This window comes from Callospermophilus lateralis, chromosome 12, assembly GCF_048772815.1.
Source record: "Callospermophilus lateralis isolate mCalLat2 chromosome 12, mCalLat2.hap1, whole genome shotgun sequence".
NCBI lineage: Eukaryota > Metazoa > Chordata > Mammalia > Rodentia > Sciuridae > Callospermophilus > Callospermophilus lateralis.
The window spans coordinates 30,214,492-31,367,924 of record NC_135316.1 but is presented as its reverse complement, the minus strand read 5'-3'; the positions used below and the strand labels follow the sequence as shown (position 1 = coordinate 31,367,924).

The following is a 1,153,433-nucleotide window of genomic DNA, read 5'->3' as shown; positions in this document are numbered from 1 at the left end:
TATTTTTAGAACCCCACACGCCAAACAAAACAGCTCCTCAGGAAAAGCCCTCAGAGCCCAAATGCCACCACCGGCTTCCCACAAGCCTCTCCCCCACAAGCCTCTTTTAGCTGCTTCACTATTTTGAAATTTAAAGCATGGTGTTTAGTGTTATGTATTTTCATTGTAGAGGTCTTTCACCTCTGTTCTTCTCTATACCCCCTTTGTTGTGAATTAGCATCTGCATATCAGAGAGAACATTTGGCCTTTGGTTCTTTGGGACTGGCTTATTTTGCTTAGTGTGATATTCTCCAGCTCCATAATTTACCATAATTTTATTTTTCTTTAAGGTTGAGTAATATTCCATTGTGCATATATACCTCATTTTATTTATCCATTCATCCTCTGAAGGGCACCTAGGTTGGTTCCATAGTTTATCTATTGTGAATTGAACTGCTATACATATTGATGGGTCTGCATCACTATAGTATGCTGATTTTAAGTCCTTTGGGTATAGATCAAGGATTGAGATAACTGGGTCAAATGATAGTTCCATTCCAGGTTTTCTGAGGAATCTCCATACTGCTTCCCAGAGTAGTTGCACCAATTTACAGTCCCACCAGAAATATATGAGTGTACATTTTCCCCCACATCCTCACCAACATTTATTACTTGTATTTTGATAATTGCCAGTCTAACTGGAGTGAGATGATATCTCAGTGTAGTTTTAGTTTGCATTTCTCTAATTGCTAGAGATGTTGAACATTTTTCATATATTTGTTGATTGATTGTATTTCTTCTGTGTAGTGTCTGTTCAATTCCTTGGTGCATTTATTGATTAGGTTATTTGTTTTTTCTGGTGTTAAGTTTTTTCAGTTCTGTAATATCCTGAAGATTAATCCTGTATCTGAGGTGCAGGTGATAATGATTTTCTTCCATTCTGTCAGCTCTCTCTTCATGTTCTTGATTGTTTCCTTTGCTGTTAAGAAGCTTTTTAGTTTAATTCCATCCCATTTATTCCTTTGTAATTGCTAATATTTGCCCTGTGACATAATATATGGTCTATTTTTGAGAAGGATCCATGTGCTGCTGAGAAGAAAGTGTATCCGCTTGATGTTGGGTGGTATATTCTGTATATATCAATTAAGTCTAAATTATTAATTGTATTATTGAGCTCTATGGTTTCTTTATTCAACTTTTGTTTGGAAGATCTGTCCAGTGGTGAGAGAGGTGTGTTAAAATCTCCCATGATTATTGTGTTGTGGTCTATTTGACTCTTGAACTTGAGAAGAGTTTGTTTGATGAATGTAGCTGCACCATTGTTTGGGGCATATATATTAATGATCGTCAAGTCTTGTTGGTGTATGGTTCCCTTGAGCAGTATGTAGTGTCCTTGTTTATCCCTTTTGATTAACTTTGGCTTGAAGTCTATTTTATTTGATACAAGTATGGACACCCCCTGCTTGCTTCCGGGGTCCTTATGAGTGATATGATTTTTCCCAACCTTTCACCTTCAGTCTGTGTATGTCTTTTCCTATCAGATGAGTCTCCTGTAGACAGCATATTGTTGGATCTTTTTTTTAAATCCATTCTACTAGCCTATGTCTTTTGATTGGTGCATTTAAGCCATTAACATTTAGGGTTACTATTGAGATATGGTTTGTATTTCCAGCCATATTTGATTATGTATGTTACTTAACATGATTTATTTTTCCTCTATGATTAGTTTTTCCTTTACTGTACTACCTCCCACTGTTGGTTTTCATTGTTATTTTTCATTTCCTCTTCCTATAATTTTTTGCCGAGGATGTTTTGAAGAGCTGGTTTTCTAGCTGCAAATTCTTTTAACTTTTGTTTATCATGGAAGATTTTTATTTCATCTTCAATCCTGAAGCTTAATTTTGCTGGATACATGATTCTTGGTTGGAACCCTTTTTCTTTCAACATTTGAAATATGTTGTTCCAGGATCTTCTAGCTTTCAGAGTCTGTGTTGAAAGATCAGCAGTTATCCTGATTGGTTTACCCCTAAATGTAATCTGCTTCCTCTCTCTTGTGGCTTTTAAGATTCCCTCCTTATTCTGTATGTTGGGCATCTTCATTATTATGTGTCTTGGTGTGGATCTCTTATGATTTTGTACATTCGGTGTCCTGTAGGCTTCTAGTATTTGGATTTCTTTTTCATTATTTAAGTCTGGGAAGTTTTCTAGTATTATTTAATTGAATAGATTGTTCATTCCCTTGGTTTGGACCTCTATACCCTCTTGTATCCCAATAACTCTTAGGTTTTGTTTCTTTATGTTATCCCATAATTCTTGGATGTTCTGCTCATGATTTCTTAACATTCTCACTGAGCTGTCTATGTTCTTTTCAAGTTGAAAAACTTTGTCTTCGTTGTCTGAGGTTCTATCTTCTAAGTGTTCTACTCTGCTGGTAAGACTCTCATTTGAGTTTTTAATTTGGTTTATTGTTTCCTGCATTTCCAGGATTTCTCTTTGTTTGTTTTTATATCCTCTATCTCCCTATAGAGTTGATCTTTTGCTTCTTGGATTTGTTTATGTAATTCATTGTCAAAGTGATCTTTCTTTGTCTGAATTTGCTGTATAATGTCTTCCTTGAGACTCCAGATCATCTGAAGCATGTATATCCTGAACTCTTTGTCTGACATTCCATCAGCTACAGATATTACCTCATCTAATGTTGAATTGACCTGTATTGTTTGTGGTCCTTTCTTTCCTTGTCTTTTCATACTGCTCATGATTCTTTCTAGTTTTGTGAAACTGTTGTGTTAATGTTTTTACCCTTATATATTTGTATTGTTCTTGTATAGCTCCAAAATCCCTCTTTTGTGGAGAAAGACAATGTTAACAGTTCCCAATATCAACAGTACATTATCTAAGCACAAGTTTTCATTATTAATACATTTATAGTTAGATTCTAAGTCTATAGATATCAGTTTTAATTATTACTTAAGAATATATTCATTAGTTTCATAAAAGGCATACCATATCTGGTGGCATATAGAAAACTTAATTTCAGACAAAGGTTGTTATACTTAGAGGGAAAGGAGTGAGGGTATAAGGTTAAACTAACTTAGCATCTTTGGAGAACTCTAACTGATAGACTGGTAATTTATGGAAGAATGTATAGACTCAACCTCCTATCTGTATTTAGATAGTTACCCTATATGTAGATAGCAAAAGTTAGGAGATTGAAAGTGGGATAGAGAGAATACAAATGAAAAAAAAAGAAAAAAAACAAGGAAGAAAAGAGAAATAAGAGAGAAGGAAAAGGAAAGTAAGATAGAAATAAAGAAAAAAATGGGGGAAAGTGGGGTATATGCAATTCCTCTATATTATATTACTTTGGTAATTCAGTTGTTCATGTACAGTTCTTGGTTTCACATATGTTGAATTTGTGGAAGAGAGAGAAGAAAAGAGAGAAAGAAAGAGGAAAAAAAGTCTCTCAGAACACTGTTTTCCTTGCTTCTAGTAGGTGGCGTTGTCTATTCCTAGCTTGAGCCTCTGTATTCAGGGTGGTGGGTATAGCCAGTGTGAAAGGAAATAAGCTTCCACCTGTATCTTCCCTACTCTAGTCTCTGAGGTAGAAACCAGGTCCCTGTACAGTTGTTGTTTTGCGTTGATAGCTACAACCCCCAAAAGCTTGTGGGAAATATTTTGATTTATTGCAGCTAAGGGTGGGGGAGTTGGAAACCGGGTACCTGGCTCAGCCGCAGAACCGTGCTGTTAGCCACACCCCCTTTGATGGGTTTTAAGGGTTGATGGGCTTCCTCCGGACTAGCACACAGGGCGGGGCCGGGCTTCCTCCTCCCGTCTGGCTTGGCACAGGGTTTCCTCCTCCGGTCTGGCTTGGCGCTGGGCGGCTTCCTCCTCCGGTCTGGCTTGGTGCCAGGCGGCTTCCTCCTTCGGTGTGGCTTGGCTGGCGCCGGGCTGCTTCTTCCTCCGGTCTGGATATCAGGCTTTCAAGATGAACAACTCCTCAAAAGGAGTTGATTAAACCTGTGTGCCTATGTGGCACTGGGTGGAATTCCTCAGGCCTGCAGCAGTCGGCTGTGGGCTTGGGGGGACCGTGGCCGAATACCCGCGAAATCTCAGGCCTAACTTGGCAGCTCTCCATCCCATTTATTGATTCTTGGTTTTGCTTTTTGCACTTTAAGAGTCTTGTTAAGGAAGTCAGTTTCTAAGACAACATGGTGGAGATTTGGGCCTATTCTATTAGGTGCAGTGTCTCTGTTCTAGTGCCTAAGTCCTTGATACACTTTGAGTTTTGTGCAGAGTGTGAGATAGGGGTTTAATTTCATGTTGCCACTGATAGATTCCCAGGTTTCCCAGCACCATTTTTTGAAGAGGCTATCTTTTCTCCAATATGTTTTTGGAACTTTATCTAGTATGTGATAACTGTATTTATTTGAGTTTGTCTCTGTATCTTTTATTCTGAACCATTGTGTCTGTTTTGGTTCCAATACCATGATGTTTTAGTTACTATAACTCTATAGTATAATTTAAGGTCTGGTATTCTGATGGTCTGCTTCTCTCTTCTTGCTAAGGATTGTTTTAGCTATTTGGGATCTCTGATTTTTCCAAATGAATTTCATGATTGCTCTTCTATTTCTATGAAGATTGTCATTGGGATATTAGTAGGAATTGCATTAAATCTGTATAATGCTTTTAGTAGTAAGACCATTTTGACAATGTTAATTCTGCTTATCCAAGAGCATGATCTTTTCATATTCTAACACAAAGTGGATCAAGGACCTAGGAATTAAACCAGAGACCTTTAGGAAGAAAAAGTAGGCCCAAATCTCCATCGTATGGGATTAAGCTCCAACTTCCTTAATAAGATTCCTGTAGCATAAGAATTAAAACCAAGAATCAATAAATGGGATGGATTCAAACTAAAAAGCTTCTTTGCAGCAAAATAAACAATCAGTGAGGTAAATAGAGAGTCTACAGAAATGGAGCGAATCTTTACCTAATTTCTCTTTCAGTGTATACAGCAATGATGTATAGGAACACATTTGATTTATGGGTGTTAATTTTATATCCTGAGATTTGTAGGATTTTGTAGACTCTTTGAAAACTATTAGAGGATCAAGATGGGGATGTGGCCAGGTATGCATCTGACAATACAGAGTGCCAATTATGTTATGTATAAGGAACAGGGATACAATAATCAAGGCAGACCCAGTCTGTACTGTCTTAGATTTGGTCCAGAGAAAATACTACTGTGATCATTATTACACTCCGACAACCAAGGATGCCCTGGGATCCTCCAGGCTCTCCAAAGAAAGGGAAATAAGGTAATATCCAAGGATGTGGAGTGTCCCTAGGCAATGTAAGTGAATGTGTTTGTGTTCCAGGAAGAAGGAACAACATCTGCAAAGGTCTCCCAAAAGGAGAGAGCATGAGAGGAGTGAATTATACAGATTATGGGGTCTGAGTCCAGGTGAGTGGGAGGTAAGGGAAGAAGTGGTTGACAGGACCAGGGGCCCACCATTGTAGATCTTGAAAGTGAGATGAAAGAATCTGGACTTTACTCACAAATGAATTTCTTGGTTTGTATTTTACTGACATCTGGAACTGGATATTTCTCTGTCATGGAGCAGGGTAGGAATCTGTCCTCAACAGTGTAGGATATTCGGCAGCATCCCAGGCTTATGCCCACAATATACTAGTAGTACCTTTCAATCTTGGAAATCATAAATGTTTCCAGATATTGCCAAATATCTTCTGTGGGATGAAATCATCCCCTATAAAGAGCCATTGTTCCGAGAGCAATAGGAAGTCATTGAAGAGTTTTGAGCAGTACCAGGGTTCTGGTTGCAGAAAAATCTGCAGTCTGAATTTCTGCAACCATTTTCTGTGCCACCACTCTCTGTGATTTTTTCCTTAAATATTTATTTTTTTTAGTTTTATGTGAACACAATATCTTTATTTTATTTTTATGTGGTGCTGAGGATCAAGCCCAGTGCCTCACACATGCTAAGCGAACACTCTACCTCTTGAGCCACAACCCCAGCCCTACTCTCTTTCTTCCCTGTTTGGACTAAGCTTCTTGCAAGCCATCAAAAGCTGTTTCAGAAGTTGGGCACAGTAAGCCTGTAATTTCATCTACTTGGAAGGCTGAGGTAGAAGGATATCAAGTTCCAATCCAGCCTGGGCAAGTTGATGAGACTCTGTCTGAAAATGGGATGTGGAGAATAGTGACTTGAACCATGGTTTCTGATTCCCTCATGATTGTCTGTTTGCACTGGGAACCTCCTGTGCAAAGGTGCAGTTCAAAATGGCCCAGTTGCTATGGTGATGCCCAGCCAGAGGAGGCTGCATGCAAAGGTGTGTAGCTATATCAGTTGGAAACTTGAACTCGGGTACCAATTCTCCTAGATAGAGAATTCTGAACATAACAAGATAATCCTCATGTCTTGCCAGTCCTTCATCCTTCAGATTATCTGCTTTGCTGAAACTTTCTCACAAATAACATTTTGATGACAAAAACTACATAATAAAAGTGCTGAGCTAGCTCTGGGTCAGTCAAACTTTGAGTTTGACTGCCCACCTGGCCCCAGCTTTTTTTTTTCCTCCTGTGTGTCTGTTTGTCTTTTGTTCATCCCCCATTGCCCCTCAATTTTACTAAATTGACAGCTATGGCTGAGAGTAAAGATGAGGCCACTGGGATATAGCTTTGTGGTAGAGCCACTTGTCTAGAAAAGCCATAGGAAAAGAAGAACTTGATGTGTCTTCCCTCTATGGGTATCTTTTTAGAAATTGGATCTGGAAAAAATGTTGTTAGTACACTCATTTTTATAATGCAAAGAGCTCTATCAAGTTTTCCTCTTTGCCTTGGTGGCCAGAAAACTCAAAGTTAATATTTCTATTCAGTCGCATTGTTCTCTGTTGGTTGGTTTGAATCAGGGTTTTCTATTGGGGCCATACAGTTGATCTGTCAAGTGGAAGGACTGAACCAAGGTGTCCTGCACAACTCTGTCTCCCCTTCAGGGGGCAGCAGCTCCTCACTCCAGCTGTGGGGCCATCGTCATAGCATCTTTGAATTATTCAAGAAAAATAGGAAATTCAGATTTCTAAGTAAAGTCTCCCAATGTTTAGATATGGCAATAAATTAAAATGTGTGTAAGGCATATAACACACTAAATCTTATGGTCTTGGGGGCTAGTTTGTGATTCCTTAATAGTGTTTTGTTTAGATTTTTTTGTTGTTTAAAAAATAGATTACTTCATTTCATTACTCAGATTTTTTTTTCTTTTTGACTTTATTTCTTTTAATGTCATTTTCTTTTGGGAGGTAATGTGCAAAGTGTTCTCTTCATCCTACAAAGGTCAATCTTCAGTCTTCCTCTCCCTTGCTCTGTGTCCTGGAAGCTGTATCAAGCTCTCTTTTTCTGTTACTTGCACTGGGAAGCCCTGACATCATTCAAGGTGGCAAGGAGGTGAGACTAGAAAACATATACTCACAGATCCATTTCCTGCTGCTCCTGGTCAGATCAGGAAGCCTTACCTAGAGTCACTATACCCAAGTCCTGAAATCTGTCCCCTGTTCTTGTTCTGGGGCATGGAGTGACAGAGTCTTGGCATCTTCACAATAACCTGGTTGGTCTCACTTAACACTCCCTGTATCTTTAGGAAGAGTCCCTTCATGAAACTTTCTCAATTATCTAATGAGAGTTCAGTTTACTTCTTGCCAGGGCCCATGACTGATAAAATAATTCAAAATAGAACATAGAAAGATTGTAGGACTGTTTATGTGAACAGAATATTAAATGCTATTTTGGTCTCAGAGGATGAGTATTGGTAATGTGAATGGGAAACAATCAGGACAACATTAACAGGGCTCATTCGTCAAATCAAATCCACTTCATATGACATAATTTTTGAATCCTTCATTTACAGCAGCTTGTGGCACTTCCACAAAGAACCTGGATTTATCTCATAGAAATAGCATGGGGAGCTGCCTTAGAGGTGAACTGAGTGAGAGTTCGATAGAAGCCTTATATGCCTATTGTGCCCACTATTGCTTATTTTCTGTTGCTGGATTGACTTCTCCTTGGCCTTTTACTCATTGAAACACTTTCTGGAAATTACTAGGAAGGATAGAGTGGTGGTTAAAAGCAACTGCTTTTAAATTAGACACACTCATGTTGTCATTTTGCCTGTGTAGCAATGGACAAGTGATTCATCCCTTTGAGGTTTAGTGGTCTTCCTCATAGTACAAAGCTCACTGGGAGGCAGAAAGGATTAAAGAGGCAAATATCAGGAAAGCATGGATGGCTCCTGGCTCAGGGGTTCCCAGTAAATGGAAGCAATTACTAACATCTCAAGCCCTGTGGTCCAGGAAGCTGGTAAATGTTAAGAGTTACCTGTGCTAATGGGAATACCCACCCATTTTCCCTGAAGGGATGCACAATTCTGAATCACTCTCCAGATCATCACAGAAAGATTGAGTTATGTTCAGTCTAGTGTTCAATATATTCTTATTGTTTCCACATTTGGAAAATTCCTACATTATCTATCACCAGTCCTTTAGCATCCTTCCCATTTTGCCTTTCTTGAAGACTGCAGATAGAGGATCTGAAATGACATCTGCAAATCCCACTTCCTATCTGTGATTATAGTCCCCTGACATCTACAGACAAAATTCACTGAAAGCAGTGTGTTGCTTCCTTTTCTCTTCATGGAATTGGGGCTGCAATTGCCTTTTTATGTGCCAGTGCCTATGAGAAGTTCATTCTCCCAATGTACTCATAAGTTGCCAGGATGACAAATTTCACCTTAAAATCAGTATGTCACTGGGATCAGAATGCCAAACATGCTGACTGGAAAGGGAGGAAAGACTTAATAAAACCAGCACAGAGTGAAGGGAAAGAATATTAATCCCTCTCTGGAAAGCCATTGCTGACTTTGTATTCATTGTGAGACTTGATTCTGACTTATAAACTGCATTGCATAACCTCCCTCCAAATAAATGTCCTGTAGCCTCTAATTCAGGGGTACTTGGTACAAATAGTCACAAACCAGGATTACAGGCAGTGTCTCTCCTGTGATGTTGCTCTTAGTTCTTTATCTGTCACTAATAAAATTATCAATATATATGCTGGCATTTGTTGAATACACTTGTCCCTTGATATCTGCCCAGGGATCAATGCCAGATCTCCTATCAAACCAAAATCCAAAGATGTCCAAATCCCCTAAATAAGATAGTGTAACTTTGCATAGAACCAATACACATAACTAATACAAAGTAAGTGATATGTAAATAGTTGTTAGAGAACACCGACAAGAAAAAAGTGTATATACTCAATAGAGATACACTTTTTTTTCCCTATGTAGTTTTGGTGGGAAGTTGGTTGAATCTGAAGATGAGGAACCCATGGATAGGGAGGGCTGACTGGATTTACTATGAGCCAGCACTTTCTCCCCCGCTCCAGTATACTTTATTTTGTATCACTAAACAATACAGCCAGAATTTTGCTTCCTATCCCTTTCAGTGCTTCAGAATCTTTTACCTTTTATATTATAGCTCTTGGATACATTCTCAGTTTAGTTTTTTAATTTGTTCTAATTAGTTATACATGACAGCAGAATGCATTTAAATTCATTATACACAAATGGAGCACAACTTTTCATTTCTCTGGTTGTACCCGATAAAGAGTCATACCATATGTGCAGTCATACATGTACCTAGGGTAATGATGTCCATCTCATTCCACCATCTTTCCTGCACCCATTCTACCCATCCCCACCCTCCCCTTTGCCCAATCACACTTCCTCCATTCTTCCCACGCACCCCCACCCCATTACGGATCAGCATCCACTAATCAAAGAGAACATTTAGCCTTTGGTTTTTAGGGATTGGCTTACTTCACCTAGCATAATATTATCCAACTCCATCCATTTACCTGCAAATGCCATGATTTTATTCTCTTTTAATGCTGAGTAATATTCCATTGTGTATATATGTCACATTTTTTTTATCCATTCATCTAATGAAGGGCATCTAGGTTAGTTTCACAATTTAGCTGCTGTGAATTGTGCTGCTATAAATATTGATGTGACTGTGTTTACTGTAGTATGTATGCTGTTTTTAACTTCTTTGAGTATAAACCAAGAAGTGGGATGCTGGGTCAAAAGGTGGTTCTATTCCAAGTTTTCCAAGAAATCTCCATACTGCTTTCCAGATTAGTTGCACCAATTTACAGTCTCATCAGCAATGAATGAGTGTGCCTTTTCTCCCACATCTTCGCCAACACTTATTGTTGCTTATATTCTTGATAATTGCCATTCTGACTGGCGTGAGATGAAATCTTAGAGTAGTTTTGATTTGCATTTCTCTAATTGCTAGAGGTGTTGAACATTTTTTCATATATTTGTTTATCAATTGTATTTCTTCTTCTGTGAAGTGTCTGTTCAGTTCCTTAATCCATTTATTGATTGGGTTATTTATTTTTTGACTGTTAATTTTTTTTAGTTCTTCATATATTCTGGAGATTAGTGCTGTATCTGATGTGTGTGTGGTAAAGATGTTCTCTCACTCTGTGGTGAGCCAGCACTTTCTGAAGACTATTACTTAATCCTTAAGTACAAACCTATTTTTACCATTGCTACTTTTCTGATGAGATTCTGAGACTGGGAGAATTTGAGTGAAGATTGGAGCCCCTCCACTGAGTAGCGTGTAGTGGCAGAATATTTTGAGTAAGACCATCTCCCTGCACACTCCTTAGAGAACAGGCCCCAGGAGGTCTCATATCACCTAATCAGTACCTAGTGTGCAAAGAGGTGATGTTTTGTCCCAAGGGAGGTAGTTCTTGATGGAAGGGCAGAACGGGTGCTGTAGGATAAACTTGGCAAGATGCCTGAGCACCAGGGAAAAAGGGAACCCCCCGGTAAGTGGGCCACATGTGCAAAGGCTCTGAGGCAGGAATGAGCTCAACATTTCTCAGAAACTGAAAGAAGGCCAGTTTGGCTGCAGCTGAGTGAGTGAGGCCAGGAGATCACAGAAATTGGCAAGGGCTGGTCTTTGTATATTGTGGGCCTCAGTGAAGATTTCTGATTTTATTTTAAATGTAACAGCAAGCCAACATAGTTTGGAGATGGAGAGTTAAATGGTAAGGTTTGAATTTTAAAAGGTGATCCTAACTACTGTGGAGACTTGCTGCAGATGGGTGGAAGGGGAAACAGGAAGCTGATTTGAACACCATCACTGACAGAAAAGAGATGTGGAGGAGGTAGGCTTGGACCAGCTGGTTGTTGTCAGAGTCATGATCTGACTTAACAGTGGACCTGACAGAATTTGCTGATATGGGAGATGGGGGAAGGAAGTTGTTGGGAATGATTCCCAGGGTTGGGACTGAGCAACTGGTGAATGAGGCTTGTGATAGTTTTGATGTTTTGTCCTCCAAAGTTTCATGTGCTGGAAGCTTGGTTCCCAGTGTAGCACTGTAAGGTGATAGGACCTTGAAAAGTTGGAGCCCAATGGAGGGTAGTTAGGCCACTGGGGCATCACTCTCAGAGGGATTAATATAGTTATTGTGGGACTTCAGTTCCTGCAGGAGCAAGTAGTCATCAAAAAGCAAGTGGCCTCTGAATCTCTCTGGTTTCTTGTCTCATCATGTAATTGTTCTGCAGATATTTCACCATTATTATGGCATGGCCATCAGACTCTCACCAGAGCCTGGACTGATGGGGCTGCCTGATCTTTCTGTCTGCAAAACTGAGCTAAATAAACCTCTTTTCTTTATAAAGAACCCAGCTTCAGGAATTTTGTTTTAACAACAAAAAGCAAACTTATAGAGGAAGACTAAAAATCAAGCAACAGGGATGGGCACAGTGGCACATGACTATAATCCCAGCAGCTCAGGAGGCTGAATGTCACAAGCCATCCATGGGATGCATGTGGGTCACCACACATGGAAGCCTCATGGAAAGAGACATCTGGTGTCTGGGAATGGCCAATGGACATTTCCTCTGGTTAACTGCCTAGGGACAATGTGATTCTCTTTCCCTCTCTGCCATGGCCCACACTGAGATGGGTGTGACCTGCCAACATGTCCATCAACCTGCTGACTGCAAGACACCAAGAAGCAAGATTCCACCTTTGAAACCTTATCCCTGCCTTTGATGTCCCCAATATAAATAAAGCAAGCACAGGCTCCATTTTTCCAGAGTATAGAAGCTCCATGAGCTAGCGGGTTCTGCCCCTGCTTCTGAAACTACAATCTGTGTCCTATGGTTTTCCCGTAGTTTTCTTTTTCCTAGCTTTTATTTCTCAGCCAGCCCAATCCACCAAGGGGAACCCTATTTCCATCACCTGTGCGGGATGTGGGCAAGAACTGAGGCAGGAGGATTGTAAATTCAAAACCAGTCTCAGCAATGGCAAGGTTCTAAGCAACTCAGTGAGATCCTGTCTCTAAATAAAATAAAAAATAGGGCTGGGGATGTGGCTCAGTGGTTGAGTACACCTGAGTTCAATCCCTATTCCCCCCCTCAAAAAAAAAAAAAGATCAAGCAGCAGATCTGGGAATAAGAACAAGGGAGTTCTGTGGGACAACATGAATTTTACAATGGCCGCTGTATTATGACAGTTAATTTTATGTGTCAACATGGCTGGGCCATGGGACCCAGATATTTGGTCAAATACCAGTGTGTATATTGCTGAAAAGGCATTTTAAGGTTGAAATTAACATTTAAATCAGTAGATATTGAGTAAAGCTTATTATCCTCTGTTATGTGGGTGGGCCTCACCTAATGAGTAGAAAGCATTAAGAGAAGATAGACTGAGGTCCTCCAGGAAGCAGGACTTTTACTATAAATCTGTCTTCAGAGTTGAGCTCTTTCCTAGGCCTCCAGTCTCTCTACTTGCCCTGCAATTTCAGACTTGTTAGCTCTTCTCATCATGTGAGCCAATTCTTTAAAATAAATCTCTGACCTTACATATATGTACACATAGTAATGATCTATTTCTCTAGTAACCCCCAGTTAACACACCATTCTGCAACTCATAAAAGACTAGAGAGAAAACCCAGGAGTCATCAACATATAAGCTGAAGCTAGCCACATAAGCCACATAGATTTAAATATATTCCAGTTGTTACATTAAAAAGAAAAATATGATGTTAATTTTAACATATTCTGCTTATTCCAATGGATCCAAAATTTTATCATTTCAACATGTGATCGACACAAAAATATTAATATTTTACATTTTCCTCACACTAAGACTTTAAAATCCAACATACATTTATACTGATAGTACATCTCAGCCACATTTCAAGTGCTCAGTAGCCACATGAGGCTGGTGGCTACCATATTGGATAGTTCAGGGCTGGATTGTATTGAACTCTGTGGGGTGGAGCGGGATCACTTAAAGTGCACATGCAGATAGAGAAGAGGAGGAAACAGAGCCAAGACTGAGCCCAGGGCTCTCCAATATAAGAAGAGGGGGAGAATTCAGCTGAGAGCCTGAGATCAGGCATCCAATGAGGCACAGGAGAAATGAAAGAGTGAAACCTGGAATCCAAGAGAAAAAACATACTGCCCAATGGTCAACAAGATGCAGTGAGCAACCAGGTGAAATGGTTTACAATTCTGGACAAGCATTAGAATTTCCTGGGAATCTTTTATAACACACCAAAGGCTGGGCCCTGCCAGAGACCACTTGAATTGAAATCTCTTGAGTTAAGTCAGAGTAAACAGTAATTTTTTTTGGAGGGGGGGGGTACCAGGAATAGAACCAAGGGGAACTTTACCACTGAGACACATCTGTAGAATTGGCCATACAGAGGTCATGGTGACCTTGGCCATTCAATGAAATACTGAGATGAGAAGTTGATAAGCAGAAGGTAAGTGAAGAAGTGGAGACCAAGAGCACAGATGACCCTTTAGAGGAGAGGAGACCAGCACAGTGGTAATGCCTGGAGAGGATTGTTTCTTTCTTTAAGAAAGAAACCTATCATAGTATTTGAATTCCCATGAGAGAGATTTGGCACAGAAAGAAATGAATGATGCATCCAGTGAGAGGGAACGAGTGTGGGAGTGGAGCCCTCCAACTTCACAGGAACAGGGTGGGATGCAGCACTGTCAACAGAAGCCAGGACACAACAGGTGGGTGCAAGTGATGGTGTGACATTGGGCTTTATCCCCAAAGCTCTGTCTTCCTAAACTTGTGCAGGAGGTCATGCTTTCTTGGTGGGCGAGCATTTGGAAGAGGAAGCGGGGGTGGGGGGCAGAGAAGGGATACAGCTATGGTTTAAATGTGTCCCCAAAGTCCATGTATTGAAATGTCATCTCTAATGCAATAGTGTTGGGAGGTGGGCCTGATAAGAGCCTTCATGAAGGATTAATGTCAATAGTAATCATGAGCATGGGTTGTTAGAGAAGCAAGTTTGACCTCTTATCATGCTCTCTCAGTCTCTCTTGCCCTTCTGCCTTCTCCATGGGCTGGGTGATGAGGAAGCTGGATAGAAGCCAGCTCCATGCTCTTGGAACCCCCAGCCTCCAAAACTATGAGCCAAAATAAACTTCTATTATTTATAAACTACCAGTCTGTGGTATTCTATTATAGTAGCACAAAACAGAATAAGATAAAATATTCCATAGAGTAGCAGAGTGAGCAACAAGGTGAAATGGCCTATAACCCTGGACAAGCGTTTGTACTTCCCAGGGAGCTTTTATAATATACCCAAGGCTGGGCCCTGCTACAGACCACTTGAATTGAAATCTCTTGGGTTAAGACACAGTAACCAGTTTTTGTTGTTGTTTAGGTTTTGTAGTTGTTTTTGTTTTTGTTGTTGTTATTTTTTGTGGTAGCAGAGATTAATCACAGGGGCACTTTACCACTAGACACATCTCCAGCCCTTTTTATTTCTTATTTTGAGACAGGGTTTCACTAAGTTGCTTTGGGCCTCACTGAATTGCTGAGGCTGGCCTCGAAATTGTGATCCTCCTGCCTTAGCCTCCCAAGCCACTGGGATTGCAGGCATGTGCCACCATGCCCAGTGAAACAAGTATTTTTAAATGTCTCCCTTTGGTTTTCTATTGGCATCCAAGTAGGAAACAGTGCACTAGAGGAACGTGATACAATGCTGGATCAGCATCCAAACATTCATACTGATGTTGACAAAGTGGTTTCTGCTAAAGTAACATAACAAGTTTGGAAAGATAGGACTTTGGGAATAATGCCCTCCAGTCCAAATCAACTGGGGCGAGCCCAAGTGGGCCTGCCATGATCTCAGCCTTCAGATCTATGGAGGTAGCTCTCTTCATTATAGGATATGTAGAAGAGAAGTAAACATTATCTTGGATTGTAGCTATCCAAGAGTTACCATTAACCCTGCTGGGAGGAATCCAAATCGGGAAAGAAAGGAACAGATTCAAATGTAAAAGTTCACATACTGTACTTAAGAAATTCAGCTAAAGACAGTTTCCAGGGTGGTGGGGAGTAGGGGCCTGAGAATGGAAGGGAAGGAGCTTTAGGAGAAATGACCTGGTAGCCTACAAGGAATGAGGATTTGCTCATCTCAACATTCAGCACACATTTACTGATCACTTACCATATGCCAAGCTGTAGTTCTCACAAAAGATAAGCGTTTACCAGATAGTAGATTCCCTGCAGGTGTCAGTTCTTCAGGTTTTACCAAAAGAAGAAAACTGTCAGACCCTCCAAAAGAAATATTAGAAGACACAGTGACCAAAAAGAGCACAGATGGCAGCTGCGTCACTCTCACCCAGATCTGAAGTATGATCAAATCATCCTGGATTTGAAATAAAATCAAATCATGCCCAGAGACCTCCACCTGCTTATGCTTTGGGAAATGAGCAAGGCCCTTCGGGAGCCCATCCTCAGCTAACCTCTGGCCTCTTCATTCAATGGTGGCACCCAGTCTGGTGTGCCAGGCTTGTGCTGAGAATAGCAGCTTAGTAGGAAGAGAGCCACAGAGTGTAATGACGTCTTAGAATGGTTACATTCTTAAGTCAACACTAAAGAGAAAATCAAATGTAACCAAAACCATCCTTGTGGGGTTGGGGAAATCCCTCAGGGATGTGGGAAGCTGGCAAAAACCGTTTCTCAATAAACAGCACAGCCAGTTTTCCTGCAGTACTGGACCAGATGGTTGTCTCTGTGGCTGAGCACCAGAGGAAACACTCGGCTTGGCTTGCATTTTGAGGTCATGTTGTACAAAAAAAGATGTACTGCAGCTTTAAACACTGGTGTGCAAGATGCTCCCGATTTAGAGAGGCTCAGAACTGGATGCAAATATTGGCAGATTCACCCTCACGGGCATATGTTTATTGTGGAGTGGCTGGCAGAATCACACACTTTGTTTACATTGTTTTTTATCTCAAGTTGTCTTTGAGCACCTACAGTTGAATTCACTTAAGCTAAATGTACATATGATGGGACCTAACAAAAACAATTAAATGTGCCCTTAGAGAAGAGGCAACACTTATCAATGGAGATGCAATGGGACCCTTTCTTACAAGGCTTACAAAGGGCTCTAGAGGAGCTTCCCCCTGTCAGTTTCATCCTGGGCCATGGAAAGGATTGGTGTAGGTCACTGAGGAGCCCTCATCAAAGTGTCCATTGGAACATTCCAACCCCTGCCCTGTAGATCTGCTTCCCCTCCCCCGGATGCTCTCTGACAATCCCCTCCATCCCCAACCCTGTCAACACCCCTGGAGTCCAATGGGTGTTTGCCTGCAGGCTCCAGGTATTACCAGACGGGGGCAGGAGACAAGCTACTTTTCAGGCCAACTTCAACAGACACTACCAGACTGGCCAGCCTTGGCTGACGTTTTTGTCAGAGAAGGGATAATGCAAGATTCCAGAGACCAGCCCGCTCTGGGCTGTGGTAGCCCTGATGACTTTGATTTCATCTCCATTAGTTCACCTACTAGGGTGCTCAGATAGCCCCTGACCAAGCATTTGAAAGTGAACTTCTGGTACCCTGCCCAGCTAAGGTGGCTTCTGGTACCATCTCCCTTTCCTTGCCAGATAAGCTGTCTGTGGCCTTCAGGAGGAGATGATAGAATGATCAAGGATGCTCACCATTCAGGAGTTTACTGAATAGACACTTCTGTAGCTTTCTTCTCTACCTGGCCTCCATATAGTATCTTTCTTGAAAGTAAGAAGGTTTTCTTCATCATTGCTGTTCTCAATGCTATGTGTGTTTATATCACCTCCCCCCACCAAGTGCTTTGCCTGCACTTGGCCCCATAAAAGGAGAGGGTAGAAATGGCCATCCCCTGCTCTGGAAACAGGCCATCTATACTACTTGCCTAAGGTCTACTCATTACAATGGCAAAGACCATTCCTTCTGCCTGTTTGTATGTGACTTACATTTTTTAATACCTAATAAGGGAAAGTTGTTAGTATATAGATGGTACATTAATGCCATTCTGACAATTCTTTCTAAATGGAATTTTCCAACAATTTTTCTTTCCAGAAGTCCCATGTATCCAAAAGAAACACACAGCAAAGAACAAAGGGGTATAAGTAGTGATGAGAATTAATACAAGGACAGAATTCAGAGTTCCTTGAAAAGTCCTTGAGCCTCCTGCCTCAAATCTTCCCAGGTACCCTGTCCCCAGACACAACCATTTGAGCAGAAGAGACTCAAGTGTTTAGAAAGAAAAAAGTAATCAGAAGCCTGCCACCTTCTTGCTAAGTTCCTAACTTCCTGCTCCCCACTTTATTCAGCCTATGCCCTTAGGTTTTGTCCAATTTCCTTGGTGGTTTCTATGGCCACCAGAAGCTTGTTTTTTGTCTGTTTATCACCAGAATATGCTAGAGGAGGCAGGCACCATGACCCCATCCATAGCAGATGACTCTGGAGGCAGGTGGTACTGGAGAGATATTTGCTAAATTGATGAATTCAAATGTGCTATCTGTCACAGTAGATCATCCCTGACACGTTTCTACAATTTGGATCTTGAATGTCCTCCAAAGGCCCATGTGTTAAAGGCTTGGTCCCCAGTGAGGTGCTATTAGGAGGAGGTAGAACTTGAAGAGATGGGGCCTAGTGGGAAGTGTTTAGGTCATTGGGTTATAGACCTCAGCCCCTTCCTCTTCCTCTCTTTTTTCTTCATGATCATGAGGTGGAGAATTTTCTCTATCACATATTCTCACCATTATTTTTTATCGCCTAACTACCAGCCCCAAAGCAACTGGGCCAATCAATCATGGACTGAAATCTCCAATCATGGTGAGTCTAAATGAGTCTGTCCACTTTACAAGTTGATTATCTCAATGATTTATTCCAGTAATGGAAGGTAGACTAACATATCTGGGAAGGAACACCAGCTTGGGTGCTGCTAGATGAGACAGGTGAAGATTATGGCCAAGCTAACACTGAAGGGATTAGACCCTGTTCTAAAAGGGGCCATGGTGGCAGAGAGACACAGTTAGAGATGATGTCTACCCAGGCATTTCACTTCTGGCCTGCAGCCCCTTCCCAGCTTTCTGACCAGAGGCACACATATCATGCCTATCACTTAGAAACCAGAGTTTAAAAATAAATCCAGATATGTCCCCAAACTAAGAAGTTAAAAGGAACAACAGCAACAAAAGAGATTAAGGAGTATAAAATGTACAAAGGAAGTTTGATAAGATAATTTGTTTGCAAGAAAAAAATACTAAGATAGCGGAAAATTAAAATGTAGATAACAAGAGGGTGCTAGCTTCAAGAAATCAGAATGATTTATAAGTCACACTAAAAGGAATAAAAAATTAAGGATAAAAGTTAGGACAAAAATAGAATAAAAAGAAAAATTCTTAACAGAAGTAGGAAGGAAATTAAGGCAGTTAAAAATTAATGTACTCATGAAACAACAAGCAAAAACTTCGAAGAATTAAGAAAATAAGTAAAATAAGCATTAGCTTATATGTAAACTGATAAAATATTTTCATATAGTCTCAAAATACAAGGCTTATAAGGCTAAGGTAATAGTAATGGAACATAAGGGAAGAGGTGTGCAGCTGGCATCTACTGGGTGGAGAAAAGGGAGGCCTTCTGATAACCTGCAGTGCACAAAGCAGCCACCACAACAAAGAATCTTTTGGTCTCAGTGTCGACTGTGCTGAGGTTAGGAACCTGAGTTAGGCGAAGAACATGACTTAGCTGGTGAACAAATTGATGGGTGGGTTTTCCTGGATTCAAGACATGCAAATCCAGTTTTGAAAAAACTATTAGTTTCAGATCCTGAACTTTCAAAGAGAAGAATGACCTGTTCAGACTTGAACTAATAATTAGTGATGTTAATAAACAGCATAAGTATTATCTATTTCTAGCTTTTTGTTTTGTTTTGTTTTTAGAAGAGAAATTATTTAGTTTCTAAAGGATTAAAAATCAGGACTAACAAAAACAGTCCCCAGGACATAAGGATTTTAAATAAGCACTTTAGAAGTTTCCCCCTGGTGGAGAAAGAGGGAAATGCATGCGATGTCAGAAAACCTAGATGGTACAAGCCAGCGTTTCTGCTTCCATGCATGTCAAAGTTCTTTCTTCACTCAGAAAGCAGGAAGACCACTGTTATGGGCTGAATTGTGTCCCCATAAAGGGCCTGTGTTGAAACTCTAACCTTCAGTTTAAAAATTTGACTGTATTTCAAGGTAGGGTCTTTAAGAGGTATTTATGGTAAAAGGAAGTTGCTCCAGTGGAGGGGCCCTAATTCAATCTGCCTGGTGTCCCAATAAAAAAAGAAATTAGGACACATGGAAAGGAAAGATCAGGTGAAGAAACAGTAAGAAGGTGGAATCTGCACATGTCAAGGAGAGAGAGAGAGAGACCTCAGAAGAAACCAAACCTGCTTACACCTTATCTAATACTGCAAGCCTCCAGAACTGATCTTATACTGATCTTATACTGCCAGCCTCTAGAACTGAGAAAATATTATCTGTTGTGAAAGCCATCCCAGTGTGTGTTTTTTACTAGTCTAGCAGACTAATAAGGCCATTGTTTAGAAATAGGTTTCTCCAACAATGAGGAAGTTAAACCTGCAATCTGTCCTTGAGCACCTATTCTTTAAACTTGAGTCTTCTCTATGAAGGACACTTTTTGTAACTCATTGCAATATAATTTGGCTAAGACCCAATGATATATCTATGTGAAAAGATCGGGGTCTCATCACAGAGTTTATTTGTGATTAGATCTCATTTAAGCCACATATTGATGATACTTCCTGGAAATTTACATGCTTATCTGCTCCATTTGAGGATCCTAGTAGGACTCTGTCTCTATTCATTGAAAATTCCAATTAAAAAATAAAATAAAATCATCATTTATTTCTTATTGAAAAACTTATACATGGGTATTGTAGAAAACACACAAGCAAAAATAAGAAAATAAAATCTAACCATAATTTCTTTGTAATCAGAGCACATCATGTTTACATTTTTTTCCTTTGATGAATATAGATGTTTAGTTTTGGTTCATTCATAAAAAATTGAATCATGCTATATATGTTGCTTTTAATATTTTCTTATCAACAAAATATCATAAATAACTTTCCCATAATCGAGTATTATTACATATCATTATTTGTATTACTTTTAATACCCTGTTGTAAGAATATAATTTAATGAATCTTCTATAAATCATATATTTCTAATTTTTCTATTCTATTCAATATTGTAATGAATAACCTACTAATCTTTATGGATCTCTATGATCATTTTCTTGAAGTGCTAAATTTTGGTTTTTAAAATCTAACTTTAATCTCCACTCATAAATGTGGGGGGAAATTTCAAGCAATAATGATCTAAACCAGACAGCAAAAGCAAGTGATTGCTTAACAATGATAGCAATTCATGGAGGACTGCTGGGAAATTAACCAGGGGTGAGGAGTGACAAAGAAAGAAGTAAACATCCACACCTCTTCACAACTGGATTGAAAATGAAATGCCAGAAAACAAGGAAGGAAATGCAAAGGGAGTTAAGGTATTTTAGTCAGCTTTGCATTGCTAACCAAAATACCTGACAAGAATAATTCTGAGGTGGCAAAGTTTATTTTGGCTCAAAGTTCCAGAGTTTTGGTCTATGGTTGGCTGAGTCCACTGCTATGGGCCTAAGGTGAGGTGGAGCATCATGGCCCAAGGTTACCATGGAGGAAAACTGCTCAGCTCATGGTGGGGATCATAAAGCAGAGTGAGTGGAAAAGGCTGCACGGAAGATGCACCCTTCCAGGGCATACTCCGTGATCTACTCCCTCCAGCCATGTCCCACCTGCCTACAGTTACCACCCAGTCAGTCCATTCAAACTAGGATGGACTGATCATGTTATAGTTCTCGTAATCTAATCGTATCACCTCTGAATGTCTTGGGGAACAACTCGTGTCCAAACCACAACTTAAGACATGAAGAAAATAGTTTTTGAAAGGAGTGGAGAAAGAAGACTGCAGGTGTGACTCACTGCGACAGATGTACACATGCTTACCTCCCGGGTAGGCTAGCTGGCATATCTGTTACTTACCAAGTGCTGCTGGGTGACTTGAAATATTTAGCTGGTTTCCTTGCCACGGCCTAGGGCCCCTGCCACCAATGTGCACTCAGAAAAACAAAGAGGTGTAACATTAGACTTGGAAAAGCATGAAAAAGAAGCAGATCTGTTGAGGGAGAAGAAGTCATCTAACACTATGAAATAAAACTTCAAGGAATTTGATTATTCCGTTTCACACCTCTGGTTGCTCCACGAATGTGGAAAATCTACTATTGTCTATAATGGAACATATATCCAAGGAGTCCAGTTTAGGCCATTACTTTGACAATAAGTGATATATGTGTGCACGTTTTAATTAATTCTATTAGCCCTTACCAGAGTGATTCTTATTGTGTCAGAACTGGGCCAAAACCACTGTGGGTGAGAACCACACAGTTTGATAATAAAAAGTGATCTAGGTACACAGAGAACATTCTAGAAAAATGTTTCAAGTCACACATACCAGTAGCTGACTTTCTGCTTCCTTGATCCAGTTCCTTTCTATTATTTGCCTCCACTACAGGTTGAGTATCCCTGATCCAAAAATCCCAAATTCAAAATTCTCCAAACTTCAAAACTTTTTGAGCACTGAAATGAGACCACAGGTGGAAAATTCCATACCATCAAACTTGGTTCTACACAAAATTCTTAGAAATATTGTATAAAGTTATCTTCAGGTTATGATAAGGTATATATGAAACACAAATTCTATGTTTAGACTCAGTTTGTTAATCAAAAATATGAAAAAAAAATTAAAATCAGAAACACCTCTGATCTCCAGTGTTTTGGATAAGCGATGCTCAACCTGTACTTACTGCTAACCTCAGTGTTTGTTGTGAGCTCTAGTTAGCCACTTATCATGCACTTTTGGCCACTGATACCTCAGTCTACCCTCTAAATACAAAAAGGTTAAATCTACTTGCTCTTGGGAACTGCATGAATCCTTTTCATCCTTGGGGTCCTGGTCTGCCCAGGATCCATGCTGCCCTGTCAGGGTAAAGTGGGAAGGCAGGTTTATGATTGAAGTGGATGAGAATCTAACTTTAAGAGATGCAGATCTTTCTAAAATCCAATCCTGATATTTGTAATTTCAAACATCCAGATGAAGAGAGTAAAAAAAAAAAAAAACAAAAAAAAAGGTCACTGGTGGTTGGTAGACACAGACATGTTACCTTGAAAAGAAGGATTCTTCTTTCTTGAGAAGAAGAAAACCTCTGTGGCTGTGTCTGACCAAGTCCCATCCCAGTCTGGGGTGGGAGATGGATCCAATGAGCTTTGTGGCACAGGTCACCTCTGTTGTGACATAGGGGACATTCATGGCATGAAGTCAAAGCTCGCCAGGGCCTCATTATGAGATCTGGAGACCCTCGAGGAGAGAAGTTGCCTGTCAGAGAGGGTGTGTTGTTGCAAGAGCTCTGTGAGGCCCTGTGAAAGAACCTGTAGTGAAATTATTCAAACTAGCCAATCATAAGCCTGCTCAACCTCTCACCCTACCTGATCTGTTCCTTCCCACAGAAACCACAATAAAAACCTTTTGTCCATGTTACATCCTCATTGCTTCTGCCTCCTGATCCACCCTGGTCCTTCCCTGAATTGCCCCAGAGACATGGTATACTCCCTTCTCTTGGGAACTGTGAGGATAACCTGCTATCTTCTCAATAGCAGTCGTCCCCTGATTGGTTTGCCTTGCCATACCTGAGTAATAACATACACCTCAGGGGTAGATTTTTCTTAAAATTTTTCATAGTCCAGACTCTGATGTCCACTATGATAGCCACTAGTCATATGTAGCTAGTGAGCACTTGAAAATTATCTAGCCAAAATCAAGGTATGCTACAAGTATAGGAATACATACAGTATTAAAGACTTAATAATGAACACAGGGTCAAAGACTTAATAATGAATAAAAAAGAAAGTAAAATATCAACTGATATTTATATTGACCACACTGAAATAACATTCTAGACATATTGGGTTAAATAAGATACATTAAAATTAATTTCCAGGAGGTCAGGGCAGGAGGATCTCAGGTTCAAAGCCAGTCTCAGCAATTTATCGAGTCCCTAAGCAACATAGCAAGACCCTGTCTCTAAATAAAATTATTTTTAAAAAGGGATGGAGATGTGGCTCAGTGGTTAAGCAGCCCTGGATTCAATCCCTGGTACCAAAATAATAATAATAATTATTATTATTATTATTAATGTAATGATAATTATTATTGTAATAATAATTATTAATGTTATTATTATTATTCTACCTGTTTATTTTTTAGTGCACCAACCAGAACATTTAAAATTACACTGTGACTCGCATTGTGCTTCTATTAGACATAGCTGGTCTATAGGGCCATAGCTGGTCTATTTCTGCTACTTTTCTGGATTCAGCTTCCCTTTTCAGCCTCAGTCCTCCTCATGCTGGCCTCCCAGGTGTCCCTGAATGCACCAGGAAAGCTGCTTCCCCAGGACCTTTGCATTTGCCAGTCTCTTTAGCTGGAAGAGCCTCCCATACCTGCATGACTGGTCGCAGACTTCCCTCATGTCTCTACCCACTGTCACCTGCCCTAGATTTCCTTCCTAAAATGTCAACATTGCTCCAATTCCTCTCTCTCTTTCCTGTTTTATTTTTCATGCTTAATATGTATCTCTAGCTAATATTTGCCTCTTTATCTTATTTCTGATCTATGTCCCCACCAGCATGAAAGCAATGGCAGGCAGGGATTTTTGCCTCTTTTGTTCTCTGCTATATGCCCCACACCTGGAAAAAAAGGGCTTCAGATATAGCCCTGCTTGAAAAATATTTGTTGAAGGAAAGAATACAGAATACAAGCTTTTAGCCTCGGGATCCTCATTTCAAATGAAAGAAGTCAAATATATGTAACAGATAACAACAGTGCCAGGGATGGTGCTGAAGCAGGTGAACAAACTAGAGAGTTAGGAAGGGAGCCAAAAGGGGCCGGCCATAGCTGAGGGGACCTCAGACCCATTTGGACCTGCTAAGTCTAACAGTAGAGGTGGGAAGAGGATGGAATAGACTGGAAAGAGAGAACAGAGAATTTGCATTTTTAAGAGAACATCTCCTAAGATTAATGGTACTCACTCAATAAAATCAAATCTTGGTGTCATGGCTTATTTTTTGGAGTGGGATTTGATCCAGGGGCTTCCTGTAGTTTCCCAGGCTCTACCCCAGAACTATTAATTAAAATCTGCATTTTAACCCAATCCCAGTGAATCCTATGTGCATTGCTGCTCAAACTGTAGTGTGCTCCATCAACAGATGAATAGAAAGACATACATCATATAATGGGATATTATTCAGTCTTAAAGATGAAGGATATTCTGATACATGCTACAACATGGATGAATCCCAGGTGAAAAAGGACAACTTTTGTACAATATTTCCACTTACATGTTATCTGAATAGGCAGATTGCATAGAGACAGAAGGTAGAATGATAGTTGCTGTGGCTGAGGGGAAAATGGGTTGTTGCTTAATAGGTACAGAGTTTCAGTTTGGGTTGATAAAAAAATGTTTTCTGGATGGATGGATGGATGGTGGTGGTTGCATAGCAATGTGAATGTGCTTAATAACACTGAACCCAGTGTTAAGTAGGGTCAAGATGGTAAATTTTACATTTTCTATATATACATTAAAAAAAGTGTAGCTTGCTTATAAGTCTCTGGTTTGGGTCTGAGAATCTGCATGGCTAAAGTGTTTTTTGAGTGATGCTGATGCTGCTGGCTCCAGAATTACCGTGTAGTAGACAAGTTAGTCTAGCATGATGACCTCCCCACCTCACAGCATCTGGATCCAGTGTTGGGCAAAGGGTAAGCATCATGGCTGCTGTCCCCCAGGTTCAACCCTTTTGGTTAGTTTTAGTTTGGATAATAAACATGAGGAGCCCTTGCAAAAACCACCCTAATTCTGGGCTTTACTTCTTTAAAAGTCCTCTCAAGCCAAGAGCAGTGGTGCATGCTTGTTATCCTGGTAACTCGGGAAGCTGAGGCAGAAGGATTGCAAGTCTGAGGCCAGTCTGGGTAACTCAGCAAGTTCCTGTATCAAAATTTAAAATAATAATAACAAAATAAATAGATAAGAAGAGCTGATGACATAGCTTGGTGGTAGAAAGCCCCCGGGTTCAATCCCTAACACAGAGTGTTTGCTCATCCACTGGAGTGTTTGCTCAACTATTCATCACATGCACCAAGGGGAATATTCCCTGGTGGAGGTTTGTGTAAGAGCATATTATATATAGAAACCTCATACAAATCACCAAAGAATGAGAAACACCCTAATGGGAAAATGATTCTGTGTAATAATTTTTTAAAAATGTAATAAAATAAAAAATACAGATGCCCAATATTGTCAAAAATGATAAATCTCATTAGTAATAAAATTTGCAAAAACACATAAGAGGAATGCATTTTTTCACAGATTGGGTTTGAAAACCAAATTAAAAAAATATAGGTGTGAAGAAAACAATTTGGCAATATGTATCAAAATCCTTAAAAAGTGCTCTTTTTATTATTCCACTTTCAGAAGGTACTTCTTAGGAAGCAAGTTAATATCTAAACAAAGATAGATGCACAAGATTACTTGCTGCAATGCTATTTATATAAAATAATCCAAGCTTCCTAAATAATTGACAAAACACATTGTAGCTATATAAAAGAATGCTATGGAGCCACTGTATTTTGATTCATTTTTTTTTCTTGTTTGTTGTTTGAAACACTGCTCTTTATAATGCCCAAGCTGGTCTTGAATTTATGAGCTCAGGCAATCCTCCTGCCTCAGCCTCCTGAGTAGTTAGAACTACAAGCATGCACCACTGCCCCTGGCTTATAGAGCAGCTTCAAATGGTCTGTGGATTATAGTTCTATCTTATTTGGCTAGATGTTTAGCATATATGAATTGAAAAAAATAATTTAAAATGTCAGGTATATAATATAAACCAAAATTGTTTTAAAAGGGCATATATAAGCCGGGTGTGGTGACACACACCTGTATTCCAAAGGCAGGAGGCTGAGACAGGAGCATCCGAAGTTCAAAGCCAGCCACACCAATGGTGAGGCACTTAGCAATTCAATGACAACCTGTCTCTAAATAAAATACAAAACAGGGCTGGGGACGTGGCTCAGTGGTTGAGTACCCCTGAGTTCAATCCCTGGTACCAAAACAAAACAAAACAAAAAAGGACATATATGCATTTGTATTTATAAGGTATATATATAATATATACACACACACCTTTATATACATACACATACACATATATTTACAAGAGGAAAATTCTGCAATCAGTATTGTAGTGACTGTCTCTGGGTAAGAAGATTTGGAGTTATTTCAACTTGTTGCTTGTCTGTATTATCTAATTTTTTTCTACAATGGTTGTGTATTGTCAGACTCTTTTTTTAAAACTTCCCATGTTGGCACATGAAAAGTACACAAAAGAAACCATAGTGACAAAGATTAAAGGTGTTTACCAGGCTGAGCTCTTGTGTAATGTGGGATCACTGCAGGTAAATTGAAAAGGCAGTAATTAGACTGAATGTCAAAGGAAAAGCCATTCCAGAAGCAGCAATCCCTTGGGAAGAAGCAGTCTTTGTGTTTACCAAGCTTCCAGTTACCAAACCAGCACAATCAGGAAGTGAATTCACAAATGGCATAACACTATAGGTAGAAACAGAATTTTCCATTGGTAGCTCTCTGTCTACCAATGAACAGTCATCTTGTGACAGGTGCTGGGCCCAGCATTGGATTGTATCTTCTCATTTGACCCCAGTAATAGCTTGGTGAGATGGGGATGGTACCTGTGTAACAGGAGGACAGTCAGTGGATGCAGGAGTCCAGACGTCTTGTATTTTTTTTTCATTTCTTTTTATAGTTGACAAATAAAAATGTGTGTATATTTATCATGTACAATGTTGTTTTGAAATATGAATATTTTTTGAAAAAAATATACATTGTGAATGGCTAAATCAAGCTAAATCAAGCTAATTATACTTTACCTCAAATACATTCCATTTATGAAAAACATTTTTTTGGTTGTAGTTGGACACAATTTTATAAAAAATATATTTATTTATTTATTTTTATTTTTTATTTTTATGTAGTGCTGAGGGTTGAACGTAGCTCCTCTCACATGCTAAGCGAGCACTCTATCATTGAGCCACAACCCAGCCTTACATATCATTTTTTTATGGTGAGAACACTTAAAATCTTCTATTAGCAATATTCAAGAATATAATATATTGTAACTAATTACATTCATCAGGTTGTGCACTAGATTTCTTGAAACTGTTTCTCATTAACTGAAAATTCACATCCTTTACACACATCTTCAGCATTGCTCCCTCTTTCAGCCTCTGATAACCACCATTCTGCTCTTTACCTGTGAGTTTTAACTTTTTTAGCTTCTAGATATAAATGAGAGTATTTGTCTTCTAGACATGGTTTATTTCACTTAATGTCTTCTTGGTTCTTTCATATTTTATCAAATGACAGATTTCCTTCCTTTAAAGACTGCATAGTATGCCACTGTATTTATGTACCACATTTTCTTCATTCATTCATCTGCTGATGGACACTTAGGGTGATTTCATATTTTGGCTATCGCCAATAATGCACAATGAACATAGGAGTGGAGATAGCTCTTGGACATATTGATTTCGTTTCCTTTGGATACATTCCCGAAGTGGGATTGCTGGATAAGGAACCCAGATTTGAATATGGTCTTCCTAACTCCAAAAATCCTCCTCTTCCCGTGACCCTTCACTCTTCCTAGCTCCCTGAGTGAGCAGAGCCTCCTTGAGTGAGGGAGGAGCCTTTCTCCTGGCAACACACAGCTGGACACCATTCCTTCTGGATCCCTTTGCCCCTTAGCTGCTATGAGAGCTATAGAAGCAGGAACTTGTCCCTTTTTATTTTTGCAGCAGTCCTAGGGGTCTCATTTTGACAGTAAAGCCTAGACATGTTCCCACAGCAACCTGGATATGTCCCAGCAATGTTGCAAAAGAGCCACTATCCAGCTAGGGGCAAGGTCATGGTCACCCAGAGAATAACTGGTGGGCAGGAGGCCTAGCAGGCACAGACCCCCTGTGGGGCACTTGGGAACTGTGTAATCCATGTTAGGTACTGCAGAACAGTAAGGCTGGCAGGGGCTGTGCCCAGAAGCCCCCTCCCAGCCTGCCTGCCAGCAGCACCTCCCTTCAGCCAGAAACAACATTCCTGCCAGGAACTGACTGAAGAGGATTTTGGCGTGTATTTCTTTAGTGGCAAGTTCAGAACATCCTGGGCCTTTGTGCAGGGCTGAGCAGGCAATACTATCCCCAGAACTCCTGGGGAGCCACTTGCATAGACTATGACGTGAATGTCGCTTCTGCAGTCTGCATTACCATGGCCCCAACTCCCCCCAATCCCTACCACAGGAAACTAGGACAATCTATCTGGGATCCAAAGAACAGCTCACTACTAACAGTGTCAGTAACCTCAACAGCATAGAATACAACCAAGAACTAGATGGTAAGCAGAAAACAGATGTCTAAAGGCAGGATTTAAAAATCCCTCACTGGCATCTCAACACATACACATGTATACAAGTAACTGTGGGGCTGTGAGATGATGGATGTGTTAGTTAATGTGATTGTGACAATCATCCCACGATGTATATGTACATCAAATTATTGTATACCTTAAATATATAGTTTTTATTAGTCAATTATATTTTGATAAAGCTGAAAAAAATAACAAAAATAAAATAAAATTTAAAAATTTAAAATTTTTTAAAAATCACTTATAAGCAAGGGAATCAGGCCCTTATTGAGAGTAATGTACTCTTGTACAGCACATCCCCCAAATTGACTGATGATCTGGTGTGAGAGTGAATTGTATTTGTCAATTGCAATTGACATAGGTGGCATATCTCATTTCTGGGTGTACCTTTGTGGGAGGCATTTCTGGATAGAACTGGCATTTGACTTAGTAGACATATTGCCTCTCCAGTGTGGCTGAGCCTCATCTAGTCCACTGGGAGAATGAGTAAAAAAATGGTGGAGGAAGGAGCATGTCTGCCTCACTGCTTGAGCATTTCATCTTTCTGTCCTCTAGGGCTGGGATTTACACTATTGATAACCCTGTTTCTTGAACTTTTCTGAATCTCCAGCTTGCAGACAGCAGAATGTGGGAGTTCTCAGCATGGGCCAATTCCTCGTATCTCTACCCCACCCCAATGTGAGTGTGTGTGTGTGTGTGTACATATTACATACAAACATATAAATAATATATATACACACATATATATAATGTCTATGTATCATAATATATATTATTATACATATTATACATATCATATTTATTGTATATTGTTCTGCTTCTCTGGAGAATGCTCACTAATATGTCTCGTTTCCCAGATAATGGAGATGAGGAGAGCTTGTGAGAAGAGTGGATGCCTCTGCAGGCCCCTTCTACTGGGCCTGCTCACCTGTCTACCTGTCTCCCTGTCCTCTAGCACCTGGGAATATTGGGCTACCAGCATACCCCATTTCTAACTCCAGGGCCGCCCACAGCTACTTACTGACAGGGTTACAGAATTTGGGTGCTTTGCCTCAAAATAGAGCTAACTTTGGGTGCAAGTCACAGCCTGGGCTCTGGTGCCATTATCCTCCTGCTAATAACCACACCTTGCAGAGTTAGTCTCCTGACTGATCATTCTTTGAGAGCATGATCTCAAAAAATTGCACATGTCTCAGGCTCTGCTTCAAGAAAAGGTGAGTTGGAATTGAGGGCTTGGAAGAGCATAGACATGCTGTGCTATTCACAGATGATACTACCCCTGAAATCCTCACCATTCCCACCTCCCTGCTATCTTCCCCCTATTACTTCCAACAACCCTGCATCCCTCCCTCCCTGGACATCTGGAACCATTCTGAGAACATCTTGAGTTTGTGCCCTGGGTGTGCTCTGCCTCATTGCCCACCAAGCTCCTTCATCATTCTTCAAGAGATGTTTTGGATATCATTTCCCCCAAAGGCTCCCTGGATCTTGCTGGGTGCTCATTAGATCTAATGTCCTCTCTCCAAACAATTGCTTCTGTTCTTGGCATCCCCGGGCTCATGAGGTCAGGAGTGAGAGAATGCTTTATTCATGGCTATAAATGTATACTCTGTAATTATGTGTGTAATCCATGAATAAATGACAGCCGATGGCCTGCTATCAAAGACTTGGAATGCATAACTATCTGGGGTCCTCTAGTGTGAGACTAAGAGCCCTGGCCACTTACTTACATGGCTTCTAACAGCATTCCTGCATCATATCCCACAATAGTCTATCCTGACTCAGAGAAACACTAACAGGTACCCATACAGATTTAATAAGGCGTGTTCCAATTCTCTGTTCTGGTTTTTCTGGCCCCCTTATCAAGGAGGTAGGTTGCACCTCAGGTCAGTGAGTCCCTCTGTCTGGATCACTCCTCCCCAGGCAATAACATGGCTTGTCCTCTGATCTCATTTGCCTTCAAGGTGACTCCAGTGCCTCTCATGAGGCCTACCAGACCACTGTTTAGAATCTCAATCCCCTTTCCCTCACTCCTGCACCTAATTCCCTTCTCTGCTCTGCTGTCCTCCACAGCATTACCACCCTCCAACAGTTTAATTATGCTGCTTTTTCCTTGTTTATTGTCTGTTTTCTGGTAGAATATAAGCTCTTAGAGAGCAGGGTTTTCTCTTTCTGTTTTGTTCAGTGCTTATCCCTAGCTAGCCCAGTGTCTTGCATATGACAGGTGCTCAATATTTCTTTGTCTAATGAATGTAAATGATGAAAACATATATATATATATATATATATATATATATATATATATATATATATATATAATCTCCACAACAGGGCAATGTAAATATTTGCACTAGACTCAGGAATTATAAAGCCTGGAAGCTTTGAAGCTGTGCTTGGCAGGTGGCCTCATTGTAAAAGAGAGCTTGGTGCAAACAAAACTCTCGATCCTAGTGTGGTCCCTTAATCTTCTCTATCAATGAAAATGACCTTAAAACCAGAAGGGATACAAGACTGGAGAAAAGGTATGATCTGGCTCTGAGATGCTCTTGAGAAAAAAACAAGGTACATTCTTTGAATCTCACAGTCATATCAATCCTCCTCCCACTGCTTCTTCCAGGATTATCTAGAAATCCAATTTCCATGGTTTTGTGGAGACTTCTTCCTTGCAGGGTCATTCAAGAGTTCTTGGAGGGTAGGGCCTAAAAGTGCCCTTCAATTCTCCTTTCCCCGACCCCAGCCAGTCAGCAGAGTGTGTGGAGCTCTCCAGGCAACATACTTACCTGCTTCCAGGCCTGGCCACAGAGGCCCATCTTTAACCTGGATGACAGGAAACTGTAGCCCGTGAAGAGAAGAAACAGAGCTGGAACCTCTTGGAAGAGAATCACTAGAGTTATAGAGACTACATCAGGAATCTTTGAGAATTCATAGGTAATAGTTAGGGGCAAAAATATTATGGATGTTCTAAGGAACAGGGAGCAGAGAAGAAGGTAGATTCCAAAACTACAGACCAATGAATTTGACCTGAAGTACTGCTATGGTTTGATGTGGGGATTTAAAGAGGCGGGGCCTACCAGGATGCAGTTTGGTTATTGGGGGCTCTGCCCTTGGAAGAAATTAACGTAATTCTCATGAGACCCTGGTTAACTATTGTGAGAGTAAGCTGTTAGAAAAACGTGAACAGAGTCCCTAAACCTCTTTGGCTTCCTGCCTCACTGTGTATCTTTTCTGCACACACTTCCTCCATTGTGATACCATTACCAAGAGGCCCTTTCCAGAAATCAAATTAGGAGGCCATACAATCTTACACTTGCCACCACCAAAACTGTATGTGGAATTAATTTCTTTTGTTTTTGATATACCCAGTCAGGTCCCAGACTCTACTCTGAATCTCAGGCATTTTGACTTAGCAATGGAAACTGGATTAATACAAATACTAATAAAAGTCTGGGTTAGAGCTAGGGTTATGGCTCAGCGGTAGAGCATTTGCCTAGTATGTGTGAGGCCCTGGGTTTGATCCTCAGCACCAGTAAAAATAAGTAAACTAAAAATATTGTGTCCAACTACAACTAAAAAATAAATATTAAAAAAATAAAATATGGGGCTAGGGATGTGGCTCAAGCGGTAGCACGCTCGCCTGGAATGCGTGAGGCCCAGGTTCCATCCTCAGCACCACATACAAACAAAGATGTTGTGTCCGCCAAAAATTAAAAAAATAAATATTAAAAAAATTTCTCTCTCTCTCTCTAAACAAAATAAAAATAAAATAAAATAAAAGTCTGGGTTAGATTAACAAGAAAATGGCATATTATTAAACTGATATTTTTTACAGGTTTACAGGAATAACAAAATGAATAAAATATGGCCCTCTCCTTAGAGAAACTCAGACTGGTGAGACAGTTTTGTTTTGGTACTGGGAATTGAACCCAGGGGTATTTTGCCACTAAACTACATCCGCAGCCCTTTTTATGTTTTTACTTTGAGACAGCGTCTTACTCAGTTACTTAGGATTTGCCTAAATTGCTGAGGCTGGCCTTGAACTTGTTATCCTCCTGCCTCAGCCTCCTGAGTTGCTTGGATTATAGGTGTGGGCCACCTATAATCATGAGACAGCTTTTTAATGAAGTAACTATGATACACTTTGGTAAATGTTTTAATTGAGCCATTTAGAAAGTGCAACATGTGACAGTATAACTAGGTAATTTTGTAGCTGGTTGAACGGGGGAGGAGGACCTTGACTGCTGTACCACAAAGATTTATATCACTCTATGTTGTGCAAACTCTTTTTTACTTAGAGAAAGACATCACAGTCATGTTGATCAAATTTGCTAATGTCATCCACTTGTAGGGGAGAGCTGATACATTGGCCTTGGATCAGGACTCAGAAAAACCTCCAAAACCTGGAAAAGCCATGTGAAAACTAAGAGATAAAAATTCGATGGGGAAAAGTGTAAAGTCACCACATAGAAATTCTGAGAAAGGATTCTAGTGAGTTTCGATGTCTATAAATTCAACATAAGTCATTGGATTAAAGCACTGTGAAAAGTCCAATGAGCCATTTTGGGCACACTATAATAGTATAACATCCAGAACAAAGAAGGCATTAGTTCTGCTCTATGTCATAGAGTCCAGACAGCTCCTGGAATCTTATACTTTATTAACTGTAGGTGCTTAGCCAGGGCAATGAAGAGTCCAGAGACAAGGAAAACTGATAAGATATTGAAGGGGATCTTCTCCATCCCAGCAGCCCAGTAGAAGAGTCAATGAGACACATTCCTTTGTCAGTTCTTTCCCCTTCTCAGAACTGATAGAACCATGCTAATGAAAGTCCCATGAACCAGTAGGATTAAAAATAGCTTTTTAAAAAAATCTCTAGGTTAAGGGTCCCACATTCTATGCTGAGTCTCAAGCTAGCAACTCTGTTCTCCCCCCACAGGAAAGAATGGCTGGCTTCCTTTCATTGTTCTCCTGAGGTTAACTGATGCTGATGCTGGTGTCTTGCCCCTCCTCTCCAGTTCCCCGCTTACAATGGTCAGGCTCTAGTCTCCTTCACCAGTCACAACACTCTTAGACAAGGTGGTCCTGTACGGACATCACTGTCTCTTGCACAAATGTCTCTTCCCTCCTATGCCAATCTCCTACCCTTGGTTCTTGATGGCTACTGGATTTGATGTGCCATGCCCGCAATGGATCTCTAATTGTTAGCTTCCCTTCTCTTTCCCAGTCCAACCAGTGCTATTAGCACAGGCACATACATGCATGGATTTTGCACACACTGATTTCCCAGCCCTGAGCTGTTCTGCTAACACTTCAAAACCAGATGGTTTTGATCTATGGGCCTAAGGGTAAACCAGGGCTGGCAGACAAATATTACTGTGTGGCAGTTTTCAGCTCAGTAAGAGAAATGACTGTTAAGACTCTTTGGCTCAGGAATATTGCAGAAAGGATTTCTACACTCACGAGAAGTTAGACTAGGCCAATGTTCCCAAGTCTGGCTGTACATCAGTTTGTTTCCATGCAGATCCTAAAGACCATAAAAGATCTGCTATGTGAGATTTCAGAGTGGAGGACAGGAATCTGTATTCTCAGCAAGTTGAGTAAGTTATTTGGTGCAGTTGATTATTTGACCTCTAAAGGGAAAATCACATATATGCTTTTCATAATGATGATTCTGAGAGGTCCAGATACTGTTCAAAATGTTACAGAGATTAAAATGGCAAATTTCAGCTTCTCATTCCTCAATCCAAAGTCAGGATCATGCTGTTGCTTGGATTCAAGAATGCTTTTGCTACTGAGGATTACTTCTTGCTTGTGTGGCAGACAGAAGGTCAAGTGCACCAAGCAGGCTTTTCCAAAGGCTGCATCACTGGAGTGTTTCAGGGTGAATTCCTGGGGCACTAGCATGGCCGAGCCTTGTAAGCACACTCTTAGTCTGGCTTGCCTCTGCAGAGGGCCAGGGAACAGCTGTGAACATCTGCTTTCTTTTGTGACCTGGAGAGACCTGAGGTGGTTCTATGATGTCAGGCCAGAAGCCAGTTTATGACTAAAGGCCTGTTGTGTCTGTGCAGGAGACCAGACCTTTCCTCCTTTGGGAGGTCAGTCTGCTTTCTTCTGTATTAGTAAAGGCCCTCGGTTTCCTTTTCTTTAAAGAAAAAGTTTGAATTTTCATCAATGAATACTTGAGATGAGCATCTTTCTGTATTTATTCATATAATGCATAAATACGTCACATATATGAAATTAAATATAAGTATATATAATATGTTTGATTGTCTTCCATTTTTTCAATGTCTATTTTTGTATATATATCTACCTGTCTATCTGTGCACAATGCCTGACTTTTATCTGTATTCCTAACTTTTCTATCAGGGTCATGCACCCTCTTTTTAAATATAGTACCTTTACATTTTAAAAGAGGCCAATAATGATCAACATATCTAAAATTGCTCACAGTAGAGCAATTTTACTTACTAGTGTTAACTTCATCTCATGATCCACTGATAAGATACAAATAAATATATGCAGATAAACTAGAACACATCTCATTAATGCTGGATTAAAAGAGACAACCTTTTACTGAATGAGCCCAGATCAGTTGCTGCAATAGCTGGGTTAACCTACATGTTGGAACAGGAACAAGACAGGCAGAGGAAGCATCCAAGAGCTTAGATGTCCCCAAAGCACTTCATGGGAGTGAATGTACATTCAGAACTCAAAAATCCCACAACAGCTGCTCAGAACCATCCATGACCATGAAATCTACACTCCAGTAATCCAGGGCTTTGGTGGGATTTTTGTATTAATTTGGAGGTAAAATAAGGATTTTCTAATATCAAAGCAGTACATCAAGGGAATTAGACAGTCTCTGGTACTTTTGAAAGAACAAAAGCACGTGCAGGGGCTGCTGGTATTCTGTCTGCAGTATAGCAACAATGTGTTTCTCTCCCCCACACATATATCAAAGGGTTCTTCTGGTACCTCTGAGTCCTCATTGAGAGCAGACAGTACTGTATTCTCTCCCCTCCAGGTTTCCACAAAGGTATAGCAGTGTCATAGGGACAAGGCAGTCTGACATTGTCAAAGGCATCACTGATAGACAAGGAGTCAGAATAGTAGAAACCCTTTTCCAGCTGTCTTTGAGGCTCCTTTGTCAGCTTTGGCAAACCACTCCTTTATCCCAGGGGAATGCCCAGCCCCCAAGGGACACATCACCCCACTCTTCAGGGAAATCATGTTTGTACTTTTCACTAGTTTCATCAGCCCTTCCTGTGAGTCATATTGCATGGTGGTTAACAGGATCTGCACCAAGAGCCTGGCACTTCTGACTGCCAACAAGTGGAGAGCACTGGGGTGTATGTGTGCAGATGGGGTCAGTATACAGGCCACTGGCTTGGGCCACCTTCTCTTTAAATCTTTCATGATAGGGTGCCTGAGTTCTCACCATTATTATTTCTTTTTTTTTCAATTAAATTACTTCATAAAGCTTCTGTTCAACTGGAAGGAGTAAAGAATGAGCACAGTTAATCCATGAACAGTTGTTCAGTCGCAGTTAGTTTATCAGATTAAGTGGATCCAGCAGAGACTAAGGATAGGAAAGCTTTGTTAGGAGGGGCTCAGGACCATGCATGGCTCTCAGGGAAGCCCCATGCTTGTTGAAGAACAAAGGCACAAGACAACTAGCTGTGGGAGGGCTGGAGGGAGCAGAATCAACTGACGTATGCAGTCTTCAGAAGGAACTATTTTCATAACATGATGTTACAGTGGACCCTACATGCAGTTTTCAGCTATTAAAATGAGGTGGAGGAAGTATAAGAATTGGCTTAGCCGCAGCACCAAATCACCCTGGAAAACAACTTGTTTTCATCACCAGAAATCATGTGTTGATTGTTAGGCCCAGTATCTGAACAAAAGAGTATGACAGATTCAGTCTCTGCCTCCCCCAAAGTTTGCCAGTCTAAGAGAGAGAGACACAGAAGTATGACACAAAGAGCAGGAAAAAAAACACAAGGAAATGTGAATGGATGTGAGATATTTATAGCATGTGTAACTCTGAAATGCACAGCTGCCATCCTGGGCACAGCTGGGAAACAACAATGGGCACACCCGTCCATCAATCCATCGTTCATGCAGTCCTCAGCACTGAGTGCCAGTTGTGTGCCAAAGCCTGCAGTAGGAGTTTTGAGGCATACTGAGATGTAAAACGGTTCCTTACTCCCAACGAGGTTACCATCTGAGGGGACTTAATGCAAGGTAAGAGGTCAGCAGGCCAACATTAGAATTCAATTTCACAGTGCCACTCTGAGCCACTATTTCCTCTTCTGTAACAAGGATTACAATCATTGACCATTCAGAGTTATATATACACTGAAGAAGCTAATGAAATGTTCTAATACAATGAAGGACTCCATAAATGTTCATTTCCCTCTTTTTTTTCCATGGATTACTATGACACAAGGCAGAAAGTGGTATGTTACAAAGTATTCTGAGTTCAGAGATGCAGTTATTTATAGCTCAGAAAAGAGTTCATGGGAGATGTGGCATTTGAACTTAACCTTGCAGAAGAACAGATTTGGATATGTAAAAACTGGAGATGATGTGTCTCTGAGGAAACTACATGGGCCAAAGTGCCAGGGGCAGGTTACTGCTGGCATTGATAAGAAATACCAGAAGATAATAAGGGATCAGGTCACTAAGAGCTTTGCCTGCTAGGCTAAGGGTGAACTTCAGGTTTCTGAGCAGGAAGGTGCAACTGGTAATCTTCCATTGGAGATGGATTCTGAGCAATTGTAGAAGTTTGAGTATGACAATAGCTAATGATGTTCTAAATTGTAGGGGTGAAAAGGCTGTGGTGAGGGAAGAAGCAGAATGTATGTGTGAAGAGCACAGAGGAACCCACATCCATGACACTATTGGCTATTGGCCTCCCTTACTGGAAGGATGGCAGCCCTTCCAGCAGACACAGGAAAAACACAGATGATGCCAGAGAAGATAAAGGTGAAGTTGCTGGAGTATACTTGGAACTGTTTTAGTCTTGGTGTGCTGCTATGCATTCACATCTGAGACTGGCTAATTTATAATGAATAGAAATTTATTTGGCTCATGGTTTTGGAAGCTAGGAAATCCAAGATGGAGGGACTGCCTCTGGTGAGGGCCTTCTTGCTGAATCCTAATATTGTGGAAGTTATCACAGGATCAAGAGAGAGAAAGGCTAAACATTCTTTCATCAGGAACCCACCACCATCTCTCAGTACTGGTGCATTGAGGACCAAGTTTCCAACGCAATCATTTTGGGAAATAAATATAAATCACAGCATGAACTATTCATACTGCTGGGAAGAAAGGACCTGAAAACAACTAAGAAATTAACTGGAGCTCAGAGGATAGCGCTCATGTAGAAAGTTTTGTAACTGACCAACATCAAGGTCTATGGAAAAGAGGAAAGACAAAAAAAGGAGTCTGAAGACAGAGCTCTTGGGACATTGTGAGAATGGAGGAGGAAGAAATGGGAGAGGAGGGGATGAGGGAGAAAAGTGTGATCAAAGAGAGAGGAGGACAGGAGAGTGCAACATTGTGGAAGCCAAAGAAGGGGGAGCTCCAGGCAAAAGGGGGAGATGACTAGTGACCAACAATGCAGAAAGGTTACAGAAAAGGAGGAACGGAATATAGTTTTGCCATTCAAAGCTCATCAATGATATCTCTCTTACATGCTTGTTCACTTTCATCCATGGAAGTTTTCACTTTTAGATTTTACATGGATTCTTTTTGTAACAGCAACAACAATAATAAAGTAACTAGTGATTTTAAAGAGGTAAGAATAAGATTGTACATGGCTAAGTTGTGCAATCTTATTAGAAGGTTAGAAAATATAAGCAATGGTTATAAATGGCTCTTGAAGATATTTTACAAAAGAAGAGGAGAGAGAGTTCAAGTAAAGGCAGAAGCGAGGAAGGTTTTAGTCAGCCATGTGCTGCTGGAAATGAAATTCTGTGAATGACTCAGAAATTGGCAAATGCTAACCATCAGCCACCTCCCCTCACACCCTGCCAGTTGCTATGCTCTTGAGCACACCACTGCTTCCAGGCTAGTCAGAGGAATGCAGTGGAGAGGGAGAGACTGAAAGCAGTTAAAGTAGAGGGACCTACGAATGGGAGAGGGGAAGGGAAGCTCTTCTAGGTTCGGGAAGTCTAAGTGTCACTGTGCCATATGGGGATACCGAGTTGTTAGAGAATGAGGGATCATGAGGACAGGATGTTGGGAGAATCATTACATGGACTCAAATGAAAGAGTTAATAACTCAGTTGGATATCACTTCCTACCTCAGCTACAGAAAGAAATTTGGTCAAAACTAAAGAAATTATGTTTGGGAATAAATACATTTTAACCTTTATTGAGGTATAACTGACATGTATGATAAAAAGCTAAGATATTTACTATGTACAGTTTAATATGTTTGGTGATAAGTATCCATGAAACCATCAAGCCATTACCACAGTCAATGACATAGACTTATTCATCACCTCCAGAGGTTTCCTCCTCCCCTCCTTTTTTATCCACTGTGATAAGAGTACTTAATACAAGATCTACTCTTTAAGCAAATTTTTAAATATGCAATCCAGAATTGCTAATTGTAGGCCATATCCTCTTTAATAACTCTCTAGATCTTATTTATTTTGAATAACTAAAACTCTGTACCCTTGAATAAACACCTCCTCCCCATTTCTCCCTCTCCCCAGCCCCTGGAAACCAATTTGCTATCCACTTCTTCTATGTGTTTGACTATTTTAAATTCTTCACATAAGTGAGAATATGCAGTATTTATTTTTTTTGTGCTTAACTTATTTCACTTAGCATAATTTCCTGAAAGACCATCCATGATATCTCAAAAGGCAGGATTTCCTTCTTTTTCAAGGTTGAGTTATATTCCATAGTGTGTATATATACTACATTTTCTTAATCATCAGTCAATGGACACTTGGGCTGACTGCACATCCTGGCTATTGTGAACAGTGCTGCAATAAATACAGAAATGCAGATGTCTCTTTCACATACTGATTTCATTTTCTCTGGATATATACCCAGAAATAGGATTGCTAAACCAAATGGTAGTTCTTTTTTTTTTTTTGAGGAAAATTCATGTTGATTCATGCATAAATTGGCTGCACCAATTTATATTCCCACCAACAGTATTCAAATGTTCCTTTTTTTAACATCCTCATGAACACTTGTCATTTAAAAAAACTGATTAATAGCCATCCTAATATACTCAAGGTGATATCTCACTGTGGTTTTGTTTTGCATTTCCCTGATTATCAGTAGGATAGAGCACCTTTCCATTTACCTGCCAAATATTAATGTTTTTTCAGGAGAAATGTCTATTCAGGCAGGTCCTTTGCCTAAATTAGATTGTTTTGCCATTGAATTATAGAAGTTACTTACATAATTGTGGATAACTTTTTTTTCAGATATATCATCAAGAAATATCTTCTCTCATTCCACAGATTGCTTTTTAATTTTGCTAAAGATTTCTTTTGCTATGCAGAAACTTTTAAGCTTGATGTAATCCCACTTGTCTATTTTTGCTTCTGTTTGTTACCTGTACTTTTGATGTTATTCAGTCTAAGGTCTAGAAGCCTTTCCCCTATGTTTTCTTCTAAGAGGAGGGAAAAATAGTTTCAAATGTAGCTAAACAGTCTAACCTTCATTATGGTATGGTATTTCTTTGAGTTATACTTAATGCCTTAGAAGTTTCTTCACTGTCAATAAAGCTTATAGTAGAAATCCAAGAGTTGTAAAACAGCCAAATCCTATTAATAAAGAATATATTTTAGTCATCCACAATACTATAGTATAGATTTGGAGTGCCCCCCAACCAAGGCCTATGTGTTAAAAGCTTCATCTCCAATTTGGTTTTATTGGCAGGTGGTAGAACCTGTAAGAGGTGATAACAGAAGGTTTTAGGTCACTGTGGGTATGTCCTTGAAGGGAACAGTAGGACTTTGGCCCCTTCCTCTCTCTTTTTGCTTCCCAGATGCCACAAGGTGAGCAGCTTGCTCTGCAACTACATGCTTGCAATTATAATGCTGTGTATCACAGGCCCAAAACAACAGGACCAACTGTCTCAAAACTGTGAGACAATACAACCTTTACTCTTTTTCATTTGATTATCTCAGGTATTTTGTTACAGTAACAGAAAGCTGACTACCACAAATAATAAGAAGAACTGGACAAGAGGGCACATTGAGTTTGAACAAATATGATACTCAAATGTTACACACTGTGTATTTTCTTACATAGAATAAAGTGAACAACCTAAAGAAACATAATCATAATCTTCAGAATAAGAGGCTAAGATATGAAGTTTTGTTTGAGAGAGGCTACAAACCTAAAATCATATTTGAAGTTTCTTTTCTAAAATAACATGTTTGAGATTTGCTCTTTCTTGATATTACTATGATACACTTCTTGCCTTTCAGGATTTTAATTTAATCTTAAAAGCAGTTACAACAAATATCCAGTTTTCCCCAAAGGTATTTAAACTTCATTATCAGTTTTAGAGTCTTCTATGTAAATTAAAAAATATGCACACAAAAAGAAAATATAAGGAAGGCTGAGAAAGAAGGGCAAAAACAAATATGTTTGGCCAATTCTGGGGCCTGAAATGAGTTTGATTTAAGAGTGTTCTGTAATTACCCACTCATATCTCTGAGGTCCCCTTCATAGGCTCCTGGAAACAAAGGAATTTCACAGCATTTCAGGAATGACTGTAGGAGAGAGCTACCAGCTGGTCCTACATTTAAGGCAGAAGTCCCGCAGGCTCCTTTTACAAATGTCAGGAATGTAAGACCTACTCCCAGATGAATATCTCAGGAAGGATAATCTAAGGGCAGCTGAGGACACTTGGTTCCATTCCCTTTGCATCAATAGCATCTCTAATTAATGCACTTGGCCTTCTGTTACTGAGTTTTCTAGCAGGGAATTCTTTGCAACTCTATGATACATCATCTGATTCTCAAATAAAAACTTATTTTTCTTTCCTTTGAGGACAAATACTGTCATCCATGGACAGAAAGAGAGATTAGAGTTCCCAAAGTAATTCAGTGTCCAGAATCTCGGACTCAAAGGTCAGAGAAGAGTTAATCTTTTTTTATTGAAATTTTAAATTAAGGAGCCATTCGCCGCCATAGCTCAATGTAAAGTAACTTGGAAATGTGACATACTGTGAAAAGAAGGTAAAATGACATTGAAAAAAAAAAGGAATAATACCCATATCAGAATATATTTTTTAAAATGTGGGGTGGATCATAAGAATTTCTGTTAATCCCTGTCCCTATCCACAGGGAGGAGAAAGGAAGAATAACATGGTATCTGGCCTGATTGGCAGCCTTATTTTTTTAATATTTATTTTTTAGTTGTAAAAACACATTATGTTTATTTTATTTACATGTGGTGCTGAGGATCAACCCAGGGCCTCACACGTGCCAGGTGAGTGCTCTACCACTGAGCCACAACCCCCACCCATTGGCAACCTTATTGTAGACTAATAATTTATTTGTAGACTAATAATTTGGTATTCAGTTCCCATGATTTGAATATATTGAGAATTTAGGAGAATTTCTAAATTTATATATATATATAAAAAATAGCAATAAAAGTCATGGCTAAGGGGCTGGGGATGTGGCTCAAGCGGTAGCGCGCTCACCTGGCATGCGTGCGGCCCAGGTTGGATCCTCAGCACCACATACAAACAAAGATGCTGTGTCCTCTGAAAACTAAAAAATAAATATTAAAATATTCTCTCTCTCTCTCTCTCTCTCAAAAAAAAAAAAAAAAAAAAAAAAAAGTCATGGCTAAGATATGCTGAGATGGCCAGGCAGGGGGCACATGCCTGGGATCCCAGCAGCTCGGGAGGCTGAGACAGGAGGGTTGTGAGTTCAAAGCCAGCCTCAGCAAAGGCAAGGTGCTAAACAACTCAGTGAGACTCTGTCTCTAAATAAAATACAAAAAAGGGCTGGGGATATGGCTTAGTGATCAAGCACCCCTGAGTTCAATTCCTGTTAACCCCCCCAAAAAAGATATGATAATATGTTACAATGTGCCAGGCACTGTGCAAAGAACTCTCTATATATGATCTTATCATTTATAGAACCACACAATTATTTACACCATTACCATCACTGATCCAATATTTTAGATATTGAACTTGATAAAGAAGTTTTTTATCAAGTTCAATATCAAGTTTTTCTTTTTAAAGAAGTTCAGAACTTTCTAAGGACAGTGGCTATTAAGTGGCAGAACTGGATTTTCAGCCTAGGGTTTATCTGGCTGCAAATCCTACTCATTTGATCACTGACTGAGACAATGAAAATGACTTAGACCCTGAGATTTAAAAAAAAAAAAAAGATGAATCTAGAGACACATGACAAAAGAGAGATCTTTTTTAAAAAAAAATTGTAGTTGTAGATAGACAGCATACCTTTATTTTATTTGTTTATTTTTATGTGGTGCTAAGGATCAAACCCAGTGCCTCAAATGTGCTAGGCAAGAGCTCTTCCACTGAGCTACATCCCCAGCCCACAAAAAGAGAACTTTACAATCAAGCTTTCAAAGCCCCATTCCATAAAGGAGTTCTGTATAACCCTGGACAAGCACTTCTTTCTCTCTGAGCCTTGATTTCCTTGTTTGTGTGTGAGGAAGGGTAACTAATAGTACTCACCCCCAAAGTTGTTATGAGGATTAAGCCAAGCAGCAAATGTAGTCCTCTGTTCCCATGATTATGTGTCGAGAAAGCTCCTTGGGTCCTCACAGCAGCCCTGAGGTAAATGGAGGCACTATTGCAAATGCCTTGGAGAAATCCAGGTGAAAGAGGATCTCTTCCAAAACCTCTTTAAAGGAGTCCAAAATCAACCCACAATTTTTAATTTAATCAATAAATACAGATACAACAATTGTTTTAGTTTCCTCAGCTTCTGGAGCAAAGCACTTGGTGACTTTAACCAACACAGATCTTTTTTTCTGAGGATTCTGCAGGCCAGAAGTGTGAAAATCAGTTTTTCTGGCCTGAAATCAAGAAGCTGGCAGGGCTGAGTTCTCTCTGAGGCTCCAACTAAGAATCATGTGTTAGGTGGAATGCAGCTGGCATGCCTTGGCTTGTGGCTCCATCCCTCCAGCCTCTGCCTCTGTGGTCCTATGGTCTTCTCCTCTTTGTGTTAAATCTCCCTCTCTCTCCTATGAGGATGCATGTAATGGCATTTGGGGCTCATACAATCCAGGCTAGTCTCTCCAACTCAAGAGCCTCAACTTTATCATATCTACAAGGATCCTTTTTTTTTTTTTTACCTATGGTAACATTTATATGGTAACATTATAGGGTTAAGGCCTGGTATCTTTGGGGGCCATGGTCAGTCTTTAAACTAGTAAGATATACATATAGTCTCTCCTGGAATAAAGTCCAGCAGTACCCAGGTGTTTGGGGAATCACACCTCAGAGTCAGGCTATTTATTCCTGGTACTGCAGGAGCTTCAAGCTGAACTGAAGAAATAAAATAGTTCTGGAAAAATGCTGTGGAAAGCTATAATGAAGTGCTAGAAATTAAGTCCAAACTGTATTCAAAAGTATAGAGAGGAAGCAAAGAGGAAAAATATCATGACAGACAGGGGGAACAGTCAAAGGTTGAATGGGGAGGAATAGTCTCAAGCTAAACTTAGAAGAGTCAGATGTCAACTGCTCAAGAGGAATGGAAAAAATATTCTAATTAGGAGGATTAGCAAGGACAGAAGTCAGACAGGAAATAGAACAATCCAGCAAAAGACAGTGAGCAGTGAGGGAAGACTCAGTAGCTAATGGGAAACTCATTGATAGAAAGCCTTGAACACAGAGATAAATTGTTTAGATTTGAAGCAAAAGGTACTAGGGATCCATGGCAAGTTCTTGAGGAGAGGAAGGCTGTCATTATGCGATGTAGTGTAGCTGGAGACATGAGTCTGGAAAGCCAACTGGAAAATTTTGACACAATTCAAATTCAAATTTGAGTAGTAGAGATGGAAATAATGGGAAGGTTAGAATCTGAGAGACCATTCACAGAATGTGTCAGAATAAAAGTTTAACAGAGGTGGAGGAACACTAGGGCATCCAGGGAAGGAAGGTGAGAAATGAGCCCATTATGTCAAGGAAGAGCCTGCAATTTCTCCTTCTAGTTACTCTCCCCCCATCACCAGACTCTGGGGATCATAGAAGTAACATGATGGATACTATGTATCCTGCCAATTATAGCCAGCTTATTAACATTTTAAAAGTTATGGTGTTTTTGCAGGTAATGACTTGAAAATTTCCACTAACTCATAAAACACTACATCGTATAATAAAAATGAGTCCCAGGCTGTTTGAGTTCAAAGTGTCTCTCCACTACTCATTCTCTTATTTGCTCATTCATTCATTCAACTAGTAGTTGTTCCCACTACTGTTCTAGGAGCTACCTATATAATGTGAAAAGTCCTGGTCCTGCCCTTAACTTCAAAGTGTTTGTAGTCCAGTGAAGAGAAAGGTAGGCAATTCTACTATGGTAAGATCATTACTTTAAGGAAAGTACGAGAGAACATAGGAATGTAGCAGAAGGGTCCCCTCAGTATACCCAGGAGAGCCAGAAAGAGCTTAACAAGGAGATAAGTTTGGCTATGCCTGAGACTTGAAAAATAAGTAGGAGTTATCCAGACAGCAGTGGGGATGATTCCTTCCAAGAAGAGATGAACACATGTGCAGGGAGGAATGGAAGAGCCAGACAAGACTGGGGAAGTACAATAGACAGGGATTGTTGAAGGCCACCTGCCCTGACCCCAGGGCAGTGAGCTGGGGCTGGAGAATGGAGATCACAAAACTGCATGCAAGTAGTGGCCCCCTACACCATAGCTCCCTCCTGCTCTGAAGTTCTGTTATCCATGTAACAAATGTGCTCAATTCTATTAACAAATACCTATCAAGAAAGCTTTGGGCACAATCTTTGACCTTTGAAGAAAGTCTGAAAATAAAATCTTTCTCCTTCAAGTAACCATCAGCCACTGCTAATTCTATCAGGTGGTAAACGTCCTAGGAAATGACTCTGAAACCTCCTGGACAGGAATCTTTTCCAGGCTCTGTCCCTGAATAGTCTCCTGTTTTTCCTTCTCCAAGGTATTAGCAAAACTTCTCACCAAGATTCATGTGGATCTAAGATCCCCCACACTTAATTATGCAGAAACAATGAGCACCCCACTTCCTTAGGGTTCTGTGATACCCTTCCAAATATCACAGAACCCTCAGCTGCCAGCAGCATCCTCTCTCCTTGCTGCTCCTTTCAGCCCGTTACTCTTCTCCTGTTATGTACAAACTTCTTTGAAGTCCAGGCCATGCTCACCATACATACCATATGGGTGACATCTGTCTTTCTTATCCACCATTTCTCTTCCCCATTCCCTGAAGATTTGCTTACTACCCACATCATCCTGGGGGCTTTAACACTCATGAAAAGATGCAAGTAACATTTTGGTATAGGCACCTTGACCTTCCCTCCTCTTCATTTAGGTCTCCCATTCACATCACCAGAGTTGGATCTTGGTGTCACCCAGATCTGTCTTCCTTATCAAGTCCTATCATCCTTGAGTACCCTACTCTTGACCATAACCTTCTATCATCCTGCTATTCAATGAATTTGCTCATCAAACTCATGGAGGGGCCCCCTCAACCTCTGAGCTCTGTTTTTCTCCCATTAATCCTACCACCTTGGTTCTGTTTTTTTTCAATCTAGCTTGTGCTTGTGGTTCCTTACTTTCTCTGATCTGTTAATAAATTTGAAAGGATCCTCACCAACTTGCATTTCTACCACATTCTCCTATTACATCCAAATCTCAGATGAATCCAGTGACCTGTTTCTCCTGGCTGCCATACTTAGGCAACTCAATCCTAATGCAGAGAAATCACACATGCATTCTAGACAGATGACACTGCAAATATGTGAAGTCCAACCCTCAATACCTTTGTCAATCACAGATTAATTAGCTCCCTTTCCAATACCTTACAGTGGCTCTTCCTACTCTCCCTCCTTTTCTCAAACCCATTAATACATTTAGTCTTCAGTCATGAACTCTCTCAGTTTTCTGTTCTCATATCTTCAGAATTACCTGGATCTGTACTTTCCCCTATTTCCTTCCTCCATTCCCAAAGGAAAAAGCATCCTCTTCTTATTTCTACCTTTTCTATCATCTCCATGACTAGTGCTTTTATACATTGGGCCACTTGTGTACAGTTTCAACAATTTTTATTTTATTGGCTTTTCTCAATAGCCTATAAAATATGTAGTCTCATCAGTTTTCAAAAACAAATACTTTGATTTTATATTCTTCCTCCCTATTCACTACCTCTCTTTCTCTGCCACTTTACTGCCAAACTACCTGCCCACTTTCTCCATTTCCCTCCATCTCACTCATTCCTTGGCCCTCTGTAATCAAACTCTGCTACCATAGCAACTACTTTGGCACATAACAACAGTCATCTCACATTTTGCAATTTCAGTGGATTCTTTCTTATTTCATCATGCTTTACTTTGATGTGGCATTTGACAGTGTTGTTTATATCTTTCTCTAAAATCTTTCTTGTTCCTTGTCTTCTCTGATACTACACTACACTACACTCTCCTGCTTCAATTCCACATTGTTGAACAACTTTTCTCAGCTTCTTTCAAGACCTCGTACTGCTGCCCATCCCTTTCATAAATATGTGCTTTCCCTGCCACCTTGTGTGAATGCCCTGGGAAATCTCATTCATCACTTGGCTTTGATGCTATCAGGAAGTGGATTACTGTGAACCATACATCTACTCTCTTCTGAATCTTACTGGTGGGTATTCAATTTCCTTTAAACATTTTACTAGAATATTCCATCACATAAAACTCAACATTTCTCTGACTGAATCTATCATTCTCTCCCAAACTCATTCTTCCTTTGCATTCCCAAGCTTGATTAAGAAGACCACCAAGGCTGGGATTGTGGCTCAGCAATAGAGCACTCACCTAGCACGGGCGGGACCCGGGTTCGATCCTCAGCACCACATAAAAATAAAGGCATTGTGTTGTGTCCATCTACACCTAAAAAATAAGCATTAAAAAGAATATTAACATTAACAACACTATTATAATTAATTCTTTAAAAAAAAAAAGACCACCAGCCATCTAGTCACCCAAACCAGAATCCATGCAGTCATCTTTGACTCTTCTTCATTCTCCCTTGCAGCATCTTCAAGGATGCTGCCCAGTTCTGCTACCTTAATAGCTCTCATAAACCTCCCCTCTACATCCTTCTACATCCCTTTACTCAAGAACAAAATCATGGCTTACCTGAATGAGTGCAGTCTTCTTTTAGTTGGGCTCTTGGCTTTCAAACTAGCTGCCACCACCCTCCAATCTGTCTTTCTCTCTGCTTTCAGAGTAATATGTACAAGGCACAAAGCTGGGTATATTTGTTATAGCTTAAAACTATTCAGTAGATTTTCTTTGTGGGATAAATTGTGAGCACCTGTGTGGGAGGCCACCAAGTCATGTGACCAGTGTTTTCCTCTCCTGATGGGTTTGAGGCACTATCAGTCATCCCTAATGATGTGGCTACTTTTAAGTGGCTGTAGATGGTAGCCCCCATCTTGAGAGTAGTAAAAATGCAGCCAAATGTGTCTTCATGCATGGGTGTGCCTTCCTACATTCCCAGGGATCGAGTTATTACCTTACCTGTCCTTGTAACCCTGCCCCTCTTGACCTTTTTTGGATGGAAATTTCTAAGAACCAGAGTCCCCACAATAAAAGGCCACTCCAAAACAACCTAGCGCTCTCCGGCCAGCCTCTGTAATGTTCCCTGCTCTCCCATTTGAGGAGCTTGAGGCCGAGGGCAGAGGAGCCGTCCCAGGGCTTGAATTTAAAGGTAAATTGTGTGTCTGTGTTTTATTTGATACCTTAGGAAATTCACTCAAGCGACCTCTAGTTTAGCTGCCTGCACTGGCTGCGGGCTATACACCTGGGTATGCATTTTGCAACCCTCCACAACACAAGTGCCTACGTGTACCACCATGCACACTTTATCTTCAGATATATTCTTCCAGGTATACTGGGTTTCAACCTGCCACTTGTGTTTCCTGGAATCTAATGGATTATTTCCAGCATGGAAGGTTTTCTTTTGTTGCCTAGAATTGCTTCTCTCATCTTAATTACCTGGCAAATCTATCTTTCAAGATTTGGCTCAAGGACCATCTACTTGGCTCTCCCACCACTGGTTAGAATTAACCTCTCTATCCTGAGCCCAGAGCTCTATTGTAGCACTTTCAATGCTTGATTGCCATTGTTTTGGTATGTTTCTATTGTGATCACTGTGGGCAGAAGCCAGGACTGATTTCTCTTGCTACTCCCATCACAGTGTCTTGCAGGCAGAAATTGTCAATATCTTCTGTCAGCTGTTTTGAAATAATGTCATAAAATAAAACTCATCATGTTTGATTAAATAAAACTCAGTTTTGACAAGTATATATAACTGTATACCATCACCATAATTATGATATAGAATATTTCCATCATCAAAAAAAGTTCCCTGGGCTGGGGATGTGACTCAAGCGGTAGCACGCTCACCTAGCATGCGTGCGACCCAGGTTTGATCCTCAGCACCACACACAAACAAAGATGTTGTGTCCGCCGAAAACGAAAAAAAAAAATATTAAAAATTCTCTCTCTCTCTCTCTCTCTCTCTCTCTCTCTCTCTCTTTAAAAAAAAAAAAAAAGTTCCTTAGGACTCTCTGCATTTAATTCCCTCTTCCTATCCTGCCTCCTAACCCTTTGTAACTTCTGATTTACTTTCTATCAGTGCAATTTGTCTTTTGTGGAATTTCATATACATGAAATCAAATAGTAGAGAGCCTTGGTGTCTGGCTTTTCACTATATTAGTATAACAATTTGGCAATTCATTCATGCTGAAGCATAAACCTCTAGTTCATTCCTTTTTCTAAATCATACTCCATTATTTATCTTTTCACTACTTGATTAGAATTTGTGTCTAGTTTGGGGCTGTTATGAACAGAACTAAGAAAGTTTGCAAGTAAATCATTATGGACATGTGGTAGAAGTGAAATTCTTGGGGCATATGGGAAGTGCCCATTGAATTTTCTAAGAAATGAGTCCAACTTTTTCCAGTTGACCATAGCATTTTTCATTCTGACCATCAATGCACAGGAAATTCAGATTCCATATATTTGTCAGTCACTTTAATCTTAGCTATTCCAGTAGATGTGCAATGGTATGTGACTAAGGATGGTGAACATATTTTCACGTATTCATTTGCTGTACATATTTCTTTGTTGGTAAAGTATATTTTTAGTCTTTTGCTCATTTTTTAAAAGTTGAGTTTTTATATTGAATTGTAAGCATTCATTATATAATACAAATAAAATTCCTTTGTCAGATATGTGTTTTATAAATACTTTCTCACAGTCCATGGCTTACATTTTGATATTTTAGCACTATTTGGGAAGAACAGAAGTTTTTAATTTTGGTAAAATCTAATTTATTAATAGACTTCACTTAGGTCAACTAGTAAGCATATGGTGGTGCCACTTGGCTTGGCTTTTCCTTTCACTTCAGTAATTTTGATGCTTGGTCCTGTAAAAAAAATGATCTGATGTATCTAAACCGTTGGCAGTAGGCTACAGCAAAAAAGACCTGCGAATGCAGAAAACTCAATCTTTCAGACTTGCTGCCTTTACTTGGGTGAAGAGGATCCTGGAAACCCAGCTCTGAGATTTCCCTGCTCAGTAGCTCCAAGTTTCTTGTGCCAACCACCATTCCCTGCCCTAATCCCAGCTCTCTGGGAGGCTGAGGCAGGCAGATCACAAGTACAAGACTAGCCTGGGCAACTTAGCCAGTTCCTGTCTAGAGTCAAACAAATAACTAACTAACTAACAATAATCCACAGATGCCTAAGCCTCCTCCCCCAACAAGAATTTGATTCAATTGTTTGGGGCACCAGGATGTTATAAAAGTTTCCCAAGTGACCCTAATACCCTGCCAGGTTTGAAACCTATGATTCCAGGTTTCCAGGGACAGTCAGTAAGAACAGTCAGAGGAGAGATTTCTGAGAGCTGAGCAAATCTCTGCCTCTGGGTCAGAGATCCCTTGAATAGCAGAGGGGAAGAAAGATGAGAGAACTAGATGAAAGGTCTTGTCAAATTCATGAAATCAGGAGGAGATGCTAAAAACATCACAACTCTTTTCTCTGGGGACTGATCCAAGCCCTTTCACTGAAGAATAAAAAATTCAAGTCTCACAGAATCAGATAAATTCATAATAGGAAACAATAAGAGATTAGGTTGTTCAATTTTCTTATGTCAGAGATAAGAAAACTGAGGTCATAGGAATTAATGACTGGTTAACACTGTGCAGTGAGGGTATGAAACTCAGGGCTGCTGGGTCCTTGGAAGGGTTCTTTCCACCTTTCTGTGGGCCTAACCATCTGCTTACTTTATTCTTTAAAGTAAAGCCACCTGGGATACAGGAGCCAATTTTCCAGTTTATGGGTCATTCAGGCCACAGCCTCCCAAGTCTTGCTGCAGCAGAATCATCCCCCAAAATTAAAAAGACAGATCCTGGGCTCACCTGAAAACCTAAATCATTGGGGTGGAGACTAGGAATGATTCCTCCAGTTCACTTTGCTTTCCTCTTTTACTCTGCTACTTGATCTCTGGCCTGTTTTGTTTTATTAAGTGTTTGGGACCTGCAGGGTCTGGAAAGGGCTAATACTGGAATCCATGGCAATTCCTAACTGGGTGAACATCTGTGACTTTTGTTTGTGGAAAATCTGTGCCTACCTGCAGAATTAGCAGGAAACAATACTAGATCTCCAGCCGTATGAAACCAAGGATTTTTCTTACTTCCAAAAAATATGATGAAAATTTAAAATAGCAACTGAAAAAAAAAAAGCCACGAAAAAACAGATACTAGACCCGAGCTTTGCAAAATGACCAGAAAAACAGAATTGATCCCAGCTTGGGTGAATCTGCAAAATGCTGAGGGTGGTCAGATACCACATAGAGGACTGGCATCAGGACTGGGCTGGATCCCCGCGCGCCTTATGCCTCAATCCCTGCAGAGCCCCGCCTTAGTCTCCCACCCCAGAAGCCTGCAGGCCTTTTTCTGTTCGGAGCACCCACTCCGAGGCAGGTTGTGGAGGGCTGGAGCAGCACCAGGACTGTGACCTCAGCTTCTGCAGTTTACTGGGTATCCTAGGCGCTGTGCGGGGTTTCCAGACCACGCTCAGGGATCCTGTCTTCAAAAGCAATCGCTTTAGATGATTCAGCGGGGTGGCACCAGTGCTGCATCCAGGAGCGCCCAGTACAGAGCACATGTTCGGGACATATTGGTCACTATTACTGTGTATGGGGAGTAAGGACAAGGGTCAGAGCTCTGGCCTTTCTTAGCCCCAAACCAGCCCTCCCATGTGGAGCCATGGGCTCTCTGCTTCCAGACCCCTGAGCTCCTCTGTACTCTACCCACCCACCCCCACCTACCCCCACCTACCCCCATGTGGGGGCCTCACCAAACGTTTGGCCTTCCTTCTTTCATTAGTGGCCCTCAGCCCTTCTTTACATTGAATAATCTGGCTTGGTGTTTAAACCCACCAATGCCGGGGCCAACCACCTTGCTTCCTGAACTTTCTAAGAGGCATCTGGGTTAAACCTACAATTTCTGGTAATTATGGGGAGGGCAGGGAGATGATGTGCCCTCAGCCTCTGGCCTCTGGGTTCTTGGATCCATGCAGAGAAATGAAACTTCTCCCATATTCTCATTCATATTCATATTCTTTCTCTTTCTCGCACCCCCCCCCAACCTCACACAAACACACATACACACACCCCACATCTGGGTCCTTAGGAACCTTAGGAAGAAATTTGATTCCCTCAATGCAACTAGAAACTTGAGTATTGTAGCTCTTCTCTGGTTTTTGCCTCTCCCCCGATCAGGGTCACTTCCCTGGCCCATTGCTCAGCCACTTACTGGCTTACTGGCACTTGTATTCGGTTCAGTTCCTCCCAACCATTTCTGAAGTCAAATAAGATTCTTGCTCAGCCATGAGAGGAGCACTAGAGCCAGCTTCTAAGGTAAACATTCACCTGGGTTCTCTTCTGGGGATTTTTAGGAGGCGTTTCCTGGGTCTCTCCCATGCTGGGTTCCCTGTTGGACTCTGGCAGCAGCTAAGAGAAGCCTACTCTAACTAATTTGTGTTGCTACCAAGTAATGCAGCAGCTAAGTTACTGGGCACCCAGCTCCAAGGAGCCCCTTTGCCCCTGGTAGTACCAGGTCTGCTGAGCTGAGCCGTGAGATGGGCCAGTCCTAGCTCTTGGCCATCATCATGATGTCTTTGGAGCTTGCCCTTGGAAATGACTGGCTAAGAGCCTCAGGGTTTGAATGTCATAGAAGAAAGAAATGATATCCTCTGAACACTGGGTTTGCACCTTCTACAGCATCCTTGTATGCTTTTGTCCCTCCATCTCAGGAAAAAGCAGCCTTGACTACTGCAACAGACTCAGTCTGTAAGGGAGATAGGCAAGCATATAAACAATGTCAATCCAGCATGTTGGTCCTGTAGCTAATGGGCTGCTGTCCTTCAAGGTGTGGTGGGGCAGAATGATTGGTGTCAAAGAAGTGGAGTAGCTTAAAGCTTATTTTAAGACAAAAAATGGATAGAGGGTATGGTACACAGTCTTCATGCCTTGATATGTGTCAACAGTTCACCCTCCTCAGTTTGTTAGCTTTCCATCACTATAACAAAACACCTGAGATAATTGCCATATAAAGAAGAAAGATTTTTGGGTTGGAATAAAAAAAAAAAAAAAGAAAAAAGAAAAAAAAAAGAAGAAAGATTGATTTTGGCTCACAGTTTTATAGGTTCTAGTCCATAAGTAGTGCTTTATTTTGGGCTGATGGTAAGGCAGCCCACCATAGTGGGAGCATAACTACTTACATCACAAGCCAAGGGGCAAAGAAAAAGAGAAAGAGACTGGGCTCCCACAATCCCCTTTGAGGCACACCTCAGACCTAAGGGTCTCCCACTAGACCCCACCACCTAAAGCTTCCACCATTCTGCAATAGTGCTACTCTAGAGACCAAACCTTTAACACATGTGCTTTTAAGGGGCATTCAAGTTCTAAACTGTAGCACTCAGGCCCTCACTGTCCAGCCCATGTGTTACTTCCATGGGCCTGTGCAAGCTGGCTTCCACGTCTTGTGCCATGTGGCAAAGGGCCCATTAGTGCATATGGAACAAGGCACCACCCAACCACACCAGCTTGATACATTCTCTCCCAGCATGGAAGAATGTACCTCCTTGAAGTTACTCATACCTGACTGCTCTGGGCCATGGCTTCTGCGGCCCCTCATTGATTTCCCCAGAACAGTGTGGCTCTTCCATCACTTTGGCCCCAGATCATTTGTCATTTTCCTGAACATGTGCTGTGATATTTTCTTAAAATGCTGAGAGATCACTCTCTAGAACCTCTAGCTGAGGCTCTGCCTTTGAAAGAGGGTATGAAAGTTTATGAATGTACTAACAGTGTGAATGGTGCCTGTTCCTGAGCCTTACCTCTACTTCTGATCCGCCCCTCTGATTTAATGTCCGTAATGCTTTTTTTGTTGTTATTATTATGGTTGTATATGCACATGAAACCTACAATTGTAGGCATTTTAAGTGTATTGTTCAGGGGCATCAAGTATATTCACATTACTTTATGATCCTCAACACCACTATCTAGAACCTTTCAACGCCCCACAGACTTTTCCATTAAACCATAACTGTTATAGCAACTACCATTCTACTTACTGTCTCTAAAAATTTCACTTAGAAAACACATTTTCATAATTAAAAATATGCTAGTCATAAATTAGTACAATTGGTGTGGAGAACTGAAGATTGAACCTAGGGGCACTCTACCAGTGAGTTATATCCCCAGACCTTTTAAAAATTAGTTTTCTATTTTGAGAGACAAGGTCTTGCTGTTTCCATGGCTAATCTTGAACTTGCCTGCTTCAGTCTCCTCAATAGCTGGGATTACAGGTGGATGCCTCTGTACATGGCTCCTAATTTCTTTTTTGCAGAGTTCATTCATAGAAATGCTACTGATTTTTGCAAGTTGATTTTGTGTCCTCCAACTTAATTCATTTACTAATTCAAACAGTTGTTTTTTTTGTTTTGTTTTGTTTTGCTTTTATGGAGTCTTCAGTAATTTCTAAATATAAGATCAGAGATAATTCAGCTTCATTTTAAATTTAGATATCTTTAATTTTTTTCTCTTGCCTAATTTGTCAGGCTAGGATTCCCAGTGCTATGGTGAAAAGAAGTGGTGAGACCGGACATCCTTGTCATGTCCCTGATCTTAGAGGGAAAACATTCAAATTTTCACAGTTGAATATGATCTTAGCTCTGGGCTTGTCATATATGGCCTTTATGGGTTGAGCTACATTTCCTTTATATCTAAATTGTTGAGAGTTTTTCTTTTTAATCATAAGACATGGAATTTTGTTGAATATCTTTTCATCATCTGTTGACATAATCAGATAGTTTTTGACTTTCATTCTCTTACTGTGGTGTATCACATATATTGATTTGCATATGTTAAACCATACTTGCATGCCAATGATAAATTCCACCTAATCATGGTAAATGAACTTTTTAATAGGCTGTTGAATTTGGTTTGCCAGTATTTCATTGAGGATTGTTGCAACTATGTGAATCAGGGATATCAGCCTGCAATTTCCTTTTCTTTTGGTATCCTTGTCTGGTTTGCTTTACAAAATGATTTTTGTCATTTTCCCCTTTATTTGACTTCTTTGGAAAAGTTTGAGAAGGATTGGTTTTTTTCTCTTAAGTATCTATTAGAATTCAGCAATGAAGTCATCAGGCCCTGGGTTTTTCTTTGATGGGTGACTTTTTTTATTACTATTTCAATCTGCATGCTCATTATTGGTCTGTTCAGATTTTCTATTTCTTCATTATTTTGTCTTGGCAGGTTGTATCTAGGAATTTCTCTCTTCTAGTTTATCCAATTTGTTAGTGTATAAATCATAGTAGTCTCTTAGGACTTTTTTGTATTCATGTGGTATTGATTGTAAAGTATCTTTTTTTACTTTTTATTTTGAGTCTTCTCTTTCTTCTTAGTGTAGCTAAAGATGTGTTGATTTTGTTTATCTTTCCAAAAAACCTACTCTTGTTTCCACTGATCTTTTCTATTGTTTTTCTGGACTATATTTCATATATTTCTGCTCTCATCTTTATTATTTTCTTTCTTCTACCTACTTTAGGCTTTTTTGCTCTTATTTTTCTAGTTCTTTAAGGTGTGATACTAGGTTATTTAGAATCTTTTTTTAATGTAGGCACTTATTGCTATAAATTTTCCTCTTAAAATTGCTTTTCCTGTGTCCCATAAGTTTTGATATGTTGTGTTTCCATTTTTTATTTGTGTTGAAATACTTTTAATTTCCCTTTAATTTCTTCTTTGAAGAAATGCTTGTGAGCATGTTGTTTAATTTCCACATATTTGTGAATTTTCCAAAATTATTGTTATACTATTGTGGCTTGAAAAGATACTTGATATGATTTAATCTTCTTGAGTTGGTTAAGACTTATTTGTGGCCTAACATATGAACTATTCGAGAGAATGTGTACTTTACACTGTTGCTATTATTGGATGGATTCTGGATTTATTTGTAAGGTCCATTTTGTCCAAAAGGCAGTTCATGTCTAAAGCTTCTTATTGATTTTTTTTGTCTTGATGAACTGTTTACTGTTGAAAGTGGGTCAATAAAGTTCTCTAATTTTTTTTTTTTTTTTAATGAACCCAGGGCCTCACACAAGCTAGGTAAGCTGTCTACCACTGAGCTACATCTGAAATCTGAAATCTCCTTATTTTACAGTATTTCTGTCCCTTATCTTGTTAAATCTTGGGGAGTTCATCAGTGGGTATAGCAAATGCCTCTAGTATCAGGGTGGGGGTCTAGCTCCTTATGGCAGCTGAGCTAGAGCCTGTAGCATGATAATGCATAGTGAAAGCTTTCTCCAGGCCCAAGGTGTAAACCACCTTCCTATATGATGACTTCTGTGTCCAAACTGTGAGCAGACCCAGTGTAGCCATAAAGCCCCAGTCTGGGTGCAGGCATTTGTGGGTTGGACACACTTCCAGGTTGGAAATTGTGAGGAGTGATTCCTTCCCCAAAGCAGTTCAACAATGACCATTTCTTGGGAAGAGAAAGGCTGTGGAGCTACATTTCCTTTTTTGAATAGTATGGTGATCTCAGGGGCAAGAGATGTGAGTGTACTCCACAAAAGAGGCTACTGAAAGCCACAGTGGTTCTTACCATGTGGCTGATACCAATAGCCTCCACCATTATTTTTTCCTAGCTGTCTCCTGGTGTCTCTGCTAATTTAATTAGTAACCCTTTTATATGGCTATTCTCCATTTTGTGTTCCATTGTATTACTGCAGATTCTTTAATGGGCCCCTAAAACCTCTCTGGATTATTTTGGCTGATAGAAGAATGAAGGTTGACTTCTCTTACTGTGCCATTTTGGATTTATACACCCAGAAGCTCTGAGTACAATTTTTTTTTTTTTTTTGTGGTGCTGGGGTTCAAACCCAGGGCTTTGTGCATGCAAGGCAAGCACTCTACCAACTGAGCTATATCCCCAGCCCACTAAGTACAATTTTTTAATTCAGTATATTTCTTTTTGTGCAGGGAGAATACCATTATGATTAATTGGGGTTCAAATTTCATGTTCTCTATAAAAAATGATTGCAAAAATTCATATATCAAATCTGAAGAGCTATAAAAAATAAGCAGTGGATTGGGTTTGGTCCTCAGGTATAGTTTGCCAGACCTTATACCAGGTGCTCAATAACAAACTGGTGAATGAATGGAATCAATTCTAGTCTCACCTACTCCTTGGTGACAATTTCAGTATAGAAATAGGCTTGGATTGAAAACAAACTTCTCTCATGGAAATGGCCCATCAGTTTTACAGCAGCTTCTCCCATATCTGCCTCTTTTTACTTCAAGGACATACTCAGTGAGTGAAGCTTGGGTGGCCTTCAAGTGGAGTTACGGAATCCTAGAGCATGATTCTGCATGATTTATTCTTCAGGGAGTCTTTGTGTACTGCTTAGAATTCTCACTCTTTACTTCCAAACACAGCAAAAACAAACAAAGCAAACACAGCACTTAAGTACAACTGTGTTAAAGATGGTGCCAAACAGGGTCAAATAGAGACAGAGAATAGGATGCAGTTATTAGGCCTAACTAACAGCTGGCTTATCTCTTCCTTATATTCTTGACAATGATACATCTCAAACTCTCAAGGTGCTTAGAAATTGCTAGAGGCTCTTGTTAAATTCAGAGTCAGATTCTGAGGTGGGATGGAGATTCTGCATTTTGTTGACCTTCAGGTGGTAGGAATGCACTGGCCTGGGCAGTATGTTTTGAGAAGTATGCCCCTCCTCTACCTGGAGGCCCAGACAGTCAGGCCAGGTAGGCACTCTCTGAGGTGAAAAAATGTGATGGCTGTAATTCTTTTTCTTTAATTATCCAATGTATTAAAAAATATAGGAATGCCAAAAAGCAGTTACAAAAATATTGACATATTTTGAATGTTCACAGTTTAACAAATTGACTTATCTATCATGCCTGCACAGATATGATGTAATATAATTGTGCCTGTCACAGAATAATTATGACATTTATAAAAGTATATTAATTCCTAAAGCACTGTGGGTGTGTGATGTGGGAGTGGGACACAACTTTAAGTTTAAGCAATGGACATCTTTCCCTCTTGTTAATTTTTTCTGGGATTAAATGTATGATATTATTTTAAAATAATGTTGAAAAGTCTGAAATGGAAGTTCTTCATGCATGGGGTAGCCACTCTACCCCTGGCTCTAGTGCACTTGCTTTAAGGAGTAGACCTCAGAGAGCAGGATCCCAGCCTAACATGCAGTGTCTGCTGTCCATCTTTGCTTGGGACTGCCTTTTTCCAGATCATTGTCACAAGGAATTTCTAATTCCCCCAGGAACCCTACTCTGTTTCATCTACAGAGGCTAAGGTGACCCTGTGGTCTCAACTAGACATTACATAAAAGGTAGATTAAAGTGGAGCAAATTGGGAAGTGAAGCTGGAGCTGAGGGAGCTGCAGGTATTTCCAGCTGGCCGGGCACTCTTCAGGGGATGGGGTTGGCCCTGACCTTGTGTAGAACTCTTTCAAGGAATCTCAGAAGCTGAATCCAGTTACTCTGAGCCTGGGCATGTTTCTTGAATTGCTACTATTTACTTTGATGTATTATAGAAAGGGCTATCTTTGAATTATAAAAATTTTCATTTTAGGGGAGAAATTACAACAGCATGTCTTACAATAAGAAGTGAATTTAGCATTGGCTATAGTTTAGATGGGGGTCCCCCAAATGTTCATGTGCTGGAAGCATGGTCCCCAGTGTGGTAGTGTGAGGTGGGACCTTTAAGAGGTTAATGGGAGGTTATTAGGTCATTTGACTCCACCCTCACAAATGGATTAATGCTGTCTCATAAGAGTGAGTCAGGTTAGGTAGAAATGGATTAGTTCCCGTGAGAACAGGTTTTTATGAAAAGAGTGAGCCTGCCCCTCCCTGGTCTCTTGCTCCCTTGCTCATACATATGCCCTTCTACAAGTGACTGTTTGCCTTTTCTGCCACGTTGTAATATAGCCAAGTGACCCTCACCAGGACATTGGCACCATTCTCTTAGACCTCCAGAACTGTGAACCCAATAAACCTCCTTTCTTTTTAAGCACCCAGCCACAGGTATTTTTAATGGCAACAAAACACAGACAAAGACAGAATACTTCATTATTATTAGACTTGCAACACAGCCTGTCCCCCTACATACCCAATAAATGTGCATGCTTATTCTCACTGCATCCCAGGAACCTGACACCCTGTTTGGTGCACAGTAGGTCTCAGTGAATGAAGGAAGTTTTAAGAGCAGTCCTTTAGACTCTTATTTCACAGCTGTGCCTGGAATTGCCTTTTGAGATCCTCAACTCAGGGATTGTGTCCCTTATTCCACTCAGCTTCACATCCTTGCTGGCAGGGGAGGAAACTCAGAACCCAGAATGCCAAGATCAACTCTTCTAGTGGTAACTTAACCTAGACATCTGTCTTCCTTCAAACACCTGGTACTGTTACCCCATTTACTGTCTATACTTGTTCCTTATGCAGATAGGAACAAATATAGAGAGTAAATGGGGTAACCAATCCTAAGTGGATGCCAAAGCCCCAGGCTCTACAACCCCGAGAGCCAGGGCTATGAACACTCACACTCTCCTAGGTCTCTCTTTTCCAGGTCACTACAGGCATTGTTCCTGGTGACATCTTCTGTGGCCAGGATGATGACAGCTGCCTCAGGTGTTCCCCTTTGGAAGTGTTCTGAGTCCTTTCTTTCCTGTCTATCCAATTTCCAGGGCAGGCTGAGCAAGTTCCTTAGAGAATAGGTTGGCATCACACCAAACCCTTTCAGCATTTAAAACCATTTTCTCCCAGGCTACAGCTCAATGGAGGCTCACCTGGCTGTGTGATTACCCTTTAGCCTCTGCTTCCTCCTGTTCCTGGGGCTGGAGAATAAATCAAGAGCTTCCTGGGGAACTGAGAAAGTGTGTTCTGTTTAAGGATAAGAGCATCATTTAGACATAATGAAAGATGCAGAAGAGACATTTGGCTTGGACTAAGACAAACCATTTCTAAACCAGTCATTGCTGTCTGAATGTGGTAGAATCTCTTTCCACCACAGGGACAAAGCTGGGATTGTGCAGCTCTTAAATAAATAAATGAGCTCAGAAATGAGTGTAAGAGGGCTTTCGAATAGCGAGTATGCTTGGAATGTACCACCAAGAAATAAATGTTACCTCTGTTTCCATGTAGAGTGGGAGACTTCCATAAACTCTCAGGAGCCTGAAATAAACACAGAATTTAAAATAAGAAATAAAAATCACAAAAACAAAGGCATGTGAGCACATTTCTAATTGTCTAAAAGTCAATCTATTGATGTAATTTAATTTCCAACTGGTATATGATACATATCAATTAAGATTTCATTAAAAAATATTATCCCAGCGAAAAGAAACACAGCTGCAAATAATTAGTAAGCAGAGGAGGAAGTGATGGGTGAAGGATCCCAAGCCCAGCTTGCCCAGTGCTTTCTGTTGCAAATAACCAAAAGTCAATCAAAATGGCTCAAAGTATAAGGACTTTTACTTGCTTGTATAGCTTGAAAATCCAGAAGTGGGACAGGCTTCTAGAGTGTGGATCCATGCCAAAGCCCCTTCTAGAGTGTGGTCTCTCTGCACCTCCACCCTCAAAATCAGTTTTATCCCAAAACTGCCACTCTCAGTTCCTCCTCCCTCATTCCTTTATTGACTTGATGGAAAACACAATTTTGCTAATTTGCCTGTGGATGTGAAGGTGAACTCTCCGAGGCAGGTGGGCCTAATCTGAATCTTGGCTCTGCCTGAGAGCTGTGCATCTTTGTCATCATGTGAAACTCTTAAGCACCAGGTTCCTCATCTGGAAAATGAAAATAATTGTAATAGCCTGAATCCTAGGATTGTTGTCAGTGTTAAATGAGAGTGTGAGATGATGGCTGGCATACAGTAGTCACTTGATAAATGCAAGGGTTCATTCTTGGTCTTCATGTAACTTACAGAAATGTGCACAGTGTTAGACACCATGCTAGGTGAAGGAGATGAGAGTTATTGGGAATACAGATAAGGAACTAGGCTGTTAAGACACCTTGTAGTAGTATCCCACCCTTCATATCCTGTAAGACTAGACATGGGATTGGCATCTGGTAGACAACAGAGATAAGCAGGAGAAATGGGGAGGAAGGCAACACTGGCCTCCAGCATCACTTGGGGGTCTTAGACTCCTTTATTCAAAGCACAGATTTGGTCTGATGTTTAATTTCAATTAAAATACCCTAAGTATCTTAGTATAATGGGAAAAAAAGTGGTCAACTTCTTTGAGAACCTGTGTGGTGTACAGCTGAATAAGAAGACAGGTGTGGGGGAAGTTATTTTCCTTGTTATTTAATTCTGGATGAAGTAAGGGTAAATATTTCACTGTGCTTAGAAATTTTCAATGCTTTGAGTAGATGTCAAAAATTGAAATGGCTAAGGAATGTCCTCTGGGAAGAGAAAAAGCAATGGAAATCTATTTTTAAAAATCACAAAGTTAAGATAGTCCTTTCCTTATTGCCTGTCATTCTTCCTTTTATGTTCTGCTCACTTTGGGGGGGGGGCAGCCAATGAGAATCCGTAGCTTTAAGCATCATCTTTCTAAATCAATCCATTTAACAAATTTGATTTTACCATTTTCTGCCAGCCACTGTACCTGGTGCCATTGGGGCATATATAAGGTAAGAAGGTCACAGAGTAGTGAGTAGATAACAGCAGGAGAAACGGGGAATTGTGGATCCCACCGAGACCCTTTAAAAGGCTCAACTAACCCACAAAGATAGATATTGGAACTCTGTAAAGACACCTGTTTTAGCTACAGATTTTACCTCGCAGACCCCTATTTGTATCAGAACCTCCCACCCTTCCTGCCTCAGAAGGGAAAATCTGAGACACCAACAGAAGAGAACTGATTTGCCCCAACTGTGCCCCAAGAGACCAACTCAGGTCAGAACACAGTTCTAGGATCCCTCCTCAAAACATTTCTCTCCTGTCGGGGGCTAACAGCCCATTTCCATCTGAATAAATCATCATTTAGTATAAAATACCATGAAAGAAATCAAGTTACAAAGGAAAAACTGTCAGGCATTTTTTCAAGTTGGTTTGGCAGTTACTGGTTAAAAAAGACTGTTATAAACATGGTGGCTCTAGATATACTTGCCCTTAAAAATAGGAAAAGAAAACAAACAAACAAACCCCGAGGAAATACAATCTGTTAAATTCATCTTTTAAAAGTTTTCTTTAAAGGTCTTCTGCTTAGCGCACAGGACATTTTCTTGCCTAGAAAAATGAATATCTAATGTGGGGGAGGAACTGAGTAGCAGGGACAATGAAGCTCTGATTAATGTCAATGCTGGGCCACCAGCCCTGGCAGGGACTTTCTGGCTCATAGAGAAAGGACTGCCTTGGAAAGGAAAGCAGGGATGTTCTTTAGGGATAGGAATGTGTTGGGAGAAATTCCTTTTAAGCCAGGGTATGAAGAAGTTACTGGACCTCCCCATTGCAGCAGTTTCAAAGGCAGTGAGCTCCAATTTCCCTCAGAACCAGTGGTGTCATTTGCCAACAAGAGCAGCTGTTTTGCTGTCAAAAAAGAAAAGAAGAGGAAAAAAACCACTGACTTAAAGAAGGCAGTGGATATTTTTATTATGCAAAGGATAATTTCAACACATCTGGGCAAGATCTTAAACTTACCAACTGCATAATCTAAGACTTTCATGCTTCCTAGGGATGTTTTATTGAATTGCTTCCAAGTTTTATCACTTTATTTCCAATTTGTAGCCCTGGGGACAGAACAAAAATGATTTTGTGAATCATGGGAAATGATTCAAGCTGGGTACAATTTGATATTAACTGAAGGTACTCAGGAGCCACAAAGGAACTGAGCACTTTTTCTTAGATTCTGAAATGGGATCTGAAGTGGCAAACGGTTATTTTTTCCTCTTAATTTAATAAAATGACAGAACAAGTTAAGTTATTAAAGATCTGACACCCCACTAGGATTCTGAACTACTGGGTAAATTGAATTACTTTTTCCAAATAATACAGAAGGGGAAAATGAAAGCATGCAAGTTATGGTGCCTAAGAATAAATGAAGAAAACATGTTTAGTTTTATGAAGAAATCAAATCTGTGAGACCTTTTTTTTTTTTAAAGAATGAATTAGGATTAAAGAGAAAAAGAACATTTCTTTATAATTTGCCTTGTAAATGGCCTTCCTGGTATGCGTGGCTTAGGAAATACCTGCAATCTGTGTGGTCACATCATTATGAAAAGAATGACACTGCCTTTGAAAAATGCATGAATGCCACATGTGAACACATGAAAAAAAATGAGCATTCTCATTTAGCCCAAACCTGTGTTAATGAATAGCACAATGTTTTAATGTATAATGTGTGTTCTTGTGGCATATTCTTAGAATTGTTGGCCTGGTTTTATACAGTTGCTCCGAAGTGTGAGGGCAGGGGTACTGGTTTCAGCACCTACTCACCATACCAAAATCTGCAAATGCTCCAGTCCCTTATATAAAAATGGCATAGTATTTTCATAGAACATACATACATCCTTCTATAAACTGTCATCTCTAGGTGACTTATAATAATGTAATGCTATGTAAATAGTTGATATACTATATTGTTTAGGGAATAATGATGAGCAGAATTGTCTGTACATGCTCAGCACAGAAGCAACTTAAAAAAACAAATTAAGTGGATTGAATCTGTGGCTATGAAACCCACAGATAGGGAGGGCTGATTGTATTTTGTTCTGAATTAATTTCTACCTCCCACCAGGGAAAAATACTTGGAAATACATTCAAGTGTGCATATGGCATTACATGCTTAAGAAGAAAATGATGGTGGAAGTTACTGCTTCAATATAAAGTTTAAGTTTTTCTCTAAATATTGTCACTCAAAATGTTGTTCATAAGCAACATTTTATATAGTTTAGTTGAGGAAGACACAATGGTCTAAATGGGATTATCAGATTAAACCAAAAATAAAAATGTCCACTTAATTTTAAATTTCAAATAAATAACATTTTTTATGAATAGATATGTTCCATGCAACATTTGGAACATTATTATACTAAAAATAATTTTGTCATTTATTGAAAATTTAACTGAACAACTTGTATTTTATCCTATAATCCTAGTCTAAAATGACCTTGAAATACTAGTTTTGGATGCTTACAGAGGTCACCTGATGGAATGGGTATTTTAAAAAAGACAAAGAAATTGAACAAGTTTATTAGATAGTAATTATTTGGGGGGTTTGATGCACCCAATTATAGTTGTTGGATATATCGTAAATAAACCTTATAAAAAATCACTTAAAAAGCATACAATAAGTGTTTTCCATATGGTGATTGCCAGATGGAAAACAAAAGAAATGACAACTGTTTTCTACAATGTGAATAAATACTTAAACCCTGGGTAAAATTTCCAGTGATGCAACATACATACAAAGTCAAATACCATATATCAAATACCTTTGATGGCACAAAAATGATTATTTTAGACAATTAAAAAGAAAGTAAAATCACAAAATCACTCATGTCAAAGATGTTTGTAAGAATTTAAATAGAGGCCTGCACCGCTACTGCCATTGCTGCTGCCTCTGATTCTGAGATTGCCTGGAGGTCTTCTTTCTGAGTGCTGCTGCCACGGAAGAAACCGCTGCCCCGAATGCAAATGAAACCGACACTGCTGCTAACCCCTGAAGATCACCTGCTGCCCCCACAGCTGCAGTTGCAGCTGCCATTGTAGCCACCGCTACTGCCAACCCGCTGCCTGCTGCCAACAACCACCGCCACTACTACTGCGACCTTGGGGAGACTCCAGGTTTGGTTGTACATAGTTACACCCATTTTGGGATACCAGCCAGGGCCTGGGGCCTGGGGCCTGGGTGCCAGCAGGTTTGCCACCACAAGCGCCTCTGTCTGGGGACTCCAGCTGGGACTTGCAGGTCCAGTGTGGGGGTGCCTGTGGGTTTGGAGGAGCCTAGGGTCTTCTTGCTGAGGATGCTGGTGGCCTTTGTCTTGCTGCTATATCTCGGAGATGCTCCTTTGCATGAGAGTATCCCTAGTGCTCTCTCTGCAAGTAGGAGCAGCATTGAGATCTTGGAACTGCAGCAGGGCTGAGACTGAGGTATCTGAAGCCCAGATCAGTGGGATTAGAGACTGGGTTTACAAGGGCTGATGTGAGTTTAGTGACCCCAAGAGATGTCAGAGATAGGGCTGAGAAACACTGACAGAGATAGTTCTACTTTCCAGCAAGATTTATTTTATTTTTTGATTCACCAATATCTCTACCATATTTGGAACAGGATGTTTTTTATGCATTAGTGTGTGGAGGACAATGATATATGAATGGTATTTTGCATTTTTGTTGTATTCTTATGTCTTTAATTTTTTCTCTTTGTCCGTATTCTTCCTCTTTCTTGTCTATTTTCTCGGATTTTCTTTCCAAAGTTTCTCCAACCAACAGCCAATCTCTATCGGCTCCTCTTCCACTCTTCCTATGAATTTTTACTTCTAGCTTCTCTCTTCCTCCCTCCTGAATGTTGCATACTATACTACCTCTCTTCTCTCATCCACCATTTGAAATTGTAAATCATTTTAACAATTATTCTGTTTGTACTATAGATAGTTATTGAACTCATCATTTTGGTTTAATGCAAGAAAGCAGTAGATGCCTAGGTGGGAGCTATTAGGTTTAAAACTATATATTCTGTACATTGGGTGCTGTTGATATTGATCTCACCAGTACAGGGGAAGTACTATAAATCTTCAGGGACACTATAGGTCTACAGGGTAGAATTTATCCTATTGTAGGTCCATACTTTTACATGGGAAAACACAATACCAACATGAAAAAACAAGGGAATAGAGCACCCCAAATAAACCAAGATGTTCCAACAACAGAAGCCACTGAAAACAGTCAAACAAATGTCCAAGGAGGAGTTCAGATTGTATACAGTTAAATTGGTATGTGAAGTAAAGGATAGTGTAAGGAGTGAAATCAAAGAAAAAATACAGGAAGTGAAAGACCACTTCAATAAAGAGGTAGAGATTGTGAACAAATAAAAAGCAGAAATCCTCAAAATGAAGAAATCAATAAACAAAATTATAAATTCAAAAGAAAGCATCACCAACAAACTAGACCACTTGGAAGAAAGAACCTCAGACAATGAAGACAAAATATATAATCTTGAAAATAGAATTGAACATGCAGAGAATATGGTAGGAAATAATCCAAGAATTATGGGATAACATGAAAAGACCAAATTTAAGAGTTATCAGAAGAGATGAAGGAGCAGAGATACAAATCAAAGGAAGGCACAATCTTTTCAATGATATAATGGTAGAAAAATTTTCCAAACCTAAAGAATGGAATGGAAAATCAAATACAAGAGGCTTACAGGACCCCAAATGTACAAAATTATAGAAGACCCACACCAAGACACATTATGAGAATGACTAACACAGAAAATAAAGATAAAATCTTAAAGGCTGTGAAAGAAAAAAATAAAATTTAAAAAGAGTTTAAATAGAATCATTTCATATAGGTGAGAGTGGGCAAAGTGATATTTTAAAATAATCTGTTTATTTGATGTTATTGTATATATTTATAACTTAATGGGAAGTTATAAGCAGATATTTTAGTATTTCATCTCTACTCCTTAAAATATGAGTGTATGTGTGTGTGTGTTTCTTTTTTGAATCTTATCTTGAATTTCACTGGGAAAACAGAATCATATTATATAGTCGGATTGCCTTGTGTTTGAACATATGTCCAAAATATGTGTGTATGAAAAAAATATTTTAACAATTATGAACGTAGTGTCCATAAATTTCAGAAAACTGAATTCTCATACTGTCTTATGAGGATCAAACTCTGATATAACTCAATGATAATAAATCTTGTAAGATGTGTAAGACACCATAAGGTTTCACCCGTCTAACAAATTATTATAAGTACAACTACCACTTCCAGTTAAGAGAGAATAATGGCACCAACTTTTCCTTTTGCCATAAACAATTAGAAACTTGGACAAAATATATATTAAAAACTGCTTTTCAGACATTAGACCAAAAGCATCATGGTATTGTGGACCCTAAAAACAAATAAGGTGAGTTTTACTTCTGCATGAGTTTACTGCTTGAAAGCAGTTTGTTGGCTGCAGTGTAAGAAGGATACCAAAATAAAGACCAGTGGTCTTGGTGTGCTGAGCATATAAAAAAGATCAGGTGGCTAGAATTTAAGGACCAGTATGGGGGATGAATAAGTTAGGGAGAGAGAGGAGAGAGGGAAAGGGGGGGGCGAGCAACACACTCTGGATACTTATAAGTTCCCCTCAAGTCTTTGAATATGAGTACTGATCTATGCATGAGAGAAAGCCTCTTGGAATTTGATGACATAATAATAAAGATATCCAAAGTAAAATATGAAGAAAATAAATATTTAAAATAAAGAAACAGAATACAAATGAGTTGTAAGACAATATAAAAGTGTGTAACACACATAACTAGAGTCCTACAAGGGGGAAGGGACAGAAAAATATTTGGTAAAGTAATGTCCAAAGTTTTTCTAAATATGGTTAAAAGGTTAAGCCAACAGGTCCAGAAAATCCCCCAAAGGTCAAAAGGTATAAATTTATTGAAAAAAAAAATAAGACTACAGGGGCTGGGGTTGTAGTTCAGTGGCAGAGTACTTGCCTAACATGTATGAGCCACTGGTTCCATCCTCAGCACCACATAATAAATAAATAAATAAATAAAATAAAGGTATTGTATCCATTTACAAAAAAAAAAAAAAACTATAATCACTGAAAAACAGTGAGAATCAGGAAATCTTGAAAGCATCCAAAAAAATAAAAATAAAAATTTACACTAGGCACAGAAGGAATATAAGAACAACTTTTCAATGAAATTATGCAAGCAGAGATAATGAAAGATATCTTTAAAGTAGAACCACTGACCCATGGTAATACCTTTTAAAATTGAAGACAAAACTGAGAATTTTTCAAATAAAAGCTGAGATAATTCAATGTTTACAAATTTATACTATAAGAAAAATTAAAGGAAGTTCTTTGAACAAAAGAAAAATAGATATTAATTCTTTATAAGATATATAATTTTCAAAAATTTTATCCCCCTTTACGGTTGTCAATTTGCTTTATTGGTATTCTTTGATACAAAAAAGTTCTTAATTTTGATAAAATCTAATTTATCTAATTTCTTTTTGTTGCCTGTGCTTTGGTGTCATATCCATGAAATTACTGTCAAATCTAATGGCATAAAATTTTTATTTAATGTTAAATTTAATGTTTAGTTAATGTTTTCTTCAAAGAGTTTTGTAATTTTAGCTCCAAAGTTCAGGTATTTGTATATGTTGTAAGTTAAAAGTCCAATTTCATTATTTTGCCTAGAGACAGCCAGTTTGCCCAGTAACATTTATCAAAAACTGTCCTTGTTCCACTGAATAGTCTTGACTCACTTCTTAAAAATCAGTGGCTGTATTTGTGAGGGTTCATTTCTGGACATTGTATTCTGTTTCACTGAGTTTATGTGTCCGTATGTCAGCACCACTCTACTTCAGTTGCTGTAGCTCTATAGGAAGTTTCAGAGCCAGGGAGTGTAGTCTGACAACTTTATTCTTCCTTTTGGGGGATATTTTTCTTTTGCTATTCAGGGCCCCTTGTAATTCTATATGAATTTTTAGACCCACTTTTCCAACTCTGCAAAAAGGCTGTTGGAATTTTGGTAGGGACTGCATTGAATCTGTAGGTTGCTTTGGACAGTACTGACATCTTAGCAATGTTGTCTTCTATTCATGAACCTGGGATTTCTTTCCATTTTTCTTAAATTTCTTTCAGCATTGTGCTACAATTTTCTGTGTACAAGTCTCATCTTCTTGGTTAGATTTATTCCTAAGTATTTAATTCTTTTAGGTGCTACTGTAACTGCAATTGTTTCCCTAATTTCCTTTTTTATGGTTTACTGCGGGTGAAAGGAAACACAACGGATTGTTGCATATTTATTTTGTATCCTGCAACTTTTGTTTATTACCTCTGAGAGATTTTTTTTGTAGATTTTTTGAGATTTTCTACAAATAGCATCATGACATTAGCAATTATAAATGGTTTGCTTCTTCCTTTCCAATTTAGACATCTTTTATTTCTTTTTCTTAATAACTCTGACTAGAATTTCTGGTATAATGTTGAAGAGGAGTGGTAAAAGCAGGCATCCTTGTATTGTTCCTGATCACAAAGAGAAAGCTTTTAGTTTTTCACCTTTGAGTATGAAGTTAGGGGTGGTTTTGCATAAATACCTTTTATCATGTTGAGGAATTTTCTCATTATTCCTCGAATGAGAGTATTGTTTTAATCATGAAAGGGTGTTTCAAATTCCTTTTCTGCATTCATTGAGATGATCATGTTAATTTCCCCTTGATTCAATTAATCTGATGTATTACACTGACTGGTGTTCTTATGTTGAACTACCCTTTAAGGGGAGGAAAGATTGAGTAGGAAAACAGAGGATATTTTGAGGTTATTATTTGATATATAAATGTTTATAATTGTTAAATCTTCTTTCTGTATTGAGTGTTTTATTAATATACAATGTACTATTCTTTTGTAATGTTTTGGATTTAAAGACTATTTTGTCTGATACTTTCTAGGACATCACTGCAGATATCAAAATCCAAGCTCAAATTCTCTTCATTTGTTGGTTGGTTCTTAGCATCAAACTCAGGTCTTTGCACATACTAGGCAAGTATTCTACTACAGAACTTTACCCCCAGCCTCTCAAGTGCCTTATATGAAATAGCATGACATCTACACATAACCTATCCACATTCTCCCATGTACTTTAAATATACTCAAGGAGAATTATAATACCTTATAATATAAAGATTATATAAATAGTTGTTATACTATATAGCCTAGGGAATGACAAGAAAAATAGAGTATACATATTCCATAGAGACACAATCATTGTAGGCCTAACTACATAGTACATAAATCCACACTTGATTGAATTAGTGAATGCAGAACCCACAAATATGGAGGGCTGACTATATTGCTACCCCAACTCTCTTCTGATTACTCATTTCTGGTTTAATGTGTTTAATGGTAACAGGGACTGACTTGTGACAGTTTACTATTAGTTTTCTATAAGCCTGACAATTTTTAGGGCCCTTATTTTCTGCATTACTGCCTTCTTTTGTGTTTAGCTAATTTTATGTAGTAAAGTGTTCTGACTCCCTCATTTCCTTTTCTGTACTTTCAATAGATATTTTCCTTGTAGTTATCATATGGATCACATTTAACAACCTAAAGTTAATACAACCTAATTAAATTTATACCAAGACAACTTTGGTAATATAAAAAAAAATGCTCTTACTGAACCACTGCCCTTCTCATTTAGTGATATTATACATTATATCTTTATTTTGTGCTCGATAATATGGGTTTATCAATTTTATAAGAGTAAAAAGTAGAGTTACAGATCAAACTTAAAATAATATTGGCTTTTATATTTACCCATGAATTTTTCTTTCAGAGATCTATATATGGTTCTGAGTTACTGTTGACCATTATTGTATGTTCTAACTGAAAGACTCCCTTTAGCATTTATTATAGGATAGGTCTAGTGGTAATAAACTCTCCCAGTTCTGAGGATGTCTTAACTTTTCCCTCATTTTTGGATGAAAGTTTTGCCAGATACAGAATTCTTGTTTGATAATTGTTTATTTGTTTTCTTTCAGCACTTTATTTAAATCCACTATCTCTGGCCTCTAAAGTTTCCCAGGAGAAAACAGCATATAGTCTTATTGAGGAGCCTTTGTATGGGTCAAGTCACTTCTCTCTTTCTGCTTTCAAGATTCTTTTGTCTTTCAACAGTTTGATACTACTTATCTTTGCACAGGTATCTCTACTTAGAGTTCATCCAATCAGGTGGATGATTCTTGGATTTTTATATTCAAATCTTTCATCCAATTTGTCAAGTTTTAACCTTTATTTCTTCAAATAATCTCTACTCCCTTTTCATTCTCTTTTCTCATTCTGGAATTCCCATAATGCATATGTCCATCCACATTTCACAGGTCTTAGTCACTTCTCTTCATTCTTTAAAAATAATAATAATAATAATAATAATAATAATAATAATAATAATAATTTCTGTTTCTCACACTTAAAATTTTCAATGATCCTATCTTCAGGTTCACTGATTCTTTTGCATGCTCATATCTACTTTTGAACCTTTCAATTTTTTAAACTTTTGTATTTCTTGTTATTTTCTTGTTTTAAACTGGACATTTGAATCTCATAATATGGAAGCTCTGGAAAATATATTCTACTGTGTTAGTCAGCTTTGTCACTGAACCAAAATACTTTATAAGAATATCCTAAAGGAGGGAAAATTTATTTTGGTTCATAGATTCAGAGGTTCAGTCCTTGGTGGCACAAATCCACTTCTTTGGGCCCAAGGTGAGGCAAAATATCATGGCAAAAAGGCATGGCAGAGAGCTCTGCTCTGTTCATGACAGCAAGGAAGCAGAGAAAGAAAGGAGAAGGGGAAGATGAACCTTCCAGGGCACACCCTCAGTGACTCACCCACCTCCAGCCATACCACATCTGCCTGTAGTTACTACCCAATGAATGCATTTGAACTAGGATAGACTGATTAGGTTATGGTCTTCATAATCTAACAATTCAACCTCTGGATATTCCTGCATTAACACAGGAGCTTTTATGGGACATTTCATACCTAACTCATAATACCTCATTACCCAGGGTTTACTTTTTTGTTTTGTTTTTACTGCATGGTGTTTCTGTGCCAGGAAATCACCTGGAGGTAAAAATTTACTGTCTTAGGTTGTTTCTGAGCTTGTGTCTTTCCCCGGGAATGTGTGATGGCTTTCTAGATTCCCCCATATTTATGCTTAGTTTTGAATGCCATCCTCTACCAAAAAAAACTGATTCAGATAGTGGGCACTGATACAACGGCATCCAAACTCCTTGTCCACTGTTCAGTGATCCAACTTAACCATCAATAGTCAGAACACAGAAATCTCAATAGTTGAAGGACAAGGTCATTACTGCCCATCATGAGTCCAGCAAGTTGTGCCAAAAATGATAGCTGCCAATCCCCAGATGCCTGACACCTCATTGAAAGCTGAAATCAACTACAATTTACCAGATAAGCTGTTTTCTTGAGGTTGCAAGTGTTCAAAAAACAAAAATAAAACAAACACACAAATAAAACCCCAATACTCCAGAATTCCAAAATAGTTACTTCAAGCTGTTTCTGCCAGTATGATTGTTGTCGAGGGGGAGAGATGGATTTCTGAAAGTTCCTTCTGCCATCTTCCCTGACATCACTCCATTGTAAGAGTATATCGTAACAAAGAGCAGAAGAACTAATATAGTCTTGGGTAATAGAAGCTCTACCATTGTTTTCCCTAAATAAACATTACATATTTTTAAGCTTCATGACTGATGGGATTGAGAATTATGTGTTTGGCGCAACAAAAGCCACATAGAAAGTATTAGAGCCTATGTGATGTTTTTAGTAAAGATAACACATCTGGCACAACAGCTGCAATTGGGGCTATTCATTTTACATGAAGTATCAATCTACCAACCATTTTGATGCTCTTTCACATCATACTTCGGATTGATAATTGGCTGACCAGTGCTCATTACCTTATTTTTTTCAAGACTTCTAAAGCAAGTTAATGAAAGCCAGTCAATTCTATAATTTTTGAAATGTCATTTTTCTGTACTGTTCAAGTGCTCCAGAAATGCTGGGTAATGCAGCAATTCACCTTCTACCTCTATCTCATCCCAAACTAACATGGGGAAAATCCCAGTAACTATGACCCCATTTCCCTATGATCAATGAGTTCTTTATTGCCAACTAATTTCAAGTACCCACTTAAATAACAACTCTTTTAGACTAGATTTACACTTCCTTAAAGCAGAAACTGAGACAAAGAATTGTGTGCAGGTGATTTGCTTGTGAGTGTGATTTCATAGATCAGTGATGTGAGATAAGGAAGAAATTGAAAAGGGAAACAAAACCAATGGATTGAGGCATTATTTAATTAGCTAGATCTATGGGCAGAGGAACTCTGTTCACCAGGACTTTCTGAATTATGAAACACATCTTGAATGGGGAACAAAGGAAAAAGCATCTACCCATATATTCCTTTAATTCCTTGGTAAAGGTATTAGCTCCCCAGCATGCCCAACATGTCTGGATTGTGCCTATCATGAGTCCAGCAAGTTGTGTTCAGAATGGATTCCTACAAACATTCCATACTGAAACAGAGTTTCATGGCAGAAAGGGACATAGATTTACATGGACCAATGCAAAGCCCTTGCCTCAGCCCAAAGTCTAAGTAGAACTAGTTACCACAGCAGTGGTTAGAAGAAGGGGCCAAGTGGATTTGGAGGGGTGAACAAGAGGAGCTCAGTATAACTCAGCATAGTTCTGTGGTCTGGATATATTTCCTAAAACCTATGTGTTGAAGACCGGTCCCCGACATAAAAAGTTTGAGAAGTGGTGGACCATTAAGTGGTAATTAGGTCACAGAGGCTCCTCCCTCATGAAGAGATTGGTGTACTTCCCATGAGAGTCAGTCAGTTATTATAAGAGCAGGTTGTTATAAAGCAAGTCTGGTTCCCCTCACTCCCCTGCACATCTGCTCCCGTTGTATGCACCCTCTTGTCCTGCTTTTTACCATAAGTTGAAGCTGTACTAGTCCATCAACAGAAGTTGAGTAGAAACAGCCACACAATCTTGATTTCCCAGCCTCCAGAACTGTCAGCCAAAATAAGCCTGTTTTCTTTATAAATTCTCCAATCACAGGTATTCTCTTATAGTAACAGAAAAATGAAGTAAGACAAATAATGAAAACCTATGATTAACCCAAACTAGGGAAAATTGCTAGTTGTCTATTTTAGCATATTTTCTACCAATGAAGAAACTTGACTGATTCAGTTACTGCATATTACTCAATCTGACTTTAGGACCTATTAAACTAGTATCTGTTTTCAAATCCATTAAAACCATTCAATGTGCTTCTAACAGATATTAATAGTAACTAGTAAAATATAAATTCATATTGTTCTTTACAACATAAATGGGAAAACACACAAACTACTTTATTTGAAAATAAGATAGCCCTCACTGGTCCTCAAGCTCACCAACTTGATCTCTGGCTATTGCTGCCCAGTATATGTTTTATGCTCTAGGCAAAATGTCCACTTTCACAGCTATGATCAAAAAGCTTTGATCAAAAAGCTTTCTTTGGGCCTGGAAGCTAAAGACCTGGGTTCAAATATGAGGTAACATGTTGTTAATTAAGCAGGGCATGACCTCTCTGAACATCAATTTCTTCATATATAAAATGAGAAAAATAATACTTAACTCAGTTTTTAAAATTTATTTATTCTAATTTGTTATAACTGAGAACAGAATGCATTTCAATTCATAATACACATATAGAACATAATTTTTCATTTCTTTGGTTGTACACAAAGTAGAATCACGCCACTCCTGTCTTCATACATGTACTTAGGGTAATGATGGCCATTTCATTCCACCATCTTTCCTATCCCCATGCCCCCTCCCTTCCTCTACAACCCTTTTGCCCTATCCAAAGTTACTCTATTCCTCCCATGCTCTACCTGCCTCCCGTTATGGATCAGCATCAACATATTAGAGAAAACATTCAGCCTTTAGTTTTTTGGGATTGGCTTACTTCACTTAGCATGATATTCTCCAACACCATCCATTTACCTGCAAATGCCATGATTTTATTCTCTTTTAATGCTGAATAATATTCCATTGTGTATATGTACCACAGTTTCTTTATCTATTCATCTATGGAAGGGCATTCTAGGTTGGTTCCACAATTTAGCTATTGTGACTTGTGCTGTTATAAACATTGATGTGGCTGCATCTCTGTAGTATGCTGTTTTTAAGTCCTTTGGGTATAAACCGAGGAGTGGGATAGCTGGGTCAAATGGTGGTTCCATTAATTTAAGTTTTCCAAGGAATCTCCATACTGCTTTCCAGATTGGTTGCACCAATTTGCAGTCCCACCAGCAATGTATGGGTGTACCTTTTCCACCATGTCCTCCCCAACACTTACTGTTGTTTGTACTTAATAGCTGCCATTCTGATTGGTGTGAGATGAAATCTTGAGAGTAGTTTTGATTTGTAAGAAATGCTAGAGATGTTGAACGTTTTTTCATAAATTTGTTGATTGATTGTGTATCATCTTGTGGGAAGTGTCTGTTTAGTTCCTTAGCCCATTTATTGATTAGGTTATTTGGTTTTTGGTGTTAAGTTTTTTGAGTTCTTTACATATCATAGAGATTAGTGTTCTATCTGATGTGCGTGTGGTAAAAATTTGTTCCCAAATTATAGGCTCTCTCTTCACTTCACTGATTGCTTCTTTTGCTAATAAGCTTTTCAGTTTGAATCCATCCCATTTATTGATTCTTGATTTTATTTCTTATGCTATAAGAATCTTGTTAAAGGCAGCTGGAGCCTAATCAAACATGATGAATATGTGGGCCTAGTTTTTCTTCTATTAGGCGTAGAGTCTCTAGTCTAATTCCTAGGTCCTGGATCCACTTTGAGTTGAGTTTTTGTGCATGGAGAGAGACAGGGACTTAATTTCATTTTGCTGCCTATGGATTTCCAGTTTTCCCTATACCATTTGTTGAAAAGGCTATCTTATCTACAGTTTATGTTTTTGGCGTCTTTGACTGGTATGATATAATTGTATTAATGTGGGTTTGTCTTTGTGTCTTCTATTCTGTACCATTGGTCTACAAGTCTGTTTTGGTGCCAATACCATGCCGTTTTGTTATTATGGCTCTGTAGTATAGTTTAAGGTCTGGTATAGAGATGCCATCTGCTTCATTTTTATTGCTAAGAGTTGCTTTAGCTATTCTGGGTCTCTTATTTTTCCAGATGAATTTCATGATTGCTTTTTCTATTTTTATGAGGAATGTCTTTGGGATTTTGATTGGAATTGCATTAAATCTGTATAGTCCTTTTGATAATTTTGCCTATCCAAGAACAAGGGAGATCTTTCCATTGTAGAGACCTTTCACTTCTTCCAAAGGGTTTTTTTTTTGTTTGTTTGTTTGTTTGTTTGTTTGTTTGAGGCTATTGTAAATGGGGTAGTTTTTAGACTCAGTTTTTGTGAGAAATAATATTATGAGTACAACAGTTAGCACAGTGCTGGTCACATAGTTACTTTAAGGTGTTGCATAATCATGAAATTGTGAATTGTGATTAGATAGTGCCTTGTAGCATTTCTGTGACTCAGTGAAAGTATTATAGTTATTAGGATTCTTAGAATTTACAGGTGTTTGAAAAAGTTGCAAGATTATATTCTGTAACTGGCAGGGCCAAGCCCTAGGACTGCTGACACTAAACCTTATGTTCTTTCAGATTCTTTACATCAATCTTCAGCTCCCTAAGAAACCTTTTCAACATGCTGATTTCTCTTTATCAAGAGAAAGTATGCTTCTTAACCTTCCTTGTAGTGTTTGGTCCACAATGGATTCTGTTGTTGTTACCTATGTGCATATCCTGACCCCTCAACTTTTAACTTCCTTGAGTGTTTGAGGATAGTGATTGTGGTGGGTTTCAGTTGTTTGGCCATAAGTCCTAACAGACTATAAAACAAATACAAATGCTCATTAAGTAACTAGGTAATGAATTTAATTCGATTGATTCCTCAAAATGCATTTCAGGTTATGAGAAAATTCATAGCTGCCCCTAGGTGAGATGAATATTGTGTAGAGTATTAATTATTCAGTAACATTTTGTGAAACAGGCACCCTGAATCTTTGTAGAATTTAAAAAGAAAGGTAAGTGAAGACTATTGTGTTCAGAAGTTGCTTTAAATATTTTAGCCCTGAGATTATCATGGCTCCCACATTCTACTTGTGCTCATGTAAATGTACCAAGTTTACTCATAAGAAACTAGGAAACATTTGGTCATAAAATGATCCAGAAAGTTTAACTTACCTGCTAGAGGAATTAGGTCATATTATAATTCTTAAGGAAAAAAAATGAACGTTATACACACAAACACAGAGTATAGACTGCCTAATAATGGCTAACATCTAATGAATGTCTATATGCTAGTTCTGAGATAAGTGCTTTACACATAAATTTAAGCAAATGAACTTGGAAGTATACTTTACATACAATGCAAATTACCAATTTAAAATATACAAGTTTTGAATTTTGAAAAATGAATACATGTAACCACCACATGTATTCATTTTTCAAAATGAATGTTCTTACTGAACATGCATTTTTTCCTAGTAATGTATTTCAGTACTATGAGTGGCACAGTGTCAGGAAAGGAAAATAGAGAGCAAGCTAACAAACTGGGCTATTTTAGACAGTATTAAGAAATTCTTACAAGTCAATGTGTGACAAAAGGCCACTGAAGGATTAAGAGCACTTGTGACCATTCTTATTTTTCTTTTTGGTGCTGAGGATTGAACCCAGGGGTGCTTTACCACTGAGCTACACCGATGATCCTTTTGTAATTTTTGAATTTTGAGACAGGGTCTTGCTAAACTGCCCAGACTAACCTCAAATTTGCAATCCTGTTTCAGTCTCTTGAGTAGCTGGGATTATAGGCATGTACCACCATGTACTGCCTCATTATTCTTAAAAAAAGAAATCACTAGCTCTTGTGTGGCAGAGACTATAGCATGGTGGGAATACAAAGAAACTGAAACCAGAGGGATCTAGATGGTGTTGAGAGATGATAGGAGCCAGGGAGGGGATATTAAAATTTCTTTAGCTTGGAGGACTGGGGTAAGTTGGTGACATGGTTTCATGGCTGATAAGGATGTACAGGTTCTGGCCATCTGCACTCAGTGAATTCATATGTTCTGTGTCAGTGATGTGTGGTCACCTTCCTATCTGCTGACACTGCTCTTAACTATGCCTTTTACTTGAGGGGCCCAGGTTATTCACAAGGGAATGTTTACTTCTCTAACTTCTCTGTCCTCCTATTCTGGCACAATAGACTCCATTCATTTCTGCCAATGTGCCAAGCCCATTTCCGCAATAGACTCCATTCATTTCTGCCAATGTGCCAAGCCCATTTCCGCAACAGGATCTTCACACTGGCGATCCTCCTGTATGCAAAGCTCTTCTGCTCACATTTCACAGGTTTCAAGTATTTTTGCATTCTCAAGTCTCAAATCAAATATCACTTTTTTACAATCTTCTGATGATCGACCTTAAAACTGGTCCTCAAAAACATTCTTCTTTACTTCATTTTGTTCATAGATTTTTATAATGTGATACTGTTATTTGTAACCTATATAACTTAACTGTTGATCCATCAGATACAATGTACAGGAGGTTTTGTGCAGTTACAATGCACAAAGCACTGCTTAGCATATTGCTGGCACGCAACAGAAGGAATGAAACAAAGAATGAATGAAAAACTTAAATCCTAAGAAGAGGAAACTTCCTAAAACCTCCTACATCTATCATAGTGTTTGCTCTCTGACACCTCAACTTTTGATAAAAGTTGTCTCACCTTTATTTGATTTCTAGGTACCATTTGAATTCTTGTGGCAAGACTACTACCATTAGGTTGACCGTTTTTGTACTGACGATGGCCTAAATTAATTCATATATATGATTCTTAAAGTAATTCAGGATGAGCATACCAAATCTTTTGGAAATCATACTAGTCAGCTTTTCCTTGCTGTGACCAAAACACCTAACAAGAACAACTTAGAGGAGGGAGTTTATTTTGGCTCGCACATTGCTCTGGGCCCAAGGTGAGGCAGAACATCCTGGCAAAAGGATATGATAGAAGAGCACTTCTCTGCTCATAGTGACCAGGCAATAAATGGAGAAAGAAAGGGGAAGTGGCTGCAGGGAAGATGAACCCTTCTAGGATGTGCCTCCAGTGACCCCCTCTCCTCCAGTCATGCCCCATCTGCCTACAGTCATATTACAACCTCCTAATTCCATCATTTCACCTCTGAATATTCCTGAATTAACATAGGAGCTTTGAGGGGACACCTAGTATCCAAACTATAACAGAACTCATGCCATGAGGGATGAAGTGGTTCTTATTGTGTTCAGCCTTAGATTTTTATTACTGAAATCTTTTTTCTACTAGAGGTTATGAGGCCGACCTTAGCAGTGTTCACCTATCTTTTTATATTGCCAGGGTATTATCATGCCTTGTGTTTTAACTGTCCCAGATTTTACAACAGCTTTTTTTTTTTTTGGGGGGGGGGTGCAATGCTAACTGTAATTGTTTTATGTTTTCCCTCTCCCTCTCCACCCAGTACATATTCATTATGTTGCAGGGCTTTTTCTTTTCAACAAGTTGAAAAAAAGAGGGCTGTAATTTTTAAGAAGCAGAATCTAGGTCTGGTAAACAAAGTAGACTTCAGCTATCTCATTTTTCTGTTGCAAAGGCCAAATAATATTTAATGTTCATTACTTAAGTTACTAAACGAAGAAGAACTTTTGTGTTTCCAAGACTAATGAGAATCAGGAATTTGCGGGGTGGGGGTCGTGGGGCTGTGGGGGGGGTGGTCAAGGTACCAGGGATTGATTTCAGAGGCACTTGACCACTGAGCTACACATCCCCAGTCCTATTTTATATTTTATTTACAGACAGGTTCTTATTGAGTTACAGGTTCTTACTGAGCACTTCTCTTTTGCTGAGGCAGGCTTTGAAATCAAGATTCTTCTGCCTCAGCCTCCTGAGCCGCTAGGACTACAGGCATGCCATCAACGCGCCCTGCAGGAATTTGTTTTTTAAGCAATAAAACTGGCTTAAGGGGAGGAAGAGGGAAGGTGCTGAGGAATGATATTGAATTATGTTATGTGTATGTATGAATATGGCATAATGAATCCCACTATAGTGTATAATTACCAATAAAAACTTTGATGGTGACAATAAAAAAATGGATTATGGCTAGCATCACAATTTTCAAGAGTTATTTTTTTTTCATTTTAAGGATGAACAAAATACGGATTCTATGATTGAGGGTTTTTAAAGGTGAAAGGCAAAAAAAAGGAAGTATGAAATATGTAGATAGAAAAACAAATTGTAGCACTGATAAATGTGAATGAAGTCAGGATAAGGCAGGGGCTTTTTACTAGATTTCAAGTATTTTGGAAAATGTGCATATAACTATTTTCCATCTTTTCAAAAATATTCTATAATCAAGTGTCCTTGTTTTGTGAGTACCTAGATGTGAAATAAAATAAAACATTTTCCAGGAGAAATAAAGTTCTTGTTTGGATATATTCAGTGTGAGATATTATCTGATATCCAAAAAGTCCATTCATTCATTCGCTCACTATGTATACTTCTGTTAAGGCCCTCTTCTAGTTGCCAGGACTGTTGTAGTAAATAAATATGCCTCTCTTTTCTGGTGGGGGAGGAAAGATGGCCAATAGATATTCTTGTTATTGATGCTAATGCTGCCTGGGAAAGCAATGCAGGCAAAGGGAAGAAAGAGTGCTGGTGTGTGGAGGCAGGCATAGGCAGTCATTTGATATGAAGTGGAAAAGGAGTCTCTGAGAAGGTAAGATTTGAGCAGAACAGAGAGAAGTGAGAGAAAGCCAAGAACCTTGCTGAGGAGAACATTTGAGGAAGCCACGGAGGGAACAGTAGGTGTAAAAGCCTGAGACAAGACGTGTTTGGCAGGCCTAAGTAACAGCAAGGATTGGGGAACTGAAGTATAGCAGATGGAGAAGAGAGTAATAAAGGATGGTAAACATACAAAGAGTGGGGGCCAATGTGCAGGGACTCAATGGGCACAGTAAAGACCTGGCTTTTAGTGAGACAGATGCATTAAAGGGATGAGAGTGGAGGAGTGACATGATTTCAGTGTTAAAAAGCCCATGCAGGCTGCAGTTCTGAGAAGACTAGGGATTGGGTAAGGGTGGAAATAGGCGGGAGGTTATAGGAGAGGCTCAGCTTCATGATCACAAGAGGAAACTATGATTATTCTTCAGTGTGCAAGGCTGCTAAGCTAGTATGTTCAGTAGATTAGGTGGATTCAAAGCATTTTTCATTTAGGACATTTTCAATTTATGATGGGTTTATCAGGATGTAATCCCTTATATGTTGAGAAGCATCTGTATCCCACATCAATCTTTCTTTACCACCACACCATCCTGCCCCAAGCCATTGTGAGCTCTTTTCTAGACTATTCCTGCTGTGTTGCCCACTGTTTCCAGAGAGGACAATACTGTGTATCACAAGCCCACGAAAAGATCCAAATTTGAAATTCCAAAGTACAGTCTCCACTGAATGCTATGGCTTTCATGCCACTGTAAATCCAAACCATCCCAAAAGAGGCCATCTCAGACCTGCCAGCATTTTCTGTCCCATTCCCCAGATTTTTCTTTTTTGTGGCACTGGAGACTGAACCCAGGGTCTTGTGCACTGGGCAAGTGCTCGCCACAACTCCACCACTACACTACATCCCCACCCAGACTTTGTATTTTAAAAGGAAAGCCGGCAAGATTTGTACCTGGAATGGATACAGGATGTGTGAAAGAGGATGACACCATGGCTACTGCCTGGCCTAAACTGCTAGAAGGGTAGGCATCCAGTCATACACATGATTAAGTCTGGAGGAGTAGGGGGCTAAAGGCTGGAGTCTGCAGTTGCCAAATCTGGGTAAAAATACAATCAGTCTACATAACGAGAAGTATTAAGTCAGACACAACAGGCGAGTCTGGCCAGTTTGTCAAAGTTACAAGCCTGGATGACATCACCTACAAAACAAATATGGGTATAGAAGCAAGATCTGAGATGGAACAGAACTCTGCTCCCAGGGAGCTTCCTTTCTCTGAGAAGAAACAAAATTAGCAAAAAATGTCACTAGTCATGTGATAAAACTGTGGAGTGGGATAGAGAATGCTGGCAGATGTGTTCAAGTGGATGTCACTGACATAGATGCAATTAAATATAGAAACCTGGAGCTCAGGGAGAAAGCAGGCTGGATGTGTGAATTTAGTGGTCGCAATCCTGTTTATTGCCACAAGACTAGATAGGATCAATCAGGGAGTGAACGTGGATAAAGGAAGCAAAGACACCAGAAACCTCAGTCCTTAGGCACTCTTAATATTTGGAGTGAAATTTGTTATATAGTTTTGCTTTTAGAAATTCAAGTAGGAAGAGGAGATGGGCTGCTAAGAGAGCAGCCCTCTCTCCAAGCCTCTTAAATGCTACTGTTTGGCTCAATCTTTTGACCAGTTTGGAGGTGAGTGGCTTTAGAGCTATTTATTTGCTTACAACCCTTAGGAGCTCCCTGTGACTACAAAATTAAGAGCTATTTAGAGGCTGGCCTAAAACCTGTAATCTTATTGTCTCAGCCTCCCAGGTCACTGGGATTATAGGCATGAGCCACCACACCACATTTCTCAGACTGCTACATAGAATCAACTAGGGAAGCTTTTCAAGAATGAGGAATCCATGTTTCCACCTAACCCTACTGAAGCAACCTATGAGACTAGAACCTAGGAGTGACACAGATAATTCTCAAATCCATTGAGCATAAAAACCATTGCAATTGGGCAGGAAGGAACATCAGAAAACAATTAAGAGTGAAAGGGACATAAGAACGCATGGTAATGGGTAAGACTGACAGCCAAACTGTGGAGGGCTTTGACTTAATTTTGTAGTCATAGGGAGCTTCTGATGGTTCTAAGCAGGCAAACTTCACAATCAGATTTATGCAGTGTCTACGTAAATTGGGGCAGAAAGACATCAAATTGAAACAAGAATTCAGCTCCCCCAAATTACCATGGGACTGGGGGTGTAGCTCAGTGGTACAGCATTTGCCTAATGTGTGCAAGGTCCTGCTTTCAATTCTCAGTACTGAAACAACAAAACAAAAAATGTTACTATTATGGTAGAGTCTATCAGTACTATGATTCTTTAGTTCTTAAATGTTTTAGAATGTTTTTATATGAATGAGTTTAAATTTTGAGTTAAAAACCATTTTAACAATTATTATTTTTAATCTTCTATATTTTGTCTTCAAGGAGGGGAAAAAGAATTATTTGGGATTAACAGTCAAGTCCTTCACAACATAACACAGAATGATTTAGGTATTACTCCAAAGATACCTTCCAATTAGGGAGGTGTCTGTATTTAACATCTTACATTCAAATACTAAGCGTAACAGAAGAATCCATATCTAAGACTTAAGACATTAGTTTATTATGGAGGCAGAACATATAGATATCAATCAAAAACAACTTAAAGATTTATTCAGAGGCCATTGGTTAAGGCACATTTTAAAATTAAAACAACAAAAAAAAGCCCTTTGTGTGTATAAAAAAGTACAGGTCACTCCATATTTTGATTTATGAAAAATAAATTTATTACATAACACCTTGTTTTTAACAATGTTCAATTTTTTTTATTCAGAATACTTGTGTCATTCATGTAAAATAGTTTGATACAGTACATTGTATGTTATAGGTTTTTTTTTCCCTCAAAAATTCTAAGGCTCTCCTACTCCTTCTCCTTTGCTGAAGTAAGGGCACCCTAAACAACGTGCGAACAAGTTAAAAAAGAAAAATTAACTGAACAAAAATTTTTTAATAGCACTACACCAACCAGCTTTAAAATCAGGACAAAATATCTGAATTGGATGCCGCACCTTTTTAAGGAAGTTATCATTCATGCTTTTTTCATCTTAAAGCATGCTCACAAATCAGCAACACCAACAGGAAAAATAAAACACTGTCTATGACAATCATTTTAGTTTGTTTGCTGAACCAAACAGGTTTATATCAATGACAACATATTTAATTACTATCAAATAGCAGCTTTAATACCAGTCAAGTCATAGATTGAAAATAAAAACAAACTTAGAAGTTGGAAATTAATCTTTGGGAGTTTTGTAACCTTTCTGGAAAAACTATGTGGCTTTTTGTACTTTCAAAAAAACCCAAGCAATGTTCTTGGTCAAAAAACACTGATTAATGTAGAAAACCAATCAACCCATTGATAAGACACTAAAAAGAAAGGTGTACCAAAATAATCTCATTTTGAGTCTTGGTTATTTTGTTGAGTTAACATACTGTATGTTTCAAGTACCAGTTAAAACTTTGTGTCTGTGTGTACTATTGGTCAGATAATGTTGTTACACTGAAATAAGTCACCACATACAACAACAAATGCTTGCCCCTAGCACATTTCACAGCTTCAACTGCTACAGACTGTCACTGAAAAAAATGCATTGGTCAGTCTGAACCATGTCAAGTAAACTATGGAAGTAGCAAATCCACAACACAAACTGTGCTAGCACTTTCTTTTCAAGTCTAACTCCAAAATAGGTACAACTTGGAAGCCACTACCCCAATCTGTGAAAAGTGGTGGAACTTGGCTACTGGACATTTTGAAGATGTGGTTGTACAGTACATTCTCATGGCCCATACCAGGTTCCCGCGGAGAGCTGCACAGTCAGTCCTGCAGCATTAGCAACAGTGCATTGACAAGATTCCAACGCAGCTCAGTACCGATGTGTCTGATGTGAGTACTGTGGAGGCTGCTGGGAGGTAGCTGAGTATCCCATGCTGCTCTGGGGCTGTGATGTGCTTGGTCCAGGGTTGGGATAGGCAGCATGTGGATTGGAACGCTGGAAAGGAGATGAGGGAGGAATGTGACTCAGGTGCTTAGGAGTAGCTAAGGTCCCAAGCCAACAAGGCTGGGGTGTGCCTGAAGTGTCATTATGTTTCAGGAAGTAAGGATGTAAAAGTTTTGTGCTAGGTAGTAACTTTAGAATTAAAATGACAAAAAACCCAAATTGTTCTAACATCAGGTCAGAAATATTGCATAGGTAATAATAAGCTGAAACTTATTACTATGCTGTGCAAATGTTTTTCTACAGTAGTAATTCCTTTTAATATGCTTAGTGTCTACCTGATAAACAATAACTAATTTGCTTGAGATGTTTCCACATGAGTTTAATGATGTATACATTAAGAAATTCACAGTTGCCAGGCTTAGTAGCACACCCCTGTAATTCCAGCTGAGGCAGGAAGATTCCAAGTTCAAGGTCAGTCTGGGAAACCTGGCCTGAATGAAGTTAAGAAAGAAAGATAGAAATAGGGCTGGGCATGTGCCTCAGTGGCACAGCACTTGCCTAGCTAGCATGCACATGGCCGAGGGTTCAATCTTTAGCACCACCAAAAACAAACAAACAAAAATACAAAAACAAAAAAGAAAAGCTATGCTCATTTCTTCAACAGAAATCATTCCCAACACCCCCATATATAACTAAAGAATAAAAATGATTATGACAAGAAAAGGTACCAAAGAATCAATTTCTATGGCACTGAAATATTTTTAATGCTGTTTAAATTATTCAGTCTTATTTTTCTGCTATAGGTTTATATAGACAAGTACAAATATAATCATTGAAATATAAGAAGAGTGATATTCTCAATTCCTAAAATGGCATAAAGGGAAAGAATAGTGATATGGAGTGTTCAATTTTTGATCTGGTATATTACTATTTTCATTCCTGTACCTCTCATACTATTAACTTCTAAGACAAACACTATAACAAATTAGCTATATTGTATTATTTCTCTCTTTCAAAGCAAATTCAGTAAGTCATTTAATTCTAAATCCTGCTAACTTAGCAAAAAAAAAAAAACAATTTTAAAAGAGTAGACCAGGAAACTATAGTTAGAAATACTATTTTTGAAATCACCCACAAAACCACCACCAATAAAGAAGCATAACATCATTTTCTGAGTTTCAGAAGCAAAGGGCCTCAAGCCAAGAGAGGTGCAATCTTCCTTTCCAGATGGGGAGCAAAAAGATAATGGAATACCAACATCCACAGATGCCTTGTTGTGTCCCTTACTGGGAGAGAGTCACAACTCAGGCAAAGATTTGTGGTGTGACAGGTGGGACCTCTCCTAAACTAAAGCAAAGAGCTAAATACCTAATCCTAGAAGTACAGTAATGTTTAGTACTGAACTTTAAACCAGTTTCATTAGATCTCTGTAATCTTTTTGTAGGTAAATAACTAACTGGTTATGTTTTCAGTATACTTCTTATTTCCAGTTTAGCTGGCAAATGATGAGAATAAACTGAGGAGAAAGGAAGGTGGTTATGATTTTGAAAACAAGTTTTTCCACAAAGAAAGTGACAGGATGGACCCACAAGTAGGCAACCAATCTGAATCCTGGTTCTACCATTGGCTTACTGGCTGACCCTGTGAAAGCTATTTACAGAAGCAAGCCTTAAGTCTCCTGAAATGGCAATAATAAAACATTACCTCCTAGAGTATAATGACTTAAGGATAAAGCTGGCACTTAGTAAAATACTAAGAATTTTAATGGCGATAATAATAAAAATGATTAAAAAACTATTTGGTATCCTCTATTTAGCACTTATGTCAGGATAGCCACTGTGCCTGAGCCATGCATATTCCAATTTAATCTTCACTACAACCTCAATTTACCATTATCCATATTCTACAAATAAGGACACTAAGAACACTTGAATCATTTACTCAAGGTTTCCCAGAAATGACTAGACTGGGATGTAATACATTGTTCCTAATCTGACAACTCCAAGTTAGGTTTTATTAGGCCCCTTGTGTAGAGGAAAGAACTAAAGCTAGGAGGTACTCTATTACTTACATAATATCACACAATTAAATAATGGCTTAAGATGTAGTTATCATTCCAAGATGCCTGTTTTAAAAGTCTACCCTTTCCTATGATAGCACTGACAGTATTTTTCCATAATAGTGTACTTTCTCATGTACACAGAAGTCAATGTTTCTCAATTACAACTCATTTTCCAAATGTCACAAGTTCCCTATGCAAACACTGACATAGCAGGTCAATACAAAACAAATTTTAAATACCTGATAGTCTGAGGTCATGATTAGTCCACCTGAGGTAGTGGTAGGAGGAACAACTCTCACTTTTTTCAACGGGGGTCCCTGTGTGTGACTGCTGTCTTGGTTCCCTGGGTGGCCAGTTCCATTAGTGTGGTTATTGCCCTGCTGCTGCTGCTGGTTCTTCTCAATTGGTTAAACAGAAAAACAAAGTTCAACTCAGAAGGAGAACAAAATACAGCCACATCAGAAATGTCATGAAGGCAGTCAAGAATGCAACACTACCAACTTGTACTTTAATACTTACTTTGTCTCCTTTGTCATCAGGTTCTTCTTCTGTTAAAAATTCTCGTTTTGGGTAAGGGATTTGACAACCGGCAAAAACACTGATTACAAGAAAAAAAAAAATTTGTATGCTATTTGGCATCTCAAATGCTTCACTTATTAGGTAGTTTTTATTTTAATCTGAGATGAACTCTGTTTCCACATTTGCAAATATAAGTATCTTTCATGCAACTATGACAGAATGAATTTTTCTTTCAATCGGTGACATTATAGCAGGCCATATAATGGTCTTTTTTGTATAAAAATTATCAACAATCATCCAATATGACTCAACTTTCTTCTTTTACCCAAAACTTACTCTGCTATTACTACAACAAAAATACAGATTCCAGCTGAAATTTGTCACTGTTTAAAGACAAATTTTTTAATACTACCTTCTACATTTAAAACAAAAGATAGTATAGGGGAACACAAATTTATTTGGGAACAGTATTTGTGATTTTGGAACACAAAACTATAATTGCAGGCAATAAGCCATCTCAGTGAGTCTAAAGGAGTTACAGCATGCATAATCAACCCTGTCACTGAATAACTGTATTACTGCTGAAACGAACATGATCTACCTTTCATAAAGCAAGAGAACAGGAAGTCCTCTTAATCACAAAGCTCCTAAGTGACACTTCAATCAGCAGAGCTCAATTTCTGCTTGTCATAAGGATTTCCTTGCGTCTCCATCAAAGAGAAGGGGCAACTTAGGGTTGACAACTAAAAGAAAAAAATGCTTCAAAAAATGCCATTATAATGTTAAATTCATAAATCTATCACTTACTCTGATGTAGGAAGTGGGTCTTCTAAGAAATAGGGATCCTGCATAGCCTGTTCTGAGGTAATTCGCTTTATTGGGTCCATGGTAAGCAACTTCTGAAGCTGAAACCATAAATCATAACAACATTACTTATTAGTTCTTATAGCTACCTGTTAACACATATGGGAAAGAATATTGTTTGAGGAATGATACCACAAAGTAGACGATATTTATTCCTGCTGAATTAACAATGAGAAAATCCTAATTATTAAGTTTAATGCAGCAATTCAAATTATAGTAATTCTAATATTATTTCATTTGATTTTCATCCAAAGAATAACTACATTTATGCCTTGTCTAACTAAACCAATGATCTTTTCTCCTTCCTTCTCTAAACTGCTTTACCCAATTTAGAATAAGACTAAAAAAGGAAAAATTGTTCTAACACAAATGATACACTAGCCATATGTAACAATGTAGATTTAGATCCAATTTAAGTAAAATGGAATTAAATTTTTAAAAATCAGTTACACAGTCAGAATTTCAAATGCCAAATGTAGCTAGTTACTACCCTACCTGGGCAGTGCAGATAATTGTAAAATGTTCTACTGAATAGTGTCAGACTAGTCTAGATAAATATGGTAACACACAACTTGTAGAGACTGTGGAAATAAATTGCCTGGTTCAAATCCTGACAAAATATTAGTGGAGTGACATTGGGCAAGTTACTTCAACTCTTTGTAATCTATCTGTCAAATGGAAATTAAAAATGGTACCTACTTTCACAGGTTTATTTTCAAGATTAAATGAATAAATAGAAAGCAATTATAATGGTGTCTGTCATAAAGAAAGCACTATAAATATAAATGCTATTATAATTCTTATTGTTACATAAAGAAATGCCACACAAATATGAAGATTCAATCTTCTATTTTAGTTAAAACATAGTTAATTGAAGGCTCCAAGAACTAGAATATTTGAGTCTAGTATTCGATGTAAGTGACTGTAAACTGTGTGGTCTCACAATTTATACTCTTTGATCTAGTATAGTTTTTTCAGATTTAGCATGTAATAGAATCACCCAGAAGACTTCTGTAAACAGATTGCTGGACCCTGCTTCCAGAATTTTTGATTAGCAGATCTGGGCAGAAGCCCAAGAACCTGCATTTTCAATAGGTTCCTTAGGTAATGTGTGAGCTGCTGGACTGAAATCACATTTTGAAAGACACATTGAGATTTAATGTGAAATAACACAGTTTAGAGGTTAAAAGGACAAATTATTTAAAAACAGACAAAACATTGGGATGGTGAGATTCAAATTTTATTTTAATGATCTGATATTCCAATGGAAGCCCAATTTTACTCTTAGAGTTGAAAGGGAAAACTTGGGATTTGCTATTTGCAATTTCCAGCAGTTTAATGGGAGTATAATGGAGTTTTCAGATGGGCCCACTCAAGATTTAAAGACAGGTCACCCCAATAAAAATGACAAATTATCAGGAAGGTGTATCTCTCTCAAGAGATTCAGGGGTGGGAATTTGCGAGATGGCGGCGAAGGGAATGCAGCACCCCCGTGTACCGCGTCACTGAGCAGGAAAATGACAAGGTAGAATGGCTAAAAGCTAGCTTGTTAGGAATTTCCAGCAGAATTGGGGTGCTCCGAAACCTAGAGGAAGGATTTCCATCGCATAAGGACCAGCTACTGGGGCTCAAATGCGAGAGATTTGTCCGCACAGAGGGTCACGCTGCTTATTCAGCAAAGCGCCCCACAGCCAGAGTCCCCGGCGCTCGCTGGGAAACGACGACGAGATAACAACGCAAAGAAACAACTCTACGGATTCTGCAGGCTCCTGCCAGCTGTGCAAATACTGTACGCAGAGCTGAATTCTGGGCTTGAGACGGGGAAGGAAGCCATCCAATTCGGTTCTCCACATCGGTCAGACCAAAGAGGAAGCCAGCGGCCACCATCTTGGAGAGCTGACGTCATTATCTCTGTTTTAGACTGATCACAGCTCTTTCAGCTATAGAACAGCAGGGAAAACTTAAGGGCCCCTCCCAGCAATCCTGTGAGCGAGATAGCCAGACCAAGGGAATCAGGAGTGGCGCGGGAGTCGCGGCAGTTGCGGCGGCACGGGACTCCCAGCTACCGCTCCCACCAGTGCTGACAACTGAGGTCTCTTGCACCAGATACCGGGGGCGTGGCTACCAGAAGGTAAGCAAATTCGCTGGGGGTTCTCAGCCCCAAGCTCCACAAACTTAGGGTCTGAGGGAGGCAAAAACGGAGAGTGTGCCCAGGCGCTAATGAAAAGAGGGCTCCCAGGAGCAGCAGACCTGGCGTGTAGCCAGCATTGTGGTGAGCGTCACAGGTGAGCAGGGCCTGGCTCGAGGAAACACAAGAGAAGGCCCTAGACACTCAGGATTGGAGACCCGCCCAGTCTGGGAGGAAGAGCTACTGCACAGTGACTGGTTCCCACCTATTGAGAGGAGAAGCTTGACCCAGTGGGCACAGCTCCACCTACTGGAAGAGAAGTAAATCGAACTCTATGACTGCATTTATTATTACTAGTATTATTATTATTGTTGTTATTTTTTTTTAATTTGGGTTTTTTTTTCTCTTTTCTTTCATTTTCATTTTCTTTTTTGTGGTTGCTGTTCTTTAATTTTTTTATGTTTTTAATTTTTTTTAACCTTTTTAAATTTTTATTGTTATTATTTTTTTAAAAATTTTAACTTTCATTTTTTTATTTTCATTATTTTCTTTTAAAAAAATTTCTTTTTTCCCCTATTTTCTATTTTTTTTTGTCTTTTCATCTCTTTAGAATTTTCTTATTCCCCCTTTCTTGAGTTCTACTTGCCTACCCTCATTCTCTTTAGTGACTTCTTCCCTTCCCTTCTAATATCTTTCCTCCCAAGCATCAAATAAATTTATAAGAGTCAACAGTAACTCAGCAATCAAACAGAACAAGAAGTAATATGAGCAGCATAAAAAAGCAAGGAAGAAAGGGAGTACAAACAATGAAGGACAGCCTAAATATTCAGGAGGACCTAGAGTCACCAGAAAAATGGTCATATAAAGAACTCAAGGAACACCTTAGACAGATGGAATGGAATCTTAAAGAGGATACGAGACAGCAAATTCAAACAGTGAAAGAACACATTGAAAAAGAATTACATAAACAGATAAAAGAAGAAGTAAAGCATCTTTATCAGGAGATGGAGATTATTAAAAAAAATCAAACAATAATTCTAGAAATGAAGGAAACGATAAATCAAATTAGAAACTCAATTGAAAGTATTACTAACAGAGTGGAGCAAGTAGAAGCCAGAACGTCAGATAATGAAGACAAAATATATCATCTTGAAAAGAGTCTAGCCAACTCAGAAAGGCTGGTAGAAAATCACGAGAAAAACATCCAAGAGATGTGGGATAACATTAAAAAACCAAACATACGAGTCATCGGGATAGAGGAAGGTACAGAGAATCGAACCAAGGGAATGAATAACCTTCTGAATGAAATAATAACAGAAAACTTTCCAGAAATAAAAAAAGGAAACGGATATACAAATTGTAGATGCATACAGAACACCAAGCACACAAAATCACAGTAGACCAACGCCAAGACACATTGTTATGAAGATAGCCAATATACAGAACAAAGAGAAAATATTAAAAGCTACAAGAGAAAGGAGGCAGATTACATTCAGGGGTAAACCAATAAGGTTAACAACGGATTTTTCATCACAGACGCTAAAAGCGAGAAGATCCTGGAATAACATATTTCATACACTGAAAGACAATGGATGCCAGCCAAGAATTCTGTATCCAGCAAAATTAAGCTTCAGGTACGATAACGAAATAAAAATCTTTCATGATAAACAAAAGCTAAAAGAATTTGCAGCCAGAAAACCAGGATTGCAAAGTGTCTTGAGCAAAACACTACACGAGGAAGAAATGAAAAACAACAACCAAAACCATCAGTGGGAAGAGCCTCAGTAACGACAGAGGACAGCGGGGAAAGCTAATCATGGAGAAACAAACTAAATTAAAAAAAAAAAAAAGATAAATAATTAAACATGGCTGGCAGTACAAACCATATATCAATAGTAACTCTAAACGTTAATGGCTTAAACTCACCAATAAAGCGACATAGGCTGGTAACATGGATTAAAAAAACAAATCCAACAATATGTTGCCTCCAGGAGACACATTTGATTGGAAAAGACATACACAGGCTGAAGGTGAAAGGTTGGAAAAAAATATACCACGCACACGGTCCTCGGAAGCAAGCAGGGGTGGCCATCCTCATATCAAATAAAATCAACTTCAAGACTAAGTTAATCAAAAGGGATAAGGAAGGACATTATATACTGTTAAAAGGAACCATTCACCAACAAGACATAAGAATTATCAATATTTATGCACCAAATAATGGTGCTGCAATGTTCATAAAACAAATTCTCCTCAAGTTCAAGAATCAAATAGACCACAACACAATAATTATGGGTGACTTGAACACACCTCTCTCACCATTGGACAAATCCTCCAAACAAAAGTTGAATAAAGAGACTATAGAGCTCAATATCACAATCAATGACCTAGACTTAACTGACATATATAGAATATATCAACCATCATCAAGTGGATATACTTTTTTCTCAGCAGCACATGGATCCTTCTCAAAAATAGACCATATATTATGCCATAGGGCAACACTCAGTAAATATAAAGAGGTGGAGATAATACCATGTATTTTATGTGATCATAATGGAATGAAACTGGAAATCAATGATAAAAGAAGGAAAGAAAAATCCTACATCACATGGAAAATGAACAATATGTTACTGAATGATTAATGGGTTACAGAAGACATAAAGGAGGAAATAAAAAAATTCTTAGAGATAAATGAAAATACAGATACAACATATAGGAATCTATGGAACACAATGAAAGCAGTTTTAAGAGGGAAATTCATCACCTGGAGGTCATTCCTCAAAAAAAGGAAAAACCAACAAATAAATGAGCTCACACTTCATCTCAAAGCCCTAGAAAAGGAAGAGCAAAACAACAGCAAATGTAGCAGAAGGCAAGAAATAATTAAAATCAGAGCGGAAATCAACGAAATTGAAACAAAAGAAACTATTGAAAAAATTGACCAAACTAAAAGTTGGTTCTTTGAAAAAATAAATAAGATCGACAGACCCTTAGCCATGCTAACGAAGAGAAGAAGAGAGAGAACTCAAATTACTAACATATGGGATGAAAAAGGCAAGATCACAACAGATGCTACAGAAATACAGAAGACAATTAGAAATTATTTTGAAAACCTATATTCCAATAAAATAGAAGAGAGTGAAGACATCGATAAATTTCTTAAATCCTATGATTTGCCGAGACTGAGTCAGGAGGATACACACAATTTGAACAGACCAATATCAATGGATGAGATTGAAGAAGCAATCAAAAGACTACCAACCAAGAAAAGCCCAGGACCAGATGGGTATACAGCGAAGTTTTACAAAACCTTTAAAGAAGAAATAATACCAATACTTTTCAAGTTATTTCAGGAAATAGAAAAAGAGGGAGCTTTGCCAAATTCATTCTATGAGGCCAATATCACCCTGATTCCGAAACCAGACAAAGACATCTCAAATAAAGAAAACTACAGACCAATATCTCTGATGAACCTAGATGCAAAAAATCCTCAATAAAATTCTGGCGAATCGGATACAAAGGTACATCAAAAAAATTGTGCACCATGATCAAGTAGGATTCATCCCTGGGATGCAAGGATGGTTCAATATACGGAAATCAATAAATGTTATTCACCACATAAATAGACTTAAAGATAAGAACCGTATGATCATCTCGATAGACGCAGAAAAAGCATTCGACAAAGTACAGCATCCTTTTATGTTCAAAACATTAGAAAAACTAGGGATAACAGGAACTTTCCTCGACATTGTAAAAGCTATCTATGCTAAGCCTCAGGCTAGCATCATTCTGAATGGAGAAAAATTGAAGGCATTCCCTCTAAAATCAGGAACAAGACAGGGTTGCCCTCTATCACCACTTCTATTCAATATAGTTCTCGAAACACTGGCCAGAGCAATTAGACAGACGAAAGAAATTAAAGGCATAAAAATAGGAAAAGAAGAACTTAAATTATCACTGTTTGCGGATGACATGATTCTATACCTAGAAGACCCAAAAGGGTCTACAAAAAAACTACTAGAAGTAATAAATGAATTCAGCAAAGTGGCAGGATATAAAATCAACACGCATAAATCAAAGGCATTCCTGTATATCAGCGACAAAACTTCTGAATCAGAAATGAGGAAAAACACTCCATTCACAATATCCTCAAAAAAAAAATAAAATACTTGGGAATCAACCTAACAAAAGAGGTGAAAGACTTATACAATGAAAACTACAGAACCCTAAAGAGAGAAATAGAAGAAGATCTTAGAAGATGGAAAAATATACCCTGTTCATGGATAGGCAGAACTAACATCATCAAAATGGCGATATTACCAAAAGTTCTCTATAGATTTAATGCAATGCCAATCAAAATCCCAACGGCATTTCTTGTAGAAATAGATAAAGCAATCATGAAATTCATATGGAAAAATAAAAGACCCAGAATAGCAAAAGCAATTCTAAGCAGGAAGTGTGAATCAGGCGATATAGTGATACCAGACTTCAAACTATATTACAGAGCAATAGTAACAAAAACAGCATGGTACTGGTACCAAAACAGGCGGGTGGACCAATGGTACAGAATAGAGGACACAGAGACTAATCCACAAAGCTACAACTATCTTATATTTGATAAAGGAGCTAAAAGCATGCAATGGAGGAAGGATAGCATCTTCAACAAATAGTGTTGGGAAAACTGGAAATCCATATGCAACAAAATGAAACTGAATCCCCTCCTCTCGCCATGCACAAAAGTTAACTCAAAGTGGATCAAGGAATTAGATATCAAATCAGAGACTCTGCGTCTGATAGAAGAAAAAGTTGGCTCTGATCTACATATTGTGGGGTTGGGCTCCAAATTCCTTAATAGGACACCCATAGCACAAGAGTTAATAACAAGAATCAACAAATGGGACTTACTTAAACTGAAAAGTTTTTTCTCAGCAAGAGAAACAATAAGAGAGGTAAATAGGGAGCCTTCATCATGGGAAAAAATTTTTACTCCTCACACTTCAGATAGAGCTCTAATATCCAGAGTATACAAAGAACTCAAAAAATTAGACAATAGTATAACAAATAACCCAATCAACAAATGGGCCAAGGACCTGAACAGACACTTCTCAGAGGAGGACATACAATCAATCAACAAGTACATGAAAAAATGCTCACCATCTCTAGCAGTCAGAGAAATGCAAATCAAAACCACCGTAAGATACCATCTCACTCCAATAAGATTGGCAGCCATTAGGAAGTCAAACAACAACAAGTGCTGGCGAGGATGTGGGGAAAAGGGTACTCTGGTACATTGCTGGTGGGACTGCAAACTGGTGCTGCCAATTTGGAAAGCAGTATGGAGATTCCTGGGAAAGCTGGGAATGGAACCACCATTTGACCCAGCCATTGCCCTTCTCGGTCTATTCCCTGAAGACCTTAAAAGAGCATACTACAGAGATACTGCCACATCGATGTTCATAGCAGCACAATTCACAATTGCTAGACTGTGGAACCAACCCAGATGCCCTTCAATAGATGAATGGATAAAAAAAATGTGGCATTTATACACCATGGAGTATTACGCAGCACTAAAAAATGACAAAATCATGGAATTTGCAGGGAAATGGATGGCATTAGAGCAGATTATGATTAGTGAAGCTAGCCAATCCCTAAAAAACAAATACCAAATGTCTTCTTTGATATAATGAGAGCAACTAAGAACAGAGCAGGGAGGAAGAGCAGGAAGAAAAGATTAACATTAATCAGAGACATGAGGTGGGAGGGAAAGGGAGAGAAAAGGGAAATTGCATGGAAATGGAGGGAGACCCTCAATGGTATACAAAAGTACATATAAGAAGTTGTGAGGGGAAGGGGAAAATAAACAAGGAGGGAAATGAATTACAGTAGATGGGGTAGAGAGAGAAGATGGGAGGGGAGGGGAGGGGAGGGAGGATAGCAGAGAATAGGAAAGGTAGCAGAATACAACAGTTACTAATAGGGCATTATGTAAAAATATGGATGTGTAACCGATGTGATTCTGCAATCTGTATTTGGGGTAAAAATGGTAGTTCATAATCCACTTGAATCTAATATATGTAATATGAGATGTCAAGAGCTTTGTAACATTTTGAACAACCAATAAAAAAAATAAATAGGAAAAAAAAAAGAGTTTCAGGGGTGATAGTAGTGACAGTCACCTCAGACTACAATGAGTGGCAAGGACTAGGGATGAATAAAAGTAATTCCTCCAAATCATGACTTTCAGTCTAGCATCACTGTCATCATTTTGCCACAATAAGTCAGTAAATAATTTTGAAGAATCTAACTTTAACTTGCTAATTTGGGTATGGTTGTAAGTACATTAGAATATACACCATTATTTGAAAAAATATACTGGTAACATGACAGGTTAAGCAGTGATTTTTAAATGGTTGAAAAAATATGAAATATATAAAATACAACTTGTTATAATAGCAAGTAGAAGATATAGAAAGCAAAGGCAGAAGAAGAAAAAGCAGAAATAAAAGAAATGTTTGCCATTGAAACTGGTTGCTATAAAGCCATGTTCAAACCTTTTAAGGTTAAAGAACGCACATAAGGGGCAGTTGTGGCTCAGTGGTAGGCTGCTTGCCTGGCATGTGTGAGGCACAGGGTTTGATCCTCAACATGACATATAAATAAATAAAATAAAGGTATTCTGCCCATCTACAATTAAAAAAAAAAAAAAAAAACACCCAAAAAACTCAACCACCACCACCACAACAAAAACAACCCATTTAAAAATACTTGGGAATAAGGAATGAAGAATTTTAGAATTAAAATTACAATCTGCTTCTCCAAATACCTTTTGTATATGTTATAAACCTGTTATACACCCTTTTTTGAAAACATCAAACTGAAAACCATTATCAATTATTACAGTGTAGCAATGGAAATTTCATTGTGAATATATTTAGGTTAAATATAATCTTGTCATAAATTACCTTGCTAGTAAGATTCATTTAGATTCTAGACAATTCTTCATTGCACACTGATAAAATATGCCACCTCTCACATTCTTTCAGAAAAAGCAAATAATGAATAACAGCACTGAACTTCTAATACTTAAGTTTATCAGAGATATCTTAGGACTTAAAAATTTTATAATCAATCTTTCAAGAGATTAAATGCAAAATAACCTATAGAAGTTATTGCTGAATAGAGGGAGTGTTTGATACTTTTATGAGATTTTAAAATACTGATAGAAAATAATAAGAATTTAAAAAATGTTCTTGACAGACTTGTTATAATCATTACCTTTATAAAAATCTAATGGGATTAAACATTAGTTTGTCAAGCCAGATATGAGTTTGGAAAAGTGAGTGTTTTGATGCTTTTATTGGTATGCACAAACAACACCCATGTATCATTAAAGAACTCTTAACAGCTAAGTAACCTATATGGTTATTTTATATAATTTATATAATGGATCAAACAAAGCCTTAGTTTGTGCTACTAGATAAACATGGGAAATGCATTTCATTAGTACTGTTATCTAAAGCTTACCAAGTGGAATGCTTTACTATCTGGTTTTACTTTGTGTTTTTCCATATACTTGATAAGACTGCAGTTGGTGTACCTGAAAGAGAAATACTATGAAATATTTACATTAGATTTGAGGTTAATTTTACATTGCCTAAGGTCCTTCCAAACAGAATTTCTTTGATCAAAACTGATATATAATATTAAAAAAGTAGCATTACATCAATTTTGTACTTCATTCAGTATCCACACTGGTCACTTCTGAATGAATACCAATGATTAAATGCAAGACAATTTCATGAGTAACATACTGAACAATATTTTTTCACATAAATTATATTTTAACAATTATTTTAAATAACACGGTCAAAAAGTTTAACTTAACCTTACCAGTAAGTTCAAAATATACTTTTTATGAACTGGACTTTCCCAATTGTTGGACTCACATTGTAAATAAATGAAATATTGAAATATTCATTCTTCTCTTAGTAAAACTTGATTAAAATTACTACACAACCTACATGGATAGGCTAGTGGCTCTTAGCAACATTGTTTAATCTCACTTCTTTAGCTTGACATTTCCTACTAATGTTGAGTTTCCAGAAAGTCGTAATGAATTGATTCTTTTTCTCATATGCAAATCAGCCAATAATTTTAGTCACAAAAGTATCACTTAAATATCTTAAGAAATGAAGACTAACATCATGAAAAATATGTATTTGACTAAGTACAGTTACTTATTAGAGTAATTTTATGTTGAGTAATCTATTACGTTGAATATTCAATTTTATATTGAGTATTCCAGAAAAAAATCAACAAAGTGACCATTTTCTTTGCAACTTACGTATTTCTTCTGAAATCTTTCATTAATGTTGAATGTTCGGGCATCTTTTTTATATCTTCCCAATCTTTATCTGTGAAATACATTGATATATTTTTTATGTTACCTAAATTCCTACTGTTAAGAATTTTAACAAAGGTTACATTTCATTACATTTCCTTACTTTAAAACCTTTTTGAAAGCCCAGACTTCAAATAAATGCTCAGAAACAGCAAACATCTTGAATAGTAAATATACATTGTGATTCCTTTATGGCTTAAGATATCTCTACTTACAATTTAAATTTTAAACTGTCTACTTTCTGTATATTTTACTATAATCTGCCTCTTATCACTCAGAAGGAATGTTATAAATCTAAGATCTTTCACCTCTGTGGCTTTAAAATACACCCCTCATTAATAATATAGCCCTCCTTTCACCTTATTAAACACATTGCTTTCCATTAGCAATCAAGGTAAGCACTAATTGTTTGCAAAACAGAGTGGGATACAACTATTATATAATCCCATTTTTGTTCCATCATCCCAGAAGTGGAACGTATATAAAAACTAATACATAACATATAAGTACATAACATATACTTATGATAATATATTACAGTAATATTAATATAATATAAGCTCTAGATTTGATTTCCAACCTACTTTAATGCATGTGTCAATTTTACTGCAATATATACAGAATTGAAACTTGGGGGACTTAATGGATTAACAAGTCAGCTGGCACCTTGGGTGGTTCAATATTATCACTCAACACAACCTGAGATATGAAATATGTTTTGGTTAATTTTATTGGTATTGGAGTTGCTCCAACATGCTAGATAACTTGTCTTCTCCCTTACCGTCAGTGGGATGTTACTGAGAGCCCACTAGGTGCACAGCACTGTACCAGACAGCTAACAGAACCTTAATTTATTTATTTTTTGGTGGGCAGAGGGGTGTGGGGGTCTTTTTTTGGCAGGCTGGGAATCAAACCCAGGGCCTCATACATGCTAGGCAAGTGCTCTACCACTGAGCTATAGCCCCAGCACTACCTTTAGCTTTCAAATGGCCTTTAGATGTTTGTTTTTGAATTTAGGGTTTTTGCTACTTAGAAATCATCACATAAAAATGTAAACTAAAAATTTGCTTGAATTCCTGAATGGAATTTTCTCCTTAACTTTATTTCTTGCTACAATTTCTTTATTTGCCTACTTTTCAAGCAAGAAATATTTACATAATCTTCTAGTTTTCCCTCAATTACATACCTCCTATAAAAATGATATATCTGTCATGTAGGCACCTTCCTTATCACTTTCTGGCTATGGGACTGCTATAACAAGCAGGTGGTTTCCTGACCTCAGTTACTTCTCTTCATTTAATTTTTACATTCCACTGCCATACTATTCTTTCTAGAACAGAACATAAGTCATGTCTCTGATAATCAAGAATTTACTAAGGGGGCTGGGGATGTGGCTCAAGCGGTAGTGCGCTCGCCTGGCATGCGTGCGGCCCAGGTTCGATCCTCAGCACCACATACAAAAAAAAACAAAGATGTTGTGTCTGCCGATAACTAAAAAATAAATATTAAAATTCTTTCTCTCTCTCTCTCCCTCTTTCACTCTCTCTTTAAAAAAAAAAAAAAAAAAGAATTTACTAAGGATTCTCACTCATCTGTTCATCAGATCTAAACTCGGCTCCTTGCCTTTCAAGGCCTCCTAGAAACTGATCCCACCTTAATTGACTGTTGAACCTGCATTAAAAAGCATCTCTGATAGAGACCTTCAGCACCCTCAAGCCCCTCACCACTTTCCTTTCCCTGTAGGCCTCAGAAATCTGAATAGACAAATTTACAAGCAGCAAGAAAAGGCTATTCCTCTCTATCTACTCAAACCAAAACTATTTTTAAAGCATTCTACTTAATAGCAATAGAATAAAAACTCCAATCACATCTGCTATATCAATATCAGTGTTTTCTACTCAAGATAGTGTCTGACGCAAGGTAGGTTCTCAGTAAATAATTAGTGAATAAGTAAAATTCCTATCATAAAAAGTGGTCTTCTGAAACTGTTGAACAGTTTTAAAAAATGGCAATATCTAAATAGTTACTCTTCATTTATTGATAACCGATACCTTTATTAAGAAGAAATATGGAATAAAACTTCCAGACACTTCTATATTAGTCTTGAGTTTTAGTGACCTGAGGAATATCCCTAATAATATATAATTCTATTCAGTATTTGACTAGCCAAAATTATTTTGGTGTTTTAAACAAATTTGCATTATTCTGGCCCTGTGAGCAGTATTCAGTGACTGATGAACTACCATTCTTGGATATAACCAGGGTATGGATATAGTTGGAAAGATGTAATGATGAGAATGGGACATCTATAAATTTTCTCCCTGCTACAAAAAAAGAGTAGGCTAATTTGTCATGTAGTAATATGACTTATACCCATATTCTGACTGTTCTAACAGATTACTTTAAAGAATATTTTTATTGACAAAGGTTAGAGAGCAAATATACTATTACTTGATATAATGTGATTGTGCTAGTGCTCTACACAGAAATAATTGTCAAGATTTATATTCAAATGCCAAGTAGTAGCAGCATTAAATATGCTGCCAGGAAAAAAATTCTATCATTAATTTTGGAGTTTCTGCTGGTAAGAATAAAATGCAATTTTTTAATATGGATACTGCAAATATTTTATCATTTAAAATATCAGACAACAGAACAAAAAAGTAAAACAAAAGAAATCAAAAACACTCCTCAAATTCAGGAAAATAAATTCATGTTAATATGTGAATTCTACAAATTTTGTTATTTCTACAAATCTTTGATAAATGCAGTCATAAAAACTAAGACTGGAGTAAGAGTAGCTTTCATCAGCCAAAAATATACACCTTTCCAATGAAGATATCTAAGATCAAATAACAGTGATTTAAAAACAAAAACAAAAACATATTGTGTACCTGCAGGAAATCCCATTACATTGAATATTCTGTCCAGCTGGTCATGGTGATAAGGATTACTAGTTTTGATGTCCTCTTGCCGACAGTGAAATATTGGTTCTGACGTTAGTAGTTCTGCAAATATACACCCTATAGCCCAAATATCTTTAAAATAAAAAGAAAAAAAAAAAAAAAAGGAAAAAAGGGGGGAGGAGAGGAAAAAAGAAAAAGTAGGAAAATAAAGTGGTTCTTTCCAAAAGAAAATGCATTTTTATTTGGTGGGGAGTTGTTTTTTCCTTTTTTCTTCCCTAATAAGTCATATTAATTCCTAAGCAACTGTAATTACTAAATATCATGGAACATTGTTTGTAAATGCATATTCCCATACCACCCACCCAAATTTTTCATTTCCTACTATACTGCAATCCTACCTAGGGACTTTATTCTAAGCCAAATAAAATTTATTAGCTGGATTTCTGGCGAGTTTTAAATGCCCCAAACATTGCCTTATATATGAAACGCATACAAAACTCCATATGGGACATGGGAACCATAAACAAATAAAGCTAAACAAAAACTAAACAAAAACCCAAATGACCTTCCAAATTGGGCACCTGCTAAAAACAACAGGCACAAATTTTTTATGATAAACTGATTTTTTCTTTATCTTCTTTACTTGTTAATTTACAAGGCCTTAGCAAGGTACTATGCCAAGAAGAAAAAGACAATGTCTAACCTCCAATATTCTAATGGAACAGTATTTCTATTTAAACAGTTTTTCTTTCAAAGTATTTATTTATGCTGTAGCAATGTCTGCTTCTATAGTGTCCTCATTTGCAAATTTAAGTATTTAGTAAGTAGGACCAAAAATTTGGAATAAAAGACTATCTTTGAAATGGGTACAAAGGCTATAAATTAAAAAGAATTATTTACAACAGCCAGGCAAATGTATTTCTCTATATAACTAATTAAGTTCCCTTCATTCAAAAGATACAAGCCTTACTTTCTCTCATGTAAGTACTAAAAAGAACTATTAATAAAGGCAAGATCCATATGCCAATTTAGAATTTAAAGCTGAAAAATCGGTTAAGAAGTCTTAACAAATCTCTAAGTTGTCAAAGTTATTTTCCCTAAAGTAAGTACAATGTTGTGTGCACAGCAGATACTCAATTAAGTTTCTGAGTGATCCAAATAAACAGTGATAAATATAAATAATCATAGAGACAAATTTTTAAAACTAACTAATTTATTGAAGTTTATTGTTAATAACTACTACTTAAGTAGGAAATGAGAAAAATGTGATTTATAAATGAGAATCTCTAAACTTCAAAACTAGAAAACATTTAATTTAATGTAAATTATATTTACATTTTAAAGTTATAAATTAATCATTTATTTACATAAAGATTTACACTTTGACTAAAAGAAAATGGTTTTTAAAAAATTTTTTTCTCATCAGAGAACCACACTAGCCAATAATGTCATGTGGAAAAATCTTATAAAGAAATTCAGGCCAAGTTATTTGGTTTGTAGAATCAGAGAGTAAATATGAAAACTAGTTATTTTGTGATTATTCTTTTTACATGGCTGCCCCATATAAATCTGACCTCTAAGAATCTTTTTTTTTTTTTTTGGTGTGTGTGTGTGTGTGTGTGTGTGTGTGTGTGTATGTGTGTGTATGAACCTAGGAGGTCTACCACTGAACCACATCCCCAGCCGTTTTTATATTTTGAGACAGGGGCTCACTAAATTGCTTAGGGCCTCACACTCACAATCCTCCTTTCTCATCCTCCCAAGCTGCTGGGATTACAGGCATGTGCAACAGCACCAGCACCTCTTGAGAATCTAATCAATGGCCAAATAGGCCAGCTAAGTAGGATTACAAAAAGGGATGATGGGTTATTTTTCATGTTTAAAACTCGACTCACAGTATACCAATATACACTAACAATTTGTCTGGTTAGCTACTAAAAATCCCAAAGAAAACATAAAATGTAAAGGAAGATGAAAGAGTAGTTATCTTTAAAGCTATACTGCTTTTAAAATAAAAAAGTAAGAAAAAAAAGCGGTTATCTGAACCTTGTTTAGCCCTACCTCAATAATTTTTCTATACATTTTCTCTCAATTTCAGCACCCTTCTCTTCTTTGAAATCCTGATCAAGACAAGAATCATGAACTTAGAATCAGCAGATTAGTCTATTATTTTAGACGGATGTCTAGTTTTTGCAAGTTGATATCCCCTTCTTTGCTTGCCTATATTTTTCAGATTGTGTCAAATTCATGAAAAAATCTTTTTCTTGCTCATTGTAGCTGCCTAACTCCTTCCAAAAAGTCTTTCCAAATTAGAAACAAATAAAGCCTATCCACTTCACAAACCGTATGATGTTCCTATATACTTATTGGGCTCACCAGACAAAATAGATAGTAACTGTCATCTTCTACATACCCAAATTGGGGTGTGTGTAATATTTTAATCAATAGGTATGTTAATAGCAAGCTTTAATCTTGACAAAAGGGAATAAATTTTCATTTCCCCTATTTCGTATATTTCTCACTTAGCAGAAAGTAACACAGTTGTGAGCATTTAGCTCTCTAAGGACAGACATCAGAGCTTAAAATTCCACATCTTTTTAACTTTTAAGGTTGCTTTAGTGACAATCAGACAATCATTGTAACCCTCTTACATGAGAACTCTGAAGTCAAGCAAACATAAAAATAAAAACCAAAACATTCAAAACTGAATTAAAATTTGTTCTCAGGATTATAATGTTTACAGACTTATTACTTCCTCTTTTAATAGTTTAGCTCGTAACCCTATACATGAATGAATGACCAAAGCACTAAAATATGTTTAGAGTAGAGGGTAGGAACACATTAGTTTTATGTGTCCAGACCATATCTGTTCCCTATGCTTTTGTTCCTTCTTAGCAGTCTTCAGTTTAACATAATCCACCAAACTCCAGAAGAAATTTAATGCTTCCTAATGATGCTGTATGTATGTGCAAATTATATGCATGTTCACTAGGGTTCTTCTATTAGCTGCTCATACTTATCACACGGGGAAGCCAAAATGCTAGTGAAGTTCTTGGTAGAAAGTGTTAAAACTGGTGTGGGTAATTTGTTGGGTACTTTACTGAATGAACCTTTACTGAATGAATGTAGATAATAGAAATGGAACTATATGGTAGAAACTGGAACCAAGGAAGAAATTTCTTTTTTTTTTTACTTTTAAAAACCCCTATTAAATGGCACATATATGATTTCTCTCAAACAGCAATTAAAAAGCCTAACATTAGTAAGATACCTACATATAATTTTTTAGTCAATGTTTTGATAGAAGGAAAGTGTTCTGCAAGATTGATCTTGTTAGTGTATTATTCGATCTCTTTGGTTTAATGACTTAGCTTACAGTTCAGGTTTAAGGGACAAGAGGTGGGGACCACCCCGCTGAAGAAATTGCATTGACTTTGGTTTCAATCATTTGCAGCGAAGTGGGTTCCCTCTGCAACTACCCTACCATAGAAGGCAGTGTTTAGCTACAGAACTTTCAGAGCTGAAGGAGACCAATGAGTTGATTGAAGCTAAATTCCTCTGTTTGGAAAGTGAGACTAAATGATTAAATAAATGTCTTACCTAAACACACTCCCCAGAGTAAAACTGTTAAGACTATAACTCAGACTGGTGGTCTTTGTTACTACCACTGTTCAAAGATGACATTGTTTTATGCATATATTTACACAATCTTCTCAACTAGATTGTAAACCTCTTAAAGATAAAGCCTATAACTTGCATTCTTACTGTCTTTTCCTATGTTAAGTTTAAATAGTAGTTACCCAAATTTTAACACTGACAACAAGGAGGAAGAGGGAGAAAAACAAGAAGATAGGCCTTCCCTCTCCCAAATTATGCAGCTATTGGAACAAGACAGTCTATCTTTTTTTTTAATGGTTCTTTTTAGTTATATATATATAAAACATTAGGATTCATTTTGACATAATTATAAAAGCATGGGATATAATTTGTTCTAATTAAGTCCCCAGTACTTTCTAACAGCTGGTATTTTAACTTTCTGGCACACACCTTGTGTTAAAACTGCTGGATTATAGGACATGCTGGTGAACAAGAGGTTATCTGATTTTTCTTGATGTTCCCCATAAAATATAAATTTCTTAGAAAAAAACAAGAAAATAATTAAATAATGAGCCAGAGTCCAAAGCTTTTGAGATAGTATATTTGCTACTCGGTTTAAATCAATTCAAAGTCTCAGGTGTTCAGTCAATTGGAGTTAAAATTACACCATCAGTTCTTTATTTGTATAGTCTACTAATTTATCTTAACAAAAGTAATAATGCTTTGAAATACTCATCCTAGGTGAAAAACTAGCTTTGTATCACGTTACTTCACATATGCAATTTAAATGCATTTGGAAGACACTTGCAACAAAGATATCCAAATGGGTTTATATAGTAACATGTTTTGAAAAAAGAGAACTAGCTTAAATAATTCTTAATTTTCCTTATAAATGATTTAAACAAATATCATTATGGAATAATTTTAGATTTATAGAAAAACTATAAAGATAGTACAGAGAATTTCCATATCTATCTACCTTACCTTTGTATTTATTTTTCTATAAAATAAAATGTGATCAAGCAGATATACAGATTAGTGAACATGTTGGATTCAAGATTAATTGGGACAATGATCACAATCACTTCTCCTTTTCCTTTCTAGAGGCTATATTAAAATGATAGCAAAATCATAACAGTTTAAGTCCATAGTAACAAAAAGGACAAGAGGACTATCAGGGACAAGATTCATTCACCTAACAAAGAAAACTAAGTTCTTTAAAAAAAAAAAAAAAAAGTTTGTGCTGCATACCAGACAGACACTGGCTTCTGGTGTGATCAGGTAGGTGAGGTCTATGTGTTTGGTGGACTCTAGATACCATTCAGAGTAACAAAGCTACTAAGGTAGAAGTATAATGGGGGAGGATGGGACTACTTCACACTGTGTGATCAAGGAAGTTCTCATGAAAAGGCAGTATTTTGACTAAGGTCTGAATGAAAAAAAGAAATGCAGAAACCCATTTTAGGCAGATACATATAAAAATGTTTCTGGGCCAGGAGTGGTGGTGTATGCCTGTAATCCCAGTGGTTCGGGAGGCAGAGGTAGGAGGATTCCAAGTTCAAAGCCAGTCTCAGCAAAAGCAAGGAGCTAAGCAACTCAGTGAGACCCTGTCTCTAAATAAAATACGAAATAGGGCTGTGGCTGTGGCTCAGTGGTTGAGTGCCCCTGAGTTCAATCCCTAGTACCACCCCCAACCACAAACACACAAAAAAAAAAGTTTCCAGGAGACGGAAGGCAGAAGAAATAGTTCAATGAAGGTCTCAGTCTACTGAACTGTTGTTAAGTAGGAAGAACATTTGTCCTACACAACACTGGGAAGATTTTATACTTGAAAATACCAGCTACAAGGCCTCTCTTTTGAACAATTGGTTCCCTCCTCCCCACCCCACCCCCGCCCACCCTCCACTATTACACTGGACTGCCAGGTGTATACAGCTTGATCCAAAAGTTGGGGGGATCTGAATGGTCTTTTAATGGTCTCAGAGCAAAGACCTGGACATTCCAGCATTTAGGGTTTCTCTGGGTAATGGGAACTAATTAACCCCACTGGATAAGCCTGAAGTACGATCACCAATAGAGGAGCCCCATGATATAAGTACAGAAAGTTATCAAGTGGCTTTTAGTAACCTGATTCTTAAATACAAAGAAACAAATTGAAGGTCACCAAACAGTTAAAGCTTGTCACATGGAAGGAAGAGATCAAAGTATCAAGGTATATAGTGATGAAAGAGCCTATAAAGAAAACACGGATTATTATTACTCTGATTATACTATAAATTACAACCAACAAATGTATACAGATATTCTTTCCATAAAACAAAACAAGATACCACGAAATAATCAGAGAATAAAGAGTTCCTAGAAAAAAGAAAACAGAAAAACATGAGAAGAGTAGTATAAAAGATTAATCCAAGAAGTTCAACACATGAAAATATTGAGTTTAGGTGGAGAAAAGAAGAGAACGTTGAGGAAGAAATTAAAGTACTACACGAGAGAATTTTCTAAAAGCACAGATTATGAACTTCAGATTATGTGCCCACAAAGTGGATAGCAAACCTATAAAATGTAATGATGAAAAGTCCTCGTTGGTTTCAGAAAGAAAAACTCCCTCAGGTGACCCACAAGTGATTGAGAATAAGAGTGGCATTCAATTTCATTAGTTACATTCATACCAGAAGTCAAAGGAGAAGTACCAAAGTTCTGAGGGAACATTATTTTGTGTCTATAGTTTATAAGCCTCCCTAAATACTAAACATAATAAAGGAATTTTTAAGAAAAATAAGAATTAGAAAATTTACCTGTAAGATATCAACACAGGTTACAGGAGAATACAGTACAGAAAAAAAGGTATGGAATCATGGGATCCAGTACAAGAGATCCAACACAGAGGGAAAAAAATGGAAAAGCCTGGATGTCTTGGAGAACAGCCAACTGGACTGCCAAGAGAGGACTCCAGGATAGAGTTAGCTAATAAAAGAAAAATGGTTTTCGTTCCATCCTAGAGAATACAGAGTACGTTGAAGAGGCCACAAACATGCACAATAAGGGTTGGGGGGTAGACAAAGACCACAAGAAAAAAATTCAACCAAATAAAAATGTCAGTAATGAAAAAGTAGTAGTAAAGGTGGTAAATGAGTATTATATTCATAATATTATATAACTTAAACATAAACTACTGGGAATTATGTTAATAAACAAAGAAAAAAATGTATACACTGATAAAGTGATGATGATGACGATGACTACTATGATGACAACAACCATGATAGTACTAAGATTAGGCAAGAAGTGTAAGAGCACTAACTTTCCACTTCATCATATGTAAATAATCAATACCATCAGATAAAGAGAAATGGATTATGATGTCCTAATTTCTACTTTCTTTCCAAAATTGTTATGGTGTGGATATGAGGTGTCCCCCTAAAATCCCTGTGCTAATGTAGGTATATTCAGAGGGAAAATGATTAGATTATGAGATCTATAAGCTAATCGGTATATCCTCATTTCATGTGGTTAACTACAGGCAAGTGAAGCAAGGATGGAGAAGGCATGTCCCTGGGGTCATTCCCTGGAAGGGCTCATCTTCCCTGCAGACCCTTCCCCCTTGGCTCCTCTCTCTCTGTTTCCTGGCTGCCATAAATGAAGCAGCACTCCTCCACCATGCCCTTCCACCATGATGTTCTGCCTAACCTTGGGCCCAGAATAATGGAATCTAGCTGACCACAGACTAAACTTCTGGAACTATAAGCCGAAATAAACTTTGCATTCTCTTAAGTTGTTCTTGTTTAGTATTTTGGCCACAGTGATGAAGAGTTGACTAACACAATAATCTTTTCCTTAAATTTTTGGGGAATCTTTTAGAACTAATATTTTGTTTAGTAAAAGAAACATTTGTCTGAAGTTCAAGGATTTCAAAATTGTACTGTTTTCTCTTTTCAAGTAAAATGAAACATAAAATGTTTACTTAAAACAGAATGCATAATATGACCCTATTTATTTTTAAAAATTTTGAATATCTATTTTTCTATACAAAGAGAGATGTGAAATAATATACTCCTAATGCTAATGACAGTATTTCTCAGAGTGGAATTTTGGGTTAGTCTTTACTCTTACAAAAGACATGGAATTTTAATTAGTTGTACTCACCAATAGCTTTGGTATAATGTCTTGCTCCAAGAAGTAGTTCTGGGGCTCGGTACCAGAATGTTACAACCACTGGATCCAAATCTGCTAAAGGCTTCAGAGGTGAATTAAATAATCGGGCAAAGCCCATATCAGCTGTAAAAAAGAAAACAAACAAACAAAAAGTTAAATAAATCGATTTTTACAAGTCTGATTAGTTTAATTTGCCACCATTATTTAGTAAGATACGGAAAATTTGTTAAAATCTAGTAGGGAGGGTGACCATAAAACATCTTACTCTTTTTAGAAGTTTAAATATAACACAAGTTTGAGATATTCTTTCTTTTCAAACTACTGTCACCCAGCTTTTCAATTGGGATAAAGACAAGCTCTGGTGCCAGAGGTCAAGAGAGACTCTATTTCTCTGGGCAACTTTTCATCTACCACGTCACCACTAGGGTCAGGATTGCTGAGATGCATTTCCATTCTTTGTAATGGTCTCATGCATTGTTAGAGTAAGGCTTTCCATTAACAAGCCTGTTCACTGGTGTAGTTAATTAGAAGTTGACTATGAAGTTCTTTTAACACCACTACACTCCTCCCATTTTATTCAGGTTAAATTTCATTAACTTAATTTTAGAGATCAAAGAATTTTTTCAAGCTGAAAGACCTTTAAAATGTCATTTTATTTCATCATCTCCTTTTTCAATGAGGAAACTGAGGTTCAAGAAATCATAAACTCAAACCTCAGACTGGTACTGACCTTAGATATAGTTCTTGGCACTTAACAATTTAACATATAGCATAGCTGTTCAGGCATGGCTGTTTGTCCCGCTAAACTATAATCTTCTTTAAGGCAAAAACTGTGTCTTTTTCATTTCTTTATTCCTAATAGTGTCACATACAGTGTCAATTCACGTAGCTTTTGCCTAACACAATCTTAATGACTACTATTCACACCTCCTATTCAAAAATTTTAAGATTCATCCACTAGTGGATAATTTTACTTCTATTCTCCTAATAAAGATTTTTAATGAAGTAGGCACTCCTTTAATTAACTTAATTATGGAGGGGGAAATAATTTAAAAATTTGGCAAAGAAGTAAAACCATGAGTCATATTACTAAATCCTGGTTTATAAAAGAATTAACAGCTCCTAAATGTGAATGCATTAGGATGTAGTGTCACCTGAACTTGCCAAAATCTTATGCATTACATAGAATATAATTCCATACTAGATTATTTTATGGTATTATATAATGTTTTCCCAAATCATACAGTAAATAACACATTTGTAACCACTCTTTGGCTGGGTCTTCTCTATTTTGCTTGCTTACTTTAACTTGCATTTGAATTTGATGCCACCAAATTGAATTGGACAGATTCCTTTAAAAGCACATTTGATGACTTGAGCATTTGATAGCACAGGATGAATAATACTGACAGAGCCTAATTCTCAAATTCCAATGGTGTGGAGTACACTGAAGAGCACTAAATATTCTCACAACTAACAATTTGCAAAGTTTACTTTATAAAAGAGTATTTCAAGTGTCTAATTAAAAATGGAAAGTGAGATTTTATGGGGATTTATAAGGGAGGATAGGGAAGAATGGTTACGAACACCCAAGTTCTTCTATGTTGTTAAAGTGGTGCAAATCAAGTTATAAACTCTAATTTATATTAAATGTTGCTGCAAGAACTATTAACTTTATTATATGCTCTCACAATCCTACAGCCTTTAAATTAATTAAAGTAATTGAATTACTTTCTTCTACCCACACACAAAACAAACTAAATGTAAATAATAAACACAACTTAGAAATGACAATAAAAAATAACCAGTTAAGATAAAGAAAACCGAGCTATAAAAAAACATGTTAAGATCAAAACACCTATTAATTTTTTCCCATCAGGTAAAGGACTACCAGACAGTCTTGTTAGAACATAAGGTTCTGTACCTATTGGGCCTCATGGTTTTCCCTAAAGTTTGTAACTCCTAACCTAGATGAGGTCAACAGAGGCATATGTTCTCATCTAATTTGGCTCAGGTAAATACGACGAATGGTAGAATTAACATTCTGTACGCCCTTGTGGTTCAAGGTGAGGGTGGCCTCTAACAGGGATAGAAGCCACTCACCTCCATAGGCTATGTTTAATGAAGGCAAAGGTTTCTAGGAAACTTGCACAGCTTGTTTTATAATTAGAACATTCCAGTCTCAAAAGATTGTCTCACACCTTTCAAGAGTGAGAAACATTTTTCACTTTTATGTATACTCTTTAGAAATGGTTTGGATCATATGGAACTACATGAATATATGCATATTATTACAGCAAAAAAAATTAGAAGTGATATGCTGCCTGCAAAAGTTTTAAAAGAGTGCTACACTGTGACTTATCAAAGATATAACATACCAATTTTTACTCTTCCTCGCTCAGGACCTTCACCCATAACTAAAATATTAGCAGGTTTCTGTGGAAACAAAATAGTGTTTTTTTTCAGTAGACAGTAGTGTTTTTTTTTTTTTTAAATAGACAATATGCCCATCAATATAACATAAATCCACCTTTCAAAAAAAACCTCATTTACTCCAAAATTAAAACCAAATATAGGAAGTCACCAAAGAAACTATACATGTATAAATGCAAAATAGTATGCAGGATTTCACGAAGGCCCAAATGTAGTGGTGCTTTTCTCCTTGGAGAACTAAGTCTTTTCGTGGTTCCCTTACTAGCCTAAGCTTTTTCACTACTGTGGAGAAACTTACAACGCTGATGTTCCTTCTTACTCTATTATATAAAATGTTGTGTGGCTTTAAGGAGAAAAGAATCTGCAAAGATCATTTAGTACAAAGTTGCAAATTAATTACAGGCAGTGAGTCACCTGATATCCTTTTATGGAAAAAGCAAGACATGCATCTATGTTTAAATAAATACAGAGAAATTTAGTATGTAAAGGCTACCCCCTCTTCCAGGAGGAAGAGCAGGAGACAGAAGAATGAAGGATGAGGGAGAAAGGGAAAAGGCATTTGAATTTCCTCCCCCAAAATTCACCCCACTAACTATTTGATCTGACTTTAATTCTAGTATTGTGCTAAATACAAATAAAACTAGATTAGAATGCCTCTTCACATAATTAAGAATTTTAATGAAAACTGTTCAGAGTAGTAACCATTTCACAGGCTTCCCCAACATTATTTAGCAATAACCCCTATGCTATTACTTGTAATCTATATATACTTTTTTACCAACTACTAAAGATCTAATTTACTTTTATAACTAGAAGAGATAATGCTGAAATGGCAGAGTACAGATTTTTCTTTAACTGTTAAAACTTTTATTTAATGATATTTGGAAAATTTTTGCAAGATTAAGAAAAACAGAAAATTATATACAGACAAAATATAGAACTAAGTTTAAAAAGTTCCTAAAAATAAAAATTAGAACAAAAGCTATCAAAGTGACAGAGGCATGGATGAACTGTTTGAAAATTTTCTTTGAATATTTTCATTATGTTTATTTTTATTTTTATTAATTAAAATATTATTTTAATTCTAATTGGTCCCTCTCCACCTCTGAATAAGATTTATACCTTGCAATGGGATTCAAGGCAATTGCAAACAAGTTCTCAGTAACTCCAGCCCTATACCTTTCACAAATGTCATTTTTATACCATGACCCAAAGGACCTTTTCTTTGTTCTACTTAAAATTTGGTGCACCCCCTTAATGACAGAACAAATAAAAATATTTTTAATATAAACTGTTCAACTATAAAGTCACATATAGTTTTATAAAATGTTGAAGTATCTTTTAATATATCTCTCTTTTGTCCTATCCCAAATTACACATCTGTCATAAAGTACAAGTTAATTAACTGGTGATTAATTTTTCTAGCACTGCTATGATCAAATTTTTTAAGCATTTCAGTGTTTGATCCTGAAAGATTATCTCCATATATGACAAACACACACATACACGACATATCTCTAATCCTATTTTAGATAAAGTAGGGGGGAAAAATCTCACTTTCTCTCTCTCTTTTTTTTTTTTCCAAAACTCATCTTATTTATTCAGCAGCAGAGCCTAGATATGAGAAGCCCTTGGATGGCTCGTATTGGTCAGGTTAGCACTAGAAAAAGGGGAAGAATCCTCTGACTTTTCACTTCAGATTCCTTTCACTCTAAATTTACTGGACTGAATAAGTTCTAAACCTGGGTTTGAGCACTGTTAAAGAATCAACAGATTCTTTGTCAAGGTCCAGATTAGTATTGGGCTTTAGGGACAAAGCTCTAGTTAATAAATTAAAAATTTATTTGCTAAGCAACTCACAGCATAAGCTAAGGCAGGTCTCAAGGCAAAAAGCCACCTAACCAGCATTTCAGATTTCTCCCAATCCTACCTCTGCTTTTAAGTGAGCTCTGATTCAGTTTGAACACGCTATAGGCATAAATGAAGGAGAATAGTCTTCTCAAGCTTTGTTTTAATAATACTATAAACAATGGGTCCCTCCTCATGTTATTTCCCATGACCAAGCCATGAGAGTCTGATTTAATAGAGAAATCTAAGCATAATTTTCTCTTTTATCAAAGTAACACATTGGAAATATCCAGAGAAAAATGCAGGAAAAGCCCAAATGATCATGACTACTCTGGTCAGTGTTTCTGTGTTATTGATTAGTCAATATTGAGCAAGGCTTCAAAAGATTTGATACTGTTTCAGCACTAATACACTGAAGCAATATTTTCCAAGAAAACTAATTTCTTGATATAAATTTCTTTCCTTTTCTCTCCTTATGTACCAGCAGCAGAATTTGGTAGCAGTTTTAAGATCTAGAACCAAAACTTCCAAGTGCAATGAAGCAATTAGTCATAACCATTATTATTATTTACTTTTGGTAAATAATCTCTGATCTTCTACATGCTATCAAACATAACCACCTTGAGAGACCCTACACAACTTTGCTGGTAACATTCTGATGAAGAATATACTTCATTAAATTATATTTATTACCACAGAGATCAGAAGTCCAATATGACTTAAAAGTATTATAACATCATGGCAACATCTTCAAGTATAGCTATGCTATGTACAGAAATGATTACAGAACATGTGTTACTGTCTGCTGAACAATGATATAAATTAATGATACACTATTGTCTGAAGCGATGGTGTCTTATTTCTCCCAGGAAGAAAACCAACTCTGTTTATAATGAAAAGAATATGGCCTTATTTTATAGTCTGATAGCTTTTCTTCTTCTATTTGTTGGTGTACTCCCCACAAATCATTGATATTTCCTAAAACAGATGTTTGTATTGCAGAAACAACATTCCTATATAGGCATTCTGTGTGCTCCAAATTTTATTTTGCTGAGGGAAAGTGCACTGATGATTTTGGCAAATTGGATTCATTTTAGAGGTCAATCCTGACAGTAAAGAGTTCATCTGCAAAAAGACAAGGATTGGGCTGATTTATCACAGCTATATGATAATGGCACAGAGATAGAGAACAGTGTCAAGTTAACTGGAAGAACTTTATTCTAGGAATAAAATAGGATCTTCATAAGTTTATTAATGGGGCAGAGTAGACTACCAGTTAACAGGAAAAGTTGATTCTTCCTGGATCTGACTGTGAATAAAGGATATTGATTCATGAAAAAAAAATCACTATATTAGTGCTCTCTGAGGTTTGTTCATAATCAAATCTTCACAAATATTATCCACAACACAATTACATGGCAATCTTTCTAGATACTCCATGATGAGATGAGTTTCAGTTTGGGCTGTGAACCATTTTTGTATAGGCTAAGTTGAGTGTATCCTTTCTGAACTGCTTACAACCAGATGTGTTTCAGATTTTGGATTTCTTGTGAATTTTGAAATATATGCATAGGATGCATGTACCTTAGTGATTGGCCTAAAAGTTATGATGCAAGATTTTCTTATGTTTTATATATACATGATTTTATACAATTTTTAAAGTATTTTATGCATGAAATAAAGTTTTTTGTTATGGAAATTCCCATGCGTAATATCATGCTGGCAATCAAAAAGCTCTTTATTTTGAAGCATTTCAGATTTTAAGATATTCAGTTTAAGGATGCTCAACCTGAATTACAATATATATGAAAAGAATCAACTAACTCTGATACATATATATATAGGAAGTCCCCTGCGAGATTCAAAAGCAGGCAGCAAAGTCTCAAATGGACACATACTTGGTAATTAAAAAATTATTTTAATGAAATTTTTAAAGAATTAAGTTACAGGGGCTGGGGTTGTGGCTCGGAGTTAGAGCGCTCGCCTAGCATGCGCGAGGCACTGGGTTCAATCCTCAGCACCACATAAATATAAAATAAAGACATTGTGTCAAAAAAAAAAAAGAATTAAGTAACAGATAGAAATCTAGAAATCCAGTGAATGTGGTCTCTTAAGTTTATAAATTTTTATAATAAAGATTTTAACCTTTTCTTTAAGATTGTGATTTTTTTTTTTTTTACTTATAATACTAAACTTTAGTAGTATTGCTGACAACCTTTAAGCTAAAGGAGAAATTATCACCTTCCAGGAAAGTTATTTCTTTTCTGCCTTTCACTTAAATTTGAAAGGGAATATAGAATTAAAAACCATTTGTATCTGCTTTGCGATAAGACAGCATGAATGTTACTGATAACAGCCAACTTCATCATCTATGGTATGAAGAGTACTACACAATCATTCATATTTTTACAGAATTAAGAGGAACTGTGGAATTAGAGATAAACAGGCACACAGACACTTCCTGCCTGAAAGACATCACAATCTAGACTAAGTGGGTGGAGTAAATTCAGGCTAGGAAGAACCTCAGATCTTACTGAATGGAAAGTAAAGGACAAGGCAGGGTGCCCCAAGGACTCATGAGAGCCCTGCATGCAATGTAGGCAACAGCCACAGAGCTGGAGCTGTATCCTCCACAAGAGCACAAAGAGAGTATTTAGAGTGTACCACACACTGACACTACTCAAAAACCACAGGGATGCTGACTAGTTTTGACTTATCTAAGAAGTCCTCTTCCAGGGACAATAAGAATGAGGTTCTTTGTCATCTTCAAAGCAAATCAAGTTCATGAGCATAATACTGCTAATAAAAGATGACATTTTCTTTTAATAACTTCCACATATTTTCACTGTATCCAGGCTATTTTTGTTTTCATCTACTTATTATTAAACATTGTGAAAATGGCCTTTCAGCAAAATATTTTTCACTAGAAATATTTAAATTAACATGATTCAGACTATTAAGTTTAAAAATCCATGGGTTCAGAGTTTTTCAATGTAAAAATTCTTAAACTGTCCTTTTTTGGCAACTGAGGCACAGCAAACTAATTAAAGTGCTAAGAGATCAAGATGAAAATATAACCTATTTTCACTAATGCAAAAATCATTTACTAAGTGTTGCAGCCTAGCACAGGCAATATTTGCTTATTAACAAGGGAACAAAAGTGTATAGAACAGACACCACATGGTAATTAAATACACTTTTAAATTTCCAGGCACAGATATAATGTATTTGTTCCTAATAAAGAATATGCTTGAGTGCATATACTAATATGTGCATATACATATATATGTATAAATACATGTTCAAATATATATTTTCTAAAAAACAAAACTACATTTGCTCAAGTCTGATTCACTTATTGAATTTTTGTAAAACTGTGAAGTTCTATAATACAGTTTAAACAATCTCTAATAAAAAGTTAAATAAAAACAAAGGGATACACCTTTATACCACAATTTATCATATCTCTGAATTAAGAATTGTAATGCAAAAAAAAATAAGAGAGCTCATGTATAAGGGCATAATTTGGCATGAACATACTTTATATACAGAGTTAAGAAAAATTGTGCTGTGAATGGATAATTATGAATGTAATTCATTCCACTATTGTCATGTATGTAAGAAAAAAAGAGTATTACAGTTATAAACGAACAAAAAACCAAAGGGATAACTGTTATTTGAAGACTAGAAAACTGAACAATATTAAGGAGACCAAATAATTCATCTTTTTTCTTTTTTGGTACTGAGGACTGAACGCAGAGGCACTTTTCCACTGAACCATACCCCCAGCCCTGTTTTGTATTTTTATTTAGAGATAGGGTCTCACTGAGTTGCTTAGTATCATCTGGCCATTGCTGAGGCTGTCTGTGAACTAGCAATCATCTTGCCTTAGCCTCTGGAACCCTTGGGATTACAGGCATGTGCCATCTTGCCCAGCAGACCAAACATATCTTAAAGGAGAAGTATTAAGGAGCAGAGACAGAATATCAAAAACCTTTTTGCTTTCAAAATAGGTTGTTTTCTTTCACTATTATAGAGCATGAAAAAAAAAATGAACAGTTTGTATTCAAATGTGAAAATCACTGTAATATATAAACAGTATTGTTAACAATTTTAATTTAATATTTGGTAGTTATAACATTAAATAGTGAAAACAGTAATACCGTTTTGGGTTGTGTCTCCCCAAGTATTTCTTTCTTGAAAAATCAAATTTTGTGTATAAATTTTACTAACTATATTATATTCCTCTATCAATAGACAGATGGTTATACCACCCTATCCCCCACTTTACATTAATCTTAATGATGCTCCCATTCATATTCTTTGTTAAACTCTACCCCTCCCATCCCCTAAGCCCCTGATACATACTCCAGGTAATTTCCTTTGGATTAAACTCTCCAAAGTAGAATTACCAAGTCAAATTAATACTGATTACTGATATAAAACTAGACTGAGTTTTAGTTTCTAAGTTTCAAAAGTAATATATGCTCAAACAACAAAAACATGTGAAATTAAAAAAAAAGCACAATGAAAACAAATCCTCTTTAAGCTAACAGATGATCACTAAAAACATTTTGGAATCCATCTTTTTTCTCTCTGTATAAAATTAACATTACTGTTTTCAGCCTTTTTCCCTCACTTAGTATTATATTGTGAATATTTTTTTAATCTGAAAATTATTCTTCTGTTAGGTTCTATATGAAATCATTCTTCAGATACTGATTCACCATAATTTCAGAACTTGTCTCCTACTAAATAATTTAGGATGTTCCTAGATCCTTAATAAAAGTATAATGCTATGGCAGGCACAGTGGCACATGCCTGTAATCCCAGCAGCTCCAGAGGGTGAGGCAGGAGGATTGTGAGTTCAAAGCCATGCCTCAGTAACTTAACAAGGCCCCACAGCAGTTTAGTTAGACTGTCTCTAAAATATAAAAAGGGCTGAAGATGTGGCTCAGTGGTTAAGCACTCCTGGGTTCAATCCCTGGTTAAAAAAAACAAAACAAAACATAATGCTGGGCTGGGGATGTGGCTCAAGCGGTAGTGCGATCGCCTGGCATGCGCCCAGCGCTGGGTTCAATCCTCAGCACCACATACAAATAAAGATGTTGTGTCCGCCAAAAACTAAAAAAAAAAATAAATATTAAAAAATTCTCTCTCTCTCTAAAAAAAAAAAAAAAAACAAAAACAACACATAATGCCATCTCATTTTCCCCCTTATGGTTATAATTAACCCCCTAAGAAGTCAAATTGCTGAGTAAAGATTATGAACATTTTTAAAGTTTTTATGACACAAATTAACAGATCTTGTCCTTGAAAGTTTAAAGTTATCAGTTTGGTAAATTCAACATCTTTTATAAACACAATACCATGAAATGTCCTAAAACCAATCTGCAAAACTAAAAGCTACATGCATACCTGCATCTTATATCAGCATCATAAGACTGCATAATTTTACACGCTTAATTGACATTTAGTAGTAACAAATATTATAACTTGCAATACTTCTTTTTTTTTGAAACAAGAGATTGAACTCAGGGGAAACTCGACCACTGAGCCACATCCCTGGCCCCATTTTGTATTGTATTTAGAGACAGGGTCTCACTGAGTGCTTAGTGCCTCAATTTTGCTGAGGCTGGCTTTGAACTTGCGATCCTCCTGCCTCCGCCTCCCGAGCTGCTGAGATTATAGGCATGCACTACTGTGCCTGGCACTTGCATACTAATAAGTTATAATTTACTCACTCTAGTTTTTTTTTCTTTTTTTAAAGACTTTGGTTATCAAGCTTGAAACAAGTCTATTCTAAATAGTAAATTACTTTTAACCATCTTTCTAACATTTAATTTGTTCTCACTACTAACTTTATATTTCATATTCTAGATAATTGTTTTTATTAGTGTTTTTATATTCAGTCTATCATATCTTTAGTTATAGCTGTCAATTCTTAAGAGTTAGAAATTTACTTCTAGCTTTAGTTGTACTAAATATACTATTTTTTCACACACACTTTCTATCACATGATTCACACAGTATATAGTTTAATATGTAAGTAATAGTTAAAATTTTACTATAGATATGAAAATTCTTCTCCTTACTGACAAAAAGAATGATGATCTACTATAGTGATAAAGCCATAATGTTTATAGCAGTGCAATTCACAATAGCCAAGTTATGGAACCAGCCCAGATGTCTGTCCATCAGCAGAAGGTAAGTAGATCAAGAAAACAAGTAATATGTATACAATGGACTTCCATTCAGCCATAAAGAAGAATGAAATTATGGCATCTGTTTGCAATGGATGGAACTGAAGAACGTCCCCTAAATGAAATAAGCCAGCATCACTCAAATGTCAAATGTTTTCTCTCATATGCAGAAGCTAGAGCAGATGGTGGTGTTGGGGAGATTTCATGAAAATAGAAGGGAAATCAGTGGAGTAGAGGAAGAGGATTAGAGGGGAGGGTGGAGCAACAGGAAAAGGGAGGAATCACTAAATTAGACTATGTAGACTTATAAATATACCACAGTAAATTTCACTATTTATAAAACACCAATTAAAAAAAAAGACAACAAATAGAAGGAACACCAGTAGAGGAGAAAAAGGGGAAAAGAGGAGGGGAAGGAAAGAAGAATTTCTGGGAACTACAATGGAGCAAATTACATTCCATGTATGCATGATTATGTCAAAATTAAGCCTACTATTATGTATAACTACAATGCACCAATAAAAGCATTAAATAAAAAAGAATTTCATCTACAACTACAAAAAAATTTTTTAAAAAAGAATGATTTTCTTCATTGTGAAATAACTTCTGGTTAATCATATAACAAGTTCTTATAATTTTGAGTCTCTTCACACAAAATATTTAATATTTCCAGCACTTTTTAAAAAAACACATATATAATACATGCTGTCATAGGAAAGTTGATTTTTTCCTATATAATTTTCCTATATATAATATTAATATAACTAGCTATTCAGACTTAAGTACCTTTTTTGGTATATTTTCTTTCACTGATACATATTTTATTTCTATTATTTTATGTTTCACATTTTTTTACTTAACATTATAACAACATTTAAATGTGCCATAAAAATAATTCTAAATGACTACACAATAGTTCATCTTTTCTATGCATCAGACCTTGTTTAACTATTCTCTAGTTGCTAGATTTTCAGTGTGTCTTACCATTATTCTGTGATGGCCTTTTCTTCACTTTCTATAGTATGCTTAGGAGAGTTTACTAAAAGCAATATTGTAAGATCAAAACGCATCTTTCAGAGTTCTTGATAATTCTTAACTCTCTCTAGAAAGGCTATCATTTTTGTCATAATAATTAGGGTTTAGCCTGAAAATAAAGTTAAGGATGCCATCAGCTGTCAGTTGTGTCACCTTACCCTCCATTTCTTCATCTATAAAATACAGATAAAAATAACCTAATATTGCACAAATTAAATATGACTACTACATATGGTAATTATCATGGCACCTGATATATAAAAAGCTCTAAGTATATTATAATCATAATTAAAATGGCCACAAACACTATAATTTTGTTTAACAATGATTCACTATGCAGGGATTCTTAAATAAAAACGTCTAGGGTCAAGGTGGATAGAGGACCCAAGCATGATTAAATACTGCTTCCAGGATAATTTTCTACCCAGCTATAAGATGCCCCTAATAGTTTTTGTTTCCCATCTAGCTTTTAGTCTATGTCTTTTACAGATCAAAACCTTTATTATTTTTTAAAATATATATATATTTTTTTAGTTATACTTGGACACAATACCTTTATTTTATTTATTTTTATGTGGTGCTGAGGATCAAATTCAGAGCCCAGCATGTGCTAGGTGTGGGCTGAGCCTCAACCCCAGCCCCCAAAACCTTTATCATTAACAACAGCTTTAAAAAGATTAAATAAATAACAATATAATTTTTAAAATGAAATTTACCTATAATAATCACATTAGAGTTAAATCATTATAAACACTTTGTTGAACAGTTAAGTTTCTCTAAATCTATTACTTACATTTATTATGTAATAGATTTAGAGAAACTTAACTCTTTTTGATTATTTAACAATTAAAATACATATACACACACTCACACACACACATATACTATCCAACAAATAAATGAATAGTATAATTGCTTTCTCCCATTTTATTAACCTACCCCCTACCTTGACTATTTATTTCCAAACTAGAACTATTCCAGACTATTGTTAAATAATAGTGGTAACAGAAGGTTAGAATGATAATTGTTGCTGAATTGGAATATGGATGGGACACATGATATATACTTTTCATACAAGGAACTTTCCTTCCTTCTTATTTTATTAAATATTGTAATCAGAAATGATTACTGAATTTTGTCAAAAACTAATTTTGTAAAAACGTTATGTTACAATTATAACTACTAAGATAACCAAAGTGTTATTCTCTCAGCACTATTAATAAGGAGAGTTTTGTTAACAGGTTTCCAAACATAGAATTAGTCACACATTCTTAAAATATATTTAACTTACTTAGAGCATTGTATTCTTTTAAATCTTTCTGGATCTTATTTATTAATATTTCATTTATGGTAGATGTATAAATATTTATATGTTATGAGTCTAGGACTGTATACATTATCCTTATCAGGTTTTGTATCAGATTTATGCTCTCTTTATAACAAAGTTATTAAGAAAACTTTTTTTGCACAAGTATAAAAGGGCTCTTATAATGTAGGATATTGAGGGTTGAAAGCTAACAGTGAAAACATTGACATTTGTTACATTTTTTAGAGAATGCCTTGTGACAAATGACTTTTATCTCTTCCATAGTTACCAAACTGTTTGATTTCCTAGATCTTCTAGGGTCAGTTATGATAGTTTCCTCTTTGGCCTATGACAACAGACAACCTAACATTCTCTATATCTCCCTATCCTATGCTATCCATTCTTAATTTTTCTCCTTTTCTTATTTTGTATTTCTCTCTACTTTTCACCTACTTTTCTTATTTTTAGATTTCCCTCTCTCCTCTTCAGTAAATGGCCAAGCCAACATTTGACTTTACCAGCTAGTGTTAATCAATTAATCAGAACATAAGAGAGATCATCAAAAAGCAGGCCCAAAGGATGAGTGTTAATAAATTATAAAATTTTTGACTCTACCTTCTAAAGATGTTAGCTGAATAACAATAAGTCTACCCTCATAAGACAGAAAATTAGTCACAATGGAAATGTTTAAGGAGACAGGATGATTTTCTGTGCAGATTTTAACAAACATTATCAATTAGGTAACAGACTTAGAATGGCCATTTCTAAGATGTTCTCCAACTTTAAACTCTATTAATTTATAAAAAAAGGAAAAAAGAAAAATGGTCTTTACTTCAAATGACATAAGGTGTTGATATAAACAAATTTTTAGGATGAATTTTTTAAAATTAAGTTTATTTCCTCCTTTATTTTTGTTAAGTGGCATTATAAACATACTAAACTGAATTAGAAGCCTGTGCCTAGAAATTCAAAACTGAAAGTAATCTTAGAAATTCAGATATCCATTTTAGGAAAACAGAGTTAGGAATCCTCAAATTACATACTGACTTAAATCTGGAAGCAATTACAAACAAATAAAAAACACACAGGTCATTTTAACAAAGTTATCATTATATAAAGGAAAAATTAAAATCCAGGTGGATGGGGTGTGGGGGTGTAAGAAAATTTAATAAACAACATTTTCTCTACAGTTCATCAAATAACTGTTGCTGGTTCAATATCTTTTTAAATTTTGTTTTAGAAGAACTAATACCAATACTCTTCAATTTATTTCAGGAAATAGAAAAAGAGGCAATAATTCCAAACTCATTCTATGAGGCCAATATCACCCTGATCCCAAAACCAGGCAAAGACACATGCTGGTTCTATATCTAATTATACCTGAGGAAACTTTTACTAAATCTAAAAGAAATTCCTATGTGTTGATTTGAATATTTACAAAAATTCACACAAAATCTTAAATATTTGAGAGTTGAAATTATTTTGCAATACGGCTATCTGCTTGTGTTTGTTTCTGTTGTAAGACTTACTTTTGCCCTCTATTTAACAGTTTCTCATTTGCTTGTATCCACTAAAGAGATAAGATTTTCAAGCTGAAAAAGACTTAATGAAATATTTATGTTGCTATGGGCGCCAATGACTTAAAATAGAATTAGGTAACAATTTAACCTAAATTAAGAGAAAATCTCAGTATTCCATCTATGAAGATTAAATTACTTTTGCAAATCTTCAAAATCTGGACAATAATATAGCATTCTCAGGCCTGATTCTCTTATTAGAAAGTCAGATGTGAATACTAATTTTTATATGCTTTTTCCAAGTATAATTCAGAGAATTTTATAACTCTCCTTGTATTCTGACTACAGTGTATTTCCCTTTTGCTAAAAAGACAAAAGAAAGAAATTTCTTTGTTTTTTTTTGGTAACACTGCTGTGTATGATAATAAACTTTGTTATAAAAATGGGTGCAGTTGTATAAATTATATAAGATCACATAAATTATATTAAAAATGAAGAAGAATATGTCTGACTTATAACTCAGGTAAACCTCTGTCAATTACCAGGATCATTCAAAAACATCATCTTAAAGAAACACTATGTTTTTTTAAAAACTCTTTTTAATATTATTCAAGAAAACCAGGCATAGCTGGTGAGAAGTTTGACTAAAAAGATTCTAGCACTGGGATGATTGTTTCAAAAGACTTACTCAGAATCTTAAGAAAAGTAGACTATAAGTAATATGCAAACCACATAATATATTTTACTATTAATTTGTAATTTTCTCATGTATGACATTTGGTAAGATAACCTGGGCCACTTTTTGTTATTTACAAATAGAATACAATCCACTGTGTATTCAAATACATAAAAAGCATTTATTACAAAATCAACAGTATTCTTTGTAATCAATCGTGTTTACAGAAAGAAAACCACCTAATTGGTCATTTAAATAAATATACTTTAGAAATAAGCACAATAAAGTTAACTAAACTTAATGCAAACCTAAACTTGATGGCATCACCTTGTACTGCTAACCTAAGCTTTTCCCTCTCATTTTAATATATTACATTTTATTCCTTTTTTTAAAAGTGAAAATTTGAATCTGAAAATTAGATTAACCATAAGTTTAAGAATTTTTTAAACAAAATTAATACAACCATTCATCAGTTATTACTATATCTATATTTTATCCTGAAGCTCAAAATTTATGAACGTCTTATGTTTTATTTACTAGCTAATTAAACAACCAAAAAATTTACAATTAATGTAAATCCATGGACTTCTCAAATAAATAATGAAGCAAATATCAAGTAATAAGCAATGATTAAACATGAAAGAAGAAAGCATCTTTCTTCCCAAAAAGATCTGTTTAAGGAAACATGCTTACTAAATTTTTAACAATCATTTCAAGGAAACTACAGCACAGAGAAGGGATACGAGGCAAGAGGTGTAGAATACAACCTCGTTTCTTACTGTTCCATTTCTTTGATGCTTTGCCTTTTTTGGCAGAAGAATAATCTTTCTGCTTAGTTTTTCCTTTCTGAAGAATTTCTGGAGATAAAAAGTGTATATATTTTTTCTTAAATGAGTTGATACCAACATAAAAGATGTTAAATCACACAGAACAATATGCATGAACTTTAATAACAGACTACATAAAAATTTCCCTCCACTTTCTGGTCCAGATGAAATACCTATTTTCCTTGACTATAACAATAATGTATGTTAACTACAAACTATTCAGACAATTTGGAAAAGTTTTTAAAGGAAGAAAGTGAAACTTTCCTGAAATTTACTGCCCATACTATTCCCGAAAGAGCTACTACTACTCAAAAATAATTTAAAGTTTCATAAAATATTAACATATTTTATAATATATCATATTATATAATATATCATATTCTGTAATTTTATAAAGACTTGGTGAGTTTTTCCTTGATTTTTTTTCCCTAACCATATCAAATGTTTTCTGGGAGACATTAATCTAGTGTAGTGGTCTTTAAATCTACCACGCGGCCAGCGCAATGGTTTCATTAATGAGGTTCTTGGCATAAAAGTTAGCTAGTGAGATCGAAATAAACACACAGACTCAGTTACCTTTTTCTATGACCAGGTCCGAGACGGCTCCCCTCTCTGGTTCCCTCCTCTAACCGCCCGGCAGGGCAGCAAGGATTACTCAGGGCTAGCAGGAGAGAGAGGAGCGAGCACGCCAGGGAGTAGCCTTTTATTGGGGAGCAAGAAATTCAGGGGAGAATTCCATCCAATGAAGGTTGAAGGGGGGCCCGCACTCCAAGGTCAGGGTCAGTGATTGGGTCTCCGGGGTCAGTGGTCAGTTACACCCCCACACGGACAGGTTCTCTCAACAGGAGAGGGCCGGGAAAGCTCCGACACAGCCAGAGCGCCTCAGACCCTAACCGGGAGTCACCCAGTCACGTGTGAGAATGGCTTCCGACATTTAAATCTTTCTGAAAATCTTTTAGTGGATACAAATCATTTAATATTACATGACAATAGTCATATGTAAATATGTACAGCTGAAACAAATGTTTCATCACGAAATAACTGCCTTTAACACAAGATAAACTCTCAGATTATCTCTAGTTCATTAACAAAAATCAAAATCTAATTGTGTTGTTAGGTGACTTCCTAACTTGCCAAGGCCTAACAAATTGCAATTTAAAAATTACTGACCTAGAGGGAATCACTGACCTAGAGGGGAAACTCTAAATTCAACAGTCCATCTTTGATACAGCTTTCTCAGTAATCAGACGCAAATCATTTAACTTCTTTTGCTTAGTTTTTCCACTCACTAATCGTAGAGTTGAACAGAAAATAAAAAAATGTCCCTCAAACAAAAACATAGAATCCTTTATAACCAACCATAAGCAAACATTAGTAACAGTAAGCAAAACTAATAGACAGCAATTTTTCAGTTTGCCAAACACTGAGATCCAAAATGGGATAAGTCCTTATGCGACCATCCACACATAATAAATGTCTCAATAAAGCGGGCCCTATGAAACTGAATTTGAGTCAATGGCTTACTCCAGGATCTATATTTTACTTAAAGTTTTCTAGAAAATTAACACATTCTTCACCAAGGATAGCTAAAGCCCCATCAAATGATTCCAGGTTACCCTGTATAATTTAATTAAAACTGCAGGGAGATAGCACTGTAAGGTATTTTTGTTTTGTAGATTTTTTTTCCAGTAAGTTAGATTATATTCTCAAATAGGTCTAGTGAGCACCTTTTTAGGTATGCCTACATAGTGGGCTTCTATTCAAGATAATAATGTCCCCACTGGGACATTCTCAAAGGAAATCTCTGTACAGAGATTTATTTTCTATCAATTCTTACTCTTATGGTTTAGGTATCAAAAGTCCCCCAAAAGCTCATATCTGAGATGATACAAGGTTTAGAAGAGAAATGATTGGATTATGGGACCCTTAACCCAATCGGTAAATTAGTCCCCTGATGGGATCAGTTAATCTGAATGCAGGTAGGATGTGGCTGGAGGAATAGGGTCATTGGGGGTATGCCTTTGGGGTATATATTTTATATCTAGCCAGTGAAGTTTTTCTCTGCTTTCCGATTATCATGTGAACTGCCTCCCTCCACCACACTCCTCTGGCACGATGCTCAACCTCACCTCAAGCCCCAAGAAATAGCGGCCTATGGACTGAGACCTCTGAAATCATAAGCTTCCAAATAAACTTTTCCTCCTCTACAGGTGTTCTGATTGGATCTTTTAGTACCAGCAGAGAGAAAAAAAAAAGGGGGGGGGGGACTGACAAAAACACTTAATATGGCATAAAGAAACTCAATCTTGAGTAGATTTAGGGCAGGAGTGACTATAACTGCAACAGTTATGGTACTCTAAAACTCTCCAAATTTAATATACAATTTAATTCAACTTGAAGAAACAAAACTATGATGTAATTTTATAGTGTATCTCATTGCTATACTCCATTTAGTAAACAGGACTACAATATAACCCTATGTGTCTGCTAGTTCTGGGTTATCCACCTCTATGAGTTACCATAGGTAATCAGCAGAATAAAATTTGGGGTATCAGCTATTTTAAAAATTGGAACACATCAATGACTAATATGAGAACTTGATATATACTGTAATGGTTAATTTTAGGTTTTCAACTTGAATGGATTAAGGAACAGCCAGACAATGGTAAGGCACTATTTCTGGGTACACCTATTGAGGGTGTTCTCAGAGAAATCCACCCTTATTTTACATAGGTGGGTTATCACCCAAATAGCTGAGGACCAAAATGGAACAAAAAGGTGGGTCACCCTTTCTGTCCTTAGATATCAAAAACTCCAGGTTCTCTAGCATTTGCAGGCTCCTTCCCTCCCACTACCTGACTGCCAGGCTCTCAGGCTCTATGGATTTGAATTAAGAGCCACACCATTGGTCACCCTTCCTCAGGCCGTTCATAAGGAATTGAATACCTGCCCCCCCACCAGCTTTCCAGGTCCTTCTGCTTTCAGGTGACATATTATGGGACTTAACCTCCATAACTGTGTGAGCCAGTTACTCTAACAAATCCCCAAACATCCAACTTATTGGTTCTCTCTCACTGGAAAACTCTAATTTAAAAATTAATGGCTAATAGGCCAATCATAAAAATACAATGTTACTTTTAATTTTGTAGAAAATATGTCAAAAGTCCAAGTCTTTAACACTAAGTGTGAACTATTTTTAAGACCTAATGTAAGTGCATGAATATCAAACTACAGCAATGAAAGCATTATAAAATTACAAAACAAAAGCATCCTGAAAAACAAACTCTAAGCTAGAAATTAAAAGACTCATATTATGAAGAGTAATGAACTGATTGCTTAAATGTACTATAAAAGTTAAATATGAGAATTGCAAGTTCAGAAGAGCTGGTATGTTTAGAAGATATACAATGCCACCTTATCTGCAATTAAAAAGCAATTTACAAAGAACCTTAAGATGTTTTTGGATAAAACAAGGGATGTATGGGAACTATGACAGCAATGTTCCAATGATTTTTTAATTGACTTGTAAGAACTGAGTTATTTTAGATAGTACAAGGAAGGAAGCTGGAGGATTTAAAATGTAGTATGAGTGGAAAAAGAAAAGGTTCTGTGCACCATTTTACTTCAATAAATCAGAGCAGAGATAAAAGGTAGTAAAAAGAAGAAATGGAACAGAGTTTGTATATGTCTGCAGATATGAAAAAACACCAGGTAATATCAGAAACAACATTCAGAAAATAACCAGGGGAAGGTGACCAAGGGAAGGGAGGAGAGGGAGGAAAGGAAGAAAAGGAGAGGTACAGGGAAATGAAACAAACCAAATTATACTGTTATGTTACATATGTATACCAATATGTAACAATGAATCCCACTATTATATAATTAAAATCCTCCTATTAAAAAGGAAGAAAAATTTAAATTGACTTTAGACTGGAAGCTCCAAAACTATGAGTCAAAACAAACCCTTTCTCCTTTATAAGTTAATTATCTCAGGTATTTCATTATAGTAACATGATGTTCATTAATATACCTGTTTAATGTGAGTAGGCCTTGTCCAATTAATTAGGCTCTTAACAACAAATACTGACCATCCACAAACAAGAAGGAATTCTACCAGCAATATTTGGACTTGAATTGCAAATCTTTCCTGGGTCTTCATGATGCAGCCTACCCTGCAGATTTTGGATTCACCAAGCCTCTATAATGACATAAGCCAATTCCTTAAAATCTCTCTCAACCTCTTGTCTTTCTCCATACACACATCCATACCTCCTATTGGTTGTTTTCTGGAGAACCCTAATACAGATGGTAATGACAGAATTAACTGTTAGCCAAACTATTTTCAATACTCCAAGAGAAGAGAGTAAAAGGAAAAAAGGGAGACTACTCAAGAGAAATACTAAACCTAACTTAACAAACACCTTTGTCTTTATTTATCCCTATTTAATAGCAAACAGATTAAATGTCAACAACTTACAGACATACACATATTCTAAAACTAATAAGTTGGTTTGGATCTATAAATTACTTCACAAAAATATAAATACTATCCATGCTTCCTTTTTAGACTCTTGTAAAAAAAAAATCCATATAGAACTAGGGGTTTGGGGGCTGGGATTGTGGCTCAGCAGTAAAGCACTCGCCCAGCACATGCGAGGCCCTGGGTTCAATCCTTAGCACCATATATACATAAATAAAATAAAGGTATTGTGTCCAACTACACTAAAAAATAAATATTAAAAAAAAAAAACTAAGGGTATGTTCAGTGGTAGAGAGCTTGCCTATCATGTACAAGGCGAGTTTAATCCGCAGCACCACAGAAAAAGAAGAAGCACTTACACATATGCCCTCATTAACACCCTCAGCCCAAAAGGATTTCAGAATTAAGAAATCTCTATTTACCACTAAGGATAACAAATTTTAATTATCGATCTGTTACTATGTCATGATTAATAGTGACAAGATAAATCTTTATTTAATAAATAGAACTATTAATTATAAAACTCAACTATACATATCAAAGAATTTCATAACTTTACCATCTCAAAGCAATATTTCCTCTTCATATTAAACCCAATTTTATTAAACAAAAATTTTAGTAGCATTCTAGGATATTATTAAAATGGTGTTTTGTGTGTGTTGGTGTACGCACGCGTGCGCCAATTATCTACCTTAGTATTCTAAGGCATGTCAATACCTCAACTGATTAGTCTAATTTGTACCTTCTGAAATCTACTGAGATTAATTAAAGTCATCATTGCCACAATTTATTCATATCTGACTGAAAATGAGAAGAAAATATAATGAAAGAACTGTTCATTTTATCTGTTCTGATACGGTACATATTTAATATGCAAATAATAACAAATTTGAGAAAGCAAAATTAAAAAAATGTTAAGACTTCTGAAAATGTTCTTAAAAGTAAATATAAAGCCAGGTGTGATGATGCATGCTTATAATTCCACAACTTGGGAGGCTGAGACAGGAGGATTTCAAGTTTGTGGCCAGCCTCAGCAATTTAGCAAGACCCTAAGCAATTGGCAAGACATTGTCTCAAAATAAAAACTAAAAAGGGCTGGGAACTTAACTCAGTGGTAAAGCTCCCCTGGGTTCAAATCCCAGTAGCCCCCATAAAAAAGAGTAAATATGTTATTATCTTAATTAGTATCATAAGTATCTACAACTGAAAAACTATATAACACAAAATTCCAAAGCTCAGTTACACTAAGGGCTCACATTTTTAAAAACAAGTCTTTTCTTGAGAAACTGGATTCAAAAGGTGGTGGGTACTTGAACCTGTCTAGATTAGAGGCAGATAAACGACTCAGTGTTCTCTCTGTGTATGAGACACATAGAACGGTTAGATGCTGAGAGCATTAAGAAGTCATGAACAGAAAATACAGGAAACATCACTTCAAGTACACCAATCAAAGGAATAGATATTACATTACCATTTGCGAAAATAATTTTGGATCAGTAAGACAAATTGCAAAGATAACAGAAGAGTAGGAATGATTGGCCTCATTGAAGAGAAATATTTTGTTACTGATATTATTTTTTTAATATTTATTTTTTAGTTGTAGTTGGACACAATACCTTTATTTTATTTATGTATTTTTATGTGGTGCTGAGAATCGAGCCCAGGGCCTTGCATGTGCTAGGTGAGTGTTCTATTGCTGAGCCAGAACCCCAGCCCATTGTCATTGATACTGTTTAGAGTTGCCAACATCTGGTGACAATAAAAAGCAATAACTTATAATTTACTTTATTATTATTTAAAAATCATTGATAGGTAATCCTTTGTTGCCTATACTTAGAGTGCACTGATCCCCCAGGTCCTTTTCTCTTATTTGTTTTGTAGTACTAGGGATTGATCCCAAAGTCCTATGGAATAGGGAAGTGCTTTACCACTGAGCTACATTCTCAGCTTTTCCTATCTTTTAATATGCCTCTAACAGACTTCTTAAGTGATCTGTTCTGTGCTACCCTTATGTCAAAGAGAATTGGTTTAAGCTACATTAGTATAAAGAGCTATACCAAAAAAGAGATAAAAAGAAATTGAACCTCAAAATTATTTTTACTATTGTTAATTAATATTGCTATAAGTACTTCAAATATATTATACACTATTAACATAAAAATGTAAATACTGGTTTGAAAAAAATCAGTCTGTTTCTCTAAAACATATATATTTTTAAGAGAATAAAATTACAAGAAAAAATTATAGAGTATTATTATAGCATAACTGATTCTATACACAAAAATGCTTTTTAGCTATGGAGTTTACACTTATGAAATGATAAAAATGTCTGGCAGTCCAAAAGCAAAATGTTTTCCTTAATTTGACTCCACCACTAAAGGCTAAATTTTACTTTCAACTTCAAAAAACACAAAATATTAGTCTTCTGTTTTGTAAATCCATTATTGGTGAGCATTCTAATTCTACTAAAAATGACATTTGCGTAAGAAAAATAGTTCATCCAAAGTCCTACTCTACATATATTATGAGTATGAAAACAAAAGATAAAACAATTATTATTAAATGTACTATAAGGCAATTCCTTTAAGGTAGATGAAGGAAATAGAAATAGTGCTACTGTATCAGCTTATCTGAAGGCCAGATGAACTACTGCTACAATAAGTACAGAGCAGATTGAAAAGAACATCATATGCCAGGCCCCCCAAGTCAGTTCTACCTCAAGTCTATGTACAAATATGGTTAAAAACAAAACTGTTGTCACTCCTATCGTTGTGTCTCTAATTGCTAAAATAAAGTGCTATTATAAATCTTGCTAGAGTTACTACCTTTACAAAAACACATGCAATTACACAATAATAAAATTAATCTGAGGTCTAAGTAATTTAAACCTATGAAGATTAAATGAATAATAATATGCTAGATAATAAAAATACGCATAAACTATTTTGTCACATGAAGTAAAAATTAAAAAGCCAATTTGTGAAATTTCTAAATTCTTAGAAGTTGAATGAACCTGAACATGGCAAGGCTTCTAATAATATATTTCAATTATGATTAATAAAGGATTATTGATTCCTTGCACAAAAACGTCTTTTAGCTATGGAGTTTACACTTATGGGGTTATATGGGGACTGCTAATATATGGGGTTAAAAAATAAGCTGATTGAATTAATTTTTCTCTTCTAATATGTAATAGTATGCAATAGATTCCAACAGTTTTACTTTCACATTATTCATAAAACATTAATTTAGAGAGTATCCTTGGAATCTAATAATGGATGCAGAACAAGTCAATGGCTTTATTTATCTACTTAAAAAGAAATAACAGCTTAGAATAACAAATTTGTCTTCTTTCACCTTGCAATAAACACCAGCTAGTGAATGTCAGAGAAGTAGGATACATTACATAAAAAAGCACAAAGGTAGGCCATGTTTTGGGATTGCTGCACTCATTCCCTCAATAATGTTTGTATGCCTTCTTATAACATTGTTATCTACAGACAAAATAGAAATGCATCCAACTAGAATTGCATCTTTCTAGTATGAATACAACATAGATCAACTTACCAAATCCCTGTGCAACACCCAGTTAGCATGCAGGTAGTGAATTCCATCTAGGATCTGATACAATAGTGACTTCACCATTCCCCGAGGTAACTGAACTGGCTTCTTGTTTGCTTTAGAAGCTCTGTGAAACTTGATTATATGCTGAAAGAAAGAAAAAATATCATTTGAAGCTTGGAAAAGAAAAGAGGGCAAGATAATGTGAATATTCTCATAGGAAAAAAAGAAACACTCAGGGATTCTGAAAGATACTGAAAGCATTATTTCACATTCTGCTGAATTAAAAAATAACTATAAAATTCCCTAATTACTGTAGCTAAAAGTCTATTTCCCAAGCATACAATAGTGTCTTGGGAAAAAAAAAAATGTTAAAAACAGAAAAGTAGAAAATAGTGTGCTTTTATTTTTAAAGTATAATTAAAATTTAATTACTTTGAAGAATACTTGACCCGTGTTTATATGGTAGGAATTTTCAAGAACACAATCTTTTTTCATTTTCTAGGGATCAAATGAAAATGAAAAATAACAAAGATACTTCTAGTTAGCTGACATAGCAGCTAACTATAATTCACTAAAGCATAATAATATTCAATAAAATACACAATACAAAATGCCAAAACTACACTATAAATAAATTTATCTGCAAAATTTTTTATTGCTTCATTTTAATTAAAATATTCTTAAATTTCAGGAAAATTTTCAAGCAAGTATGCCTCACACACTATTACAGATATACCTTGTACCATATATTGCAAAAAAGTAGACTCTTGACCAGTATTTAGTGAATATCAAGATGCTCTTCAAATTAATAAACATAATAAGAGTGAGCTTAACATTATATATTAACATTTTCATTTTCTATTTTCTTATGTTATAGAGAATACAGATGGATAAGGAATAAATAATGATTAATGAGTAAGTTTTACTTTATAAGAAAAAAATATACAGCAGAGAATACATGAGTAGAAAGTAAAGTATTATCAGTCAGAATATATATAGTGTGCTTCATCTATAATTTAATAGTAGCATTATACTATTTTAAGTTTATGCTCAGTCTTTTTCTCAAGGTATTTGATAAACAAAATGGAGGCATAGCAACTTAATGATCTAGAACATTTTGTCCCCTATCCTAATGATGTGACAATCAAGTCTGTTTTCCTTAAGAAGACCCATTGGCTCTCCACATTTCATTTAAAAAGGTTAAAATGGAGCATATACAAAAAAAAAAAAAAATTTAAAATCCTGCCAGAATAAGAATGCAAGGAACAAGTATGTAGGTGAGATAAGATCATTAATTTCATATACATTTCTTCAGTACATACTTTCATTAGAGTATTATAAATGACTTTTCTATTTTAATCAACAGTATAAAGCTACAGCAAACTATGGGTGGGAAAATACTTTTTTACTTTCATTTTCTTTAAATTCCAGGGCTCTACAACAAACATGTGATATATAAATTATGAGATCTCACCAATATCTAAGTTACTTTTTTTTTTTTTTTTTGGTAGTTGTAGATGAACAAGTCAGAATGGCTTTCTTTATTTTTATGTGGTGCTAAGGATCAAACCCAGTGCCTCACACATGCTAGGCAAGTGCTCTGCTAATGAGCTACAGCCCCAGCCCTCTAAGTTACTTTTTAAAACAGCCTTTTTATTACAACTGCTTTGCTAACTTCTGTTGCCTTAACCCAGCCTACTCACTTCAACATTTTAATTAAAATTAGAACACAGATAAAGGTATGGGTTTTAGTAAAGTGAATTATCATTAGTTTTTTTATGAAAATGAACATTAAGAATACTTATTTGGCTTTAGCAAGTATTAGTTAGTTGAAAAAATAAAGCTAAACTCTACACATAGCATATATATAATTTATGCTATATAATTCACTGAAGTATAATAATTGTACCTGCATGTAAAATTAAATATTATACACCAGCCAGCTAGAAATCATGCTGAATTCAACATTATCTACTAATATATCCAAATTCTTATGATAGTATACTACAAATTATATCTACAAACCTACCTTAAGAAAATTTGTCTTACGTTTGGATCATAAGATTGGATTTCATGTCGTAGCCACCCTGACTTAACAAATTTTCATTAATAAAATCCCAATTTGACTTGACTGCATTTCTTCTAAAATAAAAAAAGAAGCTATCACCTCAAAAAAGAATAATCACTATGGACAGGTTTCATAAAACATGAAGTTTCATAAAACATGTCTACTTCCTGTTCTCAAACAGTTCTTTCCAGATAACTTCTAAAAAATTTTATATCAAATCAAATTTAATCATGAAAAATGGTAATCCACAAATAGTGAATAACTCTTTGTGTACATTTGAAAGCATATAAAACTCAGATCTAAGTTTCAAGTTTTAAAACTATTAAAGTTAAAATTATATAAGTGAGACAAACTCTTGAAATTAGTAAAACAGTTTGAAACTATTTTACTATTTTGACCCATTTTACTATTTTCAGAGGTAAATCTGCTTTTTAAAATAATTTTACTGATATTTATTCTAGTTTTATTCCAAGATTTCTGTATACATTACAGCTGACTTAAAACAAAAAACAGTTTTTGAAGATCTAGAAAATAAGCCATGATACTATGATCATTTGCACATCACTATATACGTTCTCTCTTATATTTATCTCAATAAAAGCACAGGTATGCTAATTTAGGAAATACAGATTAGTATGCAATCTGATGAAATATTTAAAGACCTTCTTAAATATCAGGAAAAAAATATAGTTCACAAAATGTTACAGTTTGAATCTGGAGTGTTTCCCGAAAAGCTCATGTGTTGGAGAAATAAATTTTACAATTAAATCTTAAGACTTTTTCAAATACCAATTTTAAAAACAATTTGCTTAGTAAACTGCAAAATATTAAAGTAGGTGTTTGTATTCAGCTATTTAGACAAAATACATCCAAATTCTTATATAATTTTTTTCTAATTTAGTATCATTCTTTCATTGTATTAGCTAACCCAATAAACTTGCTTAGTAAACTGCAAAATATTAAAGTAGGTGTTTGTATTCAGCTATTTAAACAAAATATATCCAAATTCTTAAGTGATTTTTTCCAATTTAGTATCATTCTTTCATTGTATTAGCTAACCCAATAAACTACAGTCCCTTGATTTTGAGAAATCTTTAAATATTAAATTGGGTCTGAATATCTAAAAGTTTTACAACTAAAAGCCCCAAGCCATAGTAGAATCTATTTTCATACTGATCTGTCATCTTGTGGTAGAGCTCTCATCTGCAAAGAATTTTTCCTACGCAAGAAGAGACCAATTCAAGTTAAGTACAATATTAAATTACTGCTGATTTAAAAATATATTAGACTATCAAATATCAATAGTGAATGATATCTAATAAATGATTAAGAGTAGTTTTCTACATTTGTATAGTACATTTAGTTCATAAAATCAGACAAACACAGAACCACTCTTCAGAAAAACCCTAACACAAAAGATAATATTATAGACAGGGAAAATGACAGACTTATATTCATGATTTAACACAATCATGACTAACTTCTCATTTTTAAACTCCTTCATACTTCAAAAAACAAGGGAAACATATTGCTTTTAAGTTTATAGCAAAAGCCTTTTTAATAAAAACTACAACAATAAAATAATATTTAATAGCATTTACAGGCTTTAGATTCTATTCTTTTAAAAAAATATGTGATACAAAGGTCAAACTGAGAGGATCAAAAAGTAGTAGTGGTTGAGAATCCCTAAAACAAAAAGTAAAATCCAGAATGTTCCAAATCCAAAACTCTTGTGTCAATAAGATGCCACTAGTAGAAAATTCCACAGCATTAAACTTTTCTCATGCACAAAATTATGACAAATACTGAAAGAATTATCTTCAGGCGCTATATAACGTGAATTTCATATTTAGAATTGGATCCATCCCCAAGATATATCTATATCTAACACACACACGCACACAAATACGTATCTTTTATTTATATATATATATATATATACACATATATGTAGTATAAAGACTAAAAACAATTATATATGTGTGTGTATACACACACACACACACACACACACACATATATATATATACACACTCACACAAACCCCTCTCTCTCTCTATATATATATATGAAAAAAGCTGAAATCTGAAATACTTCCAGTTCCAAGCATTTTAGATAAGGCACACTCAATCTATCAGACAAAGCAAAATACTCTAGTCTTGGTAATATATCAGCCACATTCTATGAGGTAAGTGTTATTTTTAAAAATGTAAAGCTAATAGTGGAATTAGATTAGCTCCTAATTGTTTAAACTCACTCTTAAAATTTCTGACTGAATTCAGTGGCTCATCTCTACCAGCAATTCACCTTACCCAGAGATCATGTTCAGCATAATCAAATAGAAGCCAAACTTTCCGATCAGCATGAGACAGAAACACCTTTTGAAGAGAGATGACATTTGGATGTTTAAGCTCTCGAAGTAACTGCAAAATAAAGGAGATCCATTAAAAACTTTGGCCATAAAAATGTTAAAAAAAAAAAAAAATACCAATATGGGCCTGAGTACGTGCCTGTATCAGGAGGCTGAGGCAGTAGTATGGCAAATTCAAGGCCAGCCTGGGCTACTTAGGCCCTATCTTAAAATAAAAATAAATTTAAAAAGGGCTAAGTAGCTCAGTGATAAGAGTTCTCCTGGATTTAACACACAGTACCAAAAACAGAAAAAACTATCAAGCTGTGTATGATGTTGGGTGTCTGTAATAGCCTCTATTTAGAAGGCTAGAGGTGGAAGGTGTGAAGAATGCCTAAGTCCAAAAGCTGGAGGCCAAACCCCATGCCCCTCCCCCCACAAAAAATTCATACTAGTTATAATAATTAAAAGACAATACAAATTCATTGGTAATCAATCTCAAACAACAAATAAGCACCCACACAACTTTGAGATACCTATACAAGTTCTTCAATAATAAATGAAGGAAAATCTATGGGGAAAAGATACTGAGAAAGAATAACTGAATAAATTGATTTCATTATTATTTGATTGGTTGGTTATTTTAATACGTTTATATATATATCATTAAAATTACCTTTTTAACCATTTGTAAGTGTAAACATTGGTGACACTAAGTATATTTAATGTTGTGTAATCATTTCACTAATCATTTCAGAACTTTTTCATCTCCCAAAGAGAAACTCTGTACCCATTAAACAACCCAATTCCCCTCTTCCCTTAGCCCTTGGTAACCTCTACTACTTTCTGAGAATTTGCCTATTCTAGATCCCTAAAATAAATAAATTCCCATAATACCTGCCCTTTTGTGTCTGGTTTATTTCACTTAGCATAATGTCATCAAGGTTCACCCATGTTATAGAATATAATTGACTTTTAGTCCTTTTTATGGATAAATACATTCTACTGTACATACACTTAGGGTTATGCTTAGGGTTACCTCCCAATGAACTCATCATAAGATGAAAATCCCTAAGTCAAAAATGCATTTAATGAATTCACCTAATCTGTTTAACACTGTAGTTTAGTCACATATACTGTTGGATATGAATTAATTATTCTGGTCTCATGGAGAACTTGGAAGATGAAACTCATTGCCTGCGCTGAACATTATTACGTATCAATTGAGGCAGTGGGAGAGTAAACTTCTAAATGTTTTAAATATGGTTTCTATTCAATGCATGTGGATTTCACACCATTGTAAAAATGAAAAGTCTTAGGTTGAATTGCTGTAAGTCAAGGACTGCCTGTATATTATCATGTATTTTTTTTGATCCATTCATGCATTGATGGACATATAGGTCATTACAACCTTTTTGCTATTATGAATAATGCTACTATGAACATTGGTATACAGGTATCTATCTCTGCCTTCAATTCTTTGGGTATATACCTAGGAATGAAACTGCTAGATTGTTCCATTGTTTCATAAGTGTATGAAAAGATAATAGTATTATCTTTTCATACACTTTCATACACTTATTGGTCATTAGTATATCTTCTTGGAGAGAAATGTTATTTCATCTATTTTCAAATCAAGTTGTTTTGAACTGTAGGAGTTCTTTGTCTAGTCTACATATTAATCTCTTGCCATATATAATTTGTAAATATTTTCTTCCATTGTAAGTTGTCTATGTTTTGAAATTATACAACAGTTAAAACAAATCTGCACCTTGTAATCATTTTTTTAAAAAATTCAAGGCTTAACAAATTGTGATATTAGAAAATACGATATTCGTCAATACCATACAGCAGTTGAGAGTCAAGAGATACAGTACTTAATTTCAGGTATTTAAACTATGTAGTAACACTAATTTAAAATATGTAACCTTTTTCATAAAATAACACTGAATGTTACAAACAGAAGTATTGAAGCAGAGTATATTTCCCTGGGTTTAACCTTTCTAGTCTCCTAAAAGGATGTTCTTTTGTTTAAAATATTTTATATCTCCTTATTTTAGGATAACCAAAGTGGCTCTAATAATACATCTAGTTAAAAAGTTCATGTACCTCCTGCCAAGAAAAAGCAAAAATAGCAACTACAACAAGAAAAGATATAATGCTCTTATCAATTAAAACAGACTTTTACAAGGACTTCCAAATGTGCTCCAAATACAGAGTAGCCATCTAAGAAAGTTAAGGTCTTAGAACTTAAGACTTCAGTATCTTTGATAAGAACACTGCCAACGAAACAAGAAATCACCACAAATGAATTAACTAAACATCAAGTCACATATTAAATATTGTTCTCTGGAGGGAGTAAAATTATTTCATGCAGGAGAAAGACGATATTTCTGCTTTTACAATAAAATTTTTCAACTTATAAGAATTTGGAGGTTAATATACCCATCCTAAAAAACCTAAAGGTCACTACCAAAGGAACCATTTACTAATTAAATGAATATAAACCAGATGAATAACCTGACAGGCCAAGCTAGCTCTTGGGATCACCCAAGATCTTCCAGTTCACTGGAAGAGCTTAAGTTGATGCTAAGGCAGTATTAATTCCAGTTCAATGTTTCTTCTATTACCTCAAAACTGAAACACACTCCTAAACCAAATAGCTAGTTTAAATCCTTTCTGGAAACTGGTAGGATTTATAACTTAAACAAACTCCAAAACTTTGACAAAAGATCTCTCCAATTATTAGAAGCCTACATATAGCTATTTTTATGTCTCTTAATTTCAATTCCCATATGAAATCTCACTCCTGTATTTAAAAAAGAAACCAGTAGAAACTAGTAGCTTTTTCCTAGGTGTTAAGTATGATACTAAACATATAAAATGCATTATCTCAATCATGACCTAAACCCATGAAATATTTATATTACTCCTATTTTTACAAATGAGGACACAGTGGTTTAAGAAGGTTAAATAATTTATTCAAGGTCATATTCATAGGAAGACATAAGGCAGACCTAAAATGTAATTAAAATTAACTTCCAAAATGCAAGCCAGTTCTTGTAACTACCATGGTCTAATACCAATACCTCATAAGAGATATTATCCTGAACAGTTTTCTTTAAAATCCAGAGACCCAGATGTTTTAAGAATACTGGATGGTTAACCCAACAATGTCAGGACTATGTAGTCATTCTCATCACTGCATGGCTAGCTCCTAGCACACTGACTGATACTTGGAGGACTTCATTAATTATTTGGTGAATATATGAATACATACATGAATTAACAAAATGCACAACTAAACTGAAAGATGTTATATAATATACCATTGGGGCTTTTGATCTATGGACTAAAATCAATGCTTTCTTCATAAAAACCAACCTACTTGTTAAAAATACTTTTTTCCCCAAAAAAATTCATCTAATTAGCCAGACCCCCCGCAAAAAAAAACTCAGAAGGCAATCACTAAGTAACTATTATAACAGCAGTAAGAGTATTATAAACTGAATTATGTTCACCCCAAATCATATGCTGAAGCCCTATTCCCCAATATCTTGGAATGTAACTGTATTTAGAGACAGGGCCGTTAAAGATGGTATGAATTTAAAACAAAGCCATTAGAATTTACCTTATTCCTATCTGACCAGTGTTTCCTAAGAAGAAATGAAGACATACAAAGAGAAACCAAGAGTATTTCTGAAATGACCACTGGAAAAACAGTAAGAGAAAGGTCACAGCCAACCCTGTCAGCACCTTGGTCCTAAGACTTGTAGCCCCCATACTAAGAAAATAAATTTCTTTGCTTTCTTTATTACCCAGTCTGTAAGTATTTTACTATGGTAGCCCTAGCAAACTATAATATATAATATAGTAGGTAACTATCACATTTGAGTAAAACATCATCTTAGGATTTGTTTTTTTGTTTTGTTTGTTGTGTTTTGATTTACGGAAGGCATATCAAGAGACAGGTCACTGTGGATTAAAAAAAGAAAGTCCCATACCCAAAAGACCTAAAAAGAGCATACTACAGGGACACAGGCACATCAATGTTTATAGCAACACAATTCACAATAGCTAGAATGTGGAACCAACCTAGATGCCCTTCATAGATGAATGAATTAAAAAAAATGTTGTATTTATACACAATGGAATATTACTCGGCACTAAAAAATAACAAAATCATGGCATTTGCAGGTAAATGGATGGTATTAGAGCAGATTATGCTAAGTGAAGTTAGCCAATCCCTAAAAAACAAATGCCGAATGTCATCTCTGATATAAGGGGGGTGACTCAAAATGGGTTAGGGAGGAAGAGAATGAGAATCAGACTACCACTAAATAGGGAAAAGAGGTGGGAGGGGAAAAAGAGGGAGAAGGGAAGTTGCACGGAAAATGGAAGGAGAAGCTCATTGTTATACAGAATACATATATGATGTTGTGATGAGAAAAAGAAAAAAAAAGTGTGTCACATTAGGTTGGATAGAGAGAAAGGATGGGAGAGGAGGGGAGGGGTAGGGGGGATAGGAAGGGCAGCAGAATAGAATAGACAACATGATTGATGTATGTACATTCCATGTATGTATTATATGTCAAAATACATTCTGCTGTCATGTATGACTGAAAAAAAATAAAAATAAAAAAAAGAAAGTTAAAAAAAAAATAAGAAAGTCCCTATATGGGCAGACAAAAAACAGAGACTGACAAACTGCAAGTGAATCTTTTTATTTGGGGACCCAGAAGTCTAACCTGCATCATATCGGGAATGAATCAGGTGAAATCGGTACACACATTAACCACAAGGTTTGTGTAGACTAGGCATTTATCTTTATCCTTCCTTTTAAAAAATATAAATGCCAGGCATGATGGTACACACCTGTAATCCCAGCAGCTCAGGAAGCTGAGGCAGGAGGATCAAAGTTAAAAAAAAAAAAAAAAAGAAAAGAAAAGAAAAAGAAAGGCCATATGAGATGAGAGGTGGAATCACAGAAGTAAACAATCTCTGAAGAGAATCACCTCTCAGCAGATATTCATACCAAAAACCTTCTAAAAGACCAATATGCTGTGCTATTGCATTTGGCAGAGTTAACATCCACCAAAGCCCTCTATATGCCAGGCTCTGTGGAAGATGTCTTGCTACGTCTTAGGGGTAGCAAACGTTTTAAGAGCTTCTGCTGAAGTTCTCTAGTAGGAGACAAATGCAGGTATGCAGGCAATTCTGGCTGTGGCAGTAGTCAGCACTATGTGACTCCAAGCAGAACACATGGCATACTGATGCCTAGTTCTTAACATTTTATAAGTTATTTTTGCCTTTTCAAATATTTTATGTTAAATCTTTTGAAAATAAAAGGTTTAAATACACTCATACCGTGGTGGTTTCATCATAGGAATCGCTTGTTTTATCAATTCTACTGGGGATTTAAAAAAAAAAACTTACGATTTTCTGAGTATTAAGATTACTGATCTTAATCATTCCTGCTAAACTTTGACTCACTCTAGCTGTCACCTACAACTTCACATTTCAAGTTTTAAATAAATAGAACATAAATTGATATTAAAATTATTTCAAAAAAATTTTAAAGTTGTGGAACCTTTTCTTCAACTAAATTCTTATAAAAACCAAGATGTTTAGGTTAAAGCAGAAGTGAGCCTTAAAAGCGGAGTCTCGATCTCTACCTCTGCTCCCCCATTCCAACTACAAGACAACTACTTGGAATACTAACAGTCTATTAATGCACAATTTAAAGATGACAAAGTTAAGGAGATTCCAGCTCACAGGAAATTTTCGAAATGTATAAGAAAAACCACTTACAATAAAATGAAGATGAAAATATGCAACGCCCTTTGCTTTTGAAGAAATTCTCACTTTCCTTCCTTCCTCCCTTCTACAATTACTCTGAGTAAAGACCATATGACAAAATATATTAGAATACTGGATAGTTAACCTAACAATGGCAGGACCATGTAGTCATTATCATCACTGCAGGGCTAGCTCCTAGCACACTGACTGGTACTTTGGAGGACTTCATTAAGTATTTGGTGAATATACGAATACATATATGAATTAACAAAATGCACAACTAAACTGAAGGATGTTATATAATATACCATTGGGGCTTTTGATCTATGGACTGAATTATGACACACTGATGAAGAAATGTGTTACCATCTAGTAGGGGTAACTGCTTAAAAAAATAAGTAAAATGAAAAAACTCCTTTGAATTACAATTTTTTTTTTCTTATATGGGATGATTGATTCTGACTCCAAGGGGAAAAAGCAGGCCCAGATACCTCCAAATCCACTTTTCTTTTCCTCCAATTCTTATGTGTCCAAAGACAGGGAACCAAACACACATTTGTAGGAGGGTATACAATTAAAATTTATAATAAATGTTATTAAACAAACAAGCTGGGTGTGATCTTGGGAGTAAGAGAAGTAGGTGGTGGGGACACTGAGGGCTTCTCTGAGGAAGATTTATTAAATGGAAGGCAGGAAGACTGATAACATTTGCTAGAAATTATGGGAAATTTTTGGTTTTACAAATTTCAACTGTGTATACAGCCAATTTTATTTTACCTGAATTCATGCCCATTCCTCCCTCATCTTAAATTATTCTGAAAGAGATCACAGATATATCATTTTACCAATAAATATTTTAGTATTTATTTCTAAAAAACTGACTACAATGAAAATAAATGAATAATCAGTAAGTATAACATAGCTAGAAAAATCACATATTTAAAAATTAACAATACATTTCTAAATAATTCATGGTTAAAAGAAAATTTAAAGTAATTTGCACCAAGTGATATTAAAAATACAACATAACAAAATTTGTGGAATGCAGGTAAAACACAATTTAGAAATTTATAGTTTTAAATGCTTCTATTAGAAAAGAATAGCTTTAAAAAAATGGCCTAAAGTTCTACCTTACAAAGATAAATATAAGCCCAAAGTAAATAAAAGAAGTGATAGAGCATAAATTTATGAAAAGAAACACAAAAGTTACCAGAATCTACAACAAAAAAGGAAATCATTATCAAACATAAATATGAAAAGACAGTAAGGGAATATTATGAACAACTTTGTGTCAATAAATTCAACAATTAAAATTAAATGTACAAGATTATATAAAAATTTAACTTATTAAACATAAAATGAAAAATAAAATCTGAAAGGTTTTATATCTCAATAAGGTAAAATATTGGCTGGTGAAGTCTATCAGATATTTAAAGAAGAATAAATACAGATATTACCCAAACTGTCAAAAAAAATAGGATAAAAAAGTAGTTCTTTTGCCAAGTGCGATGGCACATGTCTGTAATCCCAATGGCTCTGAGGCAGGAGGATCACGAGTTCAAAGAGAGCCTAAAGCGAGCCTCAGCAACCTAGAAAGGCCTTAAGCAACTCAGCGAGACCCTACCACTAAATAAAGTACAAAAAAAAAGTGGGGGTTGGGGATGTAGCTCGGTGGTTAAGCACCCCTGAGTTTAATCTGCAGTACCAAAAACAAACAAACAAAACTATCCTTAACCGTGTATAACAAATCAAATCCAACAATATATCAAATATAGATTATCTCAGGAATGCAAAATTTAATAAGTACTACAAAATTAATTGTAATTTATGAATTCAATTATATATTTCAATGTATGTACAAAAATACTATTTATGTAAAAATTCTTAGGAAATTAGGAATAAAAGAGAACTTCCTAAAATCCTTATTGATGGCATCTTTGAAAAACCTATAGTTAACATTATACTAAATGGTGAAACTTCCCCCAAGATAGGGAACAAATCAAAGATGCCTGCTCTTACCATTATTCAAAATTACACAAAACACCCTGCCCAGGGCTAGGTAAGGAAAGAAAAGAAAAACAAAGCATACAGATGGAAAATAGTAAATATATCTTATTCATAGATGCCATAATTATTTATGTAGAAAATCCCAAGGAATCAACAAAAACCTGAATTTAGAAACATCTCAGATATGCAACACACAATTTAAAAAATACAGAGTACAGACAGGAACAATAAACGAAAAGAATTTTTTAAAAACAATTCCATTTAGCATAAAAAATATGAAGTGCTTTATGTTTTAAATTGATTCATGAAGAATCAACTTAACAAAAGGTGTGCACAACCTTTACATTAAAAACTATGAAACACTGTTGAGAAGAATTAAAGAAACCTCGCAAAATGGAAAGTATGTTTTTCCATTGGTTTGAAAGTCCCAATATTATTAATGTTAATTCTCCCTGGGTTCGTAAAAATTATAATGCAGGTACTTTTTACAAGTAGAAACTGACTAGCTGATTCAAAATTTATATGATAATGCAAAGGATCTATAACAGTCAAAATAATCCTGATAAGAAATTAAAGCTGATGGGTCTTACACAACCTGACTGTAAGTCTTGCTATAAAAGTAGAGTAATCTGGTACTGGCATAAGGCTAGACACAGAGTCAATGGAACAGACTAAATAGTCTAGAAACAGCCCATATTTACAAAGTCCTTTAACAAAGACGTCTTCAATCAGATTGAAAAAAAAAAAGGCATAAAAGGAAAACATCTGTAAATTAGATTTCAACAAGATTAAAACTTTATCCTATTTCTTTTTGTGTTTAACTGAATTTAGTAATCCTTATATGTAAAGATAACCAAGTTTGTTCCAGAACTGAATGAAGTTTTGTATTTTAAAAACATTTTGTTAAAAAAGTAATAAATATAAAGAAAAGTATATGAACTATAAGCATATAGCTCAATAAATTTTCACATATTGAACTCTTGGAACCAGACCCAGAACAAGATCAAAATACAGGACATTACTAGCACTAGTTCCCCGTCCCACTTCTTGTCACTGTTTCCTCCAAGGGCAATCACAATCCTGATTTCTAACATCACTGACCATAGTTCAAAGGATGTTAATTCCTTAAAACTGACTTGAATACAGTAAGATACTGAAGAAATGATAGCTAATATATAGATATTTGCCTTAAGATTCAAGAGTATAAAAATTTATCAATTAACTGAAATACATCTTCCAATGTGATATACATACAGTTAAAAATGTCCTCCCTTATGCATCCCTCATAGAAGTAATTCTTACATGTCCTTCAACATCTGGAACCTTACTTGTTTCTCTAATCTCTTCCATTCCCACTTTTCTATGGTGGTGCTTTGCCCACTGTTTGCTTTATGAGATTTATGAGTTTCCTTCCTCAGAATAATATAAATACTTGAGGCTGGGGACCTCAACTTGTTCTGTATTTCTTTACTTTTCCTACTATAATCATTGACCTTGTCAACACAGTACATAATAAAGACTGTTGGATGAAGACATGCTGGCACAGAATCTGTTAAACAAGTATAATAATTTAAATTAATATTTTAGTTCATAAAAGCTTTTATTTATACAGAGAGAAGAGCTGAATATATATGTCCCAGAATATTCTGATTAAAGCAGAAAAAATTAATTTGGTCCCATACTTTTTATAACAGTAAAAACTAAAGTAAAATCTCAAGGAAGTAATGCTGAGTTTAAATGACTATGTAATTATTAAGTAATGTATTAACATGAAGAATATTTCCCTTGGAATCAAAATGAGATTCTAATTACCATATGGAAAGTTATGCTTCCAAAAGGAAAAGGCATACATTTTTACATATTCAGATGAACAGACAGATATAATTCTAATCAAATAATACAATCTCATTTTAATTTGATGTAAGTAATGAAATTAATTTTATCCTATTAAGATAGAAATATTAATTTTATATGGTCTAACCACTTTTACTAACTCAAGTAAAATAACAGAAACTTAACTACTAGTGACATCTACTGAAAAGATATATATTCATATAAATAAGATTACATTTATCTCAAGTAATTGCATTTATATTATATAGAAATATAATGCTACCTTTACTTCTTCTTAAAAAGACACATTTTTATAAATATTTAATATGGAAAATATTCATCAGCTTTCAATAAATGAGGTCAATTCAATACAGAAACCTACACAGTTGAAAAATTAGTTGGTAATAACAATGATAAAAAGAGTTTCACTTACTGCTATTTCTCTACATGCCGACATAGAGATCCCAGTTCCTTCTATTTGTTTTAGAGCATAGTCTTTATCATCCTTCCTATAAAAACAAAGATATTTTAATATATAATCAGATCTACATTTATGTACATTCTAAAGTAAAATGTAAATAAAAATAAATCATTTTAATATGTACCGGATACTTTCATATGTAATCGCATGTTATATAGGAAAAAATTTTCAGATAACCTATTATCTTAAAAGGAATAAAAAGATTTATTCAAGGCTCCACGGTTACTTGTAAAAAATACAGATTCAGAGATAGACCTTCTGGCTCATGGTGATAAATTCTTTCTATTCTAATATTCGAATATATTTTCTCTATATATGCTGAGGTGTTTGTATTTAAACAATATAAACATAAAACAAAACTTGCTTTCAAAAACCAAATCAGATTACCAGTAGATCAAAAAAGTTAAGAAAGCATCACAAAAGCACAAAATGGTTATAATTTTAAAAACCTGTTAATGATCATAATTTGATAATAACATAGTTCATCCCCAAATACCTTCAAGAGATATTCACTCAACATGTATTTACTTATTGAATAATTTCTATGTATACAGAACTGTGGTAAATACTAAAGATATAACAGGAATTCATATCTTATTTTTTGTACCTTTTTGTGTCTATTGCCCTAGTCAGATAAACAGCTAAACTGTAATAATATAATAAGTGCTATAATAAGGCAAGAAAAAAACCACAGAGACATCATCCAAAGGTTCCTTTCATGGAAGACCCAAAGCAAAGACTTCTCAAAGGAAGTCTCAAATGAGGAGGCCTATATGGCTGTTCTCAAAGTTTGGAGATTCCACTCCCATTTTTCCTCTAAGAAATTACTAAGAACCTGAAGAACTTTTTGTTTGTTATATCTATCAGTATCTGCCCTTTGAGAACTTAAGGAAGGCAACGTTTTAAAACACACAAATACAAATGCAAATATCATTCATTAGCCACCAGAGCCTTGGTATCATCATACATTATCTTACCTCTACAAAAGAATCCACTGTACCCTCATAAGAATGGAAAAAGCAATTATCATAGCATAATTATGAAAACAGCATTATCTTGCAGACCCTATGAAAGAAACTCATCAACAGCCAAGGGTTCCTGGATTACACTTTGAGAACTGTTGCCTCTGTATCAGTTAAGAGGTACTCGGTAATGAAAGCATGTGAGGTGAAGAAAATGAAGCATTTTGGAAAGAATGAATACAGTATACAACTGGAGATCAGGGCAGGAATAAAATTAGGACCAGACCATGACAGACTTTTTAACTCAAAGAATAATAATAGAAAGTTGTCTTTAAAAGTTTTCTGTTAAGAGGCAGGAGGGGGCTGGGGATGTGGCTCAAGCGGTAGCACGTTCGCCTGGCATGCGTGCGGCCCAGGTTCGATCCTCAGCACCACATACAGACAAAGATGTTGTGTCTACCAAATACTAAAAAATAAATATTAAAATTCTCTCTCTCTGTCTCCCTCTTTCTCACTCTCTCTCACTCTTAAAAAAAAAAAAAGAGGCAGGAGGATCCTGAGTTCAAAGCCAGTCTTAGCAAAAGGTGAAGCACTAATAACTCACTGAGATCCTTTCTCTAAATAAAATACAAAATGGGCTGGGGATGTGGCTCAGTGGTTGAGTGCCCCTGAGTTCAATCCCTAATTACCCCCCCCAAAAAAAGAGTATCAATTATATTTGATTGGAAAATGTATCTCTGGTTGCCTTGTGAATGCTTAGAGTAAACAAGTGCAGGAGGCAGAATATTTAAAAGCAATTAGTATTAAAATTATTTGGAGAGTAATGATGATGGCTACTGCAGAATGGTGGTTAGTATGAAAACTAGACAGAAGGTGATTAAAGTAGGTTAAGGAAAGAGAAGGAGTCACAGGTAACAAGTGAATTACAACATTATTCACTGAAATAACAAACAACAGAAGGAAAAGGTTTTGGGGGGGAAAAGATGAAAATTCTCCTTTTGTGTAGGTTTTCAGGACGTATGAGACATTTGGGTGGGCATGGCTGAAGCAAGCTGAATAAAATACTTCAAGCTCAAGGGTAAACTAAAAACATCAATTTATCATAATCAACATACACACAGCAACTGAAGAAGCTCTAGCCATGGGAGCAGATGCAATTTAACTAAAGAGAAAAGACTAAAAAAAAAAAAAAAAAAAAAAATTCAAGAAGAGCAGAACAGTAAATAGTATCAAACGCTGCAAAAGTCTGGTAAGGAAAGTCAATTTAGTAATAATGAAGCCTCCTGAGGATAGTCTACTAGACAAAAATAGTTGAAATGAAGTAGTGACAGAGCCTACATTGCAAAAGGCTGAGGAATGAATGGACCATACACTGAGACAATACATGTAGGTAATTCTTTGAGGGGAAGAAAAAAAGGAGGTGGTAGAATAATATATAAGGTTAAAAAATTACGTTTTAAAAAGATGGAAGAGCCAACAGGGAAGAATCCAGAGAAAAGGAGCTGCTGATGGGGAAAGAGCAGGTTAGGAAAGCAAAGACACTGAAATACTAGAGTTAGAAGGGATACACTCCTTTCATAGAGCAAAAAGTGGATACAGATAGAAACAAGTTGGTTTAGAGGCAAAAGGCTGGGGCAGTTCCCATTTTGATGACTCTTATTTTTATGAAATTGGAAATGAGGTCATATAGTAAAAAGGTAGAAGTGACAGGAATAGAAACTTGAGTACAATGAAGGTTTGGCTGAATGAGTTAATATCCTCTTATAAAGTCAGTTAATTTAAAACACTATATTTTTGCTTCTACAATATATTTTATACCAAATCTTAGTGAGGAAAACATAGCCCAATAGTAAATTATTTTCCTGGGAAAAAAATAATTTTCTGATAATCAGTTGTATAAGATACTTTCCAGTAAAGCACTGTGGGTATTCATTATATTAAAAAGACATTAAGAATATCTGTACTTAATGCTCACTAAATATGAATTATTTCTGAAAGGCCTAATGAAGTTAAAGGCAAAAAAATGCAACTGGGATAAGAATATGTCTATTAGACATTTTCATATGCAGGGTATATTTAACCAGATGGCTAACCCAGGAGTTCTACTATGTGAGGTTAGCGTCCTAGACTGATCCCTCCAAGATCGAAGACAGTGAGAATGGAAATAATAAGTTAAACCAAAGATTCACCCATTCACTTCCTTTATTCCTACTACCTTTTCTTACTTAAAAATGGTTAAGTTGATAAATAACAATTTCTCCCCAATGAACTAAAAAATATTCTAACCTTCAATCAGTTCTCTTCCCTATCTCAAGTAATTACATGTTTCTTTATTTATAAATTATTGGGAAAAAATGTGCAATGGGGAGAATTAATGTCAAATAACTGAAAAAAAATGTTTAATTATAAAAAGAAAACCCCTTCTTGAAAACTATCTAATATAAATATCACTATGATACAATGGTACTTTGTGGTTTACAAAGTATGTTTAATTTTTTATGTATCCACACACTTTCCCCCCCAACAAACACATTTTTGTACTGGTGCATTATAGTTGTATATACTTTTTAATGAAAACACTATTGCATAGTTTCACTGATATCTAGTAAAAATACTCAGATTATACAAATGAGTAACTGATGGAAGGGGGAAATACTATGGAGCACTACTGGCCAAAAGTAAAGACAAAAAAGTAAAGACAAAAGATACATTTTACATATTATTATGTGCATGTATGAATATGTAACAATGAATCCTGCCATTATATACAACTACAATGCACTAATAAAAATATGGAAAACATGAAAAATTACTATCTATAGTGTTCTAAGTACATGGATTTGAACTGTGTGGGTCCACTTACATGCAATTTTTTTAAAGACTTATGACAATTTGTAAAAACTTGCAAATTGTATAGCCTAGAAATATTGAAAAAAAATTAAAAGGTATGCCAGAAATGCATAAAATATATTTATGTAATAATCTATTTTAACTTTTACTTCCATAAAATATATAAATCTACTATAAAAATTAAATGCATAAAAACTATACACAAAAATTATACATGAAGTTTCTACAGTTGAAAGAAATGTAAATGAACATAAATATTAAATTATACTCAGATTTTAAGCTGCATAAGGGGATATAGGCATCCCTAATATCTACGTTGCTCAAAGTGCACAATAAAAGGGGAAATCAACTGTATCTTGAAGCAATGCAAAAGAAAGCTCCAAAAGTGAGAAAAATAGAAAATCAGAGGAACAATCCATAAGATCCAAAACAGAAATACTTAGAGGAGTTCCAGAGAGAGAAAAAAGAGGAAGGAAAGTTGTAACTAAAAGAAATGACTTTCAAAATCAGAAAGGTCCACAGAGTTCCCACATAAAAAAATGAAAACAAACCCATAACACAATATCTACACATTTCAGAAAAGTAAAGACAAAAGATACATTTTACAAGTTTCCAGTGGGGGTGGGTAACAAGTTACTCAGAAAGGATTAGGAATCCTGACATCTTTGGTTTTTCTCAAAACAAATTTTAGAAGTACTAAGTTCTAGACTAGCTCCACATTTGCATAAGATCATTAAATACTGACTACTCTGTGAAAAGATGTAGTTTTGGCAGTTGAGTCCTATAAAGGAGTCTGTCTGGAGAATAACACTAGCAGTTGCAGTGGCAGGAGAACATTCTGGAATAGTCAGATCAAGGAGCTCCCGCCAGAAGGCAAGACAATGCACTACTTTCTTCACAAAGTCATGCTTCAGGGAAAACAAACCAAATGAACTAGTCAATATGCTTAGTTATGTAGTAAAAACTGTGAAATACATTGAGACTAATGTGTTAAATTTAAGTGTCTTATTATGTGACCATAAACAACTGTCACTGCATACTGAGTTATGATGGGTTATTAAGGGAAAAGGGTTTTAAGAATGCTGGACAAGGGAATAAAATCTTACTGATTATGCAAGATGACAAATAGTTGAGTCCCAATGCTTTAGGGATGTGGTTTAACTTCTTTGGTGTGCCATCTTTGGTATTTTTAATGACCCTAGTATTTCCAACTAGAGAAAGAATGCAAAGATTCAAAACAAAGATAGACATTAAATACATTTTCTTGGGCCTTAATCATATTTTAGAAGATTTTTTAATGTAAAGGACATATTTGCATGGCTTTCAAAATTAGTATCAAAACAGTATACTTAAATCTAGCCATACAGAGATATAAACCCTTGTTTTTATACCCCAAAGCAGTATATTAAAAATCCAAAAGCAATACCCTTTGCTTATTTCCATTTAAACTACATGTAAACTACCAAAATCACTGTTCATGAGGCTCTCTATCTTATTTGGAAATAACACTGCTAGAATACTTTTGATATATTTATACATGAATTTAAATCTTTTTTCACAGTTGTAATTTTGGTTTTATGTACAAGTATACAGGTACCACTGTATTTCTACCTACCCTATATGGGTAGGAAAAAAGCAACAACAACAAAAATCTGGTTATAAGATATCAATCATTCTCATGATGCCACGTTCAATAATCAACTATACTGTAGCAACTCTAACAATGTAGAACATGTTTTACACATCAAATTCAGGAAATATTTTTACCAACAGCCTGATGACAAATAAATGTGTTGGTATAAAACATTTTCAATAAGAGTTCTTTATTTTAAAAAATCAAAGATCCCATTATTCTTAGTGCTATATTTTTAAATATCCCCAGGAATTTTTCTTACCTTTAGATACCAAGAATTAGGTTTGCAATTATTATATCATTTGAGAGTCTTCTTCATTTTGCCTTTAGTAAATTTAGGTTGCAAATCCAGAATAATTAAATAAGATATAAGATATATTCTACATCTGAAATATTTTTTAATTTCCTGGAATGGCCACCAGGTAACGCAAAAATTTGCTCCTTCACCTTAAAAAGGGCAAGCTAGTAAAAATAATGATTTGATCAACATTCTCCAAATGTTATTTAATTCAAAATTATTGTGAAAACATTTCTAAATTGATTATCTGTCAAATCAAAAGATGTATGGGGGCTGGGCACAATGGTGCACACCTGTAATCCCAGGGGCTTGGGAGGCTGAGGCAGGAGGATTCCAAGTTCAAAATTAGCCTCAGCAACTTAGCGAGCCCCTGATTCAAAAATCTAAAAGGGGGTGGGGTGGGGTGGGGTGGGCGGAGCGCATATGCATGCTAGGGATGTGGCATAGTGGTTAAGTGCCCCTGGGTTCAATCTTCAATATGGAAAAAAAAAAGTAGTGGTAGTATGGGAGCTGTAAATTGGTTATATGCAAATAAAATATATTAATGAATATGTAATTCAATGATTATGTACTTTGAGAAGAGGCAGATTCATGTCCATAATACAAAAGTTGGTATTAATCACAGCACACTTGATAGAAATCAAAAGACTATACACATTTATCAAAGTCCTTGCTATTCATAATACATTCTAACTCCCTGGGCATTAGAAACAGTCACTTTATAAATCAATTATGTACAACAGATGATTCATTCATTTCCATTGTAATAATTCTGATTAACACTAATGTTCCAGGGTTCAATCTTGTCACTGATGGAAACAACTATCCTTACTTGCTAGATACTTAATCAGTTTTACATGTTCTCAGAATAGGTGATTAGCTATTTTGAAGTATCATTAGAAGAAGACTGCACCTGAACACTCCATGGAAATGATTTTGCCACATTATGGCATGAACTAATATAACAGTAAAAATCCTTGGCCCCATAGCTTTTGTGGGACAACACACCTTCAAATAACTTAAAGACTACCCCATTCAGAGATGTCAACGTGAGTATTCTTAAAATTCATATCTTAGAGCAACATACTATTTTTACTCAAGCCTTTGCATTAAAAAGCATCAAAGTCACTCCTTCCATCAAGGACCCATGGAACAAGATTTAAATAGCCAGAACCATGCATGGTTTTTCTATATTCTTCTGGGCCTGTTTAAATTTCCAAATTATTGCCAGGCATGGTAGCACATGCCTGTAATCTCACTGGCTTAGGAGGCTGAGGCAGGAGGATCAAGAGTTCAAAAGCCAGCCTCTGCAGAAGCAAGGTATTAAGCAATTCAATGACACCCTGTCTCTAAATAAAATACAAAACAGATCTGGGGATGTGGCTCAGTGGTCAAGTGTCCTTGAGCTCAATCCCTGGAAGGGCGGGGGGAGAATCTAAATTATTGAGACATTTGTTACCTTTAACAATGATACCCAAAAGACTCCTATTCATAATATTGTTATATGGGTCTCTTACCATTTCCTGTGTGAATCTAATACCTAGATATAATCTCTTTGTGATTTCACTAAAATATGCAATCAAATAAATGGTTGAGACTGTAGCCTCTTTGTTTTGGGTGCAATTCAGTTCACTCTAGGTTCCTGAGTAATTACACTCAACAACTAAGCAACTCTTTAAATAGTGAACTAAAAATAAGCAGGAGAGCAGTCCCCATGATGTCACACCTAGGCAAGATTCCCTTGAAATCAAAACTACACTCAGGGACCTTGGCTCTTGGCTTAGAAGTGGACTACAAACTGTTAAGTAACTTGGCATTTGTCAGTGTTACACTGTTCAAATGTAATCTCCTCAGTCTTAAATGTGTACAGCAATATCTGCTTCAGATGATTCAATTAGTTAACCTTACAAGAGCAACAAAAAGTATATATAAAGAACTATCTTCACCAATGTAGATGAAGCTCTCTGAATAATCTCCTGATCAATGGAATTTTACTAACAGTAAAAATTTGAATTTCACAAAGCAATGATCTGCTAAATGGCTGAATCTGACCAGAAGGAGGAACTCAGTGAAAATATGTTCTACTGATTGATCAAATTGTAACATTCCTAAGAGATCAGTGGCAAGGCCAGTTAATAAGGCAATGGGAAACAAGTTTTGTCCAAGGCTGTACTATACCTGCAAAATGAGTCTCTTGCTCCACCTTCACATCTCTCCTTACTCCTAAATGAACCCAATAATCAAACTGACCTCATTTCATGATAGCATCCGATCCAGAGCTGGTCTTTTCCCTCTAGTCTCTCCTTAGAATCATTCAATCGAATCCTAAACCCTACAAAGCATGTTTTTCTTATTGAGATACCTCACAATTCATCTGGTGGCAGTTCTCCCTTGCTATATACAGCAGGCTAATATTTTGACAACAGGTGCACTGCTGGTGGCCTTTTATCATTTACTGTGTTTAATAATCTTACAGTAGATTACAATGCATTAGAGCAAATTAAAATACTTCCTTACATTTAAATTGGGTAAAATCTGAAAGTACATTATAGCTAGTTATGCTGTCTTTTGCTTAAGGTCCCCTGAAATATTAATATATTGTAGTCTTTTGATGATTCTGACACATGAAATCCACAAGTTAACTTTTGATTAATGGCATTAGTATATTTAAAATACTTATTATTAGAACTACTAATTCTAGATCTGAGAGACTTTCCTAGCAATTTGGGAGTTCCTGTGGTTGGCACCACTACAGACTCCAAGATACAACAGTGAACAAACCCAACAGGAATCACTGTCAAGTCTTCTGGCAGCTTCTGATGCCAAGCCCCAAGAAGTAACAAAGCTTCTTGTAAACCTATTAGTGAATACCTCTCCTCTACATTACCTCATGAAAGTTAAGCCAAGTTTGTTGTCTCTCATACTTCAAACTCATTTTAATCTAGTTTGGAGAAATAACTATGCAGAGCTTTAAAAATATTTGCCTTGGAAGTTTAAAAAAACTCTTGGTCTTTTCCTGTCTTAAAACATTACATCATCATTTAACATAACAAGAATATGGGGATTTTCCTTCAAACTACTTATCCAATAATCTTTCTTTTATCGCTTCTCCAAAGTCTCATTTTTCTTAACAACTCTATTAAGGATAAAACAACATTCACTGTGTCTTCACTTCAAGAACCTTATTTTGAAACTGGTCACTTATAATCATTCTTTTCTTCTTCATATTCGTGCTAGAAGAAATGGGAGACACTAAAAATAGAAAATATTTCTTTATTTTTCTATTTCTATAGAAATATCTCACAGTGGATGGGGGCTGAATAAGAATGAATGCCAGTGAATTCTCATAAGGCAGTTATGCCAGACTGAAGAAGATAAAGTCTTGCAGCAATATTGACTTTTTGAGAATTTCATACCATTCTGTAAAAAATAAAAATTTGCTCCAGTGGACTTGTAAGCCCTGAGTTTTCTTACTTCTTGAACCAAATTCAGTGCCATTTCCCAAAAGTCAGAAATACACCTTTGTCTGCAACTTTCCAGAATACCAAAAAATCCAATTCTCTGTAAGTAAATATTCTTAATGAAACTTCCTGGCAGAACCAGAGATGGAATCCCACAAGATGATAACATTTATCAAGTATTTAGCATATTTTAAGATACTAAGCACTTCAGATACAAGTTAAAGTCCATGAAGCACATGTTTTAAAACTACTTACATAAAACATATATTTTACATGACTGTAGATATATAGAAAATACATACATGCCTTCTCTCTAGGTATATTTATGCACACATAAGTATATAAATATGCACAAACGTATATATAAACATTTATATATCATCATGTAGACAAATATATAGATATTATAAAGATACAAATAAAACAGACATGTAACTATAGAAGAAGAAATAATTTCTTAATATCTTTAGATTACTGACTGCACACAGAACGCCATTAGAACAACTGTAAGGTGTTTTATTATGGGGGAAAAAGTGTCATACTTAGAAAGTTTACGTACTCCATAATACACAATGTCACTTCAATTTTTTTATTGTGGTAAAATATATTAACATAAAATTTACCATTTCAACTATTTTTAAGTGTATAGTTTAGAAATATTAAATGCATTCATAAATATTGTATAACCATCACCACCAACTATCTCCAACTTAAACTATATCCACTAACAACTCTTCATTTACTTGTGCCCCCAAATCCTAGCAACTACCATCCTACTTACTGTCTCTAATTCTGACTATTTAAAATATCTTATATGTCATCATACAAAATCTGTATTTCTGTGACTAGCTTATTTCACTTAAGCAAAAGGTCCCTAAGATGTTGTATCACATCAGAATTTCCTTCATTTTTAAGGCTTAAGAATACTGCAAAAAGAGAGAGAGAGAGAAACAGACATTTTACTTATCCATTCATCCTTTAATAGACACCTGAGTTGCTTCCACATTTTAACTATTATGAATAATGCTGCTATCAACCTGGGTGTACCAAATATTACTTCAAGACTCTGCTTTCAAGTCTTTTGGGTATATTTCCAGATGTGGAACTGCTTATTAATCTGATGAGTGATTCTACTTTTACTTTTTTAAGGTACCACCATACAGTTTTCCACAGCAGCTCTATCATTTAAGATTCCCACTCACAGTGCACAAGGGTTTCAATTTCTCCACATTCTCACCTACACTTGTCATTTTCCATTTTTTTTAATATACTCATCCTAATGCATGTGAGATGATACCTTATTGTAAATTTAATTTGTATTTTCCTGATGATTACTATTACTGAGCACCTTCTTATGATGCTAATACAGTTCCAAATGCAAAAATCATTTACTACATGTGCAAGGGTTTTCTAGGCCTCCATTCTACTCTATCGTCTACATTTCTGTCTTTAAACTAGCACCATACTGTTTAGATTACTGTGATTTTGTAGTCAGTTTGAAATTAGGAAATTAGGAAGGGTGAGTTCTACCTCTCCAAGGTCAGCAGACTTGAATTTTACATGAATTTCAAGATGGGTTTTTCTATTTCTGGGAGTGGGGTGGCAGAGTGGGGGAAGGCACTTGGATTTGGATAGATATTACACTGAATTTATAGAAACTTTGGGTAGTATTAACCTTTTGACAACATTAAATCTCCCAATTCATGACTGTGGGTGTATTTCTATCAATTTATGTCCTCTTCAATCTCTTTCAATAACGTTTTGTTTTCAGTGAACAATCTTTTGCCATCTTGGTTAATTCCTAAGTATTTTATTCTTTATGATGGTATTTTAAATGGAATTGTTTTCTTAATTTGTTTTTTCAGATTGTTGCCTGTTAGTGTATGGGATGCAACTATTTTTTGAAGGTTGAATTTAAATGCTGCTACTTTGGGGCATCTATTGATTAGCTTAAAAAATGTTTTGTGTCTGTGTATAAAATCTAGTTTTCTACAGACAAGATCATATCATTTTTGAGTATAGATAATTCTACTTCATTTCCAGTTAGGTTGCTGTTTTATCTAACCTCAGTATTTACAGTTACAAATTTCTCCTTTCCAACTGCTTTTGTTGCATTGTATAAATTTTGATATATTGTGTTTTAATTTTCATTCATCTCTAAATTTTTCTAATTTTCCTTATGATTTCTTTGCCCTAATGAAGTTTAGAGAATGCACTGTTTATTTTCCAAACAAGATTCCTATTTAAATTGTTCTTCATTTCTAACTTCCTCCCATGGTATTAGGAGAATATAATTTATATGATATCTATCTTTTAACAATCCATTGAAACTTAATTTGTAGACAATTATATAATCTACCCTGGAAAATGTCTCATGTGAACTTAGGGAGAAAAAGTACACTGATATTGCTAGGCATTCCATATGTCTGTTAGACCTAGATTTCTTTTATTAAGTCCTCTATTTCTTTAAATATTATCTTCTTCGTTGTCCTATCTATTACAGAGAGGAAGTTACTGAAGTGACCTACTTTTGTAGAACTATCTACTTTTTCATGTAGCCTTTTTCATTTATATATTTTGATAGTCTATCATGTTTAAATGTTTATAACTATTACACATTCTTGCTGTAGACAGCCTTTTGGTAATATATAATGTCCCTCATCTCTTGTGAACTTTTTAAAGTCTGTTTTATCTCATGTTAGTATAGCCACCCTTATTTGGTTTCATTTTGCATGGAATGCCTTTGGGGTTTTGTTTTGTTTTGGTACTGGTGGTTGAACCCAGGGGTACTTAACCACCAAACCACACCCCCAGCCCTTTCTTATATTTTATTTAGAGACAGGGTCTCACTGAGTTGCTTAAGGCCTCGATAAGTTGTTGAGGCTGGCATTGAACTCAAAATCCTCCTGCCTCAGCCTCCCAAGCCATTGGGATTACAGGCATGCATCACCATACCTGGCTGAAATATCTTTTTCTACCTATTGACTTTCAATCTCTTTGTATCTCTAAAGCTAAAGTGAATCTCTTTATAGACAGAGTATGGTGGGGTTATGTGCTTTTACTTATTTATCTTTGATACACAAATGTTTAGTTTTGTATTTTTTTAATGGTTGGTGTGAATCAATACAAATAAGTTTACACACTGCATTGGACATGTCCTTTTAGTACATGAGAATATTATGAACATACAGTGGGAAACCAAAATTCATACTCAGTTTCTACTATTCTACCTCTCATTAAGCTCATGTGCTTTTATCGATTCTACCAATCTTTTATCATATAGAAGCCAAGAATTATGAAAATATTAGCTTTTATAATTTTTCATACATCTGCGTTTATTGAGATCTTTATTCCTTCATTTGGCTCTGAATTACTATCTTATGGCCCTGCATTAAAACTTACACAACTCCCTTATACATTTTTTGCAGGGCAGACCTAGTGGTAATAAAGTCCTTCAACTTTTGTTGATTTGAAATGCCTTAATTCACCCTCACTTTTGAAATAATTTTGCTGGATACAGAAGTCTTATACAAAGGTTGTTTTTCTTTTAGGATTTCTAACATATTGGTCTTCTGTCCTCCAACAATTTCTGGTGACAAATTTGTCTAAAATTTTATTGGTGGTTCCTTGTTATGTAACTAGTAACTCCCCTCTTGCTGATTTCAAGATTTTCTTCTTTGCCTTTCAAAATTTAAAGTATAATATCTTGGTATAAATCTCTTTCATCTTACTTGGATTTTACTGAACTTTATGTTTATATTCACGTCTTCCATCCAATTTGGGAAAATTTTACCCAATATTTCTTCAAATATTCTCTCCCCATTTCTCACTGTGGAACTCCTACACAGCATGTTTTACCCACATGTCCCTTAGGCTTCAAATCTTTTCATTTCTGTTCCTCAGACTTCATGTTTCCCATTGCTTTATATTCAAATTCATTGATTATTTCTTTTGCCTGCTCATCTCCGTCTTTGAGACTATCTAGTGAATTTTTCATTTCAATTATTATACTTTTCAGCTCCAGACTTGCTTTTTGGTTCCTTTTTGTATTTGCTAACTCTTAAATGATATTTCCCTTTTGTTCACAGACCATTTTCCTGACTTCTCCCCAAATCTTCCTTTATTTCTTTCAGCATGTTTAATATGTTTGTTTAAAGTGTCTGTCTAGTATATTCCTGTATTGATTAGGGACAGAGATATGTTCTGAGAACGTGTCACTAAGAATACATAGTCCTGTCAATGTCATAGTATTTACACAAACCTAGATGGCATAGCTTAATACACACCCAAGCAATATAATATATACATCATCCTATATGCAGTCCATCATAGACCAAAAATGTCATCATAAGCACCAGGACTGTAGCTCTGCCATCAGGTCTTTTTCAGGGACTGTTTTTATAGATTTCTTTTTTTTATCTAAACAGGCCCCACTTTCCTGTTTCTTTACATGCCTGTTTATGTTGTTGTTGTTTGTTTGTTTGCTTGGGGTTTTTGTTTGTTTTGCTTCTGTTGCTGAAAACTGGAAATCTCAGTCTAATAATGTAGTAACTAGAAATTAGATTTTCTCCTTTCCCAGAGATTGCTACTCTTTTGTTATTGTTCTTTGATGGTTATAGACTGTGTCTGCACCAAGAATAAATCTGAGTTGTAACCTCACAATTTTTCCTGTGCCTGCACCTTTCTCCTAGCATAAGAAGTCATTTTCTGGGGCTGGGGCACTTGCCTAGCATGTGTGAGACACTGGGTTCGATCCTCGGCACCACATAAAACTAAATAAATAAAATAAAGGTCCATCTACAACTTGAAAAAAAAAGAAAAAAAAAAGGAACTCACTTTCTTTTTTCCCTGTATATTTAGTTGTCTTTTAATGTCTGCATCATCTTTTTCTCAAAAGGAAAAACAGAAAAAGAAAAATGCAGATGGAAAAAAAAGTGTGCCAGCCCTTTGAATCTCCTGGAAAGTCATTTTAGAAGACTAGGGGCTTGTAACAATGACATGGTGACTGCCCACCTCTTGCACCTCTTGATTAGAAGTAGCAATTAATGATCAGAAATAAAAATAAGCACACAAATCCCCAGTAATGGCAGGACAGGGCCCTTTTTCCCCACCTGGTTCACACAAGCTATGTGCAAGCTGATTCAAGTACATATGCATAGCTGCCTGACACAGTGCTGGGAATGGGAGATGGGCAGCTCCTACTGTGCTAAGAGAAAACTTGACCAACATTAACTGTGATTTACCACTCAAGCCTTTCTCTGGAAATTGCAAGCCTTCAACAGCTTTCAGGGTTCCAAAGTAGATTCAAAGGACAGATTCTGCCAGTGTGATTCTGGTACTGATTCTAGAGACATAGATTCTTAGTGCTTCCTCTTCTGCCATCTTCCCAGAAGTTTCTTACAGTCCTTTGCATGGCAAATATGTTTTAATAATGACTTTATAACAACGTATTATTGTTATATATGAGAGAAAATGAAACTTTAGAGATCCAAAGTAACTTGCTCCATAGAGAATACTCAATCTATTGTGAATTGTGCTGCTACAAACATTGATGTGGCTGTGTCCCTGTAGTATGCTGATTTTAAGTCCTTTGGGAATAGACTGAGGAGAGGGATAGCTGGGTCAATGATGGTTCCAATCCCAGATTACCAATGAATGGATTTTAAAAAATGTGGTATGTATACACAATGGAATATTACTCAGTAATAAAAGAGAATAAAATCATGGCATTTGCAGGTAAATGAATGGAGTTATAGAAGATAATGCTAAGTGAAGTTAGCCAATCCCCCAAAAAAAACAAATGCCAAATGTTTTCTCTGATATAAGGAAGCTAATTCATAGTCGGGTAGGGATGGGAAACATGGGAGAAATAGATGAACTCTAGATAGGGCAGAGGGGTGGGAGGGAAAGGGAGTGGGCAGGGGGTTAGCAAAGATGGTGGAATGTGATAGACATCATTATCAAAAGTACATGTATGAAGACATGAATTGGTGTCAACATACTTTATATACAACCAGAGATAAGAAAGAGTGCGCTGTACATGTGTAATAAGAATTTTAATACAATCTGCTGTCAGTTTTTTCAAAAATCAATAAAAAATAAAAATAAAAAAGTTAAAAAAGAGAGAGAGAGAATACACAATCTCTGCACTGTCAAGAAAATGTGACATCAGCACTTTTACAATTTGCTACCATTTAAAGTAAGTCATAGGCAGCTTTACAATGGGCATAAATGGATCATGTATGGAGGAACATCCCTCCTTTAGCTACATGAGCTATTAGAAAAAAATATTCCCAGGAATGCATAAACTCTACATGGCCCTTGCCTTCAAGATGGTCACCAAACACGGCAGAACAAAATAAAAGTACAAATGAATGTCCCTCAAAAAGTAACCACCAATCTGACCTGAAATTCATGGATGAAAGATGAAAATGGCAAAATAGCCAAGTAAATGGTTCTAAAAGAAAATGAGCTTGAGATGAAAACACATACAGATGTCCAGTGGAAAAGTAAGAGAACTGAAGGCTATAGACTAAGACACAAATTGTAGACACAAGAGTAGTATCTGAAGTTATTAAAAAGGGGGAAGTTTCTAAGAAAATTTTCTAAATGAACAGAGTACTTAAGACCAATAAAGTAATATGCTCACATTCAGGAAAGACAGGAAGAATCAAAACAAGATAAACACAGAAGCACAAGAAACACAAGGAGAAGTAAAGCTTAGAGGAGTGAGTGACAAGTACTAGTTATACCAGGAATTGGCATTACTATAAAGTTGACATTTTTGATCAAATATTACTCCTGACTCTTTCTTTACAGAATGTTGATTTTGTACAGATTTATCCATTTACCTAATTTAACTATGTGCCTCAGAAGAATATGACTTTCCCCAGCCCCACTGTGGGTCAGGATAGTCCAAAGGTGATATTAATTTATTTACCTGTCATTGGTTCAATAGGCTACGAATTCTCATTCCAGCTAAAGAATGACTCATGAGAAATAGACTGCTGGGCGGGTTTCCTGGTAATAAAAGACAACCTCAAGAAGATAAAGACTCCACTCCCTGTGATAATCATTTGGCATTGATGAAGGAACCTGTCTAAGGATGAAGGTGATGCTGATGACAATATGTAAACAGAGGGAAAGAACTTGAACCCTTAATGACTGTTATGGTTTGGATGTGAAGTGTCCCCCAAAAGCTCACGTGTGAGACAATGCAAAAAGGTTTGGAGGAGAAATAATTGGGTTGTAACCTAATCAGTGAATTAATCTCTGATGGGATTAATTAAAGTGGGAGGGTGTGGCTGGGGAAGTGGGAATTGGGGAGTGGCTATGGGGTACATATTTTGTATCTAGCAAGAGAAGAACTCTCTCTCTCCATGTCTCCAGATCCCCACGATGTGAGCTACTTCCCTCTGCCACCCTCTCTCTCCAGCCATGATGTTCAGCCTCACCTTGAGCTCCGAGGAATGAAGCCGGCCTTCTATGGGCTAAAACCTCTGAAACCATGAGACTTCAAATAAACTTTTCCTCCTCTATAGTTTTTCTGGTCAGATCCTTTCGTCAGAGGAGCAAAAAAACTGACTAAAACAATGACATAACGATATACTGTGCCTAGAGTTCTACAAATGAAAGACGCCTGAAGTCATGACTTAAAGGTTTTATGATACTGAAATTTCCTTACAGTTTATATCATTTTTATACAGAGGAAGTTTTTTTATTTCCAGCTAAATGCATTCTAATCAATCAATAAAATGAGAATTTAACAAATTTCCTATTTTATTTATGGAACACAGGAAGGAGTGGTAAGAAAAAGGAATCTTTAAAAAACAACAAAATACATGGCAAGTTCACTTTCATTCATTCAACCATTTTATTGCACTTGTACCATTTTTTCAGTCATGTTACAGACGTTAAAAAGCTATAGTCTATAAGACAACAGGTTTCTTAAGACAAAAAGGAGTTTGGTGCTTGACAGATTCAAAAATCAAACAGAGACATATAAATAAGGAATGGTAAATCTGGGGGTATGTAGGGAGGCAGACAAAGCACAAATCACCCAGTATTATCATGTTAAAGATTTTGACTATTCATGAAGTGCAATATGATGCCAATAAAGAGACTTGATTGAAGTAACATTTTTAGAAGATCAGAGTTAGCAGCTTTTGGGACAAATAATTTTTAAAAAGGGAAGTATAATGTAGGAAACAAGTTTAAAACCTATGGCTCACCAATACTGTATAAATCCACTCATATAAGATGCCCACAGAAGTCAAATTCATCCACTAAAAGCAGATGATGGTGGCTGGAGACTAGAGATAAAGAGTAATGGTGAGATAGTATTTAAGATGTTCATAGTTTCAGTTTTGCAAGATGAAGAAATTCTGAAGATGGATAGTGGTGATGGTTGCACATTACTAATTTACTTATTACCTACAGAACTTAAAAATGTTTAAGATGGTAAATGTTACATTAACTGTATGTTCTTATAATCAAAAGAAAACAAAACTTACAACTGTTTTTTTAGCTAATAGATGGTTAGTGGCTTCGTACAGATTAGTACTAGAGAAGATATCTGTTTAAATAAAGAGATAATTCTTGAATTACATAAAGAGAAGTAGACATACTGAAATTGTATTTTGAACATAAGGGTGATAGGTCTTGCTGAAGGACTAGAGATTAGATATGTGAAGAGAAAGGTATCAGAGATAAATTTCCAAATTAACAATAAAAGCAACTAGGTGAACCTGTTACCACTAACTATAAACAAAAAAAACTAAGAAAAATCAATTCAAATTTCAAAATGTTCAGTTCGAAAAACTTATAAAATACCAAAATGAAAGAGAGCAATTATATAAATGGGTACTAAACTCAGAACATGTGACTGGACTTGCAATGTAAATCTGACAGTCTGCAGCACAGAAATGGTATTTGAAGCCTACAAGTGGGTGATATCAACTTAGGAAAGTATGGATAACACAAAAGAGAATCCAGAATCCAGGTTTTGGAGGATCTGATCTCAGGCTGAGTATGCCTTATCTATAATGCTTAAGACCAGAAGCATTTCAGATTTCCAATTCTTTCAGATTTTGGATTATCTGCATAGATTTTATCAGTGAGCATCAAATTGATACTCGAAAACTTGGATTTTGGAGCATTTCAGATTTTCAGATTAGGGAGGCTCAATATTTATTTAAAAAAAAAAAACTCAAAATTTACATTCAGAGTAGAAGACAAGGAATTCCAATAGAAGAATGAGAAGGAAAAGCCACATGTACAAAACAAAAACTAGAAGTACAGTAATTCAGAAACTACACGGCTTCAGAAATGGAAAAGCCCTGGTAAAATACAAAACAATGAAAATAATATATATTTTCCTAATGACTATAATGTTCCTAGCACAGTTATAAGCACTGACTCATTTGTTTCCTACCACCCTCCAAGAGTTTCTTTCTTTATCCCTAAATAAAATGGTCAAGGGGAAGTTAAGTAACTTGCTCAAAGTCACATAGCTAGCAAGCCAGGAAGATTCCAGAACCTGAATTCTTAACTACTACATAATACTCTGTGTCCACTGTGTTTGGCAATACACAGAATGGTGACATTAGCAAGTACAGCTAAGTGGAATGGTGAAGGCAGAAGTCAGATTAAAGAGGGTTGACAAGCAGATGGGAAGTGAAGAACTAGAGGTAATATGAAAGATAATAGTGGTAACTGGAAGGAGACTGCTCTGTTAAACTTGCTACTAGAAGTAGTAGCAAACTCAAATATCTTCTGGGATCAGACAGGTAATTAATACAGTGATAAAAACTTCAATATATTCACAACATGGTAGGTATTCTTATATATTGCTGGAATCAGCTAATTAGCCATACTTTATGGATAAGAAAACTCATGGACAGAGAGGTCCATTACTTGGCCAAGGTCATGTAGTTAGCTGAGATTCAACTTGAGGGAAAAACTGGCTCCTGAGTATCCTCTACTAGTAGAAGGGTTAACATGTGTATATATGATACAGGGGGTGGGGGTGGGGTGCTTTGGTGAACTGAAAAGCACACATACCTTAAAGAGTATCTATGCCAGCACTGTACCAACAGAACACTAAAAGATGGAAAGGTTCTGTTTACTCTGTCCAAAAAGTAGTTATCAGAGTCACAGAAGTACTAAGCCCTTGGATTAGGCTGACGTGATAAAATTACTGGACTTTACATTTTATTTTTCTTTAAACAGACATATCACTCTGATCTTGCTCCTGCTAATGTATCTCTTTGACTCATTTATCACCTTCTTCAATATTTTAGCACCCTTATGCTTATGTCGAGCCCACCCAGAACATCAAAAGTAAACTTTCTATTGGAAGGTCAGCTGATTAGAAACCTTAGTTGCATCAGCAACTTTAACTCCCCTTTGCCATATTCAAAGATTCCAAGGATCAGTACATAAATATCATTGGGGTGGGGGAGGGGGCATTATTTTTCCCTACCACAGAAAGGTACTCATGCAGCTTTTATTTTTCTAATGCTATATTCCTTAAGTAGAGAATAAGGTTGTTTATTTATTCTCTTTTTATCAACTTTTACTTTTCTATAAAACATTTCATCTGAAAGGGGATGGGTGAGATTATAATTATTTTTCATAAACTAAATATCAGAAGCAAAACTATAATAAAATAAAATTGATTTACATGTTACAAGAAGTAAATAATTAACAAGCTAACTTAGGATTTAATAATAGTCAAGAGATAAGTTTGGTTCTAAGAGGTCTAATGAGTAAAGGGACTACTAAAACTTGGAAGGAAACAGGAAAAGGTCCTAGGGAATAAATGCCCATGCACTTTTGGTTGAAACCATAAAAAAGCAGTGCCCTAAAAATAATATAAACAAGAAGTATATTGACTCTCATAGAGACTACAGCTCACTTTTGAATATCAAAGCCTGAAAACAGATTAATGTAGTACTAGTCTGCTGGCTCAAATGAAATTGCTCATGTTGGGATATACTATCTCCTAGCTATAAAGTTAGAAAAATTTCAAACACAATGCCTAAAACATATACAGTAAAAGGCACATGATATGAGGCAAGACAACCAGAACTGCAGACATTACAGACAGACTCACATGATTCCAGTTGGTCTATGCAAGTTTTTAAACATTCATATAATATTCAAGGTGATAAAAGATAATTCTAACAAAGTTCTCCAAATCAGGGAAATACAAATGTATTTCATAACACAACTGATAAGCTTAAAAGCAGAAGCAGTATAATAGAAAAGTGATTAATGAAGAATAAAAGAATAATCAGAGGAAAACATTCAAAATAAAAGAATGAAATGACAAATGATGAAAACCATAAAACACAGGATATGAGACAACAAACAATATAGATGGGAAGGGCTAACATACACATAACTGAATCCCACAAAAAAAAGAGACAAAAAAGATGGAAGAGGCACAAATGATGCTTAAAGACAATGGCTGGAATTTTCTAAAATTAATGGCATCAAATTACAGATATCAGGGCTGGGGATGTGGCTCAAGCAGTAGCACGCTTGCCTGGCATGCGTGCAGACCGGGTTCGATCCTCAGCACCATATACAAACAAAGACGTTGTGTCCACCAAAAACTAAAAAATAAATATTAAAAAAAATTTCCCTCTCTCTCTCTCTCTCTCTCTCTCTGTCTCTCTAAAAAAAATACAGATATCAGAAGCATTAAGAATCACAAGAGCAAAAGTGAAAAAGAAAAACACAGGGACTTCTTAGAAAAACTGCTTTAAAAAAAAACATTAAAAGCAGCCAAGGAAGGGGAAAAAAAGCAATTAAAACAATTAGACTGACAGTTAGTGATTAAAATACTAGAAATCAGAACAGTAAGAATATCTTTAAAATACTAAAAGCAGTTGTTATGTTTATTATATGATGTGTCCCTCAAAAGCTTCTGTTAATGCATAAGAAATAATTTTCAGAGAAATAATCGACTAATTTGAGCTGTGGCCTAATGGATTAATTCATCTGATGGATTAATAATTTCAAAGGACTACTGTACTCTACTATGCTATAATTATAGGCAGATCGGGTATGGCTGGAGGAAGTGGGTCACTGAGAACATACAATCTTGGGGATTATATCTTCCCCTTCCTCCTCTCTCCTATTCTGATTTTGGGCCACCAGGAACAGAGCAGTTTTCCTCTGTCACACCTTAATACCATGTTGTTCTGCCTCATCTTTGGCACAGAGCAATAGAGCCAGCCAACCATGTTCTGAGCCTTTCTGAGTCTGTGAGCCAAAATAAACTTTTCCTCCTCTAAGTTGTTCTTGCAGGGCATTTTGGTCATAGTGATACAAAGCTAACTCAGAAGTACAAAGGCATTCACAGGAAATATAACACTAGCATTTTGTTTATTTCTAGGATAAGGGGGATCTAGGTCTGATCAAGGAGGGTAAAATCATTTTCTACGTTGCTGTAGGAAATTACCACAAACTTGGCTTAAAACAACACACATTTACTAAAACTGAAAGAAAGAGACTGCTAACCTAGAATTCTTTACCCAGTGAAATATCCTTCAAAATTAAAGGCAAAATAAAGACATTTCCAGATGATCTAAAACAGGCAACTTGTCAATAATTCCACACTAAATGAAATGTTCAGGCAGAAAGAAAATAAGCCTGAAACAAAGCATGAAAATATAGGACAAGTAAGAAATTATAAAGGTGGTGTTCATTCTAAATGTATCTAACAGTGATATCATCTTCTCAGATATAAACACAGAATGAAAACATAATTGCCATATTATGTCAAGGAGGAAGTAGATGGAATTAAAGCAGTCTAATATTTTTGTAGCTTTCTGGGAAAAGGTACATGTACCAATTAATATTAGACACTGGCAAATCAAAATACATATTTTAATCTCTAGAATAATCATTAAAGGAACATTATGAATGTAAAACTTTCAAGTTAATAAAGGAAAGAAAATGAAATTTTAAAAAAATATTTTTAAAAAAACATTAAGCTGGAGAGGTAAACAGGAAGCATGAAAGATTTAAACAAAATATGCCAGTAGGTCATTTAATATGTCATTTAGATGTAAATGAATTATAAGCTTGTTAGATTTAAATTTTAAAAACTTTATAAGAAACACAACTAAAATATGAAGATTCAAAACAAATTAAAGTCAAAGGAGGACAAATGGTAAACCATGGCAAACAATGAACCAAAAGAAATCTTATATAGCTGTATTAATAACAAAGTAATATTTAATTCAAAAGGCATTACTAAATTATTAGTTCATAATGATAAATTGCAACTTAATTTGGCCTAATAGATTCATATAAAAAATATTCAATGACTGCAGATACCTGTGTGTGTGTGTGTGTGTGTGTGAGAGAGAGAGAGAGAGAGAGAGAGAGAGAGAGAGAGAGATTGATTTGTTTTTATTTATTTGGGGGGAACCAGGGATTGAACCCTCAATTCTTAATCCCTGAGCCACATCCGGAGCCCTTTTTTTTTCTGAGACAGTCTTACTAAGTTGCTTAGGGCCTCATTAGTTGTTGAGGCTGGTTTTGAACTTGAAATCTTCAGGCCTTAGCCTCCTGACCTGCTGTAATTACAGGAGTGAGCCACAGCACCCAGTGATACCCATGTTTTTTTTAATACATAAAACATATAAAAATTGACCGTATGCTATATCTTAAAACCTTTAACAAATGTGCAAGAATTGAAATCATAAAGAATATGTTCTCTGACCAAAGAGAAATTAAGGAACACATTTCTAGATAGTCCAAGCATCAGTGAAGATATTGGAATAGAAATTAGAAAAGTACTGTGCAGTACATGATACTGAACAGAGCACTTGCCTAGTATGCACTAAGTTCCATCCTAAACACAGAAAGAAAAGAAATAGATAATAAAATGACTACAAATAATGTGTGGAATGCAACTAAAGCTATAACTAGTAAAGGAGAAAAAAATTAATCTAAAAGAAGATAGAAGAAAGAAGTCTAATAACTACAAGTAAATATACATGCATACAAAGAAGCGCAATATAATACATAAAACAAAATGTAAACCTACAAAACAAACAAAAAAAGATCAACAATGCCAAATATCAACTCATTAAAAACACCAATGAACCCAAAAAATCTCAGGTTGGATCAAGGAATATGCTAAATTTAAAGTACCCATAAAACACTCAATGGAGGCTTAAATTAACAGTTAAGATTAAGGTGTGAATCTCAAAAACTGAAACTTGACCTGGAGATGTTTCTTTGCACTGGCCACTACTCTCCCCAATCAATTTCTCTTTTTTAAATTATAATCATTTATCTTATTTCCTTGTCTTCAGACTTGTCAATCCAGTGTACTCTTCATTCTGAGCTAGGGGGATCCTTCTAAAAGACAAAGACATTATGAAAGACAAAACTGTAAAACTAGCTATAAGAAATGGTTACAAGTGTTACAAAATATCAAAATCAAAATTTTGGTCCTCTGGATCCCAATTTCTTTGTCTGTTCCATGAAAGTGCAGTTTTAGGAACATATAACCCAGATCTAATTCAATTTGTTTACATATAGAAAATTCAAATGCATAAAATTGGTTGAAAAATGAGAAAACTCATGGTTGACCTAATAAACCCTGAATTTTATAGGAAATCAAGGGGATTTAGAAAAGCTACACAGATTTTTGGGTGCAGTTTTCAGGAGGCTAAGCCCCAAGTCTCAGATTAAACTCTAATTTGTTTCTGAGCAAAGAAACAAGCACAAGCTTAATAATATCTTTAGACAGCATTCAGGGGAAAATCCTAAAGCAGATGAGGCCAAGCTCCTTACTTTCTGTAAACTATTTTAAGTCAAAAAGGGGATTTTCAAATGCAAGCAAAAACCAGAGTGGAAGACAATGCTCCAGACAGACCTCCAACTCCTCACTGAACAAAAGCAGAAAAAGACTCAGAATATACCAATGGCCTTACATGTGTTATTGGCTAAATGCCCATACCCAAGTCATGTACCAGAGCACATAGTCTCTTGATAAAGATATTGTAGATACCATAATAATAAAGGACACTGGAAAAACAACAGTTCTTAGCATTAGCTAAGAAAGTGAAGTTGGAAAAGGCTGTAGGTAATGAGGGAAAGTGACATGATGGGGAATGCCCTATTTTATCCTTAAACTCACAAGAAATTTCTCTAAATATTAAAGGGCAATATTGCAAAATTTATCTTGATATGATGTTATAATATAAACTTTAAATCCCATCAGCATTGCCAATACCTCTGCATTGGAGCCAACAAACTATTCAACTGGTGGCACTGCTACTAACCCAGAGATAGTCCTATGTACCACCCTTAATTCTACCCTCAAACTTTTATAACACAAATATTCTATCCTCCTTTGTGATACCACACTAGGTTACTTAATTGGGGAAAAGAAATTACTAGTTATGTCCTTCTAAAGACCCTTTCTTTAAAATCCCCGTAATCTCTCCTATTGAATAACCAGGTCCTAACTCATTTGGACATTGATCACTGGTGTTTCTTTATAAAAATAAAGTCCACACTGGACATCTCTAGAGGTCTTTTTGTAGACCAAAAAGGGGGGAGGGGTTAAGAGACTACTGAGTTATTGGGACTGAATCCATCAAGACTCAGACTGACCCATATCAAAACATGTACCCAATTTGGGACTATATTTTCCGAAAGTCAAAGCTAAAGAAAGGACTAAAACCATTGGATGAAAACCCTAACAGAAAAAACTCATACCTCATACTAATCCCTGAAATACTCTCTTCTCCAATCAAAAACTCACAATGGAAAGGGCATACATTTGTTCAGGATCTCAGAGCCATACAGACTATGCAGCTTCCCAATCCCCACTCTCACCCCCACTATCCTACAGAACTAAATCCAAATATTATTTCATCTTCACCACCTCCTAAAACTACTATTTCACACTTGGAGATGTATGTCTTTCTTTAGTGTCTCGTTAGATCAAAATAATACCTACGTCCCCTGGGAAAATCAACAATTCATCTGGATAGTTATAACCCAGGGGTTTATAAGGAACCCTCCAATTTTTCAACAAGTCTTTAATTAGTACCTCAAGGATCTTAAATTTCCCTTTTCATCATGATGTAACATGCATATGACCTTTTGCCATGTTTAAAAGATGAGATAAGTTAGCTAAGATGGATACATTTTTCTTTAAATGTATTTATTCTAATTTGTTATACATGAAAGCAGAATGCATTTCAATTCATAGTACACATTATAAGGTGCTTGCTTAGCATATGAATGGCCATCTTAAATGACAGCCACCATTTTAAGAAAAAAAGATTCCCTTTCCCACCCAAGGGTCTTTCTGAGAAAGGTTTACCACTCCCGCATACCAACCCAACCCTTAACCACTGGCATTAGGACCCGCCTGGCTCTGATTCCTGAGGCTCCCCCATAAAAGTCCCAGAACTCAAGCCTATTTTGCCTCTCTCTCCTATAGAGAGATGGCCTTTGTTTGTAAGCTCTGACAAATAAACTTCGTGTGTATCTCTGCCTGGTCTCCGTCTTTAATTTCTCGCTTACTCATCTCTCGTTCCTCACTTTCCCTTCACATATAGAGGACAATTTTTCATGTCTCTGGTTATATACAAAGTAGAGCCACATCATTCGTGCCCTCATATATATACTTAGGGTAATGATGGTCATCTCATTCCACCATCTTTTCTACCCCCATATCCCATCCCTTCCCCTCCATCCCCTTTGCCCTAACCAAAATTCCTCCATTCCTCCCAGGTTCACCCCCCAAACCCCATTATGCATCAGTATCCACATATCAAAGAAAACATTCAGCCTTTGGTTTTTGGGGATTGGCTTACTTCACTTAGCATGATATTCTCCAACTCCATTTACCTGCAAATGCCATGATTTTATTCTCTTTTAATGCTGAGGAATATTCCATTGTGTATATATACCACAGTTTCTTTATCCATTCATCTATGGAAGAGCATCTAGGTTGGTTCCACAATTTAGCTATTGTGACTTGTGCTGCTATAAACATTGATGTGGCTGTGTCCTTGTAGTATGCTATTTTTAAGTCCTTTGGGTATAAATCAAGGAGTGGAATAGCTAGGTCAAATGGTGGTTCCATTCCAAGTTTTCCAAGGAATCTCCATACTGCTTCCCAATTTATAGTCCCACCGGCAATATATGATTGTGCCCTTTCTCTTTTAACTAGAAAGTTACAAAGGTATAGTGCCCAGAGCACATAATTTATTCTAAAGAAATAAATCTTTACTCTGAACAGATAAAAACTGTTCAAACCTTTCTGAAGTGTATAAAAAACAGTTATGAAGATTCCTAGATCTGAAAGACTACTACAGGCAGTGAGTTCCCATTTTTCTGTAAAAGATCATAATGATAGGCCTTTAACCAAGTCTTCAATAACCAAACCTCTTCCCTGGAAACCTAAACAGGAAGACTTTTTGTAATTTAAAATGAACACTTCAGCAACTTCCTACTCTGAGCCTTCCTAATTATCATAAATGTTTTTACCTATTTACTTATGAGGGATCTGAACAAGTCCTTCCTACTCTAACTTAACTTACAGGGAATCAGAAATCAAAAGCTTACAACAATTTCTCTTGACAGTGACAAAAGACTTTGTCTTTCAATTCCAAGGTCATTCGTGCTCAGTCTTTCTGCTAACTGGGGGAAAAAAAAAAAAAAACAGAACATGTTCAAGGAAGACGCTTAACTCATATAAAATTCTATTACTTTATCCTTCACACATTTCCATTCATTGTTGTAACACTTCGTGAGCCAGCATACTTTCGGCTCATGGTTTTTTAATTCCGTACTACTTCTTTCTAAAGAGACAGCTACTTCAGAGTTCATAAGAAAGCAAGAGAAACAAACGATCTGATGTGAAAATAAAATGTCTGGGCTAATCATTATGGCAGACAGGATTCCTTTACTATGATCCCAGTCCTCATTGTAACCCAAAGACCAAATCTTTAAAGTAGTCCAAAGAAGATACCGGAGAACGTAAGCATTTAGCACTTTTGCAAAAGGGGCATCGGCAGAAATGCTCTCAGGACAGTTTCTCTGTAGCCTCAGTAGTACTAAAATGGAATCTGAAAAAAAAAAATTTTTGCAGAAAATTATATACTCTGGCAATAACAAATTGATGATTGATGTCTCACTATTTTGAGCACTTTACTAAAATTGCTAAGAGTGGGTAGTCTATGTCTCATCTCTCACACCATAATCCTTGGTTAAGACAGTAAAGGCACACAGAAAAGTCCAAACCTCAAAGTGTCTTTGAACACCACTTAGTAGTTTTCATACAACTATTCTACTGCTGTGAGTTTGGAACATATGCTAGTCAATGTCTGCTTATTCTTCAGTTATACATAAGCCTTACCTTGTTAGAAATCTACAGCTCAAACTGTAGAAAAAAAAAAAAAACTTACTCAATATTGTGTTCCTAATCTGAGGAATTTCAACCTCTGAGAAATACCCATTTGCTAGAGTTGTTATTAGAAGCTTTGCAAAGCCCTTCCACCTACTCAGAAACTCAAGTACATATCACCTCCAGTCCTTAAGAAAGGAAGAAAACCAAACATTTCTGAGGCTACTATTAGCAAAGGTATTAAAATAACATCTTGAATACCTAATAATACTGACACATCAAGTTTTATTACCTGATACCAGATTACTTTAGTAAGTAAATGTCATGTTATAATACTCTTTGACAACCCCAAAGTGGTTATTCTGCCCCAACAGATTATCAAGTAGCTCCAAAAGATTAATATTAAATTTGTGGCATAGAATTGTCAGTTTTTCATCACTATGACAAAAATACATGACAAGAACAACTTTGTGAATAAAATGTTTATTTGGGGCTTAGTTTTCAGAGGTTCAGGCCATCACCAACCACCTCCACCATTTTGGCCCAAGGTCAAGCAGAACTTCATGGCCTAAGGGCATGACAAAGGAAACTTGCTCAGTTCATGGCAGGTAGGAACTAGAGAGCAAGAGAGCATGAGGAGCCAGAGACAAGATTTAATCCCCAAAGGCACACCTTCACTGATTCACTTCCTCCAACTATGCCCCACCTGCCAAAAGTTAACATCCAGTAATCCATTCCAATTATTAATTGATCAAATGAGTTAATCCAAATTAGGTTACAGTTCTCATAATCATTTTTCCTCTGAACATTACTGCATTAATACATGAGACTTCTTTCCCCCCCCCCCTGGGTGGGGGAAAGGGATACCTCATATACAAACCACAACAAAAGTCTGTTGGCTAGTACTTGCAAACTAATCAGGGATTTTCTATTTGAGTTAATTAATAACACCCTCCAGGATAATTCCTAATATCACTCAAAGCCCATTTTGGCCCATCAGTTTCCCTTTTGGAAACAAATTGAGAATCTAATTTTCTAAGCACAAAAAGGAATTCTAAATTGCTTGCTTCTCATATCAAGCTTCCTGATCTCCAGCTTTACAAGCCCAGAAAGTAGAGAGAACTGTGTACACTACAGTTCAGAGAAAAGCATGGGACTAGATAATACCAACAGGAACAAAGAACTTTCCTTCAAGAGGCTTATAAAATCAGACAGGCAGTAGTAGTTCACAAAAAAAGCTACTTTTAGATACAAGGGGGAAAATGTGTTTACAACCTTTCAATCCTCTCTGGTACCTTTACTACTATTAAAAAGATTTCAGAAGCAAGAAAAACAACCATATAATCAGGAAATTTTGCCTGTAACTCTATTTGATTTTGTGGGTTCTTTGTTCATAGTAAAAATCTATTCTCTTGGCTTAATTTTGATACTTTTGACTCCTGACTTAGAAGTAGAATGCAGACTCTAATCAAAATTCTTTTCTTGGTATTCATCTGTGATGCAATGCTCGGTGTGTATTCAGAGTACTGAATGCTGCTACACAGCTGTTGTCCAATAAAAAGGACCAAATAAATAACCACAAAAATAAACTTTGAGACTTACAAAGGTTAGAATGATCATTTCTCTCTTTCCTTTCCCTTGCTTCTTGTTATCTGATCATGAATTTCATACAGTGATAAACAACTGGAGTTATCATTTTTTTCAGATGTTAATGCTTGGAGGAGGAAAAAGAGGAATCTGAGAATCAAAGCCAACTGCAAACACATACTATCTATATGAACATGTCTTCATTATTAACCACAATTCCAGTAATTCTTGCCCAGGAATATGAAGTTCCAAACAACCTTGTTTGATTCAGAAACATCTTCAAAATGTCTAAGTAATAGACTCATCACTCCGTCCAGGCAATAAGTCATTCACTAAGTTACTCTCCTTATTCTCTTAAGACTCAATTTAAAGCCCCTGCCTATTGTAATGATTCTGCCTTATCCCAAGTAGAACTCTACAGTGAAAAGAGATATACTAAACCAAACCCCACAAGCCTCATAAATAAAGTCTCCTTTGCTTTCTACTCTGACACACTACTAAGATTCTGTTGTGATAGAAGAATCTGTCTTACTAAGCTTCTGTGCTTTACAAAGAAGATACTTTGATTATCTTTTTAGGAAGACTAAGTAAAAATAAATACATTTATATAGAAGATCCCCTAAAAGGGAGAGGGCGAGCATTCCCCACCTGAATTTTCTACAAGTAAGGATCCACCACTATAGGCAGATTATTTGGTGTTTTATTTTTAAGTATTAATAAATGTTTTATTTATATTTAAGGAAGCCTATAATGAAAAGAGCCCAAAATAGCTTAGAGGAAAACAGAAACAATGCCAGAGACAATGATCCAATAAGAGAACATTTGAAACAACTATATCACAAGCAAAGGATCTAAACAGACACCTCTCAAAAGAAGACATATGAATAACCAATAGGTAGATGAAAAATGTTCAATATCACTAATTCATCAGGGAAATGCAAATTAAAACAATGAGATATCATCTCACTCTAGTTAGAGTACCCGTTATCAAAAAGAAAAATTAACAAATGCTGATGAGAATACAGAAAGAGGAAACTCCCAGATACTGTTAGTAAGAATCTAAATTAGTACAGCCATAATGGAAAACAGCATTGGAAGTTCCTCAAAAAAATATGAAACAGAACTACCACATACCACAATAATTCCAATAAAAGGTATACATCCAAAGGAAATGAAATTAGCATGTCAAAAAGATAAAATGTACTTCCACATTCACTGAATACAAGGAATCAATGGAAGAATGGATAAAGAAAATATGGTACATACACATAATATTATTAAGCTGTTAAATTAACAATGAACAAACGAAATCCCATCATTTGCAATAACACAGATGAACATGGAAGACATGTAAAATAAGCCAGATGCAGAAAAATAAATGCCACATGATCTCACTCATATAGGGAGTCCAAAAATGTTTTACTCATAGAGAACAGAATGGTTGCTACCAGGGGTTGAGGGGAAGAAGAGATGTTGCAGACAACAGAAATAAGTTCAAGAGATCTACTGTACAACAAAGTGACTCTAACTAATCATGATGTTTGTATACTTGAAAATCAGAGTAAATTTAAATGTTCTCACCACAAAAGTCAGCTAATTAGTTTGACTTAGCCACTCTACATTGCATATATATTTTTAAAATATCATGTTGTACAACATTAATATATATAATTTTTGCTTGTTGTTTAAAAAAAATTTAAATGATCATACACCATTAATATATATAATTTTGCTTGTTGTTTAAAAAAATTTAAATGATCAAACAGATGTCATTATATCCAAAATATGTAAACAAGACTACAAAAAAATTGAGTGGAGCCTGGCACAGTGGTATATCCCTATAATTCCAGCAACTCAGGAGGTTGAGACAAAAGGATCCCAAGTTCAAGGTCAGCATCAGCAATTTATTGAGATCCTCATCAACTTAGCAAGACTCTGTCTCAAAAAATAAAAAGAACTAGGGATATAGTTAGGTGATAAAAGTACTCCTAGTTCTATCCCCAGTAACAGCAACAAAAATACCTAGATGAAAAATAAAGATCAATTAAAACAAATAAAAACCTAAATAAAATGACTGAACCAACTGAAAAAAATCTAGAAAAAGATAACACAGAAAATGCAAAAACAGAAATTATCAAATAATAACTGGGCTTGGAATACAGCTCCATGGTAGAGCACTTATAGCATGCATGAAGCCCTGGATTATCCCTGCAACCTCCTGCTCAAAATCAAATAATAGGAACATTTCTAATTTCTAATTCAAAGTCCCTGTCCTACATCTCAGGATTCAGCATATTAAATGAAAATAGATACACAAATATACTTAATTGTGAAAGTTCAGGAAAAAAAAACTTAAAAAAAATATTTTTATATGCTTTCAGTTATACACAGAGATCAAGAATCTGAATGGTAAGAGTTTTCAATGACACTAAAGTTAGAAGACAAAGTAATATTTCCAAACTCTGGGGTTTTTAAAAGGAATTACAGCCTAAAATTCCATACTCATGGGGCTGGGGTTGTGGCTTAGCGGTAGAGCGCTTGCATAGCTCGTATGAGGCGGCCCTGGGTTCGATCCTCAGAACCACATAAAAAAATTTAAAAAATAAAGGTACAATACCTTTGTGTCCAACTACAACTAAAAATAATTAAAAAATTCCATACTCAGCCAAAGAATCACTGCTAGTTTTCCCCCTAATTACATCTATTCTTTTCCTCTTTCAGTAACAGAGCCCCTCCAAGTAAAGCTAAACACACAACAACCTAACTAAATAAGAGCTGTCCTCAATGTCTATGGAGAATTAGTATGAGAACCCCACAGATACCAAAATCCAAAGATGCTCAAGTTCCTTAAAAAAATTTCCTTGGTATTTCCACAAATCCTATGCACATCCTGCTATCTATCTTAAATCATATAAATACTACCTATATAGTTGTTATATTGTGTTATTTGGGAAAGGACAAGGGGAAAAAAAAGCCTGTACATGTTATATAGACACAATTATTTTCAATCTGTGCATTTGGGTGAATCAACAGATACAGAACTCACTGATATGAAGGGCCAACTGTACTACATCTTCCTGCTTCTCTTGTCACTCTTTATACTATATGACTACTGGACAAACTTTTGGCCAATGAGATATCAGCAAAAATCACATGAGCAGCTTTTAGTTCATGCCTTTAGAACAAATCTACATGCCCTCCAGTTCCACTTTTTCTTTTTCCCTCACTTGAATAAGACATCTTTGAACATATAAACAACCCCAAAGCAGTTTTTTAAATATTTTTTAGTTGTAGTTGACACAATACCTTTATTTTATTTGTTTGTTTGTTTGTTTGTTTATGTGTGGTGCTGAGGATGGAACCCAGGGCCTCACAGATGGAGTGCTCTACTGCTGAGCCACAACCCCACCCCACCCTCCAGCAATTCTTAAGGTAATGTGCACATTACCTTAAGTCTTGTTAAAGTGCAGAATCTGGTTCAATAGATCTGACTGGGACTAAATTCTGCATTTCTAACAAGTTTCCAAGTGATACTGTTTTATGTCTGAGAATCAAACTTTGAATACCAAGGCCCAGGAATAGAGAATGGCACCTGGGTCCCTGATAACTCCAGGAACAAATCCAGTCTAACTACCCTTAATTGCTCATCAGCTTAAGTCATAAAAGAAAGAAATGCCTTCATTGTTTCAGTCACACACATACACAAACACACAACACAGCTTTTAAAACCGATTTTGTAAATCCTTTCATAAAACTTTTCCAAATATCCCCAATTTTCTCTCTTGCTTCTTTTCCCCTTTTTGTCACTGTTGATATAAACCATATGAACATAATGTATGAATCTGTGAATCTAACTAATATAAAGTTGTAAACTAACACAAAGTTAAATAGCAACATTTCCTGGACAGACAATATACCATCCAGTTACTTCCTCTCAGAAATCTACTCAAGAAAGAGCCCTAGAAAAATAAGAGTAAACCCAGGAAAATTATGAGGATCCAGAAATTGAACTCCAACACAGAAAAAAACGTGTGAATACTCAGGATATTATGAAGATCTAAGACAATTCATGAGGATGGGGGAGAGGATGAGGATGCTATGGGGCAAAGTGTACACCAAAACCAAAATCATGAGGATGCTATGGGGCAAAGTGTACACCAAAACCAAATTCTTTATACTCTATTTTTGGAAACCAACAGATGACTCTAAAAGATAAAAACAAAAGAAACAGGAGGAGGGGCTGGGGTTGTGGCTCAGTGGTAGAGCGCTTGCCTAGCACATGAAAGGCACTGGGTTCCATCCTCAGCACCACATAAAAATAAATAAATTAAATAAAGGTATTGTATTCAACTACAACTGAAACAAATATTTTAAAAGAGAGAGAGAAACAGGAGAAATGATATTATGTTATGCTGAAATTGTGAAGAAAAACACATTCAAAACTTGAAAGTTCTTGCCTCTTATTCAAAGATGAAGGCCAAAGGTGCTGTTGTTTTTTTTATTTTAGCGGAGCAATACTGGAGATTGACTCCTCAGGCACTCACAGCCCTTTTTTATTTTTAAGATATGCTCTCACTAAATGCCCAGACTGGTCTCCATCTTGCAATCCTCTTGCCTCAGTCTCCCAAGTAGCTAGGTTTACTTGTGCACCATCACACCCAGCTGTTGTAAACTTTATCATACAATATTACTTTTTAAATTTGAGCATAATTTATTTCTATTTTTAAAAATTTGGGACAGTTTACTTCATTGTTGCTATTCCAATTCACTCATATGGCTCCTAATTTTGGAATTCTATTAAGACACCAGCACAACTACAACCTTTTCTCTATGTGTGTGTGTTACAAAAATGAACAAATTATTTTAATCATCTTTCAGGACTTAGCACTGTAGTTTCAAGATTTCTTTTGTTTTGCCATGCATTGTAAAGAATTTGGATATATAGTAATTATGGTGATGTGTGAAATGGATCTTGACCTCTTAACACAATATGCAAAAATCAATCCTAAATGAGTGCTAATTCTAAATGTGAGAAAACAACTTTGATGTAGACAATAGTTTTTTAAACAGGACACAAAAAAATTGCTGCTTATAGAAAAAATAATAAATTAGACTGTATTAAAACTAAGAACCTCTGATCACCAAGACACTGTTACAAGGGTAAAAATACAACCCACAGAATGATAGAAAATATTTGCAGTACAGAAAAGAGTGTGTATATATTCAACAAAGAACAGGAATTCTTATATATCAATAAGAAAAAAGTAGACAACTTGTAGAAAATTAGGCAAAAGACTTGAACAGGTATTTCACAAAAGATATGGAAATAGTCATTAATTATACAAAGGGGTGTTTGGTATTCATTAGTTATCAGTGAAAGAAAACTTAAACCACATTGAGGTAGTACTCCATACTACCAGAATGATTTAAATTATAGACAGGCGATACCAGAACTCTCCTACAGGTAGTCACTTTTGAACTATTTACTGTTTTGAAACCTGAGACCTGAACCTGTTGCCAGTGCCTCCATCTCATTATTTTCAAACCTTTTATCAAGTCAGGTTTCCAAGAGAAGACTAAGGCTCAGGTTTTAATGAGATTATGACAATCCAAGTAGCAATGGGTCAAATGTCTATAAGATTAAATACAGAGGCACACAAGGCTACTTCTAGTGCTATTTCAGTTATGATATAGGTTTAAAGAATATTTGAGAGCTTATTTAAGGTACTGAGTCACCATTTATAAAACATCTCCTTTAAAATTTTTAATTATTTAATAAACTATCATATACAGCCATGAGATTATAATGTAATGATTAAAAATCACACTTTCAAAAAAATATTCAAAAATGTTTAAATCTAACGAAAAACCGTAGGATGTATAAAGACCTATATACTTTTCACTTTTGCTAAATTAACATTTGACTACATCATTTTATATATACATAAATTTTTTTCAGAAACATTTAAAAGCATCATGCTACTTCAATCCTAATATTTCAGCATACATCAACATTTTCCTACATAAGCAAATATCATTTACATACCCCTCAAAAACAGCATTCTTATAAATTCATTTAATGTGTAACTCAAGCAAAAATCACCCCAAGGGTTCCAGCATGTCTTTTATGTTGGTTTTTGTTAAAGTCAGGACCCATGCACTGAATTTGATTGAATCTCCTTAGCCTTATGCATTTTTTAAAAATTAAACCCATCACTGCCACCACCATAAAGCTTCTCATGATATTTTCTTAAAGAGACTAACCAATTGATCTTACGGAACATAGGCAATCTTGTGGAACAGCACACGTTACTGATTTGTCTCATTATTCCTTCATGGTTAGATTGAGGGTAAACAATTTATCAAGAATACTACACCAGTATAGGGCACAGTGGTACACTACTATAATCCCAGTGACTTTGGAGGCTGAGGCTGGAGGATCTCAGGTTCAAGGCCAGCCTAGGCAGCTTAGTGAGACTCTGTATGAAAATAAAATAAAAGGGGGGTGGAATGTAGTTCAGTGGTAGAGAATCCAGAGTTTAATAGCCAGTACCACTTAAATAAAAATAGCTAAAACTAGTGATTTTATTTTTTCCTACTGAATCACATCAAAAGGCAAAAATGATGGAGTAACCTACTAATTGTGAGCCTGAGATTGGTTACTTTAAGCTGGTGACTGCCATTATCTCTCCAGTATAAAGGTACATTTTCTCCCTTACAATTAGTAAATAATTTATGAGGTAATACTTTTATTTCTCAAACTTTTCACCAGTGGCTTTATTATCTACTGATGATTCTTGTCTGTATCAGTTATTAAACTTGGAATTACAAACTGTTTCTCTGATTCTCATTTCTTCTATATTTATCAACTAACATTCTTCTGTAAAGAATTCCCCCTTGGCCCTTTTACTATTAATATGCATTCATAGACTATTTAAATGACATGATAATACACCCTTTTTTGATACTCAAATTGTCCCAAATATGGCCAATAAAAACCTCTTCAAGTGAAATAACATCTGTGAAGAAGTCACTAGAGTATAAGTAAAATATAAAGCCTAAATAATTCATTGGACATAACAATATAAAACGGTTCAGTAAGACTACCCCACACAGCTTCCTAGTCTTTCAAGTCTTACCCTTTCTCTCAGTTAACGACACTGCCACTGTCCACTCATCCCACCCTAGTCCCTGCCCCAGTACTAGGGATTGACAATAGGGCGCTATACCACTGAGTTACATTTCTAGTCCCTTTTGAGACAGGGCCACTCTCCATTGCTGAGGCAGGCTTCAAATTTGTGATCATCTTGCCTCAACTTCCCCAGGTGCTGGGATTATAGGCAATCACCACAGTACCCATCTTGACTCAGTTATTCAAGACAGAAATTTGGGATTAATTTTTAACACCACCCTAGTCCTCACTACTAGTTGCAGAAAGGTAGAGTCATCAGAGAATAGAGAAACTATTATTTTCTACCTCAAACTCTTGTATTCTGTCTATACATCTTTCATGTACATTAAAACTTTAACATATTGTTTAAAATATATAAAGCAAGCCTGTGGTTCATCAACTTTGAAAGGCAAAACAACTATCTCCATAACTGGCGTAAGTTCTTGTACTCTTTCTAGATTTATAGCCCATTCAAGCCAATGTTCTCTAACAGATAATTGTTCCTTATGTTTTATTATAAAATCTCAGAATGGGTAGGACCATACAAGTCATCTAGTTCCAACATCTATCCAATACTTGAATTTCTTCTATAACAACATAAATTTGTCAATTTAGACATGCCGAAACCATTTGTAGAAAGAGCAAAATCTCTGCTTTCCATTCCATGTTTGGACAACTTTGTTACAAAGTTCCTCCTTACGTTATCCTGCCAAAGTGTGCTCTCTTTTGCTTCCAGTCATTAGTCAGGTCTGTGTCTTGGGTCACAAAACAGTTTTTTCCTCTTCCACTTAATAGCAAATACTTGAAATGGTACCCATATAGAAGGACATGCTTATGTTCCTTGATTTAAACCTCAGAAGACTAAAGATAAAAGCCTTAAAAAGTACTTATTTCCATCTAAAAGTTAATTATGAACATATCTAACTATTCATTTATGGTTATGGTTTGGATCTAGAATGTCCTCTAAAGAGTCATGTCCCTCAAAGATTCAGGTTTGATCCCCAAAGCATCAAATTTCAGAGGTAGGGCTTTTGGAAGTGATTATATCATGAGGACTCTGACCTCAATGATTAATCCAGGGGCTGGGGATGTGGCTCACGCGGTAACGCGCATGCGTGCGGCCGGGTTCGATCCTCAGCACCACATACAAACAAAGATGTTGTGCCCGCCGATAACTAAAAAAAGTAAATATTAAAAAAATTTTTTAAAAAAATGATTAATCCATTGAAACGAAATGAACAACTAGGAGGTGGTGGAAACTACAGGGAGACAAGACAGAGGAAGTAGGTCACTGGGGCATGTCCCTGGAGACTATATCTAGTCCCTAACATCTTCTTGCTCTCCTTCCTGGCTACCCTGAGTTGAGCAGCTTTCCTCCACCATACTCTTCCACTATGATGTTCTGCTTCACATCAGTCCCAGAGCAACGGAGCCACTCAAGCATGGACCTAAACCTCTGAAACTGTGAGCCAAAATAAACTAGACTTTTCTTTCTTTAAGTCATTTATGTCGGGTATTTGGTCCAGTGAAGAAAACCTACCATACTCATGAATACACCTAAATTTTTATGGAATTAAATTTTCAGCTATAAAACAAAATATTGTAGGACTTCTACCATAACATCCTATTTCAAGATAGGGAAAGAAGCAGCACTGGCTCACCAGGATGATTTTTAAAAATAAAAATAATAAAATCACCTATATGAGTACAGTTTTCTATACTTCAAATTCCATTTCATTAATTCCCAAGGTGAAAAGCCCAAACCTTCTTAATTTATATACTATGGTACCTTCCCCTGAATCATTTTGTTTGCCTCTCTCCAAATCTGTTCTAGTTCTTATTTTCATATAATGTAATAATATTTGTCAAAAGTAAAAAAGTACTATGATTTTTGTACGTTTGTAAGGATTCCATTTTCTAAAGTTTCAACCAATATCAAATAAGCAAGTTTACTGACTCAGACTTAAAAACCTCACTAAGCTAGAATAATAATATCAAGTCTCAATATTTGAAATGCACCATCTGGCTATTTGTAATCAGCAAATATTTACAGTACTAACTACTCACCTTGTACTAGCAAATATACGCAAGTCTCCCAAAGCATAAGTTTTTATAACAAATTGTGGATATAACATCACTAACTAATTAGAAAAAAATGAACACATGAAAGCATTAATATTACAATGCTGAATGGAATCAGCATAACTTAAATAGGAAAAATAATAGTTGCATGTAGAAAATAGGCACATGTTGCTGCATTATTTGACTATAAGAGTGTTCTGGAACAGAAATGTTTTGTTTACTCAAGCATTCTTTTATTCTTTTGTTTACTGCTGGCAGTTGTGAATAGTTGTGCAAGCAAAACTTCATGGTCAAGAACAAAAATTCTACAGAGGCTCAGGACCTTTAGAGTGTATGAACAAAAGGGTAAAGACAGAAATATTTTGGTTTGTTTTTGTTAATTTTGGTCAACAGATTAATTATTTTAGATACAGCTATAAAAATACCTATAATATTACAAGTCCTACAAAAAATCTCCTGTCCCTTTTCCTCAACTAAATTGCTGTTTCTGTAAGAGATTTATCATAGTAAATTTTCTGAAAATACACTCATGAAATTATAGCAGAAAAAAAACATAGGCTGTCATTGCAAACAAAAATATTTATGAATGTTTATCACCTGCTAATAAATAAACTGTGCTTGAAAAAATATAAATCAATTGGTACTGAAGAAATAGTTATCACAAATGTCTGAATAAGCAAGATTAATTTAATAAGTCTATGTAACTCACATGGTTTTATGAGAGCTTGAAAACTTGTTTTACATGTATTATCTTGTGATATTAAATCAAAAGAACTATGGTATGATTCATTTTACAGATTAGAAATCTGGTGTTCTCAGATTAAATGAATTGCTCAAACTCATAAAAGATGGAACATCATAAGTGTCAATCCTAAATCTAATAATATTAATTGAGTAAAACTTAATAAGAACCAGATGCAATGGTGCACACCTGTAATCCCAGTGATGGGCTGAGGCAAGAGGATCACAAGTTTTAAGGCTAACCTCAGCAATTTATCGAGGCTCTGAGCAACTCAGAGCCCCTGGGTTCAATCTTAGGTACCAAGAAAAAAAAAAAAAAAGGTTAGTAAGAGCTTTTACCTAACAGAGAAAATTAAAACATTCTCTTTTAAAAATCAAAAGACAAAAATATCTCCAATACTGTCAGTAAAAAATCTAAGTAATTTTTAAAACCATTAAAAAGTTACTGCCAATGAAATAACACTAGCTTTTCTAGAGTTGGAGTACTAGAAGGGAATCAACAATAAAACTATTAATATTGCTGATGATATGTATACCAACCTAGAAAATCCAGGACAGTGAACTTAAAAAATAAAGATTTTAAACTAAGTAGACAGCAGAAAACTTACGAATATTGATTATGGTGAGTTAACAGTATTTATTAAATTATCTCTACTTGTAGGAATATTTTTAAAGTTCCATATAGACAGTTAAATGCAAAAATATATAGTTATCAGATTTAGAAATGAAATATAGGATGCCCAGATAAACCTGTAATTCAGATTAAAACAAAAATTTTTTGTATGTCCCAAATAATGCATGAGACTTACTAAGTGTAAACCTGTGAAAAAACTACTGAAATAAATAAAATATCTTGTAATAAACAACACGCAGGGCCAACATGAAGAACACTACAAGGTCTTTATCAATATTCTGAAAAACCAAAGAAACTGAAAAACAATCACGAGTAGGGAAAGTAATTAGACTTAACATAATTTAATCAAATCTCAAAATATTTTTTATAACTTGAGTTGTTGATTTTAAAGTTTATATGAAATAAGTGGGCAAGAAAACCTATTTAAAAAAAAAAAAAAAGACTAATTTAGAGGAATTGGCCTTACCAGACATTATAAATCTATAAGACTTACAACATGAGAATAACACAAGAACATCAATAGATCAAAGTCCAGAATAAACACCAAGTATATATGAATACTAAGAGTGACTTTAAAAAGTGAAATTTCAAATCAATTGTGAAAGTTATTCAATAACATTTAAATAATTTGAAAAGCTAAAATCAGAACACCACCTAATATATCAAATAAATTTAAGACTAACTAAAAATTAAATTGCAAATATTTGAAACCTATAAAAATGTTAGAAGGAAATGTAAATAAAAGGCATACAATAGGGAAAAGCAAGAAGCAATAAAAGAATGATAGATTTCATTTAAATATACATTTGAATATATAAAAATAGACATACAAAACTAGAAATACAACAATAATGAGTTAATATAACAAACCACTTCACGAAAATTAATTTTTAAGATTATTACAGGGCAAAATGATTAGACAATTCACTAAAGAAATTAAATAACAAAATTATAAATTAAAAAGTAATGAAGGAAATATAAATAAAACCCTAATTGTTATCAAATTTGCAAAGATTAAAGAAAACAATAACAAAAAAAGCTGATCATGGAAGAGGCAAACATTATTCCTGTTCATTACAAATAAATTCAAACTTTCTGGACTTTTGCATTTAAAAACGGATGCCATAAATTCACTTCTAAGAATTTTTCATAGGGCTAAAATAATTATTGCCTACAAAGATATAAAAACAAAAAATAGAACTGTGGCAAATATTAAAAAAAAAATAAAAATTCAAAAGGGCCAAGTGTGGTAGTACAGACCTATAATCCCAGCTACTCAGAAGGCTGAGACAAGGATTCAAGGCCAGTCTAGGCAACACCGGTAACCCTGACTTGAGATAAAACTGATATTTTTAAAAGGGCAGGGATGTAGCTCAGTAATAGAGAACTTGCCTAGCATGCACAAGGCAATGGGTTCAACCTCCAGTGGAGGGGGGGGGTGATCTTAAACACAGTAAATACAAACATTAAAATTTAACAGCAACAGTTTTTCAGGCTAGAACCATGAAACATTCAAAAAAAAGCAGAGCTGAAGATAAAGCATCTGAGAAAGAAGTTTGCCTAAGAGATGCCTGGAAGGCAAGGAGAAAGGTTATCTATGAAAAAAAGCCAGTGCCTCCACAGAGTAATTTTTCCTGTTCAGGATAGGATAAGCCTCCTGAGAAAATAGTCTGAAATAATTAGTGAAGAAATAAAAGACAGTCAAAGAATAGGTTTTAAAAGCAGAGCCCCTGATAGGTCCAGCCCATACAAGTGCGGAAGCTTAACAATTAGAAAATGACTCTGGTGGATTTATTTAAGGAGGTACATCAAAGGCAGGGTAAGGTTTGAGAGATAGAGTCTTGCTTCATGATGTCTTGCAGTCAAAAGGTTGATTTACATCTTGGCAGGATACACCCATCTCTGAGGCTGTGTGGATACAGCAAAAAAGTCACCCAATCTCCAGAGATATGCAGGACCTTTTTGAGCAGAGCTGAGGCAGAGTTCACAGGTAATGGGTGCTCTTAATAGCAGGACTGCCACTACAGTTTCCAAATACCAGATTTACCCCCTCAGTGGATCCAATGCTGAAAAGGTCGTTACGCATAGTCCATGGATGGCTCTCGACAAACGAACCAAACGGAGATTCAAATGTCTATGATGGCAAGAAAAGCTAACAACTTCTATGTACCTGCAGAAGCCAAATGTGCATTTGTCATTAGGATCAGAGGCATCAGTGGTGTGAGCCCAAAGGTTCATAAGGTATTATAACTTCTTCATCTTCACCGGATCGTCAATAGCACCTTCTTAAATTCAACAAGGTTTCAATTAACATGCTGATTATGGAACCATATATTGCATGGGAGTACCCAAACCTGAAGTCAGTGAATGAACTAATGTGCAAGCATGGATATGGCAAAAGCAATAAGAAACTAATTGCCTTGAAAGATAATATTTTGATTACTCAATCTCTTGGCAAATATGGCATCATCTGCATGGAAGATCTGATTCATGAGATCTATACTGTTGGAAAATGCTTCAAAGAAGCAAATAACATCCTGTGGCCCTTCAGATTCTCTAAGAGGTGGAATGAAGAAAAAAAACACCCATTTTGTAAAGGTAGAGATGCTGGCAACAGGGAAGACCAGATCAACAGGCTTATTAGAAGGATGAACTAAGGTATCTATCATGGTATTTTTGTAATCTGGTCAGTTAATCAAACAGTACTTGTTCTTAATGTTAAAAAAAAAAAAACAAGATTAGGAAGATAGTTAATGATGACACGGAATATATACATAATCCATTACTGAAGGAATGAAGCCTGTTTCAAAACAATAAAAAAAAAAAAACTGTGGAAAACAATTCGGTAATTACTCAAAAAACATTAAACACAGAGTTTTCATATTGTTCAGCAATTCCACTCCTAAATATATTGAATAACTAGGAACTATAAGCAGGGACTCAGATCCTTGTATACCAATGTTCACAGCAGCCTCATTCCCAAAAACCAAGAAGTAGAAACAATCCAAATATTCACCAATTAATACTGAATGAATACACAAAACAAAACATGATACATACTGCAACATAAGTGAGCCTTGAAAACACTGTGTCAAGTAAAAGAAGTTAGCCACAAAAGACCACATACTGTTTGATTTACATGAAATGTCTGAAAGAGTAAAATCCAGAAACAGAAAGTAGCTTAGTGGTTGTCTAGGCCTGGGATTGGAGGAAATGGGGAGTGACTGCTAATGCTTTCAAGATTTCTTTTGGAACAAAAATACTATAAAATTAGTCTGTAATAATAAATACAAAACCCTATGAATATACTAAAAGCACTAAATGGTAAACTTTAGGTAAATTATATCACATATGAATTATATCTCAATGAAGTTATAATAGAAACTTTAAGAATTCTAAAATTATAAATTCCTAGGAGATATTATTAACATTTTCTTCATGAAAATGTTGTGATTTAATTTCCCTGCTTTGTATACTGCAACTAAATCAAAACTACTCTTAAACAAGTCATAGTAAATGTTATCTTACATTCCAAAATGTCAAGAATAATTATAGGGCTGCGGATGTGGCTCAAGCGGAAGCACGCTCGCCAGGCATATGTGCGGCCCGGTTCGATCCTCAGCACCACATACAAACAAAGATGTTATGTCCGCCGATAACTAAAAAATAAATATTAAAAAAAAATTCTCTCTCTCTCTCTTTAAAAAAAAAAATTTTAAAAAAAGAACAATTATAGTACAGAATTTCAATACAGAGAAATATAATTGTATTACATTCTAATGTGAAAACCAGCAACATACTTAAATTCAGTGAGTCCTGTTACAGAAATGTAGCAAAGACACTGCATGATCAAAAAATTATTACAGGAGCCAGGTACAGTGGCACACATCTATAACTCTAGTCACTAGGAGGGCTAAGGCAGGAGGATCACAAGTTTCAGGCCTGCCTTAGCAACTCAGTGAATCCCTTTCTTAAAATTTAAAAAAAAAAAAAAATCTGGGGATGTAGCTCAGAGATAAAGTGCCCCTGGGTACAATCACCAGTTTTAAAAAAAAAATACAATTTAAAAAGTGGTACACTCAGTATTTTTGATTACATTAAAAATTTCAAATACTTAAGACCATCAGGCTGAATTGCTTTTTAGAATTGAATGGTCCCAATCAACAAAACAAAACAAAATAAAAAAGCAAAACAACAACAAAAAAGAAAAGAAAAAATTCTGAAGAGAAATAGATGAAATATAAGTGGTATGTGGTGTAAGCTGGGGCTGGGGCAGGGGCTCAGTAGTAAAGTGCTTGCCAAGCACATGTGAGGTGCTGGGTTCAATCCTCAGCACAACATAAAAATAAATAAACAAATTGGGGCTGGGGTTGTGGCTCAGTGCTAAGAGCGCTCGTCTAGCACAGGTGAGGCCCTGGGTTCGATCCTCAGCACCACATAAAAATAAATAAATAAATAAAAGCATTGTGTCCAGTTACAACTAAAAAAAATAAATATTAAAGATAAATAAATAAATAAAGCAAAGGTGTTGTGTCCATCTACAACTAAAAATAAATTTAAAAAATATGTGCTCTTCAACATATTTTCTTGTTTTTCGCTTTCACATTTCTGAGCCCAGCTCATGTAACCAGTTTAAAAGGGATCTGCAGGGGTAAATTAGTCTTGGTTAACACAGGACAACAGTGACTTTCAACTCCAGGATATCTGGTTTAAATTCTCACACTGAGCTGGGCTTATATATTAAAACAGATTTTCAGATAAAATATCTGTATACTTCCTTCAGCTTTCTAACTATAAGGAGGTTGTTTCCAACTTCTGAGCAGGAATTATGTCTATGATGAAAGAATTCTGTTTAGCAGGACTTAACTTTTTTTAAAGTTTCTTTGAAATTAAGAAAATACATCAGAGCTGTCTCACCTGCCTGTACCTCCTGTGAAAGATTACCTCTGCTGAACATGATAAGTCAAGCAATTCCACTAGTAGCAGAAGGCTTTCCTGTTCTACAGAGGCAAGCCCAAAAGTGAGTTCAACTGAGAAGGGAGTCAAGGAACAAAGCCAAAATCAGTATGAAACAGAAAAGACAAGCTAAAATGGGAAAGAAAGGAAAATATCAGGAGTAGGTTAGCACTGGGCAGAAAATGAGAATGACTAAAGTTAAGCACCAAAAATGAAGAGAAAGATGATTTGAGCAAGAAGAAGAGCACTAAGAGTATGCATTAAGGAAAAGTAGATTAAGGCAGAATAACTCAAAGAATATCCAATCATTTATAATTGTAACAATATTAAGTTGGACTAGAGAAATTTGATGAAAAGTAAACCCAAGGTAATAGGTAAAAATACTGAAATGACTTATTTTAAATACCCAAATGACTCTTAAAACTTTTTTTTAATTCCAACTGGTATTCTAAAATACATAAAAATGAACAAAACTGAAAAAATAAATAAATAAATAAAATACACAGAACAACATGGGAAAGAAGGAACACCCAATGCAAAATTTGCAAAAGAATCATCTAAACAATTCTGACTCAAACATGTCCTTTATATATTTATTCCCATTTCTTCTTTCCAGATAAGTTTTGGTTTGGGAGTTTTGATGTATGATTGGTGTAAACTTTTTAGAAGACAAAAAGACGGGACCTCAAAGAACCTGAAGCCCAAGTTTGTAAAGAAGTATTCCTGGGAAAGTTGACCCTCAGTTCACCAGTCTTGCAGTGCAGTGCTAGGGTTATAACAAGTAGCTTGTGCTTGGGCATGTGATCAGTCTCTAGGACTGTTGAGAAAAGCCAACAGGGAGAAAACTCTCTGTGGATATAATCACAGTGGCATCATCCACAGCAAATGTCCATGGGGAACACTGGAGACCTGGAAGTCCCACCTCCACCTCAGAGCATGTTATGTACAAAGACAGATGTAAAGAATATTTATTGTAATACTGTTTTAATACTGTAAGAAAATGAAAACAAACTAAATGTACTTTGATTGGCCCAGTATATTATAATAGATCCATAAAACAGAATAACAAGCTAGCAAAATTAAATTATATGTGGTGATACAGGACTCTAAAGCATATGAACTGAAAATAGTAAGGCACAGAATAATATTCAAATATTTTTCCATATGTGTGCATTATCTGCTCAAAAAGAATAAAGCATTAAATTTTAAAGTCTACCATTGCACATACATTCTTTGATATGCATACACACAAGGAGATGCTGGCAACAGTTAGCCCTAAAGAGCAGAACTAAATCTGAGGTAGAGGGAGACTTCGATCTTCCTGGGTATCCTTATATACTTTTTGAATTTATCATAAAAATACATTAATTATATAATATAATCTAATTTTCTAATTAAAATATAATTGCTTTAAAGTATATAACTTTGACCTTGAAATTCCATTTCAAAGACCTTGCTATAGTAGAGAACTATGTCAGGCATATTTACTGACATACCCTGTTAACTGTAATGGCTAAAATTTGGAGATTTAAATGTCTATCACTAAAGAACTGCTTAACTTAAACAGATATTGTATGCATATCATATGATACTTTATAATAAAAAATGACTTAGAACTATACTTACTATGGAAAATGCATAATAATTTTGATAAAATAATAAGGTCCTAGATTTTTCGATAACCTACACATATTTTCAGAATTATCTGGTGAGACAATAAGGGAAAAATTAATTATCTCCTATCAGAGTTAAGGATTTTCAATTCTATACACATTTCTGGACTGTTTGAATTTTTTATAATGGACATGTATTATTTTTATTATCAGAAAAAATAAGTCTATTTTTGTTTTTTTAATGAGATCTTAAATAACAAGCAATAAAAAATACATAAATAAATGGCATCTACAGGTTTAGTTTTAGCAACACAGCCAACATAGTCAAAGATGAAAGCGAAGGTTTTTATTGTTTGGCTCTGAATTATAAGCCTAACCACGAAAGTACCAAAATATTTTAGATAAAACCTACAAAGCAAGTTATAATTTAAGCTTTGGTGTCCAAATATCTTTAGCTGAATTTTCATCTTTTTAAAAATATTTTAACTAACTCAAACACTTTATTATCTCCCTGAGTGGCACATGGTACTGCCTGTCATTCCTCCTAGAAACACTCTCTCCCTGGCTATTATGATTCTGGGAAAGTATTGGTATTTCTCTAGGCTGCCATGTACAGTCAATAAATTGCACACCATGCAATTCCTGTTACCCAGTGGAGCAACCAGGGGGTTCTTCCTATTTCTCTAGACTTAACTTCTTGGCCTCCTGAGTAGATATTTCTTTCTGTATACTCCATCCTAGGCCCTTGTCTCACTCTACAAACACTCTCTAGGTATTTTCATTACTATTCAAAGCTCCTACACTTCAAACACTGAGGAATTACAAACCTTATCCAGAAAAATTATCCAGACCCCTCTAATATAAGCACTAAATTCATGTGTTTGCCTAATAGGTACCTAAAATGTGATGCCCACCATCACTTACACACACAGGCACACACAATAACAATAACAATAAACTCCATTCATCATCTTCCCCCTCAAACTTATTCCTCTTCCTGTTTTGGATATCCATATAGGCAATATCCAGCTGCCCAAGCCAAACTTAGGCATTATCGTCAATTCTCGCTCCTTCATCTCTTACAACAAATAAAACAACAAGTCCTATCAATTCTTCCTCCTCATTCCCTCCATTTCCCTAATTCAAGCCACCATCATCTTTCACCTGAAGTACTATTATATTCTCCTATGCAGTTCTCTATGGCCATTTTGACTGGGTTGCTGAACAACTTTTTAAATAAGAAATTTGAACTTATTACTACCCGCTTAAAATCCTACAGTCTCCTCTGCCTTCAGAAGAAAAGTACACAGTCCATAACACAATTTTCAAAAACTCACTTCTCTAATTTTTTCTTTTCTTCTTTTTAACCCTTCACCCCACCCTTCACTTCTAAGAGCCAGCACTGGAATTCTCTCAATTTCTTCGCCATACTTTCTTTCATATCTCTGTACATGGTATTCAGAAGTCACTTCAAAGGTAGCTGGAAGAGCTAACCCAAAATTACCTCAAAGAAATAATTTCAGTTACAACTTGCTTACTACACGTTACTCCACCCCTTTTCAAGGAGACTGCAACTCCCACCCATATAAAGAAACTGTGAAGCTTTGGCTGATATCACCTCTGTAGTCTGCACCATTACCACAAGCCCCATTCCCTCTTAGTTATGGCCCATTCACTTGTATAACTTCTAATTATCTTTCAAGTCACAACTAAAATATCATCTTTGAGCCCCCAGAGCAAATCAGGGACCCCCCGAGGCAAACTATAATTTTCTCTATTGCAGCCCTTATTCTACTATATTATAATTGCCTATTTACTTGCTTGTGCCCCCCAAAAGTCTTTAAGTTCCCTAAAGAGTTAGATCATAGGCTGTTCAACACTGAATCTCCTCTATCTGGTATAGAACCTAGATGTAATAGACATTCAGTAAACAGCTATCAAATAAATTAATAGAATACAAATTTATAAAAAGAACTAAAGCTAAAGAGATACTATAGAATTAAATGCCAAATATGTAAATGACATTTTACATTTAAAAGAACCATCAAAGTTAAGTCAGTATCGGAAAACATATTACAAATATCTTGCTTTATGCTTGACATTTTCTTGAAAATTATGCTAAACTTAATTTTTGTAAACTTAGTCACATGATAAAGTACTAGGGGAGCTCACTTACTTATATGGACTTTCTTCATAAACTGGAAAAAAAAAAAAAAAAAAACTCCAAACAGATTTCTCTTTTCTGTATGAGCTTACATTTTCATGTGATTTTCTAGTTTTCTTTAAAACAGAAGCCTTATAATTTTAAAAACAGTATTTCAATACATACTCTACATCTCCTCCAAAATAACTTATTTAATGTAAACCATAACAATAACTGCTTAACAAGTTTTCTTTTTATTAAAATCCTTTAGTTCTCTAGACAACCTATAAATTCAGGTTTATAGAAACACTCAATGTAGGCACTATATTGTGATATAAAGAATTTCTCTCCAAAGAATGATTATTTGTTAGAATTCATGGACTACAATAAAGTTATAAATTTTATAGAGTTTCTCTAGAGAGATGAGTAATCCAGTTATGTTAAGTAGTAGTTAACCTAAACAATTCTTTATTCACATAACAAAAAAACTTAATATGTGAAACAATCATGCTATATAAGCCAAGAAGATCAAACAAAACTAAACGCCATTATAGTTTCCATCATGAGAAATACGGGTTTGATCCCCATTTAAACAGATTCATTTGTGAGGTATGATCCAAAAAACTACTTTATTCTTTCTTGTGGCTCAATTTTTAAATACTTGGACCATCCATTTGGATTCAGCCTACTAACAAAGGTTGCCTTTGCCTTTGTTTTTCCCAGTTCATTCAAACAACCCAAACTTTCTTTCCCTTAGCATTGAATTTCTACTCTCCTACAATATGCTCAAATTCTTAATTTTGGCAAGATTAGAAGAAAAATCTACAAATGTGAATTTCAGGTACATATACACACACACAAAGTATTGAATAGCTGTCATCATTTGGCAATGTGCCAGTAATGGGGAACCCAATCACTGCCCTAGAGGAAATCTATAATCTCTATCCCATCAACATTCACCAGAAAGACCCAAAGGACATATAAACATTAACCACATATACACTGAGGTAGTTACATAATATATCAACAAAGGACAAACTATGTTTTGCAGGGTAATGAGTGAAGAGGGAATATTGGAGTTATATGTTGAGATAAAGTAGTTAGGATTTCTGAGACTAAATGTTAGAACTGGGCTGAGGTAGTGGCAGAGCACTTGCCTAACATGTGTGAGGCACTGGGTTCTATCCTTAGCACCGCAATAAAAACTAAACAAATAAAGGCATGCTGTCCATCTACAACTACTAAAAACAAAACTATTAAAAATATTTAATAAAAATAAATAAATATTAGAAACTATTTCAGTTGAAGGAAAAAATTTTCAGCACCTGACAAAAAGGGCAGAGTAGTCTGATATGACAGAGTTGCAGCTATATAAATTTGTACTTCAAAATCACTGCAACAGGTCATGGTATGAACATTGTCCTAGAATAAGACAAGCTAATAAAGTCATGTGGACAAAGAACAAAAATCTTGATCCTAAACCAGAGTCAATGCAAAGTCATTTAAAACTGGTTCTCAGCTACCTTAAATATGACCCAGAAATTCTACTCCCAAGAGAACTGAAAACATATGTCCAAATAACAATCCAAACATGAATGTTCATAATAACATGATTTCTAACAGCCAAAAAGTAGAAACAACCCAAATGTCCACTGATGACTGGATGAACAAGATATGATATCCTCACAATACAATATATTCAGCCATAAAAAGGTATGGAATACTGGTACATGTACTATAAGTATGACCCTTGAAAACACTGTACTAAGTAAAAGACAACAGACACAAAAGGCCACATATTACAAGATTCCAATAATATGAAATGTCCAGAATAGGCAGATCCACAGTCAGAAAGTAGTAGTTGTCAATGGCTATAAAGAAGGGGAAATATGGAGAATAGGTAACCACTAAGGAGTATAGGTTTTTTTTTTTTTTCTGTGATAATGAAAATATGTGGAACTAGTGTTGATGGCTACACAGTCTTATAAATATACAAAAAACCAACAAATCAAACACTTTAAAAGGGTAAATTTTATAGTGTGTAACTTACATTTCAATTTTATTTATTTATTTTTGGATGCCAGGGATTGAAATCAGGGTTACTCGACCACTGACCCACATCCCCAGTCCTATTCTGTATTTTATTTATAGACAGGATCTGGGGGTTGCTTAGCACTTCATTTTTGCTGAGGCTAGCTTTGAACTTGTGATCCTCCTGCCTCAGCCTCCTGAGCCACTGGGATTACAAGTGTGTGCCACATACTCAGTTTAAATTTTTAAAAGGGAATTTTCAGCATATTTTCTGCTTTGACACATCTGAAGGACATGACAATGTCATTTGTAAAAGCAGCTTACTACAGCAGGGATTATTTGGGGGGCTGTTGATAATAACTGTAGTAAAGAATATTGAGGTTCATTCATAATGCCAGACTCTTCAAGTATTAAGGTCAAAATAACAGGCGAAAGCCACCTTTTAGTGATAAGATAAAGACCTGCCTTAAGGTGACAAAAGGTATGTACAGACAAAAGATATCATAGTAATTTTGAAGTAACAAAGAGATGACCAAGGCCTACCTAAGCTGGTGTGAAGGAAAGGATTTACAAATTGTTCTGAAGGAGCAAAGGACAGTAGGATATTCATTCTCTAGCAGCAGCTAAGAACAGAAAAAAGAGTAAAGCAATAATAAGTACTGAATTCAATAAAGGCACACTACAAGAAAGATGACACAAGCCACAAAGAATAATAGATATTTATCAACATTGATTTGGATATAATGTATCACATTTCAAATGTTTGTAAATCAGAATTCTGAATTAATTTGCCCAGAGAATGTTCCACAAGTTTACAAATGGCCTATAATAATTTGTAATTTGTCATTATTTCTATTTTCTTAAGTGAAATCCAGTATACCAAAAGCTCTGCACCTACCTCCTACCTCTCTGCATAATACAGCTCCAACAAAAGTAATTTAATTAAATTACTTTAATTAAACTCAAACTGGGAAAGAACTTCTTACCCCTTTCAATCTGTTTCCACTACCACTTCAGCAATGTAGAAAATTCCAGCTCCTGACTCTTCCTGGAAATGAGGCCAAAGCAGAATCATTTGCCATCCAGAGCCACAAGCAAAATGAAGTTCTTCCATGGCAGTTTCACACATGAAAGGAATTCTTAACTCAGTCACTTCAGCTTATAGTGTGTGTGGCCAACATTCTTGTGATGGAAAACTGTCACACTCGCACCTACCCACACACACAACTAAGGTGTTCAGTGTATGCTGAAAAGTGTGTCCCTGCTGTTAAAAAACAGACCTCACCATGGTCAGTGAGTGCAAAGGGACATTTGTAGTATATGCAAACAATACTACACACATAAGGGTTCAAAGAATATTGTCAAGGGAAAATAAATGGAGAAGAAAGATGTAAGAAGAAAAAAAAATCAAATCAAATTAATTCACTGAGGTCTGCAGGAAACACAATTTAAAAATCCCTCTTTCTATTCCTCTGGGGATACCCTTTCTGATGAGATCTTCCCCTGCATCTTCTAAGATCTAATCGAATGCTGCCACCTTGGAGAGGCTTTTCCCAACAACCCTAAGCAGTCAGAGGCTTCCTCTGTGTTCCAATAATATCTTGTAATAATTACCATAATATGCATCAAATTGCTATAGTTTTATTTACAAGTTTGTTTCTTCAGTAGAAATTCTTCAAAAAATAATGGAATATTTTTATCTTTGCCTTCCTAAAATTTTGCACAGTGTTTGGCACAGAGAAGGGTCCAACAAATAGTGAATTTATTCCAATGTTGGAAGATTAGTGAATTTATTAGTGAGTGTATTCCAATGTTGGAAGACATAGCAATTAATAAAACTCACATAAACAAATCCCAAATGAATTAATTTGCCAGTCTTACTACTAAAAAAAATGGGACCTAATCATGAGACCCCCAAAATGGCCTAAACAGTAGATCACAAGGCACTGAATATCTAAGAAAGATAAATTCAACTGCAAGTAGGTAAGTACACAGTTAATACTCTGCTTGGCCTTTTCATAGGTGGTTATAATGAGTTCTCCTTATTTGACATATGAATTTTCCAGTGATGAAAAGAAACTCGTTACATACTGTCTTTGGCATTTCTGATACCTAAGAAATATTTAAATAAAAAATGAACTAATAAGATACAGGGTTCAGCAATATTCAGAGGGGAAGGGAAAAGGGTCAAAGAGTAATGACTTGTTTCTATTAGATCCCTTTGGGGACAAAAGACTCTAATCAAGTTCTGGGTGGTTTTGTTTGTTTTATGACAGGGCCTCAACTCATGATCCTTGCTCCTCAGCCTCCCAAGTACCTGGGACTACCAGCATGTAACACTGAGCCAGCTCTGAGTTCTGATTATAGTTAAAAAAATTACAGCCACATCAATGTTTAGAGCAGCACAATTCACAATAGCTAAATTGTGGAACCAACCTAGATGCCCTTCAATAGATGAATGGATAAAAAAAAAAAATGTGGCATACATACACAATGGAATATTACTCAGCAATAAAAGAGAATAAAATCATGGCATTTGCAGGTAAGTGAATGGAGTTAGAGAAGATAATGCTAAGTGAAGTTAGCCAATCCCAAAAAACCAAATGCCGAATGTTTTCTTTGACATAAGGAGGCTGATTCATAGTGGGGTAGGGAGAGGGAGAATGGGAGGAATAGATGAACTCTAGATAGGGCAGAGGAGTTGGAGGGGAATGAAGGGGGCATGGGGTTATTAATGATGGTGGAATGTGGGTATCATTATTATCCAAAGTACAGGTTATGAAGATACAAATTGGTGTGAATATACTTTCTATACAACCAGAGATACGAAAAATTGTGCTCTATATGTGAATAAGAATTGCAATGCATTCTGCTGTCGTATATAAATTTAAAAAAAAAGACTAGATGAGAGATTAATGTGGTTCTCTTGTTTTCTAGGGAAATAAATTTAAAATAAGATCACTTTTACTGGGCTCAGTTAACAGTTTTGATGTTATTTTTCTTGCAAAAAATAAAAACAAGTCTTCTTTAAAAAAAAACAAAAAACAAACTGAATTCAAGCTTTGAGGCCAGCCTCGCAAGTTAGTTAGACCTCCACTCAAAATAAGAAAGAAAAAAGACTGGGATGTAACTCAGTGAGTGATAAAGTGACCCTGGGTTCAATCCTCAATATTAAAAAAAAAAAAAACTTTTAATGAATTAAAGCTCCAATACAGATTTAATCAGAAGAGTCCCTATACTGGCCACCAAAGGAATGGTAAACAGTGGAAGCAAACATTAGCCCAATGTCAAGGTAGCATAAGTCAAGTTTAAAAAAAAAAAAAAAAAAATTGAAGCTCTCTACCTTTACAATTAAAGAAACCAAGGTCTGTAAAGGCAAATGATTTGCCCAAAGTCACACTGTGAGCAAGAAACAGTCTTGACTCATACTCAGGTCTCCAGGATCCCTAATTTAGAGCTCTTTAAACTCTTTAAAGAGCTTTCATATCCTAACACAACTTTCATTAGACTTTGGTATGTGTGTGTACGTGCGCGCGCGCGCACACACACACGTGTGCATACATATTCATGTATATCAATATATAGAGAGAGAGATACACAAGTATGTGTGTATGGATATACATATAGACACAACAATATAGCTACACATACACTTTGGTAGCGCCTGAAAAAACTATATAGAGCTGATTAGAAATGGACCCAAAAAAGTACACCGATTTATTGAAAAAAAAAAAAAAAAAAAAAAAACAGTTCCATGGTAAGGCATTCATGTTTCCTGAATGACCAAGAGAAATCAAACTCCACATCTATGTATGTTTACTTATTAATTATATGAAGTTTAGTGCTTAAGAGTATGGGCTACAGAGTTAAAGATCTATAGGTAATCCCCTAATCCTAGCTGTCAAGTATACAACTGTATACAATTAGCCTTCACTCATGGGGCAAATCTGATTAACTTTCTAAGCCTCATTTCCTCACCTGTAAATTTGAAAAATAAATTTTCTTGTGAGGATTAAATCGATGATAAGCATAAAGTTCTTCACCCAGTTACATATTGTTTAATTACTCAATAATTCAGCTATTATTATCATCACTGCCAACTAATCTCTTGAGTTTTCTAAAAATGCCCCCAAGAAAGTTTTCTGTGTATTTCTCTCTCACACACACATACAGTCCCAATTATATAAATCTGTTCTTCTGAACACAGATTATAACAAATTAAGAATACTTTTGCTTTTCTATTTGGAGATAAAATTCATTCCAAATTTGTTTTTTAAATTCTATTAATGTCTAGTGCATATACTTGAGGGACTAGAACTTAAAAACAAATTTTCTTCTTACACTTTACTGTTCTTTCACATAAAAAAGTTTGGTTGTTTAAATACTACAAAGAGGATACAACTGACTTAAAAAGAAAATGAACACCCTGCTTCCCAGTGAATCCCCTTTCAGTGTTTAGACATAAAGGACATTCTCTCATGTATGGTGATATGAGAACAATTGCTTTCAAAATGTATTGTACACTTATTTCAACTCTTAAAATTGTAAATTAGCACAATTATAAAAGGCCCTTGTTTACTGCATAGAATCCTGCTTCAAATAAAGTATTTCCCCTTCTCTACATTCCTTAAGGTGCTGATTTTATCCTAAGTGTGGTATCCTAGAGAGTAGTATTACCAATTCATTAAATCCAATAAACACCTTTCAAACTATTTTATTTCCTAAAACGTAATAATTTAAGAAGCTAATTCCTCTGGTCTAAATTTTTTTACCAATTAACCATGCTCATTAAACAACTAAAACATATCAAACATTTGCACATATCAATTTAATAGTCAAATATATCAACAAAATTTATTTACAGGATCTCATTTTATTGTAAATCCCACAATTCTCTTTGAAGGTGTTACCGACCAAATTCCTAGAGTACTGTGTAATTTCAGTAGTAGAATATATAATTTAATGTAAAAGTAAGTCAATACTAAAACCATTATTTAATAATCTTATTACAAAAGATTAAACTGCCACAAATTTTATTTTACCAGGACTAAAATGCATTAAATTGCATTTCCCTGACGTAAGATCAAAAGAACCTCATAAATACAATGCAGTATTTTACCACAGTTGAGGTTATAAAAAAGAAGCCAAACCGAAAAATATTCCCTCTGGAAAACAAAAACTGTTTTAAGTAATTTGAAAACTCTCTTGATATTTGATCCATTACCAAAAAAGTTCATCATAAACAGAATAATTAAAGGTTGCCGGAAAACAAATCCAAAGGATTACAAAAATAAGTTCCTTTTATTTTACAAAATGCCATGATACTTTGCAGTCATCACAAAGGACTAAGAAATATATACTATGCCTTCAGCTATTTTTAAATTGTACAATTCTTCTCACATTATTAACAGTCTAAATTAAAATTTGACCATCAAAATATAAGATGTGTTTAAAAGTATCTCCTGCCAATACATAATATAACAGATTTTAAATAAAACATAGAATCAAAGTTAAAACAAATTTGTATATTATTACCTTAAATTGGTAATTTATGAAAACAGGGGTATTAAACTGGCTTCTTTTACAGAGATTAAAAATAATTTAAAGTCACTAAAATTTTATAATAAAAGAGAACAGATTGGTTAATGCACTATAATGTCTAATCTCACAGGACTGGAGATGTTATGAATATGCCCGAAATTACATAATATTGGGGGACAGAGAGATGGTTTAAGTCTTCTGAAACACATTATATAGTTAGTTAAAAAGGATACTTTTAAAATGCATGTCATTATCAAGAAAAACTTCAATGAGAAATCTAATTAGACAACAGATTCAGCAGTATCTCTAGACATTGATATCTCAAATGTCACTAGACTATCCATTCTGCTAAATAGTGCTTTTAAATACATGTGGCACCCAGAGTATCAAGTTTTCAAATCTCTACCTTTTGCCCATATTTGTATCCCTTAACTGTTGCATAAAAGAAATACAGTCCAAATTAATTAGAGCTACCTTCTCTTGGAGTCCATTTTAAATTATTTCAGAAAGGTATTTCAGTATATCTAAGAAAAAATGCTGAATAAAACATACACTTGCCTTTCCAATATCCAGAATACTAAAGTATTTACAAATATGGCCTTTCCCCCTGAGGGAATTTCAGCTTTATGAATGGTTTCATTTTTTTGGTGCTAATGTAGTTCTGAACATACCCTATCTCATTTGTTTAAAAAAAAAATTAAACATCAAATGACAGCTAACCAAATTAATGGTGATGTTCAAGTGAAACTACTTTGTAATAAAATCTAAAGATTATACAATAAGCTTTGACATTTGACATTATCTTTCCACAATTTTCTAGTATAAAAAGCAACAGACACAACATCCATTTTACATGAGGAAAACAAGGAGTTAATAAAATATATTTTCTCCCCAACTAAGAATTGCCTTCTCTTTTGTCAATATTACAATACATTCATCTACTGACAAAGGAAAAATGAACACTTCATTTGCCTGCTAAGAAACTAAATTGGAAGCATTACCAGTGATAGATTTAATTGAGTTATTTCTAGAGAAGAATATTTAAAGAAAAGAGATTAATATTTAAAGTTCATTGCCAGCTGCTAAATTTGGGGCAAACAGCATGAATAAGGTAGCCCCTATTTGTTACTTGCCTTTTTCCCCACCACCCACCCTGCACCAAACCCCCATTGTTCTATGTAAAAACTCACAGCTAATGGTATCTAAATAGCAACTGCTACGTTTATGTTGCAGATGATCACTATGAGGAACTCTCCAGAAACACATTTACTTGCTGTCTTCTTTTCCCCCGATAAAATACAAATTTGATAATAAATTGATCCCAAACTGGTGATTGGGGGGGGGGGGGTGTGGATCACAGCTTCTCTTCCAGGCTGATGGATGTCACTCCAGAGACAGGTGAGGAAATCCCCAAAAGGTTACCATAAAAATTGACCGGGGCAGGGGTTGTATTTAAGTTTGTATTTTAAAATAAATTTAAAAGAAAGAAATTCAGCACTGAAATCCTCGAAAAGTAGAAACCCAGGAGGTGGAGGCTCCTTTTCCCTGTTGCTACCACTGTGGAACACGGACGCAGCATGAACGATTTCTTACGGGTTTGGATCCCTTGGACACCACTTCCTCCCCAAACCTCAAACCTCGCTGGCGGGGACCGAAGAGAGCGTCGAGGAAGTAGGAACCCGGCACCCCGTTGGCCCCTCTCCCTCCGAGTTACCTGCCTCGGCCTGCGGGAGCGCCGCCCAGCGCCGACACCCGCACAGACACAAACACTCACCCATCTTTCCTCTTGGCTTTGTAGACGTGACCATAAGTGCCTCGGCCAACTTTGCAGCCCTCGTATTCAAACAGGTCCTCGACCCGCTCCCGCTCGCTGCTCAGCTTCACTTTAAAGTCATAGTCCATTGTCACAGCCTCAGAGGCCGGGGAGCTGGGTCGGGGGGCCGGGGGGTCGGGGTGGGGACCGGGGAAGCACGGGCAGCCGCAGCCCCCGGGAACCCGCCCGCTCTACACCCGCCGGCCGCAGCACCAGCCCGACTGATGCAGCAAGAGCAGGAGGCCCCGCGAGAGCGCCAGGGACATCCAGGGGAGCAGCGGGGCAGAGGCCGGCCAAGGGAGGACGGAAAGGCTCCCCCTGCGCGAAGGAGAGCCGAGGGACGAGAGCTGGGGGTGGGGAGCGGGTGTCTCTGCCCTTGTCCCCTCGGGCTCTCAGAGCGCCGGCACCCCTGCTCTTTCCGGCCGCGCGTCCTGCTCCCACTGCGGTGGAGCGGCGGAGCGGCCACGGAGGGCTCTCTTCCTCTCACACACGCACTCACTCTTCACCCTCTCACACACACACGCGCGCTCACACTCACTCACTCACTCACTCTCCCATACACTCAAACAGAAAGGCAGCACCGCACAACAGCCGGTACCTCCTCACAGAGGAGGAGGGAGGGCACTCGCGCAACACGGCCGCGGCTGTCGCAAAAACGTCGCGAAGCCTCGGACTGCCTCAGGCCCTCCCTCCAGCGGACTCCCGCGACGGCTGGCAGTCCCAGCTGGCGCCCGCACCCCAAGGGCCGCGCGGAGGGAGCGGGAGAGCCACTGCCCAAGGCTGCCGCCAAACGCACCACGTGGACCCGCCCCATCGGTAGCCGGACCTCTGACTACAATACCCAGAATGCATCGGCTACCGCCGTGGCCTCCCCTACTACGACTCCGCCCCCCACGGTGACAATATGGAGCTTTGCATGATGGGATTGGTAGTCCGAGTTTCGACGAGTTTCAGTCACTTGGGGGAATAATTTTTCCCCCTACCTTCCCACCGAGGTATCTCTAAAGTCTGGTTTGTGCTGTAAACTTGACCAAAAAGAGTCACCTGTGGGGCAGACTAGTTTATATTAGAATCACATTTTGTGCCACTTCCGAACTCCAGATTTTTAAAGGGGGCATTATCATTATCCAAAAAAGCCTAAGTGTTTGTAAACCGCTACAGGGCTCGCGGGCTACAAATTGGACACCCTTGGCGGTCACAATCTGTTAAGGACTGCACGATGATATCAAGATACTGAGGCCAGTTAAAATGAATCCATGACGAATGTCCGGGCTACTCCTAAAGATTATTACCTTAGTGCTTCCCATCCACGTAGAGGGGACATCTGGGGGGGAACGGCGTGCTGCACTTATAACATCATCAATTTCAGTTATGATTACAGTAGTGGATCTATATCCTTGGAAGTTGGTTTGCTAATAATTTTGAGATACCAAAGATGTCTGCTGGAGCCGTTCCAATATCTTGATAATACGCCTTTATTTTGTTTTACTCCTCTCTTTTTCACGCCTATTTTTAATTTTTGGTTTCCACGTGTTAGCATTTCCACTGAAGTCCCTCACGCCCCAAAGAGAACATGATCTTTCTCCCTTTAAAACTCCCTTAATACTTTTCCCCACCACTACCACCTTTCCTGTGGTACTCATGAAATTCTGTTTTGTCTTTTTATTTTCTCTTCCTTGCTAAATTATAAATTCCTATAAGGAGTCATGTTTGCGTCTTCCATAACACCCGATGTAACGCCTACGTTATGGTGCTCAGTATACGTTTATTAAACTAATGCATAAACATTTTATGTCAAAAAATACTTATGAATACGATGGTGATGATAATGGTACTGTTTTGTGAAAAATCTTCAAAAGTACCTTTTCTTATATAAATTTCCTTGGAAAAAATTAGTGACTTAACCACCACTTTAAATAAAGTTGTTTTAGGAACTTGGGATGTGATGTGACTCAAGAGGTAGAGTGCTTGCCTAGCGTGTGCCAAGATATGGGTTCAATTTCCAGCACCACAAAAAAATAAATAAACAAATAAAAATAATATTAAGTTGGTTTTATCTAGTGTGCAAAGTATTATTTAGCGTTAAGTGTACTGATCCTGGGTAGATGGGCCTGGGTTTAAATCCTGCTTTACTATTTATTAGTAGTTTTCCCTTGGAGCCTATTGTTTGTTGTTGTTTGTTTTTTGCTTTTTTGTAAAATGGAAATATGAAAGGCCCTAGTTTAAGTAAGTGCCCAAGAATTGTAAGTTCAAAAAATAAAATATTGTTTGTTTCTATTCAGTGATGTGAATTAGGTGATTCTCTAACAGGACCTCTCCTTTGCATCTTGAAGAATAATGACTTTTTTTTCCTAAATATGGAGTTAAAGTAGACTTCCAAACTTCAGAAAAATATTGTATGTACTTTGAGGGATGTGTCTTTTTTTCCAGGTATTACTCATAAATCTTGAGAACGCCAACCACCATCCTGGAGGAAGAGTTGTGAAAAAGCATGGGGCTCTGCTTGGCCCTGAACTGCTGGGTCCCTTCCCACCTCCTCTCCCACCTACACATAATATTCTGGGACACTGAAAGTCTCAGGCTTTAAAAAATGTATTTTTGACTAGTTTTGTCTTGCTCTACTCTATGGATAAAGGTAAAAATTATCCTTGAAGGAACTGAGTGAACTGATTCCTGGAGCAGGAAAGGAAGCTGACCTTAAACTAGGAGAAAGGCCTGCTTTTCTCTATGAAGCTAGGGTTAGAGTTAGGGGTCTAGACTTCAGGTTGGACCCATATGGTAGTGTGAGGGAAGCTGGCCCTGTGACACAGTATCAGGATGGGGGAGCTCAGGAAGAAATAGACATTATGGAACCTTTAAAATGAGAGGATGAATGGGGAACAGTAACATCTAATATAGTTTTGTGTCTCTTTCTTATAGCAATTCCCTGCTCTGATTGTCAGGCTATTAACTTGGTCTTAGTGGTGGAGCCTATCTATGCTTGGAGGAAATGGGGAAACCAATAGCCAGAGACTCAATGATACAAGATAAGAAGCAGCCCACAGAACCAAAGCAATGAGCTAGGAAGGGCTGTCATAAATACTGTTATTCCAAAATGTTGAACAGTAGAACCTGTGTTTAAGATAAACTTCCTATAGATCCAAGAATGAAGGATGGGACATAATTGTTATTTGAGTGAACTGAACCTATCAGGGACATGGAGTTGTCATTTATGCTTGAATTTCAACCCCAGATCACACTGATGTCTCTTTGCTTCATGATGACTTCTCACCATATTGTAGAGTTTATGACCTTCATTGGTCCATATTCCAAATGATGCCTAAATAATGTTCCTGACTTTTCCGCATAAAATGTTTCATTTGCATTTTAAATTTGACATCTCTAGTGATAACATGCCCCCCATAAAAGAGAATCATATTTTAAATGTCTCCAGTTCTGCCTAAGATAATATTTTGCTGTCATCTCAAACAAAATTTCTGAAACTGAAATGCCATCCTATCCCCTGAATCTCCCAATTTCAATTATTGGTGATGACAGCAAATAGTCATTGAGTTGTTTCTGCCAACCCCTTTCATTGAGGCCTTCCTGCTCCTACCACCTTTGCCTGTCCCTCGTGTGAACTCTGACCTTTGCAGTTCTGCCCATCTCCAAGGTGCAGCTCAAATGCCTAACTCGGTCATGAAGCCTTTCCTGAATTTTTGCAATTAAGTATAAACTTTCTTGACCATCAACTTCCATCCCAGCCTTGGCACCATTTCATTTTATTTGTAACTTGCTTAGAAACCTCACAAACACCTTGTATTTGTAGTCATTTATTATATGCACTTAAAAAACATGTCCTTTAATAAATTCAATAATTGAGTCTCTGACTTAATCATCTCTGCTCCCCTACAGTGCCAAGCACATAGTTTGCATAATTACATTTAATTAGAATGTGTTCCATTGGATTGGTTTCTATTAAGGTTAAATGGACTTTACTAATAATAAAGGTGGGGCTGTCATTTTAAAACACTTTGCATCTTGTCTCTGAACATGTATTTTTTACAGCAGATTTTAATGCTTTATGATATATTAATGGAAAAACCTAGTTGGGTCTTCCTATAGTTGTTCACTTTCAATCTCTGCAATGTTGAATTCTACTTTTCTACTCAGTATCAAATCATGTTTTCAGTGGAAGGCATCTAATCTCCTACTCTGCAGGTGGCACATTCATCATCTTTATCATCAAAAAGCACATATGAAACATCTATATGTGAGCATAGTGTTAGACACAAGAAAGGATAAGTTAGATTAACCAATTCTCTATAGTTTAGTTTAAAACTTTTTAAAGGAAACATGAGTGCAAATTGTTCCCCAGTGTACTATATGAGCATCCAGACTATAACTTAGAACTTGGAAAAGCCAGAACCAACCAACCCACCAACCAACCAAACAAACAAAAAGAGCAAGAACTAACAAAAAAATCACTCTAAAAATCATTTCCTTTTCTCCTAATCATCAAGTAAGCATTGTTGGCTCTTGTGGATTCATTTGTTCCACATTACTAGAAATATGACCACCATCAGTTCCTGAATTTCACATCAGACAATGTCATTAAGAATTGATTCTGTTTCTCAATTTAGTTCTGAAAAATCCCAGGAATGGCTCTTTTCTGTGTTGGAGTATCCTAGGCCAGCCAAATGTGGTGGTGAAATGTAAGAATGTGAGAGTTCCTTTGTCAGGAAGGGTGAAAGAGTAGGGGTAGAGAACTTGCAAGGAAATGGAGAAACTCTAAGTGTTATAAAGAAAATAAAATAGGGCAATGTGATAGAAGATGGGACCAGGAAGGGATTACTTTAAAGTGGCAGATTGTCACAGGCTTTCTGAGGAATGATGCTTAAGCTGAGACCTAAATGTTGTGGGGCAGAACCTGCCAAGATGAGGGAGCAGAGTAGTTGAGATATATCAGACACACAACAAGAACAAAGGCCTTCAGCTAAAATGAAGGGACAAAAAGAAAACTGTGTGATGAAGGTGGTATAAGTAAGGGGTGAAATTATGTGAGGTGAGGACTGAGGCAGAGAGGTTTGAGTCATATAGAACCTTTTAGACCATAGAAAGGGGCTTGGATTATTTTTTTATGGCAATGGGAAGCCACTGCAAGATTGTAAAGAGGAGAGAGACCGACATTATTTATGCATTATAAAGGATATCCTGGATGATGAAAGGAGGTTGCATAATAGATACTAAAATCCAATTAGATAGAAGCAATAAGTTGTAGTGTTCTATACACAATAGTATTATTTTAGTTTACAATAAGTTATTATGCATTTTATAGAACCAGAAGTTCAAGGGTTCCCAACACAATATTTAAGGAGATGTAAATTCTTGTTACCCTAATTTAAACATACATTATATACATGTATCAAATTATTACCCCCAAAATATGTACAATTATTATATGTCAGTCCAAAACTTAAGAAAAAAGAATATCCTGGCTGAAGCATGGATTGTCAGAAGCAAAACTGAAAGATGATAGATAATGGATGGATAACTACATAGATAGATGGGTGTAGAGTAGAAATATTAGGACTTGCTGATTAGCTGGATGGGAAGTAAAGAAAAAGAAAGAATCAAGACAACTTATGTGATGGTTGGTCAGCTTTTCATTGCTTACCTGTGAGACAGGGAAGATTTGGAGAGGAACAAGCTTAGAAGGAAAAAAATGTAATAGTTCCAATTTGAGTTTGTCAGACATGAGATATCTCAGCAATCTAAAAGAATATATTTAGTAGGAGGTAGATATGGGGGTCTGAAGCTCAAAGAAAGATTGGATCTGGAATTAAGAATTTATAAATCTGCAGCCATAAGTGTTGATTAGATCACCCATAAATCATGTTACAGTGAGCAAAGACGTCCCTGAGAATCTCCAACATTCAAGGACTGAGTAAAGGAGAAGCTAGAAGGGAAAACTGAGAAGAGGAGGCCAGAGGGCTAATTGGGAAATCAGGGTTTATGATGTTATGAAACCCAAAGGAAAAACACATTTTGAAAAAGAGGGATGGTCCATAATTTTGAATACTACCAAGAAGTCAAGCAAGATAAAGAGAGTACTGTTAAATTTATCACAGTGTTTCTCAACTTCTTTTGAAATTATTTCCTTATAAGAAGAACTTTCAGACTTTTTTCCCTAATTGTCCATCACCCATGAAATGTTAATACCACAGATACTCTAATGGTCTGTTTATGCACTGTGGCACTTGTAATATCTTAAGATATTGAGATCTTCATATTTAAGATATTACCATTGTGATAGCTTTAATTTTTCAAGAATCAACTTTTGCCCCCTTGTGGAAAATATTGCCCCATTAAGAATGCTTGATTTATCTATATCTATCTATCTATATCTATCTATATATGATTTGTAACACTGACAGGAGTATGATATTGTGATGGTAAAGTGAGGGTTGAAGCCAGTCTGGATTAAGAGTAAATTCAAAGTAAGGAGATGTCGGGGAAGTGGAGAAAAGTAAATAAATTTGTAGCAGATTGGTTAAGAGAGCTGCCTCTTTAACCATACATGTGGCCTCTGCTCTTGAACCTGCCCTTTCCTTAACAGGGCAGACTGCTTTCTGTTCTTTTGTCTCAGTTTTCTTATTTGTAAAAGTGGAATAATGGTGGAAATTACCTCATAAACTCATTATCAAGGTAAAGGGAGTTGATAATATATACAAACTATTTAGAATTGTGCCTAGCATGTGGTAAGTATGGTGAATAGGTTAGCTGTTAATTCTTCTCATTTACAATATTAGCTATGAAGAGCAGATTAAAGATGAGGTCTAAAGCATAGAATTCAATATCAAAGAAAAGTCTATCATTTGAGGTAGCCATGGAATTCAAGGAAACATTAGTCAGGGAAGACTGAAGATATTTCATTGCTGATAGAATGGAACCAGATACAAGGTAAATATTGAGGAAAATAACTTCATATCTCTAAATTAGCAAAAGGGAATGGCCCCAGAACATGATGAAAGGGTTGACATAAACACAGGAGATGGATTCATCTTGTCCATGGCTAATAGGCAGAAGGAGAAAAAGAATAGCAATTGTTTCCTTTCTATTGCTGCCCTACAAACAACTCCAAAATGTTGTAAAACAATAATGATTTGTTATTTCTTATGATTCCATAGATTGGTTGGGCTTGGTCGAGTGGTTCTATGGGTGTCACCTGACATTACTCACACAGATGTAGGCAATTGCTAGTCTGAGGCTGAAGGATCTAAAGTGATCTTATTTGCACATTCCTGGCATTGGTACTAGGTCTTGACTGAGCCTGTGTTAGTCAGTTTTCATTGCTGTGGCCAAAATATCTGACACAAACAACTTGGAGAGGGAGAGGTTTACTGTGGCTCATAATTTCAAAGGTTCCAGTCCATGTTCAGCCAGCTTCATTGTTCTGGGCCCAAGATGAGACAGAACATCATGGTAGAAGGTCATAGTGCAGGAAAGATGCTCAGCTCATGACCAAGAAGCATAGAGTGGCAGAGGGGGACCAGGAACAAGATATAGTCCTCAAGGGTATGCTACCAGTGACCTACTTCCTCCAACATATACCACCTGCCTATAGTTTCCACCACCTCCCAGTAGTTCATTCCATTTTCTGTGGATCAATCCACTGATGAGGTCAGAGCTGTCTTGTAATCACTTTCCAAAAGCCCCACCTCTGAATCTTACTGAACTGGGGACAAAACCTTCCACACATAAGGCTGGGGGGTATTCCAGATTCAAATCATAACATCCTTTCTCAGCACATGGTATTTCCTCATTCAACAATCAAACTCCAATTTCCTTACATCTGTGGGCATACTTTAAAAAGGCAAAGGCAAAAGCAGAAAGGTCCCTTGAGGGACTCTGTGGGACTCACATATCAATTCTATCTAGTTCAAATTCAAAGAATGAAGAAATCAACTTCACTCCTTGATAACAGAAAGTACAAGATATGGCCATGTCTTCAACCTAACCCATGTATGGATACACATAAATCTGTAGCTCTGGTGAAATTTGAAGCAGTCCCCTTTCAGATGGTTTTAGTGATCTCCGTAACATAGAAGAAAAGTTCACCCACTGTGACTAAGAGGAAAGAATGGAAGAGAAAGCAATGTGTTGTGTAAGTGAAACGATTGCAGTTTCAAACAATCCTCTAGCAGAATAGGAGAGACAACTGGAAGGATATCATTACAGGACTTCTAACCAATGTGTAGGGCCCATTTGCAGGTGCAGCCATGCATTTATATCAGTATTCATCTGCCCTGCTGTGTGATTTTCATCACCAACACTCAACAGCCCAGGTGGAGGCTGGGCAAAGACAGATGTTGGATTCATCCAGGGTTGAGGCTTTGCCAGCTGGGTATGATGAAAGAAAAATGGGACAAGGGAGGTTAGAATTATTGGCAGGAGATTAGTAAAAGTGACAGACCATGACATTTAAGCTGAGTAAGGAGTGAAATGAGGACAGGATTTCCCCTTTTACCTTATAACACTGCCTTGACATTTTTTGTAACACAATTTAGAAATAGATATCTATCCTCATTTCTTGTTTCCTTAACATCCACAACAAGGCAATTTCATCAAATACATACCAAATAGGACAACTGAAATAATAATCTAAGTTATGGGTTAAAATGTTTTCTCTTTGCTTTAGCTAAGAGATCCCCATTATGTGTCTGTTAAACTGAAAATCTCTCAGATGTTCATGAATTCTGTTCTCAAGGTCTATAAGTATTAAGGGGAAGTTACCTCTCTAAATTGATATTCACTACTATCATCTTGTCTTTTTTCTTTAGTGGGCACTTTTTAAAAAATAAGCATATTACTTTTTATTTTTCAGTTCAAAATGTATTTTGCTACAAAAAGCATAGTAAGTAAAATGTAGGAACATAGTTTAGTTTCCTGTTCAGTTTTTCAAGGTTTAAAGTATTACTCTGACTTCTCTTTCCAATATTTTTCGTTTCCTTTCTAGCTAGACTGTGTTATTCAGGACTAATCACCAAGAAACTCAAAGTCTTTTCTGGCCAGTTCCAGTACAAAGATGGATTTCATCTGTGAGCCTCAGAGTTCTCTTCCAATTGCACAGAAACATTGTTAGGTCACCTCTACCACCACTGATACTTGATACCCTGGGCTATTTGTTTCCATGCAACCCCATGCCCAGAACCTCTGAAACTCTTTCTTTTAGTTGCCTTCCTCCCTCCCCCACCAGCCAAGGTCAAGTTCCATCAGATATTGCCTTCTTCCTCTGAAACCCTACATCCTGTTTAAATTTTAAAATGTTGTTTTACTTACATCATTCCTCTGTTCAAAACTCTTCAATGACCTCACATGCTCCTCTATTGTCTACAGCAAAAAGTTCAGACTCCTTCATCTAATATTCTAAGTTCTATATTTACTCAAGCCTAATTTATGAGAATACTTTAAGGCATTAGATTAAAATATTAAGTAATTAAAATTTTGATCTAATGTTGAATTAGATTAAATAATTAAATGATGGTTAAAATAATTAGTTCCACATAGCTGTTTTTCACAGTGTGAGTTCTTCCACATATCCAACATAACTTCTAACCAGATTCTCAAATGGTTTTCTAATTTAAAAAAAAAATGGTGGGCTGGGGATGTGGCTCAAGTGGTAATGTGCTTGCCTGGCATGTGCAGGGCACTGGGTTTGATCCTCAGCACCACATAAAAATAAAATAAAGATGTTGTGTCCACCGAAAACTAAAAAAATAAATATTAAAAAAATATTCTCTCTCTCTCTCTCTAAAAAAAAAATGGTTCTCAATCCTGTGTGTCCATTGATATTACCTGAGTAAGTATCCTAGCAATTATTTTTTCCTTATTATTTTTGATTTTTAAATATTTAATTGACAAAAGTTATATATATATATATATATGTATATATATGTATATATATATACACACAAGTTGTGCAGTGATGCTGCGACATACATATATATGCGGTGTAATGATCAGCATAATCAAATCAATTAACACATCCATCACTGCTCCTGCTTACCTTAGGCCTTCAGAATTTATTATTTCATAATTGAAAGTTTGTATACTTTTATTAGTATCTCCATTTTCCCTACCCCGCAACCTCTGGCAACCACCATTATATTCTGTGTTTCTATGTATTGGACTTTTTGGGATTCCACATATAAGAGAGATCAAGCAGTATTTGTACTTCAATGACTGGCTTATTTCACTTAATTTAATATCCACCAGGTTAATCCATGTTGTCATAAATGGAAGGATTTCTTTTGTTTTATGGCTGAATAATATTCCATAAAATACATATATAACACATTTTCTTTATTCATTCATCCATGGATGGACAGACACTTAGGTTATTTCTGTATCTTTGCTACTCATGAATAATGTGCAATGAACATGGAAATGGAGATAGAGATACTACTTCAAGAAATTGGGTTCATTTCCTTTGGATATATACTCAGAAATGGGATTGCTGGATATCAAATAAATATCATTTATTTTTAATTATTCAGGGAACTTCTAAACTGTTTTCCATAATGGCTGTACCAATTTACAGTCCCACCAATGATGCTCAAGTGCTCCTTTTTTTCCACATTCTCATTAATACTTATATTTTTGTCTTTTGATATTAGTCATTCTAATAGGTATGAGATGATATCTCATTGTGGGCTTTTATTATACTTTTTAAAAATATCATTTGTAAGTTTACCTAATTTAATTTTTAATAATGGCTTTGTTTAACAACTGGCTTCTAACAAAAATTCTGAAAAATAAAGTACTCTCTTCAGTGGGGACAAGCCAAATCCAGCACATCACTGCCCCTAAGTCTCTAGGAAACCTCAGGATTGTAGTGTCTGTCTTATTATTTGGTCCAAAGGGAGACAGTCTCAATCTCAAAGGGGCTGCCAACTCTTGACCTTTCTTTGGAATGTTTGGGAAGAATCAGGAAAAGGAATCTTGAAGCTGACTGCCACAGAGGAGCCACTATTCTGTCCACTTCAGGTAAGAACTTGAAATCCTCATTCTTCCTCATCTGCATGCTACAGAGGCAGTGCTGGGGATGATGGTTAGTCAAATTACCAGAAAAGGAAGAGAGAAGAGGGCAAGACACCACTCTCCAAGCAGGAAAAGGCTTCAGCACAAAAGAGCAGGAGCTGAGATAGAGATGGCCACTGCTTCTCTTGTCCTCTCTTCTCATCCCTTGGCTCAAGAAAAAGCAGACTTAGAAGAGTGGACAGAGTGGCATTTTAGTGGTCTGTTCTATATGCTTAGTGGCAGGCTCTGAGTGCATATCTCCCCTGGCCTGCATCTTCCTTCTCTTGGGAGTTCATGGCTTACCCCAGGAATGAGGTATATCCTGGGCAGGGGTGGCAGGCAGAGTCAGAGTAAAATACACAGGGTTAGAACCTGAAAGAAGCTCAGGATGATGTAGAAAATGTGGAGTTGCTAGGCCATTCCAGATAAAACATCCATCAGGCAGAGGGGAGGCTGTTATAATGCACAGACCTCTCTACCCTTGCCAGGATAGGAGACTTTAGTAGGAAGAGCTTCCCCTAGAGGCTCCTTCTGTGCCCTTCCTGCCATCAGCCTCTCCTGGGTGTTGTCCTCAGCTTCCTTAATGCTTGGCTACAGGTAGAATTTTTCTGTTCTACTTCTTAATTTTTTTTCTTCTGCTACTTTCCATTTCCTAACAGCCGATTGTGAATTAACCCCTTGGATTGAAAAAATAAATATTCTTCATACACCTTCATACATGTTAGCCTCACTTATCAAAGTTGCAATCTCGGGCTGGGGATGTGGCTCAAGTGGTAGCGCGCTCGCCTGGCATGCGTGCGGCCCGGGTTCGATTCTCAGCACCACATACAAACAAAGATGTTGTGTCCACCGAGAACTAAAAAGTAAATATTAAAAAATTCTCTCTCTCTCTCCTCTCTCACTCTCTCTTAAAAAAAAAAAAAAAAAAAAGTTGCAATCTCTGTATCAGTAAGATGGGCATGGCTTCTATTCTGTTCGCTGTCCAATCTCTACATCTGTAGGCTTTGTCTTCTTTTGAGGGCCAATAACTTTGGCTTGGAGCTCTGTGAAAGCCATCTCCAAATTTTGGGGGGCTGACATCTTGGTGCCTTGTGGTTTTGATTTGCATTTCCCTGAGGATTAGTGACGTTGGGCACCTTTTCACAAAACTCAGCCATTTGTATGACTTCGTTGGGGAAATGTCATTCAGGTTTTTTATGTTAAGATATTTAGTTTTTTGTTTTTTTTTTTTTGCCTTTGAGTTGTGTAGTTCCTTATATATTTTAGATATTAACCCTTTATGAAACATAAGGTCTATAAATACTTTGTTCCAGTCTGTGGGTTTCCATTCTGTTAATTGCTTCCTGTGTAAATCTTTTGAGGTGGATAAAATTGCAATTATCTGTTTATATTTTTGTTACCTGTACTTGTGGAACATTTCAAACAAATCACTTGTTTGAATAATGTCAAAGTGCTTTTTCCTTATGTTTTCTTCTACTAGTTTTATAGTTTCAGATCTTACAAAATCAACATACAAATCAGTTGTGTTTCTATACATTAACAACAAACTGTCTGAAAAAAGAAATTATGAAAATATTTTTATAGTACCTTCAAAAAACACTTCATAATAAATTTAACTAGTGTTTCACTAGTGTCTTATAGTTTCATAGTGTGGTAAAAATATCTACACACTATTAAACTATAAAACTCTAGTGAAATTTAAGAATTCATAAGTAAATGGAACAATATCCATATTGATGGATTAAAAAGATTGTTAAAATTTCATACTACCCAAAGTGTCTTATTCACTCAATGCAATCCCTATTAAAATTCTAGTGGCATTTTTTCACCAAAATGTTTTTAAAATCTGACAATTTGCATAAAAGTTCAAAAGATCCTGAAAAGCCAAAGCAATCTTAATAAAGAAGAACAAAACTGAAGGCATCATATTCCCTGACTTCAAATTATAATACAAAGCTTTGAAAATCAAAACAGTATGGTAACAACAGACACATAGGCCAGTGGAGCAAAACAGAACTAAAAATAAATTCACACGTATAATCAAGTAATCTTTGACAAGGACACTGAGAATACGCATGGACAAAAGAAAGCCTCTTCAATAAATAGTGCTGGGAAAACAGCATATCCACATGCAAAAGAACGAGATTGAATCCTAATCTTAAAATATATGCAAAAATTAGCTCAAAATGGATTAAGACTTAAATATAAGGTCTCAAACCAGCCATGCTGATGTAATTGACTGGTTCAAGAAGACATTGGGATTTTTAAAGGCTGCTGGTGATTCTAATTACATTCAGAATTGAGAACTTCTATATTAGATCATGTTTATTGATTTTCCCTACAACATTCATCATTCCACTTATTTCTCTCTCTTCTTCTTTACTTTTCAAAATTCTACCTACTATATGAAATCCAACTCAGGTACTGCCAGGATCTTTTGCTACCACCCAAAGCTGATTTACTCTCAAAGCACACAAAAGTATGAACCACTTGTGTATACTTACTTGACACTTAAGATATACTACTTCTTCTACCTTCATATGATTATCCTCTTTAACAGAATCTTAAGTTTTAGAAGGGCATAGATTATATTTTACAGCTCTTTTTTTTTAATCTCCAGAGCCTACATGATATCTTTTACACAATGTGTCAATTGTGTGTTTTAAGGGAGGTGGTAGTGGTGGTAATGAGGATGATGACATAGTAGATGTCATCAGTGCTTTGACCTATCCTATCAGATTAGTTTTATTTCTTTATGGGGCTGCCCTGAAGTTGCTGGAACACCCTTTACTTTTCACATGCAAAGAAATGTCAGGGAACAAAGCCACTCCCATTTTAACTTAATAATCATGTATAGGTTTGGATCTTTAATGTCCCTTGGAAAGCTCATGTTTTGAAAGTATGGGTTTTAGTATAGGAAGAGTCATGAAAAGGGCTTTTAGTCAATGATTAGATTATAAAAGCTGTAACCTCATCCGCAGAGCAATCCTTTTGATGAATTAATAATTTTATTAGACTACTAAGTGGTAACTGTGGCAGGTGGGGCAAGGTTGGAGGAAGTAGGACATTGGAGGCATGCCTTGGGGATTATATCTAGTCCCTGGCACTCTCTTGCTCTCTGCTTCCTGGCTGCCATGAGCTGAGCTGTTTTCCTCGGCCACGCCCTTCTGCCATGATGTTCTGCCTTATCTCAGGCCCAGAGGAATGGAGTTGGACAACAATGGAGTAAACTCTGAAACCATGAGCCCAATATAAACTTTTCCTACTCTAAGTTGTTCCTGTTAGGTATCTTTGTCACCACGATGAAAAGTTGAATAACACACTATGCGTGTAACTATGAATACTCCAGCTCTCATAACCCCTAATTGAAACAACATTGTCTCCTGTGTCCACTCTGAATTTGAGTCCAAATGGAGATTGTACCCTTGCTTAGCCTCCTTTACTTCTCAGTTAAATTCACTCACTCCTTTACTATTATTTTTTTCAGGACATACTTCCTAAATAAATCATTTTTACATGAATCCTTGTATAAGGTTCTGCTTTGGGGGTAGAGGTTGTTAGTCACTGTGGTTTGGATATGGTTTGAGTGTGTCCTTCAAAAATTCATGTGCTAGAAGTTTGCTCAGCAGTGTAGCAGTATTGGGATGGTAGAATCTTTAAGAGGTTGGAAGGCAATTAGGTCATAAGGACACAGCCCACCCTCAAAAGGCATTAATGCTAGTCTAGTAGAATGAGTTGGTTCTCAGGAGAGTAGACTGTTATAAATCAAGACCACTTAACCCACTTCCCTCTTTATACATACCACCTGTTTCCTTCCTATTTCTATAACAAAATACTTGGGCTAATCAACTTATAAAGAAAAAAGGGTTATTTTGGATCACAGTTTTGGAGTTTCTAGTCCATGATTAGTTGATCACATTGTTTTTGACCTGTGGCAAAGCAGCACATCATAGAAGGAGCATGTGGTTGGACTAAACCACTCATCTCATGCCCATGAAACAAAAGAGAAAGAGAAAGGGGCCAGGGTCCCACTATCCCCTTTGAGGGCACATCTCCAGTGACTGAAGGACCTCCCTCAGGGCCCCACCTTTCAAAGGATCCACCGCTACCCAATAGCATTACCCTGGAACCAAACTGTTAACACATAGACCTTTGGGGGACATTCAAGATCCAAACCATAGTATTCCACCACAGTGTAACACAGCCAGGAAGGCCCTTATGAGAAGCTAAATAAATACTGCTGCCCTGCCTTGGACTTTTATGCTTCAAAACTGTGAGCTAAACAAACAACTTTTATTTTAAAATGTCAGGTATTCTGTTATAGCAACACACAATGGATGTACACATCAACCTCAGACAGATGACAATAATATAAGAGTAATAATAACAGCTATTATTTATTGAATATTTTCTATGTGCAAAGCACCCATTCATTTTATCATCAGGATTAAGTAGGAACTATGATTATTATCCTCATCTTATAGATAAAGAAACCAACACATGTTGCAGTTAAATAATTTGCTTGAAGTCACACAAATAACAAAAGAAAAATTGAAAAAAAAAGGAAAAGGAAATAACCTATAGGGCAAAGACAGTAGGGCGTCAAATAAAATAAAAAATAAATGTCAACTATATTATCACTTAAATAAGCTTTGTGGGCTAGCTGAAAACTAAAACACTACATATCCTTTTTTTCCTGACAGAATGTCTTGAATTCCAATAAGCAATTTACAAACTTTGTGAATACAGCCAATTCCTAATTAAGAACTCCATTTCTATTTGACTATCAGGAAATTCACCTCTTCTTCTACTTCCTTCCCTCTACCTCATTACTCCCAGTAACAATACTTTCTTAATGTGCCCTTGATCCCAGAAAGTAAAACACATATTGAGCAATTAACAACTTAGAGACACCACAGATTAAACATGTATATTTGTACTAGTCTGAGAACTGCCATGCAGGCTTTGTCACTAGGTTAGGAATTCTAACTTAACAGAGCTTATATTGGAGAGAGTTTATGAAATGTACTATTTATAAATTAATATCTTGCATAGAACTGTTACTTTAATGAGATTATAAGTTTATACATCTATTAAAATTAATGTTTGAAATTTTCTGATGGTCTGAACTATTAAACAATCTATTTCTGTCTATCTACAGTGAACCACATGAAGAAAATGAAGTAAATCAGAATGTCTTTATTTTTTAAACCATTTAGCCCTGAGAAAAAAATTTAGTAATGCATCAGGCTTTCCATTTATAATTAATGGAATCCTGTGAAAATTATATAATCTTGGTTTTTTTGAATTTTTTCTCTGATTATTGATAGACATTTATTTTACTTATTTATATGCAGTGCTGAGAATCGAACCCAGTGCCACACACATGCCAGGCAAGTGCTCTATCACTGAGCCCTAGCCTTAGCTCCAGCCCCTCTTGCTTTATTTTTGTTTTCATATTTCTTAGATAGGAATTTGCTAAAATTATGGGATTGTTATGAAGGTTAGAAAGACCGCAGTGCAGGGTCTGGCATATAGTATACACTCAGCAAATTGTATCTAATAATAATAATAATACTTCACAGGAAGAGTTTTGACCAGACTGGCCTAGTACGTTTAAAATTTGTGACTTCTCTTGAAATAAGCAATAAACATTCATAAAAAGTAACACAACTGTGGGCTGGGGTTGTGGCTCAGTGGTACAGCACTGAAATATATGGGGCCCTGGGTTCAATTCTCAGCATCACATATAAATAAATAGAACAAAGATCTGTTGACAACTAAAAAATATTTTTTTAAAAAAGGTGATACAACTGAATTTCACTATTCACAGACCTAACATGCTAAACTGTGCAACAGCTTCATGACTTATTCTTGTTCTTTCTCTTGATTGTCCTGGCAGCCAACCCTATACTTATGGCTTTATTTTCTTGTCTCCTATTCTCCCCACTCCCATCCCAATTTCACTCTAGTCTCTTCTAGAAATTGTCTTTCATGTTTAAAAAGAGAACTTCAACAGGCTACACATGGACTACATACATAGGAGTTACTCCCACTCCTAGTTGCCCTCTGCTCCATACCCACTCTGTTAGCCAACAATACTTTCTGAGCTCCTGTGATAAGCTCTTCCCCACTGACTGCTCTGAATTATCTGGCATGGTATCTGTGACATGTTAGGTTCTCATGAATGTCAACTCCCTTTTCTACTGACATTGACCTTCACATGAACTGTCTACCCCTATTCTGATGTTCTTTAATTAAATGGTCATGCTTTAATCTTAAACGCCTTTGCCAGGGTTATCTTTTTAGAAGTCTGAGCACAGCTTGGTAACTTTTGACCTCTATTTAACTTATACAGGGTAGAGATCATTGCCTTTGGAGGCTGAAATCTAGGAAAGGCAAGGAATTCCTAGGATTTTACCTAAAGATATTTGAGATTCTTCTCTGTGGATCATGCTTCCAGGTATAATTGTGGTCATCAAAATGGAAAATTAATTCAGGTCAATTTTTCATAAATGTGATTTAATATTGTTAAATGTCAGCTTATCTCATAAGTACAGAGAAATGGCTCTTATCTCTATACCTTTTCAATCATGTATTATGTATTCAATACATGTGTTTATATATTCAATACTTATTATGAACTAATAAATATCTTTCTAGGGCCTGCAAATAATGATGCAGGCCCTGAAAAGATATCTAGAGGAATAAGACCAGAGGTCTGTCCCATAGACATTAAAGCCCAGTCCAGTGGTTCTTAATCCCAGGTGCACATTAGAATAGTTTGGGAGTTTGAAAAAAAATTATTGATGCCCAGACCCAATCCCCAACCAATTAAATCTGAATTTTTGAGAAATTAGGCTCATGTATTAGTATTTTAATAGCTCCTTAGAGAATTCTAATATGAAGCCATAATTGAGAACCATAGAGCTAGTGGGTATTAAGGTGTTTAGAGTAGGGCTGTGAATATATGATGATCACTTTGGGGAATTAAAAATGTATGTGGTGGTACCCACCTATAATCCCAGCAGCTTGGGAGGCTGAAGCAGGAGGATTACAGGTTAGAAGTCAGCCTCAGCAACTTAGCAAGATTGTAAGCAACCTAGTGAGTCCCTGTCTCAAAAAAAAGAAAAAAGAAAAGAAAGGAAGGAAGGAAGGAAGGAAGGAAGGAAGGAAGGAAGGAAGGAAGGAAGGAAGGAAGGAAAGAAAGAAAAAAGAAAGAAAGAAAGAAAGAAAGAAAGAAAGAAAGAAAGAAAGAAAGAAAGAAAGAAAATGTGGGACCGGGGGTAGCTGGGATGTGGCTCAGTGGTTAAGCACCCCTAGGTTCAATCCCTGATACAAAAAAAAAAAAGTGTGTGTGTGTGTGTGTGTGTGTGTGTGTGTGTGTGTTTGTAATACACTCTCTATGACTCTCTATGTACACCTTTCTTTTCCTACCCCTCTCTCATAATCCTAAGGCACACTTAGAGAGAGGAGTACTATAAGTATTTTGGAAAACTCTTTTCAATTTCTTCTCTTGAAATCAGTAGAAATTCAATTAAAAATCATATGGTGGGCTGGAACTGTAGCTCAGTGGCAGAGCACTTGCCTAATATATGTGAGGCACAGGGCTCAATCCTTAGCACCACATAAAAATAAACAAATGAAATAAAGGCATTCTGTCCATCTACAATACAAAAAAAACTTTTAAAATCATATGGCAAGTTAATGACATAGGTTAATATGAATTTCTGTAAGATGACATAAAAGGAAAAGGTAACCAAGGCAGAGGTCAGTGAATCCTCCTTCTGAAAGAGGAGACTGATGACTCCCAAGAGCTAACAAGACAAAGAGAGATCAGGTAAGTTTTCCCAAATAAAAGGTCCAAGTTCAATCTAGACTTCAGCAAATTCTTGTTCTTTCTTTCCTCTTCCCTGATCTGCTTCCCTTACTATTGAAAGGTTTTTCCTGAAGAGTATGGCAAACAGTGAATCACTGACTCAGGTTCTGTATCTAGGGAGTCTGACCTAAGATAATTGATACCCAGAGGAATTTCAGGAGGCATGATGGACTTATGGAGTTGGACCATCTGCTAGACAGCTGGCCATGAGGACCTCAGTGGAGTACCAACAGTCCCTGGCATATAACTGCAAACTTCCATGCATGGTGAGTTGAAATGTGTTGCAGGTGGAAGGGAATGCAGCTGCTGGTGTAATGCTGCTAGCTTTGGAAGCACAATAGGAAGTATTCATTGAAGTTCTGTGGAATTGAATGGCTGCTGCTGGCCATCATTGATGCACTGAAGAGAGAAAATGACAAGGGAAGGTCAGTTAATCATGAATGAAAGGTGAAGTATGATAGAGGGCTTGCCTGACAGCATCTCAGGAGACTCTCATTACCGGCTGCTGGAGGACCGATGGAACTGAAGAGCAGGCACACATCTGACTTGTACTACCAAAAAGATCTTATAGTCAAGGCAAATCTCTCAGACTAAGGGCAGAGTCCTGCAAGGAAAGAATTGGGATCCTCAGCTATGAAATGAGGATATATCTCATTTCTGGGTAGATGCAGAACCAATTGGCCTGCAGAAATTTCCCTTTCCCCTTGCTAGAAGATGAGACTCTAATGTGGTATGGTTTGTCCCCCAAAGGTTCATGTGTTGGAAACTTGGATTCCAATGTGATTATATGGGAGGTTGAAGGATCTTTAAGAACTGAGGACTAGTAGCAGGTCCTCAGGTTATTTGGGAGTGCTGCCTTCAGAAAAGATTGCTGATCTCTTAGAATGAGTTCTCATGAGAGTGGATTGTTATAAAAGCCAGAGCCTGAGCCCTGAATTTCTCTCTTTTTAGCTTCCTGTTTCATGATGTGATCTCTTTTGCCACTTGTGCCTCTGACACTGTGATACCATTGGCCATTAGGCCCTCACCAGAGGCCAAAAAAATGAGACCATACTCAATCTTGGACTTTGAACTTCCAGAACTGATCTAAATAAACCTCTTTCCTTTAGGAAGATAGCCTGCCTTAGGCATTTTGTTATAGTAACAAAAAATAGGCTAATATACCCTACTGTGTAGATGTCTCAAATGAAGAAGACCTTTATAAGACAATGTTTTCACTCTTCCCACCCCCAAGATTTGGACATCAAATCAAGATTGGAAGTCACTTTTCATCATGGTTCAATTAGGATAATGCTTGCCATATTAAAAATGGAAAGGGACTATAAGCCAAAGCACAATTCAACCTGGATAACTAAACCCGCAAAAACAGAAAGAAGGTAGGAGGGAACCACAAGAATACTAGACCAATGTGGGTAGAACATAAAACTAGGTGAGCACTTGTTAGTATGGGGTCATACTCCCAACATATAGGATTTAATTCCCTGTACAGTGACTCAGGAATGTTTCCGTAATGCTGATGGATGAGTTTGGGGAAAACAATGGGAGTCTTGGGAGTTTGAAGAAAACAATGGCCTACCTTAAATGAGGTAGAGTGGTCAGAATTGCCATGGCAGACTGGGAAGGAAGGGAGCTGTTATGGTTTGAATCTTAAACATCCTCCTAAAAGTTCATGTGTGGAAGGCTTGGTTGCCAATCTGTGGCACTATTGTTAGGGAGGGGGTTGGAATTTTTAGGAAGTGAGACCTAGTTGAGAGAAATTGGATCATTGGGGAGTGCACTTGGAGGGACTCCATTCCTTTCTCTCTCTTCCTGACTTCCTTTGCGGGTTTAAGTTATCCAGGTCAAATTGTGCTTTGGCTTATAGTCCCTTTCCATTTTTAACATGGCAAGCACTATCCTAATTAAACCATGATGAAAAGTGACTTCCAATCTTAATTTGATGTCTAAATCTTGTGGGTGGGAAGAGTGAAAACATTGTCTTATAAAGGTGAGAGGTTTCCTCAGCCACATACTCTCTACCATGATGTGCTACCTTACCATGGGCCCAGAGGCAACGGGGTCAAACAACCATGGACTGAAGCTTCTGAAACCATGAGCCAAAATAAGTCTTTTCTCCTTATAAGCTGGTTTTTCTCATGTATTTTGTCACAGTGACAGAAAGCTGACTAAATACAGGATTAAAGTCTCAGGGAAAAGGGTATGTGAGAATTAATCTACCGCAGAAGGCCAGAAAGTCCACCAGGGATTACTTTCCTCAAGAGATCCTAAATAAGGCAGCAAGAAATTCACAAGTGAAAGGAGTACTCAGCTGTCCTCTTGAGGCTGCAGTCACAGAGATTCAGTCCCAGAGCTAGGCTTCCTGGTAGTAGAGAGGATTAAAGTATTACAGAAAAGCAGAGGCCAGGTGACAGCACTTAATCATTAGAACCACTTAATTACTATAATGTGCAGCCAGATCAGAATGTTGGTTAGGGATAATCAACCTTTGAGGACCCATGAAGAAGACTAATAGGTATTGTGTTTTAGGAACGAGAAAAAATGGGCAGTCAGAAAGAATGGTGCTAAATGTATATAAATAAAAGATAACTCAGGATTAATCATGGGTTAGCAGAAGGCAAGGGCCAGATGGAAAATTATGATCTCTTGTCCAGTTTTCAGATGAGTCATTTCCCAAACTCAGAACCAATTGACTGAAAGAGAAGCTTCCTTATGATGAGAAAGGAGTGAATGAGAGTCAGGCAATAAAAGAGGTCTGTCCCAGGCCATGGGCCCAACCAGTGGTTATTTTCCTGGAGAATGCAAAAACGTAGCAGTTTGGCAGAATATTTACATTGATTCCATGGGCTATGGAGCAATGGCTATTGCAGTAGGAAAATCCAATTCTAAGTGATATTGTCCAAATTATATTGTTATATCGTGTACATGTATGAATATGTAACAAGTCCTACCCTTATGTACAACTATAATGCATCAATAAAAATATAAAAAAAGGAAAGTTAAAATAGAAATCTTAGAATTTGCCCCTCTTTTACCAAGATAGCCAATTTTAAAAAACTAAAACACTATTACAGTCTGGAATAGTGGCAGATCAGCACCATTCTCAAATATTAAAGAATGTTGGTAGGATGTTCTTTATTATAGTTCTGTTTAATTTGCCACTCTGGCCCCTACAAAAACTGGTGGATGATAGTGTATGGCAGTGGACTATTAAATATTGGCCCCATTGCAGCTGCTTTGCTAGATCTGGTATCTCTTTTAGAGCACATTAATACAGACTTGGAACATGTATTACTGATTTACTAATATGTTTTAAATAAGTTTTTCCCCAAATAAAGCATATACCCAGCAATATTTATAGTAGCTTATTAAATATATATTCAAACAGAAGCCAACCTAAATGTTCATCAACAGAATTGGCAAATAATTATGGAAGAGTGGAACATTATACAACAATTAAAATGAACAAAATGCAGACAAATAATTACATTTTTATGAAGTGCAAAAGCAGGCAAAAATAATCTACAGTGATATCTCATAGTGGTAGTTATCACTGGAGAGTATTTACTGGCCTGGAACTTTCTAGAATGCTGAAAATGTTCTGTGTATTGAGGTGGTGGTAGCTTGGGAGTATGTATATGTTTAAATAATTGATAAATGATAAACATTTACTTTTGCATGTAAGTTAGGTATCCATTTAAAAACTTAAAAAGAAAGCGCAAAAATCGCAAATTTCTCAAATGGACAAATTTGTATGAGAGTGAGATTTCAACGTGTTATTTTGCTTAACTATCAGGAATGAGGATCAGAAACAGGTTGCACCCACATGGCATGGATATGGTATACATTTGCCCCAGGGCAATGTTAATTATTCTGCTCTGTCTCGTAATACAGTCCAAAGGGACTTGAAAAACCTGGACATCCAGCAGAACATTACATCGGTCTGCTATATGGATGCCATCATGTTAATTAAAACTTAGGAGCCAAAATTGAAAACTACTTTGTACAACTTAGTAAGATACTCTAGAGAGTGGGACATAAAGTTACCAAGATTCAGGAGGTTGTCAAATCGGTGAAGTTTTTAATGGTCCAATAATCTGGAGCATTTTGGAACATCCCCTCTAAAGTACAAGACAAATTCTTGTACCTTGACTTCCTATCACAAAGGAAAAAAAAGGAGCTTTATGGTAGGCCTCCTTGGTTTTTGAAGATAGCATATTCACACTGCTTGGCAACACATTTATTAGGTGACTTGAAAAAGTTACTAGCTTTTAGTGAATCTCAGGGCAATAAAGGGCTCTGTAGTAGGTATATCCTTTGGTACAAGCAGACCTATCATTTGGACCATAAGAGTCAGCAGATCCCACGGTACTAGAGAAAGATGTCATTGGTACTCCTGGCAAGCCCTAATAGGTGAGTCACTGTATAGACCATAGGGTTCTGAAGCAAGGCCATGCCATCTGTTATACAGAACTATTATTCTTGTCATGATTCTGGGCCCTAGTAAAAACTGAGAATCTAGCCATAGGATATCAAGTAACTATTAGACAGCAAGAAATCACAAATTAGCTACTCTCAGATTTATTCTGTCATAAGGTTAGGCAGTTGCAGTAGCAATCTACTGCAAGGAATCCAATATGTCTGCAATTAGGTTCAAACAGGTTCAGAGAATGCGAGTGAGTAGACACAAACTGGTGGTTGAGGCTCCCAAATCATCTATCACTGTTATGGCAATGCTTCTCTCTGAACTCATAGCTATGGTCTCAGGGGTGGTTCCCTATGACCAGTTGACAAAGAAATTTTTAAAAATCATGCTTTGTTCATGAATGGTTCTGTTTGGAAGAGATGCAAGCTGAAAATATCTGCTGTTACTCTGTTGCTCCACTCAGGGATGTTTTTGAGATTCAGAAGGGAAATCTTTTTAGTTGTCAGAGCTTCAGGCAGTGTACTTAGTCATGGAAGAGCTTCAGGCAGTGTATTTAGGCAGAAGTGGCAAAGGTAAGAACATACTCCTGGACAGTGACAGATGTTTATCTAGCTTATTGTTCAGGAGTCTGGAAGAATAAAGATTGGGAAAGGTGGAGAATACTATGGGAGGGACAGATGAGAATAACTAGGGAGGGGGCACATAGTGTGAGAATATTTTATAGCACATAATGTCCATTAGGTAATTCCTATGCAGAAGGGACATTAACTAATTAAGTAGACAAAATGACTAGACCAGTAGTTGTTAAGCAGCCTGTGTTATTGCTAACTAAGTTCTTGCACATGGACTTATGGCTAGAGTATCCATGGTGGTAAAGATGGAGGCTATGTGTGGGCCCAACAGTTTGGACTCACTCCAAAGCTGATATTCCATATCTAACCTGTCATCAGCAGAGGCCAACACTGGTCTCTCAAAGAGACCAAACAGCTATTGGGTGACATATCAATTACATTGGGCCCCTTCCAAACTGGAAAAGAGTAACATTTCATCATGACTAGGTTTTACATGTGTGGTGTTGCCTTTTCTGCACCACTATCCCAAATGTTTGAAATTCTGACACAGAATTTCACACTAAGGAACTCTCTTTCCAGCAAGAAGGTGTGCTGACAGATACTTGACCATAGGATCTACTGGACATTCTACACCATTTGGAAGCTATCAAACTGACAGACTAAAGAAATGGCCTGTTAAAGGCATAGCTGAGACTCCACCTTGGAAATAGCACTTCATGTTTGAACTCCTTAGGCCAATGGCCATTATACGCTATGTACCTGGTTGGTAGAACAAATGAGCCCTTACAGGGAAAAAAAATAGGAGTGGCTTGCTTACCATCACTCCCAGTGATGCATTTGGATCCTTGTGTTTCCTGCCGGCAACTCTAGGCTTTACTAGCCTAGAGGTCCTGATACTCAGAGGTGGAATGCTTCCATCAGAGGACACAGTGAGCGTCCCATTACACTTAGGGCTATGGTTCCTCCCTGGTGATCGAGGGTTCTTAATGCCAGATGGCCAACAAGAAAATGACCAGAAGGATGTGGAGGCTCTTGCTTCATAATGTGGATAGAGAGGATTATATTGGGTAATTAGAAGAGAACCCCTATATGCATTTCTTGGTATTTCCATGTCCAGTTGTAAATATAAATGGAAAAGTACAGCAACCACAACCTGAAAGCATGATAAACAGGGTCTTATTCTCCTTGAAGGTGAGTGCCTTGTTCAATCTGTCCGTCAAGACACCCATGACAGCAGAAGGGCTAGCTGAGGTGGAAGGGAATCTAGAAAGGGTGGTGGAAGAGGGAAATGATGAGTATCAGTGATGGCCTTGGGACCAATTGCAACAGTGGTGACTTCTGCTCATCTTGTTACTCTACTCTTGTAAAAAGTTTCCTAGACATTGTAACTAATAAGAATTCTGGAAAAATTTCTTGATGGAGTAAATAATGTAAGAAGTGATCTAAGCAATATAGTGAACCAAAGTGAATGTTTTTTTGTATCCTGTCCAAATCTACTTTATACACCTGTGCATCTTTATTCCAGTTGCTGTGAGTGTTAAATAACAGTTTCAGCTGGCTCCTTCCCTAGAGAATTTCCTTTGATTAAAACAGGAGCCACCTCAACCATGAGGCTTTGATGATCTCCTCCTGCTTCTCACCCAGAGACAGACTGGTATGCAGGTACAAAAAGCTGAACTTCATGGGCAACACAAAGTGTTGACTTATGGAGGATAAATGGAGTCTCATTCTTGTATCCCTGTCTTCCTTACCATTCTTGCTCCCTCACTCTCCTTTTCCAGAGAGCCCTCCCTTATTGAAACTTAAACAAGAAACTTAAACTTGGTCCCTGTTTCTAAACAACCTGACCCAAAATAGTCTCTGAACTAAAGAAGACCCTAGTTATCAGGAGTGTCTTTGAGGATGGTTTTATATACTTAAAATGACTATTTAGAAGTTTTCCTTGAGGAACAAAGTACTGAGACATGCTATAATATGACCCTTAAAAACCTTCTACTAAGTAAAAGAAGCCAGACACAAAAGACCACATAGTGCATAATTCTATTTGTTTTAAATGTTCAGAGTAGGAAAAGCCAAAGACTGAAGGTAGATTAGTAATTACCAGGTGCAGGGGTCAGATGAGAGGAGAAGAAATTGGGATAACTGCTAATGAATTAATTAGATATTTGGGTTCCAGATTCAATGCCCTAGTTATATTTTAGCCTTTACACTTATTTTACAGCTCTTATTATTTATATTAACATGTATAATAAACTTTCATAATCATTTGGGATTTGTTTCATTAACTCTCAATTTTATTCACATAATTAACCATCTTCAAAAATTTTACACTGTATTTGTAAATTTAATATTTCATCTTGTCCAAATATTGGTTTAACTCTTTCCTGAATTCCTTAAAAATACTTTCTAAATTAACAATAAAATGTAATAAGAGCCTAGATTTATCTCAGCTTTTCTGATGCCATCCATACACTAAGATTTCAACTTAAACTTAGAAGTCTAAATATTGCATTTTAAGTTTTAATCAAGACTGTTATTCTATGAACTCAAATCTCTTAAGCATCATACATATTATACCAAATATACACAGAATCCTTTAATTTTATGGTTTTATTTCTTTTACATCTCTTTATTTGTAATTATTAAGTTGTGTAATTAGCTGTGTGTAGAGTACACACCTATAATCCCAGCAACTCAGGAGGTTGAGGCAGGAGGACTTCAAGTTTGAGGTTAGCCTCAGAAATTTAGCAGGGCCTTAAGCAACTTAAAGAGACCTTATCTCAAAATAAATAAATGGGTCTGGGAATATAGCTCAGTGGTAAAGCACCCCTGAGTAAAGCACCCCCGAGTTCAATCTCCAGCACTCCTGCCAAAAAGTCCTTGAATTGAGATACATACACACTAAAAAGGCCAGATACCAATCCAATAAACTGAGATTATTTAGATTAGAGGTTTTAGCAGGTTTTGAGACCTGGAAATAGGTATCCAAATGATTCATGTCTCTATGCCAACTTTCCTTCTGGTTCTCTTTAGTAGTCACACTGTTTCAGACTACAAAAATGGAAACAAAGTCTTGAATTCAAATTACTTATTGCCTGACTCTACTCTCCAAAACATGTAGCTTCCTACGTGATAAATCACTTGACCATATTTTTGCACTTTTTGGCTTTTAGGAGAGTCTTTTCCATTTAACATTTTAAAAGTACTTGCACTTGATGAAGTACTGCATGCTCTAAAACTCATATTTAAAATGATTTTTGCCAATTTTGGATATATCACATGGTTCACTCAGAGGATTAACATTCATTAATTCTGTTGTATTTTTCTCTGCTTATCTACCCAGTAGGTGAGGAAAGTATCTGCCAGGTACCATGCTAAGTTTTGGAACTATAAAAATAAGTAAAATAATTTGTTTATCTTTAAGGAGCTTGGGTTCTAGGTGGAAAAGACCTATAAATTAAAAAGAAATCACTCTAAGTACTTGCTCAATGGCTGTCTTTTTCCGTTGAAAAAAGGGGCAAAGACCTTGTTCCAGGAGGATATTTTTGTCTGATTTACTGCTGTTTTCACCAGCATTAGTATATAGTAAGACTCCGTATTTGTTAAATAAATGTCAATGCTTTAAAAAGAGATATTTACAGGGTTGGGGGTGTAGCTCAGTGGCAGAGCTCTTGTCTAGCATGAATGATGGCCTGCGTTTTCTCCTATAGAGAGGGGAAAGAGAGACAGAGATAGTGTGGAGTAGGGAGAGGGAGAGAGGCATGGAGATGGGGTGGGGAGCTCACAAAAGGAACATAAGCTTTTGTGTGGCTATTGCGCTAGAGTGAGGTGAAGGGAACACTTCTGGCATATCAGGAAAATTTCTTTAAAGATGCGGTTTGAGCTGAGTTCTGGGAGATGGAGGAAATTAGTTAGGTAAAAGGTAGGGGGTTGTTCAATAGTTCCTATATCTTATTGAGGAACTTCAAGTAGTTGGGGAGTGCCAAGATATCATTGGTAGGAGTATACAGCAGAGAAATCTTGAAGAGCCTCGTTTTGCTTTACCTATACATTTTTTTTGTTGTTATCTACATCAATATGCTGATTAAAAGAAAAGAAGAAGGGAAAAAAACTTGTCCATTTACCCCTATTACAATGATAGCTCCCTAATGTTAAGAATTGCTTCTTGTTACCCAGGGATCCAGAATAATGATGGGGACATTGTAGTTCCCCAAAAGCTAACGCAATGAAAGAATGAAAGAATGACGAATAACAGCAGTGTGAGCACAGTCAAGTGATTAAGTATTTGGATAGTGGGGGTGTCAGGAATGGGCCCTATACTAGCCTGGGCAGAGACCTAGTCAGGATCTTAACTAATGGTAAATCTGGCAAGTGTCACATCTTGGAGGCGGAGATTGTGGAGACAGAAGAATGTTGGAAGTTTCAAAACAAAGTCCAAATACAAACACTTTAGAATTTATTAGGATTTGTAATTTCCAGGTCCTAGAGAGCAATCAGGGAAAGGTCCAGGATGGTTATAGTACATTCCCCCCGGACAGTAATGAAATAGGAACAGATGGTTGGTTGCAACTTTCTTGCCAGGCTCAGCGGATGAGTGACATCAAAGCCCAAAAGAAGGGCTGTTAATTCCCAAATGTGAAAAGAAGGCTGCGTATTTGCGCTACTGCCGCTGCCAGAAGCGCAGAGCACCCGGGTATTCGGACTCGGAAAGACGTCCCGTGACAACGGCGTTAAGGGCGGAACGCAGTACGTAGGCACGTTGGCTCCCGCCGGACACAGTTTCTAGACGCACCGGCGAGCTGCGTGCGGCCCGGCAGCTGAGCTGCTCCCTTCCGCTGAGTGGGCAGCCTGGAGGTGGGAGATTGTGAGAAGACTTGAAGCCGACCGTTCTTCATATTTTCCCCTTCGGCTGGACGACCCCGAGCTGCGGGACGTACTTCCGGCGTCTCTCAGTGGACGATTAGAGAGCACAGAGGCCACTGGAGGCGCGGCGGCAGTCCCTCCCGCTCCCAGCCACGGCCTCTCACTCTCGAGAAGACAGCCACCCATTGCAAAATTTTCTCTGGGCCGGAGACCGGCCGCCCAGTTCGTAGAAAGGTGGGCTTGGGGGAATACTCTGGATTCCACCACTACTTCCTGGAGACGCCGCGGAAAGCAGGCCATTCTTGGGGCCACCCACCTATTCCCCGATTGGTTAATGGTCTGTCAATGAACTTCTCTAGCTGGTGATTGGTTCAGATGCACCGTATGTCACCTGCTTCCCTGTGGGAATCTAGGTCGCTAAGGGAAGCGTTACTTGAGGCTCGGTTGAGAAGAGGTTGGTTGGGCCCCGGAGCCCAGTTTGTTTATTCTAGTGGAGACGGTCCCCCGGCGCGAGCTTCCATCGCAACCGCCAGGAAAAGAACCAGTAGCGGGACTGAGGGTGGGGGTGGAAAGAAAGTGAAGGTTTAGAAGTAAACTGCAGTCACTTAACCCTGGCTATCTCTGAATGGGAACGTGATAGGAAGGAAGGCCTTTGAGAGAGGAGGAGACTAATCCCAGGAGCAGTGACAGTGTAGGAGTCTAGGCCTAAATTTTGTTGTGGGGCAAAAAGGGCCTTGAGAGAGATTTTTTTTAATGACCTAATTGTATGGGGATCCAATTTTCTAGATGATTGTATAACAAAATCCACTGGAGAATTTGCTTTAGCTTTGCAGCAGAGTTGGGAGATAACTACCAGGTGTTCCTGGCTTTCAGAGGGACAATTTACTGAATAATTCAACTCTCTTTTTATTGCTTCAGATGGGCAGCTCTCAAAAAAGACACAAACAACTGAAGGATGGATACCATTGCATATATTAAAAGCATGTTGAAAGAAAAATAAGGTATTCACTTTAATTGTGGTTAATTGTACCAGAATATTATCTTTGAGAAGAAGCTCTTAGGTTTTGAATAATAATAGTGTGGCTTGATTTTATGTTAGGTTTCAACTTTTTAAATTGCTCATTACAAAATTCATCTTATTGCCATACCTACCATTCTCTCTTTGCTGTTATGATCCTGTTAATTCTGGAATGGAAAATTCTGAGTTTTTAGTGGTTAATTAGCATTTGACTGTATAGTGCTAACGTAGTTTTCATTTAGATGATGATGTAATAACCATTACATCTGTATAAAAAAAAGTCTTGAATTTGTAATTTAACATACAAATATATGTGAAATCAGGTGGTTGTTAACTCTTACAGCAGTTTAGACTTGTAGGCTAACTTAAAGCAACTTGCTTATTAATAAATACCTGCTACATTTTGAGAGGTTGAATTGCAACAGTTGTTTCCCTGGCAGCCTAGCCATTTAAACTTAAGCCTGTATTGGGTCAGGTGCTGCATTACATACTCCTTAGTGACCGAGCAGTAATTGTCAAGGAATAGTTTTTTCATGCACAGAACACTCAGATTGGCTCTTAATGATATACCTAGGCCCTACCTTGGAAAATTCTAACCAAGGGTTGGGGATGAGATCTGGGCATCTGGATTTTAAAAAATTTCTTCAAGTGAGTCTGATAACTTTTATATAACTGATTTACTAAATTGATATACTTAAGAAATCCTAAAATATTTATGAGACAGTTTTTTCCCTTAATTTCCTTATAGTTTAAAAGTAAGCTTCTTAGGAATGACATTAAATGTAATCCAAAAATAGCATTTTTTTTAGGCAAAGCCTGGAAGTTTAATTGGCACTCAAAAATCCCATGGACTAACCATTACAGGCTGAGGGATGAGACTGGATATGGGGAAACAGAGGCTCTGTTGCACTCTTCACAGTCCTCAGAGCTATGCATGGTATATTATTTCCTGTTTGGTTTTTAAATCTTCCTGTTAGTTTTGAAAGGGAGATCAACTTCAAGTCTGTTCAGTAGATACATTAGGCTAAATTATTTTTACCTCAACAAATGTCAGTGACGATGGTGAGAGTAATATTACATTTATGAATCTTACTTTGGAAGGAACACTTTGTTCGAAATAAATGTAAGCTATACCCCTCCCAAATGCCTTTGCTTATTAAGTAAAGAACATGCATAGTTCAAACCTAAAATTTTGCTTATTAAGTAAAGAACATGCATAATTCAAACCTAAAATTTGTGTGTTAACACGAATTTTACTCAGATATTTAGAACATAAATGGGGCTTTTAGACCAACTTTATTAGAAATTAAAAGAGATAAAAAAATTAATCACTTTTGTATTCAGATATGAGAAATGAGAAATATGTGCTGAACTCAAATTCTGTCCGACTAAACAATGGCTTTAGTTTAGTGGTAGGTTCAGTTGTGTATTATCTTATAAAAATTGTTTTTCATTTTTTATATAAGTTCCTTCTGCAAGGTTTGGCAAATGAAGTATTTGAGTAGGGGGTAAAATTTAAAAATAAAAAAAACTATAAGTTTAAAATGCAAGGCTATATGTAGTCTATAACTAACACCTTGAATTTTGTATATATTATTTGAACAGGAAGCCAGGACTCTCAGGATGAATCAGTCTAGATCCAGATCAGGTGATAGTGGTGAAGAAACCTCATCTCAAGACCATAATCATCGTGAAAATGAGAGAAGATGGCAGCAAGAGCGTCTCCATAGAGAAGAAGCCTATTATCAATTTATTAATGAACTCAATGATGAAGATTATCGACTAATGAGAGATCATAATCTTTTAGGCACCCCTGGTAAGGAATGGGTAAAAGAGGAGACACCATTTTCATCATTGGAGAGAGGAATTTCAAACTAAGGAGAGGGTTTTTTTTTCCTTCTCTATACTTTCTTCTCCCAAAACATTGTGTACTGTTTTATTTATTTTTTGTTAGTTTTAAGAACTTTTTAATATAACAAAGTAGAAAATCAGTGGCTTCTGTATTTTTAAGTAGGTGAGATTATTTGATATATTGGACATATTATACAAATGCAAAACTTAAACATATGTAGTCTTATTTATTTTAAGTAATATTTATGCAAGTAAAATATTTAAAATCCAATTTGAACTCATTTGGGGTGTTATAATTTATGTATTCAGCTAGATTGATAACCCTCCAAAAGTCCATACGTTTTTTACAAATGAACTAACTGAAATTTATATATTTATATGTTGTATGTTTATTGTTGATAGCCCATATAATGAATTATTGGGGTAACATTCAAGTAAACAGACTTGAATTTTTTTCTAGAGAACCTCTCCCTTCTTAATTTCTTTTTAACTCTGGAAAAAAAATGTACTTAATTATAGCTTATAGGTTCTTATATATATCAATTGAGTACTAACTATTCAAATTAAATCTTAGTTTAAAAAATTTAATAAAATAGTAATAATTGAGACACAGCCAAATTGGTATATATTTGTGTCAGTTGAAAATTTTAACTGTTTTCAATTTATAGAACATTGTCTTTAGAGGTTGCTAAAAATTGGTCTTAACCTGCATGAGTTTTCATAAAAACTGGTAATTTAAAATTCTTAAAAAGCAATTTTTCATTGTTTCAGGAGAAATAACATCAGAAGAACTACAACAACGGTTAGATGGAGTGAAGGAACAACTAGCATCGCAGCCTGATTTGAGAAATGGGACAAATAACAGAGGTACTGTGGAGTTCTTTCCATAAATAACAGGCTTGATTGGAGTAGCTGCCAAAATGAAAATACTGTATCCTGGATAATATTTATTTTTAATATTTTTCAGTTTTAATGTGATGCTCATTCAGGTAATATTTATGTATTACATGCAGAGAAGTCTGGTTAGGCAGTATGGGACAGAAGATTAATAAAAGATGTTTTACACAGATTGCCTTCAGGCAATTTATATATATGAAATAATATACAATTAATTACCAGCACAGTTCTTTTTAATATTAGAACATACACACTACCTTTTCTATGGTGATGTAACTAAGCTTAGCTTCTAAAAACTAGTGTACAGAATAATACAGAAATTCTGAGAGTTAGGAAACCTTTTTTCATTTTATTTGTTGGTTTGTTTTGTTTTATTGAGTAAATACTAAGCCACAATATAAAAACTTCTTATAAAAAAAAAGTTCTGATAGAAAGAAAAAAAAAACTAATACAAGCATATAGAATTAAAAACACACCCTGATTTCTTACCTCCCTCCCCAGAGGTATTCATTGTTAGTAATTTCACATATGCCAAAATCATTATATTAGTTATAGTTAGTAAAAAAACCCCCACAAATTCAAAAACCTTAAAATGCAATGAATGGCTCAATAGATAGTAGTTTCTTTTTTATGCTAATAGCCCAAGGAATGAAGATAAACTTTGCTCCACAAATCTTCCTGTGCCCCACACAGCTAGCTGAGTTGTTCTATAATTCTGCTATCCAGTAGTAACAACTAGCTACACATGACTATTTAAGTTTAAATTAATTAAAATCAAGTGAAATTTAAAATAAAGTTCCTCAGTTATATTTTTGTACTCTGTAGTCCCATAGAAACCAGCTACTGGTTTCTGTATTGGACAGCAGAAATACAGAATGTTTCCATTATTGCAGAAAGATGTATCCTGCTAATCCAGGATATTATTTGTATGATCATGCTAAGTCACAACCACAGCTAAATTTCTCTGGCACTTAAGTGCCAGACTGTCATATGCCCATTCACAATGTATTTACAATGTAAGAAGAGTAGGATAGAGTTAGTAGGTAATTAGTGACCTCTTCCACACATGTTGTCATTAACACATTCTAGTTAATCAGAGAAGGAGGTAACATTTAGAATGATTAATGTTTGCTTGCCTTTACTTACATCCTTTTCCAGACCAAAATGAAAATTTTATATTAACCCATTTTCTCCTTTGTATTTAATATGTAAATAGTACTACATTGATAGAAATTTTAATATTGGTCTTTTGAATATATTTTATTCAAAACTATACTCATTCAATGTAAAATACTTCATCATCTTTAGAATATGCCCAAGATTGCCACTTATTTTATTGTCACCAACAGTTTATTAATACCTCTAGCTTCAACACTTAAAAAATGTTTATGAAAGAGACTGAAGTAATGAAATAAACCTAAGAAATCTCATTTAATAGCTACTTTTTAGTAGAACAAACTTTAAAGTTGAAATCTGTAAAGGTAATGTATGCCAGAATACTTTTCATTGAGTTTTATGCTTTATATAATTTACTGGTAACAAATGGAAAAGTAAGTGTGGCACAGTGACTATATTATTGTCAAAGAAGCTTATCTGGGACACAGTGATTTCTAAATTGATTTATTCAATAATATTAATTAGGAGTTTGGTACCACATACTATTGTGGAGGCTGAGGATTTAACAGTAACTAAAAAAAGTAAAACTTCGTCTTCATGAAGCTTACTTTCTAAATGAATAGAGAATGCATTTTATTTTATTGTTTTATTTTTTTTATATTTATTTTTTAGTTTTAGGTGGATACAATATCTTTATTTTACATTTATGTGGTGCTGAGGATTAAACCCAGTGCCTCGTGCATGCTAGGCGAGCGCTCTACCACTGAGCCACAACCCCAGCCCGAGAATGCATTTTATTATGTATAACAGCTGACATTTATTGAGTGCTTCTTGTATGCCAGGTATTGTACTAATAATTTTATATACATTGTCTTATTTTATCCTAACGATAACCTCATGAGATTGATACTATTATTAGTTCTAATTTATAGACAAGAATACATCCATAGAGAACTTCAGTAATTTGCTACAGTCTTCCAGTTTCACACAAAGACAACTAATGTGGTTCTAATATTATGTTTGGAAAGCTAGATTTCTTCTTGAATGTATGTTTTTTGGCACTTCCTGAGATATAAAATTCCTAAGGCTACAAAAATACTTAGTTGCAAAAATGTTGATTTAGTTGCAAAAATGTTGATTTAGTTGGCTTTAAAAGAAAGATTTCACAGATAACAGGATGAGTTTTACATAAAGTTTGCCAATGTATTTTATTAATATTAGTACATGAAGTAAAAAAGTTTAAATGTACACTTTTGGTATTGGATATATTTCTCATTTGAATATTTTGCCACAAACAGAAAGCAGGTATGGGAATTTCTCCAACTTTGAATAAATAGTATTTGAAGTTTTGTAATTACATAAATAGTATTACTATTTTTAAAAATATTTTTAGTTGTAGATGTACACAATACCTTTATTTTATTTGTTTTTATGTGGTGCTGAGGATAGAACCCAGTGCCTCACATGTGTGAGGCAAGTGCTCTACCACTGAGCCACAACCCCACCCCTAGTATTACTATTTTTATAATATGCTTATAGTATATACTTTTAGTACAAACTAATTTTCTTGTAAGTTTTTAAAAAAGACCTAAGGACAGATTTTAGGAGTTGGATCTGAAGTTGATTTGATTTGCTTTCCAGACTCAGAAGTCCCTCGAGAAAGTTCAAATGAAGATTCTCTGCTAGAATGGTTGAACACCTTTCGTCGCACAGGAAATGCAACTCGAAGTGGACAAAATGGGAACCAAACTTGGAGAGCTGTGAGTCGAACAAACCCAAACAGTGGAGAGTTTCGGTTTAGTCTGGAAATCCACATAAATCATGAGAATAGAGGATTTGAAATTAATGGAGAAGATTATACAGGCATTCCACTTTCAGATATTAGCAGGGATCGTACTAGCAATAGGCAAGAAAGATCAACTAGTCCTGTGGCTAGGCGAACAAGAAGCCAAACCTCCATGGATTTCAGTGGTAATAGTTCCACCATTACAAGGGCAAGGCTTGGTTCAAGGGGGCAGAATTTAGTTGAAGGATCACTTTCAACACTGGGAAGGTTAAGGAATAGAATTGGGCGGGCAGTTGGCATTCCTAGAACTAGTGCTAATTTTAGTAATCACCCAAACCAATCAGGTGGTAGTGAACTCAGGCAAAGGGAGGGGCAGAGATTTGGAGCAGCACATGTTTGGGAAAATGGAGCTAGAACTAATGTCACAGTGAGAAATACAAACCAAAGATTAGAGCCAATAAGATTACGGTCTGCTTTCAGCAGTCGAAGCCGTTCACCAATTCAGAGACAGAGTGGCACTGCTTATCATAATTCCCAAAGGGAAAGTAGACCTTTGCAGCAAACAATTAGAAGGTCTGTGAGGAGGAGAGGTATAACTCGGGTCTTTGTAGAGCAAGATAGAGAACGCAGAGGTACTGTAAGTGCCCCATTCTCTAATTCAAGACTTGTGTCAAGAATAACAGTAGAAGAAGGAGAAGAATCCAGCAGATCCTCAACTGCTGTACGACGACATCCAACAATCACACTGGATCTTCAAGTGAGGAGAATTCGTCCTGGAGAAAATAGAGATCGGGATAGCATTGCAAATAGAACCCGCTCTAGAGTAGGGCTAGCAGAAAATACAGTCACTGTTGAAAGCAATAGTGGGGGCTTTCGCCGAACTATTTCTCGTTTAGAGCGGTCAGGTATTCGAACCTATGTTAGTACCATAACAGTTCCTCTTCGGAGGATTTCTGAGAATGAGCTTGTTGAGCCATCCTCAGTGGCTCTTCGGTCTATTTTAAGGCAGATCATGACTGGGTTTGGAGAATTGAGTTCTTTAATGGAGGCTGAGTCTGAGTCAGAGATTCAGAGAAATGTTCAGAATTTACCAGAGATGCATTCAGAACTGACTAACTTAGGTACAGTTAATGAAAACAGCCAGCTCAGTGAAGGTTCCTCTCAAGACAGGGAAGCCCAAGAAGACAGCACTGAAATGCAAGCTGAAAATGAGACCACCCAGCCTCAGACTCAAAACAGTGACAGTAGAGGAGGCAGGCAGTTGCGAAATTCAAACAATTTAGTTGAAACTGGAACACTACCTATTCTTCGCCTTGCTCATTTCTTTTTACTAAACGAAGGTGATGATGATGATCGAATACGTGGTTTAACCAAAGAGCAGATAGACAATCTTTCCACCCGGAACTATGAGCATAATGGTATTGATAGTGAACTAGGTAAAATCTGTAGTGTTTGTATCAGTGACTATGTAACTGGAAACAAGCTCAGGCAATTACCTTGCATGCATGAATTTCACATTCATTGTATTGACCGATGGCTCTCAGAGAATTGCACTTGTCCAATCTGTCGGCAGCCTGTTTTAGGATCCGGCATAGCAAATAATGGGTGAAATGATGGGATCTATTCAAATATTGTATTTTAATAGAGATGACTATTGAAGCATTCTTTTGTTGAGTTATTTGTGATGAGCTAACCAGGATGAAAAATAACAGATTATAGTTTGAACTATTTTTTGTGTGCTTTTTTAACTTGTTAAAAAGAGGAAATTTATATGAAATTTAAAATGCAAATGTTAAATTATCCAAAAGTCCAGAATAGTTAATATTGCTAGAACCAAATAACCTTTAAAATGTTTTTATTTTGGTAATTTTGTCATGCTAAGCACTTTTGTATCTGCACAATTCAGTAAGTTGAAAATCAGTCTTATTGTTAATACTATAGCAGACTTTTCTTGGATTTTCAAGTTTCATAGGCTTAGTGCTAAGTCAAGACATTGGTGTCTTAGCCTTTGAAAGAATGTTTGGCTGAATGTTTGCTAAATATAAATATTTAAGTTACTTGAAATGATAATTTAATACACAGTATACCTTGTGTATATATATATACATAGATAGATATATAATTTTAAGATTAAAATGTCCAGTCTAAAAACTACAAGTTTGATTCTTATTTAAGCTTTTGGACTAAAACTACATATGGCACAATGTTTACTATTGACAAGATCATCTCTGAGAAGATTAAGATATAATTCTGAAGTAAAGATAATTTACTGAAGCGTCTCTGACAATCTGACTTACTAGATAGCAAGCAATATGTAATACTGAACAAGTATTTTTTATTCAGGAATGGGACATGGAAAATTTAGGTCATATAGATTATTTAACTTGAGTTCAGCCTTTTTGTGACTTTTTTGGAAGTGCAAATAATTCTTTGGATTAAGTATAAGGTATACAAGATGCATGGTTTTTTCAAATTTAGATTTTAAAAAAGTCTATTATAAAGAATTAAATGCATAGATAAAATGTTAAGTTCACTCGGAGGTCAAAAAACTCCAAAGAAAACAAGAAGAAACCTTAAGAGAATGTAGAATTTCTATAAACACAAAGTATGCATTGAAGATCTATTTCTACCAATAAATATTAAAACAAAGACTGAATGTGAATTATTTTTTCCTATGCTCCACTGTAGCTTATTCACTCTCCAAATATTTATTTCTTACTGGGTGCCAAGCAGGTGTTGTGGATTCTTCAGTTGCTAGATGGACAGAAGTCCCTGTCTTCATGGAAAAGATGTATTTGCTCTTAGAAGTCAAAGATCAATTGATAACATAAATTACTGTTCTTACTTTCATGTTTGCTTATGAACAATGTGTTAGATGGTTATACTTGTCCCTTGATGATTGTAGTGGGAAATGATGAGATCATTTTCATGTTTCAGAAGGAATTGCTCTATTACAGCAAACAGAACACAATGGAATGGAGAGAAATGAGAAACAAAGAAACCAATAAAAGAACTATTGTAATAAGACATCATTATCATTTTTATTACCAGTTATCATCATTATCAGTTACCTAACAGAGTGATGACAGTGGAAACTGGAAGAAAAGAGAAGGGTATGAAAATGTTCTTGGAAAAAGGCATTTGATCCCTACTGTAGTATGAAGAGATAATCATATTCACAGAGGAAGAGAGAACCACCTGAGTGGAGGAGAAGGCAATGATATAAATCAGTTGCAAAGTATGCCAGTTTAAGAGGTGTGGTGGTGCCAGCTACTTGGGAGGTTGACAGGAGTGTGGTTTAAGCATATGAGTTGAAGACCAGCCTGGGCAACATAGTGAGACCCTGTCCCCCCAAAAAACCCTGTCTCATTTTTTTAAAGAAAAATATGTAAATAATTCATACACTCTCACAAATTTCAGTGTACCTAATATGATGGAAGCCTAAATCCAGCATTTATTGTTCTATGGAGTATTCCTTGGGCAATGAAAAAAAGTAGGGATAAAGGAAAAAACTACATTTATTCTTTGTTTGACATAGTCTTTTGCAAGAAATGATAAAGCAGAACGGGGGATGTAGCTCAGTGGTAAAGCATGGGCGAAGTCTTGGTTTTGATCCTTAGCTCTATAAGGATGATTGGGGGGGGCGTCGGAGAGGAAGATATAATAGTGCTGCTAGCATGATAAGATGTCTCAAACAGGCACTTGAAACAACTAGGAAGTGTACTATATGGAAAAATTACCTTAAAATTACCTTAAAGCATCAGTAAATTGGTATTCCAGTTGAGAAAAAGAAGGGTTCTCTTTAATACATTCATTCGTTTCCCAATAAACCAAGGCTGGTAAATACAAAGGCCCATTCATCTATTCATAGCTTCTATTTAGCAATGATTGTATTCTTTGTGGTTCTAATATAGAAGTGAACAAACGGTTTGAAATGCATCATTTGAATATATTATGTTCCATGTCAGGTCCATAGAACTTGTTCTTATAGTGTGTCTGTCTTGCAAACTCCTATTTTGAGATTACCAGCTTCTCAGCTGCTCTCCCAAGGAAGTACATCCTTTTACCGTATTTTCTTGTTTTCCAGATTTTTCTATTTTCAGCTAGCATTATTAGGACCTTTACTTGTTATTTTCCTTCTAACCTCTAGCATGAATTCATAATCTCCCAAGATATCCTTGATGTTATTGCCACTTAGTATAGTAACTAGCAGACTTAAAAAGAAACAGTTACCACACAATCATTACCTGCAAAGCTAGTGCTTTTCCCACTACATGGCATTCTGGAGAAGCAGAAATGCCTCGGGAAATTTTCAGTCTCATTTACTTCTTCCTAAAGATTCTTTTCTAATTTTATAACTTTGTTATATCATATCTCTGTAATTACTCTGATTTCCACAAGCAAATAATCCTGTCTTATTCATAAAAGAAGAGAGAAATATTACTTCTGAAAGGTATAAAACAAAATCTGGATCATAAAGATGTATCCAGAAAGGAGATGGAATGGGGCATGTAAAGATGCTGTGTTAAGGACCAGAGTTAATAAGATGAGTCTGAGACTTTTTTTTAATTCATATTACTCCCGCATAAAACTTTTAATCTAGCGTTTCTCCATTTGAATAATCTCTGGCCAGGGGAGTAGAAAACTGTAGAAACAGCCCTTTGCATGAAGGAGGTAATAGGTATTCCTTTGCAATGGCAGCAGGCTCATTTGAGATCTTTCCCTTATCTTGTATAGCATTGGTGAGCATCTGTTAGAAAATAATTTCCTAGCCGGGTGTGGTGGCACACACCTGTAATCCCAGCATCTGGGAAGGCTGAAGCAGGAGGATTGTAAGTTTGAGATCAGCCTCAGCAATTCAGTGACATCTTGTCTGAAACAAAAAGGCCTGTGGATGTAATTCAGTGGTAGGGCACTCCTTGGATTCAATTCCTGGTGCCAAAAAAAAAAAAAAAAGAAAGAAAAATTATTTCCTAGGAAGCCAGATCATCATTCTGTGTTCCAAAGGACATGGTGAAGAATATCAATGGTGATTTTTCCTCAGTCTCTTGAGACAGATTGTGAGTTGTCAGTATGCATGTTAGTCCCTGAGTATATTTGCTTATGATAATTGTGGATTCATAATTATTTTTAAACAAGTTTTGCTTTGAGTATTAAATATATGAAAATTGAATTGGCCCCAATTTTTTTCTTTTTTTTTGTAGTATTATCCCATTTCCTTTGGAAAATCATTTGAAGATAGAGTAACCTCTTGGCTGCCCGATATGTTATACACTGCTCCTTCTCATACATTTAAATGTAAAATGCTCTGTTTAATTCTAATCCAACTGTCTTTTGTATAATTCAAACATGTTTGCATTTTCCCATCAAGAAACAATGCAAAATCTGTGTTGTGAAGTGGCATGATTTAGCCATTCTTGAGTCCAGATTCTTTGGGTGGCATCCATTCTTCTATTAGCTTGGATTTGGTCAGGTTTAATTATGATTCCTCACTATCCTGCAATTTATGATACAAATAATAAAAAAGTTTCTATCTACCTGAATTAGTGATGTGAAATAAGAATCAGACCAAAAAAAGAGAAAGAAGTGTGATCACTGATTACTGGTATTGAATGAATATCATATGTTGCTGAGCAAGTTTAGCAAGATGAATATTAGAAATAGTGAGTCTCCTAAGCATTCTCTCTTTGACAAACTTATCTGCATATAGAGTAAATTGCTTGGCCAGCCAACCTGTCTGGCTTAGTACCTGAGTTAGAGCTACCTTCAGAAAGACACTAAGGGAAGGTTTCCCTATTGATGCTGGTGGTAGCAACAGTGGGCAGTCCTTCAAGGGGATGCTAGTGAATGATTTCATCTTATAGTGTTGATGTTAGTGCTTGCTGTAGGATCTGCCATACTGTTGAACAATCAATCATAGGCCCTTTGTACAGCATACAATATTAGTTCTCCATAAATTTTATTTGGGTCTTATATCCAACGCCAGAAATTTTGTACTGTTCTTAATTTGGTAAAATAATAGTCATGGCCCTCACAACATCTTTGTTGCAACTGCTGTCGTGTTTTTTTTTTTTTTAAGGGAATATCTTTCTACCATACTAACTTTTAACTAAGTAGAGTTTGCTTCTGTCATAGTTAGGAGCATTTTTTTTTTTTTTTTTTTTTTTTTTTTACTCTTCCCTTGACTGTCACCTTTGTTCTTTGACTGGATTTCAGAACAGTGCACTTTGCAATAGGAATTAGGAATCTTCACTTTTGTCTATAGGCACTTTTGTCTATCTTCACTTCTGTACTCAGGCAAAATGATATTTTTGCTCTTAGCAAATTGGAATCAGGTTATCTGGCCAGCCTACTGCAACCATGCAACTTGGCAAAGGTTCAATTACATTTTTATTCCCAGCACCGAGTTGTAGGTGTTCCTGCTGTTAGTATGATATTGATTAGTCTTTTATGGATTTTATCAAAACTAATTGATTAGAATCAAAATATCCATTTTGTGAGTCTCTAAGTCTACCCCCAGGTTGGATGATTTATTAGAACTCAGGAATCCATGTGTCATTGTACTTACAGCTGGGATTTATTACAGGGAAAGGATATAAGCATAATCAGCAAAGGGAATGGTTCATGAAAATAAGTCTGGAGGAAACCTGGCAAACTTCCTAGAGTCCCGTCCCAACAAAGTCAAGTTTGACATACTTAATTCCTCTAGCACAAATTGTGACAATATAGAAGAAGTGTTCTGAACTAGAAAAGCTCATTGCAGACTTGGTGCCCAAGGCTTTTTATTGGGTGCTAGTCACAAAGGTACCCTCTACTTAGCAAGTACCAAAATTCCAGACTCCCTGAAAGCAGGTGGTCAGCATAAACCATATTGTTTGCACTGTGTAGGTACAGTGGACCTACTTAAAAGTTGGGGAATGGTGGAAACACTCCCCCAAAGTTCCTATGTGCAAGCCAAGGACCAACCTAGCAAGCAGGCCTTTCAAAGCGTAGGGTAAAGCTTGCTATGTAAATTTTTTTCGCTACACATCTCTCTCTTCCTAGCTCAGAGCATTCTCCTAAATTCTAGGACCATATTGTGATTGCTTTGGTTAATGTCTAGGCTATCCCTGTAGAAGCTCGGATTTAATATATGCAGAATTGAAATAACTATCTTTCTCCAAACTGTTTCCCACCTTCTTTTTCGCTCTCAGCCAATACCTTTACTATTCACCAGTTCACAGCAGAAAGGTCTTAACTACACTGCCCCCAACCTATGTGGAGATCAGGTAGGATTGGCTAGGTTCCAGGGGCCAGAATAAGCAACAGGAGTTCTTCATATTCATGACTAAGTGTTAAAGGACACAGGTGATCAATGAGAGATAAGGAGGAAAGAGGCAGAAGTTCTAGTACTTGACTACCCATCCAATATACAACAAATCATCCAACTCAGATATGGGAAGCAGCTACTGTCTGCAATATTTCTCCAGATCAAAGGTCAAATACAAAATTGTGATCAAACACTGATAAGCCTTAAAAGAGGAAAAATGAATTTAAATAGGATATCAGGACAGGAGGAATTAAAGGTGAGATCAAAAGGTCTGGAAGAATTGGTCTAATCAGACAGATTTAGACATGTCACTCCACAGATATCTCTGTCAATTCCTCATTGTTCTTAGAATAGCAGACAAAATTCTTCATATTTTGGCTTCTGCTACCTTTTCCAAATTCATTTTTACCAATTAGGGTCCCTCATGGGACCTCTTACCTTAACATTCATAAGTTTAAGATTTTGTCCATGCCTTCTCTTCCTAAAATGATCTTTCCCCTCTTTTCTGGTAATAATCGTTTTCTCAAGTATCACTTCTGCAAATCCTCATCTCCAGGGTCGACTTATCTATTGGGCATAGTAGGTGCAGTACCCAGAGCCTATAATACATAGAGGGTCCATGAAATGTTTTAATTTCTTTTAAAACTAGTTACATATCTAAAGAGAATATAATACAGCTTGGATTCTATTTATCTGAATATAGGCACAGTTGTAATATATGATTTTTAATATTTTGTAAGGGGAAAAGGACTCAAAAGTATTGAGGGTCATGAAAATCACACTGTGGTCCCCCCCAATGTCCCCATATGAATTTTGTCTTACTTTGTCTTCTACAAGAAACTGTGAATTCTTTGAAGTTATCCTCAGCACAATGCTATATACATTACTAGGTCACAAAATAAACTTTTTTTTAAATTAATTTTTATTTTTGGTTGTTCAAAACATTACATAGTTCTTGATATATCATATTTCACACTTTGATTCAAGTGGGATATGAACTCCCGTTTTTACCCCGTATACAGATTGCAAAATAAACTTTTAATGAGCAAATGCATAGGAGTTTCAGTGTATATGTAGACTCTGCTTACAGCTAGCTTATACATTAGAACTTTGTAAGATTTTTTTTGTAAGAATGTGTTTTTAAGGCCCTTATTACAGTGACTTGAAACACTAAAATAAACTAGGAACATTCAACCTGTTATAATATAAATAATACCATGCCTGTGGTTTGAGGTAATAGAGGAAAATCTCCCAGACCAGCCCACAAAAATTTGTATAACCCACAAGGTTATGTAAACACTATTCAAGTTCAGCAAAAGCAGAAAAATCTAATAGTCCTGCAAATTAACAAATAGAATGATGTGAAATTTAAGAAATACATCTTTTTGTTTTTGTTTTTGTTTTATACTGGGGATTGAACCCAAGGGTGCTTTACAGCTGAGCTACATCCCTAGTCTTTTTTCTGTTTTGAGACAGGGTTTCCATAAGTTACAAGGGCCTTGCTAAGTTGCTGAGGTTGGCCTTGAACTTCTGATCCTCCCATCTCAAGTTTCGTGATTCGCTGGGATTTCAGGCATGTGACAATGCAGCTGGCCTGAAGAAATAATTTTAAGAGTTTATCTTGAATGAGAGTGCTTGAGACTGTGAAGCTTGCCTTTTTCCAATTTCAAATTTGCCTGTCTTTATCCTCCTACTAAACACATTGTGTCTACCTGCCACCATGGGTATACCAAGGTTGAAATCTTTGACTCGGGCCTCTCTGCCTGGCAAAGAGTGGCTTTGGTTGTGTGTGATCTGTCTTGTCTCTCATTGATTACATCTAATCTCTTTGCTAAGTCTCCAGCCAGTGGGGGAGGAACCTTCCCACTCTGTGCTAAAGGACCTACAGCCAGGCTAACCATGTGTGGGGAGAAAGCAAGATTGAGAAAGGGGCCTGGTGACTGCCAGGGCCTTGTTAAGCCATTACAGAATAATAGTGTATGTGTCTCACCATTAACTGTGTTCTGACTTTTGTTTGGCAAAGAAAGAGGATTTAGATTTAATTTTAAAGAGTGTTCATCCTGTGAGTGATAGCAGAGTTGTTTGTGTGCTGGTATTAGCAAACACCTTATTCAACATGACATCACCATGGAGCTCTTTAAATAGTTTGTTCTCTTCACTATCTTGACCAAATGTACTGAGAGGGACAATTACCACAGGCACCTAAGGAAACTGTACCATATCCCTATGGAAAGGTATTTTCTGAACTAGACCAGTCCTCCTGAGAAACAAAGAATAACTTTGACCCCTTAACTGAGGATTACAATTTCAGTGATTGTATAATGTAAAGTCTCAACACCAACAATTCTCAGAATTACGTAGAGAACTTAAATAATTTACCTAAGGTCATAACCTTGCTGTTTAGAAGCAAGGCAAAATAATGTTGTATTTTGTTTTTAATGTCTTTATTATCTACAAAATTTTTTTCAAAATTCTGACTCTGTGTGTTCATTGCCAGAAGATGTATAATTGTTGGTCTTACAAGGCTAATGATTCAAGATCAATATAGCAAAAAACTTCTAATGTATTTAGGACAAATATTATGAGCCATGAGCTATCTGGTTTTTTAGGGCTTTGGAGGAGTTTGAGCTGATTCATCATTGGTCTCTGAGAACACTCCCACAGCTGGCTTGGGAAGTTGCAGGCTCCTGAAGTAATTTTAATTGCCAATGTCATAGCATTGCAGGTTGCAGATCAGAGATGATGGCAGGGGTGGTAAGTATACCATTTCAGGCATTTCTCATTTTCCATCAGATGAATACCTTCAGGCCATATTTCTTAGGCCCTTATTATAGTGACTTAAAACACTAAAATAAACTAGGAACATTTAACCTGTTATATTTAAACACTAAAGTAAACTTGGACTCCTAGACTCAGGTGTAAAAGATGGACTGTGAAAAGCACATCCTCTTAGATTCTCAGGAACCAGCACTTAAAAATTATCATTCAGTTAATTGCTAAGCCTGCTTATGAAGACCAAAACTGTTATTTCCTTTTCATCACACATTCAATATTGTGTCAATTTAGGTCTCTGAGAAGCAGCACCAAGACAAAATTATACATTCAAGAGATAGATTGTGGAAACACAGGGATATTTAAGGATAAATGGGGAGGGAACAGGAGTAGGTAAGGACCTCCAGGTCATTATGTAGATCTGACATGTTTGAGAGAAGAAAGGGAAGGAAGGAGGCTTAGATAGGAAAAGCTTCTGCCTGGAGTGAGTTCTGAGAGTCTCAGGTAGGGAGTCCTTCAGACTGACAAAGGAGTTCTTCTCTGGGCAGAAATGGCCCAGTTCCAGGACTACCTTACATGCTTAGTCCCTGGCTAAGGGGCAGGAAAGTTTGGGTTTGAGTACTGAGGCTGATGCAATAGTGTGGCAACTGAAGTCTACTAGTCCATTATGCTCTTTTAAGTGGTGTGCCTTCATAACTGCCACCCATATTTAGCAGCATGTACTTCTAGAAGAATCTCAATTCAATTTTGGTTTACTCTGAATCCTTTATTCCTTGATCCTAATTGCCATCAGATAAGCTAAGATTGCTGTGATTTGCATCTCAGCTTTTTAGTTTTTGGTACTGGGAATTGAACCCAGGGGTGTTTTACCACTGAGCTACATCTCCAGACCTTTTTATTTTTTTTTTTTATTTTGAGACAGCATCTCAATAAATTGCTGAGGCTATCATTGAACTTGTTATCTACTGCCTCAGCCTCCAAAATCACTGGGATTACAGGTGTATGCCACCATGCCTGGCTTCTTTTTTGTATTTTCAAATCCTAGCAGGAGCTGGGACATAGTGGATATTCTCTAAATATATACTGAATATAAGGGAGGAAAGAACTTTTCAGAGATGTGATTACAGACCTTTGATTTTGAGAAATGCAAGTTCATAGATTGGCCTAAATGAAACAAATTTAGAAACATAGCCTTTAAACTATTTTGATTGCACATTACTTCCAGTAACAAGTTATTTAAAAAAATACTCCAAATATACAGGTGTTTATAGGTAGAGAAGTTATAAATTATGAAATGTAACACATGCACATAGATATATGTGTATTATTACAAAGAACACTTCACCACTGAGCTACATTCCCAGTCCTTTTTATTCATTTATTTATTGTTTTAAATTTGAGACAGGGTCTTGCTAAGTTGTTTAAGGCCTCCCTAAATTGCTGAGGCTGTCTCAATTGTGATCCTCCTGCCTCAGTCTCCTGAGTCTCTGGGAATACAGGCATGCACCACTGCACCTGGCTGCATTTCAGTGTTTTCTTCTTCAGGTTAAATCCTATTTCTTCACTGCTGGCCTTTGAATCCTCTTAAGGTTTGCAAACCCTGTGGCCAAAGCCAGATCTGCAACCAGCACTCCATGTGAGCAGAATGCTCTGAGAGGCAATTATAATGATTAAAAACACAGACTTTGGTGACAGATGTCAGCTCATATTCCAAATTTGCCACATAATGGCTCAGGGGGCCTCATGCAAAAACCTTAATTTTAGCTGGGTGAGGTGGCACATGCCTGTAATCCCAGAAGCTTGGGAGGTTGAGACAGGAGGATCACGAGTTCAAAACCAGCCTTAGCAAAAGCAAGGTGCTAAGCAACTCAGTGAAACCCTGTTTCTAAATAACAATACAAAATAGGGGCTGGGATTGTGGCTCAGTGTTAGAGCGCTTGCCTAGCATGTGTGAGGCACTGGGTTCAATTCTCAGCACCACATATAAATAAATAAAAAATAAAGGTCCATTGACAACTAAAAAATATTTTAAAAAAATACAAAATAGGGCCGAGGATGTGGTTCAGTGGTTGAGTGCCCCTGAGTTCAATCCCCTGGTACCCCTAACAACCAAGAAAAACTTTAATTTTCTGGCCACCAGTCTCATTTGTAAAATATGAACAATAGCACCTACCAAGTAGGTTTAAACGGGAGAGTGCACACATACACTAAGTGTCCCTGGCACATTGTTTTAAGTGCTTCATAAGGGGCTGGGGTTGTGGCTCAGTGGTAGTGCACTCATCTGGCATGTGTGAGGCACTGGGTTCAATCCTCAGCACCACATAAATATAAATTAAAGGTATTGTTTCCATCTACAACTAAAATAGATTTTTTAAAAAAGTGCTTCATAAATATCAACAAAGTATTATAAGCACTTCATCCAGTCAGGAATTTAATTAGTAAAACACTTTTGTTGCTGACTCATGTCCAATTTTGGGATCATTGGCTTTAGCCTTGAGGTAAGGTTTGTTCTTGGTTTGTTCACAGTATCTGCTGGTGTGGTACAGTTTCTATTTTTCCTTCCAAAAACCAAAACCAAAACAGTGGGCCTAATCTAATCACATGTCCTTAAAATCAGTGAACCTTTACTGGTTCAGAGTAAATGGTCAGAGATGCAACACTGCTGGTTTTGAAGATGGAGGTAGGGGGCGATAAACCAAGGAATATGGTCAGCCTCTAAAATAAAAGGTAAGCAAAAGGCCCATCCCCACAGCTTCCAGAAAGGAACACTGCACGGTCAACACCTTAATTTTAGCCCTGTGACTGTTTTGGATTTCTTGTATACAAAACTGTAAGTTAATCTGTTTTAATTCATCAAATTTGTGGAAAACTAATACAGATAGTCTTCAAATTACGATGGATCAACTCACTGTTTTTCAACTTTATAACAGTGGGAAAGCAGTATGCATTCAGTAGAAACCTCTCTCTGAATATTGAATTTGGATCTTTTCCTGGGCTACTGATGTGGCCTGATCCTCTCTGGAGATGCTGGGCAGCTTCAGTGAGCTGCAACTCCCAGTCAGCCCTATGATTACAGGGGAAAACTGATTCTCTACAATGTGCTATGTTGTTGAGCTAGGATGTTCAGTAGGGTAGGTGCATTAAATACATTTTCCACTTAGAATATTTTAAATTTATGGTGGGTTTATTAGAATGTAACTCCATTGTTAGTTGGGAAGCATCTATACATTTACCTTTAGAGTTATTTTCCAGATCTAAGATTATATAATGGAGGAAAGATTAGATTTTGGCCATGAAAACAATTCCAAAGGTAAGGGGTTATTTAATGTGTGGTTTATCCAGTAGATTGTGAAATCCTATCTCCAAGGAGCTTAAAGATGAAAATGAATGAATGTTATTCATCTAGAACTCAGTCTAGAGCTCCATAAGCCAAGCATACTGGCAAGGAGTTAAATTAATTTCTACCTGTCCCCTCCTCTGCTGCATTCTACAAAAGAATATCTGAAGTGAAAACAGGGAGAGTTTCCATAAGATGGGTCAAATTGCCTTAAATAGAAAATCTTTCTCTTCTGAAAGTTTTAGGTGAAGTTGAAATAATTTATAACTTCTATTTTCTATTGACATAACATATAAAATTTCACATGAACATATGAAATGTAAACAAATAACAGCTACTGAAGGTTATTCCAGCACAAACTGAGCTTATGTCCAAACCAAGCCCCACATGTGATTTTGAGTGTTTGAGGCAAAGATGCATACTTTCATCTAAGGGTTTGTCATAATGGGAAGCATTTTTATTATATCTCAAATTGAAGAAAGTCCCATCCTATTTCAGGGGAATGCAGGCCTTTGAGTCTAAAAGCCAATTTACAACAAGAACCCTCTTCAGTAACCTATTCTTATCTGTCTATTGTAAATTTCCAGAGCGGAAAAAAATAGTTGCAGCTTTTGCTTAAAACTCCCCTTGGTCTGCACTTCTGTCATCTGCCTCTGGTTTAAAAGAAGTCAGCAAATGTTCCTTAAGCCGGGGCTGTAATGTCCTCCTTGTTTGGTTACATTTGTTTTGAAAGGTGAAATGTAAATTTCATTGGATTCTTAGTAATTCCAGAAGTAGCTAGTCGGCCAGATGTGTTGTGAGGGCTCTTTACAAAGTGGTCTGTAGCTTTTTGACTACAGATTTACTCCTGTCTCAAGAGTCTGTTTTTCTTCCAATGTGACACAATTAAGTTTTGTCTGGCAGAAGGGGGTTGAGGGGAGAATGAGAAGGGTGATTATTTCACAGTTATCTACCAGGCAACCATCAGCATTTCTCTCTGTCCTTGTGCACCAACCAGTTTAGAACCTAGTTTCAAATCAGCAATGGTGAGGCCAGTTCACCTTGGTGCAGCTTCATCTATGTTTATCAAATCTAAAAGTCTTCATCACCCAGAAGACAATGTTGTGATATTCTAGATGGCAACCAGCAAATTACCAATTATATTCTCTAGAATTCCTAGACTATTAGGGCTGGGAGAGATCTTGGACTTCAGTAGGTCCAATTCTGTTTCATCCAGATAAGGAAACTAAAACCCAGATACCCATGGAGTCTTACTTTAAATAATTTACTGACTTCTGGTTCTATTTTTTGACTCTTAGCATCTGATATGCTTTATTCTTCAGCACTGTGGTCTAAGCTGGCTTCAATTAGGGATGGGACTAAACATTTCTGAGTCCTCTAACATCCTGGTTCATAGCACAGCCCCTGGAGTCCACGAGATCTGAGTTCAGATTCTCACTTTGCCACCTGTTGTCAATGTTACCTTGAATAAGTTACTTAGTCACTAATGTACCCATCAAGTCACTGAATAAACTTCCAGAATTTGGTCTGGTACAATGGGTGGGGATCATTTTATTTTCTTCTTTTTAATCAGTGCATTAATGGGAGCAGGGAAGGGTGGGTTGTATATGACAGCTAGGCGTGAGAAATTAACCTGAAGTCTAGAAAATCGAGACATCATGTTTATGGCACATTAGAGCACTCTTGCAGCGCAGCTACACGGGACACTCCGCAATCCCTAAAGCCATCAGCCTTGTCCAAACACTAAATCTTACCCTCCGTGCCAGTTAATTTTCCAGGCTCCCTTTTCTTGTTCTTTGTCTTCCAACAAAGGTTGGGAGTCCCACTCCTCGCAGCCAGGCCTAGAAGCAACCAAGGAGGATGGCTGCAAGTGGGCTCAGGGACTGCCGCGCCGGAAGATTCATGACGGGCTGGGGCTCTTGCAAAGTGTCTGAGCGAAGGTCGGGGGTCAGTGGGAGAAAGGAGAGCGGGTAGGATCTCTGTTGCTTTCGCGTCCTCCAAATCAGAAATCAACACCTTTAACGTGTTATTCCAGTCTTGCAAGAAAGGCATCTTTATACGCTACCGGTGTGGGGGGGAGGGGGCGCACGGCGGCCCAAGAGGACCAATCTTGAGGCGGGGCCCCTGGTGTCCGACAGCAGTGCGCGTGCGCAAGCGCGAGTATGCGTGTGTGAATAAACCTGTGCTTGGAGGCAAATCTCCCACTGTAGCTCACCGGGCTGGCCCCTGAGCCTGGGGTGCGGCTCTGGGCGCTCAGCCCAGCTGGCTGCTGAGCCACACCTGGCTGATGGACCTGATGCCACGTGGATATTCTCAGCACGTCACGCTCTCCAGTTTTTCTACAAAACCAGCGCTTCGCGATCGCTGCGACCACTTGGCTGACAACCGCGACTGCTTGCTGTGACACCTGGATTTTTAATTGCTCAAAACCACACTCACACACTGGCCTTTCAAACACAATACTCCAGATCTTTCAAGAATCCCAGAAATCCAGAAATGTTGTGATTGCTTACTTTCCTTTTAAAATCTGCTTTTGAAATCTCGCCTCCCCCGCCCCCCATCCTTTTTTAAATTGGAGATTGAACCCACAAGCGCTTCACCACTGAGAAACATCCCCAGATCTTTTCATTTGAGATATGGTCTCTCTAAGTTGCCTAGAGCCACGCTAAGCTGCCAGGCTGGCCTCGAATTTAGGATCCTCCTGCTTCACTGAACCTCCCGAGTCTCGGGGATTACAGGTGGAAACCATCATGCTCCGCTGAAATCTTCCTTTGCAGTGTGTATATCATTAGGATACATTTTTAGGCTATCAAGGCTAATGAAAAATTGAAATGGTAAATGACTTGAGTTCTTACTCCTGATTTAAACCAGTGACTGGCTTTGCTATTACATTTTAGGATAAAATCCAAAATCCTTACCTGTCTTCAGCCTTGTATGTGTCCCCATGGTCTTCTAAGTCCACCCAGCCTTTATCTCTCCCCTAGAAGGCTCCAGTCTTACAGACCTTTTGCATTTCCTCAGGGAAGCAAGCTCTTCCCTGTCTTGGCTCTTGCACGGATTGCATGACTAAAAATTTGCTCCCCTCTGCCAACTCCTTCTTATCCTTTAGATTAAAGCTTAAACGTCCAGAGACTTTCACTTATCTTCCAGAACTTTATTGACCTTGGCACTTTACATGGTCTACCATTTTAAGGCATGTATTTTGTGTTTACTTAATATCTCAGTTTACTAGACAGCAAATTTTTTTTTTAAGAGCAGGGGAGGATAAAACTATTATTTATTTAAAAATAAAACTTTAAAAATATTTTCTTTATGTGCACTTTGGAGCTCACTCCGTGGTTTGGAGGAAGAAGACTGTCCTCTACTGGTAGAGATCTGGTAAGACATTTGCTTTGGATTGCCTGCCTTCTGCAGGATTCCAGCATTTATGGAATTCTATGTTATTTGTGTTCACAGAAATTGTAAGGTGAAGCATTCTTTTAGGCTGGCATATCTTTAAAAATATAGATACTGATCTTTTGCCATCAAAATGAATCAGGAAACATTGAAACATTTGCATCAAAGTGTCTGAAAACTCCCTCATGCAATGGTACTTGCCTGTAATCCCAGCAACTTAGAAAGGCTGAGGCAGGAGGACTGCAAGGTTGGAGACCAGCTTGGGCAACTTAATGAGACCCTGTTTCAAAAATTTAAAAAGGCCTGGGATGTAGCTTAGTGGTAAAGCACCCCTAGATTTAAATCCCAGTACTGAGAAAAAGAAACAAAACACAAAACAACAAATTGACTAAAAACTGAGTGTACATAACTGTCACATCATGATCAATATTTAATGAAGGGAAAATAATTAATCTGATGTGTCAAGGCTTACCTATTTTAATCTTTTGAAGATGATTATATTATTGTAGTTTGGGTAGTGGGATATACTCTGCTGATTTTTAAGCCTTGAAGACTTTAGAGCAAAATTTCTATAAAATAGCATGCATTTTTGACTTGAATAGTTTAGTGTTTGAACAGTTTGAATACATTTTGAAGTGTCTTATGCAGGGGATGAATTGGAGAGACTGATCCTAATATAGTTCCAGGAATATATTATAGATAGATCCATGTGTAAGTTTCCAGCAAACCAGCTACACCTACTGTGAGAAGTAGGAATGAAAAGTGTAGCACAACATATAGTCAACTATGGAATTGTTTAGTAAGCTGCTACTTTTGCAGGTAAAAAAAATCAATAATTGCTATTATTTATTAGTCCAAACATTTCTTACTACATGACCAACTATTTAACTTTAATCTTCTCAGTTCTACTTCTGCAAAACTTAATAGGTTTTAGATTCTAAGTTAGCCTTATCTTCAAGTTGCTCATAGTCTGTTATGGATACAGTCAGGGAGACAAATGATTGTAAGTAAATAAGAGTCTCTATCCTTCATCCTTTCTCATAACATATTCACTAGCAAATATACACAAATACTTCAAAATACCTAGGCAGGGTGGGAAAAGGAAGAAAGACAAAGTAGAATTGCTTTAAATTCTCACATTGAATAAAAATACCTTCACAATTCATTGTATTTCTCTACTTTGGTTGTATAACAAATGTCAGGCAAGAAAATTGTGCCGGCAAGACACAATTCAAAACTCATGGGTACAAAGAGTTGTGTTCCTTTTCCTATTCAAGGTCTTTTTTTTTAGATCTGTTCATGGGTTCTGTGGGATACTAAGTTGTGTGTGATAGTCCAACTTTCCAAAAATAGCAACTTACTTATTAACTACAAATGGAAAAAGGTACCATTACAATGGAGAATTTGGAGGATACTGTTTTAAATAGATGAATGATTTACCATCATCAACAATAGAATGCTCTGATATTTATGCCCCTAATGTGATGCATTGAGGAGAACACAAACTGTTCTATATGGTATTTTGCCAAAAATGTTTAATCTGAATCGAATTTGAGAAAGCAAATTAAACAAACCCAAATTAAAATAAATAAATGCCCAAATTAAAGGGCATTCCTTAAAACAATGTCCAAACTCTTCAAAAATGTCAATGTCCTGAAGATTTTTTTAAAAAAATGGTAAAACTGTGTTTTAGATTAAAGGAGACTTAACTATAGTGTTTGATCTTTGATTAGATATTGGGTCAAGAAACAAAACAGCTCAAAATCTATTACTGAGAATCAAAGAGGAGTGACATCATCAAGATGGCTAAATAGGAGGTACCAGCTCTTTTCCCCACAAAACAATAATTTAACAACTATCCGCAAGTGAAAGTAGCTCTGAGAGTTCCAGAGTATATTTAAGAAGTTGCAGCAACCCAGTGGGGGCACTGTTGTAGTCACTTTTTTTGCTGCTATGATTAAAAGATTGGAGAAATTGATTTGGGAGCTCATGGTTTCAGAGGTCTCAGTCCGTAGATAGCCAGCTCCATTCCTTGGGGCTCAAGGTGGGGCAGAACATCGTGGCAGAAGAGTGTGGCAGAGGGAACAGCTCATACTGAATTGTAAAAGAATCAAAGTAATGCCATTTTATTCTGACCTGACTCCATTTTATGCTTGCTTAAAATCTTTTCTTTTCAGTCTCCTGACACCCGTATCTATGCTGACAGTACAGTAGGACCTTCCTGTGTCCCTGACTATGGCCCTGATGTATAACAAAAATGACTCTGAAATATATAATTAAAACAATTCTCTCATGTAATCAAAATATCTGTCTCAACAAGGTCTTTTATGATCTCCATCCTTGTGGGTTTTGTAGTTTTGGCCTTTCTAACTCTGCACTTCCAAAATTAAGTGCTGGGAGATCTTTGAGGCACTAGCCTGCTCCCAATTGCTTGCCTGGCTTGCTCATTAAAGGACCTTTTTTCCCTTTCAATCTGGCTCAGTTAGTGTGGTGGTCTATAATTCTTGTGCCCTCCATAACAACATGATGATCAGAAAGCAGAGTGAGAGACTCCACTTGCCAGATAGAAAATATATATACCAAAGGCACACCCCCAGGGACCCACTTCCTCTAGCCACACCTTACCATCCTTAAATTACCACTCAGTTAATCCCCATTAGGGGATTAATTTACTGATTAGATTAAGGGTCTCATAACCCAATAAAACATCTAAACCATAACAGGCCCAAAAACTGAAGATGGCCACACAGAAAAGTATAGGAAGCACTTTATCTGCATCACCTAATGAAAGTTGGTACTAAGAGGGGTCCCCTTTGTTCAAGATCTCAACCTATAGGTAAGAGCCCCCAAATTCAAAGAATTGTGGCTATCTGGAACCAAAGATTCAGAATCATGCCTACCATGGCATGGTTTATTGACATCTTTGTCTGTGAAACTAAACACAGATGGGGTCCACTAAGCTGCATATACCATCTGGTCAATGGTTGGCCATGTTTTGACTAAGACTGATCATGGTCATTTGGCCTAATGGACCAAACTATTTACAGTGGCTCCCCCATTTCAATTTCACTGAGTCATGAGTTGTTGACAATAGCATAGCCATCTAGTCAGGAGAATGGCAACTGAAGGATAAATGGAACTGATAAGGCTGTGTCTGTCAAATCCCAAGCTCAGTGATTCCCAACATTTTTTTTTCATTTTTCCCCTTAGAGTGTATGTTTTGGGAGTGGTCCATGGCTCAGACCATTATGATACCCTAAGTAGGGCTCTCTGACTCAAATCTGGAGATGATGCTTCACCAGAATGCTCTCTTCTATGAGATTCCACAGGGGTGAGGGGTGGGAACAAGAAGTATCATAATGCTAGTGTTTCACTAGTGGTGGTAGGGCATCTGATCCTTCCAGTGGGTGAACAATGTTATCACATGTCAAGTTTGTACAGGGCATGACTTATTTTCCTGGACTGGATGACTGAAGCAGAAAGAACAAGGGCAAGATGGGAGAGCTTTAGAACTGGGACATATATCTTGGGTTATAATACCTGGATAGCCAGAAATCCAAGTGATAGAATACTGACCCAAGAAAGTATGGGAAGTGGGTATAGAGTGGGCAAACTAATCTCCCCCTTGTTTCTTCAGAATACCCAGTGGTATGAACCCACTGATGAAGATCAGTACAGCAATAACAGCAGGTAGTGATTTGAAATATTGCTGGATCTGGCATCTGAATATTTGGAGCCCTTACCCACAAATATAAATAGTTCATGTCTGGTCTATCACCAATTCAATGGGGGTGCCAATGATTCTAATCAGTTGGAGACTGATTAGAGACTTTTTATGGGTTACCTAGAACAAAGACAAAATTAGAGACAGACTTTAAATATTTTGATGGTTTCAGATGGTCCATACATCATGAAGCCTTACCCTGCCACCTAACACATGGCTAAACCAGACCCAGGCTTTGTATAATTGGATTAGGTGGTGATGGATCACTGCTCCCTGGCTGGCCTGACATTGCTCCCTAGGTTATATGTTCCTGTGTGGGGCATACTGGGCTATGGAGTGCCTGTCACCTTTAAATGAAGCATGATGTTTGGGAATCTGGGGTTTTCAGGAATTTGTGCAGTGTCATTCCAAACTGGAAGAGTCACATACTTGTGACACATTGCAGAGTTTCCTGAGACACACTGCCAGGAAGACAAAATGACAGCCAATTTCATTCTTCTGCCTGTGTTCTCATATCCAGCATGGGAATACATGACTTGTCACTAACTGGAAGAGCTACCTAACATTGCCACCAGAACTATTTAGGATCCAAGTAGGATCCGCTGAACTCACTAGCCAAGGTGGTGATGGATCACTGAATAGCTCTTGATGATCTACTGGCAGAACAGGGTGGTATTTTGTTATTGCCAATACTTCCTGCCATACTTGGATAAATATCCCAGGTATTGTAGCAACATAAATGGAAGAGATCTGGAAACAGCTCACTGGGTGCAGACAGTGAGGCCATGTGCAGGATCTTTCTTTGGCCTCTTTTGTAACTTCTTACCTGGGTTGATGGATCTTGGGTCAGATCATAGCTTCAGGCAGGCCTGGCTGTCATACTTGTGACAATGGTCCTCCTGAGCCTAGGAAGTGTATTCTGGCTGTGGATCAATAACGCATGGAGATTGTCAATCAAAGGGATGCATCAATCTGAAGAGACAAATTGCCTCCAGATCCAGGGAGATTGGTGGGCATGTGATATGGCTAGCTTTGCCATATCACATGTGTGAGTGTTATGATTTGGATGTGAGGTGTCCTCCAAAAGCTCATGTGTGAGATAATGCAAGAAGGTTCAGAGGAGAAATGATTGGATTGTGAGAGTCTTAACCCAATCAGTGAATTAATTCCCTGATAGGGATTAACTCAGTGGTAAATGAAGTCATAGGGTGTGGCTGGAGGAGGTGGGAATTGGGGGTGTGGCTTTAGGGTATATATTTGTATCTGGCAAATGGAAACCTCTCTTTGCTTTCTGATTATTATGTGAGCTACTTCCCTTTTCCACACTATTCTGCCAGGATGTCCTGTCTCACATATCTCACCTGGAGCCCCAAGGAATGGAGCCTTCTGTCTATGGATTGGGACCTCTGAAACTATGAGCCTCTTAATAAATCTTTTCTCCTCTACAGTTGTCCTGGTTAGGCCTTTCAGTCACAGCAGTGAAAAAGCTGACTAAAACAGGAGGATGGAAAACAAGAAGACTAATCCCTGAAAGGCCTTAACCCACACAGATGTTCCTACTCACTCTTGTAGCTCTCAGGATAACTGTAGAAGGTGCTGAGAATGCAGTGTCTTAAGATAAGGAAGAACTGTCTGGAATAGCCCAGACTTAGTCCTCATCCTTCCTAAACAGGATTTCTTGCAATTCTTGTTCTCAGTGACCCTATGCTCCCCTGGTGTATAAAACTCAGAGCTTAATGTTTTAGGGTACCTCAGCTGTGGCATGAAGTGTCACACACATAGATAAGATTCCACCCATCTATCTCATAAGGCCAGCTCACCATAATCCTTGGCTTCTGTAAGTCTGAGAGTAATAAATTTGCATTTCTTGGCTTTTGCAAATATTCTAGTTTACTGGATTAGACCTAAGAATGTCAGTGGTGAAGGTATGACTATTGCAGCAGCTGGGTCTCCTTTGAGGCTCTTCAGAATTCTGGAAGCTGGGTTTTTGAAAAGTTTCCGGCCAGAGCTGGGAATATGTGCAGAAATTGGTGATATGTTTAGAGATCTTCTCTGGGACAAATAACTGGTGTAATGTTCTCTTCCTGGGGATTAGTACTAGCATGTGCTTTTTCTGCTTAACAACATATACAATGGAATACTGTGGGTATTCTGACAGTGGAAATAGACAGGGAATGTTCCCCTGGTGAGCAAACTCCCAAGGGGTAACTGGCGCCCTGATGCCCATGATTGGAATGCACAGCTATTCCCGGCTGAGGTTATTAAGATAACTATGTGGATATACTGCCTGGTTTACATAGTGACATCCTTTGAAGGAGAGAGGCTCTGTGTTTGCATTAACCTGGACCTTATCTCAGTTAGTATCACTCAGGGTTAAAGAAATACTGGTCAAAGTGTAGTCATTGGTGGTGGGTAATATTTAACTTTTGGGGTTACTAAAGACAACAGTAGAGAGGGGTAGGCATTCCTTTTGCCTGCCATCCTTCTGTCTGTCTTGCACCTGCCCTGTGTGTCTGTGTCTGTTCTTTGTACACCTCCCCCACAATTCTCCCCACACAGGTGTTCCTTTACAGAAAACTAACCAGTATTTTTTTAAAAAGAAATTCTGTCATTTGTGACAATATGGATGAAAGCAGAGGACATTATCCTAAGTGAAATATGCCAGATATAGAAAGACAATACTGTAAGGTCTTGCTTAAATATGAGATCTAAAAATTACTATCTGAGTTATGCTGCCTGGAAAACAGACACTTTATGATAACACTCTCAAGTGTTTTACTGTCTTTATTCTGAACCCGTGAACTGTTTATTATAGAATTTCTGTACGTGGTCCTTGGTTATGAAGTAAAGAATTCTAAACCACCAATGTTGTAATGGTTAAGGAATAATGTCAAATTTTCTATAACCCTCCCCACAACCCAGCTCAGGGCCTAGAACTTCAGAGCACTAGCTCATCTGGGTCCACCAGCGTAAATAAACCTGTGTTCTCCATCCCTCCCAGGGGTGCTTGGTCTCTTGCTGAGCGCGATTTCTATAACATTTCCTTTATAGAAGGCTAGCAATGTATTGTGAAGATGGCTGACTAAAGGGAAATGGCATTTCTTGTGACCCAGGATTCAAACAGTGGGAATACTGCTTCTCTGTGAGGTAGGTTAAAGAGGGATTTTATTACACCTCTATACTGGATAGCCAGATTTAGAGACTTAAAAATGTTGGATACCTTAAACAAGGAAAAGGAACAAAATTAGAGCTAAGCTGCTTGCAGGTAAAGGGGGTATTAGCACACAAGGACAGAAAATGTCCAAAAACACTACAGACAGTCTTAGCATGGAAAATCCTGAGATCAGAGGGCCAGCCTGACCTAGGCTGATCTAGAAGCTGTTTAGCACAATAAGCTGGGGTATGAAAGATGTCCCACATTTACCAATTGTCCATGGAGAGCAGAGGGAGGAGCCATCTTGAGCAGACTGCTGCAGTGGCCAGTGGATACAAGAAACAAGAACTTTGATCTAGGAGTACTGGGTTGGCTCTGATATAGTTCCAGGTAGACACCAACCATGTGACTGACACTATGCCTAACAAAACTGGAGAAAATTAGGTATGGAAGTATTTTGCCTGTGGGAGTACAAGTTGGGGAGGTTGGGGAGGACCTGGGTCCTGTTGGCTATTAGTCCAATAGCTACCAGGACCAGCTGCAGCTGGTAGGAATCTGAATGGGTGGGTGTGTCTGTGCTCAGAGACTAACCTGGGAGGCTGGGAAGGGCGGTATCTGTGAGCAACAGAATCAGCAAAGGACTGGCTTTCCAGTTCCAAAAGTGGAACCCTGGGAGACTCCTGTGGTACAGTCTCTCAGAGTAGATTGGCATCTGACAAGCTCTAAAAGTGCATTGATTTAATATCTTCATATAACTAGCCATACATAAAGTACCTGGGGCCTCACTAGACCTAAGCCCTGTCCTAGATCCACCTACAGGAACGCATCTCACAGAATCCAGGTGTGTGTGTGTGTGTGTGTGTGTGTGTGTGTGTGTAACATGTTTGTCTCTGTTTTCTCATTTATAGCATTTTTTGAAAGTAGTTATTTTCCCTTGCTCTGTCTTTTGAGGCTTAAGGATTTTTATTAGTATATTTTGTTTTGTATTGTTTTCTTCACTATTCTGTTTCCCTTGTTTCTTTTTCTCTTTTCCCTTAGTAACACAAATTCTATTGTTCTATTTTTTTATGCTTCCTTTAATTTTTTACTTCTATTTTTCTCCTCCCCCTATAACTATCACATCCTATGTTGATTTTACATTTCTCACATTCACCTTTTGAAATTGCAAACCCTTTACTACCCACCTGTTTCTTCTTTTTTTCCACTTAATTAACTATATTCTTAACATCTCTTAGCACTAAATAGTTTATATAACACCAGCCCCCACCATTAATGCTGTAGTAATAATCTTATGGAAGACAAAGACAACACCTATAGTTTGATTTTGTGACAGATATAATACATAATTACTATTTTTACCAATGGAAATTGCTGATCCTACCAATTCTGTTTATTGTACAATTAACATTGTAGATGTCATAATAGGAACCAAGTACTTAGTTTATTGCTATATATTGTTTTCAAAGATTGTTGTTATTATTGGGCTCCCCCAAATTAGTGAGGTACTGGAAACTTACAGGGGCACTATAAGTTTGTAGGGTAGAAACTCTGCTGTTTCAGATCCATTTGGATAGAAATTTTTTGAAATTGCAAACCCTTTACTACCCACCTATTTTACTAACCACCATTTGGTTAGACACACAAATAATATGAAAAATTAAGATAACAAACCATCCCAAGTAACCCAGAATGCTTCAACAACAGACTCCCTTGACACCACAGTGGAGGAAATGTCAGAGAAGGAATTTACAAAGTTCATAGTTAAACTGATCTATGATGTATAAGATGATTTGTAAGGAGTGAAATTAGAAAATACAAGAATCGAAAGATTACTTCAATAAGGAGAAAGAGATCCTGAAGAAGAATCAATTGGAAATCCTCAACATGAAGAAATCAATAAATCAAATTAAAAATCCAATAGAAAGCATCATCAATAGACTATACCACTTTGAAATCAGAGATTCAGGCAATGAAGATAAAATATATAATCTTGAAAATAAACTTAATCATGGAGAAAAGATGTTAAGAGACCATGATCAGTATTTTCAAGAAATATGGGGAGAGATCCAAGGTGGTAGAATAGAGGATGTCGCGTTCCTGGCTGCTCTGTGGCATGAAACCAAGAAAGCAGACAGGCAGCTTCTCTGCAAGGTGGGTGAACAAAAAATTTAAAAAGGGAGGGAGGGCTTTGCTGGAATTTAAAACTGGACATTCAAAGCAGACTGTGGACCAGGAGTTTGGATGATAAAATAAGGAAAAAATCCCCAGGGGCACAGCCATTGCCTTGGCTGGGTTGGAAATACCAGCCAGAGCAGTACCTCTGTGAGTATAGTAGAGGGATAAAGGAATAAAGGAGACCCACAGTTTTGGGAGGCCCGAGGTCTGTCTGTGTATGGAGCATTTAGAGACCAAGGATATTGCCCTCCAAACCTGAAAGACATGCTGCACAATATCCATGTGTGGGGAAAGAAGCTGCCATATCTCCAAGTGGCATGCAGAGGACAAAGGAAGGAAACATTTTGCAGCCACAGTGTGGGGGCTGGCAGCTGATTTCTGGCAAACCTGAGTTTGGTCTAAAATACTGGCCCAGTAGACATACACTGTACAACATAGAGTGTGCTTAAGTGATCAGGAGAAAATCAAACATGGAGAGAGGTTTACACAGGGGACAACCAGTGGCAGAAACCCATCTGGCTCTACACTTCCCCCTCCAAACTGACTATTTGCAGGACCTGCTGGGAGAGATGCATCTGACTGGCAACTAGGAAGGGCAGGGGTAGGACAGATTGTTTGGAGACTGAACCCAAGACCAGTAAATGTGGGGTCCATAGGTGATGGAGGGAACTAAGAATTGCGTTCCCCACCACACGAGTGGAACCCAGGGGAGATCCAGTGTGGATCAGCATACTGGGTGCTGGGGGTGCACTGATTTAAAATCTCCAGACCAATTGGCATTCAAAATACAGCCTGAAGCCAACCTAAGCCTAAACTCTGCCTCCAGGATTTCCACCTATGGGATTACCTTTATTACTCCAGCAATCCAGAGGGTGGAGCACCAATGTTCCAACTGCTATGTAGTTGAGAAATGGGGCTGGGGTGGTGACTCAGAGATAGAGTACTTGCCTGGCACGTGTGAGGCCCTGGGTTCAATTCTCAGCACCACATATAAATAAATAAAGGTCCATCAATGACTAAAAACTATTTTTAAAAAAGAAGTTGAGAATACTTTAAACTCCAATGGAAAGAATTCTTTAACTTTACATCAAGATTTTTTTTCCTGTTTTTTTTTTTAACACAGACAATTCTTTTTTTTTAAAAAAAATATGTTTATTTTTATTTATTTATATGTGGTGCTGAGGATTGAACCCAGGGTTGCACATGTGCTAGGTGAGCACTCTACCGCTGAGCCACAACCCCAGCCCCCTGTTCTTTTCTTTTAATTTTTTTTTCTCTGTTTAATTGTTACCCTGATGGTACATGGACATTTAAACATTTTCATGTTTGTTTTTTTTTCCCCCTCATTTCTAGCATTTTGAAGCCAGTTATTTTTCAGGAATTAGTTTTTTGGGATCTTGGATGTTTGATTAGTATATTTTACTTTTGTTTTGTATTCTTTTATTTTTAATTTTTTAAAAAATTTTTACTTTAGATGTATGTATTTTTTCTCCTACCTGTTTTCTTTGATTCTCTCTTTTCTTCCACTAACAGCCAATCTCAATTGTTTTCTCTTTCATTCTTCCTTTAATCTTTTACTTCTGTCTTCTCTCCTCCTCCTTCATAATCATCACATCCTATATCACTTCTGTTCTCTTGCTGTCCAACATTTGAAATTATAATCCCTTTTGCAAACTTTGTTTTTATTATAGGCATAACTGATCATATCATTTCTGTTTATTATGATAATTAAAATCATAGATGTCATAGTAGTAACTATTTGATTTAATACTATATATTGATTGCATTGATTGTTGTACATATTTGTTTCCCCCTCAGATCCATACGGTTAGATGGGTAAGTACACAAACACCATGAAAAATCAAGGGAACAAATCACCCCAAGAAAACCAAGATACTCCAATAATAGAATCCATGGACACCACAGTGGAAGAAATGTCAGAGAAGGATTTTCAAATGAACATAGTTAAACTGATCAGTAAAAGGAAAGTATAAGTAATGAAATCAGAAAGAAAATATAGAAAGTGAAAGATCACTTCAATAAAGAGGCAGTGATTCTGAAAAAAAAAATCAAGCATAAATCCTTGAAATGAAAGAAACAATAAACCAAATTAAAAATTCAATAGAAAACATCACCAAAAGACTGGACCACTTGAAAGACAGAACCTCAGGCAATGAAAACAAAATATATAATCTTAAAAATAGAGTTGACTACAGAGAGAAGATGTTAAGAAACCATGAACAGAACTTCTGGGAATTATGGAATAATGTGAAAAGACCAAATTTAAGATTTATTGGGATAGATGAAGGTGTAGAGATACAAACCAATGGAACACACAATCTTTTCAATGAATTAATATCAGAAAATTTTCCAAAGCTAAAAAAGTGGAAAATCAAATACAAGAGGCTTATAGGACCCTAAATGTTCAAAATTACAATGGACCCATAACAAGTCACATTATAATGAAAATGCCTAGCATACAGGTTAAGGACAAAAATTTAAAGGCTGCCAGAAAAATATATCAGAATACATATAGGGGAAACCAATTAAAATCTCAGCTGATTTTTCAACCCAGACCCTCAAAGCTTGGAGATCCTGGAATAACATATACCAAGCTCTGAAAAAAAAATGGATGTCAACCAAGAATCCTGTATCTAGCGAAATTAAGCTTCAGATTTGAAGAGGAAACAAAACTTTCCATGATAAACAAAAGTTTAAAGAATTTGCAACTAGAAAGCCTACACTACAGAACATTCTCAACAAAACATTCCATGAGGAGTAAATTAAAAACAAAAAAGTTCAGTTCTTCCCCCCCCCTTCCCCTCACAATCTCATATATGTGATTTCGTATAACGATGAGGGTTTCCTTCCGTTTCCATGAGGTAGAGAGGGAAGATGGGAGGAGAGGGGAGGGGGGATAGTAGGGGATAGGAAAGGCAGCAGAATACAACAGACACTAATATGGCATTATGTAAACATTGTGAATGTGTAACTGATGTGATTCTGCAATTTGTATTTGGGGTAAAAATGGAAGTGCATAACTCACTTGAATCAAATGTATGAAAGATGAAAAAAAAAGTGAAAACCAGTGAAGGGAGGAGCTACACTAAAGGAATAGTCAATCAAAGGAGAAAGTAATTCAAATTAAAAGTTAGAAATAAACCATAATGACCAGGAATACAAATCATATCTCAATCATAACCTTGAACATTAATGGCCTAAACTCATCAGTCAAAGGACATAGACTGGCAGATTGGATTAAAAAACAAGACCCAACAAAATGCTGTCTCCAAGAGACTCATCTCATAGGCAAAGACTTCCCAGGCTGAAGATGAAAGAATGGGAAAAAAAAAAAAAAACATCACTCACGTGGATCACATAAACAAGCAGGGGTTTCTATCCTCATATCAGATAAAGTGAATTTCAAGCCAAAGTTAAAAGGGATAAAGAAGTGCATTTTGTACTACTTAAGGGAATCATATATCAATAAGACATAACAATCATAAGTATTTATGCCCCAAACAATGGAGTATCTATGTATATAAAAAAAAAACCCTTCTCAATTTCAAGAATCAAATAGACCACAACACAATAATACTGGGAGACTTTTAACACACCTCTCTCACTACTGCCTAGATTCTCCAAACAAAAATTGAACAAAGAAACTACAGAACTAAATAATACAATCAATAATTTAGACTTGGTGGACATATATAGACTATTTCATCCATCAATGAGACAATTTGCTTTCTTCTCAGCAGCACATGGATCCTTCTCTAAAAGAGACCATATCTTATGTCACAAACCAACTCTTAGCAAAATCAAAAAAATAGATATAATATCCTGCATTTTATCAGATCATAATGGAATGAAATTAGAAATCAATGATAGAATTAAAGGTAGAAGCTACTCTAACACCTGGGGACTAAATAATAGGTTCTTGAATGATGAATGTATAGTAGAAGAAATCAGAGATGAAATAAAAAAAATACTTTGAGGTAAATGAGAATAGTGATACAACATATCAAAATCTCTGGGACACTCTGAAGGCAGTACTAGGAGGAAAATTCATTGCATTGACCTCATTCATTAAAAGAATAGAAAGTCAATGAATAAATGACCTAACGTTACATCTCAAAGCCCTAGAAAAAGAAGACCAGTGCCAAAGCAGTAGAAGACAGGAAATAATTAAAATCAGAGCTAGAATCAATGAAATTAAAACAAAAGAAACAATTCTAAAAAGTGACCCCAAAAGGTACTTTGCAAGAATAGTAAAGCAGGAGGCATCACAATACCAGATCTTAAATTATACTACAGAGCTATAGTAACAAACACATCATGTTACTGGCATCAAAACAGGCAAGGAGACCAATGGAACAGAATAGAAGACACAGAAAAAAACCCACAAAAATATAGTTACCTTATACTAGACAAAGGTGCCAAAAACATACATTGGAGAAAAGATAGCCCCTTCAACAACTGGTTCTGGGAAAACTAGAAATTCATATGTATTAGAATGAAATTTAACCCCTCTCTCTCACCTTGCATGAATATCAACTCAAAGTAGATCAAAGACTTAGATTTAGACCACAAACACTGCACATACTTGAAGAAAATGTTGGCCCAAATCACCATCATTTCAGCTTAGGAACTGACTTTCTTAACAAGACTCCCAAAGCAGAAGGAATAAAATCAATAATTAATAAATGGGATGGCATCAGACTAAAAGGAAAAAAACCGAGAGTATGAAAAGAGAGCCTACAGAGTGGGAGAAAAGCTTCTCCTCCTGCACCTCAGATAGGGTGTTTATTCCCAGGATAGATAAAGAACTCAAAAAACTTAACACCAAAAAAAAAAAAAAAAAAAAAAGAATCAATAAATAGGGCAAAGAAACTGAAAAGACACTTGTCAATACAAGAAATATGAATTGTTGACAAATATATGAAAAAAATGTTCACCATCTCTAGCAATTAGAGAAATGCAAATTAAAACTGAGGGGCTGAGGTTGTGGCTCAGCATTAGAGTGCTCACCTAGCATATGTGAAGGCCTGGGTTCGATACTTAGCACCACATAAAAATGAATAAATAAAATAAAAGTATTGTGTACAACTACAACTAAAAAAAAATAAAAATAAACTACACTGAAATTTCACCCAGTCTAGTCAGAAAGGCAATTATCAAGAATACCAGTAACAATATATGCTGGTGAAGATGTGGGGGAAAAGGTGCACTCATACATTGCTGGTGAGACTGAAAATTGGTACAACCACTCTGAATCGAAGTATGGAGATTTCTCAGAAAACTTGGAATTGAAACACCATTTGACCCAGCTACCTACTTCTTGGCATTTATCCAAAGGATTTAAAATCAGCATAGTACAGTGATGTAGCAATATCAATGTTTATAGCAGCTCAATTCACAATAGCTAAACCATGTAGCCAACCTAGGTGTCCTTCACCAGATGAATGGATAAAGGAAATGTGGTTTATATATATAATGGAGTATTACTCAGCCATTAATAAGAATGAGTTTATAAAATTTGCCAGTAAATGGATGGATCTGGAGACTATCATGGTAAATGAAATAAGTCAGTCCCCCAAAACCAAAGATTGAATTTATTTTTCTGATTTGTGGAAGCTAATCCACAATGGGAGGGGGATAGAAACTCATCAAAGGGGAATGAAGGGAAGAATGGGGGTATAGGAAAGGGAAAATACAGTGGAATAAATCTGACATAATTTTCCTATGTGCATATATGAATACACCACAGTGAATCCCACTATTGTGTACATCCACAGAATGGAATTCTAATTAGATAAGACATATTCCACACTTGTATAATTATACCAAAATGGATTGTAGTATCTCACATAACTAAAAAGAACCAATAAAAAGAAAAAAAAGAGATCTGCAAAACCCCAAAACAACGTCATTTATTCACTTGATTATTTATTTTGGAAAAATACAGCAATTTTTCAAAAAAGCATTTATGTTAACATAATGGCTTTATTATTTAAAAAATAGATTAATAAAAATATTAATTTACCCCCATCAGTTATAATTTCTAACAAGGTAAATATAAATAGATATAGCCCATATAAAACAAAAGCTCTTCAATACTTTTTAAGAGAATGAAAGATTCCTGAGAACATAAAATTTGCAACCAATGACTTAGACAACAATTTGCAATTGCAAAATTGTCAATTAGTAAGTTTACGTTGTTTATGAGGTTGTTTCAAGTGAGGATTTCTCCCCTCCCCCCTTTTTTAACACAAAGCTGATTGTATTTTTTTTCCATCTTTTTAAACTGATAAAAATTTGTCCATATTCATTGTACACAACATGCTATTTTGAAATATGCATATATTGTAGAAAGGCTAAATCAAGCTAATAAACATATGCATATGCTCTTGGGTAAACTACATTGTATACTTTCTTTCCACCACCTGGAAGAAAGATTGGCAGGTCTCTTTTATCCTTCTATGCTGAGTGGAAAGAATAGAGGTACCCCGAGGGCACTGGTAGCACAGCCTGTGAGAGCTTAAGTGTTGGAAGCCTGGTAATTCTGGCTCAGAAGTGCAGGCTGGAGGGGGAGGTGCAGAGCCCCCAACTGCCAGAACTTCCAGAGGCAAGCTGGCAAGGTTTTCTCTCACTCCAGGAGAACACCAGGGGCTACAGTAATCTGCTGTGTGGTAGCATTCAGGATATTCATCCTAAAAGATCACATTTCTAGTCAAAAGTGGTCTGTCCAGACTGAGCCTGGTGAGTAGTTTGTTTAAATTGGCAGCTGCTCTGCAACAGTTACTATAACTGAACTTCTCAACCGACCCAGGCTCACTCCAGCAATCTGACTCCTCTTCTTTCATTCCAGGTTCTTGCCCTCAAAACCCTGTTGAGACAGGCATTCCCAAGGTGTAATCATTGTGCTATATCCTAAATGGCCATAGAAATAACAAATTGAGATTACAAATCATCTTTACCCACTGCTTAAAAACTATTCAAGTAGTCTGAACTGTAACTGGTGGTGGCAATACAATCTATTTGATTGTGTGTGGGTTGGGGGGGGTGGAGTAAGTAAAATTCAACAAACATATTTTTACCATTCAGAGCAAACAATCTTTAATATTTTGCTGTCAGGATTTTCTCTAACCTTTTTTTTTTTCTTTTAAAGAAACAAGTCATAGAAGGAGAGCAAAAAATCACCTTTTAACCATTATCTCCAGGCTCATTCCTCCTGTCCTTGACCCCTGCAACTTCGATTATGAATGTGTTGTGTTTCGTTTTAGATTTAAAACTACATCTATAAATCCACAAATGAGACAAAATACTGTAGACATGCTTTTAAAAGTGACTTAATAGAGGACACATCTTTCACAGCACTTAAGTTTTTGAGATCTATTATCTACATCATTTTCATCATCTATTTATTTATTTATTTTTTAAAGAGAGAGAGACAGAGACAGAGAGACAGAGAGAGACAGAGAGAGAGACAGAGAGAGAGAATTCTTAATATTTATTTTTTAGTTTTTGGCGGACACAACATCCTTGTCTGTATGTGGTGCTGAGGATCGAACCCGGGCCGCACACATGCCAGGCGAGCGCGCCACCGCCCGAGCCACATCCCCAGCCCTATCATCATCTATTTATTGATGATGAGTCACTGTCTCGTATCAGCATATCAGCTTATGAAGAATGTGGGTTTTATTTAACTACTCTTCTGTTGTTGGGTATTTGTAACAACAGCTAAAGTTGTTGCAAAGATGTAAAACATCTTTGTTTATATCTGCTTGAACAGTCTAGGAATTTTTGAAATTTATAACTTCAAGTGGAAGTACTGAATTGTAGGGCATGTGCTATCCAAATTTGCTCTCTCTAAAATGCCTGTCAATTTTTATTCCTGCTTGTACTATGTCTGTTTCTACTTCCCCAAGTCCTTGCCAATCTTTGACTTTGTCATGTTCTTTAATTTTTAGCTTCAGCCTGACTGAATTTGAACATATTTACATATAATTATGAACCACTTCTCTTTTTTCTGTTCTAAATCAATTGCCTATTCATATCTTTTGCTGATGTTTGAATTTTTTTTTTAGTGGATAATCATTGTCAGTATTCTGCACTAAAAATATATTCTAGAAGTACATGACTTGCTTTAAAAATTTATTTTACTATTTTAGTGCATAGAAGTTTCTTCATTTTAATGAAGTCAGATTGATGTTTTATTTTATGGTTTGTAGTTTTTGAACCTTCTTGAAAAAATATTTCCTATATTTTGACATACTGATTTCACTATTTTGTTTTCAATATTTAAGGTTTTGCTTTTTGTTTTCAGAACTTTGACCTATATGGAATGTATTTTTGTGAGTAGTGTTTTCCATATTTTTCCATAGTGCTAACCCATTATTCCAGCATCATTTGCAGAATGACACATTCTTTTCCTATTATTTTGAAATGCCACTCATGGCTTACCTGATCTAGGTATATATATATACTGCATATTTCTTGCTTTCCCTTGGTTTATTTTTCTGTCCCTAAGCACTGTTTAATATCTCATAATATTTTTTATTGTGGTAAAATATAAAAAAATTTCCATTTTACATTTTTAAGTATACAGTTCATTGACATTAAGCCCATTCACTAAGTTCTGTAACTGTCATCACTGTCTACTGCAAGAACTTTTTCATCATCTCAAAACTCTGTGCCCTTGTGGGGAAGAGGGATGCTTGTGGGCCCCCAGCACTCTGAACACCAGAAAAGTGAAAGGGTTATGGAACCACTGAGCTTGGAGGTGCTGCCCGCGGAGTGTGAGTGGTGCGTGAGCCTCCCCAGTGAGATCAAGGCCCTGTGCCAGAACGGATGGGGACCTGACCAAGAGGCATACTGGCCCTGTGGCTTCCAGGTGGTATCGGTGGAGACAGGGCCTGAGTCAGGATCCATAACCATAATAAGATGATAAAAATAACAATAATCCATAATAAGATGAAGCATCTTATTTTATGACTGAAGTTCCAAGTAAATGGCTCAACTCCTCCCTGGCATCCGCTTCATTGTCTCCTCCAGGGATCTGGGCTACAGAATCTTCATTTTCATTTTGACTGTTTTTTCCCCCCAGTGTATGAAAGTTTTCACTTATCTTGAAAGTGAGTCAGCATAGTTAAGGGTGCTTCTAGGGATGAGGCAGATTCAGTGGCCCAACCAAGAGCATCATGCAGTTCCCTTCGCCATGGCTGGCCCCCATTTGAGAAGAACTATCAGCAGTTGCTTGGCGCCTTTGATTAATCCCCCTTGTGTGCTGATGTTGTTGGGATGTACCTGAGCAACATAATAAGGGAACTGCCTGTTGATTAGGTATTATCTGATGTTTGAGATGCTGGCCAGGCCCTTAACCACCCTGTTTGTTTTGGGGTATTTCTACAATATCCATAGTTGTGGATTTTATGTGGTAACTCAGATCATTAATCCACTGGTGCAGACCACCAGACTCCTCACCTGCCTCCGCAGCAGGTCTGGAAAAGGAAGGTGAGCTCAGGGAATGCCCACACCTAGGCGGGCAATATTCTGGACTCCTTGATTGCTGGCTACTGGGTGTTCCTGTGCTGGGACCTGTCTTTCATTGTGCCTGGGGCCATCATGGCAGCTATGGGAATAGTGTGCTTTCTATTTCTCATCCAACATCTGAAAGACATCAGATGCTCCTCCTCCCTGTCCTCACTTTCAAAAGGCTATGAGAATCTAACAAACAGATGTGGACTCTAGAAGCCAACCTTACACAGTGAAAGGAACAGGCTCCTGGACCCAGAGATGCAGTGCTTACTACTGTCCTAGGGGAAGAGTCCCATATGCCCAAGTTATGTGGTTGTTTTCCCTGGTGACAGCAACAACTTCCTGGCCCTCATCAGCTTCATTTGGGCCTTTGAGAATCCCTGGTGTGGGAGTTCTCTCTGTGCTGTTTGCCAAGCAGGTCAGCTTCATTTTCCTCTTTTGGCTTCCATCATACATCACCAGCGTAGATCACCTTAATGTCAAAAAAGCAGGAGAGCTCTCCATTTTGCTCAATGTGGCCAGGATCTCCACTCCATCATCAGCAAGATGGGCCTAGAAGACACTGTAGCCATGCTGGTGTTTAGCAGGGGCCTGGGCAGGGGGCTGAAGGTACTAATCACCACCATCCTCTCTGCCGACCTGGGGACTCATAAGTGTCTGAAAGGGAACTCTCATGCAGTCTCTGGGTCTGTAGGAGCTGCCCAGAGCCCTCTGCTGGTAGGAGTCATCTCTCTCTCTGAGAAGAGCAACCTGTTGTATGTACTGATGTTTGCATATGCCTGTGCCTTGCTGTTCCTGATCTGCTTCATATATAAGAAGCTGAGCTGTCCAGGGCTGGTGGTGGGGGACCAAGCTCTTCTGTTCTGTGGAGGAAGCAGCTGAGCCCATCCTTCACAAACTGTCTATTTAAACAGATATGGAACTCAGGATAGCAGTGGCAGGTCCAGGGAACTGCTGAGTGCCTTAACTGAGCCAATGGACAGATGGTCTAGCCTGTCCAAGCTTGCAGATGTGAGTCCATCCAGGTACTCAAATATGGTATGTGACAGCCACTTAGGATGATCCTGCTTCTCTAGATTTTTGCTTCTGAATAAATCTTGGCTTGATGGTAGATACTATCTTGACTATTCAAGGATTTTAAAGTGTTTAAAACATAGCATTTAAAGTCATTTCAGTAGAAAGATTGGTCCTAATGCTCACTCATGATCTAAAGTTTTGTTTTTGTATTTAAAAAAAAAAATCACAGTTTTCTACCAGACTCGTTTCATTCATCTCTTGGTAAGATATTTGATTTCTTACCTGTAGCTTGAAAGTTTGTGGTACAGCCTCAGTGTGGCTTTTATATTCACTCTCCCTCCAATTTCTGTAAGAACTTCAATGGTTTCCTGATTAATAATTTTTTTCATTATTAAAATTTAATAACTTTACTAAGAAGGGCCTTAGCATTGATTGTTTTGAATCCCATTTTCCTGAGTTACATTGTTCTCATAAAAATGTCTTCCTTTAATGAAAGATTTATTCTACCATGTCTTTGAATTTTTTGTTTATTTCTTCTTCAAGGACAACAAACACGCACCAATTGGATATCCTTTGTCCTACACCTATAATTGTTCTCCAATCTTCTTTGCTCTTTTCATATCATCTTACTTAGTTTTCTATAGTCTATGCAACACATTCCTCTTTTTATCTGTCTACTATTTGAGTTGCATCTTATGTGGTTTTCCTTTTCTTGAAGTATTTGTATTGTTCATTTCTTTTCATAGCTCTTTCAGATCATTTAAAAAGCCTTTCTCCACTTTTATTATCAACTTAAAAAATGAATCTTTCCTGAGCTCTCATTTAATAATGCCAAAAATGCCTATATTTAATTTCTTTTAAAGGAAATGTCTTATTTCCATTTTTTTAGCTGCTTTGTAATTTGTTTTGAAGTGTGAAAGCAATTTCCTTTGTCCTTTGTCTCTCATATTTTGGACAAAGAGCTGTATTATTTTTTCAAAGATCCTGTGCTTAAAGATTACAGAACTGAAGGCATGAGTGTATCTGCCTTGGCATTTCTGCATTATGTCCCTGTTTCTTCTTGCTGCAGGATCTACTCATTTTTCCTTGGGTATTCAGAAGGTGGAGAAAAGGATGGGCTGCCAACAATCTCTGCAAAGCTCAGAAGCGTTAAAAGTCCGCACCATTTACATCAATGACCCCCTTAAGAATACTTTCTGCACAAATAGCATCAGGTGAGAAGAGTCTATGTGCCTTGGAGGGGAGAAGGGTGGAAGAAAATGTGTTTCCTTCCAAAATGCAATACTTTGTATAAATCAAATCATGTGATTCTTTTTATCTGGTTACAGTGTTTTTTTTCCAAACCTTGAAAAAACTAAATTCTCACATTCACTTTGAAACAAGGATTTGCTCTGGGCTCCCCTTATAGGCCCCTCACCTTCCCTGTTCTGAACAGCCTGTGCTAGCACTGGTTCCTGTTCATAGCTCTTACCATGCAGATCACTGCCAGCTGATAGTGCTCTTTAGCAATAGTTTTAAATGTGAGGCAAAGTGCTATCAAAAGAACCCTCCTAGATCTGCTGGACTCCCCACCAATACCTTGTACTTTTAATTGAGAATCACCAGGCCTCTATTTCATGAGGAATTTGTTGAGTTTCATATTTACTTCAGAGGCAGAATTAGATGAAAACTTGAAAGGAAACTACTTTTTTGTTTGTTTCTTTTTAAGGATTGAATCCAGGGCCTCACACATGCTAGGCATATGCTCTATCACTGAGCTCCTTCTTGAGCCAATGGAAACCACTTTTCAAGCGATTTTCCCCTCTCTTTTTTTAACCAGGAACTAAGGTCAGGTGATGGATATACTAACTTAATAATCTTTAAGGTTTTTGGTTATGAACTAATCATATAGCTTAAAAATCTGTCGTTGACATGGCAAGAAAAGGGATATATCCATGGGGGCCCCAAATGAGGGCATATCAGGGATACTAAGAGGTAGGGGACATTGAGGTGCATTTTGCTCAGGGGACTCTACCTAGTTCTATTGACCTGGTGTTTCAGTTGTAACACTCTGTTGTGAAAGAGGAGTGAAGCTGAGTCCATGCATGGTGGACTAAAGAATTAAAGACCCTGTCTTTGTAAAATCAGGACATCAGAGGGCTATTCCCTAAATGAAGAGAGAATAAAAATTAAAATCTGTCTTGCAAAAAGAGACATAGTGAGAAAACACGCTTCTTTAAAATTGGCCCAGTTTAGGAAAAAAAATTCCTTTAAGAATTATTAGCACTCATTGACCACCTTCTCATGGTTTTGATCCCTAAGTTGGTATTTGTGCAATCCAGAAAAACTCTAACTTACAATATATTTTAAAATCGTGTCATGTTGCTAGTATCCCAAGGAATAAGGCAGAAACAAAGATGAACCATATCTGGAGGAATATTCATTGGTATGGGCCTGAAAAATTTCCCAGAGATCAAGTTTGATCAAATATGAGCTAAAAAGCTACCAACGCATGAAAAAGCAAGGTCTCACTAGTGAGAGGAAACATAAAGAATGAAACAAATAAACAAAAACAAGCAGACACTATAAAGACTTCAAGTAGTAGAAGTATCGTGTACAGACTATAAAATTAGAATGTTTTCTACTAAACACAATAGCATAATATGATTAAAGGAATAAAGAGAATATTGAAAGTATAAAGACTACTTTATAAAAGACCTAAGTAGATCTAGAAAAGAAACAAATAGAACCTAGAAATAAAAATATGATAATCTATTTTGAAAAAATCTCAGTGAATGAGGCAAAAAGAGGAAGTGGGGAGATACAACCAAAAGTAGACTTAATATATACTATTAAATATATAGGAGAAAATGCTCCTGATATAGATATGATACTCTTGCAATATAGAAAGATGAAGAATTGGAAAATATTAAGGACTAGTTCAGACACATAAATGGCAGAGTAAGCAGCACTAGTCTGTGTTAGAGTTCCAAAATAGGAGTTTAAGGGAATGATATAGACATTATTTTTCATTATTCAAAGAAATCATGGCCCAAGCTTTCCCAGAACAAATGAGAGATATGAATCCTAAAATTCAGGAACAAAAATCTCAAGATGATAAATGAAAAGAAATTCATTTCTAATTACATGGCATACAGAACATGTGAAGGCTCCAGTGTCAACCTGTGTATAAATGTAAATAAAGCTTAAGTTTCTTCTTTCAGATTAAAATATTCAAATGAAATGTTTAGTATCTTTTTTCCTGTGAATTATTTGCAGCAGCACATTTTTTTTCTGACAACTACTGTAGCTACCTTCATATTATTTTTTCCAGGGGAGATAATCAACCCATTTAATAGTAGATGAAACAAAGCAGGAAAAAAGTATATCATTTGTTTTTGGGCACCTAGCCATTTATTTAGTGGCAAGGTCAGATTAAAATGCAAGAGGGATCTCACATGATTAGAACAGAAGAAACACAAAGAAGTGGATATGGTGAGAGGTGAAGGGATGGATGTGGCCTGGGTATCAAAGATGGTGATGCAAATTCAGACATCTAAATAGTTATTCTTATGACTTACCTTTTGGAAATTTATTTAGGGAATTTGCCAATATGTTCATTTTTAGATATTAAAAACTTCTGGTTACATATATGAAAAAATAGTTTAATAAAAGTTATCCATAAATTTATTCTGAATTTATTTTACAGATGAAATTGCATGATGTATGGGATTTGTTTCAAAGTAATGCAAGGGAGAAGTGAGGAAGTGGGGGCATGAACAGAACAAAATTGGCCACAAGTTGATACTTGCTAAAGCTGGAATATATATATAGGAATTCATTGCCTGGTCTCTCCATCTTTGTTCATATTTGAAAGTCTCCACAATAAAAAGTAATTTAAAAATTAACTGATTGGTAAAGTTTCTTTTTAGCTTAAATCAATGTAATATGGGATGTAAATATTATAATCAGGGATGAAACAAACTTTCATGATTTAAAAAGGTTTTTTTTTTTTTTGGTAGATGGACAGCATGCCTTTATTTTATTTGTTTCATTTTTATGTCGTGCAAAGGATCAAACCCAGTTTCTCACGCATGCTAGGCAAGTGCTCTGCCACTGAGCTACAGCCCCAGCCCTATGATTTTTTAATACCTTTATTTTGTTTATTTATTTTTATGTGGTGCAAATGATCAAACCCAGGGCCTCACACATGCTAGGCAAGCGCTCTATCACTGAGCTACAACCCCAGTCCCTCATGATTTTTTTTTTTTCAAATTAATATTTTTAAAAATTTTAATTTGTTACATATGACAGCAGAATGCATTATAATTCATATTACACATATAGGGCACAATTTTTCATATCTCTGGTTGTACACAAAGTAGAGTCACATGATTCTTGTCTTCATACAATATACTTAGGGTAATGATGTCCATCTCATTTCACTGACTTTCCTGCCCCTTCCCTTCCTCTTCCTCTCCTTTGCCCTATCTAGAGTTCATCTAATCTACCCATGTCCTACCCCCACACCAACCACATTATGAATTAGCATTCTTAAATCAGAGAAAACATTAAGCATTTGTTTTTTGGGGATTGGCTAACTTCACTTAGCATTATCTTCTCCAACTCCATCCATTTACCTGAAAATGCCATGATTTTATTCTTTTTTATTGCTGAATAATATTCCATTGTGAATATATGCCATATTTTTTAATCCATTCATCTACTGAAGGGCATCTAGGTTGGTTCCACAGTTTAGCTATTGTGAATTGTGCTGCTATAAATATTGATGTGGCTGTGTCCCTTTGGTATGCTGTTTTTAAGTCCTTTGTGTATAGACAGAGGATAGGGATAGCTGGGTCAAATGATGGTTCCATTCCCAATTTTCCAAGGAATCTCCATACTGCTTTCCATATTGGCTGCACCAATTTGCAGTCCCACCAGCAATATATGAATGTGCCTTTTTCCCATATCCTCGCCAACACTTATTGTTGTTTGTCTTCATAATAGCTGCTATTCTGACTGTAGTGAGATGATATCTTAGAGTATTTTTGATTTGCATTTCTCTAATTGCTAGAAATGTTGAATATGTATTTTCATGTATTTGTTGATTGATTGTATATCTTCTGAGAAGTGCCTGTTGAGTTCCCTGGCCTATTTATTGACTGGGTTATTTATTTTTTTGGTGTTAAGATTTTTGAGTACTTTATATACCCTAAAGTTTAGTGGTCTGATGTGCATGTGGTAAAAATTTGTTCCCAAATTGGATCTCTCTATTCATCTCACTGATGATGTTTTTTTCTTTTGCTGAGAAGAAGTTTTTTAGTTTAAATCCATCCCATTTATTGATTCTTGATATTAGTTCTTGCGCTATAGGAATCTTATTAAGAAGTTGGGGCCTAATCCGACGTGATGGAGATTTGGGCCTGATTTTTCTTCTAGTAGATGTAGTGTCTGTGGCTTAATTCCTGGGTCCTTGATCCACTTTGAGTTGAGTTTTGGCATGGTGAGAGATAGGGGTTTAATTTCATTTTGTTGCATATGGATTTCCGGTTTTCCGAGCATCATTTGTTGAAGAGGCTATCTTTTCTCCAATGTACATTTTTGGCGCCTTTGTCTAATATAAGATAAATGTAATTTTGTGGGTTAGTCTCTGTGTCCTCTATTCTATACCATTGGTCTATAGATCTATTTTGGTGCCAACATCATGCTGTTTTTGTTACTATTGCTCTGTACTATAGTTTAAGGTCTGGTATAGTGATGCTACCTAATTCACTCTTACTAAGGATTGCTTTGGCTATTCTGAGTCTCTTATTTTTCCAGATGAATTTCATGATTGCTTTTTCTATTTCTATGAGGAATATAATTGGGATTTTCATTGGAATTACATTAAATCTATGTAGATTTTTTGGTACATATGGTCATTTTGACAAAATTGATTCTGCCTATCCAAAAACAAGATAGATCTTTCCATCTTTAAGATCTTCTTTAATTTCTTTCTTTAGGGTTCTGTAGTTTTCATTGTAGAGGTCTTTCACCTCTTTCATTAAGTTGATTCGAAAGTATTTTATTTATTTTTTTGAGGCTATTGTAAATAGCCTTCCTTTTAGAGGGTTTGTCACTTATACACAGAAATGCTTTTGATTTATGGGTGTTGATTTTATATCCTGCTACTTTACTGAATTCATTTACTAGTTCTAGAAGTTTTCTGGTGGAATTTTTTGGGTCTTCAAGGTACAGAATCATATCATCAGCAAATAGTGCCAATTTGAGTTCTTCTTTTCCTATGTGTATCCCTTTAATTTCTTTCATCTGTCTAATTTCTCTGGCCAGTGTTTCAAGAACTGTTAAATAGAAGTGGTGAAAGAGGGCATTCCTGTCTTGTTCTAGTTTTTTTTTTCCTGTCTTCTTTTTATTTTTATTTTATTTTATTTTTTTTATTGTTGGTTGTTCAAAACATTACATAGTTCTTGATATATCATATTTCACACTTTGATTCAAGTGGGTTATGAACTCCCATTCTTACCCCTTATACAGATTGCAGAATCACATCAGTTACACTTCCATTGATTTATATATTGCCATACTAGTGTTTGTTGTATTCTGCTGCCTTTCCTATCCTTTACTATTCCCCCCTCCCCTCTCCTCCCCTCCCCTCTTCTCTCTCTACCCCCTCTGCTGTAATTCATTTCTCCCCCTTGTATTAGTTTTCCCTTTCCCCTCGCTTCCTCTTGTATGTAATTTTGTATACCCCTGAGGGTCTCCTTCCATTTCCATGCAATTTCCCTTCTCTCTCCCTTTCCCTCCCACCTCTCATCCCTGTTTAATGTTAATCTTCTTCTCATGCTCTTCATCCCTACTCTGTTCTTAGTTACTCTCCTTATATCAAAGAAGACATTTGGCATTTGTTTTTTAGGGATTGGCTGGCTTCACTTAGCATAATCTGCTCTAATGCCATCCATTTCCCTCCAAATTCTATGATTTTGTCATTTCTTAATGCAGAGTAATACTCCATTGTGTATAAATGCCACATTTTTTTTTATCCATTCGTCTATTGAAGGGCATCTAGGTTGGTTCCACAGTCTTGCTATTGTGAATTGTGCTGCTATGAACATCGATGTAGCAGTGTCCCTGTAGCATGCTCTTTTTAGGTCTTTAGGGAATAGACCGAGAAGGGGAATAGCTGGGTCAAATGGTGGTTCCATTCCCAGCTTTCCAAGAAATCCCCATACTGCTTTCCAGATTGGCTGCACCAATTTGCAGTCCCACCAACAATGAACAAGTGTACCCTTTTCCCCACATCCTCGCCAGCACTTGTTGTTGTTTGACTTCCTAATGGCTGCCAATCTTACTGGAGTGAGATGGTATCTTAGGGTGGTTTTGATTTGCATTTCTCTGACTGCTAGAGATGGTGAGCATTTTTTCATGTACTTGTTGATTGATTGTATGTCCTCCTCTGAGAAGTGTCTGTTCAGGTCCTTGGCCCATTTGTTGATTGGGTTATTTGTTATCTTATTGTCTAATTTTTTGAGTTCTTTGTATACTCTGGATATTAGGGCTCTATCTGAAGTGTGAGGAGTAAAGATTTGTTCCCAGGATGTAGGCTACCTACTTACCTCTCTTATTGTTTCTTTTGCTGAGAAAAAACTTTTCAGTTTGAGTAAGTCCCATTTGTTGATTCTAGTTATTAACTCTTGTGCTACGGGTGTCCTATTGAGGAATTTGGAGCCCAACCCCACAGTATGTAGATCGTAGCCAACTTTTTCTTCTATCAGACGCCGTGTCTCTGATTTGATATCAAGCTCCTTGATCCATTTTGAGTTAACTTTTGTGCATGGTGAGAGAAAGGGATTCAGTTTCATTTTGTTGCATATGGATTTCCAGTTTTCCCAACACCATTTGTTGAAGATGCTATCCTTCCTCCATTGCGTGCTTTTAGCCCCTTTATCAAATATAAGATAGTTGTAGTTTTGTGGATTGGTTTCTGTGTCCTCTATTCTGTACCATTGGTCCACCCGCCTGTTTTGGTACCAGTACCATGCTGTTTTTGTTACTATTGCTCTGTAGTATAGTTTCAAGTCTGGTATCGCTATACCGCCTGATTCACACTTCCTGCTTAGCATTGTTTTTGCTATTCTGGGTCTTTTATTTTTCCATATGAATTTCATGATTGCTTTCTCTATTTCTACAAGAAATGCCATTGAGATTTTGATTGCCATTGCATTAAACCTATAGAAAACTTTTGGTAATATCGCCATTTTGATGATGTTAGTTCTGCCTATCTATGAATAGGGTATATTTTTCCATCTTCTAAGATCTTCTTCTATTTCTCTCTTTAGGGTTCTGTGGTTTTCATTGTATAAGTCTTTCACCTCTTTTGTTAGGTTGATTCCCAAGTATTTTATTTTTTTTGAGGATATTGTGAATGGAGTGGTTGTCCTCATTTCCATTTCAGAGGATTTGTCGCTGATATACAGGAATGCCTTTGATTTATACGTGTTGATTTTATATCCTGCCACTTTGCTGAATTCATTTATTAGCTCTAATAGTTTCTTTGTAGACCCTTTTGGGTCTGCTAGGTATAGAATTATACGGGATGAAAAAGGCAATATCACAACAGCACTTCAGAAATACAGAAGAGAATCAGAAACTATTTTGAATCCTTATACTCCAATAAAATAGAAGATAGTGAAGGCATCGATAAATTTCTTAAGTCATATGATCTGCCCAGATTGAGTCAGGAGGATATAGACAACCTAAACAGACCAATATCAATTGAGGAAATAGAAGAAACCATCAAAAGACTACCAACTAAGAAAAGCCCAGGACCAGATGGGTATACAGCAGAGTTTTCCAAAACCTTTAAAGAGGAACTAATACCAATACTTTTCAAGCTATTTCAGGAAATAGAAAAAGAGGGAGAACTTCCAAATTCATTCTACGAGGCCAACATCACCCTGATTCCTAAACCAGACAAAGACACTTCAAAGAAAGAAAACTACAGACCAATATCTCTAATGAACCTAGATGCAAAAATCCTCAATAAAATTCTGGCGAATTGGATTCAAAAACGTATCAAAAAATTGTGCACCATGATCAAGTAGGATTCATCCCTGGGATGCAAGGCTGGTTCAATAACGGAAATCAATAAATGTTATTCACCACATCAATAGACTTAAAAATAAGAACCATATGATCATCTCAATAGATGCAGAAAAAGCATTCGACAAAGTACAGCATCCCTTTATGTTCAAAACTCTAGAAAAACTAGGGATAACAGGGACTTACCTCAACATTGTAAAAGCAATCTATGCTAAGCCTCAGGCTAGCATCATTCTGAATGGAGAAAAATTGAAGGCATTCCCTCTAAAATCTGGAACAAGACAGGGATGCCCTCTCTCACCACTTCTGTTCAACATAGTTCTTGAAACACTGGCCAGAGCAATTAGACAGATGAAAGAAATTAAAGGCATAAAAATAGGAAAAGAAGAACTTAAATTATCACTATTTGTTCTAGTTTTTATAGGGAATACTTTCAATTTTTCTCCATTATGAATGATGTTGGCCTGGGGATTAGCATAGATAGTGTTTACAATGTTGAGATATGTACCTGTTATCCCTAGTTTTTCTAGTGTTTTGAACATGAAGGGATACTGTATTTTGTCAAATGCCCTTTCTGCATCTATTGAGATGATTATATGATTCTTATCTTAAGTCTATTGATGTTATTTCTGAACCAACCTTATATCCATGGGATAAACTCCACTTGATTGTGGTGCACTTTTTAATGTGTTTTTGTATGAAACTTGCCAGAAATTTATCGAGAATTTTTACATCTATATTCATTAGAGATATTGGTCTGAAGTTTTCTTTCTTAAATGTGTCTTTGGTTTTGGAATCAGGGTGATATTGGTCTCATAGAATGAGTTTGGAAGTGCTGCCTCCTTTGCTGTTTCCTGAAATAAATTGAAGAGTATTGGTATTAGTTCTTCTTCAAAGGTCTTGTATAACTTGGCTATGTATTCATCCAGCCCTGGGCTTTTCTTAGTTGGTAGACTTCTTATGGCATCTTCTGTTTCATTGCTTGGCATTCATCTGTTTAAATTGTGTTTATCATCCTGTTCAATTTGGGTAAATCATATGACTACAGAAATCTTTTGATGCCTTTGATATTTTCTATTTTATTGTAAAACAAGTTTTCAAAATAATTTCTAATTATCTTCTGTATTTCTGTAGTGTCTGTTGTGATATTTCCTTTTTTATCACACATGTAAGTAGTTTGAGTTTTCCCTCTCCTTTTGTTCATTAGCATGGCTAAGGGTTTGTCAATTTTATTATTTTTTTCAAAGAACCAACTTTTTTTTTGGTCATTTTTTTGGTTTCAATTTCATTGATTTCAGCTCTGATTTTAATTATTTCCTGTCTTCTACTATTTTTTTGTGTGTTGATTTGTTCTTCTTTTTCTAGGGCTTTGAGATGTAATTTTAGGTCATTTGTTTGTTGACTTTTTTCTTCTTTTAAGGAATGAATTCCATGCAATGAACTTTCCTCTTAGAACTGCCTTCATAGTGTCCTAGTGATTTTGATATGTTGTCTCTATGTTCTCATTCTCATTCACCTCTAAGAATTTTTAAATTTCCTCCTTGATGTCTTTTGCAACCCATTGTTTATTCAGTAGCATATTATTTAGTCTCCAGTTGTTGGAGTAGCTTTTATTTCTTATTTTATCATTGATTCCTAATTTCATTCCATTATGATCTGATAGAATGCAGGGTAGTATCTCTACTTTTTTATATTTGCTAAGAGTTGCTTCGTGGCATAATATATGATCTATTTTAGAGAAGGATCCATATGCTGCTGAGAAGAAAGCAAATTCTCTCATTGATGGATGAAATAGTCTATATATGTCAGTTAAGTCTAAGTTATTGATTATATTATTGAGTTCCATAGTTTCTTTGTTCAGCTTTTGTTTGGAAGATCTATCCAGTGGTGAAAGTGTTGTGTTAAAGCCACCCAAAATTATTTGTTGTTGTCTATTTGACTCTTGAACTTGAGAAGAGTTTGTTTGATAAATGTAGATGCTCCATTGTTTGGAGTATATGTATTTATTATTGTTATATCTTGTTGATGAATGGTTCCCTTAAGCAGTGTAAAATATCCTTCTTTATCCCTTTTGATTAACTTTGGCTTGATGTCTACTTTATTTATGAGGATGGACACCCCTGCTTGCTTCTGCAATTGATGTGACTGGTATGATTTTTCCCAACCTTTCACCTTCAGTCTGTGGATGACTTTTCCTACGTGATGAGTCTCTTGGAGGCAGCATATTGTTGGGTCTTTTTTTTTTTTAAAGTCCAATCTTCTAGTCTTTTGATTGGTGAGTTTAGGCCATTAACATTCAGGGTTATTATTGAGACATGATTTATATTTCATGATTTGTTTATTTTTAGTATTCAACTTGACTTGGTTTTCCCTCTGATTAGTTTTCCCTTTAGTGTAATAACCTCTTTGCTGATTTTTATTGTTGTTTTTCAATTCCACTTCATGGAATATTTTGCTGAGGATGTTCTTAGTGCAGGCTTTCTAGTTGGAAATTCTTTTAACTTTTGTTTATTATGGAAGGTTTTTATTTCATCATCAAATCTAGAGCTTCATTTTGCTAGATACAAGATTCTTGGTTGGGATTCATTTTGTTTCACAGCTTGTTATATGTTGTTCCAGGATCTCCTGGCTTTGAGGGTCTGGGTTGAAAAATCTGCTGAGTTACGAACTAGTCTCCCCCTATATGTGATCTGATTCCTCTCTCTTATGGCCTTTAAGATTCTATCCTTATTCTGTATGTTAGACATAATGTACCTTAAAGTAGATCTGTTGTAATTTTGTAAATTTGGTGTCCTGTAAGCCTCTTGTATTTGATTTTCCAATTCATTCTTCATGTTTGGGAAATTTTCTGATATTATCTCAATGAAGAGATTGTGCATTCCTTTGGTTTGAAGCTCTGTGCCTTCCTCTATCCCAATAACTCTTATATTTGGTCTTTCGATGCTATCCCATAATTCTTGGATGTTCTGCTCGTGGTTTCTTACCATCTTTACTGTGTGGTCAACTTTATTTTCCAGATTGTATACTTTGTTTTTATTATCTGATGTTCTGTCTTCCAAGTGATCTAGTCTGTTGGTGAGCATTCTGTTGAGTTTTAAATTTGGTTTATTGTTTCCTTCATTTCAAGGATTTCTGATTTTTTTTAAAGAATCTCTCTTTCTTGAGTAATCTTTTGCTGCCTGTATTTGCTCCTTTAGCTCTTTGTTGGTATGATCAATGGATGCCTGTATTTGCTCCCTAATTTGTTTGTGTCATCAATGGTTGCCTGTATTTGCTCTCTTATCTCTTTGTTGGACTGATCAATTTTTGCCTGTAGTTGCTCATTTAGGCCATTCTTGAATTCACATACATTTTAATTATGAACCTTCTGAACTCCTTCTCTGACATTTCATCAACTTCTCTATCCATGGGTTCTGTTATTGTAGTATACTGGTTTGTATACTATGATATATATATTCCTCCCTTGTTTTATCATGTTGTCTATGTGATTTCCTTTCTTGAAGTGTGGATATGAGGTATTACAGTTTCTACCCTATAATCTTGTAGTATCTGTGCAGATTATCTGTACTTCACCTTGTTGTTCGGCTTCTAGACCCTGCCCATGTCCCAGGAAGGATGTTACTGCAACTATAGGTGGTAGGAGCAATAGCAGGAGGTAACTGGAGGTGGCAGTAGAGGTGCCACTAGATGAATGCAACATCTTTCAGAGATGGAGCTGAAAGGGTGGGTCTTACTGACTTTGGGATGCCTTCTCCAAGATGCAGCTGCTTCTAGGTCCTGTTTTTATCCCAAGGTAGAGGCTACTATGTGGGGAAGACTATGGGGATGGCTGCAGTGTCTCAAGATGAAAGTGGGTTAGACCTGGGCTCCCAGGTGGTGGTGTGTGGAGGGCAGACCCAGGCCTACCCTGGGCCCTGGATTCCTGGCAGGTCAGTGAGGTGGTCCTGGGCCAAGCCTGAGCTCCAGCGGGTGTCTTCCAGTGGTGGGGTGAGCTCAGGCCTACCCTAGGCCCGAGCTCCCATGCAGGTCAGAGAGGAGGGTCTCATAGCTCTTCATTTCCAAAAATGTTTTTGTTGGTTTGTATTACAACTTCTATGGGCTTTAATCTTATTTTGTTTAATTTTGTCTCAAATTAATATTTGGTTTTACCAAAATAGTGGATTTATTTTTTAAGTTAAACATAGTGTGAGCTGTTGGACTTTGGAGAGAAGTAGGATTCTTCCTAGGAAGAGGTATTCTCTTTTCTGAGGAAAAATATGCCTCAATGGATAGGTCTTATTTTGACAGTAGTTCTGTCCTGATGCAATCAATGTTCTGCATTGTTTCATGAGATGATCAATCAAATGCAGCCATAAGAGGAGACATAAAAGAGACTCGGGAAACAGTTTATTGTATGCACATGTCTTAGGAGGTCTCCACATGCCATACAGGATCACAAGAGAAGTAATAGGTTTGGGCCAGGACGCAGAACATAGGCCACTTCCCATTTCCTCAAGTATTCCCCTCCTACTCTCACCAGCCCTAGGTAATTCTTTTTATGTTAGCTTCAAATCTTTAATCTGGATGGACTTTCTTTTGGTGTAAGAAATGAGGTAGAGACCCATCCTAATTTTCCAGTTGGCTGACCAGTCATTTTATCCCCAACTAATTTGTGATGCTTTTCTTTTGTTATACACAATCTTCTCTATGACATCTCCTAGACATTTGGTGCAAATGGATTTAGGTATATTTTAATGATGAAATATTAGAGAAGGAAGGGAGAAAAACTGATGGCTCTCATTACTCCTACAAGATAGAGGTTGATTAGGAGTTTTGTCATAGTGTTATAGGTCATTAGAAAATATAGAGCATCTTCTGCCCAAGACACGTTAAATTGAACTCAGACATACACACACATACACACACATACACACGCATATACACACACATGCACACACATACATACACAATACATGGAGTAAGTTTTGCATATCATTTTAGCATGTATTTATTTCTAACTTATTTAGCATGTTTATTTGTTATTGTTTGTCTTGCTCCATCAGAAGGTAAGCAGGGATATTTATGTTTTTCATGATGTATCTGAAACAGAATAGCATCTGACACACAGTAATTACTCAATAAATATTTTACAGTTAATAAATGAATCATTGATATAAATCAGTGAAATCAACATTGCTGTTCATCTTTTCCTTTTAATGTATTCAGACAGCATGATACTCCCTGGTTTTTGATCCTTGGTTTACCATATTTCTTATATTAATGGCACTTAGTTCCTAAAATGGGGGAAATCATTCTTCCTTTATTTGGAGATTATTTTCAGGTAACCGTGAATACTCTCAAAAAAGGCAAAATAGGGACTGTGGTTACAGCTCAGTGGTAGAGTGCTTGCCTGGTATGTATGTGGCACTCTGTTCAATCCTCTGTTCAATCCATATAAAAATAAATAAATAAATGTATAAAAATTACAATAGCATTAAATGAAAGGCAAAATACCTTTAGAAAAGGCCAGTGTTTTATACACATATTTTGGGTTTAACTACTTTTGATTTATAAGCAATTTTTCAGTTTTCCATTAATGTTTTCAGAGTTTAGAATATCTGCTGATAATGACTTTTTTTTTCTTTTTACCTACAGCACAACTAAGTACAGCAAGTGGTCATTTCTCCCTCGATATTTGTATCTGCAGTTTAGCAAAGCTGCTAATGCATTTTTTTTGTTCATTACCATATTGCAGGTAATATTTTTGTACATGTTATTAAACTAAGTTTCTTAAGACATCTAAGAAAACCCTTGTAAACGCTCATTTAGCTAAAATAAAGGTTTCCATACACAATAAATTGAAATACTGTAAGAAGAGAATCTTACAATGTTTAAGTCATTCAGTGAGACACTGAAACTCAATTTTGGGGCTGAAAAACACATGGATGCAACTTTCGTCATGTATGCCTCCTTTATAATAGAATAATTTTATCATATTTTGAAAGGAACAATTGAAAGGAAACCAAAACAATAATTTTAAACAGCATCTATTCTAAAGAGTTAAATTCAAAGTTTTCCATAATCTGGTTCATTCCTGTTTACTTATGAAGCCCACAATCAAAATAATCTCTTCATAATTTTCTGTTTTTTTTTCTATTTCCAGACTTTGACCCCTAGTGTTAGAGGAGGAGGAATCTGATGTTAAGTCTATAGCCTTTGGGCACAGGACATAGCAAGACACAAAAAACCTGGAAGCATTGGTTGCATTTCAGGAGGAAAATCACTGTATTAGTCAACTTTGCATTACTACAGTGAAGTATCTGAAGCAACTGACTTTAGAAAATAGGCATTATTATTGCTGTGGGTATATACATGACTGCATGACCAATGTAATTCTGCAACCTATACACTCAGAAAAATGAGAAATTATATCCCATCTGATTCAAACGTATGATATGTCAAGATCATTGTACTGTCATGTGTAACTAATAAAAACAAATTTAAAAAAAGGAAGAGAAACTGTTTACTTAGCTCACAGTTTGGAGGTACAAAGTTCAAGGTGAGCCCTGTTGGTTTGGCTTCTGCTGAGGGTAATGGATAGGAATGGAGGGAGTGAACATCAGAGAGAGTGGCAACATATCAAACTGGAGGAGAGAGGGGGGGGGGGGAGGATGAAGGTGGTCCCATAATACCTTTTAAGGCAAGCTTTAATGATTTAAGGACCTCCCACTTGACATCACCTTTTAAAGCATCTCCCAATTCTGCCATTCTGAGGACGAAGTCTTCACATATGAACATTTAGGTGACACACATTCAAACCACAGTGATTAGGAACCAAAGAGACAAGGAGAAGAGTAGAATTTTCACTGTGAAGAATTTTGTTTTGAATTGTAAAACATGTAAATGCATTACCTGTTAAAATTAAATAAAATACAAATTGAAAGTGTTAAATTTTTCCTGAGTGTATAGAATATTCCAGAAAAAATAAAAATTTGATTTTTGGCACATAGGATTGATGAAGTAGAAAAGACTAAAAACATTAGCCAAGGCCAAGTTATCAAAAGGTTAAGGGAACAAGTCTTAGACAAAATGCCCCACTTGGAGCTGAACCTCAGAAGAGGGAGAGATTCGAGAAATATTTCAAAGGCAAAATTAACTCAGACTTCAAGCAATCCAAAATTTCTTTCTTTTCTTCATCTATTGCTCAAACTTTATTAGTCAGCTTTTCATCTCTGTGACCAAATTACCTGACAAGAAAAACTTAGGCGAGGAAAAGTTTATTTTGAGTTCATGGTTTCAGAGGTTTTAGTCCATGGTCAGCTGACTCTCTTGCTCTGGGTCTGAGGTGAGGTGGAAAATCATGGTGCAAAGACATGGCAGAGGAAAGCTGCTCAGCTCATGACAGCCTGGAAGGAAGGAGGGGGAGAGAGAGAGAGAGAAGGAGGGGTGGAGAGAGAAAGAGAGACACATACATGGCAGGAATAGACATAGTCCAAGGCCAAACCCTAAGTGACCTACTTCCTCTAGTTATGTTCTCCCTGTCTATAGTTACCACTCAGTAGTCCACTCAGCTACCACTGGATTAATCCAGAAAGTGGATTAGTGCACTGATAAGATCAGAACCCTAATCATTGCCTAAAATCTTTGCTTCTGAACTTTGCTGTATTGGGGATCATGTTTTTAACACATGCATTTTCTGGGGAGCACCCCAGATCCAAACCAAAACAAATTCCTTTTAAAGTTGTTATAAGAACTTTCAGGAGTTCAAAATAGATTCTGTATTGCTAAATGTCAAATAAATGATAAGCAAGAAAGAAATAATAAGGCATAAGAGGGAGCACACATAGACCCAAGCCTGGACATACAGGCCTAAGAACTTGTCGAAATCTAGAATGCTAAGGGGTTATACCCAGTACTTTACCTGCATCCTTTGGAAAACCACCACACCCTCAGTTTTCACTGCTTTATTTATCATTGTTTAAATAGTGGGGGTAGCCCTGGAGCACAGACAGCAATTGATTTGTATGTAGGTAGCGTCACCCTCCCATGCCTTCAAAATTTTTCTCCTCTGCCTCAGAAATAATGTTCAGTTAAAGTAGCCAAACCATCTGATTCTGTTTTGAAAAATGCTATTTTAAGGTAACATTTAGGTTTTGAATTATTTCTTTGGAAACATAGGATTATCCTATGAAGAAAGTGACATACTGACTGAGATGTTGATCAGTTGCTCTGAAGACTCCATAGGGTAATAGTGTTACACTCAAGGGATGGTTTTGATATGCTACGAATTTTCTTCCTTCCCCTTTTATTTAACATGATGTGTTAGTTTTCTGCCATGGTGACAAAAAATACCTGAGAAAATTAACTTAAAGGAAGAAAGATTTATTTTGTATCATGATTTCAGAGGTTTCAGTATAAGTTTGGCTGGCTCCCTTGCTTTTGACCTGAGATAAAGCAGAACATCATTGTAGTGGGAGCATGTGGTTGAGAAGGCTGGTCACCTTATGGATGCCAAGAAGGAAGGAGGGAGTGAGAGATAGGAGAGAGGAGAGAGGAGAGGAGAGAGGAGAGAGGATGGAGGAGAGAGGAGGAGAGAAAGAAAAGAAAAAAGAAAAGGGGAGAGGAGAAGAGAGGAGGAGGAGGAGGAGGAAGATGAGGAGGAGGAGGAGGAGGGGGAGGGAGGAGGAGAATAAGAAAGGGGAAGGGGAAGAAGGATCCAAACTATAAAATTTGTCTACTGTATTTATGTCCTGGGTCATGTGACTGGTCAAGATATAGAAAGCATTTATCAAATTAATCATGTTATTCTGATTGTTTTGCAGCAAATTCCAGGTGTTTCTCCAATAGGACAATATACAACTCTTTTGCCTTTGCTGGTTATTCTTGCAATTTCAGGCATCAAAGAGGTTGTAGAAGATTATGTAAGTTTTCTGTTAGATAATGAAATGCTCTCAAAACTCTGCCCTGACTCTTAAGGTATTCTTTGCTGCTCCTCTTCTTTTTTTCCTCCTCTTCCTCTTCCCCTCCCACTCCTCTTCTTCCTCCTCTCCTCCTCCCCTCCTTTTCCCCTTTATTTCTTCTTCCTCATCCTCCTTTTCCTTCTTTCTCCTCTTTCTCTTCTTCTTTCCAGACAGTTGGTTGGAACTGGTGTGATTCTTTGAAATCTACAGTTGGTGTGAAGAGTAAACTAAGATTTTGAGGGTTTAAATTTAAGATAATAAACTTTTTGGTTGTGCCTTTGAGGAACTAATAGCACCTAGGAGTTGTCATGAGAAGAATTATGACAGTATCTTTGGAGATATAATCCCATTGAAGGCAAAAGTCTTAAACAGCTAAAAGAGATGTGTGCATGAATTGTGCGGAGTCTTCATTTCTCCTTTAGCTTTGTCACAGTAGATTGTTTAATGTTGTTTTTTCTGCTTGCTTTTTTACTCTGACTGGCCTCCTTCTTTTACTTTTACAATTATAATGCTTGTTTCTCCAAATTACTGGCCATTATTATTCACAGGCCTCTGCCTGATTCCTATCCTCCTATGAAGATATGCCATCAGCAAAAATCTGTCCTTTGGTTCTTTTGCTTGGTGTTCGATATAAAGAATTGTTCATGCTTAATCAGAAGGCCTAGGTTAAGTTGGGTCAAGAGAGAGAGAGAGAGAGAGAGAGAGAGAGGGGGGGGGGGGAACAATCCAGCATTGTAAATTACGATTAACCCAATATAGTCATTATAAGCTATATATTAATGGGCTAGCATTCCTAGCAGTACTTACTTTGTACAAGGTACATGGAGGAGTATGTCTGTGTGTTTGTGTTGTGTGTGTATGTGTGTGTGTGTGGGGGTACTCACTTGAGGCACATACAGGTTCTGCTGCATCAGCGAGAGGCAGATATGGGTTGTCCATATACTTAACCACTTTGATATACTCCCTTCCGTTGGCCACATCACAGCTTAGGGAATCATGAAAGGGCAAAATGAAATTGAAATCAATTACAGCCAAAGAAGATTTTACAATTAGGTTAGCTGCCTTTATTCTTTCTTAAAACTACCATGTCTTCACTATGAGTTGCATTTTTCATTTTGAACTTTACATGTAACAATTTTTTCCCCATAACAGAAACGGTATATGGCAGACAAAGTAGTTAACTCAAAGACCACTTCAGGTAAGTGTGATTGTTACTTTCATGTGTTAACTTGATTGGATTACAGAATGTTAATGAGGTTAATCTTTCATAAGGTAGAATGAATAAAGAATACTGCTCTCCATAATAAGAGTGGGCTGCAGACCTGAATAAAACCAAAAGGTTGACCATCTCTTGAGTAAGAGGGAATTCTTTCTATCTGATTGACTTTAAAACAGAACATCAGCTTTTTCCTGCCTTTACATTGAAACTGAAAGGTTGGTTCTTCCTGGTCTCAAGTCTGCTGGTTTTTAGACTAGAAATACACCAGATATTCTCCTGAATCTCTGGAGACCTTGTTAAGTCACCCTGCTAATCTAGATTCTGTGAATTCTGCTTGTTTCTCTCTCTCTCTCTCTCTCTCTCTCTCTCTCTCTCTCTCTCTCATGTCTTCATACATGTACTTTGGATAATGATGTCCATCACATTCCACCATCATTGCTAAATCCCTGCCCCCTCCTTTTCCCTCTCTCACTTCTGCCCTATCTAGAATTCATCTATTCCTCCCATGGTCCCCCTCCCTACCCCACTATGAGTTAGCCTCCTTATATCAGAGAAAACATTCGCCATTTGTTTTTTGGTTTTTTTTTTTGGGGGGGTGGAATTGGCTAACTTCCCTTAGAATTATCTTCTCCAACTCCATCCATTTACCTGCAAATGCCATGATTTTATTCTCTTTTATTGCTGAGTAATATTCCATTGTGTATATATGCAACATTTTTTAATCCATTCATCTAATTAAGGGTATCTAGGTTGGTTCCACAGTTTAGCTATTGTGAATTGTACTGCTTTAAACATTGATGTGGCTGTGTCCCTGTAGTATGTTGTTTTTAAGTCCTTTGTGTATAGACCAAGGAGAGGGATAGCTGGGTCAAATGATGGTTCCATTCCCAGTTTTCCAAGGAATCTCCATACTGCTTTCCATATTGGCTGCACCAATTTGCAGTCCCACCAGCAATGTATGAGTATGCCTTTTCGTCCACATCCTCGCCAACACTATTGTTGTTTGTTTTCATAATAGCTGCTATTCTGACTGTAATGAGATGATATCTTAGAGTAGTTTTGATTGCAATTCTTTGATTGCTAGAGACGATGAGCATTTTTTCATATATTTGTTGATTGATTGTATATCCTTTTCTGAGAAGTATTTGTTCAGGTCCTTGGCTCAATTATTGATTGGGTTATTGTTTTTTTGATGCTTAGCTTTTTGAGTTCTTTATATACCCTAGAGATTAGTGCTCTATCTGATCTATCTGATGTGTGAGGGGTATAAATTTGCTCCCAGGATGTGGGCTCTCTGTTCACCTCACAGATTGTTTCTTTTGCTGAGAAAAAACTTTTTAGTTTGAGTCCATCCCATTTATTGATTCTTGGTTTTAGTTCTTGTGCTATAGGAGTTTTATTAAGGAAGTTGGGGCCCAAACCCACATGATGAAGATTAGGGCCTACTTTTTCCTCTATTAGAGAGTCTCCGGTTTAATTCCTACATGCTTGATACACTTTGCGTTGAGTTTTGTGCATGGTGATAGATAGGGTTTAATTTCATTTTGTTGCATATGAATTTCCAGTTTTCCCAGCATCATTTATTGAAGAGGCTATCTTTTCTCCAGTGCATGTTTTTGGCACCTTTGTCCAAAATAAGATAATTCTAATTTTGTGGGTTAGTCTCTGTGTCCTCTATTCTGTACCGTTGGTCTACCAGTCTGTTTTGGTGCCAATACAATGCTGTTTTTTGTTACTATTGCTCTGTAGTATACTTTGACGTCTGGTATAGTGATGCCGCCTGTTCACTCTTCCTGCTAAGGATTGCTTTAGCTATTCTGGGTCTTTTATTTTTCCAGATGAATTTCATGACTGCTTTTTTTTATTTATGTGAGGAATGCCATAGGATTTTGATTGAAAATGCATTAAATCTGTACAGTGCTTTTGGTAGTATGGTCATGTTGATAATATTAATTTGTCCTATCCAAGAGCAAGGTAGATCTTTCCATCTTTTAAGGTCTTTTTTTGATTTCTTTTTTTAGGGTTCTGTAGTTTTCATTGTACAGATCTTTCAACTCTTTCATTAAGTTGATTCCAAGTATTTTATTTTATAAGGCTATTGTAAATGGGACAGTTTTCCTCATTTCCCTTTCTGAGGATTTGTCGCTGATACAGAAAAATGCCTTTGACTTATGGTGTTGATTTTATATCCTGCTACTTTGCTGAATTCATTGAGTTCATTTACTAGTTCTAGAAGTTTACTGGTGGAATTTTTGGGGGTCTTCTAGGTATAGAATCATATCATCAGCAAATAGTGCTAATTTCAGTTCTTCTTTTTCTATGTGTATCACTTTAATCTCTTTCATCTGTCTAATTGCTCTGGCCAATGTTTCAAGAACTATGTTAAATAGAAGTGGTGAAAGAGGGAATTCCTGTCTTGTTCTAGTTTTTATAGGGAATGCTTTCAATTTTTCTCCATTTAGAATGATGTTGGCCCGGGGCTTAGCATAGATAATGTTTACAATGTTGAGATATGTTCCTGTTATCCCTAGTTTTTCTAGTGTTTTGAACACTAAGCGGTACCGTATTTTCTCAAATGCTCTTTCTGCATCTATTGGGATGATCATATGATTCTTATCTTTAAGTCTATTGATGTGATGAATTACGTTTATTGATTTCCTTATGTTGAACCAACCTTGCGTCCCTGGGATGAATCTCACTTGATCGTGATGCACTATCTTTTTGATATGTTTTTGTATTTGATTTGCCAGAATTTTATTGAGAATTTTTGCATCTATTCATTAGAGACATTGTTCTAAAGTTTTCTTTCTTTGATGTGTCTGCCTTGTTTGGGAATCATGGTGATATTGGAAGCACTGCCTCTTTTTCTATTTCCTGAAATAAATTGAAGAGTATTGGTATTAGTTTTTCTTTAAAGGTCTTGTAGAACTCTGCTGTGTATCCATCCATTCCTGGGCTTTTCTTTGTTGGTAGGCTTCTGATGGTGTCTTCTATTTCATCACATGATATTTTTCTGTTTAAATTGTGTATATCATCCTAATTCAATCTGGGAAAGTTGCATGACTTAAGAAATTTATCCATGTCTTCAATATCTTCTATTTTATTGGCGCATAAGTTTTCAAAATAATTTTTAATTACCCTCTGTATTTCTGTAGTGTCTGTTATGATATTACCTTTTCATCACATATGCTGATAATTTGAGTTCTCTCTCTCCTTCTCTTTGTTAGCATAGCTCAGGGTCTGTCAATTTTATTTATTTTTTCAAAGAACCAACTTTTTGTTTTGTCAATTTTTTTCAATTGTTTCTTTTGTTTTGATTTCATCTCTAATTTTAATTATTTCTTGCCTTCTACTGCTTTTGCTGCTGATTTGTTCTTCTTTTTCTAGGGCTTTGAGATGTAGTGTGAGGTCATTTATTTGTTGACTTTTTCTTCTTTTAAAGAATAAACTCCATGCAATGAACTTTTCTCTTAGAACTGCTTCCCAGAGATTTTGATATGTGGTGTCTATGTTCTCATTTACCTCTAAGAATTTTTTAATCTCCCCTTTGATGTCTTGTGCAATCCATTTTTCATTCTGTGGCATATTGTTTAGTCTCCAGGTGTTGGAGTAATTTTTATTATTTATTTTGTTGTTAATTTCCAATTTTTTTCCATTATGATCTGATAAAATGCATGCTTGTATCTCTACTTTTTTATATTTGTTAAGAGTTCCTTTGTGGCATAGTATATGGTCTATTTTAGAGAAGGATCCATGTGCTGCTGAGAAGAAATTATATTCATTTGATGCAGATTGAAATATTCTATATATGTCAGTTAAGTCTAAGTTATTGATTGTATTATTGAGTTCTATAGTTTCTTTATTCAACTTTTGTTTGGAAGATCTATCCAGTGGTGACAGAGGTATTTAAAATCACTCAAGATTATTGTGTTGTGATCAATTTGACTCTTGAACTTGAGAAGAATTTATTTGATAAACATAGCTGCACCATTGTTTGGGGCATATGTATTTATGATTGTTATGTCTTGTTGGTGTATGGTTCTCTTGAGCAGTATGTAATTTCTATCTTTATCCCTTTTGATTTAACTTTGGCTTGATGTCTACTTTATTTGATATGAGGATGGAAACCCATGCTTTCTTCCACGATCCATGTGAGTGGTATGGTTTTTCCCAACCTTTCACCTTCAGTCTGTGTATGTCTTTTCCTATCAGATGAGTCTCCTGGAGGCAGCATATTGTTGGATCTTTTTTTTTAATCCAATCTGCTAGCCTATATATTTTGATTGGTGAGTTTAAGCATTAACATTCAGGGTTACTATTGAGACATAGTTTGTATTCCTAGCCATATTTGTTAATTTTTGTTATTTAACTTGACTTGGTTTTCTTCTTTGATTAGTTTTCCTTTAGTGTACTACCTCCTTCGGCTAATTTTCATTGTTGTTTTTTATTTCTTCTTCATGGAATATTTTTCCAAAGATGTTTTGTAGTGTCAGTTTTTTAGCTATAATTTCTTTTAACTTTTGTTTATCATGAAAGGTTTTTATTTCATCTTCAAATCTAAAGCTTAATTTTGCTGGATACAAGATTCTTGGTTGGCACCTATTATCTTTCAGAGTTGATATATGTTGTTCCAGGATCTTCTAACTTTCAGGGTCTGTGTTGAAAAACCTGCTGTTATCCCAATTGGTTTTCCCTTATATGTATACTGATTCCTTTCTCTTGTGGACTTTTAAAATTCTCTCCTTAATCTATATGTTGGGCAATTTCATTATAATGTGTCTTGGTGTGGATCTATTGTGATTTTGTACATTTGTCATCCTGTAGGCTTCTTGAATTTGGATTTCCAATTCATTCTTCATATTTGGAAAGTTTTCTGATATTATTTCATTGAATATGTTGTTCATTCCTTTGGTTTGGACCTCTATGCCTTCCTCTATCCCAATACCTCTTAAATTTGGTCTTTTTATGATATCCCATATTTCTTGAATGTTCTGCTTGTGGTTTCTTACCTTTATCACTGTGTGGTCTATGTTCTTTTCAAGATTATATATTTTGTCTTCATTTTGTGATGTCTTATCTTCCAAGTGGTCTACTCTGTTGGTGATGCTTTCATTTGAGCTTTTAATTTGGTTTATGGTTTCTTTCATTTCAAGGATTTCTGTTTTTTTTTTAAGCACCTCTATCTCCCTGTAGAGGTGATCTTTTTCTTCCTGTATTTGTTTATGTAGCTCCTTGTCAAAGTGATCTTTCACTGCCTGTGTTTGCTCTCTTATATCTTCCTTGAGTTCACAGAAGATTTTAACCATGTACCTCCTAAACTCCTTCTCTGTCATTTCTTCTGCTGTGGCTGCCAATGATTCTAATGATGTGGTGTCTTCATTTGTTTGGGGCACTTTCTTCCCTTGTCTTTTCATGTTGCTCCTGTGTCTTCCTTTCTAGCTCTGTGGGTATAGATTGTTATTATTTTTACCCTATAGGTTTGTAGTGCTCTTGTAGTGTTCCAAGACCTCTCCTTTGTTGTGAAGGACAATGTTAACAGATCCCAATATTAACAATATACCCTCTATGAACAATTTGTTGTTTGCGGTTTACATTTATGTTTATAGTTTAGTCTCAATGTACAGAAATGTTGGATTCAATTATTATCTAAACTATAATCAGTAGTTTTGTAAAAAGGTTTACAGTTTCATTTGGTGGACAATAAACTGAGGGTGGGGTGTAGGATGATGTGCTAAGGAGGTAGGATGTGAAGATATAGAGTTAATATGTCTTTGGAAGTGTGAAGGCGAAATCTAATAAAGAAAGTTAGTAGCAAGAGAATAGACAGGAAGTAATTTAGGGTAGGCAAGTATGTGGAATGACAGTAGAGTACATAAAACAAACACATATAAATATTTAGAAAAATACAGATATTAAAACATTAAAATTTGGAGGGGTAAAGAAAAATGAAAGAAGAAAAAGGAAAAGAAAAAAAAGGGAATATACAACACCTCTATATTATATTATTCAGATGACTCAGTCCTCAAAGTCCTATTTCATGCAAAGTTCTTGGTTTCACATATGTTGGGATGTGAGGGCCTGAGGATAGAGGGGTAGAAGAGAAACAAACAAATAAACAAAAAAGCTCAAAGGAAGAAACCACGGTTGTAGCTAGTTTTAGAGATCTGTATCTTTCCTGCTTTTCTTCTCATCCAATAGGTGGGGTCATCTGTTGTAATCTGGTGTCTCTGCCCTTCAGATGGTGGAAGTAACCAGGGTGGTCCTGGCACAGGCACCTGGATGGGGGGAGTGGAACCCCCGAGTCTCTTCAGGGAGACTGCATCTCACGGGTCTCTTTTTGGAACCACTCGTATGACTTGAGCACCTGGTACTATCTCCCTCTCTTGCCTGGAGATTTCCCAGTTCCTGGTCTCTCTGTTAGGCTCCAAACTTTAGCCCCATCTCCCTCTGTCCTAGAAGTTCCCGGAGGAAACTTTCACCTTGGGGCCCCTGGGGGTGGCTCTCTGGTTGCACTGCACACCTGTGTTGGGTAGCTACTGTGTTGGGTTACTGCGGTTAGGGAGGGGGGATGGTTGGAAACCTGGTACCTGTCCGCTGGAGATCTGATCTGGGAACTTCCCCCACCTAATATGGTGAGAATGTTGAGCCAAGATGGCGGCAGTCTGCTTTCAGAGCTGGGGTGTTTAGTGAGGTGGGGGTAACTGGGCGATGGCGTTGTGCTGAGGGTAGGTAGCAGCTGAGTGACCTGCATGGGAGCTGAGTGAAGTCTTGGCGATCTGCAGCTGTGTTGATAGGTGTTTCTGCTAAGGTGCTCACCGAGCCTTGGGTGGACTAGAACTTCGGGCTTTGGGTCCTGCTTGAACACGGGCATCCTACTCCAACACTGAGGCCCGGAGCTCTGCATGTGGTCACAGTGCTGGTGATTTCTGTGGAGAGCAGCTGTATAGGGGTTCCTCTAACACTCTAAGAGATGCAGTATTCCAACTAGGGGAGAACTGGATCAAAGAGCAACACAGAATGCTTTTTCCCTCTGGCCCGCCATCTTGAGAAATCCCCCATCTTTGCTTCTATCATATCTAGACTGAAGTCACGATAGGCTCCTACAGGTGAAGTACAATGTGTGACTGAAGAGGAAGGTGCTGCACTCCTGAAGGACTACTTAGATTTTCTAACTAGTACTTTCCTATACAGAAATCTGGGGAAAATATATGCAAATGGATATTAAGGGCATGGAATCATCATGGGAGTATATAAAGTTGTATCGGATTGAATTTAGTGGTATGGGTGCAGTAAGCAGAGATTAGCATGTAATGTTGCAGAATCTCAAGGAATTAGAAAGGATTTGGTCTTTGCTCATTGTCTGAAACATGGGCCAAACTGTGATCCAGTGAGTTAGAAATGTCAGAAGTGCCTTGGTTTAATGTAGAATAAGGAATTCAAGGACTTTCAGTGATTGGAATGTTACAATGGATTTGTCATTTAAGACCTACTCACTCACCCTGGGATAGTCCAGAAGACATAACTTTTACCAAAATTATGAGAAAAGTCCTAGCATCTGTGAAGAGCTCTGTTGTCACTCTTCTCTGAAGGCCACACCTTACAGTAGAAACTACAGCCATTAAATTAGGAAACCTAAATTCAATGTGTGCTATTCAGGTTTTTGTCACTGTGACAAACCTGAGGTAAAAAAAAAACTTAAAAGGAGGAAAAATATATTTGGCACATGGTTTTATAAGTTTAAGTCTATGGTCACTTGGCCCCATTATTTTGGACTTGTAGTGAAACTGCACCATAGTCTGGAGACCAACCTTTAGCACATGGGCCTTTGAGGGAACATTTAAGATCCAAGCCATAACACAATGGGAATCACTGGGTTACAGGGTAGCCAGAGTACAGTGGCAGTGATCAGCCACTAAGGCAAGGTAGGTATGGTTATCATAATGGACAGCAGAATCAAAGCGGCAATCAAAATAGATTGACTTACAGAAACTTATGGCATTGGCTTTTGGTGTTCCTAGAAGTGAAAACTAATAGGAGGCCTATTAATTTCTTACTTGATTTGTATAAGCAGAAAGGTTTTAAGCCAAATGAACAAAAGTTTAACGTGAATTATAAGAACAGAGAATCATGGCCCCTCAGTCAATTTCCAGACTTTAGCCAGTTTATATGCCAGAAACACATGAATAGGAGGTTGTATCCCCTCGAGGGTACGCTGCCAAAAATTTATACCACTAATCTTTCCCCAAAGAGACCTATGGTCTTTTCCAGGGAACTGTGCATTGGAGGAAAAGAATAAAAATACCTTTTGGGTATTATTAGACATTTGTTTTGAAGTGACCCTGATTCCAGAAGACCCCAAATGTCACTGCATTCCACCAGTTAGAGCAAGGGATTAATGGAGGTCACTTATCAAAGGAGTTTTTGCTCAGGTCTACCTCATAATTGGCCCAGTGGGTCCCCAACTCACCCTGTGGTTATTTCTCCAGTTCTGAAATGCACATTGGGATGGGTATACTCAAGCAGCTGGTAGAATCCTCAAATTGGTTCCCTGACCTCTAAAGTGAGGCTATTATGATGGGAAAGGCTAAGTGAAGGTCACTAGAATTGTCTCTCTCTAGGAAAATAGTAAACACAGAGCACTACTGTATCCCTAAGGAATTGCAGATATTACTGTAACCATCTAGGATATGAAAGACGCAAGGGTGGTTATTTCTACCATATCCTCATATAACTCTCCGATTTGGTCTGTAAAGAAGACAGATGGATCTTAGGGAATGACATCTTAGGAAAGCTTAATTAGGAGGTGGTTTCCTATTGCATTGGTCTTGCCATGTTCCCTACTATCCTGAAATACAACTAGTTTTATTGAAGTGGTCTTTTGAAAACTCAGTTATAACAACAGTTAGGTGGGAATGCCTTGTGGGATAGGGCAAATTTCTCTAGTATATACTTTGAATCAGTATCCAATATATGGAATCATTTTTTCATAGGCAGGGTTCAAGTGATGAAAATAGTATTGGTACCACTCATTATTAGTAGGGACCTGTCAGAAAAACTTCTGCTTCTTGTTCTTGCAAGCTTATACTCTCTTGACCTAAAGAACATAGTTTTAAAGGGAGGAATGCTTACCATGTTACCAAGCCCCTTATGATCCCATCCTGTTTCATACCATCTGTCTCACCATCTATTTCCCTTTTTTTCCCTCAAGCACCCCTGTGTGATCAGCACATGTTCTGATGCCTGATCTATGTCAGATATGTGAGGTATCTGGATTCTACAGAAAAGCAAGATATAAAACCAAGGGGTCTACAATTATGATGCTGGGCTCAGTAAAACTGAACAGGTGTGAGCTGGTTTGGATGCCATCTTGACCTGTGTTTGCCCTCCAAGCTTCGTTTTAATGCATTTCCATAGTAACTCTCCCACCTGTTAGTGGCATGACTGTTTACTAGTTCAGCAATTCCAAGAACTGGCAAAATGTGGTCAGTTATGTGGAGGAGGGGTGTGGGGAGACAGAGTTCCTGGAGGCAAATGTGGTCTTTCCTGGAAATGATGAATGTTCCCCCATTTATCTGCCCCCTGGTCCCTTCCCACCTTCCAAATTTATATAATTTCATTCTTTTTCTTGCTTGGATTGAGTTGGAAAATTCTGTGGCAGAAAAGACTCCTGTTCCCCCCTTGAATGGCCATTGATCAAAGACTTGCATTCTGTTTAATTGTTCTCCAGTGTCATTACTGGCTCTGCTCTGGGGAAAAAGAACCCAAGAGTTGGAGAAATAATGAGTGACACCCAGAGGCACAAAGATAATTCTATTAAATTGGAAGTTAAGAGAGCCACCTGTCCACTTTGGCTCCTTATGGCCTTGAATCAACAGGCAAAAGAGGAAGTTACTTTGGGGTGACAGATCCTGACAACCAAGGGAGAATTGGACTATTCTTCCTCAATGGAGGGAACTAAGAGTGTCTGGAATAGAGGAGATACCTTAGGACTTCTCCTAATATTCATGTCCTGTGATTAAGGTCAATGGGAAACTACTATAACCTAACTCAGGCAAGACTACTAATGACCCAGATACTTTAGGAATGAATGTTTGAGTCACCCCACCAGAAAATGAGCCACAACTAGCTGAGATATTTCCCAAAGGCAAACAAATACAGAATGTAGTGAACAATGGTAGTTATAAATACCAGTTATGGACACATGGCCAGTAACAGAAATGAGGACTGTAATTGTCCTGAATATTTCCTCCTTACTTTGTTATGACTATGTGGGTGTATGTGTATATAATTTTTGTTTTTTTTCCCCTCTCTTATTTCCTTGTCATGTAGCATAAGCTGTGCTGACTCTATATCAGTATTTAAGTATTGGTAACTTTCCATCAAAGAATTTCAGTTCTAGAGATACATGGAGAAGAGTAAACATTCAAGGAACTGACCTGCTAGAGAAGCGATTAGTGTCCTTTTAGTTGTATGTAAGATATTGTATCATGTAAGGTAGAATTTTGACTTTGTTGTGTTTGGAGTTTCAGTTTGATTTAAGGACATGCATATGAATGCCAGGTTGGCATAGAATGGACTTGTGGTGGCTAATTTTATGGGACAATTTGACTGGACTGTGGGGTTCCCAGGCATCTGATCAAAAATTATTCTGGGTTTTTTTGTGAGAATTTTTTTTTGGGGGGGTACCAGCGATTGAACTCAGGGGCACTCAACCACCAAGCCACATCCTCAGCCCTATTTTGTATTTTATTTAGAGACAGGGTTTCATTAAGTTGCTTAGCACCTTGCTTTTACTGAAACTGGCTTTGAACTCTAGGTCCTCCTGCCTCAGGCTCCCGAGCCACTGGGATTAGAGGTGTGCGACTTGGCACCTGGCATAAGGATTTTTTTTGTATGAGGTTAATATTTGAATCACTAACTGAGCAAGGCTGGTAGCCTTAAATACCTTCAATAAAATTGTCAATCTTCTTCCAACCTGAATGAAGACCCAAATAGAACAAAAAGGCTGATCCTTAAGTAAGGGAGTTCTTCTTTCCAGATAGCCTCTAAATTGGAACATTGGCTTTTATTTTTTTCTGCCTACAAACTGAAACTGAAATATTGTCTCTTTTTGGGTCTCAAATATACAATCTTCAGAGTGGAACTTCCATCATCTGTCCTGTGTCTCCACCTTGCCAACTCACTCTTCCGATCTTGACATGTGCAAATCTATAATCATGTGAGCCAATTTCTTTATGCACATATACTATGGGTTCTGTTCCTCCAGACAACCCTGGGTATGACAGTAAGACACTGAATGAATGGATACTTTACTTGTCCCCCACTATGATGAAAAATACCCAATTTGCCAAGAAGATACCTGCAATACTTTATAATAATCAAGATAAATGTTTTATAAGATATTTAAAGGAAAGAAAAAAAGAACAACAATCAGAAGGAAGTACAATTTCCATATATTAGAATCAATAGTTACATTAATTTATAATAAAATGTAAGAAAAATATGGGACAGATGTCAGGAAATAACGATTTGGCTGTGATATATTCTCTCCTAGTTTCAGTTTTTATATGTGCTGTCTTTATAATGGATTAGAGATATATTATGTTGCTTTTCAGGATATAAACCATATGTTATCATGTAATGACAAACTTTTTTTTCCCCTTTAGGAATGAAAGTGACTTAATATAACCTCTATTTGTCCCTCTATCACTATATCAATATGTAATATATATTACTGCATTTTAGTATTACACATTTCAGTACAACTTACATATTTAACCTTACATGTACTGCAAGAGCAGTACATGTAAGGTTAAATTAACAAAGATAAAACTTTACAGAGAACACTTTTTAGTTTTTGGGAAAAGGCATTTTAAAATAATTTTGGGTGGACTTGCCCTAGTGCAATAATTATAATTAATAAATATCTATTTCCTTTTCAGTGTTCAGACAGAATTCATGGCATGTGATTAAGTGGCATGAGGTAAGAATGTGTTTAACTTTAAACTTAGCAATAAACCACTACCTTGTATTTAAAATTACAAGATCTTGAATTTAAAATTCACAGATCTTTATCTGTGAACCACATCTTCAAGAACCATATTATCCCCACTTTATAGGTGAGAAAATAGATGACCATAGAGAATAAGTATCTTGCTCAGGTCCCACAGCTAATGAGTGGAGAAAACGGGACTTGAACTCAAAAGTCTGTCTGGCTGGAAGTCAACACACGTTCTTATACCTTGGCACTATCTGTGACATTGCCTGGAATATTTAAAGCTAATACTTTAAAACTATTGTGTGTAGGCACAAGTCAGATTTTATATGGTAAGTATCTCAGGGAATGCTATGCTATGAATATTTGTCCTGCCATAAAAAAAATACCTAGATTAGGTGGACTGTAAATAATAAAAAAAAAAATTTCTCACAGTTCCGGAGTCTGGAAGTCTAAGATCAAGGTACTGGCAGTGACTGGTAAGGGCCTGCTTCCCCACATATGTCTAGCCACCTCCTTATATGGTGGAGGTGGCTAGACACCTTGTGGTGCCTCCTTCATAGAGCACTAATCCAATCATGAAGGATTAGCCTTTATGGTATAATCCCCTCCCAAAGGCCCTGCCTTTTAATGCATTCACATTGGGGATTAGAATCTCAGTATAATAAATTATGGCAGACACAAACATTCAAATCATAGCATGATCCAAGTTAAAGGCATACTGACTGTTTTGGATGCCAGATATTGATTTTGTCCTCATTGGTAATTTGTTGATGACCCATGTAAAGTCTTTGGATAGCTAACTTTAAGAACGTTTTAATTTTTAAAGTATCATCAATATTTCTTTCCTTGAGTGAGGTAAAACAGGTAACCCAATAATGACTGAATTTTGTTCCTCTCATTGGGACTCAGAGAAATGAGCCACTGAAAGATCACACTCCATTTCTAGGGACAGTCTTAGTAGAGCTGGATAGTGAATGGCAGTCTGATTCCTGCAAACAGGAAGCTAAGGGAGAGGAACAGAAGTGAGGCTGCAGGGTGGACTTCCTGCTGAGCAAAAGGTGACTTCTATGGTCTGGCTGTGGTTTGTCTCCTAAAGAATCATTTTCTGGAAGCTTGTTTCCTAGAGCACTAGTGTTAAGGAAAAGAGGAGGCTGGGCCTAACAGAAAAGGGTTGGATCATTAGGGACTTGGAAGGGATTAATGTAGTTCTTGTGAGATGCTGGTTATTTCATGTGAGAGTGACTTGTTACAAAAGAGTAAGCCTGGCTCCTCCAGCCCTCTGCCTTACTGCTTAACATGTGATCTCTTCCACATATTCTTGCCATGATGCTATCTTTCGTATTTTGATGTAGCCAGTAGGCCCTCATCAGAACTGAGCAGATACTGGCATCATGCTCTTGAATCTCTCTAGGACTGTGACTAAATAAACCTCTTTTTAATAAAGTATCCAGCCTCAGGTATTTTGTCATAGCAATAGAAAATGGACTAAGACAATGAGGATACAGTTGAGTTCTAATTTATCCCCAATGTCTTGCACTGGCAAGTCAAGTCAAGCAGCCAAAGCCAGGGACTCAGAATTCTTGTTCCTCTGAATACTTTCTATACCATCTGCATGGTGCCATAATCAAGCGAAGCACTTTAAACATGAGGTGTTTAAAAAAGGAAGAGGTAATTAACCTAGTTACTGTGGACAAAGAAGAAAAAAGTTTGTAAGAGTTGTGATGCTAATGACTTTCAACAGGTCTGCTGTCATGTCCTAGGGTACATATTTTTCTACATAGATATTGTTTTTGTGGGAAAATCTAGTTTTAATTGCAACTTGTCTCATTTCAGTATTTTTTAGACCTTGTAAACTGTTTGTTTATGTTATAAATACTATATTATTCACTGCAATGTGAAATTTATATATGATATGGATGTTTTATTGTTTTTTTGATATAAATATATTTTATTTAGAACCCATTTTAAGATCAATAGATGTTTTATTGTTGATCTCTATTTTTCCTCTAAGGTTGAACTTGTCCCCTAAATTTCAAAGACACAATGTAGCTTTTAAGGCTTTTCTCACTTGAACCTCCACATCTGCAGGTTTCACTTCCAAAGATTCAACCGGCCATAGATGGAAAATATTCTAAAAGAAAATTTCATCTATACTGAATATGTATAGATGTTTTCCCTTGTCACTTTCCTAAACAATGTCATGTAACAACTATTCCCATAACATTACATTGTATAAGATATTATAAATCATCTAGTGATGATATAAAGTCTATGAGAGAATGTGCTTAGGTTCTTTGCAAATACCTACAATTTATATAAGGGATTTTCTCTGCTGTCATAGAACGGCTGAGGAAAGCAGGCCATAAACAAGGCATTACAGTGTGATTTGGTATGAATACCACATCATTGTAGAGACAGTATCTCTTTCCTTTTGTATCTCTTTTAACATTTCATTGTAAAGCAAGATTGGTCAACTGCAGCACTACTCACAATTGACACTGGATCATTCTTTGTGGTGGGGCTTCCTGGGCATTGTGGAATGTTTAATAGCATCCCTGACCTCTATTCACTAGATACTAGTAGGCTCATCTCCCTTACTCCCACAGTTGTGACAATAAAAATTGTCTCCAGCCATTGCCAACGGTCTCCAGTTTGACGGGGATGGGGGGGGTGGTAGTGGTGCAGGGGGGCAGACTCACCCTTGGTTAAGAACAACTGTTTTAGATGAATGGATCCATTAGTAAATAAAATTGTTCTAATGTAGCCAAAATGTTATTAGGATGACTAAATGAGTCTTATATTGTACTTTTTCTTGAGGACATTTAACACATTCCAAGTGTGCTTTTAAATTTCACCCTTCCCTCTTCTGTCTCCTGGCTTAAAAAGGTGAATGTGGGTGACATTGTGAAGACTTTGAATGAGGAGTTCCTTCCTGCAGACATGATCCTGATTTCTTCCAGGTTAGTTCTGTTAAAGGCATTTAAGGAACTGTTATTCTGAATTGGAAATTTTAAGAAAACAAGGGCAGAGGTTACTTTCCCCTACTTTATTCTTTTCACCTTATGATAAACCAGTGGAATCAAACTTTTTCTGGAAAGGAACAGATAATAAACATGTTCAGCTTTGTGGGCCACACAGTCTCTTGAATCTCCCTTTGTAATATCAGGCAATGTTGTAACATAGGCGATGTAAACCACCAGGTTTACAATAGAACCTATTTATAAAAATAGGCAGGGGCTACGTGTAGCCTGTGCATCATATTTTGTTAACCCATGATTGATAATTTATTTACTTTTAATTTCCCTGAATATATTTTCTTCTATTCTGCTGCTTAGATTAATTTCATCCCTTCTATAATTTCTATGGACATTTGACTAAACTAAAAAAAAAAGTCATGTTGACTTATTTCAGAATCATGGCAATTGTGAGGTATTCTCTTTTTAAAAGCATGCTGCCTCACATAGAAATTAAGTTATTTACTCAGGATCACTGTGTGGGTTTATGTTAAGCCCAAGTTTTAAAACAGTGTCTACTCCTTTTGCAGAACTATACTGCTTTATTTGGCAGCTATTTGGGAGGAAACTTTAGAAAGACACTCCTTTCCATTAGGTCCTATTTTACTAGCTCCATGTTTTCTCCTGTGGTGGATCCCCTTGGGAATCCAGGTGCCCATCCCTCATGTACATAGTAAGACTATGTGGTGGACTGGGTGACTGTGGGTGAGAGTAACCACAGTAATGAACACGGCCGCATTTAACATGTTTGGCAGGCTGGATCCTCAGAAGAAATCACAATCATCTCAAAGGGATCCAAAAAATGTTTCCAACCTTCTGAATACACATTATCTTGGAGCATGAAATTCTTGAGAAGAGAGATTAATTCTGGATCCATTCTCTAAACTTCTAGAAAACCAGTTAATGCCTACACAAGCTCTTCTTGCTGTCAATTGCACTTTGTTCTTTTGCAAACAATGCATTAACACAGTTGAGAAAGTAATTTAACTGTTACTGATGTCTGTTTCCCACTTGGATTTGTCTCAGAGAATGGGGTTGATCCAGGAGGCCACAAGAGGGTTTGTTTTTATTTCATCTATGTCAGTTTTTTTTTTTTTTTGGTGTGATTTCCTTTGTTTCTTTGCTCTAGATAAAGTACAGATTAATAATGAATCAATCTTTTTTGGGGAGCAGAGAAAGGCAAGACTAAAATCATTACTCCTCAACTTTTTCCTCCCTCCCTGATACTTTTGTATGTCACATTTCCTAAATGATTCTTCTGATCCTATTAAAACAACAAAGACACACAATTGCCTAAATGTTATTTGAGGTGGCAGAAAAGTAAGAAAAACAGAGACCCAGAAAGAACTGAAATACTAAAAACCCTCAAGAGCAATCCTGTGTCAATATAGGCTTTTCCCTTAAGGATTCTGGCAGACCCTGAATACCCTGAACTACAATTTTGTGGAGCCTAGGGAGTAAGAGAGCAAGGAACAGAATGTGGGGACTCTTCCATGAGGAGATTCTGACAGGTGATTCCCTAACTAGGAAGAGGATTTTAACACGGGTGAGCTCTAGTGAGATCAAGTTAACTCAAACCTTTCTGGTGGGTCTTTCAGACAGCCATCAAACCGAACAAATAATGGCTTTTTGGAAATGAGACTCTGAAAGAGCTCCAGTCTGTTTTACTCCCTCAGTACCAGGAATGTGAGTTATTATTCTTCAAGTTACCATTGAGCCAGAAATCAGGTGATAGGACTAGGGCAAGTCAAAACATCACAAAGCTCCTTTTTACTTATTTATTTTTTAGCCAAGATTTAGAAATCTTTCTTGTATAAAATATTTCTGGTTTGCTTTAAGCCTTTGGCTGCTTTTCAGAGTTCTGAAAAGGTTAATTCTGAAAAAATTTTGCCAGTTTTTAAACTGTTTGTGCAGAGGACAGGGACTTTAGAGGTTTTTACTCTGTAATTTCTCTGTCATCCTTAAGGAAGCTACATTTTTTAATGTTAGACTGTATTAGTAATTATTTTGGGGGTCATCAGTCACCCTTATTCATATCCAGAGGTTACATTCCAAGACATGCAATGGATGCCTGAAACTTCAGATAGTACTGAACCCTATTTGTACTGTTATTTTTCTATACATATATACCTAAGGCAAAATTTAATTCTATAAATTAGGCCCAGCAGAAGATTAACAACTATAACTAATAATAAAATAGGGCAATAATAAAAATAAACCATAATAGAAATTATGTGAATGTGGTCTCTCTTCCAAAAGATCTTGTACATCACCTCTCGTGATGATGTGGTAAGATGCAGTGCCTGCATGATGAGATGAAGTTAGGTGAGTGATGTAGGCGTTGTGACATAGCATTAGGTTTTTTAAGGATTACTTGACCACAGACACAGCAATACTGTGACAGTTGATCTAATAAGCCAAATGGCTACTAATGGTTGAGTAGTGTATACAGTGTGGCTTATTCACATCCCACACAAGACTGAGCAGGATGGAGAAGGTGGGGCAGTGGTTTTATCATGCTTCTCAGAACAGTGACAGTTTACTTTTTGAATTGTTTATTTCTGAAATTTTTCATTTAATATCTTGGGATTGCAGGAAACTGAAACCACAGAAAGCAAACCACAGATAAGGGAGAAGCTACTGTAATGGTCTTGGCTAGTTAAATCAGCACAGTTTATTTTAAACCTGATATTTGAATGAGATACAACAAAAGATGATATATTCAGATTCTAAGACATAATATTAACTTATTTTTGTTATTCTTTGTGGCTCTTCCTTTAAAAATTATTAGTTTTCAAAAGTGAGTTGGCATGTGACATGGGATAAAATATGGCAAGGCAAATGTCTGTTAGTTCAATGCCTTGGTCTCCTGGCTGTGGAGGTTAAATAGTAACAAGCCTTAAATGTAATTTTAGTCTCAATACTCCCAAATCTGTACATACTTGTCTGGAAAATGTAACTTCATTCTAAAGGTCATCAAGCTTGAGTCTTTGGGAATTGTGATGGACTCACTTTAGAAAATGATAGAATTTTAGATTTGACCTCAGATATGACTGTTCTGAACTATATAACATTTGTTCATCCTCAGCAATTTCTCTTTTTGAGGTTAAAGAGCAGTCACCCAAGACTGTAAGGATAAGATCTTTTATACTGAGCCATTCTACAAGATGAATTGCAGGCTGGTGGGAGCAATCTGCTAATATTTTCTGGAAATAGCTACTTGTAGTTCTTTCATTGGGTAAAATTTCATAACTTTCAATTACTAGGAAAACAATTTAATGAAGAGACATTAATTCAGTAACATTTGTTTTACTTTTCTTAGTGAACCTCAGTCGATGTGTTATGTTGCAACAGCCAATCTGGATGGAGAAACAAATCTAAAGATACGGCAGGTAAAGACACTTTTTCTTAACTAATTTTATATCTGCACCCACAATGTCAAGTTTTGTCAGTAGATGTTGTCTTTTCCACAAAGAAAACACTCTTACCACTATTTAGTGGATATAATTTATCCACATCAGGTTATTCAAAGGATTTTTAATTATTATTAGCATTATTACTAACTATAGTGTATTAGTATTAGTCATACTATTGTTATCAGGGATTTACATGGATGTGTATTGTTGTTAGGAAAAAAGTAATGTGCTATGAAATTCATGTCACAAAAGATTATATACCTGTATGCATATTGCTTTGAGCTATTTCTATTAGTACTTTGGTGATAAAACTAATGTTGTGGCTAACTATGGTAAATAGATTAAAGTAGGGTTTAAGAGCTGTGTTCTTGCATACCACTCTTTTAAAAAGCATCTTCATAGAAACATGATTATGAATGTAAGGAGATGGTTTTACAATTAATTTGTTAGTCATGGGAAAAGGACATTCAATTCTAAGCCAACTCCTCTGTTCTATTTGTTTAGTAAGGAAGCTGTTGGTCTTACATTTGTCTGTTCACATGTTTGTGTGCTAATTTTTTGGGAAATTTTAATTAAAAATGGGAAAAAATATAAAATAAAGTAACACATCATTTTTGTAAAAATAATAAAAACAATACAGAAATGTATGTAGTCTATTTAACTCTCTTCCCTGTTTAAATTCCACTTTTATTTCCAATGGTAATCATTAATAATAGTTTAGTGGTACTTTCTAGATTTTAAAAAGTTTCAATTATGAGCTTTTGTTTCTGGGAAGGTGGAATAGACATACTTTTCCTGTTAAGTACAAATAATAATATTGGGCTTTATATTGAAAACAAACGTAGGACGACTCTGAAAGGCTGGGGGAAGGTGGCGATAGAGAACAACATGGTGGTGGGGTTCTTGGGTTTTTCTTTTACTTTATATATCTCAGGCTTGTAACTGAAGAAGAACAATGAACACAGACAATAAACAAACAAACAAACAAACAAACAAATCCTTAGCAAAAGCCTGCTATTTCTAGTCAAAAGACCAGGAAAGGGACAGCCTACCAAGATAGAATCTTGATATCTGGACTGTAGTGAAGCAGCCCAGTTCTCCCATGAGAGTGGTGTCCAAGAAGCTAAGTAGGAAGCCATGACTTTCATTCCCCTTGGTGGTAATGAGGGCCTTCCTGATTTTTAGTGGAAGTGGAGCGAGAGACCAAGTGGACAGCAGTACCAAGGCACTCCAACCCCTTCAAGTCAGGGAGGTGAAAGAGAAGGCATGGATGAGCCTTGACTGGCTATGATGGAAAGGCCCCCTTCACCTATCAACAGAGGCCAGTTCTTTCTCTTCCACTTTGCAATATTGAGGTTGTACTTGTTTCATGTGCTGGAGTAGTGTCAGGCAAAGATAACCAAAACAGGTTTAAGTAAGTTCCAGAGTTCCATTATATAATATCCTAAATTTCCAGGTTATTATTTTTAAAAATCACCATTGTACCTCAAACCAGAAAGTTCTGAAACTGAATAGGAAAAAAAGATGCCAACATCAAGACAATGGATGTATTAAAATTATCTGATAGAGGACTGAGGATATGGCTCAAACGGTAGTGCGCTCACCTGGCATGTGTGCAGCCCGGGTTCGATCCTCAGCACCACATACAAAGATGTTGTATCCGCCAAAAACTAAGAAATAAATATTTTAAAAATTTCTCTCTCTCTCTCTCTCTCTCTCTCTCTCTCTCTCTCTCTCCTCTCTCTTTAAAAAAATTATCTGATAGAGAGTTTAAATCATCCATCATAAAAAGTTTTAATGAGTGATTACAAACATGCTTGAAACAAATAAAAACATAAAAACTCTCCAGCTGAGAAACAAATTCTCAGCAAAGAAATAGAAGCTTTAAAGAACCAAGTGGAAATCTTAGAAATTAGAATTACAATAATTAAAATTAAAAACAAACCGTAAGAGATGGGCTTAACAGCAGAATGGAAGGAATAGAAGAAAGAATCAGTAAACTGTAAGATAAAACAATAGAAATTACCCAATTTGAACAGCAGATAAAAAATACACTGCATAAAGTAAGCATGGCTTCAGGGACTTCTGAGAATTTAATTAAACAGCTAACTCTCATGTCACCAGAGCCTTGGAAGGAGGAGGAAAAAAAGAATGGGCAGAAAATTTTGCCCAAAGATACAAACTACAGATTAAAGAAGCTGACTGAACCAAAAAAAGGCCCAAATGAATCTATATCAAAACACATTATAAGAGAGTGGGATGTCTGGCTTCTGATCGGGATCCTTCTTTGCTTCTTTGCGCTAGCCACGAAAGAACGAATTAAAAATGGGTGATGTTGAGAAAGACAAGAAAATTTTTGTTCAGAAGTGTGCCCAATGCCACACGGTGGAAAAGGGAGGCAAGCACAAGACTGGGCCAAATCTCCATGGACTGTTTGGGTGGAAGACAGGTCAGGCTGCTGGATTCTCTTATACAGATGCCAACAAGAAGAAAGGCTCACCTGGGGAGAGGATACACTGATGGAGTATTTGGAGAATCCCAAAAAGTACATCCCTGGAACAAAAATGATCTTCGCTGGCATTAAGAAGGGAGAAAGGGCAGACCTAATAGCTTACCTCAAAAAAGCCACTACTGCCTTATTTATTACCAAACAGAAATGTCTCTTGGCTTTTTTATGTGCACCATAATTTAATTGATGTGATACACCAGAAATCAGATCATGAATGACTGACAAAATTATTTTTGTTGGACAATCCTGATTTAAGTAAAACTTACTTGTAGTTAAATTAATATTTTGGTTATATTCCCATTTCAGTAAATTCTATCACTGTTTCCCCTTTTTAAAGTTGTGGTTGGACTTAATTAGTAATGTTCAGTATTTCACAAAAATGGTGAATGACATCTGAAAACTGGTTTTATATTTAATTTTATAGAACTGAATATGTGAATATGTTTAAAATATGGGGGAAATCCCTTCACTCTCTCAGAACCAAGCATGATTCACATTTGTTTCAATTTGTGCTCATTAGCCTATTAAAGGTTGAAGATAAGGAAAAAAAAAACACATTATAGTCAAACTTCTGAAAACAAAGAAAAATCTTGAAAGTAGTGAGGGAAAAGTGACACTTTACCTCTACAGTTTGATTAACAGCAGGTTTCTCACTAGAAAACCATCAAGACTGGAAGACAGTGGCACACATTTTTCAAGGCTTAAAGAGAAATGTCATCCCAGAATTATAGCCAGCAGAAGTATCTTTAAAGAATGGGGGAGAGACTGGAGGGAAGCTAAAACCTTTTCAAATGAAGAGAAACTAAGATCTCTTTTAAAATAATGGTTAAAGAAAGGTTTCAATTTAAAAACAATTTAAAGTAAGGTAAACAATTTAAAAAGTAACATAAGTATGGAATAAGGAAGAACGAAAATGGCAAGTAAAAATAAGGTTAAATGTAATAGGCTTTATTTTTCTTGACTTTTCTAAATTGTTTGATAAATGAATGAAAAATTATGAAACTGATGTTCTAAATATATTTATGATATGTATCATACTGGAATAAAGTAAAAGGTTGTAAAAGGAAGCAAAACTTCTATGTTTTATTCATACTTGCAAAATTATGATACAAATAGACTTTGAGAAGTTATATGTAAAACTTAAAAAAATCACTAAAAGAGCTATATGAAAAGATACTCTAAAAATGCTATTTAAAAATCAAAATGGAATTCTAAAAACATTCAAGTAACACATAGGAAGTAAAGAAAAACAGAAAAGTAAAAAATGGAGGAAACAAAAAAATCTAAGTATATTAAATGTAAATCATCTAATTAACCAATTAATCAACTAATTAATCTAATTAAAAGACACAGGCTGGCATAGTGGACAATGGTATGTTGTCTATGAGAAATCACTTTAAATATAATGGAATAGGTAGTTTAAGAGCAAAATAATAGAAAAAATATATAAAGCAAAATTTGATAGAAGTCAGGAATGACTATATTCATATCAGATAAGGTAGTTTTTCTGATAAAAGAAAATTACCAGAGAAGCTCATTATATAACGATAAATGGATCACCCCACAAATAATGCATATGATTCTAATTTTTATGCATCAAAAATACATAGTTGTGGGCTGGGGTTGTGGCTCAGCAATAGAGCCCTCGTCTAGCATATATGAAGCACATAATGATAAATAAATAAAATAAATGTTTGTGTCCAATTACAACTAAAAAAACTTTAAAAAATATAAAGTTGCAAAATGTGTGAGGCTAAACATTAATAAAAATTAAGATAATTATATAAGTCCACAATTGTAGATTTCAATAACTCTCTTTCTCATCAACTTACAGAAAAAAAGAGAATCCTTGATTATTATACAAGAACTCAACACCACAAAGTAAAAAGATCTACTGATAATTATGAAACAGTCACTAACAGAGTGTTTTAGAAATATACCCAACAACAGAAGGATATACATTATTTTCAGGTGGCCAAGAAACACCAAAATAGACAATATTTGAGTCATAAATATCATAAGACAAAAATAATTAAAACCACTGAAGAAACTAGGGAGGGAAGGAATGTATCTCAACGTCATAAAGGCTATTGATAGAAGCCAACATCATACTGAAATTATTTCCTTTAAAATTAGGAATAAAAAAAGGATGTCCATTCTCAGTACTTCTGTTCAATGTAGTTCTTGAAATTCCAGCTAGAGAAGAGAAGGAAATTAAAAAGACACAAATAGAAAAGAAGAAGTCAAACTATCTCTTTTTGTTAATGACATGATTCTATAACATAAGGACTCAAAAAAAAAGAAGACTTCAAGATCTGAGAAACAAGTCAACAAAGTAGCACAATACAAGATCAATATACAAATTTTAATAGCTTTCTTCTACTCCAATAATAAATCTTCCAAACTATCTCATTCAAAATAACCTAAAAAAAAAGAAAGAAAAGCAAAAAAGCTTAGGAATAAGTCTAACTGAGGTAAAAGACCTCTACAATGAAAACTATAGAACACTGAAGAAAAATAGATCTTAGAAGATGGAAAGACCTATCGTGTTCACATGTTCATGAATAGGTATTAACAAAAGCAATCTACAGATTTAATGCAATCTCCATCAAAATACCAATGATATTCTTCACAGAACTAGAAAAAAATCTAAAATTTATATGGAAAAATAAAAGACCCAGAATAATCAAAACAATCCTGTGTAACAAAAGTGAGACTGAAGGCATCAGAATACCTGATCTCACATTATACTACAGAGCCATGGTAACCAAAACAGCATGGTATTGGTATCAAAACAGACATGAAGACCAGTGGAATAGAGTAGAAGACACAGAGACAAATCCACTTAGAAACTGTCATCTAATACTTGACAAAGGTGCTGAAAGCATATGTTAGAAAAAAGATAATCTTTTTAAGAAATGGTGCCAGGAAAACTGGATGGATATCCACATGTAGGAGAATGAAACTAGATTCCCACCTCTCACCCTGTTCAAAAATCAATTCAAAGTGGATCCAAGACCTAGGAATTAGGCCAGAAACAGTGAAATTCCTAGAAGAAAACACAGAGTCAACACTCCCCATACTGGCACAGGAACCAACTTCTTGCTTATTTTAGTTTTTATTTGTTCTTTTTAGATATTCATGAGAGTAGAGTGTATTTTGACAAATCATACATATATGGAGTATAACTTCTCATTCTGTGGTTGTAAGGGGCTGACTTCTTTAATAAGATGCCTAAAACTCAAGAAACAAACAAACAAAAATCAATAAGTGGGATGGATTAAGTTAAAAATCTTCTGAACAGTCAAGAAAACAGAAGTGTGAAGAGAGATCCTACAGAATGGGACCAAAATCTTTGCCAGCTACTCCTTTGACAGGGGACTAATAACTGGGATATATGTAGATATAAGTAGATCTATATCTATCTATTTATTTATATCTTGAAGTTGGACATGATGGCACATGCTGTAATCCCAGTGACTCAGGAGACTGAAGCAGGAAAATCACAAGTTCAAGGCCAGCTTCAGTAAATTAGCAAGGCCCTAAGAACTTAGTGAGAACCTATCTCAAAATAACAAAATAAATAGAACTTCAATCCTATGGACTGGGGGTGGGTACTTAAAAAAACTTAGCTCCAAAAAACAAAACAAAACAAAACCCACCACACCACCAATAAATGAGCAAAAAATTTTAAAGAGATATTTCTCAAAAGAAGAAACACAAATGACCAACATTTCCTGCCCACATCCCGCATAGGTGATGGGAATGGAGTTCCTTTTGGTGGAATGGGCTGGCTGCGGAATAAAAGCTAAGAAAGGTAGGGCAGTGAAAAAAACCACAGGACACAGAAAGTAATTTTAAAAGCAGGACAGGCCAGCTGATATCTTACAGATTGCTCTTGCACACTAAAAAGAGCAACATGGAACTTGTGCTTGCTTTATGTATATGGGGGGAACATCAAAGGTTTTCCATGAAATGTTCTTTGCCAAATAAGGTAGGAGGGGGGCTGTGAATATCTACTCTCATGAATATCTAGAAAGAACAAATAAAAACTAAAATAATTAAGAAGTTGGTTCCTGTGCCAGTATGGGGAGTGTTGACTCTGTGTTTTCTTCTAGGAATTTCACTGTTTCTGGCCTAATTCGTAGGTCTTGGATCCACTTTGAATTGATTTTTGAACAGGGTGAGAGGTGGGAATCTAGTTATGCCCAACTCTGGAGCTATGAGATTGGTCTTCCTAGTAGAATGGAGATAGAGGTCATGTGCCTTGGGCACCAATCCATTGCACACGGGTGAGGAGCCCGGATAGTTCCCAAGGAAGAACCCAAATCTCCATGGCTCCATAAGAAGTGAAGACCCTCAAGTAATTCACAGATGCCTTCCTGCAAAAAAAAAAAAAAAAAAAAAAAAAAGTTCAGCTTCCTTAGCAATCAAGGAGATGCAAATCAAAACTATACTAAGATTTCATTTTACCCCAGTTAGAATAGCAATCATCAAAAATATAAATGATGATGATGATAATTGCTGGTGAAATGTGGGGGGAAAATATACTCTTATACATTGTTGGTGGATCTGCAAATTAGTACAACCACTTTGGAAAGCAGATTCCTAAAACAAAACAAAACAAAAAGTCATATAACCTAGCTATCTCACTCTTTAGTATTTATCTGAAAGAATTAAAATCAGCACACTATAGTGATACAATCACTTCTACATTTACGGCAGCACAATCCACAATAATGAAGTTATGAAACCAGCCCAGATGCCCATTGATAGATGAATGGGTAAAGAAAATGTAGTAATATACACAATAGAGTTTTACTCATTTAAAAAGAAAAATGAAATTGTGGCATTTGCTGGTAAATAGATAGAAGTGGAAAATATTATGCTAAGTGTAATGTCAGTCCCAGAAAGTCAAGGGTTGAATGTTTTCTCTTAGATGTGGAAGCTAGAGAGGAAAAAGGAATAAAAGGAGTTTTCATGAAAATAGAAGGAAGATCAGTAGAGTAGGAGTGGAGACCAAGGCAAAGGACAGAAGGGAAGGAAAAAAGGAAGGACCGGGTAATGAAGCTGACCAAATTATCCTATGTGCTTGTATGAATATATCCCAATGCATTCCAATTTTTTATAAAACTATAATGCACCAATTTAAAAAGTAAATAGAAGGAAAACAAAGTAGAAGGAGATCAGGGGAAATGAAGAGGGGGGAGAGAAAGAAGATTTACTGGGGATTGAAAGAGCAAATGATGCCATATGCATTTATAAATATATCAGATATGAACTCTATTGTTTTTTATAACTATAATGCCATAATAAATTTTTAAAAAAATGTTTAAAAATCCAAGCATGTATATTTTTAAAAAATTAAGAGAATGATATGTGTTAAGAGAAATTAAATATATATGTGTTAAGAGATAAGAATCTATGTGTTTGGTGCTGGAAAAACTGGATCTCCATATATATGTATATATGAATGACCTATCAACCTACACAAAAGTCCAATCAAAGTGAATCAAAGACTTAGGAATTAGATAGGAAAGTTTGCAAATGCTGGAAGAAAATATAGGGCCAACACTCCATCATATAGGTGCAGGCACTGACCTAAATTCAAGAAATAAAATCAAGATAGATAAGTGGGATGGCATCAAGTTTAAAAGTTTCTGTGCAGCAAAGGAAAAAGTTAAGAGCATGAAGGGAGAGCCTACAGAATGGAAGAAAATCTCTGCCAGCTTCTCCTCTGACAAGGTATTAATATGCAGACTATATAAATAATTCAAAAAACGTAATACCCCGAAAACAAAACAAACAGTCCAATTAATAAGTAGGCAAAAGAACTAAAATTACATTCCTCAAAAGAAGAAATTCAAATGTCCAACAAATATACAAAAAATTGAACATTTTTAGCGAAGAGAAATGAAAATTAAAACTACACAAAGATTTCATCTCACTTTATTCAGAATGGCAATTATCAAGAATACAAATAAAAGTAAGTACTAGAGAGGATGAGAGAGGAAAGATACACTCTTGGTGAGGCTGCAAATTAGTACAACCACTCTGGAAAGTTGTATGGTGATTCCTTAGAAGACTAAGAATGGAACTATCATATGACCCAGCTATGCCACTCCTTGGCATTTATCCAAAAGAATTGAAATCAGCAGATAGTAGTGACAAGTCACTTCAGTGTTTATAGCAGCACAATCACAACAGCCAAGTTATGAAAACAGCCCAGATGCCTATTAATATATGGATGAATAAAGAAAATAGGTATATATACACAATGAGTTTTACTTCTCCACAAAGAATAATGAAATTGTATCATGCTAAGTGAAATAAGACAGACTCAAAAATTCCATTCTCTCACATGTAAAAGCTAGAGAAAAATAAGAGAAAGAGGGTATCTTTATTAGATACCATAAAGATATAGGGAAGATCAGTGGAGTATAAGAAGGAAATTAAGAGGGAGAGAGGAAGGAAGGGAAAGGGGAGGAAAAGTGAAATGAATTTAACAAAATCACATATGTACATATATAAATATATCACAGGGGAATTTCATTTTTATGTGCATGTAGAAAGCACCAATAATAAATAAATAAATAAATACGTAAAAGGCAGATCCATAGAGTAGAGAGGAAGGAGAATAGGGAAAGGGATGAGGGGAGGAATAGGGGAAGGGATGAGGGGAGGAATAGGGGAAGGGAATCAGTCCTGAAATGGAGTAAATCAAACTCCATGTATATATGATTTTGTCAAAATGAACTCCAATACTATGTGTAACTATAATGCTCTAATAAAAAGACTATATATGTTAAGAGAAATCAAGAGAATACATACATATACATTTTTTCTTTAAAACAAAAACAAGCTACGGACTTGGAAAAAATATTTGCAAACCACATATCTGACAAATTATTGTTATCTATAATATGTAAATAATCTCAAAATTGAACAAAAATCAAAGCATATAGAAACTAGGTGAAAGACATGAGGAGACATTTAACTAAACAGGATATACAAATGGCAAATAAGTCCATGAAAATATTTTCTATAACATTAGCTAGTCTTTAAGAAAATACAATTAAAACAACAGTGAAACAGTGAAATACCCATCAGAACAACCAAAATAAAAAAATAGTTGTGATGTTAAACCCTGGTAGGATGAATAAAACTATACCATTCATTCATTGCTGGTGGGGAATATATAATGGTACAGCTACTTTGGGAAACAATTTCCAAGTTTGATATGGAGTTAGAAATGTACCTAGCATATGACTCAGCAATTGTACTCCTAGGGATTTATCCCAGGGAAATGAAAGCTCACATCCACAAAAAAAGCTATGTACAAATATTTATAGCAGTTTTATCTGCAATAGCTACATGTTCTCTTATATATGAATGGTTAAACTAATTGTGACACATTGATACTTATTTTTGCATATTGATCTTACCATCAACTTATTAAACTCTCATATTTTTATGATCTTAAAATATAATGTGTAGGCTTTTCTAATAGTCAATTATTTTTCTAAAAGTAGGGTGATCATTTTTTTCATCAGTTTTACATATTTACACAGTAGAAAGGAGAGTATTAGAATAGAGTTTGAGGTTTTAATGCTTTCTAGAAATTTAACATAAAATTCTATTACTACTTCCTATTTTTAAAAAATGTGGAGTCATTTTAGACATTTCCTTTCCAATAAAAATTCCTCATCACTTCCCCCCCCCCATTTCATTTCATTGCCTAAAAGTCCAGACAATTAAAAATAAATTTCATGTTAATACTGGTGACTTATTCTTTCTTCTGACTAATGAAATTCTATCATTTCATAGTCATGCATGATAGTTGCTTTCATGCTTTGGTAGATATCCTCTACAATCATGGGGAAGATGCTTTAACTTGAAGTTTACTAAGAAACTTTTTCTACAATCTATGTTAAAGTTTTTACTAATTTTTTAGCATCTATCAATGGGATGATACCCTTTCTTATGTAATTCATTAATTGTATGCTTGAGAATATGTTTTTTTTTTATTGGTTGTTCAAAACCCTACAAAGCTCTTGACATATCATATTTCATACATTAGCATACATTAGCTTCAAGTGAGTTATGAACTCCCTTTTTTACCCCAAGTACAGATTGCAGAATCACATGGGTTACACATCCACATTTTTACATAATACCATAATAGTAACTGTTGTATTCTGCTACCTTTCCTATCCTCTACTATCCCCCCTCCCCTCCCCTCCCATCTTCTCTCTCTACCCCTTCTACTGTAATTCATTTCTCACCTTGTTTATTTTCCCATTCCACTTACAACCTCTTATATGTAATTTAGTATAACAATGAGGGTCTCCCTCCGTTTCCATGCAATTCCCCTTTTCTCTCCCTTTCCCTCCCACCTCATGTCTCTGTTTAATGTTAATCTTTTCTTCCTCCTCTTCCTCCCTGCTTTATTCTTAGTTGCTCTCATTATATCAAAGATGACATTTGGTATTTGTTTTTTAGGGATTGGCTAGCTTCACTAAGCATAATCTGCTCTAGTGCCATCCATTTCCCTGCAAATTCCAAGATTTTGTCATTTTTTAGTGCTGCGTAATACTCCATGGTGTATAGATGCCACATTTTTTTAATCCATTCATCCATTGAAGGGCATCTGGGTTGGTTCCACAATCTAGCTATTGTAAATTGTGCTGCTATGAACATCGATGTGGCAGTATCCCTGTAATACGCTCTTTTAAGGTCTTCAGGGAATAGTCCGAGAAGGGCAATAGCTGGGTCAAATGGTGGTTCCATTCCCAGCTTTCCCAGGAATCTCCATACTGCTTTCCATATTGGCCGCACCAATTTGCAGCCCCACCAGCAATGTACAAGAGAACCCTTTTCCCCACATCCTCGCCAGCACTTGTTGTTGTTTGATTTCATAATGGCTGCCAATCTTACTGGAGTGAGATGGTATCTTAGGGTGGTTTTGATTTGCATTTCTCTGACTGCTAGAGATGAAGAGCATTTTTTCATGTACTTGTTGATTGATTGTATGTCCTCCTCTGAGAAGTTTCTGTTCAGGTCCTTGGCCCATTTGTTGATTGGGTTATTTGTTATCTTATTGTCTAATTTTTTGAGTTCTTTGTATATTCTGGATATTAGGGCTCTATCTGATGTGTGAGGAGTAAATATTTGTTCCCATGATGTAGGCTCCCTATTTACTTCTCTTATTGTTTCTCTTGCTGTGAAAAAACTTTTTAGTTTAAGTAAGTCCCATTTGTTGATTCTTGCTATTAACTCTTGTGCTATGGGTGTCCTATTAAGGAATTTGGAGCCCGACCCCACTATATGTAGATCGTAGCCAACTCTTTCTTCTATCAGACGCAGAGTCTCTGATTTGATATCAAGGTCTTTGATCCATTTTGAGTTAACTTTTGTGCATGGTGAGAGGAGGGGGTTCAGTTTCATTTTGTTGCATATGGATTTCCAGTTTTCCCAACACCATTTGTTGAAGATGCTATCCTTCCTCCATTGCATGTTTTTAGCCCCTTTATCAAATATAAGATAGTTGTAACTTTGTGGATTGGTCTCTGTGTCCTCTATTCTGTACCATTGGTCCACCCGCCTGTTTTGGTACCAGTACCATATGTTTTTGAATTTTCAGGAAATACATGTTTTTCTCTTCTGGGAACTGTTTGTTAATGTTTTTGTTCCTTTTTCTATTGGGATATTTATAGAATTTCTTTATTTTTCTTTGTCAGTTATACATATTACATATGTCTTCTTCTAGTTGTTAACTTGTTCTGAAACATTCTTTAAGGTGTCTCCTGATAAACAAATTCATCCCAAATTATTTCAATGTGGGTTTATATCATGTGTATATGCCTCAAAATATTTGTATTACATTTTACATTTGTTTGACATTTGGAAAATTATAACATTTTAGAATTAAAAGTCTTTCATTTTAAGTAGTTAAATTTATCAGCTGTCTTCTTGTATCTTTCAATTCTGTTGACAAGATGGATGACAGTTTGATTCTATCTCTTGATGTTGATTTTATTATTTTCTCTATGGAAGGCTGAGATCTTTTTGGGATAAAGTTCAATGATTCTCCAAGTCCTAACTTGGGACCAGAAGTATCATCATCCTCTAGGATCTGTTAGAAATCCAAATTGTGCCACTCAACCTTAGACCCACTAAATAAAAATACTCTGGGGATGAATTCAGCAAACTTTATTTTCACCAGACGTCATAGGATGAATCTGATGCATACAAAAGTTTTGAACCCCTGTTCTAGATTCTTGTTACTCAAAATATGATCCATAATTTAGCATTGTTTTAGTTATCTTTTTGTTGATCAAAAGACCTAACAAGAACCATTTAGAAGAGGAATAGTTTATGTTGGCTCAAGGTTTCAAGAGTTTCAATTTATGGTCAACCAACTCCATAGTTCCAGGCCCAAGGTAAGGCAAAACATCATGGGGCAGAGAAAAAACAGCTCAGGACAGGCAAACAGGAAGCACAAAGAAGTCTTCTCACAAAGGACAAAATGTAAACCCCAAGGCACACACTCCCAGTGACCTACTTCCTTAGCCACACCCTACCTATTGTTATTGCCCTGTTAATTAACATCAGTGGATTAATTCACTGATTAGGCTATAATTCTCATAATCTGATCATTTCTCCTCTGAAAATTCTTGTGTTGTTTCACATGTGTGTTTTGGGGAGACAACTCATATATAAACAAGCATCATCAGCTACATATATAAATGTATCAAACATTATATGGTGTTAGATTATGATGGTTGAACTTTAAAAAGTGAAATTTTCAGTAGAGAATAAAATTTGACTTTCCACCTATTTCAATTTAATTAAAATTATTTGTAAAATTTCACTTTGTCAAAGTCTTCTAGAAAAGTCTATATTAAAATTTGGTTGGGTATTTTACATTCTTAGTTGACTTTCATCATCATCTTTTACTAACTATTGGAGACTTGAAGCTTTGCCAGTATATAAAACTTTTATTTTTATTTTTCTCATTCTGTTTTTTAAAAATAGGCATCATTAGAAGTTGCTGGGATGCTAAAGGAAGGACAATTGGTAAACTTAGATGGAAAAATTGAATGTGAAGAACCTGATCGTCAGTTTAATAACTTTGTTGGAACCTTGTATTTAAAGGGTAAAAGGTATCATTTTTCTCTTTTCAAGTATTTTTTCTCCCTCTTCTGGAGCACAGTTTGTTGCAGTTTCTGTTCTGTCCACTAATAACATTTGAAAGCATTATAATTATTTACATTTTCCTTGACTTTGAAATACCCTGAAGCTCCTGTGAAAATATTGAAAATAAGGAAACGATACAGCATTTTCTTAATCAGGATACCTGTGTTAGTCAACTTCATGTCACTGTAATAAAATACCTGAAACAATTAACTTGTAAAAAAGAAAAAGTTTATTATGGCTCATAGTTCTAGCCCAAGATTGGGTAGACTTTTGGTCTCTGGCAAGGGTGACATATCATGGAGGGAGTGAATGGCAGAGAAAATTGCTTATGTCATGAGCCAGGAAACAGAGAACAAAGTTAGGAAGAGTTAAGTTTCCACAATTGCTTCCATAAGCCTCCAGTGACTTAAAGACTTTCCACCAACCCCCACTTTCTATAGGTTCCAACATCTCCCAATAGCACCACCCTGAGGATCAAGGCTTTAACACATGGTCATTTGGGGAATATTATTCATATTTAAACAATAGCAACCAATAAATGCTATGGATAGAGAAATCAACTCCAAGTTACCTTTGACTATAAGCACTGAGCATTATCACATGGAGTAAATCAGTGAGAAGAACACGGTTTTGAAAGTGACCAAGGATAAGCCAAATGGACTTGGTTTGATCATAACGGAGAGGTCTTCTTTACTGTTGCTCCAGTCCTATGCACTTCGTAGACTTTTTAGGAACATATTTTATATGGTGGGTCAATCTAGTGCTGGAGGTAAGGAGGACAAGTAAATATAGCAGGCTGAACCTGTTTTCTGTGCTCTGAATTACCCCACGCAATCCCTTCTATAGGTTACTAAATTGATACACTACACAGGCATTGGTCTACAAAACGTTCTCGGACAATTTTTTTTAAAGCTGTGATTTTTTAAAATTATTTCTTACATGACAATAGTGGAGTACATTACATTCATAATTTTTTTGCATTACAATTCTTAATACACCTTTATACCACAATTTATCAAATCTCTGTTTGTATATATGATATGTTGACATCAAATTCACATCTTCATACATGAATTTTGTGTAATGATGATCGTCTCTTTCCACTATCCCCTTCTCCCTCCCTTTCCTTCCCACCCCTATTCCCTATCTAGAGGTAATTTTCACTCATGCTCTCCCTCCCTACCCCACTTTGAGTCGCCCCGCCCCCTTATATCAGAGAAAACATTCAGCATTTTTTTGGGATTGGCTAACTTCACTTAGCATAATCTTCTCTAATGCCATTCATTTCCCTGCAAATGCCATGATATTATTCATTTTTAGTGCAGAGTAATATTCCATTGTGTATAAATGCCACATTTTTTTTTTATCCATTCATCCACTGAAGGACATCTAGGTTGGCTCCACAGTTTAGCTATTGTGAATTGTGCTGCTATAAACATTGATGTGGCTGTGTCACTGTAGTATGCTGTTTTTAGGTCCCTTGAGTATAGTGCAAGAAGAGGAATAGCTGGGTCAAATGGTGGTTCCATTCCCAGCTGATCAAGGAATCTCCATACTGCTTTCCAAATTGGCTGCACTAATTTGCAGTCCCACCAGCAATGTATGAGTGTGCCTTTTTTCCCCACATCCTTGCCAATACCTGTTGTTGTTTGTCTTCATAATGGCTGCCATTCTTACTTGGGTGAGATGATATATTAGAGTAGTTTTGATTTACATTTCTCTGATTGCTAGAGATGATGAGTATTTTTTCGTGTATTTGTTGATTGATTGTATATCCTCCTCTGAGAAGTGTCTGTTCAGGTCTCAGGCCTATTTATTGATTGGATTATTTGCTTTTTTTGGTGCTTTTCTTGTTGAGCTCTTTATATACCCTAGATATTAGAGCTCTATCTGATGTGTGAGGGGTAAAAATTTGTTCCCAGGATGTGGGCTCTCTGTTCACCTCACAGATTATTTCTTTTGCTGAGAATAAACTTTTTAGTTTGCAGCCATCCCATTAGTTGATGCTTGGTTTTAATTCTTGCGCTATAGGAGTCTTATTAAGGAAGTTGGGGCCTAACCCCACATGATGAAGATTAGGGCCTACTTTTTCTTCTATTAAATGCAGAGTCTCTAGTTTAATTCCTAGGTCCTTGACCCATTTTGAGTTAGTTAACTTTTGTGCATGGTGAGAGATGGGGATTCAGTTTCATTTTGTTGCATATGTATTTCCAGTTTTCCCAGCACCATTTGTTGAAGATGCTATCCTTTCTCCAGTGCATGCTTTCAGCACCTTTGTCTAATATAAGATAGTTGTAATTTTGTGGGTTAGTCTCTGTGTCCTCTATTCTGTACCATTGGTCTACCAACCTGTTTTGGTGCCAGTACCTTGCTGTTTTTGTTACTATTTTTCTGTAGTATAGTTTAAGGTCTAGTATAGTGATACCACCTGTTTCATTCTTCCTGTTTAAAATTGCTTTAACTGTTCTGGGTCTATTATTTTTCCAAATTTTATAAGCACTCTAGGCTTAAGAGATAGTTTCTATCTAAAATTTATAATCATCATGACTTTGGAATGGTGAGCAGTAGACACCAAAGAAAATTTTTTTTCATGCTCTTTTAGAAATAGGTGACTATATAAAGAAACATCTATTTTATTGTCATTTTCTTCCAGAGTTGAAGTTGCCAAAAAGAAATATATGTAAGGTGAAGGCTGGTTTTAAATTCTGAGTCACTGAAGCCAGATATCAGTCAAGAACAATTTAGAGGAAGGAAAGTTTGTTGGGGGTTTATGGTTTTAAAGGCCTCAGTTCTAATATGGCCAACTCCATTGCTTGGGGCCTAAGGTGAAGCTTTGCATCACAGGGTGAGATCCTAGGGCAGGAAAGCATCTCAGTTCATGGCATGGTCAGGAAGGAGAGAGAGAGAGAGAGAGAGAGAGAGAGAGAGAGAGAGAGAGAGAGAGAGAGCCGAGACCACAGGGAAGATGAGCCCTTTGGGGGTACACCTTCAGTGACCCACCTTCTCCAACTGTAAAGGATCACCTGTGGAGAAAACCTATGAAGAGGAGCACAAAAGAACAGACAGACACAGCAGACAGACAGGAGGAGCAGAGAGGAGTGAAGTGGTGAAGAAGAAGTGCAGAAGTGAACTCAAAGAACACATACCTCCTGTTGCCATGACTATATTCTAATTAGTGTTTCTTTAACCCGAGTGCCAGCTGAGATAAGGTCCAGGTTAATACAAACACAGAGCCCCTTCTCTCCAAGGACATGGTTAAGGAAACTAGGTAGTGCCTGCATAATTGTCTTATTACCTCAAAGGGAGGAGGCTGGGCATTCCAATCCTGGGAATCAGGGCTCCAGTTACCCCCTGGGAGTTTGCTCACTGGGGGAATGCTCCCCTGTCTATTTCCATGGTCAGAATACCTACATCCAACCATACCCCACCCAACAACAGTTACTACCCAGTCTATTCAAACTCAGATGGATTAGGCTACAATTCTCACAATCCAATAATTTCACCTCTGAACATTCCTGCATTAACATAGGAGCTTTGGGGGAACTTCCATCTTCTATCCAAACCATAACAAGGCCTATGCTTTTTTATCACACTGTGAGAAAAGGACTTCTTTGGTACTTTATAAATGCTCTTTCTTATTTTTAGTCCTATTTCAGTTGGTCCTGACCAGATGTTGCTGAGAGGTACACAGCTGAAAAATACACAGTGGATCATTGGTATAGTCATTTACACTGGATTTGAAACCAAATTGATGCAGGTAAAATAGTCTGTGATGACAAATTTTCTGATTCTGGATGTTTCCTTCTGATTATATTAAGTGAGGGAGTTTAGTATATGTCTTTTGAATTCAGGAGGCTCATTCCTCTTTATTACTCTGAAATTTAAAGGCAGGTTCATATTATACCTCTCATTTTAGATATTTCTTCAGCTTTTTAAAATTATTTCTTACCAGATATTTATTACCAAATTGCAATTATCTTGTTTTTACAGTACAATTCTGTATGTGTGTGTATGTTTGTGTTTGTGTATGTGTGTGTATTTTGTTCTTTGGATATATGTGCATGTGTGCATGCTGTGTGAACATGAATAAATGTGCTATTGTGCAGAATTCCGTCAAATCACCTCTCAAGAGATCACAGGTTGAGAAAGTAACCAACATGCAAATCCTCATTTTGTTGCTACTACTCTTTGTGATATCTGCAGTGAGCTGTGTGGGAGCCACAATTTGGAACAAAATGTACCTGGAAAACATTTGGTACATGGGAATTAGTGGTAAGTGTTTAAGAGTTCAAGAAGCTGCCACTTTGGGAAGTTATGCTTTTAAGATAGGGACTTTAAAGACTTGTTTCCCTGCTTTTGTTTAAAAGGGAGATACTTATTCTAACAATTTTGGCTGGTGTCATTTTTTTTTTTTGAGAAAGTGATTGTAAATTAGTACTAGAAACAATGTTCCCTTCTTAAAAATTTTAAATCTTTATTTATTTTTTTAAAGCTTTATTTTTAATTGAGAAATAATTGCCTTTATATATGCAGTGCAATATGATTTTTGACATGTATACATTGTAGAATAATGTAATTAAGCTAACTTTTATATCCTTAACCTCACATACTATTTTCTTGTTCTGAAAACATTTAAAAGCTTCTCTTTTGGCAATTTTCAAATACACAGTGCATTAGTATTAATAATGGTCATCACTAATACAATCAATTTCCAGAACTTATTTCTCCTGTTTAACTGAAACTTTATACTCTTTAACACAAACCTCCATTAAGTCCTTCTCCCTATCTCCCAGGCCCTGGAAACCACCATTCTACTCTCTATGTCAATGACTGACATTTTAGATTCTAAACATAAGAGTGCTGCAGCATTTGCCCTTTTGTGATTGACTTATTTCACTTAACACAATAGCCTTCAATTTCATCAATGTTTTTACAAATGACAATATTGCTTTATATTTTAAGGTCAAATAGTATTTCTCCTGTGTGGGTGTGTGTGTGTGTGTGTGTGTGTGTGTGTGTGTGTGTGTGTTTGTGTGTGTCTCATATTTTCTTTATCAATTCTTTGCTTGAAAGACACTTAGGTTGATGCTGTACCCTGGCTTTTGTAACTCTACTGCAAAAAAACGCAAGAGCGCCTTATCTCTTTCACACACTAATTCCTTTCCTTTGAATATATACCCAGTGGAGGAACTGTTTGATCATATGATAGCTCTAGTTTTAATATTTTGAGGAAACACCATAGCATTTTCCAAAATGGTTGTGCTAATTTACATACCCCCTAATGGTGTACAAGGGTTCCCTTTTCTATCATTCCTTGATACTACTTGCTATTCTTTTATAAAAGTCATTCTACCAGATGTAGTATGCAAACTCATTGTGGTTTTAATTTGCATTTTCCTGATCATTAGTGATATTGAGCATTTTTTCACATGCCTATTTGCCATTATATATCTTCATTTGAGAAATGTCTGTTTATGGCCTTTGCCCATTTTTTAATTGGGTTGCTTTCTTGCTGTTGGGTTTTTGAATTCTCTATATATTGTCAATATTAGTCAATTATGAGACATATGGTTTAAGATTGTTTAAAAATTATTAGGACAATTACACATAGTAATGGCATTCCAAAATACAGGAGAGAGATAGGACTCAGGGAAGAAGCACAAGAATGTGAGCCAGACACACAAGGGTCCAAGTCTTAAGCTCTAACACTTAGTGACTATAAAAATTTTGATGAGGCTTTTCCTTCACTAGGCCTTGCTTCCCTCATTTGAAAATGGGAATAATACCTACCTCATCAGGTTTTGTGTGTGATGTACATTGATGAGAAAATGAGGACAGTGGGCATTGAATGGGGGGATTCATTTATTAAATCAATTTGCTGTAAGTAAAGTATTTTTAAAATTTTTAAATTTGTTCTTTTTAGTTATACATGACAGTAGATGTATTTTGACATATCATACATACATGGAGTACTCACTCTTGTGGTTGTACATGATGTGGAGTTACACTGGTCATGTATTCATATATGAACATAGGAAAATCGTGTCTGATTTGTTCTATAGTCTTAAAATGAACTAGTATATGGCATTAAAAGTTCAGCATTTTTTTAAATTAATGTATTTCTATGTTTCAGAGTAAAGCATTATATACTTTCTGGCTTTTATAATCTGTCTTTGAGGATCTTGAACTATTTTAACCTCCCTTATGTAGACCTGTTTGGGAGCATTTTAGGAATAAAGAAACAGTTATAATCTCTGTAGACAGCCTCAAAACCTGAGGCAGGTTTATTCTTATGCTATGGGGATTTCCAGATGTTCCTTGTCCAGTTTTGGTTTTCAATGTTATAGATTTTAGATTACTTTCAAAAGGCAATCTGGATTCAAATTTCCTTCTTCAATTTGCTCTAACACAAGGGTGTTAATATTATCTGTATTAGTCAGTTTTCCATTACTGTAATAAAATTCCCCAAATAATTAACATGTAAAGAGAAAAGGTTTATTTTGCCTCACTGTTTTAGTGGTTCCAGTTGGCTTTGTTGTTTTAAGGTAGCATTTCATGGTAGAGCAAAGCTGCTTACATCTAGAGACAGGGAGCAAAGAGATGATGGAGGGGACTAGGGTTTCACAGTTCCCCTTGGAGGTATGTATCCAATGACCTAAGAACTTCCCATCAGTACCCCCCACCTTTAATGTTTCCATTATTAACCAAAAAGTTCACCCTTGGGCCTTTAACATATGGGCTTTTGATGGACATGCTATATCCAGACTATGACATCATCTTATTTTGGACATAAAAAAATAAATTTATGTTCAAACTGAACAAAAGTTACTGATATTTTGGTTTCTATAAAATTTGTCAAGGTTGGTATGCCACATAAATAACCTCCTCTTCCCTTTTCTGTCAGACTTCTTTTTTTTTTTTTGTTTTCATAATACATTTTTTTTAGTTATAGGTGGACATGATATCTCTATTTATTTTTATGTGGTTCTGAGGATTGAACCTAGTGCCTCATATGTGCAAGGCAGGCACTCTACCACTGAGCTACAGCCCCAGCCCTCTGCAGACTTCTTGAAAGAGGAGATGACTCTTATTGTTTCTATTTCTTAGTCACTATAGTGTCCATATTAAAAGTAGTTATGTACACGTGACACTTACTTCAGTGGCATTCTATTGCCTACACTGGATTGGCATATCACTGCTTAATGGCCCACTGCTTGTACTTGTGAGTGGTTTTATTGACATAGCCATGCCTACTTGTTTTTGTGTTGTTTGAGGCTATTTTAATGTCACAGTGGCAGAGCTGAGTAGTTGCAAAGGAGATCCTCTAGCTGTTACTAAAAATATTTCCTGCTTCCTGCATACAGGGTCAAGTTAAGCCTCCTCCAGTATGCCAATACCAGGACCTTTATTACCTTATCCATTCCTATAGTATGATATACTCCTACTTCCTCCTCAGGACTTAATCTCCATTAACAAAGCACTGCTTGCTTTTTGGTATCTTGCAGGAACCTTACATTAACTGGCTATTGATACCTCCAGGTCTTTTGTCCAATGCTCCTTTGGGCCTCAAATTCACCTCTGGTCCCTTTCACCTGAACACCTAACACTGCTCAATTAGGCCAAGATGAGGCAGTATCTTCTCTTGTGGCATTTCATGACTTACTTCTCCCAGTCTTTTTACTTAGGAGTTCTCTGGGTTCTTTTTTTTTTTTTTTTTTTTATTCAAAACATTACAAAGATTTCAGAATCACATCGGTTACACATCTATTATAATATACATAATAGAATTCATTCCATTTCCATGTTTCATGATTATTGCTTATTTGCCCCCAACCCTAGATTGTGAATTTTTTATGTATGTCTTTTAAAAAATGCTTTTATTAGTACATTATACATAATAGTGAGGTTCATTTTGACATAGCTAAACATGCATGGAATATAATTTGCTTTATTTTAGTCCCTAGTACTTCTTCTTCATTACCCTCTTTACTCTTCCTGTTTCCCTTCCTCTATGCTCCTGATCCTCCTCCTAATTATTTATTTTTTAAATATATTTTTAGTTGTTGATATACCTTTATTTTATGTATTTTTTTATATGTGGTTCTGAGAATTGAACCCAGCGCCTCTCACATGCTAGGCAAGTGCTCCACCACTGAGCACTCTACCACTGAGTGTTCCAGCCCAATTTATTGTTTTTTAATTAATGCTTTATAGATATACACAATGATGAAATTCACTATGTTATATTCAATGTACATAGCATAATTTGGTCAATTTCATCCCACCTTGCCCTCTTTCCCCATTCCTTCTCCCTTCCCCTCAATCTTTTTTTTTTTTACTCCATAGTTTGCTCTTCTTTTTTCATAGAAATCCCCACACTTTTTGTTCCATTTATTTATTTTATTGGTTCTTTTTATTTATACAAGACAGTAGAATACATTTTGACATAATTATATAAGCATAGAATATATCTTGTTCTAATTCAGACCCAAGTGCCTCTCCTGAACAGACACTTCACAGAAGAGGAGATACAAATGGTCAATAAATATATGAAAGAATGTTCAATTTGAAAATGCAAATTAAGTGAGATTCCATCTGAATCCAGTCTGAATGACAATGATCAAGAATACAACAATAAATGTTGATGAGGATGTGGAAAAAAGGGGCACACTCATACATTGCTGGTGGGACTGAAATTGGTGGGACCACTCTGGAAAGCAGTATGGAGATTCCTCAAAAAATTAAATATGAAACCACCATTTGACCCTGGTTATATCATTCCTTGGTGTAAATCTGAAGATATAAATGTATACTACAGTGATGCAGCCACATCAATGTTTATAGCAGCTCAAGTAACAATAGCTAAGCTATGGAACTAAACTAGGTGTCTTTCAACAGATGAGTGGGTAAAGAAAATTGGGTGTATATACTCTAGAGAATATTACTCAGCCATAAAGAAGAATGACTTTATGTCATTTTGCCAGTAAATGGTTGGATCTGGAGCCTATCATGCTAAGTGAAATAAGCCAGTCTCACAAAAATAAAGGTCAAATGTTCTCTCTGATATATGGAAGGTAACACACAACGGGGGTGGGGTTCTGACGACAATTGTAGGGCCTGTGAATGAAGGCTCTCTGTAGGTGTCCTGTGGGATAGAAACCTCCACTTGGATGATGGAGATCACTGGGATACCTTTCCTGTGACTTGGGGAGAGTGACAGTTGACCATCATTTTTCTGAACTCCTACATGGCTGGCAGTTTTGGATTTGCTGAGTGCCCACTCCCCTCTGCTTGGACTTTTTTTGTAGTGGCTATAGCTAAACACTTGGCAGTTATCTGCAATGTGGAGCCTTTGGGTGCGGACTTTCTGTGGACATACTGGCATGGAAGCTTCCACCACGGCTGAGACAGATCACTGGCATTTTACCTATTAGTGTGATGGAGTTAGGGTGTCAGCCCATCTTTGCCTCAACTCCTGTGGAGGCTGTTGGGGAGCACTGGGTTGGGTTTAGCACTCCCTGGGTGTGATTTGTTGTCAGGTCAGCTCCATTCCACTTCCCTGTCCACAGTAAAGGGGAGGGGTTTGGGCAGCATTCAACTAATAAAGATCTCTCTGCACTTCCAGATGGGTTACTCAGACAAGACCATTCAGAAACTTTCCCTGTGGTTTTATTTGTAAGTGAGGAGAAGCTGTATTGGTTTACTTTCTTCTAGGGAGACTGGCTAGCTGTGGACTTTACAGAATGATTGCCCTGCCCCAGCACAGCTTTCAGCTCACACTGTGTGATCCCCTTCACTCTTTGCTGCTTCTGTCCCATTTTGACTTGGTTTCATTTTCTTTCCAACTTTGTTAAGGAAGTAAATTTATGGGTTTTTTCTTTTCTTCTTTGTCTCTTTGTTAACCCTCCCTTCTGAGTTTGGGTCAAGGACTTCTGTCCTTATTTTCTGCTCTGGTAACCAAATTCCAAGTCCCTCCAAATCTCAAGATGTCCAATGTTGAGTTTTAGAGTGTTTACTCTGTTGCTCATCATGCTTATCAGTTGGTCTTTCACTACATGTTTTTCTGGGCTATGGCTGATCAAGAGTTGCTGCCTAGATTTGCTCTGCCATCTTCTCTCTAGATTATGCATTTTTAAAAAATATATATTTTTTTAGTTGTCAATGAACCTTTTTTTTTTTTTTAATTTACTTATATGTAGTGCTCAGGATCGAACCCAGTGCCTCACACATTCCAGGCAAGTGTGCTACCGGTGAGCCACAGCCTCAGCCCTAGATAATGCATTTTTGAGAACAGGAATCATTGTACCCTTAACTTCAAGAACATTTTTTTTATAACAGAAACTCAATAATTAATTGACTAACTATAAGAAATAATTTTTGAGTTGACATAGAACTTTATAATGTTCTAGTCCAATTTCTTGACTTACTGCTGCGAAACTGAGATTCTATATAGCAACCAAAAAGTACAGATGTAGTGAGTGGCATATTTGGAAAAAGAACCTAGAATTGGTTCCAGACTATATCAATATGCCCAGGATACTCTAGTTCAAAAGAAGAGGACACTTGTTGGATTAAAGTTATAACTGCACTTTCAATAATTAATAAACTTGGCAAAACACTGAAAGTTTTGTCTTGGTTTCTCTGTCTATAAAATGGTCATAATAAAATATCTACCTCTAGTTTTCTTAAAAGACTGATTTATAAATATAAGGTAAATATAACAGTATAATCATGGCAAATAAGGAAATGTTAGTAAACTTGAGGTCATAGAGTTTGAAAAGATGTGACTTACTTTGAAGTTGATGTAATTTAGAAATCTAGATTTTGCTCCAATTGTCCGACATTACCAGTATGTTTCTCTAAAAGAAAAAAAAAAAGAATACAAGATTTTTAAATTACAAGTTAAAATAGTTATTTAATTTTAATCAATTATATGAGTTTGTGTTTGGCAAAATGTAACACTTCTACAAAATAATTTGGCTATCTCTTTTTAGTTATACCCCATACCCTATGTAACACAGATATATAAACAAAATATAAGACTGAGATGCAAGTTTTCAGAACAATATATATAATTCAGTGTGTAAATGTCCCCTGAACACCTACTAAATATTTTAAAGTCACTTTCTCTGAAATTAGGTTGAATTTCTTATTGGAAAATTACTGTCTCAAACACACAAATGTCTCTTGAAAATATGAGTATACGTATAGATTTTACAAAGCCTCCCATTTACCTCTTTTTTGGCCTTCACTACTTTTGTTGAATTTTAAAAAGTATAATATAAGTACCTATTTATACGCACATGTTTTAGTTTCCTTAACTAAAGTGAAGTCTGTCTCTGACTTCACACCCACTGTTACTTCCAGCTACAACGTCCTCCTCATTCCCTTCCTCGTATCTCTTGCATTTAGCAAACTTCCTTCTCCTTCAAACTCCGCTCATCTCCTTTTCTGAGATGTTCCTGTCTGAGATGCTGGCCCTTTTCTTTATGTCATTGTCACCATGCTCAATGTTCTGTGCCACCATGGAATTCCTCACAGCATCTTCACTGACCTGGCTTTCTTCCTCAGGCCGCATCCTGAACTCCCTGAGAGCAGGGTGATCTCGAATCTCAGTACTTCCCACACTCCTCATGCATGGCTGCTATTTGATTAATTTTCATAAAAATATTCATTTTGGGGTCAATTTTTAATCATGATTTTCATGGAAAAATTCCACAATTCTAATAAAGTGGTGATTCAAATGAGGATAAATGAAACCATTGTCTGAAGCTGTGACATAGTTCTGCTGATTTTTCTCCACAGGTATCACCCCCCACAACCATGTGTTTGATATACTGGTATTCATTATCTTGTACCATAATCTTGTTCCCATCAGTCTGCTGTTAACTCTGGAAACTGTGAAATTCATTCAGGCCCAGTTTATAAACTGGGTAAGTATTAAAATCAGAAATTTAAACAAAAATTCTCTCTTGAGCCATGGCTTTTATTTGATATCAAAGAACTGATGTCATTAATTGAGTCCTTGTGACAGGGCTAGTGTATAGCCAGTGGGCCAGGGACACTTTCAACAGAAAGACAAGCACTGGTGTCAACCTGGCTCAGTAAAGCTGGGACCTTTGTGTTAATCTTGAGGACATCATTTTTTCATACCTTTTTTTTTCTAACTGTTGAAAAAGGTTTAAGAGATAGTGGCTTGGTAGCAAGTATGGAAAGATAGTTAATCCAATAAAATTAAAAATACTCAACAGTGAAGGAGCCTTACAGATCATGGCAAGAATGATAGATCTTGGCAATCATTCCAGAATCACTTCAAATTAATTAAAAGTTTTTTAGGTTGTCAGTCATGTATTGACATTAATATTTAAAGAATTGGGGACTAAACTAATTTAACAGTTTGAATGGGGGTATAATTTTTAATTATTACCTTTAGGTATTTGTCTTTGAAATAAAATTATTTCTAAATGTTACATAGTAAAAATTTTTCTTACTGTGCCATTGGATGGCAATCATTTGCAGGAGAACATTTTGTTGTTGTTGTTGTTGATGTTATTTTTTGGTGATGCTGGCATCAAACCCAGGATCTCATCATGCTAGGTAAGGGTTCCACCACTGAGCTACACATCCCCAGCCAGAGAGTAATATTTTAACTGCCAAGAAGTGAGACAAAGTGCTTTCAGGTGTATTCTCATTTAATTTTGTAGAGTGCTGTGAGATGAGACACAGACATGCTAACTAACTTACGCAGGTCGGCTGAGGCAGAGCCAAGAATTTGAAAGCCAAGTCTTTTGATTCCTATTCACCAACACAGGTGCCTCTGCTTCTCCTAAATTGATTCTCCTGTTGTATGAGAGAAGATAACCTATTGGGTTAATCTAAGTATTCTACACTGTCCATTATGGGTTATTTTTAAATGTTAGTCACATAGAAATACCAATGTCAGGGTCAGCCTTCTACAAGAGATTTTGAGCCTCATTCTAATTCTGGTTTGAACTGTATTTTTCATTTGTTGCAGGATGAAGATATGCATTATGAACAAAATAATCTTTATGCAATGGCCAGAACATCCAACCTCAATGAAGAGCTTGGGCAGGTGAGAGACTTTTCAGGGAATGAGCAATGTGATAGGAGCTTCATAGAAGACTCTATGGAGAGCTTTTGCAAATCTCAATGCCACAGTGAGAACAGGGTACAGTTCAAATTGACATGTGGAGTTGGGAATATTTTGTTCAAAATATCGATAATTCTGCATCATGTTTAAATATACTGCATCATGTTGAAGGAGAACAAACCCAGTACAGGTTATTATGTGTTTATGAAAGAGTGAAAAGCTAGAAGGGAAGAAAGGGAAGATTGATGTTAGCTCTCAGGTGGGCTAACAGCAGTTAGCTTTCATATCGGGAACATGATGAGGAGAGCTCTCGCCGCCTTCTTCCCCTCCCTTCATGAGGCTGATGACCCACAAAAAGCAGCCAAAAGCTGCTATCAAATTTTAGAGGTTGCTACAAAATTCTACACTTCCACACCCATATATCTGTTTATAGCTTCCTTATCTATCTATCTATCTATCTATATATCTGTAAATTAAAAAATAAGCTCCCATTGTTGTAGCTAAAAGAAATAAGACATATAATTCTGATTTTTCTAAATACCTTTTTTTCTTAATATGTTTTTACTAGATTGAAATTTCCCATATTTCAATTAATTGGAGATGTTAAGCTTCAAGGGTGTGAATTCTGGCTCTACCATCTATCTATCAAATTACCAGCTGAGTAATTTGGGCTTCTTGTGTGACTTTCCTGGTCTTGATTCCTAATATGTAAAATGAGTAATAGGAGTATCTTTGTCATAAGATTGCAATAACTGAATAGGATAATGTGCATATAAGGCACTCAGCATAGTCCCTGTAGTGTGGTAGGAACTTAATTAATGCTAGTCATATTAAACAGTACTTGGTAAATATAATTTTTAATTCATAATCACTTTGTGTGGTATCATTTGAATAATGGGTTGTCAATAAATATTTATTTAAAAAGCATTTTTGCTCTTGGAAATGCCTGTTCAGAGAACTACACCAATATCCTTTTATTTTTTTTTTTACATTGAAGAATTAAAAATGAAGGAGTCTGCAATAATTAACTCCTCTAGCATCTTTTCTCCTCATAAAAATCAGATTATTTATTTTAGAGTGTGTTTTAAATTGGCAGTTGGAAAAGTACCATTTCATCAACCTTGCCTAGTCTTTTAGAGTAATAATTAAATATAACATTAATAAAAATTGATGTCAGTCTTTTAGAGTAATTAAATATAACATTAATAAAAGAAAGCTTTAGGACTCAAACTTTGAAAATAATTATATTGCTTATGTAGGTAAAACATAATCAAAAGAGCAAAAATGATGAAATTGAAAACAGAAGGACAATAGAGAACTTAATATTCAGGATACACAAAAACTTCTACAACTCAACAGTAAAAAGACAAATAAGCTAATTCAAAAAAGCACAAAGGATTTGACTAGATCTTTCTCCAAAGAAGATATATAAATGGCCAATAGACTCTTGAAAAGATGCTCAATATCATTAATCTTTAGGTAAATGCAAATCAAAATCACAATGAGATATTATTTATAAGCATTATTATGGCTATTATTTTATTAAAATGAAAAACAATAAAGAACAGATACTGATGAGGGTATGGAAATTTTGCAAACCTTGTGCCTTGCTGGAAAAACTGTAAAATGGTACAACTGCTAAGATGGAAAACAGTATGATTGATCCTCAAAATACTAAGCATAGAATTATCATGTGATCCAGAAATTCCACTTTTGGGTATGTATACAAAATGTTGGAAGCAGGGGCTTGAAAATATATTGTATAACAATGTTCATAAAATCATTATTTGTAGTAGAAAAAAGGTGAAAACATCAATGGATGAAAGGATAAACAAAGTGGTATACCCATACAATGGGGTATTATTCAGCTCCTGAAAAGAATAAAATGTTGATACAAAACTGATTTTGTGTTTGTGTGTTTGGTGCTAGGGATCGAACCTATGGCTTTGCGCATGCTAGGCAAGTGTTCTACCATTGAAATATGTCGTTAGCCTCTCGTGGATGAATCTTGAGGACGTTTTGCTAAGTAAAATATGCCATAAAAAGGAGATTAAATGATTCTATTTATAAGTCTGAGGTCAAATTCATAGAGACAGACAATTGAATAGTGGTTTCTAGGGACTGGATGGAGTGGAAAATACAGAGTTCGACAGAATTTTCATTTCTTCTTAGAAATGAGCATTGTAGTTGTGACCATAATTAAAATTGCATAGAGTTTGTATTTCATTTTCATCTATTTAATGTTTTCTAGATAACTTTTGATGAGATTTCTGCGGTAAGAAAATGAACTTGGCTTCTGATTTTTTTTTTTTTTGGTTTGATGCTTAAAGTTTGCTTTGCATATAACCACTCAATTTTAAAATTTTAAATTTGAAAGCATAACTTTCAAAATAAGTATAAATATTAAGGTAGAATTCTAATGGACTGCATTTCTTGCTTTCTAAAATATTTACATATTTTAAGTATTTAGAAAGTACTTAATCTTGTTGTCTTTGATATGTAAGTACGTTTTAAACATGTGATTTTTCATGTTCACTTTTTGTTTAGGTAAAATATTTATTTTCTGATAAAACAGGAACCCTCACTTGCAATACAATGGCATTTAAGAAGTGTACCATTGCAGGCATAATTTATGGGTAAGTGTTTTTATTGTCATACTCTGTTGTAAACTGGTGCACTGAAGTTATATATAAAAGCAAAAAATCATTGTGGTATGTTCATACATGCACATGACCTAATTAATGATTAATTTCATTCTGCTGTTCTTCCTATTTCCCATACCTCCCTCTCCTCTTTGTTCCTCTTCCTCTACTCCACCGTTCTCCCTTCTATTTTCACACACACACACATTTAAAAATTTTTATTTCTCTGTAGTTTCCATATATAACAGAAAATATATGACCCTCGACTTTCTGTGTCTGACTTATTTCATTCAGTATGATGTTCTCTAGGTCCATCCTACCAGCAAGTGATATGATTTCATTCTTCTTTATGGATGACTAAAACTCCATTGTGCATATATACATTTTCGTTATCCATTTGTCTATTGATGGGCATCTGGGCTGGTTCCAATAATTTGGCTATTGTGAACTGTGCTACTATAAAATTGGTTGTATATAGGGTACTGATTTTGGTTCTTTTGGATAAATACCAAGGAGTGGGATAGATGAGTCATATGATGGTTCCATTCATAGTTTTTTGAGTAATCTCCATATTGCTTTCCAAAGTGGTTATATAATTTCTGGTTCCACCAAAAATGTATGAGTGTACTTTTCCCCTACATCCTTACTAGCATTTATTATTTATATTTTTGATGACTACTATTTTAACTGGGGTAAAATAAAATCTCAGTGTGGTTTTGATATGGTATTTCCCTGATTGATAGACATGTTCAACATTTTAAAATATATTTGTATATTTATGTTATATATATTACATTGTATATATTATATATTTGTATTTTATAAAATATATTTATTTCTTCTTTGGAGAAATGTCTTTTTAGTTTGCCTATTTTTTGAATGGGTTATTTGGTGCTTTTTTGTGCTTTTTTTGAGTTCTGTATATATTTTATATATATTCTTTATATATTTTATATATATATATTCTGAATATTAATCCTCTGTTAGGGGAGTAGTTGGCAAAATTTGTTCCATTCTGTAGGCTGTTTCTTCACACTCATGTTTCCTTCACTATTCAAAAACTTTTAATTTGAAGCTATTCCATTTGTTGATTCTTGGTTTTATTTCTTGTGCTTTAGGAGTCTTAAGAAAGTTCCTGTATGTGGAGTGCCTACCTTATATTTTCTTCTAGCAGTTTCATTGTTTCTAGTCTAATTGTTAGGTCTTGGATCCTTTTTGAGCTGATTTCTGTGCAAGATAAGAAACAAGAGATCTACAGTTCCATTCTTCTATACATGGATATTCAGTTTTCCTGGCATCATTTGTTTAAAAGGTCATTTTCTTTCCTCCAGCATGTTTTTTTGCACTCTTGTCTTTCCTGTGTCTATGTGGATATGTCTCTATGTCTTCAATTCTATTCCATTGGTCTTCATGCCTGTTTTGATGCCAATACAATGCTATTTTTGTAACCACAGCTCTGGTTACAAAAGAGATCTGGTATTTTGATGTCTTCAGCATTGCTGTTCTTACTCAGTATTGCTTTGCCTAATCTGAGATATATATATATATATATATAAAATTTGTTATTCATCCATATGAATTTTGGGGTTATTTTTTCTGGTTATTTGAAGAATATCATTGGTGTTTTGTTTGTTTGTTTGTTTGGTACCAGGGATTGAACTCAGGAGCACTGAACCACTGAGCCACACCCCCAGCCCTATTTTGTATTTTATTTAGAGATAGGATCTCACTGAGTTGCTTAGTGCCTTGCTTTTGCTGAGGCTAGCTTTGAACTTGTGATCCTCCTGTCTTAGCCCGCCCCCTGCCCCAGCCACTGGGATTACAGGCATGAACCACCTCGTCTCACTTTCACTGATGTTTTGATGGGGATTGCGTTAAATCTGTGTAACATTTTGGAAGTATGATCATTCTGACATTATTAATTCTGAATACCCAAGAATATAGGAGGTATTTCCATCTTCAAAGGTCTTAAACAATTTCTTTCTTTAGTTTTTTTTTTGTAGTTTTCATTGTAGAGGTCTTTCACCTCTTTAGTTAGATTTATTCTCAAGTATTACTTTTTTGAGAATATTGTGAATGCAGAAGTTTTCTTGATTTGTTTCTCAACAGATTCACTGAAGTATAAGAAAGCTATCATTTTTGTATACTGATCTTGTATCCTTCTACTTTGGTGAATTTGTTTATCAGCAACAGAAGTCTTCCGGTGGGTTTTTTTTTGAGGGGGGCGTTCTAGGAATAGGATCATGTCATCAGCAAACTGATAATTTAGCTTCTTCTTTTCATATTTCTATCCCTTTAATTTCCTTTTCTTACCTGATTGCTCTGGCTAGAGTTTTAAAAATATCGAATAGAAGTGGTGAGAATGAACATTCTTGTCTTTTTCTTGAATTTAGAGGAAATATTTTCATTTTTTTCCTCCATTCAGTATGATGTTGGTCTTGGGTTTTTCATATAGCCTTTATAAGATTGAGAAAGTTTCTTCAATCTCTGGTTTCTCCAGCATTTTAAACATAAATGGTGCTGGATTTTTGTCAAAGACTTTTTCTGCATGTATTGAGATGATCTTGTGTTTTTGTTCTTAATTCTGATTATGTGATTAATTACATTTATTTATTTCTGTATATTAAAACAATCTTGCATCCCTGGGATAAAACTCAATTGGCCATGGTGTACTTTCTGCTTAATGTGTTTTTGAATGCAGTTTTTGCCAATATTTTATGAAGGAATTTTGTGTCTATGTTCATCAGAGATGTTCATGTTTAGCTTTCGTATGTGTCTGTCTGGTTTGGGTATCAGGGTGATAACTGGCTTCATAGAATAAATTTGGGAATGTTCCCGCCCTTCCTATTTCATGAAATAATTTGAGGAAGATTGTTGTTAGTTCTTCTTTGAAGGTTTGGTAGAACTCAGTTGAGAATCCATCTGGTCCTGGGCTTTTATTTGTTGCTGTTTTCTATGGTTTAGATATGATGTGTCTCCCCAAAGATCATGTGTAAGATAATGCAAGAAAGCTTAAGAGGTGAGGGCTGGGGTTGTAGCTTAGTGGTAGAGTGCTCACTTTGCATGTGGAAGGTTCTGGTTTGATCCTTAGCACCATATAAAAATAAAACAAAGGTATTGTGTCCATTTATAACTAAAAATACATAAAAATTAAAAAAAAGTTTAGAGGTGAAATGATTGGGTTATGAGAGCTTTAACCTAACCAGTGTATTAATCCATTACTATGGATTAATAGGGCAATAACTAGAGCTTTAACCTAATCAGTGCAGTAATCCATTGCTATGGATTAATAGGGCATGTAGGGTGTGTGGCTGGAAGAGACAAGGTGTGGCTTTGAGGTTTATATTTTGTCCTTAGAGAGCAGAGGTCTTTCTTTGCTTCTGTATTGCCATGTTTTCAGCTGCTTTCCTCTCAAATGTTTTTCTGCATCGAAGTTCTGCCTCACCTTGGAACAAGAACTGAGACCTCTGAAACTGTGAGCCCTAAATAAGCTTTCCTCCTCTATGTTGTTCTTGTCAGGTCTGTTGTTCACAGTGATGAAAATCTGGCTAAAACATTGTTTCAATATCATTGCTTGATATGAGTCTGTTTATGTTTTCTATACTTGCATGTTTTAATGTGGGTCAGTCATATGTTTCTAAACATTTGTCAATATCATATAGATTTTCCAGTTTATTGGAGTATGAATTCTCAAAACAGTTTCTAATAATGCTCTAGATATCAAAAGTGTCAGTAACTTTGATTTGGATCTTCTCTTTCTTTTGGATTTATCAATCTTGCTTTCAAAGAACCAACTCTGTTACATTGTTCCTTTATATTGTTTTTTATTTTCAATTTTATTTATTTCAGCTTTGAGTCTAATTATTTCTTGTTTTCTATTAATAGTTTATTCTTCATTTCCTGGGACTTTGAGGTGTAATGACAAATTATTATTGTAAGATCTTTCTATTTTTTTTTTTTTTTTTTTTAGTGTAGTGATTCAACTTTCCTTTTAGAACTGCCTTCATATTGTCCCAGAGATTTTGGTATGTTGTATATCTGTTCTTGTTTGTTTCCAAGAACTTTGTTTCTGCCCTGATTTTGTTCTCCAATCCATTCCTCATTCAAATGTGTATTACTCAATCTCCATGTGTTAAAATTGTTTCTGTTTTTATCTTGTTATCAATTTCTAATTTAATTCCATTATGATCTGATAAAGTGCAAGAATTATCTCTATTTTTTATATTGCTAAGTGTTGTTTTGTGTCCTAAAACATGGGCCATTTTGATTCGGATTCCATTTGCTGTTGAGATGAAGTGAATTCATTTCAATGAAATATTTTATAGATGTTAAGTCCAGTTGATTGATAGAATTTGTGTGTGTGTGTGTGTGTGTGTGTGTGTGTGTGTATGTAGATGCACCAGCATTTGGGACATGAATATTTACAATCCTTATATCCTTTTGTTGGATGGAATAAACTTCCTTGTCTCTTCTGATAAATTTTAACTTTAAGTCTACTTTGTCAGATATTAGAGTAGCTACTCTCACTTGTTTTTAGTCTCCATTTGCATGGTATATCTTTCTTCAACCTTTCACCTTCATCCTGTGGGTGTCTTTGCCTGGCAGGTGAGTCTCTCAAAATATGGTTTAGTCTTGTTTTTTAATCTCTTCTGTCAAATCTATGTCTTTAATTAAAGACTTGAGGACATTTGCATTCAGTTGTTAAAGTGAGGTGATTATTATCTCTTGTCATCTTTATTTAAATGTTTTATTCAAGCTTCCCTTTACTAAGCTATTCTTCTACTTAGATTCACATATTTGCTTTCTTTGAGTTAGTTTTGCATTTCCTTTGCATGAAATACATATTTTCTGTAAAGTTGATTTAGTACTCATGAATTCTTTTATTTTCTGCTTATCATGAAAGGTCATTATTTCATCAAATCCAAAGGATAGCTTTACTGAATAAAGCAGTCTTGGTTGGCAATCATTATCTTTCAAAACTTGTGATATGTTATTCAAACTCTCCCGGCTTTTAAAATCTGGGCCAAGAGATCAGTGCTAATTCCCATTGTTTTCCTCTAAATGCAACCTACTGTGTTATGGTTTTACAAATGAGGTGTCTCCCCAAAAGTTCATGTATATGACAATGCAAGAATGTTTAGAGGTGAAATGATTGAGTCATGAAAGTTAATCAAATCAGTGAATTAATCCCCTGATAGGGATTAACTGATTAGTAACTGAACACAGGTATGGTGTGAGTGGAGGAGGTAGATCACTAGGGGCATGACATTAATGTACATATCTTGTCCTTGGCAAGTGGAGTCTGAAAGGCCAAGGTTCGTTGTCAGAGATTAAAACGTACACACAGATAGCAGTGACAAAGATAAAGCACCTTATTGCAAGCTGGTGTTAGCTTATATAGAAAGTGAGAGTCAGTTATCTTAAAACAGGAAGCTCCCGGGGCTAATCATAGTAAAGGTCAGGTCATCACCTACGGTGCACGCACGTCCTCCCTGAATAAGATTCATGGGGGGCACGAACTGTCCACGAGTACGGAAGATGGGAGGGCCAATTAGAAGGTTTTCAAAACAACTTGTTATCCGACCACTGGCAACTTGCCCGCCACTATGTTGCATTAGGGGCTCCTTATCTGAAAGGCCCAGGGAGTTCTAGCCACCCACTGGCAATTTGCCCACCATCATATTTGAAAGGCCCCGGGAGTTCTCAGGGAGAATCACAACAGAGTCTTTCTCTTTCCTTCCTGGTGTGATATCCTGAGCCACTTTCCTCTACCACACTCTTCCACCATGATGTTTTGCCTTGCCTTGAGTCCAGAGCAATGGAATTAGTCACCTATGCACCGAGACCTCTGAAACTGTGAGCTCCCAAATAAACTTTTGCTCCTTTGATTGTTCTTGTCAGGCTTTTTGCTTAAAACAGTGAAAAAGCTGACTAAAACATGCAGTTTTCCTTTTGAAGCTTTTAAAATTCTCTTCTTGTTCTTTATATTAGACATTTTAATTATAATGTGTCTTAGGATTATTTTTGATCTAGTCTATTTGGGGTTTCCAAAGCCATGTCATTTCCAAGATTTGGAAGCTTTCCTGAAATTATTTCACCGAAAAGGCTTTGCACACCCTTAGTTGGCTCTCGCTTCCTTCCTCAGTGCTAGTGATTCTCATATTTGATCTGTTCATGCTGTCTAATCCTGAATATTCTCATCATGATCTTTTATCACTTTTATTGCCAAATTTTAAAGATTATATACCTTTTCTTTGAGTCTCGAAAATCTGTCTCCTGTATGATCTGATCTAATTTGATTTATTATTTTATTTTTAGCATACCTATTTGTTTTATTCCAGACTATCTATGTATTTATTGAAATGATTTTCCATATGATAACCTATATTATCTCTTAGTTCATTTCTTGAATCTTCTTTTTCCTTGATCATTTTATTCATCAAAGTTTAAAATTCTTTGGCATTTCATTCATTTCAATGATGATTCAGTTGTTTGGGGGTTAAAGACTTTTGGAGGCATTTTATTTCCTTGCTTTCCCATGTTTTCTGAATTTCTGTGTTGAGATTTGCCACTCTCCTTGAATGGAATATTCTTCAGTAGGCTGCTTTCACTTTACTGTGTGTTCCAAGAATCCAGTCAATATGGGGAGCTTACTATTGCCTGTAATTGCAAATACAAAAGAGCAAATCATCTACTAATAAGTCTTTAAACTTGTTAAAGAGTTTTCTATAACTCCACTACATCTAAAGTGGGAGGATGGGGGATAGTATGCTAATGGGTTGAAAGAATTTTATTAAATAAATGGAATTGTTATTATACTACATAGGGCATGAAAATGAAAGAGAAAAAAAGTGACTGGATAAAAGGAAAAAGAAAGGAGAAACAGAGAAAAATAATAGGAAAGGGGAAGGAAGAAAGGCAGAACATTAAAATGTGAGTAGATGAAGAAAGAGAGGCTGTCAGTGTAGAAAACAGATGTAAAATGTATTATATAAATTTAATTAATACATTACCCAGAAAAAATAACGACAAGCAACCTCCCATTAAAAAGTAAACACCCCAAATCACTGATGTTAACCTAACAAAAAAAAGGAAAACTAGAATATAGAGAACAAAGTAGTGTACAAAATAAGTAAATACAAAAATATAAAGTATAAAAAAACTAAAACAAAACAAAAACAGAAAAACTAAAGAACTAAACCAATAGAAGAAAAACCTGACCCAAAAGCAGAACCCATCCCAACACACCCTCAAAAAATAAAAATAACATATATTCATATACATGAACAAAAAAATACAAAATTTGAAAATAAGTCAGGTATGGAAAGTACAAAGATAGAGGCAAAAAATGGAGAAGCGATAAGAGAGAAAAGAAAGGGTGACAGTATAAGATAAATGTTGAAGTGAGTAAGAAGAGAAACAAAATGAATAGGTCCAATTAGTACAAAATTTTACATAAATTAAAAAAAAAAAGCCATGGGTAAAGACACCCCTCTGGAACCCTAGCTGTCCAGAGGGCCAAGGCAGTTTGATTACAAGGCAAAGGACCATTCCAGCTACCTAGGAAAACTCTCCTTGAATGGAATATTTCTCAACACTAAAAGCAAAGGGATTTGGGGATGCAGCTCAGAGGCCTTGTGCCAAAATTAAGCAAAATACAATCAATTATCATGTAACAATAGCAGAATAAATTAAAAAAAAAGAAGAAGTAGAGAAAGAGGGTAGGCAAGAGAGGTAATAGAAAGGAGAGAAAAAGAAAAAATGAGTAGAGTATAATTAAAAATAAAAAACAACCAGGCACTGTTGCTCACATCTGTAATCCCAGTGACCCCAGAAGCTAAGGCAGGAGGATGGTGAGTTCAATGCCAGCCTCAGCAACTTAGTGAGGCCCTAAGCAACTTAGTAAGATCCTGGCTCAAAAATTAAAAAGGGCTGGGGATGTAGCACAGTGGTTAAGTGTCCCTGGGTTCAAACCCTGGTACAAAAAATAAACAAACCAACAAAAAATCCTGGTAGTATGGATCTGTCCAATTAACACATTATTACATTATCAATAAAAATGCATAAGATTATGGATTAAGTAATACAATTTCCAATAGAGTCAGGGAATCCATTAAATTAATACATAAAATGATACCAGTCTAATAAAGACTAACAGCAAGGAATCAAAATTTATTCCTTGCTGATGTTTCTGAGATAAAGATAGTTCTTAGTGAGACCTCCTGGTTTGGACTGTCTGCTATCGGGAGGTATAGTAGATATAGAAGGTTATAGTGGAACCTCAGAGTGACTCACCTGTATGTTTATTATTAGATCTTAGATTATTAGATCTTTCTACATCAGACTTTTGATTCAAAGGCTTCCCTGCACTCAAGTTCTTGCATTTTTCTATGCTGGTGTCCATTTGTCTGCCTTTGGTATGAGCTCATGTGGTTACAGAGCTTTAATGGGTCATCTAAAAGCCGGTAGGATTGTTGGATGGAAACTTTTGAGTGTCTTCAGCCTTGTGGCCTGCTCTTTCCCAGGCTGGAAGAGCAGTTTGTGTTCTGAGTAAACACCTTGTCCCAGGGACTAGCTGAAAATAACTATTCCTTCTCTTTTTAATGGTAGTGGTTCTGCTGGTCTGAGAGATCCACCTGCCCAGTTTAAATGAGAGCCCCCTGCCATCAACTGGAGAAAAGATGGGACCTTGGGTGACCCAGAGAGTCTGTGAATCCCAGCAGGTGTGCTCACTTGCTGATAAGTCCTTGTTAACCCTATGATAATTTTTCACAATTGGGGCTTGCTTTTCTTTCTTGCTACAGGGCATTAGAATGGGTCTGAGAGTCTCTAAGGGTCAGTCCCAGGAGATTGGCTGCGGTGTATTGCCTGGGCTGGACTATTAGTAGATATCCCAGGTAGGCAGCTCTAAAAATCCCACACTATGAATTGGTTTGCAGGTGCATGCCTGCAGCTCTGCCTTGACAGCAGCTCTTGCTGTCTGCCTGAGAGGCCTGAGTAGCAAATATGGCTCCGATAGATTTCCCTCTCAAAAACTCTGAACCTTCCAAACTGCCAGACTGTGGCTTCTGTTTTTAGGAATTGTCTGGCACTAGGCCACCCAATGATTCAGCCTTTCAGTCAGAACTCCCAATAGGGCTCTTCCACAGACCTGTTCCTGGACTGATTTTTGGGCTGAGAATCTACCTTTGCAGTGAGAAAGAAGAAAAAAGAAAGAAAAAAGATGGAGACTCATGGAGTCTATGTTGGATCTTGTGGATGTTGAAAACAGCGTAGAAAAAGTGTGGTGATCCGCGCTCTTCCGTGCACAAAGTTGCCCTTTTAAGATGGATCCTGGTACCAGCTCTCACTTTCTCCAGCTCTCATTTTTCTCCAGCGGCTCTGATCCTGAGTCACCCCAGTTTGTTGCACTGCATTTAAATCTCCTTTATGTTCAAACAGCATATCTGTATGATGGTGATGTAAAAAATTTTTATGATTTGTATGGTCCCCTCCTTCCCTTTGCCATTTTGCTTTCAGCACTCTGAAAAGGGTTTTCCCCTCCCCCACTAAGCAGCCAGGCATGCCCTGAATTGTTGTAGAATACTCCACTTAAAAAAAAAAAAAAAAAAACTGTAATTTTTTCTAAAACAAACAATAAAACCACAAAAAACCCAAAACAGAAACAAATAACAAAAACAAACAAAAACTCACGATATTCCTCCACTCCTGCTGACCATTTTCTCTTTGTTGGGATCCAATTCATCTTCCAGCAGCTCAACAATTATTTATTTTATTTTTAAATTTATTTGTTCTAATTTGTTATCCATTACAGCAGAATGCATTTGGATTCATAGTATACAAATGAAGCACAATTTTTCATATCTCTGGTTGTACACAAAGTAGAGTCACACCATTCGTGTCTTCATACATGTTACCTAGGGTAATGATGTCCATCTCATTCCACCATCTTTCCTACGCCATACCCACTCCCTTCCCCTCCCTCCCCTTTGCTCTAATCAAAGTTCCTCCTTTCCTCCCATGCTCCCTCCCTACCCCCATTAATGGATCAGCATACACTTATCGGAGAAAACATTTGGCCTTTGATTTTTTGGGATTGGCTTACTTCACTTAGCATGATATTCTCCAGCTCCATCCATTTACCTGCAAATGCCATGATTTTATTCTCTTTTAATGCTGAGTAATATTCCATTGTGTATATCCAAGCAGGGGGCATGAATTATGCAGGAGGCTGTTACCCACCATTTTCTTCTTACCATTTTTTTCTTAAAATCAGTTAGCTTTTATTTATTCTAAGACTTATCTGAATTTCTAATAGTATAGTTGTATCTGAATGATATTGAAATTTAATAGAGCCTGAATGAAAGCTTGTGGTTATTTAAAAATATGGTTTATATTTGCTTTTATACATGGTTGGAATTTTTGAAGAGTTTTATATCGATAGTCTTGTAACATGTGTATTTCCTCCTTCATTTTCTCTTAGAAATCATTCAGACAATACTGATGATGGTAATGAAAATCTCAGGTATGAACATTTTTCTTTCCTACTTTGCCCTTGTTCCTTTTCCCTGAAGTCAACTTTTATGAATACTAGAGTATTGATTTGTATCACCTTCCTCTTGTCCAGACCTCAAATGGCAGCTTCCAGAAAGCTCCCTGGGTAGATTTCTCCCATATCATATTCAAAAAACTTAGAATTTATCCTTTAATTTACTGCTTTTGAAGTTACTTTGTCTCAATTTAATTTGTCTCAAATTATTTTTAACTAACAGATTGAGTATCCCTTTCCTGAAATGCTTGGGACCAGGAGTGTTTGGGATTTTGGATGTTTTTCAATATTTGAGTATATGTAATGAGATATCTATATACAACTTATACACATAGCCTGAAGGTGATTTTATACAGATTTTTAGATTTCAATTGACATATAATAATTATAAATGTTTATGGGTTATAGTGTGATATTTTCATACCTGTGTACAATGTACATTGATCAAATCAAAGTAATTTATATAACCATCATTTCATTTATTTTGTGGGTGTGTGTTGAGAATGTTCAAAATATTCTTTTAGCTATTTTGAAATATACAATAAATGATTGTTAGCTATTGTCACCCTGCTATGAAATAAAACACTAGAAATTAATCCTCTTAACTATATATATTTTTTCCAGTACTGGGGATTTAACCCAGGGGCACTTAAACACTGAGCTACATCACAAGCCATTTTTATTTTTTGAGACAGGTTCTTGCATAATTGCTTCGGGCCTCACTAAATTGTTGAAGCTGGCCTCAAAGTTGCAATCCTTCTGCCTCAGCCACCTAAATTGCTGGCATTACAGGTGTGTGCCACCATGACAGGCTTAATTGTAATTTTTATTCAATATTTTTGAAAATTTTGTTCATGAAGAAAGGTTTCATGGTTTGTAATTTTCCATTTGTTTTATCACATTGATTGTCAAAAAAATTTGGATTTTATAGCATTTCAGATTTTAGATTTTTTTAATTAGGGATGCTCAACTTGCAAACAGTTTTCAGTACAAGTGTAGGTATTTCTAATGCCATTTTACACTTGATGTCTGGGAAGATGTATCATTTAACTGAATTTTAGATATTTACTACAGCTCTATAGACTCTGTGTGGATCCTTCTCCTTTTGAGTATTGGCTGGTGCCATTAGGGACTTCTGGTCAAAACTAATCTTCTGTATTTTTATTCATAGTCGAGCATCTTTCTGTGAATTTAATGACCCTAAATTATTGGAGAACTTTGAGGATGGTCATGTAAGTCTGCTATTTTCCCTTCAAAATGGACATGATAATGCTATATAACTTTAAAACTTACGTATAATTTCCTAAAAGAAATATAATTTTCTGAACCCAGTAGGAGAGAGTCTTGGAAAAAAATGATCTACCAACCAAGAATTTCTTGTGCAAAGGAATTTTTTGCACCAATATAATGAGCTAAACACTGACTTTATTGTGTGTGCATTTAAACATCATACAAGACCTTTTACTATGTAGTTATCTATTTTTCAACTATCTTCATTGTATTGCATGCCATGAATATCTTCATTATTCCAACATACTGATATACTAAATTTGAAATCTTGATCTTCTATAAAAAAAGTGATCTTTTAAAGCATACATCCATACCTGTTTGTTCTTTGCTTAAATACCCTCTGAGTACTGGCACTGCACTAAGGATAAAATCCAAACTCATAACCATGGTCTTCTCTCCAACCTCATTCTTTGGCACCGTCTTTTGCTCAAGGTGCTAAAGGTCACACTTGTCTGGAGGCACCACAATCACACAAAGCTGCTTTCTGCTTCAGGTCCTCTGAACTTGCTGTGTCCTATGTCAGGTACAGGCCACCACAAGTGACAACTATACAAACAGTGAATAAACCTTTTTTGTTTGGATATTAATTTAAATGTCTCCTTAGATTCCCTGGCCACCTGTCTGAAATAGACTCCTCTTTTTATGTCACAGGCCCTGTTTTTCTCCCTCCAGCTTCCAGAAATTCTGTCTCCTCCAGGAGGACAGAAGCTCTAAGAGGGCAGGGCCATTCTGATGTCTCCCTAGCCTCCTCTACTGTCCCTGACTTGGTAGCCACCCACAAACACTTTTTGAATCCATGATAAGTTTCTTGGCTGGGGCCTGGCTTGTGTGTTCCTGAGGTTTAAACCTCAGGCACCATACCTCAGTTGGTACAAAATTGCAGATTCTGTATAATTTCCACATTAATGGCATTTAGGAGATTCATTATCTCTGTATCTTTTTCTAGCCCTCATCAGAATACATTAAGGAATTCCTTACCCTCTTATGTGTGTGCCATACAGTTATTCCTGAGAGGTGTGGAAATGATATACTCTACCAGGCTTCCTCCCCAGGTAGGTGTCATGTTCAAAGAAAGTGTGCACCTCATTGTGCCTAGTGGGTAATGAGGCTTCAGGAGAAGTTGCTGCTGCTGCTGATATCCATTATTCCTACCTCTTTCTTTCCCTGAAATTCTCACTAGTGGGGATACACAGAGCAGAGCAGCTCAGAGCCATTCTACAACCCTGGGGCTCCTTGTCTCTCATTTCAAAGATTGTTGTAAAGAGGCCAAGATGGGCTCTTGGGCCTGGAGAGCTGAGCAGTGTTTTGGTCATAACCAGGAATAAAACAGAGGTGAATTTAAGGCCCTGCAATATTTTATGAGGGTACTTTTAATGTCATTGAGAACAAGCAAAATCATTATGTGTAGTAGTACTGTTAGCTGGGTAAATTCATCTTAGTCCAGAAAAAGGCCCTATTTAACCAGATTTCTTCTTCATGAGCACTAGTACCTAGAAGGACAGATAAATACACTTGGATCAAAAAAGTCAACTTTAAAATATGTCAAAGTATTTTAGTATTGCAGAATGCAAATCTGTATTAAATTAAATTTGGTATGATTATTGCTTGATGCCTATTAATATGGACTATTTATTGACAGATGAAGCTGCTTTAGTGAAAGGAGCAAAAAAACTTGGCTTTGTTTTTACCACAAGAACACCTTATTCTGTCACCATAGAAGTTGTGAGTATGACACTGAATACTTTTGAATGTTTTACAGACTCCTGATTTTCAATAGAAGTACAGGTGTACCATGGTTCAGAGTAGGAACCCTGAAGATTCTGGGATTCCCTCTTTATCTCACCCCTTTCCAAACATTGTCCTCAGGGACCTTCTTTCACTTCTCTAAGTTTGTCTTGTTTTATTATTGTGCATTTACACAGGGTTTGTGAAGATTAGATGAGTTAATACATAGAGAGTGATTGGGATTAGTGTCTGGCACATAGAAAGTACACAATTTAAGTGAGTTATTCCAAAGAGTTAAAATCATCATAACTTTGAGACATGTACTATGATTTTCTATGTGAAATTCACATTGTTTAAATATTTTTGTGAATTCTGTTAGTATATTGATTTTTCATTTTATTGTGTGTGTGTGTGTATATATGTATATCCTTTTTCTGTGATAATTATTCACCAAGAGTCTTTGATATTGTGGGAGAAAATTGAAATAATGCAAACATAGTAGCTGACATGCTGATTTTTCCCCTAGTGATAATGGGATGGTTAGGGGTGTTTGCAACTTTGGTAAAAATTTAATTAATCATTATATCTAGAGTACCTGGCACACGGACAACTCTGAAATTATTTGAAATTCTGCCACACATCACTGCCTTATTGATGATGCTGGGAATTGGTACATTCAAAGATAAATTGATCTTGGCTATTAGAACTCAAGAGACTGTAACTGAAAAACTTAGAAAAGAAAGCGTCATTGCTGTAGACCTTTATATATATCATATCACCTCTTACTGTTGTCCATCTCTTCAAATTAATTAATAATGTTTTCATTTGCTCTTTGCAATTTATTAAAAAGATTTATTTTTCCATTATTGTCTGATGATGGTCTCGTATACTATGTGTGTATGTGTATCCCTGCCCTCTAGAAAGTATTTATAAAATGTTTATACTAGCGCTAATTTTAGATGAAAAGTGAGGTGCTTTTGTCCTAATTTGGTGTCCTTAGAAACATTCATGGTAATACTTCCCATGTTGCAAACAATGCTCTTACCAGAGGAGGACATCGTCATCTCATTAGAATTGCAAGAAAAATTATATTTTGAAAAAGATTTGCATTTGGAGAGTAAAACATTTGTGACTGGGGGTGTGGATTATTTTATAAGATGAATGCATTTTTCCTCTAAGAATTTTTTTTTTTATCTTCCTTTAGATGACAGAAACACACACTTTTGAAATCCTTAACATCCTGGAGTTCTCTAGGTAAGCTCTCTTCTCATACAGTTCATGTATTTTCAAAGGCAGTTTCCACAACTTTTCCAATTGAGATTTGGTAATGTGAATCAAAATTTCAAAACAAAATCATGAAAGTCTTGTTAGCCTCTACGTGGAAATCTTAGCTCAGTTCTTGGTTTTTGCAAAGAACTCGTTAGGCCAAATTCCCCTTAGTAAGTTGTGTACAGAGTCAAATACCTCCCTTTGATAGCACTGCCAAGGTCAGAATTGTGATTTTGGATCTGTTATTATTTTACCATCTCACTGACTAGACAATAGCACCTAAGGGCAATGATCACCTTCTGTAGGGTCTGCTGTCCAGGAAATACTCAGTGAATATTTAATGGAAGGATGGATGTTAGAAATTATTTTCACAAACCCAACATGTTTCTTTAAAAGTAGACAGTAAATTAATTCATTTTTTTTCTTTTTAAAGGTTAGTGATGTGCATTCAAGTTCTTCGTGCTTCTTACACTTCAGTAGTTTGTTGTTCTAGCACCAACAGCTAATTCCCCAGAGTACATTGTGAGGATGGTGATGTTAATACTAATTTTATTGAACTTTTCTCCAAGACCTATGAAATCATATCTCTTGAACTCTTTGAGCATTCTAATGTAGAAACTGAAAATTTAGGAAAGGAAATGATGAAGTTACTCATTAACTCTTCACAAAGTTGGATGATTTTGTTTAAATCATATTTTTAAAGACTTGTTTCCTAATGACATTTTTTAAAAACCAAAAGAAATTTAACAAGTTTTTAAGACTTGGCAAAGTTGTCATCAACTTCCCCTCACACACACCTTGAGAGCTTTTTCCAAAATATTTTTTTATTTTTATTTTGACTTTCCATAACTTTTATTAATTATAGTATATTAACTCCATGGCTTAAAAATTTGTACTTCTTTTAATATTTTTTGAAATGTGAGATTTTTGAAATTTGCTTTATATATCCTTTTTTAAATTAGTATCGGAGCTTTATAGTTATAAATAGTAGTCAGGTTCATTCCAACAAACTCATACATACACGGAAATCAATTTTACTTCATGATCCCCCTCTTTTTCTTTCCCATTTTCCCTCCCCTCTCCCATTCTCTTTTCTCTACTAGACTTCCTTTCATTGATCTATTAATTTATAGTTGGTTATTTATGCTCTCCTATCCTTCTCTCATCCTTTCACTTCTTTTACTCTAGCTTCTGCATATGAGAGAAAATATTTTGAGTTTCTGAGTTTGGCTAATTGCTCCTAGCATGATATTCTCCATTTCCATCCATATACTGGCTGATGGCCATAATTTCATTCTTTTTAATGGTTGAATAGAACTCTATTGTGTATTTATACACAGTTTCTTAATCCATTCATCTGTTAGTGGGCATCCATAATTTAGCCATTATGAATTTTTCTGCTATAAACATTGATGTGGCTGTGTCAGTGTAGTACACTGATTTTAGATGTTTTGAGAAAATACCCAGGAGTGGGGTAGTAGGGTCGTATATTCGATGCATTCCTTTTTTTTTTTTTTTTCGAGGAATCTCCATATTGCTTTCCAGAGTGGTTGGGCTAGTTCACAGTCCCATCAAAAATGTCCGAGTGTTCCTTTCTTCCCACAACCTCACCAGCATTTGTTGTTGTTTGTGTTCTTGATCATTGCCATTCTGACTACTGTTAAGTTTTTTGAATTCTTTATACATTCTAGATATTATTTCTCTGTCAGAAGAGTAGCTAGCAAAGATTTTCTCCCATTTATTGCTAGTTGTTGGTTTCTTTAGGTTTTCTCTTTTTGATTCAGTTTTCATAGATTGAATTTGTCCAGAAATGTATCCGTTTATTCTAGGTTTTCCAGCTTATTGGAGTATAAATTTTCAAAATATTTCCTAATGATCCACTGGATTCTGTAATTGGTAATCCCTCCTTTTTCATCTCTAATTTTATTAACTTGTGTTTTCTCTCTTCTTCTTTTGGTTAGTATGGTTATGGGCTTATCAATCTTGTTTATCTTCTCAAAGAACCAACTCTTGTTTCATTGGTCTTCTGCATTTTTTTTTATTCTCAATCTCTGCTCTGATATTAACTATTTCCTTCTTCCTGCTGGTTTTGGAATTGGTTTATTATCCTTTTTCATGGACTTTGAGAAACATCATTAGGTTGTTCATTTGGGATCTTTCTGATTTTCTTATGTAGGAACATACATATATAAACTGTCCTCTTAGAACTGCCGTTATAGTGTCCCAGAGGTTCTAATATGTTGTATCACTATCATCATTTGAATCTAAGAATTTTTAAATTTCTCCCTTAATTTCTTATATCACCTACCTATTCATCATTCAAAAGTGTATTGTTCAATCTCTACAAATTTACATAGTTTCTGTACAGGTTTGTCATGTTGATTTCTAATTTCAATCCATTATGATCTGATAAGATGCAAAGAATTATATTTTGTATTTACTAAGAGCTGCTTTGTGGCCTATATATGGTTTGTTGTGGAGAAGGTTACATGAGTCACTGAGAAGAGTATATTCATCTGTTGGATGAAATATTCTATAGCTGTCTGCTAAGCGCATTTGATTTATAATATTTTTCAGGTCTAAAGAGTCTTTACTGAATTTATGTCTGTATGATCTATCTAATAGTGATAGAGATGTATTGAAATCATTCAGTATTATTATACTGGGGCATGAGACTTCAATTTGAGTAGTGTCTCTTTTATGTAATTACAACCATATTTGGGGCATAAATATTTACTATTGCTATTTCTTCTTGTATTTTTCTCTTTACCAGTATTTTTCTTTACCAGTATGAAGTGACCTTCTTTGTCTCTTTTGATTAATTTTGGTTTGTAGTCTACTTTGTAAGATAAGAGAGTAGCTACTCCTCCCTATTTTGGGGCTCCATTTGCATGATACATCAATTTCCATCTTTTTACTTTCATCATGTGGCTGTCTTTGCCTATAAAGTGAATTTCTTACAAATAGCATATTGTTGAGGATTGCTTTTTAGACTCATTCTGTTAGCCTATGTCTTTTAGTTGGAGATTTGAGACCATTTACATTCAAAGTTATTACCAGGAGATGTTTATTAATTCCTGAGATGCTTATTAATTCCTGCCATTTTGATTTATTTATAATGTTTAATTTTGTACTGTTTCTCATTTACTTAGCTACTCTTAAAATGAGATTTTTTTCATTTATGAACTCTGAGGGTTTTTTTTTTTTAATTTATTCTGGGTGGAGTATTTCAATAAGTAAGTTCTATAGAGCTGGCTCAGTTGTCATGAATTCTTTTAGTTTGCACTTATCCTGGAAACTGATGAAGGAAGAAGAAACCTGCCCTGGGTGTCATGTATTATTCCATCCTCACAACTCTTTCAAGTAGATCTTCCTGTCCCCATTTTGCTGCCCTACCCTGTCAACTTGTGGTATCCCTGGATACCGACAGGGCCACTCCAAGTTCACAGGGTAGAGACTCTGCTGTTGAACTAAACTCAACCATTAAGGCTAGCCATTTTGTTGTCCAACTCTGAGATTCTCTCATCAAAATGGATTACTTTTAGAGACTTTCAGCTGAACATATATTTGATTTATTTTGTCTTTAATTTCCAAGATTATGTTTGGTTCTTTTTCAATATTTCTATCTTTTTATGTAATTTCTCATTCATATTCTATACTGACTTCCTTAATTCATTCAGTTGTTTTTCTTTGGTCTCTTGGAATCCATTGATTATTTTTATAATGATTCTTTTGAATTCTTCATCTGATATTTAATCCACTTCAATATCTTTGGAGTCAATTGCTGGTGAATTATAAACCAGAGGAGGTGTTGTATTATCTTGAATTTTTCATATTTCTATGTTGAGTCTGGGAGATACTGACTGTGTGGGCCTTTTCTGGACACAGTCTTCACTTGCTAGAGTGATCTAGATTGAGATTCCTTTGTAGGTGTGGTATCGACAGCTTTTATGTTAATTCTCTGTTTTTGCTGTAATAGTAAATGACCACAGGTGGGACCTGGGGGTCCACCTCTATCTGTTTCTACTTGAGGCTTGGTTGTTAGTTTTGGTTTTTGTCTCTTCTATTATTTGTATTAAAGTACAGCTGAAGATTGTTATTGATTTGTGTATAAAGCAAGATGCAGTGTCTTTTGGTTGAGTTTAGTTCAACAGCAGAGTCTCTACCCTGTGAACTTGTAGTGGTCCTGTCAGAACCTAAGGATACCACAAGTTGACAGTGAGGGTAGGGCAGCAAAATGGGGACAGGAAGATCCACCAAAGAGTTGTGAGACTGGAATAATACATGAAGCCCAGGGCAGGTTTGTTCTTCCTTCATCAGTTTATTTTTTTTTTTAATTTTGTATTTGTTCATTTTAGTTATACAAGACAGTAAATGTGTTTTAGTTATACATGACAGTAGAATATCATACATACAGAGAGTATAACTTCCCTTTATTGTGGTTTTACATGATATACAAGTTGTGTATTCATATTTGAACATAGGAATGTCATGTCTGATTCATTTTACTGTTTTTCCCATTTTCATTCTCCCTCCCTTCCTGTTACCCGCCCTGTCCAATTCAGTGAACCTCCATTCCTCCCTTCCCCCACCTATTGTGAGTCAACATCTGCATATCAGGTAGAACATTAGGCCTTTAGTTTGGGGTGTTGGCTTATTTCACTTAGCATGATAAACTCCAGTTACATTTATCAGCAAATGCCATAATTTTATTTCTCTTTCAGGCTGAATAATATTCCATTGTGTGTATGTACCACATTTTCTTTATCCATTCATTCTGTTGAAGGGCATCTAGGTTGGTTCCATAGCTTAGCTTTTGTGAATTGAACTGCTGTAAACATTAATGTGTCTGCATCACTATAATATGTGAACTTTAAGTCTTCTGGGTATATATCGAGGAGTGGGATAACTGGGTCAAATGGTGGTACCATTCCAAGTTTTCTGAAGAATCTCCATACTGCTTTCCATAGTGGTTGAACCAATTTGCAGTCCCATTAGCAGTGTATGAGTGTACCTTTTCCCCACATCCTCATCAACATTTATTATTACTTATATTCTTGATAATTGCCATTCTGACTGGAGTAAGATGAAATTTCAATGTAGTTTTAATTTCCACTCTAATTGCAGAGATGTTGAACTTTTTTATATATACATTTGTTGACCAATTGTATTTCTTCTTCTGTGAAGTGGTCTATTTAGTTCCTTTGCCCATTTTTGATTGGGTTATTTGTTTTTTTGGTGTTAAGTTTTTTGAGTTTTTTAATATATCCTGGAGATTAGTGGTCTGAGATGCAGATGGCAAAGATTTTCTCCCATTCTGTAGGCTCTCTCTTCACGTTCTTGATTATTTCCTTTTCTGCCATCAAAGTTTTTTAATGATTATTTTATTTTATGTACTTATGATAATATAATATTAGAAATTAAAATATAATGTATAGCATGTATATAAAACATAATATAATATAAAATATATTTAAATATATGTACATATTTTGTATCATTAAATAATAAAATTTACATATGTTTAATAACAGTAACTATATTACATTTATTATAATATGTGTAAAATATGTTACATGATAAAGTCTACATTCATTACATATATCATAATCATTTTATATGATATAAATATGTTACACATGTGATATATATTATATATATACTTGTGCTAGTGAATTTCCATGTTAGAAAAGAAGAGTAACTTCTAGAAGGTTGGAGAGATTTACAATTAGGATCCTAGTTTAAAGAACTAGGTAAAGAAAAGGAAATGAGACTGGCAATTGAAGAAACATGTTGATTTTTTCATCAATTGTCAGCTGGGGACTCTATGGAATTCTTTTGATTTTAGTTGTGTTATGTACTAGAGAAAATAATGATAATTTTCATATTGTTTTAGCAATAGAAAAAGGATGTCGATAATTGTACGGACTCCTGCAGGACATCTTAGGCTATACTGCAAAGGGGCGGTAAGTGTTGGGATTCATAATTCACATGAACTTTTTCTCTCCCTGAACCACCAACTTGTAGAAAGTTGTTCACAACTTAACAATATCTTTAAATGGTGTTTTCTTTCTGCTGTTGCTTTTGGTTTTCAACAGCATTATCCAAGACTAAAACTTCATTGCATGGTAGCCAAAGAACTTTCTCACAGCCAGAGTTCTGATGTGAGACGCCATAATGCTTGTTAAACTTAATGTCACTGACATGTTTGCTGTCATTTGGTTGTTTTATTGAGAAAATTGATAAGATTGTTTGTGCCAAGAGTTTGTCATAGGAATTTTGATCCCAGTTTCACTTCAAAGTATTTGGATTTGGTTCATGTCATGAATTTCTTTTAACCTTTGTAAACCTTTTTTAAAAAGTATTTATATGTTTATTTACCACCATATAAGTTTACTGAGGTATGATTAAAGTTTAAAGTTTATTGAAGTAAAATAAACTGTATATTTAAAGTGCACAAATTGTTAAGTTTTGATCCTGATTTGTTTTCTGTCACCATATATTTACATTCACTAAAATATTACATAAATGAAACAAAGGTGTGTGTGTGTGCCTGTTTGTTGGGCTTCTTGCATTCTTAATAATACTGAGATTTGTCCACATTGTAACTCATACCAGTAGTTCACTTCTTTGTGATGCTGAGTGGTATTTTCATTTGATGGCTGTATCATAGTCTGCTTATCCATTCACCTGTTGGTGAATATTTTGTTTGCAGTTTTGACGACTACAAATAATAGTTCTATCAGCATTTGTGTGCAAGTTTCATTGGTTTTATTTTTATTGGATGTATATACCTAGGAGTAAAATGACAGGATCACATGGCAGGTGTATGTTTAACCAAACTGTGGTTACACTCCTACCAGCAATCCTTGTCAATACTTTGTGTTGCTAGTCTTTTTAATTGTAGCCTTTTAATTTTTAATTGTTTATTTCATTGTGGCTTTTATTTACATTTACATACTGTGATGGGATACTGAGCTTCTTTTCTGGGGTTTATTTGTCATCTGTGTTGGGGGTCTCCAAGACCATTCCTATGGAGATTTACTAGCAAGAATCATCAGACTCATCATATAGTTTCCTCATGGCTAAGATTTATAATAGTAGCACAGTAAGAATGCACAGACAGATCTTAAGGGGAAAGACATAGGTGGAGTCTGGAGGAATCAATTTCCATGGAGTTGGAAAAGGGAAAGTTTATTATATCAGTTTAGTGAATTGTGTACCAGCCAAGTTCCTAGATGCCAGCCAAGGGCCAACCTTATAAAAAGGTGTTTCTGAGGATAACAGTCTCTAACCTGATATGTTAACTCTTTCTTGCATACCATCCACTTATTTCTTTGGTGAAAAGTCTTCTTAAATATCTCCCTTGGTTAAAAAAAAACTTAATTTTTTGGAGGTAATATTCCCTTAGCTTATATTCTTTTAAAGTGATCATAAAGAACATAAGTAATTGGTAGAATTTACCAGTAAATTAATTCGTATCTAGTGCTTCTCTTTTGGAAGATTGATTATTGGTTCAATTTCTCTAATATATGTAGGACTATTCAGATTGTCTATTTCTTCATGTGTGAGTTTTGGCAGATTGCATCTTTCAAGAAATTGGTCTATTTTGCTCAGGCATACCTATAAATTTGATATTTTTTATCTTCTCTTTTTTTCCTGATTGGCTAGACAGTTATTAGATATATTGATTTTTCTCAAAGAAACTGATTTTAACCTTATTGATTTTTCTTGAAATCTTTCTTACTTTCTATTTCACTGACTTCTACTCTTTATTTTTTCCATAAATTTGTCTAATTTTTGTTTCATTTTCTCTTCTTTTTTCTATCTTTTCTAAAGTACAACTTGATTTGGGAGTCTTCTTTTCTAATGTAAATGTTTAGTGCTATAAACCTCCTCTCAACTACTGCTTGAGTAGCAGCTCACACATTTTGATATATTACACTTTCATTCAATTCAAAATATTTTAATTTTTCTTTTTGGTTTCTTCTTTGACTCATGAGTTATTTTTAAGTGCTTTTTGTTTTGTTTCTGCTTTTCGTTTTTGTGATACTGAGGTTTAAACCCAGGACCTCACTTATACTATTCAAGTGCTCTACCACTGAGCTATATCCCCATCCCTTTTTATTTTATTTTGAGTCAGGGCTGGCCTCAAAACTTGTGATCCAAGTAGCTGAGGTCATTACTAGAAGAAGTGTTTTATCTTCACATATTTAGGAATTTCCTGGAGATATTTCTTTGATTGACTTATAATTTAATTCCATTGTATTCTTAGAACATTCTTGGTATGACTTGAATCTTTTAAATTTTATTGAGAGTTGTTTTATGGGTCAGATTTTGGTCTGTGTTGTCAAATGTTTGGTGTGCACTTTAAAATAATAGGTATTGTGCTGTTTTGGTATGTGGTGTTTTGTAACTATGGATTTAGATACAGTTGGTTGGCGCGTGCACATACACAAACACACACATACATATACACACACACTCATATACATACATACTACACTTACTGGCTTTAACTACTTTTTCTGTCAACTAATTGAGAGGGGAATATCAAAATTCCAAACTATAATCGTTTTATACTTGTTCTTATTAGGTACATAAACATTTAGGAATGTTATTTCATTTTGATGAATTGATCTCTTTGACATTGTGAAATGATTCTTTATCCTTTTTAATATTTTTTACTCTGAAATCTCTTGTTTGATATTAATATAAAGCCCCACATTTGATTAGTTTTAGTATGGTATATCTTTTTCTTTTCACTTAAATAACTTACATGAGTATGCCTTCAGCGTGTTTCTTTTGGGGAGCAGGTAGTCGGTTCTTGTAGTTTTGAGTCATTCTGGAATTTTCTGCCTTTTAACTGAGGTATATAGATCATCTTTAGACTGTACTTATTGATATGGTTAGGTTTCATGTGGACATTTATTTCCTATCTGTTCCATCTGTTTTCCCCCTTATTCTGATTTTTTTCTGACTTTTTTTGGATTACTTGAATATTTTGTGTTGTAATTTCTCTTCTTTAAAAAAATCATTAGTTTATACTAGGCATATTAAATTCATTATATTTTACCTACAGGCAATATTATATTACTTTAGTTATAAGAACCTTACAATACTATAATTCAGTTTGCTTTCAATCTCTGTGCTATTGTAGTTGACATTTTGATTTTACAAATATTATAAACCTCAACCACATTGTTATTAATTTTGTTTAAAGTTGATTATCTCTTAAATATAGTTAAATAGCTAGAAATATAATCCATTCATATAGAAGTTGATCAGTCCATTGATACCTAATGTTCCTCAGCCTTCCCCCTCTCTTTCCATGAAAGTAATTCTTCCAATCACTTACAGTCTTCCCATTCCAGTAAGTTGATGAATAAAATATTCCATTTTGTTATGTGTTTCTAATGATCTACTTTCTATTTGTTAAGAATTTTCTTTTAATATATAAGTAAACAAAATAGATGTTTTTATTGTTTTTCTCAGTCTTCAAACATTACAGGGAAGATCTCTGAATCACTAAATTCTACCTGAAATAATTATTCTATACTTGGTTTTTAATCACTTGGGGTGTGTGTTGAACAGAGGCCCACTTGGGCTGCTTTTATAGGTTTAGAAAAATAGTTTGTATTCAAATCGTGCAGAGTGTGGCATTTGATTCTTCTCATTATTTCGGGTAGGTGTGCTTTTTTTTAGATTGTTAAAATTTCTTGATAAATTTGAGGATTTGTAAGGCAATGATATTTTTTTTTCATTACTCTCCCTGTTGTCTTCTCCAATGTGTAAGTCAGACTTAGTTTTATCCAAAGTGAAGAGAGATGCTCTTTAAGACTTATTTCTTAACTCATCTGGAATTGTGGCTGCTTAAACTCCTTTACACCTACTAGATTCAGCAATAAAATTATAAGGCACTATTTAAAATGTTGACTTAAAATCTTATATTCGATGTTAATTACAGGGAATCATTTTTTTTGTAGGACACAGTGATTTATGAGAGACTTTCAAAAGATTCCCTATTTGTGGAGGACACATTAAAACATTTGGAAATTTTTGCCACAGAAGGTAAGTGAGGTTGTTTAGAATTCATTTACTTTTGAACTGTTGTTCTTAAAGGTTGAGATTATAACCTGAATTCATGTCACTGATGCTTGTTGGGCACACAGGTGGCATGCAGAGCTCTTTTATGTTTGTGACTTTATAATGCCTTCTGCTTGCTTGAAAGTAAATGGTTTCTCCAAGGAATCCTAAGACACCATTATTATTTCCCCCTTTTTCTCCTTGTAATACTTTTGTGCTTATGAGCAAACATTAAAATGTGCGTTTTTACTATGTATTTCATTATGTTTAGCTCATCTTTATCTATTTCTGCAAGCTGTGTTGCCTTTTAGCTGGTTATATTAGGAACTTGGCCCATAGATGGAGAAAAACACAGGCTTTTCCAATATGTGTTATACATTTTGTAGTTAATTATTTCCACATATAACTCAAAAGCCAACCTCACTGACATTTTTCTGTCATTTTCTCAATGTCTTTCTCATGTTGACTTATCATCTTTTAAGGAAATATAATTCCATGAATGAATTTCAACCAAGGACAACATTCACTTAAAGCTTGGCAAAGGCTTTGAAGAGCAAGATAAAATATCATTTAAGAGTAAAGCTACTAATATCTGGCAAGCTGAGGCTAACTTTGTCCTTTTAGTTTATAAGCTGCTGCTTCATATAGCCAAGCATATGTCCATCCTGAAAGTATGGATGTAGTTTGCAAAGTCGTACATTGGACCTTTTATTGCTATTAAAATATAGAAGTGCTGTAGGCAGACTGTACCACATACAACCATATGGGAGCTCTATTATAATTGAACACAAAACAGAGAAACAACTTCTGTGTTCTGTAGAGTCAGTTTGTAGGGAATCCTAAAGTATATAGATGCCAAGATAGCCTTGGCAAAGTATTATAGTATGGTTTAAAAAAATTTTAAATATCCCCACAAAATGGGATTTAAGTTAATTTTCTGTTGTTTTGGAGATTATTTGACAGTAACTGAAAACTTGAACCTTTGTTCATTCATTCGTTTATTCAGCAGGTAATTAATGAACATCTATTAAGTGTCATATACTCTCCTAAACATCTAGGATAATAGTGGAGCTTAAGCTCTGGAGAAATTTACAAGTGGATAATGTCAGGTGATTCCAAGTTCTACAAAGAAAAAACAGGAAAAGGGAAGCAGGGAAGGATGCAGGGCACTGTTTATCGGGTGATTTAGGCCCAGACTGAAGGAAGGAAGGGAAAATGAAGTGGCTTCCAGAGAAGGTGGAAGACTCTGAAAGTAAAAGCACCAGCAAGGATGTTACTGTGAGTAAGGAGGAGCAGAGGAAAGACAGCAAAGGGGGCCAGGAGCACACTGGGTAGGTCTATGTGAGGCACATCTAAAAGGCTTTTGAATATTATTTCTTAATGCTCCACTTGTGCCTGATGGCTGGTTGCTGATCATGTTCTTGCTTACAGGTCTGAGGACTCTCTGTATTGCCTATACTGATTTAACTGAGACAGAGTACCAAGATTGGTTGCAGGAGTATAAAAAAGCTAGTGCAGTTTCACAAAACAGAATTCAAAGACTGGAGGAATGCTATGAGATTATTGAGAAGGTAATGTAACCCACATGCGCTCTGCATGCCAAGATAAATATTTGATGGAGGGCTGGGGTTGTAGCTCAATGGTAGAGCCCTTGCCTCGCATGTGAGAGGCACTGGGTTCAATCCTCAGCACCACATAAAAATAAATAAATAAAATAAAGATATTGTGTCCACCTACAACTAAAAAAATGTTAATATATATTATAGAAATCCACTTGTCAGTGTTTTCATATCTTGTTGTACTTTTTAAAATGTGTTATACATTTTATAGGTTAATTATTTCACACATAATTATGTATCAGGGTTTTTCTTTAAAAATATAAATGTTCTATGCTGAAATTCATAAAATATGTCTTAAAAATATTTCTGTCTCTTCTGCATCATAGCCTAATCACTTCAATTTTGTAACCCTTTTTATACCTTTTCCTGTTTCAAAAGAAACACATATTCATTATAGAAAAACAAGCAAAAATAATAAATAATCACCTATGTTGGGCTAATAAATAAGCTCTGGTATATAAGCTTCCAGTCTCTTCCTTTTCTTTATATAGCTTTGTATTATATATATTTAACATACACATATACACACACAAGTTTTTCCCATGAATATTAGCAAATCCTGTATGTACTACTTGAGTCATGAATTTTTCACGTAATAAATTGGGAATGTTTTTCCACATCATTCAATATTCTTTTTTTTTTTTTTTTTTTTTGTGGTGCTGGGGATTGAACCCAGGGCCTGTGCATGTAAGACAAACACTCTACCAACTGAGCTCTATCTCCAGCCCTCATTGAATATTCTTGTATGTTCTTTTCTTTGGTTACTCCATGGCATCTAGTTGTATGGATGAATATAGTTTTATTGTGAACTCTACTGTCTGGTGGTTTCTTTTCTTTAGGAAACATCATGTGCCCAGGATTGGAGAGCGTTCATCCAAGGTCATTGTGGATCTGCTTCAGTTAAGGCTTCAGAGATTTCACAGGTCTTGAGCCAAACTTTATTTCAGTTTTTTTGGCTTGGAATTCTTTTGTCCTTTGGCCCTGTGAACTCTGCGTTGCATTTCTGGAGAAGTTTGGCTAGAAGATATTTAGATTAGGTCTAAATATTAGATCTCTCTCTTTTTTAGTTTGTTCTTTTTTAATCTTAATTTGTTACATATGACAACAGGATGCATTACAATTCATGTTACACATATAGAGGACCCTCTGAAAAGGAAACGAGGAACTACCCCATTTATAATAACATAAAAAAATACTTAGGAATCAACGAAAGAGGTGAAAGACCTCTACAATGAAAACTACAGAATGCTAAAGAAAGAAATTAAAGAAGACTTTAGAAGATGGAAAGACCTAAATTTGTTCTTTTTAGTTAGACATATTATATATAAGTCATTTTTCAAAGTCATATATTGAAAGAGTTGCCATCTAATCCAGCTTCACGCCAAGTGTATGGACTCTAAACTATCCCTCCTAAGTAATTAGTCAGCTTCTGCAGACAGATTGTAATGAAGGGGACTAGTGAGTGTGTAATCTATTTCTTCCTTATGGTTCTATTTTGGAGTCTCCCGTGGCTCATTCCCAATTTTTACCACAGGCCATTCATTTCTCCTACATACTGAGAAGAAATCTGGAAAATGATCTTCTGGAACAGAGTACAAGTATTGTGGCAATAATTTTTCAATTAAATGGTTATATTTTAATTTTTATTTAAAATATAGGGCAGGGGATTTATTGGGAAAAGAGTAAAGATGACTAAGAAAGTCATAGGATAAGGAAAATAATAAGTAGGTTTGCTTTTCCTAGCATATGTAATGCTGATGGTAAAACTGGGAAATAGAGTGATTTTGAATGTTAGGGTTTGCCCGTACAGCTTGAGCTCTCACACAATGCCTGGCTGCAGGGAGTGTCCAGGAACGTTAGGTGAATGAATGAATGAATATTGGGGTTGAAAACTGCAAGTTTCTCTGCTATTCAACAAAAAATAGGCATGTATAAGGAAAGGCTTGGTGTTGATTTCCAGGGCACATTCTGTTCCTTAAATAATAAAAAGCAGGCGGCCCATGTCAAGCCAGTTTTCCCCCATCTGGTCTTGTGTGGTTATCTGGCCTGGGTAAAAGTCACATTTTTATATTTCCGACGTACTTGAATACCTGTAGTAACAATGAGTATGATACGATGCTGTTGTTAGGATTAACAAGCCTTTAAAAGGTCAGAGTGGAAATCTAATCAATTTTAGACAGTTTAACAAAGCAAAATCACGCTACTTAATAAAGTTCTATTTCTCAATGACTATATGATTTAAAAAATACAGGGTAGCATCAGTTTTCAAATATTACATTACTATTTAGCCTGTCTGACAAAACACAAGTTATCAGACTCTGTGATGCTAAAATCACATTGATAATCATCAAGTGTATTGACCACTATTTCTTCACTTTCCTGACTTGATATTTTTCATTTCATTCAGAAGTGATGAGTTCCTGAGGGTTGAGTCATGCAAGCTAGACTTCTATGGGGCTGGAAGCTGGATCTTGCTATTCATTACAACTCTGCCATGGGAGGCTTACTCTGAGAACTAGAGGAATTTTTCATTGCCAGGCGCTGTGGCACACGGCTATAATTTCAGTGGCTCAGGAGACTGAGGTAGGAGGATTGTGAGTTCAAAGCTAGCCTCAGCAATGGCAAGGCACTAAGCTGCTCAGTGAGACCCCATCTCTAAATAAAATACAAAATAGGGCTGGGGATGTGGCTTGGTGGTTCAGTGCCCCTGAGTTCAATCCCCTAAATCAAAAAGGAAGAAGAAGAAGAAGGAGGAGGAGGAGGAGGAGGAGGAGGAGGAGGAGGAGGAGGAGGAGGAGGAGGAGGAGGAGGAGGAGGAAGAGGAAGAATTGGTCATTGAAGGGACTTCATAAAATGAACACATACAAGAGACAAAAATAGATGAGAGGGCTGCTTAGTGTACATAGATTTTGCTTGGATGGACCTGGATTTTCATAAGATAACATATCTTTTAAGCTAGCATAGCCTCAAAACAATAACAAAACACAATGGTTCTTGGTGGTGTTGATTTTTCTTTTAATCTATGCTGTCAATTCTAGTTTTCTAGGTCTGGAATACCTTTACCTCATCTAGAATAGCCAAAAGTCTTGTTGTTTTGTTGTCTTTATTTTATATTAGCCAATAGATCCACTTATCACCTTATGACTTGTGCTAATTTCAACAATTGTAGATGATGGTATATTAGTTATATGGCCACTCTCTGCAGACATGATTGTTTGGGTCTGTGAATTGTCTGTTACAGACAATTCCATGCCTATTGTTAGGGTCCTTCTTATTTTCAGATATCAGAGGTATTTTCTGGCCCTCTTTCTAGCTTTTGAGGCCAGCAACCCTTCTTGGCTTCTTAAACATTTTTCCTTTAGGAAATCATAAGATATTTATTTTCTTGTTGGGTAAATAAAATTTCTATATTTGAATCCATAGTCTTTAAATGTACAACTTAGATCATAATGGCTAAAGTAATTAACTATCAACTTGCCAAGATTTTTCTATTGGTTATCAATTGATTGATTGATTAAAAGAGACTTTATTCTGAGACCCTCTGGCTTTATAATTCCTTTGAAATATTCTTTTCAAAAACATAGTAGCTTTATTGGTATATAATTAATATACTATACAAGGCACTCATTTAAAGCATATAATTCTATGGTTTTTAATATATTCACAGAGTTGTATAACTATCAAAAAATGAAAACAGAACATTTCAACCTATTCCCCAAACTCCATCCAATCACTCTGTCCCCAGTTTTCTCCTCCAGATAGAACCACTAATCTTCTTTCTATCTCTATAATTTGCCTCTTCTGGACATTTCATAAAAATGGAATTGTGTGATATGTGGTCTTTAGTGACTTCCCTTCTTTCATTTGGCATAGTGTTTTCATGGTTCATCCACCTCATGGCATGTTTCAGTTCTGAATAATATTCCATTGTATGTGTATACAATTTACTTATCCATTCATCTGTTCATAGACATTTGAGTGGTTTCCACTGGTGAACATTATGAAAAATTCTGCTGAGTGCTCAGCTGCAGTCTTTCACTTGGACACAGATTTCCATTATCTTGGGTAGATACCTAGGAGTAGAATTGCCAGGTCATATGGTAACTCTATTTATAACCATTTCAGGGGCAACCAGACTATTTTTCAAAGTGACTGCACTATTCTGTATTCTCACTCCCAGTTTATGAGTTTTACATTTTTCCCATCTTCATCAATATTTGATATTCTCTATCATTGGTTATAACCATCCCATGGCTATGAAGTGATATCTCATTGTGGTTTTGATTTGCATTTCTTTAAGGATCATCTTTTCATATCTTTATTGATATATCTTCTTTGGAGAAATATCTATTGGGTATATCCGTCTTTTTTTTTTTTTTTTTTTGGTACTGGGGATTGAGCCCAGGGGCACTTAACTACTGAACCACATCCCCAGCCCTTTTAAAAACTTTTAAAAACATTTTATTTAGAGAAAGGTTCTCACTGAGTTGCTTAAAACCTCACTAAGTTGCCGAGGCTGGCTTTTAACTTGTGGTCTTCTTGCCTCAACCTCCCAACCACTGGAATTAAAGCCATGTGCTACCAAGCCTAGCTATTCAAAACTTTTGAACCTTTTTTAATCAACAGATTTATTTTTAGAGCAGTTTTAAGCTTACAGAAAAAATAGAGCAGAATGTAGAGAGTTTACATATGCTCCTTCTCACTTATCAATTTTCCCTATTTATATTGCATTATTGTGGTACATTTTGTTATAACTGATGAATCAATATCAATTGTTACTAAAGTTCATAGTTTATATTGGAGTTCATTCTTTGTGTTCTATGGGTGTTATGGTTTGGATGTGAGGTGTGCCCCAGAAGCTCATGTGTGAGACAATGCAAGAAGATTTGGAGGAGAAATGATTGGGGCATAGCCTTAACCTAATCAGTGAATTAATTCCTGATGGAATTAACTGAATGGTAACTGGAAGCGTGTGGGGTATAGCTAGAGGAAGTGGTACATTGGGGGCATGGCTATGAGGTATATATTTTGTATTTGGAGAGTAGGGTCTCTCTCTCTCTCTCTCTCTCTCTCTCTCTCTCTCTCTCTCTGCTTTCTGATCACCATGTGAGCTGCTTCCCTCTGCCCCACACCCCGCCATGATATTCTACCTCACCTCGAGCCCTGAGAAATGGAGTCGGCCTTCTATGGACTAGGACTCTGAAACCATGAGCACTCAAATAAAGTTTTCCTCCCCTAAAATTGTTCTGGTCAGATCTTTCGATCACAGCAGCAAAAAAGCTGTCTAAAACCATGGCTTTTGACAAATTTGTAATATGTATCCATTTCTCCAATACCTTGCAGAATAGTTTTACTGTCCTACAAACTCTGTGCATCACCTATATTTCTTCCTTCTCCTGAATCCCTGAAGACCTTTAATCTTTTTATGTCTTTAGACTTCTTTCACTTAGTAATATGCTTTTTAAATTTCCCCCATGTCTTTTTATGACAGCACAGCTCATTTCTTTTTAGCACTGAATTATATTCCATCATATGAATATATCACAGTCTATCCATGCATCTACTGAAAGTCATCTTAGTAACTTCTAAGTTTTTTTTTTCCTGCCACTGTGACCAAAAGACCTGATAAGAACAATTTTATTTTATTGTTATTATTTATTTATTCTAATTTTTATACATGATGGAAGAATGCAATTCATTTCATATTATACATACAGAGTACAATTTTGAAGTCACTGGTTGTACACTAAGTATTTTCACACCATTCATGTCTTCATATATGTACTTAGGGTACTGATGTCTAACTCATTCCACCATCATTCTGACCCCCTTGCCCTCTCCTATCCCCTCCCTCCCTTTTGCCCTATCAATGTTCTTCCATTCTTCCCATACTCCCCCTCCATCACCATTGTAAGTCAGCATCCTCATATCAAAGAAAACATTCGGCCTTTGGTTTTTTAGGATTGGCTTACTTTACTTAGCATTATATTCTCCCAACTCCATCCATTTACCTGCAAATGCCATGATTTTATTCTCTTTTAATGCTGAGTAATGTTCCATTGTGTATATATACCAAAGTTTCCCTATTCAGTTATCTACTGAAGGGCATCTGGGTTGGTTCCACAATTTAGCTATCATGAATTGTGCTGCTATAAACATTGATATGGCTGTGTCCCTGTAGTATGCTGTTTTCAAGTCCTTTGGGTATAAACTGAGGAGTGAGATAGCTGGGTCAAATGGTGGTTCTAATACAAGTTTTCCAAGGAATCTCCAAACTGCTTTCCAGATTAGCTGCACCAATTTACAGTCCCACCAGAAAAGAGTGCCTTTTTTCACCACATCCTCGCCAACACCTATTGTTGTTTGTATTCTTGATAGCTGCCATTCTGATAGGAGTGAGATGTAATCTTACAGTAGTTTTGATTTGCATTTCTCTAATTGCTAGAGATGTTGAACATTGTTTGTGATTGATTGTATATCCTCTTCTGAGAAGTATCTGTTCAGTTCCTTGGCCCATTTATTGATTGGGTTATTTGTTTTTTGCTGTTAAGGTTTTTGAGTGCTTTGTATATCCTAAAGATTAGTGTTCTATCTGATGTGCTTGAGGTAAAGATTTGCTTCCATTCTGTAGGCTCTCTATTCACCTCACAAATTGTTTCTTTTGCTGAGAAGAACCTTTTTAGTTTGAATCCATCCCATTTATTGATTCTTGATTTTAATTCTTGCATTATGGGAGTCTTATTAAAAAAGTTGGGGCCTTCATCAAATGATGAAGATTTGGGCCTATTTTTTATTCCATTAGGTGCAAGGTCTCTGGCTTAGCTCCTAGGTCCTTGATCCACTTTGAGTTGAGTTTTGTGCATGGTGAGAGATAAAGGTTTAATTTCATTTTGTTACATGTGTATTTCCAGTTTCCCCAGCACCTTTTGTTGAAGAGGCTATCTTTTCTCCAATGTACATTTTTGTCCAATATAAGATAACTTTAGTTATGTGGGTTAGTCTCTGGGTCCTCTATTCTGTACCATTGGTCTATAGTTCTATTTTGGTGCCAATACCATGCTGTTTTTGTTACTATTGCCCTATAGTATAGTTTAAGGTTTGGTATTGTGATGCCATCTGCTTTACTCTTCTTGCTATATATTGCTTTGGCTATTCTGAGTCTGTTATTTTTCAAGATGCATTTCAAGATTGCTTTTTCTATTCTTTATTTTTTATTTTTATTTATATATGACAGTGGAATGCATTACAATTTTATTCAAGTTTATTCCCAAGTATTCTATTTTATTTTTCTGAGGCTATTGTAAATGGGGTGGTTTTCCTATTTCTCTTTCTGAGGATACAGAAATGCCTTTGATTTATGGGTATTGATTTTATATGAAGCTACTTTGCTATATTCATTTATTAGTTCTAGGAAATTTCTGGTGGAATGTTTTGGGTCTTCTAGATATAGAATCATATCTTCTGCAAATAGTGATAATTTGAGTTCTTCTTTTCCTATCCATATCTCTTTATTTCTTTTGTCTGTCTGATTGCTCTGGCTAGAGTTTCAAGAACTATGTTAAATAGAAGTGGTGACAGAGGGCATCCCTGTCTTGTTCCAGTTTTTAGAGGAAATGCTTTCAATTTTTCTCCATTTAGAATGATGTTGGTCTGGGGTTAGCATAGATAGCCTTTACAATGTTGATGTATGTTCCTGATATCCCTAGTTTTTCTTAGTGTATTGAACATGAAGGGATGCTGTATTTTATCAAATGCTTTCTCAGCATATATTGAGATGATCATATGATTTTTATCTTTGAGTCTATTAATGTGATGAATTACATTTATTGATTTCTGTATGTTGAACCAACTTTGCATCCCTGAAATGAAGCTTACTCGATCATGGTGTACTATCTTTTGGATATGTTTTTGTATTCGATTTTTATTGAAATTTTTTGCATCTATACTCATTAGAGATATTGGTCTGAAGTTTTCTTTCTTTGAGGTGTCTTTGTCTGGTTTTGGAATCAGGGTGATATTGACCTCATAGAAAGTGTTTGGAAGTGTTCCCTCTTTTTCTATTTATGAAATAGATTGAGAAGTATTGGTGTTAGTTCTTCTTTAAAGGTCTTGTAGAACTCAGCTGTGTATCCATCCAGTCCTGGGCTTTTCTTGGTTGGTAGGTTTCTGATGGTGTCCTCTATTTCATTGCTTGAAATTGATCTGTTTAAATTGTGTATATCATCCTGATTTAGTTTGGGCATATCATATGCCTCTAGAAATTTGTCGATGCCTTTGATATTTTCTCTTTTATTGGAGTAAATTTTCAATATAATTTCTAATTATCTTGTGTATTTCTGTAATGTCAGTCATAATATTTCCTTTTTCATACAGATGTTAGTAATTTGAGTTTTCTCTCTCTTTCTCTTCATTAGAATGGCTAAGGGTTTGTCAATTTCATTTATTTTTTTCAAAGAACCAACTTTTTGTTTGTTCAATTTTTCCAATTGTTTCTTTTGTTTCAATTTCATTGATTTCAGCTCTGATTTTAATTATTTCCTCTCTCCTACTGATTTTGGTGTAGATTTGTTCTTCTTTTTTCTAGGTCATTTATTTATTGAAATGTAGTTTTAGGACATTTATTTATTGACTTTTCCTTTTTGAAGGAATGAACTCCATGCAATGAAGTTTCCTCTTAGAACTGCCTTCAGTGTCCCAGAGATTTCAATATATTTTATCGGTGTTCTCATTTACCTCTAAGAATTTTTTAATCTCCGCCTTGATATCTTTTGCAACCCATTGTTCATTCGGTAGTGTATTATTTTGTCTCCAGGTGTTGGAGTATCTTTTATTAGCTTCTAAGTTTTGACAATATGAATAAAACTCTGGAAACATTTGAGTGCAGGTTTTTATAGGGACATATGTTTTCAATTCATTTAAGTGAATACTGAAGTATAGTTTCTAGATTATTTGATGAGAATTTAGCCTTGTAAGAATCCACCACATTGTTTTCTAAAGTGGCTTTACCATTTTGTATTTCATCAGGGATGAATGAAAGTTTCTGTTGCTCCATTGCTTGTCAATATCTGGTATTGTCAGCATTTGAGATTTTAGCCATTTTAATAGTATTTAACAGTGTCTCATTTAAATTTATAACTCCCAAATGGGATATGATATTAAGCATATTTTTATATGCTTATTTAACATCTTATGTGTTCTTTGGAGAGATGCCCACTCAGGTATTTTGCCTATTTTCAAATTGTGTTGTTTTCTTACTACTGTGTCTGAAATGTTCTTTGTATATTTTAGTTACAAATTCTTTATCAGATATGTATTCATTGTTGAGATGCAAGAGTTGTTATGAATGCAAGACCTTTATCAAAATATAATTTTCAAATATTTTGTACAATTGTTTAGGTTTTCACTTTCTTGATGATGTCCTTTGATATGCATAAAGGTATTAAATTTTGTTGAGATTTTTTATTGTGTTGCTTGTGTTATAGTGTCATCTAAGAAGACTCTTTCTAGACGAATATCAAAAAAATTATTTCTATATTTTCTTCTAAGAATTTTATATTTTAAGCTCTTATTTTTAGGTAGTTGGTATATTTTTTAGTTGATTTTTAATATGTGATGTAAGGTAATAGTTGAACTTTATTCTTCTGTTTGTAGATATCCAGTTTCCCAATATTATTTTTTGAGGAAACTATTTGCACGTTGAATTATTTTGATATCCTTATTGAAATCAGTTGTTCATAGTCTCAGAGGTTTATTTTCATACTCTTGCTTTCATTCCATTTAGCTATGTCTGTTTTTTATGCCAGTACCACACTGTTTTGATTACTTCTTCTAAAGGATTCCTCACAGTTTTCTATATAGAGTAAGTCATCTATGAATAGGGATAGTTTTCTTCCTAACTTTTCATTTTGGATACCTTGATTTCTTTTTCTTATCTAATTGCCCTGGCTAGAACTTCTAAGAAGATGTGAATAGGGTTTTTGAGGATAGACATGCAGACATCCTCTTTTTGTTCATGATCTTAAGGGGAAAACATTTAATTCTTCTCCATTAAGTATGATGATAACTGTGGCTATAAGGTTAAGGAAGTTCCATCCTGTTTCTAGTTTGTTAAGTGGTTTTATCAAGAAAAGAGTTCAAGCATTCTTTTAAAATGTATGTTCTATACCTGGAATAATAAATCATTTCTGAAAATATCTCCTGCCAGTTGTTGGACATACATTAAAATTCAAAGTTTTAATATAGAAACATTGTGAAAATATAGTGGCAGAAAGGGCACAAAAATAAAATAATACACATAGATGTCTAGTAGGATTAATTTGATTTGAGTATTTAGCATTTATAAAATTCAACTTGTCAAAAAGACTAAGTTAAATTTTCAATGTATTTTTTATACATGTGAATGTTTCAATTAAATTATTTCAGGTCTGATTATCAGCATAGAATAAGCTTGTCATATATCTTAATTTGACTTAGCTACTGATAGCAACGTTATATACTCTTAAACTCATAGACTGCTCTGGCTTCTGAGAAACATACCTCAGACTATCTTAGGTTATCTGGTCTATTTCCTGTGTTTTGTCTGCCATCAAATCTCTGAGTCTCCCCAGTGATAAGGAAATAATTCAAATAGGAACAAAAATATTAAAAAATCATTAAAATTTAAACTAAACCAAAACATTTAATGAGAAATAACTTATAAAAAATGATAAGTTTTTACTTAAAGACAAAACAAAGCACCAAAATAAAAAGGTAAGTATACATAATATGGAGAAAAACCTAGAATAATACAGGTGAAACTTTGCAATGCAGGAATACATTAAACTCCCAACAGGATTTTCACAGAACTTAACCAGCTTGTCCTAAAATTGATATAAACATCAAAGTAGTCTTAGAATTATCAAGATGATTTTTGGATAATAATAGTATAGAGAAGAAATTTACCTGACTGAACATCAAAATTTATTTTAGCCAGGTGTGGTGGTACACGCCTGTAATTCCAGTGATTCAGGAGGCTGAGGCAGGAGGATCACAAATTCAAAGCCAACCTCAGCAAATCAGCAAGGCCCTAAAGAACTTAGTGAGACCCTGGTTCATAATAAAAAATAAAATGGGTTGGGGATGTGGCTCAGCAGTAAAGGGCCTCTGGGTTCAATCTCTAGTACCAAAGATTTATCTTAAAGCAATAATAATTAAGATAATTGGTATATTTATTATCTGTTTATAAACTACTAAACATTATTTCAATCTTTACAAATGTTAACTCATAAAAATTCCTTGAATAATAGAATTTCCTCCCGTGTTCGCTTCTTATAGATGAGGAAACCGAGTCACAGAAAGTTTAGTGATTTTCTTATGATCATTTACCTAGTAATTTACACAGTTAAGACACAAATCCAAGAGCCTGTGTTCTTAATCATTATGTTGCACTGCCTCATGATGTGCTTAAATAGAACAATGGGAAAAGTAGGCCAAAATGTCTGTGCATATGTGGAACTTGGCATAATTAATAATTGTTAGCCTGCATATATTTTGCCCCAATTTTTTTCCTTTTTCCATCTTAAATTTTTTTTAGATATTTATTTTTTAGTTTTTGGTGGACACAATATCTTTATTTTATTTCTATGTGGTGTTGAGGATCGAACCCAGTACCCCGCGCATGCCAGGCAAGCACACTACCGTTTGAGCCACATCCCCAGCCCTGCATCTTAAAAAATTTAATATTTAATTAGTAATAAAAAAATCTCTTTCAACAAACATTTAGGAATTTCTGCTGCTTGGAGCCACAGCCATAGAAGATCGTCTTCAAGCAAATGTTCCAGAAACTATATCAACTCTACTGAAAGCAAACATAAAAATATGGGTCTTGACAGGAGATAAACAAGAAACTGCAGTTAACATAGGTAACACATGTAAAGAAATTTTTATAAAAACTTTGTGTACATTCTAGGACTATTCATTTTGACATAATTATAAGAGCATGGAATATAATTTGTTCTAATTCAGTCCTCAGTACTTTTTCTTTGCCTCCCCTCCTCCTTCCTCCTTTTCCTTTCTCTCTACTGATAATTTCTGCTATTTTAGTTTTAGTTGTTATTGTTGTTGTTTTTAAATTAGTGTCTTGTAGATGTAAATGCTGGTGATATTCACATAGGAAAGTTAGGTCCGATGATTAATTCCACTGTCTTTCCTTATCTCATTCCTCCTCCTCTTCCTCCTCCTCCTCCTTTCTCCTCCTCCTCCTCCTCCTTTCTCCTCCTCCTCCTCTTCTTCCTCCTCCTCCTCCTCTTCTTCCTCCTCCTCCTCCTCTTCTTTTTTCTTCTCCTCCTCCTCTTCATCCTCCTCCTCCTTCTCCTCTTCTTCTTCTCCTCCTCCTCCTCCTCTTCCCCCTCCTCCTCTTTCTCCTCTTTCTCCTCCCCCTCCCCCTCCTCCTTCTCCCCCTCCTCCTCCCCATCCTCCTCCTCCTCCTTCTTCTTCACCCTGCCAACCATTTTGGATTAGCTTCTGCATATTAGAGAAAACATTTGACCTTTGACTTTTGGGGAATGGCTTTATTTCATTTAGCATGATAGTCTCCAATTCCATCCATTTACTGGCAAATACCACAAACTCATTCTTCTTTATGGCTGAGTAATACTTGAAAAAATATAAATATATATAGCATTTTCTTTATCCATTCATCTGTTGAAGGGCACATAGATTGGCTTCATAGCTTGGCTATTGTGAATTTTGCTGCTATAAACATTGATGTGGCTATGTCACTGTAGTATGTTGATTTTAAATGTTTTGGATACATACCGTGGAGTAAGATAGCTGGGTATGTCATATATATTACTCATAAACATTTAATTATTGGTGACAATATCCAGTTGGTATTTTTCCCCCTCAAGTTTTTTTATGTTACTTCTTCCTCTCTTCAATACCTTTTTTTTTTTTTTTTTTTTAAAGTTTACTGATGTATCTTAGGGCTCATAGAGCATTCTAGGCCAGAGAACAGTGAGCACAAAGCTTATCATATTTGAGGAACCGTAGCTCCTTGTGCCTGAATCATGAGAACAAAACAGAAAAAAGTTCAGCCTCAGGAAGGACCATTTAATGTTAGATCCTCACCAGAGACTGAACCAAACAAGGTTGCCTAAACTTGGACTTTCAGCCTCCAAAACCATGAACTAAATAAACCTGTTTTCAAGACAAACAAAACAAAACAAACAACAACAACAAAACATTATTGGAAGAATTGCATAAGTTTGTTTCTTTTAGCCACACTGAGGCTTTTTAGCTCCAATCTGTTGATAAAATCAGAATAAAATCAGAATTTAATTTCTGCAGACTTGGAATTATAAAGCATGAATCTAAGCTCAGGTCTAGAAAGACAATACTAACTTAAATGACAGAAATTTTTAAATGCAGATTTAGCTATTGGTTGTATTCATCTTCTAAATCATTTCTATGTAAGTTGAATGTTAACACTAAAATGAACCAATATTTTAATTTCCCTTCCCCTCTATAACATCTTGCTTAGTTTTTGTGATAGATTATTAGGCTTTGAAATACTTGTGAAGCAGAGGGAATGATGAAGGAAGAATATAAACGGTTTGTTTTCAATGCTCATTGAAGGCATTGGATCTTCAAATATATCTTTATTCTCTGTTTGTAGCATTTTCCTGCAAACTGATATCAAGTACCACACCTCGTATTTATTTGAATGCAAATTCATTTGAGGTAAGTGATTTTTTAAAATATATATATATGTAATGTGAATGCAACCCATTTGTTACTAGGGGTTTTATCTACCTCCTCCAAATCTACTTGAGATTGCCTTTCATTCCCTTTAACAATAGAGCCAAGAACTCCATTGGAAAGTCCTGGTTTTACCCAAGATTTTTTTCCAAGAATCTACAAATCCTACTGGATTTTTGCTATAGGTCATCTCTGATTCCTGCTTATTCTTCCTTCTGCTAAGTACATATGGCCTACTTTGCTTGAGACTGGTCTTTTATCACCACCCTGAGGCCACAACAAATCCAAGACTCAGATCCTTGATTTTAAAAATAAAAAAAAAATTCATGTATCTAACCATCTTTGTTGGAAGTTGGAGTCAATAGATGACATTTATATTGCAAGAATAAAATAAATTTGGAATGAAATATTAAACATCCTTGCCCTTAAAAGTTAAAATCTCTATAGTCAGATATTTTCTGATAGACATTTTTTTTTGCTATATAATGTGCTTAAATTAACTTTTGAATAATTTTAAGTAGACTTCATTTATTCCTTCTCTAACAGTTTTTAAAACAAATGTAGCTCTGAATTTTCTGACATAATTTTTCTTTTCTGTAGAAAAACTTTTAAAATATTTCTCATATTGCAAATATGCTGGTGATAAATTCCTTCAGTTTTTGTTTGAGAAAATCTTGATTTCTATTTCATTTTTAAGGATAATTTCACTGGACATAGAATTCTAGGTTGGTGATTCTTGTTCATTCAATACTTTAAATGCTTTACTTCACTCTCATCTGATGAGAAGTCTGTTATAATTCTTATGTTTGTTTTTCCTTAGATAAGATTTTTTCCTTCTAATTTCTTTCAAGACTTTCTTTTATCTTTGGTTCTCTGCAGTGTGGATTTGTTACAGAATAGGTGTGGATATTTTGGATATTTATCGGAACTTCTTGGTCTATGGTTTTGTGTCTGCCATTAACTTTGGAAAATTCTTGACTATTACTACTTACACTTTTCTTCTCTTCTGTTTTATGTTCTTTTTTATTTCAATTACCTGTATTACAACTTTGAAAAATTATCTCACAATTCTTGGATACTTATTTGTTTCTTTACCTCTCTTTCCATTTATTTTTCCTCTTTGTATTTCAGTTTTGGGGATTTCCATTGACATATATGCAAACTTAGTCATTCTTTCCTTGCCTGTGTCCTGTTTAATGTTGAGCTGGTTAAAGAAAATCTTTATTTCTGTTACAGTGTCTTTTAATTTCTAGCCTTTCCTTCTTATTCTTTCTTAGAGAAAGAATTCTCTCTGCTTATTTTGCCCATCTGTTATTTTATGTTTTCAACTTTTTTCATTAGTTATTAGCATATTAATTATAGTTGTTTGAAATTCACTGCCTGATATTTTCAGAATCTTCATTAATTTCAGTCTGATTCTTCGGCTTGCTCTGTCTCTCAGAGGGTTTTCTTCCTAGCCTTCTAAAATGCCTTGTTAAAAGCTGAACATGATATATCTGGCAATAGGAACAGAAGCTAAGACCCTTAACTTGAAGTTTTATCTGTCTAGGAATGTTTAATGTTCCATGCCCTCTCCCAGTAGCATCACTCTCTGGGAACTCTCAGATGTCCAACTACCTGAAAGCTCTCTGAAATCAATTTTTTGGAGGTATTTGTGGAAATTTCATCATATAGATGCTTGATTAAATACTGGCCATTGGCCATCAACTTAACCATCAACCTTTCTTCCCTCCCCAGAGGTTGTCAGGACAGTGCTGAGAGTCCCAACCCTCTTGATCATGCCTCGGTCTTTCAGATGATCATCTCCCCTCTAATGCTACCTTCCTGCCTCCTGCCACCAGGTATCTCATTAGTGTACAAAAAGACAGTCTTAGCACTCTGGAGAGTCCAAGGGTTTCAGGAGCTATATGACAGAATACTAGTCTTGCTCTGGTGCATCTTACTTTGGAAAGCACTATTTCACTTAAAGATTGTGTTTCATACAATGACTCTGGTACTTTATCTCTCTAAACTTTTCTTAAGTTTCTATAAACTTTAAACTTTTTTATTTTCAAACCTCATTTCTAAATAATCATTATTTAATGGTGGATACTTTTTTTTAACATAATGGAAGCACACATTTAATTTTCCATAAAATGTGCTACAAGTTACCAAAGCTCTATCACTTTTAACTCATGTCATTGAATTTTGCACAGTTAATGTTAATGTACTCTATTTTTAGAACAGTTTATTTATTTGATTGCTGCATTTAAAAAAATAATACTAATTTAGCAGCTTAAGGCATCTTAAATTTATTATCTTACAGTTTTCATGAGTGAGGAATTTGGCATATTTTATCTAGTTCCACTGCCAAGTGTCTCACAAGGCTTTTATGGTTTAGATATGTGATGTTCCCCAAAAGTTCATGTGCAAGAAAATGCTAGAATTTTTAGAGCTAAAGTGATTAAATCATGAGAGGTATAACCTAATCATGGATTAATCCACTGACATGAATTAATCAGGTAGTGGAGGAAGTAAGTCATTGCAATTGTGCCTTTGAGATTAGTGTCTTATCTTTGGTGAGAGGAGCGCTCTCTCTCTCTCTCTCTCTCCTTTCTAGCTGTCATGTCCTGAGCTTCTTTCTTCCACCATACCCTCTCACCACAATGTTCTGCCTCACCTTAGACCCAGAGTTATGGAGTCAGCCAACCATGGACTGAATTTCTGAAACCATGAGCCAAAATAAACTTTCCATTCTCTAAATTTTCTTGTCAGGTCTTTTGGTCACAGTGATGAAAAGCTTACTAGAATAAGGCTGAAATCAACTGGTCAGGCAGCATACATCTTCATTTGGAGTTTCAAGAAAAGATCTACTTTTAGGCTGTCTCAGTTGGTTGACAGAATTTACTGGTAGCTATGTGACTGAGGTCCCATCCTCTTGCTGCCAGTCAGGGACTGTTGTCAGCAGGTTCACTCTCAAGTCTTTGCACGTGGCCTTCTTCACAGCAAAGCAGTTCCTTTCCTTAAAGGCAAGAAAAGGACATATGCTGTAGCTGCAAATGTCTGACTTCTTGCCTCTTTACTTTTAAACTCTTTTTAAAAGGGCCCACCTGATTAGGTTCGGCCCACTCACACTCAAGGGGAATGCATTATAGTAGTCTCACCTATATCCACAGTTTTTCTTTCCGTGGTTTCAGTTATCCGTAGTAAATTCGGGTTCAAAAACATCAATATTTATTTTTCTGATGAGAGAGAGATAGAGAGAAACAATATTTGCATTTTTTATAGTATATTATTGTAGTTTTTCTATTTTGTTATTAGTTATTTTTTATTAATTTTTACTGTACTTGATTTATAAATTTAATTTTATTATAGATATGTATGTATAAGGTTTTAACCAACTACTGGGGGTCTTGGAAAAGACCAAAAGATCCACTGGGGGTCTTGGAAAATATCCATCAGGGAGAAGGGAGGATTACCATATACCGGACGGGCACATTTGTAGGTGAGAATTTTAGGATCCTGCCTTCCACCAGATGGAATCTTAGGATTCCATCATTGTTTTTCATCTGTTTTTGAGAAATTCAAACATTAAATCTATCATTTTCTTCTAAGTATTGCTTTGTTTGTATTGCACCAATATTGATATGTTGTAATTTCATTACCATCATTTCAAACTATTTCTCAATTTCTATTATTATTTCTTCTTTACTTATGCCTTATTAAAAGTGTGCTAATTAATTTCCACAAAATTGTCATTTTTCCTAGATGTCTTTCTTTTAATTTTATTTCATTTCAGATAAAAGTCAAATACTCTGGTTGCTTTTAGTTCTTTGAAATTCACGGAAATTTGTTTGGTAATCCATTATATTATCTGTCTCAGTGAACATAACATGTACACTTGAATGTAATGTGTATTTTCTAGTCATTGTGTATAGCAAATATCAATCAAGTCAAGGTGGTTGAGAGAACTGTTGTAATTAACTGTGTCCTTACTGCTTGTTTTTCTAGCCATTCTGTCAGTTTTTGAGAAGACCATTTAAATTTCTTTTCGTGATTGTGTGTGTGTGTGTGTGTGTGTGTGTGTGTGTGCATGTAGTGCTGGGGACTAAAATCAGGGCCTTATGCATGCTAAGAAGGTACTCTACCACAGAGTTACATCTCTAAGCTCATCTTTCTGTGATTTTTTAAAAATTTTAGTTGTAGATGGGTACAATATCTTTATTTTATTTATTTATTTATTATGGCACTGAGGATCGAACCCAGTGCCTCATGCAAGCGAGGCAAGCGTTCAACCTTTTACTCTTAAAAAACTTAGCTACACCCCCAGCCCCTCTTTCTGTGATTTTTGAATTTAATATTTCTATTTTAAATTATGCCAGTTATTGCTTTATGCATCTTTAGAATTTCTTGGATTTTGTTTTTATTAGTCACATATATAATAATTGTCAAATCTTCCTTAGAAATTGGCCTTTATTTTTATGATATATCCCTGTTTGTTTTAGGCAATGCTTTTTGTCTATTGTATTTGATATGAATCAACCTACTCAAACTTTACAATGCTTACTGTTTGCACTATTTATATTTTTCTGTATATTTACCTTTACCTTATCTTTTTTGTGTTCTGTTTATGATGTTCCAGCATACCATATATAGGACATCTGTAAAAACTTAAGTTTTGCAGAGCTGGGATTGTGGCTCAGTGGCAGAGTGTTTGCCTTGCATGTATGAGGTACTGGGTTTGATCCTCAGCACCACATAAAAATAAATAAATAAAATAAAAGGTATTGTGTCCATCTATAACTAAAACAAACAAACAAACAAACTTAAGTTTAACAACAAATATACCACCTATGGTAACTTATTGCTCAATTTAAGTTTTTATAAGTGCCCTACATATAGAACACTGGGATATAATGCGTTAAATGTATCTGATTATGGAAACATGAACTTTGATTTTACTTTTTTGATTCAAGTTCTGACAATCACTGCCCTTAACTTATAACAGATAACCTGTTATTAGTGTAACTATTAATTGCATCAGATTTAGTACTAATAAGTTATTGCTTGCTTTCTATTTGTCTTCCCTCTTTCTCTTTCTCTGTTCTTCTCTTCCCGATGTTTTTTGGGAGAAGTGGCAGTTGATTTGAATAGCTTTTAGAATTCTATTTTTACCCATCTATTAACTTTTAGTCAAATGTTTTTCATTATTACTCTTCATGGCTGCTTTAGAGACTGTAACATAGATCCTTACCTTTTCGTGTTATAGTTAAAATTAATATAGTGACACTTCATATAAAAGCAGAAAGCTTATAATCATATAAATTTATTGCACATTGCTAACTGACCTTTTTGTTATTGTTTTATTTATATTTATCTAAATGCCATAATTCCCATAAATCATGAACACAACTTTTGCCTTATGCGGTTATACATGTTTGAAAAAAAATTAGATAAAGTAGTGTATTATACTTGACTTAGAGATTTATGATTCCTGATGCTCTTCATTTATTCCTTAAGATCCAAGCTTCCTAGCATCATGTCCTTTCAGGTGATGAATTATTATTTTTTTAATTGGGGTTTTAACCCAGGAACACTTTACCACTGAGCTATACCTCCAACCCTACCCTACCCCCCTTTTTTTTTGACACAAGTCTCACAAAGTTGCTTAGAGCCTTGCTAAATTGCTGAGGCTGGCTTTGAACTTATGATCCTCCTGCCTCAGCCTCCCCAGCTGCTGGGATTATAGGTGTGCAACAGCATACTTGGCTCAGGTGATGAATTTTATTTAGCATTTTTTGTAGACTGCTGACAGTGTATTTAGTTTTTCTTTATTTGGAAATACCTGCCTTTCCATTCACTCTTGAGAATGTGTTGTTGTTTGTTTGTTTGTCTGTTTGTTTTGCAGTGCTGGGGATTGAACCCAGGGCCTTAGATATAATAGGCAAGCTGTCTACCACTGAGCTACACACTCCAGCCCTTACTTCCCTTTACCCTTAAAAAATAGTTTCACTGGGTATAGAATTCTTGTTTGAATTTTTACTTTATCTCTTTAAATTTATTGTTCAGTTGTCTTCTATGATCTCTGAAGAAAGTCTGCATCATTGTAGTAGTTACTCCCCTTGATGTAATGAGTATTATTCTCTGTTTTCAAATATTTCTCTTTGTCGTTTGGTTTAAGCCAGTTTGAGATATACCCAGGCATTTTTTTCCTAACTATTCTTTTGGACTCCACTAAGCTTATTAAATTTCTAAATTTATGGTTTTCACTAAATTTCTGGAACTAATTTTTCTGGAACTTCCAATTACCTGTAGGTAAGTCATGGGATTTTTTTTCTTCTCATAGATTCCTGTTTCTCTTTCCATCTTTTCCTATCTTTTGTCTTTTCCTATTTGTATTGGACAGTTTTATTTGTCTACCTTAAGTTCACTGGCTCATGTCCTTTCTATTTTGCCAGTAAGCCCATTTGTTGATTATTTTTATCCCAGCTATTTTTTAGTTGTAAAGCTTACATTTTCTATTTCTTTGCTGAGATTTCCAGTTTTTTATTCTCTATGAGCATAATTATGATGGCTTCTTTAAAGTGTCTGGTAACTATGACTTCTGTGTTAATTTTACAGTTAGCATTTGTTTCTTGCCTTTTCCCGTAGTGCAGGATGAGCTTCTCCTGTTTCTTCTTAAGTTGAGTAATTTGAAAGTGAATCATGAACATTGTGAATGCTGTGTTGCAGTGGCTCCAGATGCTGTAATACTGAAGTATAACAATTTTACCAAATTACAAACTACTTCAGTGTCTGTCAATAGGGGACAGATTGGTATAATGGAATACCATAAAGCAATTAAAAAGAACTATTGTTAATATATTATATAGCAGCCCAGATGAATCTGTAAAAGGGTATGTTGAATGAAGAAATCCAAACACAAAAGTACATTCTAATTATTTGATTTACATGTAGATCACAAACAGAGAAGACAAAACAAGAGACTCAGAAATCAGACAGGTGGTCACTTCTAGGTGCAGGTGTTTACATGCAGAACCTTCTAAAGTCCTGTAAATGTTCTATATATTTATCTGGTTGATAATTTGATAGGTGTATATATATTTAAAGAATCATTAATTGTTCTTTTCAATTTGTGTGTTTCACTGCCTATTATATCTCAATATTCAGCATAAACATTTACAAGGAAATATCTCATTATGTTTAAGGGAGTACTTAATTCAAATCTTAACTCTTCACAGTATAGAATAGTGGTGATATCTCTTTTATCATTTTTCTTTATCTTCCAGTTTAGTTTGCATATATTTTGTGTGGAGAATTTATAATATTAGAAAGATCTTAAGAATATAATATGAAATGGAATCTTATATTATTTATAAAGCCCCCTCCATTACTAAATAATAGATAAAGGCTGAATTATAGTTTTTAACTTCTCCAAATTATATACACCAAAGGAAACTAAAACATGTTTAAATCCATGTTTACAAAGTTTGAGAATATTTTGGTTTCCATTGCATAAGTAACAATAATTAGTTAATATGAATTAGAATTTTCTATAATCTAGTCTTGCTCTGGTGCATCTTACTTTGGAAAGCACTATTTCACTTAAAGATTGTGTTTCATACAATGACTCTGGTACTTTATCTCTCTAAATTTTTCTAAGTTTCTATAAACTTTAAACCTTTTTATTTTCAAAACTCATTTCTAAATAATCATTATTTAATAGTGGACAGATTTTTTTTTTACATAATGGAAGCACACATGTAATTTTCCATATAATGTGCTGCAAGTTAGCAAAGCTCTATCACTTTTAAAACATGTCACTAAATTTTGCATATTTAACTTCAGCAAATCACTCAGGTTAGCTACATTCTAGATGAACCGTATTAGAAGAATTGTCTTAACTTTCATTAACATTGTCAGCAGAAGCACTGGTAGGGAGAAACAAGTAGAAAATTTAGGAATGAAAGAAAATTAGTTTAAAGATAATTAGATTAAAGATAATATAATAATTAGAATTGCATCAAGTTTTGAGTTAAGTAATCAAATGAAACATGCCAAGTTATTAAAGTCAAGGAAAACAGTTTTGTCAGATCCTTTTTCAGGGACAGAACATTTGCAGTCTCTTGAAAACAGTGAAGAAATAGTCAGCTGTGTGGAAAAAGTAGAAGTGGAAATGCTTAAAGTAATACATGGATTATATTACACGTAATAGTTCCTACATGGTGCGGAGTAAAATTTTCAAGTGATTGAATTCTATGTTATTAGGCCTTCTTATTTACATAAATGACCTAGTAATTCAACTATTAATAAACCACTCTTTTATTACAAGAAGCACAGTTACTTTATTTGCATGATGAATTAGGAAGACTTTTTGAGAAAAATAGTGATGAGAAAAAAACTGTTACTTCATTACAGTTTTTAGTGCTTGACATCAGTTGGGCTTTTCTCCCATGTGGCATATTGTTAGAATTTCATCTATTCATATGTTTAAGGAAAGCAGAGATCATAGAAAACTGTGTGTCTACTTTCCATAGATCACTAAATATGACTGCAAATTATAATTAAGAGAAATAATTAAATAATGACGTTTTAAATATGGTGCTTTTATGGCATTCACTTTAAATAGTCATAGAAACAAAATGGAGATACAACCCATAAATATTTTTTGTACACTTAACTATTCATTTACCTTTCATGTGTGTGAACACATGTGTGTGCACACGTGTGTGTGTGTGTGTGTGTGTGTGTGTGTGTGTGGTGCTGGTGTTGGAACTCAAGGCCTCACACATTTTGTTGCATATGGATTTCCAGTTTTCCCAGCACCATTTGTTGAAGATGCTATCCTTTGTCCAATGTATGTTTTTGGCACCTTTGTCTAATATAAGATAATTGTAATTTTGTGGGTAGTATCTGTGTCCTCTATTCTTTACCATTGGTCTACTTTGGTGTATTTTGCTGCCAATACCATGCTGTTTTTGTTGCTATTGCTCTGTAGTATAGTTTAAGGTCTGGTATAGTGATGCCACCTGCTTCATTTTTTCTGCTAAGGACTATTAATTATTTTCGATTCTAGCCATGTAAGCAGGTATAAGTGGTACTCCGCTATGCTTTAAATTTGAATTTTCCTAATGGTTAATTATATCAAGCATCTTTTCATGATATTTATTTACTTTTTCATCTCATTTTTTTTTTCTTTTTCGTGTTGGGGATTGAACCTAGAACCTTATACACTCAGAGAAGATGCTCACCAGTAAGCCACATCCCCACCCCATCAGTGAAATTTTTTGAAGCATAGAATAAAGTAAACATGTACCACTGGGGCTGGGGTTGTGGCTCAGTGGTAGAGCACTCGCCTAGCATGTGCGAGGTGCTGAGTTCTATCCTCAGCACCACATAAAAATAAATAAAATGAAGGCTGTGTCCCAACAACAACAACAAATGTACCTCAAACCTCCATCTTGATTCAGATGCCTTTTTGTTTATATGAGAAATACAAAGTTATGTTTTCCTCCTGTTTTAGGCAACACAACAAGCAATTAACCATAACTGTGGAGATCTTGGAAACTTATTAGGTAAAGAGAACGACTTGGCCCTAATTATTGATGGTGAAACATTGAAGTATGCCTTAAGGTTTGAAATTCAGAAGAAGTTCCTAGATTTGGCCCTTTCATGTAGAGCAGTATTATGTTGTAGGTAAGAATATATTCATTCTTCATCTTTTTCTCTGTTGTACTTACTACTGTATTAACAGTACAGTATATGAAGAAAATATAGAACTGAAAATGTAAATTTCTTCAGAGACAACATTTCTTATTGGGAAAATGCATTCTCAAACAGAAATGCAAAAGTCTGTATTGAATTCTAATTGTCAGGATTAAGATTTACAGGAAAGCAGTTAAAATTTTTTCAAATGTAAATTGCTTATTAATGAATGATAAGTTGGAAGAAATCTGCTATAATAACAAAAGTCACAGAATTTCTTTTGCATACTAACAAGATGTCTGGTGGTTGGAAACTCTAGATAGCTTCAGGACAGGAAGAGATCATAAGAAAGACCAAAACAGGATTAAAGATTTGGAACTTTTCAACCCTATCCCTCACCTCTTGGGAGCAAAAGGGGCATAAGTTTAAATTGATCACCAATGGCCAATAATCAATTATGCAACATAATGTAGATTCCTATAGGCATCCAAAGTGCTAGCTTTAGAAAGTTTCCAGATAGCCAAAATGTAGAGGTGCCTGGAGGGTGGGAGAAAGCATGGAAGCTTCATACCCTCTCTTCATGCATCTCTTCATCGGCACCCTTTGCAATAAACAACAACAGCAATAACAAAAAAGTGTTAGTAAAAACTTCCCTGAGTTCTGAAGCCACTCTAGCAAATGAGTCAAACCTGTGGAGGAGGTTGTGGAACATTTGTTAGAAGTAGGGTGAGGGTGGTTTTGGGCACTGAGCCCCTAACCTGTAGCATCTGACACTACATCCAGGATGATAGCTTCAGAATTGAATTGTATTTGATGACACCCTGTTGATGTCCACTGGAGAACTGATTGGTTGCTTGGTATGTGGAGAAATACCCCCAACCACATTTGGTCACTGTATTAGTTAGCCATTTCACTGCTGTGACTAAAAGATCGGACCAGAACAACTGTAGAGGAGGAAAGTTTATTTGGTAATTCACAGTTTTAGAGGTCTCAATCCATAGATAGCAGGCTCCATTCCTTAGAGCTCGAGGTGAGGCAGGACATCATGGTGGAAGAGTGTGGCAGAGGGCAGCAGCTCACATGGTGATCAGAAAGCAAAGAAAGAGAGACTCCACTTGCTAGATACAAAGTATATACCCCAAAGCCAGGCCCCAATTCCTACCTCCTCCAGCCACACCCCTCCTGCCTCCAGTTACCATTTGGTTAATCCCATCAGGGATTAATTCATTGATTAGGCTAAGGCTATGGCCCAATCATTCTCTTCTAAACCTTCTTGCATTATCTCACACATGAGCTTCTGGGGGACACCCCACATCCAAACCAGAAGAGTCACATTTGGTCTGCTCATTAATGCTCAGAAGCATTCAGTGTTGTGTGTTAGTACAGATTAGGAAAAACTGAGATTGTTTTTTCTATGCCCTTACTATCTTGCATAAATTCCCCCCAATCCTTATTTCGGTTTTCCTGAATGGGACCACTATGGGAATTTTATGCTGTTTCAGTCAATAAAATGACAAGACAAACTTTGCCAGATATGAATGCAAAGACCATTTAATGGATGGAATGACATCAATGTTGGTACAACCAACATTGTCTTTCTCTCATGTAGATAGCTAACGTAAATTAATATGCAGGTTAGAGTCACACAAGAGGGAGGGGTGATCTCTCTGCATGTAAACTAGGAAATGATAAGAATTTATTCTGTAATGTTGAAGAAGTTACTATGTTATTTATTTATTTATTTATTGGTGGGAGTGGTGGGAACATTTTTGCATATGAAAAAAGTTTCATTAAAGAATTGGAAAACTTGTGCCTGCACATGGAACATAGCTTTAGGTGGTTTTATTGACTTAAGTTGGGGTTGTGGCTCAGTGGCAGAGCACCTGCCTCACACGTGTGAGGCACTGGGTTCAATCCTCAGCACCATATAAAAATAAATAATAAAGATACTGTGTCCATGTATAACTAAAAAAAATATTTTAAAAAAGAATTGGAAAACTTACTAGTATCTTCCATTTAAATGTAGTTATGTGCTGATTATTGTTGACTTTTTTGTAAAAACTTTTAGAATAGTGTGAAGTAAAATGAACCTAAACACAACTTTTAAAAGTGGTTCTGTCTATCTTCTTTTTCAGGCTATCTCCCCTCCAGAAAGCTGAAATAGTGGACTTGGTTAAGAAGCATGAAGAGGCCATCACTCTTGCTGTTGGGGATGGTGCCAACGATGTGGGGATGATCCGGATGGCCCATGTGGGAGTGGGGATCAGTGGGAATGAGGGCATGCAGGCCACCAACAACTCAGATTACTCCATTGCTCAGGTCAGTGCTGTGGGACACCAGCTGGGCATGGGAGATGTTGATGAGTTTCCATCTGCCCCTGAGGTGTACCTAACCTCTCTAAGCTGCCTCGTAAGAAAAATTACCACACATTTGGAGTTCTTAAAGTTTTTGTCCTTATACACTTTGGAGTTTCATTGATTCAGCTATGCAGATGGGTCAAACTAATGCCACTAAGAATTTATAGTCCTGTTAATATAATCTCTAAATCCTCAGTCTCCTCAAAATGTGTATTTTGCTTTGTGGTATCTTGTGACAAAGAGTTATTAAAGACATACAATCTCTTAATTTCCTTTTTTATTGGCAGTTTTTTTTAAAAAAAAATATTGTTTAAAGCAGCTTTGGATTCACAGAAAAACTGAGAAGGTACAGAGATTTCCCATGCACTGTCAACAACCCCACGCTCAGAGTGGTATAGCTGTTACAACTGTAATCCTACATCCATGTATCTTAATCGCCAAAAGTCCAAAGTTTACATTATGGTTCATTCTTGATGTTGTATGTTCTATGGATTTGAATAAATGTAAAATGATAGGTATTCACCATTATAATATCATACAGAGTAGTTTCCCTAAAAATCCTCTGTGCTTTATCACTTTATTCTTCCACCCATCCAACTCCTGACTACTACTGATCATTTTCTATTACCATAGTTTTCCAGAATGTTATGTATTTGGAATAATGCAGCATAATAGCCTTTTTGACTGACTTCTTATGCTTGATATGCATGTAATTTCCCCCTATGTCTTTTCATTATTAAACAGCTTATTTATTTTTAGCACCAAATAATATTTCATATTCTAGATTGCCAATTTGTTTATCCATTCCCCGACTAAAATTCATCTTGGTTTATTTCAACTTTTGGCCATTGGACTTAAAGTGTCCATAAATATCCATTTGTGAATTTTTGCATGGATGAACACAAGTTTTCAATTCCTTTGAGTATATATCAAGGAGTGGGATTTCTGGATTGTGTTATAAATGTTTTGTTTTGTAAGAAAATGCCAAATTATTTCCAAAAGTAGATATTTAAGAACAGTGTATACTCATGATTTATAACTGCATTTTTTACATAGGGACCAGTTGTAAATAACTCTGTATTTTTTAACATAGGGATCAATAGCTGAATTCCTGGGTGAAGTGGCCATTATTTGGCCAATGACCCTGAAACTGGGAACAAGCAAGTTTGCTCACCAAAACATTGTTATCTTTTATTGATTTATAAAGCAGTATCATCTAAGTGATATTCCAAATTCCCCAGGCAGAATAATCACAATCTTGTTAAAGGAAATTCCCTTTAATGTCTGTATGTGTCAAGTTTTTGCTGCTATAAAAAATTACCTAAGGCAGGCTACTATGAAGAAAAAGGTTTATTTAGCTCTGTTTAGGAAATTCAAGGAAATGGTGCCTACATTGGCTGACTTCTAGTGAGGACCCTCTAGCTGTCTAACATCATGGTGGATGGCAATGGTAGAAGCATATGTGGGAACACTTGATTACATCTTGGTACAAAAAGCCAAAGAAGCCTGGCTGAGGCCAAGCTCAGGCCTTTATAATAAGCCTCTCAAGTGAGCTCCCAAAGGGTCCCATGACAATTGCCTTAATTTCTTCTGAGGGCAAGGGCCCAATCACCTACATACCTCCCCTTAGGCTCCACATCTTGAAGGCCCCACACCAGGTGCCAATATTGCTACCCTGGGGACAAAACTTTCAACACATGGATCCTTGGAGATCAGACAACATCTAAACCATAGCAATAGCCATTTCTTGATTGATGTTTTCATATGGAAGCAGCCAACCTCACGATTATGGAGACTAGAGGCATAGAACCAATTAAAACTATGGGCTAACATTCACCAGAATCATAGAGATAGCACCACACAATATCCTTTACTACTTAACAAAAACATTTTCCTGTTTTTACACTTTAGTATTTTGACTTTTGAAGGATGCAATTTTTATTTAATAATTTAATATTGACTTTTAACGACTATAATATTTTCATCAGATTCGACCAATTAGCAGCAACACTTTTCAGTCTTGCTGAATTCAGAAGCTTCATGTAATCTTTGAAAATCTCCCTAGGAATACCCATAGGACTCTGGGTAGGTTATCCTTATTTGGGGCAGTTGTTCTTATAGCCTCTCTCTGAGAAGCTATATGATTTTTTAATCCACTCACAGGTTAGTAGATACCTGAAGCTAAAATGGTGACATCATACTTTTCTCCTCCTTTTTTTTATGGATTTAATATGGTGCTTGTTATCAAACCCAGGGCCTTGCATAAGTGAAGCATACACTTTACCACCAAGCTATGTCCCCAGCGGTACAGCAAACATTCTTAGAGGTCCATATTTGAATCAGATCAGTTCTAACCTACATATGCATGGATTAAATGTGCTGTTGTATAGAGAGGTAAACTGTGGCTCCTGTGTGTTAGGAGGTCTGAGTTGAGAAGCATGCTATTTGCTTATGATCATAGCATCTGTCTATAGACAGGAAATGGTTGCACCAAACTCCCTCATATCTTTTCCTTAAGCACCAACTACCATTGAGACACATGCTTCTCATAGTCTCAGCAATTATATATGATATAGCCTTGAATTGTTAACAATACTGTCAGGGATCAGCTACCCTGGAGTCTTAAAGGAATAGTTGTTTGCCATTTTCTTATTATGTCTAAGAAAGAGACTACAGCCTTTCCTTTTAAAACCAAAGTCTTAATGGGATTTAAAATTATGAGGTTGTTCTCTTTGGAGTTAAAAAAAAATCCAGAAGGGAGGTAGGATTTTGTGAACTTTTGTTCTAGGAGACCATCATTTGTCCTCACGCAGGGCACTTTACTCTCTCGAGCTCCTGCCATCTGAATCCCCTTTTACCTTTGTTCTGGACTCCCTCATCACAGCTGCATTTGTGGTTAGGCAGACAGTACGACTTTTTAGGCTTTCTTTTCTTCCTTCTGCATACCCCAAAGTTGACACACCAAGCAGTCCCTAATGCAGTGTATTGGTTTGATTCATGCTTTGGCCCCTACTGAAAAGTTATTTCAGATTTATGAAAGCACTTTAAGTCACATAAATTTGCTTTCCCACCTTACTTTAAGCAACAGCATCTTACATTGGAACTAGAAAGAATAGTGCTACCATAATGTGTGATACTACTTTCCCCCAGAATGATGCTTATCCCCAGTATTGTGGTGGAAATTTGTCTATTTCTGCCCTATCTTCATTTTACCCTTATCTGAGTTTCAGTGATAGGTCAACAACCAACCATCATTTTGCCTTATGACCTCTTGGGTACAACTTTCCCCTGCCCAGAGCACATCAGTATAATATTCTGTTTAAAACTCTCTGATGAGAATTCATTATTTGATATTTCCTCCCCAAATGTCTTACTATTTTAAAACTATCCTAATAAATAGAGAACTTTGATTTAGAATTTTTTTTCACCCCTGGAGATAAATCATTGCAAAAACTAAAAACTGATAGGAATAGAAATGTTGTGTATAGTGACTCAAGTTTACTATCTGGTTCTGGGTTTCAAATGTTTTTTTCAAATTTACTTATTTTTGGTATAGTTATGCATCTTATGATCAAATATCTCCCTCCCTATCCTGCCCTTTCATGTTCCACTGTTAATCTTTGTTTTGGTATATGTACCAACTTCTGTCACTTTGAAGTCACTGTTTAAATTAAGGACTTAACTAAATTACCATGAATTGCCTCATTTTGTAGAATAACTCGTGAATATACATTCATTTAAAACATGTTTATTGAGACCCTGCCACATTCTGGGTATGTTTCTAGGTGTGCTGGATTGGTCAATGAACAAAGTAAACGATGAGTCCTGCCCTCCTAAGGTTTAGATATGTTTCCCAAAGGCCCAGGTGTTAAAGGTTTGGTCCCCAGCCTGTGGCACTATTGGGAAGGAGTGAAGCCTCTAGGAAGTGGGGCCTTGTGGGAGAAAGTTAGTTCTTTGGGAACAGGTCCTTGAAGGGAATATTGGGAACCCCATGCCTTCATTTCTTTGTCTTTGCCTTCTGACCACCATGTGGTGAACAATTTCCATCTTCACATACTCTCACCATGATATGCTGCCTCATCACAGGCCCAAATAAAAGGTGCCAACTGACTGTGGTCCAAAACCACTAAAACCATGAGGCAAAACAGATCTTTTCTCTGTACAAGTTGATTGTCTCAGGTATTTGGTCACAGCAATAGAAAGCTAACTCATGTCCGTATGCAGCTTACATTGCAATGAATAGATCCAGTACGTCTTCTACTGGATGAAAAGCAAAAAGAAGTGTTCCAGAGTCCTGCCCTTTTGTCCTTGTTACATTTTTTTGTTTATATTTCTTTTATTTATTATAGGAAACAGGGAACTGATTCCTATAAGACATTATTACTTCAACCTGATCAGACAAAACACTCATTGATTGAATCTGAGTTTCCTGTTTCCAATATGATGTTGTTTTTTTTGATTAAATAATTCTGACTCATTCTTATGATTAAGATCCTAGACGTGTATTTAGTTAAGACCCAGGCACAAAAAACAAATATTATTTTGAAAAAATCCATACCTGTTATGATTAATAACAAAGCACCATTTGCTGGACAAAAAGTGATATTTAATGGTTTATTTTTGTTGTTATTGTTGAAACAAGAGAATTCTTAAAAAGGTCATATAGCCAAGTGCCATGTCAGATTGTTTTAGGACTAATGTTCATTCTCTCCTCTTCTATATTACATTTGCTAAAGGGGGAACTGCTAAATTATGAAATACTGGGAACATAATACTTTGTGGGTTTTCACACTAAATGGTAGTTCCATTTGAACTTTTGTTTTGTTGACTATTGTTTCTTTTCAGTTTAGATACTTGGAGAAGCTTCTGTTGGTTCATGGAACTTGGAACTATTTTCGAGTGACCAAATGCATATTGTATTCTTTCTACAAGAATGTAGTGCTATACATTATTGGGGTAAGAAAGGAGATGCATTTCATTTTCTTTCTTCAAGGAATTAGGTCTTTTCTGTGATTTAGACTTGGTAATTAAAATTTTTTTCATATTAAAATACTATCAAAAGAAAATTCCTTATAACTAAATTTAGTAGTTTACTTGAGCAAATCAAGACAAAAAAAAATGTTTCTTGAATACGTTCTGATTCTTGATTAACCCCCAGAACTAGAGCAAGTTATGAGAATTCTAACCAACAATGTGATGTGATAGCATTGATGAAAAACAGAATTCTGAGACCTAGAAAACAACTTAATTAACAACACCTTGAATAATCAGTGAATGGGTTACAACTTAACTAATTAATTGCTTACAGCTTAATTAGTTAATTGTCTACAATTCCTCCTGCAACCAACCAAAGCTCAGGTATTGTGATTCAACTCTATTCTGGTTTGGACTGCTGGGCCCAGTTCAGGTGCCTGTTCTAAATCCTTGGATCCCTACAGATTTTATTTAACAGTGCTGTTAACAAAATCCTGCTTCAAGTTTTTGCCTATAGAAGTGACTAAGTAAAAAGTGTCAATTAAACATCTTATATAATATCATGATGACAGACACTAGACACCTACTCACCCAAACACAGTTTGGTCTGTTAGCTCTAGATTCTTCCAGTGGTTAAACATACCAGATATCTCTGTGCTTCCTTCCACTAAAGGATAGGAATGAGCCTGGAATTTTCAGTCTTACCACCACAGAGCTTGTGCAGATGTCATCAATTTTAGATGCATTGATATGTGCATGAATATGTGCACTGTGTCCTTGCACTTTTATCCATGTGTAGATTCATGTAACCACCCACTATAGTAATCAAGATATATCAAGATACATAACCTTACATCACCACAGGGGGATCTTCTGCATGCTACCTTTTTACATCCCTACCCATCTCTAACCCCTGGCAATGGCTAATCTATTCTCTAATTTTACAATGTTCTATAAAATTTCAACCAAATAATATGTCATCTTTTCAGATGAGATTTTTTTTTTTACTCAGTATAATTCCCTTCAGATTGATCCAAGTCATTGTGTGCATCAGTAGTTTATTCTTTTTTATTTTTAGTAGTTTGTTGTTTTTTTATTGGTGTATTATACTTACACAATTTATTTACCATGGACATGTGGAAAAACATTTGTTTTTAGTTTGGTGCTAATGAAAATTAAATTTGTGTGAACATTTGTGTTTAGGTTTATGTGAGAAGTGCACAAGTATTGAGTCATATGGTAAGTGCATGCAATTTTGCAAGAAACTTCCAAACTATTTTCCAGAGTAGCTTTACCATCTTAAATTTCTACCAATAATGAAACAATTATCCTGTTTCTCCAGATATTTACCAGTCTAAGATATCATTACTATGTCTTTTTTAACCATTTTGATGTGTAGAAATATCTATTTTAGATTAAAATTAGATTTTCTTACTGGCTATTGATGCTGAATATCTTTTATGTATTTATTTGCCATTTATGTATATATTTTGGAAATGTGTCCCCATATCTTTTGTCCATTTTATAATTATATCATTAGGGTTGTTTTTTTGTTGTTGTTGTTGTTTTACTTTTTTGAAACTTTTTCACATATTCTAATTATTATTTCTTTGCCAGGTATGTAATTTGCAAGTATTTTCTTTCAGTCTGCAACTTGTTACCTCATTGTCTTAACAGGGTCTTTCACAGAACAAACATTTTTAATTTTGATTAGGTCCAGTTTATCCAATTTTTCCTTGTATGCTTGTAGTATCTTGTAGTATCATGTCAAAAAAAAGTTTTTTTCTAGCTTTAGGTTCCAAATGTTTTCCTGTATATATTTTTTAAAAGCTTTGTATGTCATATTTAATTTCATGGTCCATTTGCAGTATAAGATGTGAGGATTTGCTTGTCTTTCTTTTGCCTATGGATGTCCAATTGTTTTAGTGACATTTGATGAAAAGGCTCTCCCTCCTCAATTAAATCACTTTTGCACCTTTGTCAGGGCAAATAATAGAGAAACAGAAAAAATATGAAGAGACTTACAAGTAATAAGGAGAGATTGACTCAATAATTAATGCCCCCCAACAAAGTGCAGCAGTAGATAGCTTCACTAAAAAGTTCTTTCAATCACTCAAAGAGGTAACATCATTTTCTCAGCTTATCTAAAAGTTGAAGAGGACTCATTCTACAAGGTCAGAATTACTCTAAGAGCAAGACAAAACAAACTACAAGAAAACTATAGACCAATGTTCTTGATGAATGTTAATGTAAAAATCATAAACAAAATACTTACAACTCAAATTCAAGAGCATATTAAATTGATCCTATTCTAAAACCAGAGAGATTTTGTTATGCAAGGGCTCAGACCCAGGAAACAGATTTGGAATCCTGGCAGGTGAAAGAAGATGCAAGACATGGTTGAGTCAGCCTTTATTCAGAGGTGGAAACAGCCTCAGCCAGTTTCAGCTTTAGACCCCATCCAGTTCCATTTTGCTCCCATCAGTTCCATTTAGCCCATTTTTGAATACAGTCTAAACAAAGAAGGCACACTGCCAACAGCTTACACCAGTGCGCACATGCTCACAAGCAAATGTTTGTGACCTTGAGTATCCACACTGAATCAGAGTGTTTGTGACCTTAAGTATGCACACTGAATCAGAGTGTTTCTGACCTTGACTACACACTAATTGTGGCCTTGGCTACATGATAAAAACATAACATAAAACATAACATAACCTGCTGGAAGCCTCTTCAAACAAGCCTAACTGGCCTTCCCCAACAGATTTATTTCTGGAATGCAAGAATGTTTCCACATGCAAATAATCAACCTACATTAACATAATTAAGGATGGAAAATCACATGATTATTTCAGTTGATGCTGAAAAAGCATTTCAACACAATCAACACCCTTTATATGACAAAACACTTAACAAATTAGGAAGAGAAAGAAACTACCTCAGAATAATAAAGGCCATATGTAAAAATCCCCCAGCTAACATTGTAGTCAATGGTAAAACACCGAAAACCTTCTAAGATCAGAACCAAGACAAGGATGCCCATGCTAACTGCTTCTATTCAACATAGTATTGGAAGTTCTAACTTGAGCAATTAGGCAAGAAAAGGAAACAAAATGCATTCAAATATTTAAAAAGAAGTAAAATTATCTCTATTAACATATAATATGCTTGTGTATGTAGAAAACCTAAATATTTCACTCAAAATATTAGAACTAATAAATGAATTCAGCAAAGTTGCAAAATACAAAGTCAAAATACAAAAATCAGCTGTGTTTCTATACACTAACATTGAACAATTCAAAAAGGAAATTAAGGTAACAATCCCATCTGGGCCCTCAGAGAGGGTCATTATCCGGCCAGGGAAGGCCAGAATTTATGAGGCGTCACTAAGGTTTAGGAAAGGGTTGTTATATGGTCAGGGAAAACTGGACATGGGTGAGTTCAGGGCACGGGCAGGCATTCCAATCAGCTTTACAACATCAACTAATGGCCAGGCCATACAGACATCCTGATATTTTTACAGAAAACAGAAATGAATCCTTCATAACTTGTGACAAGCTGACTTCTGATCTAATGAGATAACTAGAGTAGGTATATCAAGATGAGCGGGACTCTGTCAGGTCCTCACTGTGATATACTGTGACGCCACAGGTCCAAAGCACAAAGACAAGCTGAAACCTCAGAAACCATGAATGAAATCGATCTTTTTCTCTCCTTTATTTGATTATCACTGGGCACAATGATGCATGCCTATAATTTCAACAGTTCAGGAGACTGAAGCAGGAGGATTGCAAGTTTGAGGCCAACCTTGGCAATTTAGTAAGACCCTGTCAAAACTTAAAAAAATAAGATAAAAAGGATTGGGCATGCAACTCAGGGGTAAAGTGCCCTTTGGTCCAATCCCCAGTAACAAACAAAAAAGAAATCACTTTAACTTGATCATCTAAGGTATTTTTGTCACAGTGACAGAACGCTAACACAAAAATTTGGTACTGAAAAATACGGCCATTGCTGTGACTGCATCTTAGAAAATGTGGAAAAGCCTTTGCAGTTGATTTGCATAAGGAGTTTGGAAGTTTGAGGGGAAAGGTAGAGAAGTCTAGAGTGCTGTAAGGAAAGTTTAATGGACAATTCTGGTAAGGGCTCAAAAGACCAAACTCTTGATAGAAATGCAGACAATAAAGGCCAGGACGAGTAGGTTTCAGATAGGAATGAGGATTGTATTGGGAATTGAATTAGAGGCTGTCCATATTACATGTGGCAAAGAATTTTGATTTTTTTTTTTTTGGTCCATGCCCTGAGACTTTGTAAGAGGACCAATTTAAAGGTGACAGACAAGTTAAGGCAACACAGAGTTCAGGCTACAGGATGGATATTTACAGTGAAAATTAGGGGCAAAAGTCAGAATGGAAAGATTTAAAAAATTCACAGTTTGCAAGAAAAGGAGTGTGTTTAAAGATGCAGCAAAGCAGCATGTAGAGATGAGTGGCATTAAAAAGAAGCCAAGTGCTTGGCACCAGGACAATAGGAAAGATATTTCAACTATATTTCAGGAATCAGGAAACCCCACCCATTGCAGGCTGAAAGGTGCAAAAGTGTGAATTCACTTCAAAGACATTCATTTGAGGAGAGAACCCCAAGGTGCCCTCTTCACAATATTACTACATTAAAAAATAAAAACTTAAAAACTGGCTCAGCATATTTGTGTAGATCTCTTTATGGATTCTCTAATCTGACCTGTTGATGAACATGAATATCTCTGTGCTGATACCCTGTAGTCAGCTTTAACATTGGGTAGAGTGATTTCTCTCACTTTATTTTTGTTTTTTTAAATTGTGTTAGCAAAACTGTGTTTACCTCTTCAATTTTAAAATAAGTATATCTATGTCCACAAAAAAACCTTGGTGGAATTTTGATAGTAATTGGGTTAAACCTATATATCAGTTTGGGGAGCATTCATATCTTTACTCTGTTTAGCTTCAAATCCATGAACAGAGACTGATTCTTCATTTATTTTAGCCTTCTTTTGGTTTCTTTTATCAAAATTTTGTATTTTTCTGTATATAAATCCTATACATGCTTTTTCACATTATACTTAAATACAATTGGTCCTCCCTTGGGGGGGTCCATATCCTTGGGTTCAGCCAACCATAGAGAGACAACTGTATTTCATTTTCTTTGGTGCAATTATTAATGGCTTTGGGTTTCTAATGTCAGTGTCCATGTGTTCATTGCTACTATATATAAATGTGTTTAGATTTTATATTGATCTTGCATCCTGAGATCTTGTAGAATTCACATATTTGTCACAAGTGTATACTTAAATTTTTTCTGTATTCTTTTTAATTTTATCCAGTTAGTCTGTCATCTGTAAAGAGGGACACTGTATTTCTTCCTTTATAATTGTATTCAACTATCTTACATAAGATTAGTGTGAGGGGACATCCTTGCCCTGATCATAAGGAGGACATCTTATTTCTCATTATTTAATATTGTATTAGCTGTATTGTTGTTTTTGTTTGTTTTTTTTTGTAGATATCCTCTATCAAATTGATAAAATCACACTGTTCCTAGATTGCTGAGCATCTTTATAATAAAATTTTGTTGCATTTTGTCAATTTTTTTTCTGTATCAAATAATATGATCTTATTTAAATTGAGCATATGTAGTTATGTGGATTAGTTTTTAAATATCAGACCAGCTTTGAATCCCTGGAGTAAAATCTACTTTGTTATAGTACATAATTCTTTTGATACATTGATAGATTTGACATGATAATATTTCACTGATGATTTTGCTTATACTGTTATTGCATTTTTGGCAATCAAGTGACAAGTACAGTGAATAAGTTTCCCTTTCCAAGAAGAAAAAAAGCACTAGGAACGTTGATCAGTTTTTTTATAAATTATTCTCTGAGGGAATCTGAGGCACTTGGCAAGCCAGCACCACTTGAAAAATTTTCTTCCAATTCATCAAATTTGAGTTACCTCTAGCTAGACTCTGGCTTTCCCAGTTTTACATATATTTAGCTGCATTTTTTCATATACTTTAAAGAATAAAACATAATTGGTATACAGGAACTCAATTAATTTGGGGATGTTAATTTTATATCCTGATACTTTGCTGAATTTGTTTATGAGTTCTAGTTTTCTGGTGGAGTTTTGGGTCTTCTAAATATAGAATCATGTCATCAGCAAATAGGGATATTTTGAGTTCTTCTTTTCCTATTCTTATCCCTAAAATTTCTTTCTTTTGCCTAATTACTCTGGCTAAAGTTTCAAGGAATATTTGGACTAGAAGTGGCGAAAGAGGGCATCCTGAGTTGTTCCTGTTTTAAAGGAATTAGAATTAAATCAATTTAGAATGATGTTGTCCTGGGGTTTGGCATATACAGCTTTTACAATGTTCAGGTATGTTCCTACTCTCACTAGTTTTTCTAGTGTTATGAGTATAAATGGATGCTTAATTTTGTCAAATGATTTTTCTGTATCTGTTGAGATAATCATGTGATTCTTGTCTTTAAGTCTATTGATGTGAATTACATTGATTGATTTCTGCATGTTGAAACAAACTTGCATCCCTGGAATGACCCCCACTTGATTATGGTGCACTATCTCTTTAATATGTTTTTGTGTGTGATTTGCCAGTATTTTATTAATTATTTTTGCATCAGTACTCATTAGGTATATTGGTCTGAAATTTTCTTTCCCTGACATATCTTTGATTGTACCACCAGAGTAATACTGGCTTCATAGAATGGGTTTGGAAAGTTTCCCTATTTTTCTATTTCATGGAATAATTTCAGGAAGATTGGTATCAGATCTTCTTTGAAGGTCCTGGTAAACTCTGCTGAGAATCCATCTTGTCCTGGGCTTTCTTTGTTAGTAGGCTTTTGATGGCATCTTTAATTTCGTAGTTTGAAATTTATGTTTAAATATTCTATGTCATTTTGTTTCAATATGAGTAGGTCATATGTCTCTAGAAATTTGTGTCTTCAAAATTTTCTATTTTATTGGAATATAAATTTCCAAAATGGTTTCTGATTATCATCTATATTTCAGCAGTGTCTATGCTAGTGTTTCCTTTTTCATCATGAATATTAGTAATTATAGTTTTTTCTCTTTCTCTTCATTAGGTTAGCTAAGGATTTATCAATATTGTTAATTTTTTTAAAGAACCAACTTTTTGTTTCATTGATTTTTTTGAATTTTGTTTTGTTTTGTTCCAATTTCATTATTTTGGCTCTGATTTTAAGAATTTCCTGTCTTCTACTGCTTTTTGTGTTGATTTGTTCTTTTGGTTTTTCTCTAGGCTTTGAGATGTAATGTTAGGTCATTTATTGGGTGTCTTTCTATTCTTTTAATGAATGAGCTCAATACAATGAACTTTCCTCATAGCATTGCCTTCATAATGTCTCAGAGATTTTGATATGTTGTGTTGCTAAATATATCTGTTAGATCCAAATTATTAATTGTATTTTTTAGTTTGGTAACTTCTTTATTTAGATTTTGCTTGGAGGATCTATCCAATGATGGAGAGGTGTGTTCAAGTATTATTGTGTTGTGGCCTATTTGATTCTTGAAATTGAGACAGATTTGTTTGATGTACATAGATGCTCCATTGTTTAGGGCATAAATATTTAAAATTGTTACGTCTTGTTGATATAATGATTCCCTTAAGTAGTATGAAATGACCTTCTTTATCTCTTCTGATTAACTTTGGCTTAAACTCCACTTTATCTGATATGAGAATAGAAATCCCTGCTTGTTTATGAGATCCATGTGGATGATACTTTTTCCTCATCCTTTTAACTTCAGTTTGTGGACATCTTTGCCTATGAAGTGAGTCTCTTGGAGATAACATATCGCTGGGTCCTGTTTTTAAATCCAATCTGCCAGTCTTTTGATTGATGAGTTTAGGCCATTTATATTCAATATTATTGTTGAGAAATGATTTTTATTCCCACACAGTGTAATTTATTTCTGGTTTTTAATTTGAATTAGTTTCTCCTTTGATTGACTATTCTTCTAGTGTAGTTCCTCCCTTAGCTGGTTTTCACTGTATTTTTTATTCCTTCTCCATGGAATATTTTATTGAGTATGTTTTATACTGCAGGCTTTCTAGTTGTGAATTCTTGTAGCTTTTTTTTTTTATTATGGAAGGGTTTTATTTCGTTGTCAATTCTGAAGCTTAATTTTGCTGAACATAGTATTCTTGGATGGCATCCATTTTCTTTCAGAGTTTGGTTTATATTGTTTGAATACCTCCTAGCTTTTTGGGTTTGGTTTGAGAAATCTGTTGAGATCTGGATTGGTTTCTGTAAAATGTGATTTGTTGTTTTTCTCTGGCAGCCTTTAAAATTCTATCTTATTCTATAGGGGAGGCATTTTTATAATAATGTGTCTTGGTGTGGGTCTGTTATAGTTTTGTATATTTGGGATCCTGTAAGCCTCCTGTATTTGATTTTTCCATCTCATTCTTTAGATTTGGGAAATTTCCTGATTTTATTTCATTGGAAATATTGTGTATTACTTTGGTTTCTCTCTCCATGCCTTCATCTGTCCTTATATATCTCAAATTTGGTCTTTTTATGTTATCCCATAATTCTTGGAAGTTCTGTTCATGGTTTCTTAACATCATTCTTTATTCAATAGAGTATTATTTAGTCTCCAGGTGTTAGAGTACCTTCTACATTTTATTCTATCATTGATTTCTAATTTCATTCCATTATGATCTGATAGAATGCAGAGTAATATCTCTATATGGGTTTTTTTTTTTTGTATTTGCTAAGAGTTGGTTTGTGGCATAAGATATGATCTATTTTAGAGAAGGATCCATGTGCTGCTGAGAAGAAAGTATATTTGCTCATTGATGGATGAAATATTCTATTTATGTCTGTTAAGTCTAAATTATTGATTGTATGATTTAGTTCTATAGTTTTTTGTTTGTTTATCTGTTTTGAGGATCTATTCAATAGTGAGAGACATGTGTTAACGTCACCCAGTATTGTTGTGTTGTGGCCTGTTTGGTTCTTGAAATTGAGAAGGGCTTGTCTGATGTACATAGATGCTTCACTGTTTGGGGAATAAATATTTATGATTGTTTTGTCTTGTTGATGTATAATTCCCTTAAGCAATACAAAATGGCCTTCTTTGTCCCTTCTGATTAACTTTGGCTTGAAGTCTACTTTATCTGATATGAGGAAGAAATTCCTGCCTGCTTACACAATCCATGTGAGTTATATGTTTTTTCCCATCCTTTCATCTTCTGTCTGTGGATGTCTTTGACTATGAGGTGAATCTCTTTGAGATAGCATAATGTTGGGTCTTTTTTTTAATCCAGTATACCAGTCTGTATCATTTGATTGATGAGTTTAGGCTGTTAACATTCAAGGTAACTATTGAGATACGATTTGTATTCCCATTTTGGTTTATTTCTAATTTTTAATTTGAATTGGTTTCTCCTTTGATTGACTATTCCTTGAGTGCAGTTCCTCCCTTTGCTGGTTTTCACTTTTTTTTTTTAACTTTGTCTTCATGGACTATTTTGTTGAAAATATTCTGTAATGTAGGCTTTCTAGTTGTGAATTCTTTTAACTTTTGTTTATTATGGAAGATTTTTATTTCATCATCAAATCTGAAGCTTAATTTTGCTGGATCTAGGGTTCTGGGTTGGCACCCATTTTCTTTCAGAGATTGGTGTATGTTATTCCAGGACCTCCTAGTTTTGAGGGTCTGGGTTGAAAAATCAACTGAGATCTGAATTGATTTCCCCTTGTAATCTAATACTTTTCTCTCACAGATTTGAAAATTCTTTGTTCTGTATACTAGGCATTTTCATTATAATATGGCTTGATGTAGGTCTGTTGTGATTTTGTACATTGGGTATTGGATTTTCCATTTCATTCTTTAGATTTGGGAAATTTTCTGATATTATTTCATTGAAAAGATTCTGCATTCCTTTGATTTGTATCTCTGAGCCTTCATCTGTCCCAACCAATCCTATATTTGATCTTTTTATATAATCCCACATTGCTTAGAATTTCTACTCATGATCTCCTAACAAATTTTTGCCATGGTCAAGTTCATTTTTTTTTAAATATTTTTTATTATTTTTCAGTTCTTGGCAGACACAACATCTTTGTTTGTATGTGGTGCTGAGGATCGAACCCGGGCCGCACGCATGCCAGGCGAGCGCACTACCGCTTGAGCCACATCCCCAGCCCCAGTCAAGTTCATTTTTAAAATATATATCTTGTCTTTATTGCCTAAAACTTTGTTTTTCAAGTGGTATAGTCTGCTGGTGATGCTTTTCATTGAATTTTTAATTTGGTTTATTGATTCCTTCATTTCCAGGATTTCTGCTTGATTTTATTTTTCAGAATCTCTATGTCTTTATTGAAGTGATTTCTCACTTTGTGTATTTTCTCTCTGATTTCACTCTATATCATCCTTTACCTCACAGATCAATTTAACTCTGAACATTCTAAACTCCTTCTCTGACATTTCTTCCATTGTGGTATCCATGGGTTCTATTATTGAAGTATCTTGGTTTGTTTGGATCGATTTATTCCCTTGCTTTTTCATCTTGTTTGTGTGCCCATCCATCTAACAGTATGGATCTGAGGCAGTAGAGTTTTTACCCTGTGGAATTAAAGTGTCCCTGAAAGTTTCTAAAACCTCACTGTTTAGGGGGAGACAAATATTAACAACAACCAATGCAAACAATACACAGCATTACATCAAATATTTCATGCTGTGACATCTTTAATGCTAATTGTCAAAATAAACAGAAATTATATGATCAGTTATTGCCCACAGTAAAAACAGTAAGTCTGCAAATAGGTTTAGAATTTTGAATGGACAAGGAGAGAACAAAAATGATGTAGGAAGTAATGATTATGAGGGAGGAGGAGAGAGAATAGAAGCAAAAAATTAAAGGAAGAATAAAAGAGAGAACAATAGAGATTGGCTGTTAGCAGAAGAGAAAAATACAATTGAGGGAAAATATAAGTGAGAAAAAAATATGTATAAAGTAAAAATTAAAAAATTAATATAAAAGAATATAAAACAAAACCAAAATAGACTAACCAAATATCCTAGTCCTAAAAATACTGATCCATGAAAAATATCTGGCTTTGAAAATGCTTGAAATGAGGGGAAAAATACAAACACAAAAACATATATATATATATATATATATGTGTGTGTGTGTGTGTGTGTGTGTGTGTGTGTGTGTGTGTGTGTCCCTGAACCATTCAGGTCACAATTAAACAGAAAAAAAGAAGAAATAAATTTTTTTTAAAAACCTCAATGAAAAGTTAAAGAATTGTTTCTACTGGAGTTAAAAAGATTCTCAGCTTCCCTTCTCAATAGAGTTAGGCTAGGTGGGCTGGAGTGTGATGCTTGCTACACCCTCAGGGTGGGGTTGCTAGAGTTTGAGAGGAAATCCCTAGGTGGTGCTCCTAGAGGTAGAGTTTAGACTTAGGTAGGCTCCAGGGTTTTTGTTGAATGGTGATTGGTCTGAAAATTTTAAATCAGCTCACTTCCAGGGCCCAGCATTTGCCAGTCCATCCTGGAAGAGTGCACCCCAGTGATTCCCCTCTGGGTTCTATTCCTGTAGTGGTAGAGGCAATTCTTAGTCTCCTTCATCACCTGCAGGAACCCCTCTCCTTTCCTGGTCTTGAGTTAAGCCTCCAAACTCTTCTGCCCCACCCCCTTTTGAATTCCCAGCCAGACATGTCTCTTCCAACTGGTCCTACAAGTGGCTAGATTGGAGGTGGGGTGGGGATGAGTGGGGTGGGTCGGGGGAACAGGGGGATCTATACAACCTGTATTCCTGTGTAATCCCTGTGTAAACCCCTCTCCACGTTTGATTTTTCTCCTGTCACTTAGGCACACTCCATGTCTTGCAGTGTGAGTTTTCCGGGCCTGTATTTTGGGCCGTACTCATGTTTGCCAGGAATTGGCTCCCCCAGATGCCAGCCCCTGAGCTATGACTGCAAAATAGTTTCTGACGCTGTCCTCTGCAGGCAGCCTAGAGAGGCATGGCTTCTTTCCTGCACAAGAATATTGTGCAGCACATCTTTCAGTTTAGTTGGTTAGTGTCTTTGGTCTCTGATCTCTGTACTTGCACACCCCTCAGCCCTCCTAAAAATGCAGGTTCCTTTAATTCCCTTATCCCTCCACTTTGCTCATGGAGGGACTTCTCTGGCTCATGCCTCCAGCTATAGAAGCAGCTGTGGTGCTGCGGATTTCTTCCTTATTTTATTTTATCCAACCTCCTGAGTCCCTGATCTACTTTGAATATCCAGTATTAAATCCTAGTAAAATCCCCCCACCCCTTTTTTTCATGTCACAAAGAAGCCAAGAAAGTGACCTTCTCTATTCCTCCATCTTGGGGAAAAAAAACTTGTTAATTTTACAATGTATACCTGTATCAGAACATTACATTGTATTCCATAAATATGTACAATTATTTTGTCGGTCAATAATAAAATAAATTCTATGAATGTAAAGACCACCTCTTATCATTGAAAAGAGGGAATTGGCTTTGTTTTTATAATATCAAACAATGAAAAGTGACCAAAGAAGAGTTTTTTCTAATGTATGATGGTAATTATATACTCTTAAGACTCCTGATACATTTTAACAAATCACCCCAATGTTGCTTTTAAGAGAATGAGCATGAGTTATATGGATCTGAGTTTCAATCACATCTTTGCCACTTATTAGCTATGTAACCTGAGTGAACAATTTAATCTCCCTAACCTCACTTTTCAAAATTCTTAAATTGATAATAATAATAATAACTACTACTTTAAAGTATTGCTATGAGGATTAAATATGTCTATGCATTTGAAGTAACATCGCAATGTTTGATTTATTAAAATCCCATGTATTCTTGTTATTACTATTGACATACTAAGATTTACAGAGTATATTTTTTATAACTATTCCCATAGAAGGCATAAAATTTATTACTTGTTACAAAGTAGACTTTGTTACCTGATTTAAGATTTTCTGTAGTAAAAATCTGGACTTTTGCAAGAAGTTTGTATTTTAGTATAAAGATGTATGCCATTAGTTACTAAATACATCAATATTTTTAACATCATTAAGGATTGGTGTTTACAATTCATAGTTTATGAAAGGACATCTGTATGGCCCCCTAAGTGATTGTCCTCTAGCAGCTGTGCCAGAGAAAGGGTCCCTCTTCTGTATCACTTCTTTTCAATATATGGATATATTTAGGTCAACATTGATGAAATGCTTCATTTAGCTTCCCTCTCTTCCAGCTTTGGTTCTCCTTTGTTAATGGATTCTCTGGGCAGATTATATTTGAGCATTGGTGCATCAGCTTGTACAATGTGGTAAGCATCCTCTTCCTCTCTCTGATAGCATGTATAACTTCAAGAATTTCTAAGTTAATCATCTGGGTACTTACCACTCAGGACAAATATATCTTTAGGGCCTTCATTGCCATGACAAATCATACAGAAGTTCAAACTGTTCACATGTGCTTTCAATCACGGCAGATCATTTTAGAGTAAGTATGTGAAATGTGTACCAAATGTGTTATTATTACATAAAATATATGCAACTTTTTTACTGTATACCTAAGCAAAGTTTTCATGCTTTTAAGCCAAGTGAAAATTACTAAATTTTATCTATACTCATTCCATTTAACGCATAAAGTTTAGGTTTACCTACATTTGCATTTATGTGTATGTGTGTGTTTATATTGTAATTCCATGTCCTTTTAAACAAACTGGTTAAAAACTAATGTGAAAAATATATCACATGTTTTTACTAAATAATAAATTTTATCTTGTTTTATAGTATATATTTTTTGTTATAATCAAATTTTCTAAAATTTAAAAAAGAATCCTTTGAGTCACTTAAATCATTTGGAAGTCAAAAGTAGCCACATTACCTTTTCCCTTTTTTCTTTTTGTATTGTTATTTCATTTTAAGACTTTGAGGATTAGAAATTAGGTTTCCAGCAAGTATAACATGATGCCTCTCTTGTACAGAATTATAGGAATCACTGTGTATTATGTGCTATAACTTCTGAAATTCTGTCTTCTAGGAGCTTAAATTCAGAAACAGCACAGGCAGATGTCACTGGACAGAAGACATTGACTGTCCAATAATATAAAAATGTCTAGCTCTGTGAATAATTAATTTGTGTTGATGCCCATAGCTAGATGGATTTGGCAAGAGTACAGCAGCAATGAGGCTACACACAGTTGTCTTTATTAGACTCTTGATTACAGAGGATAATATTAATCAACCTTCTTTAAAGGTTCCATAGTGTGAAGAGAGTGACAGAATCAATCTCTCCTCTCTCCTAGAAAAATCACTATCAATGTACAAGCCTCAGATACTGATCAATGGAACTTATATTTTTATAATAGGAAACATAGATGTAATTTTTGTTTATTAATTTGGTTTTAGCAAGAAGTATGTGGATGAGATGAATATCCTAAGTCTCATCCCATTACACATTCACTGTACAGATAGGATAAAAACAAAGCTCAAGACCACAGTGCCACAGAAAGACTCTGTTTGCTAATTTTATAATTACATCAATTGCCATACTATTTCTAGAGGTCATGTATTACTTCTACCCATGTATGACCAACTATTACAAGAACTATACTATTATCAGAAAAATTAAATCAAACAAAAAATTAGCATATCAGATAAAATGTATAAAACAAAATTTTCAGACTTTGGGCAATAGGCTGACTGATGGTGTCGTCTCTGGGAGAAGTCTGATACTTCCCAGCCACAGTGAAGGAAGACAAACCCAAAGCAAAATGAAAGAAAAGAAAGTCCTGGTGTCCTCCTGATTGAAGACACAAAGGTTGGAGTTCAGCAGGCCAAGGTAGCTAAGATTTGCCTGGCAGAATGACAGAAAAAAGAAAACTTGAGGGGCTGGACTTGTTGCCCAGTGGTAGAGGGCTTGCCTGGCACGTGCAAGACCCTGGGTTCCATCCTCAGCACCACATATAAATGAATAAATAAAAAGATCCATTGACAATTAAAAATTCTTTAAAAAAGAAAAAGAAAACTAGAGAGAGAGAGAGAGAGACAAGAGAGAACGTGTCTGAAGAACCACAGAGGATCCCTTCAGTGTAGGACTGACTGGTTCATACATGCACTGAAAAAAGTCTATGCAAAGTTGGGGAAAGAACTACCAGAAAGGCCAAAATAGTTCTTGGAGCTCATTCAGGGCTGGGAATAATCTGTATTCTTATCAGCCAGAATGGGAAGACCTCCTTTTTTACACAGGATCTTAGGTAAATTCCTCATACAGGCCACTTTGAATCATAAAGGTGAATTCGTCCTATTATAGAAATTATTCTGAACCTACAATTACAAAACTTACATATTTTACAACATATAATCAGTCCCCCATATTTCAGAACACAGGCAAAAGAGCTGGGGGTGGTGACATATAACTATAATCCCAGTGCCTCAGGAGGCTGAGGCTAGAGGATAGCAAGTTTAAGACCAATTTCAGCAATTTAATGAGGCCCTAAGCCATTTAGTGAGACAACGTCTCAAAATAAATATATAATAAAAAAGAGCTGTGGATGATGCTTAGTAGTTAAGCACCTCTGGGTTTAATTCCTGGTTTAAATAACAACCAAACAACAACAACCAGAAGAAAAAGAACACAGACACAGTATTTAGATGACAAAAACCAGCACTTCAGCTCCCAACAACATGTTTGTAATATTCAGCATTCAATAATTAGTAAAAAATACATCAATAAAAACTAATTCAGAAATGGAATTAGTAGGCAGAAACCTTAAAACAATTACTATAAATTTTATAAACATGTTCAAGGATATAAAGGAAAACATGAATATAATGAGAAAGATAAAAGATATAGAAAAGAACCAAATAGAATTTCATGAGATGAAAGATACACTATCTAAAATTAAAAAAAAAATATGGAAAAATTAATATTAGATTACAAACCTCAGAACATGATCAATAAATATGAAGACATGTCAATAGGAAGGACAGAGTAAAAGATATGGAAAAAAATGTGGTCAGAAACATATTGTGCTCAGGAAAAATGTCAGGAACTCTTGACCTTCTTATATTTAGAGCTTCAAAAGAGGGTGCAGAAAAATGTTTCAAGAAATATTGGTTGAACGTCATAATTTTGTGAACATTATAAACACAGAGATGTAAGAATATCAACAAATTTCACAAAGAATAAGCCTAAACAAAAAGCACATGTATGTTCTTCACAATCAAATTGCTGAAAACCAGTGACTGTAAGAATACTATAAAAAGCAGCCAGATAAAAAAACAAACACTACATATAGAGTACAAATGTAAAAATAAAAGCAGGCCTCACATTAGCAACCTCATAGACTATGCATAAAACAATAGAATAACTTTAAAGTTCTGATTAATCTATATTAATCTAGAATTCTATACCCAGCAAAAATGTCTTTAGAAAATTAAGGTGAAATTAAAATCTATACACACTCAGAAAATAGGGAATTCATCACCAGAAGACCCTGTATGCCTTAAATATTAAATTATTTAAACAAGAGGAAAAATATACAAAAATTTGGATTTCTACAAAGAATTGAAGTGCATCAGAAAATATTGATTATGGTGGGAAATGTGGGAAATTTTGGTACTCTCAATCTCTTTAATTGATTAAATGGTTTGTTTAAAACCCAAGTAATAATTTAGAGCTTATCAATTATATAGAGTTAAAATACATGACAAGTATAGCAAAATGAACAAGTGAGGAGTTAAAGTACAATAGTATTTGAATTTTGTGATATATTCCTCATGTATAATGTAAACCTTAATGGATACCTAATAAAAGATATAGATAATAAGACTGTAATGGAGATAAAAATTAAAAATGATTAATGAAAAAGAATTCAGGGAATGAGGTAAAAGAATGAATGCAACAAACACAAAACAAATAGGAAGATTTAAAATCCAACATATTTATAATCACAAGTGGCCTAAACATGCTAATTGAAAAGCAGACTGTCATATTGGATTTAAAATTAATACAAAACTATATTATTTCTACAAGAAACCTTCAAACATAAAGACACAAAAGGGAAAAATTTAAAAAAAAAGATTTACTATGTCAATACTAATAAAAGAAAGCTGGTACATTAGTCGTCCATCTATGACCAAAATACCTGAAATAAACAACTTAAAGGAAGAAAGATTTATATTGGCTCATGGTCGACAGGCTCCAGCACTTTGGACCTGAGATAAAGCAGAATATCATTATAGAAGGACATAGGAAACGAGAGCAGCTGCTCAGCTCATGGCAGCCAGGAAGTAGAGAGTGGTGGGGGAAGAGGCAAGGGTCAGGATGTAGTCCCCAAGGGCATGCCAAGGACCCACTCCCTTCAACCAGGTCCCTTTCCACAATTTCTACTACCTCCTAGGAGTCCATTCAGCTATGAATGGATTAACTACCAATGTGGTCAGAGCACTCATGATCCACTCACTTCCCATTGGAAATCCACTCACTCTTACATTGGAAAACACACGGGTCTCTAGGGGACACTTCAGATCCAAACAATAAATAATAACTAGAGTAGCTGTAGAAATCATAGAATAGCAGACTGTAGAACAAGAAATGGTCTAATGATAAAGATGCACATTTCTTAATGATAAAAGGATTAAAATAATTCTAAATATGTAATCACTATTAAAGTAGCATATTGGCAACTTACTAGAAATTAAGAAACTGATATAATTAAATGGCAAATTAACTAAATTCACACATACAGTTGGAGATTTAAATCTCCTTTTTTAATTGATACGAACTATATATAAAACTTCAGAAAGTGCACAGAGGTTTTGAACAATATTATAACTAACTTGACCAAATTGACATTTATAGAAAACACCCAACCACAATAGCAGAATCTGTATTTTTTTTCCAAGAGGTAATAGCACACACTCTTATTTTGCTTCTGATCTTAAGGGCACACTTTCATTATTATTTTACCATTAAAATATATCAGCTGCAGTCTTTTTGAGGAAGCTCTTTCACATTGTTCACCGAGTGGAATAACTGTGTGCTTCTTTTGAATCTGTTAACATAGTGAATTACTTTGGTGAAAGATTCACCAAATAAATCACATACTGGGCAATAAGAGTTAATATGTTCTTTGACCACAATGGATTTAAAGTAGAAATCAAAAGCAGCAATATATTATAAAATACCCATATATCTAAAAAATTAAAGAACACCCTTCTAAATGCACCATAGATCACAGAAGAAATCACTGGAGAAATTAGAAGATATTTTAACAGAAAAAAAAAAAAAAGAACACACAGATTTTCAATTTGTACAAGATATTGCTAAGGCAATGAATGCATAGAGGAGTATATACATTTTTTAAAGCTTATATTGAAAATAAGGGTCTAAAATCAGTGAACCAAGAATCATCCTAAAGAAACTAGAAAAAGAAGAATAAATGAAGCCCAAAATAAGCACAGCAAAATAAATAACAAAGAAAATGCCTGAGTCAAATAAAAGTAAGGCAGACAAACAAGACAGAAAACCAAACTGACTGCTAGAAAAGGTCATTAGGCTGATAAATCCCTAGACAAACTGACCAAATGAATCAAATAAAAATAAAATAAATAAAAAAAGATACCAATTAACAGTAACACATACGAAAGAAGAGTTTTTACTATAGACTCTACAGATAATAAATACAAAGTAAGCAAATATTTTAACAAATTATTATGACATATTAGGTGAAATTAACACATTTCTTGATTAAATGGATAAACTCCCCGCCCCCTTTATTTTGGTGCTACAGATCAAAGGCAAACACCCTACCAACTGAACTATAGCCCCAGCCCACTGGATAAATTCCTTCAAGGATGCAAACTACTAAATATCACTGAAGAACAAGATGATCCATGCCTATGAAAATTTTTGAAGTTTTAGTTAAAAATCTTCCTATTTAAACAAAAATAATTCCAGAAATATTAACAAATTTAGACAAAAGTTTTCCAGAAAAGAGGAGGAAACAACCCAACTCACTTATGATGTAGCTTTACCTTGCTGCCAAAACCAGAAAGGTATTACAGAAAACAAGAATTTAAAAAACATAGTTCAACTAGGTGCAGAGGCCCTGCCTATAATCCCAGGGACTTCAGGAGGCCAAGGCAGGAAGATTGCAAATTCAAGACCAGCCTCAGCAACTTAGCAAGACCCTATCTCAAAATAAACATAAAAAAGGACTAGGCCTGTCACTCAGTGGTAGAGCACCCCTGGAGTCAATCTCCAGTACCAAAAACAAAAACCAGAGAGTGAATATGGCTTATGTATTTCCATATTTTTATTACATTTTTCTTTCCTTCTCTCATTTTTTGTCCTCTTTACTCCCTTTTCTCTCTCTCCTTCCCCACTTTCCATATAATATAATGCTTTCTATTTAATTTAATATAGTTCCTAGAATAATGGTAAATATTCAAAGATAAAATGAATGGGAAACCTTTTTTCATTTCTGATAACAATCAAGATAAGGAATTCTTGTAAAATTATTTTTTGTTTAGTCCAATCTATTTGCAAAGTCCTGGTAAGTGAATAGCTAGTTCTCATGTAGGAGTTAGATGACATTATTACTAGATTTTTGTAGCCATTATGGCTGTTATTTAAATAGCTAGATACTTGATTCATTCATTTTATTCTCATAAACATGGCAAAATGTGTAAATTTTGTGTGCAAAAAGCACAGTGTGCATAATTATAATGTATTGAATCAAAGCATTGAATCAATCTGAAAAAATTATGTCATAGTTTTTGATAGACCCATTTGAATTTATGTGACTCAATAATAGCTCCTTTGTAAATAACTTCTTTTTATGCAATTTAAGACATATCAAAAGTTGCAACAATAGTTGAAAGTTCTGTGTATCATTCACCCAGCTTCCCCCAAGATGAAATCTTAATAATCATAAAACATATTGTCAAAGCAAAGATGTTGATGTTGATAAACTCACTTATAGACTAAAAGTTATTTTTAACAAATCCTTATTATCTATGTAGATTTTCACTTCATTACCACCTTTAACTCTGGGAATCTTTGAGAAATGTTGCAGTCAAAAGAGCCTCCTGGAGTATCCACAGCTCTACACAGTTTTTCAGACAGGGGAAATGTTCAACACAAAGGTAAAGAAAAATTTATTACAGGTTTTCCATCTCAACCTGACTCCAAACATACCTTCGATCCTCTTCCCTTTCTGATGCTTTAGGGGGAAAATTATTTAAAACCCAAGAATGTTGCATTTGGTGTCATCTTCCTGCTAGTTTAGAGAGCTAACTTTGAAACAATAGAAATAACAGTAAATGAGAAATGGAAAACAGAAACAAAAAAGAAAGTCATGTGAAAAACAAGCAAGGTACCATGTGGGTGGTCTCACAGATTTTGCAGCACTTTCAGGAGGCATGCTGAGTGATGGAAAGGATGAAAGAGGACCTGGTGACTCCAAGAGATCACTTCCTGAGATCATAGAAGTTGAGATTCAGAGTGGGGAGGTGGGAGTGGGAGGGGTGTTAAAGGGATGTTTCTAGGCTGCAAGAGCAATGTCACAGGCTTTTATCAATTTTGAGTAAACATAACTGTACATCTCAATAATTAGTGAAGCTAAAAAAACAAAAATCTAGAACCTAGTATAAGCCTTTAAAAAAAGGAGAGAGTTTGGCTACTTTAAGCCAAAGCATTTAAGACTTGGTTTTGGCTCAAAATAGTCTTATCTTTCATCTTCTCTTAAAAAATGAATTGATGAGGTAAAGTATGTAATGTCATTCAAAACTTTTCTGTCTTTACAGACTTTTCTGTCCAATTGTTCTATTGAGAGGTATTAAAATCTCCAACCATATTGTAGATTTATCTATTTCCCTTTGAGTTTCTAGTAGTTTTATGTATTTTGAAGCTGATGTTAGGCATAATCCTGTTGGAGGTTGTCATATTCTCTTGAAAGACCCCTTTGTCTTTATAAAATGACTTATTATTTCTGATAGTATTCTTTGCCCTAAAATCCATGTTGCTAGTAATATAATTATTTCAACTTCTTTTACTTTTATATACTTGTTTATTTATATTTCAATGTTTATTGAAGAGAGCTTGAAAACTTGCTTCTTTATCCAAACTGATGTATGCCTTTTAACTGGATGTTTAGATCATTTACATCGAATGTACATTTTTATTTGATTAGGTTCAAGCCCACCATCTTGCCATTTTCTATTTTGTCTTATTATAATTTTTTCATTCATCTTTTCCTGTCTTCTTCTGGATTAATTAATTTTCATGAGTCCTATTTTATTTTCTTTGTTCACTTATTTGTTATAAATCTTTGCTTTCTTATTTTAGAAGTTCCATTTGAATGTATAATATTTGTTGTTAGGTTATAATTTACTTTGAAGTGATATACTACTTCACATTTATTATTAAAAAATAGTATATTTTCATTTCTTTCCTCCTAAGTTTTGGAATATTCTTCACATACATGCTAATTTTACTTATTTTATAAGTTCTTTATGATATTATTCATATCTTGCTTAAACAATCATTATTTTAAAAAATTTAAATGGAAAAATCTCTTATCTTACCCAGGCAATTATCATTTTCAGTGATTTTCTATCTTTTGTGTAGAATCATATTATCTGTCATGATTTTCTTTCTGTCTGAAGACTTGCTTTTAACATTTCTTGTAGAGCAAATCTATTGACAATGACTCAGCTTTTTGCTTGTTAGTTATTTTTAGTTGTAGATGGACACAGTACTTTTATTTATTTATTTTCATGTGGTGCTGAGGATCGAACCCAGTGACTCACATATGCTGGGCAAACGCTCTACCACTGAGTGATACCCCCAGTCCCTTAACTCAGCTTTTGTATGTATGAAAAATCCTTCCTTCAATTCATGTTTGAAGTTGTTTTTATTTGGTCTATTAACTTTGTGTTACTATAATAATATAATATAATATAATACCTGAGGAAATTATAAAGATGAAATGTCTATTTAGTTTATGATTCTGAAGGTTCCAGGTCCAAGATTGAGTACACCAAAGCTTTAGGCACTGCTATATGAGCTGGATGACAATGACAGGAAGCACATGTCAGAGCACAGTGCTTACATCTTGAGCCAGGAAGCAGAGAGAAGGAGAGAGAATGGTACAGGGTCCTACAACCACCCCCTTCAAGGGCATGCTCCTTACAATGACCTAAAGATTTCCCACAAAGTCTGCTTCCTAAAAGTCCACAGTACTTCCCAGTAAAGCCACCCCTGAGATCAAGGACCTTTGGGATACACTACCAGTATTCAAACTATGGCACTTGGTTAATGGTTTTATTCCTTTAAACTTTGAGATTAATAGTTTTCTTTCAATATTTTTCACTTTTTTCTTGTTTGCATTGTTTTGATGTGAAATTGCTGTCATCTTCATCCTTATGTAAAATGTGTCTTTCTTCTCTTTTTGATTTTAAAATTTTTTTCTTTTATTATTAGATAAAAGCATTTTATCATATTTCCTCATGTTTCTTGTGCTTCTCGGAATTATGGGAGTTTATTGAGCTTCTTGGATCTGTGTGTTAAGACCGTCACCTATGGGCCAAATCCAGTCCTCTACCTGGTTTTATAAGTTTCATTGGTACATAGCCATGCCTACTCAATTACATATCATGTATGACGGAGGTGACTGAGTAGGTGCACCACAGATGACACAGTTCCAAACCCTAAGATAATCCAATCTCTTCCAGAAAATGTTTTCTGGTTCTTATTTTTAATACTTCCTGGCAAGTATCAAAATAATTGGTATATTTAAAATTGGAAGAACAATATACATTTTTTATCATTTAACTAATGTGTACCCTTGTTTGATGGAACCCAGAGATTCAGTATTATTGAGATTTCCTTTAAGAAACTTGTACATGGTGTGCTAAAAATTATTTAGATGAGGGTCAGAGTATAGGTGTAAAAGATCAGAGCATATCATGTTTAGTTTCAAATTACATTTAAACTCATAACTTTAAAATTGAGCAAAATTTTTTTCCTTTGAAAATTACTTTTGGTTTTGTTTCATTGGGTATAATAAACCTTCATAATTTTTGTGACAAATATATTTTAGTTTTATATATTTTTATCTAATAGATTTAAATAGAATAATGTGTAATATAATAATAATGATATCCTAAATCTTAAATGATTTCAATAATATCCTATAATTTTAATTTATATTATTCTATAATTTTATATAACATATCAGATAATGTTCCTATAATTTTGAAATTATTTCTTTTAAAAATAAATAAATAAATAATACATTTTTTCAATTTACAGAAAAATTTTTCAGCTTTATGACTGTATTATACAGAGCAAATATACTTCACAATGTCATATATTTTTAGATTTAGACCAAACTACCATCTTTTTTTAAAATTAGTTGTTCAAAACATAACATAGCTCTTGACATATCATATTTCATACATTTGATTCAAGTGGATTATGAACTCCCATTTTTCCCCCGTATACAGATTGCAGAATCACATCAGTTACACATCCACGTTTTTACATACTACCATACTAGTGTCTGTTGTATTCTGCTGCCTTTCCTATCCTCTACTATCCCCCCTCTCCTCCCCTCCCCTCCCCTCCCATCTTCTCTCTCTACCCCGTCTACTGTACTTCATTTCTCTCCCTTGTTTTTTTTCCCCCCTTTCCCTTCACCTCTTCTTATATGTAATTTTGTATAACGATGAGGGTTACAATCTTGACTTTCTTGCTTTGTTTTCTTTTAGGTGTTTTGGATTCAGTGTATAAATGCTTTGATCCACTCCTTCATTCTCTTCTGGTTTCCCACAAAAATGCTGGAGCATGGTAATAGCTTCATTATTTCAAATATTCAGCAGAGTCTGTAACTCTTGCTGAAATTAATGTTTTCATGTGATGTGTATATCCATAGAAAGAACTGGAGGACACAAAAATAGAATTCAGCAAAAACAAACAAACAAACAACTCACCTAAATCTAGTATTAGACATTCCTCTGGCTAATAGATTACAGTTTGAACATTTAACAACTGACCTTTAGAACCCATTCTCTTTGTTTTGACATGTATAAATTGAGTTCCAGACCATTTATTGTTAATTTCTAGTAAATATTTGAGTCAGGAAGTCTGATGGAAAACAAGACATTTCTAATGAATCAAAGATGGCTCTTGTAAGTTTGAATTTATGTATATTATCATTCACAATACTTTATGCTTCAACTTACAAGTCTGGTAAGATTGTATTGAAACTTAAACTTATACCTTATTATTTGATCAAGTCTCTTTTTCCTGCCATATGATATTCCAAGTAACTTTATCTGTGAAATTTTTTTCCGAACTTGCTTAGGTCTAAGACATCCCCAAACTAGGAGATATATTTATGAAGTATGTTTTTGGTGTGCAGTGAGATCACATACCTTAAATTAAGGTTTGAAATGTTATTATTTTACATAACCAGACTTACTTTTTATTGGAAATTTCTAGCAACATGTTCTTTGACTTGGATATATTTAAATGTAAAAGCTGTCTGAATCTGCATTATATTGCTCACTGTAAAATTAAGCAAAACCAGGCAATGACAACAATAAAGTCAAAATTTTGTGAAGTTTATCAAGACTCAGTTCCACTGACGTCATCCACAGGATGACGATGTGAAGAGCTCCACAAGCAAAACTGGCTGGGAAGAAGAAAGCCCTACAGATTCTCTGTAAATTGTCCCAAAAACCAATGAAGACATGTCTATTCAAGAAAATTTATTTTAACTTGGTGAGAACAAGAGTTTTATCATTTGAATCATGACCTAGTTCCTCCCCACCTCAGAGCTTAGCTCGATGGAAGCTCCATGTCAAACACATGGTCAAGGATATGGGGTTTTCACCTTGCCTCTCAATCGAGGTTACCATATCTCACCAGGAGAGGCGGACCACCAGAATTTCTTGTCCTCTTCAGCCCTCCTCTCCACAACAAGTGACATTATTTGAAACAGAATATAGAATTTCAAGTACATGTATGGTCTCAAAAATAATAGCTCCTCTTAAGGAACAGCACCAAGATAAATTATAGGCTAGTGAATTTATCAGAGAGAACCAGGGAAGGAGTTCACAAGATCCCTTGTAAGGGGAGAACAAACTCAAAGACTATTTCTTAAAACTCTTCCTGCCTGAATTTAACTGGAGCAGGATACTGAGAAATTTTTGTCTCGGGACATAGTTGAAAATAATAGAGAAAATTTCCAGCAATTTGTGGAGCCAAATACCTGGTTTAGCATCAAATGAGTAAGATACCTTGACAGAGAAGTTATGGGAAAAGACAGCCCATAGTTAAACTCAAGGAAAGCTCAAACTTAAACCACTGCTATCCTAAGTGATGGTGTAATTTTACCCAAGGCTGTGCCTTCTGAGGAGAACACCAAGGTTTTACACTGTGGGGAGAAATAAGCTTCACTAAAGTGGCCTAGCCAAGTCTCGCAAGAAATAAGCATCAACAACAAGCACAAACCTTAAAAAGGAGGGAAGGGCCTGTATTCCTAGCGGCTGACAAGACTGAGGGCAGGAGGATCACAAGTTCAAACCCAGCCTCAGCAACTTAGGCCCTAAGTAACTCAGTGAGACCCTGTCTTAAAATATAAAAAGGGCTGGGGAAGAGGATCAGTGGTCAAGCACCCCTGGGATCAATCCCTTGTCCCACCCCCACTCCCCCCAAAAAAGGAAGGAAGGGAATCAGTAAGTATCCAACTTTGCTATAATATGTTATGTAGAACATCCCACTTCAACAACAGCTTTCAAAGAATGAGGAAAATGTGACTCATATACAGGAAAACAGGTAAGAAAGAGAGGCTACTCTGTGAGAAGACCCAGATGTCAGATTAAATAAAGAGTTCAAAGCAATCATTATAAATATGTTTAAGAAACCATGATGAAAGATATGAAGACAATGGCTCATTAAATAGAGATTATTGGAACGAAAATCAAAATTACAATAAAGAACTAAAGGAAAAGTACAATACCAAAATGGAGCCCCCTCCCTATTTTTTTTTTTTTTTTTTTTTTAGCAGAACTCAATAGTATATTTGAGCTGGAGAAAGAATTAGTGAACTTGAAGTTATATAAATATAGAATATGTACTCTGAAGAACAGAGAAAATATAGAATAAAAAGTTGCACAGAGGCTCAAAGAAATGTGGTAAATCTTTAAAAAAATGTATATAATAGGAGGACCAGAACAAGAGGAGAAAAATAATGGAGCAAAATAAATCTTCAAGAAAATTATAACTGAAAAGTCACCAAATTAATTGAAAACATTAACTAGAAATCAGAAAATCAATGAACTCCAAGTAAATTATATGTAAAAACATTCACATACACACATTGTAGTAAAAATGTTGAGAGCCAAACACAATGATATAATTTTGAAAAAAAAAGATGATGACATGAAAGACCATTTATTGTTAATTTCTAGTAAATATCTGAGTCAGGAAGATTAATAGCAAAGTTCTTACCAGAAAAATGGAAGCCAGAAGGTAGTGAAAAACTAAAGTGCTGAGAAAGAAAACAAAAACTATTAATGAAGGATCTTAAGCCCAGTAAAACAATCTTTCAAAAGTGAAGTTGAAATAAAAAATTCCAAGATTAACAAAACATGATTTTCTTTGTTTCTAAAATGTTTACTTTTCAAGAAATACTAAAGGAATTTTAAACAAGTAAACCCAGGTGAAAATTCAAATCTACACATTCATTTACAAAATTAACTCAAAATGTATCAAACCTTACATATAAGACCCCAAAACTGTGAAACCACTAAAAGAAAACAAGGGAAAATGGAAAAATTTCCTGGCATTCATCTTGGGGGCTGACTTTTTCCTTTTTCTTTCTTTCTTTTTTTTTATGAATCCAAAAGTAGAAGCAGTAAGAGCAAAAAATGGATAAATGGGATTATAACAAACTAAAAAGCTTCTGCACAATTACACATGTAACAAGGGGTTGATATACAAAATATATAAGGAAATTAACTCAATGATAAGAAAATAAATCTGATTAAAGATGGACTTTAGGAACTAACTAGGCATTTCTCAAAAGAAAATGTACAAATGGTCAACTGGTACATGAAAATATTTTCAACAACACTAATTATCAGAGAAATACAAATTAAGCCATGGTGAAATATCATCTCACACAGGGTAGAAGGACTATCAAAAAAGGCCAAAGATAATAAATGTTGGTGAGAATCTGGAAAAAGGGGAAACTTTGTACATTGTTGAATAAATTAATACAGCCATAGTATGAAAAAGAGCATGAATATTCCTAAAAAATAGAGTAATAGTATGTTATGATTTAGAAACAAGATCTCTCCAAAAACCTCATGTATGAGATAAGAATTTTCAGAGATAAAATGAATAGATTATGAGAGGTGTAGCCTAATTAGTAGATTAATCCACTGATATGGCGTAACTGGGTGGTAACTGTAAGCAGGACGTGGTTTATGGAAGTGTGGATCACTTCCACAGTGGACACGCCTTTGAGTTTGCATTTTTGTTTCTGGTGAGAGAAGCTCTGGCTCTTTGCTTCCTGGTTGCCATGTTCTGAGCCACTTTCTTCCACTGTGACCTCCTGCCATGGTGTTTTGCCTCACCTTGGGTCCTGGAGTTGGCCAATCTGGTCTGAACCTCTGAAAACTATGAGTCAAAATAAACATTTCCTCCTCTAAATTATTCTTGTCATGTATTTTGGTCACAGCAAGGAAAAACTAACTAAAACATCATACACCAGTGATCCCTCTACTGGGTATGTAGTCCAAGGAGAAGAAATCAGTATGTGAAAATTGTATGGGCACTTCCTTGTTCACTGTACCACTGTTTACAATAGTCAAGCTATGGAGTCCACCTAGGTGTCTATTAATGGAAGAGTGAATAAAGAAAATGTGGTACATATACACAATGGAATGTTATTCTGTCTGTATAACCAATGCAATCCTGCAATCTGTACATGTGGAAAAATGAGAATTCATACACCATTTGAATCAAATGTATGATATGTCAAGATCATTGTATTGTCTTGAGCAACTAATAAAAAAAAAGAAAGAAAGAAATCCTTTCATTTGTGGCAACATGGATAAACCAGAAGGACAGTCAAGTAAAATAAGCCAGGCACATAAAGATTGGTGGTTATCAGCGTCTGGCAGGAGTGGTTAATAGTGGTAGAGTTAGGGAGAAGTTGTTTGAAGGGTGGAAAATTTTAGGTGTTTTAAGAGGAATAAGTTCAAGAGATCTGCTGCTGTACAACATGGTGACAAAACTTAACAATGTATACTATTCTTGAAAAATGTTGAGAGTAGTTTTTATTAATTTATAAAATGTTCTTAATTATGGGTTTTATGTTTAAAATTTTATCTTTTTAAATTAGAGTTTTATACTTACACATGGTAGTTATACAAACTTATGCTTGCATGGAATTTGATTTTCGTTCATGATTCCCTTTTTACTCTCACCTTTTTTGCTGTAGTCCTCCCTCATGTCTCCCATTCTCCTTCCTGTACTAGAATTCTTTTGCTTGACTATTCATATTTGATTGTTTTTTTTTTACTTATACATAGAGGTGATATCCTTGTATTATATTTATATATGCACATAACATGAATTTTTTAAGAATTATGTTCTCACCATGACAAAAAATACTTGAGGTGATGCATATGTTAATTAGCTCCATTTAGCCACAATGTACATATATTTTAAAACAACATATTCTTAAAATAAATATATGCAATTTTATTAATCAATTAAATAAATCAAGTTAAAAAAAAAGTGAAGGGGGGGGAAGCAGAACTTACATTTAGCAGGCATTTTACCTATGGCCAGAATTTCATAAGCATCACTTCATTCTGCCAGTTCTACAATGTATGTCATCATATCAAGCATCTCTAATTCACAGATGAGGAATTGTTCACAGCTTGACTTAATCATCAGAGTTGTCAGAAGATCACCCTCTTAATTCTTTCTGAGTTCTTAGCCCATGCCCTCTCCTCCACATCACCCACTCTGTCTTTTCCTCCACTGCACTTCCCCACTAGAACTCAGTTGTACCTGTCATATCACAGGGGTCAGGATAAGGAGTTGGGCATTTGCTACCACCACCTGTCAAATTTCTTAACTCCATTCACTTCTCTGAAGTTCTGAGAGGCCATCAATAATTCTTTTTGGTGAATCAGCCTCTTGGTATTCTGTATGGAGGCCAGGGGAATCATATCTAGATATGATGATTTTTGTTTCCTTTTAACCAGTATTTTTTAAAATGTACATAAATGAATATAATTTTAAAATTATATTAAAAATGATTTTTTAAAAAATAAAATATTTTGAGCATAAAAATAGATTATTGAGAAAGTGAAATACAGCTCACAGACTAGAACAAAGCATTTACATATTTATGTAACAAGGGATTTGTATCCAGAACATGCAAAGAACACTTTCAACTCAACACTAAAAAGACTCAAGGGAGTCTTTTTATAAAAATTGGCAAGGGATGGGGTTGGGGTTGTGGCTCAATGGTAGAATACTTGCCTAGTACGTGCAAAGGGTTCAATCCTTAGCACCACATAAAAATAAATAAAATAAAGGCATTGTGTCCATCTACAAATGAAAATTTTAAAAAAAATCAGCAAGGGAAATGAATAGATATTTCTCCAAAGAAGATAAATAAATAGCTAATAAAGACATAAAAAGATGCTCACCATCACTAATTTGAGTAAATAAGTGCAAATTAAAGCCTGAGATACCACCACAGCAAATTAGGAAGGTATAATCAAAATAACAGCAGTAAGTGTTGACAAAGGATGTGGAGAAACTGAAATCCTCATACACTGATGGCAGAAATGTAACTTGCACAGTTATTTTGGCAAAGAGTCTTAATTTTCTTAAACAGTTAAACATAAAATCATATAGTTAAACATAAAATCATATATTCCCCCCTAGGTGTATGGCCAAAAGAAAATAAAGGTATATCCTCACAAAAACTTGTGCACTGATGTTCACGCAGCATTAATTATAACAGCCCAACATGTCTATCAATAAAAAATAGATACAGAAGATGTATTATATTCATACAATAGAATATTATTTGCTAATGAAAAGAAATGAACTAGGTCATGCTGCAATGCAACAGTGATGTGCCCTGCAAACATCATTCCAAGTGAAGAAAAAAGCAGTCATGAATGAACACATGTGATTTTATTTATTATAAATGTCCAGAAGAGTAGAATCAATATCAGCAGAACAGAAATTAGTGGTTGCCTAGGGCTAGGGGAATGCATGGGCTAGGTGGCCCAGAGTTTCTTTTGGGGGTAATGGAAAGTATTCTAAAATTGATAATGGTGATGATTGCACAACTATCATTTTGCTAAAAGCCATTGAATAATACATTTAAATGTACAAATTGTATGGCATGTGAATTATATCTCAATAATGCTGTCTCAGCTTTGTAATATATCTAGAAAAGAAGGTTCAGTATAGTGGTTAAAAACATAGATAGAATCTATTAAAAAATCATAGGTTATCTTCAAATATAAGAAAGAATTGTAGTATAATAATGAACCCAAATCTGGAATTACAAATACCATAATTTTATCAATGTAGTAGTTTACAGAGTTTATGTTGTTAAATGTAATGCATATGATAAACTAATTCTTAGAATACTCATTTTTGGTTTTTCCTCCTAAGATTCACTAATATTTTTAGTCTTCTAACAATTAAAATGTCCCACAACACATATACACACATGGACAACATCCTCAGATTCTCTGTAAGGAATAAATAATTATTATTTGTGCTTAGTCGGTGGTATGTATGAAGTGGGTACCGACTGAAATTAACTGTGTGCAAATTTGCTTTGATATTTATGGGAATGAATTATGTGGCTGCCCAAATTATCTGGTGCAATGTTTTGGTACTGAAAGATTTCATTCATGTTTAGATTTAGTTTAAAGTATTTTGTACATAATGGACAAGCAAACTACATAAGCACAAAATACCACTCATCATTGAAGTGACAACCAAGGTTTCCATGTCCCTACTTTATCAATTTTGCCTGAATGTGTCATACATAATCTCAGGGACCAGGTGTAAATTTATCTATGACAAATTCTTCCCTTTTCATTACATATGCCTTTTGTTGATTTCCCCTTCATTAAGGCACAGGCTGGGGTTTCCAGGACAATGTTAAACAGAAGCAGTAAATTTGGACATATTCACATTCTTCCTAATCTTATGAGGAAAGAATACATCTTTCTACCATTATTTAAGATATTAGCTTTTTTTCATAGATGCCCATTATTACAACAAGAAAGTTCTCTTCAGTTCTAGTTGGCTGAAGATATTTATTTATTTGTTTGTTTATATTTGTAGATGGACACAATATCTTTATTTTATTTTTTATGTGGTGCTGAATATTGAACCCAGTGCCTCACACGTGCCAGGCAAGTGCTTTAATGAGCAGATTTTGGATTTGGTTTATGTTTTTTCTTATCCATCTATTAAGGTGATAACATTTTTCTTTTTTATTTTGCTACTATGATGAATTGGATTCATTGTCTTTAAAATATAATCTAGCATCATATCCCTTAATAATCCCTTGTTTATCCTGTATTATCTTTTTTATATGTTGCTAAATTTGATTTGCTAAGGATTTTTGCCTCTATGTTCATGATATGGGTATTGATTGGTCTTTCTTATAATATTTTTTATCTGTATTTTTGTCTGTTTTTTACATTTTTTAAATTTGTTCTTTTTAGACATACATTACAGTAGAGTGTTTTTTGACATACTGTACATACATGAAATATAACTTATTCTAGTAGGATCCTGTTCTCATCGTTGTACATGATGTGGAGTTACACTGGTCGTGTATTCATATGTGAACATAGGAAAATTATGTCCAGTTCATTCTACTGTCTTTCCTATTCCCATTCCCCTCCCTTCCCTTCATTCCTCTTTGTCTAATCTACAGAACTTCTATTCTCTCCCCACATTATGTATTGGCATCTGCATATCAAAAAGAACATTCAGCTTTTGCTTTTTTGGAATTGGCTCATTTCACTTAGCCTGATAGTCTCAACAAGACTCCTAAAGCACCAGAAGTAAAATCAACAATCAATAAATAGGATGGTATCAAACTAAAAAACATCTTCATAGCAAAGGAAACAATCAAGCAGGTGAAGAGAGATCCTACATAATGGGAGAAAAGCTTTGCCACCAGCACCTCACAAAGAACATTAATCTATGGAATATATAAAGAACTCAAAATTTATCTGGATTTCAAATTAGCATAATACTTGCTTCTTAAGTTGGGAAGTATCTACTTCCTTGCTTCTGAAAATGTTAAAGTTGGAAAATTAAATATTTCATTTTCTAGCTTTCTTCTAGAAAGTTTTAGCACAATAACTTTGCTTTAAAGCAAATTTATTCTTTTGAAATTTAAAACAAATGAATTTTCTCTAAGATTTTATTTATCCAAAAAGTCTCTATTTTATTTTCCTTTTGAAAAAGCAATTTTATGTTGATAGTTCCTTTTCTTCAACTTCTTTAAAGACCATTGACTTCTGGTTTGCATTATTTTGTTGAAAAGCCTATGATAATTCTTCTTTATGTAGTGTGTTGTCTATGTGATCCCAAGACTTCTTTTCTTATCACTGATTCACAGCAATTTGGTTTTGATATGACATGATAAAGCTTAAGTTATGCTCATCTATTTTCCTGTTCAAAGTTTTGGCATCTTTTTGTTTTATAGTGTTCAACAAATTGTAAAAATTTTCCTTACCATTTCTTTTGTCTCCCTCTCTTTCCTCTTCTTCCATGACTCTAACTACACATATGTCAGACCCTTAATGTTTTCCCCATCTTGTGTCCATTTATAATAGTTTTGTTCTCTCTTTGTAGTTCATTTTTAGTTTCTTTTTCTATGCTTTCAAGTGTACTAATATTTTATTTAGTTGTGTGTTACTGATTTATCAGTGTTAACATTTTCATCTCTAGAAATTTTATTTGTTCATGTCTTTAATTTCTTTCCTTATCATGTTCATGTTTTCCTACAAATCCTTGAGCATATTTAAAATATTTATAATAGCTACAGACTTCCCTGCTATTTCCAACATTTCTGTTATTTCTGAATTGTTTCTAGTACCAATTTTCTTCTGGTTATTCATAATTTCCCCCATTTATTCACATCGTAATTTTATAATGGATGTTGAACATTATAAATGTTATGTTGATGAATAGTTCATTTGTATATTTTTAAATACTTGGACTTTGTTTTAGCACAATAACTTAGTTATTGTGATTCAATTTTACTCTTTTGACACTTATTTTCATATTTTTGAAGTTCAGTCTAATAATCCTTTAAAATGAATTTAATTTTTACTAAAGTTATATATTCCCTCTGGGGTCTCTGCTGAATGCTTATCAAAAAAGTTCTTTTCATTTTGGCCTATAGGAATTTGAGCAATTCCTATACTAAATCTGGAGTTTTTTAAACTTGCCCTTATGTAGTAATTTGTTTTTCCATGGAAGTTGTTCTTTACTGCCTTGTGGAATTTCTTGGTTCACATTGCAGGTTAGCATTCAATCAAGGGCTTATGAGGACCCCATATGAATTTCTTAAGATAATTCTTTCCATAATTCCCATGTTCCGTTCTGCAAATTTGAACAACTTCGTCCTCTCTGTGTCTCATTAATTCAGCAAACAGTGTTGAATCTCTTTCCCTGCACAGTAGTTTAGAAACTACCTCGAGGTGTGAGTAGGGACAAGGCTCATCTAATGTTTTACCCTTTCTTCAGGAATCAAAGTTTTCTGTTTGGTCTCTTACCTAATGTCTGAAGGTAGTCATTTTATATTCAATCCAATTTTCTAATAGATTATAGCCAGAAATATTGTTGCCTCTTCATTTATTTGCTGTCACTTTGTCTATTATGAACTGAGAAAGGTGAGTGAAAATCTACTACTATCATCTTTGTTTCCCCCTTTTTCTCTCAATTTATGTTTTAAAATATTATTTGTCATGCTGATAGTCTATTTCATTTTCATTGAAATTTTTATGTTTGGCTTTACAAGGTACCCTTCCTTATCTGTGTAAGTCTTTTTAGTGTCAATTTCTTCTAAGTTACAGTTACTATTATGTCTCATCCTTGATCATCCTTCATTTTTCAGCTATATGAGTTACTTTTTTAAGGTGTGTTTCTTGCAGTATAAAATCTAATTTGAGATTCAATCTGAAATTCATTTTTTAAAAAATATAATTTTTTAAAGATGTTCATATGACTTTGCATTTCCTTCCTAAATTTATTTTTCTAATCTTTAATCATTTCTTTGGGTTTCCTTGCTTATATAGATTTCTGATACTAAGAAAGGTTTGAATTTTTGTTCTTATAGTCAATTTTTTATTATAAGTTTGTATAAGCATCACTCTATTTCTTTAGAGAAATCATTTCCTCATATGAATAATGATAAAATTATTGTATTTTTTCTTCCTTCTCTCTTTCTGTTCCTCCAGCACCCCATTATCTTGCATATGGCATATCTTCATGCTCTTAAGTATGCTTCCAGTTTGAATACTTTCTGTTTGCTTTGAATGTCTTTTGTTGACTTGATGAGACCATCTGCAAACTTGATGTTTTCCATTTATTTCACCAGTACCTTCATGTATTCAGGTATCATTTCCTTATCATATGGGCATGTGATAATTACAGCTAATCATTTTAACACCACATTTGTTTTTGCTTTTATAGTCTTATTTCTTCAACATATTTGACGTATATAAATATATTTTGATATATTAAATCTTTCAAATGCACACAAGTCTTTTTGTTCTGATTAGTCATTAGGTTTTTGGCTGGGTAAACTGGGTCTTATGTAAAAATCCCTAGTGAACATTCTTCATCTGTGATAAATTTTGCTGTCCTTTTCCACTCATTTGATTCAATTCATTTAAAAACATATTTCATAATCAGGGACAAATATATCGAATAATAAAGAATGACCAAAACTCATAAAATAGTCATTTTTATGGGTATTGTGTCTGTTTCTTTTTTTTTTAAATTCTTCATGGGATTAAGGTTTCTGTCCCAGAGAGAAGAAAAGTGTATTTCTGCAGATGGTTTTCAAGATCTGATGCTCTAGGCCAAGTTGGTATTCACATCAGGGAGCTCTTACTACATGTAGCAAGCTCAGCTTCTGTGCTGGCCTCAGTTCCTTGGAAGCCTTTGTTAGTTTTCTGAGTCTATGGGGTTTTTTTGTCTCCTTGTTTCCCTGACATTGACTTTGTGGCAGTTTTCATTATTAATTTTGTGTAATATTCAGAAGGAATATTCTGCTTCACACCAGAATGTTGGGATACTGGAAGTTTTTCTTCCCTCCCAATGTAGCTTCTAATTTCTCTATTCCCTTTATGAGTACATATCTAAACAATATAATCCAATATTATGTTCCTGGGAAGCAGCTATCTTCTCTTTTCTATTCAGTTGTATTGTTCTCATCTATACTATCATCCCACTCCAGCTCACAAAGTGTAGGTCAGTGCACATTCTAGAATCATGGTTGTCATTCTCCTGGTGGTTGTAATTTGGTCCACATACTTATCCACATTTCATCATTTGGATTCCCTAAATGTTTCATTGCCTGTAGTTTTAGGGAAAAGAATAAGCTTTGAAAATTTTAGTGGATTATAACTCAGAAACAAACAAACAAACAAACATAAAACAACAACAATAAATGAGCCTAAGTACATAAGTATACTATCTGAGTTGGTATAAAGGTCAGGAGTTGGCACTTGAAAATTTACATATCAAATGTAATGAACCAAAGACCACCAATATGTATTAGATAATTTTAAAACATGTCAAGAAGATCTGAAGAGAGTATCCTAATCTTGAGATGGTCTGGGGCTTTCATAAAGTTTTATAGCAGATATAGCAATAATTGAAAAGAATTAGGAAATTCTATCATTATTTCAAATTGTCTATTGTTTGTTATTTTAGAAAAGGAAATAGTATTAAAAATATGATTACAAAATTATTACAATTTCTCATAACCTAGCATCATTTATGGGATATTTGTACTTTTAATTTATGGGTTCTTTCAGATGGTTTAATGCAAATAAAGCTAGATTTACAACAACATTCACATACTCCTTATGCTTTGTTTTTTCATCTGTTGCTTGATATATCCTGGGAGAGACTAAAAAGTAAGAAAAAGTCACAATTATCACAGATAATAGATGCAAAATTTTTGTCATTTAAAGCAATTTAGAAATATGACCAATAATCAATGAATATTTTTGGGGGTCCACTATGGGTTTCTTTGGTAAAAATAAATTCAAAATCTATATTACAGGCTCCATAAAGATTAAAACATGATTTTTCCACTTTTCAGATATGATTTTGCGACATGGTTACACCACAGACTATTTATTTCTTGGAAATTTTATTTATACGGTAAGATTACTCTTATGCATTAAATCACTTATTTCTAATTAAAACAAATAAATCACTTTATCAAATGTTATAAGGCAGTATCCTATGAATTTTAAGATTCTCTCACTCTAATGTCTTTTCCAAGAAGAAACTATTATAGCAGTTGCTTACATATATTTCTAGAAATATAAGCTTTATTACAAATGCATGTTACCTCCCTCCCTACTTTTTTTATAAGTAGGAAATGCTTCTCAGTATCTCATTTTTTCCCGCTATATAGCATGCCTTGCTGATTTCAAATCAGCCCATAAATATTTACATCATCCTTTTAGAGTTGCTTGTATGAGTAACTTGCCCTTATTAATTAAGCTAGTCTCCTATTAGTGGACATTACTGTTATTTTTGGTCCTTTGACATTATGAACAATACTGCAAAGACTATTCGTATGTGCCCAGAAGTAAGTATATCTGTAGGATAAATTTCTAGGAGCTTAATTTCTATATCAGATGGTAGCATGAATTTTGAAAGACATTACCAAATATTCCCTCAAAGAGTACACAAATTTAGTAATAAGAACATCAATTTCCCTGAGTCCCATGGGCAGTGATCTTATCACACTTTTTCATCCAAAAATGACAGCCTGTTGCAGTTTTTGCTTTGAGAGCAATCATATTTGTGTGATTATAAATCAATTACTTTTTTTTCTTTCCATGAACTGCTTGTTGTTGTATTTAGTTCTCTTGGGATGTCATTTTTTTTCTTGTTAGTGCGTACATATACGTACATACCATTCATCTATTAAGGGAAACCTAGGTTGGTTCCGTAGCTTAGCTATTGTGATTTGAGCTGCTGTGAACATTGATGTGGCCGCATCACTATAGTATGCTGACTTTAAGTCTTCTGGGTATATATCGAGGAGTGGGAGAGCTGGGTCAAATGGTGGTTCCATTCCAAGTTTTCTGAGGAATCTCCATACTACTTTCCATAGCGGTTGCACCAATTTGCATTCCCATCAGCAATGTATGAGGGTATCTTTTCCCTCACATCCTTGCCAACATTTATTGTTGCCTGTATTCTTGATGATTGCTATTCTGACTGGAATGAGATGAAATCTTAGAGTAGATTTGATGTGTATTTCTCTAATTGCCAGAGATGTTGAACACTTTTTCATATATTTATTGATCAATTGTATTTCTTCTTCTGTGAAGTGTCTGTTCTAACAGACATATATAGAATATTTCACCCATCAGCTATGATTCTATACTTGGAACACCCTAAAAGTTCCATCAGAAAACTCCTAGAACTAGTAAATGAATTCAGCAAAGTATCAGGATATATAAATCAACACCCATAAATCAAAGGCATTTCTGTATACCAGTGACAAATCCTCTGAAAGGGAAATGAGGAAAACTACCCCATTCTCAATAGCCTCAAAAAAATTAAAATACTTGGGAATCAACTTAATGAAAGAGGTGAAAGATCTATATAAAGAAAATTACAGAACCCTAAAAAAATCAAAGAAGACCTTAGAAGATGGAGGGATCTACCTTGCTCTTGTATAGGACAAATTAATATTATCAAAATTACCATACTTCCAAAAGCACTATACAGATTTAATGCAATTCCTATCAAAATCCCAATGGCATTCCTCATATAAATAAAAATAGCAATCATGAAATTCATCTGGAAAAAATAAGAGACTCAGAATAGCTAAAGCAATCCTTAGCAGGAAGAGTGAATCAGGTGGCATCACTATACCAGACCTTAAACTATACTACAGAGCAATAGTAACAAAAACAGCATGGTATTGGCACCAAAACAGACTTGATAAACCAATGGTACATAATAGAGGACACAGAGAATAACCCACAAAAATACAATTATCTTATATTAGACAAAGGGGCCAAGAACATACATTGGAGAAAAGATAGCCTCTTCAACAAAATGGTGCTGGGAAAACTGGAAATCCATATGCAACAAAATGAAATTAAACCCCTATCTCTCACCATGCACAAAACTCAAAATGGATCAAAGATTTAGGAATAAAACCAGAGACCCTGCATCTAATAGAAGAAAAAGTGGGCCCTAATCTCCATCATGTGGGATTAGACCCCAACTTCTTTAATAAGACTCCTGTGTCACAAGAATTAAAATCAAGAATCAATAAATGGGATGGACTCAAACTAAAAAGTTTCTACTCAGCAAAAGAAACAGTCTGTGGGGTAAATAGAGAGCCTACATCTTAGGAGTAAATCTTTACCCCTCACACATCAGATAGAGCACTAATCTCCAGGGTATATAAAGAACTCAAAAAGCTAAGCACCAAAAAACCAAATAACCCAAACAATAAATGGGCCAAGGACCTGAACAGACACTTCTCAGAAGTGCACAATCAATCAACAAATATATGAAAAAATGTTCATCATCACTAGCAATTAGAGAAAGCAAATTAAAATCACTCTAAGATTTCCTCTCACTCCAGTCAGAATGGCAGCTATTATGCATCAAACAACAATAAATGTTGGCGAGGATGTGGGGAAAAGGGTACACTCATACACTGCTGGTGGGACTGCAAATTGATGCAGCCAATATGAAAAACAGTATGGAGATTTCTTGGAAAATTAGGAATGGAACCACCATTTGACCCAGCTGTCCCTCTTCTCGGTCTATACCCAAAGGATTTAAAAACAGCATACTACAGAGACACAGCCACATCAATGTTTATAGCAGCACAATCCACAATAGCTGTGGAACCAACCTAGATGCCCTTCAATAGATGAATGAATTTAAAAAAATGTGGCATATATACATAATGGAATATTACTCAGCAATAAAAGAGAATAAAATCATGGCATTTGCAGGTAAATGGTTGGAGTTAAAGAAGATAATGCTAAGTGAAGTTAGCCAATCCCCAAAAAAAAACAAATGTCTCATGTTTTCTTTGATATAAGAAGGCTGATGCATAGTGGGATAGGGAGCGGGAACATGGGAGGAATAGATGAACTCTAGATAGGGCAGAGGGATTGGAGGGGAAGGCAGGGGGCATGGGGTAATTAATGATGGTGGAATGTGATGATCATTATTATCCAAATTACATATATGAAGACATGAATTGGTGTGAATATGCTATGTATACAACCATAGATATGAAAAATTATGCTCTCTGTATGTAATAAAATTGTAATGCATTTTGCTATTATATATAAATTTTAAAATTTACATAAAAAAGAATATTTTACCCATCAATGAGCAAATATACTTTCTTCTCAGCAGCATATGGCTCCTTCTCTAAAATAGATCATATCTTATGAGACAAAGCAACTCTTAGGTAAATACAAAAATCCACAGAAGATACTCTTTTGATTTATAGTGGTTTCAATTTACCCTGCTCAACTGTATTTTTTTTAATAGCACTCAAATTTCTAGGTAGAATCAAATCTTCCATGGTATTTATAAAAAATAAAAGTAAATATAAGAGCTTATAACATAAGTATTGATTTGAGTCGTATGCCAAAGAGTTCCTAAACACGTGCATGTATTAGAAAATACTACATCCTCCTTAGAACTAAAACCCAGGAGAACATTTATCAACTTAATGACATTACAGTCCACCAGATGTAAGGATGAATGGGGGGGGGGTGTCAGGAAAGGAGTAGGAGACATGAATTCTAATGGAAATTTTTTTTACATTTTTTATTTTATTGTCTTTGCCTTCCCATCTCACCTCTCATAGTATGTAGTTGTTACTGTTTGTCTGAAAGCTGGGCTGGAGACAACATCTTGGAATAGAGTAAGTATACTTCAGGAGTTTTTCTAAATCCTTTGTTGTTGCTATGTGCTGACTTACTTTGAATCTTTAGAAAAATAATAAACTTTTGTTTGTTCTCCATACTCTATTTGATTTTGCATATTCAAATAATGTTTTAAACTGGATGAAAGCATATTATTTATCTAATGTCTTTAGGATATTTGTTTTCCTGTTTTACATTTGAAATAGATTCAATTTAGCATACTATAACTGAGATACTTCATTTACTATTATTATCCAAGTTCAGGATTAAAACAGAAAATTTAGCTAATACAGAAATTTAAATAAATACATATTTTCCATGCCTTTCAATGTGAATGTTATTATTGTCAGTTTGGTTTCTATTCTTTCAGTCTTTGTTCTATGTATGTTAACTTTTTTAAAACCAGAAAAAAATAATAGCTAGGTCAGAGCACATGTATAATCCCAGAGACTCAGGTAGCTGAGGAAGGAGTTTGAGGCCAGCCCAGGCTACTTAGACCCTAGTCAACTTCATAAGACCCTCTCTCAAAATAGAAAAGAAAAAGGACTGGGATGTAGGTTACTGGTAAAGTGACCTGGGTTCAATTCCCAATATCAAAAATTTTTTTAAAAAGATTATAATGTAGCTAATGTTTTGTAATTAACTTTTTTCACTTAATAATAGTTAACATTTTTCCATCTATTTAATCTGCATAACTATGAATGAGTTCTTTTTCAACTAATACTCAAAACATTTACAGAAGGGGCTGGAAGATGTACTCAGTCATAGAACACTTGCGTAGATGCTCATGGCCCTGGGTTTGGTCCCCAGTACTGAAAAAAAAAAAAAAAACATAAACAAACAAAGATTTTTTGAGAGAAAATGAATTTATATTAGCTTGTAACTTTTTTTTTTTTTTGTACCAAGGATTAAACTCAGGGGCAGTCGACCACCAAGCCACATCCCTAGCCCTATTTTGTATTTTTTTTAAATTTAGAGACAGGGTCTCACTGAGTTGCTTAGTGCCTCACCATTGCTAAGGCTGGCTTTGAATCCTCCCATCTCAGTCTCTTGAGTCACTGGAATTGCAGGCATGCGCCTCCATACCCAGCTAGCTTGTCACCTTTTAAGAGCTAAGATGATGTAGTGTATCACATATTCTCTGATGCAATCAATTTGGAGTTCTGACCACAACAGTATTTCCAACTGGACCTTGACACTCGGTTATGAAAAAACATATTACATTAGCTCATAAAACATACAAGTTATAAGCATGATATTATGCCACCTTAACCACTATGTAAATATAGAAACAATTATTTTCTATTTCTCATTCTAATTGTCAAATCCTCTCCAATAAAGAATGTTTTCTAGGTTTAGGATCACTTATGTCTGTACATACTGAATCTCACTTTTTTAATTCATAAACATTTCTTTGTTTACTTATTTATTTAAAGTCCATAGCAAAAGTAGCAAAAAAGGGGGGCCTTTCTTGTCACCTGTGTTGCCCCATGTTCCTGCTCTCTACCTTCCATGGAGGTTAAGGAGTGTGGTAAAGGAAAAGAAGAGAAGGCATTGGTTGCCTACCCTGTGGAGATGATGGAGTAGGTGTTCTGGGGCTTCTTCTTGGGGTAGAGGAGGATACTGGAAGTCACCATTTAGGTGCAAGAACTGAACAGGGCAGAGAAGTAGCAAAATGCCTCTCAAGAGCAGTATGGTGGCTTGCAACCACTCCCGCGTCCCATCAGGAACCCATCTGAAAATACTAAACCATACCGAAATGCCTAGCATTACAGCTAATGCATGTGTCAATTACAAGGGAACCATTATGAAGATGCATTATTGTGTGTATGTATTTATTTATTTTAGTTGTAGATGGATACAATACCTTCATTCTATTTATTTATCTTTATGTGGTGCTCGGGATCAAACCCAGTACCTCACACATACTAGGCAAGCACTCTACCACTGAGCCATAAACCCCAGCCCCTGCATTGCTGTTTTTTAAGTTTCAAAGTTCCCAGTTTTCGCCTGATCCTCTTTTCCACCATCTTTATGTGGAAATCATCTTTAATCATCTTTATGATCACAGGAAGACCCTTTCTGGAGACCAGTTCTGTTTACTTTAACCAGAGAGAGGAATCATTTGACTAATAGGTTACCTTTTAAAATGTGAAAAGTTGATTTTGAAGATAACTTACAAACACCTAGTCTGAGAACTGGCAGACTGGTCTTTTCCATTGTTACATTTGTCGTTTGAACATAATTAAGCAACAAGCACTACCTAACAGGATGAGAGCACTTGAGCCCATTATAGAATTTGGCACAAGTTCCCAGACCCAGACATTGGCAGTGATCTTTCATCCGGTTATCCCTACTAGGCTAATGTGCATCATTCAGTCAATGTCACAATGTCTGTCATTGTCCTAGAGCTACTTGTACAGAACAAGAGTGATTTGGTCATTTTTAAAAGGTCTCTTCCTGATTTCTGTTCAAATACTTTACTTTTACTGAAAAAGCTCTGAATTAAAAATAGACAAAAGCCAATAGCCTCAATAAGTCACCCATCACTGTGTGAACTGAGAGTTGGCCGTTTTCACAGAAGACACAGAGTGTCACTTGGCTTAGGTAAATGAGGTACCATTGTTTAAGATATATTAGCCCTGTTTCTGCAGCAAAATATTCTGAAAAGAATGTGGAAAAGAAACCCTAAATTTTAAGTAATTGAACAATTATTGATATTTTCTCATGAAAACATCTAAGATGAACAAATGTATGTTGTTAGTTGATATAATTACCACCCCCACCCTTTTAAACAGAAAAACTCATGCCTCTGTGGTACTCTTCTTTCTGCAGTTTAGTCATGTGGCAATTTGGGGAAGCATAATAAGCTGGATGCTGTTTTTCTCAGTTTACTCTTTCTTCTGGCCCATCTTCTCTGTTGCTCCTGAAATGACAGGACAGGTTAGTCTAACCAACTGTGAGTGTCTTTATATTCCACATGAAAATTGATCCTCACTAACAATATGAACTGATGCTAACAACTTCCAAAATTATTTAGGAAAAAAAGATAAAAATAAGTGTAATGAGAAGTAGTTACTGATTCAACTAAATTCTGACTTACTTATAGAAAATTATTATATCCAAAATCTCATTATTTTAAACTATCCAAATCAACCACATTTCCCCAAATTTGTATTTTTTTGTGTATATAAGCAATAGTAATGGCTGAATCATCTAAAATAGCTAATATTGTAATTGTATTTCTCATGTAATATGCTATGTGCTCAAATTATTTGTACTTGGTAACACATGCATGGAATTAGGAAATTATTATTATTTAAAATATTTAGAATAGCCATTCTTCAGTTCTCAAAATAGAATACATAGTCTAAACTTCTAAATATTTTAAACCTACATGGAAGCTGTTATTTTATTTATATTAAACTTCAGAGCATATTCTAAAAATGTTATGCTTTTTATATATTTTTTAATTCTACTGTATTTATGCCTCTTGTGGGCATAGGGATTAGACCACATTCTTATAAAGTGAATCACAGAATTCCATGATATGGGAATTATAGGTGAACTTGGTACAAACCCACTCAATTACTAAGTGAAGAAATGCGAGTCCAGATTTCACTAGCTAAATCCCTGTGTTCTTTCCATTAAACAGCCATCCTTTATACCCCTGCCTTTCTCTGGGGATATAGGAGATGATGTCTGTATCCCCCAGGCTTGGGACAGCCCAATGCCAGTACACGAGAATTATAAAGGATCTTCTTGCTTTGGCCCATGACTGAATGGCTAGTATTGAAAGAGACTGAAAAAAGAACTGTAAAAACTGGACAACATATAAGAAAAGAATTGTTGGAAAGCATTAGTAAGTAACAAACAGACATAATACTTAAGGCTCTATGATTCTTGGAAGAAGGGACATTTTTAACATTATACTTATGTGTCTATAGAGAACATTCTCAAATCGGTAGCCTCTGCTTCCACGTTAAGAAACTAGAAAAATAAAATAAAAACCAAACTAAGAAGAAAGGAAATAATAAAGATTGTAAAATACTTGAATAGACACGTTATCAAAGAATAGAACTGAATAGCAAAAAGTAAATGAAAAGATGTTCAACACCATTATTTATTAGGTAAATACAAAATACAAATTAAAACCAAAATGAGACATCAGTATACAACTACTAGGAAAGATAAAATTATAAGAATGATACAAACAATATGTTGGTAAGGATGTGGAAGCAAGAAGAACTCTTATGGACTGCTGGTAGAAATATACATGCAAGTTTCACACACCTTTTGTAAGGTGGGTACCACCTTATACTAAACTCAACTCCTGGGAATTTACTCAAAGTAAATGAAAGTATATAGTAACAAAAAGGCTTGCACGTTAGTTTTCATGTCAACTTTATAGTAATGGCTGAAAACTGGAAACAACCCATACTTCCATAAATGGGTGAATGAATAATCAAATGATGGTATTTCCATACCATAGAATATTATTCAGAGATAAAAAGGAAGAAATTATTGACACATCTAACAACATTGATGAATCTCAAAATAATGATTTAAGAGAAATAAAGTAGCCCAAGAAAAAAAGAAAATGGAAAGGGAAGGAAGAAAGAAGAGAAAGAAGAAAGAAGAAACAAGTTGTATAGGTTTGGCAAGAACTGGCATTTAATCAGCAGCATAGGGAAGTTATGGGAGTGCTAGATATGTTCCTAATTGGGATAATTATTTCAAGGATATTTGCTATAGTTTTTTAAATTCTTCTTTCTGTATAACATATGATACATTTGACATAATCACAAATGCATAGAATATAATTCTCTTTAGTCTGCAGAACTTCCCCCCTTCTTCTCTCTCCCTCCCCCTGTTCCCTTCCCTCTTCTCCACTGATCTTTCTTTAATTTATATAGATTTTTTAAAATTACTGTCTTGAGGACATACTTGATGCACTATTCTATATTCACATATGTACGTATGAAAGTTTGGTCAGATTCATTCCACTGTTCTTCCTTTTCCCCCATTCCTCCTTCCCCTTCCCCCATCCTCTTTGTCTACTCCACTGATCTTTATTTTGATGAAATTCCCTCCATTTTTTTTTATTTCTCGCTTTCTTTCCCCTCCCCCACCCCACCAACCATTTATTTAAGATTAGTTTTCACATATCAGAAAAAACTTTCAGCCTTTGACTTTATGGGACTGGCTCATTTCACTTAGCATGATAGTCTCGAGTTCCATCTATTTAGCAGAAAATGCCATGATTTCATTCTTATTTATGGATGAGCAATATTCCATTGTGTATATATACCATATTTTGTTCATCATTCACCTGTAGAAGGGCTCCTAGACTGGTTCCATAGTTTGGTTACTGTGGATTATGCTGCTATAAAGATTGATGTGGCTGTGTCACAACAGGCTGATTTTAAGTCTTTAGGGTATATACTGAGGAGTGGAACAACTAGGTCCTATAGTGGTTCTATTCCTAAATTTTTGAGGAATATCCTTACTACTTTCCAGAGTATTGCTCTAATTTAAAGTCCTACCAAAAATATATGAGTGTACCTTTCCCCCCACATCCTCACCAACATTCATTATTTGTCTTCTTGATAATTGTCATTCTGTCTGGAGTAATATGAAATTTTAATGTAGTTTTAACTTGCATTTCTCTAATTGCTAGAGATGTTGAACAATTTTTTATATATTTGTCTGCCATTTGTGTTTCTTCTTTTGAGAAGTATTTGTTTAATTTTTTAAGTTTTTTGAGTTCTTTGTATATCTTGGATATTAATACCCTTATCTGAGAAGCAGGTGGCAAAGATCTTCTACCATGTTCTCATGCTCTTGTTTCCTTCACTTGTGTGGAAATTTTTTAATTTGATGCCATCCCACTTATTGCTTTTTTATTTTATTTCTTGCACTTTAGGAGTTGTGTTAAGGAGGTCGGTTCCTGTGCCAACATGTAATTGCAGGGTTTCTGTTCTAATTCCTATATATTTTTTCTTTTTTTTGTACTGAGAATTGAACTCAGGGATACTCAACCACTGAGCCACATCCCCAGCCCTATTTTGTGTTTTATTTAGAGACAGGGTCTCACTGAGTTGCTTAGCACCTTGCTTTTCATAAGGCTGGCTTTGAACTTGCCATCCTCCAGTCTCAGCCTCCTGAGCAGTTGGGATTGCAGGCATGTGCCACCACGCCTGTCTAATTCCTAGATTTCTGATCCACTTTGAGTTGGGTTTTATGCAGAGTGAGAGATAGGGGTCATATTTAATTCTTCTACATATGGATTTCCAGTTTTCCCAAGACCATTTGTTAAAAAGGTAAACAAACATTTCTCTTTGTTTGGTATTAGATAACTGTATTTATGTGAGTTTGTCTCTGGTTCTTCTATTCTATTCCAGTGGTCTTCTTATCTATTTTGGTGCCAGTACCATACTGTTTTAGTTATTATAACTCTTTAGTATATTTTGAGGTTTGGTATGGTGATGCCTCCAGCTTTGCTCTTTTTGCTAATGATTTCTTTGGCTATTCTGGGTCTTTTATTTTTCCCAATGAATTTCAGAACTGCTTTTTCTATTTCTGTGAATAATGTCATTGGAATTTTGATGGGAATTGCATTGAATCTATATAGAACTTGTGGTAGTATGGGCATTTGGACAATGTTAGGTCTGCCTCTCCAAGAACATGGGAGGTTTTTCCATCTTCTAAGGTTTTCTTCAATTTCTTTCTTTAGAGTTCTATCATTTCATTGTAGATATCCTTTACCTCCTTTGTTAGAGTATATTTTTGAGACTATTGTGAATGGGATAGTTTTCCTAATTTCTTTTTTCAGGAGATTCTTTATTGGAGTATAGGAACACAATTGATTTGAGTGCTGATCTTGTACCCTCCTACTTTGGTGAAGAATTTTAGAAGTCTTCTAGTAGAGTTTTTGCATCTTCTAAATATAGAATCCTGCCATTAACAAACAGAGATTATTTGAGCTCTTCTTTTCCTATTTTTATTCCTTTAGTTTCCTTCTCTTACCTAAATATTTTCACCTAAATCATTAAAACTTGGTTTTTGCCTTTATCACTTTTTCTAAAATTGATTTTACAAAAGTTACAATGAATCACTTTCAATCAAATCCAGTGAGAACTGGATCTCTCAGCTTGAATTTCTACTTTCTCACTTCCACACTTTCCTAGCCCTGTTTTCTTAGGATTTTTGGTATTCCTCATGACTCATCCAATCCTCTGACTAGTCCTTATCAGACTCAAAGACAGAGCAGAAACTTGAGGTGACATTGACTGTCCAGGATGTATTAAATACTGATATAAGACTGGGAGACATAGAACACTCTATTTCAACAGTCTCATTGGGATAGGATGTAGTGTTTGGGGGGCCTATCAGGGTTGTAAAAGAGAGACTCTACAGTAATTCAGGAGCCACAAAGTGTTGCCCCTTCTTGAAAGGAGACAAGAAAATTCAAAGACAAAAAAATAATAATATTTGTCATCTGTTTGGTTCCTGGACTCTAAGTCTTTATAAGAAAAAGACACCTTCCTCCCAGCTGAAGAATCCCAAACCAATACAATCACATGAAAATTCATGTGGGTTTTGGGGAAATGTCTTGAATTCCTCCCAAAAAGTAATCATAAAGCCATTCACAATATATTGTACTTTTCCAGGTACAATATACGCCTACAAAAGAAAAATTACCCTACTGTTTAAGGATTCTTTAAAGAGTCAGATTATAGCATAGTATATTAAGAATGAGAAATTAAAATGCCATCTGAAAATGATAATTAATATAATTTAAAAGGAAAATATGCAAATTTTAAGACACTGAAGGAGAAAATACAGATACATTTGACAAAGAACCAAAAAGAAGTTATTTAAGAAAAATAGTAATCAACTGGTATTATCTGGCTGAATCATTTCTAATAGAGAAAATTGTAGTATGAAATGTATATATTAAAAGAAAGCCTGAAAAAAATATCAACCTAAGCTTCCAACTCCAAAAACTAGAAAAAGAATCAAACCTCCAGCCAGGTGTGGTGGCACACACCTATAATCCCAGTGGCTCAGGAGACTAAGGAGGATCGCAAGTTCAAAACCAGCCTCAGCAACAGTGAGGTGCTAAGCGACTCAGTGAGACCCTGTCTCTAATAATATACTAAAAAGGGCTGGGGATGTGGCTCAGTGGTTGAGTGCCCCTGAGCTCAATCCCTGGATCAAAAAAAAAAAAAAAAGAATAAAACCTCATAAAACTAAAAACGGGAAATAAAGACAAGAGATCAATGAAATAGGAAACCAATGCAGAATCAACAAAGACCAGATTTGATGCTTTGAAAAGATTCATAAAATTGATGACCCTCTAAACAAGGCTCTTAGGAAAGAATAAGAGAAAACACCATTACCAATGGTCAGTGTATCAGTGTCAGTATACCTGACTGCTGGCCCTAGCTCCTGTCCCTCTGGAGTCACACCATGTTCATATCAAGGCCGGCATCCCCACAGGATGTTCCTAGGCAATGACTGAGACATGGGGATACTAAGATGGGTCTCCTTGGTGACTCTGTCCCCATCAGGCTAACTAAACATTTCTTGACACTGCTAAAATCCCAGGTTCTCCTTCTCTACCTTCTCCTAGCCTCTCTCCTTCCATAGGTGTCCGTCTGGCAATATGGTCTGAAGGCCTTCTCTGCCAATGAAAATCTTGTTCATGTAAACCTGTCATGGTGTCTTTCTCTTGGTTAAACCAAATTAACACAAATATTGCAAATGTGTTAAGAGGATTTTGTGAGCAACTCTACATAACAATAAATATAAATTGAAAAAAAAATCCACAAGAAATACCAAATACCAAAACTGATAGAACCACAGACCCTGAAGATGTTCTGACAGATGATTGGGAGACCTCAGGCACTCAGCTTCCCCTTCTGTTCATTTGGCAAATTCTGGGACAGTATAAGGTAGGAAACTAACACAGGAGAATAACAGAGTATTGAGAAAAATCAGGAGACAAATATTAGAGACTGAGATTTGTTAGGAGTGTAAAGTTAAAGAACACAGCAGGAACTCAGTTAAAAAAAAAAAAAAACCTTGGCAAGGGTCAAAGGCAAAGGAGGGATAGAGAGAGCCTCACTGAGTCTCAACTCACATAGTCTCTAATTGAACTAACATAATCAGTCAACAACCAATTAATGTGCTAGGCAAAAGGAAGAGTGAATTCTCTCAGGGAGTACAATGGCAAAATTGTTTTACATATAACATAGCAGTTAAAGTTGTATTGTTTAGTAAGATAATACTTGACCCATGCTCACATTCCTGGGATAGAAACCTACTTGGTCAAAATATTTATTTGATTGCTTGATTTTAGGATACATTGAATTAAATTTGTTAATACCATCTTTAGTTTTTACACATCTGTGTTGATTCAGCAGTTCTCAGTTTCATACAACTGCCTCCATATCTTTTCTGGCATTGCCAGTTGTGGTAGAGGGGAGGAAATGGATAGCTGTACAGGCACTCAATGTTGACAAAGGCAAAGATTCTTCTTTAATCATTCTTTATTTCTGTTTCTTTGCAGATCAATATGGTTCTGAGTTGTCCACACTTCTGGATGGGTTTTTTGTTAGTCCCTACTACATGCCTGATTCAAAATTTTTTCTGGAAATTGTAAGTTGAAAAAAGAAGTAGTAGCCAAAAAGTTTATTGGCATGCTCAACTACCCTTTTCCAATTATGTATATATCTTTCAAATCACACTGAGTATCCCTTTATGCATATGAAATGTCACAAGGCTTTTAAGAAAGAAATTGTCTTCTGCTTTCTTGCCACTGGAGATTTACTGGCCATCAATTTAAATGGGAAAAACATGGAATGAAAGTGCACAGGAGGGAATTTGAAATTTGTGGTGATATTACCGCACTCATGATTTTTTTCCAAACACTGACCCATTTCTTTACTCTTTTGAAGTGTGACTTCAATATTATCTAATTTATTGGAGTCAAAACCAAATCAGAGGATCACAGATTAAAAACTAAAAATAATAGTAAGAGGTAAATACTCAATGGAAAAACATTCTTTACTTTGAAAAAAAATGGAGTAAAACCCTCTCAAATATAGTTTCCCCAAAATATTTAAATGTTGGTTTAGAGTTTCTCAATTTATTTCAACAAAGTCCATTAAGGGCTGGGGTGGCAGAGATGGAAGGCACTTTAAACTATATATAATCCCTAATATTAAGGTAAAGGATTCATGGAATTACACAGCTGTAAAACAGAAACAGTTTGTTTCTAATATGAATTATTACACATATTCTGTAACATGAACAACAAAATTCTAAAACAAATTTCAAACTCATTAATGAACAGAGAAAGGCATATGCTGAATGGGATAATATTAATTTTGTTTTTTAACGTTTAATTCTTCCTGAATTTCTCTATGTATCAGGAAATACAGAATTTATTTGTGGAGCCCAAAGTGGAGAACTGAATCTTTCCCAGCATTTCCAGAAAATATATACCATGTTTTCTTCCCTCTCTCCTTCTCCCCCTCCCTTCTACTTGCCTTGTTCTCCTCTCCTTCCCACCCTTCTTCTCTCACTGTGTGTCCATATATGATCTCTTCATTCATTCCACCTTCAAAAAGAATTATCTTGCCTGAGAGTCTAAGAAACCTTTGAAGAACTCCCTTCATATTGGTATTAACCAAAGTTAGCTATGGGAATGGGGCAAAGGTACTGATACATTGGTATTATCCTGAAAGTGGACATGAGGTTTCAGGGACAGCAATGGACACTCATTACTTACCCAAGCAGTAGCCACATTAATTCCCCTGGCCCTGATTTTCACCCTTCTGGGTAATGCAGTGAGGAATGGGTGGAATAGCCTGAAAGTACCAAGTTCATACCATGGAGAGAAAGCCAAAAATAGGAACCTGGGAGTTTGTGTTGGAGAGGGGCATCCATTCTCCAGTCACTCAAGAGAGAGGAGGGAAACTTTGCTCCTTAATGTCAACAAATTTTCCTTGAAAGATGACAGGGAAAGATTGTGGGTCCTAACCCCTTGAATGTAAATACAAGTCTTCAGGGATGAGAACAAAATAAATGTCTGTGGATTTACAGTTCCTGGAATATCTCCATGGCCCAAGTCTCATCCCTTTTTTGAAATATAAACATTTTGATAAACTTTGCCATGTGAAGAGGTAAAGTTTCTAATTTAATGAACACTTATGGACACTTCTTTGTATTAACAGATCTGTGATCTTGTTTATTAAAAATAATCACAAGGTGGCACATGCCTGTAATCCTAATGACTTGAAAGGTTGAGGCAGGAGGATCACAAGTTCCAGGCCAGCCCTCATCAACTTAGACAGGTCCTAAGCAACTTAGCAAGACCCTATCTCAAAATTAAAAGGGCGGGGATATGGTTCAATGGTAAAGTGTCCCTAGGTTCAATCCCCAGTATCAAAATAAATAACACAAACTACCCAGAGCTGGGATAAGCACTTACCTCTCATGCTTCGGCCCTGGGTTTCATCCTCTCACAGGAAAAAAAAAAAATTATTATTCAGACACTTTCAATCTAGGTGCTAAAAATTCATCACCTAAAGGTATAATTCATCAAATTTGGTATTCCAGGAATACCAAAGTGTTCCTGGAAACAGAGCTAGAGTGCTGGAGAGGTAGAGTATATATGAAACTAGAATATGCAGAAGACTCACAAGTTAAAATAAGCATTAGTTAATTATTTAGTCTAAAGTGTCTTCTTTTTCTGGGAAGAGAAAGCTCACTGTTAAGAACTTGACCCAGGGCAATTTTAATGTCCAGCTAAAATTTAACTTTGGAAAACATGCAGTATTTCCTGTCTCCTTACCTGCATACTATCTGAAAACTTTTTAATTTGATTCCCAGAAATAACTGGTGAAGAACAAAGTAAACAAAGTAATTGATTAGGTGCTAGATGCTATCATTAGGTGCTAGATGAATCAAGTATTGATCAACTTCAAATACACATACACATACACATACACAAACACACAGACAAAATAAGCATATCACTGTCAATCTTAAAACATGAGTTTTTGAAACTTAGAACATTTTGAAGCTATGTTTAACTTTTTAGAATCATTAAATTCTACACATTGCAATATTGCCATTATAAATATATCCTTATGAAATATTATTGAGGAGACATTTTCTTAAAGAAACAGAAACAGCAGTGATCTTTATGTTGTTGTTTTCTTATTATTCAAGGCCACAAATGCCTATTTATTTGGTAATATAGATGAAATATCATTTCAGTGGAGAGAAAAAGGAAGCATTACTGTTGAAAATGAGAAGTATTTCAGCAATTAAGAAATGTACAAGTGCTTGAAACACACCTCTCCCCATCTAGAGCCCAGCCCAAGAGGTCACAGAAGGAAGGCTGGTTGCTGAGGAGGTGGTACAATGGGGAGGACTTGAAAAAGCAAGATGCTTGTGCTGAAAGTGAAAGGCTAAAAAATACATAGGTCAGACATTGTTCTTTCTGTTTGAGATGAGATTTCAGACTCTGCCTCTCAGGAACTGCTGAGAGAACTATCGTCCCATTATTCTTTTCCACGGAATAAAGAACCAAATTATAGAGGCCTTATATATATATGCTAGTTATCATTGTGAATAGTCTCCCAACTGCTGTGCAGGGGTGCAGCTTCTTGCAATCTGAAGACAGCGTGGTGGCTGGAGGGATACCTATCATCTGAGAGGTTCTTCCTGTACAGCATATAGAAATTCAGACTTTTTCTCTGAAAGCTGGTAATTTGGCCTACTGAAACAAACTGATAATAGGCAGATTAAGACAAGGTAAGGTACACAAACTTATTAACGTGTGCACATATTCATACGAGCCATACAAAATATGAAGTTCAAAGAAGGGCGGGATGGTTGAAACTTAAAACAATGCCCTTCTTAGGAAAGAGGTCAGTGGGGTGCAGTAGGAAATTTTAGAGGGTCAATAAATTGTTTTTAAGGAAGAAAGCGAGCCTAGAGAATAGATAAAGACCTGGGACAAAGTTCCTTGGACTCTGGGTGTGGTGTTTGATTTTCAGGCTCTTCCTTTGTGCTAAGAGCTTTAATTCTCCTTGGTTAATGACATTTCGGTATGAAGATTTGAAGGCAATTTTGTTTCTTATTGGAAGATCTCATCTTTAGGTGCGGAAGGGAACTTGGGAGAAAGCCCTTCTTGAATTTGCTGCTCAATTTGTCATATAAAATGATATATTTTGGGGTGTTGCTTTCTCAGCCACAATAGCCAATTTTCCGCTATTTATATGATTTACAGTGAGGGGTGGGTGGTTCTGAGTTTGGGAAGTGTCAAATACACATGATAATGGAAACTAATGTGGTTCAATGTCATTTTGGTATCTTTTTCATATAAAATGATACACTTTAAAAATCTGATATTAATGTAGAAATCTACATATTAAATGAAAGCATTTTATCACATAAAACTCTACTCAGATAATATATATAAAGTGTTAAGAAATTACATTCCACATAGTGTTATCTATCTATTTTTCATGCATAAAGCCTATAATTTGGTTCTTTATTCTGTGGAAAAGAATAAATGACATATACCCCATTTGATAGAGTCCATTCCAAGGTATTAGAAGATGTCCATATTTTCCCTCCAAAACCCAAAGTCACTCATTTTAGATACACAGCAAATATATTCTGTGCCTCTACTTTAACTGCCTTACAAAAGCCCTCCTTTGTTGTTATTGTCCTTTCTTCAGGTTGTGATGGCCAAAAATGTCCTTAGATAAACATATAATAAGTAGAGCTCTTTCACAATGAATAACCATGAACTTTAACATGGTCTTACATCTCTTTTCCAAAACCTAAGCCACATTTTATTAAATATTTTTCCTTCCTTGCTTTGCTATTTCCCATAAGTAATTCCCAGGCAAGTCTTAATAATAGATAAGCCCTCGGAGTCAATTGTGAGAGGAACATGGTAGAGTATCTATATGTTTATATTTTATTCATTATTTTACTTTGATCAGAAAGGAATACAAAAGATAAATAAAATGACAGCAGAGTGACATAGGCTTTGGAGTCAGAATATTAGGGAAATTATTGTTTTTGGAGGGAGGGTTGAATGATAGCTTCATTTTCTAAGGAGTGTCTTAGAAAATTCCTTAAATGGAAGCACACCTCTTAGATATACAGCAAACAGCATTTTTCCTCAGGTATACATTAGCATTTAGGTTTGTTAATTTTTTGCATAATGTTATCTTGTTAAGTCTGGTATCACATTTTTTAACTTTTTTTGTACCAAAACTTCACCATTGACCTCTAATTTCTCCGAATCCATCAGTCTTCTTTTTTCTTCCTATCCTTTCCCATGTTGGTCAGACCAAAATTGATAAGCCACCAAGTTTTACTAATATCTTGCACTTTCCCCTGAGATTTGATTGGAGGTAAAGACAACCATGGCTGATATAGGAGCTTGTGACCTATTCCTGATAGATGCCTCTGCTGGGCTTCCTTTCAGGGACAAGGCCAAATCTTTTATTATTATTATTATTATTATTATTATTATTATTATTATTTTAGTTGTAGTTGGACACATTACCTTTATTCCATTCATCTATTTTTATGTGGTGCTGAGAATCGAATCCAGGGCCCTCGTGCATGCTAGGCAAGTGCTCTACTGCTGAGCCCCAATCCCAGCCCACAAGGCCAAATCTTCATCAGGGCCATCGATTGCCTATTTTGTGCCCATGTCTTCCATCTCCTCTAGCTATACTTTGCCACTGCTGGGCTTCCGTGTATGTTCCTTCTATCTGGAATATTCTTCCCCTCTCCTTTAGTTATTGCCTCCATCTCCTCTAGACCCCAGTTCCACTCACTTCCTCAGAGGAACTTTTACTGATATCTTTAACAACCTTCTATCTCAGCCCCCAAAGAGTCACTGCACCAGCTGAGTCCCTTATCTTTTTGAGAAGGCAACCTGTGCAGCCTCTGTGTGCCACCCAGACACTGAGTTTCTAGCAGCTTAGAACCATTATCAGAGGGGTGCAGGGCAGAGCTGGGCAGTGTAAGTCAGCAGCCACCTTCTCTTTATGAGGAGTAGGATGATATCTAATTATAACTCATGAAGTATGTTTAAGAACCCATGAGTGGATAAATGATGAATGCCCAACTATTGACATGCCCCACTGCAAACAAGTTGACAAAGAAAAGAAAAGCATCTCTTTGAGTCACCTGTATATTTGAGATCAAATGTATTGATCTCTGCTACAGTAACTACAGAGACTTCCTCTCTGCCATTATAATTGCTCTAAATGGCACAGCTAGCCCTAGTGTTCTTTGATTTAAGTAAGTACAGAAGACAGGACACAGCTGAATAAGAACCTGAGCATAAAGATTCTCAAGCAGTTTTCACAGCAGAAAAGGGTATAAGTAGTCACATCTCAGTCCTATGAATCTTCAGTGCTCTGTGTGACTAATAGAGGAAAGTTCTACCCTCCATAGTCAGGGTGCTTCTATAGCCTGGACATGCATCCAACAGAGCTGCAGCCTTCATGGAAACTGAGAAGTTTGGGAGCTGCCAGCTGCTAACATACACTACCCTGAGCCCCTCTGGTAATGCTTCTCAGGTGCTAGAAAACAGCCTGGTTGCACATGGAGGCTGCTGGTGTGGTGTCATACCATGTTCCTTCATATCACCAATCATCAGAGGATGCCCAGCCTGCCATCTAAGAGGGCAAGGAAGAGTTGCTCAATCAAGTAAAGCTCAGATGCTATGTTCTTTTTATCTTTCCACATGCTATAGGATTAAAAATACCTACAAAAGAGGGCTTCTAGAAGAAATTCAGGATCTGGAAAGCAGAAAAGATAGAATATTGGAACATAGTGAGATTTTTGAAAAGAGGTGAGTCTGTTCTCTTCATTATGGTTTTTGTTAAGAACACCTTCTCCTTATTCTTTCTCACATCTTTCCTTCCCAGGAATGTTCAGACTCCCCCTTACTCCCCAAGTTCATTAAGTACATGCCAAACAGCATTTTTACCTGCACATGCCCTGCAGCACAGTCCCTGCTTCTCTGCACAGGAGGACACAGGACACAGGAGTATGCACATTTATGTCAATCAGAGCAATGGCTTTCCATTGAGGTTTTGACTGGAAAGTTTCAAGGAGATTTCAGATATAAAGGAAATTTATTTGGAAATTTGGAAAACAGCTATACAGTAAATACCTTTGTCAAAACTCATAATACTGAACTATGAATTTTAACATAGAGGAAATGGACCTTAGTGGGAAAAAATATATATAAACACAGTATAAATGTGCAAAAATAAAGATTTCATAGCAAAGGGTTAATCTCTCAAATGCGAAAAGTGAAAATTTGGGATATTTCCAGAAATCAGAAAAAAACATAAGTTGAAAAAGCCCACCAAGCAATAGAAAAACAGGTAAAATATAATAAACAGTTCATAGAGAAAGAAATATAATGGTCCTCAAACATATGAATGTATCCTCAACTTCATAAGATATTAAAACTGTTCTTCATTTATCAGAATTTCTTACCTTTGGTTGGTGATGATATGGGAAAAGAAAGATTTAGAGCAGTTAATTTGGCAAATTTTATTAGAAATACAAATGCATTTAGCCTGGACTCAGCAATTCCATTTCTGGGAATTTACCCCTCTTCTTTGCCTTAGAAATATCTGCAGATATCTCAAGTACTGGAGTAATATTTGGAATATCAAATATTTCAGATAATAATACCTTGTGATACATCTATATACTGTGATGAAAATGTCCCTGAGATACATTAAAAGGAATAATCAATGCAGAACACTGTGTACAATATGCAAATTCTATGTAAAGGACATAGATAATCAAAATATGTAATCATACTGGGCACCATTGTGCATGCCTGTGATCCCCCTGGCTCAGGAGGCTGAGGCAGGAGGACCACAAGTTCAAAGCCAACTTTAGCAACTTAGAGAGACCCTAAGCAACTTAAGCAAGGCCCTGTCTCAAAATAAAATATAGAAAAGGCTGGGGATATGATTCAGTGGTTAAGTGCCCCTGGGTTCAATCTCTGGTACAAAAAACATAATCACTCTCACTGATAAAGCACCTCTGCAAAATTACCCAAGAAACTAATAATAGGGAAATATCAGGAAGGAATGAAATGATGAACAAGGCAGGGAGCAGGAGAGGGGCCTTTATTTACTTTCTTTTTAGATATTTATAATGATGCACCTATTTCACCATGACAAAGAAGGAAGGAAAAGAGGATATATAAATGGGTAAACATATAACATATAACATCTCTATAGCTTAGAGATGCTGCCTTTTTAAAGAAGTCCTGACAGGGACATTTAACTGCCAGCTTTTACAATGTCCTGTTCCAGACCTCTGGAGCAGCACCTGTAAGTTTCCAGTCATTGCCCTACACCTTCCAGAACAAAGAAACTGGCAGGCAGATCACCCCATGATAAGGCTGCCTCCCCATCAGGAGCAGTCATCTCAGGGTGCCTGAATTACCCACTTCTAGGATCACAGGTCTGAAAAATAAATACCCTGCAAAGCAAATGGGAAGTGTTTTCTCAAGTGATAATAAGGACTTCTCTAGAGTAACCTCACACAGAACCAGAACTGAGATAATGAACAACCAGACCAGTTTGACCAAGGCTGCTCAATTATGCACACCTCTTGCCCCCAGCCCCAATTCTTTCTCTATTTAAATCTAAAGCTCATGTCAATACCCTGAAGACAGGGCTGAGACACTTGATCTCACTTGTTTTTTCAATATGACTATTTTGATTAAAGTTCCTTTCCTGCTTCTCATCATTACTTTTACCATTTGTTTTTTTTTTGGGGGGGGGGGAGGGAGGAAAGTGGACAGAACTGATTTGGTGGGATCCTCAGAGTTGGGTCTCTGGCCTGGGACTGTAGTACAAAGGGATTTCGGAAAGCCCAGAAACAAATGCTTCTGGGTATAGGAGCAAAATCTAGAATCATTATCTGATTGTTTTAATTACTTTGGAACATTTAAACCTCTTTCTTAAGTTTGTCATGGTGAAATAGGTGCATCATTATAAATATCTAAAAAGAAAGTAAATAAAGGCCGCTCTCTTGCTACCTGCCTAGTTCAACCATTCTCTCTCCTCTTTAGACAGTCCCTAGAAACCCTCCTCTGAGCTGGAAGGGCTGATTCCCATCTTGGCAGGAGGCAGGGGTTCCTGATTCTCAGTGGTCAGCCTTAGGAACAGTACTGGAGTCACACCACGTGTAAAGGTGTTGTTGTGGTTGCTGAAAGCCGCTGTAACTTGTTGTACAAACTTAAAACCCCTCAACTGGAGATATCAATGCACACAGTAAATCCAACATAGCAGAAGACTCTTGTGGTTTGTTAATATCCAGTATATAGGAAAACAATGTAGGCTTGACCATATGGGTATTTTAACCCCATCTTTCAACTATAGGAAAAAATTTAAATAAATAAAGCATAAACTACATTAATTATGCTCCTTAGAGGGGGAAAATTCATAAAGTGACCCCACCTTTTGGAACTTAGAAAGTCCTACCCTTGGATTTTTCACTGTTGGTCCCATAACAAGTTTTGGGGGCTAAAGAAGAAGGTCCCCCTCATGTTTATGCCAATGCTTTCTACCACTGCCAAGAGTTTCGAACCAAACTCGTGTATTATTCTTTGCCATGAAGAAAGGAAGTTGAGACAAATGTTGTTAAGGTACACCTCATGTATCTCTAAGGTGCTCTGACAAACCAGAGGAATGCAGAACACTTATGGTTCAATTCAACTATTTGGAAGGGACAGTTAGGAGAGTTTTATCTAAGAAATGCTCTCAGCAGAACACTATTTTAGAAATAGCATCTTCTCGAGTGTGTGTAGATAATACCATTTTATTTTAGATACATAACCAAAATGTGGTGTAGTTTCTTACTTTCACTTACAACTTCATCTTTCCCAGTCAATTCCTTTGAGACCTGTTCTAATGAATTAATGCCAGGCTGTATTTGATTTACTCCCAGGATGACAGCAGCAAGTCTCGCAGTGTCCTTTAGTACACAGCCCTGTGAGATTTTCTTCCGGGATGATTCTGTTGATCTAAGTGCCCCACGTAAGTAACTCACCGTAAAATGGATCATGGTGCTGAAACTGTCTGTCCACGAGACGGGTGAGGAATTAAAAGTCAGGTCATTCTACTTGAGGACATTGTGCTATGTGAAATAAGCATAATATAAAAGGCCAAAATGCTGTATGAATTCCCTTATGAGGCACCTTGAATCACCAAATTCATAGAGACAGAAAGTAGAATGAAGGTTGTCAGGGACTGATGAGCAGGAATGGGGAGTCAGTGCCTACTAGGCACAGAGTTTCAAAGTGAAAATAGTTCTGGGGACAGATGGTGATGATGGCTTACAGCAATGTGAATGTACATAATGCCACAGAATTATGCATTTAGGAACGGTTAAGATGGTAAACTTTATGTTATGTGTATTTATCACAATTATAAGAAATAAATGGAAAGTGCCTGAACTATTATCTTTTTTTTTTCCAAAGATAGTTCTTACAGGAAAAGAGAGCTCAATTGGATTTCAGAAGTTAATGTGTTTAGCCTAAGTCATGAGCAAGTTGAAAAAAAATTATTCCAGATCTCTTGTTCCTAAAACGTAAAATCCTTAAATGTAAATCCTAAAGTTTTCAAGATTCTCCAACAGATTCCCATTATACCATTTTAAAGATAAAACTGACGATAGTACCTAATAACTTTTACCCAAAGAAACTTTACATACCCTTCATTGGTACAAAGTTAGCACAGCTCCATTAGGCATGAAAAAAACTTTTTCACTTCCCCTTCTCTTAATAAGAAATCCATCTAAAATTGCCTGAATGGAAGATTTGGATCCTATGTGACCTTCATTTGGCAATATTAATGCTGAATGCTATATTGGGAACAAAAACAAATCAAACAAAAGGAACAAGGAGGAAACAAGTTGTGGTATTTGTTGGGAATGAGACCCAATTGCCCCTTTTTGGACAAAGGCATTCACTGAAATTTTAAAATTCTAGGTTCTCTTATTGTATTTTTTAAAATTTTCTATTGTTTGCCTCTTGGATGATTCAGGGCACATGCAAGCTCACACATGCTCATACACTACTTCTTCAGCCTATCCCATGCCCACCCCTTTGCTTTCCTGCTTCTCACTAGAGATCTGGGGGGCAGGGGAAAGCTGAGCAATAATGGGACATAGAAATGAACCAGGATAAGAAAACATATACCAGAGTAGACATTTTAAGGACTGGAGTTAATGTCTCTCCCATCTTCATTCCCAACTGAGGACCTTGATTTCTACTGTCCTAAGAACATAGGATGAGAGGTGGCCTTCCCTGGGTTCTCATCAGACCTTACTTGCCAGCTGTATCCATGCGCCTGGTTGGCCGTCCTATCTGTTTCCACAGATTCTCACCAGCACACACAGTAGATTGTCTTACAAAGTAGAACGTTCTCTTGGCCATATGTTAACCATTAGCTTTGGTTTCATTTCATGGCCTTCCACTGCAACAAAAGTTTTTGATAAAAATGATCTGTAGCCATTGCATCAAATTTCTCTTCTCTCTTAACACCCATTCTGCTCAGAATTTCACTCCTGCCACTCAACTGATAGTGCTCTGGTTTAGGCCACCACTGAACCTTTTGTAGTCCATTCTCACTCCTCAAGCTGAAAAGAAGCCAGTGTACCATAAGCTGCTTGGCCCTCCTTGGACTATTTCTTTACATGGTTTCTAGTGTACTATACCCTTTGGGTTTCCTCCTACCTTGTAGGATGCTCCTTGACTGGTTTCTTCCTTTTCCCTCTAGTCTCTAAATATTTGGATGTTCCATGGTTTAATTCTTAAGATTTTCTCTGTCTATATTCACTCAACTGATGATCTAATCTCATCTCAGGATTTAAATGCCATTTATATGTTGATAACTCCCAAATTTATATGTCCAGTACACATCGTTCCCCCAAATCCCAAATTCAAATATCCAACTATCCATTCAACATACCCATTTGGTTATCTAATAGATATTTCAAACTTCACATGTCTAAAGTGAACACCTGGTTTCCTCTTCCACTAAGATTGTTCCATCCAAGATTTGCCCATCTCAGTTGATGGTAACTTCACACTTCCCATTGCTCAGGTCAAAACCCTTGATGCCATTTTTAATTTTTCTTTTTTCTCTCATAGATGGTTGACTCCATTACTCTGGGCCCAAAGTGAGGCAGCACATAGGTGGAAGGGCCCAGTGGAGGAAAGCTGCTCATCTTATGGTGGGGTCAGGAAACAGAGAGAGAAGGGGAAATGGGCCATAGGGAAAGTGAACCCTTTCAGGTCATGTCCTCAGTGACCCCCCCTCCTCCAGCCAAGCCCCCACCTGCCTACAGTTACTACCCAGTCTGTTTAAACTAGGATGGACTGATAATGTTACAGCGCCCACAATCCAATCACTTCACCTCTGAACATTTCTGCTTTAACACAGGAGCTTTTGGGTGACACCTCATCTCCAGACCATAACAAAGTCCAAATCCTTAAAATGATCAACAAAGATTTACTTGATTTGGGCCCTGTTACTTTCCTGGTGTTATCATCACCTTTTCTTTTTCCTCCCTCATTCACTCTGGCCTTTGTATTCTTCTCGTGGCATACCAGGTATACTCCTGCTGGAGAGCCTTGGCACTGGCTATTCCCTGTGCCTCCACTGCTAATCCCTTATATATCTGCACACTCATCCCTTCACTTTCTTCAAGTCTTTGCCTAAATATTACCTTCTCAATGAAGCCTACCCTGACCACTCTATTGCCACCCAACCCGACCATGTTTCCAGTTTATCTTCTGTTTAGTTAATAGCTCTTTATTATCCTTTTAGGTACCATATGATTGACTTTTTATTATGTCCTGGCTTATTATCTGTCTTTATTGACAAAATGTAAGCTTCATAAGAGCAAGAATCTTTGTTTTCTTCACTGGTTTACTCCAAGCAAGTAGAAGGACACCTGGTACGCAGTAGATGCTTAACAAAAGTTTTGTTGAATAAATGAAATAATTTATTAGTTAATAGGTCAAGCTGAATTATACATACTAACAGAAACCCATTCCATCTCTCTTTCTCTCTCTCAATGTAAACTATAAATATGGTAAAATGGAATTAATACTTATTAAGCACTTACTGTGCACTTGGCCTTCTGTTGAACACTTGGCCATTGCATTATATCTTGGGAACCACTATGTGAAGGTGATTGTCAGATACTTGTTGAATGACAAAATAACTGACTGAAACTGCATTTCCAGAGGAGGATATGGTGGCTAAGCAAGGTTAAGTCATTGGCCCTAGATTCTAAAACTAGCAACTGGTAGAATTCAGAGTGGAATATGTTAAATTCTAGAGCTGAGACATGGAAATCATATAGATGTTCTGCCACTCAACTGGCCATGGGATGTTAGGCAAGTTAATTATCATCTCTGAGCTTCCCTGTCTCTGTCCTTTTGGTATTCTATGCTATTAGGATCACTAGAGGTGGCATGGAATGAAAGAGACTGTAGATACCTGGATTCAAATAGACAAATAAATGCTTTATCCAAGAATCGTACAGTCTTAAAACCACTACAAAACTTTTTATAATACCAAGAATGTGAAAGACCTCAAAATATCATTGAATGCATATGTGAAACAGAATATATGTATTCTGTTCCTTTTAAAGAAGCATTCATTATAAAAATAATTTTATGACTCATTTTTTAATATTGAAATAGAAAATACTGTTGGAAGGTTAGACATTTCTTTAAGACTACAAGAGATTCTAAGATGTTTCCTCTACCCACATTGTCACTTACTGCTTGAGGTGAAGTCTTTCAGCCAATTTGTGTTTTTTTAGGTCTTGTATATTTTTCTGCTGAATACCAAAATAATAACTTGAATTGTGCAGTGTTCTCAGCAATTCAAATAAGAAACAGAAGGGGAACTTTCTGTTAATTGTAATATATCAGCTCTTTCTCAAGATAGACAATTCTGACTTTTTTTTTTTTGTACCAGGAATTTGAACCCAGGGATGCTTAATTACTGAGCCACATCCCCAGCCCTATTTTTTAATATTTTATTGAGAGACAGGGTCTCACTGAGTTGCTTAGGGCCTCCCTAAATTGCTGAAGCTGGTTTTGAATTCACGATACTCCTGCCTCAGCCTCCCAAACTGCTGGGATTACATGGTGCCTAGCTCAAATTCTGACCTTTTTTTTTTTAAAAAAAAAAAATTATTAGACTCCCAAATTTATAATAAAGTGAATTAAATGAGACAATTATATCAAAATAATGAAAAATGGCATGGTTAATAATGAAATCTGCTAAATGTTTTACCAGGTTAAAGGAATGAAATCATTTGAAAATTCCCCACCTCTTTCTCTTCTGCCCTTCCTCCTTTTCATTCCTTCCCCAGATTCTGTCAGTGGCTCTTTAGGAAGACAGCCAAGGAAAGTCCAGGGGTTGGGCCTTGCAGTACTTCCTTCAGGTCACCATCTTGACTTCCTGGCAGTCAGGGCTTCCTGAAAGATGAAGGAAAGTGGGGAATGCAAAGAGCTGGGGGCTTCCTCAGAGACCCCCATTTGGATGCAAATGGTGGTTAAATGTTCATCAGGCAGAACCTGGTGAGCAGATCATTCCTCTCTCAGGCTGGGAAGTTGGAGATCAGTTGCCTGGGTTTCTGTTCTTCCATTCTTCAGAGGGAGTGTTGGGAAAAGGGAGACCAGACCAGCTTTCTAAAGGATACACGTGGCCTCTGAATAATGGCTGATCCAGATTTAGTTGGTTTGGGGGTTTGTTTGTTTGTTTTCAGTACTGGGTACTCTATGGCTGAACTACATCCTCAGGCCTTTTTATTTTATTTTGAGATAAGATCTTGCTAAATTGCCAAGTCTGGCCTCGAACTTGCAATTCTCCTACCTCATTCTTCCCAGTCACTAGGATTACACAGTTAGTTGCCACTGTGCCCATCCAGGTCTAGGTTTGGTGAGACCAGAAATTTATATAGTTTGGGGTACCTCTTAGGAAAAATTCAAAAGTTTACTAGTTTTACTAATTTCAAAAGTAAATACTGTATTTATTAGGAATAAGAAAGAAAGCACAATATACCACTAGCATATAAATGCTGACAAATTCCCAAACATCATTCAGAGCCTGCGCCAGGGCTATGTAGCTGAAAAACCTCATCAGTTCCCAGAAAGTACAATGTATGCATACCATTTTTGGGGGGGACCAAGGTGAAACCTTTTCCCTAGGCCAAATCCATCGGGAGTCCTCCAACTCCTTGAAGATCTTAGCTCAATAAATCTGATAGGAAAATTGGCCTTTCAAAAAGAGAGGTTTGGTTTATTCATTTTGAGTGGGGAGACCATTTGAAATGGTCTTCCATTGAGATGGGTATTTTTAAAATCTGTCCATCCATGCATTTATGGTTAGAACATTTAAAAATAAAGAGATGGGGTATTTCCACCTGTGGTTGTTTGCAGGCCTGATTCAGCATGGGGCTTTGATTCAGAGACGGAGGCTGATGAAAGCTTTGGTAACTTTTCTCAGGGTTTTCCTGCCACTTACAGGTACTGTCCTGTCTGCTTTCCAAAAGACATCCACTGATATTTCCTCAGAACCATTCATACCATCCATGGTTATACAGGAAGCACCAGTATGGGTTTTTTTACAACTCCAAATTTCCACCTGAAGATTGTAATTGAATTTTCCTGAAATGGGAAAGGAGAAAGAAAGGAAAGAAGGAAGGAGGGAATCCTCAGGGCTTGGGAAATATTAATACCAATATCCAACCAGAGATGGTGATTACACTGACCTAAAGCAGTAGTTCTCCATGCATAGTCCTATTAAAAGACAAATTGCAACAAATCTTAAATCTTTGCAGAATTTAGTTGTCTCTATTTGAGATTCCAGAATAGCACATCAGTCAGAACCAAAAATGTTCAGAATGCCTCTTTCACCACTTGGGCAGGTTATATTTATAGCCAAAGAAAAGGAAGTGACAAACAGAAAATGGAAGTGAATCAGAGCTGCCCAATTGGTTACAACTCTGTCTTATTTGAACTTGGTTTGAACAGTTGGCTGCTTGAAACTGGCTGAGACTTTGGTACATATTACAAGAATAGGTTATAGTTTATACACATCAAGTTAGGTTGAAGTTTCCTAAGTAAGAGCCTTTCAGGCAAACACAAAATGTATGGAGGCAGCTGTAGGCCAAACTTAATAGTCCTGAAAACAGCAATAGAAGTGTCCCCTGCGAAGTTCTTAGAAATGCCAGTTCCTGGTCCTCACACAGACTCACTAAATCAGACCTCTGGAGATGGAACCAGGCATCACCTGGTAAATTTTGGTATACATACAAGGCAGAGAACCACTGTTCTAATGTTTAGGCAGAATACATGCAGTTTTCTTGGCTCCCTGGGTGATTCTAATATACAGAGAAGGTTGTGAGCCATTTGCCCTTACTTGCACACAGAGACATTTCATTTAAAATCCTGCTGATTAGTAGGTAATGTAAGTTCCATTTATAGTTTATTTTTCTTTCACAGATCATGACTTCTCACTAGTAAATCCATTATCATTAATTAGCAACATGATAAGCATTAGATACATGTGGATAGAAATAGTGATTGCTGGGCTCCATGTCTTTTCATCTGAATGCAGTATTGTGTGACAGATCTACTGTCTACCCTATCAAGGTCAAGAGTTAAAGAAGGACGGTGATACTTGTTAGCTCTCTATATTGAGTGCCAGCTTAACTTTCAGAAATGATTATAAGACTGGTCCTCCAAGGAATATAGTGTTGATAAGTGAATCAATTCTTCTGGGAATTTCTACTAATGACATTATTTATTTAAACTTAATTAAACCACTTTGAAAACTTATTTAAATCAGCCAAATTTTAAGACAGGGATGTGTCCAGCATGATGGATTCTTTACTAGATTTAATATTAACATCATATGTTGTTTTCCAATATGATTTTAGCTTCATCAATTACTTTTCTAGGTTTCAGTTACAAGTGTCCTCCTCAAGATTCAGACATTTGCAGGGCCTCTCCTCTTGAATGCCAATGGAAAAAGGGAATCTGGGACCCGGGAGGCCACTGTTTGAGTTGTTCAGTCTAGTCTCAGCCATGTAAGTGGCAATCACTCCTCAGCAAGTGATATAGATGGTTAAAATGGCAAGAGTGACATAGCCATAGTCAGGTCATTTCCTGTAGAATAGCAGTTGCTATGTAGGACATGATACACATCAGAAACCTTGGGAAATCTTTCAAAAGCCACACTAAGGGGGCTGGAGATGTATCTTACTGGTACAGCACTTGCCTATCATATATGAGGTTCTGGGTTTCATCCTTAGTTAAACACACACACACACACACACACACACACACACACACACACACACATACATCCAGCCCCACTTCCAGATCAACTGTGGACCCAGAAAGGGATATTGCTTCAAGGGCTTCCTAAGTTATTCTAATACAGCTGGGTTTGCAAGCTGCTCTGCCATCAGACCTTCATCCTATGGGTCACCTTTTTCTGTCTAATGTGGAGACTTGCTAGTCCAGTTGGAGTTTCGATGTTTGTCATCAGAATGTTCACCAGCCATTAATGTTCCTAAAGGGTTCTCCTGTCTTTGCCTTCCAGATGGGTATGCATTTTCCCAAACAGAAGGAGCAGTGGTCACTCAAGAAGAACTAGTTCGTGCTTATGACACAGCTAAAATGGAAAACTCAAGAATCTCAAAAAGAAGTTCTGATTTTTCTGAAATTTTCTAAGACCAAGATCATTGTGTTTTGTGTGCTCATAACCTTCCCTGAAGCTGACAGAGTGAATTGGCACTCCTATTCCCAACTAGAGTTTGTTATTTATATTGACTGATTCATGGGAATAAGTAATGGTTGGGGGGGGGGCTTGCTTGCTTTTCTTCATTTTTCTTCAATATTTTACCCAACATGTTTATTATATTCTGTGACTGTGAGATAATTTATCAGTTTAGTTTGAAGTATAAAATTAAACATATTACATTTTAACAAAATTTAAACTTTGTATAAGTTGGGGGTGGGGAGAGTAGAAGATGTCATGTTGCCTAGCAAAGCTATTGTGCCTAATAAATATGGAGCCATGCAGAAAGTTCATATTTTGAAATCACACATTAAAGGCATGGAGCAACGCATAAAATATTTCCTGTCACTTTCATTGCATTTTATTGGTATAAATTTGCCCAACATTTTTTATTTCAATAAATGCACACAAAGCCTCAGGCCTCAAAATCATGTGTATGAGAATCTACTAGATACTCCATTATTTTCTATAAATCACTGGGTTCATATATAATCCTCGTTCTGATTCTCCCATCCAATAGGACTAGTAGGAAATTCAACTTCAATAATTCTTGGAGCTCTGCCTTTGGCTGTACCAGTCATCCAGGGTCTCACGTGGTACCAAGCTTTAGGACACCCTCTGCCTTCTGTCATCAGCTCACATTGGTCATCACATAGATACAAGGTCCCTACGGGCCTGGAAGTTCTGGAAAGCTTCTATGGTAGATTTGAGGAACTGAAACCTTTGAGTAGACTAGAAACCCCCATGCCCGTGGTCTTTCTCACATGCCTGGGAAAGACATTATGCTCCTGGAATGCATCATTTTCCTAGGGCATCTCCAAAGAATGAAGAGATGTCTCACAAATCCCTTTTCTAGTCCAGGGACAGCCCTCTCTACAAGACCCTATTTTGCTTTTTAAAAGTTGTTGCAGGCTACCTCTACTTTTTGTGTTGCCAAAATGACATCTCTAAGGAAATGAACCAAAAAGCCTGATACCTGTTTGAAGGAAAATAAAGTAATAAGGAAAACCTTGGTAGAAAAAAAAATTCAGAAAGGGTTGGGGGTGTGGCTTAGTGGTAGAGTACTTGCCTAGTATGTGCAAGGCTATTGGTTTGTTTTTGTTTATGGAGCTGGGATCTTCCGAGAAACTGAGGCAGCATGAAGACCCCCTCTTCAAACCCTGAGTCTTGCGATCAAGTCAGAAAGAGTTTAGACATGTTGCTCAGAATAACAGGAAAAGTTAATTGAAGGGATAGAAAAAGGGAAAGGGGACACACTCAAGGAAGAGAATGGGTTCTCTCAGAGAGAAGAGGGACAATGTGCCTGTCTTGCACACCAGTTTTATTGGGGATCCCAGAGAAATTTTCAGAGAGTCCTACCCAGGTCCACCTCTTGGCTTTTGACTGACATAAAGGTGACATCTCACTTTCAAGTCCCCACTGTCATAGTAACTGTGAGTCACATTGGCCCATGTTGACTGATTCTAATTCTTATCTCCCAGAGTTTCAGGATCAGGTCACAAAATACACCTGGGTTCCTCCAATTGACGTTATCTTGGGTCTGCATTTCTCCTGCAGTTAATGGGTAGTTTGCTGAGGAATATAACATCCTGTCCACTTAGGCTGGGCAGGGATGCAGATAAATTGCTTCTTGGAAAAGAAAGAATGTGGGGGTCAGCATAGTGAGCCTATTTTGTAGAATTATTCTCTTAACCTCATGTTTTTACCATCTTCATCTGTCTGTTCCCTAACACACCCATAAATACATCAGAGAAGACTGGAATAATATACCTTGAGATGTTGGCAATGATTATATTGGGATGCTGAAAATTTAAGCATTGTTTTTATACTTTCCATATTTCCTACATGTTAAATATGATTTCCAACTTTGGTAAGGTACTTTTGTGGGTATTTCAATAGTAGGTATTTCTTCAGTGTCAGGGATTGAATCCAGGACCTCATACATGCCAGGCAAGCATAATACACCGCCCCACAAATCTTTTTTTTTTTTTTAAGGTCAAGTTGAATCTTTTGCCAGCCCCCAAAAAATCACTGGACTGATGATAGTTACTGATATTGAAATTTATTTTGAGAGGCACAAATGATATACTTCCCTTTATCACTGAAAACTGGCTGGATTTGGACCCTGCTCCAATCCCCTTGCAAATTAGGAAAATATGGGTCCCAGAAGTCTCAACTCCTTTTTAAGTGATAAGGAGGCTTCAGGAAGGAGGCAAAGCCTATAAACTCCTTTCAGACTTTTGTCGTGATGCACCCCTGCCCTGCCCTGTGCAGTGGGACATGTAAATCTGCAGATGTACATGTCCCATTTTTTCTTAATAATCTGCAGCTGCCTCTTCTCCCCTGCCTCCCCTCTTTAAAAGTTCTGCTAATTTTCAGGTATTTCAGAAATGGAACTTTTGAAATAATAAAATTTCTTCTGTCTTCCTTCAAATCTGGCTTTTAACCCCTTCTTCTACCAATTTGAACAGAAAGCCAGAATCAGAGCAGAAAGCCTTATGGCCTAGCCTCTTCCTCCCCTCCCTAGGGAGGAAACTTATGCCACTGTGGTAACAATATTTCCATGTCAGTTGTCACTGATTGATCTGAAGACTTACCCAGGAAGTATAATGTACCCAGATGGGTTGTTTTTCACTGAAAAAAATATGTTTTCAGGAGCGGACTATTTACTCTCCATCTGTCATATTGTCAAGTTACATGCCATTATGTCACATGGCATTTAACTAGTGAGCATTTTTAGAAATGCTAAACTATTTTCTTCTCCTTCCTTCCTTCCTTCCTTCCTACCCATCTTTCTTTCTTTCATTTTTTGGTTTCAGGGTGCTTAACCACTCAGCCATATCCCCAGTGGTTCCCCTTTTGTAAATTTTTTATTTGAAGACAGGGTCACCCTAAGTTGCTTAGGGCCTTGCTAAGTTGCTGAGGCTGACTTTTTTTTTTTTTTTAGTTGTAGATAGACACAACACATTTATTTCATTTGTGTATTATTATGTGGTGCCGGGGATCGAACTCAGTGCTGAGGCTGACTTTGAACTTGTAATCCTCCTGCCTCAGCCTCCTGAGCACTGGGATTACAGATGTGTACCGCTGTGCCATCCTGTTCAACATCTTGATTAGTGTTAGTTTTACATGAATAGTGGCTTTATTTAATAGCCAGTCCTTTTTATATTTTTGCAACTCACTTTTGGAAAATATATTATTTTAGTCAAAATTTACTGAAAAGGGACCAGAATCAAGGAATCCCCAGTTACTAAACATCTTTAACTTTCCCTTTATGGACTACAAAGTTTATTGGATTTCCAAGTTGAAAAATAAGACATTGTAACCCCAACAAATTTATCTCTGAAATAGAATAATAAACCCAGAAAGGATTTTGAAAAGTCAACTCGATAACTATTTTTGTTTGTTTGCTTTTATATGAAACAATACCCAAATCTCTGAGAAAAATGAGTCTTTCCTCCTCATATGTGTCATTTTATATTTAGCAAGTTGTAATCTCCTTTGTAAAGGACAAACAAGTAGAATATATCTACGCCAAGTGAGGAGGGGAAGAAGCACCCAGATGCTGGTTCACCTGCTCCTGCCCTTCTAAATCCATCCTGGGCACCAGCAACAGGACTCAGTAATGCCCAGGCATCTATGTCTCTCAAGAGAGACCCACTCATGTTATCAATCTTTTCTGCTCATTGGAGGTCCACAAGAGTGTATTCTGCCCTTAGACCCTGGAGTGAAGGGTCTGTACTCATTTCTCTGCTCCCTGGTTGTAATTCTGGGTGTTCTTACCTCCTCCAGCTGCACACTCATTTCATCCTCTGATATTTACCTAAAAAGTTGCCAGAATCCACAGAAAATATGGTGGGAAATCCACCAATCCTCCTCCAATTATTGTGAGGAGTCTCAGCTCTTCCATTTCTCATGTTCATCTCAGCTCCAGTTTCCCACCTGACCTAAATCCTTGATCTTTTTCATCTTGTCTCTTACTGCTATTTCCTTTTCTGCATTGTCACTTAACCTCAGCTTGGAGCACAGCTTTTTTCGTTTGATTTCCTTAGACCCCACTAACACAAAACAATTATAGTAGTCAACTTTTTCTGAATATTTGAGAATAGTGGGAGAGTAAGAAGGCAAATTATGTTTGTGCAAATGATAAGAAGACCAGCTGTCCCATTTTGCCTAGAACCAAGGTGTTTTCTGGAACGTGAAACTTTTGTTCCTAAACCCCAAACAAACAAAAACAAACAAACAAAAACCTCTTAGACAACCTGGAATGAGTTGGCCATCTTAAATATAGATAGCACTTAGAGTTCAATTGCTGATGAGGCACAGAACTCAAAATGGCAATGCTTACAAAGTTACAGTTCATTGCTGGAAAAGAACACACTATAGCAACTGCATTAAAGTAAGGGTGTGCATCATTTTCACTTTCAAAGACTGCTTCACACCTGCAGGTCCACAGAGGCCACAGCCCTCTGGAAGGGCTATGTGGGAACACAGGAGTCACCATCTTGAGCATGGAACACCTCAGAACCAGGGAGTCCAAAATGCCCTGCTTGTTCTCGTAGATATACTCTAGTACATAACTAATCCCAATGGCAGAGGGTTCCAGGTTCTGGGGATGTCTCACTCAGACAAGGTTTAAATAGCTGCTCTTACTATTGCCAATAAACATGACTGGCAAGCAGGCACAAACCCACACTTATAAAGAAACACCATTAATCAGTACAATTCAAGCTTTGATCAGGCACTTTTTAAAAACAGATCAATTTAGATCAGCTGAAATCAATCTCATAGTCCATTTTACATCCAGTAAAACCAGAAATTTAAAATGGTTTGTGATTTTATTATTATAAATCCTTTGACTTTTGCTGTTAACATAATCTTTTATTTAGTCACCTAAATAAAGGTACTAAGCTTCCTAACAGTAAATGCAGCTAATTTTATCTTCCCATTTCTTGTCTCTAACTCAGCTTTACTATTTTCCTAGAGCAATTTTCTCTACTTCTCAGGATAAATTCTTCATACTTTATTTTCCAAAACAATTCAATTCTCCAAATTCTTTTTTTTAAGGGGGGGGAGAGAGAGAGAGAGAATTTTTTAATATTTATTTTTCAGTTTTTCACTGGACACACATTTTTATTTTCTTTATGTGGTGCTGAGGATCGAACCCAGCACCCCGCGAATGCCAGGTGAGCACATTACCGATTGAGCCACATCCCCAGCCCCATTCTCTAAATTCTTAAGAACACCTAAATTCTCTCCTAGAGAGAGAATTTTACACCTGCTTCAGTTTTATGGGTTTTTTGTTTGTTTGTTTTTTGTTTTTTGTATTCCAGCTCCCATGCCTCTCTTCTTTAGGGCGGCTAATATGAAATTATCTGTGTTTAAGTGGGAAAACCACACTGTTAATCTGCTCATAATTATGAGGTTTACCCATTACATGCAACTGAGAAATCTCACCAAGTGCTTTCAATCAAAGCCTTTTAAATCCCATCTCTCACCACTCTGAGGTAAGCAGTTTTAGTCCATGAAGACTCTGATTCTTTGGATTCTCTCTTCTCTTTCATTTCTGCTTAACCAAATTAGTCATGTCTCTCTGAGGACTCCTATTTCTTGCAATATTTTGCAAGATATGGCAATGCTACATGTATTAGTTTGCAGTACGATTTGCAGTATTAATTTTGAAACTTATTAGAATTATCTAACTGCTATAACTAAAAGCTTCCTAAAAACAAAACATTCATTACTCTCAGAGTTCAAATACATGATCCTGGGTGGCTTTTCTTAAGTGGCTTCTCAAAGATACAAACCTATTACAAAAATACTAGAGATCATATGTGGGACATTTCTCACAGACTAGAGGCAGAAGTGATATCCATCATTTCTGTTCATATTCTACAGGCTAAAATTAATCACACGATATCACCTAGATATAAGAACGCTAGGAGGTACCATCTTTGTGTGTGCCAAAGAAAAGCAGTGTGGCAAATGCACCAGCTTTGGTTTTGCCACAGAAAGCCAATCCAGATTAAAGCAGAAGGTGTTAATGTCCTGAAAATAATCTCTTAAGGAATTCAGAAGATTTCATATAATAGGTAACACGATCAATAGGAAATACATTAAAGATAGGACAAAGATTTCTTTATTAACATGGGGAAAAGGCAATTAGAATCACAGGAAACCTCAATCCCCACCCGCATTATGATCTTGTAAGAAAACCGACCATAAGAAGGAAATAAAATGTTGTATAATGTTCATGGTACAAAAAGAGAATATATTTGTCTTCAAAGCTTGTCATAGTTTAACTAAGGAAGACACAATTCAATAAAATTAAATACAGAAAATTGTAGAGAAGATAATTTAAGATACTACTTGGCCACGCAGGAAAAATACATAATAAAAAGAATGTAAATATCATTCATTAGTTTTCAGGATAGAGACCTGGTTTATAACAAAGCACAAAAAATCCAGAATAAAAATTTTAACAGCCTTGGAATGTAAAACAATGAGTAACAGAACAGATTAGAGCCAAGTGTGGTGGTAACGTGCCTATAATCCCAGCTACTCAGGAGGCTGAGACAGGAGGATCATGAATTCCAAGGCAGCCTGGGCAACTTAGTGAAACGCTGTGTCAAAATAAAATAAAAAGGGATGGGGATGTAGCTCAATAGTAGGGTGTCCCTTGCTTCAGTCCTCACTAGGGCATTTAAAGAATGAAAGAATAGATCCGAAGGAGGAAAATAGATAAGAATATATATATAGTAAGAGTCAGAGTCTAAAGTTGAAGAAACAGAAACAGAAGTTTAAAATATAATTTAAAGTTATGACAGGGAATGGGAGATATCTTGGTAATACAGTGTTGCCTAGCATGTGCTGGGCCCTGGATTCAATCCCCAGCACAATAAATACATGAATAAATAAAGTAAAATTAAAGGTCTAAAAATAGTTATGGCAGTAACTGAGAATATTAATAACAATAATATATTCATAAAAAATTGAAATGATTGGGTTGGTGTATATGTGTGTGAGCACACCTGTGTTTGTGTGTTCAAAGGAAATGCTCAACTCCAGCAGTCATTAGGCAAGATAAGCCCAAACTGTACTTAGCCTTGAGCAACTGCCTCTGAGCTTCACAAGAAGATGGAGCCCATTCAACCTAGTATATAGCAGAATACATTTCGTAGGCAGCTTCTAAAATGGTGTCCAGTCACTCCTAAATCCAGGTTTCATGCTCATGCCTTTGTATATTCTGTTTGCCCAAATGTAGACTGCATTTGGCAAGTTGATTCTAGTACTTAGAATATGGCCAAAGGATGGGATGTCACTCACAAAATTAAGTTATAAAAAAATATTCAGGATTCCATTTGTGATCTTTCTGGATCTCTCACTTGTTCACTCTGATTAAAGCCAGATGCCATGTAGTAAGCTACTGTATGAGGAAGTTTGGCAAGAAACTAAGAAAGAACTCTAGCTAATCACCAGTAAGGAACTGAGGCCCTCAGCCAACTGGCTTGTGAGGAACTCAGTCTTGATGACAACCACATGACTGAACTGGGAGCTGGCTCTCCTCCACCTGAGCCTTCAGATGGAACTATAACCCTATCCAATTCCCACCTTGATTACAGCCTTGTGAGACACCTTGATTCAGGGGACCCAGCTAGTACATATCTGGATTCCTGCCCCAGAGACTCTGTGAGATAGTAAATGTCTGTTACTCTTAAGTCTCTAATATTTAGAATAAACTGCTACACAGTGATAGATCACTATTAAAAATATCCTTATTATTTGTAGACCTAAATTTTTATTTGCTTTTCTCATCCACATTTGTGACTCATGTCACTCCACAATCTTCCTCACTTCTACGGTGTTGAAAACTCATTTGTCTACCCAACATCCATTCTTCTTGTCTTCCCTGTTAACAGTCTGATTGAATTAGAGAATATGTTATGTTCATTATAGTTTCATAGCTTCCCTTGCAGATAAGATGCCCATATGACACCCTTGATGCTGAATGATATAAGTAGGAGATTCCATCAGGCATCCAGGAAAGACCTTTAAAAAAGAGGATTACACTCAGTTGTTTACATGGTGGGCATTTTAACCTTTCCTATTTTTTTTTTTCTTATTTCCTACAGGATTTTTTGTTTGTTTGTTTGCGTGCTAGGCAAGTTCTCTATTACTAAATTACATTCCTCACCCTCTTTTTACTTACATGGACCTGATACTGGAAGTGAAGCAACCATATTCTGTGAGGCAACAAATATATCCCATACATCAATAAGTAAAAAGATACCAATTCTTGATGATCTTCTGAAATATTTCAGTCTTGGCCTGATTATCATAAAACTATTAATTTGGGTAATCCACTATTTCTCAGATTTGACTTAGTGACAGCAAACTTCATTCTTAACCCATATCTTGGCATGGCTGCATGCTGAGGTAAAAGTATTACAATCTGTACTCACCATTTAAAAGTTTTAATTGAAAAGGGAGGTAGCGGGGAACAAAACCAACCAAATTATATTGTTATATTGTGTTCATGTACAAAAATGAAAAAACACTATTATAACTATAAAGCACCAATTAAAAACAGAATTTTGATAAAAGGTTTCTTTGTGTTTGGACACAACGAAATCTTATCACGTCTAACATTCACATCTACTTCTAATATTTCTCGTATACTTTGAATTTCCCTATGAAAGATATTTTGTATCCCTTTCTGAAAGATAAAGATTTGTTTTACACAAACTGAAGGTGTTAGTTTCAATAAGTTTTCAAAAGTTCTTATTTTAAAATCATAAAAACATCAGATTGGGTGTACTTTTCAGTGGTAGAGTGCTTGCCTAGCACGCATGAGGTTCTGGGTGATCCGATCATCCCCAACATAAATAAATAGACAAATAGATAAATAAATGGTTTTAATGGGGCAGGGAAGCCTCTCAGAGGTTAAAACTATAGCAAAATAAAACCACCTGTTCCTAGCCAATAATTTCATAAAGGATTAAATAATTTAAATTAGTTAAATTATTTCAATACACACATATTATGTCTTAAGGGTAGATATAACATTTGCTCCATTAACTCCACTTTCAATTGTTTATCCTAAGGAAATAATTTGGTTAAGTGGGCACTAGAGCCGCCATTAGGGAACTTTTTAGATAAGCCATGAGAATTCCAAAAGATTAAATTTTTTATCCGATACAGATTAGCCCCGTTCTGCTTAAAAATCTCCATGACTGCATTTAGGATTAAATTCAAATGCCTTCATATAGCTCTTAATGATCTGGCCTTTTCTATCTTTGCAATCACAGGGCGATTTCACCCTTCTTTTCTTCTCCCCAAGAACACGCACCAGGGGTAGGAGAAGGGAAGTAGGAGGTAGGAGGGGTAGGAGAAGGGAAGCTGGATCAAGGAGGAAAGCGGTCCTTCACGTGCTGCTGAGTCGGGGCCATTTCCTGGGTGCCGACGCTTCCTTCAGGATACCCTGATTCCTGCCCTTGAGTTAAACATCCGATGGTCAGAGCTGCCCAACACTGCGCTCAGAGCGCAGGAAACACGTATCTTCAAGCGCCCCCCAATCCAGGCCCGGTTGAGCCCTCTCACACCATTCCCCGCTCCAGTTCCCCCACACCATTCAAGTTCACGGTCCACGTTCCTCATTACTGACTCCTTCCATCCTTCGGGCTCCTAGCAACTTCTGGTTTGCCGGCGGCCACGAGTTGGAACAGAGGCGGGGAGCCACGACCAGAGACGAGCTTGGAGGAGAGAGGCGGGGCGAGGGCGGGGCGTAGCGAGGGGCGGGGCGTAGCGAGGGGCGGGGCGTAGCGAGGGGCGGGGCGTAGCGAGGGGGCGTAGCGAGGGGCGGGGCGTAGAGGGCGGAGGCAGGGCGGGAGGAGGGGAGCTGAGAGGAGTGAGTCGTAGCGAGGGGCGGGGCGTAGAGGGCGGAGGCAGGGCGGGAGGAGGGCAGCTGAGAGGAGTGAGTCGTAGCGAGGGGCGGGGCGCAGAGAGACCCGGCGTTCTCTGGTCCCGCGATCCGCTCAGGGATGGGTCAATTTTGCTCAGAGGTTTCCTGCAGAACTGAAAGGGGTAGGGAGAGAACTGAAAGGGAGATTAAGAGCCGAGGAGAATATTCTTGACACAATGAGCTTTCAGCTTTCTTCCTTCTCACTTTTGAGTCCCTCAAAAGCCCCGTGCCCCGTGGAAGCGCTTCTCTGTGGACTGGACCCATCTACACTATCCGGCAAGTGGTTAAAAAACTACAGAATCAAATCACCCCAGATCCAGAGAATCAGAAACTGGCATAACCCCACCCCATAAGTCTTTTTATTAGCAAGTTCTCCAGGTGATTTGGATGCACACCCGTAGGTCGCACAGGTCTGCCACCGCGCACACCGTCTTTGAGTTTTAATTCGTAAAGCCGAGCGCACACGCAGGGGATTCCAACACAGAGCCACCAACTGGTCTCATCTCCTTGTGTTTCCTAGTTAGGAGTTTCCCAGCTCTTTAGAGGTCAAGAGCTAGCTGCGCTGCATGCCTGGATAGCTATGACGTAGGAACCAGTTTTCCGGACACTTGGCTAATGAAAAACCACAAAAGAGAAGTGTTATATGTTTTGAATTATTTCGTTGTCCAGGGTGGTCCTGAAGTCTATTTGAGGAGTCAGCCCTTGGTTTGGGGAAGTCATGTGGTCGCACTTGGCACACTTAACACTTGTGACCCTGGATTTTTTAGGGCGGAATAAGGCATCTTGGATTTCGTCCAGGTAACTCAATTGCGGTTGGGAATTTAGCTAGTGTGGAGAGTGCTGCCCTCCACCGACGACATAAATGCAATAAATTGTCTCTGCTTTCCAAAACTATATTACTTGGCTCATTTACTGTGTATATTGAAGATTCTTTGACTGGTTCACATTCTTTTAATTCTTGGGAAAGGTAAGGCGTGACTATTATTTTCACCAGCCATATATCAAAAGGGCAGAGGCACTGGTGGTTTGAAAATACTGTGTTCTCTGGGCTGAGAATGTAGCTCAGTGGTAGAGTGCTTGCCTAGCATGCCTGGGGATATCATCCCCAGCACTCCAATGAAAGAAAGAGAGGATGGAGGAAAGGAAAAGAGGGAGGGAGGGAGGGAGGGAAAGGAAAGGAAAGGAAAACACCAAGAAGTAAATTGTGGGCTTAAAACTGCTTCCATTTCCCCCAGTCTTTGGATTCACTTGGCAAATCAGGGGTATGGTCAATAAATAGAAACTGTCTTCTTCCTTTGAGTGCAATTGAATTATCTTGTGCTTTTATTAGTATGCTTTGTTAGCTGTTAAGCATTGGAAAGTTTTTGAGCAGCCACACAAGTTCTTCTCTGAAAAGCAGTGCCTTTGAAACCTTAGTAATAATTCAGTGTAGAAAAAAGTGGACACTGATGTTGAGAATGCCTTTTATTGTGGGGAAGAGACAGTAGGTAAAGATAATAGTTACTCTTGCAGAAATATCATAGAAGGATGGGTAAATATCAGCAAAATAAACTACAGCCAATGAGAAGTTGTCAGCTTCTCAGATATAGCCAATGTGATGTAAATGAGTTGTTGAATATTTAATGATATAATTGAATAATCATTATTTTGTATCTATGACCTGTTTGGCTCCTGTGTCATTTTTGTCTTGGTCACTTCAAATTGTGCAAAAGAAAACATTTACTGGGAACTAGTGCACACCAGGTCCCAGTGCAGTGGTTCTAGCCTCAGTTCTTAAGGAGATGGAAGTTGGACTTTCAAAGAAGCAGGTAAGCAAATAGGTCACTGAAGTGTGTGTTTTATTTCCTCTTCCCACCAAAACCCACAAACATAAAACATGTTATCCCGAAGTGGGTTGTCCAGTTTTTAATTTTGTTCGCGATCTTTTGGGTTAAAAAAATAAAATTTCAATAGCTTCTAATACAACCCGTGAGAGCAAATATATACAAGCCATTTTCTTCATTGGTTGTATCACATTATTTGAAATGGTATTTTTCTTTCATGAATGTTCACAGATATATGTGTTCTATTGTGTGTCTTAGATCTGAACTAGAGTGGGACAATACTCAAAGTCCTCATCCATTCAGGTTTTTCTTCCTATCATGGTCTGCTCTGCATTTGGGCTTCCCACAAAGTTCCCACCTCTGGTTCTTCTCCTGTTTTCAGGATTTTCTTCCTTGGCTGTGGTCTTTTTGCTCAGTGCTTGTCTTTGGTGGTTTCCAAACTCTGCTTTTTTTTTTTTTTTTTTTTTTTTGTAGACACTCAATCCTCATCCCTGTCCCTCTCAATAATTATTTCAGAAGATATCCTCACATATTTATTCACTGATGGCAGCCATCTGGTCATCAAGCTCCTCTAAGCATCTTTAATTAGCCCCCATTTTACAGTTGCAGTCAACTCAGCGACAGAACCAGCAGCAAACACCAGGACTCCTTTTCTTCTATACTTACATATTTGGATTATTATTATTATAACTGATAAAGTCATAAAGTCAAGGATGGGCAGTTGTTCTAGGCTAAGGACAAGTCTTCAGCCATCTTTTCTCTGAAATGATTCAAAATCTTCATAATACTGTAAGTCATGCCAATGGACATCAGGGGGCATAAGAGATACCTCCCCACCAAGGGTCACAAGAGACCCTCTCCCACAAGCTTTTATTTCTTCATGGTGTATATACTTTTCTGTTGTGAATCTTGATCTCTCCTGCCTAGTGTAAACATCTAATTGGCTCTGACTGACTGAAAATAAAACATCTGGGCCAAAAGTGTATAGTATTTGGGTTCTGATCCAAGGAATATGTTTGCTCCCATTGCAGTGACTGAGTGCCTTTCCCTCTTGTGTCAAGAAGCATCCTTCCACTTCAGAACATTAGGAAATGTTCAAAAGGTGCTTTAGATCCTGTGGCATTCAAGACTTTTAACCACATATACCTAATTAAATAATAATTAAAAACATGGTTTCTTTCTTGAGTGATACTGGAAATTAAAAAAAAAAAAAAAAAAAAAAGCTGTTGTTTGTTTGGATGGTTTCATTTCCCAAATAGTCTGTGATCCAGTAACAATGAATTTTTCCTGGTGGGAATTCTGAAGTGTTTGCCTGCTTTGGGTAAGTATCAGCTGTAGTTTGGGCAGAGTTAGGACTTATGCAATTAATAGAAGAGAAATGACAATGTCCCCCATTTGCTTCTCTTGTCTTCACTGCTGGGTCTCCCTGCTCAGACTCCCAATTAGGTTATGTTCCAACTACAACATAACCTTGGCAGATGTACTCAAGAGGGCTTATTTACCACATTATCTGCTTGTAGGACTTGCCCCAGGTTCCTTAGCATGGGCACTAGGTCTTCACAGCAGGGCCCCGACCCCCCTTCCATCTCCACTCTCCAGCACCTCTCCATGCACCACACTCCAGGCACCAGGACTTGTTAGTCTTCTGGGTTTTCAGACTAGTCCCTTTTTTCTGCAGAATCCCTCTTCCTACCTGAAACACTCTTTTCCTCTTCTCATCCCATCCAGGGGAAGTTCTTCATTGGCCCTCTCCTCAGTGCCCTGGTTAACTAGATTCATGGTAGCACTTCTAGAGGTTCAGAGCATGATACTGAGTTTGGTGCTTTGGTGTTCTGAGTGCTTTAAACTAAAGGAGATTGGAAGGCACTTAGAAGCAAAGTCTCTTGGACCTTCTTCTGTCTTCTAGTCTCCTGTACCTCTGTCTCCCTTAAAGCTGTCAGAGAAACAAGAATTCCTCTTCCCCATGGTGGGTCATGGAAGCTAGAATCTCTCCCTCCTCTTTTCCAAAGCAAGCCATAAAATCTAGAAAGATTGCATTCTCCCCCTTTCCTTCACCCTTTTTAAAATACCCTCTGAGGATCTTGTCCATAGCAGGAAGAAGGGATGCTACACAGAAAGACCAAGAAGAATCTGAACATACAGGCCTTGCTGGGTTTCCCTACTCAGTCTATTACTGTTTTCTCAAATACTTTTGTTCAATTACATTCCCACACAGCTGTTCATTCTTTACCTAACCTAAGCATAAAAATGGATAGTTTTCCCTGGATCTGTATGTCTGAAGCTCTTGTGTCATGTAAAACTTTGGTTCAATGTATTTGTTATGTTTCTCTCTTGTTAACCTGTGTTTTGTTATGGGAGTGTTGACCGTGACTCTTAAGATGGGCAGGAAAGGGATCACATCTTTCCACCTCTACATACCTTATTCAAATCTTTGTTTATCTCATTTGTCTACTTCCTGTACACTGTCTTTTTTCTTTTATATCCCCAGTGGTTAGCACATTGTCTACCCCATAGGAGGTGCAAACTAAATGTTTGCCTGATAGTGTTTCGGTTGCATTAACAGATTGAGCCATGGCTGAGCTATTCTGTAGATTCAGTGTCCCTGGGCAATGAATGATTGGCAAGTTTTAACTGGACCTTTAAAATTCTTTCTTATGGAGAGCAACAAATCTGGTAGAAAAAAAAAAAAAATCCAGACCTAGTAGTCTCTAGAATCCACCATGTCTATTCTACAAGGCACTTTTGATCTCCATCTGCTGTTTCAGAGAGTGTTCCTGAATACAAGTAAGACAGTTCACCCAGGTCAAGCAGTTAGCAAAGAACACAACGTCCAAAGAGGCTGTAAGCGCTGATTTCATCTCCCAAATCTGCAATTTCTTAAATGCCTGAAAGCTAAATTTCTTGATACTAATTTCAGAAGAAGCAATGAACTACAGTTCAGGCTATCCAAACAAAAAATTCTAATGTAGGAAGTAAAATTATATCACACTTCCTTGCACATTTCTTCCCCTGTGTGTGCCGATCTCCCGGACTTGGAGAAAAAAAATATTTTTTTAGATTTTTTTTTTCCTATACAATACATAATAATTCCCCTTCCCCTCTCTTGTCCAGTTTTTTTTTTTTTAAAGAGAATTTTTAATATTTATTTCTTAGTTTTCGGCGGACACAACATCCCTGTCTGTATGTGGTGCTGAGGATCAAACCTGGGCCGCATGCATGCTAGGTGGGCACGCTACCACTTGAGCCACATTCCCAGCCCCTCTCTTGTCCGGTTTTAAAATAGCAACTCCAGCTGCTGTTAGACACTCTTAGGGGATTTAAGGCCACTAATCAATTTCATAGCTGGAAGCAAAGCACTTTCCTTGGAAATATTTTGCACATGACATGTATAGAGGGTACTTTGACCTTGTGAGAGCAGCCAGAGCTCTGAAGGAGCAAAAGAGGCTGCTGACCTGCCATGAAGACTTAAAGGAGGGGCTGGAGATGTGGCTCAAGCGGTAGTGTGCTCGCCTGGCATGCGTGCGGCCCAGGTTCGATCATCAGCACCACATACAAACAAAGAAAGATGTTGTGTCTGCCGAAAACTAAAAAATAAATATTAAAAAAAAAAAATTCTCTCTCTCTCTCAAAATAAAATAAATAAATAAATTAGTTTTTTTTTTTTTTTTTTTTAAAAAGACTTAAAGGAGGGTGAGGCAGTTGCAGGCAGGCCAAGCTGTTGCTAGCTATCCTGTCCTGCTCTTGGCCTTCTTTCCTCTCCCTACTTTCTGAGCCAAGGAACAAGGAAGTCTACTTCTCCAAGAACCTCTGGGAGCAGAGATCTAGGAAGGCAAGAGCTGCCTGGTTTCACCTTTCTGATCAGAGACCAAGACCCAAAAGTGAATAAAGAAAAAAAAAAAAGTCCTCTGATGGCACCTTTTTTCTTGCCTAGTGGCTCCCGGATTTTAGCAAACACCAGAATCATATAAAGGATTTGGGACTATAGCTCAGTGGCACAGTATGCAGAGCATGTGCTCAACATGTACAAGGCCTTGAATTCAATTCCTACCACACAAACAAACACCAGACTTCAGAGTTCTGAATGTATCTGGAGTAAGGCCAGAGAATCTTCATTTCAAGTTTCCTGGTGCTACTGCTGCCGCAACTGTCTTGGGAACCACTGCTTTCAGACATACAATCAATTGCTTTTTTTCACTTGAGTATTTATCCATATGATATTTGTTGTGTGTGAGATTGAACCTAGTGCCTCAGGCATGCTAGATAAATGCCCTTCCTCTTTGTCTCTCTTGGTCACATTAATTAACTCCCCAAACTTTGCCTGCAAGTGTCAGTTTAGCCTAATTTGAAGAGTGTGGCAGGTGAGGACCCATAGGTCAAATTACTGTTCTTGCCTAATTTTGGAGTAAATATTTCAGGAGAATAACAGAAAGGAGCATATCATAAAAGCATAGACTCTGCAACTGCTAGAAAAAAAAGGCTCAAATTCCAAACACACACACAATGATTTTAAGAGATTTTCTTTCCTTAAGTTGCATAGCATAGATAAGTGTTTCACTAATTCAGTTTGCTCTTAATGGACACCTGTGAACCATGTATGATAAGATTATGATGGTTCTGCATTTCACATCTTTTCCCCCTAAAATTAAGTTAGTTTCAATACATTGATAATCTGTTTTCAGATGGAAGGGGCTTTCTTCATTTCCTACCTGGAAGAAATTGCCCATTGTGTCATAGAGTGACTTCTCCATTTTTGCTATCAGAGAGAGGATATAGCTTAGTGTTAAGAGCACAGTTCTGAGAGCTGAGGGTGCTACTCAGTGGTAGAGTATTTGCCTAGCAGATGTGAGGCTGTGGGTTCGTCCCCAGCACTGTAAAAATAAAAATAAAAAAAGAACACAGTTCTGGAGTGAGATAGACCTGAGAAAGCTCCAAACTCTCATGAGCATCTTGTGTGTGTATATGTGATTATAAATTGAAGATAATGATTCCTACTTCCTAGACATGCACCACATTCACACTTTAGCTGAATTCTTGATGGCCAAGTGCTAAACTTTACTGAGGCCAAAGTCAAATATCCCCATCATGACATGGATTTCGGGAATAAAAGAATAAAACTGATTCTTAGTATTACCCTCCCACTCAAAAAAGAAATATTCCAATCACAAGAATAAGCATGATATTGTTATTGAAAAAGTAGTCATTAATTGCATTAGTTACCTCTTACCATACAATGTTACATTACTAGTAACCACAAAACTTCAATGGTATTTAATAATAAATATTTATTTTTATTTTTCACCATCCTATGGGTCAGCTGAGTGGTTCTGATTATCTGGACCACAACCCATGGACCTCCTCTAGGCTTGCTCAGCTGTGGCTACAGTCACGTGGCAGGTAGGCTGGGGACTGATGGTATAGAATGTTCTGTACTATGATGTGGAGATCATGTTAGCTCCATGTGATCTCTCAGCTGCCAGCAGATAACTGAGCTTGCTGTTATGGCATGAGAAGATGCCAAAAGCGAGGAGGACATGTGCAAGGCTTCTTGAGGACTTGTGTCAGTCACATGGGTTGAATTCTGTTAGCTAAAGTAAATGACAAACCTGCCCAGACTCAAAGCATGGGGAAATAGATTCATCTCTTGATAGGAGGGGTTCCAAGGTCAGATTCAAAGTTGCGAGACCATAGAGGGGTTGAGAATTAGAGCCATTTTTAGTCAAACTACCACATTAACATGCTTTTATCATTCAAGTTTTATTGGTCACAGCTAGGGATGTTCACTCAGTGATGGAGTGTGTGCTTAGCATGTGCAAGACCCTGAGTTTGATCACTACCATCAAAACAAAAATGAATGAATCAAATGTTATATTAGTTTGATATGATGGGGAAGAAACAATAGTTTCTCCACTGTCAGCTGCTGGATTTCTTCTATGGTAGCTACCTACATATTAACAAATAGGGCCCACTTTCAATTATGATTGGTAGAAAAGCAAGATATTTGAGAAGCTCATTTAAAAACAAATATCATTCTTTTTTCCTGTAGTCTTTATTATTTCTTATTTCAATATGATTTATCATGGACCTTGTTGGAGAGTGATTTATTTATTATTTTTTTTTATTCAAAACATTACAAAGATTTCAGAATCACATCGGTTACACATCCACATTTTTACATAATACCATAATAGTAACTGTTGTATTCTGCTACCTTTCCTATTCTCTACTATCCCCCCTCCCCTCCCCTCCCATCTTCTCTCTCTACCCCATCTACTGTAATTCATTTTGGAGAGTGATTTAGAAGTTTTTCCTCCTTGTGAAATTCTAAGTGAACTTGCAGATTTTAAAGCAACCATAAAAAAATTGAAGAATTTCCAAGCAATCATTTTCCTTAAGAAGATCATGGCTTAAATAGAATTTAAAAAATAAAAAAGTAAATACTTCCAAAATGTCACTTAACTGTCAAGAACTGTCTCCCAAACAATTCTGCAAAGTCCTGAATTATAATTCAAGCTATAAATCTTTATTATTCTTGTGTGTATTTTGATTTAAATTTGCATGAACATTTGTTGACTAGAAGGATATGTATCCTAAAGCTAACATGCTTTCTTTCACATAAAATTAATGACTTTTACACTGACTTGTGATAATAAAAATAAATTCATATGCCAATGGATCGATAGCATTCCAACCACTAAACACAGAAGGGAATTTTTTTTTTTTACTCTGAGTTTCATGTAGAATGCTTGCCTTTATTTAAAAGTTACAATGTATGTATTTCAATATTAACAACAAATTTGAATGTTTGCTTACTGATGATGCCATAATGATCAGATACAATGGAGACCAATCCAAGCACACTTCCATCATACACAAGTTCAGGAATGCCAGAAATACCATTAAATCCAGATTCCAAAGCTAAAGCCAAAGGCAAATGGCAGGATTTTAGGATTTCAGCCAGACCAAAGTTGAGCTGTGTGTCTCTATGATCCCTATGGCATTTAGAATATTAAATATGGCAATGGATATAGATAATATGTGGCATACAGTAGGTCTTTGACAAATGATAGGTATTACTTTTTTTTTTTTTTTTTTTTTTGGTGCCAGGGATTGAACCCAGAGGTGCTTAACCACTGAACCACATCCCCAACCCTTCTTTTTTATTTTATTTTGAGACAGGGTCTCGCTAAATTGCTTAGGGCTTCACTAAGGCTAGCTTTGAACCCACAATTCTCCTGCCTCAGCCTTTCAAGCTGCTGGGATTACAGATGTGCACCACCATGCCCAGCACTTTTTGCTATTTTTGCCTTTGCTCAGAATTAGTTATAATATTACATTGTCATAAAGGCTTAATAGAAAGGTTTCTTGAGTCCCAGCATAGAAAAGGATGTAAAGACAGGGAATAGCTGTGAAAAAAATAAACTGGTCCCTTAGAGATTTGAATTTAATTTCCTATAGAAGGCTGCCTCCCTGCCTTGATGCCTCAGCTTTTCACCCTATTGCAGCTCTCAGTACCAGGACATGGTGACAATTATTTCACCTGTTGGAGTGTTACAGATATGATTAAACCCAGAACAGGTTCCCCAAAGGTATGGACTCTGTAGAATTATTTAGGATGATATTTAAAAACCAAATGGATAACTGTAGGTTTGGGGTATCAAGTGGATTGCCATTATGGCCCATTCCAGCTTGATTATTAGGGTTCTAAATGAATAATTAATTTCTGCAAATTAGTTGGATTTCAGGATCAAATTGAAAAATGTGACAATTCGGAGAGATGTGATTAAGTTTGTCTACTGAAAACCTAATAGTTCCTAGATATTTTACTATTTATGAACTATGGTAATTTATTACTTTAATATTTGCATTTCAGATTAAACCTGAGCAGCATGACTACACACATTAAACAAAAGCAGATTCATTAGTTGCCCATTCTCTTTTTCCCCACTTCTTCTTGGCTATCTCCTTTTTAAAAATAAAATTTGTTATGTATTTTTAAGATGTAAAACATATATTATAAGATGCATACAGATAGTTTAAAGGTTGCTATAATGAACAAATTAACATACCCATCTTCTCACATAATTACCCATCTTTGGATTTTTATGGTAAGAACATTTAAAATCTACTCATTTTGCATGAATCCCATTGAGAGTAAAATTTTATTATCTATAGTCCTCATGTTGTAGTTTCCCATTCTTAATTCATTCAATAAGATAATGCACAATTTATGGATGATACAAAGACAAATTAGGCTGAGTTCTTGCCTTCCAGGAGCCTAGATCTCAGGGGTAGTGACTTAGAGAAAGGTTTCCTAAGAGGAAAGTAAAACCATGGTAATCAGATCATTGTTCCCTGTGTCTCATTATGAGGAGCTGCTTCAGAAAACATTCTAAGTCTGAATTCAAATCAAAGAGAGCTTTACTTACTTGGCCAGAGACTGTCACCTACCCATAGAGACTGAAGTTCTGTGGGAAAACAGCCATTTCCTGGCCTGTGTGTTGGGAATTTCAGAATGAAAACCACAAGCCTTGGGAAGTCCCTAGCATGCAAGCTTAGGGGAACTTAAGAGCCCCTAAGCAGAACTAAAGACCCTCTAAGGTGGGTGTACAGTTTGGGTTTTTGTACATTTGCAGAGTACAAAGTACAGTAAACACAACTCTTTGGGGGAAGACAGCTCAGACGCTGATTTCCCAGAAATGGCTCTTGCCTACAGGAATAGCAATGGAGTCACATTAGCCATGCTTATTAATGTTGTCCTACAACAATTTTTGCCTTAATATGATATGTCTTAATTATTTCTATCTTGTAACTTAACATATATTATCTTAATAATTGCCTATGACTATAGTTAACCTGTGGTCCCATACACAGACACACACACACACACTTATAACTTTTATTATCTATACCTTATCACTAACATCTTTAAGTCTTATATCTAGGTACTATAAAGGCTATATGTTTATACTAATATATTGTTATTTTTTATCTTAAAGCTTAAAACATATTTAACTATCTTAACATTAACTTTATTTTTATTATTTTCTATTTATTGATTTATATCTATTAATCTATAGCCTATGATTTATCAGTATGACTTATTAATAATCTATGACTTGTCTCTTATGAAACTATATTGCTTATTTCAGACCATAACAGTCTGATCCCCGAATTTTACCCCCACTTCTTCCTTTCCTGATTCTGCCACTGGCCATGAAAACTTGGCTTCTCAGTTTGACATTCCAAAGGTAAGCAGAGGATGCCATTTCCACATTGAAGTCATCTTTTTACTAATATTTTAAATTTCTTTTTCACTGGTATCATCTCAGTGCCTTCCTTTTGTTTAAAACTATAGTTCAAATCTGGAGACTCTGTGTTATAAAACTAATTTTAAGATCCACATGTTTAATTGAACTGTTCCATTGCCAGCTTTTAGCCAGAAGAGGGAGTGCAAGAGCCAAAGCTAAAAAATGTGGGGAAGGTTATGACTTTCATATATTTTTCTCTGTCCTGAAAAGACTGGGATTTTATTTTTCAATTTAATACTTAAAGCCAAAGTTTAGCCTTGTAATACATATAAAGTTAGCTAAGCTGTTGGGAGTGGGTATCCAAGTAATGTTCTTACAAGTATATGATTCAGATTTAATAATTTGTTGAAAAGAGGGAAAAAGCATAAATCAATGACTAGTGTAAGAGAATGGGTTTAATTCTATTCTACCAAACATATGTAGCCATCAATGTTGGTGCTCTTGTCTACATTTCTATATGACAGTCTCAAATTAGAAGGAGCAGGGTTAATACATTTCTATGAGTCACTGTACAGACATAAAACAGATTGTCCCAAATGCTGACAATTGGTGAGTCTGATAAAGAGGTCTATAGGATTTCTTTGTACTCTACTTATTCTTACAACTTTTCCCTTAAGTTTGAAGTTATTTTCAAATAAAAAAGTAAAACAAAGACTGATGATGTAGCTCAGTGGTAGGGTGTTTGCCTTGCATGTGTGAGGCCCGAGTTTTAATCCTCAGTATTGGGGGAAAAAAAAACTTAAGAAAAAACAGGTTTCTTTGTTTTGGTCAATCAGACATAATGTGATTTTATTATTGGCAGAAACTAGAGCCCTTACCCTACTTCTTAGGGGGAAAAATACAGTGAAAGTTGAAGTTTGCTGAGATCTATAACTGACTGTGAAATTAAATGCAGTTGTCATTAAATAAGAAATTATGAAGAGTTGATGTTCATGAACTACCTAGTTTTCATGAATAAATTTTCTTTATCCTAGGTATCTTTGGGTATCTTTGAATATCCAATGAATTAAAGACATGACAATGTCAAAATATTTTCATAGGGAAGTCACATTTCACTTATTGTGTTATCACCTGGGTTAGAGCTTGCTCCTGTTCCTGACTCAGTCACTGAATTGCCAGCCTGTGTCACTACTGGTTCTTGAACTGGAGCTTGACAACTGGAGGTCAAGCTTTCTGAAATTTGTAGACTAAATATATTTAGTCTAACACTCAGAACTTATCTTCTTTTTTTCCTTCCTTTGTCTGTCTCCCTCCCTTTCCCTCCCTCCCCTCTCCCTCTCCTCTCTGTTTTACAGTCTTTCCATGTCACCCAGGCTGGCATTGAACTTCTGGGCAATCGTCCTGCCTCAGCCTCCCAAATAGCTGGAATGCCAAGTTCATGCTACCAAGCCTAGTTCATACTTGGTCTTCAAAGTAAACCAAGCCCAGATCTTTAACCTCACCTCTAAGACAAGGACTTATCACAAAGAATAAAACAGCATTCAGAACTGTTATGTGGTGCTGCTTACCTATTTTTTATTACTTCAGAGTCTGGTGTAATCCTTCTCTTCCTATCAATCTGTACATGGCTAATATTTTCTTAAAAATTAGATTGAATTTGGGAGCCATATATAGATTCTGGAAATGTATGAATGGGTTCAAAAGGAAGTGGTTTGTTTTCTGGGATTTTTTTTTCTTATTTTTTCCTTTGTTTCTTAGCATCTATTATCCATTTTCTACCATGGGGATATTGAATATTCAAGTGAATCTAAAAAAGAACTACAGAAATTGTAAGTTCAATTTGAATTTTGTCTCTCCTGTAGTTTCTGCACTCAATATCATGATCACTACATTCAGTACAGTTGGCAAGGTTTCTCCAAGTGTAGAGAGATAGAGGTTTTACTACACTCCATAAATATGACCATTTATTGGACCTAACATATTTATGTTCCCATTCATTGAGGGCTTACTTAAACTGTCCAATTTGCTTGACCCCGTCTATAAATGTAAATTGCCTACATCTGAAACTAACTCTGGATGGCTTTAGAGTGTTCAGGAATTAGAATTATATGACTTCTACAGATGGACCAGGATTCCTGTAAGAGCGACCAGGTCTCCTATAGCCCTTAGGCAATAAGTTATTCTTTCATTCAACCTTTCTTCTCATTCTCAGAAGTACTAAAAATGCAGGGTTGCGGGTGTAACTTAGTGGTAAAGCATTTGCCTGAAATACATTAGGCTCTGGGTTCAATCCCCAGCGCTGCAAGAAAAACAAAATATTAAAGGTAGATGTTATTCTAGAGTTTTTGTTAAAAATACTATTGGAAATTACCTGATACATTTAGTAGAAGTCACAATTTTGTCTTGATTAAAAATGTTTTACTGGAAGAAAGTCACCAACTTTGCCCAAGGTTAAAAGAACCAGTATAGGACATATTTGTTGTTTTCTTTATCACAAACCTGAAAAAATTATGTTTTTTAGTATGATTTTAGGAATAATTGATTTCTAATCTCAAGTGTTTAACTAGTCCTGGTCCTATCAACTGGCATGGCTACCCCTCACTCTCCAAAACTAGAAGTTAATTGGCAAGGTTTTTTTTGTTTTGTTTTGTTTTGTTTTGTTTTGTTTTTGATTTTGAGGAATGAGGGATCCAACTCAAGGGGCCTGTGCATGTATATGACAGACAAGTGCTCTACCACTGAGCTACCCTACCTCACCCACTTCTTCATACTGTTGAAGATAGTTTGGAAGCAGTCTTCTCCCTTCCTGTCAACTTTATTTTCTTCATGCCCAGTGATAATCATCTTAAATCCTTCTATACTTTTCTGCTTTCCATTTTTCCAATATTTTTTTTCAGGTCCTCGTGTTTCCAAAATAAATTGACCCACTTCCAGGAATAAAATAACTAAAAGTATGTGTGCCTTATTAAATCAAACTGCTACCCACTGAAAAGGAAATTGTTTAGAGAAATTAAGAATACCAATGACTTGTTTATGTTTTCTGATAAGACATATCATCTCATTTGTGTAACATTAGAGAACAATTCATTAAAAATAAAAACTGGGAAAGGCATACTAGCAATTCTCGTGTTAAAGTTACTTGGATGACATTCTGCACAGGTTGGGCATTTCATTTTAGATTATTAGGAAATTTTAGAAAGGGAATAAATTTGAACAGTTTTTAACCTATTTAATAATGTGCTTATTAGAAGAGACATTATAATGATGTCAAAGAATTTAGCACAATGCCCAGGACCTGCCAGATGCTTAATAAATAGCAGTTATTAACTGATTGAGCTTCAGCCTATTCAAGTATATTTTCTAACATTAAAAAAAAAAACATAAAACTTTCCCTCTAATTAGGAAATGAATGCTGGCTAGTTGGAGGCTCTCCAGATAACTGTTATATAAGAATTTACAATATGAAGCAAGTGTCCTGGATACTGTAAAGCTGCAAAATAATCTTAAAGACCTAACAAATCTTAAAGTGTTATTGGGAGACTAGCATTTTCAGGACATGGAATTTGTTAAATGTTTTCCCATTTATTTGAATATCACACAATGCAGAACATTCTCCTTTTATTTCTCCGTTTTGAGGAAATGCAGATGTGAGTTACTATCCAAGTTCTCTTTAAACAAACAGAGTTTAATTCAATTGTTTCCTGAGAGATTGCCTTCTTGCAAAAGCCAAAGAAAATCTTTTACTAATCCAAAAGGTACAAAACTATGGTTGAGACCGTAAAACTGGAGAAGGGGTTGCACTTGGTTTGGAAAAGTTAATGTGTTTGGATGGGAATAATTACTACCACTGTGAGGCTACACTGTGAATTCCATCATTCCCTTTCCTGCTAATGTAAGAAGCACAATGGTTCTTTTATCTTTTTATATTTTTACCCGAAGACTGGTGAGACAGCTTTGATAATGGAAATTTTTATTTGTATCAAATCTAAACACCCAGGATAAAGGAAACTTCCTTTTTTTCTTTTTTTTTTTTTCATTCTGAGAAATCTCAAGGAACCTAGGATCTGAAAGTGTCTTCTGAATTGTTTTAATAAAAAAAAATATGAAATTATCTTTAAGCAATCTAGTTTTTCAGCCTGGATATTAAACAGCATGGCTTCACACTATACAAGTATTAAACATTTCTCTACCTCTTGCTTTCCAGGGACAAGCCCCACCATACCCAGAAATTCTTCTCAGTCCTGGGAAGTACCCCCAGGTTTCTCAAAGACATCTTCCTAGTGACCACCAAACTGAGCAGTTTCCTCTTAAGGGTTCCTCCTTTCCAGAGGGCAAAACCCCCGGTGACATGGATGATATTGGCCATGAAATTGCACACCAATACTAGGTCCCCAAAGTGAAGACTACCATATGCGAGCGACCTTCATGCATGAAGCTGGCACCAGTCACTTTCTCAAGTAGTTAGTTTCTTTTTCTTTTTTCATTGCAGATCTCTATCATCTGCTATATCCAAACTCTTGAGATTGAGAGATTTCTGAAATAAAGGATTTATGGAGCCATTACAGATGCTGGCGAGAAAGGAAAAAATAAACATTCTTGGGACAAGTTCTTAGGCCCCCAGCATCAGAGATAGGTAGCAGTTGGAAAAATGTCTACTGGACCAGAGCTAAGAACATTCTTCGTAATAAAAATCTGGGGAAGGGCTTTGGAATAAGATGAGCATCTATAAGGAGAAGTACTTTTTGCTTCTGGGTTGGATGGGGTTGCAAGCAGGATGCAGCGGCCTTAGCATTTGTGATGGAATCTGAGTTGCTTTAACATATTCAGGGCTATGAAGCAATCTTTTTTTCTGCTTGGAGTTAATTAATTTCTCCCACCTTTCCTCCTCTTCCAGCCTTTTGTAATTAAATTGAGGACATCTCAGAATTTTTCTCTTATCACACCTTAAGTCTCAAATATAAGTCTGTGGGGATGGGGCCATGGAAAACTGTATGGCAGTCCCCGATTCTCATTGATTTCAGTTACTGGAAACCAACTCTGGCCTGAACATATTAAATGGAAAATTCCATAACTCCAAAATTCATATGTTTGAAATTGCATGCCATTCTGAGTGGCATGATGAAATCTCACACTATCCCTTTCTGTCCAGGGCAGAACTCCTTTGTCCAGCATCTCCCTACTTAGCCATTAGTCACCTTGTAGCCATCTTGGTAATCATGCTACTACAATGCTTATGTCCAAGTAGTCATATTTTCTTTTATCCCATAGCACAAAAGTAGTGATGCTTTTATTTATTACAACATATTGTCATCACTGTTCTATTTTATTATTAGTGTTAATCTTTTACTGTGCCTAATTTATTAACTAAATTTTTGTAGATTTGTATGTGGGATCTGATTCCATCTCTAGGTAGTCTCGGAATTGAATTGAAGCAGAGGACACCATTTGTTTGGTGTAGGGGGGAATAACTCATACACATCTGAGGAGTTATAAACACTAGTGGAATTTCAGGGTTTTATAGTACTCTATTTCCAACTTTTTGAGGGAGTATCTGCTTTGCACAGGTTGAACCAGTTTGCATTTCTGCTAGCAATGTCTGAGAGTGCCAATTTCTCTGCTTCCTCACCAACAGTATTTTCTATTATTTTTTCCATCCTAGTGGGAGCAAAGTGATATCTTGTGGTTTTGATTTGTATTTCACTAAAGACTAGTGGTAAAAATGAACATCTTTTCCTGTGGTCATCAGCTTTTCTTTGGAGAAATAACTTTTTAAACCATTTGTAAATTGGGTTGTCTTTTTGTTCTTGGGTTGTAAGAGTTTTTATATATTTTGGATACTAGAAAAATATATGAATGTATATGATTTGCAAATATTTGCTATCATCTTTGTGTTGTCACATGATGATTTTGCTTAGCCCCCTCCCCTTACATGAAGGCATTATTAACAGTCCTGAATGTTCTTTCACTCCATATTTCCAAAAGAAAAGATGACAATAATAAACATCAAAATAGGAATTCAGTAAAACAATGGGGTAAGATGTAGGGAGGATAAAGGGAGAGAATTTTCTTAAATGTCTGAAGTTAATGATCTATGAGGAAAAAAGAATTCAAAATATGGAAATTATTTTTCTAGAAATCAATGTATTCATTACAAAAAAAAGATGGAAGATGAAAGAGGATGGAAAATTTAAAGCAAAAAGAAAGATATTTTTCCAAAAAATTTATTATGCAAGTTTGATATTCATATGCAGTTTAAGCAATCATGAGACAAAATTACAAGAAATTTAAATTAGCATATTTTTTTAGGTTTGAGGTCCCTTTTGGTAACACATACTAAGCACTTAAAAGAACTTTTAGTAAACCAAATGTGAATTCTCAATATGCTTGTTTTTTTGAAAAAAAGAAAGGAAAAATATGAATGAACCTAGTGAAAGTCATTCTCCCTAAACAGACTGCTGATGGGGGTACAGATAGCAAGAACCTTCTGATCTTGCTGAAACTTGAAGAAAAACAAAGTAGAGCTTGCAGCTTTTAGAACTGCCAGCCGAATGAAATCTGATTACCTCCATACGATTTGTACCAACTTCAGTTAGCAAAGTTATAACTACAGTTCTTTAGCTATACAATTTTCAACTTGCTCTAGTGAAGATAGATGTAGAGGACTGTTTTTAAATCATCAATTATATTTTATTCATATATATACCAACACACTGAAAGGCAAATGCTGAAAATGCAACTTTTAAAGTCTAGAGAATTCAACTTCTTAAAAGAGAAGTATATGTGTTTAAATATATTTTGGCAGATGACATTTAGTTTTGATTGTAATAGATTATTATTGCCACTACCTGTGTGTTATGAGTATTATAGTTTCTCAGAAGAGACTAGTAAAATAGTTTAGACTGTCTGTTAAGGACAGTGAGGAAATTTCTTTTTATTTCCTCTGCAGGGAACAAAACCATCTTAATATCTCCCAGGAACAAGTCCCATAGAGAAGTTCATAAGTAATTGTCAACTTATTTTGAAAAATTTCAGTGCAATATACTAAGTACACAAAGAAAAAGAAAAATAAGTTAGGGGAAGAGACAGAGCCATGTAAGGGAACTCTGAGTACTAGAGACATTTACCATATGACGTAGCAATGAAATAGGTCATCTTTCCTTAACTTTTAAGGAATAAAAGACATAACAATTAAAAAAAAAGAGGACGAATTTGCTTAAGTTCCATAGTTCACCAACTATAAAGTAGACTTTGGGGGTGAAAAAAAAAACAAAACACGACAGCACTACCAGGTTACCCAATCAATTTCAATATGAAATGCTCAATCATTTTTTTCTTTAAATTTTTTTTTTAGTTGTAGATGAACACTATATCATTATTTATTTTTATGTGGTGCTGAGGGTTGAACCCAGTGCCTCACACATGCTAGGCAAGCACTCTACCACTGAGCTACAGCCCGGCCCCATCATTTTTTTCTTTATAAGCAAACTCTTGACAAATTGTGGGTGTTTTGGAGAAAGGGATAAATGGAGAGTGGATGCCTATACTAAGTACTGCCTGTACTAACTACAAATCTTCTGCATCATTTGTTTTTAAATAAAACATTTAAAATAACACCTAATAACAGAATAACACATAAATCAATGTAAGCTGTCATGGGAAAATGATATCTAACCATGTGGAGATTGATGCTCAGCTCAGACAATTATAGGCTTCCTTCAGTGGACCCCAGAGCTACTAGCAGTGTGGTGGGCAGGCTTTGGGGTTAGGTAGGTAAGTTCAGGCAAATTGACATTCTATCCATACAGATGGGGAAAGTCAGCCTTGCTAGTAAAATGAGAATAGTAATTATGTCTTCTTTATGGGGTAGCTGTAAAGATTTAATGAAATCGTGCATGTGAAACTCTTGGCACAATGCCTGGAACACAGTAAGCTCTCAATAAATGAGAGCTAATAGTATCTTCTAAGAAAGTGACACATCTGAAAAATGAAGTCTCCCCTTGGCTTCTCCTGGCCTAATTTTAAGTCCCAGTCCTCTGGTGGTTTTTCTGGTCTCTCCCTCACACTAACCCCTTACATGGGCCTTAAACAGCACTGCTCATAGATTTTATCATACTCATTTTTGCTTATTCAATTTTTTGTCTAATTTATTTGTTTTACCCCAGATACCTTTGGCTTGTTTGAGGGAATGGCAATAATATCTGACACTTTGGTGACTCCCTAGTACCCAACACAAAGCAAAGCACATTGACAGTGCTTTGCATGTGTCAGATTAATAATACATCGACACTGAAATTTTGTTAACTTATTAGTTTAAGTTAGTAAATAGTATATTTAAATTCATAATTTTATGTAGCTAAAAAATAAACAAACGACCTGCTAAGAAATAAAGTGCAGTACTTGGAGAAAGATTTAGAGAAAAGAATAAGGTGTTAGGGAGGGGGAACGTGGAGTAGAATTTATTCTTTATTTGACTTTGTTGGGGTGAACAGACAGTGACTAACGTTTGAGGCTTCCCATTAAGTGTCCAATGGTTGTTTAAACCAGAGCATCTTTGCTATGAATAAAACTGCTTTGTATTCTGTGGTTGCAGACTTGGAAGGGACCTTAAATTTTCATCACATCCTCTGCTCCACTTCATAGACGAAAAAATTGAGAACAGCAACACTTGAGAATTCTTTCCTGGTAGGGCTGGGTCTAAAATTCAAGATCCTCTGACTACCCTACCTTGTGGGAAGGGGAACTAGTTCCTTTAAAAATAAGCGCGGTTGCTTTAATAGCGTCAGCACCTGTTCTTCCAGCTTCCGAAAGACAGAAGCTATTAATTTCTCTTTCATCAAAGCCGAATTTCTGGTGTGTCTGAGCTTCGTTTTCGCCCAGGCTGCAGCTGTCTAAACCACTGAGACCGAATGTTGGACGGAGGCACCTTTCTGCTGAAATCTGTTCAATCGCCACACCCAGATACAGACAAAATAAAATAAAGTGACACAACTCATTCAGTCGGGAGCCAAATTTGGGATGTCTCTTAGTTCGTCCACGCTCCTTGTGGTGGAAACCAACACAGCCCAGGAGGGACAACGCTGCCACGAACAACCGAGTATTTCCTTCGGTGGGCCAGGATATCAGCGGCTGGAAGGTGAGAAGCACAGGTCATCCGAATGGCGACTTCATCATCTGTAAAACTGAAAGATTCTAATCCTTCCGGAAGTTTTGAGAACCAAATATCTTCACTAAGCACGTTTGGGTTGCTTCTGTTATCACCCCTGTTGTTATTGTGCTAGCAAGGCTTGGATTGCTTAAATTGTTTTCTCCCGCGCCTATTCTAGCCAGCCTCTGCCTGCCCAGGGCCACACCTTTCGGTGTCCGAAAGTGAAGGGCTGCCGGGCGCCTCTGGACGTCCAGGGGAGGAGGGAAGCCCGCGCAGCACGCATGCGCGCCAGGGAGTCCCTGGCCTCTCATAAGAGCACAGCGCAGCGCGGCACCGAGTCGAGTCGGAGCTGGCCTGGCGCCGAGCGCAGAGAGTGTGCAGACGTCCGCGGAGCTCGGCTTCTCCCTTAGCCTCGAGGACTGAAACTTCCGTGGGAGGCTCCTATCGGCGCTCACCTCCTGAGGGCGCACCAGCGAGGGGGAGAGGGAAAGCCGGACGGAGGCTGCCTGGCGCCCGGGGAATCGCGCTACAATCGAGGAGCCAGGATCAGCAGTTCGCTTGGACCCGCGCCCAGCAGCAGCCGCGGCGGCCGCCAGCCGGGCAGACCCTCGGGGTTGTAGCGGGAGGTACGCCGGGCCCTCTCCGGTGTCCTGGATACTCCCGGGGCGGCATGCGTTGGGAGGATTGACCGGTAAGGGGAGCGTGGGAGCCGCAACGCCGAGGACTGCCCCGGCGGCGTGGCCGCAGCCATGTGGACGGAGTTCGGAGCTGCGGAGACTGAGCGCTGCCGGCCGCTACACTTGCTGCTCGGAACCCTGCGCGCGCTGCCCGCTTTCTTTGCGGTTTCTGGCTGCCCGCGAGGTGAATAAAGAAGGGGAGACGCACCCCAGTCGCGTACGGGACTCCCACGCTTAAACCCCGGGGCAGTGACCTGGCTTCAGATCTGCAGCGGAGTGCCCAGCAGTCGTCGGCTCCAGTGAGCGTCCCCTCGGGGATGCACGGGGAGGGTCTGGTTGCGGGTGAAGCCTCCAGGATTGAGGGACAGCAGCCCCGGACGCCCTCTGACTCTGCACCTCGAGAATTCCCAAACAGCTAGTGCCTTTGGGACGGCAAGTCCTGGAAGGGACCTGGTCTCCCAGCTTTTGAAGGGAATGACTTAGGAGCCCTAGCCTTACAGCCTGGCGTCAACAGCTCCCGAGGTCGCGGCAGAGGGGAGTGGCTTTTGTGGAAAACTCCGCGAAGCGATAGTCAGCGAAGAGTCCCGGTATTCACGGGGCACAATTCTCCGAGAATACTCTGTGTTCTCCGGAGATTCTTCGCCTGCGCCCAGGGTGGTGCCATGTGGGGCGGACGCCACTCATCCGCCGCCTCCTCCCTGAACACCGCTTCCCTCTTGCAGCTGCTGCTGGCTGCGCTGCTGGCGGCGGGGGCGCGGGCCAGCGGCGAGTACTGCCACGGCTGGCTGGACGCGCAGGGCGTCTGGCGGATAGGCTTCCAGTGCCCCGAGCGTTTCGACGCCGGCGATGCCACCATCTGCTGTGGCAGCTGCGCGTTGCGCTACTGCTGCTCTAGCGCCGAGGCGCGTCTGGACCAGGGCGGCTGTGACAACGACCGCCAGCAGGGCGCGGGTGAGCCTGGTCGGGCGGACAAAGACAGCCCCGACGGCTCGGCAGGTAGGGCTACCTGGGGCCCAGTGCGAAAGGGGAGAGCAGTTGGACTTGCATGGAGGGCACTGAACTGAGAACGTGGAGAAGGAGAAGGAGTTAGGAGCACTGAGATTTCAGGAAAGGGATTAGGACCAGGAGGTGGAGCCTACATTCTTTCCCATCCATTAATTTGTGCGAAGTAGGGCACCAATTCGTTGCCCTTGGCCTCAGTTTCCCCATAGGTCCGCTAAGGGATGGCAAGGCTTAGATTTTCCGAAACAAATCACACACCTACCGCATTGTGGCCACACACAGCTCCCAGATTTCTTCTGTCCAGGGTCCTCTGCCCCTCCCATGTGACCTGTCTGCGTAGGACTTAATATCTTGGGGATACACAAGGACATGGTGAGCACTTCCTTGAAGGCTTCTCCGAAGGAAGGAAGTTCCTGGGGTTTTTGGAGTGGGTGATGTACACTTTACCAGACCTCAGGGAATTCAAACCGTCTGCACCTCTCTCCTCTGCCCTGGCCGGGCCTCTCCTTACCACATGGACTTGGTAGGTGTGACATTGCTCTTTGTGTCTTAAATTTTTTTTTTTAAATTATGTATATAAAATTATATATATGATCATAAATACATACAGTCACACACATATACACACATGCACCCATATATGTGTATATGTACAAACATACAAACACGTGTGTGTATAGATTTTTTTAATTGCCAAAGCCAGATTTGGAAAATAAACAAACCTACAAAAGAATTTGATAGGTTACATTTCCTCCACTCTTTGGAAGCCTTCCCAGACTGCCTCCCTGGAAAGTCTGCACTTATTTATTTGCAAGAGAAAGAGTGTGTAGTTTGGGATTAGAGAGGGGTAGAGTCAAATGGCAAGCATGTCTCAGAGATGGTGTCTAATTTTTCTGTAGTTGTATTAATTAACTGACTTTATACCAGCACCCAGGGGTAGAACTGCCTGGACATTGACACCAAGTAGGGTCTGTGTTGACCTGGTAAGAGACAGCTCTTTTCAGTGTCATTCTCTGTAATGAAGCATTTCATTATCATACTACTCCTTGATGCTCTGCCTTGAATCTGAAGAGAGGAGAACTGAAGGTAATTCTAGAAAAGGTGCCATCTTAAAATGCAAGTCCAGCCTTGCAAAGTGTGTGGCCTCAGAATAAAGCCTGGAAAAATGAGCCAAAGCCCAAACTGCTACAAAAAGGTGTCTGTTAAGTTGGGCCCATTAACGATCTCTAAAAGTTGGGATGGCTTTGGACAGATCAGCAGGCATCACACTAGTCCTGATGCTTGTGTTGTGCATGGGTGCCTTCTTCATTCCTCTTTTAAATCTATTTCCTTAAATCCTGTTTCTTTCACGTAGCCTCAGCAGTGAGGAAGGACGACCTGCCTAATTAAGCCTGTGGGGGGTGGGGGGAGTGGGGCTTATAGTAGCCCTGCATTCTTTACCCCTGTGTAATTATTTACACTTCCAATTAAAAATCCTGGAAAGAGAACAGTTATTTCTCCCCAAAACTCATTATGTAGACGAGACTGGTTTGAGCTAGTTTTTGCTCTAGTGTTGGTGGTAAATTATTATTTTTCTCTTTTACTATTTTTTGTTTACCTCTTGATAACATATTTGGGACTGGTGTCTTAATGTAGAGAATGAAATGTTTATAGTATGTGTAGGAAAAAGTTGGGCATCCACTGCTCTAGCCCTTCATAGTTAGCCTGCAGTGATAGTGTAATCAGAGTAGTACTGCTTCCTTGGGCCGGCTGTGCTGCACACTGTAGCAATACTCTGCCTGCCAGAATGGACACTATATATAGAACTGGCTCTGCTCAGCAGTGAAATTCAGGGAGATCTTTCATTGTCCGCCTTTGGCTAAATTACTCAAAAGTAGGTTTTACTTATAAGGTATTATTTCTCAATGATTCCAGGTGATGCTGGATTCTAAAAACACCGATTCCAGGAATACAACAGTCAAAGGAGCATAATTAAAAAGCCCACTGCACTAAGGGACAGTCAAAGGGTATTTGCAGATCTGACCTCAGAGGTATGGGCTTCTTCCTAAAATGCTGCCCATCTGATCTTGTGCTGGCACTGGTTTGCCAAGGCAAGATCCAGTGTATTTTTCAATCAAATAGGGAGGTCTGGGGGATGCAGCTAGAGGTAGAATGCTTGCTTAGCATGCTCAAGGCCCTGGGTTCTGTCCCTAGTACCTCCAAAAAAAAAAAAAAAAAGAAGAAGAAGAAAAAAAAAAAGAAGAAGAAGAAGCCAGGGAGATGGGACAGGAACATATCAAAAACATACCAGGTTCTAAAGCATGGAGCGGAATTCTACGGAAGTGCTCAGATTTCTTCTGCAGGTTTCCCCTTCCTGTTTCTGCCCCCACAGCCTACTTTCTAAAGTGTCATCTCTGTGACTCCCAAAAGACTTCTTTTTTTTTTTTTTTAAAGAAAATAATTTAAAAAATGGAATTCGCTACTGGTTTTAGTAAAGTGTTTTTTTTTTTAATCTTATGGTTTTATTTTTCAAGAATATAACCTAAATAAATGCTAAGTATGATAAATACCATGTTTCTCCTCTACAGACTTTGCATACAACCTTGGGTACAACTGAACCTCTAGGCATCCTCCCTGCACCCTCATCCTTCCTGCATGCCTTCTTGGCCCCTGGTGGGCAACTCCTTTGTAGAACAAATGGATTTTTGTTCCTGATATTTGTTCTCAGTATACTTTTCCTTCTACATCACAGTTTCATCACTAGATGCCCCACACTGGGCAGGATGCCTCACCCAAGGACCCATCCCTTCAACAGACAGGAGTGTGTAGAAGTTTCTGCTATTTTTGACTGACACATAGTCATTGTACATATTTATAGGGCACAAGGTGATGTTTCATTCATGTAAAAATTGGGTAATGATCAATTCAGGGTAATTAGCACCGTAAATTTACATCATTTCTTTATGATGAATTCATTCAGAATTGCCCTCTTCTAGCAGTTTTGGGATATAAAGTGCATTGTTTTTAAATTGTACTCACCCTACATAGCTCACCAGAGCTCATTCCTCCTATCTGAATACAAACTTGTATCCATTGATCAGTCTTTCCATCCCCCGGACCCTTCCTGCTACTCTCCCTAGTCTCTGGAAACTACTATTCTACTTTCAATTTCTGTGAGATGAACTTTTTTAGATTTGTGGAGACGTTTAAACCCTTCCTTGATTTCTCATGCATTATACTCTTTTTTGGAAATAATAGTGGCTCAGAGTCTGACCTAAATTGTTATTTATCTACTTATAGAAAAAGAACTTGCTTAAAAAAAAATGGCAAAAGACATTTTCAAGGAATGTAAGAATATTTCCTGGAAAAAAAAAGAAAGACTTAAGAATGAATTATTTGGTACATCCTGCTAAATCTGCTAGGGCAGATTTAAACTTAGGTAGTTCCATTATTATAGGAAGATTAGAATCCTAGCAATTTTAATACTTTAAGCCCATGTTTTGCCATCTTGGGTATGTCTCAATCATTATAATTGATGACTTTAACTGTAAATATTAACAGTTTCCTTTCTGAGAGTCAATCTAGCTAGCATGTCCATAGGGTCCTGGCACCTCTCCTCGATACTTGGTAAAAGATGGTATATCTTATGTACTGCTAACATGTGCACTAACCAGTCCAGGTTAGGTCCTTTGATTCTGGATATCAGTGTTGCTTATTTATCGTTGCCTCCACCAGTCACCCATTTTAACTGCATTCTTATAGTAAATCATAATGTTTCTGTCCTTTTCTCCAGTGCCCATCTATGTGCCATTCCTGATCGTTGGCTCTGTGTTTGTGGCCTTTATCATCTTGGGGTCCCTTGTGGCAGCCTGTTGCTGCAGATGTCTCCGGCCGAAGCAGGAGCCCCAGCAGAGCAGAGCCCCGGGGGCCAACCGCTTGATGGAGACCATCCCCATGATTCCCAGCGCCAGTACTTCCCGGGGGTCATCCTCCCGCCAGTCCAGCACAGCTGCCAGTTCCAGCTCCAGTGCCAACTCAGGGGCCCGGGCACCCCCAACAAGGTCACAGACCAACTGTTGCTTGCCTGAGGGCACTATGAACAATGTGTATGTTAACATGCCCACAAATTTCTCCGTGCTGAACTGTCAGCAGGCAACCCAAATTGTGCCACATCAAGGGCAGTATCTACATCCCCCATATGTGGGGTACACAGTGCAACATGACTCTGTGCCCATGACACCCGTGCCCCCTTTCATGGATGGCCTACAGCCTGGCTACAGGCAGATTCAGTCCTCCTTCCCCCACACTAGCAGTGAACAGAAGATGTACCCTGCGGTGACTGTATAACTCCCAAGTCACCCACTGGATTCCTTTATAAGGCTGAGAAAAACTGGGAAGGATTCTCCAGATGGAAGCCTGTGCATGTCAATGGTATTTATGGCACAGTTGTTTTGTGTGGCTTCATGTGCCCCCAAACTGTAGGAAATGTCTCTGAATTAGCGTTCCTGGATGTGTTTCATCCCAGTGTATGGATGGATTCATGATGGACAAATAACATCCACTGGAGCCGCCACCTGTGTTGTTGATGTGACAGATGCTTGAGCCCTTAAGTGCCCTTGAGGTGTGGTATCAGAAGAATTTTGTACACTGATGAATTAAGGGATTTATTATGTCATCATTATTATTTCTTTTTGTGGTTGGGTTTTAACTATACAAGAACAGAATACTTACCTCCCTTTTACCTGGGCCATTTTATTTTTTTTTTTACAAGCATCTAAGGTGAAGGGAAGACATGAATAACACAGTTACTATAAAAAGAAACCAGTTTGAACTCTATGAGATTAGTCATCAATCTCACTATCCCATAGGCACATCTTATTTCATTGTAAAAAGATATATATATATTGTCTATTTTTGTGCTTTTTTTTGCCCTACTTTGTGCTTTTTTACCTTGTGTAGAGATCTTATTACCAAATGATTTTCTACATTATAAAGAGAGTGAAAGAAATTGTGTAGTTCCTTAACAAATGAGGACATTTCAGAACTCTGGGATAAATATTTTAATCTTGAAGTAGTGGGTGGTATAGTAATGAAACCATTCATCCCTTTCTTGATGGTATCTCAATATTCTGGCTTTACTGTGACATCTGAGAAGTAATTGGATTTTTTTAAAATACTGAAATCATAAAACCATCGCCTACTACTTCTCTGGGTTGCTTTTAATTTTGCCATGCATATGGCTTGGCATTTTGTTCTGCTTGATTTTCAGATCCCCTTGTCTATGTAGCAGTGAGGGCATAGTTATAACTGAATATCAGTATTTCTACCTAGATCGGATAAAACATTTTTTGTGTTTTAATCATAAAAATTCAAAGGAATGTTTTACAAAGATATTTGGTATAGCTTCTCAGTTATAACCTGAGACATGGAATGAAATTTAAGCCTCAGACATGCATTACTTTGCAAGTCATAAGGCTTTTATACTCTTGTTAGCAAAAGTAGCATTTTTTCAAGGAATAAGGACTATTAAGCCAAGAGAAAAACTTTTCAAAGAGATATTGCCTTTGTTCCCCCACAGTTTTTATTATTCTTTTTCAGGCCTCAATAAGCACTGTGTTCATTGTCAATGTTTTGAATAGCCAAAATCAAGTGAATTTACTTGTGTATTACTTATTAAGAGTTTTAAGTATATGCAAGTAAATTTTCAACTGCTAGCAAAACAAAGATTTGTAATTAAACAAATCATTGTAAGATATGGTCTTTTACATGTTTATGTCAGTGGCTACCTGTCATCTATTCTTCTGTCATCTATCTCATAACTGAATAATGTTGGCAACTGGTATCAATAAAGATACTCAATCATAATTTTTAATAACCAAAGGCAGGGGAAAATCATATTACTTATTAATAAATATTTTATGGTGTGAATTTCTAAGAGAGTTTTTTTTTCAAAGTTTTCATTATACTTGGTAATTTTTCAGATGTTCTAGTAAATCTGTTAATAAAATACAATTACTAAAAATCATAAAATATTGCTTTCTAGACCAAGAGACTACTTTTAAAAGTAATCAATATCTAGTAGGTTTGGTTGCATGTTCTGTGTGTGAGTCAGTAAGTATCATTTTACATATTCTGTGGGAAATGTTGACAATACAAAAGACACAGTTCTTTGGGGATCATGATGTCATCAAGCTAACTTGTATTCCCAATATTGTTTTTGACAGAGAACTTCTGCTTACCTAAGGAAGTAAAATTCTTAGAAGAAAGGGACCTTAGAAATCACTCACCATAGGGCTTGATGAACATTTTCAGTGAAGAACCAGAGAGTAAATATATTAGGCTTTTTGCAGCCATTCAACTAAAGTAATAGCACAAATATAGCTATAGATGATACATAAGTAAATAGGAAAGGCTGGACTCCAATAACACTTTATTTATAGAATATACTATATTTATATATAGTATATATTTATGTCATATATCATAAAGATAATTTATTAAAAAATGTCCCCAACCATTCCCAAAGGTAAAACCCCTTCTAAGCTCCTGGGCTTTAAAAAAGCAGTCAGTGAACTGTATTCTGCCCATGGACTATATAGGTGGCTAGTCTTTAACTGATGCCTTTTCCTTACTAGATAAAGGAGTCACTTCTGTGATGTTCTTGACAGGCTTTTAAATTTTTCATTATTTTTAAATTTGGGTTGGAGATTGATGCTTAATCACTGAGCCACATCCCTGATCTTTTTAACTTTTTATTTTAAGACAGGGTCTCCCTAAATTGCTTAGGGCCTTGCTAAATTGTTAAGGTGGGCCTTGAACTTGTGATCCTCCTGTCTCAGCTTCCTGAGCCGCTGGGATTAGAGGCATGTACCATTGTGTCCAGTTTGGAAGGCTTTTTAAAACAGAGGAGTGGGCAGTACTTGCTGCTCTGTTATAAGATTGTTACTTTTTCCTCCTTTTCCTATATGGTGGTAATTAAAGTAAAAATGCACTTTAATAAATGAAATGAGATTTTTTTTTTCCACTCAGTGAATGCTACTGGGTCTTTCCAAACATAAAACACCATGAGAAGCAATCTCAGAACTTTGGTTCAATCTTAGTAAGAACTAGAGAAATTTGGCAAAACAGGTGTTCAAATGCCTGGATTAAATGTATCTTCCTTGCTCTCATGAAATATAAAAAATCTGAACTTGCAAGGTATAATTTCCACTCAGTAGAAATATTTTACGGTCTATGGAAAACTAGTTTGCTGCTGCACATTTTCTGAGGTATCTAAATCTTTACTGTTGGTTTATAATAGTTCCAGGGGAATCTCTGTTTTTCAAAGAGAAAAATCAGATCTTTGATTGCAAGAAAGAAGCTCCTGTGTCTATTAAAGAGTTGAAATTACAAGTCTATAGTTTCTGCTACTGCAGAAGAAAATTAAAATATACCCTCTCTCAAGCTGGAGATGTGGCTCAATGTCCAGGATGTGGCACTTGTCCAATATGCTGGAGGTCCTGGGTTTTGTGCCCAGCATTGCCAAAAATAAATGAATTAAATAATGATGTCAACAGCCAAGTGGTGAGAAGACCACTAAGACAAATGTGTTTTAGCATATTCACTCTGCAACAGGCCCCTTCCCATAATCTTCCTGTTCTTAAGTTTCTACAAGCTTAACTAATTCTGTTTTGTCTATTAAATTTATCTTGAGCTCATTCATTCAAGATTGCACAGTTTTACTTCATGAGTTCTGTGACCCATACTTACCTTGTTCTATTATGAACTAGGATGTGGGTTTCCTTCAGAATCATCTCCTGAGGAAATACTAAATGTTAGAACAAGGTTTATGATGCCAGGGTTGGGGCTGTAGATCATGGCAGAGGACTTGGCTGGCATGCCTGAATGCATGAGGCCCTGAGTTCTATACCACACATATACACAAAGGTTCATGGTACCAGTCAAAGCAGATGTTCACAAATGGACTGACCTGCAGAGAAGGTTTGCATGCTGCTACACATTGAGATAGAAAAGAAATTGAAATAATATGTTCTTTTCTCAGTCTGACTCCTACCTAGTAATAACGGAGTGATCTTTTAATGCGAGTATCCCTATCACACTGTTCTCAGTGATTCACTAAAATGGGTTAGCAGGTTAATAAACAGCATGTTTGCTTTTAGTTGGTTGAACTTCCTAAATGCTAAAAGGAATAAATTTAATTGACAAGGAATAAATTTAATTGACTTCAGAACTACTACTTCCATTATCTTAGTCTGGGGTTTTTTTTTTTTTTTCTAATTAGTCAGAATGTTGTCATTAAAATATGTAATTTAAATATTAAAATATGTAATTTTACTACCACGTTACTACATGGAGCAGATCTCTATGCCTGCCATATGCATGGGGAGAGGTGACAGTGCAGAGAAATTAGACTCACCCTGTCAGTCATTCGGAGAGAAAACAATCATGGCATGCACTTGCCAGCTCTACAGGACTTCCCTGGATTACTGCTGAGTGAATAATGTGTTTGTAGTATTGGCTCAATGCATTTTTAAAAAAACATGATCATTTCCTTTTTGTGCTTAAAAAACAAGAGAACAATCAAAGCCTCTGAGGAAGTCACATGTCACTGGTCTTGGACAGAGGACTCTCAAGGCATGAAGTGGAAGGTGATGCTAAACCTAACAGGGAATCGAGACTCTCGGGGTCCTGCCAGGAAGGCCCAGGTGAGGGGCTGGACCTGGCCACTGGTCAGGCACAGTCTGGTGTTCAACTTTTAGAGCACCTTGCATGTTTAACAGGGGCAGCTCTGATAGTCCAAGGAGGAATGAAGCAGGTGTGCACAGGAGAACACCCTTCCTCCTCGCTCCATCTCAGTGCTTGTCTTCTGCTTATGATGGTGGAGCCAGAGGACATTGTCTGATTCATTGCTGTCCCCACTCCCCACCAGAAATCAATCAACATTTCTTTGCCTTTTGAAATTTTTTTCTTAGTTAACTGAAAGAACGGATGTTACTGTGATTCAAGTGTCTTCTAAGGGTTAAGTAAAAGATAACAACCAATTAGACGATATTAACACCTTTCTGGAAAATTATGGCATTAAACTTGGTGAATTTGTTTTAGTGTGTAGATTTTCTTTTGCCTCCTTTGCTCTGTTCTTCTGTATAGAATCATTTAACAGTGGAAAATAGAAGAGTAAAACTCTAGGAAAACCCTCAGTTACTCCAGGTAAAGATGTGAGGTACTTTTGCATACCACTTATAACCCTACACCACCATGACAGAATAACTTTGAGATAAACATACGAAGTTTTGAGTAGGGATCTGGTTCTGAGGGTCATGCTGCCACTTACAGTTAAACCTTTATAATGTCTTCAACATTTATACCCACAATTGAAGGTCCTAGATCCAAATCAAGACAAGAAGTTAAAACTTAGTGCTCTTTTATATTTCTAAATGAAAGATTATAAAGGGGGTAAAAAGTTTACCAAGGTGGCCTTAAGACTGATCTTAAACATAAAAACTTGCATTTTAACTTCAACCATCTTGAAGAGTAGGTCATTTAGAAAAATCATATCTTATACAATGCATTATTTACTCTGGAGACTGAACAGCTGCAGACCACTGATTGCCATCTGCAACCTGTATATAAAATTGCCACGTGTGTGTATACATAAATGTGCAGAATGATCACAGGGAAATTTAAAGCAGAACAAACTTATTATATGGGGCTAGCGCATTCATGATTGTGAGTTTGTTTGCAGTCAGTGCTCAGCTTTGTTTTTCTAGCAATAGCTTTTTTTTTTTTTTCATAGAACCTCCTCTGGATTAAGTGGACCCAAGTTAGAACCCATTTCTACCATTTGTGGTGGTGTGGCTTCTGATGAGGGTTTGTTCTCTGAACCTGAGTTTTCTGTTAAAGGGGACTAATAACACCCATCTGCAAGGGTTGGTGTGCAGACAAAGGATATTTGATAGCACAGGGCTAGCACCATCCAGTGGGTTTTTACAATCAACATATAATTTAATTTTTTAGGCATTTTAAAATTTATCCAGTATAGAGAAGTACAGCCTTCGAACTAGCTTAGGAGATTTTTCTTATTTTTCTTCCAATAACAAATCTAAAGTGTTTTATTTTACCTGGGTTAGTCTCAATTTCTTGTTTTTAAGTGCGTAGGAGACTTGTACAGCATTGGCCTTTTCTGTCCATTGCATCAATATCCCTCTTGGTGATGCCCCAAATGGTCCTGTTTGCTTTCTCTGCACTTTACTTCTGTGACTTTGTAAATCCACAGGGCTTCTCTCATCCCTGTGTTTCTGGAATGCTTGGCTATTCCTCCACAGTCTCTCTAGTCTGCCATTGGGCATCTCCCTGACCTGATCAAGTTTCAGTCAAGAATACAGACTGAGGGCTGTGGATGTGGCTCAGTGGTACAGCACTTGCCTAGCAGGAGAAAGGCCATCAGCTTCATCTCCAACAATGGGAAAAAAGTAATTATTAGTACATACACAAACAGTCACCATCATTATTTTTTATTTTTAATTAATTTTACTTTTTGATTGACACTGAATCATTTTATTTTAATTTTCTACTCAATTCACTATAACCTACATACAGCTAAAGCACATGCTCTTAGATGACTAGATCAATAAATCATCACTCACGTTAAGAAAGAGAAAAAATTCTGTTGACAGCTCCCTTCAAAGATATGTGCTCCACCTCCATAGATTAGTTCTGCCTGGTTTAGAACTCACACTGATCTGGGGTTCAAACAGTAGGTATTCTCTTGTGTCCAGCTTCTTTCACATCACATTATGACCATTGTTGGATGGAGCGGTGGCTTGTTCCTTTTTCATTGCTGTGCAGTATTCCAGTGTAGGACTCTACCCTAATTATCTGCCTACTCTGCTCTTGATAGACTTGGGTTATTTTCTGTTTTTGCTATCAGGTACATCTTTAAAGCTACCTCCAGGTGAGCATAATCACTCGGTTCTCTTAGGTATCATTTCAAGAATGGACTTTCTGTGTCATAGGATGTATGTATATTTGCCTTGGAAGACTTGACCATTAGTCACACAGTTGTTTCCACAAAAATTTGTATAAGAGATTGGTTTACAATGGGCAGAGTGGCTCACTCTAGTAGTCCCAGCTACATGAGAAGTTGAGGCAGGAAAATCCCTTGAGCCAGGAGGTTTAAGAACAGCTTGGGCCCCAAAGGGGAGACCCCATAAAAAAAATTGGTGTTGGAGAACTGAAATAGCAAGAAGTGACACTGAGGTGACACTGAGGTGACACAGATAAGTACTCGAAACATGAGAGGTTGAGGGTATTAGAATGTAGAAGCTTGAAAGAATGGCCCTGCCCTGCTCAGGGAGAAGTGCCTGGTGACTAAGGCTGGTACCCGTGATCAAGGGGACACTTTTAGGATAGTTCTGAAAGCATGAAAGAAATTTAAAAAGCTGGCGGGGGTGGGGGTCCTGGGGGAGGAAGAAAGGAAGTGGAGAGGGAAGGAAGGAAGAGGGGAAGGGGAGAAGAAAGGAAGGACAGCCAGGCACAGCCCAAGGGTCATGAGGATGAAAGCTGAAACTGAGCACAAATCACACTAACCCAACACAGCAAGAGCAGACCCAGCTTCCTCTTCTCTCTACTGCCCCCTATGGGCAGAGCCTACTATGCTGCCAGTAGGCACAGTGGCACCAGGCACTGCAAGGTCCCATCCCCTGCTCAAAGCCCAGTGTGTGTGGGAGGGGCTGGAAGCCAGTAACTGGCACCCTTCAAGAGTTGACTATGCTTGAATAGTTCTAGTGGTTTTTCCTCATTTTTCTGATGTTTGTGTTACATGAGTGTTTTTTTGCCTTACTTTTAAGCGTGTACAAGGTCAGAGGTTGAACTTAGAGCTGTTCATACATTCATTTTAATGCCAAGATAAAAATTAAATATTCCATCAGGACAAAGTTTGACAGCAGCCCCTGGACAGCGCTCCACAGTAGTGCAGGCACCTTTGTCAAGGCCCACTTTAGAAGGACATCTGGGGGCAAAGCCCAGCCTTTGGCGGACATAAGAGTTGACTTGAAATACATCTTCCATCTGTGACAAGTGTGTCACCATTCAGGAGGCCTCTCTGAGCTTCACTTGGTTAAAATGGGACTCACAGTCACCCCTACACGGAGTTGTACAAATCAAAGAGCTTGTTGCATGGTGCCTGTCCCCGCAGTGTCCTCCTAATATGCATGGTTTTTATAAGCTCCTTTCCAGGAACTCTGTTTTTAGGTAAATGGTGGGATTTGTTTGATTAAACTTTAAAGCATCTTTCAAATCTCACTAGCCACATTCTAGGACGGTCCCTCTGTTGTTCTTCTGTCTGCAGTTTGGATCTAGAATGTCACTCAAAGGCCCATATGTTAAAAACTTAGTCATCAGCTTGGTGTTGTTGGTGTTGTTAAGACGGAGGGCTTGGTGGGAGGTCTTCTGATCACTGGGGGTGTGCCCGTGAAAAGGCAAAAAACAGAGAGAAAGAGGAAGGGCTGGGGTCCCAATATCCTTTTCACCTGCTCCCTACCATCCTGTTCCACCTGGCTACAGGGCCCAAAGTACCAAGCCTGCCAACCATGGAACTGAAACTTCTGAAACAGTGAGCCAAAATAAACCTTTCCTCTTCATAAGCTGATTAGCTCAGGTTTCTGTTATACTGACTAAAAGCTGATTGACACACTCTGTTTTCATGTGAAACGATCCTTAGAAATCAGTCTGCAGGGTTTTTAGAGCTCATTCTAATCTATGCACAGATTCAACCAGATATCTTTATTTATAATACAAGTTTGTATTAAAAAGCAATTAGAAACAGTGGGAGAAAAATCAACCTTCAGGACTGAGAAGCAGTATGGATGGGATAGCCCTGTTCTCTGCTTCTCTCACATGTACTTGGTATTATCCCCCTTTGTTCCCCGTTCCCATGGCACCTGTTGATGCCCTGACGTCATTCTGCCTTACTTATTTAATGGTATATCTTTACCCTTAAGTGGTATGTGCCTTGAGGATAGAAATCAAGGTATCTTCTTCTCTAAACAATTCCTCAGCCTCTAGTACCTGCTGGCATTCAATATTTGTGGAAGTAGAAATAAACATTTGGACACAAAGATTTTAAGTATTTCAAAAGGAATTTTAAAAAGGAATTCTTAGGCCAATGCAAGACAATATTTATTTAAGCATAGCATCCAATATTACTAGGTATTGCAGAGACTAGCACATAGGCTTTTCTTTGATTATAAAAATTTTCAAGTAACCTATCGGTCCTTTATTCTGGGACCCTTTCTAGGTGACTCTCGTCCGTGACCTGCACAGATGAGTCAAACTGGGTTTAAATGGGCTGGCTGCAGCATTAAGCTAAGTAGGTGGCGAAAATTACACAACACCTAAGTTTTTCAAATAGAGGGCAGGATGGCTCTTTGACCTTAAGGGTCAGCTTCCATATTGGAAAAGGAGCGCTGGAAAGAGAGAGTGTGCACCTGGAATCCCTTTATTTATAGGGGGATCAAAACAGGTTTTTCCATAGAATGTTCTTCACCAAATAAGGCAGGAGGTGGGCTGACCTAGCCCCAGCAGGTAACACCTAGGTCCAGAACTGTGAGTAAGCAGACATCTTTGCCAACCCAAGGTGGAGGCCACCGCATCACTCAGCCCAGACAGTGTGCAAAGCCAGACCAACACCCCTTGGGTCAAGGCTGAGAGAGGATGCTTTCTATAGCTCATGGGTGGCCCCCCACAGGTGACCTTTGTGCAAATGATATTTGCTGCTTCTGACTATATTTTAGTCATTGGTTGACTGTAAACATTTCGACTCACAGAACCAAGTGAGGGTTGTGAAGGTTTAAAATCACCAGAATCATCCGCAGTCCGATTTCTCCCAATATGAAGTTGTAAAGTTAAGCATAATCTGGAGCAGATTTTTTTCTAGCTTGTAATTTTGAGTTTTCATTTTCCTCTTTTTGACCAGTACGATATTTCTATAGTAGCTTTAAGAAATTTTATAGCTACTTACAAGTTTATCAGAACAGAGAGACTCCCTGTTGAACATCTAAGATCAATATTCATTCAGCAACCATTTATTGAACCTCATCAAAAACTCATAGGTTCAACAAGTTTCCTCCAATGTGGTTGTTAGGAAAAATTGCTTGACTTGTGGCCTTTGGGCCCATGTCCATCTCTACAATTGTAGAAAATGAGTTGGCAATTTTGGAACCTCTTAACTACAAGACACATTGGGGTGTACTAGAATACCATGCTGTCCTATATGTGTGTGTAGACTTGATTTTCAGAGTAAAATACAGAACAAGGTACTCTCCATGGACATCATCCACAGGGAGAGTTGGTTCCTGAAACGCAGGCACACTGCTACATGCAGCTTGGTTATATGCACTCCCAGATCAACAGAGCAGAGTCCCTTAGGCATTTAATAGGGTGCGAGTGAGGTCTGTGTTTTATTGCATCCTGCATCTTATGGATTGGGAAGCTGCTGCAAAACCTGGTCTTAATTTAATGTTTACTGTCACCATCATTGATAATGCACCAGTGGAACATTTCAGGATTTAACTTTACAAGACCTTTTCCATCTATTACCTCAGCCTGGAGGCAACTTTCCCCTTTTCATTGAGGTCTCCAGAGTCCTCTTGTCTCTCCCACCTTAGTGTTTTATGCACCCTTCATTTATTACATTTTGGTAGAATAAAAATGCTCACAAACCTTTTGAAATCTCTTCTGTGGAGAAGTAGAGGTGTTGGCCTCTCCCCTTGAGCCTGGGTATGTTTTGAGGTTCTGCTCTGGTAGAATTTTGGAAAGTGATGCTATGCCTTTTTCTGGATCCAGGCATTAAAATCTGGCCGATTCTTCATCCTGCCACTTGGAACACTCTGACACCATTCAGTTCCCCTGAGGCCACCATGGCAGAAAGACCTCTCCATCAGGAGAGGATCTAAGATTAAAGAGATGAGAGATGAAGATGCCCAGACAGCCTATGTGTATACCCAGGCTGCTGCAGCAGAATGCCACAGTCAGTGTGGCTGGAACAATAAATACTGATTTCTCACTGCTCTGAAGCCCAGAAGTCTAGGATCAGGGAGCCACCGTGGTGGGTTCTGGAAAGGCCCTTTTCCTGGTTTGCAGATGGGACCTTCTCTCTTTTCACAAGGGTGCTAATCCCATCATGGTCCAATTACTTCACCAAATGCCATCATATTGAGGATTGGATTTCAACAGAGAAAATTTGGGGTCAATTTAGGTCTCAGACATCATTAAGCAGGGATGGGTCCTTCCTGCTGAGCCCTATCTCAATGGCAGATTTGTAAGAAAAGTAAATGATTTTTTAAAATTTTTGAGGTAAAATATACTGTATTAGTCTGTTTTCTATTGCTAATAAGGCAATGCCACCAACTGGGTATGTGATAAAGGAAGGAGGTATACTTCGGCTCATGGTTCTGGAGGTGCAAGATTGAGGGCGTTGCCTGGTGATGGTCTTTTTGGCAGAGTCCTCTGGGGGTGTAGAGCACTGCATGGTGAGAGACAGGGAGTGTGTGTGTGTGTGTGTGTGTGTGTGTGTGTGTGTGTGTGTTCTGGCTCTTTTTCTTTTTCTTATAAAGCACCAGGATTCCATCATGGGGCTCCACCCTGATGACCTTATCACCTTAATCACCACCCAAATCCTAAACACCACATTGGGTGAAAACCCTCTTAGTACCTACAATGGGGATTCAATTTCAACACATGAAGCTTTGGGGGACACCTCAACCATTTTAAACTGTGTATTTCGGTGGCATTAAGTACATTCACATTCCTGAGTAAAGATCACTGTCATCTATCTCCAGAACTTTTTCAGCTTTCCAAGCTGAAACTTGGAAACCCCGTTCCTTCCTTCCCAGCCCCTGGCATCCAGCATACTATTTCTTGGCTATGCCTTTGACTACTCCAGGTATATCATAAGTGGGAATTCTGTAATATTACCTTGATGTGTCTGGCTCATTTCAGTTAGTATAATGTCTTCAAGTTTCATCCATTGTAGCATGTACCAGGATTTCCTTCCTTTTTAAGAATCATATGTTAGTTTTGTTTAATATTTTGAAGAACTTGCCATTTTAAGCCACTGGGTTTTTGAGGTGGTTTGCTGCCTAATAACTGAACACTCTTCAACTGTTTTTGGTGTATATACAGGTCTGTCTCACTATGGGACTGAGTTCTTTGGGTGACTTATTTTTCTATATGATTAGATCACAGCAGAGTGCCTGGAATCGTTACGTAATGAGGAGTGAATGGGGATACTCCTAACCAGGAGTGATTCAGGCAGGTCTGATGGTGCACTCTGTAACCCCTGCTACTCGGAAGGCTGAGGCAGGAGGATCACGAATTTGGAACACCCAAGATCCTTGTCTCAAAATTTAAAACAATATCCTGTCTCAAAATTTTAAAACATCTGGGGATATAGCTCAGAGGTAGAGCGTCCCTCTGTCTAACCCTCAGTACCACAAAAACAAACAAACAAACAAACAAACAAAAACAAAACTCAAGTTTTCAAATTGAAAGACAGCAGGCATAGACCAATCATAGCAGTCAAAGGCTTCAGAGTTGTTGGGTTGGGGGGGGTCTTGCCTGGCCAGCTCACCTCTTAGCTGCTAGATTGTGGAAGGCCTACAGTGGTGGTGCAATAAGGGTGGTGGTTACTGATCAACAGGTATAGTTATATTTCAATATTTTAACAAGTAGTGCAGCTGTACCAGCGTGGGTGTACCATGGCAACCCTGTTATTACCACTTCGTGAGGACCGTCAGGATGATCTACATCTGTTTCTGCAGGTAAAGAAAATGCAATGCAGGGAAGTTAACAGATTTCTTCAATGTCACGAAGTTTGAATCCAAGTATTCTCTTAGTCTAATGTTCATTCCATTACACGAGCTGCATTGTGCATGCAATAATAATAACAACAGGTCCTTGTGGGGAGGTGTATAAACTTCTTGGAGAGAGAAGGAGCACAGGGGTGTAAGATGCCCCAGTGTCCAGATGCTGCCAGCAAAACTATCGGAGGGCAGAGAAGGGAGCATCGTTCATGGGCTAGTTTGACTAGACCCAAGCCTTTAAGAACAGGAAGAATTTAAGGCATCAGCAAGAAGAAGGGAGTATAAGGAGCAGACTGGGCGGAGACGACAGGACTGAGATGTTAGAAAAGTCTGGGTCTGGCTAGGGTGGAAAAATGGCAGTCTAGAGACTGCCACTAGATGGGAAAGTAAAGAAGATGTAATGTCCCCTCACACAGTCATTACTTGTATGGTCAACAGGGACAAATCAAGTTAGAAGGAAGTTTTAAGAGGCTCTGATGACAAGAGAAGGGAGATGGCATTCATTGAGTAAGACTGGACTACCTGAAGCTGCGGGATCTGGTTACCATTCATGCTGTTGGACACTGTCAGGTTACAGATCCTCCTCAAATTACAATGGCAGGGATAAACCCATTGTAGGTTGAAAATGTAGTTAATTTGCAAATGCACAGACTACACCTAATTTACTACATGTCTTGGCTTATAGTGCAGCACACTGTAGTGTTGGTTATTTTGCTTCATGATTTCCTGGCTTACTGGGAACTGTAGTGATTGCTGCTATCCAGCATCATAAGAGAAAACAGACTGCACAATGCTAGCCCTGGCAAAAAATCCAAGTTCAAAATTCCAGGTATGGTTTCTCCTGAATGACTTTTGCTTTCATAACCTCATAAAGTCAAAAAACCCTAAACTGAGCCGTTGGAAGTCAGGAACTATCTACATATGTTCATCTGATCTGATCTCTCCCTCTAGAATGTGAGCTCCATGAGGGCAGGGACTTTGCATAGTTCAACAGGACATCTCCAGTGTTGGTGAGTAGCAACTAGTATTCCGAGCAGCAACAGGAGAGGTGTCTGATAGCCCCCAAAACTGTAGCTCCCTGGGACAGGGGAACACAAGACCATTAGCAGTCTTGTTTCCAACATCAGCACAGGAGCACGCTCTAATTGCAAATCCCAGCGCTCACAGTCTCTCTCTGCCAATTGTGGCCTCTCCTTGGAACCAGGAGCTTCAGCAGTGTTAGCAAAAAGACTCCTGGTTCTCAGACAGATAATATCTGGCTGTCTGCTCAGTTGGACCTGAAAAGGCCCTAGAGTACTTTCCCTGTAGCACACACACAGTTGCCAGAGTAGGTTTTCTCTTGTCTTCAAAAATAAGAAATGTAATAACCCTCTACAAATGTTCCATGGCACCAAAGGAACTACTTTGGCAAATTTCCAAGGTGAAAAACATGAAATTTTGCAGAGCTCTGGGGAGTGAACCCAGGTTCCCACATGTATTAAGCATGTGCTTTGCTGCTGAACTGTGGCCCCAGCCCAAAACACATTTTTAAAAAAGTTTGTATTCATGCACATTTGTGTCACTTCATCTTCTCTTGCAAGACCCTCAGACAGGTATGTACATCTAAAATCAGGTACACACAATTACAACACATCCTGCCCATCTGCATTTCTCCCTCAGTCACAGGGCAGATTCTTTTGTGTAGCATCCCTTGGGCTCTTGGCTCCATATTGGGGTTTTTCACCAAAGAAATTGGAAAGTAGGACTGCTTTCAGCTATTGTGCCAAATACATATGCTCAGAGGCTCCCTATCCAATATTTTAATTTTTAAAAATGTTTAGTTGTAGATGGACACAAGATTTGTGGATTTTTTTTTTAATGTGGTACTCAGGATTAAACCCAGGGCCCCACACACGCAAGGCAAATTCTCTACCACTTAGCCACAACCCCAGCCCTCCCCATCCAATCTTAAAATATAAATTTGAAGTAAATTCTAAGGCTTTTTCTGCAGTCATTTTGGGAAGTATTTGCAGGCATCAAACTCTGGGAAGGAAAACAAGTGAGTTAAACAGCTCTTTTTTGTTTGTGACTAATAGGTTCTCCTGTTCCAGCTCTTGGATGCTAGCTGATCCCTCCATTTAAGGCTATTTGGGAAGTAACAGCAACAACCTCCCCATCATAGGCAAGATGAATTAGGTCAGCCCGGGGTGGGACCCTAGGCCTCCAGCATGCTAAGGCAAGCACTATATCACTGAGCCACATCCCAGCCCTGGCAGAAGAGCTTTCAATCACATGGAATGCATGCACAACCACTGTTTGGAAAACTGGGGGAAAATCAGGAAGCATATCTCTGCAATTAACTTGGAATATTTCAAATAAAAACACATTTTTCTTCAAGTGTGTGTGGAGAGGAATATTAGCAGCACTAAACTTTGTAAATAACTCTAATAATGATGATATAGAAACTGCTGGAACAGACCATTCCTAATCACAACTCAGGCCAAGACTTAGCATAGCCTGTGCACCCTTCCTTCAAATACCTATCACTTGAGTCAAAGAGATTCCAAATGAAGGCAGAGCTTTCATGTCAATCTTTATTTGTATGTCCTGCCTACTTTTAAAATGTTAAAGTTTAATGCTTATGAGTTGAACTGGGTGTATTTGATACTCGTAGCTTTGGTAGGCAAAGGGATTTTGTCTTCCTTGGCAATACAGTTTCAGTATCTGTTATGTTTGGATGTAAGGTGTGGACCAAAAGCTCACATGTGAGACAATGTAAGAAGGTTCAGAGGAGAAATGATTGGATTGTAAGATTCTTAACCCAATCAGTGATTTAATCTTCTGATAGGGATTAACTGAGTGGTAACTGAAGTGGAAGGGTTTGGCTGGAGGAGGTGGGAATTGGGGTATGGCTTTGGGTATATATTTGTATCTGCAGAGTAGAGTCTCTCTCGGCTTCTTGATCACCATGATGTGAGCTGCTTCCCTCTTCCACACACTCCACCATGATGTTCAGCTTCATCTCGAACCCTGAGAAATGGAGCCAGCCTTCTATGGACTAAGATCTCTGAAAATATAAGCCCCCAAATAAACTCTTCATCCTCTACAATTGTGCTGGTCAGGTCCTTTAGCCACAGCAGCAAAAAAAACCTGGCTAAAAAAATATCCCCTATCAGAAATATTTGGAACCAGAAGTTTTTCAGATTTTTTTTTTCAAATTTTGGGATATTTGTATATACATAATGAGATATCTTGGGGAGGGGATCCAAGTCTGAACACTAAATATGTTTGTTTCATACATACCTTATACACATTGCCTCAGGGTAGTTTTATGCAATATTTTAAATGATTTTGTGCATGAAATAAAGTTTCATGGTGTGAAATTTTTCATTGGTGCCATCATGTCACCAATCAAAAATTTTGGATTCTGGAGCATTTGAATTTGGGATTTTTGGATTAAAGATATTACGTGCGTTTATAGAGGACAAAGGTGCTATTTTTTTTTCTTTAAAATAACATCAGGATGCGTATGTGGCTCAGTAATAGAGTGCTTGCCTAGTATGTGCAGGCTCTGGGGGTAGATGGATAAAATAACAATGTCATGATTTCATGCTTGATGGTAGAATTCGAACTGCCTCCATTTTGGTTTGCCCAGATGCTGAGATGAACCAGGAGGAGGGAAGTAATGGAGGAAGAAGATTTTCTGTGGTCAATTCTTTCCTTTAAGTCACCACATTCAAACTGGACTTCCCGGGCCTTCTTGTGAAGAGGGCGGGCCTCTGATTCCTGTGCCCAAGTTCATCGGCAATTCAGACTCCCCTGTACTCCTGCCAGTGAACAGTGTTCCCTGCTCAGCAGTTCCTGAGCTCCATGAAGTCTGTATCTGCTGACAAAACCCTATGTTATAGTCCCAAGTCCCTAAGACTATAACTGCTTATTAGTGGAAAAGGAAATTCCAAAATAAAACATGGTCCAATCATTTACTTTAACAAAAGATTTATTTGAAACAGGTTTGTGCAGACATACACCAGTCAACAGGATTGATCAAAGCCACAAATCACTAAATTCTCCAAACACCTCTAAACATACAAGTAGATGCCCTTCATTTGTATTCACTCCAGGAGGGAACCCAGCTCCACTCAATGCGCTGCTGTAATTTAACAACCGGGGACATTAATAGGACGGCAAAACGGTTATACTTCTAGAGAGAGGGAACAAAAACCCCCACATAACATGGAAGCACTCACTGCTCTGCTGGGAGCCAATTAAATGTGCCCCCATAGCCCGCTTCCCTCTGTATAACCAGATTAAAACCTCCCAATCGCTAACAATATTTAAGCAATCTCAGCGCAGATGTGACAAGAGACAGGAGAACACATGGCTTTGCTCTCATGAGAAAGACCACAAAGATGTTGCATTCAAATGGCAATTCTGTGAGCTAGAGGAACGACGGTCCCACCCCTGCAGCTGTCCGTGCTGCCACACTGACCTGGACAGGGAGGCCTACACTCAAGCATTCTGAAACACCACTGGATTAGGCCATCACTGACAACGTGGGAGAAGACGCAGGAGAGGCAAGCAGAGGTTTCAGTCCTTAATCCATTTTATTAGTGAAAAAACAAACATGTCTTTACTGTTGCAAAAACTTTTTTAATTTTTTTTTTTATTTGTGCTGCTGGGGATGGAACCCAGGGTCTTACTCATTAGGCAAGGCCTCTACCTCTGAGCTATGCCCCTAGCCCCAAAGCAATCTCTTTTTTGGAAAAAAAAAAAATCGACACATAATAATTGTATATATATTAAGGGATATGGTGCAGGCTTCTAGTTGGAAGGAAAGAAACTCCATGACTGGCTAGGTTTTCTATTTTTCTATTGGTGGTTAGTGTTTCACCTGTATCCACAAACCAAGCTTCTCAAGGAACACAAGTGGATCCAATCTTATGGCAAGTGGGTCCAGAACCTTCCGGGCTTTTTCGCTTTTGCAGGGAAGAGCTTACCTAAATAAGGCTCTTGATAAGCTCTCTTGACCCCCGTGTTTCCTGGGCAGGGTTATTTGGATAGTGCTGTTATTTCAACTTTCTTCTATTTCTGCCATAAATCACAGCCACCTGACATTTTGTTCCTGACTTTTAAAACAAACAGGTCTCCTTTCTTTCTTTAGCCAGGTCAGAAGAAACGCCTATGGGCTAATCTTTGAGTGTGTTTTTCTTGGTCTGATGCCTGGGAGAGAGAGCAGAGTAGGTATCTCAAAAGCAGCTAGACCAAGAGATTGTCATTTGAAAGGGAGCCAGACTGGTGTGCAAAAAGAATCACCCTTTTGTCTCCCCTCCATCGGGAAAGCAGAGGTGTTCATCTAAGGTTAATGGCTGTGGATCATACATGGGGTGGGGTAACTGGTGAGCTCACCCCTCTTTTCTGCTTCCATTTGTTTGTAATGTCTGACCACTTAGATTTATGTTGGTTTCATACCCTTTTCTTCCCACTGAAGAAATCACTCATACCTAGCAAACTGACAGAGAGCTTTGAACAAAGCACTGGTCAGAAGTTTGATATCCAATGAGCTCATGTAGACTCACATAAGTGGAATGGAAACGTGTATTGCTGAACAACTTGAGATGCTGAGAAAAAAAAATGAATAAATGAAGGATATAATACATCAAATTGAATGTTCCTGGACTATTTCTTTTAAGAGTACTTAATAGTGTCATTGTGGGGGTTTTAGGCCCTCATTACTATGATCCATCAGAAACCCACCTAGTTGCTGTCCATGCCCTTCAAGGTGGGAAATGGCTAGCATGAGTTAATAATAACTACCTTGAACCAGTGAAGAATCACCAACAAAGCCAATTGATGCACACTCTTTTTTTGGAGGGGAGGAGGCTTTTAACTCTCTCCATTATTATCAAGTTCACTAATTTAAACATTTGCATAAAGAAAGTATTTATGAGATGAGAGGGGGTGCTGTCTTTTGATTTGACCTGATAAACTCAGTCCTTTGCCAAGTTATTATTTCAGGTTCTGCTTAGCCGGTTTCCCTGCTCACATATTTTATGGATCCCAGGAGATGAAGGCTACATTTCAAATGCTGAAGCTAAATCACTCCTTGAATTACTTTGGGACAATGACCCTAGGCAGTAATTCAAACCCTGGCTGAAATATGTGTAGTCCTTTCACATGTTCAAAACTAAAGACTACCTTCTCCTAACAGCAAAGTCTTGCAAACATTCTATTTGACTTATGGTTCAAGATATAAATCCCTAGGAACATGGACAGATGATAGAAATTCTCACTCTTATGGTTATAAAAAGGTAGAGAGTCATTGTTATAACAAAAGGAGATTATAACTCCATTTGTACTCAGAAGCTGACCAGGACAATTTTTAAGAAAATTCAATATTAAAGCCTATAATCTGTATGTCCATAGGCATTTTCAGACATTAGTTACCTAGACTCACTTTTCCCCCCATCATATACTGCTTCTTAAAATGTTGTTACTGAGTTTCACTATCAGATTCCCATAGCAGACCTGAATCCTTGTCAAGGAAAAGGAAATGTCAACAGAGTTCTCATCCGAGCTCGGCTGAACCACAGATTACTTTTTAGGACATTTCTCTAAAAATGTTCACAAAACACCATCCCCTTTCTCCAAAGGACTGGTTTTATATGATACTGATCCAAAAGAGTCATCACATTTTTGTTTTAGTGTATGCACATATACATAGGGAGATGGGAGAAAATAATACTGGTCAAGAAGTCTGGAATACTCTGCATTGAGTCAGGACAGACATCAGCTACACTCCCCAAATTCTTACAAAGCCCACTCCATCAGCCGTGCCAAGTGACTCCAGAATGCCAAGCAGAGATAGGTGGTTCTTTCTGTTCTCCCCTTCCCTATACAATGTATTTTTTCTACAGCCACTGTTGCAAGTGTGTGCCCATGCAGAGGAACCAAGAACTCATTTTAGAGGATGGCTGGTCTCACTTGTTTGCAGAGTTAGCCAGAACAGGACACAGCCTCAAACAACACAGTCACTGGGTATAGCACTAGCCTAGGGGTTGGCCTGACTGGGTTCTGCCAGCTCAGCCTAAGGCCCTATGTTGCTGACCAAGTTTGACCTACTAGTCTGAGAGTCACTTACTGTGTGGAGAGTGACAAGTCCCATGTGACGTTTCCACTGAGCTGACAGGCAGCATATGCAACCTCGTCCAGCTCACTCGGCTCCCCAGAGAGGGGTTGTGTGTGACACTCTGACCTCAATTTAAAGATAGGACAAATGACACAGCCCCTGAGTTGGCCCCAGCTAAATATTATACATCACACCTCTTGACAGCTGCCTTGCCTAGAAACCCAATTTAGTCATTCGGCTGTAAGAAACCTTAATCACACAGAGAATAAATAGAAAGGCATCCCTTCTAGAAATGTTTTCTTCCGTGTGCATACCTCATTATTGCAAAGATTGTTTAGTCTACTTCTCAAAAAAGGAGGAAATGTGACTTCAATCCCAGAAAATATGACTGTACTTTAATGTAAAAAATTAAATAAAAACCCTCAGACCCTATAAACACAAACAAGACTTCAAGTTCAAGAAAGGGCTAAGTGTTTGACAAAAAATTGAATTTTAACTCAATCTTTCCAAATGGGTTTAGTTCCCAAATGAAACTAAATAGTGAAGATGCCTAATGAACATTGAATTCCAACTTCCCTTCCTTTTCTGTATTTCAGCTACTGTCTTTTTGGATGTGCAATAAAGATATACACCTGGTTCGCTGTGTTAATTGGAAGCCAATTTCCTGCTGTCGTTCCTGCAGATCAGTCCTTGAAAAATTCAACTGGCTGGGTGCTCTAATATTTAAAAATGTTTTGTTCACCTTAGGAAGTAAGGAATGGTAACTTTCTGAGCCTCCCCTGTTAAATGCATCTCGGTATTCTGGTCATCTCATAAAGGAGGATTAGTTTTCTTAATCAATGCAATTTATTCTGTTTTTTCGATGTTCATGAGTTGTGAATGTTCCAGTAATAGTTAGAAAGAAAAGTGCACTATTGTTTTATTTTCTAGGTTAGTACAACCATCCCCAGAGGAACAGTGCCATTTTAACCAGTACTAGTTACCCAGGAGTATTTACTTTAAGCCATCCTAAAATCTGGTTTGGCAACCAAAGCAAAGAGGAAAGAGAGAGAACATGCCTCCAAGCCTGCCATTTGTTGAGGGCTCCCATGTTCTTACACACATACTTGGAGGTACCCAGGTCTCATGCCAATTCAGGATGTGGGACTGCAGTTGGGGAGTCAGTGACTGAGCCTTCCCTTCCTTGTCTTAGAATTCAGGGCACTATATTTAGGAAGGCCCCTGTGTCTAAATCTGATTGGATAAAAAAAAAAGGAAATCATGGGCTAGGGATATAGCTCAGTGGGTAGAGTGCTTGCCTCACATGCACAAGGTCCTGGGTTCACTCCCTAGCACCACCACAACAAAAAAAGGAAATCATGTCAATATTTCAAATACAGGTATTTAATTGAAATGTTTGGAATTTTTAAAAATTAAACTGAATGGCAAGGTCATGCTTCAGCTCCCATACAGGGGAGGCTGATCCTGACAACTGTAGGGGCCTCAGGGTGTGACTCCAGAGTTCTGAAAAGATCTGGTGGATATGTCCACTGTGTGTGCCTCCAACATTAGTATGCCCTTCAGCACCTTCTGAGGACAGGTGGGGTCTCCCTCACTACTCTCCTTCACTGTCCTATACTATCCCTCTGGGTTTGTGAATTCTTTGATTCTACAGCTACAGAGTGAGAGGTGTGTTCCTTCACTGTACAGATGTCTTATAAACTCATTTGTTTCCCAACAGTGAGTCTCAAATGTGCTCTGAACTCTCAAGGAAACGAGCATTGATTCTAATTGAAGCAGTTGCCAAAGGCTTGGTGGTTGGAAATTGGGAAACGAGTGAGTACTCAGAGGCTGACCAGGGCAAGGGGTTTGACCATCGTTGTGATCTGTGGGATTCCCCCTTGTCAGAAAGAGGCAGACAGAAGTCTAAGATATATTCAGAATAGCTATGTTTTTGTTTAGTTACAGAACAAAAAGTCAGAACTGCAGTGGAACAAGGAAAATTACTGATTAGGGTCAGCTGCCCACCAGCTGCCATGCACCAAGCCCAGTGGCCAGCTATGCAGAAGGTCTGAGGATAAGGGACACCGGGACAGCAATAGTAGGCTCAGTCAGCTGGCACCTGGAAAGGGTGTAGAAGAGTCCATGGTACACTGACTGGTTCATCCTGATGGGAATGTGGCTTAGAGGTTCAAATAAATGTTCTTAAATTTACCTCCCAGATATAGACATTTTATGATTTCATTGCAATCAAGAAGTTTATGCCAACTTCATACAAACAAAATAGGAATGAAAGCGGGTGAGCAACCTGCCTAAAGTGAAGTTTGCATGCTGCCCACGTTGGATGCAATCTATGAGTTAACCAAACAGGAAGTAAGGGCGCCCTGTTCCAATTACCAAGATGGATCTCTCACGCAACATAAAACTCCTTTCCCTTCCTCCCAGAACAACTAGTACTGATGTTTAAATATTGGTGGAACACAATGTTTTTAATTTCACACCTCACGGAGCACAGTTGAATGCTTTATAACAACGTAAACAGAAGTTAGGCCAAGCACTGCAGACAAATCAGGAGGGAAAAAAATGGCTTCCCCTGCGGTCTATACTCCAGGTTTGCGAGGGAATAAACAACTAACAAACTGGTTGGCTAAGGCCACAGAAATGTGTTTTCTGGTGATTTGGCTGCTGACGCCAGTCTCCTCTAACAAAGATGGGTTAACACTGGTGCAACAAACCACATCTCTTCCCTCGGATCAATCAGGAGAAATTGTATCTTATTTCTTCCTCTGTTTCCTTTGGGTGGTATCATAAGAACGAACTATTTCTTCCTGAGAAACAGCTCCATGTTCTTCTTGAGAAAAGGCGTACCCATCTGAAAGAGAAGCATGCAGGAGGAAGTGGTTAGCAGGAGAACTGAGAGTGCTCCGGGTTTAAGAGAAGCTGCTTTTCTGAGGATTCCAGCTGAACTGGAATGCAACATGTGGCTTCTTTAGCCTTGAATGGAGAGGACTGAGAAACCTGTGATTGTGAAGGGGACTCTGGGCAAGTAGACCTGTGGCAGCACAGTGCTGCTGATGCTGGGGTAGGAATGCCTCTAATACCTCTCTTAGTAGGTAGGGTCTTAAGACTGTATTCCGCTGCTATAATAAAGATACCACAGACTGGGTAAATTATAAACAATAGGAATGTATTGTTTATAATTTATGGTTCTGGAGGCTGGGAAGTCTAAGATGGACAGGATGCAGCTGGTGAGGGTCATCTTACTGTGTCAGAAAGTGACTGAATGGCAACCCACTCCTGAGATAACCAATAACCAAGTCCCTTGATGACAATATTAATTCATTCACGAGAGCAGAGTCCTCAAGATCTAATCACCTGGTAAAGGTCCTCTCTCTCTCTCTATCTCTCTCTCTCTCTCTCTCTCTCTCGATAGCATCCTGCTATGTTGCCTTGAATAGCAGGGCTCAAGTGATCCCCCTGCCTTAGCCTTCCAAGAAGCTGGGATGATCAGTACATGTGACCAAGCCTGGTAGGTCCCATCTCTTAATGCCATCACAATGGTAATTAAATCCCCACACAAGTTTTGGGAGGGATATATAGTAGATGAACCAGAGCAGGTGGCTTTCCTATTCCTAAGGTGCTTCAGCTAAGCTCAGTGTGGGTAGCATAAACAATGGGTCACTCTCCCACTACCCATCAAGAGAGATGCCTCCATCTACTTAATGCTGCAGGATGCCTCCTAACTTATGAAGCTGTAAACATATCAGGAAAAACACACACTACACTAATAGGGAACTGTACTGATTTGTACTCATAATAAGTAACTGATATGGGTTTATTTCTATGTAAATAAAATGAAAGAACCCATGATAAAATCAAGAGGAATTTAGTGATCGAACTCATCATGGACTCATCATGTGGCCACATTCTCACAATCAGTTTACATGATAATAGTAAATAATCACCAACACTTTTTAAGTGCTATGTGTTCAAGACATTGATCCACATACCATTTGCATAATGCTCATTTGATCATCCCAGAAACCCTAAGAAATATGTAATTCTATTCTTACCACTTTTCAGCTGGGAAAGAGATTTTTGTGACGGGTCCAAAGTCACAGACCAGGTGAGTGGCAGAATAGGGAAGCAGGCCTGAGCAGTGTGCTGTGGGCTATACCCTCTTGCATCTACTGCTCTGAAAGAGGCTTGGTGTTCAGAAGCCTAAGTGGGTGTTTTGCTTTCAACTGGTCCTTCTCACAGAAAGTATCTGATACGATTCCTTCTGCATTGGCAACCATTCTGTGGCAGAGGGACAGAAATGTCCCTCAGCTCACATAGATATCCTGACAAAAACAACAACAACAAAAAACACCATAGTCCAGAGCCTAACAATCATGAGAAACATCCATGCACGTCTACAATGGAAATGTTCACTTATTTTCATACTCCAAAAGGAGAAAAAGAAATCAGCATCAGCTCCTGGGTTGTTTGTTAATTTCCTCAGATGTTTGGCTTACAGAAGAAAGTTGCCAGGGCAAAAAGACATACCATAGACCATAGCAATGTTTCAGAGACCTTGTGAGGATGGAAAAGACAAGGAGGAAGGAGAAAATGCCTATATATATATATATATATATATATATATATATATTTTTTTTTTTTTTTTTTTTTTTTTTTGTGGTGCTGGGGATTGAACCCAGGGCCTTGTGCATGCGAGGCAAGCACTCTACCAACTGAGCTATAACCTCAGCCCTGCTGCCCCTGCAATTTGTTTTTTTACTTCTCTGTGTGCCCACAAATCCAGAGTCCTTGTCCTTGGTCTGGCTTCCTAACTCTTCAGATGAGCATGCCTGCCAGTGGCGCAAAGGCTCCCAGGTGGGCCACCCAGGAGGCAAAGCGCTGGACTGCAGAGGTGGCCTGGGGATCAAGTGAGGACACAGAGGTTAAGTAGCAAGGAGGAGAGCCTGGACCAGGAGTCTACAGGAGGGAGAGAAAAGGAGAATGAGTGGGCCCCAGTGAAGGCAGACCCAGCCGAGTGAGGGTGAACATAGAGGACAGAGAGGAATCCTCCACAGGGGACTTTTGTCTACTTGTCCACCACTATTTCTAACAAAGCAACACACACAAAAAATCCCACAAGCAGCCCTCAGATTAGTGTGAGCCCCTACACAGCTGGGCACAAGGCAGCGTATCTCTGAACTGGAAGCCAGCTGGAGGGGGAGGCTCTGCTTGTTCCATCCAGAGTCCACAGCCCTTGAACTTGCTCAGGGCACTCTCCACACAGCTGTCTTTGCTTTCTCGTGGCTGGAGAGTCTTTGCCTGATCTGCTCCTGAGCCCTGATGGGCAAATGCTGCCTCTCAGGCCCATTCCCTTAAGAGCTTTTGGATTTTCACCAAGTCGAGAGTTCATCAGGAGGAAGAAACTGCCACTGCTGGCTTGGGAGGGGCTGCTCCCCACCTCCCGCCTCCCTCTGGCACAAGCCTGTCCTAAACCCTGCACAAGGTGTTCTTTGTGAAGCATTCTTGGTGTCGTCCAAGAGGACACGCCTTTCCCTGGGATGTTTCAAAGCAAAATCTAGCAGTGTCCCCTGGTAACAAGACTGTGTACTGTGGTCTACTTGGCAACTTCCATTCTCTGGTCTTTTAAAAATCAACATTTCTAATAAATGGCTGATGTGTCCCTGAGGGGCTATGTGGCAGCTGTCCCTGGATGGGATGTGCCATGGAATGGCAGTTCGGCCTCCAAATGTGGCTGCAGCCATGCTCCACTGCCAGGGAGGCTCTCAGTCTGACCAAGGTTGTTCCGACCAACAACCGGTCTCCTCCTGTAATTCTAAACGCTCTTTATAAACACTTCCGTGGCAGGCAGGGGACTACTGAGATCCCCACCCTGATGACAGCTTTGTCCACTCTGCTTTCATCTTGGATCCAGGAAGCCCAAGAAGCTGAGGTATTGGGTCCTACTAGGTGTCTAGTCCTTGCTTGGTTATTGCTTGGCAATCTTGGACTTTTTAGGTTTTCTGGTCTTGGTTTACTTTTCTGTAAAATAAATGACCTGGGCCAATGAAGGCTAAGTTCTCTCACAGCTCCAGCCTTCTGTATAAATTCCAGGATACTTCCTTGGATAACTATACCCAGGAGGCAGAGTCTTCTCCTTGTTCAGTACTGATTTATACTCTCCATCAGTGGGGAGGCTTCTTGATCCAAGTCAGAGAGGAAAGGAGTCTCTCTCAACAGTGGGTCCAATTAGAATAATTGCTATCTATTCTTTTTTGGGGGTCTGTCTGTATTTACTTTCTTTTGTGTGTGGTGGTGGGGGGGCTGGGGGGCAGGAAATGAAGGGTACTTGTTGAGACTTTAAAAATAAATACTGGGGTTGTCCTTTTTGGGAAAGGTAGTTGTCTTTTGAGATTCTCTACTCCTTGTGTAAGGAAGGAGCAAAAGCTTTGTCATTCATTTATCCTGTTTTTCATTCACATCAGGTCTTGCCTAGTGGGCACCCAACTCTGGGAGTTTCTTTGGCTCATGGCTGTTATAACTTGCTCAGCTGCCATTAGTACCACAGCCATGTGGGCCTGCTGTGGGTTGGCTGGGGGCTGACTTAGCCACGCTGGGGTGGGAAGGATTTCTAGATTTCCCTTCAAAGAAGCAGGCCGATAGAAATGCCTTATCCTGCTGTAGAACTCTTCTCCCAGGGTGAGCAGAGCACCCAAAGGCCACTGTCAAATGCTCCTCCACTCAGTTCTCATTGGCTGTGATCTAACGTCATGTTCCAGAATGGTGTAGACTAAGACTTTCTTATTATTAATCTCAACTAAGACTTAAAGAGAACTCAGAAATTCAAGAATGAATGAAGGATCAGGCAGAATCATGCGGGCCAGTGATCCCAGTGACTTGGGAGGCTGAGGTAGGAGAATGAGAAGTTCGAGGCCAGCCTGGGCAACTTATATTTAGAGAGAAATAAAATAAAATATAGGAAAAGAGCTGGGAATGTAGATCAATGGTAGGGCACTGGCCTGGTGTGCCTGAGACCATGGCTTCCATTCCCAGCACGGGGTTGGCGGGTAGAGGGAGGATGGTCTGACAGTTTAACCCTAGGAAGTGGGTGGATCCTCCCTGGCTCAGATAAAATATTCTCCTTTTAGAAACTGGGACTGGTGAATGTTAAAGTTGTAGTGGGCGAAGTTTTAATGGAACAACAGGCCCTAGAAGTACTCACCTGCCTCCACCTGCTCAGCCTGTACCTATAGCCTGACAAAGACGCATGATCTGCTCAGCAGGTTCTGCCTAATGAGTATTTAACTAGGAGCTCAGATGAAGCCCTCAGTAATTTGCATTTCCCACTTTCATTTGTCTTTCAGGAAGGCCTGACAGCTGGAAAACCCTGAAGTGGCCCTGGAGGAAGCACTCCACTCACCCAACTTGTGAACTTTCCCTAGCTGGCTTCCTAATTCATCTATTCCTAAAGATCAACCTCCACCAGAATTCAGGGAGCGGCTGGGGAGGTGGAAGAAAATGGGGAGAGGGTAAATTTCTTAGTTGTTTGTCTTGTCCAGGTAGAACATTTGATGAAGTTCATAAAAATCATGTTTTTTTTCCTTTTCATTTATTTTGGAATAAGATTTCCCTTAAGTAGCATTCCTTGAAATCAGAGATCTGATAGCTCCTTAATGAAAGTAGCAGTTTCCTGTCTAGACAAAGATTCCTAACAGCCACAGAAGTGGGAAGACCACAGGGATGATAGACTATGTAGGAAACACTTGATCTCAGTTGTAAATATTGTTCATTGGTGGTTGGAAGGCACTATATTAGTCTGGGTTTTCTTGTTCTTATAATGAAATACCTGATTGCTGTGAACATTAGAAAGATAAGAGGTTTACTTTGGCTTATAGTTCTAGAGGTGCAAGGTTGAGGGGCCTCATCTGGTGATGGCCTTCTTGCCAGCAGAGTTCCAAGGTAGCAGACAGCATCACATGACAGGAGATAGGAAGCACACAAGCGTCTCTTCTGATCTGTCTTCTTGTAAAGTCATTGGGATTCAGTCATGGCAGCTCCACCCTGAGGACCTTATCTAATTCCAATCAACTCCCAAAGACTCCATGTCTAAATACACAGTTGGATTAAATTTCTATCATCGTAATACCTCACAGCGGGGATTAAATTTCAACACATAAACCTTGGGGGATACGTTCAAACCAGACCACATGGTCAAATCCAGATCACAGCAGAAACTAAAAATACTACCAAGTTAAAGTCTTCCAGTTTCCTAAGGAAACTGAGGCCTAAACAGCAGATGGACACATGCAGGGGGACAGTCCAGAGTTCTGACTACTCAATGGTCCTCTCTCAGTATTAATGACAGAGTGTCTTAAATTGTCTAAGAGGCCCTCGTATTAGTCATCAAGTATTTTAAAAATGTGGTATGATACTAGAAGCTGACTTATTTCTTATATTTGTTCAGTAGATTTTTTTTTTTTTTTTGCCTTCAAAATGTTGACTTAAGAAAATCATTTGGACTCTTTAAGGCTCTCCACTTGGTCTTTGATTGCAACACACACACACACACACACACACATTGTATATGTCCTTTCTTTCTTTTCTGCACAGAACCCAGGTTTTTGTGCTTGCTAGATAACCATCCAACCATACCCCTAATCCTGCAAATGTTTTTTTTTTCCCCTATGGTTACTTTGAGACATTTTCTAGAGGAGCAGAGTAGCTCTGTAGCATGAACACTGTGGTTTAGGGAATCTGTATGTGTTTTCTCTGTGTATGGCATACAGAAGATGCATAAGGCTGCATGCATATTATTATAATTGTATTTTCTTTCCCAGAGAAGAAATTTAGAGAAATATGTAAGTTGCCCACAGTTACTCAGCTAATGGCATCAGCATCATCATTGTCATTATTACAGTCATACCTAACTCTCTATAGTCCAGCACAGCTCTAGGCACTTTATGTATATGATCTCAAATAATCTTCTTGATCACCCAGCCAGGTTTTCCTATTGCCCTCATCTTATAGATGCAGAAATTTTTCTTACCCATGGTCACAGAAAAATGGAAGAGCAAAGAAAGGAACCCAGGTTGCCCAACTCAGTGGGGGTGCACTCCTTGGAAGATCCCATCAAACCTCTGAACTTGACCTCTGTCAGTCAGAGACCAGTGGCTGTGACCTATATCCCACAGGGCCTCACTGGGTCACTACTCTCCTGATTTGAGCTTGCTTTGTACTCTCAGGGCTGGTGCCTAACCCTTGGCATAGAGGGACATTCATAGACAGGTCAGGCCCCTGTATCTCAAAGGGATATTCCACATGGGGAAGAGGAGAGAGGGAGTGGATTACTCTAAGGTGGCCATGTGCTGCACCTCACCTTCTCTTTCCATTGAGAAGGCCTGGGAATCTCTGTTGACAGATGGAGTGCAACTGAACCCCATACAAATCCATGGACACCTGGGCTGTTTTCAGTGTTTCATAAGGTGTTCTCTTTTACCAGATGCTTCCTTCTAAAATTTTCAGGGAGGGACAGGAAGCAGGGAGTAGGGTCTGGGATAAAGAGATGACCTGTGCTCAATTAGAAGAGAGGGGTATGGGCTGGAAAAGGAAGCAGGATCTCTAGAGGCATAGGCTGGTTCCCAGACCCCTGGGGGAAGGCAGCCTGGGCTCTCTCGCTGGCAGCTGAATGGGTGCATCGCTAAAAAGAAGCCGAGGAGCTCTCCTAAGAGCTCCAAAGTAAGAGTGTGTGTGTGTGTGTGTGTGTGTGTGTGTGTGTGTTGGGGAGGGGGGTCAATCACAGCTCACTCTCTACTCCTCTGGGTCTGGGGGTGATGGGGGGTATGGCAATCTTAGACATGGGTCAGCCTTCATGGGAAAAGAAGAGATTCCCCCTGCCCAATTGTTATCATTACAATTATTATACCAAAAAGCAAAGCAATCCATATCGCTATCAGTGAAGGCAGTAATTGAACACTAATATCACTTCAATTTTTAAAAATTCTCTTTGGAGGCTGACAGAAGGATCTTAACCATAGCAGGATTTTAGGTTTAAGGTTTTTGTCATTCAGGCAATTGATTGGGTTTGAGGGAATTCCCAACATTCAAGCTGTATTTGTCTTGGGGTCAAATATGTGAACTTCCAAAGCACACCTTTGGCTGATTAGCACTACTTGGAGTTCCTGCAGCTTGCTGCCCTCCTGGCTCTACCCAGGTCCCGTTGCCCTGTCTAGGACGACAGCATGTACTCACGTGAGACACACTGCTGGTTCACAGAGCCACCAAGGAAGAGGGTCGGGGGTGTCTTCCTGCCGAGCCTCTTTATCAAGCGGTCACGCTCGTTCATTCTGCAGGGAAAGCAAACACAGTCAGGATCCAGGTCAGCTCAACACAGTTTCCAAGGGAGTCGGTGAGGTGAATAACTTCAGGCTGTAAGATCAGACAGATTGACTGGGGTGGCAGAAAGCCTCCCACATCAAGGAAAAGGTTCAGTTTCCCAAGCTGCCCGGTTATTTACAGTAGATGCTATCTAGGCATGTTGAGTGCACTGCTCCCTCTTTTAAGTCCCGTTGGCCTCCAGAGCCTCCCTCCTCACTTAGAGGTGCTTATAAGTGCCCTTTTCATTCCAGGCAGAACCTGGAGTGATGTGTTTCCACAGTCAAGTCCTAAGGCTTCACCCCCACCTGCACTCACCTTCCCTTTCTGAAGCCCAGGCATCTGCAGGAAGAGAGCGCTCACATGCCACAGGACCCCAGGCAGAGGCGGCTTCTTTCTGCATAGCCCCAATGCTTAGTTTGAACCACAATGAAAAATCTATATGAGTTTTCTTCTAAAACTCAGGAATTAGGAACTCTCCCTGCCATTCCTGAATATGCCCTCCAAGGTGCCACTGCTGTGAAGAAATATGAACCTTTCCCAGAGGTTGGCTATTATTTACAGCAGCCTCAACCCAATACTTTGTTTCTCTTTCCACAGTTTCAGGTATGTGGTCAACCACAATGGAAACATTTAAATGGAGAATTCCAGAAATAGACAATTCATAGGTTTCAAATTGGGTACATTCTGAGCACATCATTCACCTCCCTTCCTCTCACCATTTACATTATCTCACATCACAAGAAGGATGAATATAGTGCACTAAGACTTTGAGAGGGAGCATGTTCATACAGCTTTGATGTCAGTTTATAATTTTCACATACATAAATGTGGTACGCAGTCTCCATATACCAAGGCCTGCAAATGTCAGGAGTGGGTCTGGTTGTGATAACTAGTTCAGAATTGGGGATGCTGGGGCTGGAATCCAGGCTCTTGTGCATACTAAGCATGTGCTATACCACTGAGCCATACCCTTAGCCCATTACTTCAGACTTTAATGAAATAATAAAATCTCAAATATAAAGTGCCCTTATACTCCTCCCTGGTCCTATTCTTCTTGCTGCTATAAGAAAATTTGGAAATAATCTTGCTGTCCATATTTTATTTGCACCATATATATGTATTTATAATTAATAGACAATTATAAAATATCCAAGTGGTATCATTTATATCATACTTGCTTTTTAGCATGCTTTTCTTTGCTCTTTTCTCTCCTTCCTTATTTATTTATTTATTTATTTATTTATTTGCCTACTGGTTTAGAGGCATTTTATTAATTTGAGTGATCACTCTTAGATTCTAAACTAACCTCCAATATTTGACAAAGTCAAAAGTCAGAAAATAATAATTGGCTTCTGGGATGGTGCAAAGGCTTTAGAACAACCAATTCTGATTTTTCCTGACTGTTTGTGTTCAGCCCTGAAGCTAACTTAATTTGATTGCCATTTTTTGCAAGTAATCTGTATTTTCCTACTGGTCGCTTTTATGACAATTCTGTTTGTCTTTGATGTTCTGTGGTTTCAAACAACATTTAGTGTGACTACGTATAAGCTCCTTGGGTCTTCAGATTTGTTTATCTTCATGAAAAAACTGTGAATTCTGCTTCCATTCTCTATTTTTTCTTGTCCTGAAGTTCCTAACACACACACACACACACACACACACACACACACACAATGTGTTAGATATGTGTACATGTACACACATATATAATTTTATTTTCCACATCGGTAAATTTCACCACACTTTCCATTTCTTTACTCCTTTCACCTTTTTCTAATCTACTTTGAAATTGTCCAATGTGCTTTAACTTCAATTACTTCATTTTTCATGCCTAAACTATAGAAGTACAAAAAATAACAAATTGATAAATTAGACTTAATTAAAATTAAAATCTTCTAAAATGGGTGAAGTGATACACACTTGAAGTCCAGGTGTTTGGGAGACTGAGGTAGGAGGGTCACCTGAGCCCAGGAAATTGAGGTCAGCCTGGGCAATACAGTGAGGCCTGACCCTCAAAGAACAAATAAAAATTGAAATAAAAATAAAAACTTTTGATCTCCAAAGGAGATGATCAACAAAGTGAAAAGATAACCACAAAAGGGGGAAAATGCAGATATACTGATCATATTTGATTCAGTTCTCATATGCAGAACGTAAAGTAATTGCAACTCAATAGCAAAAAGATAAACAATCCAGAAAGAAAGAATACACAAAAAGATGGATAGACAGAATTAATAAATTGTTAATCCAGTTTAAAAATGGGCAAAAGATTTGAATAAATATTTATGCAAAGAAGATTCACAATGGCCAATAAGTACTGAAAAAGATGCTCAACATCATTAATCACTAGGAAAATGAATGTCAAGACCACGGTGACCCAGCACTACATACTTACTAAGAAGACTATAAACAACAAGCAAATAAAACCAAAAAAATTTTTTTAAATTGTTGAATATCTCAAAAACACACAAAAACTTAGGAATAATTCTAATCAAGGATCTACAATGAAAAATATAGAACACCCAAGAAAGAAAGAATACACAAGAAGATGGATAGACAGAATTAATATTGTCAAGATGGCCATACTACTAAAAGTAAAATACAGATTCAATGTAATTAAAAATACCAATGATGTTCTTTACAGATCTAGGAAAAAAAAAAAAAACAGTTCTAAAATTCATTTGGAAGAGTAAAAGACCCAGAATAGCTGAAGCATTCATAAGCCAAAAAAGTAATGCTGAAAGCATCACAAAGCCTGACTTCAAATTATACAACAGAAGTATAGCAACAAAACCTGCATGGTACTGGCATAAAAGTAGATACATAGACCAATGGTACAGAATAGAAGACACAGAGACAAACCCATACAGATACAGTCATCTGATCCTTGACAAAGGGCCAAAAAGATACATGGGGGAAAAGACAGCCTTTTGAAACAAATGATGCTGCTAAAACTGATTATCCTTATGTGGAAGGATAAAACCAAACTCTTATCTCTCTCTCACCTGCACAAAAATTAACCCAAAATGGATCAAAGATCTAAGAATTAGACCAGAAATTAGCAAGTTCTAGAAGAAAATGTAGGGTCAACATTCCAACATGTAGGCATAGGCACTGACTTTTTAAAGCTTAGAAAATAATGCCATGAAATAATAAATTAGATGGCATCAAATTAAAAAGCTTCTGCACAGCAAAGGAAAAAAATAAGAATTTAAAGAGGGAACCTATAGAATGGGAGAAAATCTTTGCTACCTACTATTTTGATAGAGGATTAATATCCAGAAAATGAAAAGAACTCAAAAAACTGAACACCAACCCCCCTCAATTAACCCAAGTAATAAATGGGCAAATGAACTAAATAGACACTTCTCAAAAGAAGAAATACAAATGTCCAACATATATATGAAAGAATGTTCAGTATCGTTAGCAGTTGAGATTTCATCTCATTCCAGTCAAAATGGCATCCATCAAGAATACAAACAATAACAAATATTGGAGAGGATTTTGAGAAAAAGGAACACTTCTACATTTTTGTTGGGATTGTAATTTAGTACAACCACTGTGGAAATCAGTATGCAGGTTCCTCAAAAGACAAGGCATGGAACCACCATATGACCCAGCTATTCAGTATTTATCAGTATTTATCAGTATTTATCCTAAAGAATTAAAGTCATCATACTCTAGCAATACATGTATACTTATATGTTTATAGCAGCACAATTCACAATAGCCAAACTGTGGAAGCAGCCTAGGTGTCCATAAACAGATGGAAGGTTAAAGAAAATGTGGTATATATACACAGTGGAGTTTCATTCAGCCATAAAGAAAAAATGAAATAATGCCATTTTCAGAAAAATGGATGGAACTTAAGACCATTGTGTTAAGTGAAATAAGCCAAAATTGAAGAGTCACATGTTTTCTCTCATGTGCTAGAGGGGGAGAAAAGGAAAGGATGGTGTGAGGGGGATCTCATGAAAATTGAAGGAGGATCAGTAGAGCAGAGGAAACAGATGGGGGATGAAGGAGGGGAAGAAAGGGGGAAACACTGGGGAATGACATAGGCCAAATGACATTGTCACATTGTGTGCACATACAAATGTGTAACAACAAATCCCACCACTATGTACAACTAGAATGTGCTAATTAAGAAATATGTGGGAAAATTTTTAAATTGTTGAAAAGGATGTGGAAAAGCTGGAACCCTCTCACATCACTGGGACTATAATATGGTGCAGCCCTTGCTTCTCAAAAGGTTAAATAAAAATTCTCATACTATCCAAAAGTTCAGCTCCTGAATAAATCCCCAAAATGATAAAAAGGGACTCTGATGGATACTTTTATACCATATTCATAGCAGCATTATTCACAGGAGTCCAAAAAGTGGAAACAACTCAAATGCCCATCAATTGATCAATGCTGACAATGATGCTATCTTTATAGTTTATCCCTCCAGTGGTGGGAGCTGTTGGAATTAGAGTGCTTTTGAAAACATTTTTTTTCTATGCTGGCATAAGCAGATGTGCTAGCTGGGATCTACCATATTCACAGAAGCATTATTCACAGGAGTCAAAAAAAGTGGAAACAACTCAAATGCCCATCGACTGATCAATGTATAAACAAAATATAGCCTACCCACACCATGGAATATTATTAATCAGTCATATGAAGGAATTCAGTAGATACAGGCTGCAACATGAATAAGTTTTGAAAGCATTATAATCAACTCCAAAGGCCATACATAATTATATGAAATGTTCAGAAAGGGCAAATATGTAGACGGAAAGCAGACTGGTGGTTGCCAGAGGCTGCAGAGCAGAGAGTAGGTGGAGAGACAGGGGAGGAACTGCTTAAAGATTATGGAGTTCCCTTTTGGGGAAATGAAAATGTTCTGAAACTAGACAGTAGGGATAGTTTTACAACACTGTGAAGGTACTAAATGCCATTGAACTGAACACTTTAAAAATTATAAACTTTATGTTATGTGAATTTTTCCACAATTTAAAAAAAATTCAATTAAAAAGAAAGAAGAAGGTAAGTTTAGGTAAATTTCCTCCCACCACCTGAACTGCTGTCAATGATGCCATCTTCATAGTTTATTTCTCTAGTGGTGGGAGCTGCTGGAATTAAAGTGCTTTTGAAAACATTTTTTCCTACGCTGGCATAAGCAGGTATGCTAGCTGGGATCTACCGACATGAAAAGGTGCTAGGTAAACACAAATTCACCAGAGGTACATGCAGTCTTGGTGCCTCCCCAATAATGATGGTGAAACCTAATCTAACACAAGTCCTTATAAACAGGCTCTTTTTAGAAGCTGACATACCCTAGAGAAGGTGTTATATTCCTGTCCTGAAAAATGAGCAGTCTCAGGAAGGAGCAGAGAGCTGAGAAGGGTTATGTTGGGGAAAAATAAACTCTTACATCCACATTTCTGTTAGGAAGCTATTCCTGCAAAACTCACACATGCCTAACTGCCGAAGAGCAGGAGGGTGGAGATCTAGCCCGAGTTTTAGATGTCAGCAGTTCCTACAGCTGATAGGAATCACAGCAGACACTGCAGCAAAATCACAACCAAATAAGCATTTTTAGAAACTCATTTTAAAATTAGTTACTGGGTAGTTTTGAAAACATAGATGTGGGCTGGGGGTGTAGCTCAGTGGTATAGAGTTTGCCTCATATATATATAAGGTCCTGTGTTTGATCCCTTGCATAATAAAATAAAATAACTGCAACAAAGCATAGATGTGACTGGACCCTCAAGAACAAAGCTTGCCCAAATTTCCCTTGCTTTAGTTTAAGGCAAAACATCTACCAGTCCTTGAGGATGCTGAAATTCTAAACTGCTTTTAAGGATCCTTACAGAATGACATTTCATAGCCTCAACTGGTAACTTGTTTACTCATAACAATTTGAACATTAGGAAATGAAAACCTTTTGGACTCAAGGATATCCTGAACCTCTCTGGGCCTCTATAGAATCAAAAGCCTTCCCTTAGTTATCAACACATTTACATAATGGGGGAATAACAAAAATAAAGCAAATAGGCTTTCCAGCCTAAGATTCTAATAAGGCAAGGGTTATATCTATTTATATACCCTGGAGCTAGGAGCCCTTCAGAAATTCCATTCTAATAGATGGTAGAAATTATTCTCCTTCCCTCTTTCTGCCAATCCATATACATCCCATTTTTAAAACCTGACTTCCCGACTTTTCATTTGTTCAGCATTTATGCAGCCCCTATTGTGTGTGAGACCCAGCATGGGAAACAAAGTTACCCAAGATACAGTCTCAGGCCTCATGTGGCTCAGTTTCTAAGGAACCTTGCTATGTAGATAAATATCATGATGAAAGGTGATGCATGCCCTCGTAGAGATTATGTCAGGCTCAACAATTGTGGAATGGAGCAAAGAACTCAAAGAAGGTTCTGGAAGGCTTCCAGAGGAATTAACTTTGAAGCTACATCTTGAAAAATGCATGGATCAGTTCATTGCTGGAGGAAGAACAGGTTTTGTGGGAACGAGTCCAGTTTCAGAGGCCTTCGAGTGGCCTCTGAGGTATTCAGGAGCCCATGGGACAATGGCATCTGAGTTGGGCATGTCATGTTGGGACTGCTGAACTTGTAGACAGCCATGGAGAGCAAGCAGAGAGAGGCGGAGGTACCATGCCACCTGATTCCCGAGAAATACCAACATACCATCTGTTTGCTCAGCTACGGGACTCATTCTCTTAGCCTGGACAGAAGTCCTACAATCTCTCAGCATTTTTCACAACACCTACCTGGGGCTGAGAACAGCAGACATGGTTAAATATGTAAAATTGCATTGTTGCTTCATATTTACTGATTTGTGCTGTGACTCCTTATTCTCTTCTGATGGGTGTCCACAGCACAATGCCATCATCTTTGTGTCTGTCCTCAGTGCCCAGCACCGAGCTGACACAGCTGAGCTAAGTGGCTAAGAGAAATTCTTCTGTATTATTTTTTAAAAAATGACAGAGGGGAGAAGACTTCATTCCAAACTCTAGAAGATACCTTGAGTGCCTGCCTTTGTAGAGCACTTTCTTAAGAATTCAGATTACACAGACCAGTCAGAGGCCAGCATGGTTGAGGACACAAAAAGGGTTCAAGGTAAACTCACCTTCATATAAATCCCATTCCAACAACAACAAAAACAACAACAAACCAAACAAAAAAAACCACAGTCCTTCCTGGACTACCAGAATTGGGATCAGGATATGAGTAAAGCGTTGTCTTCCTTCAAAATTAAGGATTTGGACAACAGGGAAAGGAGGATGATTTTGGATGTTGGAAGTAATTTCACTCTTTTACAGTGTAGTTTGGGTGATTTTCTGTCAAAAAAAAAAAAAAAAAAAAAAGTTTATCCAAGAAGTTGTACCAAATGCCTAGGCAAAAAACCTGCAAGGGGAAATAACAGATTTACAGCCTCAAAATAGATGGTATCTCTCTGCAGTGGCCTCTGGTCAGAGCTCAGAACAGCCTGTGAAGCCCAACAAAAAAGGGACACTCACAAACTTTCAAAGCAAAACAGACACATGCAATCCTTTTCTATTGTGTCTAATAGCTGAAATGAGGCTGGGAAGAAAGTTTAAAAAGAAATATAAACTAACCACTTGAAATCACACTGTCCTTTTGCCTTAAACATCAACCTAGGTAAAACTGATAAAAATGACTATTATAAAATAAGTGCATCTTATCATATACCATTGATTTGGAAAAGTAACAAAGCCCAAATCTAAAAATTCCCACCCAGAAAGACTTCTGCTTCCATAAAGATGGAAGAGACATACTCTCCTACTCTTTCATCTGACAACCCTGGACACTGTATGTAAAACACACAAGAAGCTGTGATACAAATGCTTCAATAAGCAATTATGGACACACTTAAAACAAATAAAGAAAATAAGTAATAAATGCAGGGACTTGCCATTTTCATGCATTATAAGACTCAACATTGTAAATATATTAATTCTCCCCAAATTAATATAGTTTAGGCTTACTGCAATTGCTATTGAAACCCCAGAAACATTTTTATAGCTATAGATGAGATTATCCTTAAAAAATATGGAAAGGCAAAGGAATAATTAGTAAAACCATTCTGGAAAAGAATAGTACAATGGAGGAATCAGTCTATCTGATTTAAAAACTTATTATATTACTACAGCATTAGTGGAAGAATAAACACATAGTTAAATGGAAAGAAATAGAGAATCCAGAAACAGACACAAACATTCCCATCTAATTTTTTTGTTGTTGTTGTTTTTCTCTTCTTTTTGCAGTGCTAGGGATTGAACCCAAGGCCTTATGCAAGCTAAGGAAATAATCTACCATTAAGCTATACCCCAGCCCTTTGTCTAATTTTTGACAAAAAAGCAAAAGTAATTCAAAGGAAGAAAACTTTTCAACAAATGAAACTACAAGAAATTTACACATATAGACAACAAAACTAAACAATCAATAACAAAAAAATCTGTAAGTCTCATATCTTATGCAAATGTTAACATGGATCACAGACTTGAAAATAAAATATAGAACTACAGAACTTTTAAGGAAGAAAAATAACAGGATATTTTTGTGATCTAGCGTTATATAATATGATCAAGCTCTTAAACTTAACACCAGAAGCAAAACTCATAAAGAAATATGGATAGTTTGGACTTCACTAAAATTAGAAACTTTTCTTTTGAGAAAGATCCTATTGTGAGGTCAAAAAGGACAAGCTATAGGGTGGTAGAAAACATTTGTAGATCACATATATGACAGAGGACTAATATCTAATCAATATCTATATCTAGATATATAAAGACTCTTGCAACTCAACACAATACAAAATAAAGATTCCAGTTAGAAAATGATTAAATGACATGAGGAGACATTTTGCCGGAGAGAATATATATATATATATATATATATATATATATATATATATATATATATATATATATCAAAAAAACACATGAAAAGATGTTCAATATCATGAGCCATTAGGGAAATGTAAATTAAAATCACAATGTGAGATCACTAAACACTTATCACATGTTTTAAAAATTAACAACAGAATGCTAGCAAGAAACTGGTTCACTCCTATATCACCATCGGGAATATAACATGGTATAACCACTCTAAAAAGCGCTTGTCAATTTCTTTGAAATCAAATATACTACATTCTTGTGAAAATGTTAAAAACTATTGAATGATACATTTTAAGATGGTGAAGTTTGTGTTAAAATTATACCTCAAAAAAAAAAAAGAAAAAAAATCAGATAAACTAGAGCTAATACATAGCTCAAATTGCCAACCCACAGAATCATGAACTAATTAGATGGTTGTTATTAAAAATAAAAATTATGTAACTACCAGCTAACGTAATCTTGGACAGCTAATGTAATCTTGGACATCTATTTCAGAGAAATTAGACAATGTTTTCTCAAAAATATGTAAACAAGTATCTATAAGAGCTTTATAATAGCCCCAAACCAGAAACTCAAACATCTTTCACCAGGTGACTGGTTGAACAACGTGTATTAAATTCACAGTACGGAACACTACTCTGTAGTAAAGAGGGAAGAAATTAGCAATTTATTTAACAACATGGGTGAAGCTCTGGAGAATAATGCTGAGTGAAAAAAGTCACTCAAAAAGGTCATATTTTATATGATTCCTCATACACCATCCTTGAAATGCCAAAATTATAAAAATAGAGAAGAGATTAATGGTTGCCTGGAATTAAGGAGATAGTTATGAAAGAACAACCTGAGGGGATCCTTTTGGTGTTGGAAATGTGTTTGCCTGGTGTATTAGTCACTTTTCTGTTGCTGTGACAAAATACCTGAGAAAAACAATTTAAAATGTAGAACAATGTATTTTGGCTCATGGTTTCAGAGGTTTCAGTCCATGGATGCTTGGACCCATGGCCTTGGACCTGTGATCAGATGGAACATCATGGCGGGGATTGTGAGGCAAAGCAAAACTACTCCACTCATGGCAACCAGGAAGCAGAGAGCTAGCTTCTATAACAAAGACCCTCCTCCTAAACCCATTAAGCTATGAATCCATACACAGATTAATCCATTCACGAGATCAGAGCCTTCACATCCAGTCAATTCCCAGAACTCCTACCTATGAACACTGCTGCAAAAAATGAGATTTGGGGGCACATTTAGGTTAAGGGAAAAAAAAAAGAAAAGAAAGAAGAAAAAAATCCAAACCATAACACATGGTGACTGTATCAATGTCAATTTCCTGGTTGTGATATTGGACTACAATTTCCAAGATGTTATCATGGGGGGTGGGGGAATGGGTCAAGGATCCATGAAATTTCTCTGTATTATTTCTTCTAACTTGATGTGAAGCTACAATTATCTCCAAATAAAAAGTTTAAAAATCCCCACTTGTTTTTATGCATTTCTTTCTTATGCATTTTAGTTTCTCTACAGTGACACCCACCCTCTTTCTAAGCAGTGCTGAGAAATGCTGTTTTGCCAAGCTCTGTATATAGGGGTGGGAGACAGTCGCCTACCTACCTATCCTGTAGGCACACTACCTGAGGGACAGGCCACCATCCCAGCGGAGCCATTCTGACCTCATTAGCTGAGCAGCCAAAGGAGAGTTTGAATGACAGCCTCGGCACATGTGGAAACCATTACCTCATTCCACGACTTGCAACGAGGTAGTGAGGCTTCTTTCAAATAAGCTGGAGCTCTACAGTTGGCAAGCCCACGAAGAGGTCAACTTGGAGTCATGGGCTGCTAGGAACAGATAAATTAGCAGGGCACCTGGCTGACCTAGGAAGGCCTCGGGCAAAATGCTGTGTGGGGGGTGGAAGAGGCCTGGGAGGAATGGGTGACTGAGGAATGGTCTAGGCTCTGTTCATTTACCAATAGGGAAATTTGGGAGAAAGGACAACACAAAACAATATTGTGGTGAAACACCATGAAGCTTCATAGGCTGAAGGTTCTTTTAAAATTCTATGTCTAAAGATAGGACCATGCCACTTAACTGCTCAAAATCACAAAATCATAAATGCAAAGACCCCAGTTTTTGCTCAAATTTCCACCTCTGCTTTCCTTCCCTGTCTCTGCTCTAGCCGTGTAGCCTTTCCTGAAAATCCTGAAACTCTCAATGTTTTCCCACACCAGGGCCTTTGCACTTGCTTTCTGCCTGGAATGTTCTTTTCACTGACATGGCTCTCTTCTTCCATTCACTCAGACCACCCTCCTCTGTGACTTCGCCTCTCTGTACTCATACCTGGCTTTGCTTTCTGTATCACATTTTCCACTACATACTTTGAATTTATTACTATGTTCCCCAATTAAAAAAAAATTAATTCTATAGGGCATGGATTTTTTGTTTGGTTTGGTTTTTACAGTTAACATCTCTAGCACCAGAAACAGTACCGGGCATATAGAAGGTGTTCAAGAACCGCTTGTTGGGCTGGGAATGTAGCTCAGTGGTACAGCTTAGCATGTGGAAGGTCCTGGGTTTGATCTTCAGGATCAAGGTTTGGGTTTCATCCCCAGCACAGCAGAGGTGAGTGACAACTATTTATTGAAAGGATGAAGGAAAAAAATGTAGACTGGGCCAAAGCACAAAAGCAAGCAAAGACAATGGTGGAAAACACAAGGCCACAAGGCCCTCCATCTTTCTCCTGAAATCACAACCTTGATTCACCTTTCTCCTGCAGAAGGTCGGAAGGAGCTGGCCTGCTGACCTTCTAAGATCAAGTCTATGGGAACCTCTTTTTAAATACAGGGAATTCCTGGGACCATAGGATGGTCAAGTTTTCTGAATAGTCACTTCTCAGACGAGCAAACAATGAGGTGGAGGGAGACTCCCCCAACCTTCCTGATTTTGGCCTAGATCCAAAGTTCGCCCTTCCCCAAACATGAGAACAATGGCCTCCTTTAAGTGGAAGGAGGCAAGAAAAGAACTCCGAAAGGTGGGAAGGGTTTTTAGAAAAAGGCAGAGATAACCTTTGAAATGAAAGATGGTCACAGATAAGAGGAGGAGAAACCCTATCTCCTATCTTATTCAGAAAGATTGCAAGTTCCAGGCCAGGAAGGTAGCAAGAGTCTCTGTCAAAGTAAAAAGGTTATAGTGGTAGAGTAAGTACCCCAGGTTCAATCCCTAAGAGTACAAATAAGTGAAATAAAATAAAATAAGAGGAGGAGAGAACGAGTACAAGGAAGCAGAGGGAAAGCTGGAGGTATAGTTCAATGATAGAAAATGCAGGCTCTGGGTTCCATCCTCAGCATCAATAAATACATAGATAGATAGATAGATAGATAGATAGATAGATAGATAGATAAATGAAAAGGAAAATGCAGAGGGATATGTCAGTCAAACACTTCGGACAGCCTCTCAAAAGACACTGGGCCAAAAAACAATAATACAATTTCCTGAGGGTGCACCTGACAACTTTCTCATGTCAAACACTGAAAATAAAAACATGAATTAACAAAGAACCTACTATGGAAAGGTAGAGATCTGGCGTAAGAACTTAGCAGTATTTTTTTTTTTTTGCAATGCGGGGAACAAACCTAGGGCTTTAAGTATGTTAGACAAGTACTGTACCACTGAGCTACATTCCCAGCCCTATTTTTTTTTTTTTTTGATCAAATAGATTCTTTGAAGTGAATCTGCCCTTATTTGAAAAATAAAACAAATTTGCTTCTTGGGGCTTAAGAAGATTTGGATCATGTTTGAAACTGTTGATCACTCACTCAACACTATTATATCACCTTAAAACAGCAAATTTTGTAGGACTGTTAATCTGCAAATTAATTGCAATATGAATAACTTTCTGCATATGTCTCTCTGCTTTTCCTAGCATTCCCTTTGATGCACACAGGGTCTAGGGCTGGACAGTAAATACCTGATTTTACAAATTCAAAATAAGCATCCCAACAAACAGAATAAATCAAAGCTGGCCTCAAGGACCTCCTGACTCAATTGTTGAAGTAATTAAAAAAAGATGAGCTTCACCACCAATTAACCTCCTAAACACTAATTAAAGATAATGAGGGTTCAAGGTGCTTGGCACAGCCTGACCTGCGTGTCCTGCCAGAGTTCACAAACAGGCTGACAAGCCCTCCAAGACTTACAAAGAGGAAAGGGATCGGTGGATGCTTCATGCCATCTTCCTGGGAGAACACACAGCCCAATTGACAGGGAATACAATAAACTGTCTGCATAAGAATTCCAGACAGGCCATTTTGCAGATCTCAGCTGAAGGAATCTGTCTTATAGGACTTCAGACCACGGGCGAGCCACTCTAGTTCAGTTTAGCCCATGGAGAGAGCCAGAGGACTTTGAGAAATTGTCTAACTCTTTGTGTTCTTGAGCTGCCAGAAGTCCTTTCTGGAATAAGGTTAGGTGTGGTAAATAAGCCATCATAAAGGATGAATGAATTGGAGATACGGTGCACTCCGGAGTGGGGCTGCGCCACAGCACACACACACATCTGGAAGCGCTGTTCTGTCATCCATCTCCCACTTCATCTCAGGTGCAGGAGGCAGTATGTGCAAGGCAGCCCTAGGTTGACACAGAAAAAGCCATGCAGAAAGTAATTTGTGTGCAGCTGAGCTTCCCTTGCTTTTTAATGAATGTATTCCAACCAGGATGTAGTGCGGACATACACATTCCCATGTGTCGTAATTACAGCAGAAGGGAGGCTGAGCTGAATGAATAAAAAAGCACATGGCTGCCACTTTCGTCACTCGCAGTTCAAGGCCTTTTAACAGTTCCCCTTGAAGGTGCTGGCACCTAGCGTCATCACATCTGAGCCTTGTGACCGCCACCAGCTGAGGGAGACACCCCTACTCAGGCACAGCTCCATGCTCACTCGCTCGAGTGTGTCAGCTGGGCCCTTCACAGTCACCAATCTGTGCCAGGTCTCCCTTAACTGGCTAAGCTGCTTTGTAGTGAGAGCTAAAATTTCGTTTTCTGTAATCCTGGACATGGGTGGATACTTTTATGACTTGGTTCCCTGTAGTTAGAGTTCAGTTAAATATCTGAAAACTTCCCTTGAAACCTTTAAAAATGTCTGCATCATCAAAAACAAAAACAAACAAACAAACAAAGAACGGATAGTGTTTAACTGAAGGTGTGAAAGTCTGAACAGTGGGTTCAAACTGGCAATGGTGAAAAAGCAAGCATGATGCAATTTTTCAGGTGAGGTCACACCTGTGGAACAGTTCTAAGTGGACCAAACAGGATCCCAGTACATTGTCTGTCACCATCAATTTCAGCTGTGTTGCTATTGAGATTGAAGGTAAATGGACAGGAAAAATAAGCATTGCATTGTCTGGTGTCTTCTGCAGGTTGTCCAGACCAAGAACCATACCTATAGTTAAGTCACAGTGAGCTAAGGAACGCGATCCCAACCCTGCGTGCCTGGCAGTTGTATGTGGGTGTGGCAATATCTAGCATCCTTTCTAGGCCTTGTGTCTGAAAGAAAAACGGCTTCAAAAAGGTGATTTTGCCAGAGACTTCTTTCATTGCTTTTATTTATTTTTTGGTACAGGATTGAATCTAGGGATGCTCAACCATTGAGCCACATCCCCTGCCCTTTTTATTTATTTTTTTTATTTTGAGATAGGGCCTTGCTAAGTTGCTGAGTCTGGCTTTGGACTTGTGATCCTCCTGCCTCAGCATCCTGTCACTGGGATATGCCACTGCACCTGGTGTTTCATTGCTTCTAAATCAGGGTTTACTTAAAACTGATTGGCATGTGTAGAGACAGTGCTGAAGGGCTTTATTAGAAGGAAAGAACTCGGCCTTCCTCCCAGTGAAACAGCTGCTGAACCTACCTGCCCAGGATTTCTGGCAAACCTTTTCCTTTAACATTTCAATTGTCCATATTATTGCTTGTTCATATTTTCCAGTTGGGAGAAGAGTTTTTATTGAAAAGCCTCACCTCGTCCCCAAGAAGAGAGGCTGTCTCAACAGGTCTAGCCACATTACCTTACTCTTGGTACCTTCCCAGTCTGGGGAAAGACTAATGGCAACCAAGGAAGGGATGGTGTTGTAGAAGACAAGGGGAAAAAAATAACAAGATTCAGGGCACAGGAGAGGAGAAGAACATATCCCTTTCCTTCCCCAATGGAAATAAGGCCTTTCAGCTGTGAATTTTTTTTTGGTGGGGGAGTGGAGGGACTGGGACTTGAACTCAGGGGTACTCGACCACTGAATCACATCCCAGTCCTATTTTGTATTTTATTTAGAGACAGGGTCTTGCTGAGTTGCTTAACCTCACTTTTGCTGAGGCTGGCTTTGAACTCACGATCCTCCTGCCTCAGCCTCCCGAGCCACTGGGATTACAGGCGTGTGCCATGGAGACTGGCTTTAGCTATGAAATCTTTAAAAAGAATGAAGTGAACATTTGAAATTGGTCATTCATATATCATTATTTGGCTTCTCTCTAGATCATCCATAAAAACTATGAAATAAGAGCTTAAAACCACAACTTACCTTCAGAGTCTGAATAATAAATTTTCTGAATGAACAAACAGTCCTAGAGAGTGCTGAAATCTAGGAGTGAGGTACATTCTGCTTCTAAGATAAAGAAGGATTCTTACACAGTAAAGCCTTGGGGAAAAGTGGAAAGATGGAAAGAGGCTGGTGGGTCTTTGATGGGGATCCATCAGCCATGATGGCCCTCCAACAGGATGTTCAAATAAATTGAGGTAGGTACTTGTCACATCTTGAAGGTCAGTTTGATGTGGGGTCTCTGTTACTTGCAACTGAGAGCATTACTGACACAAAAGCAATTCCAAAATAATTAAGAGTCACTGGTCCAAAGAGTGTATGTATGCTCAAGGGAAAGAGCAGGAAGAATGAAGGGAAAGGTTAAGGAATAGAAAAAGTTGGAACTTAGCTATTTTTTCTTGATCTTCTGACTTGAGATATACTTAGTGATTATTTTAAAGGTACTTAAAATTTTTTTTTTAGTTGTAGATGAACACAATACCCTTATTTAATTTATTTAATTTCATTATTTTTTAATGTGGTGCTAAGGATTGAACTCCGTGCCCCACATATGCTAGGCAAGAGCTCTAGCACTGAGCTACAACCCCAGCCCTTCGGGGTACTTTTGAAGATACACTTCATAAAAGTAATCTTGCTTTTATTATCTTTTCCATTCTTGGAACAGTACACATTATTTATTTTAAATGAACAGTTACTCATTAGGTCTTGTATGATAACTTATATTTCCTAGACTCTCCATGTTATCAACACCTATATCCCACAAAGTGCCCAAATATAGTATAAGGTCAGCCCAGAGAAGCCACCTTCTACATTTGCACATTTGGTTGCTTAGTACTTATGTACAAGGCAGTTAGTAAGCTACAATTTTCTTCTTAAAAGTGTGTGAAGCCACTGTAAGAAAACCTTTCTGTAACCTAAATTGCTCTTAGAGAGGAGTGACTCTCAGATACAATGTGTGTGTCTTAACACAAACCTGCTTGGGAGAGGAATCTTAGTGACATGTAACTTTCTTGTCACATGGTCAAACTGTAAGAGACTTGATGAAGGAAAGGCCAAATGATTCTTTTGAATACTCATAAGACCTTATTCTTTGGTTATTTCTTATAAGCAAAACTTCTAATGACTCCTTGTGGTTTATAGAATAAATCCCCAACTTCATCACAAGTCATGAGTTTGCTGTCGCCTATGTATCCACCCTAACTTCTTTACATGTTTCTGGATTGTCAATTCTATCATACTGAAGCCCCATCGCCGTTCCCAGATAACTCGTCATGTCTACTGAGTCATTCTCTGCAGCTGGGATCTCCCTCCTCTGCCTCACTACCTCCTTAGAACTTCTGATTTTTTCCTTGGGCTCTCTTGAAAGTCTATTATGCTCTTAAAACACTTTCCACATTCCATTTCCATTCTCCATCTATTCATCTACTGCCATTGCCGTACTCCTTTTCTACTTCTTCGTTGTCCATATCAATGCTCGATGGCATATTCTAAAGGATGGACACATGCACCTGTCTGGATTAGCATCACTATAAAGGATGACAACAGAGGCCAGGGCAGTAGCTCAGAGGCAGGATACTAGCCTAGCATGTAGAAGGCCCTGAGTCTTATCCCCAGCACCACTACAAAAATAAAGTAAGCAACTACCAAGAAGGAACCCTGTGCAGAACATCCTCAAAAACTGTACTATTACAATTCTGAGGAATAGAAATAGAACTCACCAAGTTTCTGTAAGAGAAATCTACTTTTAGAATGCAACTTTCTACAATAGGAATTGTCCCACTTATAGGAAAATCATAATGTTACTTGTCCAGTAAGTGTTAGGGGGTAAACATTTTTAAGGATTAAGATGTATATGGGGGCTGGGGATGTGGCTCAAGCGGTAGCGCTCGCCTGGCATGCGTGCGGCCCGGGTTCGATCCTCAACACCACATACAAACAAAGATGTTGTGTCCGCCGAAAACTAAAAAATAAATATTAAAAATTCTCTCTCCCTCTCTCTCTCTCTCTCTCCCTCTCTCCCTCTCTCTTTAAAAAAAGAAAAAGAAAAAGAAAAAAAAAGATGTATATGGGTAATGGTTTATAGAGGAAAAAATAATTAAGGGAGAGTTATGGCTTGTGTTGCTCCCAAGTGTGTGGACAAAGTTTTGGCAGAGCAAATGATAAATTTTACTGCTAACTCAGGTCTTCCTTTTGCTACTCTTTCATTTCCATTTATTGTTCTTGTTAATGGTAAAAGTAGATGAGAAAGGCTGCTGAAGATGTGTCTGTTGCTAGGAATGTGAAAATATTTTCTGCTCATACATGTAAGTAGCACAGAAAATCAAAATGGACAGACAGAAGGTGCATCCCAGAGCCTGTGCAATGTTGCTAATTATGTCATAAAAGTTGGATATGTTCCAACAAGGCTAAATAAGAACAAAAGTCAGAAGTTGTGAAACCTACACATGGTATAAGCTGCTGTACTCAAGAAACAAATGCAAAGAACAAAGCAGTGATACAAACTATGAAGTAAACCTGATGGAATGGTGTGGTTATGTCCTTTGAGAATATTACATAAAAGACAAAAAAAGTCACCCTATATGGACAAATAAGAACTAAGGATCTGAAGTGTATACATGAGGATATCTGCTGGGACTAATGGAAGAGCTCCCTGAAGATCCTTAACAAATTTCTCAATTTGGAATCGGACAATGTACTTTGTAGATAGTTCTTTGCAAAAGAGCACAGATACAAACCCATCATCTTGGAGGATATAAGTGTATTTTCATTTCCAAATACTGAAGAAACCAAAGTGAAAACCTTGAGGAATGGCAGAAATGCTGTGTTCAGCTGGTTGCATTTTAACTGCAAGGTTTAATGGTGTAAGAAACCAAGATCAAAAAGTGGCAGAAATGTGTGACTGCAGCATTTCTCTGGGATATCAAATAAAAGCTTATTTGGATTTTATTCTGAAAAGTGCTTGTGTCCCAGATGCTCCAGGATACAGAATATCTGCAGATGTTTGGTCATTGAACACAAGCAATTTGTCCTGCAAAATGGCAGCATGCTTGGGCGGAATCCAGCCCCCACGGCTCTTGGCTTTTGAGTGGTTTGGTGCCTGTTGTCTTCTGCAGCATGTGAAAGGCACTGTGCATGAATTGGGAACATGCAAAAGGGCTTTGTCTCCAGGCTGTGACAACTCAGACAATCCTTCGATTTTCAACAGATTCGTGAGGATGGTGAAAAGATGATAGCTTAGACAATGAGCCCAAAGTTCCATATGACAAAAGTGTTTTCAGCAAGTTCCTGTCCACAGCTTTTTCTTAAAAGCAAATGCTTTTTGAATAGGTGGGACAAAAAGAAGGGTACAAAAGGTCTGGGTGACAGATCACTGCTTTAATAAACAAAACAACTAACATTCTAAAATACCTTGAATATCCAAAATTTCTTCTATCTAAACTCTCTTTCTCATGAACTGGGAGGAATTAAAGTTTTGGTTTCCACTAGTAATGAAAAGTATATATTTATCAGTAAATTCAATGAGCACATGTAATACTCTTGTTTAAATTATACATTTTAAATCCCCCAAACTTATTCATTTTATGATCCTAAATTAAATGTACTAATAATATTAAAATAACCAAATGTATTTTACTCTCTTTAAAATGTGTATTTTTATTAAAGACTTCAAATTTTTTAAGGAATGTGTATCCCTGTGAATTTTGTGACTAGTTGAAATACAGTTAATACATGCTCTTGGAGTTGTAGTACCATTTATTATTCCTTCCACAACTAATTTTTAAATTATATTTTGTGTATATATAAAAGATATTTAGCTAAAATAAGAACATATATATGTTTCACATAATACATATCAAATTTTAATATAATGAAAACCACAAACATTTTCAAGTTAACATGCTTTGATAAGGGTATCAGTTTAAAGTTCTTATTTTTTTTTTTATCTAAAAAATAGATTAGAAAGGTTGTAATTATAGACTACCATTTCTCAAAAATTCTTAAGTGCACACTCATATAAAATAAAACTGGTAACTGGACTGTTCTGCTCAAAGGGCATTATTTGGCCCATGTCTTGTCTAGGTAAGTGAGTTGTACCACCAGAAACAATTATCACATGATGCTATTTCAGAGAGTGTTAGCACTTACACAAACTGTTGATTGTTTCTTTATGATAAGAGGTTTAAGCAGCTGTTAGATACAGTCAAGAAAGAAATAAGAAACAGTCTGAGGTTACAAGGTGAACTATGACAACAATTAAAAAGGGCAACTGACCTTCATATATCAGGGCTTTTCTCAATTTTGCCCAGAAGAAAACAGAAGTAAACAGAAGTAAGATAACCTATCTTCCACTAATGCTAACTTCAAATTTTGTCATTTTGAAAAATCACCTTTCAAGTTGTGTGCAAGTATGAATGTGTAACAATGAATCTCACTAATATGTATAATGTAATAAAAACTTTAAGGGCTGGGGAGGTAGCTTAAAGGTAGAGCACTTGCCTATCATGTGTGAGGCACTGGGTTCAGTTCTTATCACCATGTAAAAATAAATAAATAAAATAAAGGTCCATCAACAACTAAACAAAACAAAACAAAACAAAACAAAACTTAAAAAGGAAAAATCACCTCACAGGTACCCCTGACTTTAAAACAAATAAATGCCTTAATTTGAAATGTATGACAAAATCATATTAATGTTTTCTGGTTTTGGAACTTTACTCAACTTTAGAGAATGGGGTTCCATGGCTTTAAAATTATGAAAATCACCAATTCTAAAAAACTGGGTTATGCATGTCCCTGCTTAAACCCTTTCTGTGGACGTTTTTCCTAGTATCCAGATCCCCATCCTTATTCGCAAAGCACTGAATGGTCTGGTCCCTGCTGTCTCTTACAAGATTTTGCTAGTACTTTTAGGTACTGGGTCAGATGGAGCACATTCCCCTCTAGGGCTTTCCCACCAGCTTGTTTTGCTGCCTGGAATGCTTCTTTCCTGGATTTGCCCCTGGTTAGCTGCAGTTTATTTATTACTCAGGTTAAATATTGCTGGGACTCAGAAAGTGCTACCTCAAAGAACTGTGAACCAAAAGAGACTGGGAAGTCTCAGGAGCAAGAAGGTCACTCTGACCTTGCCTTCCTTTTCTGAGTGAAAGATGGTCATAAAGGAATTCTCCTACCTTGCCTGAAAGTAGATCATAAGACCCTCATTCCAGAGGGGTGCTGTCTACATGGTGGGGTGGTGGTGGTAGGAGTGCTACACAGAGAGGCCCAGAAGAATCTGAATAGACAAGCCTTGCTGAGTTCCCTCAAGTTGATGACCGTTAGGTCATACCTGCTTTGTTACATGACTGGCCAGTCTTCATAGAATAAAAGTTCTTCCTGAATCCTTGGGTCTTCATTACTTAAGTCTCTCCTGACATGTAAGACTTAGACAAATAAAGTTGTTGTCCTATTCTCTTATTAATCTATCTTTTGTTATGGAGGGTCTCAGCCATGAACCTTGCAGTGGGTAAGGAGAACATTCCAGCCCAGTCATTCACTCACTGGGTCAGTCCTCTGAACAGTTCTCACTTATTTTCTTCCCTTCACTGTTGTGACTCCAACTAGCATTGGCACCCTAACACAGCTGGAACCCGTCTCTCTGGTTCTGGGCCACACCCTGACCTGCAACTTCTTCAATTTTCGATAAATGTCTATTGTATGGATCAATAAATGACTTGCCCTCTATTAGGCCAATTACCGGTTCCATTTGCAATGAAGCCAGCATGTTTACTCATTAGTAACTGTGAATTCCCAGTTACCACCACCTGAGGTGCCTTGAGCCCATCCTAATTTCCAGAGAGAGAATAAACACTGAATAATCACATTTTCACTATCCTGTTAGAAAGGGAAGATTTAACTGGGACTCTCAAGAGTTAACAATCAATGCTCTATGATAAGCAGACATTCTGTGTCCTGATCTGCAAAACAGGAGACCCATGATAGTGTGTTTTACACCCAAGAAGTGTTTTTTGTTTTGTTTTGTTTTGTTTTTCCTGCTTCTATTGGTACAAAAATTTCTCCAAAGATCCAATAAATCTATTGTTAATGCATTGATTCCTACTATAAGGACTCTGTCGCTTAGTGATAACTTTTACATATTCTCTAAGTTCTCATCCACAAAGTCAGCTATTTCCAAGCTGGGCCTTACCTGGCTTTCCAGGTGCCAGATAGAGATGGAATTTCCTCACTGTAGCACAGAGACCATGCCTGGAGTCTGGATAAACATTTTCTGAATTCTGGGGTGAGAAGGTCGCCTTCAAATATAAACCCCAAATGCCAAGCACTTTTCCTTAATTTTCTTTATTCCTCCCATAGTTCAATACCTCCAAGAGATTCACCTAAAATCATTACAAAAGTTATTTCAACCTGACTCCCAGGATGCCAGAGTCTCCACTTCTTTCCTCAGCTTCCCTGAGGATTTAGGGAGAGGGGCACCAGGAAATGAACCGTTGAATCTGGCTATTCCCAGGTATGCAGATTGTAACTCAGCTGCAGAATGGTGTGCCTGGCCATCTGATTTCAGCTGGCTGGAATGCTTTACTCTCAAGAGATCTATCACGGTTGAAGATAGGGAGGGAAGGGAAGTCCAATGGAAAAGCAAACAACTTACTGATAATGAAGTAGAGAAGTGATTAGCAGAGACTTCAGAGACCTGAAGAATTAATTCCTGCCTGGAATGTACAACATCACTATTCAAACAACATGATCTATACAATTAAAGAAACAAACAAAACACAGCAACAAAAATCCTTTCTACTGCTGCTCAAGTGGGTTGAATAAAATCAACTTTTAAAAAAAAAGGGATTAAAGTATACCATCAATTATTTGAAAGGGGCTCAACAAGCCATCAGCACTAGTTAAGTCTGGGATTAACATTAAATTCAGTAGTAAAAATGATTTGGAGGCAGGAGGGTTGGGGACTGAACCCAGAGCCTCATGCAGGTTATTCAAGCACTCTAATATTAAGGTATATCCCAGCCCCTTTCATTGATTCCTGAAAAGAAGGCATGAAATTAACTTAAATCATGCTTAAAAAAAAAATAAAAATTGTGCTTGAGTCACCCTGGAAACAGTCTGAGGCCATATTACCAGCAAACCTTTCAAACCTTTGTCTGACTTTGACCCTCCACTCTCTGCTCCCCTACCTACCTCAGAGAGAGAGATGCCTCTTTCCCTCCCATTCTCTTTGGAGGCATTTCCTAATAAGGATGCTATACTTCTCCATCACAGCATTGGGCAGAAACTAAGCTCCCAATGCAATTTCTAACACATTTAATGCACCATTTTAATGGTGAGCAGGAAGTCCTTTTCTTGCTTCAATAATCAATGACAACTGGTGTTTACAATTAAACAAAAAAAAATTAAACATTAGTCCCTAACAAAGGCTCTTAGGACTTAACACCCATAAAATAGCAAGAGAATCAATTATTTTTGGTTGACATGAGGAGCTTAGGCATTAACTAAATGCTAATGAGGTGTTTTACTTCCTTCAGAGTTTATTTTCCTCCTCTTCCTGGCCTTCCTGTGCCTAGCGTGTAGTTCCCAGAAATCCCCATTTGGGTAATCCAGTCAGCTTTTCTGTAATTTCCTGGACCATTTACTCCCTTTGTTCTACTAATGTATTTCCTCACCAATTCTGAGTATTTGTCAGCCAAGCTAGAGATTCAACTGGTTTTACCCAGGAGTTTTGTTGATTCTGATTGTTTTCCTAAGAACTCACCCTGTTGTCTGAACTAAAATGTTCAGGCCTTGCCCAAAATTCTTCCCTCCACAAGATTAAAAGCATTTAATCACTTTCTTTTTGACACCACACTAGACTCCATGGAGGGGATTCTGCACAGAAATCATCTTCCTTAATAAGTCTTCTCTTTTCTGAACTGTGACAAAAACAGTTAACAGAACTCTTTCACCTTTATTTGCTCTGAACTCCTCAAGAGTCTTTGCTTCTGCATTTCGTGGGGGAGGGTATGATTTCTGTGCTTGGTCCATGTTTCTTCTGCAGGTAGGGTTTCAAAAAGAACTACATGCAGTTGCTCCCTTCACTTCCTTCAAGTTTTGCAAACAGTTTTATGAAACCAAATGACTTGGACTTTTTTCATCAGACCCCACTGGCAGGGTGGCATCCCTCCAGGTATCCCTGGGGGCTCTGTGGCTTTCTGGCCTTCTAATAAAGGTGAAAGTGCAAGGGAAAACTTCAGGTGAGTCTTAGTATCTTGAATTTGTGCAAAGAGGCCTGCAATAAAAAGAGGTTTGTCTTTCTTTTTAGTTGGGTGACAGTGGGAAGAGGTGACGCCTCCTCTTGGTTGGAGGAGGCTTGGTTCCCTGGTTTTCATTGGCAACACGTAGTGATCAATGTCATGATAATCAATGTCATGATAAAATGGGACCACACACACTGTCTGTTAAGTCCATAGCATTTAAAGTAAGGAAGCAGGAGCTTCACCAGACTAGGAGAGACTTGAGAAACCCGGAAACCCAGATATTAGTGTGAATCTTGCCTACATTCCAGTATAAATGACCCAGTCCTGAAAAGGCAGGGCCCATCCAAAAAGTCTGCTTACAGATTGAGTATTTGACTTGACACCAAGAAATTACTGCTGATTATTAGAAGTGATTATGGACACTGGAGTTGCAAATTTACATTTAATAACATAAAGCAGAAGATGTACCCTAACAGATGTTATAATATATAATCTAATATTTAGAGATGCATCCTGAGGATTTGCTTTATTTGCTTCAGCAAAGAAAATAATCAGGAAAAAAAGAGACTAAATGAAGCAACTGTGGTTTACTACAGAAGATGGCAGGACCATCCAAACTTTGAACCACAAGGGTTGTGCTTCAGAAACTGCCTGTGGCTGCATGGAAGCTAGCTGCAGGGAAGAGAGACACCTGTAAAGGGGACCTGTGCAGGGAGTGCTGCCTCAGAGGCAGAGCCCTAGCTGAAAGGGCAGAAAGGCTACCATTTAGGGAAAGACCTGGCAGTTTCTCTAAACTTTGCAAAGATAAACAGGGAACAGTGAAGCCGCCAAGAGGGAGTCTGTGGTAGGGGAGCAACTCATCGCAAACAGAACACAGAATGCTGAAAGAAGGGCTGGTCCTGCAAGGTGCTGGCCAGGGACACTGCATTTCAAATGGACCTCAGTGGCAGTCAGCAGAAGAGCCTGGAGTGCAGGTGAGAGCAGCCTGGGCAGGATATACCTCTTCTATGCAAAGAGGATTTCGTGGAAGCAGTAATCCAAAGGGTGATTTGGGAAAGCACTAAAATTCTAAACTTGTTAGATCACCCAGTTTCTCCAACCAAAACTCACTCTGTAGGTTGGGTTTGTAGCTCTGTGGTAGAGAACTTGCCTAGCATGTGTGCAAATCTGGGTTACGTCCACAGCATCATAGGGAAAAACAACAACAAAAATTCACTCATTCATTCTGGCTGCCTACACTACTCTGATGTGCACTACTCTGATGTACCTGGGATTCAGCTGGATTCCTACATCTTAACCCAGATTAGGGAAACAGGATGCAAAATAGCACCTGCTGTGTTTACCTCTTCTCTCAAATCAGGGACAAACCCACAGCTGTTAAGAATGGCCACTGAAATTTAACTTATGCAGTTTTTAAGTTAGGAGATGAGATGGGTGTTAACACTTTCTGAATGTCTACATATGCTGTAGATTTAATATGTATTATTCCATTTAACCCTCAAAGAAAATTTATGATGAGAATACAAAAGTTCAGAGACGTTAATAACCCAGCCAAGGTCACACAGATAAGTGGCAGGGCTTGAAGCCCAACTCTGGCCTGTCTCCCAATAGGGGCTCATTGCTCTGCTTCATGACACAGCTATGGAAAAAATGCAGCTGGAAAGCAAATTAATCTTAACCAGGTGTTGGAAGCAGAAATTTGCCACCTGGCCTGGAGAAGTTTGCCGAAATGATGCCATAATTTCCTATCCTTTTAGCCAATGAAAAACTAATAGCCATTTTAGGAGGAGTAGGAGAGAAAGGGAAAAAAGAGTCATGCGATGCTAACAGCCAGTACTCTGAGAAAAAAGTATTTTTTTCCTGAAATGATATAAAGTCAAAACTGGAGCAACACCATGCAAAAAATCTGCTATATCTCATAGGCGAGCTTTACTTAAATTCAAGTTCCATTTGGCGGTAGTGCCAATTTGACTTAGAGGTATAACAATACCAACTTCTTAAACATCACTGTTATCATTTTACTTATTCTTTATTTTGCAACACTGGGGATGGAATCCAGGGTCTTGTACATGCTAGGTAACCACTCTACCACTGAGCTACACCCCCAGCCCTTGAACATTAAAGATCAAAAGAGCCAGACAAGGTGGTACACTCTTATAATCCCAGTGAATTGGGAGGCTGAGGCAGAAGGATCACAAGTTTAAGGCCAGCCTCAGCAGCTTAGGCTCTAAGCAGTTTAGCGAGATCCTATCTCAAAAAATTAAAAAGCGCTGGGGATGTGGCTCTGTGGTAAAGCCCCCTTGGGTTCAGTCCCAAGTACCAAAAAATAAATAAATGAATAAATAAATAAATAATTATCTGTTTAAAGATCACAGCATAATGGGTGTTTTGAATTGAGAACTAAGAATGTGTTGGAGAGTTTTCGCTTTTTTAAAAAATACAATCAGTTTTAAAGAGCACCAGGAAAGTCCTGCCTGGAGCAGAGGAATAATCTTTGGCTTGTTTAAAAATCTTGCTGCTGTGTTTCAGGCACTGTCTCCTATTTCTCAGCAGATAATACTCTATTAGGATGTCCATATTGCTGCCTGAGGCTTGTCCAGGGCCCTGCAGGTTTAGAAGCAGCCTGGATGAAATGGAGCAGGACAGCAGGAGAGCACAGGGCTGCAGCGCCCAGGCAGGGGAGGGAATCAGATTTCTCTCCTGAGGTCCCAAGAGGCCTGGGCTGTCTGGTTATCCTGCCCACCAGCCTCAACCCCCAGTCACAGAACCACGCATCAGTGTTCACAGAGAACACAAAACCAAAGGGAGACAGGTGATCGCCCAGCAGAAGGCTCAAGGCCGACCACATCAGGACCTTTATGGCAGACAGAGAGAGCCACACACAGGGGAAAGCACTTAAGTGAAAGAGAATCCACCCCTTCCTGGCAAAGGTAGGTACAGCAACCAGCACCATCTGACTTTGAAATTGGAGAAAATCAGCCCAAAGCCCACTCACTCCCACAAACTGTGACGAACAGGGAGAAAGATCTAAAATGAAACAAGGATCTTCTTGTTTATTTAGATTAAATGTAACTCAACAACTAGCTGTTTTCATAAAATATTCCATCTTGTCATAATACCTAAAATATTACTACAGAACACCTTTACCCCATATCAAATAAGAAAAAACATTAATGGAAAAAAGTTTGATATCGTATGTGACATATTGGACATTTGTTTATATTACATCTATAAAGTAAGTAGCCCTTAGGTTTTCTTCTACTAGAAAATTTTTTTTTTCATGAATTACACTTTAGGAATAAATAAGGGAAAATATAAATATGTTACAAAAACCCTGAAATCAGTAATTTGTCAGTTAGCTCTTCATTTCTTAAACAAACGAAAAATAAAAATATGCAGGGTAGATCATTCTACACCCAGCAGCAGGCCCCCTGCTTTTCCTTGGTGAGGGTGAGGATAACTGGGGACGATGGTTTGGAGAAAGTATTCTTATCAGTCCAAATGTGGCTCTCTGTACCTGCCGCAAACTTGAGCAAATGTCTAAAGTCTATAAGTTGAAGAAAGCACACATCAAGGAAAACACTCCTTCAAGAAGGACAAACTGAAATGAATACAAACCTTTTTATTCCTTACCTGAAACAATTTTTTACTTTTCTGTATTTCTGTGCATATCTGATTCTCTGATCTCAGTGTTTCTCATTATCAGCTTACCTTATTAAAGTCATGAGAACATGCTTACGGATGCATAAATTCCACAGGTTAATTTTTGGAAGACAAGATTTGCTAATGAGAAAGTGTAGAAGCAGGTTAATGAGAATTTAACATTTCTCAAAATAGGGCAAAAGTTGGGAACTCAGATAAGGTATATTAAAATGTTAGGTTATTTTCTTGAATGGATAAGACATAAAGGGAACCTTTGAATCCGCAGCCACCATTTCAAAATTATAATTGTCAATTTGGCATATGAGAAAGGTTTTCAAAGATCAATACATAACAATTTTTGTTCTATTTTCTATACATTTCTAAGAAAAACTATTAGAATGTGTGCCCTTGGGTTGGACCTGGATGCTGTGAGGGGGCAGAATGTCCTTATTGGGCCCCTGAGGGATGCTGTCAGAACTCAGTGAAGTTATCTTCTTGTGGTTGTGCTGCTGAGGACACTGGGTGCAGAGGCTGGGCTGGGGCAGCAGGGCAGGACCAGCTCCTACCTAGCCTGTGCATCTTTGCAGGGGTAGCACAATGCCTCTCTACTGGTGACTTTATGATAGCTCTATTCTTTTTTAAAAATATTTTCATTAGTTGTAGATGGATCTTTATTTTATTTGCTTCTTTATACGTGGTGCTGAGAATAGAACACAGGGTCTCACACATGCTAGGCAAGTGCTCTACCACTGAGCCACAACCCCAGCCCCATGTTAGCTCTATTCTTAAGTGATAAGATAAACTGCCCCCCCCCCACACACCTGGGGCACCAGATCTCCTTTCTTTCATTGATGCCATTTCCATAGACTTTTGCATTTTTAGCAGGTCAGTTAACAAATATTTACAGAGCTTCCACTATGTGCCAGACTAACAACCAGAGAGGAATTTTAGAGTAAAAAGAAAAATTAGGTGAGGAAGAGAAGAAGGAATGGAAAGGGAAGAAATGGGAAAGGTAAGAAGTGACAAAAATACTTGGAATCTCAAAGAGGGAGTCTGTAAAATCTTTACAAGAACTGAACTGGTCCCTAATCTCAACCTCCCTCACTTGCCCTTCCCAATCACCCCTCCCAGAATCCAAGCAGGTGTGAAAAAAGTAAATGAAGGTGATAAAAGAACAATTGTGGGGCAGCTCTCAGGAGACCAAGCAGGACAAATCTCTTCTTGAAGAGAGCAGCATGCCACCATTATCTAGTTTGCAGATGGACCACCCAGAAAATCTGGAGCAATTAGGAGGGAAACAAACAAAGGGTGGGTGCTGAGGCGATAGCCATGTCCCCATGCTATATTGTAGCTAGCAATCCCACAGTGCAGCACAGGGAGGAGAAAAGGAATCAGGCTGTAACCATGTGGGTACATGCACACACACATATACACCCTCATACACAACATGTGCATGCACACACAATCACATCAACTACAAAGTTGTGCAAATTACCAAGGGACCAGAACAGAGAATTTTTTTTTTTTTTCAAAAGAAACCCCATTTAACTCTGTCTTCTGGAATGCACTGGAACATTTAAAAGTGAATTTTGAACAGGATAGGTAGATTTTTTAAATTATGTTCTCAGACGGAGACCAGTATAGTAGTGGAAGGGAACCACGGAGAGAGAGGAGGGAAGGGAAAGGGGAAATACTAGGGAAGGATATTGACCAAATTATATTGTTATACTGTGTGTATATACAAATATGTAACAGTGAATCCCACCATTGTGTATAATTATAATGAACCAAAAAAAAAAAAAAAAAAGACAAACTAAAGCACCAGAAAAAATAAAGTTATAAATCCACATTCTAGGGGTAAAAAAAAAAAAAAAAAAAAAAAAAGTTTTGAGGGCTGGGAATGTAGCTTGCCCAGCAAGTGTGAGGCCTTTGGTGTGATCTGCCAGCACCACTACACACACAAAATAATTACTTTCTTTTTATCAACAAGCAAAGATGGGGCTCATGTTCTCTTTTAGGATTGACAGCCCAGGCAGGATTCCCTTCAATATTACCACTCTCTGGCCAAACTGGATACTCACAGCTGCCATGCTGCATCCCCATGAGGGCTCAGGCAGCCGGCTGTGTTGTGTGTACTATTTCATAAGCCTTACGCACCCCACCCAAAGTATTCTCATCATATGACCATCTTGCTCAAGGTCACACAGCTAAGCGACTCAGAATTCAAATGCCGTCTCCAGATCACTGAGAAATCTCCCTCTAAACTGAGTTGGTTTGTTTCTGCACAGTCTTGTTTGTGCCTCTGCATACTCTGATTGCTGCTCTCTACTCATTCCTTCACTTCCTCAAAGCCTTGCTGGCCATCCCATCTCCAACATGAATTCTTTTTTTTTTTTTAATTTTTTTTTTAATATTTATTTTTTAGTTATCGGTGGACACAACATCTTTGTTGGTATGTGGTGCTGAGGATCGAACCCGGGCCGCACGCATGCCAGGCCAGTGCACTACCGCTTGAGCCACATCCCCAGCCCAACAACATGAATTCTTTCTTGGTAATACCAGGCAGATGGCCTGTTGCTGACTCTTCTGAATGTCCTCATTATTGACCCCAGGTCCAGGCCCTGCCACATATCACAGCAATCTTGTGAAAGCACATTCTCTTATGGCATTACAGACAATGCTTTCCTGCAAAATGTAGTTTAGGATTTAGAGTTTAGAATTTTGCTTTGAAATTCCCAGTTTACTTAGAAATTATGCCTGAGCCAGGTGCAGTGATGCATGCACCTGTAATATGAGCTATTTGGGAGGCTGAGGCAGGCAGATCACAAATTCAAGGCCAGCCTGGGCAACTTAGTGATACCCTGTCTCAAAAAAAAAAAAAAAAAAAAAAAAAGGGGGCTGGGGATATGGCTCAGTGGTGAAGCAACCCTGGGTTCCAAACCCAGTACCAAAACCAAAACAAAAAAATTAAATTACTTATGTTTGTTTAGCAATCCTATTATGCTTAAGAATTCACGAGGTGCAAGAAGGCCTGTAGACTGCTTCCAAATATGATAAAACTTATTGTGCTTATTAAGTTTTTAACAGGTATTGAGACAGGTAGACATTTTATAGAGCTTTTAAACATTTTCCAATTTCAATTTGCTGTGGTTCCCCTAGCTCAACTTTGAAACCTACAAATGGAATTTTTTTTTTCAGGTCTCAAAAGAATGCTGCAAGTTCCTGAAAATCTAATAGGCACCACGTTCCTGCCTCCACTGTCTGACAGATAAAGCAGCCCTGCCCATGCCTTAGCCTGGTGCCGTACCTCAGACCTGCTTGCTGTAAACTCAGCCCCCTGTAAACTCAGCCTCCACATATTCACAGTTTTAAATTTATCGAAAACAGTAATTTTTGTCTTGGTGTCTAGTAATTTTTTTATGGTAATTAGCATGACTGCCACACAATAAATGCTTAAAGTACTCACTTATTAGAAAACAAGCCTTAAATAAAATGCCAAACCACAACCTCAACTATATCCTCTGAAATCTCTTTCCTAAAACATCTAGTTATTTGAAATAATATTCCTAAAAACTTCTCAAAATATTTGTTCTCTTTCTTTTAAAAAAATCTGCTTTGTCTTAATTTCTTTAAAAAGATAGTACAATATCCAAATAAGTACAACATAAAACAAAACAAAGCAGGAATCTCTAGATTTATTAATCTTCTAGATCTTCACTTCATTAACAGCTACAGATTTCTTTTTAAGCAATTAAAAGGAAAAATGGTACAGAATTTTCTAGACATTTCATAAACCCAAAATAGCACTGGCTTTCTAGTACTCAGATGTTCCCAGTTCCAGGGAAATCTCCTTTGGTAATACAACTTTTAAACAAATGCACTTAACAACATTTTAGTCTATGTGATGAAATAAATACTACTCACACAGCATACTGCTAAGTGCTGGAAAGAGCAGGCTGATCCTCTTTGGAGGATCTGTGTCAGCTTCTGTGTCATAGTTCCCAGGAATTTTTTCAACTCAATAGAAAATAGTAATTCATCAAAACAACCCCCAACCCCAGGTACAACAGACTTACACAAATAAGTAAAAATATGCTTTATTCAGCATACACAACTTCATGACAGATGCTCAACCTTGGATACAATGGTTGGGTCTGAAATTAAAAGCCTGACTTTAAATTCTCTTTGGTAAGACTGCTAAACATGCACTCTTCCACCCTGAAATAGCATTGCTCCAATGTCAGTTCTCTGCATGCAGTTTTTTTGTTTGTGCCGGTTTTAATTTGTATTTAAGGTGTCCCCCAAAAGCTCCTATGCTAATGTGGGCGGTGCAATGACTAGATAATGAGAACTGAAACTTAATGAGTCCATCCTGGTTCAAATGGCCTAAGTGGGTGGTAACTAAAGGCAGGTCGGGTGTGGGAGAAGAAAGTAGGTCCCTGGGAGTGTGTCTTTGGCCCCAGTGCCTCAGTCTCTTTCTCTGCTTCCTGGTTACCATGAACTGAGTGGCTTCCCTCCACGCTTTTGCCATGATGGTCTGCTTCACCTCAGACCCAGAGCAATGGTTGACCGTGGACTGAGAACTGTGACACAATGAGTCAAAATATACATTTTCTCCTTTAAGCTGTTGTTGGGTATTTTAATCACAGCAACAAAAAGCTGACTAATACAATGTCTAAACTCAATAAAACCCCCAGTTGTATAGGTGGGACTGGGCCAGATAGGTCAGAGGGTGCAATCTAAATTTCACTGTGATGACATTCTTACACAGCAACCCAAAAGCTTAAATCTGAGCACGCTGCTCGCATCAGAAACTGAGATGAAGAAACACAGGAAGGAAACTAGGGAGGAGGGCCAAAAGCGCTATGTCCTTTACATAATCCGATGGAACTACCCACCTCTTTCCATTACTGTCCCGCAGCATTGCTTTCCCCATCACTCTGGTCTTGGTTTCCAGCTCCTGTACCTCCTCCAGCAACGTCTTTTTGTAGGTATGCTTGGCCCTGTATCAGGAGGAAAAGACACACATCAACTTGACACATCTGTGAAGACTGGTCACCTCCTGCCCACCACTGCTGGATGCCCTCTGGACGGGGCAGAAACTCCAGAAGATGTTCTAAGTCTTCTTCCTGTGGTTCCTTGATCCTTACCCAACTGCCATCAGAGAGCCCAGGGTTAGCAGTGCCTCCTCCTTCTTTAGTGTGAGAAGGGCCACTGTCATAGCAGTAATGGGGTTTATGATACCGGAGTACTATCTCTTATTTCCTTGTTAAATAAATCTTGCATCTGTGCCCTGAAATTTTTAAACAATTGAGCCTAAACAAAGCTAAAATTGAGCTACAGGTTGGAAATGATATAGATGGAAAAAAAAAAAAAAGATATTTCACAAGGTGTAGACTAGATGAGGGAAAAGGAACACGGTAAAACGAAAGGCCTCATATATTAGCAATACTTTCCAGGTTCCTTTATTATGGAAAGTGCTGCATTAGTTACTTTTCAATATAAATAAAGGTGAGAACTCCAAGATATAAAAAGAACAACTGAGCACCTCTGTACAGAAGTGAAAACCATGATCTGGGAACATTCTGACGATGTGGGCTATTTCCGCAGAATCACATTCTCCTGCTGCCTGACTTCTGCCTTCAAGGACAGAAAGCCTGTTAAGATAAGGCCGAGTCATCTAACACTCCATGTTAATCTATAACGGTGTATTAGCACCAAGACACTGTATATGCGTCTGTCATCCTTTCCCACAAAGTAAACAAGAGAAAAACCACACAGGTTTTAACACATAATACCTTAATTACTTCAAACAGTGTCCCAAGACTCGGGATTGATAAAATACCACAGTTCAAAGCAGACTCTGTGGAATTTTAATTTAAGCAATAAATGAGAAAACAGCCAACATCTTGCAGGAAAGGAGATAGTTGCAAAGGATGTTAAAATGTGTACTGTCCAATATTACTGAATAGCTGGGTCCCAAACTTTACCTTTTATCTCCTGGGCTTATGGGATTGTATTGATAATAAGCCAACTGAGTAGCTTATTATCAGAGTCCCCACCCCATTCAGAGTCATCCCACATACATAGGTTCCAGAGCTCATGTCTGGCTGGTCCTGAAGAATGAATATGTACTCTCACCTTTTTCAGGACCATCCTCACTCCATCATCCCCCCCCCACCCCCCGCCAACTTCCTCCTGCACAGGACTGTCAACCTCTAGATCAGCCCCCACTGTTAACTTCAGGACCATCTGTATCAAAGTGTCTCTCAGTAATTTGATAATATACCCACTAGGCTGACTCCTGTGAGCTGGCCTGGAAATGCTACTGCTATTTGGGAATACAGTATTGCAATGCTGGGAATGATTAGGCTATTCTTTGTGCATGTAAACACTTGAATAAAAAGGATGCTAGCAATTTGAAACCATTTTCTGGAGCACCTTTTCCTAATAAGGTTGAATTAGAAAAATGAGTCTAAAATCTTCGTTGTCAAAGTCTACATGAATAGACAAAAATTTCAATTATAGGTTATTAAGGCAGACTTCTAAGTATTAGCCACTGGTGTGTAATTTAGGTTTCATTGTAAGTCAGGTTCTGGATTGCAGCTTTGACAGAGAATAAGCCCAATTATCTGTAAAGGGCTTATCCCCAGTGTCCCAAGGCTTGCTGTTTGTCACCCCACTCAAGACACCAGAGACCACAGAAGGGTCAGAGTGAGGGTGACTGGTTACTGACAGGGAGTCCCTTTGAGCTTTCAGATACAGCTAAGGGTATCTCTTAAAAGAAATAGCTTGGTTTAGGATCTTGAACTTTTAATCTTTGTGAAATGTTTTTCTGTTCTCTTTTTGTGTGTAAAGACAGCAAGTCTGAAGGAAATGTTAAATTCTAACTGTAGATGAAAATGGAAATACAATGTACTTCAAGAGAAACTAGTTTAGTTAGAATGTTAAAAAAAATCAAGGCCCATTTATATATATAAATTGCTTATTACCTTTTATTGCCATTTAACTGCCTATCTGGGATTATAAGAAGGAAATGAAGTCATTCTGGAATTGGGGAATGTATTGTGTGATGCCTGGTAAAAGGCAGGAGATATAGTTCAAAAAAAGGAAACTGGTTCCTCTCTGCTCAGTGGTCTTGAACTTGTATTATTTTTATAAAGTAAAACTGACAAATTTCTCCTAGATGAGAATCTGTATGTGGCAGCTTACCTAAACATGCTGTCATAGGTAACCATTTGGAAGAGTGTAAGCTAAAGGGTGTTAAAATAGTTTTGGGCAATTTACACTTCATGCTTCTAATAGGACTGCTCATTAGTCATATATCACATGTGATCAACCAATTATTTAATAAAAGATAGGCTGGTTTGGTCCTTCATAAAAATTCTAGTGAACAGAATAATAGGGCAAGCATTTTATGACAATCCAAATCTGACTAAAGATAGTCTAATAATGGATCTTCATTCAGAAAGTTGACAGACTTCATGGAAAAAAAAAATGACTGAATTACCTCTTTCCGTTTCTCTCTTCTTAACAGTCCAGGTCCTGAATTGTAAGTGAGAGACTGGGCAAAGAGAGGGGGAAAATGTGGAAAGATGGAGCAACTCCCTCACTTTCTTAGGTGCTCACAGAAGTCTATTTGAATAAGGCAGCAGCCATTTGCTGGAATTTTAAAGCCCTTTCAAAAGAGAACATAACCCGCCAGGTGAAATGGTGCACACCTGTAACCCCAGGAACTCTGGAGGCTGAGTCAGTAGGATTGCTGGAGCCCAGGAGTTTGGGGCCAACCTGGGCCACAAAGAGAGACCTCATTTCAGAAGGAAGGAAGGAAGGAAGGAAGGAAGGAAGGAAGGAAGGAAGGAGACAGAAAAGAACAAGAGTGGACAAGCATTACCACAAAATTCAAGACCAAAGAAATAATTCTTTGAATATTCCAAGACAAGACTGGAACACCCAGCAGTATTGTCCGAAGATCCCTACCATTGCCATGCCCAGCCATTACCCAAGTTCTGCAGAGTTGGGAGTTGAAGCACATGGATGGGTTTGAACCCAGCTGCTCATTAATTCATGTTCACTAATTTAAAACTCTTTGGAGGTTCAAGGTGCATCATAGCAATAAATATCTGACAAATGAAACCAATTGATGGGTGATTATGGACAACCAGGATTAACCTTTTCATTGTGTGTATAGGAAGGGGTAGGGGAGAACAAATCCTATAAAAACAGAACATGTTTTCTAAAGGTGCAGTTCATAGGTAAGCACTGTGGCCTCCCCAGAGGTGAGCATTCATAATATGATTTCTCCCCTTGGGATGGATAAGCCTCCAAATTTATTTGCTTGCACGAATATTTCAGAGTTGGAGTATGAGATATAATATAGGCCTCATGATCAGAGGGACAATGCCCAAATATATTCTCAAAATTCTTGTTTTTGGAGAGGGGATAACTGTAGTTTAGACATTAAATAGACATACAAATTGGGCATATTTTTTGGATAAGTGCCCCAGAAGACTATTTTCCCAAATAAAATGAGATAAAAACACATTTCAGGAAGTGTGTAGGGCCCTTTCTGGCTCAGCCAGAATCTGAGCTGTCACTCCTGGGAAAAGTTGTATTTGGGCCAATGCTAGGACTGGACATAAGCCTGTAAGGCCAACCTTCCATGCTTGCTCTCAGCTTCCACTGGAACCTCCTTTGCGGGGCCTTGGTCCCTGCTTCAAACCCAGCTGGCAAACTCCTTGGAAAGGAAATGACACTTTACTCTTTCCATATGGTGGAGCTGGAAGCAGTGTCATTTGGCTTATCATTGTTAAAATGTAAATAGTGCTAATTTTATAGTGCTGGGTACTACAAACACAACCCAAAACAAGTCCTGTTGGGGGGATTTGGAATGCACTGGAAAGGATCCAGAGAACAGATAGGGAGGCATGTAGACGTTTTAATCTACAAACATTCTCTTTGAGTGGAAGAAAGATTCTTTTGCTAAAGTCTCATTTGGCAAAAGTAGCAATTAAAAAAAAAAAAGTTCTCACAACATTAATTTAGGATAGCTGGATTGGGGACATAGCTCAATAGTAGAGTACTTCACCCTGCATGCACAAGGCCCTTCGGATGAATCTCCAGTACCGCAAAAAACACATTCTCAACTTTAAGATAGCAGAAATAAGACAGTCTGAGACTAATTTATAAGCATGTTATTAATTCTCAATCACTTCACATTGAAAAAACCATCTGATGTAGCTAAGGCCATGCTGCCATGCTGTATTTATCTAAAATGGACGCTCTTACAACATTGGACAAATTCAGCTAGGGAATAAACATACTGTGTGCCACCACTGGTCATACTTCTCAAAAAACAAAAATTTAATTTTGATTAATTTAAATTTATGTAGCCACATGTGGCTAATGACTACCATATTAGATAGCAGAGACATAGGCAGAGTTTATGCCAAGGTTAAATTTCCAACTACAACTATATACTGTAGGTATTAGCAAGAAGTACTCTGTGGATTGAGAAGAACAGTAGGATATGAAATTAGAGTTTTCTTTACCTGTGTATCTCCATTCTCATCATAAATTGTCCTTATCTTTAGCATCAGAAGCAGGGTGTATTAGAAAACATTATACTAATTGAAGATCAAAAAGACCATGATTGCATGGTCTTAAGCAGTTTAAGATTTTTCCTTCAATAAAGTTACATATTTACTGTTAAAAAACCCAAATAGTAGAACTAATATTTTTTATTTTTTTTTTAGATTAAGAAAGTATCTTTTCTGCTCATAATCCACATTTCATTTTCAAAAATTCTGATTCTGATATTTACAGAACACAGTTTTAACATCTAACATGAAAGTAGGGGTAAGTCAAAACATTTAGGAAGTTAGAATTATTTAATTTTTACTTATTTTTAATTATTTGATTTTAATAAGCTAAAGAAAATAAAAACAAACTATGTGCTATAAAATTCCTTTATCCTTCTCTTGTTGCATTAGGTATCCTGGGTTGTCAAGATAATGCCAAAAAGAAGTCTTTTTCAAAAGACATCCTTAACTGTCAGCAAGAATAATTCTCGTTGAGTGTGGGAGGAACAGGAGTATAAAAATGCAATCTGATGTCTTTTCCTGGACCGTTTGGATTAAAGTCTCGATTCTCTACCTCAGGGCTCCAAAATAATTATGCTTTGCCAAAGGAAAGCCAAGGTAGGAGTTTCAATTTTCAGGGACGCTGGCAACTATTTGTAGGAGGCACTGGGCTCACTCACACCAAAATCAGTATCATCTTATTTGGAGTAAGATCTCTTTCGTTCCTGGATGAAATTAAAATTTATGTTATCTTGGGACTGAGTTGCTTCTTCTACACTGTACACAAGACATACAGTGAGAATATTTTTTTTTTTTTAATTGGAAACTGCTTGCTCCCAGCTTCCACTGGAACCTCCTTTGGCTCGGGGGAGGGGGGAGGTATGCTTAACAATGTCATGAGAACTTTTTTTTTTAAAATTGGAAACAATGTATTTTAAAGTATAGAAACAAAAAATTGAACCTGAATTATTTCCTATTTAACCTACATTATAATTTTACTTTTGTGATTTGATTTTCTCATAGATCTGTAAACTAAGTCCCTAGAAGAATTTTTTTGGAAGGATTCTTACTGTAAATTGTTTGGAAAAATGAAGACAACTTCATCTTTCTCATTTGCTATGACTTACATTTACACAATTTTCCTTTAAGCATGGGGATTTAAAGGCAGACCATATTTGTGATCACTTAGCATCGAGTTTAAGATATAAACAGAAAAAAGTTTGAGTGTGGGAGGAACAGGATAAGGCTTATAGAGGAAGTGAGAACAAAGATGCCAAAAATGAGTAACCTTGGGGACCATTGCAGGCACTGGGCTTGGAAGACCCAAGAGCAGCTCTGTCTTCTTTAACTTGATGAAATGAATTTGTATTTAGAAACTCTTCCTTAGGATCAAGTACAAGGAAAGATCTCTATTGACCTTCACACAGACTCTCTGGGGATTCCTTTGAGCCTAAATTTTCATTTTAAGATGAAGCACAAGTTAAAAACAAAAACAAAAACAAAAATACCACCACCACCCTTTTCTCTGAGTGGTGGCATGAAATCTATTATTCAGAATTCCTATTGCCCTTAATATCCTGTGACAGGGCTCATGTGAGAGATGCTGTTAAGGATAGGTGAGCTACACTTAGGTCTATAACTTCATTTTCTACTTACGCTCTCCATGCCACATCTTCGAGCAAACATGCAGTAGGAACCAGAATTAATCCCAACCAGAAGTATGCAGAACTCAGGACCATAGTTGCCTACAAGAAACAGATCACACATATGTTAACAGGGTTTCTTTCAAAAACAGTGAGATGTAATTCAGTCAACATAAAAACCTCTGGCAACACAAAAACACCATAGGAAGTATTAAATCCTGTGAAAGGTAAGACAAAAACCCGGGAAGGCTGTTAAAGGGTCAGAAGAGGATGTCTTCCCTCTGGATCTCCATGGGTTTTCACCTCTCTTCTTTTAGTTGGACCTGTGTTGTTCTCTGTACTTGATAAGGAGCTTCAAGTCCCCTTCTGAGCAGAATGCTGTCTAGATCCTTCTTTCAGGGAAATCTTGGAGCCAACAGGCTCCTTTAGAATAAAATCTGCTTCACTAGTCTCCTCTCACTCATTTGCCTATCAGCTCACTTTTTTTCCCCTGCTCATTCATTCACAGACCAGTGCCCAAGTCACAGACATGAGGTGCAAGGCCTCATGATTTCTTCCCACATAGAAGAGGAGAATTCATAGGCTCTGATTCATTGGTTGGCATCCAGGAAGTTGACATCATAGAGTTTGGTAAGTACCACAAAGATATCCTATGTGGTTTCTGGGTAGACTTCTTAAAGATGACAGAATGTGGTATGTGCTGGAAAGATAAACAGGATTCAACAGATGGGGAAGAGTAGCTTTCTATGGGACCTCCTTGCTCCTGGCAGGCTGAGTCCGGGATGGTCTGGGAGGTAATGGGGAAAGAGGGTTTTGTGGGACAGGGCTGCAGGGCTAAGTTCAGTGTTAGGTGAGAAACTCTGGACAGAAGCAGAGGGAGAGAGGAGCTTGCTTGCAAATGGGTCGGGGAGGAGGGCTGGAGAGTATAGATTCTTAAATTTTGGTCTTGGGTGAGCCAAGAATGGAAGCATGGAGCCGGTAGGCAATTGGAAGGCTGGCTCAGCAGGGCAGGAGGAAGGACCCAGAGTTACTATGAATTCATGCTCCGTAAGTTTTCTTTTCTGGAGACCTCCATCATTTCATCCAATGAGTTTTGTTAGAAACTGTTGCATAGTGGGGCAAAGCTTATAGAGGAAGTGAGAATGGAGAGGCCAAGAATGAGTGACCTTGGGGACCCTTGCAGGCACTGGGCTTGGAAGACCCCAGAACAGCTCTGTCTAGGCTATACAATGAAGGCTGGATTCACTCTGGCCCCAGCCTGGCATCCGAGAATGAACTCACTCATTGATTTCTATTTTCTGCTCCAACCAGACAGCTACACAAGCTATAGATCCTGTAGCTCCATGTGCCCTGTGGGCCTCCCCACCCCTGTGTCCTCAGAGCAACCCCACCTTTAACCCTGAATACCCATGCTTGCCTTTCTGGCCAATCCATACCTAACCACAGCTCTTTGCCTCTGAGCTCCATATGTTACTGGGCTTGGTATTTCTTGGCATTTAAGACAATTCAGCTCAGAAGCAGTGATGTTTGGGGTAAAAGAGCCCAATTCCAACTCTGGCATGGGAAGACTTGCTTTCCTTTTCTAAAAATGAGAATACCAGTTTTTGAAAGAAAAATTTAAAACCTTAAAAATATGTGAGAACATTTTTGCCATATGAATTAGAACTCTCATCTCATCCTAAGAAAGGAATAAAATGTATGAATAAGCAGCAAGACAAGAATATTTCTAAGAGTGTTATAATAGCAAAGAAATAAGAAATAAATATCTAAGGAGAGGATTTATTAAATATATTATGATACCTACATACAACGCCCTTTGGTGAAGCCACTAAAGAGACATATAATTGTATGTTTGACATAGAGATGTCACATTATATTTCTTTTTTCTTTTTCTGAAGTTCCCTTATCCAAGAACAGATCCACCTAGGAGGAGCATAATGGCTTTCAATCATCTTACTGAAATGTCATTAACAGAAGACGATTAAACTCATAGCATGGAGGAAGTGATGGAAAATCAGATACTACACCCACAGCCAAGAGGAATTTGCCCCTTTGGCCTCATTCTGTCCCCCTCTTTCTTAACAACTGCCCACCTCCCCCACTTCCTCTCCCCTATGAAGAGGGTATATGAGCTTCTAGACCTCATTGACTTATTTGGTACTTGCCCTCCTGTGATGTCCTGTGCCCATAAATAAACATGTGTTTTTTTTTTCCTCCTGTGAATCTTTCCCTTGTTAATTATTGTCAGTATATTTAAAGACTCTAGTCTGATGAAGATAGGGGGAGAAATCTGCTCTGTCCCCACCCATTATACCCACATCAGTGCATCTTTGAGTTAAGTGTTAGGCATGACACATATGTCAAAATACATTGGTGTATGCCATCATTTTTATAGTCCTGTTCTGGCATGTTCTTGCCTTTAAAAACAAATAATTCTGGGACTTCATAAACAGTGGGGTGGCCCACCCTTGATGGATTTGAGAGTAGCTACATGCTTACATATTCTGGAGAAACAAAATGGTAAATCTAACAAGTGTCTGGGTGACATCATTAGTGATTTGTATTCTTGTATCACTTTGTATCTCTACTTCCTGTTTCTTTTTTTTTTCCTGTTCTCTTCTAGCAATTTTATAGTTTAAGTTGTTTTGTTTTCATCATTGACTTATTTTGAATTGAATTTTATATCTGTTGTACATTAGGGATACAATAGCATATTCTCACATGTAGATAAACAACTGACCTGGGACTAGTTGATTAAGGGAATTTTCTCTCCCTATTCAATGATTTTTTGGCACTCTTTTTTTAAATTTTTCTTTATTTTTCTCCTTTTTATTCTTTTCAAGAAAAGATGACACTATATATTAGGAAAATATATCACTGTAAAAGAGGACTTAACTTTACAATTGCCTTTTTCTTTTATAGAAAAAGAGTTTTACTTATTTATTCACCTCTCCTACAACCAAGAAAACTGCAAGGAAGGAATGGGGTAGTCTCCCACTGGAAGACAGCATCTCTGGAGCCTGGTGGGACTTGGGGACTGGTGCTCACAACAGATGCCCAGGCTGGTGGCTGGCCCATGGAAGGGGGATCTGTGCAAGTTCTACTTGTGAGGATATATGCAGGGTCATCTGCTAGGTATATTTCTCAAAGAATACAGTCATTTCACAATAATAAAGTATTATTTAAAATAGATTCTGAAACCCAGGGAACTTCAGTTGCTAAGGAAAAAAAGGAAAATGAACTTTAAAAAATCCCCTATTGGAAACACGAAGACCCCATGCCAAATTAACAAAAGTTAAATGGAGATTTGAAAGTATTGTTGTTCTCTTTGGGGATGAGTCGAGATGACGGAGATAGAACCCAGGGTCTTTTGCTTGCTGGGCAAGTGCCCTACCACTGAACTATATCTTAGCCCTTTTATTTTTTATTTTGAGGCAAGGTCTCACTAAGGTTCCAAGGTGGGCCTCAAACTTGCCATCCTCTTGCCTCAGCTTCCTGAGTAGCTTGGATTACAGGCATGCCTCTTCATGCCTGGTTCCTGTTGTTGGTTTTTAAAACAAGGAGCTGTGAATATATTGTGTACATAACTAATCTTAAAGGTGTGTCTCAGGAAGGCTTCTGACCTGATTTTCACAAACTGAGATTTGGAGTCCTAAAACCCTCCTAAGGCCACAGCTTTAAAATGTTTATTGAGCTGGGCTAGGTGACAAATGGCCCCTATACCCACTCCCCTGAATGCTATTAAGTGAGGTTTTAAAAAACATCCTTATGATGTGCTAACAGTCCCAATGGGAAGAATGCACCTTCAGTTAAGATGACTCAACCAGCAGCTGCTAACCAGTTAGGCGCCAAATGTGTGGGACCCACGAAGCAAGTTATAAGGAAGTGAGGCTCAGGTGGGTGGGATTACTTAATAAATTAGGATCCAGGCTGGTGAGAGCCAGGTGCAAGTCTGATGTCAAAGCCAATAAATTGGACAGCTCTGCCTTGGATTAGACAGGGGCATAAACCAGGGACAACCATAAACCTGGGCATCAGGGATGCACAGACATACCTATCCACAGTACTGCTGGACCAGCCATGACCATGAAGGTGGTGCAGCTTAGAAGAGACTTTATAAAAGAGGCTAGAATGACTGGAGCTAGGTCAGGTTGTGAATTTGAAAAAATGTGATAAAGACAGAAAAGGCAATAGTTTGCCTACAATAAGAAGGAGACTAAGATTCACTGAATTATCATGATGTGGCAAGACTTCTGGTAAGCACTGCACTCAATGCTCCAGAGGCCCCATTTTACAAAAATAAAAACAAACAAAAACAAAACACTGTCTACAGTTTCCCTCAAGCACTGCCACCAGAGAGTAGAGTCATCCAGTTCCAAACTGAGGCCTCTCTGTCCTTGGACCCTAATCACACCCCTAAGTGGGAGGAAGGACAAACTTCCCTCTCCCCTCCCTGCATCTGTATCTCCAGAAAAGAGAGAAGAGAATGCGTCTAAATTTAAAGAGAGCACAGTACTCCTGGTAGCCATTTAACTTCCATTTAATACCTCCTGCACTAACCTTAAATTTTAGGTAAAAGAAAATTGGGAAAACTTATGATGTTACTAAAGCACAAAAGGGGGAAAAATGTCCAACTCATCCTGAGTCAGCAACAAAAACACATTAATAAATTAAGACTGAACCCTAAGAATAATTGGATTTGTAAGAATACTCCTCCCCTCTCTCTCACCTTTCCCTCCCAAAATTCTTTTCCATTCAAAGGCCAAAAAATTCTTCAGGTTTGTTTTTGAGGTTTGGCATTCTAAAAAACCTTGTTTTCTATGAATGTGCATGTCAAAAGCTGAGTAAATCCTCTTCTCCTTTTACTACGAGCTGTTTTGGGAAGGGTAGCAATGTACCCTATGAGTCTATTTGGTCAGGATGGCTGTGCAACAGTCCACAGGAGTGGGACTTGTAGGTCCCTTGAAAGGCTTGGCTCAGAAGTGCATGTGCCTTGCACACTGTCCTCTGCTGAGAATGCAAATTCTCAGCACACGTGGAAGGAAGGACAGCTGAGTGTTAACTTTTGGATGCAGCAAGAAAGAGAATACCATGATCAGAAAGAGTACTCAGTTACCGACCATGCTAATGTGGAGGGAGGAGGGAGGAAGCAATCCCAGGCTGAAATCTAGTTCTTCATTTCCTGTAATCATTTACACCCACTCTCCCCCTTACTCACTGCCTATTGCCTGGTGCCAATTTTAAGCTTAGATTTACTGCAAAGGGGGAAAGACCTCTCAGTTCAATGTTTGGCAACATTCTCCGAAGAGGATTCCGAAGCCCTGTGTGAATGCAGATGAATTTTCAAGTAGCACCTCGATCCCATAAGTATCTTTATATCTACAACCTCTCAAAAACTACCCCCATGCCTGATCCTGAGGAGACTGCACTGGCATGTCAGAGCACACCTGCACAAAGGAAATTTGAACCCATAGCTTCAGGCATAAAAATCTGCCAATTTGGCCTCACCATTACCTGTGACTGAAGGGGGTAGAGATTAAATGTCCATCTAACCATATCATTGCTACAAACGTAGCAGCATATGAACAAAGATATAACAAGTACACTCTTTTTGACATTGGGGGCTTTACTAATTTTTTTTTATTGTTACTTCAGCATAAGGAAGTTTATCAGTGAACCTTACTATTGGGAAACCTCTGAAGTTAGGGGTGATTCCTTGATATAACGTGATAACGGTTTCTCAAAAGCATCCCCTATTTTTTTGTGTGTGATGCTGGGGATAGAACCCAGGGCCTGCAGCAGGCTAGGCAAGTGCTCTGGTACCAAGCCAAATCCCCAGGCTTCCCCTACGCTTGGGACAATCATATCTACCCTGCTAGAGGTTAGGCAATGCTTTTAGAGGGTTATAATTTAAACACACTAAAATGCACAAATCTTAAATATTTAGCCTGAAGACTTTTGACAACTGTCTACACTTGGGTAACAATTGCCCATAATAAGATACAGGACATTTCCGTTACCCCACTGAGTCCTCTCCACCCTCAGGAGGCAATCGCTGGTTCTGATTTCTGCCACTACAGCTAAGTTTGGCTAGAACTTCAGTTAATTAGAATGACAGAGTACGAATTCTTTTGAACCTGGCTTCTTTCACTCAGCATAATGCCTTTGGGATTGATCCATTTGGTTGCATGGATCTGTAATTCATTCTTTTTAAATTTTGGATAGTATTCCATTGTGTGAACATACCACAATTTGTTTATTCAGTCTCCTGTTGACGGACATTTGGGTTGTTTCCAGTTTGGGCCTATTATTGAGAACAAGGCTGCTATGCACATGTTTGTACAAGTCTTCTTTTGTGGACATATGTTTCCATTTCTTTTAGGTAAACACCTGGGAATGGGACTGCTTTGTCATATGGAAAGTGTAAGATTCATTTTTTAAGGAACAGCCAGAGAATTCCTCAAAGTGGCTGACTGAACAAAGCAAACGTGTGAGCACTCCAGTTGCTCCAAGTCCTTGCCAACGTCCAGTACTGCCATCTTTTTTACTTTAGCCACTCTTGTGGTTCACTGGGGTAATGATATCATGCATGTGTGTAAACTACACTGAGAAACATTACCACCATCCCATGGGCTACCTAATAGGAAGCCCCAGGGCAGGGGGGCTGCTCTCCACTGAGTGGCAGGCCAGCCCAAAACTGTTATTAGCTCCTGGAAGAAAAACCCTGCGGTGAACCAAGGACACTACTCTTCCCAGGAATATAACATGGGGTGCACTTTTGTTTTCAATTCAGTGGTAATGTTTAGACTCTTGTGTATTCACTAGGTTGGTGAGAAAACATTTCCCAAACAGGGTGTGAAGAGGCAGACTGCTATTACTATAATTTGCCTACTGACCAGCTTGCCAGAGAGAAAGGTGAGAAAATACCTCATTTTTCTTTTCTTTTTTTTTTTTTTGTGTGTGGTACTAGGGGATTGTGGATACAGGGGAACTCTACCACTGAGCTGGAGGGTCTTGTTAAGTTGCTGAGGCTGGCCTCCAACTTGTGTTCCTCTTACCTCAACCTCCTGAGTCACTGGGATTACAGGTGTGTGTCACTACACCAGGCTGTTCCTCAAATCCTTAACTGATTTTCCTTTCATAAGTCGTGGTCATTTAAATTTTCCATTTTTCTCTTTAGCAGATTTATCTAATTTTAGAGAACAAGTGGTTGATCTAATCCAGTGGCAGTATTGTTTGTATTTGCTTGTTTTCCAGTAACTTGGCTAAGCCATGATAGTCCTCCCTCAGTATCTTCAGGGGTGGTCCAGGATGCCGAGGATACCAAGTCCTTTCCATAAAATGGTATTGCAATTGCATAGAACCTACATGCATCCTCCTATAGACTTTAAATCATCTCTAGGTAACTCACAATATCTTAAACAATATCAAGGCTTTAGAAATAGTTGTTATACTATGGTATTCTTTAGGAAATAGTGACAAGAAAGGGAGTGTGCATGTTCAGTATGAACACAAATTTTTTTCTCAAAAAAAATTTTCGTCTGGGGTTGCTTGAGTCTACTGATGCAGAGCCTGTGGATAAGAATGTGAAGGGCTGTTTGGATATCAAGACAGGGCAATTCTTAACACCATTCTGCATAGAGTGTGGTATGGGGAAGGTAAGGCAGGGAAAATGCTTATTGCTGCTCTGGGGCCATGTGATGCTATATTTCTAAGGTGAAATGGGCTGGTTTAAAACTGGTACTGGGTGGTTTTAAAACAAGCAATCTGGAGTCTCTTCTACTTTCAGGAATGACATAAAATGAGCCATGTTTGCTGAAGACACACTGTGGTCTCTACCACCCCTGTTGTGGGGGCCGCTGTCCAGATGCCAAGCCTGTGCATCAGCTGTGATCTCCTCTGGCAGGGGTGATACTGCGGCTTCCAGAAATTATGCTGGGCCCCGCGCTTCTGTGGCGTATCGTGTGTATTGTGTGCTCACAGGCAATTCTGACAATCATTTTTTTCTAGGCTGCGAACCTTGTGTGGTTTTACTGAAAACCTGGAAAGGCACTGTGCTGACACAGCAAAGCTATCTACCGTCCTGAAGAGAAAAATGAGATGCTAACAATGGCCAAGCCCCTGATAATTTGGAATATTCTATTCTACATGAAAGCACAAGATTTAACACAGATACTGATGAAAATGAGCAGATGACCATTTCTCCTTGTCACCATCTGAACTCTGAGAGAAGAGGAGATGGGCACTGATCTCTTGCCCTCCCCACATTGCCCAGAACTTGGGGCCTGGAATAGACACTTTCATTTCATTTGTTCCCTGGTAGCTGTGGTGTTTGAATCACACCTGGGCAGCACAATCGGAAGATCAGCCAGACACGCAAAGTGGGGCAAGGAGGTGATTTGCACACCCCTCCTTCCACAGAGAGGAATCAACCTCTAATAAAAAGCCTGGTGAGTGCACAGCTGAGGAAGGGCATCAGAAAGGAACAAAGAGAGTGACCAGAAGTGTTTCTGAAGAGGCTGAGGGGGAAATGGGCTCTGTGAAGGTCTGAACTGCCTGGTATTGAATTTGCTTAGGCTACTGTAACAAAATGTCACAGAATGGAATAGAGAGCCTACAAATTGGGAGAAAATCTTTGCCACCCGTACTTCAGGCAGAGTATTAATCTCCAGGATGTATATAAAACTCAAAAAAATACAAATTAAAAACCAAAACCAAAAACCCCCAATCAATAAATGGGCCAAGGAATTGAACAGACAGTTCATAGAAAAAGAAAATTAGTCAACAAATATGTGAAAAAATGTTCAACATCTCTAGCAATTAGAGAAATGCAAATTAAAACTACACCGAGACTCCATCTCACTCCAGTCAGATTGGCAATTATCAGGAATACAAGTAATAATAAATGTTGGCAAGGATGTGGGGGAAAAGGTACACACATACATCATTAGTGGGACTACAGATTGGTGCAACCACCCCAGAGAGCAGTATGGAGATTCCTCAGAAAACCTGGAATGAAACCACCATTTGACCCAGTTTTCCTACTCCTTGGCATATACCAAAAGGACTTAAAATCAGCATACTACAGTGAGGTAGCCACATCAGTGTTTATAGCAGCTCAACCCTCAATAGCTAAGCTATGGAATCAACCTAGGTGCCTTACATCAGTTGAATGTATAAAGAAAATGTGGTACACATACACAATGGAATATTACTCAGCCTTAAAGAAGAATAAAATTATGGCATTTGCCAGTAAATGGATAGAACTGGAGACTATCACGCTAAGTGAAATAAGCTAATTCTCAAAAACTAAAGGCTGAATGTTCTCTCTGACATGTGGATGGTCAACTCACAATAAGTTGGGGGCAGGGGAGAGGGAAGAATAGAAGTTCACTGGATTAGACAAAGGGGAATGAAGGGAAGGGATGTGGATGGGAATAGGAAAGACAGCGGAATGAATCAGACATGGCTTTCCTGGTTCATATATGAAATCACGACTAGTGTAACTCCACATCATGTACAACCACAAAAATGGGAAGTTGTTTTCCATGTATGTTTGATATGTCAAAATACATACTACGTCATGTATAACTAAAAATAACAAATAAAAAATTAAAATAAAAGTCACAGAAAGGGTGACTTAAGCAATTGATATTCATTTCCTCAGAGGTCTGGAGGCCAGGAGTCTGAGATCAGAGTGCCTGCATGGTCATGTTTCTTAGAGGCTGGCTCTGGCTGGCAGACACCCCATCTCATTGTGTGCTCACATGACTTCTATTTTCTTCATTACAGAGTGCCAGGGAGCTCTCTCGTGTCCCTTCTTATAAGGACGCTAACAGTGATTCCTGAGTGAGTTTTGACTGGGAATTGGATCCAAAAGATTATGATCTGCTCCAACTTGTCAGGAGAAGTTTTTTCATTGATATTATCAGGTGGAAGAGTCAAGTTACATGTTACTTCAGATTTCCCAAATTGATACTGCTAATAATTTGCTTATTACTGACAAATAGAACGTGTTAATATTGATGGTGTGCAGATAGAAAGCTAAAACCTGCTTTTTAATTTTTTTGATGGTACTAGGTATTGAACCCAGGACCTTGTGCATGCTAGGCAAGTGATCTACCAATGAGTTACACCTGAGTAGCTCTACCAATGAATTTTTATTTTGAGACAGGGACTTGCTAAGTCCCCAAGGCTGGCCTAAATTTGTGATCCTCCTGCCACAGTCTCCCAAGTTGCTAGGTTTAGAGGTATGTGCCACCCTGCCTGGCTGATATCTGTTCTTTATACTTAAGTATAAGCACTACTCACTGTGCTAATGCCTATCCATTACCTTCTGCTTTTGTTAAACAACTAAGGTGAACATCCTCTCACTGTGGCATGCCAAGCAATACTTCTTATCTCTGTAGGACAATAGGCAGAGTACACACTCAGATGGTACCAACAACTTTGTTCCCAAATAGAAAAGAAAAAGGAAGTGATAATTGTTCTTGAAAAACGTCCATGTAGCTCCACATCTGAAGTCTGCACATAGTGCTCAGCTCAGGAAGAGAAGGGACATTCTCAGTGCAAGCTGTGCTCCAGAACCTTAGCTGCTTCCACGGGGCTGAGATGTCAGTGAGGTATCCTCCATCCTACAGAGTCAAACTCTGGTAGAACATCCAGCTCTCTGCCATCTGCTTATCTTATCCTTATCATAGAATGCAAAAGGATTTCAGAACTGGGGACCATCAGGCTTTTCTGCAGACAGGAACCATAGCTGAAGACAGATAGTAATTGTCTCTGATGGTGACAGAGACTTCTCCCACTCTGAGAGCTGGCCTTCTAGATACTCCAGCAAGCTGCCACCCACGTGGCTTGATAGGGGTGACTCTGGAAGGACAATCTCTCCAGTCTCTTACTTTTCTACTTGGAATTGATGATGATGTAGATGATGAAAATCACAAAATTCATAGAATGTATGTGCACACAAATGTACTCTAAATATGAGGCATTTTATCTCATTAAAAAGACCCCATCTATCACTCCTTTGTGCATTCACAACCATCTTAAAAAAGCTAATATAATCTAGGAGCTGAGGTTGTAGTTCAGTTTGTAGAGCACTTACCTAGCCCTTGTGAGGCACTGGGTTTCATCCTTAGCACCACATAAAAAATAAATAAATAAAATAAAAGGTATTGTGTCCATCAACAACTAAAAATGTTTTTTTTTTTTTTTTTTTTTTTAAAAAGAAGCTAATATGATCTGGAGATTCATGTATCCTGAACTGGAACTCCAATGTCCTGGTCATTACATTAAATCACAAGACAAACCAGACATGTCTTCCTGGATCTTCAGACTTGCCCACATATTTGGGAAACAGGTCATTTCTGTTACAACCAATGACATTTTCACATTACACCTGATTGATTTCTTTTTACCTAAAACCAGGATCCTGAAATAACTATCACTTTTGAGGTGCAATGACACAAGGTAGAACCCAGACCTCCCAGGTGTGTTTCTTCTCCTCTCCAGTGTTGGAGGCATCCATTCTACAGACAAGTCTGAGGATGGCGGAATTAAGAGTCAGGAAGGCCCATCTGGGATTGAAAATAACTTAAGACAGTAGGTGGCCTATCAGTGGGCCTAGGATGTCCTGGGACCATGTAAGCAGGACAAGATGAGCATGCTGGGGTGGACACTGAAGGCCAGGAATAAACCACGCTTCCATCATGATTTTTCTGAGATCTAGGCTCTCTTGGTCACTGTGAATCAAAATTGTTTTCCCCTTCCATCTGGCCGTACCTCTCAATTTGTCTCAATTGATATCTCACAGTTGAGATCTACGAGAAGGACTCTCAGGAGGGGAGAGACATGCTCTTGGGAACACAACCACTGCACTCGGTCACCTCACTATGTGACAGTGAACAGGAACTGAGACAGCAGGGTCACGGGGTTCTCAGTGACAGTCCCAGTAGCTGAGCATGGTGGTAGAGAGTGAGGGTTTCGGTTTCAGACGGACCCAGGATGAAACTGTACCTCCAAGCCTTAGACTGCAGCACCTAAATAGACTAATTAACCTCTCGGTGCCTCAGTCTCCCCCTTTGTAAAACCAAAAGCATCAGTGCCCATCTCACAGGGTTGTCATGCCTGGCATACAGTTAGCTGTGTTCCTATTCCAGAACATTCCATTTCAGCAGAATCCCAAGAAGCCCTGGGGCTAACCCTTCAAAAATAAGCACATACTTCTTCCTTCCTCAAACTCTATCTTGCTCCCCCCAACCCAAACATCTGTAGGGTGCCTCGTGGTAATCTCGAGACAGCTCTGACTGTAAAATGACTTAGCTGGAGCAAATGAGCTCAGAGGCTGGCTAACGGTACCAGGCGTCTGAGTGCCTGCCAGCTGGCTGCCATCCATCCCTCAGCCAGCCTGCCCGCAGCAGAACAATCCGGGGACCCTGCGATGAGACATTTTCTCCAGTGTTTTCTTTAACTCTGACAACTGCAACTGAAATTTAGCAGCAGCTTGTAGGCCCCTAGGGGGTTTCTTCCACATAGTTTCCCTCTCTCTCTCCCCCCAACCCTTTTTCTCCTCACCCCTGGTCTTTCTCTTTTACCCATTTTTACTACTTCTCCACACCAAAGTTCATGCTTCTTTTTTTTTAAAATAGAAAAAAAAAGTGTTTTGGGAGGGGCTAAAAGAACTTAATAAAGATTTCAGGATAATCCAGTGAAGACTGTAAAATATCCATTGTGGGTGCCAAATTAAGAATTAAAATAATAGTTCTGCTGAGGGTGGAGCCAGTGGTAGGGTGCTTGTGCAGCATGTGCAAGGACCGGGGTTTGATTCCCAGCATTGCACACATATATATGAAATAAAACAAAAAAACAACAAAACAACAACAACAAAAAAAAAGCACAAAAAAACAACCTTCTTATGATTAAAGTTCATTTCTTTCTTTTGTGAGACTAATAACTAATAACTTCACAGTGACAGTCTTCCTGCAGCCAGCACTGTTTGAGCACTCCTGATGTGTCACCCTCTCGGTTACTTAGTAGAGACACAGAATTGAAGCAAGCTCATTCTCCCATTCTGCCCCCACAGTCATCTTCACACATTTGACAGAACATGGTGCATGTCATTAGATTAGTGGTTTGTCTATATGCACACACTGCTGGATACAGTATGCCCTGCAATAACTCCAAACTCTCACGAAGAGCATCCCAAATAATACACATGGATATTATTTGTCTAAAACCAACACTCACTTCCTTCCAACACTTCTCTAGCATTTCTTATTTCTGTCAATGACACAACCAGTTTCACGCACAAGTGAGAGATGGGCCTTGGTTTCAGCTTCTACTTTCTTCTATCAAATCTCGCTTCTCTGGCTACTCCCATATGTATTATTTATAAGCCTCAGACAAAAATCCTGCAAGTGAGATACGATTTAGTAGGCTCAGTAATTGAGCAGCTCACCTAGGATCATGGGCAAGGGGCTGAGTCAGGACCAGAATCTGGGTCTCTCAGATTCTACAGTCACTGTCTATTTCAGAGACAGTTTCACAGATCCATATTCTTTGTTTTGTTTTATGGTACTGGTGATTAAACCCAGGATGCTCTACTACTGAGATATATCCCCTATCCTTTTTATTTTTTATTTTGAGACAAGGTCTCATTAAGTTGCCTAGGCTGGCCTAAACTTTCCATCCTCTTGCCTTAGCCTCCCAAGTTGCTAAGGTTACAGGTGTGCACCACCACACCTGGCCAAAGATCCATATTCTTAATAGGCAACCACTTTACTGTCTCATAACTTACTAGCACTTACTGTAGTACAATTTGCTAGTATTTCATTAGCTTTTATTTTAATCAGTCATAATCCTTTAGATATGTATAATTCAGATTCCATTTTATCCCAGAAATCCTAGTCTAGCTATAACAGATATTCATTCATCTTTTCACTATATTTCTGACAGTGGCCATTTTCTACTCTGCCTAAAATGTAATATCTTAAAATGATGATTTCAATCACTGGGCCGTGTGCAGAGACTGTCATTATGATCCCGCAGCACCGTTGTGCACACTGAGCAAGCAGCCATGCATCATCACTCAACATAGCCAAAGCCGTTCCATCTTGGACCTGGTTAACACATGCCGAGGGGCACATCCACTAACAGAGGGCTGAAACTCTGGATAGGCTGCAGGACTGGATTGGCTTTCATGGCTCCTTGTTATTTCTAGCAGGACAAGTCCCATGAAAGTTGGTACTCATGAAGCAAAATGGTCACTTAGTCTTCAAATCATCCCTGAGGGCATCAATAGTTTCCAAAATAATCATTTTTATAAAAGAACAGTCACTTGAGTAAGAAGAACAAGTCTCCAGCTGACAACATAGCATTTCTCCAGGGATTTCAAACTTGTAAATGCTCAGACTGAACTCTTCTAGAGATGCTAGGATTCTTCTGAGAATTAGAGACAAATCCCCCATACAGGGGTTGGATTGCAGGCCATTTTGATGCTCTCCAGGTTCAGTCCCTGGAGGCCAATGCTCTTGCTCCTCTCTCTGCAGCCAGCAGAGCATTATGGGGGCCTCTGCTTAGACCCTTCCTTCACATGCAATGCTCAGGACAACCTGGATGTGAAAAGTTTGCTTGACAATGTTTGATATCCAGCAGTCAAGTGTCCTGGCCACTGTCGGCAGGAAGGTAGTCTACTCAAAATGAGATACTACTCATCCAGGTGGGAAATGTCACATTAGATCCTCTTTGATATTTACAGGCAGACATCTCTTCCAGGTAGATAAAAGATTTCATGGTGATCACTTGCTATCTGTGGGGATTGGTTCCAGGATTCCGGCAGATGCCAAAATCCACAAATGCTCAAGTCCTTTGTGTAAAATGTCATAGCATTTGCCTAGAACCCATGCATGTCCTCCTGTGTATTTCAAACCCTTTTGAGATGACTTACACTACCTAGTACTAAGTAAAAGCTATGTTAAATTGTTACCGTACAGTATTGTTTAGGAAACAACGATAAGAGAAAACGTCTCTATGTTCTGTATAGATGGGATTTTTTTTCTGAACATTTTTGAAAAATGTGGTTGGTTAAAAAAAAAAATGGATGCAGAACCCCTAGGAACACAGGGCTGACTGGATTTAAAAGTTTTTAGAAGAAAATAAAGGAGAATATATTTATTACCTTGATTAGCTTTAAGAAAATATACAAACTGCAAAACCCAGGAAGAAAGTGATGAGTTTGACAGTATTAGAGTGGAAATCTTTTATACAAAAGACACCACAAATGAAGCTAAATGAAAGCCACAATTTGAGAGATTGCCAATGTGCATTCCATTCCCAATTCTACACCCTTGGGAAACTCATCCAGGTCTATAAACGTATATGTTTAGGAATGTTTGCTGCAGCATTTTTGGTAATTACTGGAAAGAAAGAAAGAGAGAGACTTTAAATGTTTATCGATAGAAGAAATGAATTTGGGCATATTTATATAACTGAAAATGGATTAAAATGAATGAACTACAACTATATATAAACTTCAAAAACAGTTGACCCAGTATTGAGAAAGGTATTGATTCAATTCATACATATAAAGTTTCAAAACCCTGCACAGTCAACACAATGTATCACTTACATTTTCTACAGGTTTGTACACATAGAATACATACAGGAAAGCTGTCAACATTAAAGAGAATATTTCTCTGTCAAGGGGAGAGAGATCAGGAAGGCAGCTAGGGGGATTCCACAATATGGTTAGTATTGCATTTATTTTCAAAAGACATTAAGCAAGTGGCATGGCCTTTGTCTCTATGTGTGAAATTTGTCATAGATTTTGGTGAGTTTCTTTCTTGGATTCCAGTTCATGACCCAGTGGTATGAAGTCCAGCACAAAATTCTAGTTTTTTTATGGTTATTTTTGCTACTTTTTTTTTTTTTTTTTTTGTGGTGCTGGGGAAGAGACCAAGGGCCTCATGCATGCCAGGCAAGTACTCCATCACTGCGCCACAACCCAAACCCTGAGATGCTAGGTTTAAGGGGTGGCCCACAAGTGTGGACTCATCAAGGTATAGTTCAGTGGGTGCCACTACTAGGACTGCACAGGAAATAAGAGGGACAGTCCTTGTCCTGAAGCAGGTTTGGGTCAAGGTAGGAGAAATAGAGAAATACATTTGAGGTAGAATAGAGTAACACAGATTCTAGAAGAGAGACCCTTGTGTGTGGTTCATTAGGTTCCCTTCTGAACATGAGCAGTCTGAGTGAGGACAGAATCTGTGAGCTCAGTGAGAAGGCTTCTGAAACAGCCGAGGGGCACATGTGAACTCGGACTGGAAGTGGGGAGCGTGGAGCTCCAGCAGAAGCAGAAGCCAGCAATGGGAGAAGGAGGACCAGGGCTGGAAGACCCGGTAACTCTGAATTTGTTGGAAAATCAGGAGGTTCTAGTTTTGCAAAGTGTGAGAAAAGGTGAGTCTGGAGTTCTCAGTGAATATGAGGCTGCTGAGGCCCACTGTGAAGCAAGTAAAGAGCTCATTCATCCTGCTTATCTGCAAGACCCCAGTGAGTGCCTGAAACCACACACACACACACACACACACACACACACACACACTATGGTTTTTCCTATATCCACACACAGTAAATTTTAATTTATAAATTAGGCATAATAAGAGATTAATAATAACTAACAATAAAATAGATTATAATAATATACTATCCTAAAAGGCATGTGAGGCACATGCCTATAATCCCAGCACTCTGCAGGCCGAGGCAGGAAGATTACAAATTCAAAACCAGCCTCAGCAAGTTAGAAAGACCTTGTCTCCAAATAAAAAATAAAAGAGGGTGGGGATGTGGCTCACTGTTGAGTGCCCCTGGGTTCAATCCTTGATAAACAAAACAAAACAAAAAACACAATATTATGCGAAATGTGGTTTCTCCTCTCTCTTAAAGAAGGTTACTTGAACACAAAGACTACAATACTGCAACAGTAGATATGAAAACCAAGAGACTAATGGGTGGGTACTATATGTAACATGGATACACTGAACAAAGGGAAGATTCATGGTTTAGGGGTGGTGGAGTGGGATGGTATGAGATTTCATCACACAACTCAGAAAAGCACAGAAGTTAAAACTAACAAATTATTTCTGGAATTTTCTATTTAGTGTTTTTGGACCACTAAAACCTTAGAAAGCAAAACCACAGATAAGGGGACCATTACTGAACATGTGTTCTGTGCTTGCACTCTCGGTCCTGTCAATGAGTAAGCTCACTTTATTTTCTTAACAACCTGGAAGATAGGCACATTTGTAATTCCTCTTTCACAAATAAGTTAGCTTGATCAAGAAATGTCAAATAGTTTAGCAGGTCACATGGCTGAGATGGGACAGAATCACTATTTGAATTAGTCATCTGAACCCATAATTTAAGCTCTCAGTTTCTTTCAAGAGGTAGGCTGGTACTATATTCTTTTTGCACATGCAGACATGTGAACCCGCAGAAACATCCAAGATCATAAAGAAAGGGAATATACAATAAGAAAAGGCTTGAGGCTAGAATCTGGATGACACTTGAATTGGGAGGTTGAGAGAGAGAGAGAGAAGGAGTTATACCTCAACACAGTCTTAGTCAGGGAGTCTTAGACCTGGGCTGGAGCTATATTTTGAAAGTTAAGGGAAATTTTAGGGAGGACAGTGGGGGAGGACAGAAATAGGAAGTAACAAATATGTAAATGCAGGGAAGAGGCCAGAGGGAGTTTGCCAGAAAGACAAGATAAAAGGGAAGGAGAAAGAAGGAAGAGAGAAAGAATCAAGAGGGGACTAGTGAAGAGTGACCCCAATGTGGGTGACGGTGGTGGCTTCAGGAGCCAAGTTGGAAGAGGTGACTACGGAAGTTCAAGGCCAGTTCTTAAATCAAGAGACGGAAGGAAGATCACATCAGTAGGTGACTCTCTGAAATGACATCTGGGTATTGAGGGAGATGTTGAAGACACCCGTGGGGAGTGATCTTGATCTCTGTGGGTAGGTAGAAGGTGAAATCATGTGTTCAGAGCAAAGGAGCAGAGAAGCCAGAGACCTTTGAAACTAGTGCTTGGAGAACAGGAAGTGGGATAAACAAGAGTTGACAATCAGCTTGAATGGGTGGATATGTTCAGGGTCCAAATCCTTGGATTTTCCATGAAAATACAGCACAGCCTAAGAGCACAGAGCTAAGCAATCAAAGGCAGGGGATGAAAAGGTAGAACCAAAAAGGGCAAGAGAAATATGGACAAGAATGAATTATCTATTAAATGATTGATTCTGGAGACTTAGTGGTAAAAAGAAAGACGATGCTGGAAGAACTGGTGAGAGTATATTAGTATTCTATAAGGTCGAGAGCTGAATAATGATAGTGAAGGGGAAGCGCAGGATCAGTGGGAGCAAGGGCCAGGAGGCAGTGGAAAGGGACTACTCAGAGCTGAGGGGAATCAGCTGCAGGATCCTGTAGAAGACACAGATGCCAGTGACTGAGGTGTGGAGGGGTAGCCTTGCTGGGGATGGGAGGTGGCTGTGCAGAAGGGACCTCACAGGAGCTTGGGAGGTCCAAGGATCATGCAAATATGCTAATAGGGCAGTTGTCCACATAGGTAGAAAAATCCTTGGTGATGGGGAAACGAAAGGAGAGTGAAAATTGGTGCAGTGCTCTCCCAAGGGGTGCTATGAGCAGATCCATGAGAGAAGATCCAAGAGAGAAGGCCTGAGTAATGATTCAGGAAGGGCTCTGTGGACTCCTGCAGCCTGGGTCCACGTCTGAAAATAAGAGATGCATTGGGATGTATAGTAGGAAAGCTGACTGAAGAATGTTAATAACAAAGCAGAACAAAAAGCAGATAAAGAAATATCCAGATCCAGTGACTTGAATGCTTTAAAAGGAAAAAATGCTTTTTGAGTTCCAGTAATGAAGCTATTAAGAGATAGGGTCTACGGGAAGGAAAGATGGTATAATAAGTGGGTAAAATATATATATACAGGTAAAAAGATCATGTTAGTGAAAGCTGGAGTAGTTCACCTGAGGCAAGCAAAAGAAAGAAAGATGCATTTCAATCCAATGAATTGTCTCTCGAATGTGCTAGAGACGCTCATGACTTCTTTGCCATTATAAAGAAATGCCCTTTTCTTCCTAGCTCCTTTAGTGATCAGTCTCACCTTGAATCAAAGCCTGTCTCCCCACTCTCGGTATTCCAAAGTGCAGCAGCTGCCTGGACTTGGAGGCTCCTGGGTGACCTGACATAGGAGCAGGCAATCCATTTCACATCCTGTTTGTGCCCTGGCTCCCATTACAACCGTAATTCAGGCGAAACATACATGTATGTTTAGGCGTGAAAGTTAACACCACAGACAGTAATATGAAAGACTACATATGTGTGGTGGGGTTAATTTACAGTTTCTGTGGGATCCATAACTTTGCAATTTCCTGGCTTTGGTCTGTACAGTCTTTCAGACTCAACATGTTATTAACTTTTTCTTTAAACCAGCTATCTGTCTTTTGGCTAGTATTCCCCATTGTATTAGCGTGCATATTTCCAAGTGGAATATCATGTTGTAAAAGTTTGTTCACTTCCTCTCATCTCTCTCAGTCCATCTGTATATTTTACATCTAACCTCTTGGGTCTTCACCTTTTCTGGCTCTGTAAATTTAATTAATGTACCTTTGACTTTCTTTACCAGGTCACTCTTGAAAATTTACATAAAACAGATCCGCTTTTTTTTTTTTTTCATCATACCCTAATGGAAACACTTTAGCTACATTTCCCTCTCCAGTCTATTTCAATTTATCTTTTCCATATATCTTCTCTAGTTTTGAAATTCTCAGATGCAATCAAACATGAATACTTTGAGTGCCCCTTCTATAGAGAGCATTCTGTTTGTGGCATACCCCGACTTATGTAAATAACAGTTGACATCATATGCTCTTCATAAAATCATCCAGATCCTTCTGATGCTTTTGCTCCCTTCTGAGCTATTTCTTTTGCTTTCACTGGACTGTTCTATTTCTCTATTAATCTTGGAGAATTGAAGATGTTTTCAGAGAAAGAAAAGCAAAATACAATAATACGATTTTTCCTCCATTTTTCCAGAAACAGAACCAGTGAGGTTACTTTGAGTTGCTATTCCAAATAAATAAATAAATAAATATTTTAAAAAAGGAATGGGTTGGGGATATAGCCTAGTGGGAGAGTGTTTATCTAGCATATGCAAGAACCTGGGATTCCCGGCTCTGCAAAAAGAAAACACCTAGCTAGTTAAATGAATTAATTATCCTACTACACTTGAGATTTTTGACTCAGATTTTGTATTTTTTGCGAAGGTACAACTTGGCTTTCCTCATATTTTTACTTGCTTACTAACTATAAAATTTAATGCCAAGGATACTCAACTTTGTGTTTCCTTTATCTTCTTTTCTTTTAAAACATTAGTAAACCAGTGTCAGTTACTTTGCTCTCCTTATTTACAACTTCCTTTCTCCTTAGTAGAAATATTTTTATACTTACTGCAAAAAAAGACATATATACATTCTCTCAAACATCAAGTCAAAACTAAGGAAGTCATAGCTGGCCGTATGTCTTTGATTGTCATTCTTCCAACTGAAATCCTTAATTGGCTATAAATACATTGGCAATAGAATCAATGAAAGAGAAAAGTCTAAAGATGCTTTCTGAATTCTATTCCTCCTAGAATCCCCATTTAAATATTGGCCTTCTTATTAAATTCATCTTTAGTGATCATGACCAGTCAATAAAATTCTCATCCAATCATCTATTTCTTTGTGATTCTTCAGTTGGATTTTTAAACCAATAGTACTTACTGACATGTACTAACCCATACGTTGGGTAGTATGTGGAAATACTTGGGAAAACAGGAAGCTAAGCCTGGTTGGCATTCACCTGAGCAATGCTGAATGAAGCCTGTAAGTGGGACACTGAGCAGACTGTAAAACTCTACCCTAACCTTCAGAGTTGTAGGCTTCAGACCTCTGCTAATGTCCTGGACTGTGAGCTGAGAGGTAGACAGTACCACTGGTAGAGTAGCTGAAGGGACTCCAGGACAACCAGATAGGAGCAAGAAGAAATACTCTGTGTTAAGTTAGGGGAAATGGGCCCAGTCTTAAGGTAAATTTCCCAGGGGTGTAGGGAACCTTCTGACATTCTGCAGTCTTCCAATGACTCACCATGGAATTATCAAGAGGATCCTACTCTGACGCTTCAAAATCAAGAACTTATTCAGGACAAAAGAAAATTCAAGGGTTGGAATTTCTTCCCCCTCTTCACTTGGCTTGACATGAAGATAATGTTGTACTAGTTTTCTTCCAATTAAAGGACACCAGGAAACATCATTTTTGAGTCCTGATATGCAGGCCCACTGAGGCTTATATCATGGATGTTCTCACTGAAGGTTCGGCAGGGCTGTCTGCATCACCACAAAGAATTACTTCCGCAGACACTCAGGCCCATGGCCTCCCCCAATCCTTCCCTATAATCCCCAACATCTGTTCTATGTCCATGCTGACCAAAGGGGGAATCAGCAAAAACCGGCTGTCAGATGAGCAAACGTGCTCTCAGGGTGTCAGCAGGGCCTATGATTTCAGCTGAACAGGCCGGATGTAAGCGCTGCTCCAGCTTAGACCACTCGCGACACAGAGGAAACACCTGCTCAGAACTCATCCAGAGGAAAAGTGCATTGAGCATTTTTGTGGGGTAGAGGTTGACAGCAGTGGTTTGGATTGCAGAACTCCAGGTATTCAGGGGCACTATACAGCCCAGATTTGTAGAGTTGATGCTCACAGGTACTTATTCAATCTTTCCACTGAAGAAGAGCCATCTAAAATTAGTTTGTATTTTATTCTTTTATAGTGACTCCCATGTTACCTTATTTGGGACTCAAGCCTAATACCTATCATGAAAAAGAAAAAATAGTGTGCAGTTTTTAATATGGTGCTTGATTTGTTTGGGGAAAACAACAGAACCCAAAGTAAAGTGAACCTTCTGTCAGCAAATTATACTACAATAATGAACTGCTTCTCTCCCTAATCAACAGCTCAGCAGGGGAGGGTGACCAAACTCATTCAAGTTGGATATCAGTAGAGAGAGTTTTATTTATTTGCTGTATTGCTTTTTTTCCAGATGTATCCAATGACAAAAAGTGAATATGAATTTTAAAAATGAGGCAACAAAATTTAACATGAAATATCAAGTGAGACAATATGTCCTTTGGGTGAGCAGCTGTTCTAATCCACCATAATTTAATATGGTGAGTTTGATGACTAAGTAACTTAATCTAATGAGCATGAGTCTACCCATCTGTAAACTGGGGCCATCTTATCCTGATGTGGTGGTTGTTGAGCAAAAAATAGCATATACAAATAGTTTAGTAGAGTACTTGGCATTTACTAAATAGTAGCTGGGATTTTTAGTACATTCTTGAAAACTTTGGCAAAATCTAACCCCCTGGAGTGGTGTCTGAGGCCACTCATGGATCAGTCCTGATCACCGAGAACCCCACTCATGACCCTTGATCACCAGCAGCCTGCAATATAACCATGCTGAACTGTCTCAATTTCTTAAAATCCTCAGTGTGTGTGTGTGTGTGTGTGTGTGTGTGTGTGTGTGCCTTTGTCCATCTTGTTCTTCACTCATCTGACAGTTTTCCATTCCACCATTGTTCAGACTTTGAGAATTCTCTCTGCTTCAAGATTCAGTTCAAATATTACCTGCTCCATTTCTCCAGGCAGAATTGCATGCTTCCTCCCCTGGCTGTGATGATCACAATTCTACAGATACCATTTGCTGCACAATGACCATGTGTAACGCACAGTGTTGGTAACTTGCCTCTCCTTCCTTTAATACACGAAGATGACTTTACAACAATAGTATTATCCTCCATTTGACAGATGAGAACAGACTGGTTCAAAGAGGTAAATTTTCCTAAGGTCACATTGCTGGCCAGGGGTAAGAAGCACCATCTGCTTGAAGCCCACAGACTCTGTAGTATGTGCTCTTGCCACGGTGCCCTGGGATTCTGTATCATACTCAATGCCATGCTTGCTCGTCTATTTATTTGATTAAACAGTCTCCTATCAGTAGGCATGTGTTCAACACATCCCTATATCCTCAGTGGTTGGTACGTCACAAGCAGATATTCATAGATTCACTAGAGACAAAGAAGGGCAAAATGTTTTCTATGTAGTGCCCCATACATTGTAACTTCTATATTTTCTGTTTTATTGGGGTATAAATATCTGAGAATGAAGTTAAGGCCTACTGCTGGAGCAACACTCGGGTAGCACCAATTCATAAACTTTTTTCAACATCAAGTAATTTTGTCTGGATTCTCAAGTTGGCATCAGGTAAAGTTTTCCTCTTGGCTTTTGGCTTAAGCCCTGCCTCTATGTCTGTTTTGAGCTGATTAGTTGCAAGTATACACTCCATGATGGGCCTATAATGTGCTCACAATCAGACCAGGTGGCCAGGAGATACAGCTGATCACCAATTGCCTTTAGGTCTTACCATAGTCATGATTCTAGAAATAAATTCCCCTGGAGATCTGACTCCGGATTCCATCTTCAGAGAGACTCACATACATGACTACTACAACCGAACCTACTACAAGAAACTATCGTTTAAACTGCCTGTGGTTAGCTAGTCACCTATGTAGACATTCTGCTGACCTCAGCTTGAGTGTCCAGTCTGTCTTATGCCCTTCGAGGTTTCCCTGGACTGGGTTTGTGCGCAGCATTGAAGCTGGATTTATTTTATGACTTTGTGAAAGCTATGTGCACAATTGCCCCTGTCTTCCCTGGTCCACTGGCTGCAGCTGACTGTGATGGCCTATTTTCTGTGTTAATCATGATCATTATTACTATTTACTGAACATTCATCCTGAGCCAGGCATTGAATATGAATTTTAAAATAACACAGTGAACTCTATGATGTTGGTATAATCGCTACCATTCTTAATTCTGCAGGTGACATACAAGGCACAAAGAGATCAGGTGATGTGTCCAAGGCCAAGCTGACAAGAAACAATCTATCTGGGGGCTCCTGTGTTCTGAACTGCCATGCAATACTGTCTCTCAGGCAATCCTGTGACCTTTCCAGCAAAGACCACCTGTGAAAAGTCAGAGGGGAATCCGGAAACATGCCCACCAAACCAGGCAGAAAAATTGAGATGGGCAACCCTGCTATGTAATCTGCTATCAGTGGAAGGAAAAGCTGAGTAAACAAAAGTGGTAGTAAAAGTTCATGTACAGCTCATAACAATGCTCTGGTAATGGGGAACCTAAACAATAAGATAAAAGTGAAATGGAGGGGGGCACTGACTATGGCTTCTTTCAGGTCTTAAACCCCACGACTGACTTCCCCACAGGCTTTGAGCAATCAGAACACCCAAGACAAATCCCATAAGCATACTTAATTGAATAATCCAGATTCTGTTTGCTTGGGTTTTTGAAGCATCAAAACAGTCCTTTATATGCTTACTTTGGCTCCCCTGCAGTTTTAATTAAGCCTCCCAAGGCTCACAAGCATATTAAAATGAGGTGGAAAGAAAACCTGCAGCCTTTGATGACGATGACCACAAGGTGCAAGGATTCTGGTTTGATCTCTCACTAGAGCAGCCACAGCTGATGCTCAGAGTCGACCCAAAGGGAAATTTTCCTGTTTATTTTCCTTTGTGGGGAGGAGATGGCGATTACTCAAGTGATGAAAAGGCTTCTTTCTTGGGACAAAACGGGCACCATGGAATCCCCCCTGCAGAAGACTCCCTGTCGTTCCTGCTTTGACTGTCCCAGGAGACTGAGGTGGGCACTCTTTCCCAATGACCACACTGGAGGCCTTCTTCCTGTTTGATCCTCTTTGACATTCACATTTAGTATTAGCTGAGCCAAGGTACTTTAGTGCCACTTTTTTCCTACCTCAGGGGGATGAAATCACTTCAGGCCTACCCTTGCGGTAAGTTTACGATAGGCCCTCAAACCTCAACTCTCTGGCTCTATCCTGTCTTGGATGCCACTTCACAAATCTTACCAAGTATGTCCTTTCTGAGGTTGACCATGAACTTCAAGATTCTTCTCTTGAGTCAAGGTTTTTTCTAATTTGACTCAGTTGGGTTCAGGTGTTTGCAACAGGTTGCCTCAATAGCATGCAGAGAACGCCAGCTGCCTGGGCCCATCTGGGGTCTGATGCCCATCAAACAAGGCTCTGCTCAGCTGTGTGGGAGGCACTAAGACCAACTGAACACACTTGCTTCTCCTGCATCTTACTTGCTAGTTCAGGAGCGAGGAAAAAGACCTATGCTGTATAGCATTGGACATGAGCCATGATGAATACAGAGCAATGTGCTGGGGAGATGGGAAGGAAGGTAGAGGTCATCTCTGGTTGGGGACACACCCAATATATGTCATAAAGTGACATGAGCCGAACTTGTAAAGAATGGGTAGGGTTTTGGTATAAAAAGATAACAACAGAAGGGAACATGAAATAGAAGACAAGCAGCAACAAAGGCACCTAGAGGGCAACAATGGACAGTTAAATCTGGCTCACCCACAAAAAATGGACGGGAGCTGTGATGGAAGGGGCAGGCAAGGTCAGCTGAAGTCAGACCTAGAGGCCCTTGAACAACAGGCTGAGATTCTACTTGATAAGCATGAGACTGCAGCGAACACTTCTGCCTTACTCATCTACAAAGTCGTTTTGAGCCCAGGCTATGCATAAGACACCGAGTTGGTTGCTGGAAGAAAACAAACAAACAAACAAACAAGATGCTTACAGCAAAGACCACCTAGGGGAGGGGGAAATGGAACATGAAACAAATAATAGTCTACATTCTCATCAATAATGATGAGGAAGGAAAACATTTTGGTGCCATTACCGAGAATAAAGAGAGCGCTCAGGGCTTAGGAAGCAGTATTTGAGAGGAGCCCTCCAAAAGGCATAGGAATTGGCAAGGGGTTTGGAGTGCTGCGCACAGAAGGAACAGCACAGGTGAAGCTCTGAGGGCAAAGGCCTTAGGGAAGGTGGAGAAGCAGAGCATGAGCTACGTGGCTGGAGAGTGCTTCACAAGACCCTCGCTGACAGGATGGCAGCACCCGGTTGGGTCAGGACTTATGGCCATGAGGAGGACTCTGATTCAGAACATAATTCAAACTCATTGAAGGGTTTGAAAAAGGGAAGGCACACAACTTGATTCACATTGTTCAAAGAATATTCCAGATGCTCTGTAGAAAACACCATAGGGGGACTAGAAGAAGGGAACCACAAACACAGTGGAGGCAGCAGCTTGTGGTAGGGTGAGGGCAGTGGGGATGAGAGCTAACAGAATGGGGAGAGACCTAGGGGAAATAAGGGACAGAACTTAGTGAGGGATTGGGCATGGGAGTTAGGTAGAGGTGGTGCTGGAGTGGTGGTCTATACAGAATAAACTGAAATAGGAAAAGAAATGGGGTTATTAAGGCAAGAAGGTTAGGGCTATCACAGAGGGGCAGCACAGGAAATAAGGCCTGCAGGAAGGGCATGGGGAATTCTGCTGAGGGAAAACTTACACTGTTTGATGCTTGAACACAGAGGTTGAGGAAGACTCAAAGAGTACCCGGAGATCTCCAATCTAGCAACTGGAAACTGAGACTAGTTTTGACACTGAATGAAAATGGAACCGACTTGGAGATTATTCACATGGAAATAATATTTGGTGTTGGGTACAGAGTTGATGGGGTTAGCCAGGGAGGAAGTAGAGAGAGAAGTGTGACAGAATCATGGTGAACCTTACCTCTCGGGGCCTGGAGGAGACCAGAAGCAGGGGAGAATGTCCACGTGGTAGGAGGAGACAGCAACACCAAACGGGGCAGAAAGACAGAGAACCCTGGGTCTCAAAGACGAGAAAGACATTAACAGCTCGTGGGAGAAAGGCTAAGTGGTGACTGGAGTCCAATGCAAGGAGTACAGGTATGTAAGGTGGCAGAGGAGCAAGGGTAGGAGGCTCTTCCAACAGGCTCGGGGACCAAGACAGCAAATGAGCGCAGAGTGATTCAAGGCAGGTGAAATCAAAGACAAGGTGACTGAGAGCTCATGTGAGGGACTCTCCACCTTGTGAAGGAAAAAGCCAGTGGAGAGAGAGAAATTAAACATGTACCATAAAGTCCAGGGTTAGCAAGACTTTAAATCTTTATATCTGGGATTCAATGGAGAGGGTATCACCAATTGGGTTGTGTTTCTCTGTATGTAACTAAAAATACAACTAACAGTCCCTAGAACAACATCGAAAATATCTTTCCCCCCCAAATGATTCTGGAAGTAGGTATTTGCCCCTGGTGCTATCAAGTGCTCAGGCTTGCTTGGTCCCTTTGCACTGCCATGCTCAGTGTTGGCTTTCCTCTTGTTTGTGGCCTCACAGTCCTGGGATGGCTGCTGTGGCAATATGCATTACATCTGCCATCAAGGAAAGAAGAGAAGGGAGCCCCTCAAGCTCCATTCATGTGGAAGCCCCAGCTGACTTCCTTTAGTGCTCACTGGATAATTCGGGCTCACATAGATACTCATGGGTACAAAGGAGCTTGAGGACATCAATAATTCTTTTCAGTATCCCTAATGGGAAGTGGCAGAAATGAAAGAGATTGTCAGCAGCTGCTATGGTTTGTGTATGTGTCCCCCAAAGGTCTGTTGTTAAAGGACTGGTCCCCAGGGTAAACTATTGGTAGGTGGTAGAACCTTGAGGAAGTGGGGACTAGTGGGAGGTCCATAGATCTTTGGGGGCATCCCCTTGAAGGGGATTGTGGGGCTCCCACATCTTCCTCCCTGACTTTTGCTTTCTGGCCATTATATGAATGACTTTGCTCTTACACACTCTTGTCATGATATGCTGCCTAGCCACAATCCTGAACAAATGGGGCCAATTGATCATGGACTGAAATCTCCAAAACCACAAGCCAAGATAAACCTTTTCTCTTTATAAGTTAATTGACTCAGGTATTTAGTTATAGTGATAGAAAGCAGACACAGAAGCTTTTGAGTCAGCCATGGAGATGCAGAGGTTGTTAGAAATTACATGGGGGGTTGGGGATATGGCTCAATCGGTAGTGCGCTCGCCTGGCATGCGTGCGGCCCGGGTTCAATTCTCAGCACCACATACAAAGAAAGATGTTGTGTCCGCCGAAAACTGAAAAATAAATATCAGAAATTCTCTCTCTCTCTCTCTCTCTCTCTCTCTCTCTCTCTCTCTCTCACACACACACACACACACACACACACACACACACCTCTCTTAAAAAAAAAAAAAGAAATTACATGGTTCCTGAGAAATACAGATAATAGAGGGATATTTTGAAAGAGAATATGTATGAGGTGGCTTTGTTTACAAGCCCGGAACAAGGGTCCATCCTTGGTAAGGGGAGGGGAAGAGAGTTGGTGAGTTTGGAATATCACCTTGGGAACAGTAAGAGAAAGCCAACAAGATGGGTAACCCATAGGGGTGTATCATAGTCCAAAAATCCTAGAGAAACATTCTGTTATTGAAACCCTGCTTTTAAATTCCAAGGGTTTAAAAAGTGGTTCAGAATAATCATTTTATTTTTCTTGAAAGGCTCACTTTTAAATTTGTGATGTTATAATGTAAATATATATTCCTTAAAATATTGAAGGGACTGGTTGAGCTAATTTTAGAGAGGATGAATAGCAATATAGGGTCAATGTCAAGTAAGAAGGGACAGCTGAGAAAAATTTCCAATAATGTTCACTTAATAATAGAGAAACCAACCAAATAAATAATGCTTCTGTGTTCTTCACTGACAGAAATAATGTAATTTTGAGTCAACTGAAAGGATTCTAGTATCTTTCATTCCAAAGGCAATCTTTAAATATGCATGTCAGCTGACTTCCTCCTCCTTACAGCAGCCCCAGGCCCCAGCCATCTGCTTGGGGAAGCACAAGTGTCAAGAGGTCGTTCCCCCTGCCAACCCGGAGCCCCTTTCTAACTGACAGGGAGAAAATGTGGGTTTGCAGAACTCACCAGTTGTTTTCTCTGGGGCTTGAAACCATAACATTTCCATTCAGAGGAAATAGTCTAGGATGTTTATTTTTTCAAACTTCATGAATATTAAAAGCACCATAATTGAAGCCAAAACATAAGAAAAATGAATGCAGTGGTACCAAATGTGGGTGTTCTGCTTTCAAAGCAGTCTCCATCGATGTAAAATGTTTGAAGCAAAAGAAGATAAATGGTATAAACGCACAGCTAAATCAAGTACAGTTTTGAAGATCATAATTTTATCTGGGCTTTTGCTGTCCCCTAGGAAAGTAGACGACATGAGAAAGAGCAGTGCTGTTATTTGAGAAGAATGAGCACACATCTACTGAAAATTCAGTGTGCCAATTCTATTTTAAAGGTTCAGATTTATTTGGCCTGGATATACCATGAACCTCTGAGGATTTACATATCTTTAACCTAATGTGAAGAACTAATAACCAGTGAGGGGCTTAGATAAGACCTTATGAATATTCAAACCTTTTAAACCCCCGAGTATGGAGACACATATTTCTCAACACTACAATATGCATCCTATTATCTCTTTTCAAACTCTCTGGCCCAACAGCAGCCCCGTGGTGGAGAAATTCTCTGGAATTAGAAAAAAAAAAAAATTCAGAATGTTAACATAGACAACCAACAGCCTATTTTGGAACTGAGGATGACTGGAACTTCCCAAGAGTCAAACCTGATTTGCTTTTTAAGAGAAACATCATCAAACATTGAGCTCATTCCTGAAATGGAGAAGCCATGAGGTGATAAAGTACAGGTCAAGTATCTCTTATCCAAAATGCTTGGGTACAGAAGTGCTCAAATTGGTTTTTTGGTTTTTTTTTTCTTTTCTAGATTTTAGACTAGTTGCTTAGACTTTCAGATTTAGTACCCCTAATCTGAATAAAGTAAAATCTGAAATCCAGAACATTTTATGAAAAGTTTCAGATTCTGGAGTACTTCAGAATTTAAATTTTCAGGTAAGGAATGCTTGACCAGTACAGACTTAATTTTCCTTTTCTCTTAGTGCTGAGGATGAAGCCCAGTACCTGCTGCATGTGCTGTACCACTGAGCTACATACCCAGTCCTTGATGTTTTACATAAACGCTTTTGCTGGTGTGTTGGGTGGCTTAGGAGAGGTATGATGGCAGTGAGACTAGCTGTGTGGTTGTGCAGGGGGGTGGGGAGGCCAATGTTGAGCTAGCATTTGTGCACTTTACATTTGAAACAAGGAGCCATAGGAGAGGGGAAAAGGTGACAGAATGAAGAGTAGACAGTAGTAAAAGGAAATACAAAATCAGCTTGCAGGGGAGCGAGGAAAAGGAGATGAGGAAAGCCCTGGAGAACCTGGAAAAAGTGCTTTTTCTGTTATTGCTGTGATCCTCTCCTGGCATCAGGAGAAGTTATTCCCAAGTCATTTTCAGCTCATATGTTTATTCTTTCAAAGATTTCTGAGAGTGAACTAAATATAAAATAAATCTGCAATAATTTAAATTTTAACCTACTTGTGACTGGTAATATCACTCATTTTTATTTTCAAACTTTAAGCTAATTTTTAGGGCATGATCCATCTGCTGTGTATATCTCATTCATTCTTTAGGAAAATATCCATTGACTACCAGTAATATGCTAGACATAGTACTGCAGGTTGGAAGTGTGCTGGATCATAAGGGAGACTCAGTTCCTGCCCTCTAGGGTTTCCTGTTCACTGGAAAACAAGGATAATAAATGAACAATAAATTCCAAGAAAAGTACAGGGTGAGTGCTCTTGGAGTTGATGGTGGTTGGCAGACAAGTGGAGAAAAATCAGAAAGAACCCTGAAAGCTTGAAAGATGAGCATGAGCTGTCAAGTGACAGATCCTGTGGCTTTGCTGGTTGCAACCCACATGGTCTCTCTTGGCTTGTCTCTGTTCAATTCCTGCAGCTTTCCTGGGCAGATGTTTCACACTACTGACATCTCTTAATCTCAGGGGTCTCTACTGAAACTTTGGCTTCCTTCTCACTTGGCTTCCTTCTCTTCATGCATCACCTTCTCAGAGCTAGCCAACAGGGACTCTCATCCTACTACACCATATCTGGGCTCTCAGGCTATTATAGTTTAGATATGAGGTGTCACCCAAAAGCTCATGCATGAGACACTGTAAGAAACTTGAGGTGAAATGGTTGGGTTATGAGAGCCTAACCTAATCAGTGCATTAATCCACTGTTAGGGATTAACTGGGTGGTAACTGTAGGTAGGTAGGATATGGCTAGAGGAAGTGGATCACTGAGGGACGACTTTGGGGTTTATATTTTGTTCTTGGTGAGCAGAGTTCTCTCTGCTTCCTGATGCCATGTCCCAAGTTACTTTCCTGTGTTAAACCCTTCGGTTATGGTGCTTTGTCTCACACCTCAGGCACAGAACAATGGGGTCAGACATCTATGGACTGAGACCTCTGAAATGGTAAGTGCCAAATAAATTTTTCCTCCCCCTAAAATTGTTCTTGTTGGGTCTTTTGGTCACAGCAGTGATAAAGCTGACTAAAACACAGGCCTTCCTTTTAGATCTTGGTGGAAGCCTCCATGACCCCATAACTCCAGCTTCCTGCAACCCTGCAGAACCAGTATCAAGTGGTTGTTGCCAAGGTGTGCCAAGCCTTCTGGGACCATAACTGCAGCAGCTTCTGAGTGCCTAGGGAACCAAGCACGGTGAAACAGCTTCCTTGGCACCCCTCCGCAAGCAGGGTGCCCCAGGGTCTCTCCTCAAATAAATTTTTAGTTTTACACCCTTGAGCCTGAGAAGGATGTGGTTTTGCGAATTCCTGAGATGCCCTTAAGCCACCTCTCCTGTTGTCTCTGTGCAAAGTACATAATATCTCTTCGTAGGCTACAGTGTCTTTAACAATCACAGCTTCCTTAATCCCAGCTTTCTTGCATTTTTCTGATCAAGCTACAATTTTTTAAATCTTTCTTCTCCTGATTATCACAGTAAACTTGGTTAAAAGCTTCCAGCAATATTCACATCACTTCCTGGATGTTGTGTTGCCTTGAAATTACTTCTACCAGATCAAGTAGTCCATTATTTTAAAATTCAGCCTCACAAAAAGCCTCAAGGCATGGGCATGGCCAGAAGATAATATGACTGGGCCTTAGTTCAGTTTCCAATGTTGTTTTCCTCTGAGACCTCATGAGTCCAGTCTTTATTGCCCACAATCCTAATGGCATTCTGGTCTTCTGAACTCCCAAGAGAACTGCCCACTAAACTATTCTTACAACGCTCTATGACTTTTTCAGTTTTCATTTCCAAACTTTTCAAAATCCCTTTCCTGCAAACCAGCTCCAGTGGCTTCTGAACCACACAGTCAGGTGAATAAAAGCAAGGACCCCACTCTTGGTACTAATTTCTGTTTCAGTTAGCTTTTTCATCAGTGTGACCAAGACGCCAGATAAGAACAAACTAGAAGAGAAAATTTTTATTTTGGCTTACAATTTCAGAGGTTTAGTCCATGGTTGACCAACTTCATAGCTTTGGGCCTGAGGTGAGGGTGTGGCAGAAGCAAGCAGCTCAGGACATGGCAACCAGGGAGTAGAGAGAGATTCTTGTTCACCAGGGACAGAACATAAACCCCACAGTCGCTCTGCCAGTGACCTCCTCCAGCCACTCCCCACCCGCCCAATTACCACCCAGTTAATCTATATCAGTAGATTCATTCACTGATTAGGTAACTATTCTCACAATCCAACCATTTCACCCCTGAACATTCCTGCATTGTCTCACATGTGAGCTTTTGTGGAACATCTCATATCTAAACCATAATGAATTTTATAAATAGAAATTTTTTGTACTTAATAAATGTACTTACTGATACATCTATTTTGTTATTATTATGATGCTGCTGGATGGAACCCAGGATCTTGTACATGGTAGACAAGTGCTCTAACACTGAGCTATATCACCAGCTCACTGTATTAATTTTTTAAATCTCAAATGAGATTATTTCTTGTCTTGTTCAAAGCTACCATTTTTTCCTATACAATTGCACCTCTTTCTCATCTATGTTCATTAATTATTCTTGCCATAAGCCACTCCCTTCTCATCTTGTTTCCCATCTCTTCTGGACCTGGGGTATGTTGTTTTCTCCTACTGAAATGTGATCCTTCCCCTTAGATATTAGGGGAAAAAAATCTTTGTTTTCCTCCAAGATCTTTCTGAAGGGTGGGTGGGGTGTTACTGATTGGGAAATCTTCAGTTTCCTTGACCCCCTCCACCCCAAAGCTGACTATGTCTTTAGGTGTTTTATATAGAAACACAGGTTTATACTTCAATCTGAGTAATACCTTAATCACTACACAAAACACATTGTGCTATATGTTTGTTCCCTTCACTAGTTCCTTGAGAATAACAACTAAATATTTCATTTTATATTCCCAGGACTAATATAGCTCAATAACTTGAAGAAAGGAGACCAACTCAATATATTTTTTTAATCTGAGCTCAATAAGACAGCAAGATTTGAAAGTTCTGTGTTGCCCCAAATCTGTGAAATTAAATACTCTACCATTCTGTGAAATTAAAATACTCTACCATTAGGAAAAAAGCACAATCCAGTGTATTATTTGATTAGTATCTAGTAAGGGTTATATATGTAGGAACCCCCAAGAACCTCAATGAAAGCATGAATTAAGATATCATTATAGAATGAATTATATCTCCTAAAAATGCAGATATTGGGTTGGGGATGTAGCTAAGCAGTAGAGCTTTTGCCTGGCATGTGTGAGGTCTTGAGTTCCATTTCTGGTAGCGCAAAACCCCCCAACCAAACAACAAAACAAACGACAATTCAGATGTTGACATTATAATTTTTCTATATTTCAAAATATGACCTTCTTTGGAAATAAAGTTGTTGGACATATAATTAGTTAAGCTTAAATGAGGTCACTAAGGGTGAGCCTAATCCAGCTAATAAATTGGTGTTCCTTATAAAAAGGAGAAATTTGGATGAATATGTGCGGACAAGGTGATGCTTCTATAAACCAAGGAATACCAAAGATGACTAGCAAGTCACCAGGTACCAGGACAGAGGGCCCCTCAGCAGGAATCAGCCCAGTCAACATCTTGGTCTTGGACTTCAGGACCTTGGTACTGTGAATCAATAATATCTATTGTTAAAGCCACTCTCTCTGGTGCTTTCTACCAGAGCCTTAGGAAATGAATCCAGATATTTATTGGGGGTCTATTGTCCAAAATTTAATTGCTCTTGTCAAGCCTTCAATTGCTCTGCTTCAAGTGGGAGAGGCGCATCAGACAACTGGGAGCGGGGGAGCATTGTTTGACAGGTTGGGCACTGTCAGATAATACCAACACAGCTTGTGTGTGGAGAGACAAAGGCAAATAGGTTGAAGGACAGGTTACTGGCTAGCATTTGTTTCTCCCATCCAGGTCAGCCACTTGGAAAAAAATCATTTTCAATCATGATAAAGTCTGTCATGTAAGAAAACAGAGTCTGTAACAATACCATCATTTTTCTGTAAGTTCTCATGCAGCCAGAAAGCAATGTCACAGAAAATGCAAGAAAATTAGAGCCAGAAAGGATTCAAATTGTCAACCCTATATCAACTGAAAGATGAAAATCGGAGCCATCACAAAATACTCCTGGATGGAGGCAGCTTCTTTATTGAAAAGACTGCATAGGACTGCCTCATTCATTGTTTTGATAACTTGCAGGTGATGGGGGACTTCACATCACACCCATTTTACAGAAGAAAAATAGAATCTAAAGGTTGAGTTATCCCCAGGCTAACATGGAAGTGTGTGGCAGGATGGAATCTGGACTCGATCACCTCAATTTCAGTTTTGATAATTTGCAAAAATAAATCTTGGCTGGGATGGATATCAACATGAAGAGAGTCATTTTTTTGAAGTCGAAAAAGGTAGTAAAATGCAGAAAAAGATTTCATGCCTCCTGCATTGCATGCTCTTGCACACTCAGGCTGGCCCTCTGGGGCTGCAGACCATGCTTATCCTCCGTTCCCTGGGCCTGGCGGAGTGTTGGCTTGTGGTAGACAAACAATCAAGGTTTGCTGAAAGTGAAATAAAAGACTTCAATAAAAGACTATTTTAGAAAGACTTTGTGAACTGGCAAGTACATCCCTGCTGCTTCTGGCAGGGCTATGCTGGTGGATCTGCTTATGGGAAAATTTTACTATTACTGTTCATCTAAAAAGAAGAATTGCTGAATCTTCTCTGATGTGAGAAGGGGTGATGTTTTCACTCTCTATTCCCACCAACACAGGTTTTGAGGTTGTCCCTTTGCTTTGTGAAGAAAGCATGGTGGCCCAGTCTGGCTTCATTTAACCTCACTTTTCCTTCTTCCTTTGAGGCGATAACAGAGTCCACCTTGGAATCTGGACCAACATGACACAGAGTCAAAAGACTGGTTCCCCATAAAACAAGGTGTCCCTAAGCTTCCTAGCAGGCACCGTTCTGGGTATAATTACAAGAATGAGGCTACAAGGATTAGAGTCAGAGACTGTCACAGTGGGAAAGTGCGGCTGGCTCACAGTCACCAGAGATGCAAACAGATGAGCAACAAATGTGTGAGGCCTGCCAAACCTCCCCCCTTTTTTGGAAATCCTCACCCCTGCGTGGAATATTTGGACACATGCAGGCATATTAGATGTGGGCTACTAATTCTAAGAGTGAGCCGAAAAAGGAATGTGAGAACCCTGCTAACCCTTCTGCTTAGCGCTCTCTGAAGGGGCTCCAATAATCGCTTATTTATAACCTCTGAGCACTTGGTGGCCTTCCATGGAAGGAGCAGGCAGCTGCCTACAGGAAACCAACGGCCCTGCCCACTGACTGGAAACAGATGTCCCTTTCTGTCATCTTTGCAAATAGTTGCAATTCCATAAAGCGATCGTTGTCAACTTATTTCCTTCTATTTGTGGTTCACTGAAATTTCAGGATCTAAAGATCTCATCATCTTGTCATCAGCCACAGTTCATGCCTGAGACAATGTTGCAATAAGACTAAGCATACTCATTCTTGTAAATTCATCCCTTTATTCTTAAAAAAAAAAAAAAAAAAAAAAAAAAAAAAAAAAAAAAAAAACACCTAGAAATCAGAAAGGGGCCTTGCTTGGGCTCACTCAGATTAAATTCTGAGTTAATTTACAATAAAAACTTCTCTCTCTCTCTTTTCTTTCTCTCTTTCTCTCTTTCTTTCTTTTGCAGTGCTGGGGATCAAACTGAGGGCCTCAAACACTGAGGCAAGCACTCTACTATTGAGCTATACCACCAACCCTAGAATAAAAACTCTTAACAATCATAATGAACTGACCACAGAAATTCCATTAAATTACATGTTACTGATTAGGATGATAGGGCCACTGGCAGAATTTCAGAGGCAGGAGAACTCTTATTGATTGTGTGGTATAGTTCCACCTCCTCCTATTTTATATGCAGTTATAGGAAATCACTATGCCAGGATTGCCCCCTTCTGATTTCTCACTTTCCTAAATTGCTTACTCCCTAAAGTTTGTAAAACAAGAGTGTCACTGTTCTTACATTTTAGAAAAGTCTAAGAAATAAACTATAGAAGAAAGAATATTCATCACCTCAAAAATTATTTACTTATTTCTGGTTTAGAAATACATTTTGTTTTTATGCACTTTTAATCAAATAAACACCATAAACTATACTTTCAACCATAAATATTGTACTGTTCTATATCATATAATCAAACAAAATAGTACAGGTCAGTTTTTAGACTTAAATCTTTCACAGCAGCACAAGATTTTATGGGTCAGTACAGTAAATACACCACATAAATATGTACTTGTTTCCAGTTTCTTTTTCTACTATCCAATGATTTTTTTTTACACAAAATTTAAGGAGTAAAAGATTCAACAATATATTTTCTTTGACTCTTATACTGGTTTAGTGTGCTGTGGGAAGTTTTGGGGCCTTGCTGTTGAATTTTGCTTACACCTCCTTTTTCAGTCCTTGAGGAAAAGAGGTCTGTCACTTAGGAGGTAAGGCAGGAAGACAGAGTTTCTGCCCACTAGAGGCTCACAGTTTTTCTCATAGCACAAGAAAGAAAACATTTTGCATATTCAGGAAAGGCAAAGGAAGGGTGTGGGAACTTGAGGGTGCCAGGCCAACACTACAGAGATGCAAAACAGACTCTGAGAGCCAGGTGGGCAGAGCTGGTGGGATGTGTAGGGGCACTTGGCTTAATGACTGGTCTGAGGGGAAGGATGTTGCTCCTGGCTCTGTTAGCTGATGGATGGTGGAGCTATTTACTGAGGCGGAAACTGTCAGGGGAATATGGAGACATCTCTGTCACACAGGCTGGGCAGAGGACATGTGTAGATGTATGTATCATCCATGTGGAGAAATCTGGAAGGCTCTGGGCCACTGAGTCTGGCATGTAAATGGGTAACCTAATCTTTCACAGGTTTAGAGGTAGAAGTCATCAGTACACGGGTACTAGTGCACAAGGGAAGTATGGACCAACGGCTAAGGGAAGAAGTTGGTGAACATCACCTTACAGAAGTGGGGAAGGGAAGGAGAAGAGCTGACTGGAGAAGAGTTTCAAAGAAGCAAAGGAGTGAGTTCAGGACAGAACAAAATGACAGGAAAAATCTAGAATTGGAATTAAGGACTGGTTGTACACATAGATGAGACTAGTTTCACAGGAACGATGAGGGCAGCAATCCGGTTAAGGGCTGAGCAGGTTAAGGTCCTCTCACATGGGTTGAGAAAGAAGAAACCTCTCTTAAGAGTGACAGTGGGGTCTCTCAGGACTGGGGCTAGAGGAGTGGTAGATTATCCCAAAGGCTACTCCACCCACCTTGCAGCCCTCCTGCCAGCTTAGGGCTTGAACAATGCTGTTCTCCTCTACAAATGCAGTACATACTTTTATGTCCTACAAACAAAAAACCAAACCTAACTACTTCAGATCTCTTGGATATGGTGATCTGTATATAATCAAAAAAGAGGTGGTATGCTGAGATAAGAAATCCTAAATGTTTAAAGCTTTTCTTCCGATTGATGATTTCCTTTTAATTTCTGTAATTTATAATATAATTTATAATATACTATTTTTGAACTTCACCAAGATAGAGTTTTCTAGTAAAATATTTATGTCAACATTGATTCCTGAAATTATATTTATATGAATTCTAATTCATCAATTGAATGTGTCTATCCTGACATAGTAAAGTGAAATGAGTTACATATTGAAAAAAGTATGCTTGAGTATTCAAAACATTTTAAAATTAAAATTTTAAATATAGAAATAAGGTTGAATTCAAGGTAAAAGTCATAATGCTAATCAGATAACCTTTTGTATTTTAAAACTAATCACTAACCAAGTAAATCATCAGTATGGATAATCAGCTCACAGCACACAAACTTGCAGAAAGCAGACACTCACTCAATGTTTGTTGAGGTGCATTTTAGAAAACCACTATGGCCAAGCTGTGAGCCCTCAAGCTTCTTCAAGTGTCATTCCAGTGGACTAGGGAACATGATGTTCTGGGGGTCCAGGAAGCCAACCTCATGAGTGACCACCTTTTATAAATATATGTAAAGGCATTCCTATTCCCAGGAGACAGACTAGCTTTCCTCTGTCTTTCTTACATGTAAAGAATCACATCAAATATATAATTGGTCTTCCAAATCCATGGGTTCTACCCATGGATTCAACCAACTGTGAATCAAAAGTATTTTTTAATGTATCTGTACCGAGCATACAGATTTTTTTCTTGTCATTATTCCCTAAACAATATGATATTAACAACTACTTACATAGCATTTACATTATTTTAGATAAGTCATCTAGAGATAATTTAGTATCTGTGAAGATGTGTGCAGAGTCTATGCAAATACTATGCCATTTTATACAAGAGATTTGAGCCTCCAAGGACTTTGTTATCCACAGAGGGTCCTGGAACCAGTCCCCATACAGATACTGAGGAACAACTGTGTGTGTGTGTGTGTATCATATATATGTGAATCACATAAAAATATGATGCATTAGTCAAATATAACTTCTAACATTTTTAACAAGTGTTAGATATCATGATAGGTAATTGTCTCAAATCTATAGTTTACTCTTGAAAATATTCACCCACTTCCCCCATACAGGCTTGGCTCAAGGTTCAAGTGTAAGGAATGAGATCAAGGTAGAAAAAAAGGATAGATCAAACGCCATATGCTGAAGGTTTCAGCTGAGATTTTGCTTGTGTTTTCCCAGTTGAATGTATGCTGTTTTTCTTTATGTCTAAGTCTTCTTTATGAACTCTCCTGAACACTTCCATAAAAGGAAAATGTATAATTTTGGAAAGAAATAAATTAAAGCATAGAGGGCTTCATATCTGGAAAAACATACATTCTTTAAATATGAATTTCAGTTACTTTCTAGGCAGCTCTTAGTTTAGGTTTAGTTTCGGTTTTAAAAAATTTCATTAATCGTGATCTTGGTCTGCTCTGACTTCTAATTAATTAAATATTTTAAGTTTCATGCAACACAAGTGCTTATATTGATTTTTAGTAGACTTCTATTTTAATATAATTGCCAAAGAGGAATAGTATTTTAAACCTCTTTTTCCTACTGCTTAACCTCCATCTGAGTATCGAACTTCAGGCAGTAATTTGCTTTCTTTTATAATTCATTTATGAGTAATATATAGAAGGTTAATTTAAAGATTAATGGCTGTAAATAACATAGGAATCCCCTGACATCATGTTACAAGTGGGGTCCAAAATGAAATGAAATAAAATGGGAGAGAATTTGCATAGAACCCAGGCAGAGTCTCCAATAGGTTGCTGAAGGGACGGGAGACAAATGCCAATCAAATGAACCCAAATCACATTATGTTTGCTGGGTGCAGTGGTGCACACCTAAAATCCCAGCTGCTTGGGAGGCTAAGGCAGGAGGATTGTAAATTCAAAGCCAGCCTTGGAAACTTAGTGAGACCCTAAACAATTTAGTGAGACCCTATCTCTGAAGAAAATATAAAAAGTGTTGGGATGTGGCTCAGTAGTTAAGAGTTTCTAGGTTCAATCTCTGGTACCAAAAAAAAAAAAAAAAGAAAAAAGAAAAGAAAAATCATGTTATCTTTGGTTTCACTCTATTCTAATTTTTTGTATACTTTTTCATGCATATTTGGAGAGGGACACTGAGAGTTTCACAGATTAGAGCAAATTTTCTTTAAAATAAGCTATCATAATATTTTTAACATATGAACCTTGCTTACGCCCTTTCTAATGAAGGGTCTGGTTGGATTGAGGGGTTCTCTGGTGGCAGAGGTAATAGATAATTTTTACATTGTAGGATATTCTATGCCTCATTGGTCCCTTTCCTGAGTTTTGCCACGTATCTGGCTCTTTGTGTGGAAAAGCACTACCAGCAAATAGTATAACCTTGTAAATGAATTCTCGCATAGTTAGAAGCATATACAGTCTAATCAACAACTATGACATCTTAGCTTGCTCATTTCCTGTTACAAATTTCCCTACCTCCCACTTTGGCAATTGATGTTCTCCCTAGAAAACCCCCTATCTCTCACAAATGCGCCTCTAGCATCTTGAAGCATTCTGTTTTGATCGGAATGCTCTTGGAAAGTTACTCTGCAGACCACTCCACTGCCCTTTTACTTCGAACATGCTCCTTATCTGGCAGTTCATTCAAGCCCATTTATGTGGTTTGGCCAGGATGTCTATTTCATAGAAGATGTATTCACTGACTCTGAAAGCATATGTCCCTCTACAGATAATTATTCTCTTTAAACATCCGCTTTTTCTTATTTTCTCTCATCTTCTTTCTTTGTGGTCAGCAGTCTTTTGGGGCTTCTACTATTCAAAGAATAAAAGTGTTTTGAAATTATAGAATGAAGTAAGGTTTCTTATTCTATTACAGTCCATATCTATGATATAGCTATTAGCATTTTAAAATAGTACATCAAATTATGAAGAAACTATTCTTATATTTCAGGAAAAAAAACTAAAGACATGTATTTTTCTTTTATTTTATAGTGCTGAGAAATTAATCCTTGGGCCAGTGTTCTAGCACTAAGCTAAGACCCCAGGATCTAGACTTAGGTCTTTTAAGTGTTTATTGATATAGTGATAGTCATTCTATTTTTAAACTTCAATATATTTTCTACTACATTATTTGTGTCAATGTTAATTAGGGATTAACCTCCATCTGAGTATCAAATTTCAGGCAGTAATTTGCTTTCTTTAATAATTCATTTATGAGTAATATATGGAATTATTATGTGAATTCTAGTTGGTATAGCCATCAGCTGACTATGTCTATCCTAACAGCACAGTGAATAACAGTATAGCCAGCAGGTCTGAAATCAGTCAGACTTTTAGTTTTTGAACTTCCAGGTTTTTGAAGCTAAACAGCAATGTGACACTGGATTATTTAATGTCTTTCTTTTTTAATTTCTTCAGTAAGTGCAGACAATGAAAACTGGCCCTTCAGGGTTAATATGAGGAGCAGATATAATCAATGTAAAACACTAGTGCAGTATCTGGCTTGAACTATACACCCAGTGATCTGACCTGCAAAAGTAAGATAAAATTGATGCTCTGTAGATTTAGAAAGTCTTTATTATTTCTTTATTTTGTTTTTGGTTCTGGGGATCAAACCTAGGGCCTTGTTTGTGCAAAGCACATGCTCAATCCATTGAGCTACGCCCAAGCCCTAGGAAGTAATTGAATGGAAACAAAGGAAGAAAGGAAGGAGAAGGAAGGGAAGAAGAAGAAAACTAGGATAATGTCACTATGCTTAATGTTTAGGGTCAACTCTGATAACTGTCCATGATGACCAGGAGAGAGGGGACCACCTCCCTGCCAAGAGGAGCACTGAGAATAAGTTCAAAGTCTCTAGGTTCAGTCAAACTGCAGAGGTTGCTCATGGGTGGATAGCTAGAATCAAACTTTTTGAATCTATTTGTGTACTAAGGAGACAAATTGTGGAGATTTAAACTTTTAGAGTGAAAGCAACTAGAATGATATAGGTGCTGGAAAATAGAATTAAATATGGAACCTGGATACTGTCTAGAACTTATAAGTGCCCAATATATGATTTTAAAATTCAAGTCTAAACTAATCTACTAAAATAGGTAGAAAAAATTAGTGCCAACAAATTAGAGGTAAACGAGATAAATACAAAGAAGAAAAGCAAACTAATTTATAATCATGGACAATAACATCACAGCAAAACTCTGATCAAAGTTAAGGTTTAAAACAACTTCTGGAATCTGTGCAGAAAAATGCAAACCTGTAATCCCAGTGGCTTGCGGGGCTGAGGCAAGGCTGATCCTGAGGAGGATCGCAAGTTCAAACCCAGTCTCAGCAACAGCAAGGTGCTAAGCAACTCAGTGACACCCTGTCTCTAATAAAATACAAAATAGGGCTGGGATGTGGCTCAGTGGTCAAAAGCCCCTAAGTTTAATCCCCATGCCAAAACAAACAAACAAACAAACAAACAAACCAAGAATGACTATGGGTAGGGATAAGTTGGGTTATAGCTCAGGTGTGCTGCTATCGGGTTATGACTATAAGTCACTCTGTCACCTTTTCCTGAGTTTCAATTTCCTCATGGGCAAAGAACTAAGGTTTTACCCAACTTCATTGGGTCACATGCCTCAAACATTAGATCACATGGCACATTTTGTAAAACAAATTGTACTCTTATGTATGACTGATGCAATCTGTGGCATTTTGCAGCAGCCAGGTGATGTCAGAAGCATAAAGCAGAAAGTTGACCATAAGCAAGAGGGTGACCTTTGATAGTACATGCAGCTGGAAGCCAGCACCATGAGTGCCACGGTGGTGACAATCTTTCTTCTTGGGAATGTCCCCTTTAAGGGAAAACAACTTAGAAAGGAAGGCTGGTATGGGTGACCCAACCTTCTATCTGGATCCACTGTGCTCTGCCCACAGCAAGGCCAACTACAGTCCTGAAGGTTTTTTCTAAGGGGAACAGGGCAATCTGGATACATAGCAAGGAAAGAGCTTTTTAAAGGCAAATTTAGGATAAGTTATGTGAAAATTGCCCACAACATAATTTCCCCCCTTTCTCTCACATTGTTAGTATTTATTAAGTCAATGTCTCCATTTCCCTTCTTGTATTTAATCTGATGCACAGTTGGTAGAAAATGTTTTCAAAACCAAGCCAGAGCTGATAAATAGCACTGGCTTAATATTAATAGAGGAATAGTTGAGGCTGAACTAAAGCATGGGTTTAAGTAAATAATTACACAAAAATCTATGATTTTTATAAAGAAAAAAATTCATGAAAGTGTTTCATGTTTTTGTTTCAACATTATGATAAATGGAGCCCAGGCGCTGGTAGAGAAAAACATAATTTTAGCCTTGGAAGGAAATCTTAGTGTTCATTTCAACTCACTGAATGTTTATTAGATCTTACTTGATGCTTGGCACTATGATTGCAAAGGCAAGTAAGAGGGTTCTTGTTTTTAAGCACCTCAAAATACATTAAGGAAACAGATAGAACCTGTGTCTGTACTTGTTCCTTTTTGCACTAGAGTCCTCTCTGCACCATCCCTGCAGGGGCCAACTCATGCAGGCAGCCTTCATTTTCTGGTGGTTTCCAACTGGGTTCTGCCAGTGGGAGGCTCTGGCAAGATATTAGAGGGAGGGAAGAAGGGAGAAGCCAGGATTCCTTCCCTAGGCCTGGAGGTCTCTAGAAATAGCCATTATTTGCCTATGGTTCCCTCTCCTGCTGGACAGGCCCACAAGGGTTCCACCTCCATAGAGCAACTTGGTCACTGGGCTCTAGTAATACTGCACCCTGCCTTTGTCCTTCCAGCCTAATAAATGGTGGTGACTTCTGTTGCATTCACCTCTGGGTTCTCTCTCAGCCCCCCTTTTCAGCTTTGCAACTAACTCCTTGAATTAAAGTACAATATTTTAAATAACCAGCCTGGCTTCTGTATTTCTGGTTCAATCAAGATTGATACGCAACCAATCCATGAGATGGTATGATAGCTGCTCTTCCAACAGTTGGAATAAAAATACTTAACAGCTTTGGGTGGGCAGAGAGAGGAACATGAATTTAACTAGGAAGTTTGGAGAAGATTCCAAACAGAAAGTAGCACCTTGAAAATCTTGTTAGGGTTTGGTGCTTAAAAAGTGAGCCAAATCTTAACAAGATAGGCATTCAATAAGGATACACAGCACATTTCTGATCAGCAGTATTCTAGCACAGGTGCAATTAAACAAAGTGGGGTTGAGCTGGGTAGGGACAGGCCCCATCTCAGAGCACTTGGAAACCCTTCTAGGAGACCATGATTTGTTCTTTAAGTAGCTGTGACCCTGATCAAGTTTATAAGGTGTAAACTGAAGCATGAGGTCAAGAAATTCTGGCATAGGATTCATTTGGAGTAACTACTATAGCTGAACAGAAGGTGACAGGGTCCCAAGCAACATGGCAGCATCAGGAATGTGGACAGAGTGGGTTCATAAGACATTGATGCAAGAAAGGAAATGGAAATAGGGTGCAGTAAGAGTATAAGAAAAGTTTCATGTTCCATGTCTGAGCATTGAGATGAATGATGCTCATAAGAGCACAGACCGTAGACAGTGGGTTTGATTTTTTAATATCTCAATCTTAGGCAACCATGCAAATACTTCACTGCAAAGAATTCAAGAATGGTACTCAAGAAAGAGGGCAGGGCTAGATATCTATCTCTATCTAACACACACAAACACACACACACACACACACACACACACACACACACACATACACACACCTTCAGTTAATCAAAGCACAGGAATGGAAGAGATGGCCATAGAAAGGGAAAAGGAAGCCATGTAGGACTGAACTCTTTTCCCACCCATCAGTTTTTATGTTGATTCACATTAACCTAAGATAACTTAATTATTATTTTTGTGTGTGTGTGTGTGTGTGGGTATGTGGATTAGTAGGTATTGAACTAAGGAGCACATCACCACAGAGATACATCCCCAGTCCCTTTTTATTTTTCATTCTGACGCAGAGCCTCCTTAAGTTACTTAGGGCTTCACTAATTTACTGAGCTGGCCTTAAACTTGTGACCCTTCTGCCTTAGCCTCCTCAGCTGCTGAGATTATGGATGTATACCACAGTGCCTGGAAAGAACTTAATTTTTATAGACCAAATTAACTCATCAGATCAAGCATTCAAATAAACACAAAATGAAGTTCTGATTGAGACACCAACGCCCTTAAAGATCCTTTATGCCAAGTTTAGGCATTAACATATAACATTGCATTTTACTTTATAAACTATAACTTTTTCTATATGTTTCTCTAGTTTGAGAACAATTAATACCTTGCCCAAATGTTCTCCTTCTTTGGAGAGAAATATATAAAGAACTCTTGCCCAAATGTTCTCCTTCTTTGGAGAGAAATATATAAAGAACTCAAAAAGCTTAACACCAAAAAACAAAAAACTCAATCAATAAATGGGCAAAAGAACTGAACATGCACTTCACCGAAGAAGAAATACGAATGGTCAACAAATATGTGAAAAAAATGTCAATATCTCTAGCAATTAGAGAAATTCAAATCAAAATGACAATGAGATTCCATCTCACTCCAGTCAAAATGGCAATTATCAAGAATACAAGTAACAACAAATGTTAGTGAGGATGTGGGGGAATAGGTACACTCATATTGATAGTGGGACTGCAAATTGTTCAATAATTCTGGAAAGCAGTATAGAGATTCCCCAGGAAACTTGGAATGAACCATCATTTGACCCATTTATCCCACTCCTTGGTATACAACCAAGAGACTTAAAATCAGTATGCTCCAGTAATACAGCCACATTAATGTTTATAGCAGCTCAACTCACAATAGCTAAGCTATGGAACCAACCTAGGTGCCCTTCAACAATGAATGGATAAAGAAAGTGTGGTATATATACACAATGGAATATTACTCAGCCTTAAAGAAAAATAAAATTATGGTATTTTCAGGTAAATGAATGGAATTGGAGCTCATCTCTTTGTGTGGGGGGTAACCGGGGACTGAATTCAGGGACACTCGACCACTGACTGAGCCACATCCCCAGCCCTCTTTTGTATTTTATCTAGAGACAGGGTCTTACTGAGTTGCTTAATGCTTCACTTTTGCTGAGGCTGGCTTTGAACTCGTGATCTTCCTGCCTCAGCTTCCAGAGCCACTGGGATTACAGGCGTGCACCACCCCACCGAGCTAGAGTTCACCTCTTAGAGGTTGCATCACCTCCCAGTAGTTCAACCCTTGAGACCAATCTCTAAACACATGGACCCTTGAGGGACAAACAATTTCAAACTCTTTTCCTTTTGTTAAATTAGAAACTTAAGCTTAAGCAGTTCAGTGATTTGCTTTCAATCCTATAAGTCTCTAATTTGGGAAGGAGAACTAAGTCTGATGTCAAAGGCCATGCTGTTAACCAATGCACTACAGGATTTTGGTAGCTTCACAAATATCTCCTGCCTAGAGTGTAGTGTTACTATCACTAAATAAATGCTCCACATGAAATAAGATACACCATTGAGCACCAGATCATTATTATAATGAGAAAGGGGGAACTAGATTTAGATACTAACCTTGATTATACTTAAACTCAACCTGAAAGTAAGATTTTACTATGTAGTGCATTCCATACCATATTTACATCTTACTTAAAAATACTTTAAATTGTAAATTGAAATGCATACAACTAAATTTATATGTATTTACAGGTGCAAAGTGATATTATTTATGATACAACAAAAATAAGTAAATCAGGCTAATATATTCATCACCTCAAATACTGATCAGTTTCTGTGGTAAGAACATTTGAAATTTATTCTCTTAGCAAGGTTGAAATATACAACACATTACTATTTACTATATTCATCTCATCACACTGAGCAATATGTGAAAGAAAAAATCCCTCCTAATTAAAGCTTTATATTCTTTGACCCTCACTTCCCCACACCCTGGCCCTGCAACCTCAGTAATGATTGTGCTCTGCTTCTGTGAATTTTAGATTCCACACATAAGTGAGTACAGGATTCGTCTTTGTGTACCTGGCTCGTTTTACTTAACACACTGTTCTCCATCCATGTTGAAGGAAATGACAGAAATTATGTCTTAAGGCTAACTAATATCCCTTTGTGTGTGTGTGTGTGTGTGTGTGTGTGTGTGTGTGTGTGAATATTAAATCATAATATCACACCATGTTTTCTTTATTTATCCACTGGTGGTTAGATTAATTCCATGACTTACCTGTTTTTGAATAGTGCTGTTATTAACATGGAAGTGTAGACATCTCTCTCTTCAACATATTGATTTCATATCTTTTGAGTCAATTACCCAGAAATGGGATGGCTAGATCAGACAGCAATTCTATGTTAAGTTCTTTTAAGATCTTCCACATGGTTTTCTATAATGATTGTATTAATTTACATTCATATAAGCAAATGGAAAACCATAGGGAGATCCTAAAGAAATAAAAAAATTGAACTATCTTTTGATCCAGTAATCTTTTTGAATATAAACTCAAAGAAGATCAAATTCCCACCTTGTAAATATGTCGGCACGCCCATGTTCACTGCAGCATCATACACAATAGCTACTATATGACAACCACTTACATGCCCACTGACAAGGGAATGGAAAAAGAAAATGTCTCTCTGTCTCTGTCTCTCTGTCTCTCTGTCTCTCTGTCTCTCTCTCTCTCTCTCTCTCTCACACACACACACACACACACAACACACACACACCACACACACACACACACACACACACACACACACACACACTCTTATTCAGCCTCAAAAAGGGTAGATCTAGATTCTGAGCTGGAAATTTAAGAAATACAGAGGAAAAAAAACCCCTGAGTATATTAAAGGAGAAATGCCTCTGTTAGAATGTTGAATGGCCAGCTTGAGAATAATTCATGAGCTGGTCAAAGGAGCCTAAAGGATAGAAAGAGATCATTGACCCTGTGAGGCGAGGGGCTAACATTTGATTGGACCATGACCTTTGGGCCCAATCATCTGATTGACCACTCAACACCCAGAGATGCTGAATCCCACATGCTAGACCAGACCTCCTACTGGGAAAACAGAGTATGGCTTAATATTTCCCAATTTCAAGGAAATCCAGTCCCTTTGCATTGTCCATATTCTACCTAATTAGGTACCCTAATAAAAAATCATCCTTAAGCCCCCGTGGTGTAGCTGGCTCTTTAGATAGACTGCCATCTGCCCTGAGAGTGTCTACCTTCACCTTTCATTTTCTAATAAAGCTCTCTCTTCTCTTTACTAAAACCTGGTGAGTCCTTACATTCTTTTCTGAGACATGCTCAAGAACCTGGAAGAGGCCTCTGGAGAGACCTCCCTGAACCTCCACATGGTGACAATCCTGGAACACATGCTAAGTGAAAGCCAGAGAGAAAGAAAAACATGCCATGATTTCTCTTTCATGTAGGGTGTGAGTATAAGGGCAGCTACAGGCCAAATGATACAAAAATAGAAGTAGTGATGAGGGTGTATCTCAGTGACTGAGGGCTTGCCTAGCATGCACAAGGCCCCATTTACTCCCAGCATTGAAAACCAAAAGAAAAAGACTGTAGGAAGAACGATTCTGGAAATCTAATGTACAACATGAGGACGCAAGTTAATAAAACTGTATCGTATTAGGGATTTTTGTTAAATAAGTAGATTTTAGCTCTCTTTTTACCAAAATAAAACTACTATGAGAATACAGATGTTAATCTACTTCACTACAGTAGCTATTTTACTATCCAAATGCATCTCATGTATGTTGTAAGCCTCAAATATATTCAATAAATTCTTTTTTTTTTTTCAAAAAATAACTGATACTCCCACCAATAGTGTAGAAAGGTTCCCTTTTCTCCATAGTCAATTTTTTAGAACAGATTCTCCAAAAGCCTCCATACCAAGCAAAAATATTTGTAAGATATCTAATGACTGGTTATAAAGTATGGGAGTCCAGACTAGGTTTGGGGGCTTATGTAATCTGACATCTGAAATGGAATTCCCCCTTTTGAAAATAGGAAGCTGTGGTGTGGGATGGAAGTGAACCTTGTGTTTTCCCAGATGGAAGTAAACACTTTGGAAGGTTTCTTACCTGTGCTAGGGCCCTTGGGCCTACCTTATCATGACCAGAGCTTCAAGCTGACAGGCTACCAACTCATTCCTTTCAAAGTCCTCATCCATTCCTTTAGGCAACTCCTTTATGATTCCGAGGATACCTTCTAAGGGCTCTCAGCACATTTCTCCCCATCAAGCCCAAATTAGTGCCCTCTCTTGCACTCCCACTGGGCAGCCTTGGTACATCACAGAGCACTCGCTGAGAAAATCGCTTTTTAGTCTCCGCAAATCATCCTAGTACCTGCTACTCTGACTAGGCCGGTGCCATTATTTATTATGGAATGAGCACTAGCTGTTGAGGGTCAATTATTCCATTGACCAGGCATTACAATAATTCCTGGTAATTAAAAGAGGTACTTATGTGAATCTGGATTCGTATTGAAAGAAACATTAGTCCTTTTGTCAACTTGGCAAGTCCATTGTTCGGAGCCAGGCCCAACCAATTAACATCTTTTGCCAATCCCTGTCAGCCAAGCTTGAAAAGAGGGGAGAAAGGAAGGGGGGGGTCAGTCAGATGCTAATTTAGATACAATTGTGTCAGGGCGGATTGGAGGGGGCTGGCTCTGAAGAAGCCACCAGGGTTTAATGAAGCAAACAGCTTGGGTCCCAGTGACCCCGCAGGGGTAATTTTAAAAAGACCCTTCTGTGTTCCTGTGCCAAATAGCAGAGGGCCATCACAAGGAGCCCTTCCTTTAAAAAATTAAGAGAGGGATAATCATCCGTTTAATCTGCTCATTAAACAAATCTCTCAGGCGGACTTAACATGAATTAGCACTTCTCCAAAAAGGTAAAATGTGACATACAGCAGACAGCTCAGATCATTTGAAAGGTCACAATTCTTTATTATAAGCTCAACTGTTATTAATGTATTCATATTTGATGATATTGAGCAGAGATCACCACTTTCATTCAACCTTGTGAGCAAAACAGTATTTTTCCTAACTGGAAAACAAAAACACATTATTCAAGTCCCAACACAGATCTAAGCACAAGCTAAATATGGCAGACACCCTTTGCTCTGTGTTTTTCATATTCAGGAATTAAGGGGGAAAAACAGAATCTGTTGTTTCCTCCCACCTGCTTCCCACCTGACAGAAGTAGGCTCACATCTGGGGCCAGAGACAACAGCCCAGCTCAACAAGACCACAGTTTTGCAGGTAACTTCTGAAGCTGTGTGCATGTTCCTGGGGGCCATTTGGTTGAATGCACCATAGCCTGGGCTCAATACCTAAAGTGCTGAAGATACAAGAAAATTCATGGCTGAGGAGTCTGAAAGATAAACTTCCTGGAAAACAGCAGAATCTTTTTTTACCCAGCCGCAAAACATCACAAGCACACAAATACCTCTTTCACAAACTTCCCAACCTTACCTATAGAGGGATAATTAATCTCCTCTTTACTTTTACTTAATCATTTATAGGTGCTATGAATGGGCTTATTAAAGATGGAGTTAATAGAGAGACATGAATTCTCTAACTAGTTGACCTAAGACTTCAACGAGGAGGCTTATATCCATGGAAGTATTATCCTACTGAAAAAGAGCAAGAAAGGCCAATTTCACACCATTTTTGAAAGAATATTTAATATTTCTCATCAAAAAGCGTTTCCTATTGTAAGACAAAGATAGTGAAGGACGCTTAAATGAACACTACAACAGAAATGTGTATACCATGTTTATAAGCATCATAGTTCACGAGAGTCAAAAGGCAGGAACGACACAAATATCCACCGATAGATGAACGCAAAATCAAGATGTGGTATGTTTTTATGATGGAAGATTATTCAGCTTTAAAAAGGAATGGGATTCTATTATATGTTACAACATGGATGTACCTAAAAACAGAATACTAAGTGAAATAAACCAGATACAAAGAAAATATTGTATGAGACCATTTATATAAGCACAATAGAGAATAAAATGGGGATGAATGGGGAGTTGTTTAATGGGCTCGGATTTTCTGTTTGGGATCATTAAAAACTCATGGAGATGGGTGACAGTGACAGTTACACAGCATATGAGTTCAATTAATGCCACTAAATTATAAACTTAAAAATGGTTAAGATGATTAAATGTTAAATACGACATTGGTAAAATTAGTCATAGTTATATATTTTACCAGGTACATTATTTGGGGGAACTCATGCCATTAAACTTATAAAACTACTACCTTGGAATAATGTAATTATTACCATAGTAATTTAAATATATATTCAGGATTTACTTTTCAAGGAAGTAAATAATCATAAGAAAAACCAGTCAATCAATCAACAGCCCCAACTATAGTTGGAAAGCTTTCATATTCAGCCTAAATATATCTAGTTTAAATAAAGATTTAATATGTGGATATTACTTGTAAATAAAAATCCTCAAAGTACGTATCACAAAATCTAGAAATTTAATACCATAATTCAATTTAAAGTCAGACATAAATGATTTAGTTTTTTACTACTCCTTAATGCTGTATTATTATCTTTTTATCCCAATAATATTTTCTACTTTAACTTTAAAAGTTAAGTATCACTCATCATAATCATTCAAAATCACTGGGTCAACCACCCTCATGACAAACAGGCTAGGAAACTAAAATCCTGCTGAAGTAACTGGAGCCAGGATCATGATTGCCTGGAAGAGTCCCTGCTCTGAAGTCAACTTCTTCTGAAGGAAGCAGCAGTCTGTTGGTATTTGAAATGTTCTATCTGGAACTTGTCGCCTGAACAGTAAGTCATGTCAGCTTTGGCTCAAGCTCCCTTGAGGCCCGAACCAAGTGAAGCCTAAAGTCACTGTTCAGCAACTGTGGCAGCCACGGGGCGTCTGGAATGTGTTGAGTGCACTGAGCCTTAAAACGGAACAGCTGCTGTGGAATGCTGTTACAAGACACCTAGTAGGGACCTGAGGCCTCAAGGCCACCCTTGTCTATTCTAAATAGGGAGGACATTCTCTGCTTCATTACTTTCATGCAAGACAAGAAGTTGAAAAGATGAAAGTATCCAAGGTCAGCATAAGGACTGACTAATTGAGAAATTCTCAATTCTCTGTAACCCCAGCTAGACAAGACAGGCTGGATGGGTGAAATTGTCCAACACACCAAAGTCATTGTGACCACAGACCTCAAGTGCTCAGACTAGAGCTGTACACACTGATTGTTGACTTAGAGAAACTACAGAAATCATTGCACTAAAAACCTATTGCACATGTTGCGATGCTACATCGTGTACAACCAGAGATACCAGACCATAGAGTTCATTTGTCATCAGAACTCTTTATTCTGTCAAGGAAACAGAAATAAGTCAGTGTTAAAATGAAAAAGCTATAGATTGGAATAGATAATTTCTGAAAAGAATCTTCAATCTTCTAACTCTAGGGACTCGCAGTAGGTCTCAGTGGCAGAGGGCATGCTTAATACAACATGAGGCCCCGAGTTTAATCTCTAGCAGTATAAATAAATAAATAAAATTCTACTTCTGTATAGAACAGACTATTATATCATGCTTCAGTCTGTAAAATTCTAAATAAATATTTTTACTCTATATTCTACTGTGCTTATTCTAGAGGACAGTATGGTATTTGTCAGCTAAAAGTACAGAGGATTAACCTTGGAATAGATAAAGAGTTAAGATTAATTTAATTAAACAGGGGAAGTTTGGGTGGAGTGGGTATAAAGAAAGCCTGTGATGGGAAAAATACAATCCTCAACAGATTTGCTAATCAAGTAAGGTTTTGGATTGTGTTCAGAAAATGTCATTGCTATTTTAGAGATAAAAGGGCCTTTAAAGATCAATAAGTACCTATCATAGATATTCATGAAATAGTTGTTGACTGGCTGAATCAATAAACTCCTTTGCTGCACAGATGAGAAAATCTAGAGATACAGCTGTAAGATCACTGTCACCAAGAAACCCACCAAATATATATATATATATATTTATATATATATATATACACACACACACACATATATAATATTATATATTATATATAATGCATATAATATATAATATATTATATAATGCATATAATATGATATATAGTATATATAATGCATATAATATATGATATTATATAATGCATATAATATATATTATACATAATGCATATAATATATAATATAGTTTATATATTGATGTATAACTTATACATTATAATATATATCATATACATATATGTATATGTATATACATACACAATGTAGCATCATTCAGTCATCATAAAAGTGAATAAAATTTTGTCATTTGGGACAATCTGAATAGAACTGGAGATCATTATGTTAAATGAAATAAGCCAGGCAGAGGAGGAAAAATATTGCACAATTTTACCCATATTTAAAAGTTAAATTTGATCCCACAGAAGCTGAGAGCAGATTGGCAGTTACTAGAGACTGGGAACAGTGAAGGGGATGGGGTGAGGGTGACCAGTAGGTGCAATGTGTTACAGTTAGATAGGAGAAAAATTTTATGGTTTTCTATTGCATAGGAAGGTGACATATATTCTTCTCTTCAAGACCAAGGGACCAGGACTAGATCCACACTCCCACTTAGGGGTATGTGTGCACATTCTTACACACATGTACATTCAGATATCTAGCTATTGAATATGCAAGAAAACCCAACAAAATGAATCTCACATCATTAAGATAATCTTTGGTTTCATAAACTAGTTAGAAAAGTAGATTTAATGATTTAATGAGGATAATAGTATATGTATATATAGTGTAAAATTTTGACACATAGTAACTGTGCATAATTTTAAGAACTACATCTAATAATTTGCTAGATATTGAGGATAAAGCAATGCTCTCATTAGCCTTTAGGAATAATCTAAAGATATTATGATCATGGAGGTCAGTGGTGAGAATCTGAGTAATAATTGAGAGGAGGTAAGAGGGTCAGGGCTTGGATTTCTGAGGAAGAGGTTTGTTTTAGTCAGTTTTGCATTGCTGTGACCAAAATACCCGAGAAGAACAATTTAGAGGAGGAAAAGTTTATTTTGGCTCAAAGTTTCAGAAGTTCAGTCCATAGTTGGCTGACTCTTTAGCTCACGGGCCCAGGATGATACAGAACATCAGGCTGAAGGGCATGGCAGAGGAAAAGAAGCTCAGGACATGACAGTCAGGAAGCAGAGAGTGAGTTCCACTCACCAGGGACAAAATATAAACCTCAAAGGCTTGCCCCAGTGATCAACTTCCTCTCAACTTCCTCTATGTACACCTTACCTTGCCTACCACCCAGTTAATACATTCAAGTGGATTAATCCACCGATTAGGTTTCAGCTTTCATAATTTAATCATTTCACCTTTGAACATCTCTGCATTTTCTCACAGCTGTTATTTTTGCAGGAGTGGGGTGGTTGGAATACTTCATATTCAAACAATAACAAGGTTGGTAGCAAATGAAGATCCTGAAGACAGAATCTACCTTGGGACATTAAATAACAAGCAGTATGGTAGAGAAGAACCTATGGGGAGGGCAGTCGCAGAGATGGTGAATAGTCTGGCCACTGGAAAGCCTTAGACTTATATTCACAAAGAGGCTGGAAGCTGCTGCATGCTTCTGAATAGAGGAATGATTGACATGAATCATTTGGGTTCCAAAAAGATCACTTTGGCTGAGAATAGACTTAGTGGGGCCCAGAAGGAGCAAGGACACCAGGTGGTATTAGTGGGAAGCTGGAGAGTCTGGATACTTATTGCAGACGGTATTGAGGTGAAGGGAAGGAGAGCAGAGTGGAAGCCAGCTTAGGGAGGAGGCAATTGCTAGGGATGAGAAGTACCTAGAGCAAAGGAATGATCAGAAGGCAATGGCAGGATTAAAATGGCCACACTGGAGGGCTGGGGGATATAGCTCAATGAAAGATAACTACCTATCATGTATGAAAGCTATGGTTTGGATTCCCATTCCTGCCCCACAATATGACCATACTAGATATTTGTTTGTATATAGGGTTTGTTGGGGAAGGAGAAGTCAAGAAGGAGTCACTTGAAACCAAGACAGAATTTATAGTGAGAGAAACACATTTCTCTCTATTTCATACCTACACTCAAGCTGTATGCATTTGCGTCTGCATATACATGTATGTGTATGTGTCCACTGGGGAAGTGTAAAGTTAGTTAATACTTTGACGTTGATTTTTAGGGCATAAAGACCTTAGATACTTAGGAGAACGTGATCTGTTGAAAAAAACTGGAAATTCATTAATGAGCCTGGACTTGAGTTTCAGGAGGAGGTTTGGGCTGGGCCAGGGGAACTGTGGCCACTGTAAAGAACAAGGATCAAAAGCAGAGACACAGGAGGCTGAAGACCCATGTTTGGGAGATCAGCATTCAAGGGAAAATGAAGGAGCTGTTTTTCAGCAAAGTGCAAAATACCGAAACCTACCAAAGCAGTGAACATTATTGGATTATTCTATTTTTTTTTAAATCGATGTTGTTATGTAATGAGGCTTCTGAATGAATAGATACAATTGGTTATTTCAAACATTCATGTTCCAAAGTATAAAAATTAGACATATAACATTTATATTCTATCCTTCATCCACTAAATGTGGTATTTCCTATGGATAGACACTGAATGAGCTAGTTCAATAATACTAGTCATTTGTACAAATAAACCACTCTGCTTTTACAGAGTAATATGCAATATCCCCCATGGGGCAAGGAAATATGAGTGAAGCCCCACTCTACAAGTTAAAGTACACACACACACACACACACACACACACACACACACAATAGCATATTATTCTGCAGTAAGTCTGGAGTTGCTTTTGCTTTGTGAAATGCAGAGATGATGATTTTTAATATTTCTAATTTTTTTCCTGCTCAGCAAAGTTTTTCATTCTCTTACCTAAATCCCATGATCTTATTCCATCTGGTGGCCCCCAACTTCTTCTTTTTTTTTTTTTTTTTTTTTTGCTAATTTTTTTCTATAACTACTGAGCTAGTTCTTTAATAGACCTCAAATCTAGGTTACTATAGCTACATTATTGTCAATTAGCTTTACTTAAGTATCTTCAAATTTGGTAGGTCAGCTAGTATTTCTTCATTGTGCATGTATTTCATTCAAATCATCCTTCTCTATATGCTTAAAAGGAGACTTTCCCTTAAGCATCCAGTGATGATCTATTAGAATAAGCAATGATCATTGGTGAATAATCACCACATTCTGTTTGGAGATAACTTCCTTGCCAACAGGCTTGAAGGAAGCTTCCATGGCTTTATTAGCTTAGCTAATAAACTCTAGAGTGAAATATAATCTAACTTGAAAACCTCAGCTTCTCTATAGTCAGTTTCTTTGTTATTAATGCCAATTTAAAAACTATTTATTCCTCTTTAAAACTGACCTCTGAAACTACTCTGCTTCTGCTTCTAAAATTTTTATATAAAAATAATGGAAAGGCAGATTGAAACCTTTATGCTGTCCTTTCTAGTTGATTTAATTTATTCTTAAAAATTATAAATTCAGTGATGTACATATAATGCAATTATGAATTTATATTCATAATTATGATATATTTTATATTAAAATACACCTCTACCAATTTTTAAATTTAATTATTTTAAAAGCACAAAATGCTTCCAAAGCTTCTTGATTCCAAGCACCCCATAAAATTTTTCTTTTACCTAATCATAAATGCTACTGGAGCTCATAATAACTGGAAGTTAATAGAATTAGATGAAGTCATGAAGATGGGGCCCCCACAATGGCTTTATAAGAAGAGGAAGAGAGACCTGCGATGGCATGCCTGGTGTGTCTCATCATGTGATACCCTCTGCCCATGTTATGATGCAGTACAAAGGTCCTCAACAGATGCTGAGCACTCTTGTACTTCCAGTCTTTTAAAACCATGAGCTAAATAAACTTCTATTCTTTACAAATTACCCAGTCTTGGGCATTTTATTACTGCAACTAAGGATTAAGATAACTACCTATTAGATTCTATGATAAGTTATGCTTTAGACACTGTCATATCAAATTGGGAGTTAGTCTTTTCTCCCACCTAGATCCAAACCTTACGAAGATAATGTTTGTTTATTCTGTGTACCTCCTATACTAGCAACTGACAGGTCTGAAACAGAGGAGTTGATTTTTCCCACAAACCCTCTTTTTTTCCAATAGTTTTCTATTTTTGCAAAGAGCTCTACTATTTTCCAAATCCCCCTGGCTCAGTCAAAATTCCAGAGGGTGTCTCGGATTATTCTCTTTCCATAAGCTTCTAATTCAATCCCTGAATGAGCTCTGCCCATCCTGAATTTAACCAGTTCCCTCACCTCCACCTGACACTCCACTCATGTCATCATTCTCTAACCTGATCTCTCTGCTTCCACTCTTCCCACTGTACCATCTACTCCTCTCACAGCAGCAGGGTGATCTTTTAAAACATACATTAATTTGGATAATTTTCCTATTTGAAAGTCTCCAAAGAATATCTATACCATTTAGAATAAAACCCAAGTTTTTTTCTCTGTCCTTTACAAAGACCTCTATAGTCTAGCCACCCACTTGCTCTCTCTGTCTTTTTGCCACCCTCCCCACCCAAGCTCCTGCCTGACTGTCCACTGCCCTGGACTCAGAACACAGAACACCCCATGTCCTCAGCACCAGAAGCTCTGTTCCTTGCTCAGATCTCAGCCAGGATGGCAGTCCCCTTGAGAGGACTCTATGTCCATGCCACCTTGAGGAAGAAGGCAGTCATTTGCTTTTGTTCTCTGTTTTTCCCATTTGCATATTACTCATCTGCATCTGTGGGACTTCTCTAGAATGGATGATCCATAACAAAAGAAGTCTTAGTCCTTATCTGGTTTGTCCCCAAGTCCTAGCACAGTGTCTGTACCTTGTGGACATGTATACATTTACATCTAATAAATATATACCAAAGTTTTGCTAAACAAAAACAAATATAAAAAAACTCCCAATTTATGATAGGATGACAGTATGAGTTTAAAAAATCCCATAAGTGCCATTTACTAAGCAACTATCAGGGGTGTAAACCAGATATCTTTGTGTATTATCTGACAAACCCTTAATAGATCGGGTCCTGTGGCCTCCATTTGTCAAGCATACCCATTAGATAAGTTGTGGATACCACAGGAGGCAGAAATGACAGCCCCTCCTTATTCAGGATCACAAGGGCACATCAGTGGTCTATCAGGAGCTGTCCTGGCTTTATGGAGACCCCGCGTCCAGACTGCAAACTGTGGCAAGCATGAATCTATGCTTGCCAGGAATAACCTTCCCTGACTTATGCTAAGACAACATCTGACTGACGTGTCCAATATGTTTGATGGAAACAGTCCAAAACTCAGGCCTGTCTAATGTTATCCACTACCTAATACTTGGTGCTAACTTTAAATGCTTTTAGCCCTTTGTATTCTTTGAAGAATACTATTAAGAGACATTGAATCATCCAGTCCTCATGTTTATGTAAAAACAATCATATACAGAAAATGAAACCCCTGTGCTTCAAAGATCATTTAGCCTGTGGCTGTACACAAGTCACTTGTGCTATCAAAAAGGCCAGAGCAGAAGAAAGTGATACAGGGAGGAACTACTAGCCATGAATGACATGGAGCATTATGCTCTTATGTAGAGGTCTCCCCAGAATATTACCAGGGTGTGTGTGTGTTGTGTGTTGTGTGTGTGTGTGTGTGAGAGAGAGAGAGAGAATGTTTGCTGTTTCCTTCTTCTTATTCTTCTCCCCCCCCTTTTTTTTATTAAGTTTTAGTTGTAGTTGGACACAATACCTTTATTCATTTATTTTTATGTGGTGCTGAGGATCGAACCCAGGGCCCCGCATATGCTAGGCGAGCGAGCGCTCTATCACTGAACCACAATCCCAGCCTTTTTTTTTTGTAGGTACAAGGAATTGACTCTAGGAGCCCTTAACCACTGAGCAACATCCACAGCCCTTGGTATTTTTAATTGGAGACAGGGTCTCACTAGGTTGCTTACAGCTTTGCTAAGTTGCAGAGGTTGGTTTCAAACTTGCAATCTTCATTCCTCAGCCTCTGGAGCCACTAGGATTACAGGCATGTGCACCATAACCAGCATTCAATTGCTTTTTAATTTATTTTCCATAGGTATAAAGAAAATCCCATTCCTAAAGCCAAACTGAATGTCTCATAATCAAAGAGATGCCACCCTGTGCCAAAATAGGCTCTGCATGGGAGGCACACCCTACTTTTACAAATGAGGGGGGAAAAAAACTTTGGAGGTCACATACTTCCATTCCTTTAAGACTCTGAAGTCTCAACATCAAGCAAACAACAAGGAATCCCAGTCCAATCAATCTGTTAGATTTGTTACCTTGAGATTTTCCTTTATTTAATGTGTTACATAAAAGAAACGTTTTTGTTTTTTTTTCTTTTTCCAAAGCTGTACACTCTGGCCATCCCTGATAAAACAGATACAAGGAAGTGCACAGCAGAAACTAGCACGTTCCCTCCAATGTTTGTCAGAACTCACTTCACACACCTGCTCATGCACAGAGACTTTGCACTCATAACAAGGGAGAAGGGAATCAAACGGTTCAGATCTAAGCAGCAACCTGATTTCTACCCCATCCTGAATACTATGTACTTTCAACCGATCATTTTCAAGCAGCATAACTTTGCCTTTAAGAAACATCAGATATGCATCAGAGAAAACTACTGATAACTCCAAAACCGAGAGTGAGAGATATGAACGGTATCTGTTAAAACACATTTTCATTAAACAACAGTAAATCTCAAGGACAGCATAGCCTGCTTTCAATTTTACTCTGGCTTCACTGAGTCAACTTAGGAAGAGAAGTAGGATGCTTCTCAAACCATAGGAGGCTCATTTTTTTCATCTCCAGCTGGACAAGGGAGCTCAGAGCCCATCACATAACCTGTGTTCTTTGTAATAGCAGACCCTTGACTTCAGAGCTCTGCTGAGTTGTAAAAATGTGTTCCAGGTTGTAACAAGGTAAACATGACTTAACCTGAGAGTAATGCTTTAAAACAAATTTCATAACATCTGCTATGTAATTTTCAAGCAATACCTTGGGCATCCACAGAACTTAAACACAGCTTTGTTTTTAAAAGCTAAATTTCATAGGTCTTTTTTTCAGCTCTATGGAATATTCACTTCTGGTCATAAAAGTTTCCTAATAGGAAAAGAGGATTCCCAAATGTTTTAGCATTTCTATCCCCTAGACTTAGGCTGAAAATCAGTCTGTCCCATAAGAATAAAGAAAATAATTGTTTAATAAATTGTACTCTTAATCCCTAGAATGGCATTTCTGCAAGAAGTCTGATAGAGACTTTAATTAAAAATGGACCAAACATGACAGGGGTACTGGTCGATCATCAACACAAAAGTACAAACATCATCAGGAACACATTCATTCTCCCAGTATATCACCAGAGGATATTTCATTAGAATAAAATCCTAAAGCAGAATATAGAAATTACGAAGAAACTTTAACTGATGAAAAGCATGTTTTTCATTTACCTGATATTTATTACTCACGTAGTCTATCAGGTTTTTAAAGAGATACAAAAGATGGGAAAAAAAATGCGTGTCCACTTGCAAAGGACAATCATCACCCAGTATCCTCAGGGATTGGTTTCAGACCTGTGGATAGCAAAATCTGCAGATGCTCAAGTCCTTGTATTAAATGGCACAGTTTTTGCATATAACCTACACAATCTTCTTATATACTTAATTTTTATTTTATTTGCTTATTTATTTTTTGCAGTCCTGGGAACTGAACCAAGGCCTTGTGGACACTAGGCAAACACTTTACCATGGAGCTACATTCCCAGACCTTTTTGTTTTATTTGAGATAGAGTTTCCATAAGTTGCCCAGGCTGACCTCCAACTAGTGGTCTTCTTGCCTCAGCCTCCCAAGTAACTGTTATTACAGGCCTTCACCACTGGCCCCAGTTTTTGTACATTTTTAATGACTTATAATATCTAATCTAATATAAATGCTTCATAAATTGGTGTTTTGCTATATTATTTAGGTAAGAATGGCAGGAAAAAAAGTCTATAGTTGTACAGTACAGATGCAATTTATCCTTTATTCCACCAATAATGAGTGGTTGGGGGACTGTGTGATGGGGGGCCTGTGGATATGGATATGAAGAAATGACCATAAATTGAGTGGTAGGTAACTTTAAACATTGTATTAAAGACATATGTTTGGAAGTTTTTAGTTTTTACCTAGAATTGAAGCTTTTGATGATATAAACTAGAAAGAAAGTGTTTTTTATTTTTTTAAAGATGCCTAAGGAAAGAATTATTCATATGTATTACATTTACCGTACAGGACATAGAGTAGAATAAACCAATGAAACACTGGTCAAGTAAGAGACAAGAGAGAAAGGAAGGAATTATGTTTCTTAAGGAAAAGACAGAATTTCTAGAAGGAATGGAGGATGGTTAGGAAAGTCAGTGCTGCCAGAAGATCATCTACCGTGAAGGTAAAGAAGAGGTCACTGCATTTGGGAGAGAGGATGTGGAGGTGATATTGATAACATACAACAGGAAAAGAGCTGAAGTTTGTATAAAAATCAACATCAAACCTTAAGTAACAGTCCTTCTTAAAGAGCACTCATTAATCCACCATCGGTCCTCAAGTAAGTGTTAACAGAGTTATGACCGGAACACGTCACAGTGTTCTTAAGAGCAATGGAATTGAACCTTAAATAGTTCTCTAGCCAAGAAATGAAGAAAAATATAATTTAAGTAAAACTTATTAGCAAAGTCCTTCACCAAAGGGATTTTCAATTTTCTGATATCATAAATCTTTTATTATTTGTTTAAAATCATTTAAGTCATATATATGACAAATGATAACAAAATAATATAATAGCAACTAACAGACACTGGTCTCTTTTAGGAAATGGGAGAAGGATCAGGACTAAAGCAACAAGAAAATAATAAAAATTACTTCCTGCCACAATCCTTGATAAGTCAAAAATTTTACCTATTCTAGTCAAATTTACATCTATGCAAAATGACCCCAAGAACAACGCTATATGCTTCTATGCACCACCGGGAGGAACAACCCAGTTGCAAAACATCAGAGCTCATCGTGTTCCAAGCCACACCAATTCTCCTGTTAGTTACTATACCATACCTTGCTGCCTCCTCTTTTGCCTTTTCTGAATTTTATATAGAAAGAAAGAAAAAGAAAAGAATGGAAGGAAGGATTGATTCTCAGCACTATCTAATTTAAGAAATTTTATACAAAATGTTTATTGACATCCTTTAGAAGTTCTTTAGTGAAAAAAAAAATCATGGTGCTACTGAATCCTCCATCAGGGCATTGTCTTGGTCCTATCCTGAAATTTCAGATAGGAAATTTCACAACAGCTCAAAGCCATTTTACTTATATAAAGAGAAAATAAGATTAAATTATTCAATTAGGGAGTGATCATTGGAGTATGGACTCTGTCAAGTTAACTTGTTCTACCTTTGATGCACAGAAGACTGTTCATCCGCCTTGTAAATGCTTTCTTGTTTCTTTGCCCACTTTTTTTTTTTTTTGGCGTGTGTGTGTGTGTGTGTGTGTGTGTGTGTGTGTGGTGATAGGGTTTGAACCCAGGGGCCTCAGGCATGCTAGGAATATATTCTATTACTGAGCCACACTCCCAGGCCCTCTTTGGCCACTCTTGATGGGCAGAACCATCTACTTCTAGGAGCTTAAATATCATCCAAAATTGTGGTAATTTCCAAGTTGGTGTGTTGAAATGAATTTTTCAATTATTCGTTCTGTGAGTAGCCAAGTAAAGCTTTAACTCAAAAGTATTCCATTAGGATTTAAAATCATATCAATATGCTTATTATTGGTCTGCTTTAAAAAAAAATTAAACTGAAAACTCCCAATAGACAAAACCAAACTTGCTTAGAAGGGTTACTAAAAGCTACCCAGCTCACAGGGGATGTGAAGGAAACTCCCATCTCAGGACACTACTTATGGTAGGTATTCCTTGCCTTTATCTTCCTCCTCTTGTCTGAATTTATTATTAATAAAAGTTGGACAGAAGAAAGAAGTTTTTCCTTACATAATTATCTTTAACTTTTTTTTTTTTTTTTTTTTTTTTTGGTACCAGGAATTGAACTCAGGGGTGTTTAACCACCAAGCCACATCCACAGCCCTTTTAATATTTTATTTAGAGACATACAGACAGGGTCTCACTGAGTTGCTTAGGGCCTCACTAAATTGCTGAAGTTGGCTTTGAACTCACAATCCTCCTGCCTCAGCCTCCTGAGCCTCTGGGATTACAGGCATGTACCATTGACTCTAGCTTAATGTAAACTTTTATCAAAGTACTACAAATACATACAAAGTACCAAAATCATACATGTGCATCTCAGATGACTTTTCCTTTTCACAAAATGAATACCTATGGATGTAGCCTCAGGTCAAAAACTCAAGAGACTTAGCAGAAGCTTTCTCCTGCCTCTTCCATTTCTTACTCATTCCCCCTCCACCCAAGCATAACTACTATCTTGACCTTTAACACTGCCAATTAGTTTTGCAAGTTTGGGAACTTCATACAAATGAATCACACAGCATGGATGTTTATAGAGAATTCATAGACACTATATATCACTGACTAGCATAAGTAAGGAAATGTGTTTTGTGTCTGTTGGTTGATGGGCTGTTGTCAATGGGTCTGAGCTGATTGCCTTTTTTCTTTGCAAATATTCTATAGTGAACAACCAGCAGTGCCATGTAAAGCCTATGAAATAATAAAGGACTGGGGATTGGAAGCCTCATGTTTTCTCACAATTTTCCACTCTCATGGTAGTAAATTTCTGGCAGTTTCCTGGAGATGGGCCCAAGTCTCAGATTGTTTTTCCTATATGCCACCGAACAGCTACCAGATGGCACAGAGGCTCTGGGCTGCTACTTGGAGTGGCCCTGGGAGATGCTCTGCCCCATTAGTTTGAGCCCTCTAAGGCTTCCCCTCACTTGCTGTTGGCATCCAGCATGGAGTGTGTGAAGCCATGTGTGATGGCAGCTGCATTTCATGCCTTAAGTCTGGATTCGGTGACCTGTTTACAAAATGCAGACTCTATTTGCAGGTGGGACCCCAAATAGGGAGGCCTGCAGGGATGGCAACATACAGAAGGCAATGCACACAAAGCAGAGGCACACAAGCTTCTCCCAATTCTAAAAGCACACAAAACACATGCAGTTAAGACTAGGAAGAGCCCCTTGCCATCAGTTTTATGGTGAGAATCTTCCAGAACAAGAGCTTATTTAGATTTATGAACTAATCACAGAAGCAAGTACTTCATTCCACCATCATCACCCCCACATTCCAACATTTCTTTTGTGGAGTAAGACAGGGGCTATATTAGGTAATTTGGAAAATCATGTCATTATTGATTAGTGACAGATATAAAAAAATTAAACACCATATCTAAGAGTTGTTATAACATTGCCTGCCAATTTTAGAAGTAGCTCCTGAAATATTCTTGAAGGAGAAAAACTTTCTTCCATCAAATGAAACTGGATAACAATGAAGCTTCACTGGAGGAAGCCAGCAACATCCCTGCCAGGAAAGCACTCTCCTGATTCAGTGGCAATTCCACCTCCCCTTTTGGTTGAGTTTTATTCAGTCTCTCACTGGAAGTTTCAACCTGTAATTCTCTTTGTTTTTCTTTGAAAAGTTCCTCTCTTTGATTGGAATTCTGGTTATTACAAGTTAATATCAGATTACCCAGGGCCAGAGAGAATTGTGTCAGTCTAGGTAAATAAACACATCATTAAGGCATAATGCATGAAAACAACCCCTGTGGCTGTGTAAAGGGCCAATTTAAAGAAGATAAATGCCCTGGCTCCACAAACATCCTGCTCTGATAGAATTCCTCATATCAGGTTGTGATTGTTTTAATTTTAAGGGAAACAAGCTATAGAATTAATGGGAAGAAAATGGCATACTCAGAAACAGTAGAACATGGAGATTTCTCTGGCTCAGGACTTATCTATTCAGGCTGCTGGTGACACTAACACCAGCCACCCTTTGTTCTATCAATGAGTTGAGAAGGAGAGATGTATACCTTAATTACCAGAACTAGTATTGAGCCTTTCTGGTCACCTCTTAAGGAGCATGCCAGTCATCCAAGGTGGAGGTATGGAAGGAGAAAGGGACAGGATCAGAAACAGGAACACGGACCTTAGGTTGGAGAGAGGAGGCAATTCCTTGGCAAAATCAGGAAGTAGACCCAAGCACAGGAGAGTGTGGCCCATACATCATGTGTTCTTACTATAAAGTGAGGTTCCAGGAAGGCCACATAAGTGAGGGTCACAATACCAAGTCTCTTTCATTTCTGTAGAGTGTTATCTTGCTCCCCACAGAGTCAACAGAGACAAAGAGAAGGGGCAAGAGTCAACATTGGAGGTGATGAAGAAGGACCTGTATTAGTCCGTTTTCCATTGTTATACCAAAATACCTGAGGCTGGGTAAAGCATAAGAAAAGAGATATCTTTAATTTGCAGTTTCAGAGGCAGAATGTCTAACATCAGGCCTCCCTATTTGTTTGCCTCTGGTGAGGGCTTCACAGAAGATGACATCACAATGGCAGAAGTACATGCAGAAGAGATTACATCGCAAAACAGATCTTGCTCTGTGATATCAATCCTCTCACAAAAGCTAAGCAGGGTCCCTCAAGAATTACATTAATTCCTCTGAGAGCAGTGCTCCAATGACTCAATCACTTCCCAGTAGGCTCCATCTCTTTAAAGTTCCACCATCTCTTAATACCACCACGCTGGGGACCAAGCTTCCAAACATAGGAACATTACAAACCACTGCAGGGTCTGATGGATTTGGGAAGGCGTGAGGGAGGAGGTCAACTGCCAGAGGCCCATGGGTAAGCAAGAATTAGTCGTAGAAAGGAAATCAGATTCTGCTCATCCAGATTTAGGCTCCATTTTCCAAAACTACCTTTCAAAGGATGCTCAGGATAGTCTCAGGCCAAGGTAGGAATAACAACAACAACAAAAACCAACCAACCAAACAAACAAAAACCTCACAGCAGCCAAGATTGCCTATGTTGGAGGAAAAATTACTAGAGAGAGAGAGAGAGAGAGTTTACCACTAACCTCGCTCAAGGATCAGGGTACTTTATCTCCCCAAAGTAAACAAGAAGTGCAAACCAAAGTGGGTTCAGACTCTAGAATGATATTGCTGCTTTCCACAGCCTGCCTGCTGATAGCCTGCTAATGAGCAAAGGAAGCTGGAAGACACCAGTAAGAATAGAGAGAGGGTGCAAAAATGGGAGGAAATGCATAATCCACAAATGAATTGGCCCCCAAATATTTGGGAGTTGGGCATACATGGCTGCCTTCCTCCAATATGGTACAACTATGGCCCTAAATCCTGAAGGATTGGCATGAATTTGCTGAATGCTTTGCAGCACTGCTGCCATGAAAAAGAGATTAGAGACCAACACTACTTCAACTTATCCTGTTTGCTGAAGGCCTCTGACCCACCGAGAGTGGACTTTCAAGGAAGATAGTGGTGAAAGGCCCCATTGTCCTCCTATTCTCCAGAGATGCCATTGCAAGTGAGGAATATTGAAGGTAGTAGATATAGTTATGGATGCATCTAAAGAAAGCCATTTCTCATTTTCTGACCCTTAGGAACTTCCTTCTAAAAATGCCTTGCTCTGCTTCCTGTTACCTTCAGCCAGATTTTACATTGTATCTCCTAAACTACCAGCAGCTTGCCCATCAAGAAGGTCCATCGAGGCTTTGGGGGCTAGCAAGATATTTCTCCATGTTGCCATGACTTATGCCTAAAAGCCACATCAATGTCAATGAGCATTCCGTACAATTTGGCAGACCATGGGGTGCTGATGGTCTCTCTAGTTCTACCTGCAGGCACCTACAGGGGAGGACTTTCTCTAGCCTTTTGAAGAAGCTGAGAGAAGGGCAAGTGACAAGCATTCTCCACTCTACCCCAGACTGCTACTCCATGTTGGTAAAGACAAGTCATCTCTTGGGTTCTCCCATAAGACCTGCACATGGCACAGGGATGAAGGTACTGGATTGCCAGCAAGTACGAGGGATGAATTATTGTTATCGAGGGCCTGCTCTCTGCCAGTCCCATTCTCAAATTTCTAACAACACATTAGTCTCTAATAATAATAAAAATACTCTTCCATAAGAAAATTACGTGGCAGGTTCTAAGAGCAAAGAGAAGGTATGAGATATACTGAGGAGGGAGTGTTAGGGAGAGACTGAATAGAAGGAATTGCTGGGTATTGCTGGCTGCTGAGGTGGCCCTGGAGGCAGCTGAAAGCTACTCCCAGATCTCTGCCTGGTTGTGTGAACATGAACAGGTTCCTAAACTTCTGGGATTCAGCTTCTTGTATAGAGTAGAAATTATAGTGAAGATTAAATGCTTAAAGCACTCCTTGAGACAGTGTATTCACTGGTTAGTGATCAGAGTCATCACTATCACTATCATCGCCATCACCCCAGGCACAAAGGCACTAAGGAAAACACTTACTGATAAAACTAAAGATACATGACTCTTTCCATTTACAGCCGTTGATCAGTAAGTAATATTCAACGAGTGCCTGAAACTGATAGTATGGAAAGAAGCCATCTTCTAATCCTAGCATGCCCCGTGGTGGAATGTGATGATCATTATTATCCAAAGTACAGGTATAAAGATATGAATTAGTGTGAATATACTGTGTATACAACTAGAGATAGGGAAAATTGTGCTCTATATGTGTGATAAGAATTGTAATGCATTCTTCTGTCATATATAAATAATAAATAGATAAATAAATTTGCTAAAAAAAAATTAACTGATGATGAGTGCCCCAAACAGTAAATGAACATGAAGTGCCCCAAATTAAACATATAAACATTTTACAGATTTATGCTGCAAAAGAACTGTTCTTTACCTATAGTCTTCAATTTTCTATTTCTCCTACATTTAGTTCCATATATGGGACATCCACATGTGAACAGATTATTTATTTGGAAAGGCTGCCAGGCTGCGGATGACCAAGGTACTGTCCTATGCATTTTAACCGCTAGGAAATCTGATCTGTATTGACTTTTTTCAAAAAAGAGGCTGGTGCGGTCAAGTAAGCTTAATCTTTTCAAATAATGAAGATTTTATCTCTGCTAGGGCAGCCTCTCCAGTTCCACTTGGTTTGGCACTTAATGCTGCATTTAAAACCTCCCTAATACGATAATGATAAAACCATCTTGGTGGTCATTATCTCCTGGCTGCAGAGCTATCTCTCAATGTGCTCCCAATGTGGATGCCGAGTCAGGTTTTCCTGTCCATTGGCCCCAGAATTCCTCCTTGAGCCTGCAGGAAACAGAGCCACTACAGCTGCCAGCATTTATTTACACACATTCCTGCCTCAAATTGAATTAATGAGTATAATTTAACTCAGGCAATGTCCTTCCCGGCTCTCCTCCCTCTGCCCCTCCCCACTCCCCCACCTCCTACTGACTGGCCAGCTTTCTCCCTCACATTCTCCCATAGCAGTCTTCTTGGAGAGGGTTCAGACATTCTGGTAGCATAGCATGTGACTTTGGACTTCTCTACCTTTAACTTTCTATGAATCACCTGGGTTTTTGTTCAAATGCAGATTCTAGTCCACAGTTCTGGGTTGGGACTTGAGCATTTCTAACAAGCCTCTGATGATGCTGGTCTGAGGACCACACTTTGAGTAGCAGGGATTTCTGAAGAACTATAAGTTTGTAAATGGGCAGAGAACATAAGTAATGTCCTTGATGAATAACCAAAAGGCAAATGGCAACTTCTGATTTATCTGACCAAGGTGATTGGTCCTAGGACCCTCATGGATACCCAAATCCCTGGATGCTCCTTTATATAATATGGAATAGGATTTGCATAGAACCTGCACAATCCTTCCATATACTTTAAATCATCTCTAGATGATTTATAATACAATGCAAATGCCATGTACACACTGTATTTTTTAGGGAATAATGACAAGAAAAATGTCTGTAGCTGTTTGGTGCAGACTTATTTTTTTTCCTAACTATTTATGATATATCATGGTTGGGTGAATCCCTAGATGTGCAACCCGAGGACACAGAGGGCAACTGTGTACCAACAGCATCTTTCTCTCATTCTGTACAGGGGATGTGTTTGCCTTGTCTATATTTTCTATATGCATAAAGGATGAGGAAGAGTTAAACTACAAGTCCTATTAACCCCCTTAAACACAGTCCTACACAAATTCCAAAGCCTAGGAGCTAAAGAAAGTATGGATGGGAATGCTGGGACCCTTAACTTTTACACAAAAAGCTAAAGTAACCCCACATGAGAAACTTCAGTGTGGATGTGGTTAGATGCAGGAGGTCTGTTTATTGCATTGGGCAGACCAATGAGGAATTTCCTGCATGCTATGCCAAAGTCAAAGTGCAGGCAACTCTCTTAGAAGTCTGGGCAATGAAATGAGCAGATCTCCTGTGTATTAACACATTGTATACCTTTGCTAGTTATCCCTGGCAAAAATCCTTCCACATTCTACCACGTGTCGAAAAAGATTAAAAAGAGAGGGCAGGGAGGGGAGGGAACCCTTCTAAAACAAAAAAAGTAAATTAATATATTTGAAAACCTGTGTCAATATGTTGGATTTTGTTCTTCCTGGATACAAACACATGTATTACCTCCAGCAATAAATAGCCTAATCTTGGACCCAAAACTGTTTGCATAGGTCTACACAAACTCAATCTTTGGCTGCTTCCATAGGGGGGGAAAAGGCTTTTATGTTGAATGTTACACAGAAAAATAGATTTAGGAAATTTTTTTGAGGAAAGATTAAATTTATCATTAAACATATTTCATCAAGAAACCAGTAAAATGAGTCACCTTTTTACCCAAACCACAAACACTGCAAATTCCTTTGCTGTAAAAGTTGGCTGCTTTTGTTGAAAAGATTAACTTATGCTGAATAGTAGGGGCATGAAAAGATAGGTGAGATTGCCTTTTCCATTTAGGGGCACATAACTTATAACAATAAATAGCAGCTTCTAGGAATGGAAAAATGATAGCTTATCAATACCATTTCCATATTGCTAAGGTTCTTCCAGCAGATTTATACGAATAGACCTAAATATGTCCTAGAAAGAGCCTCACAATGCCTAAATTCTGGTGCAAAAACCAAATTCATCCCCCAATTTTTGTTTTCAAGGTCTCACTGTAAGGATTCTGGATTAAGGAGCAACTTCACTTGGTTGTGGTAACTCATTTGCTCAAATTAAAACTACCAGTGTTGGTTTTCATTCATATAATGAAATGATGCTAATCACACTTTTCCCCTCTTTTTACGATTGCTCCTGCCTTGACAGCATCCTGAGAAAACAAAGATTACATATTTTAGTCTGATGGAGTAGTTGAATACTTCAAATAAGGCAAGTCTGCCAAGAGGCACCCATCGTTACTCTATGGAGAAACTGCTGGATTTTCTTGAAGCACAAGTGAAAGGAAAATAGTTATTCAAATTGCTTTAGACACTGACAAACTATAGCTAATCTCATGTAATTAATTTTTAGGATTATCTGACTATCTACCATTATCCTTCTGCCCCCAAATGGTCATCCCATGGACAGGTCCATGTTCCCTGACAGTCATTTGGAAGCCACCTCCTCTTTATATCTACTTTGAAAAATGATACTAAGATTTACTCTGCTTCTTTCCAACCTCTAGTTCTTCTCATTTAAATTTTCTCACATGGGTGACTATTGTTTGTCTATGTACCTCACTGATTTTTTAAAAACCATCTCTCTCAAACTTACCTCAATAACCTGTTTAGCTTGGCAATTTTGTCTTCTCATTGGGAGAAGTAACTCAAAAAAGGTCTAGAAGGTTCCCCCTAACTCTTTTCCCCCTATGGAAGCCAAATGGAAAAGATATTTTTCTTATTATTATTTGCAAGAGAACATGGGCATTGCTGGGATCTCCCTAAAATGCATTTGGGCAGGTTCACATAAATCAGTGAGAAGAGCCATGGTAGAAGGGAAATAGCTGGGACTTGGCAGGAGATCTGGGCTTGTCCATCAGCTGCTTCTGTCTACACTGGCTACCTCTTGCAGCAGAGCTGGGTCATGTCTTGACCGGGTGGCTGAGGCAGCCCCTCTGGGTTCAGCCAGCTTCTTGAACCTGGTTCTTCAGTCTTTCCATATATATATTTTTTCTTTTTGTCCATTGCAAACAGGGACCCTGACTGGCATAGTCAATGAAAGTCTTGATTGACCTTCCGATGTCCTCTGTCCTTGGCACCCCATTTCTCCTTCCATTCTTGTTCCCATTCCAGGTATCTCCTCCCCTGTTCTTTAAAGTGAGCGCCTATTGAGACTTACATACATTGCCACAGAGGCTTAAGTTTCAATTTTAGTTGAAAATTTTAGTCGACCCCAGTTCTTCCAAGAGACCCCTCTCAAGCTGTTTACTACCAAAATCACCAGCACCATGGATTCTAAAGCCATTTTATAAGCCCCCAAAGCCTCCAGACGTCACTTGGAAGGTAGCTCTGTTCATTAAGGACTCATTAAGGACATTACTTACTACTTTCGATTGCTGACAAAGGGGAAATGCTCTTTTTTCCTAGCAACTTCCTAACAGAGCTTCCATTGTATACAGAAAGAGAACCCTCAAAACCTGAAGGCATATGTCAATCTTGAGGTCGTCCAAGAAAATAACTAATTTGTGAAATAGTGTTTAACCAATCACTTCCACTTGACATAGGAGAAAAAAAGGGGGTTTCTGTTAACCCCTTTTAGAAAGGAAACTTCTTGCAGACAACCTACTGGGCTGCTTGAAGAACACATTGCAGAAGTGTTTAAGGAATGAATGACCCAAGTGGAAAGGAAGGGTGTGGAAAAAGGAGCCCCGTCCCCAACCATTAGCCATCAGGCTCCTTCAGACATCCTGGGTTACTTGTGATTTTTTAAATTTTTGTAGCTTGCCTAGCATGTGTGAGGCACTGGGTTCGAGTCTCAGCACTGCATATAAATAAATAAAATAAAGATTAATCAAAAACTAAAAAAAGTTTTAAAAAAATTTGTATCCAAACTAGTTACTAATGTAATGGGATAATAACCCTTGAATGAATCTAAACAATTTTGATTATTTCCATATCATCCATCCATGCAAACTGCCTCCTCAGACCTCAGACAGTGAACACCCAAAGTACACCCCCTGTCTTTCTCTCACTCTAATGCATCCCTCTCATGTTCCCCCATGCTCAACGTCAACACCTCCTCAGTCATACTGGCACAAACATTAAGCTATTTCCCCCACTCTTCTTTCTCATAAGCTTCCTCCAGACAGTGACCCAATGTCGCTAATTTTCACTTTCACAACTGTGTTATCTGTACGTGTGTTACGGTATTAATGGTATCATGCCATCAGTCTGCAATCGTACATGGCCCATAGGGCATGTTGAAATGGTAGGCGAGAGGAGAGAGCATTTGGCATTGAGGATAAGAATTTAGGCAAACTCAAGAGTTGAAACTCTGAATACTGTTTTCATTGTGGTTTGTTTCCCAAAAGAATATATTAAAACTGGGTGGACTGGGGTCAAATAGGTATGGTAAGTGGCCGAGAAGGGTGGGAGCTTCACCTTCCATGGAGCCCTGGACAGTGGTAGTGAAGCCCTGGTCTTAGTAGTCATGCAGAAGTGGGACCACTGCTTCTTTTGCCCGCCCCATCCCTCCTGACCTCCTGAGGAACTGCCCTCCTCCACACAGTGCCTCCTGCAGGTGACCTGAGGGTGCTGCCACCCTGCCTATCATGGCTCTCTGTTCTGCACCCCAGTATCTTGCATGGCCATTGTGGCTGGCATTGCCTGGAAGCCCTAGCTTCCAGCAGGTGCAGAAAGGCAGCAATTTCCTGAAGCATCTTGGGGCCTCCAAGCCTTCTATAAGCTCCTCCAGTATGACATCCCACAGCTTGCTACACCATTAACTCAGGGGTGAACAGATATGGGAACAGAAGTGCAGGAAGCAGCAGAAGCTACAGGTAACTTAGTTTCTGCACCAGAGACTGCCTGTGAACCAGACACCAATCATCAACGTCACCTTTCCCTCTGTCACCCACATGCTCATGCAAGTCCTTAAAGTCTGAAGGAGAAAACTTTGGGTGCCTTAGCTCTGAGTTCCTGTCTGATGACCTTCACTTCAACCTGAAAACACACAGGGCACATATAGTGGCAACCAACTCCCTCAGCTCTTGTTGATCTGGTGCCGTGGTTTGAAAATGTGTGCCCCTTCAAAAAGTTCTATGCAACTTTAACTTCAACTGTGTAGAGCAGTGGGGCCTTCAGGAGGTGGCTGGACCATGCGGCTCCAACCTCATGGATGGGATGTGTAGCTATGGAATCTAGCATGCATGAAGTCCTAGTTTGATTCCCAGCACCATGCACACACACAAGAGCATTTATTAAGTCAGATGCAGTGGCTTACACCAGTAGTTCTAGCTACCTGCGTAACAGAAGCAGGAGAATCACACATCTGAGGCCAGGCTAAGCAACTTAGTGTGATCCTGTCACAAAATAAAGTAAAAAGGCTGGGGATACAGCTCAGTGGTAGAGCATTTGCCTTGCATGCAATCAGCCTGGGTTCAATCACCAGTACCACCAAGAAAACAAAAAAGAAAGGGGCTTGAGACAGTGAGTCCAATCCTTTTGCCCCTTCCACCAAGTGAGGACATGGCAACAAGGTGCCACACAGAAAGACAACTCCAGTTCTGTTCACACACTGAATCTCCTGGCACGTTGACCTTGGATTTGCCAGCCCTTAGAACTGTGAGAAGTCAATTTCTGTGGTTAACAAACCACCAGGACTAAGGTATTTTGTTAAAGTAGCTCAAAGGGACCAAACATCTGGGAATGCCTCCATTTATTTCTTCCTCTTATGGGAAGAACACTTCTGGCCATAGGATTCTACTGACAGGTTTTGTCCTTTATCATTTTGAATACATCAACTCATTGCTTTCTGGGTTCCAGGGTTCCTCATGCAAAATCTGATGAGGACCTTATGGAGAAATTATGATGCAAGCTTCCTTTCTCTCAGCTCCATAGGTGTTAATAGTGCCCATATGGCTGGGGTTGTGGCTCAATGGTAGAGTGCTTGCCTAGCACATGCGAGATGCTAGGTTCAATTCTTGGCACCACATTAAAAAAAAAAAAAGAATGAATAAAATAAAGGTATTGTGTCCAACTACAACTAAAAAAATATCTAAAAATAAAAGTTATGTCTATGTAGTATCTTAGGGAGTAGAACATTGTGCTATACTATCATAATGTGAATGAAGGGCTACCATCATTTTGATGGCAATCTTTCTGAGTTGAAAGAAAAAGGAATTGAATACCTTGAGTATAGATATGAGAAGGCCTTCAAAAGCCAAAAGTTATTATAGCTTTTCAGACTCAAAATGAAAAGCCATTGAAGCATCTCATAGGTTTTAATTTCTAAACAAGCAAATACAGTCTCTGAACCCACTGAAGCAAAAGCTTCTGGAGTCTTGTCTTATTATTAAAGGCCCATGAGGCCCAAAAGTTAGAAACCCACTGTGTGTTATGCCGAGCTGTGCCTGGGCTATTTCTTATTCTGACCTCACAGAGAGCCAATGAAAAGGAATTTCAAGAACCATCGGTATAAGTCCCTGACTGTGGCTAATTTTTTGTCCATAAGCACAGGCTGATCTTGGTTGGTAACCTGTCAGACTCATAGTGAATTTGGTCGGTTTTGTTGTTGTCATCGTTGTTATTTTAATTTTTTTTGTGTGTAGGGAAAAATTTTTTGGTTTTGTTCTTTAGGTTTTGGTTCTTTTTAGCTAGCATCATTAGTTGGTATACGTAATGATGTATAGTGAGAGTAGAGAGAGAGTGTGAGAAGATGACTGTGGCAGGGACTCCCAGCCAGCTCCTCCTTTGAAGATACCCTCATGAACATTATAGAGCCCTGAGGAACACTGGGCAGGGCAGCTCTACCCATGTGAAACTGGACCACCATCTCCTCACTGGGACAGAAGTGGCTGTGAAAGTCCTGCCAAAGGAAGAGCAGAACTTTCCTGTCATTATATCCATACTGGACATAACAGAGACTATGGAACACCTAAATTGAGCTATTTCATGTTATTGGAACCACTGAGAATATCTACTTTGTGATGAAGCATGAATGTGGGGGACCACTATGGATTCACAGCCTAGGGGGCAGTGGCATGCAGGAGGAGGAGGCCCAGAGAGTGTTCAGGCAGCAGCTGGACACTTACTGTGCCCCAAACTCCACTGGTGGGTAAAAAATATTATGACCCCATGTTGGATCTCTGGATCTTGGGTGTCCTTCTATATTTCATGGCCACAGGGAGCCTCACATTTAAAAGGACCACATTTGTGCAGCTGAGGAACAGATCCTGTACCCAAGGGACAATATTCCCTTGCATGTTTCTGCAGAAGTTTGAAGCATAACCAGTCAGTTTCTAACTGTGGACCCCACACAGAGGCACCTATTAGCCAAAATCATGGAGTATCTGTAGCTGAACTAGAGTGACAAATATTCACCTGCTCATTCATGGGAGCCACTCCCTAACCATCTAAACCCCACAAAAACGAGGGTCCTGTCTGACATGTGTTACAACCTATACAATTCCTGGGTATCTCTGGTAAACAGAAAATTCGATTGGCATATCTGATGCTGCAGCACCAGACAATCTGGGGGCAGGCTGCACAATCCAAGTTAAGCTGCAATCTACAGGCTGGGCCTTGCCCATCCCCTCAGATCCTTTCACCTTTACTCTCTCCCAACAAGAAATGCCTGTGAGCCTCCTCTTCCCCCTCTTGCTCTCTGAACATCAGCTGGTGGAGGAGAACAAGCAGTTAGGATAGAACAGTGGCAGAAGAGCCCAAGCATCTGCCGTTGCCCACTGCAGCCAGCAGGCAAGGATCTCCACTCTCAGCATAGCTCGGCAGTATATCCTTGTGCCCAACCGAGCCTGTTATGAGTGGCAGTGGGTGGGAGGCAGAGAGCAGCAAGTCCTCTCAGGGTACCTTATCAGAAGAAAACTCCCCCTCCACTGTACAACCCCATGGTGGGCCCATAGATTATTCCTGTGACAACCATCAGGACTGCAAGGGGGTGACTAGGAGAAATGCCACCTATATTCTAAGACTACATTGCTGTGTGCCATGTTTCTTCCTGCTGACCCAAAGTGGCTTCAATGAAAGTGGACAGTAGGGTCAGTCAAAACCCCACAGATCCCACAGGATCTCTCTTATGTGGAGGAGATGTAGGAGGGAGGTGTGCAAACTGCCTTGAGTACTTCCCCATGGATTCCAGGAAGGAGGGCACATGGACCACCTGGAGAGAAGTGGGCTCCTCCACCTCCACCTCAGACATCAGAGACTTTCCTGGGACACTTCCCCCAACTCTGCTTGGCTCTGTCCTTTGTTCCATGTTTCTGGGATAGTAGAGAAGGTTCTTAACAAATTTCTGTTTCTCACACACACAAGAAGGATATATTAAACTAGGCATGATGGACACACCTGTAATCCCAGAGGCTCTAGAGGTAAGGCAGGAAAATTGTGAGTTCAAAACCAACCTCAGCAACTCAATGAGATGCTGTCTATAAATAAAAATACAAAAAAAAAAAAAAATTAAACAACATGGAGAATTTACCAATCACACAGTTTCATTTCAGACTTGTTATTTGCTTGTTCGGAAGTTTGAAGTTAAGTTTAAGTTTTGGAAACTCATTCACCCTTTTAGTGTTTTAAAGAGTAAAAAGCTGGGTGCTATAGCCCACATGGACCTAAACCACAGAACAGTTCCCAACTCCAGCTTTTACACAAAAGATACCCAGGAATGAGGAAGAGCTACTTTTCTCTTTAAAAAAAAAAAAAAAGAAAAGAAGAAAAAAAAAAGAAAGAAAAGAAAAGTGCTTTGGGGACAAAGTGGCCTAGGATGACTTCTAGTAGGTGGCATCTGTTCATAAGATGACCTAGGCTAGAAAGATCATGTAAAAGGCTTCCATGGAATTCAGTTTCATGCTGGCTGTATATGGAAATACTGTTTCAGTAAGTTTATTTCACTAGATTTGAACCACTGAAAACACTGAGGATGGTAGAGAGTTTTCTTTTAGCCAAATGTCGTACCCCAAGTCGACAACTTTGTTAACTACTTATAGTTACTTGTTGATCTTATATTTTCTGCTTAAAACAAATTATTTTGACAATAATAAGCTATTTTTCCAAAATCATACTCCTCTCAGACTTTTAAAATTTAATTGAGGATGGTTAAATTTACTTTACAAAAAAACTATCATACTTCCCTAATGCAATATTTGATTCTGAGAAACGAACAGATTTTTAAATTATTTATCACTTTTTAAATAGATCAGACGGGAACTTTTTTGTTTTGTTTTTGTTTTTGGATTTATTTTAAACAGAAATCTAGTAGTCAGAAAGCTAGCTCAAAATAACACATGTATTCTCTTTATTTCTTTTTGTTTCTAAGAATTACTTTTCCACACTAATCATCAAAAGACAAAATTCTGACTTGCTGTTTCACAGGACCTTTTTCATGGTTACTCTTATTGTTTCTTGAGGCCAAACCCAGGACACCAGTTTCTCAATGAACCAGTGAGCAGTGAAATGTTTCAAGCCTCTTTTTCCAGGGCTCACAGTCCCACCTGGCCTTCTCCATCACACTCTTTGTCCTCCTCAACATCAACCAGTTTCCTTCCTTTCCCTTCCCCCGACATTTTTTCTTCCTTTACTGGATGCACAGCATGTTATTTCTTTTTATCTTTTCTTTAATTAAAATACCGTGTTGGGGGCAGACTTTCAATCTAAAGATGTTTGCTTCTCTTGCTATATCACTTTACTTGACACTAAAATCCTACGCACCAATTCAGGTCTCAGGACTAGAATCATTCCTCCCCTTAAGCCTCTTGCAAGGCAATCAGTAAGCTGGGACCCCAGCACCTGATCTACTGAGGAAATCATCCTGGGTTTATCAGAGGCCACCTGTCACTAAACTCCATCAAGGCCTGACATTTTCTTGATGGAAAGCTCTCCAGCTATGTGCTAATATTCATTACTTCAACTATGCCAATCCCTTGAATGTCATAATAAAAATGCTGCCCAGTGTGTTAGTGCTGTTGGGGAACAATGAACTATCTTTCTCAGTTTTATCTCTCATAAAACTATTAGATAATGATTATATCATGCCTTCTGGAATTAAAAGTTTAGGAAAAAACCCACCATTTCTATATTTGCCTTTTCTTTAATATCGACTCCCAAACATTTTCCATTCAAGTAATGAAACATGACTATTAATTCTCTCCAAATGCAAATATCAATGAATATTATACCACAGATGTCATTCAGGTAACCTAAACAGTTCAGCTATATTTTTTTAGTACTAGGAAATTAAACCCAGGGGTGCTTTATCCAGTGCTTTTATTTTTTATTTTGAGACAGGGTCTTTCTAAGTTGCTGAGATGGGCTTTGAACTAGCGATCCTCCTGCCTCAGCCTCCCAAGCTGTTGAGATTACTACATGCTTGAACTACTGTGCCTGGCTTGACTTGTGCTACTGGCTTTTTTTTTTTTTGTTGTTGTTGTTGTTAATATATATATATATATATATATATATATATATATATATATATTTTTAGTACAGTTCTTGTAAAAACAAACAAACAAAACTCCACTAAGTTCACTAATTCATCATTTATTGGGTGCAGATCTCTTGCTAGGCTTCTTCCAAATATTCATAAAAGAATATAATAGGAAAAGAGTCTCAGGGGAAAGGCAAATGACATTAAATTTATCCAGATGCAACAGAATACCAGGGAACAAGTACATCAGTTTTGTATTTTAAAAAACTATTGTGGATACATTAGAGGAATTCATCTGCACAGACTGCATGCTAAGAACTAGTCATGAAACTACTGCAATGGTCCAGGCAAGAAATGATGCAGCACAAACTAACTGGATTGGAGTATGACCAGAAGGAAAGAGACACATTTAAGAGATAAGAAATGGCAGGACTTGGATTCAGCCTAGTGAAGGGAAAAAGGTTCTGAAGCTCAAAAAGGCAAAAATGATAAGGGGTTCATACAACCTAATAATCCTGCTTAGAAATGGCCACTTACAGAATAACCATTTGGAAAGAACAGATTTAACTTATTTCCAGTAGCGAATTTTCATTACTCAGCCACTTGCAGCATGACATAAATGTAACCAAAGTCCTAGGTCCTGACCTGTTCCTTCTAACATTTGGGAGAAAATCATTGGAATATTAGCCCATTTTGGAAAAAAAATATTTGAAGTCAGATCCACACTTTATAAATCTTGGTTTATAAACTCTGCTTAAAGCAATTAATGAGCCCATAGATTAACAGCTCTGTTATCCCCAGATTTTATTTTTAGGGAAAGTCTTGTGTCAGAGCCAAGGCCCTTTCAATGGAAGGTGACTAAATTAGAAGTCAGGCAGTGCACACTCTGAGTATGTGGGAGAAACCTGGAGCATTAGGCTTTTCCAGACCCCGTCTTATCCCAGGCAGGCTTCCTACATCTTGATCTTGCCTGTGCTAAATTTAGCTCTGAGGAGTGAACTTGTGCTTCCAAATCTCTGCTGGTCAAGAGCTAGGCTTTTCAACACAACAGCCACTGGCCAGATGTGGCTACTGCACCCTTGAAAGATATGTAGCCTGGCTGGAGGCTAGTACTGTATGTGTGACACACACACACTGGGCTTCAGAGACTTAACACATAAAGAAGAATGCAAAATGCCTCGTTAACAATTTATTTTTATGTTGATTGCATCTTGAAGTCATAATATTTTGGAAATGTTGGACTAAACACATTAATAAAACTAATTTCACTTATTTCTTTTTGCTTTTTTTAGTGGAGCCACTAGAAAATTTAAAATTATACACATGTCTCCCATTATATTTCTATTGGACAGTGTTGTTCATGACTATTTGACTCTAAGCCATTTTAAATTGGCTGCCAGGAGAAAAAGAAAAGCTCCATATTTTTTCTACCACTATTTTAATCAATTAGCTTTTACCCTGGCCTGTCTTTTTTTTTTTTTTTTTTTTGATGGGGGGTGGGGTGCATAGAAAGTTGGGGGAGGAACACACTGAAGGTTACAGAAGGCAAAGTCCTCAACTTGGTAGATGCAAGCAAGAGAAACTGCTTTTCTACTATATAATGAAAACTCCAATTTTCCAAAAGGGATAGCAGAGTTTTCTCTATCTTAACTTGACCCAGACCATTCTACATTTTATTTTTTGTTAATATATATTTTTTTAGTTGTAGTTGAACATAATACCTTTATTTTATGTATTTATTTTTATGTGGTGCTGAGGATTGAACCCAGTGCCTCACACGTGGTAGGCAAGCACTCTACCACTGAGCCACAACCCCAGCCCCTGATTTTACATTTTATGTCTGTGACTTGAGAGATTAATTTTTCCATTAATTAAGACTCTTCTCAGATGTAACAAAAATCCAACCTGAATTACCTTATGCAGAAATGGAAATGCAGTGGTTTGTGGCTATCTAAAAGTTCAGAGATGACTCCAGCTTCAGGTACAACTGGGGCACACTCAAGGCTTCAGCTCTTGGTTCAGCTTCCCTCTATGCTCAAATTATCCTTCCACTGGAACTTTCTCTGCAGCAGCACCTGGCAGCTCCAGACTCATACAACAAACCTGGTGCCAAAAGACCTCCCCACTACAATTGGTGTGTGTGTGTGTGTGTGTGTGTGCGCGCACACACACATATATATATGTCTTTGAATTATCTCTAAGCATCACAGTGTGGGGCACCACACCCATTTCTAAATCCATTGCTGCTGTCAATGAGATGAAAGGTCTGGTTGCCCAGTCCTAGGCCAAAGATCTACACCTCAGAGGTGGAACATGGTAGAATCTATGGCACTATCTGAAAGCATATCCTGTAAAGGGGGAAGAGTTTGGGGGCTGTGACCTGAAGAAGGAGGAATGGATGTAGGCAGGCAGCAGATGGTAAGATGCCACCACACTCTTTGTGCTGCTGCTAAGCGAGTTCGTGGGGCTGCCTTCCGAGCACTTCTGCACTTGAAAATATCTGCACATTTAATTATGTTTCCTTCAGTTTCTATCAAAATCAGCTCACAGTTATTAAAATACATAGGTTATGAATTAAAGTGCACATATGAACAGAGGCACAGGTAACTGAGATTTCTCTTTGTCTGTAGCCAAAGATACACCAACTGCATAGGAGTTGGCTAATCTAGGTTCCAAAATCATTCAACTTCCCCCAGGGACAATTTGATATTTTATGATAGCAACATCAAACAGAGTAACTGAAAATCTCACCCACCTGGAGACTGTTCACTAAATTGATCCTCTTAGATACTGTCACTGATAGCTTTGCATTTTTTTTTATACAATCAGAAAAATCCTGATCCCACCCTTTATAGCATGCTATGCTTGCATTTTCTCCCTTCTCCAGCCTAACTTTCTCTGGTCATGTTTTCTTGCATGCATCCTTGATTTGGTGGCCTTTCTCAGGCACCTCTATTCCTTTAAAATAGAGCAAACCTAAAGACCCCCACCAACCCTGGCTAGAACTGTGGAGATGGTCCCCAGTCATGAGAAAGGCTGATTCTCTTCCTGCAGATGTCAGAGAAGCAGACCCCTGTACAGAATCTAAAGGAGGGTGGCTCACAGACACATTTCCACATGTTGCACGTGAGAAAAAGTTCAAAACCACATCAAACATACTCTGTGACCACTGAGTATAAATATTACAAACAAACAAAATCAGCATGTAATGTGTACTTTAATTTGCTGACAGATATTTAAAAAATTAACATCAGAATGAATGACAAATGGAAACACCACAACAAATCTTCTAAGTGAAGAGAAAAATAACTCACAATCAAAGCCGTCTGGCCTCTAATTAACACACGGCATCCTTGAAACAAGAGGCCAAAATAAAATAAACAGGCAAAAGGGAGAGAATTGTATAGGGGGGAAGGGAGAACTGAGTCCCCCTGAATTAGGGTTTCCCATAATGTACTTTTTAAAAAATCCTATTGTTTGAAACTTACTTTATTGCAGAAGAGACTAGAGCCATAGTCAGAAATGTGATTCAAAACCAAAGTCTGTTTATGTTTTCTAACTCAATATTCATGGGTTTAAAATTCCATTACATTGTACGGTAAGTCACTTCATATAAAACTTAATAAAAACAACATTTTAAGAACAAATGATTGATATTTATTAGATGCCTGGTTTGTCATCATCCTGGATGCTTTCTGTTGTGACAAAGTATGGAAATATACCCTGGCATCTAGCAGACTTGAGGGGAAGTCCTAGGTCCTCTGCTCTCTGCCTGACCATGGCACCACCCTTTTCTCTTCTCCTCTGATGGTTGCAGATTTCTGAATGAGCTGCTGCCTAGACTGTATATGCAGAGTATATTTATATGGATGTATACAGTTGGCATTCCATATCCGCAAGCTACACAGCTATAGATTCAACTAACCACAGACAGAAAATGTTCTCATTCCCTAAAAAATACAACATAATAACTATTTCCACCACATTTACATCGTATTATTATAAATAACCTAGAGATGATTTATAGTATACAGGAAGAAATGCATAGAGTATTTTTATTTTTATTTATTTATTTTGTATTTTTTGGTGTTGGGGATAGAACCAGGGCAAACATAACTCCATTTTATATAAGGGACTTGAGTGTTCTTTTATTTGGTATCTGTAGGGGGTCCTGGAACTAATCTTCCACTGAGGAACAGCTGAATTTTGTCTGACAAATGGTAATTGCTCAACAAACATTAACTATTTTTATTTACATGTCTTATTTTCTTTAGTTTCCCTATTAAATCCAAAGATAAATACTATTGCTTTCACATACCTGAAAAAAACTGGAACTCAGAAATAACACAAGTATTATTGTGTTATCGACTGTTGTGAACAACAGAATTAGCTTTATGGATGTCTCAGGCATTGGGTTACTTTAGCTCAAGTCTTGTTTTCACAGTTGGGATGTGCACCAAGTAGGAAGGAAGTCTGTTTCCAGCCACTTTAGTCCAAACAGACACTCCTGCTCCTGCAGGTCTGCACAGAAAAATCTAAAAACCACTTTATGGAGGTTCCAACTTCTTAAAGAATACACTTTCCCCTTTGTTTCTTAGCCAGAGGAAGAAAAACAAAGGCAACTTGTTGTTCCGTGTTAACACCTATGAGATTCATTTCTGACAGAACAGTTGGATGGATGCCTGAATTTTCTAATTTTATAGCCCAAATATCTATCAGTCTGGGAGAACCCATCTTAGGTAGCTCTGCTCAAGTGAACATTCCTGATTTTTCTTTTTATTATTAATGAAGAGGTTTTCTTTTGCTGCTGTAATAATTTTATTTGATTTTTCCAGTTCCAGTGCTTGCCTCAGACAAGGATAGGTGTGGGGGCCTTCAAGGAAGGCAAACACATGCCAGAGAGACAGGATGCTGGTGACACCAGTCACAGACATGTGAGAAACAAGGACCTCTATGTACTCTTTTTTTACTTATTTATTTTTATCAGTACATTACAATTATACATATTAGTGGGATTCTTTGTAACATATTTATGCGATCAATTTTATTCCCTAGTACCTCCCTTTTCTATCTTTTATATACTCTTTTTTTTTAAATTAATTTTTATTGTAGGTTGTTCAAAACATTACATAGTTCTTGATATATCATATTTCACACTTTGATTCAAGTGGATATGAACTCCCATTTTTACCCCATATACAGATTGCAGAATCACTTCAGTTGCACAACCATTGATTTACATATTGCCATTCTGGAGTCTGTTGTATTCTGCTGCCTTTCCTATCCTCTACTATCCCCCCTCCCCCCTCCCCTCCCCTCTTCTCTCTCTACCCCCTCTACTGTAATTCATTTCTCCCCCTTATATTTTCCCTCCTTTCCCCTCACTTCCTCTTGTATGTAATTTTGTAAACCCCTGAGGGTCTCCTTCCATTTACATGCAATTTCCCTTCTCTCTCCCTTTCCCTCCCACCTCTCATCCCTGTTTAATGTTAATCTTCTTCTCATGCTCTTCTTCCCTACTCTGTTCTTAGTTACTCTCCTTATATCAAAGAAGACATTTGGCATTTGTTTTTAAGGGATTGGCTAGCTTCACTTAGCATAATCTGCTCTAATGCCATCCATTTCCCATTTTGCTTGTATTGCTATTTATTTTAGATAATAATGTTATCAATAAATACGATGTGTTCCTTCTGGTAAGTCAGTCTCACCATTCCACAAAATGTACAAGTTTAAAAGTCAGAATGTGGGCAGCTCATTAGTAGAACATTCATTCGTAAGGCCCCAGGTTCAATCCCCAATACCACAAGGAAAATAAAAAGCCAAAACGTAAGCTGCTGTACAACCACAAATACTTGATAGACCTACTCAAAGATGCTAGGACATTATTTTGAAATGAAAAGCAAGTTTCTGCTGATAAGATTTTGTACACTTATGAGGCTGACCACTTCCCACTACACAGGCTTCTGAAGTATGGTATTCGGGGAAAATAGACGGATTCTATTCAATATTGCCGTGTTAAAGATATTTCCAGTGGGCTTTAGATATTCACATTTGGTGTTTCTGGGATATTATTACCAAAAACATGAATAAAGCAATTCATTACCAATTCCTATATCAATCTACAATTTGGAGTATAGCAAAATAGTAAACTATGTGATCTAGGCCTTAAGCCCGTTTTTAAAAATCATTTATTTTCTTGACCAACCATATATTTATAAATATAACATTCTGACTGATACTGTCATGTGAAGAAATATTTTTTTTCTCCCAATCTATACACAAAAGCCAAGCAACGCACACCTGGGTTGCTTCCTAGAGCACCTGACCTGGGGTGGGCTTTGAGTGGGCTTCATTTGGTACCTCCACACTTCCCTGATGACATTTGTCTTGGTAATTTATTTTTGTCTTTCTAGTCTTTCACACCAGCAGTAGGATTCTGAGCATGTTCTTCCTGGTGGTAGAATAATTCTTGAGGTCTGTGTTAATTTTCTGTCACTATAACAAAAATCCAAGATAATCAACTTATAAAGAGAAAAGGTATTTTAGCTCACTGTTTTGGAGGTTCCAGTCCATGATTAATTGGCCCCCATGAAGCACATCATGGAAAAAGGGTGTGGTGGAGCAAAACCATTCATCTTATTGCCAGGAAGCAAAAGAGAGGAGAAGAAGGAGGTGGAGGAGGAAGGGGCTGGGGACCCACCATCCTCTTCAAAGCCTTGCCCTCAATGATCTACAGACTCTCACTGGACCCACCTCACAAAGGCTTTACCACCTGCCAATAGTGCCAAGCTGGGGACCCAGCCTTGAACATACGGGCCTTTGGGGGACATATCCAAGATCTGAACTACAGCAGGGTCACAGTGACAGCCACACCATTTGGAAGAGAAGGCCTTCTCTTTGATGGATTTCTTTTGGAAGCAAACACATTTCTATCCCAGAAGCCCCCAGCAATGGTCTCCTTGCATCTCTTCAAGCTTCTGAATTACCCACCACAGCTGAGTGGAGGGGAATAAGCTTTCCTCTGTACTTCAGGGTGGAAAATAGCTCCCCTAATGTGCTGGGCCTCTTGAGCAAGTCACAACCAATAAGTGATACAAACTGGGCACTCCTGGGAAAGGACAAAGGAAGATGGATGTTGGAGGTAACCCACCATGCCCCTTGCTATGGGCATTCGCCTGAGGACAAGCCCTCACCCAATCCTTATGCCCCTGTCCTGTGGAGACATTCTAGAACTGCAGCTGAGCAAAGGGGTTTTCTACATGGTTCTTTTAATTACTCCTTAGCTGACCTCCTAGTATGCATGCCGCTTACAAACAACCGTCACTGTGTCACTGTTCATGTTTCATGTGGACATTCCCAGATTGCAAACAGATTGACTGAGAAATCCAGGGGACGGACACAATTTCTCAGGGAAGGAGAATACTGAATCACTTGGATTCGGGGATGGCAAAATGGCAACCCATTGCAATTCCTCCCTGTTCACTTTTAGTTCACTGGAATTTGCACTGTGTATCTACGAGTGTGTATATAAAGCTCAAAAGTAAACTCATTCCTGTATTTAGGATTAAAAAAAAATGAAGCATGTCATATTCCAGAAACTGCCTGGGCCTGGAACTTGGCACAGAAGATATAGTTAGCAGTTTGTAAGCTTTGAAGTGAAAGTCTCCCCCCTCTTTTTTACTACCAATGAAAAAATCTTTAAAGGAAAGGCACAAGAGTGGGTGAGGAGTATTTTTCCATGGTGAGCTACGTAATGTCTTTGGTGTAATTCCCTCTTTAGACAGCTAGCTGCCTTACGCTGGCACTACCAGGCTACGTCTTACACTAACCCCAGCCCAGAGAATGCAATCAGTCTTGGATATTTTCAGTAGACCATTTCCTCCTATCATAAGTTAAAATGTTGTAATGGAATAACAGATATTTAAAGCAGTGGTTCTCAAAATTTAAAGAATCACCTAGAAATATATTAAAATTCAGGCGCTGGGGCTTCATGCCCAGAGAGTCTATCTAATTCTACATATGTGTGTGTGGGAGGGGGCAAAGGTATGTGTGTGTATGTGTGTGTATGTGAGAGAGAGAGAGAGAGAGAGAGAGAGAGAGAGAGAGAGAGAGAGAGAATGAATTGCATGCATGTGTTTTTTTTTTGGGGGGGGAGATTTAATTTTAACAAGCAGCCCAGGCGATTACAATATAGGTGATCAATTGACCTTACTGAGAAACATTTCATCTTGAACTTTCAAAATGTTAAAATTCTTTGGCCCCTGAAAATTGGGAGTTTAAATCACAGCAATATATTCCTATATATAAAAAGCATTCATCATCCCAAGAAAAAGAAGAGCATGAAAGTTTTCCAACTTCCCAACTTCCCAGGGGATATCTCTTGATATCTTCTTTGCAATTCTTGAAGGTAATTAGGGTGGGTGATCTTATCCTGACTTTGTTGATTAGGAAATTAGCACAGGTTAAGCGATTGCCCAAGGCTGTGTGGCTCTGGCTAGGGCATAAGCCAGGCCTCCTGACCTTTGAGAGCAGAGGTCAAGTCAGATGAACCCCCTCAGACACTCCTGAAGTCAGAAACCCTGGGAAATGCATGAAAAAAAAATATATCTATACCTATATCTATCTATCTATATATCTATATCTATATCTATCTATCTATCTATCTATCTATCTATCTATCTATCTATCTATCTATATACATACACACACACACATTTCCTGATCTGGTTTTCCATCTAGTCGTCCTCATTTCAAAGCTATACACCAACAACCATATTATTATTTTCCATTTTGAGACATTTTACACCCTTAAGGAGAAACCCATGGGCATGGTTATGCTCCTGGGGGAAAGAAACCCACATGGTCCCCTATTGAAAAGCATCATCATCTCTTTTCCATAGCTGACGACCTTTATATTAACCAGGATGGACATAACCTGAGTTTTTAACTTACTGTAGATCTAAGCCTGGGCTTAGAAAAATGGAAAACAGGGTGTCCCTTAAAAATCCCATAAATGCTGCACATTTTTAGGAGAGGAAATGTGCACATGACTTCTCTGATTTCAAAAACTTCCACTGGGACTTCCTGGCTCTTTGTCTGGTGGGGCTTTACATACCATATCATGAGGTGCCTTGGGGCAGATAGAAACTCTTTGAGAGTGGAGAACAAATATTTAATTCTACAGCCCTTCCTTTCCTTTGCCCTCAAGGGGAAACCTGCACTCTCCCCCGTGAGAAAAACTCCAAATATAATGGACTAGACAAAGAAATATTTAATCACATTAGTTTAGGAAGCTCTGGCAGAACACAATGCATCTTTTCAAGGTTGAAGATGTTATGAATAGACAATGTTTTTGTGTCAAGTCTCTCTGGGGCTCTTGGGTACAAAATGCCATTTGCCTTTAGACACTTTTTATTTCTAGAGCTTCAAAGAACCACTTTCATTTGCTAAAACCCTATTGCATAGTCAAATAAAAAATGGCTTGTAAAAAATCACTAAAATCATTATTAACATAGTAATTTTTCAAAAGCAGTCTTTGCCCAAGAATACCCTTCACTCTAAGCATTCACCAACCAAGAACCCAAGGAATGGATATGGCTTGACCATATAGTTCTCCCAAAGCAGCTAATTCCTTTTATGAACCAGAGGCCAGTTGCTTGCTTTCTTTATAACACCATTCAATTCCTTCTAGAATGGCATGAAGCCTTCCTGAGACTACTTTTAGCCACTCTCCACTCAAGCAATTCTTTAAAAAAGTTATAAAATGTGTAACAGTTATTGCCACTTTTCAAAGAATCAGCGAGCTGTTGAATCAAAATAGAGTGGCAGACAGAAGGTAAAAATACTAAATTCAGTCAGGACATGGAAGTCATATATAGTTTTCTGACACCATTTTTCCACTCACCCTGGAGGAAGACTACAGATGGATAAACAGCTCTTTAAATGATGGAAACTAATTAATCCTCTCGCCCAATGTTAATGGAAACCTTAGTCTCATCCAGGTATGTCTGTCTCAAAACAGCATCATTTGCTTCCCATTGAAGCCAACCAATCAACCCACAAAAAGGTAAAAATGTAATGGTTTAAATGGGGGGAAAAACGGTTTTTAAACAAAAGTGAAATATAATAAGATCACTCCTTTGCTCTTGGATGATAGAACAGCTTTCTAAATTATTACTGGAAAGTCCACAAAGATGTTTAATGATGGAAATACATTCTGAGAAATGCATTGGTAGGCAATTTCCCCATTACTGGAACATCATGGAAGGCACTTACACAAACTAAGATGGCTACAATGTCACAAGGTCATATAATCAAGTGGAATCACCCATGAAAGTACAGGGTCTGTTTTTGGTGGAAATATCATTATGCAGCACATGAGTGTATGTAAATGTCATCCTTAAGCTGAGCCTTGGCACCATCCAGACTGGCAAGTTCATGTGACTTGTTCAGTAAGAATGTGGAACCTTACATGGCTGCATGATAATCCTGGCCCCTCTGCAGTTTGCATGTCAACTGATTGATGGAAGCCAGTCAACAACCAGCCTAATTCATGCACATAGGAATTGGAGACATGAAGCAAATGTACACAGAGGGGTTTGCTAGAACAACACTGTAGAGGACACAGAGGGGCTTTCAAAGGAATGGCTTTGCCCGCCAGTCACACACAACTGACCTCATCCTGTCAGCTGTCACTCTTTTCTAATTTAGAAGCCTGTCTGTAAAATCCACTACAGTCCCATCTATTGTTCTGTAAAATTCTTCAAATGAAATCAGAGTAGACACGCCCTTACCCAGGAGGAGAGAACACAAAGCAGATATTCTAAGTTTCCATGACTTACCAAATGATGAGTACTGGATTCTTTTCTGGGTTTGTTTTGTGGGGGACAAATCACAATGCTTTGCAATAGAGTTGATGTCTTTAAGTGAACAAAGTATCTTTGTTGGGAAATTCTCATTCTGCTTCACAATAATCTTGTGAGTTCATTCAATCAATGCCCTGCAATTTCCTCTACTGCTTGGAATTGGAAAAGGAGTGAAAGAGTGCTGCATTTGTCCTCTTCCTTACAGAAAGCAAAAATGCATCTGAGGATGTGCAGCCTGCTCCTGCAGGACAGGGCCAGCTTGCTTGCCTCCCACACTCATGGAGATACCAGAAACCATGGGTTATTAGTTGATTTACCAAGTAAAAAGGCAAGCAATGCCACCTGGGCTATCTTAGACATCAATAGAACATGTATCTAGACTTTGGTAGACCCAGGCATTTTTGTTCATATCTACTGTAAGGCAGAAGTAGCATCCAAATCTTCCTCTAAAGTAGGTATTCTGGAGGCTAAAACAAAATGGAAGCCCCTGACCTACAGTTCTTGATGTTGTCCCACAGCAGAATGAACATGCTCCTGCAAACCCAGGTGTGGATAGACCGATGCAAATATCTGGTTGACTCATTGCATATCCCTTGCCAACAGTTGTCCAGTGCTTGAGATTGAGCCAGAAACAGTGGCCACCTCATTACTGACTGATGCTCAGGATAGTGTATGCTGGCCTGGATCTGGGGAGAGGCACAGGCAGAGAGCTTGGCAGTGGTCTTCTGGCTATTCATGAAGGAAACTCAGAGAATGAACCTGAAGAGGGGGCTGGCTCTGCACACTATGGCTTTTAACTCCACAAAGAGGCATACACCCAACCATGGAGGCCTGCTCCAGAAGTCTCCTAAAGCTCAGGACTTGGATAGTCCCTTGTTGAGGTCTAAGGATAGCACTAGCTGAAGACAACCCCAAGGAGGAGATGGTGGAGTGGGTCTGGGAGACCTGGGCTTGCATAGCTTTGCCTGTAAATTAAGGAATCTTGTTATCAAAGAATTGCTAAACTCTTTCCTCTTCACACCCAGTACTGTGGGATTCTGTGATCCAGTTGTCACTGTTGGCAGGTCTATCTCAGACACTGGACAAAGATAATACAAAAGAAAATTCAAAACCATTCAAACAAATATAAGTTGTCTATCTCAGCTTCCCTAGTTCAAAGAGATAAATGAGAAATTCTGGCTCATTGAAAGTCTGGTTAGGAGAGAGATTTATCTTTCACAGGTGACCAATTACCAATTAAGCAGCTAATCCTGTTGTTAACATTAAACTTATGATAATAATCACTGGATTATGAACAACTCAAAACAGCTCTGGTTTTTCCAAGGGCTACAAACCATAGACATAAAGTACTATGTAATGAACACATAATTTATTATGGAAATGTGAACAGGGGGAGCAAGTCAGATGACTTAAAATTTCATGACTTATAATTTCAAATGTCGGTTCTGTGGACTGGACATCCTCTCCCAGGTGCCTTGATTTGGTGCTTCTGATAAGTTTTGATGGGAGTAGGTAACAACAGTCTTCCTGAAGTTCACTGTCACAAGACACCGCTTGCTCACACATACATATATAAAAACACTGCTGACGTAAGATAGGAGGCACACTCATAGCTCATAGTACTGACCTGCCCTCTCATGTCTGGAGCAATGGGGATGGTGGGCCAGATGGTTGAGTAGACGACAAAAAACAACAGCCACATCACCATGCTTCCCCACACAGCCAGGTGACTGAACTGCAAAGGAGACAGATGTTCAGATGGTCCCTCTGTTGGTCAGGTGATCCACCCCAACTCCACCTGCTGCAGAATTCCCCCCTCCAAGCCACCTTTCCTGATGGAAAGACTGTGAGGACTCTATTCCCTTGTCTCAGAATCTTTAACAATGAATTTAATTAACTAGTGGCTATCCTGAAGATCAAAGTGTTTTTGTGTCACAGCTGACCATCCTCTGAGACATCCCCTAGTTACAGCAGGCTTTGCTCAGTTCATTTCAAGTATCTGCTGCTCCTTGGGATGGTATTAATCTAGCGAGAGAATGGTGGAACCGACAAATGAACAAGAGGTTTTTATTTATCATTAGGAGACTTTGATCTGTTCATTTGCAAAAGAGATTTTTTTGACACCTGAAATGATACTACATCTTTTAAATTTTTAAGTTTTAAATTGACAATAATAATTGAACATGTTTATGAGTATATTGTAATATTATAGTACATGTATATAATGTGTGTGATCAGATGAGGGTAAATGGCATAATCATCACCTCAAATATTTATCATTATTTTGTGTTGGGAACAGTCAAAATCTTTTGTTTTGAAATATATATCTATGTTTTTTAACCACAATTACTGTTTGCTGTAGAACTTCTCCTATTTAACTGCATTCTTGTCCTGTTGACCATCCTCGTTCCTTCCTCTCCTTCCCTCCTTCCCAGGCTCTGGTAACTACTATTCTGCTCTTTGTTTCTACAAGATCAACTGGCTATTACAGTTGAATACCTCCTTACGCATCTACTGAGTTGGTTATTTTTGTCTCCTTTGTACTCTTATGGTCCTTGACCTCTTCTTCTATACCTCACAATTCAATCCATCAGCAAGGTTTTGTTTTGTTTTGTTTCCTCTTAAAACAAGTACTTCCAGAATCTACCCACGATTTACTACCTTCTGCTCCAACATTCCAGGCTGTCACCATCCCCTCCCTGGAATAGGTGTTAACAGATTCCCTGACTCCACACTGATCTCCCACCCACCCCATCCCACCTTCTTAGCAAATCATCAGGTGAGTCTATTTAAGCTGCAGCTAGTCATGACACTCCAGGGGTGACAAACATGAAAAACTGGTTATAACCCCCAAACCTTAGAAATAACCAAAGTACCTAAAATAGGGAACTGATTAAATAAAGATGGGATATCTATGAAATGTCATTTTCTTTAATCATGAACAATGATTTTTGTAGGAATATATTTTAAGGAATAAAAATGTTCCTAATATATTTTTAAGAAAGATTACAAAATTCTATGTTCTACAATGCATTCAAAACACACAGAAGAATGCATGGAGGGTCACAGAATAAAGTGTTACCCATGATAATCTCTTGGTAGTAAAATTACATGAAAATATGTAAAGTTTCATTTTTTTCTCTTTTGTGTTTTCTGTGCATGTGTGTGTTTCCAGTGAGCCAGCATATACATTTGAAATAAGGTGACTAATAATAGCTTTGAGCTATATTAGCAAATGAGGCACCAGGAAACACTGGATTGAAAATTTGCCCTGAAAAAGATCAAACCACAATTTTTACATGCAAAACTTAACATAGCTAGATAATAATTATCCCAATGCTTAAAAGGAAATCATAGTATGAAGATCATCTATACTGGAGAGGGAGGAGCAATCCCAGAGAGGACTCACTTTAGTCCAAGCTGTAGTCTCCAAACCAGCTTTCAGACAAACCGTAACCACAACGTACTGTGAAAAGAAAGAGGAGTTAGGAAGAATGAAGGACACTACTTTTACTTTCTAGGAGAAATCCCAGATCTCCCCTCCAGAGTCAGTTCCTCTAACCCACCATACTTTGAAGGTACCATCTTGGTAGCTAAGTTGCTAGGGGATGTTTTTAGGAAATGACAGACAGGTTTATTCCAAGGAAAGTGCTCATTGCAGTGTCTTCCCACAAATAACTGCTCTATCCTTTCTTAGAGGATTTGGGAGAAACCATCTTCCTTAGTACTCTTTGCTTTTAAAGATGTAAAAGGTCTTTTGACGAATGGGGAATACTGCTCATCACCTCTCCAGAAACTTCGACTCAGTATACTCTCTGCTAAACAATAATGTAAGCATTTCTCAACCATTCTGACCTTAAGGAATCTATAATATATAAACATTTGAAATATGACAATAAGAAAAGCCTTACCTAAGGGATTAGATAAGTATACCCCACATATGGGCCCTTTAGGAGTGGCTCAATAAAAAGAGATGAACTTACCGTGTAAACAATATTTCCAACAAATAAATAGTCTGTGGCATGACCATTGCTGAATGGAGTATCTGAAAAATAGAGAAGCTGCTATTAACTTCTGAGATCTGAGATGGCAATCTATTTTATCCACAATATAAAAATGGAATTTTAGAAACGTCTCTCAAAATGTGAGGGCATTTCAAAATTGAATCTTCTGTTAATCTACTGCTCTTTTTTTTTGTGACTCCATTTTTTATATTGTATTCTCTCCAAATGAAGCAAACAAAATCACATTTCCAACAAACAAGTCTTGATCTGCATGAAAATTTACATTTGTATAAAGATTACAATCTCTCTTTGCCCAGCTTATTATTTTTTTTAAAGGACAGAAATAAGAACATGTTGATCTATCTACCATGGCTATCTTTCCAGCGGTGGAAATTTTTCAAGTTTTCATTTACTATTTATTGTTAAATTTTGCTAAATTGGAATTGTGCATCAATGAAAGAAGATAGCCACACAGATACAAAATCAATCTGTAATGACTGAACTCTATTCTGAGGGAATATTCATGGCTCCTGTCCTCATTTGCAGCTACACGAACTGGAGTCTAGCATTTGTGAGGATTACAAGTGAGAGATGTTTCCAGTTTTTACATTCTTCCTTTCCTTTCCCTTCCCTCCCTTTCTGATGGCTATTACCAGGAATATAACAACTGCTAAGTCAGAACTCTCTTAGAATTGTCTAATTCATGTCAGCTAAGATAGCCCTGTCCTGAGAAGTCTTGGTTCTTATGCTGAGAAGTAAAAGCCTATTTTAAGATCAGAAATGGTTCCCTTGGATATCGCTACAAACCTCCTTTTATTCTCCCTTATACTCAAATTCAGATCTGTGGTCAGGTATATGGTCAGGATTTTGTGTTCAAATTTCCAACCCAGTAGCTGCTATCCATATGTATTTGGGCTTGCTGATTTACTTATCTGCTTGTTGAAAAGTCCTACCCTTGTTGAGGAATCAAGATCTGTTTCATTTCTTAAAACAGTGTAATCATCAAGTTGAGTCATGGTGGCATCTGGAAATGGTGGGTCCCTGAATTCAGCTCTAGGGCACATGCTTTCTCCTAATGTGGACAGGGTAAGGTTAACCACTAGCATGGCATTGGGGTTGCATGAAGTACAGTCCTAAATGGAGAAGTTCCTATGGGGAAGGAAAAGAATTGCACTGGGAGAGCAGAGAGAGAGATGCAGCCATAAAAGGAACTACCTTAAAGCTTAGGAGAGACATGGTAATGCAAGAAGGAAAGCTTACATAAGAATTCTTCAGAACGGGAGGAGCAGAAATAATTGAAAAAGTGAAGGAGAGCCTAAACTAATCTCAGGAAGACAACAAACAATGTGTAAGTTGAACATCATTAATCTGAAATGCTCCAAAATCCAGATACAAAATTTTGGATTTTGAATTGGGGATGTTCAACTAAGTAAACTCTGAGCAAAGATTCCCAAATCTGAAAAAATTTCAAATCTGAAACCCTTCTGGTCCAAAGCATTTCAGATAAGGGACACTCAACCCGTATCTGCAAATAGTTATTCAAAACTGTGGGGGTTTGCTTTTCAGTAACTGGCTCTAAGATTGTTTTAATAATAAGTGCAAAACATTTTGTTTGTTTGTTGAGTCAGGTTCTCACTATGTTGCCCAGGCTGGTCTCAACCTCCTGGACCAGGGATTGTCCTACCCCAGCCTCTGGTGTGTTGTGATTATAGGAGCTTGCCACCACACGGGGCTAAAGTGCAATAAATACTTTTAAATAACGAAACACTTGAGGTTAGGCAGAGGATCATTTCTTTGATTCTAACAGAGATTATAGTTTTGAAAATAGTAACCTTATTATTTTATGTTCTCAACAAATTTTTACTTTAAGTCTAATTGGGGAGAGAAGGTCCCTGTCTTCATGGAGCTCACATTATAATGAAGGAGACAGGACATAAATAGATAAACAAATAGATACACAATACATACTATTGTGTGTAATAAGTGCTATGAGGAACATAAGGCAGAGTAATAGAACACAGAGTAATGGGGGAGGCTATTTTAGATTGGGAGGTAACATCCAAGCAGATTAAAATGCTGTAAGGAAGTTAAATGAACATCAAGAATGGCATGAGGGAGGGAGTTAATGACTTTTGAGAGAAGAGAGTTCCAGGCAGACAGAAGAGAAATTGCTAAGAGTCTGAACACAGACAGCCCTTGATGAGCTCAGAGACCAAAATGGAGACCAGTCTGGCAAGAGACACTGAAAGAAGGAAAAAGAGTATAATCAGGCTGAGGAACAGATCAACACAGGCATGATGAAGTGCCTGGGCTTCTGCGTAAATGGTGACAGGTCACCATTCCCAGCTCAGAGGAGGATTCTGAGCTGGGAATACAGAGGTGTGAGCTAAGCTCTTAAGGGAATGATGCAGTTTTTACAGAACAATAGAGCATGGTGACCAAGAATGGGATAATAAACACAGTGCCAGCCGGCAACAATGGTAGCCATCCATCCAGGAAGGGACGTTAGAGCAGTCCTATATGGTAGCTACTAGCTGCATTTAGTCATTTACCTTTAAACTCATTCAAATAAAATACAATTAAAAAATCAGTTCCTCCCAAAGGCCAGAGAGGAGGGGGAGAATGAGGAGTTATTGCTTAATGAGGACAGTTACAGTTTGATGATGTTGCACAACATGCTCAATGTAATTAATGCTTCTGAATTGTACACTTGAAACAGCAAAGTCAAGTATATTATTTTAAAAATCATGGTAGAAAATAAACAAAAAGTGGATCATAGAACCAAACTACACAACTCTTAGGATAAAACAAAGCAGAAAATCTGGCCTCAGATTTGGCTGTGATTTCTAAGACGTGACATCAAAAGCACTGTGACAAAAGTAAACAGTAGATGAAACAGACTTGATCAAAATTAGAAACTTCCGTGCTTCAAATGGTACCAGCAAGAAAGTGGAAAAATTGGAAGCAATGGAAGAAAATATTTACAAATTATTCATCTGATAAGGAACTTATATCCAAGATATAGAAAGAACTCTTATAACTCAACAATAAAGAGACAAAAGAAAAATCAGCTCAATTTAAAAATGGGCAAAGGACCTGAATAGACATTTTTGCAAAGAAGGTCTACAAATGGCTAGTAAATGCATGAAGAGAAGCTCAACATCATTAGGCATCAAGGAAACAGAATTAAAACAACAATGAAATATCACTTAACACCCACCCAGATGTCTGTCACATAAAAGACAGTAACAAGGGTTGGTGAGGGGGTGGAGAAATTAAATCATCCATATGCTGCAGGTGGGAAATCAAAATTGTGCAGACACTTTGGAAAACTGAAGGGCAATTCCTCAAAAGATGATGCATATTACAATTTTGCTTAGAATATGTGTTTTTTACCTTTAAAAATGAAGACTTCAGACAGGTCCAAGATGCATCTACCTCTACCTCTTTTAAAATACGAAACTTAATGCACATGCACCTTCTAACATGGAATTTAATGGCAATAAAAATCAACTGGCCCCATCAAAAAAAATGATGCATATTTATTACATGATCCAGTAATTCTAGTCCTATGTACATAGCCAGGAAGTAAGAAAACATATAAATGAAACACACAAAAACTTGAACACGAGTGTCCATAGCAGTATTATTCATAATTACTCATCACAGCCCAAAATAATGAAAAGCATTATTCATTATTCACAAGGGCCTATTCATAACCCAAATGTCCATCAACCAGTGGATGAGCAAATAAATGTCCATCAATTGGTGAATGGTGTATCAGTACAATAGAATGTTATTAAACAATAAAAAATAATGAAGTACTGACACATGCTACAACATGGAGAAGTCTTGAAAAACTTATGCTATGTGAAAGAAGCCAAATACAAAAGGCCATATGTTATATGATTCTATTCACATAGAATTCCAGAACAGGCATATCATCAGAGACAGAATGCAAACCAGTGAGCTGGAGGTGTTTGGGAAAATACAGAATGACAGCTTTTGGAGGCAATGAACATGTGGCTAATTAAGATGATGGTTGCACAATGCTGAATATATTAAAAACCAGATGGGGCTGGGGTTGTGGCTCAGCGGTAGAGTGCTCGGCTAGCATGTGCAAGGCTCTGGGTTCGATCCTCAACACCACATATAAAAAAGGTATTGTATGCAACTACAACTAAAAAAATAAATAAATATTAAAAAAACAAAAAAACCCAAGAAAATTATACTCTTTGCATAGATATAAATTATATCTTAATAAAATATCATAAAAAATTTGGTTCCTCAGTCATACTAGCCACATTTCAAACACTCAATAGCCATGTGAAGTTCAGATGGCACAGGTATAAAACATTTAATTTTCAATGAGGTTGGAAGTTCTACTGGACAATGCAGGGTTGGAGTGGCTATGTCCAAGGTGATGAGGAATGATAGAAATTGTTATACTGTAAAGTTATAAATGATAGTATTTGCTCATGATTTGGATGTAGGGTAGAAAAGAATGTGAGGAATCAAGGGTGATATCCAGATTTTTGGCCTGAGCCCTGAGATCAACAGTGAAATCATCAACTTGAGATGGAGAACACTAGTTCTAGTTGTATTAACACAGCAGCAATGGTTCAAAAAAAAAAAGCATGTAAGGACTTGGTACCAAGTGTTTAAAATTTCCAGTTTATGGCAGGAAGAACAGCTAACAATGAAGCATGGCTGTATTGCAAGAGAAGAAAAAGGAAATTTAGGAAAATGAGGTGGAGAGAAGAAACTGGGGTTAGTGGAAACAATCCCAGTAATGAGAGTTAGAAGACTCTGTTCAGCCCTTCTCTCTTATCCCAGCTCTGTTGTTATTTAGTGTATTTTTTTTTCTTTTTTTAAATTTTAGATTCTAAGTCCCAAGATTCTCAACTATAAAACAGAGAGGCAAACAATGATGATGACTGAACTATGTCCAAGGTTCCTTTCAAATAGGAAATTCCAAGATGTTCTTAGCTGCCAAATCAGCCCCATGCATTTAGTGGCAGGAACATGAGACTCTCAGATCCTCCTTCTCCTCATATGACTTAGGATATATTTCTTAGCGTTAATCCCACACTGTGTGCCCATAAACGGAGAGTGGGGCCCTGTTAACTGAGAAGAACAAGGATCTGCGTGCCTTGACACTCTTCCTGCACAAGCCTACGGAGCCTAGAGAGAACTCTGATCAGATGGGAGAGTGAGAAGCGGTGGGAGACTGAGCTGCAAATCAAAGTTTGCACTTATGAATTGAAATTGTTTTAAATTTCTTCCCTCCCTCCCTCCCTTCCTTCTTCTTCTTCTTCTTTTTTTTTTTTTTTGTGATACTGAGGACAGAGACCATGGCCTTGTGCATGCTAGGCCATTAAGTGCTTTACCATTAAGCTATACCTCCAACCCTGAATTTCCCCTTAATACCAATATTTCCAATATTAGTAGGATCATGGACTAAATAAATAAATAAATAAACATACAAGACATTTGTATACTATAGAGGGCTTAGAATGTGTTCCATATTTAGCATGTTTCATATTTTGTGGAGATGTGTATATATGAACATTAAAGTGGTACATGTAAAAAATTCTGTTTGGAAAACATTTTCTGAAAGCATTTACTATATGACAGGTACAGCTCTAAGTGCTCTGCATATATTGCTTCTTCCATATCTCAAGGACTGGAGAAAATATCATAATGATCTGTGAACTTCATATAAGGAATGTAGTGCAACAAAAGGAAGTGAAAAAACATGTCCAAGGTTACACGGCTTGATGAGAATCTAATTGCTGTCAACAAGAGTTTGTTTTCATTAACTGAGTTAGAAAACTGGACCCCCCAAAATGAAAGGAGACAACTTCAAGGAGAAAAATAATTAGACCAAGAGTCACTAATTTGAAATACCTACACCTAGCTGGGTGTGGGGGTGTGCCTGTAGAGCCAGCTACTAGGGAAGCTGAGGCAGGAGGATCGCTTGAGTCCAGGAATTCAAGAACAGCTTGGACAACTTAGTGAGATCCTTCTGAAGAGGGAAGAAAGGAAGAGAGGGAGGCCAACACCCGAAGTGAAGGTAATTTCTAGAAGAACCAAGGTGGACACAAAATTAGATTCATATGACAGAAATTCTTACTATGTAAGGAAACACAAACAGGGAACAATTCAGGGGACAGCAGTAACCTCTTGAGACCAGACTTTCTTCTGAGTTAGGTGTGGAATATTTCCTTAGCCAAGAGTTTTTTGATCTTGGCACTATTAACATTTGCCAGATAAATCTTTTTAATTTGTTTTCCCTTTAACATTTTATTTTATCCCCAATCAACATGTACTAATTGTATACATCAATGGGGTTCAGCATGACACCTGAACACACGCTTACTGCATGCACCAATCAAATCTGACCCTTACCTCCCAATCTCCATCAATGACCACTCCACACTCCGATCTACCCCCCTCATCTCTGTGTGTTTGCCAGATAATTCCCTGGTGTGGGGTAGGGGCAGGGAGCCACCCTGTGCATGTTAGGATGTCTGGCAGCATCCCTGGCCTCTGAGACTCACTAAATGCCCCTAGTCTGTGACAATCTAAACTATATCCAAATATTGCCAAATATCCCCTGGGACAAATTCTTCCATGGTTGGGAGCCACTGCATTAGAGGAAAGAAAAAAGAGGAAGTGGAATATGCACAGAGAGTTCACTCTAAGAACTCACAAAGCTGTGAGGCCTTCGCAAGGGGACAAACTCCATGATTATCTTGGAGCTGAGCACTGACTTATAGAGTTAGCGCCTCCACAGAAAGGGACCTGAAGACACGGACAGGACACTGGCAATCCAGCACAAACAGAAAATAGATAGGAAAACTGAGGGACAGTTTCCCATGGAGCATCCAGCATTTCCACAGCATTCATTTCTAAACTGTCATGAGTGAACGCTACTGGAATTCAATAAAATGTTTACACTTGAGGTAATCTGAGCATTCAACTTTTAGTGAAGATAGGATAAATTTGATATTTCAGCTCATCATTTTGGTGGGATAATTCGACACTGCATTTTAGTTTTCAGCCTAGGAAAGCGTATCTCTTTCCCCAGTCAAAACTAATACCATCTGGAAATAATTGACTCCCTTGGAGGAAAAATCTCCCATACCAACTTGAGAGTCAGGGACTTGCCAAGTATCTCTGAAATGACAGCATCGTCTAAGGAAGCCGTAGCCATCGCCCTGAACACCTACCTCCTTGGGAAAATCCTCATGGAATACATAGTTATATTTCAACCATTTTAGAGACAAACACCTGTAGATTCCATTCCTTGTTAAAAAGTTACTCCTGAGAAATAGAAGTCCTAAGAAAGCTTTGGTGGATGAATGGATTCATTGCTTGGTGACAATTCAAGACCAAAAAAGTCTAATTCCATTGTCCAGTTTATTTCTGATGCAGGTTCCTGACAAAATATTTCTTTCTTCTTGGCTTCACAGCACTGTTCCAATCTACCAATCCTGTCAGGAAAACATCTTCCTTGTCATTTTGCTGACCTTATTTTAGTCAGATATTTAAATTCTCAAGTGATTTTTTTTCTTGGAAAGGGGGGAAATCTGCCAAACTTGGGTGATTAGTTGGATTCTCCAAGTTGGCCTTGAGGACATCATTTCTCCTCCATCTGTGTAAACCATAGTAAGGACACCTTTCCAGAGAAAGCAGCAGGAGGTAGGATAGATGGATCTTTGGGGATGTGGGAGCAGTGAGAGGGTAAAGGATATTTCTGGCAAAAGGGATATCTGCTATGTGCAGGCAGGGAGGTGGATACAGGGCTGAATGGCCAGCTAGCGATGTGGGGGAAGGGCCAAAGAGGGAGGTCAGCAGGGGTCAAGACAGGGAAGGCTCTGAAAAGGACCCTATGAAAGAGATCCATCCAAAGTGCACGTGGAACCATGTGATCTCCTCAACCTTTGTTTTCCTGTCCTAACCAGCACAGAGCTGAGCTCTTCCGAACAGAAACCCATCATTAGTACACAATGGCTTAAAAGAGCCAGGGGAAAGGTGAGAAGCATTAACCTGCCCACTGCCTCTGAACAGCTGGCACTTCACTGAACCTGCCTGGGATCAGTGCAAATTCTGCAAATCTAGGGTCAGATCCACCTACAGAGGAAGGCTGAGCTGAGAAGAAGGGCATTGCCTGTGCCAGAATTCCAGGGGATGATTTCCTGGGGCAAAGAAAAAGAGAAGGACCAATTCCCCATCTACTTGGCTTGATAAAATCCAGAGTCTACATTTAGAATATTTTAGGATTACATGTGATGAAATCTAGCAATGCAATGGTGCCTATTACATACATGAAAAAACGAGAAAGGTGAAAACACTGTCCTGAAGAGCAGAAGATTCTCCTAGAGACAAACAGGGTCTTGTAATTTCAGAACACTTCAGGACACACCTCAGTGTTCTTTAAATTGCAAATAATTTAAGTCTGTTCTTCCAGACTTAAATTATTTGCAATTTTTGGTTGAATTTGGGTATCGACATAACGTAGGATTAGACAAATGAGGCCTGGAAACACAGTCACTAAAACAGACAGTTGTGAACAATTGGGACAAAAACCACACAGGCCCTCCACATTAGTAGGAACAGCCCCAAAAATGTTGCACGCAAAAACCGCTTTGAAAATACTTGTGGGAAAAACCACAATTTTGTAAGAAAAGTTATGTCTCATTTTCTAAACAGAATGATCAAGGAACTTATTTCAGGATATACCAAAGGCCTAGGTTGATGACATTTGATAAAGATGCCATTTCAATTAAATGCTCATTAAAACCATTACATCATTGCCCAGCAAAACCACAAAACACATCCAGGAATGGCTCTGACAAAAGACAAAATGGGAAGACAAAGTTCTAACACAGTTCTGTATGGTCAGAAAAGACAAGGTCTAATAATCACAAAAACAGATGGAGGGAATTCATATGTGCAGTTTTGATGGAGTAAGAATCAGGCGACAGCTAAGTTGACAACAGCAGGCATCTTGGTGCCACGGGACACAGTAGGGAGAATTCAGGAGGACGTGGCACGATTCCCTTTGACATCAAAGCTTTTGCCAAGACATTTTGGTCAGGGATCAGATGCCAAGATTCTGCTTCCCTCCCTCATCCTTTTGCTTCAAGAAACTTTCAGCTGTACAATTTCAGAGCAGCTCAGATTCCAGAATTCTAACAGGGCCCCTGTTCCCCTACCTCTATGGGTCTCTTACGACAGCAGAGGCTCAGAGGAGGTACAGAAGCAACTACCCCCTGCTAGACTTACATCAAAGGTGAAGACATAGTCCAAGTTTCAGTTATTATTTCATTGAAAAATAAACTTTTAGAATTTAACCTGTTTACATGTCTGTACTCTAATTAACACTATTATTTTTTCTCCCAATACTATGTATTCATGAAGAGAACATTTCTTTTCCTTTCTTTGTAAAGAGTGGCATAAAATCTTGGAGAGTGCTCATAAAATGGAGGGTTTACACAAGTGTTAGCGATTACAATTACATTCAAGACCAGTGTTGGGTTAAGTTCCTGGTTATATAAGCCTTTGCTGGATTTTCTCCTCTTTATTGCCATTTCAGCTGGATGAAGTTAAGGATGTGAAACTCAAATATCAATCTCTTTTTTCACTTTTGTTTACTAAAAATAGAGTTTAAAAAGGAAGTGAAAATGAGGGAAAATATACTTAGTTGCCAATGCCAGTCACCTAGTGAGACCACAAACATGTTTCTTACTCCTGGGTCAATGGCTACGTGATACTCCCCAGTCTCCTACACCTGGGTGGGGTCCCGTGACTAGTTCTTGCCAATCAGATGTGAGCAAAGTGATGGCTCCCTTCCTGCCAGAGACAGATCAGCATAAGTGACCTTTCTTCTCACTCCCTTTCCAGTGTTGAAGTTGAGGGTGAAATGAGGGGCCAGTCACTAAGTACAGAATGTTGTATAAAACGGGACCAGGTTGTTTTTTAGCCAGGTGTGCTAGGACATGAGGACAGAGAAACAACTGTCATGAAGGAAGACATTCATAATCACAGATTGCTCTGTGGGAGAGTAAAATATCCCACCCTAAATACGTTTTTTTCCACTATATTACAAGTTGGCTATTCAGAGAAACTAAAGACCTCTATAAACACGGGAATGGCTCTGAGAAGCCATTGTGTAAAAAGAAATTTGAATTTATATTAGTGAGCAGCAGATGCAGACAATGCTTTTTTACATGATATCCTACTATCTGCCTAGCAAAGATCTGGCTTCCTATGAAGAGCCCCCAGCCCCCTGCTAAACTCCAAGTGAGGTTCAGTCATCTTGCCTCTCTTGGAGTTCCATATTGAATATGTGTGTGTGTGTGTGTGTGTCTCCCAAAATAAATAAAATGAATAAAATAAAATGTGCATTTTCTCTTTCCTATTGTCCATTTGATAAACTATAATTATCAAACCTCAGAGAGAAAAAGGCAAATTTTAAAACTTCCATATGACTAGAAACAGGAGGCCAGATATGCCCTGCAGGGCCATGTAGGAAATCTCCAACCTCAGTCTGGTCAGGAGGCAGGAGGAGGGGAGGACTAGGCATAGACCAGAACCTTTACTGGGGTTCTTGATGAAAGGAATGGTCAGGAAGGGTAGGCACACTGAATATGTTTAGGATTGGTTACCTAAATAATTTCAGCAGGCTCTGAGCCATAGGAATGGTTTCTAGTTGTGGCACATTGATCCTGAGGTGATTTATGACAGAGGAATATAGATATGCTATGTTAGAGTTTGATAAAAAAGAAGGCTGGCCAGGTGCAGTGGTGCACACCCGCAATCTGAGTTACTTGGGAAGCTGAATCAGAAGGATCACAAGTTTGAGGCCAGTTTCCACAATTTAGTGAGACTCTGTAACTAAATTAAAAAAAAAAAAAGAGTTAAAAATAAATAAATAAAAGTACTAAAATATAGTTCAAGTTGGTTATTCAGAGAGACTATTTGCTTTGCATGCAGAGGCACTAGGCTCAATCTCAGGCTGGTTTATGTAATCAAAGACACACTTCCAGGGGAGTCATTTGTCATTTTTAAGAAACAGCTAGCTCTGGGAGAAAAAGTTTCACCTGAATCTAGGCCCCAAATGCCAGAGCACAAAGAATACAGAAAAATGCAGTCAGTATGCCTGTAAACAATGCATGCCTCCACTGAAGAGTGACGTGGGTGAGAACCCCTCACTGGGCCAAGTCCCTGAGATGTGGGGATTGTTGCTGCAGTAGCTATTCCCATGGTAGCTAATATACTCCAGTTCTACTTTTTGCTAAATCTACAAGGGTCATATCTGGGAACTCTGGTTCATGTTCCTAACACTATTACACCAAACCCATGTGTTTGTACATGTAATAGAAAGTTTATTGAGAGATACTGAAACATAAGAAATATTCAGCCGAATGAAAACAAAGGCCCTTCCAACCCATTTCTATTTCTGGATGTATGAAGTGGAATACTGACATTATGTACAAAGGTAGGCTCTGACGTAGGGGCTTTACTGTGGCAGTTCAAATGGAGAAAAAAAATTTGCATTTCAATTTGGAAACCTAGTTATATTTTAAATGTGTTATGACTGGGTTAGTAAATGAATAAGCTACTTAGATTTAAAAGCTGTACTTTGTGTAAATCTAAGTCTTCTAGAATATTCTTTCTAGTTCTTCGTTCCATTTATTGCATTTACATGCCTCAGGATTTTATAACCCTCCACCCACCCTGTTCTCTCAGCAGGTGTTCCCAGATGTCAGAGGCCACAGTGACTTACTGCTCCCCTTTTCTGTCCCATTAAACGCTCTAATGTCTGCCTCTCAATTTTTCATTCATTTTAGACCTTTTCTAAACTGCACACAATATTGGCAGTGACTTTTATAGGGGAACAAATGTCAGTGCATTGCTTCAGGAACCCGACTTAGTATTTTGTTGGCCTTTGTGGCTGCAATAGCACATTTTCCTGCAGGTTTAAGACATAGTATAATTTGGTAGAGATGGAAAATATTAACTAGGGCAATTCTGGATCTTTCCAGTTCTACCTCCAATCTACCTACTCCTCTCTGCTACATTTATTACTACACAAGATTGTGCAATGGCCAACCAAATGGACTCCAGTAATCATCCTTGCCAGTGTAGCTACATCAAAATAAATCAGATCCTATGGCTCCCTGCTAAACCTGTCCATGGCATCCCTTACACTTACACTCTAAAAGCCTCAATATTCTCAAAGGTCCAGAGAAGTCTGACATTTCTCCTTCCATCCTCATCATCTCAAGGCAATTTGTTTCACAGTCCCACCCTCAACCTCCAGTGTGCTTTCCTTTACCCAGAGCCACTCCCGGCTGCACTATTCCCAAGGCTGAGGCACCTTCCTGTTTACTTTTTTCTCACTCCCTCCTACTCATCTGTTACCACATCCTCTGAGAAGCCGTCCTTAAAGTCCAGCTCAGTTCAAGTTTCCTTGGGATACAAAGGACCCTTTGGTAACAGTTCTCATTCAAGTCTACCTTCTCTAGGTGTAAGTTCCATGAGGGCAGGGAATTCATCTGTTATGTACACTTTTTATGTTCTTGCCCTAATTTAACTTAATTGCAACAATTCAAGTCATCAGGATCAATGAGATACAAAACACCCAAGTTTACAGCAACAATGTATAGGTCATACATACTTTAAGCTAATATGACTGAACAATGCCATGGGCAAAAAGGTATGCTAAGTTTTATTTTAGACATGTGCACTATTACTTTTTTATTATTTAAGACACATCTGATCTTACAGCAGCCCATTTATTAAAAAGTATAAAATTGCCTTCTCTAAAATGTTGAAAGATGCTGTTGCTTAATTAGTAATTAAGCCAACATATAAATATCCATGTGACACACCTTCTTAAAATGCAAGGGATTTGTGAACTGAACTTTAAGAAATCAATCAAAATCAGTTTTTTTTTAAAGCCGGTAAGTGCATTCTCTTTTCCGTCACCTCCCTTGCAAATTTCATCAGGAAAAATGTGAAAATTTCTTTTTCAAATCAAAATTGATTTTACGTTCTTTTGCCAATAACCACATTCCACTACAAGGAAGGTTGCTCAACTATGCAGACTGGAAATGCCAACGGAAAATCCAAGAGTGGCCTGGCACTAAGGCCCCTGATGAATTTGGGGGTCTGTGAAGGTGATATGCATAGTCTTCACCTAGCGCCACTCTTTAGACAGAAGGGGATGGGGCTGCAGGTAGCCCGTGGCTTGAGCATAAGGTTGTGATGGTTGGGAGAAATCTGATTTACTGAACTGCTGGAGTGGAAAAATTTATTTTGAAACTTGAAATGAATCATCACAAACTCCATTAGCAAAATAGTGCTTTGAAAAGTCTATCCAAAACCATGCAAAAATAAGTGAAGCAAAAATTCTTGGAAGCATTCTAGGGAGAGAAAAACCGGGCACACCTTCCCAAGAATATTTATTTCTTAGTGATAATCATATGACCTTGAACAAAGTGAACAGCACTGATTGGTACCTAAGCCTCTCTCCATTCATGGTGGACGGAGAATCTTACAGTAAAACTCACTGTCTTTGTGACAAAATATGCCTAATATCACATGATGATGTGAAGCTAGACTAGGGACTTGGTCCCGGGTTGAGCATGCCTCCTTCATGGTTGTGGGTGTGAACAGGTGGGAAAGGGATGGCTTCAGAAACCCCTGGGGCAGTGGAGGGAGGCCCAAAGGTGCTCTTGTCTTGCACCAGGATCCTTCTGCTTTGAAAATTATCCCCATTTGCTTCAAATTGGTGCCATGTTCCTATCCAATGCCTCTTGGGAGAAGAGTGGATACAGCTTTCTAAATGGCAATTAAGAGTGTAATAAGAACTCACTTGTATTCAGGACAGTAAATCAGCACACGTAAACAAGTAATCCAATCATCCTCTCAAACTTGCAATCTTCCTTGATTTCCACCACCGACTCACACCCCCCTCCATTGCCGTAATTCTCAACAACCCATGATCTTGCAAATTCTATATTTTTCTCTACAGAGCAGTCTTACCCTTCATGTAACTTCAAATCCCATCATGGAACTCTGCAGTTACCATCCTCTTCCCCCTTTATGCTGTAGACATCCACAGCTCCCACCCACCACACAGGGGATGGTGGAAATGCATACAGACGTGTTTTGATTTACAGTTGCCACAAGGGTAGGGAAATGTGGAGAGGCCATTGTCTTAGTCTGTTCAGGTTGCTATAACAAAATACCATAGATTAGTAGCTTATAACCAATAGAAAATTATTTCTCATAGTTCTGGAGGTTGGAAAGTCCAAGATCAAGGTACTGGCAATCTCTCTGATGAGGTGGGGGCCTATTCATTTTAGAGGGCACCTTCTTGCTATGTTCTCATTAGCTCAAGAGTAAAGTGACTCTTGGAGCATTAATATATAAGGGAACTAATCCCATTCAGTAGGTGCCACCCTCTTGACCTAATCACCCCTAAAAGGCCTCACCGCCTAATACCATCATCTTGGAGGTAAGATTTCACTGTAAGATTTAGGGGGAGAGAAAAACATTCAGTCCATTTTCCTAGTTTGACTCTTCCCGCCAGTCCTACACATCTGAATCCCATGTAGACTTCACAGTTAAACCTTGATGCTTCCTCCTCTAAGAAGCTATTAAAAATCCCAAATGAAAGGCATCTCCCAACCTTCTGGTATCTAATCACACTTCATTTGCATTTTCCTTGAGACAGCTATTGTACTAGCATTATCGATGTGCAAATCTAATCTCCTTTACCAGACTACAAACTAACAAGACCAACACTGATACATTCACCGACCACCTTGAAATCCACTGCAGTGTTTTAGACATAAATATTACATGAATGAACACGATCTGTAAGTAATAATGTGATGCTTTTATTCTGTAGTAATAGAGGGAAGAGAGAAATTAATTCTAAAATATTCATTCAATTTGTCAGAGAGGGTCAACTAATGGCAAGAACAAAAATGGCCTTCTATGCCAATGAACTTAATACTTTTAGTTTATTTCACCTTAAACATTTTTATTTACATGTTGTTTAAAGCACAACTAAAAGAAAACCCTATGCTGAAGGATCAGTAAATACAATAAAATAGTGACATTGATGATGATGATGGTAACAATAATTAAAACAGAAAAAATTCTCTTGTGTGGCTGTTAGGCCAATAGAAAGATTTGGGATAAATAGTTAAGGGAGGCAGAACCTAACTTAAAATTCACTTGATGATTTCTGTTAGGTACATCAGCAACTGCTAGAAGCCTTTTAAACATAGACCACATTCGGTGAGTGAATGGATTTCCATAATGGATCTGGGGAAACTCTAGCAATTCCACCATCAGCTACAAGCACGTGATCCTCACTCCAGGAATAGAGAGCCACTCTCCCTACTGTAGAGCAGCCACATTAATTCCTGTCAAAGAAGGCCATAAATGTCTTATAAAACTGGTTTACAGTCCAAAGGCAAACACTTTTGGAAACAGTTCCAGTGTCCAGTTCAGAACAAAGGGTCTGGAGAATAGCACTGAGGCCAATCCATACAATCCATGCTCTCTCTTCCTATGAGTCTGGGATCAGGTACAAAAGGACAATTGCTAAAATGTTCACTGGTCCATCGTGGTATGACAATGACTGCTTCTACTTCTACCACCAAAATGTCACAGCTTTGGGAACAAAATCACACCTAATGCTCTTCTACTGGCACACCCTTACTGCTAAAACCATTTTAAAACAAATAAAACACCGAGTAAAGATGAAGCCCAGAAAAGCCTGAGAAGTAAAAGACATTGAATTCACTAAGATATTCTTTTGCGGGGAAGGTCTAGAAGCAGAAAATTCTATTTCCTGATCCAAAGACTGAAGGTCCCTGGACAGAAAAGGAGTTCTGATGAAACTGAAAGAACAGGTCAGAGGGCATAATAAATTTCTGTGCATGCATTTTCTCTGTCAGAATTTAATAGGTTAAAGAATATCAGTGAAGATGAATCATTTCTGTTTGAAGCATAAAACACACTGACACAGCAACAAAGACGCTTGGAAACTTTATATTCTTTGCTTCTTTGAACAATCAAAGGCCTTGTCTAGTCAAGGTTTGGAGTAATTTTTCCCAGGAGGATTATTATTATTTGAGAGGGATGAAAGAGCAGTGTTCTTATGATACATTTTGATTTTCTGAGACTCAGAGTCCACCTCTTGACGTGGAGGCCATATTTTGGAGGCATTAACAAGTGTGAATAAACACGGAGGCTGTCACAGTTCTCACTCATCCTCTTCTAGCTGTGGCAAAGAACTAAAACCAATCTGGAGAATTCATTCTCAAAGTATAGCTTCATAAGGTGTAGGAATAAGACTAAACTCTTACAAGATTTGAGCGATTCTGTACAGAGGTATAAGAAGCTTGAAAAATGAAAGCTCAAAAAAATTAACAGAATTTCAAACATATGAGCAAGAGATTTCATGATAGTATACCATTCTTCTTCAAGGTCAGACTCAAATAGTTATTACAAATTGAGTTTAGAATTCCTAGTATTTAAACCATCCAGTCAACTAGAAAAAAATGGAGTCTCAAAGTTGACCTGATAAAACCTCTTAGTTAGAATTCTACTTGGTACTAGCTATTGTTCAAATATATATGTACATATATACACACACATACACATATATATGTATATATATATGTTAAAATTATATATTTTATAAATATAAATTATATATATATATATATATATTTATTTATTTATTTTTTCCCCCATCTAACGTGTTCTTGTGATCTCATTGTGTAAAACTAGGGAGAAAGTCATGAACATGCCGGCAGCAGACGGGGTGCAAAGCTACTTGCTGACAGTTGAATCATAAAGCTGTTACCATGCTCCAGTGCTTTCATGGGAAACCAGAAGAGGATGAGGGAGTGGACCAAGGCGTTGATGCAGTGACCCCAGAAAACCTGCAGAAAAACAAACCAAGACAGTCAGAGTGGAGGGAACTCTCATACTTCTGTGTGCAGCTCTCAACAAACATCGGGCTGTGAAGGCTCCAGGAGGAGGACACTAGTCTCAAATTTTAAAAAGCTCCCCCAAACAGCTATTTCCTCATATTAACATGCAAATGACTGAACTCTCTCCACATAATACTATTTTACTAAAAAGATCTAAGGATATATCCACCTATATACAGACTAATACACAATCCATCCACATTTGAAAAGTGAGTTGCAGTGAGTTTTCTTTAGCATCTTAAGACAAACATTTTAGGAACATCTGGAAAAAGGGCATTAAGTCAAAATTGCTAATAAGAGATCAAATCTTTCCTTTTTGAAACCATTAAAAAGCATTTTACATGTAAATTCTCACATGCCATTCTCTTGTTTTTCTGCTTAAAATCCTTCCCATTTAATTTTTTCTTTCAGTTTTGGGTTTGGCTAATACATGCACATTAAAAAAAAAATTCTGTTTTATTTGAAGGAACAGGAAGTTTATTCTAAACTAGAGTTTCATTAATGCATTTCAGACTTTGGTGCTGGTGCTTCACCATAGAGCTATACTCCTAACTCCTTAAGTCTCATTCTTAACTACTGAGATGGTGGAACAACTAGAGTCAGATTAAATGTATTTAAAGGTCTAAAGTTGTTCTGGGAACTCTCATATAGTTTGATCCTAGGTAGTGGTGGGACAACAGAAAAATAAAGAAAAATATTGTTATATAAAAATACCTCCCCATTTTAAATATTCATTTTTGTTTTCACTTTTTGCCTGACCTCTCTACCAAACAAAACCAAAACTAAAACCCAAAGCAAAACCAAACCAAGGAACCAACCAAACAAACAAAAAACTCCAAAGCAAAGTGACTGCAAATGTCTCAGGGCATACTCGGTATCACTATTTTGGAGGTGGGTTCATTTCCTATTTATTTCCCACCTTAAAAGGCTTTTTAATTCAAACTCTATCAAAAACACATTTGATTTATGTAAGAAATGCAGAGAAAACAGGTCTTATTTTCCCATAAATAGAATCATAGTAAACAAAGACTGATAAAATTAGTCACCCAAGTCTCTCTGAGTATGGAAGACAGTAGAGTTAACAGGATCCCTTTTAATTTTTTTCCAGCCTTGGCTATGCCTGTTAAACTGGCCTAAGCATAAGCAGCTGTGAAGGCCAACTATGAGTAACATCTGGCTCAGAAGAAGGGCCTCCTGAGACAGTTCTACTACCGAGCTTGGAGAATGAGCTCACCAAGTCCTTCTACCAAGGACCCAGTGCCACCTGTGCAGATTGCAACCACAGCCAGCACTCAGTATTGCAACGGAATAGGGCAAGTGACTGCTGTTTCAGCTTCCTAATCCCGTCCTGCACAGACCTAGGGCCACGCAGCTGTGCTCACATCCTGCCTCCTCCAGGTGAGGTACGTGCCTTCCCTTTGGGCATGCAGCATTCAATCACTCTCCCACTCTTGGTGTGATTGCAGGCTCTGCAACAGGCTCTCCTTGACATACAAGATTTTTTGGTTCCTATCATACCCAAGCCAGATCCTGCTTGGGTCTTCTGAGGATATATCTACATAGGCTAAGCATCCCTAATCCAAAAATCCAAAATCGAAAATTCAAAATGTTCTTGAATCTGAAACTTTTTGAGCCCTGATGTGATGCCACAGTGTAAAATTCCACACCCTGAAACAGTTTTCATGCCCAAAATTATTAAAAATACTGTATAAAATTACTGTCAGTTTATGTATATAAGGTATATATAAAACATGAGGGAATTGTTCACTTAGACCTGGATCTCATCCTTAAGATATGTCACTATGTACATACAAATATTCCACAATACAAAAAACCAAAGTTGAAAACATTTCTGATCCCAAGAACTTCAGGGGTATTTTAAGGGATATTCAACTTGTGCCTAGATCCTTTCTTTTTCTACAGTCTGAAGAAAACAAACAAACAAAATACAAAAGTCACAAACAAAAATTCATGACTGACTTGATCCAGGTGTTTGTATCCAGTCATTCTAGCTAAATAAGTATTTTCTTTAAAATGAAAAACCCAGCAATGTCTAGGCAAGGTCCCAGTCAGCCTCACCCCAGGGCTCTTGAAAATGTAAGGTTTATCCTGAAGGAAGGGGAACATGAGTGCTAAGGCCCCACTGATATTAGGGACCTATGTGTAGAGGAGGGAAATGGGTTGACCTCCTGGAACTTAAAGAAGCGCTCCATATGACATTGGGAAGCACCTCAGAAAGGCATCTCGAGTTCTCTGGGTTTGCTGTATGAAAGGGCTGTGGGTCATAGTCTCACTGCTTCTCCAATGTTCTCTCTCAAGCGTCACATATAAGACGGCTGGAGCTGAACCTCAGAAGGCAGGCTGCACTATGCTACACTCTTCTGAGGGGACAGCTCTGTAATTGCAACGTTTACCTTTGTGTTGAAGCCTTCAGCATTCTGGGTGATTTTGTAGAGCTGTGGAAACCTGAGCATGCTCTCCTGACTGCAAGACCTCTCAAAGATTCCCAGGGTAAAGGGTGGCAATGCGGTGAAAATCTGTGAGAAGACAATGAGCCATTAAGAGCTGCCCTTCCGATCCATCCACACAGGAGCAGTGTTCTAGTTCTCTGGAATGATGACTTAATTTCCAGTCAAGTCCAAACCTGAGACTCCATGATTCACAACTCCCCAGACACCCTCCAAACAAAGAAAACATACAAAGGACCACTTTTTATTGTTAATCTGTGTAAAATGGATACATTCAACAGTAAAAACAGCATTATAAATAGTGGATATGCCAAGAAATCTTGTTAAGTTAACAACGGCCCTTCTTTGTAGAATGAACAGCAATGAAGAATCACACCATAGCTCCAGGAAGTGTCGTGTTTTCTGTTAGCGCTGAGCTGATGCACACTTTTAAAACTTCCCACCCTGCTTTTATACTCAAATTTTAGGAAGCACAAGCTACTTCATACATTTATTCATCCAACAGATATTTATTGTGAATGAACTGTGGGCCAGATACTGTGCCACTCTAGGAATACAAAGATTTAGAAACACATGAAAGAAGAGGAAGCAGATTTCTCGCAGCAACTCTGGCTACTACAGAGGTAAGAACCAGGGCAGCAGGGATACACACACACACACACACACACACACACACACACACGCAGTGCTCTGCAAAATTACTCATGGAGATGGAGACGGGACAGCGGGGAAATGGAGGAGAAGGAAAAGTCAGGAATTGATTCTTGCATCAGAACCTCTGACCTTCACCATATTGGACCTACAGAATTTGGCAGGATATTCAGAGATACAGAATGATGCTACAAAAAGCACTCCCTTGAGAAGAATTCTCCTTACAGAGCTCTAAAGCATCCATGAGCACATTTGAGGGGAACTTGTAAGACACATGGGATGATGGCTGGCTGAGTGCCCAGTACAAGGATGGGAGGAAACCGTTTAACTGGGACCCCGAGTTCTAGGGCAGCTGGCGCCTTCTAAGATGCTGACACCTGTACCTGTACTCTCTAGGTGGCGGAAAGGTAAAGCCATGTGCTGAAGACGGGATCTGGAGGAAACATGTCATTTCAGTCTGGGATATGCTGTGGCCCTATGTGCCATGACACGTGAATAAATCAGTCAGGTTCACTCCAGGTGAACTGGGTTGGCACTGAATAATCACACAAAGACAGAGAATATACCTTTTTCTTGGGGGTTCAGCAATGGCTCATTGTCCCTGGCTCCCACAAGGGAAGCAAGAAAGGCAGACAAAAGAGGGTGAGAGAATGCCAGAGCCCTATTTATTGAGGGAAGACACTCAAGAAAGTTCCACCCAAATGAGGCAAGGGATTGGGTGTCAGGGGAGTGTAGCCCAGTCTTATTGGGTGACACCCACTCCTAGAGCTTCATTACCCTGCTGAGCCGAGATGAGATCCACCTGCTTCCTCCTGGAAACCAGTCTCACACCTCCATTGCTCAAGGTTAAGGGTGCTCAGCTCCTATGTGGCAGCTCCCAACACCCATGGGTCATTTTCTTATTTGGTTCTGGCATAGTTCAGAAAGACTGACGGTTATGGTTTGAATGTGAGGTGTTCCTCAAAAGCTCATGTGAAATAATGCAAGAAAGATAAGAGGTGAAATGTTAGGATTAGGAGTGCATTAATACCTGATAGGGATTAACTGGCTGTTAATTGTAGGCAGGTAGGTTGTGGCTGGAGGAGGTGGGTCACTGGGAATGTGCCTCTGGGGTATTTATTTTGTTAGTGGCTCCTCTAGCGCTCTCTCTCTCTCTCTCTCCCTCCCCCTCCCTCCCCCTCCCTCTCCCTCCCTCTCCCTCTCCCTCTCTACCTCCCTCCCTTCCTCCCTCCTTTCTGGTCCCACGTCCTGAGCCACTTAAATTCACCATACTCTTTCACCGGGATGTTCTGCCATACCTTAGGTTCAGAGCAAAGGAACCGGCCGTCTATGGACTAAGACCTCTGAAACCATGAGCCCCCAAATAAACTTTCCCTTTTCTAAAATTGTTCTTGTCAAGTCTTTTGGTCACAGAGGTGAAAAGCTGCCTAAAACACTGACTCACTCACTGCTTAGCATCTAAGTGGATCAAATCCCTGCCCACCAACCCGGCAGGCTTTTTGGCCTGTGGGAATCAGATGTACATCTCTGAGAGAATCCTGAGCTCACATCAGTTATTTGGAGACTTGGATATGTGGCTAGAGAAATAAGCCTTTCCCAAGTCTGTTAGGATCAAACAATCAGAGGTATAGTGAGTAAGGCGCATCAAACTCCCAGCTCTCCTCTTCAAGCAGAGAGCAGATGGAAAGCAGCCTGGGATCTCAAAATGCTACAAAGTCTTCAAGGAGGATATTGAGGAGAGTGGTACTTGCTTCCCTCAAAGTAAGAAAAACTGTCTATGTTATGGCTAGAAGAAGGGGCTCCTATCAAACATCTCAGAAGGTCTGCATACTCTCTGAGTACACAGCTTCACCTCACTGTTTGGCATGGACGCCTACTTGTGCCAACATTCAAGTCTTTTCTCTTTCCCCTCTTTATTTGATTTCCTCCTTCCATCCACTCTGAGTCCTCTCCACTTCATCATTAGGCTAACAGCCCATAGGCCTGACCATATTTTTCACCCTCCTTAGCATGCCCTGCACTCACGTTCATAGACTGGTTGGAGACTGTGATTTGTTTTACAAAAGGGAATGCCACATACATTTTTCTTCATCATACTTTTATTGCTAAACATCATGGAAAGCCCTCCAAAGTTCCTCGGGTTTGACACTAACGCAGTCTTTTAAATGCTCATATAATCAGTCAGAGCATGGATGCACCATACTCTTTAAGCATTTGCACCCTGACAGTCATTCATTTTGCTTCCAGCTTTTTGTTACCACAAATATTATGCAATAACTTCTATCATATATTATATCGTATACACTTTTTCTTTTATTTCCATGGAAAGAAGTCCCAGAAGTAAGTCTTCTGAGTAAAAGGACACATGTATTTTTAATTTTAGGGGATGTTGCTAGGTTGCTTTTTCAAAACAGGTTCCAATCACTTATGTCTCCCCTTGCAAAGGATAACAGTAATCTTTTCTCTGTTTTTCTATCAGCAACAGTTATGTCGATCTTTTAATATTCTCCAGTCCAAAAACTTAAAGATATTAACTGTTACTTTTAAAAATTTATGTTTCCCTATCAGTTAGTTGGAGCATGTTTTCATATATTTGTTGGTCATCTGGACTTGCAACTCTGTAAAACATCTAGTCAGGTCCTTTGTTATCTATTCGTGGCTTATGCCCTTTTCTAAGAATTCTTTGAGTATAATAATAAAACCTAATGTTTTATGTTATAAAATTAAATGCATTGTTGTCTGTTAATTTTAATGTTTTTTTGCATAAGAAAAAGCTTTAAATTTTTAAATGGTTGAGAATAACTTTGGAGTATCCAACTGTGTTATAGAAGTATCTCTTCCCTGGAGCTTACATGTAATTTTCTGGATTTTTCAGTTTTATTTTTCACATATAAGTCTTTGATATAAGATAGAAGTCCACTTTTTCCCCAGATAATGAACAAGTTGTGAGAATACATTAATCCAGAGTTTTCCCCCTAAGTTGAAAAATCACCACTAAGGCTTATTAATTTCTCATGTATTATAATCCTACAACGTAAACCTGGAATCCAGTTCTAGAATCTCTGACTTCTTTGTATAATTCTGTGCCAGTAACGTACTGATTTGATTATGCTGACTTTAGAGTATAGCCTGATATTAGTAAAGATAAGTCTACTCTATGATCTTTTCTAACCTATTTTGCATATGTATTCTAAAATACTTATTAATTCCATCACACCATGTATAGTTTTATGCAGCTTCTCTTTGGAATTACATAAATTTAAATTTACATGTTAATTTTAGAAGACTTTACTCTTTAATAATACCAAGTCTTCTCATGTAGAAAAATATCATGCCTTCCATTTGTTGAAATTTTGTTTTGTATCCTACAGTAAGACTTTGTTTTTTTTAATAAGGTACTATAAAATTATACCTATGCAATGTATAATTTTAATTGCAACTTTAAAAAAAAATTTAAGTGCTGGGATTGAATCCAGGGCCTTACACATGTTAGGCACATGCTTAACTGCAATTTTGAAAGAAACTACTATTCTCTTTGCATTTTTAGATTGCCAGAGCAAGTAAATAAATAAATAATGATACTAATTGCTAGGATGTTTAAAAGCTATTGATTTTTAAATATTTATTATGTTTTCTGGTCACCTTATCAAATTCTCTTGTAATTCCAGTATTTCTCTATTAGTAATCTTTTGGGTTTTCTAGATAAACAGTCACATATCAACATATGTACATGCCCATGTTTTTGTATGCATACTGTATAACCACAGAAATCATTCATTGTTTTTCCAATATTTGTAACAGTCATTTAATCTTGGCAATTGCTGAAAAACCCAGAACAATGCTGAATTATACAGTGATGGCAGGTATCTTGACTAATTTCTTATTCAAAATGAAATAGTTTCAGGATTTTACCATTTATGGCAGCATGCTACTATTCACTATTTTTGTGAATAGTCTGAAATATAGTTAATTGACTTCTTTCTATTTCTATTTTACTTAGAGTTCCTATTTCAGGAATGGCAGCTGAATTGCTTCAAATGCTTTTGTAGCATCTACTGATGGGATGTTTTTCTTCACCTTGTCGACATAGTAATAGAAAGATCTTTTAATTTCAAACCTCCAGTATTCCTGAAATTAGTCTTACTCGGTCAAATACTTTATTATTTTAAGACACTATTGAACTCTATTAGCTGATATTTTAGTTAGAACTTTTGTGTTTATTTATAAGTGAGTCCTTCTCATAATTTTCTTCTTCAAATTATACTGGCTTAATAATAGGATACATTTTCTGCTACAGTTTAAATAAATTATAGTTATCTCATCACTAAAAAGTATATAAAATTTAGTTGAAACCCATCTGATCCTAGTAGCTTTTGTCCCTGAGTGGCCTTTATCATCCTACCCACAAAATTAAATGACACAGTGGATTATGGGTATATAGCACTCCCTCCTTCTCCTCAGGGGATAAGTTCCAAGACCCCCAGTGGATGCCTGAAACCTCACAGAATAAACCCTACATATACTGTGGTTTTTCTTATTTATACAAATCTGTGATAAAGTTTAATTTAGAATAAGGCATAATAAGAGGTCAACAACAAAAACTAATAAAAGAGAACAACTATAAAAATATGCCACAAGAAAAGTTATGAATTACTAGCTGGGAACCATAGTGCATGTCTATATCATACCTACTCAGGAGGTGGAGGCAAGAAAATTGGAAGTTCAAGGCATGGGCAATTCAGCAAGACCCTGTCTCAAAATAAAAATATAAAAGGACTGGGATATGGCTCAATGGTGAAGTGCTTGCCTAGCATGCATGAGGCCATGCATGGTTCAATCCCTGGTATTGAAAAAAAGAAAGAAAAATCTTATGACTAATTTATATCAGGAATTTTGTGTTTAATATTTTCAGATCGTAGCTGAATGTGGGTAAGTGCAACTGCAGAAAGTGAAATTGCAGAGAAGAGGACTAATGTAATGAGAATTCAGTGGGACAGTACTAACTCAGTACTTAGGGAGATGCATCATTTTCGAGTCTGTTTTAATACTCTTTCACTTGCTATGGGAATTAAATTGAGATACAATGATTTGCTCCTCTAGTTTGTTTGAAGAGTCAAACATTAAAAAATAAGTTAAAGAAAAAGTAGAAGAGAAACACTGTTTAAATATAATGGCAAGGGGCAATCCAGCCCAGGAGAGAGGTTCTCGGCAAACTGCTTTACATGTCCCAAACTACTTCTTGTACTAGATCTCTGGAATGACTGTGGACCGGAAAAACAAACAAACAAACAAACAAATTGGTAAATAGGATGCTACTAGAACAATGATGGCAATATTGAAATATGGACTAATACAGATTAGACAATGCATTGTATATATGTTAAAATTTTCTGACGATCATTATACTGTGGTTACAAAAGAAAAGATCTTTGTAACTATGCACTGAAGTATTAGGCAATAAAGGGCCTGGTGTCTGTTAACACACGTTCAACTGCTTCAGAAATAAGTGTGTGTGTGTGTGTGTGTGTGTGTGTGTGCATATGTAGTATACATATGTGTACGTATGTGAAGAAACAATGGAAATGGGGCAAAATGTGAATAATTGATAAATAAATTGATAAATAAATCTGGGGATTTATTTATACTTTTTTTTCAGTTTTTCTCTACATTTCAATTTATTTCATATACAAGTCATGAAAAAAGGGCAAAACTTCCTGCTTCAGTTTGGGAATGGTTTGAGTGTGTCTTCCAAAGGTTCACTTGCTAGAGGCTTGGTACCCAGAGTGGTGAGCCCAGTGGAAGGTAATTAGGTTAGGGGGGGCCTCCTTCTTAGGGGGGATTAATGTAGTTCTTGCAGGAATGAGTTAGTTCTGTTGAGAATGGGTTGTTATACACTAAGGCTACCCTATACACTTGGTCTCTTCTGCATGTAGCCATTTTCCTTTCTACTTTTCTGTCCTGTTGTGATTCAGCCAAAGGGGTCCTCACTAAACCTGAACAGATGGGGCTGTCCAATCTTGGATTTTCAGCCTCCCAAATGTGGGCTAAACAGACCTATTTTCTTTATAAAGTTCCCAGTCTTAGATACTTTGTTATAGCAACAGAAAGTGAACTAAGACACTGCTGTGTTCTCAAATGAGACAGGCAGTCATAGATCCCTTGATGTCCTAATTGGAAGTACTTTTCCTACCAGCACTTTGCAGCAGCTCATTTCAGTGCCTGCTTTGAGATAACCCAAGATCATTTCACCATGTGATCCACTACTATGTCAGAATGTCCTTTCCTCTATAGCTCAGGGGACACATAAAGGCAAAAAGAACCTATTTCCAATTCTTCCAACTCACTATGGTTTTTAAACTTTCATGTATATAATAATCACTAGAAAAGTGCATTTAAAAAGCAGTATTTCATTCCCAACATAATCTAATAGGAATATAGGCAGCAGACCAGTATTTCCATGTAATCTTAATTTTTCTGGAAAGAATCATAGCAAAATTATAATATTGGTCACTTCTGTGTAGTAGAATTATGAATGAAATTTAGTTTGCTTTTTTCTGCTTATTTGTAATTTCCATGTTTGCTATGATGAGCAAGCACATTTTGACAATAATTTGTCAAATTATAAATAAAATTATTTATTTATAATAACATTTTGACAATTATTTGACAAATTATAAATAAAAGGTCATTCTTTAAAATAATTAATAATAAAAAAAGGCAGTATCTCTATGACACTCTTTGTTAACTTGCTGTGGAGCTCAGGGATCTGTACTTTCCAAACAATCCCTGGTTATTATTCCACAGCTGTTCTGTGGGCCTTAATTTGACCAATACTGTGTCTCAGCTTATCAGCATTTTATGTAGAACAGGACCTAATAAAATTTGTTGAATTCATTTGAATTGCCCAAGGCCTCATGGAAGAAAAGAACCTAGCCCCATGCCATTATCATTAAAACAGGGCTAAAATCCATTCATCTTATAAGCAGGTATCATGCATTATAGTCCTCCTGTTCTTAACTCTACAGCAGAGCTTCCTAGGGCTCAGTTTCTCCCTCCCTCCCTCTCTCTCTTTTTGTGATGGGGACCGAACCCAGGACTTTATGCATGCTAAGCAAGCACTCTACCATTGGATTATATCCTTAGCCAGCTAGCAACCTGAGAGGCTGAGGCAGGAGGCTTGCAAGTTTGAGGCATGCCTCAGCAACTTAGCAAGGCCCTAAACAACCTAGCTAGAACCTGTCTCAAAATAAAAAATAAAAAGGGCAGGGGATGTGGCTCAGTAGTAAAATCCCCTTTGGTTTAATCCCCTGTGCCTAAAATTAATTAACTAAAAAAATAGGTGTGTGGCATGGATTTGCACGAGATAGCAACTCTATGACACTTGGTGCTAAACCACTGTAGAGTAGCCCACATGTTCCTCCCACCAAATCGTAGCATAACTTTAAGTTATTAAGTCCTAAGTTTTTAATTCTACCGATATTTCAACAAAATTATGTAAACACATTAAAATAGGTTGGAAATCATAACCTAGGACTTATATACATTATTATATTAATATTATATTATATTATAATGTTATGTTATATAATTATATTATTATTACTATAATCATATTGTACGTTATATACTATATATAAGATTTCACAGATGTTCTGCATCTGGGACAATGGGAAAAAATGGGTTAACCTACTCAAAATAGTTTCAAGTCTTACAAAGCTAATGATCTCTAGTCTCCCTTTAGCACATAGAAAGGAAGCCCTTGAGACCCTAATTGTGGGGTAAGCTGTAAAAGGAGGTTTTCCAGCATGTCAACGTAGTTCTTCTCTCATTATCAACTGTCTTTGTCTTTTAGGGCATCAGCACAAAAGCATAGTGCATTTTTGTAGCCAGTAACACAGACACTAATGGGCCGTCACAATTCAACTCAAGATCTGAACCCAGCCTCACCACTAAGTGCACCTCTGACCCCCTTAACCTGTGAGTTACATGGGACTAGGGTAAACTGTTGTACTCAGCATTTTTTACCCAGCACTCCACATGGGTGCTACTCAAAAAATGAGGGCTGAATGTAAGGGCAGCATGAATATCTGGCCACTGAAGTATACACACACTATAAATATTTATAGCATCACAAGTTATATTATTGCCCATCTGGTAACTTCCATCTACACCTATCTGTGATGGCTGCTCCAGAAAGGGAAACTCCCATGGGGCACAGGATGCCAGGGTTAGAGTCCAGAGCAAGAAGAGCAACTCAAGAGATGGGCCATTCTGGGGTCTCTAAAGGACTCATAAACAAGCCTCTCCGTTTTTTGTTTTGTTTTGTTTTCCTCCTAGTAAAAAAAAAAAAAAAAAAAAAAAAAAAAGAAAGCCAAATAGCTACTGAGCCATTTTAGCTTATAGTTTATATTAATTTCCAGCTTTTGAATTCATCACAGTCAAGTATAATGAAAAGTACTTGAAAATCATGAAAATTACCAAATAAGCTGATTACAATTCTCCATGACAGCTGGAAATCAGAACTCATCATCTGAACACCAACTGTGGAAGAAAATGTCCTTCTACAAGGAAAGATACTCTTTCTGGAAGGACAAAAAGGACAGTAGTGGTCACATATTCTATATTTTTGCGTTTATGATTAAGAATTCAGAAGTAAAATTATGCAGTAAAGTGAGTTTAGATGTAGTTCAGAAATTTTAACTTGAGCTAAAATCATGAATTGTTGAGCAGGCATTTAGTAAGGGGGCAATAAGGGTCTATTATCAAGATATATGGGTTAATAACTTCATGGGTTATTCAAGAATGATCTGCTATGATTGAAACCATGTGTGGAGAGTTTGGGCTTCTGCAGGATGTGCTGGAGCAACAAAGGCCCTAAAGATATATTTGTGCTGCCTGCTAAGTACACAGATGATTGACTTAGATACACTTCCCAGACATAAACAGTGAAGGAATGTCCCTGAAGTCCTGCATGCTATCAGAGAGAGGTGGAGAATGCTTACCACATTGTACAAGCCGATGCACCAACGTTCAAATAAAATCTGCCCAGAAAATCCATTAACAAAGGCGAACCAAAGCTGAAAGAGAAGAAAGTTCATGAAGTTTTATATCAATATTGACCTAAACGTTTCCATTCACCGAAGAAGTAGTGGGGAATGTGGACCACCAGCTGGACACAGCTGCTAAGGGATAATGAGCCCCAGGACCATAGCAGTTGTTCTTTCATAGGATATAAATTCCCAATATCACTAATATTAATATTTTAAGGAAAATTTATATTTAAGACATATTGGTTTTATAAGATATATGCACAAGTTTAAAACAAAACAATTGGGTTTATATTTACTATGTCTGTGTCAACACATTCTCATAGACTGGAAGAGTCTGAACTTCATGTTATTTTTTTCCTGTAAAGTTGATTTGATAAATATGATTTATATTTGTAGGACTTTCAAATAGATAAAAGTCATAAATAAGTAACAACAGCAAACACTCCTCTCTTGGTTGTGTGTGTTTTTAGTTCACAAAATACTGACCCTCCATAATTGTATGTTCTCTTCCTTGGCCAATATTAAAACAAATAATATGAAAGAAACATGCTCTCATCATCTTTTGCAGCAATACTGAATGTATAAATAAATAAAACGTTAGAATATTGTTCATGTCTTCAATTAGTCTATAATTATGATTGACTAGGCAAAACTAACATAAAAATAACTACAGAACAAAGTGTCAGGGATTAATTAGTGCTGAAAAACAAGGAAATACAATAATTTTAGAGAAGGAAAGATCTCTCAGGTATGATCAGAAGAAGATATGGAGGCAGTAAGAGTGGGGTGGAAGAGGAGTGGGCAAAAACTGGACTTAAGAGGAAGCAAATACAGAAATATGGGGAAACATTCTTGTGCAGCTAATTTGATATGATAGGATATTAATGATTTGGGGGCAGACTTTTAACAATCCCATACAAATAATGTGTTATTGTTTAGATACTAGGTGTCCCCCAAAAGCTCATGTGTGAGATAATGCAAAAAAGTTTAGAGGTAAAATGATTGGGTTATAAAAGCCTTATCTAATCAGTGCATTAATCCCTTATAGGGATTAACTGGGTGGTAACTGTAAGCAGATAGGGTATCACTGGAGGAGGTGGGTCCCTGGGGGCATGCCTTTGGGTTATATATTTTGTTTTTGGTAAAAGAACACACACTCTCTTTCTCTGTTCCTGGTCCCATGTTTTAAGATGCTTTCCTCTGCCACACTCTCCACCATGAGTTCTGCCTCACTTGGGGCCCTTAGGAAAAGAATCAGCCATCTATGAACTGAGGCCTCTGAAACCATGAGCCCCAAAATAAACTTTTCTTCTAAAATTGTTCCTGTTAGGTCTTTTGGTCACAGCAGTGAAATAGTTGATTTTAACATCATGGAATCTACTTTTAGGCTAACTCATGGTAGACTAAATTCATTATTTTGGTAGAACCTAATTCAAAACAGAATAACTACACCATAATAACCTGAGTAGAAATCAACTCTGGCACTGAAATTTTACTAAATCAAATATTTTTCAAAATCAGCTTCATAACTCCACCAGTCCAAGTTTCTTGAGACAGAAATCATTCCCTATGCTGCTTTATGTATAGCCATATCCACTAAGACACATGGTATAAATAGGGACTCACCAAGACACAGTGGGATAAAATTAAGTGTCTCGGTTCAATTACTAGATGAAGTCTTTCTTAAACACAGCTTTCATCATCTCATACCCAAGTTTAAAAAATCACTAGGAGACTCCCTCCTAAATCCAAGATAAGCTTGTTGATTTTCAAAAAAATCCAATTTGCTCTTAATTTAGCTATCATCCCAAGAAGTCCCAAAGAGGCCTGGTGAAGAAATACTAGAGGACAACTGAGAACCAAAGGATCATGCTACGTTCTACACTCAGAATATTCTTACAATACTGATTCAAATGTCACCCATCCCTAAACCCACAATTTCAATCTATTGTCTTTTTACCACTCAAGACATTGGCAATCAATACTTGAATCGAACTTTTAATGCAATAAGTACCTGGATACACATCTGATTCAAATATATCTGAAAACCATTTCAAAGGTTTACAATTAATTTTCCCAAGACTGTTCTGAAAGAACAAACAAGGCTTGTTGTCAGAGCAAATGCCCATTTATTGAGGAACAGCTCTGTATATTTATAGAGCCAGGGGTGGTTTGACAGTTGGCATGGGGTGCTTTTTGACTGGAGGGTAAGGATCAGGTGAGCCAGCAGGGTTAGTCTGATTGGTGGGTAGGATCAGGTGAGCCAGCAGGGTTAGTCTGATTGGTGGGTAAGGATCAGGTGAGCCAGCAGGGCTAGTCTGATTGGTGGGTAAGGATCATGTGAGCCAGCAGGGCTCACCATTGGACAGCAGGACCATGTGAGCCAGCAGAGCTCACCATTGGACAGCAGGATCATGTGAGCCAGCAGGGTTCTTCTTGGGGGATGGGGAAGTTAGTCTTTGGAGCCAGGGCAACTCCCAACATGTTCTATACTTCTGAGTTCCATTTAAATAATTAGCCAACACTGATGGATATCTAGTAAGCATATGATTATATTGCTTAGTCAGTTAAGTTGTCTTGGTGAAGGGGGTATGGTGTGATATTTCTAATGGCTTTTTCTCCCCTGCCATCAACTCAAAACAACAAAAACAAATGAAAACTGAGAAGAAAAAAGTAGGATAGACCATTTTCAGTTAACCAATGAGACTGCTTTAATTAAAACCATATATGATATAGAATGGATACTAATAAATATGTGATTAGATCAAATAAAAGGTAAAATGTCCATAACAAGCATAACCTATAGATTAAAAGTAAAATATTTCCATGAAAGAAAAAAAAAAAAACAACAACAACTGAAAAATAGCTAACCAACTCTTTTTTTTAATATTTATTTTTTTTAGTTTTCGGCGGACACAACATCTTTATTTTATTTTTATTTGGCGCTGAGGATCGAACCTAGTGCAGCGTGTATGCCAGGCGAGTGCACTACTGCTTGAGCCATATCTCCAGCTATATATATATATATATATATATTTTTTTTTTTTAAATTAGAGGACAAAATATTGAAGTAGAGAAGGAGTGGCTGAGGTCTCTGGACAAATTTAGTGCAGCAGGCAAATTGAACTTAGAGGGCAATATATATACATTTATCATTTTTAAAAAGATTTTTAAGAATCAAGCAGGGAGAATGGAAGGACATAGTAGAAATATACATGACAATCAACTTGGCAGACACTAATCAAGATAAACTGAAGAAGACAAAATACAAAATCATCCAACAGAAAATTCATAACACACATAAATTCCCTGTGAAGCATAGAGGTTCCTCTTCCAAGAGGAAAAAATGGCAGCAGGGAAGGTACTTATTACTGCAAGGTGACAGATGACCAGTGGAGAAGAAACAGAAAATTTGATGAGAAAGTGTTCTGAAGACAACTTTGAAACCCTACTCCCCTAGACTTCCTAAAAAATAATAATAATACAGAAAAAATAAGAATAAGATAAGTGCATATGAAATAATCTCTACAGAAGAACCAGGTCATGGGGGCAGAAGAAAATTTCAAATACCTTTTGTGAGCCTAAACAAGCTAAAGAAAATTATTTTTCTCTGAAACACGAGATAAAATAAGATGTGTAAGATATTAAAGAAGGAGGAAAATAGGGAAAGATTAATGTTACAGATTAAAGTTACAGAAAAGGAAATAAAAATCAGAATTGACATTGCTGAGATTAGGAATAGGAGGCTGGTCTTAAGAAAACAATGCTAAGCAAAGAACAAAGTGTTAAGATTGTTTTTTAAGAGAAACAATAATCTTTCAAAGATAATAGAAAAATTCCAAAAAAGTATACTTCTCAAGAAAGAACAAATATATTAGAAAAATATATTCAAAGATAAAAACAGAAGAAAAATTCCTGAAATATTCTAAAATCTTGATTAGCCAAAAGAGAGTGCATCCTTTGTTTCAGGAAAGAGAGCAAACAGATACAGACAGACCAATATCCATGCATATCCCATTATGAGAATTACTGAATTATAATTTAAGTTTTTGTGGGTTTTCTAGGGTTTCACACATGCTATGCACATGCTCTGCTTCTGAACTACATCTCCAGTCTGAGTTTTAAAATTTTATAAGATTAACTCTTCAATATATTCAGGCAGAAAAGGCAATTAACTGGTAATACAACACTGTCTACAAATATGTTTAATGTACTTTTCCTTTGACCCAGTGATTCCACTTTTAAAGATGTACTCTTAATTTCTGTCTTACAGTTATAATCATGTAGCATTTGACACCAAAACATGAGAGTGTTTACTGTAGCATCATTTGGAAAAATGAAAAATTAGTTACGGCATGTACACAGATAGCTGGTTAAAAAATTAGAATTCATCCGTATAATGAAATTCTTTACAGACATTAAAAAGAGGGATACAAATCTGTATATATTGTCATACAAAAAGCTCACAGATATATAATTAAAATGGAAAAAATTAAGACATACGTTGAACGGTCCTGACTGCAAAATAGATGTATGTACACATGTGCATGACGACAACATTCTGGGTCATACAAAAGACTATCTTAGTATTCATCATCTCCAGGTAGTTAGAGATATTCTCTAGGTGGAAAAAGGGAGATTCCCTTACACCTCTTTTGAACTTTTAAAAAATGGTCATGTTACTTATATACCTGTTTCAGGCAGTTATTCTTGAGTAAGAGTGAAATTTTGCCTCCAAGAAGACATTTCCCAATACCTGGAGATCATTTTTATAATAAGAGCTTGAAGGAACACGCCACTGTCATCAAGTTAGTAGAAGACAAAGATTCTCCTGAACATCTTGCATTGCTTGAGAGAGCCCTCTACAAGAATTATCTGATCCAAAATGTCAATTGTGCCACTGTAGAAAAACACTGGATTAAAGATAAAATGTATTGGGTCAGCCAGATAGCACTTAGAAAGCTTGTTGTAATAGTGTTTACTTTGTGCCTGTTGCATGAAGGTGGGATTATGTTTGTGTGTAAGGGGCTGTGGTTCCTTTTCTGAATAATTCCCCTATACCATGACCTCACATGTAGAACCACAGGCCCTATTCTTAAGAGGCCAGAGCAGCACTGAAGTGAATCTAGTAACTTTCCAAATTTAGATCCTGAAGTAACAGTCTATTTTTTATAAATGAGTAGTCAGAAATTATTTTCAAGTCCTAGAGTGAATTTTGCATAACCAAGAAAGTCAGGTTGTTAAAAACATACAATAAGGAGGAAAAGAAATGTTAATAAATTTAGTATCTCCTTCCCTAAATTGACCTTGTTGACATTGTTCCAAACAATCCTGAACCATGTAAAACTTTTCACTCTTCATTTTGGATTAATGTTTTTGATGGGTCAAGTGTTGGGATATTGCCTCTAAGCAGCTGATGCTTTGATATTGACCACATTGGCACTATCATGGCCATGTTTCTTCAAAATCTTTTGATATGTTCTCACTAAATTTTATCGATTGCAGGTGCTGCTGCTTTTTGAAAAGTATAAACAAGCATATTCTCAACATTTCCAGTTCAATTTCAGTCTGTGTCCAAATCATCCATCATTAGATGATCAGATCTGTTTATTTGATTGTAACAATCTTTTGGAAGAGAAAAAGAAGAAGAAGAAGAAGAAAGAAAATGAAAATAAACAAAACACACTAGGAAAAAAAAAAAAAAACCCACCTCCTAATTTCAAAATCCACAAGCTGGTTATTTCTTCCACTGTAAACACTCAATCTTGATTTCATTTTGGCAGGGTTTCCATAGGTGAAACGGAAAAAGTATGAGAACGCACTGTATTTTTAAACATTCATACAAATGTTCTTATTTTATTTATTCATGAGACAGGTACACGATGCCTCTCTGACACACTATAAAATCAGACTTTCACACTAGTTAGTCATATATAAATGTTAATTCACGTACAAGAAAGAGCACCACCCAATTCCTGAACATGAATGTTATTTTCGGTGGGTCACACGTTCCCAGCTGCACCAAACGCACAGTCCTCAATGCAAACAGATGGCCCGTCCCTCGCCCTGACATGCAGTTACTTGCATGGCAGCTTGCTTACAGCCAGTAAATTTTACTCTTTTGGATTAATGGAGGGAAAGATTCCTCTGCCTTAACTTTCTTGTTAACTAGGAATGCTCTTAAATGAATACAGTCAAAGCCCAGAGAGCCAGGTTCTGGCAGGACAGCCTCAGACTTGGTGGGTTGGTGGGGGAGACCTGCCAAGCACTGCAGCTTGCCAAGCTCCTGGGGTTTTGGTCCTCAAATGTAGTGTTGTTATGAGCAAACTGACCCAAACTTATTAAATGGCTTTTCCTTCTTGGAAAAATATCTTTCTTTGCTTTAACTGCTGCCTGACTGCCAAAAACGCAGTAACCATCTTGGCCAACTGCACAGGCTCCTGTCTGGAGGTCCTGCTGCCATTGCACAACCTCGATGGGTTGTACCTGTTGCTGCTCTCAGGTTCTCAACTAACAGCAGACACACTTAACAGACGGCCATTTCATCTGGGGAAAGGATGGCCAGCTCCCCCATTAACTCTGTTCTTCTAGTATCCCTGGTAGAGGGTGGAAGTGGAAAAGTACCCTACAGAGAATAGTTAAATAAATTAGCCAAGAGGTTTCTCACTGAAACAGCAATATCGTGATCTACTAATTTGTGCATCGGTCTGAGATGAATATTCGGCATTAAAGGTATTTGTTTCAAAGTCAAAGTCAAACAACTTTTTTTTTTTTTTAAAAATTAATCTGGCTATATGTATTAAGGGAAAAAAAACCAGCATATGCTTTGTCTAGAAATTCTACTTCTGGAAATCCATTTCTCATCAATTAAAGAACTAGTAGGTAAAAGTGTATGTCACTTTGCAATACTGTTGGTAGTAGAAGACCAAACAAAACAAAAGGTACAGAAAAAGACTTCAAAGTTCTTTATTAGGGGGTGGTTGTGGTGAATCTATAAAATACTAAGAACCTTTAAAAATGTTAAATCTATATGTACTGAAATGAAGGAACCCCTAAGAATACAAGAGAGACAAAAGAAAAGACAAAATAAATAAATAGGGAGGTAAGGTGAATAGGTAGACAGGAAACCAAGGGGAACAATCAGAGATGTATCACAGAGCAAGAGTTGCCAGAAGAACTAACAATAACAGTAGTAGTTACTCACTGGAAACTGCTTCTACAACCTTTTATCCAATAAATTATGAAACTGAGTGACTAGAATTAAATGGAGATTAGATAAAATATTGTAACGAACAGGCAGAGCCTCACCCATAAACTGTGCAAAGCTGTGTCTCGCTGGATCAATTTTGGACAGGTAAAATGCTAGAAGCAAACACTACATACCTGTAAAGTTTTTAAGGATTTCCAAAGGCAAGCAAACAAAAAAAGGAAAGTCACAGAACAATGTATATGCAGTCATATTTTGTAAGACTACACAAAAAACATGTTACATGGTTACATGTTTGTAGGAGCTGGAAAAAAAAGCATGGCAAGCTGGACAGACTGCTCCTACTGACCCCTGAGCCAAAAAGGAGGTAGACAGGGCAAATTATTTTTGCTTTACTCATTGTATTACTATTACAAAGAATAAGCATTACTTTAACATTGAAGAAAAACATGTAGAAAGAAATAATTTGCCATTCTCTATCCCTGCACTATGCTGGTACATGATGCTAACGTTCCTCTCAGCTTGTCACATTCTCTAATTTTTATTGCATTGTTATCTGTCTACCCCATGTGGCTAGAGATCATATAAATTGCACTCACTATTGCATACCCAGGATAGGATACTCACTATTGCACCTAGATGGGTACACAGTAGGTGCTTAATAAAAGAATGCATGCAGAATATTAATATTTAATGTTAAAGATAAAAGCTCACATAAGAGTAAGCACAGGACAGGTATGTTTGGGCTCTTAACTATTTCCTAAACTTCATTTTTTTTTTACTTAACAAATGGGAAAATATTTCTGTTGAATTGTTATTTCTGTTATTTTTGATGATGATAAAAACTCACATATATTTATTGCTTACTCTGTTCCAAGAACTTCACAACACTCTCGATAGATTATCTCACTTAAACCTCATCACAGTCCTAACAAAGTAGGGTTAGTTTCGTTTCACAAATGAGGAATTCAGGGCACAGAGATGAATGACACTGTGGCTTCTATCAAAAAGATGTTCAACAGACATCAGCTATTAATAGCAAATTCTAATAACCAATAAGTGATTTTAAAACATTTGAGTAAAGGCAATTCAGAATCAAATCAAATCAATATTTATGATTGCTAATTTATTATGTTGATACTTTAAGTCTGTAACATGAACAAAATATTTCACAATAATAAGCATATAAGCAGACCAAAAACCTTAAGACAATTGCCCAGATCTTCTTCTTAAATGTTAAAAAAGCCAAGGGATCCTTTATTACTACTACTACTACTACTACTACTACTACTATTATTATTTTGGTGGTGAAAGGAACTGATCCCAGGGTACTGCACATGCTAAGCACACACTCTACCTCTGAGCTACACCTCCAACCCTGGGGTCCTTTTTTAGGGTATAAACTGTTTTAAGAAAGACTGCAAAATCTTCCACACTTGTATGATAAAGCACAATCACTCTAGTTGGAAATATTTTCCTGTAATATTGTGACCACACATATTGCAATCTTTTGCAACCATGGTTAATATCAATACATTAGACAATCAAAAATAAACTTATCATCATTCATTATCCAAATTTCTTGAATTTAAAACACAAATAGAGGGTGAGGGTGTAACTTATGGTAAGAGTGTTTGCCTAGCACCTGCAAAGCTCTGGGTTTGCTCTCCAGCACTGAAAAAAAACACAAAAAACCGAAAACAAAATCAAAACATAAAAACCCAAATTAATACTAATTGGACAAGCTAGATTATATTTAAAAGGACCAGAATTTCAATGTGAAAAGTATGAAATATAATAGAAATTACATAGCATAGGCTATGAATATATAAATTCATTTAGGGATTTTTGTTGTTATGCTTTCCCATTAAAATCTCAAAAAAGTGAGAAGTTGAATCTCACATCTCTAAGTCACAAAAGTTAGTGAAAGAAGTCTGGTAAACATTTTTAAAGTTGTTTTAATTACTCACTTCTCGGCACTACAAAAATACCTCTTTTTCTTCAAAATTACATGCTTATACTATGAAACATCAGGTAAATACAGAATCGTGTCCACCCCCCCCCAAAGACCATAATACCCACCAGATGGAGTATGTACAATTAAATTGATTTTTAATAAGGAATTCTTGGCACAATAGAATGTAATCGCTCCAAATTGTATCAAGGACTACGTAAACTTTTTTATAGTTCAAGGCTTAGACTCCTCAGTCTAAATCCCGTGCTGGCATGCTAGGGGACCAAATAGCTCTTGAGACCAGTAAGGAAATAATGAGTCTTTCATCTGGAGGTCACTGGTTAGGATCTGCTATCGTTCATTAATGACACAGCTGTTTCCAACCTCCTGGTGTTGGAACAGTGGCGGGGGGCTTATTATGCAAGGGGTAGCAGAAATATGTATAAGATCATTTCATTTATGGGCAGAACCTATGGCACATATTTGAGAACATGTGTTTTATAACCAATAAAGCAATGCTCTTAAGTTATTGACAGTAAGATTTAGTACCTGGCTCCACAGACCAGGATTGTCAGAAGAAAGCAAAATTCTGATGCTGTCCCTCCACCCCCATCAGCTCCAGTGAGCCTGTAGCCTGGGTAAGGTGAAGAATTTCTTTGGTTTTATTTTTTCATTTTGGAAAGTAGAGGGGAAAGTCTGTCTCAGAGGAGGATTATAAGAAAGAATTACATGTTTTTTTAAAAAATTCAATTATTGAACTATCTGCTAAGACCCTGTTTCAAACTATGCTGGATGCTAAAAGCAAGAGGTGCAAGTGAGTGAGATGGTATCTCTGTCCTTAAAGAATCAGTCTGGTTGGGGACAGGCATGGGTTATATCAGAGGCATGGCAAAGTTCTTTGGGGACATTGTAGAGAGACAGGTTCTATCTGGAGGAGTCAGCACATTTTTCAAAGGTGATGAGCTCTTGGGCTACATCTTGAAGGTCTAATATAATTGGGTGGGGAAGAAAGGGCATTGAAAGCGAAGGGAGCATCATAGCAGGTGTGAATTGCCAGGTGGTTAGAACAAGGGAAATGAAGTGAGAGAAGGGTTCAGACCATGAAGGATATGAACAGGTGTTCTCCAAATACGTGAACAGCTGTGCATATATTCCTTAAGAGAAATTTGAATATCTATGCATCTGCAAATCTGAAAAAAAACCTATCTCAATAAATTTTGTTTTTTTACTGTGTTCAAATATACACAACATAGAATTTACCATTTTAACCATTTTCAAGTCTGAAAATGGTATACCCATTTTTTCAGTGGCATTAAGTACATGGATACTGATGGGAGACCATTATCACTGCCCAACCGCGGACTTTCTCATCCTCCCAAACTGAAATTCCAAGCTCATTAAACAACAGCCCCTCTCTCTAGTCCTTGGTAACCCAGCCTCTCTCTCTAGTCCTTGGTAACCACCATTCTATGTTCTATCTTTGTGAGTTTGGCTCTTCTAGTTACTTCACATATGTGGAATTATACAGCATTTTTCCATTTTGTCTTGCTTATTTAATTTGGCATAGTTTTTTTCACACATGTTGCAACATGTATTATAATTTCATTCATTTTTAAGGTTGAATAATATGCCATTATATGTATGCACCACACTTTTTTTTTAATCCATTCATCCATAGATGGACCTTGGGTTATTTCTCCTTTTGACTACTAGGAATAATGCTGCTATAAGCATTGGTACAAAAATATCTGTTTAAGTTCCAGATTCTCAATTCTTTTGTGTATAGAAACAAAATTCCTGATCATATGAATTCTATGTTTAATGTTTTGAGGAACAGCTGTACTGTCTTCCACGGTGGCTATTATCATTTCACTTTCTCTTCAACAATGCACAAGAATTCAAATTTCTCCACATTTTTACCAATGCTTGTCATTTTTTATGATGTTTTTGATATATGTGTGTGTGTGTATATATGTGTGTGTGTGTGTGTGTGTGTGTGTATCATACACACACACACACACACACGCACATTTATATTGGGGGGGTACTAGGGATTGAATTCAGGGGTACTCAACCACTGAGCCACAGCTCTATTTTGTATTTTATTTAGAGACAGGGTCTCACTGAGTTGTTAAGCGCCTCAGCATTGCTGACGCTGGCTTTGAATTCACGATCCTCCTGCCTCAGTTTCCCAAGCCACTGGGATTATAGACATGTGCTACTGCGTCTGGCCTTGATAATATTTTTGATATCTATTCCAATGGGTGAGAAGTGGGACCTCCCTGTAATTTTGATCATATTTCCTTAAATAATCAATGATAGTAAGTATGTTTCCATATACTTAATAGCCATTTATGTACCTTTTATAGAGAAATGTCTATTCAAGTCTTTTACCCAATTTTTGAATTGGGTTTTTGTTATTGATTGTGGTTCTTTGTATATTCTGGATTTTATGTCTTTATCAGATATGATTGTTAGTATTTTCTCCTATTCTATAAGTTGCCTTTTAAAATACTTTTCTATTGGTTCTTTTTAGTTACACATAACTTTAGGATTCATTTTGACATAATTATAAGAGAATGGAAAATCATTTGTTCTGATTCAGTCCCCAGGACTTGCTCATTCTCTCCCCTATTCCCTCTCCTTGTCCCCTTCCCTCTACTGATCTTTCTGCTATTTACTTTTAGCTCTTTTGTTTTAATAGTTAGTTATCTTGTGGGTATACATGATGGTGAGATTCACTGTGGTATATTCATATATTTTTTTATACTCCATTGATAGCATTCTCTGTACAAAAAATGTTTAATTTATCTATTTTTTCTTTTGTTACTTGTACTTTTGATGCCATGTCCAGAAAAATCCAATGTCATAAAACTTCTCCCATACTTTTGATGCCATGTCCAGAAAAATCCAATGTCATAAAACTTCTCCCTTGTTTTCTTCCAAGAGTTTTCATTGTTTTTGGTCTTTGGTCTATTTTGAGTTAATTTTTGTATAATTTTAGGAGGGTCCAACTTTATTCTTTTAATACAGGTATCCAATTTTACCAGAATCGTTTCCTGAAAAGACCATCTTTTCCCCATTGAATGACAATTATTGCTCCCTCGTTGATGATCATTTTACCATTTATTTGAGGGTTTCTTTCTAGTCTCTCTATTCCTGTGGTCTTCATATATCTATATGGCAGTAGTACATTGTTTTGACTGCTGTATCAATGCAGTAAGTTTTGAAATTAGGAAATGTGGGTCCCCCAACTTTGTCCATCCCTTTTAATTTTTTTTTCTGCCTAATTGGGGGTTGATTCAGATTCCATAAGAATTTGATGAATTTTTCTATTTCTGCAAAATAAATGTCATTAGGATTTTGGTGGAGATTTCATTGGATCTACCAGTTGCTTTAATCTCAGTAATATTTCAAAGTAACATTTCAAATTTTTAATGATAAAGTTAAATAATTGAAGAAGAGATAGTTTCTGGTATATTGTACATATTGAAACTTTAAAATAAATGTACATTATTTTTAATGCAGTCAATACCTTCTAAATACCACAGATGCTCACCATAACCCACTTTAAAGAAATACAAACAGAATTTTCTTGAACAGTTAGAAATTTTATATCATTCCTTTTACCCTGAATTTGCTTTCCATTCCACTTGACTCACGCGGCTATATCCTGATTTAATGTAATTTTGTTTGAACACCTTTTTTGACCAATCACACATCACAAAAATTAGTAAATAAAATTCATTTTCTTTAAATTTTCTGTGACTATATAACTCTCGGTGTTAGATTATAATTTCATTATAATTATTAGTGGTATACAACTGATAAAAACAACACATTTTGATTATTATTAAACAATAAGTAAGATTTTGTTGGAAATGCCTCTCTTAATGAGACAGATGGAATGCATCATCATTCTTGGCCCATTAGTTCATGTAACTGTGGCAGAACTTATCAATTGCTAGACTGAGACACGGTTTCAGCATCATTTGCATTACTATTGTTCATTCTACAGATCTAAGCCCTGACAAATCTAGTTCACATAATGAACAACAATTTCAGTTTCATTAGAGAAGATCCATCAATACTTTAGACTTCTTCTGTACCATGTGCCAAAAATATTTAGTGCTCTAATGCTAAAGTTATTCAACCTCATCAATCTGCTGACATGGTGATTAGGTCATTTTAAAAGCTTTCTGAAAGTAAAGAAACAGAAACCATTGACCTGCAAATGTATTTTTAAACTACTCAGGAGAATTGCTTATTATGTTTTTTTTTTTTTAACTTCTAGGAAGTACATGCAGAGGCTGTAGACCGAAAAGTTTCTGATGATTTTAAATTATCCATTTAAATATGCATCTTTTAAATGCATCTTTTTCACCCAAAGCACTCAAAGTTTTGAGGAACATCCTTTTGATATTGCATTATCATTTGATAAAATCATTCTTTCATCACATAGGGCTACCTTGTTCACACTGTATTCTCTGTAAGGTTCTTTGGAGTATATATCATATGCCTTCAGTATTCTTCTAAACCCTAAAGTTGCAGATTTTTACTTCATTCAAATTTTGCAAAATATCTGCAGAACCCTAACAGGAAATACTTGTTTTTATTTTTTAAGAAAAAAATATGATTTCATATAAAATACATGTGGATATATATATATATATTTATATATTTTATATATTTATATATATTTATATATCTTATATAATAATATATATGATGACTACTTTGCTTCTGAGCTTTCATTTGTAGATTCAGATTGACCTATGTGAATTTGGTGTCTATATGAAATAAGGGGCAGAAAAAAAAAAAAGAAATAATGGGCAGTTGCCTCCCACATTTCTCACCAAAGTTCTTTCTGGACTCTTCCTCAGAAGCAAAGTATCCTTGATCACTGTGTGCAGTGGGAGAGGTATGTTGATCTTTTCCACTAAATGTTGTTTCTTTGGTTCATGTCCTTGAGACATTTTTGTACCGTGGAGCAGGCCCACAGTAAGATTCTGAAGAGGTGAGATATATCACTTCCTTTTATAAAGCATTAACTGTTGACTGTGGAGAGGCAGGTGAGGAAAAAGAGCCAGAAGTGCCAATGGAAGTGAAGGGCTATGAGGGCCTGGATTCCCCTAGAGTATTCACCTGCCCCCGGCATGCTTTATGCTATAGAACTCCGAGTAACTGGGAGCTCAGGGCAATCACATTTGGGCGGGGCGGAGGGGGGGTGGCATGATTTCACTGACCTTTGTGAAAGTGTACCTAACAGAAAAGTGTGGGAGGCTGACTAGAGGGTTATGAAAGGAATCCCAGTTGCAATTTGTTTTGAAGGGAGATTCTCTGAGGGCTTGATCAGTGAAACTAACATAGGGTGGTGGCAGCAAAGGCTGACTCTGCAAGTCTTCTGAAAGGGGACTGGAAGGACAATAATAATTACAACTAGAGGTAAAGTTCAGTGGTAAGATGGTCAAGTGGAAGATGAATTTACTTTGGAGGCACATCGAATATATCTCCAGGCAAAAATTCAAAGTGCAAGGTTGATGTTCAGAGGAGAGTTTCAGTTAGGAAAAATACTTGTAACATTTAGAAAAGAAGCAATAATTACATCAACAAGAGTAGAAGTCACCCAATGAGACATCTATGAGAAAAGGCAAGAAGAAAGTCATGGTGGGCTTCAGGTGACAGCCACATTTATAGGTCAAGGGTCAGAGACAGAAGCAATGAGAAGGCACTTTGCAGTAAATTTTTATAAATGGTACTTAAATTTTATACCTCATGAGATGACAAAAAGATAAAACTGCTATAGACTGTGAAAGCACTCACCTGCTCCTCTGTCTTTTATCCCAGCTGACACACCTCACAATCCTAGCTACAGGTTGACCATCCCTTATCTGAAATGCTTGGTACCAACCTGTTTTGGATTGTTTTCATATTTTGAAATGTTTGCATATACATAATGATCTATCTTGGGGATGGGCCCCAAGTCTAAACATAAAATTCACTTATGTTTCATAGGTGCCTTAGACACATATCCCAAAGGTGATTTCGTACAGTGTATTTAGTGTACCTGCAGAGTGGCTGTATCTGGTCACATGAGTTCAGGTGTGGAATTTTTCATTTGTGATGTCATGTGGATGGTCTAGAAGTTTTGGATTTAGGAGCATTTCAAATTATGGATAGTCAACCAGTATTATTTTCTCACACTTAGAAGCATCGACTTCATCATAGGTCCCAAACTGTGATCTGCTTCCATAGGCTTAGCTCTATTTTCAGAAAGAATTAAAATGAGAGATATCACTAATCTCAATCAACAACACAGATCCATTCCAGGCCTTAGAATGTTGTCAATATGGGGCAGACTGATACTGGTGAATTCTACTCAGAGCTTCGCAGGGAAAACCATTTTTTAATGCTTTTCCCTTTCTCCTTCTCCCTTTTCTTGGCTTTCAGCTTTTCTTTTCAGAAGGATGCCATAATAAATTCCCAGCAATCCAGATACTATTATTGCTATTTCACTGTTTTATGCTTAATTATAGCCTTTAAATATTTGGAAAAGGGGGCATAATTTATTGAAAATAATTTTAAGGCATAGATATAACATCTTGTCTAGTTTAAGCCTCCATATACTTATTATTTCAGAAAAGCGGCTTAACAACCAGCAGAAATATATTTCAATTCTGCTGAAAGGTCTAAGAATACTAATGTAGCAGGGTACCAGCAACTGCTGAAGGCACTAATTGCATCGTGGAATGCATTTTATAAGAAGTTAAATTCTCAAAATATCGTTTCTTGCTGCAGATACTTTTATCTTAGACTTCCACTAAAGAAACTAATGTATAATTAACCCGACTATAGTATACTAATCATAATCAATCATGAACACTTGCAAAAAGTTCAGAATTAATTCCATATAATGTCTGCTTGATTAATATTACAAATATGTAAGAACATATATAATTGTAATAATGTATTGTTTATAATTGCACAATGTAAAGATCCCTATTCACAACAGGATTTGAAGGAACAGGCATAGTGATTGTCATTATCTAGATTAGCTAAAATATTCGTTCTGTTATTTCATGGCTTTTCTGAAAATTCTTTCAGAAAAAAAGGATATAAATGTCATTATCAATGGAAAAATTGTCACCTTTTATCACAAGGTCAAATTAATTTGAGCACATGTTAATTTTGTTAGTATCTGAAATGTATATACTAATCAATATTTCAATGTTTGCATTATTAGATAAATATTAAACATCACAATTAAGAAAGACTGAGAACACACTGGTGCTTCTAGGAACTTTCAAAAACAGAAAAAGTAACCTAGATAAATTGATAAATGAAGGAATAAAAGACTTCAAATAAACTGAGAGAACTTCAGATAAATTTTATTTCATATTTTCAAGGAGGTATAGAAGATGCTACATCTATAAACTAACATCAGAATGTTACCATAAAAGTGGGAAGAAGAAATTTTAAAAACACACATGAAAAAGAAAAAATCAGTATTAATCAAAGGAAAACAGGGCTAGAGAATCAAGGAAATATCCGAGAGAGTGAAAGAATAAGATACATCTAAGTTAAATAAAACATAAGTAATTTGGGATATAAATCCAGAAAATTTAATGTATGACTAAGCTGTAGAAAGACAAAATGTAGAAAATAGAAAGCAGGACTGGGGCTGTAGCTCAGTAGCAGACAGCTTGCCTAGCATGTGTAAGACACTGGGTTTGATCCTTAGCACCACATAAAAATAAACAAATAAAATAAAGGCATTCTGACCATGTACAAGTACAGAAAAAAAATAAAAATATAAAACAAATTGTATCAAAAAATGAGAAAATTTTTCTAAACTGAATAAAATGAGTCTCTAGGTTAAAAAGGCATACTGAAGAAAGGAAAATCATACCAATACATATATCTTTTTGTAAATTTCAGAACATTACGTATAAAGAGAACAGTTGAATGGATAAAAAAAATGTGGCATTTATACACAATGGAGTATTACTCTGCATTAAAAAATGACAAAATCATAGAATTTGCAGGGAAATGGATGGCATTAGAGCAGATTATGCTAAGTGAAGCTAGCCAATCCCTAAAAAACAAATGCCAAATGTCTTCTTTGATATAAGGAGAGTAACTAAGAACAGAGTAGGGACGAAGAGCATGAGAAGAAGATTAACACTAAACAGGGATGAGAAGTGGGAGGGAAAGGGAGAGAGAAGGGAAATTGCATGGAAATGGAAGGAGACCCTCAGGGTTATACAAAATCACATACAAGAGGAAGTGAGGGGAAAGGGAAAAATAATACAAGGGGGAGAAATGAATTACAGTAGAGGGGGTAGAGAGAGAAGAGGGGAGGGGAGGGGAGGGGGAATAGAGGAGGATAGGAAAGGCAGCAGAATACAACAGACACTAGTATGGCAATATGTAAATCAATGGATGTGTAACTGATGTGAGTCTGCAATCTGTATACGGGGTAAAAAGGGGAGTTCATAACCCACTTGAATCAAAGTGTGAAATATGATATATCAAGAACTATGTAATGTTTTGAACAAACAACAATAAAAATTAAAAAAAAGAGAGAACACAGAAAAACATTGCAGAGTCTCAATACAAAGCATTGGAAATCAAAATTGCCTTGATTGCCTCTCCTGCCAACCAGAGGCAAACTAAAGGATGTGCAGCATTCTGAGCAAAAAGGATTTCAGCCTAAAATTTTATATCCAGCTGATATATCAATCAAATATAGCCACAGAAAAAAGATGTTTTTAATTACCCAATGTCTCAGAAACATACTGCCCATGTACTGTTTCTTACAAATCTGTCAATATATGTGCTTCATGAACGTGTGTGAGGAAACTAAGATCAAGGAAAACAAGGAATCACAGAATCTCTGTCTTCTTGGGAAGCATCAAAGAAAAGTAAAATTCAGCAGCAAGCACAGGCCTACAGAGCAAATAGTCTAGGTAGGAACTGGAGGAGAGTGGGCTTCAAAAGGTAAGAGAAGGTAGATGGAAGATTTAAGAAAAAATATATACCATAATGGAAAATATGGACGGTATTAAACATGTGCAATTCAGTTAGTGCAAGAGACAAAAAGGCAATTAGAAACTGCAGGAAGAATTGATACCTGAATAAGATAGGAAAAATAATCATACTTCTTAGTTCTACAATAAACATTATTTATATAATTTTAAAGAAGCTTGCATGCATCCCTGAATTAATTAAAAGCAGAGATAAAACTACATTGGAAGGGAGAGGACAGGGAGAAAAGGCAATAGTGTATGAGATGGAAATCCTCACTCACTGAAACAAGAAGTCAAAAGATAATGTCTAAATTGGACAAACTGATATGTAGTAGAACAAGCACAATATTGGGTGGTATCAAGATAACATTCAGAAGAAACATCAAAAAGGTTTCCTTTGGGGTTTATGACTAGAAGATTACCTTTTTAATGATATATAAATACAGTAATACACACAATGTACATGCATACATACACACATGCTGTGCCTCCATGTACTGTGACTTAAATAAACTACAAGTTTTATCTTGATTTGAAAAGTTAAATGTAACTGATTATATTTAAACAAAGACATTATATAAATCGTTGACTATCTGGTACTATTTATTTCTACATTGACATTTGGATCATATTTAGTATTTCTCTATTGCCAAAGTTATGCCACTGATATTGCTGTATTTCACTGCCAAGTGCATTCCACACTCTAATTATCAATTTTAAATCATGTTATTACATCCCACTCAGCATAGTTTATATAATTAAGAGGTAAAAAAAACCTGTAGGAAAACAGCTGCCACTTAATTAAGATGACAGGTTCTTTTAATAGAGTTATGGCAATGTTTTTTCTTTTAAGGGAAGTAAATGACAAAATTTTTGTATAACTGCATTAGATTAGTTCTTTAAGATCCTTAACCATAACATCAAGGACAAAATTTATAGGGCGAGCTGAACACACAATGATGAAACAAAATGCAAACATGATCATACTTCTATCCTTTAATATTTACTTTCCAAAGATCCTAGCAAAGTTCAACCATCCAATGGTATCAATTAATATACCATAATCACCACATCAATAACTTCAAAGAATCAAATGGTCTACCCCCAGACCAAATGACTGACCTGTAACTGAAGGCTGACTCTAATTTGTCCTGCCTACTCCCTCTCTTTCTTTCTCAATACCCTATTTCTCTCATAGAGACACTAATGGAGCTTTCTGGGAATTTATTTAACATTACAGACATAGTCACATATTATTGCTGGGAAATGCATCCATGAATCTGGGGTACCGGCATTGTAAAGCTGGAAAAGATTCATTAGTTCAATTTATTTGTGTTGAACATTTACTATATCAGGTACTGGTATATATATATTTTTAAATCTCAAGACTTTTGGATTGAATTTGGGACTAATGACAGACTGGACAGTTGGTGGTTTTTTCATACTGAATGTGACAAATGCTAAGGACAGTGAAGTGTGCTAGGGGCCTGATTCCCCCAGGAAAGGCCACCTTCAGCTGAGACATGAGGAGAGGGGTAGCATCAGCACTGTCCATCCACACTGCCATCCTTCACCTTGCTGTCCAGAGGAACACACTTTTGTAAAAATTCATCAGTAATAAGATTAAAAACACGGATGAGCTCAGAAATAGAAAGAAGCCTCATTCAGAGAAATGCTTTCCCCACTGTTGTCAATGTTGAATGAAGGTCACAGACTAAAGAAGCAGAAGAAAAGCTGTCATGTGTTTTCTGAGGAAAACTCAAACAAAACAGTGGAAAACTAAAGCAAAACAAAACTGAAACAACTTTCTCCTCTACCATGTTCAAGTGGTTGGAGCTTCCAGAAGTCAGTTCCCTAGGAAAAGAACAGATAATTATGGCTTAACGCATATGCACATCTCAATGCCCCAGGGCTTTGACTTGGTTATACTCTTTGATAATTTATTAGGCATATATTTATGGAGCACCAACTACGGACTAGGCTCCACTCCAGACAAAGATCCTTCGGTTCGAGGTGATAGACTGGTGGTACCAGCAGTACAGAAGGAAACACAAATAAGATTATCGGGGCTCTGAAGAACATAAACAGGGTGTTGTGAGTTGGAAGGGAGGCAAACCAGCCTTTTACAGGTGGAAGAGCACTGGAGTTGCAACTAGACAGAGGAGGAGACTCACCTCTTTAGGTAACAGTAAAGAGGGCCATGTGACAGGAGCACAATAATTGGGAGAGTAATATAAGCAGGTTGAAAGGTTGTGAGGGCAGATCAAAAAAGGGAGGGGAAAGGACAGGGGAAGACAGAGCAACAGTAGGTTTGGGGGCGGAAATCAACACCTCCATTGTAGACTTGTTAAATTTGTAAGGGCAAAACCATATAGGCTTTCTCCTTAACAAGACAGTTCATTTTTAAAAGTACTATTGCACTGCCTGGTAATGTTAAGTGGATATTTCACGTATGAGCCAAGTCATAGTCAAAATCAGATAATTTAAAATGTAGCATGTGAATATTCAGTGAGGCAATAAATTTAAAAAATATTACATATGCTTTTCATGTCTAGCTTTTAAGTAGAACAAAATCCTTCTTTCTGAGATTTGTATTTCTAGATCTCTTTGAACTCTTCAGAGAAAAATTTCTTGGCTCTCTGAAAATATGGATTTCCAGTTTGGTTTTCAAGTGCTCTGTTTATATGGCCACAGAGGTTTCTAAAAGTTGAGTGTAGGTATCTGAAAGATGAGAAAAAAAAACTTAAGTAGAAATATACTTTAAGTAGATATTTCAGGTGTAAAAATGCCTTTGGGGAGCAAAGGAAAAAAATACATGTTTTTGTTTTGTTCATAATGTTCTCTTTTCTTCCCCTTAAATCAAGGCAAAGTGTTAATGAAAATATCTCCAAATGTGTACAAAGGGGATGATATTGAAGAGCTTCAGTTTTACACATAGTAAATCAGTGGCTTATGGTAGAAAAACCAAACAACAAAATATAAAAGGACATTTATCTCTTCCCCTTCCTTTGTGCCTATGAGAGAGATAGATGATCTCAGAGTCAAGCTGCTTTGCAGACTTGACTTGTCCAATGCATAGGAATGCATTGTCCTGTCTTGTCCAATGCATACGAAAAGAAATAAGCAACATGATGCTGGGGTGGGAGGGTCGTGGCTTTAAAAAAAGGTAGGAATAATGGTCATAGGAAATTAAAGCATCTAAGTCTTGTTCAAGGGACTTAGAGCAAGACATTTACAGTGACAGGATTACAGATATTTTCCATTCTCTGTTTTCCATACAGTTTTAGTGAAGTACTTAAGTAAAGTGTTCACTATTCATTTTTTTTGAAAGAATTTTGAGGCTAGACATATAGATCAATGAAATGGAACTGAAAATCCAGAAATAAACCCATTCATTTATGATCATTTGATTTTCAACAAGGGTGCCAAGACAATTTAATGGGGGAAAGAACAGCCTTTTGCTGGTACAAGTGAGTATCCATATACAAAGAGATGAAGTTGGGTATCTACTATATAATTTTTGTCACAGGCAAAAATTAACCCCAAATGGATAAAAGTTCTAAATTTAAGAGATTAACATATAAAAGTGCTACAAGAAAATATAGAAGTAGAGTTGGAGCTGTAGCGCAGCAGCAAAGTGCCTGCCTAGCATGCAGCATTCAGGCATTGGGCTTGATCCTCAGCACCACATAAAAATAAACAAATAAAATGAAGGCATTCTGTCCATCTACAACTATAAAAAAACTTTTTTTAAAAAGAAAATATATTAGTAGATTTTTATGATCTTGGGCTAGGCAATGATTTCTTAGAATAGCAAAAGGAGAAAAAAATAGATAAATTGAGTGTCATCAAAATTAGAATGCTTCAAAGAATGCCATAAAGGAGGTAAAAAGACCACCCATAGAATTGAAGAAAATATTTACAAAATATGAATCTGAAAATCAGCATACCACAGCAATGGGATCATGTCAATGTTTATAGCAGCTCAATTCACAACAGCTAAACTATGGAACCAACCTAGGTGCCCTTCAATAGATGAATGGGTAAAGAAAATGTGGTATATATACTCAATGAAATATTACTTGCTTTAAAAAAGAATGAAATTTTGGCATTTGCTGGTAAATGGATGGAGTTGGAGAATATCATGCTAAGCAAAATAAGACAAATTACTAAAATTTGTGATGAAAACGAAATAACACAATGGACAGTACTGAAATGCAGACGATAATCAGAAACTATTTTGAAAATTAATATTCCAATAAAATAGAAAATATGGAAGACATCAACAAATTTTTACAGTCATATGATATACCCTAACTGAATCAGGAGGATATACACAATTTAAATAGAGAAATTTCAAGCAATTAAACAGAAGTTGCCATCAAAAGCCTACCAACAAAGAAAATCCCAGATCAGAGGGATTTGCAGTCGCGTTCTACAATACTTTCAAAGAAGAACTAATACTAATACTTCCTAAGTTGTTCCAATAAATAGAAAAGGAGGGAACCCTTCCAAGTTCATTCTAGGAGGCCAATATTACTCTGATACCAAAACCAGACAAAGACACATCAAGGAAAGAAAACTTCAGACATATATTTCTAATGAACATAGATACAAAAATTTTCAATAAAATTCTGGTTAACTGAATTCAAAAACATTAAAAAATAGTGCACCATGATCAAGTGGGGTTCATCCCTGGGATGCAAGACTGGTTCAACATATGGAAATCAATAAATGTAATTCATCACATCAATAGACTTAAAGATAAGAATCACATGATCATCTCAATAGATGCAGAAAAAGCATCTGACAAAATACCGCACCCCTTCATGTTTAAAACACTAGAAAAACTAGGGATAACAGGAACATATCTTAATATTGTAAAAGTTATCTATGCTAAGCCACAGGCCAACATCATTCTAAATGGAGAAAACACTTTTGCATTCCCTCTAAAAACTGGAACAAGATAGTTATACCCTCTTTTGCCACTTCTATTCAAAATAGTCCTAGAAATTTCAGCCAGAGCAATTAGACGAAAGAAATTTACAAATAGGAAAAGGATAACTTTAACTATCACTATTTGCTGATGCCATGATTCTATACTTAGAGGATCTGAAAAAAATTTTCACCAGAAAACTTCTAGAATAAATGAATTCAGCAAAGTAGCAGGATATAAAATCAATATCCATAAATCAAACACATTTGTGTATATCAGTGATAAATCTTTTGAAAGAGAAATTAGGAAATCTACCCTGTTTACAATAGCCAAAGAAAAAAATACATAAATAAAATACTTGGGAATCAACCTAACAAAAGAGGTGAAAAACCTCTACAATGAAAATTATAGAACACTAAAGAAAGAAATTGAAGAAGACCTTAGAAGATAGAAAGATCCCCCTTGCTGTTGGATAGGCAGAATTAATATTGTCAAAATGACCATACTACCAAAAGCATTATACAGATTTAATGCAATTCTAATCAAAATCCCAATGACATTCCTCATAGAAATAGAAAAAGCAATCATGAAATTCATTTGGAAAAATAAGAGACCCAGAATAGCCAAAGCAATTGTTAGCAAGAAGCATGAAGCATGACCTTAAACTAGAGCTATAGTAACAAAACCTGAATGTCCTTGGCATCAAAATAAACTTGTAGACCAATGGTACAGAATAGAAGACACAGAGTCAACCCACATAAATACAGTTATCGAATATTAGACAAAGGTGCCAAAAACATGCATTGGAGAAAAAGATAACCTCTTCAACAAATGGCGCTGGGAAAACTGGAAATCCATATGCAGCAAAATGAAATTAAACCTCTATCTCTCATCCTGCACAAAATTCAACTCAAAGTAGATGAAGAAATTAAGAATTAGGTGAGAGATTTGGCACCTAATAGAAAAAAAAAAAATCAGGCTTAGGCCCTGATTTTCTTAACAAGGAGTAAAGCACGAGAAGTAAAATCAAGAATCAATAAATGGGATGGATTCAAACTCTAAAGCTTCTTTTCAGTGAAAGAAACAATGAAGTTAAGAGAGAGCTTACAGAATGGGAGTAAATTTTTACCACACACATATCAGATAAAGCACTAATCTCCAGGATATATAAAGAACTCAGAAAACTTAACACCACAAAAACAAATAACTCAATCAATAAATGGGCCAAGGAACTGGACACTTCTCAGAAGATGATATACAATCAATCAACAAATTTATGAAAGAATGTTCAACATCTCTGACAATTAGAGAAATGCAAATCAAAACCACTCTCTCCAGGCAGAATAGCAATTATAAAAAAATTAAGAAACAATATGTGCTGGTGACGGTGTGAGGAAAAAGGTACACTGACTCATTGCTGGTGGAATTGCAAAATGGTACAACCATTTTGGAAAGAGTTTTGGAGATTTCTCATAAAACTTGGAATGGAACCACCATTTGACCCAGCTATCCTACTCCTAGGTCTGTACCCAAAGGACTTAAAAGCAGCATGCCACAGCCATCTCAATGTTTATAGAAGCTTAATTCACATTAGCTAAACTGTGGAAACAGCCTAAATACCCTTCAATAGATGAATGGATAAAGAAAATGTGGTATATATACACAGTGGAATACTATTTAGCCTTAAAGAAGAATAGAATTATAGCATTTACGGGTAAATGAATGGATTTGGAAAATATGCTAAGCGATGTAAGACATCCCCAAAAAATAAAGGCCAAATGTTGTCTCTGATAAGAGCATGCTGATCCATAATAGATTGGGGGGGCGGGGCAAGGGAAGAATGGAGGAACTTTGGATGGAGCAGATGGAGGAAGAGGAGTGTGTGGAGGGAAAATGGTAGAATGAGATGGACATTATTACCTCAGTGTATGGGCATGGTTGCATGAATGGTGTGACTCTACATCATGTACAACCAGAGAAATGAAAAGTTGTGCTCCATTTGTGCCAAAAAATTAAATTAATAAAAATATAAATAAAAAATAAAAATAAAAAAGTAAACAATAAAAAGAAAGAAAGATCATTCATTGCTCAGCCCCCTAAAAGCCTGGCTATTTCCATCTTCAAAGGTATCGACACCTCTAGGTTCCATTCCTATGGCACCGGAGTCAATCTCTACGACCTAATTCTGCCATCAAGAGTATTCAAAGTATCTCTCAAGCAAATCTCTCTCCACCTCATTCTGAGATTAAGTAGCAATTTTAACTCTTAATTATTCTTCACCATTTGGAGGAGCATCTGCACTGACCACGTCTCTTTTAAATTCTTCTTCCTCTTGGCTGCTGTGCTGTGATGTGGCACTTGTCCTCCAACCCTTTCAGTGCTATTCCTTTTTTGGTCCTCCCTCCCTGACGAGAGTTGGCACCGTCTCTAGGAATACTGGCAGCTCAGAGCAAGTCTTCACATGCTCCCTTTTACCACTTTACTGTGAAGAGCTCATCTACTCCTCAAGCTCCAAAGTCTCTTTACACAGGTGATTTTGGGGGGATGGGGGTGTTGCTGGGGATTGAACCCAGGGCCCTGCGTGTTAAGTATGTGATGTACTACTGAGCTGTCCTCCCATCCCTACACAGATGATTTTTACAAATGCATTCCTAACATCAACCCTTCATTACTCAGGCTGCAGAACATCTTCATTTTTATGTATCACTGCAGTTTAAAAATTAACAGATTTTGATTTTTTTAGAGCAGTTTCAGGTTTACAGAAAAACCTGAAAGCACAGAAAGCACAGAGCTTGTATCAGCTCCCCATTTTAGTTTCATATTAATGGTTTTCCTTATTAACACCTTGCCTTTAACATTTGTTAAAATTGATAAATCAGCAGTAACACATTATTATTTAGTATAGCCTACATCCTATACCAGGGTACACTCTGTGTTCTGTGGGGTTGGACAAATCATGATATCATATATCATTCATCACAGGGTCACTTGGATAATTTCTCGGTTCTAAAACTCCCTGTGCACCACTTTAACTCTAAAATCAAGATGCCACTTTACACCCAACACGGTTTCTCTCCAGATGCCCCCATCCGAAGGCTCCTCCTCTCACTCTTGTCTCTTCTACTTTCTTTGCAGGGTCTTTGGTGTTTCCTCTCCCTTCTCTTCACATTGTTGTTCTCCTTCCACTGTAAATCCCAAGGTTCACTTTAAGCAGGGAACTTGCCCTACATATCTCCAGGAATTGAAATAAAATTGATCTTCAGATAAATGAACAAAGACCTCCCATACTGTCACCACGTCCTTGATCTTCTCAACTGCCTTCGGAGTGACAGACGCTCCACTATAGCAAGTGCATAATATTACTGTGGATTTTAAGTGTTTGTATTTGTTTTCATATTCCTATAATTGTTACTATATCTACAGTGAATTAAAGTGCACAAAAACAACAGCTATATTGGCAACTATTTAGCATTTACGATGCCTTCAAATCAATGTAAAAACTTAGTGTAGTTAGGTCTATAAGTTTTCATCAAGACAATAATTTAAATATTTCTACACTTTCAAAATTAAGTGTTCCATTTTATAAATATCCCCTTGTATTTATTCCTGGAACGACAGTATAGTTTTCACTATGGGATACCAACAGGCGATAGGAGCACAAATTTAGACTTCAAGCATATAGCAATTTCAAAACCAAGCTCTGCTTCTGGGTAAATTACACATATTACAGCTTTTATGACTGTACTAAAGATATGTTTTCTCATTACCCTAAAATAAGGGTCAATAGGAAAAAGTAAGCTAATACTATCTCTTGTGGATTCTAAAGGAGAAACAGAAATATGCAGGCAACGAGAATGCAAATAAGGACCTCAGCAGAGCACCTATAATGAATGGACTGAAAATTAACAACCAAGAAAACAGAAGCTGGTGAATGTTTAAAGTCAGTAAGTTGGATAACTGTTACACTCTGACCAAAGACCTCAATCATTTAAAACTATTAAACAATGCTAAAAATCTGCTGGCAGTGTTTAACTGTTTAACACCTCATTTTTCTCCTAAGCAGACCTCTTAAGGCTCAACTAGCTTCTGCCTTTTCTTCAATGCCAGAAGTTCCCTTGGGCAGAGGCTATGAGTTTTAGGTTCACAGAATTCATTTTTCTACCCACCAAGTCAAGAAGTCATTTTGCAGGGCCCCTGGTCTAGCCTAGGCAGGCAGCTCAGTAAGGCCATGTTAGGCTCAGAGCAACTGTCCCCGGGGAGCCCCATGAGGGTAAACCAGATGTCAGCTTAGTGGAAACCCTTTCTTAAAAGGAAAAGGGTTCAGTTAAAATTAGGAGACATTTTTAGATTTAGAATGTGTTTATAGAAAGCTCTTGACAGTTTTTGTGACCCAATCATAAATGAAAAAAAAAAAATAGCTATTTACACTATCTCTATAAATGTGGAGAAAATTGTTTCTATTTACTTGTTAGATCAATAAACCTACAAAGCTACCAAACTCATTATGTGAGTTTGGTATCATGGAAAATTAAATGGCAGAACACATGAAGTTTACATTTCAGAGTTAAAATTAGCTTATTCGTCTTTCAGAGCAAAAACTTCTAAATTTTACAGTTTTTGGAGTAGGCACTCCTTATTTCTATCTTCACACTTTTAATATAAGTAGTAATATTTAATAACACTTCTTACCAGCCAAGAATCCACTGTATATTAATGTCATTAAAAGCACCATTCCTCACTGCCCACCCCCCCGAAAATGATTGAAAGTCATGACAAGCATTCTTATGTATACTGGCAAAAACTAAAAGTCTCTCTAAGTTTAAAGGAGATGTTTTGCCAAAGTATATAACACACTAGACCCATAAGTGGTCACTTCACCAGCAGAATATTATTATTAATATACTTTCTTCTCTAAAAATTTATCTCTTTGTCTTTGGTGTGGGTAACCATTTGTCACCTCTCCTGGTATGCAAGTGAAGTTCTTGATGCTGCTCATGTTATTTCAGTGTGCCAAAGTGTTGGCATTTGAAAAAATCTGGAGATTGGTACTGGGGACTGACAAACAAATATAGGTTCTGATTTAGCTCTCAGACATCATTGGTTATAATTCAATGTTATTGACAAACACATTTCATAAGGAAACCATAACTTCCCATAGAGAATCCAGAAAGCCTCTAAATAAAGATAACTCCTGGCCAGTTTTTGAAAGATGAATTTCAATACTAAGATATGGGGATAGGGAGCTGGGTGTGGTGGCATACACCTGTAATCCCAGTAGCTCAGGAGCCTGAAGCAGGAGGATCGCAAATTCAAAGCCAGCCTAAAGAAATTTAACAAGGCCCTAAGCAACTCAGCGAGACCCTGTCTCTAAGTGAAAGAAAAGAAAAAGGGCTAAGGATGTGGTGCAGTGTTTAAGCACCCCTGGATTTAATCCCCTGTACCAAAAAAAAAAAAAAAAAAAAAAAGATATAGGGATAAGAGATGTGGCATTTTGCATTCACAAGCTAGATGACATGGGTCAAAGCATGACCAGGGCAGCCCTGGAATCTGTGTGATGATAACTTATTAAATGATGAGCTAAATAAAGTTTGTATCTAGGCCTTGTCTTTATGAACATGGTGTTTAATCATATGTGTACATCTTTTTGTATATTATAAGATATTATTTAAATTGACACCATGAACTTCTACTGAATTAGTAGGTTATGAATTTAACTATACTCCAAACACTGAGAGTGCAGTTTTGAGCATTTATATTAAACTTATTTCACAATCTGTTATAATCCTGTCATCTCATGATTTAGTTGAGGCCTGCAGTCAGTACATTATTTAAAAAAGTAATGAAACCTGAAATAGAAATATTGTATTTAAGTTAAATGGAATCAATGTAAGTACATTCATTAGACCTTGATTCCATAGCCAAGAACTGTTCCTGATTGAAGTTCCATGTTCTTCATCACAATTAGGTACCATGATGTAACAATGCTATTTTGTTTACAAAATGTTTCTAGTTTCATTTTAGTTTTTGAGTGCTAATCTTCATAAATTTTTAAAAAAGTTTTTTGCAATTGCCTTATCCATATCCAATTAGTTTTAAAAAACCCAAAGCAAAAACTTACCTTTGAGTCTTTCCAAAGCATACAAATTAGTTTTCATTAAATTTTTTTTTCAACATTTTATGTAATGTCATCATTCTATGTAATAGCATGTAACACATGGTTCTAATAGCTCCTAGTGAGGTGGTAACAACTCAAGGAGCATAAGAAATTAAAGGGAAATAGTACTTAATTTTCTTCTTTCACAACCACAGGAGATGTGAAAAGTTGAAATGTGGAAGGCAGGATGTTTACTTTTATGATGAAATTAAAGGTAAACAGATTTTCAGACTTATCTATTGCTAAATTAATATCCAGAATCTATGCCCACTATTTTATAACTCCTGCAAATCAGAACCAACTCACATACTGATAACAGATTCTGGGGATTCTGTTCCTACAGCTTCCCAGGATGACTTTCTTCTTCGGTTGGAGAACATGTTCTCAGGCATAACGAACCCTTATTATCTCCCTATATTTTATGTAAGAAAATAAAAAAGCTCATTAGGATTACTGCACTTTCTAATTAAAATATCCAGTTCTTACCTTGGAATACTAAAGTTTGTTAACATTTTAAAAGTTGGCAACTATTTAACAGGTATTAATCACATCTTCTTTCCATGCTTTTGTCCCTTGGCCCCCAAGCCCCTTGGATAAAAGACGATGGCACTATAGCTGCTAGTCCTAGAGGACTCCATCAGGCTTCCACATAGAAGTTGTACCTCAATCGTTTAATATTCATTTGTTTCACTGCAGTTATTCATGTTTGTAAAGACATGTTCCAAGATGACGTATACTTAACAATAATGGGAGATATCTTTTCCACAAGGCAAAAAGGTTTTAAAGTTCTGTTATTCATATAACAATCTCTAATTAATGTAGGCTACCAAGTAGATCACATCTTTAATATTTAAACAGTCCCATCCAACTACTTCACCTACTTCACAGTTCAAAGCATACTGTTAAATCCCCCAATAACAAAGAAAAATGATCTGGCAAGTGGAAGGACAAATATCCAGGAGCAATTCCTCTCCGATCATTCTGCAGCTTCTTGCCATCCTCAGGAGGGTGCCACCCACAAACAGGGATGTGGGAAGCCAATTCTAAGAGCAGCGCTTGTTCAAGTTTGCCTGTACGAGTTTCAAAAAAAGTCATGTGTTTGGCCAATAAGTAAGAGCTATGGGGAAAAACTGAAGCCTTAGAGAACTTGGCTTGAAGCTGAGAAACAAAGGGATTTTGTGGGGGTGGGGTGTCAAAACATGAACCCATTCCAGGTGAGCATGCCTGGACAGCCCCTGGGACATGGAGAAAGCCATAGAAAGAGATGCTCTGGGCTCCACAGCCATCCCAGAAGAGGGAGGATGGACTCCACATGAACCTAGAAAAGCCCCTACAGCTTGAAGGTAGAGCACCCAGACAGGCATGAACTTCACCTCCTCAAAAATCAATTCTCTTTCTGCAAGGCTGATTTCTTTTCTGGTTGTAATATTGATGTATGTGGTTTACACAATAGCCCAGTGTTTTCCTCGGCAATCTGGAATAAGACAAGGGTTCAAATTTCAGGTTCTGTAGCTGAAGCGAAGGTAGCTATTCTGAAGGTCAAGATCATGGTAATTCTTGATCCTGAAAGGTGCCTTCTGCTGCTTCAGTTCAGGATTAATATACAGCTGGGTAACTGAGTGCTTTTAAGGAAGAACTTATGATCACAAGCCCCTTTGGGCTGCTGAAACCATCTTCTAATAATACCCTATGACTATTCTCACTGTTGCTTATTGGAAATTACAGCAAGGTTAAGTTTTCCAAGCATGAATTTAGGTGGAGAAGCAGGCTAAAGCAGGGTTTGGAAGTGGAAAAATTCTCAGTACAACTGGGATCTCTGGGTTACTATGTCTTAACCTGAGACATATGCATTCATTGTGAGGTGTTCAGTTTCTCAGTTTAGGAAATCTTCTCTCTAGGGATTTTTTTTTTAAGGTAAAAATTCTTAGAGTGCTTCCAGGTGTTCAGAAACCTGCCATACAACTCTTCTGAAGTAAAATGAGTTGCTGCACCTTAAATTGTATGAAAGATTCTCGAAAATCACTGCAAAGAGGCTTATATTAAACATCTGGCCCCAATTCAAGATACTGTATGATAATTTCAGGTCTGAGCATTTTTCTTGACATTTCAGGATTCACCTGTTCTCCAGTTTGAAATTTTATAAATACGTAACTGTGTTTGCAACTGTATTTATTTTCCATCTCTTTAGTAAACAACTGACCTCAGTGTTGCTCTGGCCAGGTCTGTACCGATTTCCCATTCTTGGTCCCACTAATCTCAGTAATGTTCATTTTAGTTGCAGACAGTGTCCTACAATCAGGTTGTCTGATTTAAAATGTTTGCTTGGCCAAGTTTCTTAACCCTCTGGGTGTCTTGACTTCCCCATGTAAAATGGGGACAATGGTAGTGACCATCTACAGGAGCTTAGAGGTCAGTGGGTATTGCACAAATTAATACATGTGAAGCACTTAAAACAGTGAATGGTACATACAAAGGCTCAATAAATGAAGCTCCTATTGTTGTTAGATTGTTATGGAACATATTGAGTCATCAGAAAAGCTTTCCCCTTTTAATGTCCTTTAAAAAATATGATATTTTTCCTGAAGAAAATTATTTCCTGGATTTTCTGTGGAAATAATTTTGTTTCAAGGGCCACAGATTTGCCTCCTAGGTCAAAAGAGAAAAGTGGTAATTTGTTGTTTAATAATATTCTTCTGCTTTGCAATACCTTCACCTGCCATCAGCAAGAGCACTGAAAATGCCTGAATCGAAGGGCTGCTTCCAGAGGAGGAGGCCTCAAAAATACACCCTGAGGGAGGGAAGCAGGGAGGATGGTGGTGGTTTGGGAGTTGGGGTGGCAGGGACTGGTTCTTCCAAACACAGATGGGGTTGGAACCCAGGCCATGAAGATTTCCTCTCTCCAGGCTTCCCTCCAGCTCACATCTTTCCTGCGAAGAGACAAGTTTATGTGACAATATTTTCAAGTGATGGACTCCTACCAGGACCCAAAATGAGTGTGGTCTGAAGAGGAAGTGCATATAGGCATTTAGACTCTGGTAGAAGCTTGTACATCAATGACCTTGAAGGAGTTAAAATTATGCCACCTTATTATGGCTTGGATCTGGAATGTTCCCCCAAAGGCTCATTATTGAAGGACTGGTCTCTAATGCAGCAATATTCAGAGGTAGGGATTTAGGGACCTGACCGAATCATGAGGGCTCGAACCTCAACGATCCATTAACCTACTGAGATTCAGAGCTGGAAGGCATTACTGGGAGGTGGTAGAAACTGTTGGAGGAGACAGGTCACTATGGGTATGTACTGGAAGGATATTTTTTTGTCCCCAATTCCTTCCTTACATCTGTCCCTCTTTTTCTCTCTCTGTTTCCTGGCTGCCATAAGATGAGCACCTGTCTTCCACCACACCCTTCTGCCATGATGCTCTGCCTCACCTCAGGTCCAAAGCAATGGAGCCAACAAAACCTCTGATACCATGAGCTAAAATATTCTCCTTTGAGTTGTTTTTCTCAGATATTTTGGTCACAGTGACCTAACGCTAACACACACCCCCAAATAAGCTGCCATACCATCTGATTATTTTGAGTGAGAGGCACTTACAAAAACAGCAGGTGCAAGAAAATCACTCTGACCTTCCTTCTGTTTCCTGAAAGCAGGAGACAAAATTCCATCAAAAATGTCCTTCCTATCCCAGAAGGAAAGTGACACACTTATTGCTGAGGATGGAAAATAGAAGCCAGAGGGAAATCTGTACAGATAAACCTTGTTGGATCAACCCTCGTCTCCTCATCTCCTACTCACTTCTCTCCCTAATTTACTCCCCGAGTCCAAGCGCCTTTGTCTTGTCACATTTTATAACTTGCTATTCCTTGTCCAGTTCAGTATGTAAGTGTTTGACACTAATGTTTCCTTGGTCCTTCATTCCCTTATAAGGGTTCCATGCCATGTCAAACTTATATTAAATAAATTTTCATGCTTTCTCTTATTACTCTGTCTTGTGTCAGTTTAAATCTCAGGTCCAGCTAGGATCTAAGAGGATGAAGGTAGAGCTTTGTCTTCCGCAACACCCTTTAGAAGTCAATTCCATTGCATTTTATAATTAGGCCCCGAATTGAAGAAAGATGCAACTTGAGCTTGAATCTAAAGCTCATGCTCTTTGTACTACGAAAGTCCTGTGTCCCAGACTATTCTTTTTAAAGACCAACTTTTATAATATCCCTTTCTTTCAAAAACTATCTTCCATGCACAGCAATTTGATATTATTTTCTTACTAAGCATTTACAATTGTTTAGTCCTTCCCCATTCGGAAGTGGGACACTGAGTTTCCAAAGAAAAAAGAAGGTTTTCAAAAAAAACAAATATTTACTTTCAATAGGCCAATTAGATCAAAGAATTATATCAAAGTGAATAACTGACAGTTGTATACCCCAAAATGTCAAACATAGGTACTCTATCACAATGTTCCTGATCTCACACCAAAAGAACAGTTCTTAGAGAACCAGGTGTCTTTTTTCACAAGTAATAGGTGCTTCTCTGAGGGATTTCTGGAGTTACATGAGACATTGATAATTTTATAGGTGTCTTTGTAGTAGAATAACTGTTGTTTCCTAGAAGCTCATTATGTGGCACATGGTAGTCACAAGTAACTCAGGTGACTCTCAAGGACAATAGGACCTCCCATTAGGGCAGTCACAGCCTCTGTAAAACTAAACAGGGAAAATAGCATGGGCGTTAAATAATTCCTCAAATAAGTTTAAGTCTGAATACAAGAAGGGATTCATTCCTACCGGATATAGATCCAAGTTGCATAGATTCTCTAAGTATCTAAGATTGACATATTGCAAAATAGGTTAGATTTAACCAAGGTAGCTTTCTCATGGATAACCATTCATATTTTGAACAGAATTATTCTGTCAATCTTACACCACTCTTTTGATCATAATGAGATAGCAAGGCCTTCAGTTTTTACTAATTCAACATGTAATGCTTAACAAAACCTTAACACTTCAAAACTTTGCCATTATAGGTATTGAGCTCGCACTGAAACAGCCCATAGGCCATAAAATACCCCACTCATAAACAATCCTACCATTGAAAGAACTAACCTGGGCCTTCTAAAACATAAAGATACAGTAGAAAATAGGATGTACAACAAACAAAACCTCTGATAATACAATACCTATCAAATTCCTAGAAAAATGTGCATATGTGACTGATTCAATCATCCATGTAGTTGCAGATAAAGTAGTTCCTTTAACGTAAATCTTGATTTGGACTAAACTGTCTCTTAAATGTGTGTCACTCACTATCCAATTACCATGTAAGTGTAAACTTATAGTCACACACACTTTTGTTCCCCAATGGGCTTGAGCCCAGGGGTCCACCTATGCTAGGCAAGTATTCTGCCACTGAGCTATATCCCCAGCAGTTAACACATTTTTAAACCAAAAAAGTTACTAACTGATATAGAAGAACTCAAGATAACACAAGACAGCTACTGTAATGGGAACTAAACTGATCTTAGACAGTGTCCGTATTTTTTAAGCCCCTGAAACTCAAAAAAGTTAAAATGAAATTAGTGATTTAAATGAATAATGCAACAGAGTTGTTTTGTTGACCCTACATCATGGTTTGTATTATATTCTGGTACATCTAAAATCCAACCGATATAAAGGTATAAAGTACCCAATGTCCACGAAAGACCAGTGAAGAAATAGTTGGGGAAACCCAGCTAAGGTGGACTATCATTTTGAAAAATTATTTAATAGTATTTTTCTTATTGTGATAATTACTTACAAATAAAAAAGTATCCTTTACAACAAACATTTTCATACTTTAAGTGATAATCTTTCTCATAAATCCTATTTTTTGTTGCAATGGACAATTTTAGCTTCTATCATCTTGTAGGTTAATTATTTTGTTTTTAGTATGCCTGCCAGTCATAATTTCCCATTGCCTTTCTTCTATCCCCTTTCTCTATAGTGTCTGTTCACAAACATGTATGAATTATTAATATGCATGTATTTTCCAATTATAAAAGTCAATGTATCATTTTACAATTCTTTAAAAATCTATAAAACACATAGAAAATATCATTTGTAAATGTGCTATTCAAATATAAATATGGTAACATATTCTTTTTTGTCCTCCTAGTCTTTTTTTACATATAAATATATATATGTGTATATATGTACGTATATATGTGTATAAACATACATATATGTATGTATTTGTACATACACATATATACACACATATATGTACATATATACATTTACATACATATATATATTATTTGCACACTTGAGTTTCTACCGCATAAAATCATTTTTATTTACATTAACAAAGCTTTCTCTTGGTCATTAAAAATGCTCAATAATCATAATTTTACATACAAATTCACAGTAGCTCAGTAACCGCAAATAAAGGTTCAAACTGTGGGGCTGGGGTTGTGGCTCAGCAGTAGAGTGCTCACCTAGCACATGTGAGGCCCTGGGTTCCATCCTTAGCACCACATAAAATAAAATAAATAAACTAAAGGTATTGTGTCCAACTACAACTAAAAAATAAATATCAAAAAGAAAAGGTTCAAACTGCTTCCCATCCACATTTTGCTCGATGCTGAAAAGGAGGATTCTGACACAGGCAAGGGAGACCAACTGTACAGCACAGCAGGGGTGCGGTTCTGGGGTCAGGAGAGAAGCTGTGATTGCACTTGTTTATGAAACTCTGTTTTAGAAGTTTTATTTTTGTCTTCCTTCAGATCAATCTTTTCTTGTTGTTGTTTTAAAATTTTCACTCCAAGCCTCTTTTATTTCTGTCATTGATGTGGCCATAATGCCCTAGGACTCCTTCTACTGAGGAGGAGGCCAACGCCTCCTGTTTGACAGCCAGGTGCCCATCAGGACCCTGGGGGCAGGTAATGAGTCCTGATGTCTGAGGAATGTGTTGTGCCACCCAGTGCCAGGGTCTTTAAGGCCAGAACCCCATTCCCATAGGATGTTTGCGGATTCACTTGGAAAATCCCTGCCAAGGATCACACCAAAGAACCCCTCCTGTTTGAAGGTAGTTGCTGAAGGGCTCATGATCTTAGGCAGCTGTTAACTGTTTACCAGAGAAAACTTAAAGCTGCGTTCTCTTCTACATAAAAATCACCTTCTTCATCAGTTTTATGGTGCTTTTTCTCCCTGGCTTCCTTGTCCTTAAAGATCTCACCTTTCAAATCTTTGCCATTTAAAAGGAGTCAGAGGAGGGGGTTCCAGTAGGCAATACTGTTGGGTAATACAGTGGCCATTTTGAAAGATTATGAAAAAAATGTATTGCTTTGGACCAATGCTGAATATTTCAGATGGTCCCTTAGGCAGACAGGCCTATTCTCTCCTTTCAAGAAACAGTTCTTCCCAGCTAGGTCCTTGCCCAATTTCATCCTGCCAGGAATCAGCTTGGCATTGCTCATATTAAAAAGGCTTTAACGTGTCCAGCTCTCCCTTCCAAATTCTACTCCTCACAGCTTCTATACAGAAGAGATGGTCATGAAAGTTCAGAGGTAGAAAACAGCACACAGAACCTCCATGTCAGATGATTTCCAGTACTTTCAGCCGTAAACTAATTCAAAACCACACAAAAAGTCTCTACTCCTGAAAAAGAATTCTTAAGAAACCAGGACCCCATAAAATGATCATAGTGTTAAAAATAATTATAATAGAGGAATATTTTCCTGTGAATTCCAAATTGTAGTTTGAGATCTCACAAACAAATGTAAAGAAATGCCTTCTGCAAGTTTTGATCAGTCCTTTGGGACTGATTATTTAACAAATACAATGTAATAAAAGACAAGAAAAAATTCTAGGCTATTTTAATTAATTTTCCTCTATCTTGGGTCAAGAATATTTGAGATAAATTTATTTGCTATTTATCAAATATATATTTTAATTGATATCAAAACTACTTCCAGCAAACTTGAAATTTCCTTTTATTTAGCAAGATGCTCATTAATAACTACTAATTAGTTTGACCATAATACAAGAAGGAAAAAATGTGTGTAAGTTCGAAATATGGAATAATAATTCTTCTCCTTATTATATTTCTGAGAACAGTTCACTTAAAAATCATTCATTCCCACTAAAAATATACTTCTAAAACAATCTATGTCAACGTGCTGACAGTCTGTCTCCTATAGAAATTTCTTCAGCTGTCATTGAGTGAATATGGAAAAGAAATTGACTAAATATGCTAAATGTGGACACAGAAGGTCTTTGCATTTATGAATTGTGGCCTATAATTTACTATGATAGTCGTATTTAAAGAGTAAGGAAATATATACAAACATGAACATTTTAATGATTATCTTCTTACAACTCAAAAATAATGAGGAAGAGGAAGCTTTCATGGCCCAGCAGTACAAAAGGAAATACTTGTACCAACACCCCTGAGCCATCTACCTTCTCAGGAATGAAGAAACAGAATAGAAGAAAATCCCTAACTATTATTCAATATGCATATATAAAGTACATGCATAACATTGTGGGCTTACCTTGTTTTGAGGAAGACTAAGCTTTCTTTTTTTTAAAAAAATGATCCCCAGGTTTATAAGTTATTGAATCAATATATTGATAATAGCCCTGTTATTTGAATCAAAACCCAGCCACAGATGGATGAATCACCCTCATATGACCTAACCACTAAGATGACAAAGGAGGATGACATTTGAGTGTGTGGGATTTAGAGAAATAGAGAGGATATATATATATTCATGCAAGATAGGGGAAGGGGTAGAGGGGAGGGAGAGAAAATTTTGGTTTAAATCAGATCTTTCTATCAGCCCCCCAAATTCCAACCTGATACATTTATACAAAGCAATAAAAAGTTTGTCAGTGTTTTGAGCCTGGCTTCTTTCATTTAGCATGATGCATTTACACACCAAGACACTTCAGCTTTTTCTTGCTGAGTTGTATTCCATTGTATAACTGTACCACCCAGCTCCTTTCTTGGTGGAGGAACACCCAGGTGTTTTCAGTTTATGGATTAGAAATAAAGCCACTGTAAAGCTTCATTCACCTACAGATCTTTATGTGAGCTGAGGCTTTCAATGTGGGATCAAAAGATAGTATGATAAGTGTGTGAAATGAAAGTGCCTGCTATTTATCAAGGTGGCTGTATCTTCATGTAAATCCTACCTCTTTTTTTCTTATTGATTGAAAACATGGTTAAGGGAATACCTCTTCAGACTTACTAACTAAGAGTCTCCTCTGTCCTCTCTCTGCTGGATTCCCCATCTTCAAAGCAAACCAACCAGCACATCTGGGAGTTTGAAAGCACTGGGGACAAGAATGGCCTCTTTTTCTTCCATGTCTGAGTTCCCCAAATCAGGCACTAAGATCCACAGGAAAGTGGTTGAACAGGAGGACACAGGTCTTCAAATGCCAATTTTACTTGAAGAACAGCAGAATGGAGCTGTTTTAAAAGTGAAAAGAATTCAAGACACCAGCCTGCAGGGGACCCAGGCTCACAGTATGCCCTGGCCCATGCCACCACCAGCAGACACCCACTGGAGCCCAGCCTCCAGCATGGGACTGACCCTTCTGACCAGCAGACTTCCAAACTCATTCTATGAAACCCATATCACTCTGATTCCAAACCAAGCAAAGACACATCAAAAAAAGAAAATGTTAGACCAATATTTCTAATTAACATAGATGTAAAAATTCTCAATAAAATTCTGGCAAATCAAATACAAAAACATATCAAAAAGATAGTGCATCATGATCAAGTGGGATTCATTCCAGGGATTCAGGGTTGGTTCAACATACGGAAATCAATAAATGTAATTCATCACGTCAGTAGTCTTAAAGATAAGAATCATATGATCATCTCAATAGATGCAGAAAATCATTTGACAAAATACAGCACTCCTTCATGTTCAAAACACTAGAAAAATTAGAGATAATGGGAACATATCTCAAGATCATAAAGGCTATCTATGCTAAGCCCCATGTTAACATCATTCTAAATGGAGAAAAATTGAAGGCATTCCCTCTAAAAACTGGAACAAGACAGGGATGCCCTCTTTCATCACTTCGATTTAACATAATTCTTGAAACACTGGCCAGAGCAACTAGATAGACGAAAGAACTTAAAGGGATACACATAGGAAAAGAAGAACTCAACTTAGCACTATTTGCAGAGGATATGATTCTATACCTAGAAGACCCAAAAAATTCCACCAGCAAATTTCTAGAACTAGTAAATTAATGCAGCAAAGTAGCAAAATATAAAATCAACACCCATAAATCCAAGGCATTTCTGTGTATCAGTGACAAATCCTCTGAGACGGAAATGAGGAAAACTACTCCATTCACAATATCCTAAAAAAAAAAAAAAGATATCTGGGAATCAATTTAACAAAAGCGGTGAAAGATTTATACAATGAAAACTACAGAACCCTAAAGAAAGAAGTCAAAGAAGACCATAGAAGATGGAAAGATCTATCTTGTTCTTGGATAGGCAGAATTAATGGTTTCAAAATGATCATACTTCCAAAAACACTATATAGATTTAATGCAATTCTGATCAAAATCCCAATGACATTCCTCATAGAAATAGAAAAAGCAATCATGAAATTTGTCTGGAAAAATAAGAGACCCAGAATAGCTAAAGCAGGAAGAGTGAAGCAGGTGGCATCACTATACAAGACCTTAAACTATACTACAGTAACAAAAACAGCATGGTATTGGCAGCAAAACACACCAAAGTAGACCAATGGTGCAGAATAGAGGACATAGAGACTAACCCACAAAAACTACAATTATCTTACAAAGGCGCCAAAAACATGCATTGGAGAAAAGACAGCTTCTTCAACAAATGGTGCTGGGAAAACTGGAAATCCATATGAGGTAAATAGAGAACCTACATCTTGGGAGCAAACTTTTACCCCTCACACATCAGATAGAGCACTAATCTCTAGGGTATATAAAGGATTCAAAAAGCTAAACACCAAAAAAAAAAAAAATAACCCAATCAATAAATGGGCCAAGGACCTGAACAGACACTTCTCAGAAGATAATGTACAATCAATCAACAAATACATGAAAAAGTGTTCATCATCACTAGCAATTAGAGAAATGCAAATCAAAACCATTCTAAGATTTCATCTAACTCCAGTCAGAATGAAAGCTATTATGAAGACAAACAACAATAAGTGTTGGAGAGGATGTGGGGGGAAAGGCACACTCATACATTGCTGGTGGGACTGCAAATTGGTGCAGCCAATATGGAAAGCAGTATGGAGATTCCTTGGAAAACTGGGAATGGAACCACCATTTGACCCAGCTATCCCTCTCCTCAGTCTATACCCAAAGGACTTAAAAACAGCATAATACAGAAACACAGCCACATCAATGTTTATAGTAACACAATTCACAATAGCTAAACTGTGGAACCAAGCTAGATGCCCTTCAGTGGATGAGTGGATAAAAAAAAATGTGGCATTTATACACAATGGAACATTACTCAGCAATAAAAGAAAATAAAATCATGGCATTTGCAAGTATATGGATGGAGCTGGAGAAGATAATGATAAGTTAGCCAATCCCCAAAAACCAAATGCTGAATGTTTTCTCTGATATAAAGAGGCTGATTCATAGTGGGGTAGGGAGGGGAAGCATGGGAGGAATAGATGAACTCTAGATAGGGCAGAGGGGTGGGAGGGGAAGGGAGGGGGCATGGGTTGGAAATGATGGTGAATGTGATGGTCATCATTATCCAAAGTAGATGTATGAAGACATGAATTGGTGTGAATATACTTTGTATATAACCAGAGATATAAAAAACTGCGCTCTATATGTATAATAAGAATTATAATGCATTCTGCTGTTGTATTTAAATTTTTAAAAAATTAATAAAAAAAGAATTCAAAATGCTGCCACCTGAATATACATGTAACCTCAGAAACACCTGCTTTTTTTCCATAGAGTCATTTTGAATTTTCTAAAAATGGTCCAGAGAATAGAAAATGTTTACCTAATATGAATAGAGGAAAAATCCAATACTTACATTTTATAAAAAGCTGATCATTTAAGTGTCACAGTCAGGTCAAGGTGAACAGGACGCCAGGGCTGAGGCACTGGGCAGTTCACCTGGTACTGGTAACTTTCATGGCCAAAGATCTTGACAGCTAAAGGTTAGTTTATAAAACACTCTTCTGCATCCTTGCATCCTTAGAAGCAATTCACTCAAAGGGGCATGAACTGACAGATAAAGAAGCTCCTCCTGATAGGATGATAATTTTTTTTTTTTTTGTACCAGGGATTGAACCCAGGGGTACCTAATCAGTGAGATACATCTCCAGCCCTTTTATTTACTTATTTTTATTTTGACCCAGGATCTTACTTAGTTGCTTAGGGTCTCACTAAGTTGCTGAGGCTGACTTTGAATTGCAATCTTCCTGCCTCAGCCTCCCGAGCTACTGTGATTACAGATGTGCACCACTGCATCAGCTGGATGATTATTTTTAAAAAATCAAATTGAATACAGTTATTTGTTCTAATGATTGTGGCTGTTCCACAAGTTACCACTCCCAGCCTCCAACTTACTGACTCAAACAATAATAATGATAGTGTTCCTCACATATGTGAGACTGGTCAGGGCTCAATAGGGGTCACTCTGCTCTGCTTCAGTCAGCATCAGCTAGAAAGCTGGGGCTGGGGTCCTCTGAAATTCACTCATGGTGGAAAGCTGAAACCCCAAAATCCAAGAGGGCTGTTGGCAAGAAAACTTGTGGCTTCTCCATGTGGCCTGGTCTTCCTACATCAGCACAGCTGGGTTCTAAAAGGGGGTGTCTTTTTTATGTTCACCTTGGAAATCACTGGGTGTCTATTCTTTAAATCTATTTCAAAGGTCACCTGGTCTCAGAGAGCACAGAGCCACCTCTACCCCAGTGGGAGGAGAATCCATCTTTTGCATGAAGAGCATGAAACTTACCAATTGGTAAAGTGTTCTTTGGAAAATATAAGAACCAGTACAGGAATGATCTTCCAGAAGTGCATATCTGCATCACATCATGGCTGCTTTGCTTGAAATGCCAGGACTCATATGCTGTTACGCCACACCCAAAGCCTGATGTCACCTTGGTTTTCTCTCCCATTGCATTTCTAGACAATTCTCTCATACCCCAATTTCCTGCTGTTCAGAGCTGCCCACAATTTCCCAGACTCCATTATACACCTTCTTCCTGGATAGGTCTTCTTCTTTTCCTTTTCTCTGCTTACTCCTACTCATGAAATTACGTCTCCTCTGATGTTCTCCCTGGAGGAAGTGGCTTGCAGCTGGGCTGCACCAAGAGCAGGCACCTTCGTCCTCCTCCCAGCCACCTGTCAGGCCCAGGGTTTCAATTGATTTACCCAAGCCACGGATTCTTCATGCTCCTTTCCCCTCATCCAGTGCTGTTGATCATAAGGGTTCTCACACACACTGACTGCCATCCCAGAGTCTCCTTCCCAGGGAGATCAAACTACAGTAAACGGTTTAGGATAATTCCAACCTTTTACTATAATAATAAATATAATGGGGTACTAAAAATTGCTTGTTACTCTTGTCACTGCCTATGGACTCACTTTCCCCAAATATAAAAAATTTCTAAAAGTTGGAAAGGAAGAAAATGGGCATTATTTATCAAAATTATTCATGCAATTACCATTTAACATGGAAGTCCCACTTCTGGACATTTACTGAAGGTATAATAAGCTATGCCAGCACTGTAGCATAGTTTATAACAAGAAAATGTTGAAGCTGGAAAAAAACTCAAATGTCCATCAATACAAGTTTGGTTAAATGCACTGCTTACCTCACTGAAAATTCTGCAATTGGAAGAGTGAAGAGGTCCTCTAGTACTGATGTGAAAAGACTATAAACTTATGTGGTTATATCACATAATAAGTAACATGCCTAACAGATGTGCAATGCTCAACCATCCATGAAGATGTTCAGCCTCCCGAGGGACACTCTCACCAGCCATACCTGTACAGGAGGGCTGGAGGGCATGCTTCAGAGTCAGAAACAGGACCAGAACCTGCCACACTGAACTATCAATGGCATGCTCAAGTTTTGAGCCATGTAAACATAGTACCTCTTTATGTGGAGTTTTAAAAAAAGCAAAAACCAAACCACACACAAAAAAGTCACCCAAAATCCAAACCTCAAATTCATTTGGAATTAATTTTGGTGAAAGGAGTGAAGTGGAAATCAGGAACTCAATGCTATATTTTCCCCAAATGACCCTCTTGTAACATTGCTCTTTATGTAAAATATCTTTTACCCACTCATTTCAAATGCCAGCTTTATCACAAACCAAAGACTCAGTTGTATTTGGATCTGTCTTTGGATTCTCAATTCAGTTCTACTAATCTGTCCATATACCAGTCCCAGATTGCTTACATTACTATAGCTTTAGCCTGTGTTGAACACCTCTTATGTCAAATCCCTTTTAACACTTTGCTTTTTAAGATTTCCATGATATTCCTCATATTTAATTTTCTTTTGAACTTCATCATTTTCTTGTTTAATTAGTCTTCTTGATGATTTTATTGTGATGCATGATACATATAAATGCATATGTGTGTAAGCATAGGTACATATATGTATGTGCATATTTCTCATCACTCAAGAATGTTGTAGGTCTTCTATTTATTCAAATTGACTTTCTCAGTGGTAGTTTTCTTATTATGCCTTTAGTAAATTAAATCATACTAAAAATTATATTTTTAAATAAATATTTAAATTAAATGTTTTTTCTAACTCAGTGTTTATAGGCAGAAAAACATGATTTTAAATATGACTTTGATTTTATTCTTCAGAATTCATTACACTAATCTGATTAATAATAATGAAGACATTACTTGTTTTAGATAGGATTTAGGGGTTTGTTTTATTCCATTTCTGCTTATTGTTTAGAACCACTGATTAGCAATTCTTGATTCTGACTTGTGGGATTCATGCTGTGGAAAATGCTATAGAAGAAATGGAAAGAATAAAAGCAGAATTATCAACCAAGACTACTATTGCAAGGAATTCAGCTAAAAGCAGGAAAGCCCCAGTGCTGTCTAGGAAGGGGGGCCCACAATCAATGAAGGCAAGAGGATGCAGGACTGCGGGAGGCATTCCCAGGGACTTCCATCCCAGGCAGATTTCTACAGCATCATGCCAACAGAGTGAAAAGAAAATAAACTCCCAAGATCATGTGCATTTACATGGCTCTCACAAGTACACTGCAGTGCTTATTCCAGGAGGCACGACTAGAAAGATGGGCCCAGCAGACTAGTGCAAAAATAATCACCATCTGCTTGGTGTCACTCAGCAGGGAAGAAAGAACCCATAGTGGTTACAGAACTTCCCTGAATATGGCACAAGCTTTTCAGATACATCCAAGGTTAAAGTAATAAGATATTAGGAGTGTATAATGTCAATTTTAAAATTCCTAGTTAGAATTATTAAATCAAATGCATATTTTCTATATCAGATAATGATACCATGAATAGATCAAGATCAGGAGAAATACCAGTGGCCTTAACTATGACCTGACAAATAGCTAAGGACTTGTTCTCAGCATTGCCTCATTAATGGTTAATACAAAATATTTTTATATTACCAACAAAAATTGCTTCCAGTAAAATTAAAAAAGGACACCCAAGTTTCTTTTTTGAAAACCTGAGGGTGAATGTTATATTTATTTGTATGTGTGTGTGTATGCATGGGTACATTACATACATACAAATGTATGTGTTTGCACACATATGCACATGTATATGTATTCATACATTCAAAGACTTATATGCATAATCACATAATATAAAGGCAAAATAACTCAAGACATTTGAAAGTATTGTGCACCAGGATTTTGCCTAATTGTGATACATACATTTTTTTTTTCTGTTATTACCATATTATCTAGAAATGGCTGAGTAGATTTTCTCTGTAAAATATTTGGGATGACCTGACTTAACATAAAGTTCATTTAGTATTCTCCAAACTTACTCTGAAGACTTTCAGGGAATAGAATAAGGAAATATTATGCAAAACAATTAAAACTGAGGTGTATCAAGAAGTACGATGACAATTAGGAAAAATCATCCATTCTTATGTAGGAAACAGGGATGATTTTAAATAATAACTCAAGACAGTCACAGGCCAGGTTCTGAAATTGCCTGAATGTGACACATATTCAAAATTGTATAGCTCCAGTAGTTTCCACCTGTGTAGGTCCAGTAGTTTCTAAGGAGCCACCAAATAGTATGGCAAAGACTGGTTAACTAAAGAGATAACACATTCTCCCAAAGACTTTCAAAGAGGCCAGTAAGCCATTAGGCCAATTAATAGAGACTGATGAAATACATTATGATTTGCTAATTCCTATTTTCCTGATTCCTTTGAAGCAAAATAAATGAAAAATCAATCTTTTGTTTAAAAGATGCAGTTCTGGCCTTGAGAGAATTTATGATCTAGTTAAAAGGATTAAGAAATACTTTGGAAATGTTTCAGAGAAGTGCTACATTTTACTCTGCTGGTCTTGAGAGTCCAAAGAAAAAGAGATCAAGGAAAGAGTGTCAGTGTGGGCTTCAGTGAGGTCAAAGCACATGACCTGGACCTTGAAGAACATGGTAGCTAACACAGAGGTGCACGCAGAGGCCAGATGGGACACAGTCAAAGCAATCAGTAGCTGTGGAAAGCCTTCTCTCTGGCTAAATTGCTATGTCAGTTGCACATGGCTGATGAAAACTGTTGCCAGGAGGAAATAAACAGCAAATATTTTGTTATTTTTATTATCTGGGAGACTATAAGGTTTTTATACTTGAATTGTATAGTAAATACATTTGGATAACAATCAATGTCTGATATAAGTGCAATGGTTACATGAGTTTTTGATTAGTTTTTATAGCTCAAGGGTGATGGCTAATTTATTTTATTTCCTTTTCTGGTTCTTAAATTTGATCTTATTAGCTTTAGTCATGGATAGGGAGAGAATCCTAGATAATGCTCTAAAAAGCTATTAGTTTAAGCAATTTGGTCCTGGTATATCAATTAACACAAAATGTTTTAGTCAGATCTTCTGCTGCTGTGACCAAAAAATCTGACAAGAACAATTTTATAGGAAAAAAAAAAATCATTTTGGGGCTTCTAGTTTCAGAGGTCTTAGTCAGCTCCATTCCTCGGGGTTTGAAGTGAGGTATAACATCATGGTGGAAGGGCATGGTGGAGCAAAGGAGCTTCTGACATGGCCTCCATGAAGCAGAGAGAGTGCTCAAGAATATGTACCCAAGGCACACCCAAAATGACCCGCCTCCTGCAGCCACTCCCTACCCACCTTCAGTTACCACTCTGTTAATCCCTATCAGGGAATTAATTCACCGATTGGGTTAAAGCTCTCATGATCCAATAATTTCACCTCTAAGTCTTCTTGCACTGTCTCATTCATAAACTTTTAGGGGATACTTCATATCTAAACCATAACACACAAAAAATGAGTTTTGCTTCATTTATGCAAATGGACAATAGCTAGGTTCACTTTTTTGGGTATGTTTCTCTTGCCATTCCTCACCCATCAAAAGAAGTCAGCTTTACAAAGTCAAAATATACTCAGACGTGAGATCAGCAATAAAGGTCCAGGAAAGTTTATTTTTCTTTTTCATATTAACAAATACTAGTGACCAGGATATATCTCATCATTGCTTATTCTTATAGTGATGTGTTCCAATGCAGGTTAGATTTAAGAGCACCCTGAAGGGAGGTGTGGTTGATAGAACTGGACACCTTGTATCTATACAGACTGCTCCTGACTTACAGTGATTCAACTTAGAATTTTTCAAATTTATGACGGCACATTTTGTACAATAGGCATTCAGTAGGAACTCACTTTGAATGCTGATCTTTCCCCACATGAGCATTATGCTGTCTGCTTCTCATGAGGCTGGGCAGTGACAGTGACCCCAGCTCCTGGTCAGCCCCCATGATCACGAGGGGAAACAACCAACACTCTGATGTGCTGTGCTGCTAAGCTGCGATGTCTGATAGCCTAGGGAGACTAAATGTGTTTTCCACTCATGACATGTTCAACTTATGGATTCTTCAGGGAAGAATCCCATTCCAAGCCAAGGAACATAGCAGTTGTTCCTGGTTAAAAAAAGATGATCCATCAAAGCAACACTTTCTTACCTGAAAGCACTGATATCCTCTTTACTGCATAATGACAACCCAGAACTCCTCAGGGAGAGAGGAAGTTGTGTTTTCAGCCAGTCAGTTCTCTAAAACCACTGCTCTGACTGGCCTTGAGGGCAGGCAGATGCCTTGACCTAGTGCATCTTGGAGACAGGGTTTCTTTCAATAAAAGATGGTTTTGCTTAGAAAGAAACCAGCATGACTCATGTTCTGGGAATGGAGGATTCACTTTCACATGGGCTTCTTCCAGCAACTTCCAGGAAGACTGGATTGTTTAGGGGTTAGAGCTTTAAAGAGACAAGTACATCACTTTTCATGTTTCATTTACCTGCTCTTGATGGAATAGGGCAAAGTTACAGGAGTGTTGGGGGTTTAAGGAGCTCAGTCCCCCAGGTGGTGTGGCTGCATAGCATTGCCCTGTGACCAGGCTGTTGTCAATGCACAGCAGTCATCAGTGAGGTTGCCAAGGGAAGAAGTCAAGAATATGGGCTCTGGGCATTTCTTCTCCAGAGCTGGCCAGTGTTGGGCTTCCTCTACACCATAATCATCATGGCTATTTTGGTCCAATTTTACTAAATCTCTTCCTTAAGCTACTGGAGTCCAGTAACTTCTTGGTCCCTGATTCACAACCCTCTGGGGGCTTGCTTCCAGAACCCCCCAACCATGGGGATTCATGCCCAAGAAGCATAAAGGTTTGGCCAACTATGACATGGAACCAGAATCCTTTAGGGTAAAGTTCATGCTAGACTTTTCCTTCATGCAACCCAAGTGATAGAGATGGGGACCGGATGGGACGGGAAGAAACAGATGCCCCTTTATTCTGTTTTCCAAGATGACCTAGTTGTTTCAGAAAGCTCCACTATGACCACAAGAACACTTTCCAAAATCCAAAACTATGTTCTTCATTGCTGAAATGAAGACAGATATTCATTTAATTTAATATCTAACTGATGGTTGCCAAAGTCTGGGGGTGGGAATAAGAGTTTGACTACAAAGGAGAATTTGGTTTCAAAAGCAAATCTTCTGGGAAGGTTAAATGGGGGGAAATCACACATTGTGTGGAATACTGACTGACCTTAGGGAAAATTCTGGACTTGCTAATGAATGAATACATTGTCAAAAAATATGCAATAGTATAACCTGGATGTGGTAACACACACCTGTAGTCCCTGCTAGGGTTTAAGGCCAGCCTAGTGAGATCCCCGTCTCAAGAAAGAAAAAGAAACAATACTATAAAGTATTTGAACAGACATATCATCAAAGAAGATAGCAAATGAGTTCATGGAATATTGCTCAACAGGGAAATAAAACAGACACATGCCCATTACTAGGTGTTCACCAAGTGAAATAAAAACTTGTGTTTATACTAAAATTCAAAAAATGAGTGTGAATTCAGGTATTCTTCATAATTACCCCAAAGTGGGAAACTGCCCAAATGTCCTTCAACAGGTGAATGGATAAAAGAACTACGGTACATCTGTGTAATGAAATACCACTCAGCAATTAAAAGAAAGATAAACTACTGACACAGCAGCATGGAAAAAAATATCAAATGCACTATCATGAGTGAAAGAATTCATAATCAGAAGGCCTTATACTATATGATTCCTTTCCTATGACATTCTGAGAAAGCAGGACTACAGGGTCAAAAAACAAACTAGTCACTGCTATGGGGTACTTATGAAATGATATCACTCTTCTGAGACTGAATGCAATGGTGACAAGACTGCTGTTTACAGTTGGAAAGATTCAGAGAATTGTGCACTAAAAAGGGTTAATTGTACTGCCTGTAAATTGTACCTTATAAAGAAAGAAAGTGGTACACCATACTATAAATACCTTCAAAAGAATAAAGGAAACTTCTCAGGTGAGGCTAATAAGGAGGTATCAAGACTTCTAGTTAATAGCTTAAGTTATGAAAAAGCAACTTTCAAATTGGCAAGGGACTGACAAAATGATTACCAGAATAGCATGCAGCTTAATTAAAGGAACAGAAATAAACTTTGTCCTATAATCCCTGGATTAAAGAAGCCCATATTTTAATCAATATTTTACTGGCATGTTCTGGAGGTACAAGCAGTATTTAATAGGATAAGTCTACTTTGCTTCCCCTTGGTTTGAAAGAAAAAAAAAAAACACGTAAGAAAGTATACACATCACTCCTATTCTTGATCCTTCTTTAAATAGTCCACTGAAACTGCTAGGACCTTGGACTTGAGAAGTGGAGGACATTCTAAATGCCCAGATCATTTGCTGGGAAACAAATCCAGAGGCTCAAGCAAATCCATCAGAATGCGGTGGAGATTATTTACCACTTAAAAGTATAGACGCTTACTAGAGAAAGATGAGCCTCCTGGTATGATATGCATAAATAGACGCTGAACTAGAGGTCAAAGTCCAAAAAAAAAAAAAGGGATGAATTGCATTAACATGAATCATTATATTCTACTTGCATACATAAGTATGTTTTAAACTATGGGCTCAAAACTATATGTTGTTCCTGAGTCAGGATGACCAGTTTAAAGCAAAAGAGCAAAAGAGAAGGTATCTTACACCTCTACAAGAAAACACAGGACTCAAACCCAGCTGATTATACATTATAGGAGCAAATTTTTACAACATGCACAACAGATAGAGCACTAATCTCTAGGATATATAAAGAACTCAAAAAGCTAACTCAAAAAGCTAAACACATACACAAAAAACCAATAAATAAATGGGCCAATGAGCTGAACAGACACCTCTCAGAAGATGCTATACAATCAATCAACCAATATATGAAAAAAAAAATGCATCATCTCTAGCAACTAAAAAAATGCGAATCAAAACTTCTCTTAAGATTTCATCTCACTTCAGTCAGAATGGCAACTATTATGAAGACAAACAACAATAAGTATTGGCCAGAATGTGGTGGAAAAGGCACATTCATACATTGCTGGTGGGACTGCAAATTGGTGCAATCAATATAGAAAGCAGTATGGAGATTCCTTGGAAAATTGGGAATGGAACCGCTATTTGACCCAGCTATTGCTCTCCTTGGTCTATACCCTAAGGACTTAAAAACAGGGACAGAGCCACATCAATGTTTATAGCAGTACAATTCACAATAGCTAAACTGTAGAACACCAAGCTAGATGCCCTTCAGTGAATGAATATATTAAAAAATGAGGCATTTATTCACAATGGAACATCACTCAGGAATAAAAGAAAATAAAATCATGGGATTTGCAGGTATATGGATGGAGCTGGAGAAGATAATGATAAGTGAAGTTAACCAATCCCAAAAAACCAAATGCTGAATGTTTTCTCTGATATAAAGAGGCTGATTCATAGTGGGGTAGGGAGGGGGAGCATGGGAGGAATAGATGAACTCTCGATAGGGCAGAGGGGTGGGAGGATAAGGGAGGGGGCAATGGGGTTAGAAATGATGGTGAATGTGATGGTCCTCATTATCCAGAGTAGATTATGAAGACATGAATTGGTGTAAATATACTTTGTATACAAACAGAGATATGAACAATTGTGCTCTATATGTGTAATATGAATTATAATACATTCTGCTGCCATATATAAATAAAAGGATATATAAATAAATAGGATAGACAGGCATGGCCAGTGAATTGGTGCTCAGACACTACTACATAATAAATTTTATAATTAGAGGTAATCTGATATCAAAGGTTTTGGGCAACTAGATCTCTACTAGTAGAAAAAAGGACAGGAAGAGACAAAGGAGAATGACATGAATAACCAAAAATGTCAAGAAAAACCACAAGGAGAAAATTTAATCAGTAAAGTCAACTTCATAAAAATGAGTATCTACTTGAGAATTTCATTGAATATAAAAAGATGTGGGTAGGAACATGTTTAAAGAATGTAATCAAATTTATTCCTTCTTTTCCTAAAAAAGGAGGTGAGAAAAAAGGTAGATAAATTTATCTTTTAGTACTTGGATGGTACAGTTCTCTACATGAACATTATACCAGGAAATATTTAAGACCAGAAAGGCATTTCCTAGCTCTCTCTATCTTGAAATGGCTCATATTTTCTCTTGCATGTGTATTTCTTAATTTACTCCAAAGAATGTCTGTCTCTTGGGATGACCTACATTCTGCCCTGAATGTATACCTACTTTCCTAAATGAACCCATATCTCTGGACGAAAGAAGGAAAAAAAAGGGAAGATTTCCTAAAAGGAAAGACAAATAATATTCTCTTATAAGTAATCTTCTCTTGTAGATTAAAAACAAAAGAGCAACAAAAACAGATAAAATCAAAAACAAACGAACAAAAAAATAAATTTAAAAAGCCAAAATCTTCAGTATATACTCATGTGTCTGCTTCTACTGAAATGCGGTCAGTGGATTTTTCTGTTTATAGAGCACTGTGTACCTAGCCCTGCAGGGGGCAAAGTAGTAAAATGGTCCCTGCCCTTAGGGAAGTCATAGCCAATTTGGAAAATAAAAATAACACTAACTCTTATAGGCAATCAGTACTAAGCTACATAGGCATTGCCTTTCAATGAAATAGGAAGGGGAGTGAGTTGGAATACATGAACATTAATGCATGAGATGAAGTGAGCTGGAGTTTTACTGTTTCCATTGCAGTAATTGGGTAGGGAGGGAGAGAGGCACCCCAGAGATAAAGCACGTCCAGCCCAGAGCCAACCTCTCTTAAGTTCATGTAGGATCATAGGTCTTTTCCATGGGCTTTACTTCCAAGCTTATACTTTTTTAATTTCAAAGACATTAAAACATTTTACAGCATTTCAAAGATAATTTTTAAAACAACAACAACAAAAACTCAATGCCTAAATTCATGTTTTAAAAAAATTTCTGGGTTTTTCTAATGATTTTTTTTTTTTTTTTAGCTAGGCAGCTGCAAAAACACCATTAAAAAAAAAAAGTATACACTGTCACATGTAAAAGGCAGTAAGAATCTATTTTTATAAAGTTCAAAGTGATTGTGATTTTTGCAGGGGAATCCCTCCAGACTGCTAGTATTTCTCTGGCTTTATATCTATCTCTACCCTGTCCCCCACCCCCACTCTCTACTTGTTCCTAATAAACTTCCAACATTATTCACTAGCAGCAATTGGCCTTTGAGAGAACATTCCTAAGCTCATGTCTAACTAGTTCTGCAGCCATCTTCCAAAAGAAATATAAAACCCCTTCCCTGTTATTTACTAAGGGCTCTGCTAGCTTGTGACATTTATCACAGAACTGGAATAAACAGAGAGCGTGGAATGGGAAAGACAGGTGCTGGCCTCTCTTTGGCACACTGACCTGACCCTCTCCTCCTGCCCTTTTCACCTGATCAGTTCCTACTCATCCTTCAAGTCTTAACTCTTTTCATCCTGGGACCCAGAGGCCCCAACCCACCACCACTGTAATGCACCAGTTCTAAGAGTTCTCATTGCAAGCTGTCTTCTGCCAAGTCAGCAGCTACCATGCTATATAACTGTGGGACTTGTGTTAATCTGCATTCTCTACTCTATTCCAAGAGCAAGGATCTCGTTCAACTCATCCCCAAGAGTGTATGACTTGAGAATGAGGCCAGAAAAGTGGAATTCAGAATGTTTCTATTTCAAGTTAATTTTCCAATTGCCCAGGGGAAGTCTCTCTAACTAGTTTCCCCAGTGACATTTTAAAATTGTAATTACTGCTCAGCAATTATCAGTACATAGGCTGTGTAAGCTGTGTGCTCTTGGGATGGGGTTGGCATCAAGCCTGGGCTCACACAGTTCCCTGTACATACAACCATAGGAGGGGCACTTACACTACACTCACCTCTCTCACTACCCCCATTATAGAGGATCTGTCTTGGTATCGCTGGTCTTAGCAATCCATCTGCAGTGGACTAGGAGGTCAATACCCATTAAAGCCTTTAATGGAAGATAAATGATTTGCACATTGATGAAGCCATAGCATTCACAGAAAGGCCCATATGTTGACTGTGCTTTTAAATTTGCCTTTTACCTATTAACATGTTAACATTAAGCTTTTACCTGCCAATCTAGACCCTCAGATCCTTTCATAAAACACAAAGCCACCTCTGCCAAGGCAGATGCACAGGCAATAAGAAGAAAGATCAGCAATGGGGAATTTCGTATTCTACCACAATGAGATTTCTTGAGTATGAAACATCACTTTTCGGCCTTTTGGCTGAGATCAAGTGAATAATGAAACACATGTTTTTTCAAGGTATATTTAAGTCGTGCATTATATCCAAGATGGGGGGAAAAATCACTGGATGAATTTTTGACTATGGTTTTCAAATATCTATTCTCTATAAATTCTAACATTTAAAGTAAAATCAACTCTAAAGTCAGGGACTTTTTAAAGCTACAAAACAGCTAAAAGGAATATGTATATTAAAAATAAAAATTCAAAATACAATATCTACTAAGAATTTTTAAGATTAGAATGATAATTTATACATAAATAATCCATAATCCAGTTTTTGAAATCTGAAGACACAGAAATCAAAATGTTGGTAAGCTTTTTCTCATTCTCTACAAGTATTATAAAGAGGTTTTTAATCTTGTTTTAGGCTTGTCAGATATTGATAGCTTTTCACTCAACTAAATTCTGTTGGTTAGGTTTCATTGGGCCCTCAAATTGTTAAGGTCTTTGACTTACAATTTCTCACTCAGTAATAGTATTTCCAGACTTCCATGCTAAATATGCATCCCATTTCCTGGCCTTTATCCCATACCAGTTTAATGGCCCTAAGAAAACACTAAAATTTCATATACAGGTTCCAAAAATAAGCAGACACTCCAAGTAGTATATAATTCCCATGTTTTTGCATGAGTACTCAGTTATGGTTATCTCTGTATTAGGAACCACCAAGTAATCAATGTGATAATCACCATTATGGTCACTAATCACCATGATAATTTCAAAGTCTTATCTCTGTTTCAAAGATAATTTGGTGTATCTTCTTGATGTTACATCAAAGTTTATGAGAGATCCCTATCATAATTTTTGTAATATATATTATTTCAGACAGTATTATTATTCAAGTAATGTTCATATGAGTTTTCTATTTAAATTTTACTTTTCCTAAAATTTTTTATCTGTTCCAAAAAAAATTTCCCAGGAGTTAAAAAAGTCCATGGAAAAATACAAACCTAGAAAATGCTTAAAATGTTGATGCACTGTTTTCAAGCCATATTCAACTCAGAAACTCTGAATAATTAACTCCTACTATGCTGAGTAGTGTAGGAGCTTTAAAGAATTCACTGTCAATCTCCTGTTTGGGAGATACCACAGAAGGATCACATCAGGACTTCAAAAATTTTTAGGAATCCTTCCTTAACCTCTTCATACGCCAATATTGCATTTAAGGCAGGACTCCTCCCATTGTCAAAATCAAAGAATTTTAAAAAATTAATACTTGCAAATTATAAGAGGAGATAGTTCCATAATGGTCATAACTTATGCCCTGGTCTTAAAATTACAAAATTATATTTAATTTCTCTTCTTACCATCTATCCTACATATTGACAAACTTTCTGAAGACACTTTTACTATGTAACTTGCCTATTCTAAAATAAGAAGGGAAATTCCAGCTTCGAATGGCAAGAAGTCTCCTATTGAGTTACTCAGATCAGGTTCCTTGGCCACTCACACATCCTATCCAGCTTTAACTTGTCTTTGCTAATTTTACTCCCATTCCCACCTCCCAGTGCAGAAATGCAGGGAAGGCTTCCCCTCCAGCTACTTCAGCAACCCACTTTGTCCTCCAAGGCTCAGAATCTCTAGCCTCCAGTGGGGTTCTACCTTCTGAAAAATATGATCCATCTAATGACCACCACGAAACTTAGCATTTAATTGGTTTAATACAAAACTAAATGTAACATTTGTTTTTCAAACCTTCAGTAAACTTCCCACAGCAGAAGCTCTTACATTTGATCTTCCTCAAGGTGATCAAGGCAGCAAAGTACTTGTGACATTTTTTCTTCCTTCCCTCCCTCCCTTTCTTCCTCCTTTCCTATCTTCCTTCCCTCCCTTCCTCCTTCCTTTTAGCATCTTATATTGTGCTACAATATACATAACACAAAATCTACCATCTTAACCACTTTAAGTGTCTAGTTCTAATGATTCACACTGTACAACAGTTCAGTACCTTCACATCACTGTGCAACCATCACCCCATCTGTCTCCAGGCCTCTTTGTGACACTTTTGTGATTATCTATGAGCAGGAGACAGAAAATTGCCAGTTTGTTTCTAATAATGAAAATCCAATTTTAATTCAGAGAACAGTGCGCTTAAAAGACTGTAACTTGCTGTAGGTTAACTATACTTCAATGACACTGATTAAACACGAAGGAAGGAGAGCACCATGAGAGCATAAAGCTGCTAACAACTGGGACCCACACTACATAGGGGCAGGTGAGGAAAGGGAGACTGGGACTTCATCAGAAGTCATGGGACCTCTGGTGGGTTTGAAGAGAGCAGTGCATTTACTCACTCAGTTACTGCCAACATTTTTGAGTGCCTCTGTTTCAGGCACTGTACCAGCCACTTTAACTGGTCAGAGTTAAATCTTATCTTGGTTACACTAGAGATGCTTGGGTGCAGAGAGTAGTTTTTACAATTCTCCAGGTAAAAAGTACTAACTTAAGGCAGCAGCAGAGGGGATGAAGGCAAAGGCGATATGTGTTTTTAGTGTTACCTGTTAACAGGGCCACCATAAAACCACAGATCCCATCATTTTGCTCCTACTTTTGAAATCACTTGAAGCATTGTTTTTTTGTTTTTTTTTTGGTAATATCGCTATCAAATTTTTAAATTGCTTTTATTTTTTAAATACTTGACAGTGGAATGCATCACAATTCTTATTACACATATAGAACACAATTTTTCATACCTCTGTTTGTATATAAAGTATATTCACACCAATTCATGTCTCCATACATGTACTTTGGATAATGATGTCCATCACATTCCACCATCATTGCTAACCCCCTGCCACCTCCCTTCCCCTCCTACCCCTCTGCCCTATCTAGAATTTGTCTATTCCTCCCATGCTGCCTCTTTCCCTACCCCACTATGAGTCAGTCACCTTATATCAGAGAAAACATTCGCCATTTGTTTTTGTTTTTGTTTTTGGATTGGCTAACTTCACTTAGCATTGTCTTCTCCAACTGCATCCATCTATCTGCAAATGCCATGATTTTATTCTCTTTTATTGCTGAATAATATTCCATTGTGTATATATGTTACATTTTTTTAATTCCTTCATCTTCTGAAGGACATCTAGGTTGATTCCACAGTTAGCTATTGTGAACTGTGCTGCTATAAACATTGATGTGGCTATGTCCCTGCAGTATGCTGTTTTTAAGTCCTTTGGGTATAGACTGAGGAGAAGGATAGCTGGGTCAAATGGTAGTCCCATTCCCAGTTTTCCAAGGATCCTCCAAACTGCTTTCCATATTGCCTACACCAATTTGCAGTCCTTGCATTGATTTTTTATATTTAATTTTAAGTTATAATTGGACACAATATCTTTATATTATTTATTTATTTTTATGTGGTGCTGAGCATTGAACCCAGGGCCTTGTACGTGCTAGGCGAGTGCCCTACTGCTGAGCCACAACCCCAGCCCATCCATTGGTTATTTTGACCTGAATAAATTTTATGTGACATATTCAAGAAGAACTAAATAAAATCTGTCAGCAACAAAGAATCTGTTGTACAGATACAAATATATAAACTGAACACGTGTTACCTTCAAGGCACTGTGGTTAAAAAAAATGGTCTAATGAGATCAGCATCAGTTTGGTAGAATATATCTGGCTTGAGAAGAGGAAAAAGTGTTATTCCACAGGCTTCTTCTGAGCAAAAACTGGAGATGGCATAAATGTTTATCAGTGCAGAAAGTGGCCAAAGAGATTGCAGGAAATAAAATGTCATGCACTGGGTCCACGTTTAGTACCAAGGAATGGTCTCCAACAATACACTCAAGTGAAACAGGAATTATGGAATTATTGTACAGCATGATGACATCTATCTAAAAACATATATGTGTTTTTGTATGTACATTTTGTATTTACAAATATTTTCTCAGTAACTGCAAAGAAGAAGGTCAGGATATATAAGAAGTAGGAAGAGAAGAGAAAGGAGAAGGAACTTTTGGGTTGTATTCCATACAGCAATGAGAATACATCCATGTGTTTCTTGTATAGAAAAACCACTTTTATAGGTTAGTATACCAAGTGAGGAGATTGCATTACATCACAAGCTTACAGCTCTTCCTTCTAGTCTTTATTGGTATTTCAAATCATATAACAGTCCTCATAATAACAGTTGAGAACAGTGTGCTTGTGCGTGTACGTGTTTTAATTTGTCAAATAGCTTTTAGACTGTAGTTTTAAATGACTGGTAGTTACGTATATCAGAGGATATTTGAGATGAGAACATATTGGCTATTGCCAAGGGTCTCTCCTTGAGTCACAAGAAAACCCTTTAAGAGAGCTAAAGAACATATTTAATTTATTCTTACTTAAGTCATTAACTATATATCTACTTTTAGTATTTTTTTTTTTTTGCAAATGAGCAAAGCAATTCACAGCAATCTTTGATCTTGCAATTTGAAACACACTGAAATAGCATGCAAGTAATGCCTTCCTATTTTCAAAATTATATTTGAATTGCATGCTGAGGCCAGGGAAATAATTTGGCCACAGTAAAAATGTCCTGGGTCTAAGCTCTAACCATATGGGCTCAGACAAGGGTTTTGTTTTCTTGGTTGCCAAATTAATATCTCCTAGATATACTAACTAGCAAATCAGACAAGCAGAGGTAGAGACTTTATATATTTTTAAACTGTATGAAAACATCTGCAAAGGCCATTCACAGAAGTCTGTTTGACAATGGCTGCTTGGCTACAATAGAAAAATTAATTCACAGCACTCACATGGCTCTTTCAGGGCCTCCTTCCAAATGGAGCTTTTAAAACAGACTAAAATTGAATTCTTCTCAGTCTCAGCCCACTTGAAGTTAAAAAAAAAAAGAAAAAGAAAAGAAAAGAAAAAAAGCAAGATAGTAGGTGTAAATGACTAAGAAGGGCCCTCCAAGGGTGCTCTGGAAAGCCAAAAGATTGGGAGCTGCATGCAGAATGTCTCCATAACAAGTCTAGGCTATCTGTAATCTGCTGGTGGTGAAGAAAACCAGATTATCAAGAAACCTTGTGGAGCCAACAGTTACAGGAGCACAAAATGCTGGGAAACACAGGACAGTATGTAGAAAAGGATTCCAGTATTCCTTTACACAATTATCTATGACCCAAGTGACATTTAAGAGTGACTCCTATCATGAATGCAAAAAACGTGGCAGGGGGAGGGCGACAAACGTCTTTAAGTACCAAAAGGGAATTGTAAAAATGAAAGCAGGAAGAAGATAAAGACTACAAAATCCATTACACTAACGTTTCATGTTCTCACCCGGAGCAGATGGAGTTGAATGTTACAGCACAGGACGAGCAGATGAATTGCGGATGATTTTTGAAATTATTGATTTTTAATCTCATATATTGAATAAAATGGGAATTGCATTTCCCAAGTCTCTCAAGGTCCTGCTTTTATTATATTCTCTTCCTGGAGAAATAATCCTTATCTGATTAATATAAGCAGACAAAACATCTCACACAAAAGATTCAAATGAAGAACGTGCAGGTTTCAGGACTTTAACCAGATCTATTTTGATTGCCCATAACATTCTTTATGACTCAGGGCTGCTCCCCAATTTCAAGGAGATTTTGTGTGAGCTAGACAGCTATTCTTTCTGCAGATGTAACTTCACTGTGGGGATACAAGTGAGCAAAGAGGTTGCCCTTTGTGTATATTTTTAAATGCATGATTGTTTCTAGGTGGGCTTCAGGCAGCATGAGGGATGGAGAAGCATAGGCTACATTTCTGCCCAATTTACACCTTTGGCTGGGTGGTCTTGTTCAGTGAACAACATGTACAATTCAGGAAAGTTACTCTTCAGTAGTTTCGTTTGCCTATACGTTTCACTTGAATGATTCATTGAGAAAGATTAAACAAGCAAGCTGTTGAGGAAGCAATCCCTGTAATATCAGAAAGTCATTTTAAAAATTACCTGAATTTATTGTTTTAAGAGACTGCATCAGAAAAAGTGTATCTCTGCTGTGGTTATTATTTTAGCTAAGAGTTGAAAAAAACCAGATCATGATATAATGAGATATGTAAAACCATGAACAATTAACACTGCTTTCCTATTCCTTTTATAGAGCAACTGTGCATGCCCTCTTTTCTATTAGTCACGATGGCTTCAAAATCCACATCTTTTTAGCAGAGCTATTCTTAAAGAGGAAGAATGAGGTGACCAGTACCACCAACAGCAAACAGAAAGTGCATTTTCCACTTTTTCTTGGGTGTCGTCCTCTAGCAAGCACGTTCATTTTACTTGTAACCAAATAGGTAGCCTAGAAAATTGCTGCACAACAGACTATGAACTCATGTGATATTTGAAATTATCTTGTTGGTTTCCTCCCCTCTGTTCCCCTTACTCCCATACCCTCCTCACATAAGCACTAGCATCCAAATATCCCAGAAGCAGTGAATGGGGGCTCTGGAACCACACCAATCCAGGAGAGAAATACAGCAGGAAAACAAAAACCTAGGAACGACTCATTGCCCACCAAGAGAAGTGAGAACTTCTGTGCTGGAACACTGCCCACTGCGGCTCAGACCAGTCCAGAAGAGGACCGTGTGAGTGACAGCAACATCCTACTCCAGCCATGGACACAGGCAGGGAAGGAGACACACAGGAATCAGGAGGGGGAGTAGTGTGGGGGAGGAAGACATGGCTGGGCAGGGAAGAAGGCTCAAGACCCCTGGCTTTGTTTCTTCAACACGAGAACCCTGACCTGGATGGTCTGGCCAGCTTACAGGGAGGCTATTTGCCACATGAGTTTTAATAAGTCCCAACAGCATCTTTCCTTTGACTTCACATTAACAAAACCCTTTTTTGAAATGACTTTAAATAGTTCCCTCCTCAAGGAAAAAAAAAAATCCCCTTTCCTTACCTCAATGATGTAGAGGACTACATTCTTGTAGAAGCAGTATAATATGCACTTGGTCACCCGGATGTAGCTCCAGGCTCCATGTACAAGCAGGAGCTTCTCCAAGTAAGAAAACTGAAAAAGGAAAACATCAAAGTTCAGAAGAGCCTGTAACAGAGGAATAAATGTCACAAAATGTGCTTATAAGCAGAAAACAGATAAAATAGGTACAGGAAGCTAGATTTTGCAGAAAACCTGAGAAGACCATTCCCTCAAGGTGCAGCTTTCCATGAGAACAATAAATCTCAAATCTATCCCATTAGTACCTTCCCCAAATGTACTTCTGGACTTCTTACTGTGATTTTCACAGAATCTGTTTAGTTATTTAATTATTTTGGTATTAGAGATTGAACCCAGGGGTACTCTTCCCCTGAGCTACATTTCCAGCCCTTTTAATTTTCTGTTTTGAAACAGGGTCTTGCTAAGTTGTGGAGGCTGGCCTTGAACTTGCAGTCCTCCTGCTTCAGCCTCCCAAATAGCTGGGATTACAGATGTGTGCCACCATGACCAGCAACAGAACTCTATTCAATCTAAGACTTTTTAAGGGTCTTAATTATTATCAGAAGGTGACCACTGGAACTGGAAGAAAAGTACAATGAATCAGATTCCTCTACATAATACTGTCATAGATTTTATAGTGAGCAAAGGGACAGGGACAACTTATGCAATAATGTACTGCTTAAAAAAGGAACATACCCTTGAACACACAAATTGTTCCCACTGTCAGCCTGAAAGTTACAAACAATTACACATAGAAACACATACACACACAGAGCTATACATACCAGTACACAAAGGTACACAAACACACATATAGACACAGGGTCAGAGACACATTAACGCCAACACACAGATACACAGAAATTCATATACATACACAATGCCTCTACTTCTATACCCATTTTGTTCATCTTTTTACTCTAGCTTGCCCAGAGCACCCCTTATCAGAGTGCTGTATAGTCAAAGCAGTTGAGTGATTCTAGCTGAGAGTGATGTAAAAGATCCTGCAGGTTGAGATGGGAAGCAACAATATCCCAATGAAATCCATGCATCCTCTTTGAGGCAAGGGTCTGTCAGTCCCCCATTAGCCTAGCTTTGCCTTCTGGGTCCAGGAGTATGACCTAAAAAGTGTGAACCTTGAACTGGAGAGAGGGTAATGAGGGTGTTTTGTTGTTGTTGTTGTTGTTGTTATTGTTTGTTTTATTTTTGTTTTGTTTGTTTTCATTTGTTTCTTTGTAGATTACATCATGCTCTGGCAAGAACAAACTATTAGGGGAAAACTTGTTTAAGGTCACAGTGTCCTTACATTCAGTTGTGCCCCATCCTGGTTGGTATTATGCTTTGGATGTGGTCTGTCCCTCACAGGATCATGACACCAGTGTGGCACTCTGAGAGGTAGTGGGAGCCTTATGAGGAACAGTCAAGAGGGAGGTGATTAGGACACTAGGGGCCTTGCATTCAGAAAGGATTCCCCAGTTAATTCCTATGAGAGGAATTGCTACAGAAAAGCAGGCCTTGCTCCATCTCTGCTTTCCTGCCTCATTGTGGTGATCTCTCTTTCTCATGTGAGTTCCCATTATTATGTCAGCTGCCATGCTGTGAGGGCCACACCAGAGCCAGAAGATGTTGGCACCATGCTCCTGGACCTCCAAACTATGAAAGGGATGAACCTCTTTTCTTTATTAAGTATTTTGTTACAGGAACAGACTAATTCAGTTGCCTTAAATGAAAATCTGAATTCATTCATTCTGTGTCATAGTGTCCGAGGCCCCTGTTCCTGACCCCGGGCAATGCAAAGACTTTAACCCTACAACCCCACTAGGAGAAACAATTGGGCTGTGCTGAGAATACCCTAAAACATTAGAAATCCCATTGTTATTATAAACTTCCTATCAATTTCAGATAACTTTTGAAATTAAATTTAACTATCTGTAGAAAAGAAAGACTCTTAGTTAAAATAAAATATTTTAAAAAAACATGTCTTCAAGAGGAAACTACATAATAATTCCCTTTAGCACTAAAGAAGGACTCTAGATTGTAGGCAAAGTCACATTTCAATGAGTTCTTCCTGGCCACTCATCAAAATCTAAAGGACGACTTCAAAATGGCAGAAGTAGGTGCATATGGAAAAATAAAACTCCTCATAAAGGCTCATTAAGGATTCCAAAGGGGAATAGGGAATCATAAAATAACTAGCTAAACAAATAAAAAGGAAGTTTGCATTTGACCTGGACCTCCCGGTGTTAAATTTCAATGGGCACAGAGAACATCTGCTTGAGTCATCTCAAGGCCTCAACCTGAGCGTTACAATGATTTGTTTTCAGGGGGGAAAAAAAACGAAAAAAAAAATTACATCCTAAATCAAAATGCTGTCTTCATGAAGTCATTCAAAAGACATTAAGAAGGTAGGGGGCAGGAATGATTCTCTCCAGAGGAGAATGAGAAGCTGAGGACTCCAGGTGAAGTTTTATACCTGCAGTCTAGGCTACCCAGAGCCATGCAGACAGAGGACAGTTGTCTGTCTGGAGCTGCCCCTGTGCATGAGGCAGATGGAAAAGAAATGGAACCAGAGCTCGGTCTGCTTCACAACTTTCCCAAGGGTAAGTAAGTCGTTAAGCTAAATATATTTTTCTTCTCTACATCACCTTACAGGGTACTTCCTCATAAACACGATCAAAAAAGTGTTCACCCAAATTAAAGTGAACAGATAAAGCAATGTGAACGTCAATCAGCGATGTTTATCCCTTCAGTAGGGACAAAGGAATTCACCCACTCATGGTATTTCTGGTGTAGTAATTAAGGTACAAAGAACATCATGTTGGGTGGAGATGAGGCAAAGTTAAGCATGAAATTGGCCCTGAAATAACAGCATCCCTGCCTAATCATGAACAGGACCATGGACAGGAGAAACAAAGGCCCAGAGACTCATGTGGCCTCCATCAGTACCTTTGGCAGAGGCGCCCATTACTCTGGGAGGGCAAGAAAACCCCCAAGTGGAGTTATAAAGCCCTGCTCCCTGCTCCACCCTTCTTTGACACTTTTAATCTGATGAAAGCAATTGCTCCAGATTCCACATCCTATTAGTATGCAGTTTCAATATAGCAGGCCAGGGAATCTCCCTTCCCTGGACATTTTAAAGAAAAAGACAGAAAAATATTTTCCTGGAACTCCTAGGAAACCTCTTATGATCTCTTCCAGCCATATGATCTTATAACTCAAGTATTTAATAATGCTGGGGTATATAACATCCACAGTTGCTGACAGCATACAGGAAGCTTGAGTCCCCCAGGCCTCTGAGCAGTTGACTGAGAAAGTAAATGGGCAGGTGTGCAGGGCAACTCCTGACTTCACACGGGGTCTGCACTTCTCTGACCTTGGATAGGCCCTCAGACCTGAAACAGGTCACTTGATGCAAAGGAACCTCAGTTTTCCCACCTGTAAAACCAGAATTTCTCCTCCTAACCACTCCAGGAATCATCCTGAGGATTTATTTGATATCAACAAAGGAACAAGATTGATTTCATGCTCTTTTCAGAGCCACGTGGATTTTGTAATTCCTCCCTGCATTTGCAGAACCTGGAACTGGGAGGGAATCTGAGCAGTGATCTAAGGCAGCCCTCCTTTGGGGAAGGGGAGCCCCCAAGCTGCAGAGGACCAGCCCACAAGTCCTGGAGCTGCAGGAAGTTTGTTCATGTTTTATAGGCAACCCCCTGATTTATAGGCAACCCCCTGATTTCAGCTCGAAGCCACTCTTCCTCAGGTTCATGTGATTAAGGTTAACACATACTTCAAAGTCTAACCACAGAAACAGGAGAGAGCTCTTGCTAACCAGTGTACAAGCCTATAATCACAACATATTGTGATCTGGAGACAGGAGGAAATGCTCTGTGTTCCTGGGATGATGACATTTTCTGGATGATTTAGTAGGCCAGATGATCTAGACTTGTGCCCTAGGGGTCAGGAGGTGGGCTCTTTTCCTTCACCTTTCAACGTCATTAAGGAACAGACATTTCTTTCATCCTTGAGCCACCTATACAGTAACCATAAAACACCTAAGAAATTCTGCATGCAATTCTCAATTCAGAGAGGAATGGAATGAACTTGGCCTAACTGCAGGTGGTCACATGCAGGTGAGCATGGGTCACGATGGCCCAACCCTGACTCATGCTCTCAGCAATCAATCTCACAGAAGTGGTACTGGGCAGCAACCCTGTCATGACTGCAGAGAGGGGAGCGGCTGTAAATCATTGCTTTTCCCTGACCTTAGATACTGAGTAGTGCATGCCAGCACCTTCTGAAAGGAGAGGTGCCACCGAGAAAGGATGTTATGAGCATCCAGCAGGGGGATGTATACAAGGAAACCCACGCAGGAGAAACACTTGGAGCATGAAAGGCGATCACTCACAGATCAGGGGCCCATCTGTCAGGAATGACATGTCACCTGGATGGCAAGGAATGACACATCACCTGGATGGCCCAGCCCTACTCTGACAAAGGAAATGGTGCCTCCAAACTGCACAGGATCAAAATGATGGAGAAATCTGAATAACAGGACAACTAGTCACCCATGTGGCTAACCTGTGCAATAGCGTAATCCGAGTTGTTGGTGGCCTGCATGCCCTCATTGCCACTGATCCCCACACCCACGTGGGCTGTCTGGATCATCCCGACATCATTGGCACCATCCCCGATGGCCAGGGTGATGGCATTCACCCGCTTCTTCACCACTTCCACTATTTCAGACTTCTGCAGAGGAGACACTCTGTGAGAGAAGAAAGAGAAATTATGACAACACGCGTCTTTCCAGAGGAAACAGCTGTAATCTACATTCAGCTGCATTAAAAGGGCAGTTATTGGCCAATCTCCAAATCCAATACATACATTTTATGCTTGTGTTCAAAGAAGCTTGCACAAAACAGTAGCTTGTGGCTTTCAAGTGTTTGCCAGCTTCACAGATGAAATACACCACCCGAAGCTAACTTATAACCCAGCCTATCTGCAATTGCTCTGCTCAGTTGGAACCACACGAGAGCAAACTCTTCAGGGAACCTGTGCCCTGCTGAACAATGAAGTCAGTTAAACTAGTCACAGGGGTCTTCAGAAACATTTTCCCAATAAATCAGAACACAAGCACAGAGCCCATGTGTTCTTTGCTGCACAGCATATATAACCTAGGGCTGGCAAGGGAATTTTCTGTAAAATCTGCTTTTACAGAAGGCAAAGAAAATTGGCAGGGCAAAAGAAAGGGCAGAAAGAAGGGCAGAGTAGGAACAAAGAAAAGAGACTGGCTCATCTCCACCTAGAGATGGACAAGTGCTTGATGGACAGCTAGGGCAGTATGGAGGACCAGCAATCTCAGGAGTAAAGGTCTACCATACCTGTACTTTGCAGAAGCACAGCCCAAAAGGGGAAGAGTAAAGTAGCCCCTGCCTAAGAGAGGTTGTCATACCAGTGATGGAAGAAGGTGGCCTAGTTTTCATAATTCCTCAGGTCATCTGGGAAGAAGACCTACTAGAAATCTATGGTTCTAAAGCACAGCAATGTTAATTATCATGAAGCATTTAATCAGAGTATAAGAGCACACAAACCAATAGTATTAAAAAAATCACTAGTATCTCAGGACTGATTTATTTGAAATTTGGGATTGAAAAACTGATATTTTGGGAAACTTACAAATAAACACCTGAATCACTGGCATATGCACATATGTGTTCTCTCTCTCTCTCTCTCTCTCACACACACACACACACACACACACACACACACACACACAAGCATACAGACGGTAAACATAAAGTAAATGACTTCCAGGTTCCCAGAGGTCTACTGCTGTACTCACACGTGGACTGTAATGTAAACTAGAATGGGCACTCAAAGACTTGCCTAGTACAACTACAACTGCTCAGTTGGCCTCTATCCACAAAGATATCCATTCCCAACAGAAAACCTAAAATGTTACCTTATATTTAATTTTACCAGTCTTGGAAGAAATGCATTTGAATGCAGCATGAAGCCTTTGTTATACTCTCAGTTACTAAGATATAAAAAATAAGAGAGGTAGAAAAGCAGAAGTTTAGAGTTAAAAGGGCTTTAGAAAACATGCCACAAGTCGAATATCCCCTTTTTCATTTTTGTAGGAGTTTGCAATGGTAGAAATTCACTGCTTCCTGGAGTCGATGCAATCACTAAACATTATTGTTGCTTTTTTGTTGTTATTGAGCAAACTCATATGTGCTAATTTTGGCCGTGAGCTATACCAGACCAAGTATAACTCCTCTTTCATATACCTGAAAGGCTGAAATATAAAGACACCTATCACTTTCTTCCCCCAAAGTTTAGCTTCTGCTAACCACTTTCTCAGTTCTTCAACTTTTAGTGAACACCATGCTTCAGAATCTAAAAACACTTTGTATAAGTATGACCCTCTAGGAGCTGAGAGCAGAATACTGAACTGACTTTAATGTAGCCTAAAATGAAGTACCCAGAAGCTTTATTATTGCTTATCACTGAGTTTCTTGTCAACCTAAGCAATTTCCACGCAGAGGGGAAAAAAGCTGCATATTTTGCCTCCAAGTTTGTGCAACTGCCACATGGAGCCGAGGGAGACAGGACAGCCCACAATTCTCATTTGCAACACAAAGTTGATTTCTCATTCCATTTTTTAACTCAACAGAATCAGAAATCAAATGTGTTATGCAAAGTTATGGGAGTTAGAGTTAAATAAGCATGAACTTTTCCTCTGCCCATTAACAGGAGAGGGATCCTATGAGTTCCTGTCTTTTCACTAATGGAATGAAGGAAATGAGAACTGCCCACCTCATAAAATAGTTATGATATATTAATGTGAAACCATTACATTAACCAACAAGTGTGAAATAAGTGTTATCTCCTATTCCATCTAGCACAGGGTTATCTGCAAAACCTCAGTTGTTGGGGAGAAAAAATGAACACGTGAAAGTTGCATGTCATCTGACATAGGGTTCCCAAACTGTATGTATAAGTACCCGGGAGGTGTTGCGCAGGATGTTTTAAATATTTGAAGGAAATATACCAATATCTCTCAGGTAATAGAGCAAAATACTAACTGGAAGTATCTCCACACAGTTTCAACATTAGATCATACTACATTCCTTTTCATGATATATTTTTGTGAAACTGAGTTTATATGGTTGTAATGACAGCAACTATGTTGTGAAAATCAATGTGGACTAGAAAATGAGGGAGGTGGTAGCTGCTGTCACCCTAAGATGGAGAAGCTATGTAGTGCTCAGTGAGCCCACTACCATGTACCACTGGAAAGTGATTATGATTATTTAAGGATGGAGGAAATAAAGATTATTTCTTCCAATGCATGTGCATTAGTGTTTGAAACACCTGCTAAGTTGTTCAGTCATAAGTACTTCTTAAATTATTTGACCTTACCTACTTAACAGTCAGACATGGTTTGATTTTTTCCCTTTGGCTTAAGGACTTGAAAAGGGATTATTAAGGATGTTGCACATCCAAAGAGTCTGGGAGCCTCTGTATGAATCACTTCTCTCCATGATTACATTCATCACCCTAAGTATGATCATTTCCCTGTGGGGTGAAACTGTCTGATGAGGCCATTATGTAATCTTGAACTGTATTTCTGCATCCATGAAGATAAGGCAAGAGGACAAGGAACAGAAACTGAAGCATCCCTGGGCAGGCCTGAGGCTACCACTCCTCAAGACTGTGTGTTATCCAAGTCATTAAACAGGCTGGACTTTTTGTCAGTAAATCTGAGGTGGTGTGGAGAGAATGGGAGCTATGGCAGAAGAAAGCTTGGTTGCTTCACACTGTGCGAGGATGGAAGAATCATGGTGGTTTGGATGTGAGATATCCCTTAAAAACTTACATGTGAGACAATGCAAGGAGATTCAGAAGAGAAATGATTGGGTTGTAAGAATCTTAACCCAACCAGTGATTTAATCCCCTGATTAACTGAGTGGTAACTGAAGTGGAGGTGGGAATTGGGACGTGGCTTTGGGTATATATTTGTAACTGACAAACGGAGACCTCTCTCTGCTTCCTGAAATGATGTGAGCTGCTTCCCTCTGCCACACTCTCCTGCCACGATGCTCTTTGTTGTCTCAAGCCCTGAGGAATGGAGCTGGCCTTCTATGGACTTTTAATCTTAATTTGTGACCTGGAATCACAAGCCACACTCTGAAACTATGAGCCCATTAAATAAACTTTTCCTCCTCTACAGTTGTTTTGGTTGGGTGTTTAAGTCACAGCAGTGAAACAGCTGATTAAAACAGTGGTGGAATAGGGAAGTGGCTAAACAGACCAATAGTATTATTTGAGGTTAAAGTTATAGGTTTTCTATTAGGAGATGCTACAGTTTGGGTCTTAAGTGTTGTCTAAAAGCCTATGTGTTAAAGGTTTACTCTCCAGCTTGGAGTTATTAGGAAGTAGTAAAGTCTTTAAGTGGAGGTATTTAGATCATTGGTGTATGAACCCTCATAAGTAAACAGGGACCCCAGACCCTTCTCTTTCTTTTTTTCATTTCCTAGTCCTGAGGTGAACAGCTTTGGTCAGCCACATTCTTGCTATCATGATAGCCTTACCATAAACTCAAAACAATGGAGCTAAATGACCAAGGACTGGGATCTCCAAACTTTTGAACCAAAATAAACCCTTTTTCCTTATAAGTTGATTATCTTAGACAATTTGTTACAGTAACAGAAAGCTGATTAACACAGAGAATTTAGAGATAAGCTAACCAACTGGAGATGAGCTGCAAGTCAAATAAACTCACTAGGCTTGCTCTCTGAAATTTGGACCTCAAATCAGTCAGTCAAGTCATGCTTTTCATCCTTACAATATGAATATCCAACAGCTGCCTTTTTTCCAAACAGCAAAATAAAGGGTATATAACACGAGTCATAGCCCAGCATTTTAGGACCATGAAATTCTCATCAAGGATTTATTATGCCTTCAGCTGAAATGCCTTGAGAAAACATAATTCTAGCACACACTAGGGGTTCAAAACAGATGTCAAACAGGTAATTTCTACAGAACTGAACAGGCACTATTACACTTCAGCCATATGCAGTATTTTAGTATGCCAAGTTGCCATGAAGCACAAGCCAGCTCTTTTTTTAATCTTAATTTGTGACCTGGAATCACAAGCCACACTTAATAAGCTTTCCCAGGGTATGATACATTCATCCCATAAAATAAGAACTCCAGACCACTTCTGAGCTGAGCAAGGTGCTTAGGGTATTTTATAACCTACTTTTGTACATTATGAATAAAAACATATACTCAAAGAATTCAATCAACTGGAGAGATGTCTACCACTTTTTTTGGCTAACACAATAGATTCTAAAATAAGAAGTTTCCCTTTTGAGATTTTTTTTTAAATCAATATCCTGGAGTATCTCATTTTATGGGATTTACATTCTTGAAATTTTAAAACTAGCTTTCTAAAATTATTTCAAATGTAGCACTTAAATTAAATCATGGGCAACTGCTTTTGTAGAATTAATGGTCATTCATTAATTTAATCTGACCTATAAAAACCTTGGTCTCAGAGTGAGTTTCCCAATTCTAATCTTATAATATAATTTGAGCAAGCTTATGCAAATTCCTTTCTTTCTCAAAGCCCAGCTGCCCAGTTTGCCAAAGAGAGACTGGACCTAGATTTTATGTATTTGTATACTGAGGTCACCTGAGCCAGAGGAATGTCAAGAAACTCCACCCAGAAACATCCCAAAGAAAGTCAGCCAGACCCCACTCACTAACTAACCAGATTCACTAAATGCTTTCATTAACTGGGCTTCCAAATGTCTTTATTCTGGACAGTCCTAAAGACTAAGAGGAAGTCTGAAGACACCTGCTTAGATCCATGAGTCTCAAATGTTAGACGAGCATCAAAAGCACCTAGAGAACTTGTAAAAAAAAAAAAATACAGACTCTGATTTAGAATGCCAGGATTGGGGCATGTAGATGTACATTTCTAACCAGCTCTGGCACAGTGCCGAGGCTGCTGGTATAAAGACCACACCGAAGTAGCCAGCACTGGCCTAGACAATATCACTAGTTCTTTCTAGGTCAAATGTTTTAGAACTGAAATTATTAGCAGAACATTCATACTCAACTGTCACAGTGATTCAGTAATTAACTACCAGAAACACTAAATCACCTTTTTTCAAGCTTTGCATATATATAGGTTCTTCTTTGTTTTTAAACCCAAAATTATTAAGTATAAATTTTGGTTGGTATTTCATTTAAAATATTCTTTCAATCTGAGTGGGTCACATAAGAAGGCGGTAGGAGGAAACACTAACCAAAACAAAACATGCAGGGCTTCATGATTTTTAAAATATAAATATATATATAATGATACAGACACTAATTTATCTACACCAAACCTAAAACACATAATAACTATTTAACAAAGTGATGCTAATATATCATACTTCATTTGGAAAAGTGTCTTTCCTGTTAAAGAAAATACACATAAAAGGGATTTTCTTGGACTATAAAAATATTGTACATTCTTTTACATAGCAGTTATCCTAAATGTTTCAAAAATTGTGATACCTTTAAAAATCTCACATCTTATAGAAACACAAACACGTAATATATGAGTCTAAAGTCAGCTGGACTTTCCCACTTATCTGTTTATGAAGGGCTTCCCTGGTTGCCCCCCAACCCTCTGCTGTAGTCCTTCCTATATGCATTTGGTACCTTTATGCAGGACACAATAGATCAGTTGTCAAGGTTGTTATGGGGTATCCTCCAAAAGCTCATGTGTGAGACAAGGCAAGAAGGTTTAGAGGAGAAATGATTGGGTTATGAGAGCCTTTATCCAACCAGTGAATTAATCCCCTGATAGGGATTAACTGAGTGGCAGCTAAAGGCAGGTAAGGTGTGGCTGAAAGAGGTGGGTCACTTGGGGTGTACCTTTGGGGTTTATACTTGATGAGCTGAGCTTAGTCTCTCTCTGCTTCCTGATCATCATGTGAGCTGCTTTCCTCCACCACACTCTTCTGCCATGATGTTCAGCCTCACTTCAAGCCCTGAGGAATGGAACCGGCAATCTATGGACAAGATTTCTGAAACTGTGAACCCATGAATGAACTTTTCCTCCTCCAAAATTGTTCATGCCAGGTCTTTTAGTGACAAAAGCAAAATATCGGACTGAAACAAAGGTCTTCTGGACAGTCATACCTTTTGGAATGCCCGATTTTTGTGCTTTGAGCCCAAATGTATTGCTCTCTCAAAATGTAATCTCAATGTCCCAATTTTTGGTATATCTCACTGTAGCTCCAATTTCTGAAAGGAGATAAATTTGGCAGCTTGGAATGGTCTTTGCGGCAGAGGTGAGACTTCAGGGGTGGGGGTAGGGTAAGGAGGTATGGGAAAGGATCCAGGTGAACTCCACAGGCACCTGAGGACTTAGCAAATGTGGAGGCAACAAGAAGTAAAATTTTAATGGAGCCACTCAATAGTTCTAAGGTAGATTTAAAGGGCTCCCTTATTATAAAAACTTGCATATGGAGAGAAGCTACATTATAAACAAGGAAGCCCTAAGAGATCGTGCCTCAGAAAGATGCAATAGCTAATGAAAGGTGGAAACAGTTCAGTTTTCATTACAAAGAATGCAGTGCCTCACAAGAGCTAAAGCTAGAACAGGACCCATGATAAAAATCAGGATAAGTGCTTGCAAGAAAAGAAAAATCCACGAGATGGTGCGTTTAAGAGTGAATGCCACATACCCAATTATTAAATAAGCCTCATGCACAGGTTTCCAGGAATGAGAGTTTCCAGCTTTGGTTGCTTAAGTAGCAAAAATTTTTTAGCTTATTCCAGCATTGTCTCTATAAAGATTAAGGTATAATGAATCTCGTCTCATGGAAAGACTCCTCTCGGTCCTTAATTTGAAAATCACATTTGATTCTTAATTAGGAATATTAAAAAACTCCTTATGACTGCAATTTCTAGTCTTTCCATAATCCCATCACACACACACACACACACACACACATACACACACAAACACACACACACTCACACACACACACCAAAAAAAAAAAAAAAAAAAACTGACGCATGATGGAATACAGGTAACATGGACTACCAATGTTTCAAAAAAGTGACAGCAAAATTATTAATCTGGTCTATTTATTTCTACACACTCTATTAATTCACTATATATCCATCCATTCTGGGGGAGTATATTTGTCTAACATTCAAAAAACAGAGATGAAATTTTTTATTCCTTTCCTATCCTTTCCTTTTCTCATCTAAATTCAAGGATTCAAACAATGGATATTCAATAAATGATGACTATCAAAATCATGATTCCAAGACTAATTACATTTCTTATCATAACTATAAATAATGAAAAGTACAGTTTGACTTAGACAAAAATGTAACTTCCACACAACTAATGGACCTGGGAACGTGCTTTGGAGGGCAATCATGAAAGATCACTCCCAGATGGAGAAAAAGAAAGGAACACAAGAGAGTCTGAGCCCCTCTGTGAGATCCAAATTAATCATTCATGGAAAGCAGATCAAAACACTCCATTTTTCTAGTGATCTAGGGAGAGACATTATTTGCGAATTTCCTCACCAGCATGCTAGTGGTCTTCATTCTATTTTCTACTAATGTCCTTAAAAACATTGTAGGCTTTTTGTAACAGCTCTGGATGACAAATGGGTAACAGCAATCTCTGTCTTTACAAAGGGCTGTCCTGGGAAAGGCTAGCACAGGAGCCTGGCCTTTGTTCCCCTTGTCTCTTCAGGTCATAATGCTTTGACTATTATAAGCTGACTGTTAGCACCCACATATCATCTTGCATAAGCATTTGGAAAGCTTAATAGATACCAGTGCACCAATCACCAAGTCTTTACAAATGTTCTCATTCATGTTGGGTGATGCAAACCATCCAAAGTCTAACATGTAAGTACCTCACCTTGGATCCACATGGTGAGGTACTTACATGTTAGACTTTGCAGGGTGATTTACACCTGGAATCACATACTATCACACATACTATCACTCTCTCATGCTTCATTCAGTATCTACCTCTTCAGTTCTGATGAATTTTCAACACAGTGTCTAGTAAAATAAGCATTTAATCTGTGAACTGAAGATAATGAATCTACATCATTATTGATGGTAAGAATTTTCACAAAATAACTATGAAGGCTGATGTGACCCAGCCACGTTTGTGAAATAATAGTAACCCAAGTTTTTATAATTTTTCTGTATTTTCCCCATTGTCAGTCATGAGGTCCTTTCCCCTGGATTACACTGAAGGCTGCTGTAGTCATAGTCCCACGAATCTGTGCAAATGAAAGGCAAGGCACAGGCAGCTATGCAAGTGTCTTTTTTCCCCCCATCTCGGTAATACAATTCTATGGTAATTTTAGGAATTTAACACATATATTTGAGCATATATTAAATTCAAATTGTAGAAAGCTTAACATTCCTATGGCATCTTATAAGTGCAAAGGTTATTTTCAACAGGGTGTAAGTATCCATTTCTCAAAAATACTTAAGTAAAATGTTTCCATATTCCAGAGTAGACTCTTTAAGCTATATAGCTAAATTTTCAAAAACAGGATTTGTGCTGTCCTTCACATCAAGCCTTAAAACGAATTCTTCACATAAATATGCTAGTGCAATAATATATTAACATTCACAAATGATTTTCTTATTGTTAAAAAGGTTCATTCAACTCATTTCAGTATTTAATATTTAATAATACAAAGTTTGATTTTTTTTCAATGTTATGTGTACAATCACACATACAAAGTCTTGGCTCTGTACAAATCTTTTTGTTTTTGCTAGTGTCTTAAAGATTAAATATTAACCTTTGGCTTATCCAAAGATTAAATATTAAAAATTTTATTTTATTTATATTATACTCTATGGTGCTGGGGCCTCATATGCTAGACAAGTGCTTTAATACTGAGCTACTACACCCCAGCCCTCAAGTTTAAAGAATTTCTATAGTAGCCATTCTGGCAACCCAAAATTACCCTTATATAGAATTTAAATCCTAATTCAAAACTCCAAAAAATTTATCAAAAAAATCTTTAAAGGAAGAAGTCCTAACACCTGATTTAGAGATGAGGCCATCTGTCTGTCTGCTTTTCTATCTATCTATCTGATCTTAATTACATGACTGGTGGCTGCTTTCAACATCCTGTGAGCATTTTCTTTTAAGAGCTACAGATCAACCATCACACTGCTGTGAGAAGTCAGGGCAACATGATATTCTTTATTAACTGAACAAAACCTTTATAACTCGATCCTGTGCAATAGCTATAAAGCTGGCTCTGCAGCCAAGACCTGCAGAGGGGCTCTCAGGAAAAGGGAGGACACCTTCTCGGCTCAAGATCAGTTTACTGTATGACCAAGAAAGGGCTCACTCTGAAATAAAGATACACAGCTTGCAGTTCCAGAATTTATGCGTCTGTCCTTGTGACTATGACGATTTTATCACATCTCCAGGAAACGGAACAATTACAGGGACACTCAGACAGGAGCTGAGCTTCTGAATACTCAACATGTCCACGAAATGATGTGGAATGGATTAAGATCTGGACAACCGCACTTTATATAAGAATTGAATGGGCTGTATGTTGTGAATTACATATGGGGTTTACATTCGTTGAAAGCAACTGGTTACCGTCTGCCTCTTCCTGTATACGGCTGAAAAGAGTGGAGTGGTTTAGGAAGGCTGGGATTTAAATAAAAGATATTAGATCCTTCTGTTCCCAGGCTGAAACAGGGATTAGAATAACACATTTAAATACCTTAATGTTTTTAGCACAAAAAGCATTAATTTGATACTCTGCTTCCTTGAAATGCTTTATGAAGGCCCCCAACACTCTCTCAGGAGTGTCTGCCTTCCTTGAAGTTAACATACACACATTGTTCCCCGCTGCAAACTTCACTACTATTTCAAAACAGCGTGCCTGACCTCTGCTGTGGGGAAGGTGGGAATAGGAAACAGAGCTGAGAGGAAAGCTGAGAAGTGTTTGAGATTTGATGTTTCAGAGCAAGCTTATGGCTCCAGCAGGACCAGGCTTCATGAGCTCATGGACCACTGAAAATTAATGACAACCAAGATACTTAGAATGATTTTAATTAAACCTGCCTTTCACCTGTCACCTGTGCCTGGAACAAAAGGTCATCTGATTCCCAGTCCAATACACATGATAAACAGCAACTACCTGAACTCTGGAAAAAGTGGGGCAGCCTGTCTAATTCTGACTTTCACTCAAGTCCTAACCCAAGCAACCAGGAGACCTCAGAGGCACAGGGATGGCAGCCGTCAATATACCACATGTGCCTCATACTATTTTCCAGAGTCATACATGTTTCTTCTTCTTTCCTCTTCATTTCTTTCTTTAGTTTTCTTTCTTTCCTTTTCTTTCTTTTAGAGTAGAATTTGTTGGGTGAGAATGGAGATAAGTTTCACAAATCTTTTTCTTCCAAGCATCATATAAATATACACCTTCTAAAACCTAAAGCCTCTCTTTAATAAGCTACTAATTCTCCATCTCAATAACAGAGAATGATAGTGCTTTTCTTTTTCATGACCATGTAAGTAAAACTGTTTTTTTAAAACAGCTATGTTATTTACCCATTCCAAAACAGAATATGAAAATGACCCCTAGGGATCTATGTATTTGATAATGTCCTAAAGTATGACACAAAAGGATGAATAGGCAGGCCATGGTGGTGGTGGGTAGGACAAATACAGTCATAGTGATGAACCACATGAGAGTCTGCACACCGAAAGAAGACAAGAGCCCCAAATGCTGCATACCCACAGAAGAAAGAAATCATAATCCTAAATGTAATACTAGGCAGCAACCTATTACAAAGCTTAGTTTGCAATTTATTCCTCTAATTGATTAATACCACCATCATAATGCTTCCTGGGACAAGTCTAATCTGAAATGTGTCCTTCTGTTTCCATTATTAAGGATTTATTTTATTCATCTTTAAATCCCTTAGAACCAAATAAAATAACTAACAAACAAATGTTTGTCAAATTATCCAGGATTTTTTTTTTGTAATGATTTTGTGGAACTCAAACATAACTGTCTTCTTCTTCTTCTTTTTTTTAATAATGGTTGTTTCCATTTCATGTTTAAGAACACACTTATGAAATCAAATGAATAATGACCATCTTGCAGTTTTGATCAAAGAAAATGAAAGATGAAGGCTTTGAGTTGATGACAGTCCCTGTTCAGAGGAGAAGCCCAATCTCAACCTTTGAGTCCACCTGATAGCTACACTTTTCAGAGTAAATTAATATGCCAATAGTTGTATTTCTCAGGTTACCACATTTTGTAAGTAACAGCCACCACCTAAAACCCAAGTTTACCATTGACATGGTTCAATGGGTGGGGCTGATGCTGCCAACACCTGCCACATTCACTGTGGCTGACAGCTGCAGCCTGGGGGCCATGGAGACAGGCTGCCTTCAGAGCAGAGGCTTGTCACTGAGCTTGGAAAGGAGATCAAGCCTAGAGTTCACCAGACATACAACTGCCTGGATTAGGGCTGGTTCCAGAGTGGGGCTTTAGAATGAAGAAAGCTCCAGCCAAGAAACTTGAGAAATTGATGAGGGTGGAGGGAGAGCTTAGGAAAACAGACAGCAGGGGCTCCCAGCTTTATTGAGAAAAGGCTTTAACTTCTCATCTCATAATAGTATTGAAATACCACGCCTATGACTTACAATTACACTCACCTATCAGCTGAAAATGGGAGTCAACAACCAAACTGAGCCTCAGCTATGCAATGTGACAAAGAAAGCAGGTACCAGCACACCCTCTGTGGCACCATGCAGACCCAGAGGCACACAAAGATAGAGAGTACTGGTAAGTCTAACATGTATATAGACAATCTAAAGTAGGAACAGCTTTGGTGTTGTAACCTTTTCCCCCCAAAATGATACTATAATCCACACACTTAGATTAGAGTGGCCCAGTTCCCAAGCTCCAACAGCAAGCACATGGTGGGTCTTCTTTGGGCTCCAGTGATGTCAAGGGAATGACAGTATGCACTGCGTCTGTCAGAACTATGGGGACTGATGGTTTTTCTTTCTACCACATGTTCATACTTTCAGTGTTGGGCAATGCCCAGACAAGATTTTGGGACCTAAGGTTCAAGGCGATGATGAACAGCATGTGGGGAGGCTCTTTGTGGTTCAATGGGCTGCTCAGAAAGTTCCACACACCTACCCTACTTCATCCCTTGGAGAGTCAGTCTGTCCTGGTGGTCCTTAGTGCACTGGCTGTCAAGCCGCAGAGAAGGGAGGACGAGTCAAGGGGATGACAATGTATGAGCAAATGAATGGGAGGAAGGCCAGCAAATGTATGCATTCAGGGGCAGGATCCATGTGTGGGCTGCAAAGGGACACTGAGCCCTGCTTCTCTGGATGTGCCACCTCCCTAGGCCTTTTTCCTTGTCTGGGAGAAATCAACAAGGAAGATTTCTAATGTTCCTTGAGTTTTAAAACCTGTTTTTCAATAGAAAATGTTATGGTTTAAATTAGGTGTCCCCCAAAAGCTCATGTATGAGACTATGCAAGAAAGTTTAGAGATGAAATGATTGGGTCATGAGAGTTTTAACCTAATCAGTGAATTGATCCCCTGATAGGGATTAACTAGGTGGTAACTGTAGGCAGGTAGGGTGTGGCTGGAGGAGGTGGGTCCCTGGAGGCAGCTTTGGGGTACTTTTTTGTGAGCTGACTTTAACTCTGTCTCTACTTCCTGGTGCCATGTTTCCAGCTGCTCTCCTCCACCACACCCTTCTCCATGACGTTCAAAACTCATCTCAGGCCCCAAGGAATGGAGCTGGCTGGTTATGGACTAAGACCTCTGAACCTAGGAGTCCTCAAATAAACTTTTCCTTCTCTAGAATAATTCTTGTCAGGTCTTTTGGTCACAGCAGGAAAAAAAAAAAATCTGACTAAAACAGAACGCAAAACCTTGAGCTTACAAAACAATAATAATGATAGGAACAGTGGCAAGTGCTGATTTAGCACATTCTGTTTATTCACCAGAAACTGGGCTAAGTGCTTTCCCTGCACTGGCTAATTCAATCCTCACTACGACTTTATGAAATCAGTGAATTATTCTATTTTTCAGGTGAGAAAAACCAGCTCTGAAAGGTCGACACAGTGTGCCCAAGGTCACAAACCTAATGAGTGGCCAAGACAAGACCTAAACACAACAGTCTGGCTCCAGGGTCTGCACACTCCACCAACGCTGCCACATTCCTGGCTTCTGTGGAAATGAACATCTGGAAGCTTTTACCTAGTTCTGCTGAGCAACTGGGCCTCGGCTGGGGGTGCAGAACACAGGCATAAGGGCTTCGACTCCCAACACTGTAAGACCCAACAGTTAGCTTTTCCATGGATTCTCAGTTTTCTGCTTGTAATATGGGGACTATATGGAGTTGCCACTTCCATCTGTTGCACAGGCAGCCATGAAGACTGAATAGATGCTAAAGCTGAACAAGTAACTTGAAAGGTAGGAAAAACAATGCTACATTTCTACCCGACTCCTGGATTAAGTGCCTCTAATGAACAGTATCCCGAGCACCATTCTTCACCTCTGCGGAGGACCCATGCAGGCTTCCGGCTAGTCCTGGCTAGGAATGTGACTAGCCACAAAGTGACTAGCCTCTCAAGGACTTTTAAGGGAGATGGAATGAAAACCAGGCAGAAAAGAAAGTCTTGCCATACATGTCCCTGTTTGAATTTATTTCTCTTTCCTTCAAGTCATGTATCAGACCATTTTCACATATAATTTTATGTAGAGTTTCTCTGCATACCAACCCATTACACACTCATACCATGGGTTGAACATCCCTAATTTGAAACCCTGAAATCAATGATTCAAAACTCTGGAAGTGCCAACAGGATGCCAAGTGAAAGATTCCACACTATGAAACTGGTTTATGCACAAAATTATAACATATTGTATAAAATTACCTTCAGGCTATGTGTGTAAGGTACATACAAAAATGTAAGTGGATTTCATGTTTAGACTTCAGTCCCATCCCCAATCTAGCTCATATATATAATCGAATATCCCCAAATCTAGAAAGAAAACCTCCAAATCTGAAATAATCTGAAATCCAAAACACTTCTTGTACCAATATGCTAGATGAAGGATACTCATCCTGTAATATTTTCACACACTAAATATGAATAAATACAATAAGACTGTGATTTCTTACAGAGCAAAGATAAGGTCTTCCTTTTTTAATTGCCCATACAGCCAACAAAACTCTTTTACACAGTGACGACTACTGATTTTGCCTGTCTAGATCAGATTGCTATCGTCAGTCCATTTCTCTTTCAGTAGCTTCGTCTCTGTCTGGGTGAAGCTGGGACCTAACATAGGGATGGCTTGCCTCTAGAGTTAGAAGTGTTAATAATATCATAGATTTTCTTGAATGATTAAAATGGTACAATTAACTCAATCTGTCCTCATGTCCTACCAAAAAATGTCAGCTGTTCTAGAATGAATTACAAACATACAGAAGATGTGCAACTGTGACACGCATTGTCTCCTCCAGCAATCGCAGCCAAGGCAGAGTGATTCTTTTCCATTCAACTACTGGAAGAGTTTTCCCTCTCACTTTAACCTCCAATAACAACAATAAACTAAAAAAATCCAAAACAAGAGATTAACCAATCAGGATGCAATTAGTTAAGTGGAAATCTATAACCAGTTTTTCCTCTAAGAAAAAGGATGGGAATTATATGAACAAATTTCAAAGGAGCCTTTGTAAAATAATGTAAAACAATACCAGACAATAAACAAGTGAGCAGCAGAACTATCAACTTCAATGCAAGACCATTTGGGTTAGCCTAAAACCCTAATAAAATTTAATTATTTTCTTATCATAGATGATCTACTGATATATTTGAAATAACAGATACTTTTAAAAAAAAAAAACATCATCTGTCGCCACCACAGACACTACTACTGCAGACACAGGTGGTCTTTTCTCTGGGCACTGCAGATGCTAACTCTAAGCTACCTCTGAGGTCACAGCCGCTGACACCCAAGGTCTCTTCTCCAATCAGCTGCCACCTATACCACTACTGCCATTGCCGCTGCCTCTGATACTGCTGTTGCCACTCTGAGGTCGCCTGGAGGTCTTCTTTATTCTCGCTGCCCCCAGAAGTTGCCTGGGTGACACTGTCCCCACAGCTGCAGTTGCAGCCACTGCTGCAGACACTATTTCAGTAGATTTGCTACTGACCCACTGTCTACTGTCACCAACCACCACCAATACCGCTGCCAACACCGCCTAGAGGACTGCTGCAGGAGAGACTCCAGGTTCGGTTGCACATGGCCGCACCCATCTTGGGGCGCCAAACAGGGCCTGGGGCTTGGGTACCAGCAGGTTTACCACCACAACAGCATCTGTCTGGGGACTCTGGCTGGGACCTACAGATCCAGTGTTGGGGCAGCTGGGGTCTTCCTGCTGGGAGTGCTGGTAGCCCCTGTCTTGCTGCTGAATCTCAGGGTTGCTCCTTCACCTGAGCGTATCCCTGGTGGTCTCTGCAAATAGGAGCAACATTGAGATCTTGGGACTGCAGCACAACCAAGCCTGAGGTATCTGAAGCCCAGATCAGTGGGATAGTAACTGGGTCTGTGAGGGCAGATCTGGGCCTGGTGATCTCATAAGATGTCAGAGACAGGGCTGAGAAACTTGTGAATGCTGACAGAGGTAGTTTGACTTTCCATCGAGATTGATTTTATTTTATTTTTCTATTTGTTAACATCCCTACCATATTGGATCAGGGTGTTTTTTATGCACCAGTGTGTGGAGGACAATGAGATATGAATGGTGTTTTGCATTTTTGTTGTATTTTTATATCTTTAATTTTTTCTCTTTGCATTCTGACTATCATTTGTTTATTTTGATTCTCTTTCCAACTTTTCTCCAACTAACAGCCAATCTCTGTTGGCTCCTCTTCCAGTCTTCCTGTGAATCTCTGCTGCTAGATTTTTCTCTTCCTCCCTTGGGAACATTGTGTACTACACTACTTCTATTCTATCATCCATCATTTGAAATTGTAAATCATTTTAGCAAATTTTCTGTTAATACTATAGATAGTTATTGAACTCATCATTTTGGTTCAATGTAAGAAAGCAATAGACGCCTTAGTGGGAGCTATTAGGTTTAAGGGTATATATTGTGAACACTGGGTGTTGTTGATATTGGTCTCACCCTTAAAGGTGAGGTGCTGGAAACCACAGAGACACTATAGGTCTACAGGGTAGAATCTGCGCTGCTTTAGACACATACTTCTAGGTGAAATAACCCACAAACAACATGAAAAAACAAGGGAATAAAGAGCCCCAAACAAACCAAGATGCTCCAATAACAGAAGCCACTGATAACACAGTAGAAGAAATGTCCAAGAAAAAGCTCAGAATGTACATAGTTAAATTGATCTGTGAACTAAAGGACAGTATAAGGAATGAAATCAAAGAAAAAATACAATAAGTGAAAGATCACTTCAATAAAGAGAGATTGTGAGAGAGAAAAAACAAACAAGCAAGCAGAAATCCTCAAAATGAAGGAATCAATAAACCAAATTATAAGTTCATAGAAAGCATCACCAACAAACTAGACTACTTGGAAGACAGATGAACCTCAGACAATGAAGATAAAATATACAATCTTGAAAGTAGATTTCACCATGCAGAAAAAATGGTAAGAAAACAGGAACAGAACATGCAAGAATTATGGGATAACATAAAAAGCCCAAATGTAAGAGTTATCAGAATACATGAAGGAGCAGAGATACAAACAAAAGGAATGTACAATCTTTTCAATGATATAATAGCAGAAAATTTCCCATACCTAAAGAATGGAATGGAAAATCAAATACAAGAGGCTTAAGAATCTCAAATGTATAAAATTACAACAGACCCATACCAAGACAAATTATAATGAGAATGACTAACACAGATAATAAAGATAAAATCTTAAAGGCCATAAGAGAAAGAAATTAAATTACGTATAGGGGAAACCACTCGGATCTCAATGGACTTCTCAACCCAGACCTTCAAAGGTAGAAGGTCCTGGAATTATATATTTCAAGCTCTAAAAGAAAATGGATGCCAACCAAGAATGTTATATCCAGCAAAATTAAGTTTCAGATTTTAAGATGAAATTAAAGCCTTCCAAAATAAACAAAACTTTTCACAACTAGAAAGTGTATACTATAGAATATTCTCAACTAAATATTCCATGAGGATAAAGTGAAAATCAGCAAAGGGAAGACCTACAACCAAAGGAGAAACTAAGTGAAATAAAAACCAGGAATAAATCAAAATGACAGGAAATACAAATCATGTCTCAAAAATAACCTTGAATGTTAACAGCCTAAATTCATCAATCAAAAGACATAGACTGGGAGATTAGATTAAAATGCAAGACACAACAATATGCTGTCTTCAAGAGACTCACCTCATGGGCAAAGAGGTTGAAGGTGAAAGGATGGGAAAAAATATATCACTCATATGAATTGTGTAAACAAGTAGGGATTTCCATCCTCCTCTCAGATAAAGTAGACTTCAAGCCAAAGTTAATCAGGAGAGACACAGAAGAACATTCCATACTCCTTTTTTTTTTTTATGGTGCTGAGAATTGAACCCAGGGCCTTGTGCATGCAAGGCAAGCACTCTACCAACTGAGCTAAATCCTCAGCCCTATTCCATACTTCTTAAGGGAAGTATATATCAGCAGTACATAACAATGATAAATATTTATGCCCTGAACAATGGAGCATCTACAAGCATCAAATAAACCATTCTCAATTTCAAGAATCAAATAGACAACAACACAATAATACTGGGTGACTTTAAAACACCTCTGTCACTACTGAACAGATCTTCTAAACAAAACCTAAATAAAGAAACTATAGAACTAAATAATACAATCAACAATTTAGACTTAACAGACAATGTAGAATATTTCTTCCATCAAGAAATAAATATACTTCCTTCTCGGTAGCACATGGCTCCTTCTCTAAAACAGACCATATCTATGCCACAAAGCAACTCTTAGTAAATACCAAAAAAAAAACAACAACAAAAAAAAAAAAACAGAGATAATACCCTGCATCCTATCAGATCACAATAGAATGAAATTAGAAGTCAACAATAAAGTAAAAACTAGAAGCTACTCTAATAAATAGAGACTAAATAATACACTATTGAATGATGAATGGATTGTAGAAGAAATCAAGGATTAAATTTAAAAATCTTAGAGATAAATGAGAACACTAATACAACATAACAAAATCTCTGGGACACTGTGAAGGCAGTACTAAGAGGAAAGTTTATTGCACTGAGTGCATTCATTAAAAGAATAAAAAGTCAACAAATAAATGAACTAACACTACATCTCAAAGCCCTAGAAAAAGAAGAAAAATCAACACCAAAAGCAGTAGAAGAAAGAAAATACTTAAAATCAGAGCTGAAATCAATTAATTCAAAACAAAAGAAACAATTGAAAAAATTGACAAAATAAAAAGTTGGTTCTTTGAAAAAAAAATAAAATAGAAAACCCCATGCCACGCTATGAAGAGAAGAGAGAGAAAACTCAAATTACTAAAATACAAGATAAAGAAGGAAATATCACAATGGATATGTCTGAAATACGGAAGATAATTAGAAACTACTTTGAAATTTTATACTTCAGTTCAACAGAAAATATAGAAATTTCTAGAGACATATGACCTATCCAAACTGAATGAGGAAGTCATACATGATTTAAACAGATCAACTGCAAGGAATGAAAATTAGAAAACGCCATCAAAAGCCTAGGACCTGACAGATTCTTAGCTGAATTCTATAAGACTTTTAAAGAAAAACTAATACCAATACTCCTCAAAGTATTCCATGAAATAGAAAAGGAGGGAACCCTTCCAAACTCATTCTATGAGGCTAATATCGCCCTGATACCAAAACCTCTACATTCCTACACATCAGCAATGAATCCACTGAAAAACAAATTAGGAAAACTACCCCATTCACAATAGTCTCAAATAAAATAAAATACCTGGGAATCAATCTAACAAAAGAGGTGAAAAGAAAAAAAGTGAAGGAGGTGGTATCACAATAACAGACCTAAAACTATACTACAGAGCTATAGTAACAAAAAATGGCATGGTATTGGCACCAAAACAGACTTGTAGACCAATGGTATAGAATAGAAGACATAGAAACAAACCCACATTAATACAGCTATCTCATACTAGATAAAAGTGCCAAAAACATTCACTGGAGAAAAGATAGCCTCTTCAACAAATGGTGCTAAGAAAACTGGAGATTCATATGTAGCAGAATGAAATTAAACCTCTATCTCTCACCTGCACAAAAATTAACTCAAAGTAGATTAAAAACTTAGGCACTAGAACACAGACCCTGCACCTAATAGAAGAAAAAGTAGGTCCAAATCTTCACTATGTCAGCCTAGGATCTGATTTCCTTAACAAAACTCCTAAAGCAAAGAAGTAAAATCAAGGATCAATAAATGGGATGGATTCAAATTAAAAAGCTTCTTCTCAGCAAAGGAAATAACCAATAATGTGAGGAAAGAGCCTACAAATTGGGAGAAAATCTTTACCACATGCACCTCTGATAAAGCATTAATCTCTAGGATATATAAAGAACTCAAAAAACTTAACATCAAAATAAATAAATAAATAACCCAATCAATAAATTGGCTAAGGAGCTGAATAGGCACTTCACAGAAGAAGAAATACAACCGGGCAACAAATATATAAAAAAGTGTTCAGCATCTCTGGCAATTAGAGAAATGCAAATCAAAACTACTCTAAGATTTCATCTCACTCCAGTCAGAATGGCAATCAACAAGAATACAGGCAACAATAAATGTTGGCAAGGATGTGGGAAAAAAGGTATACTCATACACTGGTTGTGGGCCTGCAAATTGGGACAACCACTATGGAAGCAGTATGGAGATTCCTCAGAAAACTTGGAATGGAGCCACCATTTGACCCAGCTATCCAACTCCTCAGTTTATACCCAAAGGACTTAAAATCATTATACTACAGTAGGGCAGCCCCGTCAATGTTTATAGCAGCTCAATTTACAATAGCTAAACTTTGGAACTAATCTAGGTGTCCCTCAATAAATGAATGGATAAAGAAAATGTGATATATATATTCAATGGAATATTACTCAGCTTTAAAAGAGTAAAATTATGACATTTGCCAATAAATGGGTGGAGCTGGAGAATATCATGCTAAGCGAAATAAGCAGTCCCACAAAACCAAAGACTGGATGTTTTCTCTAATATGTGGATGCTAATTCACAATAAGGGGGTGGAGCACTAGAGAAGAAAAGACTTACCTTAGATTAGGTAGAGGGAAGTAATGAGAAGGTTCGGGAGAGGAATGGGGGGATAGGAAAGATAGTAGAACAAAACGGACATTATTACTCTGTGTATATATATGACTGCATGATCAATGTGATTCTACAATGGGTACACTCAGAAAAATGAGAAGTTATATTCCATTTATGTATGATATATCAAAGTGCATAAATGCATTCTACTGTCTTGCATAACTAATTAAAGCAAAAAAAATTTTTTAAAGCACATCATCTCTTAAATGATTACTATCTAATATGTAAAGAAATTAAATTAAAACTTGAATTTGTTCCTGACATTTGATCTGAACACCTTTAGGAGCTAAGACCCTGCTACCTAATTTTTGTATCAGGACCCTCTTATAAAGGGCAATCTTTGAGCTACAAACCTATCGCTGAAGTTCTAAAATTGAAAGTATTAATTTTCAGTTCAAGAAAAGGACTTTCCAGCATTATCAAAAGATGGTTTTGACTGGCTTCCATGAACCTCACTGTAGTCCATAAGTCATATCAGTAAAAGTTAAAAAAAAAAAAAAAAGAGAAAAGAAAAAAAATAACATAGGTTTTTTTTTTTTTTTTTCCCTATCAGAAATGCTTAAAAGGTGATGTTTTCCTGACAAGCAGAGAAAGGCCCTGCTTCTTAGAAGAAGGGCATCCAGCAAGATAATGAGCCCATTCTTTTTGACTTGCTCACTGCTGTTCTGACAGAGCCCAGCAGCAGCCAGGGCCAGTTAGTTTAACAAGAAGCTGATATTCTTTGTCACTCTCCTTTGTACATTTTAGGACTCCTTATCTTTGTGCTATGAAGCTCAAGTCACTGGTAGAACAAAGGAAAATATATTAAACAATCAGCTAAGCATATGGCAACAAACTAGTCAACCAACATTAGTGCACCAGGCAACTGAGTGTGACCTGCTGAGCTGGAGCTGCCCTACTGCTCAAAGGTGCTGACCTTGACAAGGCAGCTGCCCATCCTGACTGAGGCAGGCAGAATCTGCAGAGTGCCCAGCGCCTCCTGGGTAAGTCACACAGACGTGATGCTGTACAAAGGGAGTAATTTCTTTTCAAGTCCTTGAGTAAATGAAGGAGAAAAAAAATATACAGGAATGTTGGCTTAATACACTTCAACAGTGATTAGGAAACAGGCAATTTCTATTTCTTCCAGATGCTAGGTTAGGGAAGGAAATGGACTTTTCCTTAGCTCTGGGGAGTTGACTTTTTCTGAATTTTCATGCAGGTGGTGTTTGTCTTTTGTATGCAACCCAAGCACCCGGGATAAGAAGACCTTTCACACAATCCAGGGGCTTGATCATGTCTCATGTGGCCGCCAGCTCTAATGATAAAAAATCCCTAAGAGGAAAACTAGGAAACAGAGTGACAGAACAGGAGAGGTGATTCCTCCAGCCTGAGCGTCATTTTCCCAGCTATTGCCCCCAGAGGCTGACACCATGATCACTATCTTCACAGCATAGTTCCCATGTCTATCTCCATCCCTGGCACAAAGCTGTCACTCAGTATAGGTGCACCAACCCACCGTGCTAGAGAGTTTTCCCGGCCTAGAGCTGTACATTACTAGTGTCTGCAGAAAGGCAAACAGAGGCTTGTATGCAGAGGAGAGAGGAAGCCAATAACCACATGGCCCAGAGCGTCTGGCCAACATTCATATGAATCAGCACTGAACTAAGGACTGGAAATTAGCTAGAAATGGCTTTATAAATGTGCTTGGGTGGAGCCAAGGTGCAGCTGTGAGACCACACCCCACAAGTGTTCACACTCCATTTATGGGCTCCCACTTCCAAGAATTTACCCACCTCTCATATGTGTACTTGGACTTGTGCTGGCCTTTTGGGCTAGACTTTCTCCATGCAGAAGTGCCCTGGTTCACTATTCCACTCTGCCTTTTCTGTCCCTTCTCTCAGCGAATGAGCTTAAGGTGCAGCTTCACAAAAGGCACCAGAGAAGAGGCTCAAGAGTCCACTGTAACCAGATCCAGGGGTGGCCCCCAGTGCTCCGCTCCCATCAGGGAGGAGATAGGATCTGTTTATAAATCACTCCACAAGGTCAAAACTGAAGGATGCTGTAAAACAGCTCAGTGAGAGATACATTGGAGGATGATGAGGACAAAAGAGTTAAAAAAAAAAAATCATGAAAACCTTTCCCTGAGCTACTTTTCAAAAGCATGGACAGAGATGGAGGGCTAAAGGTGACAAGAAAAGCATCTCATGTGGAGGGAACACTTTGAATGGTGTTTGGCAGAAACTAAATTGACTAAAACTATATAATGTAGATTAGTGAATGAACAGGCAACCTTATATGCTACTCTTACATGCAGTTGTCCCTTGGTATCTGAATCCGATCCCCCAGGGATATTGAAGGATAACTGTACTTGAAATCATCTCTAGATTACTAATAATACCTTATACAATAAAAATACTCTGAAAATAGTATACTGCATTGCTTAGATAATAATTACAAGAAAAAAGAAGTCTATATATATTTAGTATAGATGCAATTTTTTTTTTTCTGAACAGTTTTTCTAGACATCTGTTGATGAGGTTGAATTCAAAACAAGCCAAGAAAGTGGGAGGTTAACTTAGTTACTTTCGACTAACCATAGAGAAGGCTGTAGGAAAATCAGGAAAACCACCAAATAAATCACATTTACATGGTAAGCTCAATTTTCCCAGGAAAATGGGGCCTTTGTACCCTGAAGACAGAGGAACTAGCTGTGAGCCCACAGGTGCCTTTGTAGTTAATCTGTGATGCAATAAAAAAGAATCACTTCAAATTTTAGACCCTGGACACATAGAATGACAAATTCTCAGGTTTTGAAAACAGATACATTGCCATTAGGAATACTTTACCAAATCATCAATATAATTCCAAAGGGATTTCTATCTCTTCTACCAAGATACTCTTTCAAAATAAAAAATTTACATTCACAAAGTAGAAGAGGATTTTCTGCACCAGATTTTTCATCCCTCTGTGCTCACACACATAACTGATGCCAACCTATGAGAATGAAATGACCACAGGCAGGAGCCCAAGTTCTCAGCCCATCCTCCCTATTATTTGAAAGCACTGATTTCTAAAAGCATATTACAAGGCAGTAAAAAGGGTCCTACCAAACTGGAAATACTCACCTGATGCTAAATTGAAACGACCTCAGCTTGGGAATGGGAGTTGAGCAAAGCAGTTTAAAGTGGGAAGAAGGAAGCTGGGTGCTGTGGTGCACATCTGTAATCCCAGCAACTTGGGAGGCTGAGGCAAGAGGATCACAAGGCCATCCTCAGCAACTTAGCAAGTCCCTGAGGACTTAGCAAGACCCTGTCTCAAAAAATAAAAAGGTCTGAGGATGTGATCAGGGCTTAAGCACGCCTGGGTTTAATCCTTGGCACCAAAATAAATAAATAAGTGAAGAGAAGATGTTAGAAGAATTGTTTGGGTTACTGAAGTGTGGAGTGGAGCTTGGGCACAGTTCAAAAGTGGGCAGGAACTCCAGACAGCAAGAGTACCAAATAGTCATATGTGTGACTTTAGTAAGGCAACATACAGTTGTGTATCGCAGACACTCAAACACTATGGGGTCCTGATAAACTCAGAGTAAGCTAAAACATCTTAAACTGCAAATTGATGCAGCCACTATGGAAGCAGTATGGAGATTCCTCAGAAAACTTGGAATGGGACCACCATTTGACCCAGCTATCCAATTCCTTGGTTTATACCCAAAGGACTTAAAATCAGTATACTACAGTTATGCAACCATGTCAATGTTTATAGCAGCTCAATTCACAATAGCTAAACTATGGAACCAACCTAGGTGTTCCTCAATAGATAAATAGATAAAAAAATGTGGCATATATATTCAATGGAATATTACTCAGCTTTAAAGAAGAGTGAAATTATGGCATTCACCAGTAAATGGATGCAATTGGAGAATATCATGTTAAGTGAAATAAGCCAATCCCACAAAACCAAAGACTGAATGTTTTCTCTAATATGTGAATGTGAATTCACAATAAGGTGGGGGGGGGCACTAGAGAAGAATAGAGTTCCCTTAGATTAGGTAGAGGGATGTGAGGGGAGGGTAGGAGACAGGATGTGGGGATAGGGAAGATAGTAGAATGAAACAGACATTATTACTTTATGTATATATGTGACTGCATGATCAATATGATTCTGCAACATGTATACTCAGAAAACTGAGAAATTATATCCCATCTATCATCTATGTATGATATATCAAAGTGCATAAATGCATTCTACTGTCATGTATAACTAATTAAAACAAATAAAAAATTAATTAAAAAGTGAACTTAATACACCTCCCCTACTAAACATCATGCTAACCTTAAATGTGCTCAGGACACTTATATTAGCTTACAGTAAGACAAAACTATCTATCACAAAGCTGATTTTATAATAAAGTGTTGAGCCCCTTATGACCAGAGCTGTGTGGGTGATAGAATTAAGATTTCTTTTTTTATTCTATGATGGTGCCCAAGTATACCCATAAAAGTATTCTGCTTTTCACTTTCAGTACAGTATTCAATACATTACATGAGATGTTCAACACTGCATTGTAAAATAGATTTTGTTTTAGATTTTGCCCACTGTAAGCTAATGGAAGTGTTCAGAGCACGTTCGTGGTAGGCCAGTCTAAGTGCTGGTGGTCAGGAGGTTAGGTGAGGTTAGGTGATTAGTGGGTTATATGTATTAAATGCATTTTCCACATGTGACATTTTCAGTTTACTATGGGTTTACTGGGATGTAACCCCATCATATGTCAAGGAACATCTAGATTTAACAAGAATATCACCCGGGTTTTCATGAAAAGCCTAGTGACTGCTGCAGAAAGCAATCGACTGAGAAACGGAGGCCACCAGGCCTGGGTCGTAAACCCCTGTCTGAAAGAACACAGTGGGTTCTACTTCTTCATCTACACTGTAGTTTTGATTTACTCATCAGGACAACCTGCCACTACCCTCTTTCTGAAAAATTTCAATGGCCCCTCCAGACATATCCTAAGTTTCAGAGCTTCTAGGGGCTTCCTGGCCTCACCCTGTCTGACCTGGCTCATTTCTCTCTCTGCACTGTCTGTTTCAGTCAGCTTTTTTTGCTGCCGTGACCAAAAGACCCGACAAGAACAATTTTAAGGAGGAAAGGTTTATTTCTGGGCTTACAGTTTCAAAGATCTCAGTCCATAGATGGCTGGCTCCGTTCCTTGGGGAGTAAGATGAGGCAGAACAACATGGCAAGAAGGGTGTGGTGGAGGAAAGCAGGGGCCAGGAAGCAGGGAGGGAGAGCTCCGCTCAGCAAGGACGAAATCTATAACCCAAAGGCTGTCCCCCAATGGCCTACCTCCTCCAGCCACATCCTACCCGTGTGTAGTGACCAACCGGTTAATCCCTAACCTGGGATTAATGCACTGACTAGGATTAGGCTCTCACAACCCGATCATTTCACCTCTAAACGTTTTTGCATTGTCTCACACTAGTAAGATTTTGGGAGACACCTAATACCTAGACCACAATGGCCTCCATCTCTGACAATACATCATGCTGTGGGACAACCACTACCCACTGCCACATCCCCCAATCACCCCCATTCCCACTGCCTGCTTCTTCTCCTGACAGAATCCCCCTCCAACTCACTAGCTTCCTGTCTCCTCTCAGATAACTTCTACTCCATCTTGAAGACTACTTCCAATGTCCCCTCTTTCATGGGAGAGGTGTCCCCTACTGCTCCCCCCCCAAATCCCAGGCTCTTCCTCCTCCACTCAGCAGCCTAATCTCAAAATCGTCCTGTAACTTCCAAAGCTCCCTGAAAACCATATCAGGAGCCTCACCTTATGGCTCTAAAACAACCATCTATGTGCTGTCTTTCTCCAGGGACGAATTTCCACAAGGAACCTCTTTAGTATCCACAGTGCATATCTCAATGCGCAGCACAATGGTGCCAATAATAATAAAAAAGAGTCAACTTTAACAGAAGACCAAAAAAGGGTAAGTTCCTAAGGACCCATAATGTCATGTTGGTAAAAATTATTCTAATAACTGAAATCTCAATTGGTGTTATAACTTCAGTGTACTCCAAGGACGAGTATTGGTTCCTATGTACATTTTAGATTATAAAATGTTCATTTATTTTAAGTTTTCATGTATTGCTATTGAAATGCCTCTGGTATGTATATGCAGTGGTGGTGGTAGAAGTGACTCTTCAAAAATACTAAAAACATTTAAATAAAAAGAAGGAGAAAAAAAAACATTTGAAAACGCTACCACACATGCCAGAATAACTGTTAATACAAACAGGCCCTTTCCCCACTGTAACCGGGTCACAAGTAATGGCTCACCTCAAAGCAGCCGCAGCCACACTGTTTACTCTCTACTTGGGGCTTAAAAGCATTTTAGTTGATGAACAGGCCCCGAAGCAGAAACTTCTAAACCCATGCTAATGCCCAGCAGAGCAGTAACTTCTTTTGATTAATTTACCAGTACTGAAAGCAAAAGAAAGACATCAAACCATGTTCCGTACTAAACAATTAAACAAGGGGCCAATGCCTCCAGTGTGGTGTACATCAGGATGAAAGCTGGATAGGGTCGAATGAAAAAGCAACAAATATCTTACATTGATTAATGCTTATAGGATTTTTCCCCTTGAATGTCATAACATTTCATTCAATGGTCAAACCAAAGAGTTTATATAACATTTAAAATAGAAAAAAGTTCCAGAAAGCTTAAGGAACTTCAGATGTGTCATGAGGAGAAAAATCAGGTCACTCCAAACAGTTCTAAAGAACATTCAAAACAGTTTGGCAGAACTCTGACCAATTTGCTGAAATACCTTCAACATGAAACTGCATAGGGGAAAAAAATCTTATCACCTCCCTCCATCGGAAAATAATTTTTCTGCTGTGAGTGACATTTTCCTAATTTAAGCTATTTAGCCCATTCACAATGTTCAGTACTCTCCATGTGTCTCGTTTTTGAAAACTCAGAGTGAAAACAAATATAGTTATACAAGTAAACCTCTACGTGGTAAGCGTTTTTCAAATTGAAATTTAATCATTTTGTGTTTCACAAACTGGAATGAACTACAAATATGCCCGTAGTTAATCTTCATAGATTTCTGGATGCTTAGCTGTATTAGTTTATAAAAATCTAATAGTCTCTTTGCAACAAAAACAAAACTTATTTCAAACTTGTAGAAAATTATCAGGACAAAGCCAGCTAAAAAATATCCGCTTATTGAAAAGTCATGTCCCAAAGAAAAATTTCTCAGGTAATTCCATATTTTATTAACCAATATATTGGTATGCTTTTGGGCAACTCACTACTACTCTTCCCTAATACATAAACTGGAGATGATGATACATAATTTATAGAATTGTTACAATTAAATGAAATATTATCTATAAAGTATAAATCCTCAAATTTTACCAAATTAAATTCTTCTCCCTACACTCTGTAGTGAATATATTCCAAGATCCCCCAGTGGATGCCCGAAACCATGGATAGTACCAACCCCTATAGATGTTACGTCTTTTCCTATATAAGCATGCATAATTTAATAATGTCTTTCCCATCTTAAGCACTTATCATGTAATGTAACCATAACTTTTGCAGTTTGGGGTCTGACAGCAAAACTCATTCAACTGTCTTTTTCCTTCTTCACAATTTCACAGATAAAAGACTCTTTCTTAACCATAGACCTTAGCAACCTGCAGCATGATTTTTTTTCTTTCCTTATCAAGTTGTAAACTTTCACCTTTTCCCTTTAAGGAAGCACTGGCCTTCTTCTTTTGGCATATCCATTTTGTTGACATGACAACTCTTGTGCTTTGCTACTATTATTAAGTAAAATAAGGGTTACTTGAACATAAGCACCACAATAGTGAGACAGTCAATCTGAGACAGCTACTAAGTGGCTAACAGGCAGGTAGCATATACAGCATGGATACTCAGGACAAAAGAAAGATTCATTTTCCAGGCAGGATGGCATGATATTTAATCATGCTACTCAGAACACATACAATTTAAGGCTTATGCTTATTTCTGAAATTTTCCACTTAGTGTTTTTGGACCACAGTTGACCACGATTAACTGAAACTGTAGAAAGTCAAACTATAAATCAGAGGCAGCTACAGTACCCCCAGTCTACGCTAAACTATTCGCAGAGCATTCCCCTTATGTGGTATGCATCCTGCATATGCCTGATTCCTCATCCATGTTTAACCCTTATCACCTCTGTTCTAGTACAATACAGTATCATAAAGGTAACTTCACAAGTAGCTAGATAGGGCAGAGATTATTCTGCAAGGATGTCTTAGTCATCATTGCATTGCTGTAATCCTAATATCTGACAAGAGCAACTCAGAGGAGGGAAAGTGTATTTTGGTTCATAGTATCAGAGGTTCAATCCATGTTGGGCCAACTCCATTGTTCCATGCCCAGAGTGAAATAGAACATCATGGTAGAAGAGCAAGGGAAGGAATGCTGCTCCATTAATGGCAGCCAGTAAGCAAAGAAAGGGAAAGGGGGCCACAGGGAAGATGGATCCTTCCAGGGGATGCCCCCAGCCAGTGACCCACCTCCTCCAATCATGCCCCACCTGGTTATAGTTATCACCCAGTCAATTTATTCAAGCTAGGAAAATCGATTAGATTACAGCTCTCCCAATTAAATCTATTCACCTATGAATATTCCTGTATTAACACAGGAGCTTTGGGGGGACACTACATATTCAAACCACACCAAAGGGTTATCAGGTATGTGGAAGACACTAAAAAGCATATGGATAAAAGGACCTTTATGGTACCCTTTGCTACAACTGATACCCTTTCCAAACAATGTAAATGGAAACCCTGTGTATTCTAAGCTCTCGTAGAAAGACCACAAAAGATTGGAAATGCAAAGCTGAAAATGGACTCTTATATTGACCTTCCCACATTCGGTCCCCTGTATGAAAATCTAGAAGCCCAAAGAGTACACACATAGGCATATTTACCTGCTCAAGAGCTCGGTTCTGACAGACTCCAATCCCCTAGTACAACAAATGGGTAAAATAAATGGGTTATGGATGAGGCAGACCTAAGTTTGTACTGATACCCACTTTGCATTTTTCTTCTGCTATTTTCAGTCTTTTCAAAGATGGTGACACCATGCTCATTAAAAAATAATCTAAAAACTCTTGGGTGAGATCAGGAAACACAAGGAAGCAGGGCTCTCATCTTACGGAGGAAGTAGGAATACTCCAGAGAATGAACATGATCCTCAAAGGGCTCTGTGATTCTACAAAATAGAGCTAAATGTGTTCTATCTGAGATGTTCCAGTCACGGGGGTATTTTGAAAGCGCAGGCCAAAAAGCTGGAGATGCTATCACAATGTTTAAAGTAAAAATTAAGAAAGACCTATGAATTATTCCACACTGATTTTGACTCTGTAAAATTCAGCTTTCACTCTGACCTGTTTATACGGTTCTGTGTTTGACACAGTTTTCTCCACTCTTCAGTTACAACTGTCAGATTTTTAACTCTTAAGGCAATGTATTATTATGGCACAAATAACATTGGTTCAGGGGGAAAGTACTGGTAAAGCTTCCTTTCAGTAGCTGAACATCAAATGAGCAGGAAACATAGCAGACTTGACTTGAGTAATTTTTTTCTAACTAAAATGCAAACATTTGAACACCTATAATACACAAAGTGACCTCAAATATTTTACTACAAAAACAATTCTATATACCAAGAAGACCAAACACTTCCTTTCAAGTTCAAATTCAAATTCTTTAATCAGATTTAATTTGCATAACTTTATTTACCTCTATGCTAGATTCACTCTCCTAATTTTCCAAATTAAATACCCAGTGAGATGCCCAGACCCAGTGAGATGCCCAGAATGTAAAGAATGCTTTACATTCACATCAACATCCAAATTCCTACAGACAGCTTGAAAGCTATGAACAAGACTTCCTTCTTTTTAACTGGGTATTGAATTCAGGGGTATTCAACCACTGAGCCACATCCCCAGACCTATTTTGAATTTTATTCGGAGACAGAGTCTCTCTGAGTTGCTTAGTGCTTCACTTTTGCTGAGGTTGGCTTTGAACTCACGATCCTCCTGGCTCAGCCTCCGAGCTGCTGGGAAACCTTCCTTCTTATCACTGGAGTTTCTGTTTGCTATTAGGTTTTCTTTATATTGGGTTTGCTTTGTTCATTGAGACTGACACTAAGAATGTCATTGAGAATGCCAATTTCAGCCGGAAGAGTTAAATGAATTGCGTTTACTTGGACTTTAAATTCTTTCTGAAAAGCATTATTTGCAGTGGCGGATCTCTTGAGTATTAAAGAGCATTTTGTTGGCGTTGTTTTGTTCTTGTTTGTTTTAGTACTGGGGATTGAACCCAAGGGCTCCTTACCACTGAGTTACATCCCAGGTTCTTTTTGTTTTATACTTTGGGACAGGTCCTAGCTAAATTGCTGAGTGTCTCATTAAGTTGCTGAGGAGGCTGGCCTTGAACTTGCAATCCTCCTGCCTCAGCCTCCAGGTCATTGGAATTATAGATGTGTACCACCACACCCAGCTTTGAAGAGCATTTTTATGAAATCAAACTGCAAGGGTAAGAAATTTAGAGTGTGATAAAACAAATAAAAATATAGAGTACAAACAGATTTAGTGTTGCTAGGAATCTGCCTAGCATTCTGTCAGATCTGGGGTGATCTATTCCCTTTTACCACCACCACCAACAACAACAACAAAAAACAATATTCCTAAGAAAACAGAGAATGCTTTAAAAACAACTCAAGTGTTTTTGTTTGCTTGCTTAAAATAATATTACTTCAATAAACAACCAAAGGTCTACTAGCATTAAAAATGAATATTGGGACTTATTTCATTCATGTAATATTAATTTCATTTCTTCAGTACTATCCTTTCTTTGTATCAATTACATTTGGCTGAATTCCTATTTACCCCATACATAAACACCCCGAATACATCCCCAAAAGACCAGGAAAATTACATGCTTGGTCACAGAGTAGATATGTAGTCCAGAGCATTGATGGATGTAGATCAAACAAGTGAAATATTCATGAGATAATCCTGTAAATGACACCAAATCAAATACTCATATCCAGTGTTTTGGACCAAATAGGATATAGAGATAAGCTAATAATAAGTTGATTTTAACTTCTAGGCTGGCTCATGCTGCTGCTGAGGATGTCACTTCCCATTGACCCTAACCAGCTTGCAGCATAATGCACATGGCCATTCGCCATTCACTTTAGTTTCAGACAAAGAAGTGGGAAGGCAAATGATACAGCTTTAGTTCCCAACCTTATGCCCCAAATTCCAAAGGCAAATCAGAACAACTGGGCCCCCATCTACTGTTCTCACCTGTACTGACTTCAGTCAAATAATGCAACACTGTCATTTTCTCTAAAGGTATTGATTTTCCTTTTATTACCTGTAGGACATGGGGCTATAGCTTCTGAAAATATATCTAAGGTGCTTTTCTCCAAAATATAATCTGTGTCTAAGAATAAGAAATTCCAATATTTATCTCTGGATGAATGCATTTTAATTGTGTAAAATGTCTCATAATGACCTTTTTATTACAAACACCCTCTGAGGCAGGGAACTATCACCACAGTGGCTTGCTTTTTTTTTGAGGGGGGGTGTTGGGGGATTGCACCTAAGGCCCTTGCATACTAAGTATATACTCTACCATAGAACTACACTTCTGGTCCTCCATAATGGCTTTTGAGATTTTTACCCAATATCACATAAGGACATAGCTCAAGTAGGATCAATAGCACTATCTTGATTCCCAATCTAATTATTACCCCACTATTACTGCCTAATTATTAATATCACTGATGTAATATAAATGTCATAATTTCAAAATATGGAGCCATATGTATAAAAATTAAGCTTTTCATTTACCCTATTTTTGTATTTTTGAAGGACTAAGGAAACTGTATTCTAAATGAAATGTGCAAAATAAATATTGTTTCCCATTTCCCAACATCATCTCAGACCCACAAACTTTCATATTTGGTCAGTTTGAACCACTCACTCATAGAAAGCAATGTACCAGACGGTGAGTGCAAGTATCAGCTTATTTTACTATTTCAGGGTTAAGTATTTACATTGGTTTATAAGCTGAGAAACTGAAAGAGAATCAGGCAACTGTCTAGAAAAATTCACACTCAGGGTAAATCCATTTCAATTTCTTCTCTGACAAGATCAAGGTACCTATTGGAAGATGCTAGTCTGTAAGAAATTACTAAGCCAGATCCATGGTGTTAATACAATTACTGGATTTAAGTGTTTATGTTACACCAAATGACAGTATGTACTTTTCTTTCATAAGTAATAAACGTAGTTCCAGGATTAATCTACCTCCTACGACATTTCAAAATACTTTCTTATAACTTGAAGAACTCTTTCCACGGATAGTTCATCAATGAATAAGTCAACTGTTAACTGACAGTATGGGTGTTCCACAGAGGACCTTCACCCCATTCATCAATATAAATTTTCATAACTAATTAGCATTCTTGCCAAGGTTAAGAAAAACTCAGCAACAGGTGAAGTGGATGAAATCGATCAACTTGTTGAAAGCTTCATAACAAATCACCACAGAGCTCTTTCAATGGTGCTGCTCGACACCTCAGAACACATCTGTCTAAGATTTCTTTTAAGCTTTTCCTGTCCAACATATGCCAGCACCTGATGCAACATCTACCATTACAAATGAAAAATGTGACTGGTAATTTCCATGTATAAAAGCGAAGCTGTGCTCCAAGAGTCTTATGACCACCCACAATGGGAACACTTCTCCTTAGGCCTTTCCTTTCCTTGACTGGAGCATCACCACCCTGCTTGAATTCTAGAATTCTCTTCATAATACCACCTCTCACGTTGTTACTTTCCTAGGCCTTCTGTAACATGCAAAGAAAATTTTAGAATTTTTTTATGGGATTTAAATTCTATATTAGGGTAATTTCAGGTTACCAGAATAGTTAAATTCTCTTTTAAATTTGAGAACTGGGCATGTAGCTCAGTGGCAAAACACTTGTCTAGCATGTGTGGGGCCCTGAATCAGATTCCCAGACCCACAAAAGAAAATATAAATAAAATAAAATTCTTAATATTTAATCTTTGGGGGATTGGGGTTGTGGCTCAGTGGTACAGCGCTTGCCTAGTACATTTGAGGCCCTGGGTTCAATCCTCAGCACCACACTCAGGGTAAATAAATTAAATAAAAATTAAATAAATAAATAAATAAATGTTTAATCTTTGGGTAAGACATACAAAGTGACTAAGAAGTGTTCTGAGCATGATTAAGGCAGACTAGGCTAAGTTACAATGTTTGGTAACTTAGGTAAATTATCTGCATTTTTAGCTGACAATATTTTCAACCTATAATGCGTCTATTGGGAGGTAACACCGTCATAAGGTAAGGAGATCTATACTGTTTTACCTATGCATATATACCTATGGTGAAGTTTACTGTCTACATTAGGCACAGTAAGAGATTAACAACAATTAATAACAAGATGGGAAATTATAATAATATACTACGATAAAAGTGACATGAATGTGATTGGTCTCTCTCTAAATATCTATTGTGCAGTACTGATTGAGGTTGGGCTCAGGTACCCAAACCACAGAGAGCAAAGCTGCAGATGAGGGGGAGAAATACTTCTCAAAGAATCCCCCATCTCCTATGCTGCAACCTGGCTCCCTGGGGAAGAAGGCCTGTGCTAGACAGCAGCCCTTCTTCACTGGCATGCACTGCACATTGTCCCACATTCTGCATCCACTAGACCCCAAAGGTCCATCTGCCTTCTCTTAGACCTTCAAGGCCACCTCCCAACCACTGCTTTATCCATCTACTCTGAAGTCCCTCATTTTGAGTTTCCAATACATATTTCTCAGAATAAGTAACCCCTAGATTCACCACTGAGAAGAGGGAGGAGATCAGTTAAGTCACAAAAGTTTGGGAATTACTGCATACTACATATCCCTCTTCTGAAAACCGAAAATAACAAATACAAACAGGAGAGACACTTTAATGGTGGTGAGGAGAAAGCACAAAACAGTTTCAGAATCATGGAGCATCAGTTTCTAATTTGCCCCTAATTTGTCAAAACACCTTCTTATGATGTAATAGGACACTAACTTAGTGTCTGTGTTGACAGATGGTCTTCGCTGACATTAACAAGACACTTTTCACATATAAATCATCTCCTATTCCTTATGTGCAGATTGAGCATTTGATTCTTACAAATACCTACAAGGGGGGTTGCTGGGGTTTTCCTCCATAAACATCTGTGCCTCCCATCCTGAAACTTCATGACAATGACGCCATGAGAGGAAGGGATGGCACCTGCCCCCAGGCATCAGGGATATAGACACAGACACCTCAGGAGCCTTGCCATGCTCACACATCTAAAGGGGGCAGATCTGGCCCCAGAACTCAGTTTTCCCAATTTCTTGGTAGAGTTTTCCCTCCCAAATGCTACGATGTCAAATTCTCATTTTTAAAAGGTTACATTTTAATGGAAAACCAAGTAATGCCAACTTTTCTTAGGTTGTAAATTTAATAACTAAAATGTTGTTTGAGTATTTGTTTCAGCTACTTCAGGAATACTCTGGGTACCAAACTCATTATTTGCAAATTACTAACTAGGAAGATAATTTCAATGTCTTAAGAAACTAAGTAACAATCTGATTTTGACCTTGCACATCATCAGCACACTTAGAATATTAGATTTATATCCAGTACTCACAAAATTTCCAAGATTTTTTTGAAACTGGTTAATGATTTTAAAACTAATTTCTTAAAACAAAGCTCTTTCCTATAAAACTAAATTTGAGGAGCTGAGGCTATAGCTCAGTGGTAGAGCATTTGCCCCACATGTGTGAGGTCCTGGGTTTAAACCTCAGCACTACATGTACACCCATACCCACAATGAGAAATTGTAAACTCTCTTAAAAATATTTATTTTTTATTGTAGTTCTTAAAATATGCTTTAAAGTGACTTATTATTAAAATAGCCTATATTTAAGAAAAGTTGACAAGTATAGTCTTATGAAAAGAAGATTGTTTAAATAATTGGCTTCCATCATGTGGCCAAGATGTGTGAGATTCCCACATTCTTCAGCTGTTTGGGGTAAAATATTAAAGGCTTATGTAACATAATTACTTTAAATTTCCTATTAGTCACTAACATACCAAATTAGTTTGGGACTAACCCAGTTGGACCTTAATGTCCATTTATACACTCAAGAATCCTTCAGCTGGATCCCTAAAGCCTGTGCAATTCAACCAATATGGAATTCATTATCTTTCCTGACAAATCGGAATTCCCATCTATAATCCATCTCATGGGTACTGACAGTGACCACCCACTCCATCAAGTCACCACAGTGGAATCAATTTCTCCTTCCTCCTATTTGGATTTTCACCCTGTTGATGATGACTCCCACATTTAATTCAAGACCATCTGTTTGAGTAACCCCATGATGGCTATCTCATCCTCCCTATCATTGCATCAATTTCTGCCAATAACCAATTTTTAACTACTTTATCTCTTAAACAGTAGAACTGAAAATTAAAATAGACACTGCTGGCCATCCTTCCACAGAATTATTCATCTCTTTCACTGATGAGGATAAGCAATGTAGGTGGCCCCTCATGGGCTGCCCCTTGCAGCAAGCTGCAGTCCAATGGATACTTCCAAATGCTCTTCTTTGGCATTTTGGTGCACATTTCTTCTGTCCATGTGGGTTCTGCATTTTACATTATTTTCCCTAGTTATATTGGTGTGCGTTTTCCAAGCTGTATCCCATTTTGTTATTTCCTGCCTATATTTTAATCTCCTTAAGGTATAATTATAATATTTCCATACTTCCAGATTCTTGAAATCAGCCCTGATTCAGGATCATCTGCCAACCTCATCAAAGTTCATTCCTCCTTAAATAAAATGTGATGCATCATACAATCCCCCATAAGATTAAGCTGCAAGTGGTTACCCTGCCATTTATGTTACATTTTATTTACTGCTTTCACACTGTTTTCCATCTGTGTGGCTCTTCTCCAAACCAAGCTGAATTTATTTCGCAATAAAACAAGTCAAAAATTCCTATAAAAATAAAAAGAAAGATAAAGAAAAGGAAAACCTCTGTCTACGCTATATCAAGGCTCTGCTCATCTCTTCATCGACAGCAAACAATTAAAACCCACATTCTTTTAATCTTTCTGCTCCACACTCTTTTTGTTCAGTATGATTCGGTGATGGAGAAAAAAATTTCTTCTGCAAACAGGAGCCTAAGGTGGTCAAGTTCCATTTAGGATAAAGAAGGGGCTAAGTGGGACACATCTAAAGCCTCGGAGGAGCAAATGGTGGCTTCTCCTGGCTCTCCCCAGCATCCCCAAGATGCCTCGGGACCTGTGCTAGCAAGTGCCACTGAAGTCTAATACTCTAGCACTCACACTCTGTGGCTGAGATCAGACCTTGCAGACACCTGAGAGAAACACCAGACATTTCCTTCCTCTTCTCAAACGCGTGATGTGACTCTCCTGCTCCAGAAGAAAGGGCTTCTATTCACCAGTTCCACACACCCATGTATTCCAATCAGTCCTCCTTCCTGCACTCACCAACAAAGTAGGAAAGGTTTCCTTAGGACAAGTCCAATTTCCAGTTTCATAAGGTACACTGATTTTTAGAGTTTGAAAGTTTTGGTGTTTTCATGTTTCTTTTAAAAAATAAATCAATATTCTGATATCCCAGGCTGAACAGCTGCAACAGATGCAGACTTATCTTGCCACCTCATTAGAAGAAACAAACAACTCTAAATCTTGTATTACATCCCAGAAGTTGTCAGCCTGAAATAAAAGCTGGCACAGATCCAAGTGGCATGTGCCCTTGAGTCCAGTCATTTTGCCTGCAGTTCTTACATATGTAAATTGAGAAACTGTCAGCAGACGCAAGCCAGCTGAAAACAGAAGTGTTTAGGGTACACAGACACATTTGTGGGGCCTCCAGGCCCAGGCCCCTTCCCACCCTTCACCACAAATCCCTTCCTGCTTCCTACTCACCACCCCCCTGCTTGTCTCCCTCCTCCCTTTCTCCATCCCATCACAACATATTTTTATCATTTACTGCTGGCTGACTTCACATGCCCAGCCATGGTGGTAGACCTCAGAATGAGAATACAGGATGTAACAAAATTCCAGAGCCCTACAGCCTTCTTAAAGATTAAACTTCAGCAACTACCAGAAAAAAGGGGAGGGGGTGGTATGGGAGGCAGCAGAGATAAAGTGATCAAGGCAAAAGCGAACATTTCACACCTATGTTCCAGAATTTGCAATTAGTGTCAGTGTTTGTGAGGAGTCTTTGGGACTTCCCAGCCCACCACTGAACTCCAGGGCATCCTGGATCCTATAGTCTTACCATAATCATCAGGGGGTCCAAGTGAGTATAGTTTAAAAAAAAGAATAATAGTAGTAACAATAAAAATAACACCAACACAAGATGCAAACATTTTGAGTTTGCATTTTAGCTCAGGCTTGAGTAATTTATCTTTGTGAGGGTCCATAAAAATCCCTGCCTTCTTCCCTTGCAGGGTTGTTTTGAGCTCTAAATGATATGACACACATGAAACATGATCTAGAATTGCTATCTTCACTTCCTTGCCTGTTAGCCACTTTGTGAGCTACTTTTGTCCCTTCCTCCTCACTAAAACTCCCCTCCTGCCTGGCAGACACAAGCAAAAGAGTCATTATCTCTACATTTGGGTTACCTCTACCATAGCTGACTTCAACACACATACATGTCCCAAGCTGAAAACTCACCCCCACTTTTGTCTCTTCCTGACTGACAGTTACCTCATTTCTCCTGGCTGGTTTGTTTAGTTATATTCACATAATACATTCTCGTATCCTCTCCCATGATCAACTATATCCCGTCTGTTGATAATCATCTTAGACCAGAAATCAAAAAATTATATCCAGTGGGTCAAATCCACGACATCCGCCTGTTTTTATAAATAAAGCTTTATTGGAACACAGTCTCATTCATTCATTCCTTCTTTTTCCAATGGATAACAAGTTTAGTAGCAGAGAAACCACAAAGCCTAGGATAGTTACCAATTGACACTTTGTAGAAAAAGTTTGCTAGCTTTCAATGCAGACCTACTTGCTTTTGTGTCTCCAAGTAACCCTGCTGATCCTAGTCCCTCAGGCCCCATCAAAATGTCTTGACACTGGACACTTTACAAATGGTCAACTTGCTCTTGTGCCACATCTGGAGTTAATGGAAATGTGATTCTCACCCAGGAGCACAAGGTTCATCCCAGACAGAGACTTCTTTTACCATATGCATTTGGGACAAAGCCTGGGTCCATCCTGCTCCTACTTCCTATATCTCTCCCTGTGCCCCATGCCTCTCCCTCTCCAAACTTTTCTCCTGCTGCCATCTTTTCTCTCTTGGAATACTGTAAGAGCCTCCTATGTCCCTTTCCTTCCTGACTCACTTTCCTCTCACTTACTCTCCTTACTGTCAGTTATTTTCCAACTCTTCCTTCTCGGTCAGTGTCCTTCAAGATATGGACGCCAACTCTTCAGTTGTACTTAAAATCTCTTCTTGCTTGGTACCCATGAACCTGCATGAGGAATTCTTAGATGAAAAACTTTGAGAGAGGTTAAAAATTAAATAATTAGACTTTAGATGCTATGCCAGAACTCAAGTTCAATCCCCTTTTCTTGAGTCCTTTCAGACCATCAGATAGAAGAGTTCCCTTGTTGTTTTCTGCCACTGCCTTGATTTTACCTCTATTAGAAACCTAATCACACAATTCATGATGATGATGATGACAATGATTATTTGTGGCACTGGGAATTGAACCCACGGCCTCATGCATGCTAGGTAAGCACTTACCACAAATAAATAGACTTGCCTAACTACTCACCTTTTTTTCACTTCTATTTTGAGACAGGGTCTCACTAAGTTACCCAGGCTGGCCTCAGACTTGTAATCCTCCTGCTTTAGCATCCTAAGTAGTTGGGATGTGTTGAGGGTTGTCAGAATTGCATCATAATTACTTATTACTTTTTGTCCCCTCTACTAGGCTGTAAAGTTCCCTGAGGGTGAGGGCTGCTTCAAGCAACCTGGAAGCTCTAGTTCTTTCCCTACTAAGTGGTATATAGTGGGTACTCAATAAATGCTTGCAAAGTACTTTGTAAATTGCAAAACACTACAGAAATGTAAGTTAAAAGATGCTACTTAATGTTCCATGTTCAGTTTACTACCTACTACTCGCCTCTAGACACAAGCTGATGATGGGAACAGCTGCTGATCAAGGATTTGGTCAAGTCCTTACAAGAGGCCCTTCCAAGTACAGTCCCTGCCATGGGCCTAGTTCCTCTCCTCAGCTGCACACAAGAGCCTTTCCGGCAGTGCTAAGCAGGATATAAATGGAGGTGAGGATAAGGATATTATGAAGAATGGCGATGCTTCATTTACACAGCAATTAACATCCCATACTGAAGTTTAGTCAATCAAACATATTTGTTGCCTGCATATCACCTGCTGGGCACTATGTTGATGGTGTTCATAACAGGCTTTTTATGGTAAAATAGAGGAGGATGAAGAAATGTAACATAAAGGGAAGTTAAAGGGTAATTTGACCTTCTTTGTATATTGGGAAAAGGTAATTTTACAAAAGAGGTAACCAGCTGTTCTCCATTGCCAACCAAGAAAAATCAAAAGGATGTGGGTTACTCTGTGCCAAAAAGTATAAAATTAGGTAAAAGAAATACACTGCTGACATCAAAGGGTGCTGAATACTATGCGTGGTTTACAATCTTATTTCCAGGCAGGGCTTTAAACAGCTTGAGAGGACCTGGACAGTTCTTGAGGGAAGAAGGTAGAATTGATACCTCGTTGGACTATGATTACTTTTAAAAATGTGGGCCCATATATAAAATAGATAAAGTGATTCAAAACTTTCAACTCCTGTATATCATTTCCTTTGGAAAAACTATTAAAACCTAGTACATGAGATGGCTGACCAACATGAAGAACAGAATAACTGAGAGGTGACCACAAAATTGTCACAAATTAAAAGGCAATAAGGGGATAGGGTTATAGCTCTGTAGTAGAGCACTTGCTTTGCCTAGCACATATGAGGTACTGGGTTCAATCCTCAACACCACATAAAAATAAATAAAATAAATTAATTGTGTCCATCTACAACTAGAAATACTAAAAAAAAAAAAAAAGGCAATGGGGCTCTAGTTGTAAGAATGTAACTCTGGAATCTTGGAATCCTGATAACTGAGGTTCCTAGTGTCCTCTCAGTATATATGACCTATATGACCTTTTAGAAAATGCACAATGCATGCAGAACACACCATGAAAAATGGAACACACACATGTACGTAGATATATGCAGACAGAGAGGGTCCATAAAGAAAAAAAAGAAACCAAATCAATAAATGGGCAAAGGAATTGAACAGGCACTTCACAGAAGAAGAAATACAATCTCACCCCTTGGTAGATACACAAAGAACTTAAAGTCAGCATACTAAAGTGACAAAGCCACATCAATGTTTATAGCAGCACAATTTACAATAGCTAAACTATGGAACCAACCTAGGTACCCTTCAATAGATGAGTTGATAAGAAAATGTGGTATATATACATAATGGAATATTACTCAGCCATAAAGATAAATGAAATTATGGCATTTGCTTGCAAATGGATGGAATTGGACATTATCATGCTTAGTGAAATAAGCCAATCCCCCAAAATCAAAGGCCAAATGTCCTCTCTGATATGTGGATATTAACCCACATGAATTGAGGGTGAGGAGGGGAAGAATAGAAGTACATTGGATTAGACAATATGGAATGAAGAAAAGGGAGATAGGAATGGGAATAGGAAAGTTAATAGAATGAATTGGACATAACTTTCTTATGTTCATGTATGAACAAGCCACCAGTGAAACGCCTCATCATGTACAACCACAACAATGGGATCCTAATTAGAATAAGTTACATTCCATGTATATAAGTCAAAATATATTCTACTATGATTTATATCTGAAAAGAACAATTAAAAAATAAGAAGTAACAGCAGTAACCTTAGGATGGTGACACCACTGGTGACATCTCTTTTCTTCATTTTTTGCCCCCAAATTCTACAAAAAGCATCTATTAGTCTTAGAGACAAGGTGTTTTAGTCAGCTTTTTTGCTAATGTGACTAAGAGATCTGACCAGAACAATTAGGAAAAGTTGATTTGAGGGCTCACGATTTCAGAGGACTTAGTCCATAGAAGGTGAGCTCTGTTCCTTAGGGCTCCAGGTGAGGCAGAACATCAGGGCAGAAGAGTGTGGCAGGGAAGCAGCCCCAAACCACGCCCCAATTCCCACCTCCTCCAGCCACATACTACCACTTCAGTTAGCACTCAGTTAATCCCTATCAGGGGTTAATTCACTGATTGGGTTAACTCTTACAACCCAATGGTTTCTCCTCTGAACCTTCTTGCATTGTCTCACACGTGAGTTTTTTGGGGACACCTCATATCCAAACCATAACACAAGGGAAAGAAAACTCTCTTTTCAAAAAAAAAATCTGGCTAGATCTTTCTGGACAATATACTCCTTCATGCCATTTTTATCATGTCATTAATATTATGCTAACTTTTCTGTTAATCAGAAAACATGCGGTCAGATTATTTTCTTATCAGGCATTGATGACTTCCATGAAACAAGATGAGAATCTTCTACAATGCATCAAAAAGGCATGTAAAATCGCTGTGGAACAGCATATTATTCTTAGAGTTTACACATTCAATTTCTTACTTGTTTGGAAATGACACCACTGAGAATACGCATATATATGTATTTTTTTTCAATTTATTACAGCTAACTATAATATGTCTGCCAGGGTGGTAACCCAGAAAGGGTGAGAATTTTGTACTACATTTTCAATAAATTTTTAATAACTTTCAAATGTTTATGCTTTCCAGGTTTATTTCCACCTGTGGGACAAAAATAGCAATAACACAGGGTATGATGCATTCTTTTAATGCAACAGGCTAGTTCTTTTAGTGGGTTAAACTATGTTTTTAAGTATATATGATTTGTCATCCCTTTGAGAGCTGGTTGATCGATTCATAAAACATGGAACCTATTCTGTTATTACTTAGTGTGTTAGACCAATTCAGCTCTTAGACAAGCTGAAACATACTACAAAGGACACAACAGACCAAAAATATAAAGTACAAGCCCACAAAACAAATGACTTCTTTAAAAAAATCATTTACAGCAGTGAATGTTCTTGGCCAGGAAGGACATATTAAAAAATAAATGCAGGAGACAGTTCACTTACTTAGGTGAGCTATTAAAAATTAAGCAACACTTAGAGTTTTAGTACAACAATAAAGAGTACTTTGAAGATCATGTAGTCTCTTTTTCATAGACAGGAAGTGGAGGACTAAAGTCTGACAGGTTTGCTCAAAGAATCGTTAGCTGGTACCAACTGAGTCACTTCGTGGGGAATCTTCTGGATCCTGGTACAGGCTCCTTCCTGTCTGTGGTGCTGCTCATCTAGAAAGGACATCAAGTGGCATCCTGGAAGAGATCACCAGCCTCTAACTTCCAAACGTCTTTGGAAGAATGTTGTCTCTTTTCCCTATACATGAGGATTGGAGCAGGGAAAAGCCTAGTTCTTTGGACAAGGAAGACAATAACTTGGTTTTTCACTGAAGCAAAGGAGACCGAGCACTTTGCAGAAGCACAGGAGGCAAAGTCAAGAGGCAAGGAAGGAAAAAACTAGTAATTCAGAGAAACCTGAAACTCAAGATGACTGAGTTCTGAGAGAAAACACTGCCCCCTATGATTCCATTTTTAGGTTGTCACACTCAAGTCAACTGCTTTCCTTTTCAGAATCTAAGCTTTTCACAACCTCAAATGTAACAGAAATAAAGTTCCAAATATTCATAAGTTCTGTGGTGGACTCTAAATTTCTTTTGAGAAAAGGAACAAGCCCGTTGCTATACACAGTGACAGTGACAATGCACGTTCCATGTTTTGGGTGATACCTTTGCATTAGTCATGTCATGTGCCCCATTTCTTCTGCCTATTAGTTGCATTCTACCATATGTCCCACCATTTTTTTTTTTCGGGGGTGGGGGGAGTACCAGAGATTGAACTCAGGGGCACCTAACCACTGAGCCACATCCCCAGCCCTTTTTATATTTTATTTATAGACAGGGTCTCCCTGAGTTGCTTAGGGCCTCACTAAGTTGCTGAGGCTGGCTTTGAACTCGCGATCCTCCTGCCTCAGCCTCCAGAGCTGTTGGGATTACAGCATGTGCCACTATGCCCAGTTCACTTTTCTCTTTTTAACCAAAGAGTGAGTTATATTCTACAAATTTGATTATGCCAACAGGCACATCCCACTAACCAGCTGCTTCACCCTAGCCATTTATATGAGCACTGAGGACACAGTACCCTCATCCAGAAAAATGAAAATTCAAGACTGGATGACATTTATCTTAAACTGCCAAAGGTGCTCGGAAAGAGAATGGGAAAAACTGCAGACACAAGAGCCCTATTAACTTATTGTCTTTAATACTTACTTTAATTCCCTCCTTTAAACAATTAATAAAAATCCAAGAACTCCTAAATGCTCCTTATACAGCAAGTAAATTGGGCAGAGTCTATATTTGGACTTCTTTACAGCATTCATGTTAGGTCTATTAAGCCTGAAAGACCATAAAAAGCAAGAATCTTGACCTAAGAATATAGACTAAAACAAAGAAGCTTAACCCATAGGACAAATCATCACAGTTTATATAATAATTGTGCATATGACAGATATTATGCCACTTGAGACTATAAACTCTAAGAAGGGCAGAAACTACCATTCCACCTCTTATTCATGTGTTCATTGCATTTTACACACCAGCAGGAAACAGTGTAATAGTCTCCAGTCCCCACACAGCTGAGCCTGCCAACCTCTACTTGTCCCCTTTTGTTTCTCAAAACTAGAGTCAATTAGATGGCGTTGACGACAACCCGTCTTCATGTGATGCTTGCGTGTAATAAATGAAATGCACCTTGAACAAAAACAAACTTGGGAAGGACCATATACTGTACTCCCTCTGGCAGGATTCACATAAGCATATTAAAGACTCAGGGGGAAAACGATCAATGTTAGCAGCTGCATATACTTATTTGTGCTGGGAAACTCTTCTTTTCACACTCCCATTAGCATCCTGAACAATTTCCCATTGACTGCAGTTTATGAAGTGGATGAGAACCAAAGTCTCATGCAGATCTTCTATGTTACCACCAGTTCTAGCGGTTGTCCAGTTTAGCAAAGTCACAGAAAAGAGGAATCAGAAATCAAATAAAACAAACAAGCAAGAGGGGGAAGGACCAACTTTATGCAAGCCTTGTTTGGGAACTATTGTTATTATTTATTATTATTGTTTAATAGTATCAAACCCACAGAAAGATGTAGTTATCACCTCAGAGTTCAAATAAAAGACAACATCATTGGATTCAGACCCAAATCCTGGTTATAAAATTCTAAAGTGTGACCAACTGGACAAACAAATCAACTTCTTTAAACTCCAGTTAAATGGGAACATTAAGGCTTGCTACAAAGGTTAGGATTAACTGAGGCAACATACAAAAGTACCTACCTCAGTGCCTGGCCATAGTTATGTTCCATTCCTCCCTAGTTCTCTGCAGGACAGAGAATCAAGGAGGGCAGGAAGGATAAGAGAGAATCTCAGAAATCAGAGCAAGAACTTCTAGCCAGGCACAGTGGCACACTCCTCTTATCCCAGGGGCTTGGAAGACTGAGGCAAGAGGATCGCAAGTTCAAAGCCAGACTCAGAAATTTAACCAGACCCTAAGCAACTTAGCGAGATCCCATCTCAAAATAAAAAATACAAAGGGCTGGAGATGTGGTTCAGTGGTTAAGTGCCTCTGAATTCAATCTCCAGTACAAAAACCAAAAACATCAACAACAACAAACAACAAGAAAAAGAGCTCTGAATTCTGCATTACAAGGTAATAATGAAACATGCTTAGTTTGTGCTCCTAATACAGAAACGGGATGGGGGATGAGGAACAGCAAAAGGCGAACCAACAGAGGTGACTCAGAAGCATAGTTTTGTAAGGGTAACCCAAGAAACCAAGTGAAACCATACACAAGAAAAGGGAGAGAGGGGTAAAAAGTGTCTCTAAGGTTATCCCTGAGCTTTTACAATGCAACAGGAAGAATATCCATCTGCACTCTGGAAAATGGTTTTCAGAATTAATGTTCATCTCAGTCACTTTCCAAGAACACCACATAGGGGTACTAACTACATGACAATTTCAGCCACACATGTCTACATATGTACAAATATGCTAATTCCAAATTCTCCCAATGCCCAGGAGGAAGTGAGGATGTTTATTAGAGAGCTCATAGAAGATTTTGGCTGGTCCAGTTTGCAGTATAGCCATGTAATTTGCAAGCAAGGGTTCCCTTCTCACAGCAGTCTCAAATGCCTGTCAGCAATAGTGTGCTACAATCCCTGCTACCTAAAAAAGTCCACTTTCTCTCTAAGGTAGAGACATTTTATCTGCCCATCAAATGGATCAAATATCACCAGTAATCCTGAAAAGTAATGTAAACTTTTTTTCTGGCATCCATTCAAGATGCAGGGCTCATGTAGATAAAACAATAGACAAGACATCCCTGCTACTTTTACCTCCATTTTTAAAGCAGGAAATACTATTAGCCAGGTATTGTGCTAAGCACCTCACACTTGCCAAGACATGTCTGTGGGGCATCCCCTCAACATCTATGAGAAAACAAATGATTGCAGTCAATTCCTCCACAAAGGCCCCCCCCCAGCTGTTAAGTAGTGGAGTCAAGATTCAAAGCCAGGTGTATTTCACTTCAAAACCAGTTCCCTTCATCACTTATAGCTTCTGAGTTTGTTCACACCAGGAATTCAGATGTTGTTAAAATTTATTCTGAGTTTTGACATTCGATAAAGATTATGAAAACAGGTTTTAGTTTTAACTAAGTCAGACACACTATGTGGTTCTTTGAAAGATGAGCCATATGAAAGTTGAGAGCAGGAAGGAACTTTATGGGTGACCAGAGCCTCACTGCCCCCTTGAGCCACGAGAACTCAGGGCATTCCTGAAGGTGAAGGTGAGTCAGTCACATGACTTCTGTGTGAGCCCCAGAGTCAGGGTTCTGGCCAGTCTAAGATTTTCATCTGGGGTAGTCTCCAAATGTATAGATTTAGCAGAGTGAACGTTTTGTCCATAACTGGGGCAAATGGATAGGAAATTACAAAGGGGAGTATATTCCCAGTGCTTTGTCATACTTGAGGAAATGAAAGGATTTAAGCATATCTGGCCTGGATAAATATTTTCTCTATAAAAGTTAATCTATAATTACATTTAATGTGAAATATAATATAGAAAAACATCCCATGTGTTTTTGTTGCACGAGGACACTTTATATTTTGTGTTTTATTACTGGTCTGCAGCATGGCTCTGAAAAATCTCCTCTGGGGAAGTTTATTGTGGATAATGGCTGACTTTAGTCATGAGCATTTCCAATCATCTCAGACACACGTTCTCATGGGCATGTGAGGGTGTATCATGTTGTCCAAAGGCCTGTGATATTTGGTTTTTAAAATTGCAAATACAGCTCTACCATGTGGCAGCTCCTTCGGCCTTGACCAAAGAAAATACATATGTAGTAATGTGGCCAAAATCACTTATTGTTTAGTTTCCCAAAACACCACCAAAAAAGCTCAAAACTTCCAATACACTAAACAATGTTTCTCAGACTACCCGTATTTGTCATATAGGTTTAAGTTTACATATTTATCAAGTTTTGTGGTTTCTCTGTCATACCGTACTTAGGTCAGTTTTCATATAAATGCTCTCCTCTGATATCTGAGGGAAAATAATACAGAGGAGACCTGGTCCAGGTGTTCTGTGGCTTGTTTACCCCAGCTCTCCATTACATGATGTGTGTGCCCTTCTTAGAGAAGGATGGGGATACAATGTCAAAGATACCAGGTACTACACTGAAAATTAAGACAAAGAAAACAGAGTTGAAATGTCCACATAAATGTACGTGCCCATCCATTCCCTCCTCTCCATGGGATGATTCTCAATTGCTTTTCCCTACTGAGTCTCTCTCTCCCAGCATTCCTGTCCTATTGCAGGATATTTTTTTCTGCAAACCCTTTTAAACCTATCTTTCTTCCAGTGAGAAGAATTCCTTGAAACCGATAGAATCATCCCTATGTCCTTTCAAGCCACTGATAGTAGGCTGAATAAAATCCCCAAAGATGCCCACATCCCTGGAACCTGTAAATGTTACCTTAAACACCAAAAATGTTTGCAGCTATACTTAAATTAAGGGTCTTGATAAACAGATTACCTGGGATCACCCGGGTGGGCTCTAAATGTAATCATAAGTGTCCAGAGAGGGGCATTTTACTACAGAAGGAAGGTTCTGTGATGACAAGCAGAGACTAGAGATGCATTTTGAAGAGGAAGGATACTAATACACTTAAAATTTAAAAGAACCTTTCGAATTCAGTATCCGCTAGAAGCTGAAAAGCACAAGGAAACAGATTCTCCTGGAGTATCCAGTAAGAGAAAAATTATACTGTTTTAAACCACTATGTTTGTGGTACTTTGCTGCAATGGCAATAGGGATCCAGTACACCCCATTCCAGGTCTCACCTGCCCTTCCCCTGCTTCCTCCCCTCCATGTGTTTTACACATTTAGTTACAGTGACATCTGTGAGTCCCTTCTACCTTCTACCACAGTGTACCTAAGGTTTCTGAATTTTAAAATATTACAAACTGCTTTATACAAATTAGAAAATTACTTTACAAAAGAACCCTCCTTAAATGAAATTTCTTTAAATGCTCAACATCACTGAAACATTTGAAATAAACAAATTTGAAATGCTTTACTCTAGTTTTCTACTTAATGTATGTCTGTCAATATACTAAAGATAAATATATATTCAGTGTTTCCTTGTCAAGTCATTCATCCTTTCTGAGTTTCTGTTGTTTTTTTTTTTGTTTGTTTGTTTGTTTTTTTAACCAGAAAATGGCACCACTATATGAATGAAAAAAAATGACACATAAAACTCCTAGTTAGTCCTGGAATATTGTGAGTGTTTAATATATAGTGTTATCACACAGCACATGACATCTGGCCATAAGGCCATCAAACTGATCTTTCATGGTCCTTTAGGAGATATAACTTAAAAGCCACAAGAATGATCTGCAAGCCAGAAAAGAAATCAGTCTGATTTCTTGTTAGTCTCACCATATGTATGTTTATGCCCATTTCCCCACTGGCTAGTTTCCTTTTGATGAGATGACATCAGTATCAGGGGTCATGGCTGGATACCAGAAACAAAAAAGTAATCTATAGTGCAGGGACTGAAATAGTAATGAGGAACAGTTCTTATATGAATGTTTGTAACAAAATCAGAGTGGCAGAAAGAGGCAAACAAAAAGTCATGTTGCAAGCAACATCCCGCAGCTAACTGAGGGAGTGTGTAAAGTTCCAGGAATAAACTCAGAAAAGCACCCAGCAGGACAGGGTCAAAATGTTCTCCACTAAGGCCAGTTAGAGCACTGGGCCATTTGGCGATGTTTGATGGAAGACATAGGGGAGTCACCGGCCTGCTCAGGCAGATTTATCTGAAAGCCTTCCTGGTGGCCTAGTCACCTCAACCAATTTAATACCCACAGTAGGAAGTGACCAGAGCTCCAAGACAATCCTGGATTACTTCCTTCACTCTAGCATCCTGATGAAAGGTGCTCTCTGGCATGCCTGCTGCTGGTCTTTAGTCTCTGAGGCCTCGAAACACTTGCCTCAGTGGGTCACAGTCAGCATGGACTGCTAGCCGAGAGTCTGGCAAAGATCTTGGATTCCATCATGGTCAACCATCACCATTACTAACCCTGATCTGCATGACACTCAGACTTTGCCCCATACCTCTGTGTCCACCCTCACTGTTTAATGATGAAATTTTCTGTATGTCTTACCCAGACACATGACCCCAGGGGACAGGAAATAGAAAGCAAAGGTAATGAAACCTGGAAGAATCTCCACTGGAGAAGGAATACTTCTCCAGGGTGACAATGGCCTTCAGAGGTGACAGTAATAGAGAAATCAGCATTTATCACAGTGTCTTCAAATGTCACACTCTCTGACAGATGGCAGGCTCTAGAGGGCAGGGAAAAGGTCTAAAGCATGTAACATTTACTCTCTAGAGCCCAGCGAAGGCTTGGCAGGTAATAAGTAGAGTAGCGGAAAGGGACTAGGGGAGGGAGGAGGGGAAGGAAAGGAAAGGGGGGATACTTGGGAATGAAACTGACCAAATTATATTTTTAGTTTGTGTGCATGGATGAATATAGAACAACAAAACCCACATTATGCATAATTATAATGCAAAAATAAAAATATGAAGAAAAGTACTTCAATCACTTGTTTATTTAAGACACCTAGAAACTGGGATGACCAATGGTGCCTTGAACTAGTATAGGACAATCCTACACTGGATTGTCCACACTCTTCATTGACCTAACCTCTTGTCAATAGTTCTACAATACTATAAGGGCATGGAACTGGTTTTCATGTACTTTTCCAGCCCCACAGGATATTCCTACTAGAAGGGGAATACAAGAGCTATCTGGTTCCCTTTCTTACTCTCAGGAAATGTCCTAAGAACTAGACATCAGCCATTATACACTAAAGAACCATAAGTCAATGTGAACTTTAGAAATGGAGAAATAACAGCAAATGGGGCCATTGGGTCTTTTTGAAAGCAGTTAGTATACAATAAAAACTTATGGATTTCAAAACTTACGTTGCCCTGAGTATACTTTTCGGCCCCTCAGGCTCTCATTCACAATTTGACAATAGGAAATGTTGCCCCAGGTTTCCAGTTCACCCTCTTTCTAACTGACTCATCCACAGGTTATATTTCTGCAGCTCATACAGCAACAGCCATTGCAAATCTATCCCCAGGCTATAGCTGTCTCCTGAATGTTTGGCATTTATATTCAATTACCTTCTGGAAATGCCTGAATATCGTCACAGAGCCCTCGTGAATGCAACACAACTGTATTCATTTTCTGCAGATGCATAATAAATTATTATAAACTTAGCAGCTTATAACAGCACCCATTTATTAGTGACCTTATACAGTTATGTAGGCCAGAAGAGGTCCAATATGGCTGAGTTTCCTCCTTAAAGCCTCTCAGGCCTAAAATCAAGGTATTGGCCAAGCTAGGTGCTTATTTGCACCCCAGGGTCCTCTTCCCAGCTCACATGGCTGTGGAAGAATTCAGTTTCTTGTAGTTGCAGAACTGAGTTCTTCATTTTTATGCTGGATGCCATTTGAGGACACTCTCAGTTCCTAGAGGTCACCTGCATCCCATGTGGCCGCCTCCTTCAAATAAGCAATCAAATCCTATTTATTTTTAGAATCTCTGTTCTCTCAAATCAGGTCAATTATTGAATGACTTTGTGGTGCTGGGTATGGAATCTTACACATGCTAAGCCTGCACTCTACCTCTGAGTTACATCCCCAGTCCCCTCAACCCAGGACTTGTATGATAGGTCGGATAAAATCTCCCTTTCTTAAAGTCAACTGTACCACATAACAGAATCTAATCTAGGTAAATTGCATCATACTCATAGTCTAGAGGATTATGCAGAGGTTATCTACCAGTGGGTGGAATCCTGGTGCCATATTGGAAGTTGGCCCAGGATCATGACTATGAGCAAATTCATCTCTCCCTTTCTCCATCCAGCCCAAACAACAACAATCACCTTAGTATCCATAGAAATAGAGAGAATTCTCTAGCTACACAGACCCTCCACTGGAGTTAAAAATAACAATAATAAGAAATAAAATCTGCTAGATGATGCATTAAGGGAATATTAAAAAAAAAGCCCAAAGGGAAAGAATGGAAAAAGATATGACAGGCAAATGCTAACTAAAAGAAGGGCTGGGGAGTAGCTAAGTGGTAGAGCCCTTGCCTAGTATGAGCAATACCAACCCCAGCACTGCAAATAAATAAATAGAAGACACTGAATGTAGCCCATTTAAAACAGAGTTAAAGGTAAAAACACATTACTAACAATAAAGAATGTTATCTCATTAGCAAATACTAGAATATAAAACTACAATAAGTAGATACCATATCACACTTGCAAGGTTGGTAAAAATTATAGCACCTTAAAAACAAGTCCTGGCAAGGATATGAATTAGGAAAGCTTTTATACACTCCTGGCAATTCGCTTAAAGATATTAATTTTGTATTATTTAGTGAAGTTTAAAATGCACATTCTCCACTACTAAGCAATTCCACTCCCAAGCATTATATGCTAGAAAAATATTTGCACAAGGAGACATTTACTATTTTTGTAGCTATGCTGTATGTAGTAGTCCAAATCTGGCAACAAGCCAAATGTCCATTATCAGGAGAATAATAAAATAAGTTATGGTAATATTCATACAATGAAACTTTATGCAGCAGTGAGAATGAATACATTCCATATACATGAATTAACATAGATTAAACTCAAGTAACCTTGAACAAAATAAGCCATGTTGTAGAAAATGGTACAATTTCATTTACGTGTATTTAAATATGAAGCAATGGAAATCAATATGGATCAGACAGGTAGAAACTATGAAGAAAATTCAATGAGAACAGTTACATCTGTGGGACAGATTCAGGATATGATATTAGGCACACGGGGATCTCCAATAGCCTTAATAAGTTTAGGTTTCTTGGTTGGGGAATGAGAAAGAAATATTTATTTCATTGGAGTTTTCTGGGTCATATATAGTTTTGTCTGTATGTGCAGACAAAAGTTGAAATAGATAATTAACTAATGAAATTAATGCCTAGTGTGTTACTAATAATTAGTACTCTAAGAGCATAGGAGAAGTCCCATCCTGCTAGCATAGGTAGAAAGGGTCTTGTGAAAGCACCACAGGAAACAAAGGCTCAGAAGTGACAAACTACACAGAATGTGTGGGGGTGCAAAAATGTGCCAGTCTTGTTGGTCAGAAAGTCTAAAGAGAAAAGTGGAGTGCAAGGTCGTGACCAATAATGAAGTGACTGTAATCCCAGCAAAATGCAGATACTCCCATGGGATGTAAGGGACCTCTCAAGGGCTTTGGTCAAAGAAGTCCTAGGACAAACAGTACTTTAATAAGGATCCTGAGGTGACATCTTTTGACAGAGGCCCTGTAAACAAATAGGACTAAATACTGCCATCAAGAACAGAGGGAAAACTGACCTGAAGAGGTCACTCAGGAACAGACGACATCACTGTAAAAGGATTCAGAGCCAGGACTCCCACAGTGAGATGCCACCACATGTCCATCACAATATCCAAAGCCAGTCAGTCACGGGACATAATATGAAGGCACATGATAACCAGCATGGGAGAGGACATGGTGAGATTATAACTCTGAACACTGCTGGTGGAAATGTAAAAGGGGTAGCCACTATGGAAAACAGTGTAGTGGTTCCACTGACCCAGCAGTTCCACCCCTGGGTATACATCTGGCAGAAAGCAAAAGACACATCTACAAAAAAAAAAAAAAAAAAACTCGCTTATGGGTGTTCATGGAAGCACTATTTATCACAGCCAAGAGAAGGTGAATCAACCCAACAGTCCGTCTACTTAGCCAAGAGAAGGTGAATCAACCCAATAGTCCACTACTTGATGAATGGATAAACAAAATGTGCCATGTCCATATGATGAATTATTATCCATCCCTATGAAGGAATGAAGTACTGGTAACGATATGTCATGACTGGACCTTCAAAACATTATGCTAAGTGAAAGAAGCCAGACACAAAAGACCACACGTTACAGGGTTCTGTTTCTGTAAGATGACCAGAATAGGAAAATTGATAGAGACAGAGGTATATTAAGTAGCTGGACTGCACAAGTGTACATGGTTTCTTTCTGAGGTGATAAAAATGTCCTAAAATTGATTGTGATGGTGGCTGTATGTGTCTGTGTACTAATGAGTTGCATACCTAAATGGTGGAATTGTTTAATATGTGAATTGTATCTCAAGAAGGCATTATTATTATTCTTTAAATATATAAATAAGAAGGTGCCCCTGGCTTGGATTAGTCTAAGTCAGGGCCTCTGTCCCCAGTTCAATCATTAGGTCCAGTCTGGAGATATACCATCTAATCAACACCCATAGGACTTTTATAAACATTTAATAAGAGGAGATCTGGGCATGAGAAAACACACTTGTAGTCCCAGCTACTGGGAAAGATGAGGCAAGACTGTTTGAACCCAGGAGAGTTCAAGAGCAGCCTAGGCAGCGTACCAAGACTCTTGTCTTAAAAAAAAAAAAAAAAAAAAAAAAACAAGAAAAAGAGATAAGATGCATAAAGTTCTTAAAGGTATTGTGTCTATGCTGTGCAATTTTCTTTAAAATGAGTGGAAAGTTAGATTTAAATGAAACAACATCAAAAAGCAAAAACTGATCATGGGAAATGGTTAAGGGAGACAAGAAAATGAAGAAGTGGAAATGAATGGGACTGGGAAACTGAGACTGTCATCAGCAAATACTCTAAAGCTTCCTTCCTGTGTAAAGGAAGAGGACACAATATAAGTGTGTACTTGTCAGAATTCAGGTGCAGATAAGAGAAACCATGATGGATATTTTAACCAAAAGCAACTTTACACAAGAATTTGGGGTGAGAGGACTAGATGAATAGCTACTGAGCTGGGACCCCTGGAACCCCCAACCCTAGCACAGAACAGGCTGGCAAATAAACTTCTGCTTTCATCAAACTCAGACAGCTGGGCCGCCAAGGAGGCCCTGCCCTCATTATGTCTCTCTAAGGACCAGAACACAGGGTCACCAGGGAGACCCCAAATTGTAGCTGGCTCTGGGCATAGCTTACCTGCCTGCTGGGCCAACAAACAGAGATCTTGACCATTTGCCTCTGTACTTAATTCTTTTTTGTATTCAAGTCCTGCACAAATGAATCTGACTAGCTAACTAATCACTTACAGAATGCCGACTGCCAGAAATATGATTTTCCGCTTTCTATAGTCTGCAGTTCAGGAAGGGATATAGGACAGAGGTCATAATGGGTGTTCAGCAACTCAGTCTACTCAATCTGCCATATCATCTCCTAATAATAATAGCTGAAATTCAGTAAGGTAAACAACAAATCCTCTGAAATGCTTGGTAAAAAAAATTATCTACCCATTTATCCACCCATCCCCCTCCCCATCCATTCATCTATCCACCCACCCACTCATGGACCCATCCACCCACCCATCCATCCATCCACCCACCCATCCACCCACCCAACCATCCACTCATCCATCCACTCACCCAACCATCTATCCAACAGCGCACTTGTTTTTTCAACCTAAGGCACCCCTCTCACTGACTGCCCACTCAGATCCAGGAAGTCATCTCCTTAGAAAAACCCATTCACTGGCTTTGAGAAGGTTGGTTGGGCCAAAGCAGTAGATAAACTGATTTTCCTTCTCCTCTGAAAATCAACTGATTAAAATGGGCAATCTGAAGAAGAAAAAGCTGCTGCCCAAGCAGCACTAGGCTGTAATGCTGTGGAACTGTTTTAGTTTCACAGAAAGGAAATGGGAAGAAATTCCAAATAAAAGTCTACAGCCCAGTGGTGAAGTCTTTCCCATGTTAAGTCGGATTCATGTGATCCAAGTGCTTAGCTGAGGAAGCCCTGGGGGAGAAAGGCCCCCAGAAGATGACCTACGAGTTTTCCACATGAGCTCTAATCCAGGAAGGGCAAAACCAGGCAAAAAGTCTTCAGAAAACCCTGAAATGCCCAGAAAATGTCACTGGGTGTCCACAAGCACCCAGGTATGTTTTCACACATGAACTTTCACATTTTGTCTCTCTGTGTGTCTATGCAATTCTAATCACTTCCAGAAGCCAATTACAATAGAATAGACTTCATTTGTCATTGAATTGTACACATTTGTAAGTCTTTGCTTTTAACAAATTTTAAAAAAATAGATTTAAACCAATTTACTGGTGTCTTAATCTTTATTATTCTTGGCTAAAAATGTCTGGTTTCCTTTCCCAGATTCACATTCTGTCTCAGGAGGTGTTTTTGGCAGATGTTTCCTAAATTTTTGCTGGCTCTTTAGCATCTCCAAATTTTTTTTTTTCAGTACAAAATTGACTTTTGTAGCTCATGGGGAAAAAATCAATATTTTTCTAGACACAATACTATGGCAACAAAAAATAGCATCTTCTCTCTGTTTTGAATACCAACTCACATCCATAACCAAAAACATTATCAACAGGTAAAAAAAAGAACCAAGAGTTTCAAAATAGTAGAGCAATAAAAAGGAAATAACATCAAAAAATGAGTAGTAAATGAAAAACTGTACTTATATAATCATTTGAATTATTTTATATAGTCACTTGAATTATTTTCTGACCAAGTCTCTGAATGAGTAGTAAATGAAAAACTGTACTTATATAATCATTTGAATTATTTTATATAGTCACTTGAATTATTTTCTGACCAAGTCTCTGACATATTAAAATGTTCCTTTGTATATTTTATAATTAGAGACTTGCTCCAACTCAAGGAACTTATTTTTGAAATATTTTTTCCATTTTAAAATTATGACAAAAAAAGTGATCTCAACCCAACTTTCCTAATGTGACTATCCTGCCCTTAAAACACCATAATACCACACAATTAAAACCCAATGACCTACCCAGTGCCAACATCAAGGGAACAAAGTGCTGGAGTACACATGACATAATTTCAGAATAGGCAGCACACACCGTGGCCAGAGCCCTCCTGCCATCTGTTCCATTTAACCCCTAGACACTTATGTACAATATTTTTTCCTTCTCCTTCTTAGCCTGAACTTTTAAGCACTGCCATAAAAAACACATCATGTAGTAAGAGGAAGGAAATTAAAATGCCAATGGCAAGCAGGCTGGACTTCAATTTTTAAATTACCCTGTGTTCATCAGGCACTTGCCCCATTAGGAAATGGAAGTGAAACACATGCCAGGAGACCAGGATCTGCTGTACCCAGGGGAGCAGTCAGGTGAGGGTCCATCTCCCACAAAGGAAGCCCAGGAACCAGAAGACAGTCATTCAGCACACACAGCCTGAGACTCTGGGAAAGTTAGTTCATTTTACCTGTTGTTGTTGGTTTTTTTCTCCCTGTAATACTTCTTTGCTAGACATTTGATTAGAACCGTTAAATGTCTTTTTTTTTTTTTTCAATTCAATCTTTGGGCACTGCAAAGAACTAACAAAGTAAAAGGAGTTCACTAAAGTAGTAAAAGACATCATCATTACATCGATATTGATCAAGTCTCACAGTTTTGTGACCTCAGATTAAGTGACTTCTCTATAGAAGCTGGTTTGTCTGATGGCGGTGGTATCTTGCCTCAAAGGTTTATTTGTTTGTTTGTTTTGATCACCACCTAAAATAACGACTGAAAGCCTAGTCCATACTCAGTGCTCAATGGCTATCACTACCATCAAAATCCTGAACCCCAACCTCGTTCTTGACCACTCCATCTTCCTCACTCTCCCCTTTCATACTTAATTGCAAAGGCCTCTGCACCACCCTCACATCTGGCTCATTTCCCTTTACCTCCTTAATCTAAGCTACAATAATCGGATGAATGAGATGAATCAATGAATGAAAGAGGGGTCATTCTGTCAGTCTGTCACTCTCTGGAAATGCTGCCAGCGGTTAGATATATGTGTCAAGTGAAAGCTCACAGATGACAGTGATGTGTATGAGGCAATAACATTTAAAGACACCTTTGCTTCTGGAAGAGACAATTAGCCCAGCCAGTTACATTCTGCCCAACTTGTGTGTAACTTGGCATGTTTAACCCAGGTGCAGATGTGTCTACATTTGTCTACAACTCATGCTGTGCGTATTCAACATCCACAGAACCTACTATGCACAACACTCTGTTTTTTTTTTCTTTCACGATTTATAATCATCTCATTTCCTTTTTGTCTTTTTCCTGTTAGGTTCACATACCTCTGGTCCTTGGTACCAAAATATAAGGCTAGGTCTGACTTCTTATTACTAAATTCTAGTGCCTGGAATGATATTTAACACTTAAGAGCTAAATAAATATTTGTCAAATGGATTTCCTTTTCCCTCTTCTACTCTTCCCTCCCTTAAACCCATCTCCACATTGCAGTTGGAATAATTTTTTTTTTAAATATACATCTGGCCAAAACCATTCAATGAACAAACAGTGATTTCTGCAACGAATGGTACTGGATATTCAATTGAAAAAAATGAAGTTAGAACCTTACTTCACACTTATACAAAAATGAATTCAAAGTGGATCAAAGACTTATATGTAAGAGCTACACTATAAACTCTTAGCAGAAATATGGAGTAAAAGAAGCTGTCTGTCTGCTTTCTTGGTCTCATCTCACGGAGCAGCCAGGAAAGCAACCTCCTGTATTCCACCATCATGGGCGGTGGGCGGGGGGGAGGAAACATGGAGTAAAGCTCCAAGACCTTGAACCAGGCAATGGCTTCTTAGATATGACACCAAAAGTATAAAAAATAAAAGAAAAAGTAGATAAATTGGGCTTCATTAAAATGAAAAACTTTTGTGCAGCATATAATACCATCCAGAAAGTGAAGCCAAGCACAGTAGCCTATGTTTGTAATCCCACTGGTAATCCCAGTGGCTCAGGAGGCTGAGGCAGGAGGAACACAAGTTCAAAGCCAGCCTCAGCAATGCATCAAGCCCCTAGGCAACTTAGTGAGACCTTGCCTTAAAATAAAAAAACATAGGGGCTGGGGATGTGGCTCAAGCGGTAGCGAGCTCGCCTGGCATGCGTGCGGCCCGGGTTCGATCCTCAGCACCACATACACTAGAAAATAAATATTTAAAAATATCTCTCTCTCTCTCTCTCTCTTTAAAATAAAAACATATAAAGAGTTGAAATGTGGCTCAGTGGTTAAGTGCCCCTGGGTTAGATTCCTGGTACCAAAGGGTGGGAAAAGTGAGAAGACAACCCACTGAATGGGAAAAAAGATTTGTGAAACATGTATTTAATAAAACACTTGTATCTGTACTAAATAAAAAAACTCAATAATAAAAAAACAACATTTTAAAATGGGCAAAATATTTGAATAGATATTTCTCAAGGACAACATATAAATGGTAGCAATACTTGAAATGTTAGTAAATATAATTATAAATTCAGAGCTTATAATTATAAATGTTGTTAAGTATAATATTTAAATGTTGATAAATATTATTAGAGAAAGGCAAATCAAAACCACAATGACATACTACTTTTATTCACTCAGATGGACAGTTAGCATACAAAAGGCAGACACGGTGAAATTGAAAACTTATACATTGCTAGTGAGAATGTAAAATGGTGTAGCCACTTTGAAAAACAATTTGGCAGTACCTCAAATGGTTAGGCAGAGTTACCATATGCCCCAGAAATTCAACTCCTTAGCACATAGCTAAAACATGAAAACATATATCCACAAAAAAAACTTGTATATGGATGATCATAGTAGAATTATTCATAAGAGCTCCAAAGTGCAAACAACACAAAATGGATAAATAGCATGTGGTATGCACATACAATGTAGTATTTTTTGGTAATAAAAAGAAATGCTATAACATAAATAACCCTTGAAAACCATATAATACATGAAAAGAAGCCAATCACAATGACCATATATTATATAATTCCAGTTACATGAAATGTCTGGAACAGGAAAATCTATAAAGATAGAAAGTAGATTAGTGGTTGTCTTGCATTTGGGGGGAAATGAAAACATTTTAAAATAGACCTCAGCAATAGCTGCATGACTCTATCAATATACTAAATATGAACTGTATACTTCAAATGTGTGAATCATATGGTTTATGAATGTATGAATATGTAACAACAAATCTCATCATTTTCTATAACTATAATGCATCAATAAAATGTGTGGGGGAAAAAGTGGGATGAAGTCTTTACCTCCATTTAAAAAAAAAACTTATTTAAAAATAATTATGTCTGACTCCATCATTCCTTGGTTAAATTTTTTCAAAGGTTTCATATTATGCTTGCCGAGGATCTAGTGCAAATTTCAACCAGGCTTGCAGAACTAAGCAGTTTGGCTCCAGCTTGCTTCTCCAGCCTCCTTTTGCATTACTGTTCCCAATACAACACATACACATACTAGTTTCTCAATAAAAAGCAACCAAATGATCTGATTTATAATACAAGTCAATGATACTAGCTATAAATGAAACCAACTTCACCCTTAAGAAGCATCATGAGAAGGAGAAAACAATGAAATATAGACGTTTCTAAGGAAGCATTTACCAAATTTCTGTCAATATTTTTTTTCCTATCTCTAGTGTCCAAGTGGAGACCCTAATACTCAGAATTACATTCTAACTCACATTCAAAAGGCTCTCTGGTTCCTCCAAAGGCTTATTCTTTCTCTTACATGGGTGTTGATTTCCCATGTGATTGGCCCAGAGCATGAATATAAAAGCAGCTAAATAAACACCTAAATTGTAAAATAAATAAATGAATAAATAAAAATAAAGAGAGAAACAGGTTGATCCTGTCATCATAAACATTTTTATTCTCAACTTTACAACCATCATTGCTGTCTGCATAACTTCAACAACTGTCATGAGATGGGAGTCAGCTGACTCCGGGTAAGTCAAGGTTTGGGTAAGGTACCACCCCACTCCCTTAATTCACAAACATTGATTGAATGCTCACTGTGTGTCTGACGTCATCTCAGTTGCTAGGGACGGAACAGAGGACAAAAGAGATAAAATTCCTGCTCTCATGAAATCACATCTGGGGTGGATACAGATTACCAAACATTAAACAAAAATAAAGTATGTCAGGTGATGAGAAGCTTTCAAGAAAAATAAAGCTGAGATGAGTAGCACAAGTACACCAGGCCCCCAGAACAGACTTGCTGAGAAGGGAACATTTGAGCAGGGACCTAAATCAAGGCTGGTTTCCATGTGTGACCTGGAAAATCCTGAAAGGGTATTGAGCAAGAAGCCTTCTCTAAAAGCTTGAGGAATCTGACATAGCAAGAGTGTGGAAAGTGAGGGGAAGCAGTATCCCACTAGGCCTCCAAATTTCATTCAGAGAATGGTGGAAAGTCACTAGCAGGGATTTTGGCAGAGGCACACAGCTACTTTTCTAAATCTTGCCTAATTAAAGCAGATAATCAAGGGAGGTACAGAAATCTACATCAACCTATGGCATTACAGAAGCTATTAACTGTTAAGAATTCATTGTACCCAAGGTCAAAAGTATTTACATATTGAAGTACAAGTGAGTCAAAACCAAATTCATAATTGTATATTCATGCAACTTGTGTGTGTGTGGGGGGGTGGTGCTGGGATGGCACCCAGGGCCTTGCCCATGATAGGCAAGCACTCTACCACTGATCCTCATTCCCAGCGCCCAATCCATATAAATTTTGCTAGACCATGACCCCATGGAGGCCAGACATGCACTTCTAGTCATCCATGGTGCCCACTGTATCCCCAGGACCCAAGGCACAGTGTTCAGCAGGATACATCTTTGTGGAACATATCCTCAATACTCATTGTGCACATATACAGACAGATTTCAAAATTATTAAGAAACACAATGTGAGCTACATTTGAATAATAAACATTTGAGAGACATCTGGATTTGCAAAATAGCCACAGAAAAAGTACTAAGTTATAAAAAGAAAAACTTGGGAATCACTAACAGGTACTAGATTTCAGACTGGACTCCCCTAGAATCTTGACTGAGAATCTCAATTCAGAGCCACCAGAGACTTTTTGTTTTCCTTCATAGTTTCTACATAAAAGGTGCAGAACAAAGAATAATGCTGACTGTCTAAGATTTTGAAAAGTAGGCTAAGATAAATTTGTTCTAAATCAATATCCCTTGGTACAACCATAAAAATAAATTTGGATGGTATAATGCATATGAACTGGCAAAAATTTCTAAGCCAATAAACTCGACTCTTAGTCCTATCAGAAACAACAGACATAGTAAAAATGATGAAATTTGTTACACAGAATTGTAAAAATGCCTTTCAACTTGGAAACAGAAGAAGCAGTTTCTGCTTTTTAAAACTTATATCAAAACTGAAAAATGGAATGGTCTAACAAAGCCAAAAATTTAGTAAAAGAGAAGCATACATCATTTTTGAGAAAGGGGGGGATTCAACACAATGAGCACTATCTATATTTTTAAGGATTAAATTGCTAAACTTATTTCAAGACAAAATAAATCAAGTTAATCTTAGGATAGTCTTAATGGAAGATGTGGCATAGTAAACTAAATGCAATCCATTTTCAGTTCCATGAGATTATTCTTTACTTCTGCTTTTATCAAATGAAATAACTTATCTTTTCTGGAATGGCATGGTTTTAAACAAGGAATTTCCAGGTATATTTTATAGGACATATTTTAAAAGCTCTTATGTCCTGCTCATGAAATTCTCCCCACTCATCACCTCAACCACACCTTCCAACCTTTTTACATACACAGACTCAGAGCTCTTACTATGACTTTGGCTAATAAAAATAACTTCAGTGAGGGTGTTTATTAATTAGCCTGAGCAGTATGGAAACCTACACTTAGTATTGCCCTTGCTTTCATTATATCTCCCAAAGCAAGAGCAGGAACAAATTAGATTCTTTTCATGTATCATCTGGTCCTTTAGAGTCCTCAGGGTTCTGGCAAACCCACAGGATCAGCCTTGCCATTAGTAGCATATGGATCCTACACCAAATAGGCTATGACTTGGCAAGAATGCTTAAAGTCTGCCTTCACTCAAAGCCTTATGTATCGGTTACCTTCCCAGAGGGACTGAGTTATAGGAGAATCCTTCACCTCCCTTGACATTTTCCCCTGTCCTGAGTGTGTACCTCACAGAGAGATTTCCTACAAGGCTTCCTCAGGTTCCAAGGGTCCTCCAGGCAGCAGCACTAAGCAGTGTAGATCATCTCGACACTAGAAGAGGAAGATGCTTGGGCTTCTGTGCAAATGAGAGAGTAGTGGAAGAATCCTTCTCTAATGGGGAACAACACCGGTTGCTTGAAAAAACCTTGGCTCATAAACTGAAAAGCAAACATCAGTCTGTTGGATTCATCTGACTAAAGTAAAACAAGTTGGCCCAGGACTGAGACTGTAATCTTGAGTCTTTGTTTCTCTCTCTCTTTTTTTTTTTTTTTTCTGCAACAGCGTGCACTGACTATGAATGGACATTTCATGAGTGCTACATATAAAATAAATAAATAGGGAGGCATGTTCTACAGCCTCAGAAAGACTGAAAGACTGTATCTGGGAGGACATGGATTTAGCAATTCCTACCTGTACCTGTACTGAATACCTGGCAGCTGCTGGTGATTCAACTAGGCTTCACCTCCTAAAAGTTTCACCATCTCCCAATAGTGCCATCAGCTGGGGACCAAGCCTTTAGCATCTGTGCCTTTAGGGGACATTTAATATCCAAACCAGAAGAGACCACTTGGGTTCAAACCTCAAAACCATTCATCAATAGCACAGGATCTCAGAGTCATATCATTCTTCTTGTGTGCCTGAGTTCTCTAAAGTATAAATCTCTTTGTAGTCTGTTTATGGATTCTGAGGTGATACATGCTCAGTGTTTACAGAGGATCTGGTCACAGTGACTGAGGGTGAGCATCACTTTATTAACAGTGTTCCCCACTAGACAGCTGTATCTCTGGGCCCTAGCCAGGTTCCAATTCAGGGACCCCACATTATGAACTATGTAACCATATGTAACTTAACTGCCCCTCTCACCAGATGAACCTCCCATCTAGCAAAGGTTGTGCCCCTAGTCCTTAATCAATAAACTTTATCAATAGGCTTCTACCCTTGGGCCCAGTCAATTCTAGGGGCTGAGTAGGGCCAAGGCAAACACCTGTTCAACCACATGGAAACAAAGCCATTTCAAAAAATAATGATCAGATACTTCATAGGACAAAACAGAGCTGAAATAGGCCCCCAAGATGTTTAGGAGTCCTCTCCTTCTCCACAACATTCTCTAAATACACGTGATGCTGAACCAAAGAACTCTTCAGTGGGACACAATCTGAAGCAATGGATGAGTGGATAAAGATAACAGTATATTTACATGACAAAATGGTATATTCATCCATAAATAAGGTTAAAATCCTGTTACCTGCAGCAACGTCATGTTAAGTGAAATAAGCCAAGCACAGAATGACATTTGTAGAAGCTGGGAATGTCAATCTCATGGAATAGAATAGTGGTCACCAGAGACTAAGAAGGGTAGATAAAGAGTACCAAAATATAGTTATATAAGAATAATTAGTTCTACCTTTCTGTTTGCAAATTTATGAGTGTATATGGGGCCGGGGATCAAACCCAGGGCCTCATACAGATTAGGCAAGCACTTTCCCATTGATCCACATCCCCAGCTCTTAGTTCTGCCACTCTATGGCATGGTAAGGTACCTATATTCTGTAACATTTTATGATATATTCTAAAATAACTAGAAAAGAAGCATCCAAAGGTTCTTAAGACATAGAAGTGATAAATGTTTGAGATAGAAATGCAAATTACCCTCGTTTGATTGTTATATATTGTATACATATATCAAATTGTTGTACCATATTCCACAAACATGTACAAATATAATGTGTTAACTAAAAAAGAGAAAAGTAAGTTGTCATCATCTACTATTTTTTTCCTTTAAAAAACGATTTCATCCCCGTCAACCTTAATACTACATTATTCCGAGGTTTAGTAATTTGAATATAATGATATGAAGCATCAGCATTTTAAAAACACTAAATTTAAATGTATATTCACATATTCATGTTTCTACATAGAAAGTCCTATTTTCTTACTGTTATTTCCTGTATCGGAAAAAAATCAATATGTATTCACTATGATTTTATAAAGAGAAATTAAGGTTCAAGTATCTGAAAAAAGGCAATGTTGTGATAACACAGAACTTGAAATTTCTCAAGCTCTAACATCTTCAAACAACACCCATCCATGAAAACAAATTAGAGCAAGGAAAAATGCACGAACGATTGACAGATGATTTTAACTCGGCACTTGTATATTTGTGAAAGGATTATCTTCGAGCTGGTATATTTACTTTGGTCTTTAAAGACTGGTGTGTCCAAGTGGTGAAAGACACCAGTATGAATACTTGCTTAAAATGAGAAGAAATGCTTGCTCTGTTTTTCTCGGATGACCCAAGTGTCAAGAATTTGATAGGATGATGAGGGTAGGGGGTGTCTGTCTGTCTCTCAGTCTGTCTGCCTCACTCTCATCTGCAGGCCTGTCAGGAACTAAACCGCTAGAGACAACAACGCGCTGGAACTCTGGCACAGCTCAGTCAATTGATTAACAAACAACAGAAACCAAATCATTCAGCAGACTCTCTCAGTCCCTGATGACCCAGCATAGCTCTGCAGATGATAATGGTAATAAAGTTTAGAAATCGCCAATCATAAAACTCAAACCCAGCACAAGCTTCCAGAGTTTGGCAACTTTAGTCAACTGCATCAGTCTGATGTAGCAACTGTGGACAATTTACTTGTGACCCTAGATGGGACCAAAAATAAATAGAGTTTCAAGAACTCTGGGAAATGAAAGACTTAAATGTTCCTCTCTTGTCATTTGTTTCCCCTTTAAACAAGTAAGAAATTGAATCAGAGAGGCTTAAATCTGACAAGTGCCTGGTTCTTGTGCAGTGCACCCAGCTATGCATTTCAAACTGGAAGACGGCAAAGCTCCCGGATGGAGTATGCCATGCAGTTTTCAAAGTCATAGAAGGAGTCCTGCCTGTCAAAACCAGGAAAAGGAAAGCATCGATAATTCAGGAGGTGATAAATGAGGGAAAGTGTCAGATGTACAGACAGGAAAATGGAAAACATAATTTTCTCTGGGACCAATTAATGTATGAACTACTTTGCATCCTCTCAATCAGAAAGGTGTCTGCGTTGTCAGGAGAAGGGTTTTTTTTTTTTTTTGTTTTGTTTTTCCTAATGAAAGTTAACACAACACTTTCTTGTATTAATGAAACACATTCTGAACTACTTCACAGGAAAGAGAAGAAAAAGCACTTTAAGTACAAATACCATCACAAGGCAAGACCTGGGGGCATAAATATTCATGACATAGTCCACCTGTTTAATTAAGCTCTGTGCTTGACTTTTAAAAAAAATTTTTTTCTGGTTTGTTTTACTTGTAGGAAAGATGCCAAATATTATGAGCTTCTGCTTCAGAGTTTTGGACCACAGTTTGGCCTCATATCACCCTGTTTCATTTGGCAAGCAGGATTGTCAAGAATGACAAGCACCAATGAATTAATCATTCATCAATTCAAGGAGGGGGAAAAAACACAAGAAAAAAAACTGAAAAGTGATGTGTCTGTGAGCTCTTCTGACATCTCACATAGGTCCCAATGTGTTGAGAGCAGCCCAGAAGACCAACAGGAACTCAAGCAGACCCTGTTACGCAATTCTTAGAGTACTTTCAAAGAGGGAAGATCTTTGCTATTGCCAGAGCCCAGTTTGTAACTGAGCTTCTTTCTGTTCAGAGAGACTAACTGACCATCAATTGAAGGGAATTTCTGTCATGTAAATCATGTTTTAGAACCACAGAGAAAAGGGGATCTGCTCTTGAGGAAAAGTGATATAACAACTGCATAAACAACAACAAAAATCTAAGAAATGTATTCCCAATTGCATGCAGGATATTATTATAGATCAAACCTCATTATTAACTGCCCCATGGTAGGTAAGTCTTTTTGTTTTGATTGCCCATAGATTTTTTAAACAGAAAAATATCCTATATTTTCAAACTTACAGTAAATATTTGTCCAAAAACTATATCTCTCCTCACCAAATAATTTTATCAGTTCAGGACATAAGCAACAAAGTTGACAGGTTAATTTTTTCTATTTCTCACCTGAAAGAATTATATATAGTGATAATACACAACTTTTAGTGCTGGAAGTATGGCTCAGTGGTGAAGTACTTGAGTAGTATGCATAAGGTCCTGGGTTTCATCCCCAGTACCACCAAACAAAACCAATAAAACAATTATAACTTTTAGTTGGAGGGTAATCAAAACATCAGAAATTTTTAATAGTTAAAAGTTGATCTGTTGAGTGATTGGTAGAAATTATTTTCTGCAAGAGTTATTTACAATGAAAACAGCTCTTCATTTCTGAACATGTCACCATCAAAATTACCTCTAATTTCAAAAAGTTTTCTTATTATTGTTCATTTTTTAAACCAGAAATAATTGCTTATAAGTAATTTCCTTTTCCTACTTGAGATTAATACTCCAAAGTATCAACATATTCTGGCTCCTACAATGGTTCAAATGAGCTACTTTTTTAATATACTAAAAAAAAATTATAACAAGATAATCTGCATTCTAGAGAAATAGTGGTAAAACCTATACGTAGAAAATACATTTTTTTAAACTTTCAGAATTTAGAGATTGCTTTCGTTCAGATGTTGCTGGAGAATCATTACACTTGAGAAGACTCATCCTCAACAGAGTAATGAGAAAGTCAGTGAAGACCAAAGAAAATTGCCTTAATCATTCAAATAATAGCATTCTTTTTAGAGTCAAGTGAAAAAAAAAATCTGTCTGAAAATGAATCCTACCGTAATTGCATTTAATCAACAAATGTGCAAATATATGGTAAGCCATAATACAAATAACCCAGGAAAGGCTTACAGTCTCGACAATTTAATAATGGTCCCTGGAATAAAATGTCAACATAGGAAGCTGGCTTACACCGAAAATGCATGATGCTGAAACATCACATTGAAAGAAACTAAAGTTTTATTTTTGGAAGTGTGTGACTGCATCCCTACCTACATGGAGGCCAACCAAAACACAACTGGTGGTACAATTCTAATTACTTGTCTGAACTCTGTTTTAACATAATTCTGTGTATAATTCATAGGCTGAACGATACCACACATAAAATGCCCAAACTTCTGATTCCTATTATCCATCATGCCTCATCAATATGAAGAGCTAAGATGGGAAAGAGACTAAATCACAAGAGCCAGTTCCTGTCTACACTAAGTGGTCTAAAGTAGGACAGATGTACAGGGTTTGGGATGCAGACTGCATGAGAGGTTTGAGTTCAGATCATGGGTAGAAGACTGAGCCAGTTATAGGAATGAGACACTGTCAGGGTGTTAACAATGCTGGGCAGTTTTATTCAGGAGGACAATCTGTGCTGCTAACTTTGCAAGGGAGGGTGTTCTAGACACATATTTTCTGTCATAAAATAGTCTCTCAACTGCTCCCCTTTCTTAGTGAGGCTAACGAACTACAGCTGGGGCTCAGAGTCCAGCCTAAGCTTCTACAAAGAGGGAAGCATGCAGGTATGGAACTGCGGGCCATCTCTCTCCTACTCTAAGTCAAATAACTTCACTTTTCTCAGATGATGAGAACAAACTCTGCTGTACATTTCTATGGTGCTTACCCATGAATCCATTCTTGTTTTATGGAAATCATCAAGTATCTTTGCAAAGACTTACCTACTCTTTATGATTAAAAAAAAAAAAAGTCATTGACCTGAATATACATCAACCAAAAATAGATTGACTGTTTTCCTACAACATCAGCTTTAAAAAATATTTTATATTACTACTTGACACAGAAACTGTTTATAACTTTTCAATATGCACATATTGCAGATATAACCCCTCTTTTAATAAAATATTTTCACAGAAGGAGGTCTAGATTTTAGCACAAATTCTTAACAGCAAATCACTAGTTTGCGACATTGTGAATGCTGATTTTTTTTCTTGTTTATCTGTATTTTCTCCCTCTTTTTTTTTTTTGCAAGAGTTATAAATCATTCTTAAGAGTCAGAAAAATAAACCCAAAAAAGTTTTTTAAAAACATTTCATGAGACTGTTGCCTTTTTCTCTCAACCATCTTTATTCTTTGGTATCACAGTATGTTTTTGCATGTTTATCTTTGAATCTATCCTGAGAGACAGAAGTCTAAACACATCCGAGAAAATAAATGATACCTTCTGAAACCCTTAATTTGCACATGCAGTGGAAGTCCCTACTGTGGGGTTTTCTTCCCACTCTTTCTCCTGTCCAGGGACATGGAGCCGTAAATCATATGCACTAACAAGCCAGCACTTGGGGGCAAGTACAGAGTCATCTGTACTTTCAGGGCACTGTGGAGGGACCATCAATGACTTTCTTACATGGGGGCCACTGATGATATTTTCATGACCCTTTTCCTGATGAGACAGTCATTTAAGATTTCTGAATATTCTTAAGAGGTCAAAGTCCACCCCCCTGGTAGTCTGTGCTTCAAAACTTATTTCCATTTTGACAAAAATAAAGACTTCAAAGAAAGAGGGAAAATGAGAAAGAGAAAAGAAACTTTTTTTCTTTTACATATTGGGAATGGTTTAAACATTTTCTAAATGCCTTCTATCATTTAGAGAATGACGAATCCTGTGAGACTTTATGCTGAATACGTCTAAACATTTTCTACAGTCTGAAGAATAGGGTAAAAGCAAAAACTCTAAGATGAAATTGTATTTATGGGACTGAATGAGCTCACACAGCCAAGTAGGTAAGCACAGGTTCTGACACTGTTCAGATCTAGGATGAATGCTACTTCTTCCATTATGAGCTGAGGACATGGGCAAGATAATAAAATTTAATTTCTGAGGCCTTTGATTCCTCATTTATAGAAACAAAGACAATGCTTATCTTGGATCAACAAATACAAAGAGTGGAATTTCTGGTGTTAATTTAATACAGTCATGCCTACTGATGCTATTGAAAGGCTCTGGCAATGCAAAACAGAGTGGAGGCATCAAGGAGACAGTGAACTTCAAAGATTAGGAAAGGTAAGGAGTGGGCAGGTGCAGGTGGGGGGATGATGGCTAATTCTGCTGATAGGTTTTGAATTTACGGTGCCCAGGGAATGTGGGTATGAAAAAGTCCTAGACTCAGATGGGGCCACAGTGGATAAGCAGATTGTAGAAGTCCTTGCTCTCCATCTTGAATGCCAGTCAGAACCAACCAGGTGTGTGTAAAATTCCTAGAGTTCTGATTTAATTGCTCTGGGATAGCATCTGGCAATCAGTCTTTTTATTTTCATTCAGCCAACATTTCATTTGAACATTTTTTTTACTCAACATACTTTTCATTTAAATAGATTAATTATTTTATTCATTATATTTTTATTGAGGTAAAATTCACATAAGATAAAATTAAAAATTTTAAAGTATAGAAATTCAATGGCATTTAGCATAATTACAATGCTGTATGCCCATCACCTACTTCTAATCCTGCCATACCTCATCATTCTCAAAAGGAAATCCTATACCCAATTAAGCAATGATTTCCATTCCTCCCACCCCAAGCCCCCAGCAACTACAAACCTGCTCTCTGGTTCTATGAATTTGCCTATTCTGAATATTTCATATAATGGAATCATACACTATGTGGTCTTTGTGTGTATGTGTTTGTATGTATTTGTATGTGTGCATGCATGTGCATGTGAGACAGACTGGCTTCTTTCACTAAGCATGCTTTTGTGGTTTACCCGTACTGTAGTATGTATCACTACTTCAATTCTTTTTATAATAATATTCCATTGCATGGATATAACGTTTTTATTTATCCATTCATGAAATCATGGATGTCTGGGTTGTTCCCAATTTGGGGGTATTGTAAACAGAGTTGCTACTATGAATATGCACATACAAGTATTTATTTAAGGGCCTGTTTTTAATTAGTTGGAGTGTATACCTAGGAATGAAATTATTTGATCATAAGGTACTCTTATGTTTAACTTTTTGAGGACAATCTTTTTTTATAAGGTTCTCCAGATGATTCTATATAAAGCCAGTATTGAGAATCATTAATGTGAAAGGCAGATAAGGTCATAAAAACAGATAGAATGCACATATGGAGCAGGAAGAGGAGAGGATCAGAGGCTGCCAGTAAAAGAGGTTGTAAAGAAGACAGATAAATAGGGAGAAGAGAGGTGTCACAGAACTCCCTGGAGGAAGAACCACCAATAGCAAATGTCAAAAGGAACCGAAAGAGTCTATTGCATAAGGCAAGATGGAAAGATGGAGCATGCTAGCCTCACTGAGGGTCAGACTTTAAGAGACAAGGGTGTACATGAGATTCAAAGAAGGCCAATACCATAATCTCTAATTCATTATTTTCACTTAAAGGCAAAGACCAGATCTTGCCTATTCTTCTATGACATTCAGAATGTGCAACACAAATATCAAGTTCACAATCAAAATCCTCTTTGACTGACAAATTAAACTTCAAAAAATAATGGGCAACATCCCTGTCTTATACAGTGGTAACTTCATAAGATTACTAATCAGTAATTACCCCACTGACTGTATTATGACTTTTATAGGATTTTACCTACATTGAAAATATTTCTTCTTGGTCTATTCCCTAAAGACCTAAAAAGAGCATACTACAGGGACACTGCTACATCGATGTTCATAGCAGCACAATTCACAATAGCAAGACTGTGGAACCAACCTAGATGCCCTTCAATAGACGAATGGATAAAAAAAAAAATGTGGCATTTATACACAATGGAGTATTACTCTGCATTAAAAAATGACAAAATCATAGAATTTGCAGGGAAATGGATGGCATTAGAGCAGATTATGCTAAGTGAAGCTAGCCAATCCCTAAAAAACAAATGCCAAATGTCTTCTTTGACATAAGGAGAGTAACTAAGAACAGAGTAGGGACGAAGAGCATGAGAAGAAGATTAATATTAAACAGGGATGAGAGATGGGAGGGAAAGGGAGGGAGAAGGGAAATTGCATGGAAATGGAAGGAGACCCTCAGGGTTTTACAAAATTACATACAAGAGGAAGTGAGGGGAAAGGGAAAAAAAGGGGGAGAAATGAATTACAGTAGAGGGGGTAGAGAGAGAAGAGGGGAGGGGAGGGGAGGGGAGGGGGGATAGTAGAGGATAGGAAAGGCAGCAGAATACAACAGACACTAGTATGGCAATAGTTAAATCAATAGATGTATAACTGATATGATTCTGCAATCTGTATACGGGGTAAAAATGGGAGTTCATAACCCACTTGAATCAAAATGTGAAATATGATATATCAAGAACTATGTAATGTTTTGAACAACCAACAATAAAAATAAAAATAAAATAAAATAAGAAAATATTTAAGTACCAAAATATATAGTTAGCAAAAACGTTTGATTCAAATTTCAGTAAACTACTTAACAGAATCTTGCATTGGTCCCTTTTCTACTGATTAAAGAATCGTTTTAGTTTAAAGGTATGTACCCATTTTTGTGTAACATTTGCCAATCTCTGAATCAATATTTTAAAATTTGTTCTAATTAGCTGTACATGACAATAGAACACACTTTAACATATCATATATAAAGGGAGTGTAACTTCTCATTCTTCTGGTTGTACATGATGTAGAATCACACCAGTCATGTAGTCATATATGTACACAGGGTAATAATGTCTGATTCATTCTACTATCCTTCTACCTCCATATCCCCTCCCCTTCCTTCATTCCCTTCTGCCTAATCCAAAGTGACGATTTAAGAGAATGTGTAATTATTTTACAGAAGAGCTCTTTTCTGAAAAAAATATTTTTTTTCCTTCTGTAATTAGAGAAAGGGGTAACTCCTACATGGCTACATTTTAAAGACAGAAAGGGAGAATTAAGACTGACCTCATGTTTGAAGTAACATATTAAAATTAACTTAGGTTTAACTTCTTGATGAATGTGTACACATGAAATATATAAGTGCTTTCTTTAAGGTTTTTTTTTTTTTTTTTTTTAATCTGAAGTGTGAGATCAGTCAAGAAATATCTCAACAGCAAGAAAGTAGTGCACCATCCTGGATTCTCCTCCTTTTCAATTAATGCTTCTATTTTGTAGACTGTCACAGTATTTAATTTGAAATTTCCCCTTTCTGTGCCAATTGCAGTTTGAACTCCTTCCTGTAATATCCTTAAGCATACAGCCGTATGTGACACACAAAGCACCATGAAAACAGCTAAAGCAAGAAGGGGAAAAAGATGTTTTTCTTTAGTATCAAGCACCTGGCAAGAAAAGAGCATGTTCCCGTAAAGCCTTAAGGCTTTCCTGGCTCTCCCCTGAGAATCCAAACGGACGCATTCTGGTTTCCCTTTAAAAAAACTTTATAAGGTTTTAGCATGTTTGCCTTCAAGTCACAGGTCAGCAGACTTTTCCACGCTGTTTCTCACTGTTTCTGGTGCTGCTGCTCATTTCTAGCCACTGACAAGCCACTCTCTTACCAACATGGCGGTTGGCAGGCAGATGTGACCCGCTCACCTGGACTTGTGACTCTAGGGTCAGCACAGTAACAACTTCCAGTATTGAGGAATTCATAGAAATCAGGTGCCTGCCCCTGCCAGCAACTTCATGCCATAGACACAAAGGGAAGACCATGGAAAAAAAAGTTTCCCATCACCTCTCTCTACCCTTCTTGCCATCTGCATGTCCTTGGCCTTTGGTGGTCATTCATCTTTCTAGGAGTTTATTTTCTTTATAATTCTGACTTTCAAATCTCTATCAGAACTGGACCTCCACACAGCCAGTAGTCATGGAACGTAACAATGTCCCCCACTAAAAAGCCTTCCCAGACTCCACGAAGGACCAATAAAGACCAGAGTTGAATCTTAACACAAAAATTGGTATCATATGAACCCAACCAGAGTTCTTCATTGACCAAAAAAAAAAAAAAAATACTTACTGAACATTAGGAAAAAGGCATCAAAGCCCCATAAGCCTTGGGAGTTAAGTTCACACATTTAGAACAAGGAGCCAACTAGGTGGGACCCTGGTAACTTCTCATGCTGGCTTGAGGCAGATGTTTTCAATATTTCCCCTTATTGTGAATAGGATCTAAACCTCTGATTCTTACTTCTTTTGTCTTCTCAGAAGGCAATAAAGAAAACAAAAACATAAAAGACACTAACTGCCTTCTGCAAAACCTGTGAACCAACAATTAAAGATAATCTTGTATTTTTGTTTTGCTTATTTTTTTGTATATGTAAAACTTGACACCTAGAACTCCCTTGCACCAATTTCTTTTACAGACACACAGGATGCAGGCATGTTAGGACATAAACTAGGCACAGCCTGCAAATTCCCACCTGCAGCATATGACCGCTTTACAAGACAGCGCCAAATCGAGGAAGCTTCTCCGGACTTCAAAGGAGAGGGCATACTTGAGGGTATGGCCATCGATGATTAGAGCCACATCATTTTCCTTGCCCAGCAAATCTCCAAGGTCTGTGCAATGTTGGGTGATGGCTGCCCGCGTGGCCTGAAAGAAGAATGGAGGGGATTATTGTTACTGTGCGTTTAGCATTGGCAAAACAGAATTCAAAGGCAATGACCTTGAAATGAGAACATGCCCATTCTAATGTAAAATATAGAAACAGTTCAGAAATCCTAATATTAAAATTTGTTGGAATGCCCTCTAGGGATGGGCAAAAACTTGCTCATACTGAGACTCATTTGATATTTACAGTAATCCACTCTACTTGGGGTCTACAGCTGATCTAGGGATCCAAACTCTTCTCCACTGGAACTTTAATTACTAAAGATTTAAGGACTGCCTTTCTCTCTTTACACACATGTTACCTTTGGTGCCTCTAGAATAGGAAACTATATGAACAAACATGTTTTTAGGGAAAAAGATAGCATTATTAGAACTCAAATGGCAAACTCTATAACATTAAACTGCCAAAACCTAACAAAATATTACTACCAGCCAAAATTAGCACCCTGGTGTGGTGCTTGTTGTCACGTGGAATTAAAGCAAAGAAACATTATTAATATTGGGAAAAAAGACATTCTGATCATCCCAAGGAATATGTAACTATGAATAGGATAGCTGGCTCAAATATTAAAAATGTAGTTTGAAGTTTATTGAAGTACAAAAGTCTGGTGAAATTATTGTCTAAACAATGGTCTTTTGGTTATTAAGTTACATTTACATTCTATTTATCAAATAATAACATGCATTATGATCTTAAAGAAATATGTTTAACATATCCTGTTAAATATGTTTAACAGGATCAGCTGCTATTGCCAAGTGAGAAAGAGTTTCCATTGTCTTAATGTTCATTCTCCCCGAAAAACTTTTTTTTTTTTTTGGTATCAGGGATTGAACTCAGGGGCACTCAACCTCTGAGCCATAACCCCAGCCCTATTTTTCATTTTATTTAGAGATAGGGTCTCATTGAGTTGCTTAGCACCTCACCTGGCTTTGAACTTGCCATCCTCCTGTCTCAGTCACTGGAATTACAGGCATGAGCCTCTGTACTTGGCAAAAAGAAAGATGTATTTTGGAAGGACATTTTCTAGAGCCCTGCACTGTACCCATGCAGCCTGAGGTCTAGTCCCAACCTTCCACTTAGCACCTCTGTGGCCTTGGGTGGGGGCAAAATACTTAACCTCTTTAAACTGCAACTTTCTCATGCATAAAATGGGGTTAAGAACACATTATGGCACTTTTGTTATGAATAAATGAGCTAATCAATGATAAGTACCTGGCACTGGATTTGGTATATAGTATACACTTAATAAAACCCATTTTCTCCTTAATATTTATTCATTAAGAACTTCCTATATTAAATAAAACACACATATATTCTATTTCCAACAGTGAATAAATGCAATCATTGATAATGCTTCATTAATGATGTAATTATAGACAAATAATAAACAGAATAATGCACCATGAGGTAAAAGTTATATTTTATTAAAAATGAAGATAAAACTGTATATTTGCATTGATAATTATGCATTTCTGATCTCAATAAGCATCTGAAAATGTCTATATTCTCTCCATCCATGAAAACAGCCTGTTCTTTAGAATTTGTGTAGGGAGAAGAAAATTCCTTCCATTTAGGAAAATCCCAGTTTGACACCTAGGTGTGTTCACTGGGGAACTTGGACAGGTCTGGGCAGTGCTGCCAGGGCTCCATGCATGGAGGACTGAAAAATCTCCTGAGAAATATGTCACCAAAGGGATGAAACTCAGTAGGCAGATTTGTCACCCTGTAGGCAAGCAGAGCCCAGGGCAGCCCAGTGCTTTTTGCTTCTCTGGCCATCCCCATGGACCTATAACTGAATCCAAACAGGGAAGTCAAGGAACAGGAGTCCTTGAGTTACAGAGACCATTGCCTTCAGCTTGCTCTTACACACGGGCTCTCTCTGCCTCTAGCTCTCTTTCTCCCTCTCCCCCTCCCTCTTATCTTAGAGAACACTGCATGAGCAGAGACATACACCGTCATATTAGAAAGTCACTTTTTATGTTTGGGGCTACTGCTGGAGCACACTTGAGGACACAGTGGACACCAGCAGCCTTCCTTCCTTGGCTATAGGAGGAGTGGGGAAGCCCCAACTGCGAACTGCTGGCCCCTCACCCATATGAGTGAATGGGGCTAGAACAGTAGGCATCACCAGAACAAGTCTGAGTGCTGGGAAGATGACTGTCAGAGATGGGGTGCTATAGCTCGAATGTGTCCCCAAAGTTCACAGGCTGTGACTTCATCCCTCACAAATGGACTATCATCATAATTGTGAGAGTGAGATTGTTATGAAAGTTAGTCTAGCCCTTTCCTGGACACATGTGTGCTTCCTCTCTGTCTCTCTGTCTGTCTCTCTGTCTCCCTATCTAATCCTCTCACCTTCTTTTGCCTTTCTACCATGGCGTGACACAACAAGAAAGCACTCATTAGATGTGGTGCCTCAGTCTTGGTCTTCTCAGCTTCCAGAACCACTCATCAAATAAACCTCACTGTTGCAACTTACCTGGTCTGTGGTCTTCTGTTAACAGTAACACAAAACACAAAAAGACATGGTAACTGAGAAAGCTATGTTCCTGAGAGGTGTACAACCCACCACCCAAATGTGTAGGGGAGGAACTGAAAGAGAGCTGGAACTTGAGTGGGTGAAGGGATGGACACAGAGAAACCCACCCAGCCACTCTTCCTGAAAGCCTTTACCACCTCACAACCAGCCACAGCCAGAGAACCACGGGTCCTACACCAAGGCGTGATATTTTCAGGTTGAACCACAAGAAGTGCACTCTAGTGCCCCCGAAATCCCTATATCAAATCCATAATTCCCAATAAGATGGTTTGAGGAGGAGGGGTCATGAGGAGGTGGTTAGGTCACAAGGGTGGAGCCCTCATGCTGGGATTATGGTATCTTCTTCTCTCCCCAACCAAGACACAGCAAAACAACAGTCATCTGCAAAAAGTGACCTCACGTGATCTTGACTTCCAAGCCCTCAGAATCACGAAGAATAAATTTCCATCAGTTAAGCCACAGAGTCCCTAGAAATTTCACTGTAATAGCTGGAGCTCAGAAAAAAAAAAAGTCAAGTTCTTGTTCCCACTGGTAATGCAGCACTATTTTTGTTATCATGGGTACATAGAAAGGACACAAGTTGGGATCACAGCAATGGGAGGATACACAGTCAGTGTGACAGCAGTGTTTACGGTCTGGAATGAGCCTTCTAGAACAATATGGTAAGTGCCATTATAGACACATGCATAAAGTCACTGTCTTAGTTCCTTTTGTGCTGCTGTCACAGATTACCTGAGACAGGGAAATTTATAAAGAACATAGTTCATGGCTGTGGAGGCTGGAATGTTCAAGATCAGGGGGCCACAACTGATGAGGATCTTCTTGATAGATTACCCCATGGCAGAAGGCCAAAGAGAAAGCAGAAGATCAAATGTGGAGCCCCAGGTTCTTTTATAATTGGATCAATGTGTGGAGCCCTCATAACCTAATCACCTCTCATTAGGCTTCACCTCCTGAGACTGCTGTATGAAGGACTAAGTTACCAACACATGGAACTTTAGGACACGTCCAAACCATCACAGCCATGAATGCAGTGAGGACAGAAGGGCAGGACAAGGTCCCCTGATGCTGGGATCCATGTTGGAGTGAATGATCCCCCTGACCCCCTGGCTGAGTTGAATCACAAAGTGTAGATAACGTAGCAGCCACCCTCTCCACTTGCAAATAGAAAGTCAAACTTTACTAAGTTATGCTAGAGTAATAAAAAAAAAATGACATTTACATTCTGTTGAGCAGTGATTTCCTCACACAGTACACTAATAGTTTTCTCAGGCAAACAATTAATAAGCAGTCACATGCTAATTCAATTAAGTAGTTGCATGAGTCAAACCTATTTTAATCACCAACCAGGATATAGTTACTGGAGCAACTACTAAGCTCCAGTGAAGATGAAAAATAAATACCAAGCATGCATGTCTCATGTAGTCTACTCTTAAAAATCTAACAGTACAATCAATGTGACAAACACACAAAAATAAGGATGAAATAAAGCAAACATAATAATCTCCTATCTATCATCACCATTAGACCCTAGCCTGCTTTGGCTCATTTTTGTGGTTGGCTAGAATTACACTAAATTGTAAATTCTATGAAGGCAGAAACTCCCTTTGTCTGAATAAATGGACCAGCGAGTGAGAGGCCAGGAGGAAAGGGGACAAGTGCTGGGGAGTGATGTTGGCCATATTATATTGCTATACTATGTGCATGTGCAAAAATTAACAACAAATTCCACCATACGTACAACTACAACACACCAATACAAAATGCAGACAAAGAGAGAAGATAAAAAAAAGAAGAAGAAAAGTCCCTTTGCCAACCTCTAATCATGTTAACCCATGGCAGGTGCTCAATAAATGTGTTGAACTTGCACATGAATTGATGTGTCGAAGTCTTGATTCTAAATATTGTCATGTAATATCTAGGAAAAATCATTTATGGGTCCTGAGGGCATCTTTTGATTTCCTTATGAACTACTTCACCTTCCTGGCATTTACTGCCTTACATTTTCCTTAAATGACTGATCAGTCTCACTTCTTACTCCTCATCTCTTGGCCTTTTTGCCCTCAACTTCCTCAACTCCTAACTTACTTTTCATCCTGTTCTGTCTTCGCTTCAACTGCTCAGAATCCCACTTTTCCTTCAGAGACTGAAAACCTTTCCTAGCACTGAAGCCTCTGCAGATCTCTCCTCCCAGCTCCACCCTTGACTTGTCTCCAGCCTCTACTTTGGTTTTAATTCCTACACTTTCCATGCCCACTCAGCAATAATCTTTGATCAAACCCAGACTAGCCAGGTTCACCACACACGTGTGGAGGAATATAGGTCCCTTCTGTGCAGTTCTCCAGCAAGCCAATGGAAGGTATTACTATCACAAACAGTTCCTTATTCTCAAATGGACTATGATTCAAAAGTCTATTTGTAAGGTAGTTATTGGGCACTTAGAATCCATTTTCCCAGAGGAATGATGTTACAAATTGTGGTTGGATCTCCGGGCCTGTTAATGCCTATTTAGCCCAGTTGCTAAAATTTATACTGCAGTCTCTTATTTTAATAAAAAACCAATTACTGAAAGTTACAATGGACTTAGCTGTTATGAGGGGAATAGGGAGTTGGGGCTGGGGGTTTCATTCCCAGAAAGATAAGAAACATTCCAACATGCTTAATTTGAATTTGGCTTCTAGGTGTTAATATTAAACTATATATTTCCAGCTGTTCATTCATGTTCTACAATTTCATTTTCCTTTGCAATTAAAAAAACACACAATTTAGTGCCAACGTGAGTGAATGCAACCTATGACTGTCCCCTTAACTATGCTGAGCAAAGTCTACTTTTTCCTAGTTGGGTTCTACAGTAAACCTTGTATTTTTAATCACGAGGTCAGTGCTGGCCTTTGCATCTCCCATGTTTGAAATAAAATTATACAAACAGCATAAACAGAAGAGATGAACACTTCTGGATGCATTTCTAATAATTTTCAGAAGGCAGGAGTTTTCTTCAAAATCAAACAGTTCTAGCAACACCAAAATCTGTCAAGGCAGGTGCCCTTACTGTCTGTGAGCTCAGCAGTGCCATAAGGGATTTCTTAAAAGCCAGGGTAGAAGCAGCTGCATCAGCCCTCACTTTGATGTTCTGCAAATTCCAAGGGGCTACGAGCTGACCATGCCAAAAGCCAGGCTGGTTCAAGTTTCATTAGCAGAACTTCAACCAAACCAGGCTTAGCCTTCAAGTTCAGGAGCAGATACCCTGCTCCTGAATTAACCTTGTACAAATGAGTATCTAATGACTGCCTGTCCTCTAGACCATAGGTTCGGTTTTGGTGTTTCTTCCCCATCCCCCATTCTACCCATCTATTACTCCTGTGCTTTGGTGACTGCCCCCTGCATCTTTTCTCTCAATGGCCCCCTCCCATTCTTCAGATAATTCCCTTTGCCCAGTTTCTCATACCTCAGATAACCGCATCCATCATATTCCTGCCACTTTTCTTTCTCGTTGATGATTATTTTGACTTCTAGTATCATCATACCTATTTCTTGATAGCATTAATATTGTCTATGCCATTCCATTTTTGGGACTTAATGGGTGTAGCGTAAGTTTGTAAAACTTCACACAAAATCCTTATACAGCAGACTCCTTGTCAGCTATCTGTCTGCCAAAACTGACCTCAAAGGAATTGCACGTGGTCTCTAGAGGAGTGGCTGGTAGCAGGCAGAGCTGGTATCCTCATGCTAAGGTGTTTGCTTTCCTCCAATCCATGAGAATTCTTTACTTCATGTATATGCTTTCTTTTATTTTTATTTTTTGATATACATGACAGTAAAGTATATTTTGACATATTATACATGCATGGAGTATAACTCATGAGTATGCTTTCAAGGACTTCCTGTAATACTAATAATTTTAAGGAAGACAGAATGATACCTTAGAGGTATCACCCCAACATTTTAAAGAGGTATTTATCTGGCTTCTTGCCTGTGAGCACCCAGGTGCCTGTCTGGTACTCTCAAGGTTCTCTTTTACTTCTACTTCCTTGAATTCATATTTTTCTGTACTAGTCATCCCTACTTCCCACAAAATGTTTCTATTTCATATAAAAAAATCTGTCTCAGAGTAAATCAACCCAATTTACTGAATTCACAATAATGCCCTTCATTAGATTTTTTTTTTTACCACAATTAAGATGTAGAACATACTCCACTGCTTCAAAGAGTTTTCTCTTTCCACTCTGCAGGCAATCCCCTCCCCTCATCCTAGCTCCTGACTTCTACTATATAGTTCTGCCTCTTTTAGAATGTTATATAAATAGAATCAGTTTGTAGTGTCTTCCAAGTAGCCAACACTTAGCTCAATGCTTTGAGATTTATCACTGTTTCTGAACATACCAATAGTTCATTCCTTTTTGTTGCTAAGTAGTAGTTCATTTGCAAATTTGGACTACAATTTGTTCATTCATTCATACATTATTATACACTTGGGGATATTACAAATAATTCTACTATGAATATTTGTGTACTCATCTTTTTACATATATACACTTTTTATTTATCTTAGGTGGAAATATAAGATCACCTAGTGATATATATATATATACACACACACACACACACACACACACACACACACACACACACACATAGGCCAAGTGCAGGTTTCACTTTATAGTAACTGCAAGACTGTTTACCAAACTGCTTGTGCCATTTTGAGTTCCCAGCAGTCATGTGGGAGTTTTCCAGTTATCCTTCATCTTTACCAACACTTGCAGGTTCAGTCTGTTTAATTTTAGCCATCTTGGAAGGTGTGGAGGGTTAGAGTCAATGGCTTTAATATGCATTTTCTAAATGACTAATAGTGTTGAACATTTTTTCAAGTTTCCATTTTAATGTACAAAATTGTATATTGTACATGGTGTTTTGAAATACATATGTATATTATACATATACATATAGATGTTATACATACCTATAATGTATATTACAGAATGTATGCATCAAGCTAATTTAATTACCACATGTATTACAGAACTTCTTTTAATGTTTTCTGAATTAAGTGAATTTCTACTTGCTAGGATTTCAACTAAGAAATCATTGAAGTGGTACACTGGGGACAATTTTAATTTTGTGGGTGAAATTAACAATTGTACACATGGACAGGGTGATTGGGATACCTCATTTTTTAGTTTCTTCTTTTTTACATCTCAAATCTCCAAAAGAACCACATTTTCCTAAAGAGGCATCCCAGACAGTATGAGAGGATAGATTCTGGAAGTGGCTGCCAACGAGCAAGCATCACTGTTTACTCGCTTGTACTTCACAGACTAGAGAGTTTGAAAACTATCAATCACCACTATTTATTGAAAGAAAGTGTGATTGGCAGTTTTGACAGAGCTCAAATTATTGAGGTGAAAAAAATCCTAAAAATGTACCTCTTTTTACTTCTCAAAAGTTGTCAAATAACAAACCTAATGTGTTTAATTTATTTTCTTCCTCAAAACTACATTTTTATTTTAGTACTAGGAATCCTTTCACAAGCTAAACAAACATATTCTTGAACAGCAATGTATATTAAGACCTCAAAAATAATTTACATGCGTTAATAAGCCTTTACTATTTGAATCTCAACTATGAGTTCTTTTTGAAACATTTCAAAATGTGGAATTCTTCTTTGAAAAATCTTTTTGTGTAAGAAAATGATTTCTCAGTGTCCCTCCCTCAGAAGGAATGTGAAATCAGCACTTGTGATCCATCACTCAGCTACACATAAATGACCTCCCTAACTTCATGGAACAGTTGCTTGTCACACGTTTGCCCAGACAGGGTTTGGAAGTCACTGTATACTTTGGGGATACAATGAATCACTACTTCATTTAGTATCATCATATTTACTAAGAATAATTTTACTGTGAACTTAAGCCTAATTACTTAACTTCCTAACCTTTTAGGATTAAAATTTTTAACTTCAACATGTCAATGATGCAGTCACTGCACTATTTCTCAAGCCTCCTAGATTCTTAGAGGAATTTTCAAGGGCTCAAAGGAAACACAATAGGGATTGAATTTATTAATTAAAAGAGAAACTACTGCCGAGATTAATTTCTAGACAACTACAGTTTGCAGGGTGCTTTTAATGAAGTAGGTGATTAAGTAGGTCAGGTAAACTTTAATAAAGCATTACTAATCTCATTAAGATCTACATTTGGCTCACAAGGACAAATGTTAATATCTGCCATGTCATCACAAGCAGCACATCATAAGGTCCACAGTCATTTCAATGCTCAACACCCTTTTCTGCTTTACAATGAACCAGTTTCTTAAAAAACATGCTAACTTTTTGATGCTATCAAAGAAAATAGAATAGGTACTTTAACATAATTATTTAATTTCCTAACCCTTGGGGATTAAAACACTTTTTAATCTTTCAAAGACAGAGCCAGTGCATTCACTACTCCTAAAGGCTCCTCAGCTCCTAGAGGAATTATAATGTGCCCCAACTGCATTTAGCCTTTTGCAAAGAGCAAATGAAATGGTTACAAAAAAATTTTGAAAGCAAAATGGTGAACGAAGATCATTAAAGTTTTCCAAATGCACATGTGGCAGGTGCAGGCTGTGCAATCAGGCAGAGAAGGGACAGATGAAAGCCAAGTGGAGAACGTGGGAGCAAAGGCTCACGTTTGGTATCTACTGAGGCCAAGGCACAGGACAAAAAGGGCTGTGGATAGGCTGCCACCCACAGGTTTCCAGGCTGCAGCCCAGTTGATATGGGCCCAGTGCCAGGCAGCACCTGCTAATGGTACCTCCTCAGTGTTTCGTGAACCTGCAGGAGCTGGGGTACAGAGAGAGTTATGTGAGAACAAAGAACAACTGGACACAAATCCTTGGCTATGTTAGGAAAATATTTCATGTTTATGTGGTCACCACATTTAAAATTGGAAACAAAGTCACTCTATTGTATTCTCAGGGGATTAGATCAGGGTCCCTCTCCCCGATCCCCCACATATGCCCATGTTCCTGGTATAGAATGGAGAACTATTCACACAAAACCTATGTACATCCCCCTGTATACTTTAAATCATCTCCAGATGATTTATAACAGCTAATACAATATAAATGCTATAGGAACACTTGCTATATTGTATTGTTTAGGGAATAATGACAAGAAAAAAAAAGTCTGTACATGTTCAGTACAGACACAATTTTTCCCCCAAATATTTTCAATCCCTGGTTTGCTGAAACCTCAAATGTGGATCCTGCAGACATAGGGAGATGACTGTACTTTTCAAATAAGTTTCCTGATGGTAAAGGCAGTAGCATAACTTGTTATATACAAACTATCTGAAATTTTTTTAAAAATCTAAAAAAATAAATAAACAAAAGGTATAGAAAAAGTCCCATCTCTCCAGGAGATCCTGGCACTGAAGACAAAGTGAAGACAGAGTCCCCCAGACACAGATTCCTGGCCAGAGGCTCCCCTGGTTGTGCAGAAGCAATAACTAACCAGGGAGGTGAGGGCAGGCTTTGGGGCAGGCTGGAACACTTCGCATTCTTTTCTCCACACAGACTGGCAAGGAATCAAGATCATGGAGATGGAAGTTTACACTATAAAGCAAGGAGGAAAAAATCATAGAATTAATCTTTAGCCAGTAAGGGCCTATTATGTGCACAAAATGTTAGGGCCTGGAGAGCCCCAGGGTGAAAGAATGACACAAACAAAGGTACAGAAGAGCCGGAAATCACTGCATGTCTGGCATGGTCAGGCAGCAAATATCTGAAGTCTATAAGGAGATGGAGGTAGGAAGGTGCCAGAGGGTGGGGATCCTGGCAGGCCAGGGTGAAACATGTGGATTCATCCCAGAGCCTACAGGGAACTTGAAAAGCCATATATATGCGCATATATATATATATATATACCACACTCAGATTTTCATTTGTAGATGTCCAACTCACAATGCAGAAGACAGACTGAAATAAGACCTCAGATCAGTTGAAAACACTTCTGATGCTGACAGTTGTGGTAAGAGACAAAACCCAGAAAACATATTTAAGAAAACAAATAAACAGTGTTGGGGCAATGGGCAGAGGACAAGGGAGGAAATGGGATAAGTAGTAAACACCTGGCCAGGTGGATAAAGGAAGCCAATTACTAGAAAAGGAACACAGGAGGACTGGAGGAGAGCTGGGGAGTAGGTGATTGGGATCAGAGGATGCTGAATTTCAACTTGGTGGCAAACTCTGTCCTAGCAAGATGGTGGAAGCCCAATGGAAGGGTGGGGGTTGGGAAGGCCTGGAGCCTGGGGCTGCTCTCTAGGGACACTGCTATGTGACCTCCACACCCATGGTCAACATTTGTAAATTCTAACTAAATATCCAGCAGCTGTCACTTTGTGGATTATATAACCTCTTAATCAGTGATGGCTGAAGAAAAGAAAAAGAAACCATTTCCGGCTGTTTCCTTACCACTCCCGCTGGGTGAAAAGAGCAAACAAACAAATCACCCAGCAAATAGCACAAGCTGAAAAAAACGCTTGCCAGCTCTTATTTGGGGAGAGTTTGCTGCTTCATGAACTCCTGACCATTGGCAGAGCAACTGCTCCAGCGGCCATGGGTCACATGCTGTCCTCTGCTTGGGCCTCTCCTTCTGTGTCTGTGTTGTGACAATGGCCTTCTATTGAAGTTTTGAGAAGTGTTTGAGACGTTAGCTTGGGAGTCCACTTATATATTCAGTAAATGGTTATGGAATGCTGATCATGGGAACCCAAGCAGTTCATGTTTATGTGGTCATGACATTTAAAATTAGAAATAAAGTCATCTTGTTGTATTCTCAGGGGATTAGATCAGGGTCCCCTCCCCAATCCCCCACAGATGCCCATGACCCTGGTATACAAAGGAGTACTATTCACACAGAACCTATACACATCCACCTGTATACTTTAAATCATCTCTAGATGATTTATAATACCTAATACAATGTATTAGGGTCCTGATCTCAGGGTCCTGCTCTCAAGGTTAGTGAGGACACAGACCTTATGAAACTAATACAGGACATAATGCCACGAGCGGTAAGTGCCACAGAGGAAACTTAAGTAGGGTTTAGGAAGCAGGAGCCTCCCTGAGGTCAGCTCATTCTGACTCAAGGGCAAAAGTATAATGTATGCTGAGGTGCATGAAAGGCATTTTCTGAACATTTCAGTGGCTAGGAAATATAATCCTGCAAATATAATCATATAAAGGCAGGAGATTCCTCATGAAAACTCTGATAGCCAGCTTCTTTTGAAAAATTACAGTACCTGGGAGTCCTGGGTCCACATGCCTGCAAGGCAATGGTCTGCTCATCTCTAATAAATAGTTGTGCACCCATCTTCCATCTAGCACCTCCTCGATACTGGGACGCCAAGGCTCACTGGCTATTAGGTATGTGTTGCTTGTTCCTCTGTACCTACTTCTCCAATAAAAGTGGAACACATACTATCAAGGCAGATGTAGATTTGGGTCTAGAGATACAAGTCATTGTATTCCTGCACCTGCTTACCTTGTGAGCACTGTATTTTTAAATATCTCTTGGAACAAAAGTCATCTAAAAGTCAGATCTCTCGAGGACTACACAGCTTCCCTTCAGGGCTGTCATGAGCTGTTTCCAACACAGGCACAGTGTCAGATTCTTTATTCCATCTAGTGTATGGAAGGGTCAATCTCCAAAATTAAACTAGTAATTTAAATTTTTGTATGTTTTATACAAAAACCAAAAAAGGACCACACATGGTGGAGCACACCTGTAATCCTAGCCGCTTGGGAGGGTGAGACAGGATCACAAGTTTGAGGCCAGCCTAGACAACTTAGTGAGACTGTGTCTAAAAAAAAAATAAAAGGGCTGGGGATATAGTTCAGTGGGAGGGCACCACTGAGTTTAATCCCCAGTAACGCATGTGCGCACAAACACACATACACACAATATATATCCATAAGAATAAGGACTTCCTAGGAATAAGCTTTTAAAAATTGCTTTGTGTAGAGAATTTATCTTCTAATATATGTACACACAAACACATATGAACACATTCAAAATACACACACACACACACACACACACACACATTTCCATAAGGCATTTCTATAAGGAAAAATAAAGTGTGAACTCTACTATTTAAAACTTTGACTAGGATAGCAAATAAATTGAAAGGAATTAGTGACTTCTCGAGTCCCTATGAAAACTTCCTTCTTCCTATACATATCTTTGGGTTTCCAAGACTCAGTACTAAAATGCTTGAGAGACCAGAGGAAAAATTATTCTGGGGAAAACATACTTTTCATAAAATATATAAAAATATATTTATCAGCTATCTATATGAAATACATATAGGTGCAAGAGAAAGGAAGAATGACTTTGATATTTTTATTATGAGTACCTGAAAGGTTAGTATTCATCTTTCCCTCCAGGTGTTCACATATATACGTTCATACATATGCTTGTGTGTGTATATATACACAAAAATATATATAAATTCATATATACACATATTTGTATATATATGCATGTATGATTTTAAAAAAATATATAGCCAGGGCTGGGGATATAACTCAGTTGGTAGAGTGCTTGCCTCGCATGCACAGGCCCTGGGTTTGATCCCTAGCACCACACACAAATATGTGTGTGTGTGTGTGTGTGTGTGTGTGTGTGTGTGTATCTCCAAAATCACGTTTGTAAATCTTAGGAAACAATTTCTCAGGTCCACAAACATTTACAAGGCTGTTACATGTAGGTGATACTCCAAGATCTGGGCTGTAAAGATAGATAAACCTCTGCCCACTCCACCCTGCATCCTCAAAGGTATCACCTTTTACCAGGGACACAAAAATAAAAATCAAAGCAGGATAAGTGCTATGATAGAGGACTGTTTAAAAAAGAAGAAGAAGAAGAAGAAGAAGAAGAAGAATGACCATACAAATGAAAGAAAGGAATACTAACAGGGAGGAGTCAGTAGCAGAAGGATACTACCAGCATGACGGAGGTTAGTTTATAACTGAGTCCGCTTTTAAAAGGGAGTAACACAAGGAAAGTGGTGGAGACATGTGGATGCACAAAAGGGCCTGCCAGCAAAGGAAATGGCTCTCCAACTGCTGCTTGATGATCATGCTTGCCCCCCGACACATGTGGAAGCAACACTAGAGCACTGGAAAGGTAGGCTGGGGCCACAAGGCAAAGATGCTAGTGTAAGAAATCTGCATTTCTAAATTCTATAAGAAAAAAGTTTCATGGCTCAGTCCAAAGACCTTCCTCTTCTGTCTTTACAGATCTCAGCTGGTCTGACTTAAATACCATCTATATGTTAAGACTGAGTATAAGCGCCATCCCAAATTCCAGCCCCAAACATCCAACCACCTAATCCGCCCTCTGCGTAGTTGTGTAATGAGGCATCCCAAGAAACAATGTCTCAAACTGAGCTCCTGGTTCCCTCCCTCTCAGCCTGCTCTCCTCTACATGGGACGATTAGGGAACACCAACCGTGAGGACATGACAGTGAACACTTTCTTCCCTTCAGGACAACTCTGTCCTTCCAGGTACTTATGCCAAAAATATTGAGGTCATTCTTCTTCCTTTCTCTCACACCTCATATATTCAATCCACCAGTGAATCATGTCACCTATGCCTTAGAAATGCATCCAGATCCTGACCATATCTCACCAGGACACAGTCACTTGCCTCCCAACCTGGCCCACTACAACACCCTCTTCCCTGATGTCACCCTCTCAGGGAAGCCCTCTCACTGTGTAAAATCACACTCGCCCATGCAAGCTCCTCATTTCCACCTCCTCCTTTATTTCTCTGGGGGCAGTTACCATGTTCCACCTTCTATATCATTTCCTTATGTCTTCTGCCCACTGCCTACCCTCCCCACTAGAATATCAGTTCCTGGGGACCAGGGGTTTCTTGGCTGACTCTTTAACTGGCGCATCCTCATGGCCCAGCACAGATCTTGGCTATGGAATATATCTGAATCTTTACAGAATGAAAGGATGGCTTAAAGAAGACAGAAATGGGAAGCTGGGAATCAAGTTGAGAGACAATGCGGACACTCACAGGTCTGGACTACGGGAAAGGCAGGACTGAAGATTTCACAGGAGCAGAGAGCTCAAGGCGGGTGGCCTATGGGATGGATGCCCTGTGAGGGACATAAATATCAGGGGTTATTGACTTGGAAAATGACTTGACAACCTTTATGGCGACAGAGAAGGGCCACAGTGAGGAGAGGTGAGAGGGAGAGAGCAGGGGAAGCGAAGGCTTGACCAGTTCAGTCTTTGAGCATGTTAACTGAATGAGGCACATTAATACATACATTAATATATCCTTCTTAGGTATAATTCAAATCCCACTAAACTCTTCCGAGAAAATTTGCAAGCTTTAAATTATTCCTAAATTTAATAAGCCCAAAGACCCAGAAGGGCTCAGATTCATGTATTATATATACTACAGGTTTCACACCATGCTCCAGAACAAAAGAAGAGTCACAAATGCCAGAAATATGTGGAAAATGATGATTTGCAAAAGACCAGAGTGTCCCCAGTGTTTCAAACTATGTAGAGAATAAAAAAGAAGTGGCTCTGTTCGCCAGACTTACATTTAATAGGCTCTAAATCCAGCACAGATTTGACCTTTGCTTTAAATAGATTTTCTTGGAGAGAAGGGAAGAAAACACTGATTCATCTGAGACTCCTGAACGACCTACTGTTCACATTACTTGAAATAAAGTCTGCTTTAAATCAGAATTCTTGAGACACCGAAATAAATATACCAAGAGGTTTCTAATTTTGTGCTTTCACCAACTGATTATTTTCATTCATAACAGTGGACGAACTCGATATGGTCTTTCCAGAAAGAAGGGCCTCACCACAGAGCACAGCACACGGTGGAATCAATCACATCAGTGCAACTGGTCTCAGACTTCAGCTTGTCTTGAGATCAACACTTTGAACAGAAAAAATAAGAGAAGTATGCAAAAGGGAGATGACTTTTCAAGCTTTCCAAGGCCCATGCTAATTCAGCAATGTTTGGGCAATAAGGGAAACCTAGAAGCAAAAAAAAATGTTTCCACTAAAACTGAAAAAGGTGAACCAGAATCATTCAATATTTGGACTGTTCCCTCGATAAATATGAAATATGCAAACTTCCCATTCTGCTGTACTTGGCCATTAAGAGCAATGTCATAGATATTGGGATGATGATACAACACGGTATCCTGGACCTACACCATTTTAGTTTCATTTTTGGAGATTTTTGTTTCCTCTCAAGCATCTTGAGCAGTTCACTGCTCATTTTTAAATCATCATAAGACAAGTGGAGAAACAAAAATATAAATCAAATAGAAGTCTTGCTTTAGTATCTATTTGCTTCTGTTTGGAAAAGAAATATAATAATGTTTTTAGGGTACCCTGGAGATAAATGACCTCAGGACACCAGGCAGTCATAAAGGTATGATTGAGACATTAAGGAGTGGTGTGGTCTGTAGCCACTTGAAAAGTGCTTGCCCCACCTAACAACAGTCACAGTGCTCTCCAAGCAAAATGGAATTGCAAGCAAAGTGTGATCTGCTGATGATTAATCTGCCATAAAACCAAGCATAATCAGAGACTTTTCAAAAGAGAGAAAAGGATGGTTCACATAGTATTTTTTCAAAAAGCTAAACAACTTTTCAACATGAATTCACAGAAGCCACCATTTATAATTCCATGTCCCTTTCGCCTTCTTCCAGGTTAGAGGAGAGCAATGGCACTTTATGTAAGAGGTGAACTCACATCTCCAATCATGTCAACACTCTAATGCCTAGAATAAAAAACAAATGTGTAGGTTGAAACACTGAATCAACCTACAGATGTTATATATCCACACACATAAAATCCAATAGAAGTCTATTACTTTACTAGTATACTAAGCACTTTGAGAAATATGTGTCTAGAAAACTAACAACCAAGAAGATCAACAGAGATAGAGCTGATGGAGAGACCACATAAGAATCATTCTTCTACAGGCTTAACTAGAGCCTCCCCTTGGATGTTGCCACTGCCACATGCGTAATGTCTCAGGGCAATGTGTTAACACAAACCTCCTTCTAAGCTATTTCCTCCTCTACGTCATTCTATATTCCATTATTAAAATGATGCAATATTGTCACATGACAACTGATTGCTGGATATTACATATATAATATTCAAATTATAATTCTAGCAAATGATTTTTCTGTTTATGGTCTTTCACTATTTATGTCCTATCGAATACAACATTTAGAGGTCCATTTCATGCTTACTTGCTCGGTTGGTTTAATGTTTTACATCTGTAGAGCTTTCAGCCTTTTAGGGCAAAAGACCACAGAATCTCCCTCTAATTGTACAAGGAATTTCTTCTTGAAAACTTAAAGCAAGACGATTAGGTGTAAAAGAAAGTCATAAATAGATGTGAAACCAGCCAGAAGGGAACTGGCTTGTACCAGAGGCCAACTCAGAGCTGCAGGCCCCGGGAGAGTACTACCTCATAGTCCTAAAGTAATTTACCCACCTACTGGGGGTAGAACCCTTTAATGTTCCTGTAAACCAATATGCACATGTGAATCCTCAGGGCAGGCCTAGCAGAACAAGGGCTTTGGGGAAAGACGTCCTGCAGCTGAGAACTGGGCTCAACGTTCTTCAGGCTGTAACTCAATCATGGGGCTGCAGAAACCCACCAAATGACAGAATTCTGAAGAAAGTGAGCAGAAGGGGCTAAGCAGAGAGCCAGCAGTGTAAGAGAAAATCACCCACAATGAGGAAGGTGGAAGAAATTACTCTCACATGAGCTTTAAGGGTGTTCATGAAAATCGAGGAGAACTGTGGCCAGTTAAAGCAGCAATACAATGAAGAAAAACAGCAGCCAGAGAGCATGCCAGGCCATTCTGGTCTCAAAGTCTGGAAGGTGATAGGGGTCCCTGAGCCAGATACAGGAAAGGGTCTCATTCCTGATTAGCATCCCTCAAAACTACAAGGTGTTTGCAGAGGAGGCTGGAGGAAGGATTCAGTGAACAAGGGAAATCAAAGAGGAATAGAACCAGGTTGAGAAGACAGCCCTTGGAAATGCAACGTCACTGACCAAAACTCCTTACTTTAATAAAAAGATGAAGGTATAAAGGATGGTAATCCAATATATTTTTTTAATTTTGCTTTTCTTCAGCTACGGTTGTGCATAAAAATTTCTTGTACACATCAGCCAAGAATTAGAGTGTTCTTTTTGACCTGGATTATATCCCAACACGCTCAGCGGGAGCGCACCTCTCTATCAGTTACAGGGTAAACCAGACCACATCCAAGGCAGTCAGCCCAAAGTCTCCCTCTGTTCCCAACTATTAAAGGTACACAAGAATGGAGCAACCCAATGGGGTTTCTTTCCTTTTTAACGTCTAAGATCATCGTTTTCACGCCTCTTTGGCAAATAAAGCTTTTGGAGGTGTTTTTAAAGAGCTATTTGCTTTGTTTTGGCAGGGGTGGAGGAAGATAGAAAGAGAGGAGCTGAGTACTCATATTTAAGGAGGAGGAAACAAAACCTGTCTACAGGTTCATTCTGGCTCTTTCTCTTTTCCAGCAGTAGTGACCCACCATCATGCCATCCCCATAAGCTACATGGAAAGCTGTGTAGGACAGCTCCCTGCTGCACACTTCCCTGTGTGGACTGAACAACGGGGATCACTGGCCTGCACCCTGAACAATCAGGAATGCACAAAGATTATGCTGTCACCCAACATACCTGTCAGCCTCTGCAAGAATGATGAGTCCACAAAGATTTAATTTGTTACTCCTATGGGAACATTCTAAAACATTAGCACCTATCCCAAATTCACTTTCAAATGTAGCAGGCTCCAGGATAAAATGTGAAGATGTTCATTTTCATCATACCCAAGCCTTCTGGAGTCCTGGGAGAAAGTAATGAATATTGCCAGAGACTGAGCCACTCTCAACATCCTTAGTATTGTTAAGTCTGGCTTCTTGGACAAAGATTTTTCTTTTCCTTTTCCAAACAGCTTCCCAACCTAGAAGGCTCTTTTGTCCAGAAAGCCAGTCTAGAATTTCCAGTTTTCCTGGAGGACCTTGTAAAAGGAATTCGTCACTTCAATACCAATTATTTCCCTCTCCTCAGAAAAAATAAACTGAAGTGTACTGTTTGATTGAGTTGCAGTTAGAATTCTTTGGGGGCAGAGACTAGTGGCTCATTGAACTGATTTAACCTAAAGCACTCAGTGCTGTTGAGATGGACACTCCATCCCCTGGCTTTCAGAATTCCTCCCAAGGAAAATAAGCATCCACACCAAGCGCAATCTAAACCCACTACCAGGAACTAACAGGATGGCCTGCTAAGACAACTACAACCGTGAGTGTAGAAAGCACCTCCCTAACAAAAGCAGAAGCCCTTCAGTTTACTTGTAAAGAGACTGACATACAGAAAGGCCTCTGAGGAAGCTCCAGAACACTCCCCTCTGTTTTCTTGTGTCCAGCTTTCCCCATTATTCTCTGAACCTCCCATGCTATGTCCATGACTCATATCACTTTGGTCTTGACAGTCTTTACTTGAGCCACAGCCAGTGTGCCAGGGCTGCCATAACCACATACACAAACTGGGTGGCTTTAAAGAATAGAAAGTTAATCTCTATTTAACTATGATAGGCTCAAGTAATTGAAAATCCTAAGGCTAAAAGAACAGAGGTATTTAGTAGTGGGACTTCTCCAGGGTTAAGGGTTTGGAAGTCTGAAGTCAAGGTATCATCAGGGCCACATTCCCTCTGAAAGATGAAGGCAAGAACCTTCCTAGCCTTGTCCCCACTTCTGGTGATGTGCCACCAACTCCTTAGTGTGCAGCTGCTGCTATCTTCGTTCTGCCTGTCATCACGTAATCATCTCCCTCTCTGTATGCATTTCATCTCTAATTTTCATAACGACATCAGACACTGGATTAAGGCTCATCTCATTCCAACATGACCTCATACCAACTAATCTGCAATGACTCCATTTCCTAACAATGTTGCATCCTAAAGTCCCAGAGCTTAGAAATTCAACCTATCTTTTGGGAGACATGAATAATTCAACTCGCAAAAACTATGCAATCAGCACAGTCACACACAAGAGACTACACATGAAACTTCCCACTCCTTCCATCACTGTCTGCCTTCAACATCACCTGTCCATTCTGAAAATATGTTTTATTCTCTAAGCCACTGACAACTTGCCCTCCTGTCAGGTTGTTCTGTTTGACCTCCCTGGACAGCTGTCCTGAATTTCACAGATATTGACACTGTCCTAATCCCCCTAACTTTCTGTGATTTCTATTTTTTCAAATCCACAGTCAATAATCTATGGTCTCAACTCACATTCTCAATCTATACAGCATCAAAGGAGAAAGACATTAACAATGTCAGTGGTCTCATCCGAATTCCACTTGACTGGGTATAACCTTAACCCAACCATCTCCTCATCTTACTTCACAATGACCACTTTATCTTCAGAGAAATCATTCTTTCGCTCAATCACTCCAAAGAATGTTTGATGAATACTCACTGTGTGCTAGTAGGCATTTGACTTACATTCAGGGTTTCAGGATGTAAATGATTAATACGATCCCGGTGCTGGTAGAATTAAGAGTGTATCAGGAATATGAACAAGTAAACATGTACTGCTAACTCTGGTAAGTTCCCAGGCCATGAGAGAAGCATCTAGGAAGACCTGATATCAAAGGAAAATAAACTGCATCATATGCCTCAGGAGTCTATTCCTAGTCTTCTTCTGATGCTATACTTTTGTCTTGTCTTTGTATTCTATTTCAAAATCTCATATAGATTTTGAGTGGTTGGCTCCCAACTCTAGCCTCAGTATTTTCTCTGTGCTTACAACTAGAGTTTCCTCTTGCCATTTTCTATCACGATGTTCCAGTAGCATCAGGAATTCAGGAAGAATAAAACAAAGGCCATCACCCTGATTGCTAATCTTTCCCTGTATACCCACTTCAGTCAATTTTACCACCACTTTTCATTCATTTGAACTTAGAAAGCTGATATCTTTCCTAACCCTTCCTTCTCTTCATCTCACTGCCTTTCCACCCACATGTCATTTAAAAACCCTAACTAGAAACCCTTCTCTCTGTTTTCTCCCTAATTTTTTCATTCCCATTGGCTTGATTAGTGTTTGCATCAATTCATGGTAAGTATTGTAAAGACATTTTCACTGGGTTATCTATCTGAAAATGTAAACCCACTGCCACTCAGCTTACAAATAACTTGCATTTTGAGACCATATAACAGCTTATTAAAATGCTTTCACAAACAGAACTTTGCATCCTTACATCAGCCTGTAGTGATAGGTAGAAGAAGCAACAGTCTTAGAGGTTCCAAGTGACTTGCCCAAGGTCAAGAACAAATGAGTAGCAGAAGTACAATTCTATCCTGGGTATAATTCCAAATGCAAAGTTCCACAGCCATACTGCTGCCAAGTCATCTTCCCAAAGAACAGTTCAGATACCAAGCTGGCATAAAATGTGTGCTCAAAAGCAAGCAACCTTGGCAACATCTTCCAGAGATGACAGTCATGGCAGCTCCTCTGCTCATTTCCACCAGCTCTGGCCTCCTGCCCTAGAGGCCTGCCCTTGGGCATTACTCTCAGGGCCCGGCCAGACTGGCAGTGCAGTGCCAGAAGCTAACCCAGCAATATTTGCTTTGGCACCTTGGGTCCAGGTAATTCAATCAACTTAACAGATCTCCAGTAGGGTTTTTGACTTCCATAAACTCAGCAATACTCCTGGCCACATCCTCCACCTGCTGCCAGTGCAATCACTAAGTACCTCCACCTTTCTCCCCAGCTACTCTCTGTCTTTTTCATTCGGTTGCTGAAATTCCCGCCCAAGGCATAGAAATCTGTAAAGTACCAAACTCCATAACTATTCAGCTTGATCAGCCCAAACTCTGCCCACGGGAAACAAATGTTCAGTAGGAATCTATTAATCATGGAGTGCTTCTCAGGTGCTAGGGAAAGTTGAAAGCTAAGTTCTTGCCATCGAAAACTACTTGTGCTTCCATTACACTATCTACTGTATCCTCCGGGATCCTGAAACTATCATGAGACAACTTTCATTCATCTTAAACTTCTGAAATTCGTACATTCTTGGAATCATTAAAAATCCTTAAAATCTGACTTTTTCTAGAGGAATCACTTGTCTCACAACCTCTGTAATTTTCTATCTTTCTCCCTCCACTCTTTTAATTCTGTCATTTGCACGACATCATCACAGTGTTGACCTCTGATTCCATCTCTCTTCCCACTAATACTCTTGTTCCCATCTTCCCTGCAATTACCAAATCTATTCTTTCATGGTTTTTTTTGAGGTCAAAGGAAGCAGAAGATGTCTGAATTTAAATACAGACTGAAGACCAAGAGAAGACACTTACCTGTCTAAACCTAAAAGAGACTTCAAGCCACCTATCTTTCTCCCATTGCCCATTATCCAACTTGTACTTCACAAGACCAAGATTTTCTAAACTCCCTAAAACTGATCATATTCACATGCTCTCCTGAACTACCTTCTATCACCCCTTGTTGTGCCTAAATGCCATGCATTCTTCAAAAAGGAACTGAATGCCTATTCACTATTACCCAAGTCTGCATGAGCTACAATGGATTTTCTGACCACCTTCTATGTCCCCCCTGTTTAATATTATATTCAGTCTCTATAGATAGCAAGATTTGAAGAGGATTAGAAGCCAAGCTAAAAAGTTCACCTTTAAATTCTTAAAAAGTTTGGGTTATGGTCAGGATATAGTGTATCTCTCAAAAAAAGCTCATGAGATAGACAATGCAGGAATGTTCACAGATAAAACAATTATCTTATGAGAGTTGTAACCTAATCAGTGAATTAATTCATTAATGGATCAATAATCTGAATGAATTACTAGGTGATAACTATAGATAGGTGGGTTATGCCTAGAGGAAGTAAGTCACTGGGGGTGTGTTCTTGTGGATCATATTTTATTTCTGGCTCCTTGCTCTCTTTCTTTGCTTCCAGGCTATCGTGAGCTAAGTAGCTTTTTATGCCACACCCTTCCGCCATTATGTTCTGCCTCACCTGGAGCCCAGAGCAATGGAGTCAACTAACCACGGACTGAACTTCTGAAATTGTGAGCCAAAACAGACATTTCCTCCTGTGAGTTGTTCTTGTCAGGTATTTTGGTCACAGTGATGAAAAGCTGACTGATATAATTAGGAAACCAGTAAGGGTCTATATCCATGTTGTCCAACAGAACTTTCTATGATGGTGGGAGTATTCTGCACTGTCCACAGGAGGCTGCTGAACACTTGAAAAGTAGCTAGTACAACTAAGGAACTAAAATCTTTGTCTAAGAGTAATTAGTGTAAATTTAAATAGCCACATGTAGCTAGTGGGGATTGTAATAGGCAGCAGAGTTTTAGACTAGTTGATGCCACAAAGAAAGTTTTACAAAAGTGAGTCAAATCCAGGAGGACAAAAGAAAGCATGGAGAATGTAAAGCAAGGGAAGAGAGATATTCTGGCAGTGATCTGGGCAGGAGAATTCCCTTTTTCTGGAAAGAAGAAAGAAATTACCCTATCACTAAGTGACTAGGAAAAGAAAGAAAGAAAAAAAAAAAGGAGTTCATTTGCTAAATCCCTTAAAAAAAAAAAAAAAAAAACAAGACTATAGAACATAGGATACTTTTTTTGTTTGGAAGTCTTAACATATCAAATTGGGAATTTCGTAATGAATAAGTACCAACCACAGATTTTGATCCCCTACTAAAATGTTTACACATTCATCAAGTCATACACAAAAATACTTAGTTTTCAGAAAGAATATATAAAATGTAAAATAATCACTAATTAAGTGGTTAATATTTTCCTTCCCACTTCAGATAACTCAAACCTTTTACTTAGGCACACATGAAACCATAGATTTCCAATGAAGTGTGGAGAGGCTGGCAGAGATAGAAGGATACTATGATATGAAATGTGCTACCAGACAATGACTAGAATATCCTGAGGCAGATTCTCTGAAGGGATTAGATCCTGCACTTCTATACAGAGTCCTGGTTATTTCCTTACCATCTTCCTCTTCTTACAAAGGTGTAAACCATCCCAGTACAACTCAAGAGGAGAGCTACCTAGTATAACAAACATAGAAATATATAAGCCAGACAGAACAAAAAAAACAATAAGGCTTACTCAAATACCTGTGAACACTATAGACATTTAAAGATTTAAACACTACAGACATTTAAAGATACCCATGCTTATATAGTCAAGTTGGAAACATACTCCTTCATTGGAAATTCCAATTTTCCAATTTGTCCCAGGAATCCAATTGTTTGCTTGAAAATACTACCTGTCACCCAATGCAAATCCTAAGAACAAAGTCCACAATATAGATATGGCATTGCAGCCATTCCAAAAAATTTTATCCTGTTAATTCTTTAAGGTTCCAACACACCTAGTCCATCTATTCACCTTTACAAAACTGAATGCTAACAATCCGACAATATACTCAGGCAAATGCCTGGAATTTAGGGATGAAAGGAATGAGAAAAAACAAAATTACCCCTAATTGGATCCAGAATGCTCCCACAAAACAGAGAAGACAGAAAAATCGAGCAAGGGATTTGTCCTTCTATTACAGTCTCATACTCATTCAACAACTGCAATTTGCTCTCAATCTACTCAGAAATATGATCAGTGAACTTGATATGGTCAAAGCTTACCAGAAAAATGATCTTTCAGAGACAAGTAGAGAATAATCTGGATACGGCTTAATCCCGTAAACAACTTCAACACATCCTCAGAGGAGCAGAAATGGAGAAGACCCCTCACAGAGAACCCTTTTAACTTTGTCATTCTTTAAAGGACATGGCCAACAAGCATCAGAAATATTACAGGCAAGCTCATCTCAACCAATTCCAGAGTACAAATTATTAGATATGGGGGCCTGAAACTGACTGGAAAGGGAACAACATTTATATAAAGGTGAATAATTAATAAAAGACCTGATTTGCACACTTACTCCCATACATAGTAGAAGACAAGAAAAAAAGCAGCTAAGAGAATGTGATGGGTCCTCACAGCACAGATTTAGTCTCTTGTGGGCACACACATGGACCCTCAAAAGGAGTCTGGAAAGGGCACTATGGCCAGGACGAAAGTATTCATGCTAACAGAAAAAGGGGCAGGTCTGGCGGCTTCTGTGAGTGCAGAAATATTACTTTGGGCCAGAAAATAGAAATCCCTGCGTGGCTGGTTTTTAACTGCAGACATCAACACCATGAAAATTCCTAGACCATTTCTAAGTTTCATGCTTATGGCAGGATACAGTCCTGGCAGACCCAAGACCAAACAGGACTCCATAATCACAACCATGCAGCTGAGTTTCCTCTGCTGAACCACAAAAAAATAGCTTGTTTAAAGCATTAGCTTAATGATGACAAAGCAGCATATGGACTATTTAATTTTCACCAAACATTCTGTACCATCTTTCACTTACTTCCCCTAAAATTGTGTTCCTTTCATCCTGTCCCTATGTGAAATCAAGTATAACTAGGACCACACAGGCAAACACGATTATAAATATATCTTCTGAATTAGTGGATCCTTTTTGTAAGTCAGCACAATGTCTTCCTTGCTTGGTCCTCCCTCCATTCCTTCTTTCCTGCCTTCTTTTTCCTTCCACTGCTGAGAATCATCCTTTATCAGCCTAAACCATTTTCCCTACTCACCAAGAGTTGTTCCTATGAGATGTGGAAGACTGTGATCAGATTTGTATCTGGGACAGAAAGAAACAAGCTTAATAGAGGAACAAAGCAGGGTACACAGGGAGGAATCAATGTCAATTTGGAAAAATATAAATTTAAGGTAAATTAGTTGTGGGTTGCATGATTTTTAGTATCATATTTGTTAAAATATTTTTGGCTTCTAGTCTTATAATCACATTGGTATTATACATTGTAGGACTGGAGTAAGGAGACCAAAATTTCACACATGATAGCTTGAAATCAGTCTAGTTCCTAACTAGACCAGTTGGTCTCATTTGCTGCATTCTAGTAATCTTCCTAGTAACCTATCAAGGATCTTTGTGATCTAAAACAAGAATAATGAAGTAGAATTCCACATTACTTTAAGAAGATCATCAGTATTCACTGCTACAACTTCTAGAGAATTCTGCTGAGAATGTAGTCTGAAAACCACAAGAACAACAAAAGGTAAAGACAGCATTGGGTCCCTCTATTCCTCTCTTCTCCTCTTCCACCTCTCTTCTCCTGTTCCACCTCCACATTAATTTACAGAAGATCATCAGTATTCACTGCTACAACTTCTAGAGAACTCTGCTGAGAATGTAGTCTGAAAATTACAGGAACAACAAGAGGGGAAGACAGCATTGGGTCCCTCTATTCCTCTCTTCTCCTCTTCCACCCTCACAGGAAAGATGTAAGAGTGGAATGGAGAAGCATGCATAGCTAGGGAATCCTGTCATTTTTTCAATCAAATATATATTCATAGTTACATTCTGAAAAAGGAAGCTGCAGAGATTATTTCCAAGGAATACTGACCATAAAAATTATCAACCAAACAAAGACTTTTGTCTTGAGCCTGTTGCTTGCCTCTTTCCCACCAATACCTTATATGATTCACATCTCCCAAAGTCTCCCACAGCTCTCAAGCCTGTCCACTCACACTCTGTAATTGCCTCCTTCTTCCTCTGTAACCCAGTCTCTTCTGGCCTTAAATAAACATGTTCACACTTCTAAAATATTTTAATGGCTATCATATGCAAGGAAAATTAGATGGCATATATTAGCTCAAAAAAAAAAAAAAAAGAACTGAGCTCAAAAAGTACCATACAGATTCTGACCCTGTTCTAGCATCAAATTCATCTCTACTCCAACAAAAGTGAAGCCAGCACCTGGTCACTGGAAGAGACAGCTCTAGAAATGCTACAGACTAAATAAATTCAGAGAAGGAAGAAAACAAAGGCAAGCTCCAATCAGAACTTGGAAAGTGAGAAAGAGTAAGTGCCCTGTTGTTTTAAAAAACAAGGCACACATTTGAAAGACCCATTCCTTGGAGATTGTAATTGAACTCCCCTTACCAAAGGTGTTTGAAAAGAATAACTTCCTGTCCCGGAAGAAATGGCAAGATTCTGCTAGTGTGACAACACACTGCAGTGATGCCAAGAGAAGAAGTTTTATAGAAAAAAAGCCAATGAGGCCACAGGCTGAAAATAAGACCTGAGACACCTTCTCTACAGTGGCTCGGAAGGACAAGCTTGAACGGAGTCAGAATGTTCCTGGGCATCTTGCATTGCCCCTGTAGGAAAAACCAGAGTCTTCCAATAAGACAAAACAGGAAAACAAGAGACAGGAGGAAAACAAGAAACAGGAGGAAAAGAAAAGTATATAAGAGACCAAGAGGCAGGCACCGGCTCCCAAGTCAGTACCCAAGCAAGGTGGATTCTGTGGCCACAATATCCCACCGAGCAAAACAGCACCCTGCTGCCCTGTCTTTCCAGGGACCACAAGCACAGGGGCAGCGAGACATATAACAGAACTGTCAGTAGGAAATGAAGTAAACTCCAGGAGGAATCTTTAGATGAAATGAAGCATATAAGCAAATACTTGGATGAAAGGAAATCTGGAAGTTTCTAATTAAGGCTTCAGGAATAACATCTTCTAAGACATGAAGTGTTGCTACCTGTTTTCCTTCCAGGAAGTCAAAGGAAAACAAGCTAAGGGCTCTCCCAGTCAGACTCAATAAATTCATTCAAATATAAAACCTCGCTTGTGTTAATAATACTGGTGTGCCAAAGGGGAAAAAAAAAAGGCATTTCTAAAAAATGATAAACTGCTTTCATTTTATGTAGCTACACTTAAGTACTCATTTACTTGGCAAATATTTGTAAACATTTAAAATAGTAGGCATTGTGCCAAGAAATTCAGAGAATACAGAAGTGAGCCAATGTATGCTAGCCGCATATATCTTAAAGTCTAATAGAAGAAAAAGGACTTGTACCAAAATAACTATAATTCAAGAAACTAAATTGTTAACACCTAAAACAGAAGTAAAGTTAAATAATAAGGAATTTTTAAAGTTTTACTTTGCTTTCAATTGGCACATAATAACTGTATCTATTTATGGGGTGCTGTGTGATGTACAAACATTCATTGTGTAATGAGAAAATCAGGGCATTTTCCTTCTTAATACCCTAGAACTGAAAGAGCTGATAGCTAGGCTACCTTTTGAGAAATAGACGACAGATACAAAATGAAAAGAAGGTGATGAAGGGGACACTGGAAAAAAGGAAAGCACAGAATAAGGACCTCTGCCTTATACCAAGGCCAGGAGGCTGACTTAATTTAGTGGGAACAGAAAGGAACAGAATGGGAATTGGTGAGAAATGAGACTGCAAATGTAGACCCAGATGGACTACGGAACTGAAGGTGAGTGCCAGAAGTTGAGGTTTCATTTTAAAGGTATTAAAATGTGTGTGTAGGGTGTGTGTGTGTGTTTAAGTGACCATATCAAAGAGGTTCTTTGAAAACTTGATTCAGGGTCAAACACTGGGTAATGGCGTGAAGGGTGGAGCCGCACAGGGCCCAAAGCCACCGTGAATATGCAGGTGGGATGACAAGGAGAGTCCATAGAGATACCTTCAGCAAGAGGAAAGGAGATTAGGACACTTCCCCATACTCGAGCCAGGCCCTGCAGCCTGGACATAGGGCTGCTGCGCAGAACATCTGATTCAATATCCTTAGGTAGGAAAACTGTCTTAGGTTCTGAAAATCTGCTTGATAATAGTATGTTTTAATAAAATATCACTGCTCATATTTCTATAAAATGGGAATATCTTCCTTCAAAAACTAATTGACAAGTGACATCACAGAGGTGGTGGTTGCACAGCATCACAAATGTACTAATTAATAACATTCATTTTAAAACTGTTAATTTTATTTTACGTGGATTTCACCTCAATACCAAAAAGCTAGGGAAAAAAGCTATTACCTCTAATTTTGTTTTCATCCTGCAAGTGGTAAAAGGGAAAAAAAGAAAAAGAAAACAAAGCTTATTCCCTATAAGAGACTGAATAAAATCAGTCCTTCTAAATGAAGAAAGCAGTCGTTTTGGATTCTCTTAGATTACCTGTATCTAGAAAACCTTCATCGGTTGCAAATCTGTCCTGGAGTTTTACTTCCTGATCCTAATGTCTCTGAAAACAGAATTAAGTGCAGGTCCGTTTGTCATAGTGCCCACTGGTGTCCTCAAGAGAATCAGAAATTAACATATATAACAAAAGGGAGGAGACACACAAAATACCTACTTTTAAGTCCCTCCTCAAATCAAATAATTATTATTATATTTAACCTGTATGTGATACTGTGAAATGTATATTTGGTATTCATTTTGTTTCCTGGCATACAACTCCTAAAATTCTTGGAATCCCCAAAGTGATGTCCTCTTGAATGCTAATTAGTTACTGGTAGCTGAGTAGCTGGCAGCTCTAGGTAGCTTTAGGATAAGGGATGGTCACTAAATGACTAAAGCAGGATTAGAAAGTGGGACTTTTCAGTCCCACCCACCATCTGAATGTGTGAGAAGGGAGAGGGGCTGAAGGCCAAATTGATCACCAATAGCCAATGATTTAATTAACCACAGCTACATAATGAGGCTTTCATAAAAACCCAAAGACTGAATTTAGAGAACTTCTGGATACCTGAACATCTGTAGGTCACTGTAGGGTGGTACACCCAGAGAGGATTTGGACGCTCTGTACCCCTCTCTACCTTACCCTATGCATCTCTCCCATCTGGCCATTTATCTGTTTCCCTAAGTTCTGGGAGCAATTCTAGCAAGTTAGTTGAACCCAAGGAGTGGGGACATGAGAACGTAATGTATAGCCTGTCAGAAACACAGGTGACAGCCTGGGATTCATGATTGGCATCTGAAGTGGGAGGCAGTGTTGTGGGACTGAGCTCTCAACCTGTGGGATATAACACTACTCCCATACACACCCATCAGAAATGAATTAAATAAGAGAACATCCAGCTGGTACTGCTACAGAATTGATTGTTCCTGATGGAGAGAAATCCCAATACACAAAGGAAAGCATTCTTTGTTGGCTGTTGTGAGAGTATAACAGAAGAAACTAGGTTTTTCTCTTTTCCTGTGTCTTTAGCCTATATTTTAGAAAGCAAAGTTCAACATGGAATCATTAATTTTAAAATTAATGCTCTTAAGATTCAACAATTAAAATAATGCAAGAAACAGCTCCTCCTGAAGTTTAAATCCCTATGTCATTACATAACAAGACTTTAATATAAGGAGGCAAACCAGTGTTGGCCTGGGTAAACATTTCATAAATTTGGCTTAAGATCCTCTGATGTCCTTTCCATTGGCCAATAAAAACCAAAGGAGAGAAGCAGCATTCTTAATCTAAACATTTCTACCACATACTTTATGAATATAATAAGCTTTAACAAACAGAGTCTGGATTAAGAACCTAGCCAACATGCTTATCATAAATATCCATGGTTTCCAGAATTTAAGATTGAATGACAGGAGTACTGACTGATTTGGGTTAAGCCCTTACCTGGCATAGACACAAATGTGCAAACACATATTAGCATTCTTCCCCACAGACCCATATCCTTGGCTACATTTCACATATGTTGCTAAGACCAGAATGAGAGTCATGTACTAGGGACTGAAAATCTGCCCATAATTGCTCTATACTTGGAAATATATATGTATATTTCTAATTCTAATTTACATAATCTAAAATGCAACAAAAATTTGAATATTTCTAGGTAGGTTAGCATCGTCCTGATCAAATGGTTATTAACTTGAATGCCTATACTTCTCCTGCCCTGAGAGTAAAGTGCTTGCTCACTGCTGCAACACATTGCATACAAGGCCCTCCACCCACCCGGATTCCACTGGCTGTCTTGTACATCCAAGTTCTGGAAGAATATCTGGGCAGGCTGCTCCTGGTCTCAAAAGTTTCATTTATCTCTCTGATGCCATAGGAGATTGTTTTCTTAATTCTAACAATGTTCTAGACCCAAGTATGGATCTTCCTGACTGTACACAATAGATGCTTTGTTTTGTTTTGAATGGCATTCTTCCAATTAAAGATCTCTAGCATCCAAGAAGACAAGGGATGTCACCTGCTACCTCAAAGAAAAAGGCATAAAGTTGCTAGATACACAGAAGAAAACCAAGTCCCAGGAAGCCATAACTAACTGGTAGTAGCAATAAGGAAGTCTGTCTTGGCATCTCCATTTGTCTCTGAGGGTCTCTCATCATCCTTAATACATTCTTGGTCAAACAGCTTCCTCTGTCTACCCAGTTTGGGCTTCCAGAGTCAAATTCACCCAAATTTCATTATTTGGCTTTCCAGCTCCAACAATGACTGCCTCATGCTAACTGCTCTGTGGGTCTCCAACAGTTTCTCAGGCATTCTGACTGGCGCAGTGTCTGTAAGCCTATGTGCAGTACCTCCATAGGCTGACCTGTAGACATCGCTTCCTGATGGTGACATCCAAGATGCAATTGGTGAAGAGAGGAAGGCAGGGTCACATGACCCACAGCCCTCTTCGGAAGAAGAAAAGACATGGGTGAGGAAAGCAATGATAAAATATCAAATTCTGCCACCATTTTATCTGATCTCATATTCTCTCCTACAATCTAATCAGTACTTAAGGACTTTTACTCAATGTACAAGAAAAGTAAGTTACTACTGTAATTATTCATCTTATAACTTCTATAGTTTTTAATGGAACTACAAAGTATCTTCCCCTTATTCTGCCACAGTAATTCCCAAGATGTACAGGTTTGACAATGATTTTAAATTATTTATGGCAAATAAAGACCCCTATGAAGGACACCTCCAAAAATGTGCTTGTTCTCAGCAAATGGCTATAATAGAGGCAAAATGTACAGTTCTGCATATTATGGGTTAGGATGAAGTCTTACTGCAAGGTACTAATTGGGTCAAAGATATTTTATGTCTTCATACCACCCGGTAAAAGGTCTAGAACAAAGTGGACTGCAGTTTTGAAAATCCACCTGGTCTGAGAACCTTGAAATAGAGAATGTGGGATACAATTCCAGAGACCGTGGAATATAAGCCAGTAGCCCAATTCACCTTCAGTGAAACATAAAAGATAGATTATGAGGCCATTTGAATATTCCATTAAGTAGCAAGGTTAAATTGAGATATTCCTACTCTATTACTCAATTTCATTTCAAAAGCAAAATTCAAGAATACCTCTCTCATGGGAAAACTCATAAATTAAACTTGCCCAATAATAGAATAAAAAGTTGAGTTTAAACATTAGTGATACAATGAACTTGAATTAACTTCTAAGAAAAAAAACTGAATTAATATTGATACAAAAATCATTCCCACACTGAATTAACTTTAAGGAGCATTAGGCTGAGTTTTATTCAACTTACACATTCAGGAGCTGCATCAGCTTAGAATTATTCAGAACTAAATTTAAATCCTGCCTTTGCCATTTCCTATGCATGTTCCTAACCAAGACTATTATCTTTTTTGTCCCTCAATGTCCTCTATCCGCCAAATGGAGCCATGATATCCTATTTGGATGATTGTGCATGTTTACTGAGATAATGACCGAGGCACCCAGCACATTACATGGGGCAGGGAACTGAATGTTCATTTCCTTATCCCTTTCCTACTAAAGTTCTAGAACATCCCTTTTCCTTTACATCCAGGCTGTTGCCACTCATCTATTCACTTCTATAGTTTCTAACGAAACTACAGAGTATCTTCCCCTTATTCTGCCACAGTAATTCCTAGAAATTGCTAGTAATTGCTAGAAATGAGCTTACATCTGCACATAAGGATTTTCTTCTATGTTATCAAAGGACACCACGTGCAAATATGAGAGTTTACCCAAAGATACCTTCCACATGGTTCCTGGCTTCTTACCTGACCCTAATCCTAACCCTTTTGGTGCAGCTTTTCAGAACCACCAGATAATAGTTTCAAGGACCACTTGCAGCCTAACGACATTTAACACAGTATCCCATAGAGTAAGGTTTGTGGCCAAGGTCTGATTTCCCCTCTCCCCAGATTAATCACTAATAATCACTAATTCACTTCAGACCCAATGATTGTGAACTGTGCTTCACTGAATAATTGTTTCAGTCTGCAGTGGCTAATTTCCTGTTCAAGAACATTCTTATTTGTATACCAAATAATCAAAAAATCAGTAAGAACTCTCCCATACTTGATAAAATTAAGAAAAAAAATATTCATGAGGTAAAAATACAATAATCAGGGAATCAGTGGACATTTAAGCTTAAATCAATTACTTACTTAGCTTATGAACTCTTTCTTTCTAAAAATTGGGGAAATCATCTTAGGGAGTCTATAAAACTTTGCTAAGGAGTCAGCCCCCAAAATAATTTTATCTTTGGTCTGGTGAGCTTCTTCTTTGGCTTCATTAGCTTTTGCCTATTAATCACAGTAAGTAATGAGAGCAAATGTGTGTAACAATGCTTACAATCTGCTATCCACTCTGCTAAGACGTGGGAACATGTTAACTTACATTAGTATTCACGGCAATCCACAAGATAGGTGTTATTATGAACACCATTTTATAGATGGGAATCCTAGGACTAGAGAGCTTCCATAATTTACCCCCAAGACAGAGAGCTTGGAAGTAGTACAACTAGGATTCAAATCCAGGCAATCTGACTTCTGAACTCTTGAGTTAATCACTACCTAATGCTGCCACTAGAGTTCTGGGGAACAAAGATCCTCAATGCATGAGATCCTCTTTGTTCTCACTGGTTCTTGCCACACATCCCCAAATGAATGATTTTATCAAATCAGTTTCACACAATCACTTTAATTGGAATCTCATCCTTTCTGCTCATGTTTAAATCTGATATCATATTTTTGAAATATCCTTTTATAAACAACAATTTACTTATCATTGTACAGAATGTGTTGAACGAGAGTTCAATGCCAATGGGGGTGTTAGAAATAGGCACGGTGGGCAGTTCACATCCTTTGTGAATCAGATATTAGATCTCACATCACCCAACTGTGATGAAAATATGCTAAAAAATTTTTCTAAGCAGGTAATCTACAACAGTTATTCTAGCACGTTTATTTTTATTTTTGTACATTCTCTTATCTTGCCATTTGCTTGCTTTATTTACCCAAGTGATATAAGGAAAGAAGGTTTCTCCAGAGCTATGCAAATTGGTTTGTTCTTTAAGTTTATAATCATTGTGTCACTCTTTACTTAAAACATTGTGTTTAAGTGTGAAATTGAGATACAACAAGTTGATGAGCAAGACAATAAAAGATAATGGTGTAACCTAAACAGGACTGAGACCAGTTAATATGCTAATAGATGAATGAATGATTATCAATAAAGTCAACAAATTTCCAAGTAGAAAAATAATTTTGATCTTTAATTCCATGCATTCTTATAAGTTAGTATACACACCTAGACTTGGTAGGATTAGCCTTTGGCAGTGAATGACAGGTATTTTGGACATGGAATAATAGAACAGATGTCTCCTATGGTCAATCCCTAATAGGTGGAGCAGGCTATGTTCTTAAAACACAGAACCTATGAATCACAATATCCTCAAAATTCACATTTCAGTTGAAGACTCTAAACACCATATCTACACACAAAGTTGACCCTATTTCTCACAAATCCATCTATGCGTGCCACATATTAACTATCACTACATATTCATTGTTAAAATATACTTAAGTAATGCAAATACTTCTCTTTTGGCTGCTAAAAGAACTAAAAATTATTATTAAAAAAAAAAAAAAAAACACCTAAATAGGGAAGGGGGATGAAAAGGGGGAGATTATGAACTGAAAACGATTTCCATGCAAGAAGTCTGTCAGGATGGACCCAACTACTGTGTATAACCATAAAGCTCTAAGAAAAAAAAATTACATGGGACTAGATTAAAAAAAAATCTAGCACATGAAAAGCACTCACCAAACATGGTCTATTGTGATAATGACATCATGATCATCAACCTAAAAATAGGTAAAAGTAATCTATTTCTGGGTCACAGATTTTTAAATAAGCTAGAAAGCATACATAATCATTTGTTGTAAGTTTGTCGTTTCCCCTACCTGTGATGAAAACATGCAAAAAGGATTTTTCTAAGCAGATATCTACAATATAACCATTCTAGTACATTTATTTATTTATTTTTGTACATTCTTTTACACATCCGCACATGCTGACACACACACTGGCATCTGGGTTTATAGCACTCATTAACCTATGTTAGCAAGTGCGTGGGATTTTACAAAGTAGATGTGTTAGATGCCAGAAAACAAAAGACAACTCTCAAGGAGGTCTTGTTAAAATAAAGGAATACTGTTAGCTTTCTGAGTTGGTTCCTTGTTTCAAACACGAACATAGTCCTTTTTTTCCTATTATGTTTTTTATAATTTAATAATTTGTCTTTTTTTAGTTAAGATGGAATATCCCTTTTTATCTGTTTTAAGCTGATGGTATGGGTAATCTAAATTTTGGGCTCCAAATTTGCCATCTTTCCATGTCAATATTATTCATAAAAAGTTCTGTCTGATTTGAAGGTGCTGTGTGATAATAAAATACATCCAACTTTCTAGCTAATTATTTCTCAATTGCCCTCTAGGTTTCTAATAATGTAAGTCAACCCCAGAACCTTCAAGCTGAGTGTTTTCAATTGGATCCCAATATAGAGGAGTTAAGGTCTCTTTCCAGGGTCTATTGTTAGGACTCAGGGCTGTAGGACCTTCTGACCCACTTGAATTTTAGAATCACAAAAAGATTGCAATGACGATGACAGGTTTTACTTTGAGGGAGAAAACTCAAGCATAAGGAGGTACCCAAATATAAAAAGGGTGAATGTAATGTAATGGTTTCTCCTATTCCACTTGTATAAAGAAATAAATAATAGATACATATTCTAACATTTAGAAGAGCTAAAGTTATGCAAAATAAAGGGCCTGATGATAAAAGATTTGGAGCTCCTTTCTTACTGTGTATTGCTAGAAACAACTGGCTTCAACTCGTTCTAGTTCATTAAAAATAAAAGGGGAAAAATGAATAATTGCAAATTCAAGAGAGTGGCTTGGCTCTCCATAATTCAATTCTCAATGTAATAATATGCTTATTAGAAATGGAAGGTCACTCTCCCAAAAATTTCCCCAAAGGCACAGCTGCCAAATTGACTTCTGATCTAGTCTTTACAACATTATTAATTCAATGACATAATAAAGCGGGCAAGGAAAAGCTTCAGGTCTGCCTTACAATGGGAGACAGCAGCGCTGAGAGAGAGGTTCTTGCAGGCTTCCTAGAAAAGTGACCTGAAAAAGTAAATGCTGCTTCTTCTCCCCTCCCTCCCCCTCATCTCCCACCATCCTGATGAAGGACTGGACAAATGCTTTTGTCTTGCTTTGGGAAAAGCCTAACAAACTGGATTTCCTACTTCCACAGTCTTTATCCTTGCTTTGCCTTCATGCATTAGCAACAAAGCATTCTGTCTCCAGAAGCACAGAGATAGTTCATCTCAGGGTAAAACTCTGAAATTGGGTCTAAGATTAATATTGGCAAAGGGCAGAGTATCCTTGCAGGTTCTCCCCAGTACAGACAGGCCACCGTTGAAAGGCACCTGGCATGGAAGTTGGCCTCAAAACCATGACTTGGCAGCAAACTCTAATTAAATGAAACTTGATCACCGAATGCTTGTTGATTTTAACTTGTCTAAAGTTCCAGACTTGGATAGCAGGTTGAAACCTGCTGTGATTGTAATCAGTGCAATCGATAGCTTTTAGAAAGAACTTTTTCTATGTAGGTTTCAAAGGGTCACCTCTTTCCCCTATCTGCAACGCAAATCAAAGGATGCCTGCAAATCTGCCTAGGCTGACTTACTGGCTTTCCCAGACACTGAAGGGACAGTAGATAACATAACCTTCCAAGGGAGACTATTTGCTCAATGGCTTATATTTAAGTGGATCATTCTGTTTTTACCATCATCCTTCTTCATTTATAAACTTGCCTCCTACAATAGGCCCTGGTACCTTTAATTTTTCACAAATATTAGAAATTACACAACAACATAATAATATCAGACATTTTGTAAAGGCATCGGTACTTCTTTCAACCACAGGTCAGTGGGAGCAGGCTATAGTAGAACTAAGTTAAATTTATTATTTTCCACAATTAGGAAGCCTGCAGCCTTGAGAAATCGCTCAGAAGCAATAAAAGTTAGGAGGAACTTGTTACATATCTGGGCTGGTTTGGTGTTCATAAGTTGCATGGTTTTTTTTTTTGGAGTTGGTGGTGTCAAAAGCAGGGGCGAGTCTGATTGGGTATCCAGATAACTTTATCTAGAAGTGGGAAGACCAAAGTGCAGCTAACTCATTAATGGACAAAGAAGCAGAATCACTCAGACAGGAAAGGAGGATGTCTGGTCCTTTCAGTGGTTTGGAAACAGGCAGTTCTAAATGCATACCCACCTGTACAGAAACATTTTAAATCTTTTAAGTTTTTCAAGTAATGCAACTTAGGGAACTATACAGCAAAAGCCAAATATCTGTCTGGTGAGACTTCATTCGGTAATTTAACCAACTATGACTTATTAAGGCAATCATATATGCAACCAAGCCACTGGAATTCAAGACTCCAATCCACAGAATTAAAATTCTTTAGAAGGTGATATTGTCAATTAAATGAGATAGAACAAAAGAACCAAAAGTAATGCAGCCATCATTGAATTAATAAAACTTACAAGACAAGGACGGAAATTCCAAATATTTTACAGAATGGAAATTTGTTAATGTGGGCCAGTATCAATTGCTCTCTCTAATGAGAAAATGTGAATTATGTTCTGTGTTAATTTGCAGTAGGTATGCTCTGGGTAACTGAAAGCGGGCATGATAATTCTGGTAAAACTATTTGCCTATCTTCAACATTACATTAAAGTATGTTTTCTTCTTCACTCGGGATATAACTTTTCCAAGGGAGAATTTATTAAATATAATAAATATTTTCTTCTCATTGCAAAGATTGCAAACTATTGGTTTTTCAGCCTGGATCTAATCTAAAGATATGATGTATCCAAGCTATGTAGTACCCTTTAAATTTTGAATGAATTCTCAACATATCAAAATTGGAAGATTGTATATCAAAATCCAGAATTCTGTTTCTTGAAAAAAAACTCAGAACTTTTGGAATACAAGACCTAAATTCTGATAGGAAACAACTGGTTGGCCCTGAAGGGGAATATGCTCAGCCACTGGGGACAGTCCCCATCCGGCCTACCTAGTCATTTGTGCTGTCTACTCACCACTCCAGACATCTGAGCTTTTAACTCCCTTTATAAAAAAGGATACAGAGGCAAAGGTCAGCTTCTCTGGATCTGGGGAAAGGGATTCTCCCATACTGTAGCCCAGTAGCCTAACCTTGCTGCTTCTAGTTCTTCACTGTTCTCAATGCTCCACATGCCTCTGGACGCAGCATTTGGAGGACACAGACATCTCCTCCTGTTTCACACTTTGGCTTCCTGACCTGCACACTGAAGATCAATCATTTTATGTGGCTTTCTAGAGTTAAAAAGCAAGTACAGCTCCCATGTCTAGGCTTTTTTCCAACTCCCTTGGACAATTCATACCTTGAATGAGGAAAACATACTTTCATACTAGACCATCAATCATAGTGATCTGAATCCAATGAGAATTTAATTAAAAAATGAAAACTTGAAGTAATGTAAATTCACTAAGAACCCCTTGATTTCCGTTAGCAATCTGATCATCAAGGAAAGCTACACTTGCATAACTACTTCTCGGTGATGAAGGCCACCACTCCAGTGTCCATGCTGTATTAGTTACTGTTCTGTGCTTTCACAGGTATGATGAGACTCAGTCCTTGCAACTTGCCTAGAGTTCCAGTGTTACCACCATTTTATATATAGGGGAACCGAGGCACGGGGAGTTTAAGTACAGCCCCAGATTAGAACAGGACAGGGTAGAATCAGCACAAGCAATGAGACCTTGCCTATGAGATCCTACTCCATTGGCTGAAAGAGTCTTAGAAATACAAAGTGCTGCTGTATATGGAAAGGAGCTGTTTATCAGGTTACATGTTGCAAGGGATGTCTGCCCAGCTGGCTAAGTGGTTTGAGATCCCTATTCATTCTGCTCATCTGTACACATTTCTTTTTTAAAAAATAACAAATAAAAATGTACATATTTATGGCACATGTGATGTTCTGAAATACATATATATGCATATATATTATGGAATGACTAGATCAAGCTAATAACATATCTGTTACCTCATAAACTTGGTTTTGTGTGTGTTGCAAGAACATTTAAAATCTACTCTCAGCAGTCTTCAAGTACACAATAAGTCATTATGAAATAGAATCACCATGTGGTACGAGAGATCTTCAGAATGCATTTTTTTCTCATTTAACTGAAATTTTGTAGCCTTTAAACATTTCCCCAACTTCTCCTCTCCTACCCTAGCTCCTGGTAACCACCATTCTACTCTCCACTTCTGTGAGTTCAACTGTTTTTTATTCCACCTCTGAGCAAGGTCATGCAGCATGTGTCTTTCTGTGCCTGGCTCATTTTACTTAGCATAATGTCCTCCAAGTTCATCAATGTTGTCAGAAATGACAGGATTTCCTTTTTTCTTCTAAAAGACTGAACAGTATTCTATTGTGCATATGGACCACATTTTCTTTATCATTCCTCTGTTTCTTCCTTTTAGAGGTTCTTTTTAGTTACATATAACATTAGAATCCATTTTGATATAATTATGAAAGCATGGAATATAATTTGTTGTAATCCAATCCCCAGTACTTTCCTTTTCCCTCTCCTCCTCCCTCCCAGTCTCCTTCCCTCTATCTACTCTACTGATCTTTCTGCTATTTACTTATGTTTTTTTTTTTTTAAATTAGTGTCTTGTGGGAATACATGATGGTGAGATTCACCATAGCATATTCATATATGTACATAGGAAAGTTAGGTCAGGTGCATTCCACTATCATTCATCTGTTGGTTTTGTATCTTGGCTATTATGAATAGTGCTACACTGGATGTGGGAGTGCAACTATATCTTTGAAATGCTGATTTTATTTCCTTTGCATATACACCCAAAGGCAGAATTGGTAATTTTATTTTTAATTTTTAAGGACCCTTCTTATCATTTTTCCATAATAAATATACAAATTGACATTTCTACCAATAGTGTAACAAGGGTTCTCTCCACATTTTCACCAGCACTTGTTATCTCTTCTGTTTCTGATAACCATCCTAACACGTATAAGTTGATATTTTAATTTGGTTTTAACTTACTTAATTTAATGATTAATGATGTTGAGCATTTTTCCATAACCTTTGGTTATATATATAACTTCTTTTTTTTAAGTTGGTGCCATAATTTTTTAAATATCTTCATTTATTTTTGTTTTATGTGGTACTGAGGATCGAACCCAGTGCCTCACACGTGTGAGGCAAGCACTCTACCACTGAGCTATAGCCCCAGCCCCTGTATATAACTTCTTTAAAGAAGTGTCTTTTGAGATCCTTTACCCATTTTTAAATGTTTATTTGATTTCTTGCACTTGATTATTTGTATTCTTCATACATTTTAGGTACTGACCTCCTTCTCACATCTATAATTTACAAATGTTTGTTCTATTCTGTGGATTGGATCTTCACTCTGTTGATTCCCTACTATGCAGAGGTTTTTTTTTAATTTGATGGGATCACATTCATCTGTTTTTGCTTTTGTTACCTGTGTTTCTGAAGTCTTATCCAAAAATTATTTGCCAATACCGAGGTCATGAAGCTTTTCCTGTGTTTTCTTCTAGCAGTTTTACATTTCAGGTCTTACATTAGTTACTTACAAGTTTTTGAGTTGGATTTTAAATATATGATGTGAGATGTGGGTCTAATTTCATTCTTTGGCATATGGATATTCGGTTTTCCAAACAACATTTATTGAAGAGACTCCTTTCCCCATTGCATGTTCTTGGCACCTTTTGCAAAGATCAGTTGACCATAAATGCATGGATCTGTTTTTGGCTCTCAGTTCTGTTCCACTCATCTACATGTCTGTATTTGTGCCAGTACCAGGCTGTTTTGATTATTATAGCTTTGTAGTATACGTTTTTAAGTACAGTGATGCCTCCAGCTTTGTTCTTGTTGCTCAAGATTTCTTTGGCTACTCAGGATTTTTTGTGGTTCTATATCAATTTTAGGATTTTTAAAAATCTGTGAGAAATATCATTGGAAGTTTGATAGGACTACACTGACTCTAGATCACTTTGGGTACCATAGGCATTTTAACAATACCAGTTCCTCTAATTCATAAATTCAGAATATCTTTCCATTTATTTGTGTTTTCTTCAATTTCTTTCATCAATATTTTAGCATTTTTAGGGAAATGATATTTTGCCTCTTAGGATAAATTTATTCCTATTATGTATTTTTGATGATATGTAAATATAATTGCTTTCCTGATTTCTTTCAGGCAGCTTTTTATTAGTATATAGAAACATTACTTTTTTTTTGTACTTTGCAACTTTACTGAATTTAGCATTTTATTTTTTTTTTAAATAACCCTTGGAGTTTTCTATATATAAGATCACATTATCTACAGAGACAATTTAACTTCTACACACAAAATTTCTAAAGTAAAATAAATTATATGGTGTCCATGTCACATTCACTACAATGAAGTTTTAGTAATTGTTTATTTAAACTATTGAAAACAGTCAAATGAATACTGCAAGTTTCCTTTAAAGACTTGGTTTGGGGCCATGAGCTGGGGAGCAACATGCTGATGCTTCAGGCCAGTTCTAAGGAATCTGAGGATTCTGTTCCCAGTTAGAGACATATGACAGCTGCTCTATCCATCAACTTCCCCATTGTCTTGATTTTTCTACTATGGGGGACAATCACAGTTGGGGGAACATTTCGACCAATGAAAATCATCACTATCTCTTACTATCTCTGGTTTAACTCCCAGATGGTATTCCACTGCAACAATAATAGTGTTAAATGATATCAGAAGCTCCATGAGGAAAACAGAAATTACACCATCCACCATAGGTGAGAGTCATTTAATCAGTGTAGAGCTAAAACTCTTACAATTCCTCCAACTATCAGACCCACTTTTACAAAACTGAGGTTCACTGAGAGTTTAACACAGATTTCTTCCACCTATTCACATCACCCTTCAGTAAACTAGGCATATAAAGCAACTCTAAATTGGTGCAAATTTTGTAGACATCTCTTAAACAGAGTAGGGAACTAAAAATGTATCCCCAAATGGGGATAAATAAATTTTTTCCATTGATAAAAAAAACTCAGGATCACAGATCATAAAACATGCATCACTGATGAGCATTTCATTGAGAACCACCTGCACAATGACACCTATAAAGAAACTTGAGGGGGGAGTGTTTTCTTCTTGAGGACAAAGAAGACAGAAAGGCAAGGGGAGATGACCTTCTTATGCCACAGTTCAAGGATGGAGATGAAGGACAGAAATGAACTCTCCAATTATGAGACTGCTCACTAATGAGGAAACCCCACACCAGCCACCAGAAAAACTCCCACATTTTATGTCTTACAAATCCAAAGGATGGCCTAGGGATTCCATGCAGAGGCTTAACATCTTAACAACCATTTTTCAAAACTGCTACAGTCCTTAGCACCAATTCACTAGGAGTGTGAATTGGCAAAAAAAGAACTGTTCTCCATTCACACCCAAAAACAATTTTGTTAAATTTGGGGCAAACAGCAATTCCTACACTGTATTCCCTCATTCCTTACTTCAAAGCATTGAAGGGAGAAAATCTAATGTCACCACCTTTTCCCCACATACCTTTCTTTCCAAAGCCACCTCATCCAAGGTTTCCCATTCACCCAATTCTCTCTTTCACCAGCATCCTGGTGGCACCTAAGTCATGCCAAATACATCTCTTCACTCTGAAAACTAATCCCTATTCTCTAATCTGAATAGCTCTACTTTAATTCATATGCTCATTCCCATCCTGCCTGCAAAACTGCAAGAGATTTCATTTATCTTTCTCTATCCTATCTCCTATTCCACCACAACTTCTATATTGCTAAAGCAATATTACTAAAACAAAAACCCATGCATTCTGTAATGGTTTGGATATAAGGCATCCCCCTAAAGCTTCTATATTAATGCAGAAATGTTCAGAGGTAAAAATTATAATATTATGAAAGCTGTAACCTAATCAGTCCATCCTAGTTTGAATGGAGTAACTGGGTGGTGACTGTAGGAGGTGTAGGAGGTGGGTCATGGCTGGAAGAGGTGAGTCATGGGGGCATGGCCTGGAAACATGCCCTGGAAAGGTTCATCTTTCCTGTGGGAACCCTCCCCACTGGCCCCCGCTTCCTGTCCACCACAAGTGGAACAGCTTCCCTCCACAACACTTTTCCACCATGGTTTCCACCATAATGCTCTGCCTTACCTTGGGCCCAATTCACTTCACAGATTAATTGAGTATTCATTAAATACCCTGCTCTTTTGGTTAGGGAGACGGCAGCAAAGAAAACACACACACACACACACACATATATACACACACAAATACACACTCCATTTAAGGAGTTTACAATCTAGCACAGAAAAGTGATTACACTGAAATAAAGCACAGGAATAGAAGAAGTAAATTAGGTTATAGAGTACATAGCAGGTCATAACCTAGATAAAGAATCAAAGCTGAACGCTAAAGCTTAGTGAATCATTAGGTAGGAGTGGGAGTAGAGGGAGTGATAGAGACTACTCCAGATAAAAGTAAGAGTTGAGCCATTAGTAAAAGGCTGAGTGACACAATCCAGGAACTGAAGGAGCAGAGCCAAAGGGTAGAGTGTGTGTTACAAATTCTGCTCAAAGAAAGTCAACCGTTTTCCTTTATACCAATACTAGTCAGTTAGAAAATCAAGGAAATGACATCCTTTTCACTAACACAAACTGAAAATAGAAAATTGCATAGCAGTGCAAATCTGCACAGAAGAAATAGTCTTAACAAAAAAAGGAGTGCAAATTATGTGCAATGGGTGATCCTGTATAACAGACCATGTTTCAAATGACATGTTTAAATGGAAAAACATCTTACTTTTCAATAAAGCTAAGACTTTAAAAAAAAAGAAATAAAATTAAGGAAAAGGGACCAGTAACCTTAATAGACATTAAAGCATATTATAAATGGACAACCATTATGTCTGTGATATCAATCCAAGAACAGACTATTGATAGAGTCAAGGAGCTGTATTCCCAGCAAGCTCTGGGGTTTAACACACAGAGAGGAGGACTCTCAAACCAGAGAAGAGGAGACTGCTCAATAAATGGTACTAGAAACATCAGGTAGCAAAGTGGGAAAATAAATGTGTTTAAATCAACCCTGGTTACACAACAAGAGCTATCAGTGATATTTTTCAAAAGCAAACATTCTGAGGTCTCACCACTCCACATTAAATCTAGGATTCAGTGAGTCTGGAAGGAGACTGGACAAAGGTCTTTAAAAAGAGTCTGAGATGATTGTATCATGATGCTGGAACTTGGAATCATTAATTTTTGAGTCTGATTTCCCATCATTGATCAGAATAAAATTCTGGTTATTTTAGGTTAGAGTTTAATTTAGAATCTAGAGATAGAAAAAAATTAGAAGAGAAATTTAAATCTCTAATATCTAATTAAAAGATTTTTCTTAAGTTTAAAAGTAATGGAAGAAATCACAAATCAAAAGAAAATAACTAAAATCAAGAAAACCAGAGATAAACCGGGTGCCACGGTACACACCTACAATCCCAGTGTATTGGGAGGCTGAGGCAGAAGGATCACGAGTTCAAAGCCAGCCTCAGCAAAAGTGAGGTGCTAAGCAACTCAATGAGACCCTGTCTTTAAATAAAATACAAAATAGGGCTTGGGATGCAGCTCAGTGGTTGAGTGCCCCTGAGTTCAATCCCTGGTACCAAAAAAAAAAAAAACAGAGAGAAATTTATAACTATGGTATCAATTAAATGATGAATATCTTCAATATAAAAATATATAATTTAGAAGAAAATGACAAGGTAAATAGTAAAATCACAATAAATATTAGAGAAATGGACATGAGCAATACGTATAACTAAAATGGCTACTAAACAAAGCCAAAATCTGTTCCTTGGAAAGTCTAATACCCCTGATCACATCGCTCTGGTAAATGAGATCTGCAATAACAAGCTGAATGCAAATGGAAGGTGCTACAGTTATAAAGATAAAAGAATAATAGTTGTGGAAAATTTTAAGCCAATAAATTTGAAAATTTAATGAATAAATAAATATTCAGAAAAAAATGTAGCATAATAGTCTGACTTCTGGAGAAAACTGAATAACCTTATAATGTTTAAAGAAATTGATTCAGTAATTAAAGTCTTAACACAAATAAAATTCCAAGTGAGTTTTATGAAGCATTCAAGGAAGAAATAATTCCAGTTTTACGCAAACTAAGTCAGAAGAGAGAAAACAAGGAAGGGAATACTTCCTTAACTCACTGTAGGTAACATAACTCTGATATGAGAAAAGTGAAAACTGTAAATAAATTACACTTAAATATAGACATAAAATTCTAACCATATATTTACAAGCAAATCTAATAATGAATTTTGAAGAGACATCATGACCAAGTTGAAAATTTTCAGGAAAGCTAGACTGTTTTTAACGATGAAAACCCAGTAAAAGTAGCTCATAAATTAAAGAGTTAAAGGTGTCAAAAGTCACAAGATCATTATGCTACAACTATAAAAGTACGTGATCCAATTCCACATCCATTCATAATAACCCAACAAAAGTATTTACAGAAAATCGATAAGCATAACCCTTAAAGGCAAAACATAAGAGCTCAGAGCTGAACAAAATCAAGGGAGCCCCATCACTATCTCTTTTTGGCAATGTGCTGGAGTTCCTAGTCAGCAAGATAAATCAAGAAAAAGAAGCCAAAAGTGGTGGCACACATCTGTAATTCCAGTGGTTCAGGAGGATCACAAGTTCAAAGCCAGCCTCAGCAATTTAGTGAAGCTCTAAGGAACTTAGTAAGACACAGTGTCTAAATAAAACATTTAAAAGTGGGAGGAGGGCCGGATGCGGTAGTTGGGGATGTGGTTCAGTGGTTAGGTACCCCTGGTTCAATCTCCAGTACAAAAAAAAAGAAAGAAAATAAATCATGAGGATGGGAAATATATTGAAACTGTCATTCAGAAATGATATCACTATTTATATCTTAAATTTTAAAAATCTACATATTGAAATTAATGAAAGAGTTTATCAAGGTTCTTACAAAATAGTTTACAAAACATTACACTAAAATAAATTCCATTTAGATATACCAGCCATGTGTAGGTAGAAAATTAATTTTTAAGAAGATTTCTTATCATAGTCTAAAAAAGCATAAGGTTCCCCCAGATATAAATCTAAAAGTATATGTGCTATGTTTAAGAAAGAACTATAGAACTTTATTTGAAAAACATTAAGGATGTACTAAGTACTGAAAGATATTAAGAATGATTATGGGTTACATGATTTAATATCTGTGTCAATTTTTAAGAAAATGATTCCTAGGTTTAATACAATCATATTCAAAATCTCAACAGAGTATTTTTATTAGAAGAGATGAGGGGGAACATCAAGATTTATAACAAAGCTGTTGCAACTGAGATTATGCCCAACAGTTCTAGGGATCAACAACTTACTCATGAAAAAGGACAAAAATGTCAGAAACACTCCCACCCCTGTGGACATTTGATAACAAAGTTGCCACTGGAAAGCACAGATAACTAATCAACCAAGGACAGGCATGATGCTTTACACTCACAGAAAAAAATAAAACTAGACTGCTACTTTCCAACCTCTACAAAATTCAATGTGTGACTTAGACATAAAAGACAAAAAGCACCAAAAATCATTTCTGAAACTTCAGAAAGCACAAGCAATAAAAGGGAAAACAACTGATTAACTTACTGCATTAAAATCACAATTTTTCTTTCATGCAAGAAAGAAATAAGCCCAATTGTCTTATCTTTGGGGCTTAATAAGAAATAAGCCCAATTGTCTTATCTTTGGGGCTTAATAAGTTTAATATTAAGAATATACCAAGAATTCCAACACAATAATAAGAAAATTAGCCAACAGCTCAGTAGAAAAACCAGCAACAGACATCAGAATGTACTTCACAAGGAAGGTGATCCAAATCCAAGTGAAGCCATAAGGATGTGCCATTGATACACAGGTAGACAGCATTCAGGGATCTCGACCACTTACCAAGGGCTGGACAGAACACTGAGCAACAGAAACTCTTAGGACAGCAATCATTACCAAAAAATAAATAAATGAAACTTAAAAATACTACAAGCACTTTAAAAAGCAGCAGGCATCACTTCTGAAAGTCTCATATCCTCAAACCTGATGACTCAGCAATTCCACCCCTAAGTGCATGCCTTAGAGAATCTTTCACAGATCAGGGGCCACAAATCAGAATGTCACAAAGACACTGTTCCTAACAGCAAAAGGGGGAGCCACCCAAATGGATGTCATCAGGTGAAAGGAAGAAAACATGACCTTCAATATAACGATCCACAGCAAGGAAGAGAAACTACACCTATATTAAAATATGGATGGATTTTCCAACATAATAATGAGTAAATATAAGTAAAACTCAGAAGATCACATATAATTTTTTTAAAAGCTCAAAAGCAAGCAAAACTAAATCTAATATATTGTTTAGTAAAATATGTACACAAAACTGTTTCTAAAGATCAGGGAATATTGGGGAAAATAATACACAAATTTCAAGATAAGAGTGCACAGAGAAAGAGAGTGTAACAGAGTCCCAAGTTAGGTTCTAGAAGGAAGAACATTCAAACCTATGTGTCATTTGAGGGTTATCAATGACAAAGTTCACCACAGGATTCTGTTGCGAGCTTTTCTATATGACTATAAAAACACTGTAACGTTTATGAAACTAAGAGTGGCTAACAGTTAGCACTGTGAGGACTTTACACACTGTAAATATAATTTAATCTGCCAAATCATAGTTCTTAATGTTTTCTCTATGCAGAGAGAGACTCAGGTGGAGACACCGTAGAGTGTCTTATTTTTGTTTTGTTTTTGTTTTTGTTTTTTTCTTTTTAAAGCCTTGCCCATAGGGAGAAGATCTGATATTAAGTCATTTGGGATAAAAAGCTTTCTGAATTCCAGAATATTCCTTTCTACCAGCAAAATCTATTCTTCCAATCCTTTTGGTTCCACCTCCTACATCTCTTTTGCCAGTTTCCACAAACCTGGACCACCCCTTATGGTACTGGATCCTGGCACCTCAGCCTCCACAAGATAGCCCTCTTCTTTCTTCTGAGCATGCAAATCCAGACTTGAAGTTTCACCATATCCCCACAATAGGGCCCGTTCTCCCTGTAGAATCATCCTGCAAAAAACTAAATTTAAACAACTGTCTCACATATCCCTGTAGTTTGCATTTCTGTCTCCTCAGTAAGCTGTGATTCCCTTGAGGATCAGAGTCCACAGGTTCCTTTTGTATCTCTCCAAAACAGGAAGCCTCATTCTAATTATAGCAATTCTATTTCTGGTGGGGGATTATGAAGACTCTTAAATTTTTATACCGAGAAAATTTCAAAACTTGAGCATGGCCTGTAAGGCTTCCTGCAGCCTGGCCCTGGCCAAGCTCTCCATTCACTCTTCCACCTCTAGCAAACAGACTATGCTCCCCACACCATTTAGTTCTGTGGAATACTATTATAAGGATTCCATGCTCAATGAAGTTTGGAAAACTGCATTAAACTGATTTAAGTGAGTTTCTTGGCAGAGTATAACTCAGAGAGTTTAATATGGTTATGTGATTTGAGAATCTCCAAAAGGGGCTTTCTATATGTTACACTCTGATATTTAGCCACAATTACCCCTTCACATGGAACATCTATTTACACAACCTGCAGAGAAAAGATTTAGCAGAACATGCCCCAAACTAAGGCAATTTCCCCTAAGGAAAGGTTTTTCATGCCTTTTGTTTCCCATACACTCTCTCTCCAATTCATTTTTCAGGCTTAGTTTTGAATATGATCCTGCCCTATATTCCTTTTTATTTCTAAAAGTGCTCTTTTACATCTGCGGGTAAGCTTGCATTTTAAAAACATTATGTGGGTCATTCTCCACAGACTGACTTTGTGACCATACTGATTTCCATAGTGGTTGTACTAATTTATAATCCCACCAACAAAGTAAAAGTGTTTCCTTTTCTCCACATCATCTCCAGCATTATTATTTCTATTCTTGATGGCTGCCATTCTAACTGGAGTTGAAATCTCCATGTAGTTTTATTTGCACATCCCTAATTGCTAAAGATGCTGAACATTTTTTTCATATATTTTTTGGCCATATGTATTTCTTGTTTCAAAAAATGCCTATTTGGCTCATTTGTCCATTTTTTAATTAATTTTTTATTTATATATGACTGAGAAATGCATTACAATTCTTATTGCACATATAGAGCACAATTTTCATATCTCTGGTTGTATACATAGTATATTCACACCAATTCATGTCTTCATACATGTACTTTGGGTAATAATGTCCATCACATTCCACCATCATTTGTAACCCCACACCCCCTCCCTTCTTCTCCCACACCTCTGCCCTCTCTAGAATTCATCTATTCCTCCCATGCTCCCGCTCCCGACTATCAATCAGCCTCCTTATATCAGAGAAAACGTTTTCATTTGCCCATTTTTCGATTGAGTTATTTGAATTTCTGGTGATAAGCTTTTTTGAGGTCTTAACCTATGCTGGATATTAACATTCTGTCAGAAGAGTAGCTAGCAATGATTCTCTCCTATTCTCTCTTCATGTTCTTATTTCCTTTGCTTGTGCAGAAGTTAATTTGAGGCCATCCCACTTGTTAATTTATGGTCTTATTTCCTGAGCCTGACGAGTACTGTTGAGAAACTGGTTGCCACTATGTTTTTTTTTGTTCCTAGCAGTTGCACAGTTTCTGTTCTAATTCCTAGGTCTTTGATCTATTCTGAGTTGGCTTTTGTGTAGGGTGAGAGAGATTCAGTTTCATCCTTCTGCATATGGATATTCAATTTTCCCAGCACCAATTATTTAAAAGGCTGGCTTTTTTTCCTAATATATTTTTTGGCACTTTTGTCAAGGATTCAATGGCAGTATCTGTGTGGGTTTGTCTCTGTGTCTTCTACTCTGTTTCGTTGGTCAATGGTACGTTTTTATGCAGTACCATGCAGATTTGTTACATAGCTCTATAGCATAATATAAAGTTGGGTACTGTGATACCTCCTTGCATTGCTTTTGGGCTTAGAACAGTTTTGGCTATTTTGAGTCTTTTAGTCTTCCATATGAATTTTTTTTATTGGTTGTTCAAAACATTACAAAGCTCTTGACATATCATATTTCATACATTAGATTCAAGTGAGTTATGCCATATGAATTTTAAAACTGCTTTTTTCTAGTTCTATGAAGAATATCTCCAGTATTTCGATGGACATTGAACTGAATCTGTAGAGTGCTTCTGGTAATATGACCATCTTAACAATATTAATTCTGCCCACCCATGAACATGAGAGGTCCTTCCATCTTCTAATATCTTCTTCAATTTCTTCTTTTTTAAAGAATTTTAAAATTTTTCCTTGCAGAGGTCTTTCACCTTCTTGATTAGATTTGTTCCTAAGTTGTTGCTCTTGTTGTTTTCTTTTGCTTTGTAGCTATTGTTAATGTCATTGTTTTCCCGATTTCTTTGTGAGCACATTTTTTATTATTCCTACAGTCTATAAAGGAAAACTGTTGTTTTTGTAGGTTGATTTTGTATACTGACATAGCCTCACTTTCAATGCCATTTTTTGATTTAAAAAAAAAAAAGATACAGAAAACAAAAAACACCTCATCAGTTCAAACTTCCTAGAAAAGCCTTAAGAAATCATGTATGTATATATATGCATACATAATTAGCTTGTTAGCAGTACCAGTAATTGAACCCAGGGGCACTCTATCACGGAGCGACTTCCCATCCCTTCTATTATTTTTATTTTGAGATAGGGTTTTGCTGAGTTGCCCCGGCAGGCCTTGAACTTACAATCTTCCTGCCTCAGCTTCCTAAGTAACTGGAATTACAAATATGTGTCACCATGTCCAGTTTTAAATCATAACTTAAAAACCTGCAGACAAAATATTATTCATGCAATTTTGATTAAAACAATAGCTTAGTTTGAGGCCAAATTTATGGCACATTGGAATTTTATTTCTGGATGAGCATTTCATGGGACTGACTTTGAAACATATCCTAATAGTGCCTGCTGCAAATGAGAGCAAAAGGGCCCCATTTTAAAGGACTAGTGATTTAGAGTTTGTGTATCTAATTTTTAGAAATTATCAATATTCATGGATCCAATTTATTTAATGCCTACTCTATCAGGAGAACAATTCCCAATTGTAGCTTCAGTCCCCCTAGAAAATCTGATGGCTTTTCTGACAACTCACTTGGAGATGCTGTCTGCTGAAACAGCTGTTAACTGAAAGTACAGACTGCTTGTGTCTGTGTCAAGCTTGGCAGCATCAATCTGCTTTAAATACATTCATCTTCTGGTAAGGTTTTCCATGGATTTTTAGATTGAGCTTTAAGGTTTTTTAAATCTTATCACTTTTAATATTTAGGTGGTTTTTCCATCAACAAAAATATTTGCAACAACAAAAATATTTGCAATGGTGGGTCCCAGCATTGGGTGCATACACAAGACCCTAAAAAAAAAAAAAGCAAATTGTAAACGAATTGAAGAGGGATAGGTTGAGTGGAGGGAGGGGATGTGGGGAATGGGGAAGGTGCTGGAACTGAATTTGAGTGGGTTGTGCTCTATGCTTTTGTGATTATGTCAGGGTGTATCTCGGTGTTGTACATGACTAAAAAGAAGTTTAAAAATTTTTTTTAATTGCAAAATAGCCTTTATTGCCTTATGATCTTGATTTAATTAACATTACTTTACAGGTAACTATCTCACACAAAGATTCCCAGGATCCAGGAGTTTTCCATAGACAGATTTACAATGACATAATTATTATTTTTGTCATCATTATTATTTTGATTAAAACATGCAATTTTGATTAAAACAATAGCTTAGTTTGAGGCCATATTTATGGCTTAGTATAAAATGAGCATAATATAAAATGTTAAATTAATTTAAATGTCCACACATACGATTTCTGAAAGGCCAAAGAGGCACTCCTCTTACTCATACCCTCATATGTGTGCTCACTCTCACTGGCTCGTGTGCTCTCTCTGGAAGGGAGGGCAAGACTGAAATTCAAATAAGCTCTTTCAAACCTTATGATGTATATTACCTGCCTTTATAGTCTTAGAAATCATACCACTATATAAGATCAGTCACCCTAAAAGTACACTGGCCAAGTAGTACATGTGGAATGAATACTCCAGAAAGAAAAGAAATTTCTTGACATGACATTATGAGAGGGAGGTTACGGTGACTTACCTGGTGTGCCCATTTTTTTTAAGGTACCAGGAATTTAACTCAGAGGCATTGAACCACTGAGTCATATCCCCAGCCCTATTTTGTATTTTACTTAGAGACAGGGTCTCACTGAGTTGCTTAGTGCCTTGCTGTTGCTGAGGCCAGCTTTGGATTCTTGGTTCCTCCTGTTTCAGCCTCCCCAGCCGCTGGGATTACAGAAGCATGCCACTGTGCCCAGCTCTGGTGTGTATACTTTATTTGTAAAATGCAGAATGACATCCAAAGGTTACTGTTATAAAGGGTATGCACCAAGTTCACAAGAAAACTTGCTTCATTTTTCTTTGCTCACGTGGATAAAACAGAATCATAACTATATGACCTTCTTTTGGGACTTGGTCAAACATACCAAATACCAGCAGATTTACTTAAGACTAAATTACAGTTTGTCACTATGGCATAAAAACATAACCAACAACCAGAACTAAACAACTGTATGGCTCTGAGGCCTTCCAGGGCCCCTTCACTGGGGAGGTGATGGAAAACTTAAGAGGATGTGTAAAGCTCAACCTCTCCCATGGAAAAGGGCAGCTTCCCAGCTAGTCAGATAATTAAAAGACATCCTCAACACACCTACAATCTTACTTTGAACCTCTGTCAAGTTAAAGTAAATCCCCATGGAGCTGAACCACATGGCAGCTCTGGTTTTTTGCTTTCATCTAATACAGGCCCCAGCCAAAAAGCTACTCTTGCACTAGAATTTTATTTGAGGCCTCCAGGAGTCGACCAGGTGATAGGAAGCCTGAGGTGAAGGAAAAGAGCTATCCAGCAAACAGCAGGGAAGCTCTAGGATAATGTGGTGACACTGGGAAATAAATATTTGGTCTTCATCTCCATTTCCTTATATACAGCTCCTAAATCCTTGGCATCTCTGGAGTTGTTAGGTCTCATGCTAATGAGATGACTGGTGACTGGGGACCCTAAGGAAGCTTCAGGACAGACCAAGGCAGGATTAGAGGGTTGGGACTTTCAGTCCCACTACCCCAACCTCTGGGGAAAAGAAAGGGACTGGAGGTTGAGCTGATCATCATTGGCCAATAGTATAATCACTCAGGCCTCCAAAAAAACTCAAAAGGGCAGGTTCAGAAACCTCTGGACGGCTGATCCTGGAGAGGTTCCTGGAAGTCATGACCCAGAGAGGATATGGAGGCTCCACACCCCATCTCCTGTACTTTGGGTATTCGTCTGTATCTTCTGTAATATCCTTCATAACAGACAAGTAAACAGAAGCAAAGTGTACCTCTGAGTTCTATGAGCCATTCCAGCAAGTCACTGGACCAGAGGAGGGGCTTGTGGGAACCCCCTGGCTTTATATAGCTAATCAGTCAGAATTACAGGGCACAACCTGGAGCTTGTGACTGTCATCTGAGGAGGACAATCTTGTGGGGCGGAGCCCTTTACCTTTGGGATATGACTCTAACTACAGGTAGATAGTGTCAGAATTAAGCTAAATCACAGGATGCCCAATTAGTATGTGTTGCTGGAGGATTCCTTGCTGGTGTGGGGGAAAGGCCCCACATAACTGTTATCAGAAATGTCCTACTGAGTGTGTGAGAACAGGAAAAAACAGTGTTTGCCTTGTGTCTCAGAACATGTAAAGCTGAAAGAAGTGGTGGTATGATCTTTATTTGACAGTAGCAGCATTTGATTAGAATCCCCCTGCCAAATATTGTAATAATGTTCCATAGGCCCCAAAGGTAGGTTAGCATCGTCTGAGCCAGTACAATGCCTAGTACAGGTGTATGATTGGCCCTTTCCAGTTTGAGAATGAAGCAGGTGCCCTCCAAGTTACTCTTCACACTCCTCCCAAACATATATAGCAAGCATTGGCTTTTAGAGAAGACAATCATTATCCAGCACTTGACAAAATGATGTTACATAAATATAAAATTAATATGACTTCAAAAACATAAGTCTCTTCTCAAATCAACTTAAGACCCAAAAATATAAATCTATCCTGGCATCAACCTAAGTATATTAAATTTATTCCGAACTGTTATGTACAATTGTCTTGGGTCTTTAAAAAATATTCTCAATCTATTCCATCCAGTATGGTAGCTACCAGCTGCATGTAGCTAATTGCATTTAAATTAAAATTAAATAAAATTAAAAATTCAGTTCTGCAGTTGCACCAGCCACATGTCAATAGAGGTCTTTTCCAGCACAGTCAAATGCTGCCATCACTGCAGAAGGTCCTGCTGGACAGTGCTATTATTAATTCTGAAGACCAGTTTCTGCTCCAGCAAAAACTACAGCTCTAGTTTTCCCTATTTAGCAATTACTTGAGAAAAGTTATTTGCTTGCAGAGCTAGAAAGAAACTGAAAAGCAAATCACACTTAGTGTATGCAAAACCTTAGAAAAATCTGTGGTCAACAACTCAAGATGCAAATACTGTAATTAAGCTATGACAGTGAAAGCACCATGTATTTATTTATTTCACACATGGCCTCCGGCACAGCCAAAGGCCTTTGAACCAAATTTAATCCCCAGAAAATTCTCCAAGTCAGTCCCAGAAGCAGTTACTGCTCTGCTAAATTAAAACAAAGGATGAGAACTAGGACTGTACACTTTTTTTTTTTCAATAGATGATGCAGTTACCTTTGGTATGTCCAGAGTATTAAGAGAGAATAAACATCCTGTTCATTAGCCAATCAAATTGCTTAAGTTATCATTCAACACTTCATTTATCTGATTATCACCAACATGTATTATTAAGAAGCATATTTCACATGTATCAACATAAAGACTGTTTTAAGATTTCCCGTGGAACCATTCCCTCAAGGAAAGATCTGGAAGGTCTTTCTATTCATAAGAGTTCCTGAGCGTCAGCTAGTTGCAAACCACAGCTCTGTCACTTAAAATTTTTAGCCTCGAGCCAAGTTTCATCAATGAGAGAAGGAACAGAGATGCATGTGAAATGAGGATTAGGGCAGGGGTATATTGGCAGGGAAAATTGACACTGTGAAATTAGTGTCACAACAAATAAATGTTGTCATATGAAAGACGGAAAAGGCTTAGTCCCAACTAATTAGTCATCTCTATGGAGATCAATGCTGCCGCTTCTCTTGGACACACAACAGTACCTGGAATGGACTTTTATTGCCAATGGGTTGTGTGAGTTATAAATTGTTCTATGAATGCATTATGTCCCACTAATTGCAAGCAAAACTAGAAACACTTCAAGGTCACAAAATTAAATCCCTCAACCACCTAGCTTTTGGGTTTCTTTGACCATATGTTCTCAATTCACTTAAAAATAAAACATTAGAAGCAAGCCTACAAAATCCTAGGTTTGACTTTCCTTTCCCAGTCCCCTACTCGGGGGGAGGAAGAAAAACAAAAGTGTCTTCAACTGCATGAGGGTGGTGTGCATGTCTATGACAGAGTAACGAGAATCGCTTCCTTTGAAAGAAATTGCCAACCCAAAGCTTTCAGTACTGCCTGTAGTGCAGTTTCTGATGTCACTGATTTTGCCATAAAACCAAATAGTGGCTTTCATATGAACTGCAATATTGTATTACTCCTTTCTTCTACATCTTAGGCCTTCTCTCAAATAATAAAAATATTAATATAATGTCCTTAGAAAGTGGAATAGTATATGTTAAAAACTGACCAAAACAGAGTCTTAACCTCTGATCTTCCTTTGAGATCAGGGTTTATATGTTAGAAAATAGAAACCACACCTGTTTAAATAGAGTGATAAAGCAAGAGAAAGGTAGATTGATAGGTGGGTGGTTGGGAGGGGAGGTAACCACTGAAAGAAAGGAAAGAGAAGGGAAGATGACATTCTGCTGGCCCTTTTACCTGGCTTATACTATCTATTATACAGTCATGTTACCTAGCACAAAATATTTTATCAACTTTTCAAATACCCAATGGAATAAAAATATTCATACATGTAAATTTAGGGCTATTATTTATAAAACCGAAAGAATGATTCTAAAGAAGATTGGAAGGAATATGTGAAGAATATAAGATTGAAAATTTGATTAAAGGAAATCACTTTTTTATCTGTTATTCCAAGAAAATAGACCTAATGGAACGGCATTTCAAGTAGGCTTACTTTTAGAAGTTTTTCATTAAACCTTTATACTTTTCAGTTATATGATTTGATATTCAATTCTGTTTCTAAAAAAGATTTTGTTGAGTCAGATGATGTCTAAAGAGGGTATAACAAGCTAGCGTCAATGTGTTTACTGTATAACACCTGTGTGTGTGTTCTATGAACCTTGTCCAAGTGCTTAGGCTACAAAGCCAGTCCTGATCCCTGTCTTCAAGCAGATTCTGGGCTAATGAGAGTGAAAGACAAGTCAGAGGGATAAATATGACAAAAGAGTTAATAGGAAGAGTGACTAATGGGCCTATTAGACTAACAGAAGACTAATTATGCTCTCCTGTGAGAGACCATCCATCACCAACTATCAAGCAAGGGCTCAGGATGTTTGCAATTCACCAATCACACTGAGTCATGAGAGAAGGGAACAGTGTTATGGGTTAAATTATGTCCCACAGTAAAAGATAAGTTGAAGTTTGTCATGGTTTAGATATGAGATGTCCCCCAAAATTGTGCATGTGAGACAATGAAAGAAGGTCGAGATAAAACAATTAACTATGAGAGCTTTAACCTAATCAGTGGATTAATCCACTGATGTGAATTAACCAGGTAGTAACTGAAGGCAGGTAGGGTGTGGTTGGCTGGAGGAAGAGGGTCACTGAGAATGTGACTTTGGGGTATATATTTTATCCCTAGTGAGTAGAATGTACTCTTTCTACTTCTTCCTGACCATGTCCTGAGCTGCTTTGCTCCACACCACACTTTTCTACCATAATGTTCGGCCTTATCTTGGGCCCACAGCAACGCAGCCAGCCTTCTATGGACCAAGACCTCTGCGACCATGAGCTCAAAATAAACTTTTCCTCCTGTAATATTGTTCTTGTCGGGTCTTTTGGTCACAGCGGTAGAAAACCGACCAAAACAGAGTCTTAACCTCTAACATGTTTAGCTACAGAGGTATTCGAGGTAAGATGAAGGCATTAGGGTGGGCCCTCCTCCAATATGACTGACATCCTTACAAATGGGGAAATTTGTCCCATAAAGAGCGAAGACAATGAGCTGATGCAGGGAGATGAGGGCCTTCTACAAGAGAAAAGTGCCTGAGGCCTCCAGCAGCTGGGGAAGAAGCCTGAACAGGTTCTCCCTCATGCCCTCTGAAGGAACCAATCCTGCCATCACCTTGATCTTGTTCTTCCAGCCTCCAGACTGTGAGATGATAAATTTCTGTTATTTAAGCCACTCAGTTGTAGTACTCTGTCACAGCAGCCCTACAAACTAATGCAGGCAATTTCACCCAGCCTGAATTAGAAAAGCAGGGAAGAGCATTTAGGCAAAGGGATCAGAATGAACAAAGGCAGTGAGGTCTATAAATGCTGCAGTACATTTGCAAGGGTGCACTGAAGAAATAGAGGCTCCGTGTAGAGACTGGAAGGTTAGAGAGATATTTCATAACCTGGAAATGCAGCAAGATTAACACAAAAGATCAATGTGAAGCTGTGTGAGATCATTTTAAAGAGAATGAATGAACCCAGGCCAGTGGGCCTCAGATATAACTCAATCACAGTAACTAACATTAAGGGAGAGAAAAATGGGTCAGAAAAAGGGTGGTCTAAGATGAAAACTACCGAGACCTTTAGAGGCATGGGTATCTGAGTCAGCGAAAGTAAGAGCAGTCTCTGAGGGTCCAGCCAGGTTGTATAACAGCCTGTCACAGAGACACCTGATGCCTTTAAATATTTAAATTATAGGACAAAAGTCCTTGTACTCTGAGTCCAAGTTTACCAAGAAGCCTTCTGAGATAACACAGCTCCTGAGACAATGTGGTTAGCACAATCCATAGATGTGGTCTACCTGACAGATAAAATTTGCATTGTCAATTTGGAAATTGTAATTGATTTATAACACCCTTGCATCCTGGCTCACAGTATGAGTTAGCTCTGATGCTAAGAGTTGGCATCATGTCTGAATCCAACAGGACACAGTGTCTTCAGCACATTGAGGACCCGACAGTCAGCCGGACCAGCCTTGCTAAGTGTTTCCTCCAGCTTTCCCCATCTATTAGGGCTTGGATCTTAAATATCCCCCAAAAGCTCACGTGTTAAAGGTTCAGTCACCAATCTGTGACACTACTGTGAGGTTAAGAAACTTTTATAAGGTGGGAATTAATGAGAGGAAGTTAGATCATTGGGGGTGCGCGGTCTTCTCTTTGCTTTCCTGACACCATGAGGAGAGCAGCTGTGTACCACTCCCTGCTGTGACATTGTGCCTCACCACAGGTCCAAAGCAAAAGGGCAAGTGACCATGAACTGAAATCCCTGAAACCATGAGCCAAAATATATATTTCTTCTTTATAAGCTATTTATCTCAGGCATTTTATCACAGTGATGGAGAGCAGATTAACACACACTCTCAGTCACGAGCATCCAAGATCATCTGTAAGCCTGGTCTGTCATAATAAAAGGCCACTAACTGGGTGTCTTGAACAACAGACTTTTTTCCCCCCCTCAGTTCTGTAGTGCAATTCAGTGGTAAAAGCTCCCTTCCTGGCTTGCAGAAAGTTGACTCCTTGTTGTGTCCTTACATGTTAGTCTGAGGAAGCAGATATGTCACAGAGGACTCAACCACTCTCTAAAGATGCCCTTCTTTACCACCCAAGGCATCCTTCATGTGCCTTGTCTTAACAAGGCACTTCTATTATCTTGTTCATTTGTTTATTTTTATTTCCCCCCAATTGAACTGTGAGTTCTACTTAAGGGACCTTCTACATCCTTTCTAATCATGTATTCTCAGTTGCTCAAAATCATTCTTACCACCAAGTGGGCCCTCAGAACATTTGCTGAACCAACGAATAAACTGCCTTTTAATTAACACCAATCTTTGCTCGCTCCCTTTGGAAAAGCAAATCAAAATCGCTTTAGATTTGATTTTGACTATAGAACATTTGGGCCATCAGAATAGCTGAGGTTCAGTTAAGTTCGGAGCCAGGAGGTTTAGCTTCAGCTATTCTACTTAGTTGTGTGACCTTAGGAAAGTCATTTCTGAGCCTGATAGAACAATCTATAAAATGGAGATCCGGCCATCCCATTGTGGACTACTGTAGAGTTCATAAAAATCACTGATTTGTATACCAAGGTATGCCTTTTAGTTCCAAAGTAATTTTATTTAAATGGCAGTTATTCAGAGATCAACACAAAACTTTCAGTAGCAGTCAAGTGATACAAGAGACCTCCACTTTCTAAAGCATTCTATGGAATGAAGTGTTAGCAACTCACAAGAGCCTCACAGAGGCAAAGGCTGTAATAAGACACCCGTCAACCCTGCTTCCCCAAAGACCTTCACTGCTCACTGCTCCACACACTGATGCTGGTTCCCACAAGAAGGTGTAATTTAATAATCTTTGAATTGCTGAGGCCTGTGTATTTTTAAACCTGAAGGTTCAATTAGCAGCTAGAGTTCAATCACCATGGTAGCACTTGTAATTTTAGACAATTACTCTCTGCTGTGTAGAAACTTTGGCCGTAAAGGGCTGTGTATTTTAAAGCACATTTGTACTACTGCATTTGTGCACCCTTTTCTAAATAAACACTTGATGTTTTCAAGACTGCATTTGTTCTTCTTCAAAAAGGGATGTGACACTAAAAGGCTTTCTCTGATTTAGTAAAACTTCTCATGCCTCTTGATTACCAGACTCAAATTTGTGTGTCACCCTTGATGATGAGTATCTCCAAATCTATCTGTGGAACCAAGAACAATCCTTAGGATCCACTAATGATCTCTTTTTTCCTCCTACCACAAAATGTACATTTTCTTCTTAACCACCTTGCCTACTTAAAGTTCTTTTTCTCCAAAATGTGACTATATAAAATTGATCATGCAAAATTTATTGTTGCTATGAATTTTTCCTTATACCAGTAAAGAAAAAACAAAACTTTTAGTGCATTTAGAGGTAATATGCAAAAACTTTGCCAATTTTAACTGACTCAAATATAGCAGGGGCAACCACTACTCAGAAGGAAGGAATTTCTTTTAAAATGATATTCTTGGTTAAACTTACAGGAGCTGAAAAACAAGTAAAAAACTTAAGGGCTAATCATGGAGTAAATTGCACTAATCACTTTATTTGGGTAAATTGACAATTTTTCTGAAAAGTAGCTCAGAGACGAGACCACCCCTGGGCAAGTGTAATTCACACAACTTGTCCTTACCCAACTAATAGCAAATCACTAACTTGATAAACACATAATTGCGTACATACCTCAATTGCCTTTAGAACATGAAATTTAAGAAATACTGTAATTTGTGCTTGCTTGGTAAGTACACCATTCAACCTTCACTCAGTACTGGGCAATATAAGGTGCCATTGAAAATATACAGAAAGACTATTTAATACTAACTTAAGGATCTTATTAGGTTAACTGAGTCACCTAATAATTTAGTGAAATATAAATCATAACGAGAGAAAATAAAACAGGTAAAAGAATTTGTGCCCAGTTATAAAAATTGGAGAGTTAAGGTTATAACTCAGTCACCCTGAGGAAGAGTCTGTTACTTAATTTCCTCCCAATTTTTCTCCTTTTCCTATTTTGTATTTGTAATACTACAAGCTATGGGCAGGTGATGGAGGAATTCTAGTTCCTGACTAGATAACCATGGTACCTTCTATAGTCCTAAATGCCATTACCAGTGACTTGTACAGACCAGAAAAGGAAAGAAAAGCCCATAGTCCTTGTCTTGACAAAGTATGCTGACTAGACAAACAGAAAATGAGTAAATAAATGTAAAAGCAAGACAATTTTCTATTAAGAAATGCCCTTCTTGAGGATTTTGATTCAGTAAATACCTGAAACACCACTTAGGCACAAACTATTTTAAGGATGGGGGTGGGAGATGAAACTCAGTGATAAAAGTGCATTCTTAGTATGTGCAAGAATCTGGGTGCAATCTCCAGTGCATGTGTGTGAACACACACACACACACACACAGATACACACATGATGAAATACAATAGGCTCCTCCACCATCAAGAAACAAGCTTATATTCCAGTAATATTGAGAGAGAGAGAGAGAGAGAGAGAGAGAGAGAGAGAGAGAGAGAGAGGATTGACAGAGGGCAGAATATACTCCTTAAAAGAAATACATGGAAATCTAAATCTAGTCTGAAAGATGGGGCAAAGTCAGGAAAGGCCAGGAAAAAACAATAGTTCACATGAGCAACACTGTGGCTATTTAGAAGTGAGCACCAGCGACTAGAACTTACAAAGAAAAAAATTTATCCTTTGAGTATATGCAGAACTTGTCCTACCTGGGCATGTACAACACACTACAGATGAGACATGGAGGGGTTTGTTCAGTAAAGCTACTAAGCAAAATCTCACAGAAAAAGCAAATAAAGATTTAGACTATCTTTTGGGAAGATTCCTATAAAGAAAGATCAGTACAGTTTTATTACCATAAAGGGGGAAATCTCCAATGTTCTTGAAGATCCAAAACAAACAGAAATTTGCCATAAGAATTAAATCAGAAAATGAGAAGAATTAACTAGAAAAACTAATGTAGCAAATACATATTTAGTGAATTCATAGGGATTTTCTATTTACACTTTCCTTTCCTACCACACGCCCCCCACCCCAAAATAAAGAAATAAGGCCAGGGCTTCCATCACTTCTGAGCTGACCCTGAGAAAAATCTTAAAAAAAAAAAAAGTCCTGGATTTTTGGTTCAAGTTTAATTTCTTTTGAAGAGTTGGTATATCTTTAAAAAACTTTGAAATTCAGTTACTTAAAATTTAGTTTATAGCTAAATATTCAAGATATTTAATTTAGAAGATTTCTAATAGACTTCACTAATTTTAAAATGATCAGATCTTCAAAAATCCATTTTTCACTTAAACTAATAGGACAACAGATATGGAGTGACCTGACAATATTATGTACATTTCTCTTTCAGACTTCACCCTATTCCAAAGGATGGGAGGGAAGGAGAGAGAAGAAAGGATAGCACCCACTACTTTTCTCAGCTTCAAAGTGTAATAATTTTAAATCTCAACATTCCCACCTACTTGTGGCATCAAGCCACAGACTGTTGCTTATCTCAACCTTACTATTCCTCCCTGCCTTTTTTTTTTTTTTTCTGTAACAAACTAAATTTTGGCAGTTGCCAAAAATCCACTTACCTCTATATAAATGCCTGGAATGTTTTAATTAATAAAAGTAATACATTGGGCTGTGGATGTGGCTCAAGCGGTAACGTGCTCGCCTGGCATGCGCCGGGTGCTGGGTTCGATCCTCAGCACCACATAAAAAAAATAAAATAAAGATGTTGTATCCACCGAAAACTAAAAAATAAATATTAAAAAATTCTCTCTCTCTCTCTCTCTCTCTCTCTCTCTCTCTCTCTCTCTCTCTCTCTCTCTCTCTCTCTCTCTCTCCCCCCTTTGGAAAAAAAAGTAATACGTGGCGTGACTGAGTTGCATGCACAGGGCGAAATTCTGGAATCACTATGGCATCAAATTTGAGATTCAGTACAAATTTCTAACTCTGACAATGGGATCTTATGATATTTCAAAAGAGAACAGGTCTCCTAACCTTGAGGGAAATCTATTGGTTCGTAAACAATACTACTCCACCCCCAACCCCCACCCAGTTTTTTCAGTTCTATCAGAACAGGGTTTAGTAAATGTTAATATTAACTGAGCTTTTGAAAGGTAGGATAGTTTACAGGCTGACACTCCTAAGAAAGGTAAAGGGGGTGGGGAGATGGAGGGGGGGGAATGAAAGAAAAGAAAACAGAAAATCTCTGTATATATACAACTCTGGCTGGGAAGAAGACAGATTTAAACCCCAAGAGTTCCAGAAAAGGCTGAGGAAAATAAAATAGAAAGATGAATAGACTCAATGGAGTATAGGACAAATCTTATAGTTAATTTGCCCTTCAATGTCCCACCAACACTCAGCCCAGGGGATTAAAAAACAATCTGAGGTTGGCAGACTTATATACATTTCATACTGATTAATTCACAAAACAAATTATAAGAGCTCCCTTCCTAATTATTAAGATTTGGGATGCATGGCAAGGTACTTCTTGTGCATGGGAGGTAGACACAAAGGCCTCTGAGATGAGATGAGTTCCATGGACTGCTGGATTAGAGAAGACGACTCTCATCCAGCATTATTGCCTTCTAGTCTCATCCCCAGGGACGCTGCCCACTTCTCAACTTTCCTCAAAATAACTCTTCATCATCACCATCATGAAGTTGTTGACGGTTTCCACATGAAAGTCTCTCCTTTAATTTTACTAGAAAAAAGTGGCATAACCACCATTGGTTCATTGATTTCCATTTTTCCCCTGGATCACTGGAACTAAGCAACATGCTCCATCATTTCTTCTTCTAACCTTTCTCTCCATTAGCCCATTAAACATGGAGCATATAGTTTTTTGTCTTATGATGTCTACCAGTTATAAAATTGTGATTGAAAATATTTTCCAAGACCTTCTGAGGATTTTAAGCACTTGACATATATTTCCCATTCTTCTCAACCTGTAGGTTTTTGTTATCCCATATTTCAAGTCAATATTTTTAAACCCTCAAGACATCATTGAATATATATATATATAATATTAATCAAGTTTTAGAACCTATTATTAGTAGTAGTACCACTTTCTTTGCTTTTTATCCCCTGGAGCAGCTGGGATCCTCCATCCAAGATCATTTTCTCTCTGTGTACCATGAAACCTTCAAAGTATCCTTTATTGAGAGTGAGCTAGTGGCAAGCTCCCAATTCTTGTTTCTGTGTTTTGATCCTAACATCACTCTTCAAAGACTTTTCTGCCTTTAAAACTCTAGGTTGGCAGGTATTTTCTTTCAACACTGAAGATGCCATTCTATTGTGTTCTGGCTCCACTGTTGCTGGCAAGATATCCCCTGTTTCTTGGAGAAAGTAATCTACACCTGTCTCTCTCCTCTCCACCTGTTTTTAAAACCTTCTCTTTGTATTTGGTGTCTTGAAGTTTCCCTATGGTAAACCTTGGTAAGAATGTTTTTACTGATGCTGTTTAGGGTTTATTAGGCTTTTCAAATCTATAGATTGGTATCTTTTTATCACTTTGAGAAAACTTCTAGCTTTGATTTCGTTAGAAATTTTGTCCATCCCCTCCCCAATTTTTTTTTAACCTTCTCTCCCTTCTAGGACTCTGATAAAGCTCAGGAAAAATATTCTCTTTCTACCTTGTGTGCCTCAATCCCTCTTCTATATTTTCCCTGCTCAATGCTATGTATTCAGATTGGGTTCAGTAAATTGTGGCCCGTGGGCCAAATGTAGCTCATGGTTGTTTTTATATGGCCTGTCATCTAAGAACTTTTCACATTTTTAAAGGTTTCTAAAAAACAAACTTAAAACAAGGATGATTATGCAACAGAGACCACATGTGGCCCACAAAGCCTAAAATATTCACTGTTTTGGAAAAATGTATCTGTTGACATCTATTCTAGATAATTTCTTCATTCTAATTTTCTGATTCACTAATTCTTTCTCATATGTTATCTAATATACTACTCAACTTTTTCTTAGAATTTCTAATTTGTTGCAGTATTTTTCATTTATAAAAATCCCTTTAGTCATCTCTTGCCTCTGCTATGCTGAATTTTGTCATTTACTGTTCCCTACAGATATTCCTAGGTCTACTGTCTATATTTTTAAACACAGTATGCTTCTTTTATATTCAATACCTGGTAATTCTAGAATTGTCAATCTTTGAAGTTTATTTCTACTGTCTTTTCTTTTTTTAAATATTTTTTTAGTTGTCAGTGGACCTTTATTTTTCATTTATTTGTATATGGTGCTAAGAATCAAACCCAATGCCTTACAAATGCTAGGCAAGTGCTCTACCACTGAGCCACAATCCCAGCCCTCTACTGTCTTTCTTATACTGCTAAATGTTTGAGGTGTCTCTTTCTTGTGTTGTACTATTTGTGAAAGCAAACTCATTATTTGCACTTAGAATTAAAGTGTCTGTACAAGAGCATCTGCATTAGTTTCTCAGATGCATTCAACTGAAGGGTCACTGGACCACGTGGGTGAGAAGAACCCAGGCCTCAAATTCTCAGGAAGCCCATTTTGCTGCTGGCTCACCTTATCCTGTGGGTGAAACCCTTTAAGGCCCCGAACTTATTTTGAGGAAATTCCTTAGTGTATAACTTTTGTCCCCCTCCCAATGCAGACCTGTCAAAATGGAAAGTGAAAAGCACCAGGAGGACTGCAAGTTCAAAGCCAGTCTCAGCAAAAGCAAGGCACTAGGCAACTCAATGAGACCCTGTCTCTAAATAAAATACAAAACAGGGCTGGGGATATGGCTCAGTGGTCAAGGGTCCCTGAGTTCAATCTCCAGTACCAAAAAATAAAAAATAAAAAAAAAAAAAACACCTGTGAGCAGCTACTCTCAACACAAAATACTTCAGTGTTTACCAGACTTCTTGCTGCACCAGGTTCTCACACTCCTTTTATTCTACTCATCCTCTCTTCAATGCTATTAAAAAAATATTTTTAAATGTTTTATTCAGCAGTCTCACTTAAATTTCAGCAGGAATGTAACCTAGCTACCATTATTAGAAACAGAAATCCAAGTTTAAGTTTTTAATTGTTGTTACCATTTAGAGAATTGGGAATTCTTTTCATTTCAATGCTGAAAAACTAATAAAGCAAGCACTTTTCATAATCCAAGAACCCAATAAAAGACACACAGATGTCATGCAAGAATATGCTTTTGCATACATCCCTGGGAAGTCTTAAGGCATGGATGAACTACTCTAGGCATCGTCTTTCTACCAGCAACATGAAATCTCCCTGTAGCACACTGGGATCCTATTGGAAAAGCAAGTGTTAAATACTAATAGAGCCCCTAAATCTTATCATTTCTAAAAAATGACAGTTTCGTTTTTTAAATCAATTTTTATTGCCCTAACGTAATTCCTCATTGTTCAAGAGGTTAAAACAGACTACTTAATGAAATTGTTTTCAAGTGTCCTAACATGGGTGTTTACAAGGCAAACAGAGGACTAGTGACATGCTATCTACATAGAGGGCCAATTGCATGCTGTCCACAGGGCTTGGTCCCCAGGCCAGCGTTTCTCCCCCAAATCAACAAATCTTTCCTATGGCAACAAGACAGTCCTGTGGCATTGACAACACCCTCAGTGAAGAACAACACATGCCAATAACTTTTCCACTTCTTTCCTTCCCAAGTCACCAGAGGCAGTTCACTAGATCATTCTTGGTGTACACAAGCAAATGCTCCTAAAGAATCCTGTTCCAGTGACCTCAGTCATCAATCTTCCTGTTCTGATTTAAATTATAAAAAAATTACTGAACACTTCCAAATTGTAAAGCAGTGTTAGTTATACCACATACCAAGATGAAACAAAAACAGAAATCTAAGTGAAATTAAACAAGATTATCTTAAGTTCTTTAGTATATTGACAAATCTCATTTCAAGTTGCCACCTAAATATCCATCCATGTCCACATGGTCTTTCAACTCCTAAACATGTTTTCATTGGATGGGCAACCAGCCCATCTGATAATTTTAGCACTCCTCTCATGAATTAACATGATTATGTGTTGGAAACTTATACAAAATTTAGAGACCAATAATCAATTTCTTTATTATCTAAACTCACTAAAAACATGGGGATTCATGTATTAGATGATATTAATAATTCATTAGGTAGCAGCAGTGGATAATTAGAAAAGATTTAGTCTATTAAATTCTAAATGTACATAGGCATCACATCACCAATTCCTATCTTGCATAATAATAAGAACCCCTGTCTCTTCTCATCCTATATCTATTCTTATCCATTGTGCAAATTTTAAAGGTATTAAGACTGATGAGGAGAACCTCAGAGAAAAAACAAAGGAGAAAGGTTGATTCTTAAAATAGTTTCCCCAGCACCACTCCAAGTTTTCCAGTTCTGCATTAAGGAGGAAAAGCCATGGGGAGAAACTTTCAAATATAAGTAATTCAGTAAATTTCATTATAGGATTGTGACAAAAAATTAATAAATTAAATAAATTCATAAATAAACCCACAATAAGCAGCTATGTCAAGAGAACAGCAAGAAAAAATCAGGTCAGCAAGGTGAACATCCCGTGCTCATCTCTAACTTTTTTGTCAGATAAGTCACTTTTTTGTTTTATTCTGCCAAACTCTTCAAATCATTTTCTACTCGCAAAGCAATCCTGTCAATTCTCAATGGAAAGACTGAAAATTCCAAAATTTAAATAAATTAATCTATAAAAATAATGAGCTGCCAGAAGCAAAATCTAATATATAACGTCTGTAAATGCAACATGAATAATAAGGAAAAACATTTAAATTTTAATCTAATAAATAAGAATAAAAATTTGTATATAGTCATTAAATAATAACTTTCCGTATAATTATAGTCAAAACAATTAACTTTAAGAAAATGAAAATGTGAATATTATCATATTGAATTTGGCATTATAACCTGTGTTATTTCCATTCAAATGCAGCAGGATTTTCAGTCCTACTTGAATCTCCTTGTAGAAATTTATCAATTGAATCTTGTCAACTACTAAACTCTAATTAAACTGTACAGTAAGCTATTTATATGTCTGCAATAATTTCCTTTTCAAGATACACCAGACTTCAGTTTTATTCTGCAAAATCATTTTCAATTACATATTTAATCTCTATGTTATTGCTTAAATTACACCTGCACCACCCTCAGCCCAGATCCTGGCTGGAGATTCTGGCAGCAGCTGCCACACATGTCAAAGGGTTGTTATTATGTTCAATGGGAGCCACATGTACTTAGTCTGCCACAATAATTTGTACCCTATGACCTAACTTAAACTATCATGTTTTGCTAAATTTTTTTTAAAGGACAAAGGGTGATTCTTGGTACTCACGATTCAGACACAAAACATAAATGTTTCAGAGGTAAAGCATCCTAGATGTATTATCATCTCTTTAGATCCCCAGACAGAAAACTATTGGGGACCTGGGGAATCTCACAAGCTAAGCTAACCCAAATACTATTCTTAAAATTTAGATTCCATTAAGTGGTCACCAAAAAAATGGAAATAAAGAATTTATGTCTACCCATCTAGAAAAAATTTCACCCACAAAGAAAGAAAAACTGGGCAGGCAAACAAAAAGGTATATATAGGGCACTCTGGGTCCTAGATTCTTGAAAAGAATATTATATTTCAAGTATCAATAACACCACTCTTGTAACACACTTGTAACACAAGTTACAAGTCCAGACAGACTTGTAACTTGTGAAGTTACCTGCTGCAAACCTTTTCCCTGAGCGGCCAGGAGGCAGTGTTGTTATCGTTACATTAAAAGGTGAGGCAGGTGGATGGCAGAGAATTTTGACATATTTTCCTTTCTGTTATATTAAGGACTTTGCATTCTGTGACCAAGAGGGATCTGGAGCAATGAAAACTTGCACACACTTTTGGAGAAAGTATGAGAGTGATAGATCCATTTCAGGTAGAAATTGGGCAATATCTTATAACTTTGTTCTTATTATTGAGTGGTTCAATTTCTGTTTCTAGGCACACACCTGGGAAACTCCTACATATGTACACAAGGAACAGCCCTTGTGAAAACACACAAAGTAAATAACAATCCAAAAAATCTGCCAAGTTTTAAATAATGTACAATTATCTAGAATTAATGTAGCTATATAAATGATGAAAAAATGAAAACCACACAAAGGTACATAATATATAATCTCATTGACATGAAAGTAAAAAATCCCAAACAAGTTTGTCGCTTACAGATACACACACTACTCATGTATGATAAAGGCATAAAAACAGGTCAGTGGATTTCTTAAAGGCAATGAGACAAAAGAGAGAACAAAGGGAACTTCAATTTAAAAAATGGACTGCTTCTTTCAAAAAGTCTCCTGCTATCTGTCTTAATTCCAAATTATGATTCATCTGTTGCTTCTCGGGTATCTTTCATGTAAACAATCATATTATCATACTATTAATTATACTTTGCTTTTTTCTGCTTTACTCCTCTAACTTTTATCATTTGTTCCCATATTTTGTCACACTGGAGCTACACTTTCAAAATAATGTGAGAGGAATATGACAGGGAACATGTCTATTGCATCCTTACTTTCGTAAAAGGACATAACTGTCACTGTATGGTGTGTTACAATGAGCAACAGAGGATTTCATAGTTGTAACATCAGTTTTAAGAAAGTCCACACCTATTCCAGGATTTAGTGTTTACTGATAGTGGTGGTAATGATAAATGAGTGCTAATTTTGGTTGCATCTAATGAGATGACTGCATGGTCTTTTTCTTTATCTGTTAATGAGGCTTAAGCATATTAATAGATTTTTCTTAAGAAATGCATGCTTGGGGCTGGGGATGTGGCTTAAGCGGTAGCGCGCTCGCCTGGCATGTGTGCGGCCCGGGTTCGATCCTCAGCACCACATACCAACAAAGATGTTGTGTCCGCCGAGAACTAGAAAATAAATATTAAAAATTCTCTCTCTCTCTCTCCTCTCTCACTCTCTCTCCTCTCTCACTCTCTCTTTAAAAAAAAAAAAAAAAAGAAAGAAAGAAATGCATGCTTACATAACATATACTTTCTTACATTATTGGATTTGGTTTGCCAAAATCCTTTATTAAAGAGTTTTCCCTGTTAGTTCATACTTGAGATTGGCCTTTTTTTTTTTTTTGTTTGTGAGTATGTGTGTGTGTGTGTGTGTATGTGTGTGTGTGTGGTTTTTTTTTTTTTTTCCTTTGTTATCCTACTGGTCCTGGTTTTAGTCTGAAGGTCTATTTAGCATCAAACTACATTGGAAAGTGTTGACTTTTTCCTACTTCCTGGGAAAATTTGTAAAAATTTCAAATTATCTATTCTTTTAGTACTTGAAAAAACTAAACTGTAAGCAACACAACAGTTCCTGGCTTCTCGTTGTAGGAAAATTACAAATAATGACACCACTTCTTTAATGGCTACAATTTATTGATGTTTTTTACTTTGAGTCTGTTTCTGAAAGTTCTATGTCTTTCCTACATAATCTCCCATTTCAGCTAAGCTTTAAGTTAGCTTAAAGTTGATTGTTGAACTATCTTACTTTTCTATTCTGCTATATCTGTAGCTATTTCTCTCATCTCATTACCAAAATTGTTTATTTTTATCTTTTTTGTTTGTTGCTCCAGCTTACTTAGGGTTTATCTCATTCGTCTTTTTGAAGACTCCACTTTCAGTTTTGTTGATCACTTCTTGTTCCATTTACTAACATCTTTAATTGTATTTATAATTCATTATTTTAAGCCTTTTTTCTTTTACAATATAATCAGTGAGGCTACGAATTCCCCTCTTCAGGATATTTATAGCCCATGAATTTTGATGCAAAGTATTTTTTTAATCATTCAGTTCTGTTTTTTAGTATGATTTTCCTTTGACAGATGAGCTATTTATAAGTGCATTTTAAATTTTAATGTATTATATTAATTGTAATAATTAAATTAAATATATGAAGCATCCTGTACTTTTTTATTTGTGGCAATTGTTATATAAAAAGAACTTAAATCAAGGTGCATTCTGCTATCATGTATAACTAATTACAATAAATAAAAAAAATTTAATGGCTATTATTCAGCTTAGAATAGCAGAGAATATGCTATCATTTATTGCTACATCTATCATCCTGGCAAACTGCCTGACCTATTGAAAGCACTCAAATATCTATTGATTTTAGTATAAATTCAGAAATTAAATATGTATATATTTATGTGTACAAATGTGTGTGTGTATATGTGTGTAGTATAGTGTGTGTGTGTGTGTGTGTGTGTATTTCTCATGTTCCTCCTTTGGGACTTAGGCCTAGAAGAAAAATTCCCACAAGGAAAGAAGGCAAGCATGGCTTTTCTGCCATCTACCACCTTCCATTTGACCTGAGAATACACCATCTACAATTACAAGCACATTCATAGAGTGAGCTTTCAGAAGCTTGCTCCCTGGGTACTCCAAGAGATCCAGAAATATGCTATGAAGAAGATGGGGACGCCAGATGTGCCCACAGATAGCAGGCTCAACAAAGCTGTCTGGGCCAAAGGAATAAAGAATGCCCCACACCATATCCATGTGGGATTATCCACAAAGCAGAATGAGGAAGAAGATTCACAAAGAAGCTCTATACTTTGGTTACGGATGTAACCATTTCTTTAAAAGATGCACAGCAGATGAAAACTGCTGATTGTCAAAGTTACACAGCTGTTTTTAAAAATGCATTATGTTTTTTTAGCCTAAGCATTCTCCTCCATAGGTTTCTTCTTTTACCATCACCTTATAAAAGGAAATCTCACTATTTTTAAAAGCACCATTTCTAATCTGTGTTCCTTATCACAGGAGTTACCCACCAATAAAGCTAATGCTCAAGTAGATTAAGTTACCAAAATATCCTATGTATCCACTTCTGTGAGATTAACAGTGCAAGAAAGTATTTAAGATGAGGTAAAACCTGTAGCAGCAGCAATTATTTATTTATAACTCTGCATCTCCCTGAATTAGCTAGAGAGCCAATCACATCTCATTTCTCCCAAGAGGTATAGATGTGTGTGTATGTGAGTGTGTGTGTATTTCTTTTCTTTTCTTTTTAAAGAAATGCAGCTACAACGAACAATGGGACTAGAATTAAGCCAGTTTCCATTTGACCAGGCAAGGTCGGGGTCAGCAAACTTTATATATGGACAAGATGTAAATATATTAGAATTTGTGGGCCATATAGTCTGTGTTGCAACAGTTTAACTCTGCTGTTGTAGCAATAAAGCAATTGTTGACAAGACACAAATGAATATGTATGGCTGTGTTTCAATAAAACTTTATTTACAATAATAGATGGAGACCTAGAATTGGTCCACTGGCTGGACTCTTACACTAGGCCTAAAAATTATCTACACTGTGTTGTCCAGTATGATAACTTCTAGCCACATGGCTATTTAAGTTAGTTTAAATTGATAGTTCCTCATCCAAACTGGTTATGTTTCCAGTGATTAGTAATCACACATGGCTACCAACTATTCCAATGGTTAGTGTAGAAAAACATTTCCACTTCTCCCTAACTCTTTTTTTTTTTAATACCAGGGATTAAACATAGAGGCACTAAACAACTGAGCCACATCCCAAGACCCTTTTTTTTAAATTAAGAGACAAGGTCTCACTAAGTTGCTTAGAGCCTTGCTAAGTTACTGAGGCTGCCTTTGAACCTATGATCCTCCTGCCTCAGCCTCCCGAGCTACTGGAATTACAGATGTGCGTCACTGCACCAGGCCCTCACTAACTCTTTATAGAAAACGTGTGTTCTTCCCCCCCCCAATATAGCAACCATTTTGTTTCATGCTGGGGTTTTTGTTGTTGTCGTCGTTGTTTTGTTATTGTTCAAACATAGGAGATTCTTTTTTTTTTTTTAAACTTTTTTAATTGATTGTTTTTAGTTATATAAAACATTAGGATACATCTTGACATAATCACAAAAGCATGGAATACAATTTGTTCTAATTCACACTGTTTTTAAATTCAAGTTCCTAGTAAGAAAAGGGGAAAATACCTGAATAGAGTAGGCTAAGTCCAAATGAATATGCTTAGTTGGATAAAGATACTTTTCATTGGGTTTATGATTGAAATTTAAATAGAAGAACTAAGTGTTTGTCTGGAGGAAGGAGACTATTATTTGGCTTTCTGTCACTGTGACAAAATACCTAAGAAAATCAAATTAAAGGAGAAAGATTATTTTGGCTCATAGTTTCAAAGGTCTCAGTCCCTGGTCACCTGACCCCTCTCTCTTTGGGCACTGAAAAGAAAACATGGCAAAGAGCACATAGTGGAGCAGAGATGCTTACCCCATGGCAGCCAGGAAGCAAAGAAAGACAGAGAGGTAGGAAGGGGCCCAAGGACAAGATATAGCTTTCAAGGACACACCACCAAAAACCTACTGCTTCCAGTTGGGCCCTGCCTCCTAAAGTTTACATCACCTCCCAATAGAACCGTCAGCTGGGACCAAGGTTCAATACATGGGCCCTTGGGGAACATAATAGATCCAAACTAATAACACTGGTAACTTTGAACTTCCCCATTGAAAGCAGAGCAGAATGTTAATCTTCAAGGGATAGTAATCATGTTCTAACTTACACATTAAGCTTTGTTTTATATCTGTTACGGATTATCTTTCTTCAACAGTTTTTAAATCATACAGTTAAGATTGTTCTCATACTAAAGATTAAACACACACACACACAAAGTCATTCAATATCCGTACATAGGTGCACATTTGTATGTATGGACACATGGACATGGATGAATCTTTATCTAAGAAGGTATATTGCTCTTGACCTGGAAATTTACAGCAGAAAATAAAATAAAGTATGTTCTTAGACATGAAAAGTTAAAAACAACCTCAATGTCCAATAATAAAGAATTAAATAAATTATGAAAAATATATGATAGAATCTGTGTAGGTTTCTAAAATGGGCTAGAATTACATATTTGTTGATCTAGAAACAGAATTCAGCTTAAGAGAAAAAAATAAGTTAACAAGAGTATCTACTATATATAATACAATTTTTGAAAAAACTACTATATATATATGCACATATATGCTTTTGTATATGTACATATGCATCATGTACACATGCACACACACATACACTGGACATACATGGCAGTTATTATACTGTTGGTGAATGAAAGGGAACAAAAGAGCAATATATATGTTTATATGTGTGGTACATATGTGTGTGTGTGTGTGTGTATAATTTCAACTATATGCTTCCACTTGCCCAAGAAAAAAAATTTCAAAACTTAGCCAAATTTTTAATTGTAGTTTCTGGGTAGTTAGGTTCACACTACTTTTTATTTTCTGTTTTCTCATTTATACCTGTTTTTACAACATGAAATGGATTTGGTGCTTTTTTAAAGGGGGTAAAATGAGGTTTAAAACTATTAGATTGCCAGAAAATCTAGATTATTCTCAAAACAATGCTTGTGGCTCTCATCCTATTAATCAAGTGAACTACATCAAAGGCTCTGTCTTAGGTACATCTTGAAAATCATTCCAAATAAAATATGTCCAGGTCTACAGAAGTCACCTGACATAGGAACAACAGTGCTTGGAAACCTGACCACAGAATCAACTTCACTGATGAAGGAACTTCACAGACTTAAGCCTCTGATGTAATAATTTTTCCCTTACAGTTCCCTGGGGCTCCATGGTCACAGAAAAGCAGGTTGTTATCTCAGCCTAAGACTTATCACCACTGTGAACATTAAACATTTTTCATGATATACCTTTATGATATACCATGTAATTACTGATTTTCTTCACTTAGGAAGATAAGTCCAAGGTTGTCAGGCTCCCTGCAGGCTACACATGCCTAGCACTGTGATTGGATGCTTTGAAGGCTACCATTAGCACTAGACAAAGACTTCTGAGTCCCTGTCCCACCAAAGCCAGATTACACAGATATTGATTATCTCTTGTAAATAATCCCACTGTATGGGAATAATGTTGTAGCTACAGTAATAGAATAAGAAAGTAGAATCTACCTCTGTTTTGTGAAATGTAGAAATAAAAATGTAATAGATTATAAAGAGACTGGTTCATTAGTTTATAAAGTCCTGGTTGGTTTAACTAATTATTTCAAGACTGTTAGCAATATCTATCACAATTAAACAGAGAAAATATTAATTAAAGGACATTCACTTTACTGGCTAAATTTTTTTAAAAATCATAGTTCACTATGAATTAGAGAAAAATAAAGTTACCCATTAGTTTGCTCATCAGGATAAGGAAATCCATTTAACGCGCTAACCTAAGACTTAACAACAAGTTTCAGCAAAACTCACTGGAAACTTAGTTTTCTCCATTCTTCTCCATCGGATCCTTGGAACCCCTGCCAGACAGGCATTCATCTCCACAATGTCCCCAAGCAGCTCTTGACAAGGTTACCAATGACCTTCACATTGTTAAGCCCAATAACTACTTCTCAGACCTCATCTCACTAGACCCATAAGCATCCTTTAATATAGCTGTTCCTTCCTTCCTTCTTGAAACTTCGTCGATTTCCAAAATGTCAACCTCTCATTTCTCTACCTAACCCAGTGACTCCCAGAGCTGAATTCCACAGCTGTCTCTAGTCGGCTGTATGGTATTATTCAGTCCTCTCATGTTTTAAAATCCTTCGCTGAAAACTCCAAGGTATTTCTGTCTATTCCAGACACAAATGTTCAACTGTCCTGGAGATGTCTAAGAATAACCTCCTAAAGTGCCCAAAAGAGATTCTCAATTCCTCCACCATGCCTGCCTGTTCTATGGTCTTCCTCATCTCAGGCATAGCCACTTGCTCCTTCCAACTGGTCCAACTGCTCGGATCCAAACCTAAGAGTCTTATCCTTTTCCCATCCCACATTCACTCTATCAGTAACACCTATCAATTTTTTTCTGTGAAAATACTCTACACCCAGATCCAATTTTCCCCATCATCTGTTCCCTGAATGAGAACAATAGCCTGGCAACTGGGCTCCCTGCCTCTATCTGTGCCTCCCTACAGTCTATTCTTACCCCAGTATCCAAATACCCTCTTAAACGGTATATCAGGTCATATCACGCCTCTGCTCAGATTCCACCAATGACTACCATTTTACTCAGGATAAAAGCCAACTTATAACAATAATCTACCAGGGTAAAGGATATAGTCCCTGCTAGTTCTCAGGCACCCTCTGTCACTGTCTCCTTCACATATGAAACTCCAGCCCCAGGAAGCTCAAAGCAGTAGGAAACATTAGCCTTGGACCTTTGCACTCACTAAACCATGTGCCTGAAACATGAGTTCTCCAGACACAGATGACAATATCATTTACAAATCAAATCAATGCACTTTGGGAAATAAATAGGGGTCCTCTTAAAATTATTCCAGGAAAAGAGATGTAAACTAAGACTATCCCATGCAAAGGGGAATGTGCAGCCTTCCATGCAGACAGCCCCAGAGCTCACTCCCTGCAAGATGTCGGCATCATGATGAGAGAGGACTTCCCCAGCCAGCCACTAGTAACCTCTACACTCCCTGCTACCAGAGTTCCCCTCATTTTGCTTTATATTCCCCAATAATACCTTATTGACACATATGGAAAAAATGTTTCTTAATAGTCTCTTTGTCCTTTAACTATAAATACTGGAAGAATTATTCCTAAAAATAAGTTAGGAAAAAAATATTCAGGCAACATTTCTAGTATACCTGAATCTTGCCCTCACAAAGAGAGGTTAAGAAACAAGTTTGGGTTCTAAACAATAGCTTCTTCCACACACACTGCCCCACACACTGAAGTCATTGTAAGCATTTTCTAAATTCTGATAAAAAATAAGGAAATTATTCCTCTGGTACTGATCATTCTTCCAAGGAATATTCTTAGGAAACTACTGAAAATATTTTTACACAAACTAGATTATGGATACAAGTAATATGTAAGTGTTTCTGGATTACTTTAGTGTTTGTGTACATCCTTTGGACTCTGGATAAGGAATTAAAGGCACTACAATAATAACCACATAGTCCAAAAATAATTTTTTGTGGTTTCATTGTAAATTTGAATTTTGCTTATAGAAATACTGAATTTTTTTATGTTTATGAGGTCTGAATGCTTTCATTGAAATGTATAAAGATTTGGCTCTGCTTCCTGATTCCCATAACCTGAGGTGCTTCTGCCATGGCCTTCTGCCTCACAATGGGCCCAGAGCAATGGAGTCAGCCACCTGTGAACTGAAACCTTTGAAACCAAACTTTCTAAGATGCAAGAGCAAAACAATGGACTTCAGCAATGTAAGAGGCCTTGCTTATCTCCAAGAAAACAGACAGAAAGACCCACCCATTTTTAAGGAAGCTTCCATTATGGTTTCTCTTACATTTAATGTTGTTTTAATATTACTCTTTAAGAAAAAAAAAAAACTATCAGAGGTTTCTATTTTTCATTTATTAAATTTGTGAATTTTCAGATTAATGACTTTCTCTGAACCTATCAGAAACTGAGGAAACATCAAAACAGACCTAATTGAGGAACATATTTCATACTTTCAAATAAACTGCCCTGTTTGCTTAACAATTAATTGATGTTTACAATGAATATTTGTATGTATGCTTGGAGTGTCTTTTTTATAGAAAATTTTGCAATGAAATATTTAAGGGTCAAGAAATATCATCCATGAGCATTACACATAAATGGGCTGAATCAATAAACAACAAAAAAATACACAAATGAACATATACATAGAAGAAAGACAATAAGTAAAATGTTACCTTTTGGGTAAGCTGGATAATGAGTAATGGGAATTCATTATAATATTCTATTTCATAATTTTGAAAGCACTTTTTAAAAATATTATAATCTCTAATATGTATTAATATAACTGAAATTAAACATAAGCAAAATTAAAGAGATTTTTAAATATTTTAATAGTTCTATGACAGATTTTTGTCATTTTCACATCAACTCTTACACCTTTGTAATTGAAAATCTGGTCTACGGCTGGGGCTGTAGCTCAGTGGTAGAGCGCCTGCCTCACACATGTGAGGCACTGGGTTTGATCCTCAGCACCACATAAAATAAATAAATAAAGATAATGAGTCAATCTACATCTAAAAAAAATTTTAAAAAAAGAAAATATGATCTAAATCCAGTCTAAATCACATGCAAGATAATTATTTAAAGAATGACTGAAGAATCTTATTCTAAGTCAGTAATCTCATGCATAAGTGTTACAAAAATTGTTTTTAAAAAATATATATAAAGATTTGTGCATATAATTGTAATCTATAAAAAGAAATACCTTATTTTTTTGGCAAAGAAAAAAGGGAGAAAATAACAAAGAAAAAAGTTTGATAAAAGGAGATCTTACCAAGTAGGTAAATATCACCAGAAATTTACTATAAAGATGGTAGGAGGAAAAATACACATTTTCTAACAAACATTTTAGCAACAACCTTGAAAAAATAAAATATCATACTGTTAAGAGTTACTAGAAGGGAGCCAGGGGCAGTGGCGCATGCCTGTAATCCCAGTGGCTCAGGAGACTGAGGCAGGAGAATCTCGAGTTTGAAGCCAGCCTCAGCAAAAGTGAGGCCCTAAGCAACTCAGTGAGACCCTGTCTCTAAATAAACTACAAAATAAGAATGTGGCTCAGTGGTTGAGTACCCCTGAGTTCAATCCCCAGCACCCACCCCGCAAAAAAAGAGTTACTAAGAGGGGGCCTGAGGGCATAGCTTAGTAGAGGAGCATGTGCTTAACATGTGCACGGTCTTGGGTTCAATCCCCAGTACCTCTCCCCCCAAAAAATCAGGTGCTAGGAGAATTAAAAGAACTCATGTAATGTGGGGGCACTCATGAATATGCACTCAGCAAGTGAGCTTGTGTCACTGCAGAGGCTGCTTAGCATACTGGTTAAAATCTATGACTGCATGTTCTGCAATAAAAACCACATGACAGTGCAAGAAATTCTAAATGTGTCTTTACAAGTGGTCTCTCTAAACCTGAAAAAAAACCTCCTATCACACATTAAAACATCCATGTAATCTTGAAGCAGGAAATAATGACAGCACGCTTATTCACATGCACATGTTCATACTTAAACGTATTTTAGGTAGCTTACCAAGGAGCCATCTGTCATCACAGAAAAGCTCAAATTGGAAAAACTAGACTTTTATAAAAGTAAAACTGAACACAGTTGATTGTGACTTGCAATGAGAATTCACTGTGGGTCAAAGTTTTCCGAGGATGGAGAGTATCCTATGCTTATTCTTCCTTATGCCTCACCTTAAAACCTGGCAACTAGTAAAGCTCTTTGCCTTGAAAGCAACAATAGGAAAAAATAATAATAAACTTCTGTGTAGTCCAGAAATTCACTCATCACTCAAAGTACTGTAAAGAAGCCACTATACAGTAAAGGTCTCACTTCAGTGGTTGAATCTATAAAATATACTGTTCTATACTATAAAATACACTCTTCCCCAGATTCCCACTTTTTACCTATAAATGAGCCCTTGCTAGATGTTGTGTACTGGTTGACTCTCAATCTTCTTCCATCTTCTTCCATGTTCCTTCCCTATAGTGCAAGAACTGGAAGGCTTGATACCACATTTCTCAGACTCCCTTATGATACTAGAAATCTGGGTGAACTGTCTCAACAATATGCATTTGGTCAAGACTGAGGAGACCCAAAGGAGACAATGCCATTCCTCTTCATGTAGGGGAAGTATTCCACATTCTAACATCTCTTCCAACTTCGTAGGTGTAGTTATAGGGAAGCTATAACTCCCTGAAGGGAAGTTATACTCCCTGTAGGCTCCTGGGTAGCAGCAACAATATCCTGACCCCATTAAAAAAAAAAAAAAAAACTGCAGAGGCAAGATCTTGAAGCCTAGCTAGGGCTTTCAGACTTCTCCTTCAGCTTTTCCAATAATTTTGGAAACGCCTAATTTCCTGCTTTAATTTCTTTGCATTTGATATTAGTTCCCCTACCAATTGCTGAGTTACCATCTTTCAACTTCAAACCTTCCCTCCTATGTTCCTTGTGACACTATTTTCCCCACTAGCATCTCACTCCCTGCTGGATCCTAAGAGTGGAGGGAGTTTTAAAAGGAGAGAGGGTGAAAATCTGCAGAAGAAAAAGAAAGCTGCTCCTTCCTGTTGGCTTCCTGTGGGCTTCCCCGTTTGCATGCAATTCCCTTCAGAGTCACTCTTTCAAACTGCAAGTGGGGATAGCTGTGTTCAACGCAATTTCATTTCCAGAAACAAGAGTTGGGTCAGTTTTTTCCTGAGGGTTGTAGTATGCCAACTCCTACCCTAGAACTCTCCTTCACATACTATACTTCATTAATACTTCTTTACATTCAAACCACTGCCCAAATCACTAATGTAACTTTTATCTCCTGATGAGAACTTGACTTGTTACCATTTCCCACCCTGAACTCAGATTCCTCCTATATTTGATATCAGAAGTGGATCTAAAAACCAGTCCAAAGGTGGTAAACTGGCATTGACTATTTCGCTTGTTTAGTTTGATGGCACTGGTGACCTTATCATCAGTGGAAGAAAAACACTAGTTGTCCACAAGAAATAGTATCAAAACAGTTATTTAAATGGTTACTTATGACAATCTTTAAGTTAGTATTTATCAAAAATGTCTTCAAGAGGGAGAAGTGGATTACTCAAATTTTAATTCTGGTACACCATAAACAACTAGAAAACTGGAAAAAAGTATATGAAATAGTTTTTAGAGACACTAAATAGCATGTTAATGAGATGAGCCACATGATAGCGAAGGCTTTCTTATTAAAGGTACTTTCCAAATTGTAGAATTGAAACCACAAAATGTTGCTGAGAAAAATTAAAGATGACCTAAGTAAATAAGACTATCCCATGTTCATGAGATGGAAACTTCAGTGCCACAGAAATAGCAAATTGCCCCCAAATTAATTTATAGATTAATGCATAAATGCATAAATCTATAATTTCCATAACAATTCCAACAGGAAACTGACAACCTGATTCTAAAATGTACACAGAAATTAAAATGTCCTAGAACAACCAAAGTAATCATGAAAAAGAAAAGTTGGAAGATTTGGAGACTCATTACAAAGCTACCATAATCAAGACAATTGAGCATAAAGAGAAATGTACACATGAATGGAATAAGAGTCTAGAAAATTTGTGGTTAGAGGACTAACAAGAAAATGTGGTCTATACACAGAAATGAAATACTATTCCTCCATAAAAAGGAACGGAGTCCTGTCATTTGCAACATCATGATGGAACTGCAGATCATTATGTTAAGCGAAATTAGGCAAGAAAGACAAGCACCACATGATCTCATTTATGTGTGGAATCTAAAAAAGTTGAGAATAGAATGGTGGTTACCAACGATAGGGGAGGATTTATGTTTGGAATCTAAAAAAGTTGAGAATAGAATGGTGGTTGCTAACGATAGGGGAGGATAGTAGGCAGCTCCAGAGAAATGGGTAAGGGTTGATCAGTGGGTAACAAATTACATTTAAACAGCAGTAAGAAGTTCTGGGTTGCTATTATACATTAGGATGCAATAGATAACAATAATGTGCTGTATATTTCAAAAAGCTAGAAGAAGGATTTTTTAAAGTCACCATAGAGAAATGATAAATGTTTGGGGAGCTATGTTTAACCTTATTTAAATACTATGTATCAAAATAACACATGGTACCCCTTGATATGTACATTTTTATATTATATATCAGTTAAAAATAAATTTAATTTAAAATCAACTTAAAAATAAAATTACAAAGTGCTTCTGGAACTAAAAATTAGGAAAAATATAAAACCAAATTTTAAAAATGGGCAAATTTGACAAAGACTTCAACAAAGAAAGACTTTTAAATGGCCAATGAACAAGGAAAAGCTACTGAGCATGATTCATCATGAGGGTAATACAAATAAAACCACAATGTGACAGCATACCCACTAAATGGCTAAAGTGAAAATCAAAAACAATGTAAAATATTGATGAAGCTGTGGAACAATAAGAACCCTCAGATACTCCTAGCCAGGTCATAAAGTAGAAACTGAGTAGCAATTTCTTATAGACAGTCTAGCTTTTATCTCCCCTGTAACTCAACAATTTTACTCTTAGGTATTTATCCAAAAGAAAAATATTTGCCCACCAAAGCATATACAAAATGTTCAAAGCAGTTTGACTTTTAATAGCCTCATACTAGAATTAATTAAAATGTCCACTGACAAGTGAATGATCAAATTGTGATGTATCCTTACAATGAAATATTTAGCAGTAAAAAGTAATGAACTAATAATAAAGCAACATGGATAAATATTGAAGTAATTATGTTGAGCGGGGTGCAATGGCACATGCCTGTAATCCCAGGGACTTGGGAGGCTTAGGCAGGAGGAGCTCAAGTTTGAGGCCAGCTTCAAAGCACGGCCTATTGTAAGAACTGCTGATTAAAGCCAAGTCTTGGGTAGGTCAAGCAGCTGCTGAAACACACAATTATGGCAGGAAGAATACAAGACCACCGTATTGTATAGTTAGCCACTTGTCGTCAACTAGGGAGCTTAATGAATGAAAATTCCACAATCAGGGATCAAGATAAAGTTATAAGACAAGGGGGAGTTATGACAGCCTAAGAGAACTACTACTCTCACAGCTGCACAAATGCAGCTTAAATAATTCTCTGGGCACAAACTCATCAGGTCTCTTCCATGAAAGTTAGGACACTGATGGGAAAGAGCAGGTCCTTAGGAACTGCAACAGGGACATCTGTATCAATTTGAAAGAAACCAAATCACTTTCCTTCAAATCTCATTTGTTTGCCTTTGCTGGCAAATGCAGAACCCCCTCCTCCTCCTCTCTGAGAACAGCCACAGATTTAATCATGCTGTGTGCTTGGAGGGACTACATTGATTGACGCTCCTTTACATATCATGTGTAGGGTGAGGATAAACCAAAAGACCTCCCTGCACGCAATCTCTCAAGCTGTATCACTTCTTCTCACCAAAGGAAATCTGCAGCTTCTGCTCCTCAAAGTCATCCCAAAGGCCTAAGCAAGGCGAAAGGTTCTGCTGTTCTCAAAACACAGCTTTCAAAGAGGCTCCAGCTGTGCTTTTTTCAGTCAGCAAATGTAAGAGCCAAGGAAGCCACCAGATGAGGGGTTCCATCTCAATGGGTAAGACACAAGTTTCACACTCACTTCTGCTCATATTCCACTAAGAGAATTTCACCCCATGACTACACCCAGTCACAGGGATGCTGGACAACAGTTTCTGCCATCGGTGTTATTAATGAATTTTACGTAGTTCTATTTTCATTCCTAATTAGCCATCTCATCAATGACTATACATACTTATTTCAAAAACTTTTTGTTAGATTAATGCTTCACTCAGAACAAATACATCTCTGCCAATATATCTTTCTTTTGGTGGCTCATAAAGAGATAGTCATTTGTACATTTCATAAATTAATACATACTATAAACAACTACACTATTATCCAAATATGTAACAAATCTTACATATTTCATAATTTGTTCAATGACCTTTTCCTTAGAAATTTCTACTAAGGTTCTCCATAGGTCTTATATTCATAGTCAATGTAGTCATTGTGTTCTCCACATTATTACAAATGTTCCCCAATTGGGTTGATGCTTTTTGTCTTTTACAAACAAATATCAAAACACATTTATCATTTGATGACTAGCAGTAGGTTTTGTGAATTTTTGGAGAGTAACAGACTCCAGTATGATAAGTTTTTAATAAAATGCTGATAAAGACACAAATTTTTTTTATATGTAGGATTCTTAGTGTTTAAAAAGTCTCACTTGTCCTTATAATTCCATGTAATAACAGCTAATATATTTCAAGGAACCATATATATTTAGGGAAAGATTCATAGTTAATGATAATAGTCTTTGTGGGTCAGTGTGACATTGGTATAATCTATCTATCCAACATGATCACTGTTAGGACTGATTCAGAAGGTGAAGAACACCTTGACCCAACACACACATCAGGCAATGCCATCACATTGCTCCTGCTTGTCCTACTCTTGTCATCCTCAAACTGCTATTTTTACAGCTGGTTAAAAAAACAGCATCCCTGAGAGTCAATTTCATCAAAACTAAACATAGTTCCTAAATCCATTCAACCCATACACACAGATGGCAGCATCTCACAAAGGGCCAAAAGCACACAAGAGTACAAGCCCCAGGGATGACCCTTTTTATTTGGACCTTTCCTCCTAGACCCATTTCTAGTCAGTATGCCAGGAATAAGGACTAGGGGTGCCAGTAGCAATCTTTAGGCATTATGGATAAAGCTAATTTCTCAGTACTTTTTATTTCAACTAAAAGCAAGAAAATCTCAACACTTTTCCAGCACACTAACATATCTAATGCACTTCATCACTCATCCTTATTTCAAAGACAACTATGTAACAGAGTTTAGATGTTATTTTGTCAGCAATTGAAAAGCCCAAAACACAGGTAAATTCTGTTTATAGCATCTGGAGGCCTAGCTTGGGCATACTTATTGGTTAGGTGAAGGTGATAGATGCCAGCTCTGGGTTTTGAGAAAAGCCTCTTATTCCCTTATGCATGCAAGAGATGAAGTAAGGGTAGCATAGTACAAATTCTCAGGCCCTCTCCTTTGCTCCTGTCTTGTGTGCTTCATCATCAGAGCCCTGAGATCTTAAACATCAACTTGGGAGCTCCACTAGGCATCTGCCATCTAATTCATTGCCCCAGGACTCTGATTTTATTCTACATTGATCAAATGAAATTTTAATGAGAACAGGAATACCTGTAACCCAACTAAAGAATGAGGGGAAGAAGGAGGATACAAGGAATACTCCTGAGTGGACATTAGACAAAATAAGGTGTTCAATACCCTTGGAATATTGAACAACAAAAAATAAAATAGTAGAAACTGTTTCTTTGCAGAGCAGATACTGAACACTTTGAAGTCATTATACTTGTAATGGATAATTTGAATTGTCGACTTGATTGGATTAAGAGAAGCTGATGATTAGGAGGCTTATGGGTATGTCAATTAGAGTGTGTCTAGGAGTGATTGGCATGTGGGATAGCCAATTGAAATGGAGACTCTCGCTAAGTGAGGGCAGCACCATCCAATAGGATGATGGCTTGGGTGGAATAAAAGTTGTAAGAACAAGGAAGCAGCAGCAGGTCCAAGTTCAATTCCTCTTGACCGGGTTCTTGATTGCTGCTGTGATCACTGAGAATATTGGATTCTCACTTCTTCACTCTTCCAAAGTGGACTCTGCCAGTGATTCTCCAGAAGCCTCTGTCTCAGACTGGGGTAGCACCCTTGTTCTGAAGCTTCAGTCTCTTGGACTGTGCAGATACTTGTTCTTCCAGCCCTCCCTGCAGCAGCCATTGTGGACTATCCAGCTTCTAGTTGCATTTATTAGTGCAACCTAATAAATCACCTTTTTATAATTATATTTCCTATTGATCCTATTCCTCTAGAGAATCCTGACTAATACAATACAAAAAGATGAATGTTATGATTTAGTTGTGGTGTCCCCCAAAAGCTCATGTGTGAGTCAATGCGAAAAGATTCAAAAGAGAAATGATTGGATTAGGAGAGTCTTAATCTAATTAGTGAATTTATCCCTGATGGGATTGGCTGGATGGTTACTGGAGGCAGGTGGGTGTGGTTGGAGGAGGTAGTTCATTGGGGGCATGGCTATGGGGTATTGAGGTGTATTCCTCTGCCAAACACACCACCATAATGTTCAGCCTCATCTCAAGTCCTGAGAAATGAAGCCAGCCTTCTATGGACTAAGACCTCTGAAACTGTGAGCCCTGAAATAAACTCTTCCTCCTCTATAAGTTCTGATCTAGTCCTTTAGTCACAGCAGCAAAAAAAAACCCTACTAAAACAATGATGTTGCACTAAAGAATATTAGGCATGCACCTGTAGACTTTTCTTATTGCAATATCACAATCACTCTTTGATCAGGTGGACCAAAAAACTCCAACTGTGCCATCAGTCCAATGGTGTTATCTAGATCTGAAGGCCATCTCTTGGATTCCAGAGAATTCCATACATAGAGGGAAGATACAGGCTCATCTCTGAGTACCTAGTTTTAAAGTTGTGGATTCCTTGGAACTGGGAAGTCATTAGGAAACAAGACAGGCCCAAGTGTAGACGCTGTGCAGACACCAAGTGTCACAGGAATCTCTCTGCACCCACAGCCCACTCTCCTTTCCACAGAGGTGCTATTTCATCTTACCCAGCTTCTATTCCCTAGTAAGATCATCCTGCCCTTGGCTATCATGGCTGCCCAAGTCATTGCTTTATCAGCATGGCTTTTAAATAGAAGTTCTTACTGAGAGATGGAAAATTATCGTAAGTTTGTTCATTTATTCCCTCCATTACTGAGCTCCTTATATGTGCAATGCAGCACTGTCTTGAAGGTAGAGAGGGAAAAAATCAATCAATCATTTCAATAAAAAGAAAATTAGATTTTTACCCTAGACCTTACATCCTCAGACACTAGAGGGAGACAGATAAAATGGAAAGTGTTCACAATAGCAAAAAACACCAAACAACCCCGATTGAAAAATGGCCAAAGGACTGAATAAACATTTCCCCAAAAACTATTTACAAATGTCCAATAAGCGCATGAAAAGAATGCTAATGTCACTAATCATGAGGGAAAAGAAAATCAAAACAACAATGCAATAAGACCCTCATAGTATGAGAATAGTTATTATTAAAAAGAAAAACAGAGCAAAGCTTGAGTTAGCAAGAATATTGAGAAGTTGGAATTTCTGTCCACTGTTGGTAGGAGTGCAAAATGGTACAGCCACTGTTGGAAAACAGTACAGTTCCTCAAACAGTGAAACATATCATTACCATATGATCCAGCAACTCCACTCCTGGTATATACCCAGAAGGATTGAAAGCAGGATCTTAAAGAGTACCTGTATACCCATGTTCACAGCAGCATCATTCACAAGAGCCATATGGTAGAAGCAACTCAAGAGTAGATGATGAATGAATAAATCAATAAATGTAGTACATACATATAACAGAATATTATTCAGACTTTAAAAGAAAGGAAATCCTGTCATATTCCATAACATGGATGAACCTGAAGATATCATGTTAAATAAAGTAAGCCAATCACAACAATCTCAAATACTGGGTGATTCATTAATATGAGATAACTATAGTTGTCAGATTAATAGAGACAGAAAGTTTCCAGTGATGGTAGGAGGTAGAGTTGGAGGGTCGTTGCTTACTGAATTTCAGTTTAGGAAAGCAAAATTTCTGGAGATGGCTGTATGACCATATGAATGTACTTTATAACACTGATTTGTAGACTTAAAATGATTACAGTGTATTTTACCACAATTTACACACATACAGTATTTTCATTGTTAAAATGTTTTACAAGAAAAACCAGAGACAAGTGCAATAGGTGATACTAGGGAGGTTGGAACACTTGGGAGACTGCAGAGCATGTGAGAAGTAGATCCTAACGATGAGGCATGACCTGGGATTCTGGGATTCTTGCAGGCTGTTGTAGTTTAGATGATGAACATCCCCCAAAGAACCATGGTTGGTTCACAGGGTTGTGTTATTGGGAGGTGGTAGAGCCTGTGAGAGGTTGGGCTCTGAGGGAGGTATTTTGGTCACTGGGGGCATGTCCCCAAAGGGGATTGTGAGGCTCTAGTCCCTTCTTCTCTCTTTTGCTCCCTGGCCATGAGGTGGGTAGTTTTACTCCACCACACACTCCTGCCATGATGTGCTGCCTCACCACAGGCCCAAAGCAGTGGGACCAACCAATCATGGACTAGAACCTCTGATACTGTGAATCAAAACTAGCTTTTTCTCTTTACAAGTTAATTTTCTCCATCATCTTGCTATACTCACAGGAAGCTGACTAATACTCAGGCAATGATATTAAAAGGATAAGGGTCACAGTGAGATGAATCTGAAGCACTCATGCCAAGGACGGCCTCTTGCTGATGTTGCCTTGGAGACACACAGAACTGTGGGCTCTCCCTGACCCCTGCCCTTAGGGTTGTAAAGGGGCAGGCAGCATCTTGGTCTTCACAGAAGGATGCATGGCCTACTGGTCCCTGGAAGGTGTCTATGGGTGTCCACCAGGAACCTGTTAAGTCTTGACAAGTGGAATCTTATATTCAACTCTTATTTTTACATCAAATCACTTCACAGATTACTGGTTTCCTTCAGATCAGCTCCTATTCCTGGTCTCCTTGGTGGTTTTAAGCCATGACAAGGTGGGAACATGCCCATAAAATACGCAGAGAACCATGCTATTCAGTCTTCCATGAGCTGGTGGCACTGGGCAATTAAGTGCTTATGTATCCTATTCCTTTATAAAATTTAAACAACTCTTAACACTTGAGCATTTCTTTTTTTTTTTTTTTTTTTTTTTTTTTAGGTTTGTACTGGAAAAAAAATCCTACAAATCTCTTTTGTAAACTACACTGGAGTTCACCACAATGTAAGTCATAACAGGTTCATCCATTCATGGATGTACTTCATATTTAACAATTAAAGGTAAACCAGATTAGAACTTTCTCATTGTAAATGCACAATTCTAGGTGAGTGAAAGTAATATTTCATGAGGCAATATCAGAACTTTACTATCTTGATGTTTTAAGAATAATACTTTATGATACCTGCTGATAAATACAATAGAAAACAGATGCAGTGGTTTTATCATCTTTTTCTAGAAAAAGAACAATCTCTGATTAATAATCATAATAGAAAAATAGTTTTAAAAATTTTTATCAAATACAACTTTCAAAAAACTACTTACATCCAAAGAGTCCTCTTTCATTAGGATAAGGGTCATATTCTGTGACACCAATCGGCAGGAATAGCCTAAGTGGAGAAGGAATAACATGTGAATTTAACATTCCTCCTGTGGGTTCCTCAATTCTCAATGGCTGACCGAATTCAACCCCCCTTCTTTTGTCTACCTTATTACCATTTTAAGCCTATTGGTTAACACAGAGGACTAAGGCAAGGATGAAGAAACCATAAGCCTGAATTGAATTTGATTCCTGCAGACAGTGTGAATAGAACTGGCTAAGAAGGTCTTTCTAACTAAAGGCTAAAATAAATACTTGTCAATTTTCTGTGGATTTTTCTTTATCCTTGTTATCCTTGTATAACATTAGGATAAGCCTTAGATTATCTAAAATAACAGAAAACACTTTAGGAAGACAAATGCTATCCAATGGTGCTCCTAAATCAGCATAAACATGCCTACTGGAATAGCAAGTTCCTTTGTTTCCTTTGTAAAAAGTAAGTAATTCTCTCAAGTTTCAAAGGAATATTATTGTATATTGAGGGATCCACTTTTCCTACCAGAAGTTCAAAGTAATTCCCATTTCAAGAATAAAATCTGAGTTTAAAAAAAAAAGAAATTGTTTTATTTGAAACAAAAGGATTCCTAAGTAGTATCAGTAATTTCAATCTTATTGTGAAATAAAGTCATCTCTATAGCTTAAGAGAGATACTTTCTTCTGTTTTTCCTCCCAGGACAGGAGCATATTTTCTATGAAGCTCTTTTCTTCTCAGTGGTCACTCACAGATCAAGACAGGAGTACCTCCTAATTACTCCCCTCAAATTCACAGACTCTATGGAATGAAATGGCTCCAGCCACCTCAAAGACCCACAATGACCCCCAGGGCTCCCAACCCCCATTTCCATTCAGCTTACTGAGAAAAAGCAAGAAAAGAATCCTAGAAAACCAGACTTCACAACCAGTTTTTTCCTCAACATCTCAAGATAATACATTGATGATTATAGAAAAATGAAATAAATCATCAAAGTTTAGAATTTTAACCTTCAATTAAACATGTTATGATTTCAAAGAAGAGCCTTAATCAATCCTGAGATGAAGGGTGGGAGCCCTGGATTTTTCTTGCAGAACACCTATAACATCCATTCTCATAGGTGCTTGGTTGAAGGGGAAGAGCAGGCAGGCATTTAACTAGTGAACAAGAAACAGAGATCTGCATGTGTGTCCCTTCTTGTTCCCCAGGTCTCTTTTCATCTCTAGGAAAACCAATAGCAGGCACAAAACAAAATTCAAGGCAGATGAAAATTAAGACCAAGAAAATCCTTTGTGGATTTTATTTGTTTGTTTTGGGGGCAGATAATAAAACCTTGTGTTTGTTTACTTCAGAATGTACAAAGAGTGTCCCTTCCCTCATGACTCTCATTTGGAATATCTTGTAAAGCACCTCAGAACACAAGTTTTAAACCACAAAATTATGACTTTTAATCTAAATATTCCTTTTTAAAGCCATATTTTAAAAGATAGAGCTCAGGATGTTTAACAATAGCTATGTCAAAGGAATGAGATTATTTCTCTTGTAAAAACCACCACATATTATTTTTAAAACTAAAACAAACCAAATAATGTCAAATCACAATAGTACATGGGCAAATACCTATTAGGTTTTCAAAAGGGCAGGAGGACAACAAACAATTTTGTATACATGTTAAAGTTAATTTTAATAACAGTTATGGGTTAAAGTAAGCTGTTCCCAGAATGCTATTCACAGTTTCACATAGAAGGACTGGAATAATCAAATTCTTTGTTTCCCATTAAAATTTTTCACTCCTGTAAGTTCTTAGATTAGGCCCAGAAGAGAGGGCTACATTTTTATTTTCACTAACAAAAGGGGATATTGCAACTTTAATCATTTTCCTCTATGTTGGGCTTACTCTTCATCCCCAGAGACTTCTAGGAACTTCATGCAATGTTGACTGTTACAAATTTAGTATAACTAATGCAAAAGGATTTACTGGTCGTATTTTATTTGAACAACAGCTGCAGAAGTGAGCTGTAATTTTTAAGCTCTAGCTTTCTGCTTTATTTTATATTTTGCAATTTAAGTAAAATGCCATTTGACAACTGAAGCTACACAAAGATATTATGGAAAAACCCTAAGTATTTTTCTAGCCATGGTAGGAAGAGGGCAATAAATAAAACTACTGACACTTTCATGAATTCAAATATACAAAGCTAAAGGCTTCTGAGAAGAAACAGATTAAGCTTTTTTAAAAAAAAATTGGAAAATGAATCAAGATTTTGCTTAGAGAATTATCACATAGAACACTTGCCCTAGACAGACCATGGAAGTTTAACCCAGTTAATTGTGACTTAACTAATGTAGCAAATCAAATTATGTCAATCCAAGTTTGGTGTGCTTGATTTCTAATGTTTTTGGATAAAATGAGATCAACTCTTGGAGAAGAGCCAGGTATATGGAAAGTCAATCCACACTTGTAAATTGAAGTCTAGTTCTTTAATCTCACAATCTAACAAGACGGCCATAAAATGACTGAGAGGAGAACCTTTGGGATTTCACTTTTTACCACAGCTGAAATTAACAGCACACTACAAAAGGGTTCAGTTTTTCTACTACCTGAGTATACTCAACATTCAAAGAAATTAAATTATTACAGAATCAAAATGATTTTAAGACAATAAAATAATTCTGCACACCAGAAAATATTACCAACCAAATTTCCCAGATCTCTCAACCAGTTTCATATATTTTCTATAAGCTCATATTGTCCAAGATCTCTAAATCCAGATTTTTCTGGAGACATTTTTGAAAAGGATAAGGGTCATATTCTGTGACACCAATTGGCAGGAATAGCCTAAATGGAGAAGGAATAACACATGAATTTCTCATAGATAAAAGGACAGAATAATTTACCCTTACTAACTGCATCCTGGGATCAAATCAACCAGGCTCTCCATTGCTGTGATTCAATAAGGTGCTCACAGTCCCTAAGTATGTTGTTGGTTCTAAATGTTTCCACAGAGAATCTGGTCAATCAACATTTGAGTGTGAATGAATAAAAATATTGCCAGACACCAGGAATAGATGGTGTCTACTCCAGATGGGGTCAAGGAGATACAGTCCAGAATCCTCCATTATCCAGAAAGCCAGGAAGCTGAGGATTCATCAATGAAACCACATCCATTGACACCTTCCTTCCAGACCCTCAGGCCCTTCTCAGAACCCTTTAAAAAAAGAACACGCTGCCCCATCCTACCTCACGCGTTCCTCTCCAAACTGAGCCATCCTTATCCATTTTATGCTTTTTTAAAATTTTTGTTTATTTTTTTTTTAGAAAATTTTGAAGGCTCGAGTTTTAAAATTGTCTCAACTTTGAAGCCTTCCCTGGTCTTTTGTAACTCATACATTTTTCATTCTGGGAAGTGGATCTTGCATGCCATGGTTAAGTATTCTGACTTTAAGCATCTTCACACCTATGTGACCTATTCTAAGTTACATCATTTCTCTGTGCCTCAATTTGATCTTTAGAGAGAGAATAATGTGTACCTCCATGGGCATTCAATCAGAGTTTTCTGTAAAGGACTTAAAACAGGATCTGGCACATTATAGATAACATCACTAGTACCTATTATAAAAACCAGTTTTGATTAATAGTCAAACTACACCATATTTTCTCATCTATTTCATTCTCTAATTTGTCTCCTAATTCACTCATGCCCCAGATAGGGTAAATAAATTCCCCAAGCCTATATTGGCAACAATGTTGTGATAAGTAATCAAGAGATATAGGTGTGAATTTTCTGTGCAGAATAATAGTAAGACTGAGAACACTGCTAGTGTTAAAGTTTCACCTGAGAATGGGGATTTGACTTCCTTTTAAGAAGCAAGGTAATAACAGGCGGAGTAAGCACCCTATTTACTCACTTTTCAAAAGTAAGCATCTAAAACAATTGATATGTAGACCATAACATCATAATTATATACATTCATAATAAAATTTACTCCAAATTTTTTTTAAATATAAAAACATAAGACCATAAGAAATGTTTTTAAAGTATCAATTAATAGACAATGAAATGTATGAACAATGGGAGAACTCAGAGGTCCAACTAAGAAATGGTTTGAGACAAAAGCTATTTCCAACTTAATGACTTTAAAGTGGAATACATGCTAAAAATTCATTCTCACTCATCTCACATCCATTAGACAAAAGTTATAGACTCTGAAAACTCCACATCTATTGTATGACTCCTCAATAGACATCTTATCCAGTGGTAATAAGGAAATGACGACTATGTGATTCACAAAGGCCACATCTGAAAATTCACTTTAGAGTAGGGGATGCCAAATTTTTAAGCTAAAAAAGAAAATTGCCAACTCCCCCAAAACACAGCTAGTTAGCATAAATTCAAGCACAGCACTGCAGGATTCTGGCGACACGCCAATTTCAAATAGTAAAACCCACAGGCAAGATGATAGTCGCCTGACAGTCTATCTACAAAAAACTCATTGGCTCATTAGGGACACAAATATCCTGGAACTTAATTAGACTAATCATATTTATTTCCAAGGTACAAAGGAAAAGTTACAATTTAAAAATGACTTCTCTAACTATGATTTATATACACAAGCATGCTAAAGAAGGCCAACAACTCCAAACACCAAACTTGTCTTATTATACAAGTGTCACCAGTTCTAAAGATGAACTTCTAGGACATGTGCTACTAAGAAAATGCTGCCAATTAAAAAGTTAAGCATCAACAATCACAAAACATCCCAATTTCAAAGGCACTAGAATGTAAAAACAATGTGCACATGAAAATGAATGAAAAAAAGTATGTCTTCCAACTCAAAGTTCAGAAAACAGTTTTTGCAAAACCTATATGAAGCCCTTTAAATAAGCCCTGCACCAGAAATCATGAGTCCTGAGATCTAATAAAGGTTGGGCAACCTTATTCTAAAACTTTGAAATCTGAAATCTCCAAAATCTAATCAGGTTCAGATTCTAGAACACTTTGGATGTCAAATTTTTGGATTAAGGATCCTCAACTGGTAACATCTATGCAAATATTCGAAAATCTGAAGAAGAAAACAGAAAAATCTGAAACACTTCTGGTTCCAAGCATTTGGGATAAGAGATGCTCAATATGTACTAGTTTGGTTTTTAACTAGAGTATAACCTTGACAAACTGAATTGTTTCTGTGAGCTGTAACTGTTCACATGTAAAGACAAAACAGAGAGTTTTCAGAAACTCTTGAGGCAGCATGAAGAGCACTAGCCACTCTTCCACTTTGCTCTCTTTCCCTAAGTTGTTCTGGAAATAGAAGTGTCAGATACTTGTTCTTCTCAACTACCTTATGGACACCCTAAAAGGCACATTCGATGCACTAAAATGTGCAATGTTAGGGGAAACGGATCAATATGATTCATACTACTAAAGGCTGAAGGTTTATATGACTAAAAAACAGGCTTAAATCCCATCCTCCATCCGGAGCATGACCTCATGCTGCTGATAGCTGCCACCTGTGGTCTGACACTGATAGTCTAATGAAATGTCTAGACGTACATACTTTCTTGAGCCTTCTGCATCATTTGTGGGTTCAACAGATATCCTAAATGAGAAAAGACACTTAATCCCTCAACATCACCTTGGGTTACAAACTTGAGTCCTGAAGGTGGAATAAAGAATAATTCAGACATGGCTCTTTCAAAGAACACTAATTCCCTAGCTGTTAGAAACATACTGAGTAACTTCAAAGAAAAGTTTGAATGTGACTGATACACTCGATAAAACATGAGCACAGAAAACTCCCAGGATAAACAAGACTTTGGCAAAGTCATCTGCTTGTAAGTAGAAGACTTTATCTTCTAATGGCCTAGAGGAATATTCACCAAGAAAGATCCGTTAAGAAATATCTAATGAATGTGACTGCTTCTTGTACCAACAGTTACACACGTTACTTCTTTGCAAAGTACAAAATAATAATTATTACTTTTAAAAAGTTGTTTGAATGGGTATTGATTATCTCATAAAGCTCAGAGATGCTCATCATGCAAAAGCAAAATTTTTCTTTGCAAGTAATAATTAAGTTTTACTTTCTGGCTGATTTTCAGTCCTTTGTTTTCATCATGTTTATTCCAAACTGAGCTAGACCCAAACAGGCTGGAGTGTAACAAAACAAACAAGCAAGGAAAGGACCCATGTGCTCCCCAAGGACAGAGTGGCTGACAGGTGCACCACCAGCTTCTCACAGCATACACAATGAAGTGCTTAAGGAATTTAACTCTGAAGCTAAGGGAAAATACAGTTCATTGACCAAGCACAAAAAATAAAGATCTGGGAAATTAAGAAAATTTATCACTATTGCTCAATTTTAACTTGAGAGAATACACCCACCATTTTCATATCACTCTAAGAAGACAGAAAGCGTAAGTATTTCAGGGCAGCAGTCAACCTGACATGTCGTATATGAACAACAGGGTCCATGGATCAATAGCAGATGTTTTAGGACAAATTTATGTGGGAAATAATACATGAAGAGTAGATCTATATACACATTCAGAAAGACAGGAGCCAAAAAGAAAATACATCATCCTTCACTTATGAAAATGTTACTGACACATCATCAAGTAAGTATTTTCTAGTAGCAACAATGGGTCTGTACTGAAATACTATCATGCTCTTGTCCAAAATTATGCATTTGAATGACAACCAGCACAAACTCATGAATAAAGTCTATAGCTGATGCTTCTAAGATTGTTTGTTTATAAATTTCATATCACTCTCTTGTGACCTTAACTTCAGTTGTCTACTAACCTAAATTGCATTTTATTAGCAAGATCCTTCATAAGATATGATTAAATAACACATCTATTTGAACAAACAAAAAAATGAAACTCATCCCAGAGGGCAGGTATTGTGTACAAACAAGGTTATGAGAGAGAGAGAGAGAGAACTCTGATTCTAAAGAGCAGGTTTTAAGGAAAGAGTCACAACTGGATTAAGTTGATAATATTCCAAGGAGACTACTCTGTAAAGGACTACAGTTATATACATTCACAGGTTTCAGTAATTTTTTTTCCTAAACTAAGCAATGACATACAATCTGTTTCCATGAAGACAGTGTAAGTTACATAATCATTATGTATTTATTTTATCACATATGTACCAGGTCTTATTATACCATAATGGTGGCCAAATAATCAGATAACTTAAATATATTTCACATAATCAAAATTAAATTTTTAAGAAACTAGTAGCTTCAACTTCTTTTTTTAAAGAGAGAGAAAAGAGAGAGAGAGAGAATTTTAATATTTATTTTTTAGTTTTCAGCGGACACAACATCTTTGTTTGTATGTGGTGCTGAGGATCAAACCCGTGCCGCACGCATGCCAGGCGAGCGCACTACCACTTGAGCCACATCCCCAGCCCTTCAACTTCTTTTCAAATTTAAAATGTGCTTCTTTAACAAAGTTATTCTGACTTAACCCACCTGTCTTCAACTTTCATCTCTGTGTTGCTCACCAAGCAAGGAGGATGCCAGTCAAAATGGGGAAAAGAAAGTTGTAATGCACCCAGAAAAACCCAATGACTGTTAAAATCTTTAAAATTGGTCATAATTATAAAAATAATGCATATTTAAATCTAGTGAAAACATGTTCTCTTAGTGTTTTTGTTTTTGTCTTTTTTAAGGAGCTAGGGATGGAACTCGGGGAGAGGTACTCTACCACTGAGTTACATCCACAACCCTCTTAATTTTTTATTTTGAGACAAGGGCTAAGTTTAGGTCCTCCTGTCTTAGCCTGAGTTACTGGAATTACAAGCATGCACCACCACACCCACCTCTCTCAGTCTAAAATTTTGTGAAGAAATAAGAAATTCAAAGTTTTCAACTATATGAGTATGTTTGATTTTTTCAGAAAGCTATAATAGTTTAAATGTTTATAATAAGTAGATAGTGCACCTAAAAACACTGGATTTGGGTAAACTTTCCCTGGCCCAGCAAACAAAGAGTTCTAGAAAACATCATCCACTGGGGCTGGGATTTTGGCTCAACAGTAGAGCACTCACCTAACACGTGCAGAGCCCTGGGCTGGATCCCCAGCACCACATAAAAATAAATGAGTGGAATAAAGGTATTGTGTCCAACTACAACTAAAAAAATAAATATTTTTAAAAACTATTTTAAAAAATCACCCATCAATGCATTAAAGAAACACTTAGACATGTCTATAAAACACTAAAAAACATAATCCAAAAACCAGCATTGGAAAATTATTTTTAAAATTGATTACCTATATTAATTGCAGTTTCTTGTTTGTCTCCTGTCAATACCCATATTTTAATATCTGCCTTCAACAGAGTTGCTATGGTCTCTGGAACTCCGGCCTGAAGACGATCTTCTATGGCTGTGGCTCCAAGTAACAGTAAATCCTAGGTTGAAAAACATCTTCATTAAAGACTATTTCATGCTTAAGAGCAACATTAGTGACAAAACTCTGCCAAAAGAAAGGCAACCTAAATGTTCAGAGACAGTTACTTAAATCCTTTACACTAAACCCATATTTGTAGATCACTGATATATAGGTGTGGGGTATTTCCAACACAGGCAACCAGCACTTATCATTTTTTTCTCGGTACATAGGCATTATAAAAGAAATCATCAAAGCACATGGGTGAGTCGCCCTGAAGACACTAACAGTTCACAGGTTCTCTATTCTCACTCTGCTCCTGTGCCAAGTATCATGTTTTATTTAATATGTGAGATGAACCCATTCTAAATGGCATACTTTGTTGGAAGTGCCAGAATAAGAAACCTATAATACTAAGAATTCAACAGCTAGAGAAGAAAATATCAAAGTATCTTAAGATTGCTGTCCCCTATAGTCCTCTTCAAGAATCAACTCCCGCTGAGTATGAGTGTGGTTGTATGATCTACTGTTCACCACTTACTTGCCTCTGGTGAGTCTCTCCATAATATAGCACCTCAACCAGACTATGGAAAGTCTACTACCTCATGAACATCTACCACGTTTGATACCATAGAGGCATGAAACCTATTTAATCACTTTTTCTGATTCTAAAAGTAATTTTAGATATTTCTAGTATTAAATTATGTTTGACCTAAACTTCTCTCCATGTTTGGATTAGATAAAGCTTGGCCTAATACAGCCTTAATACATAATGAAAGGCAAATTACCCTAATAACCAAGCAACTGAGTCTCGGCCAATCACAGAAGGTGAACCTCCAGTCAATCAGGGGCTGAAACATGATCATATAAAGCAAATGACAACTGCCAAATGCTGCCACTCAGATTGATCTTGTATGTCATTTCCTTTCCTCTGGCGAAAAATACAACCTACACATAGGATGGAGTAGTCCATTTTGAACCATCCTCTTCTGGTAGTGCTGCTCTGTGCTAGAACTCTTTCCTGCTCTAGTAAACCTTGTTGAAGTTAATTCAGCTCAGATTTTGTTCATTTTTTGTACCAGTACACCAGGGCAAATGAACACTTGAATTCAGTTCTAGTCCTACTCAGATTCCACAAAATAATTTAATGTAAACAGCTTAATATAAAACTCAAAAGCTGAGTATAAAACAGCAAAGGAAAATTTTAAAACCAACAAAGGAACAAAAAAAGTAGAGGTGATGCCTTCGAAGCCACAGAAACTGAAAAATGGATGGCCCAAATGGTTGCTCAAACATAGAAAATGTTGAAACTTAGCTCCCAAGTGAATCCAAATAAGTAGAAAAATTATCTAATATCTTAGGATAAACTAAAAAAACAAACAAGCAACAACAAAAAATTAAAGTCATGAGCATGGAGTAGAAACAATAAAGTATAGATGTTATTAAAACAAAGAAGTGTGAAATGTGTTCACATTTACAACATATAACCAGCCTAGAGAGCATTGTGATTGCTCATGTAACTCAAGAGGTTGAGCTAATCCATTAAACCTCATGTTAGGCAAACCCAGAAAGTCATTAATACTATTTTTGACCTGGTATTTCTTAAGATATCACTAATACTTAGCTGAGGTGGCTAGGCCTTTGAGTTTACCCATGAAAACTAAATGTTACTTTTGCTTCTTAAACGAAAAAGTATTAAAAGCTGTCAGTTGGTTAAAACACAAGAAAAAAAAATCACAATATAGCAAAAGATTCCTGCTTCAAAGACTTTGTTCAACAGTAGTTAAGTCCTTCATTGGGTAAATGAAGACCGTTCTCTATGTGGTTACCTTTTCAATGATCTCGTAACACTCTTCTAATCGCTGAGCTCTGTCTTTCAATATGATGCTTGCTTCCTTATAGACTTCCAGCCACTCCTCATAATCATCCTCCGAGAGATCAGCATAGGCCACACAGAGAGTCCGCAAGCCTGCAAAACAGCCTCTGGTGAAGACCTCAAGAAGGGTCTTTTATCTGCTAGGGGACATCATGTGACTTCCTTTTACATAAGCATGCCCTCCCAAATAAAAGAAATCAGCTTCTTTTACAACCAATCAAATTAAAAAATCTGCATATCTTCAAAGAGAAATTTAAAAACTACTTTATTATACTGTAATGCAAACCATCTATTCAATAAGTTTGAGTGCATAAGAAGTAATAAGAATGGATTATCCACAGCAGAGGGACACAGGAGCTGTATATGATCCATGTTCCAGAGGCAGGAATCAGCAAGCAAAGAGGCAGGAAACTGGCTAAAATAACTATCCTAGGTTGCAGTATGTGTGTTGGTTATAGAATCATTTCTAACTTTGTGAAGTGGGGCATATGTCTATAAGCCTAGAGACTTGGGAGGCTGAGGCAGGAGAATTGCAAGTTCGAGGCCAGTCTCAGCAACTTAGCAAGACTCTGTCTCATTTAAAAAAAAAAAAAAAAAAGGTTTCAGTGAATTATTCCCTGAAGTTATGGATAAGCCAGTGCCATAAGTATAAGAAGAGGACAGAGAAAGAAGCACATGAGTTTTCCTCAAAAGGGACTAACTACAAGACCATCCTACAGGTGAGTTAGCCTGTGTCTCCTGCTATACTGTTAGTTACGAGTTGGCAGAGAATTGAATTTGGACTTTGCCACTTATTTGGTTGCTGCCATAGGCACAGAATGTGGAGATGAGAGGGCAGGGGTAGGCACCTAAAGAATCTCCTCCTGTAAAGCAAGCCAAGTACTGCTCAAAAAAAGACATCTGTTTGGAATATGACTGCTTATCCAAGCATCAGCCACGAATGCTTTAGAGTACCGCTTCAGTAGTAAAAAAATAACATTTCCAAATTTTGCTTACCTTCTGTGGCAAAATACTCCAGATGGCATAATGTTTCTTCCATGTATTCTGAGTCTTCTGAAAGTCTTTCAAAAATGACATTATCCTATAAAATAGGGAAACATTCATTGTGACTGGCCAACTCTTGTTCAGGAAGTCTTTCAGTCAACATGCTAAACATGGCTGGGTTTTATTAGTGTTTATCTAATGTGCACAAAAATACTTGAGTGGGCAAGTAAGAATAAAGTTCTTGGCCGGGCTTGGGCATGAGCTTTGGGGGGAAATGTTGGGTATGGATGAGTCAAAAAAAACCAAAATCTGTTATGTATCTTCAAAGTCAAACAAAAATACATTATGGAGGACCCTAGGAGCCAGGAGACTAATCAAGGATATAAGAGTACCTACTTTTACACACATCTGCAAAACTCACATCCTAAAGTGTATATAGATTAAGATCCCAAAGGCTTGAGACTGGAAGTATTTTGAATTTGGGATTTTGGAATGTTTGTGTATACATGAGATATCTCAGGGAAGAGACCCAACTCTAAAGATGAAATTTACTTGTGTCCACACATACACACCTTACCGCATACAGCCTGAAGGTAATTGTATACAGTACTTTTACTGTGCCTGTGTTTTGTCTGTGACTCATGATATGAGGTCAGGTGTGGTATTTTCCACTTGTGTCATATCAGTGCTCAAAAAGTTTTAGATATAAGAGTATTTTCGATTCAGGGTTTTCAGATGAGGGACGCTCAGCCTGTAATACCTTTAAAAAATGGAAACGATGCACAGCCTGTTACCCAAGTACAACCTTACTTGCTGACAACAGAGATGCTCCTAACCAGGGAAAGCACGACCCACAAAGCACTAAACCCAGTTCTGGGAAACACGTGGTTGGACATAGCTCATCTGACCTGAATACCATAATAATCCATCAACTATATTATTCATTGCATATAGTCTCAGCATGCATTATTTTAAAACTAGTTTGGTTTGGGGGAGTGTTTTGGAAGAATTAAATTCTATAAAAAGAAAATAAATCTTTGCAGCATTTTCATATTTACACTATTGTGTATTTATACCTTCCTCCCTGCCAACTCATATTGACCAAGAACTTGCTGGGGTACTAAGAATACAACAGCAGAAAAATAAACAAAGTTTAAAAAGAATATCATATAGCCAGGGACATGCCCTGTAATATCAGTGACTTAGAAGGATGAGGCAGGAAGACTGAAAGTTCAGTCATCCTCATGTAATTTAGTGAGACCCTGTCTCAAAATAAATAAATAAGTAAAAAGGGCTAGAGGTGTATTGGTAGAGCACCCTGGGTTCAATCTCCAGTAACTCCCCACAACCAAAATGAATATTTTGTAAGGACATAGCCTCAAAGACCTTAACTTAAACTGCTGCTCTATAAAAGCAGAATTCTTTTATGGTTCCAGATATAATGCCTTCAGAAGTACCATGCATTACTCATCCTTAAAGAGCTCTAGTTATAGTGTACTTAAATAAAAATCACCTTTTGCCCCACAGTTGGTAAAAAAAATAATAAAAAATTTTCAACAGACCACTAATCCTAGTATAGTATCATATTCTCAACATAGTTTTTAAAAAATAAGCATAACAATTCTTTCCCACAACCCACAAGACCACCATTTATCAGGGTGTAGTTTTACAAATAAAACTCAAAGCAATAACATCTTTCCTTAGAGATAACACCTTTGAGTCTGGTTACTGGAAGGGAGACAGAACAAAAAAAAACTGATCTATGAACCTGACCAAAAGGAACAATAAAAATGTGGCCAGATATGGACACTGCCCCTGTACCTACATAGCACTCTATGATGAATAAAATACAGTGGTTAAGAAGACTAGATGCTAGAAAACCAATATATGACAGAGTACTTGAAGATTCTCACAGATCACACAAATGATATTCAGAGAATCACAAAATGATGGTGGTGAAACTGGAATTGAATGTTTGCATGGTACACTCATTGAGTTGCTATTTCTGAAACCAACTACTGCTAAACGCAAGCTTTTCACTTGCCATTTTTGCAACATCTCCTTGAAGCATATTCGCTTTAGCAACCTTTTACTACTATGTCAAGTTCTTTACCTAAAAGAGTTTCTCAACTCTGGGCAAGCAATCAAGAAATCAGGAGGAGAGCAGTGAGAAGCCACAACTAACTAAGTGGCCACCAAGTATGCACTATCTGAGACCCTTACCAGCAATACTTACAGCCCCTTTACAGTAGAGTCGAAGTTGTCCTGATGGAGTTCGGACGATTACAGACATTCTTTTTCTGTCACTGTTAAGAATTAAAAAAAAAAAAAAAAAAAAAGATTGTCATTGTCCTGTTTTATAGGACCTATGTCCTATGACTAAACACCAATCAAAACAAAAGCTGGCAGCCCTAAAATTGACCAACCTCCATTTTTCCATGCCTTTTTCCTCAAAATAGGACTTGCATTATATATCTCTTGCTCTTTTCATTTAAATCTAATGGATGTAAACCTATTCCTGTCATGCCAAGAAAATTCACTAGCACTGCTATTTGAAAGAGAGGTAGAAAAGGAGAATTTGATCGTGGATCCTGTGCATCTAACTGTCTCTGACAATACTCTCTAAAAGTATTCTTTTTCTACTTTACAGTTCAAAAATATCAAGTAAGCGTAGTAAATAGCCAAGTGGAAGGTTCAATATAGATCAACTTAATTCAAAAGTTTCTCCATGTGTCTTCTTTTTAAGAGAAATGCAAAGAAATTACAAATTTGTAGAATGCTCCTGATTTGACACTACAGTACTCTTTCTCTCCCTTCTTCTCATTGAAGCCTGGATACTTCCCTACACATCTCTCATCTCATGATCCAGCCCCACTCACTTAGCTTCAATACTTCCATTGCCTAAATTCCTTTTCTTTCTTCTCTCTACCCACCCTGGCAGTCTTGCCTCATCTCCCACTAACCCTCTCATAACCTACCAGGCTCCAAGCCCACAAGACTCACCACACTCCTTCCTGTACAGTCTGGTCCAAGCCCTTGCTAACACTCCATCCCTCTGAAATACTCCCCAACTGGGCCCCAGATACCCATTTCTGCAGCCTTTCCACTCGGTGATTCCCACTGGAATCTAAGCTCCAAAAAATGGGGACTTTATCTCCTCAGCTCTGTAAATGTCCCACATTTCTGATTCACAGTTTCTTTCTGACCTAGATCTATATTCTCTCACAGCTACTTACAAGTTGAGCACTGTTGGCAAAGTTATCAAATTTGTGTTTAAGTTTCTCAATATATAAAGTAGATTACCACCAGTTACTCCAAAGGAGTATTACACAATTAAGTGGCATCAGGAAAAAGATGAGTCCATTAAAAAGAAACAGAACCACAAGTATTACCACAAATGATCTGTTTCCTCTTACTCCCCTGTAGTCTCTAGTAAATAGATCCTCATGTCTCCTTCCCTATCTACCTGTTTTCATCTAACCCTCTTTTCTCTTGTCTTACTATTAACTGCTGGGCTTAGCTAACGCAGCCACAAAGCTTTACCATTACCAACAAGAAACTTCCAGGAGCACAAAAATGTCTAGAGAGACTTCTTGTACATCCCCAACCTCCACACACACATCTACATGAACTACTACTATCATGAGCCATCCTTCATCTCTCCCATTGCATATTCAATATCTGACCCACCAGTATTCAAGCTAGACATCCTAAAACAAAAGACTAGGCCTGGAAAATATTTTCTATAAAAAAATCAAACTTTATCCAATAGCTTATAAAGAAAACAGGGCAAATAATTTGTAAATCATTTACCAAAGATTATTGAAAAACCCATCAATTTCAAGAACAGGAAAATACACTTTTGAGATTAGCAACAAAACCTTGCTCTTGTATTGACAGTTAAATATTAAAAAGTGAGAAAGAAACAAACATTAAGATATGGCTACTGGGCTGGGGATGTGGCTCAAGCAGTAGCGCGCTTGCTTGGCATGCGTGCGGCCCGGGTTCAATTCTCAACACCACATACAAACAAAGATGTTGTGTCCGCCAAAAACTAAAAAATAAATATTGAAAATTTCTCTCTCTCTTTTAAAAAAAAAAGATATGGCTACTAAATTGATCAAACTATATTGTTGTATTGTGTGCACATATGAATATGTAGTAATGAAGCCCACTATTATGTACAATTATAATGTGCCAATTTTAAAAAGATGTGGTTTCTCATAACAAACTATGAATGTTCCAGGTGAACAAAAGAATCCACAAAATATTCCTATGTCTTAAAGAAGCTACCCTGGGGAGGAATGTTTTGGAATATGTACAGGAGAATGGTCCTGCCTGGACCAGGCCTCTGATGGGATGAACTGATCTGATCTGATCTGATCTGTCACCATTTGTCAGTTTCTGAGCTCTCTGGAGGAGTACTGGAGTGAAACAAGAGGTATGACCTCATGGGACCTGTGAAACGCCAATGAAAATAACACTCTCTTCACTTGCTCTAAACACGCAGACATGTCTGCAGCTGCTGGTGCAAGAATACCAGGCTTGGGAAAGCTAAAGAAAAAGGAGGACACGGAAGCATAACATTTCTTTTGGATAAAAATAAAGCAAAAAAAAAAAAAATCAGCTTCATTTTCTTTAATGAAACTCGCAGATTCCATGAGGAAGAGGGTTCATGGAGGTATATTTGCCACATCAAATAGTTAAAATAGCATACCATACAATCATGCAAACGTAGATGAGGTTGTCAAATATATATAAAGTATTTTATTTCACGTGTATGAAAGACAGACATACCTGGAAAATTCTAGGACATGAAGGATTTCAAATGTCTTTTCCTCTCCCATCTACAGAAAAAAAAAAAAAAGGCTCTTAACTGCAAAGTATTAAAATCTCAAAGCAATTGTCCCCCAATATCTATCTATCTATCTATCTATCTATCTCTATCTCTCTCTATATCTCTCTCTCACACACACACACACACACACACACACTCCCCTATCCTCTAGCCCCTGAAAAAGCCTTTGCAATCTGCACTGTTTTCTCTGAAATCTGGCAGAGTCATAGCTCCCTCTTCTGGTAAGAAGCTTCATTATCCTGCAGTTCACAGGCTTCACAATGGGCTTGGGGCAGCCACTTCCAAGTCATGAAGATAAAAGACAAGCTGCACAGCACCTTGGGGCCAGTTTTGAATTCAGGATTTTACACATTTATAAAAATCTGTGCCTAGATCATTTACCATAACATCCGCAGCATGGTCTGAGATAGCATCCTATCATACAACACATATGTTCTGTGCTACAAAATGTATGACTGATACTGAGTCGTGAAGACCCTAAATAAGTTCATGTCAGTTCTGAATAGGTTTTGCTGCCAAACAACTATTTCCAAAACTTAGGGAAAAACTTTAAAATTTCAGTGTTCTTAGATTTAAGCCTGCAGATAAGGGGTTATTAGTGTGTACCTGGTTTTAGGGAATTAATCAAAGACCCTTTTTCTTTCTTTTTCTTCTTCTTCTTCTTCTTCTTCTGTTTTGATACTAGTGATTGAACAACCAAGGGGCACTTTACAACTGAGCCACATCCCCAGCCATTTCTTATATTTTATTTAGAGACAGGATCTTGCTGACTTGTTCAGGGCCTCACTAAGTTGCTAAGGCTAGCTTTGAACTTGGGATCCTCCTGCCTCAGCCTCCCAAGCCACTGAGATTATAGGCATGTGCCACCACATCCAGCTCAAATACCCTTTTTCCTTTGGATTCTTTCAAGTTAGAATTCACAATTTTTTCCATCTAAAAAAGGGCAGATTTTGTTACTGCCATTTTCAATTTTTTCATCTAATCTTCTATTCCCCCAACACATCACAGTAGAAACAGTGTAACCCTTGGAGTCCAGCAGATGTAAGTTTGAACCCAGTTTCTGCCACCAAGTGAGTGAATTTCTTGTGAATAGTGGCAACACTCTTTTCTTAGGCTTGAGGGAAATGGTCAATGAAGTAACATACAAATTTCCAAGTCCATGACTAAGTAATCGCCATCTTCCTACCACAATTCTCAGCCTGTCTTGCTATATCCTAAAATATTCTAATTACCTCCTTAATCTAACCTTCATTAGTCTTCATTCACCCCTCTAAATCCACAGTTCCCCGACCCCTCAACCTGTCCCAGTGCTCTCAGATTCCTATTCTCAAAGGCACCCTCTCCCACTATCCTGTCTCCCTGCCAGGAACTGCCTCTTCTGCACCACTGTTAACACCAACCACTGCCACATGCCACCCATGTGCTCAGCTGTTACAGTGATGATCAGCAAGGACATGTTGTGTAAATACCTGGTTGCTAATTGGAGAATTTGAGGCTCACAAATATCTCAGAACTAATGGTTGAATAGAATTTTTTAGATGATTATTGTTTATAAGACCTAACTAATCAGGCAGTCTTTTTATTCCCAGAAATGCAACCTTAGTCTGACACACACACACACACACACACACACACACACACACACACACACATATATATATATATATATATATATATATATGAATATGCCACAGTGAATCTGAACATCGTGTACATCCACAAGACTGGGGTCCTAATTAGAATAAGATATCCTCCATGTTTGTATAAATATGTCAAAATAGACTCTACTGTCATGTATAACTAAAAAGAACAAGAGGGAAAAAACTCAGTAAAATAACAAAGGATGCACACTCCTGTAATCCCAGTGGTTCACAAGGCTGAGGCGAAAGGATCGCAAGTTCAAGGCCAGCCTCAACAACTTAGTGAGGCCCTGAGTAAGACCCTGTCTCAAAATAAAAAGTTAAAAGGGCTGGGGATATGGCTCAGTGGTTAAGCACCCCTAGGTTCAATCCTCTGTACCAAAAATTAAAATAATAATAATAACAACAACAAAGGAATACCAACACTGCATCTATGATAACCATGCCACAGGCTCTCTACTGCCCATGCTTATCTGGCACTGTGACACAGGCAGAAGCAGCTGTTCTACCTGCATTCCTATTCCCATTCACCCTTCCCATGTCCCTCCACCACATCATATCCTGTTTTCTCAATGCAGAAAGAAACATGAAAGAGTCCCCATACAACAGAAAATACTACAATTATGGTTAAAAGTTCTCTCAAACTGAAGGGAAAGACCTTGTTTAATTTTAAGTTACTGTAAAGGAAATTCTGTATTCAATCAGTACTTCACTTTTAATGACTGCACATTTCTGTAAGCTAAATTCCCTCTGTGGATTAAAAGAAAAAAAATAAAAATAAACATGATCTGATCTCTATACTCCAAAAGAAACTGAAGATGCTCCCCAAAGAGGCACTTTGTATAAGATAGGGTATTTTATAGATTTTGATATTTTAGAAATAAAAGAGACAAATGAACTACTGCCAACTCAGGAACAATATCAACTTATTATATTATTTGGAAGTGAACTTCAAGTGCATTAAGGCAGTCTTGGGACTTAAGGATGCATTAAGCCAAAATCTATAATAATCCATGAGATTTCCCCCAAATTGAAGGATGGGCAGAAGCGAGGGAAGGCAGTGACATCCAGAGAGTAGCACAGCCCTTCTCTCTGGTCATCACTAATGTCACTAGCACCTCGCCAGTCCCGACCATCATTTTTATCTGTTGCTTACCCAGAGTGTTCGTACCTGATCTTATTCTTGATAAATGTCAAACATCCCTAATTCCAAAATCCAAAGGGCTCCAAAATTGAAAATGTTTTTAGCACCAATATGACATCACCCATGGAAAATTCCACACCTGACCTCATGTGACAGGTTGCAGTCAAAACACAGGTGTCATACAAAAGTACCTCGGGCTGTGTGAATTAAGGTCTATATGAAACATAAATTTCAAGTTCAGATTTGGGTTTCATTTCAAATTATCATGATATGCAAATATTCCAAAATCTGAAACATCCAAAATCCAAAACACTATGGTCCCAAGCATTTTGGAAAAGGGATACTCAACTTGTAAAAAGCTTTTCCTATTGCTAAATTTCCCTCTGCAACCCACAGGAAAGAAAATTCAAATCAGAAAAAAAAATACATAAACCCCTTGACTTCAGGGAATAGTCATATAGATAGAAGAGATGTTAACCTCTAACTCGCAGCCCTCACGGCTATGGAGAGGGAAGCCCAGTGGACTCGGGACTCCACTGTGCAAGAACTCTCAGGCACTGGGGCTACAGAGAGGTGTAAAGTCTGCCTCAAGGACAGCCAGGCCTTGAACTTACTTTCCCAACTTCTAGAAAACAGAGAGACGACTTGAGAAGTTCTTTCCTGCAAACAATTTCAAAATAACTTATGAAAGACTTCTCGAGAAGAAGAGGGGGAAATTACTGCAATACAAAATAAAGGGGATAAGCAAATACAATCACATAACCACTTCAGTGTTTCAACTGAGCATTTCAAGTCTAATTTTTCATCAAAATAAAAACAGAAACTTAGCCATGAGATTCACCATAGACATACTATTTCAAGTATACAATCTTAAAAACAGTGAACTGGAACATGCACGGGTATGTCCCTTACCGCTTCTATGATGACTGAGTATGGGGTTCTGGCTGTGAAGACAAAGCCCAGCTTCTTAGCTCCTTTCACCAAAGCAGCTTCATCTGTCAATAAGAAGTCAGTGAAATACTGACTAATCCTTCATGAGAGTTCTGGGAAGTACCATTTTTCAAATTACCCACCGTGGTTAGGGAGGCCTGGTGTTAAGGATTCAGAATAGGAGCACTCACTTTTGCTACCACCAGGGACCTGAAATGGGCACTCCTGTAGGATGGAAAGATGTGGACCTAAAGCCGATTCGCCAGAAGAGTGATTTGCACTCCTGCTTTTCTTGGTTAGGATCAAGTTCTCTCTAATGGACATAACTAATATTTCCACTGACTAAACATCTCCTCTGAGCAAAGTCGTGTTTTAGTTGTAGTTCTGTGGGATTTAGAGCACCAGGAAGTGGGCAAAGAGTAACTGCTCCAATATATACCTTCCTCAATGGTTGGAAAATCCACAAGGAAGGGAAGATGAGCAAAAAAAACCAGCCCTGTTCTCTCTTGAGAGTTTTGTCCAGTTCCATAACTTTTACTAGGAAATACAAGATGGCCCTGATCTTCCCTGGCACTCAAAGTGCAATGGCAATCAGGAGAGCTCAGCACCCGCTCTCTTGAGTTGTAATACCTGTAGTCATGATAATAGTCATGATCTGAAAATGTTGAAGAGGCCAGAGCTAAACAGCAGGGTCTCTGTGGGGCAAGCTACATCACCACATCTGTTACAAATAATTGCAAACACCCATCTCGAGGACAGGAGCCAGCAGGGCACATTCACCCAGGGCACTCACCTGGGGAAGAGGCCTGATAGATGATTTCATCTCCATCCTTCTCAGGAACGACAGTGTGGCAAACAGCCAGCAGGGTGAGGAACTCCTGTATTACAGGGGCTGTGGGCTTCAAACAGGAGGCCAAGTTAGCCTGTCAGTCATAGTACTGCTACCACATGCTGCAGCTGGATGCATGTCATTGCCTGTTTCAAATCCAGTTATGATTCCCTTCTCCCTTTAGCACAGGGTCCAGATACTAAGCTGAACCCCAGGCCCCCTGGGACCTGACACCTGTTCCCCATTTAGTCCACTTCCTGCCACTGTGATCTCATGTCCTTTAGTCCTTCAAACAAGGCACATCCTTTCCGAGCGTCCCATTGCCACAGCCCTCCATCTGCTTTCAGGAGGTTCTTCTGTCCACCCACCCCTCAAGCTTTGGGCAGCAGTCACTTCTCTCAGTGTCTCCGAGTCTCTGGAGTGCCAGCCCATGTCATCAGAAGAGAAGCAAGGCAGCCTAGCTGCTCCTGCGAGTCCCAGGGCCCCAGTCCCACTCACATCTCACACTTCCCAAGCTGCTCATGGGCTTCTCCCCACTTCTGTTAAGATCCCGGGACAAGTGGGGTTGTCCTCTCTGCCTTCCTCACAGAAGTGTGCCCAGGAAAGGAAAGTCACTCCCATTACACATGGAACCACCCAAACAAGTGCATTCCTTGTCTTTCCATCCTGCTGTGCTGGCATCTGTCCTACAGTATGTCTAATCTTGGTTTGCGTATGGGTGTGGCGTTGGTGTTGGAGATGGAACCCAAGGCCCTCATGTCTGATCTTTTAACTACATAATTTCAACACCTATAGGGCAGTGCATCCTTCACTCATTAAAAAATCAATTTCTCTCATCCTCCTTGAGAAGAAAAAAACCTGTAAGTTAAATTGGGACTACACACATTTATAATCATAAGGAAAATGATATCTTAATAGAGTCTTTCCCATCTAAGAATACATAATGTATTCCTACTCATTAAAAGCATCTAAATCCTCTAAACACAGGACCCGGCATGTATCTTATTAAATTTTTGGTCTACTCAAAAAATACTTGAGTGACTACTTTATACAAAACATTGTTTTCAATAAAGTCAGAATGGGGGATGGATTTGAACAGGGCAACTGTACTAAGCACCAACAGACAAACCCAATAACAAATTTAATATCAGTTACTGAGCTGTGGTTGGTTGCAGGACGTCCTATAGCCAATTAACTAATTAAACTGCAACCAGCCAAGCTGCATCTATCTGGTTGATTAAGCTTAGCCAATTCACTTGTTTTTGATGACACACTTCTATTTTTGTATAAATGCTGTCAGATCACAGTGGTAGGTGGATTTCTCAGAACCTGCTCTGGTTCTGGGTGCTGCCTGACTCTGGAGGCACTCATTTGCTTTGTTGTGCCGCATTTCCTCTGCTTGAATAGACACTACTAAATTTCACTGGTATAAGGAATTTTCCTTTTAATATCCATTTAAGGCATTTTATCAGTTGCTTTTCATATTATGAATGGAATCTGACTTCCCTATATTTTTACAGTAGTTTATTATTGAGATGTAAATAAACACATTGATTTTAGTAAATTAATTTGATCTCCAATTGTAACTGAGCTCTTACTAGCTGAGTTTTAGTTCACTCTCCGGGATTTCAAGGCAAACAATTTTATCATCCACAAATCACACGATTTCCCTTTTCCTTCCAACACATTCACCTGCTCAGTTCCCCACTGTTGGCATGAGCTAGCACTTCAAGAATGATGTTCAAAGGCAGTGGTGGTAACAAGCTTCCATTAACTGAGGTTATTTTCATGCCCAGGTCTTCAAGTGCGACCCTTTTAATTTATAGGCCATTGGCTATACATCTGAGATAGATTTGTTTTTACATTTAAGCTGCTTCCTTGTTTTTCATGGAGGTTGGTTTTTTAAGTCATAAATGGATGATGACTGACACAAAAAAAATGTTTTTCATCTCTTCTCTGACCTTTTATTATAACTTAAGGGCAAGTTTGTGGAAGGAAATCACAACTATTCACATTGCTGCTTCTTATCAGCCTACATGAAAAGAAAATTCACATTAAATTATAGTTGAGGGAAGTCAGATAAATGAGATTAGATAATTTACAAATCCCTTAAGGCCAACACTGCAAAAATGATAAGAAATTTCTCCCAAAAGCACTTCAATTTGAGAAATAGACTTCAAGATTGTCTCCCAACATCTGAGACTCATCCAGCGCTGCATACAACCTTGTCCCACAAAGATAAAAAGGGGATCACTGACTTACTAGCAAATAAATAAGCCCTAATAGTGAAATACTTTCTGAGTTTTATCAAGATGAGTCTTGGGCTACAGGTGTAGCTCAGTGGTAGAGCACTTGCCTATCATACTTGACACCCCAGCACTACAGCATAATAATAATCCTAACAACAACAAATTGAGTTTCTACCTTGAGTGATGTGCCATGCAAAATTCATGAAGATTTTTACAAAACAAATAATCCTGAGACAAAATTAGTGTACCTTTACTTTTCTACCTAACCTAGTATTCTACAATGAATTAAAGAGACAAAATCAATCTGAAGTCTATAGAAAAAATGTCTGTAAAGTATTTCAGACAAGTACTCCATGTTTAAAAATAAAGATTTTTTCCTGTAACTTCCACAAAGAAAAATTTTTTTATAACTTTGAAGAATTAGTGGTTTATTACAAATATCCACGTATGCATGCATATATACGTACACTTATTTATTTATCTATCTAAAGTTAAGGGTTTCCATTGTGATAAAATACACCTGTGAATACCATTTTAAGTGTGCATTCACAATTCCATGTACCCACACCATGATCCATTTTTAACCATCCCCAACAATAACTCTGCAGCCATTAAATCTTAACTCTGTTCTCTCTTTCTCCCATCCCCTAGTAACCTCTCTCCTGTTCTCTGCCTCTGTGAATTTGTCTATCCTATATACCTCATAAATGAAACCATACCATATCTGTCCTTTGGTTAACAGTTTTTAATATGCACAAAATGCCAGGCGTTTAGAAATGAGTCTCTTCTATTTGATGAACTTACAAATAGCTCAAAATTTTACATTCTAAAATTGTTTGCATGCCCAATTGGATCTACAAATAATATATAGATACAAATGATTTTTTGTGTCAAAAGAAAGTTGGGTACTCTTCCTCTGCCCATTGTTGGGAGTGTCTCCCACAAACAGAAGGGACCAGTTAGCAAAGCACTTAAGGAATTACATGAGCTGTCTTTTGAAATTTCCCATAGGTTGATTCTCTAAGAGTCAAATCCCATCCCGGCCATCAGCCCACACAAAGCTTGAAACAGTCCTGAAGGACCCAGAGAGTCAGACATGATGACCCAGGAAAAATTAAAACTTCAAAGTAGATGCAAGTTCTCTCTTGTAAGAAAACAAAAGGATTTTCTTGGGCCAAATATTTTAGTTTTAATCAATGATCCTAAAACAACATAAAAGAAATGTGAGGTATCCATAGCAGAAAATTCTCAAATGCTTATTTTCTCTTCGCAACCATATTATGGCAAAATGAAGTGATCCATAGGTCCTGTATTAAAACTGCTGAAAAACGTCCATCGAGTGTACTGAATCCTATCCCATACCTTCCTAAGGACAAATATTGAGCTATGATCTTCATCAGGTGGATGGTAAACATCAAACAGCTTCAGGAATGTAGTACCACTGATGAAGACCTCGGAAGGTTTCAAAGATCCAAAAAAGCAGAATAATGCTAACACAGGCAAGTAAGTAGGCTTTTATTAGAAAATAGAAAATAAATTCCTAAATAAATGACCTCACGATTCTTTTACTGAATTATAAGCATACAGATTATTTAAAAACCCTTAATTGTCCCTGTGTTTCAATGCTCATGATAATGTCTTCCTATCAAGGACATGAGGGCTGCATCTACCCTCTCTCACTGACCTTTCCATTAGAATAAAAGGAAATTTGGCTCAGGAGTTCCTACAGTTCAGATCCCCAAAAGAACCTGTGTATTCCAGGTTTGGTCCTCAGGTTGGTGCTATTGGAAAGTGGTGGAAACTTTTAAGAGGTGGGACCTATTGGGGGAAGTTTTATCACTGTGAGTGTGCCCTTGAAGGGAATATTAGTATCTTAGCAGGTACCTCTTCCCCTCTCTCATTCCTGGTCATGAGTTGGACAGGCCTCCTCTGGCATAAGCTCTTGTCATGATTTGCAGCCCCAGGTCCAAAGCAACAGGGCCAATTGATCATGGACTGAAACCTTCAAAACTCTCCAAAATAAACCTCTATTCTTTTTAGCTTGATTTATCCTAGCTATTGTTTTAGTAACAGAAAGCTGACTAACACAGAAGGGTTAGAAGAAGAGAGGAAGGAAGTAACAATGGCCCTGGAGGAGAACTCAGTAAGTGGTGGTGGTTACAGGAGAGAATAGCAGAGACACTCTTTGTGCTAGGTCTGCATTCAAACATCCACAGGGGACAGGCACAGGACAAAGAGGTGAGGAATTGTCAGACCCCTTAGAAGCCCACCACACACTCACATGGGGCTATATTTAGAGACAACAACTGTGTGAGTCATAAATTAAATATAGAAGGATGTCAAGAATTAGAATCTCAGCAGCATGCAGAAGATCTCCTCTCCAGATGAGTTTCATGACAGCCTCTAAGTTTCATGACAGTCCACATTTGGTCAGTGAAAATAACACATGGAACAGATAGGTGAGCACTACATCCACACCTCAGCAGTTGTGGTAACCAAAAAAATCCACCAAAAAGGGAGAGACTCCTCCACCTACACGAAACAAACCACTTGCTCAGGAGTTGCATTGTACCTGTTCCGAAAAAGTGACGATGACTCTTAACATGTTATGTGTCTTTTTCACTGGTTAACAAGGATTGCTTGAGTATTTTATATTCATCTCTTCCCCTAGTACTCAGAGCAAGGTATTTAATGTAGAGGAGGCCTTCAAACCATCTGCTAAATCAATGGATAAATAAATGGTTCTCTCATTTAAGCTGACACTGGGATTTTGAGGTACTCAATTCCCTCTTGCCCTCTGCTACCTTTTTTATCTGTTGATCAACGCTGAGCAACAAACCCTGTGAAACCAGACCGGCAGCAAGTTTCCTAAGCTTCCACATCACCCTTCCATGGATTCCTTCCCAGTTCACCAAAATGCTTTGATCATCGAATACTTTTCTAAGTTCAAAAATTTTTTAAAGTATCCTTAAAAACAAAAATAAATTGATATGATCCTACAGTTAATCCTGGTTAGCTACAATAGCTGAAGGTAGTTGATATCTTAGTTAAGAACTGAACATGAACCCAGTATGGTGGCCGACACATGTAGTCCCAACTCCTAGGGATGCTGAGGCAAGAGGATCACTTAAGCCTTGGAGTTGGAGGCCAGCCTGGGAAACAGTAAGAACCCAGATCTTAGATAAAAAATAAATGAAAAATAACCAAACAGATTTAGGTTCTAAAGCTCACTTCTATGTTTATCTGCTGGGTGACTCTTGGCTAACTCTTCCCATGTGACTTCCTTGCCCCCCTCAGGGTGGACTCAAATGCTAAAGGAAATACATCATCAAGTGTCTGGCATAGAGTAGAATGTTATGAATACTATCTGTTATAATTTCTTACCTTTGTTTCCTAAAGTATCCTAGAAAATATATAATTACTTTCTAAGACAGTGGCCCCTTAGATTCATAGCTGTGACTGCAGCTCTCTCTTGCAGCAACAGAAATCTGAACTATTATAGAATCCTGTGGTGAGACTCCATCCTCGTGTGATTGCTTCAACACATACTTAAATTCAGCTTTACACTAATTTCTTAAAATATTTTTTTTAGTTGTAGATGGACACAATCATTATTTTATTTATTTATTTATTTTTATGTGGTGCTGAGGATCGAACCCAGTGCCTCACACATATTAGGCAAGGGCTCTACCACTGAGCCACAACCCCAGCCCCAGCTTTACACTAACTTATGCAGCGTTCACCACAAAGTATTTGTTTAAGATCACATTCTCCAAGTCTTAACACAGTAAAATTGAGACTGCATCTATTTCCAGGCTCCAAAGTAGCAACTTTCAAGACACTGCATATATGAAATATAAATAACAGTGAAGCATAACTATTTGATGTCTTATAAGTAAACTGGCAGACTCACATGGTTATCCTCAATATTCTTCAACAGCCTGGGATCATTAAAGTCACATGAATCACTAGGTGCTGAGGATATCCGACTGTAAGAGAGAACCAAAAGATACCCATTCAATTAAAAACTTCCTGTTAAGATACCTCAAACCTAGTAAGGATCTGGCTTCTAGAAAAATCACACCTAAAATGCTCATAGATTTATACTCAACTTTTTAAAGATTTAGAATGCTGTGTACTATTTCAAACCTCAAGATGGTAAATCCTTAATGTTACCACAAATCAAAATATTTTATAAGTTATGATAAGTAACATATTTAGAAAAAAAGAAACGGAAGCCACAGATCAATACTATGATTGTCATTTCAGTTGATCTCTGAATAACTTCTACCAGGGAAAACACCCCAGAGTGCCTGCTCAAAGTAGACAAAACAAGAGGAATTACTGTATTGTATGCATTTACAGCCAAAGCTCATGTGTAGGAGAGAGAAAAAGGGCACATAATAACTAGACAGGAAACTTGAATGATGGCTGTGTGTGATCATACTGTGTGTGAAGTCCATGTCAGGGGTTCAGTAGGTTCATTCATCTCCATTCCATCCTGAAACCTTTTCTTTGAGTCAATAACAATGAAAAAAGAGACTACAACATTGTTGATATCCATCTTAACTACAAATAGATATCAGACTTTAATACAGCAAACAGTAGCCAACGGTTTGCAAAGGAGATCATCTTAAATGCAAGTTGACCCCCAGGAAAACCCCATAAAGGGTGAGAAAACGGCAGCATGAAGTTCCTGAAAGGTAGAGGGAGGGCAGAAGACAGGATGGCTTCTAAATCTGCTTGAGGAACTCAGCGTACTAGAGCCTTCCTTCCTTCAATGTAGCCAGACAACGCAACCAGAAAGAAATGAAAAGTTCACACTTTAAAGAATCCCTGAACCTGGAATACTATTCATTTCTAAAAAGAATTAATGCTATCAAGCCATGAAAGACACAAAGGCATCTTAAATGCACAGTATTAAGTTGATCTAAACAGGCTGAGTAGTGTACGGTTCCAACTTTAACATTCTGGCAAAGGTGAATATTGAGAAAATAAAAAAGATCAGAGGTTGTGGGGGATGAGGGTTGAAGGACTGAATAGGCAGAGAACAGAGAATTCTTAGAGCAATGAAAATACTCTATATGATACTATAATGATGAATACATGTCATAATTTATTTGTCCAAACCCACAGCATCAAGAGTAAACCCTAATGTGAAGTAGAAACTCTGGGTGATTATAAGGTGCTAACATAGGCTCACCAATGGCAATAATGTACCACTGTGATGGGAGGGCTTTTGATAACAGGGGAGGTCAGGAATCATGGGAAATCTCTGTGCCTTCTTAATTTTATTCTGAAATTAAAACTCCCCTTAAAAGAGGTCTTAAAATAGTGAAAATGGACAATTTTATATTCTGTATAATTAGAATGAAATATATATGAGCACACATCCAATGATCACCAGGCTTTTAATATATATATATATATATATATATATATATATAGTTTTTAGTTGTAGATGAACACACAGTATCTTTATTTATTTTTATGTGGTGCTGAGGATCGAACCCAGTGCCTCACACATGTGAGGCAAGTGCTTTACCACTGAGCTACAGCCCCAGCCCGATCACCAGGCTTTTGAAGAAAGCAAAACAAAATTAAGAAATCAAAAAGTGGTGGGGGTTGGACATAGAACAGAGCAGAGGAAATGGACACTGCGAGGCCAAGGACAAAAGAGTGCTCTTGAAAACTGAAAGTGAGAGCCCATGAAGAGTATTATGAAGGATAGAAGGCAAAAAGAATCAGAAAATAAAACAACGACAAAAAGGAAAATGGGAGGACGAGATGATACAATTGAAAATCAACCCAGAGGTTGAATATCTGCCTAACAAGAAACCCAAGGGAACAGAAAGATCAAGGGGAAAGAAAATTATCAAAGAAACACAATGCAAGGACACTTACCAAAAATTAATAAAAGAAAATATAGAGACAGAAATGTTCACTAGTCACCCATTAAATGTTCAACATAATAAGAAAAACCAGCCTAGTCCTGGTTGATATACAGACCCTTTCCGTATATGCTAAGGATATACAGAAATTGCTAAGTGCTTCCAAAGGCTAGGAAAAAGAGACCAGAGAGCAAGTGACAGATCACACACAGAGCAGCAGATGCTAAAACTTCTTCCATGCTAGCAAGTCCAACAATGTCTAAAAAGTTTAAAAATTTGTATGAACACATTAGTTTGAATATAGGGATATTTTTTAAAAGCCAAAAAGTTGAAGCTGTCTACTTCCAGGAAATGGGAAGTACTGGGTCAAGGGCAGGATATTTTTGTTAAAAGGTCTGAAAATATGGACTTTCAAAGTGGTATTTGTGTTTAAATCTTAATCTAGTTCTCTGTTGAATATATATTCAAAAGAGATGAATATATATATATTTTTTTTCAAAAGTTATATATAACTTTTATTTTTGAAATAACATATATATATATATATATATATATATATATATATATATATATATAACTTATTTACATATAAGATGTTTAGATAATAAATGCTAATATCAAAGTATTCTAAAGTCTTTTCCAGCATCAAGAAGTGTTGGAATCTACTTACCAGAAATCATCTGAGGATGCTTCTCTTGTCAATTCTGGGAAATGACTGCCAGAGAGAGGGAAAATAGAGCAGTCACAACACTGTGATCAAAAGACAGGCATTCAGATCAAAACATGAGCAAGAAATTTATAATTATTAGACTATATATATAAATTTACAGAGTCCCTTGAATTTCTTACTGTTGTAGTCAAAATTAATCAGTATAGTTTTATAAGAGATTTTATAGATTATTGATAAGACATAGGTTATAGATAAGCCATAAACTATAGACTAATAAATACAGACTAATAAGATAAAACAATAAAGACAAGAGTTAATGTTAAGATAATTAAACATGTTTCACTTTTAAGAAATAACAATACAGAAACATAAGTATATAGTCTCATATAGTACACAGACATAAGACTTAAAGATGTTAATGATAAGATATAGACAATAAAATTGATAATTGGGGGGGCATAGGTTAACAATAGTCATAAATAAATGTTAAGATAATATAGGTTAAGTTACAAGATAGAAATAGTTAAGAAATAGTCATATTAAGTTGAAATTGCTATAGGCCAACATAAGCAAGCATAGCTAAAGTGACTCCATTACTATTCCTGTAAGCAAGGGCCATTTCTGGGAAATCAGCACATAAGTTGTGTTCCCCCAAAGAATTGTGCTTTGTGTACTTTGTACCCTGCAAATGTACTGAAACCTAAAGTGTACTCCCACCTTGGGGGGTCTTTAGTTCTGCTTAGGGGCTCTTAAGTTCCGTTTGTACCCTAAATGTGTTAAAACCCAACTGCTAACTGCTGTTTTAGCTTCTGTGATTGGCTTGCTTGCATGATGCTAAGGAAAGTCCCTGAGTTGTGGTTTTCATCCTTAAATCCTCAGGACACAGACCAGGAAATTGCTGTTCTCTTACCTAAGAGAGTCAGTCTCTGTGGAAGGCAGTCCCTGGCCATGTAGGCCCTGGCCAGGTAATAAAGCTCTCTAATTTGTTTCAATTCAGACTCTGTGTGTTTTCTGAGCGATTTCCCAAAACATTACTAAGCAAATACTTACAGAAATAAATCATATTTTAAATTTTAAAAGTTCCATTTGGGATCCATCAAGTTTTAGATACATTTAACAATAACTACAAATCTAAATTCCTTATATATCAGAAAGTCAAGATACTTGATGAGGTAAATTTATTTTGTTGGAAGAATACCAGTAAAATTTCAAACACACTTACCCATAGGTTACTCCAGCAATGCTACACTTCTTGAAGTTCATGATATTACATGTAAGAGTTCCAGTTTTATCAGAGAAAAGATATTTAACCTAAATCAAAGAATAAAAGAAATGTACATCAGGAAAGTAATGAGAAGCAAAGACCAATAAATGAAATCTTCTCTTCTATACTTTCCAAATCTGTATTAAACTTTTTTATTGGTTCTTTTTAGTTATACATGACAGTAGAACTCATTTGACATACTTACCTACACGGTGTATCAAATTTAAATGAGTAGATTTCCTTAAAGTAAGTAAATTAATAACAAAAAATAGCTTTAATGCTTAGACCAATTGCAAACCTTTTCTGTTACTAATTCTATAGTCAAATTGCACAGAAATGTGCAAAGGAAGCTTCAATAATAGCTCTGGCACTACAAAGACAAATCTTAAGTCCTGCCACACAGTGTCTCAATGATGCATTTCACTCTTGGAAGATAATGCCACACCTAAATACAATATGCAGATCTTAAGAGTCCACCCTACAATTGGATTAAGAAGGCATAAGACAAATCTGCAGTTTCTCAATCACTATCACAATTCAGATGCAGATGAAGAAGACAGCATGCATCTTAGATTATATCACCTTCCAGGATGGAACTTTTACAGACTCAAAAACATGATGTTCTCAAAACACAAAGGCGAAAAGGGAAATCACTAAGTAAGTCAACAAGACCTATGAGATGCAGCCATGTTCACAAGATTAACTTAATGTGAAAGAGATAATTAAAAATGCAAATGTAGTAGGCTGGTTAGGCTATTTCAGGCTAGTGATGGGAAAGACAGGAAGAGCTCTTGGCTATGAGACATGAGAGTTTAGGGTAGGTTTGGGGTGCTACCTAGTCATGTGGACTATGGAGAAGTCACCTTAACCTCCTTAGCCCAGTTTCCAAACCTATGAAATAAAGGGTCTGTCCAGGAGATAGAAACATCCTTCTACATGTCATTCTGGGAATTATGTTATAAATTGGTGAGGATGGGTGACAAACATGATGGCCCCAGAGGAACTGATCTCTCAGGCTTTCTATAGAGGGGTCAAGAGTGTTGCTGGATGCTAGATAACTCCCAGAAATTCAAACACCTAGTCCAGATACTTTTTCTTTATGACAAAACAAACAAGTAAACTGAGAATTATTTCTTAAAGCAACCAAAGGTCATTCAAGTATAGAAAAATTATTTAATCTCCCTAAAATAGTCAAATGTTATGTTCAAATATAAAATTACTACACTAAGGGCAATTTATGCTTTATCCATGAGTAAGTTCTTTAACATTTATTAATTATTTTAATGGTAGAAATTTATGAGGTTCAATGTGTAATTTGATACATGTACACAAAGTACAAGGAGATCAAATCAGAGTAGCTGGCATTTCTGTCTCCTTAAACATTATCAAATTTTTTATTAATACATAGCTGTACATACTTAGGGATGTAGAGTGTGATACTTCAATATATGTATACAATGTGTATTGACCAAATGCAGGTAATTAATATTTCATTAGATTATATAAATAGTAAGTTTCAAATAAGCTTTATATACATCAAGTCTGGAGGTATAGAAGTAGAATAGGATCTGCCTTCTGCCTTTTTTAAAAAGAATTAAGCAATATCAAAATATTAAAAAATGAAAATTTCCTAATAAGAAATCATCAAGACTTGCTATCACTCACCCTATCGAGTCTTAATTGATACTAAAGGTTCCAACTCAGAAACTCTTCCCTGTGCAAACTTTCCCCCCAACACCCTAAGTGTCTTGAGTCCTTTAAAACCTCCCATTTCTCAGAGCTTCTTTATGGAACCCAAAAATAATTATAGTCTGAGCACTGTGTTAAACTGAAAAAGGCAACTAAAGACCATACAGTCATCCCTTGGTATCCTCAGAAGATTGGTTTCAAGAACCCTACAGATACCAAAATTCAGGGATGTCCCTTATAAAAAATGGTGCAATGCTGCATAAAACCTATCCACACACTCCAGTATGCTTCCTTTCTGTATCATCTCTAGATGACTTTCTTAATATAGTTTAGATGCTATTATAAATCATTGTTACACTGTATGTTTAGGGAATAATGACAAGAAAAAACAGTCTTTACATGTTAGATACAGACACAGCCATCATAGACTCAACTACATTTCAGTCTGAGGGTGGATCCATCCCTGGATACAGAACCTGTGGATGTGAGGGCCCACTGTACAGGGCAATTGTCTGTTCTCAAATGGCCTCAAAAGTCTCCATAAAGAAACAGATACCACACGACTAATCACATCTCTTATATTACTATATCTATTTTGGGAAAGACTGTTATGAGAACATAGAAGACAGACTCTTGCCTAGCAAACTGGAGAAGCGTTCAAAAAGAAGACAAAAGTAGTCTGATATAGAGATTCTTATCAAAGTATGATTTTACTAATGACAAACCCAGTGGAGAAAGAAAGAATGTAAGATTAAAAAAAGAAAGAAAATGAGGGCTGGGTTTGTTCCTCAGTGGTAGAGCACTTGCCTAGCATGTGTGAGGCACTGGGTTCAATTCTCGGCACCATATATAAATAAATAGACTAAAGGTCCATCAACAAAAACAAAAAACGATGTATATCAAAATTTTTGTTTGTTTGTTTGTTTATTGGTAAGTTTAATTCATTTATAGCTATTTATTTATTATGTATTTATTTTATTTTTGCATTACAATTCTTAATACACCTTCATACCACAATTTATCATATCTCTGATTGTATATAAGGTATCAAATTTTTTTAAAAAGTAAAAATTCAAGATTCAGAGTCAATTGCAGTGGCACAATTACACTTGTAATTCCAAGGACTTGAGAAGCTGAGGCAGGAAGATCGTAAGTTCGAGGCAACTTTACGAGACCCTGTCTCAAAATGAAAAGGGATAGAGATATATCTAAGTGGTTAAGCATCCCTGGGTTCAATCTCCTATACCAAAAAAAGAAAGAAAAAAAAAAAAGTACCCAGAGACCCATTCTGGGTACTATCCCTCACCTGTGTGAGTGGAACACAGGTAGGCAGAGGGAAGCCAGAGACGCTGGCTTGCTGGGGAGGATTTGTGCTCTGTGCCAGGGATGTTCTCTTAAATCACAACCCACCCTGTTATACTAAGAATTTAAAAGCATGGATGTGAATATGAACAGTTCAAGAAAAGGTAGAAATATCTGCTATGATCTCTAAGTAGATTTTAAATATATTATCAGAGAAACACCTTCAATTTTTGTCTATAAAGTTCTACTCTATCACAAGATTTTGCCCACAAATTAAAGCCTTGACTTTCTGGAAACAAACAAAACTATAAAAACCATTGCAGAATGGGAAAGAACGCCTACCTCCAACCAAGGCTTCAAGACTTTCTAGCCTTCTCATGACTGAGACATCTCACCTGCATCTTCCCAGTTGGACACAAAGTATGTGGGAGACAATCTACACTGAGCAGGGAAGCATAAGGCCATTCACTAAACCAGGGATCCTGGAGTAAGATGTTCATTTTCTCATCGATAGAATGACAGCCCCCACCTCATGGGGTGGTTGGGAAGTTTACAATGTATAAAGCGAAATCACAATCTTTAATTGCAGTGCATTCAAATTTCAACTGCTGTGATTTCAATGTAAGCAACAGACATAAGTCAAAATACAACTCAGTAGAGGAAAGAAGAGTTCTAGGTGAAGGCAAGAAAGACACTGATTCTCTGGAATATTCCAAACAAAATGTAAACATGTGAGGAACACATAACCTTCAAATAGCTCCCACACATTTCATGGGGTTTCCCAGTATCTGATTATATGATCCTTGTTTTCCCTGTCATTGGCTCCTAACAAACACTTTAAAAAATGTTCAAACTTTTATTCTTATATATTTTTTGTACCATGTTTTTGTACTATTCTATTTGCAGGTAACTTCTATGTGACAAAAGATAGGAAAAACAAGTCAAAGGCAAGGGAAATTTGTATTTGTTAATACTTTCAGATACCATAGAACTCTTCAGACGTCCTAGCCACAGTCACAGGTAACTGTTCTTACAAAACCTCTCCATAGTTGTTCTGCTAACACTTGTCTCCTCTCCTGCTCATTCCACCACTACCACCCAAAGTTCTCAAAGAGGTTCTCACCTGCCCAAGCTCTTCATTAAGGTTTGAGGTCCTGGCCATTGCAGGAGTGTCATTTCCTACATAATACATATCTATGTCCTGAGAAAGAGAGAGAAAGCACACTTTGGAAAATATGTACCATCGATTCTTTATTCAGATTAACATAGAAGCTACCAACAGATACCTTAAAACCCTTCTGTTTTAATATAAATATGATTTTTAATTTTGAGGTGAAAACAGTGACTGTTAAGATACAGAAACCTCAGAATTTAAGGAGGAAAATATGGTCTTTTATATACAGAAAGTTTAGTTTTTTCATGACCTAGACCAACTCTTCATGATTCTGAGTTTGATTAGTCCCTCATTCACAGGAATCCTGTGAAGACCAAATAAAAATACACATAAATGTGACTAATCTGCAAATATTGGCTGCTGAAGTCCTGTGCTTAAGGGCCATGAAAATCCTGTAAAAAAAAAAAAAAATCCCTACTCTAGAGCTGGGGATGTCACTCAGTGATAGAGCAATGCTTAGCATTCACAAGGTCCTGGGTCTGTTCCCAGCACATACACATGTACAACTCTATCCCTCCAATCAAGTTCAAGTTTACTTTCACAATGAATTTTGGTGAATAATGAACACTACAGTAAACACACGTAAGAGTGTATTTCCTTAGCACTAAAAGCATCCACACCAGTTGCAGCCAGATACCAAGCACCCACTGAGCATCCTGCCTCCAGTATCTCACTTAGTCTTTACAACAACCCCGTGAATGGGTAGGCACCCTGTCCTCCCTATTTCTCAGGGGAACCCTTACCAGCTATCTATTTGGATGGCTTAACCGTCAGACCTAGTCATAAATGGACTCCATTTTTCCTTTTCTAGGAGCTCAATCAAGTGACAAAGGCTCAAGAGAGTATTAGAAAGCAGTAGCTGGCATTTCTCCAATAGCCCAAACTCCACCTTAATACTCACCCAGTTTATAAAAAGGGCTTGTGTGTATTTTACAACTTCAAGAGTCACCAGCAGACTGATGGGAATAAGATTGTTGTACAAGATGATGAACGTCAATAGGTTGTATCCAAAATTATCCGAGCTTGAGTCTGTGGAAGAAAACCAGGGAATTTGTATAGCTTTAATTATAGTCTCTATTCAGTTTCTTTTCATTTTTGTTATTTTGAATTTTTTCTAAAAGATGTTGACAAAAAAGTTGCTTATTGGTTTATTTAGATCCAAGTTAAAAGTGCTTGCTGTTGTGCATCTTCTATTGCAGGAATTGTGAGTACAGAGACAAGTCAGACACAATTTCTGTCACTATGAGCTGGTTTCTCCTAGGAGGTGGGGTGGGGATAGATGGAGCAGAGACAGCATGCCCCTCCACGTGACCACACAGCAGGACACAGCTGTTAAAGAGGAGGTTGTGGAGCACCACAGGAATGGACAAGCAGGTTTTTAATGGAAAGGCAGAAGGTGATGACTAGTGATTAGGAATTTGTAACAACTCTAAACCACAGTTGCTGAGCTTTGTACCAAGAAATTAAATCAAATGGTGGTTTGATTAAGATTTTGGAGTTCTGGATGGTGGTTGTGATGGAAAGAAGTGCTAGGAAAGAATAAAATGAGTAGTCACCAGCTGGCCAGCAGACTCACCCTCCCACCACCCTCACTACCACTTAGCCAGTTGACAGCCTTTCTTCCTCAAATGTAGAATTTGGACTCACCAAATAGGATCTCTAAGTCCCAACACACAGATGCCCCCAAAGTATAGCATTTGCTTAGAAATGAATATCTGTCTGCCAGTAAGATTACATGTTAATAAATCATTTCTTAAAGTTTTAAAAATTTCCTAAAATTTATTTTGTTTTAATTTTTTAAAGAAATTGAAATTTTCTGATTTTCAACACTAGCTCAAAATGTTTAATATTATTATACATAGTGTTCAAAAGTAGAGTGTATTCAGGGAAAAAGCCAAACTCAAAGCTCCAGAAACCATAAAACTTCTGGTCCAAAGTCATGAAATGGAAGAGCTCCATAAAAAATACAATCCCCACCTGTATGTAAAAAAGTTGAACCAAAAAAAAAATCATCAAAAGGAGATAAGAAAGGGCAGAGTCAATTAGGAACTGAAGTCAAAGTTCCAACAGTGACCATGAAAATTTTAAGTCTGCTGGCTTTTGTCAGGGTTACTCAGACGCTATCATAAGAACAAGACAGAAAGTGTTATGAATATGACAAAAAGAACATTGTTCCACTGTAAATTATGCAGCTACTGCTGGAGTTTGACATTACTCAAGCAATGTAAATGGCATTCAATCCCCACAAAGCCTGTATACCAAGATGGTGTTAATGCTATACAGGTACCCAGACTGTGACATTTGCGGAATTAATATGCACACATAGTATCAGTCTCCACATTTGAGGCTAGTTTGGTCCAAACCCAAGGTTTAGGCACCAATACCAAGGGATTGTGATCCAACTACAACTGAAATTCCGGTCACATGTCCCACATTTGTAAAGTGGCAACAAATGTTCTCCCAGAAAGTTAAAAGTGTATGTCTATGAGTTTTATTTGTGAATAATTAGAAAAGTTTTAAAATTGTTTTAATCAGTTAAAAACTAAATATATGAAAGATAGGAATAATAATAAACCCTCAAAAAACTACTTCTCCACTCCACCCCCAGAGTTATAGATTCATGTTGTTTAAATTCTGTTCCATTGGGTGGTAGGGATAGACCAGGATGACTACCAGCGCCCATCTTCCCTACTCGGAGCTCCATACTGCAGAAATTCTATCCCAGGGCAGAGCAGGCTGCTACCCCAAGTAGAGTTGGCTATCAGAACAGGAACACACTCAAGGATCTGATGTTATTTGAATGGAGTATTAAAAAGGCCATGCCCAGGGCACTATCAAAAACAACAGAGATCTCAGTGACAAATCAAGGAAAGCAAATATCTCCACAAACAAAACAGGAAACGAGCTAGAAACTTAGCATTGATATTCATGAAAAAATATAGCCAAAGAAGCCTTCCTAAGAGTACATTTCTCCTTGATAAGGTAAAAAGTCACATCCATGTGCAAGGCTGTATCTATTCATGTGAAACCAAAAAGGGCACTCATGAGTCCCTAAATGAAAGTAGGATGCACTTTAATCTCCCCAAATGTCAGAGATATACCTTAAACCAACCACAGACCAAACAACAAAGGATAGACTCCTTCCTGGCTTAAAGACCAGTCATTGGCTGACCAGCAAGCCCTAATGACCCAAGAGAATCCAGACTTTAAAATAAGGTAAGGAACTGCCTAATGTGAATGGGTTTCCTTTCTGAGGAAACAAAAATATTCTAAGATTAGGTAGTAGTGAGAGTTGCACAAATCTGTGAATGTATTAGAATCCAATGTATATTTTAAAATAATTTTAAAATTAAAATCAAAGAAATGAAATAGAGCAGTAATTCCAGTGACTACTACTATAAGAGAAAAAAAGACTTTGCAGAATTAGTTCAGAAAAGTCACTAAAAACTAAACTAAATCCAGCAACAACAGGCCCCGGAAAGACAGGAAATCAGAACCCAGAGTTTCTACAATATTTTATCTAAAATACCCAGTTTTCAAAAACAAAAAAAAATTATAAAACTTGTAAATAAAGAAGAAAAAAAAGAGCAATAGAAACTAAGGAGACTTCAAATAATGGACCAAGCAAAGATATATTCAAATAACTAAAGGAAGCTGAAGAATTAAAGAAAAGCATGATTACAACAACTTCTCAAATGAAGAATATTAACAAAGGGAAGTTATTTCTAAAAAAAAAAAAAAACCAAATGGATATTCTGGAATGAAAAAAATACAATAAATGAAATGAAAAAATCACTAGCGGAACTCAACAGTAGACTTGAGTTGGCTGAGGAAATAATAAGTAAATGTGAGGAGAAGTTAACACAGATTATCTAATTTGAGAAACAAAAGAAAAAGAAAAATCAACAGAGCCTCAGAGACCTATAAGACACACCAAAGATACCAACATACACATAATGGCAGGAGCAATAAAGAGGACTGAGAATGTGACAGAGCAATATTGAATAATACCTGAAAACTTCCCAAATTTAAAGAAAAAAAGTTAATCTGCACATCTAAAAAGCTCAACAAAGTTCAAATAACAGAATAAACACATAACTATTGAAAACAGAAGACAGAATCTTAAAAGCAACAAAAGAGACTCACATCATACACACACACACACACACACACACATACACACACACACAAATACAGTTAACAACAGACTTTTAATCAATTCAATGGAAGCTAGAAGAAAGTGAGATGTCACATTCAAAGTACTGAAAGGAAAAAAAATGTCAATCGGAATTCTATAAGAATTCTATATCCAGCAAAACTATCCTTCAAGAAATAAAGAAAGTAAGGCATTCTAAAATTAAAACTGGAGTAATTTGTTGCCAATCCACTTTCAAGGAACTATTTAATGAAGTTCTCTAGGATGAAAAACAAAACAAATGACAGAAATTAAATCCATATAAAGAAACAATGAATGACAGTGAAGAAAACTATAAAGGTATTTCTAAAAGATTATAATTACATACACTTATGATTTCTTCTGGATTTAAAAAAATGATAAAATTTCATTATAGAACTGCAATGTTGGTGTTATATGCAGATATAATACATATGAAAGTATAAAAGTTCATGAAGAAATGATAACCTGTCAATAACTAATACACAAGAAAAAGAGTATCAGAAATGGTAAGCAAGTAAGTTAATATAAAACATCTCCATAAAATTATTTTTTATTTTTCCTTTTAGCTTCTTTAAGAGACATAAGGTAATATAAAGCAATAATTATAACATTGTATTGTTGGATTGGTAACATACACCTGTAATAATAATAGCACAAGAAGGGGAAGAAATGAAGGTGTACTAGGAGTGACATTTCTTTATTTACTTAAATTAAGTTGGTACTAATAAAAAATGGATTACAATAAATCAAGATATACATTGTAATCCCGAGAGCAACTACAAAGAAAATAAATTTTTAAATTGTTTAAAAATAATCATTTGAGTATAAACAAACCCCAAATGTGCCCATCTTTGCTGCATTATACAAGCCAGAGGAAACAGAAGGATGGCACAGCCAACAAACATTGATTGACCATGTCTGGAAGGGCTTTACAAAGGTGCTTTTGTCCTATTTCAATGAGCAACCCACCCCAACACTTACCCATCTTTTTGATGTACCAATTACTTGCACCATGAGACCCGTTCCAGTACAGGGCCCCCACTGAGCTCACCAAGGCCATGACTAAGAGGATGCCAAACAACACCAGGATCTGCACATTGGTTACTTTCTCAACATTTGATCTTTTGAGAGGTGCTTTGGTGGAATTCTGTAAAACAGCATTAAAGTCAATAAGAGTCACACAACAGACTTGGGGGCATACTTGGGAGAAAACAAAGTAAAACAACCAAATTCAACACCTGAAAAATAAAAGACAATTTCTTTTCCAAATGAATTTCCAATTACCAATGAAATTTGAAAACATATCATGCTCTTGAATTTACAGCTAGTTAACTCCACGATTCATTCCACACTCACAATGACTACATCTTAGCATGAAATTAGCCACTTCCATTATCATGGAACACAAGAGACTCTAAATAATTTAAGTCCAGTTTAGAAGAAATCAGAATACTGCAAATTCAAGAGAAACTTAGAGAGTCTATACCATAAAAAAATCTAGAGAAAACCTTCAAAATAATAACACAGCTCCACAATAAATATACAGAAAGACATTTTTAAAGGATACATTTTTCCCTCCATTAGATAAAAATGTGAGGAAAGAAGATATACGCAAAGACATTTACATCAATAATGCAAAATAAAACATTCATAGGTATAAAAATAAATAGATAGATAGTGTCACCTGGAGAACTGTGAACAAGAAATGAGAACGAAAAGTTAGGAAGGGCCTTGTGGACAGGAGAAACCCGAATAATAAGCAGAACATAGACAGGAAGGTAAAACATTCTTGATGAGGCTAGAGCCCATGCCAGTGTTGGGAGGTGAGCATGGGAAGAGAGATTAAAGCTAGAGTCGAGGATCATGGCATTTCAGGTAGAAATTTTAAGACTAAATCCCCTCTGCAGTGGGAAAGTCAATAAAACATCCTGAGCAAGATAGTTACACACCTGCAGTCATTTTATTTGATGATTTCTGAAAGTAGTTGTTGTGGGGAAACTAATGCCCTCATCCTAATCCCTAGACATGTATATGTTATATTACGTAGCAAAAGGGACTTTTTTTGGGGGGGTGGAGGGTACTAGGGATTTAACTCAGGGGTACTCAACCACTGAGCCACGTCCTCAGCCCTGTTTTGTATTTCATTTAAAGACAGGGTCTCACTGAGTTGCTTAGCCTCTAGCTTTTGCTTAGGCTATTTTTGAACTGGAGATCCTCCTGCCTCAGACTTCCAAGCCACTGGAATTGTAGGCACGTGCCTCTGTGATGGCTGCAAAAGGGCCTTTGCCCATATGATTAAAGTCTTTGAGAGAGGGAGTGTGTCCTGAGTTAATTAAATGGGCTCAATCTATAATCACAAGGGTCCTCAGAAGGCAGAGCCTTTCCTGATCATGATCAGAGGGAGAGGTGACAACAGATGGTCAGAGAGCTACAATATTGCTGCCTTAGAAGATGGAGGGAAGGAATCACAAGCCAAAGAAAACAGGCACCTCCAAAGGCTGAAAGGTAAGGGGCAGACACCCACCAGGTCCTGCAGAGAAGAGCAGCCCATATCTTAAGCTCTAGTCCAGTAAGACCTATATCCAACTTCTCACCTACAGAACTGAAACATGGCAACTTTGGGGGGTTATAAGCCACTAAATTTGTGGGAATTTGTTAAGTCGCAATAGGAAAAAAAAATACAGTAATACAAATGGCTGAGGAAACACGGAGGAAAGCAAATCTAGGTGGGAATTAATTATGATAATCCATTCCTGGAGGTGAGGCAATTCCTGCATTAAATCAGAAGGCGCGAACTGGATGGTGTGAGGTGGGTGCTGGAGCTTCAGTCTGCAAGTCTCCTTCTGTGAGTTTCAGCCCTGGCTTTCCACAAGCCAAACTGATTTGCAAAGACTGGGTGACAGAGAAGCTTATAAGGCATTAACTAAAGCAGAAATGCATCAAACTTAAGTAAGCACTGTCTTCTATATCCTCAATTTCTCTGATCATTGAAAGAGAGCTAGGATGGAAATGTCTTCGGAAAGAATATAAGTGAAGTTGCAAAGTAAAACCAAAATTGAGATGAAAACAAGAGGCAAATCACTCCTAAGATTCAGAGAGAATCTCATGCCATGATGTCACTGAACTCTATCTGAATTCTACCACCAAACCTAGAAATACTGTAATGCTATCGCCATGGCTTTCTTTGGTGGTAGAAGTCGGGGATTGTTATACTTGGGATTTTGAAAAGCTAAGTCCTTTAGAAATCTAAATAACACAGCATCATTTCTTTTATTTATACTTTTTTTTTCCTCTTTCTCTTTAGTTCTCTAAATTATTTGTCCTTTACAGGCTTTTCAAAAAATTCCTTTAGACTCTAAATGGAAATCCATTAGTAAAGGCCAACTTATCATCAATCAAATACCATATAAAGGTCAACTGGTACAACACATCCCCATCTGGTCTCCCAGCAAAAGCCAGCAGGCCCATTCCAAGACTGTTTATCCTAATCTTTTAAAAACTAAATATGATCTTATCATTTTTAATAAACATTCATTGAATGAACAGGAAGGAAAAAATACAATTAACCTCATTTCTAGGACCCCATTAGTTATTGACTTCTGATCTTTTCCAGTGGTTGAACTACAGATAGTTAACAGGGTTAGGAAAATTTATCTTATATCCAACACAACAGAAATGACCCCAAAACATCAGGCTTCAACACCTGCACTTTGTGAAAAGCCAAGCTCTGCTCATTCAGCCCCAAACCCTGAACATCTCTTCTTGGATTGATGAACTTTTAATGTTAAATTCCTAATGGAATCACAAGTTCTATAAAATTCTTTAAAAACACTGCTACTTTGATGCAATGGAGTTGTAAGTAGAAACAGGTCAAAATGCTATTTTGAAAAAGCTGGATTAAGACTTGAATTTCACATATTTTATTTCTTATAAAGAAAGTGGGCCACAGAATACTGGCTGAAACAATGACTTCGGAGTTTGCCTGCTTGGATTTAAATCCCAACTCCATCTCTAAGCTTGAGTTACATATTTATACAATGTGCCTCAGTTTCATCAGCTATAAAATAAGAATAGTGATAGTTTCCTTCCTCATACTGAAGAATAAATGTTAGTAGAGGATAGGAAAGGCAGCAGAATACAACAGACACCAGAATGGCAATATGTAAATCAATGGTTGTGCAACTGATGTGATTCTGCAATCTGTATATGGGGTAAAAATGGGAGCTCATATCCCACTTGAATCAAAGTGTGAAATATGATATATCAAGAACTATGTAATGTTTTGAACAACCTACAATAAAAATTAATAAAAAAAAGAATAAATGAGTTAATATGTGTGAATTGTTTAGAGCAATTGAAAGATTTCTACATGGAACTACACTAAGCATTAACAGAGAGAACCCTCAACAGTAGAAAGCATTGACCTAAAAGTTTAAAGACAACAACAAAGTGGGGGCGGAGAGAGAAAGGAAGGAAGGAAGAAAAAGAAAGAAAAAAGAACCCTAAAGAAATTGAGTTCCTCTCTGTGGTCAAGTGCTACAAGTACAGACAGAAAAATGTTATTACACAGACAGGATGGCTTCCAGCTATGTGTGTGATATCATATTCTTTTAAAAGCTCATTATTTTTACTTGTTGATTCAGCCCTAAAGGCACAGTGAGAGGAGCACAGATGTTTCTGGGGCTTTCCATCATTCTGTACTCGAGCAATAAGCCTCATCAAGAAGTTTGTCACATTGAGGGGAAAGGAAAGTGCTTCTCCCACTCATGGGCTACAAACTGCATGGGCTCACGTGGTGTACACCTTGCTAGCTAAAGAGATGGTGAGAATGTTTTAAAGTACCAATAACTATTAGACCTTAGCTAGAAAGCTGTATCACCAATGTATGATCTAGAAAACAGTACCATACCCTACAAAGTGTCCCAATATTCAAGGAAGCCTGGAGTGTGCTTGGATTTGTGATGTGCACAAGCTGAAAACTAGAATCGGGGCCCTGCCACCCATGATCTCTTTATCACTTCATCACAAAATAACAGGAATAATGATCTTGGTTAGTGGAGTTCCAAGTGCTCACCAAGGTCACTGTCACTGGCCTGCAGAAGTTCAGTGCTACTCACTAGGTGGCACAGCAATCAGCTCTTCACCAAGTTAAAGACTTTGCGTACAGACTGCTCAGAAAGCTTTCTAATCAGCCTCTGTGGATAGATAAGGCCCAAGCAGGAGGAGTAAATGGGACACATCTCAGATAGGCGGAACAATCTTGATCTAGCAAGAGTTGTCTTCCAGCATTTTTCTACCTGTCATGGAATCCAACACACAATCTCTGCAAGCATTCCACTGCGCCTAGCATCCTACCCTTCTGTGACTGAAACTGCCCTCGGTCCTCCTCCTGCTTCACAAGATCTCCTCCTGCTCCTTGCCTTACCCAGTGGAGGACATACCTTCACTAGGGCCTCCTCCACAGCACAGATACTTCAGCAAAGACTCCATCCCTTGGCATCTGGAGATAGTTTACTGTACGTATATCGAAGACCTTGTTATGCTTCTGGATTCCTATTCCTCTAATGCCACGTTAACAAACTCATTCGTAAAACTCACGCCAGTTGGCTGCACTATATTCTGCCTTTCCCAGCAGCAGGTCCACTGACCTTTCTCGCCCCCTTTCTCACTGAGGATTTCCGCACCGGGCTCATGGAATTCCATTCTGCCCCAACCTTGCTGTCATCCTACCTTCAAAATCACAGCAACACCAACGACCCATTAATTTAGCCTCTCAGTCCTTTACTTCTCAGTACTGAATGACCATCCACAGCTCTAGCTTAATCTTCCCATTTCCATGGTTCAACCCCAGGACTCATCACACATAAACACTCAGCTTCAGAGACTCAAAGATGAGTATCCTACACACTTAACCATCTGTCAGGCAACAGCTCCAACAATGCTCTTCAACTTCAGTGCGTGTCTCCACCTTTCTAATCCTACTTCCTTTCCCAGTCTTCACTGATCAATTAGCAGGTGTGGCTCTGGATCTATCATTCCATTTATTCTAATATTTAATGCTCTCATCCTATCATTTGACCTCAAGGAATGGATCAACACACCAGTCTCCCTTCCTCCAATACATTATTTAAAACGTGTTTCCGCCCAAGAATTATTTGTAGTATCCAGTCAAATGACACCTGAAACCTGGGCATATGATCCTTTTTTATACAAAAAAAAAAAAAAAAAAAACTGTAGGATTTTGTAACAACACATTTTATAACATCTCTTTTTTGTAATTCCATACTACTCCTTATTCTACCTGGTTCCCAGAGAGTAAGACTAGACTTTTCATTATTGTATCTATATGGCTTAACATAAGACTTGGTGCACGGTAGTCACCATATTTTTTTTTTTTTTAATGAAGAAACACAGCCGAATGTGTGCTTTATAAGTTACATAAAAGGACAAACAAGAGGAAAAGTCAATTCTCATTAACAGCTACCACTAGCAAAAAATAATCCCAAATGATACCAAAGGAATGTAAGAAATGACACGAGGGACACTAACTGATGTGGAATTTCAAAAGCTGCCTGATCAAATGTGTCATAATATAATTTGTGCTATCAATTCACCCATGAGATTTTTTTAAAAAAAAATTAACAGGAAAAAAAATTAACAGGGAAAAAGAGCAAAATTCTTTTAAATGAACATTTTCCTTTGGTATATGAAGACTAAGCATAAGTTCTTTTAATTCAGCTAAATAAAAATCTACTGTGAAATCTAATTAACTGGGGTAAAAGAAGTTGAGAAATAAAAAAAGGTTAAAGCTAATCCCCACTTAAGTTCAGAAAACAATGTAAGTTAGAATCATTCATCCCTCTTAAATCTAGAAAACAAAGACCATCTGTATTTCAGGCAAGAGGTAACAAATATCTGTTAAGATAAAAATCCAGAAGAAACTACCTAAGGCACTCTCTTTCCTAATTTAGGTTGAAAGACAAACTTGAGCTTCCTAAATGCAATTTCAAACTTTCCACTCAATGAAAACAAAACAAAACAAAAAAAGGAGTAGGGGAAAATAAGTAAGAACAAAGACAAACTAAAATTATTATTGTTTTTCAGCACAGAAACATTTTACCTGCATGAGTTTGGTGTCATGTCCGGTATAAACAACTACGCCAAAGACCCACTGAGTATTTCTAAGCTGTGTACCTCTTAATAAGATCTGGTCAGGCCCAAGGGCAACAGGGCTAAAAGTAAGAAACAACATTGATATTTAATGATAGTCTGACAAGACAAACTTGAGCTTACCCCTTAAATGTAAACCCACAATAAAGCAAATGCTCCCTTCAGTCAAATTTGATCAATAAATGTTAACTTCGGCTTAATCTACCAAAAAAAGACCCACGAAAATGTCCATTTTATTCACTTATCACTATAGAGAAAGAGGCTGTTATTTTTTCCTATGAAGTTTTAAAGGGAATTATGTCTCTTATAAATCCTGTTGTGAAACAAAATACCTAGAAAAGAAAAAGCTAAAATAACAACCTGACGCTTATTCATTTGGAAAACCCAATTTATTTTATAGACTATAATAAGAAAAAAATAAGCAATAAATGTATCATATCAAATTTGTCAAAGATAATGTAATGATCAAATAAAGACATGAGTGATAATTTAAAAATTCAAAAGGAGGCTATGTACACTGGCTACATATATTAAATGACAATCAACAACAAGTGCACTTAGTTATCATATTTGCTTTGGGTTGATTACTATGAACAGGTCCTTCCCAGCCATGGGTCTATTGGAAATAAAAAGGAGCACCTGACAGGCTGTGGAGGCACTAATAAGGAGCATGCAGATAAAGGAAGGGCAGCAGATAGAGACTGCACCCCAACATCTGACCAAGATGACTCTCAGACAATAAAACAAATACTAGGAGACAAGGACAACAGAATATAGACAATCCAGCACTGAATACTCTATGGAGGAAGAATAACAATTTACTTCATTCAACTTTCCAGAAACAAAAGGGGATTGGGGTCCTAGCTCAGAGGTAAAGCACTTCCTTAGCATGTGGGAGGCCCTAGGTGTGATCCACAGCACTGCAAAAATAAAAATCATAAAATACAAACAAATTCCATTTAGAAGAGAGCTAGCAAAAAAAAAAAAAAAAAGGGATAAATTTCTCGTACAAGTTTATTGACTGTTAAACAACTCAGGTATCTCTCCTGCTTTTTCTGTTTGTTATAGCTAAAACCTTTTCTTCTGCTCAGCAGGTCACAGGGACATAGGAAGAACAGACCCCTACTATGAACTTCATCTTAGGCCCTTGGGCTCTTGTCAAAAATCACTTCTTGAGGAATGGGGTTGTAGCTCAGTATAGAGCACTTGCCTGGCACATTCAAGGCGCTGGGTTCGATCCTCAGTACCACATAATAAATAAATAAATAAAGTTATTTTTAAAAATCACTTTTGTTTAAATGGAAGGGAAGTTTTAAACTGATGTTGAAATAGTTTTTCAAGAAAAGCTCAGTTGGGGCTGGGGTTGTAGCTCACTTGGTAGAGAATTTGCCTAAGAATTAAGCTAAATATGGAGAAATCTTATAGTTCTCAAATATTATGAGACTAGGAAACAAACAACTTTTCCAAAGCTTCAGTAACTCTTAGTTACATTATTAAAAATAATAATAATAATAATAATAATAATAATAAAGAAAGTTGACACCTTTGCCCATCTAAGTGCAAGGTACCGGTGAAGTCATAGAGGTGACGATTAGGCCCCTCAGATTCTATGGTTCCTGTCAATTTCATCAACACCTCCCTCGTCTGCATGTCAGCAGTTTGACTCAAACCCTAAAATTTAAATCAAAAGACAAAAATGAACACTCTTTTCCATGTTTAAGGGACAACATTCAGCATTCTGTCAATCATAAGGATATAACCAGCCATCTACAGTGAAATTATTGAATAAAGCAAATATAAGCCCCACAAAACCCTTACTGATAGCTGGCAGCTTTTGCCACAACAATCTCATGTAAAAGATTTCAGTTTAGCAGAAGGTAAAGATTCCACCAGTGCTGGAAACATCCATGCTTAAATAATAACATATTGAAATGACTTTTAGAAAGTGTTCTAACACTGGTCAAGAAAATACAATAAAGTGTCCCTTCAATATTTTACAATGCCTAGCACTTGCTAATTCTTTTTTGATTTTTAAAACATTTTATTCTGAACATTTCCAAACATACATAAAAAACAGAATAGTATAATAAACTTCATTAATTCCAAATAGAAAAGATAATGTCTAAATCTAGGTAGAAAAGAAAGATCTGTGGACAAAATTATTGAATTAAACTTTAGTCAGCAGAAAAAGTGTCAATAATACATTAAATATTATTTCTCATGTTAGAATAAAATGTATGGCAAGAATAATTTTATTTAAGGCATGAAAATTTGGGGTATAATATACCGCTCTCCAGAATTAGAATCTCAATTTCAACACAATGTAAACTGAGATACCCAGGGCCTGTCTACTCCATTTGTCCACTAGAGTTGCTGTTCTTTCCATCACCCAGCTCAATCTGGCTGAGAATGTCCTCTCTCTTCAGCATCACAGATAGAGAGGCCAGTAAGATACAAAGGAAAACATGATACCCTCCCTCCATGACCTACAATTTAATAAAGTCCACTTTTTCTCGGTCCCTCTCAAAAAATTCCCCTTATAATTAAAGACACGTTATTTCCATAGATTTCATTAGGGTTAAGGTCTGTCCTTTGATGGCTGAACAATTTCTCCACAAAAGACAATGACTGGTACATTTGGAACCAACTGTAACTTGAACATCTATAACATGAGTTATAAAGGTGACTTTACCTGACGGATTTTAAGATTCGTCTCCCCATCTAGATTAGCTGTTTCGACATAACACATTGCCTGAGGTTCACTAAGGAGAGAAAAAGAAAAAAAGAGGGCCACATTTAGTAACATCATCTCCCTAGATTCATAGCTCATCAACTATTATGAAAACCATGTCTGCTGATGAGTCCTTCAAAACACACTGTTATAAACAAACACATTAGTAGTAGTGATTGGTGATAAAGGAAGACACACTCTCCATCTTTGGGGCTCAACAGCAATACAAAGTTGTTTGCCCAAATAATCCACTCTCGCAGGCCCCACATAAGGACCCCCTGGCCTCAAGAAGACAGAAATGACTGAAAGTCAATGAGATGGAAAGGATGTCACATCAAAAACACATGATGCCCTAAGTAAGACCCAACCACTGGGCTAGGGGAATCCTTAAAGGCTGAGGCTGGGCCTACACCTGACCAAAAGAAGTTGGCCAGAACAAACACACTTTTTGAGGAAAATGACAGTCACAGAAGTTAGGGAATCAAGGCATAAACTTGACAAACCTTTTTGCTTCCCTGTACTTTCTACTGGGTCAAAAAGCAACTATTTAATCCAATACCTAATTTTTTGTTTATTTATTTATTTTTTCTTACATACATGAAAATAGTGGAATGCATTATAATCATAATTATCCATTCACAGCACTGTGAATACCACTGTATTTGGTTGATCTTTGCTCTGAACTTTTATTCATCAATTTCTGCTCTGAACTTTTATTCATCAATTTTTCGTAACTCTGTATATAAAGTATGTTCACTCCAAATTATGTCATTATAATATGAGCTCTCTTATTTTTTTTTACATTACAATTCTTAATACACCTTTATACCACAATTTACCATATCTCTGTTTGTATGTAAAGTATGTTGACACCAAATTCACCTCTTCATACCTAATTTTAAGGACAGCATCCAAAGAATTAAAATAAGTGTGGCAGATAAAACTCTCACTTCTAACCTTCTGGTTTAGGTTAGTTGACATAGATAATGGCTAAGAGAATGGACCCTGCAACTCACTAGCTAAATTCAAGTTCCCCAGTGCTACCTCGAGGAACTATATGGTCTTGGCAAGTGGTTTAATCTCTCTGTGTCTTGATTGTCCCATGCATGAATGAAGGATATCCAGGGTAGTTGGGAAGATTAAATGACACTGTTGAGCAGGTTACTCAGCACAAAGTGCACACTCAGGCACATGGAGTATCCTGACCATATGTCAGCTCAGACAAACCATCCCATATTAAAACTAAGTGATCTGAGGGTCACAGACAAGACTCCTAACCCAAACTACCAAGTGATTAAAGCTTTAACATGTCTAAAGAGTTACTCTGTTTCCTACGAATAAGGCCAAACATGAATCCCCCTGTTTACAGTGTTTTTCTCCCTCCATAGGACACAGGCCCTATTTTTAAATTTTTCATCTCTAGCATAAAATGAATGCAAAGGCTCAGAACCTAAAGACTGATCAAATCCAATACAAGAAACACTGTTTGTAATCACAGAAAATGCAAACAGCATGAGGATCTATGAGTCTAGCCACTCACTAATATAGAAGAAACAGTTTTTAATATCATATAATTTAATCTTAAAATCAAGAATGGAAGTTTATCCTTACGCTGATTTTGACTTTCTTTCTTTGCTATATACTAAAAGAAAGGGAAAAAAAGAGTCTTGTTGTGTTGCCATGGCTGCTCTCAAACTCCTAGTCTCAAGGGATACTCCTTCTTCAGACTTCTAAGTGCTAGAACCACCACTGTATTTGGCTGATCTTTGCTCTGAACTTTTATTCATCAAGCCAAGAGCTGCACTGTTCCATCATGTATATCACTGAGTGATGACACCTTTCTAGCATAAAACTACCTGGAGAACAAGGTAATGCCACTTGAGCAAATGGGGCTTGAATTGTGGATGAATAAGAGCAAGTATCATCCGCAGGTCATGTCCACACTGAGACAATGCCTGTGTTGCTGTGAACACCTGTTCAAGGGCAGAACTGGGTTCTGCCTGGGCAGACTGTTATCTGTCAGACCCACCAGGAAACTGGTGCTGAAGTGTCTGATATGTGCCCCCTGCATGTTAGGATGTATCACTCCACTGCCCTTGAATCAGTGTACTTATCAATGAGGAGAATATCCTAGAAAGGCCAAGAAGAAGTCAAAACCTGTAAGAAAAAGAATTCAGAAAAAGTCTAAAAGGACAAATGGCAGAAACAAAACCAAGGGTCAAGGCAAAAGAAGGCAACTGACAAAAGCACAGGTTGGGTATCCTTTATCTAAAATGTTTGGGATTTTCAGATTTTCCAAGTTTGGATTGTTTTGGATTTTGGAATGTTTGTGTGACTGTAACAATTCTGCATCCCTAATCCAAAATTTTGAAATCCAAAATGCTTCAAAATCTCAAACTACAGTTAACCAATAGAGTACTAACTGGAGAACAGGATAGTGAGAATAGGATGGTAACTCTAGTAATTCACAGGGTAGATCAGAAAAGATGGCTCGAGAGTTCTACAGTTGTTTTTTTTTAATATATTTAATTGTTGATAATATTCATTTCAAAAAAATGTGCCCACTAGCACACCTGACCTGGAGGAGAACAGGACCATGTCTGCTGGAAGATACTGTCCATTGAGGACCTTCACGATGTCTCCCACTGCCACCTACAGAAAGGGACAAGGACAGAGAGGCCCAAAAGAAAAGAAAGCACAAATGTGAGCAGGGTAGTTAAATAAATGAAGAAGAAAGTTACTATATAATTAAACCATGCCTGGCAACAGCAAAAGGAAAATGCTTCCACACAACCTGGAACACAGTCAGCCCTCCATATCTGTGGGTTCTGCAGCACTAGATTCAAGCAACTAAGGATCAAAAATTGACGGGGGGGGGGGGTGCCTGTACTTAATATATACATTTTTCTTGTCATTATCTCCTAAGCAGTACTGTATAACACTATTTACATAGCATTTACATTTTACTAGGTCATCTAGAGATGTATATGGGAGGTTTATCTAAAGTATATGGGAGGATATACTTGTGTTTTATGCAAATGATACACTATTTTATATCAGAGACTCGAGCATTAGTGGATTGGGGTATCTATGGGGCATCCTAGAACCAATCCTCATGGATACTGAGGGACAACTTGCATTACCATTTCATGAAAAAGAAAAAAGAAATGGAGAAAAGAGGTGCATCTGAACAATTATGAACATTACATTTTCTTACAATTATCTATTTGTTAACTAGTACTCCAGGATAGGCTATAGTCTTCCAAAAGCCTCCTGGGTAAGTGTCTAAAAATCACTTAAATAATTTCAGAAGAAGCACCAACTTAGAAAGACTGTGGGCTTTCCAATCAAGCAAGTATAGGCACAAGTCCCAAATTCAGAGACACATACTAGTTCTATGATTGTGACAAGCTGCCTCACCTCCCAGGGCTCCAGAACCCTCACTTCTAAAATGGGAAAAGAATACCACTGGCTCTTAAGGTGGCATATACAGCATCTGGCACAAAATTGGTATATGAGTGTAGTCCCACTCAGCATGTGTGTCACTGAATGGACATCGTCAGTGACAAAGTCAAGGGAATTAGAATTCTCTGATGACATCTAAAAAGAAGACCAAGTATTACAAAATTGCAAAATGCAAAATGGGTACTTAAATGTTTCCTGTTTCCTATTCTAACTGTATCATTATTCTTTTAGAAACTTATATGATATAATACTTGTGAAAAATTACTAGATTATATAAACTAGCAGGTACCACTTTCTATTTTCTTTCAGGGAGGTAGGGGGTGACACAGTGATAGAGCATTTGCCTAGCTTGTACAAAGACTGGGTTTAATCCCAAACACTGCAAAAACAAAAACTACAATTAAGAGAAGAAACAGTTTTCTGAAAGGTGTTCTATTAGTGCTGTGAACTGCTATCAAAATGTGGGGGGAAGTCTAGTTGGGTTCAACATAGACAAGGATGGTAAAAATTAATTTTTAGAACCCTGTGCATTTACAGTTAGTACCAATTCAAAGACATAAGTTAGTATTCAAATTAAAGGCAAAAGAAGGGTATATAATTAAAGTATATTCCAAGATAAAGCAAAGTTAAAGAATCGCTGCTACAGAGCTATTTTAACAATCATCAGCACAAAAGCAAAGGATATTTATGTAAATTTAAAGTACTTTTTAAAACTAAAAATAATTTATTCAGTTTAATTACATAGAAAAATCAGAAGCAGCAATTAACTTGAGAAAACACTAGAAAGAAAAATTAGTCCTTATTTCAAAAAAAAAAATTTTTTAAGACTTTTTTTTTTCCTAATTCAAAGAGGGAAGACAAGGGAAATTACGGCTTTCTCTCACCTTTATTTCTAAATTTAAATATATATATATTTTTTTCTAGTAATCAAGTATTAAGAAGTTTCAGGGCTGGGAATTTAGCTCAGTTGGTAGAGTGCTTGCCTTGCATGCACAAGGCCATGGGTTCAATCCCTAGCACCACAAAAAAAAAGAGAGAGAGAAGTTTCATGTTCATGAGAAACTACTTACCTGGGAATCTGCTTCAAAATGATTTTCTATTTGATATTCTTATACATGATTGCCCCTTGCATATGTGATACTATCTAAAAGAATTAATACAGTGGAAAAGAAACCATTCCAGGCCCCTGAGTTCACTCTAGCCTCAGAGGATTCTTCAAGCCTCTTACTGATGAAGGAGGCAGAAAACGCTCTCAGTGGTGACCAGAGCTGTCGAGATCTAGCTGAAGGCTGCCTGTCCAGTTCCACCCCAGGAGCTTGCTTGCTTGAGCCTCAACACATTTTGGATTAGAGTTATTGCTTTGGACACCATTGTTCTCTCCCATATCCCCATGCTCACTCTGAACTATACTAAGTTGTGCAGCTGTGCCTGGTCCTCCCAAACAACTCAGTTTCACACCCTCTTCCTTGAACATCTCTTGAGAAAATCCTTGCCTGCCTAGAACCAATCACTCCAGATTCACTGCCCCCTGAAGATGTTCCCAAGGCACCCGCACACGCCCCGGAGAATTCAGCATGCCAACTGTCTCTCCACTACACCAGTTCTTGAGTGTGCAGCCCACTTCATCCCCATCAACCTCTTCCCATAAACTTTTAAAAAATGCAAATTCTAGAACCCAGTGTACCACAAAATCTTGGAGGGGGGCCAGATCTGTGTTTGATCAGACTCTGATGGAATGCTGGCCACGTGTTGTGGACCACTGCTCAACAAGGGCAGGGGCCATGCTCTAGTCTTCCTGGGCAAATGGATCTATAAACAAATAAAATGCATTTTAAATTTAAAATGAAGTTATGCATGTGGCAAGGTATTCAACAGGTGTGTTGTTGCTGTTGGTATTTTTCTCCCAAAAGTGCGTGGGGAAATGAAAATGAGCTTTTAGGAAACTTTGAGGCCATCAACTTCTGAACCCCAAAATCTGTGACCATCAGTCCGTCTCTCACTGTTTTAAGTAACATCAGACAATCCAGATCCAAATTACTCTTCACTCTGGCACACTATTAACATCTGTTAGGATTTGGATATGAAGTGTCCCCCAAAAGCTCCTGCATTAACAAAGGAATGCTCAGAGGTGAAATGATTGGATGATGACAGCTGTAATCTAATCGATCCACCCTAATTTGAATGAACTAACTGGGTAGTAATTGTAGGCAGGTGGGATACGGTTGGAGAAGATGGGTCATCAAGGTTGTGCCCTGGAACAGTACTCTTCCACGCAGCCCCTCACCCCTTCCCTCTCTCTGATTTCTGGCTCTGATAAATGGAGCAGCTGGCCTCCACCACACTCTTTGTGCCATGATGTCCTGCCTCACGGAGCAATGGACTCGGCCAACTCTGGACTGAAATCTCCGAAACCATGAGCTAAAATAAACGTTTCCTCCTTTAAGTTATTCTTGTCAGGTACTTTGGTCACAGTGATAGAAAGCTGACTAACACAGAGCCTTTTCTGGGGAAGAAAAATAAAGGGGCAATTCCCCAGGGCCGTGGGGACCCTTGACTTCCTACAGCACTAGCAGCATGTCTCTCCCCAAAGTCAACAATTTCTAATGTCTTGACCAAGAACTACCACACTTCACTTGCAGATGACAGGGAGGCCAGTGAATGTGGGCAGCATAGGACCTCTAGATGGCTATAAAGGTGAAGGTGTTATGAAAAACACTATAAAGGGGAAATTTCTTTAAAAGGTGGTGGATCTTGTAAAAGTAAGCAAAAGTAAACAAAACCAAAGTGAAGGCTGCAATAACCATATCCTGGTCACTCTTTTCAGATATATAAGACCATAGGACATATTTAAAACATTGTTTGCTAATTGTTTAGCAATAAAAACTATTTTTAGTTGCCCTTCTAAAAAAGCTGTTTTCTCTTGAAATCATCCGCTTTGATGAGACTAATGAGAGGACTAATGAGAAGCATTCCAGAAAAACATCTCTGATCCATTAAGAAGGTCCTCTTAACTGACTCACTTAAAAAGCTAATTTTATCAGTTACAAAATATCAAGATAACAGACCAGATCTCTTCTATATTTCCTGTTCATTATTGCAAACAACCAAAGACCACCATTCTGGAACCTTCCCCATGTCATGCTTCCAGGAATATGGTCAAAAATCATTTCTTACTACCATGAAGTTAAGAGCAGCAACTATTGTTCATGTTCATCTACCCCCACCTCAGAACCAAAACACAGGGTGTCCTACGCAAACTCTGTGTTTAGTGATAACTCTTTCACCAAAAATTATTAGAAATGAGAATCTCAAAGTTTAAAAAAAAAACAACAACTCTAAACATTTGAATTTAGGTCAAGAGAACAACAGAAAATGTTTCTCACATTGTGTTTAGAAATGCTTTGAAATTTGAGAAATGAAGTTCACAGGTCCATTCTAGAAGTGGCCAGAAACAGAGGCAACCCACATCAGCTCTCCGCAGACCTAATGGAAAAACTTATATAAAATGGAGATGACCTGACCTCAATGAAAACTTTATATTGTGTAATACGAACAATTCACTACAAATCTCTAAATCAACACCTTCCAGTATTATCTTTAAAATTAGTTTTTACCTCTTTCCACACAATGGTATGCCACATACCATTTCTTAGCACTGGAAAAGAAAAAATAACATTGAGTCGGTTAAGATTGGTGACAATCAAATAAAAGCAGCTTCCTAAAAATCCAAAAGGCTCCTTTTAAACTTCTATTTATTAATTCTAACATATCCTTTGACAGAAAAACATAACATCATTACCCCCAAAAATGGAGCCCCAATCTATATACATTTCTGCAAACACGTAAATATTTATGTTTATATGTAAGTAAAATCTACTTATGCCAGGTGCAATGGCACATGCCTATAATTCCAGCAGCTCAGGAGGCTGAAGCAGGAAGAGTGCAAGTTCAAAGCCAGCCTCAACAACTTAGTGAGGTTCTGAGCAACTTAGGGAGAAGCTGTCTCCAAAACAAAAATGGGCCAGGAATGTGGCTTGTAGGTAAGCACCCCTGGTTTAATCCCCGGTACCTACCCTCACTCCTCACCAAAAAAAAAAAAAATCTACTTATATTCCTCCCAGAAGCAGGAAAAAACAGATGTCAAACACACAATTACAACAACAATAAAAATAACCACAGCTAAAATATCAAAACAATAAAAAGTAGAAAAAGGGAGGTAGGGAGAGAATAAAAACCAGGGACATGAATACTTCAATGGATATAATCACAGTCTAGTTCATGATAATTACAACCTTTTCTAACATTCTAAAATACACAGTCCTTTTCAAATATTAATTATCAGGGCTAATATTATTTTTCTAATTTATCTCAGTACCATTAACTACTTACTTAAATGCAGGTCTTAGGCATACAACAATGTAGGAAAAAAATGATAGTCTCTGGTATCTTACCTATTGCTTTCTTCTTGTTAACTGCATTGTCTGCCTTGTGTCGTTTCTGTTACAGAAAGAAACAAATGATTTTTAGATTCAAAAGTTCCAAATGAAAAACTGAAATAACAAACAATAAGGGGCAGAACCAGGTGCAGTGGTGCATGTCTGTAATTCCAGGTACTTAGGAGGCTAAGGCAGGATCCCAATTTCAAGATCAGCTTTGGTTGCCAAGCTGGCAGGACACACTTGTAATCCCAGCAACTCAGGAGGCTGAAGCAGGAGGATCACAAGTCCCAATTCAGCCTCAGCAACTTAGAGAGACCCTAAGCAATTTAATGAGACTTTGTCTCAAAATAAACAATAAAAAGGATTGGGGATGTGGCTCAGAGGTAGAACACTTGCCTAGCATGTATGAGGCCCTGGGTTTAATGCTCCAAAGGACAAAAAGAAGAGCAAAGTAAGAGGTTTGGAACTGGAGTCAAAGAAACTAACTGCCCCCAGAAACTAATAATTCTAATGCTATAAAAGTCAGCTTAATGATTTTGTGATCTAGTATCATTTACTAAATTTAGATGTTGTCTATCCTGGTATAAATGATGTTTTGGTTCTTAACAGTCAACAAGCTCCTTACTTTTCATTTGTTTGCAAACAGACTAGAAGAACAATTCAATAAAATAAACCCAACAACAGACAGTTGGTTTCAATTTCAATTTACCTCAAAAGATGTACATGTGTCTAGGAGGCCAAGTGTGTGCATGTGAGCATGTGAGGAAGAGAGAGGGAGACAGAAAAAGAAAAGAAGAAAGAGTGAGAACAGAAACATGGCTATAGCCAAGGAACTTGGAGATGCCACAGATTAAAAGTGTGAGAAGGAAGATTCTTGTAAAATTCCCTCAGGTGTATCAAACATAATGCTGCTTTCCTAGACAACACTATAATGTTTTATTTGCTATCCAAATTAGCAAGCTTTAAAGCAGGAGTTAAGAAACAATAGTGATAAACATCAAAAGCGGTCTAGAAACTGCTCCAGGATCACTGTATGGATCTAAGACACTGAGTACAAGTTATCTCCCCCAAAAATACTATCACCAGTCTAAAGGCTGGTTAAACTATTGCCCAATTCCCTGTATCGGACATATCATCCAAAGCAGCACATACATTATCAATTGTAATCCAAAAAGCAAACACTTACAAAATCTTCTACAATCTCTTTGATGCCGGCAATTGTTAAAATAATGATAAATGGCACCAGGGTGGTATATCTTCCTGTTGGAGATACATCTGGAATTTGCTGTAAAAGACCACAAAGGGGAAGTTAGCACATTAAAATCCTCCATGATAAAGAAAATATGGCACTTACAGCTCACTCTTTCACAGTGCCACTCCATTTCTGTATACAAAAAAAAAAAGATTGCTTTATTTTTAAAACTAGCTATGCATTTTCGATTTTTTAAAATTTTACTCAATTGCTAATGTGTTTAAAACACAAGAGTTAAAAATATATCCCCTGAAGAATCATTTTTTCCATGCCTCTTTTACTAACTCAATTATCCTTAAGGCAATACCAAAAGAAGTCTCTCCTTCTACAAAAATCACATTTGTTCATACCATCAATGATTAGATTAGGGAAACAAACTACAGGCAACTATTGTAACACTTTTTCAAGTTAAAGAACCTGTTATCCAAAATCTCCTTTTTGCATGTAATTAAGTATGCAAATTTTAAGTACTTTTTAAAAAGCATTACCTGCAATAAGGCAATGAAGAGGAAGAAGGCATTAGCAGCTCTTCTAATCTGCTCATACAAGAATCGAGGTAGAAATGTCAACACGCTGTACTTGGCTGTACTGTAAATGCAAAGAAAAATCCAACCATTAGTTACACATGAAAATCCTTTAAAAAACAAAAAGTTTTTAAAACTTTACAACCAGTTTGTAAAAACATAATGTTTCAAAACTCAGGACAAGGAAGTTGCAGTGTGGACCTTCTCCTACAGACCTGTATTTTATAGCAGGGGACACCTGATCAGAAAATCTCCCAAGGTGAACTTTGTGTTCAAACTTTGATACATACATGCTTGTTTAGTTTTCACATAGTGTATGTAAGCAGGGACATCTGCCCACCCCCATGAGCCACGGTAGGTACACACATGTATCTAACAGTTCAACGTGTCTGTCTGGATACACACCAATGATATTGTGTGCTGCAACCACACCTAAACAAATTCCATTCCTTCTATGCACCCATTAGTTGTCCACCTTTGCTCATACTTTGCTTCAGTTGAGCCATCCTCTCCCTTCCACCTTACAAGGCTCTCCATGGTTAAAAAGTCTTTCCCATCTTACCCTCCCATGTCTTATATACTCATTAAATATGACCAAAGTCATAATGACTCTTGATTCTTCAAGCCCACAATATGGTGTTTATCCCTTTGTCATGTAAGGTCTGCTTTGATTCATAAGGTACACCTCTGCATCCTCAGGTTCTGAATCCATGGATTCAACCAACCACAGATTGAAAATATCCAAAAAAAAAAAAAAAGAAAGTTATATCTGTATGGAACATGTCATTTTCCTTGTCATTGTTCCTTAAATATTTTAGTATAACAGTTATTTACATAGCATTTTCATTGTATTAGATAATATAAGTCATCTAGAAATGATTTAAAGTATAAGGGAAAATGTTATGTAGGTTCAATGCAAATACTATGCCATGTTATATGAAGGACTTACACATCCACAGATATTGGTATCTGAGGGGGACCCTGAAAGCAATCCTCCACAGATACTGAGAAATGGCTACATCTATTTCTCTAGCTCCAGAACAGATTATGGAAACAGTAAGAATGTTCACTTCATCTCAATATGTTCCTGACACAGAGCACAATATGGTCAATGAACAATGAAATAAACCAAAGTTATAAACTGAGACCCTAAGAGGTAAAATAAACCATAAGTATATAAAATACCTACAGGTTTATTCAAGTACCTACTTAAAAATTAAAAGAAAGAGAGTCAAGTACTTATTTGATGCCTAGATCACTGTCTAAAAGCATGACTCTGAGCCCATCCTTAATTGAAATACATTCTAGCAAGATTATCTAGCAGGTTCCAAATGCACAACAAAGTAGACGCATCAAAAGAGAAGGACAAAGGGCTCAGGAGACAGCATATACCAGAGGCACATGTACTATTATTAATACCTGACATCAACTGGTCCCAAAATAAAACCAAAGCTGACAACTCAAGAAACACAAACGCCTGAGATCATATAATGAATCAATAAACGGCCCCGTGTCGCATTTAATGCCACCACCTCAGAGAAGATCTTCCCATAATACAACAGCCTGGCATTTCACGATTCACAGTGATCACAGTTGTCCTTAAAAAAAAAAAATCATTGTTGGCCTTCTGCCTAGGTGCTCGAGATGTATGATAAAATATATGAAGATCATTTTCCAAACAATTCAAACTTTAAAAATCCGACCCTTAAAGAGATATCACTGAATTAGCTATAAGTGCTTACATGGATGGAGTCCCTCTTCCCAACAGTATACTGGGATGTTATTGAAAAATTCTGCCAGACAGAATAAACTAGCTAACATTACGCACATCAAAGAGTGGGGAAAACATGCTAAACTTCTGTACAAGAGAGCTCACAGTACAGGAAGTCTCCTTAACTAGCGCTTAGAGGACAAAGTCAAATGAAACACCCTCCATTCTTGATAGCCATTCTGACCACTAAAATAAAGCAACTAACATCAGCAGGAAAGGAAGCAGGAAAGCTTACACACTCTTAGATAAGACAACAGAAAGTGTTTTGCAAGATAGTTTGACTACAACACTTGAACCTGAGACTGCATTTGCACAGCACACACACACACACACACACAAACACGTGCACCTATATGCACACATACAGTTGGCACATGACTCCTTCTAGGTGTGAACATTTTCCTCTTTAGTCAAAGGCTCAGCATGCTTAAGAGACCCACAATATGAAGGTGGAGAGCTGGTGAGAAAGGAGAGACAGGAAAACAAAAGTGGGGAAGGGAAGTGGCACACTTACTTTCACTCTACTAGAAGTACAAAATGTTTTCATCTGAGATAGAATCATCATGATCAATAATTGAGAGAAGGGCTGGGGCTGAAGCTCAGTGGCAGAGTGCTTGCCTAGCATGTGTGAGGCACTGGGTTCACTCCTTAGTACTGCATAAAAATAAACAAATAATATAAAGGTGTTCTGTCCATCTTTAACTACAAAAAATATTTTTAGTATTTTTAAAAATTTAAAAGTATAGATATAATTGAGAGAAAATTCATGCAAGAGAGGGTTACTGTGTAGCATTAAAATAAAATGATTACCCAAATATACATTTGTCCTTCGGTATACAGAGGGGATTGGTTCTAGAAACTCCTGCAGATACCACAAACCAGCTCCCCAGCAAGGACAATGCTCAAGGTGCAAGGACCCCAGTTTGAGTACTGAGAGTTTAGAGCAGTTCCTGGAGAGGTAAAAATTTCCTGTTTGAATTCAGTACAGCAGTTGAATCTTACACTACAAGTTCTTACACTGTAAGAGATAATAAGGTGGGACATGTTAATAAGACGGGAGTGTTAAACTGTAGAATGAAGGTGCTGCCTAACAGGCTGGTTTGTTCGCCCTGATGAATCATGAATAAGTCACCCCCAAAAAGATTCCCACCCATGCACAAGTCAGCCTCCTCACTCCTGCACAGCTATTCACAGCAAGGAACACACGGCTGCATGTGAGGGCGAGGCATTGGGCAAGTGCTAGGGCCTGGGAATTGGGGAGAAATGACCCTGTGGAAACAGAACACTTCCTGTGGTTTACTCAGTTTCCCCCTAAATGTCTGTTAGACCACCAGGTGACAGGAAGAATGGCGGTACTCAACACAAATCCATTACCCATCTATTTACCCATCCATCCATCCATCCTTCACAGATTTTATTTATTTATTTATTTATTTATTTTGGCTGAACCCAAGACCTCCACATGCTAGGCAAGTGCTGTTCCACTGAGCTGCACTCTAGACCCCCATTCAGCAGATATATGCTGAGCCCCAAATGTGCATCAAGCACTGTGCTGGACTCTGAGATGCTGCAGGGAACTGAGTGGTCAAAACCCTAGTAAGACTGCATCAGGAATGAGAAGGTTGATTCTTTTAAATGAATAAAGCACAGGAGAGGATAGAGAGCAATAAGTAGCATGGAATGAAGCACAGCTTGGAATAAGAATATAGCTGGGGGCCAGGGTGCACCTTCAATACCCTGATCAGGGAGTTTCACTGAGAAAGTGTCCTGGAGCTAAACCCTGAGGTAGGCAAAGAAGCAGGAATGATCCACATGGTTGCAGGGAAGAGCTTGCAGAGGGAGGGAACAGCAAGTGCCCAAATGCTTAGAAGGGAGAGTTCCCATGTTCCTCCTGTTGGAGGGCTAGTGGGGAGGCCAATTTAGGTGAACACATGTGGGAGAGCATGAAGAGCACTGGAATTGAAGAGACAAGGGCAACACAAAGGTCCTAGTAGCTCATGTCCACATGCAGCCTTTTTTCCTCCAGGCACAGTAAGCCTCTGGAAGGTTCTAAGGAGAGGACTAGATTTAGCAATTACATCAAATCTGCAAACCCCTCCCATGAGGTCTTGCTCATCAGGGCTGGATCATTTATGTCTATGTTGCACATACTCCTCTTGGTAACTCTCAGGATTTGGCAAGTATGGGAAACAACTGATTAGAAAATAGGGCCTGGCAAAAATATGGGTCTGGGCCTACCCAACTTCACAAATGACAAAGAACTGCAGGAGTCTGAACTCCAGAATGAAGCACAAAGCAAGAACCCACCGGTAATCCTGGAGTCTGATTTTCCAGCAATGAGAAAAACTGAAGTTGACAACTGTTCTCCAGAGGCAAATCTAGATTTTAGTAACTGCTCAAAGTGTAAGTTCCCCTTAATACAAGCATCCAGGAACACGGAACTAAACTGGCTTAATACTTACTTTCAAAATGTGAATATTAAATCCACATCAGCATGTGAATACGGCCAGAAGCCACCCCCGCCCCATTCTCCTGTGCTCCATGCAGACGTACACTTCTTGTATCTGCCCAACAGACAGGAAATATTCAATATTTGCTGAAAGAGCAAAATGACCCTTTTAAACCTCTCCACAGATGCTGACTTCATGTTCTGGAAGGCCTGCATTCTACCCAGCTCCCTGTAAGATACCATTCTTCTTGTCCTCTCAAATATTCACTCCACAAGGAATTTTGAAATGCTGCAAGTTGAAGATAAGAAGATTTACATTAAATATCCTAAGAAGGCTGCTCATGTCTTTATAAATAGCTTAATTCATTTATCCCTTAGAAGTGCATTAAACCAAAACCACAATTGAGAACAAGAGCAAGACCGCTAAAAGCAAAGGTCCTCCTCTGTGTTCCTCTGCCATATCTAAGAATGACAATGTCACCTGCACCTCTGGGAGTCACCCAAGAGGACATCTCAGTGGACAGCAAAGTCCACGGTCTTCCCCATCTAGCACTGACTCCTTTGGCAAACATCCCTCCCAAAGCATATTCTGTAAATCTCTTCAAATATAAGGATTCCCACCAATAAACAGGGTCCATCAATGTTAGAATGTTAGAATATGATCACCATTCCAGAAATTTTCACTTGATTTAATTAAACTCCTGACATCTCATCAGTTATAAATAAAAGGCCAATAAATTCATTTGAGAACATTAAGATTTTATTTTCCAACTTTTTTGTTTTTGTTGTTGTTGTTCAAGTAACCAGAAAAAATGTGGGCTTTTTTTTTTCCCATATTTTTTATTGGTGATTGTAGCTGTACACAATAATGGGATCTGTTGTTACATACATGCACACAATCTAGCAATATAATTTGGCCAAAGCCACTCCCCAGCACCTTCTTCCTCCCTCCCTGTTATATTCCTATTTCTTAGTTCACAGTAGGACACAATGCCAGCTACTGCCTTATCTCATAGTCTGTTTCCAGAATATACTAATTAAACCAGGGCCAGTACTATAAACTCTGTAAATCTTTATAGCTCTTTAATACAGCTCGCATAGGCTCCATTAGTCTATTCATTATAAAACACATCCATTGAGAAAAAGAAGGTTTATTACTGATTAATTATCTTATAATGCATCTTTGATCATAAGATCCTAAAGCAGAGATTACCCCTATAATTCCTGTTACATAGTGTGAGTGCCCTGTTGCAATTGATTTCCTAATTTGTTCTATTACTCCATGCATTATTCAAGAAACAACTCTGGATGTGAAATGCTTTACCTCAACACTTCTGTAGAAATATGAGCTCAGAAGAAGAGAACATCTTGATCACTGAGAATTCTGCCAGGCAAATAGAGTGTGGATAAGTCTTGGATAACCAATTCTAAATGCGAGACGTTGGCTATTTATAGCTAATATCTTTAAATGTGACAGCACTCAAAAGTGGGTTTTACTCAAATGCTTTACAAGAAAAATGAGAACTTTATGATATAAAACTGAATAGAAATGAGTCATGAGATTTACTTTATTTTGCTCTGCAGGTTCAGAGGATCATTACCAATGAGGATCATTTTCAATAAGGAATCTATTTTCAAAAAAAAGAAACAACATATATTTGTTATAAAAATATCTGGCTAAAGGTCAAGGTCAACAAGGACAAGGGTCATCCCAGTTCAGGCTCAATTTTGCCAATGTCTCAAAAAAAGAGCAAACAGACCAAGGGATCAAATCCTAACAAATTGAGCATCCCTGACAGGAAGACCCAAATTCAGAAATGCGGCAAAATCTGAAACTTTTTGAGCATCAACATAACCCTCAAAAAGTTTTGGATTTTGGAGGATTTTGGATTTCAGATTTTTGGATCAGGGATAATCAACTAATAAAGTTAATGCAAATATTCCAAAATCCAAAAAACTTTGAAATTGGAAACACCTCTATCTCAAGCATTTGAATAAGGGATACTCAACCTGAACCATGATATACTACATTTAATTACATAACCTTTGGCCCTTCATTCAAAAATTTAATATATTCTTTCCAAGAAGAGAGAGGTACACCCTACCAGAAAGAATGGTTCCAGGATGTCATAGGTGCTGACACGCTACCAGTCAGATAAGGTGGGACAGAACTCTGAAACTGGTTATCGAAGCAGAAGTGCTTTCACCTCTTGCTAGGGCTCCATACCTCTCTGCTCCCAGTCAGGAAGGTTGAGCAGCACTAGTTATGAGGAGGGGGACTAGTGACCCAGAACTGGCACTTCCCAAGCATATAGGGTTAAGGGACTGCAACACAGAACAAATCCTGATGGAAAAGCAAGAAAGGGGTACACACAAGTTGGAGGAGAGCAGGAGGGAAGGAGACTGGCCCATAGTGATCTCCAGTATGGCAAGCACAAATGTTTACTTGAGGGCTAGGCAGAAAGCAAGATGTGAGTCCTCCATGTTTCAAGGAGTCAAACGAGTTTATAAAGATGGCAAAATCTGAGGTAAGCTGTTATTTATTTTTATGAATTTCACACATAATAATCAAATTTCATTCAAACGTATATAGTTCTAATTGAAGTGTTCCTGTTAGTTTATCATGCAAATATAGGAAAATGCATAGGAAAACCCATAGCTCAAAATTTCATAAAGAGAAAATATCCATGTAATCATCTAGCTGAAAGTCAACATAGAAACATGAGGCAACTAAGTCTTTACGTGTGGGATTCTGATGGCATAAAGGTCCAGCTAGCCTAAGATTTACGGTTGCAAAATGACACACATTTACTACTTCTGGCCACTGGGACACCAGAAAATAGCACAAAGGAAAGTAAGAACATATAGCCACAGTTTTAAAAGCTGGAAATGAAATTATCAGCAAAAGAGATTTTTTTTTATTTCTAAAATAGACTCCTTTCTGCTTTTTGCCAAAAAAATTGAGCATGCCTCCTAGATGCTAAGTTTGAGCTGCTATAAGAAAGGAATTCACAAAGGGGCTGTAGCTTGAAAAGGAGCCACAGTCTGAGCATCAGGAAGAACAAGCTCTACCTTCACAACTGTTTTCTGAGAAGATATGCTGATCCACTTTAAAAGAGGAATTCAGTTCTAACAAGAGCATCATTATATTAGTTCAGGGTCCTCCAGAGACATAGAACCAATAGGAACTGTTCATATATGTGTACACACACACACACACACACACACACACACATACACACACCTCATATATACACACACATATATATTCTATATAGGGATGATATATAGATTATTTTTATGTGTGTATATGTGTCTATAAGAGAAACACACAAAGAGGTTTAATATAAAGAATTGGCTCACACAATTAAAAAGCATGACAAGTCCTAACACCTGCAGGATGAACTAGCAAGCCATAGACCCAGAAGACTGGATTGTATAGCTCTAGTCCAAAGGCTAAAAGGCTCAAAATGCAGAAGAACCAAAGTTTCAGTTGAAGTGTGAAGACAGGAAAAACACCAGCACTCCAGTTTGAAAGCTAATGGGTAGGAGGAATTCTCTCTTACTTGGTGAAGGATCAGCCTTTTTGTTCTGCTCAGACTTTGGGCAAAAGGTAATTTGCCTTACTATGTCTACCATTTCTTAATTTTTTTTAATATTTATCTTTTAGTTATAGGTGGACACAATATCTTTATCTTTATGTGGTGCTCATGCATGGTAGGCAAGCGCTCTGCCTCTGAGCCACAACCCCAGCCCCACTATATCTACCATTTCATATGTTAATCTCATTCAGAATTATTCTCAGAGAAACAAAGAAAAATGTTTGACCAGATATCTGGAAACCCCATGATTCAAGATAACCCATGAAATTAGCCACCTCAAGGCTGACGGTAAGACTCACAGGTAGGAAGTGGATAGCTCAGAGATAGGGGGTATGGCTCCAAGGTAGAGCTAGCATGTGCTAGGCCCTGGGTTCCATCCCTAGCACCACAAAAATAAATAAATAGGTAGGGCTGGGGATATAGCCCAGTCTATACTCTGGGGATATAGAGTACTTGCTTCGCATGCACAAGGCCCTAGTTTTGATTCCCACACCACAAAAATAAATACATAAAATCTTAAAAATAAAATTAACCACCATAGTCACATATCAGGCAGGACAGGGGAGGGGCCAATCTCAGTGTGCTGAGAATAAGGGATAAGTATGGGGGTTGGGGGGTTCAGATCACAGAGCTGAGGAGACCCTCAAACTGGAGACAGGATAGATAGAGAAGAGTCTCAGGCAAGGACAGAAAGCGTAAGGGAAGTATTTAAAATCTACACATGGGGAGCTGACCCAGGAGATCAGGGGAGAGTCTGGAGAAACTACATGGGACATCTAGAAAGGGCTGAAAGCAAAAGACCTAATAAAAGAAGCTCAGCGGCTCTCCCACAGGTCCCCTTCTGCTGGGCGCAAAGAAACTCAGCCGCCAGGCTGCTCGCCCAGGGAGAGGGGTGTTCCCAAGGGCAAGTGCTCAAACCCATGGAAGACAGAAAATAGCTCTCTACATGCCCATGTGTATGAGTCCTTCCTCCGGAATACTTTTAAAAATGCTCATGTCCTCAGTTACAAGGCGATGACACATCACATAAAACAAGCGCAAGACACTACTTCTTAAAAGAAACAATAACAGAGCTACTGGGAATCTGAAGCATTCTTGCCTAACTAAAAGAAGGCAATAAAAGGGATGGGAAATATAGGTGAGAAAATCTCACAGAAAGTAAAACAAAACAAAAAAAAGCTAAAAATTAAAAGAGACTTAACAATACCGATGTGAGAAATCAACATCTAACAATTAAATGTTCCCACAAAAAACAAAGAGAGGGATGAAAAAGTTACACAGAAAGAGTTCAAAGTGGTTGCCTTTGGAGAACAGGACCAGGATGGGAGAGGCGGGGCTATAGATTGTTGATTTCTAACAATAAGCCCTTCTAAATACTTGAAATTTTAACTACCAACATGAGTTATTTTAATAATAATGTAATGTTATAAATAAAAATTACTATCCAAATATAACTGTTAAGGGACAGTCTGTTCTCTTAGCTAATTTTAGGAGCGGTCACACATAAGGAACTGTTTATTAGAACATGAAATATAAGCTAAATACCCAATTTGTTCTTCCACTACTTCCCACCATAAAAAAACATCTTGTAACTACCATATCTGATGTTACTCCCCACAATCACTTTCTTTGTACAGAAACAACTGAGTCCCAGGTTGTGGATAAAAGGAAGCGAAGTTCTAATTTGCCCTGTAAGAGTCTAACAAGAAGCAACATTAGTACAGCACTCAGGGTACATAATTTTAATGAATTCCTTTGAGATTTTCCTTTGAGATGAGCAATATGGCTTTCAGCACAGGAGTCTTTGCCCTATAACTCAACCCACAGGGAAATTGAGAGCAGAGCTCTTGCCCTTTAAATGGAAATCACTGTATTCTGAAGAGTAGTCGCTTTTATTAAGTTCTCTGGCTTCCTTTTATCCTTCGCCAAATTCCTAGAACTTCTCTTTCTTCCTTTCTTCAAACCACATCCTTCGCCTCTTTTGAGCCAACAGCCCAAGGGGTCATCTTCTCTAGCAAGCTTTTCCCTATTTATGTCTGCCAGAAGTGTACATCCACCCATCCATTTCAACTTTGCGTGTGTGTGACAGAGAGGAAGACAGAATCAGAGAATCAGACAGACTGCAAAAGAAAGTTTTGAGCTCTAATCTGATCACATCAAATATTTGTTCTCTTTAACCCTCTCAAACTCACTGCACACCCCAGATCAGCAGCACAGTGCCCTCTGCTGGCCAGCCAGAATAGCAGCACTTTCTTCGAAGTGAACAACATTGGAGCCTCAGGTATCAGAGCCAGGACAAGGTCTTCAGTAATTATTTAAATACAAATCCTCAGAGAACTGGTGCTTATTTATTTATATATTTATTTCATTAGAGTATTATACTCATACATGGTTGTTGATTCATCCCAATGAAATCTAACATGCACAGAATTTGGTGCTTTATTGCACTTGTTTCTTGTATATTCTTTCATGGTCATTTCATATAAAAACAAAGTACTATAGATTATATTGAGAAATTCTAAAATATTTTGTGATCTTTTAATTTACTACTCTCCATGTGTGTGTGTGTGTGTGTGTGTGTATCCAAAGTTATATTGAGATTTGTGGGTACTGGATGTAATTTGCTTAAAATATGCATAAAATTTGCAAATCTGGCCTTGAGAAAAATATAGAATTACAAAAGCAAAACTAGGCACAAAAGTGAGTGTTTGTTTAGAATGAAAAAAAAACACAACATAAGACAAATTCATGAGAGCTGAAAAATACCACATTGCAAACCCCAGAAAACAATATTATTATAAACTATAATACTTCCCTCCACAACACATACACACACACACACACACAAACACATACACATATGCATTTTCACTTTTATTTGCTTAAGTAGCTTCTTAAATGACAATTTTGTAAAGTTTTTATTGAAAAAAATAGAAAATTCATTCTTTCCTCTAACTATGATTGATAGATTATTTTTCACTGATCTTTTGGTAAAGTTTCTTTCAGCTCCACAACTTGTCAATAAAAATATCATTTAAATGTTTATGAAAGCTGTCAAATTCAGAGAAATGTCTCTTAAATTTCTTTCATAAATGAAACATAAAATATGGAAGGTTTCTTTGCAAACTAGCTTCTGGTCCCATACATTTCAACACTGTTTCTCTAATAAGACTCACATACTTTCAGTGTAAGATGCCACACCGATATTCTGAGATTTCTAGCAATGCTACTATACCTTTGAATCACATTTCTAGGCAAGGTGGTGGGCAGGAGGAGCACTGCTGCTGCTTATTCTTGGGACATTTAACAATGTACTTGTTCACAAAAGTGCACACTACATAAAACATACCTACATCCAAATTAAATCTTATATCCAACTCAACTTTTCCTTACTCAAATCTCCAAAATGTACCACTCCCAAGTCCCCTAACAGGACGAGAAAGTTGACAGAGGGTGAGTCTACACCAACAGAGATAACATGCCTACCAGGTTCAACTCTATTAATCTGAAGAAAACCAATTGGCCATTGCTACGATTTGAATGTGTCCCCCCAAATTTCATGTGCTAGAAATTTAATCCCCATTGGACATTCAAAGCAGACCAGGGACACAGGAGGTTGGATATAATAAAATAAGGAAAAACTCCCCAGCAGCACAGCTTCTGCCTTGGCAGGGCCAGAAGTCCCAGCCAGAGAGGTCCTTCCATGAGCATAGTAGAGGGATAAAGGAATTAAAGAAACTCACATTTTGGGAGGCCCAAGGCATGTCTGGGTACGGAGCATTTAGAGACCAAGGACATTCATTGCCCGACAAATCTGAAGGACATGCTGCACGATATTCATGAACAGGAAAAGAAGCCACCAACTCTACAGGCACCAGGCGGAGGACAAAGGACGGAACCATTTTGCAGTTGTGGCACAGGGGCTGGCAACTGAGGAAGCTGATCCCTGGCAAACCTGAGTTTGACTCAAAATACAGGCCCAGTAAACACACACTGCATGACACAGAGTGTGCTCAAGTGACCAGGAGAAAATCAAATGTTGAGAGAGGTTAACCCAGAGGACAACTGGTCATTGAAACCCACCCAGCTCTACCTCTTCCCCTCCAATCCAACTGCATGCAGGACCAGCTTGGAGAGGCTCATCTGGCCAGGAACTCAGAAGGGTTGGGCAGGAGAGATTGGAGTCTGAACCCAAAACCAAGAAACATGGGGTCTGCGGTGATGTAGGAGACTAAGAATTGGCATCCTCACCACAGGAGTGGAACCCAGGGGAGATTCCTGGGGTATAGTCTTCCAGTGTGGACCAGGAAGTACTGGGTGCTGAAGGTACAGCACTTTAAAATCTCTAACCCAATTGGCATTCAGCAAAGAGCCTGGAACCCACCTAAGTCTAAACCCTGCCTCCAGGAATTTGGCCTACAGGATTCCCTCTCTCATTCCAGCAATCCAAAGGGTGGAACATCATGCTCCAGATGATGCCACCTAAAACTGCTAAGAAGAGAAGCTGAGAATATATTTAATTCCAACAAAAAGAATTCTTTAACTTTTCATCAAGATTTTTCTGTTTTTTCTTTTTTTTAAATTCTTTTACTCTGTTTAATTGTGATCTTGATACATGGACATATTTTCATATTTTTTCTCATTTCTAGCATTTTTGAAGCCAGTTACTTTTCACAGATTAGTTTTTTGTGAACTAGGATGTTTGATTTGCATATTTTACTTTATTTTTTATTTTTTTAATTTTTATTTTATATATATTTTTTCTCCTACCTACCTATTTCCCTTGATTCTCCCTTTTCTTCCACTAACAGCCAATCTCTATTTTTCTCTTTCATTCTTCCTTTAATCTTTACTTCTGTCTTCTCTCCTCCTCCCTCATAATCAACACATCCAATATCATTTCTGTTTTTACTTGTCCACCATGTGAAACTGTAAACCCTATTGCAAACTTGCTGTCTTTATTGTAGACAATAACTGCTCATATCACTTCTGTTTATTGTGATAATTAAATTTGTAAACATCATAGTAGAAACTATTTGGTTTAAAGCTGTATATTGCTTGCATTGGTTGTTGTTATTATTTGTCTCTCCCTAAACAGGTACCGGAAACCTTCAGGGACACTATAAGTCCACAGGGTAGAAACTATACTGCCTCATATCCATACTATTAGATGGGTAGACACACAGATAACATGAAAAATTAAGGGAACAAATCACCCCAAACCAAGATATTCCAATAACAGCATCCATCAACACCACAGTGGAAGAAATGTCAGAGAAGAAGTTTAGAGTACACATAGTTAAACTGATAGCAAAGTAAAGGACAGTATAGGAATGAAATCAGAGAGAAAATACAGGAAGTGAAAGATCACTTCAGTAAAGAGGCAGAGATTCTGAAAAATAAAACAAGAAGAAATCCTTGAAATGAAAGAAACAATAAATCAAATTCAATGGAAAGTATCACCAACAGACTAGACCACTTAGAAGACAGAACCTCAGGCAATGAAGACAAAATATATACTCTTGAAAATAGAGTTGACCACAGAGAGAAGATATTAAAAAAAAAATGAACAGAACTTCCAAGAATTTTGGGATAACGTAGAAAGACCAAATTTAAGATTTATTAGGATAGATGAAGGTGTGGAGATACAAACCAATGTAATGCACAATATTCAATGACATAATATCAGAAAATTTCCCAAATCTAAAGAATGAAATGGAAAATCAAATATAAGAGGCTTACAGGACTCCGAATGTACAAAATTACAACAGACCCACATCAAGGCACATTATAATGAAAATGCCTGGCATACACAATAAGGTTAGAATTTTAAAGCCTGCAAGAGAAAAATATCAGATCATGTATAGATATCAATTTATTTCTCAATCCAGATCCTCAAAGCTAGGAGGCCCCAGAATAACATACACCAAGCTCTGAAAGAAAATTGATGCCAACCAAGAATCCTCTATCCGACAAAATTAAGCTTCAAATTTGAAGACAAAATCAAAACCTTCCATTATAAACAAAGTTAAAAGAAATCACAATGAGAAAGCCTACACTACAGAACATTCTCAACAAAATATTCCATGAAGATGAAATGAAAAAACAAAGTGAAAACCAGCAAAGGGAGGAACTACACTAAAGGAATAGCCAATCAAAGGACAAACCAAGTCAAATTAAAAATTAGAAATAAACTCAAATAACCAGTAATATAAATCATATCTCAACAGTAACATGAATGTTAATGGACGAATCTCAGCAATCAAAAGACATAGATTGGCAGACTGGATTAAAAACAAGACCCAAACCTGATATAAGATGACAATCTAGAGGGAGGCTGAACTCCTTGTCACTCTGTGACTTGGGATTCAAGCAGAGCAAATACCGCCGCCACCACCTTCTCAGGGCATGGCTACTTCAGTCTGGGGACACTGGCCGGGGCCTGGAGATATATTGTCGAGGTACCTGCAGGTCTAGTTGCACCTGAGGTCCTTCTGCTGGTTGTGCTAGTGGCCACCATCTGGCTACCTCTTTGCAGGGTTGCTCCTTTGTATGAGCACATCCCTGGTGGTCTCTTTGCAAGTTGAAACGGCACTGACATCTTGGGACTGCAGCAAGGGGAAGAGCCTGGGGAAGCTGAAGCCCAGGTCCATCAGCTTGTAGCTGGGTTTGCGTGGGCCAGTCTGGGTCTGGCAATCCTATGGAAAGCCAGAGACTGGGAGCAGTTCCCTGAGGGGAGCACAAGTAGGAGAAAACTGGGCTCTCTCCAGCTCAGTGAGTCCTAAAATACACAGGGACACAAAGAGCGGGCTACAACAGATGGGAAGACTGAAAGAGGGTGTGGGGGTATCACACATTAATTCAGCTATTAACTCACCCACCCATCTGGTCTACCACCCACCAAACTGGAGCTACCATCAAACCTTAGAGAAACCCACCTATTGGTGGAAAAGGGAAGTTGACAAAATTTTTGAAATCCAACAGAAGCAATCGTTCAATTTTCCATTGAGAGTTTCCTTTTTTTTTTTTTTTGCCTTCTCTCACACATTTCTACTATCTTTGAATCTAAATATTCTTCATACATCACTTTATTGAGGAATGGGATGTCTGAATAGCGCATTACAGTTTTGTTGTGTATTCTCATATTTTTTAATCTGCATATATTTTTTCTCTCACCTGTCTCCCTGGATTTTCTCTTTCTCATTTCTCTCATAGTAACAGCCAACCTCTATTAATTCCTTCCTTGCTATATTTTACTATAAAATTTTACCTCTATCTTCTCTCCTTCTCCTTCATAAACCTCATATCTTACATTATTTCTATTCCCTCATTGTCCATCATTTGAAACAGTAAACCCTTTTAGCAAACTTACTATTTATATTGTAGACAATAATCAAACACATCATTTCTGTTTATTCCAACAAAACTGTAGACACCTTAATAGGAGCTATTTGGTTTAAAGGTGTATTTTGTTTGCATTGGGTGCTGTTGATATTGGTCTTCCTCTTAGAGGTGCAGTACTGTAAACCTTTAGGGACACTATACAAACAACATGAAAAAACAAGGGAACAAAGCACCTCAAACAAACCAAGATCTTGCAACAAAAGAATCCATAGACAACACAGTAGAAGAAATGTCAGAGAAGGAGTTTAGAAAATACATGGTTAGGCTGATCTTCAAAATAAAGGATGGTATCAAAGAGAAAACACAGGAAGTGAAAGATCACTTCAGTAAAGAGACAGAGATTATAAAAAGGAAATCCTCAAAATGAAGGAAACAATAAACCAATATAAAAATACAATGAAAAGTATCACCAACAGACTAGACCACTTAGAAGACAGAACCTCAGGCAATGAAGACAAAATATATACTCTTGAAAATAAATCCACACACAGAGAAGATGGTAAGAAACTATGAACAGAACTTCCAAGAAATATGGTATAACATAAAAAGACCAAATTTAAGTTTTTTGGGGATAGATGAAGGCGTGGAGATACAAACCAAAGGAATGCACAATCTTTTCAATGATATAATATCAGAAAATTTCCAAACTATAAAGAATGAAATGGAAAATCACCTATAAGAGTCTTACAGGACCTCAAATATACAAAATTATAATAGACCCACACCATGGCATATTATAATGAGAATGACTAACTTTCAGAATAAAATAGAATTTTAAAGGCTACGAGAGAAAAAAAGTCAAATTAAAAATTTGAATTTCAGCTGATTTCCCAACCCAGGCCCTCAATGCCAAGAGGTCCTGGAATAACACATATTAAGCACTAAAAGAAAATGGATGCCAATTGAAGATTTTATATCCAGCAAAATTAAGCTTCAGATTTGAAGACGAAACTCATCAACCAAAAGACACAGACTGGCAGATGGAATTAAAAAAAAAAAAAGGCCCAAGAATAGGCTATCTTCAAGATACCTCCTAGGAAAAGACATCCACAGACTGACGATAAAAGGTTGGGAAAAAACATATCACTCACATGTACTGCATAAACAAGCAGAGATATCTATCTTCATATCAGACAAAGTGAACTTCAAACCAAAATTAGTCAAAAGGGATAAAGAAATATATTTCATACTACTTAAAGGAATCAGACATCAATAAAACATAACAATCATAATATATATGTCCCAAAAAATGGAGTATCTACACACATTAAACAAGCCCTTCTCAATTTCAAGAATCAAATAGGCCACAACAAAATAATACTGAGTGACTTTAACACACCTCTCTTACCACTGGACAGATCTTCCAAACAAAAACTAAGCAAAGAAACTATAGAACTAAATAATACAATCAACAATTTAGACTTAACAGACAAAAATAGAATATTTCATCCATCAATAAGTGAATACACTTTCTTCTCAGCAACACACAGATCCTCCTCTAAAACAGACCATATCTTATGCCACAAAGCAACTCTTAGCAAATACAAAAAAATAGAGATAATGCCCTACATTTTATCAGATTATAAAGAAATAAAATTAAAAATCAATGATAGAATAAAAAGTAAAAGTTACTCTAACATCTTGAGACTAAATAATACACTATTGAATGATGAATGGATAGCATAAGAAATCAAGGAGGAAATTTAAAAAAAACTTAGAGGTAAATGAGTGATAAAACATATCAAAATCTCTGGAACACTATGAAGGCAGTGCTAACAGGATAATTCATTGCATTGAGCTAATTCATTAAAAGAATAAAAAGTCACCGAGTAAATTACCTAACATTACCTCACAAAGCCCTAGAAAAAGAAGAACAAATCAACACCAAAAGCAGTAGAAGACAGGAAATAATTAAAATCAGAGCGGAAATCAATATAATTGAAACAAAAAAAAATTCAAAAATTTGACAAAACAAAAAATTGCTTCTTTTCAAAATAAATTAAACTGATAAACCCTTAGCCACACTAACAAAGAGAATGTGAGAGAAAACTCAAATTACTACAATTCATGATGAAAAAGGAAACATCACAATGGACACTATTAAAAATACACAAGATAATCAGAAACTATTTTGAAAATGTATATTTCAATAAAATAGAAAATCTTGAAAATATCAACAAATTGCTACAGACATATGAACTACCCAAACTGAAGGACATACACAATTTAAACACACCAATTTCAAGCAATGAAATAAAAGGTACCAATAAAAGCCTACCAACTAAGAAAAGCCCAGGACCAGATTCTCAGCTGAGTTCCCAAGACCTTCAAAGAAAAATTAACACCCATACTCCTCAAATTATTCCATGAAACAGAAAAGGAGGGAGCTCATTCTATGAAACTAGTATCACCCTGATACCCAAAAAAAGACACATCAAGGAAATAAAACTTCAGATCAATATCCTTGATGAATATAGACACAAAAATTCTCAATAAAATTCTGGCAAATCACATACAAAAACATATATAAAAGACAGTGCACAATGATCAAGTAGGGTTCATCCCAGGATGCAAAGGTGGTTCAACATATAGAAATAAATAATTTATCACATTGATAGACTTAAAAACAAGAATCATATGATTAACTCAATAGATGCAGAAAAAGCATTTGACAAAATACTGTATCTCTTCATGTTCAAATCAATGGAAAAACTAGGGATAACAGGAACATAGCTCAACATTGTAAAAGCTATATATGCTAAACCCAAGGCCAATATCATTCTAAATAGAGAAAAATTGAAAGCATTCCCTCTAATAATTAGAACAAGACAAGGATGCCTCTCTTTCACAAACGTTTATTCAACATTGTCCTTGAAATTCTAGCCAGAGCAATCAGACAGAAGAAAGAAATTAAAGGAGTAAGAATAGGAAAAGAAGAACTCAAACTATCACTATTTGTCAATGACATGATTCTATATTTAGAAGATCAAAAAAATTCCACAGAAAACTTCTAGAACTAATCAATGAATTTGGCAAAGTAGCAGGATACAAAATTAACACTCATAAATCAAATGCATTTCTATACATCAGTGATGAATCTACTAAAACAGAAATTAGAAAAACTACCTCATTCGCAATGGCCTCAAAAAATTAAAAGACTTAGAAATAAACATAACAAAAGAAATGAAAGATCTTTACAATGAAAATTACAGAACAGTAAAGAAGGAAATTGAAGGAGACCTTAGAAGATAGAAAGATCTCTCATGCTCTTGAATAGGCAGAATTAACACTATATAGATTTAATGTAATTCCTATAAAAATCCCAATGATATTCTTCATAGAAATAGAAAAGGCAATCATGAAATTCATTTGGAAAAATAAGAGACCCATAATAGCTAAAGCAATCCTTAACAAGAAGAGTGAAGCAGGTGGCATCGCTATACCAGACCTTAAACTATACTACAGAGCAACAGTAACAAAAACAGCATGGTATTGGCACCAAATACATTGACCTGTAGGCCAATGGTACAGCATAGAAGACACAGAGAAAAACCCACATAAATACAGTCTCAAACTAAATAAAGGTGTCAAAAACATTCACTGGAAAAAAGATAACCTCTTTCTTCCCATCACTCAACAAATGGTGCTAGGAAAACGGGAAATCCATATGTAGCAAAATGAAATTAAACCTCTATCTCTCACCCTGCACAAAACTCAAAGTAGATCAAGAACCTAGCACTAGACCAGAGACCCTACGCCTAACAGAAGTAAAAGTAGGTCCAAATCTCTCCCATGTCAGCTTAGTATCTGACTTCCTTAACAATACTCCTAAAGCACAATAAGTAAAATCAAGAATCAATAAATCAGATGGACTCAAACTTGAAATCTATCAGAAAAAGAAACAATAATATGAGAAAGCGCCTACAGAATGGGAGGAAATCTTTGCCACCTGCACCTCAGAGAGACCATTAATCTCTGGGATATATAAAAAACTCAAAAAAATTAATACCAAAAACCAAATAACCTAGTTGATAAATAGGCTAAGGAACTGAACAGATACTTCAGAGAAGAAGAAATACAATAGGATAACAAATATATAAAAAAAAATGTTCAACATCTCTAGTTATTAGAGAAATGCAACTAAAACTGCACTAAGATTTCATCTCTCTCCAGTAAGAATGGCAATTATCAAAAATACAAGTAACAATAAATGTTGGCAAGGATGTGGAGAAAAAGCTACACTTACACATTGCTAGTGGAACTACAAATTGGTGGGACCATTCTGGAAAGCAGTATGGACATTCCTCAGAAATCTTACAATGGAACCACCATTTAACCCAGTTATCCCCAATTCTAGCTTTATACACAAAGGACTTAAAATCAGCATACTACAATGATGCAGCCACATCAATATTTATATTCAATCCATAATAGCTAAGCTATAAAACCAATCTAGGTGCCTTTTAACAGATGAATGTATAAAGAAAATGTGGTATATACACACAATGAAATATTACTCAGCCATAAAGAAGAATGAAATTACGGCACTTACTGGTAAATGGATGGAACTGGAGAATATCATGTTAATCAAAACAAGCCAATCCCAAAAAACCAAAAGCCAAATGTTCTCTCTGATATGTGGATGCTAACTCACAATAAGGGGGCAGGGGTATGGAAGAACAGAAGTACTTTGGACTAGACAAAGAGGAATGAAGGGAAGGGAGGGAGAATGAAAATAGGAAAGATAATAGAATGAATTGGGATGATTTCCTATGTGCATATATTATCACATGACCAATGAAATTTTATATCATGTACCACGAGAAGAATGAGAAGTTATACTCCATTTATGTATTATAAGTCAAAATGCATTCTACTGTCATGTATAACTAATAATAACAAATTTTAAAATGTTCTTAATTAGAAATAGAATTGTCTTCCTGTAACAAACTTATCTGGAAATGTATATTTATCTGGAGTCACTGTTGTGGTTTGGATCTGGAATGTTCTCCAAAGGTTTGTGTATTGAAAGTTTGGTCCCCAGTACAGCAGTGTTTAGAGGTGGAAACTTCAAGAAAGTAACTGTATAATGAAAGCTCTGATCTCATCAGTGGATTAATCCACTGAAGGATTCATAATTTGATGACATTACTGGGAGGCAGTAGAAACTGTAAGAGGTAGGGCCTGGTTAGAGGAAGTAGGTCACTGGGGAAATACCCTGGAAGGGTATATATATCTTGTCTCTGGCCCTTTCTCTTACTTTCTCTCTCTGTATGCTTCCTGGGCACCATCAGGTGAACAACTTTGCTCCACCACCTCAAGCCCACAGCAATGGGGCCCAGCAACCATGGAATAAAACCTCTGAAATTATGAGCCAAAATAAATCTTTCCTCCTTTAAGTCGTTTTTCTCAGATATTTAGTCACAGCAACAAAAAGCTCTCATCTAACCCATTGGAGGATTATTTTTCACTCAGGATGAAAACTGCAGAGATGGACCACCCAGTAGTAATGCACAGAGCCACAAATGTGATATCCTGGGCATCTTCCTTTTCCTCCAGCAGCCTTACTATTGGGCTTTGCGACACTATTATTCTAGAATGGCTGTTCCTCCTTCAGGTTTATGACCATGATCCACACAGGAGGAAGGAAAACAGAAGACTGCACACACCTATCGGAGAAGTAGAGCTCCCCCAGGCAGCCCCAGCTCACATCTCATTGACCATATCCTATCTCATGGCCACTTCTACTTTCAAGTGTTTAGAGTAAAATTGGTGAGCAGTATCTGCCTTAATGCCTTTTTCTGAAGTAACCAATGTCCTAGATATGCCCTCTTGTTTTATGTATGGGAGGTAGCGCAGGTAGTGCGTAGCCCCAGTCCATGCCCATGAGGGAGTCAGTGAGAAGTGAGGCTCCCAGTTGAACTGCATAGATTAGGAAAGAACAGAAGAATCCATACAATAAATACCTAAAATTGGAGGGCAGGGAGCTCTGCCAGCGCCCCTCACATGAGCTTCACTGAGCTAGAAAATAACCAACATTCAGCAATAAGAGCAGAAACAACCCTGAACATTGTCACTACAAAATTAAAGTCTCAACAATGCTAAAAGTAATTGTTCTTCATATTAAGCAGAGAATTTGGTAGATCTAGTTTCCAGGGAATACTAAAAGAGAAAAAGGCCTGGTCAGGGAGAATTAAAAGCCTGTTTCTATTCCCAGCTCCTACTTGTAAGAGCCAGTTGAACTTCCTGCGCCTCTATTTCTACATTTGTAAGCACAGACCACTTTTTCTCTTTTCTGTATCACAGGTCTTGCGAAGTTATGCTCATAACTTTATTTATCATTTATCATTCTAGGGCAAGAAAGAATGCCACTACAGGAGAATATGAAAGAAGACAAGAATATGTCTGGCATTAAGCTAATACTTTAATGACATTTTAATAACATTATCATAAATTACATATAATAAATTATATACAATACTGATTTTAACCCATGTAGCACCAGTGCCATGGAACCTGGCAACACTATCCAAAGGGACATAAGCAGGCAGGCTCTCAACACTGTGTTTCCCCAGACCTCAAGAGCTAAAGTCGGAAAGCATATGTTGGAAATAAAGCATCACTAGTCAGATACACTGAAAACAACAAAACATAAGGAGATGTGAATCTATTAAACATTAAGGTATTGATATCAGATTGTGTTTTAAGAAGTCTGTGAGGCTAGGGTAAAACTGTATGTGTGAAAATGTTTTTGACATGGATAACTAGTTACACAAACACCAAATGGCTTTTACTATTCAGACTTTTTACTAATGCCAGACATTAAGATTACATGAAAATCAAGGAGGAAAACAATGACCTTGTAAGGAAAAATAAATCAAGGAGCTTTATGTGGTTTTGAGAAAAGAAACTGGAGGAAAAGGAAAAGGTGTGTGTATACCATATTCATTTATATATAACATATATTTACGTTATATGTAATATATAATATAAAATAAATATTTAATTATATATTATATCATAAATTATATATATGCATATATTTTTTCTCAATAGGTCAATAGAGAGATTAATATCCACTTTTAGTGATGAGAAAATAGCTGTGATCATCACCCCCTGAAGAAATCCTAGTTATTAAACATAATAAAAACTTTATTACCTGCAGACTTGAGACCAGGGACCAAGGCAGATGATATCAGACCCCAGGAATCCAATCATTCTAAATCCAAGATATACATTATTCTTGGTAAAGTGACTATTGTTAAGTTGTCACTCTACTGGAGAAGAGGGTGGATTAAAGCAGTAATTTCTTCAATAAAACTCAACAAAAACTGTCAATCTACATTAAAAGTGCAATTCTGAGGATACAGACAAAAGTTGATAGCTTCAGATGGCTTCAAGTCCACTAACCCCTAGCAAGGATGTGAGATGTAATGAGAACGATAGTTGGGTTTATAAGCAAGCAACTACTAATGAGGAAAGCAGAGGTCATTATATAAGACCTTTTCCATCAGACTATAAAGTGACTCAGCCTGAATGTCATATATATTTAAAAGAAAAGGAAAGAAAAATAAAAAGAAATTAGTTGTAGACAAATAATCCCTTGCAACAATAACTCAAAAAAAAGGGCTGGGGATGTGGCTCAGGCGGTGGCACGCTCGCCTGGCATGCGTTCGGCCCAGGTTCGATCCTCAGCACCACATGCAAACGGAGATGTTGTTGTGTCCGCTGAAAAAAACTAAAAAATAAATATTAAAATTCTCTCTCTCTCTCTCTTTCTCTCTCTCCCCATCTCTCACTCTCTCTTTAAAAAAAAAATAAAAAATTTTAAAAAACATGGAATAGATGTCGGATAAGGAATTTTTTTAAACATAGGATGGCATTCAGTTCTACTTTTTATAACAATCCACAAAAAAAAATCAACCAATATAAAATATCTAATCATTATACCTTTTTAATACACATTATTGATAGTATTCAGTGTAAAACCTGATAGAGGCATGGTATGGGTGTATGTGTGTGTGTGTGTGTGTGTGTGTGTGTGTGTGTGTGTGTGTTAGAGATACAAAACCCACCAATGAACAACTTTCCATTGGAATGAGGAAGAGGCAAGTATATTGCAAATTCCCATCAGATTCCCTCTAACCTGCTTTTGGGCACATTATATACTCATGTATACAATATAATCATATTGTCTTACAGCTAAAAGGATTCATATATTATAGTGCTTTTATACATTTGTAATCATTAGTAAGGGACAATCTCAATATTCTACTTAAGAAGTTTCTTCTTTTAAAGATCTTAAAGATTTGACTATGAACTGTTATACTGCACCCAATGTGTGGGCATGCTCATCTTCAGGCCCATGTCTGCTGAAACCTAAAAACAGGTTTACAGTTACATTGTACTCTAAACTTGTAATTAACTATTGTATTCAGACTTCATCCTTGAGGCTTAATTTTGTAACCCAAAGACCTTAATTTTCTTCACAATTTGCAGTCTTGCTCTTTTCAGCATTGGGGTATGTAATGTATATTCAAATTCTGAAAGATTCACAAGAGAATTTATTCAGTGTTTGTTTTTTCAACATGTTACTACTTCCAAGAGGAAGTTATTTCTTTCTACAGAGCAAATGAGGCTTTGACCTGAATTATGTGCAAAAGGATGCTTAGTTTCTATAGATGTGAATCCTCTGAATGTCCCAATGCCAAAAAGCAAATTTCCACCTCAGCACAACTCTGAAAACTGGAAGACTTCTATATGAATACTGCGTCAGAGCTTCATTCTTCACCACCATGCTGATCCTCTCTCCAACATTACTCATCCAATAAAGTCATTTCGCACCTCATTTAGTTTCCAAGAGGGCACTCTGCTTGGACACATCTCCAGTGCTCAGTTCCATAGAGGGGGTTTCTGACTCACAGCAACCAGCTGGAGTCTGGTTGAGCTACGTCAAAAACTGTCACATCCTCCATTTAAACTATACACAGAGTTGTAGGGTAAAGAGCCATAGGGCATCTCATGTCTCTTATAGACCTACTATCAGAGAGGCACGTTCACCTAGATGGCATATGGATCCCATCACATTGTCCTGTCCCCACATGGATACCTCCATGACAGTGCTCTCCCCTGGAAACATATCACTGCCCAAAGTCTTCCTGGGTAGTCTCAAACTAATAAACAAAAACCTTGTCAACAATGCCTCTTACATGTAATAGCAGAACCGAATCCATGAAACATCACTGTTTCCACACACTACCATGCTAGATGCCAAGAACACACAGGACGTTGATATCAAGACATGTAGAGTCTAGAGAGCTGCAGACAGGCAGCTACACCATACAATGACCAGGGCAACCACCCAACAAGCATACAATACAACATGAACCTGGAGAAAGTGACGTTTGAGTCCACAGAACAAGTAGGACTGAATTAGTCAGCATCTCAGGTAGAGGAGTGTGTGAGTGTTCGCACATGCACACATACACACACACACACACACACACACACAGAATTCCAATCGCCCTCTTGTGAATATTATCAAATTGTTACTATTCGTAGCTTCTATTAAAGCCAGATTTAAAGACAGGTACTTAGTGTAGTTAGGTAAATCGGATTAAGTTGTCACTCTATGGAGCAAGATAAAGACCATTATGGGAGAATGGAGTCCAAGAAACCAGAGCAGCACTTGGGGAAATTGAAACGTTAATGTCCCCAAGGCCCGGAACCCATCTTAAGGAACTGTTAATGAAGCAGCTCCCAGCAAACAGGGAAGTGCTCATCAAACCACCCCAGGCCTTTCCTGCCCAGATCACTCCTCCAGTCCACCTATCTCCTACCTTCCTTCCCACCTACATTCTATCACTGCGGGATAGAGGGAAACAAAGACCAGGAATGCGGGAGGGCTAAGACCTTAGCTATAAAAAAGGGAAGACCTCCATCTTCCACAGATTGGACTTCGCCTTTGGGTCCCCTTCTTCCTGGGTCCCCTTCTTCCTCCGGGGAGAAGTCTTTTCTGCTGTCCTTTAATAAAGCCTTCCACTTCTCACTCTATACTTGCCTCGGCATGCTTCTCTAGCGTTATGCTTCAGCATTTGGGGAAGCAAGGACTCGTCCCTGGTAAACAGCGGTAACACTATTGTTAGCTCAAAAAGTTCACTATTGTTAACTTGTCCTGTATCACCCAAAATGCTGGTGAGATAGGCATGCTTCCGCTCACCTCAGCTCCACCCAGGCTCTGAATCACCTTTGTTGAGATCTAGTCCCCTTTGAGAATCAGGAAAATTAACACAATGCCCATTGAAAGCATTCTTGGCTTCAATATTTGATAATAAATTCATTTTTCCAAAGACATTATGATAATATTACAATGAGACTCAAGAGGCTGAAGATTTGTCTAGAGTTACAGACAATTCTCTCATACATTTCTTCCCTTTCCATCCCAATGCCATCATGGCCTCCTGGAATTCAATCCCTGAATTGATCTCATTCAATGACCCTGATCACTTTTTTGACATGCAGCATGTCATATTCAAAAATTCCATGACCCAAATAATAGCTAGAATTTGAAAACTTAGTATGTGCTAGGCACTCAACCAAATATTATCTGTATCAAAGGGTTGGTTTGGGGGCTGGGGATGTGGCTCAAGCGGTAGCGCACTGGCCTGGCATGCGTGCGACCCGGGTTCGATCCTCAGCACCACATACAAACAAAGATGTTGTGTCCGCCAATAACTAAAAAATAAATATAAAAAAGGGGGGTGTTGGTTTTGTTTTGTTCTACAGTGCTGGGGATTGAACCCAGGACCTGGAACACGTGAGGCAAGCACTCTACCACCGAGCTGCACCCCCAACCCCAGTGGCTCTATTTGAGCAACAGAATCAGAAAATAAAGCTAGGCACAGATCTGGACTTCACCACTAATAAAAGCGTGCACTGCCTCTCTGAGTTCCCAGCCTATGATTAAAAGGTCCAACATTCTGTTTCCAGGCATTTTTCTTAAAACTGTCCCCTCTCCAGTTCAAGCTTCAGACACACTTGGTCCTTGTTCCCTGAATTCACCATGTTCCTTTCTCCCCCTTTTTGCCCCCCCTCTAGAAAACCCATGGCTGTTCCACTATACTGTAGTTCCAGGGGACAAGCAGCCCTTCCCTGTTGAGTCTTAAGCTACCTTCCATTACAAGTTACTCACATATATATGTGTTTGTCTCAACTGTATTACAGCTAACCGAGAGCTTTGCACAACATATAGTATAATGACTATGATTTCTTGTTTACTGTATCCTGGAAGCTCTAGCATCTGAAACCTACCTGAGCCCTCCAGGGTTAGATAACTCCTAGAAACAGATAACAACTTTGCCTGGAAGTGTCTTTCACATGCAAACCAACCAATCCAAAGCCTACCTCCTTTATCCAGTTCCCACATCTTAGGTCTGCCCTGATCACCCCAGGACCAGACAGCAGGCAACTAGGGGAAATCCTTATGCTCCTGAGCCCTCCGGAATTATTCACACACTAGTGAACAATTAGTAATCACTAATTTAATAAGCAATTAGTAATTAGTCATTATTAATAACTTAACTAGTAATCCTAAGTCTGCTCACCCAGCCTTGTCTTGCTTTTTCAATGGAAATCACAGTAAAAGTTGTTATCCAAGCTTTCTCTGGCTCCCTCTGCCTCCCTGCTGACCTGGTGCTTTCAGTAGTCCTGCAGGGTGCCTCTTGTTTCTAAGGAGATGTGAATAAAAAATTGTTTTCCTTGGTGACAGTCATTCCTTGTCTGCATGTCTCACCACACTTGATTGAAACAAATAGCAGGTAGATTACACAATCTCCTTCATGACTCCTCTGCTGCTCAGATACACTTGAATGCAAAGTCATACTTAGAGTAGTGAGTGACCAAATATGTCAAAGAAATACATAAACAAAGCAAAGAGACATTAAGGTTTAGTTTTTCAGAAATAGGTAAATACATGAAACATACAAATAAAAAAAATCAGGGAGTACATTTATATATCTCAATACACATTTATATATCTCATCTTTTTTATTTGTTTTAATTAGTTACACATGACAGTACAATGACCTTGACATATCATACATTTGAATCAGATGGGATATAATTTCTCATTTTTCTGAGTGTACAGGTTGCAGAATCACATTGATCATGCAGTCACGTATATACACACAGCAATATTAATGTCTATTTCATTCTACTGTCCTTCCTTTCCCCCCTTTCCCTCCCCTCCCCTCCCATTACTTCTTTCTACCAAATCTAAGGTGATGCAATTTGCTGCAGTCTGGCTGGACACAAAATCAAGAGCCACTCAAGCAGGAACAAACTTTATTTTTGAAACTGCCGCCAATGCCCTGTACGCTCCCGGGAAGATTGCCGACCAACCCACGCGGCATTCTCCCGGATGCCAACAGGAAGTTCCTCCTCCGGAATTCCCTCCTACCGCACTTCCCCAACCAATGGGAACTCTCCAGGAGTCCCGTAGCAGGCTGAGGTGAACAGCAGGAGTCCAATATCCATATGAATGCAAATCTTAACATAATCATATAATCTCAATGGCTTGCTGGCATCACCTTTCAACCAAAAATGCCATGCATCATATTACTTGGCTGTGGCTCTTAGCAGCAATTCTTTTTTTTTTTTTTCTCACATCTTCATACATGTATTCTGTATAACGATGACGGTCTCCTTCCATCTTCCATGCAATTCCCCTTCTCCCTCCCTTTCCCTCCCACCTCTCTTCCCTATCTAGTGGTAATATTCTTCTCATGCTCTTCCTCCCTACCCCACTATGAGTCACCCCCCTTATATCAGAGAAAACATTCAGCATTTGCTTTTTAGGGATTGGCTAACTTCACTTAGCATAATCTGCTCTAATGCCATCCATTTCCCTGCAAATGCCATGATCTTGTTATTTTTTAATGCTGAGTAAAATTCCATTGTGTATAAATGCCACATTTTTTTTATCCACTCATCCACTGAAGGGCATCTAGCTTGGTTCCACAGTTTAGCTATTGTGAATTGTGTTACTATAAACATGGATGTGGCTCTGTCCCTGTAGTATTGCTGTTTTTAAGTCCTTTGGGTATAGACAGAGAAGAGGAATAGCTGGGTCAAATGGTGGTTCCATTCCCAGCTTCCCAAGGAATCTCCATACTGCTTTCCAAATTGGCTGCACCAATTTGCAGTTATGAGATAAATCTTACATACATGACCTCTGATGTTACACTGGAATATCTCAGGTATACCTTTGGAAAAACTCTATCACAACAAAAGTGAATTCACTTGAATCCTCCAGAGCAAACAAAGGCCTTAGATACAGTCCCTAGTAATTTCTAATAACTTGGGTGGCATCTCATCCACCCTGGATGACACACTCCTTCCTTACAAAGTCAGAGAAACAGAAATCCTATTGATCTTCACTCTACTTGGGTTTAAAAAAGGATCAGACTGTACCTTTTTGAAGACACTCTGATATTTTTAAAGTAAAGCATTTATGAGGAAGTTATTGACTCTTCCCCACTATGACACCTTCCTGGATGGTGGGACTCTCTTGTTTGGGAATGTCAGTGATTCTATCCCAGGGTTGAGGGGGCGACAGCATGCTGCCCTGAACAGCTGTGATAGCCCCTGAGGTCACCTCAGAAGATTCTTGACAACCCTGATGTTCCTCTGAGTGATAGGCCCTAAAACCTAAGGAGGTAGGCTACAGGTGAGACTCCAAGTCTGGCCCTTGCTTCCTTAACCCTCCTTAGCTCCCCACTCTGCCTACTTCCACCAGGTTCTTCTGTCATGTTCTCTTGCCTTGCTGTTTTCTCTGCCTGATATCCCCCCTGCTCTGAACACCTGGCTCCTTCTATTTCTCATGTCTTAACACATGCATTCCACAGAGAAGCACTTGCTGATCTTTCTTGCCCTGAATTTTTTCTCCCGTGATTTTCTCAATAGAAAATCTCCCATGATTTTCTCAATAGCCCTACTGTAATCTGAAGTTTCCTAGGTCTTTAGTTAACTGTCTATTCTTTCTAACCAAAGCAGAAGTTCAAGTGCATTCTTAACATATATTAAATCAAAGAATGCACTGGAGAGGAGTTTCTTGGCAGAGAAGACAGTCATATAATTCCTCAATGGTAGGGTAGGGGAGAAGACGGTGCCCTTGGTGAGGGATTATTGCCATCTAATATATAATGCATGCCAGGCAACTGACCTTTGAAATAAGTTTATTAAGAGGCTGCCAACTTGCAAAGATAGACATAGTCCCAAAGACGGTACCTGACTTGCAGGGACCACATAGCTCATATTAGCTAAACTAAGGTTCAGACCCAAGTGTATTTGGCTACACATATCATATTCTAAACATTCCACTGGACACAGGTTAAGAATTAGGAGCTATGTCTTTAGTAGGTTCATAAAGCTTATTCAAGATTCATATTCTTCTGCATTTGTTTCTGTATTATAATACACCGACCTTAGCCAAGAATTCCTAAAATGTGGAAACTCAATCTAGTGAAGTTTACTATACATTAGAGTCTGTCAGATACAGGGTCAACATATAGCACAGGGACAGGGAATGAATCTTGAGGGACAGTTATCCCTGCCAAGCTGAGATTCTATTTTATCATCAAACATCAGGCATCTTACTCGTGTTTCCCTTAGGCAAAGTGTTATTTCCTCTTAGGTGTCAATTTGAATAGAACTTAGCACTGTAACTGAATCATCTCTGAGTTCAGGACTCAGTATCATGCCACTAACAGATGCAGTACAATGGCTGAGAGCTCTGGAACTAGACTTCTGGCTTTGCTACAAGATACTGGGCTAATTATTTAACATTCTGTGCCACAGTTTCCACATCTGTAAAATGGTAGTCATGAATTAATAAAAATAAAATGACTTACAAATGGCATTTGGGACATAGTAAATTCTCAACAAACGTTTGTGCTTACTAATTTTATTTAAACTCCATCTTTTTTTTTTTCCCCCCGGCACTTCACACATGCTAAATAAGTTCTTTATCACTAGACTACACTTCCAGCTCCCAATTTTCACTTTAATACATTAGTAGGATTTAAAAAAAAACTTAAACTAGATCCTAACATCATCCTCTGAGCTTAGCTAAGGTATGGTATTAGCAAAGCCAGGATTAGCCACATCAATCAATACTATAGCCAAAACAGAAAGCTTAACTGTCAAGTACATCATGAGTACAAAAAATGCAGAGCCTGTATTGGGGAGTGAATTTGTCCTATCACTAGAGAATCTGTGATAACCAGAAATAGACACATATTTATAAAAAGCACCTGGGATATGTGAACACTGAAGAATGAGTCCCTCTACCAACTGCACAGCTAACTGATTTCCTTCTTCAGTGAGAAATTTTAAAGGTAAAATTTCAATTTTATTCACAAGAGCCCACCATCTGAAAACCCAGGCAGGTGCACAAATACTACTATTATACATGCTGCCTTAACACTAATACTTTTCTCCCAAACATACATCACATCATAGTATGAGCATCTGTTTATCTTTCCCACACTGTACGTCCAATCCTTTTTAACCTCTGGATCCAAAACAGAGCATGATTTCTGCCCAACAGTGGGCACCCAAAATCATCCACGTGTATCCAGTACATGTGTTTATATGCCTGGGTGTACAACCCATGAACAAGGTGGAATGGGCATCAGTTATGATGAACAAGCCTTAGAGAATAGAAATTTTATTTTTATATTGTTATCTTCAAGAGGGAAGGGAGACGAGGAAAAAGCAATAGTCTAAATTACTGATATTTGCTCCCATTTAAAGGAAAAGTGAACTAACATTGTAGATTCAAATAAATTTAAATTAAATTAAGTTTTAAAAAGAATCCATATGCAAAAAAACCCTTATTTTCCTCTCAAATCCAAAATGTTTTATCTTAACATAATTTAATATTACAAATTCAATTCTCATTCAATATCCAGCCCTTTATTTCCCAAAATAATTAGGATGTTCATTAGGCAATGATTAATCCTAAAACAAACCATTCTTCTGAGTGATTAAATCAAACCTAAATTAGTACCTTTACCTAATGCTAAGTGAAGTTAACCAGTCCCAAAAAAACAAATGCCAAATGTTTTCTCTGATATAAGGAGGCTGACTCATAGTGGGGTAGGGAGCGGGAGCATGGGAGGAATAGATGAATTCTAGATAGAGCAGAGGGGTGGGAGGGAAAGGGAGGGGGCAGGGGATTAGCAAGGATGGTGGAATGGATAATGTGTCTACCTCATCACCAAAAGTACATGGATGAAGACATGAATTGGTGTCAACATATTTTATATACAACCAGAGATATGAAAAATTGAGCTATACACATGTAATAAGAATTGTAATGCATTCCACTGGCATTTATTTTTTTAATCAATAAAATAAATAACTGTTAAAGTGAAATGTGATGACCACAGCTTCACAAAAATAAAATTTATTCCCATGACGGAAATCACATAAATATCTTTCCCCTCTCTTTGTTTTTGACACTAATGGTTTATCTGGGTCTTCAAAGAATTCTTCAAAATAGGCAACTTCTCTGTTGCTCCATCATATATTATCCCCACCTTCCTTTCATACAGAACATGCACCTGCAGAAAGGGCCCAGTCCCCCTGAGGGATCCACAGTTTGCTAAGGGAGTAAGGATAGGGAGGTCAGACCTACACCTTGTTCTCATTAGCACTACACTCTCAACACCACATCAACCAAACTTAATCAATGCTCCAGATAGGTTTTTGATATCAAAGAACAAAATAACACATCAATTCATACAAGCAGATCATAATAGAGTCCACCTTCTCTATCCTTGGGTTCTGCATCCTTGAATACAACCAACTAAAGATCAAAGATATTTGGAAAAAAATGTCATCGGAACTGAACATGTACAGATGTTTTTGTTGTGATTATTCCCTAGGCAATACACTGTAACAACCATTTGTATAGCATTTACATTGTATTACCTGTTATAGACGATCTAGAGATCTAGACTCTGCAATGTAATTTACATACTGTATGTACAGAAGGATGTGCATAGGTTTTATGTAATATACAATGCCATCTTGATTTGAACATCTGCAGATTTGGGAATCTGAGGGGTCCTGAAACCAATGAGAATATTAAATATTCAGTTACAAAAGCACAGAAATGCTTTTTAAATGATCCAACAGTAACTTGCCTACAAAGCTCAACTCTATCCATGCCTGCCTATGAGAACAAACTGTTCCTCTAAGGAAAGTGGGGCTTATTAAACCTCATCTCATTTATTTTAAGGAGAAATATGCTTCTCAAAAATAGAATTTTTGTGGAAAGAGACTTTAGAGATCATTTCATCTGACAACTGCCAAGTCAAGTCCCCTCTCCACTTATTGATAATAAGACAACATTTCCTGAAAATCCAAAGTTTTTCAGGAACCACAATCTGTGTGTGATTGTGCATATGCTTTTCTTTTCTTTGCATCATTCATTTAGCCTTCAAAAATCCCTTCCCAGGAGGTATCTAATTCTTCATTTTCTCTATGGAGAAGTTGAGGCCTATTGAGAGTAGGTCACTATTTACATTTTTCAGACCTCCTTAATGAAAAACTGTCCCTGTCAGGAGTTCATGTAAAAAAAAAAAAAAAAAGCCCCACTTCAATGCAAATTTCATGCAGAAGTTCAAAATAAGCAGAAGCAATAAATGAGGGGCAGACCCAGGAGGGGGGTATTTGAATGTGCAGCAGCTGCTTTCCCTGTCCAAGATGCTTTCAGTCCTTTTTCCCTCACCCAGTTTCCTCTTCAACAACGGTTCATTTTAATCACACAAATTATTAATTGTAAGATTGCCCCCCCACAATATAACTGGATACATCAGCCTAATTTTTAAAAATGTTAAAGTCCACCTCTTCACTCCCTCCACAGGGCAGCACTTTTCAAAGAAATCAAACCAAGCAGCAAGGTTAACCTGGGTGATTCACAGAGGTTAATGCAATTCACAGAGCACCTGATGATAGGAGCAATCAGACTGAGGGTAAATGTGCATGAGCCCTGGCAGACAGGGTGCTCAGCTATTATTTTCTAGGTAAAAATGGACAAGAATTGTACGCTCTGTGTTCAAAGATGAGAAGACAAAACACACGCAAACCAAGAGGTTCAAGCTGTGCAGCTCAGATTAAGGTACACTCCATAGGAAACTGTGTTAAAACCTGTGATGGGAAACAAAAAATGATTTCAAGCTATAAAAACAGGATGAGAAGAGCCGGGAGGAGGAGACAGGGAAGGCTCCCTCAGCCTCATCCATCTTCCCGGCTCCTCCCCACACTGAGACTCCGCCCATACCTGGTCCTGTACTCACCCACTCTTCCACAAGCCAATCATACTTTGTCATCATTTAGATATGAAGTGTCCTCCAAAATCTCATGTGTCAGACGATGCAGGAAAGTTTAGAGGTGAAATGATTAGGTTATAAGAATCTTAAGCTAATCAGTACATTAATGCCCTGATAGGGATTAACTAGATGGTAATTATAGGCAGGTAGGGTGTGGCTGGAGGAGGAGGGGCATGGGGGACATGCCCTTTGGGGTATATATTTTGTCCTCATGGAGTGGGACTCTCTCTCTGTTTCCTAGTAATGTCCTGAGCTGCTTTCCTCCACCACACACTTCTGCCTCATCTGGGGCCCAGACCAATAGCGTCAGCCATCAATGGACTGAGACCTCTGAAACTGTGAGCCCACAAATAAACTTTTCCTCCTATAACCGTTCTTGTCAGGTCTTTTGGTCACAGTGGCAAAAAAGCTGACTAAAACACACTGTTTCTCAAGACCAATTAAAATCTCCTTCCCACATCTTAAGCCACTTATGAGCTGATGACATTTTTTGGCCTTTCCTGACAATGATGGGTAAAATTAATTAGATAATTCCACCCATTAGGGCAGAAGAGGAGTATTATGACTGGAGTATATATTCAACTTTCTATTCTTGTGTTTGCCCAAACGTGTTCCTTCAAATTCTCACAAGTCCCACCAAAGGTGGGCACCGTATCAGTTGAGAGAAAGGTAGCCTAGGAGAAATCTAAAGAGATTTCACCTAATTCAGACAGTTTAAGGAGACTGTTTAAAGGGCTGACTAAAGAAAGAAGACTGTAATCTAAGAGGTGCTAAATGCAGAAGGGCCTCTAGGCGAATTGGAAGAGCATGGTGGAACATATGGACTAAACCCTTGACTGTGTGACATCACTGTGACAAAAAAAAAAAAAAAATACAATGTCAAACACGGCAAGAAGGTCTCAAACTAAACTCATCTACAACAATAAATAGAAAAATGGTGTTAATGGAACTGGAAACATTATGTCAAAACATTATGTCAAAAAAACATTATGTCAAAAACCTCACACAAATTTTTATGCTTATGTTTTCAGTTGTTTTAAATACAGATAAAGATCCTATAAATATAAAAACAGCAAAGCTCCTTTAAACTACGGAAGCAGACACCAAGGATCCTTCCCTGTCAAAAGACAAAACAAATAACAACAAAAATACAGGCTGTCTTCCCTACAGTCTCCTCTCATCATATAATCCTCCTTACATTCATCCCTGCCAAACACTTTCCTTCCCTTTGCAGCACAGATTTGCTCCCAGGGAACCTAATAAAATATTTATGAATGCTTTGATATTAGCAACAAGAGTCCTGCACAGAAATAGAAAGGTCAAAGCTACCTCAATACCATCCACTCTCCTGGATCTCCCTTAGAGATTCTATCTACTACACACCAGAGTAAATGCAGCAGACCCAGACGGATCTCTTGACTGTTTGTTTTTTGTTTTAATCATCAAAGTATTAAAGAAGCTAAGGTATATTATTCAACTCAGAAATGTTAAGTGGGTCCCTGAATATGCAGCAATTCCCATGTTTTCTGTTATCACCTAGGTTGTCTGCACTACAGACCTTGGACAGCTCCCTCCCTCAAGCAATATGCAGGCTGCTGCAAGCCTCCTCTCTCCTCAAACCCTCCACCCTCTTCCAACACCTCACTTTAAGGGCTCTGGGGTAAACAGAAGTTTTTTGGTTCCAGGGGCCTGTCCTAAGCTCTTCCCCCACTATCTTAGAAAAAAGACTCTCTTCTTGCTGCCCAAGTATATAAACTGCACCTGAGTTCGGGTCTGGGATCCTCTGTTACCCTGTGCCTAACCTGTCTGTCTCCCTTCTCCACAGCTTTACCCTCAGCCTATAACCTCCTCAGGAGTCCCTGACCTACCTACCTCTCTTCATCTCCTTCACTGCCAACTGCATTCAAGAGAACAGTTCTACTGTGCTTACCTCCCCACTGCTCATCTACCTTTTAACCTCCTGCTACCTGTCTAACCACAGTAAAGCATTTCTTTCTGTATCTGCTGTTGTTCACCACTTCCCTCCTCAAAGGGCTATTTTTTATTTTTGGCAATCCTCTTTTCCTGGTTGGCACTCCACCTCTATGGCTCCTCTACAACCTCCCTTGCAGGTTCCTTTTCATGACCTTCAAGTGGGAATCATCCCTGAGGCTCCTCCCTTGATTTTTATTCACTGTACTGAACCATCTTTTCTACTCATCACTCCAGCTGCCACAAGCATGCTCATCAAGTAGTCATCATATCCAACCACAGCCTTGCCCTACACCACACTTCTGTCTGGACCAATATGCCATTGTGTTTTAATGACAGGGCTACATCCTAAGACATGCATCATTAGGCAATTTCATCTTGGGGAAAAAAAATCATCAAGTACATTTACATAAACCTGGATAATCTACTGCACACCTAGGCTGTGTAAGACAGCTATCTATACACAATAGTATTTAATATCTTAGCCAATTTTTCCTAGGGCCATGAACAAAACAATATAAGATTAAATTAAGACAGCAGTAAACGCAAGAGGCTGACACTGACATAACATGGCATACTGCTTACAGTAAATTTTTTTCCTAAGTAGGAATATCCTCTCAAGTAAAAATAAACGTACATTATAGCAAATGCATAATCCAATAACAGCCATTTATTATTATTATCACATATTAAAAGGCTAATTAAAGTCTTTTTGTATCAACCCATGTGTGTGTATGTGTGTGTGTGTGTGTGTGTGTGTGTGTGTGTTTCCCACAGTACAGGGGATTGAATCCAGAGATGCTCTACCACTGAACTACTTCCCTAACCTTTTTTAAAAAATAATTATTTATTTGTTTGTTTTGGGACAGAGTGTTGCTAAACTGGCCAGGCTGGCCTTGAATCTGCAAGCCTGTTGCCTTGGCCTCCTGAGTAGCCGGGATTAGGCATGTATCTTCTGATGTCACCTAGGAACATGTGCACATGTATAAGATATATACATACCTGCATGTGATATACTTTTATATGACTGATAGTAGGGGTTTGTTTACACCAGCATCATCACACAAGCGTGAAGAATGCTTTGAAACACGATGTTAGGAGGACTGTGATATTACTAGATGATAGGGATTTTTTAAAATATTTTTTAGTTGTAGTTGGACACAATACCTTTATTTTTATTAACTTATTTTTATGCAGTACTGAGGATCGAACCCAGTGCTGCACACGCTAGGTGAGCACTCTACCGCTGAGCCACAACCCCAACCCCTAGATGATAGGGATATTTGAGCTCCATTATGATGCCATGGGACTATCATCGTATGTACAGTCCTTCATTAGCTGAAATGTCATTATGTGGCACATAATTGTTCTAACTTCACGGGGTACAACTACCTGAGTGTCCCACAGACTCCACAAGTCTACATGACCAGAACTGATGTCTTTACCTCCACCTTCCCCAATTTTCTTAGTAATCCCACAATGAATTTCATCAACCAACCCAAAGAGTTGAGAAAAGGCAAGGAAACAAAAATAAAAGGCATAAAACAAAAGAATACACTATCAAAAAGCTATGACAACAAATTGACTAAGTGCTCTTATGGAATGGAAAAGGATCTCTAAAGGTGTTTTGTAATTTAACTTCAAAAAAATAGAAACAAATTTATAAGCAAAGTAACACAAACATAAACAAAAAGAAAATAGAGCCTAAAATAGTAACATCAAGTTTAAGGCCAAAATAAGCATAGGTAAGAATAAAAAATATAGCTATATTACCACCTCTATGGTAAATTCTATTTCATGCAAAATTGAATTTTATATGAAATAAATTATTTTACATGAAAACATGTAAAATAAAAATCACAAGTGGGCTATTTGAAAAGTTGTAATAGGAGACTAATGCTATTATCCAACTGGCTAATTGAATACACTAAAAATATAGATTCAAAAATTGTAATTAAAAAACCTGAACACAGCTACTTGGGAGGCTGGTGCAGGTAGATGGAAGTTCAAGGTCACCCTGTCTCCAAAAACAAAAATTAAAAATCCAAACAAATGAACTTTGAAGCCTGTAAAGAATACTCCTTCATCCCTACCATAAGAGGAAACCTGAAATAAGTTCCTAACTACAGTTACTGAAGCTATAGAGAAGAGATAACCATAACCACAAACCACCTCCCCGTTTTGCCAAGAGAACCTGGAGTTTGTCAAGAGAACCCGGAGGCAAACTCTAAAAGGGTCTCACTTGCCTCAGACCAGCAGGAATGGTGGTCACTGCAACAGCTGACCAATAGTTAAGATGTCAGATCACACTGCCAAGTCATGGCTCAGGACCATTCAACACAGGATTTGAGAACTGGGAGAAACTTTGAAAAATATAAATTGCACTGTTCACCTTATACAGGAGGAATCTGATGCCTTGAAAGATAAAGCACTACCTACGAGAGGCAGGCATCTACAGAGAGCTGCCCTCAATAGTTAGGGACTCAGGTGAGAGGCTAGAACTGAGCTCCTCTGAGATGGTGGCCACAGGTGGTAACATAACAAGTGTTTTTGCCACCCAGAGATTTAGAAAAAAAAAAAAGTCCCTTCTGTATGTGGCAAAATTTTTTTCAAGAACAATTATAAATAAAAATATGAAACTCACCAGAAAAGAAATAGAAAACAAAAATTATCTTTATTAGGGCTGGGGATATAGCTCAGTGGTAGATCACTTACCTAGCATGTGTGTCCAAGTTCAGTCCCCCCACACACACATCCCCAAAACACTATTGTTATTAAATTATATATGATGCCAGTAAATAAAATTTAAAAAGTTATTATAGTACAACAAAAGGGAAAAATAATACTATTTATTCAACAGTTTTTATATCCATATAATAGTTTGTACTTTGATCTTTGGTTTAGGACTGATAGAATATTTATGTCAATAATTGTTCACTAATTGAAATTTAACAAAAGCAATGTCTACAAAGGGTATAATTTGATCAACTAATAAATCATACTACTGTTACATTTTATTTTCTTGATTTGGACATCAACTTTAAAATAATAACTTCTCAATGAATTTCAATTTTCAAAAGATTTTTAAATCTAACAAAGTTTTATATAAGCTAAAATTTGCAATTACCAAACAAAAACATTGTACTTCACAGATCAAACTGCTCCCATGTTTTAAATTTTAAACAGAAAAACAGCCAAGTAGTCTCATAAAATGACAGAATTTAGACTATATGTGTAACTTAGTGGTAGAGCAGTGTCTCGCATGCATAAGACCTGGGTTCCATCCCCAGCATCAGGAGAAAAGAATAATGACAGAATTAAAATAGAACAGGTTCTATTTTCTCAGCATTTATAACTACTGCAAAGCTACTACTTGTTTGATAACTGCTGTTTAAACTCAGGAGTATACAGTATCATGGATCTTGTGCAAATGAGTTCCATCCCTGTCCAATTCTTAGAACCTTGCCCTCAAAATGCATGCATACAGCTCAGTCATGGGCACCCAGGCTGGAAAATACCTAGGAGTGCTCCTAATTGGATTCCAGGGAGTTTTTTCACTTGAAAGAAACTAAAATGTACTAACTGGAAGCATAGATGTGTGTCTATTTTGCACACATACTATATACACACACGTACGGTCTTTAATAGTAAATAGTAATCACAGAAACTGTTTAGAATTTAATCCAATTGAAGACCTTTTTGATGAACATTTTATTGCTGACATTATGCAGAACTGCTGGTGTATGGGAATAATAGAACAGAAGGACTTTCAGCGGGCTTTATTTTTTGAACCCTCCTCTTGCCTGCACCTCAAATGGATTGCTCCCCCAACATCCTCAACTACCTTTTGTACTCCTTGGGTTCTGGGAACTTGGGCAACTTGTATTACTTTATCTGGTATGTTTCCTTATCTGTGCAATGAGGACACAAGTTGGGAGTGCTTCTGCCTCCTTCAGATAGCTCCTTAAGACGGAGGATAGGTGTGGAAACCCTGTCCTGGTCTATATGTGGTTTGCTCCCCCAAGAAGAAGAGAGGGGGAAAAAGGGGGGGGGTTAATTAGCTTTTCATTACTGTAACCAAAATACCTGACAAGAGCAATTTAGAGGAGAAAATATTCATTTTGGCTCACGGTTTCAGCAGTTCAGTCCATGATCAGCCAACTCCATTGCTCTGTCCCTAAGGTGAGGCAGCTCACCATGATAGAGGGGTGCTGCTCTGCTCATGATGGTCAGGAAGCAAAGAGAGGAAGGAATCAGGAGAACAAGACATAATCCCCAATGGCACACCCCCCTACACCCCCATCGCCCCCAACCCCTCAGTGATCCACCAACCACGTCCCACCTGCAGTTAGTCCATTCAAATTAGAAGAAATAGATTAGATTACACCTCACGTCCAAAGCATAACAGAGGGCAACAAACAGAAATGACTAATCCAATGTGCATGTCCCGTTTCATCTTCCTCACTTAAACCCACCCAAAAAGTTAATTGGTAATGAGTAGATCAGGACTATCAAGGTTGAATGAGGCCTCTTTTTTTTTTCCATCACTATGTCCCCAACATCAATCACTGGTGTGTACTGCCATATACTTGACACTAAAAATAAATTTGTTGAATGAACAAATTCTAAAGCTCAACTTATATAAATGGCTTAAGGATGCCAACTATCACATTAAATCCCAAATAAACCTTCATTTGAGGGTAAACATCAATCTAAGTCTGAAGAAATGGCATTAAGAGCATTTAACTTGGCAGTCCTCTTTTAGGAATAGTTTATATAAGAAAGTAACATCAAAATCTCAAAATGCATCAATTTCCAAGGCTTAGGCAGCTCTATCTCACTGTGGGAGTTCTAATTTGTTCAGTAAGCTATAAAATATGAAGAAAAATCTTAGAACAAGGTGTTAAGCCAATTCCTATTTTCTTTCCTTTTTTTTTTTTTTAATTAGAGCATTCTAGTTACACATAGTAATTGGGTTCATTTTGACAAATACGTACATGAATGAAATCAATTCCCATTCTCTGTACAGTTCTGACCTTTGCTGGTAGAACAGCAAAGGGTTTGCACTTCTCTTTGACCAGAAATGGTGCTTCGTGCTGGGGAAGATCCAAGGGGAAACAGACTTCATCCTCAAGAATGACGCAGCAGAGCAAAGAGAGTCAGAGACACATATAAACAGACATAAGGCAACCTGCTGGGATCCACAGCAAAAAAAAAAAAAAAAAGCCTGAAAAACATTGATGCACAGAGGGAGGCACCTCAGACTGCAAAGAGTGAGGACATGGGACAAGGACGAAAATGCTTAAGAAATATGTGACCTGAGCCTTAAAATACAGAGTTCACCAGGAGGAAACACTGTGGAGGGAAGGAAATAGCACTGTAATCCCAAGATTAAAGACTGCAGCCAGACCAGAGGAAGAAAACGTGGGCAAGATGGGGCAGCAAGCTGGGGACAGGATGTCAGTGGCCCTGTGTAACTTCCAGGACTGGGAATTAGAAATGTCCCTCAGAAGGTGAAACAGAAGCACATGAATTACTGTCAGTAGATGACAATCTGCAGCTTTGTTGGCATTCCCTCAAAGTTTACACATGTTAACACAGTTTTGGAGTTTTGAGGTATAATTTTAAGGACAAAAAATCTGGAAGCACTTCCAATCCCTCTTTAAATTTTTGTTGAATATAGGAGCAATGTAAATGTAAGTAGCCACTCATTAATTTGGCGAAATAAGAAAATAAAAAAACTTACTTTAGCACAAAGATGCACTACAAGACCAAACATTTGAGGAACCCACATTTCCTCTCTGGGACAATATCTCTATAAATGAATCCGAACATTAAGAGCACTGTTAAAAGTTAACAGTTCATGAATCATAATTCAAATGTGATATTAGAATGAGTATTTGGCTATAGAAATGTAAAACATCTGTGTTGCCTATGGGCCAACTCCTGCATTTTATGTGTAGGCCACACCTAGAACCAATGTCTGGGAGCTACATGAAGCCTCAGCATTAAGGAAAAACTTTTAAACCAGCTAACCATGGACCAAAATAATTTGCCAAATGAATTAAAATGTTCCCTGTTGCTAATTTTTGGATCTGGAATGTTCCCCAAAGGCCCATGTGTTGAAGATTTGGTCCCCAGTATAGCATTGTTCAGGATGGAATATTAATTGTTCAGGTGGAAATGATAGGATCGTGGGGGCTCTGACCTCATCAATAGATTAATCCACAGATGGATTCATAATTTGAATGGACTATTGGGTAGTGTTGGAAACTACTGAAGGTAAGATCAAGTTGAAGGATGTGGGTACTTGAGGATGTTCCCTTGAAGATATATCTTCTCTCCCCGCGGCTCCCCTTCTCTGCTTCCTGTCTGCCGTGAGCTGAGAAGCTATCCTCCACCATGCCCTTCCACCAGGACATTCTGCTTCACCTTGGGCTCAAAGCTGGAGTGAGCCAACCACACACAGAAATCTTTGAAACTAAGTTTCCTCCTCTAAATTGTTTTTCTCAGTCATTTTGTCACAACAATGAAATCTGACTAATACACCCATGGACACAGATGTTCATGTACAGGCTGTAAGAATTAAAAGCATTAAGTTAGAGCTACCGCATGTGCATATGCATACATACATTTACTCAACACTTTGGAGTTCCCTGATTATAACATTCACAGTGTTTGGCTTACAAATATGACTAATCCATGTCAAGACCTCCATATATACAGAATAACAGTGGTTCTCCTCTTTCCTCTCCCTCTCCCTCCCCACCCCTCTCCATCCTATACTTAAAAATTATTTCTGTGGGCTGAGGATGTGGTTCAGTGGTAGAGTACTTGACCTGCAACACTGCAAAAAAAGAAGAAATAGAAGGAGGAGGAGGAAAGAAATGAAGACAGAAATTTGCTTTTCCTGCAATGTCTAAGCCTATACAGTGAAGAAAACATTATTGAAATAGGTCTTCATTGAAACAGGTGTGGAGATGAAACCACGAGACAGCTGTCAGGCAAAACAGTGAAACTGAGAGAAGTTAATGTTTCTGCCTCCCCGAGGCATCCTCCTTCTACAAAATAATGTAACTTACTATGGTACATTGACACTAGAATGATTAATGAACTCTAATTTGTAAAGACATCATTAAAAATTAACATGAGGCAGTTCTAACAAAGATAGAATACTGGGGAGGTAATTATGATACTACTCAGCAAATAGCCTTGCTGTTTTAAAATTAAGAGCTCTATTCTTAAATTATAAGAGCTTGGGAACACATATGCTAGCCAGTAATACTTTCAAAACTTCCACCCTTAACTAAAATTAAAAAAAGGTATAGTATTTTTATTCAGTAATTTAAAGAACATTCCTTATATAATTGAGCCTCCAATTAAGTATTCAGGTTAAATATTATGCACAGTTTCGAGGTACACAGGAAGACTCAAAGCACAGGCAAATGGTCAAAAAGCCAATGGTCCAAGTAAGAAATAAAGGGGAAAAGGGAGGAGAGAGGAAGAGAAAGAGAAAGACTTGATATTCATGATTCAATACAATTCTAGTTCTCCATTTGTAACTAGTTTAAGATTTTAACCATTATATGGTAAAGAATCTTAGTTGGTATTTGCTTGCAAGAGAAGGTGATCGTAAATTTAATGTGACCTTTTGTGCAACTCTGTTCTCTCAGCATATCAAAAGGAGGAACCAACTTCTTGATTTAACAACCATGTATATACACACACTAAATACATCTTAGACGTGCCTTTATGCTCTCAATGCAGCCTGCCTGTAATGTCACAAATACAGGCTAAATTTTATTTCTTTACATAATCCTAGCACCCAAAGATTATTGTTATTCTTTAGCCTGAATATTTATTCTCCTATATACCTTACTCAACTCCACTTTGCTTTTCTCCCCCAGCTTATCAACTGACTGTCTGGGTTATCAAAGAGAAGACAGAGAACAACATGAGTGGCAAAAAAGAGGGCCAACAGTAATGACCAAGGTGGATGAGCAGGCACCATTTGCTCTCTTGGACCTCAGGACCGATTCTGCATATGGGGTGACAGACACTATTCTAACTCTTGGGCATGCTATAAGGCATAACCTTACTCTAGTTCCTATTCACTAAGTGGAATATCTTGAAATCAGGCACACCTAGAGGTAGGGCAACACTAAGTGTCTCTCCTAGTAAAGCTTGTGCAATCCCCACCTTGCTGGAGACAGTTCACAGTAAGATGTTTCCTTTGTGACACAGCTGATGGAGGTAACCCCATGCACCTGAACCCTTGGGTTGATCCAACACTTAGGTGACAGGGTTTTTGCCATTCTGAGGTCAATCACCTTGCCCCCAATTCACTGTTTAAAATAGTTCCAAATTAAACCTAACTCAGGAATAAGAGAAAGTATCAAAATACCTTCCACATAACTAAAACTGGAATTCTGGCAACATCTTTGTGTATTCCTCCACCTACTTACAAGCCTATTTCCATCTATCTCCAAAGCCACAGCCTCACGTCTCTCCCTGGGCAATGACAGCATCCCAGTGCATTTCAAAATACAGAGCATGTGGGTTCACACACATGCCACAGCCAAAGCATCCCAAACCCAAGGATAACTTTGTCACTTGCCCCTGTAAGACCTTCTTTGGGCTCCAGCTGACCCCTAGTCAGTAGTTGGGATTTTCTGAGCACAGCTGTCATTGCTCCTTCTTCCACATCTTTTCCAGAAAGCAATAGGCTATTACTCTCTTCTGTACCTTTGCATATGCTGTTCCCCATGGCTGCCATGTCCTCCCTCCACAAACCCCACCTGAACTTTCAGAGTGACTTCTAATCAGCTTTCAATCCCAGCTGATTAGTCATCTGTAACTCTGCCCTGTCCTAGCAAAAAAAAAAAAAAACACCCACTCCAGATTCCCCATTATAGAGGGGGGAATAAAATGCTTGCCTTGCAAATACCAAATGCAGGATTACAAATTGGGCTTAACTTTCCTCATTACGACCAGTCTCAGGGTTGCTGAAGTCAAAAGCAGAAGTTAGACTGAGTCTCACCAGCTTGATCTTCTCCAAGAAAAAGGAGGAGCCCCACTCAACAGGAATCCATAGCACATGGCTCCAAAGTGGTGTATGAAAGAAAGTTACCAGAGTTTACATTTACATGTATCTCCAAAAATTAAGGTTTGATAACATTTATTGAAATGATACCAGTGCCCCCACATGGTCCTATGGAATGTGCCTGGAGGGGAAGTTCCCTGCTTTGAGGGTTAGGGGTGTGCTATGGAATGAACAGTATCATCATCCCCAAATTAATTCGTAGAAGCCCTAACCCCTAATCTGATGGTATTTGCAATCAAGATCTTGGAAAAGAAAAGATTAGATGAAGTCATGAGAGTGGGGGCCCTCAGGATGGGATTAGTGCCCTTATTAAAGACTGATACCTTATGTGAGATATCACTATTCTCTTTTATACTCCCCCACCCCACTCTCTCTCTTTTTTTTTCATTTTTTATTGATTTTTAAAAAATAAATGACAGCGGAATGCATTATAATTCTTATTACACGTATACAGCACAATTGTCCATATCTCTGGTTGTATATAAAGTATGTTGACACTAATTCGTGTCTTCATACATGTACTTTGGATAATGATGTCCATCACATTCCACCATCCTTGTTAACTCCCTGCCCCCTTCTTTTCCCTCCCACCCCTCTTCCCTATCTAGAATTCATCTATTCCTCCCATGCTCCCCCTCCCTACCCCACTATGAGTCAGCCTCCTTATATCAGAGAAAACATTTGGCATTTGGTTATTTGGGATCCGCTAACTTCACTTAGCATTATCTTCTCCAACACCATCCATTTACCTGCAAATGCCATAATTTTGTTCTCTTTTATTGCTGAGTAAAATCCTATTGTGTATATATACCACGTTTTTTTTTTTTTTTATCCATTCATCCACTGAAGGGCATCTAGGTTGGCTCCACAGTTTAGCTATTGTGAATTGTGCTGCTATAAACATTTATGTGGCTGTGTCCCTGTAGTATGCTGTTTTTAAGTCCTTTGGGTATAGACCTAGGAGAGGGATAGCTGGATCAAATAGTGGTTCCATTCCCAGATTTTCAAGGAATCTCTATACTGCTTTCTATATTGGCTGCACCAATTTGCAGTCTCACCAGCTGTTGAGAGCCACAGCCGAAGGGGCCCCAGCAAACTTCCAGCTGCCAGCAAACTTCCAGACTGCCGGCTGATGATTGGCTCACAGCGGCCCCAGCAACATCTAGCTGATTGGCTCCTCTGCGGTGATACTCATTGGAGATGCTCATTGAGCTGTTTCCCTGCCCTTTCAGACTACCAACTGATGATTGGCTCACAGCGGCCCCAGCAACATCTAGCAACATCTAGCTGATTGGCTCCTCTGCGGTGATACTCATTGGGCTGTTTCCCTGCCCTTTCAGACCACGGAGCTGCTCATTGGGGGACTTTTTTGGCTCCGCCCATGCGACCCAGCCAATCAGCCTCAAGAGCAGGAGGATTGTGGGAGGTGAAGAGGCTGGTGGGTGTGAGTGTGGCTTGTGGGAAGCCGGTGGTGGCAGTTGGGCTCTGAGGGTTTTTTCCTGAGGAGCTGTTTTGTTTGGTGTGTGTGGTTCTAAAAATAAAGTTAGTTTCTTTTGACAAGTGGCTCCTGAATTGTGCCCAGCCAGACTGCGGCAACCAGCAATGTATGAGTGTACCTTTTTCCCCACATTCTCGTCAACACTTATTGTTGTTTGTCTTCATAATAGCTGCCATTCTGACTGGAGTGAGATGGTATCTTAGATTAGTTTTGATTTTCATTTCTCTAATTGCTAGAGATGATAAATATTTTTTCATATATTTGTTGATTGATTGTATATCCTTTTCTGAGAAGTGTCTGTTCAGGTCCTTAGCCCATTTGTTGATTGGATTGTTTGGGGGTTTTTTGGTGCTTAGCTTTTTGAGTTCTTTATATACCCTAGAGATTAGTGCTGTATCTGATGTGTGAGGGGTAAAATTTGCTCCCAGGATGTAGGCTCTCTGTTCACCTCACAGATTGTTTCTTTTGCTGAGAAAAAAAAAAAAAAACTTTTTAGTTTGAGTCCATCCCAATTATTGATTCTTGGTTTTAATTCTTGCAATACAGGAGTCTTATTAAGACAGTTGGGGCCTAATTCCATATGATTAAGAATAGAATCTACTTTTTCTTCTATTAGATGTAGAGTCTCTGGTTTAATTCCTAGGTCCTTGAACCACTTTGAGTTGAGTTTTGTGCATGGTGAGAGATAGGGGTTTAATCTCATTTTGTTGCATATGGATTTCCAGTTTTCCAAGCACCATTTGTTGAAGAGGCTATCTTTTCTCCAATGCATGTTCTTGGCACCTTTGTCTAATAAGATAATTGTAGTTTTGTGGGTTAGTCTCTGTGTCCTCTATTCTGTACCATTAGTCTACAAGTCTGTTTTGCTGCCAATACCATGCTGTTTTTGTTACTATTACTCTGTAATATAGTTTAAGGTCTGGTATATGGAAGCTACCTGCTTCATTCTTCCTGCTAAGGATTTCTTTAGCTACTCTGGGTCTCTTATTTTTCCAGATGAATTTCACGATTGCTTTTTCTATTTCTATGAGGAATGCCATTGGGATTTTGATCAGAACTGCATTAAATCTGTATAGTGCTTTTGGTAGTATGATCATTTTGATAATATTAATTCTGCCTATCCAAGAACAAGGTAGATCTTTCCATCTTCTAAGGTCCTCTTTGATTTCTCTCTTTAGGGTTCTGTAGTTTTCATTCTAAATATCTTTCACCTCTTTCGTTGACTCACAAGTATATATTTTTTTTTTGAGGTTATGGTAAATGGGGTAGTTTTCCTCATTTTCTTCTCAGAGGATTTGTCACTGATATACAGAAATTCCTTTAATTTATGGGTGTTGATTTTTATCCTGCTATTTTGCTGAATTCATTTACTAGTTCTAGAAGTTTTCTGGTGGAGCTTTTTGGGTCTTCTTTCTCTATGCAAGGCAAAAAGAGTGACTTTATAATCCTACCAGAAACTAACTACTCTGATTATCAACCTAATCTTGGACTCCCAAACTCCAAGACTGTGTGAAAATAAATTTCCGCTGTCTAAGCCACCCGCCCAGACTACGGCATTTTGCCATGACAGTCTGGCTGACTAATACATGGTAACAGTGGTACCCTCCCCTGTCTGTCTCTCTGCATATTACTACTGTATGTTTCAGTTTATATCTCCCAGCTAAATGGATTTCTGGTTTACTTTATCTAATTTCACTAAACTAACCCTCCCAAATGAAAAAGTGACTTCAGAATCTGGAATGATACCTTTTTGAAAATTATGTTAATATTGCAACTAAAGGCAAATTTTACAAAGCAGCAGAATTATCTCTTCCTTTCCTAATAAAAGTTCTTCAAAACAATTTTACTAGGTTAATAAGCATTAGGAAAATTTAACCAAACCTGATGAATCTGCCAAAAATATTCAAAATAATGAACATCATTAACAAATGTACTTAACTACAAAGTTTAACTGAGAACATTGGTGAACGCATATTATATCTTTAGATAATAACTAATTTAGATAACATGTCTACAGATATTTAAATGCCTATAATGAAGGTTATGCTAAAAAGTTTTAGTGAAGGAACACACAATCTGTAAAGTTTGGAGACCACTGACATAGAAAGAAAACTTAAATGATGAACATGTCGGACCCCAAAATATGGCACCTCCTAATCTGTTGCTTTGGCATATTTCAAGATGAGTATTCTGAGAAACTTCTGCCAGGATTAACTCTGAGAGGCTGCCCTTTTATAAAAGAAATGTACATCTGTAAAGGAAATTTACACTGGTGAAGTAAGCAGCAGGCATGATATATAAACAGGGGTTTATCTGATACCCACTTTTTGCCAAGGAAAGATCTTTTCACAGGAAGAAGAGGTTGGGGGTCTGACAGAATGACCACAGCTGACAGTTACCTAGGAGACTTCATCTGCATCACAGGATAACCTTTCCAGGTCACACACACCCTCCCCACAACCTTCCATTGCAGTTACCTGGGAGACTTCATCTGCATCACAGGATAACCTTTCCAGGCCACACACCTCCTCCCATCAACCTCTTACCCCAAGAACCCTTAAGTCCTTATCCCTTTGTTCAGCTGTATATAAGGCTGGGTTACCTGTGCCCCTCCCTTGAGTCTTGTGCTATGTGTATAGACCCCATGTTTCTGCAGTTGAATGCAATTGTTATGGGAGTTTTTTCCCTGTGAATTTGTTTGCTCTAGGTTTATTTCACAGATTAAAATCATCAAACTTTTGGAAGGAAAAGAGCAATACATCCATTCTTGGGCTGATGTCCTTTCTCAAGCAGGCCTGAAAGTTGAAACCTATCAACACTCTCCAGTAGCCTTTCAAGTGATGGTATCTCTAACCAATACCGAAAACACACAGAATAATCTAACAGAATGGCCAACAATATCCCAAACTCAACTTCAAATCACTTTTTAATTGCATCTAGCATAAAATAGTAAGAGTGGCTAAAAACCTCTGATTTAAGTTTTGAAGAGCTGGCTCTCATTTAAGAAAAAAGAATGGATCAGCATTTAAATGCTCAAACCCAACCTCATGAATTTCTGGAAATTTCTTTGTAAAACATCCCCACATCCCAACAATGGTGGGTCCTCTCCTTTTGTTCTGTCTAAGCATTGTCCCTCTTGAAAGAGTTGCTGATTGGCTTTTCTGAGTAAGCTTTTGCTTCTGTTGAGTGGCTCAGTCATAAGTGGTGGAACAAATACTTAGACCCTACTTTCTAGATGGTGACCCAGAAGCTCCCAGGACTGAATGCTGAGTAGAAACAGAATTTTCTGCAGGTCAGGATTACTATACAACTGGACTAGCTGTCATACAAACAAATTCTCTCTGTGATGTTGGTGAGTTTAGGGAATTTTCTTTGATACCAGGAATGGAATGTTTTCAAATCTTAACACAACAATCATCTAAGGACACTGGCTCTTCTCTCTCTAATCACCATCCCTTCAAAATCATGTCTGTTTCCAATAAAACATCCAATGTTTATCAAAAAAAAAAGATGAGAGTTTAGCATTTTCCTACTCTCCCAGGTACTTGTAGTTAATTCCAAGATTTTTTTTTTTTTTGCCTTGAGAAAATTATATATTTATAGGAGAGCTGCAAAAATAGAACAGAGTTACCATCTAGCTTTCACATAGTTTCTCTGTACAGTTAACATCTTACATCCTAGTACAATGATCAAAATTAAGAAAATAACACTTGGCAGAGAGCTAACCCAAGTACTGACTTTATTCAGGGTTCACCAGCATTTTTCAACCAATGTACGTTTTCTTTTCTGGGATCTGATTTAGGGACTCACATGGCATTTAGTTGTCCTATCTCCTTAGTTCTCTCTAATTTTGGTTAAGTTTTAACTTCTATCTCACTGATTAATCCTTGATGTTTAATTTATTTAGATTCAGAAATGCACACAAGTTCACAGAAAGCAGTAAGAGTTAACAGTGTGGCTGGGGACATAAGTCAGTGGTAGAGCATTCGCCTAGCATGTACAAGAGCTAGGTTCAATCCCTAGCACCAACAAAAATAAAAAATAAAAATAAAAGAGTGCATAGGGAAATAAGTTGCTGATCCAAATTCTCAAACCAAATGCCTTCACTTATTTCTAAAAATGAGAATGGTGTTACATCTTGTATCTAGAATGTCTCCCAAAGGCCCTTTTGTTGAAGGCTTGGTTCCAAGCTGGTAAAGTTATTGGGAGGCAGTAGAAACCTAGGAGATGAGGCATAGATGGAGGAAGTACATCACAGCAGATGTGCCTTTCAAAGGTATATCTTGTCCCCAACCCCTTTTCTCCTATTTGCTTCTAGGCCACATGAGGTAAGTAATTTTGCTCCACCAAGTGATCCCTGCTATGATGTTCTACCTCACCACAGGTCCACAGTGGAAAGGTAGCAAAGTAACTATGGACTGAAACCTCTGAAACCATGAGCCAAAATAAACCTTTCCTCCCTTGAGTTGATTTTCTCAGGTATTTTGTCACAACAACGGAAAGCTGACTTAACACAAATGGCAAAGTTGTTTCTTTGGTCAAATTCAAACTGGGATTCATTATCCACCCACACAAAGGTCAACTTGACAAAGAAAAATCACCAGGAAAGTCTATTCTCCTAGACATTTGCTGTTTCCTTAGAAACATCAAATACAAAACTGGTCCAAGGTTGACATGCTTTTCTGTTTCTAAAAATAGAGTTCAAGAAAGCTCACACATTCAATGATCAACTGAAATATATGGTGCCAAGGCTCCCCCAATTTCCAGTTTTATTTTCAGGATGCCTCAAAAGCCTATCCAGGATTGTAAGTCAGACAACACTTCTAATTACCAGACTCTTCTATGGCATTAATTGCTATTGGTATTTATGAAATAAGGACTCATGATCTATTGTAACATTCATATCAGAAAACACAGTGCCTGGTTTGGAGTTTAACCAAACATATCTATCTGCCTCTGATATAAAAATAGCATAGACAGAAGGGAAATCTTGAGACTGTTTGAAGGCTGAAAGGTAAAATGCTTTGAACATCAGCAATTACTCTGAATGAGGAAAATACTTACCTTTGCCAAACTGGACAAGGACAGATGTCTTAAACCAGAGGTATGTAAATCTTATTTTTTAAGACAATGACCATTTTGTGACTCAAAAGAAAATGATTCTTGATAGAATCTTGGTATTGTTTCTTTGTTAAATTATAAGCAGCTTATTCATTGAGACAAGGTCCCATCTTAATTTTGCAGCTTTAAAACATTTGGAAAAGACTCCTTCATTTTTGTATCACTCAAAGACACTGGATCTAGAACCATCTACACCTATCATCCACCATTCATATATAAATAGGCTGATGAAGATTATTTTGTTCTCTCCATTCTTTAAGAAAAAAAAAATATTCTCCTATTTTAGAATCCCAGCATAATATTACAGGTTGAATATCCGTTAACCAAAATGCTTGGGATAAGAAGTGTTTCCGATTTCATTTGCTTTTGTTTTATTTAGGTTTTGGACTTAGGAATGTCTCCAGATACATAATAAAACATCCTGGAAAGAGGATCCCAGTCTAAACATCTAATTTTCTTGTACATATGTATCTCATACACACAGCCTAAAGGTAATTTTATATAATATTATTAATGTGCATAACTACAATCCACCACCTGCTGGTAGGTGTGGAATTTTCCACCTATGGCATCATGTGTGGTTCAAAAAGTTTCAGGTTTAAGGAATGGTTAACATGTATAAAACTTAACACACAGTGCTCAATTCCTATACAAACTTAACACAAAGTGCTTAATTACCTTTGCTTAAAAGGTAATATTCTATTTTAAACTTGCCTTGGAAAAGTCAATAAAATGTTTATAAAAAGCAATTTTCCTTTTAAGATAAACAATCTGAAGAAATTCAGTAACTTAACAAAGCTCAAGTCATTGCTTTAATGAAGATTTTTTGCTAGCTAAAACGCCCACCTGAAATGAATGAGTCACTCAAAACTGAATATCTATAAACATTTCTAACTTGCTCTGAAGATCTCATTTCAAAATTGGAAAAAAAAAACTTCTTATAGCTTTGAAATTCACTATTTCAAATGACATGCTGATAATCACATAGAAAGATTACATATGCCTGATCATGATGACATAAATATTGTTCATTCCTTTGATCAGTCAACTACTTCAAGTATATTTTGGTGGGGGAAGCGTTTTAACTTTAAATGGTTTTAAAAATTTAGAAATACAAAATTAAAGACTGACCTACCAGATTCCTCTACACAGTAAACTTTTTGTAAGCATTTAATATGTAACTTACAACACATGAAAGGATATGGTGCCATTCACATAAAATATCCAGTTCAGGGAAATTTACAGAGATATAAAGCAGATTAGTGGTTGCATGGGTCTGGGGAGAAGCAAAGATAAGAGGATGACAGCTAAAGGGTAAGGAGTTCTTCTCAAGGTGGTCAAAATATTCTAAAATTGTACAACTCTGTGAAATATACTAAAAAACCAATGAATTACAACTTTAGATGGATGAATTATGCACTTAAAATTTTAAAGGAAACAGGACTATATATTTTGGGGAAAACGGGACCTTGTTAGGTAGACACATATACAATTATAATATATATATATATATATATATATATAATATATACATTGAAAATAACCCATTAATTACTATTTCTTTTTCGGGATAAAGGAATTTACTATCCTCATAGTTAAAGTCTTAGATAATCAATGCCTAGGAAAAAGACCAATCATAATTCTCTACCATTAAGGTGATGCAAAGTCAATGGCTTCAGACCTGGCACTGGTGTTACTTTCAGTGTCAAGCACAAGACCAAGATTTGAAGGGACAACCATGTACAAGGTACAAGCTCTCCCAGAAATTCAAGAAATTTCTCAGAATTTAGACTTCCCATAGAGTGCACTCCTACAGGGCTGCCAAGGCCAGTCAACCCCAGAAGCGACCTGCTCACTTCTGCTCTTTAGAGTTTTCCCCAGGCCCCGCCTCTGTTGAATCACACCAGTTCCAAATGTTAACCTTTGACTACATAATACCTGTCCTGAAGTATATCACCCCTCACTTACTTTCCCTATGCCCAACAGCAACCTCCCTCCCTTAGCATCAAATTCTGAGCCCCATCCCTGTCTAGAAGCAAAACATGAATTTCCCACAGAGACAAGCACAGAGCATCTGCCAAGACTGTAAGGTTCCGTGCCCGAAAGGGCTTGGGGAGGGGGGAAATAAGAGAATTCTGTCCTACAGCGAAGCGTTCCTGAGGTGTATAATCAGACACCCCTGATTCAGTATACTAGTTTGAGCCTCAGCTGTCCCATATGTCCCTTCTTTTCAAAAACCCCAATGCAGAAGCAAATAGGGCTGGAGGATACAGTTCAGTGGTAGAGCATGTGCTTAGCACGCATGAGGCCCTAGGTTCAATCCCCAACCCTGCAAAAAGTACACACACACACACACACACACACACACATACACACAGAACAAACTGAGATGAAACTTTCATGGCTCTACCTCTAAGAAAAAATACTGGTACTACTTTTCTCATGAAAAATTATATTTAAAAAAGAAATCTTTTATCAATTTCCTTTTATAGAAAGATTCTTTTAAAGAAAGATTCCCTTGAATAGCTTTATCAACTTTCAGCAAACATTCATGGCTAATATTAAAAAAAAATCCTTATTTTTAAAAATCAATATTTTTTTAAACTGGATTTCAGCATAATTTAAAGTGCTAAAACATCATGGCCCCATGTTTTGTAAAATCCTTAAACTTTAATGCTAAGAAGTTTTGTAATTAATTCCTAATGAACTACAAATTACTGATAACCATCAGTGATTCCTATTTAAACACAGAGTAGAGGTGAATCACATACTCAAAGGCCATTTTATAGAATCTCAAAGATCACATTTTAATTTCTTAGACACCACCCAGGGCATTCAGAAACTTATGCTCACAGGATAAGCCATGCACTCAGAAATTTTTTTTAAATTTCATACTTAACATGATATATTTTAACAAGTTCAATTATATACTTATATGAGGTTTTTAAATAGAATAGTTGCTATCTGCTTACTTTACATCTAGCCAGCCCATTCTACATTCCCATACTTAGTCTTCTCTGCTACCTTATAAAAAAAGCACAAATGAAACCATACAATAAGTAGCCACTTGGAACCTAATAATAAAATCAGTCTCAAAAGTCAGTTTTCAATCTTCATTTCAGAACAGTATTGAGAGTCCATTACCTAAGTTCTTAGAAATCTTCACCTCCCATGGAAACTAGGAAATTTAGACCAAGCTCAAGACTCCTGATTTATTCTCCCAGCTTCATACAAGCACAATAGACACAAAAATAAAAGAAATTAATAGGAATTAAGTAAAATACCTTTGAAAATATACTATAAAGTTTGAAAAAAGTAATTATTCAGTTCCAAAACCTTATAGAGCATTTATCTTTTTAAAAATAATCTTTGTCTTTATAAAAGCAATTAAATAGAAATGTATGAGAAGGTGTGAAAAGTGGAACTATATTAGCAGTGCTAGATAGATTCCAAATGGTTTTAAGTATATTAAGATTTGTGCAACCGTCATTAACAAATGAAAGTCCATGCCCATTAATAGTAGTTTCCTCCAATCTCTTCCCCCTTCCCCAGTCCTAGGACACATTGATCTAACACTTTGTCTCTATAGATTTGCCTCTTTTGGATATTTCATATAAATAAACTCAGACAACATGAGGTCTTTTATAACTGGCTTCTTTCACTTAGCATAATGTTTCCAAAGTTAACCCATGGTGTAGTAGGTGTATTTCATTCCTTTTGATAGCCAAATAATATTTCATTGTATGGATATACCACACTTATCTATTCAGTCATCATTCATCAGTTGAAAGACATGACTGTGATCACTTATTGGCCATTATAAATAATTCTGCTGTGAACATTTGCACATAAGTTTTTATGTGGACATATGTTTTCATTTCTCCTGGTTGTATATACCTAGGAACAGAATTGCTGGGTCATATGGTCACTTTACATGGAACCTTTTGAAGAACTGCCAAACTGCTCTCCAAAGCCACTGCACCATTTTTCCTTCTCATCAGCAATGTATGAGGGTTCCATTTTCTCTATATCCTTGCCTATGCTTGTTATCTTTTTTGATTTCACTCTAGTTGGTGAAATGGTGATTTGTTGGCTTAAAATAAGTCCATACATTCTAGAATGAGAGCTCAGCTATTCTTTTAAGTTGCACTTTTATAAGTATAAAAATATGTTCAATCTTAAAACCCAAAACAAGTCTGGCACAACCTAATACTCCCTTAATAAATGAAGATATCACCTCCTATAATATGCACTATTATTCTACTCCAAATCCGATCAAGCTACAATAATGTCCAGTAGCCAGACCTTTCTAAATGAAGGTGTCACGCTAAGCACCCTGTATAAGCACTGCCACAGCAGTAGAATACTTAATCATATAACAACAACAAAGTTGGAGCCAAAACTTTTGAGAAATAACACTGGACTGAAATTCAGGTTTGTCAATAATCTACGTGTAATCTGATCAATCACTTAAGTTCTCTATGCCTGAGGATGGTTTTCTGAGCAGCTCACAAAACTACATCCTCTTAAAGTCACTCCAAGACCAAAAATTTTCTAAGCCTGAAAGTTGAGTTAAATTTGAAAATGTACTAACACCCATGCTAAAAAACAAAACAAAACTAGCCTTGCACAGCAGAAAGAAACTGTTTGCTAGTCAGAGGAGCAGGTTCAATTTCCAGTTTTACCATTTAGTAGCTACATAACCACAGGTACATTACTTAGCATCTTTATACTTCAATTTTCTGATCTGAAGGTAATAATGTCTGCCACATGAGGTGATGGAGAATCATGAAGCTACTATGGCTAAGGCATGTAACACAGCAGTCAGCAAAAAAGCAGGCACTTAAATGTTACCTTCCATCCATCTTTCTGATAACTCTGGGCAAAGTTTCCCAGCAAACAGACCTCTTAACGAAGACCCAAGAATCTTTGAGATCTGTGGGATTCCCTTATAAAGCATTTCCCTACATTAAGATCTGCAAATTGCTAAAGAGAACTACTAATCAGGTTAAAAAGAGAGTATGGGGGATTCTTGAAAGGCAGCCCAGGGATGAAGAGAGAAGAGACTTCACTTTGTGGGTGACATTAGAATAAAACTTCCTCAGGGCCCGCAGAAAGGCTGGACACAGCATAGATGCAAAGGGGAGGAAGGCTGAAGATGTATTCACACGACTCCTTCCGTATACACCACTAAGCTCTGGGTGGGTGGAGGGAATTGGGGAGCAAGGTGCAGGAGGAAGCAGATGAGGCGAGGTCTAGCTAGGTGGGAGAAAAGCTACCGACCGGGAAGGGAGCCCCTCCCCAGCTAACTCCACTGCCTCTGGCATCTCTCAGCCGCCTTCCCCTACCTGATCTGGTTGTCGCAGAATTTGTTGAGATGCGGTTGGTTGAGGTAAATGGTGCGGGCCGTTGCCTCCAGCTGATCTCCAATAGACGTGGTCCGGGACATCTCATCCTCTGCTTTCTTATAGCCCGCAGATGAACGAACAGGTCCTGCAGAGACGAGGCAGGGGGCAGAAAACAAAGAAGTCAGCCTCCAGGCGAGAGGCGGCAAGCACCGGCTGCAGGCTGACCTGAGGAGCCAGCAGGGAAAGGATGCTCTGGAAAGGCCGGGGCCGCCTATGTACCTTGGCTGCGGGTGGAGACGCCGCCGCCGCCGCCGCCGCGGCCACTGCGGCAGGCCCCGCCCCGCCCCGCTCCGCCCCTGCCTCCGCCCCACCCTCAGGGGCTGTGGAGCCAGCCACGCCTGCCCTCCCCGGGGGCTGCAGCCGGGGCTCCAGCGCTCCCCTGGGCAGCCTGGGGCGCGCCTGAGGCTGGGCGGGGAGGAGCGTAGCAGCCGCGTGCAAAGTCCGCGAAGCCGTGTGTGAGTGCACCGTGGGGGCGCGCCTCTTCCGGTGGCAACCGGGATCGTGAGGACAATGGGGGTGAGGGATCGGGTGGCAAAACTCTCTTGCTGAGAGCCACCTGCCGTCCCAAGGACTGCGCTTTGGCACTGGATTCTCTGGGCTTCTTTGTTGCTACTTAGGTACTGGGTGGCAAACAGCCTGGGAAGACGTCCCTGGATGCAGTCACCACGGAAGGGGACAGTGAAAGCACACCTCTGCACTCTAAAATGAAAGTCCCGCGCCCCGGTGTGAAGAACCTGCTCCCAAGATGGTCTACGGTGGAGAAGGATCTGCTGCTTTCCTCCATATATGTGTCTAGTCACCTGAGGGCAGTAGCTTTACCAAACCCAGCTATGGACCTCAGTTTGAGCTTGCATTTCATTGCTTAAGTTACTGTTTCTCTGGTTACCACACGAACCAGCCTGACTCCCTACTGATTTTTTTTTTATCTCATTTTATTTTATTCCCTACTGAAATTTTTATTTCAGTCCTATAGCCAAACCTCCCCGGGTGAGCTAAACTCCCTACTAACCTTCCTTTGAGTAAGTTATGAGCATAGAGAAGGATAAAACCCTTACAACACACACACACACACACACACACACACACACAGAGAGAGAAAATTCATTACCACTTCAACTACAAGTCAGTATCCCTCATGGGAAAGGGCCACCCACCTTGAGAATGAACCTTTAGAGAGAAATGCCTGAGATAAAGGGTCATGGAAAAATAAATGCCCTACAGATGGAGCCTTACATTGTTTCCTTTAAATATATGTTCACACCTGCCATCTGTTCACCATATCACAGACGTGCATGTTGGGTATCATTTTTAAAGCTCATCTTAGTGGAGTAAATTTCCACTTCCCAGCAACAAAGAATGCTGTTATTGTCATGGAGAAAATTTGAAAAATAAAGTTTTGGCAAAGTTATCTTTTAAAGTGAGCATAAGGATTGTAATCCTTAACAGACGGGGCAAAACATGAAGTTATTGAGAGCTAACATACTATAATGAATACTAAGTAAGGGTTAATTCTGTGAAGTGAACTAAGGCACCCACCAGGTATGCAGGCTTTGGGGCTCAGAGTGGGGTCCCTGGTCACAGATCAAGTACACTCCATTTTTGTTTCCATCCTCTAGCAAGGGACCACAGCCTCCTGGCTATTTCAGTGAGGAACTGATTCCCTCACCTTCCCACCCACCTCCCTCTGTCTAAGATCCTTCCTTGTGCCACTGGACACTGCTGGGCCCTCTCCTTATTATCAGTAAGGGGCAGCAGAGAGCAAGAGTCTATATTTCAAAACTGGCTGCTCTACCAGCTCTGGCTCCTAGACTTCAATCAGAGAAGGCCGAGGTTTTGTTTGGGGGATTTGACTTTGTTTGAGGGTTTTGTTTTATGTATGTGTATGCATGTGCTGGGATTGAACCCAGGGCTTCACACTTGCTAGGCTAGTGCTCTACCACTGAGTTACCCTCCCAAGGCCCAGGCTGGGTTTTAAAGCATTCACTGATTTAAGACGGATGGAGAATATTTTTGCAACTAGCCCATGTAAAAGTACTGCTTTTCTCTCTGCCACTTACCCTATTTTGTTTTCCTCCACAGCATTTTTATCCCCATTACCTGACATTATTTATTTATGGTCTTCTCCTGCGCCCCAGAGCATAAGTTCCAGGACACCAAGGACATGCTTTGTTCAGTGCAGTGACCTCAGCACCCACAACGGTGCCTGGCACATAATGAACACTCATATTTGCTGATGGAATAAAACATTTTTATCCAAGTTGTATAAAGGGTGCCTTTGAATTCCCCAAGCAGAGATGCAGGGACATGCACAGATACACACACTAGTTTGAACCAACATTGCCTGAATTGCATTTACTTAGTGGCTCCCAACTCAGGGTGCATCAGTATCATCAAGGGAGCTTTCACAGATTCCTGCCTTCCTTACTGTTCAGATTCTGCCTGTTCTTGTTTTTTATATTCTGTAAGTGATACTAATGGGCAGCCACAATTGAGAATCACTTGTCAAATGCTGCTAGGGTCACAAAAATAAGAGATCTAGCTCTTGCCCTCCAAAATGGTAACTAGTTTAAGGCACAAAGTCATAACCACAATTACCTGTTTACCAGTGAGTGACAGTTTATGACCAAGTAACTGAGAGCTGGCTAAAAGGTGCTAATGAGGATCATAGGTCATCAACAACTTTGTGCTTGGGATGGAGAGGTGGATGAAACAGACATTGTTGACAGATATGAGCCTTACTGAATGGGTACGATTTGTTTTAGTAAAGGAAAGGCATTGTAGATAAGGGCAAGGAGAGCTTAAGCAAATTTTGTCAAATAGACAAAATTGTATCAGGGGCCAATTAAAAAAAAAAAAACAGTATTGAGGATCCAAATTGGAAAAGTGCAGAAAAGAAGTACATAATGACTAAGGTTTCAAATTCAGACTCATGAGACAATCCTGAGTTAATGCATTTTGCAAATACCACCATACAAAATAAGAGTATGTACTTACAACTCCCCCATATAAATAGGCACAGTGTCAGCAGACAGTGGGAGTTCAATAAATATCTATTAGTTGAAAAATAAGTGAAGAGAAAGAATCAAGAGAACAAGAGTAGGCTAATAAATACTGTTTGTCCCCTGCAGAGTTGATGCTTTAGTCAGATTTCTGTCACTGTGATACAATACCTGAGAAAGATCAACTTATCAGAAGAAAATTTAATTTTGGCTCACAGTTCTGGAGGTTCATGGTCATTTGGCTCCAATGTTTCTGCTGTGGTGAAGCAGAATATCATGGCAGGGAGCACGTAGTAGAGGAAACTGTTCATCTCATGGCAGACAGCAAACAAAGAAGAAGAGAAGAGGTGGGGGTCCCAATATGCCCTTGAAGGGAATAGCCCCAATGACATACTTACTCCAACCAGACCCCATCTCCTGAAGCTTCCACCACTTCCCAATAGAACCGTGTCCCCCAAAAGTTCACATGTGAGACAATGCAAAAACTTTCAGAAGTTAAATGGTTAGATTATGAGGGGTGTAACCTAATCAGTGAGTGATTTCACTGATGCAAATTAACTGGATGATAACTGCAGGCTGTAGGGGATAGAGGAGGTAAGTTATTTTGCTTCCTGTTGCCATATCCTGAGCCACTTTCCTCCACCAGCCCTTCCTCCTCTTGGGCCCACAGCAATGGAGTCAGCCATCTGCAGACTGAGGCCTCTAAAACCATGAGCCCCAAGTAAACTTTCCCTCCTCTACATTGTTCTTGTCAAGTCTTCTGGTCACAGTGAGAAAAACTGACTAAAACACCTAGGGACCAAGCCTTCTATACAAGAGTCTTCAGGGGACATTTAGGATCAAAATCATAACAGTCGAAATGCAAATAAGAGAGTTGATGGCCAAGGTCATAAGAGAAAGGGAAGGGACTTTGTCTTACTCACAGTTCTATCACTTACACAATGAATAATGACTAGCATGCCACAGGCAGTCTGGAAACATATATCAAATGAATAAATAAAATGCTAACATAGTAGGTGCCTTTTGAAGGTAATTACCCAGCTGCTGGACCAATGAATTCTCCCTTGTCTAGTTACTGAACTCTTTCTTTCTGACCTTAAAGCCAGGGAACCCAGTATCCAGGTCTTTACTATGCAATCCCACTTGCTCATCACAGCTATTTGGATCAGCAGTGATTCTTGGTTCAAGTTGTTTCACTAAGAATCTGTCTTCTAAGACCATCTCTGCACGTGGCTGACCTATAAACATACACTCTCCAGGTCCGTGGAGGACCTTCTTCCTCTTACAGAGTAGACCAGGAGGCAGAGGAAGAATTTCTTCTGAAATAATTTGAAGCAGCTGTGGGACCCACAGAGTCTCAACAGCTTTTGGATCCAGAGTCAAGTCCCCTCCTTGACCCCAACAGTGTTGGAGTCTTTGGTTTAAATGAACCATCCCTTCATCATTGGGTAAATCACTTAGAATTAGTTATTCCTATTAACACAACAAAGGAGCACACAGAGAACCTATTTTGTCCTATAAGATAGAAGAGCAAGTAAGATTAATGAGAAGAGACAAATTGCTCTTCACTTACAGATCTCGCTGGGGCAGCAAGGTTTTAGATATCTCTGGCACAGTTGCAACAGATGCCACAACCCAGACCCAGAGAGGCTAGATCCCACAGAGAAAAGTCTCCATGGCAACATCAGGGCTGGTGTGTTAAGATAAAACCTAGAAGTGGCTGAAAGGTGAATGGCTAAAGAAATGAGCACACCTGTTCTCCTCCATTTGGAGTTTCTGTCACAGTTGGAGAAAGAACAGAATGTTATGAAAGAGAGAGATGGTAGAGATCATGAATAAGAGAATGCATGAAGGAGCAGAGGAGAGTTTCTAACTGAGTTTCTAACTCAGACAGACAGTTCTAAAAGAGCCTATAACTAGCTCTATGCTCCTTAAGCAATGGAAAGAGAAGTAGAGGTAAAGTCAGACCTTGCTTGGATATTGTATAATAAAGAATTTCTCTGCTCCTTGTCCTGGGCTCCTGGGAGAAAGCCTCTAATAAGCCCTTTGTCATTCATAGTGGGCATCTTGGTCCCCACCTGAGTATATGCTGCAAAGGTGACTCATGGTGCATCCCTACCTATCTTCAGGTGGGGTTTGAAATTAGCAGGAAAAAAACAACAATGTGATTAGAATGTCAGGTCTTTGAATCAGGTGAACCAACCCAACATCAGGGCAGCTGGAGATTGAGTTCAATTACATTGCCAATGATCTCACTGATAATGCTTGCATAGTGAACAGGGGTGGGGGGTGAGGGAGGTAACTATGGACCCCAAAGCTCAGGGGGCTATCCAGGTTGATGAGTGACACTGATGTGCTGAGAAGATGACATCTCCTGAGGTCATAGAAGCTGCATGTTTGAGACCCTCTCAGACCTTGTTATATGTGTCTTTTCATTTGGTTGGTCCTGATTAACCCTTTAGGATAAAACTAATTATAAGTATAGCTTTTTTCTTAACTCTCTGAGGGGTTGAGAACTCCTAATTTATTTCCAGTTGGTCAGAAGTACAGATGACCTGGCAATCCGTGAGTTTGTGGCTGATGTCTGAATGCAATCTAATGGAGGATTATGTCCTCATCCTATGAAATTGACCTGACTTTGGCCAGGTAGTGTTAAAATTACACGGCAAACATTACTCTATGAAATCTTAAATGACAGAGTCAAAGGGAAACCTTATTAACAATCACCGAACTAACTGGCTCATGGGAAAAAATTAGAAGCCACATCTGCACTTGATCAGGCTGATTCTTATGAACTTAGATAAGCAGCTACTATTTGAGCCTTGGTTTCTTCTTCCACAAAACAGATTTCATTATTAATATCAAGGGCTGGTACATTTTTTTTTTGCAGTGTGAGTTAGTGAATATTTTAGGCTTCATGGGACACATCTGGTCTCTGTCTCATATTCTTCTCCCTCTCCTTCTTCATCCTCTTCTTTTCCTCCTCCAAATCCTCCTCCTCCTCCTTCTTTCTTAACACAAATATATTTAAAAATGTAAAAACCTTTTTCTGAGGTTTGGATCTTAAATGCTGTCCAAAGATCCTGTGTTGAAAGCTGGTTGCCAGCCAATGGTGCTTTTGGGAGGTGATGGAACCTTTAGAAGGTGAAGCCCAGAGGAAAAAATTATTGGGAGCATTTGCTTGAAGGGGCTATTGAGACCCTGGCTCCTTCCCCTCTCTCTTTGATTCCTGGCTGTCATTAAATAAGCAATTTCTTCCATCACACACTCCCACTATGATGTGCTGCCTTGCCACAGGCCCAGAGGGAAAAGTGACCCAAAACCGTGAGCCAAAATAAATGTTTCCTCCTTTTAAACTGGTATTTTGTTACAGTGACAGAAATCTGACTAACACATCTTTCTTAACTCACAGGCTTAACCTGGCCCTCAGGCTAGAGTTTTCTGGGCCCTTATATAAACAAAGTTCTCTCACTGTTAATGATCTGATTTGGTTCCAACTCCCACTTCAAAGAAATAACAGTTTAAATTTCAATTAGGTCACATTTCCTAGCATGCATAGGTATTCAAAATTTTATTGCATGAGTTAAGAAGTTGGTTATGTTTTTCCCCCACTTTTTTATGTACCGTGCTTGAAAAGTATGTAAAGGTTGTTTTCTCTTTGCCTCCAGGTATATCTCTAGGAGGAGAGTGCAATAATTATAGAGCTTTTTAACAAGAGGCATGCATGTGCACATGTGCGCGCGCGTGCACACACACACACACACACACACACACACACACACACGCTCCCCACCTCAAAGAGTTCAACTCTGGCCTCTACCCCATATTTACAAGATGTTTCATAATTGTTCAGAACACAGACACATCAAAAGCAGTCCAGCTGCTGGGGAAGCACTTGGGCTGATTATTTCTCCTAATCAAACAGACACAATGAAAATGCTGTGCAAACACAAAATGTGATCATTCTAGCCTTGGCAGACACGTTTTGACACGTCTTTCCAAATATAGCATCTGTGATCCACTTCTATCCAAGAATTCAAAAGAATGGGACACAAAGGAAAAAAGGCTCTGATGGGTCAGAATTTCTTATTTTTTATAAACTCTTGGTTTCTTTTTTTAACAAGGATAGAAAAGATGCAAAGAAAGTAATAGGCCACAGACTATTTATTATTTAAAATATATAATTCAGTTATTATTAATATGAATTCATTCAGTTATTAAATGCTTCCTAGACACAAAGCAACTGTAAAAGGAGAGGTACATAGTTGAAGGTATCAGCCTATGTTTCAGTAACAAGAGAGACCAAGAAATATGGAAATTCAAAGCACCAGGATGAATACCGGTTTCAAAAAGGGCCCATCAAACGGGACACTTTCATGAAGGAAGGATTTGAACTGGGATTCTAAGAATGAATATGATTTGGCTGTGCAGAGAAGGATATTCCAGGTAGAACTGTATGTGAGCAGAGACACATGCCAGAGATACTTTATTTAAATATAGTTGGCTCCTGCACTTTGGGTGAAAGCTGAGCCATAGTAATTTGAAGTCTTGTTTCCAATAAGTACAGCTGTATAGACTGGACTTCTGTTCCTCAAAACCCATTCTATTCCTTATATTAAAGCTCATCATGTAAATTAAGTAAAAACAAAGATGCTTCTAAGGACATATTTTTCATATATAAAACCAAAGCTACAAAATATAAAAGCTGTGTTTCAATTACTCAATTCCAAGGACTTTTCAATATAGATGGGATTGGCCAAGGCTTAAAATACAAGTCCAGTGACTTCTCATAGCAGCTCTTTCTGTGAGGATGGATATTCTCCACTGTCCCTAGGATCTTGAATCTGGGTTCAAGGTGGGAACACCATCATTAAAATCCCATTGTTAACATAATATGTATGAATACAATCATCTACAGGGGACTAGGACATGCCCCAACACACTGCAGATATCAAAATCTGCAAATGCTCAAGTCCTTTATATAAAATTTATATAAAATGGTGTAGCATTTGCAAATAAATGGCTTATCCATTTGCATATAAAATTGTGTCATATTTGCGCACATCCTCCATCAACTTCAAATCATCACTAAATTATTTATAATACCTAATATAATCTAAATTGTGTGTAAATAGTTATAGTATATTGTTTTATGATTTTTATCATTGTATTATTATTTACTTTCTTTTGTCCAATATTTTCTGTCCAGGATTGGTTTGAATCTGGAGATGTAAAACCTGTTCATATTGCACATGGAGGTCCGACCTTACAGTCTTTGACAGTTAATCCCATGAGCAGTATAGGTGCTTTGTTTTGTTTTTTGTTTTCTGAAGTTATGGTTTGCATATCTCAAGCACTTTGTAGACCTATGATTCCTTGTCCAATGATACATGGGCTCATGGCATCTGGCGGAATACCCTGCATCATTATTTGGCCTTTTCCCTTGTTCTGGAAGTTCCACCTTTAATGGCCTTCTCTCCGTTCCTCAAAGACATCACCTCTGTTCCCTCTCTCTGCCCAGAGTGCTCTTCCCTTCTCTTTCTTTTGCCAACTCCTTCCTGTCACTCAGGCCCCAGCTTCAATCTCACTTCTCCACAAAAGCACCCCTAACCACCACCTATTTACGGCATCCCCCTCAATTATTCCCTAACATTGTGCATCCTTTCTTTCAATACATTTATCACTCCATGGATTTCTTTTGTTGTTGTTCATTTTATGTCTTCCAACACTCAACATAAGCTCCAAAAGGGCAGGGATTATGCTCACATTAACCACCTCTGCACCCCCAGGGCATAGAATGTGGAAAGCACTCAATTCAATGCTTGAATCAAGTGGACACAAAATTTCACAGTCTGCTTTAGGTAGATAGAGGAAGAAGCAAATCCTTAAATTTAATCTTCAACTAATCTGAACCACCTCCTAAGGCATTACCTAATAGGTACCTGGGGGGGGAAAATGAAAATATCCACTTTTGCTTGGAACTTAGTTCTGTTGAAAAAGTTCATGTATATGGTTTTCAGTCTCTCTTGAATAAGGATGCTTTAGCTCCCAGATCACGTCATTGTCCTCTTGCTTCTCTCCTTTAAATGGTGCTGGGGAAATGGAGGGTAGGGGTGGTGACAGGGGAAGAGTTGGGGTCCTTGACATAAATGCCTTCTGCCTCTTCTTTTCTACAAAGTGATCTTCCAGATGACCCTGCCAGGATTTATGACTACAGTCTGTGCCTGTTCTGCTTTGGCTTTATGAAAGGGCATTAGTGTTCCTTTAATGGCTCTGCTTCACCTGGGCTCCTGCCTCACCTGTGCAGTGACCATCTGCCTGTGCAATCTGCCTGCTCATCAGCCATCCACCCGGAGCCCTACTGGGTGGACCTCTGGAAGGCCCAGTGGCTTTCAAATCAGCTTCCAGACTATCTAAAAGATACAGGGTGGGAAGTCTAGGAAAACAAAACCTGTTGTCCCTCAGTATTATCCTCACTTATCCCATATGCCTTGTATCTTGTTGGGGAAATCTTCCCCAGAGAGAAAAAATAATCAAGACATGCCACATTGCTTTCTTCTCTCCTGCTCCTCTCCTTTTCACCTCCTGAAGATCAAAAGCAGAGGCAAGCTTTTTAATGTACTTCCCTAGCACCACTCTCTTTCCAGATCCCAAACAATGCTTTAAAAAAAAAAAAAAACCTCTGAAGCAAAGCCATCCAAGCTCTGTTATAAATATGGTGAAAGGGGGAGGGAGAAATAAATCCAGTCTCCTCATAAACAAAAGCCTAGCCTGCCTATTTCTCCTATTTTTGAAATGCACCCAATGCAAATGCCTTGATATTTCTCTTGACATCCCTTCTCATCTTTCCCAGGGAGGTGGGAAGTCTGAGCCTATGAGAGTCAAATGTTTTGTACAAGAGGAAGACACATTCACTTGCTTTAACTGCCACCCCAGTTTCACGTGCATAGCAGCCTGATATGTTTACTTATCATCACTGGTCACAGAAACCCACATTCTGCTTCCATCAACAATATTTACATAAACGTCAAAATATGTTAGTCAGATTTAAGCAATTCATCGCAGAGGAAAATCCATTCACCTTTATTCCTAAAATCCATTGGGATGAAATACAGTTTTCCCAGTACAGTACTCTTCCTGACTTTCTAGCTGATTTGACATTTTGTGTATCACATTTTTCTCTCAGACACAGAAGTGAGAAAAACTTAAAATATGGAAAAAAAAATCTTTAAAAAGGGAATGCAAATGGAATCCTGTTGAATCCCTGACATTCTCAACCAATTCAGTGCTTCCAGATTAATTAGTTGTCTTGGCCATATCACTTTACAGGTCCTAAATAATTATGGGAAGTACGACCATCTGTCTTTGAACCTACTACTATCCTAAACATTCTGTTTGTAATAGCCCATCTAATCCTTATGACAGTCATATGAGGAACATCCTCATTTTAGAGATAACAAAAATGAGGCAAAGAGTAATTAAATAACCAGCTCAAAATCCAAGTTGAATTTTTTTGTTAATAAAAGAGTGATTTACATAATTGTTATACATAATTGAGGAAAGGGGAGTTCTCAAGAAGCTTCCTAAAACAGACAAATATCTGTTGACTAACTGAATCTTTTGTCCTTTCGGATGTTTTTTTCTAAAAATAGAAGTGTATTTCCATAGTCTATGCATTAGGAAAAAAAAAATAGAAGAAGAAAAAATTCCAATGGCTACTCCAGGATCTCAGGCAGGAATGATAGAAGTGGTGAGCATACCCAAAGCTCAAACCAGGAAAGCCAAATCCCCATCACTAGAGCTTAAACTCTCCCAGAATCAGGACCAGGCAGAAGAAATCAGTAAGTCAAGTTATCCATTCATCAGAAATTCCAGGCATTCTATGTGCACAAGGCAGACGTCAAAAATCCTTTCCTTGCATTTGAAGAGTTTATAATCTGGTGGGAAACAGACCAGTGCAGAAATAACTCACACAGCATAGAATGTGAAGTACTTCCTTCTACCTGCAGCTCCTTCCTTCCCGCTTGTTCTCTGCCTGCTTACAACTCATCCTTTAAGACACAGCTTGGGCTTGCTACACATCCCCATGTTGGATTCAGTGCCCTTCCTCCACCTACATTACCAAAGTAGGTTGACAATGTGAGGGATGAGATGATTTGAATTTATCTGGTTAAGACACATTCTTTAAGCAAAATGTAAATAAAATACAAATGCTTTTCAAGTGCATGGTTTTATATGTGTTGCCTCTAAATCTTCATAAGTAGAGACAGTTTATTTAAAGATCATTAACTCCCAGAATATGTAAGGCATTATTTAGATTCAAACATCTCTCCTTTCAGATGACTAGAAACTTCACTTTGACCACAGAAATCCTGCTGTGGGTGGTAGTGCCTCTCACACGCTGGTAATCTTAGGGTTGATAATCTTAGAATATGATGACTTTAGGATTATTCCAACTATGTTAGTCAGCTTTTGTTGCTATAATAAATTCCCAAGATAATCAATTTATAAGTAGAAAAGGGGTGTTTTGGCTTATGGGTTTGGGAGGTTTTAGTCTATGACCCACTGCTTTGGCCCCATTGCTTTGGGCCCTTGGCAATGTTCCCAGCACATGATAGTAACACATAATAAAACAAAACTTCTCATCTCATATAGGAATTGAAAAGAGAGAGAAAGGGACAGACCAGCATCCCACAATCCCCTTCAAGGCACATCTCAATGACCAACAGGCCTATTATTTGGTACCACCTCTTCAGGTTCCACTGCCAGCCCATAGTGCCATCCTGGAGAACAAGTCTTTAACACATGGGCCTTTGGAGGACATTCCAGATCCAAACTATAGTAATTCAGGGCTGGGGTGATATCTTATTTGATGACACATCATTCAAATAGGTAACAATGATGGTGATGATAATGATGATGATAGCTATAAAAAAACTTCATTCTTCACTCTATGGACATAAGGGACAGAAATTCACAAAAATCATTAACGCTTACTATGGTTCCTGTTTTCCACCCTTAAATCCCAACCCCTCTGTGTGTTTTCCTCTGTTAAATTTTTCCATCAAGGTGGGTGGGAAGTGGGCACAAAAAGAGGGTGGCTAATGGTGCACCAGAGTGCAGTTGGATAGGAGGGATGATTTCTACTGTTTTATTACACAGTAGGAAAACCGTGGTTAACAACAATTGCTTATTTCAAAATAGCTAGTACAGAGAATTTAAAATGTTCCCAGAGCAAAGAAATGATAAATGCCTGAGGTGATAGGAACTGCAAACCACCTCGTCTGATCATTACATCTGATCACATTGTAATATGTTTATTACATAACACATACATTTTATGTGTATATGTGTATATTTTACCTGACATATTAATATATTTGTATTTTAATTGACACATTAATTATACATTGTTATAGTATACAATGTGAAATTTCAATGTTTATAAGATAAAATATCACATTGAAATATTATACTGTATCCCATAAACATGTACAATTAAAACGTTTCTATTAAAATATATTTTAATCTATTTTATATATTACATTTTATAAATTTTTCATCTATTGGCTTTGGTGTTCTCTTCATCCCGCAACTAGGTAGATTGACTAAATTTCTTTCAACAATTCATTTTTCTAGGGCCCTTGAAATAAAAAACTCCCTCATTTCCTACAATCCCAGGCATTTAATGTGTGCTGAAGTTGAACAAATAGATTATTGTCCTTATACTATGGGGGAGTCCTCCCCAATAATGATTGGCCTTTATTAGAGATACTTAGCATCTTCACAGGCAATCACAGCTTTCCATTACACTTTGAGTGGAGAGCTAACCCCCATTGTCTTGGCAAGTTTTATGCTGATGTAGAATTACCAGAGAACTGGGCAATTTATAATGGACAGAAACTTATTTGGCTCATAGTTCTAGAGGCCAGGAAGTTCAAGAACAAGGACCTGAATCTGGTGAGAGTCTTCTGATTATATCATAACATGGTAGAGGGCATCACATGGAAAAAGAGAATAAGTGAGGGGCCAAACCTCTCCTTTACAAGGATCTTGCTCTCAGGATAACAAACCCACTCCTGCAATCCATTCATGAAGACAGAGCCCTCAACCTAATCACCTCTCAAAGGTCCTACCCCTCAACACTCTCGCATTAGAGATTAAGTTTCCAACACACGAACTTTGGGAACACATTGAAACCAAAGCACCCACCCTAGGCTATAAGACCCTATTCTAGACATACTGCCTTCTCTTCTGACCCTCATAAGGGTTTAGCTCCTTCCCACCTCAGAGCATTAGCTCTTACTATTCCTCCTGCTTACAGGAATCCCAGCTGAAACATCTTTCTTCTACAACTTCACATCTCTGTTCTTTATTGTTTGGGTCTCTGAATCCAAAACCAATTCCTCCAAGGAATTTCTTGAAGAAAACATAAATTATAATTACAGGGCATCTATAACAATTCATCTTCCATAAATCCTAATGATAGGTAATGCATTTGCCTAATTCAGTTCTCTCACAGTCCTCTTTAGGCAGATACACATCTACAAAATGGCTGCACAAGTAGGTTAAAAACTCAACCTTACAATAAATGTTCTAAACTCTGTGGAAAAGTTTGTACGCCTGACATTGACATTGTTATACACAATGAGTTCATCACAGCTACTATACTAGACATTATAATAAACTCAAGCCTAATCTAATGTCAGAATCCTACCACTTGAGGGAACCTAAGAATAAATTTCTTAATCCTCTTGACCCCTGGAAGGAAATCAAAATAGCTAACTTATAGAATTTACTTAAGTTATATTTTTAAGTACAAAGTTTTTAAATTAAAACTGATAACTGATATGATTATAGTTGTCAAGTGTAAAAATAATAATACCATAAAGTTACTTGATAAATATCTACAACTCAGCTACCGCGTTGCCCCAGGGTTTACATAGTCTTTTTTTGTCAGGGTTATTTTTCCTAAGAATTTCTCTGTATGTAGTTTTCTTTGTATTCCAACAAAGTATTTTTCTACCCAGCCCACTTAAGAACCTCAATTTGTGTGTCAGGCTATAAGGGGAATCCCTATGTACACCATTGTCTTCTAGTATATAGCAATATACTCCTGTTGTTTAGGATTATAAATTGACTCCTATATTTTTCTTGCATACACACAAAATCTTACTTTCAAATAACATTAACTTAACAAAATCTTGTTTTCCTGTTGTGTATGCACAGTTCATGTTGAAAATATTTACTATATTTAAGGTTGCCATTAAATTTTTATCAATAGAAGATACTGAATCCCAAAGATTATGTGTCAATTACCCAACCAGTTATAAATACCTAGAGTATTGGAAACATAGTTATGAATTATCAGAAGCCAAAACTTGTAAAATGTCATTTCATTATAGCCATCCAAAGTGCATTAAAATGGGTAATTGTGAACTATCAACATATTACTTACAATGCAATTTGTGTGTTGATATGTAGATTTTGAATATTAAGAATAAAGCTGATCAGATTTTAAAAACTGATCACTTTATGTAAGAGACTAACACTATACTATTTAATATGGTAGCCACTAACCACTAGTGGCTATTAAGCATGTAGAATGTGGCTAATCTAAATTTAAGTATGTTGTAAATGTAGAATATACACACTAGACTTTGAAGACAACATAAAAATGTAAAATGACTTAATAAGTTTTATATTGAGTGCAGTATAAAATAACATTGGAGATATATTGAGTTAAATAAAACATATTACCAAATTTAAAATATGCTCACATTATATTTCTATTCATCTGCACTAGTGTAGCAGTTACAAAGTGTGTGTGTGTCTGTGTGTGTGTGTGTGTGTGTGTGTGTCATACTGGGGACTGAACCTAGGATGCTCTCCACTGGGCTACATACCCAGTCCTTTTATTTCTTATTTTGAGACAGGGTCTGGTTAAATTGCCCTAGCTGCCTCAAACTTGCAATCCTTGTGCCTCAGTCTACCGAACAGCTGAAATTACAGGTGTGTGTGACCAGGCCTGGCTTACAAATTCATTATTAATAATTATCTTACCCTTCATCTGCTTCTCACATGTCAACTATAAGTCAGTCCATCTCTTCCTTCCAGAGGCCTCCCCACTCCTCAAACCTACATTTTTTATCTAAAGGAGGAAACAATTTCAATACCAGCTTAAGGAAACCCTGACAGAGAAGCTAAAGCTGAATGAACCCAATTCACTGCATCCTAAAGCTAAGTGCCTGTACCTCACCAAGCTGTAACAGCCTTGGCAAACTCCCTACTCATCTGTGATTTAGGCATTAAAAACCCTGTAGAAAAATCCAAGTTGATGTTGGAAATGTTTTCACCAAAATCAAAACCTTTTTCTTCTAGAATATTAGTGTCTCTTTACAGGTAAGCGCATGCAACAGCCCCCCTTTTCCATGGTTTCATTTTCCATGGTTTCAGTTATATGTGGTCACCCATGGTTTAAAAATACTGTATGAAAAATATCATCAATAAACAATTCAAAATTCTTAAATAACTTTTATTATAATAAACTATTGTAATTGTTCTATTTTATTGTTATTGTTGTTAATCCCTTATTGAGCCCGATTTGTGAATTAAATCTTATCATAGGTCTGTATAAATGGAAAAAAACATATTATATATTGCAGTTTCAGGAATCCACTGGAGGTCTTAAATTGTATCCCCCATGGATAAGGAGGAACCACTGTATTAAGTTTACTCTAGTTTCTAGTAAGACGAATAAACAGGGCAAATAGATGGGAAAAAAATGCTACAGGGAGGCACACTAGTTGTAAATGACAGTTCACAGTAAAAATAGTCACTGAATAGTAAACACACAAGCTTGCCAAACACAGCTACCCTTGGGCCATAAGCTAGAGGCAGTTCATGGCCCTAAAACCTTAACCACAAAGAGAACCCTAATTAGACCCAATGTAATCACTTTATGTTCACAAAATGATTTTAAATCACTAAAAAAAAGTTCATATAATACCTTCCTAAGGGACCTGATGTTTTAAATTCAAAATTTTCTAAACGAAATGCTTAATTTATCAAGACTACATTTTTGAACATCAGTTTTACATACCTAATTCATATCTATTGATCAAGCCAAAGAAGATATTTGCTGTTTTAAATATTTGAAATCTTCCTGGAACTATAAAACATCTAAAACAACTTAAAGTAGTGTATCTTAAATACATCTGTGTCTATAAATGCTCTTGAAGCCAATAAATTACAACCAAATACTCAATATAAACTTAAATAGGATATCAATCTTTAATGGCACCTTTCTCAAGCACATTATATTGGCATATGACTTACACAAAACATAATAGCCTGTGGATACAAAACTCAGTCACAAATGTATAAGGAAAGCAAAACACAAATATAAAATTATAGAATTATTTTGATGAAGTAAAGATTGAGATGAAACTTACACCTAAAGAATTGAATATAGCACCTACTTATTGTACAGGTAGCCCTTGACGGAGAGGAAGATGCCAGAGGGAAACGTATATTTTCTATTCCTATGTCACAAAAGCCTCTCATGTGGCTGACATTTGAGCTACATTGTGAAATACTGCCTCTAAGTTCTCTAACTAAAACTCGTGAACTTCTTTAAATTCTTGAGGAATAGATTTGCTTACAGAAAGGGATACCTCTCCAAGATTTAAACTTTATGTTGAGATTTTGAAAACGAAGCACAACATGATACCTGTGTTTTGGGTATGGAGTGATTTTCCACGACTGTGTAAACAACCCAAGTTAGATGATATCCAAGCAACTGGACCCATCAAACTGTACCAGGATGAGTCCAGAAAGTCTAACCTAATTCAAAAGGGAAAAAAAAATATACATCAGTAACCAGGAAATGTAAATTAAAATGAGGTTATCTTAACCCACAAAGTGACAAAGTTTAAAAGACATTAATTGGGATTTCAGTTTCTGATTATGAAGATATAAGGAGGTCCCAACTAGTCCTTCCACTATAACAAAAGCTGGACAAAATATTTGAAAACAACAAATTTTCGCACACCAAACAATAGGCAGTGTAGGAAAGTTATCTCTGAGAGAAAAGAAACAAAATAAGAATTATGAGCACACCATCCTTCCATCTGAAAACAGTTTCTTGGCTAAGTTCAATAGAAGAGGGACCTAAACAAAAGCCTCGCAGTATTGCTAAATTAAAGAGACAGAGATCTCCATTTAGGGAGACCAAAATGCTGAGGATTTACAAAGTAGAGAACTGGAGATGAAGAAGCGATGAAAACAGAAGTTCCAGAATTTTTATAGAGGTTTACTTGCATTTTTTGGCTAAATTTCAATCTCCACATATATACAGCATATTCCTCAAGGCCAGGGATCGAATAATTATCAAGATACTATCCAGGGAACAATTTTTATGGATCACACAAAGCCAGGAAATTCCCATGAATCAGAGCAGAGAGACCTCCTTGAATACATTTGGAATCACACCTTAGCTATGGAGCTACAAATGGATCTAAATGGAAGGCTACTCTAGACCCACTGTATTATAGCTTAAGAACTAGCTGCAACTAATCTACAGGTACCTAGGTCAAAACAAAGTCCAAGACGTCTATTAGAAATCAACAAAATCCAGCACTCAATTTACAATGGCTAGTATTCAATCAGAAGTCACTAGACATGGAAAGAAGTAGAAAATCTATATGAAACATATGATCCATAATTAGGAGAGAATTCTACAACAGACATAGGTTTATAAGTGAAAGACATGTGAAATTACCACAAAAAGGACATAAAAATAGCTAATAAAGGCTAATTCAATATGGTCAAGGAGTTGGAGAAAAAAGAACATAGTAAGGAAGAAATAGGTGAGATACATGTAAGAAACAAAATTTCTAGAAAGAAAACTAGAATATCTAAAATGAAAATGACACTAGATACAATTAATTGTAGATTACACACTGCAAAGAAAATGATTTGTGAATTCGAAAAACATAACCATAGGAATTATCCAAAATAAAACATGGGGAGGGGGCTGGGATTGTGGCTCAGCAGTAGAGCGCTCGCCTAGCATATGTTTGGCCCTGGGTTCGGGCCTCAGCACCACATAAAAAATAAACAAACAAACAAATAAATAAATAAATGTATTGTGTCCAACTACAACTAAAAAATAATTAAAAAAAAACATGGGGGAAAAATATAAAATAAGTACCAAGGACCTATGAGATGATCTCAAAGGGGATCTAATGTATATATTATTGGAATTATAAGGAAAATATAAGGTGCGGGGACAGTACATGAATATTTTAGAAGTAACATGGGAAAATGTTTCCAGATATGAGGAAAACTACAAATTCAAATGTCTAGAAATTCATTGAACACCTAACAGGATAAATATAAACACATTGGGCTAGGGCTGTAGCTCAGTGGTAGAGCGCTTGCCTTGCACATGTGAGGTACTGGGTTCCATCCTCAGAACCACGTAAAAATAAATAAATAAAGATAGTGTGTTCATCTACAACTAAAAAATATTTTTAAAAATATATAAACACATCAAGTCACATCATATTCCAATGGGCAAAACCAGCAGTAAATAAAAGTATCTTAATAGTAACTAGAGAAGACATATTACACACTGAGGAACAAAGAGAAGAACTATATCGACTTCTCAGTTAGGAGGAATAAATTTTAGTGGTCTATTGCACAACATGGTGAATATAGTTAATAATAATGTATTGGCCAGGCGCAGTGGCACACGCCTGTAATCCCAGGCAGGAGGATCTCAAGTTCAAAGCCAACTTCAACAAAAGCTAGGCACTAAGCAATTCAGTGAGACCCTGTCCCTTATGAAATACAAAATAGGCTTGTGGATGTGGCTCAGTGGTCAAGTGCCCCTGAGTTCAATCCTAGGTACCAAAAAAAAAGTGGGGGGAATGAGCTATATCAGGGGAACTGCATTCAAAAAGCCCTGGCGCTTGCAGGAGGACTAAGTAAATGAATGGGAGGAGGACTCTGTGGTAGGGTGGGGTTAACATCAGGGATCCAGACTTCCGGAGCACTCAACTCTTGCCACCAGGCACTGCAGCTGGGGAAAGGAGTTACAGTAAGCCAAAAACAGGAAAAGCACATGGAGGCAGATATTGCAGATCTTCCAAGTAAGCTCAAAGAGGTGGATAAACAGCGATTAAAAGCTGTATAGTATGGTTTACAACTACTAGAGACCCAAGATGAATTGCAAAATCAATTAGATAAATGTCGTCATGAAATGATGACCATGAGTGAGAATTATGAACAAGAAAAATATACTCTTCAGAGAGAAGTTGAGCTCAAGAGTCACGTTAGAAAGTTTGAGCGGTGACTGTGAAGCTATTGAACAAAAACAAAAAAATCCAGCTAGAACAATTAGAAGAGCAGCTAAGCAGAAGCCATGGGCAGGAAGTGAAAGAACTAGAAAACAAGAAAGAAAAACTGAAAGCAGAGTTAGATGAAGCAAGGCTTAGTGAAAAGCAGTTGAAGCCCAAAGTAGACCACCAGAAGGAACTCCTCTCTCATAAATTAGAGCAAGAGAAAGAAGCAGTTTCTTACTATAATGCCTTAGAGAAAGCTCATGTACCAAATCAAGATCTCTAGGTACAGTTGGGCCAGGCCCTTCAGCAAGCCTTGGATCTCAATAGTAAGGGCAACTCTTTGTTTGCATTAGAAGATGGAAGGGCAGCAATGGAACGCCAGCCATATCAGCATGAAAGTCAAGTATCAGTCACTAGAGAAAGCAAAATTCATTTAATAGAGAGCAAATGCAAAGAATGAAGTTACAGATTGCTACAGATGAAAAACCTCAAACTGAATGTGAGCCGCAGGAACAGTTGTTTACCATGCTGGAGCAGAAGAACGATGAAACAAAACATCTTTTAGGTCAAATTAAAAATCTGGAGAAATTTATGAATTTATAGGAAAATACTGATTCAAAGCCTTCAGCCCCCTCTGGTGCTCTGAAAGATAACATCTATTAATACAGCTTTACTTCAGCAAAACTTGAGAACTTAGATCAAGAAAATGAAAGCAGCAAAGGCGAACTGTCCATACAGGGATTGAAAACGGACCCTGGATATTAAGTATTAAGTATCAGTGTTCTCTTTACAAATATATGGCTCTGAAGGTAGGTTAAAGTGTTCACTTGAAAAAATCTTTTTGCAAATGAAAGATGCCTTCACCTTTCAGAAAGTGACCATAGGAAACTAAGAGCTAAGCTAGATGAATTAAAGCTGAAGTATGGACCTGAAGAGAAAACTGCAGTGCCTGTCCTCAAAAGTAGGTGGAAGGTGCCACCTCTGGACGTAACCACCCCTGAGATGAATGTGCCCGCCGTGCTGTCAGGGAAGGAATTTGTACATTCGCACCCCAGAAGGAGAAGACACGGTCCTGTCCTAACCATTCAGAAGGTGACTTGCAGTTAGAAAAATCAGCATCTGCAAACACTCCTGTGGTCCCTGTCTCTCCTCACAAAAATTCTGCCCATAGATATGCAGCCAAAGAAGAAGAACTGTGTGATGCTCGCAGCCAGCCCAGCTGACTCTGAAGAAGCCTTAAGTGAAAATAGCGGGAACACGCCCAGCTCTCTCAGGTTAGGGGCTGGAGTCAAGGCTTCAAACAGAAGGGAAAGAACCTGCAAGCAAATTGGAAAAGGGACCTTGTAAGAAATCACACCCTATTCTGTGTGTGTCTTCCAAATCCACTCCAGAGACCCAGTGTCCTGAGCAATAATGACTTGTCTCTGATCAGGAAGGTCCTACTTAGCCCAAGGTCACTGAGGAGCTTAGTGAAGAGGAGGAGTGGTGCCACCTTGCAGAATCTGGCTGTACTCATTGTGTCAAGGCGTTTCCATGCTTCTTCAACCAGGCTTTCATATTTTGGTTGTGATTCTAACCTGGAGAGTTTCTTAAGTGATGCCTCTTCCTGGACCTTCTGAGTCACACTGAGTAAACTGTTAACAGAAGGAAGACTACACTTAATTTAAATCTATATGCCGTGTAGGGCCTGGATTTTTTCAAGTGAAGTGAACACTTTAACCTACCTTCAGAGCCATATATTTGTAAAGAGAACACTGAAGTCATTTACTATTATATTTTCCTATGTGATCTTTTTATGAACTTAGTTTTTCACTATATTGTAAAAAACAGGAAATTTGATTTGAAAATATATATTGTTACAGATTTCGTCAGTTGTGAAAGCACCTATATTCATCTTTGTATTCATATTCATGACTTAGATTTTATGACTCAAACATATGAGGAATAATTTTAAAATGTAAAATAAAATTGTAATGATTTCAAATATAAAAAGAACTATATCAGAATTACCAAAATCTATGTAAGACAATGGAACAACATCTCTAACACACTGTGAAAATGTTGTCCATTTAGAATTCTATACCAAGCAATAATAATATCTTTCAAAAATTAAGGTGAAGTAAAGATTGCATTTCACACAAATGCTGACAGGAGAACTATAAGAGAAATTAATGGAAATGCTTCAGGCTGAAGGAAAAGAATATCAGATAGAAACTTAGAGCACATACACTCCATAAAGAATACCTACAATACGAAATATGTAAGTAAATGAGACATTTCCTTTAAAAATTTTTTAAATTTTATTTAAAAAGATAAGCTAATATGATAGTATACTATGAAACTTATAAAGTACCTGAAAATAAGAAAAATAGGGCAAAGAAAAAAGAGGAGTGAATAAAAAATTACTATAATAAGTTTCTTATAATAATATAAGATCCTATGTCTATTCATTAAATTGGATATACTGTATATAAAGGCATAGAGAAACAAATGAAGAGATGCACATAGGAAATCCTGGAACAACCACAAAAAAAGAAAGCAGGAACAAAAAACAGCAAAAGCTACAGTTAATAAACCTAGGGTGGAGAGAAAAAGGACACCTAAAATATACAATTAGTTCTTTTTAAAAGACAAGAAAAAAAGAAAGGGTAAAAGGACAGACCAGACAAGTGGAAAATCAAGCAGTAAGATGGTAATTTAAGTCCAACCACACTAATAACACAACATTAATAATAAACAGTCCAAATATGCCAAATAAAGGCAGAGACTGTCAGATTGGATTTTAAAAAGTATGACCCAAGCTATCTACAAGAAACCCACCTTAAATATAAAATATGGATCAGTTAAAAGTAAAATAAAATTATAAAATACCACACAAGCTACCAAAAGAATGCTGGAAAATAAAGCAACATCAGAGGAGTTAAATTTTAGAATAAGAAATATTACCACAGTAAAACGGTACATTTCATAATGATAAAGGTGTTACCAAAAGGAACTAACAACCCCAAATATTTTGGCATCTATTAACAAATACATGAAGAAAAACTAATAGATCCACAAGTAGAGATACACAAAGCCACAGCTATAACTGGAGACTTCAATACTGTTCTTCTTTCTCAGTAAGTAATACAAGGAGAAAAAAATCAATAGCAACAAACAAGACATGAATACATAAAGCAACTGGATACAGCTTGACACTTACAGTACAAGCTACCCCACAAATAAAGATACATATGCACCACTCAACAAGTTAAACCTGTATTACACAACACTATCTTCTATATCAAATAAGTCCGAATGCATTTAAAAGGATTGAAATGATGTAAAATATATTCTCTGACTACAATTAGAAATCAATTAAGGAAAGCTTTTTTGAAAATCCAGAGACAAATGAAAATCAGACAATGCATTTCTAAACTGTAGAGTAAAAGAAGAAATCAAAAAGGAAAACAGGGAATATTTTCAACTAATAAAAAATAAATAAAGAACCTGCAAACAAATTGGAAAAGGAACCTTGTAAGAAATCACACCTTAATCAGCACCACACCAAATTTTGTGTGGTGCTGATTAAGAGAGAAATTGATGGTCTAAATACTTAAGTTAGAAAAAAAGAAAGGTCCAAAATAAGTGGGCTTTCTTAAAAATAAAAAAAAACTAGAAAAGGAAGAGAAAATTAAACACAAAGAAGAGTAAAAAGTAGAAAAATAGAGATGAGAAAGAAAACCATTAAAAAGAAATGGGACAGGGTTGAGGTTGTGGCTCAGCAGTAGAGCACTCACCTAGCACGCGTGAGGCCCTGGGTTCGATCCTCAGCACCACATAAAAACAAACAAATAAATAAATAAATAAATAAAATAAGGGTATTGTGCCCAACTACAACTAAAAAATAAATATAAAAAGAAAGAAAAGACAGCCAGGTGCTGTGGCACAGCCTGTAATCCTAGCAGCGGGGAGGTTAAGGCAGGAGGATTATGAGTTCAAAGCCAACCTCAGCAAAAGCTACAGGCTAAGCAACTCAGTGAGACTCTGTCTCTAAATAAAATACAAAATAGGGCTGGGGATGTGGCTCAGTGGTTGAGTGCCCCTGAGTTCAAGCCCCAGTACCCGCCCCCCACCAAAAAAAAAAAAGAAATGGGACAAACAATAGAGAAAACTAAAGTAAAAATTCATTCTGTGAAAAGATCAACATTCTTTGCTTACAGATTTATATTATGAAAATTATAAGGATTTTTTATTTTTACAATATTGTTCATAACATACTTTTACTGTTATTATTCTGAGAGAATGCTTTCAATTATGTTTGTCTGCATGAGACCAATATGGAGCTATTTAAACTGTTACAAATGGTTATGTCGTAACCTGGGAAAATATTCGAGATATATTAGACAATCAAAGCAGGCTATAAATCATGATGCCCTCTCCTCCAGTTTTGAACTAATGTTATTTCAGGTAGATTAAATACCAGAAAGAGGTAAGGCCCACACTGGTACTGGGTAGCAAGGTATTAGGAGTGATTTCTTTTCCTTACATGCTGAATCCTCCAATTTTTCTCTTGTGACTTTTCATGCTTTTTAGATTGCAAAACTAATCATTTTAACCTTTTAGTCAAAGACCTTCAAACAGAAACTAAACTTCAAATTTCCTTCTATAATATGCCAATTGCCCCAATCTTATCATCACACATGCTATACATGAATTGATGTACCCTCCAAAAATGTACAATTTCTGTGTCAAGTTTTTTAAAAAAAAAATTTTTGGTGGTCAATAGACCTTTATTTTATTTATTAATTTATATGCGGTGCTGAAAATCAAACCCAATGCCTCACACATGCAAGGCAAGCATTCTACCACTGAGCCCTCTGTGCCATTTTTTAATGGGAAAAAACTCTCTAAAATTCTCTCTAAAAAGTATTTTTTAATAACTTTATTTTATTTATCTATTTATTTTTATGTGGTGCTGAGGTTCAAACCTAGGGCCTTGAACGTGCAAGAGCACTGAGCCATAATCCCAGCCCCTAAAAAGTATTTTTTTTTCAAAGAGAGAGAGAGAGAGACAGAGAGAATTTTTTTAATATTTTGGACACACATCTTTATTTTATTTTTATGTGGTGCTGAGGATCGAGCCCAGCACCCAGCACATGCTAGGCTACTGCTTGAGCCACATCCCCAGCCCCTAAAAAGTATTTTTTAAATACCTTTTAATTAACAAGGTAGGTTGATCTAGAAAACAAATACTGGATTCACCTAAAAAAATATTTGTTTGTTACTTGTCAAAATCTAAATATGCCTGCTACTTTTAACAAGAAGGAAGGATACTATTTAGAAAAAATAAATCAAAATTTTAGTTTGTTTAATTTTTGGAAAAGCAATTTGAAATTAACATTTTATATAACTACCTAGGAACTTTCTAACTGTCCCACTGTTCTTTAGAACAAGAAAATAAAATTTATGTTATATGAACCTCTAAGATTTCTTCATAACATCTAAGAGGGAATTTTTATTATTCTTTTCTGTTTAGCAAAAACATTTGTTTGATTTTAGTCAGATTAATTTTAGATAAATTTTGCATTTGTAATGTTCTTCCCATGATATATATTTCACTCAATGAGAAACTTCATAAAAACACCAAGTCATTCAATACCGTAGTCTCCTCAGAATACATGAGGTTGCAGAGTGATTTATTCCATTAAGAAAAAACAGAACTCATCACATAATGTGGTTCTGGGCTTTGGAGCCCTAGGAAACCATTTTGTTCTGACCAGTTACAGAAATGACAAATTCACTTGCTTAATGTATTTGAATGCCAACTGCAGTCAAGCAATGCTCTAATTTAGGGGTGGAGACAGATGATCTGAGTAGATACATAGAGATATTTAAGATGAATTCCGCCCTCATTTTTCTTGGGGTTATGGGAGTGAAAGGTGAACAATACCAATCAATGGACATTCTGTGTTGAGTCACAAGTGCCACAAGAGTTACGCACAGTGCTTCGTAATTAGTTCAACTCGTGTTCCCATGAGAGGGGTGTAGAAGATAAAGACTTGCCTGGACACATGAACAAGGGAGGAAAGTGACCAAGAGGGCAGCCCAGTGGGAAGAACAGCTGCATGTACGAGGAGGGACACCCAAGTAGCAGCCACCATCATGGAACACTTCGTGTGGTCTAGAGACATCTTCACTCTTCTTCTTCTTCTTCTTCCTTCTCCTCCTCCTCCTCCTCTTCCTCTTCTCTCTCTCTCTCTCCTCCTCCTTCCTTCTCCTTCTCTCCTCCCCCTGCCCTCCCCTCCCCTTCCCTTCCCTCCCCTCCCCTTCCCTTCCCTCCTCTTCTCTCTCTCTCATTTATGCAATCCCACAAGGCATGTGTTAATTTCATTCTACAGATGGGAAGCTTGTAACTTAACTGAATGGTTCAAGTTCACACCAAAGCATAGAGTGGGGAGAGCTAGGATAGGAAGGCAGAATCCAAGCTCCTCATCCATCACTATCTATTTTGTAACCTCACAAAATGACCATCAATGAGTTCTCGTCTCCAGGCACACACAATCTTGCCCATCAAGTTTCTTTTTTTCTTTTTTTTTTTTTTTAAGAGAGAGAGAGAGAGAGAATTTATTTTAATATTTATTTTTCAGTTTTCGGCGGACACAACATCTTTGTTTGTATGTGGTGCTGAGGATCGCACCCTGGCCACACGCATGCCAGGTGAGCACTCTACCGCTTGAGCCACATCCCCACCCACCCATCATGTTTCTTTCCACTAATCTACACTTTCATTTTGCTCCCCCTAACTCTGCCCCATGCTCCTCCCATATCCAGCCCAGTGGTTCTCCATGAATCTCACTCATTGTTTGAGACCAGTGTGTCCTCGCTCACCTTCTATGTATCCCCTTTAGAATTCAAATTGTCTTTTGTTTATACAGTTTCTGTTTAAGAAATAGAGTATGAGTTTATACCAGAACACGAAGATGTAGATTTTGGCTAAAATTAAAAAATCAATGCTTAACTGAAGTCAGCATACCTCAATTCAGTCAATAAAACCAGCATCTACTTTGTACCAGAAATAGTGTATGCACTTAGGACAAAGATGAATAAGACAGCTGCTGCCCTTCATGGGTTCCCCCATGCAAGGGAAAAGGAGACAAGGAGACAAGAAATGTTCAAAAAGAATGTCAAGTGCTACCAGGAGCTTAGGCACTAAATTCCATAAGGCACAGAGGGTGGCCTCCAAGCCAGTCAGAGGGGATGACTGGGCATGGTGGCACACACCTTTAATCTCAGCAACCCCTGAGGGTAAGACAGGAAGATCACAAGTTCAAGGCCAGGCTCAGCAATTTAGCAAGGCCATAAGCAACTCAGCAAGACCCTGACTCAAAATGAAAAGTAAAAGGGCTGGGGATGTAGAGAGCCCCTATGTTCAATCCCCAATAACCAAGGAAAAAAAAAAAAGGAGGGGGATGTCTAGAAGAGATAAATGGCCAAGTCCCCTATTTTAAGAATAAAGAATGAATGTAATGGCTGCAAAATTATATTCTGGATAAAAGCAGCAATGAATGTAAGGGATGCTAAGTCCCTCAGGCAATAATGAATCTGCAACATTAAGTTCTGCATGTGGCTAGAAGACAAGGTATGCATCCTGTGTGAAAGAAGATGAGGGTGACGAATAGAACATGGGAAGCAATCTAGACTGTGTAAACGATCTGAGAGTCACTGAAAAATGGAAAGGTCAAAAAGAGATGTGATCAGACTCACTGGCTGGATTAAAGAGAGAGAAAAGTAAAGCCTGGGGAGCCATGAGGGCAATGGACAGCTTAAAACATCATGGGGTGAGACAGGTAAGAGACGGTGTCCTACATTCTAGGTGGTGGCAGAACGGACAGAAGCAGAAAATTTGGGGGAAAAAAATGTTAATTCACTGGAATCAGCAGGGCAATCCCTAGAGAGAAAAAAAAACAGAGTTGGGAACAATATTATGGCTTAGGGAATGAGCAAAAGATGGCAGCGCCATTAACTACAACAGAAAGGATGACATTTGGGTGGGGCTGAGGGAGAATAGATACTGGAGAGAGAAGAGGTCTCATCTTGGGACATTTCTAGTTTGAAGTTGCCGTGAAGCCTTTGAGGAAAAGACTCAGTGCTGCATTTAGGAATTTATATGAAGAAGCTGGGGACAGATATGGGTTGCAGAACAACTGTGGAAAGGGTGCGTGAAGCCAGGTAGTTCAAGAAGAGCTTGCAAAACAGGGTTACAGGGCTGACGCTGGATGTGTCCGTTACTCAGAGGGACATTTATATCTTTAAATGCTTGCAAAAGAACACAGATCTAAAATAAACGAGCTAAACTTTTATCTTCAGAAACTAAAGCAAGAAGAGCAAATTAAACAGGGCAAAGTGAAAAACAAAGACATGAAGGAAAACCAATGACAGAAATGGAAAACCAACAATAACTAGCCAAAAATTTATTGGCACTACATGTACCTGAATACTTGAATACAGGAGGAAAAGTGACTAAAAAGAAGAAAAATGCTAATGGGCTAGTTCTTTTATGTTCTAGTTCTTTTTATGTACCTGAACATAATAAATAAAAATAAAATATTGCCTAGGAAAACAGCTTTCACCATCTGACTGTTCAAAAATCTCTTCATAGCAGATAATTCACTTGACAACACATTAAAAGGAGAAATATGTATTCCAGAAAGGGCACTGGCACAATTTCAAGGCAGCTTCCTTACCACACCCCTTAAAAATAAAAAATAAAAATCCGCAGTTTGAAAAACTGCTTTAACATAACTCCAATGTTCACGTTTTCCAGTCTATTACAAGAACTCAACAGGTGCTACATTCAAATATTCAATGCACTTTGATTTATAAGACTACAGCTGCTACTTGCTTTGGCTGTTGAGTTATCTTATTGGGAAAACTCTATAACAAGAACTTAGAAGAAAAAGCTCACAAAGGCAGATGAGAGACATAATGCGCAGCAATTTAAGAAGGAGGAAAGGGGGCAAAGTTTCTACCTCAAACTTAAATGACCTGTTAACCTCTCAAATCATTATTCCTTCCTGTAGCCAACAGACCACATTCTCTCTTAACATTGAGAAAGACACAGTTTCACTTTTAAAAAATTTTAAAAACTATATATGCGAAAGGTTGTAGAAAAAGAGGCTTATCCTTTCCTCTTATCCTTAATAAAGGAAGAATGTTTCAATTTTGCAGTTATTTAAACATACCTCTTTTTTCTTCCACATGAGAGCATCTAATGCAACCTTATTTTATCAGGCTAATTGCTTTAACATGACTTTAAAATCATTTCAAGATAGGCAAAGTTTTCTAAAACAGGACACAAAAAGCAATAGGCTTTTAAAAAAACTCAATAAATTTGACTTCATTAAAATTAAGAATGACTCATTATTGAAAGATGTTAGAAAAAAAGACCCAGCAAATCATATACTGGCAAAAAAGATATTTGCAATGCATATATCTGAAAAAAGGGCTTACATCCCAAATAAAGAATGTAAATGAAACAATAACTCAATGTACAACTAAAATTAGCCGAAGACTTCAATAGGTATTTCACAAGAAGACACCCAACTGTCCAATAAGCAAGAAAAAGATGTTCAACATCCCACTCATCAGAGGAATGCAAACTGAAACCAAGGAAATCCTACTACATACCTACAGTTATTACTATATTTCCTAAAAGAATGGGTAGGGGTCGGGGAGGAAGGAAGACAGGTAGGCAGCCCTCCTTATATTCACCAGAATAAGTAACAATTGCTGGTGGAATATAAATTAGTTCAACCATTTTAGAAAACATTTTGGCAGTTTCTAAGAATCAGGTATACATTCTATCCTATGACTGAGTTAATTCTACTTCTAGCTTTTATTCTGGACAAATTGAAAATTATGTCCACAAAAATAGTCATAGAAACTTATTTTTCATAATGGCAAAACAGGGAAATAACCCAGATGTCCATCAACAGGGGAGTTGATGAACAGATGATCATCTTATCATACAGTAGAACACCACACGGGTGCAGCTGGATCTCAGAGCCTGACCAAAACATATGAACAGAAAAATTCCATTTATATGAAGCCCAAAAGCAATCTATAGGTGATATAAATCAGAAGAATGATTGCATCTGTCAAGGAGGGGGTGGTGTGGGTAGGGCATGAGGGATCTTCTAGGGCGATGAAAAGAATCTAATTTTTACTTGGGTGTTATTTATACAAAAATTTGTTGACCTATGAACTTTGGATTTGTATGCTTTATTTTACGTGGGAATATCAAAATTAAAATATATTAAATTTAAAATATCCCAAATGCATCTCTCATTTTAGTGGCTGATTTTAATTATAGTATTCTATAGTATCTATCTGTATTGATTGGGCATCTACTATATGCCTGGCACATTTCTGGGCACTAGAGCTATAGCAATGGGAAAAATGGACAGAAGTCCCTGTCCTCTTGTAGCTTATGTTCCAAGGAGGGAAAAGAGACAATAAACAAAAGAAATTAATAGTTTACATGGTATTTTATAAGGAGAAAAGTAAGGTAATAAAAAATTTAAAAGGAAATGGGGATGGCAAGTGTGGATTACCATTTCAGCACTGACCCCATGTTATGGTTTAGATATTAGGTGTCCCCCAAAAGCTTATGTGTGAAATGATGCAAAAAGGTTTGGAGGTAAAATGATTGGGTTATGCGAGCCTTAATCATTGAATTAATACCCCTGATAGAGATTAACTGAGTAGTAACTATAAGCAAGTAAGGCATTTGGAGTAGGTGGGTCATTGTGGGGCGTGCCTTTGGGGTATATATTTTGTCCTTGTTGATCAGAGCGCGCTCTCTCTCTCTCTCTCTCTCTCTCTCTCTCTCTCTCTCTCTCCTTCCTTATCATTATGTGAGCATGTGAGCCTCTTCCCTCGGCCACACTCTTCTGCCATGATGTCCTGCCTCACCTCGAGCCCTGAAGAACAGAGCTGGCTGTCTAGGGACTGAGACTTCTGAAACTATGAGCCCCCAAATAAACTCTTCCTCCTCTAAAATTGTGCTTGTCAGGTCTTTTAGTCACAGCAGCAAAAAAAGTTGACTAAAACACCCCATAAATTGCTGTTTAAATTGAATCATGATAGTCACATAAAATAAATTTCAACTCTAGCTTGTTTTTTAATTGCATTTCCATTTGATCATTGTGAAGTAGGATTCAATCATATGATATATGAAAACTAACAGCTAATACTTCTATACTACCTTTACTTGGAATTTACTGTCTTTCTTTTTAACTTCGTAAGGTAGAGCTTCTGTTATCTACAAAGTCCTCAAAGGGGAAGATAGCCAATAAAGCTTATATTTGCCTTTCAATATATCTTAAGGAGATGGCAGTGTTTCTTCCTAAAAGACTTTTGTATTAAAATAAATATAGAATTTCATCCGAAGTTAAGATTAATTATAGTTGTCAGAACTTGAAACTAAATTTTCATTCACTAGGCTTCATAGGAAAAATTACATATCTACCTCAGTTAGAAGGTAAAATTAAATTGTAAAAAAAAAAAATGAACTTGGTTTACTAGAGTTGCAATGATTTCTTGGCTATGACACCAAAGGCTCAGGCAACAAAAGAAAAAATAGACAAATTGGATTTTGTGAAAATTAAACACTTATGTGCCTTAAAAGACACTATTGACTGAGCAAAAAGGCAACCCACAAAATGAGAGAAAATATTTGCAAATCAAATATCTAATAAAGGATTACTATTCAGAATATCCAGAGAACTCCTAAAACCCAACAGCAACAAAAACATTTCAAAATGGGCAGAGGACTCCAAAGAAGATATGCAAACGACTGATAAGCATGTGAAAAGACATTCACCCTCATTAATCATTAGGGCACTGCATACCAAAACTGCAATTACTCAAACCCATTAGGAATTCTGCTATCAAAAAAACAGAAAATAACAAGTGCTGGCAAGGAGGTAGAAAAACTGGAAATTGTGTGAACTGTTGGTGGGAATATAAAACGTTATCAGTTGCTCTAGAAAACAATAAGGCAGTTCCTCAAAAATAAAAAATGGATTATCATATAATCTGGCAATTCCACTCTAAGTATATACCCAAAAGAACAGAATGCAAGGTCTTGAAGAGATACTGTATACCCATGTTCACAGCAGCCTAATTCACAATTATAAATTTTGTGAACTGTTGTATACAATAGCTAAAGTATAGAAGCAACTCAAGTGTCCATTGATAAATGAATGGATAAGCAAAATGTCACACACACACACACACACACACACACACACACACACATATATATAATAGAATATTATGCAGCCTTAAAAAGGAAGAGCATTCTGTCCCTTGCTGCAATGTGGATAAATCTTGAGAATATTATGCTTAGTAAAATAAGCTAGTTAGGGGCTGAGGTTGTGGCTCAGTGGTTGAGTGCTTGCCTTGCACATGTGAGGCACTGAGTTCAATCCTCAACACAATATAAAAATAAATAAACAAAATAAAGGTATCTACAACTAAAAAAAATATTTTAAAAAAGAAATAAGCTAGTCAAAGAAAAATACATGATTTCACTTACATGAGGTACTTAGAATAATCAAAATCATATAGACAGAAGATTAATGGTGGTTACCAGAGGTTAAAAGAAGAGGGGTGAGTAAGTGGTGAGTACAATAGAAAGTCAAGTTCACAAGACAATAAAAGTTCTGAAGATGGGAGACAGTGGTGGTTACACAACACTGTGAATGTACTTAATAACACTGAATTGTACACTCAAAATGGCTCTAGAATTTTTAAAAACTGTGGTGGGGGATCAAACTTACTCTCATTGCTGGGAACAAAAAGTATGTCTATAAAGCAGGACATCATAGTATTGACTATTTACTATGGCAATTTTCTTGGTAATCCCATAATACTTATAAAAATGTGTCTGAAAGAATCATAGTTAGATTCAGAAACCTAGAGTCCCAAGTTATAGGTAGGATGATTAAGTGAATCAATAGGGCAGAGAAGGCAGGCTAAAAGGGCCATTTCCTGGAATATTTCATGTATGTACTGTGTTGACTTCCTCAAGCTAATCTCTCCTGACATGGATGTGGCATAGATCATTGTTGATTCTTCTGTGCTCAAGTTTCTGACACTGCTCTTCCAATTGTAAGGTAAGGACAAAATCACTCAATTTCGAAAGGTAATCTATTCTAATGATGCTTTAGGTCATTCCCTTGCTTGAGTTTTCATCACTTATAACTTTTACCACTTAAAAGATACTCAGAAATCCAGCAGTCAATTCATGTTCTTTGGATTTTTCTATTTTAGCTATCTCACCACTGTTCTAAACTGCAAGAGCAGATTAAATACCTAACAATAATTCAACATCCTATTTCACTAAAAGAAACAGTCGCAAAACAAATCTGGAGGAAGAAAAAGTTAATTTGTAATTATTATTTTCAGTATACTGGGTACCAAACCTAGGGCTTTGCATATGACAGACAAGCATTCCTGTCTGAGTTATACCCCCAACCCCAAGAAAAAGTAATTTTAAAGTAATATGATCATCATGCTCCCATCTAGGAGCTCATAATTTTAACCTTCTGGTTTTCCTTTTGGTGACCACTCAGGTAAATAACCAATTTCAAGACCACAGACTATTATTAAACTATTTTCACAAATAATGCCAGATTTCTTACTCTCTACACAGGAAGTAATTCATCTTCATCATCATCTCCATAATTTTAATTCAAAATGCTATTTCAAGGGCTTCAACATATTTAAAATACACCTGGCTAAAATTTACAAATGAAGAATTCCCTAAATAAATCATCTAGGCTGTTTTTGCTTCATTTTACATTTTAGGACCGACAATCCATAGCTGAAAGAATTTGTTCACTACTGGCTGACCATCTGCCACAAACACTGCTGGTTTTCTCATCATCCTGCTTCCCCAGGCCTGGCGGAGGCTACCTGTGTGTTTTTAAGTCTATGAATATGGTGTCCATTACCTATAGAGCATCTTCTCCAGCCACAGTGGAGAGGTCTGGCGCTCAGTCCTTTACATCTTTACCTGAGGACAAATGCAGATGGAATGTTCCCAGGCTTCCATGTATTAGGAGGGCTCAAGGCTGATCCCATAATAATCTGGGAGAATTATATCACGCTCTGTAACTGTCCTGTTCTAATTCACCTGGCCTAAAACAGCTCTTGAGCACAAGAAACTTAGGATGGAGAGTACAATGTTATGCAGGATCAAAGGGAACAACTTTCAAAACTGAATTCAATATTTTAATTGGTATGTAATAATTGCACATATTTGTGGAGTACAGTGAGATAATTTGACACAATGTGTAATGATCAAATCAAGATAATTAGCATTTCCCTCTCCTTAAATGTTGATAATTTCTTTATGATAGGAAGCTTTAAACTCCTTCCCTTCTAGTTCTTTATAAACATTAATAAATTGTAACCTATAGTCACCCTACTGAGCTAAAGAACATTAGGATTTATTCCTCCTGTCAACTTATTAATAGAAGGCAACTATTATTAACTTTTGGGTATATGTCATCTTAGAAAGAAATATGAGTTTTAATTTTTTGTTTTCACCAGTGTGCTCTATTTGTTATTTTTCAGAATCCCAATATTGCTTTAATATCTTAAATCAGTGATGGCCCTTTCCCCCTCCCTTTCCTGGCCTCTGGTGACAACTATGCTATTTTAACAAAAACATAAAAACAAAATCTTTTACCTACCAAATTAGCAAAGGAAAAAAAAAAACACAAGTGATACAGTCTGGCATATCATGATAAAATTTATAAATGAATGAGAAACCTCCCAAGGCTTGCTTAGTTTCCCACTGAGGTCATTGATTCATTCCTAGAACCCACGAGCAAATTAGAGGGAGAACCACAACCCAGACCCAGGCTTCCCCAGAATCTCTGCAGAGCACCTTCTCTCTGACTGCATCCTCATGTAGAATCAGGTTACGCCAAAGGCAAGCAACAGCATCACATCATTTAAGAAGGGGCAAGAGCAGGTGACCCGGGCACCCCATAGACCATCTCCCTTGTTAATCTTCACTCATAAAATGGCCCTCGGACTTTAATAGTCAAGCTGCATGAACTACAAAGATATCTCAGTGTGATCATTTTGGGTTGACATTTATACAGAAAACATATAATTCTTCAAACTCAATATATTTAACAAGACCATATGTGGGAAACATGTCTGGTGAAAACCTAAAAACAAGCTGTAGAAAGTTAGAATCATGTGACATTTTCACAGCCTGCAGTAGCAAGAGATGACGAACATTATCCTTGAACATGCTGACAAAATAATTAAGACTCTTCCTTATGTGATATGGCCTCAGAGAGTCCTGTAGATACATTGAGAGATCAACAGAAGTGAGCAGAGTTCCATTTATCAGTTTTTTCATCCTAAAGCATCTCCTGCTTCCTGGGAAGATTTAAGGCCTCTTTCCTCTTTGGGACCCTCACAGTGTCCCCAGACTACAGCCTTTCCAGCAGCCCCCAAGTGGAAACGTTTGCAGAATTGCCCTGGAATTGCCCCTGCATGGCCCAAGAGGGCTGGGGAGCTGACAGCCCTCACGCCCCCAGGCAACCTGTCATTATGTTTTCTTCAGGGAGGTAGTGGGGTGGGGGGTAGTTCTCTATCACAGCACCCTTTTTGGATTGCTAAGGGAGAAATTCAATTCTGGATTCAGTATCAGAAATAGCTCTGCACCTTGGAGCAGACTTCTTCTTCTCTAATGGACACTAAGTCTCATGATGGATCATGCCTTCTCTTGGCTCTGATGGCTTGAAGACGGAGCCAAATATATTTTCCTCTTTGACCTGTGGTTTGGTCTTACTTTTCCTTGCTCCTATTTTCCCTTAACCCCTATTTTCTCACTTACTTTCATTTGTCACATGCCTTGCCATATTGACATGTGGGATAAATAATTCTTCCCCCAGAAGGACTAGAATAAAACAATAAAAATAATTAACAACATAGAAATAAAAACCTGGCATAGAGTAGGCTGGATTAGCCAGCAAGTTTGGTTCAGAAATGAAAGATAGAGATTGTATTTTCTAATTTTCATCTTTCACTGATTTTTTTAAATAATTATTTTTTAGTTGTGGTTGGAAACAATACCTTTATTTATTTATTTTTATGTGATGCTGAAGATCGAACCCAGGGCCTCACACGTGCTAGGCGAATACTCTACCACTGAGCCACAACCCCAGCCCACTTTTACTGTTTTTGATTATTTGGGGAAAGTGAAAACCCTTCTGTGAAAATTATTATGAAGGTCAACAACACACTGAAAAGCCCTTTAGAAAATAAGAGAAGGTGGTTATCAGAGGTGGGCTCTTGTCTTCGATATTTATTGGACATTCCTAGGGTGTCAATTTCCTACCCAAACTCTCCCTCATTTTTCACCCTGTCCTCAAAGTTAAATTATCCCACAGTTGAAAGAAAACTAAGGATCTCAGAATGCCCTAAAGACCATCACTGACTTGAGATTTCTGAAACTACATTATGACTCCCAAAAATAACAAATAGAGCACAGTGGTAAAAACAAAAAATGAAAACTCTCATTTCTTCTAAAGAGGACATAGAATAAAATGTCCATAGTAGCTACTTCATCAGGAGTGGATGCATTAAGAATATCAATGATTTATTTCTTCTTTATTCCTGCTCCTGTTCTCATTGTTTTTAAAATGAGCATACTTCACTATTAGAAAAAGACTAAGATGGAGCGTGTTTTCTAATTAATCTTACTTTATACAAAATTCCTTCCTTATTTGGTTATTAAAGTACAACTGTCTAATCATCATCATCATCATAGAGTATTCTACATCCAAATTGGAGGTCACTCAATGGCAAAGAATCCTTTTGGGAATTATGAAGCTTCCAGGATAGCAAATTGGATAAAGCATATCACATTGCCTCTCCAAAGCAGAGTACACATTCTCTTACCCTTTTATTTTTTGGACTTCAGGTAAAAGAAGAATTTCCCTTATGTATTTTTTTAATTCTATTTGTAATGCTGACTTTAATAAAAAAGGAACATGTCTCTCCAATCCTGCTTGGTTGTAAGTTTTTTACCATCAAGAATCTTTTTAAAATGCTTACTATATCTCCAACAATACCAGAAAAAAATTTTTTTAAGCTATTTTAAAGTAGTTATATTGAGTGTATATTCATGGATTCCCTGAATGTACTACTGTTTCACAAGCTTGGACAACTGATTTTATCAGGCTTTGATCTGTTGAAAAGCCATCAGATTTCTTAGCATGGACATATCCTCAGGGTAGGGAGAAGACAAATATGTAAACATCTATTAAAGTTGAGGCAGTTATTAGCAACTATGTCAAGACTATCCGAATATTGTTCTGAATCCATCAGTGAACTAATTCTGAACCTGACTGGAAAAGTTATAGGTACACCTTTCAAGCAAAGTTACCACACCTTGACTTACAACAAATTTGAAATCTCCAGTACTAAGATCAAGTTTTTTGGACACAACTCAATAAAACATCACCAACATGTTAGTCACAAAAATACACGCACACACCCACACCAAGCTTTCTTTCTCTCTCTCTTTCTTTCTTTCTTTTTACTGCAAGAGTTTTCATGAAGTCATTTTATCCTATAGTTTAGGGGAAGAATAAATAAGATACTCGTTCAATGATAGTTCCTAGAATTAATAGTCTACATTATATTTTCCTAATGCAGACCTCTTAAAGAAGAACAGAGATACAAATCAATATGATACAATAAATGTATGTTCCAGTGGTGAGGAACCCACAAGTCCATTAACTGTGCAAATAAGGCTCAAAAGGAACAAAGTCTAGCCCAACAAAAAAACAAGGAGCAACCTTTCTCATCAATTATAAAGATTCCAGAATATCAACTTATTGACACTAGCACCAAAGAAGAGCTACACCAAGCTTGAGGCTAGGTGCTTCCAAAAGTATGATCCTACAAATACTATGCTGATAACAACAAAACTTAAACTTTACTGGTTTTCTCTCCCTATAGATATAGCACACATTGATTGTAGAATCAAAGATTCCCTAAACCGAGAAACTCCTACAGTTCTGATGTCTTCCTTTAATTTTCACTTTCAAGAAACAACACTTGTCCACCAGGCTTTGGCAGACAAGCACACAAGAATTCAAGGTGGCCCAGCATGCATAGGTCCCAAGAAGAATAGTTATGGTTCAAGAAAGGTTTGTGTGACTGCTTCTCCTTAATCTGCCATCAACATTCAGGGAGAAGATGAGATGAGACATAAAATGCTACACAAGCCCTCCTTGCATCAACAATGCAGGGACATGTCCATACCAATAAAACACATCCATGTTGGAGAAAATTACATGTATGAGCAGCAAGCCCAGGTGTACTTTTTGCCTTCTGTACTACAGGATTTTGGTAAAGGAATAAAAGATATAAGAGTGAGAGACAAGTCATCAACAAAATGAAAGGGACTGGATGCTTTGGGTTCTTATCACAACTTGGACAGTACATTAGTCCATTTTCTGTTTCTCTAACAAAATGCCAGAGGGTGAGTTCTTAAAAAAAAAAAAGAGGTTTTGAGGCTGAAAGTATAAGGTTGGATGGCCCCGTATGGTATAATGCTCTTGAGGACCTAGCTGGCTACATTTCAACATGGCAGAGAAAGCAGGGAAGGAAAAAGCTATATGCATAAGGGCCAACCACATAGGGTACCCTTGCTTTATAACCAACCTTCTCTCTTGAGACATAACCTGGGTCCCAAAAGAATACTAATCCCCTTGTGATGGCAGCATTCCCAAAGGCCCAACCCTTTTCACTAGGCCCCACTTTCAAAAGGTTCTACCACCTCAACATCAGCATGCTGGGGACAAAGCTGCCAGTATATGAACCTGTGAAGGACAAACTACACCCAGACCATAGCTATCAGCTAGTGAATCCTGAATAACCCACATGCCATAGGTAAGTGTCCCATATGCAGTCCATGGGCACTCAGAGCCCCAGCCTTAACCATCTCAACAAAGTCCTTGCACACAACAGGGTTGGTCACCTTCCCCTTCCACTGTGGACAAGCTCACAGTTTATAATGAAGCATTTCAGTCCAAACAAGAAGCAAACACAACACTGGGAAAACAGACCCGAATGCATGTGAACTGTGGGATGCACCTGAGATTTACAGAGACAGTCCATTCTGCTTCCTCCTCTCTTCCCCCCTTCTCAGTCAAGTCAAGGAAGGAACATGTGGCTCTCAACCTTTCCCCAAGATCACAGAAAGACACAGGGCCAAGATTTAGGAACTCAGACAGACCTTCTATAGCTCATCCCCCAGATCAGATTAAAAGGAAAAAGAGAAGTCATTCCCAGACCAACTTTCCCCAAAACTGTGTTAGCAGCCTAACTGAAAAGCTGACTATTCCAGTGAGGCAAGAAAACCCCATGGTTGCCTATATCTCTTTAAATAACACGAATGCTGAAAAGCCTTGGTTGCAAGTTGCCTCTGCCATGAAGTCTGTTCTAGTAGAAATATATGTGCACATTGAAAAAAAGTAAGAAATAAAATGTGTACATTTTTTTTAAGCTACACTTCATGGAAGAATCTCAACCACCCAAGAACATGTAGTTACCCAGAAGTCTGCCTAGTGGTGCACCCTAAGGGGATGGGAGTATTTCCTTTTGAGAAATGTAAACATGGCCGTGTCATCTCAGCAAAAGCTGACAGGAAGAAAATAAGCAAGTGGGTCACTGGCTGCCTTTCGGGAGACATCACCTAGGTTCCCAAGAGTCCCGCTCACAGAGGCACATTTCTTCTGAGCAGCTCCTGACCATCCCACAAGCATGTTATCCAAATATCCAGGAGACAGACTATATACCATAAAATCATGGAAAATCGTGCCTAGGATGGAATCACTTTGGACACAGAGACAACAACAAAGCCTAGAGATTATCCTAGATGCCACACTGAAGCTGACTCACAGCTACCCCTGGATACACCAGAGCTATGACCCAGGCTGATCAATCAGCCACAAACTCATGGACTTTGACACTTGCCTGCATCAATCATTGCAGGATTTTTCTTCTCAAACTCAAGCTCTTTGTTCTCTCTTCAAGATACACTAAAGGTTTTACCCAAATCTGTATCTTCTGAATTGCATTTCAAATTCCAAATACAGCTCTTTTGTGCATTACAGCCTCCAAAGTGATTACACACACACACACACACACACACACACACACACACAGTCAACCTTCTATCAACTACAACACGATGCCTGAGATAGTCAACCTAAAAAGAGGAAAGGTTAGCTGGGTGCAATGGCACATTTCTGAAATCCCAACAATTCAGGAGGTTGAGGCAGTAGGACCCCAAGTTTAAAGGCAGTATGGAGAAGCACCCTTTTATTTTCTGCTACTGTCTTGTCACGTGAAAAATAAGAGAAAGAAAGAAAAAGAAATAACTTGAGAATGTAGCTCAGTGATAGAGCACCCCTAAGCTCCACCCCCAGTAATGGGGAGGGGGGGAAATAAAAAGAAGAAAGGTTTATTTTCACTCACAGTTTCAGAGTTTTCAGTTCATAATTAATTAACCCTGCTGATGGGGCCTGTGGCAAGGCAGCACATCATGGCAGAAGCATACAGTGAAACCATGCTCTCATGGATGGAGTGTGAAAAGAGAGGGAAAAAAGGAAAATGGTGTCCCACAATTCCCTTTGAAGACACACCCCCAGTGATCTAAAACCTCCCAATAAGCCCTGCCTCTTAAAAGTTTCTACTACTTCCAACCACACCAAGCTGAGGACCAAGCCTTTAACAAATGGGCTCTTAGGAGACATTCAAAATCCAAAGTACAGCAACGTGTATGTGTATGCATGTGGTGTGTGTGTGTGTGTGTGTGTGTGTGTGTGTACGTGTGTATGCCTACTTTTAAAAACATATTTCAGGGCTGGGAATGTGACTCAGCGGTAGAGTGCTTGCCTAGCATGTGTGAGACCCTGGGTTCCATCCCCAGTATCAAAAAAAAATTACATTTCAGGAAGGAATATCCACTTCAGTAAGGAGAGGCAACACTGAGTGGCTCCTTCCTTTAACCTAGAAGCATGCTCAAATCTCTACCACAAGCTAGTACCATGTTTGTCTCTCACAACATCTCAAACCATCCTCAAGACTGACAAGCAGTCATTCCTTGACTCACCACCATAATTTTCTGCTGCTGTCTTCTAAAGTCAATGACAGGTATTTACCAAATTCAACACTGCACAACTACACCCGTTCCTACAAAACCCCTCCGCAGTGTATAGCATCCCCATTTTTGCAACAATCTCCATATACGTGTGTGATGTGATTGATGTGTAGGTCTAGGAATTCTCCTTATGGCTGATATTTTCTTCCTTTTGTTTCACACAGTTCCCCTCTCCATCTCTCTCATGGAGATTCCCATAGCTGAGCTTCAAGTCCTTTCTCATGTTGCACATTTCCTGAGGTTACAGCCTCTTTTCCCAAGTTAGGTCTGGTCCTGGATCCTTTCTCATGGACATGGACCCACATTTTTAGCATTTTATTGGACTTCTCTTCCTGGATGTCCCACGAGCTTCTCCAACTCTATAAATCGATCACTAAATTGTTACCTTTGCTCATCAGATCTGCTTTTCTTTTCTGTCAGAGTTTATGGGAGGCCACTGTTTTGCTTTGGCCTCTGCACTAGGCCCCAGAAGATCAGATGAAAGCAGAATGGAATCACTCATGTTGCACACAAAATAAAACAAACTCTGAAAACAGGACAGTTTTGAAAACACCAAAACAAAACAGGAGACTGCAGTCTACCTAGGTCAGCCTAATAAGGAAGTCCACTTGGTTTTAACTCTCTGTGGAAAGTAACTTCAAAACGACCAATCTAGTTTTTGTTTTTTGTTTTTGTCTGTTCTTGCTCTCTTCCATCCTTTCCTGTTAGTGAAGCCAACTTCCTCTGATCAGCTCAACAGAACATGAAGTGTTTGTTGCCTGAACAAAATCACAAGTAGAAAAACAAGTAAAAGCCAACTCAATCCTTAAGTTTAACTCAATATGATAACTTTGTGTTCTGACCTATCTAAACCATGATCGTCAGAGCCATCACTAACTTTGCTCATCTGGGATGAACAGGTTCCTCCTAGGACTTCCTGGTGTCAGCTCCAAACTCTTGCAGAACCTGGCCCCTCCTCATAGTTCCCATAACCATCCCTCTCACTCAGGGCCTTGTCCTCACAGCTTGGACCATCACTGGCTGGCTGGCTCCGACTCACACTTGCCTCCCCAACCACCAACACCTGACTCACCTCTCCAGGCCCTGGAGAATGCTCCCTGAACACCTTGGACTTCTCCTGATTGACAAGAGGAAAACAGAATGCTTCAGCAAACAAGGCCCTTCTGTTTGGGCTCCAAGTGACATCTCCCATCTCATCAGATAACAACCTCACCCAAGCATGTGCAGAATGTGTGCATCCCTAAGTACATGACATGCCTGCACAACCACAGGGCTTCACATGTGTTGTCTGGTATATATTAATATTATTCCCTTCTTGAATAATTAATACACTATAAGAGAAATATTCAAGGAACGCAAATGGGCAAATTTTCTCAGATTTGGGGGACTCCTCCCCCAAAATGAGTACACTAGATGCCTTCCCTAGACTATCACACTCTTTTTACCCTAGTCTGGCAGGAAAAGCTCACTGTCTACCAACAACCTTGCACTAGCTGGCCATGGTGGCAACATCTGTAGTCCTAACTACTTGGCAGGGATCACAAGTGTGAGGCCAGCCTAGGAAACTTAGCAAAACTCTGTTTGAAAACGAAAAGGGCTGGGGATATAGCTCAAATGGTAGAGCATCCCTGGGTTTAATCCTCAGTACTGCAAAACAAAACAAAAAGCCACTTTGTTCTTCCCACGCCTCATCCTGAAGTTGTCATCTGCTACCTAGTTAGGGATGTCTCCCAGGCTTGCTGGCAGGTTGTGTGATAAGGTCTTTCTAAGGGTATGTGAAGAGAAGTGACATGTATTCAGGTGGGTTGAAGCCATCAATTCTGCTTCTCTTCCTCTCTTCCAAGTTGAAGCAGAAAAATATAGTAACCTCAGAAGGACCCTGGGGCATCAAAACTTGTTTGCAAGTGAGCCACCAGTAGACTTTAAATTACCTACCTTGCTGAAAGGAAATATCTATGCCAAACAGCTGATCTCTCACTAACACAACCAGCCCATGAATACATAAAAAGGTGCTCTAATAGTATCAGTAATACACAAACTATAACGAGAATGACATATTTTAAGTGGAATAACCTAAGACTGATGGTATCAGTTTTGCTATGACTAAGTGGAGACGAGAAATCTCACAGTTTGTCATAGAGATATACACTGGTACCACCCTTAGAAAAATTTTATAGAAGTATACAACAAAATTAAAAACTCAATTCCACCCTTAGGACTCTATCATGCAGAAAATATTTTAAAATATACACACACACAAAAAAAAAAACACATCTATCTAAGGATCCCTAAGCAAGCATTGTAAAAGTTAGATATCCTAAAAGATTATCCATGGAGAAATCATTTCATTATCTTTGTATATACATGCTATGGAATATATTATACCATTTAAAAATAAGTAGACATATATATTATTTATGAACTCTAATGGAATTTTATAGCAACATATTCAAGTCTCTCTTAGTATTTTAAAAAAAAATCATACCAACAGCAAAACAGGAAAGTCAAGAATGTATATTGACTGAGAGCTACAATAACAATGAGGACTGTAACTCACTGGAAATATTTTTCAAAATCTCTAAGCCAAGTTGGTATACCCTACTAAGTGTGCACTGCCAAACGTCATGTATACCTTCATGTGAGTCATTACATACAAGTCAATGCTTTTGTAAAATTAATCAATATGCTTATTAATTAATTTATTTATTTAGAGGCGCTGGGGATAGAACCCAGGGCCTCTGGTGCAAGGGATAGAACCAAGCTCTCCACCATTGAGTTGCACCCCCAGCCCAAGTCAATGCTTTAAAAATAAACATCACTTACTCTACTAAGCAAATGCTTATGCCAAAATACATTACTGAGATCAATATGCCTCTGCATGTATTTATTAAGCCCTGAAGGAATTCTTTATCTCAATGTTCTCAATTCATAAGTGTTTTGTCAGTTTAAGTAATACTATAGTAAAAGAACAAGATTTGCTATGGTTGGATGTGATTTGTCCCCCAGAGGTTTATATATTAGAAGCTTGATTCCCAGTGTGATGATGTTGAGAGGGGGTGAGACCTTTAAGAAGCGGGGTCTAGCGAGAGGTCATTAGGTCTGGGAACATGCCCTTGGAAGGAAGAGATTCATGTACTTCTCAATGGAACCCTAGTCTCTCCAGCTTCCTGCCTTACCACGTAAACTCTTACTCTTGAACATCCTCCTGCCATTATGATGCCATCTACCATGAGGTAACAGAGTCAGGGCAGTCCTACCTAGAGCTAGCCCCATGCTATTTAAACTTTCACCCTCTAAAAATATGAGTTAAATAGACCTCTTTCTTTGTACCTCACCTTACCTCATGTAGTTCATTATAGTAACAAAATAGACAATTGCAATATTGCTTCGTCTTTCTGAAAACCAGAACTCAAAGGTTGAGTCATATACCTGTTTTCATCACCTTTTTTGGTACTGGAGATTGAACCCAGAGGCGTTTAACTACTGAGTCACATCCCCAGACTTTTTTGTGTATTTTATTTAGAGACAGGGTCTCACTGAGTTACTTAGGGCCTGCTAAGTTGCTGAAGCTGGCTTCGAACTTGTGATTACAGGCATGCTCAAGTAAAAAAGTAATAATTGTGCAATTTTCAAACTATGTACCCTATAGTCTCCTCTCTTAGAAGGAAAAGTGATCACAGATATGGAGAAACATGTTTTAAAGAAGTGTAAAAAGGACAGTTGCTATGTCTCAAACACACAGAACAAGTCCTAGAGGGACCCCAAAACCAAATGTACTTTTTAAGTAATTATCTAGTCATCCACCACAATGCCAGAAACATTAAGGGAATACTCCATGTGATCCGTCATTTCCATGCCAGCATGATTAATAATAACGTTTCTAAAAAGTCTGAGCTCTCTGTTGATCTACAGTTGTGTCCCATTTTACATAATCAACAAAAAATACTAAATATTTCATAAACAATCTTGGAACTGGAATCAAAATTTTATAAATAAAGGAAGGCATGATTGGAACTGGAAGGCATCCTATGAAAAATAAACAAGTGGTGTTTTTTGTTTGGGGATTTGTTTTTCTGCAATTGTTGTTTTTTTTGGTACCAGGGCTTGAATTCAGGGGTGCTTTACCATTGAGCCCCATCCCCAGCCCTTTTTTACATATATTTTATTTAGAGACAGGGTCTTGCTGAGTTGCTTAGGGCCTCAAGGGTAGTTGTTGAGGCTGGCTTTGAACTCATGATCCTCCTGCTTCAGCCTTCCAGGCCTCTGGGATTACAGGTGTGCACCACCACAGCCAGCAAAAGCTGTTCATACCTGTGCTGGCCTTATTTTAAAACTTAAATGTCAGTTGAAGCTTAAGGATTACTGCAAGAAGACAATTTAAAGTGTCTCAAGTCATCGGCTTATGTACCAATTCCCATCCTCAATATTCCACAAGATTTGCTGAAAACTATCAGTAATTATGTTAGAACATTGAACTAAGCCTATTTCGATTATCACCAAAAATTTTATTTTGTATTCCCAAGATTGCATCTAAAAGCATATTCTCCATACAATGTAATCACTCAAGGCTGTCACATTTTTGTAAAAACAGGGTTAAAAATGCTAACCAGAGAGGCACAACCCTCTTCCAAGGCTGTGTCTCTGCTCCAGCCAAACCACTCCTGCCACCAGTTTCACTTGCCTCTTGTCTCTGTTGCCAGTCAGCCCCGCTGTGCCACCTTCCTCCCTAGTCAACCTCTTGAGGCTAATTAATTCCAAATGGGTTCTTTTCAAATAGGTTTAAAGACACATGCAACAATTCAGAGAGAAAGGAGTAGTCTTGAAAGAAAAGGAGGACTCTCCTTCAGTCCCCTCCCATCCTTCAAAATGGTATCAGATTCTAAGGTGTTCCACAGTTAGAAGGATGTGTCTAGGAATGGTTTTTCCACACACTCTTCAGTTAAAACACAAACAAAAGCCTAGAGAGCTACAAAGATCGTTTATTCATGACCCACATGTATCCTTTTCCGTGAGTCCTTTTAGAACTATCCTCATGCCTGTTTAATTCTTTGCTCCTTCAATGGTCAGCAGAAATTCAGTCAAGGTTATTTTATTTAGACTGTTTGAATATAGAAATAGAGGCCCAAGGCTCTTCACAGAGCACACTTTCCTGCCTGCCCACAGCATTTATCGTTTTTCACATTACACTTCTCCACAGCAGTCAATTACATTTCACTTTTCCACTTACTCTTTCCTACCTGTTAATGTTATATCTCCAATTAAGGGTTAAGTTTCCCAAAGCAAAGGATTACATCTGATAATTCTCTCGAGACTTGCACAGGATTAATACGTGGACTAAATACATTATACATAATACAAACAAACAAAAGCATTACTTGTCATTCCCTGTTTAAATCACGGCACTTCTATTCCTTGAACAGATTGCTTAGGGAGACAGTGCACTGGGAGTTAGTTCAACTTTATGGTAGTTTGTGATTTGGCTGTATGTGCCTCTCACTTAAGTCTCCAACTCATGACAGATGAATAGAAAGCCGGTAGACCCAGGAGAAATGGACAATGGAAAGGAAGCAAACCCACCTGCTGAGTGCCAACCACTTCACATATCATTTCATTTAAGTTTTACAAGATCCTAGGAGGGAAATCCCTGAAGTTCCATCATCTGTCCAAGCTAAATGGCTAGCAGAAAGGAGTGTATATCTCTTGCATGGTGATGTCTGACTCCCCTCCATAGAGTGAAGAGATAAGACAGAGGGTGAAAATCAATAGCAATGACAAAGACAGTCCAGATGGGACTCAGCAACCCACATTAATGAAAATGAGAACACTGTACACATGTGGTGCACATTATAATGTAAAATGTTTTCTCATACTTTCTCTGAGCTGATCCTCAAACCTCATAAGATAGTGGTGGAGAACAGAACAGGGTATCTCAAAAAATGGAACTTCAACATTTGGGAAAACAGCAGAACAAGAAGGCCACTGACCTTCTCCTGCCCTTCTCCCCTCATGGGAGACGTGCCCTACCTAATTCCCAGAAAAAAAGCAGCATCCTTACCTCTGAAGATGCTGGAACACCTAAAAGAACCTGAACAAACAGGGCTTGCTAAGTCCTCCAGCTTACGACCAATCACACTTTATTAAATCTAGCATAAAAAACATGCAGGTTTACCAGTTTCTTTGGGTCTTCATCTTTGAAGGCTCCTGTGTCCTAAAAAACTTTTATTAAGCAATTGTGTCTGTTTTTCTGTTAATCTGTCAATTTTTATAGGGACCTCAGCCATGACCCTAGAGATAGGTTAGGAAAAGAAATCTTTGCTTGAAGGGAAATTGCATGGAAATGGAAGGAGACTCTCAGGGTTATACAAAATTACATACAAGAGGAAGTGAGGGGAAAGGGAAAAATAATACAAGGGAGAGAAATGAATTACAGTAGAGGGGGTAGAGAGAGAAGAGGGGAGGGGAGGGGGGAGAGTAGAGGATAGGAAAGGCAGCAGAATACAACAGACACTAGTATGGCAGTATGTAAATCAATGGATGTGTAACTGATGTGATTCTGCAATCTGTATATGGGGTAAAAATGGGAGTTCATAACCCACTTGAATCAAAGTGTGAAATATGATATATCAAGAACTATGTAATGTTTTGAACAAACAACAATAAAAATTAAAATAAAAAAAAAAGAAATCTTTGCTTTACCACAGTTAGGCGTATTTTTCTCCATGTTTTCAATGAGATTCACAACATTGACTGATAGGTAGGAACCTAAAGCTTCAGAGCAGTCATACACACACAGCACTACAGGGGACCCTGCTACATGACTTGTTGAGCTCACACCCCTCTGTATTATTTGATTCTAGTGTTTAACTGTCTTTAAGCTCTGGGAATTAAAGATAACAGAAGGCAAAGCAAAACCATTCTTATCTATAGACATGGAAACGTGGTCAGAGCTCAGTTCCATTTATCACCCCCGTCCCCCCAGACTATGGAAGGCATTAGCTTGCCCTCTGCACATTCATTTCAATATCCATGACCTATAAACGTTTCTGTTCCTTGAATTCTGCTATGAACTGATGGTAGCATCTTAAGGGTTCCCTCTTAATACCATCTCTATGAGAGTCGTGATTTAATTTTCTCTTTATTTTACAGTGCTGAAGATCAAACCCAGGACCTCACGCATGCTAGGTAAATGCTACCAGTGAACTACACCCCCAGTTCAACTTAATAAAAAATTATTCTGTAACATGGTATGGTACCAGATCAAGAACTGGCACAGTTGCCTGGGTCCCAAGGAGACCACAGTTCCTCAGGGAAGTCCGACAGCTGTAAAATTTACAGCCCTGTTCATTAACTTTCGAAAATGACTGTCATTTATGCATAGACTTTGAAAGACTTCAAGGAAACATCATTTGATGTTGCCCTAACACAGAGCCTGTCTTGGTTCTGGACAAATGTCAGAGGCATTTTATGCAGTTCCCCATTGTTGCACATCTGAGGATTTGAAGTCACTGGCAGATATGTCCTGGCAAGGAAACTCCCTAGTTGCTGGGGAAGAACCATGGGCTTCCTGAAGCAGTCAATCTAAGGGAAAAAGAGAGTCCGTTAACAGAGGGAGATAATTATAAGTGATGTGGCTACTCAGTATTAGAAGGTAAAATTTGAAGGCCTAGGGCATTAAGAAGGCCTGGGAACCTAGTTCACAGAGCACCAGCTATTTTTACCTTCACACTCAAAGGGCCAATTAACTGACACCACAATAAACTGTCCACTTCATCTACTCTATAGGCCTTCACTTGTTGTTCTATGCTTAAAAGTTTTCATTCTATTTCTATTGGCTATTACAGACTTGAGATTTGTTGTCCATAAATTAAGAGAATAAATATTTGGTGAACATCTATACTACAAGCCCTGTGTTAGCACTGAAAGCACCATTTCTCAAAATCAGTCAGCAGACCCCTGATCTGAGTCATTGCCACTGCTTGTTAGAAATGCAGATTCTTAGACTGCACCCCAAATACGGTAAATCAGAAATCAGCACTTTAAACCAATGTCTTATTAATATGCTCTGAAGTTTGAGAATCATTGAAGTAGAATAATTAAACTGACTAATCTAAATTGAACGACTGCACATTAAACAGTCATATTGTATCAACAAGGATGTGGGAATTTTTTCCAACCTGTGCACACGCACACATACACAGCCCAACAAGCGATTTTGATCATCTTTCCTCCTCAGCCCAATCCGCCACCTGAAAAACTGCTTCATTATTTGAAAGTGTTGGAAGGGGCTTCTAGCTCTTCTGTATCATAGAGTTAATAATAGCCATATTATTTGCCTCAGGGGATTCACATAATTGGATGGGTACATGTGAAAGTGCTTTGTATGCTCATAAAAGCAAATACCAATTATGATCATATTGCCTTAAATTATTTCTGAAACAAATAAAAACATATGAGTCAATGAATGAAAGTTATCCAGTGTCTGAGAAGATGGCAATCCATATATATTTGTTGGCTAATGAATGTACTTATAGATGTCCAGAACAAATCTCTCTTCTTGTAGTTGAAGAAACTAAGTAACAAATGGTAAAAGTGACCTGGCCAAGATCTGAGAGGGAGGACTGTGTGTGATAAAGTCTTGCCCAGAGCAAGGAGGCAGGACTTAGGAGGCAATAATTAGGAAGAAAGGGAAAAAAATCATGTAAATTGTAGTCAAAGTTATTGTGATACAGCTTTGTGAAGGAAGGAGATGGTTAGACCAACAAGATGCAGGAAATGCCAGATTCAGCCTAAACTGAGGGGAAACTGAACTACACCCAGCATCACAAAAGGCCATGAGTTTAAGGGAAACTGGAGATAAAAGAAGATCCCAGGAAGCAAAGACAGTTTTCAGACAAGAAACAAAAACTTAACAGTTCACTATTAAAGTTCCGATCCGATCAATAGCTTTACTAACCTGGAATCCAGTTTCCTAATCTTTTCCCTATAGTGATCCATGTTTTAAACCTCAAGACAGCAAAGACCACAAGCCCTCACATCATCATCAAGGAGCACAGGTTACAAGCACAAAATACAGTTTAGTTTATTGCTTTATTCAAATATCTTCAATTTGTTCATGCATCAATATATTCAATCTGAAAAGTTACTTTTAGTAATCTCTCACGAATGTAAATAGACAAGATAAAAGAAATCAATTAGAGACCTATTATAATATCATAAATATTAATACAGAGAGTCATTCTGGAAGAACTATTGACAATTTATGCTTCTCCTGAGCAACTTATAGGTTGTGTGATACAAAAAAAATCAACCACATAATGTCAGGAACGGCCCACAGCTAATGCTTCCTGAAGGCTTAAGAATCTGTATATTTTAAGAGGACTAAGGGAGAGTAACATAGATACTTTAATTTCTGTAAAGGAGATAATCACTACGAAGTCAAAGTTGCCCAGAATCAACACCCATTGTCTAGCTCACTGTCTGAAAACAGTAAGACACCCACAGAACTTTCACCTTCCCACCCTGGCGCCAGGACTCACCCTGGAGTTTCCCAAAGACTTTTCACATGAAATCTATAGATTCAATTTCATAAAATACTGTGGGGAAGGAGGAAATGACATCACATATATCCAATGACAACGGGGTGGAACGTTCTAGAACTGTGCCTTTGCATGGAGCCAGGGCCCTTTCAGTCCTCCCGCCCAGCAAGTCTTTTGACTTTCATAGGAATTTTAATCACTGAAATACCATTCTCAAATCATCCCAACAATTCCTTTGACAAATATTTGTTTTCTCTAGTATTAAAATAATGAACCAAATCCTGTCTCATGGAGCCTGGAATCTAGTCAGAGGACGCATACAAATTAGATGCATGCATTATAGATATTAGAAAAATAAAGACTAGGGGAGGGAGGGGGATGAGGAGTTCAGTGTCAGATGGGGAGGTCAAGGGGCCTTTCTGAAGAGGTAACATTTACACTGATAATTGACTAAAATGAAGAAGTCCAGTGAGAGAGGGGCATTCAAGATGAGGCAGCAAACCACTGAAAGGGCCCAGACAGGTGGGTTGGCGTGTGTGAGACCAGCCAGGAAGCCAGCATACTGGGGTACATCTCAAGAGGAGGAGACTAGGAGAAAGAAGCCAATTAGGCCCCATGGACCTGGTCACGTGGGCCCCTTACCTAGGAGAAGCTTTGGATCATATCTGGGCGGGACTAAAGAACTTGAAAATTTGAGCAGGAGTACAATTTTATCTGATGAAATCATAAATGATGCAATCTCATTGCAGGCTAAAGAACAGTGCCCAGGTGCAGTGGCCCACGCCTCTAATCCTAGCAGCTCAGGAAGCTGAGGCAGGAGGATCGTGAGTTCAAAGCCAGCCTCAGCAAAAGCAAGGTGCTAAGCAACTCAGTGAGACCCTGTCTCTAAGTAAAATACAAAAATAAGGCTGGGGATGTGGCTCAGTGGTCAAGTGCCCCTGAGTTCAATCCCTGGTACCCTCCTCCCAAAAAAAGAATAAGTGTTTGGAGAAGAAAATGAGTCAGAGGGTCAGAAAAGACCCCAGATGACTGATGATGGTGCCTTGGCCCAGAGCCTTAGCTATGCAGGTGCTGAGATGCAGTTCTACCAGGGATACATTTCAAAGGTGGAGTCAGCACTATGAATGAAGATAGAAAAGATGGACTAGATGTGGATGTGATGAAGGGTAGTCAAGCATTGCTCTGAGATGTTGGGCTCCACACTGGGATGCATCGTCATACACCTATCAAGAAAAAAGGCACGTGGGGAAGGTTGTATGTTAAATCTATAATATTCCTGGTTGGAGATGTGGCTCACTGGTAGAGCACTTGCCTAGCATGTTCAAAGCCCTGGGTTCCATCCATAAAATACATAAAGTAAATTGAATCTATCCATAAGACACCCACTGAATCCAACACATCACGGTCAAATATATAAACTGGAATAACATTCTTCACTATAGGGTCTATAGTGGTGGAAATGTACATCTAATGAGAAGTTAGAAATCATCACACAGTTTCTTTGCTTACAGTGACAGTTTTCTCAGAAACCATCTCTCTTTTTCATCATTTTGACCTACATAAGTGCCATGTTCTTCTGCTGGACACATTTGAAATATGCCTGTTCTCCTAGTTAATTATTTACACAGGTCCTGCGCTGCAGGAGCCTGGCCACTAGCCACTGATAAAGAACTAAAGAAGGCACAAAATAACAGCTGTGTAGTGGTGAGAGCACAAGAGGAGGGTAATGTATAAACAGTTAACAGGGCAATTCTCTAGAACCAAGTATCCATTAGGTCATGAGCCACAAGTTGAACAATAAAATGCAGTGTCATTTGTGTTCTGAGATTCTATTATGACTAGGTATTGGTATGTGGGAAGGCTGAATTAGGTAGGGAGGCCCTCAGTTTATGGGGAAATGGTGTACATACGACCAGTCAAAGGACTGGCTTCTTGGAGTTAAGAACAGCCAGTGTAGCTGATAACTTGTTTTATTGCATTGACCACTATGTGTTTAGAAATAGTTCTTTGGTGGGGCTGGGGTTGTGGCTCAGTGGTACAGCACTGGTCTAGCACATGTGAGGCCCCGGGTTCGATCCCCAGCATCAAATATAAATAAATAAAGTAAAAAAAAAAAAAAAAGAAAAGAAACAGTTCTTTGGTAAGATAGTCACAAAGTCAAGAGTGTCAGGTTCCAATCACAGCTCTGATTTTTAACAAAGCATTTGATCTCTCTGGGTCTCAGTTTACCAATCAGAGAGGGAACATCAGACTCCGTGATTATTAAGGTTCCTCCAGCTCTAATATAGTCACCCTTCTTTATGCACAGGGGATGCATTCTAAGAACCCCCATAGGTGCCTGAAACTGCAGACAATACTGAGTTCTATGTGTGCTATGCTTTTCCTAAACACACTAATCTATCATAAAGTGTACTGTTATTCTTTACTATTAGTTGTTGTTAATCTCTAACTGTGCCTAATTTATAAATTAAACTATATCAAGGTATGCATTCCAATATATGGATACATCTAATTTGTTAAACCAGTATTCTCGGTCTACTCACAACAGAATAGAAAATCTTTGTTGACAAGACAGATAACAATTTTCTGATATAGATAGGGACTCTTACTCTGCTTTACAGGAAAAACTCTGAGAAGTTAAGTAATTTGTGAACACTTGTGTGCATGGTGAGTGGGGGCTACAAGGCTGACACCAGACCCTCTACCCTCATCCAGGACTTCCCCCAGACTGTTGGCAGCCTCCCCATAACCAGTGACCATGTGGGAACACATGTGATCTACTCTTTTTAGGATGACTAGGATGTAGCACAAGCTATGCCAGGGGGAAACACTAAAGTTTCTGCAAAAGAAATTGTTCTTCTTGAAGTTTATGGCATATCTCTAGGTTACACTAATAAGAAAGGGTGTAAACATACATAAATTTGATGACATTTTATATCTAAGCCAGGGTCTTTTTTGCTAATATTGTTTTAATGGATTTCTTTCAAGAGAAAGGAAAAGAGAAAACCCCTAAGTGGGAGTCGAAGAGCCCAGAATTTCCAGAGGACCATCAGTAAACAGAGACACTAAGAACCCAGCAGAACAGTTAGATGAATCCAGTAGGATTGGATAGATGAAAGTATTAGTAGCAAGGACTAGGGGAAATGATGAAAGGAATACCCAGGAGAACTTGGAAGCAAGCTGCAGGCCCACAAGGGAGTTGATCCAGTTGAGAGAAATTCCCAAAGTGGAATTGCTGGGATGATGCTAACTCAATTCAACTGCAGAGAGAAATTCCCAAGTGGCAACAATGGTTATCTCTTGTATTAGACACTAAACACACAGGTGCCTGGATCTTCAGAGCAACCCAGCACCACCCCACTTAACAGATGAAGAAATGCACTGGGAATGTCCTTCCATCCCTTCCTAAAGGGCTTAGCAGGAAATGTGACCTACACAGGGCTCTACTCACAAGAGGTCTCTACTTTCTTCAGGACAAATTTGTATGTCCCACTGTTGAGCACTGAGATGACAAATAAGAATCAAATATAATCATTGAGTTCAAATAACTTAAAATCCAGGGGAAAGAGGTGGGTGAATGATAATATAAGGCAATGAGTTGACCACTACGTAGAAATATACACAACTCTGCTTTAGGGCTTTTAGGAAAAGTTAAATTCATTCTGCGGGACCAATGAGGAAAATCTTCACAGATCAAACAGCATTTGACCAAGGTCTTGAAGATAAACATGAATTCAATAATCAGAAACTAGAGGGAGATCATTTACACTAAGAGAAAAACCCACATCAAGAACTGCTGCACAAATTCATTTATACTTGTAAGAGGCTTGGCTGAGTGGAGAAGCTAATGGTGCCCTGTGTTGTGAACCAAACTACTATAGCAAGAGCTGCACAAAAGGGTGAGTCCACATTGCATTCCATTTATTTTGGAAAACCACTGTACTAATGAGGCCAGTCTCTTTGGCCAACTGGAGTCAGACTACATCTTAATATCTGTTGTGTGCCATAAAGTAATTATCAGTTGGTACAATGCAAAAATTCCGTTACCTCCATTGGCAAAACTTATATGGCATATAGTTCTTCCTGACTGTAAGTCAGTACTGTGGGGACAGATGCATGGAGTACTGCATACATGGCATATGTTAAGGGCATCTGAGTGGCAGGCCACCCCGTTCATGCAAGGCACGTGAGCAGCAGACCACTTAACCCCTAGGCACATCCCTGGGCATGAGGCCATGTGTTGCAATCCCAGAGCTTGCTCCATGACCCACCCCTCGGTCGCTGCAAGGACAGTTAGCAAGAAATTGTATTGGTGGCTGCCTGTAGTTTGCCTAGCTACTGCCTGAGTATATACACATGGTAACTGTGCAATAAAATCAGACCTGCTGGGGCTGGGGTTATGGCTCAGTGGTAGAGCGCTCACCTCTCATGGGCAAGGCCCTGGGTTGGATCCTCAGCACCACATAAAAATGAATTAAAAAGTTAATGTGTACAACTACAAAAAAATAAGAATATTAAAAACAAATCAGACCTGCTTCCTGCTTGGTCTCCAGAGGTCTTGATTAGCAACTCCACGGCCACACTCTCCTCTACCCTGTTCTGTAGACCTCCTCTCTAGACTAGAGAGAGCCCACACAGTACATCCTATTTCATTGATGTGCATTAATTTTTTTTCTCATTTTCTCCCCAGTTACCCTCTCTGTTTAGGAAAGAGACCACATTTGGTCAAGTTGCATGGTGCCTACTATAACAGTTTCTCTCTGTAGCACATGATGAATCCATTCAAGAACCTGAAATAAGAATTATCGTTCTCTTGAATCAATTTTTCCATAGACCCTTCCAGGCTATCTGTTTTACCATATTTTTCTTATTTCAGTTTGGCTATTTGTTATGGTATTTGGAATTTTCAATCTTAGATCTTGAGTCCCGGATGTCCCAGATCTTGTCTTTTTGTTTTATATTTTTCATGCTTCAACACAAATATGCTCAAGGTCATATATATAACCATTCCCTTCCCCCCTCCAAAGGAAATGAGACCCAGCAAATTCCTTTTCTGTAAATAGACACAATAGACATCATTACTAAGCCTGCAGACTTTGTCAACACTTCAGTAGATAGTGTGTGTCACAGCCAAGAAGAGATGAAAGCTGGCCTGCTGGCTGAGCCAGTAGTGTTATTTCCAGAAATTGTTTGCAGAAAAAGAGAGCTTTATGGGAAGATCAAAATAGAAAAGGACATACACTCATACAGGGAAATAAAGAAGAAAGACTTTCAAATTATGATTCCATGAAACAATATATGAATTTGCAACCTATAATTGAAGGTACTAAAATCAAGCATCATAACAATTATTTCCCAAAGTATTATTATAATTCTTCACATAGTTGCAGAAAACTCATTATTCCTACATTTAAGCTAATCTTTTTACAGCATTCCAAGAGGCTCATAGTGTTGTTCTGCATCTATAATCAGAAATTTAAATTATTAGATATAAAATTAGTTTCCTGGAACTATACAATCAAGGAATCAAGAGAGAACTTCCAAAGCATAAGTGATAGGAGTATTCTCTAATTAAACAGCTTTTTAAAATAAGGTCAAGATTATTTTGGAAAAGGAAAAAAGTTTAAGGCAATGGTTTAGTATACATAACCTATAAATAGCACTTATTGATAAGATACTCATACAATGTTTTGCAAACTTTTACTTTGCTATATTAAAACCTAGTGGACAGTCAGTGAAGGAAGACAGAATAAAAATGCCTTTCAGCAAAAGGAATATGTCAATGTGGGTGACCCTGCAGTAGCAAACCATGTAGAAGTCCTGGCTGCCTTCCATCCTGTCCCTCAGGAGCCTGAGAGGGTACAGTCAATTTATTTGAGATCATGAGTCAAGATGTTAACCTTGAAGAAGAAAGACTCTCTCACTTCAGTGGAGCATTCTTGCTTTGGACAGGAAGGACACCAGCTGCCCATCAATAAAATTAAACCAATTGTACCAGCCCAACAGTTGCAAAACCAGCCCACACCCATGCCTGCTCACATCACCCCAACAAGAGCATAGCTCCTGGAACAGAGGCCACATCATGGGGAGCCTGACCGTGGCAGTGACAACAGGAGAAGGCTAGCAGTGAGGAAAGTGGAGGCCAGCAAGAGGAGGAGTTGTGGGAAGAGGCAAGAGAGGATATAAGTTCCAGTCCTCCTGCTTCTGTGAGTTCAGTCTAAAACCAGGAGACTGTTCCAGGCTGTCTCAAAGGCAGGACAAACTATCATGAAAATAAAGTAGGTCTTCATCTACCTAGTATATATAACAGGATACAAAACTTAAAAATGTCTTCATGGGCGAAGTTTTAAAGGGATGGGCCTTTTTTCCATGGGTATTTTTTTTTCTTTCTTTCTTTGTTCAGTTCAGAGGGGATTGAAACCAGGGTACTCTACCACTGAGTACATCCCCAGCCCTTTTTATCTTTTTATTTTTTATTTTGAGACAGGTCTTGATAAGTTGCTGAGGCTGGCCTCGAAATTGTGATCCTACTGCTCAGCATCCTAAGTAGCTGAGATGACAGGCGTGTACCACCACACCAGGCTTTTCATGGATGACCTTTCTCAAATTCAGTGCCCATGGGACACTGGCCCTCCAGACAACTATATCTCCTGTGCTTCTGTCTCTGTACCAGGAGGCAACCTGAGAGCTGAGAAGGGTCTGAAAGAGGGACTGGAATATTATTTGACACTAAAAAGAAATGGGCCATTCGTTATGAGAAGACATGGAGGAACGTTAAATGTTTATTCTGTGAGAGAAACTAATCTGTAAAGTCTGATGACTGTACGATTCCAACACTGACTTTCTAGAAAAGGCAAAACTATGGAAACAGTAATACAATCAGTGGTTGTTGGGGTTTATAGAAAGGGAAAAAGGAATGAATTGGTGAAGCACAGGCAATTTTTTGGTTAGTGAAACTGTTGTATATGATGTAATGGTGGATACATGACCTCTTCCATTTGTCAAAAGCCATAGAATGTACAAAAAATTAAGAGATAACCACAGGGCCCAAGTGATGATAATATGAGACTCTCAGTTCTTTGCAATAAATATGTACCACTCTGGTTTGGAATATTAATTGTCAGGGAGACTAGGACACAAGAGATAGGTAGGCTGCACTTTCTACTCAATTTTGTTGTGTACTTAAAACTACTCTAAAATGGAGACTTTTTTCCCTCGCTGCTGTTTTCTTTTTTTAATTCATTGATTAATTTATTTATTATAATTAGATATATATGGCAGCAGAATGCATTTTGATTCATTGTACACAATTGCAGCACAACTTTTAATTTCTCTGGTTGTAGATAATGCAGCATTGCACCATATGTACAATCATACATGTACCTAGGGTAATGATGTCTATTTCATTCCACCATCTTTCCTGCCTCCATGCTTCTACCCACCCCTCCCTCTCCTTTGCTCCATCAAAGCTCCTGCATTTTTCCCATGTAACCCCCATTATGGATCAGCATCCACTTTTCAGCCTTTGTTTTGAGGGGGATTGGCTAACTTCTCTTAGCATGATATCCTCCAACTCCATCCATTTACCTGCAAATGCCATGATTTTATTCTCTTTTAATGCTGACTAGTATTCCATTGTGTATATATGCCACAGTTTCTTTATCCATTCATCTACTGAAGGGCATCTAGGTTGGTTCCACAGTTTAGCTATTGTGAATTGTGCTGCTATAAACATTGATGTGGCTACATCCCTGTAGTATGCTGTTTTTAAGTCCTTTGGGTATAGACTGAGGAGTGGGATACATGGGTCAAATGGTGGTTCTTTGCCAAGTTTTCTAAGGAATCTCCATACCGCTTTCCATATTGGTTGCACCAATTTGCAGTCCCACCGGGAATGTATGAGTGTGTCTTTCCCCAACACACATTTATTGTTGTCTGTATTCTTAATAACTGCCATTCTGACTGGTGTGAGATAAAATCTTAGAGTAGTTTTGATTTCCATTTCTCTAATTACTAAAGATATTGAACATTTTTTCATATATTTGCTGATCAATGTATTTCTTCTTCTGAGAAGTGTCTGTTCAGCTCCTTAGCCCATTTATTGAATGGGTTGTTTGTTTTTTTGGTGTTAAGTTTGTTGAGTTCTTTATATATCCTGGAGATTAGTGCTTTATCTGATGTGCATGTGGCAAAAATTTGCCCAAGATATAGGCTCTCTCTTCACCTCATTGTTTCTTATGCTGAGAAGAAACTTTTTAGTTTGAGTCCATCCCTTTTATTAATTCTTGATTTTATTTCTTGCACTTTAGGAGTCTTGTTAAGGAAGTTGGGGCCTAATCTGACGTGATGGGCCTACTTTTTCCTCTATTTAGGCACAGGGTCTCTGGTCTAGGTCCTTGATCCACTTTGAATTGAGTTTTATGCATGGTGAGAGGGGTTTATTTTTGAATTGAGTTTTATGCATGGTGAGAGGGGTTTATTCAATAATCAGAAACTAGAGGGAGATAATTTACACTAAGAGAAAAACCCACATCAAGAACTGCTGCACAAATTCATTTATACTTGTAAGAGGCTTGGCTGAGTGGAGAAACTAATGGTGCCCTGTGTTGTGAACCAAACTATTTAGGCACAGGGTCTCTGGTCTAGGTCCTTGATCCACTTTGAATTGAGTTTTATGCATGGTGAGAGGGGTTTATTTTCACTTTGCTGCATATAGATTTCCAGTTCTCCCAGAACCATTTGTTGAAGAGGCTGTCTTTTCTCCAATGTATATTTTTGGCACCTTTGCAATAACTGTATTTATGTGGTTTTGTCTCTGTAGGGACTTTTTTTTTTTTAAGAAGACCCAGGTACAGTGGTGCATGCCTATGATTCCAGGGGACTTGAGGGGCTGAGGCAAGAGGATTGCAAGTTTGAGGCCAGTTTCAGTAAGGTCCTAAGCAACTTAACAAGACCCTGTCTCAAAATTAAAAAAAAAAAAAAAACACTGAGGGTATAGTTCAGTGGTGAAGCACCTCTGGGTTCAATCCCCAATACAAAAAATAAAAACTTAAAAGAAGACACTGGTATAAGGCTCAGTTCCAGAGACCAAAGAGTTCAGAAAAGGTGATGTAAATGGCCAGGAGGAATGAAGACTGATGTTAGTGAATATCAGCAGGCCAATCACAAAATGTGAAGGTAGAGTATTCTTAACACATTTATTTTTGAAAACTGTTAAAAAAAATTATTCATTCTCCTGAGTGAATGACTTTGAGAGGTCATGGAGTAAAAGTCCTTGTCCTATGCACCTAGGGCCCCCTGGGAACCACTGTGTTATCTTCCAACCTGCCATATGTCGACTGACATTTATGTTATTTCCAGGAAGAGAGGCTGCAAGCTCCTTTGGGAACCTATGTAGAACTTTCCAGCAAAATCCAAGCAGGAAGTCTTCTTGATGGCACTCTTCTTTCATTTTAACTCATTTCTTCTAGGATTTTCCATCATTTCCTCTCTGTGAAATTTCTTTTCCTTTCCTTCATTCTCAGTGCTGGAGATGGATCCAGGGCCTGGCACACCCACCTGACAGGCAAGTTCTCTGCCATGGAGCTACACCCAGGTCTGTGAAATTCCTTAGGAGCTACTTCCTATTTTCCTCATAATGTGCTTGTATAACCCTTCTCTAATAAGTCCTGGGCTGGGGTTGTGGCTCAGTGGAAGAGCTCTTGTCTAGAACAGGTGAGGTCCTGGGTTCTATCCTCAGCACCACATAAAAACAAATGAACAACAACAAATAAATAAAGGTTAAATTCTTAAAAAAAAAAAAAAAAAAAAAGAACAATTAAATTAATAAGTCCTATTTGCCAATTTGCCAACACAGAGCCATTTCCTTAGAGTTCATATAAAAGAACATTCTATAGGCAGTGATGACACAGCTTTTTCTCCTACTCTTCATAACTTCATTGGATATTCGGGATTCAAGTTCCTCATTTAGATTGTTTCAGTATTACCATAACTAAAGTAAATTGCGTTTTCCAAAATACAAACAGTTGGAAGACTTTGGCTTTTAACAAATGTTTCCTTGTTAGCTGGGTTTAAACTCTTAGTGATGATAGGAAGGGTCTTCCTAGGGAACATAAACTCAAATTAGGCTTCTTTTTCCTCAAGATCCTGGGGACAGACTGGGAAAGAAGCAAAGTATTAAGGCTTAAGGAAATCATCTTTTTTGCCTTCCCTGCATGAAACCCCAAGTATTTATCAGTGACACAATCCCAGAGTCCTCCAACTTAGAGTCAACTGATCTCTGCTGAAGTGAGACTATTCTTTCAAGGTTCCATGGGGAACCTTGGATCTAAAAGGATGATGGAATAAACCCCAGTCCCTCCCCTCCACTACCACCTGATCATGATGTTAGCCTTTGGCCATCAGAGCTCAGCAAAACTCTTTGGGAAAAAAGGGTGCTTTCTCTCTTCCTAGGATTAACCAGGCAAATAAAGTCTGCAGGAAAGAGCCTGAGTTGCATCTGTAGGTAGGCACAAAAATACTCTGGATTGCTCATTTACTTGAAGATGTATGATTTCTGGGTTGTTCTAGGTAATGAAAGTTATAAATCTTACCTCCAAAGACAGATTCTACTATATCTAAGAATAGTTAGAATTTAAGAAGAGGGGAAATCTGCAGATGCTGCTTGATTTTATTGTTTGTGCTTCTGTAAGTACAGACTGGGCAAGACAGTCCCCAGCTGTCTTGAGAGAACTGTTACTGCCACTGTAACTTTGAACTTGATTATGCAATCATAGGGAAACTTCTATTCATGCACTCTCATTTATTTGTTTAACAAATATTTACTGTGTGCCTTTATGTTCTGGAATCCATACAGGCCTGAGCAAATACCATGGCTTACAAATTACTCTCTACAGAAACTTCTTTCTCATTTCATTGAAATTAACTTGTTCAAAATACAGTCTAGAAATAAAATCTTATATCAGAATTCAAAAGAAACCTTCTTTTAAATGAAGTAGGACTTCCAGAAAGAGTTCATCAAAGTAGCAGGATATAAAAGCAGCACACATAAATCAAAGGCGTATCTGTATATCAGTAATAAATCCTCAGAAAGGGAAACAAAACGTAAGTTTTATTTTCCTTTTTTAGGGGATCACAGGAATGGAACTCAGGGGCACTCAACCACTAAGCAATATCCCAAGCCCTATTTTGTATTTTATTTAGAGACAGGGTCTCACTGAGTTGGTTAGCACCCCACTTTTGCTGAGGCTGGTTTGGACTCCTAATCCTCTTGCCTCACCTCCCCGAGTTGCTAGGATTACAGGTTTGCACCACTGTACTGGGCCAGTTGTGTTTTTCTTTTAGATTGCCTTGTAAAAAAAATATTATACATCCAGGATGATGGGACATCCATTCTTTTCTCAAATCATCAGTTTTCTTAGTTGAGTTAGATTTAAGTGATACAATCTTTCTTATAATGTCACCTTACCTTGATCCTGATAATATCAGTATGAAACAGACTTATGGGGTCCCTTCTGAAGATCCTAATCCAACCCAATATGGCATCTTTAAGTGGCCCTAAAATCCTTTTTCTCTTACTCTTCATAACTTCATTGAATATTCTTTTTTTTCTTTTTCTTTTTCTTTATATATGACAGCAGAATGCATTACAATTCTTATTACACATATAGAGCACGATTTTTCATATCTCTGGTTGTATACATAGTATATTCACACCAATTCGTGTTTTCATACCTGTACTTTAAATAATAATTATCATCAGATTCCACCATCATTAATAACGCCTGCCCACTCCCTTCCCCTCCAACCCCTCTGCCCTATCTAGAGTTCATCTATTCCTCTCATGCTCCCGCTACCTATCCCACTATGAATCAGAGGAATAGCTGGGTCAAATGGTGGTTCCATTCCCAATTTTCCAAGAAATCTCCAAACTGCTTTCCATATTGGCTGCACCAATTTGCAGTCCCATCAGCAATGTATGAGTGTACCTTTTCCCCACATCCTTGCCAACACTTATTGTTGTTTGTCTTCATAATAGCTGCCATTCTGATTGGAGTGAGACGAAATCTTAGAGTGGCTTTGATTTGCATTTCTCTAATTGCTAGTGATGATGAACATTTTTTCATGTATTTATTGATTGATTGTACATCATCTTCTGAGAAGTGTCTCTTCAGGTTCTTGGCCCATTTATTGATTGGGTTATCTGCTTTTTGGTGTTTAGCTTTTTGAGTTCTTTATATACCCTAGAGATTAGTACTCTGATGTGTGAGGGGTAAAGATTTGCTCCCAAGATGTAGGCTCTCTATTCACCTCACAGATTGTTTCTTTTGCTAAGAAGAAACTTTTTAGTTTGAGTCCATCCCATTTATTGATTATTGATTTTAATTCTTGCGCCATAGAAGTCTTATTAAGGAAGTTGGGGCCTAATCCCACATGAAGGAAATTATGGCCTACTTTTTCTTCTGCTAGATGCAGGGTCTCTGGTTGTATTCCTAAGTCCTTGATCCATTTTGAGTTGAGGCTGTGCATGGTGAGAGACAGGGGTTTAATCTCATTTTGTTGCATATAGATTTCCAGTTTTCCCAGTACCATTTGTTGAAGAGGCTATCTTTTCTCCAATGCATGTTCTTGGCACCTTTGTCTAATATAAGATAATTATAGTTTTGTGGGTTAGTCTCTGTGTCCTCTATTCTGTACCATTGGTCTACCAGTCTGTTTTGCTGCCAATACCATGCTGTTTTTGTTACTCTCACTCTGTAGTATAGTTTAAGGTCTGGTATAGTGATGCCACATGCTTCACTCTTCCTGCTAAGGATTGCTTTAGCTATTCTGGGTCTCTTATTTTTCCAGATGAATTTCACGATTGCTTCTTCTATTTCTATGAGGAATGTCATTAGAATTTTGATTGGAATTGCATTAAATCTATATAGTGCTTTTGGTAGTATGGTCATTTTGATAATATTAATTCTGCCTATCCAAGAGCAAGGTAGATCTCTCTATCTTCTAAGGTCTTCTTTGATTTCTTTCTTTATGGTTCTGTAATTTTCATTATATAGATCTTTCACCTTTTGTTAGGTTGATTCCCAAGGTTTTGTTTTTTTTTTTTTTTTTGAGGCCATTGAGAATGGGTTAGTTTTCCTTGTTTCCCTTTCTGAGGATTTATTACTGATATACAGATATGCCTTTGATTTATGGATGCTGCTTTTATATCCTGCTACTTTGCTGAATTCCTTTACTAGTTCTAGGAGTTTTCTGGTGGAACTTTTAGGGTCTTCCAGGTATAGAATCATATCATCAGCAAATAGTGCCAATTTGAGTTCTTCTTTTCCTATGTGTATCCTTTTAATTTCTTTCATCTGTCTAATTGCCTGGCCAGTGTTTCAAGAACTATACTAAATAGAAGTGGTGAAAGAGGGCATTCCTGTCTTTCTCCAGGTTTTAGAGGGAATGCTTTCAATTTTTCTCAATTTAGAATGATGGTGGCCTGAGGCTTAGCATAGATAGCCTTTATGATGTTAAGATATGTTCCTGTTATCCCTAGTTTTTCCTTATATATAAAGGGGTGCTATATTTTGTCAAATGCTTTTTCTGTGTCTATTGAGATGATCATATGATTCTTATCTTTAAGTCTATTGATGTGATGAATTACATTTATTTATTTCCATATGTTTAGCCAACTTTGCATCCCTGAGATGAATCCCACTTGATCATGGTGCATGATCTTTTTGATATGTTTTTATATTCAATTTGCCAGAATTTTATTGAGAATTTTCACATCTATGTTCATTCGAGATATTGGTCTGAAGTTTTCTTTCTTTGATGTGTCTTTTCCTGGTTTTGGAATCAAAGTGATATTGGCCTCATAGAATGAGTTTGGAAGTGCTGCCTCTTTTTATATTTCCTGAAATAAATTATAGAGTATTGATATTAGTTCTTCTTTAAAGGTCTTGTAGAACTCGGCTGTGTATCAGTCCGGTCCTGGGCTTTTCTTGGTTGGTAGACTTTTGATGGTGTCTGCTATCTTGTCACTTGAAATTGATGTGTTTAAATTGTATATATCATCCTAACTCAATTTTGGCAAATTATATGTCTCTAGAAATTTGTCAATGCCTTCAATATTTTTATTTATTGGAGTACAGGTTTTCAAAATAATTTCTAATTATCTTCTGTATTTCTGTAGTGTCTGTTGTGATGTTTTCTTTTTCATCATGTATGTTAGTGATTTGAGTTTTCTCTCTCCTTCTGTTTGATAGCATGGCTAAGGGTCTGTCAATTTTATTTATTTTTTTCAAAGAACCAACTTTTTGTTCTGTCAATTTTTTCAATTTTTTCTTTTGTTTCAATTTCCTTGATTTCAGCTCTGATTTTAATTATTTCCTGTCTTCTGCTGCTTTTGGTATTGATTTGTTCTTCTTTTTCTAGGGCTTTGAGATGTAGTATTAAGTCATTTATTTGTTGACTTTTTCTTCTTTTAAGGAATGAACTCTACACAATGAATTTTTCTCTTAGAACTGCTTTCACAGTGTCCCAGAGATTTCAATATGTTGTATTTGTGTTCTCATTCACCTTTAAAAACTTTTTAATCTCCTCCTTGATGTCTTCTTTAACCCATTGTTCATTCAGTAGCATATTATTTAGTCTCCAGGTGTTGGAGTGGATTTATTTCTTATTTTATCATTGATTTCTAATTTCATTCCATTATGATCTGATAGAATGCAGGGTAGTATCTCTACTTTTTTATATTTGCTAAGAATTTCTTTGTGGCATAGTGTATGGTCTACTTTAGAGAAAGAACCATGTTCTGCTGAGAAAAAAGTATATTCTGAAGGTTGGAATATTCTATATATGGCAGTTAAGTCTAAGTTATTGTATTATTGAGTTCCAAAGTTTCTTTGATCAACTTTTGTTTGAAGATCTATCTAGTGATGAAAGAGGTGTGTTAACATCACACAAAATTATTGTGTTGTGTTCTGTTTGACTCTTGGACTTGAGTTTGTTTGATGAACATAGCTGCTCCATTATTTGGGGCACATATATTTATAATTGTTATGTCTTGTTGCTGTATGGGTCGCTTGAACAGTATGTAGTGTCATTTTTTATCCTTTTTGATTTACTTTGGTTTGAAGTCTACTTTATTTGATATGAGGATGGAAACCCTGCTTGCTTCTGCAGTCCTTGTGAGTGGTTTAATTTTTCCCAACCCTTCTCCTTCAGTCTGTGGATGTCTTTTTCTATGAGATGAGTCTCTTGAAGGCAGCATATTCTTGGGTTTTTTTTTTTTAATCCAATCTGCTATTCTGTGTCTTTTTATTGGTGAGTTTAGGTCATTAACATTCAGGGTTATTATTGAGACATGATTTGTATTCCCAGGCATATTTGTTTATTTTTGGTATTTAACGTGACTTGGTTTCTCCTCTGATTATATTTTCCTTTAGTGTAATACCTCCCTCTGCTGATTCTCATCCTTGTTTTTCATTTCCCCTTCTTGGAATATTTTGTTGTGGATGTTCTGTAATGCAGGCTTTCTAGTTATAAATTCTTTTAACTTTTGTTTATCATGGAAGGTTTTTATTTCATCATCAAATCTAAAGCTTAATTTTGCTGGATATAAGATTCTTGGTTGGCACCCATTTTCTTTAGAGCTTGGTATATGTTGTTCCACAATCTCCTGGCTTTAAGCGTCTGGGTTGAAAAATCTGCTGAGATTAGAACTGGTCTCCCCTATATGTGATCTGATTCCTATCTCTTGCAGCTTTTAAGATGTTATCCTTATTCTACATGCTAGGCATTTTCATTATAATGTGTCTTAGTACAGATCTATTGTAATTTTGTACATTTGGTGTCCTGTAAGCCTCTTGTATTTGGTTTTTCAATTCGTTCTTCATGCTTGGGAAATTTTCTGATATTATCTCATTGAAGAGATTGTGCATTCCTTTGGTTTGAAACTCTGTGCCTTCCTCTATCCCAATAACTCTTATATTGGGTCTTTTGATGCTATCCCATAATTCCTGGATGTTCTCTTCATGGTTTCTTACCATCTTCTCTGTGTGATCAACTTTCTTTTCCAGATTGTATACTTTTTCTTCATTATCTGATGTTCTTTCTTCCAAGTGATCTAGTCTGTTGGTTATGCTTTCTATTGAGTTTTTTTATTTGATTTATTGAATCTTTCATTTCAAGGATTTCTGACTGCTTTTTTTTTTAGGGTCTATCTCTCTCTTGAAGTAATCTTTTGCTACCTGTTTTTGCTCTCTTATCTCATTGTTGGAGTGATCAATTTTTGTTTGTATTTTCTCATTTATGTCATTCTTTAATTCACATATCACTTTAATTATGAACCTTCTGAACTTTTTCTCTGACATTTCATCAACTTCACTGTCCATGGGTTCTGTTATTATAGTGTCCTGGTTTGTTTGGGGCACTTTCCTCCCTTGTTTTTTCATGTTGTTTATGTGTCTTCCTTTCTTGCAGTGTGGATGTGAGATATTACAGTTTCTTCCCTATAGCTATATTATTGTAGTACCTGTGCAGATTGTCTGTACCTCACCTTGATGTTGGCCTTCCAGACCCTGCTGGTGTCCCTCAGTGGATGCTACTGCATCATGGATCTGGGACCATCGTAAGTTAGAATGGGTGGATCTGGGCCGCTGGGCTTGGCCTCCTGAGGTAGTCTGCTGGTCAGAAGGGGCAGTCCTGTGCCAAAGGCTAGGCTCAGGGGGTGTCTGCCCTGCTGGGGGAGGGGTAAATTGGACTGGTATAGGCAATCTGGGCAGGATCTCAGCCTCCTGGGTAGTCCAGTGGTCAGAAGGGGCAGTCCTGCACCAGAGGGTAGGCTCTGGCAGTGTCTGCCCTGCTAGGGGAGGGTGAACCGGGCCTACTGAGAGCCTGGAACCTGCGTGGGCTGGTGAGGGCGGTCTGGTCAGGATCTCGGCTCCCTGGGTAGTCCACTGTCAGAGGCTAGGCTCTGGCGATATGTTTGCCCCACCAGGAAAGGGGTGGACCCAGCCCACTGTGTGCCTGGACCCCGCAAGGCTGGTGTGGGTGGACCTTGCAAGTGTCCTTTCATAACAATGCTGCGGCTGTGGCCAGAATCTGGAAACTGGGGCAAAAGAGCAGAGCCAATAGAGATGGTAACCATCTTGATGGCATGACCATCTGGCAGACCTCCCCTTAAAGTCACTGCTTGAGTTGAAGCATTAACTATACAATGGCGTGGTTTAAATTAATATATGATGCTTGGAAGAGATGGCATATTTTCTGAGAAAGGTGACAAAACTAGTTCATGAACTCTTTACTGCAGAACCTGGCCCCTGAAGAACAAGATGAATTCAGAGGAGGAAACAATATGGGAGAGACAGAAGGAGATTCTCAGTGGGGTCTCATTGTTAACCACCTTGGAGAAAGTCAAGTACAGGCTGGACTCAAATGCTACCTCCTCTGAGAGCCTTTTCTGTCCTTGTTGCACCTCCAAGAAGACGTATTTGTCCTTCTTTAGAGCTCACCTGATGTGTGGACCTGGTTCTGTTGTAGCATATGCCATATTGTCCCCACAGAACCAAACTCCCATTTAGTTCACCTCTGGTTTCTTAGTGAAGTCTTGTCCTGGAAGCTAAGTCCTCAATTTTGGGGGGGGGGGGGTGAGGAGGGGAGTGAATGAGTGAATGGATGAATGAGTCGTGTCTCAAGAACACATTTTTAGGTAGTCACTGCAGTAGGAAGGAAAGGGGGGAAAAAACCCAGATTTAAAATGTCTTTGGGCACTACTGGGATTTTTCCTAATATTCCAACTGCAGTTTTCTTTGGCTAGTCAGGAGCATCTGTGCCCTCTCTTTAGAGATCACTGTGGGCTTGAGCTATGCTGCTCAAGCGCATGATCCTGACTATTTTTGCCAGGACTGTTACTGGGTGGTTCTACTCTCCCTCAGGGGGAGAGGCTAGGCTCTCCTGCTCATTGCTCCACAAATATCTGGAATCAAATTGGCAGGAAAATAGGCTATTGGAATCTTCTAGCACCTTGAGCTTGAGCTTCTCAGATTCCAGAACTCTGAGAAATCATCTAACAACTACCCTGTGTAAGATATTTTGTCATGGAAACCTAAAGACACTGAGATAGATGGGAAACCCTCCACTCTAATGACTTCGTCACCTCCTATAGACCCCACTTCTTAGCACTGTTGAGTCAGGGATTAAGCTTCAACGTGAGTTTGGAGGGGCACAAACATTCATACCATAGCTGCTGTGTTTCCCATGGGTCTTTTTAACTGGAGACCAGCCTGACTCAGCTGCTCCCTACTGAACAGGCAAAGAAAGAGACAGAACCACCAAAAATTATATACACATTCTGGTGCTGACCTAGGAGCCAGAGCCAGGGAAAACCAGCACACAAGTTATTTTTAAAGGACCTTTGAATCGATCCTGTCCTTTCATCCATGCAGAAAGACATGTGCTCTCTAACACACAGAGGGCTAAGGATCACAAAGCCTAATTGTGGCTGACAGCTTGCTCTCATTACTGCTTCTCAGCTCCTTTCTGTCACTCACAATCTAACCTAAATTTTATTCATTGCCTTAAAAAAAATGAACAGCTTGAATCAAGAGAATAGTAATGAAAAATGGTTATTTTTGTAGGAAAAAAAATGCTTTTGTCTGCCACTTAAAGGAAAGGAGAGCCACCTAACTATGTTCTGAGCAAGCATTTATTGGGATTGCCGCTGGCCCTTTCTTCAGATTGAATTTGAAACTTACTAGCCCTAAGCATTTCTTATCACATACCATGAAGAAAATATTTGAAAAATGTCACTTCTTTTTAACACTTTTCAGTAAAAAGAATAATAATCCCTTTCATTTGTGTAACATTTGACGACTTTAAAGAGCTTTTGCATACTTTGTCCTTTTCATCCTCCTTATTCTATAATATTGTAAGGCTAGAATGCATTCAGATTTGAACAAGAGAGTAGAGTCTCAGCAAAGTCAAGGGCCCCCGCATAGTTTCCCAGTGGACCACAGACTTGCTGCACGCCTGCTCCACCTCTGTGGAAGCCCAGAGTGCCTGGCAGTAAATTGATGGATTAATAAGAGTTAACAATAAATTACAGCTCGGGGCTTTCTAACGAGAAAGAAAGTACAAAACAACAAAACTACCTGTTATTCAGCTGAGCAGTTTCAGAACCAATGTATGTGCGATAGTGGGGATCTAAAACGTTCCCCAAAGGCCCATGTTTAAAGGCTTCCTTGTCAGCTTGGCACTATTGGGAGAATGTGGAAACTTTAAGAAGTGGAATCCAGTCCGAAATTTTAGGTCATTGAGGTTGTGCTCTTGAAGGGACTATGGGACTCTAGTCTCTTCCTCCCTTTCACTTCCCAGCCACCATGAAGCAAACAGCTTTGCTTTACCACACACTCCCACCATGATATGCTGCCTCGACATAGGCCCAAAAGCAACAGGGCTACTTGATCATGAACTGCAGTCTCCAAAATTGTGAACCAAAAGAGAACTTTCTTCTTTACAAGTTGATCACCTCAAGTATTTTGTTGCAGGAACAGAAAGCTGGCTAACACAGTATGGCTTTACTATTGCTGAAATATTTGCTGAAATATTGAAATGCCTCTGTATTAACTAGTAAACGGTCACTACACCAAGCACTTTGGTGGTCCTCCATGACTCAGTCTCCTCAGACCCCTCCCTAGGATCCCCAAGGCTTTTTCATAAGCCAGCAAATACTAGGCTTAATGCCTGTCAAAGCACAGAAGCCATCAGAACCTTCCTGCTCCCTTAGAAGAGGAGTCTGCCTGACTGCTATGGCCTCAGGCTGCCTGAGGTTAAAGGGTTTGAATATCACCCCCAAGTACATTTCTATACAAAGCCATAATGGATGCTCATTATGATAATACTGAGTCATCAAGAAAGGGCTTAATGACATTCAGAATACTCTGTTTAAGAAAGCAAAGAAAGGAACATTTAGTCTAGAAAGGGTTCTCTAAATATGATTTAAAGAAATAAAGGCTTGACATTTGGAGAGATAAGCTTCATTCATCTGGATAAGTCATTTATGTGGAACATTGCATTCCTCAGAAGTGCCAGGCAATTGAGTTTTTCTTAGATGCCAGTGATGCTCAAAATGTGGTCGCAGGCCAGCAGCAGCAGAAGCACCTGGGAATTTATTAATAATCCAAATCCTTAGCCTCACCCCAGATTTCCTTGACTTAGAACCCCCGTGGGGGGAACCCAGCCATCTGCATTTATTACCTTTCCACCACTGTGAACCACCAGTCCCCATGCTAGGTGTTGTATCAGATCCTCCAAGGAACTGGTTAAATGTGCAGATTAGATGCCCAGGTCCCATATGCCAGGGTTGTGCCTCAGTCAGTCTGCAAATTGGCATTTGGTGATCACTACTATGAACTGCAGCAGCCTTTTCAAGCAAAATAAAAGGCTAAGAAAAGTAATTTGTGTGTATGTGTGTGTGTGTGTGTGTGTGTGATGTACAAAGCTTAAGTTTTATAATATCTGTCACCTGTCATTTCTTTTCAGATCCGTGATTTCATGACAGATAGCATTACTTGCTTTTGTGTATTTCGGGGTCACTCCCACCCCAAGCAGAATGGAAAATCTCCTCTTCCCTGTCACCTCTCAACCTTATCCATGGCCTTTGAGAGAATTTATCACATCATACTGGAAGTGATTATATAACATATTCTTCCCTCCTGAATTCTTTAAGGACAGGGAGCAAGTGTCATTCAAATGTGTATCTTTGGGAATTTTAGTAAAGGACATTCAATTAGCAATGTTTATTGAACATCTACTGGATGCCAAGTAGTAAGGCAGAGGGTACATGAGCTGCTTCATCCACTTGATGCCCAACAGTGGTGACAATCAGGTAATTGTACACAGAGAAGTGTAATGATGAATTGTAATGGAAAATTCCAGGAAGTTATATAAAAAAGATTCCTGATGAAGAAAAATATGTTTCCAGAAGTGGGAAATTGCAAGTTGCTAACCCTGCCATGTGAGCATGTGCTGAGCCAAGGTGGATGAGAAGCAGAGAGAGCCCCTCATTCCTATGCCTGACAAGGAAGTCGTAATTATCATTTAATGGCAGCACAACAGGCAGGCTAAAAGGGACCTCTGCAAATTGTTGTTGTCCATATGTTCGTATAGGATGGGTTTTAGGACCCCATATAAAGTATCAGGATCTTGGTGGTTTAGGTAACTTAAGTGGGTTTCCATAAGGTCTTGTATGAAAGAAACAAGCCATTTCCATAGTTACTGCAGGACCCATCTCTGGGTAGCCTTGGAGATGAGCTCTTCTTCCCTTTCTGGCTGGTAGTTCTCAAAGATAAGATTGTGTTGGGGTGCTAGGGTTGTAGCTCAGTGAGAGAAAGCTTGTCTAACATATGTGAGGCACTAAGTTCAATCCTCAGCACCACATAAAAATAAATAAATAAAATGAAGGTATTGTGTTCATCTACAACTAAAAAAATTAAAAAGTAAAAAAAATAATAATAATAATAATGTGTTGGGAATGCAATGTCCTGTGATAAGGAGGAAGTGCCTGGAACAAGATAGGCTCTCTTCTCCACCCTGAGATAGGATGTCGAGCAATGTTTTGCCCAGGGATCCCTGATTCCTCTGGGTATAAAACCCAGGGTACAGCACCTTTTCACAATCTGTCAGCTTCAGTGCAAAGGGGACAGGTACAGACAAGACCCCATTAGCCCAGGCAGCGTTCCTGAGCCTTGGGGACTGGCTCACCTTGGATCTCAGACATCATCGATTGACTCTTGCTGCCTATCCATGAGTAATAAAGTTGCTTTGTTCAACCTGCTTTGTGATCATTATCTCAACAAACTGGTACAAATGGATTGGTATCACTGCATGACATTGCCCAAGAGTTAGAGTCTGGTACACAGTGGACCTACTTCAAGGTCACCTGGACGGAAAGTAGAAAGGAAAAGAAACGCAGATTTGCTAATGGCAGGCTTTCACCTACAGCTCAGAGTCAGTATTAAAAACATCAAATTTTTAGCTACAAAAGAGTTAGTAAAACATTGGAAACATGAAGGTGATAATGGGTCCAAGGGCACCTACGTGATTGAAGGCTCCCTGGGCTCAAGAGCAAATTATCCCATGATACTAGAGGCAAAAGTCTCAGAGCCAGAAGTGAGGATTGCCAGGCAGACCACCAAGATCCTTTTCCTAAAAGACTGCACCCCTCAGAGACCCAAGGCAAAGTCCCTGGCTTTGGTAACAAGCTTCTGGAGCAGACCCATCACAGATGGCTCTGGGGCCTTCTGAAGGGCAACCAGAAGAATGCCGAGTACTTTTCCTCTAGTGTCCTAGGTTCAAGTTGGAGCCCTGCCAACTTAAACTGACAAAAAAGACAAATTAAAAGAAGAAAAGAATGCAAATTTTATTTGATGTTACTTTTTTTTTTTGGCCAGGGATGGACCAAGAGGCTCTCAACCAGTAAGCCACATCCACAGCCCTTTCTTATTTATTTTGAGGCAGGATCTCCCTAAGTAGCTCAGGCTGACTTTGAACTTGCAATCCTCCTGCTGGGATTACAGGCGTGCACCACCACACACAGCTGATGTTAATATTTTTACATGTACACAGAGGCTTTCATATATACATAAAACAAAGAAGATCCCCCAAAAGCACATAGGCCAGAAAGGTTATACACCATTTCAACAACAACAACAAAAAAAGATGAATTGAGGATCTTTCTACTAGACAAAGGGAAAGGGAGCATTTCTAGGAGAAGTAAATTGTAGGATGGTAAATATATGAGGAAACCAATGGAAGATAAGGGTTGTTTAGTAAGGTTTGTCGTCAGACTCCCTCAGTGCTCTGGGCTGATAAAAGTCCACAGTTGTCGCAGGTGATTAAAAGTGGCTCCTCTCCACTATACAAAAGGGAGGCATCTTTACAAATGGACATTTATGTTCTGCTTTTAGCTAGATAGCGAGCAGCATTTTTTCCTGTGTCTGCTGTTTCTTAATTGCTTTCAGTTCAAAATTATCTTCATGTCAAAGAGGCATATTGTAGAGTGATGTATTTTGGTCTCCTTCACATGTCTGGCAAGCCTAGACCTGACCTGCATCACCAGACTGGTCAGTGGTCATCTTTTGTTTATCTGCCTATTCTGACTGGCTGTTTCTCAGGCTCAGGGGGCACAATTTGTATTAAGCCTGCTACATTCTGGTCAGACCTGGATTTTTCTTTTGTCTTGGGTTTTAGTTTACTCTTTTTATTTTCACTTTCTTTTTCTATTGTAAAATAAAATGCAAACATGAAAGGAAAGCCACACAGCAAATGTATGGCTTAATGAATTATCCTAAAGCAACATCCTTGATTTTGCCTGCCTGAGTCCAACTTCTCTATGTCACTGATGGCCTGTAATGAGCTCTTCTTTTCCCTGGGATGGTCCCACTTCTATCTTAGCCTGCCCAAGGTCAGAATAGGAAGACATTATATTTAATCACACAATGAAGGACAACCCAATACATCTACAGCCCATGAAGCCGACCTAGAAAACAGAAACTATCCATCAGAACCTTTGTATTCTGGTAGTATGTGTTTGTCTGTTTTGTGCTGGAAACTGATCCCAAGACCTTGTACATGTTATTCTTGGGCTGTACCCTTAGTCTTTGCAAACTGTTTTTAAGATGCATTTATAAGGTGGTGAGAGTTATACTGATCACCTTAGTTATTTAACAACCCAAGCAAAAAGAACTGAATTTATGGAAGAACTATCAAAATCTAGGAAGTTTGCAGATTGTCTAGTTCCTCTCCATGATTCCTGTTTTATAGGTTGGTGGACAGAAAGTCTTTGAGAAGTTTCTTAGTTTTTCCCCAAGATCTCATGACCAGTATCTGGAAATGCAACCTTAGTTTGCCTGATGTAAAAGACTGGACTTCTCCCAATTAACCCTGTTGCCTTATTTAAATTGTCAGTAACTGTGCATTGAGCATCTAACATGTGTACAATGAAATGAATCTCAGGTTCTTCCCTCAAAATAATGAAACTCAATAGAGGTGTTAAAATTATATAAATAATTTTCAGAAGGTTAAAAAAAGTAACCACGAACAAAAAAGTGGTACAGAACAAGTGCCACAGTGGCTCAAAGAAAGCAAAGCTCCTCCATCTTTATCAGACATAGAAGGTCCCAAAGAGGAAGGGACATTTGGTCCAAGATGGAAATGTGCTGTTCAAAGCAAAGGCATGGTGTGTGTAAAAGCAGTAAAAGTAGAATTTTCTTCTGACTGCAGTATCAAGAACCTGCCGGGATAGTGCTCACTCTCAGTTACTGGCCTGCATCAAGTCTGTGAGGTCAGAGATGAACACTCTGCTCACCAGGGAGGGGACCCAGGGATGCTGCACTCATATTACATGGGCTCAGCGCTAATAGGGTGCACCCAGGGACATCCAGGCCACCTTTGACCATCCATCTTTGTGCAATTGAATTTGATAGCTTTATTTTTAAATTCATGTACTTGCTTATTGTACATTATGACAGATGGATGCCTGCTGGTATTTTCCAAACCATTTTCTTAACAACAAACACTCAACTGGGACAATGTGACTGTTACATGCTGTCATTTCTCCTGAGCCCTGCATACCCTTAAGATACTAGTGCAATGGTCCCCACAATGACCAACATTCCTTCTCCATGACCTCTGAATGGCAGCCTGCAAGTGCAAGAACTTCAAGAGGCATACTTAACAAGAATTTTTTTTTTCTTTCCCAAATGCCTAAAGGTATCTAAAGGGATTCAACTCAGACTGATATTTGTACTCATTGAAGTCTTAATGATATTCAAGGCAAGGTGAAATTCCTGCCCCCAGGACCTACATGGGAAGTGAATAATAATGTAAAGTAGGTATTACCATATATGATAACTGCTTTCATTCATCATCAACTTTCTTGCTATTTCTTCCACAAGACCCAGAAGAACTTCTTAGGGGCAGGGATTAGGACTTTTAATTTGTCTAACTTGATCATAGCTCAGTGCCTAGCACACCAGAGGCCTTCAACAAATAAATAGATGATGGAAGAATGGGTGTATAAATACAGGATGAATGGGCAGATGAAGAGATGGACATAAGAGTTCAGGTAGGGAGAAATTATCACACACTGGAGTGTAAAGGAGGAGGCAGGATTTATTCATATGGATTTTTCCATAATAAAATTAAAATAAATCCTCAGATCAGAGTCTTCCTCTCTGATTTACAGATATTGTCAAAGTCAGAACATTATCTCCATGACTCATTTCATTCTCTCATTTCACTCTTGGGGCTCAGAAAATAATACCCCCAAACTCCAGGGTATAGTGAATTGGATTAAAAGGAAAAAACTCAAATTTTTATCTCTGACCTTCCCTCCCTCACCTGCAGCCTGTCTGAATCCTTTTTCACTCTCAAAGCACACAGACTTCCTCTGAAGTTCTCTTACAAAGAATGCAGCTGTTACGAAATATCATTAACTAGGAAAGACCAGCCATGGAGAAGGAAGAGACAAAAGGTCTCAATGCCCAGAACAAGCCACCTGGACAAACTTTTCATCTATCCTTCTGATGGTAAATGTTCATTTATCATCCTCATAACTCCTTTAACAATTAATTATGCTTTGCAGGCACTTTTATAATTGTCTTGGGATAACATTTATTTTCTATTATTTCCTTTTCCCATGTCCAGGTCTTATCTCCTCAACCAGATGGTATATTCCTTAGAAACAGAAAATGGATAGTATAATACATCCTTTATCCACCTTCTGTATCCAGCTCACTGCTCAACACATTAGACAGGAGAGATGGCCCATAAATATTTATTGATTTGAATCAGACTCACTGTGTGAGGATATTTTGGGTACTGTTTCAATGCAAAGTTAAGTATGGTAAACAGGTTCACAAGTGCATTTCTCCATTAATCAAAAACACAACTTTTCTCCAATGCCCAAATGTCTAAATCATACATTTCTCTGGTTAATCTATCACTGACATAAAAGATGAGCCTATTGGAAGGCTGAAGCAGGAGGGTTGTGTTTAAGGCCAGCCTCAGCAACTTAGTGAGACCCTGACTCAAAATTTAAAAGGAGAGGAGGGATGCTGGGATGTAACTCAGTGGTAAAGAACTCCTGGGTGTGATTCTCCATACCACAGGGAAAAAAAAAAAAATCAGACTTTAAAGAACTTCAAGTAACCCCGGGGCCAGCTGAACATGCCTCAGTGAAAGTGCTGGGACTGCGCTGATCCCTCCCTCTCAGTCCTATTTCCTTGGCAGATAATTACTGGCCACATTTAACATAGTTTGGGGGAAAAACATTATAGAAAGAATTTATCAGACTCAATAAAATCACATATCTGCTTTAACATTATAAAGCCTAACAATTTCTATTTTATCCTTTTTACATCTAAAATGCTGTGTTTTCTTAATTTCAAACTCACCTATTTTCAGTTCCTAAAACAATGGATACTTCCATCCCTATATTCCCCCAAATTTTATTAAGTGCCACTACTGTTTAGTTTTTGTTTGTCTTATTGTACTTTTTTGTTTTTTGTACTGGGGATTAAACCCAGGGGCTCTCTACCACTGGGCCACCAGCCTTTGTTTTTCTTTTGTTGTTTTAAGACAGAGTCTCTGAAAGTTGCTAAGGCTAGCTTCAAACTTGCAATTCTCCTGTCTCAGCCCCTGTAGTTGCTGGGATTACAAGTATACACCACCACGCCCAGCATTATTGCATCCTTCTAAGAGGAAATTTAATCTTTATTAATCTCTGGTAGGGAGCAGGCAGTTTGTCCTGTGCTCATGGAATCCCCCCTCCCCACCTGCCTTCCCCCCACCCCCCTAACCCCCACCCCCCCCACCCGCCCCCTGTAGCTGCAGAATGATGGTCCTTGTGTATCACAGAGCTGTGCCTAAGGCCCTTTAGTTGGTTTCCTATTAGGTGTTTCTTAGCCTCCTTGGTGAATCTTTTTTTTTTTATTTTTCATTAATTTTTTAAATTTCTATATGACAGCAGAATAGATTACAATTCATATACACATATGCAGCACAATTTTTCATATCTCTAGTTGTATACAAAGTATATTTACACCAATTCATGTCTTTTATACATGAACTTTGGATAATGATGACCATCACATTTCACATAATTTCTAACCCATGCCCCCTCCCTCCCTCTCCCACCCCTCTGCCCTATCTAGAGTTCATCTATTCCTCCCATGCTCCCTCTCCCTAGCCCCTTATGAATTAGCCTCCTTATATCAGAGAACATTCAACATCAACATTTGTTTTTTTTTTTTTTATTTTTGGATTGGCTAACTTCATTTAGCATTATCTTCTCCAACGCCATCCATTTACCTGCAGATGCCATGATTTTATTCTCTTTTATTGCTGAGTAATGTTCCTTCTTGCTTTCCCTCCTTTCATCCTTCCCCCACCCCTTCTGTCCTTCCCTTCTTAATCCTGACACTAAATGAGAAAAATCACAAAATAGCTCCACAAAAACAATCTTGACAGCAAAAATGTCTGAAAACAGTACTATGGTTTGAATCTTGAATGTCCTTCAAAGGCCCACGTGTTGAAGGCTTGGCCCCCATGGGGGTAACTATTGGGAGCTGGTGGGACCTTTCAGTGGTGAGGCTTGGTGGGATGTCTTTTTGACATTAGGGGTATGCCCTGGAAGGGGACAGTGGGACCCCGCTGCTTCCTCTCTCTTTTTCCTTCCTGGCCATGAGATAAGAAGGCTTCCTCTGCCGTGCCCCCACTATGATGTGCTGCCTCAGCCGAAACCCCAACAATGGGGCCAACGAGTCACCAACTGGAACCTCCAATAGTGCGAGCCCAAATTTAACCTTTTCTCTTTATAAGTTGATTATCTCAGATATTTTTATTGTGACAAAAATCTAACACAATTAATAAAGATAAAAGGTTTTAATTAATGGATAGAAATACGTTTACAGATTAAAGAAAAAAACTGTAAGTTTAGACACCTATCAAAAACCCTTAAAATTACAAAATTATCATTGAGTTTTAGGAAGTTATGGCTCTAGGTAATGTTTCAATGACTTCAATCATTCTCCCATTTTTCTAGAGGTACACTGAGGTGAGTTGGTGAAGGGGGTTTGTTATTGATACCCATTTTAGGGACCAGTGAGGTATCCAAGGCCGGGTAGCTATGCATATCCCAGTGATGATGCAAACTGCTACTAAACACAGGCTCAAGTAGGCAGACAACACCAAGAGTTAAGCCCAACACCTTCAATAACTAGGATGTGCTAACAATGACTCAGGATGTGCCCAGGACTCAGCCACCCGAAAGTGACTAAAAAGCTGGAGGAAGAGTTTAGAGATCAATGTGCACACACAAATGAGAGGAGACAAAAGTTTAGAACGTGGAAAGAGGTCCATTTAGACCCCGCTGCTCAGACCCATTTGCACTATCTTAGTTTCTGCTAATACATGGGGTCTGAGGCACATGGCTGTCACCACTGCCCTGGAAATCCTCAATTGCTCTCTAGCACAGCCACCTGAACAAAATTTATCTGGTCATTTAGGAGCAGAATTCCAAGCACAGAATCAGTCTGTTCTCTTTATTTTTCAAAAACTAAAGAAGTGGAGTATCAGACAGAGTACTAATCTCTAAGATATATTGAGAACTCAAAAATCTCAACACCAAAAAAAACAAATAACCCAATCAATAAATGGGCCAAGGAACTGAACAGACACTTCTCAGAAGTTGATAAATAATCAATCAACAAATATATGAAAAAATGTTCAACATCTCTAGCAATTAGAAAAATACAAATCAAAACTATTCTAAGATTTCATTTCACTCCAGTCAGAATGGCAGCTATTAAGAATACAAACAACCATAAGTGTTGGCCAGGATGTGGGGGGAAAGGGCACACTCTTACATTGCTGGTGGGACTGCAAATTGGTGCAGCCAATATGGAAAGCAGTATGGAGATTCCTTGGAAAACTGGAAATGGAACCACCATTTGACCCATCTATCCCACTCCTCAGTCTATACCCAAAAGGACTTAAAAACAGCATTCTACAGGGATGCAGCCACATCAATGTTTATAGCAGCACAATTCACAATAGCTAAACTGTGGAACCAACCTAGATGCCCCTCACTTGGATAAAGAAACCGTGGTATATACACACAATAGAATATTACTCAGCAATAAAAGAGAATAAAATCATGGCATTTGCAGGTAAATGGATGGAGTTGGAACATAATGCTAAGTGAAGTAAGCCAATCCCCAAAAACCAAATGTCAAATATCTGATATAAGGAGGATGATTCATAATGGGAATGGGAGGAACATATGAACTCTAGATAGGGAAAAGGGGAGGGAGGGGAAGGGAGGGGGCATGGGAGTAGGAAAGGCAGTGGAATGAGATGGACATCATTACTCTAAGTACATGTATAAAGACACGAATGGTATAACTCTAGGTTGTATGAGATATGAGAAACTGTGCTGCATATGTGTAATATTAATTGAAACGCATTCTGCTGACATATATAACAAATTAGAATAATTAAAAAAAAAAAAGAAGTGGGGAAATTATCCCCTTAACAGACCAGGACAGCGATTAATTCCTATATTTACAGGACCAGTTAGGTAGGTCCCTCGATGGTGGGTTCTAAGGAGAAATCAGAGGAGAAGGAAAAATGACATCACTAAATTGCTTCAGAAAAGAAAGGACAGGATATTTTCCAAAGCAAAAAACATCCATCCCTACTTGCGGATCACCTACCACATCGCTTCGCACAGTTTTGCTGAAATGCAAGTTTGAATGGGTGTCAACTCAGTCTGCGGCCATATCAACTCAGGAGTGGAAGCAGCTAGGTTGGTCGACAGGACTCTGCATAACCACTGAGCTCCTCTAAGTTTCACAAAGCACCATCACCACATAGAAAACTGGTTTTGTTTCTCAAGAAAAGAGAAATTCTTGCACGTTTCCACAAATGACATTTCTAATGCTCTTTAAACGTTAGGCTAATCATGGTAGTCATTAGACCCTCCAAAGACATCATCTCCATATAAACAATCAAATGATCTTGAGAGAAGTGAACAATTTAGTTACAAGACAAAATAAAATGGAGGTAGTCCAGGTCCCTGTATCCCTAGTATATTATTCTGGAAATAATTATGTCACATTAATAGTTGTTGCTTTAATAATTAATTTTATAATGATAAATAACACTTATTAAGTTTCAGGTAATGTTTTGTGCTTTATATATGTTATCTTGTTTAAGTTTCTCAATAATTCAGTGGGGAGGTATTATGAGCCACAGTTTATAGAGGGAGACAATGAGGCTGAGAGAATTAGGTAACTTCCCTGTGGATACCTAGGTAGTAAGTGTCATTGTCACACTCAAAACAAGTCTCACTGGAGTTGTCTAGGAGATATCCTCTCCTAAAGAAAGGATATTGGATACAGCCTAAACTGCACCCTAAATCACACAAAAATAGCATAGCTTGTTTGCTTGCCCTCCTCTACCAGCAAGTACACATTTCAACACAAAAATGAAAGAGCAAATCAATGTGTCCTATGGCTCACATGATCCCAAACCACCCTGGGTGAGGGCTAAATCACTACAACATTGGCCTTTTGGAAATGGAAAGCCTGACAGTTTGCTTTTGGAGAGGGTTCTCCTCTGTACACAGGACATTGAGCTGGTCATGCAGTAGGAAAGAAAAGCAATGACTGGCCATTTTCAGTGTAGGCCAGTGAGTGGCACATTCCATCCAACCCTGAGCTCACTAAAGACAGTGCATGAACCCTGACCCTTTTCTTTACTCCTTCCATACCCATGGAAGGGTAAAAAAGAGAGAGAGACAGAGAGTTCACGGGCAATTAAGACATATTAACTCAACAAAAAAGACAAAGCACAACAGAACTCACAAACACTAAAGCAATCAGAAAAAGTCTTTTAAGTAACTATAATTCACATCCTCCAGGAAATGAATGAGGTGTCAATGCATGAGACAATACTAGACTATTATGGAGAAAAAAGAATTAGAAGTCTTTAAAATAAAATATATATATATATAACTGTTGAATAAAAACTCAATAGACAATAATAACTGAAAGAGAAAAAAATAAATCAAAGCTGAGGAGTGAATTACTGAACTATTAGACAAAGCCAAGAAATTTGTTCAAAATGATGCACAAGGGGATTAAGAATGTGAAAGGAAAATTCAGAAAGCTGGGGGAGAGACAGAGGCAGTGAGAGCAGTACAATTCTAAAGTGGAATGAAGAATGGGGAGACTCAGGGGAGAGCAGACTTGAAGACTGAAGATGTGAGAATTCCTAGTCCAATGAGGTGGGCGCAGTGGTGCACGCCTGTAATCCCAGCAGCTCAGGAGGCTGAGGCAGAAGGATCATGAGTTCAAAGCCAGCCTCAGCAAAAGTGAGGGGCTAAGCAACACAGTGAGACCATGTCTCCAAAAAAAAATTCAAAATAGGGCTGGGGATGGGGGTCAGTGGTTGAGTGCCCCTGAGTTCAATCCCCAGTACCAGAAAAAGAGAGAGAAAGAGACAGAGAGAGAGAGAGAGAGACAGAGACAGAGACAGAGAAAAAAAAGATACAATTCTCAGACTGAAAAGGCTTTCCAGCACTGAGAAGATAACTAGTAGGGGAAAACACATTATGCTGAAATTTCAGAACATCAAGAATGACTATATCAACTGCAAATTGGTGCAACCACTCTGGAAAGCAGTAGGGATTCCTCAGAAAGCTTAGAATGGAACCACCATTTGACCCAGTTATCCCACTCCCAAAAGACTATAGTGATGTGGCCACATCAATGTTTACAGCAGCTTAATTCACAATAGTTAAGGTATAGTACCAACCTAGGTGCCCTTCAACAGATGAATGGATAAATAAAATGTGGTATATATATATGTACACACAATGGAATATTATTCAGCCATAAAGATGAGTGTAAGTGTAATTATGGCATTTGCCAGTAAATGGATGGAACTGGAGACAATATCATGCTAAGTGAAATAAGGCCAAATGTTCTCTCTGATACACAGATGCTAACACACAATAAGGCGGGGTGAAGGAGGAAGAATAGAAGTTCACTGGATTAAAAAAGAGCAAGGAAGGGAAGGGAGAGGGAATGGGAATAGGAAAGACAGCAGAATGAATGGGACATAACTTTCCTATGTTCATATATGAATACATGACCACCAGTGTAACTCCACATCAGGTACAACCACAAGTTATACTCCATGTATGTATAATGCATCAAAATATATTCTACTGTAACATATAACTAAAAAGAACAAAAAAAAAACTAAAAAAAAAAAAAAAGAATGACTACATCAGTAAAAAAAATAAATAAATAAAAATAAAGCTGTAAAAGAACAAGAATCAGATTAACAGATTCTTATCAGCAAATCTGGCAATTGAAAGATAACAAAGGGCTGACAGAAAGGAATATATGGCCTTGAATTCCATATTCAGCACATGGTTGCTTAATTGGGATGATGTTATGGATGCATTTTTCAGGAACACAAATAATCCGACTGTTTACAACTCACAGATGCTCACTGAAAGATCCCCAGGGATCTGCTCACCAAGAAGAATGAAACCTAAGAAAGCACTGGTGAGTAGATCCATAAATCCCTGTTAACTGTGTGTGTGGGGCGGGATGAATTACTCCCTGGTGATTTTGACAAGGAAGGGGATAAGACAGCATGGAATAAGACTTTGCGAAGTTTTCTGTCTTCTCTTTGTTTGGGGGAGGTCACTATGGACAAGAAAGGAGATATATGCTGATTAACTCTAGCTATAATTAGGAACAAAAGTAAGTAAATATGTGTCTTCATCACTTACAAGTGTCATCTGGAAGAATGAGTGTATGTGTATGAACTTAAAAACGCTGAGAAAAAATATCGTTGAAGAAAACTTGAACACTGAAAGCATGATTCATGAAAGAAAAAGTGTTGGGTTTTGCAAAAAATTAAAACTTCTCAGCAAAAACCACTGTCAGGTGAATGAAAAGAAAAGCCATGGACTGGGAGAAAATGGAAAAAAAGAAAAGCCATGGACTGGGAAAAAATGTTTAAAGTATCATACATATTCTGTATGATACTTCACTGGAGGATACCTGTCATTAATGTCATATCTAAATCATAAAATTTTCCTAAATTCCCCCAAAGCTCATATGTGAGACAATGCAAAAAAAGTCAAACGATTAGGTTATGAGAGCCTTAACCTAATCAGTGCATTAATCCCTTGACAGGGATTACCTGGGTGGTAATTGTAGGCAGGTACGGTGTGGCTGGAGGAGAGAGGTCACAGGAGCATGACTTTGGGGTATATATTTTGTCTCTGGTGAACCACAGCCCTATCTGCTTCCTGTGGCCATGTCCTGAGACACGTTCCTCTACCACACTCTTCTGCCACTATGTTCTGCCTCACCTTTGACCCAGATCAATGGTGTAGGCCACCAGTGTACTGTGACCTCTGAGTCCCTAATAAACTTTTCCTCCTTTAAAATTGTTCTCATCAGGTCTTTTGGGCACAGTGGCAAACTACTGGACCAAAACCCTAAACATATAAAGATCTCCTAAAATTCAACAATAGGAAAATAAATAATTTATAAATGGGTAAAAGATCTGGACAGATGTTTTACCAAAGAAGAAATACAGATGGCAATTAAGCATGAAAAGATGCTCCATATCATATGTCATCAGGGAATTGCAAATTCCAACAATAATGAGATACCACTACTCACCTATTAAATGTCTAAAATCCAAAATAATGACACCAAATGCTGGTGATGATGTGGAGAAACAGGAACTCTCGCTCATTGCTGATGGGAATACAAAATTATACAGCTACTTTACACAGTCTGGCAGTCTCTTATAAAAGTAAACATATTCTTACCATATGGTCCAGCAATTGCACTCCTTGGTATTTAGCCAGAGAAGTTGAAAACTTAAGTCCACAAAAAAAAAAAAAAACCTGCACACAAGTGTTTAAAGCAGCTTTATTCATAATTCCCTAAAACTGGAAGCAACCAAAATGTACTTCAGTAGGTGACTGGGTAAATAAACTGGTATATCCAGATGATGGAATACGGTACAGGGATAGAAAGAAATGAGCTATCCAGTCATGAAAATTCATGGAAGAATCTTAAGTACATGATTCCAACTACATGACATTCTGGGGAAGACAAAACTACAGAGACAGTAAAAGGAGCAGTGGTTTCTAGGGATGGATGAATGGGCAAGGTCAGGGGATTCTCAGGGCAGGGGAGCCATTCTGTATGATACTTCACTGGAGGATACACGTCATTAACATTTGCTACAATATGACCCTTCAGTGCTGACATCATGGTGCTGATGTTATGGTGTGATGCTCCCGTGCTCAAGTCAGTGTTAACACAGACTTCACCACCTCCAAATGTCACGTCCACCACCTCAGCACAGTACTGCCCACCTTGCCCTGGTACATCTTATCAATGTATCATCTGCATAAGAGCCCGGATGATGGACTTGCGCCTCCTACGAAATAGCTCTCTTACCCTGGGTACCCTCGGTCATACTCTATGCCCATGTTCACAAATCCAAGGTCTCAGATGAGAGGGGGTGTAGCTCGATGGTACAGCACCTGCCTAAAGTGTGTGAGGCCCTGGCTCAATTCCCAGCACCACAAAATAAATAAATAAAGCCAAGATCTCCTTTGGAAAATATCCTAGGCTACTGGCAGCTTAACTCTTCATTTTACAGACTCACAGATTGGGAGCCAAAGCACCCTAATCATATACTTCTGATACAAGATATCAGACTACCAATAATCACACAAGCATTGTCTTGGTTATCATCACTATATTTATTATCACAGCACATAATTTCTTCAGTACAGTTTAAAAGAAATTTCTAAAAATTCAAAGCCCTGAACAATTATTAAAAAAAAAAAAAGTCTAGCATTATCTCCTGGAAATAAAATTTATCTTTGTCTTCTCAGCAAGACTCAGGGATGCTAACAACCCAATGGTGTTTGAACACTATGGTAGTCCATTTTCTGCTGCCATAATGAAATACCTGAAGCTGCATAACTTTATAAAGAAAAGAGGTTTGTTTAGCTCATGGTTCTGGAGGTTCCAGGCCATAGTGCCAGCATTAGCTCAGTTCTGGTGAGGATCTCGAATGCATCACAATGGTAGGAGCGAGCGTGTGAGAAGGAGAGAGATCACATAGTGAGAGAAGAAGCCAACCATGGTGACTTGACCTGCCAGGCTGGATCCTTTATAAAATCACTCTTAAGAGAAACAACTCAGGGTCCCACAGGAACTATTCTAATCCCTTCTGAGGGCCAAACCCCAGTAAGTGACCTAAAGGCCTCCACTAGGCCCCACCTCCTAACAGCACACACAGAGGAATGAGCTTCCATGACATGAACCTGTGGGGGACCAAACCTTGCAAACAACACCTAGAAAAGATTTTTTTTTTCTGTATTTACTTCCTCCATTTTCCTGACAAACTTACTTGAGAAAGCCATAAATTACAGAGAAGATATATGTGAAGAAGGAGACATTTCTAACTGGAGGACATCATGCTAAGTGAAATAAGCCAGTTCCAAAAAACCAAAGGCAGAAATGTTCTCCCTGATATGTGGATGCTAACCCTCAACAAGGGAGGGAAAGATTAGAAATTCACTGGACTAGACAAAGGGGAATGAGGGGGAGGGAGGGAGGATGGGAATGAGCGGGGAAGAAAACAATAATAAATCCAACTCTAGTGACTGGTCTCTGAGGAGGAAAAAAAAAAAAACGCTGAGATGCCTCTGGTCTTAAAGGCTCCTGGTGTGAGAGTTCCAGGGATTTGCCACTGTTCTCCCCAGACTGGGCAACACGCAGGCAGGGGCTCCCTTACTCATAAGTGAAAAGCGCATGATATTTAAAGATCTTCTCTACAAACATTGACTGATAACATCAGTCAACAGTCAAAGACTCAAATAACTGGATTTTATTAGAGATCATGTTCAGAGACATAACAGCATTTCACAGTACTATGACCCAGTTCATCTTCAAAATTAATTTAAGGTGAATATCTTAGATTATGCCCAAGGCATATTTTTGTACATGGTAAGAGGAAGACAAAACTCTCCTGAAAAGACTACTGCAGGAATCCAAAGACACTTGTCTCTAGGGTCTTTCCCTCGGACACTGTCCTTGGATCATTGGGCAAGTCTCTGGAGCCCTTTTGTGTCTTTGGTGTCCCCAAAGGTGTGCTGATGGTCCAATGATTTTATTTCTGAAAGTCTGAAGCTCCATGAATAGTCAATCAAAAATGTTTGGACTAGATGATTTGTAATACTGTTCTCTAACAGAAATATACTGCAAGCCACATAGTGACAATTTAAAATTTTCTAGTAGCCACATGAAAAAAAGTAAAAAGAAATTCAGAAAATAATTTTAATAACATTTTATTTTGCCTGACATATCAAAAATATAATTTTTTCAATATGTAGTAAACATAAAACCTATTACTGATTCCTTATAACATATTTTAAATTTCTTTTTTGTACTAGGTCCTGGAAATCCAGTGTGTATTTTACAATAACAGCACAGCTCTGTTCTGACTCACCTTTCCTCAAGCCACATTTGTGGCTAGTGGCCACTATACTAGGTGGCACAGTTCTATAAAATTTACCTTTCAACTCTGATAACCTCTAACTCTGTTAAGTTTTGCCAACTCTGTATAAAAGATCTTAGGCTCCGCCAAAGACAAATAATACCACTTTTCTACTTGCCCATGATCAGGAGAGTTCCTCCCTCATCTCTCACTTCCTGGTTTCCCTCTCTATGGAGTCTGGATTTCAACTCAGCTGTTTCCCATAAGCCCTCTCTTTTCTCTGATGTTGCCCTGATTCAAGCCTCATTATTTCCCAATTGGTATATGATGACAGGCCCTGACTCTGCACTTCATTTACAATCTTCCTTTCAGTTTGTGTCCAGCCCAATTTCTTGTTACTGGAGAACCCTTCTCAGGGCCTGCCAGTGTTGGTATCTGCCCTTTCAGAAAATCTGCCCGGTCCCATCAGAAAATCATACGGTACAATAGTTAAATAGAGTTAAGGAAATGTATTTCCAAACATCCAGAAAGGGCAACATGAAAATGAACTTAGAGTAGACCCAGCAAGTGTATTTCTATTATTCTCTCCAACATTAACAAGAAGCAGGACAACTTGGGGAAGTGGCATGTGGGGCTGGGGATACTGCAGAAACAGTACACTCTCTTAGAGCTTAGCAATAGGTTCAGCTCAACCCCAGCTGCTGAACAAGTCTCCTTAGATTCCTGAGGAAAGAGGATCACCTTGTTTGCTACATATATATATATATATATATATATATATATAAACTACTGCTGTGAGCTCTAAAAGCAAAAATTCTGTAGTTTTAAAGGCAAAGTTATGCTTCCTTGACACAGTAGAATGAGGAAAAGAAAGCGCAAGTTGAAAAGAGTCTTAAATAAAGATAATCATTATGTAGCTAAAGATAGCTGGTAAGAGGCCTGATCCCCTGGCATACCAAGGGAATATACCAGCAGGCAATCGGCTGTTTTCTCCATTGAATACAAATGATCTGCTCCACTCTACAAGGGCATCATGACCATGAAAAAAAAAAAAAAAAGTGTCTTTGAACTTAGTATTTGCAATGAGATTTCAATGTCAGAATAGGGAATTCCTCATTCCATGGAGTAGTTTTCTTACCCTAGTTCCCCGTATAATCAGTCTCAGTAATGTGCTTAAAATATTTACAGTAATACTGGGATCCTTGGTGCTGTGCGCAGCTAACACAGAATTTCTGGAGATACAAAAAGGGGAAGTGCACTCAAATACATCTCTGAAACATGAAATATACACATACTGATTATCTGGCATAAGATTACACAAGGGTGGAAAATGTACGTCCAAATGCAAACTCTCTGAATCAAAATGAATGAGAATTAGGTCACTTTTAAAATTTTTAACTGAGTTTATTTGAGCAAAGAACAATTCATGAATTGGGCAGGATTAGGTCACTTTTTAGGATGAAATATGATGACATATCAGATGGTGGTTCTTACAGAGAGGTGGGAGGAAGGTAAGAGATGAACCATCAAAGCAAGAGACACACACAAAAATAAGACACACATGTATGGTAACAGGTTGATGCAGTAAGTCCTCCAACAATGGCTGGTGAATAAACATCATCCCTATGTACTTCTTTTTCTCTTTTTTATTTTTATTTTATTTTATTTTTTTGATGGGTCTCACTATACTGACAGAATTGGTTGCTGGTTCTGAACCCCCTGGGCTCAAGTGATCTTCTGTCTCAGCTTGGTCCAGAGTAACTGGGACTACAAGCACCCCACATGGCTTCACACACATTCTATGGACACACGGACCCAGGGAGCCACGAGGACATGACTATTCCCCACTTCAGTGCCTCTCTATCCCCAGAAGAGCCCTCTCCTGGTCTGGAGCAGGTCCTGTTTTCTGTTTGCCCTTGACAATGATAAGGAGAAACTCCCAGGTTATGAATGTGAGATCACTTTTATTTTTAGCCTTTCTTAATGGTTGTTAACATTTGCTCTGAGGGTTTTTACCGGACTAAAAGGATGTAAATAACATCTTATATCAGTGTCATATTGACGAGACGCATATTTAGTAACTGTAAAGATCCAAAGAGTGAGGGTAGAGACCCATCCTTAGAGGCACTGTACACACATCCTCTCATAAATGTCTAAAAACATTTTAGAGAATAAATTTAATTTAATCCATTTGTCTAGCCGGCACCTCTCTCAGATAAGGGCTTAAGATAAAATGTCTGTTGTAAATGTAAAATCAATTATTAAACAACTGAAGCTATCAAGTGAGGTGCATATTGGCCACCTGAAGGCACAAGACATACTACTTCCAACAGGAGGTGATAACCTTCAGAGACACCAGGGGACGAACATTCTAAAATCAGAGTGGCTGGTGAGTGTTCATTTCTGCAATCACATATGCCTGGATAACAATGCTGAAAGAACACTTAAATTCCTCTATCATGTCTATGCAGTTATTTCCTAGTTAGGCCTCCACCGTTAGATTTAGGGGGAAAAGGACAACTGAAGTTCTTGCCTTTTCTGCTATTCTGTAGGGTAAATGTCTAGGTGAAGGAGTTTGTCTTAGTTGATGACAGCATTAGAAATATAACATATTGCCTATATAAGCTTCATCACACATGAAATAATTAACACATGCATTTGTGTACACATCACACATACCACTACAAACCTTGTGAGGCAAAAACATCCTTGTCTATAAGAGAAGTAAAAGAATATGTTCAACCATATGGGTAACAAAAAGTGTAAAATTTGAATCCAATTCCCTCCAACCCTAAAATTTGTCATTTTTTAATTTTTTTTTTTTTTAGTTGTCAATGGACCTTTATTTTCTTTATTTATACGTGGTACTGAGACTTGAACTCAGGGCCTCATACATTTCAGGCAAGTGCCCTACTGCTGAGCCCCAGCCCCAGCCCAAAAATTTGGCATCTAGACCCCCACACACATATACTTCCAAACAAAATCTAAATCTTTAGAACAAGCCCCCAAATTACCCAGGACACAACTCAGGCAAATTTTTATTGAGTAGTTACTAGATGGTGGAGAAAATGGAACCCAGAGAAATTAGACCCATGTCTATCTTTATTTCTTATGAAAGAAGAGCAAACAAGTGGAATGAATGAATTCGTTCTGTTCACCTCAGATGTGATATAGATCTAGGCTGGTTGGAGATTGCAGAACGTTCACTAGACTTGGGAATTAGCTGATTCTGTTGGAGATTAACCACTAAGCAAAGAATTTCTCTGTATTTTTTTTTCATCCTGTGAAATGAAGGGATTAAATGATCTCTGGGATATCTTGCAGCTCTTATGGTGTAACATTACAGCTCTTTGTATTTTCAGTTGCCCTGATTATTCTCCTCAAAACTTGGGGCAAGATGTTATGGGAAAGCAAAGTCCATATAGGAACTCATGGTTTTTGTTTTTGTTTTTGTTTTTAAAAAAAAAGGCATCTTTCATGACCAGAAGAAAAACCATTTTTCATGACCAAGAGAGGGCAGGAGAGATAGATTAGGTGTGAGATTTACAGCAGAACTCCCAGGACAGTTTCTGGAAGATCTGCAATCATTGGGTTTGGTATTTGGTCTATGCACTTGCTGCCCACCTACTCTTTATGATAATCTTTTATTTAGCCAAATCCAGAAATTCAAGAAGATAGGCTGGACAGTATGAAGCTGTAGTCCCCAGAAAACAACTCTCCTTTCCTATTTCCACTCCCCACTGCCCCCACACACTTGCCTAACTTCCCTATTCATGCCTGTGTATCACCTGTGAGTGTATGTGGAGAGCAGTGATTTGGACCATGGTCTTTGACTGACTCAAAGCTGTGGCTGCACTTTGCCATGGTAATATTCTGTGCAACGGTACAGGATGAGATTTCCCAGGAGCTATGGCAGTGCCCTGACTGAGGAAGTTCCAAACAAAGATGCAGAGTGTTTCATGCAAAGGCATGGAACCATAACAGTCTTGACCTTGAGCTCAGACACCAGCTGCTGGGGATAGAGAATTCTGGGCATAACAAAATAACCACAATATCTTGCAAGTGCTGTGACCTTCAAGCCTGCCTGCTTTGGAGAAATTTTCCCACAAATAACTTTTTGATGATAACACCTATGTAATAAGCGTGCTGTGCTAGCTCTGGGTCACTGTTCCTCCACCAGAGGTCGGTGTCCCACCCAGTCCCAGTTTTCTCTTTGTAAATGTTTGTATGTCTTTCTTAATCCCCCATCACCCCTCAACAGTCTTTAGGGTTAGCTGTGCGGGTTGTGGCAAGCATAAACTCAAGTTTGGATAGGAGTTGCCAGCCCTTACCACATGCCTTGTAATCAACCCCTAGACCATGAGCTCTATGAGTACGCACCTGCTCAATTCACGGCTCCATCTCCAGCACTCAGAATGGTGCCTGGCACAGAGTAGATGATCAATATATATTTGTGAAATCAATGGCTTTGTTTCCATTCTGTCTCCCTTACTAGATTAAAAGGTTCTACCTTGAGCAACTGCAAGCTCCATAAGGACAAGATAACCCCCTTCTTACTAGTCTTTGGATTCCTATCATTGAGCAAAATATCTAAGACACACTAGCACAAAATATATCTTTGCAAAGATAGAACTGACAGAAGTGCAACAGAATAATCCAAATAGAGAAGTCAAAGATGTCTCCAAAGAGAGATAGTCATCTCAGAATTCCTTTACTAAATAGTACTCTGCTTAGCAGAACTTGAAGCTGACTGTGGCCTGTGATCCTTTTATGGAAAGACTGTACAAAATGAGAAGCAACAGACTTCACTGAAAAATCACATATCTTTAATATTTTTATGGGATTACACACTGTCAGGCCCTTTACCCAAGTTTTTATGAGTCAATCCTGGAAGCCCATACTACTCAGGTCCTCTTCTTGCACATTTATTATAGAAATGCTCTAAATAGACCCCATCCCATAAAATCTTTCATTTGTCTTCTAGAATATCCACCTCTCAATAATGAGATTCCCAGACCCCCATCTCTCCAAATAGTCCTGAACCTTCTTACCTTAATTACTCTGCTTTGAGGCCCCTGCTCCTCACTGTGACTCTTGGACCACTGTTCCCCACCAAAAGTCCCTTAATTTGACATGTGTGCCATCACACTGTCCTGCTAGAGGATCAGTCTTAAAACATGCTCTCTTGAACTCACATCTTCTCCTGCTACTACTCAATTTGATTCCTCTCCACTCGCTTTAGTGAAAAATGTATCCAAATGAGTTTTCTGGACTTGCTGTTTCCAATTCTTGTCCTCTTGTTATCTCTCGCACCTATTCTATCAGACATTCTTTCTTATGATTACACAACAGCAGCTCTTTCAAGGTCAACTGTGACCTCCACAAGGCTAAATCAAGCACCAGTGCCCAGGCCTCATCTTTCTGGAGCTCTCAGTAGCATTCCTGCCTCTCTGGGCTTCCAAGCGTTCTGGCCATTCTCTCAAACACCTCTGTTGCCCCGGATTTCCCCAACCTTGAAACACTGGAATGCTCAGAATCTCCTCAGACGCTTCTTTTCCAAGCTACATCTGTACACACTGACATCTGGGTACAGTTATGTAATTTTTAGGGCCCGGTGCAAAATAAATTTGTGGGTACCTTCTTTAGAAATTATTAAAAATTCAAAACAGCAACAGTAAAACATTAAGACAAGTGCAAGGCTCTTCCAAGAGCTGGGCCCTGCCCATCTTCAAGGCAAGAATGCCTGGAACCAGTCATACTAAGACGATTGTTGAATTTGTATTTCTGACCTTGAACACACCCCTACACCCCAGATTTATAAACCCAGCTACCTACTAAGCATACCCCCTGTATTCTCTAATGGGCATCTCAAGTGTGATATGGTCAAAACCGAATTCCCCCAACCCTCCCACCTCCAAAGGAGAACGTGTTCCTCTGCAGTCTCCTCATCTTAGCAAGTGGCGTATTCTTGCAGTTTCTCAGACCAATCGCCTTGGAGACACCTCTGATTCTCCCTCTTTACAAGGCCCTCATCCAAAGCATAAGCAAATACCCTTGGCTGTACCTTCCAACACAGAAAGGTTGTCCCCACCTTTCCCCACTCTGCTTTCACATTGGTACAACACACCCCTAATAGATTACTGCAGCTCCTCCCAATTGTCTCCCTGTTTCCACTCTTTCTCCCTTGTCTAGACCCTGAAGCTGATGGTCCTTTCAAGAGGGAGGTCTCCCCAAAATGAATTTGAAAGTGCCCTGACTTTGCTCAAGTTTAACAAACCTTCATCAAAATTACCTAAGAAGCTTGTTTCCCTCTCACATTACTCAACTACTGAAATATGAAAGTCGCTTACTTTTCTATGTCTATTTTCTCAAAACAGGAAGAGGGCAAGTGACCCCAGCTCTAAACCCTGAACCTTTCTCTTGTCTCCCACTTGCCGAGAGTCCTGAATCAGTAAGAAACCAAATCTTTAGAAGGTCCTTTTTCAATTTTGCATTAGCTAGCGTCTAGCTAACCCATCATGTGTCATAACCACAGATCAGCCAATTCCACAAGATCATGGTTTCTAAATATGTTATATAACATAACAAAGGACTCAACCAGGTGAGTGGTTGGGGAAGCTGTATTTGAAGTACCCAAGAATGCTACTGTTTTCAAGGATTTCAGTCGCAATCAATATGTAGGAGCCTGAATGTGAGTCTGTCTGCCTGCCTGCCTGTCTTATCTGTGTGAGCTTCTGGACACAGTGTCTGCACCGGTTATGGTGAGCTAGTATACGTCGCTACTGTGCGCGCGAGGACCCGGGCCCCAGGTGATAGAAAACACTCCACTGCTCTGGCTCTTAGAACTCTGCAAAAGACACTGCACAACTCGCCGCAGCCGCCAGCAGGTTAGGCCAAAAGTCCCCAGAGCCGACCAACCGCGCGCACCGCCGCTGGGAACACGGCCGGCAACTGCGGCTCTAGTAACGTCCATCAGTCGCAGCAACGCGTGGGGCGCACGGGCATGCGCGCAACGCGCACACACGTACACACACACACACACACACACACACACACACACACACACACCTGTACCAGGCGGATCTGGGGTCTCTGACGCCCGCCGCCCCCTTTGCCCGAGCATTGGTCCGTTTAGCCTCCTTAGGTGCATTGGCGCCACCCCATCCCCACTACAGAAAGAGCGTGGAGTGAGCGGGTCCTGCAGCCCCAGCAGCCCTGGGAGGAGGGGGGCCAAGCACAGGGCGGGGCAGTGTCACATAACAGCGGGCGCGCCGCCCCCGCCCCCAGCCCGGGCCCACCCTCCCCGCGGCGCCCCTCCCCGCTCACCCACAGACGAGCCGATCCTCGCCCTCCGCTGCAGGGACATCTTAAGAGCTTTGTCCAGGCCTGCACCCTTCAGCATCACGCCCGTGTCGCTGACTCGGCCGCCCCGGGTGAGCGGAGAAGGCTGAGCGCAAGGCTGGGCACAGGGGCCGCGGCGCGAGGGCCATGGGAGAGCCGGCGACTCTCTGGGCTACGGACTGGCGGGGACCGCCGCCGGCGCCCGTGCCCCACAGCCGCGGAGGCTGCGCGGTTCGTGCCGCAACGGCCAATGCGACAGCGCCCGCGAACGCTACCGCTGCGGGCCCCGCTGGCCCGGGCTGCGGCGCGGGGGGCGGGGGACCGGCAGTGCTGCGGAGAACCCCGCGGGAGGAGGAGCGGGCTGGGGAGGCTGGGAAGGACCGCAGCACTGCGTAGGACCGGGGGCTTTCAGGTGGCGGGGAATGCAGTACAGTGGGCTGATGGGGGATTGGATTGGTGCTTTAGGGAGGCTGTTCTAGAAGGTGGCAGCCTGGGGGGACTCGGGGTCTGAGCCTGTTTGCTACCTATTTGCCTGCTTGTCAGTTGCCATATTTTGCAAGCGGAGGCAGTGTAACTCCTGACCTCCTATTTTTTCGCAGTTTCTGATTCTGGCCTGGTGTTAACTGCGTAGTTTCTTCAGGAAACAGATATTTCCAAGATATCTGATGTATGGCCTCGAAACTCAGAGAAGTCCTGGATCTGCAGCCCCTTGACTCCCACCCATCACAGCCTGTCTAGAATTCTAAATAGTGGCATGTTAGAGCTATAAGAATAATGCACCTAACCACAGGCACACCAGCACCTTCTTCCATAGAAACAAAATTATTGAGAGGTAAGGTGACTCGTCCAAGGTCACTCGATCAATTTTTGTTTTCTTTTGTCAGTGGATGTTTAAACTGCTTGGTCCTCTGGGCAAATTGAGAATATCTGATGAAATTCTGACCTAAGTTAAAAATTCAGATAAGAGTCTAATGTGTATATACTAATATGATCATTTCATTTTACATAAAGTAAACACCAGGGATGGACAAGGAGAACAAAGTTCAGAAAGAATCCATGGCTGTTTCAGTCAGCTTTTTCACTGCTGTCACCAAAAGACCTGACAAGAACAAGTTTAGAAGAGGAAAAAATTCTTGTGGCTCACAGCTTTCTGTTCACAGATAGCCAGCTCCATTGCTTTGTGCCCCAGGTAAGGCAGAGAGCATCGTGGTGGAAGGCTGTAGTAGAGGAAAGCAGCCCAGGACTTGGAACAAGGAACGAGAGAGAGAAATTGCCCTCACCATGGACAAAATATATACTCCCACGGCACAGCCTAGTTACTACTCAGTTAATCCCTATCGGAGGATTAATGCACTGATTAGGTTGACTCTCATAACCCTATCAGTTCACCTCTAAACTTTCTTGCATTGTCTCACACACGCACTTTTACGGGACACCTCATATCTAAACCACAATACTAGGGATAGACAAGACTAAGTGCCGCCCCCACCCCCACCCCAGCTCCTCCTGTCTGGCCTCTGCTAAGGATTTTTCTTAGGGAAAATCCAGAAGGGATGGGAAACTTGTACTGAAAAGTGTAGGCTCTCAACAGACTGGACTAAATTTTAGTTTCAAGTATGATTTCTTGTCTTTCTATTCAAAGTGTTTCCCATTATAAATTAATCTATAGGGAGAGTTGAAGACAAAAAAAAAAAATTCTTAAGCATTGAGCTGAGTTTCAGGGTGGGTGTGTTTTCTTTGAGTTTTCCTACCCGCTGAGAAAGTGAAGCTGGAGTTAATCCTAGCACTGAATTTGTCAAAACTTTGCCCCTAGTGATTTAGCACATTTTTCAGTCTATAATAACCCCTTGAAGGCTAAGCAAATTTTTGAAAAGGACTTGAAAGAATAATATTTTTTCAGCCCCAAACTTTAAGATCAGTAGAAAACTTTTGTTGTTAAATACAGAACATTTACAGACCTACCCAGTGTCCTACCCTGATTTCACACAACCCCATTTCTGCTTTTATTTCCATGTTTATATTGCAAAAAAATAACAAAAACTGTCCTGACATCTTTGTGGGAGTTTAAGGCAGTTCAGTTGGCACACTCTGAACATCAGTAACATGAGCCCATTCTTTCTTATTTTGGCTGCATGGTCCTAAAAACAATCAGCTGGGATCCTTCTTTCAAGAAGCTATTTTACACAAATGAAGCTGGTTGTAGTGGCACATGTCTGTAATCCCAGCAACTGGGGAGGCTAAAGCAGGAGGCTTGCAAGTTCAAGGCTAGTGTCAGTAATTTAGCAAGACTTTAACTCAAAATAAAAAATAAAAAGGGTTGGGTATATTGTTCACAAGTAAAGCACTCCTGGGTTCAATCCCCAGTACAACAGCATTTAAAAAAAGAATAAAAAAAGCTTCAAGCCACCTCTTAAGCCCCCTTGCTTCAAACTGAAAAAGTTCTGTTTCTTTTGTCTATTAGTTTCTGCAGTTCTGGAGATTGAACCCAGGGGCTCAGGCATACTCTACTATGCAAGGGCACAACTACTGAACTATACCTTAGTCCTAGCCCTGTTTCTTTTAAAAATTTGTGTGTTTCTTTATATATATATATACACACACACAGACACACACACACACACTTTTAAAAGAAAATGGCATGTATATTTGGCATATTAAAAATATATTACTCATCCATATATCCACTCCCCAGTTTAAGAAACATCACAATACAGGCCCAATGGGAGACTATTTACCTTCCCCTAATCCCTTTCTTTTCCTTCTGTTCCCCAGACCAACTTCCTTTTATCCTTTCTTCATTGAGTGTCTTTTTTATTTCTTTGTTATTATTTACAGACTAATGAACTAAAAGTCAATCCTGATAGTAATGGGCAAGGGTCCAAGGTGGACCATTTCATTGAAATCTTTTTTCTATGAGGTTCTTACTAACCCATTAAGTCCTAAGTTTTAAATTCTGCAAGTATTTCAATTTCAATAAAATTAACATAGGTGCATTAAAATAGGTTGGAAACCGTAATCTAGAGCTTATATATTATTGACTGATACTAATATTAATATAATTATTATATAATTATATCATATAATTATATTATACACTATATTTTTATAGGCATTTCACATCTGGGGTGATGGGGTAAAATAGGTTATGTAAATATATTTTGATTACTTAAATCTTCTCTGAATTCTTCTCATTTTTACACATTGTTATTAGAGAGCAGTGTCCCAAACTGTGCATAGAAGAAATATTCAGAAGAACTGTAAATCTCTGTTTTCCCAATGACAAAAAGGGCAATTGTCCCAGATCCTTCCTCCTCTATCAATCATTTAATTCATTCATTCACAGTCATGTCTGGCATTTGGTGGCTGACAGCTGGGATTTTAGATGGGGCTGGGAACTGGTGTACTTATACATGGCCTCTCCACCTGGGATTCCTTACAACATGTTGGTTGGAGTTCAAGTGTGAGTTCCCAAGAGAGTATCAGGTGGAAGCTGGTCTTGGAAAGCATGGCCTTGGAAGTATGCAGCATCATTTTCACCATACCCTGTTTGTCAAGGCAGTTACAAAGGCCCTGTCAGTCCAAGGGAGGAAGAAGTAGACTTGACTTTCTGATGGAAAAAGTGGCAAGATTCTGGAAAAGTACAGAGTTGGAAACATTGTTGCAACCACTTTTGGAACTTCTGTCTGTCAGAACTAGCAACAAGCAAGATTAACGTTAATAAAATATTATTTATAATTACATCATAATCAAGCAGTAGTCATGGAGAAATTCTTGAAAGATGTGCAAGACCTACATGCTGAAAACAAGGCATTTGGGATCCTAGAGAACAAAATTGAGGGACTTATACTATTTGATTCCAAATCTTTCTATAGTACTAATACTAATCAAGAGAAGTAGGTTATTGAAATAATAGAGAGGTTTTCAAAGTATATCCAGTCACATATGGTTGGCTAATTTTGACAGAGACACTAAGACTATTCAATAAGGAAGACAGTCTTTTCAATAAGTGATACTATAACAACTTAATAACCATGTTGGGGTGGGGAGCTTTGACTTGCTAACCACAAAAAAATTCAAAATGGATCATAAACTTACAAGTGAAAACAAAAAAGCAACATGCAAATCTTCTGGAAGAAAGCATTGAGAAAATATTTCACACAGGATGTAGAAAACACTAACCATAAAAGAAAACATTTATATAATAGGACATCATCACAAAAAAACTTCTATTCAAGAAAAGAGACCACCAAGAAAGTAGATAGGTAAGCCACAGACTGAGAGAAGATGTTCCCAATACATTCATCTGACAAAGGACCCATATTTAGAATATATAAATAATTCCTGCAAACTCAATATTAAAAGACATCTAATTTAATAAAAGTGGTCAGAAAACTGGAACATATTATAGATGATATACAAAAGTTTGACCAGTACATGAAAAAGTGCTCAAAATCATTAGTTGTCATGAATAGGCAAATTAAAACAATATTCTATACACACTCACGAGAAGGTCAAAATAAAAAGATTGACTCAAATATTAAAAGGATATTGAACACCAGAACTCATGTTATTGGTGGAAATGTAAATTGTTGGTACTAAGGATAGAACCCAGATGTGCTTAACCACTGAGCCACATTCCCTGCACTTTTTTATATTTTATTTTGAGATAGGATCTTGCTAAGTTGCTTAGGACCTCACTAAGTTGCTGAGGCTGGCCTTGAACTTACAGTCTCCTGCCTTAGCCTCCAGAGTCTGTGGGATTACAGGCATGCACCACCATTCCCATCTTGCTGTATACCTTTTTTTAAACTTGTAGTTTCTCATAAAGTTAAATATACACCTTCTCTGTGACTCATAAATTCCACATCTGATATTTCCCCAAAAGAAATGAACACATATTCTACAAAAATATTCAAAATGTAATGTTAATAGTTGCGTTATTCATAATAGACACAAATTGGAAACCACCCAAACACCCATCAACAGGTAACGAACTGGTCTATTTCTATAATGGAATATGACTTAGCAATAAAAAGGAACAAATTAACAAATACACATTGTGTGTATGTCTCTCTCTCTTCTTAAAGCCACCAGTATTCTGTCATGTGCACAACATCCTGATGACCTTTTCTAATCCTGATCTCCTGACAAAGGGTCTACTTCTAAAGACCATAGTTGAATTAAGTTTCCACCCTCTTAGCAAAAGCAAAATATGAAAGTTTATATAGTAGGGTTCAATGAAATGAGGTTTAAGGAAAAGCAAAAATAAACTCTATGAGTTAGGTTATAAAGATTAACTGGGAAGGAATTCAAAGGCACTTTTGAAGATGATGGAAAGTTTTTATTTTTTGACAAAGAAGTGAATATTGGGTGTATATGTTTGTTAAGACTATCAAACTGTACAATTAAGATTTATGCATTTCACTGGAAATTAAAACAATTTTTAAAATGTAATAGGAAATTAATTTTTAAAATGCTTGAACTACAATATAATAATATTATTTATAATAGCAAAAATCTGGAAATTAGGCCCATGAGATGAGAATCAGTTAAAAATTTTTCCCTTAAGACCCCTAATTCTCTTGAAATTAACAAATTTGGAAGGCTCTTTAATGAATAGAGAAAATATTTATAGTGATTAACAATGAAGAAAGTGCAAATGCAAAGCTGTGTGTATTCTGTAATCCATTTTTCAATAGATCACAATTAAGTAAATTCTGTACAATTTATTGATATATACCATATATCTGTATATGAAGTATTAAAACATTAACAGTAAATTGGGCATGGTGGTACACACCTGCAATCCCAGGAACTTGGGAGGCTAAGACAGGAGGATAGAAAGTTCAGGATCAGCCTGAGCAACTTAGTGAGGCCCTAAGCAACTTAGTGAGATCCTGTCTCAAAATAAAAAATAAAAATGGCTGGAGATGTAACCCAGTGGTTAAGCACCCCTGGGGTCAATCCTGGTACCAAAAAAAAAAAAAAAAAGTTAACTGTAATCATCTCTGAATGGTGGTCTTTATTTTCTTTTTTTATACCTCTCAGTATATTTCAAACTTTTTACAAAAAGAAATGGTGTCTTCTTAAATGAAGTGTAGAAGTACAGTGAGTCTATCAGCCCAAAGTTATGGCTTCCATCTAAAGCAGGGCTGAATATGTTTCTAGGATGAATGCATGGGATCAAAGCAAGTTCTGCTTGCTGCTATGGTTTGAATATAGTTGTTCCCTCTGCTCCTGTTGGAATTTAATCCCCACTGATATTAAGAGGGTGAAAATGTAATCTAACTATGGTTTTTAGATATGGGACCTTAAGGAGACTGGGATCAGAAAGGTCATCAGGGTAGAGCCCCCATGATTGAATGCTGATAGCTTTATAAAAAGAGAGAAGAGACACCAGAGGAAACACATGCTTATGCCCCACCTCTTGCCATGTCATGCCCTTCAAGCAAGAAGGCCATCACCTGGATGCAGCCCTCTGACCTTGGATCAGAGTTGTAAGCCACAAGAACTCTCTTTCCTTTGTAATTTATCTGATCTGTGGTAATGTGTTATTAGCAACAAAGAATTGGTTAATACAGTTGCCAAGCCAAACCCAGGGGACAGAAGCCACATGATAATAAGAGTAAAGCACCTCTGTAGCAGATGCCACACAGCCGCAGAGCACCAGGTAATTCAATAGCTAACACCACAACTTGATGACAAATTAACTAGCTTAATAATAATGATTATCACAGCTAGAATGTTAAGTGCATACATTGGTCATTTACTCTAGCTAAATGAATTACTTGGGTTTTCCCTTTTAATTTTTCAAAATAATACAAAGACGAGTACATTATCACCTCTGTTCTGTAGGTGATAACAGCTCGGAGTTAGAGAAGTTACAAATTTCCTTAAGATCAAACAGGTAAGTAGTCAGTGGAGACAGAATTAAGCTCTTGTCAGAGTGTGTCTCGTGGTCACACTCATGATGTTGTGACTATTGCATTCCCCTCCTTCTCCAAAGAAGTCTTTCAACAGAGAAGAGGTTAAAAATATATATATTTCTTAACAGTGACATTCGCACAAACCAAAAATCGGACTTTTGTATAAACTGCATAAAGGGCTTTAATTGAGCATCTGTATTGTCTGTCACTTCTGCTGACCAAAGACCAACAAAAGCAGTTACTATTTTGACCACATGAGCACATGCACTCTCCTACACAAAATGAATTAAAAACTCATATTTTACTAAATTCTGAAATTTCTCATCAACCCTCTAGTCACGAACATCTGTTGCTTTTTCAGGGTTTATGAATGTTCTCACTCTCTGTGATTTGGGGAATAGAACTAACAATATCACAAATACAACTCTTCATCCAAGGAGTGGGCTGGGAGCTTCCCGACCAATTAGGGCAAGTCTCTCTAGAAATATGGAAGTGATCATGTGATCTGAATAGAAGCAACCAGAGGACTTTAGAGAGGCAGAGTCAGTCATATAAGCCCCCTCCACACACCCCAAGCTTGAGCTCCAGGGAGTCTGTGATTTGGGGGGGTTCCAGAAGCCCTCTTGGCATCATTCAGGAAAGACCTTATTATCTAGCCACAAGATTCATTTCCTGATCACGTTGTTTGCTCTGGTTACTCTAGCCATTTCTGAAGCCCAGGCTACTTGCTGGACTTTTTATGACAGAATAAATTCCATTTTTTACTTGAGATTATATATAACTCTAAAATGTTTACCTAGGAAGGACTTAGGGAAGGAAAAAAGCTAGAAAACATATCTTAAAGCTGTGGCAAGCACTGCTTTCACAGTTTGGGGATAAGGGAGATTAATGGGAATGGGAACTAAATCCCTGAGCCACTCCCAGGAGCAAATGCTAGTTATTATATCACTTGTAAGCAAAACAGTGTGGACTAGTACAAGTCTCTTCATCCTTTCTGCTCCTCTTCTCCTCTTTATCATCAAATTTACCTGGAACATGCTATTATAAAAAAGTGCTGTGTGTAGATGAAAGAATATCAGCATCAAAATGAAGCAACAGCATTGCTCCTCAGAATGTTTTTCAACACTGCTGACTTCACAAATAACATGTGCTCATGAGCTCAGCTGGTATATCGGCTTTCAAACCTTTATTCCCAGAAAACACTGGTCTACTTGAATGGGCACAGATTAGGATCATTCTAAAAAAGAGCTTCCCAGGGTACCATGCTGTCATGTCCTATCACAAAAAAGAAAAATCTGTAATCTTATATTCTACATTTATTTGTATCTTTTTATTTCCATATATGTGATGCTAGAAGAGTAATTGAGACCTTGATGAACACAGAGCCCATCAGTCAAAAATTTCCCCATCAGTGTCTTCCTTTCATTTACATAATTTTCCAGAAATAAACTACTTTCTAATTTCCATTCCTCAAACGTGTTCTCAATTATTTTCTTTTCTTAGAGAATGCTTAGGATTCTAAGAATATAAACAGTGGACTTCCACTTATAAATTTTAAAATATCTAAGGGAGGAATTTCAGAGAATTATAAAAACTTTAAAATACTTGGTTCTCTTAGTAACAAATTACACAATTTAAGCATGGTTACAATGCCATGGGAGACAATTTTCATAGATAAATTTTTACATCAGCATTTATATTAATCCTAGAATATTACTTATCATCAGAGGAAGTTGATCTTCCATTTTTAGATGAATTTGAAAGATAACTGATATATAATTCTTTCCCCTCTTCCTTCTTCTATTCAGTTTCATTCAGTCCCTCTTTCTCTGACTTACACTCTATCATTATAAAAAGTTTATTGCCCTTAGGGTTCTCATTTGGGTAGTTTGAATGGAAATCTCATTAAAGAAACCATGAAACAAAGAAATGGAATTTTTTGACCAAATCAATATTGTGTCTACTGACCTTCTTTTCCCTGTACATGAATTAGCGAGCAGATCCCTGTAAGCTCTGAAATTCAATGATAAAAAAAGATAGTAAATTCCATGTGGTATAAAATATCTAGTATTGCTGAGCACAGTGGTGCATGCCTGTAATCTCAGCAGCTGGGGAGGCTGAGGCAGGAGGATTGCAAATTCAAAGCCAGCCTCAGCAACTTAGTGAGGCCCTAAACAACTCAGTGAGACCCTGTCTCTAAATTAAATATTAAAAAGTACTGGGTATGTGACTCAATGGTTAAGCAATTCTGGATTCAATCCCCAGTACATAGAAAAAAAAAAAGTAGTGTCACAATAGCATTAACAGCAGTCAACCATGAAGAGATACACCAAACCTTTCCTTGCCATCCCTTGAGCCAATAGATATCAGACTTTCACATGTAAGGGAAATTTTTCCACTAATTAAATATTGAACTTCAGATCCCCCACTTCCTATCCTCTCCTAATTCAATAAATCTTTATTTATATAAGCCAGTTGTATATGAATTTTTATAAGCATTTAAAAAAATTTTTTAGTTATAGTTGGACACAATACTTTTATTTTACTTATTTATTTTTATTATGGTGCTGAGGATTGAACTCAGCGCCTCACATGTGGTAGGCAAGTGCTCTATCTCTGAGCCACAACCCCAGCCTCTTATAAGCATTTTATATTTATGAATATATATATGAATTTGAATTTATATATGTATGATCTATGCCTCCTTCTGAAAAAAAAAAACTACTTTAGAGTCAACCCAACTTTCTACATTTTATATAAATAGAAAGCAGAGGAAACTTTCATGTCATTGATCCACCCAGAATGGCCCCCTGAGCATTGGACGGCCAACAATGGCCACTGTCCAGTCACCCAAGAGTTAGAATTGCCACTTATGGGCGAAAGTAGAAAGATTCTGAGAGAATGGCGCCTGGGCGAGATGTGTAGAGATCCAGAGAAAGAAGTGTGTTTATATGAGGAGGTGGCGATATGGGCAAGATGTGATTGTATGCACAAGAACTGGGGGCATCTTTAGCCTAGGCCCACTTCAAGCATGGCATTCCTCTCATGAGCTGGGAGGTGGCAGAGCAGGGAGGCAAGCTTGCTTAGATAGAGCACTCATTCCAGGACCTCAGGCTCCAGTGACCACCTAGGAGTTGGTTTTGAATGCCCATTCTCTGACTTGGAAATAAAGCTGTCATCCTGGGCCATCTTTCCTCCTCTACCGATAATCACAACCTGAAAGGCATTTTATTTATTTATTTAAATTAGGTATATATGACAGCTGAATGAATTTTGTATCATTGTACACAACTGCAGCACAACTTTTTATTTCTGGTTGAAGGGGAACGGGGGAAGGCATTTTTGGCACAATATGTCCTTTCTGACTTCGAGTCAGTGGAACACAAAGGAAAGCCTGAATGTCGAGCGGAAAAGAGACAATGCCTTGGATGGACAATGGTGTGAATTAGGTAATTAATGCAGAGTTTGTAGAAACATCATCGGCAGTTTACTCATACTGAAGCAGACCAGGTATCCCACCCCCGAAAGACCCTTGCCATAATTAAGCTTAAGATTTTTACAAAGGGTGTTGACAGGGTATCAGGAAAAATTTCTGCAGAGGGCTGAAATGGTGGTTTGTAACTTCCTCTTTCTTGTAAATGCCAGGTTTGCAGACTAAACTTGTGAAACTTCTGTCTAACCTAAGAATGTGGGACAAAGAGCAACTGTTTTGTACCCACCCACTGACATGTACCAACCCCACTGAGTATAAATCTAAAAGGATTTCCAGACTCAAGGTCCAGAGATTTTTAGGCATTAGCCCCCTCTGGGCTGCAGCTGCTAAATAAACCTGCTTCCTGAAAATTCCTCAGGTATCTAGCTTCATCTGTACTTTGCTCACTCACTCCACCCATAGGCAACTGCTGTTCCCTGATGTTCACTCAGTGTTAATGCAACTTGTTAACTTGTGAGAGGCATTGTGGTTAGAAAATGTAATCGGCACCTTTCCATAACCAGGTGCTCAGAGATTGCACTCTATCATAATGTGTCTAAGGTGAACAAGGGAAGAAGGCCTGTGTGGCCACCCCTCCTGCCTAGAACAGGGGATGCCTGGAGTGCATAGGAGACTGCATGGCATGCCGGTTGAGCGACATGTTGTGCAAACAGAGCAAGGACACTGTGTACTAAATACAGACGGTAATTATGAGTGCTTTTACTTTGCACATTTTTTAAAAGAATAATTGTTAGCAAATGAGGCTAGAACAATTGGAAACCGTATGCAAAAAATAAGTGAATTTAGACTCTTCCATTTCCCATTTGGAAATGAACTCAAAACAGATCACAGACTGTTACATCATAGTGGGTTCCCCAGCTTGTGTTGCCCACGTGGCATGGTAAGACATGGTATTCTCAGATGATTGGTTCTAAGACCCCCACAAAATTCATAGATGCTCAAGCCCCTTATATAAAAGGGCACTTACATAGAACCTATACAGGGCCTCCTCGGTAAATTATACCTAGATAACTTATCATACCTAAAACAATGTAAATGCTTTGTAAAATTATTATACCATATTATTTAGGAAATAAAGATTTTTAAAAGTGTACATAAATCAGTAAAGATATATTTTTTCCACATATTTTTCATCCATGGATTCAGAACCCATGAATACCAAGGGCCAATTGTATTTTTTCCCAACTTTACAAAAAAAAAAAAAAGGTGATAGAGCACTATTATTGCATAAACAATTTCACCCCTACTCATGTGTTGAGAACCATATGCATCTCTTCCCTCTCCATGTACCTTGGAAGCTGGGACAGCAGATTCCTTCTGGAACAAGAGATAACAAGCTTTAGGGATAGGGTCCAGGTGTCCTGATCCTGTGAAGGTCTCTCTCTCCTGCTCTCCTGACTGGACACCACCAGAGTAGCCACATGTAGAAGTTCCTCCAGCTCAGACTTGAGGTGCCATAGACAAGAGAAGAAAGGCAGGGGGGCTCCGGCAGGTGGATTTCCACTGCATGGGGAGCATGGCATGGCTGACCTCATTCATGCAGTAAGGAACCATTTTTAAAACTGTCTTATTTGTTATGGATGATGGACCTTTAGCTTTATGATTGATAGATTATTATTTCTTTTCTAAAACCAGTGGATTTAAATGACCCTTCTTTAACTGATGAAGATGAATGCTTATTTGTTCACATGTTCCAAAGTACAGGGGGGCCAATTCTATGGAGGACTGAAATAACCCCTCTGATATATACAGTATGCAAAAGACACTATTTACTTGTGTTAAATCAAATCAAACTTTTGAGACTAAGAAGTGTCTGAAATGAAGGGCTAATTGATATAGATACAAGCCAAAGGGTGAAAGGACCAGTCCTGGGATACATTCCGTAAGTGGAAAACACCATAGCCAGACAGCAGTCAGAAAAATGTCCCTGGAACTAAGGGCCAGGGTGTGTTTTAATGAACTTTGGGGGGAGAAAAAACATAAATTGCTACACTGAATCTATATGGGCCTTGGACAAGAAGGGCAGGACAATGCAAAGTCAGAGAAGTCCTGGGATTGGGGTGAGTCCATAAAGAGGAGTTGCTGTTGCTTCTTTGTTCTAAAAGTAGAATGTCAAAAGGCCTTGATGGCTGATGTCCAGCACACAGGAAAGGAATGGGGAGAAGTTTTTTTGTTTGTTTTGTTTTGTTCTTTCTCTTTGTTGATTTAGCTTGAAGCTGAAAGTTAAGCTGGTTTCTCTGTTCTCTCTCCTCTCTCCATTATCTAGCCTGGAGCTTTATTTAGGTATCTCATCACTTGGGAAGAAAAAAAATAAGGTTTGGACACCCTTCCCTAATGGAGCAATCCGAAGGAAAACAGTCAGCATGTTATGAAAAATATAAAGGCTTGCACTCACATCCTCTTCAACCCTTGAGGCCCCCACGAAAGGGAATGGAATTCAAATAAGCCAAAGCACCCTCTCTTGGCTCCTGAATATGGATAATTACATAAAAAAGCGTAACCTGAAGGCAAAATTTAGAGAAATTTACATTTAATATTTGTTTTGCTATCTGCTCCATAAATTCTATGGGCTAAAAATATTTTAGACACATTAATGCACCTGTAACATGAACTGTCGATGTCGTTTTCTCACTATTCTACTTTCTCACTATCTACTTTCCTCTGAGTTTTAAGCGCAGCAGCAAAGGGAGATGAAATCTTTCAGATGAGGCTACTCCTGAATTATTTAACAACCAAAATGCTTTAGGTTACATTTTGGCAGAGTATCAAAAGTGCACTCAGGATGTTCCTAGCATACTGCCCACTCAGGAAGGAGACAGCAGTCTGTTCTCATCAGTCCTTCCCAAGATAGGAGCAAGGAGAAAAGTTGGGAGAGAGAGCACCCTCCAAGCTCCCTAAGGTGAGGCATGATCTGGCTCCTTTCCACTGCCCATCCACCTTGCCTGGCTACAGTCCTCCCAAGAACCAGGCTTTAGATGCCAGAGACATTAATGAACAAGGGCAAATTGTGGCAGCTGCAGTAAAACAGGCTTTAGATTCCAGGCCAAGAACATGCTACAATTGTGAACAAACAGGACATTTTAAAAGGAATTGCCCCATAGGAGGAGGGTTTAACAAAACTAGGTATCAAAGGAGTAGAATACCGGGTATTTGCCCACGATGCCGTAGAGGGAGACATTGGGCTAATGAATGCCGTTCTCAAACCACCATAGAGGGTACTCCATTATCAAAAAACGAACAAGGACCAAGTGTTTATCCACGATATCGTGGAGAAAGGTACTGGGCTCCATTGCCAAAAAATGGACAGGGGGGCCCAATGCTCCGGGGCCCAAAACCACAAATATACGGAGCACTGGAGGAACCCAGCAACCCCACCAGGGTAGTGCCCAGGACACATTGTCCATCAGATCCCTCATCAGACAAACCAGAGGGAGCGCAGGGTTGGACATCTGCGCCTCCGCCAGATCAGTACTAACTCCAGAGATGGGAGTTCAAATCATTCCCACAGGGGTGAAAGGACCTCTTCCCAAAGGAACAGTAGGCTTATTATTGGGACGCAGCTCTTCTACTCTAAAAGGACTTATGATAAGTCCTGGGGTAATTGATCCCGATTATGAAGGTGAAATAAAAATTATAGCCAGTTCTCCAAATGGTATATCAGTAATTTCACCAGGAGATAGAATAGCACAGTTACTAATAATACCAAGCCTACATGATAAATTTTCCAGTCGTGCTACAGAAAGAGGTTCCAAGGGATTAGGCTCCACAGGTGTAGATTGGGCTATGCTGTCTTTAAATTTAGATTCTCGCCCCATGCTAAAACTAAATATTCAAGGACATGAATTTAATGGGCTACTGGATACAGGTGCAGACCTTAGCATCATCTCTCGTCAAGAATGGCCAAAACATTGGCCTTTACAACAAGCCACTCAAACGCTTCGAGGCCTAGGAGTGGCGACTAATCCCCATAGAAGTGCAATGGTATTAGATTGGAAGGATCCTGAAGGATGTGAAGGAACTATACAGCCATATGTATTGGATTATCTTCCTATAAATTTATGGGGACGAGATGTCCTAGATCAATTAGGTTTGACATTAACAAATAACATCAACCAAAATGCACCCACTATTATGACTAGACAAGGTTTTAGGAAAGGAAAAAGATTAGGAAAAAAAGAACAAGGTATAGCAGCACCAATACAAATAGATCAAGGAACAGACAGACATGGGTTGGATTTTCAGAAAGGGCCACTGAGACAATAAAAATTACTTGGAAATCAGAAAGACCAGTATGGGTTCCTCAGTGGCCCCTGACTAAAGAAAAGATACTAGCAGCCCATGATCTGGTCAAACAACAATTAGCAGAAGGACATATACAACCTTCTGTATCTCCCCATAATACTCCCATTTTTGTCATCAAAAAGAAATCTGGTAAATGGAGATTATTGCAAGATTTAAGAGCCATTAATAATGAGATGGTTATTATGGGACCTGCTCAATCGGGGATTCCTCAATTGTCTGCTTTGCCAAAAACTTGGTATGTTTTAGTTATAGATATTAAAGATTGTTTTTTTTCAATTCCAATTCATCCTGAGGATAGTCCACGTTTTGCATTTACTATCCCTGCACTGAATCATGAAGGTCCTGATCAGAGATATGAATGGAAAGTACTCCCTCAAGGGATGGCTAACAGCCCAACTATGTGTCAAATTTATGTTGACAAAGCAATCCAGCCACTTAGAAATCAAAATCCTGAACTACAAATATTTCACTATATGGATGATGTATTATTAGCACACAAAGCTAAAAACACATTGCTAGACTGTTATGCCACACTTACAAACTTATTAAAAAATTATAATCTAGAGATAGCAATAGATAAAGTACAATTAAATTTTCCAATTAATTATTTAGGAGTTCTATTATCCTCAACCATGGTCCGTCCACCAAAAATTCAAATACGAGTAGATCAACTCAAATCACTTAATGACTTTCAAAAGTTATTAGGAGACATAAATTGGATAAGGCCTTATCTAGGTATACCAACAGGAGAGTTGGGACCTTTATTTGATATCCTAAAAGGTCCATCAGATCCAAATTCACCCCGAATGTTAACGCCTGAAGCAAGAAAGGCATTAAAAATCATTGAAACATATATGGAAAATATGCATTTGGATAGAATTGATATAAGTTTGCCTTTATTATTTATTGTACTGCCAACAAAAAATATTCCTACAGGAGTATTTTGGCAAGAAGGCCCATTATTATGGATACATTTATCTTATTCTCCTAACACTATTCTTACTAGGTATCCTGAGGCTGTAGGACAATTAATACTCAAAGGAATAAAAGCAGCAAAGGGAGTGTTTGGAATTTCTCCCAATAAAATTATTACTCCATATACTATGAATCAAATTGATGAGTTAGCTAATGAGTTAAATACTTGGGCAATAATCATGTGCAAATCTAATGTTTCATTTGATAACCACTTACCATCTAATCCTTTATTGTCTTTTTGGTCATCGCATCCTGTAATTTTTCCAAAAATGACAAGAAAAACACCTATCGGGAATGCTCCAAATATATTCACTGATGGATCAAATAATGGTACAGCAGCAATAGTTACACCTGATCGAACTTTTACATTTTTAGTACCCAAACAATCAGCTCAAAAGGTAGAGCTTAAAGCAATATTACAGGCTTTTGTGATGTTTAAAAATTCTGTATTTAATTTATTTTCCGATAGTCAGTATATAGTTAATGCTATAGTATCCCTTGAAGATGCTGGTAGGATTTCCCCTTCCTCTACTATTTTCTCTTTGTTTTCCACTATACAAAGTCTAATCTGGGACAGAAAAGATCCATTCTTTATAGGACATATCAGGGCACATACAGGATTGCCTGGAGCCCTTAGTTTGGGCAATGATTTAGCAGATAAAACTACACATGACATACATATTTTCTCTACACTAGAAGAAGCTATAAATTTTCATAAAAAGTTCCATGTCAATGCTAATACTTTACAAAAGCGTTTTAAAATAACTAAGGAACAAGCTAGACAAATAATAAAACAATGTCAAAATTGTGTGACCTTTTTACCACAAGTTAATCTTGGAGTCAATCCTAAAGGATTGATACCTAACCATATTTGGCAGATGGATGTCACACACTTGCCAGAATTTGGAAAATTAAAATATTTGCATGTTACAGTTGATACTTCGTCTGGATTTTTGATGGGCTCCCTTCATGCCGGAGAAAAAACTAAAGATGTTATAGCTCATTGCTTACAAAATTTTGCCACTGTGGGCGTTCCAAAACAGTTAAAAACAGATAATGCCCCTGGTTATACTTCTACCTCTTTTAAACAATTTTGCCCACATGTCTCCTGATCATGATACAGCTCAACCACACCTACCTTTGTGATTTGGAGCAACCCTGTTTGCTTATCAGATTTGAATATTTGCCAGTATGAATCCAGTTATGTCCTCCTAAAGGACAGTGGCAATGTACACCATTTCATTTATGATTGAACTTTAAAAAACAAATCTATTAAATTCACCTAACAAAACTCTCCCCCCAGATTATGGAGAATGAAGTGCCCATCTTATGAATCAAAAAATAGAAACTTAATTCTAAGTAGACACTATCTAGGTTATCAGAGACTGATGAGAGGTCTGCAGATATGAGAGGCACCCCGCAGGCACCTCCCCATACATGCTACAATGGTCTCTCCAGGAAAATTTCCCAGAAATAGTTCCCTGGTGTTCTACAAGGTCACCAGGCTTGGGGTCCTTATGCATGCATGTAGTGGTGACCCAGCTTTTTCCTGCCTCCACTAACAGTCTGAATCAGAGGAGGAAATGAAGACATGGAAGGATCCATACAGAAGAGAAAGAACAAATGAGGAAGGAAGGAAAAGAGAAAGAAGGAAATGGCAGCAGTTAGGCCAAAGGCACCAAGCACTATCCCTTCTGGTCAACAATCCTGCAGGACCCTTGACCCCACCTCTGCCTTTCTCTTCAACTGCAATAGGAATCAGGGGTTCTGTACTGCCACAGAGGCTTCCCCAAGGATGCCCAGGCCAGCTCAGCCATTACCTGCACTCATCTGGACTCCCTGGCAAACCCACACTCTCCTCCTTGAGTGTACAAACATGTGCATAGAAGAATGCATACCTCTACCTGCACACACAACCTTTTCTTCCAGGAATTAGCCCCTTACCTGTTGTAACATCTAATGGCTGCAGGGTCCTGAACCCCAACTCCCTTTCTCTCTAGCTGGCAATTGTTTCAGAGGTTGACATGTGTCGGCAGCGCTAGGAGGAGGGTTGTGGTTCTAGAAGGTAGACTGGTCAAAGTTTCTGGCTCAGCTGAGGATTGGTGTTGCTGTGCTGAGGAGCTATGGGGATGGTTTCTGGCTTGCTGACCTGTGGACCCAGAGCACAGACACAGTGATCCCAGAGTTAGCCTGATACACATTGTTCCCAACTCAGGGTGAGTGCAGTCTTTCAGTAGATCTTGTCAGTGTAGTATGTCACAACTTAGAGATAAGAGGAAACTCAGAGAAGTCAGAAGGGCCTGATGATAGGAGCTGGAAAACAGAACAGCACGTTCAGGAGAGTCAAGATAAGAGATCTTTACCTGAG

The 1,153,433-nt window shown here is 37.7% G+C and overlaps 5 protein-coding genes, 1 non-coding gene and 4 pseudogenes across 12 annotated transcripts; 7 read left to right on the top strand and 3 right to left on the bottom strand.

The window, feature by feature from the left end:
• Positions 1-84,234: 84,234 nt before the first annotated feature.
• On the bottom strand, positions 84,235-207,077 carry Cdk8 (cyclin dependent kinase 8). 4 transcript variants are annotated; one of them, XM_076871979.2, is made up of 13 exons: positions 206,407-207,077; positions 148,485-148,560; positions 138,375-138,485; positions 133,998-134,138; positions 112,484-112,541; positions 110,097-110,228; positions 102,342-102,485; positions 99,391-99,460; positions 98,571-98,643; positions 88,859-88,956; positions 88,052-88,130; positions 87,772-87,930; positions 84,235-85,521 (listed from the first exon to the last, which is right to left on the bottom strand). In XM_076871979.2, exons 1-13 carry the CDS (start codon positions 206,532-206,534, stop codon positions 85,396-85,398), a joined length of 1,395 nt encoding a protein of 464 aa, XP_076728094.1. In that variant the 5' UTR covers positions 206,535-207,077; the 3' UTR covers positions 84,235-85,395. The 4 variants fall into 4 exon arrangements, with proteins under 4 accessions (XP_076728094.1, XP_076728095.1, XP_076728096.1 ...); XM_076871980.2 differs by having other exon boundaries at positions 87,772-87,927; XM_076871981.2 differs by lacking the exon at positions 102,342-102,485.
• LOC143411923 (small nucleolar RNA SNORA38) lies at positions 144,651-144,778 on the bottom strand. Its single transcript, XR_013092925.1, has one exon. It is a non-coding gene; the product is annotated as a small nucleolar RNA SNORA38 (small nucleolar RNA).
• LOC143411785 (large ribosomal subunit protein uL30 pseudogene) lies at positions 185,509-191,038 on the top strand (annotated as a pseudogene).
• Positions 207,078-235,083: 28,006 nt separating the features above from the next.
• Rnf6 (ring finger protein 6) lies at positions 235,084-244,938 on the top strand. 3 transcript variants are annotated; one of them, XM_076872277.1, is made up of 6 exons: positions 235,084-235,477; positions 236,162-236,244; positions 237,867-238,077; positions 238,884-238,979; positions 241,767-241,885; positions 242,575-242,776. In XM_076872277.1, exons 3-6 carry the CDS (start codon positions 237,885-237,887, stop codon positions 242,695-242,697), a joined length of 531 nt encoding a protein of 176 aa, XP_076728392.1. In that variant the 5' UTR covers positions 235,084-235,477; positions 236,162-236,244; positions 237,867-237,884; the 3' UTR covers positions 242,698-242,776. The 3 variants fall into 3 exon arrangements, with proteins under 3 accessions (XP_076728392.1, XP_076728389.1, XP_076728390.1); XM_076872274.1 differs by having other exon boundaries at positions 235,089-235,477; positions 241,767-244,938; XM_076872275.1 differs by lacking the exon at positions 235,084-235,477 and adding an exon at positions 235,616-235,697 and having other exon boundaries at positions 241,767-244,938.
• A 31,853-nt stretch (positions 244,939-276,791) lies between these two features.
• LOC143411832 (glucose-6-phosphate exchanger SLC37A1 pseudogene) lies at positions 276,792-278,200 on the top strand (annotated as a pseudogene).
• A 13,041-nt stretch (positions 278,201-291,241) lies between these two features.
• LOC143411831 (phospholipid-transporting ATPase IB-like) lies at positions 291,242-469,935 on the top strand. Its single transcript, XM_076872702.2, has 36 exons — positions 291,242-291,403; positions 296,218-296,316; positions 297,508-297,553; positions 303,813-303,923; positions 309,517-309,557; positions 312,459-312,532; positions 315,909-315,978; positions 329,549-329,676; positions 333,356-333,467; positions 333,817-333,982; positions 341,516-341,643; positions 342,726-342,803; positions 345,369-345,457; positions 354,995-355,027; positions 357,142-357,244; positions 358,249-358,354; positions 358,942-359,024; positions 360,232-360,281; positions 366,193-366,262; positions 370,283-370,367; positions 371,814-371,953; positions 383,763-383,901; positions 385,656-385,720; positions 395,241-395,413; positions 397,558-397,741; positions 402,625-402,735; positions 416,051-416,125; positions 422,835-422,957; positions 426,585-426,663; positions 439,241-439,302; positions 443,015-443,071; positions 445,908-446,015; positions 452,650-452,738; positions 458,884-458,982; positions 462,117-462,205; positions 469,805-469,935. Exons 1-36 carry the CDS (start codon positions 291,242-291,244, stop codon positions 469,933-469,935), a joined length of 3,558 nt encoding a protein of 1,185 aa, XP_076728817.2.
• LOC143411783 (cytochrome c, somatic pseudogene) lies at positions 318,263-318,689 on the top strand (annotated as a pseudogene).
• A 31,277-nt stretch (positions 469,936-501,212) lies between the features above and the next one.
• Shisa2 (shisa family member 2) lies at positions 501,213-506,204 on the top strand. The gene is made up of 2 exons (XM_076872522.1): positions 501,213-501,852; positions 505,631-506,204. Exons 1-2 carry the CDS (start codon positions 501,519-501,521, stop codon positions 506,182-506,184), a joined length of 888 nt encoding a protein of 295 aa, XP_076728637.1. The 5' UTR covers positions 501,213-501,518; the 3' UTR covers positions 506,185-506,204.
• Positions 506,205-528,554: 22,350 nt separating this feature from the next.
• On the bottom strand, positions 528,555-1,135,430 carry LOC143411875 (phospholipid-transporting ATPase IB). 2 transcript variants are annotated; one of them, XM_076872750.2, is made up of 37 exons: positions 1,135,355-1,135,430; positions 1,041,223-1,041,367; positions 984,522-984,621; positions 983,968-984,066; positions 982,794-982,839; positions 981,957-981,997; positions 977,456-977,529; positions 974,839-974,908; positions 973,690-973,817; positions 972,097-972,208; positions 965,958-966,123; positions 961,701-961,828; positions 960,749-960,826; positions 956,593-956,681; positions 955,371-955,415; positions 952,723-952,798; positions 946,525-946,630; positions 945,714-945,796; positions 941,957-942,006; positions 939,396-939,465; positions 937,172-937,256; positions 936,129-936,268; positions 934,183-934,321; positions 925,876-925,940; positions 837,012-837,184; positions 762,782-762,965; positions 758,168-758,278; positions 697,580-697,654; positions 687,873-687,995; positions 685,329-685,407; positions 668,402-668,463; positions 667,828-667,884; positions 666,046-666,153; positions 574,771-574,859; positions 568,432-568,536; positions 536,026-536,120; positions 528,555-528,652 (listed from the first exon to the last, which is right to left on the bottom strand). In XM_076872750.2, the coding sequence occupies exons 1-37, from the start codon at positions 1,135,428-1,135,430 to the stop codon at positions 528,555-528,557; spliced, it is 3,570 nt and encodes a 1,189-aa protein (XP_076728865.2). The 2 variants fall into 2 exon arrangements, with proteins under 2 accessions (XP_076728865.2, XP_076728866.2); XM_076872751.2 differs by lacking the exon at positions 697,580-697,654.
• Positions 1,060,411-1,062,044, top strand: LOC143411782 (protein Spindly pseudogene; annotated as a pseudogene).
• Positions 1,135,431-1,153,433: the final 18,003 nt, after the last annotated feature.

Coding starts and splice junctions, on each gene's coding strand:
- Cdk8 (XM_076871979.2), bottom strand. CDS start 206,534: ATGGACTATGACTTTAAAGTGAAGCTGAGCAGCGAGCGGGAGCGGGTC. Junction 148,561..206,406: donor AAAGCCAAGAGGAAAGATGG/GTGAGTGTTTGT, acceptor TTGTTTTTATAG/GAAGGATGATAAAGACTATG. Junction 85,522..87,771: donor TCATGACCTCAGACTATCAG/GTATTTAAAATT, acceptor TCTCCTTTCCAG/CGTTCCAATCCACATGCTGC.
- Rnf6 (XM_076872274.1), top strand. CDS start 237,885: ATGAATCAGTCTAGATCCAGATCAGGTGATAGTGGTGAAGAAACCTCA. Junction 238,078..238,883: donor TAATCTTTTAGGCACCCCTG/GTAAGGAATGGG, acceptor TCATTGTTTCAG/GAGAAATAACATCAGAAGAA. Junction 238,980..241,766: donor AAATGGGACAAATAACAGAG/GTACTGTGGAGT, acceptor TTTGCTTTCCAG/ACTCAGAAGTCCCTCGAGAA.
- LOC143411831 (XM_076872702.2), top strand. CDS start 291,242: ATGGCTGCAGTGTCTCAAGATGAAAGTGGGTTAGACCTGGGCTCCCAG. Junction 333,468..333,816: donor TTGAAACCAAATTGATGCAG/GTAAAATAGTCT, acceptor GCTATTGTGCAG/AATTCCGTCAAATCACCTCT. Junction 355,028..357,141: donor CCCACTAAGCAGCCAGGCAT/GCCCTGAATTGT, acceptor TGGTGCCATTAG/GGACTTCTGGTCAAAACTAA.
- Shisa2 (XM_076872522.1), top strand. CDS start 501,519: ATGTGGGGCGGACGCCACTCATCCGCCGCCTCCTCCCTGAACACCGCT. Junction 501,853..505,630: donor CAGCCCCGACGGCTCGGCAG/GTAGGGCTACCT, acceptor CCTTTTCTCCAG/TGCCCATCTATGTGCCATTC.
- LOC143411875 (XM_076872750.2), bottom strand. CDS start 1,135,430: ATGCTGAAGGGTGCAGGCCTGGACAAAGCTCTTAAGATGTCCCTGCAG. Junction 977,530..981,956: donor ATACCATTGTGTGGAAAGAG/GTAAAAACTAAT, acceptor CCCTTTCTGTAG/GTGGCAGTGGGAGACATCGT. Junction 762,966..837,011: donor AAAGCGGTCATATGCTGCAG/GTGGGAATTTGC, acceptor CTTCTCTCACAG/AGTGTCTCCTCTGCAGAAGT.